The 1100834-nt window shown below is 54.0% G+C and overlaps 18 protein-coding genes and 1 long non-coding RNA gene across 44 annotated transcripts; 9 read left to right on the forward strand and 10 right to left on the reverse strand.

Annotated features, from left to right (window-relative positions):
- Positions 1-14551: 14551 nt before the first annotated feature.
- Positions 14552-23621, reverse strand: CDCA2 (cell division cycle associated 2). 6 transcript variants are annotated; one of them, XM_064175550.1, is made up of 13 exons: positions 23342-23621; positions 21475-22051; positions 20774-20904; positions 20124-20253; positions 19544-19773; positions 19122-19206; positions 18703-18929; positions 18178-18253; positions 17556-17605; positions 17180-17323; positions 16794-16944; positions 16164-16363; positions 14552-15603 (listed from the first exon to the last, which is right to left on the reverse strand). In XM_064175550.1, exons 2-13 carry the CDS (start codon positions 21986-21988, stop codon positions 14767-14769), a joined length of 2775 nt encoding a protein of 924 aa, XP_064031620.1. In that variant the 5' UTR covers positions 21989-22051; positions 23342-23621; the 3' UTR covers positions 14552-14766. The 6 variants fall into 6 exon arrangements, with proteins under 6 accessions (XP_064031620.1, XP_064031624.1, XP_064031623.1 ...); XM_064175554.1 differs by having other exon boundaries at positions 17180-17320; positions 17556-17602; positions 21475-22054; positions 23342-23562; XM_064175553.1 differs by having other exon boundaries at positions 17556-17602; positions 21475-22054; positions 23342-23562.
- Positions 23622-23829: 208 nt separating this feature from the next.
- KCTD9 (potassium channel tetramerization domain containing 9) lies at positions 23830-30696 on the forward strand. Of its 2 annotated transcripts, XM_064175561.1 has the most exons (12): positions 23830-23925; positions 24996-25117; positions 25561-25604; positions 25775-25871; positions 26799-26857; positions 27426-27554; positions 28413-28480; positions 28583-28678; positions 28794-28943; positions 29281-29386; positions 29684-29817; positions 30378-30696. In XM_064175561.1, the coding sequence occupies exons 1-12, from the start codon at positions 23878-23880 to the stop codon at positions 30492-30494; spliced, it is 1170 nt and encodes a 389-aa protein (XP_064031631.1). In that variant the 5' UTR covers positions 23830-23877; the 3' UTR covers positions 30495-30696. The 2 variants fall into 2 exon arrangements, with proteins under 2 accessions (XP_064031631.1, XP_064031632.1); XM_064175562.1 differs by lacking the exon at positions 27426-27554.
- Positions 30697-33589: 2893 nt separating this feature from the next.
- GNRH1 (gonadotropin releasing hormone 1) lies at positions 33590-36266 on the forward strand. 2 transcript variants are annotated; one of them, XM_064175691.1, is made up of 4 exons: positions 33590-33642; positions 34449-34590; positions 34717-34812; positions 36105-36266. In XM_064175691.1, exons 1-4 carry the CDS (start codon positions 33617-33619, stop codon positions 36144-36146), a joined length of 306 nt encoding a protein of 101 aa, XP_064031761.1. In that variant the 5' UTR covers positions 33590-33616; the 3' UTR covers positions 36147-36266. The 2 variants fall into 2 exon arrangements, with proteins under 2 accessions (XP_064031761.1, XP_064031762.1); XM_064175692.1 differs by lacking the exon at positions 33590-33642 and adding an exon at positions 33713-34019.
- Positions 36267-36441: 175 nt separating this feature from the next.
- Positions 36442-111635, reverse strand: DOCK5 (dedicator of cytokinesis 5). The gene is made up of 52 exons (XM_064175693.1): positions 111508-111635; positions 94562-94645; positions 88364-88404; positions 87260-87315; positions 86405-86501; positions 84855-85003; positions 83239-83374; positions 82945-83102; positions 81522-81603; positions 81064-81193; positions 79750-79822; positions 79151-79293; positions 77827-77952; positions 77227-77351; positions 76774-76872; positions 76160-76232; positions 75734-75837; positions 74749-74923; positions 74067-74164; positions 73814-73903; positions 73076-73176; positions 71613-71747; positions 70292-70403; positions 69109-69179; positions 68159-68265; positions 66919-67055; positions 66177-66272; positions 65588-65686; positions 63244-63338; positions 62670-62748; positions 62351-62451; positions 61362-61420; positions 60237-60391; positions 57767-57852; positions 57106-57262; positions 55822-55862; positions 55627-55717; positions 54070-54189; positions 53295-53384; positions 52462-52566; positions 51742-51883; positions 49931-50012; positions 49649-49733; positions 49153-49239; positions 48077-48253; positions 44994-45077; positions 44541-44678; positions 44283-44449; positions 42871-43048; positions 41882-42020; positions 40495-40610; positions 36442-40103 (listed from the first exon to the last, which is right to left on the reverse strand). The coding sequence occupies exons 1-52, from the start codon at positions 111548-111550 to the stop codon at positions 40002-40004; spliced, it is 5616 nt and encodes a 1871-aa protein (XP_064031763.1). The 5' UTR covers positions 111551-111635; the 3' UTR covers positions 36442-40001.
- A 128850-nt stretch (positions 111636-240485) lies between these two features.
- LRRTM4 (leucine rich repeat transmembrane neuronal 4) lies at positions 240486-712988 on the reverse strand. 6 transcript variants are annotated; one of them, XM_064175475.1, is made up of 9 exons: positions 712805-712988; positions 635035-635129; positions 503327-503455; positions 485223-485393; positions 472839-472996; positions 422226-422453; positions 418523-420069; positions 242887-243565; positions 240486-241228 (listed from the first exon to the last, which is right to left on the reverse strand). In XM_064175475.1, the coding sequence occupies exons 6-8, from the start codon at positions 422227-422229 to the stop codon at positions 243344-243346; spliced, it is 1773 nt and encodes a 590-aa protein (XP_064031545.1). In that variant the 5' UTR covers positions 422230-422453; positions 472839-472996; positions 485223-485393; positions 503327-503455; positions 635035-635129; positions 712805-712988; the 3' UTR covers positions 240486-241228; positions 242887-243343. The 6 variants fall into 6 exon arrangements, with proteins under 6 accessions (XP_064031545.1, XP_064031547.1, XP_064031546.1 ...); XM_064175477.1 differs by lacking the exons at positions 422226-422453; positions 472839-472996; XM_064175476.1 differs by lacking the exons at positions 472839-472996; positions 485223-485393; positions 503327-503455; positions 635035-635129; positions 712805-712988 and adding an exon at positions 422723-422957.
- A 123165-nt stretch (positions 712989-836153) lies between these two features.
- POLB (DNA polymerase beta) lies at positions 836154-845658 on the forward strand. Its single transcript, XM_064175513.1, has 14 exons — positions 836154-836302; positions 836378-836435; positions 836536-836602; positions 837114-837188; positions 837947-838005; positions 838797-838846; positions 839285-839336; positions 840156-840210; positions 840290-840362; positions 841729-841799; positions 842085-842171; positions 842886-842950; positions 844304-844443; positions 844552-845658. Exons 1-14 carry the CDS (start codon positions 836242-836244, stop codon positions 844644-844646), a joined length of 1008 nt encoding a protein of 335 aa, XP_064031583.1. The 5' UTR covers positions 836154-836241; the 3' UTR covers positions 844647-845658.
- Positions 845659-846064: 406 nt separating this feature from the next.
- VDAC3 (voltage dependent anion channel 3) lies at positions 846065-855177 on the forward strand. 3 transcript variants are annotated; one of them, XM_064175484.1, is made up of 10 exons: positions 846065-846151; positions 847425-847496; positions 849337-849386; positions 850472-850624; positions 850915-850967; positions 851352-851579; positions 852653-852803; positions 853751-853808; positions 854680-854794; positions 854891-855177. In XM_064175484.1, exons 2-9 carry the CDS (start codon positions 847430-847432, stop codon positions 854769-854771), a joined length of 852 nt encoding a protein of 283 aa, XP_064031554.1. In that variant the 5' UTR covers positions 846065-846151; positions 847425-847429; the 3' UTR covers positions 854772-854794; positions 854891-855177. The 3 variants fall into 3 exon arrangements, with proteins under 3 accessions (XP_064031554.1, XP_064031553.1, XP_064031555.1); XM_064175483.1 differs by having other exon boundaries at positions 854680-855177; XM_064175485.1 differs by lacking the exon at positions 846065-846151 and adding an exon at positions 846209-846357 and having other exon boundaries at positions 854680-855177.
- Positions 855178-856659: 1482 nt separating this feature from the next.
- IKBKB (inhibitor of nuclear factor kappa B kinase subunit beta) lies at positions 856660-866008 on the reverse strand. The gene is made up of 21 exons (XM_064175621.1): positions 865823-866008; positions 865640-865734; positions 864732-864849; positions 864189-864258; positions 863870-863958; positions 863358-863447; positions 862922-863046; positions 862514-862621; positions 862092-862221; positions 861450-861644; positions 861090-861204; positions 860879-861002; positions 860492-860643; positions 860319-860380; positions 860080-860189; positions 859791-859840; positions 859166-859265; positions 858830-858977; positions 858514-858644; positions 857743-857833; positions 856660-857267 (listed from the first exon to the last, which is right to left on the reverse strand). The coding sequence occupies exons 1-21, from the start codon at positions 865925-865927 to the stop codon at positions 857199-857201; spliced, it is 2277 nt and encodes a 758-aa protein (XP_064031691.1). The 5' UTR covers positions 865928-866008; the 3' UTR covers positions 856660-857198.
- On the forward strand, positions 865335-883820 carry PLAT (plasminogen activator, tissue type). 4 transcript variants are annotated; one of them, XM_064175624.1, is made up of 15 exons: positions 865335-865466; positions 867771-868162; positions 871153-871258; positions 871822-871861; positions 872272-872403; positions 872791-872904; positions 873217-873391; positions 873742-873833; positions 874618-874792; positions 875071-875156; positions 875540-875735; positions 876202-876338; positions 876423-876563; positions 877767-877915; positions 880523-883820. In XM_064175624.1, exons 3-15 carry the CDS (start codon positions 871178-871180, stop codon positions 880679-880681), a joined length of 1677 nt encoding a protein of 558 aa, XP_064031694.1. In that variant the 5' UTR covers positions 865335-865466; positions 867771-868162; positions 871153-871177; the 3' UTR covers positions 880682-883820. The 4 variants fall into 4 exon arrangements, with proteins under 4 accessions (XP_064031694.1, XP_064031693.1, XP_064031695.1 ...); XM_064175623.1 differs by lacking the exon at positions 865335-865466 and adding an exon at positions 866436-866576; XM_064175625.1 differs by lacking the exons at positions 865335-865466; positions 872272-872403 and adding an exon at positions 866436-866576.
- Positions 881555-889106, reverse strand: AP3M2 (adaptor related protein complex 3 subunit mu 2). Its single transcript, XM_064175626.1, has 8 exons — positions 888719-889106; positions 886901-887072; positions 884990-885127; positions 884807-884892; positions 884258-884391; positions 883822-884029; positions 883519-883663; positions 881555-883119 (listed from the first exon to the last, which is right to left on the reverse strand). The coding sequence occupies exons 1-8, from the start codon at positions 888989-888991 to the stop codon at positions 883019-883021; spliced, it is 1257 nt and encodes a 418-aa protein (XP_064031696.1). The 5' UTR covers positions 888992-889106; the 3' UTR covers positions 881555-883018.
- A 3499-nt stretch (positions 889107-892605) lies between these two features.
- Positions 892606-917298, forward strand: KAT6A (lysine acetyltransferase 6A). The gene is made up of 18 exons (XM_064175435.1): positions 892606-892693; positions 894561-894610; positions 894724-895494; positions 901557-901665; positions 901993-902108; positions 902363-902444; positions 903230-903365; positions 903630-903943; positions 905351-905469; positions 906001-906116; positions 906633-906774; positions 907073-907234; positions 908010-908103; positions 909483-909714; positions 910825-911035; positions 911534-912229; positions 913009-913324; positions 914640-917298. The coding sequence occupies exons 3-18, from the start codon at positions 894892-894894 to the stop codon at positions 917231-917233; spliced, it is 6042 nt and encodes a 2013-aa protein (XP_064031505.1). The 5' UTR covers positions 892606-892693; positions 894561-894610; positions 894724-894891; the 3' UTR covers positions 917234-917298.
- A 12762-nt stretch (positions 917299-930060) lies between these two features.
- Positions 930061-994763, forward strand: ANK1 (ankyrin 1). 7 transcript variants are annotated; one of them, XM_064175699.1, is made up of 44 exons: positions 930061-930993; positions 962622-962723; positions 967874-967972; positions 968985-969083; positions 969902-970000; positions 970150-970335; positions 970464-970562; positions 971131-971229; positions 971545-971643; positions 972260-972457; positions 972540-972638; positions 973008-973106; positions 973337-973435; positions 973620-973817; positions 974000-974098; positions 974188-974286; positions 975724-975921; positions 976127-976225; positions 976613-976711; positions 977006-977104; positions 977198-977290; positions 977443-977515; positions 977904-977927; positions 978793-978895; positions 979180-979258; positions 979542-979639; positions 979728-979952; positions 980358-980512; positions 981423-981634; positions 981762-981966; positions 982146-982242; positions 982614-982842; positions 983015-983140; positions 983222-983341; positions 984368-984452; positions 984713-984787; positions 985303-985434; positions 985602-985748; positions 987351-987903; positions 988542-988800; positions 990017-990100; positions 990370-990537; positions 990818-990939; positions 992559-994763. In XM_064175699.1, exons 1-43 carry the CDS (start codon positions 930868-930870, stop codon positions 990914-990916), a joined length of 5835 nt encoding a protein of 1944 aa, XP_064031769.1. In that variant the 5' UTR covers positions 930061-930867; the 3' UTR covers positions 990917-990939; positions 992559-994763. The 7 variants fall into 7 exon arrangements, with proteins under 7 accessions (XP_064031769.1, XP_064031771.1, XP_064031773.1 ...); XM_064175702.1 differs by lacking the exon at positions 930061-930993 and adding an exon at positions 953894-953988; XM_064175701.1 differs by lacking the exon at positions 990818-990939.
- A 685-nt stretch (positions 994764-995448) lies between these two features.
- On the forward strand, positions 995449-997783 carry NKX6-3 (NK6 homeobox 3). Its single transcript, XM_064175745.1, has 3 exons — positions 995449-996017; positions 996996-997165; positions 997243-997783. Exons 1-3 carry the CDS (start codon positions 995636-995638, stop codon positions 997471-997473), a joined length of 783 nt encoding a protein of 260 aa, XP_064031815.1. The 5' UTR covers positions 995449-995635; the 3' UTR covers positions 997474-997783.
- A 4441-nt stretch (positions 997784-1002224) lies between these two features.
- On the reverse strand, positions 1002225-1011435 carry GPAT4 (glycerol-3-phosphate acyltransferase 4). Its single transcript, XM_064175723.1, has 12 exons — positions 1011271-1011435; positions 1006888-1006957; positions 1006307-1006604; positions 1006075-1006149; positions 1005144-1005233; positions 1004940-1005033; positions 1004346-1004461; positions 1004075-1004130; positions 1003680-1003765; positions 1003344-1003472; positions 1003178-1003257; positions 1002225-1002608 (listed from the first exon to the last, which is right to left on the reverse strand). Exons 1-12 carry the CDS (start codon positions 1011433-1011435, stop codon positions 1002500-1002502), a joined length of 1368 nt encoding a protein of 455 aa, XP_064031793.1. The 3' UTR covers positions 1002225-1002499.
- Positions 1011436-1014128: 2693 nt separating this feature from the next.
- On the reverse strand, positions 1014129-1015559 carry LOC135192524 (protein phosphatase 1 regulatory subunit 3C-like). The gene has a single exon (XM_064175741.1). It carries the CDS (start codon positions 1015557-1015559, stop codon positions 1014693-1014695), a length of 867 nt encoding a protein of 288 aa, XP_064031811.1. The 3' UTR covers positions 1014129-1014692.
- A 1218-nt stretch (positions 1015560-1016777) lies between these two features.
- On the reverse strand, positions 1016778-1021831 carry GINS4 (GINS complex subunit 4). Of its 2 annotated transcripts, none has more exons than XM_064175751.1 (8): positions 1021671-1021831; positions 1021061-1021147; positions 1020651-1020764; positions 1020139-1020236; positions 1019748-1019836; positions 1018532-1018622; positions 1018321-1018419; positions 1016778-1016901 (listed from the first exon to the last, which is right to left on the reverse strand). In XM_064175751.1, the coding sequence occupies exons 1-7, from the start codon at positions 1021767-1021769 to the stop codon at positions 1018323-1018325; spliced, it is 675 nt and encodes a 224-aa protein (XP_064031821.1). In that variant the 5' UTR covers positions 1021770-1021831; the 3' UTR covers positions 1016778-1016901; positions 1018321-1018322. The 2 variants fall into 2 exon arrangements, with proteins under 2 accessions (XP_064031821.1, XP_064031820.1); XM_064175750.1 differs by having other exon boundaries at positions 1016778-1016904.
- Positions 1021832-1023095: 1264 nt separating this feature from the next.
- GOLGA7 (golgin A7) lies at positions 1023096-1028533 on the reverse strand. 2 transcript variants are annotated; one of them, XM_064175757.1, is made up of 5 exons: positions 1028351-1028533; positions 1026101-1026253; positions 1025522-1025623; positions 1024804-1024867; positions 1023096-1024040 (listed from the first exon to the last, which is right to left on the reverse strand). In XM_064175757.1, exons 1-4 carry the CDS (start codon positions 1028459-1028461, stop codon positions 1024820-1024822), a joined length of 414 nt encoding a protein of 137 aa, XP_064031827.1. In that variant the 5' UTR covers positions 1028462-1028533; the 3' UTR covers positions 1023096-1024040; positions 1024804-1024819. The 2 variants fall into 2 exon arrangements, with proteins under 2 accessions (XP_064031827.1, XP_064031826.1); XM_064175756.1 differs by having other exon boundaries at positions 1023096-1024043.
- An 18411-nt stretch (positions 1028534-1046944) lies between these two features.
- On the forward strand, positions 1046945-1063606 carry SFRP1 (secreted frizzled related protein 1). The gene is made up of 3 exons (XM_064175740.1): positions 1046945-1047534; positions 1052323-1052400; positions 1061739-1063606. The coding sequence occupies exons 1-3, from the start codon at positions 1047000-1047002 to the stop codon at positions 1062059-1062061; spliced, it is 936 nt and encodes a 311-aa protein (XP_064031810.1). The 5' UTR covers positions 1046945-1046999; the 3' UTR covers positions 1062062-1063606.
- Positions 1063607-1074912: 11306 nt separating this feature from the next.
- Positions 1074913-1078505, reverse strand: LOC135192542 (uncharacterized). Its single transcript, XR_010309005.1, has 3 exons — positions 1078375-1078505; positions 1078205-1078292; positions 1074913-1074995 (listed from the first exon to the last, which is right to left on the reverse strand). It is a non-coding gene; the product is annotated as an uncharacterized LOC135192542 (long non-coding RNA).
- Between the last annotated feature and the right edge of the window lie 22329 nt (positions 1078506-1100834).

The raw sequence follows: 1100834 nt of genomic DNA on the forward strand, positions 1-1100834 counted from the left end.
CTGCTGCATCCTTCACACAGGCTGCTCTGCCCCGAGATTGCAGCCCATATGTTCCACAAGCTCACACTTCTCAGCGCTGCCGAGGTAGATGATAATGCCAGCAGATCCCCTTCTGTGCACCCAGACAATGCAGCACGGGGGTGGCAAATCTGCACCCAGCTGACAGAGTTTACTTTCCACACCTTAAGGGGCTGAGCAGGGGTGAAGACACCTCACTGCCCCCCCGAGGTGCTCTCCACCCCAAAGTACAGGCCATGGCCACATTTCAGCGTCAGAAGCTCCTCACAGGAAAATGTTCTCAGAGCTCTGCCCTGTTACACTGCAGCAACCATAGCAGCCTGGACTCCTGAGCTGGCAAACACCATCCTCAGCCTCTACCACTCAGGGACCAAGGCCAAGCATGCAGCCTAGACCTTGCCCATGAATCTGAAGAGTGCCTCTGCCCAGACTCCAGCTGCAGTGAAGCAGATGTGCTGTGCACACAGGTCTGGACCGAGCCCTCAAAAGCACCTCGTGGAACTTCTTGAAGCACAGCAGCCTCTGAGCACACAGCCTGAGAACACAGCTAAAGGTTCTCAGCCGTGTACACCAGAAGCCAGCCAGATCTGCCTGGGTTTTGGGCTGCCTTCTCTCCTTGGTTGCACGTTCAGCCTTCTGAAGGGTCTCAGTACCTGGCTGGAGTGTAACTGCTGCTGCCAAAAGACTTGAGAGTCCCTCACAAACACTCCCTGACTGGTCCCCCAGAACTGCTTGGATTCAACCAGCAGCTCCCACTCTGACATCAAGAGCATTTTTTTGTGTAAGCCAGATCCTTGCTTATGGCCACTGTGGGTCAAACCCACTAAAGCTCTGGGGTCTGCCCCCTCAGCAGGGCTTCCCTGAGCAGGGTGAGCAGGTTCTGGCCTGGCAGTGGAGAAGCAGCTCAGCAGCTGTGTGCATCCAGCTTAAATATTCAGCCCATCTTTCAGTGAAGATTCATTTGTCATGTCCCTTGGCACCTTCTACTCTAATTATTGAAGGCTATACACACCCCCCCAGGAGTCTATTGTTTTTAAAGTGATAGCTACAGCTCAATCTGAAGAAAGGGAAGGCACAGGACGACCTCAGTTGCAAACAATGATGGAAACAGGCAGGACTCTCCATTTCCATCCTGCACTTGTGCAGATGAGAGGACAAGAGGCAATGGCCTCAGGCCTGCACAGAGGTATCACAGGGCAGCTTTTGCTCTCTGATGGGCATTGCTGAGGTCCACCTGAAGGCAAAACTGGGAATAACCTGCTGGCTGTCCTGCCATGTAGGTGTCTCAGTGGAGATCTTCCTTCCAGGGTAGCTGCAGGGAAGGCATTTAATGAATCATAGAATGGTTTAGGTTGGAAGGGACCTCAAAGCTCCCAACCCTCCCCCGCCATAGGCAGGGACGCATCCCACTAGAACAGGTCGCTCCAAGCCTCATCCAGCCTGGCCTTGGACACATTTCCCACCTTGTTCATGCTTTTGCTCCTCAAATCCACACCAGAGCGTTCTGCCACCCCACGGCTCTGCCTTGCGGCTCCCTCCAGGCGCGAGCTGCTGAGACCCAAGCAAGGCAGCTCCAGCACTGCTCGGGCATCTTCCTCGTGTGGTCCAGGGCTCCTCACCGCAACGAGGCAGCAGCATCCCCATCGAACAGGGAGGCAGGAGCTGGGCAACGACTCCGGTGAGCAGAGGCATCCCCCAAGGCGACAGCTGAGGCTGCGGGCGAGTTGGAAGCGCCTCCCGCCCCGCACCCCAGGCGAGGCTACTCCGCGTGTGCGGAGCAGATGAGAACCCACGGGAAAATTTGTTCTGCTGGTGAACCTCCCTGGTGGGGGCTGGATGACAGAGCCTACAGCACCTTGACGGGGCCTCTTTAAACAAAGCAGGCAGCTCGCACATGTCCGGGAGGGCTCTCGGCAGCCCAAGGCAGCAAAGGCGGCTCCAGCCCGCACCTCGGCGCGGCGCCCACGGCAGAGCGGCGGCGCCTGGCGCAGCTCTCTGTCGCCACCTTGTGGCCGAAAGCGGGCAGGAGGCGGCCGCGAGTGCCCCTCCGCAGCTAACGCAGCCCTCCCGCAGCACCTCCGAGCTCCTCTTCCTCCGCGCCGTCAGCTGCTTGCCGTTTGCTTTTAAGATAAAGAGAATCAGAGACTCAACCAGGTTGGAAGAGACCTCCAAGATCATCCAGTCCAACCTAGCACCCAGCCCTGGCCAGTCAACCAGACCATGGCACTAAGTGCCTCATCCAGGCTTTTCTTGAACACCTCCAGGGATGATGCCTCCACCACCTCCCTGGGCAGCCCATTCCAATGCCAATCACTCTCTCTGACAACAACTTCCTCCTAACATCCAGCCTATACCTACCCCGGCACAACTTGAGTCTGTGTCCCCTTGTTCTATTGCTGGTTGCCTGGGAGAAGAGGCCACCCCCCACCTGGCTACAATGTCCCTTCAGGTAGTTGTAGACAGCAATGAGCTCTGCCCTGAGCCTCCTCTTCTCCAGGCTAAGAGGATATATTCTTGTTGACTGAGACAGGCAGTGAGAGACCAGCACAGGTTAGACCAGGAGGGGCTGCTTTGATCTGGCTGAAAGATGAGAGAGAAGGTAAAGCACCAAACGGCCAGCAAAGGGTTTGCTTTGCGATTTCATGGCTCAAGCCATGGTCAAGAGGTGAAAATCCTAACTGGAAAAAGAAATTAAATGCCACTAAATCAACGTGCACTGGAAAGGCAGCTCTGAGTTTTCTTTTGTCATTAGCAGTTGGGATTTGAGTTACCTCCTGGCTGGTCTCCTCCCGTCGGTTTGCTCAGGGATGAAAGTGTTTGGTGTAACTCATGCAATGCCAAGCCACAGGACTGTGTTGACTAACTCTGCAAACCAGGAGCGTTTTTAGGCCTGGCAGCCCTTTTCAAGTCACCAGTTCACAAGAGCAAACAGCAGGAGAAGGAAGAGAGAACTCTGCTTGTAGGAGTTGTTATTCCTAATCCCAGCCTTTGAGATTTATGCCTCTTGGCTTAGATCACAAGATCAGCCCAGCTCAGCAGCCTGCCAAGACAAACAGCTCACACATTTGCATCACTTGCCATATAATCCACAAAAAGTCTTCTTGCCTCAGTTCTCCTGCAGAAGAAATTGTGACCAGCGTTTTGGCCTTGATCTACTGAACCCTTTGAGCTAAGTGCAGAGTCTAGAAGTCAGCTCTGGGAAGATGTTCACTTTGGTAAAGCTCCTTGAAGCTTTGAAGCCAACCTGAGGTCAAGAGGATGATGGTAGCAATGACAGCATCCAAGCTAGAAAAACAAGGCATGAGGAAGATACAAGGAGGATGCCACAACCAGAGGTACTGCTAAAAACCCAGCAGAGTCTCACCCATTTAAGCAAAGAAGGGACCCCCAAAGCTAGGGGGTCTCGTTTGACTGTTGAAAGCAGTCACACAAACCCAGCTACAACAGGTGAGCTTTCAAGGGCATGCAAGAGAGAACAAGGAGATCATCCAAGTGACTCCAGCTCCATTTCTGCAGATGTCCTGATGAATTTCCAAACATTTAGGCAGTTCTCCAAACTGATGTTGAGTTACAAACCTCCTCATGTCCTGCTCCATTTTATCCTTCAAAATTCCATCCCAGGTGGCTGGCTGGGCATTTCAAACTTGTGGGGTTTAAAGTGCAAAGTAAGTGAAGGGAAAGGGACCAGAGAGCTCACAGCCCAGCCTGCTCCAGCTACACTTCCACAGGGAGCACTGAGAGGCTGAGTGGAGCTGGCACAGCGAGGCCAGCAGCACTGCAGTGCCTGATGGAAAGGCTGAGAGCAGGCAGCAGCTTCTCCTGGCCTGCATGCATGGAGCCAGCTCTAAGCCTCACCATGCAGAGCATCTGTGCCCTTGCACAGGGGCCAGCACTGCAGTAGTGTTTCTCATGACTTGTAAAGCAGTGTCAGGCCATTTTTCACACAGGAGTTATGGCTGGGTGCTGGTTATTGTACCACAAACCATGACTCCAGCACAGGGGAGTTGCTCTGCTTTGGAGAGCAGATTTGCCTGAGCAGTGGCAAAGAGGAAAATCAGATGGGTCCTTTTCAGGGAGCAGAAGTCAGAGACTGCCTTAACGATACCAGCATCTTCTCCAGGACTGAAAACTGAACCACTCCTGGACTTCTCCATCTGATTAAGGCTCAGATTTTATGCTCTGCCTGTTAGGTCACTCAGGACTTGCGTTCATCTTCCACTTCCCAAGTTTTTGAGGTGTCTCACATGACCAAACAACCACTTCAGCCACCAGACCTCAGATCTCAGCTCCCTACAGCAGAGATGTGCTTCCCTCTCCACACCAGCTCCTGCTGAATCTAATTTTTTGTTAATTGTGGGATGCATTGCAGAAAGTGCCAAGGACAATCTGGGGCAGAACAAAAACCATTCCCAGTCACCTCTGTGTCCTCTGTACCTTCTATTGTGGAAAATTGCTTGTGGCTTTTTCTGGTAGCTCTGTTCAGTCCTGAACAAGGACACTGTGGGGGCACCAGGCTGTGAGGCTGCATCTTTCAAATCAGAAGTCTGACTGTGATTTTAACTACTTGTGCTCATTGCAGGTCCCTTGGTGCCCTTTGCAAGGCTCACCTCTGTATCCTGGCCAAATTCCAGCTCGGGTAATTACAATCTACCTTCCCAACCACCCCTCTGCTTCCCCTGCAGCACTTTCAATTGCATATGAAATTATTCTATTATCTAATTAAAATAGTGCCCATAGATTCCTGTCAAGCCTGGGGACTCTGTGAGGTGCTGCAGATGCACACAGAGCTCCCTGGGTCCCAGCAGAGCGCTGGGGCTGCGAGTGCCTCACCGTGGCTGAGGCCAGGCTGAAGAGCAGCAGGGTTAGCATGGAATACAAGACAGCAGGTGAGTGCAGGAGAGAGAAGGGAGCTGAGGAAAGGCAGCCAAAGAAGGACAGGTGCCTGCTGGTGGTGTTTGAGGCTGACTCTGTGCACTTTAACCAGTACCGCCCCCAAAGGCAGCTGGAGCAAAGCTGCCCGGTGCATGCACATCTGCACTGTGTGCAAGGCACTGCACAGCAGGGCAAAGCAGCACACAGAGAGTATCAGGATCCAGGCTTTAAAAAAAGGAAAGAAAGAGAAATCAACAGGTCCCTGGCTCTCCAGCACTGAAGGAGCCAAAGAGCTGCCACATTTCTCACACTCCTCATCTGCAGGCAACAGAAAAATGCCAGCAGAAGTACTGGGTTTGTCTAGCGTGGAGCCTCCACTTTGCAGCAGGATCCATATGGGTGGACCCTGGGATCTGTTTCGAGCAAACACTTCTGCAAACTCACCCAGAGCTTCTTTCCTATAAAGCTGCTTTTGCAAAGAGAACCCCCAAAGGGAGGTCCAAGCTCGGACACAGCATTGCCATAGATAAAAGCCCAGGGCTGCTTCACAGCCTCCTGCACGAGTGTCACCCGAGCTGGAGATGAGTTGCAGCTTGCAGGCTGGAGCCAAAGAACTGCAGAGCTGATTCTCACTTGGACAACTCTTTAGTAGGAGCAAACTAGAACTAAAGCTCTCTACAAAGTTTCTAAGTGGCCTCTCATCATAGTTGAGGCTGAAGCAGTTCCTGGAGAAGGCTCAAGGGTTAAGCTGCACAACAGCACCAGGCTGGGTAAGAAATAAAAACAATACCCCCCCCCCACACACACACACACACTTCATCCTGGTTTTCCCAGTTCAATCAAGAACATTCCTAATTAGTTTTTACACCGGAGACATCTAGTGGGAAATGAACGAACTGAAGGAGCCAGGAGCTGCCTCAGCCCTTTCATTAACGTTTGCTCCCCAATGCAGGCCAGGCAAATGCAGCTCACAGTTTGAGGTGAGTGCCTCCAAAGCTGATGAATTGCTTCCTGCTCGGATTTATGCCACCCGTTTTGGATAATTACTCCCGATGCCTTTTCCCTGCTGTATTCAGAGCTTCTTCATAAGAATGAAACCAAGCTGGGTTCCTTCAGAGCTCTTCTGCTTTTAATAACTTTTCATTCCCCTCCAAGATTGCTTCCACCTTGGCGGTTTAAGGCGGCTGGGTTTGTGCTGGCAGACACCTTGCATTCGTTTGCTCCTTGCTATGACAAACTGCAGTGTCCAGGCAGGCAGCAAGAGCCCATCCTGCCCTGCAGAACCAGCCCTGCTGGTGTGAGAGCATCCCCAGCTGTGGAGCTGGTGCAGCACTCCTGCCAGCCCTGCTGTGCCCAGCTTTGTGCCCGTCACCAGGGTCAGACACAGCACAGCAGAGGCAGCAGGTGGGTCACCACCATCAGACTGGGGGTGAAGTACACTGAGGGTGAGAGGGAAGAGGCATGGGCAGAAAGCTGAATTCACCTGCCCTGTGCCATGGCAGCTGTGCCCATATGGCTGTCCAGAGATACCTGAGCCCATTCTAAAGCCTGCTCCGAGCAGCCTGCCCTAGCTGGGGAGTCCCTGCTGAGTGCAGGGCATTGGACTGGATGAGCCCTTCCAACCCAGTGCATTCTGTGAGTGCAGAAGGAACAGTGCTAGGACGTGGACAACTTAGAGTAGTGCAGCAGCACTTCATACCTTAGTACCCTCCTCCAGGCTGCACACCCCCAGCCCTGTTCTCCAGACTCTTCCCTGGTTTTGTTGCCCTTCTCTGGACCTGCTCCAGCCCCTCAATGTCCTTCCTGGAGTGAGGGCTCCAAAACTGAACCCAGCACTCCAAATGTGGCCTCAGCAGTGCTGAGCACATCGGGTCAGCTTAGTGCTCACCCTTCTCCACCTGCCTTTTCCCTCCCCAGACACATACAATGGCTCACCCATGGCAGTGTTTCTCTCCCAGGCTAGTCTCCAGAAGCTGTGTAGCTGCTTGTTTGCTTCCCTCTCACACCAAGCACCCAGGTCTGCTCACTCTGCATTAAGAGCTCTTGCTGCAGGTGCTGATGAGCAATACCACAGGTGGAGGAAGGGATGGGCCTGAACTCAGCAGTCTGCAGAGAAATGACCTTACCACATTTTCTTAGGTCTTCTACTAAAACCCCAAGCTAGGCCTGTTCTTATGCTCTTCCACACCACAGAAACAAAACCTGTCCTCTAAGGCCTTCAGAAACTCGTTCAAAGCCCACTGTCATATCTGGCTCACACCCTTCACTGCCCAGCCCCTCTCCCCCCACCCCCATGCCCTGTTGTCCTGATTGCCAGCAGAACAAAATGAGACCTCAGACTGGAATTTGGAGAGGAAGTGGACTTAATGGCCTGCTCTAGAAGAAGACAGTTTCCAGCAGGAGAGGATGTGAACCCAGTGTGCCCCAGCTGCAGCTTCCTCCTGGCCTCACCAGTGCTGCTCCCTGGCGAGAGGGTGGGTTTGGCTGGGCAGTGAACCCCCACAGACTGCAGTCTCCTCCCATTGTGGAGCCACTCAGCAGAGATGTCCCATCCCAGGACACCTTGGAGCACAAGACAGGGGCCAGCAGGCTGTGCTGAGCAAGCTTGATGCACCTTTAAGGGGGTAGCTCAAGTCAGAGGCCAAAAAGCAAGCTCTGCCCTCCCTTCCCTCAGCCATCCACTCTTGCTTCCCAGTGTCCAGGGTTGGGTTTCAGGCTGTGCTCTGGGGGCTGCACGGGCGACTGCCCAGCCCAGCCATTACCAGTGAGTGTGGTGACATTAATATGAGTGAGTGCAGGAAAAAGGATGAAATAAAACATATCCTATTGGAGGAAATGAGAGCTCCTTAAGAAAGAAAAACACACATAGGAAAGATGTGGGCATATCAGGATACAAATGGGACGCTGGGGAGCGCCGGATTCCACAGGCATGATGTTATTGGAGTGTTTGATAGCAGAGCAAGCACCTGCAGATATGAATTACAGCCTTGTTCAGACCACTAACAGCGCAGCACTGACATCTCAGGAAGTGCTTATGTTATATTTCAAATCCCACTGCCAACTGCATAAATATCAAATAAATCAATCACAGATCTCAAAGACATTATCTGAGGGGCTTTAAAGAGCCTCCTCCTCCTCCTCCTTTGCTGCCTGTTGCACCTGAGCAGCAGTGACAGCAGTGCTGCTGACCATCAAATGCTTCACCCCTGGGCAGAGATGGAGCTGCCACAGAAACAGTTAAACCCAGCTCAGTGGTTGTGAGGTTTTGCACACTGTGAATGCCCTTTGCAGGAGGTGGAAATCTCGTTTTGGAGACGTAGAAACTGAGCCACCAAACTCCAGAAGGACTTAACGCAGTGCCAAGAGAGCTTCTGAGCACCTTTTGTTACCTGCAGCCTCTTTGTTGTTCCATCATTGCATGCCCTGGGTGCAGCAGAAGCCTGCCCAGTGCAATTAGTGTGCTTAATGTGATTACATAATTTAAAGATGTCTTGGCAAGAGTCTTTCACAGTCCTGTGCCAATTCCAGTCACCAGTTTTAGTGCTGGAGCAGCAACTGGTTCTGGCTAGGAACAACTTCCATCTGCCTGAGAGTGTTTCCTTTAAAACTCCACCAGAACCACTCCACTTTCTAGAGAGACATCAAATGGGGGCAGAGAAAGCCTCTGTAGGGCCTGACCTTCAGCCTCTGGTGCCTGCAGGCTCTGAGGAGAATTCATCTGAGATTTTGCTTGTGTTTGTTTTCCTAAGAAGTGATTGAAGCTGCCAAACAAAAGATTTGGGATACAAAAAATGCTCCCTCTGCCCATCAAGAATTCTGGGACAGCAAAACATCCTCTGCTCAAAGTGTTGCTGGGAACATGAGGCTCCTAGTTCAGCTCCATAGACCAGGTCAAGCCACTCACAACCTGCTGGGAACATGAGGCTCCTAATTCAGCTCCATAGGCCAGGTCAAGCCACTCACAACCTGCTGAGTGTCCTGCCCTGGGGCATGTTTGTTCTCCTGTGCTATTACATGGGTTTGTCGTTTCATTTTAGACCCTGCAAGGTAATTGTGTCAGCTCCAGGTCAACAGTTCAAAGCTTTCCAAATCCAGCTTCTACCTGCAATATGGTTTTAGGTCCCTAACTGCCTACAAACCAAAGGGTGGACCTTTGTGGAGTTGGGAGCTTACCAGTACCTCTTCAGAGCAAAACCACCATGGTAGAAACTCAGACTCTGCATTTCTCCTTCTGAGGTTTTCAGCTGACAGAGGAAACCATACCACTGGAATGGGCTGCCCGGGGAGGTGGTGGAGTCGCCGTCCCTGGGGCAGTTCAAGGCAAGGTTGGACATGGCACTTGGTGCCATGGTCTAGCCTTGAGCTCTGTGGTAAAGGGTTGGACTTGATGATCTGTGAGGTCTCTTCCAACCCTGATGATACTGTGATACCAAAGGCCTCCAGTGCTGGCAGGGAACGCTCTGCACACGCGAGGAAACACAACATTGCTCACATAGCTGCTGTCCCTCTAACCCACACAAATCCCTCCTTCCTCTGCTCTTCTCAGAACTTCCTCTCATTCTAATCCTCAAAAAATAAAAGCCCTAAAGTGGGGAGTTTCCAAAGCAGCTTTGGTAATTAAGATTTCATTAACAGTTTGCATCCAAACCCAACGCACCTTTGCGCGGCGTCGCTGTCAGAAACGAGCTCGGCCATGGCCAGAGCTCAGCTCACAAGACACAATGAGAGTGGGGAAATGTAATGACAAAACCAAAGGAGGTTCAAGTTTCCTTACAAAAGCCTAACCCCCCCCTTTGCCTCTGCTCAGCTGCAGCAAGGTGAAAGGCTAAATGTGGACAGAATGGTTCTGTGTAAGCGGTTTCTAAGCTTTCTGGGGGGAATACTTAACAGCAGAAGTATGTTTCCCCTGGAGACCCTCTCCACCATTTGGTCCAATTTCTTACTCCAAGAGCTGAACCAATTCATGATGTAATGCTCCAGGGAAAACATTCCTCTCGAAAAAGAGTATCTTCCTAGGGAGAAGTTTGAAGAAAACATCTTAATATTGTTTAAACAGCTTTTGGCACAGGCCCATGGGCTGCGCTGCGCTCAGTGCCGAGAGCGGGGGAAAGGCAGCCTGAAAATATGGAAATGGAAAGTTTGAGGATCTTGTTTGAGACTTCTCTTCAACCACCACCCCCCCCCCAGCCCTTAGCCCCTGCTGATCCTTGGTGGAATGAGAAGAAAAAAAAAAAAACAACAACCAGCTCTTTTCAGAAGCAAAAGATTTCCTGGCTAATAAAAGGACAATTTAAGGCTTTGGCTATTCCGTGTCGGTGCGAAGCTGTGTGGCTGAATTCTGCTTCCAGCCTTATCTTTGGCTTCAGCTCCCATCCAAAGGTGCAGCTCCAAGGGACTTAGCACCACAGATCTGGCTGCAGCTAAAGCTTTCTGTGGCTCTACTAAGAGGCACCATGCCAAGCATCAGAAAAGGTTGCTGGCAGCGAAGCTTTGATTTGCTGGGCTTGCAGCATCTTGTGTACACACTTCCCGTGCTGCCAACTGCTTCCCTTCCCTCCTTGGACCGTCACCCTCTGGGCCAGTTTGCCGCATCTGGGGCTGGCAAGAGCTGGACATCATTAAGCAAGGGAAGGAAGCAGTGGGAAGACAGAAGCAAGGTCAGCGAGGCACAGCAGAAGGCAGCAGACACCAGACCCAAGGCAGTGGAACACAGCAATGCAGGAGCTCAGCAAGGCACAGCAGAAGGCAGCAGACACCAGACTCAAGGCAGTGGAACACAGCAATGCAGGAGCTCAGCAAGGCACAGCAGAAGGCAGCAGACACCAGACCCAAGGCAGTGGAACACAGCAATGCAGGAGCTCAGCAAGGCACAGCAGAAGGCAGCAGACACCAGACCCAAGGCAGTGGAACACAGCAATGCAGGAGCTCAGCAAGGCACAGCAAGGCTCTGGCTGCTAAGAGGAGCAAGCGGAGGAGACCCAAAAGGCAAACACCAAGAGGCCGCCTGGGGCTTGTACTGCTCAGCTCCTACTCTCCACTGCTCACGTGAAGATAAACTACAGCTACATTACTGACTGCCTGCATAAACCTCACAAAGCCTCCCTTGCAAGTCCATGGCTACTCCAGATTTATTTTCCCCTCGGAGGGGGAGCAAAAGGAGCTTTTTATTAATCATTAATGTTTGTACCCACACAGTTCCCTCTTCCTCAACAGCACACAGGAGGATACTCAGCACACCCGAGCCACAGTTCAGATGTGAATTCCCTTACAACCTGAACAGATTTGCATTAGTGAATATTATTTACTACCAAAGCTCAGCACTGCTGACCTCCTGCTCATCGAATTAAGTGCATTTGTTTGTCTAAACATTTGCATGCCAGGGGCAGGTTATTTATGGCAGGGAAGCATGGCCTCAAAGAGTATCTTCAGTGTAACTCCCTTGATTTAATGGATGGTGATTGTAGAGCTGGATTTTTCACTCACATGTTATGAGTGCTGGCAAAGACAAAGAGCAAGGAGCCTGAGCAGTAACTTCACTCAAGAACAGCACAAACACAGCCCCAGCCCACAGAGGGAATAATCTCCCCTTCCATTTTCTGCTCTCTAGTTTTTTCAGCTCCCTACATGCTGAGGGCTTTCCAGGAATGATCACAGCTTCCCTTCAGACTTTGGGACACCTCATTTGGAATCTGCCATGGTCTAGCCACTGAGGCTCACAGATCTGCTTCAAACATTGCAAGTTCTACAATTATCTATTCACAGGGACTCCTGCTTGTGGGGGTTGTGAGGGCCAAGGGGTTTGTGTGGGTGGGAGTTACCCAGGCACAGGGCCTCCTTTGATGGTTTACTTTTAGTCCTTCGTTGTTGCAATATCCCAGAGGCTTCCAGACAGAGCTGAGTCCTTTAAGTTGCTGTTATCAATAACAAATAGGGAGGTTGTTATTAATAACCAATAGGTGCAATCCCCAGGCTGGGTGGGGAATGGCTGAGAGAAGCCCTGAGGAAAAGGACCTGGGGGTCTGGGGTGGTGAAAAGCTCAGCAAGAGCCTGCAGTGTGAGTGCAGCCCAGACACAAGCCTGTGCTGGGCTACAGCAAGAGCAGTGTGGGCAACAGGGCAAGAGAAGGGATTCTGCCCCTTGGCTCTGCTCTCCTCAGACCCCACCTGCAGTCCTGGGTGCAGCTCTGGAGCCCCAAACACAAGCAGGACATGGAAGTGTTGGAGCCAGTGCAGAAGAGGCCACCAAGGTGCTGAGGGCTGCAGCAGCTCTGCTGTGAGGACAGGCTGAGAGAGTTGGGGCTCTGCAGGCTGGAGAAGGTTTGGAGACCTTGGAGTGGCCTTGCAATATCTGAAGGGGGCTACAGTAAGGCTGGGGAGGGACTATTGACAAGGTCTTGTAATGACAGGACAAGGGGGAAGATTGAAAGTGAATGTTAGGAAAGGGTTGTTTGCAGTGAGGGTGGTGAGACACTGGCACAGGTTGCCCAGGGAGGTTGTGGAGCACAGAAGATCAAAGATCACATTGGGTGCTTCTGTGCTCCACAACCTCCCTGGAGATATTCAAGGCCAGGTTGGATGAGGCCTTGAGCAGCCTGTTCTAGTGGGAGGTGTCCCTGCCTGAGGCCACAGGTCAGAACTGACTGAGCTTTGAGTTCCCTTCCATCCTAACCCATTCTATGATTCTAGGTTCAAGCTATGAAATACAGCACAAAACCCAGGGAACAGCCTGGCTGCACAGAGCTGAGTGGCACTGCTGAAAACCAACAGCAGCAAGCCTGCACCATAAAGAGGTTTTTTTGACCCAAACTTCTGCAAGGTTGGAAAGCACTCAGGGCAGAGCAGGCTTCTGTCAGCAGCTCTCACTGCCCTTTGCTGGGACCTGTGTTTGCAGCCCTTTCAGTTTCTTGGTAGACCCTAAACTTTTAAAGCCCTGAGTCACAACTATTTATCACTCAACAGGGAGCCACATAAAATGGATTCTTCCCTTCAGAAAAACCATTCCCATTAAAATAAACCCCCCCCAAAAACCCCAAAACTTATTTAGATCTAAAAAGAAAATTAAGGATATCTTTTGCAAACCCCTCCCCCTGCTAAGAGGGATTCTTAAATCTAAACACCAAGCACCCCAAAGATGAATGCCACCTGCAAGCTGTAAATATCTGTATTATTGAATTCCCCCCCCCAGTATTTTCTTTGGCTGCTGCATTCAGCTGAACAAGGCCTAAAAATTGTCAGACTGAATTCTTGTTTCAGAGCAGAGCTCTAACTGCTGCCAGTTTGAGTGAAGCACAGATCCAGGTTCAGGGAATAGGTTGTTTGTTTTGGCTGCAGCACAGGGCAGAACATTTTCCACCCCATCCAAAATGCTGCACAATAAAAGCCATTCATCAGAGCTGTCTCCTCTGCCTCCCAAACACAGACAGGGTTGACCAGCCCCAGCTCTGCGCAGGGGGCAGGAAGATGGGAGTCAAGGGGTCACTGGAAAGAACCCAAGACTAACACCAGGTTCTTCAGGTTGGACTTAGGGAATATGTTCCATGCCCTCATTCCCAGTGCACACAGGTTTTCCTTCTCCCTCTACAGCCTGGGTACAGTTGTTAATTGCTCTGCTATGCACAATTTGCAGGACTTAATTACAACACCAATACATTAGCCCTGTCTGTAAGTCGCAGGCACAGCTTCATCTTCTCTGCTGGGACTCAGTGAAATTAGACCTTCCCTGATTCCAAGTTCAAACATTGGGATTTGCAGTTTACCTCCCACTCTTAAAGCAGAGCAGTTTGAAGAACACCCAGCCACACAGTGTGGGGTTTATTCCCACTGCTCACCTGTTAGCAGCTCGGACACCTTTCTCTGCCCACTCCTCCTCCTGGGAGCTGAAGCTGCTCTTGCCATACTGCAGTGGCTTCCTTTTCCCTCTTCCCCTTTTCTTGACCAAGGGCTGCCCTCTTCATGTCTATGAAGATGTGAAGAGCAGTGAGGGGAGGATGGAGCCAGGCTCTGCTCTGTGATGTCCAGTGACAGGATGAGGGGCAACAGAGGCAACCTGGAGCAGAGGAGGTGCCGCAGGAACAGAAGGGGAAACTTGTTCTAGTGGGTGGACTGATAAACTTTGAAGGTTTCTTCCAACCCCTAACCTAAAAAACACAGCAAAGCAGTTTCCACACTGGCCTGTTGCAGCCCTAGTGAAACACCAGTGCCAGCTTGAAGGAAATGGCCTTCTGTTGAACCTGAGCTCTTCTGTGCTGTTGTTTCTACCAGTAGTGAGGCAAAATAAAACACAGCTGCTGTTAAAGCTTGAAAGCAAACAGCAGTGTCATTTCGATGCAGGTTTTGCTTTCAACACATTAGCTACTAAACACCACACACTGCCCCCTCAGTACACCCTCAGCCAGCACAGGACAGCTCCAGCCCCCCCTCCCCACCCCAGGTCCCTTGGGCAGCACAGGTCAGGCTCCAGCCCCCTGAGCTCCTCGGGCACCACAGGACAGCTCCTGCCCCCTGAGCTCCTCGGGCACCACAGGACAGCTCCAGGCCCCTGAGCTCCTCGGGCACCACAGGACAGCTCCAGGCCCCTGAGCTCCTCGGGCACCACAGGACAGCACAGGACAGCTCCAGCACCCCAAGCCCTTTTATTTTTTTGAATAATGGTTTGGACAATGAAGATTTAAAACATTTATTTTTTTTCTTTACTACAATTAATCTGAGTGAATGCATTTTAGGCATCAGGACATGGAACACCAGCTCTAAGCTACTCATGGATTAAGAAAAAAGTGAGGAAATGCAGGAGAGTGAGAAGGGGGTTGGAGATGGAACAGGAGTCTGACACTGACCTTCCTTCTCAGAAAACCAAAGGCTGTTGAACCTTTGTTAAGTGTTATCTACTGTGAAGAGGAATTTCTGCTTCTTCAGAGGGGCTTGGATCACCTCTGCCCTTCCTACAAACAGGGTTTGCTATGCTCCACCTCCGGGCCTGAGCCTCAGCTGCTGTTCCTCCAGGCGTGGATAGGCGCAGGCTCCTCCTGCGCGGCTGCCGGCAGGCACTCCCAGCAGGGCGGGCAGAGCCCTCATTCTCCTTGCCTGCTGCTGAAAACTGAGTGAGGTTTCGCTCTCCAAAGCCAAGGTTCTCAGATTCCCCAAGGACAGTTGCGCTTCTCCTGAGCTTGCGAGCAGGAGCCAGCAGGGGAGGACAATTCTGCATCTCCTTCGGTAGCAGAATCCACTCAAGGCCTTCGCTTTGGGCATCTTCATGCAGTCTCATGCTGCGCCTCACTCTTACTGCGCCCCTGCCAGAAGGCTCCGAGTGGTCACGTTTTGGCTGAGGAACAGAGAAGAAATCTTCCACATTAAAAGAATCACAAGGAGCAGCTAAGAATTCTTCCATGTGAAAAGGAGGAAGTGGAAGATTGTCTTCAGTTGTGTCCTCCTGTTGAAAAGCTGGAAAAGGGAAGACTCCACTTCTTGTTCTCCTCCTTCTTAGACCCGTTCTGGCAGAGCCCTTCTGAGGATGCAGAGATCTTCTGGCACCCTCCTGCTCCATGAATTCCAGCCCAGTGACCCACTCTGCCTCATTGAGTAGGGCTCCTTCTAACCTCCCATTTTCTCTCCAGGAAGTGCTTCCTTCTGCCTCTGTTACATGTGCAGTCTCTTCACTTTGAGGGGCACAGTCAGAGGTATCAAGGCCACCCCTGGCATCTGGCACAACGTTTGAAAACTGGAAAAAGAAAACAATTACAGGCAATAGATAATCCATGAAGCAAATCAGACTGGCTTGTGTTGGAAGGGCCCCTAAAGATCATCCAGTTCCAACCCCTTGCCATGTGCAGGGACATCCTCTGCTAGGTCAGGCTGCTCAAGGCCCCATCCAACCTGGCCTTAAAACACTGCCAGCTTTGCAGCCTCCACAATTCTCTGGGTAACCTGTTCCAGTGCTTCCCTCAGGGAAGAATTTTCTTTCTTGTGTCTCATCTAAATAGTTTCAAACAGCTGAATGCTAAACATCTGCTACTGTCTCCTCATCGAGTCTGGACCAACCAATCACAGAATCCCACAGGCTGGAATCTGCTCCAGTGTGGGGCCAGCCTGTGCTGCTTGAGCCCTGACAATCAGTTCTGCAACTCCTTCCAAGGATGGAGATTCCATGGGCTCTCTGGGCAGCCTGCTCCCAAGCTTAGTCACTCTGTTTTTTCCTTTCCCTAAACCGTTCCTTTTTTGATCCAACAGCACCAGGCCTAATCCTGACTTTCTAGCAGCATCCTTAAGCACCTCATTTACCTCCTGATCAGCACCAGCAGCAGCCTCCAGATCACCATCTGACACCTGAGGCACTGTTTCATGGGAACTGCTGCCTTCTGCCACATTCAGATCCTCAGAGCTTCCAGAAGTATCAGCTGTAGAGATGGTTTGGCCTCTCATTCTTTCAGCCACTGGCTTCTGCTGGACATCCTTGCAAGCACTCCATGAGAACACATCCTCTGAATGACAAGACAGGAGGTCACTTGGCTGCACTCATGAACAGACACAACCTTTCTGTGCAGTGTTACAGCAGAAGCTTTACAGGAGTCTAATTCAATGAAGCAACCTTCTAAAGAACCTACTGCAGATAAGGGATGTGGAAACCCCAAAGCACATCCCTTAGCTACTAACACCCAACTCACCACTTCCACGGACCCTGGGAGTATCAGTGTCCAAAGTATAGAGGTGTGGGGTTTACACTTGAGTCCCACACGAGTTCACTTTATCCAGCTGGAGACCAGTGATCTATTAGATCCTTCAGACTCTACTATTCCAGAGGCAATGTGAAGTCTGAAAGGCTCTTACCAAGGCTCAGATTTAACAGAAATTGAAATAAGAAGTGACAAGTGACCAAAACAGCAAGGCCAAACCAACCCAAAGCCACATTACCTGAAAAAAATAGTGAGCTTGGAGACAAGGAGCACTCTGAAACTTCAGGGACAGGGCTGAGGAGAGGTTTCTTGGAAGCCATTGTTCTCTCCCCATACAAAGCTGGTTTTACTTTCTTCCTCCTTTTCACACAGCCTGCACGTTGCCTTTTCTGAAAGGCAGAGCACAGCACTGAGCCACCTCACTGTTCCCCGGCAACGCTGGGCAGCAGAGGATGACACTATGGCTCCCGATGAAGAGAACACTGCTGGCAGCAGGACACTTAACTCCCTTCAGAAATCTTTAGTAGGAAAAATCCACACCAAGGACACAAGAAAGAGGAGATGAGATGCCCAAGAGACACCTGGGTGGAGGAATGCAGGCAGCAGTTCCCTGCTGTCACTTACTTGTGGCTTTTTGACAGTAGATATTGTTGGATTCTTCTGTTTTGGAAGCTTGTTCCGCCTGGGATTATCCATGCCCTTAGTGTTCTCAGGAGCTGTGGCACTGGAGATGCCAACATCAGTCCCCTCTGAGGTGGTGCTGCACTGCTGAGGAGCATGAGAAAATGAACTTGTGTGTGAAAGCCACATTCAGTCAAAAATGAGATTTCCTTAAGACAACAACCTGCACTAACAGAGATGTTTCCATGTACCTGGATGTATCCAACCCTCCTAGCTGAGGGTGTAAAATCTCTTGTAAGCATCAGGAGGAAAAGAGAACAATTCCACCTGGAAAGTTAAAAACCTAAACAACCCAAAGATCCCCACTGAAGAAACTCACCTTCTTCATAGAGGAACGAGTTCTCATCCTGCCAGCTTTGCCAGCTGCTGCTGTTAGGGATGAGGAAAAATCAGAAAATTCCATTTCAGCACAGAAACTGACATCACATTTTGAGCAGATTATCCACATAACTTCTAACATTATGCAGTGTTCAGTCAGCACAGCCTGGAGGAGCTCACAAGGCAGCCAGCCCAGAGGACTATCAATCATGGCAAGACATTACAAACACTTCACAAGAGAGTTAAAACAAAACTGCTGAGGGTTTGATACAAACCAGTCAGCACCCACATAGGTTTTCTAGAGATGCTGACACCTGCACAACCTCTTTTCAATTGTTCTGTGGTTGTCTTGTTAAAACCCAAGCTGCAACATCAGTCTGAAGACCCCAATCCCAGTTACTCAGGGCAGTAGCTTAGATCAGCCACTGGTGCAGAAAAGCATCACCCCCAGTGAACCCACACAGCAGAGAAACACTGTAGCTACTGCAGAGACCTCTAGAAGAGAGCAGGGGCATTAAATCTGAGTGCAACTGAAACAGATCCCCCTGTAAAGAGAACAACATCTCTGCATTTCCAGAGACAGAGCTGCATTATCTAATGACAAAACCAGAAGCTGAATTCACCTTCTGCATTCTCAGCAGGCATGAGATCTTCTGCAGCAACAGGGTCCTGCACTAACCCCCGCAGAGGCTCACATTCCTTTGAACAAGAAAAGGTCACTTTTTGGCAATACACATTACCAGACAGAGTGAAGAAGCCCTGCTGCAGCAGCCCTTGGAGCAGCCAGAGAAGCAAACAATATTGTTTTTTCCTTAAAGAAGGCAGCAGCTCATTTGCTACGTGAGTTAGAAAGAAATGCAAAATCAAAAAGGATCTGAATAAACCAAGGCAAAACCATTTTCTGTCCTACCAGCACTTAATTTTAACCAGGGCAAAATGCTACTCAGAAGCCATAAAGCAGAAGCACTTCCCAATGCCATCCCAGAGTCTCAAGCAGACTCTTGCATCACTTCAGCAACTGCCTTTCAAAAGCAAGCAGACAGAGGGAAAAATTTAAGCAGAAACTGAGCATTCACAGAGACTAAGAGGCTGGTTGTGTGACTTAAAGGGGAAAAAACCCAGAACGACCCAAACGAACCCAAACTTACCTCAGAGCAATCAAAGTTGGGCTGGGGCAATGGCTCCTCAGTGAGACTGAGCCCTGCAGCAGAGGGGCTGCTGTGGCTCTGCAGCCGCACTGGGGTCCCTCCCCGGCGCAGCGGAGCATTCGCAGGCAAAGCTCGATCAAAGATTTCTGGGCTCAGATCTTGCCCAAAAGTAACTTTTTTTTTCTTTGGCTTTTCAGAGCTCTGCCTTTCAGCTTCCTCTGTTGTAACTAAAAACACAGACTGTTATTTTTTTAAATAGCCGTTTTCCTTGGCAACCTTTTTTTCCAAGGCACACAGCAGGATGCCACACATGAGCTACCTGAAGGTGGCTACAAATCATTCTCTGGATTCACCAGAGGCAAAACCTTATGATCCCACGTAATGCTCCCCCTGCTCAAAACCCAAGAGGGGAATCTGACCTGTCTGCAGTGCTTCAAAGATCTCTGTGCAGCTGGAGACTGCAAGGGTTTCACCTCTTCCATCAAGGGCATCATAGAAGCATTCCTAGCAAATGTGACAGTTACCTTTTAATACCACCTCAGATACTGCCCCTGGTTACATGAAGTGAAAAGAACTTTTTCTGTGAGCAGCATTTCACAACCAGTCCATTGCTTTCTAAATGATAAAGCTAAACATGGACCCTCCCCTAACAGGAAAGCTTCCAACAAAGCTTCTCGGGTGAGCAGGGAGCAAACTGATGCCACTGACAGCATTCAGCTGCTCCTCGTTCAAGGCAGTCAAGTCACAAATGTCTCTTAGCCAAGAGTATCATTACTGAAGGAGCAGATTCACCTCTGGCTCTCCTGCCAGGACTGCAGCAGTCAGGAAGTCAGTGACCAACCTGCACTCTCTCCAGTGGTTGCTCCTCTGGTGTTCTCTTCAGCACAGGTGACAGCCAGTAACCGCTCTGTGCCCGCTCAGCCGATAGAGGCCTGCTGGTGTTTGCTGGGGAGTGGGATGGAGTGGTGCAGGGCTTGCTTTCGTCAGACACTGGGCTCACTTCCTGCTCTCTGCTCAGATCTGGTACAGCATTCCTTCTAGCATCTTTAGTGCAATGGTTGGAACTGAAATCTTTAGAGCAAGCATACAGAAGGGACAATTAAAGACTGATGGGAAGCTGCAGACTTCAGTATGAAGCCAGGTGAATAACAGAAGTACAACAGCACCAAAAACTCCATCCCCTGCTGAGCATCTGCCACCATGGTGCCACCTTTATACTTAGTGTCTTGAGAAGCTCACAAAGCTACTGCTTGGGAGAAACCAAGCAATAAGACAGCTTTAAATGAACAGAGCTACTCTAACCAAACCCATAGACCTGCACCAGCCCTGACAAGGGAAAGGGTTTTGTTTTGTGATAAGAGATGATAGTTTTGTGCCCCAATGTTTAAGGTCAGTCATGGACCAGAAATACATCAACTTACAGGAGCCTATTTCAGCCACTTGTGCCAGTCCAGAGGTGCCAGTTGTTTCTTCAGTCTCTTCTACTGGTTTAACAGTTTGAAAAGTGTCTATCTTGTCCTTCAGCAGCCTGACATGTTTGAAAGGACTGACCTGCCAAAACAAAACTCACCTCAGACTACTGTTTGCTCCAGTATCACATTGTACTTTGGTATGAAAAACAGACTTAACTCTCTATTCCATGGTAGAAACATACAAATCAGGAGCTGTGTCAAGAATATGTTCAGCTTTATTGCCTTTCATAGCCTGCCCCTCCAGAGCATCCCTAGAATTTGGTTTCTGACAGTCTGTGCTACTTTAAGAATGAGCCTGACTAAATACCAAGTCACTTATGCTAGGATTGACTTCACTTTGAACTACAAACACTTTAATTAGCAAAAATCAAGCCTGTCAAACGTAGGAGAACAAAGGTAAAGGAGCAAAGCCTCCATGCTCTACACAAGCAACCTCCTAACATCCCCTTGCTGTGAGGGAAAGAGTTCACAGAAAGTCAGCAGAACTGAAGCCACGAATCCTGCTACGGCTGCACTGAGCTTTGCATTCCCCTCCTCCCAGCACATGTTGATCCCTGAGGGACCTAAACTGGCACAACAGATATATGAGAGAGCCTCACCTGAGCCAAATCTTCTTTCTGCCTGTTGCTTCTCTGCTGGGCAAGGAACTGAATGAGGCTGTTATTCTCCGGCGATCCCCGCGCTCCAATTGCTGCCCTTCGTCTGAATTTTAATGAAGCTGGAGATGCCCCTGAAATGGGGACAGGAGAGGCAAAAAACACAAGACTTCTTTTGGTAAGAAAACCTAAAGCCTTAAAACACTGATTCCTCTTTAAGGGTGATTTATGCTGTTCAGGAAAACATCCAAAATTAGCTGCTCAGCTCAAGAAACCCTCCCAAGCAAAAGTAAGGGAGCTTCCCAATGGCAAGTTAAAATCCTTCTGAAGCAGAAAGGCAGCAAATGGTTTGGGTAGGCAGGGACCTTTGAAAGTCATCTCATCTAACCACCTGCAGTGAGGCAGGGCAAAAAGAGAATGTTGCTTTTACTTTTTCAACTGCTAGTTAAGGAACCATCTACCAAAACCTGCAGAATTTGTCTTGCTACTCCCTTGTGAAGCTCAGAGACACCCTCATGGGCAGGATAAGAGAAAGTTAAACTGGGAGCTAAAGGAACTTCACATCCCAGTCCCACCCTCTAGCATATTCAAACTCAGACAACCTGCACCTGACCTAAATGGAAGCTTTTGGCTGTGTGCTTGGACAAGATGACCTCCAGATGTCATCTGAGAAGGACAACAGTCACTAGCCACTCAGGCCTTACCTACAGATTGTATAGCAAAGCTTTCCTGGAGGAGCCCAAATTCAGCAACTGTTCCACGTGTAAAGCCCACAGGTGTCTGCCCCTGGCTCGCTGACAGTCCCCAGGCAGATTCTCCTTCTGCTTTGTCCCTGTTAGGTGTCAGGCAGAATTCATCCCCCAAAGAAAGACGGCTGCTTGCCGGCAGATTCTCCTTGCTGCTGAAAGGCAAGGACTGCTCCCCAGCAGCAGCCCTTTCCAGCGTGTCCAGAGAGCACTCAGTGAGCTGGCAGCTGCTGACACCTGCCCTGGGGCGCTGTGATCGCCTGCCGCGGCTTCTGGGGTGCTGCAGGGTGCCTCTTGGCAGCTGCACCTCCTGCCCATTGCTTAAATTCTCCTTGAATGCCTTTATGCCTTTGCAAATCTTCTGGTCCTTTGACAGCTCAGAACAAGGGGCCTCTTCCTTCTCTTTTGTGTGTGCTCTCTCATTGTCTTGAGCTTTCAGGAGAGCGTTTCCATTCTTCAGTCTTCTGTGCATGCTTAGGGACTGACTGATTTTAAGACAGACTGACCCAGGTGCCTCACTATAGGGTAGGAAAAGCTACTGAAAAGAAGAAGAAAAAAGGTATTTTAATAGGTATTTGTCAACAGCAAGAGTTCAGTCCCATTCCCAAGCTTCTACCACATCTAGTTGTTTTTTCCTTGAATAAGGTGTTGGAAAGGGAAGTGGAAAGGGAAAAATCCTATCATAGAATCAAGCAGGTTGGAAGAGAACCTCCAAGCTCATCCAGTCCAGCCTAGCATCCAGCCCTAGCCAATCAACCAGACCATGGCACTAAGTGCCTCATCCAGTCTAGTCTTGATCACCTCCAGGGATGGTGACTTCACCACCTCCCTGGGCAGCCCATTCCAATGGCAAATCACTGTCTCTGTGAAGACCTTCCTCCTAATACCCAGCCTATCTCCAGAAAGCTCCACAGAAAGAACACTAAAGGCCAGCACCATAAAGACAAACTCCCAGCAACAGAACCCCGCAGCAGAAATGTTTCATGAGGAAGGAAACAGAGGCCCTGCTTTCACTCCTCAAACTTACACTTTACATGTCACTCACACTGCAGCCCTTCTGCTGCAAGTATTGCAACAAGTAGTAGCAGTTGGATACTAATTGGAAAACTTCGGACTTCAGGGAGCTGTAGAGAACAAGGAGGTCTCCCTTTCACCTCCTCCTCTCCAGACTGAACACATCCAGCAGCCTCAAGCCCCTCCTCATAGCCCAGATGCTCCAGGCCCATCTCTGGACACGCTCCAGCCCCTCAATGTCCTTTCTGTAGTGAGAAGCCCAGAGCTGAACTCAACAATTCATGGATGGCCTCAGCAGTGCTGAACACAGGGGCAGCCCTGCTGCCCACCGTGTTTCTAATATAACCCAGGATGCCACTGACTTTCTTGGCCACCTGGGCACTGCTGACTCTTATTTATCTGACTGTCTTGTCTGGTCTTTCAAGAGGGCCCTTCGTGGTGGGGCTGTTAGATGTCAAAGCCCAGCAATCACCAACTGCCACCGCAACGGTGCACCGGCAGAAATACGGCACCGGCCGCGACTCTGACCAAGCCTTGTGCCAGGAGAAGGCCGCGGGAGACAGCACCAAAGGCTCTACCGAAACCCAGACAGGCAATGCCCACAGCACTTCCCTCAGGCGAGGCCTACTCGTTAATGCCAAACCCAGGGGGCCGCGGTTAATGCCCAACGGCGGTGACTCCCGGGCACCTCGGCTCCGTCAGAGCTCACCCCCTGCCCTCACCTCCGGCGTTGCCCCCTCTGCCAGGTACAGCCCCTCGCTGGCCCGCGGCCCCCAGCCCCTCACCTCCGCCCGCTTCACCCAGCGCTCACCGCAGACGCCGCCCGAAGCCCGCTACCGCCATTCAAACGGGACGCATTGCTCCATATCCCTCCGCGCCATCGCCCGCCTTCGCCAACCCCTTGCGGACGCCAAGCAGGGCGCAACACCGCGGACAAAGGGGCACAGAGGGACAGCAGCTCCCGGGAGCAGGCCTTGCGCCGTTCCGCTCTCCGGGCGCGGACGAGGACTCCCGGGCAGCGGGGACTCTTTGGCTCCTGAGCGCGGAGTGATCTTAAAAGGCCACTGACCTGCGCAGTGCTGCTGCTGGGACAGCTAACGGCCGGCTCACGAGACCCGCCCACGTGACAGGCGGCTGCCCCTCAAACCAGAATGAGGCTTTTGATTGGCCACCAGCAACGCCCTCCCCGCCCCCTCCTGCTCTCCCGCCCCCCTTGCCCCGCCTCTCCAGCAGAGCGGCGTTCTCATTGGACAAGGGGCGCAGCGCGGTAGCGATTGGCCGCGGCTCGTGTCGGTCAGCGGGGTGCTGCCTTCCGGGTTGGGCAGGAGCCGCCGCCGCCGCCGCAGCATGAGGCGGGTAACGCTGTTCGTTAACGGCAGCCCCCGGAACGGGAAGGTGAGGGGCAGGGAGGGGGAGTTCCACTGCCCGCGGGGAGGGTCAGCCCGCCCCCAGCTTACCCCCTGCCCGCTCTGCGAAATCTTTTCTCCTTTCTCTGCTTTGCCTCAGCCGCCGGCGGTAGGGGCGTACCGGCGATGCCGGTGTTTGGGCTCCGGGACGGGACTGCGGAGCTGCGAGAGCTCCTTTAGCCGCCTTTCAGGGGCGCAGTGCCCGTGGCTGCGGCAGAGGAAGCATCGTTACTCTCGCCATCCCCGCTCCGGACCCGGGGTGGTTCCCGGGGCCTAGTCCCTGTGTCTCGGACTGCAGTGCGGTGTCACCTGGAGAAACTTCGCAGCGGTCGTTCGGCCTGGGGGCTCTGTGGGGAATCGCCACAAGCCAAGGACTGCTTGATGGAGTCGCAGTTAAAGCCCCCTTCGTGTCGTCCTTGCTGGTTCGGGTGCTGCGGGAGCGTGGGAAATCAAACCCCAGGGGTGTCAGAGCTGTGCCCTGCCAGGTGCTGCTTGGAGCGGCAGGGAACGACCCTGCTTAAACCCTGCTCGCTTGTTTCAGAGCTCTGTAAGCATCGAAAAGTGCAAATGTAGGTACCGGGCCCTGGGGATCAAACAGTTCAGGTTTCCAGGTCCGGCCAGGGTACACCTAGTCCAGTTGTCCCAGGTGCTCTCCGTCGTCCCCGACCTTTCCCATCCCCATCTCTGGGTGCAGACAGTTGATATGGCAGCAGTTTGATCCTTGGAGCTTAGAGAGAGGGAAATAAATTGGGGGGAGACTCGGGACACAGCAAGTAGCAATATTTCTTTAGAGAGATGAGCACTGGAATCATTCCTGCAGGACCAGCATCGATCCCTTCCCTGCTGCGGCTGCCACCTTGCTGCCCCGAGGCTGGGGTGAGATGTGCCCCTGATTGGGGCGGTGGTCTTTGAACCCCAAAGAGGCTCTCTCCTCTTTCTTAAGTAAACATCCATACCTATCTCCCTCTCTGGTTTAAGGAGATCCTGATAGCTCTGGAAACGGATCTGAGGTGACAGGAGCCGAGGGAAGGCAGTGCCTACAGCTCCCTCTCCCCACAGGTGGTGGCTGTCTATGGGACCCTCTCAGACCTGCTGTCTGTGGCTAGCAGTAAGCTGGGGATCAAAGCAACCAGTGTGTACAATGGGAAGGGAGGACTCATCGATGATATTGCTTTGATTAGGTAAGGTTTATTCCATCAAACTCAAATCACTGCTGTGGATTAAGAGACTTCCTGACCTATTAATTCTCTGACCTTAATCAATAACCAGTGCATTCCTTAAAGCCAGATTTTATCACTGCCAGCCAGCATGCCCAGGCGTGCTTTAGCTTCACAGAGTGGGGAGAAAAACAACTGTTGTGTGTAACTAAACTGGCTGAGTAATGAGTGATCCATCCCTGCCTGCTTGGGCACCTCTCTGGTGAAAGTCACTCCTGTTACAGTCCACTGGAAACCTGCAAAATGAAGACAAAAATCAGACAGTGGAGTTCTAACTAATGGCAACTGATCAGCATTTAACCTGCAGCTGATCAGGAGGGGTTCCCACTGGCATTCAGATGAGCAAAGAATTATGATTAATGTTGGTTATCTTTCTGCTTCTCTTCCCCTGCCCCTGCCCCTTTCAGGGATGATGATGTTCTGTTCGTCTGTGAAGGAGAACCATTCATTGGTGAGTCTTTGTAATTCTTCTGTTCAACCTCCTGTTTAGCAGTTTTGGGTTGGCTTTGCTGTAAATCTAAGGCTTCGGTTTCTGATGTTTCCAGAAACTGCCTCTTACCAGAGAGAGGATTCAGAAATAGTCCTTATTTTCTACTACTTATTGTCTCTTGGTCTATGTAGATCCCCAGACTGATGGGAGAGCCCCTGAGGAGCTAACAGGGTCCCACACAGACTGGCTGACACTCAACGTTGGAGGCAGATACTTCACCACCACAAGGTGAAAGTGCAGCTGGTTGCTTTTGCTCCTGAGTAGCTTCAGTTCATGCAGCTGGCAGTGAATATAGAATCATAGAATCAACCAGGTTGGAAGAGACCTCCAAGATCATCCAGTCCAACCTAGCACCCAGCCCTATCCAGTCAACTAGACCATGGCACTGAGTGCCTCATCCAGGCTGTTCTTGAACACCTCCAGGGACGGTGCCTCCACCATCTCCCTGGGCAGCCCATTCCAATGCCAATCACTCTCTCTGCCAACAACTTCCTCCTAACATCCAGCCTAGACCTGCCCCAGCACAACTTGAGACTGTGTCCCCTTGTTCCATTGCTGGTTGCCTGGGAGAAGAGGCCAACCCCACCTGGCTACAATGTTCCTTCAGGTAGTTGTAGACAGCAATGAGGTCACCCCTAAGCCTCCTCTTCTCCAGGCTGCACACCCCCAGCTCCCTCAGCCTCTCCTCATAGGGTTTGTGTTCCAGGCCCTTCACCAGCTTTGTTGCCCTTCTCTGGACACGCTCCAGCACCTCAACATCTCTCTTGAATTGAGGGGCCCTGAACTGGACACATGCAGTGAGTGAGGCTTCAGATGCTCCTGCAGAAGGGCCACAAAAAGAACTGACTGTGGAGGAGCTTTCTCTGTTTACCTGTGAAGTGAAACTGTGGAGCAGAGCCTGAGCAGGCCTGCACTTACCCTTGGATAGCTCAGTTAACTCAGTGCTTTCTGTTGCAAACACCTCTGTGGGACCTTGGGTCAGCAATGTAATCTGTTAGCACAGGGTGTGAAATGAGATCAGTGGAGCGCTGGGGTTGGTGGAATGCACATCACACACTGAAGACACAAAATACTCCCCCAGGCAGCAGTTCTGTCTCTGCTGGGGCACATTCTGTTCTGAAAATAAACCAAAACTGCTCTGCCTTTCTTTTCTAGGAGCACTTTGGTTAATAAGGAGCCTGACAGCATGCTGGCCCACATGTTCAAAGATAAAGGTTGGTACATTGGAACAAACTTTGGCTTTTAGGCTAACAAGTTGGCACAACAGGCAGAAGGCACTGTCAGAGCCAGACTTGTTCATGTGATTGTATAAAAAATAGGTTAAAATGTCAAAGCAGAACATAGAATTGTGGGGGTTTAACTGTCCCTTTCTCTCTGTCCCTGTCATGCTTAGCACCTCACAAACTGAAAATGCCCCTTCCAGCCACAGATACTGTGTTGGGGTCTGTCTGTGTTTGCTTCATTATGGCTTTTCACCTTATTTGTGCATCTTGCTGGGTTTTATCCAGAGAATCAATGAGCAGACAGAGCAGTGCCTAGGAGAGGGGGCAACCCAAAACTTTAGTGCTGCTCTGATTCCAACACTGTGTTGTGTATGGTGAGAGGCTTGGGTTGGTGACAGCAGCAGTCAGTTCCTTTCAAGGCGCTTCCCACTCCCGCTCTTGTTCTCCTTTCCACTGGAATGTTTCATAATCCAGTCCCTTTGGTAGTAACATCTGACAGTGAAGCAAATGCCCTTCTGCTAATCTCTGCCATTTGCTGCTGTATATGTTGTGGAAACAGATGCATGGGGGAATAAGCAAGATCCTAGAGGAGCATTCCTCATTGACCGCAGCCCCGAGTATTTTGAGCCCATTTTGAACTATTTGCGTCACGGACAGCTCATTGTAAATGATGGCATTAATTTGCTAGGTAGGTACTGCCTGTCTGGCATCTCCTCCCTTCTTACCTTTACAAGTTCAACTTTGCCCTCAGGCCAAGCTGTTGAGGTCAGTGAGGCCTGTCTGTGCTCATCTGAGTGGTTGGGGGTGTTCTGTGCTGAGTTCGTTCTCCAGTGCTGCAGTTCCACCTGCTTGGGTTAGTGAAGATCTGCTGCTCAAACCTGTTTGTCTTTAGAGCATTAAACCCCCTCCCTGGTGGGTCAGTGCCTGGCAGTGATTCTGGAGTTGGTGTCTCTGGCCCAATGCTGCCATTGGAGACATCCTCTAGGAGCTGGTTTTCACTCCAGTCACAGCAAGAACATGGCTTGCTGTCAGCTTTACTGGTTGATGCATTTCTTCAGGGCTCCTTAAGCTCCAACAGCTGCTCTGTGCCTCTGTTAGTGTGGCTGAGCTGTAGGTAAGGTCTGACAAGCAGGGGAAGTCCACGGGATTGATGCTGCTCCAGGAGTAGGAATGGATTCACATGGCCTTCTGGGTTGGATCCTGGTGTGGCTGTACTGGCTTCTCCAGACAGGGCCGACTAGGAACAAGTGATTGGATGAGAGGAGATGGCCTCAAGTTGCCCCATGGGAGGTTTAGGTTGGACATTAGAAGAAACTTCTCTGGAAGGGTTCTCAGAGACTGCCTCAGGCTGCCCAGGGAGGTGGCTGAATGCCCATCCCTGGAGAATGTGGTGCTGAGGGCCATGGCTTAGCCCCAGCCTTGGCAGAGTTAGAGAATGGTTGGAGTAGATGAGCTTAAAGAGCTTTTCCAGCTGAAGTGGTTGTGTGATTCTAAGACAAATGCCTCTCTGAGACCCCTGGGGACAACTCCTGCTGCTTTGTTGCAGGTGTGTTGGAAGAAGCCAGGTTCTTCGGCATCGATTCCCTAATCGAACATCTAGAAATAGCCATTAAGGTAACTCCTTTCCTCTTCCTTCTGAGTGCACATGCCCTGTTCTTCCAGGCAAGCTACAACTCAGTGCTATCCCTGGTAGCTTTCAAACACCTCTCCCAACAGAACTCTCAGCCAGCTGAGGACCATTCTCCTATATCTCGCAAGGAGTTTGTCCGGTTCCTGCTGGCAACCCCAACCAAGTCTGAGCTGCGCTGCCAGGTGAGACACGGCAGCCTCTGCCTGCAGCAGCACAGCAACCTCTGCCCCAACTCTTTGTCTTCAGAACTGCACCCCCTCTTCTGTGACTCCTGGGGCTTTGCTTTCTTATGTGCAGGGTCTCAATTTCAGTGGAGCAGATCTCTCACGCCTGGATCTTCGCTACATCAACTTCAAGATGGCCAACCTGAGCCGCTGCAACCTAGCACATGCCAACCTCTGCTGTGCCAACCTGGAGAGAGCTGACCTCTCTGGATCAGTGCTTGATGTAAGAGCTGCTGTAGCTTGCACAAGCTGGGCTGTCCTCTGCTTGTTTCAAAGGAGGGGGAAGTGGAACAAGCAGAAAAGTGGAAGGCATGCAGCTTTTTGGGGTCTGCTGCACTTGTTCAGGCAGATCACTGCCAGAGCTGTTTGAAGATAGCTCCTGGGAAGAAAGGGCAGTGGAAGAGGAGAACCTGGCTCCTGCTGACAGGAAAGGGATGCTAGAGCAAGCTCCTGCCAGCCCTCACAATAGGGAGGCTGTTGTGCTTGAACAGGTTCACTTCCAAAGCAGAAGTGAAAGCCATGCTCTGCTCAGTGTTCTCACTGCTGTGTCTCTCCACCAGTGTGCAAACCTGCAGGGGGTGAAGATGCTCTGCTCCAACGCCGAGGGAGCCTCGCTCAAAGGCTGCAATTTTGAAGACCCATCAGGCCTGAAAGCTAATCTGGAAGGTAAGAAGGTGTTTGCCTGATGGATGATCTGTGGAACCTGCACCATGCATTTGTGAGGCTGTGGCATGGGCAAGCCATCTGCTTGGGAGAGGAGGCCACAGAGAGTGGACAGTATGATCGTGTCACCAGTGTGCTTTGGGTTGGAAGGGACCTCTAGAGGTCACCTGGTCCAACTCCCTGCAGTCAGCAGAGGCAAGTCATTCACTTCCAAGTTCTGCCTTTGATTTCTGTCAATTCACCACTGAGCAAGCAGCATTCTGCAGCTGGTTTGTCTCAGAACTCCTCTTGGTGCTTTAGGGGCTAACCTGAAAGGTGTTGACATGGAAGGCAGCCAGATGACAGGCATCAACCTGCGAGTGGCAACGCTGAAAAATGCCAAACTCAAGAACTGCAACCTGAGAGGAGCAACCTTGGCAGGAACTGATTTGGAAGTGAGTTGTGATTTACTTTATACTTTGTACACTACCTGGCCACGTTTTGAGGCTTGCTGGTTTTGGCCTGAGTTCTGCAGCTTCACAGCAGGATCTTCTCAGTGGTGCTCAGGGACAGGACAAGAGGCAGTAGGCACAAACTGGGACCCAGGAGGTTGCATCTGAAGAAGAAACTTCTTTGGTGTGAGAGTGCTGGAGGCGTGGAGTAGACTGTGCAGAGAGGTTGTGGAGTCTCCTTCTCTGGAGAGCTTCCACCCCACCTGGCCCTTGCAATTCTGGGCAGCCTGCTGATGAAGCAGGGGGTTGGACTGGATGATCTCCAGAGGTCACTTCCAACCTTCACCATGTTGGGATTCTGGGCTTTGTAGAGCAGTTGTGGAATCTTAGCTGGCTGCTGGCAGTGGCACACTGCAGTCTCCATCAGAAGGACAAAGCAGCTCCCCCTGCACAGCCTGCCTGGGGCTGGGAGCTTGCCCTGGACGCGTGGCAGTGCTGTGGGCTCTGGGTGGATGTGGCTCCAGGTGTGTTCAGCTAACAGTGATTTTTCTTTTGCCCTTTAGAATTGTGATCTATCAGGTTGTGATCTACAAGAAGCTAACTTGAGGGGATCCAATGTGAAAGGAGCCATCTTTGAAGAGATGCTGACACCTTTGCACATGTCTCAGAGCGTCAGATAGGGCAGAGACTGAGCCCCCCACAGTGAGGAAGCTTTGCCTTGTGCTCACCTGCAACCTCCTCTGATCCACCTTGCAGCCAGTGCCCCTGCCCCTGGCCTATCACTGGACATCACTGAAGTGGCCTTGTGTTGAAACTGAGCTCCTCTGTGACCTTGTTTTTAACGTTGATGTGGAATAAAATGCAGCTGCTGAAAGCTTGAAAGCCTCAGCTGACCTCCACCCCTGGGAAGGTGATGGAGCAATTCTTGGGGCTTGGATGAGAGGAGCAGCCTTGGATTAGGAGAAGCCAGCACAGCTTTACCACGGGGGAGTCATGTTTGGCCCACCTGAGACCTCTGCTGAGTTCATGCCCAGGCAGATGGTTGATGGCAGAGCTGTGGATGTGGTTATTTGATCCCAGAAAAGCCTTTGACACCCACAGCATCCTCACAGCTGAACTGAGGCAGTGTGGGCTGGGTGCTGGGAGAGTGAGGTGGATGGGAACTGGCTGAAGGACAGAAGTCAGAGAGCTGTGGTCAATGGGGCAGAGTCTAGTGGGAGGCCTCTACCTGGTGGAGGCTCTCAGGGGTCAGTACTGGGGCCAGTGCTGTTCAGTCTATTCACCAACAACCTGGCTGAGGGCACTGCCAGCAGGTTTGCTGATGGCACCAAACTGGGAGCAGTGGTGGCACCCCTCAGGCTGTGCTGCCATCCAGGGAGACCTGGACAGGCTGAAGACTTGGATGGGAAGAAACTGAAATCCAGCAAGGAGGAGAGTAGGAGAGCGGATGCCCAGGAGCCAGCAACATGTCCTTGTGGCCAAAGAGGCCAATGGCATCCTGAGGTACATAAGAAGGGCTGTGGTGGATAGGTCCAGAGAGCTTCTCCTGCCCTGCCCTGGTGAGGCCACATCTGGAATACTGTGTCCAGTTCTGGGCCACTCAGTTCAAGGACCTCAAGGAACTGCTTGAGAGAGTCCAGAGCCACAAAGCTCTGTAGGCAGTGGAACATCTGAGGACAGGCTGAGGGAGCAGAGGAGCCTGAGGGCTGCCCTCATTCCTGGTGATAAAGATGCAAAGGGATGGAGCCAGGCCCTGCTCAGGGGTGTCCAGTGACAGGAGAAGGGGCAACAGGGGCAGGCTGGAGCAGAGGAGGTGCCACAGGAGCAGGAGAACTTTGTCACTGTGAGGGTGCTGGAGTCTGGAGCAGACTGCCCAAAGAGGATTCCAAACCCACCTGGATGTGTTCTGTGTGACCTGCCCTGGGTGGTCCTCCTCTGGCCAGGGGTTGGACTGGATGACCTCTGGAGGTCCCTTCCAGCTGCTAATGTTCTGTGGTTCTGTGATGCACTCACAGGTGGACTCCAGGTACCTCTTTTGCTGTAACAAAGCTGTGTGAGGAGCCCTGAGTGGCCTGTTCAGGATCTGCAGGTTCCAGTCTAATTTAAGTTGCATAAATAAAAGTGTGAAACACAGAAGTGGCTGAGTTGAGTTGTCTCAATCTCTAACAGCCCAGGCCCAGTCTTAACTGACTCCCATCAGTGACCACCAAGGAGAAAAGCAGAGAACACAACCTTGTGGCTGGAGCTCCTGGTCTGAGTTGCTGCAACTTCTTGGAGGGGGTCTGTGGGGGGGTGTTCTGATGTCATCCATTCACCTGCCACACTCAGAAACTTGGGACACTTCTTTCCATCACTTCTGATGAAGAGGAGGTCTTGATTTTGAGATGGAAATCCACAAAGCCAGGTTTCCCTGACCAGCCCAGGGCAGGTGTTGGGATTTCTCCCTCCAAGACATGATCTGGAGCTCCTGGAGGTCTGGGAGCTCTGAAAAGCTGGCATTGACCACCCTCAGGGTCTGAAAAACAAAGAGAAGGTTTAAATCTCTTCCCCCAGGATGAACAAAGTCTTTCACTTACCTTTAAACCCTGATTTTTGCTGGGCTCATCAGGGAAGGAAAAAGCCTTTAAGACACAGTGAGAGGAAATCTCCCTTCTGCAGGGCTGTGCCCACGCCAGGAGACTTCTCTCCCACAGAAACAAACTATTTTCACAGCTTGATCAGGTCATCAGCTGCAGTTAAATGTTGACTGCTTCTGCCATGAGTAGGAGGAGCATTAGAGCAGGAAGAATTACTGCTAGAGCCACTAAATCCTCCTTACATTATTTACTTATTGAATGACTTTTAATCCATTAATTCTCCAAGAGGCCAAGGGAGCAGGGGAAGAGGATGTTTGAAGAGCACCAAACATGAAGCTGCACACAGAGCAAGGCAAAAGAGCTGCCCAAGGGCTGCAAACTGGCACAGTGCTGCAGGCAGAAGGGCTGAGCTTGGCTCCTGCATGCAGATCATAGGATCAGAGGATATTAGGGGTTGGAAGAGACCCAAGGAGATCATCCAGTCCAGTGCCCCAACCCCCTGCCAGAGCAGGACCACACAATCTAGCACAGATCATAAAGGAACACATCCAGACTGGCCTGGAAAGGCTCTAGAGAAGGAGACTCCACAACCTCTCTGGGCAGCCTGTGCCAGGGCTCTGGGAACCTTCCAGGCAAGAAGTTCCCCCTTGTGTTGAGCTGCAACCTCCTGTGCTGCAGCTTCCATCCACTGCTCCTGCTCCTATCCCAGGGAGCAGAGTCTGTCCCCCCCTCCTGACCCCCAGCCCTCAGACGTTTATAAGCATTGATTAAATCCCCTCTCAGTCTTCTCCAGACTAAGCAGCCCCAGGTCCCTCAGCCTCCCTCCAGGCCCCTCATCATCCTCACCACTCTCTCCAGCACATCCCTGTGCTTCTTCAACTGGGGAGCCCAAAACTGAAGGCAGTACTCAAGAGGAGGTCTCACCAGGGCAGAGTAGCTCTGTCTGTCCAGGTCTCCCTGGCTGGCCTCACAGCCTGCAGCTGTATCAGCCAAGCCTCCCAGTTTGGTGTCAGATGGCTACCAACTCCTGGCAACTCAAGCCTGAAGGGCACAACCTCCTCCATGTATATCCCCAAGAACAGCAGGAATCCTGTTGCTGGAACTCCACTGTGATCCCAAAGCTTATTTACACCTTGGCAAGGGGAGGGTCAGGCTGGATAAAAGGGAGAGATCTCTTACACCAAGGGTGGGGACAGCCTGGCCCAGGGCACCCAGAGAGGTGGGGGATGTCCCATCCCTGGAACCATCCCAGGTCAGGTTGTTTGAGGCTCTGGGCACCCAAAAACCACCAGAAGTGACTGAAGGGAAAGTTTGTGCCTTGTGCAGGGGCAGCAGCTGGAGCTGAGTGCAGCTTGCCAGGCTCCCAGAGGAGAGGCCATTCCTGTGGCTTCCAGAGAACTCAGCTCAGCTTAAGCAGCCACACCGGGGGTGGGGGAAGCAATTATTGGCTTTGCCTCTGCTGCATGACAGCAGGTTAGGAGCTGGGAGAGAGAGTTAGGTGAAGTCTCCTGCTGAGGAAGGTTGCTTGGTGGGGTGGCTGTGTATAAAAGTGAGCTGAGAGGCAGGCTGGCAGGACAGCTTCAGGGGCAGGAGAGCTGGAACTGCTCTGTGGTCTCTCCCAGCAAGCAGGTAATGAACTTCAGCAAGTTGGCACTGCCTCAGTGCTCAGAGGTGCTTGTGCCAGAAGGAGCCTGCATTGGAGGAGACTGCACAGGGCACTTTGTAAGGAGCAGGGACCTGAGAGCAGAAACTGCCTAAGCTGAACGCATCCCTCCCATACCAAGAGGGACTTGCATGAAGTGTTTGAGGTCCAAACGTTCTTAAACTTTGTCAGGGGGCTCAAGAGTCCTAACTTAGACCTTCATCTGAAATTTCCAGATGTTAAATCTCTCTATGATGAGCTAACTCAGACTTGGAGAGGCTGAGAATCCAGCTGTGGCTCCCAGAGGCACTGGGGTGCAGAATTGGAGCTCCAGAACTGTAACCTTCTCGACCCTCTGAGATCAAAGCGGAGCTGGAACGTAGTTATGGCCAGAATGTTGCTTTGTTCTCTCACAGGATGGAGAAGTCCACGAAGATCTTTGTCAGTGCTGTCCTGCTTGCCATGTCTGTGGGAATCTGCTTGGCCCAGCACTGGTCTTATGGTCTGCAGCCAGGAGGCAAGAGGAGCACCGAGGACCTGATGGAATCGTTTCAGGAGGTAGGTTGTAGACTGCAACTCAGAAGTCTGTCCCCAGCTTCCTGAGCAGCCCTTTTAGGTCCTGAGAGGCCAGAGCTGCTCTAGCAGAGAGCTATCTCCTGAAGGCTGTGTCACTGCCCCATGCAGATGGCAGCTCAGATGGACAGCCTGGGGGAGCTGCAGAAGGTTGGCTGCACAGGCTCCCAGCAGCGTGCCAGGAGCAGGGAGCTGCAGGAAGCCATGGTAAGGAAAATGGTTTTGCCTTTACCACTGTGGGAATGGCTCAGGCTGGGAAAGCACAGGGAGGAAAGAGAAAAGAGATGCAAAGGGAGGAGGGAGAGGCATGCAAGTTCACTTGTGGCAGCAGTGCTCTGCCCTCGTTCTCTGCATCCCTCTCAAGCACCTCAGAGCTGCAGTCCCAGGACAGGGCCAGGTTATTCTTAGGCTCCTGCTGTTGCAATGTCATTACTCACTAAAGCCAAAACAAAGTCAAACACATTCTACCTTCATACTCTGCAGCACTCACAGCTGCTTAACTTCAAAGGCTCACTTTGCCAGCTGAAGGACCAAGCCATATGGAAGCTGCTGCTCCCCAAGTCCCTAGGCTGGGAAATGTATTTTCCATTAGATGCTCTAATGCAGTGACAGCAGCAACTCCACGTCCAAGCCACCTGCCAGGGGAAGCACTCCCCAGCAAAAATGTGCTCTTTAATTAACATAGCAACACCTTGAGTGAGCCAGATGGGCACCACCCTCTGCAGTGTCTCTGAGCTGTCCCACAAGTTGGAACACTCAATCTGTGCTTTGGCTTCGGAGCCAAGACCCAAAGTTTCAAGTTCACACTTTGGCCTGAGCAAGGGCCCAGGTTCAGCAGCAGCAGAATCCTCCTTAGCACTCCCTGGAGGAGCTGGCAGTGAGCACAAACCAAAGCACACAATGGGCATGAGTAACTTACCCAGGCAGTGCAGCTGCCCCAAGCACTTCAGGCTCAGAGGTGAGGACAGAAACAGTCAAGGAGGAGCCCAGGTGCAGCAGGATGGGGCACAGGAAGGTGGTTTCCATTTGACCAGCACTCAGGTAGACAGAGAAGGTTAACAGGGCACCTGTGCCACTGGCAGTACCCCTGCCAGATGCCTGCAAGCCTAGCTCTCAGCTCTCTGTGCAGCTGCTTGAGCTCAGAGACATTCCACAGACTGCTGCTTTATGCAGGCTCAGGCCTCATGCCCTGAACTGCTGTCAGCAGCTGCTGGGTTGGCCTCCAGGAGCTGCTGCAGCGGTGGAGCCATTAACAGATGGGAAACTGGTCATGCCCTTTGGGATGAAAAGGGCCATTATTGGGGTCAGTTACATTATACTGTGCCACCAGACCCATGGGCAGGTGGCAGAGAGACCATGTTGGGTCAGACTGAGGTCACTCTAATCCCCCTTCCAACGGAGATCACAGTGTGAGGAGTTCAGCATCTGCCTGGGCTTTACAATTCCATCATCAAGGTTATTTTTTCCCTCTAAATCAAGTCCATGATGTGTGCTTGCAGGAAAGCCTGATGGAAGGAGAAGCCAGGCCAAAGAAGATTTAAACCCACAAAGCCAAACAGAAGAAAGGACCCAGAATACCATTTCAAAGCTGTGTTCAAACCAATTCCTCTTCAAATGGCTTTTGCTTAGCTTGTGTTACATGAATAAAGCCTCTGAAGCTGTGTTGGAGTGGCAGAATGGTTATGTGCAGGGCTCCTGTGCCAGCAGTGTGGGCACTCAGCAGCATGGGGTCTGCCTTGTGTCCTGCAGTGGACACCTGGGATGGGACAGCTTCAGCTCCACAGGGACAGGGGCAGTGCCCAGCCTCCCTGGCACAGATCACACAGTAACACCACCTCAGGAGAAGCCAAGAGCCAGCTTCCTGCTGCAGTGCAGCCCCCTCTGTGCTCTGGCTTCGCTCATTTATTGGAGGAAGGTATTTACAAAGGTGACAGGGGCACACCAGGAGCATCTCTAGCCCTTGCCTCACAGTTAGTGACCCAGGTGCCAACTGCCCAGGGAGGTGCAGGCTCCCACCCCCAGGCTCCCTCCTGCACTGCCCTCAGAGCCAGGCTAGGAGCTGTTCTGGTTCCTCATTCAGCTGCTCTAAGAGGAAGAAAGGAAGCCCAGGTGATGTCTGCAGTCTTCAGAGGTGGGGCTTGGCACTAAGCCATCACCTACCTCCAGGATCTCCACTCACAGACATGTTCCATGACATCCACATCCTCCTGGATTGAAGACAAACACGTCCCAGGGTCTGTGCTGTCACTAAACCTTTACGATGCCAGCAGTGAAAAGACAACATCAATTAAAGCCACTTAGTGGGGCTGAACTGCAGCCTGCTGAGGCCTTGCACCTCTGCCTCAAACACACAAAGCCTGCACGTGAAAAACAGGCTCCAAGCAGCTGCAGGGATCCCAGTGCCAGCAGTCAGCCCAACACAGCACCGAGAGAACCTGTTCACCCTTTGCTCAGCCGCCCCTGTAGCCCTTGGAGCAGCCTCTGCAGTGCCCATCCTGCTCTAAAAGGGCTTTAACACTGAGAGGAGCAGGTGAAATCCTGTGCTTTGGGCAAGCTCCTCTCCTGCCAAGGAGCCCCTGACAGCCTATTTCTGCTTTATTTTACCTAGTCCTAGGAAAGGCTCATTCTGGTCTGCTAAAGAATTGAGTCTGCAACAGCAGAAGTAAGAAAGTAGTTTTTAATGAGCTGAACCAATGCAAGAGGGAGCAGCAATGGGCCAGGAATGCTTTCACCACCACCCCAACCACAGCTGAATCAGGCAGCTCCAAGTTCCTGCTTCCATTTACAAGCACAAAAATAAATAAGGAGTGAGGATCTGAGGCTTCAAACTCCCTGCAGATCTGGGGGCACAGTCTGGAGGTCACTGCTGCAAGCTTTCAAAGCCCTGCAGCTGACAGAGCTGCTCCCACTGGATCCAGTGTCCCTTCCCAAGCCAATCACCCTGCAGGTGTCAGAGCTGCTCTCACTGGATCCAGTGTCCCTTCCCAAGCCAATCACCCTGCAGGTGTCAGAGCTGCTCTCACTGGATCCAGTGTCCCTTCCCAAGCCAATCACCCTGCAGGTGTCAGAGCTGCTCCCACTGGATCCAGTGTCCCTTCCCAAGCCAATCACCCTGCAGGTGTCAGAGTTGATCCCACTGCATCCAGTGTTCCTTCCCAAGCCAATCACCCTGCAGATGTCAGAGCTGCTCCCACTGGATCCAGTGTCCCTTCCCAAGCCAATCACCCTGCAGGTGTCAGAGCTGCTCCCACTGGATTCAGTGCTTCTTCCCAAGCCAATAACCCACTGCCAGGCAAAGCTGCCTGCTTCCCTCTGCCCCCAGTGTGGACTGGAGCACTTCTGGAGCCTGGCAGGGTTTAACTAAAAGCTCCTGCAAACAAGTGCTGAGCAGATTCCTCCCCAGCAAAGGAGTCCTCCACCAGCAGAACTGTAACCCTGGCAGCTGCATGATCCAAAGCAGAGGAGAACTCACAGAGTAGTTGGAGTTGGAAGGGACCTCTGAAGATCATCTAGGCCAGCCCCAAGGAAGGGAGAGGACAGTTAGCCATGCACAAGCCAAGTGCTCTGCAGCAGCCAGAGCCAAGCCTCCTCCTGCTAAAGGACAGCCACAGAGCAGCTCCTCTCCGAGCAGACTTCCTCCCATGAAGTTTCTGTGCAGGGAGCAGCTCCCTCCATGAAACAAAAGCCTTGGTGGAGGTACAAGGTAGAGAAATAGGTTAAAGATACTAAAGCTGGGTCAAAGAAGTCACTTGGACCCAAAACACCCAAAGTGGTTTGTCTGCTCCAACCTGCCAGAGCATCAGCTGGGACTGCAGCAAAGTCTCCTTTGCTCCTGCTGAGTGGTTACCAAAGCAGCTCAAAGCAAACCTGCCCTGAGAAGGAAACGTAGCCAAGAGTGAAGGAAAAGGCAGATACAGGCAAGGCACAAGTGATCAAGAGGTACTGCTGGGTGCTGTGTGAGACCCAGACCACATCCTGCTGTGCTGCCTGAAGCACAGCTCTGACCAAAGACAGAAAGTGGGTTGCTGAGTGAAGGAGCTGCAGAGGTTCCTCCAGTTCATGTGTGCAGAAGGCAGACAGAGCTTACAGCAGGAAGAGGTGGACAGAAAATGGAGACAAGAAAAGCCTGTGGGGCTCAAGTCAAGCAGTGTCTGTGTCCAAACACAGAGTGTGGAGCTGACAAGTCTCACAGTGCACTCAGAGAGGGAGTGAGCCATGGGCAACCTGTCCAGAAAGGCTCAAAGCTTTCCCCTGAGGAGGCAGCAGCCCAGCAGCCCCAGCACACAGGCGTGGATGTATCTGATGTGACTGCACTGCAGCTTCCAGAGGGGCTCCAGCCTGTCCTGTGCATCCAAGACAACCCTGTGCTGACAGCAATCTGCTCTGCAGAGCCAGGCACAGAGCAAGGGCAGCTCCTGCAGGCTGCTGCAGCTGGAGCCATGCTGAAGCCAAAGGAATGTGTGAGAAGAGGAGAAGAGAAGAGCCCAAGCAAGCTGCACTGCCTTGAGGCTTGCCTGGAAAAGGCTTTGCTGAGAAAAACTCTCACTAGGCCCAGAGAACTTCAGTGATAAACCCTGTGAGCAGAGCAGGGGTGCAGAGGCAACTTCTGACAGCCTCTAGAGAGCACAAGGCTGGAGCTCAGCACCAGCTCTGGGACGCAAGCACAAACCAAGCAGGTGACAGCTCAGGAACACCAACTGCTCGGTAGTGTTAGACCCAGGCTCAGCAGAGAGCTTCTGACAAAGGGCTGGGGAGCCTGAATTCTCCCCTGGGAGTGGGCAGCTGCCACCACTGCAGCAGAGGTGAGGACAGGATGGTTGCACTTCACCGTAACCAGCTGACTGCAGAGCCAAGAGTCCTGCTGACAACGCTCAGGTCGTTGCCTGCACTCGAGGTGCTTAGGAGACTGCACAACACCCCCCAGCATCTGTCCCCTCAGGAGCTTCATGGCTTCAGAATGGCTGTGATCAGTTCCTCTTCCTGCCAGCCAGGGCTCGGTGTGCTGCAGGCACAGGAGAAGCCTCCAGACAGCCGCAAAGCACTGCAGGACACCTCTGACCCTGGAGTGGCTTCCCTGGTGCAAATCACCACTGTGACAGCTTCAGACTGGGAATGAGCTCCTGGAATTGCAGCAGTGAGAAAACCTCAGGACAAGCCCAGAGAGAGGAATTGCAGCAGGGCAATTGCTCTGTGACTGGAGTCTCATCACTGGAAAGGCAAACCAGAGGACAGGGAACGCAGCCACAACAGCTCCTCCTGGTATTCCCCACAGCAAAGTCCCAGGGCTGTGGCTGGGAGGTCCCCAGGCTGTGGGGCTGGCCAGCCCCAGCATGCCAGCAGAGAGAAAGCAGCCACTGCACTCCAGGGTCTTCTGCCAGAGCAGCCAGAGAGGATCCTCACTGCAGTCCCTGCTCTGAAGAGACCACGCTGGATTTTCTGGTTTTGGGGGGTGGGGGAGGAGGTTTGGCTTCACGTCTGCTGGGTAGTGGTGGAGCAACCTGGGAAGGTAAACCAAAAGCAGACAGAAAAGGAAACCATTAGCAGCAGGTTAAGGCATCTTGCTTGCCCAGAACCCCAAAAGGTCCTGCAGGACTCGATGCCTCTTTCAGGCCCAGATCTTTGACCCTTCAGTGCCACACGGAGTGGATGATTCTATGATTCCAGCCTGGTTGATTCTATGATGAGAGGGGCAAAAACAGAAGCAGAAAGCTTTTAGTTTCTAGCTTTAGCTGCTTCTGACCTGCAGCCTGACTGGTCTCAGGGACTGGAGCAGTAGGATGAGCAGATGTGTTTCCAGCAGCACCACCCTAGAAGCAGCTGGGAAAATTCCACGGGTGTCTCCTTTCCCAAAGCTGTTTTCCACAGCCCCACCAGCTCTCATTTCCTCACCTCGGCAGAGTTCCTGGGGTTGCTGTTCTCGTAGGGTTTGCTTTTGGGTGGAGGGGGAGGTGGAGTGCTCGGTAAGCCAGCGGTTGCCAACCCATCGGCTTGCAGTGAGGGGAAGCCTGGAAGCAACAAGAGAAGACATCAAAGCAGGCAGAAAAGGGAGGGGAAAAGGGCAGGGAAAGGGACTGACCACGCAGAGCTTTCAGGCAGACTCATTCACTCTCTTGTGTCTCCCATCTGCTAGCAGCTCTCTGCTTTAGCAGCCAGCCCTGAGTGGAGATGGCAGCAGAGTCACAGCTGGATCTCCCTGGGGGTCAGGATGCCCAGAAGCATTCATCAGTGAACCCAAGCTCATGTAAAAAGCTCCTGAGCTAGCAGCAAACTGAGGCCATTAGCACACCAGCAACCTGTGGTGGGGTTTGCTTGCAGCCTGGGCCTCAGCCTGACAATTCACTTTCACTCCAGCTGATGGAGTAGATAAGCACCCAAAGCTCCGAAGTGTTCCTGGGAAGCTGTCCTGCTCGGGTTGAACCCTCTCACCACAGCTCTAGGCTGCTTTGGTTTGTTCTCCACACTGGATGCTGACTCTCTCCACCTAAGAGGAAAGCCACTCAGATCCTCCACTTCAGCTCCTGCTCCCCTACAGCAAGAGCAGCAGAGTGAGAGCTGCCAGTGCCACTGCAGCTGTGCTTTTACTGGAACCTCATCTATGTCCTGCTTCAGAGGTAGCTGCAGAGCCACTGGCCCTGCACAGAAGGAACTCTGCAAATGACTTTGCTAAGTCTTCAGGATCAATTCCTTCTCCTTCAGGAGGAACATTCAGCAGCTGAGTTTCCAAGCTGCAGAGCAGCTTTGCCTGTAGCTTTCTGCCACACGATGGAGTTTTTGTTCATTAACTAACAAAGCCTCCAGGACTTATCCAGTGGTCAGAGAGCTGCTGAGCTAACTGCTGCAGTCTCATCCCAGGAACTCACAGAAGATACTCCTCCAGCGTGTGCTGAAGCCACCTGGCTGGATGCAGTTATGAGCATCTACACTGATGAAATGTGATGTCTGTGGTGAGCTTTAATGCATCTCCCCACAAGTCAACACAGGAGAAAACAAGAAAGAAAGGGAAGATAAAAACTGCTTTCTGGAATTCATCTGAGGGACCAACTCTGACAAGTGAGAGGAAGCTCCAAGTATAACAGCAATGCTTTGATACCTCTGCCAGATTCTGTTACCTAATGAAAACGTCCACAAAGATCAAGAGCCCAGAGCCACTCTCTGTGAACTATTTCAAGAGCAGCTCCTCCCTCTCCCCACTGAGGCTGCCTCAGCAAATCTGTGGTAATCTCTGCTCCTGGAGGTGCTGCTGAAGGATGTGGCAGTGCTCTATGCCAGAACTTACTTTGGGTTCTTGGGGTTTTGGGGGTGATGGGTGGTGGGCTCTGAGTGCTTGACTGCTGGAGTGAAGAACTCTGAAGCAGAGTCAGTCTGTTGTCTCCTAACTGCAGACTCTTTGGCCTTTGTGCCTTCCCAGACATACCCTGGTGGAAACAAAGAGCAGAGAGAAGCTGTAGCAGCCAGCAAGGCTGCTGCACAGGCAATCAGACCTGTCACAAAGGCATCACCGTGCTGCAGGAAGGTGCACTCAGGTGAAACGCAGGACTGAGAGCCCTGCCCTAGCTGAGCCCCATCAGGGAGCTCAGACTGCTCCCAGGACACTGCCCTGCTTGGGGCTGACATGGAGCTCTTGGGATCAGATGATCACTCTGGGTCTCACTGCCAATCTCATTGCTTAAGGGTCCCCAGCAGACTTTCCCTTACAACCCCCCCAGCCTCTTTCATGTTTTCTTTGCAGATCATTTGCCCCAGGAGCAAGCTCCTGCCCTGAGGTCTGCCACAGAGCAGATGCAAGATCCAGCTTTGCCAAGGCCCAAGCTGGTTGACCTTGCTACCAGATTAACTTCATCCAGCTCCCAGTCCACCAAACTGATCTTCCCCTCACACTAAAGCTGGTTTGTGCAGCGATGCTGAGTGACAGCAGCTGAACAGCTGGCTTGACAGCTGGATTTTGGGCTAGCAGTGCCTGCCTGCTCCAAAGCCCAGAACAATTCTAGGTGGTGCTGAGCACATCACGGAGCCCTCCCCTCCCACAGATGAGGGCACTTGGATGGAGCATCAGTGCCTCATGCTGCAGCCCAGCTGTGGCAGGAGGGCTCCAACTAAGCGAGCAGGAGTGGCTCAGATGAGCAAAGCTGTTGGTATCTGAACCCCTCCTACCACTTAATGAAGTTTCCAGCAACAAGCACGGCTGAAAACAAAGCAAACACTCAAACTTCCCGCTCTGGCCTCTGTGATTCTATTACTGTCATTAGTAGCAGTACATCTTTTTACCATTTTGGAGGTCAGTTCCAGTTCTGGCTCCTTCTCTACAATGACCTGAGACTTGCTGAGACTCCACTCCTTCCGTTTCAGCTTGCAGATGCGGTTATCAGCATCGTCCCTCATGGGCAGCTCCTCAGCTCTGGAAGCTGTTGATGTTCTTCTCTCCAAGAGAGGCTCCAGGATAGAGCTGTAGCCCCACACCCAGAGAGTGAAACCCCAGGAAGCATGAGTCCAGCAGCCTTTTAAAGCTCCAGGTGTCCAAACACTGTGACCCCGCAGTTTGCCTTAGAGATGACTGCAGAGGCCTGAGATGTGACCATGGAGCTCTCCTGGCAGCTGTGCTCCTGTTGTGCCAGCAGCTGTGCTCTGTCTTGTGTCCTCTGCTTGCAGAGGGAGCCAGACCTGCATTTCGTGCCTCAGCCTGCGCTGTGACCACGAGCAAGCAGCTCCACTCCCTGGCTGCCTCAGCTGCGAACTGCAGCGTGCAGAGCAGTGGCAGCAGCAGATGTGCTGCCCTCAGGCCGGTGCAGCAAGCACCACACTGGCGTGGAGCTGTATAGAGCACAGCAAACTGAGCAGCCCTCTGCAGTCTCACACCTCTGCTTTCCAGGACTGGTGTGCACCTGACACCCACTGCCTCTGCCCCTCTGTAGCACCTGGGGCTCAGAGGCAGACAGGGGGGAGCAGCTCCCAGGACTGTCCCTAGCTGTAAGATGCACAGTGCTGGGATGCAGCTCAGGTCTCCCAGGTGCCGTGCACGGAGTAACTGCACTGCAGCAGTGCCCAGCCCCAGCAAGGGCAGGGCCCAGCTCCCTGGCACATGCTGTGCTAGTTTGAGCCTAGCTGGGGTATTTTGGGGAGAAGAATTAGATGCTAGGCTGTGAAAAGGGAACAAAGGTGATGGCTGCTGCACTCAGAGGCTTACTGAGATGTATAAGAACAAGAACACAAACACAGACAACACAGAGTTTGCTCTCTGGCTTTTGGGCTGCACTTCTCTCTCTAACCCAACTTGCTGCCTGACTAATCCTTCTGCTTCCTAACCCCCCTGGCCAAACCCTCCAAACCCACTTTGAACGTAAGGCAAAGTCTGGGGTAAGGTAGAGGGGTGGAGAGAAGGTGGAAGGGTGGTTGGGGAGTCCCTCCTGGGGACTCTGGTTTCTGGGAGGGCTGCTGTGTTTCTGCATGACTTTTTGAACTGGTCCCTTTCTGCCTGTGGCTGTAGCTGATTGTAACTCTCTGCTTGCACCTTGTGCCAAGCTGTCAGTATAAAAGCTTCACTCAATTTCCAGCCTGCTGAGTCTAGCCTGGGTGATTTATCACAAGTGTGTGTGTGGGGGACAGGGATGTGATGGTTTGGGGCTTCAAACTAGCCCAAGGGAACACCCAAACCATCCCCCCCGCGGAGGCTGAGTACTGACCCGTCTGAGCCTGGCCTGGAGGAGGTGCTGTCCGACGAGGCAGAGGATGTGGAGGCCACAGAAGATGCCAGTGAGGTGACAGAGAGGCGCCGCAGGGTGGAGGCCATGATGTAGGGCAGCACCACAGAGCCTGCCCTGCTCGGCTTCCGCTGCGTCAGGGAGGGAGGCTGCAGGCAAACAGCTGCCCTGAGCCCCGCGGCACCGACCCGGCCGGAGCAGGGGGGCAGCTGCGTGCCAGGCACAGCCAGGCTGGCTCACCAGAGTTATCACCCCGTACTGCTTCTCCACCTTCCTCCTCAGCTCTTTGAAGCAGGCTGTCAGTCTGTCGTGCAGAGGCTTCAGCTGCTCCGTCAGCTTCTCGCCGTGGATCCTAATCCCTTCTGCCAACAGTGGCATCTGAAAGGAGGGAGAGAATCAAGACACAAAAGGACAAATCAGCTCTGCTGCTCCAGGGCAGGATTCTCCATGCGTGCTGCACACCTCAGGCACACTCAGAGGACTTCAGCTGGGTCCTGAGTTTGCAGAGGCAAAAAAGGGAATCCCATGGTAAAGCAGCTCAGCCCCTGGCTAGGGACACTGCAGGAACTGGGCTCTGAGCTCCATGTGCTCAAGAAACAGGACCACTCTTCTCCATCACTCCCTGCAGGGCTTCCCACTCCAGTTCCACCCACACTCACACGTGGTGCTCCCACTCTCTCCCCAGGACCATACCTGCAGAGCAATCAGGTGCTTCAGCAGCTCAATTTTATCTTGATCTTCAGGATGTTCCTGAAGATACTTCTCTGTGAAGAAGGCCTGGGAGCAGAGAGAGGCGATACAGACACAGCCTGGCTCTCAGTTAACTGACTGAAGGTCCCTTTGCTTCAAAAGCAGCCAGGCTTGGCTTCAACACCTCCAGCCACAGCCACTCCACCACCTCCCTGGGCAGCCCATTCCAATGCCAATCACTCTCTGCCAACAACTTCCTCCTAACATCCAGCCTCAACCTGCCCTGGCACAGCTTGAGGCTGTGTCCCTTTGTTCTGTTGCTGTCTGCCTGGCAGCAGAGCCCAACCCCACCTGGCTACAGGCTCCCTTCAGGCAGCTGCAGCCATCAATGAGCTCTGCCCTGAGCCTCCTCTGCTGCAGGCTGCACCCCCCCAGGCTCCCTCAGCCTCTCCTCACAGGGCTGTGCTCCAGGCCCCTCCTCAGCCTTGCTGCCCTTCTCTGGGCACTCTCCAGCACCTCAACATCTCTCTTGACTTGAGGAGCCCAGAACTGGACACAACCCTCAGCTGCAGGGACACAACCCTCAGCTGCAGCCTTACAGTGGTGCCCATTGCCATCCTGAGCTGCAGCCTTACAGTGGTGCCCATTGCCATCCTGTGCTGCATCCTTACAGTGGTGCCCATTGCCATCCTGAGCTGCAGCCTTACAGTGGTGCCCATTGCCATCCTGTGCTGCAGCCTTACAGGGGTGCCCATTGCCACCCCATGCTGCAGCCTGCTGCTCTGAGCTGCATCACCATTCTTGCTCTGAAGAACTTTTCTTTTTCCTAGCTAAAATGCTTTGCAGTTTTCCCTTTGCCTTTAAGAACAGCACTCTGATCTCCTTCACCCTCTCCATGCATCCCTTACCCTGCCTTCCATGAACAGGGCCTGTGTCCCCCCTGCTGTTTGCATGCTAGTGGCAAGGTTCTGGTGTCAAGAGGAGGTCAGCCTGGGAGAGGGCTGCCCAGCAGGTCCCAGGGGGCATTTCTTGAAAGTGTCCAATTAGTTCAAGAAAGCACATCTTAAAAATGCAGACTCTGGCTTTTGGCAGCAGGGACACGACTCAAACTCAGGATTTTAGCCGCCCACAAAAGCCAAATGTCCTCTGCTGCTCTTCAGCTGAGATAGGAAAAAGTGACCCAGAAGTACTTCCAGATGTGGCTGCAGATATTTTCTGGTTCCCACTTTCAACTGCTTTCCACTTTTGTAATTCTAAACTCGATGTCAACCTTAATTCATAAAATGGGGAGGACCCAGGGCCAAGCTCAGCGCTGGCAAAGCAGGCAGCTCCTCTGGAAGCAGCAGGGTTGGATCCCAGAGAAATCAGACCCTCTGCCATTTAACTGCTGCACTTCATTCCATGTGCCTGGGACACAGCTGAGTAGAATTAAATGCTTTTAACACCATGCCTCCAGCTGCTGGAAGCAAGCAGGCTCTTGTGCTGGGAACACCAGCATCAGGTACTGGAGATAAACAGCACAAGTGACTCACAGCCAGGACAAGGGAGAACATTCCCTGCTCAGCTGAAGCCAACTGACTAAAGCTGGAGAGGCATTGGGGCTCTTTCCCTGAACACATTCCCTTTGCTGCCAGACTCTACAGACATTACCTGCTGGCAAGAGGATCACAGATGTCAGGGGTTGGAAGAGACCCAAAGAGCTCATCCAGTCCAACCCCCCCCCGCCAGAGCAGGACCACACAATCCAGCTCAGGGCACACAGGAACACATCCAGACAGGCCTGGAAAAGCTCCACAGAAGGAGACTCCACAACCTCTCTGGGCAGCCTGTGCCAGGGCTCTGGGACCCTTCCAGTCAAGAAGTTGCCCTTGTGCTGAGCTGCAACCTCCTGTGCTGCAGCTTCCATCCACTGCTGCTTGTCCTGTCCCAGGGAACAGCAAGTGGAGCCTGTCCCCTCGCATCACCTGCCTCAGCCTGTGCTTCCAACCCAGTGGAGAAAGGTCAGCTCTGTCCTGCCTGCACTGCTCCCTGGGCTGCCCCCAAGCACCTACACATCCCCACGAGGCAGGGCCACACTACTGCCCCCTCCGAGGATGAGGTGCAGCAGAGGTGGCTCAGGCAGAGAGGTACAGGGGACACTGCAGACATGAGGGCTCCCTCTTGGGGCCTGCTGCAAAGAATCACAGAATCATAGAATCAAGCAGGCTGGAAGAAACCTCCAAGCTCATCCAGTCCAACCTAGCACCCAGCCCTATCCAGTCAACCAGACCATGGCACTAAGTGTCTCATCCAGTCTCTTCCTGAACACCTCCAGGGACAGTGCCTCCACCACCTCCCTGGGCAGCCCATTCCAATGCCAATCACTCTCTCTGCCAACAACTTCCTCCTCACATCCAGCCTAGACTTCCCCCAGCAACTTGAGACTGTGTCCCCTTGTTCTATTGCTGGTTGCCTGGGAGAAGAGGCCACCCCCACCTGGCTACAGCCTCCCTGCAGGTAGTTGTAGACTGCAATGAGGTCACCCCTGAGCCTCCTCTGCTGCAGGCTGCACACCCCCAGCTCCCTCAGCCTCTCCTCATAGGGTTTGTGTTCCAGGCACCTCCCCAGCTTTGTTGCCCTTCTCTGGACACCTTCCAGCACCTCAACATCTCTCTTGAACTGAGTGTCCCAGAACTGGACACAGCACTCAAGGTGTGGCCTGAGCAATGCCGAGTCCAGGGGCAGAATAACCTCCCTTGTCCTACTGGCCACACTGCTCCTGATGCAGGCCAGGATGCCATTGGCTCTCTTGGCCACCTGGGCACACTGCTGCCTCATTTTCAGCCTACTATCTATCAGTACCCCCAGGTCCCTTTCCTCCTGGCTGCTCTCAGCCACTCAGTCCCCAGCCTGTAGCGCTGCTTGGGGTTGTTGTGGCCAAAGTGCAGAATCCTGCCCTTGGCCTTGTTAAATCTCACCCCATTGGCCTCTGCCCACCTATCCAGCTCTCATACAGCCAAAGCTGAGCCTGAGCTGGAACTCCTCACATCTCAGCTCCAGCAGGGCAGAGGCCACCAGGCCGAGCTAGGGAGAAGTGTGCAGGAGACCTTCTCGTAGTTGGTGTAGCCGCCCATGACCGCGGGGTCCACGATGCCGCTCAGCAGCATGGAGAGGGGGTGCACAGGCAGGCTGCGGTCCCAGCCCTGCTGCTGGGTCATGTTGCTGATCTTCTCGTTGGTCAGCTCCATCGTCTCGATGGCGTTCTGCAGGGGGCTCAGCTCCTCCTGGCACAGAGAGGCAGCACAACAAACCCTCGGTCACCTCCGCTGGGCAGGGCGGTGTCAGCCCTGCTGCGTGCACGGCAGCCCAGGGGCTCCCAGCAGAGGATCACAGATGTCAGGGCTTGGAAGAGACCCAAAGAGATCATCCAGTCCAACCCCCCCTGCCAGAGCAGGACCACACAGTCTAGCTCAAGGCACACACAGGAACACATCCAGACAGGCCTGGAAAGGCTCTAGAGAAGGAGACTCCACAACCTCTCTGGGCAGCCTGTGCCAGGGCTCTGGGACCCTTCCAGGCAAGAAGTTCCCCCTTGTGCTGAGCTGGAATCTCCTGTGCTGCAGCTTCCATCCATTGCTGCTTGTCCTATCCCAGGGAGCAGTGAGCAGAGCCTGTCCCCATCTCCTGACCCCCAGCCCTCAGAGATTTATAAACATTGATTCAATCCCCTCTCAGTCCTCTCCAGACTAAGCAGCCCCAGGTCCCTCAGCCTCTCCTCATCAGGCAGTGCTCCAGTCCCCTCATCATCCTCATAGCCCTCCCCTGGACCCTCTCAGCAGATCCCTTTCCTCCTTCAAGTGGGGAGCCCAGAGGATGCTGTTGCTGTCCTGCCACTGGGGATGAACTCAAGAATGCTCCTAGGCCTTAGGCTGAAGGAACAGCCCAGGGCTTGGCTGCTGGACTGCAGAGCACGGTGCAGAAGTGACCACTCTCCAGCCAGCCAGAGTGGAACTTTGCTGCCTCGGGTAGAGCTGTCTGCAGATGGCATCAAAGGGCCAAGGAGATGCACATCTGCTCTTGGAACTTACTGGCATGCCACATGCTCCAGGGAAAGACTGGCAAGACTGGCAGCCCTGGCATGACAGGCTGGAGGGAGGGAGGTGCAGCCCCAGGCAGAACTCACCGTTGTGGTGTGTTTGACTTCAAACCACTTGAGGATGCCTGGAAACGAATAGGCTGTGGTGTAGGTTGTCCTTTCTATCCACATGTTCTGGTGGGAGAAGGAAGAAATCCACATGAGCACAGGAGCAAGGGAAGATGCCATGGCACTGCACATCTCAACAGCTGAGCTGATCCTTCCTGCCCACAGGCTGCCCTCCTGGAGGATGGCTGCACCCCCCACAGCCTACCAGGCACAGGGTTGGACTCTGGGACACCACAATGTTGATGGATTCCAGCTCAAGGCCTCCGAGTACCACAGCATCAACTACAGACCCCCCCTCAACCCTACCACTGGCTCTGTGCAACGACTGCAAGGTGAAGCTCAGACCTTTGTGTGCCACAGGTGAGGGAAAGGACAGGGTGACAGCTCAAAATGCCACCAAAAATAAGTCAGCCCCCAGAACCACTCCCTCCCAGCACAGACCCAAAGCAGCTGGCACCAGGAGCAGAGGACTCACAGCAAACTCGTTGTCAGGGTCCTTTTCCCCCTTCCTGAGGGGTCGGGAGTGGATGAACTGCTGCACCTCGTTGGCTCTGTAGTAGCTAGGCAGAAGCAGAGGCAGTGCTGAGTGCTGTCACCTCTCACCCTCCCTACAGCAATGCTCTGCTGTTTGCTCCCAGAAACAACAAAGCCTAAACTGAACTGTGAAAGACAAAGACACTAAGGTGCCCCCCAGCCTGTGCCCAGGCTAGCTGAGAGAAGTACAGGGGAGATGCTGGGGGAAAGGAACATGAATTACTTTAGGATCTGCTCAGGAACTGGTTTGTCTTTATAATTAGGTGGCAGGTTCATCACAGGCTTCACAATAAAGCACTGCACATCTGAGCAGCTGCAGTTAAGGATGAAAAACTGTGAATCCCTTGAGGAAAAGAGGAGAGGGAGAGCAGCACCCTCCCTGCCTTCATCAAGTGTCAGAGACTTCCCAACAATTCCCTCTGCTCTTGTCATGTCTGCAGGAAGCGTTTGCAGCTCATCAACAACCACAGGCATTGTGCTGCTGCCTGCAGTCTGCTCCTGAGCTAAAAGCCCCAAAAGGTGAGGGCTGCACAAGGACCTCCAGCTACTGCAATTCCCTAGGGAAGCACCTGGGAAGCTCAGGACTGGTGGAAAAGCAGCCTGGTGAAGTGTGCAGGCATGCCCTGAGACTGCCCAGCTGACTTGGCACCTCCAGCTCACTGTTATGGACCACCCAGAAGGAAGAAGGAGGCACTTCAGCATGGAAGGGCAAGGAAATAGCTCTGAGCAAAAGTGGGTAAGAGAAAAAAGAGAACTTGAGACAAAGGAGGTTAAAAAGGCACAAAAATGAAGACAAACTGCAGACCCACCCAGGCCTGCCCAGCACCAGTGACCTGGGCACTGCAGCTGCTCAGCTCCTCTGGAAGGTTTGTCAGGATCCAAGAACCACCTGTACCCAATCCAAGCTATGCAGCTGCTCCCCTTTAGAACGGGGCCATGCCAGACACCCGGAACCAAACACCCCCAAACTTCCAGAAGAGCTCAGATCTGAATCCAAATTTTGCAGTTCAGGTTCACCTTGGGCCAAAAAACTTCAGAGCAAACACAAACAGATGCAAAGGAAGTAGCTTTGAAACAAAGCAGCAATAGAAGAGGCATTTTTTGATACCAAGTTTGGTCTTGAATGGATTTTAATTTCCTGTGTAGCTTCAGTGCTTGGCAGGCTCCTTGCAGGAGAAGCATTTGGTAGCACTGCTTGGGCTGTGCCTTTGTGCACAGGCTGTGAAGCCAAGATGCAGCATCAGGCTCCAGCCTGGCCTGCCTAACAGGCTGGGAGCCCAGGAACGTGGCTTTTAACTGAGCTACACCTCCCAGGAGCACGCCTGCTGCTGACTTACCTTCCGGGGCTTTTAGCTCATGAGCAGGCTGCAAGCAGCAGCACAATGCCTGTGGTTGTTGATGAGCTGCAAACCCTTCCTGCAGTCACAAACAAAAGCCTGAAACCCCCTGGCCAGGTTGCACTTGGTCATGCCCACAAGCAAGAGGATCCCAAGCCTCGTGGTGTGCTGTGGCACACAGCTGAGAGCTCCAGCAGCACAACCAAGGGCAAGGCTGCTCAGCCAGCAGCCTCCATATCAACACCATCACTCCACACTCCTCCAAAAGAGACTCCCAGGGGAAAACCAGAAGGCAGCAACTCCAGCAGTGCCAGGGAACTGCAGGCAGAGGAGAGCAGGCTGCCACCTCCTGTACCCCACTCGGCTGCATTTCACCTCTTGCACTGCCGAAGCGCAGCAGACTGCACTGCAGCAGCCAGCACCGAGCTTGTGAAGGCAGCACAAGAAATCCTCTCCCAGTCTGTCAGGGTCTCACCCCAACCTCAGCTACTCTAAACTCTGCCAGCACCAAGCCCTCTCTCTCAGCATGCCTGAGCTCACCACTGCAGCTGCAGACAGCCTCACTTCCATGCTCCATGCCTGCCTCCAAGGACCCCCAGGAGCTGTATGTTGCTTGCTTATTGTTGTTTCCTCATCGTGCTGCTTTAGCAAAGGGGCAGATCTGACTGTGCCAAAGCCCAACAGAACCAAAAGATACACTGTTTAGGAGAAGACCTGATCTCCTCCCCTGGGGGAGCAGTGCTGGTCATCTTCTCAGCACTGGGGAACTGGGTCAGCAGCTTCAGGTTGAAGTCCTCCCTCCGCTCGTACTCTTTGCCACGGTAGATGAAAATTTTGTTCTGTGGGTAGCAGAAGAAAGAGAGACTTAACACTAAACAGTGGCTAATAGCAGCAGTCAGCCTCCTGAGCACAAAGGCTCGGGAGAGAGTCTGGATAAATCCAGGGAAGAACACCCAAAGCATCCACACCAGATCCCGCTGCAGCGCACAGACTCCATCAGAGCTCGTGACACCAGCCCCTGGCCTCTACACTCCTCTCTTCATACAGCCTGAGATGCTTTGAAATGCTGAAGGGATTTAGATCTTGGCATCATTCAAAGAAACAGGAGTATAGGCTGGATATTAGGAGGAAGTTCTTCACAGAGAGAGTGATTTCCCATTGGAATGGGCTGCCCAGGGAGGTGGTGGAGGCACCATCCCTGGAGGTCTTCAAGCAAAGCTTGGATGAGACACTTAGTGCCATGGTCTGGTTGATTGGATAGGGCTGGGTGCTAGGTTGGACTGGATGATCTTGGAGGTCTCTTCCAACCTGCTTGATTCTATGATTCTATGACATCTCAATTTTCATGGAAGCTCTGCAGGAGTTGTGACTTTTAGGGCCCTCACCAGTCCCGAGCTGAGTGCTGAAGGGTCCTTACCCGGAGGAAGGAGGGGAAGCCCTGCCCATAGTATCCAACAGCAAAGTACTCTGGCTGGGGCCTCATGGCCTTCATGATGTTCTCATAGAAAGCAGCTCTCTTCTTCTGCAAGGCAAAAGTCAGCAGCACTTCACTGCCCAGGGGCACTGCCAGCCTGCAGCCCACACTGCCACCCTCCCTCCCTGCCTGCCCTTTCGGCTCTCCCCCACAGAACACTTTCCACATTGGGTTTTTTGATGCAGGATCTCAGATCCGTTGACTTGCTTCACTATTTGGCTTGTCTGGGCCAGAGCCAACTTCACAGCCTGCTTTGCAGCCGTCAGGACAGTGCCATGTGCCCCAGGATTGCAGAGGGGCACTCAGACCCTGAACTACTGCAGCACAGATCAGGCAGCAGTGTGCTCTGGAAGCGAGCGGGCACGGACGGGCACGGACGGCAGCGAAGTGGCAGCAGCAGCACTGAGCAGGTGACAGACCACAAACCCCATCTGGTTACATCTTGAACAGCTACAGAACACAACTCAGAACCCAGCTGACCCTTACAGCTCTGTGCTCTGACACAGTGGTTGCAGCACAGAAAATACCACGGGGATGAGGTTTATGGAGCCTGAAAATGCACCACGTAAAGGTTACCTCCCGTGATGAGCATCAAGAATGCCAACCACCTGCAGGTGATGCTTTCATGCTCATTACAAGGTCAAACCCTTTCATTTTGCAACGAAATATGAACTGTACTCCTGGTACTGTGCTTTACAGAAGCCAGAGGGGGCACAGAGGTGTTGTCTGGGACTTCTCCTGCTCAACAACATCACCTGGAGAGAAGAGATTCTTACCAGGAGATGGCCAAGCCCCTCATAATCAAAGACCTTGTTCTCATACATGTCAGCCAGCTCCTTGCTCAGCTGAATGGCTTTTTCCCACATCTCCAGGGAGGGTGAAGGGAGGCAGGTGGGGAAGAAGAGCACAAGCAAAAGAAAAGACTGTTAAGAGCATCGGAGGGCACAGGGAGGTGAACAAGCTCAGCTGATTTCCACCCAGGCAGGACTTCCCTGCGTTGCCACCTCCACCCCCCAGCCCCCAGGCTGCCCATTATTGGCACTGATTTTCACAGTCACACAACTCTTGTGGGCTGTGGAAGCAAAAGGGAGTTACTAAGTGAGGTTTGTATTGCTGCTCCTGACAGGGAAACTGAGGCACAAAGTCTACACTGCAAAGGATCGAAGCTGAGGTGGTCTCCCACTCTAACACTTTCTCCCCTGCACCCAGGTTCCCTGGGTCTGTCTCAGCCCTGGCAGGACCATCTAAGGGCAGCTAAGCCCAGCTCAGCCCCAGCCAGCCAAGCTCTGCTTGCTGCACAAAGCCTGCCACAAGCAGCAAGGAAAGCACCTCCAGATTTTCACCTCCTCTGCAGTTAATTGTTCAGAAGCTCTTTGACTGGCAAGGAAGCAGAAGGATTCAAATACTCCCAGGACAAATCTATGCCCTGCTGATGCCAGTCCTCTGGTCCTCATCACACAGCCAGGCCTAAGCATCAACACTTTAACCCCTGGAAGCTCTTGGAGCAGCTGCATCAGCAGAGGGCTGCAAGGACCCTGCAGGGACACTCACTTTGCCCTTGTCGAAGAAGGAGATGATTTCCTGGTAGAGCTTCTCCTTGAGCTCCTGCTGGGAGTAGACACAGTAGCTGTCCCTCTGCAGGAGGTGGGGGACACAGGGCTCCTCTGACCACTGCCAGAGAAGGACAGAAGACAAAGATGAAGGAACTGGAACAATTTCAGCTGAACAAATCCTTACTCACGCTGCAGGGATGCAATCAGGATGAGGCCACTGTTAAAGCAAGCAGCTGTGCAGTGCCACAGGCATACACACACACACTGCAGCTCCCCAGCAGCCAGCAAGAACTTCAAACACCTCCAGTTTGCTCTAGGAACCATCTGATCTGATTGGGGGTGCTGCTGGAGGAGAAGCTCAACAGGAGCCAGCAGTGTGCACCTGCAGCCCAGAAAGCCAAGCAGAGCCTGGGCTGCAGCAGCAGAATGGTGGCCAGCAGGGTCAGGGAGGGGATTCTCCCCCTCTGCTGAGAGCCCACCTGGAGCACTGCATCCAGCTCTGGAGCCCCTGGGACAAGAGGGATGTGGAGATGCTGAAGAGTGTCCAGAGCAGGGCCAGGAGGATGCTCAGAGGCTGCAGCAGCTCTGCTGTGAGCACAGACTGAAAGAGTTGGGGCTGTGCAGGCTGGAGCAGAGGAGGCTCCCAGGTGACCTTCTTGTGGCCTGCCAGCATCTGAAGGGGGCTCAAAAAAAAGCTGTGGAGGGACTTTTGAGGCTGTGAGGGAGTGGCAGGAGTGGGGGGAATGGAGCAAAGGTGGAGGTGGGGAGAGTGAGGCTGGAGGTGAGGAGGAAGTTGCTGAGCAGGAGAGTGGTGAGAGGCTGGAATGGGTTTCCCAGGGAGGTGGTTGAGGCCCCATGGCTGGAGGTGTTTGAGGCCAGGCTGGCCGAGGCTGTGTGCAGCCTGCTCTAGGGTAGGGTGTCCCTGGGCATGGCAGGGGGGTTGGAACTGGCTGCTCCTTGTGGTCCCTTCCAGCCCTGCCTGAATCTATGATCCTCCTCTCCCCCTGCAGTCAAAAAGCTTCAGTTCCCTGCAAAGATTCTCCCAGCACCAAGAGTTCATTTAAAGGCAGTTCAGGGATTCTCTGAACTTGGACCACATTCAGTCACATCTGGCAAGATCTTTCCAGTGTGAATTCAGGACTGACTGCTCCTGCAGAGCTGGGGTGGTTCTGGCTCAGGGGCTCACACAGGGGCACTACCTGCCCCTGCATGCTTTACAGGCTGGCCAAGCTAAACTGAGACGTTTTAACTTGTGCCCACAATGCTGGCAAAGCTCTGTCCTAGCACTCTGACCATGGGCATTATCTCCCAGCTCACTACAGCTCTGTTTCACCCAGAGCAGGCAACAAAGTCTTTCTCATAACATCTTTACTTTCATCCACTGAGCTGCTCTGCAAGCTCATGGAGCTTCTCAATGCCCACTGGAGCCTGGGCAATGCCAAGGAACATCAGCCAAAAGAGAACAAAGAAAGGAATTGTTTCCTCTGAGCTGTCTGCACTTCACTGAACCCCCACACCCCGAGAGTGGCCACCAGGAGTGGCTGTGGTGCAATACCTGCAGCAGCTCTGCGTGGAGCAGCAGGGTGTAAGCTGCCTCGGTGTAGTTCTCACAGTCTGTGTGCAGGTCCCGCAGCTTGTAGAGGTACCTAAAGACAGCACCAGCAGCTGGCACTCGGGTGGGGGCTCCTGTGGCCAGAAGAGCAGCAGGAAGAAAGGCTTCTGCACAGGTTGATGGAGGGGAGCTCCCTACCTGATGTAAATGTCCTCTCGTTTCTTCTCCTTATAAAAGTTCTGCCAACAAGAGAAAGAAGTCAAACTTCACCACGTGGAGCACCAGGGATTTGCAGGACCCACTCCACACAAGCAACCCAAGCAGCAGCTTTAGGGGTTTCAAAGCTCTCTGGTGCCTCTCTAGCTACAGGCAGCCCTGCAGCTACCCCTTTAACATCGAGTGAGCCCCCAGTCACCTCTGGGAAAGGGAGAAGTGGGAGAGAAAGGGACTCATCCAAGGCTGTGCAGGCTCCTTGCAGTGGAGCAGGGACTTCAGCCCCCACAGCCAAGCACCCCTCAAAGCTTCAGATGAGCACCTGAACAAGAACCAGCCATGGGGGTTGACTCTGCACTGTGGTCTCTGTGTTTGGTAGCTGTCAAGGGGATTTGGCTCTACACTGTGGTCTACCTGAGGGGAGGTTGTGGCCAGGAGGAGGTTGCTCTCTTCTCTCAGGTGGCCAGCACCAGAACGAGAGGACACAGCCTCAGGCTGTGCCAGGGGAAATTTAGGCTGGAGGTGAGGAGAAAGTTCTTCCCTGAGAGAGTCATTGGGCACTGGAATGGGCTGCCCGGGGAGGTGGTGGAGTCGCCGTCCCTGGAGCTGTTCAAGGCAGGACTGGACGTGGCACTTGGTGCCATGGTCTGGCCTTGAGCTCTGTGCTAAAGAGTTGGACTTGATGATCTGTGAGGTCTCTTCCAACCTTGATGATACTGTGAGACTGTGATGCTGTCCCTGTGTTTGGTAGCTGCCAAGGGGATTTGGCTCTGCACTGTGGTCTCTGTGTTTGGTAGCTGCCAAGGGGATTTGGCTCTGCACTGTGGTCTCTGTGTTTGGTAGCTGCCAAGGGGATTTGGCTCTGCACTGTGGTCTCTGTGTTTGGTAGCTGCCAAGGGGATTTGGCTCTGCACTGTGGTCTCTGTGTTTGGTAGCTGTCAAGGGGATTTGGCTCTGCACTGTGGTCTCTGTGTTTGGTAGCTGCCAAGGGGATTTGGCTCTGCACTGTGGTCTCTGTTTGGTAGCTGTCAAGGGGATTTGGCTCTGCACTGTGGTCTCTGTGTTTGGTAGCTGCCAAGGGGATTTGGCTCTGCACTGTGGTCTCTGTGTTTGGTAGCTGTCAATAGTTCATAGCCTGGTTCGAGACCACCACTAACCAGAAGCAGCAGAGGAAATTACTTAGAACCCTAAAGCAAATCAATGCCTCAGAGCCCCCAGGAGCCAGGGCAGCTGAGCAGCTCCCATCTGCAGGGGCAGGCGTGCCCATACCAGCAGGTTGACCGTGCAGCTCATGCGGTTCTCCTTGCTCTCGTCGTGCATGATGGTCCTGTAGTCCAGCAGGTTCTCCAGCAGGCTGCTGACCAGCAGGGCAAAGACCTCCCCAGGAGCAGCCAGGAACTTGTGCTTCCGACAGTGCTCCAGCAGGCTGCAGAGGGAAGGTTGGGCTGCAGCTCTGAGCGTAGCAAGCAGAGCTGCAGCAGCAAGCACCCAGAGCCCTCAGCTCACAGAGCCAGACATGGGGACCTTGGCAGTGCCAAGCAGCACCCTATGCCCAGAGCCCCCTGACACCCCAGGTCAAAGCTCTGCCTTGCTGATCCAAACCCTGGGTTCTTCTCCTCTTGGTGCTGGAAGAAGGCTTTGATTTTGCATTAACTCTGAGCCTCCTTTTCCCAAACTATTCACAAGCCCTTTCCTTGCCAGTCTGGTGCCTGCCTCTTGGATTTCATCTCCAAGTTTGGGGCATTTGTGCCAGCTGCTGCTCCAGGATCATCATTTAGAGCAACCAGTCTCAGAGTACCTGTATAGCATTGGTGTCACTGCCAACTGCTCTGCCTCCCTGGGCAGTGGAGTGCTGCAGCAGGGTTTCCCTGCTCAGCCCCATAGAGGTGTGAGCTGCAGAGAGCCCCCAGGGGGGCTTTGCCCAACTTACAGTTTCTCCAGCAAAATCTTGTACTGCTCATCCCCTCGGCCACCCTCCACTTCCTGGTCCAGCTTGGTGATCAACTCATTTTCAAACTGAAAAGGCAAACAAACCCTGTTCAGACAGACAGCAGCTCTCAGGAGCACTCATCCTACAGCTTCTGGGAGGCTGCTCTGGAGCAGCTCTCCCCTTTCTCCTTGGCCCATCAGCAGGTTGGTTTTGCTAGGAGCAGCATTCCAGCAGCCAGGTCCCTGACCCATCCTAAGGGAACCAAATTCCTGCCAGCAGAGAAGGGCAAGTCACAGCCCTCTGGCCAGCAGGAATGTTGCTGGCTGCTAATGCATGCCAAATTCTGGGTGACTGCCTGGCCAGGAAGACAAACCCTGTTCTGTGCAAGCAGTTCAAGCACAGCCTCAGCTCCAGCTGGAGCAAGCACAAACACCACTGGAACGGAAAATCCATGCCCCACGTCCTGCTCTCTCCTGCCCATTCCAACCCCCCCAGGGCCTGGGGCCAGCCACACCAAAGAGTGATGACCCCAAGGGAGCAAGACACTGTCCATGTGCTGGGGCTGGGGGCTGAGCTGCTGTGAGGATGCTGCTTGGGGAGACACATGTCACAGCTGACAAGGGCCTGAAGTGCCAAGGTGGCTGCCTTTGGATGGATGACTCCTGCCCATCTCCAGGGAGAAGCCTGTCTGCAATGCAGCTCGAGTGTCCCCTGCCTGCCAGCTGAGATGGCAGTGCCTGAGCTCCCCAGAGGAATGCTGCTGCTGCTGCAAAAGTCCTCAGAAACTGCAGTGGAAACTTCACCTGGGGGTGAAAGTGAAACCTCTCTTTTGCCTAGCACTTGACTGCCCAGCAGTGCCCTGCAGAGCAGCTCACATCCACAGCCAAAGATTAATCCTGGCAGACTTCTGTTGTTGTTAGGAATGGAACCAGACCCTGGCCCAGGGTGGCCAAAGAGTTGAGAGATGCCCACCAGGGTGCCCAGAGAGGTGGGAGATGTCCACCATCCATTCCAGGTCAAGTTGTTGGGGCTCTGAGCAACCTGCCACAGTTGGAGATGTCCCTGCTGACTAGAGGGGGGAGGCCCAGGTGGCCTTTTAAAGGTCCCTTTCCAACCTAAAGCACTTTATGACTCTGACTGCCATTTAGAATTCTCTCTTGGGGTCCCCCAGTTGCTCCCCCACTCAGATGTGAGTATTCACACATCTGCAAATGCAGAGAGGTAAGAAAGCAGGGGTTCATTAATTAGCAAGCTCGTGCAAAGGCACAGTCAGGGGCAGAGCTGAGGAGTCTCAGCTCCTCCAGCCCACCCAGCCATAAGGTCCCAAAGTGGCACCATTTTTTGTGAGGTTCTTTGGCTGGAGGTGTTTAAAGTGATCTACTCCTGCAGATTTAACAAGGCCAAGTTCAGGGTGCTGCACTTTGGCCACAACAACCCCAAGCAGCACTACAGGTTGGGGACTGAGTGGCTGAGAGCAGCCAGGAAGAAAGGGACCTGGGGGTACTGGTAGAAAGTAGGCTGAAGATGAGGCAGCAGTGTACCCAGGTGGCCAAGAGAGCCAATGGCATCCTGGGCTGGCTCAGGAGCAGTGTGGCAAGCAGGACAAGGGAGGTTAATCTTTCCCTGTACTCGGCACTGGTCAGGCCACACCTTCACTCCTGTGTCCAGTTCTGGGCCCCTCAATTCAAGAGAGATGCTGAGGTGCTGGAAGGTGTTTGGAGAAGGGCAACAAAGCTGGTGAGGAGCCTGGAACACAAACCCTATGAGGAGAGGCTGAGGGAGCTGGGGGTGTGCAGCCTGCAGCAGAGAAGGCTCAGGGCAGAGCTCATTGTTGGCTACAACTACGTGAAGGGAGGTTGTAGCCAGGTGGGGTTGGTCTCTTCTCCAGGCACCCAGCAACAGAACAAGGGGACACAGCCTCAAGTTGTGCCAGGGGAAGTATAGGCTGGATGTTAGGAGGAAGTTGTTGTTAGAGAGAGTGATTGGCATTGGAATGGGCTGCCCAGGGAGGTGGTGGAGTCACTGTCCCTGAAGGTATCACAGTATCATCAGGGTTGGAAGAGACCTCACAGACCATCAAGTCCAACCCTTTAGCACAGAGCTCAAGGCCAGACCATGGCACCAAGTGCCACGTCCAGTCCTGCCTTGAAGTGCCCCAGGGACGGCGACTCCACCACCTCCCCGGGCAGCCCATTCCAGTGTCCAATGACTCTCTCAGGGAAGAACTTTCTCCTCACCTCAAGCCTAAATTTCCCCTGGCACAGCCTGAGGCTGTGTCCTCTTGTTCTGGTGCTGGCCACCTGAGAGAAGAGAGCAACCTCCTCCTGGCCACAGTCTGGCTGGGGCACTTAGTGCCATGGACTGGCTAGGGCTGGGTGCTAGGTTGGACTGGATGATCTTGGAGGTCTCCTCCAATCTGCTTGATTCTATGATTCCATGCTGCTGCCCTGCAGCCAGCAGGCTCCCTCACCATGTGGAAGCTCCTGTTGCCACTGAAGTTGAACTCGCACTGCATCATGTCGAAGAAGATGGGGATGGTAGCTCTGCGCAGCTCCGGCTCCGGCACCAGCGTCACCTCCAGGATGGGCCCCACCATTGCTGGGATGAATTTGATCTTGTGGGGACCTGCAAGGAAGTCAAAGTCAGACACGTGCCAGTGGCTGGATCTGAGTATCCAAATGTTGAAGTAGATGCTATGGATATGCCTCAATTTAAGAGAGATGTTGAGGTGCTGAAAGATGTTGAGAGAAGGGCAGCAAGGCTGGGGAGGGGCCTGGAGCACAGCCCTGTGAGGAGAGTCCAAGGGAGCTGGGGGTGTGCAGCGTGCAGCAGAGGAGGCTCAGGGCAGAGCTCATTGCTGCCTGCAGCTGCCTGCAGGGAGGCTGTAGCCAGGTGGGGTTTGGCTCTGCTGCCAGGCAGCCAGCACCAGAAGAAGGGGACACAGCCTCAAGCTGTGCCAGGACAGGTCTAGGCTGGATGTGAGGAGGAAGCTCCTGGCAGAGAGAGTGACTGGCATTGGAATGGGCTGCCCAGGGAGGTGGTGGAGTGGCTGTGGCTGGAGGTGTTGAAGCCAAGCCTGGCTGGGGCACTTAGTGCCATGGTCTGGTTGGTTGGGCAGGGCTGGGTGCTAGGTTGGACTGGCTGAGCTTGGAGCTCTCTTCCAGCCTGCCTGATTCTATGATCCTAAGACACGACCACAACCCACAGACACCCTGCTAGGAGGGCACATTTCCTGTGGATGGTGTCTGCTGAAATGCCAGCCAAGGTGCCACAGCTCCAAAACCCAGGAACAGCACAGGAAAGTAACTGACCTGAGCTGCACACCATGTAGATCACAAAGGCTCTCAGCATCCTGCCCCTGTCCTCCCCATGACAGAACAACCTTGTTGAGGAACCTACCAAACTGTCTGAGCAGCTGATGTGGGCCAAGATCAGCTTCTGTGAGCTCTTCACAGAAAGAGGTTTTATGCTCTGAAACAGCTGAGCCTGAAGTGCCATTCCCCACACTAACCACCAGCAGCTTTCATCAAGGAAGAAAGGGTTTGAAGCCCAGCTTGAGAGCCTGAAGAGAGATCACTCTGCAGCTGGAACTCACCCAGGTTGTACCACATATCCCTTATTTTGAAGCCAATTTCTTTCCTCATGTCCCCATACCTACAATAAAAAGCAGCAGCAAAAGATGAAGAGGACCTGTGCAGTGACAGGACCTTTGCAAAGCTGTTAGAGAGACTGAATGGCAAACCCACCAAATCTGCTACTCTCTTCTACCCACCCCTGCCAGCAGCCTGGGTGTGCTGGGCACTTACACCCTCAAGGAGGGGCTCAGGGACTGTCCTCCCTGCTTAGGGTCTGCCAAGAGTTGCTCAACATCACACACCTGCTGTGAGATGCTCTCTCCTCCCTTCCTCTCCCAGCACAGCTCAATGCTCAGAAGCAGGGCATGGCCACGTCCCACCAGGACAGAAGCCTGCAGGCTCCCTGCTGCTTCCTGCAGTTGGACCCAGGGTTTGCTGTCTTTGGTGTTTCCCCTAAAGCTTTAACTGCTGCCACTGAGAGAACACAAGAATATTGAACTAGGAGGCCTCACTACAGCACAGAAGATGGCACACACCAAGGCTGCCCTAACAGCATCCTCTGGCAGGATCCACACAGACAGCTGGGGCCTGGAGTCCAGTCAAGGGAGAAATCACTGCTCAGAGTCTTTGGGAATTTGGCCAAGTTTGCTTTGGGGCTCCTGAATCCACTTTCCAAAGAGGAAGAGCAAAGACAGGGCCTAAGGAGCTGCATGGCACTGAGGATTCTTGCTCACCCACCCCAGGGCACAGCTAAGCAGCTGCAGAAGGTTGCTTTGGGACAAGCCTCTGTCACAGACCTTACAGTGGCTCAAGTTCAGCTCAAGCAAGTTGGGATCTGTCTGACCAGTGTCAAGCCTTGAAACCTGCCTTTGTCACCCTCCTCCCTGTGTCACCAGCACCTCCCTGGCATGCTTCAGCCCTCCCCAAAGCTCCAAGGAGTTGGTCTGCAATGGCACAAAGGAGGCTGGCAAAAGCAAAGTCTCTGGCAGCCCTCCCACTGCAGACTCACTTCTTGATGATCTTGCTGCGTTTGGCTTGAGAGAAGGTCTCCAGCTGGAGGGATTCATGAGTGAGGAAGGCCACTGCCAGGTGGAAATAGTTATTCCAGAGCTGTGGAAGAGAAACAAGCCTGGAACAGCAGAAGGCAAAGCAACCCCCAGCACAACAGAGCTGGTGGTGCTCGGGTGATGGTTGGACTGGAGGCTCTCAAGAGGTCTTTTCCAACCTTAACGATCCAATGATCTCTTGTTAACTGTGGGATTTGTTTGCTCTTCCTGCCTTTCAGGGCTGGAATCCACAGGAAAATCCAGAAACAATGGAATTGTTACCTGGAGTTCAAAGCTTGTTTGATCCAGAAAGGACCGGTTGAGGACAGAGGCAAACTGGTTCACTGCCCGGAGGAAAACCCTGGAGGAGATAAAGCCAAGTGAAAGGTGACTCTGAAAAGCAACCTTGCAGTGCTGGGCTACAGCAACCAGATGTGAGCTCAGGAGGCAGCAGCACAGCTCCCAGGCTGGGCAGGAGTTCCTGCAGGAGGTGCTTCACCTCCTTCCCAGCAGAGGGACATCCTGGGCAAGCTTTTGGGTCATGCAATCTGTTTGACAGCGCAGTGTCACCTCAGGTGGTGGCTTCCCTTAAGCCCAGCCTGTCCTCACCACTGAAGCACTCAACTTGCCCCTGCCCTGTCCTTCCCCACACTCCTCATGTCTGACAGGGCAGAGCTGCCCCTCTGGGAGAGCTGCTGAATTCCAACAGCAGCACTGCTTGGGCACTGCAGTTCACTGCAGTCTCACTCAAACCACCCTGCAGCTGCAGGGAACACAGCCTGTGGAACTCCAGGTGCTCCCAACCTGCTTGTGCCAGCCCCAGAAAGGCTCCAAGGCAGCAGCAGCAGCCTCATACCTGCTCTGCATCATGTTCATCACCATCCAGTCAGGGGCATAGACATTCTTCCCAATCAGATCCTTAAACATAATGAATGTTTCCATCAGGAAGTCCTGCAGGGAAAACAAACCCCCACCAGGGTGAATCTGGGGCAAAGGGTGGGAAATGCCAACGTTTGCAGCTGCCTTGGTGGATTAATGCCTGCAGTGATCAGCAATCAATGCACTGCACCTCCCAAGGAGGAGCTCTCTTCCTGTGGCTGTCTTCCAGTAACTACTTCTGACATCTCCTCCATTCACTCTCAGGAGGTGCAATGATTGCCCCAGTCTGGATCTGCTGTGCTGTTCTGAATTCAGCTGGGTCGTTGGGAGCTCTGGGGCACAAACTGGATTATAAAGCAAAACCAGTATGAAAGGACCTTGCTTCCAGCTGCCTGAACTGTGCTTATCAGCCTGCTGCAGCACCTTCCATAAAGATGGACCCTGGAATGTATTTTCACTTCCCCAGTTGGTCCAGTCTCTTCTGGTGCAGTTTGAGAAGGACAGCCAGGCAGAGGTGATGGACCTGCTGGCACAGACACGTGGGGTAGGATCTCACTGTAGGGAAAACACTTTCTGCACCAGCACCGAAGTGCTCCAGACAAAGCTGTGTCACACCCCAAGACTTGGGCAAGATGAGGTTGGGTTGTAGAAAGAGACAGAAAGGAAAAGAAAGAAGAGAGCTGAGTGAAGAAGGCACTGCCAGGAACACCTCAGGCAGAAACACCACCTGCCAGCATTCAGATGGGTTCTGCTCTCTGCAGAGCCAGCACAGCAGCAGCCAAACCAGGACACAAGGTCACATCAGAAGTCTCCACCTTGCAAAAATCAGCAGTTCTGTTGTGCTGAGCAGCTTGCTCTGAGGAGCTGGCAAGGAGCATTGCAGAGAGGAGAAAGGGCTCTTGGTGTGGCCTCATGAAACAGCCTCCAGGCAAAGCAAGCCCTGCCCTGAGGCCCACTCAGGACAGCTCCTGGATCTACTCAGTTTAGTTTTTCCTTCCCCATAGATTACCTGGGTAATACAAGAAACTATTTCTTAACCCAGAGGATGCTTTGCCTGGCCACTGCAGCTGGTGGCATGAGGAGCAGAGGTGCCAGCCACGAGTGCCCTGCAGGTGGCTGTGTTGCCCAGCAGATCACAGGCAGTGCCAGCTGCAGGGATCGCCTCGCATCCAAAAGCAATTGCAAACATCTGCCGGTGGGTTGTGCTCCAGCTGTTAGAGGCAGAACGCCAGCCCAGGCTCTTCCCCAGCCAGGAGTTAAAGGAGCAAGCACTTCTAAGCTGCAGAACAAGGGCTATGGGGACAAAACCCCAGGACAGTTGCAGTGCCATGCTCCAGAGACCTGCACAAATGCTGCTCTTGGTTCTGACCTGTTCTGGCCAGTCTGGAGAAGCTCTTGGATGCAGCTGTGAATTCCAGGGGCCTCACAAACTCTGGGGCCAAGGACTGCAGAGCTTTTAGCATGGAGGGAACTGCTGGCACTGCTGCCCACTAAAGCACTGAACTGAATCTAGAGCAGAAGGAATTAAAGAGGACAAGATCATAGAGAGACAACAGCAAGGAGGGCAGAAGACTTTCAGCATGGAGGGAACTGTTGCACTGCTGCCCACTAAAGCACTGAGCTGAATCTAGAGCAGAAGGAATTAGAGCACAAGATCATAGAGAGACAACAGCGACAGCAAGGGAGGGCAGAAGGCTTTCAGCATGGAGGGAACTGCTGGCACTGCTGCCCACTAAAGCACTGAACTGAATCTGGAGCAGAAGGAATTAAAGAGCACAAGATCATAGAGAGACAACAGCAAGGAGGGCAGAAGACTTTCAGCATGGAGGGAACTGTTGCACTGCTGCCCACTAAAGCACTGAACTGAATCTAGAGCAGAAGGAATTAAAGAGCACAAGATCATAGAGAGACAACAGCAAGGGAGGGCAGAAGACTTCCAGCATGGAGGGAACTGCTGGCACTGCTGCCCACTAAAGCACTGAGCTGAATCTGGAGCAGAAGGAATTAGAGGACAAGATCATAGAGAGACAATAGCAAGGGAGGGCAGAAGACTTTTCCTTCCCATCTCCATTCACTCCCCTGGGTCCTGACTTTGTGCTGGCACTTAACCAGGTTTTACTCAATGCTATAAACGCTGCTCTCAGACTGTGCTGAGCCAGCAAGCTCCTGTGTGTGCCCAGCAGGGTGCTGTGGGCTCAGCCCCCTGCATGTGGCACCAGACTGGCACAGGGCACTGCAGCTGGCCACAGAACCCTGGAATGGCCTCTCAGGAGCAGTGTCACTGCTCATGGCCTCAACTAGCCCCAGCCAGGCTTACTTACAATGATGTCCTGGGGAGTTTTGAAGGTGCTGATGTAATGGTCATAGTGGGAATCCTCCATTTGCCTCAGGATGGCTGTCATGCAGGCCACGAAGATGCCCTAGGAGGGGAGGAGAAGACACTGTCTGTGTTCAGCCCTGGAAGCTCAGCTCTTTGCTTCTCCATCCTTCTGCACCTGCAGCACAGGCAAACGAAAGCTTGCCAAGGTGCCTGCACCTGCTGGGATGCCACACAGCGGTCAGAAACGCCCTCAGAGACACCTCACCCTCCAGCACTCCAGCCAAGGTGACAAAGGAGCATTTTTTCATCAAGGACTCCTGCACTGAACCCAAACTCTGTGTGCAGCAGGGCCCAGAGGAGCTGGAAATCACAGCCAGCAGTGGCTCAGTTCAAAGTGCTGCTGCATCAGGACAGTTTGCATCCTAACACCTGGGCTCACGAAACCACCAAGAGCCACGTTCCAGTGGCTCAGAGCCCTGCAGCAAATGGAAAGATGCTTCCACAGACTACTGCTGCAGACTGGCACCTTCCAGGAGCATAAATCCCACTACAAGGCAGGGCAAAGGGCAGCTGCAGGGGAAGGCTCTCACGATGTGTGGGGACTGCCGGCTCATGCCGATCACGGTGCGGTTTATCCTCCTCAGCAGCCGCTCCATCATCAGCCTGATGTGCTCACCAGTGGGGCCCTGAGGAGGCAAGCAGGAGAATCTGAGACAGTTCTGGATGTGCAGTGATCTACAGAGAGCTCTCTAGTGGGGGGACACGACTGCCCTGGCAGTGCTCAACTGCTGTTGGAGGGTGCAAAAAAGGAGATGCAAACCCTGCGAGCGCTCGATCCCAGCACTGTAGGTAAACACTTGGTGCAGAGCCAGCAGAGAATGACCTCCAGCAGCCTGACCAGTTCATGCTGGCACAGCTGAGCTGGAGCTGCTGCTGTGATTTGGCTCTAGGGGGGGTCCCTGAACAGTTCAAACCCTCCTCCAGACAGCAACTTAGAAGCAATTTCCATGCCTCTCTTTTTCTGACCAAACAATGAATGCTGTCCCTGGCTCACAGCAGAGGAAAGCAACATCCACACGCTTCCAGGACCTGCCTCAAGCAACTCACAGGCCACCAAAGCAGCTGGTGACATGGTCCCTAGGAAGGTTCTTCTTTGTCCTGCAGTGACAGCCATGCACCCAACCCCTCATGGCTCCTTGCTTTATGGGCAAGGAGTTTCACAGAACTGTGCAGCAATGCAGCACAACTCCTGCAGGGAGCAGAACCTTCCTACTTCTCTGAAGCCTAAGCTGCCAACTTCCTTCATCTGCACCCTCCACAGCTCATGCTCACCACATCTTTCCGATCCAGCACTTCCAGAACACTGCTAAGCAGCTGTGAGCTGGCCTCGTGGTCAGGCTTGCTGGCATTGTCATCCAGCTGGCCACTCAGCTGGTCCAGCAGCAGCGGCAGGAGAGCATCTCTGCATTCTGAAAAGGAGACAGAGCACCACAGCCTGTTGCTGCCAGCAAGTTCTTCACAGCAGCACCACACAGTAGCCCTCTGCTCCTAGCTTAATCTTGGGACACCAAAGCATCCATTCATAGAATATCCATGGGTATATTCATAGAATCAACCAGGTTGGAAGAGAGCTCTAAGATCAGCCAGTCCAACCTAGCACCCAGCCCTATCCAGTCAACCAGAGCATGGCACTAAGTGCCTCATCCAGGCTTTTCCTGAACACCTCCAGGGATGGTGACTCCACCACCTCCCTGGGCAGCCCATTCCAATGGCAAATCACTCTCTCTGTGAAGAGCTTCCTCCTAACATCCAGCCTAAAACATGCTTAGATCCACTTGAATAGTCACTAACAGACCAGAGAGAGCCATAACTAAGCTGTAAGGACATCAAACAGGGCAGTGTTATAGAATCATAGAATGGTTTAGGTTGGAAGGGATCAGCCAGTTCCAACCCTATGCCATAGGCAGGGACACCTCCCACTAGAACAGGTTGCTCAAGGCCTCATCCAACTTGGTCTTGAACACCTCCAGGGAGGTCGTGGAGCACAGAAGCCCCCACTGTGATCAAAGATCACAGTGGGGGCTTCCGTGCTCCACGACCTCCCTGGGCAAGCTGTGCCAGTGTCTCACCACCCTCAACTTGTGCCAGTGTCTCACCACCCTCAACCTGTGCCAGTGTCTCACCACCCTCAACCTGTGCCAGTGTCTCACCACCCTCACTGCAAAGAACTCTTTCCTAACATCTATTTTCAATCTCCCCTCTGCCAGTTTAAACCCATCAGCCCTTGTCCTGTCATTACCTTATCAATAGTCCCTCCCCAGCCTTCCTGTAGGCTCCCTTCAGATATTGAAAGGCCACTCCAAGGTCTCCTCAAAGTCTTCTCCTCTCCAGGCTGCACAGCCCCAACTCTCTCAGCCTGTCCTCATAGCAGAGCTGCTGCAGCCCTCTCAGCATCTTGGTGGCCTTTCTCTGGACTCACTTTAACAGTTGCATGTCCTGCTTGTGTTGGGGGCTCCAGAGCTGTACACAGTACTCCAAGTGGGGACATCATCAGTCCTCAGCAGCTACTCACCAGCCTGCCTGAACAGGTCACTCTCCACGATCTTGGTCATGCAGTTCAGCTTCTGCCGAACCAGCTGGTTGTCAGGAATGCTCTGGATGAAATTGCTGAAGAGGATGCTAGGGTGCAAACCACAGAGCAAGCAGATGGTCAGCACCTCCACCCCATCCTGCCCCTACAGGCCAGGCAGATCTGTCACTGTGGACACCTTATTAGCAAGCAGTCTCCAAGAGGATGACTACAGAGCCTTAACTTAGTGTCAAGAGTCTTAGCAGAGGACTTTCACTGAGAGCAAACAGGACTCAGAACCTGCAGGCTTGCACTCTTGCAGTGAAGCCTGCACTCCAAGGCACACCAGATCTGTCAGAGTCAGGCAGTGCTGCCTGCCCTCCAGTGCCAGCAGCAGGCAACAATGCCTCTGTCACAGCAAATGAAAGCAGAAGTCTGCAAACAGACCAGAAACGGAAATGCTGCCATGGAGAGCAGCAGGAGATATCCTTCCAGATGCCCTTTTCACCAAGAGATGACTCACTGCAGCCTGAGACTCCATTAAATTAAATCCCCTCTGTGTTTGCTGTCTGTCTGCTGTCAGAACAGGGTGGGAGGGGCTGGGCAAAGCTCCAAAGAGCAGAGAGCAGAACTCCCCAGAATGCTGGCAACCCCCTGGATAAGCCAAACTTGTGCTTCCCTGGCCAAAGCTGTGCCTCTGCCACACACTTTGTACACAACATTTCATCACTCCCCAGGCCTCACGTTTTGGTCCTCAGCAACATCTCAAGGTGATTAAGAAGGAGCAGCTGAGATTTGGGCTGCACTGGCCTCCAGTCACAGCCTGCAAGAGCTGCCTCACACACACAGGAGGAGCAGCATCACCTCACAGCTGAGCAGCTGCTCCTGGGAGCTTCCAAAGTCTTCCCAACAGACAGCTGGGTCTAGAGGACAGACAGAGGTAATGTGGTTACCTGAGCTCAACAGGGTCAAACACCAGCTTGACATCATTTATGATGCTTGGCAAATACTTCAAAGCTGCACCCTGCAAGAGGAAAAAAACACAAGGACATGAAACACAGGTGGAGACTGAGCTGGACTGGCCAGCTCCAGCTGCAGTGGGGTAAAGCCTCAGCACTGCCCACAGCTCCCAGGGCAGATCCAGCCTGGGAAGAGCACACAGGCAGACAACTGGCTTCAGATCAGAGTTATGCATCCAAAGAGCCTCCAGCAGCCACACACCTGCAGGGCAGAGCAGAAAGGTGAGAGGAGGGAGTCAGAGCCAAGCTCTTGAGTCCTTGCAAGCATCCTGGAGTTGCAGGGATTAAGCTCCTCAGAGCCTGACATGCAAAGCAACAGGCAAACTGGCTCAGGGTGCTGCACACTTCAGCATGCCCACACGAGAGGCTGCCATCAGTGTGGCATCCAGACAAGCAGGAGCAGCAGCAGCTCAGACTGTGCTGTTTCACAGCTGCTGCCAGCAGGTGCTCTGCATGAGAACCAGCACTGGGCTCTGCATCACCCAAGTGCTACTGCAAAGGTTGGAACTCATCTCTTGGAGCAGACAAAAGCAGGTTGGTTGCCAACTGAAGCAAGCAAGCTAAAGACCTCAGTGCCTTCAGCTGAGCAGCCTCACTGCATGGCTGCTCTGCTCCTGCTCCTAGCACGAACAGAAGCTTCACAATCCATCTGGCACCAGAGAAACAGGCAAGACACATTTGGGAGCCATTTCTATTCTCATTACTTCCATTCCCACCACTCCTTTGACTTTTGCAGCAGTTGCACATTTCCATCTCCATCACCCCCAAGCTTGGTGCCAGTGGCTGAAGTCTCTTCCCCTCTGCAGCAGTTTACACCTTCACTGCTTGTCAGCTTTCATCCCAGCAGGTGCTGAAGGGGTTTAAGCAACACCACAGCTCTCAGCTTTATTTGGTGAACTTTGGGGCTAAAGGTTCCCCTCCTGCTGGGGTTAAAGGTTCCCCTCCTGCCACAGAGGTGCTGGGACTCCTCTGGATGGGCTTTACGTGCCTCAAAGCTTGTCCCTTTTTCTGCTGCCCCCACAACCTTATCACTGGATCTGATACAGACATCATCATCATCTCTTCCTCCAGGTGCAGCAGACCTCGACTGCATCTCAGACCTCAGCATGCAGCATACCTTAATCTTGACAGCCTCCTCCAGAGGCCGGTCCATGAGCTGGTTGAAGGACAGGAACAGCCTGTGGATGGCGTCCTTGAACTCGTCCCCATCCTCACTCTTCTCATAAAACCTTGGAGGAGCAGGAGGAGCTGGTTATGGACAGAGACCCAGAACTGCAGCTGAGGCAGGACTGCAGCCTGCAAAACACCATCTGGAAGCAGCCTCCTTCCACACGGACAGCAGGGGAGAGAAAACAGCTGGGGCTCTGCAGGGCTTTCCTGCTGGGACCTGCTGCACCTCCTCAGCTCCACTGCCTGCTTGGGCTCCTGGCTTCCCACAGCCGAGGAGCCCCTTGTGTGTCAAACAGAATGCACACAAGGGAAGGATTCCCAACATAGAATCACAGAATCAAGCAGGTTGGAAGAGAGCTCCAAGCTCAGCCAGCCCAACCTAGCACCCAGCCCTGGCCAACCAACCAGACCATGGCACTAAGTGCCCCAGCCAGGCTTGGCTTCAACACCTCCAGCCACAGCCACTCCACCACCTCCCTGGGCAGCCCATTCCAGTGCCAATCACTCTCTCTGACAACAACTTCCTCCTCACATCCAGCCTCAACCTGCCCTGCCACAGCTTCAGGCTGTGTCCCCTTCTTCTGTTGTTGCTTGCCTGGCAGCAGAGCCCAACCCCACCTGGCTACAGCCTCCCTGCAGGCAGCTGCAGGCAGCAATGAGCTCTGCCCTGAGCCTCCTCTGCTGCAGGCTGCACCCCCCCAGCTCCCTCAGCCTCTCCTCACAGGGCTGTGCTCCAGGCCCCTCCCCAGCCTTGCTGCCCTTCTCTGGGCACCTTCCAGCACCTCAACATCTCTCTTGAGTTGAGGAGCCCAGAACTGGACACAGCACTCAAGGTGTCACTTTAAATTCTTAATTAAGTTCTTTGTTTCAATTCAGGCATCAAGTTCACAGCCTCTGATGTCCTTCCTATTCCTTTTAACACACTCTTAACAAAAATATCCCTGTAAATAAGCCTTGCTAAGTCTAATTGTGCCTTAGAAGCTAGAAGTCATTCCATGGTTTCACTTTTTGGACACCTAACAGTCCCTTTACAGCACTGCCATGTGCTGCCTCCAGCATGCTGCAGCTGACTGAAGGACTCCTCTCCTCAGAGGGGATTTTCACTCAGCTGCTTTGCTCCAGCTGCAGACAAAGGCAGGAAAAAAAACTCTCCTCTTCATGGTTGAAGGAGGAGAATATGCTGAGGACATCCCCTCCAGGGTGCTGGCTGGAGGTAACTCTACTGCATTCCAGGAGGAGACAGAAAGGTGGCACAAGCTTGGTCTCACCTCAGGTAGAGGATCCGTGACTGCACGATGAACCGGAACAGGTACTTGAGAGCCTTCAGCGCAGCAAAGAGCAGCTCTGTCCTGCTGCAGTCCTCTGCACTCCCCACGTAACAGTTGAGCACTTTGGTGAGCTTCCTTTGGAGAGAAAGGAGAATAAGCAGGCAGTGAGGAGCTGTGTGAGGGCAGCTTCCTCATTCCAGAGCTTTTCTGTAGCTGTGAGATGTGAGGTGATGCCTCCAATAGGAGAAGGACAGGCAAGGAGGGGGCAGCAAACTCTGACCCCTCCTTTGGTCCTCTCTGTGGTACAGAATGCCCCAATCTCAGCATGGTTGGGGTTGTAAATGACCTCTGGAGATCATCCAGTCCAAGTGCCCTGCTAAAGCAGGGCACCCACAGCAGATTGCCCAGCAGCACAATGCCCAGGGCAGGTTAGAAGCTCTCCAGAGGAGACTCTAGCCAGGTGGGGGTGGCCTCTTCTCCCAGGCAACCAGCAATAGAACAAGGGGACACAGCCTCAAGTTGTGCTGGGGTAGGTATAGGCTGGATGCTAAGAGGAAGTTCTTCACAGAGAGAGTGATTGGCATTGGAATGGGCTGCCCAGGGAGGTGGTGGGGGCACCATCCCTGGAGGTGTTCAAGAAAAAGACTGCTGAAACCTTTGGCTTTCTTGTTTCAGTGCTAGCAGGGAGCACTCAGGAAGCTGGAGAGCCACCACTGGCAGCTGCTCCAGGTGCTTGCACTCCCATGTGCAGAGCACAAAGTCCTCCTGAAGCAGCACTGAGGCAGAGGGAGGATTTCCCAGGACAGCAGACTTCCTTCTTACAGAGAAAATCCCCACAACAGGAACTTCACTCATAGAATCATAGAATCAACCAGGTTGGAAGAGACCTCCAAGATCATCCAGTCCAACCTAGCACCCAGCCCTAACCAGTCAACCAGACCATGGCACTAAGTGCCTCATCCAGGCTTTGCTTGAAGACCCCCAGGGACAGTGCCTCCACCACCTCCCTGGGCAGCCCATTCCAATGCCAATCACTCTCTCTGTGAAGAACTTCCTCCTAACATCCAGCCTAGACCTACCCCAGCACAACTTGAGGCTGTGTCCCCTTGTTCTATTGCTGGTTGCCTGGGAGAAGAGGCCACCCCCCACCTGGCTACAATGTCCCTTCAGGTAGTTGTAGACAGTAATAAGATCACCCCTGAGCCTCCTCTTCTCCAGGCTAAACACCCCCAGCTCCCTCAACCTCTCCTCATAGGATTTGTGCTCCAGGCCCCTCACCAGCTTTGTTGCCCTTCTCTACATGTTCCAGCACCTCAACATCTCTCTTGAATTGAGGGTACTCAGAGTACAAAGGAGCAGCTGGAGGGCTTGGTTCTGTCCTGAGCACTGCTGCCCCTCTCACCCAGCTGCCAGTGGAGCAGGATGTGGCTGCCAGCCTGTGGGGCTGTGCCCACAATACTCACACATATGCCAGGGTTGCACTGAAGTGTTTGTAGATGTAGGTTTCGAGCACAGGGTTGAAATGCTGGAACTTGATGTCTCCAATCAAAGAGATGATAAAGACCTGCCAGAAGAGCAGAAGGGAGGAGATGGACAGAGCTGCACAGCTGCAGCAGAACTCAGGCTCTCAGTGCACAGCCTTTGCCTTGCTAGGTCACAGGTTGTGCTGGGTTGTTCCTTTAGCAGCAGGAGTGCCACAGACAATGGGTGAAGATTTAGGGTCTACAGGTTCATGCCCACCATGGCCACAAATCCTTCACCATCATGACCCTGAGTGAGTCACCTCACTTTGTGCCTCAGACAGGCAGTAGCTTTCCTCTTCTGTACCCTGCTTTAGTGCAAGAAGCTAAAGGAATTCCTCTGAGTGATGTGAGGAGCCTCACCCTGGCTGCTCTGAAGCTCAACACATATCATAGAATCAGGCAGGTTGGAGGAGACCTCCAAGCTCAGCCAGCCCAACCTAGCACCCAGCCCTGCCCAACCAACCAGACCATGGCACTAAGTGCTCCAGCCAGGCTTGGCTTCAACACCTCCAGGCACAGCCACTCCACTACCCCTAGCTCCCAAAAGGCCTCAAGAACTGTTTCTGTGTTACTTTATTGCTCCCACACCACTCTCTTATCTAAAGGAAGCACCAGGAACAGACTGGAAATGTAGCTGAAAAGCAGGCACTCTAAAAGCAGCAGAGAGGCCTCACTCACCAGGGCATCAAACACCAGGAAGTCATAGGTTTCATTTTCTGACATCTCCATCATGATGTTGAAGAGAGCATCAAGGGTGTCCTGCAGGAACTAGAGGAAGGGAAGAGGAGTGAGGAACAGAGTGGGAGATGACTGCTTCTGGAACCCTGCTCGAGAGCAGGCTGGGTACAGCACAACCACAGCCCCTCCAGGTCAGCATCAGGCACACCCAGAAGTGTCTGCAGGTGAAGAGGACTCCAATCTCTCTGCTTACCTTCACGATTTCTCCTCCTTCCACCTCCATGAGCTTCCTCAGGTTGTGAGCTATGTTCTGCGAGTTGGAACGCCAGTTCAGCAAGCCCAGCAGGTCAACTAGCCAGGGCAGAAACCACAGGCAGAGAGATCAGCATGGTGAGAGAGATCACAGCAGCACAGCTGCCCCTGTGGCTGCAGAGCCCCACACAGCAGGCAGGAGAAGTTCTTTTTGGCATCAGATACAGGAAAAGCCACACTGAGGAGCCACTTCCACGTGTGCTGACAAACCTGTTCCAGTTAATGCTGGGTAAAGCATTCGTGGGACATGGTCTCTGGTGGCTGTGTAAACACTTCTATAGCTTGTGCTGGCTACTGGCCACCCAGGAGGGTGCTGAGGCATGAGCACAGGTTGCCCAAAGAAGCTGTGGAGGCTCCAAGCCTGGCAATGTCAAAGCCAGGTCGGATGGGGCCTTGAGCAGCCTGATCTGACAGAGATATCCCTGCAGGGGAGTGGGAACTGGATGACCTTTAAGGTCCTTTCCAACCCAACCCATCCTGATTCTGTGATGATGCCAACAGTACAGGGGCTGGGCTGACACTGCAGGAGTGAAGCTGCAGCATCACACTCATGCATGAACAAATTCCCCTCCTGACCTGAGATACACAACAGGACACTGCCAGGCTGCCAAGGCAAGACCTACCATTCTGGGTCAGTTTGGTGGAGCAGATCAAAGTGGCAATCTGGAAGCTGTCTTTTGTACTGTCTTTAGTGGGGGTGAAGTTGGCCAGATTCTTCCCCTCCTTCTCCTCCATCTCCGTTTTGGTACAAGGAAGAGTTAAATAGCATTTGGCATCTTCCATTTTCTTGTTGTCACCCTGTTGGTTGAACACAGCAAAGAGAAGGATTTGCTCACCCTCAGCACACTTCAGCTGACCTCCTGCAGCCACACTTCAGCACAGGGGCAGCCAGAGAGTGCTTAGACACCTTGGCATGGGCAGGGGTTGGTGAACAGGGCTAAGAGCAGCTGAGAGAACTGGGGGTGTTGAGTCTGGAGAAGAGGAGGCTAAGGGAAGACCTCATTGCTCTCTACCATGTGTGACCATGGCACCTGGGGCATGGTTCAGTGGCCATGGTGGTGCTGGGTTGATGTTGGACTGGATGATCCCAGAGGTTTTTTCCAGCCTTAATGGCTCTGTGGCTCTGTTTCTAGAGCTGCTCACTCACAGTGTCTGCCTGGGCCTGTGCCCCTAGGGCAGAGAAGCTTCCCACCCTGCCAGGGAAGGAAGCTCTCTGCAGGCAGCTTAGGAAGGTTTCTCCCCACTCTCACTTCGTAGCTTTCTGCTGCAAGGCATCAACTTCTCCCTCTGGCTCTACAAAGCAGCAGATCTGTGCCCCTCACTCATTGACCCTCCAAAGCAGGTGCTCACCAAGGCTGCTTGTTGCATGTTGGCCAGGTGAGCAATGCTCTGTGCAGGTGGGCAAGGATGGGCCAGCTTTGAGTGGAGTGCAGTGAGAGCAGAGCTCAGAGTCACTCACAAACCCAAACCCACTAACATCAGTCCTGTTTCTCTATAGAAAACCTATCACAAATCTCCACAGTGCTGCTGACTCTGCTGGGACAGAGGAAACCCAGGGAGCTGCCTTGCCTGGTGACACTGAAGTGGGGGCTGCAGAATGCCACCCACCTTGTAGACAATCAGGTTGTGTTTGCCATCCCGCAGTGTGGTTCCGTCTGCGTTCATCAGCTTCACGAAGCTCATCCCAAAAGCTCTCTCAGACTTATCTCTGGCTGCAAGCAGAAGGAGGAATCCTCATCAGGAGTGGTCTTACTTCTGCCCATGGTGTCTGTAACAGCTCTCCAGCTGCGTGCAGCCTCTCTTGATTTCACTGCATCCCGTGGGCTTTGTGAGCCACAGCAGAGCTCTTCCCTTCCCTCATCCCAAGGGAGCTGCACAGCACAAGGCATTGGCAGTGAGGGTGCTGGGGGCACAGCACAGGCTGTCCAGAGAGGTGGTGCAGTCTCCTGCTCTGGAGAGCTTCCAAACCCAGCTGGACATGGTGATGCCAGGCAGCCTGCTGCGGGTGCCCCTGCAGCTCTCCCTGACACTCACACTCCTGCGAGGACCGGTGGCGGAAGGTGAACCTCAGGTGGCACCGACTGACCTCTTCTATGGCGATGGACACCTGCAGGTGACAGCACCATGAACAGCCCAGCACCAGCACTCTGCAGCTCCAGGCAGCTCCACAGAATCAGAGCATGCACCTCTAGAGCCCACCCAGTCCAACCCCCCTGCAGTCAGCAGGCACACCCCCAACCAGAGCAGGCTGCTTAGAGCTCCACTGAGCCTGACCTTGAGTATCCCCTGGGATGGAGCCTCCACCCCCTCCCTGGGTGACCTGTTCCAGTGTTCCACCACCCTCCTAGTAACAAACTTCTTCCTAATGTCCAATCTAAATCTACCCTGCTGTAGTTTCAAACAATTGGCCCTCATCCTGCCTCTCCCCAGCAGTCCTGTAGTCCCCTTCAGGTGCTGGAAGGCTGCTCTAAGGTCTCTCTGGAGCCTTCTCATCTCCAGGCTGAACAGCCCCAACTCTCTCAGCCTGTCACTGCAGGAGAAGTGCTCCAGCCCTCTGATGCTCTTTGTGGTCCCAGTTTCCAGACCACTCTGCTACTGACACACTCCCTGGGTGTGCACTGGTCAGGGTGTAAGTGCCAGGCTCCTACCTTCACAGTTTCATACCAGCAAGGCTGCTTCACTTGGTAGTACACAACAGACTTGTACTCGGAGACACCTTCATAGCCAGCACCAGGGTGGATAGCTTTCTTTGGACAAAAAGGCAAGAGGAGGCAGGGAAGGAACAGGTAAGGTCTACAGTGAGAGCAACAAGTACCTGGGCTCAGACTTTTCAGAAGGCAGAACTATCAGAGCTCCTCAGCCTGCGCTTCCCAGCGATGGGAAATCAATGCACAGCACCTGAGAGCTTCACAGGACCTGCAGGATTTGCTCACTTCTCTTCATTTCAACCCAAACCCTCAGTGAGTGTCCAGATCTGGCCCCTGACATCACCTCCAAGATCTCTTTATCACACAGGTTTTTGCACACAGCTGATAAATAAGAGCCCATGGACCAAAGCTGCCACCTGGCAAGCCCAGCAGCTCCTGCAGAGGCCACCGTACCTCCTGGAGGTTTCCATCCTCATCGTGCACAGACATGGTGACTTCCACGTTCTTGGGAGTCTTCTTCTTGCCCTTGTCAAACTCCCCTTGCAGCAGGGTGACATAGATGTCATTGCGAACGTCCCCTGCAAGCCACAGGCCTCCATCAGTTGGGCTCCCACAGCTTTGCAGGTGAGCATTTACCACTCTTGGGTCCCACCTCAGCCTTCTCTTCCCCTTACTCTTTCCTGATCCCACCTCTTTCACTGTGCCTTCTCAGATGGGCCACTCTCTTTACAGACCTCTCTCTTTAGGTGTACTGAGCTCTGCAGGGCTAAGTGCACCTGGAATGGGTTAGGTGGAGCAGGGTCTAACCTACACCCACCCAAAGTGCCTGAGCAGGAGCTCTGCTCCAAGAGCACTCCCAGCATCACTGCTCAGTGTAAGGAAGCAAGCTTAGCTTTGCACTTAGTGGACAAATATTAAAAAGTCAGCTGGAAGTGTCAAGAAAATCCACAAGAAGGCTTCAGCTGCCTACAAAGGACATCTCTGCAGAGCAGAAGTTCCAGAATGCCAGCTGGCTCCTTCAGCCCATGAAGTGTGGGGGCACAAAGGACCTACCAGGAAGGATTATCTCAGGGAAGCCCATTTTGCGAGCCACAGCAGTAGATCTGTCTATAAGGTGGGAAAAATCCTTCTGCACCTGCACCAGATCACCAGGAAGCAGCTTCAGGGAGACCCAGAGACCTGAGAGAAGAAAGGCAACACTTTGCTTACTGAGAAATGTACAGTCCCAGGAAAGCAGGCAGAGACCTTTCCTCCTGACCCCAGTGCAACAGCTCCTTAGGCAGCCCAAGCTGCTTCTCACCTGCCCAGTTCTCTCTCCCCATTGCTGAGACCTTTCTGGGTGAGAGGATTCTCCAAAGACAGGCACAAAGGTTCTGGTAGCTGAGTAGAGGCCACACACATGAGCAAGCAGCAGGCAAGCAGCAATAGAAGAAGGGGACACAGCCTCAAGCTGTGGCAGGGGAGGTCTAGGCTGGATGTTAGGAGGAAGTTGTTGGCAGAGAGAGTGATTGGCACTGGAATGGGCTGCCCAGGGAGGTGGTGGAGTGGCTGTGGCTGGAGGTGTTGAAGTCAAGCCTGGCTGGGGCACTTAGTGCCATGGTCTGGTGATTGGCCAGGGCTGGGTGCTAGGTTGGACTGGCTGAGCTTGGAGCTCTCTGCCAATCTGGTTGATTCTACAAGAGCAAAAGAACCCTGAACAGTGCAGCTTAAACCCAGAGCCACTTCCAACGTGCAAGCAGCCATGGCAGAAGAGTTTTCCATCCACCCAGAGTTTGATCTTCAGCTCTTGCATCAGGAGGAAAGAAGCCATCAGGCAGAGCAGAGCTTTCCCTGTGGGTAAGGACAGCTTCTGGCCTTATCTCTTCTTTATCTTCCCAGAATTCTCAGACTGCCAGCTTGGAAGGGACCCCAGGGATCATCTGCTCCAACCTTCCTAGGTGACAGCAGAGGTGCAGTGAGCTGGCCCAGCACCCTGCCAAGCTGAGGCTTAAACTGCTCAGTGGAGAGGACTCCACTGCTGCCCCTGGGAGATGGTTCCAGTGCCTGCCTGTGCTCATGGGGAAACATTTTCTTCTGGATGCCAAAGGGAATCTCCCCAGCAGTAACTTGTCCCCATCACCCTGAAGGGCTGTAAGTTACACCTGGGGAGAGTCTGTGTCCTTTGCCCTGTCCTGCACTCAGGTAGAAGACTTTTGTGCCTGCTGGAGTAGAGCTTTGCCAGCTCTGAAGCAGAGAAGAACATTGTCATCCTCCAACATGCTGTGGTGCCAACCGTTAGAGACCACAGCCTGGCTCAGGTAAGGCAGCAACTCCAGTCAGCCTTGACCTCTGGCCTTTCACAGCCCATCCCTGCCCCAGGCTCCCCCCTGCTGCTCACCTTGGCCTTTGTGGTTCACCTCCTTGGCCGCGATGACCTTGTTGAAGATGGCAGTGAGGGGCTCGTTCTCCCCGATGCCATGGGAGGGCATCAGCGGGGACATGATCAGCTGCCGCTGCCTGATGGACGTCTCCATGGCAATCCTGAGGGGAGCAGCAGCGACACAGGCAGCAGGCAGACACCAAAGATGCTCTGCAGCCAGAGGGCAGCCCAGCACCTGCCTCCTCTCCAAACCAGGGGTAATATTCTGCCAGTTTTCCTTTCTGCCCGACCCAGAGGGACTCCACTGAGTCTCTCAGACTGGTACATGCATCCCCCAGACCTCACTGCTTGGCACTGTGCTGCTCTTGCCTCCCTGGGCTGACAGCTGCAGTGCTAAAGCTCACTGAGCAATGCAGCTCACCAGCCAGACCTGTAAGCCAAGGGGAACAAAGCCTCCAGAGGGCTGACAAAAGCCTTTTCCTTCAAAGAGCTGAGTGCTGCCAGAAGCTAATCTATTTGCAGAGGCCTTGGGACACTGCCAGGCTCCCAGACAGTTGTGTCCTTCTGCAGAGGACAGCTGCTCTGAGCCAAGGTGTGCTGAACTCTGAAGCACTTACTGCTGGAATGGGATGAAATGTTGCTTTTCCTCATCGTCCACCTTCCCGTGGATGATGTCAGTTATGTCCATCACTGCAACAACACAAGGTCACCACACAGCTAAAGAGCACAGACAGCAGCCCCACTGGAATGAAAACATTGGGCCACTGCCACCCACAACACGACAGAGAGCATCACTCTCATCACCACTGGCACAGGCTGCCCAGGGAGGTGGCTGAATCTCCATGCTTGGGTGTGGGGGTGTGGGGGAGGGTCTCAAAGCCACAGGGCTGTGGTGCTGAGGGACTTGGCTTAGCCCAAGACTGAATGGTCCAAAAGGGCTCTTCTAACCAAACCCATTCTGTGATTCTGTTCTGTCTTGACTGTCTCCACTGTGAAGGCAGAGATGCTGGCCCCAGGAGGCTATCAGGATGTACTTCCCAGTGCCCAGCTCAATGCCCAGCCTCAGGCCATGCTGTCTTCTCTGCTGACTGAAGCTGCCCTACCTATGCTGGAGGGCAGGGATCCATCCAGAGGGACCTGCACAGCCTGCAGAGTGGGCACAAGCCAAGCTCAGGAGGTTCAACAAGACCAAGGGCAAGGTCCTGCAGCTGGATCAAGGCAATGCCAGGCACAACTCCAGGCTGGGCAGCACCAGGCTGGAGAGCAGCCCTGAGGAGAGGGACCTGGGGGTGCTGCTGGAGAAGAAGCTCAACAGGAGCCAGCAGTGTGCACTTGCAGCCCAGAGAGCCAAGCAGAGCCTGGACTGCAGCAGCAGAAGTGTGGCCAGCAGGGCCAGGGAGGGGATTCTCCCCCTCTGCTCTGCTCTGCTCTGCTCAGACCCCACCTGGAGTCCTGCATCCAGCTCTGGAGCCCCTGGGACAAGAGGGCTGTGGAGATGCTGGAGAGTGTCCAGAGCAGGGCCAGGAGGATGCTCAGAGGCTGCAGAAGCTCTGCTGTGAGCACAGCCTGAAAGAGTTGGGGCTGTGCAGGCTGGAGCAGAGGAGGCTCCCAGGTCACCTTCTTGTGGCCTGCCAGCATCAAAAAACCTGGGGAGGGACTTTTGAGGCTGTGAGGGAGTGGCAGGAGTGGGGGAATGGAGCAAAGCTGGAGGTGGGGAGAGTGAGGCTGGAGGTGAGGAGGAAGTTGTTGAGCAGGAGAGTGGTGAGAATCTGGCAGGGGTTGCCCAGGGAGGTGGTTGAGGCCCCATGGCTGGAGGTGTTTGAGGCCAGGCTGGCTGAGGCTGTGTGCAGCCTGCTCTAGGGTAGGGTGTCCCTGGGCATGGCAGGGGTTGGCACTGCCTGCCTCATTCTGTGATTCTATTCTATGACTACCTGCCACCCCGAAGGGTCTCCGGAGTCCACAGGTGTGCTTCTTCCCTTCCTTCAGCTCCATGTGTCCCACTCTCACAATCTGACACACCAAGCTGATTTTGGGTCTGATCAAGTCAGAACTGCTCAAATCCTAGGAATGATGTAAAATAAAGTGATGTCAACCTGCTTTAGGAATGGGAGAGAAGGAGACAGAGCTGTTACAGGTCTGAAACAGGCTTCTCAAGGCACTGCTTGAATCCCCATCCCTGCAGGGATTTAAAAGCCTTGGGGATGTGGTGCTGAGGGCCATGGGTTATAGCAGCACTCTTAGCAGCATTGGTTGGACTTTACAGCTGTTGTGCAGCCTAAATCATTCCATGGGACACCTCTTTCTGTTGCATGGAGAGAGGAGAAGGAACGAACCCAAAACTGGGATGCCTGCAGGATAAGGAAGCAGTTCCAGGGCATGAGTAACTTACAGTGAAGACTGCTTGGAGGTTATTCAGTTTCTCAATCTCTTTGGGCATCCCATTGCTGCCCCAGCGGACCAGGTAGCTTTCACTGCAAAGAGGAGGGAAGAACAAATCAAACACCTGACATTCCTCTCACCTGGAGAAAGCTCAAAAGCACTTTGGTCCTTCAGGAATCACAGGATGGCTTAGGTTGAAAGGAACCTCAAAGCTCAGCCAGTTCCAAGCCACCTCCCACTGGAACAGGTCACTCAAGACTTCATCCAACCTGGCCTTGAACATCTCCAGGGAGGTTGTGGAGCACAGAAGCACCCAATGTGATCAAAGATCACATTGGGTGCTTCTGTGCTCCACAACCTCCCTGGGAAACCTGTGCCAGTGTCTCACCACCCTCAACCTGTGCCAGTGTCTCACCACCCTCACTGCAAACAACCCTTTCCTAACATCCAGCTTCAATCTCCCCTCTGCCACTTCAAACCCATTCCTCCTCCTCCTGTCATTCCAAGACCTTGTCAATAGTCCCTCCCCAGCCTTCCTGCAGCCCACTTCAGATCCTGGAAGGCCACTCCAAGGTTTCCTCAAAGCCTTCTCTTCTCCAGGCTGAAGAGCACCAACTCTCGCAGCCTGTGCTCTCTGTGAAGATCTTCAATCCCAAAGTGACTCAATGCAGCTTTCAGAAGGGGAGTGCATGAGCTCAGCACCTGCACCATGTATCTCATCTGGAGTCAACTCCCAGATCACCACTGTGGCAGTAAGCCCAGGGAGGTGGTGGAGTTGTTGACCCTGGAGGTGTTGCAGCCAAGCCTGGCTGGGGCACTTAGTGCCATGGTCTGGTTGGTTGGGCAGGGCTGGGTGCTAGGTTGGGCTGGCTGAGCTTGGAGCTCTCTTCCAACCTGCTTGATTTTATGAACTCTCTGCAGATTCACACCACCACACCTGGTCTCCTAACTGCAGAGGTATAAATAGGTGTCTGGAAGTTTGAAGCTGAAGCAGAGCAAGGTTAGACTGGAGCTGAGGAAGAACAAGGGGACACAGTCTCAAGTTGTGCCAGGGCAAGTTGAGGCTGGATGTTAGGAGGAAGTTGTTGTCAGAGAGAGTGATTGGCATTGGAATGGGCTGCCCAGGGAGGTGGTGGAGTGGCTGTGGCTGGAGGTGTTGCAGCCAAGCCTGGCTGGGGCACTTAGTGCCATGGTCTGGTTGTTTGGGCAGGGCTGGGTGCTAGGTTGGACTGGCTGAGCTTGGAACTCTCTTCCAACCTGCTTGATTCTATGATTCTAAGCAACAGAACTGAAAACCTCATCTGCTGGGTCCTCCTTTCTGACCTCTGCTGGCTTCTTTAGAATGGCACCGTGGTGGTGTCTGAGTGGCTTTGTGCAGCTACCAGAAGAAGCCCTACCTGATGAACTTGGAGAGCTACCAGAAGAAGCCCTACCTGATGAACTTGGAGAGCTCAGGGTCGTAGAGGCTCATGAAGAGCTCTGCGTCCTCGCCGATGTTGCAGACGAAGTTCTTGAAGTTGACGAACAGGCTGTAGGTGTGGGTGGAGTTGAACACTGCCTGCCCTCGCAGCTCCAGGCTCTGCTGGAGGGACTGCAAAGGGGCAGAGCATTCCATCACACACCAGCACGGCTCAGACCTGCTGCCAAAGCAGCAGATACCCTTCAGAGGGAGGCAGGAATGCAGTGAGTGCCAGCTGCTAGAGATGCAGCCAGTGGAAGAGATGTACCTTCTCTTCCTGGATCCTTTCATCAATCCTTTTGGATGCTGTTTCATGGGTTTTGAAGAGAGAGATGGTGCTGGTTTCATCTGGGTCCAAGATGTTCCCATTGTCATCTCGTACCACCAGGTCCAAGCCCAGGATCCTGAACAGCAGGAAAAGCAGCAGACAAGACACAGGACAACCTCTAAGAAACAAAGTGACTTGATCAGGAGCACAGATCAAGCCATGTGCTATGTTAGACAGCCAGTGCAGACCAGCCCCACATCCCATAATGATCACACTGCTGCTTGCTTTGCCTCAGAGAACTGCTCCCTTATGCTCCCATTCAAAGGAAGAACAATTGGTCAGGCAGCTCAACTCCAAGGTGCCATCTCCTTTGCTCTTGTCACAGCTGTCCCAAAGCAGTGGGCAGCCTGCCCAGCTCATGGGCTGTGGCTCAGTAGTGCCTGCCCTCAGCCCTGAGCTCTGGAGGTGATCTGCTGGAGAGCAGTCCTGTGGAGAGGGACCTGGGGGTCCTGGTGGCTAACAAGTTAACCACAGCACAGCAATGTGCCCTTGTGGCCAAGAAGGCCAATGGGATCCTGGGGTGTATTAGGAGTGTGTCCAGCAGATCAAGGGAGGTTCTCCTCCCCTCTACTCTGCCCTGCTGAGACCTCATCTTGAATGCTGTGTTCAGCTTTGGGCTCCCCAGTTGAAGAGGGACAGGGATCTGCTGGAGAGGGTCCAGCAGAGGGCTACGAGGATGATGAGGGGACTGGAGGGTGTAGCTGATGAGGAGAGGCTGAGGGCCCTGGGGCTGCTGAGTCTGGAGAAGAGAAGACTGAGAGGGGATTTGATAAATGTTTTTAACTATCTGAGGGCTGCCAGGAGGGGGGGACAGGCTCTGCTCACTGCTCCCTGGGACAGCACAAGCAGCAATGGGTGTAAGTTGCAGCAAAAGAGGTTCTGCCTCAACACAAGGGGGAACTTCTTTACTGTAAGGGTCCCAGAGCACTGGCACAGGCTCACAAGGGAGGTTGTGGAGTCTCCTTCTCTGGAGCCTTTCCAGGCCTGTCTGGCTGTGTTCCTCTGTGATCTGTGCTAGATAGGATTGTCCTCCTCTGGCAGGGGAGTTGGACTCGATCTCTTTGGGTCCCTTCCAACCCCTAACATCCTGTGATCCTATGACTGAGCCAGGCCTGGCAGGCAGGGAGCTGACTTGTGGGGACAGTCCCTGTTCAGTACAAACCAGCGTGAGATGGAGTCCTGGCAGCCTGTAGAACCTTACTGCTCAGCTGCTAAAGCAGATGACTTCAGCCCCAGAGCCACAGCCTGACCCCCGCCAGGCACAGGCTGTGCTGGATGGGCAATGCCATCAGGTGCCAGCATTTCTGCAGGACTGAGGCAGGTGAGCTTCCTTGCCAAGGCACAGAGACTGCTGGCAGGTGAAGAACCAACTGCTACGTGCCCAACTGCCAGGCTGGTCAGCACATGATGAGAACTGAAAGCTGGGACCTGACCCCTTCCAAGGGGCAATGCCACCCTGGCATGGCTACTGGCACCACTCTGCATCCACAGCCACTGAGAGCCTTCGGTGGGGCTTGGGAGCCTCAGGTTCCCTCAAGACACCGTTTGGAGCTTGCCTGTTGCCATAGTCTATCTTGGCAGTGACTTTCTTCTTCAGCTCAGCCAGCTCATCCTTGGGCAGGGTCCCGGACAGGATCTGTGACCTCCACTCCATCAGGCTGTAGGTCAGCTGCTGCAGGTGCCTGAACTGCGTTGTCTTGTTGTCCTGCAGGGGACAGGGCACAGCTTTCAGCCACTCCCCAGCCCCAGAACTGCCTGCACCTAATGGCTGTTTCCAGGCCTGGAGCTGGGCAGACCTGACAGCTGCTTCCCAGTCCCAGAGCTGGGCAAAGCTCCATCCAAGAGAGATTTCTATACTGATTGTGCAGTGGTGATGCTCTCCCTGGTGCAATGCCTGCTGCAAAACACAGGCATTAGAGAAGGGAAGTGCTGCCAGGGACTCAAAGCCCCTCTGTTTCCTTTTTCTCCTCTAATACCTCCTTCCTCCTTTGGCTTTTTGATTTGCTCTTCCTACACACTGCAGCTCACACCACTCAGAGCCAGTTCAAACCACAACATTTTCCAGGACTATTTTAAGGCTTACACTGGTTCAGCACAGGAACATCAAAAGATTTTTGCTCTTCAGAAAAATTAAGACTCTGAGGCTAGGATCCCAAAGCCATCCAGGAAAAAGAAGCCAGGGACAAACCTCTCTTTTCACACAGCCATGCAGGCACAGGAGGCTGCTCCTTAAACTGAGGGGATGGACAGAATTCCTGTGGCTTGGTGGCAGACAAACCAAACACACTTGTGGCTGGGAGAGACTTCCCAGAGCAAAGCTTGCTCTGACAATGGCTACAGCTAATCAAAACCCATTTCTCTCCTCTTATTTCTAGTCTCAGAGCACACAGTGAGCAGGATGAATCACTACCAGCTGAAGAAAAACCAAGGCTGACTCTTGCTAACGTGGCTCAATAATCACCTTCAGCAGAAGGCAACTTGTTGTGCCCCCAGCTGTGCTTGAGCAAGGACTGCTCCATGGTGCCTGGCCTCTGGCCCTCCTGGAAGTGACCACCACTTGGCCAGGCCACCACAGATTCAGCAGGTGAGGTCTCTCTCCTTCCCTCCTGAGAGCTAAATGTCTGATGTGACTTCTGACAGGTGACATCTTACATAGCCCCAGTCCTCTCCCCATCCTTTGTCCACCCTGCCTGAGCTGTGAGCACTCCGGGCTGAGGACCAACACTTGTGGGAAAGCAGAGCTCACACCTGGAGGCTGTGAGCCACAACCATGGCTCCTTGCAAGCAGGCACAGAGCAGGCAAGGCAAGGCAGAGCCCTGCCTCTCCTGGTGAGTTGTGACTCACACAGCTGGCCCCAGGGTGACTTATGCCTCACCACTGCTGGGTCACCACAGCCACGCAGGCACAGTGGGCACTGTGGCATGGACTGACCCACAGCTCTGTGTGGCCACACAGCCTGCTCAGTGCAGAGCCTCTCTCAACCACTTTTACACTGATGATAGTTTTACAATCTGCAAAATGCTCCAAGCCTTAAAGGGCCCTGCAGAAAGTCCAGGCTCAACCCTTCTGCACTCATGCAACAGGGCAGAATAGAGCCCAACTTACCACGTACAGCTTGTGCCAGATAACTGCCCACTCCCTCAGGGTAGAGGTGAGCTCTTGGCCAAGGGGCAGCTCACTTGGGATCACTGTTTCATGTTGTCTGGAGAGCAAAGGAGAAAACAGATCAAAAGTGCCACACTGATGGATGAAAAGCAGCACAAAGCATCCTGCTCGGTGGCACCTCCCAGGGCCTGGTGCTCACACTGGTGCCAGGGGCTGGAGGGCTCAGCTGGTGCTGCCACACACAGCCACCAGCCACTGCTAATCAAACACATCTCCAGGTCCTCCGTGTCTTGCTCTCCTCCATGGATCCACTCCACAAACACGATGAACAAAGCCACTCTGCAACAGCCACCACTTGCTGTGGTGACTTGGCTGCAGCTGAAGCACTTTCTACAGCCTCTTCCTCTGCAACTGCTCTTTGCCTGTGCCTGCACTGACCCCAGAGCCAGCTCCAGGAACCAAATGAGGAGTCATTTCCTTAGATGTTTTCCAAGACAGGAAGAAATCCACACTCCTGCTGGCTGCTTGGCTGCGAGCAGGAGTCTGTTATGACTTGCAGGAGTTCCCAGAGGAGCTGAAGTGTAGCCTGACTGCCCTGCCCCGCTGCTAACTGCTTTAGCAGAGCTTTCTTTCTGCCAGCAGCCCTACCCTGCACCTCTCTGGTGCACAATGCTCTGACAAAACACAAGTTCTGCAGCTCTCTCACAGAGCCTGGCACCCGTGCCATGCCCTGCTGGGCACACAGACCAGTGGCACTCGTGACAGCCACTCCTGAGGCTGGGGTTTTGTTTTCAAGTGAAGCAGCATTCCACTGGCTTGGGGAGCAAAGGCACAGCTGCAGAAGAGCCAACCTACCCCCGGTCCCTCACGGTGGCCTCCTTCAGGTGGATGTAAGTCTCTGGGAAAATGCCCTAGGAGTAAAAGCAGGAATCAATCCATGAATGCACTCCTGTGCAGCAGGTGGGGGAGAGCCAGGAGGTCTCCTTCTCAGCCTCCTCTTCTCCAGGCTGCACACCCCCAACTCCCTCAGCTGCTCCTCCCCAGCCCTGCTCTCCAGATCCTTCCCCAGCTTTGCTCTGCTCCAGCCCCTCTGTGTCCTCCTTGCAGCGAGGGGCCCCAGACTGATCCCAGTGTTTGAGGTGTGGCCTCACCAGTGCCCAGTACAGAGGCACAACCATTGCCCTGCTCCTGCTGGCCACACCACTGCTGATCCAAGCCAGGATGCTGGTGGCCTTCTTGGCCACCTGAGCATGCTGCTGGCACATCTCCAGGTGGCTGTCAGCCAGCATCCTCAGGTCCTCTGCTGCTTGGCAGCTTTCCAGCCACCCTGCCCCCTTCCAGCCGCCCTGCCTGGAGTGCTGGGGGAGGGTTGCTGCGACACGACAGCGTTTGTAGGTTTGCACCAGTCCCAAGTTTCCTCTGCTGAAGAGAAACCTTCTAGGAGTGCTCCAGTCCTGGTTTTACTGCCTTTATAACTCAAAAATGGGGACTGGGAAGGATGATACCACATGAGAGGTGCCAGGATTCCTATGGGAAACCCAATTTCCATGCAGTTCTCAGACTGGTTCCACAAACCTCAACCTGGCTGAGCTCCCTGCATGCATAATGCTGGGAGTATCTTCCCAGTCAAATCCAAACTCTAACCTTACCATCACACACAACCAATGCTGGAGGTGCCCAGGTCCCAGACCATAATAACAAAGCAGATGTGCATGCAGATGTGCACAGGCAGCTCTGTGAGCTCAAGCTGCACTGCTCCTGCTTACAGCGGAGATGCTCCCAGCTAATGGCTCTGAACCGCCCTGCTCAGGGGCATCTCTCTCTGTCTCTGAGGAGAAGGGCACAGACCTGGTGGTACCAAGACCAAAGGCCCAGCAGGGCAGATGGCAGCAGCAGCAGGAGGGGGCTGGCAAAGGGTGGGGCAAGCTCAGGGTCCCTGAGAAGTGAGCCCTTCCTTACCTTCTTCGCTTTGTTGCGGAGTGTGTAGCCTCGGTACCAGCCTGGCAGGTGGAAACAGAGGCAGTTAGCATTCTCCTCTCCTGTCTAAAGCAATCAGATGCACCATGGCATTCCCACTATGCCCCTACAGCAACAGCCAACCCTGCTCTTTGGAGGCCTGGGCCCCTCTGCTTTGTCTGGAGCAGGGCTGAAAGGTGTCTCCTGCCACCATCGACCACCCCCTCTGCTCCGCAGCGCAGCGCTGGGCACTGCCAGGGCTGAAGGCAAAGCAGCTCCCCTGGGCTGCAGCTTTGGATGTGACAATCCTTGTGCCACAAAGCTTCCAAGGAGAGCAGACAGCAGGGAGCTGCTGCCCTGCCCATCCAGAGGATGAAGTGAGATTATCCATAGGCATGGAGCAGTGGATAAGGCTCTGGATTAGGGATGAGAAGATTTCAGTTCTATTTTTCCCGGCTGCGCTCGGTTGAAGGGTGGAGCAGAAGTGACTCAGAGCAGGACAAAGCTCATGGAACTTAACCAGGACATTTTTCCACCCATCTCAGTTCCACTGGACACAGGCTCAGCCCTCTTCTAACACAGCCTCCTCATTTCAGATGGCCTCCTGGCAGCCCCCACCCCCCAGGTCCTGTAAACCACTCTGCAGCCACAGCCTGAAAGTGTGGTTGGGTTTCTATGCAAAACAGTTCCAGCAAGCAGCCTGTGCTGCCTTCTCGGGGCTCTGATCCACGTTTCAATCATCCTCATCCATCCAGGTCCTGCAGCTGGGTCGAGGCAATGCCAGGCACAACTCCAGGCTGGGCAGTGCCAGGCTGGAGAGTAGCCCTGAGGAGAGGGACTAGGAGGTGCTGCTGGAGGAGAAGCTCAGCAGGAGCCAGCAGTGTGCACTTGCAGCCCAGAAAGCCAAGCAGAGCCTGGGCTGCAGCAGCAGCAGTGTGGCCAGCAGGGCCAGGGAGGGGATTCTCCCCCTCTGCTCTGCTCTGCTCTGCTGAGACCCCACCTGGAGTCCTGCATCCAGCTCTGGAGCCCCTGGGCCAAGAGGGCTGTGGAGATGCTGGAGAGTGTCCAGAGCAGGGCCAGGAGGATGCTGAGAGGCTGCAGCAGCTCTGCTGTGAGCACAGCCTGAAAGAGTTGGGGCTGTGCAGGCTGCAGCAGAGGAGGCTCCCAGGGGACCTTCTTGTGGCCTGCCAGCATCTGAAGGGGGCTACAAAAAAGCTGGGGAGGGACTTTTGAGGCTGTGAGGGAGTGTCAGGAGTGGGGGGAATGGAGCAAAGGTGGAGGTGGGGAGGGTGAGGCTGGAGGTGAGGAGGAAGTTGCTGAGCAGGAGAGTGGTGAGAGGCTGGAATGGGTTTCCCAGGGAGGTGGTTGAGGCCCCATGGCTGGAGGTGTTTGAGGCCAGGCTGGCCGAGGCTGTGTGCAGCCTGCTCTAGGGTAGGGTGTCCCTGGGCATGGCAGGTGAATTGGAACTGGCTGCTCCTTGTGGTCCCTTCCAACCCTGCCTGATTCTATGATGCAGCATCTCCAAAGGAACAACAGCTCTGGGTAGCCCTTGACTGACTGCTTGATTTCTTCTTGAAACCCAGCACAACCTGCCTGAAGCTTCCGAGGCAGGACAGCTACTGACCTGCTTCTCTTGAGTGCTCTGCCCAGGCAGAGATGCTCTACAGCACAGGGCTTGGAAGGGACTTCTGGAGATCACCTATTCCAACCCCCCCTGGCTAGAGCAGGGTCACCCAGAGCAAGCTGCACAGGAGCAGGCTGAGTTGGGATGCAGAAAGGCTTTCAGCTGTAGGTAGAGGGCACATTCCAGCCAGCACAACTCAGCTGAAGTCTGGTTACACAGAGGCAGCACAGAACCATCAGCAAGCCCTGGGGCTGTGTTCAGCTGCCAAGGGCACACAGAGCCTCAGCCTCACCTTCCCTTGGGTGGATTTTCAGTGTGTGAAAGGTCAGAAAATCTAAGAAAAATGATCCAGATGCCAACAGCTCAGATAAGGAAAAGCTCTGCAGAGTGATGCAAGCCCAGGCCACGTGCTCAGCCGCCAGGGCTCTGCTCCTCTTCCACCCTGGAGCACTGGCACTGGGTCCACGAGAAGCTGATGTGGCAGGGGGGTCACCAAGCTCCATCCACACCTTCTGGCCTGCACTTCACCTCACTTCAATGCCCTCTGCCTCACACATCTGCTGTGGCTCAGCTCTATCACTGCTGCCTCAGAGCTCTGCAGGCAGCTGAGGGTCAGATAACATTTCCCAGCCCAAGCTTCGCCCTTGCTGCTGCCTGTCAAGGACCAAGCTGTGCACTTCAGCTCTTGCAGACAGACTGGAGTCTGCCACATGCAGAATGCAGACAGCTGTTAAGTGAGGCTGTTGGATACAGAGAGAGCCTCCTCTGAACCAGGCTGAGGAGTGCAAAACTGCTGCCCTGGACCAGGAGGAAGAAGGCAGAGAATTGCAAACTGCTGCCCTGGACCAGGAGGAAGAAGGCAGAGAGAGCCTCCTCTGAACCAGGCTGAGGAGTGCAAACTGCTGCCCTCAACCAGGAGGAAGAAGGCAGAGAAGTGCAAACTGCTGCCCTGGACCAGGAGGAAGAAGGCAGAGAGAGCCTCTACTGAACCAGGCTGAGGAGTGCAAAACTGCTGCCCTGGACCAGGAGGAAGAAGGCAGAGAATTGCAAACTGCTGCCCTGGACCAGGAGGAAGAAGGCAGAGAATTGCAAACTGCTGCCCTGGACCAGGAGGAAGAAGGCAGAGAAGAGCAAACCTGCTGCCCTGGACCAGGAGGAAAAAGGTAGAGAAGTGCAAACCTGCTGCCCTGGACCAGGAGGAAGAAGGCAGGGAGAGCCTCCTCTGAACCAGGCTGAGGAGTGCAAACTGCTGCCAGGAGGAAAATGGAAGCATGCTCCAGATGACCAACCGAGAGGAAGTGAACTGTGGTGCAACAGCTCTGAGAACCTTCTGGTAGCTCACAAAGGTGCTCCTGTGCATCCTGAGGTAGGGAAGGGACCAGAGGCACAAACCCAGGAGGTTCCACCTGAAGATGTGGGGGAAATTCTTTGGTGTGAGGGTGCTGAAGCCCTGGAGCAGGCTGCCCAGAGGGGTTGTGGACTCTCCTCTGGAATGACCCCAGGCTGCTCTGGGTGGCCCTGCTTTAGCAGGGGGGTTGGAATGAAGGATCCCCAGAGGTCCCTTCCAATCCCTGGGATTCAGGGAGTCTGTCAAGAACGCTGCTGACAGCCCAAGGGTGGCCCTCGGGCAGAGCTGAGCTGCAGGGCTCACATCCACTGCAGAAATGACTTCAGGAGGCATCGCTGAGCCTTTCCTCTCGCAGAGTCACCGCCCTGGATAAATGGAAACTTCTTCTGAATCAGGTCTTGTGTATCCCGATAAGAAGAGTGATTAGCAGAACAAAAGCCCACTTTTATCAGCCTGGAGCTGGATTTCTAAGGGTACATCATTAGCATGAGAAGAAACAGAAGAAGCCTCTCCTGAGAGCTCAGAAACAATGCCCAGAGAGGAGGAAACAAAGCTGAGAAAGAAAAGCAGACACAGTAAAGCCCTGAGAAGCTCCTCCCAAGCAAGCAGAGCTTTTGAGATACAAACAGCATCTCCTCCCGAGGGCAGTCTTCACCCCTGGCACTCCCTTCCTCGGGTCCTCTTCCAAACCCACAGCCCAGGTTGTCCCTTTCCCAGTCTCTCTCCCCTGCCAAAGGCACTCCCCACTCACACCCACCAGCACAAGGACGCCAGGGGCAGCTGCTCTGCCTGTGGGCTCTGGGTGATGCTCTGCCTGTGGGCTCTGGGTGATGCTCTCACTGTCAAGGTCAAAGCCAAGTGGCAAGAGGGCTGAGGGCAAATCGCTCACAAGCAGCTTGCTGCTCCCAGACTTTGCTGCTCTGAGGCCACCTCAGGCTGATGCTGCTCCTGAAGATGATTGAGTCCATGCTTGGGAGGGAGGACTGAGCCTTTCCAAACGCAGCAGGAGAGGGCTGGCAAACGTGACCTGTGAGGAGGGGCTGAGGGAGCTGGAGGTGGTTAGTCTGGAGAAGAGGAGGCTGAAAGGGGACCTTAGTGCCCTCTACAGCTACCTAAAAGGAGGTTGCAGTGAGGCTGGAGCTGGTCTCTTCTCCCCAGTTACTAATGACAGGACAAGAGGAAATGGCCTCAAGCTGCACCAGGGCAGGTTTAGGTTGGCTGCTGGGAGGAAGCTCTTTCCTGAGCAGGTGCTCAGGCACTGGCACAGGCTGCCCAGGGAGGTGCTGGAGTCACCATCCCTGGAGGTGTTTAAAGGAGAGTGGCTGTGGTGCCTGAGGCTGTGGTCTGGTGATGAAGGCTGCTGGGATGCAGGTGGGACTGGCTGACCCTGGTGGTCCTTTGCAACCACAGCGATTCCTGGTGCTGAGATGCTGTGCTGAGGGGTTTGGGTTAGCCAAGGACTTGTCAGGGTGGAACTCATGACTGGACTCAAGGAGCCTGAAGGTCTTTTCCAATCTAAGCAATTCTATGAGTCTGCAATCATCAAATGGCTCTGCTCCATACTGGGATCTTCCCCAAGCAGGCTGCTTCAGTGAGGAGCCTGAAGCATACCAGAGGCCTCTCCCTGTCCTTGCTGCAAGATGTGGAATGGGTTACAAAACTCTTCCCAGTAAAATCCTAGGAGAGGCACCCTCAAAACTAGGAAGGAAGCTCCATCACTGGAGGCTTTTAAAACCACCTAGTGCCAGTTGGTGATAGAATCACAGAATCAAGCAGGTTGGAAGAGAGCTCCAAGCTCAGCCAGCACAACCTAGCACCCAGCCCTGCCCAACCAACCAGACCATGGCACTAAGTGCCCCAGCCAGGCTTGGCTGCAACACCTCCAGGGATGGTGACTCCACCACCTCCCTGGGCAGCCCATTCCAGTGCCAATCACTCTCTCTGACAACAACTTCCTCCTCACATCCAGCCTCAACCTGCCCTGGCACAGCTTCAGGCTGTTTCCCCTTGTTCTGCCTGGCAGCAGAGCCCAACCCCACCTGGCTGCAGCCTCCCTGCAGGCAGCAATGAGCTCTGCCCTGAGCCTCCTCTGCTGCAGGCTGCACCCCCCCAGATCCCTCAGCCTCTCCTCACAGGGCTGTGCTCCAGGCCCCTCCCCAGCCTTGCTGCCCTTCTCTAGACACCTTCCAGCACCTCAACATCCCTTTTCACTTGAGTGGCCCAGAACTGAACACAGCACTCAGGTATGTCCTGAGCACTTTGGGTTAAGCCAGCATCACCTGGGGAACAATCAGATCTGCTGGCTGCTTTGCTTTCATCCCCTGCCTCCCTTGCCTCAGATCAAAGAACCAATTCAAGTTTAAAGCTACTTTAAAGAGACCATCCTCTGCTTTCCAGCTGGAACAGCTCACCACATGACTGCACAAGTGCTTGGCCTGGCAGTGAGGAGGAGCCAAGGCAAACAGGTGTGCTGTAAACCCAGGACTGAACAGCCAGGAGTGTTTCTTTACCTCTAGGAGCAGCATTTTTCATGCCACTTGAGAAAACAAAGTGCCTGCAGAGTGAGCTCTGTGCTCCTGGCTGGATCAACAGCTCAAAAGCAGAGCTGAAGTTTGGGTTATTTTAAACATCTTGGTTGATCATTTCTTTTCTGTCTCTTGCAACACCCAATGCTGTGATGGTTTGGGTGTTACCTACCCCCCTCCACACTTAGGAAAATCACCCAGACAAGACTCAGCAGCTGGAAATTGAAGAATGCAGCTTTACATTTACAGCTTAGCACAAGATGCAAGCAGAGAGTTACAGCAGCTACAGCTATAGACAGAAACAGACAAGTTAAAAGTGATACAGAGACACAGCAGCCCTCCCAGAAACCAGAGTGCCCAGAAGGGGCTCCCAACCACCCAACCACCTTCTCCCCACCCCTCTACCTTACCCCAGACTTTGCCTTATGCTTCAAGGAGAGTTTGGAGGGTGGGCCAGGGGGGTTAGGAAGCAGAAGGCTTAGCTACAGAGACAGCAGATTAGGTTAAGGTGCAGCCCCAAAGCCAGAGAGCAACCAACTGCCTTGTCTGTATCCCTGTTCTTGTTCTCACACATCTCAGCCAGCCTCTGAGTGCAGCAGCCATCACCTTTGCTTCCTTTTCACAGCCTGGCATCTACTTCTTCTCACCAAAATAGCCCAGCTAGGCTCAAACTAGCACAAGTGAGGGAAGGATCAGCAACTTACCTTCATACATCTCCAGAATGTGCACAGTGTCACCCACTTGCAAGGAGAGCTCCACGTCTTGGGCAGCATGGTAATTGTAGATTGCTAGGAGAGGCAAGAGAGGGGAGACAAGAGATGAGAAACACAGTCCTGGAAGGGGTGAGGGGAGCAGAGCTGGCAAGCTGGCAGCACAGCAGCTGCTGAAGGCAGCAGTGATTTTGGAGAAGCTCTCTGGAGTCCTTGAGCTGCCCTGTGGGTGTCACACAGCAGTGAAGTCCCTGCCAGCTCCAGCTGCAGATCTACTGGGTGTCTCCTCTATCACAGCAGTGATAAAACTCAACATGAAGCAGTGATAGAAGCTCAACATGAGCCAGCAGTGTGCACTTGCAGCCCAGAAAGCCTCTACCACAGAACCATAGCAGGGACTTTTGAGGCTGTGAGGGAGTGGCAGGAGAGGGGGGATGGAGCAAAGCTGGAGGTGGGGAGAGTGAGGCTGGAGGTGAGAAGGAAGTTGTTGAGCAGGAGAGTGGTGAGAGCCTGGCAGGGGTTGCCCAGGGAGGGGGTTGAGGCCCCATGGCTGGAGGTGTTTGAGGCCAGGCTGGCTGAGGCTGTGTGCAGCCTGCTCTAGGGTAGGGTGTCCCTGGGCATGGCAGGGGTTGGCACTGCCTGCTCCTTGTGGTCCCTTCCAGCCCTGCCTGGTTCTGTGACTCTCTGTGCTCCTGGGTGATCTGCTCCAGATGCCCTTACCCTGGCAGGGGCTGGACTAGCAGGACAGAACTCTTGATGGGGATGCTGCCACTGCAGTCAATAATGGCAAGGACACAATTTCAGCACTGGGTTCCATTTTGGGACCCCCACTCCAAGAAGGACACTGAGGGGATGGAACAGGTCCAGAGAAGCCCAACGAAGGTGAAGAAGGGTCTGGAGAACAGGGCTGAGGAAGAGCAGATGCAAACGAACTAAGTAAATCCAACTGTGAGCTGCTGTGCTGGGAAGTTCCCATGGGATGCCTGCCCTGTCCTGGCAGGAGGTGCTTTGCCTCCTGGCCAGCACCCAGAGCAAGCAGATGCCTGAGGCTCCCCACGATGGATGTGACCTCACTGCTCTTGGCTTTCCTTAAAGCCTGCAGCTATAAATAACCAGGAGCAGCAGCCATGTGGATCCCCTGGCCATGGGCAGATGCTCACTGCCTCATGCTGCAGGCACAGGCATTGTGCAGCAGCCCTGGCCCATGCCTGGCCCTCTGTGCCCACAGCACACAGGCAATGTGCCCAAATCCCTGCCTCTGTTTGCCAGAGGCTGGCAGGAACCATCCTGGACTTCTGCTGGCAGCTGCAGCTGTTACCTTGCTCTGTTCCCTACGGTGCTGCTGCAGGCCAAGACACTAAAGCTGGCTGCTGATCTGGGCACCTGGTGAAGGGCCTGGAACACAAACCCTGTGAGGACAGGCTGAGGGAGCTGGGGGGGTGCAGCCTGCAGCAGAGGAGGCTCAGGGCAGAGCTCATTGCTGTCTGCAGCTGCCTGCAGAGAGGCTGTAGCCAGGTGGGGTTGGGCTCTGCTGCCAGGCAGCCAGCAACAGAAGAAGGGGACACAGCCTCAAGCTGTGCCAGGGCAGGTCTAGGCTGGATGTGAGGAGGAAGTTGTTGTCAGAGAGAGTGATTGGCATTGGAATGGGCTGCCCAGGGAGGTGGTGGAGTGGCTGTGGCTGGAGGTGTTGCAGCCAAGCCTGGCTGGGGCACTTAGTGCCATGGTCTGGTTGGTTGGGCAGGGCTGGGTGCTAGGTTGGGCTGGCCCAACCAGAACAGCCACAGGCAGAACTGAACCCTGCAGCTCCCTCCCCCTCTCCAGAACAGCCACAGGCAGAACTGAACCCTGCAGCTCCCTCCCCCTCTCCAGAACAGCCACAGGCAGAACTGAACCCTGCAGCTCCCTCCCCCTCTCCAGAACAGCCACAGGCAGAACTGAACCCTGCAGCTCCCTTCCCCTCCCCTGCCCAAGCAGGCAGGTTTCAGATCCCAGTGCATTCACAAGCTGCCCCTGCACATCCAAGCCAGGCAGGGGCTGTGGCACCTTTCTTTGCCAGGCTGAATGAAGCAGAGGGGGTCCCTGGTGCAGAACACTCCTGCCCAGTGATGCTGCACAGGGTTAGAAGAGCCAAATTGCTGACATATTTTCCCTGGGAGCTTTACAGATGCTTCCTGCTGCTCCAAGCCAGCCCTGTCCCAGGCAGCCCTAGCTCTGAGAGCTGCTTAGCCTCCTCTCCATTGTGTGTATCTAATCTGACCTCTTCCAGACTTAAAAGGAAGCTGCAGACAACAAACATGGGCATAAATAAAATCAAAATCCTCACAGAGCTGCAAGAAAGGAGGAAGGGGGAAAAAAATATAGAGAGACTTCTGCCCTTGAATGTGCAGGAATAGCTCAAGTGAAGTCTTTTCACTTCCAGCTAAACTTCAGCTGAGATTTTCTCCTTTGAAGCTGACTTTAGGCTGGTTGATCCTGTTACTGTTATCATCCAGAATGAAAGGCAGCACTGGAGCCCAGCAAATTGCATCTAAATAAAGAGGCAGAGGTGGAAAACAGGATCCACCAGGAGGAGGGCCCAGATTTGTTTTAATGATCACATTCTCTGAGCAGGAAAACAGGCAATAATAATTCCCTGAGCAGAATAAAGGCAACAGTCCCATGGTTGGTTCATTTACAGTCCCCCAGTGATCACTGGGGAGTTTACAGGATGGGGTTTTCCAGTGTCTCCAGCTCATGGAATCCATGAGGAGGGAAGGGAAGAGGAGTCACCACCAGGGCTGAGCTGAAATGGGCAGCAGATAACTGATGACAGCAGCCACAGTCATGCAGGTGGAGATAAGAAGCAGCATTTTTTGTGCTTCAGGGCAAGAGGTGATTCAGATTGAGAAGAGGCTCTCAAGGCATTGCACAACTGAGTGTGCACAGTGGGTGCCAGGGGCATGCTGCTCTGAGGCACCACAGGCACCACCAGCAGCCAGGACTGCAGGGATGGGAAAGGACACTTCAGTCCCAAAGGGCACTTCATAGAATCATAGAATCAAGCAGGTTGGAAGAGAGCTCCAAGCTCAGCCAGTCCAACCTACCCCCCAGCCCTATCCAGTCAACCAGACCATGGCACTAAGTGCCTCATCCAGGCTTTGCTTGAAGACCTGTCCCAAGCTGAACTGACAGGAGGCAGAAAGAGTCAGACACAACCTTGTGTGCACATTAAAGCAAAATGAAATTGAACCCTTCCCTCAAGATCCTGTTCAAGTGGAGCATAGAATCAGGCAGGTTGGAAGAGAGCTCCAAGCTCAGCCAGCACAACCTAGCACCCAGCCCTGCCCAGTCACCCAGACCATGGCACTAAGTGCCCCAGCCAGGCTTGGCTGCAACACCTCCAGCCACAGCCACTCCACCACCTCCCTGGGCAGTCCATTCCAGTGCCAATCACTCTCTCTGACAACAACTTCCTCCTCACATCCAGCCTCAACCTCCCCTGCCACAACCTGAGACTGTGTCCCCTTGTTCTGCTGCTGGTTGCCTGAGAGACAAGACCAACCCCACCTGGCTACAGCCTCCCTGCAGGTAGTTTTGTGCATCTGAAAGTGCATTTTGTGCACACATCTTGAGTGCTGTGTCCAGTTCTGGGCCTCTCAATTCCAGAGAGATGCTGAGGTGCTGGAAGGTGTCCAGAGAAGGGCAGCAAGGCTGGGGAGGGGCCTGGAGCACAGCCCTGGGAGGAGAGGCCGAGGGAGCTGGGGGGGTGCAGCCTGCAGCAGAGGAGGCTCAGGGCAGAGCTCATTGCTGCCTGCAGCTGCCTGCAGGGAGGCTGTAGCCAGGTGGGGTTGGGCTCTGCCAGCGACAGAAGAAGGAGACAGAGGCTGAAGCTGTGCCAGGGCAGGTCTAGGCTGGATGTGAGGAGGAAGTTGTTGTCAGAGAGAGTGATTGGCACTGGAATGGGCTGCCCAGGGAGGTGGTGGAGTGGCTGTGGCTGGAGGTGTTGCAGCCAAGCCTGGCTGGGGCACTTAGTGCCATGGTCTGGTTGGTTGGGCAGGGCTGGGTGCTAGGTTGTGCTGGCTGAGCTTGGAGCTCTCTGCCAACCTGCCTGAATCTATGATCTGAAACATGGATTACTGGCCTGACAAAAACAAAGACCCTGCAAGCTGCTATCTCTGAGCTGGCTCAGAACACCCAGCCCTGCACCCACCAGGCACTTCCAAATGCCAAGTGCCACTCTCTGCTGGCTGCCCTCACCACTATCTGATAGCAGAGGGCTGTGCCTTGCTTCCTGGGAACAAAGGCTCACATTCAAGGCTGCTGCTCTAAGCAGACTTCAGCTCATGGCATCCTTCAGCTGCACTCAAAGCCTCTCGTAGGCACCCAGGAGCTTGTCCACTGCTGCTGCATTCCGAGGCAGCCCTTGTGCCAGACCAGAGGGCTGGGATGCTCCCTGCTGCCAACATGCAACCCAAAAAACAGAGCCTTTGTTTAAACAACAAGGAACTGCCCATGGAATTCGTTCTTCTTAGGAACAAAGGAGTTTTGATGTTGGAGCAAAAAACCTTCTGGTAACTGCCCAGGAATTTGGGTCTGCAAAAGGGAGACTCAGGGCACTGAGATGGCTGGAGGCAGAGCCAGCCCTGGCTCCACACTGCCAGACGGACGCTGAGAGCTGCTGGACCAACAAGTGCTGCTGACTGGGCTGGTGCTGATGTTCAGCCTCCTCTACAGAGTTCCCAGTGACTGCTTAGCATTCTGAATGCAAACAATGCAGAGGAACAGGACTGCAGGCTGGGCATGCTTCAGCTAACTGCCACCCTTGCACTCCAGAGACAAACAACTGAGGAGCCAGAGCTGCACATTTAGCATCCTCTCTGCTTCCTGCTCCAGGCTGCCCTCACACACAGAACACACCTGGGATGCCTTCTGCTTAGCCTTAGTGTTTATAAGCAAGTTTGCTGCCCACACCAAGCTGTGTGGTGCAGCAGCCAGGCTGCAGGGCAGGGATCCAGCCAGAGGGACCTGCACAGGCTGCAGAGGTGGGCACAAGCCAAGCTCAGGAGGTTCAACAAGACCAAGGGCAAGGACCTGCAGCTGGGTCAAGGCAATGCCAAGCACAACTCCAGGCTGGGCAGTGAGTGGCTGCAGAGCAGCCCTGAGGAGAAGGACCTGGGGGTGCTGCTGGAGGAGAGGCTCCACAGGAGCCAGCAGTGTGCACTTGCAGCCCAGAAAGCCAAGCAGAGCCTGGGCTGCAGCAGCAGCAGTGTGGCCAGCAGGGCCAGGGAGGGGATTCTCCCCCTCTGCTCTGCTCTGCTCTGCTCTGCTCAGACCCCACCTGGAGTCCTGCATCCAGCTCTGGAGCCCCTGGGCCAAGAGGGCTGTGGAGATGCTGGAGAGTGTCCAGAGCAGGGCCAGGAGGATGCTGAGAGGCTGCAGCAGCTCTGCTGTGAGCACAGCCTGAAAGAGTTGGGGCTGTGCAGGCTGGAGCAGAGGAGGCTCCCAGGGGACCTTCTTGTGGCCTGCCAGGATCTGAAGGGGGCTCCAAAAAAGCTGGGGAGAGATTTTTGAGGCTGTGAGGGAGTGGCAGGAGTGGGGGGAATGGAGCAAAGGTGGAGGTGGGGAGAGTGAGGCTGGAGGTGAGGAGGAAGTTGTTGAGCAGGAGAGTGGTGAGAGGCTGGCAGGGGTTGCCCAGGGAGGTGGTTGAGGCCCCATGGCTGGAGGTGTTTGAGGCCAGGCTGGCTGAGGCTGTGTGCAGCCTGCTCTAGGGTAGGGTGTCCCTGGGCATGGCAGGGGGTTGGCACTGGCTGCTCCTTGTGGTCCCTTCCAACCCTGCCTGATTCTGTGATTCAGAAAAGCCTAAGCTACAAACACAGCTCCAGCTACAAACTGTTCCAATAACCAAACCCAAAGCAGTGTCACTGCTCATCTGCCAGCACAAGGAAGTGTCTGCCTGATTCAGCTGGCCAAAAGCCTGCTCAGATTTTCCTGATTTCCTCTGAATAACAGAGCTGGGACAGGCAAAGCAGCCAAGGCTTGGCAGTCTGTCCTGCACAGGCTGAATCGAACTCACAGAATGGGTTAGGTTGGAAGGGAGCTCAAGGATCATTCAGTTCCAAACCCCTGCCATAGGCAGGGACACCTCCCACTAGAATTGGTTGCTCAAGGTCCCAGCCTGGTCCTGAACACCTCCAGGGAAGTTGTGGAGCACAGAATCACCCAACGTGATCTTTGATCACGTTGGGTGATTCTGTGCTCCACAACCTCCCTGGGAAACCTGTGCCAGGGTCTCACCACCCTCAACCTGTGCCAGTCTCTCACCACCCTCACTGCAAACAACCCTTTCCTAACAGCCACTTTCAATCTCCCCTCTGCCACTTCAAACCCATTCCTCCTCATCCTCTCATTACTAGACCTTGTCATTAGTCCATCCCCAGCCCTCCTGGGGCTTCACATCCTGGAAGACCACTCCAGGGTCTCCTCAAAGCCTTCTCCTCTCCACCCTGCACAGCCCCAACTCTCTCAGCCTGTGCTCAGAGCAGAGCTGCTGCAGCCCTCTCAGCATCTTGGTGGCCTCCTCTGCACTGCCTCCAACACTTCCATGTGCTGCTTGTGCTGAGGGCTCCAGAACTGCCCCCAGGACTGCAGGTGGGGTGTGAGGAGAGCAGAGCCAAGGGGCAGAATCCCCTCCCTTGCCCTGTGCCCACACTGCTCTTGCTGCAGCCCAGCACAGGGTTGTGTCTGGGCTGCACTCACGCTGCAGGCTCCTGTTGAGCTTTTCACCAACCCATACTCCCAGGTCCCCAACTCTCTCAGCCTGTGCTCACAGCAGAGCTGCTGCAGCCCTCTGAGCATCCTCATGGCCCTGCTCTGGACTCACTCCAGCATCTCCAAACTTAAGACTGGGCAAGATTTTCAGTGAAGCCTTTGCCAACTTGTGGATGTTCAAGTCCTGCTGTCACAGTGGGATCAGGATCTAGCTTTAATCTCTTCAAGCCTGGCTTGCTTTAGCAAAAACAAAGCAATGTAACCAGCTCAGCCCATGGATGGCTCCAGCTGGATCATCTAATGGTCTCTTAGAGCCTTGGAAACCACAGCCAGACCCACAGGAATGCTCTGCAGCAAGTGGCAGACCCAAGGACAAATTAGTCTATGTATTCTAATTAAGGGCTTCTGAGCAGATTCAGATGAGGCAATCCAAGAGGATTCTGTGCTGCTGAGGCAGAAGACAGTGCTTAGAAGGGAAAAAGAAATCCTCTCTGTCTTTTCCTGGCTGCAGGATTCCCATTACTCATCTGTTGCAGCTCCATTACTCATCTGTTGCAGCTCCATTACTCATCTGTGGCAGTTCCCACTACTCATCTGTGGCAGTGCATCCCAGCAGCAGGATGACAGTGAAGGGGACCTGTTCTTAGAGACCTCAGCTGCAGTGCAGACACATCCCAGCACACACAGACTTGGACACCAGCACTGATGCCACCACAGCATCAACTGCTTCATCTCTCTCCAAGGGCAGAAGCAGCCAAACTGTGGCTGATCTGAGCTGCAGAGCAATGCTGGTGAGGCTCCAGAGAGAGCTTCCTGCAGTGACATTTTGGGTTTGACCTTTATGCCAGCAGCTGGCAGAGCAAGGCAGCAGTGCACTGGCTCTGTGCTATGGCTGTAGCACTACAGAGCACCAACCCAGGCCATTGCACAGGCACCACCAAGGGTGGTCTGCCAGATTGCCTAGGCTGTGGTGTGGAGGAATGCCCCTGGCTTTGATTCCCACAGCATTCCTAGCCCCCACCTGCAGGCAGGGAGAATGGTGCCCACCTGCCAGAGCTCAGAGGCAAAAAGGGTGTTAAAATACCAAGGTGGAAAACAGTTCTGAGGCTACAGCCTGCTTCAGATCAACCAAGCAACATGCAAGAGCATGTCAGTGCTCCTGTGGAATGAGCAGATGCAGGAGACCCAACTCAGGAGCCAAAAGCAGATTCCAAGTGCAAGAAGATGACACCATGATGGCATAATGGGTCTCAACCCAGCTGCTGTTGGAAGATCTTGCTGGTTTCTCTGAGCTGACCTCCTCTCAGCTGGCACAGGAGGTGGCAGTGACACCAGCTCCACTCCTGCTTTGGAGGTTCTCAGTTCTGAGCAGGATGAAGTTGGCTCAGGGAGGAAAGGTGCAGCAGCAGCTGCCAGGGTTGTTGCTGCTGCACTCCAGAGCAGCCTCAGATCCTGGTGCTAACAAAGCTGCATCTTCACCAGCTCTAATTTCACAAAGCACATCTACCTGGTGGGTTTGATGCCTTCACTCACCTACCAAGATACACATTCAGCTGCTTTCCCTGTGGCACAGTGACCTCCTCAACACACAGGATACAGACAAGGCTGCTCCTTTTCATCTACAAGGAGGAGACATCAGGACAGGTGGCTTTCAGATCTTAGTAGGCTAAAAGGTGCTTGATATTATTGTAAGGTGTGGATCTTCCAAGCCCTGCAGCTTTATTCTGCCTCTTTGAAATGTGAGCAGCAGCAGCCAGCCTGAACCATCAGGATCCTCCCTTAGGGATGCTAAGTTCTAGTCCTGTCCTTCAGAGCAAATCCTTCAGCCCTGGACCATGGCTTCTACCACCACACAGCCATAGCATCACCACTTTGGCCATGCTAGCTGACTCAGAGCCTGGTTTGTGCTGGGCTTAACCACTGGTGTCACAGGAACTCAGTCAGCTCAAAGACTCTTGTGGTCTTCTCTGCATTGTGCTATGGGAGAAGGGGACTTGGAAGGAAATGGGCAGAGAACCCACTGCTCTTGGGCCCCTACAAAGGAAGAGGCTCACACCTTCAAGTCTGCATGAGTATTGTGGTACTTATGGTCTGTGTAACCCAGCAGAGGCTCCAAGTCCACTTGTCACAGCAGCAGCCTCTGCTGCTGCAGGTTTCTATTTCAGTGGCCTGTGAAGCACAGATGCTCACTTACAACACTCTAAAGACTGCAACTGAACGTTACCATCTCTGCCTGCAAGCATCTCTTCCTCCTCCCAGCCTGCAAATCATGCTGGACATGAGCAGGTGAGCAGCCACTGCAAGGAGAGTTTCAGGCAGGTTTGTAAAAGCACTGACACCAAACCCACCACTCACTAAACTGAGCAACTCAGCTAATGGGTAGGGTGTCCCTGCCCATGGCAAGGGGGTTGGAACTAGATGATCCTTGAGGTCCCTTCCAACCCTGACTGATTCTGTGATTCTAATTCCCAGCTTGAAAGCACCTTCAAAAGAATTAAGTGGATCTGCCACTGGCTTTAAGTGATTGTCCCAGTTCTGCTGGGCAAAACATCAAAGGAAGGGGAAAGAAACCTTGGAAGTGCTGCAAAGAACTGGGAGCGCTGCTAGGAGTGAGGGTGGGGATGAGAGGAGGTGTAATGAGGAAAGCACTTGAGCATGGAGTCCAACTGTGCCTACAGGCCAGTCTGCACCAGGAGCTTCACTTAACACTGCAGCATTGTCCCCTGCTGGCATCACCCCCACACGTGCCCGCACTGAGTGCAGGCTGACAGGCACAGAGAGAACAGAACCCCCACGGGAATGACAGCCAGGACCCTGGGTACCAGTGCCCACAGGCATCCAACACCTTAGAATCAGTCAGAGTTGGAAGGGACCAAAAGGATCATCTAGTTCCAACCCCCCTGCCATGGGCAGGAACACCCCACCCCAGATCAGGCTGGCCAGAGCCTCATCCAGCCTGGCCTTCCTTCCCCTCCCCATCCCTGTGCCCAGAACATGAGGGCCAAGCTGTCCTGCAGCTGGCACAAGAAGCTTTTAGCACAGCTTGGCCCACTGCATCATCAGAATCCTGGGACATGCTGCCAGGAACCTCTCCACCTCCACTGGCCAACAGTGCCATGGATACAGCCCTGGAGCTGCCTGTGCTGGCAGAGCTGAGCTGGTTTGAGGCTAACAGGAATAGTTTAATGAGAGAAATTAGCTTGGAGGCTGTGAAAAGGAAACAAAGGTGATGTTTACTTCACTCACAGGCTTGCTGAGATGGATTAAAAACAGGGACACAAACATAGGCAAGAGTCTCTGTTGGAGTCAGTGTCTGTGTTCTCTCCCTGGGCTTCTGCTGCTCTGCCTGCATCTGTGCAACCCAACTAATCCTTCTGCTTCTAACCCCCCTTGCTGATCCTTCCAGCTCACCTTGCACGTAAGGCAGACTCTGGGATAAGGTAGAGGGGTGGGAAGGAGGTGGAAGGGTGGTTGGGAGCCCCTCCTGGGGGGCTCTGATTTCTGGGAGGGCTGCTGTGTTTCTGCATTGCCTTTAACTTGTGTGCAACTGCAATGTGCTGTGAACATCTGCTTGTAAACAGTGCTAAGCTGTGAGTAAAAAGCTTCATACCTTAACTTCCAGCTGGCTGAGTCCAGTCTGGATGATTTCACTGTGTGTGGGGGTGGGTAACTCCCAAATCACCACCAGGGCTGAGCCAAGCAGCAGAGCCAGAGGGTTGCAGTTGGCCTCTGCACCTCCAGCTCGCCCTCCCCGCAGGCTGGCAGCTTGCCCTCCAGGAATGGGTGCCTGTGGTTTCACTGATTCCTCTCTGCAATGTGGCACAGGGCCCTTAGCAGAGACCTGCTGCTGCACAGCCATGCTCACTGCTTCACACCTGCAGACACCTTCACCCCCAAAGCATTTTCATCTTCCCACCTATCTCAGGTAGCGAGCAAGAGGCAAACAGGAGAAGAGTGCTGGGAGGAGGAGCAAGAAATCCTGGCTGGGCCCCAGAGGAGGATCCTGGCTGGGTACCAAGGGTCCTCCTCTGGAAGGAACAAAGCCAAACAATAATATTGATCCCTTTGCTGTCAAGGAGGAGGAAGAACAAGCTGCTGCAAATGACTCTCAGATCTGCAGTAAGCAAATCAATCTCCACTGAACTGCACAGGATGCAAGCAGATAAAGCACTGGGAACTGGGCACCATGCACTGCAGCCTTCCCTTCAGCTTCTGGAGCTGCCTTGTTCATAGAGTCATAGAATCAATCAGGTTGGAAGAGACCTCCAAGATCATCCAGTCCAACCTATCTAGCCAAGATCATCCAGCCCAGCCCTATCCAACCAAGACCATCCAGTCCAACCCTACCCAACCAAGACCATCCAGTCCAGCCCTACTCAATCAAGATCAATCCAGTCCAGCCCTACCCAACCAAGACCATCCAGTCCAACCCCACCCAGCCAAGACCATCCAGTCCAACCCTACCCAGCCAAGACCATCCAGTCCAGCCCTACCCAGCCAAGATCATCCAGTCCAGCCCTACCCAGCCAAGATCAGTCCAGTCCAGCCCTATCCAATCAACCAGACCATGGCACTAAGTGCCTTATCCAGTCTTGTCCTGAACACCTCCAGGGATGGCAACTCCACCACCTCCCTGGGCAGCCCAAAGTGTAGAATCCTGCACTTGGCCTTGTCAAATCTCATCCCATTGGCCCCTGCCCACCCACTCAGCCTGTCAAGATCCCTCTGCAGGGACCTTCCTTCACATGAAGCTCTCTGCAGCCCCAACTACATCACCAGAGTAAGGAGGGAAGAGGTGCTACAGGAATCTGGTCTCCAATTTCAGCTACTCTTGCATCCTCATCACCACTAACTGGCCTGGGAGATTCTGAAAGAGAACTTGAGAGCTAAAGTTATGAAGTGGTTTATGCTGACAGAGGATCAAAGTATCCATCTGCCAAACAGCAGAGAAAATATTATCTTCATTGTGTCTTTTTGCCCAGCCTCACTCCTTTTCATAGGAGATCCACAGTTACTGCAGCAAAAACTGGACAGCAAAACATGTGGCCAAAGAACAGTCTCCACACAACAGCTGCTAGGGTTTTAGCTGTGCTCTGAGAACAGGCCAGACACCTCCCTGACAGCTTCCAGAAGCTGCCTGAGCAATTCATAGAACCAAGCAGGCTGGAAGAGAGCTCCAAGCTCAGCCAGCCCAACCTAGCACCCAGCCCTGCCCAACCAACCAGACCATGGCACTAAGTGCCCCAGCCAGGCTTGGCTGCAACACCTCCAGCCACAGCCACTCCACCACCTCCCTGGGCAGCCCATTCCAGTGCCAATCACTCTCTCTGACAACAACTTCCTCCTAACATCCAGCCTCAACCTGCCCTGCCACAGCTTCAGGCTGTCTCCCCTTCTTCTGTCCCTGGCTGCCTGGCAGCAGAGCCCAACCCCACCTGGCTACGACTTCCCTTCAACTAGTTGCAGACAGCAATGAGCTCTGCCCTGAGCCTCCTCTGCTGCAGGCTGCACCCCCCCAGCTCCCTCAGCCTCTCCTCATAGGGTTTGTGTTCCAGGCCTTCAATTCACCCCTTAAAGAGTGCTCCCCACCTCCCATCCTGGGAGGCTTTCTGAGTAGGAACAGCCTGCACTGCACCAGAGACATTTGCATCACTGAAGCTCAGGCAGCACCCTAACATCTCCTGTTTCTGCAGGCAGCCTCCAACTGCCCTCCTAGGAAGCTGTTTAATAATTCAGATCTATGCTGCTGTTTTATTAGCAGGCTTCCTGGCAAAGGCACCACAAGCTCTGAGAGTCACTCAGCCAGGGCAGTGCTTGGGGTGAACACATCCTGGCAGCAAGGGGTGAATGTGGTGAGGAAGGCAGCTCTGACTTGGCCACAGCTGTGCCCTGAACGTGCTGCCATGGCTTTTTTTCCCCTACCTGAAGGCAATGTTTTACCAGCTAAGTGCAAGTTAAACAGGCCAAAAGAAAAAAGGAAGGAAGAAAGAAAAGCCTTTGACTTCCAAATTGGCCTCAGCCAAGCACCTAGAGGGGGTGCACACTGCCCAACCTTCCCAGGACAGGGAAAGCTCCTCACAGACTGCTCCATGGCCACGATGCTCTGCTGCTTTTGCTTGCCACAGTTGCTGTCTGAGCCTGTGCTAGCAAATACACACCAAGGGAAGGAGCACCAGAGCAGGCAGGAGCCTGGTGAGAGCTGGTCAGCACACCCAGCACTGGGGGATGCTGCTCCTTGGGGCCTCCCAGCAACTCCAAGCTCCCAGCTGATCAGCAGGGGACAGCTCAGCCAGACTCCATCAGGCAATCAGGTTCTGGATGCCCCAGGAGAGGACTCAGAAGAGTAGAGAGCTGTCAGTAAGAGGAGCTGAATGACAGGTCCTAAACACCAGGGCTGCTGGTGATGTCTCCAGGCTATGGTCTGGTGAGTGAGGATGCTGGGATGAAGGTTGGATGATCCTGGTGGTTCTTTCCAACCACAGTGATTCGATGTTGTGCTGAGGGATTTGGTTTAGTCAAGGACTTGTTAGTGTGGAACTCATGATTGGACTCGAGGAGCTTGAAGGCCTTTTCCAAGCTAAGAAGTTCTGTGGTTCTGTACCCAAGAGCTGAAGCATTCAGAAGTCACAAGCCACTTCCAGAACTGTTGCTTCTCAAAGGAAGAAAAAGAGGAGGAGCAAGTTTCAGGTCTTGCTTGGGTGATTCTGTGCTCCACAACCTCCCTGGAGGTGCTCAAGGCCAGGCTGGATGAGTCCTTGAGCAACCTGTTCTAGTGGGAGGTGTCCCTGCCTATGGCAGGGGGGTTGGAACTGGCTGAGCTTTGAGGTCCCTTCTAACCTAAACCATCCTATGATCCTGCAGTAGGAATCCTTCTGTCTGTCCTTCTAGAGCCCTTGCCACGAACCTGGCACACACCACTGGACTTGAGTGCCAAGGCAGAAGTGTTCTGCAGGAAGGGAGGCAGAGGCCAAGCAGCAAGTCACAGCAAATCTGATTTTTGCCCTTATTTGCATGATTTGCCCTAAACTTTTGCCCTGATTTCCAGTGCCATGAAACCCCTTTGATCACAGCCTGGATGGCCAGAGTTGTGCAGAAGATGTATGGGGTCTGAAGGTGAAGCCAAGCACACCAGAAGCTATCACAAATCAAATCACCAGTAAGAAGATCTCCTCCTGCAGCACTCTCTCTTCCTCTCTGATCCTTTGCTTTTCTCCTGACATAAATCAGGACCTCGCTGGCAGGCACTGGTTTACATCTGAAACATTACTGCCATTCCTGAGGCGTGAGGCAGCTGAGCTTCCCTCAGACACCACAGGGTGTTCTGACTAACTGCTGCTTGGCCATGACAAGAGAAGGTCTAAGCTCCAGCCCCCTCAGCAGGGAGGGCTTCCAAGGTGGCCAGAAAGCATCAGCAGCAATTTCCTGCTCAGAAAGCCCCACACAGTAAGAGCGCACTAAGAGCCTCCAGTCTAACCAACTGAGGCAGCAAACCAGCCTGAACCCACAATCAGCACATCTGCAGAGTGTGATCCAGGACACACAGAACCATAGAACCAAGCAGGTTGGAAGAGAGCTCCAAGCTCAGCCAGCACAACCTAGCACCCAGCCCTGCCCAACCAACCAGACCATGGCACTAAGTGCCCCAGCCAGGCTTGGCTTCAACACCTCCAGCCACAGCCACTCCACCACCTCCCTGGGCAGCCCATTCCAATGCCAGTCACTCTCTCTGACATGCAGCCTAGACCTGCCCTGGCACAACTTGAGGCTGTGTCCCTTTGTTCTGTTGCTGGGTGCCTGGCAGCAGAGCCCAACCCCACCTGGCTGCAGCCTCCCTGCAGGCAGCAATGAGCTCTGCCCTGAGCCTCCTCTGCTGCAGGCTGCACCCCCCCAGCTCCCTCAGCCTCTCCTCACAGGGCTGTGCGGTGTCTGTAAGACTCGTTCCAGTATCTCCACAAATGATGAATCCTTCTTAAACAAGATGCAAAGCTGAGGCAAGTGGTCCTGAATCACAGTTTGCTTCCTGGAATTCCTGACTCTGCTGCTGTGACTTACAGTCTGTGACTTACAGTGCCCAGAACGGCTCCAAGCAGCACCAGATGAGCTTCCAAAGCACAGCTCAGTAACAGCCACACAGAGACTGAGCTGCAACAAGGCCAAGTGCTGATCTCAGAGGTCTTCTCCTGCCCAAATGATTCGGTGATTCTCTAACTTGCATCTCCACACGTCAGAGCTATCAACTACCAGGGACTGGGAGCTTTTAGCATCTATTGGCCTGCGTCATACAGATCGGTGGCATCGCAGCCACCTTCACAACTGGCACCAAGAGGCATCCTGGTCAGCAGGCAGATCAGCGGCCCCAGACGCTCATCCTTTGCTTTCAGACCTCATCGGCTCCTCCAAACCAAGCACAACCCCAGCGGGGGCTGGTTGGTGAGCTCAAGGCTGGAGCACGGCACGGGGTGCAGCTGCAGACAAGGCAGGAACCAGCCTGCAAGCACCACACGGACTACACTTCGATTGCATTAGTGCCATGCATCAAGCCCCTCCTGCTGAAGCTGGGCACTGCAGAAACGACGCTGCCGGCTGCCCGTGGCTTAACCCCAGCAGTTCTGGCTGCAAATCAAACACAAGCCCAGGCCCTGCGCCTGCAAGATGAGCTCCCTTCCCACACAGCACGCAGCTAAGGGATGTCCATCAGCGCTTTGCGGTGGGCACTGTGAGGAACAGGCAGTTCTTCCCTCCACACTGTGCCCTTTCTGGGGCAGGAGCTGGCAGCAGCAGCCAGCCCCAGCCAGCACACAACCCCCACTCGGGGAAGCCAATAAGGGGGTAGCTGCAGGAGCGGCTCTGATTCATCCACTCCCCGAGGCCACCCCTTGAGGGGCAGGAGCCTTGCTCAAGGTGTGCTGAGAGCCTTCGGCCGCAGCACAGCTGCTACCGCCACAGATGTCACTGGACTGCAAGCCCAACGCTCCTGAATTCCTGCCGCGGAGAACCTCGCCCAGCCCCAGGCTGTTACCTCCGCGGAAAGAACCAAAGTTCAGGGCGCACAGCACTCCACACCCTCCCAGTTACCAGAGCAGAAACCAGATAAGGCTCTGCTGGGTACAGGACCTCTGAAGCTTAAGCCACAGTCCTGCAAGAACTGAGCTGCTTCTCTGCAAGGCCACTTTGAAACCAGGTGGGTAACAATTTGACACCGACAGGGAAAACGTGTGCAGGATGAGGCTCCTCAGCTGTGAGTTGCTGGGCTGAGCTGGACCGAACAAACAGCTCTGCAGGAGCCAGGACAGTGAACACCTGGCAAGCATCAGTGTAAAACATCCTCCCCCATCGGGATGCTCCGCGCTGGAGCACAGGGGGCACACAGCACTCGCCATGAAAACAAACCGTCAGGAGTTGTGTCATCGGCGGTTTCCTGCCTGTTGCTCTCTCTCCGGTTCTCACGACCGACCTCGAAACTCTGCCGTTCTCAATTTGACAAAGTCTCAAGAAAAGGAGAACTCGGAGTTGGGGCGAGGGGGGGGAGGGAAGGCACCGCTGGCATGCTCCTGCTGCAGCGCAGGGAGCCAGCACTCAGCAGCTCTCACACACGAACGCACCAGCTCAGCTCTCACTGTTCCTCCCCCCCATGACTGTCGAGATCTCCACCCCTGCAAAGACCTTCCCCCGCCAGCCCTGAATTCGCTCACTGCAACCTTCTCGCCCTGCCAGCGCCTTCTGGCCACGTCTGCTGTCGGGGACAGCGGCAGGCACTTGTGCTGCGGGGAAGGCAAAAGCCCAGCGGACGGCCCCGAGCTGCCGGGGCCAGCTGGGCACACACCAGTGCCCCATCCCTGGGGGCTCAGCGGACAAGCACTCGCTACTGGAACCCGGCACTGCAGGAGAACACAAAGCAGAGCAAAAACTGCTCGGGGGGAACAACCCAGGGGGGCTGCAAGGGAAAAAAGGAGCTATTGGAGAGGGGCAAGGCAAAGCAGCGTGCGGGGCTGGCAGCCCGGGGTGGGGGGTGGGGGGGGGCAGCAGCGAGGGTGCGAGGAGCTGTGTGCCGGGGCTGGGGCGGGGGAGGGGGGAGAAAGGCTCCGGGGATGGGAGAGGTTGCTCCAGGGAAGGAGCCGCGGGGCAGGGGCAGAGGACAGGGCAGACGGGGAGGGGACACACGGGGTGCCCGAGCAGCCCGGGCTGGCACTCACCGACCCCGTACTTCTCCTTCTTGGTGGGGATCCAGCGGGCCATGCCGGCGGCCGGGGCTCCCCCGAGATCGGCTCGGCTCAGCGCGGCCGCTCGCCCGCCGCCGCCGCCGCCGCCCCCCGGCGCTGCCCACAACCGCCCGCCCCGGGCCGCTTCGCCATGCCCCGGCACTTCCCGGCGCGCCCAACTTCCCTGCCCCGCCGAGCCGAGGGAGGGAGGGAGCAGCGAGGAGGAGGAGGCTGTGCCCGCCCCGGCGGGGGTCACCTGCTCCGGGCCGCCCCGCCCCGGGAGCTGGAGCTGGAGCCGGGCCCGGCGCTGCGCGGCCGCGGGAGGAGGGCGGGGGTAGGGTCCTGGGCAGGGCAGGCAGCCCGGACGGCTGCCCCCGTGGTGCTGCCCTGCCCCTCTGCCTCAGGAATGCAGATTGTGGAAGTCATTCATTAAGAACCGAGACAACAAACGGAGCGCTCGGAAAGCGGCGCAGGCATCTGGAGAGGTGCTCCCAGCGCTGCGCTCTGCGGCAGGCGAAACGTTCTCCTTGAGGCTGCCCTGGCACTCGCCGACGGCAGCCTCCACTTGACTCCGGTGCTGTGAACTGGGACTTGATAAACTACTTCAAACTGCTGCCACTGGAACAAGCCGTGTACGGACCTGGACCCGGCACGGCAGTTGGAGAGTCCCAGCCCCAGCCAGGCTGGAGCTGCTGGTTATGTTGTGTGGTGCAGGAGAGGGATGCCCACCAACACCTACCACCTTCCGTCCACCAGCCTCAGCCAGGCAGCAGCACAGCCAGTCCCAATGGCAGGCTCTTTACCAAGCGTTTGTTCTCAGCAGCCCTCTGGGGCCGTGAGTAACCAGATCTGGGTGGGCTTTGTGTTTGCTGCCTGTCCACCTCTCATGAGCCATCAGAACGTTTCAGAGCCAAGCCACCTGTGCAGCTGCACTCAAGAATGCAAATCCAGGCAGCTAATGGCTGTTTGTTATCCTCCATTACGAGTGAGGAGCACTTGGGGCAGCTCTGCCGCTCAGTTGTTGGGGTGCCCTGGGCAGATCTCTTCATCTCTGCTTGTCTCCATCCAGGCTTAGTGCAGAGACAGGCTGGTTGGACTCAGTGATCTTAAAGGTCTTTCCCAGCTGAAATGATTCCCACGCGTTCAGAAGACCTTCCCATGCTGCAGACTTTCCCACCTGCGTTCCTGGGAGGTTTAATTTGCCTTGACCCTCACTGGTGCCTCTGAGTGGCCGAGTAATGTAACCCAGAATTAATCACTGCTAATTTGCTAACAAACAAACCTCTTCACTGCCAGGCAGCAGGACACTTGATACCATCCTCAGCCACCGTATCCTGCTGCAGCACACGGGTGAGGAGGACCTGGTAATCTGTAAACTGTCAAGAATGCGTGGCCCAAGGATTCGTTACACACACAGGCTGTTACTCATCTAGCTGTAGTAATGTTACACCCAGTTCCCTCCAGCCAGCCAAACCCTTCTCCAAAGTGATTTGCTCTCCCAAGTGCTGCTGGTGGCAGGGCCCCCAGCTCTGTTCAGATGTGTCCATCTAAACCACTCAACAGGAGCACGCTGCGGCTCAGAGGTTAAACCTGGACACAGGCTCTGCAAGATAGAGTTCAGAGGGTGCTGAGCAATGGTGCCAGGTCCAGCTGGAGAGCTGTGACCAGTGGTGTCCCCCAGGGTTTAGTGCTGAGGCCAGTCCTGTTCAACATCTTCATCAACGACACTGATGAGGGCACAGACAGACAGAGTCTGCTCAGCAAGTTTGCTGCTGATACCAAGCTGGGAGGCTTGGCTGAGACAGCTGCAGGCTGTGCTGCCATCCAGAGAGACCTGGGCAGACTGAGAGCTGGGCACAGAGGAACCAGGTGAAGTTCAACAAGGACAAGGGCAGAGTCCTGCACCTGGGGAGGAATAACAAACTGCACCAGTACAGGCTGGGAGGTGATCTGCTGGAGAGCAGCCCCAAGGAGAGGGACCTGGGGGTCCTGGTGGCTAAAAAGTTAGCCATGGCACAGCAATGTGCCCTTGTGGCCTAGAAGGACAATGGCATCCTGGGGTGGATTAGGAAGAGTGTGTCCAGCAGGTCAAAGGAGGTCCTCCTCCACCTCTACTCTGCCCTGCTGAGACCTCATCTTGAATACTGTGTTCAGTTTTGAGCTCCCCAGTTGAAGATGGACAGCTCAGAATGTGTCCATGTGTGGGGCAAGAGAAAATGAACCAGATTGGCAAGCTGGACCTGGTTGACTGCTTTGTTATTTACAAAGCACTAATTTGCCCCAGCTGGCAGTGTCTAGATGTGCTGGCACACAGCTGGGGTCAGTGTTCCTCTGCACAAACCCTGCAGTTCTTCTACCTGAAGGGCTGGGTTGGAAGGGACCTTAACAAATCATCTAGTTCCAGCCCCACAGGCTGGGACACCTTCTACCAGACCAGGCTGCTTGAGGTCCCATCCAGCCTGACTTTGAACAGTGTTGGGCTTGGAGCCTCCACAGCTTCTCTGGGCAACCTGTTCCAGTGCCTCACCACCCTCATAGAGAAGAATTTCCTCTCAATCCAGTTTGTTCCTGCCATCCCAGGCAAGGGAGAGGAACATCTCGGTGGGTAGGATCTTGCAGATGACAAAATGGGGACTGTGGAACACTCAGATCTGGAGCCAGATTATTAGAGAAGAAAGGCATTCATGAAAAGCCCCTGGAGTGAGCTTCTGAAAGCCCACCTGTGTCCTGGCTGCCAAAGCCCTCGGCTAAGAGCTTCTCTCATCAGGAGGCTGACTGAATACAGCCTGGGTTTTACTGCATGATTCTGGCTTCTGCATCTAAGTTGGCTGAGCTGTGCCAGCATTTTCCAGCCCAGGTAAAACAAATTCTTGGCAGCAAATGAAAACCAGAGCAAAGCATGAAAGACAGGCAAGCAGCGACTCGAGTGGCTGGGTTTCCTCCTGAAGCAGGGGAAGCTGCTGAATGTCTCATTAAGTGGAATGATCTGCAAATGTCAGGGGCAGAGGGAGAGCCTCAGCTACCCCTGAAAGCAGGGCTCAGCTCAGAAAACCCTTTCATTTCACAGTATCACAGTATCACCAAGGTTGGAAGAGACCTCACAGATCATCAAGTCCAACCCTTTACCACAGAGCTCAAGGCCAGACCATGGCACCAAGTGCCACGTCCAGTCCTGCCTTGAACAGCTCCAGGGACGGCGACTCCACCACCTCCCCGGGCAGCCCATTCCAGTGTCCAATGACTCTCTCAGGGAAGAACTTCCTCCTCACCTCCAGCCTAAATTTCCCCTGGCACAGCCTGAGGCTGTGTCCTCTTGCTCATGGTATTGCCAAGTACCCCCCCCCCCCCCGCGTTGGCTCTATCTTTCGATGCTCCAGCGTTGTTTAACCAGGCCCATTGGTGGTGCAGAGTGAGGACCGTGTTCTCCTCTGTCCCAAACAGCAGCAGCCAGACTGAGTCTAGCTGAGGCCACATCAGAGATTAACCGAGTTTACGGAAAATGCAAACCCACAGCACTGCGGGCATGCTCCAGAGTCACAGCTGGAGAGGATGTGGGAGCCTGCACCGCCAGATGTGTGGTGCAGTCGCATTACTCCAGGGTCTGGAGCAGCTGTGCCCAGGCTCTCAGGCTGCTGCTTCGAACCTTCCTCGCTGAGCAGGCTCCGGGACAGGCTGCGCAGGAGCCGTGCTGCTGGCGCCCTCCCGTGGTGAGAACCAGAACAGCAGCGGTGACGGCGCCAAGGGATAGGGGAAGGGGAGAAAAGATTTTACCTGGGACAACGACGGCGATAAACCTCCTCTGGAGCAATTCCAGGCCACTTCTTCTCGTTCTATCACCTCATACTGGGCAGAAGGGACCGACCCCAACCTGGCTCCAGCCTCCTCGCAGGGAACTGCAGAGAGCAGTGAGGTCTCCCCTCTGCCTCCTCTTCTCCAGGCTGAACACCCCCAGGTCCCTCAGCTGCTCCTCATCAGCCCTGCTCTCCAGACCCTTGCCAGTCTCCTTTTGGAGGAGGAGGCGCTCTGACAGCCCTCCCCCAGCACTGTGCCAAGGGTCTCGGTGGGATTTTCCAGCAAGCCAGCACAGATCCCTGAAGACTCAGTGCCTCCTGCAGCCCTTTCAGCTCAGGCAGTCCCTACCGTGCTGGGGGAACTTAGCTAACCCAGCCCTGCTGCCAGGAGCTGAGCGATGCTTCAAAGCCTACAGCACTCCCTTTGGGATGGGACCAGGGCCCTTCTGCTCCCCTCTGATGTGTCCTGTTCCCTTTGATCTAGCTGAGCCAGGCCTGATAGGGATGAGCAGCCTCTGGGAAATGACACTTCCCAGATCATCAACATGCAGCACAGAAAGGTGTGTGACAAATTGCAATGACAAGGTTGCTCAGGTGGTTTCTTCAAAGGCAGCTTCAGCCTGGGAGAGGCAGTGAAGGGGAGCAGCTGAAATCCTTCTTCCATTGAAGAGAACTTTTTAACACCTGAAATTCCAAAGCACTGTTCTATTGATGCACCAAATCACACATTCCATGGGCAGCCCCCCCCACCAGTTGTTTTTGGAGGGTCTGATCAACTGTGACTGAACATGAGCCAGGGTGTGCCCAAGTGGCCAGGAAGACCACCAGCATCCTGCCTTGGATCAGCACTAATGTGACCAGCAGGACCAGGACAGGGATTGTTCTCCTGTATGGGGCACCAGTGAGGCCACAGCTTGAATTCTGGGTTCAGTTTTGGGCCACTCACTCCAAGAAAGACATTGAGGAGCTGGAGCAGATCCAGAGGAGGGCAATGAAGCTGGACAAGGGTCTGGAGAATGGGGCTGGGGAGGAAGAAATGCTGAAAGCCTGGAGAAGAACAGCCTGAGAAGGGATCTCCAGAAGTCCCCTCCAGCCCCCCTTTTCCTAACCCTTTCCCTTGATGGAGTCTCCCAAGCATGGTGTTCATCCTTGACTTCATGGGATGTGAGGAGCTACAGCGTGGAAAAGGTCCAGAGAGCTGAACAGGGCAGGTAGAGGAGGAGATGAAATGTCCCTTGGGAGGGGGCTTAAACTGAACCTCCCTTCCATGAGCTGAAGTTAAGGAATCACCTCCACACTGGGTGCTGCTGCCTCCCAGCCACAGGCACCCTTTGCACAGCTCCTCTTTTGCCTTCGGGCAGCTTCTCTGCTGCGTTGTGTGGCTCAGGAGCTCGTCCAAACGTTCCAGCTGCTGAGGTGAATCCCAGCTGGAGCTCTGTGCTGGATTTCAGGCAGGGTGGTGAGGAAGACCAAGGTGTGGCTGGTTCTGCTGTGCTCTCCTGGGAAGCTCTCTGCAGTCACCGGGAGGTTGGTGGCAGCGCTGCAGGGACAAGGGAGAGGAGAACCATTTGGCAGCGGTTAGCAGAACCTTCCCCTCGGGCTGTCCTTGTCCCTTTCCCCGTGGTGGCCACAGGCTCTGCTCTCCCATCTGTCGCACGGGCACTAGAGGGCTGCAGAGACCAGCGATTGAAGTGTGCCCTCACCATGCCAGCCAGGCACAGCTGTTGCTGCTACAGGTCAGGATGGTGCTAGTTCTTCTTGGCCACGTCGGCACACACTAGCTCACGTTAAATCGTTGAGTCCAGCCCTAACCTAACCCTACGAAGCCTGTTGCTAACCCCTGGCCCTCAGCAGCACATCTCCAGGGCTCTGGAACCCCTCCAAGGATGGGGACTCCACCACTGCCCTGGGCCAGGCTTTCACAACCCTTTTGGGAAGAGGAATTGTTCCTCATGTCCAACCTAAACCTGCCCTGGGGCAACTTCAGACACCCTGCTCCAACTTCTGCCTGCAGGTGACAGGCTCCTGCCCTCTCCAGGCTGGAAATTCCTGGCTGCAGGAGGTGAAGGAGCCTGGCCCTGGGCTGTCCTTGTCCTTTCCCCTGTGTTTGTAGCAGATTCTGCTTTTCCCATCTGATTCCCGAGCACCAGAGGGCTGCAGAGACCTGCGTTTGCAGCTCCAGGTGGTGATGCAGCTCCAGCCCTCAGCTGCTACGTGCCCTGGACAGGGACATCTGCAGCTAGAGCAGGTAGCTCAGAGCCCCAAACCACCCGGCCTGGCATAGTAACAGGCATGGGGCATCTCCCACCTCTCTGGGCAGCCTGGGGCTGGGTCTCACCATCCTCATGGTGAAGAAATTCTTCCTTCTTCCCAGCGTTAATCTCCCTCTTTCAGTTTAAAGCCATCACCTCTTGGCCTATCATGGGCTGGGTGAGATAGGACAGGACCACAGCAGGGACTTGCCTACTCCCTGCACCACCACCACTGAAACCTCTTCCACATGATTTGCTGAGGTCATTTCTGCATCCCCCCCTGACCTGCAGGGCTGATTTTGCTGTACCATGGCAAATGACCCAGCCATGAATAAAGAACCAAGGCTGCCACTCACTGTGCCCCTTCCAGTGAGAAACCTGCCACAAGAGGGACAGGGAGAAGTGGAGCTGAGCTGGGCAACACCATCCTGCTTCCAGCTCAGATGCTGCCAGCACTCCCAGAGCTGAGTGATTGAGGAAAGACTCAGTGGAACCAGGAGGACTTCAGAGGACACAGACTGAGAATTGCCTTAATTGAATCAAAAGAAAGCAAAGGCAGAGAGATTTATAAGCACTGAGAAGCTCCTGAATGCTAATTCTTGGCCACAGACACAATCTCCCTCCTTATGGTTATTAAAACACCTGCCTCTGCCCACTGGGGTGTGGAGACAAGGATCTGGGCTCTCCTTCCACTCCAAATGAATGTTTTCCTGACTGCAAGTAAATATTTCTGCAACAGAAGGAAACCTCCTAGAAACAGACTCCTGCAGGAGAGATTTGGGCTCCTTCCCTGCTGCAGCTCAGTCGTGGCTCACTTTCAATCAACACGTGGAGGATAATCAACCTTGCAAACACAACATCACTAACTGCTGGCTTGGTTTGGGTGCAGCCAGCAGACTGAAGGAGGTTCTGCTGCCCTCTGCTCTGGCTTGGTGGGGCCACATCTGCAATCCTGAATCTAGTTCTGAGTGTCCAAGTTCAAGAGGACAGGGAGCAACTGGATGGAGCTCAGCAGAGGGTGCTGGGGATGCTGAGGGACCTGGAGCATCCCTGTGTGAGGACAGGCTGAGAGCCTGGAGAAGAGCAGCCCCAGAGGGCATCTGATCAATGCTTCACAAGAGCTAAAGGACCCATGGAGGGGCAAGAAGCTGGGGCCAGACTCTTGTCAGTGGTGCCCAGTGCCAGGACAAGGGACAATGGGCACTAACTAGAACCCAGAAGTTTCCACCTGAAGATGAGGAGAGACTTCTTCACACAAGGGTGCCAGGACACTGGATAATATCAGCCCAGGATGGACACAGTCCTGTTGGACATGGCTTAGGAGCAGACGTGGAGGGGTTAGATTTGGTGATCTTAAAGGTCTCTTCCAGCCTAACCAATTCTAGGCCTCTGGTTTTGCAAGTGCAGTGCAAGACTCTGGAGGTTTGAGGAAAGCACTGAGCAGTGTCACAAACTGTGGCAAGGGCCAGTGTGTGTCTCACCTTCACAGCCAGGTGGGAGATGGGCCAGAAGGCCACAGAAGACAGTGACAATCATTTTAAACCCAGCAAAACCCCACCAGAAGTGGCTCCCAGGACCAGCCATGCTTGGCACTGGGAAGCTCTTTGGTCTGAGCACTGGGAGATGTCTCACCTGCAGCTCCCAATGGCTCCCAACAACCACAACACTTTGCTGTGGCTGCATTTAGAGAGCAGTGATGCTAAAGCAGGCTTCAGGTCTGCTGAGGATAAACAGCATCAGCATGCAGAGCCAGAGGCTACTTCAGACCCTGGAGAGATTGAGAGTTACACAGACAGGGCAAAGAGTCAGGGACTGACATGAAGTTTTTAATGCTGGAGGCTCAGTTTCATGACCTTATGAGGCTCAGCAAGGCCAAGTGCAAGGTCCTGCACCTGGGTTGGGTACATCACTCCAGGCTGGGGATGAAGGGCTGGAGAGTGGCCCTGAGGAGAAGGACTTGGGGGTGCTGGAGGGTGGAAAGTTGGGGATGAGCTGGCATCAAGTGGGGATGAGCTGGCACCAAGTGCTGCCAGCCCAGAGCCAACCTGTCCTGGCTGACCCCCAGCAGTGTGGGGCAGAAGGGGGAGGAAGGGGGGACCAACACCTGCCTGGCTCTTACCCCTCTTTGGGGAGTTGTAGAGAGCCCAAAGCTCTCCCCTCAGCATCTGTTATGCCAACAGAGACTTTGCAGATTTTCAGACCAGCTAAGCAGCATCCAAAGGTGTTCCTGAGCTCCTCAGGCACAGCCCTGCTTGATATGACCCCTTCACTGGAGTGTTTAAGGCCAGCTTGGATGGGCCTTGAACAGCCTGGGCTAGTGGGAGGTGTCCCTGCCCATGGCAGGGGGTTGGAACTGGCTGAGCTTTAAGGCCCCTTCCAATCCAACTCGTTCTAGGCTTCCACATCTGCAGAAGTTTGCCTTCCTCCCTGGGTGGAGAATATAAACTCTGACAACCTTTCCTTCCACAATCTGCATTTTGGGAAGGAGAGAGAAGCTTCCCCACGTGGCTCCAGTGTGTAAATCTCAGTTTATTGTTTTCTCTCAGGGCAAGATGTTAGTTCTCTGCCAGGTGCCTTGATTTAATAGGATAAAGGTTGAAAGAAAGGAGGAAGCTGCCAAAACCCATTCTTGCAATTGTTCTAGTGTTGAAAAGCTCTGATTTAATTAATCCTCCTTCATCAGGAGCAGAATGCACAGGTCTAATTGTGAGCTCAGAAGCATCAGTTGTCCAAGTGATTGGGTAGTAGTTAGAGATGAAAGGGAGTGAAACAAGGCATTGATGAATGCAGGTTTATTAGGAGCTCTGTCTCATTGACTTCTCTTGTGAAGCAGTTGGAAATGGGCTGCAAAGTCATAAAAGGAAATTAAAAGACATAAAACTTGGTGAAAGTAAGGCAGAGAGGAGCGGGAGAGCCCCGGTGAGTGAGGAGCTCAGCCTCAGGAGCAGAACACAGGGTGAAGGAGGAAGGGCTAGGGGCAGATGTCCAGGAAGGGCAAGGGGAAGGTGTCCCTGCTTGTGGCAGGAGGGTTGATGATCTGGAAGGTCCCTGCCACCCCGAGCCAGCCTATGAGTCTGTGACCCTCTGGCACATAGAATCACAGAATCAACCAGGTTGGAAGAGACCTCCAAGATCATCCAGTCCAACCTAGCACTCAGCCCTAACCAATCAACCAGACCATGGCACTAAGTGCCTCATCCAGGCTTTTCTTGAAGACCCCCAGGGACGGTGCCTCCACCACCTCCCTGGGCAGCCCATTCCAATGCCAATCACTCTCTCTGTGAAGAACTTCTTCCTAATATCCAGCCTATACCTACCCTGGCACAACTTGAGACTGTGTCCCCTGAGCAGAGACGCAGATGAGAGCAGAACGCTCGCCCGTAACTGCACCAAGTCCTCTGGCTTTGGTGGCAGCAGGATGGTGACCTGAGAGAGGAACCACTGATTTCTGAGCTCCACACCTTCCTGCTGCTGCAAAACACCCAGACCTTGGCAGAAAAGCTGCACTGAAGCCACAGTCCAGCAGCGCTGTGGTTCCTTGTCCCACCGAGCTACAACTGCAAACCAGGGCAGGTGCTGCAAGGTTTTGTCACTGGTGGGGACTTCGATCATGGCAAAGCCCTCTCTGAGGGACAGTGGAATGAAAAACCTCAGCCCCAGCCTGGGCACCACACTGAACAGACACACAGCACTGCCTGGCATGTCTGAAACTGTGGGAGGGAAGCATTGGTATGCAGCTGGTGGGACCTGGGGGCAACCAGAGATAAGAACAGTGAGCCCTCAGGTGATAAATCTAAGGAAAACAGGAGCCTGCAAGCACCATCCCTGTAGTCAGAGGCCAGAATGTGGTGTTGGCTAAACAGCATGTGGAGCCAGCACTGACCTTGAAAGGCTCCACAGAGGACAAGCAGCTGCAGAGGGAGCTGAAGAGTGATGAAGGCTCCCCTCACCAAGGGGTACATTTGTCTGAAGCTACCTCAAGGGAGGCTGTAGCCAGGTGAGGTTGGTCTCTTCTGCCAGGCAAGCAACAACAGAACAAGGAGACACAGCCTCAAGTTGTGGCAGGGGAGGTCAAGGCTGGATGTGAGGAGGAAGTTGTTGGCAGAGAGAGTGATTGGCATTGGAATGGGCTGCCCAGGGAGGTGGTGGAGTGGCTGTGGCTGGAGGTGTTGAAGCCAAGCCTGGCTGGGGCACTTAGTGCCATGGTCTGGTTGGTTGGGCAGGGCTGGGTGCTAGGTTGGACTGGATGATCTTGGAGCTCTCTTCCAACCTGCCTGATTCTATGATTTATATCTTAGCATTGTAGTTTCTGCCTCTGTGGCTGCAGCATGTGAGCCATAGGTATTGTGGTTTCCAGCATACATTTGTCCTTATGGTTTCAGTGGTTAAGCTATAATCAAGTATTGAAACTGCACCTGGAAGGGAGTATCCATGTGTGAGAGCATTCCCTGGTCCCCAGAAGACCTCACTGGAATAGAAACCCCCAGGAGCTCTGATTTTAAGTTTGCTAAGCCTCAAAAAGTTCTGCCTTGATTTATTTCAGAGCTTGCTTGCTTCCCTTTTCACCACAATCTCTGCTGGAGCAGTTATCAAGGTGGCAAAGGCAGTGATTGAAAGCAGCTCATGCCAGCTCCTCTGCCTTCAAACCACCCTCCTGCAAGCTGGGTGCAGCTCCTTGTCCAACCCAAGCCACGTGAAGCTGGAATATCTACTCAACCCAAGCTGCCTGATGAAGGAAAAGAGAGATGAGATTTAAAAGACTGGCTTGGAAAGTGGGATCCTGGTGGCTGGAAATGCAGGAGACCTTGGATCCAACTCAGCCTGGAGCTGCTGGCAGGAGCTCCTGCGACAGCGTCGGCTCCTCCTATGCCACATCCAGCATCTCATTGCTCCTGCTGAGGAGCTTGAAACCACCAGCTGCAAGCAGTCAATCTCTGTTTTCTCCTCTGGTAACTAGGCAAAAGCAGGAGAGGCATCACCAGACTCCACTTGGGAGCTGGGAGTAAACTTTCCCCTCCTGCAGTAAGTGTCAAAGCCTGCTCTGAACTTCCTGATTAGTCTGATCCTGATTAGGCTGCAGATAGTCCTCTGATTAAAGTGCTCTTGGCTATTTTGGAGCTCCCCATCAATATTCATGAAGGTAAGAGATGAGGAAAGAGTAAACAGACAACAAGCCAGAGGCTGGCAGCTATTGCCTGGAGAACCAGGGGAGGACCCAGGTCCTGGGTGACAGAGATCACAGAACCACACAGGCAGAGAGGGCCAGGTTGGAAGGGACCTCCAAGCATCATCTGGTCCAGCCTTTACAAGGTGGAGGACCTGAGCTGGGCTCTGCTCCCTTGGGAAGGCTCAGGCTCTGCATAAGGCCACCAAGGGCTCCAGTCAGACCAGATCAGAATCTCACTCAGCTTCCTCCAGACAAAAGAGGGAGAGGCACCAGGGAGGAGTAGCAGATGTATAGGTGTGCTGAGGGCCATGGTATAGCAGTGACCTGGCAGTATTAGGTTAATGATTGGACCTGATGATCTTAGAGACCTTCCTCAACCTTAATGACTGCAGGATCCCAAGAAGATATGGGTTGGCCTTACCTAGCAGAGCACACAGGCAGATCCACCATGCACACCTGGATTCAGCACTAAGGTTTCAGACTCAGGGTTCCAGCTCAGGGTTGACACATTTGCATTTCAGGCCTTTCAGCCAGACCTTCTCTACCAAAAAAGCAAAGCTCCTCCATCTCCTACTGAAGTCCATCCCCCACAGCCTGCAAACCCAGGAGCAGATGTTGCTCTGTTGGAGGGTAGGAGAGCCCCACAGAGGGACCTGGCCAGGCTGCATGGGTGGGCACAGGCCAAGGGGATGAGACTGAACAAGGCCAAGTGCAGGGTTCTGCACTTTGGCCACAACAACCCCAAGCAGCTACAGGCTGGGGCCAGAGTGGCTGAGAGCAGCCAGGCAGAGAGGGAGCTGGGGGTGCTGGCAGAGAGGAGCTGCAGAGGAGGCAGCAGTGCCCAGGTGGGCAGCAGAGCCAATGGCAGCCTGGGCTGGCTCAGGAGCAGTGTGGGCAGCAGGACAAGGGAGCTGCTTCTGCCCCTGTGCTCAGCACTGCTCAGGACACCCCTGCAGTGCTGTGTCCAGTTCTGGGCTCCTGAATTGCAGAGAGATGTTGAGGTGCTGGAAGGTGTTGAGAGAAGGGCAGCAAGGCTGGGGAGGGGCCTGGAGCACAGCCCTGTGAGGAGAGGCTGAGGGAGCTGGGGGGGTGCAGCCTGCAGCAGAGGAGGCTCAGGGCAGAGCTCATTGCTGCCTGCAGCTGCCTGCAGGGAGGCTGTAGCCAGGTGGGGTTGGGCTCTGCTGCCAGGCAAGCAGCAGCAGAAGAAAGGGACACAGCCTCAAGCTGTGGCAGGGCAGGTTGAGGCTGGATGTTAGGAGGAAGTTGTTGTCAGAGAGAGTGATTGGCACTGGAATGGGCTGCCCAGGGAGGTGGTGGAGTGGCTGTGGCTGGAGGTGTTGAAGCCAAGCCTGGCTGGGGCACTTAGTGCCATGGTGTGGTTGGTTGGGCAGGGCTGGGTGCTAGGTTGTGCTGGCTGAGCTTGGAGCTCTCTTCCAACCTGCCTGAATCTATGATTCTATGATTTCCAGTTCCTGGACACGTGTGGAAAAGAGCAAGGTGGGATACCACAGTCACACTGAGTGGAATTGAGGCCCTGAAGTCCTCCCTTGCCATGAAGCAACAGAGACTCAGAGAATGCTTTAGGCTGGAGGTGACCTCCAAGGGTTGATCTGGCCCAGGGCGGTTGGCTGAGATGACCTTCGCGAGTCCCTTCCAACCATTCCATGATTTGCCAAGTCTGATGCTCACCTCTGGGTAGCATCTGGGAAAATGCAGGAGAAGGCTCTGAGTGCTGAGGAACTCACAGCCAGCCTGGGGAGCTGCAGGCTCTGAAGGGAGCCCTTTAATCACCTCCCAGCTGCAGCGAGGGGACGTCAGCGCCAGCGCGGTGCCACCACCTCCCGTCTGTCCCTGAGCCACATCTCCAAAGGCCTCTGATGCAGCCAATAATTCAATGCATTCATCAGAGCAAAATAAATAAATAAAGAGCATCTTAATGACTCCCTCCCAGTGCTAATTATGTATTTAAATAGTTTCTGTCAGCCAAGACATATTTTCTCTGCTCAAGGCATTGTTTTGCTGCTTCTGGGGAAGAAACAAACTCCAGGGCTGGCATTTCTCTCCAAAGCTGCAGAGCATGGACAGTGGCTCCAGAGTTGTCCCCTGGGGTCAGGGGTATCCTCCCTCACTTCTCCACAAAACCCCTCCCCCTGAATGCTAAAACATCAGCACCAACAGATGGCCAAGCCAGCAGGAGGATTTGCAGGAGCCACCTGAAATAAACTCAGCTGATAGAAGTTGGCACTTCCATCAAAACAGATCTTGAGCAGCAGAGTCCAAACCCAGCCTGGCACACGTTTACCAGCCCTCTGCCAGTGCTGCTGCTGCCTTGCTGCACCTGAGCGACAGCCCCAAAGGGTCTGGGCACAGCCAGACCCTGCTAAGTGGTGGTCATCACTCAGGCCCCCCTCAGAGTCAAAGCACAGAATCCCTGAATCCCAGCATGGTGGAAGTTGGGAAGGACCTCTGGAGATTGTCCAGTCCAACTCCCTTGGCTCCAGCAGGGCACCCAGAGCAGCTTGCCCAGGATCACAATGGCCAGGGGGGGTTGGAAGCTCTCCAGAGAGGGAGACCCCACAACCTCTCTGGGCAGCCTGCTCCATGCCTGCAGCTGCCTCACACCAAACAAGTTTCTTCTCTTTAGCTGCAGCCTCCTGGGTTTCAGTTTGTGTCCATTGCTCCTTGTCCTGTCCCTGGGCACCACTGACAAGAGCCTGGTCCCTGCCTCTTTCCTCCCACAGCTCCTTTATCTCTCACTGAGCATTGATTAGGTCCCCTCTGGGGCTGCTCTTCTGCAGGCTCCCAGCCCCAGGGCTCTCAGCCTTTGCTCCTCACAGAGCTGCTCCAGGCCCCTCAGCATCTTCCCAGCCTGCCCTGCACTCTCTCCAACACTTTCCTGTCTCTCTTTTGAGAGCCCAGAACTGGATTCAGTACTCCAGATGCAACCTCAGCAGGGGAGAGCAGAAGAGGGGGGGAGATCTTCCCTCAGCCTGTTGGCCATGCACCCCAGGAGACCTTTGGCACCCTTGGCTATGAGGCCATGCTGGGGCTTGGGCAACTTGTCCCCCAGGACTTCCAGGTCCCCCTCTGTGGAGCTGCTTCCCAGCACATCCCACCTCACCTGTCCTGCTGCAGGAGGTTGCTCCTCCCCAGGTGCAGGACCCTGCCCTTGCCCTGGCTGAACTTCAGGAGGTTCCCTCTGCTCCCATTCAGTGGCTCCTACACTAAAGAAGGCAGAGTTTGGGCACCACCCTGCACAAGAGGCTGGGTCCTGCCACACATCCCCATAAGAAGCACCAACCTGTGCTACCTGTCGTGGATTCCACACATCTAGCAGAGCCTGGATTGCAGCCTTCAACTTCAAAGCCTTGCTCATTGACAGATAACAGCCCAGCTCGAGGCTCCAATTGCTTTTTGATGAGGCCTTTGAAAGCATCCCTGAAGAATCACAAAGGGGAAAGCAACATCATCTAATGGCAGCTCTGACAGGGAAGCTGCACTGTTAGGCTGTCCAAAACAAGAGGGCTGCTTCTCTTACCCCTCCATTCTGCGGTGACAAGCACCTTGATACAAACAAGAGCCCCCCCAGCTGCCTCCTGCTGATAACGACTCAGCCAAGTGATCACAACAGCACTGTCAGTGTCACCCCCAGAAAAGTTCAAACGCAGGGGGGAAGGCAGTAAAATAGGAGCTGGGATCCCAGCTCTGGGGTGGCTGTGTGGGGGTTGCTTCTGAGCGTGATGGAAGTCAGCAGGCTGAGGTGACTCAGTGCAAGGTGTGACTCCTTCATTTGCAACTGGACACCAGGAGTGGAAAGGAGAGCAGGGAGCATCTGCATCATAATGTTAGCAAAGCATAATTAGCAGAAAGAGTAGCACAGGAGAGGGGAAAGCATCCCAGCTCACCTCCTGCTGCCTGGTGGCTGTTTTCAGGGAGCTGCTGTTTGCAAAGGTCTGATCAGAGTGCAGCAGTCATAGAATCATAGAATCAAGCAGGTTGGAAGAGAGCTCCAAGCTCAGCCAGCCCAACCTAGCACCCAGCCCTGCCCAACCAACCACACCATGGCACTAAGTGCCCCAGCCAGGCTTGGCTCCAACACCTCCAGCCACAGCCACTCCACCACCTCCCTGGGCAGCCAATTCCAGTGGCAAATCAGATCAACCAGAGCCCAGCCACAGCTTTTTGCACAAGGAAGAGCCTCTGAAGGCTGTCCCAGTTCTGAACTGCTCAAGGTCAGGCTGGGTGAGCCAGCCTCTGAGCAGCTTGGACTAGGGCAGAGTGTCCCTGCCCATGGCATCAAGGTGTTGCCTGTCAGGTTCCTTCCAACCCAACTGCCCAGGGCAGAAGTGGAGTCCCCATCCCCAGAGGTGTTCAAGAAACATGTGGCCATGGAACTTCTTGGGGTCATGGTTTAGTGGCCATGGTGGTGTGGGGTTGGTGGCTGAGCTCAATGATCTTAGAGAGCTTTTCCATCCTTACTGACTCAATGATTCCATGGAATGATTCCACCACCCAATCAAGAGGAGCTGCAGTGGAGCAGGCAGCAGATATTAAAGCAGGGAGCTGAAGCCTTGGTAACTCCAACGCTCTGATTCCTTCTGCTCCCCAGCAAGACAGAAGTTTACCTACAGCCCCAGAGGTAATAAAGCAGAGTGTCAGCCATGAGGTATGATGAATGAGCTCCCTTTTCCAGGAGCTGTGTTTCCAGTTGCTATTTTAATGAGAAATTTGCCTCACCACACTTGTCATCTTCGCTTCCCCACTCAGCTCCCATGGCTGGGGAGAAGCTGCTGGTTAACCTCCTCTCCTCCAGCAGCATCACAGCCCTGCCTCTGCTTGCAACAGAGAAAGCCCCAAAGGCAGCCTGAACTCTCCTCCAAAGCAGAGGCTTGTGAGGTACCTGAGGCTCAGGGAGGTTGGGTGAGATGATCTCCAGAGCCCCCACCTGAAGCTCACCACTCTGGGATTGTGTGACATGGAGCACAAGTCTCTGGAGTGAAGTGTTTGCTTCCTGATACTGGGACATCCAGCCAGGACAACAAGACATTTGGCAGCATCTACTCAGTCTCCTTGAGTCTAGAAAGGGCTTGGAATGTGCAGAGGGATGGGGCATGGGCCACTTCTGTGGGCAGCTAAGCCAGGGTCTCATCAGCCTCACAGTGAGGAATTCCTTCCCAAGTCAAACTTAAGTCTCTTTGATCACAGAATCAAAGAATGGTTTAGGTTGGAGGGGACCTCAAGGATCAGCCACTTCCAACCCCCCTCCCACTAGAACAGGTTGCTCAAGGCCTCATTCAACCTGGCCTTGAACATCTCCAGGGGGGTTGTGGAGCACAGAATCACCCAATGTGATCAAAGATCCCACTCTGTGCTTCTGTGCTCCACAACCTCCCTGGGAAACCTCTGCCAGGGTCTCACCATCCTCAACCTGTGCCAGTGTCTCACCACCCTCACTGCAAACAACTCTTTCCTAACATCCAGTTTGAGTCTCCCCTCTGCCACTTCAAAACCATTCCTCCTCCTCATCCTCTCATTACCAGACCATGTCATTAGTCCCTCCCCAGCCCTCCTGTAGGTCCCCTTCTGATCCTGGAAGGCCACTCCAAGGTCTCCTCAAAGCCTTCTCCTCTCCAGGCTGCAGAGCCCCAACTCTCTCAGCCTGTGCTCACAGCAGAGCTGCTGCAGCCCTCTCAGCATCTTGGTGGCCTCCTCTGCACTGCCTCCAACACTTCCATGTGCTGCTTGTGCTGGGGGCTCCAGCACTGCCCTCAGGACTGCAGGTGGGGTGTGAGGAGAGCAGAACCAAGGGGCAGAATCCCCTCCCTTGCCCTGCTGCCCACACTGCTCTGGCTGCAGCCCAGCACAGGGTTGTGTCTGGGCTGCACTCACACCTGATTCTGTGCTCCACAACCTGCCTGGGAAACCTGTGCCAGTGTCTCACAACCTCCCCCTGTAAAGAACCTTTCCCTGAGGGTTTCCTTTCCTTTGATGCCAACCCCTCAATTCGTGGGGCTCCTGCCCAGCCTGAGCAGGAAGAGGACAAACTGCTGCAGAAGAAAGAGGCTCTTCCCAAGTGGACTGAGTGCCCTGAAGGAGAGGGAGAAGGGAAGCTGTGCTGAGGTCCTGCCCGTCGGAGGGGAACGCCCTGCAGGCTGCAATCTCTGGCGAGTGCTGGCACAGCAGCGCAGCCTTCCTCAGAGTAATGAGGCAGGTGAAGGATGGATGGATGCTGCTTCACAACAAGGCAGAGGTGATTGATGGGCCCGAGGAGAGAGAGAGATGATTCCTTGATTAAAACAGAAACTAATTGATGGGCTTGGAGATGCAGATGATAGCTCCAAGCTCCCAGCCAGTGCCAATGAAAGGTAGACGGAGAGGCAAGAGATGCTGGTTCAGCAGGAAAAGGCAAAAGGAGATGAGGGGCTGGGCTGTCACTGGTGTCACACACTACCAGGCATCCTAAATGACCTGTTCTGATCCCATGGAAGGACTGGGCATGCTGCTGGGCAAGCTGCCCCTGAGCCAGCAATGGTCTCTATGGAGCCTTCTCTTCTCCAGGTTGACCGATCCCAACTCTCAGCCTCCCTGGGGGAGCCTGAAGCCAGGTAGTCTACAAAAGCTTTGGGAAACCTCAATGAGGGGGAAAAAAAATCCATTAGGAACTCAGAATTAATCTCAACAATCTCACCTATTGATTTTATTTGTGCCTTTTATCAATTGAACTCCTTGTTGCTGAATAACTCAGTCACAGGTAATGGACTGAAATAACAAAGTCCTGCACAGTTACCACTGACACCACTTCCTACAAGGTGTTCATCAGAAATTATTGGCCTAGTAATGACTGTCCAGAGAGGGGAAACAGGCTAAGCAAACTCTTATCTGCCACAAAGAGCTCCTGGGAGAACTTAGAAAGGCTTTCCAATACCCAAAGGGGCAAGAGGAGACCTGAGAAGGGACTTTTGACAAGGGTTGTGAGTGACAGGATGAGGGATGATGGATTTGAGCTGGAAGAGGGGAGGTTGAGAGTGGAGATGAGGAAGAAATTCTTGGCCATGAGGGTGAGGAGACACTGGCACAGGTTGCCCAGGGAGGTTGTGGAGCACAGAATCACCTGGCACAGGCTGCCCAGGGAGGTTGTGGAGCACAGAATCACCTGGCACAGGCTGCCCAGGGAGGTTGTGGAGCACAGAATCACCCAACGTGATCAAAGATCACGTTGGGTGATTCTGTGCTCCACAACCTCCCTGAAGGTCTTCAAACCCTGGAGGTGTTCTGTGCTCCACAACCTCCCTGGAGGTCTTCAAACCCAGGCTGGATGAGGTCTTGAGCAACCTGTGCTGATGGGAACACCTCCCACCATGTCCCTGCCCATGGCAGGGGGTTGGACTGGGAAGGTCTTTAAGGTCCTTTCCAACCTAAACCATTCTGTGGTTCTATACTTAAAGCTCCTTTCAGACATCAGACTCCAGCATCTTCTCTTCTCCCTAGTGCCAGGTTACTACACCTCAGCTGCCACAGCCCAGATGGTCTGCAGGTGGGAGAAGGATCAACCCTTCAGGTGCTTCTGCAGAGCAGCCTGAATTTCCCCCTTGCCCATGAAGATGTGCACACTACCTTGACCAGCACAGCATTGTCTCTCTTGGTCCTCCCCAGCCAAACACCATCCATAAATCATCTGTCACACATCAGCCACTCACAAAGGTCACAGAGCTCAGAGCATCTCACAGCCAGGACCAGGGAGCTCAGAGCTGCCACTCCCAGGAGAAACTGTGGCAGAGAGATGGTTTGGTTGGCCTGTTCTGACAGCACCAACAGACTTTGAATTGATCAGAGAGAGAAGGTCCAGGGCTGGAGGCAGAGTGGTTGGCAGAGGGATGGACACAAGCACAGCAAGGAAAATGGGACGGACTTGTGAGCAGAGCCTCTTGTGCCTGGCCAAGGGGTGATGGTTTGAAACCAAAAGAGAGAGATTCAGAGTGGAGAGAAGGAAGAAATGTTCAACACTGAGGGGGATGAGACCCTGGCCCAGGCTGCCAGAGAGGTGGGAGATGCTCCATCCCTGGCACATCCCAGCTTAGATTGCCTGGGGCTCTGAGCTCTAGCTGCATCTGCTCTAATTGCAGATGTCCCTGCAGGCTGCATGGGGGTTGGACTGGATGAGCTCAAAATGAGCCTGAAGTGTGAGTGCAGGTCAGATAGCAACCCTGTGCTGGGCTGCAGCCAGAGCAGTGTGGGCAGCAGGGCAAGGGAGGGGATTCTGCCCCTTGGCTCTGCTCTCCTCACACCCCACCTGCAGTCCTGGGGGCAGTGCTGGAGGCCTGAACACAAGCAAGACATGGAAGTGTTGGAGCCAGTCCAGAGGAGGCCACCAAGATGCTGAGAGGGCTGCAGCAGCTCTGCTGTGAGCACAGGCTGAGAGAGTTGGGGCTGTGCAGCCTGGAGAGGAGAAGGCTTTGAGGAGACCTTGGAGTGGTCTTCCAGGACGTGAAGGGGGCTGCAGGAGGGCTGGGGAGGGACTATTGAAAAGATCTGGGAATGCCAGGATGAGGAGGAATGGGTTTGAAGTGGCAGAGAGGAGATTGAAAATGGATGTTAGGAAAGGGTTGTTTGCAGTGAGGGTGGTGAGAGACTGGCACAGGTTGAGGGTGGTGAGACCCTGGCACAGGTTTCCCAGGGAGGTTGTGGAGCACAGAATCACCCAATGTGATCAAAGATCACATTGGGTGATTCTGTGCTCCACAACCTCCCTGGAGATGTTCAAGGTCAGGTTGGATGAGGCCTTGAGCAACCTGTTCAAGGTGTCCCTGCCTATGGCAGGGGGTTGGAAGTGGCTGATTCTTGAGGTCCCTTCCAAGCTAAACCATTCTATGATGCTACGACCTTGCAAGTTCCTTTCAATCCAAAGCAGTCTGTAAAGATGGACCTGGTCTCACTCAGCAGACAGAGGAGCAACAGGTCCTGCACCCTAGGGAAAGGGAATTGTCTCTCCTGCTCTCTTCTCTCCTAGGAGGTTAAGGTGAGTGAGGGAACTTGTTGAGTCTCTTCATTTCCTTCTTTCTTCTCTGATTGATTCCTTCCCTGAGTGAGATTGTGCACTGCAGAGGTCACTGCTGAATCCCAAATGCTTCCCAGACTCTTCATCACTGCATTATTTCCATTGCAGCAGGCTTTAGAAGCCCAGGGTGAGATTACAGCACAGTTGTAAGCACTTTCTGTTGGCACAGGGAGAACTTTCATTACCCCAAGGAGCTTACTACTGATGTTATACCGGAGGCAAAGGGCAGAAGGAGGAAGAAGAAGAACTGCTACAGCCACTTCCCCCCCAGAATGGGCAGCTAAGCCATGGAAAAAATCAGTGTCCTGCTAAAACAGCTTGGAGAAGACACAGAGCAGGCAACCAAAGCTTCACCCCCAAAGCATCACTGCAGTTCTTTCACCCACAGCCTGCTGAAGTGAGAGGAGGCAGCAGGGAGTGAGACCCAGTACCTCATTAGCAGAGCCTGCCAGTGCTTGCTGGCCAAGCTTTAACTCGAAATGCCTCCCCCATCAGGTGCCAGTTCCCTCAGCTGCAGTCACCCAGCACCTGAGGTCTGCCCCCAAAAGAGAGCTGGGGGATGTGTGGGGCGAGGAGTCCCTGCTGGCAGCAGAGGCATGCAGGGAACGTGCACCATGGCAGCAGCCCTGCTGCTTATCCCGTGGCTGACAACACCTAATGAAGTGGGTAAGTGATTAATTAAGAAGTGATATTTCTTCCCAGAAATTAGCTCCTGGGGAGGAAAAAAAACCCAAAGAGTCCCCAGAGACTCCTGTTCTGCTACCTGCTGCTAGGGAGCGGAGGAGAAGATGCAGCAGCCCCGAGGAGAGGGCAGCTGGGGTGGGTCAGGGTAATAATAACTCACCCTGGCAACATCTGGCCAGATGTGGCTTGATGCACTGCTCCCCTAACCACACAATTAGCTCCCAGCTTCAGGAGAGGGGAATTCAGTGCTGACATCAGACTCTGGAAAAAATGATAAATCCAAGAGAGGAAAAAGGGGTCCCTCGGAGCCAGCCTCACTGCATGGTGGGAGCTGCAGTGCCTGAGGCAAGAAGTGCCTGGAGTGAGCCCAAGGCAGGGCCAGGAGGATGCTCAGAGGCTGCAGCAGCTCTGCTGTGAGCACAGACTGAAAGAGTTGGGGCTGTGCAGGCTGGAGCAGAGGAGGCTCCCAGGTGACCTTCTTGTGGCCTGCCAGGATCTGAAGTGGGCTCCAAAAAAGCTGTGGAGGGACTTTTGAGGCTGTGAGGGAGTGGCAGGAGTGGGGGGAATGGAGCAAAGGTGGAGGTGGGGAGAGTGAGGCTGGAGGTGAGGAGGAAGTTGTTGAGCAGGAGAGTGGTGAGAGGCTGGAATGGGTTGCCCAGGGAGGTGTTTGAGGCCCCATGGCTGGAGGTGTTTGAGGCCAGGCTGGCTGAGGCTGTGTGCAGCCTGCTCTAGGGTAGGGTGTCCCTGGGCATGGCAGGGGTTGGCACTGTCTGCTCCTTGTGCTCCCTTCCAACCCTGCCTGATTCTAGGATTCTAAGTCCTAAGGAGAACACAGCCTTGAACCTTCCTCTCCAAGAAAATCCTCTGCCAGCCTTCCTCTGGCAACATGAAACCACAGACTGAGGGCTGGGTTGGAAGGGACCTCCAAGATGATCCAGTTCCAACCCCTTGCCATGGGCAAGAACCTCTTCCACCAGCCCAGGCTGCTCAAGGGCCCAGGACATGATGTCCTCCTGCCCTTGTGTGCTCAGTGCCCAAGGCCTCTGCTGGCAGCACCAAATTCATCTGAGCTCTGCCTTTGGAATTGTTCCACCTCCATTTTCTTGGGCAGAAAGCAAAGGAAAAAAGAGCAGCTGAAATCAATCTGTCTGTGCTGCACTCGCCTCCTGCCTGCCTCATTTCTCCTTCCTTTCTCCCCAGAGACCGGAGGTGTAAAAAGCCATTTCTGGGGAGCTGAAATCCTTGGCAGGGCTTTAGGCTTGGCTTTGCCTCCTCAGCTCCAGCTGGGTGGTGCTGCTGCACAGACACCTCCCACCTCAGCACCCCAGAAGGCTGCAGGGATTTTTTTTTTTTGGGTGCTCTATTCCAAAATCAACATCAATTCACAGAGCCACAGAGCCAGGGAAGCACAGAGCCTTGGAAGCACAGAGCCATGGAAGCACAGAGCCATGGAATAACAGAGTGATGGAGTCACAAAGCCATGGAAGCACAGAGCCAGAGAAGCACAGAGCCATGGAAGCACAGAGCCTTGGAAGCACAGAGTGATGGAGTCACAAAGCCATGGAAGCACAGAGCCAGAGAAGCATAGAGCCATGGAGTCACAGAGCCAGAGAAGCACAGAGCCATGGATCTGCAGAGCCTTGGAAGCACAGAGCCAGAGAAGCACAGAGCCATGGAAGCACAGAGCCTTGGAAGCACAGAGCCATGGAGTCACAGAGCCATGGAGTCACAGAGCCATGGAAGCACAGAGCCATGGAAGCACAGAGCCATGGAAGCACAGAGCCTTGGAATAACAGAGTGATGGAGTCACAAAGCCATGGAAGCACAGAGCCAGAGAAGCACAGAGCCATGGAGTCACAGAGCCTTGGAAGCACAGAGCCATGGAGTCACAAAGCCATGGAAGCACAGAGCCATGGAGACACAGAGCCATGGAAGCACAGAGCCTTGGAAGAACAGAGTGATGGAGTCACAAAGCCATGGAAGCACAGAGCCATGGAGACACAGAGCCATGGAAGCACAGAGCCATGGAGTCACAAAGCCATGGAAGCACAGAGCCATGGAGTCACAAAGCCATAGAAGCACAGAGCCAGAGAAGCACAGAGCCATGGAGTCACAGAGCCTTGGAAGCACAGAGCCATGGAGTCACAAAGCCATGGAAGCACAGAGCCATGGAGACACAGAGCCATGGAAGCACAGAGCCATGGAAGCACAGAACCATGGAAGCACAGAGCCATGGAGACACAGAGCCATGGAAGCACAGAGCCATGGAAGCACAGAACCATGGAAGCACAGAGCCATGGAGACACAGAGCCATGGAAGCACAGAGCCATGGAAGCACAGAGCCATGGAAGCACAGAGCCTTGGAATAACAGAGTGATGGAGTCACAAAGCCATGGAAGCACAGAGCCTTGGAAGAACAGAGTGATGGAGTCACAAAGCCATGGAAGCACAGAGCCTTGGAAGCACAGAGCCATGGAAGCACAGAGCCATGAACCATGGAGTCACAAAGCCATGGAAGCACAGAGCCCTGGAAGAACAGAGTGATGGAGTCACAAAGCCATAGAAGCACAGAGCCAGAGAAGCACAGAGCCATGGATCTGCAGAGCCTTGGAAGCACAGAGCCATGGAGTCACAAAGCCATGGAAGCACAGAGCCTTGGAAGAACAGAGTGATGGAGTCACAAAGCCATGGAAGCACAGAGCCAGAGAAGCACAGAGCCATGGAGTCACAGAGCCATGGATCTGCAGAGCCATGGAAGCACAGAGTCATGATACCTCAGAGCCATGGAATCACACTGGCATGGAAGCACAGAGTGTGCTGGGGCAGTCTCAAGCTATGCCAGGGCAGGTTGGTGGAGTGGCTGTGGCTGGAGGTGTTGCAGCCAAGCCTGGCTGGGGCACTTAGTGCCATGGTCTGGTTGGTTGGGCAGGGCTGGGTGCTAGGTTGGGCTGGCTGAGCTTGGAGCTCTCTTCCAACCTTCTCAATCCTCTGATTCTCTGCAGGTGCTGCATTTCTTCCCTTTCCATCTGCCTCTCCTCTGCTCCAGCCTGGTCCTTGGGACTTCACTGGCACAAAGAGAACAGAATAAATGTGTCGCCTACCTCTGTCTGCACCACAGACACCTAAATCTTTCACCATCCTTTAAGGGCAGGGATGGGGAGAAGTGGGGGGGGGGGGCTGGAAATATTTGCAGCCAAGGCATCCATCTGATCTAGTTTGCTCTGGGCTGACTCGGAGACACGTTGAAAATTTAATGGCATGGGGAAGCAGGAGGTGCTGAAATGTCACCGTTGCACAGGGGACAGTGGCACTGTAAACACATCCTGAAGGATGCCTTTGCCTTCCCTTCCACCACCAGGGTGGGTGGCAGGAAGAGGGGAGAGGCAGCAGATGATTTGTGCTCAGGTGATCCTTCTGATGCCCTGATCCCAAATGTGTTTTGTCAGCAGGAGAAGACAATTAATGGGATCCTGCACCCAAAGTGGCCTGGCTGGACACAGATTTATTTGGGCAGGAAGACCTCTGACAGGTGATGTGCTGGCAGAGTTCTCAAGGCTTTGGGGGCTTGATTTAAGACAGGGCTGCTGTGGATGAAAGTGGAGCCTGTGTAAAGGACACAGCTCAGTGCTCCTGTCCTGTAAAGAGCCCTGCAGGAAAACAGGCAGAAGCAGCATCCTGAGGACACTGAGCCTGGGCAAGATGCTGTGGGTGCCCTGCTGGAGCAGGGTGGCTGGACCAGATGACCTCCAGAGGTCCCTTCCAACCCCTGCCATTCTATGGCTCTATGGCCTGCAAATTGAGAGGGGCTGTGCAGGGGAAGACACAGACCTGGCAGTGACACAGATCTGCCCAAGGAAAACCAGCATTAATGGATGTCCCCTCCCTGGAAGTACTCAAGGCCAGGCTGGATGAGGCCTTGAGCAACCTGGTCTAGTGGAAGATGTCCCTGCCCATGGCAGGGGTTTGGAAATGGATGATCTCTAAGGTCCCTTCCAACTCAAACCAGACCATGGCTCCACGTCAGGCTGAGAGGTGCCAGGCTGGTGCTGGCCCTTCAAAACACTGAGGCAAGTCCCTGACCCCCTGGTTAGCTCAGGTTCCTGCCATGGCTGCTCCCTCCCTCACCTCCAAAGGCTAATACCAAGTAGAGGTCTTGGGTTCAGCATCACATCTTGCCACAGCAGGAGGAAGAGACAACCATGTCCTGTGTTGCAGCAAGAGCAGTGTGGGCAGCAGGGCAAGAGAGGGGATTCTGCCCCTTGGCTCTGCTCTCCTCACACCCCACCTGCAGTCCTGGGTGCAATTCTGGAGCTCCCAACACAAGCAGGACATGGAAGTGTTGGAGCCACTCCAGAGGAGGCCACCAAGATGCTGAGAGGGCTGCAGCAGCTCTGCTGTGAGCACAGGCTGAGAGAGTTGGGGCTGTGCAGCCTGGAGAGGAGAAGGCTTTGAGGAGACCTTGGAGTGGTCTTCCAGGACGTGAAGGGGGCTGCAGGAGGGCTGGGGATGGACTAATGACAAGGTCTGGTAATGAGAGGATGAGGAGGAGGAAGGGGTTTGAAGTGGCAGAGGGGAGATTGAAAGTGGATGTTAGGAAAGGGTTGTTTGCAGTGAGGATGGTGAGACCCTGGCAGAGGTTTTCCAGGGAGGTTGTGGAGCACAGAAGCACCCAATGTGATCAAAGATCACATTGGGTGCTTCTGTGCTCCACAACTTCCCTGGAGGTGTTCAGGACCAGGCTGGATGAGTCCTTGAGCAACCTGTTCTAGTGGGAGGTGTCCCTGCCTATGGCAGGGAGGTTGGAACTGCCTGAGCTTTGAGTTCCCTTCCAACCTAACCCATTCTTTGATTCTATGATCTCTGCCCAGCATCAGCCTGCACTACACTCAGGGAATTACTCAAAGCTTCACCCAGCCCTGAGGGCACCCTGAAATTGATGTGAGAAGCACAGAAACATCCAAGAAGTAAATCTGTGCTTGCCTTAAAAACATACAAACGTCCCCAACTGGAGGACTTGTCTGACTAAAGTGTCTGAGAATGTCACAGTCATTCACTGCAGCAGCAGCTGCAGCCCCTGGGTCCTGCTGCTCAGCTCAGTGCTGCCAGAGAGCATGGCCAGAGCTCAGCTTTGCCTCTAAAGAGTTCACACAGGAGAGAGCCAAAGGAGTGAGAGAAAATGAATATTTCATACTGCTGCAGACTGCTCCATCCTCAAGGACAGGAGATGACTGTGGCCACCAAGGGCAGGGCAGGAGCAGCACCAAGCTAGGAGCAGTGGAGCTGTTGGAAGGTAGGAGAGCCTACAGAGGGACCTGGCCAGGCTGCATGGGTGGGCAGGGGCCAAGGGGATGAGACTGAACAAGGCCAAGTGCAGGGTTCTACACTTTGGCCACAACAACCCCAAGCAGCTGCAGGCTGGGGCCAGAGTGGCTAAGAGCAGCCAGGCAGAGAGGGAGCTGGGGGTGCTGGCAGAGAGGAGCTGCAGAGGAGGCAGCAGTGCCCAGGTGGGCAGCAGAGCCAATGGCATCCTGGGCTGGCTCAGGAGCAGTGTGGGCAGCAGGACAAGGGAGGTTCTTGTGCCCCTGTGCTCAGCACTGCTCAGGCCACCCCTGCAGTGCTGTGTCCAGTTCTGGGCTCCTGAATTGCAGAGAGATGTTGAGGTGCTGGAAGGTGTCCAGAGCAGGGCAGCATGGCTGGGGAGAGGCCTGGAGCAGAGCCCTGTGAGGAGAGGCTGAGGGAGCTGGGGGGGTGCAGCCTGCAGCAGAAGAGAAGGCTCAGGGCAGAGCTCATTGCTGCCTGCAGCTGCCTGCAGGGAGGCTGTAGCCAGGTGGGGTTGGGCTTTTCTCCCAGATAACCATAAACAGAACAAGGGGACACAGCCTGAAGCTGTGCCAGGGCAGGTCTAGGCTGGATGTGAGGAGGAAGTTGTTGTCAGAGAGAGTGATTGGCATTGGAATGGGCTGCCCAGGGAGGTGGTGGAGTGGCTGTGGCTGGAGGTGTTGCAGCCAAGGCTGGCTGGGGCACTTAGTGCCATGGTCTGGTTGACTGGACAGGGCTGGGTGTTGGTTTGGACTGGATGATCTTGGAGCTCTCTTCCAACCTGCTTGATTCTCTGATTCTATCAAAGGAGTTCAGGAGCACAGAGCTGGGATGATTGCCCTGCTCTGTGCGTGCCTCACTCCCCACTGCTGGAGACCCTTCCAGAAGGCTCTGATGGGATTGAAAGCTTTGGGTTGCATGACACGTTTGCCTGTGGCACTTGGGGACATGGCTTAAAGGCCACAGTGGCCTTGGGCTGATGATCTTGGAGGGTTTTTCCATGGTTTTGTTATTTATGGTATTGATGCTTTGGCCTTTGGCCACCGCTGTGCTCTTGGCTTCTCACAGCTCACCCTGAGGAGCTTTGGTGTGTTAGAGTTACAGAAGTTCTGCATCCAGTTCTGGAGCCCTCAACACAAAGAGGATGTGCAACTGTTGGAGAGGGTCCAGAGAAGGCCAGGAAGATGATCAGAGGCTGGAACCCCTCCTCTGCAGGGACAGGCTGAAAGCCCTGAGCAATCTGGTCTGGTGGGAGGTGTCTCTGGCCATGGCAGGGGGGCTTTAAGGTCCCACCCAACCCAACCTGTTCCATGATTCTATTCCATTGTCTCCATAGAATCATAGAATCAACCAGGTTGGAAGAGACCTCCAAGATCATCCAGTCCAACCTAGCACCCAGCCCTATCCAGTCAACCAGACCATGGCACTAAGTGCCTCATCCAGGCTTTTCTTGAAGACCCCCAGGGACGGTGCCTCCACCACCTCCCTGGGCAGCCCATTCCAATGCCAATCACTCTCTCTGTGAAGAACTTCTTCCTAACATCCAGCCTATACCTACCCTGGCACAACTTGAGGCTGTGTCCCCTTGTTCTATTGCTGGTTACCTGGGAGAAGAGGCCACCCCCCACCTGGCTACAATGCCCCTTCAGGTAGTTGCAGACAGCAATAAGGTCACCCCTGAGCCTCCTCTTCTCCAGGCTAAACACCCCCAGCTCCCTCAGCCTCTCCTCATAGGGTTTGTGTTCCAGGCCCCTCACCAGCTTTGTTGCCCTCCTCTGGACACGTTCCAGCACCTCAACATCTTTCTTGAATGAGGGGCCCAGAACTGGACACAGCACTCAAGGTGAAAGCACTGGAGACAGAGCAGGAGCCTCCAGTCTGGGTGGGCTGTCTACAGAAGATGAGGAGAAGGGTCTGGACACGAGGCAGATGTCTGCTGGCTGTCACAGTTTCAGAGTTTTATGGTTAGCTAACGGTGCTCATAATGAGCCTGGTACTGCTGCACATCAGAGCTGTTCTCTCACTTCAGCAGATGATGTAGCACATTAATTTTCCTTCCCCACACCAAGGCTTCTGTTGTGTGAGCAGCAGAGCTGCAGGCCCAGCCAACAGTCAGCTTTCAGCCCAAGCTGATGGCAGTTGGGGTTTAAATCAGAGAATCATGGCATGGTTTGGAGTCCTTTAAAGCTCCTCCAGTCTAACCACCTGCAGTCAGCAGGGACATCCCCAACTGCAGCAGGCTGCTCAGAGCAGCTGACCTGGAATGGTTCTTTACCACGAGGATGGGGGAAGCTGTGGTTTGGTTCAGGACAAGAGGCTGCTCTGCCTTGCAGTGCTTCCCACAGGCTGCAGCAGGAACTTTTTCCTGGCCCTTCTCCATCTCCTAACTGCCTTCAACTTCCAGCATCCAATGGAGCTCACTCAAAGCACAGAGCAAGGCAGCAGCCAAGTTCCCTAAGTCAGGTTCTGAGACTGCCCAAACTCCCATCCAGGTTTTTCTCTCTTTCCCACTTGGAAACACTGACAAAAGTTTGAGTCGCTAATGACAAGCGACTGAGTGCCACAGGAGGAGTTAATGCCTGGCAGCTGAGCCCTCCACAGCTCCTGGCCATGCTCCTGGCCCTTCCCAGGAGCTGTCTTTGCAGAGCAGCAACGACTTCAAGCCACAGCTCAGAAGTTCCTCTGCTCCACGTTAACCTGGTGTAAGCAGCGGGTTGGCAGTGCCACTCCAGTCTCCTTCCACCCTGTTTCACCCCTTGCTTTCCACTGAAAATAAACCCTCTTAAAGTGCCCAAGGTGCCCAAGTCCTGACTGGGCAGAGGCTCCTCCAAGCCTGCCAAACACCTTCAGCCTCCACGTACCTGTCCGAGTGGTCACTGAGCTCAGAGCAGCCAGCGCTGGGAGCGAGGCTGAGCCCGGAGCAGAGCAACTCTGCCGTGCTCACACCTTGAGTGCTGTGTCCAGTTCTGGGCTCCTGAATTGAAGAGAGATGCTGAGGTGCTGGAAGGTGTCCAGAGAAGGGCAGCAAGGCTGGGGAGGGACCTGGAACACAAACCCTGTGAGGAGAGGCTGAGGGAGCTGGGGGGGTGCAGCCTGCAGAAGAGGAGGCTCAGGGCAGAGCTCATTGCTGTCTGCAGCTGCCTGCAGGGAGGCTGTAGCCAGGTGGGGTTGGGCTCTGCTGCCAGGCAGCCAGCAACAGAACAAGGGGACAGAGTCTGAAGCTGTGCTAGGGCGGGTCTAGGCTGGATGTTAGGAGGGAGTTGTTGTCAGAGAGAGTGATTGGCATTGGAATGGGCTGCCCAGGGAGGTGGTGGAGTGGCTGTGGCTGGAGGTGTTGCAGCCAAGCCTGGCTGGGGCACTTAGTGCCATGGTCTAGTTGACTGGCCAGGGCTGGGTGCTAGGTTGTGCTGCCTGAGCTTGGAGCTCTCTTCCAACCTGGCTGATTCTATGCATTTTTACAGCCCAGAGACCTTGCTCCTGCCAGCCCTGCCCGTGGCGGCTCAGGGTGGCGATGGAGCAGCAATCCCAGCTGGCTCTCGGCAGCCTCCTCGCAGCGAGGGAATGCTCTCAGGGGCATCCTTTATGTCCTTGTCTGCTCCAGATCTCACAGAAGGCTATTTCAGACCTCACTTCCTTGAGATCTTGCTGGTGATACAACCTAATTCTTTTGTCTGCTGTCATCTCCTCGATGCTCTGCAGCTCTCTCACCTGAAAAGTTGCCTTTTTTCGGTGCTTGGAGCCTTCAGATTTATGGGCTGCATCAGGAGATATGGAAGCAGGAGCTGAAGGAAAGCAAGACCATAACATTCAGTCCAGGATATTTATTCTCCTGCTCTAACCTCCCAGAGTCTCCACAACAGCTTTAAGGGCTCAGCTTCCTGATTAATTTGTCACAGCCTAACTGAGCAACGCTGCCCATGGAGGCTGCCCAGGACCCAGCCTGGGCTGCAGAGGTCAGCCCTGCAGCTGGCACCCCAAGCCTCTGCTGAAGGCTTTTCCCCTCGGTGGAAGGCTCACTCCTACCCTCCTGCATTTGATTGTTTTTAGACAGATCTGGAGTAGCTTTTTGGATCTCTTTCCCAGGCAGGATGCTGTCCCTGGCTTTCTGTCACCTTGGATGGGTGTGAGTCTTCCAAGCATGTCTGATGTGCCTCCCACCGCGGCGTGGTGAGGGAGGGTGACAGCTTGGGTGCAGGAGTGACAGCCAGGGAGAGAGCCTGGGGCCAGGGTGGCTTCTCAGCTCCACCTCTGAGCAACGATGCCAACTGTGAGTGAGCTCCTTCAGCTCCCTTCCTCCTCCTGCTCTACTCTGCTGCCACATTTAGCCTGAGCTTTCCAGGCCAGGAACTTCTCCCTCCTGGTGGCTGGCAGGCAGGGGGAGGTGAGGATGGCTCCTGCTGCTGCGTGGCAAGGTGGCTTCCCAAACCATGGCATGGCATGGGGGGGGGTGGCACCATTTGAGGTCACCCAGTCCAATGCCCCTGAAGTCAGCAGGGACATCCCCAACTAGAGCAGGTTGCTCAGAGCCCCAAAGACCTGACCTCTTTACTGTGAGAGTGGTGAGACACTGGAGCAGGTTGCCTGGAGAAGCTGTGGATGCTTCATCCCAGGAAGAGTTTGAGACCAGACTGGATGAGGCTCTGAGCAATCTGGTCTGGTAGGAGATAACCCTGCCCGTGGCAGGGGGATTGGAACTGGATGAGCTTTAGGGTCCCTTCCAACTCAATCCATTTTATGGTGCTATGATTCATCCTATCCCTCAGCCTGGTGGGTCCCTTCCAGCTCAGGATATTGTGACCCATCTCCTTCTTACAAGGAGCAGGCAGAGCCAAGGCAGCAGGAGGCTGCCTCTGCCCAAGTCGTTCTCACTTGTCAGCACCCTCGAGCCACCTCACCTCTCCATACCCACCTTCACCTCAGCTCTTGCTGACAGCACGACAAGAACAATCTGGTTCTCCACAAGATCCAAACCTCCACCTTATTGGATCAAATCCTTAACTCCATCCCTTCCCCAGGCCACCAATTAAGCACAGCAGCCACAGAGTTAAGTGTGGGCTTCCATAGATGTTTTAATGAGGATGTTTTCCAGGACTGGGGCCAAATGAGCCTAAAGTGATGACTGCTGAGAGGTGAGTGCAGTGCTGCAGAGGGGGGAAGGAGGCTCAGTAAGTTTCCTATTTGGACTAAACCTGAAGCATTAATGAGGGCATTCATTTAAATCCCTTTCCTATGTCAGCTTTTAATTAAGCATTCATTTACCCTCCTGTGTTGGCTTTGGGGATTGCATGGAATTGCCATGGAATCCATGGCATCCTGCAGCATGTGGCTGGGCAGAGGGAATGGGCAGTGCCATGGCTGGGGCTGGTCGCTCAGGGTGAGGCAACACCAAGCTCCCTGGGCTGCTGCTCTGGCTCTGTACCCCGAGGCAGATGCTTAGGTTCTCTGCTGGTACAAGTCCCTGCAGCTGCTCCATTCTCCAACCACTTCAGACCTGGCTCTAAAATTAATGCTGCTAAAAAAAAATGACTTCCAGTGTCTTAGTCAAATTATCCTTCACTTAGAGTCAGCTCTTCAAGCTGCAATACAAAGCTCACAATGTCTGCTGCCTCTTAATTCACTGCTGCTCCATTTCCACTTCTTAGGGCTTCCTTTTCATTCCAAGATATTAGATTTGCTATAACAACAATGGGTTTGGTACAGGAAAATACTTCTCCTTACATAATCTTGTTGTGCTCCAGACAGAGAGCTCCTCACCAGCCTCATCACTGTTGGAGGCTCCATTCCATTCCCCATCTCTCTGTTACTCACTGGAGACCAAAGTAGAGCCACAACCGCTCAGAAATGCAGCCAGACCTCAGCTGCTGCCTCACTTGGAAGCTTTTAGGGAATGATGGATATCCCACAGGCCTTTTCCAGCCTAAATCACAGAGTGGTGGGGTTGGAAGGGACCTCTGGAGATCATCATAGAACCATAGAAACAGGCAGGGTTGGAAGGGACCTGGCAGAGGATTTTCTTGGAGAGGAAGGTTCAAGGCTGTGTTCTCCTTAGGACTTAGAATCATAGAATCCTAGAACCAGTCAGGGTTGGAAGGGACCACAAGGAGCAGGCAGTGCCAAGCCCCTGCCATGCCCAGGGACACCCTACCCTAGAGCAGCCTGACCACAGCCTCAGCCAGCCTGGCCTCAAACACCTCCAGCCATGGGGCCTCAACCACCTCCCTGGGCAGCCCCTGCCAGCCTCTCACCACTCTCCTGCTCAACAACTTCCTCCTCACCTCCAGCCTCACTCTCCCCACCTCCACCTTTGCTCCATTCCCCCCACTCCTGCCCCTCCCTCACAGCATCAAAAGTCCCTCCACAGCTTTTTGGAGCCCCCTTCAGATCCTGGCAGGCCACAAGAAGGTCACCTGGGAGCCTCCTCTGCTCCAGCCTGCACAGTCCCAACTCTTTCAGGCTGTGCTCACAGCAGAGCTGCTGCAGCCTCTGAGCATCCTCCTGGCCCTGCTCTGGACACTCTCCAGCATCTCCACAGCCCTCTTGTCCCAGGGGCTCCAGAACTGGACTGACTCCATCCCCTCTGCCAAAGCAGGCTCACAATGACCTGGTGGGTCTGGAAGCTCTCCAGACAAGGAGACTCCACAGCCTCTCTGGGCAGCCTGCTCCAGGGCTCCAGTGCCCTTAGAGAAGTTTTTCCTTGTGTTCAAAGTGAAACAAGGAGGGAAACTGATAGAAGAAAAAAAAGCTGGAAGACTTTGTGGAAAGTCAGTGACAGCTCTGGGGAAGCAACTGAAGTGTCCTTGCCCAGGATCCCTGTGGCTTAAGCACAATCCCAACCTTTCAGGGCCAGCCTCACTGCTGGTGTGAGGAGCTGGAGCTGCTCCCCAGCCATTGTCTCTTTCTGCCAGCTGCACATCCAACCTTGGCTATCCTGATTGGGATCTATGATGGTAATTATTCATGCTCACCATTTGTATTTGGGGACTAATTAACTATTCTAGGTTCCTATAAAGAATATTGTCAACTATTTAATGGCTCATTGAGCCGAGCAGGGTTTCCAGCTTCTCTTTTACAACTCCACCAGAACAGTTACTGTGATTTGTGACCTCCAGGAGCAGGCAGGGAGCTGTGAGCAGACCACAGGCACCAGGATGTTAGCTCTGCCCTTTGACAAATGGGCTTTAATTGGCTTGACAGGGCTCTGCTCCCTGGCAGGAGGCATCTGGGGGTAGGAGGTCTGATAGCTGAGTTCTGCTCAGAACAGAGAAGAGCAGTGCTAGGGGCAGCAGTGTTTGGGGGTTGTGGCTGTTCAGCCTGCAGCAGAGAAGGCTCCAGGCAGACCTAAGAGCTGCATTTCAATATCTGAGGGGGATCTACAGGAGGGATGGGGAGAGACTTTTCAGAAGGGTCTGTGGGGACAGGATGAGGGACAATGGTTTGGAACTGGAGCAGGGCAGAGTCAGATTGCACATCAGGAGGAAGTTCTGCACCATGAGAGTGGTGAGATGATGGAAAAAGTTGTCCAGGGATATGCTTGAGGCCTCATCCCTGAAGACACTCAGAATATGAGGCAGCAGTGAGCCCAGGTGACCAAGAAGGTCAGTGGCATCCTGGGCTGGCTCAGGAGCAGTGTGGGCAGCAGGACAAGGGAAGTCCTTCTGGCTCTTTACTCAGCACTGCTCAGGCCACACCTTGAGTGCCGTGTCCAGTTCTGGGCTCCTCCATTCAAGAGAGATGTTGAGGTGCTGGAAGGTGTCCAGAGATGGGCAGCAAGGCTGGGGAGGGGCCTGGAGCACAGCCCTGTGAGGAGAGGCTGAGGGAGCTGGGGGGGTGCAGCCTGCAGCAGAGGAGGCTCAGGGCAGAGCTGATTGCTGCCTGCAGCTGCCTGCAGGGAGGCTGTAGCCAGGTGGGGTTGGGCTCTGCTGCCAGGCAGCCAGCACCAGAACAAGGGGACCCAGGCTGAAGCTGTGCCAGGGCAGGTTGAGGCTGGATGTCAGGAGGAAGTTCTTCACAGCAAGAGAAATTGGCATTGGAATGGGCTGTCCAAGGAGGTGGTGGAGTCCTCATGCTGGGAGGTGTTTAAAAGGAGTTTGGATGAGGCACTTAGTGCCATGGGTTAGTTAATGACAAGGGTTAGGTGCTAGGTTGGACTCAATGATCCTGGAGCTCTCTTCCAGCCTGGTTAATTCTGTGAGGATCAGTCTGCAGCAGATCCTGCAAACATTCCCAGAGCATCTCCCTCCTGCCCAGACTGTCCAGCCCAGCTGGTGCCTGTCAGCAGTCTTGGTGGTGGAGATTTGCCACACAGCCTTGACTGACTGAGACAAACTCCTGCAGCAGCCCAGGGACCTGCCATCACCTTCATCTTCCCACTCAAACCCAGGTGCCAAAGCAGGGCATAGCTGAGGACTTCTAACCAGTTTCTTCTCTTTTTGCTGCTGCAGCGCCCACAGAGAGCCAGCTGCCAGAATATGCTTCCTCAAAGAGACTTGCTGCAATAAACAGCCCAGGGCAGCCTGTGGCACCCAAGGACCTCGTGTTGATTCTGCAGAATTCCTTGGAGGATTTGTTCCTCTTTGCAAAGCTGAAGATGTGAACCTGAGAGGGACCAGAGCCTTGCTGCTGTGCACTGACTGGGCCTGAGGGCAGCTGTGCAAGAGGCATTAACAGACACTGAGAACCTGATGTGGCTACACCCAAAGCAAAATGCTTCTGGGGTTCTCTGAGTTTAAGAAGCAGGCAGAAAGTCTCAAGTCATGTCTGCAACTTCCATTTCATAGAATCAGGCAGGTTGGAAGAGAGCTCCAAGCTCAGCCAGTCCAACCTAGCACCCAGCCCTGCCCAACCAACCAGACCATGGCACTAAGTGCCCCAGCCAGGCTTGGCTGCAACACCTCCAGCCACAGCCACTCCACCACCTCCCTGGGCAGCCCATTCCAATGCCAATCACTCTCTCTGACAACAACTTCCTCCTCACATCCAGCCTCAACCTGCCCTGGCACAGCTTCAGGCTGTGTTCCCTTCTTCTGTGCCTGGCAGCAGAGCCCAACCCCACCTGGCTACAGCCTCCCTGCAGGCAGCTGCAGACAGCAATGAGCTCTGCCCTGAGCCTCCCTTTCTGCAGGCTGCACCCCCCCAGCTCCCTCAGCCTCTCCTCATAGGGTTTGTGTTCCAAGCCTTTCACCAGGCCCTTAATCTACAGCTCCTGAGCTCAACCTGAGGCAGCTGCAGGGAGCAATGAAGTGCTGCCTTGGCCACAGCCTAATCAGCTCTGGGCAGGCTGACAGATCCAGCAGAGCAGCACATCTGCAGGTGGAAGATCTACCTTCTCTCCCAGAGCAGTAGCTTCAGCTCTCCAGTGTCAGCTTGGAATAATTAGTGCAGAGCTGTGTGCAGCAGTGAGGCTGCTCTGGGAGCATCAGCAGAGCTTGGTGAGACTGAGCCTGCAAAGTGATTCCCAGGGCTAACAACCTGGGCTCTTTGAAACAGGAATTTCAGCTCTAGCCTGAACTTGGCTGCTTTCAGGTTCCCACTCTTGGGTCTTGCTATGCTTTTGTCAGGTGGATTCAATGGTCTGCAATGATCAGAAACATCATCCCCACGTGGGCAGGGGTAAACCATGATGAAGTTACCTTTAGAAGGATTTTCTGCTTCAAATGAAGGTAGCAGGGATGAAACCACACCAGGGCTTCTTCCAGCAGGAAGCTAACAACAGAGCAGGTTTTCAAAGGCACAAAGCTTCATCTAAAGACTCATTTCCCACAGAAAACCAGGGGCTCTTGGGTGCCTTACCCACTTGTAAAGCTTGGGAAGTCTCCTCCCCTGCCTTGGACAGCACTGATGAAAAAGAAGCCAAATGTAATTCAAACGTGGAGTCTCCAGGAGGTGGTTCAACCACCAGCCCTGGCTGCCACAGCTGTCAGGCAATGAGCAAGAAAAGAAACCAGAAGCTTCCTTTCCTGTTCCTTTCTATCATACCAGGGTGGCTCTTCCCTCCAATGAGGGAGTCTGAGAGCTTTTCCCATCACCTGCCAGGTGGAAAACTGCTCAGCAAGAGCAAGAGGGAGGATGGGCAGCACTGGAGGGAGTCCCCATCCTCAAGAAATGGAGCAGAGCTGGAGGTGGGGAGAGTGAGGCTGGAGGTGAGGAGGAAGTTGTTGAGCAGGAGAGTGGTGAGAGGCTGGCAGGGGTTGCCCAGGGAGGTGGCTGAGGCCCTGGAGGTGTTTGAGGCCAGGCTGGCTGAGGCTGTGTGCAGCCTGCTCTAGGGTAGGGTGTCCCTGGGCATGGCAGGAGGCTTGGAACTGCCTGCTCCTTGTGGTCCCTTCCAACCCTGCCTGGTTCTGTGATGCTATGAAATGTGTGGGCATGGCACTGGGGGATGTGGTTTAGTGGTGCTGGGCTGCTGGTTGGGCTGGATGATCCCTGAGGGCTTTTCTAACTGTACTGATCCTGTGATACTATGGCCTGAAAGGAGGGGGAAGAAGAAAGGGAGTCCTCTCTGCAAACAGCTTTGTTGCCACCAACCCAACCAATTCTAGGAACCTTTTCTTTTCCTTCCAAGGCCTGCACTGGCAGCCAAACCTCCTTCTTTTGCTGCTGCTTGTGAGTTCTGATACCCTCAGTTCCAAGGCTTCCCTACAACTCCATTTAGCAGTGAATGGTACAGGGCTGGCTTCAGCCCAACCACAGCTGCTGCCAAGTGAACCAAGCTGCCTGCTCCCTCCTCACCTTCTGCACAGTCACAACTCACCTGTGCAGGGAGTTAGACTGAATGCTAACCAGGGCAGCACTGCACACTGCAGCTCCAAGGCAAAATCCCATGCATGGAAGCCTCCTTCCTCCACCCACACCTCACCACTCTGGAAACTGCTCCAGATGCCTCGTTGAAAAGCAATCTAATTACCTCCATTTACTTCATCCCAAAAGTAGAGGAGCAAACTATATGTTTAATTACAAACTTCCCACTCTGGGCAGCCATAATTAATGAGTCAAGGAATGGTGCAATATGCCTGGAGCAACCTTCAGTGCTCCTGAGGTACCCTCAGCTCTGCTCACTGTTTAGAGCAAGTCACTTCCTATTAGTATTAGGAGCTGAAGCCCCTACCCAGGGCATTAATCATGCAATGAACAGCTCCAAGACTTTTAATTACACAGGGTGTGGAAGCTACACGTGGATTGCACACAGACTGAGATGGTAACAAATCACCTTCCTGGGGCTGCCTGGGGGCTAGGTTTGGGTTTTTTTTCAGGTAGTTAAGTTTTATGCAGACTCAAGCAAAGTTATTAGAAAAATGAGGCTGGGAGGAAATAGTCACTGAAAGGCTTCTCAGAGACTGGCACAGGCTGCCCAGGGTGGTGGCTGAATGTCCATCCCTGGGGGGGTTTCAGAGCCACAGACATGTGGTGTTGATAAACCCCAAGCAAGGCTACAGGCTAAGGACAGAGTGACTGAGAGCAGGCAGGCAGAGAGGGAGCTGGGGGTGCTGGCAGAGAGGAGCTGCAGAGGAGGCAGCAGTGCCCAGGTGGGCAGCAGAGCCAATGGCATCCTGGGCTGGCTCAGGAGCAGTGTGGGCAGCAGGACAAGGGAGGTTCTTGTGCCCCTGTGCTCAGCACTGCTCAGGCCACACCTGCAGTGCTGTGTCCAGTTCTGGGCTCCTGAATTGCAGAGAGATGTTGAGGTGCTGGAAGGTGTTGAGAGAAGGGCAGCAAGGCTGGGGAGGGGCCTGGAGCACAGCCCTGTGAGGAGAGGCTGAGGGAGCTGGGGGGGTGCAGCCTGCAGCAGAGGAGGCTCAGGGCAGAGCTCATTGCTGCCTGCAGCTGCCTGCAGGGAGGCTGTAGCCAGGTGGGGTTGGGCTCTGCTGCCAGGCAGCCAGCAACAGAAGAAGGGGACACAGCCTCAAGCTGTGCCAGGGCAGGTTGAGGCTGTCTGTGAGGAGGAAGTTGTTGTCAGAGAGAGTGATTGGCATTGGAATGGGCTGCCCAGGGAGGTGGTGGAGGCACTGTCCCTGGAGGTGTTGAACCCCAGATTGAGAGCCCATTTGATTTGCCATTGGAATGGGCTGCTCAGGGAGGTGGTGGAGTCACCATCCCTGGAGGTGTTGAGACCAAGCCTGGCTGGGGCACTTAGTGCCATGGTCTGGTTGGTTGGGCAGGGCTGGGTGCTAGGTTGGGCTGGCTGAGCTTGGAGCTCTCTGCCAACCTGCTTGATTCTCTGATTCTATGGCTTAGCCCCAACCTTGGTAGAGTTAGAGGATGGTTGGACTGGATGAGCTTAAAGAGCTTCTCCAGCTCCCTGCTTTCCTCCCCACTGCCAGGCCCAGACCACCCCAAGTGCCTATCAATGTCAATTAGCACTCAATCACTAATTGTGGCTATATTGGAGTGCCTATAAGCAGTGATGATTATATTTGTGCTCCTTGATGTAAAGGAGCAGAGCAGGATGGTTTTAGGCACAGCTCTTCCTTGCTAAATTTATCCTTCCTTTAAATAAGTTGCAGAAGGAAAAGTGGGAATAGGGAGAAATTGATAATTCCTTAGCTGAGACCTTTTTGGGTGTTGATTAACTGTTTCCAGCTATGAGATTTACCAGGGGAAGAGACAAGGCTGGTGAAGATTCTCTAACTTATTAAACACATCCTCTGCCTTCAAAACTCAGCTGTGCTCCAGGGACACCTGCAAGAGCCCTCCACAAGTGCACAGAGTCACAGAGCTGCAGGGGTTGGAAGGAACCTCTGCTGCCAGGCAACCAGCAACAGAACAAGGGGACACAGCCTGAAGCTGTGCCAGGGGAGGTCTAGGCTGGATATTAGGAGGAAGTTGTTGGCAGAGAGAGTGATTGGCATTGGAATGGGCTGCCCAGGGAGGTGGTGGAGTGGCTGTCCCTGGAGATGTTCAAGCCAAGCCTGGCTGGGGCACTTAGTGCCATGGTCTGGTTGACTGGATAGGGCTGGGTGCTAGGTTGTGCTGGCTGAGCTTGGAGGTCTCTTCCAACCTGCTTGATTCTATGATTCTGAGCAGGGCCTGCTGTGAGAGGGTAAGTGGTGATGGTTTGAAGTCAAAGAGGGAGACTGAGGCTGGAGAGAAGGGAGAAATGGTTGACACTGAGGGTAGGGAGAGCCTGGCTCAGGCTGCCCAGAGAGGTGGGAGATGCCCCATGCCCTGGCACCATTGCTGGTCAGGTTGTCTGGGACTCTGAGCAACCTGCCCTAGTTGGGGCTGACTTCAGAATCATAGAATCCACCAGGTTGGAAGAGACCTCCAAGCTCATCCAGTCCAAACTATCACCCAGTCCTATCCTATCAACTAGACCATGGCACTAACTGACCCATCCAGGCTTGTCTTGAACTCCTCCAGGGATGGCAGAAGAGGTGGATGAGAGAAGCTTCAACATCCCCTTCCAACCTGAAGCATGCTGTGAGTCCTGAGCTGCAGAGGACCTGCCCAGCACCCAGTGCCTGCAGCAGCAGCTAAGGGCTGAGCCTTGCCTGCCTGCCAGGCAGCCTCTGCTCCTCCTGCATTCATTTCAGCAGGGCCAGAGATTAATTTCCTTCACATTATCATTGCAGTGGTGACCTGCAGTAAATGCTGAGTTACAGCCAAACTTATCAGGAGATCCTGTTGCTGTTCATCAAGCTTAGCAATAATTCTCATTTTCACTCAGCAGCTCCAAGTGGAGCAGCAGTGAGGTTCCTACAGTAAATCTGGCAAGATATTGTCTGTTAACATTTAATGCATGGCACCATGGGGCACTAAATCACTCCTGCAGGACACCTAGAACTTGGCCCATTTTATACTTTGAACACTTGAAGGGACAAACCCCAAAGCCTCCCTGTTCATGCAGCAGCACTGATGAGATCATAGAACTACAGAATCAGGCAGGTTGGAAGAGAGCTCCAAGCTCAGCCAGCCCAACCTAGCACCCAGCCCTGCCCAACCAACCAGACCATGGCACTAAGTGCCCCAGCCAGGCTTGGCTGCAACACCTCCAGCCACAGCCACTCCACCACCTCCCTGGGCAGCCCATTCCAGTGCCAATCACTCTCTCTGACAACAACTTCCTCCTAACATCCAGCCTAGACCTGCCCTGGCACAGCTTGAGGCTGTGTTCCCTTGTTCTGTTGCTGCTTGCCTGGCAGCAGAGCCCAACCCCACCTGGCTACAGCCTCCCTGCAGGCAGCAATGAGCTCTGCCCTGAGCCTCCTCTGCTGCAGGCTGCACCTCCCCCAGCTCCCTCAGCCTCTCCTCACAGGGCTGTGCTCCAGGCCCCTCCCCAGCCTTGCTGCCCTTCTCTCAGCACCTTCCAGCACCTCAGCATCTCTCTTCAATTCAGGAGCCCAGAACTGGACACAGCACTCAAGGGGTGTCCTGAGCAGTGCTGAGAGGTGATGGAACACTGGAATGGGCTGCCCAGGGAGGTTGTGGAATCTCCATCTCTGGAGACACACAAGACCCACCTGGATGTGTTCCTGTGTGATCTGGTCTAGGTGATCCTGCTGTGGCAAGGGGGTTGGACTGGATGAGCTTTCAAGGTCTCTTCCAGCCCCCTGTGGTTCTGTGGGGACCTTCCACAGCTCTAAGGAAAGGTGAAAGGTTCCTAAAGCTACCTGGGCAGGTAGGGAAGTGTTGCCTCTAGAGTTTACTGTTTGCACCTGATCCCACCATGCCCTTCCCAGACCTCAAGGCAGCTGCCTAATCCTCAGCAGTCTTGGCTGCAGGCTGCCAACATCATTTTCTGTCTGCTCCCCTGCTCTCCAGCATGCTGCTGTGTGACTCCAGATGAACTCTGCCAGCAGTGGCCATGAAATCACTGCCTGGGATTTGTTTGCATATATATTGAAAAATCAAGGGGTGCTGCTTCAGATGTGTGAAGAAAAGGGGTGGGGGCAGAGGGGGCAGAGGAGCTCAGCTGCCTATGACCCAAAAAGGGAAGGATCTGCTGCTGAACACTGCAGGGCCACTCCTGGGCTCGCTCCAAACCTCTGCTCTCTGTCTGGTGCACACAGAGACACCCAGGCAGGAGAGGCTAACTCTGAGCTAAGGCAGCAGCAAGGCTGAGAGCAGCACAAACAGAATGGGCAGAGGAAGGGCAAAGGAACAGAGTGGAGGCTTCACTGACCTGCAGCCTGAGCCTGCCAGAAATGCACAAGAACAGGGACAGGGCAAGAGGAAATGAGTGCCACCAGAGAGCACCCACAGCATGGCCAAGGATCAGGCCCAGCCAGCATGGGCTGAGCAAGGGCAGGTCCTGCCTGACCAACCTGAGCTCCTTTTGTGATCAGCTTCCTGCTGGTGAGTGCGGGGCAGGCTGTGGATGGAGTCCACCTGGACTGCAGCAAAGCCTTTGACACTGTCTGCCACAAGCAGCTCCTGGCACAGCTGGCAGCTCCTGGCTTGGATTCACTCTGATATGGGTCAAGAACTGGATGGAGAGCCAGGCCCAGAGAGTGGTGGTGAATGGTGCCACATCCATCTGGCAGCTGGCACCAGTGGTGTGCCCCAGGGATCAGTGCTGGGCACAGTCCTGTTCAATGTCTTTATTGATGATCTGGGCCAAGGAATTGAGTCCAGCATCAGTAAGTCTGAAGATGACACCAAGCTAGGAGCAGTTGTGGAGCTGTTAGAGGGTAGGAGAGCCCTGCAGAGGGACCTGGCCAGGCTGGATTGGCAGAAATGAGATTGAAGAAGGATGAGACTGAACAAGGCCAAGTGCAGGCTTCTACACTTTAGCCACAACAACCCCACAGCAGCACTACAGGCTGGGACCAGAGTGGCTGAGAGCAGGCAGGCAGAGAGGGAGCTGGGGGTGCTGGCAGAGAGGAGCTGCAGAGGAGGCAGCAGTGCCCAGGTGGGCAGCAGAGCCAATGGCATCCTGGGCTGGCTCAGGAGCAGTGTGGGCAGCAGGACAAGGAAGCTTCTTTTGCCCCTGTGCTGTCTACAGCTGCCTGCAGGGAGGCTGTAGCCAGATGGGGTTGGGCTCTGCTGCCAGGCAGCCAGCAACAGAAGAAGGGGACAGAGGCTGAAGCTGTGCCAGGGCAGGTTGAGGCTGGATGTTAGGAGGAAGTTGTTGTCAGAGAGAGTGATTGGCACTGGAATGGGCTGCCCAGGGAGGTGGTGGAGTGGCTGTGGCTGGAGGTGTTGCAGCCAAGCCTGGCTGGGGCACTTAGTGCCATGGTCTGGTTGGTTGGGCAGGGCTGGGTGCTAGGTTGTGCTGGCTGAGCTTGGAGCTCTCTTCCAGCCTGCTTGATTCTCTGATTTTAGGGATTCTACGAAACAGCCTCAAGTTGCACCAGAGGAGGCTTAGATTAGACACAAACAACAATTCCCTCCCCAAAAGCTTGTCAAGGCCTGGCTCAGACATCTCAGGGCAGTAGAGCAGTCTCCATTCCTGGAAGGCTTCAAGCAGCATATGGCCATGGCACCTGGAGCCACAGTTTGGTGGCCATGGGGGGTGCTGAGCTGAATGCTGCACAGGAGGAGCTTAGAGGCTGTGCCAGCCAAACCATTCTTTGATTCTATGCCTCTGAATGGGTTGTTTCCAGGTCCCTCCTCCCGAGGGCTCTCCAGCCAGCCCCGAGGAGCAGTGTGGCTGTGAAGGTTAACAACAGACACCGAGCAGCATCTTCCCCATCCAGCCTCAAGCCAACGATGCTAAGCGCATAATTGTCCGGCGCAGCTCGATTTGTTTCAGGGTGCCCTGCAGAACATTTCCTCCTGCCCGAGATATTATTCCCTGGTGATCACAGGAATATCTGAGCCAGATCAGCCTGCAAATGCTTCTTGAGGAAATTGGGTTTCTCTGCTCTATTAGGAGCATTTCATTTCGATGATTAAAATCAGAAAACAATGTTCCTCCCAGTTAAAGCGGAATGGGCGAAATACGACTCTGCTCTGAGTAGCTTTCCAAATACTTATCTCAAGTGCTCTCAGAAGGCATTAATAAATAAGGATGAGGAATGAAAGCTGCACAGCTCACATGTTTCATGAGCTCTGTGGGCTGTGAGTTATGGGCAACATGCTTTGGGGAAATAATAATAATAGTTTACACTGCCGTGCAGCGGCGCACGGGGGAGAGGCTCCCATAAATAACACCTTGGAGCTGGATCAGAGAGGAAGGCTTCAGCAACAAGCTCCTGGCCAAGCTGGCAAAGATGTCCTGGCTTGGATAGGTTCACTTTGGTATGGGTCAAGAATTGGCTGCAGGGCTGGGCACAGGGAGTGGTGGTGAATGGTGCCATATCCAGCTGGCAGCTGGCAAAAGTGGTGTGCCCCAGGGAGCAGAGATGGGCACTGTCCTGGTCAATATCTTCATTGGTGATGTGGAGCAGAGGATTGAGTCCAGCATCAGGAAGTTTGCAGATGACACCAAGCTAGGAGCAGCTGTGGAAGCGTAGCAGAGCCCTGCATCTGGCCAGGCTGGATGAGTGGGCAGAGGACAATGGGATACGAAGGAAGAAGGCCAAGGGCAGGGTTCTACACTTTGGCCACAACAACCCCAAGCAGCACTACAGGCTGGGGCCAGAGTGGCTGAGAGCAACCAGGCAGAGAGGGAGCTGGGGGTGCTGGCAGAGAGGAGCTGCAGAGGAGGCAGCAGTGCCCAGGTGGGCAGCAGAGCCAATGGCATCCTGGGCTGGCTCAGGAGCAGTGTGGGCAGCAGGACAAGGGAGCTGCTTCTGCCCCTGTGCTCAGCACTGCTCAGGACACCCCTGGAGTGCTGTGTCCAGTTCTGGGCTCCTGAATTGCAGAGAGATATTGAGGTGCTGGAAGGTGCCCAGAGCAGGGCAGCAAGGCTGGGGAGGGGCCTGGAGCACAGCCCTGTGAGGAGAGGCTGAGGGAGCTGGGGGGGTGCAGCCTGCAGCAGAGGAGGCTCAGGGCAGAGCTGATTGCTGCCTGCAGCTGCCTGCAGGGAGGTTGTAGCCAGGTGGGGTTGGGCTCTGCTGCCAGGCAGCCAGCAACAGAAGAAGGGGACCCAGGCTGAAGCTGTGCCAGGGCAGGTCTAGGCTGGATGTTAGGAGGAAGTTGTTGTCAGAGAGAGTGATTGGCATTGGAATGGGCTGCCCAGGGAGGTGGTGGAGTCCTTATCCCTGGAGGTGTTTAAGAGAAGGCTGCATGAGGCACTTAGTGCCATGGTCTGGTTGGTTGTGCAGGGCTGGGTGCTAGGTTGGGCTGTCTGAGCTTGGAGCTCTTTTCCAACCTGATTCTATGATTCTCACAGGGTACAAAGGCCTAAACCGGTGCCCACTTAGCTTGTGACAAAGGCCAGCAGAAGAAAGGAGCAGAGCTGCCTTTTGATGAAAAGGAAAAGGACAAAAGAAGTCCTTGAGGCGTAAAGGAGCAGGTAAAGAAAAAAAGGGGAAGGGGATTAGCTCACAGCCAGGGGTATGCAGGAGCTCTGGCAGCCCAGAATAATGCCCAGCACACCGCAGGCACTCTCAGGGAGTTACCTTTGCTTCCCTGCTCAGGTTGTCCTCTTTTGTTCCACCTCCTTCCAGCGCCCATCACTATCTGTGCCTGCTCCCTCCTCGGCTGGAGGTGGCTGACAGTGATCCAGCTGGATGTGAGCCCAGATGCATTTCTTTCTTCCTCCCTTCTTTGTAATCTCTCTAAAACACCAAAGCCACAGCAGCTCAGCACTGCTCACAAGGCACCATGACCTCTTCCCAACTCAGCCCCCACCCCATCAGCGAGGAAAGAAAACAGGCACAGGACACTGATGACAGAAATTAAGCTCACAAAAAGCATCTCTGCTGCCCTCCACGTCTGTGCTCCTGTGGCATAGCAGGGCAGCCTGACTCTGAGAATCTAATCTGCTAAAGATAGCCCCAGAAAGAGTCCTGAGCCACCTGCAAGCAGGCAATAAGGCAGAAGCTGGCAGTAATGAAGTGGTCAACCTCACCCTCACCATTGCACACCCACAGTGGTGGAGGCTGGAAGGGACCCACTGGAGAATGACTCAAAGCCACCACACTCGTTCAGCTCCAGTCCTTGGGTGCTAGGAACACCTCAGGACATTCTTCAGCTCCTCAGTGTCCTTCTTGGAGTGAGGGGCTGAAAGGTGAGCAGAGTTGTGCCCCAGGCCAGCACTCCCAGAGAGATGTTGAGGTGCTGGAAGGGCAGCAAGGCTGGGGAGGGGCCTGGAGCACAGCCCTGTGAGGAGAGGCTGAGGGAGCTGGGGGGGTGCAGCCTGCAGCAGAGGAGGCTCAGGGCAGAGCTCATTGCTGCCTGCAGCTGCCTGCAGGGAGGCTGTAGCCAGGTGGGGTTGGGCTCTGCTGCCAGGCAGCCAGGGACAGAACAAGGGGACACAGCCTGAAGCTGTGGCAGGGCAGGTTTAGGTTGGACATTAGGAGGAAATTCTCCATGGAAAGAGTGATTGGCATTGGAATGGGCTGCCCAGGGAGGTGGTGGAGTCCTCATCCCTGGAGGTGTTCAAGAGAAGGCTGCATGAGGCACTCAGTGCCATGGGTTGGCTAATTGGAAGGGTTGGGACTCAATGACCCTTGAGGCCTTCCCCAAGCTGCTCAATTCTGTGACTCTGTGGAACCCAAGCTGGGCACTTCTGCAGCAGGCATTGTCCCCACTCCCTGTTGCCTCCAGCTAATCACCATGGTCATTACTTCTAACCAGCCCATTTTTAACTGCCATCTCCTGACTGCTCAGAGCTCTCTCACCCATCTGCACCAGCCAGACCTAAGCACATTAAAACCCAGACTCTGAGCCTTGCCTAAGCCAGGGAGGACAACAAGAGAGAATGTGCTAAGCTACAGCCAAGCTGGTGAGGAGGAGGTGTAAAAGACACCATCTGCACACCCCCACCATGGGGTGCAGCAGCTCCAAATTAGGATAGGCAAGGTTGGAGTGGCAATGTCACTGTCCTCCTGCAGGGCAGCCACCCTCACTGCCACTTTAGCACAAGTAAGATGGCTCTGCCAGGCCACAGATATAAAAGGTCCATCCAGCCCTGTGTCAGCACATGGAGCTGTGCTTATGCTCTCCTGGCCACCAGCAGCAAGGCTTCAAGGATGGCATTGCCCCACCTGAGACATCCCACCTGACCAGTGGTCACTTTGAGGCTCCTACAGGGACCTCCAAGCACAGAGCTTTTGCTTTCACCACTCTGCCTGCTCTCAAGAGCAACCTCAACTCAGAATCATAGAATCAAGCAGGTTGGAAGAGAGCTCCAAGCTCAGGCAGCACAACCTAGCACCCAGCCCTGCCCAACCAACCAGACCATGGCACTAAGTGCCCCAGCCAGGCTTGGCTTGGCACAGCAACTCCACCACATCCCTGGGCAGCCCATTCCAGTGCCAATCACTCTGTCAACAACTTCCTCCTGACCTCTGGCCTGAACCTGCCCTGGCACATCTTGAGCCTGTGTCCCCTCATTCTGTTCTGTGTTGAGGAGCCCAGAACTGGACACAGCACTCCAGGGGTGGCCTGAGCAGTGCTGAGCACAGGGCAGAAGAAGCTCCCTTGTCCTGCTGCCCACACTGCTCCTGAGCCAGCCCAGGATGCCATTGGCTCTGCTGCCCACCTGGGCACTGCTGCCTCCTCTGCAGCTCCCTCTCTGCCAGCACCCCCAGCTCCCTCTCTGCCTGGCTGCTCTCAGCCACTCTGGCCCCAGCCTGTAGCACTGCTTGGGGTTGTTGTGGCCAAAGTGTAGAACCTGCACTTGGCCTTGTTCAGTCTCATCCCCTTGGCCTCTGCCCACCCATGCAGCCTGCCCAGGTCCCTCTGCAGTGCTCTGCTACCCTCTAACAGCTCCACAGCTGCTCCTAGCTTGGTGTCACCTGCAAACTGACTGATGCTGGACTCCATCTCTTAGTACCCACGGAGGGAAGAGGTGGAAATGACAGCATCTTCTGGCAAAAATCTGCCTGCTGGGAAATTTACAGCTCAGCTTCAGCCACCTCAAACATCCTCCCACTGCAGCTAAGCCAAGGACAAACTGGAATATCTGAAAGGAACCTCCAACCCTTCTGGATTCTCCCCAGCATAGGCAAGGGGAGGCAGCTGCCAGTCTCAGTGTACATCCAGCCAGCCTGCTCCTCAGGAAGAGACACTCACTATTTCCTAACAGAGCCTTGCTGGGATCCAAGAGAAGCTCCAGTTTCCATATCCCAGGGCCAAATGTTTGTTCCACAGGAGGAATTTTGCCCCCCCCACTTCCCCAGCACTGAGCACAGCATCGATTTGCTCGGGGAGCTAATAGCAGCACTGAGCTGCCTCTGCCCCACCACAGCTTTGGTGGTCAGATCAAGTTGTGTGTCTAGAGATAATGAGAGGCTCTGTGATGTCTCTCTCCCACCCCCTCATCCTCCAGCTCCTGCCAACAGGTATGAAATTGGCCTGCATGCTGCTTCCAGCTCCCCAGGTGCCCTTCTCCTGCTGCTGTTGGCAAAGGCAGGGAGGCTGAAGCCCAGCGGGAGGCACTGGGGCTGCAGCATTGCAGAGCCAGGGGAAGCAATTGGCTGCTGCTGCATCCCAGCCCTTTGGCGAGGGGCTCAGGATGGCTTCTGTCCTCTGTCTCCACCCTGCTCACCCCTCCCCTCTGGGGCAGAGGGAGAGTGGAGATTAAACGGAGCCCCAGGGGTTCGCCTTCCCTGCAGGCTGCAAGGGAAGAGCTGCTCTGCCTTCTGCCCTCAGCCCAGCAGCACTGCAGGATGGCCACATCCCTCCTGGGAGAACGGGACAGCTTCCAGGGACACGATCCACAGCCTGCCAGCAAGGTGGGGGTGGGAAAGAGCCTCTGGGGGTCATCCAGTCCGACCCCAGCTCCAGCAGGACACCCACAGCAGACTGCCCAGGCTGGGGTTAGGGTCTCTGCAGAGGAGCAGACTCCACAACCATGGCCCTCAGCATCACATCCACAGCTTGGGATCCCCCTGCCCCCAAGGGCTGGGGGCTCCACCATGCCACTGGGCAGCCTGGGCCAAGCCTGGACAACCCTTGTGGGAAAGAAATTGTTCCTCATGTCCAGCTGCTGTCTCAGAGAGGCTTTGGAGTCTCTTCTAGAGGCTTTCAAGCCTCACCTGGATGCATTCCTGTGTGACCTGCCCTGGGTGGCACTGCTCTGGCAGAGGGGCTTGGACTCCATGATCTCTGCAGGTCCCTTCCAAGCCTTAACCTAACTCTGTGAGTCTTAACATTGAAACTAACCCAAGAGGCTCCAAACTGAGGCCACTGAAAGGATCTGGGGCACTGGGCTGAGAGGTGCAGCTGTGCTCATGTGCCAGGGAGGCAGAGCTGAAGCCTTTTGTGATCTTGTAGCTTTCTTTCCTCTGTTTTATTGCCAACAATGGCACAGGTTTCTTCTCTCTTTTCACTGCCTCCACCTCTCCCAGGTTAATTATGTTGTCAAGAGCATGCAAAAAAAATTATGGTTCTCATTCCAGGATGATCTAATCAATTTTCTGTGGTAATTTTGGGCCAACTGATTCTACCAACAGCCACATCCTGTAGGTGGGAAAATCTATTCCTCTGTCACACTCTGTTATAGCCTTCTCCTGCTGCCACTACAGCTAAGAGCCTGTCAGCAATCCTGCTCCAACCTCTTCTACCTGGGGTTTGTAACACAGACATTCAAAAACCAAACTCACTCCTGGCTGACACTTGACAGATTCCCATTGTGGAGAGCAATTATGGGCACCTGAAATTCAGGTTGTGTTTGAAGGGAGTCTCAGGTCCTACCCTGGGTCTGCTTAACTATGGCAATGCTAAGGCAGCAAAAGCTCAGGACCCAGCAGGGTGCAGAGGAGATCAGACAGGAACACATCCAGGCAGGGATGGGATTTCTCCAGAGAGGGAGACTCCACAACCCTCCTGGGCAGCCTGTGTTTGTGTGGGTATGGCATATGGGGACATGGTTTAGGATGGAATAGAATCAAGTAGGTTGGAAGAGAGCTCCAAGCTCAGCCAGCCCAACCTAGCACCCAGCCCTGCCCAACCAACCAGACCATGGCACTAAGTGCCCCAGCCAGGCTCGTCTTGGCCAGCAGGGCCAGGGAGGGGATTCTCCCCCTCTGCTCTGCTCTGCTCAGACACCACCTGGAGTACTGTACCCAGTTCTGGAGCCCCTGGGCCAAGAGGGCTGTGGAGATGCTGGAGAGTGTCCAGAGCAGGGCCAGGAGGATGCTGAGAGGCTGCAGCAGCTCTGCTGTGAGCACAGCCTGAAAGAGTTGGGGCTGTGCAGGCTGGAGCAGAGGAGGCTCCCAGGGGACCTTCTTGTGGCCTTACAGCATCCAAAGTGGGCTGCAAAAAACCTGGGGAGGGACTTTTGAGGATCTCAAGAAGTAGCAGGAGTGGGGGGAATGGAGCAAAGGTGGAGGTGGGGAGAGTGAGGCTGGAGGTGAGGAGGAAGTTGTTGAGCAGGAGAGTGGTGAGAGCCTGGCAGGGGTTGCCCAGGGAGGTGGTTGAGGCCCCATGGCTGGAGGTGTTTGAGGCCAGGCTGGCTGAGGCTGTGGTCAGGCTGCTCTAGGGTAGGGTGTCCCTGGGCATGGCAGGGGGGTTGGAACTGGCTGCTCCTTGTGGTCCCTCCCAACCCTGCCTGATTCTATGGTTCTAAATCTCCAGCAATTATGCAGCATAATTAAAAGCCTGGGAGCCTGATTTAGGGCCTATTTTAGCCCTCCAGGTTCTTCATTAGCCATATTAGCTTCCTGCAGCAGATCCCAGAGGGGAGATATTTCTGTTGCACTCTGAGTCACAAATACCCATTCCAGGTACTGCTCTCACTCCTGACTTCTCTGAGCCCTGGAGTGGCAGCTCAGTGGATGGCACCAGGAGGGTTTGCCCACTCCTGAAGTTAAGACAGTCATAGAATCATCCAGTCCAACCATCAGCCCAATGCCACAGTGGCCACCAAACCATGGCCCCAAGTGCCATGGCCACAGGGTTCTGGAATGCCTGCAGGGATGGGGACTCCACCACCTCCCCTGGGCAGCCTGTGCCAATCCTTGGACACTCTTGCACCAAAGACCTTTTCCCTCCTCTCCAACCTAACCCTCCTCTGCTACAATTTCAGGCCATTTCCTCTCCTTCTATCACCTGATCCTAGGGACCAGAGCCCAATCCCCACCTCACTACATCCTCCCTTCAGGGAGCTGTAGAGAGCAATGAGGTCTCCCTCAGCCTCCTCTTCTCCAGGCTGAACACCCCCAGCTCCCTCAGCTGCTCCTCCCCAGCCCTGCTCTCCAGACCCTTCCCCTGGACCTGCCCCAGCCCCTCAATGTCCTTCTTGGAGTGAGGAGCCCAAAACTTGTACTGAGGGGCAGAGAAGATGATGGAGACAGAAGCAGATGGCCAGGGCAGAGCTCCCTTCTGCTCTCTTGCAGATGAAGCCTCTTTCCTATGTGCAGGATCTACAGAACAGGAGAGGATTCCCCTGAAGCCACGGGGGTGATGGCAGGAACCCCTGGAGGTCTCCAGCTGCTCTGTAGATGGGGAGGGAGCTCACCTGAGATCAGGCAGGAGCCTTTGCCACAGAGGTCACCTGGCTGAGCTCCTGCTCTGCAGCCTGGGGTTGTCCCCTCCCAACATTTGCGAGGCAGAGCTGTAAATTGCAGGGCACAGATGCCAAAGCAGAGGAGCTTTTATTGCACAGACAGCATCTGGCACCTCCTGAAGGGCTGCATAAGCAGATGCTGCTGCACAAATGCCAGCACTTCTCAAGTGGCTCACCCAGTGGGACATCATCTGGCCACCTTCCCAGCGGGCTGCCAGCTGCCAAAGCTTCTTCCATGCACCCTTCTCACCTCTGAGCAGGGACTGACATCAGCTTGGCCAAGCTAAGGCAGAGATATCACTGTCTCCTGCTCTAAAAACAGACTTCTGGGGTAACAGGGACCAGGACCTGTGCAGGACCAGCATCTCTTCAGGGGCACCCTCACAAGGGCATCTGGCAACAGGACAAAGGGTAAGAGGTTTAAACTGAGAGGTTTGGGCCCCTCAAGTCAAGAGAGATGTTGAGGTGCTGGAGCATGTCCAGGGAAGGGCAACAAAGCTGGTGAGGGGTATGGAACACAAACCCTGTGAGGAGAGACTGAGGGAGCTGGAGGTGTGCAGCCTGCAGCAGAGAAGGCTCAGGGGTGATCTTATTGATGTCTACAACTACCTGAAGGGGCATTGTAGCCAGGTGGGGGTTGGCCTCTACTCCCAGGTAACCAGCAATAGAACAAGGGGACACAGTCTCAAGTTGTGCCAGGGTAGGTATGGGTGGATGTTAGGAGGAAGTTGTTGTCAGAGAGAGTGATTGGCATTGGAATGGGCTGCCCAGGGAGGTGGTGGAGTCACCATCCCTGGAGGTGTTCAAGAACAGCCTGGCTGGGGCACTTAGTGCCATGGTCTGGTTGACTGGCTAGGGCTGGGTGCTAGGTTGGACTGGATGATCTTGGAGGTCTCTTCCAACCTGCTTGATTCTATGATTCTATGAATGGGTGTATGGCAGAAGCTCTTCACTGTGAGGGTGCTGAGGCTCTGGAACAGGCTGCCCAGGGAGATCTGTGCATGTCCCCTCCCAGGAGGTGTTCAAGGCCAGCCTGGTCTAGTGGGATGTGTCCCTGCTTACAGCAAGGGGTTGGAACTAGATGGGCTGTGTAGAAAAAAGCAACCAAACCTAGAGGAGCTCAGCCTAAGTAAGGAGGCCAAACCAGCACCCATGTGTGATGTTAATGATCCTCAAGTTTCTATCCTACCTAACAGCCTTTGTCATCCCCCTCCCAAACACCCAGTGCACACCATGGGGTACTCACCAATGATGAGAGGAGGAGAATCCCTCTGCCCATTTGGGCAAGCTTGGGGCTTCTGCCTTTCCTGGGGCTCATTAAATAGGGGAGTGTGCAGGGAGGGCAAAGTGGTCACACCTGGGGTGGGAGGAGACTCCAACCAAACCCAGGTGCTGTGGGTTTGGAGGGAAAAGGGGGAAAATGCATTGTGGGGTGGGAAGGGGGCAGGTGTGGTGGAGAAGGGAAGGTAGTGATGGAAGAGAGGAAAAGGATAGAAATGAAAAGGGGAAAAGGAAGGAGATGGAGAGGAAAGAAGGAAGATGGGGAGGGGGAAAAAAGAGATGAAGAGGAAAGAAGGAAAATGGGGAGGGGGAAAAGAAGAGATGGAGAGGAAAGAAGGAAGATGGGGAGGGGGGAAAGAAGAGATGGGGAGGAAAGAAGGAAAATGGGGAGGGGGGAAAGAAGAGATGGGGAGGAAAGAAGGAAGATGGGGAGGGGGAAAGAAGAGATGGAGAGGAAAGAAGATGGGGAGGGGGAAAGAAGAGATGGGGAGGGGGGAAAGAAGAGATGGGGAGGGGGGAAAGAAGAGATGGGGAGGGGGGAAAGAAGAGATGGGGAGGAAAGAAGGGAGGTGGGGGAGAAGTGGAATAAAAAAAAATAGAAATGAAAACTGGGCTAAAAAAGAAAGGAGCAGGTCTTGCTCTGGCAGAGGGGTTGGACTAGATGATGTTTTGAGGTCCCTTTCAGCTCCTAACATTCTGTGATCCTGTGATCCCTTCCAACCCAAACCCTTCTGTCCCTAAGAGCCACGTCCACACATTTCTCAAACACCTCCAGCCTGTCCCAATCCCTGACCACTCCTGCAGCAAAGACATTGTTCCTAGAATCAGCTATGGAAAGGCAGAGGTTAGAAGGAACCTCTGGAGATCATCTGCTCAGCCCCTCTGCCAGAGAAGGTCCACCCATAGCAGGTTCCAGAGGGCATCCACTGCAAAGGAAGAGCTTAACCACTGTGGTGAGAGCCAATATGTGCAGAGGAGAAGTTCTCTTCTCCTAGCCCCAGACAGGAGAGACTCAGAATCATAGAATCAGGCAGGTTGGAAGAGAGCTCCAAGCTCATCCAGCCCAACCTAGCACCCAGCCCTGCCCAACCAACCAGACCATGGCACTAAGTGCCCCAGCCAGGCTTGGCTGCAACACCTCCAGCCACAGCCACTCCACCACCTCCCTGGGCAGCCCATTCCAATGCCAATCACTCTCTCTGACAACAACTTCCTCCTCACATCCAGCCTCAACCTGCCCTGGCATAGCTTGAGGCTGGGTCCCCTTCTTCTGTTGCTGGCTGCCTGGCAGCAGAGCCCAACCCCACCTGGCTACAGCCTCCCTGCAGGCAGCTGCAGGCAGCAATGAGCTCTGCCCTGAGCCTCCTCTGCTGCAGGCTGCACCCCCCCAGCTCCCTCAGCCTCTCCTCACAGGGCTGTGCTCCAGGCCCCTCCCCAGCCTTGCTGCCCTTCTCTCAACACCTTCCAGCACCTCAACATCTTTCTTAAGTGAATACTTGAAGATCTCTGACTCCAGAGAGGATAACACAGGATAAGCTTCTGCTGCTGGTCCATGCTGGGCCCGTGCCAGGCAGAGCACCTGGGCTTGGTGAGGCTGCAGGAGACAGCTGCAGATATTGCAACTAATTGGCAGGAAGAGAGAAGCAAACCCAAAGCACTGAGGTGAGAGAACAGAGAAGGACACAAAAGCTCTCCTTAGCATCCTCATACCTGCTTATCAGGGACTTTCCACAGGGTTAAAGATATTTCCTGGTGCCTACCACTGCCAGGCTGAGGATTAGCAAGGATAATGTGCAATGTGATTTATGGAGTTTTAATGGAAAATCCCCATGGGTTGTGTATAAATCTTATTTATAGCCTTAAAAGTCTGTAATATACTTATTGTATATTTTAAACACTGTGGGAGTGCAGCCCCTGTCAGAGTTAATCCATTAAAGAAAGCAGCTCCTGGAGGGCTCCCAGGGATAGAGCAGTTGAGATCTCAGAGGCTCTTGGTGTGTGCAGCAAGCAATGTCCAAGGTGATTTAGCTGCTGGGGGAGGGAAGGGGCCAAGAAAGACTCAACTGGTCCTGGAGGAGGGAACAGGATGGGTAGCTTGGAAAGGAAGCTGGAGCCACTGGAATGAAGGTGGGGGGTGGGGGTGTGACTTTGGTACCTCACTGTGGGCGCTGTCCTGATGCCTCTGCTGGGCTAATCCCTGCTGGAGGCACAAGCTTAGAGGTCCATTGCTGGGTTTGGATTAGAAGACTGTGTCTAGTTGTGGGCTCCTGAATTGCAGAGAGATGTTGAGGTGCTGGAAGGTGTTGAGAGCAGGGCAGCAAGGCTGGGGAGGGGCCTGGAGCACAGCCCTGTGAGGAGAGGCTGAGGGAGCTGGGGGGGTGCAGCCTGCAGCAGAGGAGGCTCAGGGCAGAGCTGATTGCTGCCTGCAGCTGCCTGCAGGGAGGCTGTAGCCAGGTGGGGTTGGGCTCTGCTGCCAGGCAGCCAGCAACAGAACAAGAGGACACAGCCTCAAGCTGTGCCAGGGCAGGTCTAGGCTGGATGTGAGGAGGAAGTTGTTGGCAGAGAGAGTGATTGGCATTGGAATGGGCTGCCCAGGGAGGTGGTGGAGTGGCTGTGGCTGGAGGTGTTGAAGCTAAGCCTGGCTGGGGCACTTAGTGCCATGGTCTGGTTGTTTGGGCAGGGCTGGGTGCTAGGTTGGGCTGGCTGAGCTTGGAGCTCTCTTCCAACCTGGTTGATTCTATGATTCTAAGAGCCACCACAGGGCATTCCAGCTTTGTTGTCAGCTGTTGCAGTTTCTCCTGGGAGATGAGAAATCATCTGAAATCCAACCCAGACAGTCCTGCAGGGCAGACCTGCTCTTGTCTACCTGCTTTTGTTAACCTGCTGCTTCTTACCCCTGTGAAAGTCACTCAATTGTTAGGGCTGGAGAAAGCCTTCAAGATCCAGGCACCAACCCAGAACCACCACAGCCACTAAACCACAGTCCTCACTGCCATGGCCACAGGTTTCCTGAACACCTCCAGGGATGGAGACTCCTTCTTGTGGCCTTCCAGTATCTGAAGGGGGCTCCAAAAAAGCTGGGGAGGGACTTTTGAGGCTGTGAGGGAGTGGCAGGAGTGGGGGGAATGGAGCAAAGGTGGAGGTGGGGAGAGTGAGGCTGGAGGTGAGGAGGAAGTTGTTGAGCAGGAGAGTGGTGAGAGGCTGGCAGGGGTTGCCCAGGGAGGTGGTTGAGGCCCCATGGCTGGAGGTGTTTGAGGCCAGGCTGGCTGAGGCTGTGTGCAGCCTGCTCTAGGGTAGGGTGTCCCTGGGCATGGCAGGGAGTTGGCACTGGCTGCTCCTTGTGGTCCCTTCCAACCCTGACTAATTCTATGATTCCATGGTTTCCACCACCTCCCTGAGGCTGCAGTGTCTGCATCTGTGCCTTGGGGTTGCAGAGAGCTTCTCAGTGACTCTTGAGAACATCTGCCCCAACAGCCAGGCCCAGATGTGCCCCAGGCTGCACACACAGCTCCTTGTGTCCCCTCGCCTTGGATGGGTGCAGACCTGGCTCTCAGAGCCTGTGATCATTAGCAGAGCTGATGGCATTTAACAGCCCCAGCAGCCCTGCCAAGCTCCAATTTGCTTTATCACCTCCTGCCTAACTAGAAGCTTTTCATGTAAAATCAGAGCCTGGGCTTTGACAGGGAGCCAAGCAAAACCCCAACTGCAAAGTTCTGCAGACTCTGCACTGCTCTCAGAAGGAAAAAATCGACCCAGCTGGTCCCAGGGAAATCCCAGACCCAGCAGCTCATTAAGCAAAGCACAGGGAAGGCAGACAGCTGAGGAGGAGAGGAGCTGCTGGTCTCCAAGCCCAGAGGAATAGAGACAAAGAGACCCTGAGGTATGCAGCGAGGCTGCAAAACCTGTGATGGGCATCAGAAACGGTCACAGATGTCCAGGGGTGGTCACCTTAGGCACAAACCAAACCACCTGCAATTAACCTGAGAAACTCCAGCAGTGATTCATAGAATCCTAGATAAAGGCAGGTTGGAAGAGAGCTCCAAGCTCAGCCAGCACAACCTAGCACCCAGCCCTGCCCAACCAACCACACCATGGCACTAAGTGCCCCAGCCAGGCTTGGCTGCAACACCTCCAGCCACAGCCACTCCACCACCTCCCTGGGCAGCCCATTCCAATGCCAATCACTCTCTCTGACAACAACTTCCTCCTCACATCCAGCCTCAACCTGCCCTGGCACAGCTTGAGGCTGTGTCTCCTTGTTCTGTTGCTGGCTGCCTGGCAGCAGAGCCCAACCCCACCTGGCTACAGCCTCCCTGCAGGCAGCTGCAGGCAGCAATCAGCTCTGCCCTGAGCCTCCTCTGCTGCAGGCTGCACCCCCCCAGCTCCCTCAGCCTCTCCTCACAGGGCTGTGCTCCAGGCCCCTCCCCAGCCTTGCTGCCCTTCTCCAAACACCTTCCAGCACCTCAACATCTCTCTGCAATTCAGGAGCCCAGAACTGGACACAGCACTCCAGGGGTGTCCTGAGCAGTGCTGAGCACAGGGGCAGAAGCAGCTCCCTTGTCCTGCTGCCCACACTGCTCCTGAGCCAGCCCAGGATGCCATTGGCTCTGCTGCCCACCTGGGCACTGCTGCCTCCTCTTCATCCTCCTCTCTGCCAGCACCCCCAGCTCCCTCTCTGCCTGGCTGCTCTCAGCCCCTCTGTCCCCAGCCTGTAGCTCCTTGGGGTTGTTGTGGCCAAAATGCAGAACCCTGCACTTGGCCTTCTTCAATCTCATCCTCTTGGCCTCTGCCCACCCATGCAGCCTGGCCAGGTCCCTCTGTGGGGCTCTCCTACCCTCCAACAGCTCCACAGCTGCTCCTAGCTTGGCTTTGGGAATCTGAGCACCTGAGTTCTCTGGAGCTAAAGGATGCTACAAGAAAGATTTCCAGAGGCAAGCAGCAGGGCTCAGAAAGCTTCAGCTGTGCTTTCATGGGAACACAGCCAGGGCTGGAAAAAGGTAGGGGGGGACAGTCCCTGCTCCTGCTGCCCCAGGCCAGGGTGGTGGTTCTGCTGCAGCCTCGTCACTGCAGATCAGAGCTGCCTGCCCTCCTGCCGTGAATTGCCTGCCTTTAATAAGGGCAAGTCAACTCGCAGCTCAGAGAGAAAAGGTTTATTGCCTCAAAGAGGTGGTTACTGTCTCATTAATAACACTTTCCATTTCAGATGTGGCCTTGCAGCACTTCACAGAGCAATCTGAATATCATAATTGCCAGATTATGTAAAGCCACTTGTCTGCAGTGACCCAGCACACCCAGCCCTGACACAGCCCCAGTGCTGTGCCCACAGCAACAGGGACCTGGGCACCCTCACAGGCAGCTCAGCCTCCCCCAGCCCTGACACAGCCCCAGTGCTGTGCCCACAGCAACAGGGACCTGGGCACCCTCACAGGCAGCTCAGCCTCCCCCAGCCCTGACACAGCCCCAGTGCTGTGCCCACAGCAACAGGGACCTGGGCACCCTCACAGGCAGCTCAGCCTCACCCAGCCCTGGAACAGCTCCAGTGCTCTGCCCACAGCAACAGGGACCTGGGCACCCCCACAGGCTGTCCAGCTGCAGCTCAGCCTCACCCAGCTCTGCAACAAGTGGACTCAGCTGGAGCTGGTCAATGATGCCAGCAGTGCCTGGGGGAGGTTGGTCTCTTCTGCCAGGCAGCCAGCAACAGAAGAAGGGGACACAGTCTCAAGTTGTGCCAGGGCAGGTTGAGGCTGGATGTGAGGAGGAAGTTGTTGGCAGAGAGAGTGATTAGCATTGGAATGGGCTGCCCAGGGAGGTGGTGGAGTGGCTGTGGCTGGAGGTGTTGAAGCAAAGCCTGGCTGGGGCACTTAGTGCCATGGTCTGGTTGGTTGGGCAGGGCTGGGTGCTAGGTTGGGCTGGCTGAGCTGGGAGCTCTCTTCCAACCTGCTTGGTTCTATGATTCTATTCTATGATTCAGTGTGAAAATCTATTTCCACACCATGCATGTGGACATGGCACTTGGGGACATGGTTGAAGAGCCATGGCTGGGCTAGAAACACTTAGGGGATCTCTTCCAACCTCAACAACTCCACTACTCCATGAAGAAAACACAACCAGCCCCTACATCCAGAGGGAGAAGTTCAAGCACAGAAGTGTTTGCCCTCCTCTCAAAGCATCCTCCACGCTGCCAGGAAACCCAGGATCAATCAGAGAGGAGCCCTCAGGTCAACAGCTGCACACTCCTAGGAAGGTCAATGATTTGTTTACAGCCTTCCTGGCACCACACCATAAGAGGACAGGGAAAAAATAGTCCCAGGTCTGGCTGCCATAAATCATCTTAAGGAAATGACTGCCCTGCTCTGCTCCATACATCATGGAGCACACTGCACTGAAAGCAGAACCTGCTCTCATTTGCCAGGGTAAGAAAAAAAAGGAAGGGGACTAACTCCTTTTCAGATCTGAGCAATATGGTCATGATCCCATAAATATGTCACATTTCAGATTGTTTCTAAAGTAATCTTTATAGGGAGCTCACAGCCTGATTTATGGCCAAGGGAAAAAAAGGCTGTTCTGGCCATGAAGGGAAGAAGGCTCCAACAGTGTTTCTCCTCCTGCTGCCTCCAGCCTGGCTTTGTGGAGCAGCAAGGAAAGTGGGCCAGGAGATGAGCAGGTTTCACAGAATGCCACAGAATTGCCCAGATTGGCAAAGCTCTTCAAGATCCTCCAGGCCAATCATGAGTTCCACACTGACAAGTCCTTGGCTAAACCAAACCCCTCAGCACAGCATCTCAGCACCAGGAATCGCTGTGGTTGCAAAGGACCACCAGGGTCAGCCAGTCCAACCTGCATCCCAGCAGCCTTCATCACCAGACCACAGCCTCAAGCACCACAGCCACTCTCCTCTTAAACACCTCCAGGGATGGTGACTCCAGCACCTCCCTGGGCAGCCTGTGCCAGTGCCTGACCACCTGCTCAGGAAAGAGTTTCCTCCCAGCAGCCAACCTAAACCTGCCCTGGTGCAGCTTGAGGCCATTTCCTCTTGTCCTGTCATTAGTAACTGGGGAGAAGAGACCAGCTCCAGCCTCACTGCAACCTCCTTTTAGGTAGTTGCAGAGGGCACTAAGGTCCCCTCTCAGCCTCCTCTTCTCCAGACTAAACACCCCCAGCTCCCTCAGCCCCTCCTCACAGGCCATGTTTGCCAGAGCTCTCCCCAGCCTCTCTGCCCTTCCCTGCCCCTGCTCCAGCACCTCAATGTCCCTCCTGTGCTGTGGTGACCAAAACTGGGTACAGTATCCGAGGTGTGGTCTCAGGAGTTACAGGAGCAGAGAGGTCTCAGGAGTCACAGGTGACCCAGGAGCAGAGAGGTCTCAGGAGTCACAGGTGACCCAGGAGCAGTGAGGTCTCACAAGTCACAGGTGACCCAGGAGCAGAGAGGTCTCAGGAGTCACAGGTGACCCAGGAGCAGTGAGGTCTCAGGAGTCACAGGTGACCCAGGAGCAGAGAGGTCTCACAAGTCACAGGTGACCCAGAAGCAGTGAGGTCTCACAAGTCACAGGTGACCCAGGAGCAGAGAGGTCTCAGGAGTCACAGGTGACCCAGGAGCAGTGAGGTCTCACAAGTCACAGGTGACCCAGGAGCAGTGAGGTCTCACAAGTCACAGGTGACCCAGGAGCAGAGAGGTCTCAGGAGTCACAGGTGACCCAGGAGCAGTGAGGTCTCACAAGTCACAGGTGACCCAGGAGCAGTGAGGTCTCACAAGTCACAGGTGACCCAGGAGCAGTGAGGTCTCACAAGTCACAGGTGACCCAGGAGCAGAGAGGTCTCAGGAGTCACAGGTGACCCAGGAGCAGTGAGGTCTCACAAGTCACAGGTGACCCAGGAGCAGAGAGGTCTCACAAGTCACAGGTGACCCAGGAGCAGTGAGACCTCACAAGTCACAGGTGACCCAGAAGCAGTGAGGTCTCAGGAGTCACAGGTGACCCAGGAGCAGTGAGACCTCACAAGTCACAGGTGACCCAGGAGCAGTGAGGTCTCAGGAGTCACAGGTGACCCAGGAGCAGTGAGGTCTCACAAGTCACAGGTGACCCAGGAGCAGTGAGGTCTCACAAGTCACAGGTGACCCAGGAGCAGTGAGGTCTCAGGAGTCACAGGTGACCCAGGAGCAGTGAGACCTCACAAGTCACAGGTGACCCAGAAGCAGTGAGGTCTCACAAGTCACAGGTGACCCAGGAGCAGTGAGGTCTCACAAGTCACAGGTGACCCAGAAGCAGTGAGGTCTCACAAGTCACAGGTGACCCAGGAGCAGAGAGGTCTCACAAGTCACAGGTGACCCAGGAGCAGTGAGACCTCACAAGTCACAGGTGACCCAGAAGCAGTGAGGTCTCAGGAGTCACAGGTGACCCAGGAGCAGTGAGGTCTCACAAGTCACAGGTGACCCAGGAGCAGTGAGGTCTCACAAGTCACAGGTGACCCAGGAGCAGTGAGGTCTCACAAGTCACAGGTGACCCAGGAGCAGTGAGGTCTCACAAGTCACAGGTGACCCAGGAGCAGTGAGGTCTCAGGAGTCACAGGTGACCCAGGAGCAGTGAGGTCTCACAAGTCACAGGTGACCCAGGAGCAGTGAGGTCTCACAAGTCACAGGTGACCCAGGAGCAGAGAGGTCTCACAAGTCACAGGTGACCCAGGAGCAGTGAGGTCTCAGGAGTCACAGGTGACCCAGGAGCAGTGAGACAGTTAGAAAGAGCAGCTCCTGTGCACCTGGAGCAGAGCAGAACTAAAAAGTCACTTCTCTGCCAGGCATCCAAAGGGCCAAATTCAACAAGAAGTCAGAAGAAAACTCGAGCCAAGTGACACAGAGGACCTGGAGAGCAGAGTGCAGAAGCCTGCACTTGGCTTTCTTCAGTCTCATCCCACTGGCCTTTGCCCACCCATCCAGCCTGGCCAGGTCCCTCTGCAGGGCATCCTGGGCTCAGTTCTGGGGCCCTCACTACAAGAAGCCAGTGAAGGGCTGGAGCAGGTCCAGTGAAGGGCACCAAAGCTGGGGAATGGTCTGGAGAAGAGCAGCTGAGGGGACTGGGGCTGGTGTATACCATAGCAAATAACTGAGTCCAAAGACTATCTGACCCCAGCCCCAATTTCTCCTCTGAACCACAAAACCTCAGCCCCTCCCTTTTTATCTCATGTCAAGCAGTGCAAGGCTAAATCCTCATTTATCTTATCCAACAACTTAATGACCTTCTCTGAATGTGCATCATTTGGCTTCCATCTCATGCAGTCACAAAACAAACCCCCCCCACACACACACATCCTGAAGGCAAATTTGCCATGGTAAATAGAGTTTGTCTAGAGGGAGAACTCTTCAGGTCTCTCACACCTGCCCACCAGCCTGCCCCCAAGTTCTCATTTCTGGTGTTAACACAGTGCACAGAATAAATTGCTGGAAGATCTCATTACACAGGATGAGTCCATCAAACAATTTTCTTGTCATTAAGTGCTCCATGGATGCACTTTAATGCAGCACTCAGGTGCCAGCAGAGAAAAGAAAACCAAAACCTTCTCAGAACTGACCCCAAAGTAGTCACTCATTAATTTAACCCACCTCTGGCACAGGCAATTGCTGCCAGAGTGTCACCCACTGCTGGGTGGATTCTCACCCAGTGCAAGAGCAGCCAGCTGGGAAGGATGCTGAGGTTAATATTTGTCTCTGGTAGCTCCACTGATTAATTTCATCTTCTGCAGAGTCTCTTTCCCTTGGTGTGACCCAGACAAGCAGCAAAGGAAAAGAGCTGTTGAGCTCATGGAGGATTTCTACAGGCACTGCAAACAGAGGGAGGAGAAAGGCTCCTGCTTTGGTAGCCACTGTGCAGCCCAAACAGAAATGCTGCTGCAGATGCAATGCTGCTTGGGACACTGAGTTACAGCAAGGGGGGCCCAGCATGGGGGAGTCCTCATCCCTGCAGGCCTTCAAAGATGTGTGAACAACCCCAAGCAGCTACAGGCTGGGGCCAGAGTGGCTGAGAGCAGCCAGGCAGAGAGGGAGCTGGGGGTGCTGGCAGAGAGGAGCTGCAGAGGAGGCAGCAGTGCCCAGGTGGGCAGCAGAGCCAATGGCATCCTGGGCTGGCTCAGGAGCAGTGTGGGCAGCAGGACAAGGGAGCTGCTTCTGCCCCTGTGCTCAGCACTGCTCAGGCCACACCTGGAGTGCTGTGTCCAGTTCTGGGCTCCTCCATTGCAGAGAGATGTTGAGGTGCTGGAAGGTGTTGAGAGAAGGGCAGCAAGGCTGGGGAGGGGCCTGGAGCACAGCCCTGTGAGGAGAGGCTGAGGGAGCTGGGGGGGTGCAGCCTGCAGCAGAGGAGGCTCAGGGCAGAGCTCATTGCTGCCTGCAGCTGCCTGCAGGGAGGCTGTAGCCAGGTGGGGTTGGGCTCTGCTGCCAGGCAGCCAGGGACAGAAGAAGGGGACACAGCCTGAAGCTGTGCCAGGGCAGGTCTAGGCTGGATGTGAGGAGGAAGTTGTTGTCAGAGAGAGTGATTGGCACTGGATTGGGCTGCCCAGGGAGGTGGTGGAGTGGCTGTGGCTGGAGGTGTTGAAGCCAAGCCTGGCTGGGGCACTGAGTGCCCTGGTCTGGTTGGTTGGGCAGGGCTGGGTGCTAGGTTGTGCTGGCTGAGCTTGGAGCTCTCTTCCAACCTGCTGGATTCTAGGATTGTATGAAGCAGAGAGCTGCTGTGAAGCTCAGTGAGGCAGGTGGCACTGGAGCAGGACTGCTCCCCAGTTGGCAGCAGCTCAATGGACTACTCTGCACTGTCACCTCCCAAGTGCCAAGGCTCTGAGATGCCATTCAACCACAAAAGGAGCTCTTGCTGCTCCTCCTAAACTGTCACACACAGCTCTGGTCACAGGCACACAGACCCAAGGAAAACCTCCCACAGCATCTCAGCTGAAGGCAGTCTCCATTAGTTCTAATCCAAGGTGCTTCAGCAAGGACCATCAGGGTCTTGTCCTGCCTTTTGCTGCATCAGCAGAGAAGAGTTTGTGCAGCAGGTGGAGTTCTCTCAGTGAGTGGCAGATCCTCACCTTGGCCCATGCTGGGGACTCTGTCTCCAGGTGTTCTCTTGAGGGTGTGGGTGTCAAACACAGCAAGAGAAGGCAGCAGCTCTGCTCTTGGCCTCCTGGTGCCAACAAAGTTCCATCTTTCCTGACCACAACCTTCTGCCATCTCTCTCCTTCCTTTCCCCAGGTGCAGAGTCCACCCAGAGCAAAGCTTCTCCTCTCTGCACCACCCAACACTTGGCCACGCTCTCTGTGTTCAGCCAGAGGTCCTCTCCCTTATTTAAAGCACATTAAACCTTCCCTGAAGGTACAGCTCAGCTCCTCACTGGGTTCTTTATTGCTCTCAACACTCCTTTTTGGTTTGAGCTTTACCCAAACAACTTCTTTTTCACAGCATCTCTAAGAGCTCAAAGACATAACATCCAGAAGACAAACAGCTAAGTGAGAGGGAGAGAGCCTCTGTGGTCAGAGGAGACCACTAACTCCAGGTGTTTCATTTCCAGTGCCCTGGAATGTGATGCAGGCAGTCAGACACACTCAGATCAAGGCTCTCCATCACTTCCAAGCCCAGCCCTGGCTGCTCAGTGTTTTCTTTGCTGGAATATGCAAACCAGCAGCACTTGTGAGCATCTGAATGAAACTACAGATGCCAGGAGAGAAATCTGCTGTCCTATTAGTTATCCCCCCCCCCCCCCCCCCCCCAACCACTATGTTTGCTTCTAGGCACATCAACTCCCCAAAGCAATTTATTTCAATCAGTGAGGGCATTGCTGCAAGATGAAATTTATCCCTCTAAAGAGGCACAAGACCAGCTCCTGCAAGCAATTTAGATCCCATTTGGAGGCTTTAAACGGTGCCCAGGCCACGTGGTGACAGTTAAGACAGAGAATCTCATCTCCTGCTCTCTATTATGCTATTTCCCATCCAGTGTTGCCCTGTCTCCTGTTGTCTCTCCACACCAGATGAGAATGCTCTTCAACAGTTGCTAATTTTAGCCCATATTTAAACAAGAGCTGAATTGTTTCTCCTCCCCATGGATAGAAGCAGGTAAGAGCAATGAGCATCTGCAAGCACAGGCATAAGGATGCCACTGCTGGTGACTGAGCCAGGACAGGCAGGGTGAGACACAGCCCTGACTTGTAAAGAAGTGATGGCAGCAAGGTAGAGTTGCCTAGAACAAGCAGGGAGCAAGTGGCAAAAGTCAGTCATGACATCAGAGTCACAGAATCATTTGGGTTGGGGAAGCCCTTGGAGGTCATCCAGCCCCAAGGGTCAAACTGACACCACCGTGGCCACCAAACCATGACCCCAGGTGCCATGGCCACAGGGTTCTGGGACACCTCCAGGGATGGGGACTCCACCACCTCCCTGGGCAGCCTGTGCCAAACTCTGACCACTCCTGCAGAGAACACAAGTTGTTCCTCAGGTCCAGCCTAAACCACTCCTGGTGCAACTTGAGGCCATTTCCTCTCCTTCTATCACCTGAGACTAGACAGAAGACACCAACCCCACCTCACTGCAGCCTCCTTTCAGGGAGCCCAGCAGAGAGCAATGAGATCTCCTCTCAGGTTCCTCTCCTCCAAGCTGAACACCTCCAGGTCCTCCACCCCTGTTCTCCAAAACCTTCCCTGCCCTTCTCTGGACCCTTTCCAGCTGAGCACAGGGGCAGGTGTGAAGATCAAGGTCCAGATCCTCACATCCAGCCCCACATCAGCACTCCTCAGCCTCAGGTTCCGTTGGACAAACCCAGAGCTGGCTCCATAGACCCCACTGCAGCACTTCACACAGGTCTTTGTGAGGCTAAAACTCTCAACAAGAGGAGCAGAACACACTGGGGAGAAGGCTCAGCAGCAACACTGCCTGAGAGAGCTGGACCCAGACAGGTTCCCACTGCCTCTCTGCAGACTGCCAGCAGCAAAGAGCTGTCTCCATGAGTTTCCCTTCCTGAGCTCGTTCCAGAGAGCAGGGGGGAGAGGAGCAGCTCTGACTTCCAGTACTTAGCAGCCTTTTCTCTACCTTTTTTTTTCCCCCCCTGTGAAATCATCTCCCTTCACAGGGCTCATAAATATGGAGTTCATTCAGATGTAAGAGACTCACTCCTGCAATCCAGCGCTTCACTGAGCTGCAGCCAGCAGCCACTCTGCTCTCCATGTCCCTCACTCTCCCCAACCCAACCAAGGATCCCATCATTTAGAGCCTTTTTCCCTTCCTACCTGATGGGCCAGAAGTGGGATGTGGGCACAAACAGCATCCTGCTCATCCAAGTGTCCTCAGAAATCAATGCCCTCCTCACCTGGGAGGAGATAGAATGGGTTAGGGTGGAAGGGATCTCAAAGCTCAGCCAGTTCCAACCCACCCCTGCCATAGGCAGGGACACCTCCTGCTAGAACAGGTTGCTCAGGGTCTCATCCAACCTGGCCTTGAACACCTCCCTGGGCAACCTGTGCCAGTGTCTCACCACCCTCACTGCCAACAACCCTTCCCTAACATCCAGTTTCAATCTCCTCTCTGCCACTTCAAAACCATTCCTCCTCCTGCTCCTGCCATTCCAAGACCTTCTCAATAGTCCCTCCCCAGCCCTCCTGGAGCCCCCTTCACATCCTGCAAGGCCTCTCCAAGGTCTCCTCAAAGCCTTCTCCTCTCCAGGCTGCACAGCCCCAACTCTCTCAGCCTGTGCTCAGAGCAGAGCTGCTGCAGCCCTCTCAGCATCTTGGTGGCCTCCTCTGGACTGCCTCCAACAGTTCCATGTCCTGCTTGTGTTGGGGGCTCCAGCACTGCCCCCAGGACTGCAGGTGGGGTGTGAGGAGAGCAGAGCCAAGGGGCAGAATCCCCTCCCTTGCCCTGTGCCCACACTGCTCTTGCTGCAGCCCAGCACAGGGTTGTGTCTGGGCTGCACTCACACTGCAGGCTCCTGTTGAGCTTTTTATCACCACAGACCCTCAGGTCCTTTCTCTCAGCCTGTGCTCACAGCAGAGCTGCTGCAGCCCTCTCAGCATCTTGGTGACCTCCTCTGCACTGCCTCCAACACCTCCATGTCCTGCTTGTGCTGGGGGCTGCAGAGCTGCCCCCAGGACTGCAGGTGGAGTCTGAGGAGAGCAGATCCAAGGGGCAGAATCCCCTCCCTTGCCCTACTGCTGCCCACACTGCTCTTGCTGCAGCCCAGCACAGGGTTGTGTCTGGGCTGTGCAATGCAAGATGCTTTTTCTCAGGGCTTTAGCACTCTTCTCATACCTTCTGCAGCTTACTGCATTGGACAGGAACATTGTGACTGGAAGAGACCTTTCAGATCCTCCAGTTCAGCCCTCAGCCCACCACTGCCAGGGCAGCACCAAGCCATGGCTCTCAGCATCATGTCTAGTTGATTGGACAGGGCTGGGTGCTAGGTTGGACTGAATGATCTTGGAGGTCTCTTCCAACCTGGTTGATTCTACTCTAGTCTATCCTATCCCTAGTCTGTCTCCACAGCTGTGAAAGCCCTTCAGGGATGGGGACTCCACCACTGCCCTGGGCAATTTCTTCCACCCTCAGAGGAAAGAAATTGTTCCTCATGGCCAACCTGAACCTGTCCTGGTTCAGGCTGGATGCGAGGAGCAGTCGCAGAGGCTCTGGCCATAAGGACACCTCCTTCCCCCCACCCATGCATCTCCAAAGACCTTGGGGACTCTGCTGCTTTTCAGCCTCCAAGGTGAGTGCTCCTCATAGCCAGCAGAGGCCAAAGCACTTCTCTCTGCTGGGAGCAGCCTTAAGGTGCATGCCCCAGGGCAAGCTGTCAGCAGAAAACAGGGCTCTGAGGGCTCCACAGACCCCCCCTGTGCCCAGCAGGACCTGGCACCACTCCCTGCCCTCCACAGCTCAGCTTCCTCCAGCAGTTTGCCACTCTTCAGTTCACACTGCAGTGCTGCTTGAGCCACCCTGGTCTGAAGCAAGGCTGAAAGCTCAGTTCTGGTGTTTTTCAGTTCTCCCTCCCCGACTGCATTCCGGTCCTTGTTCTGCTCCTCTCCCCCAGCCACCTCCACCCTGCTCCCACCACTTTCCTCTTTCAGCAGCTCTGCTGACAACAACAAATGTTGGTTCTCAGCTCAGCAGCTGAGAGCTCTCAGCCAGTTCCTGTGGAGGTGGGAGAGAGGGAGGGAGGGGGAGACATGGGGGTTTGGGGGGCAAGTTGTTCAGCTCTCAGCCTCAGCAGCATTTCCCCCTCCTCCTGCACAGCCCTGCCACCCCAGAGGGCTCTTCCAAACCAAACAGTCCTGTGCATTGAACTCCCCAGAGCTGCCACTTCCCTCCTTGCTGCTTCCTTCTGGCCCCAAGTCTTACAAGAGCACAGAGCTTGGGGTTTTCAGAGATTAGCTCAAAATCCTCCCTTCAGAGAAACCCAAGCCCTTTGCCAGGGCCAGCAGTGGCCCCACCATGGTGTGATAGGTTGAAGGCTGAGGGAGCTGGGGGTGTGCAGCCTGGAGAAGAGGAGGCTCAGGGCAGAGCTCATTGCTGCCTGCAGCTACCTGCAGGGAGGCTGTAGCCAGGTGGGGTTGGGCTCTTCTCCCAGGCAAGCAGCAACAGAACAAGGGGACACAGCTTCAAGCTGTGCCAGGGCAGGTTGAGGCTGGATGTGAGGAGGAAGTTGTTGTCAGAGAGAGTGATTGGCATTGGAATGGGCTGCCCAGGGAGGTGGTGGAGTGGCTGTGGCTGGAGGTGTTGAAGCAAAGCCTGGCTGGGGCACTTAGTGCCATGGTCTGGTTGGTTGGGCAGGGCTGGGTGCTAGGTAGGGCTGGATGATCTTGGAGGTCTCTTCCAACCTGTTTGATTCTATGATTCTATGAAATATCAAAGCACAAATTCAAGGGTCCTGATGCTCTCAAGGGAGACAGCTCAATCTGAAGTGTCCTTTAGGTAGAGCCTGATGGCTTTGAGAGTTGCCCATATTTGATCCAATAAAGCTATTGATCCTTAGCATGAAAGTTCAGGAGAGGCTGTGGGTGCTGCAAGAGCAGCACAATAAAACCTCTCTCTGTCTTTTTGATCTCTGCTGAAGCATTTCATCCTGACATTTGTTAAATGTATCAGTAGATTGCTTAAAATGAGAATGAGGCTTTAAAAGCTTACTGGGGAGGCAAAGCTCACAGAAAAGATTCAACTTTTACATTTTGGTAACTTTCAGACTCTCTGCTTCTCATTAACTGCCTTGCCCAGCCAGGAGTTATCACCCAGTTTGGTCCTAAGCAAGAAGGTGAGGCCCAAATAGATTTCTAAACACACATCCTTGGCTCCCTTCTTCTCAGTGGTTTGTGTGAGGGTTTATCTGCCTCTGCACCTTTGCAGTGCATCATCCCTTCAGACCACCTCCTGACCCCAATCCAGCAGCAGAAACAGGGAGTTTGCACCAGAACTGCCCTCAGCAAGACAGCAACCAAAGGGCAAAGTCAGCAAGCAAACAGAGGAGAGAGGAAGAGCAAGTTCCATCCCCTGCTCAGCCAGGCACACAGCTGCTCTGCTGGAAACAGACCCCCAGGACCACACAGTCCAACCAGCAGCCAGCACCACCATGGCCACTAAACCCTGTCCCCAAGTGCCATGATCACACTTTTCTGGAGCACAGCCCTGTGAGGAGAGGCTGAGGGAGCTGGGGGGGTGCAGCCTGCAGCAGAGGAGGCTCAGGGCAGAACTCATTGCTGCCTGCAGCTGCCTGCAGGGAGGCTGTAGCCAGGTGGGGTTGGGCTCTGCTGCCAGGCAGCCAGCAACAGAACAAGAGGACAGAGGCTGAAGCTGTGCCAGGGCAGGTCTAGGCTGGATGTGAGGAGGAAGTTGTTGTCAGAGAGAGTGATTGGCATTGGAATGGGCTGCCCAGGGAGGTGGTGGAGTGGCTGTGGCTGGAGGTGTTGCAGCCAAGCCTGGCTGGGGCACTTAGTGCCATGGTGTGGTTGGTTGGGCAGGGCTGGGTGCTAGGTTGGGCTGGCTGAGCTTGGAGCTCTCTTCCAACCTGCTTGATTCTTTGGGGACTCCATCACCTCCCTGGGCCATTCCTGGCTGTGTGACAATCACCACAAGTTCCATCTCAGCAACATCAGTGCAGACTAGAAGCAAAGAGCAAACCAGGAGAGTCCAAAGAGAGTCCATTGCAGTCAGGGCACAAGGCCCATGCAGAGCCCAGCACAGCACTCAGGGGTCCTGCACTCTGAATCATGATCTCTGCCTTACTGTTGCAGGTTGGTAAGCTCTAGAATTGGTTCTGCTCCAAAGTTACTGCATCTGTGTCCTTCAAGGAGATCTCCCAACCAGCCCAAGGCCTTTGACCAGCCAGCTCAGCTGAGATGAGCTCTGCTTTGAGGTGGCCACTGGATGAAACTGACTGCAGAATTCCAATGTGAGACCTTCCACAAGCTCACAGCTTCAAACCCCAAGGCACCCTGCAGTCCTGCCTTTGGAAGAGAATTGAAAAGGCAGTTGCTGGAGATTCTGTGCAGGTCACTGGTCCAGGAGAGCAGCCCAAGGTCAGCAAGAGAACTGGAAACATATCCAGGATGGCAGCAACAGAGTCCAGTCTGGAACACTCCTTTGTTTATCAGCTCCTGCAGCAGCAGCATCTCAACTAAATTATGGCTCTGGTTATTAGCTGGCATTTAGGAGAGCCCAGATAGAGAGAAATGGCATCACTGATCTGCTCTGTCATCTGCACACACCAACAGGCAGCTGCACAGCACAGATGAGCCCAGAGTGGGGTCAGACACGGGAGGGTGTTGGCATCCATCAGAGCCCTTCAGAGCTGCTCTGCCAGCGCCTGCACCTGCTACCAGGAGGCTCCTGGCTCTGTTCTGGAGCCAGAGCTGAGCCTGTACCAAAGCACATGGACACTGCTGCCCAAAACCAACCCAAACTCCAAACCATAAGAGCAGTGCTGTTTGGAAGAGGCTGCCCAGGGAGGTGGTGGAGTCCCCCATGCCTAGAGGGGTTCACAAGCAGTCTAGACACAGTGCTCAGGGATAGAGCCCAGGACTTGGCAGTGCTGGGCTGGACTCCAGGCTCACAAAGGTCTTTTCTGAGCTTGGCTATTCTATGTTTCAGCCCTGGGACAGAGAGCTCTGTTCCCAAACACACCAGAGCTCCTGCTGGCTGCTCCTCATGCTTTGGACATTCCTCCCTTCCTTGGCAATGCCAACTGCCTTGTGCCCAGGCCTGCCTTAAGAGCACAGCACACTGCAAGCCACCTTCTTATTTACTTCCAGTATTAAGGGGATTAACAAAGCAGGAGGATATCAACTGTATCCACACACCTGTTGTAGCTATTAATCTGTGTGCTGTTGTGTGGGGTAGAACAAGCTGGGATTAAACAGAGCCAGCAGCTAAGCTCCCCAGGGTGCAAACCTTTCCTGGTCCTGTCCCTTCTCCTGAGCACAAAGTGCAGAACCAGGTTGGGTTTTTCCAGATGTCACAGACCCAGACAAGAAAAATCTTCTGCCTCCACCCCTTAAGTAGAGCTGGAGGTGAGCAGTGGATGTGATGATCTCAAAGGGCACTTTGGGCTGTGGTTTAGTGGCCACAGTGGTGTCAGGTCAGCAGTTGGACTTGATGATCCTTGAGGTAGGCTTCTGTAGCTCTACGATTTCTGCATGGCTCAAGGGATAACAGGCAGGAAGGTTCAGACCAAAAGCCTCACTGATCGCTGGAGCAGCCAGCAGAGTGCTCCCTTGATGGGCTGATTCCTTCTCACAAGCAGGATGGGAGATGCCCAGGGGTTGAGCAAGAGCCCTGCTCCCCAGCTGAGACAGTTCTGCATCTACTGTAGCCACTGCACCTCTGCAAAAGGAGCAAGTCAGAAACAGAGAAGGAAAGGGCAGAGCACAGCTCCCTTTATGGGCTGATTCCTTCTCACAAGCAGGATGGGAGATGCTCAGGGGCTGAGCAAGAGCCCTGCTCCCCAGCCTGGAGCAGCTGAGACAGTTCTGCATCTACTGCAGCCACTGCACCTCTGGAAAAGGAGCAAGTCAGAAACAGAGAAGGAAAGGGCAGAGTACAGCTCCCTTGATGGGCTGATTCCTTCTCACAAGCAGGATGGGAGGAGATGCCCAGGGGCTGAGCAAGAGCCCTGCTCCCCAGCTGAGACAGTTCTGCATCTACTGTAGCCACTGCACCTCTGCAAAAGGAGCAAGTCAGAAACAGAGAAGGAAAGGGCAGAGCACAGCTCCCTTTATGGGCTGATTCCTTCTCACAAGCAGGATGGGAGATGCTCAGGGGCTGAGCAAGAGCCCTGCTCCCCAGCCTGGAGCAGCTGAGACAGTTCTGCATCTACTGCAGCCACTGCACCTCTGGAAAAGGAGCAAGTCAGAAACAGAGAAGGAAAGGGCAGAGCACAGCTCCCTTGATGGGCTGATTCCTTCTCACAAGCAGGATGGGAGATGCCCAGGGGCTGAGCAAGAGCCCTGCTCCCCAGCTGAGACAGTTCTGCATCTACTGTAGCCACAGCACCTCTGGAAAAGGAGCAAGTCAGAAATCGGGAAGGAAAGGGCAGAGTACAGAAAAGGTCTGAGAGCACCTCTGGGACTATGCTGCAACCACACAAGGTCCATTGAAGCCCCTCAGGTGGCAGTAGAGGGCGAGGAGATGCAGCTCAGCAGCACACTATGGAGCAGCTAGAACCGCGCTCTGCCAGCCCTCGGCTGCCATCTCCATCACTCATCAGCAGAGCGAGAGAGAAGCTGACAGAGGAGAACAAGGACCTCATTCACCGGAGCATAAAGCAGGAATAAAAGCACAATTATCCCAAAGTCAATGCAGTTAAGACCAGAGCAGACCCAGCCTGACTGAAGCAGTGCTTGGATATATCACACAGGAACCTTTACGAGGTAAGATTTGGCCTTGGAGATGACTCTGCAATTCCATCAGATAATTAAAAGGCTGAACCAAATCCTATTGCAGAGGACACTAAAAAGCTGCCCCTGCTGCTAAACAGTACAAATGTTAGGATGGAGAGGACAGTTAAAAAGAGGAGCCAGTTCTGACCTCGCTGTAACCACCTGAGGAAATCCTCACCAGATGCTCTTACCAGGCAAGCAAAGGCAGAAATCACCACCTCAGCCCTCCCTGAACAACACAACAGCTCCAGCACACTGCACAGGCTCTGGGGAGAGCAATGAGGAGCAAAAAGGTCACAGGTAGCAGGGGTTAACCTCACTGCCTGCTGCACTCCCCTGCTCCAGCAGCCAGGAGGGCAGCAAAGCCAAGGAAAATGCCCCCCAACACTGACACTGACACTGCAGAGCAGGGCAGGGGCAGCTGCAGGCATCAGATGGCAGCAACTGCTTTGTGGTTTCCACGTGGAACCACTGGAAGGCCTTTTAATGTCTTTAATGGGATGCTGGGGCTGCAGGATGATCATTTAGACAAGCAATTGAGTTTATGGAGCAGAAAGACTCTTCCTGATGAACTCTAACCACTGAGCTCCGAAAGAGAGCAGGAGAATGAAGCTGGGAGTAAGACAAAAGAGTCCCTGAATATCAGAACATGGAAACAGGAGGAGAAACCTCTTTGGTGTGAGAATGCTGGAGGCCAGGAGCAGGCTGCCCAGACAGGCTGTGGAGTCTCCTTCTCCAGAGAGATTCCAAACCCACCTGGACATTGTGATCCTGGGCAAGCTGCTGTGAGCATCCTGCTTCAGCTTCTGCTTCTGACCCTCTATCTGCTGTGCTTCTTCAAGCAAGAGGAGAGCTAAATGCAACCCTGTCAGCACCTTGCCTCTTCACTCTAAGGGCAGAAGATTGCTCCAGGGAAGCAGGAGTCTGGCCCTGGGTCTGAGATGCCCTGCAGCATCCTCACCCTGTGAAACAAAGAATGGAAACCAGGAGGAATGGATTTGCCTCCTGATTTCCCTGGCTTGAACCAAGAGCAGGCAAAGCTGTGAGAAATGAAATAATGTCTTGATTGGTGATCTGGATGAGGGGATTGGGTCCAGCATCAGTCAGTTTGCAGGTGGCACCAAGCTAGGAGCAGCTGTGGAGCTGTTGAAGGGTAGCAGAGCCCTGCAGAGGGACCTGGCCAGGCTGGATGGGTGGGCAGAGGCCAAGGGGATGAGATGGAACAAGGCCAAGGGCAGGGTTCTGCAGTTTGGCCACAACAACCCCAAGCAGCACTACAGGCTGGGGCCAGAGTGGCTGAGAGCAGCCAGGCAGAGAGGGAGCTGGGGGTGCTGGGAGAGAGTAGCTGAAGAGGAGGCAGCAGTGCCCAGGGTAGGAGGTGTCCCTGCCCATGGAAAGGGGTTGGAGCTGGATGGTCTTTAAGGTCCCTTCCAACCCAACCCATTGTAACACCAAGCTGTGTGGCACAGTCAACCTGCCAGAGTGCAGGGATCCATTCAGAGGGACCTGGGCAGGCTGCAGAGCTCTGCCCAGGCCAATCTCATGACACTCAACAAGGCCAGGTCTAAGGTCCTGCACCTGGGTGGGTACAATCCCAAGCACAACTCCAGAATGGGTGGGGAATGGCTGAGAGCAGCCCTGAGGAACAGGACCTGGGGGTCTGGGCTGATGAAAAGCTCAACAGGAGCCTGCAGTGTGAGTGCAGCCCAGACACAACCCTGTGCTGGGCTGCAGCCAGAGCAGTGTGGGCACAGGGCAAGGGAGGGGATTCTGCCCCTTGGCTCTGCTCTCCTCACACCCCACCTGCAGTCCTGGGGGCAGCTCTGCAGCCCCCAGCACAAGCAGGACATGGAAGGGTTGGAGCCAGCCCAGAGGAGGCCACCAAGATGCTGAGAGGGCTGCAGCAGCTCTGCTCTGAGCACAGGCTGAGAGTTGGGGCTGTGCAGCCTGGAGAGGAGAAGGATTTGAGGAGACCTTGGAGTGGCCTTGCAGGATCTGAAGGGAGCTACAGGAAGGCTGGGGAGGGACTATTGAGAAGGTCTGGGAATGACAGGATGAGGAGGAGGAATGGTTTTGAAGTGGCAGAGAGGAGACTGAAACTGGATGTTAGGAAAGGGTTGTTTGCAGTGAGGGTGGTAAGAGACTGGCACAGGTTGAGGGTGCTGAGACACTGGCACAGGTTTCCCAGGGATCAAAGATCACATTGGGTGCTTCTGTGCTCCACAACCTCCCTGGAGGTGTTCAGGCCCAGGTTGGATGAGACCCTGAGCAACCTGTTCTAGTGGGAAGTGTCCCTGCCTATGGCAGGGGTGGGTTGGAACTGGCTGAGCTTTGAGCTCCCTTCCAACCTAACCCAATCTATGATTATAAGGAGCCCTGGAGTTGACCAGATCCCATCCACAGCTTTAACCCTTTCCATTTCCTAGGGCTTGTTTCCTTTCTTATTTCCCCTTTTAGTCCAATCTCAGAGCAAGGAATGTTTTAAACCACCCCAGCCTCTGTCCCAGGCAGTGTTGGAGTTTCTGAACAATGAGGAAAACTCAACACAGAGTTAGCAGAATGACAAATTCAAGCCCCAAATTAAAAAGCCCAGGTTCAGATCAACGTTTGGGAACTTCTCTTGGCTGCAATAGGATTTTGCTGCAGTAATTTATAATCTCCTTTGCACAAGCAGCAGCTAAGATGAATGTTGCAGTTATTATATGCAATAATTATGGGCTTTTGGGGAGCTGCCTGGCTGGAGGGACACTGCCTGGCTGGTACAAAGGATAATGATGGGGACAAATTTCAGCTTCCCATTCCCCCCTCGTTAGGCTGCTGCTGCAGATAAACACATCCCTCATGTTCCAGGGCTTGCTCCTTATCACAGGGTGTTAGGGGTTGGAAGGGACTCAAGGAGATCATTGAGTCATAGAATCAGGTTGGAAGAGAGCTCCAAGCTCAGCCAGCCCAACCTAGCACCCAGCCCTGCCCAATCAACCAGACCATGGCACTAAGTGCCACATCCAAGCTTGGCTTCAACACCTCCAGGGTGGCAACTCCACCACCTCCCTGGGCAGCCCATTCCAGTGCCAATCACTCTCTCTGACAACAACTTCCTCCTAACATCCAGCCTCAACCTCTCCTGGCACAACTTGAGGCTGTGCAACCTCCTCTCAGGGAGTAGCAGAGGGCAATGCTGTCTCCTCTCAGTCCCCTCTTCTCCAGGCTGAACACCCCCAAGCTCCCTCAGCTGCTCCTGCAGTTCTCCAGACCCTTCCCCAGCTTTGCTGCCCTCCTCTCCTGGGTGTTTTGATTGTTCCTTTGCTCTCATGGCCCCATCACAGCCAAGAGGAGCTGTGCTGGGGGATAGGTTGGACTGGATGATCTTGGAGGTCTCTTCCCACCTGCCTGATTCTATGATTCTAGGATACCAGGTTCACCCTGCTGAAGACTGTTCCACAGACATTCATCATCATAGAATCATCATCATCATAGAATCAGCCAGGTTGGAAGAGACCTCCAAGATCATCCAGCCCAACCTATCACCCAGCCCTAACCAATCAACCAGACCATAGCACTAAGTGCCTCATCCAGTCTTTTCTTGAACACCTCCAGGGATGATGCCTCCAGCACCTCCCTGGGCAGCCCATTCCAATGCCAATCACTCTCTCTGACAACAACTTCCTCCTAACATCCAGCCTAGACCTACCCTGGCACAACTTGAGACTGTGTCCCCTTGTTCTATTGCTGGTTGCCTGGGAGAAGAGGCCACCCCCACCTGGCTACAATGCCCCTTCAGGTAGTTGTAGACAGTAATAAGATCACCCCTGAGCCTCCTCTTCTCCAGGCTAAACAGGCCCAGCTCCCTCAACCTCTCCTTATAGGATTTGTGCTCCAGGCCCCTCATCCCTGGAGTTATGTTGAATCCCCCACACTCCAACCTCAGCTCTGAATCCATCCTTCAGCTTAGCAATCTCCACACAGGGATAAAGCAGATGAAGGCAGCTGGCAAGTACAAAACCTCCAGGACAAAACTAGTCCTGATATCAAACCCACATTGCAGTATAATGGACCAGATAATTAATCCATGAAGGAGATGACAAAGTCTCTAATCACAGAGGGACTCAGCTGCTGCTGTGTCAATTGGGTTACCAACTGGAGTGTTGCATTTAATACTTGGAGTTAATGAGGGGTCTCACATCCTAACAAGCTGCACATTAGTGGATTTCTGTACTCACAAGAAGAACCTGGGCAGGTTTAGTGGCAAACAGAAGCAGCAATCATGAAAATGAAAAGGTGACAGTGGTGTTGGGAGTATGTGAGAGAATCAGAGCACCAAGCAGGCTGGAAGAGAGCTCCAAGCTCAGCCAGCACAACCTAGCACCCAGCCCTGCCCAACCAACCAGACCATGGCACTAAGTGCCCCAGCCAGGCTTGGCTGCAACACCTCCAGCCACAGCCACTCCACCACCTCCCTGGGCAGCCCATTCCAATGCCAATCACTCTCTCTGCCAGCAACTTCCTCCTAACATCCAGGCTGTATTCACAGAGGATTCAAAGCAGAGATGACCTATGAGGAGAGGCTGAGGGAGCTGGGGGTGTTGAGTCTGGAGAAGAGGAGGCTGAGAGGGGACCTTAGTGCCCTCTACAGCTACCTAAAAGGAGGTTGCAGTGAGGCTGGAGCTGGTCTCTTCTCCCCACTTACTAATGACAGGACAAGAGGAAATGGCCTCAAGCTGCACCAGGGCAGGTTTAGGTTGGCTGCTGGGAGGAAGCTCTTTCCTAAGCAGGTGCTCAGGCACTGGCACAGGCTGCCCAGGGAGGTGCTGGAGTCACCATCCCTGGAGGTGTTTAAAGGAGAGTGGCTGTGGTGCTTGAGGCTGTGGTCTGGTGATGAAGGCTGCTGGGATGCAGGTGGGACTGGCTGACCCTGGTGGTCCTTTGCAACCACAGCGACTCCTGGTGCTGAGATGCTGTGCTGAGGGGTTTGGGTTAGCCAAGGACTTGTCAGGGTGGAACTCATGCTTGGACTGGAGGACCTTGAAGGGCTCTTCCAACCTAAGAAACTCTGTGATTCAGCACCTTGGAAGTTAGTTCTGCACTGGGATTTCTTTACTGAGAAGATAAAACTCATTAGAAGCTGATTTCAGAGCAGAGAAAGAAAACTCAGCAAGTTGTGGGAGGCTGTGCAGGGAAAATCCCTTCCTGGGAAAGACTTGCCATGGTTAACATAGAATCACAGAGCTCTTTGGGTTGCAAAGGCTCTTTGGGTTGGAACAGCCCTCCAGGATCATCCAGTCCAGACACTGACCCAGCACCACCACGGCCACTACAACATGGGCCCAGTGCCATGCCACAGTCACACCTTTCCTGAACACCTCCAGGGGTGGAGATTCCACCACCTCCCTTGGCAGCCTGTGCCAATCCCTGACCAACTTATTCCAGTGCCAAATCAGGGGATGCCTCCCAGCAAAGATTTTGGCATCTTTCTTACAGCAGATTTATTACAGGCTGAGGAAAAGCCTGACCCCACCCAGCTGAGCACCCTGGAGTCATTCAGATGTTGTTTGACATTCTCAATTAAAAGCCCTTTCTGGAAGAATCAATTTGCATAATTACATTGGGTACTGCAGGATCCACTTCTCCTTCCCCCCAGAGTCATAGAATCACAGAACCAGGCAGGGTTGGAAGGGACCACAAGGAGCAGGCAGTGCCAACCCCCTGCCATGCCCAGGGACAGCCTACCCTAGAGTAGGCTGCACACAGCCTCAGCCAGCCTGGCCTCAAACACCTCCAGCCATGGGGCCTCAACCACCTCCCTGGGCAACCCCTGCCAGGCTCTCACCACTCTCCTGCTCAACAACTTCCTCCTCACCTCCAGCCTCACTCTCCCCACCTCCACCTTTGCTCCATTCCCCCCACTCCTGCCACTCCCTAACAGCCTCAAAAGTCCCTCCACAGCTTTTCTGTAGTCTCTTTACACCACCTCTAGAGCATCAAGCTTCACTCCAAAGAATTACACCAGCAACAGAAGAAGGGGACACAGCCTCAAGCTGTGCCAGGGCAGGTTGAGGCTGGATGTTAAGAGGAAGTTGTTGGCAGAGAGAGTGATTGGCACTGGAATGGGCTGCCCAGGGAGGTGGTGGAGTGGCTGTGGCTGGAGGTGTTGCAGCCAAGCCTGGCTGGGGCACTTAGTGCCATGGTCTGGTTGGTTGGGCAGGGCTGGGTGCTAGGTTGGGCTGGCTGAGCTTGGAGCTCTCTTCCAACCTGCTTGATTCTATGATCAGCTTCTCATTCCAACCTCTCCTCCTCCTGTCCCTGCCAGCCACGAGCTGGGGCCGGGGGAGGGGGGCAGATGCTGCTGTTTGCCAATGCTCTGCACCACTCTTCACAAAGAAACCTCCAGCAGCAGAATGTGCAGCAAGCAAAACTCAGCAGAGGGCCTGGACAGCTGTCCTTGGGATGTGTTGTTACTGAGGATGCTCTAAAACATCATTAGTTTAATTGCACATATCTTGCAATGGGGGTGTTGGCTGCTGGTGCTGAATGTACAGCTAGTTGGAGAAAATAAACACCATCCATTTCCTCCCAAAGCCTTTGCAATGAGTAAATCAACATCATTTACAAATCACATTACAGCACTTGTAACAATTTCTCTCATTGAATTCACAAGAGCTGCAGGGAGCACTTTGCTTGCAAATGTTTTTTTTTTTGGGGGGGGAAAGAGCTGGCTTAGGACTGTGGGAGCTGAGTGAAGGCTGTGCAAGTCCTCCCAGCAGCTCCAGCCTCAGCTTGTCCCCTCTCCAAATCACATCCCCTGCCTTCCCCCACCCCCACGGGGGGCTTGTGGGCTCAGACTTTAAATAACATTCAGCTGCCCAGGTGGCCAAGAGAGCCAATGGCATCCTGGGCTGGCTCAGGAGCAGTGTGGGCAGCAGGACAAGGGAGCTGCTTCTGCCCCTGTGCTCAGCACTGATCAGGCCACACCTGCAGTGCTGTGTCCAGTTCTGGGCTCCTCCATTCAAGAGAGATGTTGAGGTGCTGGAAGGTGTCCAAAGAAGGGTGACAAAGCTGGTGAAGGGCCTGGAGCACAACCCTGTGAGGAGAGGCTGAGGGAGCTGGGGGGGTGCAGCCTGCAGCAGAGGAGGCTCAGGGCAGAGCTCATTGCTGTCTACAACTACCTGAAGGGACATTGTAGCCAGGTGGGGTTGGGCTCTGCTCCCACGCAACCAGCAAGAGAACAAGGGGACACAGTCTCAAGTTGTGCCAGGGCAGGTCTAGGTTGGATGTTAGGAAGAAGTTGTTGGCAGAGAGAGTGATTGGCATTGGAATGGGCTGCCCAGGGAGGTGGTGGAGTGCCCATCCCTGGAGGTGTTCAAGAAAAGCCTGGATGAGGCACTTAGTGCCATGGTCTGGTTGACTGGATAGGGCTGGGGGATAGGTTGGACTGGCTGAGCTTGGAGGTCTCTTCCAACCTGGCTGATTCTATGATTCTAGAAGGGCTTCACAGGCTGCTCAGAGGGGTTGTGGAGTCTTCACTTCTGGAGGCAGCCAAAGTTCACCTGGATGTGGAGATGAGGAGGCTCCCAGGTGACCTTCTAGTGGCCTGCCAGCATCTGAAGGGGGCTACAAAACAGCCGGGGAGGGACTTTTGAGGCTGTGAGGGAGTGGCAGGAGTGGGGGGAATGGATCAAAGGTGGAGGTGGGGAGAGTGAGGCTGGAGGTGAGGAGGAAATTGTTGAGCAGGAGAGTGGTGAGAGGCTGGAATGGGTTGCCCAGGGAGGTGGTTGAGGCCCCCTGGCTGGAGGTGTTTGAGGCCAGGCTGGCTGAGGCTGTGTGCAGCCTGCTCTAGGGTAGGGTGTCCCTGGCCATGGCAGGGGGGTTGGCACTGGCTGCTCCTTGTGGTCCCTTCCAACCCTGCCTGGTTCTGTGACTCTCTGTGCTCCTGGGTGATCTGCTCCAGCTGACCTTACCCTGTCAGGGGCTGGACTAGCAGGACAGAACTCTTGATGGGGATGCTGCCACTGCAGTCAATAATGGCAAGGACACAATTTCAGCACTGGGTTCAGTTTTGGGGCCCCCACTCCAATGAGGACACTGAGGGGATGGAGCAGGTCCAGAGAAGACCAATGGAGGTGAAGAAGGGTCTGGAGGACAGGGCTGAGGAAGAGCAGATGAGGGAGCTGGGGGTGTTCAGCCTGGAGAAGAGCAGACTGAGAGGAGACCTCATTGCTATCTGCAGCTTCCTGACAGGAGACTGAAGCCAGGTGGGGGTTGGGCTCTGCTCCTAAAGAAGTGAATGGATGAGTGGAAATGGCCTCAAGTTGCAGGTTTAGGTTGGATGTTAGGATGAATTTCTTCCCTGCAGGATTGGTCAGGCAGTGGAACAGGCTGCCCAGGGAGGTGGTGGGGCAAGAGAGTGGTTGGTCTGGATGACCTTAAAGAGCTTTTGCAACCCAAACCATTCCACCTGTATGGGCTTCACAGATCAAGCCCAGGTAAGAAGCTGAAGTGTGGAGGCTTGACAGGACCTGCTGACACCAGTCTCAGTTCTGGAGATAGCCACTGGACCCCAGTGACAGCCAGCAGCAAGGCAGCAGAGCTCAGCACGGGAAGGTCTCCACTAGGACACGGAGCTGCTGCGCTCAGGGTGAGGCTACAGCTGCAGCAAATGGCTCTCAAGATGTAGCCTGATGGATATCTTCTTTTACATCCCTCAGCATCCCTAATGGCTTGTGAAACAAGAGTAAACAACATCATGGATCAAAGCTGGGATAAGCTGCTCTCCAGGGATTTGATTTAGATAATAAGAGGAAATAAGCTCCAACAATCGAAACATAAGGGGTGCAAAAGCAAGACAGATGCCTGCCAAAAAAGGGCTGCCAAAGGCATCAAGAAGACCTCCTCTGCTGCCCCAGGGTCAGTGGTGATCCATCTCAAACCTCAGTGCCTCTCAGCAGCTGGAGAGGCCAGCCTGAATCGAAGGTGTTATGAGCTCTTACACCGCGCAGCTGTGCGCTTGAGTCAGGGTGGAAATGACCTTTAGGATCATCAGGTCCAGCTGCTGACCCAGCACTTCCAACTGGCCTGGGGAAAGGGCAGGGAACTGCTCCAAGAGCCACCTGAAGGAGGCACTTGGAGGAGGAAGAAAGTAAAGCAACTAAAGACCTGAACAGCCAACAGCAAGCACAGGACCAGCTCCAGCTGGAGCAGTGACAGTGCCTGTGTGTGGGCATCCCTGCAAGCAGGCACTGACTCTCTTCTGTGCAGCAGGGAACACCCCAAATCCATGAAGCTCACCCATTTATGCACCCAGCTGCCAGCAGGGGCCAGTTCCACTCGAGGACCCCGACAGGAACTTCCCACTGGCCAGAAAGATCTCAGCTGGTGACAAACCTCAAACAGTGAAAATGCAGAGACCAGGCAGAAGAGAAGGAAGGATCCAGAGCCCATGGAAACAGTCACAGATCCCAGGATGAAGTGGCTGGGAAGGAACCTCTGGAGATCATCCACTCCAACACCCCTGCCAGAGCAGGGTCACCCAGAGCAGGTTGCACAGGATAGCAGCTGGGTGGGTTTTGAAAGCCCCCAGAGATGGAGGCTCCATCACCTCTCTGCTCCTCTGCATGCCCCTGCTTCCCCCCTCCCTGTAAGAGCAGCTCAACTGGACCCTGCCTGTGCATTGCCTGCCAGCAGCATGGCCAGAGGAAGCCTCTGGCCAGAAGCAGAAGGGATGAGCATAAACTGCTGCCTGAAGTTGGCTTCTCAACAGGTGGCAGGAGAGAAGAGAGCAGATGCTCAGCTATCAGCTACTGCAGGTCAGAGCCCAGCAGCTGCTTCACTGCACTTTAGCACTGCTGTAGGTGGAGTGCCCTGGGACCAGGCCATTACCAACCTAAGCATCAGAGTCCTGCCAGGTGCCAGGCTGCAGTGCCTCGTGGGGCCTCCCTGCCTGCACCAGTCCCTGCTGGGCAACAGCAACTGAACAGCTGGCCCAGGAAGAGCCACGGGTGGAGAGAGACTCAGTGCCAGCTCAGCAGCACAGCTGGGGAAGGGTCTGGAGAACAGCTCTGGTGAGGATGCCTAAGGGAACCTTTGCTGCAGGAGTGGTGAGGATTGGCACAGGCTGCCCGGGGAGGTGATGCAGTCCCCATCCCTGGAGGTGTTCAGGAAACCTGTGGCCACTTGGGGCCATGGTTTAGTGGCCATGGTAGTCCTGGTTGCTGGTTGGCCTGGATGATCTCAGAGGGCTTTTCCAACCAAACAGTTCTATCATTCTCAGCCAAGCAAGCAGCTGGTAACTGCTGGTGCCTAAGTGAGCTTCAAGGTGGGGCTGATGACAGCTAACAGGTTCCAGAAGGACCTGCACAGGCTGCAGAGGTGGGCACAAGCCAAGCTCAGGAGGTTCAACAAGACCAAGGGCAAGGTCCTGCAGCTGGGTCGAGGCAATGCCAAGCACAACTCCAGGCTGGGCAGTGAGGGGCTGCAGAGCAGCCCTGAGGAGAGGGACCTGGGGGTGGCTGCTGGAGGAGAAGCTCAGCAGGAGCCAGCAGTGTGCACTTGCAGCCCAGAGAGCCAAGCAGAGCCTGGGCTGCAGCAGCAGCAGTGTGGCCAGCAGGGCCAGGGAGGGGATTATCCTCCTCTGCCCTGACCCCGCCTGGAGTCCTGCATCCAGCTCTGGAGCCCCTGAGCCAAGAGGGCTGTGGAGATGCTGGAGAGTGTCCAGAGCAGGGCCAGGAGGATGCTCAGAGGCTGCAGCAGCTCTGCTGTGAGCACAGACTGAAAGAGTTGGGGCTGTGCAGGCTGGAGCAGAGGAGGCTCCCAGGTGACCTTCTTGTGGCCTGCCAGGATCAGAAGGGGGCTACAAAACAGCTGGGGAGGGACTTTGGAGGCTGTGAGGGAGTGGCAGGAGTGGGGGGAATGGAGCAAAGGTGGAGGTGGGGAGAGTGAGGCTGGAGGTGAGGAGGAAGTTGTTGAGCAGGAGAGTGGTGAGAGCCTGGCAGGGGTTGCCCAGGGAGGTGGTTGAGGCCCCATGGCTGGAGGTGTTTGAGGCCAGGCTGGCTGAGGCTGTGTGCAGCCTGCTCTAGGGTAGGGTGTCCCTGGGCATGGCAGGGGGTTGGCACTGCCTGCTCCTTGTGGTCCCTTCCAGCCCTGCCTGATTCTGTGACTCTATGAACTGGAGGAGAACCAGGGCAGAAGAGATCTATGTTTTGAGGGTTGCTTTGCTTGCCTAACACCCTGATGCAGTCGACTGAGCTGCTGCAAGCAGACTGCAGTGCTCAGTGCCCATCTGACTCCCTGATTCCAGAGGCTTTCACAGAGGAGCTGCTGCCATCATTTGCTTGATTGCTGTGCTCAGGCAGCAACATTTGATCTATTATAAACACTGCTCAGCAGACAGCTTCTGCTGCTGCACTGCTTTGTTCAAGTGCAGAATGACTGATCCAGGGACTGCTCCTGGAGTGGTTGCCTGTCCCATCCTTATGATTTATTGCCCTGAGACACCGAGATTGAAATCTCTAAATGTTTGCATGACTCCCAGATTCTCATTAGGAGTTATCAAGAGGAACCCTGAGCAGGTGCCTTGTTTTGGTGCTCAGGACTCAGAAGACAGATCAGTGCTCAGCAGTGGCTCAGGTCTTTTGCCAGCTCTCTTAGGGGAAATGTGTTTCTTTTATCACAGACACTCCATCTAGAGCCATTCATAACTGTTTGGAGCATCAGCATAATATTCCCTTCTCTCCATTATCTTCTCTTAATAACTTTTCTTCTGCTCAGTGATTACTTTTTTTTTCTCAGGCAGTAGTTTAATATTCTCCTTGGATGGGAAGAAATATTAGCCCTGGGTAACAACTGAGTTCCCAACTTTGTCCCTTTATCCTTGACTCCCTTATCGCTCCTGCTGGCTTTGGACTCAATGCCTGCATGGTTTGGGGATGCTTTCACCTCTCTCTCTTGTGGTTGCAGTGGCTGCTGGTGGGGTGACCTCAGCTCTACATCTATCTCAAGCTGGGATTTCTCTAGAGGTGGAACAGAATCCAATGGTAGAGTCAGACCTGGACTTGAGTACCTGGGTTTAGTTCCTAGAGTCACTGAATGGATTGGATTGGAAGGGACCTTAAAGACCATCCAGCTCCAACCCCCTCAGGGCTGGGTGAAGCTGCAATTCCCTGAGTGTAGTGCAGGCTGATGCTGGGCAGAGAGTATAGAATGGTTTAGGTTGGAAGAGAGCTCCAAGCTCAGCCAGCCCAACCTAGCACCCAGCCCTGCCCAACCAACCAGACCATGGCACTAAGTGCCCCAGCCAGGCTTGGCTTCAATACTTCCAGGCACAGCCACTCCACCACCTCCCTGGGCACAGAATCACATTGGGTGATTCTGTGCTCCACAACCTCCCTGGGCAACCTCTGCCAGGGTCACACCACCATCAACCTGTGCCAGTCTTTCACCACCCTCACTGCAAACAACCCTTTCCTAACATCCAGTTTCAATCTCCCCTCTGCCACTTCATACCCATTCCTCCTCATCCTGGCATTACAAGCCCTTGTCAATAGTCCCCTCCCAGCCCTCCTGGAGCCCCCTTCACATCCTTGAAGACCACTCCAAGCTCTCCTGGAAGCCTTCTCCCCTCCAGCCTGCACAGCCCAAACTCTCTCAGCCTGTGCTCAGAGCAGAGCTGCTGCAGCCCTCTCAGCATCTTGGTGACCTCCTCTGCACTGTCTCCAACACTTCCATGCCCTGCTTGTGTTGGGAGCTCCAGCACTGCCCCCAGGACTGCAGGTGGGGTCTGAGGAGAGCAGAGCCAAGGGGCAGAATCCCCTCCCTTGCCCTACTGCTGCCCACACTGCTCTTGCTGCAGCCCAGCACAGGGTTGGCTGAGATTTCACCTCTGAAGATCTTCCAGGAGGGAACAGACTCACCTCTGCTGGCTGCTGCCATGCAAATTTCAATTGCCAGGTTTTAGTTGCCTGCTACCATAAACCTGGAAGCAGCAGAAGCACCCCCAAGGGAAGCAGTTCAGGGCATATTTTGGTATGCATGAGCTGCACATCAGCAAGTGACATCAGCCCCAGCTTTGCATCTCTTTCCAATTCACTGCCAGTAACCCTGGCAGCCTCCCACACCATGAATCTCCTGAGAGCCAACCAGAGGTCTGCACACCTTAAAAAAATAGGAAAAGAAATCTGCCTGTTTAAAGTCACTTTTCACCCCAAAAAGACACCTTTCTGGGGAAGGAAGCAGAAGGGAGGAAGTAGCATGTTCAGGTACTCAAAGGAGTAGAGGTTTGTAGGGAATGCAACCTGAAGACAACAGCAATGTGCCAGTGAAGCCTGTATGCCAAGGGAGGTTCTTCTCCCCCTCTGCTCTGCCTTGGTGAGGCCATACCTGAAGTACTGGATCCAGTTCTGGGCTCCCCAGTTCAAGAGGGACAGGGAATTGCTGGAGAGAGGCAAATGGAGTCACAAAGAGGAAGGGATTGAAGCATCTCTAATTCAAAGAGGACCTGAGAGCTCTGGGGCTGGGCAGCCTGGAGAAGAGCAGCCCCAGAAGGGATCTGATCAATGCTCAGCAAGAAGGGATCTGATCAATGCTCAGCAAGAGGAGGTTCCACTTGAGCTTAAGGAGAAACTTGTTTGGTGAGAGGGTCCTGGAGCAGGCTGTTCAGAGAGAATCATAGAATCAGGCAGGTTGGAAGAGAGCTCCAAGATCATCCAGTCCAACCTAGCATCCAGCCCTATCCAGTCAACCAGACCATGGCACTAAGTGCCTCATCCAGGCTTTTCTTGAAGACCTCCAGAGGCTGAGGAGTTTCCTTCTCTAGAGAATTTCCAACCCTGTCTGGCCACTGTGGCCCAGGGCAAGCTGCCCTAGGTGAACCTGCTTCAGCAGGGGCGTTGGGCTGGATGATCTCCAGAGGTCCCTTCCAACTCCAACCATCACAGAATTAAGCAGGTTGGAAGGGACATCAAGGATCACTGAGTCCAACCTATCAATTAAGCCTTCTAATGAACTAAACCATGGCACTAAGTGACATGACAGGCTGGGTGGGTGGGCAGAGGCCAAGGGGATGAGATTGAAGAAAGCCAAGTGCAGGGTTCTACACTTTGGCCACAACAACCCCAAGCAGCACTACAGGCTGGGGCCAGAGTGGCTGAGAGCAGCCAGGCAGAGAGGGCCCTGGGGGTACTGGGAGAGAGGAGCTGAAAAGGAGGCAGCAGTGTGCCCAGGTGGGCAGCAGAGCCAATGGCATCCTGGGCTGGCTCAGGAGCAGTGTGGGCAGCAGGACAAGGGAGCTGCTTCTGGCCCTGTGCTCAGCACTGCTCAGGACACCCCTGGAGTGCTGTGTCCAGTTGTGGGCTCCTGAATTCAAGAGAGATGTTGAGGTGCTGGAAGGTGTTGAGAGAAGGGCAGCAAGGCTGGGGAGGGGCCTGGAGCACAGCCCTGTGAGGAGAGGCTGAGGGAGCTGGGGGGGTGCAGCCTGCAGCAGAGGAGGCTCAGGGCAGAGCTCATTGCTGCCTGCAGCTGCCTGCAGGGAGGCTGTAGCCAGGTGGGGTTGGGCTCTGCTGCCAGGCAGCCAGGGACAGAACAAGGGGACACAGCCTGAAGTTGTGCCAGGGCAGGTTGAGGCTGGATGTGAGGAGGAAGTTGTTGGCAGAGAGAGTGATTGGCACTGGAATGGGCTGCCCAGGGAGGTGGTGGAGTGGCTGTGGCTGGAGGTGTTGCAGCCAAGCCTGGCTGGGGCACTTAGTGCCATGGTCTGGTTGGTTGGGCAGGGCTGGGTGCTAGGTTGTGCTGGCTGAGCCTGGAGCTTTCTTCCAGCCTGCTTGATTCTGTGATTCTAGGATTCATTCAGCCTCCTCTTAAGCACCTCCAGGGATGGTGACTCCACCACCTCCCTAGGCAGCCCATTCCAATGGGCAGCCACTCTGTGACTGGTGTCTGGCATGGGCTCTACCTAGAGTGAGGAGAGCTGCAGACCAACTGCTCAGCCCTCTGATGCTTCAGCACTTCTGCAGAGCCTGCTAGCTAAAAAAAAACCAAGGATTTGAACCCTGCTAGAACCAACAGCTCCATGAGGACACACACAAAGCTCTCAGGATGTGGTGCTCAAGCAGTGCTGGTTAAGCTGTGATGCCTACACACCTGGCAGAGAGGTCACTCTGTGATCCACCAGCCACAGCCCAAGTAAAGCCAGATTATGGCCAGCAGCCACTGCTGGCAGACAGCTGAGGGCCAGCAGCTCTCTGCAATCTCTGCAAGTCCCACCCAGCACCAATTCAAAGCAGACCCAGGCTGTTAGGGGGAAGAGAGCTGGGCAAAGCTGCAAGGTCTGCCTGAGAACAAAGCCTTTTGGAAGGAAGCATGGGAAGGTTTGCTGTGCCCCTGCTCCCCTGGAGAGTGAAACTGCAGGGGGGAATTCAGCTCAGTCTTGGCTGAGGGGGGTGGGAAATAAAGAGAAAAGAAAAATCTCTTTTCTTCCAGCCCAGCTTCCACTCACCCAGATGGGATGAGAGCTGAAGTGAATGCAGTCTGACTGTCCAGAGATGTCAGAAGCTGAGCTGGGAGTAGATGAGAAAATAGCTACTGGCCAAAACATAACAGCTCGGGAAGGAGATGTCGCAACAGCTAAGGACAAGCTGCAAGACTGAGCAGGAGCAATGGCACAGAAGATCTTTAAACATCTTCCTTGGCCCCAGCACAATGCAATTCCCTCAGGGGGGACAAAAATACTTCTATTTTTCACCAGCATATTCTTAAGGGCAGCAAGGCTCAGAGAGAGAGGGGGGGGGATGAGAAGGATAAAAGTTTAATGCGAGGAGTAAGGCAGCAAAGAGCAGTTGGTGGCTACCTGCAATATTCATGACAAAGCCATCTGAGAAAGGAGCCTGCAGAGGGGAGCTGGTGGGGGCACAGATCACTTCTCAGAACACAGAGGCACAAGCAAGAGCAGGAGACTCTCATTCACCTCCCTGTCCTTGCTCTTGCTCCTTCAATACAGAGTTTTGGCAGAGCCCAAGGAGCCCAAGCTAGCTAACCTAATTACTTTAATTAACTTCTGCTAATGGGGCTGATTAACCTTAAGAAAAGAAGGTTAGAGATCTCTTCAGAGCAAAGCAGGGAGAGCTGCTTCTTGTGCCCTGCACTGGTAGGGGCAAGGGGCAGACAGCTTGGGGCCAAGGCTCGGTGAAGGAGGCTGCACTCAGTGCAGAGGGGAAGAGCTCTGCTGTGCCATTGAGAGGGCATAGGGAAAGGGCTGAAGGACTCTTGTCAGCCATGCCCAGGGACAGGGCAAGGGGCACAAACTGGGACCTGGAATGATCCAGATGAACATGAGGAGAAGCTTCTTTGGTATGAGAATCATAGAGTCAAGCAGGTTGGAAGAGAGCTCCAAGCTCAGCCAGCACAACCTAGCACCCAGCCCTGCCCAACCAACCAGACCATGGCACTCAGTGCCCCAGCCAGGCTTGGCTGCAACACCTCCAGCCACAGCCACTCCACCACCTCCCTGGGCAGCCCATTCCAATGCCAATCACTCTCTCTGACAACAACTTCCCCCTAACATCCAGCCTCAACCTGCCCTGGCACAGCTTGAGGCTGTGTCCCCTTCTTCTGTTGCTGGCTGCCTGGCAGCAGAGCCCAACCCCACCTGGCTACAGCCTCCCTGCAGGCAGCTGCAGGCAGCAATGAGCTCTGCCCTGAGCCTCCTCTGCTGCAGGCTGCACCCCCCCAGCTCCCTCAGCCTCTCCTCCCAGGGCTGTGCTCCAGGCCCCTCCCCAGCCTTGCTGCCCTTCTCTCAACACCTTCCAGCACCTCAACATCTCTCTTCACTTGAGTGGGCCAGAATTGGACACTGGACACACGGTGCTGGAGGCCAGGAGCAACCTGCCCAGAGAGGTTGTGGAGTCTGCTTCTCTGGAGAGATTCCAAACCCCCCTGGATATGTTGTGCTCTTGGGCAAGCTGCTGTGGGTGTCCTGCTGGAGCAGTGGGGGTTGGACTGGATGATCTTAGAGGTCTTTTCCATCTGAAACTGCTCTGTGATTTAACTGCTGCAAGAGAAAATAGCCAGATCAGAGAGCAGCTTTCAAGCAATGCAGCTCAGCACTAACTAACCCTGAACAAGAACAGAGGAAGCCAGACAGAACAAAGGTGTTTGTGCCTGCTGCTGCTAACCCAGCACCGAGGAGATGCCTTTGAACATCCTTCTCTGTCTGTGGAGCAACAAGGATTGGGAAGCTTTTTCATTCCTAAAGCTTCCTCAGCCTTATCTCTTGCCACTTTAATTGCACTTATTATTTATTAAAACCCCCAATTCTAAAGTCAGGCAAAAGCATCACATTTTTAAGCCTCCCAGCTATAAAGAATGAAAAGTGGGGGGGAAAAAAAACCCTCTCCTAAAGGGCTCCACATTTATTTTTCATGATTTCTGGGGGGACAAGGGAAAGGGAAGATGATTTATGATTCCTTAATGCTTAAGTTGTCACAGCTGCTTCACTTTCCACTGTTATTTGGGTACAAAATAGAGTGATCCATTCTTAACGCATGAGCAGAGCAAGGATTGCCATGTCCTGCCACGTGGCACATGGGGACAGGCACAAAGAGACCAAAAGGCTTCTCCTGGACATTGAAGGTGCTCAAACCTCACTCATGTCCTGCCACATGGGGACAGGCACAGAAAAGGGACCAAAAGGCTCCTCCTGGACATTGAAGGTGCTCCAACCTCACTCATGTCCTGCCACATGGGGACAGGCACAGAAAAGGGACCAAAAGGCTCCTCCTGGACATTAAAGATGCTCCAACCTGCCTCATAACACATGGGGACAGGCACAGAAAAGGGACCAAAAGGCTTCTCCTGGACACTGAAGGTGCTCCAACCTCACTCATGTCCTGCCACATGGGGACAGGCACAGAAAAGGGGCCAAAAGGCTCCTCCTGGACATTAAAGATGCTCCAACCTGCCTCATAACGCATGGGGACAGGCACAGAAAAGGGACCAAAAGGCTTCTCCTGGACATTGAAGGTGCTCCAACCTCACTCATGTCCTGCCACATGGGGACAGGCACAGAAAAGGGACCAAAAGGCTCCTCCTGGACATTAAAGATGCTCCAACCTGCCTCATAACACATGGGGACAGGCACAGAAAAGGGACCAAAAGGCTTCTCCTGGACATTGAAGGTGCTCCAACCTCACTCATGTCCTGCCACATGGGGACAGGCACAGAAAAGGGACCAAAAGACTCCTCCTGGACATTGAAGGTGCTCAAACCTCACTCATGTCCTGCCACATGGAGACAGGCACAGACAAGGGACCAAAAGGCTCCTCCTGGACACTGAAGGTGCTCAAACCTCACTCATGTCCTGCCACATGGGAACAGGCACAGGAAAGGGACCTAAGTGCTTCCCTCAGACATTGAAGGTGCTCAAACCTCACTCATGTCCTGCCACATGGAGACAGGCACAGAAAAGGGACCAAAAGGCTCCTCCTGGACATTGAAGATGCTCCAACCTGCCTCATAACGCATGGGGACAGGCACAAAGGGGCCAAAAGGCTTCTCCTGGACATTGAAGGTGCTCAAATCTCACTCATGTCCTGCCACATGGGGACAGACACAGACAAGGGACCAAAAGGCTCCTCCTGGACACTGAAGGTGCTCAAATCTCACTCATGTCCTGCCACATGGGGACAGACACAGACAAGGGACCAAAAGGCTCCTCCTGGACATTGAAGGTGCTCCAACCTCACTCATGTCCTGCCACATGGGGACAGGCACAGAAAAGGGACCAAAAGACTCCTCCTGGACATTGAAGGTGCTCAAACCTCACTCATGTCCTGCCACATGGAGACAGGCACAGACAAGGGACCAAAAGGCTCCTCCTGGACACTGAAGGTGCTCAAACCTCACTCATGTCCTGCCACATGGGAACAGGCACAGGAAAGGGACCTAAGTGCTTCCCTCAGACATTGAAGGTGCTCAAACCTCACTCATGTCCTGCCACATGGAGACAGGCACAGAAAAGGGGCCAAAAGGCTCCTCCTGGACATTGAAGATGCTCCAACCTGCCTCATAACGCATGGGGACAGGCACAAAGGGACCAAAAGGCTTCTCCTGGACATTGAAGGTGCTCAAATCTCACTCATGTCCTGCCACATGGGGACAGACACAGACAAGGGACCAAAAGGCTTCTCCTGGACATTGAAGGTGCTCCAACCTCACTCATGTCCTGCCACATGGGGACAGACACAGACAAGGGAGCAAAAGGCTTCTCCTGGACATTGAAGGTGCTCAAACCTCACTCATGTCCTGCCACATGGGGACAGGCACAGAAAAGGGACAAAAAAGGTTCCCCTGGCCATTGAAGGTGCCCCAACTTGCCTGTCTGTTGTGGTGTGAAGGGGGAGCCCCTGCAGCCTGGGCACCAGGCTGTTAATTAAGAATCCAGCAGGAAAGAGGGAAGCTTTTCCAGCCTCCTCCAGCTGAGCTCCTGGCTGCTGGTGGAAAAGCAGATCTGGCTCTGGAAGAACAACCCAGCTCCAAGTGTCACTGTGGGGGATTGTTTCCCCTCCCTGCCACTGGCTGGTGGTGGCAGCTGCCCTGCACTCACCCTCCTGCCTTCACCCCAGTGGCAGCTGTGACTGAGCCCAATGGGGCAGTGCCCTCAGGACCTCCTGCTCAGAGCTGTAAGCCAGCACAAGGTGAAGCAGTGACACAGAGAGAGTCCCTGCAGAGCTGCTGTGAGGTCTGCACAAGGAGCAGAGATTTCTATGACTCTATCTAGGGCTGGGTAGGGTGTCCCTGCCCATGGCAGGGGCCTGGAACTGGCTGATTCTTGTGGCCCCTTCCAACCCTGACTGATTCTATCTAGGGTAGGGTGTCCCTGTCCATGGCAGGGGTCTGGAACTGGCTGATTCTTGTGGCCCCTTCCAACCTTGACTGATTCTATCCAGGGTAGGGTGTCCCTGTCCATGGCAGGGGCCTGGAACTGGCTGATCCTTGTGGCCCCTTCCAACCCCAATTGATTCCCTGGTACTATCTAGGGTAGGGTGTCCCTGCCCATGGCAGGGGCTTGGAACTAGATGACCTTTGTGGCCCCTTCCAACCCTGCCTGATTCAATTTCAAGTTCCATTTCTCCAGCTCTCAGCTGTCCTCATTCATGGCTACATCCCTGTCTCCACTCCATGGCCTTGAATGTCCCCAAGGATGAGGCCTCCACCACATCTCTGGGCAGCCTGCTCCAGGGCTTCACCACCCTCCTAGCACAGAGCTTCCTCCTAATGGCATCATAGAACTGCTTGGGCTGGAGAAGACCTCCAAGATCTTGACTCCAACCAACAACCCAAGACCAGCAGTTCCTATGCACAGCTCCTTCTTGAGAAGCTTCCTGTGCCCTTTGCTGAGGTATTTTGATGCTTGTTGCTTTCAGAAATGGGATGCAGGTCCCTGGCCCATCAGGTTGGGGTCTGACTGCCATAGCAACCTGGCTGCTGCCGACTGCAGAAGCCCAGGCACAGCACAGATGCAAAGAAGGGCTGAAGGAACAGTTTCCAACACAATTTCACCTCATCTGCAGCTCTGGCAAGCTGCACAGACATCTTTTTGGACCTGTTAGCAGAGCAAATTTGATCTGGGAGTTTTGGACAGAGCAAGCAAGAAATTTATGGCAGTCCCCAGGTCATTTATTTTTCATTGCATCGTTTTTCTGACCATAACTGGGCCTTAAACAGCAACAGCAGAGAGCCAGAGAGGACTCTAAATTAAAATGAAAAAGCCCCATGGTTTCTTTCTCCTTCACTGAATAAACAGAGTGGAAGTACCAAGCTAGAAATCACTCAGGAACAAAGGATTTTCACCCAGGCTTATCCATGGTAGCCACCAGCTGTACTTTTCCAGCCTCAGACAGCAGCAATGAGTAACAGCATTTGATGGTCTGGAGGAGTCAGGAGGAGGAAGGCTGAACACCAACCCCACCACTGAACTCAGTTTTACAGAGGAGCCTCATCCTGAGCCTGCCTGCACCCCAGGATAAACTGACTCCCAGCAGGAGCTCTGCTTGGATTGCAGCAGCTGTGGGCACCCAGGAGCTGTGCAGCCTCCCCAGCAGCAGCTCTTGCAGCTTCAGGACGTCAGCCCTGCTGTTTGGGAGGTAGGGGAAGGCACCAGGGTTGCACCTTGAGGAGCAGTCCATGTTTCAAGGCTGCAGAAGGGACTACCATAGGGAGGGGGCACCTGAGCTGCTGACTGATCAAGCAATGCAGCCTCCCTCTGTCACTTCTCACCATTTCACGATGCATTCCTTCTGCCTCTGAGCCCAGTGTCTACAGCAGAACAAACACCACCCCAACACAACAAGCCCCAAAGAAACCACAGCAAAACAACCCCCCAAAGAAACCACAGCAAAACAACCCCCCAAAGAAACCACAGCAAAACAACCTCCCCAAAGAAACCACAGCAAAACAACCTCCCCAAAGAAACCACAGCAAAACAACCTCCCCAAAGAAACCACAACAACCCCCAAAGAAACCTCAACACAACAACCCCCAAAGAAAGCACAACACAACAACCCCCCAAAGAAAGCACAACACAACAACCCCCCAAAGAAAGCACAACACAACAACCCCCCAAAGAAAGCACAACACAACAACCCCCCAAAGAAACCTCAACACAACAACCCCCCAAAGAAACCTCAACACAACAACCCCTCCAAAGAAGCCACAACCCCCAAAGAAACCTCAACAACCTCCAAAGAAAGCACAACACAACAACCCCCAAAGAAACCTCAACAACCCCTCCAAAGAAACCTCAACACAACAACCCCTCCAAAGAAACCTCAACACAACAACCCCTCCAAAGAAACCTCAACACAACAACCCCTCCAAAGAAACCTCAACACAACAACCCCTCCAAAGAAACCTCAACACAACAACCCCTCCAAAGAAGCCACAACCCCCTCCAAAGAAACCTCAACAACCTCCAAAGAAGCCTCAACAACAACCCCCAAAGAAACTACAACACAACAACCTCCCCAAAGAAACCTCACCACCACCACCCCCAATGCTGAAGGAGCATCAAGGGAAAGAGAAGAAGTGACTGTGACAAGGCTGAGTGGCTGCTGGGATGGTGGCTGGCAGGAGCCATCTATTTTGCTTAATTAAGATGAGGTTGTTGCTTCTTTGCAGCTCCCACTAATAGAGGATTTATCGATGCAGCATTACACAGCACTTGGAAGGGCTCAGCCCCAGCTGATGCAGAAGCCAAAGGCACCCTGAGCTGAGCACCAGAGCACTCTAATGGAGACAGATTTCCAGTGCCAGCCAAGCACCACTGCTGCCACCAGTCCCCTACCTGCTCCCCAGGCCTTGTCACCCTGGCAGTGAAGGAACTGTTTACAACTCCCTGCAGGGAGGCTGTAGCCAGGTGGGGCTGGGCTCTGCTGCCAGGCAGCCAGCAACAGAACAAGGGGACACAGCCTCAAGCTGTGCCAGGGCAGGTTGAGGCTGGATGTGAGGAGGAAGTTGTTGTCAGAGAGAGTGATTGGCATTGGAATGGGCTGCCCAGGGAGGTGGTGGAGTGGCTGTGGCTGGAGGTGTTGAAGCCAAGCCTGGCTGGGGCACTGAGTGCCATGGTCTGGTTGGTTGGGCAGGGCTGGGTGCTAGGTTGGGCTGGCTGAGCTTGGAGCTCTCTTCCAACCTGCTTGGTTCTATGATTCCATGAACTCCTCCTCATCTTTAAATGAAACTTCCTTTGCCTCAGCTTCCAGCCAGTGCCCCTTGGCTTGCCCTGATCCCACTGGCAGTTGGTGACCTCAAGCTCATCATTCCTGAGTGAGGGGCTGCTGACTGACCTCTCAATACCTCTCCTAGCAGGGCAGTGAGCATGGCAAGGGCTGCTTTAAAACTCACCCCTGACAGTCTGAACTTCAGCTGGTGCAGGTAGGTTCCTGCACAGCGTTCAAGGTACCCAAAGGGGCTCCAGGAGAGCTTTTGACAAGGGCTGGGAGTGACAGGAGAGGTGCAGTGGTGCTGAGCTGGGAGAGGAGAGTCTGAGACTGGACATTAGGGAGAAATTCTCGGGTGGGAGGCACCAGAACTGGACACTTTGCTGCAGGTGGGGTCTCAGCAGAGCAGAATCCCTTCCCTGCTCTCACTGCTTTTGCTGCAGCCCAGGCCACGGCTGCCTTCTGGGCTGCCAGCGACCACTGCCAGCTCATGGGGACTTTGTCACCAAGTGACACCCCTGAGTCCTTCTCCTCAAGGCTCATCAGCAGCGTTCATTAACCATGCTCCTGCTGTTTGACTGTTTGAACCTGAGCCTTCAGAGCAGCCTTTCAGCCCAACACAACTCCCTGCCCTGCCCCACGCTGGGTGCGATGGGCTCTGTGCTGGTGCTTGGCTGGAAGCTCAGGGCACAACCAAACACAGCACAACACAACCCAGACCCTGTCAGACGTTTTGGCTGCTGTAGATGAATGCCCTGAAACGCTCCTGCTTCCAGCAGTGCTTTATCTAAGCAGACCTCCTCTTTCTGCCAACTGGACAGGAAAGCTTTATCAGCACAGGGCTCTCCAGCTCTTCTGCCAGCAGCCTCTCCCCTTCCCATCACGCTGGGAACATCCCTGCCATGCTCCTGCTCTGCTGCTCCAAGGTGGGGAAGGCACAAACCTGACAGCAGCCAGGTGATGATCACTGCATTTATCAGTCCTGAGAGCATCTTGCACTTGGTGCAAGCCCAAGCATCAGCACCTCACCCACGGTGTGACAAGAAGGGATCCAGCTCCCTGCCAGGGGAAGGATGATTACAGCTGCCTGAGTTCTCCCAATGTATTGATCAGAAGATGCTGCAAAAGATTTGCAGGCAAAGTGCTGATGTAAAACACTGAGAGTCCCATTCAGGGTAAAGACAAAAATAGAGCATTCATTAGCCTTGTAAATAAACTAATAGCTTGGGGGATTTGGGGAAGGAGTGAGAGATCAGCTAAGGACTCAAGCTCTGATATCATCATCCTGAATGTATTTACAACCCTCTAGACAAAAGATGGTTGTTGGGGGTGGTTTGGGGGTGGTTTGGGTTCCCCCCCCCCATGCAAAATACATCTAACAATAAAAACAGATAAATGAAGATAAAAATACTGCTTCAAGTGCCACACTCCAGTGTGGAGCTCAGACCAGAAGAGAGCAGAAAGAAACGTTTATAGTTAACACAACACAGAGAGGGGGCTCAGGGGATTGTAGAATCAGAGTATCAGGAGCTGGAAGGGACCTCCAAAACTCAGCCAGTCCAACACCCCTGCCAGAAAAGGATCTCCTAGACCAGATCACACAGGAACACATCCAGACAGGGACTGAATTTCTCCAGAGAGGGAGACTCCACAACCCCCCTGGGCAGCCTGTGTTTGTGTGGGTATGGCATCTGGGGGCATGGTTTAGGATAGAATAGAATCAACCAGGGAGATGGTTGAGGCCCCATCCCTGGAGGTGTTTAAGGTCAGGTTGGATGGGGCTGTAGGCAGCCTGATGTAGGGTAGAGTGTCCTGGGCATGGTAGAGGGGTTGGAATTAGATGATTCTTGTGGTCCCTTCCAACCCTGACTGATTCTATGATTCTAGGTTGGAAGAGAGCTCCAGGCTCAGCCAGCACAACCTAGCATCCAGCCCTGCCCAACCAACCACACCATGGCACTAAGTGCCCCAGCCAGGCTTGGCTGCAACACCTCCAGCCACAGCCACTCCACCACCTCCCTGGGCAGCCCATTCCAATGCCAATCACTCTCTCTGACAACAACTTCCTCCACACATCCAGCCTCAAGCTGCCCTGGCACAGCTTCAGCCTTGGTCCCCTTGTTCTGTTGCTGGCTGCCTGGCAGCAGAGCCCAACCCCACCTGGCTACAGCCTCCCTGCAGGCAGCTGCAGGCAGCAATGAGCTCTGCCCTGAGCCTCCTCTGCTGCAGGCTGCACCCCCCCAGCTCCCTCAGCCTCTCCTCACAGGGCTGTGCTCCAGGCCCCTCCCCAGCCTTGCTACCCATCTCTCAACACCTTCCAGCACCTCAACATCTCTCTGTAATTCAGGAGACCACAACTGGACACAGCACTGCAGGGGTGGCCTGAGCAGTGCTGAGCACAGGGGCAGAAGCAGCTCCCTGGTCCTGCTGCCCACAGTGCTCCTGAGCCAGGAGCAGTCACTTTGATGCTGGAGCACAGAGCCCTGGCTGCAGCAGCTCCTGGCATTACTGATGTGTGTTTAACTACCCTGCTGCTGCTATCAAGGTGTCACTTAAAGAGTGAGTAATGGGGAGGGAAGGATTTTAAACGATTCCCACCAAGACCCTGACCCTCTTCTTTCCAGCCATTAGCAAGTTTCTGAAGCCTTCAGAGCAGTTCCATTTGGTCTCAATCACCAGGAGTTTTAACTGCAGAATTTAAATGATCCTCTCCCAGGCAGAGCTAATTCTGAGAGCCATTCAGTGCCATCCCTCTGAGCTGTGCTGCTTTGAGGAGACACTCCCCGAGCATCCCCAGCACTGTTTGCTCCACTGGAGCAAAGCAGACAAATAGGACTTGACCAGAAGTGGTGCAGGATCTCAGGGACAGAGCCCAAAGAGCTACCAGCAAAGGACAGGCCATGAGAAGGTCCCAGGGAAATCTGGAATCTTGAGTTTGCAGCTCAGAATCCCAATGGAAGCCTGGTGGGGTTGGAAGGGACCTCTGGAGGTGACCCCCAGCCCAGCTCCCTGCTGCAGCAGAGGCACCCACAGCAGCCTGCCCAGGATCACAATGGCCAGAAGAGGTTGGAATCTCTCCAGAGCAGGACACTCCACAGCCTCTCTGGGCAGCCCCCAACAGCTCCACAACGATCCCCCCAGTGGCTCCATGACTTCAGCCCCTCTGAAGGAGCCCTGAGGCCAGGATCTGAGCATGGAAATGCAAACCAGCACCACCTCTTTGGCCCAGGCATGCCAGGCCAGGGCTTCATTTACAGAACCCAGCATCACCTCTCACAAGGCCTGGGGAAATCTTGCTGACAGGAATCACAGAGTGAAGTAGTCTGCAGATGCTGCAGTATGCAGAGCTCAGCTAAGCAGGAGCCAACCTTCCCCAGGCTGCAGAATCTGCTCCCAGCTTCTGCTGAGAGCAGAAAGGGACCCTCAAAGCACTGTGGCTGCAGGACCTGACTTCTCCAGCACCTCTGAGCAGAGCCATGGAAGCAAATCCCTGCAGACATTGGAGCTGTCAGAAAGCAACCCAAAGCCTGAGGCACAAGCCAGGGGGAGACTGCACACATGGTCAGATGAACCTGGAGGGGCTTGAGCCAATCCCTGTCCCCTCGTGAGTGCTACTCAGGATCATCAGAACCCAGGAGGAACATTCCACTTCAAGAGGCTCAGAGCTCCTGTGGCACTGCTTTGCCATCACAGCTTGGAGCAGATGTCAGAGCTGCACACACTCAGCCTGCTCCCAGCTTGGCAACTGCCTGTCTGGTGCTGGGTTTTACACAGAGAACAGACTTTAAACACCACAGTGCACACATCAAGAGTGCTCACCAGCTCCAGCCTGCCAGGTCACTGCCTAACCTGCTTCTCTCCATCACAGAAAGGGCCATGGGAAGGCAGTGGAGCTGGTGAAGGGTCTGGAGAACAGGGCTGGGGAGGAGCAGCTGAGGGAGGTGGAGGTGTTCAGCCTGCAGAAAAGGAGGCTGAGGGAAGACCTCATTGATGTCAATTCAAGAAAGGAGAGATGCTGAGGTGCTGGAAGGTGTTGAGAGAAGGGCATCAAGGCTGGGGAGGGGCCTGGAGCACAGCCCTGGGAGGAGAGGCTGAGGGAGCTGGGGGGGTGCAGCCTGCAGCAGAGGAGGCTCAGGGCAGAGCTGATTGCTGCCTGCAGCTGCCTGCAGGGAGGCTGTAGCCAGGTGGGGTTGGGCTCTGCTGCCAGGCAGCCAGCACCAGAAGAAGGGGACAGAGGCTGAAGCTGTGCCAGGGCAGGTTGAGGCTGGATGTTAGGAGGAAGTTGTTGTCAGAGAGAGTGATTGGCACTGGAATGGGCTGCCCAGGGAGGTGGTGGAGTGGCTGTGGCTGGAGGTGTTGAAGCCAAGCCTGGCTGGGGCACTTGGTGCCATGGTCTGGTTGGTTGGGCAGGGCTGGGTGCTAGGTTGGGCTGGGTGAGCTTGGAGCTCTCTTCCAACCTGCTTGATTCTATGATTCTGTGAAGCTCCCCTCAGGTAGGGGTTGGGCTCCCCTCACGTAACCAGTGATAGGAGCAGAGGAAATGGCCTCGAGTTGCACCAGGGGAGGGTTGGGTTGGATCTCAGGAGCTCCCTTGTACATTTCCCCACGGCACAGGCTGAGCAGTGGGGGTTTGTGTGAGATGTTTTCTATAGGAGGCAGTTAAAGATGTCTCCGTGGTCCTGATAGCACCATCAGTGCCTGATCTGCAGGCAGCAGATAAGTGACTGTTGTTAGGAGCAGTCAGGACAATGCAGACTAAATTCTGTGATAAGAAGGAAACCAGCAGCTTTGAGCAGAGCCTGACACAGCAGCTCCAGATGTTAAGAGGAGAATATGCAGTGAGGGTGACACAGGAGACTGATAAATCTCAACCTGCTGATAAAGACCTGGAGGTGTTTGCAAATGCCAACATCTCTGCGGTTCCTGTGACAGGCTGAGCAGGGAGGGGGCCAAGAAAGCAGGGAGGCTTCTGCTGGGCCAGGGAGGCTTAGGTTGGAGATGAGGAAAAATGTCTTTGCTGCAAGAATCAGAGAATCAAGCAGGTTGGAAGAGAGCTCCAAGCTCAGCCAGCCCAACCTAGCACCCAGCCCTGCCCAACCAACCAGACCATGGCACTAAGTGCCCCAGCCAGGCTTGGCTTGAAACCTCCAGCCACAGCCACTCCACCACCTCCCTGGGCAGCCCATTCCAATGCCAATCACTCTCTCTGACAACAACTTCCTCCTAACATCCAGCCTAGACCTGCCCTGGCACAGCTTCAGGCTGTGTCCCCTTCTTCTGTTGCTGGCTGCCTGGCAGCAGAGCCCAACCCCACCTGGCTACAGCCTCCCTGCAGGCAGCTGCAGCCAGCAATGAGGTCAGGAGCTGCAACCAGCTGCACAGGTTGCTCAAGGCCTCATTGGATTGGGTTCTTCTCCCCAGGATCAGGTGACAGCAGGAGAGGAAATGGCCTGAAATTGGGCCAGAGGAGGGTTAGGTTGGAGGAAAAATGTCTTTGCTGCAAGAGTGGTCAGGGATTGGCACAGGTTGCCCAGGGAGGTGTTGCAGAACCCTGTGGCCATGGCACTTGGGGTCAGGGTTTGGTGGCCATGGTGGGGTTGGGTTGGTGGTTGGACTCAATGAGCTCTGAAGGCTTTTCCAACCCAAACAGTTCAGTGATTCTATGATTTTGCTGCTCCAACAGCTGCTCCTCACAGCAGCTGCACCTTCAGAACACTGCATTTCAGGAATCCCCAGAGAATTCAAACCTGACCAAAGTGTTTTCCACATGAAAACTCAGTAACAGCCTCGAATTGGTTTGCCTGAACAAAACAGAACCTTCTCTAGGTGCTGTGGCACTTGGCTCTGGATGTGAACTCCACATCCAACAGCTCTTGCCTGCTGCAGTCTTTAATCTTATTAGACCTGACTGCAGCTACTTGTTTGGCCCTTGTCCTCCTGCATAATGTTACACAGACAGGAAAAATCCACTGTCCTCTGCTCCCAAAGCAGCCTTGCCTGCCAAAACGTGTCCTGCCTGGCGTGCAATGCCCACTGGAGTGACTCATCTCTCTCTTCCCTCCTCTGCTGGGAGAGCTACACAGCATCACCCCCATCCTCCTCTCCAAGAGGCTGGTAAACACTATAAAGAAACCATGTAGGAGAGCTCCACAGTGCCCAAAATAAACCAACCTACTGGATGAAATATCAGCTGCTTGCCACCTCCCCAGTCCATTCTTCCCTACTCCCAGTATGTCCATTTAGAAAGTGGAGTTGCTTCAAACACCTGCACCCTGGGTGTGTTTAAATGGCTGAGACACAGAGCTGGGGATGGCTGAAATAAAGGTAGAAGAGCTGCAGGAAGCCAATCTCCTGCTGGCAAGCTGTCACCTCTCTGCCTTGAGCTGAACACAGGGACTGGTAGGGACAGAGCAAGCATCACTGACCTGCTAGGAGGTAAATCTGTGCTTCAGGCAGAACACTGCATGCAGCTGCACAGAGCTGGGTGGCCACCAGGCTGTGACTGGGGGAGAACAAGAGAGTTTTGTCTTCATACAGCTGGAACTGAATGATCTCTAAGGTCCCTCCCAACTCAAACCACTCTCTGAATTCACCCCCAAACCCAATGCTTATTTCAGGGCAAGAAGGGAAGCACCATCCCTGGAGGTGTTCAAGAAAAGACTGGATGAGGCACTTAGTGCCTTGGTCTGGTTGATTGGATAGGGCTGGGGGACAGGTTGGACTGGATGAGCTTGGAGCTCTCTTCCAACCTGCTTGAATCTGTGCGACCTACCCAGAGCCTCACCCCTGCACCTTCAATGCTGCCAGCCCAGCTGCAGCAGTGGACAAAGGATGCCTCAGAAAGCAACCTCTAGGGGTTCATTCCCTGGGCCATAACAATCCATAGCCTTGCTAACACCCAGAGTTGGGTAGCTTGCAATGGATCTCCATTCAGTGGCATTAGCAGTGGAAAGATGTTTGCACTGAACACTCCCTCTGCAACTTGCCCTCCTTATCGTCATTCTCCAAGCAGTGTTTCATAGCAGGAGGAGATGCAGCATAAAATCTCCCTGAATATAAAATGCTCTGAGTCATTCTGTCACAGCTCTCCCAGGACACCCTAGTCAAGGCTGAACAATTCAGCAGGAGCCCTGCAGAACAGGAGGGAAATTAATCATGCATTTTTTAAGTGTTGTGAAACTTCTTGCAGGATTTAATGAAGAACCCTGTGGAGTTTTTAGAGGTATGGGGGGGGAGAAGGGGGAGAAGCCTCACCTAGACCATAAATCATCAAGTTCTTGGTGCAAAGCTGACTGAGATCAGAGAATCCTACAATCAAGCAGGTTGGAAGAGAGCTCCAAGCTCAGCCAGCCCAACCTAGCACCCAGCCCTGCCCAACCAACCAGACCATGGCACTCAGTGCCCCAGCCAGGCTTGGCTTCAACACCTCCAGCCACAGCCACTCCACCACCTCCCTGGGCAGCCCATTCCAGTGCCAATCACTCTCTCTGCCAACAACTTCCTCCTCACATCCAGCCTAGACCTCCCCTGGCACAGCTTGAGGCTGTGTCCCCTGGTTCGGTTGCTGCTTGCCTGGCAGCAGAGCCCAACCCCACCTGGCTACAGCCTCCCTGCAGGCAGCTGCAGGCTGCAATGAGCTCTGCCCTGAGCCTCCTCTGCTGCAGGCTGCACTCCCCCAGCTCCCTCAGCCTCTCCTCACAGGGCTGTGCTCCAGGCCCCTCCCCAGCCTTGCTGCCCTTCTCTCAACACCTTCCAGCACCTCAACATCTCTCTGCAATTCAGGAGACCACAACTGGACACAGCACTCTAGGGGTGGCCTGAGCAGTGCTGAGCACAGGGGCAGAAGGACTGTCCTGGTCCTGCTGGCCACACTGCTCCTGAGCCAGGAGCAGTCACTTTGATGCTGGAGCACAGAGCCCTGGCTGCAGCAGCTCCTGGCATTACTGATGTGTGTTTAACTACCCTGCTGCTGCTATCAAGGTGTCACTTAAAGAGTGAGTAATGGGGAGGGAAGGATTTTAAACGATTCCCACCAAGACCCTGACCCTCTTCTTTCCAGCCATTAGCAAGTTTCTGAAGCCTTCAGAGCAGTTCCATTTGGTCTCAATCACCAGGAGTTTTAACTGCAGAGGAGCCCAGAACTGGACACAGCACTCCAGGGGTGGCCTGAGCAGTGCTGAGCACAGGGGCAGAAGCAGCTCCCTTGTCCTGCTGCCCACACTGCTCCTGAGCCAGCCCAGGATGCCATTGGCTCTGCTGTCCACCTGGGCACACTGCTGCCTCCTCTTCAGTTCCTATCTCCCTGGTCCTGTCTGGAAGCAATCCTGAAGCAAGCCCTGATCTTTTAGTGCACTCTGTGATTTCTTTTCCTTGCCTAGATGACTGCAGCCATTTCCACAGCAGTCAACAGCAAAGCTGTCATTAACTCTGGGCCAAATCACTTCCAAGCCCTTGTTCAATCTTTAATGTTCCAAGAGTGGAACTTATCCACTCAGCTCAGAAACTGGGAAATGTTAGCATCATTTAAAAATAAATGGTTCTCCTACATAAAGCAGCCAGGAGCTTGCTGCAGAAGGAAACCTTTTCATTTCCCTTCAGTTAAGAGGCCAAATTGAAAGCAGGTATCAAGTGTGTCGTAGCTTCCCCGCTAAGTGTGGTGGGTCCAGGCTGTTAGGAACCTTATGAAGTGGCTAAGAAATAGCCTCTGCCTTGAGATGAATGTGATTGGCCTTCAAATACCCTGGGCACCAACATCTGACCTGCAGCAAAGGACAGCAAAACAACACTGCTCTGGGAGATCATTCCAGGAGAAGAGTCCAGCCAAAGCCACAGGAGGACTGAGCGCTCCTGGGGTGCCCAAACCCACCCACAGAGTCCAGCAAGGCTGGGAAAGACCTCCCAGATCAACTCCAACCACTGAGCCAACACCACCACAGCCACTAAGCCATGACTGCAGTGCCATGGCTACAAGCTTGCTGAACATTGTGTATTGTGTCCAGGTCTGTGCACCTCAGTTGAAGAGAGATGTTGAGGTGCTGGAAGGTGTTGAGAGAAGGGCAGCAAGGCTGGGGAGGGGCCTGGAGCACAGCCCTGGGAGGAGAGGCTGAGGGAGCTGGGGGGGTGCAGCCTGCAGCAGAGGAGGCTCAGGGCAGAGCTGATTGCTGCCTGCAGCTGCCTGCAGGGAGGCTGTAGCCAGGTGGGGTTGGGCTCTGCTGCCAGGCAACCAGCAGTAGAACAAGGGGAAACAGCCTGAAGCTGTGCCAGGGCAGGTTCAGGCTGGATGTTAGGAGGAAGTTGTTGTCAGAGAGAGTGATTGGCATTGGAATGGGCTGCCCAGGGACGGGGTGGAGTGGCTGTGGCTGGAGGTGTTGCAGCCAAGCCTGGCTGGGGCACTTAGTGCCATGGTCTGGTTGGTTGGGCAGGGCTGGGTGCTAGGTTGGGCTGGCTGAGCTTGGAGCTCTCTGCCAACCTGCCTGATTCTATGATTCTCTCTTCTCCCCCACCTCAACTCCCTCTTGTTTATTTCTGTGTGGTCCTTTTAACCTTCCCCTTGAATCTTTACACAACCAACAGGATCCCAATCACAGCCACCCCTCTGCACTCAGCTCCCTCATAGCTGCTCCACATCCCATCTGCTCACCTCCCCCTGCCCCCCCAAACATTGTTACAGCAAACACATTATCAGATGCAATTAAAAAGGTGTCAGGCTAATGCTAATCTTCAGAGCAAGCCTGTAAAGGCTCAGGGCTCCTATTCCCCACTGGCAGGGAAGTGAATTGAACAGCTGCAGAAGGTTCTTGGAGCACTCATTTGTCTGGGTCTGATCTGAGGCACTCCTTTAAGATTAGCACCAAAATCTATAGGAGCTGAGAGCCATTTTCTGCTGAACCTCTATAATGCAGCTTCAATAAGTTGATTGAATTTGGAAGCTGAAGGCTCAGCACCGTGGTAGGGAAACAGGCAGAGTTGGGGCTGGACCAAGGGAGGCATCAATCCTGCCCCAGCCCTCATCAACTAGCTGAAGATCATGATCCTTGGCTGGATCAAAGAGAGGAGATTAGCAGAAATGACAGATTGGAGGCCCCCCCTCTTTTCTTTTGCAGCCCACATTCACAGCCCCAAATCTTCTCAAAGCTGCCTCATTAGACACTTCTCCATACAAAAGCTTCTAATATGGCAATTTTTCATCTTCCTTGTGCCTGTAAGCCACAAAGAGAGAGAGAGGGAGAGAGAGAGAGACCTTCTAAGAACAAGAAAAGAAAGAGAAGGGAAAGGAATAGCACTGCAGCTATTCACTGTGACAGGATTCTGCACATCTGACTTCCAGAGGCCATAAAGAAGGTTTTAAGAATCAGCAGCTGGTACAAAGACAGCCTCTTGAAAAGACTTTTTTTAATGGGGAAAGTAGCAAGTTCTAATTTTACTGCTCAAAATGCTTCAGAAGGTTCAGTTCCTAATCCCAGCCAGCCAGAAAGGAATAAAAACCTACCCCAGGAACAAACTGTGGAGGGGGGGGGAAGGGAGCATTGGCTGTGTTGTGTCTCTAAACATTACATTGAGATGCTCTACTATGACATAAGGAACCTGAGGGTCTGTAGGAATGGTGGGGGAGGAGGCTGAAGAGAGACCTCCCTGCCTAGGAGGCTGAAAAGAGACTTCCCTGCTCTCTACAGCTCCCTGAAAGGAGGCTGCAGTGAGGTGGGGACTGGGCTCTTCTCACAAGTAACAGGTGATAGGAGAGGAAATGGCTTCAGGCTGCACCGAGGGAGGGTTAGGTGGGAGATGAGGATAAAGGTCCTTGCTGCAAGAGTGGTCAGAGGTTGGCACAGGCTGCCCAGGGAGGTGGTGGAGTCCTCATTCCTGGAGGTGAACAGAATGCAATCAACCAGGTTGGAAGAGAGCTCCAAGCTCAGCCAGCCCAAGGTCACCTGGGAGCCTCCTCTGCTGCACAGCCCCAACTCTTTCAGGCTGTGCTCACAGCAGAGCTGCTGCAGCCTCTCAGCATACTCCTGGCCCTGCTCTGCACACTCTCCAGCATCTCCACAGCCCTCTTGTCCCAGGGGCTCCAGAGCTGGATGCAGGACTCCAGGTGGGGTCTGAGCAGAGCAGAGCAGAGCAGAGGGGGAGAATCCCCTCCCTGGCCCTGCTGGCCACACTTCTGCTGCTGCAGCCCAGGCTCTGCTTGGCTTTCTGGGCTGCAGGTGCACACTGCTGGCTCCTGCTGAGCTTCTCCTCCAGCAGCACCCCCAAGTCCCTCTCCTCCCTCACTGCCCAGCCTGAAGTTGTGCTTGGCATTGCCTCAACCCAGCTGCAGGACTTTGCCCTTGGTCTTGTTCAGTGCAGAGGAGTGAAGAAAAGGTGAAAGGAAAGGAGATAATGAATGTCCCAAAGCACAGAGCAGAGCTGATGGCAGAACCGGGGAGAGAATCGAACGAGCTCAGAGCTGAGCACTGCTCTCAGCTCCCTTCAGCACAGTCCCCTGGAGAGCACCATCCATCAGGTGAGAACATCCTTCTAATTGGCTTCCCTAATTTCAATTGTCATTTACCTCTGGGGATGCAGACTTCACTTCAACCTGCATCCCACTGCCTTCTTGTTAGTCATCCAAGTATTTATACCCCCTCTTACATTTTATTCCATTAGGAGAGTCATAAAGAAATAAATTAGAATCACAACATCTCCTGCTTGCTCTGAGAGACTGTTAGCACTTGACTCACCTACTTAGATGTCAATTTAGCACTCTTAGCTGGATTTAAATTGAGTCAAGCTTGATCTGCTTAAGACAGGATCTGCATCTGCTCCTCCAACACTGGGGAGGATTAGGATGGAAGTAAAGAGTCAACTACTGCTACAGCCTGAGAGCATTCAACAGCTCAGAGCACAACAGGTTTGTTCCCCTCCCTCAGACACCAATCCCAGAGTGGCAGGATTGCAAGAGTGGTCAGAGGTTGGCACAGACTGCCCAGGGAGGTGGTGGAGTCTCCATTCCTGGAGGTGAACAGAATACAACTAACCAGGCTGGAAGAGAGCTCCAAGCTCAGCCAGCCCAACCTAGCACCCAGCCCTGCCCAACCAACCAGACCATGGCACTAAGTGCCCCAGCCAGGCTTGGCTTCAACACCTCCAGCCACAGCCACTCCACCACCTCCCTGGAAGGAGACCTCTGGAGATCATCCAGTCCAACCTCCTCCAGACCAGGGTCACCCAGACACACATCCAGGTGAGGCTTGAAGGTCTCCAGAGAAGGAGACTCCACAACCTCTCTGGGCAGCCTGCTCCAGAGCTCCAGAAGTCATCTCCTTGTGTTGAGGTAGAACCTCCTGGGTTCCAGTTCATGCCCTCTGCCCCTTGTCATGGAATCACAGAATCATAGAATCAAGCAGGTTGGAAGAGAGCTCCAAGCTCAGCCAGTCCAAGCTATCCCCCAGCCCTATCCAGTCAACCAGACCATGGCACTAAGTGCCTCATCCTGGCTTTTCTTGAACACCTCCAGGGACAGTGCACCACTGAAAAGAGCCCAGCCCCATCCTCACAGCCTCCATCCTTTAGCTATTGATCAGCACTGAGAAGATGCCTTCTCAGACTGTTCTTTTCCACCTAAGCAGGAAATTCTGCTGCCCTATGTCCTTGGTGCATCCCTGCAGCCACCAGGGCTGTTCCAGCTGTGCCTGCCCCGTTTCTCTCGTTGCCACAACCAGAAGTTGTCACTTTTGCAAGTCATTAAGATGAAATTAAATATCTTTGCTGGGCTTAATTAATTGAAATATTCATGGCACAGGATGGCAGGGGAAGTGTTGTTCTTAATCAGAGCAGACACTGCTGCTCTCTGATGCAAATTGCTGCTGCTTACCTGGACAAGTACCTGCGGGACCAGGGAGCAGCACATCAAGGAGGAGCACACACAGAGGCTGCAGCTCCAAGGTGCAGGTTGTCCTCTCCCTCCTGACCAGAAGGGAGTTCTCTGACCCAAACCTCAGCTTCACCATGGTGTGGTGCCTCCTGCAGCATCTCCTCACAGGGTAACTCATCACCATTTCCTCAAGCTGAGTGCCCCCCTCTGAAGCAGTAAGTGCTGCAGAAAGCAGTTGGCTTTCTCACCTCTGTCTCAAGGCTCCAGCACTTCCACAGCTTCCTGCTGGTCTCATCCACAGCCACCAGCAGACCTGGCTCCTCAGGAGCCACAGCACAGGCTGCTGCACTGCCTGCTCCACACAATGCTTGGGGCTGGAAAGGACCTTAAAGATCCTCTGGTTCCGACCCCCACAGCACTGATAGGGACACCTCTGCTTGAGCAGCAGCTTGAGGTCTCCTAGTTGTCCCCAAGTCATGAGTGAGCCTCTGCTCCACCACCTCCTGTGCACAAGGGAGCTGCCTGCTGGATGAGACACTTGGAGCCATGGTCTGGTTGACTGGAGAGGGCTGGGTGCTAGGTTGGTCTGGCTGAGCTTGGAGCTCTCTTCCAACCTGCCCAACTCTATGATTTTATGCTCCACCACCCAACACCTCTCACTGTGGCAGTCTCCAGACTCTGAGCTGCAGGTCTGGAAGGGACCTGTGGGTTAAAGCAAGTTTAACAAGGAAACATGTCCCTGCCTTGGAGATGCTGCAGCAAAGCCAGCAGGCACCCATGGAGCTCTGCCTTCTCCTTCCAGTGCCTCTTTTGAAGCTAAACAGGCAGAAGTGGTCCTGACTGCTCCTCTTCATGCAAACCTTAGTAGCAAGGCCACATGCCTCAGAGGTGGGAGACCAAAGCTCCTCATCCTCATCTGCCAGAGGGAAATCCATCACCCCAAGCACTCCCCTCCCGTGGCTGACCTGTGCAAGATCTGCAGGGTGAGGAGGGAGACAGCAGATGCTGGGAGATGCAGAAGAGCTGCTTCAAGAGAAGCACAGGCAGGGAGGCTGTGGGCAGCCTGACCTAGGGTAGGGTGTCCCTGCCCATGGCAGGGGGGTTGGAACTGGCTGATTTTTGTGGTCCCTTCCTCCCCTGACTGATTCTGTGATTCTACGACAGACTGAGAGAGTTGGAGCACTGCAGCCTGGAGAGGAGAAGGCTTCCAGAAGACCTTGGAGTGGCCTTCCAGGATCTGAAGGGGGTTACAGGAGGGCTGGGGAGGGACTATTGACAAGGTCTGGGAATGAGAGGAGGAGGAGAAATGGGTTTGAAGTGGCAGAGGGGAGATAGAAACTGGATGTTAGAAGTTCTTTGCAGTGAGGGTGGTGAGACACTGGCACAGGTTGCCCAGGGTGGTTGTGGAGCACAGAATCACCTGGCACAGGTTACCCAGGGAGGTTGTGGAGCACAGAATCACCCTCAAAGATCACATTGGGTGCTTCTGTGCTCCACAACCTCCCTGGAGGTGTTCAAAGCCAGGTTGGATGAGACCCTGAGCAACCTGTTCTAGTGGGAGGTGTCCCTGCCTATGGCAGGGGGTTGGAACTGGCTGAGCTTTGAGCTCCCTTCCAACCTAACCCATTCTATGAGTCCACAATAAAATCAGCTGGAAAAGGCCCTTAAGACTGACTCCAACCACCAGCCCAGCACCACCATGGTTACCAAACCAAATGCCATAGCCATAGGGTTCTGGAAGAGATGGGGGATCCAAGGATGTGTTATGCATCACCTCCAATCACAGTATCATCGGGGTTGGAAGAGACCTCACAGATCATCAAGTCCAACCCTTTACCACAGAGCTCAAGGCTAGAATGGACTCCCAGACCCACCTCTGAAGGCAGGCAGGTGCTGACCATCTCACCCAGCAGCACCTCTTGCAGAGCAGAATCCCTCTGACCTGCCTGCATCCATCCTGCCTCGCTCCCCTGCGGCACGACGAAGTCAAGAAGTCAGGATCCAAAGCAGGCAGCGACACTTCACTGCCAAGAGCCAACTCCCCCAAGAATCCTGACAAGCAACAAATGAACAGAGTATAAAATATGCAAGGGAAGACTCATTTTAGCCTAAGGACTGGAAAAGTTGCTGAGTCCCAGCCCACACACCTCAAAGAAAACTTCCCTGAAAGAAAAAAGAAGTCAATGCTGCAGGACTCTGCAGGAGCTGTGGATCAGCCTCCAGGATGCTCAGCACACCAGAAAGGAGACACCAACCACAAGTAGCTCATTCATTAATTAAACATACACCTAAAAAGCTCCTTCAGCTTTCCAGCTTCCAGGGAACTTTTCTGAAGAGCTCAGGAACAGAAGACTTGAGGAGTTTGGGATCTCTCCAGAATGGGAGACTCCACAGCCTCTCTGGGCAGCCTGCTCCAGCACCCTGAAACTAAAGAGGATGCTCCTTAAGTGAAACCTCCTGGGTCCCAGCTGACATGCATTGCCCTTTGGCCTGTCACTGGGCCAACCCCATCCTCTTCCCCCCACCTTCAGCTCTGACTGAACACTGAGAAGATGCCTCTCAGGCTGCTCTCCTCCAGACTGAGCAGCCTCAGATCTTTCTCCTATCAATGCTTCAGAAGAGACTTTGGGCTCTGATTCACAAAGGACTCAGCTAGACACCAGGGGACATTCACAGGATGACAGATCACAAGTGTCAGGGGTTGGAAGGGACCCAAAGATATCACCCAGTCCAACCCCCCTGCCACAGCAGGACCACACAATCCAGCTCAGGGCACACAGAACACATCCAGACAGGCCTGCAAAGGCTCCACACAAGGAGACTCCACAGCCTCTCTGGGCAGCCTGTGCCAGGGCTCTGGGACCCTTCCAGGCAAGAAGTTCCCTCTTGTATGGAGGTGAAACCTTCTGTGCTGCAGCTTCCATCCATTGCTGCTTGTCCTGTCCCAGGGAGCAGTGAGCAGAGCCTGTCCCCCCCTCCTGACCCCCAACCTTCAGTTATTTATGAACATTGATTCAATCTCCTCTCAGTCTTCTCCTCTCCAGACTAAGCAGCCCCAGGGCCCTCAGCCTCTCCTCACCAGGCACTGCTCCTGTCCCCTCATCATCCTCCTAGCCCTTCCTTGGACTCTCTTCAGCAGTTCCTGTCCCTCTTCAACTGGGGAGCCCCAAACTGAAGGCAGCACTCAAAGTGAGGTCTCAGCAGGGCAGAGTGTAGGGGAAGGAGAACCTCTCTGGCTCTGCTGAACACACTCTTCTTAATACACCCCAGGACCCCACTGGCCTCTTGGCCCCCAGGGCACATTGCTGTGCCATGGATGTTCTCTCCCAGCAGCACTCCCAGGTCCCTTTCCACAGGGCTGCTCTCCAGCAGATCACCTCCCAGCCTGTACTGCCAGGTGCAAGCTGCAGAGGTTTGGTACAATTCAAGCTGTTTGTCCTCCTTTTGTGTTTTGTTTCCAGCCTGATGCTCTGTAACTGGGAGGGGAACAGAGGCAAAATGTGCTCTGACTCAATGACCCCTCCACAGCAACTGGAATGTGACAACTCCTGTGGCAGCAGGAGAGGAAGAGGAAAGGTTTGAATGTTTGGAGGGGATTCATTTGCTTTCACAAGGATGGAGGATGAGAGGAGATGGCCTCGAGGAAGAGAGGAAGGAGGATGGAGGACAAGAGGAGATGGCCTGGAGGATGAGAGGAAGGAGGATGAGAGGAGATGGCCTCAAGGATGAGAGGAAGGAGGATGGAGGACAAGAGGAGATGGCCTCGAGGATGAGAGGAAGGAGGATGGAGGACAAGAGGAGATGGCCTCGAGGATGAGAGGAAGGAGGATGGAGGATGAGAGGAGATGGCCTCGAGTTGCCCCAGGGGAGGCTTAGGTTGGGCATTAGAAGAAACTTCTTCACTGAAAGGGTTCTCAAAGCCTGGCACAGGCTGCCCAGGGAGGTGGCAGAATCCCCACCCCTGGAGGGGTTTCAGAGCTGCAGAGATGTGGTGCTGAGGGCCATGGCTGCACTGGATGATCTTTTCCAACTGAACTGATCCTACAGATCTGTGTCCCTGCTCACTGCAGGGGGCTTGGACGACCCTTTAGAGGTCTTCTCCAACCCAAACCACTCAACAGCTCTATGAATCCTGTACCTCCAGCTCCAATCCTTCTGCTCTGTTTCATGCTAAAGAACCAAACCCACACAATGCTGTGGGAGTCCACCCAAGCTAGCACCAAACAAAGGCCAAGCTGACTACTACCCCAAAAAGCAGCTCCCCCAGCTCCTGTGAAATTTCTGACAGGTCAATCCCAAATTCCTACACAACACAAATGTGCAATTTGGAATGAAGATGAACCAAATGGCTCAGTTCCATCAGAAAAGAACCAAAATTAGCTTGTTTTGAACAGATTGCTGTGCTGAACTAGGAAACAGAATGCTCAGAAGGATGTTCAAGCCTCACACGCTGGTTCTAGCCCATGCAAGGCATGTTCCATCCACCCAGCCTGGCTCAGCCTGCTGGCAGGGATCTGCTTCCCATCAGGCTGCACCTGCTGGAAGGCTCACTTGTTCCCAGGCAGGCTGGGATGCTTACATTGCCTCAGCATTCCTCCTTCAGCTGTGACAAGGAATAATGAGGTACAAGCTTCAGAAGCAGGAGCGAGTCAGCCACAGCTCAGGTAGAACACACTGGAGCCTGGTGCAAGGTTACTGATAAGCAGCCATGGAGGGGACCAGGAATAGAAAAAGACATTCCTAATTCCTCCTGCCATCACTTCAGCCCCCAAAAGACAATGAAATCATTGCAGATCACTGCCATCTATGGCTGCTTGAGCTCCAAAAATACACATTATTGAGAGCAGCCCTGAGGAGAAGGACCTGGGGATGCACAGCTGGATGTGAGCCAGCAAAGAGTGCTCACAGCCCTGCTCCAGCCTCTCCTGAGCTGGTCCCTGGCAGTGTGGGCAACAGGGGCAGGGAGGGGATTTTGCCCCCCTGAAGTGCTGGGGCAGCTCTGGAGTCCTCAGCACAGTACAGACAGGGACCTATTGGAGCAAGACCAGAGGAGGTCACAGCAGCATTGTCAGGGCTCTGCTGTGAAGCCAGGCTGAGAGAGTTGGGGGTGCTCAGCCTGGAGGAGAGAAGGCTCCAGGGAGACCTTAGAGCTGCCAACACCTGAAGGGCAAGAAAGCTGGGCAGGAGCTGCTGCCAGGGCTGATAGCACTGGGACAAAGAGCTGAGCAGAAGGCTGGGGGCAGAGTTTTGAGCAAGCCCTGTTGTGACAGGACAAGGGGGGATGGTTTGAACTCAGAACAAAGAGAAAGGAGGAATGTTTGACACTGAGGGTGGCAAGAGCCTGGCCCAGGGTGCCCAGAGAGGTGGGAGATGCCCCATGGCTGGCACCAATGCAGCTCAGGTTGTTTGGAGCCCTAAGCAACCTGCTCTAGTTGGGGATGTCCAAGCTGACTGCAGGAGGTTGGACTGGAGGAGTTTTAAAGGTCCCTTCCAACCCATTCCCTGATTCTATCATCCTGGACACAACTGACTCTGTTGGGAGCTGCAGAGCCCCAGCTGATGGCATCAGACAGCACAAATGCAGGACTCCTGAGTTAACAAATGAAGAGAGCTGAGAGGTTACTCTGTGGAGCTCATCAAAACACTTCTGAGGGCATCTCCTTGCTCCAGAAAAATGTCACTGTGTGGAACTGGTCCAGGAAACCTGTCAGGCCTGGGAACAGCTTGGGAACAAGAGGTGTCCTTCCCAGGAGCTGCACCAAATCCCACTACAGCCTTTGGAAGGTACAGACACTGCCCTGAGCTTGGGTCCTCTGCTAGGCTGTGGCTCTTCCATTGCAGCCCTGCAAAGGGCACAGCATCGACTGCTCAGGTGGAAATGCCACTGGAATGGGCTGCCCAGGGAGGTGGTGGAGTGGCTGTGGCTGGAGGTGTTGCAGCCAAGCCTGGCTGGGGCACTTAGTGCCATGGTCTGGTTGGTTGGGCAGGGCTGGGTGCTAGGTTGTGCTGGCTGAGCTTGGAGCTCTCTTCCAACCTGCCTGATTCTATGAAACCAGGACTGAGACCTCCTTGCTGCGGTCAGTCGAGAAACCAAATCTCTGCTTCCAAGCACTTCTCATGCAGGAGGAGTGCAGGGGACCATCAGCCCTGCTCATTTAACAGCTCTCTGAGTCTATTTATATGCCAAAGACACCCCAGGGGGAGGTGTGTTGGCTCTCAGGCCCCAGAAAAGTCCTTTCAGTGGCAATTCTGGCAGAGAGCACAATGACAGCTCCAGAGGTCACACGAAGGACTTGCATAAAACATTACCTCCTGCTGACACCACCTTTGGCAGTGCCTTGGTCAAGTGCTTGGGCCTGATCTCAGCATTTCCTCCACAGGGCTGCTCCTGCCCTGATTGCTGCTGTAGGGCTGGGACGTGACAACCTCATCAAAACTCTAAAGGTCAGACTTGAGCTTCCAGGAGCACATCAGCAAGAGCCAAACCCTGGCTGCACAGGCACCAGGTAAGACAGGAATGCTTCGTGGAGCCTTTCCTTCCAGCCCACACAGCACAGCCCAGGGGGACCTGTCCTGGGAGATGAAAAGGTCTCAGCTCTGTCTCCTTTTCTCCTCACCCAGGCATTGTTATGGCCTCTTTTGGGAGAGGACACTGAGGTAGGGAACAGCAGCAGTCCAGACCTGGGAGCTGACCAAGCTTTGCATCAACACCACCCTGCAGCAAGGACTGGAAGTCAGAGGGACTGTGAAGTGTGACCTCCAACATGAGAGCTTGGCACCTAAGGCTATGAGTCAGAACAGCTTCTAGACCAAGGATGCTGTGTGGTGAACCTGCAGAGCCTCAGCAGCCCTGAGGTGCAGAGCAGGGACTGACTGAACCTGTCCTCATCTCCCAACCAATGTGTTCCTTCCCCATTCCTTTGCACCCACAGGCTGCTGAGGCCCCTAACACCCACTGGAAGCCAAGCTGCACTCCTGTGCAACCCAAGTGGCCTTGCTGCAGCAGGGAGGTGTAAAGGGTTAACCCTCCTGGGGGAAGTGGTCTTGACCCTGGCCCCAGGTCCTTCTGACTCCTCCCCAAGGCTGGGTCCAAGCCTTACTGCAGCCTACCCCCACTGCCTGCCTACCCCACTGCCTGCCTACCCCCACTGCCTGCCTACCCCCACTGCCTGCCTACCCCCACTGCCTGCCTACCCCCTGTAAAAACAGAGGAGTTTCCTCTTTCAGAGAATCAGGCAGGGTTGGAAGGGAGCACAAGGAGCAGGCAGTTCCAACCCCCTGCCATGCCCAGGGACACCCTACCCTAGAGCAGGCTGCACACAGCCTCAGCCAGCCTGGCCTCAAACACCTCCAGCCATGGGGCCTCAACCACCTCCCTGGGCAACCCATTCCAGGCTCTTAGCACTCTCCTGCTCAACAACTTCCTCCTCACCTCCACCTTTGCTCCATTCCCCCTACTCCTGCCACTCCCTCACAGCCTCAAAAGTCCCTCCCCAGCTTTTTTGGAGCCCCCTTCAGATGCTGGCAGGCCACAAGAAGGTCACCTGGGAGCCTCCTCTGCTCCAGCCTGCACAGCCCCAACTCTTTCAGGCTGTGCTCACAGCAGAGCTGCTGCAGCCTCTCAGCATCCTCCTGGCCCTGCTCTGGACACTCTCCAGCATCTCCACAGCCCTCTTGTAAGGGAGCTTCATTCTCTCTTGCCCTCCCTCCCTGTCTGACAGCATCACCCTCCTGCTCCTGCTGCTCTTTGTTTCACCATGTGGCCATCAGTCCACGAGGCTGGACAAAACCACTGCCCCCAAGCTGGTTCTGTGTATATATATTTTGTGTCTTGCTTTCCCTTCCCTACACCTTTTGGTCACTCCCCTACCTCAAACACCTTCTATTTAATGTTAAAGTTTCCTCTTTTACCTTATAAATCAAAGTGAGACTATTTTATTTGGGTGTGCCTTGCCTTTTCCTCTCCCTCTCTAATTCCTTTTCTTTGGGAAAGAAGGGGGAGAAGAGGGAAAGGCATCCTAGAAGTTGTTATTGGTTCTATTGACTATATTTGAGTCTCTGGGAAATCTAAACTAGAACTGAGACAGAGGCTTGGAGTGGATGATCTCCAGAGGTCCCTCCCAGTGTCCCCCATGCTGGGATCCTGGGATCAGTCTGGGCTAGTGGACTGCAGCAAGTTCTCTGCTGGATGCTTTCTTTAAGCACCCAGACACTTCTCCAGGCTTTGCCAAGCCCAAGGCCTCATCCCTTGGAAAAGCTGAGGCAGGATTTGCATTGCCTGAACACAGCCTTGGAGGCACAGCCTGCCCCACAGCCCTGCTGCACTCCAGCTGCATTGCAAATGGGCAGCAGCCCTGGCAGGCAGGTCAGGAGTGTCAGCCTTGTAAAGGCTGCAGATCCTGAGCAGTTACACAGCCAGAGGAGCACTGCTGAAGGGCTCAGGCAGCAAGATGAATTAATTCCCTCCAGCAAGCAGGAGCTGTTCCATGTTGGGACTGGTTTTACTGCCCCTGGAAGCATTCCTCTTTACAGGGTTTTGCAAGAGGCCAGAGGTCATTTTACTCTTTTCATGTCCCTGCAGCATCTCACTTGAATGTTAATGTTGGCTGCTTGCAAGCTGCAGTGAGGCTCAGAATGAGAAGGATCAAGAGCTCCTGCTATGGGAGTGAAAGGGACCCAGGCTGAGGCAGCAGGGACAACCTGAGGCACTGATTCCTGTCCTGGCAAGCTACTTCTGTCTGCAACACTGTGCTGAGGTCAGGTGGATGACAGAGATGGAGTTAAAAGTGTTGAGAGGGGAAGAGGCAGACAGCAGGGAGGGGGGGGAAAAAGTCTGCACCAGTTCACAAACAGATTTCACCAAGAGGATCCTGCTCAGAGCCTTCACTTGAAGCTTAGCTGTGGTGAGGCATTTGCTCCTCTCCTCATGGTCAGCAGTGAAGGGGGGAGGCAGCAGAAAGGCTCAGTCACAGACAGGAGTTGCAGGCAATCCATCTGCTGCTACCTCTGCTCTAACAGAAGTTCTCCCCACAACTAGCACAGGAGGGGATTAAAAACCTGTTTGCTCCTAGCACCACCCAGGAGTGAAGCCATCTGCAGCAGTGCTCATGCCACAGCTTGACCTTCACCTTCCCCAAGGGCTGGGTTCAGGGGTGTGCTGGTTTGAGACTAATTGGAATATTTTAGTGAGAGAAATTAGATGATAGGCAGTGAAAAGGAAACAAAGGTGATGTCTGCTTCACTCATAGGCTTGCTGAGATGGATAAAAACAAGGACACAAACAGATAAGAGAGTCTCTGGTGGAGTTGGTATCAGGAGCAGTGTGGGCAGCAGGACAAGGGAGCTGCTTCTGCCCCTGTGCTCAGCACTGCTCAGGCCACACCTTGAGTGCTGTGTCCAGTTCTGGGCTCCTCCATTGCAGAGAGATGTTGAGGTGCTGGAAGGTGTTGAGAGAAGGGCAGCAAGGCTGGGGAGGGGCCTGGAGCACAGCCCTGTGAGGAGAGGCTGAGGGAGCTGGGGGGGTGCAGCCTGCAGCAGAGGAGGCTCAGGGCAGAGCTGATTGCTGCCTGCAGCTGCCTGCAGGGAGGCTGTAGCCAGGTGGGGTTGGGCTCTGCTGCCAGGCAAGCAGCAGCAGAAGAAGGGGACACAGCCTGAAGCTGTGGCAGGGCAGGTTGAGGCTGGATGTGAGGAGGAAGTTGTTGGCAGAGAGAGTGATTGGCACTGGAATGGGCTGCCCAGGGAGGTGGTGGAGTGGCTGTGGCTGGAGGTGTTGCAGCCAAGCCTGGCTGGGGCACTTAGTGCCATGGTCTGGTTGGTTGGGCAGGGCTGGGTGCTAGGTTGGGCTGGCTGAGCTTGGAGCTCTCTTCCAACCTGCTTGATTCTCTCCTATTCTAAACCATGGCCTCGAGTGCCACCTCCACAAACACACCTTCAGGGCTGGGGACTCCACCACCTCCCTGAGCAGCCTCTTGCAGTGCCTGACCACGCTGGCAGGAAAGGGAAACGACAGAGCCTGCAGCCTTGAACGCTCAGCAGCCCATCCCCACGCAGCCATTCCCCTCTCCACCTCAGCTGAGCTCTCTCCTCTCCTGACAGGTGCCCCAGCAGCACACAGCTCCTGCTGGCTCACCTCAGCCACTACACACAGAGGTACTCAAAGATACTCTGAGTCTCTATGAGCCTAAAACTGGGCTCTGGAGCAGAGGAATCGATTCCTAACTCACCGGAGAGTGCTGACGTCAAGCAACTGAGACACCAAAGCCTGGAGATGGCTCCTGGAGTTAAATTTAGATGAGAAGTTAACAGGCACCAATTTGCCACCCTGGGTATTAATAGCTGGCACTGCCTGCTTACTGCAGCCTTCCCGTAGGTGGAGGCAGCAAGATGACAGAAGTGAACTCGACAGCATCACCAAGAGAGCCTGGGCACATCTCACACCTTCTGTGGGCACTCTCTACCTCTACAGACCATGGCATGAAGCAGCCAGGAGCATGCTGCTCAGAGGGGAAGCTGTTGGAGAGTTCAGGGGTGCCCTCCCTGGAGGTGTTCAAGGCACCCCAGGCACCTGCTTCCCTTTCCCCAGCCCAGGATTGCTGCCTGCCAAGGGACACTCACACAGGGTGGCAGCAAACCTCTCTGCTTCGGGCTTCTGAGGGGACACTGCTGAACTTTCTGCAGCACACTGAAAGCAGTTGGGATGGTTGCAGTAGAGGAGGCTCAGGGCAGAGCTCATTGATAGCTGAAGCTCCCTGCAGGGAGGCTGTAGCCAGGTGGGGTTGGGCTCTGCTGCCAGGCAGCCAGCACCAGAACAAGGGGACACAGCCTCAAGCTGTGCCAGGGCAGGTCCAGGCTGGATGCTTGGAGGAAGTTGTTGTCAGAGAGAGTGATTGGCATTGGAATGGGCTGCCCAGGGAGGTGGTGGAGTGGCTGTGGCTGGAGGTGTTGCAGCCAAGCCTGGCTGGGGCACTTAGTGCCATGGTCTGGTTGGTTGGGCAGGGCTGGGTGCTAGGTTGGACTGGCTGAGCTTGGAGCTCTCTTCCAGCCTCTGGTCGATTCTATGCTGCTACCCAAGGTGCCAGCACACCTCCAGAGCAGCCCCGTGAGGCTCCAGCACACACCCACTGCTCTTGCATGGAGCCATCCAAGTCACTCTAATCTCATTTGCCCACTCTCAATTTGCCATCAGCTCTGCAAGCCCACAGCATCTCCTCCCTGCACCCACACACATCTGGTCACAATCATTTTCCTTCCTAAATAATCTCCAGGGAGCAAAGCAAAGCCTTTGGGGCTTGAGGTTTCCTTTTTGGTTTGTTTTTGTGGTTTTTTTTTCTCCCACTACCATCTCTGCACTTTAGCTGCTCACAGCCCATTGAGTGTGGCTGTGCCACGCCAGGTGGGCAAATGCTACAGGAGACAAGCAGCTCTCACCTCCCCTGATTTGCTCCAGAGACACTTCTGAATCAAGCAGGTTGGAAGAGAGCTCCAAGCTCAGCCAGCACAACCTAGCACCCAGCCCTGCCCAACCAACCAGACCATGGCACTAAGTGCCCCAGCCAGCCTTGGCTTCAACACCTCCAGCCACAGCCACTCCACCACCTCCCTGGGCAGCCCATTCCAGTGCCAATCACTCTCTCTGACAACAACTTCCTCCTAACATCCTGCCCTGGCACAACTTGAGGCTGTGTCTCCTTGTCCTGTTGCTGCTTGCCTGGCAGCAGAGCCCAACCCCACCTGGCTACAGCCTCCCTGCAGGCAGCTTCAGCCATCAATGAGCTCTGCCCTGAGCCTCCTCTGCTGCAGGCTGCACCCCCCCAGCTCCCTCAGCCTCTCCTCACAGGGCTCTGCTCCAGGCCTTTCACCAGCTTCTGCCTTCACTTTGGAGGCTTCTGTGCTGGCAGAGGGGAAATGGAATCCAAAAGAGGAGAGGCTGCAAGGAAAGGGTGGAAGGAGCTTTTCCAGGAGGCACAGCTTGGAGGCCAGCAGCAAGCCACGTGGCAGGCACCTCCTTGCCAACTTCCCTTGCCAAGGGTGGGCAAAAGCCCCTCGCAGAGCAGCCATTGGATTACTCACACATTCCTGACTGCCCAAAGTGATCTTAAAGCACTTTGGCATGTCCCAAGGGTCATTAGAGAAGACTTCCTCCCTGCATTAATAATGAAAGGGCTCTTAACCAGAATTCAACTGGAGCAGCACAGCAGCGCTTCAGAACTGACAGAGCTCATTCCCTACACCCCTCCTGCCCCTGCAATCAGCAATGGGAGAAAACATCAAGGCTCTCCCTCTGAACAAGTGCTGAAGTGTCTGCAGAAGTTGCCCAGGAGGCAGAGGAGAGCAGCACCTCCTCTCCAGGCAGGGCCCCAGGCCCACCCACAGCATGGTGCAGGGCTCAGGCCAGGGAAGCTGAGCAGAGCCAGCACTGGGGGCTGGTTTCCATCTGGAGAGCTGCTGGGGTGGGGAGATGGAGGTTTGTCCTCTGCTCATCTCACAGGTGGATGATCCACTGGGAAATGCACATGGTCGTGTACCTGCTGCCACATCACCGAGCCCCAGTGGTCAGCACACAGTGAGCAGCAGTTTGCCACCCAACCCCAGTGGCCACCACACAGTGAGCAGCAGCTTGCCACCCAATCCTAGTGCCCATCCGACCCCAGTGGCCACCCTGCAGAGAGCAGCAGCTTGCCCAGCACTGCACTGCCACTGCCCTGAGTAACTTCCAAGCTCTGTCCCTGGAGACACCATCCCTGGAGGTCTTCAAGCCAAGCCTGGCTGGGGCACTTAGTGCCATGGTCTGGTTGATTGGCTAGGGCTGGGTGCTAGGTTGTGCTGGCTGAGCTTGGAGCTCTCTTCCAACCTGCTTGATTCTATGATTCTCTCTGCAAAGCCTTCACCGAGGCTCAAGCAGAGGAGCTGAGGCTCCTCCAGGAGCATTCAGCACAAAGTAAAAGCCAATACTGAGCAAAACCCTTCAGAAGAGAGCCCAAACCATTTGCTGGGCACCAGAGGAGCAGCAGAGCTGCTGACATTTCCTTGCAGAGCTCAGCTCCCACCAGCTATCGATTTGTTGTTTGCTCCACCAGTACCCATACATAATTTAACACAACTGAGCAGTTTGTAAACCAACTTGCTTCTGCTTTTCTAATATTGATGCCTTTGAGAAGGTTGAAACCTCTCCTGAAAAACCTCAATACCAACGATGGAGCCTAAAATACTGCAGCTTAATCTATACAAAAGCCCAGGCTAAGTATTTTCTTCATTGACAAAGGGTTCTTTATGGCCTTTAAAAGCAGACTTCTGCCATGCTCCACTGCTCCCTAGGAAAAACAATTAACTGTTTCTTTTCCTTGATGTCTCTCCCCAAAATGGCAAATTCTTTCAAGTTTAGAGTGGGCAGGGACTGGCACAGGCTGCCCAGGGAGGTGGTGGAGTCCCTATGCCTGGAGGTGCTCCGTGGCACTTGGGACATGGTTTGATGCCCAGGCCCCTCAGCTGCTCCTCGTAGCTGAAACCACAGAATCCTCTCACTGCAGTTGCTGGGCAGGCAGAAAAGGCCAAAAGCAACCTGTGGGAGCTGGGGGGTGCAGCCTGCAGCAGAGCAGGCTCAGGGCAGAGCTCATTGCTGCCTGCAGGGAGGCTGTAGCCAGGTGGGGTTGGGCTCTGCTGCCAGGCACCAAGCAACAGAAGAAGGGGACACAGCCTGAAGCTGTGCCAGGGCAGGTTGAGGCTGGATGTTAGGAGGAAGTTGTTGTCAGAGAGAGTGATTGGCACTGGAATGGGCTGCCCAGGGAGGTGGTGGAGTGGCTGTGGCTGGAGGTGTTGAAGCCAAGCCTGGCTGGGGCACTGAGTGCCATGGTCTGGTTGGTTGGGCAGGGCTGGGTGCTAGGTTGGACTGGCTGAGCTTGGAACTCTCTTCCAACCTGCTTGATTCTATTCTATGCCTGGGTCTGAGCTGGCTGCTGCTGAAGGCTCTCAGGGCTTATTCTGCCTTCCCCTGCACCTCTCCTTACTTCCCCTTGCTCTTGCTTGCCAAACCCTTCTACAGCCACTTTCTAAGGCACAAAGCAGGGACAGATTCAGTTCTGGCCTGAATTGTGAGTGTGAAGCCCCAAGGAGGTCCCAGCCATACCCTGAGCCAGGCTGCAAACCCGAGGAGTAGGGAGAGCATGGAGTGTAAATCGCTCCCAAAGCGCTTGCAGATAAATTGTGAGCCAATTAATAGCAGAATTATTGATGCACAGCAAATATTTTTGCAAAGAATTTATCTGAAACTCTGTCACCACTTCACACTTTGGAGCATTGATTTATAAATCACTGAACAAACAGTGGCATGTCCAATAAATACTTGATGAGTGTTTGCCAACAGTTTCCCTGACATAATGTGACATAAATACAGCACAGATAGAGCAAGTGGAGGAGAGCAGGCACCATCAGTCACCACCTGCAGCCCACAGCTTCCAGTTGTTCCTCTCCCCACCACAGGGCTTGACAGAAGGGGTCTGCCCTGCTGAGCTCCACAGCTGTGGCACAGAACCAGAGGGTTCTTTGGGTTGCAGGAGTCCAACCATCAACCCAAACCCCACCACAGCCACTAAAGCACTCAGGTTGGAGCAGACCTCTCTGCTCAGCAAGCCCAAACACAGACTCACAGAACTTCTCAGATGGGAAAAGCCCTTCAAGATCCTCTAAGTCAAATCATGAGTTCCACACTGACAAGTCCTTGGCTAACCCAAACCCCTCAGCACAGCATCTCAGCACCAGGAATCACTGTGGTTGCAAAGGACCACCAGGGTCAGCCAGTCCAACCTGCATCCCAGCAGCCTTCATCACCAGACCACAGCCTCAAGCACCACAGCCACTCTCCTTTAAACACCTCCAGGGATGGTGACTCCAGCACCTCCCTGGGCAGCCTGTGCCAGTGCTCAGGAAAGAGCTTCCTCCCAACAGCCAACCTAAACCTGCCCTGATGCAACTTGAGGCCATTTCCTCTTGTCCTGTCATTAGTAACTGGGGAGAAGAGACCAGCTCCAGCCTCACTGCAACCTCCTTTTAGGTAGTTGTAGAGGGCACTAAGGGTCCCTTTCAGCCTCCTCTTCTCCAGACTAAACACCCCCAGCCCCTCCTCATAGGTCATGTTTGCCAAAGCTCTCCCCAGCCTCATTGCCCCTCTCTGTGCCCACTCCAGCTCCAACCCAGCCTCCCCCCTCCCAAAGAACAGCCTTGGCCTCTGCTACTCACCCATGGCAGAATCCCAGCGTCAGAGTCATGGGAAGGGACCTCTGGGGATCACTGAGTCCAGCACTCCTGCCAAGGGCAGGTTCACCTCAGATCAGCTTGTCCAGGATGATGACATCCAGGTGGATTTGGAAGCTCACCAGAGAAGGAGACTCCACAGCCTCTCTGAGCAGCCTGCTCCAGGGCTCCAGCAGCCTCACATCCAAGAAGTTTCTCCTTAAGGTCAAGTGAGACCTCCTGGGTTCCAGCTTGCATCCACTGCCTCTTGCCCTACCACAGACCACCACTCTACTGCTAGTTGCTGGGGAGAAGCTGACCTCAGGGAGCTGCAGAGAACAATGAGGTTTGTCCTGACCCTCCTTTTCTACAGACTGACCCAGCCCAGGTCCCTCAGCTGTCCCTCATAACTGAAACCACAAAACCTCCTCCCTGCAGGTGCTGGGCAGGCAGAAGAGGCCAGGAGCAACCTGCCTCAGCTGTGACCTCTCTATTCAGCTGATGTAGCTGACCTCCAGATGGCTTTTCCAACCCAGGTGTTGCCACTCTTCTCTGAACTTGGCCAACCCTTTTGCTTCCAACGACTGCAACCTGCAGCTGTGACTCTTCCCCTGCAAACCCACCCCCAACGACCAAGCAAGTCCCAAGGCTGTGACATAAAAAGAGCTTTGCTCTAAACTCTTGGGACCTGCATTTTCTCACCCAGCAGAACCCCTAGAGCCATGTCTGTGCTTGCCTGCCTGCCTGCCTGCCCCCTTTGTGAACTCTGAATTCCTGGAGGACTTGGGTGGAAAAAAAATTCCTTCTTTTGCCTTCTTCATCAACCCATCAAGAGCCTCTCACCCCTGCTGCTCTGAGCACACTGCTAGGAAATAAGAGTCCTTCAGATCACTGGGGAGTCCGAGGCACTGATTGAAAGTCACAAGCTCCCAGAGGCTCTGCATTGCCAGCCTGATTTGGTTGCCTTTTTAGCACACAAAATATCACTGGGGAGTGGGGGGGGACACACACAGGGCAGAGGGAAGGCAGGGAGGGGTTCTCTGACTTTACTGCTGCTTTGTGTTTCACTTGCTCCAGAAGTGAGCACAGAGAGCAAGGCTGGGCAGGAGATGCAGGCTCTGCCCTGAAAAGCTCACAACTGGAACCAGGGAAGCATCAAGGAAGGAAAAGGCCTCTGAGCTCATACAATGGCTTAGGTTGGAAGGGACCTCAAGGCTCATCCAGTTCCAAGCCTCTGCCATAGGCAGGGACACCTCTCACTAGAAAGGTTGCTCAGGACCTCATTCAACCTGGCCTTGAACCCCTCCAGGGAGGGAGCATCCACAACATCCCTGGACAATGTGTGCCAGAGATCATCCAGCCCAACCCAACACCACCACGGCCACAAAACCCTGTCCCCAGGTGCCATGGCCACAGGTTTCTGGATGGGGACTCCACGACCTCCCTGGGCAGCCTGTGCCAGTTCCTGACCACTTTTGCAGCAAAGACATTTTCCCTGATATCCAACCCACAGCCCCTCTGTGCAGCTTGAGGCCATCTCCTCCTGTCCTGCTGCCTCCCTGCCCTGCCTTCCTGCAAGGAGCTGCTGTGACCCAGCACTTGGCCTTGCTGAGCCTCATCCCACTGATACAGCCTGGACAGAAGTGAGACAAGTGACCTGCTAGGGAGGAATCCAGAAGGCACAGTGCTGTTGCCAAGGGCATTTTGGGAAGTGGTAGCAGGGTCAGAAGCAGCTGAGCCCAAGCAGCTGGGGCAGTAGGGCCCCCAGCAGCCCCTCACTCTCTGCTGCTGCCCAAGGGCACCAGCTCCCAAAACACCAAGCCAGGCCTTGGTCCAGTGCCCACAGGAGTGCAGCAGGGATGACATCAGCTGCTGCTTGGCCAGGGGCTGCGAGCAGCTGCATCTTGGCTCCCTGAGAGGCTCTGACTGACTCCTGAGCTGCTCGGGGCTGCCTTGCAGACGCAGTGTTCCAGTTGCTGCTGAGCTGGGAAGGACTCTTCCTTTTCTGCCCAAGTTTGGGCATTTCCTAGAGAATAAAAATTAAAAATAAGGACCAAAATTACTCAAAGGATCAGGAATGCATTTAGCAGCTTAGCTGTAGCCATTTAGGAGCTTCTCTTACCTGCAGCTGAGTCACACACCCAAAGCAAACCCAAGTTACACAGGCAGTGCTTGCTGGTCAGGCATCAGAACAGGCTGCCCAGGGAGGTGGTGGAGCTATCATCTGTGGAGGTGTTCAAGAAACATGTGGACAGGGCACTCTGGGACATGGTTTGATGGCCATGGTGGTGTTAGGTCAATAGTTGGACTCAATGATCTTAGAGGTCTTTCCCAACCAAAGCAGTTCTCTGATTCTCTGTATCTACCTGAGCGTTGTTCAGGCACCTAACAGCTGCCACTGCTGCTGCTCACAGCTTAGTGGCCACGGTGGTGCTGGGTTGGAGGTGGCACTGGAGGACCTCAGAGGGCTTTTCCAACCCAAGCCATTCCCTGACTCTGTGATTCTGTGTCTTTGCAGCTGGCTGATAATGTTCACATCCCTGCTTGCAGTTCACTGAAGACCTCAGAAGCGCTGAGCAGGCACTGGAGGGCTGCTTGGCAGCGACTTCATGGGAGAGAACCCTGCAGATTTATTCCTGCCACGCTAGGAAATGTCTTTGCCTGGTAATGACAGAGCTGGGATGTGTCCCCTGGCTCCAGTAACCACCCAGAGCATTCCCTTCTGTAGACTCATTTAGTTTAACCTGCCCACCCATGATTAAAAGGCAGCCACAGGGCAGCAAAGCAAGCAGTGGGCATTGGGCACTGCAGAGCGAACTGCACCAGGAGCAGGGATGTCTGCTGCTGCTGCTGCCCCACTCAGGACCCCAGGCTGGTGAAGTTCTGTGTTTCCTCCTTCTCCTTTTGATCTATCTACCAAATTCTTCTTTGTCCCAGCACATGGAACTGTCAGGGAGAGTCCAGAGGAGGCCACAAAGAAGTTTTTTCCCTTATCTTTAGGTGGAAGCTTCTGTGTTCTTGCCCTAAGCTTGACAGAACCTGAGAGAGCCTTCCTTATGGCTCCTCCTGTTTGCAGGATGCATTCCAACACTTGTGCATGGGCAGCAACAGCAGACAGCTCATTTCCTTCTCTTCATTTAAGGCTTGATGGACTTAGAGCCTGTTTGGCTCCCAAACATCCATGAGCTTGGCTCCAGCTCTCCGTGAAGAGCAAAGGTGTCACTTCATGACCTGTTCTCCACTCCTTGTTTTAGAGCCCAAGAAGGACTTGTAGTGACAAGGAAGAGAGCAAGCCTCCAAACCTCTCTCCTTCACACAGCATCTCAAGAGTGACATTGAAAGGAGCCACCAAACATGAAGCCCCTCCAGCACTTAGCCCCTTCCATCTCCGTGCAGCTTGGAGGTCTCTGCAGAAGCATCTCCGTGCACAACCAGCCCCAGTCCTCAGGGACTCTCTTCCAGTGGGGGTTGGAGATAAAACTCTTTATCAGCCTTCAGCACACTTCCAGTTCATTACAGAAAAGGGCAGCTCCTTCCAGAAGATGTCTAAAGCTCAGAGCAAAGTGTTGCCAGCCCTGGAAATCATTCCAAGTGGCAGACTGCTTTTACAGACTCTTTTTTTCCCCCTTGCCTGCAGATCCTACCCACAGCATTATCAGGACAGGATAATTTCAGTGCCCTACTGACACCTGCAAGGCAATTATCAGCTGCAGAGGCAGGCAGCAGCCCATTTCCCCCCCAGAGTGTTCCAGAAGCTGTTATTTGATCACATCAGTTGTTGTCTTTTGCAGTTCAGCAGCCGGTCTGAAGGTCAGCCCTGATGGGGTTTGGTTTGTGCTGCTTGGGCACTGCACAGCCCTGGGCCTGACCACAGCCATCCCTGGGAGCTCTGTGGCACTCAGCCAGGGGGCAAGGACCATAAAGATGCCATCAGCAGCAAACACCCAGTCAGGAGCTCTCTTCAGTGAGGGCCTCTTTGCTGTTAGCTAGGAGAGGAATCCTCAGGGACACTGCAGGGTTTGTCTCTCCTGGGTCTAACACAGGCTCAGAGTGGCAGGGACTGGAGCTCACCCAGCCCCACACCCCTGCCACAGGCAGGGACACCTCCAGCAGCCCAGGCTGGCCTTGAACACCCCCCCAGGGAGGGGGCAATGAGCCTTGTGATAAAGCATCACCATCCTCAGCTTTCAGGAGCGTGGCAATGCCATGGGACTGGAGATGCCTCTGGAAGCTCACTCTGCTGCTCACAGCACTCCACAGGAGTCCTTCCACTTTCAGCTGTGGGGGTCACTGGTGGAAACTCAATTGGAAGGAAATCAGTTCCCAGCAGCTTTTCCCCCTCCACCCACAGCACTGCTAAAGCTGACAGCTATGGAGATGCCTGACAGAGCAGGCTGCAAACCCATCAGTGAGCCTTCCACTCCATTTTCTTTTCATTTCCTGGCTCATTCCTCATTCCAGATATGTTACCTTCCATCCTCCAGGTTGACTCAGCAGGTCCATGGCCTCCTGCAAGCTGCCTAACACACAGAGTGCACACATCCAGACGTGTTCCTCCTTTCCTGACAGAGAAAAACAGGTAAGGTTTCCAGGCAGGAGGCACAGAGGTGAGGAACATCAGCTGGGTGGCACAACTCAGCATGGCCAGAGATCCAGGGAGCTCTTCTGGGCACCTGCACCCTGCTTGAGACAATCACAACATTCAGCATGTGCTAAGCCAGCCCCAGCTCAAAAACACACCCCCTGACGTTCTGACTGCAGTGCTTTAGCTCCAGCACAGGGCTTGCACCTGGGACAGCTTCTGCAGTCCCACAGAAGCAGCAAAACATCCTCCAGCACAAACCCCCTCCAGTAAAAACCCTCTCCAGTACAAACCTGTTCCAGTACAAACCCCTTCCAGTACAAACCTCCTCCAGTACAACCCTCTCCAGTACAACTAACTCCCCATCAGTACAACTCCCCTCCAGTACAAAACCTCTCCAGTACAACTCCCCTCCAGTACAAACCCCTTCCAGTACAAACCTCCTCCAGTATAACCCTCTCCAGTACAAAACCTCTCCAGTAAAAACCACTTCCAGTACAAACCACTTCCAATACAAACCCCTTCCAGTACAAACCTCCTCCACTATAACCCTCTCCAGTACAAAACCTCTCCAGTACAAACCACTTCCAATACAAACCCCTTCCAGTACAAACCTCCTCCACTATAACCCTCTCCAGTACAAAACCTCTCCAGTACAACTCCCCTCCAGTACAAACCCCTTCCAGTACAAACCTCCTCCAGTACAACCCTCTCCAGTACAACTAACTCCCCATCAGTACAACTCCCCTCCAGTACAAAACCTCTCCAGTACAAACCCCTTCCAGTACAACTCCCCTCCAGTACAACTCCTCTCCAGTACAAAAAAGCTTCTCCCCCTTCTTCCCTCCTCTGCTCAAATCACCTCTTAAGCTGTTCTTAGACAAGCCAAGTAAATCAACTGAGCTGCTTCAAAGCCAAAACTGTTCCTTGAGGTCTTTGCAAGAGGCAAGGCTGGAGGGGAGGCAGGTCAGACCCCCACTCCCTCAGCCTCTCCTCACAGGGCTGTGCTCCAGGCCCCTCCCCAGCCTTGCTGCCCTTCTCTCAACACCTTCCAGCACCTCAACATCTCTCTGCAATTCAGGAGCCCAGAACTGGACACAGCACTCCAGGGGTGGCCTGAGCAGTGCTGAGCACAGGGGCAGAAGCAGCTCCCTTGTCCTGTTGCCCACACTGCTCCTGAGCAGCAGAGAAGGCTCAGGGCAGAGCTCATTGCTGCCTGCAGCTGCCTGCAGGGAGGCTGTAGCCAGGTGGGGTTGGGCTCTGCTGCCAGGCAGCCAGCAACAGAAGAAGGGGACACAGCCTCAAGCTGTGGCAGGGCAGGTTGAGGCTGGATGTTAGGAGGAAGTTGTTGTCAGAGAGAGTGATTGGCACTGGAATGGGCTGCCCAGGGAGGTGGTGGAGTCACTGCCCCTGAAGGTGTTGCAGCCAAGCCTGGCTGGGGCACTTAGTGCCATGGTCTGGTTGGCTGGGCAGGGCTGGGTGCTAGGTTGTGCTGGCTGAGCTTGGAGCTCTCTTCCAACCTGCCTGATTCTCCAATTCAAAGCTTTAATGTTAATAAACTATGCTGGTAGTTACAAACAACCTTTGCCTGCATATCAAAACCAATCCAGGTGATCAATTTTGCACAATCCATCACCACAGTCCCCCAGGTCACAACCCCCCCCACCCCCACAAGAGAAATCATTCAAACAGCAGCTCTGCTGTGGTGTCCCAACCACAAAATAATTATGTTTTATTTTTTTTTCCACCACTTTTCTTCTTCTTTGCTGTTGCTGTTTGCCTGTTTGTGTTTGTTTGCTCTTTCTCTTTTTTATTGATAAAAACTACACAAAAAAACCTAACTGATCAGAATAATTAATTAAAAAAAAAAAAAAAGCCCCAAAACTCCAAACCAAAGCCAAAACAAAAAGCCCCAAGGTCACACATTCTCCTGTGGTGTAAGGACTTGTGCCAGTGAGTTTCACCAAAGGCTCTTGCTCTGATTTTTGTCAGCCTTCTGAGCCATTCCAAGCACATCACACTTCCAGCTGGGCTCCCAAACATCCATGAGCTTGGCTCCAGGAGCACTGTGAAGAGCAGAGTTGTTGCTCCATGGCCTCTTCTCCACTCTTGTTTAGAGCCCCTCAAGAAAGGATTTGTAGTGTCAACAATGAAGCACAAGGAAAGAGAGTAGGAATCCAAAGCACCCCTCCAGGGTGTACAGCCTGTGTCTGAAATGTACATGCACCCCAGGTTCTTGGGCTCTGCTGCATCCACTGCCAGTGTCCTTTTGGTTCAACAGAAGCTGTAATGCCCACGGCTGAAGTTTGAAGCATCAATATTTGACCACTGAGAAAAAAAAAAAACACAACAACACAACCAAAAAAACCCAAACTCAAACCAAACCAAACCAAACAAATAAAAAAGGCAACAACAAAAAAAAAAAAGTAAAAAAAAGAACTTCCAAATGGGAAAAAAAAACAACAGGAAAAGGGAAAAAATAAAAAGGAAAAGGAGAAAAGGAGAAAGGAAATAAAGAAAAGGAAAAAGGGAAAAAAGAAAAGGAAAAAGGGAAAAAAGAAAAGGAATAAGAAAATAAAGGAGGAAAAAGAAAAAAAAAGGAGGAAAAAGGAAGGAAAAGGGGAAAAAAAGAAGGAAAAAAGAAAAAGAAGGGAAAAGGAGGGAAAAAGGAAGGAAAAAGGGAAAAAAGAAGGAAAAAGGAAAAAGAGGAAAAAAGGTGGGAAAAGAAGAAGGAAAAAGGAGAAAAAAGAAGGAAAAAGGAGGAAAAAGGAGAAAAAGGAAAAAAGGAGATAAAGAGAAGGAAAAAGGAGGAAAAAAGAAAAAGAAAAAAGAAAAAGGAGGGAAAAAAGGAAAAAAGAAGGAAAAAGGAGGAAAAAAGAAAGAAAAAAGGAAAAAGAAAAAAAGAAGGAAAAGGGAAGAAGAGAAACAGAAAAAGGAAAAAAAAGAAGGAAAAGGAAAAATAAGGAAAAATAAAAAAGGAAGGAATAAGGGAAAAAGAAGGGAAAGGGAAAAAACAATAAGGAAAAAGAAAAAGAAGAGAAAAAAAGAAGGAAAAAGAAAAAAAGGAGAAAAGAAAAAATAAGGAAAAAGGAAAAAAAGGAGAAAAAAAGAAGGAAGAAGAAAAACAAGGAAAAAGTTAAAAATGGAAAGGAAAAAGAAAAAAAGAAAGAAAAAGGGAGAAATAAGGAAAAAGGGGAAAAAAGAAGGAAAAAGGGGAAAAAAGGAAAAGTGGAAAGAAGGAAAAAGAAAAAAAGAAGGAAAAGGAAAAAAGAAAAAAAGAAGGAAAAAGCAAAAAGAAAAGGGGAAAATGGAAAAGAAAAAAAAGAAGGAAAAAAGGGGAAAAAAGGAAAAGGGGAAAAAAAGAAGGAAAAAGAGGGGGAAAAAGAAGGAAAAGGGGAAAAAAAGAAGGAAAAGGGGAAAAAAGGAAAAGGGGGAAAAAGAAAGGAAAAGGGGGGGAAAAGGAAGGAAAAGGGAAAGAAATAGAAGGGGGGAAAAAGAAGGAAAAGGGGAAAAAAGAAGGAAAAGGGAAAAAAAGAAGGAAAAGGGGAAAAAAGAAGGAAAAGGGAAAAAAGGAAAAGGGGAAAAAAAGAAGGAAAAGAGGGGAAAAAGGAAGGAAAAGGGGAAAAATAGAAGGGGGAAAAAAGAAGGAAAAGGGGAAAAAAGAAGGAAAAGGGGAAAAAGAGAAGGAAAAGGGGGAAAAAAGAAGGAAAAGGGGAAAAAAGAAGGAAAAGGGGAAAAAAAGAAGGAAAAGGGGAAAAAAAGAAGGAAAAGGGGAAAAAAAAGAAGGAAAAGGGGAAAAAAAGAAGGAAAAGGGAAAAAAAGAAGGAAAAGGGAAAAAAAAAAGGAAAAGAGGAAAAAAGGGGAAAAAAAATTAAAAAAAGAAGGGAAAAAAGGAAAACCAAAAGAAGGAAAAAGCAAATTGATTCCTCTGCTCGTGTTTAAAAAGAACAACAACCCCCAAACGGTTCAGCAACTCTCTGAAGAGTAAATAAACATCTCCTAAGGACCCATGGCTGAGCCAGACCCATCCCCTCACATCCCACCCCCCCCCCCCCCACGCCCAGCTGCTGCCCTCCCCATTCCCTGTGCACCTTTACCTGTGGGGTTCTCCTTCCCTGGACCAGTGCAGTGTAGAAAACCCAAACCTACAAACAGAACTCTGCCTCCATCCCTTTCATGTCTGTTTTTGTTTGCTTCCATTGGGTTGTTCTTTTTTTTGGGGGGGGGGGGGGGGGAGTTGGGGGGGGTTTTGTTTTTGTTTTTGGTTTTTTTTTTGCTTTTTACTAAGAACAGGACAATTCTCTTCTGGTTATTTACACTGAGGAATTCTTTTGGGTTGGAAAGTTTTAAAGCAAAGGGAAAAAAAAAAATCCTCAAGTTCTCAGCTGCTGCATCCCCGCAGGATAAAAGTCTCTGTGTGGGTGGAGTTCACCTTCTCCCCTTCCCTGCTCTGGGTTCTCTGGTGGAGCATCTGGAAGGGGAAGGGTAGGTTGGGGGTTGCCTGCCCTCCTCTCCATCACCGTGCCCTGGCAGGTGCCTGGGCAGCAGCTGCTGTCAGTTGGGTATCCTCTCGATGTAGATGGCAGGGGCGGCCGAGCGCGCGATGGTGGCGATGAAGCTGTGGTCCCGGCTCAGGTCCAGGTTGGTTGTCTCTGCCTGCTCCCTGGCCATGCTGTCGTACCCCTTGTTGACGTGGAGAGGTTTGTGAGCCTGGCAGTACCCAATCACTGGCTGGTCGTAGCTGTAGTAGGGTAAAGTCTTCATGTGGTGAGGAACCTGCGCCAGGGAAAGGAGAGTAGAAGAGAGCAAAGTGTGAGCAGGTGCTGGGGACACTGTGCCTGCAGCCCCCAGCCCCGGGGGTGCTCAGCACAGAGAATCACAGAATCAACCAGAGGCTGGAAGAGAGCTCCAAGCTCAGCCAGCCCAACCTAGCACCCAGCCCTGCCCAACCAACCAGACCATGGCACTAAGTGCCCCAGCCAGGCTTGGCTGCAACACCTCCAGCCACAGCCACTCCACCACCTCCCTGGGCAGCCCATTCCAATGCCAATCACTCTCTCTGACAACAACTTCCTCCTCACATCCAGCCTAGACCTGCCCTGGCACAGCTTGAGCCTCTGTCCCCTTCTTCTGTTGCTGGGTGCCTGGCAGCAGAGCCCAACCCCACCTGGCTACAGCCTCCCTGCAGGCAGCTGCAGGCAGCAATCAGCTCTGCCCTGAGCCTCCTCTGCTGCAGGCTGCACCCCCCCAGCTCCCTCAGCCTCTCCTCACAGGGCTGTGCTCCAGGCCCCTCCCCAGCCTTGCTGCCCTTCTCTCAACACATTCCAGCACCTCAACATCTCTCTTGACTTGAGGATCCCACAACTGGACACAGCACTCAAGGGGTGGCCTGAGCAGTGCTGAGCACAGGGGCACAAGAACCTCCCTTGTCCTGCTGCCCACACTGCTCCTGAGCCAGCCCAGGATGCCATTGGCTCTGCTGCCCACCTGGGCACTGCTGCCTCCTCTGCAGCTCCTCTCTCCCAGCACCCCCAGCTCCCTCTCTGCCTGCCTGCTCTCAGCCACTCTGGCCCCAGCCTGCAGCACTGCTTGGGGTTGTTGTGGCCAAAGTGTAGAACCCTGCACTTGGCCTTGTTCAGTCTCATCCCCTTGGCCTCTGCCCACCCATGCAGCCTGGCCAGGTCCCTCTGCAGGGCTCTCCTACCCTCTAACAGCTCCACAGCTGCTCCTAGCTTGGTGTCACAAAGGTGCTCTGCACACAGCTCCTGCAGCAGGGTGAACCTCTGAGGCTTTCAGATTATCATCTGCATAGAGTCACACAACTGCTGGGGTTGGAAAAGGCCTCTGAGATCATCCAGGCCAACACCAACCCAGCACCACCATGGCCACCAAACCACAGCCTCAAGTGCCACGGTCACACAGCTCTGGAGCACCTCCAGGGATGGAGACTCCACCACCTCCCTGGGCAGCCTGTGCCAGTCCCTGACCACTCTTGCAGCAATGAATTTTTCCTGCTACCCAATCTAAAGCCAGGATGATGAACATGGGAAGCCTGCATCAGCTCTCCTGGTCCCATCTCTCCCCAGCCTCATCTTTCCTCTTTCACTAAATGCTCAGACACTGCCAGTCCCTCACCTCCTGATTTTTCTTCTCCCCACAAATGTTCTCTGCTTGCAAACGTTAATCCCACAGCTAAATATGATTTGTGGCACAGCATCAGGCACAAATCTCTGCAGATAATTTGATCATCTGCAAGGGATGAAGCTGATCAAGGAGGAAGAAAAGATGCACTTAGGGGAAAAACCCAACACACACTGCAGGAGATGCTGGCAAGAGTTTATTGCAACACTGCTGGAAAACCTGAGCTCATTACAGCTGGAGGTAGCCCACACAAGTCAGCCTTGTGCCTAACACCTTTTTGTTCTCCAGGCTGGGCTTTGAGTGAAGACCACAGAGTTAATTCAGCACAGCTTTCCCCTGCCTGCCAAACCTCCTGCAGCAAGGCAGGGGGAAAGCAAAGGCATTCAGTTCATCGAAGCTGTGCAGTGTTGCTCTTGCTTTGGGCCTCCTCAGCAGCTAAGATTCCTCTCCTTGCTGCTCTGCAGAGGGCTGGAGAGATTCCAGAACTCTTCCACTAGCTGGAACTCAGCTGCAAACGTCACTTGGTGACAGCTGAATGGCAGCAGTGCAGAAGACAAGCTGCTGGGTGGGATTTGATGGGACAACTGTGCTCACTTGTGGATCAAATTCAGCCTCGGTGCAAGAAACTGCAGCTCCCTCTGGATACAGCAACATCCATGCCAGAACCTATCAAGGCTTGGATTTGTCCTCAGCCTCCAAGGCAGCTCTTTATGACTGTGTAAAAGCCAAGGACTGTTTGTGCTCTGGAGAGCTAAGAGATGGAGGTCCTGGCTCTCCAGCAACCCCTCACAGTCCATCACCCACCTGGGGCCTGCCTGCAGCCCTCTCTGCTTGTTTCAGTCTCTTCCCCAAACAGGAGTCAAGAGGAGCAGGACCTCACCAGCATCCTTGAACGCTGGAGAAACAGCAGCTCCCTCCCAGCTATTTCTCAGGTACCATCTCCTGGGACTGAAACCACACAACCAAAATGCATCCAAAGCAGCTTGGCCAACAGGGTGAGAGAGGGGATCCTGCCCCTCTGCTCTGCCCAGCCCTCACCTGCACTGCTGGGTCCAGTCCTGGAGCCCTCAACACACCAAGGGCATGGACCTGATGGAAAAGGTCCAGAAGGGGGACCATCACAGTATCACAGTGTCACAGTATCACCAAGGTGGGAAGAGACCTCACAGCTCATCAAGTCCAACCCTTTAGCACAGAGCTCAAGGCCAGACCATGGCACCAAGTGCCACGTCCAGTCCTGCCTTGAACAGCTCCAGGGACGGCGACTCCACCACCTCCCCGGGCAGCCCATTCCAGTGTCCAATGACTCTCTCAGGGAAGAACTTTCTCCTCACCTCCAGCCTAAATCTCCCCTGCCACAGCCTGAGGCTGTGTCCTCTCCTTCTGGTGCTGGCCACCTGAGAGAAGAGAGCAACCTCCTCCTGGCCACAACCTCCCCTCAGGTAGTTGCAGACAGCAATGAGGTCTGCCCTGAGCCTCCTCTTCTCCAGGCTAACCAATCCCAGCTCCCTCAGCCTCTCCTCGTAGGGCTGTGCTCAAGGCCTCTCCCCAGCCTCGTTGCCCTTCTCTGGACATGCTCAAGCATCTCAATGTCCCTCCTAAACTGGGGGGCCCAGAACTGAACACAGCACTCAAGGTGAGGTCTAACCAGTGCAGAGTACAGGGGCAGAATGACCTCCCTGCTCCTGCTGGCCACACCATTGCTGATGCAGGCCAGGATGCCACTGGCTCTCTTGGCCACCTGGGCACACTGCTGGCTCATGTTCAGGCAGGTATCAATCAGCACCCCCAGATCCCTCTCTGTTTGGCTGCTCTCAGCCACTCTGACCCCAGCCTGTATCTCTGCATGTGGTTGCTGTGGCCAAAGTGCAGCACCCTGCACTTGGAGCTATTGAACTCCATCCCCTTGGCCTCTGCCCATCTGTCCAGGTGGTCAAGGTCCTGCTGCAGAGCCCTTCTGCCCTCCAACCCAGCCACAGCTGCCCCCAGCTTAGTGTCATCTGCAAACTTGCTGATGTCTGACTCCATGAAGATGGCCAGAGGGCTGCAGCACCTCTGTTACAAAACCAGCCTGAAGAAATTGGGGCTGTTCAGCCAGGAGGAGAGAAGGCTCCAGGCCAGACACCTTTCCTTCCCAAACCCCTCCATGAGGCAGGAATATTCTCCAGCTGTTAAACATGACCAGCTTCCACATTCCCTGGCACTCCATAAGCCAGGAAAACTGACTGAGGTGTTAAGTAGCTGCCTACTTAATGATTCCATGATTAAATTAGAGGCAACCTTAGAAGTTGCCCATCTGTAGTTGAAACTCAAGAGTTACAAAATGTGGAAGCTATGTTTTCTCATTAGTGCTAATATTTAGCCTCAGAACACCCTGGCATCCTTGCTGAATTAGCATCAGAGCTGTAGATAAATCAAATTCAGAGTTCATTTTAAACCCCCTTCATAATTTAGAGCAAGAAAAAATAAGCAAGATAGACAACCAGAGCTCCATGATTAGTGGAGCACACAGCTTCACCTTAGAGACAGATTGATTGGGCACATTAGGCTGATGGAGCAGGGATAAACAACTGCAGGGGATCTCACACTGCTGGAACATCACAGCTAACAGCCCAGGAACACCCCTCTGGAGGCAGCTCAGGAAATCCTTTCCCTTCAGGAAGAGGCACAAATATGCACTGCCCAGGAAAGCCCTGGAAAGAATCATAGAATCAGGCAGGCTGGAAGAGAGCTCCAAGTTCAGCCAGCCCAACCTAGCACCCAGCCCTGCCCAATCAACCAGACCATGGCACTAAGTGCCCCAGCCAGGCTTGGCTGCAACACCTCCAGCCACAGCCACTCCACCACCTCCCTGGGCAGCCCATTCCAATGCCAATCACTCTCTCTGACAACAACTTCCTCCTCACATCCAGCCTAGACCTGTCCTGGCACAGCTTCAGGCTGTGTCTCCTTGTTCTGTTGCTGGCTGCCTGGCAGCAGAGCCCAACCCCACCTGGCTACAGCCTCCCTGCAGGCAGCAATGAGCTCTGCCCTGAGCCTCCTCTGCTGCAGGCTGCACCCCCCCAGCTCCCTCAGCCTCTCCTCACAGGGCTCTGCTCCAGGCCCCTCCCCAGCCTTGCTGCCCTTCTCCAAACACCTTCCAGCACCTCAACATCTCTCTGCAATGGAGGAGTCCAGAACTGGACACAGCACTCCAGGTGTGGCCTGAGCAGTGCTGAGCACAGGGGCAGAAGCAGCTCCCTTGTCCTGCTGCCCACACTGCTCCTGAGCCAGCCCAGGATGCCACTGGCTCTGCTGCCCACCTGGGCACTGCTGCCTCATCTTCAGCTCCTCTCTACCAGAGTCCAGACTCGGGTCACAACAACCCTCTGAATGCCCCAGACTGGGGCAGAGTGGCTGGAAACTGCCCAGTGGAAAAGGACCCTGGGTGCTGATCAGCAGCAGATGACCTCATTGCTGTCTGCAGCTACCTGCAGGGAGGCTGTAGCCAGGTGGGGTTGGGCTCTGCTGCCAGGCAGCCAGCAGCAGAAGAAGGGGACACAGCCTCAAGCTGTGCCAGGGGAGGTTGAGGCTGGATGTGAGGAGGAAGTTGTTGTCAGAGAGAGTGATTGGCACTGGAATGTGCTGCCCAGGGAGGTGGTGGAGTGGCTGTGGCTGGAGGTGTTGCAGCCAAGCCTGGCTGGGGCACTGAGTGCCATGGTGTGGTTGGTTGGGCAGGGCTGGGTGCTAGGTTGGGCTGGCTGAGCTTGGAGCTCTCTTCCAACCTGCCTGATTCTATGATTCTAAGACGAGCCAGAGTGTGCCCAGGTGGCCAAGACAGCCACCAGCATCCTGGCTTGGGTCAGCAATGGTGTGGCAGCAGGAGCAGGGCAGGGGTTGTCCTTTACTGTGAGGATGGAGAATCGCTGGAGCAGATTGCCCAGGGAGGTAGAGGAGGCTCCATCCCTTTAGACATTTAAGATCAGGCTTGAAGGAGCTCTGAGCAATCTGCAGATGTCCCTGCTGGCAGCAGGGGGGTTGGACTGGATGACCCTTAAAGGTCTTTTGTCAGCCCAGTACCTTCTGTGACTCTGATTCCACGCATGGCACAGGAGCCTTTATCAAGAGCCAGCCTGGAGATGAAAGGTTGCAGCTGGCAGGTCTCAGATTATGTCTTAGTAAAGAAAAGTTGGGATCAGTGGAAGTGTGGAGGCTAAATGCTGCAAAAGACTGACAGGAGAGTCATTAATCTTAGTCAATTCTTGTATTTCTGGCTGGGAAAATTGGATTCCAAAAATTGACACAGGCTGTCAGAAGAGAGCTTGGTGTGAGCAATGCAGGGAGACTCAGGGCACAGCAAAGTGCAGCCATCAGCTGCTCCTGCAGGGCTCTTACAGAGGTGTTTAGAGCTCAGGAAAAGTTAGAGAGTGAACAGCTGCAGAACTTCAACAAGCATCACTGCAGGGGATGTGACTGTAGAGCTGCTCCCCAAGCAGTGCTACAGGCTGGGGCCAGAGTGGCTGAGAGCAGCCAGGCAGAGAGGGAGCTGGGGGTGGTGGGAGAGAGGAGCTGCAGAGGAGGCAGCAGTGCCCAGGTGGGCAGCAGAGCCAATGGCATCCTGGGCTGGCTCAGGAGCAGTGTGGGCAGCAGGACAAGGGAGCTGCTTCTGCCCCTGTGCTCAGCACTGCTCAGGCCATACCTTGACTCCTGTGTCCAGTTCTGGGCTCCTCCACTGCAGAAAGATGTTGAGGTGCTGGAAGGTGTTGAGAGCAGGGCAGCAAGGCTGGGGAGGGGCCTGGAGCACAGCCCTGGGAGGAGAGGCTGAGGGAGCTGGGGGGGTGCAGCCTGCAGCAGAGGAGGCTCAGGGCAGAGCTCATTGCTGCCTGCAGCTGCCTGCAGGGAGGCTGTAGCCAGGTGGGGTTGGGCTCTGCTGCCAGGCAAGCAGCAACAGAAGGGGACACAGCCTCAAGCTGTGGCAGGGTAGGTCTAGGCTGGCTGTGAGGAGGAAGTTGTTGTCAGAGAGAGTGATTGGCACTGGAATGTGCTGCCCAGGGAGGTGGTGGAGTGGCTGTGGCTGGAGGTGTTGCAGCCAAGCCTGGCTGGGGCACTTAGTGCCATGGTCTGGTTGGTTGGGCAGGGCTGGGTGCTAGGTTGTGCTGGCTGAGCTTGGAGCTCTCTTCCAACCTGCCTGATTCTATGATTCCATGAACCTAACAACAGCTCTGTAGTGGCAACAAGCAGCTTCAATACTCTACCACAAGTGGAGTCCCCACCAGGGTCCAGTAGAGGGGCTGAGAACCTCCCTTGGAAGGAGATCAATGAAACAAAAAGATCATTTTCTTGTGTGGCATTAAAACATTGCCCTTCTTTGTTTGCAGCAGCTGGAGGCTCTGCAGGCTGCCCCCTAACTGGTGTGATTTATTCTGCCATCCTTGCTGAGTGCTCTTCATGTTTCAAACTGCAGCAGAACATCAACCTGTCGGCTCTGCTGACACTTCCAGCTGGATTTGAAGCTTCCCTCCCTTGCCCTACAGATAACTCCCTAATCCTGCTCTGCAATCACACAAGGACAGCTCCCTGCCAGCCTAAAGCTCTTCAGGGCCTCTTTAGCTGAGTGAGCTGTTCTGGGGATGAGGAGGGAAACCACCACCCCCACCACTGCTCCCACCATGGGCAGCTTAGAATCATAGAATCAGAGAATCAGGCAGGTTGGAGGAGAGCTCCAAGCTCAGCCAGCACAGCCTAGCACCCAGCCCTGTCCAACCAACCAGACCATGGCACTAAGTGGAAGGAGCTTTTCCAGGAGGCACAGCTTGGAGGCCAGCAGCAAGCCACGTGGCAGGCACCTCCTTGCCAACTTCCCTTGCCAAGGGTGGGCAAAAGCCCCTCGCAGAGCAGCCATTGGATTACTCACACATCCCTGACTGCCCAAACTTTTAGGTTGTGAGGGAGTGACAGGAGTGAGGGGGATGGAGCAAAGCTGGAGGTGGGGAGAGTGAGGCTGGAGGTGAGGAGGAAATTGTTGAACAGGAGAGTGGTGAGAGGCTGGAATGGGTTGCCCAGAGAGGTGGTTGAGGCCCCATGGCTGGAGGTGTTTGAGGCCAGGCTGGCTGAGGCTGTGTGCAGCCTGCTCTAGGGTAGGGTGTCCCTGGGCATGGCAGGGGGGGTTGGCACTGGCTGCTCCTTGTGGTCCCTTCCAACCCTGCCTGATTCTGTGATTTGTACTGCACCTACCAGGACAAGCCCAAGGTGTCCCCCCCCCAGCCAAGTCTCCAAGGCAACAAAAAGAAAGAGCAGAGCACAAGTTGGCAATGCACTAATAGCTTCCACAGAGCATTCTGCTGCCCTCCAACACTTCCACCTTCAGCTACCTTTCTAAATTGCTGGACCTGGAGCTGGACCTTCCAATCTACCTGAGAGCCTGAAGCACCCTCAGAGGCTTTGGGAAACAGCAGCCTGAGCCTTTCAGCAAAGAACAACAGCAGTGAGGGAGAGGAGGAGAGGTTGGAGAGGTCTGGCACGCAGTGATCACAAACCTGCTCCATCCACCACTCACTATAAAGGAGTGCAGCAGCTAACAGGCACTGCTGCTGTCTCTGTGACAAGTAGGGGCACTGGAGAGTGAGTCTTTGTCTCCTATCACCACTATCAAGTCCAACCATCAGGTTTGGAATCTCTCCAGAGATGGAGGCTCCAATACCCCTCTGGGCAGCCTGCTCCAGAGCTGCTGCTCCAGAGCTCCATCACCCATAAATGAAAAGAGTTCCTCCTCCTGGCCAGATGGAACTTCTGATGGTCAAGTCTGTGCCTGTTACCCCTCATCCTGGCACTGGGCACCACTGAACAAAGCCTGAGCCCATCCCCCTGACACCCACCCTGCTTTGGGTTAGTTTTTGGCCACCTCAAGACAATCCACAAGGCTCCCTTCTTCACAGACAACAGCCAGAAAGAGTCAGAGGCAGAAAGAAAGACAACACACAGAGCACTTGTTTCACCTGATCTGGGGACCAGGCACTTCACACCACAGCATCAACATCCAAAGCTGGTGATCAGGAACGACTAAAACTACAAGACAAGCACAAAACCATCACACCTGTGACCTGAGCACAGGTTCAAGGAATTAGGGATCTCTCCTGAGAAAACAGGGAGGTAAATTCACTCCTATGGGTGAGGAGGAAGAAGCTGCTGGCACTACAGATCCTCCTCGGACACGGGAGGGAGCTCCTCTTATACTGAATGGCTCAGCAGGCTCCTGCTCAGGAGAAATTAGAAGGCTTTAATTGCCTCCCCTGTCTCTTAGCAGAGGAATCAGCAGTCGAGTGGCACAAACAGGCTGGTGAGGACATGAATCTGGCAGCAGAAGGGACAGCTTCTCCTCCTGATCCATATGGCACTCCCAAGGAGCCTACGCCGAGGGGAAACTGCAGCCCCCCCAGTTTGCAAGAGGCACCAACAAGTGAGTCATAGTGGGGTGAGGATTGATGCAACCCCCCAGCTGCCCTCAGAGGTTAGGCAACAGCCTCTGCCTCTTGCAGCACCATAAGTTAAGGTAGAGGAGGGCAGAGCTAGAGGGGAACTACTATTTTAGGTTGAGGGAGAGAAGGTAATTTAGTGGGGAGGGTGAAGAGCTGGCAGGAGGGTGCCTGGCTGTGGGTGACACCCTGCCTGCTGAAGAGCCTGGGCACCCAGGGAGCTCAGGGGGTCCCTTCAGCTCCAAGGAAAACCCACCCTGCTCAGCTCCAGGGGCCAGCAGCCTGCTGCTGTGAGCACAGCCCTAGCAGACACAGCTGTGCAGGGTCACAGAACCAACTGGGTTGGAAAGGGCCTCTAAGCCCAGCCAGTGCAACCAGCAACCCAACCCCACCATGGCCACCAAACCATGGCCCCAGATTTCCTGGACACTTTCAGGGGTGGGGACTCCATCACCTCCCTGGGCAGCCTGTGCCAATCCCTGACCACTCTTGCAGCAAAGAAGTTTTTCCTCAGCACAGGTTCCCAGCTCACAGGATGTTAGGGGTTGGAAGGGACCCAAGGAGATCATCCAGACCAGCCCCCCTGTCACAGCAGGATAATCCTATCTAACACAGAGCACAGAGGAACACATCCAGACAGGCCTGGAAAGGCTCCACACAAGGAGACTCCACAACCTCTCTGGGCAGCCTGTGCCAGGGCTCTGGGACCCTTACAGTAAAGTTCCCCTTGTGTTGAGGCAGAATCTCCTGTGCTGCAGCTTCCACCCATTGCTCCTTGTCCTGTCCCAGGCAGCAGTGAGCAGAGCCTGTCCCCCCCTCCTGACCCCCAGCCCTCAGAGATTTATAGACATTGATTCAATCCCCTCTCAGTCTTCTCTTCTCCAGACTCAGCAGCCCCAGAGCCCTCAGCCTCTCCTCATCAGCCATGCCCTCCTGTCCCCTCATCATCCTCATAGCCCTCCCCTGGACCCTCTCCAGCAGATCCCTGTCCCTCTTCAACTGGGGAGCCCAAAACTGAACACAACTCATCTCCAACCTAACCCTCCCCTGGCACAATTTCAGGCCATTTCTTCTCCTTCAATCACCTGATCCTGGGGAGAAGAGCCCAGCTCCAGCTCACCCCAACCTCCTGCTCCTCCTCAGCACAGCAGCCAGGGCCATCTGGCTCCTGTGTGGTCAGGCACCTCCCAGAGTCTGTCCCTTTAGGTTCATGAAGAGCTCTTTTAAAAGAGCTCAGCCAAGTTTTGCAGCTCAGCTCCCACAGCTCCACCACCTCCCTGGGCAGCCTGTGCCAATGCCTCACCACTGCTGTAGCAAAGAAGTTTTTGCCTCATCTCCAACCTAACCCTCCTCTGGCACAATTCCAGGCATGCAGTTCACCTCCTCCACCTATGTCAAAAGAAGACACTCCAGAGGCACAGGAGGCCTTTAACTGAAGCTCGTAGAAAGCCTCAAGACTTTTGGACATGAAGTGCTGCAACAGCTCCATGTTCCCAGTGCCTCTCCTTGCTGTGACAGGAGCAGCTCCTTCAGCCACTGCTTGTCTGTGACCGTATGGCAAGCAGAGGAGGGATGCAGCAGCAGCATCCCTGCTGCTTTCTGAGGGCACTCCTCAACTGGCAAAGGGATCACAGCATCACAGGATGCTAGGGGCTGGAAGGGACCCAAGGAGATCATCCAGTCCAATCCCCTTGCCAAAGCAAGGACAATACTATCTAACACAGAGCACAGAGGAACACATCCAGATAGGCCTGGAAAGCCTCCATAGAAGCAGTCTCCAGGTGCTGCCCTGTGCTCTGCACCTCCCAAGCCCCTTTCAGTGCAGACAGCAGGAGCTGCCCTGGCTCTGGAGATCCCTGCCCTTTGCCAGAGAACTGAACCCACTGCTGGATGCAGCTTGAGGCCATTGCCTCTGCTGAACTGACAGAGAGAAGTAGTTTAAGATCAGAGCAGTCCAACAGCAGCCTGAGCTCTGTAGCTTTCTCCTTCCTGCCCCTCTGCTGTAATTGTTTACCCTTTATCATTATATATATATACCCTTTATCATTATATATATATATATATAATTATATATAATGCAGAGAGGACTTCACAGGCTCACAGCTCACAGGGTGCTAGGGGTTGGAAGAGACCCAAAGAGATCATCGAGTCCACCCCCCCTGCCAGAGCAGGACAATCCTATCTAACACAGAGCACAGAGGAACACATCCAGACAGCCCTGGAAAGCCTCCATAGAAGGATACACCACAACCAGGGGAAGGAGAAGCCAGGCCAGGCCAGGCTGGCAGGGACTTGCTCAGCACACTGAATTAGCAAGCTGACAACAAACAGGGAGGTCATGCTTCAGTCATGTCCCATAGAAGCGTGGAGCATCAGAGAGCAAGCAAGCAGAAAATGAATGCAAGCCTGTCCAGCATTGCAGGCAAGGACACTGCACAATGAGAGCATTACTTTTTAATGCTCTACAGAAAACAAATGACTTCTGCATTCCTCTGGGCAAGCTTTCTAATATGCAGGGAAATGATCAGCAAAGACATCCTGAGAATCCCTGAGAAAACTGGAAGAGTGATGGCTTAGGAAATATTCTTGGCTTAGCAATATTTGCTGCCACAAAAACCACCAGGATCAATTCAATTACTCCATGAGAGCAAAAAAAAAGAGAACCCAACCTAACAACAGTGGAGTTACTGAGCAACAGGACTCCAGTGACACTTCTGAGGCAGCCAGGAAAGCCAGAATCATAGAATCATAGAATCATAGAATCAAGCAGGTTGGAAGAGACCTCCAAGGTCATCCAGTCCAACCTATCCCCCAGCCCTATCCAACTAGATGGTATCTTAAAAACCCAAACCAACAGACCCCCAAACCAACCACACACTAAAGCCTCCAAACAGCCACAGTCCACCACTAAAAGGAGCCCAACCTCATTCTCTTGCACCCTACCCTTTAGGTCTTGCTGAGCATTGAGCAGATCCCTCCTGGGACTGCTGTTCTGCAGGCTCTCAGCCTTCCTTCCTCACAGAGCTGCATCTTCCCAGCCTCCACTGGAGTCTCTCCAGCAGTTCTCTGCCTCCCCTCAATTGGGGAGCCCAGAACTGAACCCAGCACTCCAGGTTCTGGCCTCATTAGGGCACAGTGAGAGGGAGGAGGATGTGCCTCACCCTGCTGGCCACACTCTTCCCCATGCACCCCAGGAAACTATTGACCTTCTTGGCCATGGGGCCACAGTGCTGGCCCATGGGCAACTTGCTGTGCCCCAGCACTGCAGCTCCTTGCCCATCGAGCTGCTTCCCAGCAGGTCCCCCCTCACCCATGCTGGTGCAGGAGGTTGTTCCTCCCCAGGTGCAGGACCTGCACTAGTCCTGCTTGAACTTCACGAGGTTCCTCTCTGCTCAACTCTCCAGCTTGGCCAGGCCTCACTGGATGGCAGCACAGCCTGAGGGGGCTGCCAGTCACTTCTCCAGTTCGGTACCACCAGCAAACTGGCTGAGGACCCTCTCTGCCCCTTCCTTCCCAAGGGGCAGCAGGGACCTGCTCCAGACACAGTATCACAGCATCACAGTATCACAGCATCACAGCATCACCAAGGCTGGAAGAGACCTCACAGATCATCAAGTCCAACCCTTTAGCACAGAGCTCAAGGCCAGACCATGGCACCAAGTGCCACGTCCAGTCCTGCCTTGAACAGCTCCAGGGACGGCGACTCCACCACCTCCCCGGGCAGCCCATTCCAGTGGCCAATGACTCTCTCAGGGAAGAACTTTCTCCTCACCTCCAGCCTAAATTTCCCCTGACACAGGTCAGGACTGAACCGCTCCGGGACTGCTGTATCAGGGTCACCTCTCTTCCCTCTGGGTCAGCTGGTAGCTGGCAAGCGCTGGAGCTGGAATTCCTGGCGCTGAGTCTCTCTGAGCATCAGCCCAGGGCTGGAGTGAGGACCAAGCACTGCCGAGCGCCCTTCAGAGCGAGGGGACCGAAGCTGCCTGCGCAGGGCAGCGCTGCTGGATGCAGCCAGCAGAGGGCGGCAGAGCTCACGGACAGCTGCCTGCAGCTGCCTGCCCGGCTCGGGCTGCAGAGAGCCTTGGGACCTCCTTCCCGCACCGCCCGGACCCGCGAAGCTCCGGAACGAAGAGAGATGCTGCCCGCTTGGCCCCTGCCTGTGCCTCCACGCAGCAGCAGCGATGCAGTGGAAATGAAAAGATGCAGGTTCAAAGAACCCTGCCGGAACACAAAGTCTGCCTGGGAGCCTGCTTGGACCGTCTGGGTGTGAGGCTGCTGGAGCCCCAGAGCAGGCTGCCCAGGGAGGCTGTGCAGTCTCCTTCTCTGCAGAGACTCTGAACCTGTCTGGATGTGTTCCTGTGTGGTCAGTCCCAGGTGACTCTGCTCTAGCAGGGGGAAGCTGGACTCGATGACCTCCATACATCCCTTCCAACCCCTACAATTCCATGCTTCTGGCACTGGAATAGATTCGTAGCTGCATTTGCAGGCATTGGCACAGGCTGCCCAGGGAGGTGGTGGAGTCCCCATCCCTGGAGGTGTTCAAGAAAGGTATCACAGTATCACAGTCTCACAGTACCACCAAGGTGGGAAGAGACCTCACAGATCATCAAGTCCAACCCTTTAGCACAGAGCTCAAGGCCAGACCATGGCACCAAGTGCCACGTCCAGTCCTGCCTTGAACAGCTCCAGGGACGGCGACTCCACCACCTCCCCGGGCAGCCCATTCCAGTGTCCAATGACTCTCTCAGGGAAGAACTTTCTCCTCACCTCCAGCCTAAATTTCCCCTGGTGCAGCCTGAGGCTGTGTCCTCTTGTTCTGGTGCTGGCCACCTGAGAGAAGAGAGCAACCTCCTGCTGGCCACAACCTCCCCTCAGGTAGTTGTAGACAGCAATGAGGTCACCCCTGAGCCTCCTCTTCTCCAGGCTAACCAATCCCAGCTCCCTCAGCCTCTCCTCGTAGGGCTGTGCTCAAGGCCTCTCCCCAGCCTCGTTGCCCTTCTCTGGACATGCTCAAGGTGGCCATGGCACCTGGGGACACGGTTTGATGGGCATGGTGGTGGTTGTGGCTGGACTGGATGACCTCAGAGAGCTCCTCCAACTCAAACCATTCTATGCTTCCGTGGTCCTGTGGCGCGTTCCTGGCACAGTGGAACACAGAGCTGTCACCATTAACAACCCTCTGCATGGCATCCTGCCCTGGGATGGGTCCACACCAGCTGCACCCACCTAGAACCAATACCCAACACCTTGACCATCTGCACCTGATCAAGGGCCTAACAGGCTGGGAGGAGAAGTACATAGAAGGAGCTAAATCAGGTCCTCACCATCTCGAATCTGTTGTTTATCTGCAGTGCCCCAAGCCTCGACAAGAGCTGGAGCTGCTGGGTGGTACCCAGCAAGAGCCCCTGCCCTGAGGAGCCTGCACTCCAGGCAGGAATGACAGATGAAGGGTGGGAGAAAGGAAAACAGCCAACAAGAAAGAGCTCTCTGAAGTGCTGCACAGATTGAGGGACAGATTTCTGCACGAGCTGAGTGCATGCATACAGATCCTGTATCCCCAGATGACTTCCCTCCTCCCGTGGCCACTGCCACCACGGAGATGTCTGTAAGCCCAACAGCAGCAAACCTCTCTGGGCAGGCTGCTCCAGGGCCCCAGCACCCTCACCACCAAAGAAGCCTCTCCTCAAGGTCAAGTGAAACCTCCTGGGTTCCAGCTTGTACCTGTTGCCCCTTGTCCTATCAGTGGGCACCACAGGGAAGATTCCAGACCCATCTTCATGCCCTCCACACCTCTGCTGGCTACATCCAAGCTACCAAGGCAAGACAGGAGGCAGGATGAATGACTGCAGAGCAGTGTCCCAGGTGCCAGCTGGACAATGGTTGACATGGTTACCCTTTTCCTCTTTCTGCTCCAGCTATGTAGTGAGTTGGGCTTCAAGCCCTCACTACAATAGAACACAGTGTCCTGCAGGCTGCTCTATTGCCATGGAAGAAAAGAATCTGCCATTGACAGACTTCTGTGCCCTTTTAAAGCAGAACAGCTCTGACATCAAAGCTCCCAGCACTCCTCTGCAATAGTTATTCACTGAGCTTTTGTGGTCAAGAACTGAAACAGGGTTTTCATGAAGTTCTAAGGGGGGAAAAAATGATCTGCTGGAAATGAGTCTCTTCTTCAAGTGAGCTGCTGCAGATAACGAGCAGCAGCTTTGTTTCCTCTGGAAGGTGAAAGGGAGGCAATGTGGCCCTTAATGTGCATTCAAAGCAGGAATGGGTCAGTCTCTAAGACGTTTATTGAGCATAATGGAAACATTCAGCAGCCAAAGGCAACATTAACAAAATAATAATAAATTGAGAGAGTGAGAGGGGGATGCATAATTTAAAGGCATATTTCTCTCTGGGAAGGAAAGCAGCTGCAGATTGGAGGGGAGGGTGATCAACCATGGCTCCATTGTAGCCTCCACCATATGGTTTTTCCTCTGACAAATCAAAGGCATTTGAAGAGATTTGTAGGTGCATTCCCAGGCACTGGCATAGGCTGCCCAGGGAGGTGGTAGAGTGCCCATCCCTGGAGGTGTTCAAGGAAAGGCTGGATGAGGCACTTAGTGCCATGGTCTGGTTGACTGGATAGGGCTGGGGGATAGGTTGGACTGGATGAGCTTGGAGGTCTCATCCAACCTGCTTGATTCTATGATTCTGTGATTCTATGGAGGTGTTCAAGAATCCTGTGGCCATGGCTTGGTGGCCACAGTGGCGTTGGGTTGCTGGTTGGAACAGATGATCTTAGAGGCCTTTTCCAACCCAACCAACTCAGAGGTTGTAAAAAGTCCTCCCCAGCACAGGCAGAGAAAGCAGAGTGAGGCTCTGTTCCCAGCAGCCCTGGCCAAGTGAAGCTGTCCCAGCCCAACAGCAGCCAGCAGCAGGTGCAGGGCAGCGCCGGAGGAGGGTCACAGAATCACAGAATCAAGCAGGTTGGAAGAGAGCTCCAAGCTCAGCCAGCACAACCTAGCACCCAGCCCTGCCCAACCAACCAGACCATGGCACTAAGTGCCCCAGCCAGGCTTGGCTGCAACACCTCCAGCCACAGCCACTCCACCACCTCCCTGGGCAGCCCATTCCAATGCCAATCACTCTCTCTGACAACAACTTCCTCCTCACATCCAGCCTAGACCTGCCCTGGCACAGCTTCAGGCTGTGTCCCCTTCTTCTGGTGCTGGGTGCCTGGCAGCAGAGCCCAACCCCACCTGGCTACAGCCTTCCTGCAGGCAGCTGCAGGCAGCAATGAGCACTGCCCTGAGCCTCCTCTGCTGCAGGCTGCACCCCCCCAGCTCCCTCAGCCTCTCCTCATAGGGTTTATGTCCCAGGCCTTTCACCAGCTTTGTTGCCCTTCTCTGGGCACCTTCCAGCACCTCAACATCTCTCTTGAATTCAGGAGCCCAGAACTGCAGCTCCCTCTGCTCCCAGGGAGCCAAACACCCAGCACACAGCAGCTGCTGCCCTGTGCCTGGCTCCAGGGAGGTGTCAATCCCTTCTGCTCCCAGGCCCTGCAGGAGCTAATGAAGCCAAACGGGGACCAGAGGGACAAGTTCCCTCCTGCTGTCGCAGGCTGCTGCCACTCTCGGCTCCACCAGTGCCGTGCAATGGGCTCAGTGCTCTGCTGGGGCTAATGCTGCAGCATGTGGAAGCAGTGGGACTTTTCCCAGAGGACTTCAGCTCCATCTGTGTCAGTCCATCACTGCTCGCTGCTGCTGCTGCATCCACCCAAATGGCACTGAAAAGAAGGCAGGCAGAGCTCTGTGATCAAGTGAACCTTCTTGCACTCATCTGCTCCCTGCTTCCTCACTGCCAAGAGCCTTGGCAACTTGGAAACTGAGCCATAAAACAGGAGACAAGCAAAGAGAAAGACCAAGATCCTCTGCAGGAACTGCTGACCCTGACTGTCCAACACCAGATGTGTGCAAAGGGATCAGAGGACCACAGGATGTTAGGGGTTGGAAGGGACCCAAGAAATCATCGACTCCAACCCCCCTGCCAGAGCAGGACAATGTCTAACACAGATCACAGAGGAAGGCCTTCAAAGTCTCCAGAGAAGGAGACCCCCACAGCCTCTCTGGGAAGCCTAGAAGGCATTCTGACAACTGACACGAGGAGAAACCTCTTTGGTGTGAGGGTGCCTGAGCCCTGGTGCAGGCTACCCAGAGAGGCTGTGGAGTCTCCTTCCCTGGAGAGCTTCCAAACCCACCTGGACGTGCTCCTGTGCAACCCACTCGAGGTGACCCTGCTTTGGCAGTGGGGTTGGACTGTTGAGAGGCTCCCTTCCAGCTCCTGCCATTCTGTGTCCCAGGATCAGACAGAGCCCAGGAGCTGCTGCCCTGGCACAGACAGCAGCAGCCCAGGTGAGCAGCAGCAGTGCTGACCCTGGCCGTGGCTGCACTGCTTGCACATGAGGCACAGGCAGGGAGATTCCATGCTCCATTTCATTTCATTCCCTTCATTCCATTGCTTGCAACAACATCACTTCATAACACTTCCCCAAAAAAAAAGGCTGACTCTTTTTTGGTTCTTCCCATGAACAGCAGCAACTGGCTGGGCTCAGAGACAAGGAGATAATGAACCAGACCCTCCCAAATTCCTTGTGTTGCCCTGGGAATGCTACCAGCTCCAGAGTCTCTCCCTTCCCATCAGTGGGGAGAGAGGGCACTGGGACAGCTTGTAGTGGTGGGACAACTGGCTTTGAGCTGAAAGAGGGGAGACTGAGACTGGAAATCACTGACAGTGAAGGTGGGGAGACACTGGCACAGGTTGCCCGGGGAGGTTGTGGATGTTCCCTCCCTGGAGGTGTTCAAGGTCAGGTCAGATGAGGTCTAGTGGGTGTTGTCCCTGCCCATGGCAGGGGTTTGGAACTGGATGATCTTCAAGGTCCCTTCCAACCCAACCCATTCCATCCCTCTATGATTCAGTTCACACCATAATTACAGATTTCAGCTGCAGCCTCTAAACTGAGAAACCTTCCTGACCTGCAAGCTGAGCTCAGGATCCTGCTGACAGGATTGCAGTGGGGAAAGCCAAGGCAGCAGCTACAGCACAGCCTGCCAGCAGCACTGGGTGGGTACAGGCATAGCCATGCCAGCTGGGGGTGTCACACACTCTGTGTTTATGTGCTTTAGAGCAGGCACCCTTCTGTGGCAAGAAGTGCTCTGGCTGCTGAGAGGCAGCAGGAATGACAGAATGATGAGGACTGGAAAAGATCTCCAAGATCACCAAGTCCAACCATCAAACCAACACCATCAGAACCCCAAGTGCCAGGGCCACACATTTCTCAAACACCTCCAGAGGTGGGAACTCCATCACCCCCCTGGGCAGCCTCTGCCAGCACCTCAGAACCTCTGCTGGGAAGAAATTGTTCCTCAAATCCAACCTAAACCTCCCCTGGCCCAACTTGAGGTCATTTCTTCTCATTTTATCATCTCTTATTAGGGAGAAGAGACCAATCCCACCTCACTGCAGCCTCCTCCAAGGGAGCTGCAGAGAGCAGAGAGCTCTGCCCTCAGCCTCCTCTCCTCCAGGCTGCACACTCCCAGCTCTCAGCTGCTCCTCCCCAGCCCTGCTGTCTGTAGCCTTCCCCAGCTGCCCTTCAGTGCCTGTCTGAGTGGCAGTGACTCTGGGAGATTGAACAAGGCCAAGTGCAGGGTTCTGCACTTTGGCCACAACAACCCCAAGCAGCTACAGGCTGGGGACTGAGTGGCTGAGAGCAGCCAGGAGGAAATGGACCTGGGGGTACTGATAGATAATAGCTGAAGATGAGCCAGCAGTGTGCCCAGGTGGCCAAGAGAGCCAATGGCATCCTGAGCTGGCTCAGGAGCAGTGTGGGCAGCAGGACAAGGGAGCTGCTTCTGCCCCTGCACTCAGCACTGCTCAGGCCACACCTGGAGTGCTGTGTCCAGTTCTGGGCTCCTCAGTTCAAGAGAGATGTTGAGGTGCTGGAAGGTGTACAGAGAAGGGCAACAAAGCTGGGGAGGGGCCTGGAGCACAGCCCTGTGAGGAGAGGCTGAGGGAGCTGGGGGGGTGCAGCCTGCAGCAGAGGAGGCTCAGGGCAGAGCTCATTGCTGCCTGCAGCTGCCTGCAGGGAGGCTGTAGCCAGGTGGGGGTGGCCTCTTCTCCCAGGCAACCAGCAATAGAACAAGGGACACAGCCTCAAGCTGTGCCAGGGGAGGTCTAGGCTGGATGTTAGGTGGAAGTTGTTGGCAGAGAGAGTGATTGGCATTGGAATGGGCTGCCCAGGGAGGTGGTGGAGGCACCGTCCCTGGAGGTGTTCAAGACAAGCCTGGATGAGGCACTTAGTGCCATGGTCTGGTTGACTGGATAGGGCTGGGTGCTAGGTTGGACTGGATGATCTTGGAGCTCTCTTCCAACCTGCTTGATTCTATGCTTCTATGATTCTATGCTCACTGGCACTGCACTCCAGCTAACTGTGAGGGCACAGAAGTGCTGGTGGAGCTTTGGGCAGAAGTGGCACTGAGGGCTCAGTGGCAGCTATCAGCTGGGACAACTCCTCCTCACCAGGAGCCCCCAGCTAGCAGCCAGGGCTGCCTGGAGGCTGATCTTCATGCACTGGGCATATCCTCCACTACAACAATGGCTTTTCAAGGAACAATCTACCAACAACAACCACTCTGAGTATAATTAAGTAATTAATTATATTTTCTAATCTATTAAGCCTTGATTGCTTATCAAAGCATTCAGCTGGATCATTTTCCTCTTGTCATTTCCAATTAATTTTGCCTTTATTTTTTAAGCAAAGTCGGGGGGGGGGGGGGGGAGAGGGAATGGGAGGGGGAAGTCTCTCCAACTTCACAGGGATTCAGGGCTCCAGTGGAGCAGAAAGAGGAGCTGCTGTTGTGCTCAACCTGCATCTCTCACACACAGATGATGATGTATACATGATCCCAGTGAGGTAGGGCACCTGATGGCTGCAAAGTGTGATGTGCTTATCTCCCACATTAGGGGGAAACTCATAAAGCAGTAAATGCTTTTATGGCTCTAATAATCCCTGCAGCTATGCAGTTGCATCCAGGGCGGAGCAGGATTAAGCACAGCAGCGTGGGGGTAATTAGTGCCATCAGGAATTAAACTCATCTGGCATCACATCTGCAAATCGATACAGGCTGATAGGGAATGTTCTTAAGTGCTAATTAACACAAATAAAAAAAATGCCAAGGCCTTCTCAGAGGGTTGAAGCTTGCACAGCCTCCCTCAAAGTCCGTGGGATTGCTCAGCTCCAGGAAATCCGCTCTGTGATTCACTCCTGGCTGCTGAAAATGAGTTGGGACTCGGCAGCCTCACCACAAAATAGCCTCTCTTTGTGACAATTGTTTGTCCTGGGAACTTCAGCATGATGAGAAAGCAGGGCAATATGCAAGGGCAAGGATGGAGGAGGGCAGCATTCCATCAGGGCAGCGTGCCTGCAGGTGAGCAGCAGAGACACCAAGCACAGGAGGGCTCCTTGCTCCCCTTACCAGGTGAGAAAGAGCACAGAGAAGAGACTCAGAGTGCACTGGGTCCATAGAATCATCGAATCATCCAGGTTGGAAGAGAGCTCCAAGCTCAGCCAGTCCAACCTAGCACCCAGCCCTGGCCAAGCAACCAGACCATGGCACTAAGTGCCCCAGCCAGGCTTGTTTTGAGCACCCCCGGGGATGGTGGCGCCACCGCATCCAGAGAAGGGTGATGAAGCTGGGGAGGGGCCTGGAGGAGAGGCTGAGGGAGCTGGGGGGGTGCAGCCTGCAGCAGAGGAGGCTCAGGGCAGAGCTGATTGCTGTCTACAACTCCCTGAAGGGAGGCTGTAGCCAGGTGGGGTTGGGCTCTGCTGCCAGGCACCAAGCAACAGAAGAAGGGGACACAGCCTCAAGCTGTGCCAGGGCAGGTTGAGGCTGGATGTGAGGAGGAAGTTGTTGTCAGAGAGAGTGATTGGCATTGGAATGGGCTGCCCAGGGAGGTGGTGGAGTGGCTGTGCCTGGAGGTGTTGAAGCCAAGCCTGGCTGGGGCACTTAGTGCCATGGTCTGGTTGGTTGGGCAGGGCTGGAGGTGGTGGAGGCCACATCACAGGAGACATTCAAGGTGAGGCTTGATGGAGCCCTGAGCAACCTGCTTCATTTGGAGATGTCCCTGATGTCTGCAGTGAAGCTGGACTGGACGAGCTTTAAAGGCCATTTCCCACCACCTCTCTGGGCAACCAGGTCGACTGTTCCACCACCTTCACAGTAAAGAACTTCAGCCCTCTGATCAGGTGCATGTTTGGCCATTTGCTAAGTGCCCACTCCCTGCTTTCTTTTCCCTCAAACAAATCTCCTTTAGGAGCCTCAGCCCTTGCACATGGGAACCATCCTTCCCCTTCAGTGACAGCTGCATTCTGGCTGTCAGTGGCACAGCCATGGCTCTGTGCCATTCTCATGCTAGGGGAAAAGGCATAAGAGAATACAGAATCCTTTTCAATTGCCTTTTTCTAGGAGCAGGAGTGGAAACTTAACAACCACAACAGAAAACTTCCTCGTGGAAAAAAGAAAAAGCAATCAATCTGTGCCTGAGCTGCAGCAACTCATTGCTCTGTCAGAGCAGCACAAGCAGGGCTGCTCATCCTTCCTGCTGCAAGTCATTCATGTAAAAATAGACCCATAGATGCATTGCCATTTTCCACAGCTGAAACAATGCACTGGAAAGGCACTTAACTGCCTCTGGATAGTAAATAAACTTCCTGCCTTCCTGAGTGAGGTGAATAGAAAGAGATGAGGCTGTAAATCCTGCCCAGGGCATGCCATCTCCAGCTGACGTTGGCACGCCAGCAGAAATCATCTCTAAGTCATCCCAAGCAAATTCAGCCTCCAAAAGCGTCCTCATTAAACAGGCTGGGCAAGATCTGTCTCCCTCTTGCATCTGCAAACTCTTAAGTCTGCATCCAGAGTTTAAGATATTGATAGCACCATTCTGGAGAGAGTTTCATCTGATGTCCTGAGTAGCTTTCAACAGGCACTTCAGCTTCAGAGAGAGAGAAAATCCAGATGAGCAGCTCCTGCTGCATCACTCGAACCCTCCCAGGCCACTGCACAACAGAGAGCAGCCTCGGAGAGCCTTGGGTTCAGAGCTCTAATTCTGCATGCACTAAAGAAATCAGAGTCACTCTAATAGCTGCTGTGCCCTGTGCATGCTGACTCCTCTGCTCCTCCGCCCTCCGCATCTACAGCCTCATAGCAGTGAGTCACAGAGTGCTGGAGGCACAGAGTGCCATGGGCTGATAGAGTGCCATGGGCTGATAGAGTGCCATGGGCTTACAGAGTGCCATGGGCTCACAGAGTGCCATGGGCTGATAGAGTGCCATGGGCTGATAGAGTGCCATGGGCTCACTGAGTGCCATGGGCTCACTGAGTGCCATGGGCTCACTGAGTGCCATGGGCTCACTGAGTGCCATGGGCTTACAGAGTGCCATGGGCTTACAGAGTGCCATGGGCTCACAGAGTGCCATGGGCTGATAGAGTGCCATGGGCTTACAGAGTGCCATGGGCTCACAGAGTGCCATGGGCTGATAGAGTGCCATGGGCTCACTGAGTGCCATGGGCTTACAGAGTGCCATGGGCTTACAGAGTGCCATGGGCTCACTGAGTGCCATGGGCTGATAGAGTGCCATGGGCTGATAGAGTGCCATGGGCTCACTGAGTGCCATGGGCTCACTGAGTGCTATGGGCTCAGAGTGCCACGGGCTCACAGAGTGCCATGGGTTGATAGAGTGCCATGGGCTCACAGAGTGCCATGGGCTCACAGAGTGCCATGGGCTCACAGAGTGCCATGGGCTCACTGAGTGCCACGGGCTCACTGAGTGCCACGGGCTCACTGAGTGCCATGGGCTCACAATGTGTCATGGGCTCACTGAGTGTCATAGCCTGGTCCAGGCTCCCTGCAGTCAGCAGGTTGCTCTGAGCCCCACCAAGCCTGAGCTTGAACATCTCCAAGGATGAGGCCCACAGCACCTCCCTGTGGTGCTGGTTTGCTGCTGGGCACACAGGAGGCTCACAGCTACTCCAGGCTATGTGTGTAAAACAACCCCTGGCAGCAGCACTGATGAACACCTGCGGTGCTCCAGGGAGATGCACAAGAGAACAGATCCACAGCTGAGTGCATCCAAGCAAATGCTCTGCTGTCCTCCTCACCACAGCCCACCTGCCACTTGCACTGCTGTGGCAGTGCACCACTGGAAGGGGAAATCTGATTTGTTCTTGTTTGTTTCTTACATTAAACAAACCAAACCAACCAAGCCAAACAAAAACCCAACCAACAAACCAAGTAACCAACTGGAAACCCAACCAACCAGAGGCTAAACCACATAGATAAACCAGAACCCTTGGGGCATGTGGCTGCAGTGCCAAAATCAGAGTTCCAGCTGCAGCTGTGGAGGTGCAGGCTGAGAGCTGGGGCTGGTGTGGCATCGCCCTGGCATCTCCAGCCCCTCTGGAGCTGCTTTGTTCTGCAGCTCCCTTCCCTGGGCAGCTCCATGGCTCCCAGGCTTGACTTACTCTAAGAGCAGAGCCACAGAATCAGTCAGAGTTGGAAGGGACCACAAGGAGCAGCCAGTGCCAACCCCCCTGCCATGCCCAGGGACACCCTACCCTAGAGCAGGCTGCACACAGCCTCAGCCAGCCTGGCCTCAAACACCTCCAGCCATGGGGGCTCAGAAAATGAATAAACCAGGAACAAAACCAAACAGAAACCCAAACCAATCACAAAATAAACCACAACTCAAAGCAGAGAGAAACCCAAACCAGAAACCCAAGCAATCAGGCACCCAACCAAATGGAAACTCCAATTAGAAACTAAATAAACCAGGAACCACACCAAACAGAAACCCAAAGCAATCAGAAAATAAACCTGAACCAAACCACATAGCAAATAAATAAACCAGAAACTAAAGCAAACAGAAACTCAAACCTAGCAGCAACTAAATGGGGAACCAAACCAAGCAGAAACCCAAACCAAACAGCAAATAAATGGGGAACCAAACCAAACAGAAACTCAAACCAAACAGCAAATAAATGGGGAACCAAACCAAGGAGAAACCCAAACCAAACAGCAAATAAATGGGGAACCAAACCAAACAGAAACTCAAACCAAACAGCAAATAAATGGGGAACCAAACCAAGGAGAAACCCAAACCAAACAGCAAATAAATGGGGAACCAAACCAAACAGAAACTCAAACCAAACAGCAAATAAATAAAGCAGAAACCCAAACCAAATAGCAAATAAATAGAGCAGGAACCAAACCAAATAGCAAATAAATAGAGCAGGAACCAAACCAAAGAGAAACCCAAACCTAACAGCAAATAAATGAGGAACCAAAGCAAAGAGAAACCCAAACCTAACAGCAAATAAATGAGGAACCAAACCAAAGAGAAACCCAAACCTAACAGCAAATAAACCAGGAACCAAACCAAACAGAAACCCAATCAGAAAACAAATCAAATAGCAGATAAATAAACCAGAAACTAAACCAAAGAGAAACCCAAACCTAACAGCAAATAAATGAGGAACCAAACCAAAGAAAAACTCAATCAGAAAACAAACCAGAACCAAACCAAATAGCAAATAAATAAACCAGAAACTAAACCAAAGAGAAACCCAAACCTAACAGCAAATAAACCAGAATCTAAACCAAACAGAAAGCCAAACCTAACAGCAAATAAATGAGGAACCAAAGCAAAGAGAAACCCAAACCTAACAGCAAATAAATGAGGAACCAAACCAAAAAGCAAATAAATGAGGAACCAAACCAAAGAGAAAGCCAAACCAAACAGCAAATAAATGAAGAACCAAACCAAAGAGAAACCCAAACCTAACAGCAAATAAATGAGGAACCAAACCAAAGAGAAACCCAATCAGAAACCAAACCAGAACCAAACCAAATAGCAAATAAATAAACCAGAAACTAAACCAAAGAGAAACCCAAACCTAACAGCAAAGAAATGAAGAACCAAACCAAACAGAAACCCAAACCTAACAGCAAATAAACCAGAATCTAAACCAAAGAGAAACCCAAACCTAACAGCAAATAAATGAGGAACCAAAGCAAAGAGAAACCCAAACCTAACAGCAAATAAATGAGGAACCAAAGCAAAGAGAAACCCAAACCTAACAGCAAATAAATGAGGAACCAAACCAAAGAGAAACCCAAACCTAACAGCAAATAAATGAAGAACCAAACCAAAGAGAAACCCAAACCAAACAGCAAATAAATGAAGAACCAAACAGTAAATAAACCAGGAACCAAAGCAAACAGCAAATACATAAGCCAGAAACTAAACCAAACAGAAACTCAAACCAAACAGCAAATAAATAAACCAGGAACCAAACCAAACAGAAAGCCAATAAACCAGAACCCAAACCAAACAGCAACCCAAGCAATCAGGCAAATAGAAAGCAAACCAAACAGACACCAAACCAAAACCAACCAAAACCAAGAAGCCACTAAAGCTAACCCCCCCTCAAACCTGCTCTCCCCCCTCTAACTCACACCTACACAGAGCATCCCTTCCCAGTGCCTGGGCTGCTCCTTGGGCACTGCTGCCCAGGAGGGTTCACCATTTGGATTCCTGTCACGAAGTGGCAGAGCTTTTCTATCACACCAGCTTAGAGCCAGAGATGAGACAGGGCCAGAAAGGGAATTACATGGGATATGCCCTGGGCTAATTTGGCTTTATGGCTGAGGAGACAAAAAAAAAACCCCAAACCAACAGCAGCAGCCACTGAAAGCTGAAGAGATTTTAAGATTTCATCTCAAAAAAATCTTATTTATGAAGAGTTAAAATGGGAATAATGCAGCAAAGTGAGGATAGCATTTCCAGAAGGGTCTCCAAAGCCCAGATCTGGCTGTGAGACCTGTGGACTCCCCAGGGCTCAGCCCTGAAAACCCTCTGGGATGTCAGTGCAGCCTTCAGCTGTGCAGCCCCAGGGACAGTCTGTCCTTGGGACCAGCCCAGTGCAGCTGCAGGAGCAAGCGCTGAAGCCTGGCAGAGAACATCAGAGCAAGCAGGAGGAAGCATTCCAGCTCCTGTCACTCGTGTCTGCTATCAGGGAGCAGGGAGACAGAAGGATTTATTGTGTCTCTCCCTCCTCCTGGAGCAGCAGCAGCAGCCACCAGCGTGTTCTGCAGGGACAGAGAGGAATGAGCTGCTCTGTGAGCACCTTGACACAGCTCCAGTGCAATCCCTCAAGCTGGTGGAGGGCTGCAGGGGCTGGAGCGAATTCCACCACACTACAACAGGGAGCAAAGATCCACCACGTTTGCAAGCTCTGCCCTCCTGGCTAAGGAGCTGCTTCTGCTCTGCTGCCCCCTGCACAGGAGGAGCTGGACCTGCTGCCTTCTGCTCTCACAGATCGGTGGGGGTTGGAAGGGACCTCTGGGATCAAGTCCAACCACTGACCCAGCACCACCATGATGTGCTAGTCTGAGCCTAGCTGGGATATGCTGGTGAGAAGAACTAGATGCTAGGCTGTGAAAAGGAAACAAAGGTGATGTCTATTTCACTCATAGGCTTGCTGAGCTGTGTAAGAACAAGAACATAACTCCAGATAAGGGAGTCACTCTTGGGGCTGCAGGAACTTCTCTCTCTAACCTGCCTGACTAATCCATCTGCTTCCTCACCCCCCTGGCCCACCCTCCAAACTACCTTGAGTGTAAGGCAAAGTCTGGGGTAAGGTAGAGGGGTGGGAGGAAGGTGGAAGAGTGGCTGGGAGCCACTCCTGGGGACTCTGGTTTCTGGGAGGGCTGCTGTGTTTCTGCATGACCTTTTTAACTGCTCTATTTCTGTCTGCAGCTGTATATACTCTAAGCATCTGCTTGTATCTTGTGCTAAAGTGTAAAGCTTAGCATGTGGACATCACCAGTGTTTCCTTTTCACAGCCTAGCATAGAGTTCTTCTCCCCAACATATCCCAGCTAGGCTCAGACTAGCACACATGGCCACCAATTCTTGGCCCCAGGTGCCATGGTCACCAATGGCTTCCAGGCTTGCCTAACTCTAAGAGCAGAATCACAGAATCAGGCAGGGTTGGAAGGCACCACAAGGAGCAGCCAGTTCCATCCCCCCTGCCATGCCCAGGGACACCCTACCCTAGAGCAGGCTGCTCAGAGCCCCATTCAGCCTGGCCTTAAACACCTCCAGGCATGGAGACTCCACCACCTCCCTGGGCAGCTCTTCAAACAAAGACATTTTCCCTCATCTCCAACCTAACCCTGCCCTGGCACAATTTCAGGCCATTGCTTCCCCTTCTATCACCTGATAGCAGTTAGAAGAGCCCAACCCCCAGCTGGCTCCAGCCTCCTTTCAGGGAGCTGCAGAGAGCCATGAGGTCTCCTCTCAGCCTTCTCCCACCACAAAGCCCTCATCCCCACCAGAGAACACCTTGCCTCTAGCAACTGAAGGCACACAACAAGATTGTCTTTCCCATTGCCTCTGCAAGAGGAGCAGAGGGAGCTGCAGCATCATTACCTGGGCTGGAATATGCCCCACAGCAGGTCCCTCCCTTCTCTCTTAGAGAAGGAAGCAATAAAACAGGAGCTCATTTCTGAGATGCAAATAAATGATGGAGCAGAGCAAAGTTAGAAAGTATTCAGCCACGTTGTTGTCTACCTCCTGCATCTTCAGGAGGGCACAACAACAGGTCTGCAACTGCAGACAGGCAGAGAGATCCTTCCCACGCTGCAGGTGGCTGCTGCTGAGGCTTCACCAGGGGAGCTGGCTCCAGTCTGCTCCCCAGACACTGCCTGCTTTGAATGAGCTGATCCCAAACATGCCTTTGCCTGCAAGCACAGCTCAGCCCTCAGGTGAATCAACTCAGGCTCAGGCTGCCAAGGAGTGGCAGGAGTGGGGGGGATGGAGCAAAGGTGGAGGTGGGGAGAGTGAGGCTGGAGGGGAGGAGGAAGTTGTTGAGCAGGAGAGTGGTGAGAGCCTGGCAGGGGTTGCCCAGGGAGGTGGTTGAGGCCCCATGGCTGGAGGTGTTTGAGGCCAGGCTGGCTGAGGCTGTGTGCAGCCTGCTCTAGGGTAGAGTGTCCCTGGGCATGGCAGGGGGCTTGGCACTGGCTGCTCCTTGTGGTCCCTTCCAACTCTGACTGATTCTGTGGTTCTGCTCTTAGAGTAAGTCAAGCCTGGAAGCCATGGAGCTGCCCAGGGAAGGGAGCTGCAGAACAAAGCAGCTCCAGAGGGGCTGGAGATGCCAGGGCGATGCCACACCAGCCCCAGCTCTCAGCCTGCACCTCCACAGCAGCAGCTGGAACTCTGATTTTGGCACTGCAGCCACATGCCCCAAGGGCTCAGTGGTGCTGCAGACACCATCTGCCCTTCCCCAGGGCTACCTCTGCTGCTGCTGCACCTGCTTCTGCTGGCAGACAGGCTCCAAGCTTCTGGAGAGCTCAGTGAAGCCTTCTCTGCACACAGGGACCCCAGAGAGCATGGCACTGGCCTGACTTGACATGCAAGAAATGTTAGGTTTTAATGGCCCAGTGCCTCCCAGAAATGAGAGGATTCATCTGCAGAAGTGTGCAGAGATGATGTTTATTTGTTCAGCTCCAGCACACTTCAGCTGCCTCTCAGCAGATGGAGAGAGGTGATTCTGCCACTCTGCTCTGCTGAGACCTCACCTGGAGCACTCCATCCTGGGGCCCTCAACACAAGGAGGACATGGACCTGCTGGAGGGGGGCCAGAAGAAGCCACACAGGTGATGAGGGAGGTAGAGAACCTCCTTTATGAGGACAGGCTGAGCGAGATGAGGTTGTTCAGCCTGGAGAAGAGAAGGCTCCTGGAGGACCTTGGTGCTGCTGTCCAGTACCTGAAGGGCACCCAGAAGAAAGCTGGGCAGGAGCTGGTGCCAGGGCTGATAGCACTGGGACAAAGGGCAGTGCTTTGAAACCAGAGCAGGACATGGCCAGAGTGGACATGAAGCAGCTCTTTACTGTGGGGAGGTGGAACACTGGACCTGTTTGCCCAGGGAGGGGGTGGAGGAGGCACCAACCCCGGAGGCATTCAAGGTCAGGCTCGATAGGGCTGTGAGCAGGGAGCTGAGGATGTCCCTGCTGACTGCAGGGCGCTGGACTGGATGACCTCTGGAGGTCTCCTCCACCCCGGGGTGTGCTCTGCTCCCTCCCTGCTCCCTGCAGCACAGCAGCACTGAGGCCTCCCCTGAGCACTGCCCTGTGCCACCACTGCTGAACACTCAGGCCAGGCAGGCAGAGGTGCCCTGCCCTGGCAGCCGTGGGGCTCCTGCAGCTTCCTTCCCCTCCTGGGCTGCAGCAGCAGAAGTGTGGCCAGCAGGGCCAGGGAGGGGATTCTCCCTCTCTGCTCTGCTCTGCTCTGCTCAGACCTCACCTGGAGTCCTGCATCCAGCTCTGGAGCCCCTGGGACAAGCGGGCTGTGGAGATGCTGGAGTGAGCCCAGAGCAGGGCCAGGAGGATGCTGAGAGGCTGCAGCAGCTCTGCTGTGAGCACAGCCTGAAAGAGTTGGGGCTGTGCAGGCTGGAGCAGAGGAGGCTCCCAGGTGACCTTCTTGTGGCCTGCCAGGATCTGAAGGGGGCTACAAAAAAGCTGGGGAGGGACTTTTGAGGCTGTGAGGGAGTGGCAGGAGTGGGGGGAATGGAGCAAAGGTGGAGGTGGGGAGAGTGAGGCTGGAGGTGAGGAGGAAGTTGTTGAGCAGGAGAGTGGTGAGAGCCTGGCAGGGGCTGCCCAGGGAGGGGGTTGAGGCCCCATGGCTGGAGGTGTTTGAGGCCAGGCTGGCTGAGGCTGTGTGCAGCCTGCTCTAGGGTAGGGTGTCCCTGGGCATGGCAGGGGGTTGGCACTGCCTGCTCCTTGTGGTCCCTTCCAACCCTGCCTGATTCTGAGACTCCATGAGTCTATGATTCTCTCTGTCTCCAAGCTCAGAGCCAGAGCATCACCAGGCAGGCTCCTGAGCTGCGCTGTGCCCACACACTGACAGCCTCCTTCATCTTCCTCACTCTGCCAGGCTGTGCCAGGCTGTGCCAGGCTGCGGAACGTGGCTGAGCCTTGCTGGGAGCACATCTGCCAGGCCTGCAGTGCTGGCTCTGTGCTCACACAGCCCTGTGCCTGCCCAGGGCTCCACACACACTCCAGGCAGCAATGCCCTGAGTGCCCAGAGCCCCCTGGGAGCCTGCAGCAGCCTGCCCAGCAGAGCTGCCTGCTCGCCCAGGGAGGCATCGCCGCTCCCTGCCCACCAGCACTCAGGCAGAGACGGATGCTGATGTGATCATCCAAGGTCACAGAGGAAAACTGGGATGGTGCTGGGACCTCAGCCAGTGTCTCAGATCAGAGAACCACAGCATCGTGTGGGTTGGGAAAGCCCTCTGAGAGGGCCCTCTGACATCAGCCCAGCACCACCATGCCCATCAAACCCTGACCCCAAGTGCCAGGGCCACAGGGGTCTGGAACACCTCCAGGCATGAGGGACTCCACCACCTCCCTGGGCAGCCTGTGCCAGTCCCTGACCACTCTTGCAGCAAGGAAATTTTCCTTATCTCCATCCTAACTCACCCCTGGCACAATTTCAGGCCATTCCCTCTCCTTCTATCACCTGATCCTAGGCAGAAGAGCCCAACCCCACCTCACTGCAGCCTCCTTTCAGGGAGCTACAGACTAGGACACCTTTCACCCTTGTTTCCCAGGGTCTGCCTTCCCTCTTTCCTTTCATGGTGACAATTCCTGGCCCACCATCAGCACTCCTAAAGAGCTGGGGACTGGAGGTCCTTATTCTGAGTACCTCCTGCTGGCAGCAAAACAGCAGCCAGAGACATTTGGGCACAACCAAGTTCCACTCCCCTGAATGAAACCAAATCTTCTGGTTCAGTCTTTACTCAGAATCACAGAATTAACCAGCAGTGCAGAACCACAGAGCCATGGATCCAGCAAGGTTGGAAAGGCTCTCCATGGTCATCCAGTCCAACATCAACCCAGCACCACTGTGGCCACCAAACCCTGTCCCCAAGTGCCATGGCCACAGGGGTCTGGAACACCTCCAGGCATGGGGACTCCACCACCTCCCTGGACAGCCTGTGCCAGTCTCTGACCACTCTTGCAGCAAAGACATTTTTCCTCCAACCTAACCCTCCCCTGGCACAATTTCAGGCCATTTCCACACCTTCTCTCACCTGATCCTAGGGAGCAGAGCCCCAACCCCACCTGGCTCCAGCCTCCTCTCAGGGAGCTGCAGAGAGCAATGAAGTCTCCTTCAGCCTCCTCTTCTCCAGGCTACACCCCCCCAGCTCCCTCAGCTGCTCCTCCCCAGCCCTGTTCTCCAGCCCCTTCCCCAGCTTTGTTGCCCTTCTCTGGACCTATTCCAACCCTTCAGTGTCCTTTCTGTTGTGAGTGGCATCAAACTGACCCCAGCCCTCAATGTGTAGCCTCTGCAGTGCCCAGCCCAGGGGGCAGTTTCTTGCATTGCACCCCCACCAGAGCAGCTCCTCTGCACCCTTGCCTGCTCCAAAGGCAAACCCTTTGCTCTGCAGTCTGTTTTTTTACCCCAGGCTGGCTGCCTGCATCTCTGGTAATTGCTAAAGAAATGATTGGGCTAATGAGCAGCAATCCCCAACCATTTTCCTGGTGATAATTAAGAAGACCAAAAAAAAAAGAGGGGGGAAGAGGAGGAGGAGGGGGAGGGGAGGAGGAAGAACTTTGAGGTGCTTTGGGATAATTACAACTCGTGTCAGATGAGAGAAATATTTCAATTTGGGGCAACAGTTGCCTTCAGAAGAGCTCTGCCTGCTGCAGTCACAACATGTCAGGGGAAGGAGTCTGAGCCAATATTTGCAGTCATGCAATTAATCCTGGCATGTAGTAATTAGGCAGGCAGGTGTACTCAATACATACTACAATCTTCCTTACGAGCTGTTGTCTCACATTAGCCCAGCCTTGCTTAAGTGATGGGGGAGACAGAACACAACTGCTTACAAATACCCACAGGGCACAAAAGAGAGGGTAGAGGAGAATTGTTTCTGGTGGGTGTGCTGAAGAGCAATGCGAAGTGACTGAGAGGAGCTGGAGATGAGGACGTGGGGGAAAGCTCCTGCCAGAGGCCAGGAGAGTGCAGCAGAGGTTCCCTGGAGCAGGGGGAGCAGAGGAAGCATTTGCCTGCTGGTGCTGCACTTTGGCCACAACAGCCCCACAGCAGTGCTACAGGCTGGGGCCAGAGTGGCTGAGAGCAGCCAGGCAGAGAGGGAGCTGGGGGTGGTGGGAGAGAGGAGCTGCAGAGGAGGCAGCAGTGCCCAGGTGGGCAGCAGAGCCAATGGCATCCTGGGCTGGCTCAGGAGCAGTGTGGGCAGCAGGACAAGGGAGCTGCTTCTGCCCACCCCTGTGCTCAGCACTGCTCAGGCCACACCTGCAGTGCTGTGTCCAGTTCTGGGCTCCTCAGTTCAAGAGAGATGTTGAGGTGCTGGAAGGTGCCCAGAGCAGGGCAGCAAGGCTGGGGAGGGGCCTGGAGCACAGCCCTGGGAGGAGAGGCTGAGGGAGCTGGGGGGGTGCAGCCTGCAGCAGAGGAGGCTCAGGGCAGAGCTCATTGCTGCCTGCAGGGAGGCTGTAGCCAGGTGGGGTTGGGCTCTGCTGCCAGGCAGCCAGCAACAGAACCAGGGGACACAGCCTGAAGCTGTGCCAGGGCAGGTCTAGGCTGGATGTGAGGAGGAAGTTGTTGTCAGAGAGAGTGATTGGCACTGGAATGGGCTGCCCAGGGAGGTGGTGGAGTGGCTGTGGCTGGAGGTGTTGCAGCCAAGCCTGGCTGGGGCACTTAGTGCCATGGTGTGGTTGGTTGGGCAGGGCTGGGTGCTAGGTTGTGCTGGCTGAGCTTGGAGCTCTCTTCCAACCTGCCTGGTTCTATGATTCTATAAAGGAGAGGAGGCTGCAGGCAGGCTGCCCAGGGAGATGCTGGAGTCCCCCTCCCTGCAGATGCTCAGCACACATGTAGCATGGCACCTGGGGACATGGTTGGTGGGCACAGTGGTGCTGGTCAGCAGCTGTGCTTAGGGGTCTCCCCCAGTGAAAACACTCCTGTGGTGCTGTGCCAGCTGATGCCAGTGAGAGCTGTCAGTGCAGAGTGGAACCATCAGCTCTGTCCTCCTCCACAAATCCCAACATTGATCAAGAGGCAGAACCTAAACCACCTCCTGGCAGCTTTATGGCTACTAAGAACCTCCCGAGTTATATGAGGCAGGCAAAGGAGTTAAAAAGGAGCCTAAGGAACCAAGCCTCAAGTCAACAACAAAGTGCTTAGGGGCAGGAGGGACATGTCCCCTCCAGAGCAGATCACTGCATGCTTGCCCAGAGCAGGACTTTCTCCCTCTGCTGCTGAAGCCTCTAACACTAACAAACCTCATGCACAATGCAGCTCATTCCAAATGGTTATTTTTATGCTTCCCACTAAAGGAGCAGATTTTTCAGAGCTCCTTGGGGCATTTAGATGCTAAATTCTCACAAAAAATTAATGGCACTTGAGCCTCTTTAATTCCCCAAGCACCTCTGAAAGCCCAGCCCGAGCAGGTCCAAGCTCTGCTCACTTTGAAGGCTTCTCCAGCCCTTTACAAGCATCTCTGGCCCCATGCAGAACACATTTCACTGAGCTGGAGCTGCCTCTGTGATGAAACATGGCACAGGAGCACCACAGGAAGGTTTAAAGACTGGAAGTGAAGAACACCCAGGGGTCCCTGGGTGAAATTTAATGGTCTGTGATATAGAGGAGTTCAGAGCAGGTGATCTAATGGCCCCTTCTGGCCTCAGATGCTATCAAATTAGAGCCACAACAGAGTGCAGGGAGGCCTGGCAAGGTGAGGTAGGTGCTTGAAGGGCACAGCCAGCTCCAGTGGCAGCCTTCTGCCTGCTGCAGAGGGCAGTGAGGGCAGTGAGAGAAGGGTTGAGCTGCCCTCACCTCCTCTTAGCAAATCGATCTGGTGCTGAGCTGGAGCTGCCAGGAGAAAAGAATTAGCCCTGGGGGCTCACTGAAGAGTCTGAGGCTATGCAGAGGCTGCAGGGCAGTCAGGAGCTCAGCTCTGGCACTTGGGCTAAGGTGAACCTTGCTGGGAGATGGATTGGCCACAGCATGGGGTGAGGGTGGCCTTCAGCAGGAGCATGTGGAGAGCTCCCACTAAAAGCCAGCCCCAGCCCCTAGCTGTGATTCTGCACCCAAAGGACTTTCTGTGCCCAAAACTGAGCCCAGTGCTGAGCCCAAGGGTGCAATCCCTGCCCTGCTCCTGCTGGCTGCACCACTGCTGATCCAGGCCAGGATGCTGGTGGCCTCCTTGGCCACCTGGGCACCCTCTGGCTCACCTGCAGCCACCTCTGTCATTTCTCCTGCACCTCCCTGCCCTGCTCCTGCTGGCCACACCACTGCTGATCCAGGCCAGGATGCTGGTGGCCTCCCTGGCCACCTGGGCACCCTCTGGGTCACCTGCAGCCACCTCTGTCATTTCTCCAGCACCTCCCTGCCCAGCCCTGGGTTTTCCTCACCCAACAGGATGGTTTCTTTCCTGCTGACACTGATAGTGACACAAAGCCAAACACATCCTGCCTGGGGAAGTCTGAACCCAAGCAGTCTGGAGCAGGCTTTACAAGGCTGATCACTTCATCACACCCACAACCATCACACATCTACAGTGGTTGGTACTTCCTGCTTTTCAGGCTGTTCAGGCTCCTCTTTGGAAGCCTGAAATTGGTGCTTGCAGCCTTGACAGCAAAGGACAAATTTCTTGACAGGACATAATGCTTCTCTAGGAATAATTAAATCAAGAGTGTGGTGTAAATCCCAGGGGGGCCTCTCACTGGTAGTATTTCTAGCAGGAATCTTCAAAACCTTCAATCCAGTGTTTAAAATTGATGGGTTTCACCTATGGCTTCAAGGTGAGAAGCAGCTGGAGCAATGCTCTGGCACACTACATCACCTCTCTTTTCAGCCTGAGAAAGAAAAAGGGTAGAAGAAAACCCTCAGCCCCCAGAGCCTGACAGAATCAGAGAATCAGGCAGGTTGGAAGAGAGCTCCAAGCTCAGCCAGCACAACCTAGCTCCTAGCCCTGCCCAACCAACCAGACCATGGCACTAAGTGCCCCAGCCAGGCTTGGCTTCAACACCTCCAGCCACAGCCACTCCACCACCTCCCTGGGCAGCCCATTCCAATGCCAATCACTCTCTCTGACAACAACTTCCTCCTAACATCCAGCCTAGACCTCCCCTGGCACAGCTTCAGGCTGTCCCCTTGTTCTGTTGCTGGCTGCCTGGCAGCAGAGCCCAACCCCACCTGGCTACAGCCTCCCTGCAGGCAGCTGCAGGCAGCAATGAGCTCTGCCCTGAGCCTCCTCTGCTGCAGGCTGCACCCCCCCAGCTCCCTCAGCCTCTCCTCACAGGGCTGTGCTCCAGGCCCCTCCCCAGCCTTGCTGCCCTTCTCTTAACACCTTCCAGCACCTCAACAGCTCTCTGCAGTGGAGGAGCCCAGAACTGGACACAGCACTGCAGGGGTGGCCTGAGCAGTGCTGAGCACAGGGGTGGGCACAAGAACCTCCCTTGTCCTGCTGCCCACACTGCTCCTGAGCCAGCCCAGGATGCCATTGGCTCTGTGCCCACCTGGGCACACTGCTGCCTCAGCTTCAGTTAGTATCTCCCAGCACCCCCAGGTCCTGGCTGCTTTCCTTGAACATGAGGCAAAGTCTGGGATAAGGTAGAGGGGTGAAAAGGAGATAGAAGAGTGGTTGGGAGCCCCTCCTGGGCACTCAGGTTTCTGGGAGGGCTGCTGTGTCTCTGTATCACTTTTAACTTGTCTGTTTCTGTCTATAGAATCACAGAATCATAGAATCAACCAGGTTGGAAGAGACCTCCAAGCTCATCCAGTCCAACCTATCCCCCAGCCCTATCCAATCAACCAGACCATGGCACTAAGTGCCTCATCCAGGCTTTTCTTGAAGACCCCCAGGGACGGTGCCTCCACCACCTCCCTGGGCAGCCCATTCCAATGGGAAATCACTCTCTCTGTGAAGAACTTCTTCCTTGCATCTTGTGCCAAGCTGTAAATATAAAGCTGCATTCTTCAATTTCCAGCTGCTGAGTCTTTCTGGGTGATTTTCTTCGGGGGGGGGGGGGGGGGGGGGGCAGGTAACATCCAAACCATCACAATGCCCTTTGAGGGTCCCTTAGCCCAGGCCCCCCTGTGCCTGGTTCCCAGCTCTCTCCACCCACAGCCAGCATTTGCAGCTCCTCTCTCCCAGCAAGCTGCAGCCAGACCAAGGAGGCTTCAGGCAGCTGCAGCACCAACTCTGCATCTCATGGTGTGGGTGCTCCACGCTCACATCACAGCTACCTAAACCTGCACTGCCTTACCAGGTGCTCCCAGCTCCTCTTGCAGAGCCCCCAAGCCATGGATTACAAGTCCCTGGTGTTCTGTTCTGGTCCCACTGCCTGTACCTCCAGCCTCAGCTGCAGGTCAGAGGACACATCCAGAGCTGTGTTAGAGAAAACTTAATTACCAACAGCTAGATGGAGATAAAAGGGAGATGCTGCACTCAGCCACAGTTTACAAGGACATAAAATGATAAATTAACCAAGTTTGAAATGGAAATTGCACGTGGTAATTGCATGATTTATATTACATAAATAAGGAATTAATATTAATTAATTCCAGAGATCTGGATTCTGCTCTCAAGCTAAGACAGCTCAGCTCCCATGCAAAGAAAAAAGACCTTCCTCATTCTGCCTCACTCTTGCTCAAAGAAATCCTGGAACTGTGTTGGTGGAAAAGCCCTCTAGGATCACCCAGTCCAACCCTCAAGCCAGCACCACTGTGGCCACTGAGCCCTGGCCCCAAGTGCCACGTTGAGATGTCTCCTGAACACCTCCCAGGGATGGGGACTCCACCTCCACCTCCTTGGGCAGCCTGTGGCAATGCTGCAGCATCCAGGCTGAGAGGAGGAGCAGCCCAGGCTGAGGGGAGTGGGAAGGAGGTGACATTTTAGCCTAGAGAAGAGGAGGCTCAGGGGTGACCTCATTGCTGTCTACAACTACCTGAAGGGGCATTGTAGCCAGGTGGGGGGTGGCCTCTTCTGCCAGGCAACCAGCAATAGAACAAGGGGACACAGTCTCAAGCTGTGCCAGGGGAAGTATAGGCTGGATGTGAGGAGGAAGTTGTTGGCAGAGAGAGTGATTGGCATTGGAATGGGCTGCCCAGGGAGGTGGTGGAGGCACCGTCCCTGGAGGTGGTCAGGAAAAGCCTGGATGAGGCACTTGGTGCCATGGTCTGGTTGACTGGATAGGGCTGGGGGATAGTTTGGACTGGATGATCTTGGAGCTGTCTTCCAACCTGGCTGATTCAGTGAGTCTATGATTTTCCCCTGCACCACTGCCTCTGTGTTAGGACATGGAGCTCAGCCTCGCATCTCTCCGTGGCTGCTTCGTGCAGGGGGAAATTCCCCGGGGCAAATGTGAGGCACCAGAGCATGCTGAGCTTCAGCTGGCTGCACACAACCCCCTGGGAGAAAGGCAATGCCAGGCAGGAGGAGAAGGAAGAAGAGGAGGAGAGGGCACCAGAGCAGCCTGTTCCCTGCATCCCTGGTGTGGCTGGGATGCGCTGGCAGTGGTTTATGAGGCATACTGAAGTGCCACACTGTGACTGCCATGGAGCTGAACCACGCTGGCTGCAGGCAGAGCCCTGGTCACAGGACCCTGTGCTGAAGGGACCTGCTGGCACCTGGCACTTTCTGTTCCTCTCTGAGTTAGTGTGACTCAGCAATGAGCTTTTCCACCACTCTGCTGCTGTGACCTGGAAGGAAATTCCACTGGGAGTGCAGGCAGAACTGGTGGGCTCCAAGTTTTACACAGGGAGTCAGCATGGAGGGGTGTGGATGGGGCACACAGAGAACCAGGGAACTACTGAGGTTGGAAAATGCCATCCTGGAATCATAGAATCAACCAAGTTGGAAGAGAGCTCCAAGCTCAGCCAGCACAACCTAGCACCCAGCCCTGCCCAACCAACCAGACCATGGCACTAAGTGCCCCAGCCAGGCTTGGCTGCAACACCTCCAGCCACAGCCACTCCACCACCTCCCTGGGCAGCCCATTCCAGTGCCAATCACTCTCTCTGACAACAACTTCCTCCTAACATCCAGCCTCAACCTGCCCTGGCACAGCTTCAGCCGGGGTCCCCTTCTTCTGTCCCTGGCTGCCTGGCAGCAGAGCCCAACCCCACCTGGCTACAGCCTCCCTGCAGGCAGCTGCAGGCAGCAATGAGCTCTGCCCTGAGCCTCCTCTGCTGCAGGCTGCACCCCCCCCCCAGCTCCCTCAGCCTCTCCTCACAGGGCTGTGCTTCATTGAGATCACCAACCCTAACCACCAACCCAACCCCACCCTGCCCACTACACCATGTCCCCAAATGCCATGTCCATGTGTTCTCTGAGCACCCCCAGGGATGGTGAGGGGCAGGCACTGGAAGAGGCTGCCCAAGGAGGTGGTGGAGTCACCATCCCTGGAGGTGTCCAAAAGAATGGACACCTGGGGACATGGTGGTGAGGAGCTGATGGCTTAGAGGTCTTTTGATGGCTGATTTTAGAGGTCTTTGCCAGCCTTAGTGATTCTGTGATTGCAGAGCCCTCATCCTGCTGCCTGCTCAAGCCTGGCCTGCTGCAGGGGCACTGCTGGGGCTCTGCTGAAATAGCCAAGCTAGAGAGAACAGGAGGGGCTCAGCTCCTTGCACTTCAGCTGCTGCTCTCCAAAGCAATGTGCAGCAAGAACCAGACTTGTAGAGTCCCTTCCTGGGAGCAGTGGTGGCAAACCTCAAGGAGGATCATCACTAGAGCCTGCATCAGGCTGCCACATTCTGCTGCTCTGCTACCACCTACCCAGACGTGCTGTGCACATCTGCATGGCTCCACAGGGCCTCTCCCTACCCCTGCTGCCCCCAGGGCCAGAGGCCAAGCAATTGCCCTGCTTGCTCACCCATGAAATTGAGAATTGCTGCCCTGCCTCCAGACAGAGCCCCCTGGCACCACTGCTGCTATGCAAACATTGATCAGCTGCAGGGCAGGTTCAGGGCCAGTGGATTCGAGTCTGTACCTTCAGCCACAAAGTTCCCCTGGAAAGACAGGATTTGGGCTCTTTTCCTTTCCTAAAGGGCCTCAAAGCAAGCACACTCCATAGGCTGGGACCCCAGACTTGGCCATGGTGACTTTTGTCACCCAGTCCAACCCCTCCACAGCCAGCAGGGATGCCCCCAGCTGGAGCAGGCTGCTCAGAGCCACATCCAGCCTGATCCTATGGTTCTGTGACTCCTGAGCAGTTCCTGCACTCCCTTTCTCTCCAAGGCTCAGCACAGAACCTCCACACAGGCAGTCTCAGGCTCTCTTTTGCTGATGTCTGTGAGAGCATCGCAGTGGAGGACACAAAGAACATTTGCATGTGCTGTGGCCCTCAAAGGTGGGGAATCTGACTGGGGGCAGATTAGCTGCCTAATGAAAGAGATGAAAACCCCTTCAGGGCAGGAATCCTTGCAGCTGAGAAGCCTCCAAAACCCCGCAGCAACCATTGACATTTACTCATTAAGGAGCTGTAATTCCAGCTGCCTTTTTTCCCCTCCTCTTCCCTTCAGTAGGATTGGCAGGGATAGAGCTGTGTGCCCCTCAACATCCAAGGGATGGCTTTACAGCTAACCCCCCAAATCCTGTACCTTCAGGGAGAGTTATTTTGCTAAGGAAGAATGGAAATTCAGCAGAGGAAAAGCAGATTGGGGGGGGGGGGGGGGGGGGGAGATGCTGATAGCTGCCTGCAAAAAAAAACCAACCCCAACCCTCTGATGGAAACTTAATTTTACCACTGGAAGCAGACACCAGCAGTGAGATGAATAACTGGGGAAACGAATTTCCATTAAAAACCAGCTCCATGGGGGTAGTTTTCAACCAGCTGAAAGATATCTCCATCTAGGCATGCACACATTCATAAATCAAGTGTGTGCAGGCAAACAACAAGTAGGAAATTAAATCCAACCCCACATTACACACCCATCAGCATCTATTGATGAGTGCACTGCCACTCCGTAAATATTTCCCTGCTTGGAAAACTTCAGAGGGAGAGATTATCTCTTTGCATCAAAAGGCAGAGCCAGGCTGGGCCAAAGCACACCAAAAAAAAAGGCATTTCCTAGCAATTTGCCTCTGAATAGGTGGCCTGGGGGAGGTGGTGGAGTCCCCACCCCGGGGAGGTGTTCAAGAGACTCTCTCAGTTCAAGAGAGATGTTGAGGTGCTGGAAGGTGTTTGCAGATGACACTAAGCTGGGGGCAGATGTGACTGAGCTGGAGGGCAGAAGGGCTCTGCAGCGTGACCTTGACCGCCTGGACAGATGGGCAGAGCCCAAGGGGATGGAGTTCAATAGCTCCAAGTGCAGGGTGCTGCACTTTGGCCACAACAACCCCATGCAGAGATACAGGCTGGGGTCGGAGTGGCTGGAGAGCAGCCAGACAGAGAGGGATCTGGGGGTACTGATTGATACCCACCTGAACATGAGCCAGCAGTGTGCCCAGGTGGCCAAGAGAGCCAGTGGCATCCTGGCCTGCATCAGGAATGGTGTGGCCAGCAGGAGCAGGGAGGTCATTCTGCCCCTGTACTCTGCACTGGTTAGACCTCACCTTGAGTGCTGTGTTCAGTTCTGGGCCCCCCAGTTTAGGAGGGACATTGAGATGCTTGAGTGTGTCCAGAGAAGGGCAACGAGGCTGGGGAGAGGCCTTGAGCACAGCCCTACGAGGAGAGGCTGAGGGAGCTGGGATTGGTTAGCCTGGAGAAGAGGAGGCTCAGGGCAGACCTCATTGCTGTCTACAACTACCTGAGGGGTGGTTGTGGCCAGGAGGAGGTTGCTCTCTTCTCTCAGGTGGCCAGCACCAGAACAAGAGGACACAGCCTCAGGCTGTGCCAGGGGAGATTTAGGCTGGAGGTGAGGAGAAAGTTCTTCACTGAGAGAGTCATTGGGCACTGGAATGGGCTGCCCGGGGAGGTGGTGGAGTCGCCGTCCCTGGAGCTGTTCAAGGCAGGACTGGACGTGGCACTTGGTGCCATGGTCTGGCCTTGAGCTCTGTGCTAAAGGGTTGGACTTGATGATCTGTGAGGTCTCTTCCAACCTTGGTGATACTGTGAGACTGTGAGAAGGGCAGCAAGGCTGGGGAGGGGCCTGGAGCACAGCCCTGTGAGGAGAGGCTGAGGGAGCTGGGGGGGTGCAGCCTGCAGCAGAGGAGGCTCAGGGCAGAGCTCACTGCTGCCTGCAGCTGCCTGCAGGGAGGCTGTAGCCAGGTGGGGTTGGGCTCTGCTGCCAGGCAGCCAGGGACAGAAGAAGGGGACACAGCCTCAAGCTGTGCCAGGGCAGGTTGAGGCTGGATGTTAGGAGGAAGTTGTTGTCGGAGAGAGTGATTGGCATTGGAATGGGCTGCCCAGGGAGGTGGTGAAGTGGCTGTGGCTGGAGGTGTTGAAGCCAAGCCTGGCTGGGGCACTTAGTGCCATGGTGTGGTTGGTTGGGCAGGGCTGGGTGCTAGGTTGTGCTGGCTGAGCTTGGAGCTCTCTTCCAACCTGCTTGATTCTATGATTCTTTCTCCTCCCTGCCCACTGCTCTGCTCTGGAGGAGGGAAGAGGCAGGAGATGGCTGCAGCTGATGTGGGGATGTTACTGAACAGATTTGGTTCATACAATCACAGACTTGTTCAGGCTGGAAAAGGCCTTTCAGATCATCAGGTCCAACCTCTAACCCAGCACTGCCAGGGCACCTCCCAGCCACATCCCTCAGCATCACATCTCCACATCTGTGAGCCCCCTCCAGGGCTGGAGACTCCACCACTGCCCTGGGCAGCCTGGGTCAGGTCTTGACAACCCTTTAGGGGAAGGAATTGTTCCTCATGGCCAAACTAAACCTCCTCTGGTTCACCTTGGGGCAGTTTCCTCTTCTCCTGTCACTTTCTACTTGCAAGAACAGACCAACTCCCACCTTGCTCCAACCCCTTTCTGTGCCAAGGTCTCACACTCTGCACGCCAAGAGACAAAATCCAGAGCTCAGGTTTTTATTCTCCCTGCTGCTTTCAAGTCTGAATGCCTTTGTCTGATATGAAAGAGAAGAAAGCAGAGCAAGTCCATCCATCACTGAGAAGGATTGCATGAAGTAAGATATAATACAGATGCCAGGCATGATTTAGAGGATACTGGCATGGGAAGCAAAGAGGAAGGCTCTGCCCACAGCTCCATCGATAACGCAGTAATTTATCTGACAACATTTAAGGAAAGAGGGGGAAAGAAAAAAAATTATGAAGGAGGAATACACAAAAATAAATTTCCTTCAACACAGCCTCAATTTAATAAAGCAATCTAGCAACTGCCAGCCAGGGCCCAAACTCTGCAGTGATTAACTAAGCAGAGGCATAAATTAGGCAGCGCAGTTAAGCAAGGGGCGCGCGGTCCGGAGCGGCTCCTGCGGCACCATGGCCCAAGCCACAGCTGCACTCAGAGAGATATAGAGTCAGAGAGTCAGAGAGTCATAGAATCATAGAATCCTAGGATCAAGCAGGTTGGAAGAGAGCTCCAAGCTCAGCCAGCCCAACCTAGCACCCAGCCCTGCCCAACCAACCAGACCATGGCACTCAGTGCCCCAGCCAGGCTTGGCTTCAACACCTCCAGCCACAGCCACTCCACCACCTCCCTGGGCAGCCCATTCCAGTGCCAATCACTCTCTCTCACAACAACTTCCTCCTCACAGCCAGCCTAGACCTGCCCTGGCACAGCTTCAGGCTGTGTCCCCTTGTCCTGTTCCTGCTTGCCTGGCAGCAGAGCCCAACCCCACCTGGCTACAGCCTCCCTGCAGGCAGCTGCAGGCAGCAATGAGCTCTGCCCTGAGCCTCCTCTGCTGCAGGCTGCCCCCCCCCAGCTCCCTCAGCCTCTCCTCGAAGGGTTTGTGTCCCAGGCTTAGGCAAAGCTGTGTTAGCAGGGGTTGGATCAGATGATCTCTAGAGGTCCCCTCCACCTCCACCATTCTGTGCTCCTCTGATCCCAGCTGAACTGGAGAGCTCCTCTGCACACCAGAATTGATCCACTTCAGCTCTGGGTCTCAGCCAGAGGTCTTCAGAGACAGGTTCCTGTTAAGCAAATGGCCTCACAACCTTTCTCCTTTGATTTTCAGAGGATGCTAAGACTTCTCACTGGAACAGATGAAAAAGGTCTGGAAGGGGCTCAGGAGATGGATACTCTGCAGAGGCCAGTTAGAGCAAATGCACTGCATTTCTGCCATGGAAGGCCTGATGCAGGTTTCATTGTACAAAGAGTCCAGCCAGGAAAAAAAGCCAATGAAGTGTTAGGATGGAGCTGGCAGCTGACACAACACAGCCACCAGCTGGAGAAGACCCAAGGGGTGGGCACTGCTCCTCGCCGTGCAGATGCAGGCAGACCCAAGGGCTTCAAAGTCCTCAGCACTTGCAGACAGGTGGCAAAAGCCCACGAGAAAAACAGGCCCTTTGATGCAGGTACACTGCAGAGAGCAGGGAGCAGCTTTCAGTGGCTCATCTGACAGCCCTTGGTTAAGGCAGAGGTTGCAGCAGAGGCTGGGAAATACCCTGGAGCTGCTGAGAGCACAGGGCTCTGCTCTGAGCAGTGGGCAGCAGCAGGCACAGAGCCTGGGCAAAAGCCCTCTGAAGTTGTGTCTCATGAAGTATTTCCTCAGCTGGATGTGAGGAATAATTTCTTCCCCTAAAGGAAGGTCAACCTCCCCTGGTGCAGCTTGAGGCCATTGCCTCTGCTGAGCTGACAGAGAGAAGTAGTTTAAGATCAGAGCAGTCCAACAGCAGCCTGAGCTCTGTAGCTTTCTCCTTCCTGCCCCTCTGCTGTAATGCAGAGAGGACTTCACAGGATCACAGGATCACAGATCAGAGGTGTCAGGAGTTGGAATAGACCCAAAGAGATCATCCAGTCCAACCTCCCTGCCACAGCAGGACCACACAATCCAGCTCAGGGCACACAGGAACACATCCAGACAGGCCTGCAAAGGCTCCACACAAGGACACTCCACAACCTCTCTGGGCAGCCTGTGCCAGGGCTCTGGGACCCTTCCAGGCAAGAGGTTCCCCCTTGTGCTGAGCTGCAACCTCCTGTGCTGCAGCTTCCATCCATTGCTGCTTGTCCTGTCCCAGGGAGCAGTGAGCAGAGCCTGTCCCCCACTCCTGACCCCCAGCCCTCAGAGAGTTCCAAACATTGATTCAATCCCCTCTCAGTCTTCTCTTCTCCAGACTAAGCAGCCCCAGGGCCCTCAGCCTCTCCTCACCAGGCAGTGCTCCTGTCCCCTTATCATCCTCACAGCTCTCCCTTGGACTCTCTCCAGCACATCCCTGTCCCTCTTCAACTGGGGAGCCCCAAACTGAAGGCAGCTCTCAAGATGAGGTCTCAGCAGGGCAGAGTGTAGGGGCAGGAGAACCTCTCTGGCTCTGCTGGACACACTCTTAATGCAGCCCAGGATCCCACTGGCCCTCTTGGCCACAAAAGCACACAAGGGCTGTGCCATGGATGTTCTCCACCAGCACCCCCAGGTCCCTCTCCACAGGGCTGCTCTGCAGCAGTCACCTCCCAACCTGTACTGCTGCTTCCTTCCTCCCATCCAGCTGCTGCCTGCACAAGGGAGGCAGAAAGTGCTCAGCACATGGGCTGGCTTCAAAGGAGTGTCTGCAGCACCTCAGCACCCTCAGCTTTGTCTGCCAGCCTAATTAAAGTGGTGACTAATTGATCTTAAATTAAAACTCAGGCAGCAACAGCTCAACACCCCCCCTCTGCCAGTAGCTCAGCACAGCAGCACTCCCCACACCTTCACTCAGGTTTCATCCTGCTGCTCTCATTTCTCCTCTCCCACCAGTGGTATGAAACCAGGACTCCTCTGGACCTCTGCTGGGAGGGCAACCAAAGCTGTACTATAAAAGCTGTGCAAACCAAGCTCCTTTACCACTGGTTGAGCAGAAATGAGCTCACTCTTCAGCCAGTTCCTCTACCTGCAGCTCAGTTCCAGGCTGCAGCCTGTGGATTTCCACTCTGCCTCCTGTTATCAGTTATGCAATGCCCACAAACAAACTCAGTTTACACACAAGGGCTGCTTTTCAACCAGTCCCAACACTGCCTTCCAAGCCCATCAGGCACACACTGGAATTTATCTGTGTGACCTTGAGCCATCATTAATCAGCCCTGCTGTGAATCATGGCTGATTTATGCCCAGGTCACCTTCTGAGGCTCTGCTGTCTAAGAAGTTTTACAGGGAAGTGATTAACTTGAGAGGTCTGACACTTGCCTTATGGTGGTGGCTGATCCACTGCCTCTGGCCCAGCTCCTCCTGAGAGTGGACAGATGATTTGTGTCCTCTCTTGGACATTGAGGGGCTGGGGCAGGTCCAGAGAAGGGCAAGCAAGCTGGTGAAGGGTCTGGAGGAGAGGGTTGGGGGGGAACAGCTGAGGGAGCAAACCAGGATTATCTCAGGGATGGACTGTGAGTCTCTGGCCCCCCAAGGCTTATAGAATCACAGAGCCATGGAACTGCTGAGCTTGGAACAGACCTTGGAGATCATCAAGTCCAACAGATCACCCAGAGCTCCCAGTCCCACTGCTGCTGCTAAGCCCCTGCCCAAAGCATGTCCCTCAGCACCACATGGGCACAGCTTTTAAACACCTAAGTCCCTGCCCAAAGCATGTCCCTCAGCACCACATGGGCACAGCTTCTAAACACCCAAGCCCCTGCCCAAAGCATGTCCCTCAGCACCACATGGGCATAGCTTTTAAACACCTAAGCCCCTGCCCAAAGCATGTCCCTCAGCACCACATGGGCATAGCTTTTAAACACCTAAGCCCCTGCCCAAAGCATGTCCCTCAGCACCACATGGGCACAGCTTTTAAACACCTAAGCCCCTGCCCAAAGCATGTCCCTCAGCATCACATGGGCACAGCTTTTAAACACCTAAGCCCCTGCCCAAACCATGTCCCTCAGCCCCACATGGGCACAGCTTTTAAACACCTAAGCCCCTGCCCAAACCATGTCCCTCAGCCCCACAGGGGCACAGCTTTTAAACACCTAAGCCCCTGCCCAAACCATGTCCCTCAGCCCCACAGGGGCACAGCTTTTAAACACCTAAGCCCCTGCCCAAACCATGTCCCTCAGCATCACATGGGCACAGCTTTTAAACACCTCCAGGGATGGAGACTCCATCACCTCCCCAGGCAGTCTGGGCCACTGCTTCAGAACCCTTGCTGGGAAGAAATTGTTCCTAACACTCAACCTGAACCTCCCTTGGCACAACCTGAGGCTGTTTCCTCTTGTCCTGTTGCTTGTTGTATCTGAGAAGTGCCCAACCCCCACCTGGCTCCAGCCTCCTCTCAGGGAGCTGTAGAGAGCAATGAGCTCTCCCCTCAGCCTCCTCTTCTCCAGGCTGCACACCCTCAGGTCCCTCAGCTGCTCCTCACAGCACTTATATCCAAAGCCCTTCCCCAGCTTTGTTCTCTCCTCTGGACACACTGAAGCCCCTCAATGTCCTCCCACTGACTGCTAAATCCTCTGCCCAATAAATAACAACTGGAGGAGAAAACTTTGCAGTGACCTCTTCACTATGAGGGTGGTGGAGTACTGGAACAGGTTGCCCAGGGAAGTGGTTGAGGCCCTTTCCCTGGAGACATTCAAGGTGAGGCTTGACAGGGCTCTGAGCAACCTGGGCTAGTGGGGATGCCCCTGCTGACTGCAGGGGGCTGGACTGGATGGCCTCTAGGGGTCCCTTCTGGCCTAGACCATTCTATGGTTCTATACTTCTATGGTTCTACACTTCTATGATTCTGTGGTTCTGTGGTTCCATGGATCTAAACTCTATGATTCTATGCTTCTATGGATCTATGGTTCCATGGTTCTATGGTTCTATGGTTCTATACTTCTATGATTCTATGGATCTATAGTTCTATGGTCCCATGGTTCTATGGTTCTATGGTTCCATGGTTCTATACTTCTATGATTCTATGGTTCTATGCTTCCATGGTTCCATGATTCCATGGTTCTATGGTTCTATACTTCTATGATTCTATGGATCTATGGTTCCATGGTTCTATGGTTCCATGGTTCTATGATTCTATGGTTCTATGCTTCTAAACTTCTATGATTCTATGGTTCTATGATTCCATGGTTCCATGGTACTAAACTTCTGTGATTCTATGGTTCCATGCTTCTATGGTTCTATATTTATATGATTCTATGCTTCTATGGTTCTATACTTCTCTGAGTCTATGGTTCTATACTTCTATGAGTCTATGGTTCTATGCTTCCATGGTTCTAAACTTCTATGGTTCTATGGTTCTAAACTTCTATGATTCTATGGTTCCATGCTTCTATAGTTCTATGGTTCCAGGGTTTTATAATTATATGATTCTATGGTTCTATGATTCCATGGTCCTATGGTTCTATGGTTCCATGGTTCTATAGTTCTATGGTTCCAGGGTTTTATAATTATATGATTCTATGGTTCTATGATTCCATGATCCTATGGTTCTATGGTTTCATGGTTCTATAGTTCTATAGTTCCATGATTCCATGGTTCTATAGTTCTATGGTTCCATGCTTCTATAGTTCTATGATTCCATGGTTCCATGGCTCTATACTTCTGTAGTTCCATGGTTCTAAACTTCTGTGATTCTATGACTCTATAGTTCCAAATTTCTATGGTTCTATGGTTCTAAACTTCTATGCTTCTATGGTACCATGGTTGTACAGTTCGATGGTTCCATCATTCTATAGTTCTATGATTCTATAGTTCTATGGTTCCATGGTTCTATAGTTTGATGGTTCCATGGTTCTATAGTTCTATGATTCTATAGTTCTATGGTTCCATGGTTCTATAGTTTGATGGTTCCATGGTTCTATAGTTCTATGATTCTATAGTTCAGTGGTTCCATGGTTCTATAGTTACATGATTCCATGGTTCTATAATTCTCTGTTTCCATGGTTCTATAGTTTGATGGTTCCATGCTTCTATAGTTCTATGATTCCATGGTTCCATGGTTCTATAGTTCTATGGTTCCATAGTTCTACAGTTCAATGGTTCCATGGTTCTATAGTTCTATGGTTCCATGGTTCTATAGTTCAATGGTTCCATGGTTCTATAGTTCAATGGTTCCATGGTTCTATAGTTCTATGGTTCCATGGTTCTATAGTTCTATGGTTCCATGGTTCTATAGTTCAATGGTTCCATGGTTCCATAGTTCTATAGTTCTATGGTTCCATGGTTCTATAGTTCAAGGGTTCCATGGTTCCATAGTTCTATAGTTCTATGGTTCCATGGGTCTATAGTTCTATGGTTCCATAGTTCTATAGTTCTATGATTCCATGGTTCCATGGTTCTATAGTTCTATAGTTCTATGGTTCCATGGGCCTATAGTTCTATGGTTCCATGGTTCTATAGTTCAATGGTTCCATGGTTCTATAGTTCAATGGTTCCATGGTTCTATAGTTCTATGGTTCCATGGTTCTATAGTTCAATGGTTCCATGATTCTATAGTTCTATGGTTCCATGGTTCCATAGTTCTATAGTTCTATGGTTCCATGGTTCTATAGTTCAATGGTTCCATGGTTCCATAGTTCTATAGTTCTATGGTTCCATGGTTCTATAGTTCTATGGTTCCATGGTTCCATAGTTCTATAGTTCTATGGTTCCATGGTTCTATAGTTCTATGGTTCCATGGTTCCATAGTTCTATAGTTCTATGGTTCCATGGGTCTATAGTTCTATGGTTCCATGGTTCCATAGTTCTATAGTTCTATGGTTCCATGGGTCTATAGTTCTATGATTCCATGGTTCTATAGTTCTATGATTCCATGGTTCCATGGTTCTATAGCTCTATAGTTCCATGGTTCTACAGTTCTATAGTTCCATGGTTCTAAACTTCTGTGATTCTATGGCTCTGTAGTTCCAAACTTCTATGGTTCTATGGTTCTAAACTCTATGCTTCTATGGTTCTATACTTCTATGATTCTATGGTTCCATGCTTCTATAGTTCCATGGTTCTATAGTTCCATGGTTCTATAGCTCTATGGTTCCATGGTTCTACAGTTCTATAGTTCCATGGTTCTAAACTTCTGTGATTCTATGGCTCTGTAGTTCCAAACTTCTATGGTTCTAAACTTCTATGCTTCTATACTTCTATGATTCTATGGTTCCATGCTTCTATAGTTCCATGGTTCTAAACTTCTGTGATTCTATGGCTCTGTAGTTCCAAACTTCTATGGTTCTAAACTTCTATGCTTCTATACTTCTATGATTCTATGGTTCCATGCTTCTATAGTTCCATGGTTCTAAACTTCTGTGATTCTATGGCTCTGTAGTTCCAAACTTCCATGGTTCTAAACTTCTATGCTTCTATACTTCTATGATTCTATGGTTCCATGCTTCCATGGTTCTCTGGTTCCATGGTTCTATGGTTCCCAAAGCCAGGAAACAAGAGGTGATAATTTTAGAGGGTTTGGTGATATTTTTCCCTCTAAAAGCATTCCAAACAGCAGGCTGCTTTTATGCTAACTCTGTCTGGGAGAGAATGGAAAGCCTTGCTGAGAGAAAGGCATAAATAGCTCTGATATCAAAGGCACTGCAAAGCTTTATTTACATCCACTCTGTGTGAATGCCAACTCCATATGGTCAAACCCATGGATTACAGCTCTGTGGGGGGAGGTGAAGAGGTTATCTGGAGCTTCTTGTACAAATTGTAGTCTCCCAGCAAACAGCACAGCTCTGTTTAATGGGTCTGACTGAGTGCCTTTATCATTCAGATCTGTGAGCTGAGGCTGTGTGGAGCTGCTCAGAAGGAAGTGAAACTGAGAAGGGAAAGCAGCAGAAGCAGGCAGAGGAGGTTGTGCTGCTCTGCAGGAGCATCAGAACAGTCATCAGCAAGTTTGCAGATGACACCAAGCTGGAGGCAGCTGTGGCTGGGTTGGAGGGCAGAAGGGCTCTGCAGCAGGACCTCGACCGCCTGGACAGATGGGCAGAGTCCAATGGGATGGGGTTCAATAGCTCCAAGTGCAGGGTGCTGCACTTTGGCCACAACAACCCCATGCAGAGATACAGGCTGGGGTCAGAGTGGCTGAGAGCAGCCAAACAGAGAGGGATCTGGGGGTGCTGATTGATACCTGCCTGAGCATGAGCCAGCAGTGTGCCCAGGTGGCCAAGAGAGCCAGTGGCATCCTGGCCTGCATCAGGAATGGTGTGGCCAGCAGGAGCAGGGAGGTTATTCTGCCCCTGCACTCTGCACTGGTTAGACCACATCTTGAGTGCTGTGTTCAGTTCTGGGCCCCCCAGTTTAGGAGGGACATTGAGATGCTTGAGCGTGTCCAGAGAAGGGCAACGAGGCTGGGGAGAGGCCTTGAGCACAGCCCTACGAGGAGAGGCTGAGGGAGCTGGGATTGGTTAGCCTGGAGAAGAGGAGGCTCAGGGGAGACCTCATTGCTGTCTGCAACTACCTGAGGGGAGGTTGTGGCCAGGAGGAGGTTGCTCTCTTCTCTCAGGTGGCCAGCACCAGAAGGAGAGGACACAGCCTCAGGCTGTGCCAGGGGAGATTTAGGCTGGAGGTGAGGAGAAAGTTCTTCCCTGAGAGAGTCATTGGCCACTGGAATGGGCTGCCCGGGGAGGTGGTGGAGTCGCCGTCCCTGGAGCTGTTCAAGGCAGGACTGGACGTGGCACTTGGTGCCATGGTCTGGCCTTGAGCTCTGTGCTAAAGGGTTGGACTTGATGAGCTGTGAGGTCTCTTCCAACCCTGATGATACTGTGACACTGTGTGTGATAACAGGAGTGGTTGCTCTCCAGTGGGGATCAGTGAAGGGGGCTATTAGAAATAGAAACAACAGGCCGTGGAAAACCACTTGGTAAGCCTCTCTTAGAGCCTTGTCTTGGGCTGCCTTAACGCTACAGAGTGAGGCAGCACAATGCCAACGCCTGGCAGCAGGGCAGCAGCAGCCCTGCCACTGCCCGAGCTGGGCAACAGCTGCCCCTGCAGAGCTGCAGCACAGGATCCTGTGCCTGCTGAGAGAGCTTTGCTGGGAGGCTTGCAGCAGGGTGGGACACAGCCAGGAGGTTCTCCCAGCTAGGTGTGACAGGGTCACTTGTGGCACAGATCCTGCCCCTGCTCTGGGCACCTCACCAGAGAAGGGTGAAGGGGCTGGAGAACAAGGCTGGGGAGGAGCAGCTGAGGGAGCTGGGGGTGTGCAGCATGGAGAAGAGGAGGCTGAGGGAGACCTCATTGCTCTCTGCAGCTCCCTGAGAGGAGGCTGGAGCCAGGTGGGGTTGGGGCTCTGCTCCCTAGGATCAGGTGAGAGAAGGTGTGGAAATGGCCTGAAATTGTGCCAGGGGAGGGTTAGGTTGGAGGAAAAATGTCTTTGCTGCAAGAGTGGTCAGAGACTGGCACAGGCTGCCCAGGGAGGTGGTGGAGTCCCCATGCCTGGAGGTGTTCCAGAACCCTGTGGCCATGGCAGTTGGGGCCACAGTTTAGTGACCATAGCAGGGTTGGGTTGAAGATTGGATTGAAGGATTTCAGAAGGCTTTTCCAACTCTAATGATTCCATGATCCTAAACCAAAAAGGCAACAGCCAGGAGCTGCAAGAGGGACATTCTGTGAGCTACACTTAGCTCAGCCTGGGTTAACTGCAGAGCTCTGCAGCTCTCAGGGCAACAGAAAGCAAAGAAATCCATACAGCAATGGGGCTGTAACTCACCATTCTTCAGTCAATCCAATAATAACTTATGGTTATTACAAGCTTGAGGTTGGCACCACTGGTGGAGGATGTTTTTCTCTGCTCTCCAAAACACTTTAGTAGCAATTGTCTGCTAACCCAGGGGCTTCTCCAGCAAGCCAGCACAGGGCTTGTGCCAAACAGCTGATTCCCAGGCAGCTGCATGATTGCCCCACAAAGTTATTCACAGCTTGGTGATGGAAAAGATAATAAACATATGGAATTGGGATGGAGAAAAGAGGGCATGGATTAAAAAACAAAACAAAACCTGCAGCTGGGAAAACATGAGACAGAGGAGGTAAGAATATTCTTACCTTTGCTGTTCCAAATTTCCCCCATACTCAGCACTGCTCAGGCTAAACCTGGAGTGCTGTGTCCAGTTGTGGGCTCCTGAATTGAAGAGAGATGTTGAGGGGCTGGAAGGTGTTGAGAGAAGGGCAGCAAGGCTGGGGAGGGGCCTGGAGCACAGCCCTGGGAGGAGAGGCTGAGGGAGCTGGGGGGGTGCAGCCTGCAGCAGAGGAGGCTCAGGGCAGAGCTCATTGCTGTCTGCAGCTGCCTGCAGGGAGGCTGTAGCCAGGTGGGGTTGGGCTCTGCTGCCAGGCAGCCAGCAACAGAGCAAGGGGACACAGCCTCAAGCTGTGCCAGGGCAGGTTCAAGCTGGATGTTAGGAGGAAGTTGTTGTCAGAGAGAGTGATTGGCATTGGAATGGGCTGCCCAGGGAGGTGGTGGAGTGGCTGTGGCTGGAGGTGTTGAAGCCAAGCCTGGCTGGGGCACTGAGTGCCATGGTCTGGTTGGTTGGGCAGGGCTGGGTGCTAGGTTGGGCTGGCTGAGCTTGGAGCTCTCTTCCAGCCTGCTTGATTCTATTCTATTCTATTAGGACAAAACCAAGATCAGAGAGACAAAACTTGGTCACTCTTCTGTGAGGAAATGCCTCTGTGATGCAGACAGTGACCAAAGCAGGCACCAGGCTCAGGCAGAGCTACCACTGCAGGAATCCTAAAGGAAGCACAGAGCTGAAGTTGCAGTTTGAGAGCCTTCCCTGCTGCCTGCCCAGAAGACAGATCTCAGTGGTACCTGCCAAAGGTGCCCCCAGGCCAGCAGCTCTCACTCACCCTGCTGCTCTGCCTCTAGAAGCATGGATCTGGAAGCTGGGCTGTGCCAGGAAGGAACTGAAACCACCTGCAATGTCAGGTGGCCCATGGTGGGAGCAGGCATCTCACAGCTCAGCAGAAGACAGGCACAGGGAAAGAGAAAGCCATGCACAGCTCACACCTACCCAGCCCTGCAGGCACTGCTCTTGGTGCTTCAGTGCTGAACTCCACAGGGCAAGGAACAGCAGGCAGGCAGTGAGGGCTGAGTTGTGGTGGAGTCAGAGAAAACAGCATCTCCTTACAGACTTCCCTTCTCATTTCCCTGCTGGGAGCATTCTGAGCTTCTGACTGACAGAGGCCAAGAGAGGACAATATTGTAGGGGTAGGAAAATGGACAGTGGAGGAAATCAGGGAGTCAGCCCAGTCCTGCAGGTCTCAACCAAGCAGAGCTGCAGCTTGGACCACACTACCCACAGCAAAGTCAGGCTGGAAAGGGAAAATCACAGCAGCAGCATCCCAGAGAACCTGGCCCGGGGAGAGAGCTGCCAACTACCCTGCTTTTGGAATGTCAGGATGGAGTAAGCAAAACCCTGCATCTCTCTTGACACCATGGGAGATCTCCAGCTCCATTCACAACCACACCATCTGGGCCTCCTGCCTTCTGTTGTACTAACTTCCCACTTCTGTAAACAGTTCCTCTTGCTGGAGGCAGTTCTGCTTCCCAGGAATGCCAGAGTAGCTGGTCCTTGGCACACGGAGCCACCCAGCTAAGTGATGAATGTGCCCCCTGCAGGGGTTCTGCCAGGAGGAGCACAGCTTGCATCCTGCAAGCACTTGGACTCTGGGATCTCAAAGGTCTTTTCCAAGCAAAACAATTCTCTGCTTCTATTTATGCATCTCTGCAGAGGCCACCACAGAAAATCAGGAGAAGTACCAGCACAGTCAGCTTGAAAGCAGAATCATTAAGGTTGGAAAAGCTCTCTGGGATCATCCAATCCAACATCAACCCAGCACTGCAGTGGCCACTAAACCATGGCCCCCAGTGCCATGGCCACAGGGTTCTGGAACACCTCCAGGGATGGAGACTCCACCACCTCCCTGGGCAGCCTGTGCCAATCCCTGACCACTCTTGCAGCAAGGACATTTTCCCTCCAACCTAACCCTCCCTTGGCATAACTTCAGGCCATTTCCTCTCCTTCTCTCACCTAATCCTAGGCAGAAGAGCCCAACCCCCAGCTGGCTCCAGCCTCCTCTCAGATAGCTGAAGAGAGCAATGAGGTCTCCCTCAGCCTCCTCTTCTCCAGACTGCACACCCCCAGCTCCCTCAGCTGCTCCTCCCCAGCCCCTTCCCCAGCTTTGTTGCCCTTCTCTGGACCCACTCCAGCCTCTCAGCATCCTTCTTGCAGTGAGTGCCCCAAGGAACGAGGTTTAAGTAGTCAGAAACACCCCAAGAAAGTGAACATCTTGCAGAAGCATCATTGCTGGCTCCTGTGCTGCCAGCAGAAGCCCTGAGAAGAACAGTGCAGAGGCAGGAGGAGGAAAGCAGCTTTCAAGCAGCGAGTGCCATAAACGCTGCATTTGTGGAACAGCTTCGCCCCAGTGCCTCCCTGCTCAGCAGGCTGCCAAGCACCGACTGCAGGCTCAGCCCCATCCCCTTGCAGGAGCACCTCCAGTGCCTTCCCCAGAGCCCTCTTCTGTCCCAGTCCATCAGGGATTCTGTAACAAGCAGCCCCTGCAGGTAACAGCTTCGCCTCTGCTGCCCCAGGATTTAGCAGCAGCGCTCCCGGCAGAGGAACGTGGGGGGAACGAACCTCGGAGCTCCCTGCTCTGCCACCAGCACATCCCTTGGAGCTCTGCAGCCCCTGGGGGCAGGCAGCACCGCCCTGGCTTTGGGGCACTCTGTTAAGAGGAACATCAGAAGTGAACTTCTGCAACCTGGCCTCGAACACTCCCAGGCAGGAGGCAGCCACAGCCTCCCTGGGCAGCCTGTGCCTGGCTCTCACCACCCTCAGCCTCCTGGCACTACTGCACCAAGTGACAATTCGAAGTCAGGAGGCTCCAACTCCCCAAATTCTGCTTTGCCATCAGCTGTGAGGAAGCCTAACTCAAGGAGCAGACACAAACACCTGCAGGAGAGCACTCCAGCTTAGGGCTTTTTGTCTTGTCACAGGATCTCAGAACACAGATGTCAGGGGCTGGAAGGGACCCAAAGAGCTCATCCACTCCAACCCCCCTGCCACAAAAGGGCCACACAATGCAGCTCAGGGCACACAGAACACATCCAGACAGGCCTGCAAAGGCTCCACACAAGGACACTCCACAACCTCTCTGGGCAGCCTGTGCCAGGCTCTGGGACCCTTCCAGGCAAGAAGTTGCCCTTGTGCTGAGCTGGAACCTCCTGTGCTGCACTTCCATCCATTGCTGCTGCTCCTGTCCCAGGGAGCAGTGAGCAGAGCCTGTCCCCCCCTCCTGACCCCCAGCCCTCAGAGAGTTCCAAACATTGATTCAATCCCCTCTCAGTCTTCTCTTCTCCAGACTAAGCAGCCCCAGGGCCCTCAGCCTCTCCTCACCAAGCAGTGCTCCAGTCCCCTCCTCATCCTCCTAGCCCTCTGCTGGACTCTCTCCAGCACATCCCTGTCCCTCTTCAACTGAGGAGCCCCAAACTGAAGGCAGCTCTCAAGGTGAGGTCTCAGCAGGGCAGAGTGCAGGGGCAGGAGAACCTCCCTGGCTCTGCTGGACACACTCTTCTTTTCCCCTATGAGAAGAGGAGGAACCTGAGTGCCTGAATGCTGGCAGTGTTGGACGTCTTCTGGTGCTCTGATTGCAAACAAGGAACACAGAGAATTTAATTTAGAGGAAAATCTGACTTGTGCTTGCCAGCCTAAGTGAATCCTTCTGTGCTGAAGAGTCTATAGATAGCTTTCTGCTTCATTCCATGATATTTCTTCCACCCTGATGTTACAACCAGAAACCACACTGGGAACAATTTGGGACTGAATAGGAAATGATGGTGTCTAGACAGCAACTCTGCCTCCAGTGTTTTCGAGGAACATAAAAGCCAAGCATCACCATCAGCCCTAATAGCTGCACGTTAACAATGGCAGTGGTGATTTTCATTCTGATTCAAGGTGGAGCTGTGAAAAAGAAACAACCACCAAGACACAAAACAAAGCCAATGGCCTAGAACAGGAACTCTTCAGAGCTGGACAATTGTTAATCATTTTTATTGTTCCATTAATAGTGACCTTGGTGATGCCTTCTGGCTGCTTTCTTGTACCCAACCACATCACTCTTGTAGGCTTGAGAAAGAAACAGTTGCCTAAGAGGGATCTCAGAGCTGCCTACCAGCACTCAAAGGGAGCCTGCAGGAAGGATGCAGAGGGATGTTTGGATGTGGGGCTTAGGGATATGGTTTATAGAATCATAGAATGGGTTAGGTCAGAAGGGGAAATCAAAGCTCAGCCAGTTCCATAGGCAGGGACACCTCCTGCTAGAACAGGTTGCTCAGGGTCTCATCCAACCTGGTTTTGAACACCTCCAGGGAGGTTGTGGAGCACAGAAGCACCCAATGTGATCTTTGATCACATTGGGTGCTTCTGTGCTCCACAACCTCCCTGGGCAACCTGTGCCAGTGTCTCACCATCCTCAACCTGTGCCAGTCTCTCACCACCCTCAACCTGTGCCAGTCTCTCACCACCCTCACTGCAAACAACCCTTCCCTAATATCTAGCTTGAATCTCCTCTTTCCCACTTCAAACCCATTCCTCCTCATCCTCTCATTCCCAGACCTTGTCAACAGTCCCTTCCCAGCCCTCCTGGAGCCCCTTTCTGATCCTGCAAGGCCACTCCAAGGTCTCCTCAAAGCCTTCTCCTCTGCAGCCTGCAGAGCCTCAACTCTCTCAGCCTGTGCTCAGAGCAGAGTTGCTGCAGCCCTCTCAGCATCTTGGTGGCCTCCTCTGGACTGGCTCCAACACTTCCATGTCCTGCTCCAGAACTGCACAGAGGACTCCAGTTTAGTGTGACCCTTGTAGAGTAAGGTTGTAGGTTGGACTTGGTAACCCTGAGTGGCTTTGCCAAGGATGCTTCTGTCATCCTGTGACTTCTGCTGAGCGTGCCCAGATCCAGGCCAAGGGGGAATGGTTTGGATCTGAGGCAGAGCAGGGTCAGACTGGAGCTGAGGAAGAAGTTAGGCAGTGTGAGGGTGCTGAGAGTCTGGAACAGGCTGCCCAGGGAGGCTGTGGCTGCCTTCTCCCTCGGGGCTGTTCAGGGCCAGGCTGGATGAGCCCTTGAGCATCCAAGCCTAGCTGCAAGCTGTCCCTGGGCACAGCAGGGGCTTGGAGCAGCTGAGCTCTGAGGGCCAACCTGAGCCATTCTGGGATTCTAGGATTCTCTGAACTAAAAGTGGAGGCACTGCACTGCCTTCTGCCTTCCAGAAACATCCTTCCATTAGCTAGGAAAAGAACTGCTTCTTTCTTTCTCCCTGCTTTAACACTCCAAGGATTCCACATCCTGCATCCCAACCTTCTTTAAAGGAGTCTGCCAACATTTTTATTCACAGAACATCTTCCCTCTCCTTCCATGGTGCTGGAAGCTTGGTTAGGTTCAGCCATTCAGCAAGAGGTCTCCCTGCAAATATTTACACACCCAAAGACCCAGACTAAATCTCAGCACCTCAGCTAGGCACAAAACTCCTTTTCTATGCATCAAACCAGGCTGCTCTGGCTCAGGGAGAGTGCCTTAAAGGAACCTGGCACATGAAAACACCTCCTGAAGAGCCTCAAAGCCTTTGTTCTGCTGAGGTCAAATGCAGTCAGGCTGGCAGGATTCTGTCATTGCCTCTGCTTCTTTGGGGAACAAAACCCTGACCTGCTTTGACTTATTTTGGTTTCAGCAAAAAGGGATTTGAAATGGAAGAGTTTTGTGCTGTGAATGCCAGTCCCAGAACCATAGAAAAGTGTTTGGGTTGGAAAAGGCCTCCAAGATCCTCCAGTCCAAGACTAACACAGCACCACTGTGGCCACTAAACCATGGCCACTAAGCCACAGCCACTAAGCCATGGCCACTAAGCCATGGCCACTAAACCACAGCCACTAAACCATGGCCACTAAACCACAGCCACTAAGCCATGGCCACTAAGCCACAGCCACTAAACCACAGCCACTAAGCCATGGCCACTAAACCACAGCCACTAAGCCATGGCCACTAAGCCATGGCCACTAAACCACAGCCACTAAACCATGGCCACTAAGCCATGGCCACTAAACCATGGCCACAGAACCACTGCCACTAAACCACAGCCACTAAACCACAGCCACTAAACCACAGCCACTAAGCCACGGCCACTAAGCCACAGCCACTAAACCATGGCCACTAAGCCATGGCCACTAAACCAGGGCCACTAAACCATGGCCACAAGTGCCATGGCCACAGGGTTCTGGAACACCTCCACCACCTCCCTGGGCAGCCTGTGCCAATCCCTGGACACTCTTGCACCAAAGACATTTTTCCTCCAACCTAACCCTCCCCTGGCACAATTTCAGGCCATTTCCTCTCCTGCTATCACCTGATCCTGGGGAGAAGAGCCAAATCCAATGAGGCCCTGAGCAACCTGTTCTAGTGGGAGAGATTGGAACTGGATGATCCTTGAGGTCCCTTCCAACCTAAAGCATTCTATGACACCAAGCTGGGGGCAGATGTGGCTGGGTTGGAGGGCAGAAGGGCTCAGCAGCAGGACCTTGACCGCCTGCACAGATGGGCAGAGCCCAAGGGGATGGCTTCAATAGCTCCAAGTGCAGGGTGCTGCACTTTGGCCACAGCAACCCCATGCAGAGATACAGGCTGGGGTCAGAGTGGCTGAGAGCAGCCAGACAGAGAGGGATCTGGGGGTGCTGATTGGTACCTGCCTGAACATGAGCCAGCAGTGTGCCCAGGTGGCCAAGAGAGCCAGCGGCATCCTGGCCTGCATCAGCAATGGTGTGGCCAGCAGGAGCAGGGAGGTCATTCTGCCCCTGTACTCTGCACTGGTTAGACCTCACCTTGAGTGCTGTGTTCAGTTCTGGGCCCCCCAGTTTAGGAGGGACATTGAGATGCTTGAGCGTGTCCAGAGAAGGGCAACGAGGCTGGGGAGAGGCCTTGAGCACAGCCCTACGAGGAGAGGCTGAGGGAGCTGGGATTGGTTAGCCTGGAGAAGAGGAGGCTCAGGGCAGACCTCATTGCTGTCTGCAGCTACTTGAGGGGAGGTTGTGGCCAGGAGGAGGTTGCTCTCTTCTCTCAGGTGGCCAGCACCAGAAGGAGAGGACACAGCCTCAGGCTGTGCCAGGGGAGATTTAGGCTGGAGGTGAGGAGAAAGTTCTTCCCTGAGAGAGTCATTGGGCACTGGAATGGGCTGCCCGGGGAGGTGGTGGAGTCGCCGTCCCTGGAGCTGTTCAAGGCAGGACTGGACGTGGCACTTGGTGCCATGGTCTGGCCTTGAGCTCTGTGCTAAAGGGTTGGACTTGGTGATCTGTGAGGTCTCTTCCAACCTCGGTGACACTGTGAGACTGTGATGGTTCTATGAGCCCACCTCACCCCAACCTCCTCCCCACGTCTGGCCAGAAGGAGAGCAGCAGCCAGGGCTGCCTGGCTCCTGTCAGTCTGTCCCTGGATGTTCCTGAAGAGCTCTTTGAGAAGAGCTCAGCCAAGTTTCACAGCTCAGCTCCCACAGCCAAGGCTGCAGGCACCTCCTTGCCTTTTCCAGCAGGAAGCAAGAGAAATTAGAAAAGGAGGAGAAAGCCTCAAAAGCTCCATCCTGGAAGCTGCAGGAACCTTCCCATTAGTGAAACAGCCTCAGTCCAACGCTGGCGTTTCAAGGGGATCACAGAAGTGGTCCTTAGGGTCTCTAAAGCAAGTGGCTGCATCAAGCAGCCCCTCCCCACAACAACTCCATTAGAGCCAGGGGGGGAGTCTCTGCTCGGCTGCTCTGGTAATGAAGCCCATAAAGGATGCAGGCTGCAGGCTGCCTTCTGCGGGGAGACAGCAGCAGCCTCTGCCCGGCAGGGAGGAAATCGACGGCTCCAGTGCCAGCACCCTGCTGGAGACAGCGTGCAGGCAGGCACCGGCTCCCCAGGCAGGCAGCAGCTGCCTCGGGAACTCCAGACACAGGGGGGAAGGAAGGGGGAAAGGCTGGAAAGGGGAAGGGGGAAAGGGGAAGGGGGAAAGGGGGAAATGAGGAAAGGGAAAGGGGGAGAGGGGGAAAGGCTGGAAAGGGGTGAAAGAGGGGGAAAGGGGGAAAGGGGAAGAAAAGGGGGAAATGGGAAAAAAGGGGGAAAAGGGAAAAAAGGGGGAAAGGGGAAGAAAAGGGGGAAAAGGGGAAGAAAAGGGGGGGGAAAAGGGGGAAAAGGGGAAGGAAGAGGGGAAAAGGGGGAAAAGGGGAAGAAAAGGGGGGAAAAGGGGGGAAAGGGGAAGAAAAGGGGGAAAGGAGAAGAAAAGGGGGAAAAAAGAGGGAAAGGGGAAGAAAAGGGGAAAAGGGGAAGGAAAGGGGAAGAAAAGGGGAAGAAATGGGGGGAGAAGGGGGAAAAGGGGGGGAAAAAGGGGGAGAAGGGGGAAAAGGGGGGGAAAGAGGGGGGAAGAAGGGGGAAGAAGGGGAAATAAATGGGGAAAAGAAAGGGGGGAGGGAAGGGGGGAAAAGGAGGGGAAAAGGGGAAGAAGGAGGGGAAAAAGGAGGGGGAAAGGGGGAAAAGGAGAGGAAAAGGGGAAAAAGGAGGGGAAAAAGGAGGGGGAAAGGGGGGCAAAGGAGGGGGAAAGGGGGAAAAGGAGGGGGAAAGGGGGAAAAGGAGTGGAAAAGGAGGGGGAAAGGGGGAAAAGGGGGAAAAGGAGGGGGAAAGGAGAGAAGGGGAAGGGGGAAGGCGACTGGGTAGCTGCCATGAATATTCTGCCAGTCAGTTCTGAACAGAGCTGCGAGGAACCTTCCCTGCAAACACGCAACTCCTCATCCTCACGACCTCCTTTCACCTCCTCAGGACCCCTGCCCCACGAAGCCTGCCCCTGTCGCTCGCACCTCCGCAAAGCCTTGTGTGGGTGGGCACCTCCCGAGCCCCTCCGCGCTGCCTGCCCGCAGGAGCCGGCAGGGTTAAGCGTTCTGCCGCCAGCAGCTTTGACTTTCAAAGGGAAGCATTCAGGATCGAGGCAGATCCATCACTGCTGAGGCTCAGAACTCAGCTGCTGAGACCGAAGGGGATGAACGCAGGGGGTGGATGGTTAGCCATGTGCAGGATGCCTCCCGGATGCTCTGCCATGCCCTGCGACTGCTTGCAGCCTCTCCCGAGTCAGCTGAGAAGGGCAGAGGGAAAGTTCTGATCTATTTTTTGCCCCCCACCCCCCCCCCCATCTCTCTCCTTCCTCCTTCCTGCCTCCTTTCAAAGCCCACACTGCTGAGGACTGCTCCACAGAGCAATTCATAAGCTCACTCTATTAAAAGAAGTGCTGCTGCTCAGCACAAACCCAAAGATGGATTGGCAAAAGAGAGGCACTGATGGCAAGGAGCTGCAAGCTCTTTCCAGGCATGGACCTGGCCTCACCTGGATGTCTGCCTCCTCCCTGAACAACTTTACTCTGAGAAGGAGGAGGCACTGGCACAGGGACACAAGAAAAAGCAAGGAGTGCTGGTAAAAAGGCCTCATGGACCAGATGCTCTACTGCCCTCTGCTCTGCTCAGACCCCACCTGGAGCACTGCTGGAGGGCAGGATGCATCCAGAGGGAGCTGGGCAGGCTGCAGAGGTGGGCACAAGCCAAGCTCAGGAGGTTCAACAAGACCAAGGGCAAGATCATGCAGCTGGGTCCAGGCAATGCCAAGCACAACTCCAGGCTGGGCAGTGCCAGGCTGGAGAGCAGCCCTGAGGAGAGGGACTTGGGGGTGCTGCTGGAGGAGAAGCTCAGCAGGAGCCAGCAGTGTGCACTTGCAGCCCAGAGAGCCAAGCAGAGCCTGGGCTGCAGCAGCAGAAGTGTGGCCAGCAGGGCCAGGGAGGGGATTCTCCCCCTCTGCTCTGCTCTGCTCAGACCCCACCTGGAGTCCTGCATCCAGCTCTGGAGCCCCTGGGCCAAGAGGGCTGTGGAGATGCTGGAGAGTGTCCAGAGCAGGGCCAGGAGGATGCTGAGAGGCTGCAGCAGCTCTGCTGTGAGCACAGCCTGAAAGAGTTGGGGCTGTGCAGGCTGGAGCAGAGGAGGCTCCCAGGGGACCTTCTTGTGGCCTGCCAGCATCTGAAGGAGGCTCCAAAAAAGCTGGGGAGGGACTTTTGAGGCTGCGAGGGAGTGGCAGGAGTGGGGGGAATGGAGCAAAGGTGGAGGTGGGGAGAGTGAGGCTGGAGGTGAGGAGGAAGTTGTTGAGCAGGAGAGTGGTGAGAGGCTGGAATGGGTTGCCCAGGGAGGGGGTTGAGGCCCCATGGCTGGAGGTGTTTGAGGCCAGGCTGGCTGAGGCTGTGTGCAGCCTGCTCTAGGGTAGGGTGTCCCTGGGCATGGCAGGGGGTTGGCACTGGCTGCTCCTTGTGCTCCCTTCCAACCCTGCCTGATTCTATGATTTCCATGGCACTGTGAGAGGCAAAAGGAGGAGCCTCTGAAGCCCAAGTCCCCTGAGCACTCTCCAGCTGGAGCACACTTGGGTCAACAACTGCTGATCCTTGCCCACGAGTTCCAGCCACCACCCAGCACCACCATGCCCACTAAACCATGCCCCCTGGGGCCATGTCTGCACTCTGGGATGGTGACTCCACCACCTGCCTGGGGACCCGGGGAGTTGCCAGGCAAAACAAGTGGTAAACTGGATTTGCTCACCAGAGTGGCCTGGGGGCTGTGGCTGCTCCATGGCTGCAGCAGATTTTCCTGTCTAGAAAGTATTTTGCTTACTGAACTCAGCAGCTCATCAGTGCCACTTGGCTGTGCCATCCCATCCCCATCTGTTGTGGCACACAGGGTTTCAGAGGACTCATTTGTTAGTCCATGCCTGATGTGTTCACTCTTCCAGGCTGCAGCCACTTACAGGTGTTCAATCTCCACATTATACCACTGGAACAAAGCCCCAGAAACTGCCTCGTTCAGTGGGAATTAATCAGCTTGCAGCAGAGCACAGCCACTGCCTGCCCTGGCTGCAAACTGCTGCTCAACTGACAGACAAGAGCCAGAGCAGCAAAGCTGCCCAGGACAGGAACCTTGCACTGCCTGGGCACAGCCATGGCAAGAGAATCAAGCAGGAGCTGAGGAGCAGCTGGGCAATGGAGCTGCTGAAAGAGCTGGAGAACAGGGCTGGGGAGCAGCAGCTGAGGGAGCTGGGAGTGTGCAGCCTGGAGAAGAGAAGGCTCAGGGCAGAGCTCATTGCTGTCTGCAGCTACCTGAGAGAAGGCTGCAGTGAGGTGGGGTTGGTCTCATACTTAGTCCATCATATCCATCATGAGTGGGCAGAGGCCAAGGGGATGAGACTGAACAAGGCCAAGTGCAGGGTTCTACACTTTGGCCACAACAACCCCAAGCAGCACTACAGGCTGGGGACAGAGTGGCTGAGAGCAGCCAGGAAGAAAGGGAGCTGGGGGTGCTGGCAGAGAGGAGCTGAAAAGGAGGCAGCAGTGCCCAGGTGGGCAGCAGAGCCAATGGCATCCTGGGCTGGCTCAGGAGCAGTGTGGGCAGCAGGACAAGGGAGCTGCTTCTGCCCCTGTGCTCAGCACTGCTCAGGCCACCCCTGGAGTGCTGTGTCCAGCTCTGGGCTCCTCAAGTCAAGAGAGATGTTGAGGTGCTGGAAGGTGTTGAGAGCAGGGCAGCAAGGCTGGGGAGGGGCCTGGAGCACAGCCCTGTGAGGAGAGGCTGAGGGATCTTGGGGGGGTGCAGCCTGCAGCAGAGGAGGCTCAGGGCAGAGCTCATTGCTGCCTGCAGCTGCCTGCAGGGAGGCTGTAGCCAGGTGGGGTTGGGCTCTGCTGCCAGGCAGCCAGCAACAGAACAAGGGGACCCAGGCTGAAGCTGTGGCAGGGCAGGTTGAGGCTGGATGCTAGGAGGAAGTTGTTGTCAGAGAGAGTGATTGGCATTGGAATGGGCTGCCCAGGGAGGTGGTGGAGTGGCTGTGGCTGGAGGTGTTGAAGCCAAGCCTGGCTGGGGCACTTAGTGCCATGGTCTGGTTGGTTGGGCAGGGCTGGGTGCTAGGTTGGGCTGGCTGAGCTTGGAGCTCTCTTCCAGCCTGGCTGATTCTATGATTCTATACCCAGGACTATCACCAAGAAGAATCAGGTAGAATGATCAAAGTCAATGAAAAAAGAGCCACTGTCAGCCTGAAACCATCTTACTGCTCCAGACCTCACCCCCAGCCCCTGCTCACCACCACACCTAGGGGAGAAGTGCAGCAAGGCAAATGGAGCTTGAACTCAGCTGTGTCTAATGCAGGTCATTGGGAATGGGCAGCACGAAGAAAGCATCTTGGCTGGAATGACCTCCAGCAGGAACACAAAAGACACTGAGAGGAGGAATTTGTACCCAAAATGCAAATTGTCAAGGCTGAGCTCTCCCTGCAGCTCAGACAGCCCAGCAGAGACAGAGGGGCTGATTTCAGCAGGGTTGGATCAGACTCCTGCACTCAAACACCACTTAGGCAAGGCCAGAGAGAGTTCTGCTTTCTCAGAACTGAATATTCATGACACCAGCAAACAGACACAACAAGCAGAAGAATACAATGGAACAGCACAGGACTCCACAATAAACCACCATCGATTCTGCTAAGCCCTCTTGAACCTCTCTACACCACGGAGAGCAGGCAGAAGAAGAAAGCACAGCATGGAAACCACTGCACAAGGCTCAGCAAACCCAGAGCAGCCTCCTCAGACTGCTCCTGCTGAGCTCATCTGTTATGGTGTGGGCAAAACCTGACCATAGCCTCTCCTATTGCCTCCACAAGCCCTGTGAGGAGAGGCTGAGGGAGCTGGGGGGGTGCAGCCTGCAGCAGAGGAGGCTCAGGGCAGAGCTCATTGCTGCCTGCAGCTGCCTGCAGGGAGGCTGTAGCCAGGTGGGGTTGGGCTCTGCTGCCAGGCAGCCAGCAACAGAAGAAGGGGACACAGCCTGAAGCTGTGCCAGGGCAGGTTGAGGCTGGATGTTAGGAGGAAGTTGCTGGCAGAGAGAGTGATTGGCATTGGAATGGGCTGCCCAGGGAGGTGGTGGAGTGGCTGTGGCTGGAGGTGTTGAAGCCAAGCCTGGCTGGGGCACTTAGTGCCATGGTGTGGTTGGTTGGGCAGGGCTGGGTGCTAGGTTGGGCTGGCTGAGCTTGGAGCTCTCTGCCAACCTGCTTGATTCTCTGATTCCCTTACTAACTTGCAGCTCATCCTCTCTCCATTATTCAGCTCCAGCTTGCTGAGGGCCATGCTTTGGTGCTGACCTGGCAGTGCTGGGTTAATGGTTGGACTTGAGCATCTCAAAGGTCCCTTCCAACCAAAAGCATTCTATAATTCTATCAATGCTAATAATTAAGGCCCAGGAAATTCATTCTAAATTAAATCTGACCTCAGCTCTCTGCGGAAGGGAAGGTGGTTGGGGTTGGGCTTGTTTAGAGCAAGGGGAATTGAGCAGACATTGGCTTCTGTCAGCAGCAGCAGAGCTCATTTGTAGCTGGTTTGCTCTGCTCTGCTCAGACCCCACCTGCAGTCCTGGGTGCAGCTCTGCAGCCCCCAGCACAAGCAGCACATGGAAGTGTTGGAGGCAGTGCAGAGGAGGCCACCAAGATGCTGAGAGGGCTGCAGCAGCTCTGCTGTGAGCACAGGCTGAGAGAGTTGGGGCTGTGCAGCCTGGAGAGGAGAAGACTTTGAGGAGACCTTGGAGTGGCCTTGCAGGATCTGCAGGGGGCTACAGGAGGACTGGGGAGAGACTATTGAGAAGGTCTGGGAATGAGAGGATGAGGAGGAATGGGTTTGAAGTGGCAGAGGAGAGATTGAAACTGGATATTAGGGAAGGGTTGTTTGCAGTGAGGGTGGTGAGAGACTGGCACAGGTTGAGGATGGTGAGACACTGGCACAGGTTTCCCAGGGAGGTTGTGGAGCACAGAATCACCCAATGTGGTCAAAGATGAGTGATTGGCATTGGAATGGGCTGCCCAGGGAGGTGGTGGAGTGGCTGTGGCTGGAGGTGTTGAAGCCAAGCCTGGCTGGGGCACTTAGTGCCATGGTCTGGTTGGTTGGGCAGGGCTGGGTGCTAGGCTGGACTGGATGAGCTCAGAGGTCTCTTTCAAGTTGATTCTATGGTTCTGTGCTTCTATATTGTGCTAAGCTGTGAATATAAAACTGCATTCCTTAACTTCCAGCTCTGCTGAGTCCAGTCTGGGTGATTTCATTGGAGGGTGTGTGTGTGGTGGGTAACTCCCAAACCATCACACCAAGATGCTGAGCTCAATGTATCTGCAGCATGCACCCATCTGGAGCACAGGTTTCGGTCCTTGGGGCTCCCAAGCCTTTTATTAGGAAAGGAGAGCTAAATAGTGAAGGAAAATGCTGCTTGTGTTTGCTTGGCCCTGCCTGTGCTGGGCTGCCCTGGGCAGGCAGACACAGAGCAATGCTGTGCTTGCCCAGCAGCCATTTGTCAGACATCTCCTCCAATCGATGCCTGACACAATTGAGCATCTTTTTGCAGCAGGATTTTATTTGTCATCCTGGGCCAGGAGCATCAGTTAATAATTCACTCCACAGCTCCCCAAACCTCCACTGCTATCTTTCACACAACCTTGCAGCTTCACAGGCTGTTGTTAAGAGTAGCTTAAAATAGTCTGTTATCAGTCCTGACCCTCACTGTTGTAACTCAGGCAGATGCACAATCTGTGATCGTTCTGACAAGGGAACAAAACAAACAACCCAGGAACTCTGCAAAGGACACAGGCTCTGAGCAGGGCAATGCTGCCCACGCAGGAGCTGCTCCTGACACCAGGGCTGAGGTCACGGCGGCTGCAGAGCTCCTGCCCCGACCTCGCCAGCGGCCAGAGGCAGGAGAGAGTCTCAGCAGCAGACAGAGGCAGAACGGAGGGGGCAGGAGGGACAGCTCTGTGAGTCTGTGCTTCTGTGGTGCTTGCATTTCAAACCCTGAGGCTCACAGTAAGTGGGAGGACAGAGTGGGGATAGAGTGGCTGAGAGCAGCCAGGCAGAGAGGGAGCTGGGGGTGCTGGCAGAGAGGAGCTGAAAAGGAGGCAGCAGTGCCCAGGTGGGCAGCAGAGCCAATGGCATCCTGGGCTGGCTCAGGAGCAGTGTGGGCAGCAGGACAAGGGAGCTGCTTCTGCCCCTGTGCTCAGCACTGCTCAGGACACACCTTGAGTGCTGTGTCCAGCTCTGGGCTCTTCAACTCAAGAGAGATGTTGAGGTGCTGGAAGGTGTTGAGAGAAGGGCAATGAAGCTGGTGAGGGGGCTGGAACAGAAACCCTATGAGGAGAGGCTAAGGAGGCTGGGGGTGTGCAGCTTGCAGAAGAGGAGGCTCAGGACAGAGCTCAATGCTATCTACTGCTACCTGCAGGGAGGCTGTAGCCAGGTGGAGTTGGGCTCTGCTGCCAGGCAGCCAGCAACAGAAGAAGGGGACACAGCCTGAAGCTGTGCCAGGGCAGGTTGAGGCTGGATGTGAGGAGGAAGTTGTTGTCAGAGAGAGTGATTGGCATTGGAATGGGCTGCCCAGGGAGGTGGTGGAGTGGCTGTGGCTGGAGGTGTTGCAGCCAAGCCTGGCTGGGGCACTTAGTGCCATGGTCTGGTTGGTTGGGCAGGGCTGGGTGCTAGGTTGTGCTGGCTGAGCTTGGAGCTCTCTTCCAGCCTGCCTGACTCTATGATTCTATGCTACACCATGCCCAAGCCTCCATGCCAGGCAAGCCAGCTCTGCTTCCAGGCACGAAGCTTTTGGTCTGTGCCCAGCCCCAAGCCCTGCAGCAATCTCAGTCCATTACAGTTCAGCAGACAATGTCCCCTCAGCAGCTTTGTTCACAACTGGTAATACATTAAAAGCTTTTCTGTAATGAGAAGTTTAGCACAAAGCTTTCGTCTGTGCTCTTCCCAAAGTGTTTTATTTCTCACACCCCTCTCACAAACTGCTGTGTTGGCAGGGGGGAGGTCAGAGGTCTGCTAGAGCCTCCTCCAGCAGGCAGCACCATAAACTCCCAGCTCCTGTTCTCCTCTGGTGGGGCTCCTTTATGAGCCACTGCAGTGATCAGCACGAGGAGCTGCTGGTTGCTAAGATAAAAGGTGTTTTCTGTAATAAAGATTTAATTATAATAGATGAAGATGAAATGCAGGCTGTTGACAGGCTGGGAGTGCTGTGCCTTTCCTAGGGCTGGTTTTCAGACCGTTTCCTTAGCACAGAGATGCTCTCTGTGTGTGTTAGTTCCACTCCAGAAAAGACCTCTGGCTGCAACCTGCTTTAGGCAATTGGAGAGAAAATGAGCCCAGAGAAACAAGTCACTGCTGTGGCTTCTGTCCCTTCAGACCCAGGCAGAGAGCTTGCAGCAGACAGAGATGTGTGTGCAAATCAGCTGCTGGACCTGACTGCCTTCCCCCCACCCAAAGCAACCCACAGGGAGCCCACAGCTGCCCTGGGGCTCAAGCGGTGCAGGGCATCAGGCGTGGATGTTGCTCCGTGTGCCACCAGGCACCTCCTGGGGCTCATCCCTCCCCCATGAGCTCATCCCTGAGAGCTTCCTCTGCAGCCAGGGCAGTGCTTCTGAGATGCCTGTGAGTAGCAACATCTCAATTACAAGGGGGAGGGGGAAGGCAGTTCCCAACCTGGGAGGTTTTCAGTTCTGTCTTAATCGCAGCAGCATCTGTTTGCTGGTGGAGCTCAGAGTGGTGCTGCTAACCCTCCCTGGACCACAGTCTCTGGGTATTTGCTCGTGTGCAGAGCTGTAAGGCTACAGAGAGAGCTCCTTTTTTAAGTTATTACATTTGAAGTGTTGCTGGCAGCTGTAATTAATTCTCTGTCCAGGCTTGTTTGCACTGCCTGCAGATGGTTCAGTGGTGTGAACTGTGAGTGGTGCAACACAAACCAGCACAGGGCTGATGGAGTGTTTGGCTTTGCACTTGCATGGGGCACACGTTCCTGGCCTTGGAAAAGACCTTTTAGGATCAGTGAGTTTCTAACTGTCTGAAAGAGGGGGGGGCAGAAAGCAGGGGGCAGTGGTGCCCCTTTTGCAGTGGTGTTCCTGTGCCAGGCCAAAGGGCAATGGACACAAACTGGAACCCAGGAGGTTCCACCTCAACATGAGGAGAAACTTCTTTGGTGTGAGGGTGTTGGAGTCCTGGGGCAGGCTGCTCAGAGAGGCTGTGGAGCCTCTGGAGACTTTCAAGCTCCACCTGGATGCGTTCCTGTGTACCCTGCCCTGGGTGACCCTGCTCTGGCAGGGAGGTTGGGCTGGGTGGAGGTCACTGCCAAGCTCTGCCATGCTGGGATTCCATCCCTGCAGAGGGACTTAAGAAGAGAGAGACTGAGTAAGAGCAGACTTTGTGCCTGGACAGGAGACAATTCCCTGTGGAGTGCAGAACAGGTGTGCTGTGCCAGTTACCTTGCTTTGCTGGTTCCATTTAATTAATGTCATTATTCCTGGCTGCCTGGGATATCAGAGCTGTAATTAAGCAAATACTCTCCCCTGATTTGGGGGGGGGGGGGGGGGGGGGGGGGGGGGGGAAGAAAAGAAAGGAGAAGTTATTGTAAGTAGAGGTTTGAAGGGTAGATAATTACAGCTGACAACACTGTCAGGTGGTTCTCAGCCTGCACTTCATGAAGCTCTGCAGTCCCAGCAGCCCAGCCAGAACTGGGCCATGCTTGACTAAAGGACATTTACCTACTCAAGCCTGGCAGTTCAGATTCCAGTTGAAAGCTGGGAGCCTTCCAACATGCAAAGCTGAACCTCTCCCTCCCCTTCTCCAGGGAAGGGCTGTGGCCTCCTTTTCCTTACAGCATCCAGGGGGAGAAATGGCTTCATTGGGAGAGTGGCCAGGGCAGGAGGTCCTGGACTCTCCTGCTGCCAGCCTCAACTGTTGGCAGTGTCACTTGGGTCTCTTCACTGGGGAGGCTGCAGGGAGGTGGGAGTTGGGTTCTTCTCCCTAGGATCAGCTGCCAGGAGAGGAAGTGGCCTGAGACTGTGCCAGGGGAGGGCTGCAGGTTCATAGAATCATAGAATCAGTCAGGGTTGGAAGGGACCACAAGGATCATCTAGTTGCAACCCCCCTGCCATGGGCAGGGACATCCTACCCTAGATCAGGCTGGAGATGAGGGATGATGTCTTTGCTGCAAGAGTGGTCAGGGGTTGGAACAGGCTGCTGAGGGAGGTGTTTCAGTGCTGTGTCCAGTTGTGGGATCCTCAAGTCAAGAGAGATGTTGAGGTGCTGGAAGGAGCCCAGAGCAGGGCAGCAAGGCTGGGGAGGGGCCTGGAGCACAGCCCTGGGAGGAGAGGCTGAGGGAGCTGGGGGGGTGCAGCCTGCAGCAGAGGAGGCTCAGGGCAGAGCTCATTGCTGCCTGCAGCTGCCTGCAGGGAGGCTGTAGCCAGGTGGGGTTGGGCTCTGCTGCCAGGCAGCCAGCAACAGAAGAAGGGGGCACAGCATCAAGTTGTGCCAGGGAAGGTTCAAGCTGGATGTCAGGAAGAAATTCTTCACAGCAAGAGAGATTGGCATTGGAATGGGCTGCCCAGGGAGGTGGTGGAGTCCCCATCCCTGCAGGTGTTTAAGAGGAGGCTGCATGAGGCACTCAGAGCCATGGGTTAGTTAAGTAGAAGGTGTTAGGTGCTAGGTTGGGCTCGATGATCCTAGAGGTCACTTCCCACCTGCTTGATCCTGTGCTCCTGTGTTGCTGAGCAGCCTGCACTGCAGCACAGCTTATTTCTATTTATCACTTAGAGGAGAATATTCTTTTTTTCAGTGCCAAGGTCAGGAGGAGCAGAGACAGAGACCACTTGAACCTCCATCCCTTTTACGCCGGAGCTGTGTGATCACCTTAAGGGGATTCCTGGAGGCCATATGGGACAACACAAACACTAACCTAGTTTGCCTCTTCTGCCCTCCCCCTGCTGCCCACTGGATGCTTTTGATCTGCCAGAGTGAGGAAGGCTCAGAGCTGAGGTCACACAGGGAACTGCTTCCCTCACTTCACAGTGCCAGGGATTACCCCAAAATGCTGGGATTAGAGCAGCACAGGCAGCTGGAGACCTCCCCCAGATCCTGTCCTGCTTCCATCCCTGAGTGGGAGGAGGGGAGCCATGACCAGAGGCACAGAACACAGCAGCACGGCTGGGGGTGGGGGGGTTCATCTGGAGCCTGGGCTCTGATCTCCTCTGGGAGACAAGAGATGAACCCAGGGGGAGCTCAGGCGCAGGAAGCCACAAACGCCTTGAAGCAGAGCTCTGGGCTCTATCTAGGCTTAGCAAGGGAAGCAGTTCAGTTCCAGAGCAAAGCAGAGCATCCAAAGATTCCTTCTGGCTTTAGAACAAACCCAGCCAGGGATCAGTGGGACCCAGCTGCTGAGCTGGCTCTGCACCAGCAGCCTGGACACCAGGCGCTGGAGGAACCATCTGAGAGCCTCAGTCCAAGAGAGGAATGGAAACACAACAGGGTGGAAGTGTTGTTGTGGTTTGCTGTCACTGCTGCCCACAGCCTTAGCTTGGCCCTTCCATTCCATGGTCCCAGAGGTCTTCTCCCACCAAAACACTTCTGTGTTTGCTATGAACTCCTGTCTCAGGTGTGATCCATGCTCCCACTTCATCCTTGTCCCATGGCCAATGCCCTGGCAGCAACACCAAGTCTCTTTCTAGTGGTGCCCAGTGACAGGACAAGGTACAGTAGGTACAGGCTGGAACCCAGGAAAAACATCTTTGGTGTGAGGGTGCTGGGTATGAGGGAACAGGCTGACCAGAGAGAAGAGAAGAGAAGAGAAGAGAAGAGAAGAGAAGAGAAGAGAAGAGAAGAGAAGAGAAGAGAAGAGAAGAGAAGAGAAGAGAAGAGAAGAGAAGAGAAGAGAAGAGAGAAGAGAGAAATGAAATCAAGCAGGTTGGAAGAGAGCTCCAAGCTCAGCCAGCCCAACCTAGCACCCAGCCCTGCCCAACCAACCACACCATGGCACTAAGTGCCCCAGCCAGGCTTGGCTGCAGCACCTCCAGCCACAGCCACTCCACCACCTCCCTGGGCAGCCCATTCCAATGCCAGTCACTCTCTCTGACAACAACTTCCTCCTCACATCCAGCCTCAACCTGCCCTGGCACAGCTTCAGCCTGGGTCCCCTTCTTCTGGCCCTGGCTGCCTGGCAGCAGAGCCCAACCCCACCTGGCTACAGCCTCCCTGCAGGCAGCTGCAGGCAGCAATGAGCGCTGCCCTGAGCCTCCTCTGCTGCAGGCTGCACCCCCCCAGCTCCCTCAGCCTCTCCTCACAGGGCTGTGCTCCAGACCCCTCCCCAGCCTTGCTGCCCTTCTCTCAACACCTTCCAGCACCTCAACATCTCTCTGGAATGGAGGAGCCCAGAACTGGACACAGCACTGCAGGGGTGGCCTGAGCAGTGCTGAGCACAGGGGCAGAAGCAGCTCCCTTGTCCTGCTGCCCACACTGCTCCTGAGCCAGCCCAGGATGCCATTGGCTCTGCTGCCCACCTGGGCACACTGGTTGTGGAGTCTCCTTGTCTGGAGCCTTTCAAGCCCCATCTAGATGAGTTCCTGGGTTACCATGCTCTGGGTGACCCTGCTCTGGGTGACCTTCCAACCTCTCCCACCCTATGATGCCAGGAGCAGGCAGTGTGGCAGCACTGAACACAGCTGCAAACACTTGGAAGCCAGAACTCTACCAGTGAGGGAGAAAGGGAAGGATTCCACTAGACAAAGGCACAGCCTCCCTGAAATGCAAATGGGAAGCAGCAGCAGCAGCAGCAGCCTCGCAGAACTCCCTGACCAGCTCCGAGGGAGCTCAGTGGATTCAGGAGCCACAGAGCACAACTCCTGACCCCAGCCAAGCTGACACTCTGCTGCTGGCTCACTCACAGCAAATATGAACCTGCAGCACAATTTTCTGCCTGACACAACCATTTTAATTTCCACCAAGACGAATGTTTAGCACTGCAAAGAATAATTAAATCATCCTCTCCTCCGAAAAGAGGCCTCCTGCCCCCCTCCTGCCCCCCTCCTGCCTTCCCCTCCCCTTTGTAAATCACCTAATGATTTTCTGCTGGTTTAAATATTGCCTCCCTACAGCAAGCTGCTTGGCTGGCCTGAAAGATCCACAGCAGAGGGACTCCCAGAGGCACCAAGTTCCTAAATCATCCAGAGGTTTCCTGCTACCTGCAGATGTTCCTCACCCTGTGAGCCAGGGCAGTAGAAGGCAGCAGCAGCAGCAGCAGCAGCAGCAGCAGCAGCAGCAGCAGCAGGGCCAAATGCCTGCCTGTGGTGCATGCTGCAACCATAGACTCATAGAATGCACTGGGCTGGAAGGGACCTCTAAAGGTCATCTATGCCAAAGCCCCTGCAGTAAGCAAGGACACAGTCATAGAATCATAGAGTCATAGAATCAGAGAACCACAGAGTCAGGCAGGGTTGGAAGGGACCACAAGGAGCAGGCAGTGCCAACCCCCTGCCATGCCCAGGGACACCCTACCCTAGAGCAGGCTGCACACAGCCTCAGCCAGCCTGGCCTCAAACACCTCCAGCCATGGGGCCTCAACCACCTCCCTGGGCAACCCATTCCAGCCTCTCACCACTCTCCTGCTCAACAACTTCCTCCTCACCTCCAGCCTCACTCTCCCCACCTCCACCTTTGCTCCATTCCCCCCACTCCTGCCACTCCCTCACAGCCTCAAAAGTCCCTCCCCAGCTTTTTTGCAGCCCCCTTCAGATCCTGGCAGGCCACAAGAAGGTCACCTGGGAGCCTCCTTTGCTCCAGCCTGCACAGCCCCAACTCTTTCAGGCTGTGCTCACAGCAGAGCTGCTGCAGCCTCTCAGCATCCTCCTGGCCCTGTTCTGGACACTCTCCAGCATCTCCACAGCCCTCTTGTCCCAGGGGCTCCAGAGCTGGATGCAGGACTCCAGGTGGGGTCTGAGCAGAGCAGAGCAGAGGGGGAGAATCCCCTCCCTGGCCCTGCTGGCCACACTTCTGCTGCTGCAGCCCAGGACCTCCAGCCAGATCAGGCTGCTCAGAGCCCCACTCAGTCTCAGTTCCTGTGATTCATCGAATCACAGCATGGCAGGGGGTGGAAGGGACCTCTGCAGATCACAGGCTCACAGCATCACAGGATGATAGGGGTTGGGAGTTGTGCAGACCATCCAGTCCAAGCCTCCTGCCAGAGCAGGGTCACCCAGGGCAGGGCACACAGGAACACATCCAGGTGGGGCCTGAAAGTCTCCAGGAAAGGAGACTCCACAACCTCTCTGGGCAGCAAGCCAGAACCCAGGAGACTTCACTTGACCTTTAGGAGAAAGCTGCCTGGTGTGAGGCTGCTGGAGCCCTGGAGCAGCCTGGATTTCAAGTGTCCTCAGTGGTAGAAGTGTGAGCTTCAGAAGCACGAGGCTGGTCCACAGACACTGAGTTAAGAAACCAACGCTGGGGCTTAGGGGGGGCAGAAGAAGCAGTAGGACAAGTCAACAGCAGCTGCATGAAAGTCTTCCAGAAGGAAAGAAGGACTTGCTGGCATCTACTGGATGTCCTCTGGGCTGCCCACATCTCCAGCATCAGCCTGCCTGTTGTGCTGCTGAGCTGAGGAGGCCATCCCCACCCCAGCAGAGCAGGCATTGGCACTGCAGTGCTGAGTGCAGCTCTCAAATGTTTAATCAGCTGATTCTTTACAGGAGAAGCTGCAGAGGGAGCCTGCCTCTGGGGAACAGCAACAAGCCACACAAGGGGGAACAGCAACGAGCCACAGATGGGGAGATGTTCTGGGAGGAAGCCATGGAGAGATGGGCAGGGAAGATGGCACTGCTGCTGCGGTGTGCAGGGGAACACCTGAGTGGCAGCTGGGGAGGAGAAGATGTGAGAGCAGCAGGGCTCATCCAGGCCTCCATTTGCTAAGTGCACACTTGGGAGAAGTGGTTAGAGAAGATCTGCACCCCAGGAGCCAGGTTTGCCTTTGGATGTCTTTCACAGGGGCACAGAAGTGACAACCTGCCTGGCAGCGCTGCCCTGTTGGAGAGGTCCCAGCAAAGCCATGAGCTCTGTTAAGGCAGGGAGACAAAGGTGGGAACTGAAAGCTGCTCAGAGGCCTGGTGGAAAAGCTCTGGCACTGAGGAAGAGGGTAAGGTGAGGGAGGCTGAGACTGAAGTGACAGAACTTCAGTGATTGAGAAGGCAAAAGTCTCAGTAGCACTCCTCTGGCTCATCACAGGAGCAGGAGCTGACAGATGGAGCTCAGACTGACAGGGCTGACACCACTCCTTCAGCTCTGCACCATCACCTCTCTCTTCCTTCAACCCCAAGCTTGAATCCCTTCTTTAGAAGCTGCTGCTCCCCAGCATGCCAGCTCCTGCTTCCCACAGCCTGACCAGTGCTGCTTTCCCTGCAGCGCTCACAAGGCAGACGTGGGGTGCACAGAGACCCCAGGTGATAAGGAACTGCTCACCTGGGAACACCACAACGTCCTGAGCTGCCCTTGCCAGCAAACCCAACCCATCTGTGCTGAGAAGGTCCCACGGGGAACCTGCCTGCTTTACACAGACCCATTTCAGCCACAAAAGCTCCTGAAGCTTCTCCACTCCAACCATGCCCCAACTCCACCAAGGCTGGGGTAAGCCATAGAATCACAGAATCATAGAATCATAGAATCATAGAATCAAGCAGGTTGGAAGAGAGCTCCAAGCTCAGCCAGTCCAACCTAGCACCCAGCCCTCGCCAGTCAACCAGACCATGGCACTAAGTGCCTCATCCAGGCTTTGCTTGAAGACCCCCAAGGACGGTGCCTCCACCACCTCCCTGGGCAGCCCATTCCAATGCCAATCACTCTCTCTGACAACAACTTCCACCTAACATCCAGCCTCAACCTGCCCTGGCACAGCTTGAGACTGTGTCCCCTTGTTCTATTGCTGGTTGCCTGGGAGAAGAGGCCACCCCCACCTGGCTACAGCCTCCCTGCAGGCAGCTGCAGACAGCAATGAGCTCTGCCCTGAGCCTCCTCTTCTCCAGGCTGCACACCCCCAGCTCCCTCAGCCTCTCCTCATAGGGTTTGTGCTCCAAGCCCCTCCCCAGCTTTGTTGCCCTTCTCTGGACACCTTCCAGCACCTCAACATCTCTCTTGAATTGAGGGGCCCAGAACTGGACACAGCACTCACCATGACCCTCAGCACCACATCTCTCCAGCTCTGAAACCCCTCCAGGCATGAGCATTCAGCCACCTCCCTGGGCAGCCTGTGCCAGCCTTTGAGAGCTCTTTCAGACAAGTTTCTTCTACCATCCAACCTAAACCTCCCCTGGGGGCAACTGGAGGCCATCTCCTCTCATCCTCTGGCTTGTTGCTAAGCGGAAGAGAGCAACAGATCCACAGAGCTGTGTCTGCAGGCTCATGAATAATCTGCTTGCTGTTGTGTCTCACTGTGTTAGGACCACTCTGAATAATCAGCTTCCTCTGGCTGGAAGCAGTCGGATTGGTTTCCATCAGGCAGTTGATGGGTGTCTGGCTCAGCACTTCCCTCCTGACACCTGCGCGGCTTAGTTAGCAGCTACACTGCAGCAGCCTCAGCCTCCACTGGCACATCAGCACCTAGAGAGATGGGCAGAGCAGAGAGCTGCTTCCTGACCCACAACAGCTGTACCTGAGCCTCAAGACATGAGGCAGGAGGCAAAGACAGAGCAGAGAAGCTATGGAAACACAGAGCAGCCAGTGTGAGAGCTGCCCCCAGGAGCTGCAGCTTCCCTCCCAGGGAAATTCTGCTGCTTCCAATTCAATTTTCCTCTAGCAGAGGAGCAAGGGAGCACCTGCTGCTTTCAGCAGCAAAGCTCTGGGCTTGTTTCAGCCCTTGTAGGCAAAAGGCTTTCCATGTTGCTGGGAATGAGCAACACAAGACCTCAGCACAGCAGCAGGCTGGAGCATCACCCTGGTGCCAGGCGTGAGCCCAAGCGATGGGCACTGCTCTGCAGCAGCCTGCAGCACAGGCAGCCAGCAACAACCCATGGCTGCTCCAGGCCTTTCCATGCCAGCAGGGACCACAAACCAGGCCTTGCCTGCCTTGCCAAGTGGGCACTGGCAGAACTAGGACACAGGTAAGGATGGAGCTGGAATGCACAGGAACACCCCCAGGGATTGCTTGGGGACCCAGGGGAGGAATTCCCTGCACCTCCTCTCACCCCCTGCTCTTCCCAACTGAGCTGATTCTGTGCTTCTGCTACTGCACAGGAGAGAGGAGAAATGCAGTCAGTGAGCAGGAAGGAGAGGCAAAGGACCAACACTGCAGCTACTGACCAGGGCCTCCCCTTCCCCCACTGCACACAGTCCCTACCCCACCAGCATCTCAGGCTCCTGCCCTGGCTCGCAGCAGGTTTTAGCCAAGCAGCTTCTCCAGCCAGGTGGTCTTGTTTGGATAGGTTGGGCTGGGTGGAGAGGCCTTCTGGTGGCCTGCCAGGACCTGATGGGGGCCTGAAAATAGCTGGGGAGGGACTTTTGAGGCTGTGAGGGAGTGGCAGGAGTGGGGGGAATGGAGCAAAGGTGGAGGTGGGGAGAGTGAGGCTGGAGGGGAGGAGGAAGTTGTTGAGCAGGAGAGTGGTGAGAGGCTGGAATGGGTTGCCCAGGGAGGTGGTTGAGGCCCCATGGCTGGAGGTGTTTGAGGCCAGGCTGGCTGAGGCTGTGTGCAGCCTGCTCTAGGGTAGGGTGTCCCTGGGCATGGCAGGGGGGTTGGCACTGGCTGCTCCTTGTGGTCCCTTCCAACCCTGCCTGATTCTATGATTCTAGGTTGGACTGGATGATCTTGGAGGTCTCTTAGAATCACAGAATCAGTCAGGGATGGGAGGGACCACAAGCATCATCTAGTGCCAACCCCCCTGCCATGCCCAGGGACACCCTTAACCTAGCTCAGGCTGGCCACAGCCTCATCCAGCCTGGCCTTCCAACCTGGTTGATTCTATGATGCTATGAAAGCAGCTCCAGAGCTGCACTCCCTGGCTCTGGGAGCACTCAGGAGCAGTTTGCAGCCTTTGTTTGAAGCTCAATCTCATTCCCTGGCGTAAGGGGATTTGGGCACAGCCTGAGTCAGCAGGCAGGCAGCTTCCACCGGGGAGGGGAGAGGGGTGGGGGTGGGGGGGTGGCAGAAGGCAAATGCAAACTGTCAAGCTATATATATGAGGGTTCCCATCTCAATCCAGCGTTTTGAAGGCTTGTCAGGAAAATTAATTACCCTCTTGATTTAAGGAGCTCCGTTTTGTCCCCACAGACAAAGGCAGCACTTAACTGCTTAAAGCTTATATTGGTCGACAAGTGGCATCCACTGCCTCACAGCAGCCTGCTCAAAACACACAGTCCCCAGGCACCAAAGCTCCTCACCCTTCTCTGAGTGGCTTCCACTTCTGTCACAATTGCCCTGCCACCAAACCCTGCACAGGAGCAGAGAGATTCACCAAATGCTTCTTCAGTTCATCGTTTTCATCTCCTTGCAAGGAGTCAATTTGAACCTTCAGTCCTCAGAGAAAAGAGAGCCAGAAATTGCCAAACCCCCCCCCACAGCCTTGGCTGGCCTCAGAGCAGCCATTCCTGGCCTGAGCTGACAGTGCAAACCATAGAATCAGAGAATCAGGCAGGTTGGAAGAGAGCTCCAAGCTCAGCCAGCACAACCTAGCACCCAGCCCTGCCCAACCAACCAGACCATGGCACTAAGTGCCCCAGCCAGGCTTGGCTTCAACACCTCCAGCCACAGCCACTCCACCACCTCCCTGGGCAGCCCATTCCAATGCCAATCACTCTCTCTGCCAACAACTTCCTCCTCACATCCAGCCTCAACCTGCCCTGCCACAGCTTGAAGCTGTGTCCCCTTCTATCCCTGGCTGCCTGGCAGCAGAGCCCAACCCCACCTGGCTACAGCCTCCCTGCAGGCAGCTGCAGGCAGCAATGAGCTCTGCCCTGAGCCTCCTCTGCTGCAGGCTGCACACCCCCAGCTCCCTCAGCCTCTCCTCATAGAGCTTCTCTTCCAGCCCCTCCCCAGCTTTGCTGCCCTTCTCTGGACACCTTCCAGCACCTCAACCTCTCTCTGCAATTCAGGAGCCCAGAACTGGGCACAGCACTCCAGGGGTGGCCTGAGCAGTGCTGAGCACAGGGGCAGAAGCAGCTCCCTTGTCCTGCTGCCCACACTGCTCCTGAGCCAGCCCAGGATGCCATTGGCTCTGCTGCCCACCTGGGCACTGCTGCCTCCTCTGCAGCTCCTCTCTGCCAGCACCCCCAGCTCCCTCTCTGCCTGGCTGCTCTCAGCCACTCTGGCCCCAGCCTGTAGCACTGCTTGGGGTTGTTGTGGCCAAAGTGTAGAACCCTGCACTTGGCCTTGTTCAGTCTCATCCCATGGTAAATCTGGAGGCACAAAGGGAGAAGACACAAAACAGAGGCTGCACATTTCACATGAAGCACCAAGCCCAAATCATCCCAGACAGATCCATGCCTGCTGCTGCAGGGCTCCTAACACACAACATGATCTTCATCACTCCAAGCCCAGTGCAGCTCGGGGATGAACACCTCCTGCCACCAGCTGAGCACCCTCAGCACTTCACAAGCAGCAAGAGGCATTGTCCTGAGCAGCTGCCAGTTTGGTGTTAGTGCTGGGTAGGAGTTTCCTGCCCTCTGTCGTGTGCACACTGCTTTACTGGGACCCTGCTTGGAGCAGGCTTGGTCAGCCTGGCCCCAGCCAGACTCCAGCTCTGCTGCTCACTGCTGTGTCCACCTCCTGCCATCAGAGTCATCTGCTCTGGCTACAGCAAACCCCAAACAGGTACCAGCACCAAAACAGCTCTCCCTGCTACAAATTTCCTCCTCATCTCCAATCTCAACCCAGCTTCTTCCAGTCTGAAGCCATCTCCCTGTTCCTAAAGCAGTCTCTTTGCTCCCCAACAGGAACATGGTCAGAAAAAGTCCTTTTTCTGCCTGATGTGGCCTTAAAGAGTGGAAGAATGTTAACAAAAAAACACTTCTGCTGGCTCAGAAAGGGAAGGAAGGCTAAAGATAGACCAAAAGAAATAAGATGACACAGTAGAGGATAAACTCCCAAGATGCTGACAAGAACACCAAAGCATTTTGTGCCTCTTACTTTCCCCTGCACTGCATCCCTCAGCTCAGGCCACACTTTGTATCTGAGACTGGAAAATGTGAGAACATCAGAGAGCAGAAACCTTCTCTGTGGCTTTCAGTCCTTCTGCCTCCAAAAAGCCATTTAGATCTTTAAGATAGACTCACAGAATCATAGAACCAAGCAGGTTGGAAGAGAGCTCCAAGCTCAGCCAGCCCAACCTAGCACCCAGCCCTGCCCAACCAACCACACCATGGCACTAAGTGCCCCAGCCAGGCTTGGCTGCAACACCTCCAGCCACAGCCACTCCACCACCTCCCTGGGCAACCCCTGCCAGCCTCTCACCACTCTCTCTGACAACAACTTCCTCCTCACCTCCAGCCTCACTCTCCCCACCTCCACCTTTGCTCCATTCCCCCCACTCCTGCCACTCCCTCACAGCCTCAAAAGTCCCTCCCCAGCTTTTTTGGAGCCCCCTTCAGATCCTGGCAGGCCACAAGAAGGTCACCTGGGAGCCTCCTCTGCTCCAGCCTGCACAGCCCCAACTCTTTCAGGCTGTGCTCACAGCAGAGCTGCTGCAGCCTCTCAGCATCCTCCTGGCCCTGCTCTGGACACTCTCCATCATCTCCACAGCCCTCTTGGCCCAGGGGCTCCAGAGCTGGATGCAGGACTCCAGGTGGGGTCTGAGCAGAGCACAGCAGAGCAGAGCAGAGGGCTCCCCTGGCCCTGCTGGCCACACTGCTGCTGCTGCAGCCCAGGCTCTGCTTGGCTCTCTGGGCTGCAAGTGCACACTGCTGGCTCCTGCTGAGCTTCTCCTCCAGCAGCACCCCCAAGTCCCTCTCCTCAGGGCTGCTCTCCAGCCACTCACTGCCCAGCCTGGATTGGTGCTTGGCATCACCTCCATCCACAACTTCAACTACAAGGAACCTTAAAACCTGGGAAGCCTCCTTCAGTGAGGAGCAGGAAACCTTTGGCTAACAAAGAGCTGTGGGTACCTGGCCCATGGAAGGGGAAGAGGCAGCCCCCAGCATCCTACCCCTTCTGCACTGCTTACCCCATTTTCAACAGGCCTTTTTTTGTTCCATGAGAGCATTTTCCCCTCTTCCCTCCCCCCCCCCCCCCCCCCCCACCCCTACACCAGGATCTTCTGGTTGGAGGATGCCATCAGTGCTGCTTCAGATCTGTCAGATATAATCTTCTAATCTGCCAGCTCTTCACACGGCAGGGACCAGCTCCTGCTCTGACTGACAGCCTGTGCTGAGCAGTTTGGGCTTTCTCCAAGCCTGTTAAAAGTTTAAGTTCCTCCATTGTGAGCATCCTGTCAAACTTGGCCCTGCAATTTTCATAATGACAGCTGCTGTCAGTTTAAAAGGGTAAATTATTCAGTACAACTGGGAGTGCTGACAGGGACTGTGAGAGGAAAAAAAACCCCACCAGGGGCCTCAGGAGTGGAGAGAAGGAAAAAGGTTCCAGGTAGCTAAGGCAAGATGTAGTAAACTCACTCAGACACCCCAGAAATACTCGACCCAAGCTATTTTCCAGCCTCCCTCCCCCCCAAAAAGAGAACCTGGGAAGCTATTTCCTTTGGCAAGGAAAAAGAAAGTAGCATCAGATTAAAGCAGAGCAGTAGCAGAGCTTAGCAGAGCCTCAGCCAAGCTTGCACAGACACTCTGCTGCCTGAGCTGCATCTTCATGCTGCTCCCAAGGGCTGTGTCCCTCTCCTGTCTGCCTGCCACGGGAGGGCTGAACTGCTCTGACCTGCTTTTTTAGTGGCTTCAAAGGTCCAGTAGGTGCCTAACAGCATCTTTTGGCCACCTGCTCACACTGTTTCCTCCCATGAGGGGGATTTACCCTCTACCCTTTGCATTTCTTCCCTGCCCTACAGCAGAGCCAAAGCAGGCAGTGAGCAGGCAGCAAGGGCAGCATCACCTGAGGGGGCATAGAGAGGGAGGAAGGAGCAATGGATGGAAGCTGCAGCACAGGAGGCTCCAGCTCAACACAAGGGCAACTTCTTGGCTGGAAGGGTCCCAGAGCCCTGGCACAGGCTGCCCAGAGAGGTTGTGGAGTCTCCTTCTGTGGAGCCTTTGCAGGCCTGTCTGGATGTGTTCTGTGTGCCCTGAGCTACACTGCATGGTCCTGCTCTGGCAGGGGGCTTGGACTGGATGAGCTCTTTGGGTCTCTTCCAGCCCCTGACATCTGGGAGCTGTGATCTTGTGAAGGAGCAGCAGCCTCTTAGGATTGCAGAGATGGCCAAGAGAGCCAATGGCATCCTGGGCTGGCTCAGGAGCAGTGTGGGCAGCAGGACAAGGGAGCTGCTTCTGCCCCTGTGCTCAGCACTGCTCAGGCCACACCCTGAGTGCTGTGTCCAGTTCTGGGCCTCTCAATTCAAGAGAGCTGTTGAGGTGCTGGAAGGTGTCCAGAGAAGGGCAGCAAGGCTGGGGAGGGGCCTGGAGCAGAGCCCTGTGAGGAGAGGCTGAGGGAGCTGGGGGGGTGCAGCCTGCAGCAGAGGAGGCTCAGGGCAGAGCTCATTGCTGTCTGCAGCTGCCTGCAGGGAGGCTGTAGCCAGGTGGGGTTGGGCTCTGCTGCCAGGCAGCCAGCAACAGAACAAGGGGACACAGCCTCAAGCTGTGCCAGAGCAGGCTCAGGCTGGATGTTAGGAGGAAGTTGTTGGCAGAGAGAGTGATTGGCATTGGAATGGGCTGCCCAGGGAGGTGGTGGAGTGGCTGTGGCTGGAGGTGTTGCAGCCAAGCCTGGCTGGGGCACTGAGTGCCATGGTCTGGTTGGTTGGGCAGGGCTGGGTGCTAGGTTGTGCTGGCTGAGCTTGGAGCTCTCTTCCAGCCTGCTTGATTCTATGGCTCTATAATTCTATGATGCTGAGGGTTCTGGAAGGTGTCTGAGGAGGGAAGCTGTGAGCTTTGGGGGCTTTTGAGTTTGGAGAAGAGCAGAGGGAGAGGGAATCTCATCAATGCTGATCAAGGGTGGGGGTCAGGAGGGTGGGGCCAGGCTTTGTTCAACGGTGCCCAGTGACAGGTGTTCAAGCAAAGCCTGGATGAGGCAATTAGTGCCATGGTCTGGTTGACTGGATAGGGCTGGGGGATAGCTTGGATTGGATGAGGCACTTAGTGCCATGGTCTGGTTGGCTGGATAGGGCTGGGAGCTAGGTTGGACTGGATGATCTTGGAGGTGTCTTCCAACCTGCTTGATTCTATGATTCTATGACAGGCCAAGGGGTGACAGGCACAGACTGCACCATCAGAAGCTCACCTGAGCAGCAGGAGGGGAACTCACTGGGATTTGACACAATCCACTCGAAGAGGCAAAGGAGTCTCAGTTGAGCACACAGTGCCCCAGGTAGAGCCTGCACCTCCTCAGCCATGCTCCAGCACACAGCTGCCATTTGTTTCACTGAATATTTAGCAGCTCCATTTACAAAGCAGAGCCAATTTCACCTTTTAGCTGGGCACTAAGGTGTCAAGGCACCAACACAGATCAATCCATTCAAATCAAACCTAAACCAGAGCCTCTTACACAAATACACGAGGCAATTAGGAGGAAATGGTCATCTCAATATTGGCACACTAATGAGAACTGCCTCTATGAAATGACTATATTCATTTAATTAAACAGCCCATTATGGAGCCCATTCAGAATGCTGCTCATTGAACTCTCTCCTATCCATCTCATTTGCCTCTGCAGCAGGCTAGCAGCAGCAAGGTTGATTGGTACAAACAGGTCCTGAGGAACAAAGCCTCAGGAAAATGGAGGCAGCCTCTTCCCAGGAGGCCTTCCAGGAGCCAGATACAGAACTGTGAACATGAGAGGTTGTTTTCAGAATCATGGAACTGGTTGGAAGAGACCTTCAAGCTCATCCAGTCAAGGCATCAAGCCAGCACCACTACACCGAGTGTCATGGATGCAGTTTGAAAGCTCTGCAGGATCACAGCATCACAGAAGGGTTTGAGTTAGGAAAGCTCTGCAGGATCACAGCATCACAGAAAGGTTTGAGTTGGGAAAGCTCTGCAGGATCACAGCATCACAGAAAGGTTTGAGTTGGGAAAGCTCTGCAGGATCACAGCATCACAGAAGGGTTTGGGTTGGGAAAGCTCTGCAGGATCACAGCATCATAAAAGGGTTTGAGTTGGGAAAGCTCTGCAGGATCACAGCATCACAGAAGGGTTTGAGTTGGGAAAGCTCTGCAGGATCACAGCATCACAGAAGGGTTTGGGTTGGGAAAGCTCTGCAGGATCACAGCATCATAGAAGGGTTTGAGTTGGGAAAGCTCTGCAGGATCACAGCATCATAGAAGGGTTTGAGTTGGGAAGGCTCTGCAGGATCACAGCATCACAGAAGGGTTTGAGTTGGGAAAGCTCTGCAGGATCACAGCATCATAGAAGGGTTTGGGTTGGGAAAGCTCTGCAGGACCATACAATCCAACCACCAAATCAACACCACCATAACCCCAGTGCCATGGCCACAGGTTTCCTAAACACCTCCAGGGATGAGGACTCCACCACCTCTCTGGGCAGCCTGTGCCAATCCCTGACCACTCCTGCAGCAATGAAATGGTTCCTCATCTAGAATCACAGACTGTCAGGGGCTGGAAGGGACCTCCAAAGCTCAGCCAGTCCAACCCCTGCCAGAGCAGGATCTCCAAGACCAGATCCCACAGGAACACATCCAGGCAGGGTTTGAATATCTGCAGAGAGGGAGACTCCACAACCCCCCATGGCAGCCTGTGCCAGGGCTCTGGCACCCTCACAGGGGAAAAATCCTCCTCATCTTTACATGCAACTCCCACTGCCTCAGCTTCCACCCAGTGTCCCTTATCAGAGAACCAAGCAGGTTGGCAGAGAGCTCCAAGCTCAGCCAGCCCAACCTAGCACCCAGCCCTGCCCAACCAACCAGACCATGGCACTAAGTGCCCCAGCCAGGCTTTTGTCCTGTCCCTGGGCATCACCCAGCAGAGCCTGGCTCCAGCCTCTGGCACTGACCTGCACATCTTGATAACCATTGCTGAGGTCACAGCTCCTCCTCTCCCAGCTCCCAGCCCCAGCTCCCTCAGGCTCTGCTCCTAACAGAGCTGTTCCATTCCCTTCAGCATCTTCCTGGCTCTGTGCTGGACTCTCTCCAGCAGTTTTGTGTCTCTCTTGAACTGGGGGCCCAGAACTGGACACAGTACTGCAGATGTGGCCTCAGCAGGGCAGAGCAGAGGGGCAGGAGAACCTCCCTCAACCTACTAAGCAGAGCCCTTCTAACCCACCCCAGAATGGCACTGGCCTTGCTGGCCACCAGAGCACACTGCTGGCTCATGCTCAACCTCCCATGCACCCCCAAGCCCTTCTCCCCTTCACTGCCTTCCAACAGCTCAGTCCCCAACCTATCCTGATCCCTGGGCTTGTCCTTTCCCAGGTGCCAGACTCTGCACTTGCTCCTGTTGAATGTCATTCCACTTCTCCCTGCCCACCCCCTGCAGCCTGGCCAAGTCTCTCTGAATGCCAGCACAGCCTCCTGCTGTGGCCCCCACTCCACCCAGCTTGGTCCCATCAGCAAACTTGCTGAGAGTGCATTTGTGCCCTCATGCAGGTCACTGATGAATACACTGAACAGAACTCCAACCTACCCCTCCCCTGCCACAATCTCTGCCCATTTCCTCCTGTCTTACTTGATCCTAGGCAGCAGAGACCAAACCCCCACCTCACTCCAGCCTCCTTTGGGGCAGCTGCAGGGCAGCACTGTTGGCTCATCCACTCCTTAGCCTGCTGGTACCAGAGATGCCTGACAGCTTAACAAACTGTGCCATAACCTGCACTAAAAGCTGCAAGAGAGCCTGCTGCCTGCTCTGGGCCAAACTGCCTGCTCTGTATGCTCCAAAGCTCTACTCATTTCAAGAGGATGGCAAAGGAGGCAGCTCTGATGCTGCTTCTGTGCTGCATTTGCAGTGCAGCTGAGCTCGGGGAGGTCACCAGCACTGTGTGTCCTCATTAGCAGTTAAAGTGTGTGCCAGGCACTGGGGCAGGAGGTGCTGGCTTTAAATGCTGGGTCTTAACATGAACCAGCCCATAAATAATTCAAGTGTTGTCATGTCTGGAGCCAGGTTTAATGTTTGAAAGGACAGCTTCAGCCCTGGCATTGAGCACCTCTTTAACATGTAGGCCACCAGCTCCTCCCTGTTCCTCTCCAGCTTGGTGGTGAGATTGGACACCAGAGCCCTGCCCAGGCTGTGCACTGGCACTGCTTGGCCCCAGAGCTCTGTGGGAGGATAAACACAGCAGTTGTGGGAGCCAAATTCCCTCCCATCCCTTGCCATTCCTGCTCAGACTGCTGGCACCAGGGGCTAGGTGGGTGAGAGAAAGGAGGATGTTGACCACTCAGTACCCAGCATAGCCTCTGCTAAGCAAAGCAGTGCCAAGGCAGGTCCTGGTGAGGCCAGGGAAGCTGTGGAGTTGCCATCCCTGGAGGGGTTTAAAAGGTGTCTGAGTGAGGTGCTCAGGGACATGGTCTGAGAGTTGTGTGCTTCAGTTGCAGGTCCCTTGCTCTGAGAGGGACATTGAGGGGCTGGAACCAGCCCAAAGGAGGACAATGAAGCTGGGGAAGGGTCTGGGGAACAGGTCTGGTGAGGAGCAGCTGAGAGAGCTGGGGCTGTTCTGCCTGGAGAAGAGGAGGCTGAAGGGAGACCTTCAGCCTTTTGCCCACCAGCAGCCCCAAGTCCCTTTCCACAAGGCTGCTCCTGATCTCCTCATCCCCAGCCTGTGCTGTTAACAAGGACTGTCCTGACCCAGGTGCAGGACCTTGGCCTTGTTGAACCTCATGAGGTTCCCCAGGACTCTCTTAACAAAGGTGGATAGCAGAGAGCTTTGCACAGTGCCTGCTTGCCTAGAAACTGCAACCCACCTGCAAGCAGCACAGGGACACAAAGCAATCAGAAGCAGCACTGAGCATGGCTCTGGCTGCTGCTCCCAGCTCTCAGCACAGGGCAGCACTCAAACCTCTCCTGGCCTGCACCCTGAAACACCACCAGTGAGCCAACACCTCCAAACCAGCCTAAAGCCTCAGCTGGGTCCTAAGTGCCTTGCTCTGCCTTACAGGTTGTTATCAAGGAGGCTCAGAGCCTGGAATTAAAAGAGTCAATCAGGAGTTTGGAGGTGATGCTTATCAGTCAAAATTAAGGTGTGCCAATAGGTTTTGACAGAGAAGTCATCATCTGCATCACCTCAAACACCTCATTTCACATGACTGTTCCCCAGCACATCACTAAAACACTTTGACATTTCAATTCCAGCCATCCTGGGGATTGCTCTGACTACCCTTTACACTCCTGCTCACCTTAATGGGACTATATGGGCAAGGAGAGACAAGGGGAAGGCAAGAGGAAGAAGGCAAGGAAAGGGGAAGGCAAGGGGAAGAAGGCAATGAGAAGGCAAGGGGAAGGCAAGGAGAAGGCAAGGGAAAGGCGAGGGGATGACAAGGGAAAGAAGGCAAGGAAAAGGCAAAGTGAAGGCAAGGGGAAGGCAAGGGGCAGAAGGCAATGGGAAGGCAAGGGGAAGGCAAGGGGCAGAAGGCAAGGGGAAGGCAAGGGGCAGAAGGCAAGGGGAAGGCAAGCGGCAGAAGGCAAGGGGAAGGCAAGGGGCAGAAGGCAAGGGGCAGAAGGCAAGGGGAAGGCAAGGGGAAGAAGGCAAGGGGAAGGCAAGGGGCAGAAGGCAAGGGGCAGAAGGCAAGGGGAAGGCAAGGGGAAGAAGGCAAGGGGAAGGCAAGGGGCAGAAGGCAAGGGGAAGGCAAGGGGCACAAGGCAATGGGAAGGCAAGGGGCAGAAGGCAAGGGGAAGGCAAGGGGCAGAAGGCAATGGGAAGGCAAGGGGCAGAAGGCAAGAGGAAGGCAAGGGGCAAAAGGCAAGGGGAAGGCAATGGGAAGAAGGCAAGGGGAAGGCAAGGGGCAGAAGGCAAGGAGAAGGCAGCCAGGAGCCACCCAAGAGCCCTCCCTGTGGAATGTGCTATCTCCCGGCCACGGATCTCACCGGTCCCAGAAACAGCAGCAAGGATTTGCTTCTGTCACAAGCTGCCTCTGGAGATGGGAGGAGGCAGCAGAGGGGTGTGAGGAAACAAGAGAGCTCCCAGCCCGAGTTCACTGCCTTGGACGAGAGCTGGGTGCAGCCTGCAGCAGTGCCACAGCTCCACCACCACGAACACCATGCCCAGAGCCTTCCACAGCTCCCCTGCGGACATTGGCTCCCAGGGTGGCCTCACCAGGGTCTCAGACACTGGAACAGGCTGCTCGGGGGGGGGCTTGGATCCTCCTCCCTGGAGCTACTCAAAAGCCACCGAGATGTGGTGCTGCAGGACATGGCTTAGCCCCAGGCTCTGCAGAGCTACAGAACGCTTGGGCTGGATGATCTGAAAGGGCTTTTCTGCCCCAACTCATTCTGTGCCTCAGTGCTCCCTGGAGAGCAAACTCGACCCCCAGCCCCTGCTGAGCCACAGAGGTCTGCAGCTGGGAGCTGTTGGTTGCTCCAGCTGCGAGCAGCTGAGCAGCAGTGGCAGCTCTGCCCCAGGATCTGTCACCTCAATCAACCCCAGAACAGGGCAATCTGTTTTCAATGGAACATTAATTTCAGCCCAGCTAAAGTGAAGCCTTTCAGCAGCTTAATGCTAAACAAAACAAGGTGGGGGGAGGGGGAAAATGTGAGTGTCCCACTGAACTCCAGCAGTTCAGGATAAAAGGTAAGGTAATAGCTACCATGGGAAGCAGGGGAGATGAAATTCCTTCCACCTGCAAGGGTATAATTAGTAAGATACAGCATGCAGTCAGAAAAACCTCCCCCAAAAATACAGCAGGGCTTGGCTTAGGGAATGCAATCCAAGCCCTGCTCTTAGAGTCATGGAATCATAGAATCAATGAGGATGGAAGAGAGCTCCAAGCACATCCAGCACAACCTAGCACCCAGCCCCATCCAGTCAACCAGACCATGGCACTGAGTGCCCCAACCAGGCTTGGCTGCAACACCTCCAGCCACAGCCACTCCACCACCTCCCTGGGCAGCCCATTCCAATGCCAATCACTCTCTCTGCCAACAACTTCCTCCTCACATCCAGCCTACATATTTGCTGTTGGAACAGCCCAGTTCTAACCTTTCATCATCCCTGTGCTGCCACTTGCAGAGGGAAGCTTCTCTGCAGGACCCTACAGGGGCTGAGGACCTTCTGCTCCTTCTGCAGGCAATTGGCCACTAATGAGGGTTTTGCCTTTCAGTTTAGGCAGGACCCAACGTGAGCCTGGAGACCTGCAGCAGTGAGTCAAAGCCATTGATTTCAAAGATGCTCTCATCACCCCAGAATGTTTATTTTTGCAGGAGGATGAGTCAATACAATCAGCTGATGTGCAGCAGTGTTAAGGATGGAAAAATAAGAGGAGAGGGAGAAGGAGCAGGCAGGGTCTGAAGGGGGAATGGACTTGCTGCTTGAGTGCTGATCATCTGAAACCAGCCCTGGCCTGGGTGGCAGCAATTTCTCCTCAAGCAGCAGGAATGGCTTTGGAGGAAGCAAAGCAATGTTCCTCCTAAAGCCACAGGTTCCAAGGATGGTTTGGGTTGGAAGGGACCATAAAGATCTTCCCCTTCCAACCCCCTGCCATGGGCAGGGACACCTCCCACCAGCTCAGGTTGCTCAAGGCTTCATCTAACCTGGCTTTGAACAGCTCCAGGGAGGGGACAGCTACAGCCTGCAGGACTGAAAAATGAAGATTTGCAGTTGGAATAGAGCCTAAAATCGAGGGGAGGGATTTGTAGGAGAACATTTCAGTCAGACAATGAAAAAGAGGCAGAGAAGCTGTAAAAATGGCCAAAGAGGTCAGGCACTGGGACAGGCTCCCAGGGAGGTGGTGGAGTCCCCATCCTTGGGAGTGTTCCAGAATCACAGACTCACAGAATCAGTCAGGGTAGGAAGGGACCACAAGGATCATCAAGTTCCAACCCCCCTGCCACAGGCAGGGACACCCCACCCTAAATCAGGCTGGCCAGAAGCCTGTGGCCATGGCACCTGGGGCCAAGCTTTAGTGGTCATGGTGGTGCTGGGTTGCTGGTTGGCCTCCATGATCTGAGAGGTCTCTTCCAACCTCACCAACTCCATGATTCTGTGAGTGCTTGGCTCACACAGGGAGGGGGGAAACAGCAGGGTTTGGGATGGGTGGGAAACCCAAGTGCCAAAGAGAGGGGAATTGTGTGGCAGTGCTGCCCAGTTTGGTACTGCAGTTTGCAGAGGAGTTGGGAACATTGGAGAAGTGCAGCAAGGCAGGAGGAGGAAATGAGAGCTCTGCTTGAGTGGATGTCCTTCAGCAGGGACCTCAGGACCTCCATCCACTTATGCCATCACAAAAAAAAAAGAAGAGGAGTGAGCAGCTTCTCCTGTAAACACCTTCTGAGAAAGCAAAGAGAAAGCAGCAAAGAGACTTCTTAAATGCAGTGTAGGAGGAGATCAAAAGCAGCAGCGCTGGGTGTGAAATGCCAGAGTCACACAACTGCTCATCAGGGCTCCTCCATCACTCAGGCACTGCAGGTGGGCACCCACCAGAACCAGCTGCTAAGGGAAGCAGAGGCAGCTCTCATCTGGAACGGTGCTCAGAGGGCTGCAGCAGCTCTGCTGTGAGGATAGGCTGAGAGCAGTGTGGGCAGCAGGGCAAGGGAGGGGATTCTGCCCCTTGGCTCTGCTCTCCTCACACCCCACCTGCAGTCCTGGGGGCAGTTCTGCAGCCCCCAGCACAAGCAGGACATGGAAGTGTTGGAGCCAGTGCAGAGGAGGTCACCAAGATGCTGAGAGGGCTGCAGCAGCTCTGCTGTGAGCACAGGCTGAGAGAGTTGGGGCTGTGCAGGCTGGAGAGGAGAAGGCTTTGAGGAGACCTTGGAGTGGCCTTGCAGGAGCTTGAAGGGGGCTGCAGGAAGGCTGGGGAAGGACTATTGAGAAGGTCTGGGAATGACAGGAGGAGGAGGAATGGGTTTGAAGTGGCAGAGGGGAGATTGAAACTGGATGTTAGGGAAGGGTTGTTTGCAGTGAGGGTGGTGAGAGACTGGCACAGGTTGAGGGTGGTGAGACACTGGCACAAGTCACCCAGGGAGGTTGTGGAGCTCAGAAGCACCCAATGTGATCAAAGATCACATTGGGTGCTTCTGAGCTCCACAACCTCCCTGGAGGTGTCCAGGACCAGGCTGGATGAGGCCTTGAGCAACCTGTTCTAGTGGGAGGTGTCCCTGCCTATGGCAAGGGGTTGGAACTGGCTGAGCTTTGAGGTCCCTTCCAACCTAAACCATTCTATGATTCAGCTCCAGGGGTGAAATCCAGGTGTAAACACCTGCAGAGCTGTTGATGCTGTGGTGAGGACTGCTGCTAGCAGGTGCCAGAATGGTTTCCCTCCCTGAGTGTCTGAGCTCTGCAGCACATTTGGTAGCAGATGCTTCAAAACTGCAGCCCCAGGAAAGTTTGGGTCTGCCTGGGATACAAATGCTGCTCACACAGACACACAAATGCAGGATATGGGTTATGTTTAGACCATGCCTGTCCTTCCCACACAGCCAAGAACTGCACTTTCCTCAGTGATTCTGTCTAAACACAACAGCACCTTGGAGTCTCTCTTCCTTTTACAGCTGAGACTCAGCTGAGCTGAGTTCATGAGAAGAGAAAATAACCTGAGAAACACAGAAGGGTTTGGGCTGGGAAAACCCTGAAGGATCACAGCAACACAGAAGGGTTTGTGTTGGAAGAGCCCTGCAGGATCACAGCATCACAGAAGGGTTTGAGTTGGGAAAGCCCTGCAGGATCACAGCATCATAGAAGGGTTTGAGTTGGGAAAGCTCTGCAGGATCACAGCATCATAGAAGGGTTTGAGTTGGGAAAGCCCTGCAGGATCACAGCATCACAGAAGGGTTTGAGTTGGGAAAGCTCTGCAGGATCACAGCATCACAGAAGGGTTTGAGTTGGGAAAGCTCTGCAGGATCACAGCATCACAGAAGGGTTTGGGTTGGGAAAGCTCTGCAGGATCACAGCAACACAGAAGGGTTTGTGTTGGAAGAGCCCTGCAGGATCACAGCATCACAGAAGGGTTTGGGTTGGGAAAGCCCTGCAGGATCACAGCATCATAGAAGGGTTTGAGTTGGGAAAGCTCTGCAGGATCACAGCATCATAGAAGGGTTTGAGTTGGGAAAGCCCTGCAGGATCACAGCATCACAGAAGGGTTTGAGTTGGGAAAGCTCTGCAGGATCACAGCATCACAGAAGGGTTTGAGTTGGGAAAGCTCTGCAGGATCACAGCATCACAGAAGGGTTTGGGTTGGGAAAGCTCTGCAGGATCACAGCATCACAGAAGGGTTTGAGTTGGGAAAGCTCTGCAGGATCACAGCATCACAGAAGGGTTTGAGTTGGGAAAGCTCTGCAGGATCACAGCATCACAGAAGGGTTTGGGTTGGGAAAGCTCTGCAGGATCACAGCATCACAGAAGGATTTGAGTTGGGAAAGCTCTGCAGGATCACAGCATCATAGAAGGGTTTGAGTTGGGAAAGCCCTCCAGGACCATACAATCCAACCAACAAATCAACACCACCATAACCCCAGGTGCCATGGCCACAGGCTTCCTAAACACCTCCAGGGATGAGGACTCCACCACCTCCCTGGGCAGCCTGTGCCAATCCCTGACCACTCCTGCAGCAAAGAAATTGTTCCTAATCCCCAACCCCACCCTCCCCATCACGATTTCAGGCCACCCACACAGTGCCAGTGCCCAGCTGAGCAGCTTTTCTCCAGCCATCCCCTGATTCTTCTCCATGTGGAGAAGAGGCAGCACCAGGCACAGTAAATCCCAGCAACACAGACCCTGCAAGAGGCAGTTTCTGGTTGTTTCAGCAAGAGCTGGAAGGCAGTTAGCACCCTGTGAGAGGACTCAGCTCTCTTGGGGAGAAGGTCTAATGAGCTGTGTAGAATTGACAACACAGAAGGCTGGAGAGCAGCCCTGAGGAAAAGGACCTGAGGGTCTGTGGTGATAAAAAGCTCAACAGGAGCCTGCAGTGTGAGTGCAGCCCAGACACAACTCTGTGCTTGGCTGCAGCAAGAGCAGTGTGGGCACAGGGCAAGGGAGGGGATTCTGCCCCTTGGCTCTGCTCTCCTCAGACCCCACCTGGAGTCTTGGGGGCAGTTCTGCAGCCCCCAGCACAAGCAGCACATGGAAGTGTTGGAGGCAGTGCAGAGGAGGCCACCAAGATGCTGAGAGGGCTGCAGCAGCTCTGCTCTGAGCACAGGCTGAGAGAGTTGGGGCTGTGCAGCCTGGAGAGGAGAAGGCTTTGAGGGGACCTTGGAGTGGCCTTGCAGGATCTGAAGGGAGCTGCAGGAAGGCTGGGGAGGGACTATTGAGAAGGTCTGGGAATGACAGGAGGAGGAGGAATGGGTTTGAAGTGGCAGAGGGGAGATTGAAACTGGATGTTAGGGAAGGGTTGTTTGCAGTGAGGGTGGTGAGAGACTGGCACAGGTTGAGGGTGGTGAGAGAGTGGCACAGGTTGAGGGTGGTGAGACACTGGCACAGGTTGAGGGTGGTGAGACACTGGCACAAGTCACCCAGGGAGGTTGTGGAGCTCAGAAGCACCCAATGTGATCAAAGATCACATTGGGTGCTTCTGAGCTCCACAACCTCCCTGGAGGTGTCCAGGACCAGGCTGGATGAGGCCTTGAGCAACCTGTTCTAGTGGGAGGTGTCCCTGCCTATGGCAAGGGGTTGGAACTGGCTGAGCTTTGAGGTCCCTTCCAACCTAAACCATTCTGTGATTCAGCTCCAGGGGTGAAATCCAGGTGTAAACACCTGCAGAGCTGTTGATGCTGTGGTGAGGACTGCTGCTAGCAGGTGCCAGAATGGTTTCCCTCCCTGAGTGTCTGAGCTCTGCAGCACATTTGGTAGCAGATGCTTCAAAACTGCAGCCCCAGGAAAGTTTGGGTCTGCCTGGGATACAAATGCTGCTCACACAGACACACAAATGCAGGATATGGGTTATGTTTAGACCATGCCTGTCCTTCCCACACAGCCAAGAACTGCACTTTCCTCAGTGATTCTGTCTAAACACAACAGCACCTTGGAGTCTCTCTTCCTTTTACAGCTGAGACTCAGCTGAGCTGAGTTCATGAGAAGAGAAAATAACCTGAGAAACACAGAAGGGTTTGGGCTGGGAAAACCCTGAAGGATCACAGCAACACAGAAGGGTTTGTGTTGGAAGAGCCCTGCAGGATCACAGCATCACAGAAGGGTTTGAGTTGGGAAAGCCCTGCAGGATCACAGCATCATAGAAGGGTTTGAGTTGGGAAAGCTCTGCAGGATCACAGCATCATAGAAGGGTTTGAGTTGGGAAAGCCCTGCAGGATCACAGCATCACAGAAGGGTTTGAGTTGGGAAAGCTCTGCAGGATCACAGCATCACAGAAGGGTTTGAGTTGGGAAAGCTCTGCAGGATCACAGCATCACAGAAGGGTTTGGGTTGGGAAAGCTCTGCAGGATCACAGCAACACAGAAGGGTTTGTGTTGGAAGAGCCCTGCAGGATCACAGCATCACAGAAGGGTTTGGGTTGGGAAAGCCCTGCAGGATCACAGCATCATAGAAGGGTTTGAGTTGGGAAAGCCCTGCAGGATCACAGCATCACAGAAGGGTTTGAGTTGGGAAAGCTCTGCAGGATCACAGCATCACAGAAGGGTTTGAGTTGGGAAAGCTCTGCAGGATCACAGCATCACAGAAGGGTTTGAGTTGGGAAAGCCCTGCGGGATCACAGCATCACAGAAGGATTTGAGTTGGGAAAGCTCTGCAGGATCACAGCATCACAGAAGGGTTTGAGTTGGGAAAGCTCTGCAGGATCACAGCATCACAGAAGGATTTGAGTTGGGAAAGCTCTGCAGGATCACAGCATCATAGAAGGGTTTGAGTTGGGAAAGCTCTGCAGGATCACAGCATCACAGAAGGGTTTGGGTTGGGAAAGCCCTCCAGGACCATACAATCCAACCAACAAATCAACACCACCATAACCCCAGTGCCATGGCCACAGGCTTCCTAAACACCTCCAGAGATGAGGACTCCACCACCTCCCTGGGCAGCCTGTGCCAATCCCTGACCACTCCTGCAGCAAAGAAATTGTTCCTAATCCCCAACCCCACCCTCCCCATCACGATTTCAGGCCACCCACACAGTGCCAGTGCCCAGCTGAGCAGCTTTTCTCCAGCCATCCCCTGATTCTTCTCCATGTGGAGAAGAGGCAGCACCAGGCACAGTAAATCCCAGCAACACAGACCCTGCAAGAGGCAGTTTCTGGTTGTTTCAGCAAGAGCTGGAAGGCAGTTAGCACCCTGTGAGAGGACTCAGCTCTCTTGGGGAGAAGGTCTAATGAGCTGTGTAGAATTGACAACACAGAAGGCTGGAGAGCAGCCCTGAGGAAAAGGACCTGAGGGTCTGTGGTGATAAAAAGCTCAACAGGAGCCTGCAGTGTGAGTGCAGCCCAGACACAACTCTGTGCTTGGCTGCAGCAAGAGCAGTGTGGGCACAGGGCAAGGGAGGGGATTCTGCCCCTTGGCTCTGCTCTCCTCAGACCCCACCTGCAGTCCTGGGGGCAGCTCTGCAGCCCCCAGCACAAGCAGCACATGGAAGTGTTGGAGGCAGTGCAGAGGAGGCCACCAAGATGCTGAGAGGGCTGCAGCAGCTCTGCTCTGAGCACAGGCTGAGAGAGTTGGGGCTGTGCAGCCTGGAGAGGAGAAGACTTGGAGGAGACCTTGGAGTGGCCTTGCAGGATCTGAAGGGGGCTGGGGAGGGACTATTGAGAAGGTCTGGGAATGAGAGGAGGAGGAGGAATGGGTTTGAAGTGTGAGAGGGGAGATTGAAAGTGGATGTTAGGAAAGGGTTGTTTGCAGTGAGGATGCTGAGACACTGGCACAGGTTGAGGATGCTGAGACACTGGCACAGGTTGAGGGTGGTGAGAGACTGGCACAGGTTGAGGGTGGTGAGACACTGGCACAGGTTTCCCAGGGAGGTTGTGGAGCACAGAAGCACCCAATGTGATCAAAGATCACATTGGGTGCTTCTGTGCTCCACAACCTCCCTGGAGGTGTTCAGTACCAGGCTGGATGAGACCCTGAGCAACCTGCTCTAGAGTGGGAGGTGTCCCTGCCTATGGCAAGGGGTTGGAACTGGTTGATGCTTGAGCTCCCTTCCAACCTAACCCACTCTATGCTCCTCTAAGCTACCACCACATCAGCCTCCCAGCAGCTGCAGCTGCCTGCAGGGTGAACCCCATCCAGCCTTGCTCACTTGCCAGTCCTACACAGCTCCACACACTTCTGCTGAGGATGTGTCTTGGAAATGAAAACCCCAACCCTGGCTTGACCTCTCTCTGCTGGCTGTGTTACAAAACTGACTCCAATGCGTGCTCAGAAGGTGGCAGGTAGGGACCAAGACTGGAAGGAGCAGGTTGTTAATAGCTGCAAAAATCACACCACCCACACTCCTAACCACTGCAGCCCAGCCCTGGTGACAGAGTGATGGAAGGCTGACAACACCTTGCCAGGCAGGGTGAGGCTATCATAACCCAGCAGATGATTAGTTTTAAAACTTTTAATGGATCTCTGTCCACTGCAGCCTGATGGAGTGAGCAGTGCTGCTCCCCCAGGGGAATGGGAAGCTATTTTATATCTCATTTGCAGGAATGAACACCCAGGAGGTGCTTTCTGTTTGACAGAATACATAAGACCCTACCTGAATGCATTGCATTAGCTTCCTGGGCTGCTCCATACAGCAGATGCTAATATTTTTCATCCTGGGCTGGCCTCATTAAGCTGCCTGGCACAGGAGGGAAAAGTAAAGCCAACAGGAATTGTTAGCTCTGGGTTGTGTACAAAACAGCCTGGCTGGGCAGGGGGGGGAGCAGCAGCAAGAAGTAACCTCAGAGTTGGGTTGAAGGCAAAGCAGCAAAGCTCAGGATGAGACTGCCTGGGATCATGAAGGTTGGGTTGAAGGGAAAGGGAAAGGCAAAGCTCAGGATGAGATTGCCTGGGATCATGAAGGTTGGGTTGAAGGGAAAGGGAAAGGCAAAGCTCAGGATGAGACTGCCTGGGATCATGAAGGTTGGGTTGAAGGGAAAGGGAAAGGCAAAGCTCAGGATGAGACTGCCTGGGATCATGAAGGTTGGGTGAAGGGAAAGGCAAAGCAGCAAAGCTCAGGGTGAGACTGCCTGGGACCATAAAGATTGGGTTGAAGGGAGAGGCAAAGAAGCAAAGCTCAGGATGAGATTGCCTTGAATCATGAAGGTTGGGTGAAGGGAAAGGCAAAGCAGCAAAGCTCAGGGTGAGATTGCCTTGAATCATGAAGGTTGGGTTGAAGGGAAAGGCAAAGCAGCAAAGCTCAGGATGAGATTGCCTGGGATCATGAAGGTTGGGTTGAAGGGAAAGGGAAAGGCAAAGCTCAGGATGAGACTGCCTGAGACCATAAAGATTGGGTTGAAGGGAGAGGCAAAGAAGCAAAGCTCAGGATGAGACTGCCTTGAATCATGAAGGTTGGTGGTGCTGGGTTGAAGGGAAAGGCAAGGCAGGAAAGCTCAGGATGAGACTGCCTGGGATCATGAAGGTTGGGTGAAGGGAAAGGCAAGGCAGGAAAGCTCAGGATGAGACTGCCTGGGATCATGGAGGTTGGTGGTGCTGGGTTGAAGGGAAAGGCAAAGCAGGAAAGCTCAGGGTGAGACTGCCTGGCATCATGAAGGTTGGGTTGAAGGGAGAGGCAAAGAAGCAAAGCTCAGGGTGAGACTGCCTGGCATCATGAAGGTTGGTGGTGCTGGGTTGAGAGGTGGACTCCATGATCTCAGAGGTCTTTCCCAACCCAGACAACTCTGTGATTAGCTGACTCTGTGTTCCCTTCACTGCACAGTGTCCCTAGAGCACTGCACATAGGCATTGTAGCACCTGGATAACAGAGTCAGAGAAGCAGGCAGGGCTGAGGAGGATTCATCAGAGAGCAGAGAGCTGAGCCACGATTACCCTAGAGAAGAAGTAGTGCTGCAAACCCAACCAGAGCTTCCCTTTTGATCAGCACTGCTTGGTGCAGTGTGAGCAGGATCATGTCAGGACTATTACATTAACATCCCTCAGAGACTTGGGCTATAATTTTAGCTTCTCTTGCTCCCTCTCCCTCAGCTTGCCCTGTGAGTCAACACAGGAGGATGGTTGGCAATCAGCTCCTGCAATTATCTTTCTCCCTAGATTTGAATTGTTAACTGTGGCTTCCACTAACAGAACTGCAAATGAACAGGATCCTTCTGCCCTGCATTTGGTGGGGGAACATCAGGCTCAGCCCCTCCTGAGCTCAGGCACCCTGCTAAACAGAGGGCACAGAGGACAAGGTTCAGCTCCCTTAGCTTGCCTCATGGCTGTGAGGGACACATAAGCAGAAGCAAAGAGCAAAGGGCTGGACCAGGACACCCAGGGTGAGCAGATGGCTTGGAAGGACCAGAATTGGGTGAGAGAGATTTCCTCATTTGGGGAATTCCTGCACCTGCCCAGGAGGGAACTTCAGGACATGGCTTGGTGGCTGTGGTGGGGGTGGGTTGATGGTTGGACTCAGTGACCTTAGAGGTCATTTCCAAGCCAAACCATTCTGTGACTATGGCATTCCCTCCTGCTGGCTGTGTCCCCAGGACACTCAGAGTCACAGAATCAGGCAGGGTTGGAAGGGACCACAAGGAGCAGCCAGTGCCAAGCCCCCTGCCATGCCCAGGGACACCCTACCCTAGAGCAGGCTGCACACAGCCTCAGCCAGCCTGGCCTCAAACACCTCCAGCCATGGGGCCTCAACCACCTCCCTGGGCAACCCCTGCCAGGCTCTCACCACTCTCCTGCTCAACAACTTCCTCCTCACCTCCAGCCTCACTCTCCCCACCTCCACCTTTGCTCCATTCCCCCCACTCCTGCCACTCCCTCACAGCCTCAAAAGTCCCTCCTCAGGTTTTTTTTAGGCCCCCTTCAGATGCTGGCAGGCCACAAGAAGGTCCCCTGGGAGCCTCCTCTGCTGCAGCCTGCACAGCCCCAACTCTTTCAGGCTGTGCTCACAGCAGAGCTGCTGCAGCCTCTGAGCATCCTCCTGGCCCTGCTCTGGACACTCTCCAGCATCTCCACAGCCCTCTTGTCCCAGTGGCTCCTGGAAAGTCTCTGCCTTTCTCTGGCCATTCATCCAACACCTCCACACCCATTGAACCACAGCCCCAAATGCCATGGACACCTCTCCTGAACACCTCCAGGGCTGGGGACATCCCCACACAGAGGTTGTGTGATTCTGACTTTAGCCACGTTTGGCTTGTCAGGGACTTGCAGAAGCCTCTCACACATCCCCACACTGCCACCACCTCAACAGGAAAGCAGCAAAGAGAAATAAGAGCAGAAAGCAATGAGGCATCCTGAAAAATATCTGCATTTTAAGGGCTAATTAGCAGGGAATGGCATTAGTCATTTACAGTGGTGGTGGGGGGGAGCAAGGCTGTGTGGCTGGCTGCTGCAGGGAGCTGTCAGCTGCAGCCCTGCACAGCAGCCACCTCCAGCAGACATTGCCATTGACTTGCTCTTGTAATACAAGGCAGGAAAGGAACATTCATTGAAACAAATGCAAAGTGCAGCAAATATCACTCTCATTTCTTATTTATACAGCACAGTGAGAGCTGAAGAGCAAGAAGCCTGTGGATCATCAGAGCTGCTGGGCAAATCTGGAGGAAGGCAGAGCTTTTTTTTCTCCCCCCCCCCCCCTCCAGGGAGTTTGTAAGCCAAAAGGGTTTGGATGAGTACATTTGGGAAGGGTTTGGGTTTTTTCTTTCCTTTCCAGGCACCTCAGAAGCAGAGCTGGGTACAAACACCCTACTTTTCCTCCCCCCCCCCCTCCTTTTATTCTTATCCCTTAGGCTGTCTCAGTGCTTGCAGTTTGTGGGTTTTAACTCCTGGGAACACACCAAGAGGATACAAAACTGCTTTGCAAAGGGTGTCCCTGCTACAGACAGAGCAGCAGCAGCAAACTGATGGAATCACAGGGTGGGGTTGAGCTGGAAGGGACCTTAGTGATGATTCAGCTTCAATCCCCTGCCATGGGTAGGGACACTTCCCACCAGCAAAGGCTGTTCAAGGGTACATCCAGCCTGGCTTTCATAGAATCAGAGAAGCAAGCAGGTTGGAAGAGAGCTCCAAGCTCAGCCAGCACAACCTAGCACCCAGCCCTGCCCAACCAACCACACCATGGCACTAAGTGCCCCAGCCAGGCTTGGCTGCAACACCTCCAGCCACAGCCACTCCACCACCTCCCTGGGCAGCCCATTCCAATGCCAATCACTCTCTCTGCCAGCAACTTCCTAACAACATCCAGCCTAGACCTCCCCTGGCACAGCTTCAGGCTGTGTCCTCTTTTTCTGTCCTTGGCTGCCTGGCAGCAGAGCCCAACCCCACCTGGCTACAGCCTCCCTGCAGGCAGCAATGAGCTCTGCCCTGAGCCTCCTCTGCTGCAGGCTGCACCCCCCCAGCTCCCTCAGCCTCTCCTCACAGGGCTGTGCTCCAGGCCCCTCCCCAGCCTTGCTGCCCTGCTCTGGGCTCCTTCCAGCACCTCAACATCTCTCTGCAATTCAGAAGCCCAGAACTGGCCACAGCACTCAAGCTGTGTCCTGAGCAGTGCTGAGCACAGGGGCAGAAGCAGCTCCCTTGTCCTGCTGCCCACACTGCTCCTGAGCCAGCCCAGGATGCCATTGGCTCTGCTGCCCACCTGGGCACTGCTGCCTCCTCTGCAGCTCCTCTCTGCCAGCACCCCCAGCTCCCTCTCTGCCTGGCTGCTCTCAGCCACTCTGGCCCCAGCCTGTAGCACTGCTTGGGGTTGTTGTGGCCAAAGTGTAGATCCCTGCCCTTGGCCTTGTTCAATCTCATCCCCTTGGCCTCTGCCTACCCATGCAGCCTGCCCAGTCCCTCTGCAGGGCTCTCCTACCCCCCAACAGCTCCACAGCTGCTCCTAGCTTGGTGTCATCTGCAAACTGACTGATGCTGGACTCAATCCTCTGCTCCACATCATCAATAAAGAGATTGAACAGGATGGGGTTGGGTTGGAAGGGACCTCAGTGATGATCCAGCTCCTACCCCCTGCCATGGGCAGGGATCCTTCCCCCCAGCCCAGGTTGCTCAAGGGTTCATCCAGCCTGGCTTTGAACACCCCCAGGGAGGTCATGGAGCAGAGAATCACCCAATGTGACCAAAGACCACAGATCACATTCTGTGGTTCTGTGCTCCACGACCTCCCTGGACAACCTGTGCCAGTGCCTCAGCACCCTCAGACTGAGCACCACAACCAGATGAAACCCAGAGCCCTACAGCTTTCATTGCAGTGAGGGACAAGTGGAGTCTGGAAGGGATCATGGAAACTGGAAGGTGGCAAAAAGTGGCAGAGAAAGGACTTGGGGGAAGGGAAGTTAAAATGCAGTGACCTAAGTGTTGCATCTCTGCTGAGGTTACTGCAAGTGCTGAGCTGAGCACCTCTGAATGCCCTCTCCCAAGGCTGCAGCCATTAGCAGTGTGAGTGAACAAAAGAGAGGCAGCTTGGAAGATGTTGGTAATGGCTGCAGCTGAAGCTCTCCAGCCTCATTAACTCCTATCCTGGATTTTCTCTATCACTCTGGAGCCTCTCAAACTCCTTCTCCCTCCCTCCTGGCTAAAATCATCTCTCCTCTCTCAGAGGCAGCATAAATACCCTCACAGGACCTGTGGGAGACAATCTGTGGTGTGGCAGTGGCACACAAAGGGGCTGACACTGAGGCCATGGTTCAGTGACACAGCAAATCTGGCTCCAGGGCTTCCAAAAGCAGATGGAACCCACAACAGGCTGCAGAGAGATGATTTGGTGGCAGCTCAGCCTCGGGAGTGTGATTCAATTACACAAAACCTGATGTTTTAACCATGCCAGGCTTAGAGGCTTCATGCAAGAGCAGATCCTCTCTGGCTTTCCATGCTGCTCCAAACCAGCCCAGCCTGGGCACTGCCCAGCCCCAGCCAGCAGTGCACAGCAGCTGCCCAGGCTGGAGTTAGAATCATGGAAAGAGAGAATCATAGAATCAAGCAGGTTGGAAGAGAGCTCCAAGCTCAGCCAGCCCAACCTAGCACCCAGCCCTGCCCAACCAACCAGACCATGGCACTAAGTGCCCCAGCCAGGCTTGGCTGCAACACCTCCAGCCACAGCCACTCCACCACCTCCCTGGGCAGCCCATTCCAATGCCAATCACTCTCTCTGACAACAACTTCCTCCTAACATCCAGCCTAGACCTCCCCTGGCACAGCTTCAGCCTCTGTCCCCTTGTTCTATTGCTCTTTGCCTGGCAGCAGAGCCCAACCCCACCTGGCTACAGCCTCCCTGCAGGCAGCTGCAGGCAGCAATCAGCTCTGCCCTGAGCCTCCTCTGCTGCAGGCTGCACCCCCCCAGCTCCCTCAGCCTCTCCTCACAGGGCTGTGCTCCAGGCCCCTCCCCAGCCTTGATGCCCTTCTCTCAACACCTTCCAGCACCTCAACATCTCTCCTGAATTCAGGAGCCCAGAACTGGACACAGCACTCCAGGGGTGGCCTGAGCAGTGCTGAGCACAGGGGCAGAAGCAGCTCCCTTGTCCTGCTGCCCACACTGCTCCTGAGCCAGCCCAGGATGCCATTGGCTCTGCTGCCCACCTGGGCACTGCTGCCTCCTCTGCAGCTCCTCTCTCCCAGCACCCCCAGCTCCCTCTCTGCCTGCCTGCTCTCAGCCACTCTGGCCCCAGCCTGTAGTGTTGCTTGGGGTTGTTGTGGCCAAAGTGTAGAACCCTGCCCTTGGCCATGTTCAGTCTCATTCCCTTGGCCTCTGCCCACCCATGCAGCCTGGCCAGGTCCCTCTGCAGGGGGCTCCAGAGCTGGATGCAGGACTCCAGGTGGGCTCTCAGCAGAGCAGAGCAGAGCAGAGGGGCAGAATCCCCTCCCTGGCCCTGATGGCCACACTGCTGCTGCTGCAGCCCAGGCTCTGCTTGGCTCTCTGGGCTGCAAGTGCACACTGCTGGCTCCTGCTGAGCTTCTCCTCCAGCAGCACCCCGAAGTCCCTCTCCTCAGGGCTGCTCTCCATCCTGGCACTGCCCAGCCTGGATTGGTGCTTGGCATTGCCTCGACCCAGCTGCAGGACCTCGCACTTCACCCAGGCATTGCCCTAGGGAAGATTCAGAAGCACTCTGAGCATGGTTGCTGCAAGACAGCAATGCCCAGGAGCTGGCCAGGGCTGCCCTCTGGAGTCCCAGAGCACCTATCCATTCCTCTGCACCTTGCCCAGCCCTTCCTTGAGCTCTGCAGCTCGTCTCTTTAAATCAAAAGAAGAATGCCAGGAGCCTGCTGTGGCTTCTCACATCAATTGAAGCATGGAGAAAAATTTACTGTTTGAAGCTGATCAAAGTTGCCCACCAAGACTACTCCAACCTCTGCCAGGCTGTGTGCACTTGAATACTTATGAGGATGTCTGCTGAGGCTCCAAGCAAGCAGAATCAGCAACGTCTCCCTGAATCAGGAGCCAGGGACTGCAATCCCTGCTCCCTGTTTTGTGTTTTACAGCTGGGAGAGATGCCCTTGTCCCTCATTAGCTGAGCTGGAGTTTGGTCTGCAGGAGGAGGAGAGCCAAGGCTTGTTTGCAAGCTCAGATCAGAGTTTTGGCTTCTAAGCAATGTGAGAAGTCACTGAAGGCTCCCTCAGGATCAGTAGGGATCAGCAAAGATCTCTCTGCTGGTTGAGCCAGCGTGAGTGGGACAGGCAGGCAGCACCTTTGGGTGCAATCTCACCCCAAGGGTGCTTCTCACCCCAAAGTTCACCCCACTGAGGGGCTGGGGTGGGTCCAGAGAAGGGTAACAAAGCTGGGGAAGGGTCTGGAGAACAGGGCTGGGGAGGAGCAGCTGAGGGAGCTGGGGGTGTGCAGCCTGCAGGAAAGGAGGATGAGGGAGACCTCACTGCTCCCTGCAGCTGCCTGAAAAGAGGCTGGAGGTGGGAGCTGGCCTCTTCTCCCAACTAGCAAGAGATAGAGCAAGAAACAGGCAGCCCTGAGAAACAGGACCTGGGGGTCTGGGCTGGTGAAAAGCTCCACAGGAGCCTGCAGTGTGAGTGCAGCCCAGACACAACCCTGTGCTGGGCTGCAGCAAGAGCAGTGTGGGCACAGGGCAAGGGAGGGGATTCTGCTCCTTGGCTCTGCTCTCCTCAGACCCCACCTGCAGTCCTGGGGGCAGCTCTGGAGCCCCTGTGACAAGAGGGCTGTGGAGATGCTGGAGAGTGTCCAGAGCAGGGCCAGGAGGATGCTGAGAGGCTGCAGCAGCTCTGCTGTGAGCACAGACTGAAAGAGTTGGGGCTGTGCAGGCTGGAGCAGAGGAGGCTCCCAGGTGACCTTCTTGTGGCCTGCCAGGATCTGAAGGGGGCTACAAAAAACGCTGGGGAGGGACTTTTGAGGCTGTGAGGGAGTGGCAGGAGTGGGGGGGGATGGAGCAAAGCTGGAGGTGGGGAGAGTGAGGCTGGAGGTGAGGAGGAAGTTGTTGAGCAGGAGAGTGGTGAGAGCCTGGCAGGGGCAGATCTTGGTTTCTATCTCCAGCTTTTCAGAGTGCTGAGGGCCCCAGACCAGCTCAGTGCAGCCCCTCCAGGGTCCATCTGTCTGTGGCAGCGATGCCACAGAGCTCCTCTGGGCAGCTCCTGGGCACAGGCTGTGTGGAAATGTGTTGCTGGCATTGTCTGAGCTTCAGGCATGAGGCTGCAGTCACCTGCCAGGACCTTTTTTCCTGGGAGGCCTTGCAGAAAGAAGTTATAATTCTGACTCTAACCAAATTCCTGATGTAAATGTCAGGAGGTCTTCAGCATTTGCCTCTACTTACCAAAAGAGCAAGACAAATAAGAATTAGATTAATCAGTTGTGACAGTGAGCAGGAAACCTTCCCTTGCTTCCCTCCCCTGCCCTGGGTGAGATGTTCATTGTGCCGAGAAGGGCTCAGGTGCCAGGGACAGGCTTTGCCCAGTGAAGTGCCAGAGACTGCTGGGGAGCTCTGCAGTGTGGAGATCATAGAATCACAGAATCAGGCAGGGTTGGAAGGGACCACAAGGAGCAGTCAGTTCCAGCCCCCCTGCCATGCCCAGGGACACCCTACCCTAGAGCAGGCTGCACACAGCCTCAGCCAGCCTGGCCTCAAACACCTCCAGCCATGGGGCCTCAACCACCTCCCTGGGCAACCCATTCCAGCCTCTCACCACTCTCCTGCTCAACAACTTCCTCCTCACCTCCAGCCTCACTCTCCCCATCTCCAGCTTTGCTCCATCCCCCCCCAGTCCTGGCACTCCTTGAGAGCCTAAAAAGTCCTTCCCCAGCTTTTTTGTAGCCCCCTAAAGGATTGCCTCAAACAGCTGCTGCTGCCCAGGATGACAGTGCAGCCTGAGCTCCTACTCCTGTTACCTGCCACAGCCATCCCTGACGTTAATGCATTCATCAAACTTGTAATCTTGACAAAACAATCAACTGCTTTAATAAGATCCAAAGCTCTGATCTAGGCTCCAAGGGAAGGAGCAGATGGTCCTGGGAATCACTCTGCTGTATGCTCATCTGTGACCATGGAGGATGGGGCCCCAAGACCCCACTGCTCCTTCCAACTCTGTGCTTACCAGTGGGCACCACCTGGCACAGCACACCTCTGGGGAGGCTCCTGTCCAGCAGAGTATCAGGTTCTGCACTTTGGCCACAACAACCCCAAGCAGCACCACAGGCTGGGGCCAGAGTGGCTGAGAGCAGCCAGGCAGAGAGGGAGCTGGGGGTGCTGGGAGAGAGGAGCTGCAGAGGAGGCAGCAGTGCCCAGGTGGGCAGCAGAGCCAATGGCATCCTGGGCTGGCTCAGGAGCAGTGTGGGCAGCAGGACAAGGGAGCTGCTTCTGCCCCTGTGCTCAGCACTGCTCAGGCCACCCCTGCAGTGCTGTGTCCAGTTCTGGGCTCCTCCATTGCAGAGAGATGTTGAGGTGCTGGAAAGTGCCCAGGGAAGGGCAGCAAGGCTGGGGAGGGGCCTGGAGCACAGCCCTGGGAGGAGAGGCTGAGGGAGCTGGGGGGGTGCAGCCTGCAGCAGAGGAGGCTCAGGGCAGAGCTCATTGCTGCCTCCAGCTGCCTGCAGGGAGGCTGTAGCCAGGTGGGGTTGGGCTCTGCTGCCAGGCAGCCAGGGACAGAAGAAGGGGACACAACCTCAAGCTGTGCCAGGGCAGGTTGAGGCTGGATGCTAGGAGGAAGTTGTTGTCAGAGAGAGTGATTGGCACTGGAATGGGCTGCCCAGGGAGGTGGTGGAGTGGCTGTGGCTGGAGGTGTTGCAGCCAAGCCTGGCTGGGGCACTGAGTGCCATGGTCTGGTTGGTTGGGCAGGGCTGGGTGCTAGGTTGGGCTGGCTGAGCTTGGAGCTCTCTTCCAACCTGCTGGATTCTGTGATTCTATGACTGTAACACTTGTGGGAAGAGAAAGAGAGGGGCAGCAGCTCACACAGAGCTTTAGCTGCCCTGGACAAAACCTGAGCTGGCCTGGGGAAAGCTTCACCTGCCCTGGGGAAAGCTTCACCTGCCCTGGGGAAAGTTTCAGCTGCCCTAAGGAAAGCTTCAGCTGCCCTAAGGAAAGCTTCACCTGCCCTAAGGAAAGCTTCACCTGCCCTAAGGAAAGCTTCACCTGCCCTGGGGAAAGCTTCAGGTGCCCTAAGGAAAGCTTCACCTGCCCTGGGGAAAGCTTCACCTGCCCTGGAGGAAGCTTCAGCTGCCCTAAGGAAAGCTTCAGCTGCCCTAAGGAAAGCTTCACCTGCCCTGGGGAAAGCTTCAGCTGCCCTAAGGAAAGCTTCAGCTGCCCTGGGGAAAGCTTCAGGTGCCCTAAGGAAAGCTTCACCTGCCCTGCTCTCAGGCTGGCAGCTCCGTGGGCTTTGGTGCCCCCCACCAAGAGCAGACACTCCTCCACTCAAAATGCCAAGACAGCTTCCAAGACAGCTCCTATGAGACAGACAAGAAGTAAGCCAAGAGGACCATGGCTGCCCAGAGCAACACCTCGAGTGGAGGCAGAGCAAAGCTCTCCTGCTGGAGGGGTGCACATGGCAGTGCCCAGCCAGCCCCGCGTGGGCCAACGTCAGCTGGAGTGATACAATCCCAAACTGTGAAGCAGAAAATAGCTTCTAATTTTGCATCTCAAATCAGCTCTTTGCTGGCTGAGCATTCTCATTTCCCCAATCTATACAAGGCAGATATCTTAATAGAAACCTATTTCATGGCTGTGGAGGTTCCATCCTGCAGCAGCAGCAGCAGCAGCAGCAGCAGCGAGCAGAGCGCTGCTTGCAGCAGGGCACCGAGGCAGAGGATCTGGCACTAGAGCACTTTCAAGATGAAAAAGAGTTTTCATTATCAGCTCCCATCAAGGTAGCTTTTAAAGCAACCACAGAAGTGGAATCTGCACTTTAAAAGGAGGCAAATTAACAAAGGGCTGTGAAGGTGATGAAGCTCCTGTGCGAGTGATGAACGCTGCAGGGGGCACAGGGAAGGTTCTGTGGTGCTTTCCTCTTCAGGGGCAGCTGCTGGCCTGGCACACTCCACCGTGGCAGCAGGCAAAAACCCAGAGGGCACTGGGTTTTGGTTTCTGGAATGCTTCCTCTGCCCTGATAGATCCCAGGAGAAATGCAGAGCTGAGTTTCAAAACCTAGAAAGTCCCAGGGAGGTCACAGCCTGGTCCAGTGAAGTCACCACATGGAAAGAAAAAGCTGTGGGAATTGGGGCTGGGGGAGAGAAGGCTCCAGGGAGACCTCAGAGCAGCCTTCCAGTGCCTGAAGGGGCTACAGGAGAGCTGAGGAGGGACTCTGGATGAGGGCTGGGAGTGACAGGATGAGAGAGAATGGATTGAAGCTTGAGGAGGGGAGATCCAGAGTGGAGATCACAGAGAAATTCTGGAGAGTGAGGGTGGGGAGACACTGGCACAGGTTGCCCAGGGAGGTTGTGGATGCCTCCTCCCTGAAGGTGTTCAAGGTCAGGCTGGCCTGGGCTGGTGGGAGGTGTCCCTGCCTGTGGCAGGGGGTTGGAACTGGATATGCAGTACATCAGTGATAGTGGAACTGGATGATGCAGTGTACCAGTGATAGTGGAACTGGATGATGCAGTGTGCCAGTGAGAATGGAACTGGATGATGCAGTGTACCAATGAGAATGGAACTGGATGATGCAGTGTGCCAGTGAGAATGGAACTGGATGATGCAGTGTGCCAGTGAGAATGGAACTGGATGATGCAGTGTACCAATAAGAATGGAACTGGATGATGCAGTGTACCAATGAGAATGAACTGGATGATGCAGTGTGCCAGTGAGAATGAACTGGATGATATAGTGCTGAGCAGAGGACATTCACACACCTACACCTGTAAGCCAGACACAGACACACCCCCCTGAGAGCTGCCCAGGCCAGGGCCACCTCCTTGACCTCTGTCTGCACAGCTTCTACCAGAGCAGGCTGCTGGTCGCTGAGTGCCAGCACAGCAAGAGCCAAGGTGGAGCAGCAGAGCAGTGCCTGCCCGAGCAGGGAGCTGGGAGCTGCTGCACAGCCCAGTGCTCTCCAGCAGCACCAGCAGCACCAGCAGCAGCAGCAGCAGCCTCCCTTCTCCCACATTTTCCATCTCCAATGGACCTTTCTAATTTATTTATATAGCCTCTGTTGCCATGGCAACCACCTACGTCACAGGCTTCACTGTGCTGATCCTCACAACACAACTGCAATGGTGGCAGCAGGACCATCCTGTGGGGAGGTGCTCAGGCTGCTGCTTTGCACCCAGGCTGGCACTTGCAACTCCCAACTGCTGTAGCAGCAGAGATTCAAACCCATGTGGCTCCCCCAGGCAGACCTTCCCCACCTGCTCTCAAGTCAGTCTCTGGGGTACCAATCCAGGGACCCATAGAGCCATGGAATCAGAGAATCAGGCAGGGTTGGAAGGGACCACAAGGAGCAGGCAGTGCCAACCCCCTGCCATGCCCAGGGACACCCTACCCTAGAGCAGGCTGCACACAGCCTCAGCCAGCCTGGCCTCAAACACCTCCAGCCATGGGGCCTCAACCACCTCCCTGGGCAACCCAATCTGAAGGTGGAGGTCATGAGGATGGGGCCAGAATCTTTTCACTGGTGGCCACTGATAATCCAGGGAGCAAGGGGCACAAACTGGAACCCAGGAGGCAGGGACACCCTACCCTACACCAGGCTGACCAGACTGCAGCAGCTCCTCCAGCCTAGAGCAAAGCCCTCCCTGAAAGCTGCAACCACAGCTGCCCGGGAGGAAGCGAAGGCTTCTCTGACTCCCTGCACTGCAGTCAGAGATTAATTTGCTGGGCAGAGATCCCCACAGCAATAGGAAATGAGTTTCCATCTCCTGCTCCTGGCCAGTCCACCTCCCTGCCCCGTGTCCCGCTGGCTCCCAAGGCGTCCCAGCACCGAGGCACAACAGTGTGCATTGATGCCAGCCCAGCCATGCCAGCTCAACCCTGAGCTGTGACAGGAATAGCAAATGACTAATGAGCCCTGCTCCAAAACACTGCCTCATTAAGAGTGTGTCCTCATTAAAAGGGGCAAATTTACCATCAACAATTGCATCCCTTATGCACAGCCCTCAGCAGCAGCTGAGCAGAACATACAACATTTACCCCCTGCCATCCCATCGACGCTGGCACGGAACGCTCTGGAATGTTAACTACACATACACTGTGGGCAGCCCTGCCCAGTGCAGCCACAGCTTTGGGAAGGAGACCCAAACACAACAGGCTCCTGCACCCTCCAGCTGGTGTAGGTTGCTTATCACCACATGCAGGTGGTGCAGGGTGCAGGTTGCATCTGCCCTGATGCAACCTGCACCGGACACCCGGGAGGGTTTCCTGCCTTGTGGCCATGGTCCCTGCCTGCTCCACAGCCCACGGGGCTGAGAGATTCACTGAGGCATTTGAAGCAGAAGAGACCTCTAAGATCATGGAGTCCAACCCTTAGCCCAGCTCTAAACTGGGCTCCCTCAGCACCACACCTCCATGGTGTCTACATCACCCTCCCTGCACCATGCAGCCAGGGCTTGGCTGGACCCAATGCCCTCAGAGGTCTCTTCCATCACCCTCCCTGCACCATGCAGCCAGGGCTTGGCTGGACCCAATGCCCTCAGAGGTCTCTTCCATCACCCTCCCTGCACCATGCAGCCAGGGCTTGGCTGGACCCAGTGCCCTCAGAAGTCTCTTCCATCACCCTCCCTGCACCATGCAGCCAGGGCTTGGCTGGACCCAGTGCCCTCAGAAGTCTCTTCCATCACCCTCCCTGCACCATGCAGCCAGGGCTTGGCTGGACCCAGTGCCCTCAGAGGTCTCTTCCATCACCCTCCCTGCACCATGCAGCCAGGGCTTGGCTGGACCCAGTGCCCTCAGAAGTCTCTTCCATCACCCTCCCTGCACCATGCAGCCAGGGCTTGGCTGGACCCAGTGCCCTCAGAGGTCTCTTCCATCACCCTCCCTGCATCGCGCAGCCAGGGCTTGGCTGGACCCAGTGCCCTCAGAGGTCTCTTCCATCACCTTCCCTGCACCATGCAGCCAGGGCTTGGCTGGACCAAATGCCCTCAGAGGTCTCTTCCATCACCCTCCCTGCACCATGCAGCCAGGAAGTTGTTGTCAGAGAGAGTGTTTGGCATTGGAATGGGCTGCCCAGGGAGGTGGTGGAGTGGCTGTGGCTGGAGGTGTTGCAGCCAAGCCTGGCTGGGGCACTTAGTGCCATGGTCTGGTTGGTTGGGCAGGGCTGGGTGCTAGGTTGGGCTGGCTGAGCTTGGAGCTCTCTTCCAACCTGCTTGATTCTATGATTCTATTCTTATGATTCTAACTCCAGCCTGGGCAGCTCCTGTGCACTGCTGGCTGGGGCTGGGCACTGCCCAGGCTGGGCTGGTTTGGACCAGCATGGAAAGACAAAGAGGATCTGCTCTAGCATGAAGCCTCTAGCATGAAGCAGACCTCACTATCTACAACTACCTGAAGGGAGGATGTAGCCAGGTGGGGTTGGACTCTTCTGTCAGGCACTCATGGACAGAACAAGGGGACCAAGGCTGAAGCTGTGGCAGGGCAGGTTGAGGCTGGATGTTAGGAGGAAGTTGTTGGCAGAGAGAGTGATTGGCATTGGAATGGGCTGCCCAGGGAGGTGGTGGAGTGGCTGTGGCTGGAGGTGTTGCAGCCAAGCCTGGCTGGGGCACTTAGTGTCATGGTGTGGTTGGTTGGGCAGGGCTGGGTGCTAGGTTGGGCTGGCTGAGCTTGGAGCTCTCTTCCAGCCTGCTTGGTTCTCTTGATGCTTCTGTGATGATTTCTCATCTAGGGAAATAAATAAATAAAATAAAATCCAAACATTTCCTGGCTGCAATTCCAAATCTTTCCAAGCAGGGCCTCCCTTCCTGGTGTGCAGGATGTACTTCCAAGAGTTCTCATTCTCTGGCTGGAGATGCAAAGCTGCTAACAACCAGAGATGAATGAGAGAAATCAACACTGGAATAATGCAGCATCTGTGGGGGTGGATTAGCAGCATTGTAACAGCTGCCAGCAGGTAAGTAAAGCTGAGACACACTCACTGTAATCCCAATTTCCTTGCAATAAGCCATCCAGAGATGAAATAAAACAAACAACTAAATGCTTTAAGGAGCAGGGAGGGGACAAAAAAAAAACCCCTAACATGAAGAAGAAAAGGCTGCAGAAATTGGCTCTGTTGCCTGCCATGAGATTAATTAGGAGACCCCTGAGCAAGAAAGTTCTGGGGTCCTTTGATTCCCTCTTGCCTGCAATGCTAGACAAAAATAACTCCATTTAGACCTTTTCTTCCTCAATTTTACTTTAAATGTACATCTTCAGATGCTGCAGCTCAGGGCTGGTTCCTTTCCAGCCTCCCCTCCATGTATATTATCTGGTTGCCTTTTTTTTTGTGCTGTTGCCATAAAAAATATGTGAGTCAGGGAAAAAAAATATCAAAGTGGCTCTGGGTTCTAGCAGCTTCCAGTGCAAAATGATTACAGCATTCCTCACTGAGTGATGGGCTCAGACAGGAGCCTCCCCAGCCCCTCTCTTTAAATCACATCCTTGCTACTGGTTTGCAAATAGGGGCTGCTGTGTCCAGCTTCAGAACCAACTCTGCACCCACATGGCATGGGAGGATTACTCTGCTCTCCTCAGACCCCACCTGCAGTCCTGGGGGCAGTTCTGCAGCCCCCAGCACAAGCAGGACATGGAAGTGTTGGAGCCAGTGCAGAGGAGGCCACCAAGACGCTGAGAGGGCTGCAGCAGTTCTGCTCTGAGCACAGGCTGAGAGAGTTGGGGCTGTGCAGCCTGGAGAGGAGAAGGCTTTGAGAAGACCTTGGAGTGGCCTTGCAGGATCTGAAGGGGGCTGCAGGAAGGCTGGGGAGGGACTGTTGACAAGGACTGGTAATGACAGGAAGAGGAGGAATGGGTTTGAAGTGGCAGAGGAGAGACTGAAACTGGATGTTAGGAAAGGGTTGTTTGCAGTGAGGGTGGTGAGAGACTGGCACAGGCTGCCCAGGGAGGTTGTGGAGCACAGAAGCACCCAATGTGATCAAAGATCTGAGGGAGCTGGGGGGGGTGCAGCCTGCAGCAGAGGAGGCTCAGGGCAGAGCTCATTGCTGCCTGCAGCTGCCTGCAGGGAGGCTGTAGCCAGGTGGGGTTGGGCTCTGCTGCCAGGCAGCCAGCAACAGAAGAAGGGGACACAGCCTGAAGCTGTGCCAGGGCAGGTCTAGGCTGGATGTGAGGAGGAAGTTGTTGTCAGAGAGAGTGATTGGCATTGGCATGGGCTGCCCAGGGAGGTGGTGGAGTGGCTGTGGCTGGAGGTGTTGCAGCCAAGCCTGGCTGGGGCACTTAGTGCCATGGTCTGGTTGGTTGGGCAGGGTTGGGTGCTAGGTTGGGCTGGCTGAGCTTGGAGCTCTCTTCCAGCCTGCTTGGTTCTGTGATTCTCTGCTTCTCTGAGACTCTGAGTCTCTGCTTCTTTGATTCTATGAGTCTCTGATTCTCTGAGTCTCTGAGTCTCTGACTTCAGTCCCATTTCTCACAAGTTCTGCCACACAGCAGATTTGAAGGAAAGATTCCCAAAGCCTTCAGCCACTTCTGCTCCCCTCATTGCATTCCTTATCACTCTACCTGGCAGCATCGTGTTCCCCAGCAGGGGAGCAAAGCAGCTCTGCGAGCGAGCTCGCAGCACAGGTAGGAGATGCTGGAGCAGGGCTGTGAGCTCCTGCAGAGCTCTGGCACCAGGCTGAAGAGACACAATCTGGGACTCTAACCTCTCTGAAGCAGTCCAGCTTCCCTGGACCTTCTCCTGCTTGTCAGAGTCATAATCCTTCCACATATGCCCGAGCCAAGAATTCTCAGGGAGAGGAACAAACCAGGTTTTTATGCAAGTTTTATGCATATCTGAATTCCAGCCTCCCCCCCCCCCCCAAAAAAAAAAAAAAAAGGCCTTCATTCTTCTTCTCCTGAAAGCTCTGCCAAACTTAGGTGCTATTTCTGGTGAGCAATTAGCAAAAGAATCAGTCCCAAAAATACTGCCGTTACCAAGCAGCAGGGCTTAGGAAAGGGGAAAGAGAGAGAGAGAGAGAGGAAAAAACCCAGCAAAAGGAGCACTTGCTGTAGCCCACTGGCATCTGAGATTGCTTTCGAGCAGGAAGAGGATTTCACAGCCCCTGCTGGGCTTTAATTTGAGAATCCACCTCTAATTGCCTGCTCTTTTCCCTCTGCGCCACAATTAGATCCTCTCCTGTCCTCGGCTCTGGCTGCTTCCCTTCCCCCCCTCCCCGGGTCCCTGGCGTGTCCTTGCTAAGTGACCACAGGCAGCTGTTGGCACCTGGCGTGGAGGGCACCAAATGTGTCCCTTCTTGAAGTTCAGCTGCTGCTCTGCTGTGCTCTGCCTGCTGCAGAGTGCCCCCACGCTGCCCTCGCTGAGCTGGGTGGGCACTTCACAGGGTCACAGGTCACAGGCTCACAGAATTGCTTAGGTTGGAAAAGACCTTCAGGATCCCCCAGTCCAATCATGAGTTCCACACTGACAAGTCCTTGGCTAACCCAAACCCCTCAGCACAGCATCTCAGCACCAGGAATCACTGTGGTTGCAAAGGACCACCAGGGTCAGCCAGTCCAACCTGCATCCCAGCAGCCTTCATCACCACACCACAGCCTCAAGCACCACAGCCACTCTCCTTTAAACACCTCCAGGGATGGTGACTCCAGCACCTCCCTGGGCAGCCTCTGCCAGTGCCTGAGCACCTGCTCAGGAAAGAGCTTCCTCCCAGCAGCCAACCTAAACCTGCCCTGGTGCAGCTTGAGGCCATTTCCTCTTGTCCTGTCATTAGTAACTGGGGAGAAGAGACCAGCTCCAGCCTCACTGCAACCTCCTTTTAGGTAGTTGTAGAGGGCACTAAGGTCCCCTCTCAGCCTCCTCTTCTGCACACTAACCACCCCCAGCTCCCTCAGCCCCTCCTCACAGGCCATGTTTGCCAGAGCTCTCCCCAGCCTCTCTGCCCTTCTCTGCCCCTGCTCCAGCACCTCAATGTCCCTCCTGTGCTGTGGTGACCAAAACTGGGCACAGTACTCAAGGTGTGGTCTCAGGAGTGCTGAGCACAGGGGCATGAGCAGCTCCCTGCTCCTGCTGCTCACACCAGCTCTGATCCAGGCCAGGATGCTGTTGGCCTTCTTGGCCACCTGGGCACACTGCTGGCTCGTGTTCAGCCAGCTGGCCACCAACACCTTCCTCAGGCTCCAGGGCAGGAGCAGAACACATCACTGTCAGCAGAGCCTGCATGGAAGGCCTAGAGCACTCCATGGTGAGGATGAAGATCATCATCCTCACCCACAAGTGGGGAAATGGATATCTGAAGACATCTAATTACTGCCTCAAGGTCAGGGGCAGAGGCAGCTGAATGCCAGAGGCTTGGATTCCAGTCAGGCACTCATCAGAACTTCCTGGCCACACAGCACCAGCAGAGGATGCACAGGGCACATCCTCCAGTCCCTGCTGATTGCATTTCCCATTGATTCCAGGAAACACTGCATCTGTCATAGCTGTCAATAGAAGCATCCTCTGCCTCTCTGCAGATCAAGCCATGGCATGCCCTGCCCTGCTGATCTCACCCAGTGACCCTCAGACAGAGCCCAGCCAAGCTTGCAGTGCTGCTGTCCTTGCTGTCACTTGCTTGGCTGTCATCCTGTTCCTCAAATGCATGCTGCTAATCAAGGTCAATCCCAGCAATCAAGGGTGAAGGATGGAAAGGGAGGACAGGGACAGTTAGGCAGGCAGGGTGTGCAGTGATGAAACCCTGAGACAAAGGAGTGATGGATGGAGGTGCTCCTGAGCCTGCAAAGCCAGTGGCTGGGGGACAGCTCCACAATGGGAGGGTGGAAGATGATAAAGAATAAATTGTCTTGTGTAGAACTGGGGAGAGGAAGATCCATGTCAGGAGGCAACAAAGAGAATTTCCTCAGATGAGGCTACAGGATGACTTGGACAGCTCCCAGAAGCAACCTGCAGCCTGAGCAAGAGCCCAGTTTTAGCCTATGGTTAGACACAAACAGAGACACAGAACAGGCTGCAGGAGCTGAGGTGATGTCAAAGGTGGTGGACAACCAACAGTCCCCATCTGGAGACCCTCTGGATGCCTTCCAGCATCCCAGACTCCTGCTGCTGCTACGTGGGGCACTTGGCTGCCTCTAAGGACATGGTTTGTGCTGCAGCCACAGCAAGAAAAGCAATGGGGGGGAAAGTGTCCTGATTTTACACAGAGGAGAGTCAGAGAATGGATTCAGTTAGGAAAACCCTTCAAGAGCACAGACTCCAACCAACCTCTGCCAAGTCTGAGGCTAAACCACATCCCTCAGCATCACATCTCTGTGGCTTTGAAGTCCCACCAGGGATGGGCATTCGACCACCTCCTTGGGCAGCCTGTGCCAGGCTTTGAAAACCCTTTCAGTGAAGAAGTTTATTCTAATGTCCAACCTAAACCTGCCTGGGGGCAACCTGAGGTCATTCCTCATCTCTTCCAACCTGGTTGATTCTATGGTTCTATGATTCTCTTGTCCTATCACTTGTTACCAGGGAGTCTGCAGCCTGCCTGAGGGAGCCTCTACAGAATCATAGCATCAACCAGGTCAGAAGAGACCTCCAAGCTCATCCCATCCCCAGCCTTGGCAGAGTTGGGGAATGGTTCAGCTGGATGAGCTTTGAGAGCATTTCCATCCAAAAGGATTCTGTGATCCTCAGGCTGCAGTTTCCAGGCACCTGCTGTTCTGTAGCTGTCCTTGGGGAGCAGATTCTCCTGGGGTGAGGAGGAGCTCTGAAGTGAAACAAGAAAATGTCCTAATGTGTTGAGTTAGGATCAGAATCAGTGCCTTAAAGATCACAGTCATAGAATCAGGCAAGTTGGAAGACAGCTCCAAGCTCAGCCAGCACAACCTAGCACCCAGCCCTGCCCATCCAACCACACCATGGCACTAAGTGCCCCAGCCAGGCTTGGCTTCAACACCTCCAGCCACAGCCACTCCACCACCTCCCTGGGCAGCCCATTCCAGTGCCAATCACTCTCTCTGACAACAACTTCCTCCTAGCATCCAGCCTAGACCTGCCCTGGCACAGCTTCAGCCTCTGTCCCCTTGTTCTGTTGCTGCTTGCCTGGCAGCAGAGCCCAACCCCACCTGGCTACAGCCTCCCTGCAGGCAGCTGCAGGCAGCAATCAGCTCTGCCCTGAGCCTCCTCTACTGCAGGCTGCACCTCCCCAGCTCCCTCAGCCTCTCCTCACAGGGCTATGCTCCAGGCCCCTCCCCAGCCTTGCTGCCCTTCTCTCAACACCTTCCAGCACCTCAACAGCTGTCTGCAATTCAGGAGCCCAGAACTGGACACAGCACTCAGGCTGTGGCTTCAGCACCTCAACATCTGTCTTGGATTCAGGAGCCCACAACTGTGCTCACCTGCCTGAAGATTCCCTGCAAAGCTCTTTCCAGAGGACTGAACCACTTCAGATCCTCCTCACGTCTGCAGCAGTTCATCCAGAGGAATGACTCTCAGACTTGAAGGCGCAGTCTAAATGAGAGCCACAAAGTATTTTTCAACACCATTAACTGGAATTAGCCCAGCCAAGCCACTGCACATCCACTGCATGCATTTGTCACACACACAAAAAAGCAGAGGCTGGGGAGCAGCAGTGCTGGGGAGATGCTGTGCGGTGGCATTTGAGTTGTTCTGATGGGGAAGGGAGGGGATGAAAAAGGAGGAGTTCATTCCAAGGGTGGTATTTTAGGCTGTGTTGCTGAGTGTGAAGCCAAGTGCAGCAAGTTCCTCTATAAATAAGCCTGTGCAGAAGAAATTAAAAGAACAAAAAGGAGAGGTTGGAGGTGTGATGAAGTGAGGAATGGTTCCGTAACCAGCCGGCAGCTCACTGCTCAGCCTGCCAGAGGATCTGCTGCAGCTGAGGAGCCAAAGCTGAGTGCTGACTGCCTGGGACAGGGCAGGCAATGCTCACCAGCTCCTCAGAATGACAGAGGTGTTTTGGGGGGAAAGGGTCTTTAAGAGCTTTGAGTCCAAGCAGCATCTAACCCTGCTAAATCTGGTGCTGAACCTATGGATGAGGATCCTGGGTAAGTTGTTAGCCACCAGCACCCCCAGGTCCCTCTCCAAAGGGCTGCCCTCCAGCAGATCACCTCCCAGCCTCTACTGGTGGAGAATGTTATTCCTCTCCCAGTACAGGCTGGGAGGTGATCTGCTGGAGAGCAGCCCCAAGGAGAGGGACCTGGGGGTGCTGGTGGCTAACAAGTTCCCCATGGCACAGCAATGTGCCCTTGTGGCCAAGAAGGCCAATGGGATCCTGGGGTGCATTAGGAGTGTGTCCAGCAGATCAAGGGAGGTTCTCCTGCCCCTCTACTCTGCCCTGGGGAGACCTCATCTTTGGTACTGCCTTCAGTTTTGGGCTCCCCACTTGAAGAGGGACAGGGATCTGCTGGAGAGGGTCCAGTGGAGGGCAAGGAGGATGATGAGGGGACAGGAGGGCATGGCTGATGAGGAGAGGCTGAGGGTCCTGGGGCTGCTGAGTCTGGAGAAGACTGAGAGGGGATCTGATAAATGTCTATAAGTATCTGAGGGCTACCAGGAGGGGGGGACAGGCTCTGCTCACTGCTCCCTGGGACAGGACAAGGAGCAATGGATGGAAACTGCAGCACAGGAGGCTCTGCCTCAACACAAGGGGGAACTTCTTGACTGTAAGGGTCCCAGAGCCCTGGCACAGGCTGCCCAGAGAGGTTGTGGAGTCTCCTTCTGTGGAGCCTTTCCAGGCCTGTCTGGATGTGTTCCTCTGTGCTCTGTGCTAGATAGGATTGTCCTGCTGTGGCAGGGGGGCTGGACTGGATGATTTCTTTGGGTCCCTTCCAACCCCTAACATCCTCTGATCCTCTGATCCTGTGATCTGCTCCCTGAGTCCTGCTCACACATTCCCACCTGGGCACCTCTGTAATTCCAGCAGAGCCCCCTTACTGCTCAGCCCCAAGCACAGCCATGCTCACTCCTAGCATCCTGCCATCTCCTGGGGGCAGCCAAAAGAACCTTTTCTGGACAACAGCACTGCCACAAACACCTAAACTGCAAACATGCTCTTGTTTTGCCCCCTCACACACACACGATGCTGCACCATCCTGGTCAAAAGCTCTCTGATTCTCTGGCAGAGAAGAGCAAGATTGGGCTCAGCCCCAGCCAAATCATCTTCATCTTTTCAGCATCTGGCTTGCCCACCGACCCTTTGGCACAGTTTGTTCCAGAAAGTTTAATGCCACTTCAGCTCTGAAGGGGTTGGGAAGCACTTCAGGCTCCTCTTGTTCAGCAGCAGTCAGCATTTGTGCAAAGATTGATGGGCTCTGGGTTCAGGCTGCCTTGCAATTACCAGAGCCTGAGCAAGCAGCCACAAGTGTTTATGGGCAGGATGAGAGCTGAAGGAAACCTGTGTGCTGGTGAAGATGATTATCTGGATGGCTCATTCTGGTGATGCTGCTGTTGGAGGCTCAGGCATTTCCATCAGCATTCTTCCACACTCGGGCTTGGTTTTTCCCTTTGTCTTCCATCAGGGAGCAGTTCAGCAGCGAATTTACAGTCCCTGCAGCTCAGCCTTTGCTCCTGTTCGTGCCATGGCAAAATCCCTGCAGGCAGCTGAAGAGTTAAGCAAGCAAAGCAAGACCTGCTTGCTCCTGGGGCACTCAGAGACTCTGCTGTGAGAGGATGCTACAGGGCCAGGAGCACTGCAGCCCCTGCAAGGGGAGCAGCAGCAGATCCACTGCTTCCCTGAGAGGAGGAGCAAGGCCAGCTCTGAGTCCTGTCTCCTGCCAAAATGGAGAGGAGGAAAAGCTGTGCCATGGGGCACAGAGATCCTGAGAGCTTCCCTTTGGACAGTCTGCCCTGGGGCACTTGGAGCAGCTGGACCTGGGACACAAAAGGTGTAGCCTGTGCTGAGTCATGGAATGGTTTAGGGTGGAAAAGACCTCCAAGGTCACTGAGTCCAACAACCAACCCAGCACCACCGTGGCCACTAAGCCATGGCCCCAAGTGCCATGGCCACAGGCTTCCTGAACACCTCCAGGGATGGGGACTCCACCACCTCCCTGGGCAGCCTGTGGGGTGAGAATTTACTGCTGTAAAGTGGAGACTTTCCAGGCTCCAGCCCTTGTTGTTTAGAGCAGGTCCCTGAAGGCCAGGACTTGGCATCCCTACCAAAGCTCAGGACTTGTGCCTAACACTTCTGCCCCTGAGCTTCCTCATTCATCACAGCCATGTGTGCTGGGCTGCAGCCAGAGCAGTGTGGGCACAGGGCAAGGGAGGGGATTCTGCCCCTTGGCTCTGCTCTCCTCAGACCCCACCTGCAGTCCTGGGGGCAGTTCTGCAGCCCCCAGCACAAGCAGGACATGGAAGTGTTGGAGGCAGTGCAGAGGAGGCCACCAAGATGCTGAGAGGGCTGCAGCAGCTCTGCTGTGAGCACAGGCTGAGAGAGTTGGGGCTGTGCAGGCTGGAGGGGAGAAGGCTTCCAGGAGACCTTGGAGTGGCCTTGCAGGATCTGAAGGGGACTCCAAGAAGTCTGGGAGGGACTATTGACAAGGTCTGGGAATGAGAGGATGAGGAGGAGGAGGAGGAGGAGGAGGAGGAGGAATGGGTTTGAAGTGGCAGAGAGGAGATTGAAACTGGATGTTAGGAAGTTCTTTACAGTGAGGGTGGTGAGAGACTGGCAGAGGTTGAGGGTGGTGAGAGACTGGCAGAGGTTGAGGGTGGTGAGACACTGGCACAAGTCACCCAGGGAGGTTGTGGAGCACAGAAGCACCCAATCACATTGGGTGCTTCTGTGCTCCACAACCTCCCTGAAGGTGTTCAGGACCAGGTTAGATGAGGCCTTGAGCAACCTGTTCTAGTGGGAGGTGTCCCTGCCTATGGCAGGGGTGGGTTGGAACTGGCTGAGCTTTGAGCTCCCTTCCAACCTAACCCATTCTATGTCTCTTCCAAACAGATGATTTTTACACCTTGTTGCTCTCGTGATTTCAAGGCTACCTCACAGTCATGAGCTCCAAAGAATGACTTTATGTTATGTAACCTGCTAAAAAACACCACAAGAGCCTTTGTTTTAAATGCTTCTTGTCAGCTGCTCTAAAGGTTCCATTCTTCTTGGGGCTCATAAGTGAAATGCAAGAGCTGCAGAACTCTGTAACTGCCCTTCCTGATCAGCAGAGACTTGCCTTTAATCCACAGCACCACAAGCCAAGAGGTCAGATGCAGAGCTGCTGCATCTGCATCTGCATCACCTGCTGCAACCTGCAGCACAGGTTGTAATTCAATGGCATCCTGGGCTGGCTCAGGAGCAGTGTGGGCAGCAGGACAAGGGAGCTGCTTCTGCCCCTGTGCTCAGCACTGCTCAGGACACCCCTGCAGTGCTGTGTCCAGTTCTGGGCTCCTCCATTGCAGAGAGCTGTTGAGGTGCTGGAAGGTGTTGAGAGAAGGGCAGCAAGGCTGGGGAGGGGCCTGGAGCACAGCCCTGTGAGGAGAGGCTGAGGGAGCTGGGGAGGTGCAGCCTGCAGTAGAGGAGGCTCAGGGCAGAGCTCATTGCTGCCTGCAGCTGCCTGCAGGGAGGCTGTAGCCAGGTGGGGTTGGGCTCTGCTGCCAGGCAGCCAGCAACAGAAGAAGGGGACACAGCCTCAAGCTGTGGCAGGGCAGGTTGAGGCTGGATGCTAGGAGGAAGTTGTTGTCAGAGAGAGTGATTGGCACTGGAATGGGCTGCCCAGGGAGGTGGTGGAGTGGCTGTGGCTGGAGGTGTTGCAGCCAAGCCTGGCTGGGGCACTTAGTGCCATGGTCTGGTTGGTTGGGCAGGGCTGGGTGCTAGGTTGGACTGGCTGAGCTTGGAGCTCTCTTCTGACCTGCTTGATTTATTACTCTAATTTTTAAAGCTAATGAGAGAATCTAAACCCTTTCCCCAGCCCCCTTGCACTGCACACCCTTGCAGTGTGAGCTCACAAATGATTTATGGTAATCAGCATATGGAATTTGTTAAATATCACCAGCCCAGAGCTGGAGCTTCCCACACACACTGAAGGGGCTGGGGAAGGCAGAGCAAAAGCTCCTGCTTGGTTTACTGTTGGATGGGAAGGAACTTGTGTGCAGCACTGGGAGAATCCTAGAATCATAGAATCAGGCAGGTTGGAAGAGAGCTCCAAGCTCAGCCAGCACAACCTAGCACCCAGCCCTGCCCAACCAACCAGACCATGGCACTAAGTGCCCCAGCCAGGCTTGGCTGCAACACCTCCAGCCACAGCCACTCCACCACCTCCCTGGGCAGCCCATTCCAGTGCCAATCACTCTCTCTGACAACAACTTCCTAACAACATCCAGCCTCAACCTGCCCTGCCACAGCTTCAGGCTGGGTCCCCTTCTTCTGTTGCTGGCTGCCTGGCAGCAGAGCCCAACCCCACCTGGCTCCAGCCTCCCTGCAGGCAGCTGCAGGCAGCAATGAGCTCTGCTCTGAGCCTCTTCTGCTGCACTCCAAGCTGTTCTCATGGGAGGTGTCCCTGCCTATGGCAGGGGTTTGGAACTGGTTCAGCTTTCATGTCCCTTCCAACCTAACCCATTCTATGAGCTCTGAATTTTGGCATTCATCATCCTTATCTCAAGCCCTTTCCACGAGTGCCACAGACCATGCCCAACCCCACAACTCAGGCTGCCTGCAAAACCCTTTCACATCCACCATCTCCAGATCAGAGACAGTTTCAGGTCTGCATTCCCCAATCCATTTCCCCTACCAGTGCTGAATCCACTGTAACTTAAAACATTCATCTCCAACACCATGTTCTGAGCAGATTACATCAGAGTGTTTGTCACAGATGCAAGGCAAAATACTCCCTGTAGTAAATTAATGGACAACTTATGTAAGACTTAAGCACTGTGCTTTTATTAAGCAACATCTCTCCTCTGGCAGGGAAGTGCTGCCTGAGTGCAGCACACTTGTTGACACCATGCACTGCAGGTCCCTGGAACATGCTCCTGCTATCAAATCATTGCTGCTGTAATCAGAGCTGCAAAGTGAGTAAATAAGCTCTGCAACATAGAGCTGCTGAGGCTGGAAGAGACCTTGGAGCTCACAATGCCACTGCTACTGCAAAGCTACTTCCCCTCAACACCATCTCTGTGGCTTTGACACTCCTGCAGGGATGAGTATTCAGTCACTTCCCTGAGCAGCCTGTGCCAGTCCTTAAGACTCTCTCTAAGTGAAGAAGAGAGAAACATAGAACCAAGCAGGTTGGAAGAGAGCTCCAAGCTCAGCCAGCACAACCTAGCACCCATCCCTGCCCAACCAACCACACCATGGCACTAAGTGCCCCAGCCAGGCTTGGCATCAACACCTCCAGCCACAGCCACTCCACCACCTCCCTGGGCAGCCCATTCCAATGCCAATCACTCTCTCTGACAACAACTTCCTAACAACATCCAGCCTCAACCTGCCCTGCCACAGCTTCAGGCTGGGTCCCCTTCTGCTGCTTGCCTGGCAGCAGAGCCCAACCCCACCTGGCTACAGCCTCCCTGCAGGCAGCTGCAGGCAGCAATGAGCTCTGCCCTGAGCCTCCTCTGCTGCAGGCTGCACCCCCCCAGCTCCCGCAGCCTCTCCTCACAGGGCTGTGCTCCAGGCCCCTCCCCAGCCTTGCTGCCCTTCTCTCAACACCTTCCAGCACCTCAACATCTCTCTGCAATGGAGGACCCCACAACTGGACACAGCACTCAGGCTCTGGCCTGAGCAGTGCTGAGCACAGGGGCAGAAGCAGCTCCCTTGTCCTGCTGCCCACACTGCTCCTGAGCCAGCCCAGGATGCCATTGGCTCTGCTGCCCACCTGGGCACTGCTGCCTCCTCTGCAGCTCCTCTCTCCCACCACCCCCAGCTCCATCTCTGCCTGGCTGCTCTCAGCCACTCTGGCCCCAGCCTGCAGCACTGCTTGGGGTTGTTGTGGCCAAAGTGTAGAACCCTGCACTTGGCTTTTTTCAGTCTCATCCCCTTGGCCTCTGCCCACCCATGCAGCCTGGCCAGGTCCCTCTGCAGGGCTCTCCTAGTTCCTTCTAATGTCCAACCTAAACCTGCTCTGGTGCAGCTTGAGGCCATTTCCTCTTGTCCTATCACTTGTCACCAGGGAATCTCCCTTCCTAGAGCTGGATTTGTCAGGGCAGAGCTGGAAGCAGCAAGGAGCTGAGCAGGCTGGGAAGAGCAAACCTCCTTCTGCTCAGATCTTTGTGCAGCTGAAGTGGGGCAGTGGCACACTGCCCTGGGAAGAACTTCAGAGAACCTGAGCTGCTATCTGTTCAAATCTCTGCTATTAACAGCAGCAGCACAGGAGCTTTTTCACAAGAAAGACTCCTTTCAACCATGATTAAGCTGTAAAAATGTTGTGCTCTGCCCCTGAATTGTAGCTGACCTAATTATGGTAATGTGCACGGTGCAGGCTTGATTGAAGCCTGACAAAGCAAGGCTCTGCTGACCCTGTCAAGCTGTGTGAGCACACAGAGGAACAAGCAGAGTCCCTCAGGGATCAGTCCTAGGACCAGACTTGTTCAGCATCTCTGTGGGTGCCATGGACAGAGGCACTGAGTGCAGCCTCAGCAGGTTTGCTGCACACACCAAGCTGTGTGGTGCTGAGCCAGGCTGGAGGGCAGGATCCAGCCAAAGGGACCTGGACAGGCTGCAGAGGTGGGCACAAGCCAAGCTCAGGAGGTTCAACAAGGTAAGAGCAAGGTCCTGCAGCTGGGTCGAGGCAATGCCAAGCACAACTCCAAGCTGGGCAGTGCCAGGCTGGAGAGCAGCCCTGAGGAGAGGGACTTGGGGGTGCTGCTGGAGGAGAAGCTCAGCAGGAGCCAGCAGTGTGCACTTGCAGCCCAGAGAGCCACCTCAGCTCAATTCTAAACAGAGAGATGCAAAGACAGCTCTGGAGGAGCAGCTTTGGAAGGGGAGAGCATCAAAGCTGCCTCCTGTTTGCCTCTTTTCTAGCAAGCAGCATTGCAGAGCTGGAGCCATGAAGCATTTCTCATCTAAGCTATTTCTCTTCCACCTACAAGTCCTGAGCCTTCCAGACTGTGAGAGCCACTGCAGAGAGCCCAGGAGGGCAACTCCACCAAGGCTGGGGCTAGGCTCAGCACCACATCTCTGTGACTCTGATGCACCTCCAGGGACAGGGATTCAGCCACCCCCCTGGGCAGCCTCTGCCAGTGGTTGAAAGCCTTTCAGTGAAGAAGTAAGGCAGCTCTGAAGAGTTAAGCAAGCAAAGCAAGACCTGCTTGCTCCAGAGACTGCTGTGAGAGGCTGACACAGGGCCAGGAGCACTGCAGCCCCTGCCTGAAGAGCAGCAGCAGCAGATCCACTGCTCCCTGAGAGGAGGAGCAAGGCAAGCTCTGAGTCCTGTCTCAGGTCCAACCTAAACCTCCCCTGGCACAACCTGAGGCTGTTTCCTCCTGCCCTCTGGCTCCCAGCCCTGTGAAGGTTGCTGTCCTTCAGAGCAGCTCTTTCTCTCTCAAGACACTTCACATCAAGCTCCATCTCACTGCTCATGTCCCCTGCCACAGCAGGCTTGGGCAGACAATGCCAAAGGCAAACTCCTCCATTTCAGCAGGCCCTCTGCTCCCCTTCCCCCAGACCACCTCAGCAGCACCTGGATGAGCTGGCATGATGCAAACCAGCTGCCACTGCACAGCATTTCAGTTTGCTTTGCCTGATTATGCTAATGCCAACTCTGTGGAGCCACTTTGCTTGCCTTGCCTCCTCCCCCTGCTCCTCTGTGCAGCTAGCAAAGGGGCTTGATTGAGATGGGAAACATGAACTCAGTTATGAAACAGAACAAACCCAACAGAGCAGTTGGGATCTCTTTTGCTCCTCAGCCACTGCATTTGGTGCAGCAACAGGGCTGCAGAGAATGGCAGCTGCCAGCCAGCAGGGAGAGGGCTGAGGGCATCTTCTTCCTGCAGGCAGCTAACAAAACCCTCCAAGGATGGGACCCCAGAGCAGGGCAACCCAGCTGGGGAAGGGTCTGGAGAACAGGGCTGGTGAAGAGCAGCAGAGGGAGCTGGGGGTGTGCAGTCTGGAGAGAAGAAGGCTGAGGGGAGACCTTCTGGCTTGCTACAGCTCCCTGGAAGGAAGCTGCACCGAGGAGGCATTGGCCTCTTCTCCCCCCTAACAAGTGACAGAATGAGAGGAAATGGCCTCAAGCTGCACCAGAGGAGGTTTAGGTTGGACATTAGGAACAATTTCTTTGCTGCAAGAGTGCCCAGGGACTGGCACAGGCTGCCCAGGGAAGTGGTGGAGTCTCCATCCCTGGAGGTGTTCCAGCAACCTGTGGCCATGGAGAAGTTCTGCCTTGGAGAGGTGGGGATGGGAGAAGTCCTTCACAACCAGAAGAGCCAACAGCTCCTGGGCAGCACCAGAGAGAGGACCCCACCAGAGAAAGCTGACAGTGCCCATCTCAACTTCTTCAGGACCTCTGCAGCCAGGCTGCACAAGCTGCTGCCACGGAACATGAGCTCCCCCCCAGCATCAGTGGTCCCATCAGACAGATCCCCCTCCCAGCACCCCTTAGCTCCTGCTATTAGGTCCCCCTACACTTTAGTGCTGACCCATGGGAGGTCTCTGGGTGCTGCCTCACAGCTGGAAGACATTTCCTGAGTCACCACACTCCACCCTCAAACAAATTCTCTTTCCTACCTCAATTTCCAACCACACACACAATTTCCTAGCCCAGCTGGCAGCTCCTGGCTTGGACAGATGCACTCTGTGCTGGGTCAAGAACTGGCTGGATGGCAGAGCCCAGAGAGTGGTGGTGAATGGTGCCACATCCAGCTGGCAGCTGGCACCTGTGGTGTGCCCCAAGGGTCAGTGCTGGGCACAGTCCTGTTCAATGTCTTTATGGATGATCTGGACCAGGGCATTGAGTCCAGCAGCAGTAAGTTTGCAGATGACACCAAGCTAGGAGCAGTGTGGAGCTGTTGGAGGGTAGCAGAGCCCTGCAGAGGGACCTGGCCAGGTTGCATGGGTGGGCAGAGGCCAAGAGGATGAGACTGAACATGGCCAAGTGCAGGGTTCTGCACTTTGGCCACAACAACCCCAAGCAGCACTACAGGCTGGAGACAGAGTGGCTGAGAGCAGCCAGGCAGAGAGGGAGCTGGGGGTGCTGGCAGAGAGGAGCTGCAGAGGAGGCAGCAGTGCCCAGGTGGGCAGCAGAGCCAATGGCATCCTGGGCTGGCTCAGGAGCAGTGTGGGCAGCAGGACAAGGGAGCTGCTTCTGCCCCTGTGCTCAGCACTGCACAGACCACACCTCGACTGCTGAGTCCAGCTCTGGGCTCCTCCATTGCAGAGAGATGTTGAGGTGCTGGAAGGTGCCCAGAGAAGGGCAGCAAGGCTGGGGAGGGGCCTGGAGCACAGCCCTGTGAGGAGAGGCTGAGGGAGCTGGGGGGGTGCAGCCTGCAGCAGAGGAGGCTCAGGGCAGAGCTCATTGCTGTCTGCAGCTCAAGCTGTGCCAAGGCCTTCTTGGCTTAATGGCTTCCTCTTTCTTAACTGCATCTCCCATCCCATGCTTTATCCCCATCACTAATTAAGGATGGCTTAAAATATGAATCCCTCCTGCACAGCAACAAACTTCACTCTGCTTTGATCCCTGCTGATAGCTTCTTTGATCCTGCAGCACTGTGGGGCACCAGGTTTGCAGCTGTGGCCAGGGAACATGTCTGATCTTTCTCCTCCTCTGAGACAGAAGTCAGCTCTGTGCTGGAACAGACTCCTGCTCCTCTGGTTCATTTCTCTAGGGGTGAAGAGCAAGAGGGATTTCTGAGAGCTCCTTTAGTGCACTTCAGCTTTCAAGAGGTACCCAAAGACCCCCATAGAAAAAATCATTCCTTTGCAACCCTTGCTGAGGCAAACACCACTCCAGAAACCACTTCTGCAACAGGGGCGCCTCCTGAACACCCAGGGGCTCAGGAGAGATCCAGAGACACAGCTGAGGCACTTCCATGGCAAAGCTGCAACAGGTTCTGAACCTAACTTCCCTCTGCTCAGCACTGGTGAGGCCACACCTTGAGCACTGAGGTCAGTTTTGGGCCATTTGAGTCATTTGGGTCATTTACAGGAGAGCCTGGAGGAGCTGGAGCAGGTTCAGAGAAGGGCAACCAAGGCACCTTCAGCAGGTCTGCAAATGGCACCAAGCTGTGTGGCACAGTTGACTTGCTAGAGGGCAGGGATCCATCCAGAGGGACTTGAGCAGGCTGCAGAGCTGTGCCCAGGTCAACATCATGACACTCAACAAGGCCAAGTGTGAGGTCCTGCACCTAGGTGGGTGCAATCCCAAGCCCAGCTCCAGGCTGGGTGGGGAATGGCTGAGAGCAGCCCTGAGGAACAGGACCTGGGGGTCTGGGGTGGTGAAAAGCTCAACAGGAGCCTGCAGTGTGAGTGCAGCCCAGACACAACCCTGTGCTGGGCTGCAGCAAGAGCAGTGTGGGCAGCAGGGCAAGGGAGGGGATTCTGCCCCTTGGCTCTGCTCTCCTCACACCCCACCTGCAGTCCTGGGGGCAGTGATGGAGCCCTGAACACAAGCAAGACATGGAAGTGTTGGAGGCAGTGCAGAGGAGGCCACCAAGATGCTGAGAGGGCTGCAGCAGCTCTGCTGTGAGCACAGGCTGAGAGAGTTGGGGCTGTGCAGCCTGGAGAGGAGAAGGCTTTGAGGAGACCTTGGAGTGGCCTTGCAGGATCTGAAGTGGGCTGGGAAGGAACTATGGACAAGGGCTTGTAACGCCAGGAGGAGGAGGAGAAGGAGGAATGGGTTTGAAGTGGCAGAGGGGAGATAGAAACTGGATGTTAGGAAAGGGTTGTTTGCAGTGAGGGTGGTGAGAGACTGGCACAGGTTTCCCAGGGAGGTTGTGGAGCACAGAAGCACCCAATGTGATCAAAGACGCTCAGAGGCTGCAGCAGCTCTGCTGTGAGCACAGCCTGAAAGAGTTGGGGCTGTGCAGGCTGGAGCAGAGGAGGCTCCCAGGTCACCTTCTTGTGGCCTGCCAGGATCTGAAGGGACCTTACCAAAAAGCTGGGGAGGGACTTTGGAGGCTGTGAGGGAGTGGCAGGAGTGGGGGGAATGGAGCAAAGGTGGAGGTGGGGAGAGTGAGGCTGGAGGTGAGGAGGAAGTTGTTGAGCAGGAGAGTGGTGAGAGCCTGGCAGGGGTTGCCCAGGGAGGTGGTTGAGGCCCCATGGCTGGAGGTGTTTGAGGCCAGGCTGGCTGAGGCTGTGTGCAGCCTGCTCTAGGGTAGGGTGTCCCTGGGCATGGCAGGGGGTTGGCACTGCCTGCTCCTTGTGCTCCCTTCCAGCCCTGCCTGATTCTCTGATTCTACCTGAGGTCTGAATCCTTCAGCCCCAGCAAATCCTGAAGGACTTTGGGCTCTGCACTTGGCTGCAAGCTGGAACCCAGGCTGCAGTCACTTCTGCATGCAGCAGCAGCAGCTGAGATGGGATCTTATTTATTTTATTCATGTTATTCATTGCCCTTAGACTTTGAGCTCTGTTTCAGGGCTGTGAAAGCAGGGTGTTAATCACTACCTCCTTGACAGAACAGAAATCTCACACCTTCCTCTCTGCCCTGTATAAAGAACTTCACAGCAAGCAAGGCAGAAGAATGTCCTCTCCTCCTCAAGAGCTGGAGTGGCTTTGACTAAGAGGTGGCTTTTATGGAGGGCAACAGCAGGACCATGGAGTCAACTCTGCCACACAGAAAGCTGGGAGAGGAGATGCTGAGGGAATTGGGGTTGCTCAACCTGGAGAAAAGGAGGCTCAGAAAAGACCTCCTCACTCTCTGCAGGATGCTCACCTACAGGATGGCCAAGGATCAGGCCCAGCCAGCATGGGCTTAGCAAGGGCAGGTCCTGCCTGACCAACCTGAGCTCCTTTTGTGATCTGGTTCCTGCCTGGTGAGTGTGGGGCAGGCTATGGATGGAGTCTACCTGGACTGCAGCAAAGCCTTTGACACCCTCTGCCATAAGCAGCTCCTGGCACAGCTGGCAGCTCCTGGCTTGGACAGATTCACTCTGGTATGGGTCAAGAACTGGCTGCAGGGCTGGGCCCAGAGAGTGGTGGTGAATGGTGCCACATCCAGTTGGCAGCTGGCACCTGTGGTGTGCCCCAGGGATCAGTGCTGGGCACAGTCCTGGTCAATGTCTTTATTGATGATCCGGAGCAGGGCATTGAGTCCAGCATCAGTAAGTTTGCAGATGACACCAAGCTAGGAGCAGCTGTGGAGCTGTTGGAGGGTAGCAGAGCCCTGCAGAGGGACCTGGCCAGGCTGGATGGGTGGGCAGAGGCCAAGGGGAGGAGACTGAACAAGAGGAGGGAGCTGGGGGGGTGCAGCCTGCAGCAGAGGAGGCTCAGGGCAGAGCTCATTGCTGCCTGCAGCTGCCTGCAGGGAGGCTGTAGCCAGGTGGGGTTGGGCTCTGCTGCCAGGCAGCCAGGGACAGAACCAAGGGACACAGCCTGAAGCTGTGCCAGGGCAGGTTGAGGCTGGATGTGAGGAGGAAGTTGTTGTCAGAGAGAGTGATTGGCATTGGAATGGGCTGCCCAGGGAGGTGGTGGAGTGGCTGTGGCTGGAGGTGTTGCAGCCAAGCCTGGCTGGGGCACTGAGTGCCATGGTCTGGTTGGTTGTGCAGGGCTGGGTGCTAGGTTGGGCTGGCTGAGCTTGGAGCTCCCTTCCAACCTGGGCTGATTCTATGATTCTATGATTAAGATCATCCATTTGCAATCCCCCTGCCATGGGCAGGGCCACTTCCCACTAGCCCAGGTAGCTCTTCAGTGCCCTGACATTAGGGTAGGAAGCAGGCATGGTGAGGGAGGCAAACAGCCATCACCACCAAGCCAGAAGTGCCCTGAGAAGCAAAATCCCAGCTGCAGCATAATGAGACTCAGCAGGGGAGGCTGTGTCCAGGCACTCATTAGCACAACCTCGCTGTCAGCTTAACCTGCAACTGCTCCCTAACGAGCCCAGGGCTGGTGCAGTCCTCACTTCAGTGCTAGCAAAAGTACATCAATGAATCAGCAGCCAAACACAGCCCCTTGTGTGCACACACAGCCCCGAGTGCCAAGGTGACAGAATGAGCAGGAGGCTCCCCAGGTCACTGCAGCAGAGGTGACATCAGAGCCACAAAATCATCTGGGTTGGAAGGGTCAGACAGAGAGCACCTGGACCAACCCTTCTGCTCAAGCAAGGGGCAGCCAGAGGAGCCACAAGGAAAACAACTGTGCTGTTCTAGCCAGGAAATCAGCCTCCAGAGTAAGGACCATCAAAAGCAGTCTGAGCAGCACCAGCAGTCAGCCTTGCTCCTGCTCCTCTTCCTCAATCGATCCTGCAGCCTGTCCCAGTTCTTCATAAACTCTGCCTGCCTTGGGTGGATCTTAACAATCATAGAACATAGAATCACAGAATCAAGCAGGTTGGAAGAGAGCTCCAAGCTCAGCCAGCACAACCTAGCACCCAGCCCTGCCCAACCAACCAGACCATGGCACTAAGTGCCCCAGTCAGGCTTGGCTGCAACACCTCCAGCCACAGCCACTCCACCACCTCCCTGGGCAGCCCATTCCAGTGCCAATCACTCTCTCTGCCAACAACTTCCTCCTAACATCCAGCCTGGACTTTCCCCGGCACTGCTCCTGCCTGCAGCTCCCTCCTGTGTGCATTGAGAGGGGTGCTGAGGGATGTGGTTGATTGGCAGTGGTGCAGCTGTGAGCTTTAGGTGGGAATGGGTTGCCCAGGGAGGTGGTTGAGGCCCCATGGCTGGAGGGGTTTGAGGCCAGGCTGGCTGAGGCTGTGTGCAGCCTGCTCTAGGGTAGGGTGTCCCTGGGCATGGCAGGGGGTTGGCACTGCCTGCTCCTTGTGGTCCCTTCCAGCCCTGCCTGAGTCTATGATTCTAGGTTGGATTGGATGATCTTGGAGGTCTCTTAGAATCATAGACTCAGGCAGGGTTGGAAGGGACCAGAAGGATCATCTATCCCAGTATCACCAAGGCTGGAAGAGACCTCACAGCTCATCAAGTCCAACCCTTTAGCACAGAGCTCAAGGCCAGACCATGGCACCAAGTGCCACGTCCAGTCCTGCCTTGAACAGCTCCAGGGACAGCGACTCCACCACCTCCCCGGGCAGCCCATTCCAGTGTCCAATGACTCTCTCAGGGAAGAACTTTCTCCTCACCTCCAGCCTAAATTTCCCCTGGTGCAGCTTGAGGCTGTGTCCTCTCGTTCTGGTGCTGGTAGTTCCAACCTCCCTGCCAACTTGACCTCAAAGGCCTCTTCCAGCCTCAGCAGCTGCATGACAGGGTTGAGCTCCAAGTGCACCTGGCACATAGGGCACAGTTGTCTCATTCTGCAAGTACTCAACAAAAAACTTCCTCAGCCTGTCCCCAAGAACTCCTCCTGAGCCCAATCTGCACCAAGAAAACAAAGGAAGGAGCTGCTTTCACAAGCCCCTGTTAACACTGAGCCTTCCCCAAGTGCTAGCTCAGTACCCAACAGCAGAGCTCTGCCTTCATTTGCTGTGACAATGACTTTATCAGCTTGAAAGGGCTGAAGATGCCTCTGCTGAGCTCCATCCCTTAATTAATGTGACCTTTCAGTGCTGCTGCTCAGCTACATTTCCACTTGGCCAACACAGCTCACTTTTATGAACTTCTGATCAACTTTAGGATAGTTAAAGAAACCAAAGCACATCAAATGGAAGTGGAACCAGCAGATAAAAAAGGAGGCTTGATTAAATGTGCCCTTCAAAGCACAGGAGACCCTTTAAGCTCTGCCTTCCTTCGCCTTGTGCAGCAGGAATCTCTTGTACTTTTCTCCAGCCCACTTCACAAATCTCTTTGTTGACTCATGCAGGAAAACAGGATGATTGCATCCTCTCAGCTGTGCTGAGCTTTGAGCCAGGCGTAAAAGCAGCTTGACCCAACACATGAGATGCAACAGCAACGCCACCAGCGATGCCCTCAGGAGAGGGAACAGGCTCAGAGTGCTCTGCTAGAGGAGCTGCTGTGCTTGTTCAGAGCAACACCACATCAGACATGGCACATTCCTGCCTTCTCTGTGCTGTTCTGGAGCCCCCAGCACAAGCAGGACATGGAAGTGTTGGAGCCAGTCCAGAGGAGAATTCCTCTCTGAGTGATGGGCTCAGACAGGAGCCTCCCCAGCCCCTCTCTTTAAATCACATCCTTGCTACTGGTTTGCAAACAGGGGCTGCTGTGTCCAGCTTCAGAACCAACTCTGCATCCACATGGCCTGGGAGGATTACTCTGCTCTCCTCAGACCCCACCTGCAGTCCTGGGGGCAGTTCTGGAGCCCCCAACACAAGCAGCACATGGAAGTGTTGGAGCCAGTGCGGAGGAGGCCACCAAGATGCTGAGAGGGCTGCAGCAGCTCTGCTCTGAGCACAGGCTGAGAGAGTTGGGGCTGTGCAGCCTGGAGAAGAGAAGGCTTTGAGGAGACCTTGGAGTGGCCTTGCAGGATCTAAAGGGGCTCCAGGAGGGCTGGGGAGGGACTATTGAGAAGGCCTGGGAATGAGAGGAGGAGGAGGAATGGGTTTGAAGTGGCAGAGGGGAGATTGAAAGTGGCTGTCAGGAAACAGTGAGGATGATGAGACACTGGCACAGGTTGAGGGTGGTGAGATGCTGGCACAGGCTGCTCAGGGAGGTGGTGGAGTGGCTGTGGCTGGAGGTGTTGCAGCCAAGCCTGGCTGGGGCACTTAGTGCCATGGTCTGGTTGGTTGGGCAGGGCTGGGTGCTAGGTTGTGCTGGCTGAGCTTGGAGCTCTCTTCCAGCCTGGCTGATTCTATGTGTCCATGATTCCATGAACTTTGCTGTTTGCAAGTGCCTCATAAGTTAAGCAATCAAAGCAGAGCAGGGAAAGGGAATGAGGAGAGAGCAATGACTCTGGGTTTGGGTGCTGCTGGCTTCATTTTCCTTAACCTAAGAGTTAAATAATTATCAGAGGAGTAAGCTCCAAGGACTGCCCAGATCCAGGAATTGCAGGCATCCCAAAGTTTAGCCTATTTTAGTAATGTTAGCTCAGGATTTAAGTAGGCCAGGAGAGAAAAAGTGCAGAGCTATAATTACCTTTGCTCCCCTCTCTCCCCCTCACAAAATTCAGGGTTACCAGAACTTTCCATCAAAAGCAAAGGTCTGGAAGCAGCATCCACCAGCACCCATGCCAGAGGCATCCCCCATGGACAGCTACTTCCCCATGGACAGCAAGAAATGAGTGAGTTCTCTCATCTCCTAGCCAGGGAAGCCAAAGACATCCAGCTCTGGAATTTAGCCTTGTCAGAACAGGAACATTCCCATAATACTTTTAGGACTGCTTCTGCTGGTAGAAGAACCAAAGGGTCTCTGCTCACCTATGTACCTCAGGACGTGTGGAGGTTTCCCCTTGTCAGCAAGCAGCAGCTGGGATCTGGCAGCTGCAAGACCCAGTAAGGAGAACAAGACTAAGATGAAGCAGATGGAGATGTGGGCAAGCCTCTGCCAGAGCCAGGAGCAGGTCTCAGACCTTCTCCAGTGCCCTGATGCCAGGGGCAGTTTGGCAACAGGCTACAAAATGTGCTTCATCCTAAAAATATTTATCAGCTGACCAAACCTGACCATGCTGGGCCATGGTTGTCATGGAAACAGGACTCAGGAGCATCTCTTCCAAACTCAGCATGGCAGAACAACTGCAGGACAGCAACCACCCAGACCAGTCATACAATCATAGAATCAGGCAGGTTGGCAGAGAGCTCCAAGCTCAGCCAGCCCAACCTAGCACCCAGCCCTGCACAACCAACCAGACCATGGCACTCAGTGCCCCAGCCAGGCTTGGCTGCAACACCTCCAGCCACAGCCACTCCACCACCTCCCTGGGCAGCCCATTCCAGTGCCAATCACTCTCTCTGACAACAACTTCCTCCTCACATCCAGCCTCAACCTGCCCTGCCACAGCTTCAGCCTCTGTCCCCTTGTCCTGTTGCTGGCTGCCTGGCAGCAGAGCCCAACCCCACCTGGCTACAGCCTCCCTGCAGGCAGCTGCAGGCAGCAATGAGCTCTGCCCTGAGCCTCCTCTGCTGCAGGCTGCACCCCCCCAGCTCCCTCAGCCTCTCCTCACAGGGCTGTGCTCCAGGCCCCTCCCCAGCCTTGCTGCCCTGCTCTCAACACCTTCCAGCACCTCAACATCTCTCTGCAATTCAGGAGCCCAGAACTGGACTCAGCACTGCAGGGGTGGCCTGAGCAGTGCTGAGCACAGGGGCAGAAGCAGCTCCCTTGTCCTGCTGCCCACACTGCTGCTGAGCCAGCCCAGGATGCCATTGGCTCTGCTGCCCACCTGGGCACTGCTGCCTCCTCTGCAGCTCCTCTCTGCCACCACCCCCAGCTCCCTCTCTGCCTGGCTGCTCTCAGCCACTCTGGCCCCAGCCTGTCCTCACATAACAGTGACCTGACTGCTGCCATTGCCACCCAGGGCAGCACCCACCCAGGTACCTCTTGGGCTTCTTGGGGAATCTCCCTCCACAGACCCCACTCCCCTCACAATGACTCTATTTGCAGCCAGGGCTTCCAGACCACCTACTCTTGCTCCTTAAAAGCATGGGAGGTGATGCCAGGGGAGGGTTAGGTTGGGCAAGCAGAAGGACCTGAGATAGATTGTGTGGTGCTGCTCTGGCAGGGGAGTTGGAGTTGATGACCTCCTTGGGTCCCTTCCAACCCCTAACATCCTCTGATCCTGTGAACCTTCCTGACTGAAAATGTTCTCAGTCCCTGGAGCAGGCTTCTCAGAGGGGTGGCTGAATCCCCATCCCTGGAGGTGTTTCCAGGAGGCAGAGCTGTGGTGCTGAGGGCCCTGGGTTAGCCCCAGCCTTGGTAGAGTAAGAGAATGGCTGCAGTGGAGGGTCTGAAAGGACTTCCCCAACCCAAACCACTCTGATTTTATGATTCAGTAGCTGAGTGCTCACTCACTGCAGCCAGATCCTGCTCTCTGGCCACTGCACAGCAAGTTTTCCACCCACAACCTTCAGACAACTTGCTGACAGCCCAAAGATGCTCTGGCTCCTCATGATGGGATTCCTCCAGCTTGGGAAACGACACTACCTACACACAGAGCCTCCTGACCCATGGCCACTTGAGAGAGGAGTTTACTTCTTGACAAGTTTCAGGCATGAGAGCTAATGTGAGGATTAATTAATGCCCTCTGCTTTGGAGCTGCCTGAAGAGCAGACAGCTGACAGCACCTGGATGGAGGGAACACGAAGTCTGCAGCCCAGCCAGACACATCCTCTCTGAACCCTCTGTGCCCTTCCTTTTATTCTCTCAGTAAAACCTTTTACTGCCCTTTTTTCCCCCTTCTTTATTTCCAAGGATTCCATTAAACCCAGGCAGGGTCAAACCAGGAGGAGCAGTCCTGGCAAGCACATGCCAGGCAGGTAGTTATATATCCTCTGCACCCAACACAGCAGTGGCACTTTGGGAGAGCCACAGAATGAGGCAGGGTTGGGAGGGACCACAAGGAGCAGCCAGTGCCAACCCCCTGCCATGCCCAGGGACACCCTACCCTAGAGCAGGCTGCACACAGCCTCAGCCAGCCTGGCCTCAAACACCTCCAGCCATGGGGCCTCAACCACCTCCCTGGGCAACCCCTGCCAGGCTCTCACCACTCTCCTGCTCAACAACTTCCTCCTCACCTCCAGCCTCACTCTCCCCACCTCCACCTTTGCTCCATTCCCCCCACTCCTGCCACTCCCTCACAGCCTCAGAGGTCCCTCCCCAGCTTTTTTGTAGCCCCCTTCAGATGCTGGCAGGCCACAAGAAGGTCACACCTGGGAGCCTCCTCTGCTCCAGCCTGCACAGCCCCAACTCTTTCAGGCTGTGCTCACAGCAGAGCTGCTGCAGCCTCTGAGCATCCTCCTGGCCCTGCTCTGGACACTCTCCAGCATCTCCACAGCCCTCGTCCCACGGGCTCCAGAGCTGGATGCAGAGGTCAGAAGCAGAGTCACTGCACCCAGCCAGCCCCAAGCCCACCTGGTTGCTGTGGTTACCCTCAGATGGCTGTGCCCATGGCCACAGCAGGCTAACACACCGCGCCTGGACCAGGCTGCTGCTTGCACCTCCTCCTCCTTCTCCTCCTCCTCCTAACAGAGACTTCCCTGTAGATCTCTTACCCTCAGCCTTCTGCTCCATCTGCACTCAACACAGAAAATGGAAGTGCTAATTTTTAGTGCAGGGCTTGCAGCAGCAGACCAAAATCAGAGCAACTGTTACCAAAAGGTGTGAAGATGGCAGACAGGAGAGGAGGTCCCACAGGCAACACAGACACAGTGGCACTTCCCATGGAGGGACAACCTTGCTTGACACCAAAGAACTGCCATGGTGCTTAAGATGCAGACAGATCAGCTGAGGCCACAGGGAGCTCCACAGCAAGAAGATGAAATGGCCTCAAGCTGTGCCAGGGGAGGGTTAGGTTGGGGATGTGGAAACATTTCCTTGCTGCAAGAGCGTTCAGAGACTGGCACAGGCTGCCCAGGGAGGTGGTGGGGACCCCATACCTGGAGGTGCTCAAGAGACCTGTGGCCATGGCACTTGGGGACAGGGTTTAGTGGCTGTGGTGGTGTTGGGTTGCTGGTTGGAGCCAATGGTCTGTTGGAAGGCAGCAAAGGGGAACAGGATTTGGGGGTCTCAGCTCAGGGAGGTTGAGCATCAGCCAGCAGTGTGCTCTGGTGGCCAGGAAGGGCAGTGCCATTCTGGGGTGGATTAAAAGGGCTGTGCTTGGGTAGAAGGGTTAGGAGGTTGAGAGAGGTTCTCCTGCCCCTCTACTCTGCCCTGCTGAAGCCACATAGAACTATAGAATCAACCAGGTTGGAAGAGAGCTCCAAGCTCAGCCAGCCCAACCTAGCACCCAGCCCTGCCCAACCAACCAGACCATGGCACTAAGTGCCCCAGCCAGGCTTGGCTGCAACACCTCCAGCCACAGCCACTCCACCACCTCCCTGGGCAGCCCATTCCAGTGCCAATCACTCTCTCTGACAACAACTTCCTCCTAATATCCTGGGAGCCTCCTCTGCTGCAGCCTGCACAGCCCCAACTCTTTCAGGCTGTGCTCACAGCAGAGCTGCTGCAGCCTCTCAGCATCCTCCTGGCCCTGCTCTGGACACTCTCCAGCATCTCCACAGCCCTCTTGTCCCAGGGGCTCCAGAGCTGGATGCAGGACTCCAGGTGGGGTCTCAGCAGAGCACAGCAGAGGAGCAGAATCCCCTCCCTGGCCCTGCTGGCCACACTTCTGCTGCTGCAGCCCAGGCTCTGCTTGGCTCTCTGGGCTGCAAGTGCACACTGCTGGCTCCTGCTGAGCTTCTCCTCCACCAGCACCCCCAAGTCCCTCTCCTCAGGGCTGCTCTCCATCCTGGCACTGCCCAGCCTGGAGTTGCATTTGTGCCTGGTTAATTGTGTGATTAGGAAGTGAGGCCTGAGGAGGCAATTCAGGCTGCACAGAACACAGCTCTCACATTGCTCACAGCATCTGGAGCCATCCTTGCTCAGTCCTCCCTCACCAAGGGAATCTCAGCCTATGGACACCCTGTGCCAGTGACTTCTGCAGACTGATTGCTCTCAGTCAATCATTTTCTCCTTTGCTTTTGGTTTCCTATCTCCCACTTTCACTATCTGCTAATTTCTGAGTAGTGAGACAGAGGAGAAGCTCCAAATAACTGCTCCCCATCTCAGCCATTATTGAGAAGGCTTTAATCAAGCTTCATCTTACTCATCTCTTTTCTAAGATTAAACACTTCCAATTTCACTCCTGCTCTGAAAAGTGCTGGGAAAGCAACGACAATTAAACAGCAAATTGGAAGTCAGAGACGTTTGGGGAAGCAGCACAGAGAGGAGAGGGCAGTGTGGGTGTGTGTGAGCCATAGGTGTGTGCCCTGTGCTTGCTGCTGCAGGGTGCCCTTCACCAGGGGGTGAAGGCAGAGCTGCTTTGGGACCTCCAGGCTGGCTGTTGGCAAACAGTTTGCAAAAGCAGAGGCCAATCACCCCCCCAGCAGCAGCTCAGGGGCTGGAGCTGAATGGTCTCCTCTGCTCAGGGGGGGGATGTACCCTCAGTGTGAAAGCCATCAGCAGTTCCTGCCTCAGAACACCTCCAGGACAGTCCTGTGGGACAGGAGCAGCCCTGAGACAGCACAAGGGATCATGCTGACCTCATCCAGAGGGGCTCTGTGCAAGAGAAGGCATTTCAAGGGAGCTGTGTTCAATTCCAACCCAGTCACACCACAGGGGTTCACTCAACACACTCCATGACCGTGGGCCAAGCAGCTCTCCCTCCCCTCTGCACCCATGTCCCTCCTGCTGCTTTTGTCCCTGCTCCTCACAGCAATTCCCCTGCAGGTCACTGACTCCAGACAGGCAGCACCTTGCAGAGCACCCCTGCCTGCTGGGGGTGGGAAGGGACCTCTAGAGCTCATCTGGTTCAAAGCCCTGCTAACACAGGCTCATCCAGAACAGGCTGCACAGGACCCCAAAGTCAAGGTGGGTCTTGAAAGTCTCCAAAGGAGGAGACTCCACAACCTCTCTGGGCAGCCTGCTGCAGGGTCCAGCACCCTCACAGCAAAGAAGTTCAAATGAAGCCTCCTGGGGTTCAGTTTGTGTCCACTGATCCCCTCTGGGGCTGCTCTTCTCCAGACTCAACCACCCCAGGGCTCTCAGCCTTTGCTCCTCAAAGTGATGCTCCAGGCCCCTCTGCACCTCTGGAGCTTCTGCTGGACTCTCTCCAGCAGTTCCCTGCCACTCATGAACTGCAGAGACCAGAACTGGACACAGCACTCCAGATGTGGCCTCACCAGGACAGTGGAGAAGGGAAGGAGATGTTGATCTGTTGGAGGGTAGCAGAGCCCTGCAGAGGGACCTGGCCAGGCTGCATGGGTGGGCAGAGGCCAAGGGGATGAGACTGAACAAGGCCAAGGGCAGGTTCTGCACTTTGGCCACAACAACCCCAAACAGCTACAGGCTGGGGCCAGAGTGGCTGAGAGCAGCCAGGCAGAGATGGAGCTGGGCGTGCTGGCAGAGAGGAGCTGCAGAGGAGGCAGCAGTGCCCAGGTGGGCAGCAGAGCCAATGGCATCCTGGGCTGGCTCAGGAGCAGTGTGGGCAGCAGGACAAGGGAGCTGCTTCTGCCCCTGTGCTCAGCACTGCTCAGGCCACCCCTGGAGTGCTGTGCCCAGTTCTGGGCTCCTTCATTGCAGAGAGATGCTGAGGTGCTGGAAGGTGCCCAGGGAAGGGCAGCAAGGCTGGGGAGGGGCCTGGAGCACAGCCCTGTGAGGAGAGGCTGAGGGAGCTGGGGGGGTGCAGCCTGCAGCAGAGGAGGCTCAGGGCAGAGCTCATTGCTGCCTGCAGGGAGGCTGTAGCCAGGTGGGGTTGGGCTCTGCTGCCAGGCACCCAGCAACAGAAGAAGGGGACAGAGGCTGAAGCTGTGCCAGGGCAGCTTGAGGCTGGATGTGAGGAGGAAGTTGTTGTCAGAGAGAGTGATTGGCATTGGAATGGGCTGCCCAGGGAGGTGGTGGAGTGGCTGTGGCTGGAGGTGTTGAAGCCAAGCCTGGCTGGGGCACTTAGTGCCATGGGCTGGTTGGTTGGGCAGGGCTGGGTGCTAGGTTGGGCTGGCTGAGCTTGGAGCTCTCTTCCAACCTGCCTGATTCTCTGATTCTATGGGCCATAACTCCAAGGCTCTCTTGCTCTGCTGCCACACTTCCACTGAGACCTTACCCTCAGCAAACAAACAGGAGCCACAAACCACCACCCTCTGCCTCCAGGAGATGGTTACACAGCACACAGAGGCTGCCTCTTGCTGGCATCATGGCAAAGGTGAGGCCAAGCACAGCCACAGCACCTGGGAGTATTTTGCAAACAAATTCACAACAGTGAGGGGGAAAGGGGAGAGGAAAAAAAAAAAAACCTCAGGTAAAACTTGCAGGATAATTTATTCAGAAGGAATAATTCCTCCAGCTCTAAGAGTAATACATAATTACATACCATGAGGGGGGATTATGCATTAGTTGGGGGTACTAATTAGTTAATGTTTGTACAGCTTCAAGAAGCTGTAATGTGCTTAAGCATTGTTATTAACTACCTGGAGCATTCAGCTCTCCATTATTTTCCCCCTAGCTTGGAGCAGTATCACCTACACTCTTCCCAAGAGCTGTGATCAGCTGAACCTGCTATCTGCTGATCCTTTGTCAGGGAGTCAAAGGCATGGCACAAATTAGGTACTAGGAGGAAGCATTAACAACTCCCTTGTTGCTGAGCAGATTAAAAGTGAGATGATTTACTGCTGCTTCAGAGGATCCTGGTTTGACATCGAAGGGGGACTTCAACTGGCACATGAGATGGCAGCAGGTGAGGGCTGATGGGCTCCTGAGCTGGCACAAGACCAGAAGCTTCCATGGGCCTTGGAGTTATGGGCCATAGAATCAGCCCAGGTTGGCAGAGAGCTCCAAGCTCAGGCAGCCCAACCTAGCACCCAGCCCTGCCCAATCAACCAGACCATGGCACTAAGTGCCCCAGCCAGGCTTGGCTGCAACACCTCCAGCCACAGCCACTCCACCACCTCCCTGGGCAGCCCATTCCAGTGCCAATCACTCTCTCTGCCAACAACTTCCTCCTAACATCCAGCCTCAACCTACCCTGGCACAGCTTGAGGCTCTGTCCCCTTGTTCAAGCAGTGGCAAGGTGAAGGTAATTCTGAAGTGCAGACCAGACAATGCCAAACAAGAGGATGAGAAGGAGAAACCAGGCAGAGCACAGCAATTCTGCACAGGGTAGCACTGTGCTCAGCAATTCCTCCTCCTGGCACCCCAGCCCATGGTGCCTCTGATCTCCACTGGGCATTTTTGTGGGCTAAACTTTGCTAAAATGTAGGAAAATGTCTGGGTACCTAAACAATTCTCCCAGCAATGATTCCCACCCAAGGAGGTCCAAAGGCAGAGGGCTCAGGAAGGGAGACAACAGCAGGGCTGCTGCAGGGGCTGGGAGCTCCCTCTCACTTCTGCTAGCAACAAGCAGGCAGAAGCATCACTGCAAGCTGAGATGACAGCTTCTAAAATACACTGTTGGGAGATGCAGATAAACATCTGTGGGATGAGCACAGGCAGAGCAGAAAGCCAGAAACTGGTTCCAGCTAAGGAAGCCCAAAGAGAAGATTCCTTCAGCAAGTCATGGTCACAGCTGCCAATCTCTCAGGAATGCCTCACAGCAAACCCAAGAGGCTTTGTCACACAATCATGGGATCACAGAACTGCTTCAGCTGGAAAAGACCTCTGAGATCACCAACTCCAACCATCAACCCAGCCCCCACCATAGCCACCAAACCATGACCCCAAGTGCTGCAGCCACAGGGTTCTGCAACACCTCCAGGGATGGAGACTCCACCACCTACCCCCCTGGGCAGCCTGTGCCAGTCACAGTGTCACAGTGTCACAGTATCACAGTATCAGCAAGGTTGGAAGAGACCTCACAGCTCATCAAGTCCAACCCTTTAGCACAGAGCTCAAGGCCAGACCATGGCACCAAGTGCCACGTCCAGTCCTGCCTTGAACAGCTCCAGGGACGGCGACTCCACCACCTCCCCGGGCAGCCCATTCCAGTGTCCAATGACTCTCTCAGGGAAGAACTTTCTCCTCACCTCCAGCCTAAATCTCCCCTGGCACAGCCTGAGGCTGTGTCCTCTCCTTCTGGTGCTGGCCACCTGAGAGAAGAGAGCAACCTCCTCCTGGCCACAACCTCCCCTCAGGTAGTTGCAGACAGCAATGAGGTCTGCCCTGAGCCTCCTCTTCTCCAGGCTAACCAATCCCAGCTCCCTCAGCCTCTCCTCGTAGGGCTGTGCTCAAGGCCTCTCCCCAGCCTCGTTGCCCTTCTCTGGACACGCTCAAGCATCTCAATGTCCCTCCTAAACTGGGGGGCCCAGAACTGAACACAGCACTCAAGGTGTGGTCTAACCAGTGCAGAGTACAGGGGCAGAATGACCTCCTTGCTCCTGCTGGCCACACCATTCCTGATGCAGGCCAGGATGCCACCTTCTCTACCTTTGTTCATAGAACCATAGAACCAACCAGGCTGGAAGAGAGCTCCAAGCTCAGACAGCACAACCTAGCACCCAGCCCTAGCCAAGCAACCAGACCATGGCACTAAGTGCCCCAGCCAGGCTTGGCTGCAACACCTCCAGGCACAGCCACTCCACCACCTCCCTGGGCAGCCCATTCCAATGCCAATCACTCTTGCTCTCAAGAATTCCTCCTCATATCAAGCCTATACCTCCCTCAGCACAGCTTGAGGCTGTGTCCTCTTGTTCTGTCCCTGCTTGCCTGGCAGCAGAGCCCAACCCCACCTGGCTACAGCCTCCCTGCAGGCAGCTGTAGACAGCAATGAGCTCTGCCCTGAGCCTCCTCTGCTGCAGGCTGCACCCCCCCAGCTCCCTCAGCCTCTCCTCACAGGGCTGTGCTCCAGGCCCCTCCCCAGCCTTGCTGCCCTTCTCTCAACACCTTCCAGCACCTCAGCATCTCTCTGCAATTCAGGAGCCCAGAACTGGACACAGCACTCAAGGTGTAGCCTGAGCAGTGCTGAGTTTCATTCTCTGACTGCAATGTTCTCCCCACAAACCACTCTCCCTGATTTCAGTCTCTGTTCCAAGGCACTGCAAACCTTCCCCTCGGAGCAAACCTTCCCCTGCCAGCGCCGCAGCACAGGGAGAGGCTCTCACCGCGACGCTGAGGCTGCCCCTGAACCAGGTTTTTTTTCTTCCCCCTGGTTTCATCTGTCAAATTAGCTAAAAGTAACATCCAGGTCATGCAAATAATTGGTTAAATACATGTGTGCAGCTGCTGCAGTGCCAGCAGGCAGGCAGGCAGGCAGCACCGCAGCTCTCTGGGTGATGCACTGACGTAAGGAACCCAAGCGCTCTGCGGGAGCTCCGCTCCGCTCCAGGGAGCTCAGAAGGTCAGCAGCACACAGGAGGTGTCTGCAGTCAACCACCGAGCTGCTGCAGCTGGGAAAGAGCCTCAGGGGAGGCTCAGGGCAGAGCTCACTGCTGGATACAACTACCTGAAGTTGTAGGCTGGTGGGGTTGGGCTCCGCTGCCAAGCAACCAGCGGCAGAACAAGGGGACACAGCCTCAAGTTGTGCCAGGGGAGGTTCAGGATGGATGTTAGGAGGAAGTTCTTCACAGCAAGAGGGATTGGCACTGGAATGGGCTGCCCAGGGAGGTGGTGGAGTGGCTGTGGCTGGAGGTGTTGCAGCCAAGCCTGGCTGGGGCACTTAGTGCCATGGTCTGGTTGGTTGGGCAGGGCTGGGTGCTAGGTTGGGCTGGCTGAGCTTGGAGCTCTCTTCCAACCTGCCTGATTCTGTGATTCTATGATTCTATGATCTTTGTGGAGGCACCATCCCTGGAGGTGTTTAAGAGGAGGCTGAATGAGGCACTTAGTGCCATGGTCTGGTTGATTGGACAGGGCTGGGTGCTAGGTTGGACAGGAAGAGCTTGGAAGCCTCTTCCAACCTGCTTGATCCTATGATTCTACACCCTGGAGGTGTTTAAGAGGAGGCTGAATGAGGCACTTAGTGCCATGGTCTGGTTGGTTGGACAGGGCTGGGTGCTAGGTTGGGCTGGATGAGCTTGGAAGCCTCTTCCAACCTGCTTGATCCTATGATTCTATGGTTCTACACCCTGGAGGTGTTTAAGAGGAGGCTGAATGAGGCACTTAGTGCCATGGTCTGGTTGATTGGACAGGGCTGGGTGCTAGGTTGGGCTGGATGAGCTTGGAAGCCTCTTCCAACCTGCTTGATCCTATGATTCTATGGTTCTACACCCTGGAGGTGTTTAAGAGGAGGCTGAATGAGGCACTTAGTGCCATGGTCTGGTTGGTTGGACAGGGCTGGGTGCTAGGTTGGGCTGGATGAGCTTGGAAGTCTCTTCCAACCTGCTTGATTCTATGATTCTACACCCTGGAGGTGTTTAAGAGGAGGCTGAATGAGGCACTTAGTGCCAGGGAATTAGAAGGGTTAGGTGATAACTTGGACTCAATGACCCTAAAGGTCTTTTCCAACCTGCTTAATTCTGTGATTCTGTGATCACAAAGTTAAGCCTCTGACCTAACACCACCATGGCCACTAAACCACCTCCCAGACTTGCCAAACCTCAGCCCAGCACCCAGCCCGGCCAGGACCTTCCAGCAGTCAGATCTTCACTTTCAGTCACTTCCCTTCCTTTGCCCAGGAGATTTTCCTCCACCCCAGCACTAGCAGCACGGCCACTCTCAGAGGAAGCTCTGCTTTGGTTTTTAACTCCTTGGCTGGCAGCTGATGCCCTCTGGCCAGGAGCCTGGTGCAAAGGTGTCACTTCTGATGGGGTCTGTTAGCACCAGGAACCCTTCTGTGGTTTGCTGCGAGCTCTTGTTCACACTTGGCTAAATCAATAAGCAATTTCCCCCTACGTATGGAATCCACAGTGGCTGTGACAGGAAGCAGATGGCTTATTCCACCTGCAATTGAGTTGAGTGGTTTACAGAAATAAGAATAAGAAGAAGTAAACACAATGAATTTCAGAGAGAGGGAAGCCCCCACCCTTTGCTTAACTCCTTCTGCCACCTCCTGCAGCAATAGAGACCCAGTGGTAAGAGCAACACCATAAGGAGTCAAAGCTCAGAGCTGGGCTGGCCACCAGGAGGGACAAAGGCTCTCCATGAGCCCCACTCTCCCTTCCCAAAGAGTAAGGAAAGGAAACTAAAAGGACTTGAATGAAAGCAATAGGATGAAATAAACACAACTATAGACAAGAGCAGCATCAAAGCCACCCCCTGATGGCAGTGGCATCGCTGTCAGCATGGATGCTGTGGCAGCAGTCCCAGGCAGGAGGGAACTTTGGGTAAGTACTAAGGAAGATGAGATTTGTTCAACTCAAATCTGATGGCTGTGACTCAGGAAAAGAAAGACCAAAGCTTGTTAGACAATTAAAAGGAGGAAGTGACAAGCAGAGCCCCTCAGGGATCAGTCCTGGGACCAGTCTGGTTCCACATCTCTGTGGGTGCCATGGACAGAGGCACTGAGTGTAGCCTCAGCAGGTTTGCTGCCCACACCAAGCTCTGTGGTGCAGCAGCCAGGCTGGAGGGCAGGGATCCAGCCAGAAGGACCTGCACAGGCTGCAGAGTGGGCACAAGCCAAGCTCAGGAGGTTCAACGAGACCAAGGGCAAGGTCCTGCAGCTGGGTTGAGGCAATGCCAAGCACAACTCCAGGCTGGGCACTGCCAGGCTGGAGAGCAGCCCTGAGGAGAGGGACTTGGGGGTGCTGCTGGAGGAGAAGCTCAGCAGGAGCCAGCAGTGTGCACTTGCAGCCCAGAAAGCCAAGCACAGCCTGGGCTGCAGCAGCAGCAGTGTGGCCAGCAGGGCCAGGGAGGGGATTCTCCCCCTCTGCTCTACTCTGCTCAGACCCCACCTGGAGTCCTGCATCCAGCTCTGGAGCCCCTGGGACAAGAGGGATGTGGAGATGCTGGAGAGTGTCCAGAGCAGGGCCAGGAGGATGCTGAGAGGCTGCAGCAGCTCTGCTGTGAGCACAGCCTGAAAGAGTTGGGGCTGTGCAGGCTGGAGCAGAGGAGGCTCCCAGGTGACCTTCTTGTGGCCTGCCAGCATCTGAAGGGGGCTCCAGAAAAGCTGGGGAGGGACTTTTGAGGCTGTGAGGGAGTGGCAGGAGTGGAGGGGATGGAGCAAAGGTGGAGGTGGGGAGAGTGAGGCTGGAGGGGAGGAGGAAGTTGTTGAGCAGGAGAGTGGTGAGAGGCTGGAATGGGTTGCCCAGGGAGGTGGTTGAGGCCCCATGGCTGGAGGTGTTTGAGGCCAGGCTGGCTGAGGCTGTGTGCAGCCTGCTCTAGGGTAGGGTGTCCCTGGCCATGGCAGGGGGTTGGCACTGCCTGCTCCTTGTGGTCCCTTCCAACCCTGCCTGATTCTGTGATTCTAAGAAGCCAGCTCAGACTCCTCTAAGCCATGGGTGGGCCAAAACAAGAGGGGAATGTTGATAAGGAGGCTGTAGTGAGGTGGGATTGGCCTCTTCTCACAAGCAACAAGCCCAAGGATGAGAGGAAATGTCCTTGAGTTGCCCCAGGGGAGGTTCAGGTTGGACATTATAAGAAACTTCACTGAAAGGGTTCTCAAAGCCTGGCACAGGCTGCCCAGGGAGGTGGCAGAACCTCCACCCCTGGAGGGGTGTAAAAGCCACAGAGATGTGGTGCTGAGGGCCAGGGTTTAGCCCCAGCTTAGAGAATGGTTGGATTGGATGAGCTTAAAGAGCTTCTCCAACTGATGCTATCAGGAGGTGTGTTCCTAAGTCTCTCTTTTCTCCTTAATTTTCCTTTGCCTCACAGTCCCTTGCCCAAGAGCTTGTTTGTTAGGTGTCCCCTGTGCCCTTTTCTGCTCCTGTTCAGGCAGCCCCAGCACACTGCAGCACTAAATGAGCCCTGGTCCTTGGCTGTGTGATTCCAGAAGCCTTCCCACGGAAGCACAGAGAGCACTGGAGAGGTAAATGTTTGCAAATGACATTTTCACACAGTTATGTGCTGCCTGCCTCTCTAAATGGCAGCAGAGGCTCCAGACTCATGTGGAAAGGGCACACTGTGCTGATTTTTATTGCAGCAGGCTGGCAGCCCTAGGAACAGAAAGTGCTGCAGCCCCATCCCACAGAGCTCACTGCCCACAGCACCAAGAGGAGAGAGGGAAACTGAGCCAGAGAAAGGAAGGGATTTGCTTAGGCACTCAGAGGGATGTGGGGATGGGAGCACAGGGGCTTTGGAAGTGGATTTTGTCTCAGCTTGCTGGATGGATGCTTGAGGGAGAGCAGCTCTGCTCCGTGCAGGGTGCAACAGACAGCAGCAGCCCAGGCCAGGCTGTGTGGTTATGGTTTGTCATAGCAGTAGCAGGCTGCAGGCAGGGGCTGGGCACTGCTGGAGCAGATGGATTCTTGGAGAGAGGGAATTCAGCACTCCAGATTGCCAGCTCTGGAGGCAGGAGGCCCTGCAGCCAGCAGACAGGTAGAGCAGCTGTGCCCTGCACAGCTTCAGCGCTGAGGTGGCAGCAGTAACTGAGTCTCCAGCTCTTGGTGTGCTTGGCAAAGATGCTCAGGTGCTGCTCCTGCACTGGGCTGCCTCTGCAGGGATCACTTCTTTTTGTTGTGGTGATCCCCTGGATCAAGAATCCTCTGCTCTGGGTGCAACACCAACTCAGGCTTCCATTCATCCCTCAAGCAGCTCCCTGAGACCTGGAGGCTTTCTGCCCTGGCCAAAACACCACAGAGCACTGAACCTTTTCACCTGCAGTTAATGTGGCTGGACTTGAACTGACAAATTGGAGGTAAGATCTGATGCAGATTGCCTGCTGGCAGTTTCCTGTCTTTCAGCTTGTGTCCACAGAGATCTACTCAGCATCTCTCCCTCCCTGCTGCACTCCCCAGCACGTTCCTCTGCTCCAGGGCACTGCCCTGCTCAGACACCCACAGCTGGCCAGGTGCTGGCGTGCCACAGATGCCATCCATTGGCTGAACACCTGCAGGGATGGGGACTCCACTACCTCCCCTGGGCAGCCTGTTCCAATCCCTGACCACTCCTGCAGCAAAGAAATTGTTCCTCATCTCATAGAATCATAGAATCAATCAAGCTGGAAGAGACCTCCAAGATCATCCAGTCCAACCTATCCCCCAGCCCTATCCAGTCAACCAGATCATGGCACCAAGTGCCTCATCCAGGCTTTTCTTGAACACCTCCAGGCACAGCCACTCCACCACCTCCCTGGGCAGCCCATTCCAATGCCAATCACTCTCTCTGACAACAACTTCCTCCTCACATCCAGCCTCAACCTGCCCTGGCACAACTTCAGGCTGTGTCCCCTTCTTCTGTTGCTGGCTGCCTGGCAGCAGAGCCCAACCCCACCTGGCTACAGCCTCCCTGCAGGCAGCTGCAGGCAGCAATGAGCTCTGCCCTGAGCCTCCTCTGCTGCAGGCTGCACCCCCCCAGCTCCCTCAGCCTCTCCTCACAGGGCTGTGCTCCAGGCCCCTCCCCAGCCTTGCTGCCCTTCTCTCAACACCTTCCAGCACCTCAACATCTCTCTTGAATTGAGTGGCCCAGAACTGGACACAGCACTCAAGCTGTGGCCTGACCAGTGCTGAGCACAGGGGAAGAAGAACCTCCCTCGTCCCACCTCCAACCTGAGCCTCCCCTGGCACAACTTCAGGCCTCCTTCTATCACCTAAGACTATCGAGAAGAGACCAACCCCAGCTCACTGCAGCCTCCTGCCAGGGCGTTGCAGGTGGTCTGAAGCCTTTGCTCACCCCTGTGGTTAAGGGAAGATCCGAAGAAGACTGCAGAGACTTGAAGGCATTTCACACCTCCCTAGGATGCCTGCTGGGCTGCATGCTCCAAGCCCTCCCAGAATCATCTGCTCCCTGCTGAGTGGATCCCTCATGGCAGAGGCAGAAGCCACACTGGGAGGATAATGACCGCGACCGACGTGTGCCAGCCCAGCTGTGGCAAACCTGCTGCTGCTGAAAGCTCTCTCTGTGTCCTGCAGGAGATGATATTGCAGAGATCAAAGTATTTTCTGCTAAATTTTGTACAGCATGAGCTCTAAAATGGGAATCAGGGCTGGAGATGCTGGGCAGCAGGCTGGCTTCGAGGGGAAACTTCGTTCCAACTGATCCTTAGGCAGTCCTGATCCTGTTGTCTATCTGCGTGGCTAAAGACATTACACAGAGTGGTTGGGCTCTGACAGGATTCTGTGCCTGGGAAAGGAGATTGTGAAAATCAAATTTATGGGCAGAAGGTCTGGTTAATGGCACAAGAGGGAGGCACCAAAGCCTCACAGCCCAGGCGCTAGACTAGGAAACAGAAGCAGAGATGCTTTGCAGGCTGGGGACCTGTCTGGATAGGAGAGAAACACCACATCTGAGGGCTCCAGAGTCCCAGCCAGGGAGGGGTTGGAAGGGACCTCCAGAGATCATCCAATGCAACCCCCCTGCTCCAGCAGGGCACCCACAGCAGCTTGCCCAGGAGCACAATGGCCAGGTGGAGTTGGAAGCTCTCCAGGGAAGGAGTCATAGAATCAAGCAGGTTGGAAGAGAGCTCCAAGCTCATCCAGTCCAACCTAGCACCCAGCCCTATCCAGTCAACTAGACCATGGCACTGAGTGCCTCATCCAGGAGACACCACAGCCTCTCTGGGCAGCCTGCTCCAGGCTTCCAGCACCCTCTCACCAAAGGAGTTTCTTCTGTTCAGCTGGAACCATCCTGAGCTCCAGTTTGTGCCCCTTGCCTCTTGGCCTATCAGTGGCCACCAGTGAAGAGATTCTGGGCTCATCCTCATGACCTCCACCTTCAGACTGGGTTGCCCAGGGAGGTGTTTGAGGCCAGGCTGGCTGAGGCTGTGTGCAGCCTGCTCTAGGTGTCCCTGGGCATGGCAGGGGGTTGGCACTGGCTGCTCCTTGTGCTCCCTCCCAACCCTGCCTGATTCTATGATTCTAGGTGATAGGTTGGACTGGATGATCTCAAAGGTCTTTTCCAACCTGGTTCATTCTGAGATCCTGTGAAATGATTTATTAACCCAACCAAAGCTTCTCAGCAAAGCAGCTGGGATGGAGAGGCTGTGTTCAGTCAGGTGTTGATTTCAGAAGGACAGGCAAGCAAAAAGAAAACAACCCTGCAGAACCCCCAGGTCTCCTGTGGTCCCTTCCAACCTTGACTGATTCTATGATTCTAGATGTTCACATCAGCACTGTGGGTCTCTAGTTGGGGGCAGGGGGCTAAAGCCTGAGGCTGGAGCAGATGACACTTACAGGTCCCTTCCAACCTTGACTGATTCTGATTCTAGATGTTCACATCAGCACTGTGGGTCTCTAGTTGGGGGCAGGGGGCTAAAGCCTGAGGCTGGAGCAGATGACACTTACAGGTCCCTTCCAACCTTGACTGATTCTGATTCTAGATGTTCACATCAGCACTGTGGGTCTCTAATTGGGGGCAGGGGGCTAAAGCCTGGGGCTGGAGCAGCTGACACCTACAGGTCCCTTCCAACCTTGACTGATTCTAGATGTTCACATCAGCACTGTGGGTCTCCAGCTGGGGTCAGGGGGCTAAAGCCTGAGGCTGGAGCAGATGACACCTACAGGTCCCTTCCAACCTTGACTGATTCTAGATGTTCACATCAGCACTGTGGGTCTCTAGTTGGGGGCAGGGGGCTAAAGCCTGGGGCTGGAGCAGATGACACCCACAGGTCCCTTCCAACCCCTACCACTCTGTGATTCTACCACCCCCACCTACTGCCAACACAGTGCCTGGCACAAGGTGTATAAGCTCAGCAGGGACCTCCCCATGGAGGGAGCCAGCAGCAGTGAGGAGGCAGAACCCTTCCCACGGCAGCTGGGACGTGGGAGGCAGCAGAGCCCAGAGCAGCCTGTGCTGAGCTCAGGTACAAGGTGACACCGACACTGCAAGGTGCTCCTGGAGTGCCCCACGTCACCTAAGCAGGGGAGCACAGAGTGAGCTCAGCTCCATCTCTGCCTGCCCACACAGACCTGCACTTAATCACAACGTTCAGGGACAAGTGAAATGCAATCTGAAAGGCTTTCTGCAAGGCTCTTCAGACGCTCAGCTCACAGCAGCACAGGCAGTGCAGCAGCATCAGGAATGGGGGGAGGTCAAACCCTGAGGCTGCACTACAAGAAGTAGAAATCATTGTGGAAAAGGGGAGGAAAATCAGGATCAGTCTTTTCATGGATAAAGTGGTTTGGGTTTTGGTGGTGGATTGGGGTTTTTTCCCCCCCACCCCACCTAGGAAATTCAAAACAGCCTTGTGAAAACTCATAGCAGCATAGAATGGGTTAGGCTGGAAGGGAGCTCAAAGCTCAGCCAGGTCCAACCCCCTCTGCAACAGGCAGGGACACCTCCTGCTAGAACAGGTTGCTCAAGGCCTCATTCAACCTGGTCTTGAACACCTCCAGGGAGGTTGTGGAACAGAGAATCACTGAATGTGACCTGGTCCTGAACATCTCCAGGGAGGTTGTGGAGCACAGAAGCACCCAATGTGATCTTCGATCACATTGGGTGCTTCTGTGCTCCACAACCTCCCTGGGAAACCTATGCCAGGGTCTCACCACCCTCAACCTCTGCCAGTGTCTCACCACCCTCACTGCAAACAGCCCTTTCCTAACAGCCACTTTCCATCTCCCCTCTCCCACTTCAAACCCATTCCTCCTCCTCCTCTCATTATAAGACCTTGTCAATAGTCCCTCCCCAGCCTACCTAGAGCCCACTTCAGATCCTGCAAGGCCACTCCAAGGTCTCCTCAAAGCCTTCTCCTCTTTGGGCTGCAGAGCCCAAACTCTCTCAGCCTGTGCTCACAGCAGAGCTGCTGCAGCCCTCTCAGCATCTTGGTGGCCTCCTCTGCACTGCCTCCAACACTTCCATGTGCTGCTTGTGCTGGGGGCTGCAGAGCTGCCCCCAGGACTGCAGGTGGGGTCTGAGGAGAGCAGAGCCAAGGGGCAGAATCCCCTCCCTTGCCCTGTGCCCACACTGCTCTTGCTGCAGCCCAGCACAGGGTTGTGTCTGGGCTGCACTCACACTGCAGGCTCCTGTTGAGCTTTTCATCACCCCAAAATCATTAAGCTCCGAGATCAAGCCCAAACTTCTACCCAACCCCCCACTCCTCCATGACCACTGGACCACATCCCAAAGGGCCTCAGCCACTCATTTATTCAAGACAGACTTCAAAGTGCCTTTAAAAGAGCTAAGAATGGAGAGCAACAGAGCAGCAGCAGCTTTCTAAGGATCCTTGCTGCAAAGAAACCTGCCAGGTTCAAGGAACTTCCTTGAAGAAATCAGCTGAGGCTCAGAGGTAGGTAAAGAGAAAAGCAGGGGGGAAGGGAGAGGGGAGGGGGAAAAAAAGCCTCTTCAGATGCAAAAACATCAAACGGATGAAGAAGCTGGAAGGAAATAAAGACGAAATGAGAACTGACTCATTGGAAAGGAGACAGGTGGCAAGCAAAGCTCCTGACAGCTCTCCGCTCGCTCCTCCTGCTGTTGTCTGCCTCCAAGACGCTGATGCAACAGTCCCAAGCAAAGGCTTTTAAAGGCAAACAAAAGCAAACCTCGCATCCAGATAATCTGCAATCAACACAAGGAGAGAGGAGAAATATTTCGGTGCCTACCTGAGAGGGGAGGAGGGGGGAAAGGAAGAGCAGAGCAGAGCAAGAGCTGCGAAGCCAAGGCAGAGGCTGGGGCAGGGGGAGCAGAGCTGTAAGTGCTGGCGATTAAGGAGGGCACAAGGAGTAAATATTGATGCAGGAGGCATAAGCAGGGAAAGCTGTTGTGGTTTGGTTGGGTTTGTGGTGGGTTTTTTTCCCCTTTCCTGTTTATGAAGGGTCTGTGAAGGCTCTGGAATTGAGAGAGCCAAGGATGTGTGCCAGCTGTGCATGCACCAGCCAGGAGCTCTGCCCTTCTCCTGCCACCCACCGCTGGGCTGCCATGGGCACTAAGTGAGGCTGAAAGCACACAGAGGTCACAGGATCACAGGGTCCCGAGGAGATCATCCAGCCCAACCCTCCTGCCACAGCAGGGCCACACAATCCAGCTCAGGGCACACAGAACACATCCAGACAGACCTGCGAAGGCTCCACAGAAGGAGACTCCACAACCTCTCTGGGCAGCCTGTGCCAGGGCTCTGGGACCCTTCCAGGCAAGAAGTTCCCCCTTGTGTTGAGCTGGAACCTCCTGTGCTGCAGCTTCCATCCATTGCTCCTTGCCCTATCCCAGAGCCTTTCCCCCCTGTCCTGACCCCCAGCCCTCAGATATTACAGACATTGATTAAATCTCCTCTCAGTCTTCTCTTCTCCAGACTAAACAGCCCCAGAGCCCTCAGCCTCTCCTCACCAGGCAGTGCTTCTGTCCCCTCATCATCCTCCTAGCCCTCTGCTGGACTCTCTCCAGCAGATCCCTGTCCCTCTTCAACTGGGGAGCCCAAAACTGAAGGCACTACTCAAGATGAGGTCTCAGCAGGGCAGAGTAGATGTGAGGAGAACCTCCCTGGATCTGCTGGACACACTCTGCTGAGTGCCCCCCAGGATCCCATTGTCCCTCTTGGCCACAAGAGCACCACACAAGGGCTGTGCCATGGATGTTCTCCCCCAGCACTGCCAGGTCCCTCTCCACAGGGCTGCTCTCCAGCAGTCACCTCCCAGCCTGTACTGCTGCAGTTTATTATCCCAGGCCAACCTCATGACACTCAACAAGGCCAAGTGTAAAGTCCTGCACCTGGGTGGGTGCAATCCCAAGCCCAGCTCCAGGCTGGGTGGGGAATGGCTGAGAGCAGCCCTGAGGAACAGGACCTGGGGGTCTGGGCTGGTGAAAAGCTCAACAGGAGCCTGCAGTGTGAGTGCAGCCCAGACACAACCCTGTGCTGGGCTGCAGCAAGAGCAGTGTGGGCACAGGGCAAGGGAGGGGATTCTGCCCCTTGGCTCTGCTCTCCTCAGACCCCACCTGCAGTCCTGGGGGCAGTTCTGCAGCCCCCAGCACAAGCAGCACATGGAAGTGTTGGAAGCAGTGCAGAGGAGGTCACCAAGATGCTGAGAGGGCTGCAGCAGCTCTGCTGTGAGCACAGGCTGAGAGAGTTGGGGCTGTGCAGCCTGGAGAGGAGAAAGTTTGGAGGAGACCTTCCAGCATCTGAAGTGGGCTCCAGGAAGGCTGGGGAGGGACTACTGACAAGGTCTGGGAATGAGAGGAGGAGGAGGAATGGGTTTGAAGTGGCAGAGGGGAGAGGGAAAGTGGCTGCTAGGAAAGGGTTGTTTGCAGTGAGGGTGGTGAGAGACTGGCACAGGTTGAGGGTGGTGAGAGACTGGCACAGGTTGAGGCTGGTGAGACACTGGCACAGGTTGAGGGTGGTGAGACCCTGGCAGAGGTTTCCCAGGGAGGTTGTGGAGCACAGAAGCACCCAACGTGATCAAAGATCACGTTGGGTGCTTCTGTGCTCCACAACCTCCCTGGAGATGTTCAGGACCAGATCACATTCAGTGATTCTCTGTTCCACAACCTCCCTGGAGATGTTCAGGACCAGATCACATTCAGTGATTCTCTGTTCCACAACCTCCCTGGAGATGTTCAGGACCAGATTAGATGAACCCTTGAGCAACCTGTTCTAGTGGGAGGTGTCCCTGACAGGGGGGTTGGAAGTGGCTGACAACCTAAACCCACTCTTCACTTCTATGATTCAATTACAAATGAACTTCTGCTCCCTCCACACTTTAACCCAGTTTCCCTGAACCACTGAAGTGGAGTTTCTTGTGAGGCAGCCACTAGGTCTGGAGAGGTTTATTTCCACCACCCCCACCCCCTCCCCTTGGCCTGATGAGTGCAGCTCCTCTGAGCGTGCATTTGTAAACAGCTTAACAGCAATTAATAAATCATTAATAGAGGCTGTAAGAAATTACCAGAAATCACATGTGACCTCTTATTTATCTGCTTAGCCTCTTTAAAAATTCATCAATCCCTCACCAGCACTTCCTAAACCTCTTACCAAGTGTACACAGAGCACATCATTAAGTGCTGCGCTGAGGCTTCGACCTGCAGCTGGACCCAGATCCTGCAGGGATCCCAAACAGGAATCAGCACAACCAGGATGGGAGAGACCTCCAAAGAAATGAAGGGAATCACAGAGCCAGGGAATGGGTTTGGTCAGAAAAGACCTCTGAGATGGAGTCCAACCAGCAACCAGCACAGCCACCAAACCATGAGCCCAAGTGCCAGGGGCAGGAGTTTCTGGAGCACAGGAGCACAATTCCTGCCCTGCTCCTGATGGCCTCACTGGTGCTGATGCAGGACAGGATGCTCCTGCCCTTCCTGGCCACCTAGGCACAGCCTGGCTCAACTTCAGCTGCTGTCAAGTGGCACAGTCAGGTCCTTTTCTGATGGGCACGTTCATAGAATCATAGAACCAAGCAGGTTAGAAGAGAGCTCCAAGCTCAGCCAGCACAACCTAGCACCCAGCCCTGCCCAACCAACCAGACCATGGCACTAAGTGCCCCAGCCAGGCTTGGCTGCAACACCTCCAGCCACAGACACTCCACCACCTCCCTGGGCAGCCCATTCCAATGCCAATCACTCTCTCTGACAACAACTTCCTCCTCACATCCAGCCTAGACCTGCCCTGGCACAGCTTGAGCCTCTGTCCCCTTGTTCTGTTGCTGGCTGCCTGGCAGCAGAGCCCAACCCCACCTGGCTACAGCCTCCCTGCAGGCAGCTGCAGGCAGCAATGAGCTCTGCCCTGAGCCTCCTCTGCTGCAGGCTGCACCCCCCCAGCTCCCTCAGCCTCTCCTCACAGGGCTGTGCTCCAGGCCCCTCCCCAGCCTTGCTGCCCTTCTCTGGGCACCTTCCAGCACCTCAACATCTCTCTGCAATGGAGGAGCCCAGAACTCTCTGCTCATTTGGCTTCACATCCTTGATAATAAGCACACAAAGCTCAAACACCACTGCTACTCTGCTGCTAAGAAACACAGCTCAGAGGCTGGCAAGGCAGGCTGCAAACCCACTGAAGTCAGTTCTATAATGAAACACGATTTAAAACCAGCCTTAGGTCACCCTGCTCCTCAGCTCCCCCACACAGGGACAAACCATTTGTGCCCAGCACATTAAAAGCTTCTTGAAAGTATCACCAATATTGTTTCCTATCACAACCTGGCACAGGCTGCCCAGAGAGGTTGTGGAGTCTCCTTCTGTGGAGCCTTTCCAGGCCTGTCTGGATGTGTTCTGTGTGCTCTGTGTCAGACAGGACTGTTCTGCTGTGGCAGGGGGGGCTTGGACTGGATGATCTCCTTGGGTCCCTTCCAACCCCTAGCATCCTGTGAGCTGTGATCCTGTGAAGTAACTCAGCTCACTCCAGGAAGTGTTAGTAAATTACAACATGCTCCTGACACCAACTTTAAATCCATCTCCTGCACTTTAGCATCTCAGATTAATGGGAGGCAAAAAAAAAAAACCAACAACCCAAACCCTGGTACAACTCCTGGGCTCATCAATGGGTTTTAATTAATTACCTATAACCAGAACATTTGTTAATGCAGTGGAACAAGACAGACTTGGGAGCTCTGACAAATGCCTTCCTTTTCAGCTCAGCTCAATTACCAAAATCCTGTATTTACAGAAGCTCTTCAATATAATTATTCCAGAATAATACCTGCCCTTCAGGAGCCTCTTTTCTGGGAGCTGACTGAAGAATTCATTAGCAACTGACCCTGTTGTAGCAGTTCATTAACAACAGAGCAAACAAGGTCCACCTTGTTGAGGCCAACTGCCCGAATCTGGGGGGTAAAGGGGGGGTTTGGTGTGTGGAAGAGTCATTTCTTCAGGCTGATTTAAACCCAGCAGGCTGAGGAGGCCCTTTGGAGCAGGGCAGCAGATGCAGAACAACTCCTTCAAGGACATTGAGTAGTAAGAGGGGGTTAAGGCCAGGCTGGGGGAGGCTGTGGGCAGCCTGCTCTAGGGGAGGGTGTCCCTGCCCATGGCAGGGGGGTTGGAACTGTCATGGAATACATGGGCACAGCCTGGCTCATCTTCAGCTGCTGTCAAGTGGCACAGTCAGGTCCTTTTCTGCTGGGCACTTTCATAGAATCCTACAATCAAGCAGGTCAGAAGAGAGCTCCAAGCTCAGCCAGCCCAACCTAGCACCCAGCTCTGCCCAACCAACCAGACCATGGCACTAAGTGCCCCAGCCAGGCTTGGCTGCAACACCTCCAGCCACAGCCACTCCACCACCTCCCTGGGCAGCCCATTCCAATGCCAATCTCTCTCTCTGACAACAACTTCCTAACAACATCCAGCCTCGACCTCCCCTGGCACAGCTTCAGGCTGTGTCCCCTTCTTCTGTTGCTGGCTGCCTGGCAGCAGAGCCCAACCCCACCTGGCTACAGCCTCCCTGCAGGCAGCAATGAGCTCTGCCCTGAGCCTCCTCTGCTGCAGGCTGCACCCCCCCAGCTCCCTCAGCCTCTCCTCTGGATGATCCTTGTGGTCCCTTCCAGCCCTGACTGATTCTGTGAGGGAAACTCCACACAGAACCCACAGCAGTTGGCACACAACAACCAACCAGGCTGGGTACCAGGCTGAGGGAGCAGGCAAAGTGTTAAACAGCAGCAAGCCCTTCCCTAGTCCTCCTGGCCATGGATTCCCCACTCAGGCCAGGATGCTGGTGGCCCTCATGCTGCCTCAGCAGCCCCTGCAGCAATCCTCACCAGACAGCAGTGGCAGTGAGATGCAGGAGGCTGTGCCTGGTGCTGGCCCTGAGCTCCCTGCAACCCACACTGCTCCCTCTCCCTGCTCTGTTACAGGGAAACGAAGTCTTGACCTTGCTCTCAGGAGCCAACACAACAAACATTTGGGAGCTAATCACAAATATCAGAAGGTTAATCAATTCCTCAGGCTGCCACAGCTCTGTGCACGCTGGGACTCTTGATAGACCCAACAAAGAGCAGGCAGCAAGGGGAAAAAAACCACTCCAAGAGGCTGTTTCCAAACACCAATTCCTGATTCCTTGAGGCTCACCACTGGGCTGCTTCCTTTCCTGATTTGCTCAATTGGTGTCCCAGCCCCAAACCCACACAAACTGCCTTCACCTCCTGATTCCACTTTGCCCGTGGCATTGAGGTGGCTTTTTATTAAAGCCAGGAGCCTAAAGGTATTATTTAGGGGCTGTGGAAGCAAGAAATGGATCCAAGATTGACGTTAAAATAATGCAACTCCATTGCTCCTGCAGGAAAACTGCTGGGAGAAGGCAGCACCTGAGTGGCTCTAAGTCAGTCTCTGTTGCATCTGAATGAGGTGGAGAGGTTGTAAAAGAACTAAACAGGCTCTGCTAATACCACACCAAGACAAAGCCCAGCACTTCAGGCTGGCTTTTATGGCAGGAACAAAACAGGCTCAGCAGGAGTCCCTTAAGGCTCCAGACAATACATTTCTCTCGCCTGCTAAAGCAGGAGCTAAAGCCCCAACCCTATTCTGTCAGCCACCATGGAGCAAGGGAGTGAAAAGCAATCCTCAGGCTGACCCTGGGTGTAAGTGGAGGGGAGGGCAGAGACTGGGAGGTGCTTTCAAAGACGCCAGCATTGGTTTCAGTGCTCCCATTCTAATGAAAGTCAACCTGACCTTGCTTTCCTTGCTGCTTTTGAAGTGTGACAGTTTGCCATGGAACAAACCCTCCCAGCTCGCACAGCAAATTAACAGCGCTTCAGAACAGCGCCTGACTCCTCTGGCCCCCGGCTGCAGCTGGCTGCTGGAGCCCCTCGCTCTGCAGAGCAGGAGGAAGAGCATCCTCCAGGCCTGGGAAGAGGTTGAGCTGCCTGGTGGGAGCTCTCTGAACCAGGCAGCATGGCACAGGCAGCAGAGAGTCATAGAACCAGGCAGGGTAGAAGAGAGCTCCAAGCTCAGCCAGTCCAACCTAGCACCCAGCCCTGCCCAACCAACCACACCATGGCACTAAGTGCCCCAGCCAGCCTTGGCTTCAACACCTCCAGCCATGGGCACTGCACCACTTCCCTGCAGGCAGCCCATTCCAGTGCCAATCACTCTCTCTGACAACAACTTCCTCCTCACATCCAGCCTAGACCTGCCCTGGCACAGCTTCAGGCTGTGTCCCCTTCTTCTGTTGCTGGCTGCCTGGCAGCAGAGCCCAACCCCACCTGGCTACAGCCTCCCTGCAGGCAGCTGCAGGCAGCAATGAGCTCTGCCCTGAGCCTCCTCTCTCCAGGCTGCACACCCCCAGCTCCCTCAGCCTCTCCTCCCAGGGCTGTGCTCCAGGCCCCTCCCCAGCCTTGCTGCCCTTCTCTCAACACCTTCCAGCACCTCAACATCTCTCTTAAATGGAGGAGCCCAGAACTGGACACAGCACTGCAGGGGTGGCCTGAGCAGTGCTGAGCACAGGGGCAGAAGCAGCTCCCTTGTCCTGCTGCCCACACTGCTCCTGAGCCAGCCCAGGATGCCATTGGCTCTGCTGCCCACCTGGGCACACTGCTGGCTCATGTTCAGTTAGTATGTACCAGCACCCCCAGCTCCCTCAGCCTCTCGTCTAGATGATCCTTGTGGTCTGCCCTGAGCTTCCTCTTCTCCAGGCACAGGCAGCATGGCACAGGCAGCATGGCACAGCTCCACTGCCAGCAGCTCCACTCAGAGCTACCATTGCTTTCTCTAATTAGGAGAGCAAGGAGGAACCAGAGCAGCAGATGAAGATCTAGCCCTAGGTTCTCCCACAAATCAGAGCTGTAACCAGCATGCAGACCTCCATTAAAGGGGAGCAATTAAAAAGCAACAAATGATTGCCTGGTGAGGCTCTCCATAACACACTGAGGATGCTCCCACTAACAGCATTTCCACCTCCTCACACACAGGACACAGAGCTGCTCAGAGGTCAGGGAAGAGCAAAAGTCGAGTAGGGAGCTCTGTGCAAACCCTTGGTCAGCTTCAGTGCTTGCTGCACTCTTTCCTTCTCCACACCAGTGACTGGAACCAGCTGGTTTGCAGCAATGTGGAACCCTCTTGAGCTGTGCCACCTGTGCCAGCTACAGCACAGCAGCTCTGCTCCTCCCCAGGTGAAGACCTGCCACATGGCAGCAGAGAGCACAGCCCCATCAATGGCACTGAGGCTTCTGCTTCCACAAAAGGGGTCTGGTGAGGGGGGGCTGAGGGTCAGGAGAGGAGGGGGCTGAAGGGAGACCTCACTGCTCTTCACAACTCCCTGAAAGGAGGCTGGAGCCAGGTGGGATTGGTCTCCTCTCCCAGGGAATAAGTGACAGCATGAGAGAAAATAGCCTCAAGTTGCACCAGGGGAGGGATAGGTTGGAGTAGAGGAAGAATTTCTTTGCTGCAAGAAATGCTTTGGCCACAACAACCCCAAGCAGCACTACAGGCTGGGGCCAGAGTGGCTGAGAGCAGCCAGGCAGAGAGGGAGCTGGGGGTGCTGGCAGAGAAGAGCTGCAGAGGAGGCAGCAGTGCCCAGGTGGGCAGCAGAGCCAATGGCATCCTGGGCTGGCTCAGGAGCAGTGTGGGCAGCAGGACAAGGGAGCTGCTTCTGCCCCTGTGCTCAGCACTGCTCAGGCCACCCCTGGAGTGCTGTGTCCAGTTCTGGGCTCCTCCATTGCAGAGAGATGTTGAGGTGCTGGAAGGTGCCCAGGGAAGGGCAGCAAGGCTGGGGAGGGGCCTGGAGCACAGCCCTGTGAGGAGAGGCTGAGGGAGCTGGGGGGGTGCAGCCTGCAGCAGAGGAGGCTCAGGGCAGAGCTCATTGCTGCCTGCAGCTGCCTGCAGGGAGGCTGTAGCCAGGTGGGGTTGGGCACTGCTGCCAGGCAGCCAGCAACAGAACAAGGGGACACAGCCTGAAGCTGTGGCAGGGCAGGTCTAGGCTGGTTGTTAGGAGGAAGTTGTTGTCAGAGAGAGTGATTGGCATTGGAATGGGCTGCCCAGGGAGGTGGTGGAGTGGCTGTGGCTGGAGGTGTTGCAGCCAAGCCTGGCTGGGGCACTTAGTGCCATGGTCTGGTTGGTTGGGCAGGGCTGGGTGCTAGGTTGGGCTGCAGGAGCTTGGAGCTCTCTTCCAGCCTGCCTGACTCCATGACTCTATGATTCTATTGCTGAAGCTCCTTAGCCTCCAGAGCTGTGCTCGTGTCTGCAGCCACAGGCGTGGAGCACCTGCCCTGACCCTCAGCCCTCCTGGAGACACATTCAGCTAAATGAAACAGGCAACAACGTCCCAGAAACCCACTTCTCTCCTTGCCACACGTGGGAGAAGTGCAGCACAATCCCCTGCCTTCAGCATGGCACTGTGGAGTGTCTGAGCACCAACAGCCCTGGCAGGGCAAGGGAGGCTGCGTGGGCAGGAGGCAGGGAGAGCAGTGGCTGCTTGGGCTGCTGCAGGAGGGCAGGGACAGCTCTTTAGAACCTGTCAGTCTCCTGCAACCACCATTATGAAGATTTAATTAACAGATGGAGAGGTTTCAGGCAATCCCATCACTCTGAATTTAAGAGGTAGCATGGGCCAGGGTGAGTTAGAAGGTTAACAAATGCTGGTTGAACCAGGGCAAGAAGGTGATGGCCTCGTTGGGTCTTCTTAAAGCATCCATCATGGCACAGAGATAATCCAAATGGATGTGTTAGTGAAAGATGAGAGCAGTGAGGAATCATCTGGGGTTCCAGAGGCCATCAGGCAGAAGGGGAAGCTGATTTTTAATGAGAAGTGAGTTTGAAGATGAGCAAAAGCCACACAAGTGAGGTCCATTCATCACAGGCACTCTGTGCACCGACTGGAAAAGTGAGTTTGGGTATGTGAGAGTGCAAGGAGCCAGCAGTGAGATTGGCCCTGAAGCTTGGGCTTGGTTCAAAGAGGTCTGTCCTTGGCCTGCTGCTAAAGCCTGTGCATGGTGTGGGCACAGAATCACAGAACCAACCAGGTTGGAGAGGACCTCTAAGGCCATCGAGTCCAAACTATCACCTAACCCTTCCAGGTGACTAAACCCTCACACCAAGTGCCTCATGCAGCCTCCTCTTCAACACCTCCAGGCACAGCCACTCCACCACCTCCCTGGGTGGAGCAGCCACCCAGACCTGTCATAGAATCATAGGATCAAGCAGGTTGGAAGAGAGCTCCAAGCTCAGCCAGCCCAACCTAGCACCCAGCCCTGCCTAACCAACCAGACCATGGCACTAAGTGCCCCAGCCAGGCTTGGCTTCAACACCTCCAGCCACAGCCACTCCACCACCTCCCTGGGCAGTCCATTCCAATGCCAATCACTCTCTCTGCCAACAACTTCCTCCTCACATCCAGCCTCAACCTGCCCTGGCACAGCTTCAGGCTGTGTTCCCTTGTACTGTTGCTGGCTGCCTGGCAGCAGAGCCCAACCCCACCTGGCTACAGCCTCCCTGCAGGTAGCTGCAGACAGCAATGAGCTCTGCCCTGAGCCTCCTCTCTCCAGGCTGCACCCCCCCAGCTCCCTCAGCCTCTCCTTGCAGGACACAGAGCAGCACATGGCACCAGGGCACCAGACTGCCAGCTGAAGCCACCCAGTGACCAAACCAGTATCCAAGGGCTCCTGCCCCTGCTCCACAGTGCTCTCTGCTCACCTCATCTGCAAGGAAATTGCCCATCCTGACCCCATCCTGCCTGTTCTGGTTCCCTGCTGTGTCCTCTGCTCCCGGGCACAGAATGAGTCCCTCAGTGGTGCCATACACCCAGCCGAGGAGCTGCCAGCTGCTGCCCAAACACAAACAGCCACAGCAGCAACACCACCATTAGGCTCAGCTTACCTCTCCCTACTACCTGCTTCTTGATTAGATTAAAACTAACCTAACCCTAACCCAACTAACAGAGGGAAAACCTCCTTCTTCTTCCATGCAAGCAAAACAACCAAAACCATCCGGAGCAGAGCTTAGAGTGAAAAAAAACCCAACCCCAACATAATGAAGCTTCCTCTTTAGAAGTGGTCCCTGCGTTGTCTGCCACAAATTGGGGCTCATTCTGCCCTGTGCATGGCTCTCAGCACGCAGCTGGAGGCATTCTGCACACCCCCAACCCATCCAAAGATCTTTGCCCACCAGGCAATTACCTGAGCTCTGCCTGTTGTGATGCAGGAGGTGCCACGTTCCCACATCCCATTTAACACGAAGTGATTTAACAACCACCTCATTTATTTCCCTGCTGCACTAAAGGGTAGCAGGGAGGTTGAAAGGCTCAGGCAGAAGAGGGCTGCCTGCTCCTTCAGATGACAAAGGCACACACAAAATTCAGTGTCACATCCAGCTTGAGGTCTTGGCAGAAAGCAAATCCAAACCCACAGCAGCACACAGCAGCAGTGCTCCAGCTTTGATTGCAAACACACTGACCAGAGCAGCCTTCCCTCCAGCCCAGCCCCAGGGATGTTCTACCATAGAATCATAGCATCAGGCAGGGTTGGAAGGGACCACAAGGAGCAGGCAGTGCCAAGCCCCTGCCATGCCCAGGGACACCCTACCCTAGAGCAGGCTGCACACAGCCTCAGCCAGCCTGGCCTCAAACACCTCCAGCCATGGGGCCTCAACCACCTCCCTGGGCAACCCATTCCAGCCTCTCACCACTCTCCTGCTCAACAACTTCCTCCTCACCTCCAGCCTCACTCTCCCCACCTCCAGCTTTGCTCCATTCCCCCCACTCCTGCCACTCCCTCACAGCCTCAAAAGTCCCTCCCCAGCTTTTTTGTAGCCCCCTTCAGATCCTGGCAGGCCACAAGAAGGTCCCCTGGGAGCCTCCTCTGCTCCAGCCTGCACAGCCCCAACTCTTTCAGGCTGTGCTCACAGCAGAGCTGCTGCAGCCTCTCAGCATCCTCCTGGCCTTGCTCTGGACACTCTCCAGCATCTCCACAGCCCTCTTGGCCCAGGGGCTCCAGAGCTGGATGCAGGACTCCAGGTGGGGTCTGACCAGAGCAGAGCAGAGGGGGAGAATCCCCTCCCTGGCCCTGCTGGCCACACTGCTGCTGCTGCAGCCCAGGCTCTGCTTGGCTCTCTGGGCTGCAAGTGCACACTGCTGGCTCCTGCTGAGCTTCTCCTCCAGCAGCACCCCCAAGTCCCTCTCCTCAGGGCTGCTCTCCAGCCACTCACTGCCCAGCCTGGAGTTGTGCTTGGCATTGCCTTGCCCCAGCTGCAGGACCTTGCCCTTGGTCTTGTTGAACCTCCTGAGCTTGGCTTGTGCCCACCTCTGCAGCCTGTGCAGGTCCCTCTGGCTGGATCCCTGCCCTCCAGTCTGGCTGCTGCAGCACACAGCTTGGTGTGGGCAGCAAACTTGCTGAGCCTGCACTCAGTGCCTCTGCCCATGGCACCTACAAAGCTTATTTCATTACAAAGGAAACTTCTTTCTGATGTGGCTTAGAAAGGCAAAACCAAAGGGAATTCAGCAGGCCAGGAGGCCAACACCCCAGCCAGGAAAGGCTCCTTCACCTCCTTCCCTGTCCTGCATTCCCTGGCTCCTGGCAGCGCTGGGATTTCGCAGCTGGGGACAGAGACAACTGCCAGGAAATGGCCCAGAATTGATCCGGTCCTGATTTGTGTAGCTGGAGAGATCTGCAGGCAATCTAAGCTGCTCTGGCTGCACAAGAGGCACATGTGACAAAAGCTGATTAGTGTCGCAGCCGCTCCCTGCTGCAGCCCAGCTGTACCTGCCTGCAAAGTGCCTGCATGCCCCCGGGGCCAGGCATGGGCAGCAGGAGAGGGCTGCCTGCTCCTCTGTGCCAGCCAGCCCCTGCTAGGGCAGCAGCAGAACTCCTCAGCATGCCCCTGGGGCCAGGCATGGGCAGCAGGAGAGGGCTGCCTGCTCCTCTGTGCCAGGCAGCCCCTGCTAGGGCAGCAGCACAGCTCCTCAGCATGCCCCTGGGGGCAGGCATGGGCAGCAGGAGAGGGCTGTGTGCTCCTCTGTGCCAGCCAGCCCCTGCTAGGGCAGCAGCACAGCTCCTCAGCATGCCCCTGGGGCCAGGCATGGGCAGCAGGAGAGGGCTGCCTGCTCCTCTGTGCCAGGCAGCCCCTGCTAGGGCAGCAGCACAGCTCCTCAGCATGCCCAGCAAGGCAGCTCCACAGAGGACTGCATGAAGAGTCTGGCAGCAGGGCCAGTTTGATTCTCCTCCTGCTTTGCTCTGCTCTGCCCTGGGGAGGATTGTGTCCAGTTCTGGGCTCCCCAGTTCAAGAGGGACAGGAAACTGCTGGAGAGAGTCCAGTGATGAACAAATAAGCTGCTGAAGGGTCTGGAGCAGCTCTGTGAGGAGCAAAGGTTGAGAGCCTGGAGAAGAGCAGCCCCAGAAGGAGTCTGATCAATGCATACCAATGTCTGAAGGGTCAGGGTCCAGAGGTGGGATCTGGGCTCTTTCTGCCCAAGACAAGACACAACAGGCACAAACTAGAACCCAGGAGGTTTCACCTGGACTCAAAGCAGAAAATCCCTTGCTCTGAGGGTGCTGGAGCCCTGCAGCAGGCTGCCCAGAGAGGCTGTGGGGTCTCCTCTGCAGAGACTCCAAACCCAGCTGGCCACTGCAGCCCTGGGCAGCCTGCTGTGGGTGGCACTGCTGTCACAGGGAGGCTGCACTGGATGACCTCCAGAGGCCCCTTCCAACACCCCCCCCCCCCAGTTGTGTCATTCTGTGATTCCACAGCACACCTGGGACCTGAAGTGAAGTCCCAAAGGCTCTGAAACCTGCAGATCACAGAATCAGGCAGGGTTGGAAGGGACCACTAGGAGCAGGCAGTGCCAACCCCCTGCCATGCCCAGGGACACCCTACCCTAGAGCAGGCTGCACACAGCCTCAGCCAGCCTGGCCTCAAACACCTCCAGCCATGGGGCCTCAACCACCTCCCTGGGCAACCCCTGCCAGCCTCTCACCACTCTCCTGCTCAGCAACTTCCTCCTCACCTCCAGCCTCACTCTCCTCACCTCCACCTTTGCTCCATTCCCCCCACTCCTGCCACTCCCTCACAGCCTCCAAAGTCCCTCCCCAGCTTTTTGGTAGATGCTGCAAGGCCACAAGAAGGTCACCTGGGAGCCTCCTCTTCTCCAGATGTCTTCTGCTAGGGGCAGGAGGTCTGCAAAGGGAGCCTGTGCCCAAGAGCACCACTGCCAAGCAGCAGCAAATCAGCAAGTGCTCAGCTCTGCTTGTTGCCAGCACCCAGAGCAGCTCAGGCAGCTGTGCAGTAACAGCCCTTGCAGTTTAGGCAGCAGACTTAACATCAAGAATCAGGTCAAGTCCATTATTCTGGAGGAGAGTTGGAGGAATGTATCTGGCAGCAGGATACTCACTAATAAGATTGTTTACCCCTGTTAGAGCTTGAGGTTTTTTCATGTTTTGGTGTGTAAAAAAACCTAAATGAATAGGTCCAACAGATTTCTCTGCTATTTCTGTTAGCATTCTCCCTCCTGGCATGAGCTACATAATGGACTGAAATTGATTTTCCTTTTTCTTCCCCCTCCTCCTTAAAATACTGGCAGCACATCACAGAGTTTGAGCAGGAGCAGAAGAAGAGAGGAGAGAAAGGAAAAAAAGGAGAGCTTGGAGAGGGCAAACTGTGCCTGTCACAGCTCCAGCAATGCAGGAATCCTGGAAGCAAGGAGCTGAGCAACAATTGTAATGGCAGGACAAGGATTTTCTCCTCTGGCACAAAGCTTTTTACAGTGCAGCCTCCCCTCCATGTGAGCAGTCCTCATTGTGCACAGTTCAAACCAGGAAGCTTCTAGAAAATGGCAAAGAATTGGGGAACTAGAAAAAGAGGTGGTAGAGGAGGAGGAGGAGGAGGAAGGAGGGGGGAGAGGATGATGGTCCAGCAGGTACCCTCCCAGCAGGATGTTATACATAAGACTAAGAATCACAGAATGGTTTAGGTTGGAAGGGAGCTCAAAGCTCAGCCAGTTCCAACCCCCTGCCATAGGCAGGGACACCTCCCACTAGAACAGGTCACTCAAGGCCTCATCCAGCCTGGTCCTAAACAACTCCAGGGAGGTTGTGGAGCACAGAAGCACCCAACGTGATCTTTGATCATGTTGGGTGCTTCTGTGCTCCACAACCTCCCTGGGAAACCTGTGCCAGGGTCTCAGCATCCTCAACCTGTGCCAGTGTCTCAGCACCCTCAACCTGTGCCAGTCTCTCACCACCCTCACTGCAAACAACCCTTTCCTAACAGCCACTTTCAATCTCCTCTCTGCCACTTCAAACCCATTCCTCCTCATCCTGGCATTACCAGACCTTGTCAATAGTCCCTCCCCATCCTTCCTGCAGCCCCCTTCAGATCCTGCAAGGCCACTCCAAGGTCTCCTCAAAGCCTTCTCCAGCTGTCCTTCAGCTGCCAGCCCCTGGATGAGACCCTAAAGGAGCAAGTGTAAAGTCTGAAATGTGGTTAGGAATGTTCCAAGCCTAAGCCAGTTTGCAGATAACACCAAACTGGGTGGCAGTGGTGACCTGCTTGAAGGTAAGAAGGCTCTGCAGAAGCACCTGGACAGGCTGGATTGATGATGGGATGAGGTTCAAGAAGACCAAGGGCTGGGTCCTGCACTTGGATCACAACAACTCAATGCAGGCTCCAGGCCTGGGGCAGAGTGGTTGGAAACTGCCCACCAGGAAAGGATCTGGAGGTGCTGGCTGACAGCAGCTGAAGGTGAGCCAAGCTGTGCCCAAGCTGCCAAGCAAAGCCTGGATGAGGCACTGAGTGCCATGGTCTGGTTGACTGGATAGGGCTGGGTGCTAGGTTGGACTGGATGAGCTTGGAGGTCTCTTCCAACTTGCTTGATTCTATGATTAAGGGCACCAGGATCAGCAATGGTGTGGCCAGCAGGAGCAGGGTGGTGACTGTCCCCCTGTGCTGGGCACTGCTGAGGCCACAGCTTGGGTACAGGGTTCAGTTTTGGGGCCCTCACTCCAAGGACATTGAGGAGCTGCAGCATGCACAGGGCAGGGCAACAAAGCTGGGGAAGGGTCTGGAGAGGAGAGCTGGTGAGGAGCACCAGCTAATGCCAGTGGTGAGCCTGCCTGCACTGGCTCCCAGCTAACACTTCCAAGGTCTCAGCAGCACCTGTGCTGCCAGCCCAGCTCTCAGCAGGCTGATCCCTCAGCAGGCACCTGGAAAAGGACTGAGTAAGACTTTCACAAGCGCTCAGCATCCTTCCGCAGCTTCCTTTTCACGTTGCCACCCAGTGCCTCAGCTGCTGCTGCTGCTGCTGCACAGCTGCCTGAGCTCTGCTGGAAGCAGAACCACTGCTGAGGAGTGCCTCTGGGAACACTCACACTCTGCAGCTGCTGAGCCCAGGGAACCTTTGCTCCTCTGTGGTTGTGGCTACGTCTCTACTACTTGCAGAGTGCAACCTCCTGCGCAACGACCTTAGGCTTGCCAGACCAAGGCTGCAGGGCTGCAGCAGGCTCTGCAGGGGCACAGGCACAAATCTCTGCTCCTGCCCATGATCCTGCAGACATTCTGAACATTTACCTTCTCCTCACCCCCGGCTATGGCCTGGTGCCTGAAGGATTTCACCTCTGAGCTGCTTCTGACAGGTTTCTTCCAGATACCCTGCACGGAGCAGAAGCTCTCAGCTTAGCCTTTGCTTACTCTCCCAATACAAACACAGAGCTTATGACAGTTGCCTTAGATTGAGTCACCCTTCAGTTTACAACTCAAGCAAGAATTTGAGGTCCATCTGCAGTCAGAGAGGGGAGGAAAGAGGCAGAGAAGGAGCCATGGCACAGAAGGACATGAGAGAGCTGAGCAAATGATGCTCATCCCTAGTGTCTTCCAAAAGGAATCCCTGGGAAGGCAAGCACACAGCTTGGCTCTGAAGTGCTGCCAGAAGCTCATCCAGTGAACAATTCCTGCTTTCCACCCTCCTCCCCTCTCATATTCCTCTCTCTGAATGTACTACCTCTGAAAGCACCTTCCTTCTGCATTCCCCCAGGCTAGGATGAACTCACTCTTCTGCCCTGGACTCCTTGCAGAGGAGTCATAGAACCATAGAATCAAGCAGGTTGGAAGAGAGCTCCAAGCTCAGCCAGCCCAACCTAGCACCCAGCCCTGCCCAAACAACCAGACCATGGCACTAAGTGCCCCAGCCAGGCTTGGCTGCAACACCTCCAGCCACAGCCACTCCACCACCTCCCTGGGCAGCCCATTCCAATGCCAATCACTCTCTCTGACAACAACTTCCTAACAACATCCAGACTCAACCTGCCGTGGCACAGCTTCAGCCTCTGTCCCCTTCTTCTGGCCCTGGCTGCCTGGCAGCAGAGCCCAACCCCACCTGGCTACAGCCTCCCTGCAGGCAGCTGCAGGCAGCAATCAGCTCTGCCCTGAGCCTCCTCTGCTGCAGGCTGCACCCCCCCAGCTCCCTCAGTCTCTCCTCACAGGGCTCTGCTCCAGGCCCCTCCCCAGCCTTGCTGCCCTGCTCTCAACACCTTCCAGCACCTCAACATCTCTCTGCAATGGAGGATCCCACAACTGGACACAGCACTCCAGGGGTGGCCTGAGCAGTGCTGAGCACAGGGGCAGAAGCAGCTCCCTTGTCCTGCTGCCCACACTGCTCCTGAGCCAGCCCAGGATGCCATTGGCTCTGCTGCCCACCTGGGCACTGCTGCCTCCTCTGCAGCTCCTCTCTGCCAGCACCCCCAGGGCCCTCTCTGCCTGGCTGCTCTCAGACACTCTGTCCCCAGACCAAAGGAAGGATCAGCACTGCTCTTAAAAACCAGCAGACTCCTGCCACTCCTGGGGCCAGCTCTCTCCTCAGCCCTCAGTACCTCATCAGCTCAAGCTTAGCCCCTGGGCAGCCCTTCCCGAGCGGAGTCCCAGAGCCATGACTGTCCTTGCAGAGCTGGGACCTTGGACTGCAAAGCATCTGGGCCATGGAGACCCTTCTGCTGTTTGCATCCTGCTCAGAAGAAGGCAGCAGTGGTGTGTAATGAATAAATAACCAACACCAGTGGCATGTCAACATTTCCTTTCAAATTAGGCTCAAAAGCAGGAGGTCAGCAGCAGCCCACAGAGCCTGCATATGTCGCATCCCTTCATCAATCTACTTCTTCCCACTGGCAAGAGGGGAGGAAGCAGGATTCAAAGTGAACATAATTTTGTGTGACTGATTTTAGCATGTACAAATCCAAGTGACAACTGCCCTGCTTTTCACTCCAGTGGAGAGCACAGGAGCAGCAGGGCAGAGATGAAGTGGTCTGGGGAGGGAACAGGTGGGCTTGCTTGTCAGCACTGGGAGCAGTTAGACATGGAGAAGCCAAAGTGTAAAAAGCAGCCTCACAAGGTCTGTGTCAGTTGGCTCTCCAAGGGCCTCACAACGCCTGTGCTCAGCTCACAGAGCCAAGATGCTCACTTGCTGGGGTGGTTGTTGGGTGGTTTGTAACTGGCAGCCTGCAAAACGCAGCTGAGTAACCTTCCAGGAGAGAGAATGGTTCTGCTGAGTAACCTTCCAGGAGACAGAATGGTTCTGCTGAGTAACCTTCCAGGAGACAGAATGGTTCTGCACAAACCTTCCTTCCCCCCACACACCTCCATCGTGCTGCACACAGGCACTTTGGGTGTGATCTGGAGGAGACAGATGATAGTAGAGCTTGGTTTAGGAAATTGCTTTTTATGGCTCCCAGGTTCTTCAGCAAATGTACAAATAAATAGGAAAGAGAGAGGGAGGAAGATGCACAGGCACAGAGCAAATACCAGAATGAGCTAGCAGCAGCTTGCTAACTGGATGGTGAGAGCCAAAGCCATCAGCATCCAGTTCCTCCAGAGCCCCTTGCCAATAGACTAAACAGAACAGCCCAGGCCAGGTGTCAGTGATTATAATCCCAGCGATGCCAAGAGCTGCTCCTGCTTACAGCCAGCCTGGCTTTGGCTCTCCCTCTCCAGCACAAGAAATCATTCATAAAGCATGGACTTGAAAAGGCAGCCAGACAAACCCTACCTGCAACTCCTCCACCTGCAGCACCAGGGCCCCAACCAAGCAGGGCAGCTCTCCTGGGGTTGTGTTGCACCTAGAAAGTTCCCTGAGCTTAAGGCACCGACAGACATCATCCTGCTCGTGTGGTTTGCTGCTGTGAAAACCAGAACCTGCAGGAATACCTCAGCATGGCAGTCCAAGGCCAGCTCTGGCTTCAGGATGAACTGAGCTGGACACTTCTGAGCCCCAAATGATGGCTGGGAGCAGACCAGGCAGAGTCACACAACCCCAGGCCATGCTCTGAAAGCATTACAGCCCAGCTGCCAGCCACAGAGATGCTCAGGCAGCTCTGCCAGGCTACAGTGGAGCCAACCCTGAGTCCTTTCCTGAAGGACACCACTCTTGGACACCTCAGCTGCTGCCAGGCCTGTGTGGGGGTGAAGCTAGGAAAGCAGACAACCCTTTGGAAACCATTACTGAAAGCAGTGAAGTGCACAAGCTCCTAAGCAACAAACTCTGCCTCCATCTCAGTAACAGCCTCTCCTGCCCCCTCTAAGCTGCTCCTTCCCTGGGCCAAAGCTGAGTCTGAGCAGGTCAGTGCCAGCAGGATGGGCCTGGACAAGAGAATTGTTTTCAGAGCAGTTTTCCCACCAGTGCACACATCTGGGTCAATCAGCCCATAATGAGAGGTCCCATTTGCCTTTTTCACCCCAAACACCAAAGCTTTCCACTGCTGAAGACACTCCAAGGGTTTCTTTTCTTGCCATTTTTAAGCATTGTACAGTGCCTCTCTCTGCTTTTACAAGTGGAACCTTGTAGCTATGGAGACAAAGAATGTTAAATCCAGGCTGGAGACAGCATTTCAGTGGGGGCTCATGGCTGCTGCTTCTGCCTTCAGTGCTCTGCTGCTTGCTCACCCTCCTCCAGTCTCCTACCCTAACAGCCAAAGGCTGCGCACACCCTGGGCGCACCTCCTGCTGTCCCAGCCCGGGCAGCACCGCGGTGCTCAGCACAGCCCCGCAGAGCACAGAACGAACCGCTGGAGTTGTGCAAAGTTGTGCACCAGCTCAGCTCGGCCTGAAGGATAAACCTGTCCTGGAAGTGCAGCAGCACCTGGAAACAGGAGGACTGGGGTCCCCTTGTGTCTGCTGCTGCGCCTAACACCACAGCAGCGCGAAGGGATGGCACCGCAGGGACCTTCTGCTCCTCAGCCCCGCAGGACTCCTCAAGCTCTTATTTGTCTGCCAGAATGCAAATCACTCAGCTTTCAGTCCCCCAGGCTACACCGCATACTCCCTGCCCCCTGTGCACTGCAGTTGTGGCCCAGCTTCTGTTCCAGAGGATGGTCTCATTCCAGGGGCTCTCAGCTCAACCCCATGCCAGCTTGGTGTAAATTAAACAGCATTTTAGCCAAGCTAATGAAACTTCAGCAGTGGTAAACTTCAGAGTGGAGGGGAGACAGCCCTTTAGGTCAGATGATGCCAGAGAAACCTCTAGCATCATTTACTTTCACTATGGAGAAGAGGCAGCCCTTCAGTGAAAGCTCAGTGTAACTGTGCTAGCATCATTTACGTTCACCATGGAGAAGAGAGAGCCCTTCAGGTTGGGTGGTGCCAGTGAGACCTCAGTGTAACTGTGCTAGCATCACTTGCATTCAGCATGGAGAGGAGACAGCCCTTCAGGTTGGGTGGTGCCAGTGAGACCTCAGTGTAACTGTGCTAGCATCACTTGCATTCAGCATGGAGAGGAGACAGCCCTTCAGGTTGGGTGGTGCCAGTGAGACCTCAGTGTAACTGTGCTAGCAGCACTTGCTTTCAGCATGGAGAGGAGACAGCCCTTCAGGTTGGGTGGTGTCAGTGAAAGCTCAGTGTAACTGTGCTAGCAGCACCTACTTTCTACTCGTGCTGCTGAGAGGGAACACACCCCCAGCCCTTCATTCACAGGCCACTGGTGGAAGTGACAAGGGTGTGACAGGTGATTTTCCTTCTGCAGACAATGCTGCTCCAGAGAGAGCAACCCCAACACACAGACCTTTGCTTTTCCTCTTACCCACAGCTCTGTGCTCCAAACTCACTCAGGGATTCCAGGTGCCAAAACCAAAGCATGTCAGAGAGGCCTTGTCAGAAAGTGACAACAGGCACCTGGACATGAGGCCCCCAGAACTGCAGCCTGCTCAGCACTGCTCATCTCCAACACCTTTCATGCTGTGCTGCCAAAGACATTGGTCTGAGCTACCACACCCAAGCCCAGCTGGCATAAAAGGGATGGGATACAGCTCCACAGGATGTGCCTGCTGGCGAGGAAGCAGGACCACCCTTGGCCCCCTCAGGCCACAGCATGTGCAGGACTCAGTACTGCTCCTCACCAGGTACAAACCTTTCCTACATGCACACCAACAGTCACTGCCAGCACAGCCAGGAAAACAACTGCTGTTGTCTTGCACCACAGCCAACAGAAGCACCCAGAGCTTCTCCTGCTTGTGCTTCCCGTGTGGCAGAGTCAGAGTCACAGCATGGTCATAGGTACATGAAGCCACTCACTCCAGCAGAGCAAAGCCTCCACTGCTCAGGAAAATGAACCAAGAAACCCTCAAGAACCCTCCCCTCCCAACCCAGGTGTTTGCAGATGTTCTGTCTGACCCAGGGCCTTTGCAAGGCTCATGTTCAGGAGAGCTGACAGAGCAGTTAGCACCTTCGAGCTCCTCCAGGAAAGGCAGTGCCTAACTCCGAGGCTGTGCTGCAGCCCTGCTGTTCCCTGGTTTACTCCTCAACCAGCCACAAGGTGCAGAAAACCTTTGGCACCGTCTTTAAATAGGCCATAAACCCCTCAAGCCTTGACACAGGCTGCAGTGAAGTTGTTCACTCCACCCTCACCTATTTCCTCCTTGCCAATTAGAATCACTCAAGAACCTCCTTATCAATTAGAATCACTCCAGAACCTCCTTGTCAATTAGAATCACTCCAGAACCTCCTTGTCAATTAGAATCACTCCAGAACCTCCTTATCAATTAGAATCACACAAGATCCTCCTCATCAATTAGAATTACTCCAGAACTTCCTTGTCAATTAGAATCACTCCAGAACCTCCTTGTCAATTAGAATCACTCCAGAACCTCCTTGTCAATTAGAATCACTCCAGAACCTCCTTGTCAATTAGAATCACTCCAGAACCTCCTTGTCAATTAGAATCACACAAGATCCTCCTTATCAATTAGAATCACTCCAGAACCTCCTTATCAATTAGAATCACTCCAGAACCTCCTTGTCAATTAGAATCACTCCAGAACCTCCTTGTCAATTAGAATCACTCCAGAACCACCTTATCAATTAGAATCACTCCAGAACCTCCTTATCAATTAGAATCACTCCAGAACCTCCTTATCGATTAGAATCAGTCCAGAACCTCCTTGTCAGTTAGAATCACTCCAGAACCTCATTATCAATTAGAATCACTCCAGAACTTCATTATCAATTAGAATCACTCCAGAACCTCCTTATTAGATTCACTCCAGAACCTCCTTATCGATTAGAATCACTCCAGAACCTCCTTGTCAGTTAGAATCACTCCAGAACCTCCTTATCAATTAGAATCACTCCAGAATCTCATTAGCAATTAGAATCACTCCAGAACCTCCTTATCAATTAGAATCACTCCAGAACCTCCTTGCCAGTTAGAATCACTCCAGAACCTCCTTATCAATTAGATTCACTCCAGAACCTCCTTATCAATTAGAATCACTTCAGAACCTCCTTGCCAGTTAGAATCACTCCAGAACCTCCTTATCAATTAGATTCACTCCAGAACCTCCTTGTCAATTAGAATCACTCCAGAACCTCCTTATCAACTAGAATCACTCCAGAACCTCCTTGTCACTTAGAATCACTCCAGAAGCATCACCGCCACCGCCGAGGAGACAACCTCCCTGCCCAGCAACCCCAGAGCCACAACGACCCCATTCACATTCCGTGCGGTTAGAGAGACGCCTCAAGAGCTTCGAACATTTACCTCTCCTTCCCAGCAGCTGAAATGGTTTAGGAGGGTTCATACCTCGCATTCCCTGGAGCCAGAGATGGTATAGGTGCAGGGCCCAGATCCATTAACCGATACATCCATGGTCTCAGAGTTTGTTGGCTTGTAGTCCACGTAATACTCCTGCAAGGGAGAGCTCATTTGCCTCTCAGACTCCCTGGCCTTTTTCCTGCGCCTCTTCATCAGCGAGTGCTGCTGCAGCTGCTTCATGCTGGCTGGGTAACGCTTCCAGGACACGTAGATCACCAAGAGGATCATGGCCACGGAGAGGAAGAGAGCCACGCTGCCCGCGATGATCTTGTGGAAGGAGACGTGCTCGTAGTCCGGTTCCACCCCGGGCGTCGGCGGCTCCGCGGAGGGGCTCGGCGCGGCGGACGTCGGCTGATTGCTTTCCAGTTTGGAAACAGTGGGTCTGGGGATGAAGAGAGGTCTCTGAGGGGTTTTGGGGGGCTGGTGGGACTTCTCGGTCACCACCACCTGGATTTCAGCACAGATGTTGTAGGTTTCCACAGCGTCGCTGACTTTCTCGCCCTGGATGTGCTTAGGGCCCGCGCAGATCATGGTGCTCTCCTTGTTGCCCTTGAAGTTCTTAAGCCAAGTAAAGAGAGGGCAAATGCTCCGAGTACATTCCCACATATTCCCAGAGAGGGTGATGGAGATGAGCGAGATCCACGTGTTGATGGTCTCCTGCGAGATGTTGGTGAGTTTGTTGGAATCCAGGTTCAGCTTCTGGAGGTTGGGGAGGCACTGGAAGGTGCCAGGCTCTATCCCCGTGATGTCATTGCCCGATAAATCCAAGTTGTGCAAGGAACTCCAAGTCCACGTCAAGCCTTGGCTGATGGAGCGGATCCTGTTCCACTGCAGGTAGATGGAGCGCAGGTTGAAGAGGCGCGGGAAGTGGGCGAAGTTGATCTTGGAGAACTGGTTGTGCTCCAAGTGGAGCTCGGTCAGCTTCAGCAGGCCGGCGAAGGCGTTGCGGGACAGGCTGCGCAGGCGGTTGTAGCCCAGGTCCAGGAAGTCGAGGTTGCGGCAGTCCTGGAAGATGCGGATGGGCACCGTCTTGAGCGAGTTGGAGCGCAGGTGCAGGATCAGCAGCTTCCGCAGGCCCTTGAACTGCTCCGACTGCAGCACCTGCAGCTTGTTGTAAGAGAGGTCCAGGTTGCGGAGGTTGGGCACGGGGTGGAAGGTTCTGTTGTGCAGATGAGTGATCTTGTTGGAGCTCAGGATCAGCTCCTTCAGCCGGCGGATGCCCTGGAACGCGTCCTCGTCCACCGAGCTGATGTAGTTGTGGTCAAGGTAAAGCCATATGAGCTGGTTCAGGCCCGCGAACTGATTGGATTTCAGCTTCTGGATGCTGTTGTAGCGCAGGGATAAGCCTTGGGAGCCGCCGGAGATGTTCTGGGGGATGTCCCTGAAGGCGTGCGACTCGCAGTAGACGATCTTGCCGTCGCAGCGGCAGCTCTTGGGGCAGGCTCGCTGAGCCCCCGCCAGCACCACCAGCAGCGCCGTAGGAAGCAGCACTAACACCACGCTCATGCCTCTCAGCTGCTTCATTAAATGGAAACCTGTGACACGGAGGAGAAGACAAAGGAGCATTTGTGAGGCCATCGAAAGGCAGCGCCGGAGGGTCAGGAAGGGCAGGGGGTTGCTAACCCAGCAGGAGCGCCGTGGAAGGCAACCTGTTTGCCTCCCGTCTCGCACTTCGTTTTGCTGCGTGGAAGCCTGCTCCCGTGAGTTCCTGCCTTGCCATCTCTCCTACCCACACCGCCACCACTTCTCCTCTTGTTATTCAATTACTTTCGTGTGATTTATGATGCCTTGGGAGGACCAAGAGCCTGTTCCCTGCCCACTCTTCTCCTGTACATCATCTCTCAGCGTAGCTGCTGTATCCTTATCGCTGGATGCTGAGGTTTCCACAATAAACATATTTGTCAAGTCACTGTGCTGAATGCTCCACAGTGCTGGAAAGGAAATGAGCCAAAGCCTCTGCTATTTACGTGCTGCTAAACGTCCTCCTTCAGAGAGGCGACTGCAAGTCCAAATTCCTCCCCACATCACTGCAGGCAAAAGGGAGGAATCTGCTGGTGGAAAAACTTTGATCCAGCTTCCAAGTGGGGACTCAGTGGGGGGAAATTAAGGCAGGAAGTAAAGGCTTTGTTGTTATGCGCTGAGATTTGGCTTTAAGGGTCTGGGCTTACTCATGATTCTTACGAGCCTAACATAACAATCACTAGAGGCAGAGGAACGAAGTTCAGGCATGCTGAGAAGGACCCGGTGCAAGGCCAGGATGGGACCCCAACAGCAGGGTAATGACAGGAGCCATATTCCCTTAATGTGACTCATTACAGCCATCGAAGCGGTCCCCCACGCAGCCCAGCGCCTCGGCACTCACTGCTTTGGATCTGCTCTGCGAAACTAATCACGCAGAGATGTTGACACACAAACCCTGCCCCAGCAGCAGCAAACACGGAAAGTTTAAAGGGGGTTTCTCTCGCTTTCAGCTCCCCTCTTCCCACCCCCCATCCCCCCCTCTCTCAGCTCTGCTGGGTTGGAAGATGCTGCGTTTGAGATGTCAGATCTCTGCGAGAGCAGCGACGCTCCTGACGTGAGGACAGTCACATTTGACACCTATGAACGATGGTTGGGGGGGAGGGGGAAGGGGTGCAGGGGCTGGCAGCGAACCCAGCGCACAGGCACACACCTTCCAGACCCTGGATTCGTGTTGGAGCTGCTGCCTCTCTCTCAAGAACCATTCCCACAGCAAAAAAGAAAGCCCCAACATTTCAGGGGCTGTTTGTCACCTCAGTGAATAATGACTTATTTGTCACACACACCCCCCCCCACCCCCCAACCCTGCAGTTATTGCTTCTTGGATTAAGACTGAATTCAATCTGCAGAGTAATTCCTGTTCTAAAATGCCCCCTGACTGTCTCTGCCTCTCATTCAGGGGGGTGAGTTTTAATTTCAATCCTCTTCCCCACCCCCCACCCCGACCCCTCCTTCTACCTATGTGGCAGCAGCAGGCAGCTAGAAATACGCTCTGGCTGTTACAGACTTGGGGGGTTGGGGGTGAAGGTGGGGGGGGGGGGGGGGGGGATGGAAGGAGGGAAACGAACCTGTCACACTTGACAAAAACAGCCTGGAAATCCAGCAGCAGCCTTCGGGTTTTGGGGAGAGGGAGGCGGAGGGGGGGGTCCTCACAAAGCCCGAAGCAGCCTTTTCCACAGCAACTCTGAGACACAGTCGCCCCCTCCCCTCCGCTCCCCACCTCCCGCAAAGTGCTAACAGCCCTCCCTGGCCGCCTGGCGAACGCCGCCAGGGGCTCACGGCACCCGAACGGGGACCCAGGAGGGATGCGCTGCCAGCCGCCTGCTGCATCCCTGCGCCCAGCCATAGGCGTGCAGGTGAGAGGGGGGCGAAGGGGGCGTGCAGCCGGCCAAGGGACCCTCTCCAGCTCTCCCCTCGCTGCGTGCATCTACAGATGAACTGCACACAAAGGCACTGCAGGGGGAAAGGTGTGAGCGTGCCCGGGGGGGGGGGGGGGACACACACACAGAGGAGCTAAAAATACAGCGGCGAATGCAGTGAGTCACCTGGCAGCGGAATGCGCTGCCGCCGCCGCGCTGGGGGCTGCTCCCCGCTCCTGTGCGGCTCATCACCCCACTGCAAAATAGCCCCCCCACGGCTGCAGCTAACCCACGAAGGAGAAAAGTTCACTCACCCATCCTTTTGTCAGCGGCAAACGTCCTCACGTCCTCCTTTGCCTTCCTCCAGCTGTTGTCTTCTCTCTTTTTCCCCCCCCTGGTTTTTTTTTTATGCTCTCCCTCTGCCACCCTCTTTTCCAAACTGGTCTCTTTTCTCTAAACCATCAGCATCTTCATGGCACAGCAGGGTTGCCACTCACATCACTGCCATCCAGCGTGCATGCCAGAAACCCACACAAAGTTCCCTAGAGAGGACAAGCAAGAATTTTGGGGATGAGGAAGGGAAAGGATAGGGAAAGGATTGGGGGTGGGGAAGACAGGACGAAGGATGGGGAGAGGGGGGGGAGGGGGGGGAAGTGTGGAGGGGTAGGGAGGGACTCTAAGCTCTGAGAGCCATTGTGTAAGTCATCAGAGAACCATCAGCAGTAAGTGACAATCAGCAAGGAAAAGCCACAGCAGACCACGACGGCAAACCAACTTCTCCGGGAGGAATACAAAAGCCCTTTGCCGGTACCTAGCGTCTCTCATTCTGCTGCCTTTTGCCATTCCCAGCCACAGGAATCCATCCCCCAGCAGCCGGCTCCGGGAGCAGGCAGCTCCTGTGCTGGGTGAGCCCCCCCAGCTCAAAGGCTGTGCAGGAAAAGGTCCTCCATGTAGCCGGGCAGGTTTAAAGGGGTTTGTAGCTGTGCTGAGAAGCAGCTCCCGTCTGATTCCGGAGGCTTTCCAGAGCGCGGTGATGCTCTGGAGCTTGTTGGTGCTGATGTTCTAGTTTGTGGTACACTGAGTGCCCTCCACTGGAGAAAACAGATCGCACATTAACGGCACCGAGGAGCCAGCCCTGCCATGGCCGTGCAGCCTTTCCTCCTCCAGAGAAGCAAATTAAAGACACAGCATTGCCTTGCCCTTCCCGGACCCCCTTTTGCCTTCCCCAGAGGTGCAGATGTTTGCAGTGGGGATTTTCTGGCAGGCGCTGGAAAGCACCAAACAAAGCCCCTGTGCTCCGGGGCTGTTTGGCAACCTGATCTCCTCCTAAGCCATCTGACCTGTCTGTTTGTATTTGGCAAATTCCAAACTGTTTTACTGCTCCTGCTTTTAGGGCATGGGAGCAGGAGAGGGATTGTTTGCAGATTAAAAAGAGAAACTCCCGTTAAAGGCTGGGGGGGGGGGGCAGGGAGCATCCGAAAGGATCCATGCAAAAGGCATTTCCTTGCACGCAGCAAATCCAAGTGGGAATGTGCTGGAAGCAGCCTGGCTTCTGTTTTTTAGTCTCAGCACCTCTTAGTACTGCACCAGGGCAGTGCTGGTAACTGATACTGCAGAATTACTGACACCTTTCTTTTTCTCCAACTCTCCCTGGCTCTCCCCATTCCCAAGCCATGATGCTGCTCTGGAGCTCAGAAGGCTCCAGCCACAGACCTTGTGCCTCAGCCTCCTGCTACTTGCCCACCTGGCATGGTGGTGGGGGTGGGGGAGGTTGAATTAACTCTCACCCAAGTTCCACAGAAGGATGGCAGAGGGAGATGGAAGCACTCAGACATCCACCCCCAGCTGAGCACTGGGGGGTATTTATTATGGACATGCAGGATCTGAAGGGGACCTACAGGGAGGCTGGGGAAGGGACTATTGACAAGGGCTGGGAATGAGAGGAGGAGGAGGAATGGGTATGGAGTGGCAGAGGGGAGATTGAAAGTGGATGTTAGGAAAGGATTCTTTGGAGTGAGGGTGGTGAGAGACTGGCACAGGTTGAGGGTGGTGAGACACTGGCAGAGGTTTCCCAGGGAGGTTGTGGAGCACAGAATCACCCAACGTGATTCTGTGCTCCACAACCTCCCTGAAGGTGCTCCACAACCTCCCTGAAGGTGCTCAAGGCCAGGCTGGATGAGGCCTTGAGTGACCTGTTCTAGTGGGAGATGTCCCTGCCTATGGCAGGGGGTTGGAACTGGCTGATCCTTGAGGTCTATTCCAACCTAAACCATTCTATGATTCCCATCTTCAGGAGCTGAGCAGCTCTGCACAGCCCACACCTCCTGAGGCTCCTGTGCACTGCTGCACAGAACACTAACCAAATGAGCATTGGTTCTCAGCTCTTTTATCTTCTTTCCTTATTCCTGGCTCCTGCCTTTGCAGCCCATTCTGAATGGACTCAGCCCTGCCCAGCCCCACTGCCTGCTCTGCTTCAACGTGCCCAGGTGAGCACAGAATGGGCAAAGGAATCATAGAATCAGGCAGGGTTGGAAGGCACCACAAGGAGCAGCCAGTTCCAACCCCCTGCTATGCCCAGGGACACCCTACCCTAGAGCAGGCTGCACACAGCCTCAGCCAGCCTGGCCTCAAACACCTCCAGCCATGGGGCCTCAACCACCTCCCTGGGCAACCCCTGCCAGCCTCTCACCACTCTCCTGCTCAACAACTTCCTCCTCACCTCCAGCCTCACTCTCCCCACCTCCACCTTTGCTCCATCCCCCCCACTCCTGCCACTCCCTCACAGCCTCAAAAGTCCCTCCCCAGCTTTTTTGGAGCCCCCTTCAGACCCTGGCAGGCCACAAGAAGGTGACCTGGGAGCCTCCTCTGCTCCAGCCTGCACAGCCCCAACTCTTTCAGGCTGTGCTCACAGCAGAGCTGCTGCAGCCTCTGAGCATCCTCCAGGCCCTGCTCTGGACACTCTCCAGCATCTCCACAGCCCTCTTGGCCCAGGGGCTCCAGAGCTGGATGCAGGACTCCAGGTGGGGCTCTCAGCAGAGCAGAGCAGAGGGGGAGAATCCCCTCCCTAGCCCTGCTGGCCACACTGCTGCTGCTGCTGCAGCCCAGGCTCTGCTTGGCTCTCTGGGCTGCAAGTGCACACTGCTGGCTCCTGCTGAGCTTCTTGTCCAGCAGCACCCCCAAGTCCCTCTCCTCAGGGCTGCTCTCCAGCCACTCACTGCCCAGCCTGGAGTTGTGCTTGGCATTGCCTCGCCCCAGCTGCAGGACCTTGCCCTTGGTCTTGCTGAACCTCCTGAGCTTGGCCTGTGCAGGTCTCTCTGGCTGGATCCCTGCCCTCCAGCCTGTCCATTTTCAAAAATTCAAATCTACAAGACAATACAAATCAAAATTTTTCACTGCCTGTATCTGCATTCAGACTGCAACATCTCAATGCTGCTGAATGAAACCTCTGCTTTAGCTTCTGCTGAGATGAGAATTTATCACTCCCTACAGATTGGAGATTAATTCCCCTGAGAAAAACGCCACCATTAGCCACTCTCCATTCTGAGCAGGCCAGCAGCACACACCTCCTGGAACAAGATTCAGAACTTAATTACCAGAAAGGCTGCTGAAAGGACTCTTCTCCATCTCTGCTAACCACTGGAGTCAGGATCACTTCAGCCAGCACTCAGATTTGCTCATGGTACTTTCCCAATAAAGGCCAGAGCTGAAGTGTGCAGTTATTACACCTAGGATTGATAATCCTCCAGCCAGAGCCCATTTGAAGCCCTGCCAAACCTGAGAGAGAACCACGAGAAGAGGTATCCAAAGGAGCTGGATGGAATTTCAAGGGATGTCTTTTCCTGGATCCTTTGATGCCACAAGAGCAGTGGCAGCAGCCAGAAGCTGTCCTGCTGCCATGTCCTTACTGAGCCTCAGCCTCCACAATCCTACACAAGGTTTGAAATGATTTTCCTTCTGATGCTCAATGGAAAATGTCACCAATCCAAACCAGGGGTTAGCAGCTGAGCTTGCCCTCAGCAGCAGCACTGCCACCTCCCACCCCTGAGAACTCAGGCCACAAAACCATTTGGCCACCTGCCAGTGAGGAAGAAATGGGAAGGTTTGAACCAGTGGAAATAAGCAACTGCAAACAGTAAAACCCTCCCAGGAGACAGGAGGGTGGAGATGCCTGCTCCTGGCTTCATTCTTCAGAGCTGTGAGAGGGACAGATCTCTGCTCACAGACCTGACATGTTCTAAGTGCTCAGTTGATCCTCATCCAACTGGCAAAGCCTCTTGCCACCTGCCCAAGAGTTCCCCAGATAAATCACCCACACTGGTAACTGCGCCGTGGGCTCTGTGGCTTCTCCTGCAGGACAGCTCAGACCTTTCTCAGTGCTAAGAGCTGGGATTACTTTATACACACTGCAGCACAGGCCCACAGGACCTGTGGGTTGGAAAGGTTCTCTAACATCAACCAGCAACAGAACAAGGGGAGACAGTCTCAAGGGAGCTGAGGGTGTGCAGCCTGCAGCAGAGGAGGCTCAGGGCAGAGCTCATTGCTGTCTGCAGCTGCCTGCAGGGAGGCTGTAGCCAGGTGGGGTTGGGCTCTGCTGCCAGGCACCCAGGGACAGAAGAAGGGGACACAGCCTGAAGCTGTGGCAGGGCAGGTCTGGGCTGGATGTGAGGAGGAAGTTGTTGGCAGAGAGAGTGATTGGCACTGGAATGGGCTGCCCAGGGAGGTGGTGGAGTGGCTGTGGCTGGAGGTGTTGAAGCCAAGCCTGGCTGGGGCACTGAGTGCCATGGTCTGGTTGGTTGGGCAGGGCTGGGTGCTAGGTTGGGCTGGAGGAGCTTGGAGCTCTCTTCCAACCTGCTTGAGTCTGTGATTCTATGATCACCCAGTCCAACCATCATCCAGCACCACCATGACCCCCAAACCACAGCCCAAGTGCCATGGCCAGAGGTTTCTTGGATGCTTTCAGGGATGGTGACTCCACCACCTCCCTGAGCAGCCTGTTCCATGCTTGGATGTTAACCTTGAGACTTTCAACCTACCCTGGACAAATAGGTCAGAATTAAGAGCAGCAAGAGCCCACACTTACAGGGGAGGCTGACACTGCCTCCCACCATCTGCCTGCAAGGCAGAGCAGAGCTTCCCTGTGCCTCCCTGTAGCACCAGGTCTGCAGTTACTGGAGATTTACAGCCCAGAAGAGCTTCTTCTGGTAGCATCAGTAGCAGAACTCCTGCTGGAAGGAAATCAGCTACTGCTCTTTGGCCCATTTCTTCTTTCCCTATGCACACCTGTAAGGTCTGCACTGCTCCTGCACAGCCTATTCCAGGTCCTCCTTAGTGAGCAAGAGATAAGAAAAACAGGCAAAGTCCAGAGGCAACTCCCTGGGCAGCTCCAAGTGCCTGATCCTCCTTTGCCCAGCTCCTGGTTTGGGCAGCAAGCAGCACTTTGTGTCTCCCTTGACCTGCTCAGCCTTTCAGCTGCATTCCAGTTGCATTTTCAAGGCTTTACAAAATCATTTTGACTTCTTGGATAGATTTAGAGGCTTCAGACACAGAAAGAACAATTACAGCCACCCAGACAGAATACAAACCAAGAATCCTCCCCAGAATGTTTCCACTACAGGCACATAATTTCTGCCCCCATGTCCACTGCAGGCAGCTGAGTGGCCTTCATCCCAAACCTGCTGAGGATGGAAGAGCCACCCAGCTCCTGTGCCAGTGGCTGCTGGAACAACTCACACTGCTAAAAGGCATGAAGATGAAGAGTTCCTCACACAGCCTGTATGCAGCATGAGCCCTGCCTGCAGCAGTGCCCTCCCCTAACCAACTCCACTCTCAGACCAGCCACAGCAGTCACACAGCAGCCTCTGCTCACAGCATCTCTTCCTCCATCAGGGGCTGATGTGACCTGTGGGTGGGCAGCAACAGCCCCTCCAAAGTGCAGCCAAAGCACAACCCTGACACAGCTCCTAACTGGAGACCTTTGGGCTTTAGCCTAACTGCAGTGGTTGACAGGACCCAATGTGTTGAACCAGATCATAGGTTGGACTGGATGATCATAGAATCAGTCAGGCCTGGAAGGGACCACAAGGAGCAGGCAGTGCCAACCCCCCTGCCATGCCCAGGGACACCCTACCCTAGAGCAGGCTGCACACAGCCTCAGCCAGCCTGGCCTCAAACACCTCCAGCCATGGGGCCTCAACCACCTCCCTGGGCAACCCATTCCAGCCTCTCACCACTCTCCTGCTCAACAACTTCCTCCTCCCCTCCAGCCTCACTCTCCCCACCTCCACCTTTGCTCCATTCCCCCCACTCCTGCCACTCCCTCACAGCCTCAAAAGTCCCTCCCCAGCTTTTTTGGAGCCCCCTTCAGATGCTGGCAGGCCACAAGAAGGTCCCCTGGGAGCCTCCTCTGCTCCAGCCTGCACAGCCCCAACTCTTTCAGGCTGTGCTCACAGCAGAGCTGCTGCAGCCTCTGAGCATCCTCCTGGCCCTGCTCTGGACACTCTCCAGCATCTCCACAGCCCTCTTGGCCCAGGGGCTCCAGAACTGGATGCAGGACTCCAGGTGGGGTCTCAGCAGAGCAGAGCAGAGGGGGAGAATCCCCTCCCTGGCCCTGCTGGCCACACTTCTGCTGCTGCAGCCCAGGCTCTGCTTGGCTCTCTGGGCTGCAAGTGCACACTGCTGGCTCCTGCTGAGCTTCTCCTCCAGCAGCACCCCCAAGTCCCTCTCCTCAGGGCTGCTCTTCAGCCTGGCACTGCCCAGCCTGGAGTTGTGCTTGGCATTGCCTCGACCCAGCTGCAGGACCTTGCCCTTGGTCTTGTTGAACCTCCTGAGCTTGGCTTGTGCCCACTCTGCAGCCTGTGCAGGTCCCTCTGGCTGGATCTCTGCCCTGCAGCCTGGCTGCTGCAGCACACAGCTTGGTGTGGGCAGCAAACCTGCTGAGGCTGCACTCAGAGCCACTGTCCAGCCTGGTTGATTCTATGATCCTATGACCATCTCAGTCACAGTGACCCCACCTTGCCTCTGCAGCTCACCCATGGTGGCAAACAACACTCTGCCACAACCTGGACCCCACAGCAGCCCAAGCATTGGGCCAAGCTTTTCCTCCAAGCACTCTCCTCACACCATTCCCCCCCCCAAGAGGCACTTCCACTTCATTCAATTAAATTTTTACTCCCATTTTTTCCCAGACATCTAATAACTATTTTTACTTATCAATTTATCTGCTCAGTGACAAGAGCCTAATCTCAGCTCTAATTGCTTCCACAGCATCCACCAGCCCCAGCAAACCCAAGCTAAAAATAAACAGGCAGCCCAACAATACAGGCACTACACACCCCAGGATTCACTAGAACATACTCCTGCTCACCTGCCAGGGCCTTGGTTTGTTCCTCCAACAAACACTGTGCAGGATCATACATGGGAACTGGCTGGCAGCATGGTACAGCCAAAAGATAGGCAACAGCTTCACTGCTAGCAACACTTGGGAGACTGAAATGAAAAGATCACAGGATCATCAAGGTTGGAAGAGACCTCACAGATCATCAAGTCCAACCCTTTAGCACAGAGCTCAAGGCCAGACCATGGCACCAAGTGCCACGTCCAGTCCTGCCTTGAACAGCTCCAGGGACGGCGACTCCACCACCTCCCTGGGCAGCCCATTCCAGTGTCCAATGACTCTCTCTGATAACAACTTCCTAACAACATCCAGCCTCAACCTGCCCTGGCACAGCTTCAGCCTGGGTCCCCTTCTTCTGTTGCTGGGGGCCTGGCAGCAGAGCCCAACCCCACCTGGCTACAGCCTCCCTGCAGGCAGCTGCAGGCAGCAATGAGCTCTGCCCTGAGCCTCCTCTGCTGCAGGCTGCACCCCCCCAGCTCCCTCAGCCTCTCCTCACAGGGCTCTGCTCCAGGCCCCTCCCCAGCCTTGCTGCCCTCCTCTTAACACCTTCCAGCACCTCAGCATCTCTCTTGAATTGTGGAGCCCAGAACTGGACACAGCACTGCAGGGGTGGCCTGAGCAGTGCTGAGCACAGGGGCAGAAGCAGCTCCCTTGTCCTGCTGCCCACACTGCTCCTGAGCCAGCCCAGGATGCCATTGGCTCTGCTGCCCACCTGGGCACTGCTGCCTCCTCTGCAGCTCCTCTCTGCCAGCACCCCCAGCTCCCTCTCTGCCTGGCTGCTCTCAGCCACTCTGTCCCCAGCCTGTAGTGCTGCTTGGGGTTGTTGTGGAGCAGGAGGAAGCCTCTCTGTGATCCCTATCAAGGCAGAGGTGTTTCATGCAAGCAGAAGGAGGAGGCCATTCCAGCTGGACCCTTGCTCAACACAGGACTGCCCACACACTTCCTCAAAGCCTGTCAGAGGTGAAGTCACCTCCATGCTACCAGGAGCTGCAGCTCTCAGCAAGTCTCCTCCCGGCTCCAGGCTGCAGGGTGAGTGGTAGCTGCCTGCTGCCAGGCAGGGACTGTCACCATTGCCTACTCCTTAAAGGGGATCCCACTCCAGGCCAAGGGATTGCTGAGCAGAGGACCCCATCAGGGCTGCACTGCTGCTTCCAGCCACGCAGAGCATTCCACAGACCAAAGCTGCCCTGGAGAAAGATTGGGTTCCTGCTCTCAGGACAGGGCAGCACTGCACAGTGCCCGTTTGTGTGAGACCTGGCACAGGCACCTGGGATCAACTCCTACAGTGCCACAAGCTCTGCCCCCTGTGGCCTCAGCTGCCCCGCAGTCACTCCTCCCCCCTGCTCAGCACTATCACCAGTGGATGCTATTGACACCTCCAATTAGCTCCTTTAGCTTTCCAGTAAAGACCTTCAAGTCTCTGCATTCCAAATGAGCTCTGCAAATTCTGCCGGCTAAGAGCCTGTGTAAATCCTGCAAGCTCATCTGGCAGCCTCTGAATGAAGCAGATGTGTCCACATTTGATGTGTACCAGCAATGTACACACACACAGACAGGAGCCTTTGCATATGCAGATGGGGATGGATTTCATGAGCTCATTTGCACGGCAAACTCTGCCTAACAGTGGCCTTTGCACAGAGCTGCTGGCAGGGGGGGAGGGCACGGCAGGAGGAGGGCACACAGCCCCAGGGAGCTCACTGGCAAAGCCCTGCCAAGCAGCTCTGCCTTCAGTGGAACCCACAGCTAAAACAGCAGTGAGGACACAGCTCTGTGATGTTCAGGGCATGCATTGCCCTGCCAAGCAGCTCTGCCTTCAGTGGAACCCATAAGTAAAACGGCAGACAGGAGGGCACAGCTCTGTGATGTGCAGGGCATGCATTGCCCTGCAAAGCAGCTCTGCCTTCAGTGGAACCCACAGCCAAAACAGCAGTGAGGAGGGCACAGCTCTGTGATCTGCAGGGCATGCATTGCCCTGCCAAGCAGCTCTGCCTTCAGTGGAACCCACAGCCAAAGCAGCTCTGCCATCAGTGGAACCCACAGCCAAAACAGCAGTGAGGAGGGCACAGCTCTGTGATCTGCAGGGCATGCATCGTGAGGTGGGTGCTGGTCTCTGACTGTGCAGGAGCCAGGAGGGTGCTGCAGAGGAGAGAGCAGTGCAGCTTCACAGGGTTAAAGCCAGCCCTGAGTGACAGATCTCTCCTGCAGCCAGCCCCAGGCTGTGCTGGCCCACGCAGCTCTCCTGGCCTCACGCTGCCCAGAGGAGAGCAGGACTCCGGGGCTGTAAGTGCTGCCTTTTGGGTCCCTGTGCCTAAGGGGGAACCTGGCCAAAGTCAGGCACACTCCTGTGCTGACACTGCCCTGGCACTGTGTTGTGCTTCCCGAAGAGGAGGACACCTGGGGGCTGCTTCAGCCACTGATGGAGTGACCCCAAGGTGGCGTTTGGAGGAGTCAGTGGCTGGCAGCTGGGGTAAGAGCAAAGCATTTAGCTCAATCCTCTTCCCACCCACCCAGGGCAGAGCTCAGAGCTGTGTTTAAAAGCAGGCTGGATCCATTTGGAGCCATGGCTTAGTTAATTAGGTGCTGGGTGATAGGTTGGACTCAGTGATCCCAAAGCTCTTCTCCAACCTGCTTAACTGTGTGGCTCTGTGTGACTGTGTCTGAGTTGAGTGCTTGCATTTGGGGGCAGCTCGGTGGAGCTGTGCCTCAAAGCCAAGGCAGAAAGGAGGCTGCCTGGGATGATCTGCATCAGACAGACCCACTCCTCTAAGTTACTCCTGCTCAAGCCCTAGTGTGGCTGCACAGATCCTAAAATCCTAGAGCCACTTGGGGTAGAGATGACCTCTCAGACCATCAAGTCCAGCCACAAGCCAAGGAATGCCTCCCTGAGTACTGCCCCCACACCTGCACCTCCCAGCACCCCCACAGCATGAAGTCTGCTACTTGTAAGCATCTGGAATGTGTGCAAAGGTAATTCCCTTTTTTTTATCCCTCGATTTCCACAGGAAAGACTGAGAATGGCAGCCTGCAGCTGTTCCCCTTCTGAAAATGTTAGCAGAAGCCACTGGGATGCAGCTGCTGCTGGTGGTCATTTTTCCTGCATCATTAACTTCTCTTCCCTCCTTGTACAGCTGAGTGGATGACAGCTGAAGGGTTTGTGCTGTGAAAACTTTCTGCTGCTGCTCTCCCAGCCCGTTGATGGCACCATGGCATCTTTCCCTGCTGATCAAAGCTAACCAAGCACCCAGCCCTAACAACACTAATTGTCAGGAGCTCACAGCACTCCTTGCTGCCCTACCGAGCAGTTCTCTGGCTCTGGGAGGATGATTCTGTTCATAGAATCAAGCAGGTTGGAAGAGATCTCCAAGCTCAGCCACTCCAACCTAGGGTTTGGAAAGGGGTAAAATCTTCTTGGCTACATCAGCCTCTTGCTCATGGGTGCTAGAGGGAATATTGCATAGAATCACAGAATCAGGCAGGGTTGGGAGGGACCACAAGGAGCAGCCAGTGCCAACCTCCCTGCCATGCCCAGGGACACCCTACCCTAGAGCAGGCTGCACACAGCCTCAGCCAGCCTGGCCTCAAACACCTCCAAGCCATGGGGCCTCAACCACCTCCCTGGGCAACCCATTCCAGCCTCTCACCACTCTCCTGCTCAACAACTTCCTCCTCACCTCCAGCCTCACTCTCCCCACCTCCAGCTTTGCTCCATTCCCCCCACTCCTGCCACTCCCTGACTACTTGGCACATTTCCTGCTGGAGAGAACTGTCCTTGATCTGTCCCAAGAGTCTGTAGCAGCTCTCTGATGAGGAGAGGCTGAGAAACCTGAGGCTGTTCCACCTGCAGAAGATTGAGAGGGGAAGCAATCAACACCTAAAGATCTTGGAGACCATGAGGATGAGGCTGGGGTCTTCCCAAAGGTTGGTAGTGACAGGGGCAATGGGCACAAACTGGAACCCAGGAGGTTTCACTTCAGCTTAAGGACAAACATCCCTGGTGTGAGGGTGCAGGAGCTGCCCAGAGAGGCTGTGGAGTCTCCTCTGGTCTATCAGCAGTGATGGTAAAGCCTTGCCCAGAGCTGCTCTCCAGAGGCTGAGCATCCTCAGCACCTCCCACACCCAAGTCTTACTTCCTCTGGGAAGCATCCTGGATGCTCATGGAAGCATGGATAGCACTTGAAATAAACAACTGAAGACACAGTGGAGGAAAGAGACTTCAGGGAGCTTTTTTTTTCCTGAGCTCAAAGATAATTTCCAGGGCTGCAGGAATCTGTGGAGCCTCACTGCAAGTGCTCAGAGAGTCCTCAGAACAAAAATGAAAAGGAAAACTGATTTACACAGCCACTAAGTGCACTTCTGAGAGCTGCCTTCACATGTGAAATGCACTTGAAGACAGCTGAGGCCAAATTCTGACTTGAATTCTCCAGCAGTAAATGCAGAGCAGCTCAGAGAAACATGGAATCATCTGGACTGGAAAAGACCTTTTGGATCCAGGTCACAGAATCACAGAATCAGCCAGGCTGGAAGAGAGCTCCAAGCTCAGCCAGCACAACCTAGCACCCAGCCCTGCCCAACCAACCACACCATGGCACTAAGTGCCCCAGCCAGGCTTGGCTGCAACACCTCCAGCCACAGCCACTCCACCACCTCCCTGGGCAGCCCATTCCAATGCCAATCACTCTCTCTGACAACAACTTCCTCCTCACATCCAGCCTCAACCTGCCCTGGCACAGCTTCAGCCTCTGTCCCCTTGTTCTGTCCCTGGCTGCCTGGCAGCAGAGCCCAACCCCACCTGGCTACAGCCTCCCTGCAGGCAGCTGCAGGCAGCAATCAGCTCTGCCCTGAGCCTCCTCTGCTGCAGGCTGCACCCCCCCAGCTCCCTCAGCCTCTCCTCACAGGGCTCTGCTCCAGGCCCCTCCCCAGCCTTGCTGCCCTTCTCTCAACACCTTCCAGCACCTCAACATCTCTCTGCAATTCAGGAGCCCAGAACTGGACACAGCACTCCAGGGGTGGCCTGAGCAGTGCTGAGCACAGGGGCACAAGAACCTCCCTTGTCCTGCTGCCCACACTGCTCCTGAGCCAGCCCAGGATGCCATTGGCTCTGCTGCCCACCTGGGCACTGCTGCCTCCTCTGCAGCTCCTCTCTGCCAGCACCCCCAGCTCCATCTCTGCCTGGCTGCTCTCAGCCACTCTGGCCCCAGCCTGTAGCTGCTTGGGGCTGCTGTGGCCAAAGTGCAGAACCCTGCACTTGGCCTTGTTCAATCTCATCCCCTTGGCCTCTGCCCACCCATGCAGCCTGGCCAGGTCCCTCTGCAGTGCTCTACTGCCATCCTACAGTTAGCTTGGTGTCATCTTCAGACTTACTGATGTTGGACTCAATCCCCTGGCCCAGACCATCAATGAAGATACTGAACAGGACCAGTGAGTCGTTGGACTTGGTGCTATCAAAGTTCTCTGCCCACCTCAGCAGTTCTAAGTCCCTATCTCACTTTGACATCTGCCTCCCTCCCTGCAGTGCACAGCTCAAGCTTCCAGGGTGCACCTCCCAGCTGGATTGGCTGCACCTCCTTCAGCCAGGACAGAGCCCAACCTGGTAGCTGTCTCCAACCTTTCCTCTCCCCACCACCACCTCTGCATTTTCTCACTTTAAAACACAAGTCAGGCTGGGAGGCTGAAATGATTACAGGGTAATTCCTGTTTGCAGGAGCAAACAAAATCAATTGCAATTGTTTAGGAACCAAGCACATTAAATGGTGGTGAAAAGGCATTTGCTGGACTTCTGCAACATGGCTTTGTGTAATCCCAGCAGTGATAAGGGATGGCCTGACAAAGCCCCTTAGGAACTCCCTTCCCCTGCCAGGGTAGGGATGGAAGGAGCTGCCTGCACCTGCTGCAGACACAAAAGTGGGTTTGGACAATGCTGAAAGCCCCAAAAGACCAAATCCCTCCTGGAAACAATGAGAGAGAGAGAGAGAGAAATTGATTGGTTCAGGAAGTCAATTGGATCCTCTGTGATAAGAGGTTAACCACAGAACTCCTCCATTAACTGCAGATTAATTATGCCTGTGGGATAAAGAGGAGCACTGCCAGCCTGGCTACCAGGAGCTACCCAAGCACCAAGTGTGGGATCAGCCTGCTGGGAGGAGGGCCTGGGAGTGCTGGTGGACAACAGCTGCTCACCAGCAAGGGGCTCTTGTGGCCAAGCAGCAAACATTCAGACCCCAGTAGGACCCAGAGCTGAGCAAATTGCTCTGTAGCTGATCCTACCTGGAGCAAGGGACTTGGCCTGGTCAGTCTGCAGAGATCCCTTCCAGTCACAGCTGCAGTGCAGGACCTTACACTTGGTCACAGAGTCAATTTCTTAGACAGGAAAAGACCTTCAAGCTCCTTGAGTCCAGTCATGAGTTCCCAAACCCCTCAGCACAGCATCTCAGCACTATGGATCACTATGGTTGGAGAGGACCACCCTGTTCTTGAGGAACCTCCTGAGCTTGCCTTGTGCCCACCTCTGCAGCTTGTGCAGCTCCCTCTGGCTGGATCCCTGCCCTCCAGCCTGGCTGCTGCAGCACACAGCTTGGTGTGGGCAGCAAACCTGCTGAGGCTGCACTCAGTGCCTCTGCCCATGGCACCCCCAGAGATGCTGAACCAGACTGGTCCCAGGACTGATCCCTGAGGGACTCTGCTTGTCACTGCCTGCACTTGGCCATGGAGCCATTGACAGCCACTCTTTGGCTGCAGCCACCAAGCCACTTCTTCATCCATCAGTGCTCCACCCCCCAAACCCATGTGGCACCAGCCTGGAGACCAGGCTGTGGTGTGGGACAGTGCCAAAGGCCTTGCTCAGGTCCAGCTAAATGCCATCAGTTGCTCACTCCTCAGCTATTCATGTTGTGACCTGTTCATAGAAGGCCACCAGGGTTGCCAGGCAGGATTCCACAGAATTATAGAATCAAGCAGGCTGGAAGAGACCTCCAGAATCATCCAGTCCAGCCTAGCACCCAGCCCTGCCCAACCAACCAGACCATGGCACTAAGTGCCCCAGCCAGGCTTGGCTGCAACACCTCCAGCCACAGCCACTCCACCACCTCCCTGGGCAGCCCATTCCAATGCCAATCACTCTCTCTGCCAGGAACTTCCTCCTCACATCCAGCCTACATATTTGCCCCTGGTGCAGCCATGCTGATTGTGCCCAATCACCTCTTCACCTGTCTCAGTAGTGCCTCCAGGAGGATCTGCTCCATGACCTTAAGATTGTTCCAGGAAGGCACTGAGAGAGGGAAAGCCTCTGCATGCCCTGGCAGCCTGCAAGCCTCCCCTGACTTCCTCAAAGGATGCAGCTAAGGCTGGAATGTGGTGGGGATCTTGTAGCTGGCTTCTTCCCACCTCTGCCCAAGGAGGCACCCTCATTTCTTTGCAATGCTTCAGCCACCACAGCCACCCTGAGGATCTCCCTCAGCACTGGTTCTCACCCCTGCAGCTCTTTGGCCAGCTCTGGAAGCAAATTGCTCTGTAGCTGATCCCACTTGGAGCAAGAGACTTGACCAGGTCAGTCTGCAGAGACCCCTTCCAGTCACAGCTCAGCTGTGATCCCCTGAGAAGGATGAAAGCTGCAGCTCTGCACGTTGGTAATCCCATAATACAAATGGCACAGATAATGAAGGGACTTCAAGGTGCCTGAGGAAGAGGGGAAGAGGAGAAAAAGTTCTCAAGCAATGTGTCTTGGTTTAATTATTTATGGTGATGCTTGATGGTCTCATTACTGGGTCACAGATGACCTCTGGGCAGTGTCTTTATCCTTCCAGATTAATAAGTTATTGTGACACAAATAACTTTGGCAATTACAACTTTTTTAGTGCCACAGAAATGTGCCTTTTTTTTTTTACCTTCTTAACTGAGGGAAAGGAGCTTGATTTTAACACCAGAGAATGTCCTTTAAAAACAGACAGGATCATTATACTCAAGAGGCCAATTATTCATTCTTGATTCCTTTCTTTCTTTCCCTTTATCCAAGTTTCTGCTTCCTGAGACTAAGGCAAGTTGTGAGAGGTTATCTTCACTCAGCTCCTTTAGGTAGCCCTGCACAAATTGCCTGAGAGCATTTTCATGCCTTCAAAATACCTGTCAGTGGGTTGCACACTGCCTGTGCTGCCAGAGACAAGTGCAGGGATCTGCACTTCAGCCAAAACAGCCCAAAGCAGCACCACAGGCTGGGGCCAGAGTGGCTGAGAGCAGGCAGGCAGAGAGGGAGCTGGGGGTGCTGGCAGAGAGGAGCTGCAGAGGAGGCAGCAGTGTGCCCAGAGGGGCAGCAGAGCCAATGGCATCCTGGGCTGGCTCAGGAGCAGTGTGGGCAGCAGGGCAAGGGAGCTGCTTCTGCCCCTGTGCTCAGCACTGCCCAGGCCACACCTTGAGTGCTGTGGCCAGTTCTGGGCTTCTCCACTGCAGAGGAGCTTGGCTGATTCCAACCTGGTTGATTCTGTAAGTTCTTCACAAAGAGAGTGATTGGCACTGGAATAGGCTGCCCAGGGAGGTGAGCACATCACATTGGGTGCTTCTGTGCTCCACAACCTCCATGGGAAACCTGTGCCAGTGTCCCACCACCCTCACTGCAAACAACCCTTTCCTAACAGCCACTTCAAATCCATTCCTCCTCCATTCATTCCCAGACCTTATCAATAGTCCTCCCCATCCTTCCTATAGCCCCCTTCAGATCCTGCAAGGCCACTCCAAGTCTCAAAGTCTTCTCCTCTGCAGCCTGCAGAGCCCAAACTCTCTCAGCCTGTGCTCACAGCAGAGCTGCTGCAGCCCTCTCAGCATCTTGGTGGCCTCCTCTGGGCTGGCTCCAACACTTCCATGTCCTGCTTGTGCTGGGGGCTGCAGAACTGCCCCCAGGACTGCAGGTGGGGTGTGAGGAGAGCAGAGCCAAGGGGCAGAATCCCCTCCCTTGCCCTGTGCCCACACTGCTCTTGCTGCAGCCCAGCACAGGGTTGTGTCTGGGCTGCACTCACACTGTAGGCTCCTGTGGAGCTTTGCATCACTCCAGACCCCCAGGTCCTGTTCCTCAGGGCTGCTCTCATCCATTCCCCACCCAGCTTGCATTTGTGCACCCACTCAGGGGCAGGATCTTCTCCAGACTAAACCACCCCAGGTCTCTCAGTGGCTCCTCACCAGCCCTGTTCTCCAGACCCTCAACTCACACCAACCCAGGAACTGATGTTGGGGGCTGCACCCTCCCAAGAGCAGGCAGAGCTCCCTCAGGTGCTCAGCACTGGGCACCTGGAGGGCTGGCAGCAAAGGACACCCCAGGGACTACTTGCACAGATCACTCCCAGCACCCAACCATCTCTGGTTTGCATCTTTGATTTTCAATCTCACAAGCAAACCACAGCTGGCAGGTTTCATGTTCAGCAGGGATGACTTCTTTCATCCCTCCCAAGTGACTCTGCAGGGCTGAATCCCTGCAGGCAGGGCACACACTTGAGGCATGAAACATCAACGTTAAGATCATGCCAGGAAGGCACTGAGGGAGGGAGAGGCTCTGCATGCCCTGGCAGCCTGCAAGCCTCCTCCTGACTTCCTCAAAGGAGACAGCTAAGGCTGGAAGATGGTGGAGATCTTGTAGCTGGCTTCTTCCCATCTCTGCCCAAGCAGGTACTTTGCTTCAGCTACCACAGACACCCTGAGGATCTCCCTCAGCACTGGTTCTCACCCTTGCAGCTCTTTGGCCAGCTCCAGAAGGCCATCAGCTGGGGTTAAACTCTCCCCTAACACAAGACACAGTAGAGATTCTGCTCAGCAACAAATTGCCTTGAGGTGCTGGGGGGAGAAGAATCCACCAGGTGAAATTAAGTGACCTGTACCTACTTCAGCCCACATCAGCCTGTGGTCAGCAATGCCCTGAAGCTGCTGATCTCCACTGGTCTGAAAAACCCAACTGCACCAGCACCAACCTCTGGGCAAAGGGAGAGCAGAAGCTCTCCTGCAGCAGACACTGTGGGATGAACCTGGAGATTTGGTTTCTATTCCTGGCTCCACTTTGACAAGTTCCCTCCCCTGTCTGTTCTCACCTTGCCTCCCACTGGGACAAGGTTCTTCTCTTCCAGCTAGTTAGGGATGATTTATGCTGAGTGGCAGCCATGGACAGTGCACAGAAGACCTCAAGAGATGCTCCCACAAAGTGGGCTTGGAGGGCAGTGAGTGCAGGTCTGACCATGCCAGCTGGAGCATCACTGCCTGCTCCTCCCAACAGAGGCAGCTGCTGCTGCAGGGTGTCTGGGGGCATGAATCACAGAACCAAGCAGGCTGGAAGAGAGCTCCAAGCTCCTGCAGCCCAACCTAGCACCCAGCCCTGCCCAACCAACCACACCATGGCACTAAGTGCCCCAGCCAGGCTTGGCTGCAACACCTCCAGCCACAGCCACTCCACCACCTCCCTGGGCAGCCCATTCCAGTGCCAATCACTCTCTCTGACAACAACTTCCTAACAACATCCAGCCTCAACCTGCCCTGGCACAGCTTGAGGCTGTGTCCCCTTCTTCTGTTGCTGGCTGCCTGGCAGCAGAGCCCAACCCCACCTGGCTACAGCCTCCCTGCAGGCAGCTGCAGGCAGCAATGAGCTCTGCCCTGAGCCTCCTCTGCTGCAGGCTGCACCCCCCCAGCTCCCTCAGCCTCTCCTCACAGGGCTGTGCTCCAGGCCCCTCCCCAGCCTTGCTGCCCTTCTCTCAACACCTTCCAGCACCTCTCCTGGCTGAGCTCTGCACACACACAAATCGACTCAGCAGAGCAGAGACACTTGAGCCATGTCAGCCACAAACTCATTCCTGCCAGGACTCAAAGCAACAGGGTCAGGTCAGCACAGCACTGGGCTTGGTTAATTAGCTTTGCTGAGAGGCAGACCTAATTAGCCCCTGCACTGCCCTGCTACCATTGCACTGCTTTCAGACACATCAGCCTGCTCCAACCTGCTCTGCAGAGTCTGGACACAACCCAGCAGGCCTGGCCCTTAGCAGAGAGCTAAAGTGCTCAGGAATGTCAGGGGGGGTTCCTCTTTCACTGCTAACAGAGCAGCAGTGGCTGCAGCCCAGGCAGCAGGGACAGGGAGGAAGAAAATGTCCTTGCAATAATTAATGCAGTGGATGATAATAACAGCATTGACTGGAGGAGGAAATATTAATTCAGGGCATTGGAATTTCAGCCATTTTTAGCACAGCCTCACCTCTGCCATCTCCCTGCCTCTTCCTGGGTGGTGTTCTGGGCACGTCTCAGAGCTGCTTTGCTGGACAGATGAAAGGTTCATTTACATGCCTGTAGCAGCTGTAGTGGAATTAATATTGGTCTCATTATCTTAGCTTAGGATGTACCAGGCCCTGGTTTTGCAATGCATACTGATGGAATAAAGAGAGAGGAAGAAGGGGAAGCAAGCTGGGGGTTGGATGATCAAGGATCAGTGCTGGGCCTGCTCAATATCTTTACTGATGATCTGGACCAGGGGACTGAGTCCAGCAGCAGTAAGCTTGCAGATGACACGAAGCTAGGAGCAGCTGTGGAGATGTTGGAGAGCCCTGCAGAGGGACCTGGCCAGGCTGCATGGGTGGGCAGAGGCCAAGGGGATGAGACTGAACAAGGGCAGGGACCTGCACTTTGGCCACAACAACCCCAAGCAGCATTACATGATGGGGCCAGAGTGGTTGAGAGCAGCCAGGCAGAGAGGGAGCTGGGGGTGCTGGCAGAGAGGAGCTGCAGAGGAGGCAGCAGTGCCCAGGTGGGCAGCAGAGCCAATGGCATCCTGGGCTGGCTCAGGAGCAGTGTGGGCAGCAGGACAAGGGAGCTGCATCTGCCCCTGTGCTCAGCACTGCTCAGGCCACCCCTGGAGTGCTGTGTCCAGTTCTGGGCTCCTCCATTGCAGAGAGATGTTGAGGTGCTGGAAGGTGTTGAGAGAAGGGCAGCAAGGCTGGGGAGGGGCCTGGAGCACAGCCCTGGGAGGAGAGGCTGAGGGAGCTGGGGGGGTGCAGCCTGCAGCAGAGGAGGCTGAGGGCAGAGCTCATTGCTGCCTGCAGCTGCCTGCAGGGAGGCTGTAGCCAGGTGGGGTTGGGCTCTGCTGCCAGGCAGCCAGCAACAGAAGAAGGGGACCCAGGCTGAAGCTGTGCCAGGGCAGGTTGAGGCTGGATGTTAGGAGGAAGTTGTTGTCAGAGAGAGTGATTGGCATTGGGATGGGCTGCCCAGGGAGGTGGTGGAGTGGCTGTGGCTGGAGGTGTTGCAGCCAAGCCTGGCTGGGGCACTTAGTGCCATGGTCTGGTTGGTTGGGCAGGGCTGGGTGCTAGGTTGGGCTGGCTGAGCTTGGAGCTCTCTGCCAACCTGCTTGATTCCAGGATTCTAAGCAGCACTAAAGTGATAGTTCTGCTTCACTGCTGTCTCTGCTTTCTGCAGAGAGACAGCTGGAGGAAGCCTCCACACTGCTTTCTTCCAGCCCACCCAGACCTTCCCCACTCCCTAGTGACAACCCTGCCCTGGAGCTCAGCTCCACCACCACACCCAGCCTGACTCCAAGCCTGCTCCAGCCACTCAGCCTCCCCCTGGATTGCAATCCCCTCAGTCTGCTGCCAGACAGCTCGCAGGAGAGGATGTGAAGCTGAGTGCACAATGAGGAAATGTCCCAATTGTTTAATGATTGATGAGGCAAACGTCAGAGGAGTTCTCTGCCAAATGATACAGGTCCATCTGCTGCAGAATGCTGCACGGATGACAGCAAGGAATTAATTCAGCCTAGTTCATCTACAGAAGCCTTTGGAGCTGTGGCTCCCAGCTCTCTGCATAAGCAAGTCTCCAGCATCCTTAGCTTCCTTATCAGCTGCACAACCTGAAAGAGTGGCAGGGATGGCACCGGGGGGCAGAATCAGGAGGCAGAGGGCATAGGAAGCAGCAAAGGCTGCTCCAGCAGCAGCTCAGAAGTCACTGCTGCCACAGAGGCTGGGACCCCAGGGAAAGCCTCCTACCCCCACTTGAAGCTGCCTGACATGAAGTGATGTGAGTGCTCCACAGAACATTCACTTCTCCTGCAGGACCCTGGGGTAGGTGCAGCCAAACTCGGGGCTGTGGAGCCCCAGAGCTGGGAGCTGAGCTGCACTCTGCCAGACCCTGATTCTCCATGCACCTTCAGTTGCCTCAATTCCAAATTCCACTGGTGTGTCAGATCAAAGCCTGCTGGATTTAATACCATTCAGATTTCAGTGGCACTGGAACTGCATCACTTATTACCTTTTTCTTCAACAGACTTTCTGCCTCTCTGTTAACTCTTTGTTCCCTCTCTGATCTGATGCCAGAGAATAAAGAGCACCCAGGAGCTACAAAGGTCCCTTCCAACCCAAGCCATTCTGTGATTCTCTGATAGAGAGCTGCAGGTGCAGGGGATGTTTCTCCAGCCTGTCTTTGGTGTATTTCATGACCATCCAAAGCAGTACCTTGGCCACTTACAACCTCATTGCACCTGCTCCTCATTGCTCCCCATCTTTTCCCTTGGACTCCAGAAGAAAATCCTCTGTGGGCAATGAAAAGCTCAAGAGGTGCAGAGGGAGAGAGTGAAAGCAAGCAGCAGACAGCACTGTGAGCCAGGGTTTAGTCTAGCATTGAGCATGACACTGGGTAAGGGCTACTGCTGCCACATCAGGGAGGCATAAATCACTCTGAAGAGCTGCAGCATCAGGGAGAAGGTTTGGGCAGCTCAGCTTCCATCTGCAGGGGAAACACTGCTGGTAGAAAGTGCTGGAAGGCAACAAACAGCAACTCACTCAGCTCTCTCCCAGCACTTCCACCTCTTCTGTGGGCATCCTCTGGCAAAGGAGTGCAAGCTGGAGGGCTGGGCCCAGAGAGTGGTGGTGATTGGTGCCACATCCAGTTGGCAGCTGGCACGAGAGCTGTTCAGCAGGGATCAGTGCTGGGCCTGGCCCTGTTCAATATCCTTATTGATGAATCTGGACCAGGGGATGGATTGAGTCCAGCATCAGTGAGTTTGCAGATGACACCAAGCTAGGAGCAGCTGTGGAGCTGGTGGAGGGTAGAGAAGCCCTGCAGGGGGAGCTGGCCTGGCTGGATGGGTGGGCAGAGACCAAGGGGATGAGACTGAACAAGGCCAAGTGCAGGGTTGTACACTTTGGCCACAACAACCCCAAGCAGTGCTACAGGCTGGGGGACACAGCCTCAAGTTGTGCCAGGGCAGGTCTAGGCTGGATGTTGTTAGGAAGTTGTTGTCAGAGAGAGTGATTGGCACTGGAATGGGCTGCCCAGGGAGGTGGTGGAGTGGCTGTGGCTGGAGGTGTTGCAGCCAAGCCTGGCTGGGGCACTTAGTGCCATGGTCTGGTTGGTTGGGCAGGGCTGGGTGCTAGGTTGGGCTGGCTGAGCTTGGAGCTCTCTTCCAGCCTGGCTGATTCTAGGATTCAGCTCATCTCCACAGTGCACACACAGAGCACTCCTGATGCACCATCAGTGCTGCTAAAAGGGGAACCCACACCCATTAAGAGTGAGGACATGTCAGGGGCTGTCTGCAGGCACCATCTGCCACCAAGCTCTCCTCATAAACCCATCTGCTCTTCATTTTGTTCCACCACAGACCTAGCTGGCCAAGTCAGACAGACTGAGAATCCCAAGGCTGAAAAGGTCAAGTGCCAGCATTTGCTCTCTTTGGGGAGCTTCTGGAAGGCAGAGCTCCCCAGTTTGGGGAAGCCTGGCTGCCAGGTGCAGGCAGAGCAGGTCAGATGAGCTGCACAAACTGATCAAACATTTCTGTGCTCTGCAGGCATGGCTGAAATGAACTATCTGGAGTGAGCTGGATCATTGGGATGATTTGGGTGTTACCTGCCCCCCCACACACACACACTTAAGAAAATCACCCAGGCTAGACTCAGCTGAGCTGGGGATTAAAGAATGAAGCTTCCTATTCACAGCTTAGCAGAAGATACAGGCAGAGAGTTCCAACAGCTACAGCTGTATCTAAGTTAGAAAGTACTGCAGAAACACAACAGCCCTCCCAGAAACCAGAGTCCCCAGCAGGGACTCCCAACCACCCTTCCCACCCCTCTACCTTATCCCAGAGTCTGCCTTATGTGCAAGGAGAACAGGGAGGACTGGCCAGGGGGGTTAGAAGCAGGAGGAGTAGTTGGGTTACAGAGATGCAGGCAGAGCAGCAGAAGCCCAGGGAGAGAAGACAGACACTGACTCTGGCAGACAGAGACTCTTATCTGTGTTTGTGTCCTTGCTTCTGTACACCTCAGCAAGCCTGAGGGGCTCCCAAGCACCCTTCCACCTCCTTCCCACCCCTCTACCTTATCCCAGACTCTGCCTTACATTCAAGGTGAGTTTGAAGAGTTGGCCAGGGAGGGTTAGGAAGCAGAAGGATTAGTTACACAGACAGCAGGTTAGGGAGAGAAGGGAGGCAGCCAGAGCCAGAGAGCAATTCTGTATCCTTGCTTTTATACATCTCAGCAAGCCTCTGAGTGCAGCAGCCATCACCTTAGTTTCCTTTTCACACCCTAGCATCTAATTCCTCTCACTAAAGTATCCCAGCTGGGCTCAATCCAGCACAATCACATTGCCCACAGAGTTGCCCTGGAAAGGGTTTGGGTTGCTGCTTCTCTTGAGCAGAAAAGATTATGAGGGAAAGATGCCAGGTAAAGAGAGGAAGAGCTGCAAGGAGTGTCATAGAATCCTAGAACCAACCAGGTTGGAAGAGAGCTCCAAGCTCAGCCAGTCCAACCTAGCACCCAGCCCTAGCCAGTCAACCAGACCATGGCACTGAGTGCCTCATCCAGTCTCTTCTTGAAGACCTCCAGCCACAGCCACTCCACCACCTCCCTGGGCAGCCCATTCCAATGCCAATCACTCTCTCTGACAACAACTTCCTCCTAACATCCAGCCTCAACCTGCCCTGCCACAGCTTGAGGCTGTGTCCCCTTCTTCTGTCCCTGGGTGCCTGGCAGCAGAGCCCAACCCCACCTGGCTACAACCTCCCTGCAGGCAGCTGCAGGCAGCAATGAGCTCTGCCCTGAGCCTCCTCTGCTGCAGGCTGCACCCCCCCAGCTCCCTCAGCCTCTCCTCACAGGGCTGTGCTCCAGGCCCCTCCCCAGCCTTGCTGCCCTTCTCCAAACACCTTCCAGCCCCTCAACATCTCTCTGCAATTCAGGAGCCCAGAACTGCACACAGCACTCCAGGGGTGGCCTGAGCGGTGCTGAGCACAGGGGCAGAAGCAGCTCCCTTGTCCTGCTGCCCACACTGCTCCTGAGCCAGCCCAGGATGCCATTGGCTCTGCTGCCCACCTGGCACACTGCTGGCCCAAGGAACATGCATATATATAGATATAAGTCAGACACACATAAATGCTGCCTGGCCCAGGAATACTGCATGCAAGAGATGCAGCAGCACTGACAAAACACTGCTTTTGTCAACTCAGTTCCCATCAGCAGAGGAACTGGGGGAGCAATGCCAAGAGGAGAAGTTCTGCTGGCATATGCTGCAGTTCTACAGGGAGAGGATCTGCCAGCAGAGCTTTGCAGAAATAATTACAACAGCAAGGATGTGTCTTTGCTACCCTTTAGGCTCCTGAGTCTGGGAGCTCTCATTTATTACCCCTGCTCCTGTCTCTATTACCTCGAAACTCAATCCTGGAACAAAAAAAAACAGAGAGCTGTGACAAATTAAAGCAAGTTTTAGGCTTCTCATCTGATTACAGGCTGCAAAGCAGATTTAGCAGCAGTGCCCAGGAATTACAGGGCAATAAAATAATCTCAAGCATCTCCCAACCCCCAGCAACAGTTCAGCATCATTACAGCCACTTACAGATGAGTAACTTGAAACAGGAGATCAGCTCCTTCCCAGCATACCTGGCCACAGAGTGGGGCATGCAGGAGAGCACCCAAAGCACAATTCACTCCACCCCCTCTCACTGCTTGCTTCTCACTTCCCCCAGACCTGTTCCAGTAGACTCAGGACTCAGAGGGCAGTCAGGAAATGCTCCTGCAGCAGTTAAAGGTGAGACACAGTGACCAAGGTGGGACACACCTGAACAGAACAAGGGGACACAGCCTCAAGTTGTGCCAGGACAGGTCTAGGCTGGATGTTGTTAGGAAGTTGTTGTCAGAGAGAGTGATTGGCACTGGAATGGGCTGCCCAGGGAGGTGGTGGAGTGGCTGTGGCTGGAGGTGTTGCAGCCAAGCCTGGCTGGGGCACTTAGTGCCATGGTCTGGTTGGTTGGGCAGGGCTGGGTGCTAGGTTGGGCTGGCTGAGCTTGGAGCTCTCTTCCAACCTGCTTGATTCTGTGATCCTATAATTCTCTGCCTCCTGGAGCTGTACCCAGCCTGGAGCACACAGGGAAGCTCCCTGAGCATTTCCATTATGCTGCAGACAGCTCAGGGCATTAATTTTTCCCTTTTCTGTTACTCATTCTGCAGAGTTTTGTATCTGGAAGAAATGCACCATGGATTCCTCTGCATCTGCTCTCCAGGCTAATCCTATTAGCAGCAACAGGATTAGTTCATAAACAAACAAAAAAAGCTGTTCTTGATGCCCTGCTATGGAAACTGAGCAGGGCTTAGATGTACTCTGCCACTTTTCCACTCGTGGCACCACAGCCACAGCTTAGAACTCCTGAAATTCCCTCTGCCTCCTCTGCAGCTCCTCTCTGCCAGCACCCCCAGGGCCCTCTCTGCCTGGCTGCTCTCAGCCACTCTGGCCCCAGCCTGTAGCACTGCTTGGGGTTGTTGTGGCCAAAGTGTAGAACCCTGCACTTGGCCTCCTTCAATCTCACCCTGTTGGCCTCTGCCCACCCATGCAGCCTGGCCAGGTCCCTCTGCAGGGCTCTGCTACCCTCCAAGAGAGAGTTAGTGTGGGGACAGAGGAGATGCAGTCAGTGTCACACTGCAGTGGCAGGAGACTGAAACATTCCATGAGATGCTTCCTTTTAGAACAGAAACACTTTGTTAAGGTATTTTTGGGCTGTCATGCTGCAGATAATGATACCTTTGCCAGTGACTATCTTCAGGCTGCTTAAAACCCACCACATCTTCAACTGACATTTCCATTACAGAAATGGCTCTTACACCTCTGCCACTCCTGGATGCAATCTGCTCTCAGATCCTCTCCTATTGTGGCATTGGTGCTGAGTAGACTTCACTGAAGTATCTCCAAGCAGCTAAAGTCACCCAGGAGTCACTGTTTGGGGAAGATGTCAGGGTCTGCCTAAGGCAGAGACACAGGAACCAAGAGAACTGCTCAGATCTGGGGAACATTCCAGGGTCTGCCTAATGCAGAGTCACAGGAACCAAGAGAACTGCTCAGATCTGGGGAAGATCACAGAATCAGGCAGGGTTGGAAGGGACCACAAGGAGCAGCCAGTCCCATCCCCCCTGCCATGCCCAGGGACACCCTACCCTAGAGCAGGCTGCACACAGCCTCAGCCAGCCTGGCCTCAAACACCTCCAGCCATGGGGCCTCAACCCCCTCCCTGGGCAACCCCTGCCAGCCTCTCACCACTCTCCTGCTCAACAACTTCCTCCTCGTGTCAGAGTTTGCCCAATGCAGAGTCACAGGAACCAAGAGAACTGCTCAGACCTTCCAAAAGGTCCCAGAGGAGCAGGCTGGGCATGGAGCTGCCCAGCAGCAAACTGACACCAGGCTGGGTGGTGAAATACAGCAGGAGCAAAGCAGGGCCTGGGTGCAGACTGACTGAGCAGGCACAGAGAGTGTTTGTGTGGCCTCTGAGCTCTTTGGACTGGAAAGAAAAAGAAGACTGAGAGAGATCTTCTCAGTGCACTAAAATAGCTGCAGGGTGGAGATTGTGAGGATGGAGCTGGGCTCTTCTCAGTGGTGCCCAGTGACAGGACAAAGGGTGATGGGCACCAAGTGGGACCCAGGAGGTTTCACTTGAACTTAAGGAGCAACTTCATTCCTGTGAGGGTGCTGAAACACTGAACAGGCTGCCCAAGGGGGGTGTGGAGTCCTCTTCTCCAGAGATTCCAAACCTACCTAGCCACATTCCCATGCAGCTCCTGTGGGTGACCCTCCTTTGGCACAGGGACTGGACTGGAGGATGTCCTGAGGTCCCCTCCATCCCCCACCACTCTGTGGTAGCTGCCAGGTACTCAACAATCCTGACATTGCTCTCATGGCACACAACCAGTTGCAAGGTGTTCTTCAGCCCCCAACCACCCAGCAACACAAAGCTCTACCTCTGCTTCACCACTTCTCCTCCTCTACATCACAAATGGAATCCATGGACCCATTTCCCTGACCAAGGAGTCTGGAATGGATTCACTTAGTAAACCAGATTTATGGACTTGCACTAGGAGTAAAGAAAATCTACCTCTCAACCACATTGTTAAGTGCAGAGGTTGTGCTCCAATTACCTTTGCCTGTAGTAAATAAGCAGCAAAGCTCAGCAGTGCCAGGCTTGGGCTGCTGAACCAGGTCCTAATGCAGCCTGCCTGGGTTAGAACCTGGAGCTGCAGGTGGAAAAACACAGCTACAAATGCCAGGGGAACAGAAGTGGATCTGAATGAGCCATGTGTGTGCTAACAGCAGCAGCAACAGGAAAGGGCTGGCAGCTGGAAAGGGCTTTGAACAGAATAGAATGAAGCAGGTTGGCAGAGAGCTCCAAGCTCAGGCAGCACAACCTAGCACCCAGCCCTGCCCAACCAACCAGACCATGGCACTAAGTGCCCCAGCCAGGCTTGGCTGCAACACCTCCAGCCACAGCCACTCCACCACCTCCCTGGGCAGCCCATTCCAATGCCAATCACTCTCTCTGACAACAACTTCCTCCTCACGTCCAGCCTAGACCTGCCCTGGCACAGCTTGAGGCTGTGTCCCCTTCTTCTGTTGCTGGCTGCCTGGCAGCAGAGCCCAACCCCACCTGGCTACAGCCTCCCTGCAGGCAGCTGCAGGCAGCAATCAGCTCTGCCCTGAGCCTCCTCTGCTGCAGGCTGCACCCCCCCAGCTCCCTCAGCCTCTCCTCACAGGGCTGTGCTCCAGGCCCCTCCCCAGCCTTGCTGCCCTTCTCCGAACACCTTCCAGCACCTCAGCATCTCTCTGCAATTCAAGAGCCCAGAACTGGACACAGCACTCCAGGGGTGGCCTGAGCAGTGCTGAGCACAGAGGCAGAAGCAGCTCCCTTGTCCTGCTGCCCACACTGCTCCTGAGCCAGCCCAGGATGCCATTGGCTCTGCTGCCCACCTGGGCACACTGCTGCCTCCTCTGCAGCTCCTCTCTGCCAGCACCCCCAGCTCCCTCTCTGCCTGGCTGCTCTCAGCCACTCTGTCCCCAGCCTGTAGTGTTGCTTGCGGTTGCTGTGGCCAAAGTACAGAAGCTTCACCCTAGCACCAAACCCCCTCTCAGCTCTGCTATGAACCAGGTACAGGCTCCAGAAGGCAGCAATAATTCTGATTCCTTCTTTAATTTAATCTCCCATTTCACACCACCATGCCTGAGGAGGGTGAGCCAGGCAGGCACACTGTCAATAAATGGAAATTGAGGTCAAGTTACCTCCTGGGGAATTTCAGTTCATACACAAATCCTGTAAATTGGAGCCACAATCACAAGTTATTATCCACATTCTCACTGAAGAAGCAATAAATAACACTTGCTGTTCCCAGCACCTTGCTCACTGAACAAGCTCTGCCATACATTAAATTAATTCTAATTAATTAAGCTTTCCATGGGCAGTAGCACACCTACTTTATGATCAGATTGACCAGCACTAATTGCATTGAAGAACCTCTTAAAGGACCTCGTTGAAGTCCAGGTCCAGGATGCTAAGGATTGCACATAGGATATTAAATGACCTCTGATGGACCTGGAATTGAAATCATAGAATGAAGCAGGTTGGAGGAGAGCTCCAAGCTCAGCCAGCACAACCTAGCACCCAGCCCTGCCCAACCAACCACAGCATGGCACTAAGTGCCCCAGCCAGGCTTGGCTGCAACACCTCCAGCCACAGCCACTCCACCACCTCCCTGGGCAGCCCATTCCAGTGCCAATCACTCTCTCTGACAACAACTTCCTCCTAACATCCAGACTCAACCTGCCCTGCCACAGCTTCAGCCTGGGTCCCCTTGTTCTGTTGCTGGGTGCCTGGCAGCAGAGCCCAACCCCACCTGGCTCCAGCCTCCCTGCAGGCAGCTGCAGGCAGCAATCAGCTCTGCCCTGAGCCTCCTCTGCTGCAGCTCCCTCAGCCTCTCCTCATAGGGTTTGTGTTCCAGGCCTCTCACCAGCTTTGTTGCTCTTCTCTAGACACCTTCCAGCACCTCAACAGCTCTCTTGAATTGAGAGCAGCCTCAAAAGTCCCTCCCCAGATTTTTGTAGCCCCCTTCAGATGCTGGCAGGCCACAAGAAGGTCCCCTGGGAGCCTCCTCTGCTCCAGCCTGCACAGCCCCAACTCTTTCAGGCTGTGCTCACAGCAGAGCTGCTGCAGCCTCTGAGCATCCTCCTGGCCCTGCTCTGGACAGGCTCCAGCACATGCACTGCATTCTCCCGTGCCAAGTTCAAACCATTCTGTTGAAGAGCAGCAGAATTTGGCTTCCCAGGCACTGGGATTCTTTGATTCAGAGCTGTGTTCTATCCTCTGGAGGGCTGCCACACATGTTCATTTCTCAGTTATTAATTTCTTGCTAACAGTTCAATCTCTGCAAGATCAAAGATAGTTTTGCTATTTAGGTCAGCCATATTCCACCCCCCCCAACCCCCCCAAAAATGAACCAAAACGAAGGTTTGTGCAGAGTGCTATTTAAAAACAATAATTAAAAGCAAGGCTGGAGACATTTGCATGCTCCAGAAGGAAAAAGGGAGCAGGGGGAAATATTACTGTAAGGTTTGTGGCCGTTAAGAACCAAAGAGGCACAGCCCAAGAGCAGGAGAGGTGCAGGGACAGCAGCCCAGCAGGGTGGAGGTTGGAGATCAGCCAGTCCAAACCCCCTACTAGCACAGGATCACCTGGAGCAGGATGCACAGGAATGTGGCCAGGTGGGACCCTTCTTGGCCACAAGAGCACACTGCTGGCTCATGTCTACTTCAGGACCCCTCAAGGGCAGGGCCAGGAGGATGCTGAGAGGCTGCAGCAGCTCTGCTGTGAGCACAGACTGAAAGAGTTGGGGCTGTGCAGGCTGCAGCAGAGGAGGCTCCCAGGTCACCTTCTTGTGGCCTGCCAGCATCTGAAGGGGGCTACAGAAAAGCTGGGGAGGGACTTTTGAGGGTGTGAGGTAGGGCCAGGCCTGGAAGGAGTGGAGCAAAGGTGGAGGTGGGGAGAGTGAGGCTGGAGGTGAGGAGGAAGTTGTTGAGCAGGAGAGTGGTGAGAGGCTGGCAGGGGTTGCCCAGGGAGGGGGTTGAGGCCCCATGGCTGGAGGTGTTTGAGGCCAGGCTGGCTGAGGCTGTGTGCAGCCTGCTCTAGGGTAGGGTGTCCCTGGGCATGGCAGGGGGTTGGCACTGCCTGCTCCTTGTGGTCCCTTCCAGCCCTGCCTGATTCTGTGTGTGATTTAAGGAAGATGTTGAGGTGCTGGAAGGTGTTGAGAGAAGGGCAGCAAGGCTGGGGAGGGGCCTGGAGCACAGCCCTGGGAGGAGAGGCTGAGGGAGCTGGGGGGGTGCAGCCTGCAGCAGAGGAGGCTCAGGGCAGAGCTCATTGCTGCCTGCAGCTGCCTGCAGGGAGGCTGTAGCCAGGTGGGGTTGGGCTCTGCTGCCAGGCAGCCAGCAGCAGAACAAGGGGACACAGCCTCAGGCTGTGCCAGGGCAGGTTCAGGCTGGGTGTTAGGAGGAAGTTGTTGTCAGAGAGAGTGATTGGCATTGGAATGGGCTGCCCAGGGAGGTGCTGGAGTGGCTGTGGCTGGAGGTGTTGAAGAGGAGGCTGCAAGAGGCACTTAGTGCCATGGGGCAGTTCATTAGAAGGGTTAGGTGACACAAGTTGCACTCAGTGATCCCAAAGGTCTCTTCCACCCTGGTTCATTCTGTGATGCTGTTGCCCACCAGGACTCCCAGGTCCTTTCCCCCAGAGCTGCTCTCCAACAACCCAGCCCCAGCCTGCACTGTTCCAGGGGGTTGCTCTTCCCCAGAGGCACACCAAGAGTCTTGACTCCTGTAGCTGAGGCAGGCCAGTGGAGAACACTCTGCTCCTTTTAGGGGTGCAGCATCACCCAACCTTTGCTGGGCAGCCTTTCTGGCAAGGTGAGGCTGAGAAGGAGCAGCAGCAGTGTGAGCTGGCAGGGCAGGGAGAGCCATTTAGCAGATTATCCTAGTGCTAAATTGTACCTGCAGAAGAGCATCTGTGGACCTTCCAGAAATAATCTGACAGTTTATCAAAAGTGGCAGGAGCTGCCCTGGGTCAGCAGCAGAGAGGCTGGGAAGAGCTAAACCATGTGTCAGGGAGAGAAGGGGCTGGGTGCACCCGAGAGGAAGGGGAAGGGAAGAGGTGGGGGGAGGCAGAGCAGGAGGGGAGAGCAGTGATTAGCATGCGGTGCCAGGCTGCCTGCCTGGGCAGGGCATGGAATACTAATGCAGCCCCGGGAGGAGCACCCTCAGCTGCTGCTCCCCTTAGAGCCTCACCAAGCTCAGGCTCTTTGAGTTGCAGCTGAACCCCAACGAGCAGCTGCTTTTCTGCCCCCATCCTCCCAGCCTGCTGCCTGAGATGCCCCAGCCCGACCCTTGCACCCTTACCAGAGCCACCACTGCATGTGCCAAGAGCCACCCTGGTGAGCTCCTCTGCCTTGCATTGGCACAGAAGCACTGCCAGTGCCAAGTGCTAAGGGAGAGGGCAAGGAAGGGTGCAGCTGAGAAGTGGCTGAAGCCAGAGCAGCCCCAGCTGCCCGCTCCACAGCAGGCACTGCAGCTTTAAGGTGCCTGGCACAGGGACAGGGCCCAGCCTGCTGAGCCAGAGCTCACACAAGCTCCTTTTATTTAGCTTGCTACTCGCCGAGGGGGGGGAAGGAGAGCAACTGTGGCAGGAAAAAACCCCTGTGGCACCAACACAAAACTAATGCCTGCATTGCAACCCAGCCCCTAAGTGCACAGAACTGTGCTGCAGGATACAGAAGGGAGCCAGAGCAGGACAGGAAAGGTTTGTGTCCTCTGCAGGCAGGACAAAAGAAACCAAGAGGCCAGCTCCAGGATTTCCAGCAGCACTTCTGGTAGTGAATCCAGCCCAGAGATCACTTCCACAAATGTGTATCCAGAGGGCAACTGTGAGCATCAAAGCAGCAGCCCCAAAGGAACAAACAGGCAAGGCTGGAGAGCGAGCAGCAGGCACCACACAGCCAAACCATTAACCCCAACCCCCCCAAAGGACCAAGGATCAGCTCCTGCTCCAAGTGTTTCTGGCATTTACATGCCCAACACATCTGAAAACCCCAACCAGTTTACTACAGAGCCCTTTGGCAGAGGCTGTGGTGTAAGACACCACCCAGAGACCATTAATATCATTTAAAAGGTTATAAATAATGGAGAGTGTTGAAGTGCTGCAGGCTGGGAGCAGTTTGGAAAACAAAACCCAGCCCAGCACATCAAAAGGAAGGTCTCAGGATGGGTCCAAAGCATTGATGGGGAAAATGCCTTTTGGAGGAGGGGATGGAGCAGCACTTCCCCTACCCTGCACTTTCATCCCCCGGGGAGGAAGCTTTTGATTTGCACAGAGCCCCCAAGAGAAGTGCAGATGAAAAGGAAGTCTGAGGGAGCTTGGGACTCTCCCAGCCAGGTGACCCCGAGTTTGAGAAGCTGCCTTAATTGAGAGGCTTCAGTAGATCATTTCCTCAGCACAGGCTGATGAAGCTGAAGGTCACTTAGCCTTGGCAGATGATGAATTCCCTGCAGTGTCCAGGGAGAGTCAGGTCCCACTGCATCAGCTGAGAGCCAGCAGGAGCACACTTGTTAGCAGACCCAAGCAACACCACAAGATCCATCTCCAACAGTAAGCACACCTGATGCATGCCAGCTGAAAGGGCAAAGCTCCTCTGAGCAGCTGACAGTCTTCACCATGGCTCTTATTAGACTCACAGCAACATTAGGAAGAGACCTTTAGAGCTCATCTGGGCCAATACCCTGCAGTAAGCAGAGACATGTCCTGTTCACTGCCTTTACTGATGATCTGGAGCAGGGGATTGAGCCAGCATCAGTAAGCTTGCAGGTGACAACAAGCTAGGAGCAGCTGTAAAGCTGTTGGAGGGTAGCAGAGTGACCTGGGCAGGCTGCATGGGTGGGCAGAGGCCAAGGGGATAAGACTAAACAAGGCCAAGTGCAGGGTTCTGCATTTTGGCCACAACAACCCCAAGCAGCACTACAGGCTGGGGCCAGAGTGGCTGAGAGCAGCCAGGAGGAAAGGGACATGGAGGTACTGATAGAGAGTAGGCTGAAGAGGAGGCAGCAGTGTGCCCAGGTGGGCAGCAGAGCCAATGGCATCCTGGGCTGGCTCAGGAGCAGTGTGGGCAGCAGGACAAGGGAGCTGCTTCTGCCCCTGTGCTCAGCACTGCTCAGGCCACCCCTGCAGTGCTGTGTCCAGTTCTGGGCTCCTCCATTGCAGAGAGATGTTGAGGTGCTGGAAGGTGTTTGGAGAAGGGCAGCAAGGCTGGGGAGGGGCCTGGAGCACAGCCCTGGGAGGAGAGGCTGAGGGAGCTGGGGGGGTGCAGCCTGCAGCAGAGGAGGCTCAGGGCAGAGCTCATTGCTGCCTGCAGGGAGGCTGTAGCCAGGTGGGGTTGGGCTCTGCTGCCAGGCAGCCAGTGACAGAAGAAGGAGACCCAGCCTCAAGCTGTGCCAGGGCAGGTCTAGGCTGGATGTTAGGAGGAAGTTGTTGGCAGAGAGAGTGATTGACATTGGAATGGGCTGCCCAGGGAGGTGGTGGAATCGCAGTGCCTGGATGTCTTCAAGAAGAGACTGGCTGGGGCACTTAGTGCCATGGTCTGGTTGACTGGCTAGGGCTGGGGGATAGGTTGGACTGGATGAGCTTGGAGGTCTCTTCCAACCTGGCTGATTCTATGATTCTAAGCCACACAGCAGAGCTCTGAGCTCCTCCGGCGGCGCCGGGAAGCAGCAGAGCAAACCTCCTGCAATGAAACCCTGCTGTAGGTGCAGTGAGATCCCTGGGCTCGACAGAAATAAACCAGTCAGAAAGGATCATAATTACTGCTGCATGTTAATGATTTTGATAAGCTGTGAAAATGAAAAGGTAGGGTAGGGGAACTGCTCGTCTGGAGCTGACAGATTCCATTAAAGCCACGCAGCATCTCCAGGCTGAAAGGTCTCATTTGACACATTTTATCTGCAGGTCAAAATGCAGCACTTTGATCTTTTCCAAATGCAATCAGATTGCATTTACAGGACCTGTTCTCTCCATAACAAAGGGAGATTTGAAGAGGATAACGGCAGGGGAAAACACTGCCTGACAAATTAGGTTCAACTCCAGTCGTTACCCTGAGCAGGGCTTGGGTTATTTGTTCCTCCCTCTGCTGCTATCAGTTTGTCATCAGTGACCTGCCATGCACGTTGCAATCACAGTGGAGCTACACACCGAGGAAAAAAAACCACTGCAGAGCTCAAATCTCCCCCTGTGGAGCCTATCCCCACCTTTATTCCCTTGATAAAGAGCAGAGAGATTGAGAGGAGCTGAAATCATGCTCAGAGAGCACTAAGGAACACTTGCAACCTGCTCTAGCTGGGGGTGGCCCTGCTGACTGCAGGGGGTTGGACACAGAATCGGTCAGGGTTGGAAGGGACCACAAGGAGCAGCCAGTTCCAACCCCCCTGCCATGACCAGGGACACCCTACCCTAGAGCAGGCTGCACACAGCCTCAGCCAGCCTGGCCTCAAACACCTCCAGGGATGAGGCTTCCACCACCTCCCTGGGCAACCCATTCCAGCCTCTCACCACCCTCATGCTGAACAACTCCTTCCTAACATCCAGTCTGACTCTCCCCATTTCCAGCTTTGTTCCATTCCCTCCAGTCCTGTCACTCCCTGAGAGCTTCAAAAGTCCCTCCCCAGCTTTATTGTAGCCCTCTTGAGGATCTGAAAGGCCACAGTAAGGTCTGCTGGGAGCCTTCTCCTCTCCAGACTGAACAGCCCCAACTCCCTCACTCTCTCCTCACAGCAGAGCAGCTCCAGCCCTCTGCTCAGCCTCATAGCCCTTCCCTGGACCCCTTCCAGCACCTCCATATCCCTCTTGTCCCAGGAGGTCACAGTACTCCATGATGACCTCTGGAGTCATCTCTTCCAAGCCAGTGGCTTCTGTGATTCACAGTAGAAGAGTTTAATGGGAGAAAACCCTGTCCACAGCCCTACAGCAACTCCTTTTCCTTCCAGGGACACTGACACACACCAGGCAGGATTCCTCCTAGAGGATACTCCAGAAAGACTTCCAGCCACTCACTCAGCGTGAGGACAGCAGAGGAATGCCATAAGGGAAATTAGCAGCCAAAGAGAGATAATGGCAAGAACTCAGCACCATGAAAGAGGATTAGCAGCAGCCAAGCTTAATGGGATCACCTCAGCCAGCGAGCTGCAGCGAGCATGGGCAGCAGAGGAGGCTCTCCCTGCCTGCCCTCCCCCCAAGGCAGAGCTGGGAGCTGCATCCAGCCATACCCCTGGCATCCCTCACTGTAAACGTGGCCGTTGGAGGCTTCGAGGAAATAATGGCTTGGGCTAATTGCTCTGATGGGAGCTCTGCTTTGCACTCCCTCAGCTCCCCTCCTAATACATTTCTTCTCTCCTTGCTATGGAAACACAATGCTGCAAGACCCAAGCCTAATGAGTTTGGTGGTGTCAGTCCAGCTTCTCTTGGAGCAGTTTCCATAGCCAACAAACCCAGACACTAATTAGGCCTCTTGCTGCTCCTGTCTGCAGTAAAGCCAAGGAGAGAAGGGATATTAACCTACCTCCTTTATTGGGCTAATCTTAAAGTGGTCCCAGCAGACTTCAACTGAATCCTAGCTGCAGAGGGGTGGGAATTAGAAAACAACAGCAACAAAAACCTAAACACACATTTTTAGAGTCCTCACCTCAGGTTGAGGACAAATCAAATACTCTGAGGCTTGATGCATCCCTGACCAATGTAATTATAGCTTCAGTGAAGGTCACTCCATTGGTTTGAAATATGTGAGAAGAAGAAGACATTCCCCACCCCTGCACAAACCAGACTGCAGTTAAAATAGGAAAGAGCCCACAAGTGATGTAGGAGGGAACCTTGCTGGCCTCAGGAAAGGCATTTTCATTCTTTTAATACCAGAGAAGGTTCTGATGCCTCCAAGAACATCTCCCAGGCTGAATTTTCAGCAGAGGGACGGAGCAGATAAGGGAAGGGATAGATAAATCAGCTTGGCAGAAGCCATCAGAGGCTGAAACTGAGGATGGAGAACACATTTGTATTAGTGCTTGGCTGCTTCCTCCTGCTGGCCCCAGGTCAGCAAAGCACAGCAAGGAGAGGAGACAGAGCACTGCTGGATGTTGTCTTCTGGAGAAGAGGCTGAGAGGAGATCTCCTGGCTCTTGACATGGTCTAGTTGACTGGATAGGGCTGGTGCTAGGTTGGACTGGATGAGCTTGGAAGTCTCTTCCAACCTGATTGATTCTATGACAACTCCCTGAAGGGAGGCAGGAGTCAGCCAGGGTTGGTCTCATTTCCCCAGTGACAGCACAAGAGTCACACCAGGGGGGTTTTAGGTTGGACATTAGAAGAAGACTCTGCTCACATCATGAAGTCCACTCCAGCTGGACACTAAGGAGGACTCTGCAGGACTTCTGTTGTTTACCACAAGGGTAAGGCCAGTGAAAGGCAAAGGGATGGCATCACCCAGGGACTGTTTTAAAGAGACTGTAAAGGAGAGTTACAGAAGGAACTGGAGTGGCCTTGGAAGACAAAGTGACAGCAGAGACATGTGCATGTGCATTAATTAAGAGGCAGTGTTTGCCTGTCTTCTCTTCTCAGCAGCCATCAGAAGCTGCAGGCAGACCAGCAGCAGATGGGAGCCCTCACCAGGCACCACAGCCCTGCTCTGAGCTCATTGCTCAGGCACAGCTCCCACTGAAGTCCATCAGAACACTGAACAAACACCAAATGCCTGCTGCAACCCCCCAGAACCTCAGCAGTTCCCTGCTGCTCAGCTCTCCCCTGGCCTCTGCACCACAAGAACACAGAGCAGGAATCTCAGTGCAGGAGTCAGGCTGAAGGGCAGAGAAAAGCAGCAACTGATGTCAGCTCTGATCCTGAGGCCCACTGAAGGCAAGAAGGGGTTTGTAGCCAAACTGAAGGTGTATCACAGCAGCAAGTGCCAGGAGGAAGACAGCAGGAAGCAGCCAGAGTTTGGGTTGGCATCGAGAGGAAGAAAATAGCCTGCTCCAGAGACTGCATTTGGAGCTGTCTGCTGAAGAGGCAGATTAAGCTCCTCCAGAGATGTCTGCTCCTCCTGCAGTGCCTGGGGAAGGCATGGAAGGAGCCCATCCACCTGCCTTGCTTCTCCTATGGCCCTGCAGAGTTCAGCATCTACCAGCTCATCATCTGCTTTCAGGAGATTTGGTTGGGTTTACAAGGCTGGAGGAAGAAGAGGGTGCAGTGGGTACAGAGGAGTGGGGAGCAAAGCAGACCTGTAAATTGCCTTCTATCACCAGAGCAACAAAGCCCAGGGCTGATAACCCAGGTCAGGATTTGCTTCAGATCTGTGCCAGGAACAACTGCGAGCTCCTGGGGATTGGCAGGCAGGGAAGCAGCCTCCTGCCCTGTAGCAGACCAGTTCAAACCCAGGTCATCAGTGGCTTTAAGCAACAACAGGGACAGGCTGGAAACAGCTTTCCCCTGCTAATCTAAGAGCAGAGTGGAGTTCTGCTACCACTGGCTGCATGCAGAGCCCCCAGTTCCCCTCCTCCAAGGCTGCACTCAGAGCTCCCTCTCCTGTCCTGCTGCAACTGCTGGCTCCAAACTGGTGCAAGCGACTGGGAGGGGAATCGCTGCTGATGCCAACTGGTCCTGCTGGCACTGCCCACTTCACAGAGCAGCACAATCATTTAACTGTTCCTTCCCCCCCCTCCCCGTGCTACTTTACAGGTACCTCTGACCATTCCTCACCATCTGGAGCAAGAAACATTTCAAAGCAGCAGTTTCCAACGGAGCAGATATGCTGAGCCTCACTTCATGCTCAATTTAGAGAGGAGACAGAGATGAAGCAAGGAGTAGGTCCACAAAAGAAGACAGACAAAAAGCTTGGGGGCAGGTACCTTACCCATCTGTCAAGGCCAGAATTTACTGCCACAGCTTAGATCCTTAAAAGGCTTCTCTCAGCTGCAGAGCTTCTCAGACACAGTCCCCAGACAGCAGTTGGTCCTTTCTTCTTGCACAGTAACTTCTCTGGTTTGATCCTTCAGGTCACAAAAGCTTTCCCTTAGACCCCACTTCAGCCTGAATCGTCCTTAGAGTTGTCCAGAGAGAAGCAGCCCTGACACAAACCCTCCACAGCAGCAGCTCTGCACACTCCAAACCCCTGCCCCTCTCCCACCAGGCTGCTGGAAGCTGCTGCAGCTTCCTAGCAGGGCTCCTCCAGTTCCCACACTCGCCTTGCTTGGGCTTCTTGCTGCAGAGCTCTGGGCAGCCTGGCAGGTGCTCAGCTGCCCTCCAGGTCGTGGCCAACCCCTTGATGAGCTGGAGACTTCATCTGCAGGCTGCAACACCTCCCAAACCCAGGCAGGTTTAAAAGCTAAATGAGATGTCCTGGTAGCCTTGTGAGGATCAGACAAGCGCAGCTCTGCAGATGAAGCCATCCCAAAGCTGACATTTACACAGCCTCTTTTATCAGGCCTAATGCAAGTACAGAGTGTGCATGAAGATCAAACCTGAGTGTGATTTCAAGGGTAATGCAAAAACAACTCAAACATGCAAGCTTTGGGGGCTTTCCTTGCAGCTGGTTCATAGACTCTGCCATCAAAGCCCACGAGGGATCCCTGCAGGCTAAGAGTCAATTGTCCCACATCACTGTCACAGAATGGTTTGGGTGAGAAGGGACTTGCAAGAGCATAGAATAGGAGAGTGGGTTCAAAACTGCCAGGTTTGGAGCCTCCACAACCTCCCTGGGCAGCCTGTTCCAGAGCCTCACCACCCTCACAGGCAAGAACTCCTCATTGTGTCTCATCTCAACCCAGCTTCCTGCAGTCCAAAGCCACTGCCCTCATCCTGTCACTCCATGCCTTGGTAGAAATTCCCTCTCCAGCTCCCCTGCAGCCCCCTCCAGGTGCTGGAAGGATGCTCTAAGGTCTCCCTGGAGCCTTCTCTTCCCCAGGCTACACAAATCCCAACTCTCAGCCTGTCTTCATAAGCCATTAAACCTATGTAGCTCTCAAAGCTCAGCTCTACCATGTGCCATCACCTGGGCACCCAGCACTGCAAGGGCAGGTTCTACACTGCCATGCCTGACAAGTCACAAATCAGGAGCTGCAGGGATGCATTCCAGAGGGACCTGGACAGGCTGGAGAGGTGGAACCAGGACAGTCTGATGGGGAAAGTTCTTGACAGAGAGAACAAACTGCCACTGGAATGGGCTGCCCAGGGAGGTTGTGGAGTCACTGTTCCTGAAGGTGTTCAAGACAAGTCTGGTTGGTTGGGCAGGGCTGGGTGCTAGGTTGGGCTGGCTGAGCTTGGAGCTCTCTTCCAACCTACTTGATTCTGTCACATTCAACAAGGCCAAGTGTAAGGTCCTGCACCTGGGTGGGCACAGTCCCAAGCACAACTTCAGGCTGGGTGGGAAATGGATGAGAGCAGCCCTGAGGAACAGGACCTGGGGGTCTGAGCTGGTGAAAAGCTCAAGAGGAGCCTGCAGTGTGAGTGCAGCCCAGACACAACCCTGTGCTGGGCTGCAGCAAGAGCAGTGTGGGCACAGGGCAAGGGAGGGGATTCTGCCCCTTGGCTCTGCTCTCCTCACACCCCACCTGCAGTCCTGGGTGCAGTGCTGGAGCCCCCAGCACAAGCAGCACATAGAAGTGTTGGAGGCAGTGCAGAGGAGGCCACCAAGATGCTGAGAGGGCTGCAGCAGCTCTGCTGTGAGCACAGGCTGAGAGAGTTGGGGCTGTGCAGCCTGGAGAGGAGAAGGCTTTGAGGAGACCTTGGAGTGGCCTTGCAGGATCTGAAGGGGGCTCCAGGAAGGCTGGGGAGGGACTATTGACAAGGTCTGGTAATGCCAGGATGAGGAGGAATGGGTTTGAAGTGGCAGAGGGGAGATTGAAAGTGGCTGCTAGGAAAGGGTTGTTTGCAGTGAGGGTGGTGAGAGACTGGCACAGGTTGAGGGTGGTGAGACACTGGCACAGGTTTCTCAGGGAGGTTGTGGAGCACAGAAGCACCCAACGTGATCTTTGATCACGTTGGGTGCTTCTGTGCTCCACAACCTCCCTGGAGGTGTTCAGGACCAGGCTGGACGAGCCCTTGAGCAACCTGTTCTAGTAGGAGGTGTCCCTGCCTATGTCAGGGGCTTGGAACTGCCTGATCCTCAAGTTCCCTTCCACCCTAACCCATTCTATGACTGCTTCATTCCTCATCCATACCTCCTGCTCCTCGTTAGAAGAGGGAAAAAACAACCACATGGAAACGGCTTTGTTTTGACAAGCACTGAGCAAAGCTTTGCTGTGCTTTAAAACATTCTGTAGTATTTTATAGAACATATAAGTTCACAAAAAGAAGGCAAAAAACACACCCAACAGCCCACAAAGCAGAGAATGAAGGGAAGATAAAACCCAAATACCCACCAGCAGGCATCTGTTCCCTCTGCTCAGCAGCGCAGCTCCACGCAGTAATTACACTGAAGGGGTTCTGTGGGAGAGGCACCAGCAGGAAAACCTTCAGCAGGGCTCTGCACTGCTGGGTGATTGTTCTCTGCATTTGGCTGCTTCACCTTCCCCTGTGCCAGTCAGGTGAAGCAGCAAGTCAAAGGCTTCTCTACAGAACAAGCAGCAAGAGAACAGAAGCCTGCAACACATCTGCCCATCGGTCAGCAGCTCCCTGCTGTGGGGTCTCTGCTGGGCTGTCCCCTCCAACAGCAGCATGCAGCCTGCTCAGGAGAAGGAAGATGGGGAATGGTCACAAGGATCAAGGGAGGTTCTACTCCACCTCTACTTTGCCTTGGTGAGACCTTATCTTGAGTGCTGCCTTCAAGTTTGGGCTTCCCAGTTGAAAAGGGTCAGGGATCTGCTGGAGAGGGCTATGAGAATGATTGGAGCACTGTCTGGTGAGGAGAGGCTGAGCAACCTGGGGCTGCTTAGTCTGGAGAAGACTGAGAGGGGATTGAATCAATGCTTATAAACATCTGAGGGCTGGGGGTCAGCATGGGGGGGACAGGCTCTGCTCACTCCTCCCTGGGACAGGAGCAGCAGCAATGGATGGAAGCTGCAGCACAGGAGGTTCCAGCTCAGCACAAGGGGGGTACTTCTTGACTGGAAGGGTCCCAGAGCCCTGGCACAGGCTGCCCAGAGAGGTTGTGGAGTCTCTTCTCTGGAGCCTTTCCAATTCTGCCTGGACATGTTCCTGTGTGCCCTGAGCTAGACTGTAATGTCCTGCCCTGGCAGGGGAGTTGGACTCCATCTCTTTGGGTCCCTTCCAACCCCTGACACCCTCTAATCCTGTGACTCAGTCCTCGCACAGCAGCTGAATGTGCTCAACCCAAGAGCAGAGGCACAGAGAACACTTTTCTCAGTGAGGAACACAAATCTCCTACTGCCTGACTCAGGAGAGAGGTGCTGGGCTCTGAGCATCCCATGCACTCGAGGTGCCCAGCGGTGCCACTGCAGCTGCCAGAGGCTGCCCAACCACCTCGCCTGGCTGGGGGAAAGCTTTTGGGGCTTCTTAAAGCTACTGCTGCTAGGAATTCCTCCAGCATGGAACTGCAATTAGAGCAGCAGCAGATCTGTTCAGATATTTGCTTTGCAGCACCTGCCTGCCCTGTGCATGTCCTGCCTGCAGCAGAGGCTTCCCCACACCGTGAATAAGAGGCACTGCTGAACATCCACTGGGAGGCAGCTCCTGGAGATCATTGCTTGCAGGCTCTCTTTAGAGCTGGCTTATATTTCTCCTTTTGCTTGAGAATGACTTTGAAGGCTAAAGGCATCTGTGCAGGACAGCAAGCAGAGCTGGGAAGCATCCAGAGCATTCCATGCAACTAAACAAAGAGAGGCACAGCCCAGAGCGTGGTGGGAACAGCCAGGAAAGAAGGCACTGCACCAGCAGGAACAAGGATCCCACCAGGATCTCATCGAGTCAAGAGGCAGGTTTCTCCACAGAAAAACAGGGAGCTATGGAATTGTCTGGGTTGGAGAAGCCTTCTGAGATCACAGACTCCAGCCACATATGTCCCCAGCTGCCATGCCCACATGGTCCATTTGAATGCTTCCAGGGATGGGGACTCCACCACTGCCCTGGGCAGCCTGTTCCAGCCACAATGGCAACTCACACCAGAAGAGAGCTAAGGACTGAACTCCTGAACACCCAAATCTCCTGAGCTCACACTGAAGGCTGTCAGGCACCTCCAACATAACCAGACCTGCTCCCTGACCACCCAACTCCTCTTCCCCATTGCAGGACCTCCTGGAGGGGCTCTGCCACGGCAGTTCCATGAGCGCTGCTGCTCTTTTCTGGAAGCTGTGCCTTAATTCCCATGCTATTGGCACCATTTCACATGCCAGAGAGAATACCTAATGATAGGCAAGGTTTGTTGAAGCCAGCAGCTAATTTAGATCTGTCTCTCCTTAGCAAACCAAGAATCTTCATCTGTCCTTTCAAGTTATCCTCAAACGACTTCCCCTCGGCGCTGCAGAAGACGACGCAGCCTTTTTAAGTAACTGTTTTATCCTCTCTGGGAGGCAATTAAAGAGTGGAAGAAATTACCACCTTCTGCTTCTATTCTTGGCATGGATGGATAATTAGTTTGTTTTAAGAAGGAAAACTACTCAGACCTTGCCAGTTGCAACATCTCCAGCCACTGGAAGATGACCAGCGCCAAGCGGCTCTGCTCGGGCACCTTCCTGATGCTCCTCAAGTTAGGTGCAAGCAGATGGAACTTTGCAGCAGCCACTGCCTGCCAGCTGTAGAGCTACTCAGCTCCTCAGACAGGCAACGACTTCAGGAGCTTAGAGAATCAGTAAGCTTGGAAAATACCTCTGAGGTCATCCAGTCCAACTGGCAACCTGACAGCACCACAGCCCCAAGGGCCATGGCCACAGAGGTCTTGAACCCCTCCAGGGATGAGGACTCCACCACCCCCTCCCAGGGCAGCCTGTTCCTGACCAAGCTTGCAGCAGTGTTTTCCTGATCTCCAACCTAACCTCCCCTGCACAACCTGAGACCATTTTCCTCTCATCCTATTGCTACTGACTTGGGAGAAGAGACCAATCCCTACCTCACTCCAACCTCCTTTCAGGCAGATTCTTTCATCAAGGCAGCTCCTGCCATCATAGAATCAACCAGGTTGGAAGAGACCTCCAAGATCATCTCCTTATCCTTCTCCTGTCTGGGACCCTGACAAAGTTACAAAGCAAACACAGACAAGATCAGGACCTGAGGCTGCTTCCCCTTTCCTAGCACACACTGCAATGCTGCCAGGTTGCTCCTCCTGACAAGGCAGCTGCAAGCTACATCTGAAGGCTGAAGAAGATGAACACAAAGCAAAGCTCTGCAGATTGCATCGAATTCTAAACCTCAAGCTGACAAACCTTTCATGTTTCAAATTCAGCCCTTGTGCTTTGGTTTGAAGTTTCCTGAGTTTCAGTAAATAAGCCCAGACAAGGAAGAGGCTGAAAGCAAACCCAGAGAAATTAGGAACTGCAGGGGATGCTGAGATCTGGGCCCCTCAATTTCAGAGAGATGTTGAGGTGCTGGAAGGTGTTGAGAGAAGGGCAGCAAGGCTGGGGAGGGGCCTGGAGCACAGCCCTGGGAGGAGAGGCTGAGGGAGCTGGGGGGGTGCAGCCTGCAGCAGAGGAGGCTCAGGGCAGAGCTCATTGCTGCCTGCAGCTGCCTGCAGGGAGGCTGTAGCCAGGTGGGGTTGGGCTCTGCTGCCAGGCAGCCAGCAACAGAACAAGGGGACACAGCCTGAAGCTGTGCCAGGGCAGGTTGAGGCTGGATGTTAGGAGGAAGTTGTTGTCAGAGAGAGTGATTGGCATTGGAATGGGCTGCCCAGGGAGGTGGTGGAGTGGCTGTGGCTGGAGGTGTTGAAGCCAAGCCTGGCTGGGGCACTTAGTGCCATGGTCTGGTTGGTTGGGCAGGGCTGGGTGCTAGGCTGGGCTGGCTGAGCTTGAAGCTCTCTCCCAGCCTGGCTGACTCCAGAATTGCAGCCCCTACTGCTGGCTTTCCCAGGCAGGGTGCTCTGCCCTGTGCTGCTCAGCTGTGCCACCGCACAGTTATGATCTATTATTTAACTCTCCCAGTTGCACACTGCTGCAGGACTCTTGATGGAAGGTCAAGTTTGTTGATTACAAAGAAGTAATTGAAATTTGTTTTATTGGGGCAGGGAAAATGATTTCTGTGTATCTGATAATAGGAAACATGATGGTCATTTATTTTAGTTTGTGTAATTGAATTTCAAAGCCTTCAACTTTAGGTGTGTGTGCTCCGTGGATACATCCAAGCCAGAAACTTTCTGTAATTCCCTTGTCCACTCTTGATCAATTTTGCTGATTATATAGATTTGTCTTTCCCAAAAAAGTTGATTCCCAGCCTGTAGTTAAAGAGCAATCTCTAAACTAGTTACAGTATTGACAGAAAGCTAACATAGGTCATGCTTTAATTGATGCTGACAGTGCCCGCAGAGGAAAACTGCTTTGGAACACAGAGCATCAGTCCCTGCTCCCTGCATAGGCTGGGCAGGAGAACCATAGGATCATAGAATCAGGCAGGTTGGAAGAGAGCTCCAAGCTCAGCCAGTCCAACCTAGCACCCAGCCCTGCCCAACCAACCAGACCATGGCACTAAGTGCCCCAGCCAGGCTTGGCTTCAACACCTCCAGCCACAGCCACTCCACCACCTCCCTGGGCAGCCCATTCCAATGCCAATCACTCTCTCTGCCAACAACTTCCTCCTCACATCCAGCCTCAACCTGCCCTTCCACAGCTTCAGCCTGGGTCCCCTTGTTCTATTGCTGGCTGCCTGGCAGCAGAGCCCAACCCCACCTGGCTACAGCCTCCCTGCAGGCAGCTGCAGACAGCAATGAGCTCTGCCCTGAGCCTCCTCTGCTGCAGGCTGCACCCCCCCAGCTCCCTCAGCCTCTCCTCACAGGGCTGTGCTCCAGGCCCCTCCCCAGCCTTGCTGCCCTGCTCTCAACACCTTCCAGCACCTCAACATCTCTCTGCAATTCAAGAGCCCAGAACTGGACACAGCACTCAAGCTGTGGCCTGACCAGTGGCCATGGGATGGTTTGGCTTGGCAAAGCCCTCTAAGATCATCCAGTCCAGCCACTAACTAACCCATGCCCCAGGTGCCACAGCCACACCTTTCTTTAACACCCAAATCCTGGGAAATGAAGGTGCCCATGAATCCCTCCTGCTCCTTCAGCCTCATACAAGACACATATTGTCTGGGCTGTGCAGAGGTCCTGCTGTGGCCAGCAGTGCTCATACAACCTCAGCTGGAAATTCCTGGGTGTTGCCTCCCTCCCTCCAGCATCCAGCCCTACACTGCAATATGTGAGGAGACAAAAGGATTTCTCAGCAGCTGGATCCCTTTCCACACACAAAAGCAGTGCTAAAGCCAAGGTCAAAGCAGGACCTTACTGACAGTACTTGGCATAAGCACTTAGGGCAGACACCTGAGCTGGGCTCTGGCTGGAGCACAGAGCCATGCCCGGGCTCACAGCACACTTCTCTCACCTTGGTATGATCAATAAGGGCTGAGACCTGCAGCCAGCATAGTGGTGCCACTGAATGTCCTTCAAGTGCCAGAGCACCACAGCACAGTGGGTCTGGAAGGGACCTCCAGAGATTATCCAGTCCAATGCCCTGCTAATGCAGGGACAGCCACAGCAGCTTGCCCAGGAGCACAACGTGCAGGTGGGTTTGGAATCTCTCCAGAGGAGGAGACTCCACAACCTCTCTGGGCAGCCTGGGCCATATTAAGCTTCCTCTTGAGCTTAATGACCTGCATTAGAGAAGCACTCCAAGCCTTCCCCTCTCATCTCTCCCTCATCCTCCTCCACCATGATGCGATTTGGATTCCAGTTTTACATCTCAACCAAAACAAACAAACAAACAGACATTTTCCCTTGTCAGGGGAGCAGAGGACCAGAGAGCAAACAAACAGGGAGTTGCCAAGGTTACTGACAGCCCTTGCTGGAGAGATGAATGAAATTCAGAGGGAGCAGACAGGTAGGAAGAGATTCTCAGCCCCATCTTCACAAGCCTCCTAATTTCAGATCTGAGCAGCCCCAGAGATTTAATTCTTGGAAGTGCAAATCAGTTCAAGAGAACTCCTCACCTGCTGCCTGGCAAATGTAAGGCTCAAGGAGCACCCATCCAGCTGGCCCAGCCTTTAGAGCCCTCCTTTGCTGCAGCTCCTGTAGCCCTGCCACGGGCATGGGCACCTCCTGCCAGAGCAGGCTGCCCAAGGCTCCATCCAACCTGGCTGTCAACAATGCCAGGCTTGGAGCCTCCACAGCTTCCTGGGACAACCTGTTCCACAGCCTCACCATCCTCATGGGGAAGAGGAGCTGTTGAGTCTGGAGCAGAGGAGGCTCCCAGGTGACCTTCTTGTGGCCTGCCAGGATCTAAAGGGGGCTACAAAAAAGCTGGGGAGGGACTTTTGAGGATCTCAAGGAGTGGCAGGAGTGGGGGGAATGGAGCAAGGCTGGAGGTGGGGAGAGTGAGGCTGGAGGTGAGGAGGAAGTTGTTGAGCAGGAGAGTGGTGAGAGGCTGGAATGGGTTGCCCAGGGAGGGGGTTGAGGCCCCATGGCTGGAGGTGTTTGAGGCCAGGCTGGCTGAGGCTGTGTGCAGCCTGCTCTAGGGTAGGGTGTCCCTGGGCATGGCAGGGGGGTTGGAACTGGCTGCTCCTTGTGCTCCCTTCCAACCCTGACTCATTCTATTCTATGATTCTAAGAGCTTCTTCCTGCTATCCAAAACTTTCTATTTTCTCATCTGAGGAGAGGGTTGGGAATTGAGTTCTCTGTTATTAATACCCTGGCAGTGCCAGGCTGACACCTCCATATGCTGCACGCTCTGCTGGCTCCCCAGCAAACAGCTCCAGCACGTGTCCCAGCCAGAGTGGAAGAATGCACTTGGCTGGAACAAGAGGAAGACAGGGCCTGGCTGAGTGTGTGAACAGGATAAATTGGATTTGACAAGGTCTAGCAAAAGCCTTCTTAAACTTCTGTTCAACTAACCCAGCCCCAGTTACGTAACCAAAGTGCTCTTGTGACAGGCAATTAAAAGCCCTTCCCTTTCCCAGGCTGCCTCTTAAAAACCTCATCATAAACATCAGCACAAACCTCTGCTTCTGGCTTCTTTACTCCTCAAAGATCATCTCAATGTCACTTTATTAACTGAAGCCCTTCTGTGCTGAAACTGTTAAGACAAGCATTAGCCACAGTGCCCTACCTCAGGTGGAATTGGCTCATGCTAGTCAAACTCGGGGGCTGCCTGTGACCTTTTCCATCTTCCCAGTCTGATTTATTTTTGGACACACTCAGATCATGTCAGGATTTGCAGGCATTAGAGGGTGAAGGATCAGAATAAATGCTGATTACAGAGAAGAAAAAGATCCATACTTCTAAAGAGAGCAAATATCAATTTCATAATGGAAACAAATCTGAGCAATCTGAAGCAGCTAAAGCCAAGCCAAGGCTCCTCCTCCCCTTCCTATACCATTTCTCTCCCAGCCCCTGCAAAACCTCCTCAAGGCTGCTGACTGTTAAAAATAGTCCAATCCCACAGAGCAGAAAGGCTCTTTGACACTGAGCAGGGGAAACAAAGCAAGGGTCTAGTGTGAGCAAGCCTTGCTGGTTGGAGATGCAAACACTTGCAGTGGAGAAGGAGGGAAGCTGATGACTAACAGAGGCCAAACCCCCTCCAACGAGAGGAACAGGCAGGATCTAGTGGCTTGAGAGAGAAAATCCTTTGCTTTGTGACTCCATCTATCCAAAATGCTCCCTCTTCAACACATGATTCAGCATCCAGCCTTCAGATGGATCTGACTCAGCTGCCTGCAAGCAGGAACACTTGAAATTCTAGGTGAGCTAAAGGGTGCCCTGGGAGAGCACTGCCCCAGGGCTGCAGGCAGAGGAAGCATCCACATTGCTTCCCTCATGCCTAGCAAGGCGTCCCAGCCACACTCCTGCAATGAAGCTGGTGAGGAGCCTGGAGCACAGCCCTGGGAGGAGAGGCTGAGGGAGCTGGGGGGGTGCAGCCTGCAGCAGAGGAGGCTCAGGGCAGAGCTCATTGCTGCCTGCAGCTGCCTGCAGGGAGGCTGTAGCCAGGTGGGGTTGGGCTCTGCTGCCAGGCAGCCAGCAACAGAAGAAGGGGACACAGCCTCAAGCTGTGCCAGGGCAGGTTGAGGCTGGATGTTAGGAGGAAGTTGTTGTCAGAGAGAGTGATTGGCATTGGAATGGGCTGCCCAGGGAGGTGGTAGAGTGGCTGTGGCTGGAGGTGTTGAAGCCAAGCCTGGCTGGGGCACTTAGTGCCATGGTCTGGTTGGTTGGGCAGGGCTGGGTGCTAGGTTGTGCTGGCTGAGCTTGGAGCTCTCTTCCAACCTGCTTAATTCTCTGACTGTGGGGCTGGATGGCAGAGAGCAGCACAGCTCTGGATGTGTGCTGAGCTTTAGGCAACTCTTTCCATTTCTCACTGCTAATGTGTGCTCCTTTCTGGAAAAGCTAATTTTTTTTGCCTGCTTAACTTGCATATTAATCTCCATTGAACTATACCAAATGAATTTCAATCTCCATGGTAAAATAGGGGAAAAAAAATAAATAAAGAGAGAAAGGATGGGTTTGGATTCACACTCTCCTTGATTTTCATCAATCAACCTTTTCTGCTTAAGTAGTGCTTAATCAAAAAACAAAATCCCAGATGGCTCTAAGATTTATCATGGCACTGCTGAAATAGCAAACACTGCAGCACAGCTCCCACTGTGGCTGCTCCTGAGATCAGCTGAACTCAAAAAACACATAGAAAAGAAATAAATAAAACAACAAAAGCTCCACACTTGTCCCTCTGAGGGACACCAAAGCCTCATCAGTCACAGCCCTGCAAGGAGCTGCTGCTGCTGCTGCAGACACCTCGCTCGCTTCAGCTGTGTGCACAGAAGGGCTCCTGAGCTGCACCACAGCTGACAGAGCCTCACCCACCTCTGAGAAAAGCTATGAGAGCATCATCATCATCATCAAGTCAGCCAGGTTGGAAGAGAGCTCCAAGCTCAGCCAGTCCAACCTAGCACCCAGCCCTGGCCAACCAACCAGACCATGGCACTCAGCGCCCCAGCCAGGCTTGGCTGCAACACCTCCAGCCACAGCCACTCCACCACCTCCCTGGGCAGCCCATTCCAATGCCAATCACTCTCTCTGACAACAACTTCCTCCTAACATCCAGCCTCAACCTGCCCTGGCACAGCTTGAGGCTGTGTCCCCTTCTTCTGTTGCTGGCTGCCTGGCAGCAGAGCCCAACCCCACCTGGCTACATGTCCTACACCACAGCTGGGGGTGTAGCAGGGGCAGAAATCATAGAACAGGTTAGATTGGAAGGGAGCTCAAAGCTCAGCCAGCTCCAACTCTCCTGCCATAGGCAGGGACACCTCCCATTAGAACACATCACTCAAGGCCTCATCCAAACTGGTCCTGAACAACTCCAGGGAGGTTGTGGATCAAAGATCACATTGGGTGATTCTTTTGCTCCACAACCTCCCTGGGCAGCCTGTGCCAGTCTCTCACCACCCTCACTGCAAACAACTCTTTCCTAAAAGCCACTTTCAATCTCCCCTCTCCCACTTCAAACCCATTCCTCCTCTTCCTCTTATTCCCAGACCTTCTCAATAGTCCCTCCACAGACTTCCTATAGCCCCCTTCAGATCCTGCAAGGCCACTCCAAGGTCTCCTCAAAGCCTTCTCCTCTCCAGGCTGCACAGCCCCAACTCTCTCAGCCTGTGCTCACAGCAGAGCTGCTGCAGCCCTCTCAGCATCTTGGTGACCTCCTCTGCACTGGCTCCAACACTTCCATGTCCTGCTTGTGCTGGGGGCTCCAGAGCTGCCCCCAGGACTGCAGGTGGGGGCTGAGGAGAGCAGAGCCAAGGGCAGAATCCCCTCCCTTGCCCTGTGCCCACACTGCTCTTGCTGCAGCCCAGCACAGGGTTGTGTCTGGGCTGCACTCACTCTGCAGGCTCCTGTGCAGAGGACAGAGCCAGTCCCCTCCTACCTGAGGCTCAGGTTCCCAATCGATCCCTGATCCTTGACAAGAGTTCCCTATCGAACATCTCCAAAGAGCCTCAGCTCCAGGCTTCCCAAGGGCTCCTCCGTGCACAGGGGAGGTCACCTCCTTCATTCCACTCATGTGCAAATCGCTGCCAAGCATCCAAAGGTCATTCCCCGAGCTCAGGCCCCGCATTTACAACACTTCTCACCTCATTACGGGCAGCAACATTGCATTTAGAGCACAGGTGAAAAGGTTAATTAGGACCAACAGATGAGCGCTGGTGGCTGGAACAGAAGAGACAGCAGCAGCCACAGGTGCGCTCCAGCCTGGCTGGCACAAAGGACCCCAGGAAACCTTTCCCTCTCCAGCGACTCATCCCCCTCTGACCTCTCCCTCCCAAAACCTGCACAGATCCGCAGTGAACCTTACTTATTTGTGGAGTGAAAAATACAAGCAGCAGAACACCTGCAGGGAACAAGGAGCAGAGCCCCTTGCTGCTCCCTGACTGGGAAGTGAACTTCACAGAATCATAGAACCAAGCAGGCTGGAAGAGAGCTCCAAGCTCAGCCAGCACAGCCTAGCACCCAGCCCTGCCCAACCAACCAGACCATGGCACTAAGTGCCCCAGCCAGGCTTGGCCTCAACACCTCCAGCCACAGCCACTCCACCACCTCCCTGGGCAGCCCATTCCAATGCCAATCACTCTCTCTGACAACTTCCTCCTAACATCCAGCCTCAACCTGCCCTGGCACAGCTTCAGGCTGTGTGCCCTTCTTCTGTTGCTGGCTGCCTGGCAGCAGAGCCCAACCCCACCTGGCTACAGCCTCCCTGCAGGCAGCTGCAGGCAGCAATGAGCTCTGCCCTGAGCCTTCTCTGCTGCAGGCTGCCCCCCCCAGCCTCTCCAGCCACTCCTCTCTTCACAAGCTCTGCTTTTCCTGGCCTCCCAAAGCCCATCTGATGCCAGCACTGCACACTCCTCACCTGGCATTCACACTGCCCCAGCTGCCTCCCAAAGCCACCTCCTCTCCAGAGGCACAAACACCCCTGGTGCCTCTCCTGCTGTTCCACTCTCAGAGCTCCCAGGCAGCCTTCCCCAGCTCAGCTCCTGTAGTAGCACAGCCACCCCACAGCACAGCTGAGCAGCAGCTCTTCGCAGCAAGCACCGTGATAAGCTGACAAAGGAAACCTCTTACCTTGATCCACAGGACAGGGTGGGAGGTTGGAAGGGACCTCTGGAGATCGTTGAGGCCAATCCCTCTGGCAGAACAGGTCTCCCAGGATAGCATCCAGGCAAGTTCTGCACAACTCCAGGAATGGAGACTCTCAGCAGCCTGCTCCAGTGCTGCTCACCCTTAAAGTAAACCAGAACACAGCAGTCCCCACTTGAGCTTAACGAGGACTGCTCATTAAGCTCAAGTGAAACCTCCTGTGCCCCTGCTCCTGCCAATTAGCCTTGTCCAATCACTGGGCAGCTCTGGGAAGAGCCCAGCCTCACCCTCCTGCCACTCACCCTTGCTCCAATGGGCCTGGAGCTCCCCAGAACCCCACGAGAGCCCAACTGCCACACTGCTCACGTTGTGCTTGGGGTCTGAAAGGTGGCTCTGGGCAAGCACCTCCGTGCAGGTGACAGCAAAGCCCAGCTCTGGGGTGGTCATCCCTTGGCTTCAGCGAGTCTCTTCCTGCCTAATGATCCATGAGAGAGCCTCTCACAGCATCACAGAACTCCAGAGGCTGGAAGGGAGCTCCCTCCAGAGATCACTGAGCCCAACCTCCCTGCAAGGCAGGATTCCCCAGGGTGGTCTGCACAGGAATGCATCCAGGTGGGTTTTGACAGTCTCCACCACAACCTCAAAGCTTCCAAAGCCTCTCAAAGCAGCCTGGTGTGGTGCTTAGCACTGCAATAGCTGTGAGCCTTATTGTCCATTCAGGCACTTCTGCAATCCTCTTCTCCTGCAGTCCTTCCATATTCCCAAATAATAACACCTAATTAAGCACTCCAATCGGTGCTGCCCTCAGCAGAGCTGTAATTAAGCAGGTGTTGAACTCCCCTGGTAAATTAGTCTCTTCTGTTTTCCTTCCCTAATCTACCATTACTATTCCTGTCCAGGAAAATAATGGGAAAACAAATGAATCCTGAAACCCTCTCACTGGGCTTGTAAGGGTCAGCCTTGTACCAGCCATGCAAAGCAGATCCAGGGAATCTAATCAAATTTAGGTGGAACAAAACAGGTTTAAGTGGGAGCTGCTGGGTAAGAGAGCAGTGAATGGTAAAACATCACTTCAGCAGAAGGGGAAAGTTAAAGGAAACAGAACTCCACTTCCAAAAGGGCTTTTTTGTGGCACTTCTCCCAACTCATGACTGCTGCTGGAATTCAGAAGGCTCACAAAGTGCCCCTGTGGCCCAGACACCAAGAACCATAGAATCAAGCAGGTTGGAAGAGAGCTCCAAGCTCAGCCAGTCCAACCTAGCACCCAGCCCTGGCCAATCAACCACAGTATCACAGTGTCACAGTGTCACAGTATCATCAGGGTTGGAAGAGACCTCACAGATCACCAAGTCCAACCCTTTAGCACAGAGCTCAAGGCCAGACCATGGCACCAAGTGCCACGTCCAGTCCTGCCTTGAACAGCTCCAGGGACGGCGACTCCACCACCTCCCCGGGCAGCCCATTCCAGTGTCCAATGACTCTCTCAGGGAAGAACTTTCTCCTCACCTCCAGCCTAAATCTCCCCTGGCACAGCCTGAGGCTGTGTCCTCTCGTTCTGGTGCTGGCCACCTGAGAGAAGAGAGCAACCTCCTCCTGGCCACAACCTCCCCTCAGGTAGTTGCAGACAGCAATAAGGTCTGCCCTGAGCCTCCTCTTCTCCAGGCTAACCAATCCCAGCTCCCTCAGCCTCTCCTCATAGGGCTGTGCTCAAGGCCTCTCAACCAGACCTCTTGAAAATGCCAGCAATATTGCTCATAAATCATTGTCCTTTCCCTTATCTCTCCTGGATTAATGTAAATTCACTTTAATTACAGCTCTTGTTGCAGCAACTGCATCCAATCCTACCTGCTTTGGGAGGGAGGTGTTCAGCTCAGTGCAGCTCATTGAAGAGTGGTGCTGTGGGTTAGGGTCTTGAGGAGAGGTAGGAGGTGCTGGGGGAGATGGAGTTAGAATCACAGAATCAGCCAGGTTGGAAGAGAGCTCCAAGCTCAGCCAGCCCAACCTAGCACCCAGCCCTGCCCAACCAACCAGACCATGGCACTAAGTGCCCCAGCCAGGCTTGGCTTCAACATCTCCAGCCACAGCCACTCCACCACCTCCCTGGGCAGCCCATCCCAATGCCAATCACTCTCTGACAACAACTTCCTCCTCACATCCAGCCTGAACCTGCCCTGGCCCCAGAGAACAAAGGGGCTGCAATTCACTTTCAGACACTGCAGATCAACCTCCTCACTGTGCCTCCAAATGTCTCACATTCTGTGCCAGTCTCTCACCACCCTCAACCTGTGCCAGTGTCTCACCACCCTCACTGCAAACAACCCTTTCCTAACATCCAATTTCAACCTCCCCTCTGCCACTTCAAACCCATTCCTCCTCCTCCTGTCATTCCAAGACCTTCTCAACAGTCCCTCCCCAGCCTTCCTGGAGCCCCCTTCAGACCCTGCAAGGCCACTCCAAGGTCTCCTCAAAGCCTTCTCCTCTCCAGCCTGCACAGCCCCAACTCTCTCAGCCTGTGCTCAGAGCAGAGCTGCTGCAGCCCTCTCAGCATCTTGGTGGCCTCTTCCAGACTGGCTCCAAGAGTTCTATGTCCTGCTTGTGCTGGGGGCTGCAGATCTGCACCCAGGACTGCAGGTGGGGTCTGAGGAGGACCAGTCCCCTCCTACCTGAGGCTCAGGTCTCCAATCGATACCTGAGCCCTTGACAAGAGTTCCCTACCAACCATCCTCAGAGAGCCTCAGTTCCTGGCTTCCCAAGGGCCCCTCCAGCTGGAACCCTTCTATGTCCTTCTTGTGCTGTTGGCTCCAGAGCTGCCCACAGTAACACCTCAAAACTTTTCAGTCTGCTTCTAAACCCTCTTCTGCAAGGCTCCTGCTTGCACAGCTCTCACCTGGCAATTCTCTCAGTCACCTGTGGAGCCCTGGCTGAGGCACCAGGATACCACAGCTCTTCATTCCACGGGCAGCCAATAGAGACTCTGCAACGCTACTGATGAACAGCTCAGCGCTTAAAAGGTTACCTTCCCAAAAACAAAGAGGATGCCAAGCCTTGTTTGCTGTGCCAAGGCTCATTTCTTCTGCCCGGGAGGGACACTGAGCCTGGGATTGAAAAGGTCATCGCTTCTTTTGTATGCTAATAAACAATCAGCAGGGCCGGGAGGGGTGGGAGATGTGGCAGCAGCTTCCTAGGAGCAAATCAGCTACTCAGGAGCAGTGAAGAGGAGTGAGGCTAACACCTCCTGGATGAGTCCTCCCTCAGCACTGCAGGAGAGCAGCCAGACAGAGAGGGATCTGGGGGTGCTGATTGATACCCACCTGAACATGAGCCAGCAGTGTGCCCAGGTGGCCAAGAGAGCCAGTGGCATCCTGGCCTGCATCAGGAATGGTGTGGCCAGCAGGAGCAGGGAGGTCATTCTGCCCCTGTACTCTGCACTGGTTAGACCACACCTTGAGTCCTGTGTTCAGTTCTGGGCCCCCCAGTTTAGGAGGGACATTGAGATGCTTGAGCATGTCCAGAGAAGGGCAACGAGGCTGGGGAGAGGCCTTGAGCACAGCCCTACGAGGAGAGGCTGAGGGAGCTGGGATTGGTTAGCCTGGAGAAGAGGAGGCTCAGGGCAGACCTCATTGCTGTCTACAACTACCTGAGGGGAGGTTGTGGCCAGGAGGAGGTTGCTCTCTTCTCTCAGGTGGCCAGCACCAGAAGAAGAGGACACAGCCTCAGGCTCTGCCAGGGGAAATTTAGGCTGGAGGTGAGGAGAAAGTTCTTCCCTGAGAGAGTCATTGGACACTGGAATGGGCTGCCCGGGGAGGTGGTGGAGTCGCCGTCCCTGGAGCTGTTCAGGGCAGGACTGGACGTGGCACTTGGTGCCATGGTCTGGCCTTGAGCTCTGTGCTAAAGGGTTGGACTTGATGATCTGTGAGGTCTCTTCCAACCTTGGTGATACTGTGAGACTGTGATACTGTGATACACTGCTATTTAATCAGCTCTGGCTAACAATTCTTTACCTTCTTGCCAAGCACCTTCTGAGGCTTCAGTTCACCCCCAAGAGGAATTTGTGGTTTTTTTAACTTACTTTTTAAAATTATTATAGTACCATTTTGGAGCTGATAAGGAAAAAAGATTTAGGGGAGAGAAAAGAAAGTGACTGGGGCTGGATTCCCCCCACCCCTCCTCTTCCAGAAGTTCTGATGCTGTATGCACATGAAATTGATGTGCAGGGAATCTAAACTCGATGCCACTCGTTTGGTTGCAGCTGTGGGGATGGAGGTTCACTCCTTAACATCAGTGCAAGGTGTTGATCTGCTGGAAGGTAGAGAGCACTGCAGAGGGACCTGGCCAGGCTGCATGGGTGGGCAGAGGCCAATGGGATGAGACTGAACAAGGCCAAGGGCAGGGTTCTACACTTTGGCCACAACAACCCCAAGCAGCTACAGGCTGGGGCCAGAGTGGCTGAGAGCAGCCAGGCAGAGAGGGAGCTGGGGGTGGTGGGAGAGAGGAGCTGCAGAGGAGGCAGCAGTGCCCAGGTGGGCAGCAGAGCCAATGGCATCCTGGGCTGGCTCAGGAGCAGTGTGGGCAGCAGGACAAGGGAGCTGCTTCTGCCCCTGTGCTCAGCACTGCTCAGGCCACCCCTGCAGTGCTGTGTCCAGTTCTGGGCTCTTGAATTGCAGAGAGATGTTGAGGTGCTGGAAGGTGTTGAGAGAAGGGCAGCAAGGCTGGGGAGGGGCCTGGAGCACAGCCCTGTGAGGAGAGGCTGAGGGAGCTGGGGGGGTGCAGCCTGCAGCAGAGGAGGCTCAGGGCAGAGCTCATTGCTGCCTGCAGCTGCCTGCAGGGAGGCTGTAGCCAGGTGGGGTTGGGCTCACAACAATCTAGCACAGATATCACACAGGAACACATCCAGACAGGCCTGGAAAGGCTCCACACAAGGAGACTCCACAACCTCTCTGGGCAGCCTGTGCCAGGGCTCTGGGACCCTTCCAGCCAAGAAGCTGCCCTTGTGCTGAGCTGCAACCTCCTGTGCTGCAGCTTCCATCCATTGCTGCTTGTCCTATCCCAGGGAGCAGTGAGCAGAGCCTGTCCCCCCCTCCTGACCCCCAGCCCTCAGATGTTTATTAACATTGATTCAGTCTTCTCTCAGTCTTCTCTTCTCCAGACTAAGCAGCCCCAGGGCCCTCAGCCTCTCCTCATCAGGCAATGCTCCAGGCCCCTCCTCATCCTCACAGCCCTCCCTTAGACTCTCCCCAGCAGATCCCTGTCCCTCTTCACCTGGGGAGCCCAAAACTGCAGGCAGTATTCAAGATGAGGTCTCATCAGGGCAGAGTAGAGGGGCAGGAGAACCTCCCTGGCTCTGCTGGACACACTACCTAACACACCCCAAGATTCCATTTGCCTTCTTGGCCACAAGGGCACATTGCTGTGCCATGGACAACCTGTCATGGATTCAGCCTGCCTGCCATCTAGGCTCAGCCCAGCCAATAGATGCTTATTAGCTCCCTTAATAAATTGTTATTTATAGGTGTGAAGGCTGAGGAGAGCCCATTCCATCATCTGGCCTGACCCCTGCACAAAGCAGGGCACACAACTGCCATATTCTCATCAATTGATTGCTGTAATTAAGGGATTGGATCAGCTCAGCACTGTGCTTATACTCTAATAGCTTCTCTAGGTGGCCCAATACCCATCCTGCTACTGTGCTAATTAAATCTGTTTATCACTGATAAACCAGCCCTAGCAGCTCTCCTCATGAATAATCATCCTTAAAGCAAATTTAATGGTGGTCAAAGGTAGCTCTTCCCTCTGTGTGCAAACAAATCAAATCATCTGAGCTCTGTGTCAAAGCAGAGGCCAAAGGGACTCAGTTCAAACCTGTTATTCCCAAACCCAATCCAAATCAGCTCATTACCTGTGCAGGCTCCAAAGCCCAACCACAAAGGTCCTTGGCCAAGGAAGACACCATAAGATTTTCTACAACCCAAAATAGTTTGCAGTGTTTGATTTGTCCTTTGCTGTCTTTTAGAATGGGATCTCTCAATGGTGAGGATGAAAGGGCCACGGGAGGGACTCATCTACACACAGGGCTCCCAGTTCAAGAGAGATGCTGAGGTGCTGGAAGGTGTTGAGAGAAGGGCAGCAAGGCTGGGGAGGGGCCTGGAGCACAGCCCTGTGAGGAGAGGCTGAGGGAGCTGGGGGGGTGCAGCCTGCAGCAGAGGAGGCTCAGGGCAGAGCTCATTGCTGCCTGCAGCTCCCTGCAGGGAGGCTGTAGCCAGGTGGGGTTGGGCTCTGCTGCCAGGCAGCCAGCAACAGAACAAGGGGACACAGCCTCAAGCTGTGCCAGGGCAGGTCTACGCTGGATGTTGTTAGGAAGTTGTTGGCAGAGAGAGTGATTGGCATTGGAATGGGCTGCCCAGGGAGGTGGTGGAGTGGCTGTGGCTGGAGGTGTTGAAGCCAAGCCTGGCTGGGGCACTTAGTGCCATGGTCTGGTTGGTTGGGCAGGGCTGGGTGCTAGGTTGGGCTGGCTGAGCTTGGAGCTCTCTTCCAACCTGCCTGATCCTATGATTCTATGATTCTCACCCACAAGCCTCTTCCATTGGCTTCTGCCTCCATGTGTCTGTAGAACTTAGCAGAAGACTACAAGCTGGGGGAGAATTTACATCACCCCCCCTGTGTTTTCACTGAGCAGAGAGTGCTTTTCCATTCCAAAGTGAGCTGCAAAGCTCAAAGCAGGCAAAGAATTCATGATGTTAATGACAATAATTTACACTTGCATGGGAGCTTTCATCCAGGAAAATACCAGGGTAGAATATTCCATTTGCAGCCTCTCCAAGCCCGAGGTAATTTCACCTTGCTAAGTGTCTGCATTAGATTTGTCTTTGCTCTTTGGAAAGGGAAGAAATGAAGATTATTGTAGTTTGTACAGCTGAGTGTTTATTATTGAAGTAGTTTGCACTGATATTGTAGCTCTCCTCAAATCTCAGCGTGGATTTCAATCACCAGGGGAAGCCTCTCCTCAGCCACTCCTCTGCACTTGGGGGGATGTGAGATGATCACCTCCTGGGGCTGGGCTCTTTCTTAAGGGTTGGGTAGGTTTGGTTCTTTTCTATTTGAAGTCAATCCAAGCAGTTAAGTTCTTTGCTTATCTGGAAATCAGGGCTGGTTTCTGAGGTCAGATCTCACAGTGCAAGCCAGGGTCACAGAATCATAGAATCATAAAATGTCAGGGGCTGGAAGGGACCTCCAAAGCTCAGCTGGTCCAGCCCCCTGCCAGAGCAGCACCACCCAGAGCAGATCACACAGGAGCACACAGAATCACAGCATGTCAGGGGCTGGAAAGGACCTCCAAAGCTCATCTGGTCCAGCCCCCTGCCAGTGCAGCATCACCCAGAGCAGATCACACAGGAGCACACAGAATCACAGGATGTCAGGGGCTGGAAAGGACCTCCAAAGCTCAGCTGGTCCAGCCCCCTGCCAGAGCAGCATCACCCAGAGCAGATCACACAGGAACACTTCCAGATGGTTCTTCAATATCTCCAGAGAGGGAGACTCCACAGCCCCCCTGGGCAGCCTGTGCCAGGGCTCTGGCACCCTCATGGGGAAAAGAAATCTTCCTCAGGTTCACATGGAACCTTCTAGGCCTCAGCTTCCACCCACTGCCCCTTGTCCTGGCACTGGGCATCACCCAGCAGAGCCTGGCTCCAGCCTCCTGGCACTCACCCCTTGCATACTGAGAACCATTGCTGAGGTCACCTCTCAGCTCCTCCTCTCCCAGCTCCCAGCCCCAGCTCCCTCAGGCTCTGCTCCTAACAGAGCTGTTCCATTCCCTTCAGCATCTTCCTGGCTCTGTGCTGGACTCTCTCCAGCAGTTTTGTGTCTCTCTTGAACTGGGGGGCCCAGAACTGGACACAGGACTGCAGATGTGGCCTCAGCAGGGCAGAGCAGAGGGGCAGGAGAACCTCCCTCAACCTACTAACCACAGCCCTTCTAACCCACCCCAGAATGGCACTGGCCTTGCTGGCCACCAGAGCACACTGCTGCCTCATGGCCATCCTGCCAGCCACCAGCACTCCCAAGTCCTTCTCCCCTTCACTGCTCTCCAGCAGCTCAGTCCCCAACCTGTCCTGATACATAGTCCTCAACTACGAAATATTTCCTCTTTGAAGGCATCTCTCAGCTGCTCCTGGCCACAACTACAGCCCCCCACAGAAGGGCTGCTGCCAGGGGCTGCAAGCACTGGGGCAAGGGGCAGTGGTTTGAAACTAGAGCAGGGAAGGCTTGGGTTGGACATTAACAAGGAGCTCTCCGCTATGAGACACTGGAGCAGGTTGCTCAGAGAGGCTCCATCCCTGGAGACATTCAAGGTCAGGCTTGATGTGGCTCTGAGCAACCTGCTGTGGTTGAGGGTGTCCCTGCTGACTGCAGAGGGAGGGCTGAACAGGATTACCTCTGGGGATCCCTTCCAGCTCAGTGTGGTTCTGTGACAGTCCCTAAGTACTCCAAAGTGGAATTCCAGCTCTGTGTGCTCAGGCAGGTTCTCAGCACAGCACTGGGTGCTCTTTGCAAGAGCCATTTTCACATCTGAAGCACTGAAACTGCTGTGGCAGGAGGTGGCTGATTGCCACCTCAGAACCAGCTGAGCTGGGAGGAGAGGCTCAGCAGCTGGAGGCTCGCAGTGCCTGTGTCTGGCAGGGCAGCCAGGTTCTCTCGTGCCAACAGATGCCCCCAGCAATGCTAACCTGGAGATAAAGGTTCAAGAGAGACTTCAAACAAATACCACGGACACAACATTAACTAAAGCTCCTAATTACTTGCCAGAGAAGCTGATTCCTCCCTATCCCCACTTCTTCCCTTGCTTTCTTCCCACCAGTGCCCTTATTAATGGGCTGTGAAAGCTGACATTCCCAATAAGGAACAATTAAATCTGAAACTAAATGAAATGAAGTAATTCATTTACAAAATAATAACTAACTAGCATGAGGATGGTGAAAAATTATTGCAAGGCATGGGGGGGGGGGAAGAGAAAGAGTAAATTAAGCCTGACTACATTAATGTGCTTTAAATACTGCTGCTGCTCAGCAAATTAAATGGGAAGCATCCTATTAATTATCTTCCACACCAAGCAGGGAGGTGCACGTCCAGCATGACAAGTGTTACAGGGCAGGAATCCTTCCAGGCTGTCAAGGTAAGGCAGGCAGCCTTGGGCAGCCTTTCCCTGGACAAGGGATGCCAACTAACTGCGTTTCAGCTGCTGCTGCTGCTGGTAGAAGCAGCAGTGGTGGAGCCCTGCAGCCTGCCCAAGGGTTCAGCAAGGCTTGGAGGCTTTTCAGTCCAGCTAACAGCCTCACAGGCATTGCCTCAGGGTGTTGGAGCTGAGTGTAGTTAACCACATCACAGCGACTCCTCAGCCCCAGTGGAATCACAGAATCATGGCACTGTCTGGGTTGGAAAAGCTCTCCAGGACCACCCAGCCCAACCTTCAACCCAGCACCACCATGGCCACTAAACCGTACCCTAGGTGCCATGCCCCAGGTTTCCTGCACACCTCTAGGGATGAGGACTCCAGCACCTCCCTGGGCAGCCTGTGCCAGTCCCTGACCACTTTTGGTTTCTTGCACACCTCTAGGGATGAGGACTCCAGCACCTCCCTGGGCAGCCTGTGCCAGTCCCTGACCACTGTCAGCCAGCAACAGAACAAGGGGACACAGCCTGAAGCTGTGCCAGGGCAGGTCTAGGCTGGATGTGAGGAGGAAGTTGTTGTCAGAGAGAGTGATTGGCATTGGAATGGGCTGCCCAGGGAGGTGGTGGAGTGGCTGTGGCTGGAGGTGTTGAAGCCAAGCCTGGCTGGGGCACTTAGTGCCATGGTCTGGTTGGTTGGGCAGGGCTGGGTGCTAGGTTGTGCTGGCTGAGCTTGGAGCTCTCTTCCAACCTGCTGGATTCCAGGATGCAAAATCCTGTCTGCTTTTTGGGTTTGAGTTGGTTTTGTGTGGTTTTTTTTTTCTTTTTTTGCCTTCCTCTGGGCTGAGGAACATTTGAAAAGGAGATTTAGAAATGAGATTTGGATCCAGGTTGGGGGGGGGGGGGGGGGAAAAACCCCAGCATTGATTTCCTCAGCCATACTTTAAGCCTTTTCCTTTTGGAAAACAAATAACCTGAATAAACACATCAGAGAAGATTAAAACCTCATTAAAAAGCGTAAACAGAGTGCAAAGGGGGGCAAAGGGGGGGGGGGGGGAGAAACACAAAAGAAAGAAAGGAAAAGAAGACCTAGAAGCAGCCAAGAGGCCAGGCTGAATTGAATGATGCTAACAACAAAATCACTAAACAATGCTGCAAGTTCAGAGTGCTGCGAGAAGCGAAGGCAGCGAGGAGCTGGGGAGCAGAGCTGCTGTTATCTGAGGCTGGGGATGGAGATTTCTTTCCAATAATTTGATAACGTTTTAATGAATAAATTAATAACATTATCCAGGAAATGGAGTTTGGAGATAAAGTCAATTCCTTGCCAGTTCCCAAATCTAATCAGAGCAGCTCTGCTCGGGGATGGTCAGCAGTGATGGATGCGTTCGGCAGTGTTTTCCCCTGCCCACCTAGGAGGAGACACAAGTGCTGAGGCCACTCTTCTGGTCCTGCATGCAGAAGAGCTTCACTCCACAGGGCTGATGCAAGTGATGGCTCTAAGGGCTGGCAGATTGATTGTACTGAGTGAGCAGGATTGTTGCAGAGGTGCTTAAAAAGTGCTGGGGAAAACAACTCTGTCTTCTCGGGGAGTGACAGGTTCAGCTGGCTGAACACGAGCCAGCAGTGTGCCCAGGTGGCCAAGAAGGCCAACAGCATCCTGGCCTGGATCAGAGCTGGTGTGAGCAGCAGGAGCAGGGAGCTGCTCATGCCCCTGTGCTCAGCACTCCTGAGACCACACCTTGAGTACTGTGCCCAGTTTTGGTCACCACAGCACAGGAGGGACATTGAGGTGCTGGAGCAGGGGCAGAGAAGGGCAGAGAGGCTGGGGAGAGCTTTGGCAAACATGGCCTGTGAGGAGGGGCTGAGGGAGCTGGGGGTGTTGAGTCTGGAGAAGAGAAGGCTGAGAGGAGACCTTAGTGCCCTCTACAGCTACCTAAAAGGAGGTTGCAGTGAGGCTGGAGCTGGTCTCTTCTCCCCAGTTACTAATGACAGGACAAGAGGAAATGGCCTCAAGCTGCACCAGGGCAGGTTTAGGTTGGCTGCTGGGAGGAAGCTCTTTCCTGAGCAGGTGCTCAGGCACTGGCACAGGCTGCCCAGGGAGGTGCTGGAGTCACCATCCCTGGAGGTGTTTAAAGGAGAGTGGCTGTGGTGCTTGAGGCTGTGGTCTGGTGATGAAGGCTGCTGGGATGCAGGTGGGACTGGCTGACCCTGGTGGTCCTTTGCAACCACAGCGATTCCTGGTGCTGAGATGCTGTGCTGAGGGGTTTGGGTTAGCCAAGGACTTGTCAGGGTGGAACTCATGATTGGACTGGAGGAGCTTGAAGGGCTTTGCCAATCTAAGCAATTCTGTGAGCCTGTGATTCTGTAAAGGCAACTACACCAGAAAGGGAAGCATTTCTGGTTTCAGAGGAAGCAGACTTTGAGAGCAGGATGAAGCTGTGCTAATGGATGCTCAAGGCCTGAGAGATGCCCTCAAGATATTTAATTTGAGTGGGGTAAGATTGGGGAAAGGAATGCAAGAGGAGTAGAAGCTAATGAAGGACAGGGCAGGATGAGTGCAGAAAAGTGCTCCTCACTGGAGAGAGTGGTGGGGAATGGAGCTCCTCAGCTGCTCCCCTCCAGACCTGCTCTCCCTGTGCTCACAGAATCACAGAAGCAGGTTGGCAGAGAGCTCCAAGCTCAGCCAGCACAACCTAGCACCCAGCCCTGCCCAACCAACCAGACCATGGCACTAAGTGCCCCAGCCAGGCTTGGCTTCAACAACCACAGCCACTCCACCACCTCCCTGGGCAGCCCATTCCAATCCCTGCCTGTTTGCTTAAATACAGAAGGAAAAGCTTCTGCTGCTGCAATTTAAAGTGGCAGTGGATGTGAATGGGCAGCAGCAGCATGGTGCTGAGCTCGACCCCTCAGGCACCTCCAGTCTCAGTTCTGTGCCTGGTAGCTACGAGAGGCTCTGGCTGCACAAACATCCACTTGCACCTTACCCTCCTCAGGTCATGACACTGAACCAGCCTTTCAAAAGCAATTCAATGTCTTCTCATTTTCATCAGCCTGTGGTGACTCCAATCTGTTTGACTCCCTTTGTCTCTCCCTGTTGAAGCCAGAGTGGCTGCTAAACCTCTTGTCATGTGCCCTGCAAGCACGGATCAGCTGTGGCTGTGCTGTGTGCGAGCTCACTCCAAATGTTCAGCTGTGGGGAATTACCTTGTTTCTTTTCTGGTGGTTGCTGAGGGGAGGCAGAAACTCCTTAGGGTGTTTTCAAGATGAGAGAGTCTATCTGGCTGAGCTCCTGCCCCTTCTGCCTGCTGCTCTTCTTCTGGACTTCAAACAACAGTGGAAAACCCAAACCTTTCTTTATTAGCAGCAACCAGGACCCTGGGAAAGAACAGAGAGTTAAGGAAAGATACCAACACCCTCCTCTAAATACAAATATCACATCAGCTGCACATCAGCTGTGCAGCAAAAGCTCTTACTGACAGTTCAGCTGCCACCCAGGCTCACAGAGAGCCCAGGAGGTGCATGGACACTGCACAGTGCCATGCTGCTGGGGCAGCAGTCAGCACAGGATGTTAGGGGTTGGAAGGGACCCAAAGAGATCAACCAGTCCAACCCCCCTACCATTCATTAAATGCCTTCAGGTAGTCTTGTTTCATGATGCAAACAACAGTACGCAGCTGGTGGGTTCAGATGTGTTGTGTAATTCAGAGCTGTGCCCTGCAGGCTGAGGAGAGCTTCACCTAAGCAGTATTTCTTCGAAGGCTTGGATCACAGATTCACAGAATGGGTTGGGTTGGAAGGGACCTTAAAAATCAGCCAGTTCCAACTCCCTCCCTCTTAGACCCCATCCAACCTGGCCTTGAACACCTCCAGGGAGGGGACACCCCCAGCCTGCCTGGGTAATCTGTGCCACTGTCTCCCCACCCTCACTGTCAAGTCCACTCTAACTCCCTTCTTCCCCTTCCTTCCTCCCTGCTCCTACTCCTGAACACCTCCAGGGAGGGGACACCCCCAGCCTGCCTGGGTAATCTGTGCCACTGTCTCCCCACCCTCACTGTCAAGAATTTCTCTCTCCACTCTAACTCCCTTCTTCCCCTTCCTTCCTCCCTGCTCCTGAACCCACAGCCCAGCCTGGGCACACAGCCTCCCTGGGCAACCTCTGCCACTGTCTCCCCACCCTCACTGTCAAGAATTTCTCTCTCCACTCTTAACTCCCTTCTTCCCCTTCCTTCCTCCCCGCTCCAGCTCTTCCACTGACCTCACTCATGGTATCTAAGTGGTTGCAAGCTTGGAGTAAAACCTTGACCCTGTTCAAGCTGATGAGAGTTTTGTCATTGGCTGCAGCAGGATTTAATGTCTAATGATCATTAAAGCATCAGGCTCGACTCCTGCTGAGAAAAACACTTCTTACCCCTGCTGGCTCCATGTCAGTGACCTTCCCTCCTGTCCTCAGAACCTCAGCATCCACAAACACAACAGCAGGAAAGCATCAGCTGAGGGCAGCTGGGAAATAGAACTGATCCTCCAGTGGGTGCCCAAGTGTTTGCCTTTCCTTATCAAGCCCATAATGGCAGTGCAGTGATGGCAGCCTGGTGATAGCAGCCCTGGTGACCTTGCTCAGTGCCAAAGAGGTGAAGGCTGCACATTCTCTTTGGGAACATAATGATGCAGCTAATTACAGCACTTGACTTTGGCCCTTCCCTTCCCTGGGGTCCGGGGGAGGTTGGGATGCTCAGCACGTAAAGGTCGAAAGGCTCTCGGGTTGTGATTGGTAATTGCTGCTAAGAGTAGCATAAATGCAGCCTCGTTGTGGATCATTTAACTCATTGCTTAACTCCTGTGTCACTCCTCCTGCTGTGGGACCCTCCTCCCCAGCTCCTCTGACCTGCCTGCACATGAGCCAGCAGTGTGCCCAGGTGGCCAAGAGAGCCAGTGGCATCCTGGCCTGCATCAGCAATGGTGTGGCCAGCAGGAGCAGGGAGCTCATTCTGCCCCTGTACTCTGCACTGGTTAGACCTCACCTTGAGTGCTGTGTCCAGTTCTGGGCCCCCCAGTTTAGGAGGGACATTGAGATGCTTGAGTGTGTCCAGAGAAGGGCAACGAGGCTGGGGAGAGGCCTTGAGCACAGCCCTACGAGGAGAGGCTGAGGGAGCTGGGATTGGTTAGCCTGGAGAAGAGGAGGCTCAGGGCAGACCTCATTGCTGTCTACAACTACCTGAGGGGAGGTTGTGGCCAGGAGGAGGTTGCTCTCTTCTCTCAGGTGGCCAGCACCAGAACAAGAGGACACAGCCTCAGGCTACGCCAGGGGAGATTTAGGCTGGAGGTGAGGAGAAAGTTCTTCCCTGAGAGAGTCATTGGACACTGGAATGGGCTGCCCGGGGAGGTGGTGGAGTCGCCGTCCCTGGAGCTGTTCAAGGCAGGACTGGACGTGGCACTTGGTGCCATGGTCTGGCCTTGAGCTCTGTGCTAAAGGGTTGGACTTGATGATCTGTGAGGTCTCTTCCAGCCTTGGTGACACTGTGATACTGTGACACTGTGAGACTGTGACACTGTGGTACTGTGACATGGATGCTCTCCTCCCCTCGACCTCACACCGCTGCTCTTGGAAGCCAAACACGGTTTGCATCCTTGCCCCACCCTGGGCAGCTCTTCCACCCCAGGCTGTCTAATTGCTCTGCCTTCAGAATGCAGCAAGCTCCCTCACAGGCCAGGTCAGCTCTGAGCCTTGATTCAGTCTGATTCATTTCAATTTGCATAATCTCCTCAGCCCTCTATATTTCATTCAGACACCAAAGATTTAGCTTAGTTACAGCCTTGTGTCATTTATCATTTACTTGTCCTCTTGCAGGGTTTGATTTAATCCCTTTGGTTGACTTTAAAAGGCTGATTTCTTATCCACACACTGCTTTATTCCATTGTGATTTCCAAACCTTTCTATTTTCTGTCTGGATCTTCCACACTGTGATATTTATTTCATACCTACAGATAAACCATCTCTATCCTCTAGGATCTTAAAGGAAGCACCAATCCCACAAGCACTGCCTGGGCCAGGAGGCTGTGCAGGGACATCCCTGTGCTGCTGGTGCTCTTCTGAGGATGCCTCATTGGAGGTGTCCCTTGCTTGGAATGAGGATTTATATTGTCTGACCCTGTCACTGAGCAGGTAGTCCTTAGGACAAGGAGCAGTGGGTGTAAGTTGCAGCAAAAGAGGTTCTGCCTCAACACAAAGGGCAACTTCTTGTCTGGAAGGGTCCCAGAGCCCTGGCACAGGCTGCCCAGAGAGGTTGTGGAGTCTCCTTCTGTGGAGCCTTTCCAGGCCTGTCTGGATGTGATGTGTTCCTCTGTGCTCTGTGTTAGATAGGATTGTCCTGCTGGGGCAGGGGGCTTGGACTGGATGATCTCCTTGGGTCCCTTCCAAAACCTAGCATCCTGTGAGCTGTGAGCCTGTGACCAGAGGCAAGCTGAGGTCAGCTGAATGAGGTTTAACAAGGCCAAGGGCTGGGTCCTGCACTTGGGTCACAATAACCCAAAGAAGACTCCAGGCTGGGAGCAAAGTGGCTGGGAACTGCCTGGAGGAAAAGGCCCTGGGGGGGTTGGTTGACAGCAGCTGAAGGTGAGCCAGAGCATGTCCAGGAGGCCAAGAAGGGCACCAGCAGCCTGGCCTGGATCAGCAATGGTGTGGGAAGCAGCAGCAGGGCAGGGATTGTTGCTTTGGACTTAGCACTGGTGAGGACACAGCTTGTGCTCTGGCTTCACTTTTGGGACACTGCGGGACTGGAGCAGGTCCAGAGAAGGGCAACAAAGCTGGGGAAGGGTCTGGAGAACAGAGCTGGGGAGGAGCAGCTGAGGGAGCTGGGAGAAGAGGAGACTGAGGGCAGACCTCATTGCTCTCTGCAGCTCCCTGGCAGGAGGGCAAATGCCAAAGAATGAACAATCCTTCTCCTGAAACCTCTCTCCAGCTCCTCTGGAACAGAAGCTGAGCAGCCTGAGGAGGTGAAGGTGGGCTCCAGACAGTGATGGCTCTATCAGCTCCCATCTCTGCTCTGAGTGAGGCTGCCCTCAGGGCTCTGTCCAGCCCCACACTCTCTTCTATTTATGTCTGTGCTGCTGTTTAGTAGTTCCTCTGCACAGGGCTACATTAAAAGCCATGGAAATGATCTCTTTATGGTCTGTGGAGGTTTGTGATTCACAGCCTTTGTAGGCAGTTATGAGGATTCAAAGTGTCCTCTTTTCTACCTCCTATTCAAAGATCTCTGGAGCTTGGGCTTTAATAATATATTGTCAGATGGCAATGGAATCACAAGAGACTCAGTGACACTAAAGGAGAAGGAGGGAGAGAAAGGAAAGTACCTTCACAGCACTCCTCCATAATTCCTTTTTAAATCACAGCACCAAAGATGCCTGCCCTGTGCTACAGCAGCTCACAGAGTGCCTCTCCTGCTCTGACAGCTCAATCCCTGCTCACTCACACCGACCCAGCCCATCCTCTGCTGTAACCCAGCAGGGCTGGGAGGAGCAGCAGCCTGGCTGGCACGGATGGGGGAATGGAGGGCAGCTTATTCCTGCCTTCAGAGAAAGAGTGAAAGGCTTCTGCAGTAGGGGAGGGGATGAGGGAGGTTCATCTGCGCCTGTGCTCAGCACTGCTCAGGACACCCCTGGAGTGCTGTGTCCAGTTCTGGGCTCCTCCATTGCAGAGAGATGTTGAGGTGCTGGAAGGTGTCCAGAGCAGGGCAGCAAGGCTGGGGAGGGGCCTGGAGCACAGCCCTGTGAGGAGAGGCTGAGGGAGCTGGGGGGGTGCAGCCTGCAGCAGAGGAGGCTCAGGGCAGAGCTCATTGCTGCCTGCAGCTGCCTGCAGGGAGGCTGTAGCCAGCTGGGGTTGGGCTCTGCTGCCTAGTATCAGGTGATAGAAGGTGAGGCAATCATAGAATCCTAGAATCAAGCAGGCTGGAAGAGAGCTCCAAGCTCAGCCAGCCCAACCTAGCACCCAGCCCTGCCCAACCAACCAGACCATGGCACTAAGTGCCCCAGCCAGGCTTGGCTGCAACACCTCCAGCCACAGCCACTCCACCACCTCCCTGGGCAGCCCATTCCAATGCCAATCACTCTCTCTACCAACACCTCCCAGAGGACTCCCAGCAGCAGAAGTTGCCATTCCTGAGCCTCCTCCAAACAAGTCCTCAGCTCTGCTCCAAAGCACCACGCCAGAAGCTGAGCAGTGCTGCTGACAGCCTCCTGCAGCCTCTTTCACCTGGCAAGCCCTGTCCAGCTCCCACAATTCATTTTCTCTCCACCTAATTTACAATCCTCTTCCACCAGCATCCTACCTCAGCCCTCTTTAATATGCACCAGAATTATTGTGTTTGATAGGCATCAATTCCAGATCTGTTCCTACACAACCTTGAATGCCTTCCTGGCAGTAGATCACTTCATCAGCTCAGCTTAACTAGAGCTGCTTGCTCATTTTTTTTATGGCCCCCATAAAAAGCCAGGAATGGAACACTTCGATTTTTCTAGCAGTAATTTTTATTACTTTTAGCCTTTTTTTCCCCCCTCCCTCTTTCTCTTTTTCTTTTAGGTACTTGTCAGGGAGCTCCAGCACTGGTTCCAGAGTCTATTTTTTTCCTTGAGCTCTGCATTATACTTTTATTTCAATTTATTTTAGGCAGAATCTACAGCATACATCTAAATAATACCTAAGGGTAGCTCAAATGAGTGTGTTATGGCTGTAATTAGGATGGGATATAAACTGGTTCCATCCTCCCCAGCTCTGGGTGTATTTCAGTTGCCTGTCTCTAGTCACACAGTCACTTCCAAGCCAAGGCTTTGCAAGGATAACTCATGTTGGGAGTTTTTAAGGCTGCACATAAAATCATATTGCAACACATGAAAGGGGAAAATGAATTTACTGCTCTTTTTTTTTTTTTTCCTTTATTTTATGGGTTTGGTTTAATTTTTAGCTTTTTTTCTGGAGTTTTCCCTGGAGTCTGTTCATAGAATCACAGAATCAGTCAGGGTTGGAAGGGACCACAAGGAGCAGCCAGTGCCAACCCCCCTGCCATGGCCAGGGACACCCTACCCTAGAGCAGGCTGCACACAGCCTCAGCCAGCCTGGCCTCAAACACCTCCAGCCATGGGGCCTCAACTCCCTCGCTGGGCAACCCCTGCCAGCCTCTCACCACTGGGATGCTCCTCCCCAGCTCCCACAGCCACCCAGAGTTCTGCTTCAGGAAGAGGCTGCTGAGCAGCTGTGGCACAGCAGAGGCAGGAGCAGCACCGTGGGATGCTCTCCCAGCATGTTTGTGCTTTGGGATCAGTGCAAGGGCTGCAGGCTGGGCTGGAGTGCAGAGAAGGGCAGAGAGGCTGGGGAGAGCTCTGGCAAACATGGCCTGTGAGGAGGGGCTGAGGGAGCTGGGGGTGTTGAGTCTGCAGAAGAGGAGGCTGAGAGGGGACCTTAGTGCCCTCTACAGCTACCTAAAAGGAGGTTGCAGTGAGGCTGGAGCTGGTCTCTTCTCCCCAGTTACTAATGACAGGACAAGAGGAAATGGCCTCAAGCTGCACCAGGGCAGGTTTAGGTTGGCTGTTGGGAGGAAGCTCTTTCCTGTGCAGGTGCTCAGGCACTGGCACAGGCTGCCCAGGGGGGTGCTGGAGTCACCATCCCTGGAGGTGTTTAGAGGAGAGTGGCTGTGGTGCTTGAGGCTGTGGTCTGGTGATGAAGGCTGCTGGGATGCAGGTTGGACTGGCTGACCCTGGTGGTCCTTTGCAACCACAGCGATTCCTGGTGCTGAGATGCTGTGCTGAGGGGTTTGGGTTAGCCAAGGACTTGTCAGGGTGGAACTGATGATTGGACTCCAGGATCTTGAAGGGCTTTTCCAGTTTAAGCAATCCTGTGACTCTGAGAGCTCAGTTTACATCCCTCCCTCCTGTGTAGTGCAGAATCTGCCACCACAGAGAAGCTGTGAGCTGCTTTGGCACTCAGGCAGCCTGCTGCAGCAGCAGCCAAACCAGGGTGTATTGCACCAGCTGGGAGCTTGGTGCCTCACTTCAAATACACAGAATCCAGGAATGGTTTGGGTTGGAAAAGCCCTCCAAGGCCTTCCAGTCCAACATCATCCCAACCTCACCATGGCCACTAAACCCTGTCCCCAGGTGCCACAGCCACAGGTTTCTTGAACACCTCCAGGGATGAGGACTCCATCACCTCCCTGGGCAGCCTGTGCTGATCCCTGATCACTCTTGCAGCAAAGAATTGTTTTCCTCATCTCCAACCTAAAACCTCTCCTGGAGCTACTTGAAGTGGAATAATAGGAAAAAGAAGTGGAAAGAGCAACAGCCTCAGCAGGATGAATCTTTAAAATAGTCCTGGTAGAAACAGTTTCATGTGAAAAGAAGCAAAGCAGTCTCCTGAGGGCTGTGCTTGAGGTCACAGCACAAGGCAGAGCAGCACCTGGAGCAGGGCAGACTTGTGGAAGCTCATTGGACCCAGGGGCTGCTGAAGGGAAGAAAGACAGAGGCTGTGAGCTGAGCAGCCCTGAGAGCCTGACCTTGAGAGAGGCAGCACAGGGCACAGAGAAGCAGCCAGAATGGCCAGCAGGACAGGGGAGCTTCTTCTGCCCCTGTGCTCAGCACTGCTCAGGCCACCCCTGGAGTGCTGTGTCCAGTTCTGGGCTCTGGAATTGCAGAGAGATGTTGAGGTACTGGAAGGTGTTGAGAGAAGGGCAGCAAGGCTGGGGAGGGGCCTGGAGCACAGCCCTGTGAGGAGAGGCTGAGGGAGCTGGGGGGGTGCAGCCTGCAGCAGAGGAGGCTCAGGGCAGAGCTCATTGCTGCCTGCAGCTGCCTGCAGGGAGGCTGTAGCCAGGTGGGGTTGGGCTCTGCTGCCAGGCAGCCAGCAACAGAACAAGGGCACACAGCCTCAGGTTGTCCCAGGGGAGGCTGAGGCTGGATGTGAGGAGGAAGTTGTTGTCAGAGAGAGTGATTGGCATTGGAATGGGCTGCCCAGGGAGGTGGTGGAGTGGCTGTGCCTGGAGGTGTTGAAGCCAAGCCTGGCTGGGGCACTTAGTGCCATGGCCTGGTTGGTTGGGCAGGGCTGGGTGCTGGATTGTGCTGGCTGAGCTTGGAGCTCTCTGTGATTCTATGACTTGATTCTATGATTCCATGAATGGAAAAACAATTCCTTTCAGAGCAAACAGTTGGAACTCTGCTGCCTGCTCCTGTCCTGGGCAGTAGTTTGGGGTTCTTTGGGGATGGAACAATCTTACAGGACAAAGCTTTGTGATGCTGAAGTACCTCAGAGCACAAAAGTCTTCTTGTTTCTATTTCACCCAGACCATTCAGTGCCAACCTCCTGCCACGGCCAGGAACACCTTCCACTAGCCCAGGTTGCTCAAGGCCAGTGTAAAGAAACTGCCCTTGCAGGTCCCTCCTGGCCTTGGAGCTTCACTGTCCTAAGTTCTGTTGCTGCCAATCACTGAATACTTTCATTTTAGCTTTTCCAAGATCATTTTTTCCCCCCAGTTCCAACATTTTGTCCTGATGAAGATGAAAACACTTTTTGACATGACTGTAAATGAAAATCAGCTCTGACCATGACTTCCCACTCCCCTCCTCTAGTACCTTCTTACTGCAGTACAGCTATGTGAAAAGGTCACACTGAAAATGTCTCCTGTGATGAAACTCTTTGTGAAGGAGAACTCCTCAGGGGAGCAGATGACATTCAGGGGCAGTGGGAAAGTGCTGCATTAATCTGGTGGGTGTGGGGGTGCTCCTAGGTTGGGGTCTTGGGGATGTAAAGGACAGCAAAGTGTCCCTGCAAGCAATGCTTGAATAAGCATTGGGTTAGCCTCCAGAAAGGAGTCATAGAGCCACAGGATGGCTCAGGTGGGAAGGGACCTCAGAGTTCAACTCCTCCAACCTCCACACCATGCCCAGGGACACCTCTCAGCTAGATTCAAAGCCTCATCCAGCCTGGCCTTGAACAACCCCAGGCAGAAGGCAGCCACAGCCTCCCTGGGCAGCCTGTGCCAGACTCTCACCATCCTGTACTGAAGAACTTCTTCCCCAGCTCCAGTCTGACCCAGTTTGATGCACACCTCCAGGGAGAGTGGCTCCAGCACCTCCCTGGGCAGCCTGTGCCAGACTCTCACCACCCTTGTACTGAAGAACTTCTTCCCCAGCTCCAGTCTGACCCAGTTTGATGCACACCTCCAGGGAGAGTGGCTCCAGCACTTCCCTGGGCAGCCTGTGCCAGACTCTCACCACCTTGTACTGAACAACTTCTTCCTCAGCTCCAGTCTGACCCAGTTTGATGCACACCTCCAGGGACAGTGGCTCCAGCACCTCCCTGGGCAGCCTGTGCCAGGCTCTCACCATCCTGCACTGAAGAACTTCTTCCCCAGCTCCAGTCTGACCCAGTTTCATTCACATCTCAAGGGACAGTGGCTCCAGCACCTCCCTGGGCAGCCTGTGCCAGACTCTCACCACCTTGTACTGAACAACTTCTTCCTCAGCTCCAGTCTGACTCTGCTCTGTCCCCAGGTGTGTCATGAACACCTCCAGGGACAGTGGCTCCAGCATCTCCCTGGGCAGCCTGTGCCAGACTCTCACCACCCTTGTACTGAACAACTTCTTCCCCAGCTCCAGTCTGACCCAGTTTGATGCACACCTCCAGGGACAGTGGCTCCAGCACCTCCCTGTTCAGTGCTGCTAGAGATTAATTTCTGATGGCTAAGTGCTATTTTTTTGGCAGACAAAGACCAGTTTGGGATTTCTCAGAGGACAGACAGAGGGCTGCTGGCTGTAGGCACTCTGTGCTTTAGATGCAGTTTGACATTTGACAGAATGAATCAAACCAAGCTGCTTTTTTTCACCCCCCCCACTTCTTTTTCAGGGTGGTTTTTAAACCATTGTATTTCATTTCCCCCTGGAACAGATGATTCCAAATGAAAAGCAATGTTGGGTTTGGGCTTTGGGTGGTTTTTTTGCCACTATGAAATGTGAAAATGAATCATTTTAGCAATTTATGAGGCTTATTTTTATGCATTTCTTTGGCTGACAACACTTGCTCCAAGTTCTCCTTTGACAAGTGTGAGAAGTTGTGAAATAAAGAGGTTTTGGCTTGCTGCTGAAAGGGAGTTGGGCTCATGTCAGTGGTGCCCAGGGGTAGGATGGGTGCTAAGAGGCACAAAATGGAACCCAGGAGGCTCCACCTGAACAGGAGGAGGAACTTCTTTGGTGTGAGGGTGCTGGAGCACTGGAGCAGGCTGCTCAGAGAGGCTGTGGAGTCTCCTGCTCTGGAGAGCTTCATAGAATGATAGAATGGGTTAAGTTGGAAGGGAGATCAAAGCTCAGCCAGCTCCAATCTCCTGCCACAGGCAGGGACACCTCCCACTAGAACAGGTTGCTCAAGGCCTCATCCAACCTGGTCCTGAACAACTCCAGGGAGGCTGTGGAGCACAGAAGCAAAGAATGGGATCTTTGATCATGTTGGGTGCTTCTGTGCTCCACAGCCTCCCTGGGAAACCTGTGCCAGTCTCTCACCACCCTCACTGCAAACAACCCTTTCCTAACAGCCACTTTCAATCTCCCCTCTCCCACTTCAAACCCATTCCTCCTCCTCCTCATCCTCTCATTCCCAGAACTTCTCAATAGTCACTCCCCAGCCCTCCTGGAGCCCCCTTCAGATCCTGCAAGGCCACTCCAAGGTCTCCTCAAAGCCTTCTCCTCTCCAGAGCCCCAACTCTCTCAGCCTGTGCTCACAGCAGAGCTGCTGCAGCCCTCTCAGCATCTTGGTGGCCTCCTCTGCACTGGCTCCAACACTTCCATGCCCTGCTTGTGTTGGGGGCTCCAGAGCTGCCCCCAGGACTGCAGGTGGGGTCTGAGGAGAGCAGAGCCAAGGGGCAGAATCCCCTCCCTTGCCCTGTGCCCACACTGCTCTTGCTGCAGCCCAGGGCACTGGACACTTAACTTGGGCAAGCTGCTGTGAGTGCTCTGCTGATGCTCCAGAGGTCTCTTCCAACCTCACCATGCTGGTGGGTTCCAGGAACCTGAGCTATGCCTTCTGTTCTAACACATCACTGCCAAGGGGCCCCTCAGTCTGCTCTGCTGTTTGCATTCCCAGGGACATGCTTTACTCTTTGGGGGTCACTGCTGGTTTGATAACAGTTGTTAAAAGCTAATTTTAGAGAGAAGTTCCTCCAAGTCATTCTGTTCTGAGTGTACTTGGCAGTGCTGTCCCTGTTTGGAGCATTTCAAGTTCTCAGGCAGCAGCCTGAAGCCATGGAAGCAGCAAGGGAGGTTTCACTGGCATAAGAATTCCCACTTATTTAAATTGGGACTATTGAGCTGAACTAGCACAAGGATTCTTGGCTCTAGAAGTGGAAGCAGAACTGCAAGCATGTAATATGGGCTGCAGAGGGAAAGCTGACACAAATGCAACCCCACTTTCAGGATTAAAAGCAGAGCTGGTTCATTGCTGCTGAACCTCACTCATTGGGGCACACAAAGACTGCCCCATTGAGGGCTGGTCCTGTGTGGGGACTGCTATCAAGCATCCCAGAATGGAGTGTGTGGACAAATGCCCTTTTATCTGGCAAGCAGAGGCTCTGAAATGGAGCACATGGACAAGTAACCCTTTTGCCCAGCAGGCAGAGGCTCTGCCCTCTCCAGCTGCCTGGACCATAACCTCCTGCCCAGCAGGCAGAGGCTCTGCCCTCTCCAGCTGCCTGGAGCATAACCTCCTGCCCAGCAAGCAGAGGCTCTGCCCTCTCCAGCTGCCTGGAGCATAACCTCCTGCCCAGCAAGCAGAGGCTCTGCCCTCTCCAGCTGCCTGGACCATAACCTCCTGCCCAGCAGGCAGAGGCTCTGCCCTCTCCAGCTGCCTGGAGCATAACCTCCTGCCCAGCAGGCAGAGGCTCTGCCCTCTCCAGCTGCCTGGAGCATAACCTCCTGCCCAGCAAGCAGAGGCTCTGCCCTCTCCAGCTGCCTGGAGCATAACCTCCTGCCCAGCAGGCAGAGGCTCTGGCCCCTACGCTGACCCAGGCGGTGAGCTCTGGAACCAGTGGGGCTGCTCTCCCCACCCAGCAGCAGGACTGCTCAGAAGGAGGCATCTGAAGCCCAGGAGCACTGAGAGCATTCCCTGTTGCCTGGAGCAGCCTTTCAGGCAGGCCCCTGGCTAATGGATGAAGCTGGCACTCAAGGAGGCAGACATCTCCAGGCACCTTCCAAGCTCCTGCACCGGGGCAGCTGTCAGCGGGAGACGAATGGGAGCCTCTGCACTGCCAGGTCTGCTGGCACTGCAGCAGTGGAGCTGCAGGGAGCTGCCTCCTCACTCACCTGCCAGGGCAAGGGCAGTGTTGGTGGCTGGGATGTTCATCTGGAATACTTGGGGGGAAAGAGGGAGAAGCAAGGTCTGGAGGTGGGTTTTGAACATTGCTTTCTCTCCTTCCCTACCTGTGTGCTGCTGAAGAAGGTGTTTCATGCTGTGCACATGGACCATGGCAGCCTCCCTCTCCAGTGGATGTTCTTTGTGGGCCCTTCAGCTTTCAGTTCCCTGTAGGGCATTGTACCTGAGGGGCAATTTGGGCTCTTGGCTGCTCTTGAGGGAGAGAACTTCATCTGACAACGGCAGTGACTCTCCTGCCTCTGCAGGCAAGAGCTGCAGGTCAGCATCTTCCATTCACAGAGCAGAATTTAATCTGTGAAGATATCAGACATGGGAATAAGCCAAGAGAACTCTTCAGGGTTGCAGAGGACCAAAGGTAGCTGCTCAGAGTGGTCTGGAAATGGTTGTGCCTTATCTCTAATAATGAAAGAGACATTAAACTGCATCTTAATTATAACTGTTTCTCTCCAGGAAGATGGAACTCTCCTGATGAGCTCTGCTAGCTCTGGCTCTGAATGCTCAGGAGGAACTTCCCTGTGACTCTGCTCACCTTGTTTGCACACTGGAACTAAACAGAGCTCTTATTTTCTAGTCCTGGTGTGATATAAAGGGTTCAGCATTCCTACAGTGCTGCTTCTGCATGAAAAACTCATTATGGGTTTGCAGAAGAAGGCAGGCAGTGTGATTTTCAGGAGGTGTAATTACATTTGGAGCTGAAAGGCAACATTTGACCTTCCTAACAGGCTGGGCAGAGTGTGTAATGGATACTTGGGCTTTAATGGCCTTGCAGGGCTGAGCAAAGGTGGGCTTTAAATAGGGACCCTATTTAGTCTCTGCACCAAGGGTGTATTTAACACTGCCCCATGCATAATGGAGAAGCAGTGCCCCTGGCTGCCCCTGTGCAAAGATTTGCAGCACACAGGAGGCTTGGAATGCAGCATTGAGGGATGCTGGGCTCCTCCAGACAGATCCCTAGGGATGGCTCTGCAGGGAAATCCAGCCCCTGAGGTCTGAACCCAAAAACCCAACGAGGTCTCCCCTCAGCCTCCTCTTCTCCAGGCTAAACGACCCCAGGTCCCTCAGCTGCTCCTCACAGGAGTTGTGTTGAAGACATGAAGGCAATGCCTTGTCCTGGCTGTTCCCTCCAGCCCTCTGGCCCAGCCCAGCTGCCTGCTGGCTGTAAGTGATGCTGTTAAGGGCTGCTGTTTGCCAGTGTGGGGCCACCCTGCGCTGGGCAGTGGGACCCTGCTGCACTGAGCACCTGGGCTGTGCTGGGAAGGCAGGGAGGTGATCTCTGTGCAATCCACTCGTGTGCTCTCTGTGCAAGAAGGTGACTCTGGGACTGCTCTGCTGCATGCACATGTGGTGAGGGCTGCTGCAGCTCTGTGCCACGAAGCTGCAGGCCGAGGGTGTCACAAATGCTGTGTGTGAAAGCTCCACACTCAGCAGCACTCTGCACACTGCCCCTGTCTTGGTACCTGGAAGCTCTGTGACTTAGTCTGGAGCAGGCAGAGAAGCCCAAGCACAGCCAGGAGCCCAGCTAGGCTGCAGCCAGCTAGAGATGCCCTAATGCTACTCTCTGATCTTTCACATCCCGAGGCAGGACCAAGCTGACATTCATACCCAAGAACATGCAGCAGGGTGACTCTGGGACTGCCCTGCTGCATGCACATGTGGAGAGGGCTGCTGCAGCTCTGTGCCATGAAGCTGCAGGCCAAAGGTGTCACAAATGCTGTGTGTGAAAGCTCTGCACTCAGCAGCATTCTGTGTTGGTGTCCTGGCAGGCTAACAGGCCTATTAGATGTCCTGGCTTGCCCCACCCTTCTGCTGATGGGGGAAGCAAGGGTGGGAGGAAAACAAAGGCTTGGGCCATTGTGTCCCCTCCCAAAGGGATAAGCAGGTACCCACAGGTGTTTAGGTGCTTGTTGGTGTCTTGCCCAAAGAAGGGTGAGCAGGGTCTGGGCTCACCTAATCACAGAAGCATAGAATCAACCAGGGTGGAAGAGACCTCCAAGCTCATCCAGTCCAACCTATCCCCCAGCCCTAGCCAGTCAACCAGACCATGGCACTAAGTGCCTCATCCAGGCTTTGCTTTTGGCAACTGCCATCTGATTGGTGAATCTCTGTGGCCACAGAGCCTCTGCACTGGGACAAGTAATATAGATTGAGCTAAGCTGCAGCAGTTGAGCTGCCTCTGCCTCACTGCTCTTGGACCATGTGTTCTGCTCTGCCTCGTGCTTCAGACCAGCTTAGCCCTGATGTTTTGGGCTTGAGCTACCTGGAAACTGAAGTGCCTCAAGCTTCCCAGGAGAAGGCATTTAAGTGCCTCACCCCGTGGCAAGCAGTGCCACTGCCATGGTGCTCTCTGCACATCTGCAAGAGCTGCTGCCTGCACCTCTGCAAACCTCTGTGCCAAGAGGAGCCAGGATCAGGTCAGAGATCCTCTGCCTCTTTCCCAGCACTCTGGGAAGATCTAGAAGCTTCTGAAGGGCCAAGAAGTTCTGACACTGCCACAAAGGAGCCAGGGATTAGCTTGAAATTTCTACTCCACTGCAGTGAGCAGCACAGACTTGCCCTGAGGCTCCAGGCTGCCTATTTGTAAAGCAAAGCCATTTTGTGGCCAAACCCTTCCCAATTCTTCTGCTTCTCCTGAATGAATGAATTGCCCAGCAGCATCCTGCTGCAGAGTTTCCAATTAGAACCCAAATGCAACTAATTAATACCTACTTGTGGGTGGGGCTTGGCAGAAATAAAACTAACTGCATCTTTTATAGTTCCTGCCTTGTTAATGGCCCCAACTAAGTCAGTTGCTAACTGGAAGCTGCACAGCTCAGTGTTCTTTTCTGTCCCCTTCTACTGCTGAAGCAATGAGCAATGTCCAATATTACTTATTTAAAACCACTCTGGAAAGTTAAGCAGCCAGCAACAGCCAAAGGCTTGAACTCAACTAAAATCAGCAAAGCTTCCACACTGGAAGTGCAGGCAGGTGGAGATGAATTGTCTGGGTGCCACCTGACAGGCATCTATTTGATTGTCCCATGTCAGTAGCTGGAAGTTAATCAGAGCTGTAATGCAGCTTGGAGTTCATTTGTATTGCTGCTGGAAGCAGGATCTCAAGGGCCTGGGAGAGAGGTGTGACTGCTGCAGGCAGAGTTCTCATGGGGTGAGCAAACTGCAGGCAGCAATGAGCTCTGCCCTGAGCCTCCTCTGCTGCAGGCTGCACCCCCCCAGCTCCCTCAGCCTCTCCTCACAGGGCTCTGCTCCAGGCCCCTCCCCAGCCTTGCTGCCCTTCTCCAAACACCTTCCAGCACCTCAACATCTCTCCTGAATTCAGGAGCCCAGAACTGGACACAGCACTGCAGGTGTGGCCTGAGCAGTGCTGAGCACAGGGGCAGAAGCAGCTCCCTTGTCCTGCTGCCCACACTGCTCCTGAGCCAGCCCAGGATGCCATTGGCTCTGCTGCCCACCTGGGCACTGCTGCCTCCTCTGCAGCTCCTCTCTGCCAGCACCCCCAGCTCCCTCTCTGCCTGCCTGCTCTCAGCCACTCTGGCCCCAGCCTGTAGTGCTGCTTGGGGTTGTTGTGGCCAAAGTGTAGAACCCTGCCCTTGGCCTTGTTCAGTCTCATCCCCTTGGCCTCTGCTCACCCATGCAGCCTGGCCAGGTCCCTCTGCAGGGCTCTGCTACCCTCCAACAGCTCCACAGCTGCTCCTAGCTTGGTGTCATCTGCAAACTTCTTGATGCTTGACTCAATGCCCTGCTCCAGATCATCAATAAACATACTGAACAGGACTGGGCCCAGCACTGATCCTAGAATGGTTTTGGTTGGTGTCCACAGAAGGGCAGCAAGGCCCATTTGGTGCTTCTGTGCTCCACAACCTCCCTGGAGGTGTTCAGCACCAGGTTAGATGAGGCCTTGAACAACCAGTTCTAGTGGAAGGTGTCTCTATCTATGACACCTTGGAGTGGCCTTGCAGGATCTGAAGGGGGCTGCAGGAGGGCTGGGGAGGGACTATTGAGAAGGTCTGGGAATGAGAGGATGAGGAGGAATGGGTTTGAAGTGGCAGAGGGGAGATTGAAAGTGGCTGTTAGGAAAGGGTTGTTTGCAGTGAGGGTGGTGAGAGACTGGCACAGGTTTGAGAGTGCTGAGACACTGGCACAGGTTGAGGGTGGTGAGACACTGGCACAGGTTTCCCAGGGGGGTTGTGGAGCACAGAATCACCCAACGTGATCTTTGATCACGTTGGGTGCTTCTGTGCTCCACAACCCCCCTGGAGGTGTTCAGGACCAGGTTAGATGAGGTCTTGAGCAACCTGTTCTAGTGGAAGGTGTCCCTGCCTATGACAGGGGAGCTGGAACTGGCTGATCCTTGAGGCCCCTTCCAACCTAAGCCATTCAATGCCTCTATGCTGACACAGCTCCTCTAAAGGTGAAGACAGAGGCACAGCTCCTCCTCCCCTGCAGGCTCACCCCCAAGTCCTCTGTGTGTGCCTTAATTTGTAGCCTTGCTTAAATTATTTGGAGTCCTTCAAAAGGGAAAGGGGAGGGGAGGGGAGGGGAGGGGGGGAAGGGAAAAAAAAATCAATTTGCCTTTGGCAGCTGCCTGCACAATGCCTGCCAATCACCAGAGCATCTTGGCTATTTTTAAGGCCCCTGAAATCAGTCTGCATTAAGGCAATAGCTGTGTTTGGATTTAAGCCCAGGACTCTATCAATATAAAATGATTTGTTGCAAGTTTAAAGATTCTTCATCCCTATTCTCTCTCTTTTCATTTACATTTGAAGCTTTCATCAAAATGTGGATCAACAGCACTAATAGAGGCTGGGGTTGTTTTTTTTTGGTTCCCCCTCCAACCTGCTTCATGCTTCCTGCAAATAACTCAGCCTGTGTGTTCTTAAGCTCTCTCTGATGCCAGAGCTTCTTCCTCCTCTTCAACAGACACAAAGTGGAGCCCAGGAAGTTCCACCTCAGCACGAAGACAAAAACTTCTTTATCTCAGCCTGGAGGTGAGGAGGAAGTTGTTGAGCAGGAGAGTGGGGAGAGGCTGGAATGGGTTGCCCAGGGAGGTGGTTGAGGCCTCATGACTGGAGGTGTTTGAGGCCAGGCTGGCTGAGGCTGTGTGCAGCCTGCTCTAGGGTAGGGTGTCCCTGGGCATGGCAGGGGTTGGCACTGGCTGCTCCTTGTGGTCCCTTCATCCCAGCAGCCTTCATCACCAGACCACAGCCTCAGGCACCACAGCCACTCTCCTTTAAACACCTCCAGGGATGGTGACTCCAGCACCTCCCTGGGCAGCCTGTGCCAGTGCCTGAGCACCTGCTCAGGAAAGAGCTTCCTCCCAACAGCCAACCTAAACCTGCCCTGGTGCAGCTTGAGGCCATTTCCTCTTGTCCTGTCATTAGTAACTGGGGAGAAGAGACCAGCTCCAGCCTCACTGCAACCTCCTTTTAGGTAGCTGTAGAGGGCACTAAGGTCCCCTCTCAGCCTCCTCTTCTCCAGACTAACCACCCCCAGCTCCCTCAGCCCCTCCTCACAGGCCATGTTTGCCAGAGCTCTCCCCAGCCTCTCTGCCCTTCTCTGCACTCCAGCCCAGCCTGCAGCCCTTGCACTGATCCCAAAGCACAAACATGCTGGGAGAGCATCCCACGGTGCTGCTCCTGCCTCTGCTGTGCCACAGCTGCTCAGCAGCCTCTTCCTGAAGCAGAACTCTGGGTGGCTGTGGGAGCTGGGGAGGAGCATCCACTAATCTAACATAGATCATAGAGGAACACATCCAGACAGGCCTGGAAAGTCTCCATAGAAGAGACCCCACAACCTCTCTGGGGATCCTTGTGGTCCCTTCTAACCCTGACTGATTCTATTCTTCTATGATTCTATGATCCAGGTTGCTGGAGCCCTGGAGCAGGCTGCCTAGAGAGGTGCTGCAGTTGTTCAAACCCACCTGGATGTGCTCCTGTGTGACCTCCTCTGGGTGCTCCTGCTCTGGCAGGGGAGTTGGACTTGATGCTCTCCAGAGGACACTTCCAACCCTCCCCATTCTGTGAGATGTTCTCTCTGGGTGAGGGAGTGCCTGAAAAAACAAAAACAACAACAATCTATTTGGGTTTTTGCCTGTCCTATCCCCATGGAATCAAGGAATGGTTTAGGTTGGGGTCCAGAGAAGGGCAGCAAGGCTGGGGAGGGGCCTGGAGCACAGCCCTGGGAGGAGAGGCTGAGGGAGCTGGGGGGGTGCAGCCTGCAGCAGAGGAGGCTCAGGGCAGAGCTCATTGCTGTCTGCAGCTGCCTGCAGGGAGGCTGTAGCCAGGTGGGGTTGGGCTCTGCTGCCAGGCAGCCAGCAACAGAACAAGGGGACACAGCCTCAAGCTGTGCCAGGGCAGGTTGAGGCTGGATGTGAGGAGGAAGTTGTTGGCAGAGAGAGTGATTGGCATTGGAATGGGCTGCCCAGGGAGGTGGTGGAGTGGCTGTGGCTGGAGGTGTTGCAGCCAAGCCTGGCTGGGGCACTTAGTGCCATGGTCTGGTTGGTTGGGCAGGGCTGGGTGCTAGGTTGGGCTGGCTGAGCTTGGAGCTCTCTTCCAACCTGCTTGGTTCTATGATTCTAAGGGAACTCAAAGCTCAGCCAGTTCCAACCTCCCATCTTAGGCAGGGACATCTCCCACTAGAGCAGGCTGCTTAAGGCCTCATCCAACTTGGCCTTGAACACCTCCAGGGCAACCTGTGCCAGTGTCTCACCACCCTCACTGCCAAGAACCCTTTCCTAACACCTAGTTTCAATCTCTCCTCTTCCAGTTCAAACCCATTACTCCTCCCTGTCATTCCAAGAGCTTGTCAATAGTCTGTCCCCAGCCCTCTTGCAGCCCCCTTCAGATCCTGGCAGGCCAATGTCTGCACTGGATACAGAATCACAGAATGTCAGGGGCTGGAAGGGACCTCCAAAGCTCAGCTGGTCCAGCCCTCTGCCAGAGCAGCATCACCCAGAGCAGATCACACAGGAACACTTCCAGATGGTTCTTCAGTATCTCCATAGAGGGAGACTCCACAGCCCTCCCTGGGCAGCCTGTGCCAGGGCTCTGGCACCCTCATGGGGAAAAGAAATCTTCCTCAGGTTCACATGGAACCTTCTAGGCCTCAGCTTCCACCCACTGCCCCTTGCCCTGGCACTGGGCATCACCCAGCAGAGCCTGGCTCCAGCCTCCTGGCACTCACCCCTTGCATACTGAGAACCATTGCTGAGGTCACCTCTCAGCTCCTCCTCTCCCAGCTCCCAGCCCCAGCTCCCTCAGGCTCTCCTCATAAGGAAGATGTTCAACTCCCTGAATCACTCCTGTGGCCCAAAGCAAGCAGCCCTGCTTGATTCCAGCTCAGCTCTGCCTCCAAGCCAGGCAGCAGCAGCATTAACACCCCCAGAGGAGGGGAGACTGTTAATTACTACTCATCAGTTCATTCTGGAGCATTTCACCATTCCACCAGATGCCCAATTTGTGTCCTTTCTGTCCCTCCTCTCTGAAAGCCTCTTCAGGCTCCATCACTATTCTCACCTGTGGCTCAGCATTTTGAGCTCATTAGTTTAGCTCAGGAGAAGGCAAATCTGGCTGGAGCCTTTCCATCAAAGCCATTTGGTGATGAGGCAGGCAGCAGCCTCCTTCCTAATGCTTCCCAACAGGAGCCACACATTTGGAAGTGAACTTCCAGTGCCACTCTTAATAGGGAAGTGTTTTTTTTAGCATCAGCCTGAGCTGTGTAGGTAACAGGAGGTGTGGTGGGAAGGGGAATGCTGGGGTGTGGCTTAGAGAGAGTGGTTTTGCTTGACAGAGGCTGAAGATGAGCCAGGATGTGTCAAGAGGGGCAAGAAGGATTGGATCAGCAATGGTGTGGCCAGCAGCAGCAGGACAGGGGCTGTCTGCCTGGACTGGGCACTGGTGAGGTCATTGCTCAAGTGCTGGCATCAGTTTTGGGCTCCAAGAAGGACACTGAAGGGTTGGAATAGGTCCAGAGAAGGGCAACAAAGCTGGGAAAGGGTCTGGAGAGCAGGGCTGGGGAGGAGCAGCTGAGGGAGCTGGGGGTGTGTAGCCTGGAGGAGAGGAGGCTGAGAGGAGACCTCATTGCTCTCTGCAACGGTTGGAGCCAGGTGGGGTTGGGCTCTTCTACCTAACATCAGGTGATAGGAGGAGAGGAAATGACCCTAAGCTGCACCAGGATGCAGCCAGCTGACTCCACCACCTCCCTGGGCAGCCCATTGCAGAGCCTGAGCTGAATGGAGGCAGCAGAGGACTGCATGGATTCATCTGAGGAACATTTCCACCTTGTGTGTACAGTGAGACAGTTGTGAATGGGAAGGGCAGAGAAGAGAGATCCAGAAGCTGAGAATACTGAAATCATAGAATCATAGAACCAAGCAGGTTGGAAGAGAGCTCCAAGCTCACCCAGCCCAACCTAGCACCCAGCCCTGCCCAACCAACCAGACCATGGCACTCAGTGCCTCTTCTTCAGGAGTAACTGAACCTCAAGGGCTGGCACTGCTCTTGGTGGGGAAGCTGAAGTCTGTGCCCAGCTGAAATGAGGATCCCTGTAACCCATCCCTCCTCCTGTTATCCCTCACCAGCAGCAAGGAGGAAGATCACAGATCACAGATGTTAGGGGTTGGAAGGGACCCAAAGAGATCATCCAGTCCAACCCCCCTGCCACAGCAGGGCCACACAATCCAGCTCAGGGCACACAGGAACACATCCAGACAGGCCTGCAAAGGCTCCACAGAAGGAGACTCCACAACCTCTCTGGGCAGCCTGTGCCAGGGCTCTGGGACCCTTCCAGGCAAGAGGTTCCCACTTGTGTTGAGCTGCAACCTCCTGTGCTGCAGCTTCCATCCATTGCTGCTTGTCCTGTCCCAGGGAGCAGTGAGCAGAGCCTGTCCCCCCCTCCTGACCCCCAGCCCCCAGGTGGTTATAAACATTGATTCAATCCCATGACAGAGATGATGAATTTCTCAGGACAGTGAGGATCTCAGAATAAAATACCCAAGGAAGAAGATGAAACAGAAGCAGTCTGCAGGTTTGCAAGGCAGAGATTATTCTCTCCTGGCCCTGGAGACCAACTACCCAAGGCAGAGTGGCTGTGGGGCACATGGAGTCTTTGGAGCTGCTTCTGCAGGCAGCAGTGTGAGGTTTGGAGGCTGCCTCTCCTCTGTCCCTGTTTTGCTGATCACTCCTAAGTGAAGTGCTCTGATGCTGTTCCAGCTGCTGGCTGGAGCTGTGCATTTTCCAGAGGTAGCTTTTCCTGCCCACAATTGGTTACCTCTCTCAGGGTCAGGAGCAGCTCTCATGTTTGAAGGTCTGCTTTGCTCAGAGCTATGGCTGATGCCAGCTGACACATGCTGTGCTCTGTCACTCCTGGAGCTGCATACTCTGAAGGGATTCATGTGGAAGTGAAGTCCTGATGCAGTGCCAGTTGAGCTGAAAAATCTCCTCTCTGGTTATGTATTTCAGATCTGCCACCATACAACTAAGAGATGGAAAGTTCCTGTGCCAGGACACAAACTGCATCCCAGGGAGTTCCACCACAACAGGAGGAGGAACTTGTTTGGGGTGAGGGTGCTGGAGCCCTGGAGCAGGATGCCCACAGAGGCTGTGGAGTCTCCTTGCCTGGAGACTTTGAATCATAGAATCAGTCAGAGAATCAGGCAGGTTGGCAGAGAGCTCCAAGCTCAGCCAGCCCAACCTAGCACCCAGCCCTGCCCAACCAACCACACCATGGCACTCAGTGCCCCAGCCAGGCTTGGCTGCAACACCTCCAGCCACAGCCACTCCACCACCTCCCTGGGCAGCCCATTCCAGTGCCAATCACTCTCTCTGACAACAACTTCCTCCTCACATCCAGCCTAGACCTGTCCTGGCACAGCTTCAGGCTGTGTCCCCTTGTCCTGTTGCTGGTTGCCTGGCAGCAGAGCCCAACCCCACCTGGCTACAGCCTCCCTGCAGGCAGCTGCAGGCAGCAATGAGCTCTGCCCTGAGCCTCCTCTGCTGCAGGCTGCACCCCCCCAGCTCCCTCAGCCTCTCCTCACAGGGCTGTGCTCCAGGCCCCTCCCCAGCCTTGCTGCCCTTCTCTCAACACCTTCCAGCACCTCAGCATCTCTCTGCAATGGAGGAGCCCAGAACTGGACACAGCACTCAAGCTGTGGCCTGACCAGCACTGAGCACAGGGCCACCTGGATGTGCCCCTGAGTGACCTGCTCTGGTGACCCTGCTCTGGCAGAGGGTTGGACTCAATCTCCTTCCAACCCCTGCCCTTCTGTGACTGTCTGATTCCATGGCTCTGCTCCAGGTGCACCTGGCATTGGGCAGAGACTTGGGGGCAGACAGCCCTGGGATCTTCCTCTAACCTAGCCACAGTCAGGCTCTGGGTTAAGCACATTCTGCTGACTGACTCCAGGCATTTCTTGTCTCTCACTGCAGCATGATCCTGCCTGCTCCAGTGGAAGGCTGCTCCACGCCAGAGCTGTGCTCAACGTGAGTGCAGAGCTCTTTGATTTCAGCCTGGGGCTCTCCTCCAGCATCAATATTTAACAGTGCTGTTAAAAAGGACAGTGCAAAGGTGAGCAGAGGGTGGATGCTCTGGCAAACTGAAGTAGAAGGGGAGGCAGAAAATGAGGGGAATGAGGCTCTTCAGCTTGACTTTTCCTTTGCTGCTCACATTCCCAAACCTTCCACAGTGCCTCCCCCTCCCCTGCTCACAGCAGCTCAAGTGCAAGGAGTCTTCTAATCAAACTGCATCCTGCATTTGGCAGCTCTGGATCACATTCACCTGACCCCTCAGCTAAGAGCACTTCCCCCTCACCTCCTCCTCCTCTTAGGTGTCAGTCCTTAGGGCTCCTGCCAAAGCCTCTTGCTGGGAGGCAGCTGCAGGACATGGAGCCAATGCACTCACACTGCCACCCAGACAGCAGCTCCACAGCCAATTCCTTCAGGGCCCAATTATTTGCCAGGAGATTGAAGAGGGAAAAGTCTCTGACTTCAGACACTTCCTGGCCCACTCCATCATGGTTTTTTTCCCTACCTTACTTTAAATAGCAAAAAAAAAATCAAACAAAACCAACCCCAAAGGCCAACCACAACCTCAGTTCCCCAAGGTTCTGCACTTTGGCTACAACAACCCCAAGCAGTGCTACAGACTGGGGCCAGAGTGGCTGAGAGCAGGCAGGCAGAGAGGGAGCTGGGGGTGCTGGCAGAGAGGAGCTGCAGAGGAGGCAGCAGTGCCCAGGTGGGCAGCAGAGCCAATGGCATCCTGGGCTGGCTCAGGAGCAGTGTGGGCAGCAGGACAAGGGAGCTGCTTCTGCCCCTGTGCTCAGCACTGCTCAGGCCACCCCTGCAGTGCTGTGTCCAGTTCTGGGCTCCTTCATTCAAGAGAGATGTTGAGGTGCTGGAAGGTGTTGAGAGAAGGGCAGCAAGGCTGGGGAGGGGCCTGGAGCACAGCCCTGGGAGGAGAGGCTGAGGGAGCTGGGGGGGTGCAGCCTGCAGCAGAGGAGGCTCAGGGCAGAGCTCATTGCTGCCTGCAGCTGCCTGCAGGGAGGCTGTAGCCAGGTGGGGTTGGGCTCTGCTGCCAGGCAGCCAGCAGAAACAGAAGAAGGGGACCCAGGCTGAAGCTGTGCCAGGGCAGGTTGAGGCTGGATGTGAGGAGGAAGTTGTTGGCAGAGAGAGTGATTGGCACTGGAATGGGCTGCCCAGGGAGGTGGTGGAGTGGCTGTGGCTGGAGGTGTTGCAGCCAAGCCTGGCTGGGGCACTGAGTGCCATGGTCTGGTTGGTTGGGCAGGGCTGGGTGCTAGGTTGGGCTGGCTGAGCTTGGAGCTCTCTTCCAGCCTGCTTGATTCCATGATTCTATGATTCTAAGAATGCAGTGGGAGGTGACTGGCTGCTGCTGCTGCTGCTGCTGCTGCACTGGAGGTTCTTTAGCATTCCAGGAGCCAGCTCTGCTGTTCATGCAATCACCCTGATTGCTGTGCACATGATTTGCTGAGAGCTGCTGTGTGGTGGCTGGGCTTGTTCAAAAGAGCAGCACTGCCTCCCCAAATCACATTTACTTTTTCAGACCAGTAAATATTTGAGTGCCTGCAATTAGGGCTGCTGGCAGAAGGTGACCCCCACAGGAGCCTGCATGAGGAGGTTATTTGGGGAGTCTTCACAACTGTCTCAGAAATCAAGAAGGGGCTGGACTTGAGCTTCAGGAAGCTCTGAACTCAAGGGCCAGCTGCTTATTAAACTCACTGAACACAATCACAGAGCCAGGAAGGTTGGAACAGCTCTCCAAGATCCTCCAGTCCAACCAGCAGCCCAACCCCACCATGGGCACTCAACCCTGTCCCCGGGTGCCATGGCCACACCTTTACTGCACACCTCCCATGGTGTCACCCCCTGCCATGCCCAGGGACACCCTACCCTAGAGCAGGCTGCACACAGCCTCAGCCAGCCTGGCCTCAAACACCTCCAGCCATGGGGCTTCAACCACCTCCCTGGGCAACCCAGTCCAGCCTCTCACCACTCTCCTGCTCAACAACTTCCTCCTCACCTCCACCTTTGCTCCATTCCCCCCACTCCTGACACTCCCTCACAGCCTCAAAAGTCCCTCCACAGCTTTTTTGGAGCCCCCTTCAGATGCTGGAAGGCCACAAGAAGGTCACCTGGGAGCCTCCTCTGCTCCAGCCTGCACAGCCCCAACTCTTTCAGTCTGTGCTCACAGCAGAGCTGCTGCAGCCTCTCAGCATCCTCCTGGCCCTGCTCTGGACCTGCTCCAGCATCTCCACAGCCCTCTTGTCCCGGGGGCTCCAGAGCTGGATGCAGAATCCCATCCAGGCCCCAGTGGTGAAAGCAGTGCAGAAGGAGCAGGTCTCTCCTGGGGTACCTGCTGTGCCACTGCTGTGCCACTGCTGTGCCACCACTTATGTAAGTGCCTGGCAAGTCCCCTCACAAGCTCTGCCTCTGCCTCTGTCAGGTCTGATCACAGCCTCTGGGAGATGCCTTTTCCACAAAGCCTCAACTGGAAGAAGCAAGGCAGTGCTGCAGGTGACTTTTGGCTAAGAGGCTGCTGCTGTGAGGACATCTCCAGTGGAAGTGAGTGGGCAGGACAGGCAGGGACTCATCTGTCACATCCACCAGAGCAGCAGCTGCACGCAGTGCCCGCGGCCAGGGCGCCAGGGCTGGGCTGAGCTGTTGTTGTTGATGGCTTCATGCTAATTCCTTCCACTCTACCAGAACGTTTCAGGGGCTCATCTGTTATTATTAATATTAATAATCTGGAGCCCTTTCATCCAAAGAACTCCAGGCACTTTACAAACATTCATTAAGCTTCACAACACCCCCCAGGGGTAAGGAAACTTTTGAGAGCTCTTGAAAAGGTCAGGAAGGGCTTGGTTGGAAGCAGCAGCTCTGGTGACGTTCAAAGGGCTGAGCAACAGCAGACAGGAGTTCAAGTGCCAGTCTTAGCCCAGGTGCTCTCCTCAGAGAGGAGAGACTCAGAATCTCTGTGCCTCAGTCCTCCAGCTGCAAGGGATGGATCAAAGCACAGGTTTAGCTTTCGGGACCTGCTGACAGATGCTCAGAGGGAAGAGGCAGGCACTGGGCTCCCGAGCAGAGCGAGTGGTAGGTGTCTGCAGAGCACTGTCTGGCACCTCCCTCTTAAACCATGGGCTTGAAGTGCTCCATGATCCCATAGCAGCCTGCATCTCCCCAGGTGCAGCAGAACATAACCCAAAAGCAATGAAAACAGAGGTCCTATGAGGAGGGGCTGAGGGAGCTGGGGGGGGGGGGGGGTGCAGCCTGCAGCAGAGGAGGCTCAGGGCAGAGCTCATTGCTGCCTGCAGCTGCCTGCAGGGAGGCTGTAGCCAGGTGGGGTTGGGCTCTGCTGCCAAGCAAACAGCAGCAACAAAACAAGGGGACACAGCCTCAAGCTGTGCCAGGGCAGGTTGAGGCTGGATGTTAGGAGGAAGTTGTTGTCAGAGAGAGTGATTGGCATTGGAATGGGCTGCCCAGGGAGGTGGTGGAGTGGCTGTGGCTGGAGGTGTTGAAGCCAAGCCTGGCTGGGGCACTTAGTGCCATGGTCTGGTTGGTTGGCCAGGGCTGGGTGCTAGGTTGGGCTGGCTGAGCTTGCAGCTGTCTCCCATCCTGGTTGATTCCATGACTCCTTAAAACCTGAAGTTCCTCACACAGACACTCCAAGGGAGGCTGCTGCAGTGGGAGCCTCTCCCAGAGCCTGCTTACAGCCAAGGGAATGGGTTGCAAGTTGTGTCCTAGCAACTGAAAGGAACTTCTGTCAGACCTGCAGCTCTCCAGCATCAAGCCTCAGAGACCACCACCACCAGGCTGCCTGCCAGAGACCTTTCAGTACCCTGTGGAAAGACAAAGCCTCCTCTGTGCAGCCTCTGACACCAGGGAGCCCCTCAGCAATTCCAGCTCCCCTCCCTGTCACTCGCTTTCTGAGCACCTCCCCTCCCAGATGCCTTCTCCTCATTAGGCTTTGCCCTTCTGGGTTTCCTTCCATGGCTCTTCCAAAGCCAACAGCCTGTCCACTCCCAGCAGCAGGATTTCAGGGAAAGAGATTTTACTTTTGATGGGAAAGACTCAGAGAGGAGGGTGATGGGCAGTGAGATAAGAACTGAGATAAGTGCATGCTGAGTGCTGCAGGATGCATTAGGAGAGGGAACACTGAATCACTGCAGATAGCTTATTAATATTTCCTTATTCCAGGAAGAAGCTCTGGTGGCCAGAATGGGAGAGGCCACGTGGGCCAGGGAACCAAGACACAAGTCTGGGGAAGCTGCAGCAGTGAGCTACAGACTTCTGAAACTGATATGAAATGAAAAGCCTCAATGAAGGAACATTTATCAGAGAATCATTGAATGGGTTGGGTTGGAAGGGACCTTACAGGTCAGGGATTGGCACAGGCTGCCCAGGGGAGGTGGTGGAGTCCACAGGCCTGGAGGTGTTCAAGAAACCTGTGGCCATGGCACCTGGGGATAGGGCTTAGTGGCCACAGTGGTGCAGGGTCAGTGGTTGGGCTGGATGGGCTTAGAGGTCTCTTCCAACTGAAACAATCCTGACTCTATGACCACCCAAATGCTGCTGAGGCAGAGTCACAGAATCACAGAATCAAGCAGGTTGGAAGAGAGCTCCAAGCTCAGCCAGCACAACCTAGCACCCAGCCCTGCCCAACCAACCAGACCATGGCACTAAGTGCCCCAGCCAGGCTTGGCTGCAACACCTCCAGCCACAGCCACTCCACCACCTCCCTGGGCAGCCCATTCCAGTGCCAATCACTCTCTCTGACAACAACTTCCTAAAAACATCCAGCCTGAACCTGCCCTGGCACAGCTTGAGGCTGTGTCCCCTTGTCCTGTTGCTGGCTGCCTGGCAGCAGAGCCCAACCCCACCTGGCTACAGCCTCCCTGCAGGCAGCTGCAGGCAGCAATGAGCTCTGCCCTGAGCCTCCTCTGCTGCAGGCTGCACCCCCCCCCCAGCTCCCTCAGCCTCTCCTCACAGGGCTGTGCTCCAGGACCCCCCCAGCCTTGCTGCCCTGCTCTGGACAGCTTCCAGTATCTCCATCTCCAGCACACATCTGCTGAGGAGAGCAGGATGCAGCCTCACTTCTCACCTGCCAGTGTGCTGCACTCCTGCCATCTGGCCCTGACAGGCCCTCAGCTGCTCTTGCTGACTGATTTAGCTTGAACCACAGAGGCCAGAGGCAGCTCTGCCTCTCCCAGCCCTGTTGTGCCTCTCTCCCATTCACTGAGCTCTGCCTGCGACCTGCCAGCTCAGGACAAGCACCTGCAGAGTGCTCCCGACTGACTCTGCCACTTAGTCTGGAGCAGGATGAGAAGCCCAGGCAGAGGCAGGAGCCCAGCCAGGCTGCAGCCAGCTAGAGATGCCTCAATGCTACCCTGTGATCTTTCACACCCTGAGGCAGAACCAAGCTCAGATTCACATACAAGAACCAAAGCAGAACTCAGCTGTTCAGCCAGGGGGGGTCCAGACTGCCCTTGTCCCTACAGAGGTGGTGACTTTGGCCATGGCTGTTACACAGCTCACCAGGACAGATGCCCTCCTCCATGACCCATGTTCTTCCCAGAGGATGAGCTCTGCTCTGCTATGTGGAGAGACTCAGGGAGTTGGAGCTGTGCAGGCTGGAGAGGAGAAGGCTGCCAGGAGACCTTATTGTGGCCTTTCAGTTTCTTAAAGGGGCTACAAGAAAGCTGGGGAGGGACTTTTTAGGCTGTGAGGGAGTGACAGGAGTGGGGGGAATGGAGCCAAGCTGGAAATGGGGAGACTCAGACTGGATGCTAGGAAGAAGTTCTTCAGCATGAGGGTGGTGAGAGGCTGGAATGGGTTGCCCAGGGAGGTGGTTGAGGCCCCATCCCTGGAGGTGTTTAAGGCCAGGCTGGATGAGGCTGTGGGCAGCCTGCTCTAGTGTGAGGTGTCCCTGGGCATGGCAGAGGGTTTGGAACTAGGTGATTCTCGTGGTCCCTTTCAACCCTGATTGATTCAATGATTTTATGACTCTAAACAAGCAGGAATCATCTCCAGCAATCCTCAACTGTTAATCATTTATGCACCAGAAAGCAGTTCCTGAGAACTGACTCAGAGCTGGACCACTCTGAAGGGCTGTGGCCTCAGTCTCTGCACACTCGGTGTGAAAGCAGAGTGTGATGGTCAGAACCACCCAAGATGCTCAGGAAGATGAGGTGACCTGGCAGACAAAGCACAGGGCTGGCTACAAAAGAGGTTAACTGAGTCCTAAACCACTCAGCCAGTTGTGTCCTCAGCTCACCCCTGCAGGTTTCTTCCCTTTTAGCCTGGCTGTCAATTTTCTCCTGGTTACAGCGGGGAGGGTGAGGCAGGGCAGGGCTCTGATGGGTGCCTAGGACTGCTGTGGGTATTTCTCACTTCAAGAGATGCTCAGGGAAAGGAAGAAAAAAATTCAAGTCATTTTCTTAACCTCGTGGCTCCCAGAAGGCACAAATAGCAGTCCCACACTTTTGTCATCAAGATGATAGCAGCAATCTTCAGACCTGTGTGAGTCCACAAACATTCACCTGGCAGAGGCCTTATAAGCCACAATAAAAGGATAAGCCCAGAGCAAATTCCACTTCCCTGGTAGTGTTTCTGCTCAGAGCTGCTTCTGAGACAACATAAACAGGAGCTGCCTATTTAAACCTCTCTCAGGAAGTGGCAAATTCTGGCTCTTAGCAGGGTTCCTCTTGGAAGCAACAGGTGTAGGAACAGCCAAGGTTACAGATGCTCTTCTCTGCTGAGGCTTCTCCAAAGGCTGAATCTCTGCTCCAAAGGCTAAATCTCTGCTCCAAAGGCTAAATCTCTGCTCCAAAGGCTAAGTCTCTGCTCCAAAAGCTAAGTCTCTGCTCCAAAGGCTGAATCTCTGCTCCAAAGGCTGAGTCTCTGCTCCAAAGGCTGAATCTCTGCTCCAAAGGCTGAATCTCTGCTCCAAAGGCTGAATCTCTGCTCCAAAGGCTGAGTCTCTGCTCCCAAGACACGAGGTAAACTCTGGCTCATCAGTAAGAACCCAGAGGTTTTGAGCTCAGGGAATACATCAGCTGGGGGTACAGTGTTCACCTTCCTGTGCTGCACATCCCTGCTGAGAGCAGGGAGTTTGGGCCAGACATCCTTTAAAGGTCACAGAATCACAGAATCAAGGAGGTTGGAAGAGAGCTCCAAGCTCAGCCAGCCCAACCTAGCACCCAGCCCTGCCCAACCAACCAGACCATGGCACTCAGTGCCCCAGCCAGCCTTGGCTTCAACACCTCCAGCCACAGCCACTCCACCACCTCCCTGGGCAGCCCATTCCAATGCCAATCACTCTCTCTGACAACAACTTCCTCCTCACATCCAGCCTAGACCTGCCCTGGCATAGATTCAGGCTGTGTCCCCTTGTTCTGTCCCTGCCTGCCTGGCAGCAGAGCCCAACCCCACCTGGCTACAGCCTCCCTGCAGGCAGCTGCAGACAGCAACGAGCTCTGCCCTGAGCCTCCTCTCCCCCAGCTCCCTCCCAGCCAAACCATTCCTTGTCAAACAAACCTGCATGTGGACATCTTTACTCAGCAACTTTGATGCTGCCTCTGCTGTTCATTCCCAGGCAAGTCACATCACTGCTCTGTGCCTCACTTTTACATCTCTGCAAAATGGGAGATGATACAATTTCCCTTAAGTGGTCTGTCGATGACCAAAGCCCATAAGGAGGCATCACTCACTCCCACTAAAGGACTCCAAGATAAGCACCTGAGAAGCAGCTGCAGAGAATCTTTGCATTCTGCTCCTCACCTAAGGCAGACTGCACAGGCAAGGATGTGTCAGCTCAAAGCAGCTTCAAGGATGCACAACCTGTGCATTTTAATGGTGCTCCTCTGCCATCCTGCATTCTGCCTCCTCTCAGCACTGGCAGAGGACAGCTCATTTCAGAGCCTCTAATAAAAAGCTCTTTTGCTTTCCACTGATATGTTTAGCAAAGGCATAAAAAGGTGAAATCCATGACAGACAGAGATCTTAATAGAGACTTAATACTGAAACAAAGCAAAGAGCATCAACCCATCCTAAGGCCTAAGTGCCAGTGACAGTCACTATTGCCTCTTATGTCTAAACCTGCTCCTGGTGTATCTGCATCTTGTAGAGCAGTGTAATTCCATTTTCATTTGCTCCTCTCAATAGCTTCCCCATTCCCTCCCTCCCAGCTCTACATTATTTACTGATTGCAGAAAATATTGCCTGCTCCTTTATGCCTTGCTCATGGCCAAGGAGGGGAAAGTTTCTCAGGAAAGAAGAAGAAGGTTTTGGGGGGAAAGAAGGCAGTTGAAGGAAGGCAAAGGACAGAGGCTGTAAGAGCCTGGACACAGAGCTGCTTGGGGAAACCTATGCCCAGCTGGCACAGGTGTAGTGATTCACAGGGAAGGCCAAGGTGTCCTGAGCCATTCCAGACCTCTACCAAGGGATCTGAAGAGCTCTTCAGAGAGTTCTTCAATCATGTTTGGTTCTGAACACCTCCCTGGGAAACCTGTGCCAGTGTCTCACCACCCTCAACCTGTGCCAGTGTCTCACCACCCTCAACCTGTGCCAGTCTCTCACCACCCTCAACCTGTGCCAGTGTCTCACCACCCTCAACCTCTGCCAGTCTCTCACCACCCTCACTGCAAACAACCCTTTCCTAACAGCCACTTTCAATCTCCCCTCTCCCACTTCAAACCCATTCTTCCTCCTCCTCTCATTCCCAGAACTTCCCAATAGTCTCTCCACAGCCTTCCTATAGCCCCCTTCAGATCCTGCAAGGACACTCCAAGGTCTCCTCAAAGCCTTCTCCTCTCCAGCCTGCACAGCCCCAACTCTCTCAGCCTGTGCTCACAGCAGAGCTGCTGCAGCCCTCTCAGCATCTTGGTGGCCTCCTCTGCACTGCCTCCAACACTTCCATGTGCTGCTTGTGCTGGGGGCTCCAGAACTGCCCCCAGGACTGCAGGTGGGGTGTGAGGAGAGCCAAGGGGCAGAATCCTCTCCCTTGCCCTATGCCCACACTGCTCCTGCTGCAGCCCAGCACAGGGTTGTGTCTGGGCTGCACTCACACTGCAGGCTCCTGTGGAGCTTTTCACCACCCCAGACCCCCAGGTAGAAGAAGGCAACACAGAAAGTGCAGCCAGTGTCCAGCAGTCTGCCTGTGTATGGATAAACCCAAACCTGAAGAAAACAGAGAGTGATTGGCACTGGAATGGGCTGCCCAGGGAGGTGGTGGAGTGGCTGTGGCTGGAGGTGTTGCAGCCAAGCCTGGCTGGGGCACTTAGTGCCATGGTCTGGTTGGTTGGGCAGGGCTGGGTGCTAGGTTGGGCTGGCTGAGCTTGGAGCTCTCTTCCAACCTGCTTGATTCTGTGATTCTCTGAAGTCAAACAAGTCCAAGTTCTGTTCATGTGTGAGTCTGGGGATGGCAGGGAGTGGAAAGGACCATGCTGAAGGGCAGGTGAGGTTTATTGTTATTTATGAACATGTTTTGCAGGTGCCCATTTTCCTGATGAAGCCCTGATGCTATTACAGGGCAGCCTGCAGCAGGATGTGCTCCTCCTGAATTGGTTTCCTTCCTTCTTCTCTTCTTTGGAAGAAGAAATAAGGAATGAGTCAGATGATCAATTTTGTAATTTGCAGTTGCCAAGCAGCTTTGAAGGCAATTTAGTGATCTGGATACTTATTTCCTCTCTGTACTGATGGCAGGAGATGATATAAGGATATTGAGTCTTAATAATCTGCTCATTCCCCTGATCAAACCCAGGGGAGGGGAATCAGCAGGACTTTTGGGATGCTCATTTGGGTTCTGTCAGTGTCTGTTGGGCTTTGTGCTTTGCACCCACTTGAGAAAGCTCTGGAAAAGAAAGGCCCTTTTGAAGAGCCACAGAGTGGTGGGGGTTGGAAGTGGCCTCTGGAGATCACCCAGTGCAACCCCCCTGTCAACACAGGTTCACCTCTACCCATCTACAGGTGGGCAAGCAGGAGGTGGAAGAGGCACTGAGCACAATGGTCAGGCTCAGGAAGGCTGCCTTTGGGTGCTCCTCCCCCACTTCTGCACCATTCTGGGCCAACCTGCAGGCAATGCTCACACAGCTCTGGCAACCACAAGGAGCACAAAGCCCAACTTGGAACTGACTTCAGGACAGAGCCACATCAGGGAGTCCTCTTCCCAAGCCCTTTCCCCTGGGGGCACGGCTCAGTGGCCATGCAGGTGCTGGGCTGATGGTTGCACTCTGTAGCCTTGGAGGGCTTTTCTGGTGGACTCTTTTCAAGGTCCTCCAGCCCCTCACCCAGTGCACAGCAAGCACACTCCAGCACACCACTGATGCCTGCTCTCCAGCTTCCCCAAGCCCTTCTGTGGCTGCAAGGCTGCAGGAGAAGCAGTGTTGACAGAACTAATGGCTGGAGAACAGATGGTGAGGAGAAGTTAATTGATCTGCTGGGGCACCTCAGTTGACCTTGTGCAGGGGAATATGCAAAGATCCATAATGAACTTCCATTAGAGATGGAGCAGGCTGTGTCACACACAGAGCCCACTGTGTGCTGGGCATGAGGCACATCCAAATCCCAGCCTAATGACTTCTCCTGCCTGCTTCAGAAACCTGAACTCCTTAACACCACACCAAGAAAAAAGACCTTGTAAAGCTTCTCCACCATCTCCACGCTGCAGGACCAGACTGAGAGGAACCTTTTGCACTTAGTGCCATGGTCTGGTTGATTGGATGGGGCTGGGTGCTAGGCTGGACTGGATGAGTTGAGAGGTCTCTTCCAACCTGGTTGATTCTATGATTCTAGGATCAAGGTTCTATAGAACCTGGGTCTGTAGAAATGAGTGTTGGAACAGCTGGAGCTGGACTGGCAGAGCAAAAGCCTCTCCATCAGCACTGCACAGGCCAGGGGCTGAGGCTCAGACTGCAGAGCAGAGCTTGCTAAGGCAGCCCCAGCAGCAGGCAAGCCCCTGAGCTCCTGCTGCTGTTCTCTGCTGCCTCGGAGGAGCAGGGCAGCACTTCTGGAACTTCCAGAGGCATTTTGAGACTCCTGAGCAAAAGCAAACTTGGTCCCAGGTGCAGGTTCAGCTGCTGCCTGCAGCCAGCACTCAGCCCTGCCAGCTCCTCTGGCTGGGCTCTCTCCTGAAGCCATTCCTGCATCTTTCAGGACCCACCAGTAGCATCCCAACCCTCTTCTGGCCTCCTGCATAATGCAGGCAACACAGCTTCATCTGGTAACTGCTGCAGCTAACTGCAGGATTCACTTGTTAATACCTCTCTAGATACATATTTCATCCCAACTGTCACTCAGGTCCTCAGAGCTGGGAAAACAAAAGCCAAACACTGCAGAGAAGTTTGTGATTCCCTCACTCAGAGGATTTCCACTCTGCACTCATTGCTTTTGGCAGAGCTACTGTTGGGATTTCTTTTTCACTCCTTCTCCTTGGTTATAAATATTCCATGAAGACTTTTAATTAGAGCAGCAAGTTTGTTGGCTGAGACAAAAGGAATTGGATTCTCCCCCTTCCCCACTTGGGCTTGGTACCTCTGGATGGACTTTGCACCAACACAGAAGCATCAACTCTTTGCATGAATAGAACAGGGCATATCTGATAGCATCAGAAGTGTAACTGATCTCACCAACAGGAGTAAATCACAGTCTGAAAGCAAAACACACATTTGATCTGCTTCCCTCCCTTTAATTAGCAAGGGATGAATTAGCAGCTGAAGGAAAATGTGCAGCCTGCAACGGTCTGGGTTCAAACTGATCCTGCCAAATGCTTCCTTCAACAGGAATTTGCTTATCAAGGTGCCCAGAAAGCCCTGGGGGCTCACTGAACCATAGGCAGTGCAAAAAGAACTCTATGAGAAGACAGACATTGAGGGTGCTGAAGTGGTCCAGAGGAGGCCAAGGAAGCTGGAGAACAGGGCTGGGGCAGCAGAGTGAGCTGGGGGTGTTCAGCCTGGAGAAGAGGAGGCTGAGGGCAGACCTCTCCCTCTACAGCTCCCTGGAAGGAGGTTGCAGTGAGAATCATAGAGAGCAAATGGCCTGAAACTGTGCCAGGGCTCCCCTGGTTGGCTTTAGGTTGGATGTCAGGAGAAACTTCTCCACTGAAAGGATTCTCAAAGCCTGGCACAGGCTGCCTGGGGAGGTGGCTGAATGCCCATCCCTGGAGGGATGTGGTGCTGAGGGCCATGGTTTAGCCCCAGCCTCGGGGCCAAGCCACTGAGCCTCCTGCCCTAGGCAGAGGACTCTGGGCCCTGGGTGAGCTCCGGGCAGCAGCACAGGGACAGCACTCCCCTGCCCAGGAGCTCTGCAGAGGGCTGCCTTTGTTCTGCCACTCCTCAGCCTCCCAGATTGGATGTAACTATTTTCCCCCAGGACAAAGAGACACTTTGGCTGTTGTTATTTCTTTCCTCTCCCTTTCATCAAAGATCTTCGTGCCCTGAAGAAACAACAATGAGGGGACTCTGGCAAAGGCACATCTGAAAGGCTTTCTCTAGAACTCAGACAATTGCAATGCACAAACGTATGGCTCAGCCCTCTTTATTCCCTACAAAGCCTCCCAGTTCCCAAGACGTGCTCAGCTTTCCAGCCTGATGATCTTCCAGCAGTTTAGACCCCAACTGTTTCCATTGTGACAATCCAGCTACAAAAACACTGCTGAAGCTCAAATGGAAGCTTCCAAAAAGGCAGGAGAGTGCCAGGTCTGAGTAAAAAGAGGATTCCCACAGCCCTGAGCCACGTTCAGCTCAGCTCCCTGGGCCACAGAGACCTAAGAGCACTGCTTGGTGCTTCACTGTTCTCCTGTGCACCGGCCCAGGGCACACAAATGTGGTTTGGAGGTGATGTTTCATATGCAAATGTGTGGTGGCTTTCTGCATCGCTGGCAAAGGGAGAGAAGAGAAGCAGCTGCTGAGCAGACAGCATCTCATGTCATGTCACTCACTCAGGAGCAACTGGATGGAAAAGAGATGGGCCCCACTGTAAGCAGCCAGGTGAGGAGTGGGGGGAGGGATGGGTCCTGTAGTCCAAAACCTCAGCTTCACTTTGATACCTGTAAAGAGAGCCAGGTAGGACCCTGGCCTTGGGTTCGTGCTGGCAAAAGTGACTATCAGAGTCAGCACAAGATCCATTTTCCAGGGCTGGAAATCACTGCCCCCATTCAGACGTTAATCACAGAGCCAGGGAACTGCTGGGCTTGGAAGAGACCTTTGACAGCATCAAGTCTGACCTCTCCCCAGAGCTCACAGCCCCACCACTGCCACTGCACCATGTCCCTCTCCCCCAGAGCTCACAGCCCCACCACTGCCACTGCACCATGTCCCTCTCCACCAGAGCTCACAGCCCCACCACTGCCACTGCACCATGCCCCTCGCCCCTAGAGCTCAGCCCCACCACTGCCACTGCACCATGTCCCTCTCCCCTAGAGCTCAGCCCCACCACTGCCACTGCACCATGTCCCTCGCCCCTAGAGCTCAGCCCCACCACTGCTGCTGAGCCACTGCCACTGCACTATGACCCTCAGCACCACATCCAAATGGCTTTGATCCACCTCCAGGGATGGGGACTGCAGCACTGCTGCTCTTCAGAAGCAAAACACAGGAGTCAGTGGCCCCAAACACCTGACACCCCCAGAACCTGACTGCTAGAGGAGTCATCTTGGTACACATACAATTCCCAGTGTCTTGGAGATGATTCCCAGTCCCACAGTGCCCTTGCCCACAGCTGAGACAGCAGCAGAAGGTGGTGCCAGGGGTGGGAGCCCTTCTGTGCAGCAGCTGATTGCACAGTGTTTGAACTTCTTGTGTCTGAAGTCTCTTCCCACTCACTGTCAAAGGCTCTGCAGTGATCTGTTTGCACTCCAACGACTCTGAAACTCCCAAACCCTTTCCCTTGGCAGCTGTGGTAGTTGATGTCTGAAATGGGATCAGGTGGCCACAAACAGGCTCAGTTTTCCTCACTCTTTCAGCCTCATAGGAGGTGCCCATGGTGAGTTGGCTCCCCTGTGTTTGGGGCTATCCTGCTGCCACTGCAACTTCTGAATCCATGCAGCAAAGCAAAGCTGCAGCAAAGTGAACTTCCCAATGCTCTTGAAGCATTTCCTGATGTGCAAAGATGATCTGACTGGAGTAGGTCAACTCCAGTAATTAAAGATTGAAACAGCCTGAGCCATTTGTTAGCCAAAGTGACTCATCTATAATAGACATCTTCAGATCCATGATTACTTAACACATGTGGACAGCTTTGCAGAAGGTGATCATTTTAAAGGAGAGAAAGGAGCAAGGTTGTGGATGCCAATGCTGCCCTGCACCCCCCTGGCACTGCAAAACCCATTGGAAGCACACTTCAGCTTCACCTTAAACAGAAACTTCTTTGGTGTGAGGGTGCTGGAGCCCTGGAGCAGGCTGCACAGACAGGTTGTGGAGTCTCCTTCCCTGGAGAGATTCCAAACTCACCTGGACTTGCTCCTGTGCAGCCTGATCTAGGTGAACCTTCTCTAGCAGGGGCTGGACTGGATGATCTCCAGAGGTCACTTCCAAGCACTGCCATTCTGTGAGGAACTTGCACACATTCTGCAACCCCCAGGGTGAACTCAACCTTTCTCTCCCTGCTGAGGAAAGGAAACTGCTCTGTCCCTGCAGAATATGGGAGTAGAAGTAAGGGAGAGGACACTGCAAGCTGACCCCAGGTCAGCAGCAGAGCAAACCCAGAAATGAAGTCAGGCTCAAGCTGAGAAAGAGCAGAAAGTTACAGTGACCACTAAGGGGACAGAACTGTCACCTACTCAGCCTCCTCTTAGAGTTAAAAGACCTAAAGACATTTTGGTTCCCACCAAAGATGAAATCAGGACCTGACCTAAAGCCTGCTGCTTCCACCCTCGCACTGCTCACAGGTGAGAGGCCAGAAGTGGTCAGGCACAAGAAAATCCATCCCTGTGGCTCTGCATAGTTTGCAGACAAATAAAATGGGTACAAGAGGGTTAAAAAGAAAATCAAAAGAGATGCTGTGAGAGAAGGAGAAGGAGAGAAGCAAACCCCCAAGCCCCACACCAGACCAGCACCACAGGGCTGACCACTTAGCGCTGAAGTCTGACTCCAACCTGTGCTTGTACTTCAGTCACTGTTTGTTCAGCACATCTGGGCTGGCAGGGGAGTCCTGTCTACAGCTTCACTCTTTCCACAGACCTGAGAAGCATTTCATAGAGTAAAGCACACAGAAAAATCCATGTCCTTGCTGCAGAGCTCTCTCAGTGATCCACCCCAGGCAAAGAAAATCATTTGGCTTTACAACGACTTCTGCTCTAAGTCAAGTGCTAGTTAAAAGCTTCCTCAGATTGCTCATCAGCAGAACCTGACCTCAGCACTCAGAATGTTTGCTTACTCACAGTTACAAGTGTTACTACAGCCCCACAGGTCCCACAGTGACAGCTTCCTCTTGGCAGCAGTGGAATGAAGAACAGGAGAGCAGAGGAGAAGCAGAGAGATCACCTTGGGTGGTAGGATGCCATGGGAGCTGTGCTGGGCAATGAGGGATGCACACACAACAACCCCAAGCAGTGCTACAGGCTGGGGACAGAGTGGCTGAGAGCAGGCAGGCAGAGAGGGACCTGGGGGTGCTGGCAGAGAGGAGGATGAAGAGGAGGCAGCAGTGCCCAGGTGGGCAGCAGAGCCAATGGCATCCTGGGCTGGCTCAGGAGCAGTGTGGGCAGCAGGACAAGGGAGGTTCTTCTGGCCCTGTGCTCAGCACTGCTCAGGCCACCCCTGCAGTACTGTGTCCAGTTCTGGGCTCTGGAATTGCAGAGAGATGTTGAGGTGCTGGAAGGTGTTGAGAGAAGGGCAGCAAGGCTGGGGAGGGGCCTGGAGCACAGCCCTGTGAGGAGAGGCTGAGGGAGCTGGGGGGGTGCAGCCTGCAGCAGAGGAGGCTCAGGGCAGAGCTCATTGCTGCCTGCAGCTGCCTGCAGGGAGGCTGTAGCCAGGTGGGGTTGGGCTCTGCTGCCAGGCAGCCAGCAACAGAAGAAGGGGACACAGCCTCAAGCTGTGCCAGGGCAGGTCTAGGCTGGATGTCAGGAGGAAGTTGTTGGCAGAGAGAGTGATTGGCATTGGAATGGGCTGCCCAGGGAGGTGGTGGAGTGGCTGTGGCTGGAGGTGTTGAAGCCAAGCCTGGCTGGGGCACTTAGTGCCATGGTCTGGTTGGTTGGGCAGGGCTGGCTGAGTTTGGGGCCCTCTTTCTGGCTGATTCTATGATTCTATAAGGCCAAGCTCACAGTGCCTGTGGAGCTAAAGAGCAGTGAGTCACTGGCAGGTACTCTTAGCAGGCACCACTCTGGTACCTTGCCCTTACACAATCATTTTCACCACGCAAAATGAGCAGGCTCTGGGAGCTTTCAACAAGAAGCACTCTCCAGCAGCAGCAACAGTGCTGCTTCTTCTGGCTGCAGGTATCAGCCCTGCCTTAACTCCTCCTATAGAGCACCTCCCCAGCCTGGCTCTTGCTGACAGGCTGCAGTGCTGGTGCAGTGTCAATTACCTTTGCTGGCAGGATTCATTGTGTGATCCTTTCCTGATGAGCTTGTAATGAATTAAAGAAACAATTCCAGCTCTCTATAAAAGAGAAAGCAAGTTTCTCATAAAGAGAGAGCACATTATTGCAGGGGAGGGGGGGGAGGGGGAAGAGAGAGAGGTACAATTTAATCTCCCAAATTAGCATAACTTCCCTATTATTCCCGAGGCTGCTTGATTGAATTAGCCTCTATCACTTTAAAAAGAATGAGACACGAATCCCAACGAAAAGGAGCTTAAAAGTGAGACTCCAGGAATAAAAACCCAGCGATGGAAACAGCTCCCAGCACTGCCTGCAGCCAGCACACAGGGCCAGGGCAGCAGCCAGCACACAGGGCAGGGAGGGGAAGTCACCAGCTCTGTGCTCGCCCAGAGGTGGTGTTAGGCTGCTGGCACTGGGGAGGTTCCTTCCTTAACAGGGACCCACAGACTGCCTGGAACATTCCATCCTCACCCACAGACTGCCTGGAACATTCTTTCTTTAACAGGGACCCACAGACTGCCTGGAACATCCCTTCCTTACCCACAGACTGCCTGGAACATTCCTTCTTTAAGAACCCACAGACTGCCTGGAACATCCCTTCCTTACCCACAGCCTGCCTGGAACATCCCTTCCTTACCCACAGCCTGCCTGGAACATTCCTTCCTTACCCACAGACTGCCTGGAACATCCCTTCCTTACCCACAGACTGCCTGGAACATTCCTTCCTTACCCACAGACTGCCTGGAACATCCCTTCCTTACCCACAGACTGTCTGGAACATTCCTTCCTTACCCACAGACTGCCTGGAACATTCTTTCTTTAACAGGGACCCACAGACTGCCTGGAACATCCCTTCCTTACCCACAGCCTGCCTGGAACATTCCTTCCTTGCCCACAGACTGCCTGGAACATCCCTTCCTTACCCACAGACTGTCTGGAACATTCCTTCCTTAACGGGGACCCACAGACTGCCTGGAACATTCCATCCCCACCCACAGACTGCCTGGAACATCCTTTCCTTAGCAAGGACCCACAGACTGCCTGGAACATTCCTTCCTTAACAGGGACCTAGAGACTGCCTGGAACATTCCTTCCTTAACAAGAACCCACAGACTGCCTGGAACATCCCTTCCTTACCCACAGACTGCCTGGAACATCCCTTCCTTACCCACAGGCTGCCTGGAACATCCCTTCCTTAACAAGGACCCACAGACTGCCTGGAACATCCTTTCCTTACCCACAGGCTGCCTGGAACATCCTTTCCTTACCCACAGGCTGCCTGGAACATCCCTTCCTTACCCACAGGCTGCCTGGAACATTCCTTCTTTAAGGACCCACAGGCTGCCTGGAACCTCCCTGCCTGGGCTGTGACTTGTGAGAGGCCTGAGATGAGTCACTCCAGTGCCACACTCCATGGCAGGAGGAGCAGACAGACTGCTGGGTTGAGCTCAGCCCTTCAGCAAGACCTTTCTCCATCTCAGGCTTAAAAACAGTTGCTAAGTGCAGCAAGGGAGCAGAGGCAGAATCACAGAAGTGGTTTGGATAGAAGAGATCATTTGGCCCAAGCATCAACCCAGCACCATGACACTGCACCATGTCTACCTGGTTTCCAAACACCTCAAATCCTGGGGGCAGTTTTGGGCCACTCACTCAAGGAAGAACAGTCAGGGGCTGGAGTGTGGCCAGAGAAGGGCAATGAATCTGGAGAGAGGTCTGGAGAACAGGGCTGGGGAGGAGCAGCTGAGGGAGCTGGGGGTGTGCAGCCTGGAGAAAAGGAGGCTGAGAGGAGACCTTCTCCCTCTCCATGACCCTCTGAAAGGAGGTTGGAGCCAGGCTGGGGTTACTCTCTTCTCCTAAGAGATTGGACAAGAGGAAATGGCCTCAAGTTGCACTAGAGGAGGTTTAGGTTGGACATGAGGAACAATTTCTTCACTGCAAGGGTTGCCCAGGGAGGTGTTTGAATCCCCATCCTTGGAGGGGTTAAGAAGTTGCAGAGATGTGGTGCTGAGGGTCACAGTTTAGCACCAGCCTTGGCAGAGATAGATTGGGCTGGATGATCCTCAAGTTCTTTTCCAACCCAAACCATTCCAAGCTGTGCCAGGGCAGGTTGAGGCTGGATGTTAGGAGGAAGTTGTTGGCAGAGAGAGTGACTGGCACTGGAATGGGCTGCCCAGGGAGGTGGTGCAGTGCCCATGGCTGGAGGTGTTGAAGCCAAGCCTGGCTGGGGCAATTAGTGCCATGGTCTGGTTGGTTGGGCAGGGCTGGGTGCTAGGTTGTGCTGGCTGAGCTTGGAGCTCTCTTCCAACCTGCCTGATTCTATGGCTCTGTGATGGTCCTGGCTGCCTGTCTCACCCCTAGCAAAGTCCACAACCCACTGATCCCTCTGCTCCCCAGTGTTGGTTTAGGTAATGGAGAGAGCAGATTTCATCAAGGCCATCTCCCAATTAGGAGCTGTGCTTCTCTGAACATAAAAGATCCACTAATTTTTGCTGATGTGATCATTATTGCAGAGGCTTAATTGGCCAGAACTGTCAATGGCAATGAAATGCCTCCAGCTGGGGCTCTCAGAGCTTGGGTGACTTACTGCATGTTTCGTAAAGCATCCCATTGGTTCAGGCACACTCCCTGGCTGCAGCACTGCCTGCTAACCTCAGCTGCATTCTGTGGCAGCAGCTAAAAGCCTCAAGAAGCAAATCTTTCATAATTGGTATCTTCCCAGGTCGCAATCAATTGTCTCACTTGCGTGGGGAGAAGGCAGGCTTCTGCGAGGTGCTTTGTTCGCCTCTCGCCACGGGAGGTTATTCAGATGGGAGCCTGTAATTAGAACTGCAGTGAAGCATTGGAGATTGGAAAGGTTGAAAACATTTTCCTTCTGGGATGCTTCATTTGAGAGCTTTTTGGCTGGTGGCCAAGCCTGAGCTCCTCTGAGTTCAGTTGGGTGATTTCACCTCCAAAGTTCTGCGGAAATGAACTAACAACCTCGAAGCTGGGGAGGCAAAAGGCTGCCAGAGATGACTCAATTAGCAGCTCAGAAGGCTGCTGGAAAAGGCTGTCTGAAGAACCTTGTCCAGCCTCATGAGGACCTGGACAGGATGGAGAGGTGGGCACAAGCCAAGATCAGGAGGTTCAACAAGACCAAGGGCAAGGTCCTGCAGCTGGGTCGAGGCAATGCCAAGCACAACTCCAGGCTGGGCAGTGAGTGGCTGCAGAGCAGCCCTGAGGAGAGGGACTTGGGGGTGCTGCTGGAGGAGAAGCTCAGCAGGAGCCAGCAGTGTGCACTTGCAGCCCAGAGAGCCAAGCAGAGCCTGGGCTGCAGCAGCAGCAGTGTGGCCAGCAGGGCCAGGGAGGGGATTCTCCCCCTCTGCTCTGCTCTGCTCAGACCCCACCTGGAGTCCTGCATCCAGCTCTGGAGCCCCTGGGCCAAGAGGGCTGTGGAGATGCTGGAGAGTGTCCAGAGCAGGGCCAGGAGGATGCTCAGAGGCTGCAGCAGCTCTGCTGTGAGCACAGCCTGAAAGAGTTGGGGCTGTGCAGGCTGCAGCAGAGGAGGCTCCCAGATGACCTTCTTGTGGCCTGCCAGCATCTGAAGGGGGCTCCAAAAAAGCTGTGGAGGGACTTTTGAGGCTGTGGGTGAGTGGCAGGAGTGGGGGGAATGGAGCAAAGGTGGAGGTGGGGAGAGTGAGGCTGGAGGTGAGGAGGAAGTTGTTGAGCAGGAGAGTGGTGAGAGGCTGGCAGGGGTTGCCCAGGGAGGTGGTTGAGGCCCCATGGCTGGAGGTGTTTGAGGCCAGGCTGGCTGAGGCTGTGTGCAGCCTGCTCTAGGGTAGGGTGTCCCTGGGCATGGCAGGGGTTGGCACTGGCTGCTCCTTGTGGTCCCTTCCAACCCTGCCTGATTCCACAATTCCATAACACTGGCTTGGGAAACAACACATATGAGGTATCACTTCCATATGGTTCCCTATCTCGAATGCCCAAGGGCAGGCCAGGCTCTAGGTTCGATGTTACCCAAACACAGGGAGGCACAAACACAGAATTCTTAAGGTTGGAAAAGACCTCCAGGATCATTAAGTCCAACTCTAACCCAGCTACCACATAACCAAAATCACTCCACAATAACAGCTCCCACCAAGAGTTAAAAACCAGGGGGAGACACAGTAGGCATGAAGAGAGCTCACCAGGAGCACAGAGCAGAAGCCTCACTGTGGCACAACCAGGACAGCAGGACAGGAGGCAATGCACAGAAGTGAGGCCAAGGATATGCAGCCTCTCACCCCAGCCCTGCCATGACTTTTCATGCAACTGGCAGGTGACACCAAGCTAGGAGCAGTGTGGAGCTGTTGGAGGGTAGAGAGCCCTGCAGAGGGACCTGGCCAGGCTGCATGGGTGGGCAGAGGCCAGTAGGGTGAGATTGAACAAGGCCAAGTGCAGGGTTCTACACTTTGGCCACAACAACCCCAAGCAGCACTACAGACTGGGGACAGAGTGTCTGAGAGCAGGCAGGCAGAGAGGGAGCTGGGGGTGCTGGCAGAGAGGAGCTGCAGAGGAGGCAGCAGTGTGCCCAGGTGGGCAGCAGAGCCAATGGCATCCTGGGCTGGCTCAGGAGCAGTGTGGGCAGCAGGACAAGGGAGCTGCTTCTGCCCCTGTACTCAGCACTGCTCAGGACACCCCTGGAGTGCTGTGTCCAGTTCTGGGCTCCTCCATTGCAGAGAGATGTTGAGGTGCTGGAAGGTGTTTGGAGAAGGGCAGCAAGGCTGGGGAGGGGCCTGGAGCACAGCCCTGTGAGGAGAGGCTGAGGGAGCTAGAGGGGTGCAGCCTGGACATTTCCCCCTGGCCTGGCACTCCCTGACAGCCTCAGAAGTCCCTCCCCAGCTTATTTGGAGCCCCCTTCAGATCCTGGCAGGCCACAAGAAGGTCACCTGGGAGTCTCCTCTGCTCCATCCTGCACAGCCCCAACTCTTTCAGGCTGTGCTCACAGCAGAGCTGCTGCAGCCTCTCAGCATCCTCCTGGCTCTGCTCTGGACCTGCTCCAGCATCTCCACAGCCCTTTGCTTGCAGCCTAGAGGAGAACAAACCTCTCAGAAGCAGGACCCTTCTCTGAGCCTGTTCCCCATACCAAGGGCTTGTCTGGCACAGAAGGACTCTCTGCTACATTGCAATCTGTGTGTGGGGGCGTTTGAGATCTCACCAGGGGGTAGGACCCAGCCCTGCCAGCACCTCTGTGCTCACTACATGGCCCTATTTATATTCTGTCTTTTAAACAACATTTGATGCTAAGGCAGTGCAGAAGAAAACACATCATTAGTGGAAGAGCTGGCACTGTGCTACCAGAGAAGGATATAACAGGGGGGAAAGCATCCAAAGAGCTGCAAAAGGAAATAAACCCACTCCATAAATCACTACAAACCCAGGTGCCTTCATCCTAGCCTGGGAGAAAGCTGCAGCCTGTAAAACCTGACACTGTCAGCCAGAGCCTACAGGAGACAGACAGCAAGAAATTTAAATAATGAAATTTGGATGCTAAAGTTGCCCTTTGCTTGGAGTCTGACAATGACAGCATCAGAATTAGGGACAGATCAGTCAGCTTCAGTCCCTTAGGCTGCAGGAGTTGGACTGTAGATACTCTGGACTGAGATGCTGAACTTGGCATAGAATCAGCAAGGTTGGAAATGATCTCTGAGATCACAGGATCACAGCTCACAGAGGTCAGGGGTTGGAAGGGACCCAAAGAGATCATCCAGTCCAACCCCCCTGCCACAGCAGGACCACACAATCCAGCTCAGGGCACACAGAACACAACCAGACAGGCCTGCAAAGGCTCCACAGAAGGAGACTCCACAACCTCTCTGGGCAGCCTGTGCCAGGCTCTGGGACCCTTCCAGGCAAGAAGTTCCCCCTTGTGCTGAGCTGGAACCTCCTGTGCTGCAGCTTCCATCCATTGCTCCTGCTCCTGTCCCAGGGAGCAGTGAGCAGAGCCTGTCCCCCCCTCCTGACCCCCAGCCCTCAGAGAGTTCCAAACATTGATTCAATCCCCTCTCAGTCTTCTCTTCTCCAGACTAAACAGCCCCAGGGCCCTCAGCCTCTCCTCACCAGGCAGTGCTCCAGTCCCCTCCTCATCCTCCTGGCCATCCCTGGGACTCTCTCCAGCAGATCCCTGTCCCTCTTCAACTGGGCTCAAGTCCAACCATCAGCCCAACACCTCCAAGAGCAGACCACATCCCAGGAGGCTACATCTCCCCAGGTCAGAAACACCTCCAGAGATGGAGGCTCCCTGTTTGCAGGAGTCCCATGGAAAAGAGGAGGGTGAGGGGTAAAGATACTGCTGGGCAGACTCCCAGTGCAGACCACAGGAAAACAATCAGCCACTGGAATCACCTCCCAAGGGAAGTGGTGGACTGCCCAGCACTGGGTACTTCAAATCCAGCTGGGCAGGGCTGGGCCAGCTTGTTCTGCCAGGAGAGGTTGGACCTGATCATCCTTGAGGTCCCTTCCAACCCAGGATTCTGTGATTCAGGCAGAGGTCCCCCTGGACAAGAGAGCCTGCCCTAGGAGCTCCTGCAATGAGGAGGGATTCAGCCCCAGCAGGTTCCTCATCTTCTGAGAAACCAGAATCAAATTCTCCTCTGTTTGCTGTGCAGAGAGGCACAGACCCGAGCCAAGCCCAGCCAACCTGACTGGAATCTGCAAGTGGCTTCTCTGTGACTCACTTGGAAACCTATAACCACCAGAGCCTCCACTGGGGCTGTGCCTGCCACACGAGCACCCAGCCAGGGCTGCTGCAGGGGCACTGCTGCCACCTCTGCACACGCAGCCTGCTCTGCTGCCAGCCCTGCACCCCGAGGGAGTCTGACCAGAGTGTGCTGAACACCTCCGGGGGCTGAGCAGCGACTGCCACTCACCTCCAGCTGCCTTAATTAAACACATCACTGGATTCGTGGCAGGCTCAGACCTGCTTGCACAGAGGGAAGCAAAGCAGACCACAAAGAGCCACCTCATGGTGCTCAGGGAGCAAAGCCGGAGCAGAGCAGGGTGCAGCTGGCACAGGGTGCAGCTGAGGCAGGGTGCAGCTGGCACAGGGTGCAGCTGGGGCAGGGTGCGGCTGGCACAGGGTGCAGCACAGCTCCCCTCTAGTGCTGCCCTGCAGGAGGAGCTGCTACCAGCAGCAGTTTGCCACCAGCAGCAGTGTCTGTGGAGGGCAACAGGAAGGCAGCCCAAGAGGTGAGGTCTGCAGCACAGGAGGAGCCCACCTGGGCGGTGGTCCTGATGCCCTGTGGAGTGTGCCTCAAGCTGTGCCAGGGCAGGTCTAGGCTGAATGTTAGGAGGAAGTTGCTGGCAGAGAGAGTGATTGGCACTGGAATGGGCTGCCCAGGGAGGTGGTGGAGTGGCTGTGGCTGGAGGTGTTGAAGCCAAGCCTGGCTGGGGCACTTAGTGCCATGGTGTGGTTGGTTGGGCAGGGCTGGGTGCTAGGTTGTGCTGGCTGAGCTTGGAGCTCTCTTCCAGCCTGCTTGGTTCTGTGATTCTATCATTCTAAGTAGCTCACATTTTGTGAATGAATCTTCTAGAGGTCACAGAGAGAATAATTAGGCCTACAAGGAAAAAGCATCCATGCAGTAACTAATGAAGAGCCTCCAACTGGACAGGTTGCCCAACCAGCACCAGAGCACCTGCAGGGTTTGCAGGTACACAGGTGTGTAAACTCTGCCCTCTGCTCTTGAAAACCCTGCCTAAAATGGGGCCAAAGGGACCATGCAGAGATCAAAACATTAATGCACTAGAGAATGATGCAAAAAAAAACCCACCCCAAAACCTGCACTGTGTGGGAAAGCTTCTAACAGAAAACAGAAAACTTGACTTGAGGAGCCCAGAACTGGACACAGCACTCCAGGAGTGGCCTGAGCAGTGCTGAGCACAGGGGCAGAAGCAGCTCCCTTGTCCTGCTGCCCACACTGCTCCTCAGCCAGCCCAGGATGCCATTGGCTCTGCTGCCCACCTGGGCACTGCTGCCTCCTCTGCAGCTCCTCTCTGCCACCACCCCCAGGGCCCTCTCTGCCTGGCTGCTCTCAGCCACTCTGTCCCCAGCCTGTAGTGCTGCTTGGGGTTGTTGTGGCCAAAGTGTAGAACCCTGCACTTGGCCTTGTTCAGTCTCATCCCCTTGGCCTCTGCTCACCCATGCAGCCTGGCCAGGTCCCTCTGCAGGGCTCTGCTACCCTCCAGCAGCTCCACAGCTGCTCCTAGCTTGGTGTCAGTTCAGTAATGATGGGGGAAATATAAATGCTTCCTCTTTAAAATATTCAGAGACCCTCTCACTGCCACTCCTGGAATGCTCCTGATGTTGTGCAGACAGAACCCCAACTGCTCTGGGCAAGTGGAGGGCAGAAGCATTGCAGGTGATGATGACAACAGGACTGAGAAAGGCTCCTTTAGAGAACAGCTCCTTACAGGCAAAGGGGAGCTGGAGGCTCAGTTCATCACAACAATATTGCATGACAGGATTATTCCTCCTCTTCATCTGTGGAGGCACTGCCTTCCCTGCTCTCCCATTAACATCTTCTTCTCCCCTCCAAACCCATCAGGTCCCTGTGGGAGCCACCAGTGCCATTCCCAGCCGAGTCTGCAGAAGGCAGCCACAGAGCCACAGGACGTGTGGGTGGGAAAGGACCTTCAGAGCTCATCCAGTCCCACCCCCAGCTGCAGCAGCTTGCTTAGAGCTCCAGACAACCTGATCTGGAATGCCTCCAAGCATGGGACATCTCCCACCTCTCAGGGCACCCTGCACCAGGGTCTCACCACTCCTCCCTTGTCTCCAGCCTGACCCCCTCCTGCAGTGCAAAGCATCACTGCTGCTCCTGCCACAACAGCCCCTCTGAGAACCTGCCCCCAGCCCTCCTTAAGTACTGAGAGGCCACCAGAAGGTCTCTCCCCAGCCAAACCATGTCCTGAGGGAGACCTGGATGCTTCTGAGCATGCTGCCAGCACACAGCCACAGCTCAAGGCCCCTCCTCTCCACTGCTTTTCCCTCCCCGGGCAATGGCATTCTCCTCTCAGTGCCCTGCTGGGGAGATGGGAGCGGCTGTGGCACCTCCTGCCCGCGGTGCTCTGCTTCCCTCCTGCTCAGCTGCTGCTGACTCTGAAACCACTGCAGCTGGCTGTGAATGGAGCATGAAATGAGCCCCCCTGCTCCACTCCACTGAGAGGATGCAGGCAGTGCAGTGTCATTTCTTACCCTGTGATAAAGGCTCTGTGCTAGACAAACAAAGCAGCTGCCAGGGCTGTGAAATCCTCTCTCCCCTTCCATTTCTCCTCACCACAATATCCCCTCCCTCCTTAGCCAGTTCAAAGGATAGTTAAGCCAGACTGATCTGCTTCCAGCAGCCAGCTCTCCTCATCAACACAGTGGGGTCTGATCCGTGGCAATCCATTTTAACCAACTCATCTGATGTGGGAGTGCAGAGATCAATCCAAGCAGAAAAATGCTGGCTTGCAACATCTGGAGCCTGCACACAGCCATGGCTTTGGTTCAAGCATGTCAAGGGGCTGCTTGGAGCTTGTCCTCAGCTCTTCTCTTCCTACAGGATCTAAGATGGGCTCTCAACTCAACAGTGGGCAAAAAGAAAGGGTAACTTTGGAGTGGTCTTTCAGATCTGCTGGCTACAGACAGACCACACCAAGCAAGGTGCAAAAGGCAGGTTCAAGGTTTGCTGCTCACCAAAACCAAAGTTGGAAACTAAAGGCTAAAGGATTGCAAAGCTCCTAGGAAACATTCCACACTAACAACTTCTGCAGGGTCTGCAGATGTTTCTCAGGAGCTTAGGCTTTGGAGCAGTACACAAAGGGTGGATGCCAGGAGGATGGAGGCTCCCTTTTCCCAAGGAGGGAAAGACAGGGAGTGATGGAGACACCTCCCACTAGAACAGGTTGCTCAAGGCCTCATTCAACCTGGTGCTGAACAACTCCAGGGAGGTTGTGGAGCACAGAATCACCCAACGTGATCAAAGATCACGTTGGGTGATTCTGTGCTCCACAACCTCCCTGGGAAACCTCTGCCAGTGTCTCACCACCCTCAACCTGTGCCAGTGTCTCACCACCCTCACTGCAAACAACCCTCCCTAACAGCCACTTTCAATCTCCCCTCTGCCACTTCAAACCCATTCCTCCTCCTGTCATTCCAAGCCCTCATCCATAGTCCCTCCCCAGCCTTCCTGGAGCCCCCTTCAGATCCTGGAAGGCCACTCCAAGGTCTCCTGGAAGCCTTCTCCTCTTCAAGCTGCAGAGCCCCAACTCTTGTAGCCTGTCCTCATTTACTACCTTCTGTTCCCCAAAGCCTGCTATTATTAGAAGCTGAAGCCCTGCACCCATGCAGAACCAAAGAGGGAATTGTGCTTCCCCTGGTTAGAATCCTGCACAGGCTGCAGTCCCTGATAAAAATTAAGCTAACTCCCATGCATAAATTAGTTTATAAATAAGAATAATTCCATCACATCCTGGGGGGTTGAGCTCCCTGTAAGGCTCCCTGGGATGAGTTCTCATCCCAGTGGCTGCTGTGGTGGATCTGAGCTAAAACAAAAGGTTGCAGAGAGTTGGAAAAGAGAATGGAAACATCAAGGGAGGACAGAGGGGCAGGAGTGAGGCTGGACTCAGCCCTTAGAGGAAATTCCTTATCCAGGAGTAAGTGAATGGCACAAACACTATTTGGAGGGAAGGAGAGCCCTGCAGAGGGACCTGGCCAGGCTGCATGGGTGGGCACAGGCCAAGGGGATGAGATTGAACAAGGCCAAGTGCAGGGTTCTACACTTTGGCCACAGCAACCCCAAGCAGCACTGCAGGGTGGGGCCAGAGTGGCTGAGAGCAGCCAGGCAGAGAGGGAGCTGGGGGTGCTGGCAGAGAGGAGCTGAAGAGGAGGCAGCAGTGCCCAGGTGGGCAGCAGAGCCAATGGCATCCTGGGCTGGCTCAGGAGCAGTGTGGGCAGCAGGACAAGGGAGCTGCTTCTGCCCCTGTGCTCAGCACTGCTCAGGACACCCCTGCAGTACTGTGTCCAGTTCTGGGCTCCTCCATTGCAGAGAGATGTTGAGGGGCTGGAAGGTGTTGAGAGAAGGGCAGCAAGGCTGGGGAGGGGCCTGGAGCACAGCCCTGTGAGGAGAGGCTGAGGGAGCTGGGGGGGTGCAGCCTGCAGCAGAGGAGGCTCAGGGCAGAGCTCATTGCTGCCTGCAGCTGCCTGCAGGGAGGCTGTAGCCAGGTGGGGTTGGGCTCTGCTGCCAGGCAGCCAGCAACAGAACAAGGGGACACAGCCTCAAGCTGTGCCAGGGCAGGTTCAGACTGGATGTTGTTAGGAAGTTGTTGTCAGAGAGAGTGATTGGCACTGGAATGGGCTGCCCAGGGAGGTGGTGGAGTGGCTGTGGCTGGAGGTGTTGCAGCCAAGCCTGGCTGGGGCACTTAGTGCCATGGTCTGGTTGGTTGGGCAGGGCTGGGTGCTAGGTTGTGCTGGCTGAGCTTGGAGCTCTCTTCCAACCTGCTGGATTCTCTGATTCTCTGACTCCAGGGTCAGACCAGCAATGTTGTTATTGCTGTCACTGAAGGCATCACCTCTTTTAAATATATTTGCATAACTAAGTTGAAAATATTTTAAGGGTGGCCAAAAAAAAACCCAAAGCAGGAGGAGTCTCCACATCTCCTTCCACTCCCTGCTCTCCAATTACTATTTGTGTGCTTAGGCAGACACAAATCCCCCAGAGATTTCATCAGGATATATGGAGATTATTTGATAACTTAGCTTCATGCTATTTAATTCCCAGAAGATAAAGTGATTCTCCAGCAATAATAATCTAATGAGAGACTTTTTAATATGCTTTTCATCTGCACAAATGATCACCTTGCATTCTGCTCACTCTGTGAGAGCCACCACCAGCAGACAGCCAGGATGGATGGATGGTGGGAAAGCAGCCAGGTAAGGATCTGCCCACTGCTGTCTTTCACATCCAGGGCTTTGTGAGGTGAATTAAGCAGAGAATCATTGAATGGGTTAGGGTGGAAGGGAACTCAAGGATCAGGCAGTTCCAAGCCCCCTGTGCCATAGGCAGGGACACCTCCCACTAGAACAGGTCACTCAAAGCCTCAGCCAAGCTTGTGCTGAACAACTCCAGGGAGGTTGTGGGGCACAGAATCACCCAACGTGATCTTTGATCACGTTGGGTGATTCTGTGCCCCACAACCTCCCTGGGAAACCTCTGCCAGTGTCTCACCACTGCAAGGCCACTCCAAGGTCTCCTCAAAGCCTTCTCCTCTCCAGCCTGCACAGCCCCAACTCTCTCAGCCTGTGCTCACAGCAGAGCTGCTGCAGCCCTCTCAGCATCTTGGTGGCCTCCTCTGCACTGGCTCCAACACTTCCATGTCCTGCTTGTGCTGGGGGCTGCAGAACTGCCCCCAGGACTGCAGGTGGAGTCTGAGGAGAGCAGAGCCAAGGGGCAGAATCCCCTCCCTTGCCCTGTGCCCACACTGCTCTTGCTGCAGCCCAGCACAGGGTTGTGTCTGGGCTGCACTCACACTGCAGGCTCCTGTGGAGCTTTTCATCAGCCCAGACCCTCAGGTCCTGTTCCTCAGGGCTGCTCTCAGCCATTCCCCACCCAGCCTGGAGCTGTGCTTGGGATTGCACCCACCCAGGTGCAGGACCTTACACTTGGCCTTGTTGAATGCCATGAGGTTGGCCTGGGCACAGCTCTGCAGCCTGCTCAGGTGCCTCTGAATGGATCCCTGCCCTCTCACTCATACAGCAACGGAGAGGCACTCTGTGGATCCTAAGAGGGTAAGTTTGAAAGGCAAAGAAGAACTTGGTGCTGAGCAGAGTGATAATGAAGCTCCTTGTGTGCACTTCAGTGGGTTCCAGGCCAGCACTGAGTCCAGCACCCAGTGCCTGGAGTAGGCACTTGGCAGGACAGCTGCAGCCTGGGAGCACCACAGCCTGCTCTAGCACAAACCTCCTGCCCCAGGCTGGGCAGGCAGAGAGGCTCAGCTTCTCAGCACCAAAATCAGGCAGCAGAGCTTCCAGCCCCTGCTGGGAGGACAGGAAAGGAAGAGTGTTGACATCTCTACATTGCTCCATTCAGTGGCAGCAGAGCAGAGGCAGGAGAGGCAGAGGGCTCAGAGGGCCCAGAGCTGCAAGTGGGCAGCAGTGCAGGGAGCTCTGGTGACCTGAGTGGAAATGCATCAGCTTGAGCCAAGGGAGGATAATGCAAACCATGAACCTTGGGCAAGTTTCTCATCACTTCTTGAAGAACAAACCTCTTTTCATCCCAGCAGGTTTGTTGGGCCTGCATTTCCCATAAATAAGGACCTCTGGCACTGATTTTATGCTTGTCAGGTTCTATATTCTGCATTGAGATGTCAAGCACTGTTTTAACTCAACTTAGAAGCCAACTTCAAGTGCCTGTTGTCAGCAAAAGTGGAGAGGGGAAAAAAAACCCTTCAGAACAAATCAAAACAAGGAAAGAAATAGAGAGGCCAGACCAAGACAATCCTGCTGCTATTTCTAGTCCTCTTTCTTATCCCAATTAAGGAAATCAGCAAAGGAAAAGCTCATTTATGGCTAATGTGTCTGTGTCTACATCAGCTCAACTGCCTACTGGCAGGGACAAAAGCAATAAAGCTGGGGAAGGCTCTGGAGAGCAGGGCTGGGGAGGAGCAGCTGAGGGAGCTGAGGGTGTGCAGCCTGCAGAAGAGGAGGCTCAGGGCAGAGCTCATTGCTGTCTGCAGATGCCTGAGGACAGGCTGCAGTGAGGGCTCTCTGCTCTCAGGAGACAGAACAAGAGCAAATGGCCTGAAATTCACAGAATGACAGAGCCACAGAACTGCTTAGATAGGAAAAGACCTTTAAGATCCTCAATGCCAATCATTAGTTTCACACTGACAAGTCCCTGACTGGCCCAAACCCCTCAGCACAGCATCTCAGCACTAGGAATTGCTGTGGTTGGACAGGACCACCAGGGTCAGCCAGTCCAACCTGCACTCCAGCATCCTTCATCACCAGACCACAGCCATTGATTCACAGACTCAACCAGCTTGGAGGAGACCTCCAAGATCATCCAGTCCAACCTAAATTGTGCCAGGGAAGCCTTAGGTTGGACAGAAGGAACAACTTCTGTCCTTCAAGAGTGGTCACAGATTGGAACAGGCTGCCCAGAGAGGTGGTGGAGTGCCCATCCCTGGATGTGTTGAAGGAGCCTGTGCCCATGGCACTTGGGGCCATGTTTTGGTGGCCATGGTGGTGCTGGGCTGGTGTTGGACTGGAGGATCTCAGAGCTCTGTCTCAACTGAACCAACTCTGTGACTCCAGGATTAAATAACACCATTTCTTGTGGCAGGGACACGTCCTCACTGCCAGACAGAGAGTCCCAAGCCTGTCCCTGGGCTGCTCCATATGCACTGCATGCCCTCTCTGGATGGGATTATGCTCAGGCTCCCCACACTGGTAATTATGGTATGTAAATACCCAGAGTGCATTTGCCAACTGCATGCCTGTGTCTGACATCTGCATATTTCTTCCCCGTGCCATAACTCTGCCTGCAGACAGCTGCCTGCTGCTGTAAATCTGCCACTTGCCTTTATGGATCTCCTGAGCTGCAGCCTAAGCAGGTCAGGCTGGGAGCTGGAATGTGGGAATTAATGAGAGCCAACAGTGCTCCTCCCTGGATGAACAGGTAGAGGCTGGGGCTGGCTCAGCGGGTGGGAGCGGTGCTTGTGCGGAGATCATTAGCAGCTAAACCCTAATGGGTAAGGCAGAGCAAGGCTGCTGCTAATTGCAATTAAAACCAAATGCTTGAACACAGAAACAGAATCCCAGCGTGGTGGGGGTTGGAAGAGACCTCTGGACATCATCCAGTTCAACCCCTCCAAAGATGGAGACTCTACCACCTCAGTGGGCAGCCTGCTCCAGGGCTCTACCACCCCCAAAGCAAGGAAGCTCCTCCTCAGCTTTAGATGGAACTTCTGATGTTCAGCTTCCACAGAAGCACAGAATGGCAGGGGCTGGAAGGGACCTCCAAAGCTCATCCAGAGCAGGATCTCCTATACCAGATCACACAGGAACACATCCAGGCAGCTCTTGAACATCTCCAGAGAGGGAGACTCCACAACCCACCCTGGGCAGCCTGTGCCAGGGCTCTGACACTCTCACAGGGAAAAAAATCCTCCTCATGTTTAAATGAAACTTCCTAAGCTTCAGCTTCCACCCTTCCTGTGCCTGGTCCTCTTGCCCTGTCACTGGGCACCACTGAGCAAAGCCTGGCCCCATCCTCCTGGCACCCACCCTTGGAGGAATGATGAAATCTCCTCTCAGTCTCCCCCAGGTCCCTCAGCCCTTCCTCATCAGAGATGCTTCAGCCCCTCAGGGCTGCAGCCTTCTTCTCCACCCTCTCAAGCAGCTCCCAGTCCAAACCTGAGAAGGGAAACTGAGCTGCTTGTGCTGGTTTGAGCCTAGCTGGGATACTGTGGTGAGAAGAATGAGATGCTAGGCTGTGAAAAGGAAACCAAGGTGATGGCTGCTGCACTCAGAGGCTTGCTGAGATGAACACAACCATAGGTAGCAGAGGCTCTCTCTGGCTTTGGGGCTGCACTTCTCTCTCTCTAACCTGCCTGACTAATCCATCTGCTTCCTAACCCCCCTGGCTGACCATCCAAACTCACACAAGGCAAAGTCTGGGGTAAGGCAGAGGGGTGGGGAGGAGGTGGAAGGTGGTTGGGAGCCCCTCCTGGGCACTCTGGTTTCTGGGAGGGCTGCTGTGTTTCTGTATTGCCTTTGACTCATCTCTTTGTCTACAGCTGTAGCTGTTGTAACTCTCTGCTTGTATCTTGTGCTAAGCTGCCAATATGAAGCTGCATTCTCCAATTGCCAGATGGGCTGAGCTCAGTCTGGGTGATTTTCTTAACTGGGGGGGGGGGGGAGGGAACACCCAAACCATCACACTGCTTCAGAAACGAGAGTCAATGGCAACTGCATCCTGTCTTGAACACCACAACCTGTTCCCTCCATCCACAGCTCTCATTCTTGAAAGCAAGAAAGGAGAGGAGCTGAATTCTCTACTCAAATGCAGCCCACGCTTCTGGGGAGTTATTTGCTTTGGGTTTGCTGAGGAACAATCTCCCACCAGGCGCTGTCTGCAAGTTTGCTCTTGGCTCTAACTTCACTGCAGACCCTTCAGTAAGGGCAGAAACATTTCCCATCCCTTAAAAGGGCTGCTCTGAGTTTTGGGGATGGGGGAAGGAAGGAAGGAAGGAAGGAAGGAAGGAAGGAAGGAAGGAAGGAAGGAAGGAAGGAAGGAAGGAAGGAAGGAAGGAAGGAAGGAAGGAAGGAAGGAAGGAAGGAAGGAAGGAAGGAAGGAAGGAAGGAAGGAAGGAAGGAAGGAAGGAAGGAAGGAAGGAAGGAAGGAAGAAAGAAAAGAAGGAAGGGAGGGAGGAAGGAGGGAAGGAAGGAGGGAAGGAAGGAGGGAAGGAAGGAGGGAAGGAAGGAGGGAAGGAAGGAGGGAAGGAAGGAGGGAAGGAAGGAGGGAAGGAAGGAGGGAAGGAAGGAGGGAAGGAAGGAAGGAAGGAAGGAAGGAAGGAAGGAAGGAAGGAAGGAAGGAAGGAAGGAAGGAAGGAAGGAAGGAAGGAAGGAAGGAAGGAAGGAAGGAAGGAAGGAAGGAAGGAAGGAAGGAAGGAAAGAAGGAAGGAAGAAAAGAGGAAGGACGCTGAGACAGCACTGCTTAGCTTGCACTGAAGCACTCCCTGCAAGGGCTGTGGAGAAGAAAACCACTGCCCAGAGCACAGCAGGACTCTGGCAGGAACTAAAATGAATCAAGGACTCTTACTGATCACTGAGCTCATTGCAAAGGAGGCATTAGAAGATTACTTTCAGGTGCTGAAAATCACCAGCTATAAACAACTACCTCGCAGTCAGCTCTTGGAGGCTACCCCAAAGGTGCCTGCATGGGTTTTGTGCAGCAAGGTAAGAGAGGGCAATAAACACAGCTTTAAAAAAAAGGGATTAAAAAAAAATAGGGGGTGAAATATTAGAGCTCAGTCCTTGGAGAAATCTGGACCCACAGGATACTCTGGCTGCCATGAATTAAGGAGGCGACAAGGTCTAAGACAAGGTTTCAAAACCAGGAGGAAGAGAAAGTGGGAAGGAGAAGATTTATAAGTTTCATCCCACCAGCAAGCAGGGTTCTGACTGCCAAGGTTAGCTGACACCAGCACAAAAATGTAATAGCCATAAATTTGCCTGCCCTGAGATCTATTGTCACTTTGGAGATGAGGAAGCCTGGTTTATCATCTGGCTTTTAAAGCACACACAGAGAGCAAACCATGCTCTTAGTCTGCACAGGAACACTGGGCTGGGAGCTGAGGGGATGCAGACACCTGACTGAGAGCAGGACTCAGATGTGAGTGTGGTTGTCTCCAAGAAGCCTCAGGTCCCTCTGTGCTCTTCCTGAGACAGGACAAAGCTTCCCATGGAATTGCTGCTGCCTCTGCCTTCAGCATCTCTGTGGGTGCCATGGGCAGAGGCACTGAGTGCAGCCTCAGCAGGTTTGCTGCCCACACCAAGCTGTGTGCTGCAGCAGCCAGGCTGGAGGGCAGGATCCAGCCAGAGGGACCTGCATAGGCTGCAGAGGTGGGCACAAGCCAAGCTCAGGAGGTGCAACAAGACCAAGGGCAAGGTCCTGCAGCTGGGTCGAGGCAATGCCAAGCACAACTCCAGGCTGGGCAGTGCCAGGCTGGAGAGCAGCCCTGAGGAGAGGCACTTGGGGGTGCTGCTGGAGGAGAAGCTCAGCAGGAGCCAGCAGTGTGCACTTGCAGCCCAGAGAGCCAAGCAGAGTCTGGGCTGCAGCAGCAGCAGTGTGGCCAGCAGGGCCAGGGAGGGGATTCTCCCCCTCTGCTCTGCTCTGCTCTGCTCTGCTCTGCTGAGAGCCCACCTGGAGTCCTGCATCCAGCTCTGGAGCCCCTGGGCCAAGAGGGCTGTGGAGATGCTGGAGAGTGTCCAGAGCAGGGCCAGGAGGATGCTCAGAGGCTGCAGCAGCTCTGCTGTGAGCACAGCCTGAAAGAGTTGGGGCTGTGCAGGCTGGAGCAGAGGAGGCTCCCAGGTCACCTTCTTGTGGCCTGCCAGCATCTGAAGGGGGCTCCAAAAAAGCTGGGGAGGGACTTTAGAGGCTGTGAGGGAGTGTCAGGAGTGGGGGGAATGGAGCAAAGGTGGAGGTGGGGAGAGTGAGGCTGGAGGTGAGGAGGAAGTTGTTGAGCAGGAGAGTGGTGAGAGGCTGGAATGGGTTGCCCAGGGAGGTGGTTGAGGCCCCATGGCTGGAGGTGTTTGAGGCCAGGCTGGCTGAGGCTGTGTGCAGCCTGCTCTAGGGTAGGGTGCCCCTGGGCATGGCAGGGGGGTTGAGAGTGGTTGATCCTTGTGGTCCCTTCCAACCCTGCCTGATTCTGTGGTTCTGTAATTTCCTTGCTGCAGGAGTGGTCAGGGATGGGAAGAGGCTGCCCAGGGAGGTGGTGCAGATGTGCCACTTCAGGACGTGGTTTGGGGGCTATGGTGGTGTTGGGTAGAAGGTTGGACCTGATGATCTCTGAGGGCTTTTCCAACCTCAAGGACTCTGTGAAAAGCTTCTGCTGTGCCTTCCCTCTTGGCAGAGCTGGCAGGAAGCTGCTCTTGCCTCCACTAATAACATCCATTTGGTTCTCGCTGATTTGAGAGCAGCTCTGCTGCTATTTCCACTCTCCTCCCAGGGGCAAAGGGAAGTCTGAGTCTCTAAAATCAAATTCTCTGGAGATTTGCCCTCTAACTTCCAGGGACTTTTTATCCTCTTCACTTCTCAAACTCGTTTCTAACAGGAGCCAGCCAAAGGGCTCCGAACGGCAAAGGTCACCCAGTGTGGGCACTGCTGCAGTGGGTAGCAGGGAGGGAGCTCATTACACACCAGCTCCTGTGCCATTAGGTGCCACTCAGCACAGCTCTCCTAAGTGGAGCCTTGGCTTGATTCTCCTTTGTAATTGGAGCCTGGTTCAGAGGCTCAGAGAACCTATTCACCTACTCAGACACATTTTACCCAGGCAAGGAAGACTCAAAAGACTTTCCTTAGAGGTAGATGCTGAGCTGAGAGCAGTGAGGCTGAGACCCCATCTTGAGTGCTGCCTGCAGTTTGGGACTCCCCAGTTGAAGGGGGACAGGGACCTGCTGGAGAGAGTCCAAGGGACGGCTGTGAGGATGAGGAGGGGACTGGAGAACTGCCTGGTGAGGAGAGGCTGAGGGCCCTGGGGCTGCTTAGCCTGGAGAAGAGAAGACTGAGAGGGGATTGAATCAATGTTTGGAACTCTCTGAGGGCTGGGGGTCAGGAGGGGGGGACAGGCTCTGCTCACTGCTGCCTGGGACAGGAGCAGCAGCAATGGATGGAAGCTGCAGCACAGGAGGTTGCAGCTCAGCACAAGGGGGAACCTCTTGCCTGGAAGGGTCCCAGAGCCCTGGCACAGGCTGCCCAGAGAGGTTGTGGAGTCTCCTTCTCTGGAGCCTTCCAGGCCTGTCTGGATGTGTTCTGTGTGCCCTGAGCTGGATTGTGTGGCCCTGCTGTGGCAGGGGGGTTGGACTGGATGAACTCTTTGGGTCCCTTCCAACCCCTGACATCTGTGAGCCTGAGATCCTGTGACTTGAAATAGCAGAGCTGGAGAATCCAGACCTCAGTTCTCATGACTGGGAAGGACAGGACCTAAGAGCTACCTGCCAGTGCCCAAAGGGAGCCTGCAGGAAGGCTGCAGGGAGACTTTTCCTGTCCAGAGACAGGCCAAGGGGGAATGGTTTGAAGCTGAGGGACAGCAGGGTTAGACTGGAGCTGAGGAAGAAGTTCTGCAGGGCAAGGGTGGTGAGAGTCTGGCACAGGCTGCCCAGGGAGGCTCTGTGGATGGCTCCTCTCTGGGGGTGTTCAATGCCTTGAACAGCTGAGTGTAGCTGAGAGGTGTCCCTGCCCATGGCAGGGGGTTGGAGCAGATGAGCTCTGAGAGCCCTTCCTACCTGAGCCACTCCATGATTCTCTCCTTGACTCTCCTAACTCTGCAGCCTTCCTGCTGGATCCCTTCAGGCACTGCAGGCAGCTCTGAGGTCCCCCTGGAGCCTTCTCCTCTTCAGGCTGCACCCCCCCAGCTCCCTCAGCCTGTGCTCACAGCAGAGCTGCTCCAGCCCTTGGCTCATCCTTGTGGCCTCCTCTGGCCTCACTCCAGCAGCTCTGTGCCTTTATGCTGGGGACAGCAGAGCTGGAGGTGAGGTCTCAGCAGGGCAGAGCAAAGGGGACAAACAGTTGGACCTGAGGAGCTCAAAGGGCTTTTCCCACCCAAAGGATTCTGAGACTGATTCCCTGATTTCTTGATCTGAGGTTTTATTATGCTGTGAGCTCATCCATTACCTCATGCTAACAATTCCAGCACCTCTTCAAGGTGAGAGCTGCTGGCTCTGTCCTGGCACAACAGCAGCTGCTGCTGCCTTTGACAGACACCAGAAGACCCCAAGACATGGGAACACAAATTGAAGTCACCTCCAGCTGCCAGCCCATGAGCTGGAGGAACGAAGGGAGAGAGGCCAAGCACCCACAGGAGGTTAGCAGATGAAATAGAGAGGTGAGGACCCACAAAAGCTGGGGTCAAGCCTGTCATGGTGATAGGCAACCTGTGGGTCTGGGCTCAGGTGCTGGCACCGAGTGATTTGCTGTTGCTGAACAAAGGGTCCTGCCCCTTGAGGTCCACACATAAATACAGCCAAGCTCCTTTCAGCCACAACCCCAAAAGCAGTCCTATGAATTGTGCCTCATTTTGGAGGTTTCTCCCTCAAGGGGAGAAACCAATAAAATCAATATTTTAAGAGTCCTGCCAACTGCAGGCATGCTCCCATGTTCCACTGCCACACCAAAACCTGGCCAGGCTCTTGCCCCCACTCCACACAGAGCAAACCTCTTCATTGTTCAGGACAAGCCTGGCTGGGGCACTTAGTGCCATGGTCTGGGTGACTGTATGGGGCTGGGTGCTAGGTTGTGCTGGCTGAGCTTGGAGCTCTCTTCCAGCCTGCCTCATTCTGTGATTCTGTGATTCTGTGATTCTATGATTTCATGGAGTTAACTGCAGAGAATAGAATTAGAATAGAATAGAATGCAGAAGAATAGAACAGAACAGAACAGAACAGAACAGAACAGAACAGAACAGAACAGAACAGAACAGAACAGGTTGGAAGAGAGCTCCAAGCTCAGCCAGCCCAACCTAGCACCCAGCCCTGCCCAACCAACCACACCATGGCACTAAGTGCCCCAGCCAGGCTTGGCTTCAACACCTCCAGCCACAGCCACTCCACCACCTCCCTGGGCAGCCCATTCCAGTGCCAATCACTCTCTCTGACAACAACTTCCTCCTAACATCCAGCCTCAACCTGCCCTGCCACAGCTTCAGGCTGGGTCCCCTTCTTCTGTTGCTGGCTGCCTGGCAGCAGAGCCCAACCCCACCTGGCTACAGCCTCCCTGCAGGCAGCTGCAGGCAGCAATGAGCTCTGCCCTGAGCCTCCTCTGCTGCAGGCTGCACCCCCCCAGCTCCCTCAGCCTCCTCTCCCAGGGCTGTGCTCCAGGCCCCTCATCACCTTTAGCTCCATCCTTGGCAGAATTAAAGACTGGAGGATCTGAAAGGGCTTTTCCAAGCAACATGATTCTGTGATTCAAGACTCTCACTTCCTCAGCAGCTTCCCTGTGCCTGCAGCTGCTGTCTCCATCTCTGGCATTTGGAAATCCTTTACAATTACTCCAGAGGACAGACAGGCAGCAAGATAATGCCACAGTACTTGGGAGCTGTTCTGTGCTCCCTCAGAAGGGAACAAACAGAATGTGATTGCTAATTTTGAATCACATCACCAGATCTCTTTTATCTACTTCTGGCCTATTACAGCAGCGTTAAAGAGCAGCATCTGAATGATGCTGAGTGGATGGGAAACGTCCTCCCAGTGACAGCACAGCCTGAGAACTTCAGCACAACTGGGAACAGAAAGGATATCTAAACAGGAAAGAAAACTCAGTTTGTAAAGCCTGCAGCTGTGCTTATCTTCTGCAAAGAGGAAAATGCACTTTGGGACACAGGCAAGGTGTGGGTTTGCTTCCTGGAGAAGCAGAAGCACCCCCAGAGCACTGCTCCACAGTGCCCTGACAAGCTACTGTGCCTGGAATGATAGAGTCAGGGAATGGTTTAGGTTGGAAGGGAGCTCAAAGCTCAGCCAGTTCCAACCCCCTGCCATAGGCAGGGACACCTCCCACTAGAACAGGTCACTCAAGGCCTCATCCAGCCTGGTCCTGAACACCTCCAGGGATCTTTGATCACGTTGGGTGCTTCTGTGCTCCACAACTTCCCTGAGAAACCTGTGCCAGTGTCTCAGCACCCTCAACCTCTGCCAGTCTCTCACCACCCTCACTGCAAACAACCCTTTCCTAACAGCCACTTTCAATCTCCCCTCTCCCACTTCAAACCCATTCCTCCTCCATTCATTCCCAGACCTTATCAATAGTCCCCCCCCATCCTTCCTATAGCCCCCTTCAGATCCTGCAAGGCCACTCCAAGTCTCAAAGTCTTCTCTTCTCCAGCCTGCAGAGCCCAAACTCTCTCAGCCTGTGCTCACAGCAGAGCTGCTGCAGCCCTCTCAGCATCTTGGTGGCCTCCTCTGCACTGCCTCCAACACTTCCATGTCCTGCTTGTGCTGGGGGCTCCAGCACTGCCCCCAGGACTGCAGGTGGGGTCTGAGGAGAGCAGAGCCAAGGGGCAAAATCTCCTCCCTTGCCCTGTGCCCACACTGCTCTTGCTGCAGCCCAGCACAGGGTTGTGTCTGGGCTGCACTCACACTACAGGCTCCTGTGGAGCTTTTCATGCCCCTAGCCCCCCAGGTCCTGTTCCTCAGGGCTGCTCTCAGCCATTCCCCATCCAGCCTGGAGTTGTGCTTGGAATTGTGCTGATCCACAATGCTGGAAGGAGCTGATAGTGCTTGCAGCAGAAGCATCTTCCTCTCCATCTGCTGCCATCTCCTCCCTGTGCACCTTGCACCTGAGGAAATTGTTTTCTCAGGTAGAAATTACAAAAGCTAAATCCTCAGCATCTTAAGTAAGCCACATGCAAGTTTTCAGCCTCCAACAGTCCTGCTTTTGCCCTGCTTCCAGAGGTCCACAGGGCTCACAGCTGTCACTCCCAAGGAGCAACAACCCTCAGGTAATTATGGGATGAAGCATCTCCTGCCAGCAGAGTTTTGCCTCAGGCACTGCGGAGCTCTCCTCTGCAGATGCCTGGCACCACCTACTCAGCTGCACACCAAGTGCTCACCTGGGGACTTCCCAGCTCACATAAGACCTTCTCCAGGGGGAAGTGTCCCTGCCCATGGCAGGGGGTTGGAACTAGCTGATCTCTAAGGTCCCTTCCAACCCAACCCACTCTGTGAATCTGCATCCAGCTGAAACTCCACACACAGAGAATCAGAGAATCAGCCAGGTTGGAAGAGAGCTCCAAGCTCAGCCAGCCCAGCCTAGCACCCAGCCCTGCCCAACCAACCACACCATGGCACTAAGTGCCCCAGCCAGGCTTGGCATCAACACCTCCAGCCACAGCCACTCCACCACCTCCCTGGGCAGCCCATTCCAATGCCAATCACTCTCTCTGACAACAACTTCCTCCTCACCTCCAGCCTGAACCTGCCCTGGCACAGCTTGAGGCTGTGTCCCCTTGTTCTGTCCCTGGCTGCCTGGCAGCAGAGCCCAACCCCACCTGGCTACAGCCTCCCCTCAGGTAGTTGTAGACAGCAATCCTTCACCCTGGGCTGCAACTGTGCTGCATCCCCAACTCCAAGCTGGCTCTGCCCCAGAAGGTGCCAGCGGGCAGCAGGCCAGGCAGTGGCACCATGGAGCTCCAAAGCAGGCACATGAAGCCCAGGAGAGTGACTACCTGAGCTCAGATCTGCTCTGCTGAGATTGCCCACACCAGGTCACCCACAGCATCTTCTCTAGAAGGAAGAGCCCCTCTTGGCCCTGGAGAGAAACAACCATCTGTGGCTTCCATCTACTTGCCTGAGCTGTGTGAGGTGAACCAGCTCCACTTCCCCACTGCCCCCCTGCTCTGCTCCTGCAGGCAGCCAGCAGCTGATGCCAGCAGCCTGTAAGGCAGAACTTATGGTCTCTGTAGTATCTCATCAAAAGCCATACAGGAAGGTTTCAACATCTCTCTCACTCCAAAACAGGGACAAATCGTCAGCAGCACAGCCCAAGCTCCCCCATTCAGTTTGAGTTATTCCTCTTCAGTTTTGCTTTGTGCTGTTTCATTCCCTGCTGAAAGTTATATCCCCTCTGAGCACCCTCAACAGCCTCTCCCCCCCGGGGGGGTGCAGACACCCTTCAGCTGCTCTCAGATGACTTCTGAAGTCCAATTTTAAAAGCTGTTTAGTCAAGCCATTCACACCTTGGCACTTTAATCTCTCCTTATAAATCAAAGCCTCCATCTCTTTATCATTTGTCCTGTCCTTCCCCAGCTCTCCATTCCCTCCAAGTTTCTATTCTCTTTGGCAAGCTGGGGGGGAAAAAAAATGAAGAAAATAGCAAATATTTGGCTGTGTCTTACATGCTGCAAATTGCAGCAGTCTCTGTTGTGCTGTTCTGACCCAAGGAGCTGCCTCTTCACTCACTTCTATTCCCTAACACCTCACCAACATCCCAGTGGAACTTCACAGAGGTCCTTAGAGTGGAAAAGACCTTCAAGATCAAGGGAGGTTCTTCTGCCCCTGTGCTCAACACTGCTCAGGACACACCTGGAGTGCTGTGTCCAGTGCTGGGCTCCTCCATTGCAGAGAGATGTTGAGGTGCTGGAAGGTGCCCAGAGCAGGGCAGCAAGGCTGGGGAGGGGCCTGGAGCACAGCCCTGTGAGGAGAGGCTGAGGGAGCTGGGGGGGTGCAGCCTGCAGCAGAGGAGGCTCAGGGCAGAGCTCATTGCTGCCTGCAGCTGCCTGCAGGGAGGCTGTAGCCAGGTGGGGTTGGGCTCTGCTGCCAGGCACCCAGCAACAGAAGAAAGGGACACAGCCTCAAGCTGTGCCTGGGCAGGTTGAGGCTGGATGTTAGGAGGAAGTTGTTGTCAGAGAGAGTGATTGGCATTGGAATGGGCTGCCCAGGGAGGTGGTGGAGTGGCTGTGGCTGGAGGTGTTGCAGCCAAGCCTGGCTGGGGCAATTAGTGCCATGGTCTGGTTGGTTGGGCAGGGCTGGGTGCTAGGTTGTGCTGGCTGAGCTTGGAGCTCTCTTCCAACCTGCCTGATTCTATGATACCGTGATTCTATGATCAAGACCAATCATGAGTTCCACACTGACAAGTCCTTGGCTAACCCAAACCCCTCAGCACAGCATCTCAGCACCAGGAATCGCTGTGGTTGCAAAGGACCACCAGGGTCAGCCAGTCCAACCTGCATCCCAGCAGCCTTCATCACCAGACCACAGCCTCAAGCACCACAGCCACTCTCCTCTAAACACCTCCAGGGATGGTGACTCCAGCACCTCCCTGGGCAGCCTGTGCCAGTGCCTGAGCACCTGCTCAGGAAAGAGCTTCCTCCCAACAGCCAACCTAAACCTGCCCTGGTGCAGCTTGAGGCCATTTCCTCTTGTCCTGTCATTAGTAAGTGGGGAGAAGAGACCAGCTCCAGCCTCACTGCAACCTCCTTTTAGGTAGCTGTAGAGGGCACTAAGGTCCCCTCTCAGCCTCCTCTTCTCCAGACTCAACACCCCCAGCTCCCTCAGCCCCTCCTCACAGGCCATGTTTGCCAGAGCTCTCCCCAGCCTCTCTGCCCTTCTCTGCCCCTGCTCCAGCACCTCAATGTCCCTCCTGTGCTGTGGTGACCAAAACTGGGCACAGTACTCAAGGAGTGGCCTCAGGAGTGCTGAGCACAGGGGGATGAGCAGCTCCCTGCTCCTGCTGCTCACACCAGCTCTGATCCAGGCCAGGATGCTGTTGGCCTTCTTGGCCTCCTGGGCACTCTGCTGGCTCGGTAGGGAAAAGGAAACCAGGGAATGAAAGAAGGCTCTAGGGAGACCCCAGAGAGCACTTCAGGACATGAAGGGGGCTACAGGAGAGCTGGAGAGAGACATCTGACAATGGCATGGAGCGACAGGATGAGAGGTAATGGTTTCACACTGGGAGAAGATAGATTGAGGTGAGACATTGGGTAGAAATTCTTCCCCAGGAGGGTGGTGAGGCTCTGGAACAGGTTGCCCAGAGAAGATGTGGAAGGTCCAACCCTGGAAGCGTCCCTAGCCAGGCTGGATGGAGCCTTGAGCAAGCTGGGCTGGCAGGAGGTGTCCTTGCCAGTGGCAGGAGGTTGGATCTTTAAGGTCTCTTCCAACCCAACCCATTCTAGGCATCAAAGCACTGACCACTAACAAAGGTCAGGGCACTTTCAGACTCCAAACCTGTTTTGCCACTTCAAGCTGTTACAGAAATGTTGCAGGGTACAAACCTCCACAGAGCAGAGCCTCCCAGCAGGGCAGTGCTGTGAGCTCAGCTTCTCTTACACCACAGCTGTGTTCCAGGGATCAGAACAGAGATTTCAACAACTGCTGAAGCACACAGAAGAGGTAAATCTTTGAGGGGTCTGTGGGCAGAGACTTCATCCACAGCTTTTTGAACAGTGACAAGCTCTAAGCAAAGAGAAAGAAGTGATTCTGGTTTCTCTGTCCTCTGCAAGGGGAGGGGGGACAAAGACATCTGTGTCACCTCCACGTTTCTACAGCCCTGTCCCTTGTTGAGGAGCCAAAGCTGAGCCAAGCACTGAGCTCCATCTCCCTTCCTGGGGGCTGGCAGGGTGAGTGGCAGCTCTCAGGCTGCAAGGGATGAGGATGGATTTAGTCCTTTCCTCACACATCTGTTACAGGCTGAAAGGTTTGAGCAGGAAGATGGAAAGGCAGTGGCACCAAACCAGTCTTCATTCATCAATTAAATTCATTTTTCATAGCAGGGTAATGAATTTCCAAGGGAGTGTTTAATGCCAGGCCCAGGAGAGGGACTGAAGCAAACTCAATGCTTGTGAAGGAAGACCTGGAGAAGCCTTCTGCAAGCTGCAGAGCTCTGTGGCTGCTTCCTTGCCCACCCCTCAGGAGAGAAGTCCCAGCTAATGGTTACCCTCTGGTGTAAGAGCAGAGAGCTCAGGAGGCTACAGCAGCAACAACCTTGGCTGAACTTTGGCTCTTTCACCTTCAGCCAAGGATCTGATCTCTGCTTCCTAAAGCCTCCAGCCAAGGAGGCAATGCCAGCAGGCACTGCTCAGGGTGGGCTGGGGGCTGCAAACAGCAGAGCTCTGCTAACAGCTGCAGCTCTCCACCCTTCAGCTGCCACAAGCCAAGGCTGATGCAGGCACTGCTCAGGGTGGGCTGGGGGCTGCAAACAGCAGAGCTCTGCTAACAACTGCAGCTCTCCTCCCTTCAGCTGCCACAAGCCAAGGCTGATGCAGGCACTGCTCAGGGTGGGCTGGGGGCTGCAAACAGCAGAGCTCTGCTAACAACTGCAGCTCTCCACCCTTCAGCTGCCACAAGCCAAGGCTGATGCAGGCACTGCTCAGGGTGGGCTGGGGACTGCAAACAGCAGAGCTCTGTTAATAGCTGCAGCTCTCCACCCTTCAGCTGCCACAAGCCAAGGCTGATGCAGGCACTGCTCAGGGTGGGCTGGGGACTGCAAACAGCAGAGCTCTGTTAATAGCTGCAGCTCTCCACCCTTCAGCTGCCACAAGCCAAGGCTGATGCAGGCACTGCTCAGGGTGGGCTGGGGGCTGCAAACAGCAGAGCTCTGCTAACAGCTGCAGCTCTCCTCCCTTCAGCTGCCACAAGCCAGGCACCAGTGCTTCTCACACACATAAAGCAAGACACAAAGCAGCTCAGGTCTGCAGTGCTGTACAGCCCTGGTCTGATAACTCCTGTCCCTCAGGGGCTGCTCTGAAACAGTACCACAGGAACCTGAGCCTCTTGTTCGTGGACCCAGCTCGGCTGTTTGAAGAGGTTGGCATTCACCTAGCCCCAGCTCTCAGACACTGACCCAGCTGGCAAGTGGATGCTCTCTAAGCTCCCTGAAAAGCTCACTAAGTGGCACACAGGATGCACTTAGCCCTTCCTAAAAGGGGAAACTTTCTCTTCTCGTGGGAATGTTGATGTCAGTGCTGAGCAAACCAAAAATCATCCCAGGAAGTGAAGCATTCAACACTTCCCCTGCACTTCAGAAGCTGGAGACTTCTGAGACTCGGCCCAAAGTGATTCACCAAAGACCTTCTGCAATTATTTTTAGGTCCAGCATGTGAGCAATTACTCAGAGCCTCATGGAAATTACTAATTCTTCTCTGAAAGGCTCTCAAAGCCTGGCACAGGCTGCCCAGGGAGGTGGCTGAATGCCCATCCCTGGAGGGGTTTCAAAGCCACAGAGATGTGGTGCTGAGGGCCATGGCTTAGCCCCAGCCTTGGCAGACCTAAAGTCCATGATCATAGCATCATAGAATGGGTTAGGTTGGAAGTGACCTCAAAGTTCAGCCAGTTCCAACCCCCCTGTGCCATAGGCAGGGACACCTCACACTAGAACAGGTTGCTCAAGACCTCATCCAACCTGGTCCTGAACACCTCCAGGGAGGTTGTGGAGCACAGAATCACCCAATGTGATCTTTGATCTTTGATCACGTTGGGTGATTCTGTGCTCCACAACCCCCCTGGGAAACCTGTGCCAGTCTCTCACCACCCTCAACCTGTGCCAGTCTCTCACCACCCTCAACCTGTGCCAGTCTCTCACCACCCTCACTGCAAACAACCCTTTCCTAGCAGCCACTTTCAATCTCCCCTCTGCCACTTCAAACCCATTCCTCCTCATCCTCTCATTCCCAGAACTTCTCAGTAGTCTCTCCACAGCCCTCCTGGAGCCCTCTTCAGATCCTGCAAGGCCACTCCAAGGTCTCCTCAAAGCCTTCTCCTCTCCAGGCTGCACAGCCCCAACTCTCTCAGCCTGTGCTCACAGCAGAGCTGCTGCAGCCCTCTCAGCATCTTGGTGGCCTCCTCTGCACTGCCTCCAACACTTCCACGTCCTGCTTGTGCTGGGGGCTCCAGAACTGGACCCAGGACTGCAGGTGGGGTGTGAGGAGAGCAGAGCCGAGGGGCAGAATCCCCTCCCTTGCCCTGTGCCCACACTGCTCTTGCTGCAGCCCAGCACAGAGTTGTGTCTGGGCTGCACTCACACTGCAGGCTCCTGTTGAGCTTTTCATCACCCCAGACCCTCAGGTCCTGCTCCTCAGGGCTGCTCTCAGCCATTCCCCACCCAGCCTGGAGCTGTGCTTGGGAGGTGCTTGAGGCCCCATGGCTGGAGGTGTTTAAGGCCAGGCTGGCTGAGGCTGTGTGCAGCCTGCTCTAGGGCAGGGTGTCCCTGGCCATGGCAGGGGGGGTTGGAACTGGCTGCTCCTTGTGGTCCCTTCCAACCCTGCCTGATTCTGTGATTCCATGATTTGTGCTTGCCTCTGATGCTTCATTTGGTTTAAATAACTCTCCTCTTCGTTGCTCAGCTAATAGCTCATTAATAATTCCTTTGTGGGAATGGTGGTTAAATAAGGGTGGAACCAGGCACAATAAATTTCTAGATAAGTAACTGGGAGAGATGGAATCAATAAAATCCTGGGTGGCAATAATGTTACCATATTAAATTTATGGCCTCTGTTTAAACAATCCTCTCCTTCCTCCAGTGCTCTAAATGTTGCTTCAGGAGGTCTTTTTTATGGACTGTATTTCCCCCTTTATGGTTGGGACTGTAAACAGGCAGTTAAACTAATATTTGGGGACATGCAGCACGCTGAGCTCCACTTTATTTGGTCTCAAAATAAAAGCTCTTTACCAACTCCAGCTGCCCTTGGTGCAGCCTGCAAGCTGCAGCTGCTGAAATCTCCTTCCTGCTGCAGCCAGGCTCAGCCCTCATGAGGGATGTAGGCTGAAGAGGAGGCAGCAGTATGCCCAGGTGGGCAGCAGAGCCAATGGCATCCTGGGCTGGCTCAGGAGCAGTGTAGGCAGCAGGGCAAGGGAGCTTCTTCTGCCCCTGTGCTCAGGCCACATCTTGAGTGCTGTGTCCAGTTGTGGGCTCTTCCATTCAAGAGAGATGTTGAGGTGCTGGAATGTGCTGGACTTCATAAAGTCATCGAACCAGCCAGGCTGGAAGAGAGCTCCAAGCTCAGCCAGCCCAGCCTAGCACCCAGCCCTGCCCAACCAACCAGACCATGGCACTCAGTGCCCCAGCCAGGCTTGGCTGCAACACCTCCAGCCACAGCCACTCCACCACCTCCCTGGGCAGCCCATTCCAATGCCAATCACTCTCTCTGACAACAACTTCCTCCTAACATCCAGCCTCAACCTGCCCTGCCACAGCTTGAGGCTGGGTCCCCTTCTTCTGTTGCTGGCTGCCTGGCAGCAGAGCCCAACCCCACCTGGCTACAGCCTCCCTGCAGGCAGCTGCAGGCAGCAATGAGCTCTGCCCTGAGCCTCCTCTGCTGCAGGCTGCACACCCCCAGCTCCCTCAGCCTCTCCTCACAGGGCTGTGCTCCAGGTTTGTAACTGGAGATGTGACATTGCTGGCTCAGAAGCTGCCACTACCCTCAGCTTTGCTCTGTACCGAAGCTCCCCAGGCTGAGGCACCCCTGGGCACTCCCAGCCACTGGCAGCCTTTGGGGCAAGGGCAGTGATTTGTTAGCCAGGACTAAACAGCCTCCTAAAACAAAGAGCCAGGTGCTTATGTGCCAAGTGCCCAGGCCTGCTGGAAGTGGGAAGCAAATAAAAGCAAATGGAGGATATTAACTCTCTCTGTTCTTATTTTTATTGTCTCTATTGATCACAGGAGCTGAGGTCAGGAGGGAGCTCCTGTGGAGAGCTCTCTGGCCTTACCAGCTCACTGCTCAGCTTCATGAGGCTCAGCAAGGCCAAGTGCAGGCTCCTGCCAGAGCAATCCTGCTCATCACTGCAGGCTGGGGGATGATGTGACAGAGCAGCCTGGTGGGGAAAGGAACTGGAAGTGTTGGTGGATGAGAAGCTGGATGTGAGCAATGGGCCCAGAAGGCCAATGGAAACCTGGGCTGCATCCAAAGCAGTGTGACCAGAGATGGAGAGAGGGGATCCTGCTCCTCTGCTCTGCTCAGATCTCACCTGCAGGGCTGTGTCCACCTCTGGGGCCCTCAACACAAGGATATGAACCTGCTGGTGAGACCAGAAGCATGGAATCATAGAATCAGCCAGCTCCTAGCTGGGAGATGGCCTCATGAACTCTGCTCTCTACATTGGCCAAACCAACACTGGGGAGCAGAGGGATCAGTGTTTGCATCACTGGGCAGGGGACTTTGCTAGGAGTGAGACAGGCAGCCAGGACCAGCACAGGGCCAGAGAATCCTAGAATCAGGCTGGAAGAGAGCTCCAAGCTCATCCAGTCCAACCTAGCACCCAGTCCTATCCAATCCACCAGACCATGGCACTAAGAGGCCACCAAGATGATCAGAGAATCACAGAATCAGTCACGGTTGGAAGGGACCACAAGGATCACCTAGTTCCAACCCCCCTGCCATGGGCAGGGACACTCTGCCTTAGATCAGAGCCATGATCCCTAGATCAAGATAATGATCACAGGGCTGGAGAACCTCTGCTATGAGGACAGGCTGAGAGAGTTGAGGCTGCTCAGCCTGGAGAAGAGAAGGCTCCAGAGAGACCTTACAGCAGCCTTCCAGTACCTGAAGGGGCTCCAGGAGAGCTGGGGAGGGACTTTGGCCAAGCAGCTCTAAGGAAGCTAAGTAAACCAAGGGAGAAAAAGAATTGCAGATATTTGGCAGCTTTGAACAAAAAAAGTCTCTTTTTAAACCTTGTACAGCACCAAAGTAAGCAGGGGCATGCTCCTAGCAGAACATTGCTCCTTGCTTGATCCCCTACTGCTCTGGTGCTCCTTTGACATATTTCTTCACTCAATTAGTTTGAGAGAGGCAGAGAGTCAAGAGGAAAATGTGACAAGAATGAAAGGAGGAGGAGAGGGGGGGGGAAAAAAACCCCAACCCTAACTGATGGCTATTCATAATTCAGTAATTTGTTGTGGTTGTTGCAAAAGTGCAACAGGAATCAATTTTCTTATTGACATTCTCCCCTGCCCAGCCCATGCTGGATGCTCTGCTTCACTGCCAGCACTTTGTCTGTGATGGGCTCCTGCATTGATTGCTCTCCTGTGGAGTTTACTTTTTTTTTTTGGTGTGGGTAAAAGTCATTAATTTTAGGAAAGCAGCAGGGAACAACCAAGGCAGGAAAAGTCCTGGGGATGGGGTTGGATTTCTGCAGTATTTCCAAGCAGGCCAAGGGCAGGGATCTGCACTTTGGCCACCACAACCCCAAGCAGTGCTACAGGCTGGGCACAGAGTGGCTGAGAGCAGCCAGGCAGAGAGGGAGCTGGAGTGCTGGCAGAGAGGAGCTGAAGAGGAGGCAACAGTGCCCAGGTGGGCAGCAGAGCCAATGGCATCCTGGGCTGGCTCAGGAGCAGTGTGGGCAGCAGGACAAGGGAGCTGCTTCTGCCCCTGTGCTCAGCACTGCTCAGGCCATACCTTGAGTGCTGTGTCCAGCTCTGGGCTCCTCCATTGCAGAGAGATGTTGAGGTGCTGGAAGGTGTTGAGAGAAGGGCAGCAAGGCTGGGGAGGGGCCTGGAGCACAGCCCTGTGAGGAGAGGCTGAGGGAGCTGGGGGGGTGCAGCCTGCAGCAGAGGAGGCTCAGGGCAGAGCTCATTGCTGCCTGCAGCTCCCTGAAGAGAGCAATGAGGACTCCCTGAGCCTCCTCTTCTCCAGGCTGCACACCCCCAGCTCCCTCAGCTGCTCCTCTCCAGCCCTGTGCCCCAGCTCTGGTGCCCTTCTCTGGACCCACTCCAGCCCCTCAGTGTCTTTCTTGCAGTGAAACATCCAAACGGTGAGCACCTGAAGCTCAGAGGGGATCATTTGTACAGCACCTGGACAGCTCTAATGAATCTGCTGAGAAGGGTCCTGGGAATTGGCATGGGCACATTTAGATGCTAATGGCCACTGTGACATTGTGCTGGGTGTGAAGGACCTGGGGAAACGATTGGCCAAACCAGAGCTAAGCCAGGCTCCTGCCAAGCTCCCTCCCTGCCAGGTAAGAACAACTTCTGAGTAATGTCTCTGAGCACAGAATTTCTCTGCATCCACCCCAGGGACTACAGACACTCAGCTGAGTTCCCACACTGATCAGCCTGAAAGCATTCTTCTGTGCTTGGAGCCTTCTAGGGGATCTGCAGTGAGGATGGCATTTGGGTCCACCAGGGCGGTTTAGGCTGCTCAGTTAACCCTGGGCAGCCTACACAGTGAGTTGCCTTTCTCAGCCAAGTCAGTTTAAGACATTCCCATGCTCTCTTTTTCTCCCCAGTCTCTCCTCTCAGGCTCTGTGCACCCATTTGGTCCCACAGACCTCTCCTCTACACCAGCATCAAGAGAATCCCCAACTCTTAGTCTGTGCTCACAGCAGAGCTGCTGCAGCCTCTGAGCATCCTCCTGGCCCTGCTCTGGACACTCTCCAGCATCTCCACAGCCCTCTTGGCCCAGGGCTCCAGAGCTAGATGCAGGACTCCAGGTGGGGTCTCAGCAGAGCAGAGCAGAGCAGAGCAGAGCAGAGCAGAGGGGCAGAATCCCCTCCCTGGCCCTGCTGGCCACACTGCTGCTGCTGCAGCCCAGGCTCTGCTTGGCTCTCTGGGCTGCAAGTGCACACTGCTGGCTCCTGCTGAGCTTCTCCTCCAGCAGCACCCCCAAGTCCCTCTCCTCAGGGCTGCTCTCCAGCCACTCACTGCCCAGCTTGGAGTTGTGCTTGGCATTGCCTCGCCCCAGCTGCAGGACCTTGCCCTTGGTCTTGTTGAACCTCCTGAGCTTGGCTTGTGCCCACCTCTGCAGCCTGTGCAGGTCCCTCTGGCTGGATCCCTGCCCTCCAGCCTGGCTGCTGCACCACACAGCTTGGTGTGGGCAGCAAACCTGCTGAGGCTGCACTCAGTGCCTCTGCCCATGGCACCCACAGAGATGGTTAACCAGACTGGTGCCAGCACTGATCCCTGAGGGACTCTGCTTGTCACTGCCTGCACTTGTCCATGGAGCCTTTGACAGCCACTCTTTGGCTGCAGCCACCAAGCCACTTCTTTATCCATCAGTGCTCCACCCACCAAACCCATGTGGCACCAGCCTGGAGACCAGGCTGTGGTGTGGGAAAGTGGCAAAGGCTTTGCTCAGGTCCAGCTAAATGCCATCTTGAAATTCACCTCCTGAAGCATTTGTTTCTAAACCTAAGCAGTCTTCACTGTGGTTTGCTTGAGCTTGTAACTGGTACTGCAAATTACACCCAGCTGGACCCACACATCCCTCCCCTCCCACACTCAGGGCAAAGTATTAACCCAGTGCAGATCTCTTCCCCTCATGGCAAGCCAATCCTGCTTGACCTGCTTACTTCTGGAAGCACCAGGCTGAATAAATCTCATTTCTGTCACGTCAGCAAGGCCTGACAGGGCATGGAGAGGTTTGAATATTCCCCATCTGAGCAGCAATAAAACACAGCAGCAGCAAAGTCACCGTCCAAGCAGGGCACTACTGCTCCTTGTGTCACAAGCAAGGGAGAGGAAAGCAGATTAGCAGGAGCTGAGGTATGGCTAAGGGGTCCCAGGCACTGCACCACAGCAGCAAAAAAAGGAAGGGAGAATTTATTCTCAACATAGAGTGAACACTGGAACACAAGGATGGGGCCAGCAGCTCAGCAGCAGCTCTTGTGAGCACAGATGACACAGCAGTGCCTGTCCAGCAAGCAGTAACTAAACAGAGGAGCCATGGGCACTGGGCAGAGCTGGCATCCCAGCCCCCAGTTCTCCACCCATTGTCAGGGCAACTCTGTCCCTTGGACAGCAAAGTGCCCTGGTGCCCAGGAGGGACGATGGGATCTCAGCAGTGTGCCCTGGTACCCAGGAGGGTCAGTGGGATCTCAGCAGTGTGCCCTGGTACCCAGGAGGGTCAGTGGGATCTCAGCAGTGTGCCCTGGTGCCCAGGAGGGTCAGTGGGATCTCAGCAGTGTGCCCTGGTACCCAGGAGGGTCAGTGGGATCTCAGCAGTGTGCCCTGGTACCCAGGAGGGTCAGTGGGATCTCAGCAGTGTGCCCTGGTACCCAGGAGGGTCAGTGGGATCTCAGCAGTGTGCCCTGGTGCCCAGGAGGGTCAGTGGGATCTCAGCAGTGTGCCCTGGTACCCAGGAGGGTCAGTGGGATCTCAGCAGTGTGCCCTGGTGCCCAGGAGGGTCAGTGGGATCTTGGAGTGTATTAAGTAGAGTGTGTCCAGCAGATCAAGGCAGGTTCTCCTCCCCTCTACTCTGCCCTGCTGAGACCTCACCTTGAGTACTGCCTTCAGTTTTGGGCTCCCCCATTGAAGAGGGACAGGGATCTGCTGGAGAGAGTCCAGGAAACAGCTACGAGGATGATGAGGGGACAGAAGCACTGCCGGGTGAGGAGAGGCTGAGGGCCCTGGGGCTGCTTAGTCTGGAGAAGAGAAGACTGAGAGGGGATTGAATCAATGTTTGGAACTCTCTGAGGGCTGGGGGTCAGGAGGTGGGGGCAGGCTCTGCTCACTGCTCCCTGGGACAGGACAAGCAGCAATAGATGGAAGCTGCAGCACAGGAGGTTGCAGCTCAACACAAGGGGGAACTTCTTGGCTGGAAGGGTCCCAGAGCCCTGGCACAGGCTGCCCAGGGAGGTTGTGGAGTCTTCTTCTCTGGAGCCTTCCAGGCCTGTCTGGATGTGTGCCTTGAGCCAGACTGTGTGGTCCTGCTCTGGCAGAGGGTTGGACTGGATGATCTCTTTGGGTCCCTTCCAATCCCTGACATCCTCTGATCCTCTGATCCTGTGTATTTCACACATTCACAGAATGCATTGGGTTGGAAGGGACCCTCCAATGTCCAACCCTCTGCACTCAGCAGGGACAGCTCCAACCAGAGCAGTCTGCTCAGGGCCATGCCAAGCTTGACTTTGAACAGCTCCAGGGCTGGAGACTAGAACAGGTTGCTCAAGACCTCATCCAACTTGGTCCTGAACACCTCCAGGGGGGTTGTGGAGCACAGAAGCACCCAACGTGATCTTTGATCACGTTGGGTGCTTCTGTGCTCCACAACCTCCCTGGGCAACCTGTGCCAGTGTCTCACCACCCTCACTGTAAAGAACTCTTCCCTAACACCCAGTTTGAATCTCCTCTCTGCCACTTTAAACCCAAGATGAAGCAGTAGTCTCCAGAATGAGCACTTAAAACCCAAGACTGAGCTAATGTGTGCAGAGCTCAGAGAGGTGAGCTCAGAGTCTCAGCAGCTGAACAGGAGCAGCCTGTGGCACAGCCTGGGAAATCAAACAAGTCCAGACAGAGTCTCAATACCTTAAAGCCATGGAGTGAGATGATCCTGCAAGCCTGGGGACAGCTTCCAGAGCAGCTCAAAAGGGCTGGGATGTGCTCAGTGGCAGTCACCCCCCCAGGCAGGGAGCCTCAGCAACACAAATGGATGGATGGCTAAAGGGAAAATGGGATCCATGCAGACAGTGGGAAGGAATTGGGCACTGCATGGCCACAGCCCAGGCTGGAATCACACCCAGTTAGCAACACAGGCACTGAAGAGTTGCTGGTTGAGGCTCTGGGCAGCATGACCTAGGGTAGGGTGTCCCTGCCCATGGCAGAGGGGTTGGAACTAGGTGATCCTTGTGGTCCCTTCCAAACCTGACTGGTTCTATGATTCTCTGGTGTGAATGCAGGCAGGCTCCACACTGCAGCACAGCTTCTGGTCAGAGCTCTGCTCCCAAGGAGGGCTGTGCTGATTTGCTCCCTGTCCTGTGCTCATCTGCTCCCTGTCCTGTGCTGATTTGCTCTCTGTCCTGTGCTCATTTGCTCCCTGTCCTGTGCTCATTTGCTCCCTGTCCTGTGCTCATTAGCTCCTCTGTTAATGGCTTAGCAGAGATTTAAGTGACCATCACACTGCCAAAGACAAAACGAGAGTTAGAGAAGCAGCTCCTGACAGGGGACTGGAGCTGACAATGAAATTAAGGCAGACAATGGAATGAATCAAAAGTAAAAGTGATTTCAGCTCCTGCCTGTGCCTCAGGGGCATGTTTCACATTCAGGTGAAAATAACTTTCAACAACAGGATCAAGATCCAGATTTTCCCAAAGCTCAGAACAGTTCTGCCAGCAGCATTTTCAGACACAAACAGGTGAGTGAACTCGATGTAAGGTGTTTATACCAGGGGGAATGGGTTTGTGGCTGTTCAGCACAGACAGAGCAGGAGACTCACTCCTGCTTTCTGCACCTCTGCAGGACTGTGCCCCTGGACTCAGCACTGCTGAGGCCACACTTCGACTCCTGGGGTCAGTTTTGGGCACCTCACTCCAGGAAGGACATTGAGGGGCTGGAGCAGGTCTAGAGAAGGGCAACAAAGCTGGGGAAGGGTCTGGAGAACAGAGCTGGGGAGGAGCAGCTGAGGGAGCTGGGGGTGTGCAGCCTGGAGAAGAGGCTGAGAGGAGACCTCACTGCAGCTCCCTGAGAGGAGGCTGGAGCTAGGTGGGGGTTGGGCTCTTCTACCTAGTGACAAGTGACAGGATGAGAGGAAATGGCCTCAAGTTGTCCCAGGGGAGGTTTAGATTGGACATAAGAAGAAATTTCTTTGCTGAAAGGGTTCTCAGAGCCTGGCACAGGCTGCCCAGGGAGGTGGTTGAATCCCCACCCCTGGAAGTGTTTCAGAGCCACAGAGCTGTGGTGCTGAGGGCCAGGGTTTAGACCCAGCCTTGGCAGAGCTAGAGAACTACAACTACCTGAAGGGAGGCTGTAGCCAGGTGGGGTTGGGCTCTGCTGCCAGGCACCCAGAGACAGAACAAGAGGACACAGCCTCAAGCTGTGCCACGGGAGGTTCAGGCTGGATGTTAGGAGGAAGAAGTTGTTCACAGCAAGAGAGATTGGCATGGGAATGGGCTGCCTGGGGAGGTGATGGAGCCCCCATCCCTGGAAGTGTTTAAAAGGAGGCTGCATGAGGCACTTAGTGCCAAGGGTCAGTTAATTAGAAGAGTTAGGTGGGAGGCTGGACTCGATGATCCTACAAGTCTCTTCCAACCTGCTTAAATCTGTGATTCTGTGATTCTGTGAATGGTTGGACTGGATGAGCTTCAGGGTCCTGTAGCCAGGTGGGGTTGGCATCTTCTCCCAGGCACCCATCAACAGAATCATAGAATCAACCAGGTTGGGAGAGAGCTCCAAGCTCAGCCAGCACAACCTAGCACCCAGCCCTGCCCAACCAACCAGACCATGGCACTAAGTGCCCCAGCCAGGCTTGGCTTCAACACCTCCAGCCACAGCCACTCTACCACCTCCCTGGGCAGCCCAAGTTGGCAGCCAGTCACTAGTGATGCCCCCCCAAGGGGACAGTGCTGTTCAATATCTTTACTGATGATCTGGACCAGAGGACTGAGTCTAGCATCAGTAAGTTTGCAGATGACACCAAGCTAGGAGCAGCTGGGGAGGTGCTGGAGGGTAGCAGAGCCCTGCAGAGGGACCTGGCCAGGCTGCATGGGTGGGGAGAGGCCAATGGGATGAGACTGAAGAAGGCCAAGTGCAGAGGTCTACACTTTGGACACAACAACCCCAAGCAGCTACAGGCTGGGGCCAGAGTGGCTGAGAGCAGCCAGGCAGAGAGGGCCCTGGGGGTGCTGGCAGAGAGGAGCTGCAGAGGAGGCAGCAGTGCCCAGGTGGGCAGCAGGGCCAATGGCATCCTGGGCTGTATTCTACCTCTCTGCTGAACACAGCCTGTGCTGCCTGCTCGCTGCAGCCCCAGCCAGGGCAGGAAGCTTAACTCCCTTACTCCGGGAGCCTCTGATCACCACTCCAAACCTCCGACCAAACTTCCCCAATGGCTTCTTCCCCTGCATGCAAATCCCAACCACTCACATGCAGTAATTAAATTAGCATTGTTTATGCTTTAGAGTATTTAAAGTCTGAAATTACAGGCAATAACTATAAAATGGAATGATAATTAATGATAATTACTCATTCCTGCAGAAACTGGGCGACGCTCAGCAGTTACGACACTTTTTATTCCCAACAGCTACTTTATGGTACTTGAAATGACTTCCTAATTCTCCTAAGCTAATTTTTATTGCCAAGCAAAAACTTTGGCTAGTAGAGGGCAGGTTATTTGTGCTCACATTTAAAAGGCTGCAGTTTTAGATCATTTCTGGCTGCTTTCTCTCGGTGCCACCCAAAGAGATCGCTCAAGTGGGTCTGACTAGAGCAGACACTAAAGCCTCAGGGCTGAGGCTGCATCCTATGGGATGATGACTCTGGAGAAGACTTCTTTGTCCTTTGGGTAGGCCTTTTGTCCTGACATAGAATCATAGAATCAAGCAGGCTGCAAGAGAGCTCCAAGCTCAGCCAGTCCAACCTAGCACCCAGCCCTGCCCAACCAACCACACCATGGCACTAAGTGCCCCAGCCAGGCTTGGCTGCAACACCTCTAGCCACAGCCACTCCACCACCTCCCTGGGCAGCCCATTCCAGTGCCAATCACTCTCACTGACAACAACTTCCTCCTCACATCCAGCCTCAACCTGCCCTGGCACAGCTTCAGCCTCTGTCCCCTTGTTCTGTTGCTGGCTGCCTGGCAGCAGAGCCCAACCCCACCTGGCTACAGCCTCCCTGCAGGCAGCTGCAGACAGCAATGAGCTCTGCCCTGAGCCTCCTCTGCTGCAGGCTGCACCCCCCCAGCTCCCTCAGCCTCTCCTCACAGGGCTGTGCTCCAGGCCCCTCCCCAGCCTTGATGCCCTTCTCTCAACACCTTCCAGCACCTCAACATCTCTCTGCAATTCAGGAGCCCAGAGCTGGACACAGCACTCCAGGGGTGGCCTGAGCAGTGCTGAGCACAGGGGCAGAAGCAGCTCCCTTGTCCTGCTGCCCACACTGCTCCTGAGCCAGCCCAGGATGCCATTGGCTCTGCTGCCCACCTGGGCACACTGCTGGCAGAATAACCTCTCTTGTCCTGATACAGCTCTGACCATTTCAACCCAAGCACATTTCTCTGCTGGAGAAAACTTCTCTCAAAACTTTGGCCAACAACAACAGAAGTCTGCAGGAAGCATGAGCCTAAATTCTCCTTGTTGTAAAAGCTGCACAGCAGCTAAATCTTCACGAGGTTTTTTGTGTTTTAGCATGGAACAAAGCTCTAAATCATGGAGACTACAGTAAAATTGCTTTTGCTTTTTAAAAAATGGGGCCTTGTACACCACAGAGTGGAGGGCAAGAGATCAGCAGCAGCAGCAGCTGAGGGATGATGACTCAAGGCACTCAAGATAAAAAAACCTATTAACTCTCCAAACTCCAGAGTGCCCAAGAGTGAGAAGCTTCTGCACAGCCTGTTAGTCTGTTCTGACAGCTCTCTGACACATCTGAAGCTCCTGTGTACACAAATAGTAAAGAAGGTGGCAGACTTTGAGAAGACAACAAAGATTCAGCCCCAGCCTGGCTGTGCTGCCCAGCTCTGGGCTTCTGGTGCCCAGGCAGTGCTGCAGTGCCCACGCTCAGCTGCAGCTACAGCCTCCAGAAACCAGCCAAGCCCTCACCCATCAGGAGTGCCAACTGCCTGGGCAGACAGGAGTTCCAGAAACCAGCCAAGCCTTCACTCATCATAGAATAATAGATTCAAGCAGGTTGGAAGAGACCTCCAAGATCATCCATTCCAACCTAGCACCCAGCCCTATCCAGTCAACCAGACCATGGCACTGAGTGCCTCAGCCAGGCTTTTCTTGAACACCTCCAGTGATGGTGCCTCCACCACCTCCCTGGGCAGCCCATTCCAGTGCCAATCACTCTCTCTGACAACAACTTCCTCCTCACCTCCAGCCTATACTTCCCCCAGCACAGCTTGAGGCTGTGTCCCCTTCTTCTGTTGCTGGCTGCCTGGCAGCAGAGCCCAACCCCACCTGGCTGCAGCCTCCCTGCAGGCAGCTGCAGACAGCAATGAGCTCTGCCCTGAGCCTCCTCTGCTGCAGGCTGCACACCCCCAGCTCCCTCAGCCTCTCCTCATAGGGCTGTGCTCCAGGCCCCTCACCAGCTTTGTCACCCTTCTGTGGACACCTTCCAGCACCTCAACATGCCAACTGCCTGAGCAGACAGGAGGAGTGCCAGAAACCAGCCAAGCCCTCACCCATCAGGAGTGCCAGTTGTCTGGGCTGACAGGAGGAGTTTATCCAACACCTTTTAGGCTGAGGAGGGCTGCCTGGCTGAGCAAGGAGCTCCTGGAACACTGTCACACCAACAGAAGCTCTACAAGGAGTGGAAGAAAGGAGAGCTGGAATGGGGGGGGGAGGGGAGGGATATAAAGAAGCTGCCCCAGCAGCTAGAGAGCTGCTTAGGAAAGCCAAGGCAGAGGTTGAATTGAATCCAGCCAGGGAGGTCAAAGGCAACACCAAGAATTTCTTAGGCTGTCCCTGCCCCTGGCAGGGGGGTTGGAACTAGGATCATCTGATCCTTGTGGTCCCTTCCAACCCTGACTGGCTCTGTGATTCTCCCTGTGCTAGGCTGAAGCTAGCTGGAATGTTCTGGTGAGAAGGATTAGATTGCAGGCTGTGGAAAGGAAGCAAAGGTGATGCCTACTGCACTCAGAGGCTTGCTGAGATGTATAGGAACAAGAACACAAACACAGATAACAGAGGCTCTCTCTGGGCTTTGTGGGCTGCACCTCTCTAACCTAACCTGCCACCTGTGTGACTAATCCATCTGCTTCCTAACCCCCCTCACCCACCCTCCAAACTACCTTGAGCATAAAGCAAAGTCTTAGGTAAGGTAGAGGAGTGTGAAGAAGGTGGAAGGGTGGTTGGGAGCCCCTCCTGGGGACTCTGGTCTCTGGGAGGGCTGCTTTGTTTCTGTATCACTTTTAACTTGTCTGTTTCTGTCTATAGCTGTAGAGATTGTGACTCTCTGCCTGTATCTTGTGCTAAGCTGTCAATATAAAGCTTCATTCAGTTTCCAGAGCCACTGAGTCTAGTCTGGGTGACTTACAAAGTGTGGGGGGGCAGAGAACACCCAACCCATCACACATCCCCAAAGATTCTCCTATTTCAAGTTCCAAGGCTGCAGCTGCTGAAGAGCCTCTCGGATGAATCCCAGACTGCCAGGTTGAAAGAGACTCCAAGGATCACCTGGTCCAACCTTCCCAGGTAACAGCAAAGCTGAAATGAACTGACCCAGCACCCTGGCAAGCTGAGGCTCAAAATGGCCCAATGCTGGGGCCTCCACTGCTGCCCTTGGGAGATGATTCCAGTGCCTGCCTGTGCTCATGGGGAAACATTTTCCTCTGGGGTCCGATGTGGAATGTGAGGAGAACTAATTGCTAACACCACAGCCTGGAGCCAGAGCAGACAAGCCCTAGCTGCTGGATCTGTACTCCTCAACACTTAGCCAAGAAGCTTTACTCCTTTTTCTGGTCAAGAAGGATTTAAATCCAATTAGAGTCCCCACTCTGCTGGCAGTGCCTGCCTGTGTATTTCCATCGCGCTCCTCACTGGGGGACCTCAGCTTCTGTTCCAGGAAACCTCCCTGAGCAGTTAGGTCACTCTGTGCCCATCCAGTCAATGATTTTAGGAGTGGTTAGAGATTTCCACTTTTGCAAAAGTAGTTTCTTGGCAGCTAACAGAGCCCTGAGGACATATCCCTCTTGATTAGAGCATAGATCTTCACGCTGACACCCCTGAACTTCTTACGCTCGGTTGGAAGTTCTGCAGGCACAAAGGAGGGAAAAAATCCCAACCTTTATCCACTGGTGGGTGAACATTTAGCTGCTGCTGCCACCTTGCTTCTCAGCTGGACACAAACCACCTGTTGGCCAGGAGACACCAGTCCTGCCTCTGCCTTGCACGGAGGGAAAACCTCCATCCAAGGAGCACACTACAGCCACAAGCTCTTGACACCTCCTTTGCCCTGCGCTGAGCAGTCGGCACAAGCACAGCCTCAAACAGACCCCTCCTGCCCTGTGGCATCAGAAAGAGCAACTTCTTTTCCCCTTGTAAGACACATCCAGGATGCTGCAGAACAGCTGCTCTGAGACCTGAGTGTTTGCTCTCTCCCAGGAGCACAGCTGGGCTGAAATGGAGGCTTGGTGGTTATTGATCCTGGCTGCCTCCAGCCATCCATTACTTGGCACTTATCAAACCCACTTTTGACTTGCTACATCTGTGCAACACACAAAAGGCCTTTTCCAGTCAAGGGCCTGGACTAACAAAGCTGATCCTGAAATGTCATCCTGCTAATGCAGCTCAGGCAGGCTGCCTTGGGTGCAAAGGAAGCAGATAAACAACAGGCACTTGACCAAACATCTCAGGTGGGACAACGGTAACAGATCCTGGAGGTGCAGGAATAGAATGGTTTAGGTTGGAAGGGACCTCAAAGCTCAGCCAGTTCCGACCCAAACATAGGCAAGGATATCTCCCACTGGAACAGGCCACTCAAGGTCTCAATCCAACCTGGTAGAGAGGAGCATCACTGATCCCTGCCTTCTCCTGAGCCTCCTGTTCAGTATATTTATTGATAATCTGGACCAGGGTATTGAGTCCAGCATCAGGAAGTTTGCAGATGACACTAAGCTAGGAGCAGCTGTGGAGCTGCTGGAGGGTAGCAGAGCCCTGCAGAGGGACCTGGCCAGGCTGCATGGGTGAGCAGAGGCCAAGGGGATGAGACTGAACATGGCCAAGTGAAGCGTTCTACACTTTGGCCACAACAACCCCAAGCAGCACTACAGGCTGGGGCCAGAGTGGCTGAGAGCAGCCAGGCAGAGAGGGAGCTGGGGGTGCTGGCAGAGAGGAGCTGAAGAGGAGGCAGCAGTGCCCAGGTGGGCAGCAGAGCCAATGGCATCCTGGGCTGGCTCAGGAGCAGTGTGGGCAGCAGGACAAGGGAGCTGCTTCTGCCCCTGTGCTCAGCACTGCTCAGGCCATACCTTGAGTGCTGTGTCCAGCTCTGGGCTCCTCCATTGCAGAGAGATGCTGAGGTGCTGGAAGGTGTTAAGAGAAGGGCAGCAAGGCTGGGGAGGGGCCTAGAGCACAGCCCTGTGAGGAGAGGCTGAGGGAGCTGGGGGGGTGCAGCCTGCAGCAGAGGAGGCTCAGGGCAGAGCTCATTCCTGTCTGCAGCTGCCTGCAGGGAGGTTGTAGCCAGGTGGGGTTGGGCTCTGCTGCCAGGGAACCAGCAACAGAACAAGGTGACACAGCCTCAAGCTGTGCCAGGGCAGGTTCAGGCTGGATGTTAGGAGGAAGTTGTTGTGAGAGAGAGTGATTGGCATTGGAATGGGCTGCCCAGGGAGGTGGTGGAGTGGCTGTGGCTGGAGGTGTTGAAGCCAAGCCTGGCTGGGGCACTTAGTGCCATGGTCTGGTTGGTTGGGCAGGGCTGGGTGCTAGGTTGTGCTGGCTGAGCTTGGAGCTCTCTTCCAACCTGGCTGATTCTCTGATTCTATGATTCTATGACTACTGCCAGTGGACTGCTCCTCATCATCCTTGCCTGGGTGGAATTCCAGCCAGCAATGGGAGAATGAATAGGGCAGCATCCTATTACCAGTCCTTGGAGCCACACAATGTCCTCAGTTCATGAGCTGTAAAATATGTACTTCTGCCTAGTGGCTTTCTAGGGTGAGCATCTGCAGCGCTGAGAGCAGCAGAGCCTTGCCAAGGTACACTGCTGAGTGCACAGGATGCCATGGGGGAGCCACAAGGCTGGGAAAGGGACACAAACAGCACAGACAACCTCCTCTGTAAGCAGGGCTGGATGGGAAACAGATTTCCTGGCACTGCTTCTGCTCACCAGAGAGGTGGGAGCCACAAGTGGATGTTTTCACTTTATTTAACTGTCCAACCCCGGATCTGATGCAGGGCAACTGCAGCAGCTGCTGTTTATATCTCACCTCACGCAAGGACTTGCAAGCCTCTAACAAACAGATCAATGTTGTTACACTCCTCAGACCTGCAGCACATCCCTGGCATGGGATGAATTTGTGTCTCAAACCTTTGCATATTTGATCCCATCTCTCTATCTGTTACCAGGTGTCCAAACTCCAGCCCAGAAGAGGAGAACTCAAATATTTGTCTTCAGTCCCACCGGGGCAGATAATGAAGCTCTTCACCTAGCCAGGGAGAAATGACACTTTGCAGCTGCAGATAGCTCCTTCTGCTCCAGTGTCTCCATACAGCTCCCAGCATCTCTGCACAGCACCAAGAGCTTCCCAGGGCCTCGTTTGGGAATGAACTGCAGTTTGTGCAGAGGGCCCCAGGGGCAGGGAGGGCTGCAGTAAGCTCAGCAGCTGCTGCTCCCAGTAACAGGCAATGGTTCCCTGGCATGGCCTTGGACGATTATTTTGAGAGGCAAACAAACAAACGAAAGCAAAGGAACAACCCAAACCCTTGAACCATCAAACCACAACCATCCCAGCTCTTGGGGAGCAGCAGCTCCAGCACTGAGCTGTCGCTGAGTGCTGCGGGGAGAAGCCAGAGCAGAGCTGCGTGGGAACAGAGCAGAGGGAAACACCACTCTGCTGGGATGATGGATTACAATTTCATCTGGTAATGAAAATTCTTCTAATAAGGCTGTTTTTGCCAAGAAGTGCACAATTCCCCCTCCTGAAAGCCTGCTCTGTGCAGAGCCGAGAGCAGGCGGCGCAGAGCAGCCCAACCTCTGCTTAATTTATGGCGCTGCCGCCTGGGAGAGCCTGACAACCACTCCTGGTTTGAGCAGCATCCTCCACACAATGCCAGCAGCTTTCGGCCCAGCAGGCTCTTTATTTGCTAACAGGACATCAGTGCCCCTTTGCTCACCCAGCATGGCGCCTCCCTTCCTCACTCCATGCTAATGAGACACCCACTGCAGTGCTGAGGGACAGAATGAACCGAGGAGAGCTTCTACTCCTCTTTGAGCTGACTCCACTCACACTGCTGCAACTCAGAGACTCATAGCATCAAGCAGGTTGGAAGAGAGCTCCAAGCTCAGCCAGCCCAACCTAGCACCCAGCCCTGCCCAACCAACCAACCAGACCATGGCACTAAGTGCCCCAGCCAGGCTTGGCTGCAACACCTCCAGCCACAGCCACTCCACCACCTCCCTGGGCAGCCCATTCCAGTGCCAATCACTCTCTCTGACAACAACTTCCTCCTCATATCCACCCTGAACCTGCCCTGCCACAGCTTGAGGCTGTGTCCCCTTGTTCTGCTGCTGGCTGCCTGGCAGCAGAGCCCAACCCCACCTGGCTACAGCCTCCCTGCAGGCAGCTGCAGGCAGCAATGAGCTCTGCCCTGAGCCTCCTCTGCTGCAGGCTGCACCCCCCCAGCTCCCTCAGCCTCTCCTCACAGGGCTGTGCTCCAGGCCCCTCCCCAGCCTTGCTGCCCTTCTCTTAACACCTTCCAGCACCTCAACAGCTCTCTGCAGTGGAGGAGCCCAGAACTGGACACAGCACTGCAGGGGTGGCCTGAGCAGTGCTGAGCACAGGGGCAGAAGCAGCTCCCTTGTCCTGCTGCCCACACTGCTTCTAGCCAGCCCAGTCTACTGGAGCAGGGAGGCTGGACTGGATCACCTCCAGAGGTCCCTTCCAACCTGCCCATGCTGGGCTTCCCTGTGCCATTTCTGTGCACTGGTGCAAATATCTCAGAAGCATTTTAGTTGGAAAGGTCCTTTGGGCTCACCCAGCCCAACCCAGCCATGGCCTCAGCCCCACAGCTCTGCAGCTTCTGAACGCCTGCAGAGATGCACCCAGCTCCCTGGGCAGCCTGTGCCAGGCCTTCAGAACCCTTTCATAAAGAAGTTTCTTCTAATGTGCAACTGAAATCTCCCCTTGGGGTAACTTTATGCCATTTGCTCTCATCCTCTCACCTCACAGCAGGGAGAAGAAAGCAACCCCCACCTGGCTCCAACCTCCTTTCAGGGGGTGCAGGGAGCAGTGATCTCTCCCAGTCCTTTCCAACCCAAACCATTCCAGGAATCTGTGGTGGGACTGAGCCACAAAACTTTTTTTCACCCTTTCCTTTGCCACTGGAAACATAAACAAACCACAGAACAACTTCTGAGGTGTTTGATTTCTCACCAAAGGAACCATCTTAGTCTGCAGTACCCATGTGAGCAGAGGGAGCACTTCTGAGGTGCTGGGGATGCAGCAGCTGCAGGAGGAGGACAAGCCAGGGAGATTTAATGCTGTGCAGCCACTGCAAACGTGGGAAGGCAATTACAGCTCCTGCAAATTACACTGAGAACATCAATAGATCGAGGCAGTGATCCAGCAAAGCACTTAAGCAACGTGCTTAACTTTAAGAGACCACCCCCTCCCAGGCCTGATCCTGCACCACTTCAGAGTAACACCAAAAGAGAAGCTCCTCTGTGCTGCTCACACAAGCAACAAGGCACAGGGGCTGATTTACAGGACAGGCAGAACAGAGTCCAAGTTGCTTTACAGCTCAGCCTGCAAACTCCTCATCCCGAGGAGGGATCAATAGGAAACTCCTGCCCACAGCAGCAGATCAAACGACTCCAGGAGCTGTAGGGAGAAACATTTCTAACTGGCACAGGACACTTTCTGGAGTACCTGAAGCTCCTCCTCAGCAAGAGCCCTGTGTGCTGCTGAAAATGTGTGCTAGTTTGAGCCCAGCTGGGATATTTTGGTGAGAAGAATTAGGTGATAGGCTGAGAAAAGGAAACAAAGGTGATGGCTGCTTCACTCACAGGCTTGCTGAGATGTGCAAGAACAAGAACACAAGCATAGATCAGGCAGTTGTCTTTGGGGCTGCACATCTCTCTAACCTAACCTGCTGTCTCTGTGGCTAATCCATCTGTGATCAGCTTGGGGCTCCCCAGTTGTGGAGGGGGACAGGGATTTGCTGGAGAGGGTCCAGCAGAGGGCTGTGAGGATGATGAGGGGACTGGAGGGCATAGCTGATGAGGAGAGGCTGAGGGCCCTGGGGCTGCTTAGTCTGGAGAAGAGAAGACTGAGAGGGGATTTGATAAATGTTTGTAAGTATCTGAGGGCTGCCAGGAGGGGGGGACAGGCTCTGCTCACTGCTCCCTGGGATAGGACAAGCAGCAACGGATGGAAGCTGCAGCACAGGAGGTTGCAGCTCAGCACAAGGGGAACTTCTTGACTGGAAGGGTCCCAGAGCCCTGGCACAGGCTGCCCAGAGAGGTTGTGGAGTCTCCTGTGGAGCCTTTCCAGGCCTGTCTGGATGTGTTCCTGTGTGCCCTGAGCTGGACTGGATGCTCCTGCTGTGGCAGGGGGGTTGACTGGATGATCTCCTTGGGTCCCTTCCAACCCCTAACACCCTGTGAGCTGTGATCCTGTGATCTGCTTCCTAACCTTCCTGGCTGACCCTCCAAACTCTGCCTTGAATGTAAGGCAAACTCTGGGGTAAGGTAGAGGGGTGGGAGGAAGCTGGAAGAGTGGTTGGGAGCCCCTCCTGGGAGGACTCTGGGAGGGCTGTTGTGTTTCTGTATTACCTTTTAACTTGCCTATTTGTGTCTATAGCTGTAGAGATTGTAACCCCCTGCTTGTATCTTGTGTTAGGCTGCCAACACAAAGCTTCATTCTTCAATTTCCAGATGGGCTGAGTCTAGCCTGGGTGAATTTCCTAAGGAGGGGAGGGGAGGGCAGGGAACACCCAAAGCATCACAAAACGACTCTGGTTTTGCAGGTGGTTACTTCTGTGGAGATGTCCAAGTGCTCCCAGTTAAGCTTCATCATTCATTTAGCAAATCCTGGTGTGAGCAAACCTCTGCCTCCCTGCCTCTGCCTCCCTGCATGATTGATGGCTTCTGAGAATCCCAGCATTTTGCAGCATAATTTCTTGTAGCCAATAGTTTATTTATGGGGGCAGCACTGAAAGCAGGCACAGGCAAAGCACAAAGAGCACAGACTTAAGCAGTAGGATCATAAAAAGTTAAGGGTGTGGAAGAAAAGGTGAGGATTTGAGAGAGCAGGGCTGGGGAGGAGCAGCTGAGGGAGCTGGGGTTGTACAGCCTGGAGAAGAGGAGGCTGAGGGAGAGACCCCATTGCTGCCTACAGCTCCCTGAGAGGAGGCTGCAGTGAGGTGGGGTTGGGCTCTGCTCCCTAGGATCAGGTAATAGAAGGAGAGGAAATGGCCTGAAATTGTGCCAGGAAAGGGTTAGGGAGGAGATGGGGAAAAAAATTCTTCACTGGAAGTGCTTATCAGGGCTTCACTGGAAGGGCCTAACCTTGGCACAGGCTGCCCAGAGAGGTGGTGGAGTCCCCATTCCTGGAGGTGTTCCAGAAACCTGTGGCCATGGCACTGGGGGCTATGGTTTAGTGGCCATGGTGGGGCTGGGCTGATGTTTGGCCACAACAACCCCAAGCAGCACTACAGGCTGGGGCCAGAGTGGCTGAGAGCAGCCAGGCAGAGAGGGAGCTGGGGGTGCTGGCAGAGAGGAGCTGAAGAAGAGGCAGCAGTGCCCAGGTGGGCAGCAGAGCCAATGGCATCCTGGGCTGGCTCAGGAGCAGTGTGGGCAGCAGGACAAGGGAGCTGCTTCTGCCCTGTGCTCAGCACTGCTCAGGCCACCCCTGGAGTGCTGTGTCCAGTTCTGGGCTCCTCCACTGCAGAGAGATGTTGAGGTGCTGGAAGGTGTTGAGAGAAGGGCAGCAAGGCTGGGGAGGGGCCTGGAGCACAGCCCTGTGAGGAGAGGCTGAGGGAGCTGGGGGGGTGCAGCCTGCAGCAGAGGAGGCTCAGGGCAGAGCTCATTGCTGCCTGCAGCTGCCTGCAGGGAGGCTGTAGCCAGGTGGGGTTGGGTTCTGCTGCCAGGCAGCCAGCGATAGAAGAAGGGGACAGAGGCTCAAGCTGTGCCAGGGCAGGTTGAGGCTGGATGTTAGGAGGAAGTTGTTGTCAGAGAGAGTGATTGGCATTGGAATGGGCTGCCCAGGGAGGTGGTGGAGTGGCTGTGGCTGGAGGTGTTGCAGGCAAGCCTGGCTGGGGCACTTAGTGCCATGGTCTGGCACCCAGGGCTGGGTGCTAGGTTGGGCTGCCTGAGCTTGGAGCTCTCTTCCAACCTGGCTGATTCTATGATTCTGTGTCAGACTGGATGAGCTTGGAGGGCTTCTCCAAACTAAACAATTCTATGGTTCTGTGAGCACTGAATTTCAGTGGGAATCTAAACACCAACAGAGGCATCCTCAGAACTTCCAGGCTCATCTTTCCAATTCCATGCTCCTCAGTTAACAAATCATCCATATGAAGAGTCCATTTCTAAGCATTTTTTGTGATTGAAAACTGCTGCCCATGATTTGTTTTCTGTGTCCCTGATTGCCAATTGCTCAGGATTGTTTGTCACCATCATTACTTTGAGGGGTGGCAATGTGCAGCTTGGTGCCTTTGCTTTGATCCTGCAGCCAGATCAGAGGACAGAGGAAGAAAGATGAACAAGCCTGGGACTAGTTATATGACATGAAAAACCCACTGTAACCTCCAGGGCAGGTTGAGGCTGGATGTGAGGAGGAAGTTGTTGTCAGAGAGAGTGATTGGCACTGGAATGGGCTGCCCAGGGAGGTGGTGCAGTGGCTGTGGCTGGAGGTGTTGAAGCCAAGCCTGTCTGGGGCACTTAGTGCCATGGTCTGGTTGGTTGGGCAGGGCTGGGTGCTAGGTTGTGCTGGCTGAGCTTGGAGCTCTCTTCCAACCTGGTTGATTCTATGATAACAGGAGCACCTCAGTGTAGGTTCTCTTCATTAACACTCTGAGTAGCAGTGGCTCAGAGCAGTGCTGCTGTGGGCAGCGAGGCTGGACAGGATCCTGACAGAGAAGCTCTCTTCTGCACAGGCAGCCTGTGCCAGTGCAGTGCTGCCACTGGAACCACTGAGGAATGAGCAAGTGCAGCAGAGAATCATAGAATCATTAGAAGGAGTCCAAAGGAGAGCCACAAAGATGCTCAGAGGGCTACAGCAGCTCTGCTCTGAGGACAGGCTACAAGAGTTGGGGCTCTGTACCCTGGAATAGGCTTCAAGGAGACCTTGGAGTGGCCTTCCAGGATCTGAAGGGGGCTACAAGAGGGCTGGGCAGAGACTACTGACAAGGTCTTGGAATGACAGGATGAGGAGGAATGGGTTTGAAGAGGCAGAAGAGACTGAAACTGGATGTTAGGAAAGGGTTCTCTGCAGTGAGGGTGGTGAGACACTGGCACAGGTTGAGGGTGGTGAGACACTGGCACAGGTTGAGGGTGGTGAGGCACTGGCACAGGTTGAGGGTGGTGAGACACTGGCACAGGTTGAGGGTGGTGAGACACTGGCACAGGTTGAGGGTGGTGAGACACTGGCACAGGTTTCCCAGGGAGGTGTTCAGGACCAGGCTGGATGAGACCTTGAGTGACCTGTTCTAGTGGGAGGTGTCCCTGCCTATGGCAAGGGGGTTGGAACTGCCTGAGCTTTGAGCTCCCTTCCAACCTAAACCATTCTATGACTCATCTGAAAGGGCAGAGGTGGAAGCTCTGTACACAGCAGGTCAAACACCTTTGCAAAGTCCCTATGAAACCCTTGCCAAGGCAGTGCCAAGAGGCAGAACTCCTCCTGCCAGCCCTCCCTGACTCCAGCTCTTTCAACCAGCTGCTTCACTGAACTACGAGACAGCTTTTAAAGGAGGGAACTCTTCTCAGCCTATACACCTACAACATCAAAGTGAAATGAAGAACTCCACCAAACAGGATCAGAGCCTCCTCTGGCAAGCAATTAACAGAAGAGTTGGTGCTGGATGAAGAGCTAAAAGCTTCCCCCTCCCAGGCTGGGCAGTGCCAGTGGCAGGCAGGGCAGCCACGTGAGCCCAGCGGGCAGAACGTTCTGCTGGCACCAGCCAGTTCCTAATTGCTGCTGAGCTCTTAATCAATGTTCTACTGCCACCAGCATAAGATAACTTCATCCATGTCCTTGTCAGGCTGCAGAACATTCAGGATATAAAATATAGACAAGCAGAGGGACTTTATTTTCTCCTTGGAGAATTTATGTACCATTACATTCCATTAGAGTTTTCTCAGCTGCACATTTAAATGGTGTTGAATCAGTGATCACTAAACCAAGCCCCTTCTTACTCAGCAAGGTTAGGGTTCTTTTGACCCCCAAAAGCCTCAAACTCTGAGACAAATCCCTTTCTGATCCTAATAAATTAATTCTTTTCTGCCTTGAGTTTTAATTAAGTGGAGTCAGCAGCTGCTGTCCAGTCCTAAGTCCCACACCAGTTACCACCTCAAAGTTCTGAACAGGAGTTGATATCCTTCAAAATGGGAAGAAGCTGAACAGCCTGGAGATGAAACACACTCATGATGATGCCCATTTGTGACTGAAGGAATGGCTTGGGTTGGGCTGGGGTTGTTTTAATTTCATTTTCTGTCCAGGAGGGGATGATCAATGGAATGCACCAATCCATGACACTGCTGGAATGCATTCCTGACACTCTGAAACAAGCACTCTCCAAGGAGTTGATTCTCTGCACAATGCATCCCCTCCAGCTACCCATTCATCAAACCAAGAGCAGCACAAGTTTGCTGTGCTGCCATTTCTAACTGGTTCATGCATCCTCAACTGCTCCTAGGCAAAGAAACAAGCCCTGGGATGACAGCACACATGGAGCAAGACATCAGGCACTAGGAGGAAGTTCTTTACTATGAAGGTAGTGGATGCAGATGCTACTGGAACAGGTTGCCCAGAGAAGTGGGGGAGACCCCAGCCCTGGAGACATCCAAGGTCAAACGTTCAGGGGCTCTGAGCCACCTCATCTACTCCTCCTAAGGGTGTCCAGTGACAGGCCAAGGGGGCATGGTTTGAAGCTGAGCATGGTTAGACTGGAGCTGAGGAAGAAGTTCTTCAGTACAAGGGTGGTGAGACTCTGGAATAGGCTGTCCAGGGAGGTTCTGGATCCCTCCACCTTGGGCTGTCTAAGGCCAGGTTGGATGAGGCCTCGAGCAGCCAAAAGTCCCTGCCCATGGCAGGATGTTGGAGCAGATGATTCTATGATACTTGGGGATGTCCCTGCTCACTGCAGGGGAGGTGGACAAGATGACTTTTGAGGGTCTCTTCTAACCTGAGGCACTCTGTGACACCAGAGAGAATCCAGCTGGTGGCTCCCCTGGCAAGGCTCTGCAGGGACTGCTGACCATAACCACTGACTGCTTCACACAGAGCCTGCCCTGATGGCAGCTTCCCACTTGTGCTGCAGCTCCTTCCACTGCTTTTGTCCCTCTGTCTGGGGGCAGGGGATCAGCTACCTCTTGTCCTCACACCAGGCCACAGATGTTAGCTGCTGCCAGATTCCAAGCTGTACTTCTCCTTTGCTCATCACCACCTTTCAGCACTGCAGTTAGCTGGCAGGTGATGATCTGAGCTCACAGACCTCAGCCTGCACCCAGGAGCCAAAGACACATGGCCAGAAAGGTGCTAAAACCTCGGTGTCCAACAGCCCCAGGGGCTTGGTGCTGATACCCTTGGCAGCAGCTCAGAGCACAGCAAGGAGGTGATGCTCTTGCCTAGCTCCACACTGCAGAGCTCCTGCCTAGCCACGTGGGGTGGTGCGAGGTGATGCCTGCTCAGGCGTTTAGGACATCCTCTCCCAGGCACACACTGCAAGCACACAGCTGACTGCCACTCACCTCCCAGCCTGAGCCAGTCTGACCTTCTGAGCTAAGGCAAAATAAGCTTAGGAAAGGCAAATTGAGCATATGGAGAAAATAGAGTTGCTTCTTCCAGTTCTCTATCTAAAACAGCATATGTGGTTAGCAAGCCACTGTTAAAAAGGCTGCACTACAGGTGGGGAAGGGAAGAGGGGGGAAAGGCACTTCTCAAAAGGATGCTTCAAGCAGTCAGAAAGTCACTTCTCAGCAGGGATGGGAGGCAGAGCTTTGTTATTGCCACATGAAAGGAGAATTTCTTCACACTGGCTTGGGTTTGTCGCATCAACAGGAGAACAATTCCACCTTTATTACTTTCATACTGGACTGACTATAATAATCAGTTAATTAAAATCTTAAACTTGCCTTACACTCAAGCCAGACACAGCTGTGCAAGCTGGATGGGCACTGACAAATCCCTGCTCAGGCCACTGCCCTCCTGCCCTGCTCACTGCAGGAGTTGGTCTCTTCTCCCAGGCACCCAGGGACAGAACACAGAAACATAGAATCAGAGATTCAACCAGGCTGGAAGAGAGCCTCAAGCTCAGCCAGCCCAACCTAGCACCCAGCCCTGCCCAACCAACCAGACCATGGCACTCAGTGCCCCAGCCAGGCTTGGCTGCAACACCTCCAGCCACAGCCACTCCACCACCTCCCTGGGCAGCCCATTCCAATGCCAATCACTCTCTCTGACAATAACTTCCTAACAACATCCATCCTCAACCTGCCCTGCCACAGCTTGAGGCTGTGTCCCTTTCTTCTGTTGCTGGCTGCCTGGCAGCAGAGCCCAACCCCACCTGGCCACAGCCTCCCTGCAGGCAGCTGCAGGCAGCTGCAGGCAGCAATGAGCTCTGCCCTGAGCCTCCTCTGCTGCAGGCTGCACCCCCCCAGCTCCCTCAGCCTCTCCTCACAGGGCTGTGCTCCAGGCCCCTCCCCAGCCTTGCTTCCCTTCTCTCAACACCTTCCAGCACCTCAACATCTCTAGTTGATGGGACAGGACTGGATGAGCTTGGAGGTCTCTTCCAACCTGGCTGATTCTATGATTCTAGGACACAGGCTCAAACTGTGCCAGGGCAGGTTTAGCCTGGACATGAGGAAGAAATTCTTCATGGAAAGAGTGGTTGGCATTGGAATGGGCTGCCCAGGGACGTGGTGGAGTCCCCAGCCCTTGGAGGTGTTTAAGAGGAGGCTGGATGAGGCACTTAGTGCCAGGGGTTAGTCAATTAGAAGGCTCAGATGATAAGTTGGACTCAATGATCTTGAAGCTCTTTCCCAACCCAATTGGCTCTGTGACCCTGTGACGACCTCCTCTTCCCCTACTCCTTCCATGGGATTTTTACTGTGGGACAATTTGGAGTCCTCTGCTGTGAAAGCACTCAGCCAAGGCTGTCTGAGCAGGGATTAAGGCATTTGGGTCGTGGCCAAGGTTTTAATGAGTTGTAAGCCCCCAACTTTCTACAAACCACAAGAGCTCAGTGACCTGTCCAGCGAGAAAGGTCAGCAAGCAAGAGGCAGCAGCAGCAGTGTGGGATGTCCTTTTGGCTGGTGAGAGTGCTCCAGTGCAACTCTTCTTTGCACACTATTCAAGGGGATGTGGCTGCTAATGCCTTTTAGCTGTGACTAACAGCACCAGCAAACCAAACCCCTTGAAAACAATCATCTCTCTTCAAAAGCAAAGTGCTTCAGACAGGAAAAGGAAGGAGAGAAGAGCACACTTCACCTCCTCGATGAGCTGGGGTCACCTAAGTGCAGGAAGAAGCCATTAAGCTGAACTCTGAGGGTAAGGAAAAGCCCAGAGTTTGCTTGGTTAATCGAAATGCAGAGTGACAGAGCAAATGCTTCTCACCTGCTGCAGGGCTTGAAAGATTCAGTAGGGGAGCTGCAGCTGTAGACTGAGCAATGGATGGAAGCTGCAGCACAGGAGGTTCCAGCTCAACACAAGGGGCAACTTCTTGCCTGGAAGGGTCCCAGAGCCCTGGCACAGGCTGCCCTGAGAGGTTGTGAAGTCTCCTTCCATGGAGACTTTCAAGACCTGTCTGGATGTGTTTCTCTGTGATCTGAACTAGATTGCCTGGACCTGCTCTGGCAGGGGGGTTGGACTCAGTGACTTCCTTGGGTCCCTTCCAAACCCCTAACATCCTGTGAGCCTGGGATCCTGGGATCTCATCAGTGCCTTCCACTGAAGGCTGCTGACAGCAACTTAAACATTACTGAAGTCAAGCAAACCCCCCCACAGCCTCCCTGCATGATCCCACAGGCAAAGCAGAACCAAGGAGGAACAGCTTCCCTATGGGATGGGAAGAAAGAGACTCAGACCCAACTGGCCAGGGGTTTTCCAATGCTCTGCTCAGCAAAACACTGATGCACAGCTGAAAATCCTCCTTTTCTAAAGCCTGTAACTCCCTGAGGCAAAGCTGCTCCCCAGAGCTGCTGCTGCCTCACACAGAGGGTGCTGAATGCTTCCACCAAGCACCCTCATGGGAATGACACTGCCAGGAAAACTGTCCTTGGACAGAAACCTATCTGCCTGTGACAGAGGCAAGAAACAAAGGACCTCCTTTGAGCTGAAGAAGTCCAAACCATGGCATGGACCTTGGAATGAAACCTGCTGTGTTTTTCAGCTAACATCTCCACGTTTACAGCCTGCTCCTTTCCTCCAGACCAGTGCCTGAGCTTCCTGGGGAGTTCTGAAGTGTCCATCATAAAGCAGATGTTTGTCAGAGCTCACAACACAGGGATACAACAGGGAGGAGAATCCCAGACTGCCAGGTTGGGAAAGAGCCCAGGGAGCATCTGCTCCAACCTTGCTAGGTGACAGCAGATGTGCAGTGAGCTGGCCCAGCACCCTGCCAAGCTGAGGCTCACACTGCCCAGTGGAGGGAACTCTGCTGCTGCCCTTGGGAGATGGTTCCAGTGCCTGCCTGTGCTCATGGGGAAACATTTTCACCATGGAGCAAGGTAGGAGTGCCCAAGGGAAGCGTGGGCATAAGAGACAGTTTGTATGGGCAGACAGCTGCAGACAGCTGTGTGCTCCCCATCCTGGTGAGGCCCCATCTGGAGTACTGCATCCAGCTCTGGAGCCCCTATTACAAGAGGGATATGGAGGGGCTGGAAGGTGTCCAGAGAAAGGCCATGAGGAAGAAAAAGAGGCTCAAGGGAGACCTTTCTGCTCTCCACAATAACCTGCAAGGAGGCTGTTGCCAGGTGAGGTTGAGCTCTTCTTCAAGGCACTCAGCAGCAGAACAAGGGGACACAGCCTGAAGCTGTGCCAGGGCAGGTTCAGGCTGGACATTAGGAAGAAGCTGTTGGCAGAGAGAGTGATTGGCATTGGAATGGGCTGCCCAGGGAGGTGGTGGAGTCTCCACCCCTGGAGGTGTTTAAGAGGAGGCAATTAGTACCATGGGTTGGTTAATTAATTAGAAGGATTAGGTGATAGGTTGGACTCAGTGATGCTAGAGGCCTCTTCCAACCTGCTTAATTCTGTGATCCTGTGATGAGCAGAGGGCTGGAGCTGCTCTGCTATGAGGAGAGGCTGAGGGAGTTAGGGTTGTTCAGTGTGGAAAGGAGAAGGCTCCCAGGTGACTTTATTGTGGCCTTTTGGTATCTTAAGGGAGCTACAAGAAAGCTGGGGAGGGACTATTTGGGCTGCCAGGGAGTGGCAGGAGTGGGGGGAATGGAGCAAAGGTGGAGGTGGGGAGAGTGAGGCTGGAGGTGAGGAGGAAGTTGTTGAGCAGGAGAGTGGTGAGAGCCTGGCAGGGGCTGCCCAGGGAGGTGGTTGAGGCCCCATGGCTGGAGGTGTTTGAGGCCAGGCTGGCTGAGGCTGTGTGCAGCCTGCTCTAGGGTAGGGTGTCCCTGGGCATGGCAGGGGCTTGGCACTGCCTGCTCCTTGTGGTCCCTTCCAGCCCTGACTGACTCTATGATTCCATAATGCTGTCGTGCTGCCTAGCATTGCAGATGGAGCTGCTCTGAGCCTTACTTGGTTTTAGGTATTCATGGCAGTGAGTAAAGTGCAAAGAGCCAAGTAAGTGCAAGGAAGAATGTTATCATCAGTTACAATAAATGGATCCTTTCTGGGAAAGACCTGAGAGAGGGCAACAGTAGATTGAAAAAAAAAGGAAGAAGAAACATTCTGCAGCTCCCTGCTCAGCCACAGAAAGGTTTCAAATCAAATGTAGCTATTTGCTCAAATGAAATTAAACACAAGCTTTAATAAAGCTGGAGAGGAAGCTTCTGCCCCACTGCCAGCCTCCTGCACCAGCTCACTGCTCACACCCAGCAGCACCTGAGTTGTAAGGAAATATTGACAGTGCTTTTCTGTCAGGCACCAGGACATAAATTGCCTTGTCTGGAGTTAGATAAAGCAAACAGAGGAAGAGAGTGGGGAGCAGGATCTGGATTCCTCTCAGCTGAGTGAAGGTGAAAACAATTTGGCTTTGATTTCTGACTCTGAAAACTTCCACACAGCCAAGTTCCCACAATCAAACTTTTGTGTGTCCAAGGGTTTAGTCCCAGGACAAAAGACAGGATCCAGGATGTAGAATCACAGAATCAGGCAGGGTTGGAAGGGACCACAAGGAGCAGCCAGTTCCAACCCCCCTGCCATGCCCAGGGACACCCTACCCTAGAGCAGGCTGCACACAGCCTCAGCCAGCCTGGCCTCAAACACCTCCAGCCATGGGGCCTCAACCACCTCCCTGGCAACCCCTGCCAGCCTCTCACCACTCTCCTGCTCAACAACTTCCTCCTCACCTCCAGCCTCACTCTCCCCACCTCCACCTTTGCTCCATCTCCCCCACTCCTGCCACTCCCTCACAGCCTCAAAAGTCCCTCCCCAGCTTTTTTGGAGCCCCCTTCAGATCCTGGCAGGCCACAAGAAGGTCACCTGGGAGCCTCCTCTGCTCCAGCCTGCACAGCCCCAACTCTTTCAGGCTGTGCTCACAGCAGAGCTGCTGCAGCCTCTGAGCATCCTCCTGGCCCTGCTCTGGACACTCTCCAGCATCTCCACAGCCCTCTTGGCCCAGGGGCTCCAGAACTGGATGCAGCACTCCAGGTGGGGTCTGAGCAGAGCAGAGCAGAGGGGGAGAATCCCCTCCCTGGCCCTGCTGGCCACACTGCTGCTGCTGCAGCCCAGGCTCTGGTTTGCCCTCTGGGCTGCAAGTGCACACTTGTGCCCTTTGGAACACCAATTCCCCTTCCCAAAGGGATTCAACAGAGCACTATCAGTGAGCACTGTAACAGAGCCCTGAGTGCCAGCAGGATGGGGACAGACTCCTCTCAGCGGTCTCCAGCGGCAGGACAAGAGCTACTGGGCACAAACTCAACATCAGAAGTTCCACCTAAACACGAGGAGAAACAACTTCACTTTGCAGGTGCTGGAGCCCTGGGGCAGGCTGCCCAGAGAGGTTGTTGAGTCTCCTTCTCTGGAGACTTTCAAAGCCCACCTGGCTGTGTTCCTGTGTGCCCTGCCTTGTGTGTCCCTGCTCTGGCAGGGGGCTTGGACTGGATGATCTCTGGAGGTCCTTTCCAGCCCCTGCCATGCTGTGATTCTGTGACCACAGCCACCAGGCTATTTTTCCACATCTCTCCCTCAGCCTTGCATGCCTCAATGCTCTCACTTGGCTTTCACCCCTGCTGACAGGGAGCAGAATGCTGTAACAAGGAGAAGGGAAAATCAGGATGTGACAGAGCCCTTCTCAAAAGACATGAGTGAATTTCAATTAATACATGGGCTTTGCTGTACTAATTGTTCCCATCATGTTAATACCAGAATTACTGCCACTTTCTTACATAATCTTGCTGCTTCTAACTGAACCAAGGGAAAAAAAAAAAAAACCACTACAAGAGCAGCACCCAGCAGAAAGCTTGAGCCTGCCACGGGAAGTCCTGCAGCTGGGTCGAGGCAATGCCAGGCACAACTCCAGGCTGGGCAGTGCCAGGCTGGAGAGCAGCCCTGAGGAGAGGGACTTGGGGCTGCTGGTGGAGGAGAAGCTCAGTAGGAGCCAGCAGTGTGCACTTGCAGCCCAGAAAGCCAAGCAGAGCCTGGGCTGCAGCAGCAGCAGTGTGGCCAGCAGGACCAGGGAGGGGATTCTCCCCCTCTGCTCTGCTCTGCTGAGACCCCACCTGGAGTCCTGCATCCAGCTCTGGAGCCCCTGGGACAAGAGGGCTGTGGAGATGCTGGAGAGTGTCCAGAGCAGGGCCAGGAGGATGCTCAGAGGCTGCAGCAGCTCTGCTGTGAGCACAGCCTGAAAGAGTTGGGGCTGTGCAGGCTGGAGCAGAGGAGGCTCCCAGGTGACCTTCTTGTGGCCTGCCAGCATCTGAAGGGGGCTCCAAAAAACCTGTGGAGGGACTTTTGAGGCTGTGAGGGAGTGGCAGGAGTGGGGGGAATGGAGCAAAGGTGGAGGTGGGGAGAGTGAGGCTGGAGGTGAGGAGGAAGTTGTTGAGCAGGAGAGTGGTGAGAGGCTGGCAGGGGTTGCCCAGGGAGGTGGTTGAGGCCCCATGGCTGGAGGTGTTTGAGGCCAGGCTGGCTGAGGCTGTGGGCAGGCTGTGAAAGGGAAACAAGGCTGATGTCTACCTCACTCATAGGCCTGCTGAGATGTTTAAGCACAAGAATCCAAACACAGATAACTCACTACTCCTGCTGGGGAAATCCGAGCTACATCTCTCTCTCTCTCCAGCCTCTCTGCTCTCTCTCTGATTAATCCACTTTGCTTCCTAACCCCCTGGCAGAACCTCCACTCTTCCCTGGGACTGGGGCAAGGTTGACAGGGGTGGGAGAAGGTGGAAGGGTGGTTGGGAGCCCCTCCTGGGGACTCAGGTTTCTGGGAGGGCTGTTGTGCTTCTGCATTACCTTTCACCTTGTCTATTTCTGCCTATAACTGTATGTACTGCAAATACCTGCTTTTATATCCTGCTAAGCTCTAAATAATAAGCTGCACTCAAATTTCCAGAGCTGGCTGAGTCTAGTCTGGGTGATTTCCAAAGTAGGGGGGGGAACACCCAAACCATCCCTCTGAAGAACCTCAGGGAATTGTCCCAGTTTTTGACTATGACTAATAAACATAAATATCCCTACAGGAACTAGTAGCCACCATTCATAACCCATTGTGACCTCCTGATACACTTGCTCTAGGGTGAGGTGTCCCTACCCATGACAGGAGGGGCTGGAATAGGCTGCTCCTTGTGGTCCCTTCCAGCTCTGACTGATTCTATGATTCCAAGTTTGCCAGGCAGAGAACAAGAGGGGCAGTTAATCTGCCAGCAGATTTTGCCAGAGCACTATGGAATGAGGCAACTCATTGATTCTTCATTAGCTTTAGGAAGCTTTTAAATCATGCTTAGACAATGCTCCCACCCCCCTCAAACAAAAAAAAAGGGAGAAAAAAAAAAGGGGCCTGTCAAGAATGAGCCTTTTGAATAGACATTACAATGGATTTCTCTGCAAGGGAATTGCTAATGGATTAATAATTGGGTAGTTTGCTGAGCAGGAGAGTTCAGAGTCTTAACTGAATTGCCACCAGCACAAGGTCTGGGGGAGAAGCCTCATTAATGATCCCTTCCTTTGGTGGAAGTGGTAACAGAAGGAGGCACACTGCAGAAGGCTGATGAGAGCACAGCTCTTCTATTGTCCTCTCCCCACTGCTCCTTCTCTTCCTCTTGCCTCTTAGCACTTGCATGCTCTGTAATTGGACAGTGAAATCATTTTGCACCTGCAATGAGCTACTCAGGATCTCGAAATGCCATTAACTGATGCCAAAGAAAAGAATCCTCTTCACTTCCCAGCACGCAGGAGAGGTGGGGATGGAGGAGCAGGTCTGACACAAGTGCTCAGACAGCCTTGGCAGCAATGGTTCTGAGCTGGTTCTTCCAGACTCTGTCCTCCTGCTGCTAGAGCAATGAGCTCTGCCCTGAGCCTCCTCTGCTGCAGGCTGCACCCCCCCAGCTCCCTCAGCCTCTCCTCACAGGGCTCTGCTCCAGGCCCCTCCCCAGCCTTGCTGCCCTTCTCTCAACACCTTCCAGCACCTCAGCATCTCTCTGCAATTCCAGAGCCCAGAACTGGACACAGGAGTCAAGGTGTGTCCTGAGCAGTGCTGAGCACAGGGGCAGAAGCAGCTCCCTTGTCCTGCTGCCCACACTGCTCCTGAGCCAGCCCAGGATGCCATTGGCTCTGCTGCCCACCTGGGCACTGCTGCCTCCTCTGCAGCTCCTCTCTGCCAGCACCCCCAGCTCCCTCTCTGCCTGCCTGCTCTCAGCCACTCTGGCCCCAGCCTGTAGTGCTGCTTGGGGTTGTTGTGGCCAAAGTGTAGAACCCTGCACTTGGCCTTGTTCAGTCTCATCCCCTTGGCCTCTGCCCACCCATCCAGCCTGGCCAGGTCCCTCTGCAGGGCTCTGCTACCCTCCAGCAGCTCCACAGCTGCTCCTAGCTTGGTGTCAGTTCAGTAATGATGGGGGAAATATAAATGCTTCCTCTTTAAAATATTCAGAGACCCTCTCACTGCCACTCCTGGAATGCCCTTGGTGTTGTGCAGATAGAACCCCAATTGCTCTGGGCAAGTGGAGGGCAGAAGCATTGCAGGTCAGTGGATGCACACAGACTGCTCAAAGCTCCTTCACTGAGGTGAACAGGAACTCTGTCCTAGCTCCAGAGTTGAGGAGGGGATGGGGAAAACAAAGATGCTAAGCTTTGTCTTGACTAAATGGGAGCACAGCTAAATAAATGGAAATGTTCCTGCTGGCAACATACTTCTGGCTCTGGTGCTAATAAAACACAACTTCAAATGACTTGTAAACTGTGTAAATAATGAGTGACCCACTATTAATGCAGGCAAAATGAATTAGCTTTACAGCACTTCCCACTGCAAGCTCATTGACAGAGAGGGGCTGATTGTCATCTAGTCTAAGGCTGATTTACCTCACTCTGGCAGTGTAAGGGGGAATTAAGTGAACATAAATGTGATCTATGCCCACTTTAAGAATCCCTTCCTGCCTCTGTGCTGAAGAAAGGGAGCTTACTGTAAATAAGGCTGAGAAAAATGACATCCAGTTTGCTATTTTGGCAAGAGAATAAAATTAAGTAATCCTCAGGGTGAGGGGTCTGAGGCAGAGTGATTAGAGCAGGCAGCCTGGGAAAGGAAAAAGAACTCTCAGGAGGTACTCAATGAACTCAGCTCTCTGCTTTTACTGAAGAGGAATCACAGAATCATGGAATTGTTTGAGTTGGAAAAGGCCTCCAAGATCCTCCAGCCCAGCCAGCAGCCCAGCACCACCATGGCCACCAAAACACAGCCCCAAGTGCCACGGCCACAAGGTTCATAGAATCATGGAATCAGGCTGGGTTGGAAGGCACCACAAGGAGCAGCCAGTCCCAACCCTCCTGCCATGCCCAGGGACACCCTACCCTAGAGCAGGCTGCACACAGCCTCAGCCAGCCTGGCCTCAAACACCTCCAGCCATGGGGCCTCAACCCCCTCCCTGGGCAACCCCTGCCAGCCTCTCACCACTCTCCTGCTCAACAACTTCCTCCTCACCTCCAGCCTCACTCTCCCCACCTCCACCTTTGCTTCATTCCCCCCACTCCTGCCACTCCCTCACAGCCTCAAAAGTCCCTCCCCAGATTTTTTGGAGCCCCCTTCAGATGCTGGCAGGCCACAAGAAGGTCACCTGGGAGCCTCCTCTGCTCCAGCCTGCACAGCCCCAACTCTTTCAGGCTGTGCTCACAGCAGAGCTGCTGCAGCCTCTGAGCATCCTCCTGGCCCTGCCTGGACACTCTCCAGCATCTCCACAGCCCTCTTGTCCCAGGGGCTCCAGAGCTGGATGCAGGACTCCAGGTGGGGTCTGAGCAGAGCAGAGCAGAGGGGGAGAATCCCCTCCCTGGCCCTGCTGGCCACACTGCTGCTGCTGCAGCCCAGGCTCTGCTTGGCTTTCTGGGCTGCAAGTGCACACTTCTTGAACACCTTCAGGGATGAAGACTCCACCACCTCCCTGGGCAGCCTGTGCCAATCCCTGACCACTCCTGCAGCAAAGAAATTGTTCCTCATCTCCAACCCGACCCTCTCCTGGCACAATTCCAGGTTGTGGTGGTTGGTTTGTTTCTGACACCCATACTGAGCCTACTGGCAGTGACCAACCCTGTTCCACTGCTTCCTTCAGCTCCATCTGTCTGTCCCCACCTGCTTCCTCCTGCTTTGTATCCAGACCATTAATGCTTTGAGCAGGCTCCTGCTTCGTGCCTGGCACACGAGGGGATAAGCAGCATTTCAGATACCCACATGGCCACCAAAACACCTTTGCAAGCCCAGCCTAAACCTCTTGTCACTTGCTGACTGCCTTCAGCCTGCCTCCTAGGGGCTGTGCTGCTTCAGCCTCCTGCCTGCAGTGTCCCAGGGAAGGCTGACATGGCCTGCAGCAACTGCAGCACACTCAGCAGTGCCTTGCCAGCAGTAAACACCACCAGGAGACAAAGAGGATCCAAATACCTGCCAGAGCTCAGAGCAAAGGGCTGCAGGTGCATTTGTCTTCAACATGCAGAGGCTTTGAAGACAACAAGCAGCTCCTTCCAGAAAGCCTTCCTGACTCCATGGAGATAAATCCATGGAAGAGACAGAAACCAGAGCTGCCAGATTCCTGCTGGATACAACTCAGCAGCACACAGCCTGCTCCAAGCCACACTGCAGCTGAGGGACAGCCAGCACCAAATGCCCTTGGTGGCAGTTGCCACACACCCCCAGCACAGGCTGTGGCTCCTCTGCTGGGCAATGGCAGAGCTCCCAGCTGCTCCACAGCTTACTTCTGTCAAGGCACCTTGGCTTTTATTGCCAGCTGCAGAAGGATGCGGAGGGAGCAAGGTCACATCCCCAGCAAGCCACAGCAATTCCCTGCAGGTGACAAGAGCAGCTGGGCTGTCACCAGCCTCCCTTTGTGCCTGGCTGGGAGGCACATTAGCTTTGCAGAAAAGAAAATGCAAGTAATGAAAGAGAGGAAACCAAGAGCCTGGGAACAACAAGAAGCAGCTCTCCCAGGCTGGCAAAGCTAACCAAGGTGCCAGAGCAAGCTGAGGGGCTGCCAGGTTTGTGCAGTGCCACAGGGTTCAGTCCTGCTGCCAAGGCAGGCACTCACCTCCAGCAGAAGGCACAGGGGAGGCAGGCAGCACACTCTGACATGACAAGCAGCTCGCTGCACTTGTCCTAAGATGCTCCTAAACTTCTTCTCTTCCCTCTCTCAGCTCCCTTCCCTCCCACAGACAGGTCCCAGCTGTAACAAAGCACAGCCTGGCAGCTCTGTCACACTCAGTGCCCTTTTGTTTAATGCCTGAAATTCTCCCTGCCTCACAGCCCTGTGGGGCCAGCCTGGGGGAGCTGGAGCTGCTCAGCCTGCAGAGGAGAAGGCTCCAGGGAGACCTTACAGCAGCCTGCCAGTACCTGAAGGGTTCCAGGAGAGCTGCAGATGGACTTGTGACACAGGAAGAGGGACAATGGACTGCAGCTTGAGGAGGGCAGACTGAGGCTGGAGATTAGGGAGGAATTCTTTAGGGTGAGGGTAGGGAGACACTGGCACAGGCTGCCCAGGAGGCAGTGGATGTTCCCTGGCAGGAGGTGTTCGAGACCAGGTTAGATGAGGCCCTGAGCAACCAGGGCTGGTGAGAGGTGTCCCTGTACATGGCAGAGGCTTGGAACTGGATGGTCTTTAATGTCCCTTCCAACTTAACCCACTCTGTGACTCTGTGACCTTTCCATGGCACCACCTCCACCATTGTTCATAAATACATACTGCAGTTAGGATTCAATTTAATCCTAGAATCAGCCAGGTTGGAAGAGAGCTCCAAGCTCAGCCAGCACAACCTAGCACCCAGCCCTGCCCAACCAACCAGACCATGGCACTAAGTGCCCCAGCCAGGTTTGGCTTCAACACCTCCAGCCACAGCCACTCCACCACCTCCCTGGGCAGCCCATTCCAATGCCAATCACTCTCTCTGACAACTTCCTCCTCACATCCAGCCTCAACCTGCCCTGCCACAGCTTCAGGCTCTGTCCCCTTGTCCTGTTGCTGGCAGCCTGGCAGCAGAGCCCAACCCCACCTGGCTACAGCCTCCCTGCAGGCAGCTGCAGGCAGCAATGAGCTCTGCCCTGAGCCTCCTCTGCTGCAGGCTGCACCCCCCCAGCTCCCTCAGCCTCTCCTCACAGGGCTGTGCTCCAGGCCCCTCCCCAGCCTTGCTGCCCTTCTCTCAACACCTTCCAGATGCTTTTCATCTTTTCAAGCCAAGCCTGGCTGGGGCACTTAAGTGCCATGGTCTGGTTGCTTGGCCAGGGCTGGGTGATAGGTTGGGCTGGCTGAGCTTGGATCAACCTGGTTGATTCTAGGATCCTATGACCTTGCTCTGTCTGCTGTCTTGTTGGGGGTCTCCATTCCAAAGCACAGCACAGGCACCAGAACTCTGAGGCAGGAGCTTGGCTTCTCATCCTGCAGCACTCTGCCAGGTAGGAGAACACCACCTCTCAACTGGGCATTGAGTAACTGCATTGGTCAGGCACTTTGTCACTCGTTTTAAGTCATTAATCCAATTAACATGCAGGAATGGCAGCCTGGGGGGGTGCTGAGGTTTGGGTCAGGAATGCAAAGCACCTGAAAGAGAAAATTCTACTTGTGCAGAACTGAAGTGCAAGCTCAAGTGGTGCTGCACTGCAGCCCAGCAGCTCAGCTGTGCTAGGCTCCCAATTTTACCTTCCCCATTGGGTTCTAACACTGATTCCAGCAGAGTCTGATCACGCATCAGGAGATTTAGTGGCTTGGATGAACAGGAGCAGACCTGAGCAGCGAACACTTGTGCCGTGATAATGCCAAATAATATCTGTGCCCAGCTCCAAGATACACTAAAAATAAAAGCTCTGCATTCCTGCACTACATTAGTGATGAAAAGGAGCCCCTGAGAACGTCTCCTCTCTGCAGTGTGGGTTATGAAGCTGCCAAGGAAGAACTACAGCAAACTATTTTTATGGTGTGCTCGTTACTGGTGACTGATCAAATTTACGTTGTCACATAGGAAACAGAGGTTATTAATACCTCCAGAGAACAGAAGTTGGCATCATGAAATCAGCCTGCCTGGAAACCTAAATAAAATAAAAGTGAAAGTGAGATTGTGCTCCAGACAATGCCTGCATCCAGCCTGGATGGAGGATGTCACCAGTGGTGTTCCCCAGGGATCAGTGCTGGGCACAGTCCTGTTCTTTATTGATGATCTGGAGCAGGGCATTGAGTCCAGCATCAGGAAGTTTGCAGATGACACCAAGCTAGGAGCAGTGTGGAGCTGTTGGAGGGTAGCAAAGCCCTGCAGAGGGACCTGGCCAGCCTGCATGGGTGGGCAGAAGCCAAGGGGATGAGATTGAAGAAGGCCAAGTGCAGAGTTCTACACTTTGGCCACAACAACCCCAAGCAGCTACAGGCTGGGGCCAGAGTGGCTGAGAGCAGCCAGGCAGAGAGGGAGCTGGGGGTGCTGGCAGAGAGGAGCTGAAGCTGAGGCAGCAGTGCCCAGGTGGGCAGCAGAGCCAATGGCATCCTGGGCTGGCTCAGGAGCAGTGTGGGCAGCAGGACAAGGGAGCTGCTTCTGCCCCTGTGCTCAGCACTGCTCAGGACACCCCTGGAGTGCTGTGTCCAGTGCTGGGCTCCTCCATTGCAGAGAGATGTTGAGGTGCTGGAAGGTGTTAAGAGAAGGGCAGCAAGGCTGGGAGGGGCCTGGAGCACAGCCCTGTGAGGAGAGGCTGAGGGAGCTGGGGGGGTGCAGCCTGCAGCAGAGGAGGCTCAGGGCAGAGCTCATTGCTGCCTGCAGCTGCCTGCAGGGAGGCTGGAGCCAGGTGGGGTTGGGCTCTGCTGCCAGATACCCAGCAACAGAACAAGGGGACACAGCCTCAAGCTGTGCCAGGGCAGGTTCAGGGTGGATGTGAGGAGGAAGTTGTTGTCAGAGAGAGTGATTGGCACTGGAATGGGCTGCCCAGGGAGGTGGTGGAGTGGCTGTGGCTGGAGGTGTTGAAGCCAAGCCTGGCTGGGGCACTTAGTGCCATGGTCTGGTTGGTTGGGCAGGGCTGGGTGCTAGGTTGGGCTGGCTGAGCTTGGAGCTCTCTTCCAACCTGCCTGGTTCTATGACCTGCTACTATCTTGCCAGGCACAGAGGTGAGCCTGACTGCTCTGTATTTCCCAAGGTCATCCTTTTCTCCCTTCTTGAAGATGGGAGTTATCTTTGCCCTTCTCCAGCCAGCAGGAACTTCCCCAGTCTGCCATGACCTTTCAGATGTGCTGGCCAGAGGTTCAGCAGTGACCCACCCTGCAGAACTAACCCAGCACCAGCTCTGTGTCCTCTAGGCTACGATAAAAAGCCCACGGGGATGATTTGTTAGTGGCAACAAACCCTTGAAAGAAACTTCATTACCAATTCAAGTCTGCTTTATGAGCCTTGATTCATGTTTTGATTGTTATAGTGATTTTATGGACATCTTTGGCATGAGTAACAAACCTGGAATTTGGATTGAAATGACACTCATAAAATGCAGGTATTTACTCTTCTCTGCCTGGATCTGCCACCTCATAAACTGGGTGACCTGCGGCGTGTTTAATATTTAAAGGTCACTCTGCAGAGCCAGTCCCAGCTAACAGCAGCTCCAGAGCCATTCCCAGCCTGGCACACCTCACCCACAGCCTTGCTGCCCTTTACAGAGACTTTGCCTTCATTAACAAAGGGATCCAGAGGAAGAAAGGTCACCTCGATATTCTCCCCTGAGTGCTTCTTCTCAGGGTTCCTTTTTTCCCCCAGCTGTCCCTGACACCTGCTTCTCCTCCAGACTCACTTCCCAGGGAATTAGGAATTTATTCACCTCTTTTTTTTCCTAGAGGAATTGCCTGTCAGGCAGTGCAGGACACTGCACTGCAGTTGATTGGATAGGGTTGGGGGGATAGGTTGGACTGGATGAGCTTGGAGGTCTCCTCCAACCTGGTTGATTCTATGACTGGATAGGGCTGGGGGATAGGTTGGACTGGATGAGCTTGGAGGTCTCCTCCAACCTGGCTGATTCTATGACTGGATAGGGCTGGGGGATAGGTTGGACTGGATGAGCTTGGAGGTCTCTTCCAACCTGGTTGATTCTATGACTGGATAGGGCTGGGGGATAGGTTGGACTGGATGAGCTTGGAGGTCTCCTCCAACCTGGTTGATTCTATGACTGGATAGGGCTGGGGGATAGGTTGGACTGGATGATCTTGGAGGTCTCCTCCAACCTGGTTGATTCTATGACTGGATAGGGCTGGGGGATAGGTTGGATTGGATGAGCTTGGAGGTCTCTTCCAACCTGGTTGATTCTATGATTCTATGACTTCAAAGCCTGGCAGCCCATTTCAGCAGCTCTTCTCAAGGCCTTTAATGCAGCCTGTAGGAGAAGTGAGAGTTAATATTTAGATCCCCACCCAGAGCAAGTTTTCATTCTGCTCTTGGAAATGAGACCCCAATGCTGGCTGCTGGAGCCAGCACTGAGCTGAGGCTTCTATTTCACTTCTGCCACCTCCAATCTTCCACCAAGTGACAGGAGCTCTTCTCCCAGGCTGCAAAGTTATTTATCAGGTGGCCTGAGGGAAGGTCACTTTCCCTCCCTCTTCTCACTCTCTCATTTATTTCCTACATGCACGTTGGGTATAAAATGCTACCAACTGCTCTGGCAAGTTGGCTGAGGTCTCTGCAGGAGGCTAAGGTGGGGTCAGTGCTCTTAACCAGGTTGTTCACCTGACCCTGTCAGGCAATTCTCTGCCCTTCCTCAGGGGAAGTCAGGAAAGATAAATCTGGGTCCCAGCATGATTGGTATTGCCCTGGAAAGCACACACGAGTGGGGATGGCTCTAGAAATAACCAATCCCATTGCTGCTATGTCTCACAGTGCTGCAGGAAATCATCCCCAGTGATGGATGCTGCTTGAACGAGAGGGGAAGCTACAGAAGTCATTTCTTCAGTGAGTTAAACCAACAAACCAAACACTAATTCCTCTAGCACAGACGAAAACGAAAGCTGACAGGGCACTGCTGGCCCAAAAGGCACAGAACACACTGCCTGCTGCAGAGAGAGGCCCCTGAAGTACTGAAGGAAGAGATCAATTGCAGCCTGAGCTGCTCAGCACATTGCTGTTCCCTGTCTGTGTGTTCCACCAGCACTCAGAACTGCACAGCCTATGCAAAGAGGGCATGGGCAATGGGCAACCAGCAGCAGCTTCCTTGCTGCCCACAGGGCATGGGTACTGGGCAACCAGCAGCAGCTTCCTTGCTGCCCTCAGGGCATGGGCACTGGGCAACCAGCAGCAGTGTCCTTGCTGCCCATAGTCAAGCAAACTGCTGTGTGAAGGGAGGTGAGCAGAGGCAGCCACCAGCCCATGTGGGTTCAAGGTTTCCCTTCTCACTGCAGATGTGCAGTGCCAGATGTAGATGATATTGCTGGGTTAGTGGGAGCAGGAGAGAATCTCACACCCAACCCAGGGAATCATGCAGAGAGCCAAAACTCCAGAGAGCTCCTGACTCCTGCACCCAAACACAGCATAGGGACTGCTCAGCTCCCAGCCAAGCAGACCAGGAGAGCCCGGCAGCAGCAGAGCAGCAGGCAGCTCTCATCACCTCACCCAGCCCTCATCACCTCACCCAGCTCTCTGCTCAAGTTCCTTCACATAAATGAAGCCAGTTTCAGCACCCACTGATGCACCACCTAAGCCACTGCCATTGCCCAGGCTGGCCCACAGCACACGTCTGGCACAACCCTGCCCTGCAAGGTACTCTTTCACCTTTGCCAGTGCTCTTGCAGGTGCCAGGGTTGACTCCAGCCCCACAGTCACACACAACAGACACAGCAAAGCCCAGCTGCTGATGGAGAAGGGAAGCATGGAACAGAAGGACACCCCTGGGGCTTTGCAAAGCTCTGTCTCTAAAGCAGCTCTTCTCAGCAGTCCAAGAGGACTTGTGCAGCCTCCTCTTCCTCAGCAGCTGCCTCTCTGAGCCCTTTCACCACTACAAGTCAGAGTTAACAGAGTTTTTACTTACAGCCCCACCAGCACAAACTCTGCTTGCCTGGGAGCAGTGCTGGCCTCTTGCTGCCTGAGCCAGGGCAGCTGAGCCACAGGCAGCACTTCAGGGTGTGCCCAGGCTAACCCAGCACAGACATGCAGATGCCCTATGAGATCAGTCTGGGCCTTTTAGGGCTGTATCTTCCATTTCACTAAGTGCATAAAATCAAGCAAAAAGCCCCTTTCAACAGGACTGAGTTAGTCAATTATTCTAATGAGTACCTGACAGAGTGATGCTAATTAATTGGTGGCTGATTGTACATCTTTTAGGTGTCGAGACGCCGCCGCAGCGCTGGATTTAACGAACGCAGCCCGGGCAGAGCTCTGCAGCTACAGTTCATCTCATGCTAAATTAGCTGCATGTTAATTGGATTAAATGACTTAAAACAAGTGACAAAATGCCTGACCAATGCTGCTACTCAATGCCCAGTTGAGAGGTGGTGTTCTCCTACCTGGCAGAGAGCTACAGGATGAGAAGCCAAGCTCTTGCCTCAGAGTTCAGGTGCCTGTGCTGTGCTTTGGAATGGAGACCCCCAACAAGACAGCAGACAGAGCAAGGTCATAGAGTCAGAGAATCAGCCAGGTTGGAAGAGAGCTCCAAGCTCAGCCAGCCCAACCTAGCACCCAGCCCTGCCCAACCAACCACACCATGGCACTAAGTGCCCCAGCCAGGCTTGGCTTCAACACCTCCAGCCACAGCCACTCCACCACCTCCCTGGGCAGCCCATTCCAATGCCAATCACTCTCTCTGCCAGGAACTTCCTCCTCACATCCAGCCTCAACCTGCCCTGCCACAGCTTCAGGCTGTGTCCTCTTGTTCCGTTGCTGGCTGCTTGGCAGCAGAGCCCAACCCCACCTGCTTACAGCCTCCCTGCAGGCAGCTGCAGACAGCAATGAGCTCTGCCCTGAGCCTCCTCTGCTGCAGGCTGCACCCCCCCAGCTCCCTCAGCCTCTCCTCACAGGGCTCTGCTCCAGGCCCCTCCCCAGCCTTGCTGCCCTTCTCTCAACACCTTCCAGCACCTCAACATCTCTCTGCAATGGAGGATGAAATCTACATCTAACTCTTGGGCTTTTCCCCCTCCCTCCACAGAAGGAAACCTCTTTTCCATTAGGCTGTGTAAACAGCCACTTGCAGTCACACAGCTGAGGTGCCACAACCAAAGGGCCTGAAGTGCTGCTCCTTTATCAGCAAACTACCCATCTGGGAGGGAAAACAACTGCAAATGAGCAAACAAACAAACCAACCAGGAGAGTTTGCTCCTGCAGCTCACTGCCAGTCTGGAGCCAAGTTTGTGCTCCAAACTCAAGGGTCTGGCTGGGTTTGGGTTGTTTGGGATGGGAACTCAGCCACAGCCCCCAGGACTGACACCACTTTGTCCTCCTGGCAGGAAGAGGCACCTCTGCAGCTCATAAAGCCACACAATTCCCCAATGGGAAGAGGCAGCCAATTATCCAGAACAAATTGTGACTGTAACAGTGAAGATCATTTTATTATTGCCTGGAGGGTTTCTGAAGCTCTCCCTATGAAATTGTCTCGTAAATAATTCAATGGAAGTGATTTACTTTGGTGGGAGAACTTACAAGGGAAAGCCTCTGCAAAGAGCATTCTGTCACAAGTTATTGAAATGGATTTCATTTTAAATTCCAAACAAATTGACTCAGATCAAATTTCACCATCAATTAACAAAGGCTGCTAATTTCTTGGCCTGTTAAAATAAACAGCTGGGAAAAAAAAAGAGCTACCAAGGTGGTTATGTTCACTCTGCTCCTGCCCAGCAATGCTGCAGCCTGTCCCCAGGCAGCTCTGATCCTCAGCCCTGCAGAACTTGTAAGGACTTTAAACTGATTCCTTCAGAGCTCCACAGCTACTGACTGTGCTTGAGGCTGGGCTGAAGATCACAGCAGTGCCACTAGGGGAGAAGAAGAGCAGCACAGCAGAGATGTGGTGCTGAGGAACAGGGTTTAGTGCTACAGGAGAACAGCACAGCAGAGATGTGGTGCTGAGGGACAGGGTTTAGTGACACTGGAGGAGAACAGCACAGCAGAGATGTGATGCTGAGGGACAAGGTTTAGTGCTATTGGAGGAGAACAGCACAGCAGAGATGTGGTGCTGAGGGACAGGGTTTAGTGACACTGGAGGAGAACAGCACAGCAGAGATGTGGTGCTGAGGGACAGGGTTTAGTGCTACTGGAGGAGAACAGAAGAGCAGAGATGTGGTGCTGAGGGACAGGGTTTAGTGTCACTGGAGGAGCACAGCACAGCAGAGATGTGGTGCTGAGGGACAGGGTTTAGTGACACTGGAGGAGAACAGCACAGCAGAGATGTGGTGCTGAGGGACAAGGCTTAGCACCAGACTTCGGACTCAATGACTTAAAGGTCTTTTCCAGCCCTGCAGAACTTGTAAGGACTTTAAACTGACTCCTTCAGAGCTCTACAGCTACTGACTGTGCTTGGGGCTGGGATGAAGATCACAGCAGTGCCACTGGGGGAGAAGAGCAGCACAGCAGAGATGTGGTGCTGAGGGACAAGGCTTAGCACCAGACTTTGGACTCAATGACTTCAAGATCTTTTCTAGGCTAAAGCATCCTGGCAAATCCTTGGCTGTGGAACACAGACTCACCCCCACGACCAGAGGAGGAAGATTTCAGCTGAAATGCAAGCCCCCAGCCCACTCCCTGCACACATCATGGCCCTCCTCCACTCCTAAAAAGCCACAAATTATTTAGAACCCAACCTCCAGCCCCCAAGGCATGGTGGTGTGACTGTTCAGAGCAGGCACAAGGCCCAAGGGAATGCTGCTTCACATGACTAAGAAACAAGCAGAACAGAAGAGGAGCATCCAGCCCTAAATTGATCACTCCCTGCCACTCCTGGGGCATGCAACAGTAGAATTTATTCCTAAATCTACTGTATTTCACCTCGGGAAATCTAACCCAGACAGCTCACAGGATAGTAGGGTTTGGAAGGGACCCAAGGAGATCATCCAGTCCAATCCCCCTGCCAGAGCAGGACCACACAATCCAGCTCAGGGCACACAGGAACACATCCAGACAGGCCTGGAAAGGCTCCACACAAGGAGACTCCACAACCTCTCTGGGCAGCCTGTGCCAGGGCTCTGGGACCCTTCCAGCCAAGAAGTTCCCCCTTGTGTTGAGCTGCAACCTCCTGTGCTGCACTTCCATCCATTGCTCCCGCTCCTATCCCAGGAGCAGTGAGCAGAGCCTGTCCCCCCCTCCTGACCCCCAGCCCTCAGAGAGTTCCAAACATTGATTCAATCCCCTCTCAGTCTTCTCTTCTCCAGACTAAGCAGCCCCAGGGCCCTCAGCCTCTTCTCACCAGGCAGTGCTCCTGTCCCCTCCTCATCCTCCTAGCCTTCTCTTGGACCTTCTCCAGCATATCCCTGTCCCTCTTCAACTGGAGAGCCCCAAACTGAAAGCACTATTCAAGATAAGGTCTCAGCAGGGCAGAGAGTGCTGGACACACTCTGCTCAATACACCCCAAGACCACTGAAGTAACTTCTACTTAGCAAGAAGACTATGGAGTCTGTGCCTCACACGAGTCCTGAGTGATGCTTGGGCAACACAAACACTGCAGCACAGGGCAGAGGGCTCCTGAAGGAGCACCCAGCCCTGGCTGAGGAGCAGAGAGGTGCAGAGAGCCTCTCCTGGCTGGGGAAGGAACATGACCAGGAAAGCATTGAGAGGTCTGGAAGCCTCTGGCTGCTAACACAGACTCAACATCTCTAAGTGATTTGCTTCTACAGGCAAACATCTTCCAATGCCCAAATATCAGCTCCTTGTCTGGATGCATTTGCAATGCCACCAGCAGCATGGAAGAGGCAAATGCCTTCAGCAATACAATCTGCAGTGGGGGTCTGACTGGATTCTTCTCCACTCTTTGCTGTCCTCTTCCAGCTTTTGCTCTGCAGCTACGTTTTGCAGGGACACAAATATTTGCAGAGCAGCTCTGGGCCATCTTTTGAAGCCATCTCAAAGCATCAAATCAAAAAGGAATGCAAGATTATGGCAGGGTATCAAACATGCCAGGTACTGCAGCCCTCTAAATTACAGCCAAATAGAGAGAAGCACATTTCCAGCTACCACCACAGCTATCTTTCATGAACTGCCAATCCATCTTCTGTAAGCATGATTATTACAGGACCCTAATCAGAGAACCTAATTTTCAGCCACTCAGCTTTTCAAAGGCAGCAGGGATTTATGGGGAGCTGGACTCTCCTGCTAACTCACAGCAAGCAAAAGCTTTGCTCTCCAATCTCTCCTAGAGTTCCACACAGCACCAGAAGCCAGGCAGCAGGAAAGGAACAGCAGAGCTGAGCCAACCCCTTTTGGAGCTGCTTGCTTGGACAGATACACTCTGATATGGGTCAGGAACTGGCTGGAGGGTTGGGGGCATAGAGTGATGGTGAATGGTGCCACAGCTGGCACTGGAGGTGTCCCCCAGGGATCAGTGCTGGGCCCAGTCCTGTTCGATATCTTTACTGATGATGTGGGGCAAGGGATTGAGTCCAGCATCAGTGAGTTTGCACAGAGCACAGAGCAGAAGCCTCATTGTGACACATTCAGGACAGCAGGACAGGAGGCAAGGTGCAGAAGGGAGGCCAGGGAAATGCAGCCTCTCACCCCAGCCCTGTCATGACTTTTCATGCAACTTGCAGGTGACACCAAGCTAGGAGGAGCTGTGGAGCTGCTGGAGGGTAGCAGAGCCCTGCAGAGGGACCTGGCCAGGCTGCATGGGTGGGCAGAGGCCAATAGGGTGAGATTGAAGGAGGCCAAGTGCAGGGTTCTACACTTTGACCACAACAACCCCAAGCAGCACTACAGGCTGGGGACAGTGGCTGAGAGCAGCCAGGCAGAGAGGGAGCTGGGGGTGCTGGCAGAGAGGAGCTGCAGAGGAGGCAGCAGTGCCCAGGTGGGCAGCAGAGCCAATGGCATCCTGGGCTGGCTCAGGAGCAGTGTGGGCAGCAGGACAAGGGAGCTGCTTCTGCCCCTGTGCTCAGCACTGCTCAGGACACTCCTGCAGTGCTGTGTCCAGTGCTGGGCTCCTCAGTTCAAGAGAGATGTTGAGGTGCTGGAAGGTGTTGAGAGAAGGGCAGCAAGGCTGGGGAGGGGCCTGGAGCACAGCCCTGGGAGGAGAGGCTGTAGCCAGGTGGGGTTGGGCTCTGCTGCCAGATACCCAGCAACAGAACAAGGGGACACAGCCTCAAGCTGTGCCAGGGCAGGTTGAGGCTGGATGTTAGGAGGAAGTTGTTGTCAGAGAGAGTGACTGGCATTGGAATGGGCTGCCCAGGGAGGTGGTGGAGTGGCTGTGGCTGGAGGTGTTGAAGCCAAGCCTGGCTGGGGCACTTAGTGCCATGGTGTGGTTGGTTGGGCAGGGCTGGGTGCTAGGTTGGGCTGGCTGAGCCTGGAGCTCTCTTCCAGCCTGGCTGATTCCATGACTCCATGATACTGTGTCTCAGGAGTCAGGCAGCTGGTGGGAGGCTTTATCAATTCAATTTGCAAACTGAGCTTCTCCTCTGCCTCCCCCTCCCTATTGTTTTATACCAGGTTTTATTGGGAAACCCAGGACACTTAAATCACAGCAGCTCTGATTAAATGCATGGTAATGAGGGTTAGGATGTATCAAGGAGGAATACAAAGGAGGAATGCAAACTGCATTAGTTTAATAAAGTGTTGACAGATCATGCTAAAGGCTGTGCCACTTCAAGAGAGAAGAGCAAACAATTCCCTGCAGGGCAGTTTACTGGGCAGGTGCTCTTCACAGCTCCCTCCCAGCACTGAAGAGATTTCCTTTCATCAGGACTGCACATACAGAGGGTGTGGGTGACCCCCCCCAGTTTCTGCAGGAGGGAATGGCCCAGGAGAGAGTTTCCTCAGTTATTTACAGCATTGTCTCTCTCTGCCTCCACCTCAGCCAGGACAGAGCCTGCAATGATCTCTGAGAAGAGAGCCTTGGCAGGTGAGTGCTGGAAGCAGTCATAAGGAAGGATCCAGAGCTGGTGAAGCAAATGTTCAAACCAGATCCAGGTCAGGCAAAGCAGGAACACAAATCCCTGTTTTCCCATGCCCCAAGTCATAACCTTAACTCCTGAGCTTTTATGGCAGTGTGAGCACCCTTCCATCTCTTTGAGTGCAACTTCAGCTCAAAACATTCCCCTCTGAAATGTTTTGCTGCATTCACAGAACCACAGAATGGCTCAGGTTGGAAGGGACCTGAGAGATTATCTCCTCCACCCTCCCCACCATGGGCAGGGACATCTCTCAAATGGACTCAGCTGCTCAGCATCTCATTCAACCTGGTCTTGAACACCCCCATGGAGGAGGCATCATCAGGCTCCCCAGGAAGCCTACTCCAGAGGCTCCCCACCTGAAGTTCTTCCTGAACTCCAGTCCAACCCTGCTCTCCCTCAGCTTCAAACCATTCCCTCTTGGTCTCTCTCTAGGCACCCTCATGAAAAGTCTCTCTGCAGCCTTCCGTGGGATCCCCTCAGGCTTTGCGAGGCAGCTCTGAGGTCCTCCAGTAAAACACTTCAGGGTTAGCACTGCTCAGGTCACACCTTGAGTGCTGTGTCCAGTGCTGGGCTCCTCAGTCCAAGGGAGATGTTGAGGTGCTGGAAGGTGTTGAGAGAAGGGCAGCAAGGCTGGGGAGGGGCCTGGAGAACAGCCCTGTGAGGAGAGGCTGAGGGAGCTGGGGGGTGCAGCCTGCAGCAGAGGAGGCTCAGGGCAGAGCTCATTGCTGCCTGCAGCTGCCTGCAGGGAGGCTGTAGCCAGGTGGGGTTGGGCTCTGCTGTCAGGCAGGCAGGGACAGAAGAAGGGGACACAGCCTCAAGCTGTGTCAGAAGAGGTTCAGGCTGGATGTTAGGAGGAAGTTGTTGGCAGAGAGAGTGATTGGCATTGGAATGGGCTGGAAGAGACTGGATGAGGCTGTGGATGTCCCCTAGCAGGAGGTGTTCAAGGCCAGATGGATGAGGCCTTGAGCAACCTTGGCTGGTGGAGTTGTCCCTGCCCATGGCAAGGGCTTGGAACTGGATAGATCCCTTCCAAGCCAACCCACTCTGTGACCTTTCCTGGACACCACTGCCACCATTGCTTATAAATGCAGTAATTAGGATTCAGCCTGCACTACCTTCAGCAGGATGCTCTTCATCTTTCCAGGACAAGCCTGGATGGGGCACTTAGTGCCATGGTCTGGCTGACTGGATAGGGCTGGGGGATAGGTTGGACTGGATGAGCTTGGAGGTCTCTTCCAACCAGGTTGATTCTATGATTGATAAGGAGAAGCAGCAATTAACTTCAGTATCCCTGACTGTCTACTTACAGCCCTGCCAAGGGAGCACCCAGTTGTGTCTCTGGCCTCATTTAGGTCTCTGATTGCAGCCTTTTATCCACACCACTGCTCATTTTTTATGCCTGTCTGCTGCAGTGGTGGAATTAGGGCAATCCTCTCTAAAGCCACAGACAGCAGGAAAACAGCTGCAAGGTAACCTGCAGGGGTTTGACCTCGTCTTGGCAAGGGCAAATCTCTAATACAGTCTTTAATGATGGTGGGAGCTGGACAGGGCAGTGCAGGATACACTGCAGCTGCCCTAATCCTGGCCATCAGATGGGATTACACAGCAAGCAAGGCACACTTTAATTCTGCTGCAATCACCAAAGTGGAACTCTTGACAGAAATATCTCAAAGCTCTTATCAAAGAGAGATGCTCCATTATTTATATCCCAATCCCTATTTTATACAGCTTCCAATTACTCATCTAAAATAGCTCTTATTAAATTAAAAGCAGAGATCCTTTGCAGCTTGGATCCAACCAGATGCCCTGGAGCTTTGTCACTAGTAACCAGGATCAACTCTTCCCATGTTTCCCACCACTCTGACCATGGCAGATGTTCACCAGGCACAGTCCAGAGTGCAGAAGCAGTTCCCTTGGATGCTGATTGCAAAGAACAGAATACACTGAGATGCTGAGGTGGAACTGCTATGAAGCAGCTGCAGGTATTCTGCAAGGAACAGAACCACAGAAGCAGCCAGGTTGGAAGAGAGCTCCAAGCTCAGCCAGCACAACCTAGCACCCAGCCCTGCCCAACCAACCAGACCATGGCACTCAGTGCCCCAGCCAGGCTTGGCTGCAACATCTCCAGCCACAGCCACTCCACCACCTCCCTGGGCAGCCCATTCCAGTGCCAATCACTCTCTCTGACAACAACTTCCTCCTAACATCCAGCCTGAACCTGCCCTGGCACAGCTTCAGGCTGTGTCCCCTTGTTCTGCTGCTGGCTGCCTGGGAGAAGAACCCAACCCCACCTGGCTACAGCCTCCCTGCAGGTAGTTGTAGCCAGCAATGAGCTCTGCCCTGAGCCTCCTGTTCTCCAGGCTGCACCCCCAGGCTGGATGTTAGGAGGAAGTTGTTGTCAGAGAGAGTGACTGGCATTGGAATGGGCTGCTCAGGGAGGTGGTGGAGTGGCTGTGGCTGGAGGTGTTGAAGCCAAGCCTGGCTGGGGCACTTAGTGCCATGGTCTGGTTGGGTGTGCAGGGCTGGGTGCTAGGTTGGACTGGCTGAGCTTGGAGCTCTCTTCCAGCCTGGCTGATTCTATGATTCCTTGATCCTGTTTCCCTCCCTGCCCCTCTGTGTAACTCCCCTACCTTACACACCTTTTATTTATTGTTAAAGTTTTCTTGCTTTTAACTTCCACATCAAAGCAAGACTCTTTCATTTGAGCATTTTACCCTTTTCCTCTCTACATCTAATTCCTTTTCTTTCCAAAGGAGGTGTGTGGGAGGTGGGAGGGAGAGGGGAAGGCATCCTATTATTGTATTGCTTCTGTTAGCTACATTTTGAGTCTCTGGGAAGCTTAAACTAGAACCAAGACAAAAAGGAACTGCTGACTAAGGACTGGAAACCAGGAGCTTTTCTCCCTGCTGTGGGGTGCACCTGTTCCAAGGTTCAGAAAAGCCTTCCAGACAACTCTCTGTTCCAAACAGGGCTTACATCAAAAGGAGGAAACAATTTCTCATTGTGCTTATGTTCAATAAGCCCTAAAGACTGAATGGGAGCTGCTAAAAGAGCTCTGGACCAACAGGGGACCTTTTCCACAGTCATGTTTTAAACCTGGGTCCCCTAAGACACAAATCTGTGCTGCCTATGAACATTTCACACTGGCAAACCAGAGCCCTTCCAAAAGGCATTTCCCCCCTTCCAAGGGCTTCTACAACTCCCTGAAGTTTTCCTTCCCAACAAGGAAAAAAGTTAATTAAACACTGCCAGAGTTTTGCTAAACAAAGCTTTACAGATGCAAATCCCCCTAGGGAGGCAGATTAGATGGTGAGCAACAGGCAGAGCTCCCAGGCAAATGAAGTAAGGACTCCAGTGCTCCTCAGCTCAAGGATTAGGATGTTCCAGACCTGCCCTTGTTTGCCAACTCCTGGGTCCTGGCTGGGGCTGTGAATTGTGCAAACAAACCACAAACATCTCTGCAGACCTCTATCACAGCAACTACTGACTGCAGGAGGGAGGACAACCAGGGGGTGAGAAGGTCCTGCTGCACTATTTCATCTTCTGCTGTGACTTGTAAAGGGCCTCCAGAATGGGAACCCACAAAATGAAACCCACAGAATGGAAAACCAGAATAGAACCCCAGAATGGAGCCACAAAATAGGAACTCCAGAATGGAACCACAAAATAGGAAGTCCAGAATGGAACCCCAGAATGGGAGCCACAGAATGGGAACTACAGAATGGGAATCCAGAATGGGAACCACAGAATGGAGCCCACAGAATGGGAACCACAGAATGGGAACTACAGAATGGGAATCCAGAATGGGAACCACAGAATGGAACCCACAGAATGGGAACCCAGAATGGAACCCACAGAATGGAACCACAGAATGGGAACCACAGAATGGGAACTACAGAATGGGAACTCAGAATGGAACCCACAGAATGGAACCACAGAATGGGAACCACAGAATGGGAACCCACAGAATGGAGCCCAGAATGGAACCCACAGAATGGAACCCAAAGAATGGGAACCCAGAATGGAACCACAGAATGGAACTTACAGAATGAGAACCCAGAATGGAACCACAGAATGGAAACCCAGAATGGAACCACAGAATGGAACCCAAAGAATGGGAACCCAGAATGGAACCACAGAATGGAACTCACAGAATGAGAACCCAGAATGGAACCACAGAATGGAAACCCAGAATGGAACCACAGAATGGAACTCAAAGAATGGGAACCCAGAATGGAAACCCAGAATGGAACCACAGAATGGACCCCAGAATGGTAACCTACAGAATGGAACCACAGAACTGTTTGGACTGGGAAAGCTCTCTGAGATCCTCCAGTCCAACACCAACCCAACCCTATAATGGCCCCTAAGCCATGGCCCCAAGTGCCATGGCCACAGGTTTCCTGAGCACCTCCAGAGATGGGGACTCCACCACCTCCCTGGGCAGCCTGTGTCAATCTCTGACCACTCTTGCAGCAAAGAAATTATTCCTAATCTCCACCCTGAGCCTCCCCTGGCACAATTTCAGGCCATATTTTTACTTCCTCAACCCTGAATTTGGGGCCTCAGTAGAGACATGGGCTGTGAGGGGGGAGGCAGAATCACAGAATCAGCCAGGTTGGAAGAGAGCTCCAAGCTCAGCCAGCTCAGCCTAGCACCCAGCCCTGCACAACCAACCAGACCATGGCACTAAGTGCCCCAGCCAGTCCTGTCTTGAGCCCCTCCAGGGATGGTGACTCCACCACCTCCCTGAGCAGCCCCTTGCAATGGGCTCTGGGTGCTTGGATTTACAGCCAGTGCCTTTGGTTTGCCAGGGATCTGAGCAGGGAGGGCAGCTTGAGCCCAGGAGTGCTTCCAGGAGCAGCTGAGTGCTTCCAGAAATGGCAGTTCACTCAGGATGTGTCCCTTTCTTAGCTTGCTCAGACTCCCACATCCCTGACAGAGGTCTGGTTTGCTTTCTGCTGCCTAAAGCTCCCTGGGCAGGTTTGGCAGCTCCCTGGGCAGCCTGTGCCAATCCCTGAGCACTCTTGCAGCAGAGACATTTTTCCCAGATCTCCCACCCAAACCCCCCCTGGTGCAATTTCATAGCAGGGCAAGCCTGAAGTCCTTCCAGACACTGAAACATGAAAGAGATCTTCTCCCTGGATCTTGCCCTGACTGTACCAAATCCCTTTGTGCAGTAGCTGAAGGGGGCTACAAAACAGCTGGGGAGGGACTTCTGAGGCTGTGAGGGAGTGGCAGGAGTGGGGGGAATGGAGCAAAGCTGGAGGTGGGGAGAGTGAGGCTGGAGGGGAGGAGGAAGTTGTTGAGCAGGAGAGTGGTGAGAGGCTGGCAGGGGTTGCCCAGGGAGGTGGTTGAGGCCCCATGGCTGGAGGTGTTTGAGGCCAGGCTGGCTGAGGCTGTGTGCAGCCTGCTCTAGGGTAGGGTGTCCCTGGGCATGGCAGGGGAATTGGCACTGGCTGCTCCTTGTGGTCCCTTCCAACCCTGCCTGATTCTATGATTCTAAGCCTTGTGTTGTGCCTGTCAGCCCCCAGGGAAAGGTCATCTCAGAGTGTGCAGAGTGCTGGTGTCATCTGGGGAAACAAAGATAAATAAATAGATACAAAGGAGGTGGAAGAGTCAAAAGAAAATCCTGTCTGAAAGGCTGATTAAGAGTAATTTGTTGTGTTTTCCTCCTAATTACTGGAATTAATAGCAATGATACATCCCACACTCCCAGGATGAATGGGAGATGTTTCTTTTCCTTGGTTTAGACTTTTTCAGCAGGAAACAGTTATTCAAAGCTCCTTTTAAGACTTTTCCTTCATTAGGGAAGCTTCAACCAGCTATGGAATGAATCAAGTGCTGAATGTTGATACACAGAAGTAATTGAGCTCCCTCCTGGCTGCACAGAGGAGCAGGCAGAGCAGCACAAAGATGCATTTCCTGCACGCTCAATGCATCCAGAGGTGACAGTGCCTTTAACTACAGCATCCTGGCCTCACACACAGAGCAGAGAGCTGCAGCCTGGGGGTGCAGAGCACTGCTGGGGCTGAGGAGGGCTATGGAGCACTCACAGTTATGGAGCACTCAGAGCTCAGTTCCAGCAGAGGTGGCTTTGCTCTTCCCTACTGGAACTGCTTGGAAGATGGGTGAAGAGTTAATGAAACATCCATAGCTGGCCCCTGACCAGTGCCAAAGGAAAGGGAGCTTCTTCTGCCCCTGTGCTCAGCACTGCTCAGGACACACCTGGAGTGCTGTGTCCAGTGCTGGGCTCCTCAGTTCAAGAGAGATGTTGAGGTGCTGGAAGGTGTTGAGAGAAGGGCAGCAAGGCTGGGGAGGGGCCTGGAGCACAGCCCTGTGAGGAGAGGCTGAGGGAGCTGGGGGGGGTGCAGCCTGCAGCAGAGGAGGCTCAGGGCAGAGCTCATTGCTGCCTGCAGCTGCCTGCAGGGAGGCTGTAGCCAGGTGGGGTTGGGCTCTGCTGCCATACCCAGCAACAGAACAAGGGGATACAGCCTCAAGCTGTGCCAGGGCAGGTTGAGGCTGGATGTGAGGAGGAAGTTCCTGGCAGAGAGAGTGATTGGCACTGGAATGGGCTGCCCAGGGAGGTGGTGGAGTGGCTGTGGCTGGAGGTGTTGCAGCCAAGCCTGGCTGGGGCACTTAGTGCCATGGTCTGGTTGGTTGGGCAGGGCTGGGTGCTAGGTTGGGCTGGCTGAGCTTGGAGCTCTCTTCCAGCCTGCTTGAGTCTATGATTCTTGGTGTTAGTAGAAAAGAATCCAACAAACAAACAGCAACTCCTCACTTGCTGTAAAACTGCTTATACAGACAGAACAAAACCCCTCCACTGCTCCCCAGGCAGCTTGGGCTGTTTTGCTTAGCTCTGTTCCATTGTTTCCATTTAATGAACTGGCAAATAAATTACCAAAAAATCAGTTTTCTAAGCCAGTTACTTATGAATTCCATATTTCCAGCAACAAGTACCCTAGATTAATGAATCAAGGAGATGGAAAAGCCTGCTAATTTAATTACACAATTACCACTGCTGTAACATTTATTTTAAGGACATGACATAGCTCATGGATGCTTTATTTATTTATTTGAAGGGATATTAGTATCTGTAAATTGTTTTTTATGATTATGATTTCTGTCCTTTTCCCCCCTAAACACTTTCTTTGGGGGCCACAATTACAGGCATTTTTATTCTCCCTTTCTTGAACTGAAAGAAATGAATGCCTGTGGGAAGCACAAGTGCAAAACCACTGCCATAACACATTTTAAACCACCTCAGAAGAAGAGGGCATGATTTCATGTTCCCATTTGATGCTGAGAAGGGGGAGGAAAGAACCTCAAACCAAAAAACCCAGCATTTGTTTTAAGGTGAAAGAGCCTGGAGGTACCACACACCCCAAGCCCACTTGGTAAATCAAAATTACAGCTGATAGATCTCCTCAATGAAATCCTAATTAATGAAGCTACTCTCACTCTGGTGAGATTTCCAGGACCAGAGGTGTGAAGCTGCAGGGACAGAGTCTCCAGCACTGCACCCCAGAGAGGTTGGTGTCATGCCACAGAAGCAGAAGCTAAGCTGGTGAGAGGACAAGGGAAGGGTGTGAGGAGGTGTGGGCTGGGTGATGGAGCAGTGAGGTGGATTGGGAACTGCTCAAAGGAAAGAAGCCCTCCAGTGGGACAGAGTCCAGCAGGAGGCCTGTGACTAGTGGAGTTCATGGAGTCATAGAATCAGAACAGGTTGGCAGAGAGCTCCAAGCTCAGACAGCACAACCTAGCACCTAACACCTAATTAACCAGACCACAGCACTAAGTGCCCCAGCCAGTCTCTTCCTGAACTCCTCCAGCCACAGCCACTCCACCACCTCCCTGGGCAGCCCATTCCAATGCCAATCACTCTCTCTGACAACAACTTCCTCCTCACATCCAGCCTCAACCTCCCCTGGCACAGCTTCAGGCTGTGTCCCCTTGTTCCGTTGCTGCCTGCCTGGCAGCAGAGCCCAACCCCACCTGGCTACAGCCTCCCTGCAGGCAGCTGCAGACAGCAATGAGCTCTGCCCTGAGCCTCCTCTGCTGCAGGCTGCACCCCCCGAGCTCCCTTAGCCTCTCCTCACAGGGCTGTGCTCTGGACACATTCCAGCACCTCAGTGTTGCAGTCCCTTCAGGGGGTGGTACTGGACCAGTATTATTCAATGCATTCATCAATGCCCTGGATGAGGGCACAGAGGGCACTGCAGCAAGTTTGCTGATGGCACCAAGCTGTGTGGAGTGGGTGCCACAGCAGAGAGCTGTGCTGCCATTCAGTGAGACTGTGACAAGCTGAGAGTTGGGCAGGGAGAAACTGAATGAAGTTCAACAGGGGCAAGTGCAGAGTCTGGCACCTGGGAAAGAACAAGCCCAGGGATCAGGATAGGTTGGGGACTGAGCTGCTGGAGAGCAGTGAAGGGGAGAAGGACTTGGGAGTGCTGGTGGCTGGCAGGATGGCCATGAGGCAGCAGTGTGCTCTGGTGGCCAGCAAGGCCAGTGCCATTCTGGGGTGGGTTAGAAGGGCTCTGGTTAGTAGGTTGAGGGAGGTTCTCCTGCCCCTCTGCTCTGCCCTGTTGAGGCCACATCTGCAGTACTGTGTCCAGTTCTGGGCCCCCGAGTTCAAGAGAGACACAGAACTGCTGGAGAGAGTCCAGCACAGAGCCAGGAAGATGCTGAAGGGAATGGAACAGCTCTGTTAGGAGCAGAGCCTGAGGGAGCTGGGGCTGGGAGCTGGGAGAGGAGGAGCTGAGAGGTGACCTCAGCAATGGTTCTCAGTATGCAAGCGGTGAGTGCCAGGAGGCTGGAGCCAGGCTCTGCTGGGTGATGCCCAGTGCCAGGACAAGGGGCAGTGGGAGGAAGCTGAGGCCTAGAAGGTTCCATGTGAACCTGAGGAAGATTTCTTTTCCCCATGAGGGTGCCAGAGCCCTGGCACAGGCTGCCCAGGGGGGCTGTGGAGTCTCCCTGTCTGGAGATATTCAAGAACCATCTGGAAGTGTTCCTGTGTGATCTGCTCTGGGTGATGCTGCTCTGGCAGGGGGCTGGACCAGCTGAGCTTTGGAGGTCCCTTCCAGCCCCTGACACTCTATGACCCTGTGATTCCCCATCACTGGGAGCCTCACTCCTTCCCTAGCAGTGTTAGAAATGGACTGGTGAGAGCTGCACACCGAAGAGAGAAGGCAGATTCCTCCAGGAAAAGCTCACTCCCTGGATCCCTGCCACAGTGCACAGTGTATTAGGAAATCATTTGAAATATTAATCCAGCAGTTTATCCTGGACACTTGTACAGGCACTGAGCCTCCTGCCTGTTTGTGCCAAGTTCAACTCTGCCCTGGCTCCCTGGAGAGCCTTTGCTAAACACAACCGAGAAGGGGAGAAATATACAAAGCAAGATCGCTGCTTTGAAGGGAAGAGAGAGGGAGACAAAGGGTTGGAGAGATCACAGAAAGATCCAAAAGGACCTTTTCTTTCTAGGGCTGCCTTCAGAGCTGAAGAGGCTACAGCACTGAACAAAGCCTTTAGCTTTCTGAGCCAGCAAGGGAGCTTCATCTGTGGGCATCTGCTCAGCCTCACTCATCCCCTCCACTGCTCAAGATTCTCCTCAGCAGGTCTGCAACCTCATCTTGGCCAGCAGAAAGCAGCTCTCTGTCCTTATTTCTTCCTCAACGACCAGCACATGAGAGCTGCTGCATGCAAAGCCAACCAAGCTCCCCAGCACTGTCACTTCCCTCTCCCTATCCAGGCTAACCAGGTTAAAAGATGATCTTCAGTCTCAGCCTACCTATTTTCTGCCCAGGAAATCTAGCAAGCTACTCTTGTAAATGCTGCTATTACTCTCTCCACTGCTGCAGGGCTTTGTCTTATTACACTAGATTGGCTCCCTCCTGGGAGGGAGATGCTCAGGTGTCACTAGTGGGATTTTTTTCACTGTTTAGCACCAGCTCCCTCTGCCAAATCCATGGAAACACCACCTGCAGTTCCAACATGCCACCCAGCAGCTAGGTAGGCATACACCAATCAAACTAAATGAGTTTGTCCTGCCAGCATATGAAAACAAACCCAGAAAGCTCCACCAAGTTTTGTAGTGAATGGCTCAGGAACAAATAAAAAGAGAAACCACAGAACCATGAACCCAGGAAGGTTGGGAAAGGCCTCTAAGAGCATTGAGTCCAACATCAACCCAGCACCATTGTGGCCACCAAACCATGGCCCCAGGTGCCACACATTTTCTGAGCCCCTCCAGGGATGGGGACTGCACCACCTCCCTGAGCAGCCTGTGCCAGTCTCTGACCACTCTTGCAGCAAAGATTTGTTTCCTCATCTCCAACTCAAACCTCTCTCCTGGTGCAACTTGAGGTGTTCAAGGCAAGCCTGGATGAGGCACTCAGTGCCATGGTCTGGTTGATTTGCCAGGGCTGGGTGCTAGGTTGGGCTGACTGAGCTTGGAGCTCTCTTCCAACCTGGCTGATTCCATGATGGTGCAACTTCAGACCCTTTTGTCTCATCCTATCACTTGTTACACAGGAGAAAAGCCCAGCCCCCACCTCACTGCAACCTCCTTTCAGGGAGCTGTAGAGAGCCTCCTCCAGACTCTGAGGTTTCTATTCAGAGGAACTAACAATGAAGGACAAAAACCCAAACCAAAGAAGGGGTGACCTGCACTGTCAGCATAAAACACAAAGCAGCAGCCCAGCAGCTCAGACTGGCAAGGGAGGCAGAGCCACACAACCCTGTGCTGAACAGGAGCCATTCAGTGTAATTATTAATGCCAAGAATGAACATTATTACCATAATGTAACTGGAGATGCATCTGAACAGGGCCCCCCGGGGGAAACAATTGATGTATGTTTACAATCAAGCGTGCCAGGGAAACAAAAGGACACTCCAGCTAAAGAGACATATTTATCTCTGCAGTGGTTCAAAATGGCAATGATGAAAGAGCAACTTCCAGATAAATCAGCACCTACCCAAGGAATGCAGCCTTTGCTCTCAGCACCAGACCCAGCACCTCACAGGTGGCACCTAAATGGGTACACAGACTAATAAATAAGAGGTGTCAGAGATGAGAGCAGTGCCTCAAAAGCTCAGCCACCGAAGTGATGTGGTTGCTGATGGCACCAAGCTGTGTGGTGCCTGAGAGCAGCCCTGAGGAGAGGCACTTGGGGGTGCTGATGGAGGAGCAGCTCAGTGTGAGCCCTCAGTGTGCTCTGCAGCCCAGACAGCAACCATAGCCTGGGCTGCAGCAAGAGCAGTGTGGGCAGCAGGGTGAGGGAAGGGATCCTCTCCCTCTGCTCTGCACTGCTGAGACGCCACCTGGAGTTCTGCATCCAGTTCAGGAGCCCCTGGGACAAGAGGGATGTGGAGGTGCTGGAAGGGGTCCAGAGAAGGGCCACAGGGAGGAGCAGAGGGCTGGAGCTGCTCTGCTGTGAGAAGAGACTGAGGGAGTTGGAGCTGTTCAGTCTGGAGAGGAAAAGGCTCCCAGGTGGCTTTGTTGTGGCCTTGCAGTATCTGAAGAGAGCCTACAAGAAGGCTGGGGAGGGACTTATTAGGCTGTCAGGGAGTGACAGGACTGGGGGGAATGGAGCAAAGCTGGAATGAGGAGATTCAGACTGGATGTTAGAAGAAGTTCTTCACTACGAGGGTGATGAGAGCCTGGAACAGGTTGTCCAGGGAGGTGGTGGAAGCCTCATCCCTGGAAGTATTTTAAGGCTAGGCTGGATGAGGCTCTGGACAACTTGATCTAGAGTGAGGTGCCCCTGCCCATGGCAGGGGAGCTCAAGAAAAGACTGGATGAGGCACTTAGTGCCATGGTCTAGTTGATTAGATAGGACTGGACTGGATGATCCTGGTTGGATAGGTTGGACTGGATGGATAGGTTGGACTGGATAACTTTGGAGGTCTCTTCCAGCCTGGCTGATTCTATGATTCTATGAACTGGCTGACCCTTGTGGTCCCTTCCAACTCTGACTGATTCTATGACTTGAGGTGTTTAGAAGCAGCAGGCAGCCCCATGCCAGGCTCAGTCATCTGCTCAACTCTTTATCAGCTGTTGAACTCTTTCCCTGCTGCCAGCAGGGTCATGTTTGTGGGGTGAGGATGTGCCAGGTCGGAGCAGAGAGCTGTGACCCTGGGAGGATGGGGAAAGAAAGCTCAGCTTTTGCCACAGAGCTCCTGCCACTTCCTCCTCTTGTGTCACACCTTCAGAGCTGCTCTGAGACCCCCAGGTACAAATAAACAAACACTTAATAACAACTAAACCTTCTTCAGCACCAAGCCTCAGCGCTGCTGCTCACACACCGCAACCAAGCTGCTTGCGCTGCTCTAGCAGTGCATGAAACAGAACTGAGCTCTCAGCAAGCTCTTTAAGACATCACAGACACTGATGCAGAGTGTCTGGCATGAGCCTGGGGACAGGCAATGACCTGAAGGTCTTCTCTCAGCATATTGCTGCTGTTTGCCTAAGCCTTGCTTGCCTTTAATGCCGCAGCACCTCAGCCTCTCTGGTCTCCAGCAGAGGTTAATGCTGGAGCCTCTTGGAAAGCAGGAACTCAACAGCTACCTTGGTGTAAGCAGATCCATGTTTGTATCACTTGCTCCTGCAGAGGTCTTGGCAGCAAACTGCCTGCTGGCTCACTCTGGAGAAGGCACTCAGGCAGAGCAGTGTGCCTGGATGCAGATTAGCACAGTTGCAGGATGGTTTCAGTCTGCCCAAACAAAAGGCTTTGCTTTACAAGGAGGTGAGGGCTTGGGTCCTCTAATGCTATTAATAAAGTTCATTAGTTCCAAGGATTCATTGAAGGGGGCAAGGGGAAAGGCCCTAAGTGCTCTCTAGGCTGAAGCAAGCCTGCAGACACCAGGAGTGCTAAAACACATTAAACAGTGCGAGCCCAAGAGCCCTCTGGAGTTTTCTTTGAGTGCATTACTTTTAAATTAGAGATGGGAAATTTTCCCTGCCTAGGCTGGACAGAAAACAGCTGTGCTCATTAAAAGAGGAGGAACTGCTAAGCAGTTATATAATCAACACTGTGTAATTAACAGAGAATTATAATGGTAGCTGTGGCACGAGCGGGAGCTGTGCGCCACGCAGAATGCTAACAGCCCTGCAGGCTGCTGCTGCCCTTTGTGCTGCTGCCCCTCTTGAGTGGCACTGCTCAGGCTGCAGATCCAAACCCTGCTCCTCAGGCTTCCCCAGCAGCTGAGACAAGGCTTCCCCTGTGCTCAGCACTGCTCAGGCCACCCCTGGAGTGCTGTGTCCAGTTCTGGGCTCCTGAATTGCAGAGAGATGTTGAGGTGCTGGAAGGTGTTGAGAGAAGGGCAGCAAGGCTGGGGAGGGGCCTGGAGCACAGCCCTGGGAGGAGAGGCTGAGGGAGCTGGGGTGGCACAGCCTGCAGAAGAGGAGGCTCAGGGCAGAGCTGATTGCTGCCTGCAGCTGCCTGCAGGGAGGCTGTAGCCAGGTGGGGTTGGGCTCTGCTGCCAGGTACCCAGCACCAGAAGAAGGGGACACAGCCTCAAGCTGTGCCAGGGCAGGTTGAGGCTGGATGTGAGGAGGAAGTTCCTGGCAGAGAGAGTGATTGGCATTGGAATGGGCTGCCCAGGGAGGTGGTGGAGTGGCTGTGGCTGGAGGTGTTGCAGCCAAGCCTGGCTGGGGCACTTAGTGCCATGGTCTGGTTGGTTGGGCAGGGCTGGGTGCTAGGTTGGGCTGGCTGAGCTTGGAGCTCTCTTCCAACCTGCTTGATTCTATGATTCTATGACTCTCCAGGCCAGCTGGGTGGGGAAGGTTCACTCTGAGGGGGCAGCAGACACACATTTTCTTACTACCTACATGAAAATATCTACACTGCTCTGCAACAGAAGCATCAGGTGGTCAAAAAAGCTTCCCCAGAGCTGGAGGTGGAGGAATAAGTTGCCGCAAAAGAGGTTCAGCCTCAACACAAGGGGAAACTTCTTGACTGGAAGGGTCCCAGAGCCCTGGCACAGGCTCCCCAGGCAGGATGTGGAGTCTCCTTCTCTGGAGACTTTCCAGACCTGTCTGGATGTGTTCCTCTGTGATCTGTGTCAGATAGGATTGTCCTGCTCTGGCAGGAGGGTTGGACTCAATGATCTCTTTGGGTCCCTTCCAACCCCTAACATTCTGTGAGCTGTGATCCTGTGAACACATCCTAGAATTTCTTGGAGCCTCCTTCTGGAAATTTCCCTGTGCTCTTGATGGTTGTGAAAGCACTGAGCAACATGAGAGGAGCTGAGGCAGTGTCTTGGGTTCAAATGCAAGTTCCCAGAGACTCTTATAAATTTGGTAGACCCAATGACAATTTATAGAATTTATAGAGTTTATAGAGTGCCCTCCCCTCCTCCCCCTCCTTTCCCCAAAAGACAGGGAGAGAGATAAAAGGTAGGGACACCCCAATAAATCAATCTCACTCGATTTGGAAGTTAAAAAGGAAAAGTTTAACAATAACTTAGAAAAAAGGGATTGGAGGTAGGGGAGTTTACAAAGGATGAGGAAGGGAAAACAGCAAAATACAAAACAGGGATGGATACAACCCGAGTAGTGTGATGGTGTCTCTGCCTCGTGGCTGGTATGCAGTATCAGTGTGTGTGTGCGGTCATGAACGCAGGTAGTGAGCAAGAGGGCGAAAAGAGGAAGAGACAGGAGAACTCCTGTCTTTTATACCACAGGAAGTGGGGGGAGTGGGCTAACCATCACCTGGAGTGTGGCCCACCCCTGAGGAGGGGCCAAGACCCCTAGGGTCAGGTTCAGGGTCACTCCCCCAGGAGTGTTAACCCTATACATTCCACCCCTTGGTTAGACCACTTCCACCTTCCTAAGAACAGTCTTCTTCTCCAAAGATGGGAAAAGTGTCCATGGGTTAAGAGTTCGTGAAGTCCTTCTTGGTCCCCGGCTGTATCCCAAGGCGATGTGTTCCTCTGGTCCGGTGCAGGTTGCTGAGATGTGAGCAGGGCAGGAACGGAAGAAAAAGTCAGTGAATCAGGAACAGTTCTTGTTGGTACTCAGGAAAAGAGTCTTTTCCCTCTGTGAAGAAAAAAAACATCAGGAACAGTCTCTTCATGTCTGACATCAGGGGAACAGGTGTGGATGAGATGGCTGTAGACATCCTCTGGAGGGAAATCAGGAACAGTCTCTCACTGCAGGGCATCAGTGACGAATCAGATGCAGGGTTCTGGTTGGACGCCGTGGTGTGATGCGATGCTGTAGGACTCTGGATAGCTGCGGCTGTCATGTAGGTTCTGTTGGACGCCGTGTAGTGGTGAGGGTATAACTACAAAAACAACTTGTAACCCCTTATGAACTATGATACAAGTATTGCACAACTATGATACAAGTATTGCACAACTATGATACAACTATTATACAACTATAATACAAGATAACCTGAAAGTATCTGGAACACATGGAATCAACTCTGAGATTTCAAAACCTTTTCAGCTAAAGAGAGATTTCTCTGAGGGACACACTCGATAACACCAGTTTCCATCATCACCCAGTATGTGTGACCAGGACCCTCTGCAGATACCACCCCTTTGATAGGTTTTCCCCCACCAGAGGCAGGAGCAACCCACACAGTCTTTCCCAGTAGATTCCTTTCACAGACTACAGGAACTCCATCTCCCTCAACTATGGGCAGTAGGGCAGACTGAGCAGGACCAGCTCTGTTAACTGATCCCCTGCTGTTCACCAGCCAAGTGGCTTCTGCAAGGTGCTTCTCCCAGTTTCTGAGAGTTCCACCTCCCATAGCCTTCAGGGTGGTTTTCAGCAGGCCATTGTGTCGCTCAATCTTTCCTGCAGCCTGTGGGTAGTATGGGATGTGATAAACCCATTCTATCCCATGCTCTTTTGCCCAGTTGCTTACAAGGTGGTTCTTGAAATGGGTCCCATTGTCTGACTCAATTCTCTCTGGGGTTCCGTGTCTCCACAGGATGTGGCTCTGCAGACCCAGAATGGTGTTACGGGCAGTAGCATGAGGTACTGGGTAGGTTTCCAGCCACCCCGTGCTTCCCTCCACCATGGTTAACACATACTGCTTGCCACTACGAGACCGAGGCAGAGTGATGTAATCAATCTGCCAGGCCTCCCCATACCTGTACTTTGACCACCTTCCCCCGTACCACAAAGGCTTCATGCGCTTAGCTTGCTTTATGGTGGCACAGATGTCACATTCATGGATAACCTGAGTTATGGCCTCCATGGATATGTCCACGGATCTGTCTCGGGCCCATTGGTATGTGGCATCTCTTCCTTGGTGACCAGAAGAGTCATGTGCCCACCGAGCTAAGAACAGTTCACCTTTGTGTTTCCAGTCCAGGTCAATCTGGCAGATGTGGGCAGCCTGGTCAGCTTGGTGGTTATGCTGCTGTTCTTCAGTGGCTCTACTCTTTGGGATGTGAGCACTGATGTGTCGGATTTTAACTGGCAGTTTGTCCAGGCGTGCAGAAATGTCTTGCCAGAGATCAGCAGCCCAAATAGGCTTCCCTTTTCTCTGCCAATCATTTCTCTTCCACTCCTTCAGCCACCCCCATAAGGCATTTGCTACCATCCATGAGTCGGTGTAGATGTATAGCATTGGCCACTGCTCTCGTTCTGCAATGTCCAGGGCCAGCTGGATGGCTTTCACCTCAGCATACTGGCTGGATTCGCCTTCTCCATCTCTTGCCTCTGCAACCCTGCGTGTGGGGTTCCAGACGGCAGCCTTCCATCTTCGCTTGCTGCCTACCAGGCGGCAGGATCCATCTGTGAAGAGAGCATATGCCTTTTCCTCCTCAGGGAGGTCACTGTATGGGGGGGCTTCCTCGGCACGGGTCACTGTCTTCTCTTCTGCTGGCTTTCCAAAGTCAGTGCCCTCTGGCCAGTTGGTGATGACCTCTACAATGCCTGGACGCTCGAGAGTCCCCATCCTAGCCCTCTGAGTTATCAGAGCCATCCACTTACTCCAAGTGGCATCTGTGGCATGGTGCGGAGTCGAACCCTTCCCTTTAAACATCCAAGTCAGGACTGGAAGCCTTGGAGCTAAAAGGAGTGGTGACTCCGTCCCAATCACCTCAGAGGCAGCTCTGACTCCCTCATAGGCAGCTAGGATTTCTTTCTCTGTGGGGGTATACTTGGTCTCTGAGCCTTTGTACGCCTTACTCCAGAACCCGAGTGGGCGGCCTCTTGTCTCATCAGGAGCTTTCTGCCATAGGCTCCAGCTAGGACCATTCTCACCGGCTGCTGTGTAGAGAATGTTCTTAATCTCTGGGCCGGTTCGAACTGGTCCCAAGGCCATGGCATGGACCACCTCTCGTTTGATCTGGTCAAATGCCACCTGCTGCTCAGGTCCCCACTCAAAGTTATTCCTCTTTCTTGTAACGTCAAAGAGGGGTTTCACAACTTGACTGTACCCGGGAATGTGCATCTTCCAAAAGCCCACAAACCCCAGGAAGGATTGTGTCTCCTTCCGGTTAGTGGGTTCCACCATAGTGGCCACTTTATTCACCACATCCATAGGGATGTGGCGTCGGCCATCCTGCCATCGAACTCCCAGGAACTGGATCTCTCTGGCAGGACCTTTCACTTTGCTTCTCTTAATGGCAAAACCAGCATCCAACAGGATATTAATGATCTTCTCACCCTTCTGGAAGACCTCCTCTGCTGTCTCACCCCATACAATGATGTCATCGATGTACTGCAGATGTTCCGGAGCTCCACCCTTCTCCAGTGCAGTCTGGATGATGCTGTGGCAGATTGTAGGGCTGTGCTTCCACCCTTGAGGCAGTCTGTTCCAGTGGTACTGGACTCCTCTCCAGGTGAAGGCAAACTGCGGCCTACATTCTTCTGCAATGGGGATGGAGAAGAAAGCATTAGCAATGTCAATTGTGGCATACCATTTGGCCTCCTTCGTTTCCAGTTCATACTGCAGCTCCAACATATCAGGCACGGCTGCGCTGATTGGAGGAGTCACTTCATTCAGGCCTCGGAAATCCACCGTGAGTCTCCACTCCCCTGTCTCCTTTCGCACTGGCCATATCGGGCTGTTGAAGGGCGAGTGGCTCTTGCTGATGACAAGCTGCTGCTCCAGGCGGCGAATCAGCTGCTGTATGGGTAGCAGGGAGTCTCTGTTGGTGCGGTATTGCCTGCGATGAACTACACGAGAAGCAATAGGTAACTTGACATCTTCCACCTTGTGGGTACCAACCACGGAAGGGTCATCTGACAAGCCAGGCATGATAGACAGCTGCTCTTTGTCTGCAGTCTCTACAGCTGCTATGCCAAAAGCCCACTTGTTCCCCTTTGGATCTTTAAAGTACCCTTCCCGGAGAAAGTCGATCCCCAGGATGCAAGGTGCATCAGGGCCAGTTACTATGGAGTGCTTCTCCCACACATTCCCGGTGAGGCTTATCTCAGCCTGCAGCACAGTCAACTCCCGAGACCCCCCTGTGACTCCTGCAATTGTAACAGTATCTGTCCCCCTGTGGCTGGAGGGGATCAGAGTGCATTGGGCACCGGTGTCTACCAACGCTCTGTACTTCTCGGCTTCAGAAGTGCCAGGCCATTTCACAAACACGTCCCAATATACTCTGTTATCCCTGGCCTCCGCCTGGCTGGAGACAGGGCACCTCTAATTCTGAGCAGTGTGACTGCATGAGGCACATGGACCTGAGTTACTGGCTTCACCACCCCTTGAGCGAGAGCGCTGCCTGCGGGACACTGGGGCAACCCCTCTTCTGGAGGAGTTATTCCCTGTGTTTGTCCCCTGCAGTTCCCTTACCCTGGCCCATAGAGCTGAGGTGGGCTGGCCATGCCATCTATCCATGTTTTCCCCATGGTCACACAGTGTTCTCCAGAGTGACCCCCTGTGTGTACCCTGTCTGCTCTGGGCTGGTCTCCTGCGGGGAGGAGGAGGAGCACGGCGGCGTGTGTTCCTTATAGCTGAGACTTGCACCCATTCTGAAGGTGAAGAGCAGTCATCCTCTGCCTTCTGCATTTCAGAGAAAGAGGCTTTCAGCTCGTTCATTTCTTGGGTGAGGGTCTCTACAGTGGCAATTAAGGTTTTCCTCGACAAACTGTCTTCAAACTGTCTCAGGTCATTCACAAACTCCCTGATTGTGGGAAGGTTGTTGGGGTCTCTGCCCAGCAGCAGTGCTCCCAATGTGGGGGCATATGTGGAAGGGGCACACTGAGTCAGTTTCTTTAAGAGGGCTGGCTTCATGCGGACATCATCAGGGTCCGAGGGCCTCTGGTCGGCTCCATAAATTATCTCTTGAACCGCCATTTGCCTCAGGTATGAGATCCCCTGTTCCATATCTGTCCATCTAAGGGGATGGAAAATCATGTCATCCTTAGTCGGGTACCTGTACCTCACAGCTATCAGAAGCCTGGCCCAAAGTGAGTGGGTACCATCGAGCCTTCCCAGCTCCTTATCCACACCTCCATCCCTCGACAAGGATCCCAGCTGTTTCGCCTCCCTGTGATCTAGGTCCACTGTTTCTGCTCCTGCATCCCAGCATTTCAAAAGCCAGGCTAAAAGGGACTGTCCGTTTGCCCTTGCATACTCCTGCCTTATGTGCCTGATTTCCTTTCTGGGCGTGGAGCTGATAAGGATCACTCCATTATCAGGTCCATTTCCAGCTGGTTGCTGTTGCTGGGGGGTGCTGGTTCCCGAAGAGGTCCCTTGCCCTGGATCGGCATCTGCGGGAGGGTTTTGATTTGATCTTGCTGGCCGCGTGGTTATTGGCGCTAGGTGAAGGGGGCTGGGCTGAGGGGGCAGGGTCCGGGGGGCTGCCCTGGGCGGGACCGGAGGCGGAGTTCGGGGCGGAGCCGCGCTAGGGGCGGTCTGCCCTGTCGCCCATCCCCCGCAGTTGCAGCTGGGGCAGTGAGGACCACCCCTCCCCCTAAGCACCCTAATGGCGGCGCCCACTCGATATTTCCACGTGTCCCAGTTCACCGCTATCTTATTAATTCCCAAACCCAAATTTACACACAGTGAAATAACAGCTATCCAGTACCATTTTTCCCCCAAAATATCTGGAGCTTCTGTGCTCCAATGCATATACTCAGATTGATTCCATGTTCCAGAAACATTTCTAAACACAGTGATATTACTAACAGAATTCAGGAAATAGGCATAGACTCGGGCAGGCAAATGCTTAGAATATTCCCAGAGCATATCAATGACAATCCAGAAGACATGGTAACTTATAAACTTTAACAGCCAGCCCCACAACAGCCATGCAAAAGCGTTAATGATTAAGACTTTCAGAATATCCATTTTTTAACTTCCAAATCTTCTCTGAAAGAATTCTTTCTACCTAGCCCCACGTTGAGACGCCAAATAAATTGTCTTGGGTTCAAATGCAAGTTCCCAGAGACTCTTATAAATTTGGTAGACCCAATGACAATTTATAGAATTTATAGAGTTTATAGAGTGCCCTCCCCTCCTCCCCCTCCTTTCCCCAAAAGACAGGGAGAGAGATAAAAGGTAGGGACACCCCAATAAATCAATCTCACTCGATTTGGAAGTTAAAAAGGAAAAGTTTAACAATAACTTAGAAAAAAGGGATTGGAGGTAGGGGAGTTTACAAAGGATGAGGAAGGGAAAACAGCAAAATACAAAACAGGGATGGATACAACCCGAGTAGTGTGATGGTGTCTCTGCCTCGTGGCTGGTATGCAGTATCAGTGTGTGTGTGCGGTCATGAACGCAGGTAGTGAGCAAGAGGGCGAAAAGAGGAAGAGACAGGAGAACTCCTGTCTTTTATACCACAGGAAGTGGGGGGAGTGGGCTAACCATCACCTGGAGTGTGGCCCACCCCTGAGGAGGGGCCAAGACCCCTAGGGTCAGGTTCAGGGTCACTCCCCCAGGAGTGTTAACCCTATACAGGCAGTCCCATATTCAGTGCTGTGGAGACTATCTGCATGACAAAATCCCTGAGGGCTGGCTCTGAAGATGTCCCTGGCTCAAACCATTTCTCTGCAGGTCTCTCTGGGAGCATCACACAGGCTGCTCACTGATGGGATCGCTGAGCCAGTGAAATATTGCCAGCAGGGCAAGTCAACAGACCTGAGACAGAGCATCTGCCACAGCCAGAGCCAGTCTGAATGTCAGAAGCAATCTGAATGTAAGGCCAGGCTCTGAGTCGATGCTGCAGAAGCAAACAGCACCAGCATGCAACATGAGAGATGAGGATTCAGCTTCTTGTGCCATCAGGGAGCTTGAGCAAACATCTCTCCAAGAGGCTTCTGTTGCATAACTTCCACTGATCTGCACCAGCACTACACACACAAACGCTCCAGAAAATCCCTGCCCCAGTCCCTCTGGACCTATCCCTACTTGACAGGCAGGAGCCCAATCCCAGATGCAAAAGCAGGACCAACAACCCTGTGTGGCTCAGTCCGAGCCTCATGCAAATTCCTGCCTTGGTGCTAGCAGCTTGCAGCAGGCAGGCTCAGCTCTGCCAGCACTGTTCCATGGAAACCTTCAAAGCACAGGGAGAGAAGTTAGCAACTCTGAACTACACAGAGTGCTCTGCAGCCCTGGTCCCATCACAGACCACCTCCAACAGGACAGCATCTTACTGGCTGGGCAAGCGCAGGAAGTACACCACCAGGTACTCGAAGTGCCAGGAGCATCTATGGTGCACATCCACCCTGCCAGACCTGAGACCCTTCTCAGGAAGGAGAAATCCTGGCAGAGGGCTGAGTTTGTGCCCAATGGCCTCTGTACAGAGAGCTGGGATGGTGTCACACACACCCACCCCACACACACTCACACCTTCGCACTTAGCCTTCTGCTATCTCAAGCCCGAAAAGTCACTTGGGCCAAAAGCTGCCCAGCCCTGTCCTCCTCCTCCTCCCCTCCTCTCAGACAGTTTTCAGAGGTTTTCAAGTGACCTCATCTGTCAGCAAGCAGGCAGGACACAAAAATCTAACCTAGGAGCCCTGCCTTCAGGCTCTCTCTGTAGCCACTAGATGACACCCCTCCCTTAGCCACTTCTCCAAGGCTTCTGGCACTTCCATCTCTTCTCGCCTCCAGCTTGGGTTCTGGATGCTCAGAAGTTCTGGGCACCAATTCCTACCTTTGACATGGAAACCAAATGCTCAGCAGACTACAGGAAAAGCAGCTCAGCTGTTGCTAAGTTTTCATACTTTCCCCTTAGCTTTGTGCTTGACTCGGCCCAGCCTGATCAAGCTGTTCCATTTGGATGCTCTCTGCATTTGCAGTTGGCTTGCAGTCTACTGAAGATTCCAGCATTACTGAGGAATTATCAAAGCAGATAATAAATAACAACTAAGATTAGCAGAGAATGGCTTGGGTTGGAAGGGGCCTTCAAGATCACCCAGTTCCAATCCCTGCCATAAGCAGGGACACCTCTCACAAGACCTCATCCAACCTGGCCCTCAACTCCTCCAGGGAGGACACATCCACAGCCTCCCTGGGCAACCTGTTCCGGTGCTGAAAGGGTCTTCAAGATCATCCAGGTCCAACCTCCTGCCATGGGCAGGGACACCTCCCTCAAGACCCCATCCAACCTGGCCCTCAACACCTCCAGGAAGGAGGCATCCACAGCCTCCCTGGGCAACCTGTTCCAGTGCCTCCCCACCCTCACTGCCAACAATCTCTTCCCAATCTCCAGCCTAAATCTCCCCTCTTCCCACCTAAAGCCATTCCAAACAGCTCTTCAGAAACTCCTGGATGAAAAGCTGCTCTTGTCAATCAAGACAGATCTGCTCAGGAGGGGTTCACTTAGGACAAAGTTAAAGGTCCCTTTTCTGCCACAGGATCTGTCAGCCTACAGCAAGGCTCAGGAATCACAGAATCATAGAATCAAGCAGGTTGGAAGAGAGCTCCAAGCTCATCCAGTCCAACCTAGCACTCATCCCTACCCAGTCATCTAGACCATGGCACTAAATGCCTCATCCAGTCTTGAACACCTCCAGGAACAGCGACTCCACCACCTCCCTGGGCAGCCCATTCCAATGGTAAATGGTAAAACCTTCATCTGGATTCAGTGAATGCCAAAACTAAGACTTCAAATTACTGCTCCTTCCTCTTGGTCCATTTGCAGTCATCACTCAAGAGCAGAAGTCAATGCTGCAGTACTGCAAGTGCCACAGGATGCATTAAAGCATGCTTCATCAACCGCTTTGGGAGGGCTTTGATACGGGAACTGCACAGGCTACTTTAGCTCCCCACATTAAAACACAACTGTGTATTTGACTGTTGGGTTACAGGGGGTATTTGGAAGCTGATGGATGGTTTTTCATAGAACCATAGAATCAATCAGGTTGGAAGAGAGCTCCAAGCTCAGCCAGCCCAACCTAGCACCCAGCCCTGTCCAGCCAATCAGACAATGGCACTCAGTGCCCCAGCCAGGCTTGGCTTCAACACCTCCAGCCACAGCCACTCCACCACCTCCCTGGGCAGCCCATTCCAGTGCCAATCACTCTCTCTGACAACAACTTCCTCCTCACATCCAGCCTCAACCTGCCCTGGCACAGCTTGAGGCTGTGTCCCCTTCTTCTGTCCCTGCCTGCCTGGCAGCAGAGCCCAACCCCACCTGGCTACAGCCTCCCTGCAGGCAGCTGCAGGCAGCAATGAGCTCTGCCCTGAGCCTCCTCTGCTGCAGGCTGCACCACCCCAGCTCCCTCAGCCTCTCCTCACAGGGCTGTGCTTTAGGCCCCTCCCCAGCCTTGCTGCCCTTCTCCAAACACCTTCCAGTACCACAACTTCTTTAAAAAAACATTCCTTTCTCCCCCCTCCCTTTTTTCTTCAAGGGTTGGGGTTTTTAATTGCTTCTGGAACATCACACTCTCATTTAACCCTCTTGCTCAGTCTCATTTCCCACCTTCTCCATTTTCACACACAATTGAACCGACTTACAGCAAAGCAGAATTTATTAAGCTGAAGACAATGTGGGTAATCAACATAATGCACTGTCTGCTAATCCCTGCTCACTCCATCCTTTTTTTTAGTGTTTATTCGACTTTTGGTCCTCATTGTTGAGAGCAGGGAGTATGGATTTTCTTCCCTGAGAAGAGGCATTCAATTGGAAAATGTGCGTGGTCCTGTGCAGGTTGTGTGCACGAGCTCCAGCAGAGCACTGGATAAAAGCACCATCAATCACATCAGTGCAAGGAGCCTGAATTCTCAAGCCTCTGGAAATCCCTCCTTTAGCAGCAGCAGGATGAGGGGGCTGCAAAGATGCAGCCAGCAAAGGCATGGTTATAGAAGGTTGGGATTGCCCCCAGTTCAGATGTGGCTGCTTCTGCATCTGAACATGTGTACACAGGTGGAGTTCAGCTGTGCTGCAAACTGAGACCTCAGTCCCATAGAGACCCAAACTGATTCAACAGGCAGGCTTTGACTCACACCATCCACCTTTCTTTCCCACACCTCCATTATCCCTCAGACACCAGATCCCAATGTATCCAAAGGAGCAAGGCCAGCACCTCCAGGGGGCTCTGCTGATTCTCCACCTGCACTGCTGCCTTCAGCTCTGGAACCCTCAACATAAGAAGGACATGGAACAGGTCCAGAGGAGGCCACAAAGATGCTCTGAGAATTGGAGCACCTCTCCTACAAAGAGAGGCTGAGAGAGTTGGGGTTGTTCAGCCTGGAGAACAGAAGGCTCCAGGGAGACCTCCACACATTGGAAAGGTGCTAAAGGAGACACACTTTGACAAAGGCTTACAAGGGCAGGATGAGAGCTGATGGCTGCAGACAGCAACAACCCCAGTTAAGATTAGACATTAGGATGTCACCACCACCAGGGTGCTGAGGCATTCAAACAGGTTGCCCAGAGAAAACTCTGGGGGCTCCAAGCCTGGCAGTGTTCAAAGTCAGGCTGTATGAGGCCTTGAGCAAGATGGGCTAGTGGGAGGTGTCCCTCTCCATGGCAGGGGGTTGGACCTGGATGAGCTTTAAGGCCCCTTCCAGCCCAACTCCTTTGGTTGACTGTGGCATGCATGGGATGATGATTGCAAGGAACACTCTGTGGAGGATGGACTGAGACCCACTACTGTCCAGCATCATTTCAGCACTTTAAAATCATAGAATCATAGAATCAGTCAGGTTGGAAGAGACCTCCAAGATCATCCAATCCGACCTAGCACCCAGCCCAACCTAGCACCCAGCCCTATCCAGTCAACCAGACCATGGCACTATGCCAGTCTTTTCTTGAACACCTCCAGGGACTCCACCACCTCCCTGGGCAGCCCATTCCAATGCCAATCACTCTCTCTGTCAACAACTTCCTCCTAACATCCAGCCTATACTTCCCACGGCACAACTTGAGGCTGTGTCCCCTTGTTCTATTGCTGGTTGTCTGGGAGAAGAGCCCAACCCCACCTGGCTACAACCTCCCTTCAAGTAGTTGATGACACAGTGAGCATCACTGCTGCTGCCTCTTTGAAGCAGACATTGCAGCAGGCATAAACACACCGAGCAGCGAGGCAGCGTGGGGGGAACAGCAAACAGCAAACCAAGCCCCCGACAAAACAAGATCCAATACCTGTCCAATTCTCCCATGTCAAGGCATCTGCTCTCAGCTGAACAGGCAAACATCTAACCTGAATCACTGCTGATCTGCAGACACCCAGCTATCAAATTACAAACAAGAGGTGCAGTCAGCTGAGTAATTGACAGAAAATTAAAGGCAGCTCTTGCAGACAGATCTGATTGCAGGGTCTGACAGAGCTCTCTGCCACGCAGGGTGGTCGGAGGGAGGAACCAGCCATTATTTACAGGAGATGAACAAGCAGCTGAATGGAAACATTTCACCAGACACCTCCTCATGGAGATATTTAGCCCCTTTTTAATCTTTCAATTAAAATAAATTATATTTCTATTTGCCTTTAATCTCTCTTTGTTTCACTGCTAGCCTACATGCCATTACACTTCAATCTGCTCCCTGTGCCACGGCATCCATCATTTAAGGGAGCCCAGAGTAGGGTGAGAAAATAACTCTGCTGCCTATTATGCTAAAGCAGAGCCAACATCCACACTCTGCTCACATTAATGAGGTAAGGGAGAGCGTTTCCATTCCGGAGCCCTCATTTTAGGCAGGGATATTCAATTGGCAGAGTCGCAGCCAGCAATCAAAACTGCAGTGTGGGTTCGTTAGGTAACGCTGCCTCCTGCACCCACACTGCCACTCATCTGCCCCCGGCTCAGGGGGGCCCTACCAGGCAGCACCTATGGTTTTGCTACCTCCCAGGCCCCTGCAGCACCTGTGTGATGGTTTGTTATCTGCCCAGACATACACACAATCAATTCACCCAGACTAGACTCAGCTGGCTGGAGGTTAAGGAATGAAGCTTTATATTCACAGCTTAGCACAATGTACAACCAGACATGGACACAAATATGTGCAGTTATAGAATCATAGGATCAAGCAAGTTGGAAGAGAGCTCCAAGCTCAGCCAGCACAACCTAGCACCCAGCCCTGCCCAAACAACCAGACCATGGCACTAAGTGCCCCAGCCAGGCTTGGCTTCAACACCTCCAGCCACAGCCACTCCACCACCTCCCTGGGCAGCCCATTCCAGTGCCAATCACTCTCTCTGACAACAACTTCCTCCTAACATCCAGTCTGAACCTCCCCTGGCACAGCTTGAGGCTGTGTCCCCTTCTTCTGGTGCTGGGTGCCTGGCAGCAGAGCCCAACCCCACCTGGCTACAGCCTCCCTGCAGGTAGTTGTAGCCAGCAATGAGCTCTGCCCCGAACTTCCTTCAAAGATCTCATTGAGTGATTCTGTGCTCCACAACCTCCCTGGAGGTGTTCAGGACCAGGCTGGATGAGGCCTTCAAGGAACCTGTTCTAGTGGGAGGTGTCCCTGCCTATGGCAGGGGGTTGGAGCTGGCTGAGCTTTGAGGTCCCTTCCAACCTAAACCCTTCTACGATTCTAACCACACTGTGACCTCCCTGAGTGAGCAGCAGGGACAGGAGCAGTGAGCAGGCAGGCAGGGAAGCCAGGAGGGTTGGAGCACTCAGAACCTATTCTAAGTTTCTGGACACCTGTGGCTGTTGCTGACCTTCAGAAAGCCAAAGCTGCTTCTGAAAGCTGAATCAAAGGCACCAAGTTCCCTCCACGCTTCCCCCCGGTCGTTATGACAGATAAAAGGGTTGAAAAGGAACATAAGAGGGGACAGGTTTTGCAAATTAAATATCAGCTACATATTTCTGATGAAAATAAACAACTTTCAAAATTCTCTCCAGGTGCAGCTCTCCTATCAGCCAAATTGGATCTTGTCTGAGAGAGAGATAAAATCAACAATTCCCTATCTTTAATCTTTGATTTAATAACCCCATTTCTCTCAAAGGGATAAGCAAAGCTGATTGCATTGCTGAGGTGTGTCAGGTGTGGAGTTTGGGGAGGGGGTTGTGGGGAGCACAGGGGTGTGCTTCATTTGAGTTCATTGCATCTTCAACCCTCCCTTGAGCCAAAAGACTGTTTAATGACCTTGCTACCTAGAGAATGACAGAGGATGCAGCCTGTACATGAATGCTTTCCTGTCTTCTGACTGCTCCAGCAAAGGCTTTAAAGCAAAATCTTGTTTCATTTACCAATAATGTTAGAAGATTCAGCCTCCTGCAAAACAAACCATCAAATGGCTGCAGTTTCATCTGGTGGGGAAAAAAAATTAAGGGTACACAGAAGGGCACAATTTATCCTGGCTTGGGTCTGCACAACCATCACCTGCAGTCTGAATAAAGGGAGGAGATGCATCAGGCTGCAGCTAGGCTGGGGAGCAGGAGAATGAGTCATAGAATCAGCCAGGTGGGAAAAGACCTCCAAGCTCATCCAGTCCAAACTAGCACCCAGCCCTAGCCAAGCAACCAGACCATGGCACTAAGTGCCTCATCCAGTCTAAATTACAGCTGATAGATCTCCTCAATGAAATCCTAATTAATGAAGCTACTCCCACTCTGGTGAGATTTCCAGGAGCAGAGGTGTGAAGCTGCAGGGACAGAGTCTCCAGCACTGCACCCCAGAGAGGTTGGTGTCATTCCACAGAAGCAGAAGCTAAGCTGGTGAGAGGACAAGGGAAGGGTGTGAGAAGGTGTGGGCTGGGTGATGGAGCAGTGAGGTGGATTGGGAACTGCTCAAAGGAAAGAAGCCAGAGAGTTGTGGTCAGTGGGACAGAGTCCAGCTGGAGGCCTGTGACTAGTGGAGTTCATGGAGTCATAGAATCAGAACAGGTTGGAAGAGAGCTCCAAGCTCAGCCAGCCCAACCTAGCACCCAGCCCTGTCCAACCAACCAGACCATGGCACTAAGTGCCCCAGCCAGGCTTGGCTGCAACACCTCCAGCCACAGCCACTCCACCACCTCCCTGGGCAGCCCATTCCAGTGCCAATCACTCCCTCTGACAACAACTTCCTCCTAACATCCAGCCTCAACCTGCCCTGGCACAGCTTCAGCCTGGGTCCCCTTGTTCTGTTGCTGGCTGCCTGGCAGCAGAGCCCAACCCCACCTGGCTACAGCCTCCCTGCAGGCAGCTGCAGACAGCAATGAGCTCTACCCTGAGCCTCCTCTGCTGCAGGCTGCACCCCCCCAGCTCCCTCAGCCTCTCCTCACAGGGCTGTGCTCCAGGCCCCTCCCCAGCCTTGCTGCCCTTCTCTCAACACCTTCCAGCACCTCAACATCTCTCTTAAATTGAGGAGCCCAGAACCTGACACGAGCAGCAGGATAAGAGGAAGTGGGCTCAGGTTGCACCAGGAGAGGTTTATGCTGGACATCAGAACAAACTTTTTCACTGCAAGGGCTCTGAAAGCCTGAACAGGCAGCCCAGGGAGGTGGCTGAATCCCTATCCCTGGAGGGGTTTCCAATCTGCAGAGATGTGATGCTAAGGGACATTGTTCAGCCTTAGACATGGCAGAGTTACAGAACAGTTGGATTGGATGAGCCTAAAGATCTTTTCCAACTAAAACCATTCTATGATCCCATCTTTGAGTGCCAGATGGATGCTGCAGATCAACCTGTGCTAAGCTGAGGTCCCAAACCAGCAGCCAGCCCCTCGAGGTGCCAAAGCTGTCCCACAGGTTTGCATTCCAGCTCGCAGGCTTTTGTCACCCTCTCAAAGGCAGCAGCATTTGCAGCCTGTTGCCTGTCCTGCCCAGCCTTATCTTGCATCAGAAGCACTTCTCTAAATGCTTGATCCATCTATTTTTCCAATAATGGAAAGCTCAGGTGATGCTTCTATGGCTCCTGGAGTATGGATTTCTTGGGAAAACTCTGTCACTTCTGACAAATGCAATCTCCCAGCTGGGCTGGGGAACCCTGCTCTGGACCCAGCAATCACAGAGCTAATAGGGCCCTTCAGAGATTATATCTGAACTGGAATTACTCCTTTATAGCCTCTCAGCATTTTTCCCATTAAAGCAATGATGTCCATTTCCAAACCCCCTGCTTGTCAGGGTGTGACTCTGGAGTGGCTGCAATCAAAGCATGCCTGGCTCTGCCCTCCCCTTACCTCACCATGCAGAGTGAGGAACACAACATTATTAATACATTCCTGTTTCACTGCAAAAATAAATCTCAGGTTCAGGCCTGAAGCTAAAGACCTGGTAGACTGATGGATACTTTTCCAGCACTTTTACTTACTGCAAAATGATAATTTATGAGTTTATGGCTATCCAGATGGATTACAAGAAAGCTTAAGTGCCCTTGAGAAAAGGGCAGGATGAATGGGGAGGTAGCTGTGAGGAATTGGATGGATCCATAACCTAATAAAAGGATCAGCAAGCTTGCAGGTGACAGCAAGCTAGGAGCAGCTGTGGAGCTGTTAGAGGGTAGCAGAGCCCTGCAGAGGGACCTGGCCAGGCTGCATGGGTGAGCAGAGGCTAACAGGGTGAGACTGAACAAGGCCAAGTGCAGGGTTCTACACTTTGGCCACAACAACCCCAAGCAGCACTACAGGCTGGGCACAGAGTGGCTGAGAGCAGCCAGGCAGAGAGGGAGCTGGGGGTGCTGGCAGAGAGGAGCTGCAGAGGAGGCAGCAGTGTGCCCAGGTGGGCAGCAGAGCCAATGGCATCCTGGGCTGGCTCAGGAGCAGTGTGGGCAGCAGGACAAGGGAGCTGCTTCTGCCCTGTGCTCAGCACTGCTCAGGCCACACCTGGAGTACTGTGTCCAGTTGTGGGCTCCTGAACTGCAGAGAGATGTTGAGGTGCTAGAAGGTGCCCAGAGCAGGGCAGCAAGGATGGGGAGGGGCCATGGTCTGGTTGGTTGGGCAGGGCTGGGTGCTAGGTTGGGCTGGCTGAGCTTGGAGCTCTCTTTCAACCTGCTTGATTCTATGACACAGACAATCCCTCCAGACCTCTGTTTTTCACAGCCCTGTAGCTGCTGAACTGTGTCTTTTACCACATAAAAGCCCTTCTGCCACACACAAGTAGCCCTCTCACAATTTTAACCTATTAGCCAAGAGCTGAAGTACTTTTCTCTCCCTAAACTTAATGAAAACATCTCCATGTCATTATGAAAAAGTCATCTCATCATGCTCCCTCTTTCAAGCCATTACACTGCTTTTAATATTTGGGAAGGCAAAGTTACCACTAATTCATCTGATCTCTTCCTTAGTTAATGCTCAGAGGCATTGCAATTGTTTATGCAACATTTAATTCCTTTTTGAAGGGGTTTTAAAGAACTACAGAATCCTTTCAGCTGGAAAAGGCCTCTAAGACCATCCAGCCCTGCCACCCTCAGTGCACACAGGCAAGATGACACCGAATGGTGCTGTGGTCTGGGTGCTGTAAGTGGGGAGGCTTTTCTTCAGCTTCATCAGAGCATGTTTGTAAGGAGCCAGTCACTGATGAAACATGTTCAGCTGACACAACCAGAGCACAAACACCCACAACACACACACACCCCCTCCACATCAGCCAGGCCAACTAAGAGAGCTTTTATTCTTTCCCTGATTCCTTTAACCTCCTCCTTTCAGCATCAGCACTGGGACTACACAGCTGAATCCCCCAGAGGCTTAAGAGTGTACATGCTCTGCTCCTTTCACAACTCAGAACTCATTTTCAGAGACATAATTGAGAATATCTATCAAAACCTACAAGCATTTGCTGACCTGAGGGGGAAAAAAAATGTCTTCCTGGGACTCAGCATTAATACACTGCCCTAAGACTCCAGGCAGTACCAGCAGCTTCCTTGTTTCTGGGTCAGAACAAAAGAAATCACAAAGTTCAAACCATATATAATGAAAGCCATAAGCCAGTTACACAGTTTATTAGTTACAAGAAATCACACTCGAAATCAGGGCTCCACTGGGAATGCACAATCCAATTATAGGACAAAAGTAGGAGGAAAAAAAAAGGAATGTATTTCTAGAGGTGTTTTAAGGAGGTGTCAGCTCAGCTGCAAAGAGGGGTGGCTGGCAGCTAAACCTGCATCCTGGCAGCTTGGCAAGTCCTGTTTGCAGGACAGCAATAGAAACCAGGCAGGTTAGGGAATACCCACAGGAAGGGAGAGTCAAGTTTGTCCCCCAGCCCAGAAAGCTCAGCACACTTTGGGCAGTCTGTGCTGATCACAGGTCACTACAAGAGAAGTGTGCAGGGTTTTTGTTCCCCCCCCATACACACAAACCCAGCTGAAGCCTGGCAGAATGATGACCCACACTGATACAGCTTCACTTACAAGTTTGTTCAGCTTCTCCTTTCTGTATTTCAAGTAACAACTCTAAATGATCTCAGTGCTTGAGGCATAAGGTGCCAGTCCCAGGCATCATACCATACAGTCCCCCAAACTCCAGATTAACTCATAGAATCACTCAGGGTTGGAAGGGACCACAAGGATCATCTAGTTCCAACCCACCTGCCATGGCCAGGGACACCCTACCCTAGCTTTTGGATTCCTCCAAAACCACTTCTGCCTCTATTTACCTTTTGCAACAAGGATTCATTCACCCCATGCACTGAACCCAAACCATTTCACTTCCACTGCCTTTGCCCCAAACTCTCCTCACTCATTCAGCTTCCCAGTATCTTTCAAAAGGAATGCAGATGTTGCCCCAATTAGTACTGCAGCACTAACAAACCTCAGTGCAAGCAGACAGGGTTCTTAGGTAACACAGTTCTCACCCAAATCAAGAGCCTAAAAAGAAAACCTCAGCCTCAGCCTCTTTGTTCCTTAGTTCTTCTCTTGTGGAAAGAATAATAGAACTTGAGCAGCTTCACAGGGGTGTTGTCAGAGCTAAGTGCATTAAAGATGAAGAGCTGCCTGGATAGCACAGTGATGGAGGACAATACCTAAGACAGGATTTCATTTATTCAAAGCCCCTACAAAAAGTGCTCAGCTCCAGACACCCTGCAATAGGCATCTCAAACGCTGAAGTGTTCTTAAATCACTCTAAATATATATTACCAAGCAAGAAGGGGTTTGTGGCCAAGTGTAAACCAGCTTTCCTCTTAGGAGGGGAAAAAAAACCACCCAACACTTTTATCATCCCTCCCTTTTCATTCTCCCAGCCTCATCCCTGCATTCAGTGCCACTTTACATCGCAGTGGAAGCCAGGAGTGTAACTCAGGGCTCTGTGGATATATGTTTGTTCAGTAAACAAGTTAAATGTGTTTGCATAACTCCTGCTCAAAGAAGATTCAACCTTCCCCGAACGGCTGCGTGCTGCCCGTTCCCTCTGCAGATACAGATCAAAACCAGAGAGGGGAGAATAAACAGAGAGACCACACGCAGCATCCAGCTCATCACAGAGAGCAGAGCAAGCCAAGCTGTGCCAGGGGAGGGGAGGAGGAAACAATCACTCTAAAGGTCCAGTGACAACTTGCACAGACTGACAGAATTTCTTAGACAGGAAAAGACCTTCAAGCTCCTCCAGTCCAATCATGAGTTCCACACTGGCAAGTCCTTGAGTAACCCAAACCCCTCAGCACAGCATCTCAGAGCTAGGAGTTGCTATGGTTGCAAAGGACCACCGGGGTCAGCCAATCCAACCAAACTTGGCACAAACAAAGGCAATTATGATGTGGATGTAACACATCAGAAGGAGTCTGAAGCATCTCTTACTCCACTGCTGTTTTCAGTGGGACTGGTTATGAAATGAGCTGCTGGGTAAAGCCGACACGAAGCCAACTGCTGGGAGCCTGAACAAGTCCCCAGACACCTTTTCTGCTTCTCTGCTGTTTGTGTCACCAGCTTTTAGCAGCATGTTTACATGGAGCACCGACGGTGACCCAGATCCTGTTGACACTGCAACAAGGGCTACTTCCTCCTGGCATTCCCAGGGAGAACTGCTCTGCATTCCACAGGCAGAGCAGCAGAGCTCTTCCCTCTCTCCTGCTCTCTGGCTTAAGCCAGTGACGCTGCTTAGTGCGCAGATGGAGTGGCCTACACTTGTCACAACCTTTAAAACTCATGTCAGAAGAATTCTGACTGGGGACCACAAACCAAACACAAAAACCCCTTCCAGGCTTCGGCGGTTCCAGGATCTCACCCAGAATTCCAGGAGTTTCTGCCTGCAGCTGGCAGCTTTAAGCAGCAACAGCACAACACAAACCTACCTTCACACAACTGCCAACCTGAAGAAGTTCAGACCTCCACTCACTTTCTGCCCCCTGCAGAAGGCAAGAAGCCATTTCTCCAGCCTCCCCCCCACCTAAGTGCTGTCTGCTGCTTAAAGAGATAGGTTTTGCTGATAGATTGCTACTCCAATTAGTTGACTGGCTGATTTCCTATAATTACAATAGTTTGTCACCAGGTTGTTTTCCCTAATTTGTCACCTCAATTACATACATTAAACTGATTTACAGAAGTGTGTTTATGTAACTTACCTTCAACGAAGCATCTGCAAGCAGAGCTCTCTGCAGGCTCCTCAGCTCCTTGACCGTGCTGTAGGTGCTCCAGGGACAGGCACTCCCCTCTCAGCCTGGCAGAGACAGACAGGAAAACACCGAGGATAACCTAAAGCAAATGTTGCTTATGCAAAGCTGCTCTTTCTTCAAGGCCTGGCACTGTGCCCAGCCTCTATTTTGCAACAGGTGCCCCCTCCTTGGGAAAAAAAAGGCAGGCAAAGGAAGAGCAATTACCAAGTTCTGTCTGTGGCAAAGGCAAGGCATGGAGGTGAAAACGTTTGTGGTTTATTTGCAGCTCTGCCACCAACTTGTTATAAGCCCCTGGGGGACTCATTTAGCCTTTTGGCATCTCAGTTAACTCAAGTGCAACATAATTAATTCAGCTATCTAATTACACATTCACTTTCATCAGGGGACCACAAAGTGACTCCCAAATTATTATTATTATTATTAGCAGTGGTTCCAAATACCAGAGGTCACAGCACTGCTGTTAGTCAGCTCAAGGCCATCATTTTACAAGGCTTTGCTGTATGGATAGTGTATAACACAAAGGCAAGTTGGCTCAGCTGCTGAAATGCTAAAGCCATCCAGAGCCCAGGCTGTGATTCACCACCTCTCACCATCTTCTACAGGGCAAAGAGGGCATGAATCATGACTACACCACCATGCAGCAGCCCAGAACAACTCCACTCCAACAAAAATCATAGAATCAGAGAATCAAGCAGGTTGGAAGAGAGCTCCAAGCTCAGCCAGCCCAACCTAGAACCCAGCCCTGGCCAAGCAACCAGACCATGGCACTAAGTGCCCCAGCCAGGCTTGGCTTCAACACCTCCAGCCACAGCCACTCCACCACCTCCCTGGACAGCCCATTCCAATGCCACTCTCTCTGCCAACGACTTCCTCCTAACATCCAGCCAGACAAGCCAGGAGAGAGTCATGACCTCAGGAGCAGCACTGAGATATATCCAGGGCTGGCAACTGCTTACTTGCCATCTAAACCAAGGAGATTTAGGTTGGACATTAGAACAGCAGAGGCTTAGTCTGGACAATAAGATATCTTCACTGATGAGAGTTGCCAAGCTCGGGACAGGCTGCTGAGGGAAGTGGTTTGATTATCACCCCTGGAGGGACATGTAGACAAGTGCTGAGAAATATATGGCTTAGTGCTGGACTTGGCAGAGTTGGGTTGGACTCAGCCTGAAAGGTTTTTTCTTGTCTAAATGATTCTATGATTTCTCTCAGTGGCCTGAAGATGAGGCAGCAGTGCCCAGGTGGGCAGCAGAGCCAATGGCATCCTGGGCTGGCTCAGGAGCAGTGTGGGCAGCAGGACAAGGGAACTGCTTCTGCCCCTATGCTCAGCACTGCTCAGACCACACCTGGAGTGCTGTGTCCAGTGCTGGGCTCCTCCACTGCAGAGAGATGTTGAGGTGCTGGAAGGTGTTGAGAGAAGGGCAGCAAGGCTGGGGAGGGGCCTGGAGCACAGCCCTGTGAGGAGAGGCTGAGGGAGCTGGGGGGGTGCAGCCTGCAGCAGAGGAGGCTCAGGGCAGAGCTCATTGCTGCCTGCAGCTGCCTGCAGGGAGGCTGTAGCCAGGTGGGGTTGGGCTCTGCTGCCAGGGAACCAGCACCAGAACAAGGGGACACAGCCTCAAGCTGTGCCAGGGCAGGTTGAGGCTGGATGTTAGGAAGAAGCTGTTGTCAGAGAGAGTGATTGGCACTGGAATGGGCTGCCCAGGGAGGTGGTGGAGTGGCTGTGGCTGGAGGTGTTGCAGCCAAGCCTGGCTGGGGCACTGAGTGCCATGGTCTGGTTGTTTGGGCAGGGCTGGGTACTAGGTTGGGCTGCAGGAGCTTGGAGCTCTCTTCCAACCTGGCTGATTCTATGATTCTACGATTCTAATATAACCCCAGAACTATAAGAGAACAGTTCAGACCTGTCTCAATTTCCCCAGACAACACCTGGCTCCCCTGTTTTCACATCACACAGCAGACAAGCACAGGGCACAGCATTACAGCACTGGGAACAGATTCACATTAGGATTTTCCAAAATGCTTTGGCTTCCCAGAAAAGAGCATTCACACCTGAGGCCCTGTCAGGCAGAAGTGAGCACAGAAATCCTAAGCAAACAACGAAAAAATGAAGTTGAACCAAATCCAACTTCTGTACAGCTTAACTAGTAGAGGATGTCAGCATCTTCTACAGGGCAAAGAGGGCAGCAGGTCCCTTGGGAGGTCCCTTGGGAGGTCCCTTCCACCCCAAACCATTCCAGCATTCCACGAATGGAGGCACCAGGCAGCCCCTGCACGGGGCTCAGTGTTAGCTGCCTGCCACAGCTCACAAATTCCCACTCTTGGCAGGGTCTCCACTCCAGCTCCTCTCCCGCAGCCTCACCTCGTGTCCCTGCCCAGCTCCTCCTGCCCCGTCTCACGCCTGCCTCGGCACCGTTGCCTGCGCGGCCCCGGGGCTGCGCTGCCCGCTCAGGGCGGCTGTGCCAGGCCGGAGCCCCCCGCACCTCACAGCCGCTGCAGCGGCTCCGGGGCTGCGCTGCCCGCTCAGGGCGGCTGTGCCAGGCCGGAGCCCCCCGCACCTCACAGCCGCTGCAGCGGCTCCGGGGCTGCGCTGCCCGCTCAGGGTGGCTGTGCCAGGCCGGAGCCCCCCGCACCTCACAGCCGCTGCAGCGGCGCCGGGGCTAGGCTGCGGGCGCAGGCTCCAGCAAACGCCGCTCGCAGCTCTCCTGTCTCCCGCTCCGGTGCTGCCACCAACCGTCCTGCACGGCTCGGAACGGAGCCGCCGCGGCCAGGAGCTGGCCGTGACCGAGCGCACGACGCAGGCAGAGCAAAGCTGCCCCGGGGCCAGCCTTGACTGCGCAGCTGCCCTGGCAGCTGCTGGGCACAGCCAGCGGCGGGTCCGGGGTGTGAGGCTGCGACCGTAACGAACCTGGCTCTGTTCTGCAGCTGCGCAGGCACCGGCCGCAGCCAGCCGCCCTCGAGAGCAGGCTCAAACCGGATCCAGCCCCTCTCAGGTTGGGCACACGCACACCACATCCAGCTGCTCTTGAGATCAGGCTCAAACTGGATCCAGCCACTATCGAGATCAGGCTCAAACCAGATCCAGCCCCTCTCAGGTTGGGCACACACACACACTGGATCCAGCCGCTCTCAGGTCAGGCTCAAACCGGATCCAGCCGCTCTCAGGTTGGGCACACACACACTGGATCCAGCCCCTCTCAGGTTGGGCACACACACACTGGATCCAGCCCCTCTCAGGTTGGGCACACACACACTGGATCCAGCCCCTCTCAGGTTGGGCACACACACACCGGATCCAGCCGCTCTCAGGTTGGGCACACGCACACCTGATCCAGCCACTCTCAGAGCAGGCTCAAACCGGATCCAGCCACTCTCAGGTTGGGCACATGCACACCACATCCAGCTGCTCTTGAGATCAGGCTCAAACCGGATCCAGCCGCTCTCAGGTTGGGCACACACACACACCGGATCCAGCCGCTCTCAGGTCAGGCTCAAACTGGATCCAGCCACTATCGAGATCAGGCTCAAACCAGATCCAGCCCCTCTCAGGTTGGGCACACACACACACTGGATCCAGCCGCTCTCAGGTTGGGCACACACACACTGGATCCAGCCCCTCTCAGGTCAGGCTCAAACCGGATCCAGCCGCTCTCAGGTTGGGCACACACACACTGGATCCAGCCCCTCTCAGGTCAGGCTCAAACCGGATCCAGCCGCTCTCAGGTTGGGCACACACACACTGGATCCAGCCCCTCTCAGGTTGGGCACACACACACACCGGATCCAGCCGCTCTCAGGTTGGGCACACACACACACCGGATCCAGCCCCTCTCAGGTCAGGCTCAAACCGGATCCAGCCGCTCTCAGGTTGGGCACACACACACACCGGATCCAGCCGCTCTCAGGTTGGGCACACACACACACCGGATCCAGCCGCTCTCAGGTTGGGCACACACACACACCGGATCCAGCCCCTCTCAGGTCAGGCTCAAACCGGATCCAGCCGCTCTCAGGTTGGGCACACACACACACCGGATCCAGCCGCTCTCAGGTTGGGCACACACACACTGGATCCAGCCGCTCTCAGGTCAGGCTCAAACCGGATCTAGCCGCTCTCAGGTCAGGCTCAAACCGGATCCAGCCGCTCTCAGGTTGGGCACACACACACACCGGATCCAGCCGCTCTCAGGTCAGGCTCAAACCGGATCTAGCCGCTCTCAGGTCAGACACGCACACCAGATCCAAATGCTGATGTTGTGCAAGCCCAGGCCTTGCTGGCTGACGTTTGGCTGAGCTGGACACTTTCTGTGCAACCCGTTCCAGGCAAACCTGCTCCAGAGGGAGCTGCACTGGATGACCCTCGGAGGTCCCCTCTAGCCCCTACCATTCTGTGAGCTGAATCTCTTCTGCTGCAAGAACTTCACCATGTGAGTTCTGTGGGTGGACTTCATGGGCAGGCTCTTCACTCTAAAGCAGGGGTGCACAGAGGCACTGGCTGGGGTGCCATGGGGAGCACAGTCCCCTCTCAGCTACCAAGGGAACCTCAGCAAACCCCATTCCTGACTCAGTATGAACCTCAGCCAGGGTGAAGTCATTCCCACACTCCCAAGCTGAAAGGATAGTGGAAGACATGAGCACAGCTACAGCCTGGCCAGAACACAGAGCTCAGTCCCACGGCAGCTGAAGTGGATCCATTTCATCCAGCTAACCTAGCACAAAACTTAACAACAGCAAAGCCCAACCCAGCAGTTAGCTTTCTGCTGAGCTCACTGACCTCCAGCAGCTCTGCACAAGCAGGGCTGGGGGACTGCAGCACCCAGCAATTAGATCAGCACAGCATTAGAGGAGAGGCAGCCCACTACAGACAGCTGCAGGCTCCAAGCAATGATAGAAGTTTATGGTACCATCCCCACACTGGAAGAAGTCCAGGATGCCCTCCCAGGGACCATATATTCTTTATAATGAAGCTCTTCAGGGCAGGGATCACATCTGCCTGTGAGGAGGAGGCAGCAATAAGAGAAGGTGGAAGAGAGGATGAAATACTGGATGGAGACAGGAACGATCTGGATCTGAGTCTGCTTCCAGCTGTGGTAGTTCAGACACTACTGCTCCTGTATTTAGAATGAAAAGGTAACATTCCTGCTCCCTCCCCTTGTCACAGTGGGGTCCTGAGGCTGTTGAGGACAGTCTGCAGATGACACCAAACTAAGCAGAAGGAGGGCAGGAAGGCCCTGCAGAGGCATTTGGACAGGCTGAAACAACAGCTGAGGCCAGTTGCATGAGGTTTAACAAGGCCAAGTGCCAGGTCATGCACTTTGGACACAACAACCCCCAGCAGCCCTACAGGCTGGGAGAGGAGTGGCTGAAGAGCTGCCTGGCAGAAAAGGACCTGGGGGTGTTGGTGGCCAACTGGCTGAACATGAGCCAGCAGTGTGCCAGGAAGGCCAACAGCATCCTGGCCTGGATCAGAATATCTCAGCACCAGGAACCACTGTGGTTGCAAAGGACCACCAGGGTCAGCCAGTCCAACCTGCATCCCAGCAGCCTTCATCACCAGACCACAGCCTCAAGCACCACAGCCACTCTCCTTTAAACACCTCCAGGGATGGTGACTCCAGCACCTCCCTGGGCAGCCTGTGCCAGTGCCTGAGCACCTGCTCAGGAAAGAGCTTCCTCCCAGCAGCCAACCTAAACCTGCCCTGGTGCAACTTGAGGCCATTTCCTCTTGTCCTGTCATTAGTAACTGGGGAGAAGAGACCAGCTCCAGCCTCACTGCAACCTCCTTTTAGGTAGCTGTAGAGGGCACTAAGGTCCCCTCTCAGCCTCCTCTTCTCCAGACTAACCACCCCCAGCTCCCTCAGCCCCTCCTCACAGGCCGTGTTTGCCAGAGCTCTCCCCAGCCTCTCTGCCCTTCTCTGCCCCTGCTCCAGCACCTCAATGTCCCTCCTGTGCTGTGGTGACCAAAACTGGACACAGTACTCGAGGTGTGGTCTCAGGAGTGCTGAGCACAGGGGCATGAGCAGCTCCCTGTTCCTGCTGCTCACACCAGCTCTGTATACTACCAGAAATTCCATTTGGAGCCTAAAGGAGAGGAGGAAATGATAAAGGTAATACACTTGACAGAGTTTCACAGAAAGATACACTGGAGAAATCTATCCAGACCATTTATCCCTCTGTGAACAACTGGATAGACTCATTACAGATTCTGCCTTTGTTGCTCTATAGAAATGAAAATGCTAATTGGTTTACTTGAAGTTTAATTGAAAATTAATAGAATTTCACTAGAGATTTGCAGAATAGGACTAGAGTTAAAATGACATTTGATTAAAGTCACACTAAAACTGTACTCAAGGACATGCTGAAGATAGCAGCCACAGCCTTCCCCTCTAAAGTGGGAATAAATATTTATCATTAGGAGTGGGGTTTGTTAATGGTTGACGTTTTCAATGAGGCTGATAACACTGAGTGATGCTCTGCAGCAAGCCTCTCTCGACTCCTGTGCAAGTGGAAAGTGACACAGATCCCAAAGGTCTGAGTTTCCCTGGCTAACAGCTCCTCCTGTCCCCCTGCTGCCTCTTTGGGGATGCTCCTCAAAGCTGCCACTTCTGAAGGAGCAAAGCTGCAGGCTGCTGGAGTTAGAATCATAGAATCAGCCAGGTTGGAAGAGACCTCCAAGATCATCCAGTCCAACCTATCCCCCAGCCCATCCAGTCAATTAGACCATGGCACTAAGTGCCTTATCCCGGCTTCTCTTGAACACCTCCAGGCACAGCCACTCCACCACCTCCCTGGGCAGCCCATTCCAATGCCAATCACTCTCTCTGCCAACAACTTCCTCCTAACATCCAGCCCAGACCTCCCCTGGCACAGCTTGAGGCTGTGTCCCCTTGATCTATTGCTGGTTGCCTGGGAGAAGAAGCCAACCCCCCACGTGGCTACAGCCTCCCTTCACGTAGTTGTAGACAGCAATGAGGTCACCCCTGAGCCTCCTCTTCTCTAGGCTAAACAACCCCAGCAATGAATTCTCCTTCTTTGTGTTTCATTCAGACCTGCATTTCTGCAGGGTTGTTTTCTTTTTGCTTGCCTGTCCTTCTGAAGTCAACACCTGACTGAACACAGCCTCTCCATCCCAGCTGCTTTGCTGAGAAGCTTTGGTTGGGTTAATAAATCATTTCACAGGATCTCAGAATTAACCAGGTTGGAAAAGACCTTCGAGATCATCCAGTCCAACCTATCACCTAGAATCACAGAATCAGTCAGGGTTGGAAGGGACCACAAGGAGCAGCCAATGCCAAGCCCCCTGCTATGCCCAGGGACACCCTACCCTAGAGCAGGCTGCACACAGCCTCAGCCAGCTGGCCTCAAACACCTCCAGCCATGGGGCCTCAACCACCTCCCTGGGCAACCCATTCCAGCCTCTCACCACTCTCCTGCTCAACAACTTCCTCCTCACCTCCAGCCTCACTCTCCCCACCTCCAGCTTTGCTCCATTCCCCCAACTCCTGACACTCCCTCACAGCCTCAAAAGTCCCTCCACAGCTGTTTTGTAGCCCACTTCAGATCCTGAAAGGCCACAACCTATCACCTAACACCTTCTAATTAACTAAACCATGGCACCACATCTCCATTAAGTCCCTTAATCATATGATCATGAAAACACAGAACCATGGAACCAGAGAGTGGTTTGGGTTGGAAGGGACCTTTAAAGAGCCTCTGGTCCAAGCCACCTGCAGTGAGCAGGGGCATTCAGGGATTTTGGATGCTTAAGATCTTTAACTAAGGTGGGGGGGAGGAGCAAAAAAGCCCCTGTGCCACTGTTGGGTATCAGCAGTGTGAGGTGACATGACTGCTGGCCAAATCCTTGGTTCATTATCAGCCTGGAATAATGGCCAGGAAGGATTTGGATGGGTAGGGGGAACCAAACCTCCAGGAAGGATTTGGATGGGGAGGGGGAACAAAACCTCCAGGAAGAATTTGGATGGGGAGGGGGAACAAAACCTCCAGGAAGGATTTGGATGGGGAGGGGGAACAAAACCTCCAGGAAGGATTTGGATGGGGAGGGGGAACAAAACCTCCAGGAAGAATTTGGATGGGGAGGGGGAACAAAACCTCCAGGAAGGATTTGGATGGGGAGGGGGAACAAAACCTCCAGGAAGGATTTGGATGGGTAGGGGGAACAAAACCGCCACAGAAGGCAGATCTGTCCTGCTGCCACCCCTAAGGCATTCTGCATGCAGACACTGTCTTTATCCTAGGCAGAGGATATTTAAATCCCTGTAGCATGTGCAGGCTCTGCATTTCATGAGGCAGATGAATATGCAAGCTTAAGAACAGAAGCCTAACCAAGATTATCCAGGAAATATCCAGGGAAATCTTGACCAAACCAGCCAGAGTTTGTCCATCCATCTGCACGTGGCAGTGCTCTTCAGCATGAGAAAACCAGAGGCACTCAGCTGCAGACTGAGTCCTGAGCTGTTGCTTTCCTCCTGTGCTGCTTTGAGGCTAACAGATATATTTTACTGAGAGAAATTAAATCCTTAGCTGTGAGAAGAAAGAGAAAACCAACATGTACCTGGCACCTGATGGCCTGCACAAATTCACTCTGATATGGGTCAAGAACTGGCTGCAGGGCTGGGCCCAGAGAGTGGTGGTGAATGGTGCCACATCCAGTTGGCAGCTGGCACCAGTGGTGTGCCCCAGGGATCAGTGCTGGGCACAGACCTGTTCAATATCTTTATGGATGATCTGACCAGGGGATTGAGTCCAGCATCAGTAAGTTGGCAGATGACACCAAGCCAGGAGCAGAGCCCTGTGAGAAGAGGCTGAGGGAGCTGGGGGTGTGCAGCCTGAAGAAGAGGAGGCTCAGGGCAGACCTCACTGCTGGCTACAACTACCTAAAGGGAGGTTGTAGCCAGGTGGGGTTGGGCTCTGCTCCTGGGCAAGCAGCAACAGAAAAAGGGGACACAGTCTCAAGCTGTGCCAGGGCAGGTTCAGGATGGATGTTAGGAGGAAGTTGTTGGCAGAGAGAGTGATTGGCATTGGAATGGGCTGCCCAGGGAGGTGGTGGAGTGGCTGTGGCTGGAGGTGTTGAAGCCAAGCCTGGCTGGGGCACTTAGTGCCATGGTCTGGTTGGTTGGGCAGGGCTGGGTGCTAGGTTGGCCTGGCTGAGCTTGGAGCTCTCTTCCAGCCTTGTTAATTCTATGATTCTATGAATATCTTCATAAAGAAAACTAATAAGCACTGAACACTGTCCTGAAGCAGCAGTACAGTGGCAGGGGTAGAGCCAGTGCCCCATGGTGGCATTTCCACCAACACTGCTCTAAGGAAGAAGACAGCACAGAAGAATTCTTGGCCAACTGCAGCAAAACCTGCGCTTGGATAGCATCAGCTGCTGGTGTGAGGGGAGTGCCCAGGAGCTTGGTGGGAATTAACTGGACCAAGTGAATATCCATTTGATCACTGCAATGAAACCTCTCATTCCTCTGGTACCTGGGTGGCATTTGATATTGACTGGGAGCACGTTGCTGTTTCCATGCTGCTGTGGAAAGTGGGTCACCTCGCTGCTGGCACCGGGGAAGATGTCCACACACACCTGCAAACTCCCCACGCCTGACTTCATTGCTTTCCTTTCCAGCCAAAGCTAAAGCAGCACTAGAAGGAAGTATCTATTGATCTGAAGCACGAGGCCATCCCTTCTGCATGCTGTCAGTGGTAGGCTCCACAGAAAATAAAGACCTTCCCTTCAATTATCAGCTGCAATGGTATTAGTATAGAATCCCTGCATCAGTTTTCCTAGGAGGTCAAAAGAAGGTAAGAGACAGAAGATTTATTGGGATTTTAAAAGGAGTGCTTTAGCTATACAATTTCTTTTCAAGTTAAAACCAGATTTTTCTGGCTGCTCTTTGGATTTTCTGCTTACAGACCTGATTGGGCTCCCACATCTTCAAAAGAACTGGAACCAAGATAGAATACCCAAGGTAGCCAACTATGCACCTTGCAAGAGTGGCACTCTCTGGGTCAATAATCCTAGGGTGTGGACTGGAATTTAAACCACAGCAAGAAAATCTCCTGGGTTTAGCCTAAATTCCTGTCTCATGCCTAAGCCACCAGGCTGTCTTTTGGCACACAAACACATCCTGACTGCCCTAATGTAGGATGCAGCAGATGCAAAACCAACCTGAAGAGAAGAGGAGACTCAGGGTAAAGCTCATTGCTGTCTACAGCTCCCTGAAGGGAGGCTGTAGCCAGGTGGGGTTGGGCTCTGCTGCCAGGGAACCAGCAACAGAACAAGGGGACACAGCCTCAAATATGCCTGGGCAGGTTCAGGCTGGATGTTAGGAGGAAGTTGTTGGCAGAGAGAGTGATTGGCATTGGAATGGGCTGCCCAGGGAGGTGGTGGAGTGGCTGTGGCTGGAGGTGTTGCAGCCAATCCTGGCTGGGGCACTTAGTGCCATGGTGTGGTTGGTTGGGCAGGGCTGGGTGCTAGGTTGTGCTGGCTGAGCTTGGAGCTCTCTTCCAACTTGGTTGATTCTATGATTCTGTGATCTTTGGAGTGTGTGAGAAGGCTTAAATAACACCCAGGAGAAATACTTGTTGGGTTTTACAGAACTGGATCCCTCCTCCCCTAGGGGATTGGAAGCTCCCAGACCCTGAGCTTGGTCTGTCAGGAAGAAGCACAGTTAAAGCACTCTCTGTGTCAGCAAACTAATGGTTCTGCTTCTCTCATCACCAGCCCCCTCCCTGCCCCATTCTCCCACTACATCTCTGCCCGACAGTTCAGCCTTCTAGAAGTAACCTCCCAAAGAAAAATGAAGTGGAAAAGTGTGACAGTGCTAAAACAATTCTCAGCAGTTCCCAGATGAGAAGTGCCTGAGCATAAATCACCGAGAAGCTCTGCAACTATTTCTCTTCACCCAAGAGGAAAGCTCAAAATCACAAAGCCCACAGAGAATGGCTGGGTGCAAGCTTCTGCCTGGCCAGCAGGCACTAGAGTGGGCTGAGGGACAGCTGTGCCATCCAGCTTGACTGGGTTAAAAACCAGAGAGGCCTTCATCATGTCTTAACTGAGAGTGGTAGCAGGCCCAGCACAGTCGTTGTAAACACAGAAAGGGCTTTGCCAGTCCCTGGGCAAAGCCAGCAGCAGCCAGACAAAGAACATTCTCTCATTGGTGAGTAGCTCCAAATGAGCTTTTTCTTACCCAGGGCCCTAGAGAAAAAGGAAGCCAAACTGTGTAAGTAGCAGGGACTGATGTATTGGCATCTGCCTCTGCTTCTCCTTCCTTACAGCTGTTTAACAGCACTTCTGAGTGCTTGATCAAAGGCTGCTGTGCACCTTGGGTTATCCTGCTTAGCAGTCTGGTGATCAGCGCTGCCTTCTGGGACAGCTGAATTCAAACACACTCTGGCAGCACCTTGAGAGCTTCCTAATGATGGCACTAATGAAATATTTAAAGAGCAAAACGTTTTAGGGCAGGTGTGTGCCAGCAGCAGCTAGGGACTGCCCTTGGGGTGGGAAGAGTGATTATGGTACCAATCACAGGCAATGAACATCTCGGTTGGCTGTGAATGCTTCTCAGCTCCGAGTCTCTGCATTTCCATGAGGACAGGCTGGGAGGGTTGGAGTTGTTCAGCCTAGAGAAGAGAAGGCTCCAAGGAGACCTCAGAGCAGCCTTCCAGTACCTGAAGGGGCTACAGGAGAGCTGGGGAGGGGCTTCTGACAAAGACATGGAGTGACAGGACGAGGGGTGATGGCTTCAAACTGCAGGAAGCTGGACTGAGATGAGACATCAGGAAGAAATTCTTCCCCATCTGAGTGGTGAGGCTCTGGAATAGGTTGCCTAGAGAAGATGTGGAGACTCCAAACCTGTAAGTGTTCAAGGCCAGGTTGGATGAGATCACTTGGCCTAGTGGAAAGTGTCCTTGTCCATGGCAAGGGGGTTGGAACTGGATGATCTTTAAGGTCCCTTTTAACCCAAACCATTCTATGACTCTGTCCTTTCTTTTACAAACATTTCTTCCCTTTTCAGCTGAACAAAACTCCACCTTTACACTTCTGCCAGACAAGGATGGGATCCAGACATGTGTGCATCACATGAACAACCCAAACTACCAGTAGCAAAGCAGTCACCATCAGCAGGTTGATGGCTTCAGAGTTTCACCTCACATTTTGGTATGCCAGGGGGACATGGAATTGGGCAGCTGCTCCAAGCACACACAGAGCTCTTCTGAGGAGCATGGCAGGAGGATATGAATGGAAAGCTGAGGGGAGAGCACAGAATTAGCATAATGACACAGTTACCCACACCCCACACACAATGAATTCACCAGACTAGACTCAGCCAGATGGAAGTCAAGGAATGAAGCTACACTCACAGCTTGGCACAATAGACAAGCAGATATTTACCATACACTGCAAACATGTGCAGCTACAGACATGGTAAAGGTAATGCAGAAACACAACTCCCCTCCCAGAAACCAGTCCCCAGGAGGGGCTCCCAACCACCCTTCCACCTCTTTCCCACCCCTCTACCTTATCCCAGAGTCTGCCTTAAGTGCAAGGTGAGCTGGGAGGATTGGCAAAGGAGGTTAGAAGCAGAAGGATTAGTTGGGTTACACAGATGCAGGCAGAGCAGCAGAAGCCCAGGGAGAGAACACAGACACTGACTCTGGCAGACAGAGACTCTTATCTGTGTTTGTGTCCTTGCTTCTATACATCTGTATATATATATATATAGGTATATATGTATATATATCTATGTGTCCAGAGAAGGGTGACAAAGCTGGGGAGGGGCCTGGAGCACAGCCCTGTGAGGAGAGGCTGAGGGAGCTGGGGGGGTGCAGCCTGCAGCAGAGGAGGCTCAGGGCAGAGCTGATTGCTGCCTGCAGCTGCCTGCAGGGAGGCTGTAGCCAGGTGGGGTTGGGCTCTGCTGCCAGGCAGCCAGCAACAGAAGAAGGGGACACAGCCTGAAGCTGTGCCAGGGCAGGTTGAGGCTGGATGTTAGGAGGAAGTTGTTGTCAGAGAGAGTGATTGGCACTGGAATGGGCTGCCCAGGGAGGTGGTGGAGTGGCTGTGGCTGGAGGTGTTGAAGCCAAGCCTGGCTGGGGCACTTAGTGCCATGGTCTGGTTGGTTGGGCAGGGCTGGTGCTAGGTTGTGCTGGCTGAGCTTGGAGCTCTCTTCCAACCTGCCTGATTCTCTGATTCTATGATCTCAACAAGCAGACATCTCCTCTGTTTCCTTTTCACAGCCTATCATCTGATGCTTCTCATTAAAATACTCCAATTAGCCTCAAACTAACAGACAGGCAGAAAGTTACTTGTCAGCAATGAGAGAGGCTTAGAAACTGCAGATCCCTGACAGGCTCTGAGCTCACTGCCACACACTGCACAGCTACCTGCACCTCGCACAGCTGCTCCTGCACACAGGGCGGAGGAGCTCTGCTGCTCCTGGAGGAACAGCACCATCCTAACTCGCAAGCTGGCAGCTCCCAGCTCTGCCACTGACAAACTGTGGAGCCCCAGATGCTTCCCTACCCTCATCCATCCCTCTGACCTACGGTTTCTGCTGCCCGTGGAGCTCCTGCAGGCGCCTTGGCTGCGTGCAGACCTTGTGGAGACGCAGAGTCAGCAGGCAGCGCGTCAGGGCCGCTCGCTCCGCGCTTCTGGGAACGGACGTCCTACAAATCATTAAAGAGCAGTAAAATGGACAAGAGCAGTAATTATACCAGTTAATGGCTGATCTGAGCTGGGCAGTCTGTATACTTTATTGCAGCCATTCAGCTCAGAACATCTTCACAACAACATCCTCTTATGAATATGCCTGTGCAAGGTCAAGCAAAAAATAGTAGCACGGCGAGAAGGAAATCTTCAAGATGAGCACTGAGGGAACCATCAGTAACACACAGGCAACATCAAGCACTCCTCTGAGAGTGCAAGGTCCCCTGCTGAGTATTCAGATATAAATTGGTCAACCAGGAACATTTGAAACCAATTACTTCTTTCCCAAGCAATTGTAATGGAATGATTATGCAGGCGGATGGAAGGGAGAGAATGAAATGCAGCGGAGGCAGCGTGGGAGGACAGCAGCTCGCTCACTGATAAGATGTACCCTGTGCTTTTAATAAATAGCAACAAATTGCACACAGCCAGTTCAAGGCAAGCAGGCAGGCCAAGTACTTGACTCTCCTGAACTTGGGCCAAAAAGCTGTTCTTGTCCAGGCTGGCTTCAAAAACACCCAACAATTCCAGGGCGCACAAAGGTGCCAGGATGCTTCTCCTCGCCTGACACCTCTCAGAAAGGGAACTTGTCAGCAGCTCCTCAGATGGAGGCATCAGCACCGAAAGGACTAGCTTAAAATACTCCTTCTCCTGTGCTTGTGTCACTCTGATGTAGGCTTTAATACACCTTACAAAAGAATTTCTTTTCCTAAGCAGTGCAGCAGCGAAGCACAAAGCTCTCAGGAGAGGCAGCCAGAGCAGGGCTCCTCCTGCAGCTGAAGGCAGCATTGTTTTATGGCTTGTTGTTATTATTATACATAACCTTTTCATTCAGGCTGACATGAAGCAATTCTGACAAGTTTATTAAAACCTTTTGTTATTACACTTGACATTTAGGAAGGGTAGATGATAAATAAGCAGAGGAATGACATGTTTGCTAGAAATGCAGGCTCTGGTGAGAAAGTCTTCTCCCCAGCCTCCTTTTGAAATGAAATCTACCCTCTTCAGTCAGTCATGGCCCTCTAGGAAAGAGAAAAAAACCCAAAAGGATGTGTTTTGCTGTGCTTGAACAACAAGATTAGGCTTGCTTTGAATTCCAAGCATCAGGACTTCTGTTTCCAACCACAGAGGTCCTGTGCCAGTAAAGATTATTTGGTTTATTAAAGCAGCAAGAGAAAGGGCAACGACTTTTAGAGTAGTAAAATCAGGCTGAGATTTAATATAGGTTGACACCAGTTGTACCAACTGGAATTGCATCTTGCCTGAGCAGCTCTGCCCTAGCACTGAGGTGGAGAGCAGCAGGGAAAGCACAGCTCTGTCTCACTGCACACCTAGAGAGATCCATTAGGACACTGCAGCAAGAGCCTATGTAGCAAACCTCCTTAGAGCACTCCATGCCCCAACGGATACAAAAAGTAATTAAATCTTTCGTAGTTGTTCTAAGTGCTACACCCCAGTGAGCCTCATCCCTTGGGCTTTGCTGCTGACCAGCTGTGTGAGCCACTCTGAGCTGCCTTTCTCCTCCTGTGCCTTCTCTCTCGAACTGGCCAAGCGCAGCACAACAGCAGCTGGCACTGAGTGAATGTTTGTGGAGCATCGAGCTCGGTGATCTTGGTCAGCCTGAGCAGCCAAACAACCTAAGGGGATATTCATTTTGGAATCTGGCAGTTCCTCCAAGGCCCCTCTGCTGTGCACTCAGCTTCCACTTCATTGCAAGAGACCTTTGCCTGCTCATAGAATCATAGAATCAACCAGGTTGGAAGAGACCTTCAAGCTCATCCAGTCCAACCTAGCACCCAGCCCTAGCCAGTCAAGCAGACCATGGCACCAAGTGCCTCATCCAGGCTTTTCTTGAACACCTCCAGGGATCACAGTATCACAGTATCACCAAGGTTGGAAGAGACCTCACAGACCATCAAGTCCAACCCTTTACCACAGAGCTCAAGGCCAGACCATGGCACCAAGTGCCACGTCCAGTCCTGCCTTGAACAGCTCCAGGGACAGCGACTCCACCACCTCCCCAGGCAGCCCATTCCACCTCATCTCTGTGTATGGAGCACAGGCAAGAACCTCTCTGCTCAGTTCCTTTGGTCACTGCTCTTTGATGTGCACCAGGGCCTGCAGAGTGGCCAGAGAAAGCCACAGGTCTCTTGGAATTGGGCACTGTGATATTGGTCAATAAAAGGCTCAAAGCCCAGAGAAGCTGGGCCAGCTGTGCTTAGCAACTCCAGCCTTGCTCCTCCTTCCAAATCAACAACTGCTGCAAGGGACTTGCAGAAGGCTTGGCTGGGATCACCTGGGAAATTGAGTGGCAGATCAGTCATAAGAGCAGAGGCTGTCAGAGAATTACTGATGGTTTTGGTTGGAAGAGACCTTTCAGATCCAGTCCATAGAAGCAGAGGCTGTCAGAGAACTACTGAATGGTTTTGGTTGGAAGAGATTTTTCAGATCCAGTCACAGTATCACAGTATCATCAGGGTTGGAAGAGACCTCCTCTGCCAGGTCACCACCAAAGCACAGAGTCATAGAATGGTTTAGGTTGGAAGAGACCTCAAGAATCATCCAGTTCCAACCCCCCTGCCATAAGCAGGGACACCTCCCATCAAAAAAGGTCACTCAAGGCCTCATCTAACCTGGCCTTGAACACCTCCCTGGGAAACCTGTGCCAGTGTCTCACCACCCTCAACCTGTGCCAGTCTCTCACCACCCTCACTGCAAACAACCCTTTCCTAACATCCACTTTCCTTCTCCCCTCTGCCAGTTTAAACTCATTCCTCTTCCTCCTCCTGTCACTCCCAGACCTTGTCAATAGTCCCTCCCCAGCCCTCCTGTAGCTCCCTTCAGATCCTGCAAGGCCACTCCAAGGTCTCCTGGAAGCCTTCTCCTCTCCAGGCTGCACAGCCCCAACTCTCTCAGCCTGTGCTCAGAGCAGAGCTGCTGCAGCCCTCTCAGCATCTTGGTGGCCTCCTCTGCACTGCCTCCAACAGTTCCACCCTCACTCCAACCATGGCTCTCAGCACTACCTCCACACAACATTTCACCCCCTGCAGCAATGGGGGCTGCCCTGGGCAGACTGTTCCAGTGTTTGCAAACCCTTTGAGGGAAGAAATTGTTCTTCATGTCCAACCTAAACCTCCCCTGGGGCGAGCTGAGGCAGTTTAAAGGAGAGGATTGCTGAGTTGTTTCCTTGGCATCATTGTACTATTTCAGTGGAGGTACAGCATCAGAAATGAAAGTGATCTCTGGCTGAAAATGTGCTTGGGGCAAATGCAGAAGCTTTGCCTTGATCAGTTTTGCTAAACTCTCTGTGGCACTTCTGACAAGGAATAAAAAAGCACAAGTCAGCCATGGTTTGTTTCAGTCAGCAGCATCAAAAGACAAACCCTTCTCACTTTGAGAAGTGCTTTGGAGTACCTAAGTTCATGAAAGCTTGGATAAACTGAGGGGTTTGCTTTCAACTACAAGAGTTTGCTTTGGGATGGAAGTTCAGGGCTTTGATTTGTGCCTAATGCTGTGACTGACCCTCAAAGGACAAACCTGAAGAGCAGAGGAGTGATCCAGCTGAGCAAGCAGCACAGAATGTGTGGCACATGCACTGGGCATGGATGGTGCTGGAGAAATGCACAGCTGCTGGGCACAGCCACCAGGAGCTTAAAGATTAGTTTGTTCCAAACAAGAAACGTTGAGGTTGTTGGCTTTAAACACCTCCAGGGATGGGATTTGAGCCACCTCCTTGGGCTGCCTGTTCTAAGCTTCCAGGACCCTTTCAGGGAAGAAGTTTCCTCCATTATCCAACCTAAACCTCCCCTGCTGCAACTTGAGATCCTTTTGTCTCATCCTATCACATCCAGGCAACTATCAACAGAACAAGGGGACACAGCCTGAAGTTGTGCCAGGGCAGGTTGAGGCTGGATGTTAGGAGGAAGTTGTTGTCAGAGAGAGTGATTGGCATTGGAATGGGCTGCCCAGGGAGGTGGTGGAGTGGCAGTGCCTGGAGGTTTCAAGCCAAGCCTGGCTGGGGCCCTGAGTGCCATGGTCTGGTTGGTTGGGCAGGGCTGGGTGCTAGGTTGGGCTGGCTGAGCTTGGAGCTCTCTTCCAGCCTGCTTGATTCTATGATGGTTACACAGGAGAAGAGACCAATCCACACCTCACCCCAGCCTCCCTTCAGGGAGTTGTAGACAGCAGTGAGGTCTCCCCTCATCCTCCTCTTCTCCAGGCTACACACCCCCAGCTCCCTCAGCTGCCCCTCCCCAGCCCTGTTCTCCAGACCCTTCCCCAGCTTTGCTGCCCTTCTCCGGACACACTCCAGCCCCTCAATGCCCTTCTCGGAGTGAGGAACCCAAAACACCTAAGGGTTTATAGCCTAGGACTAAGCACAACGACTCAGCAATGGAGCAGAACTCCCAAGTTTGCTGGCTTATTTAAATGAAAGACTGAAGTGCAGAGCAACTTCCCTTGGCAGGCTGAGGAGGCAGAGCCCATCCGCGGCGGAACAGAGTGGAGGCAGCAGAGTTGTCATGGAGCTGCAGGCCATGACCACTCTGAGGTGTGAAGATTTGCAGCTCTGGCCTCACGCAGTCAGATGGTGCTCAGATTAGCTGCCTATCACCCGGGACAGATGGGGAGCTGGTATTTTCTGATGAAGCAGAGAAGCTAAGAGAGTTCTCAGCTAAAAATAAACAACAGAGTATTGCCTGAGGCTGCACTCGCATGCTTTGCCTTGCTGCAGCACTGGATGCATTGCTGGAGCACTGAATGCACTGCTGGAGCACTGGGTGCTGTGCTGCAGCACTGAATGCATTGCTGGAGCACTGGATGCTGTGCTGCAAGCACTGAATGCTTTGTGGAAGCACTGGATGCTGTGCTGCAAGCACTGGATGCTTTGTGGAAGCACTGGATGCTTTGTGGAAGCACTGGATGATGTGCTGGAAGCACTGAATGCTTTGTGGAAGCACTGGATGCTGTGCTGGAAGCACTGGATGCTTTGTGGAAGCACTGGATGCTTTGTGGAAGCACTGAATGCTGTGCTGCAAGCACTGCATGTTGTGCTGCATGGATGGGTGGAGAACGTTCACAGGAGTCTTCTGAAGAGGCAAAGTTCTCTCCTGCTCCCACAGTACCAAGTTAAAGTGTTTAGCTCCAAGCAGAGAGGTTCAGCATTTGCATGGTGATGCCAAGGAGGCTTAGAATCACAGAACTGAGCAGGCTGGAAAAGTCCTCTGGGATCACTGAGTCCAACCTCTCACCTAACCCTTCTATTTAACTAACCCATGGCACTGAGTGCCTCATTCAGTCTCCTTTTAAACACCTCCAGGGATGGTGACTCCACCACCTCCCCAAGCAGCCCATCCCAGTGGCCAATCACTCCCTCCTGCCATGGGCAGGGACACCTCACACTAGACCAGGCTGTGCAGAGTCTCATTCAGCCTGGCCTTAAACACCTCCAGGGATGAGGTTTCTGCCACCTGCTTGGGCAACCCATTCCAGCCTCTCACCACTTTCATGCTGAACAACTTTTTCCTAGCATCCAGTCTTAATCAACCCATTTCCAGCTTTGCTCCATTCCCCCCACTCCTGTCACTCCCTGACAGCCTAAAAAGTCCCTCCCCAGCTTTCTTGTAGCCCACATCAGATCCTGTAAGGCCACAAGAAGGTCCCCTGGGAGCCTTCTCCTCTCCAGACTGAGCAGCCCCAACTCTCTCAGTCTCTCCTCCCAGCAGAGCAGCTCCAGCCCTCTGCTCATCCTCATGGCTCTTCTCTGGACCCCTTCCAGCACCTCCACATCCCTCTTGTCCCGGGGGCTCCAGACCTGGATGCAGTACTCCAGGTGGGGTCTCTGCAGAGCAGAGCAGAAGGAGAGGATCCCTTCCCTCACCCTGCTGCCCACACTGCTCTTGCTGCAGCCCAGGCTCTGGTTGCTTGCAGGGAGAAGGATGTCCTGATAGTAAAGGAGCTGCAGCCAGCTGAGGGCTGTTCCACGGGAGGAGCTTTTCTTCCTATTCAAGACTTTTCTTACTCTGCCATCAGCCTGGCAGATGAGTCACTGCTCTGCTGTCTGTTCGAGGCAGCCTGGCTGCTTTCCTTCTGTGTTTTTACACTGTCAGTTATGCCTACAAAGCCATTCAGAGAGCTGGCTGCTAATTATCTCAGAGAGCAAACAACAGCCTCAGCTCCAGCAGCTACACGGGAAAGCCTTGGCTATTTTTAGCACAAAGCCTCTGCTGCATTTGGGGGTGGTTTGAGGCATTGCTTTGTTCTGAGCACTGACTGGTGGGAGCCTGCAGCAGGGGCAGGCAGCTGGGGCCACCTTTCTGGGGTCTGCCTCTCACCTACAGCTGTGAGACTGGCCAGAAATGAAGTCCACTCACATGCATGGGGTCAGAGTCCTACAGGTGGAAGTGGTGCTCTTAAAAGCAATTAAAACTAATAATGAGGAGCAGGTACAGCTGCTGGTGAGTGAAACTTTGCACTTTTCCAGCCTCAGGTAGCAGCAAACTCCATCCTGCTGCCCCTCTGAAGAATACCAGCACGCCAGGGGGTTAAGCAAAGTGAGGAGTGAAATGCTGAAGTAGAAAATAAAACACTGGAAACTGTTTTAAAAAGCAAAGTAATGTCCAGCAGTCAGCTTCAGTCTGTCAAAGGCAAAACAATGCCAAGCTCAGTACCAGACATTGGGAGGTAAATGGATGCAGTTGTCAGGTACAATTTACTGGGCTCAGCTTAATTCCTTGTTGAATTTAACAGAGAGAAATTCAGCTCTGGTAGCCTCAGACCAGGAAAAGAATCCTTCTGTTAAAAACTAGTTCATGCAGCAGAGAGTGCTCAGAGAATGCTCTGGGTTGGAAGGGACCTGACAGACCATCTAGCTCCGAGCCTTGTACCACGGGCAGGGACACCTCCCAGCCTCAGCCCTTGCCAGCCTGAACAGCCCCTGGGCTCTCAGCCTTCCTTCACAGTCCCCAGTCTTAGAATCCTAGGATCAAGCAGGTTGGAAGAGAGCTCCAAGCTCAGCCAGTCCAACCTAGCACCCAGCCCTGCCCAACCAACCAGACCATGGCACTAAGTGCCCCAGCCAGGCTTGGCTGCAACACCTCCAGCCACAGCCACTCCACCACCTCCCTGGGCAGCCCATTCCAGTGCCAATCACTCTCTCTGCCAACAACTTCCTAACAACATCCAGCCTCAAGATGAGGACTCACCAGGGCAGAGCAAAGGGGGAAGAGAACCAGACAGCAGTGTGCCCAGGTGGGCAGCAGAGCCAATGGCATCCTGGGCTGGCTCAGGAGCAGTGTGGGCAGCAGGACAAGGGAGCTGCTTCTGCCCCTGTGCTCAGCACTGCTCAGGCCACACCTTGAGTGCTGTGTCCAGTTGTGGGCTCCTCAGTTCAAGAGAGATGTTGAGGTGCTGGAAGGTGCCCAGAGCAGGGCAGCAAGGCTGGGGAGGGGCCTGGAGCCAATGTCAATCCCTTTCTCTGTGAAGAACCAGGTCCTGAACCAGGATCCTGACTGCTCCAGCACTGATACTCCAGACCCACTCTGCTGGAGTGAAGTAACCCAGTAACAACCCCTGGAGTGCAGCACGTCAGGGGAACAAGTGCTGCTGCTTTCAGGAGCTAGAGGCAAACAGAGGCTTGGCAGAGCCAACAGCTGAGCCAGGAGACCTTTTGTGCCTGGCATTTATCGCGGCGTGCATCCTGCCCAATAAACCTCAGACAGGGGCACATATGGCTGCAGATTTGTAAAGGCTTTCATGCATTTCATCTCTTTCTTGTTTCAGCTGCCTTTCATGGCTGCTCTGCCTCCCAGAAAGCTCTGAAGTCTGTGTTTCATTAATGAGAACTTGCTCTCAAAAGAAAATATTCCTCTCAACCTGAGAGAGAAGCATTGCCCAAACCTCTGCTGAGACAAACCCCTGCTTATGGGGAAGGGAGAGGGAAAAAACACCCAAACAGAACCAAGAGCATGGAGTTGGGCTCCAAAGGTTTGGTTTTCATATGCTAGAGCCTGGAACAAAAAAAATCTCAACCAAACACATGTGTGTTTGAGGGCTGATAGGCCTGGAGCACAGCCCTGGGAGGAGAGGCTGAGGGATCTTGGGGGGTGCAGCCTGCAGCAGAGGAGGCTCAGGGCAGAGCTCATTGCTGCCTGCAGCTGCCTGCAGGGAGGCTGTAGCCAGGTGGGGTTTGGCTCTGCTGCCAGGCAGCCAGGGACAGAACAAGGGGACAGAGGCTGAAGCTGTGGCAGGGCAGGTCTAGGCTGGATGTGAGGAGGAAGTTGTTGTCAGAGAGAGTGATTGGCACTGGAATGGGCTGCCCAGGGAGGTGGTGGAGTGGCTGTGGCTGGAGGTGTTGAAGCCAAGCCTGGCTGGGGCACTTAGTGCCATGGTCTGGTTGGTTGGGCAGGGCTGGGTGCTAGGTTGGGCTGGCTGAGCTTGGAGCTCTCTGCCAACCTGCTTGATTCTCTGATTCTGTGTCAGGACAGAAGGTCTACCCAAAGGACAGAGTCTTTAGAGTGACTTTTCCCGAGGGTGTCTGCTCTAAGGTCTCCCTGGAGCCTTCTCTTCTCCAGACTGAGCATCCCCAACTCTCTCAGCCTGTCCCCATAGCAAAGGTTCTCCAGCCCCATGATCATCTTGGTGGCCTCTTAGTGCCATGGTCTGGTTGGTTGGGCAGGGCTGGGTGCTAGGTTGGGCTGGCTGAGCTTGGAGCTCTCTTCCAACCTGCCTGACTCTATGAGAGCAGTACCCAGAGCATGCAGGAGAACTTTCCTGCAGCCCAACCTGGCTTTCCTGGCACAGACCTTCAGGAAAGGCTCCTAAAATTCCAGCTTTGCTTCCCACCCTCACCCCATCTATTACCTGTATTTTCAGTATTCCAGGAGACACTTTAATCACCAGGCTCTGCTTTAATTGCTATTAGCATTTAGATCCTGTGGTAATCTTGCAGCCAGAAGTCAATATTAAATTACTGTCCTTGCCTGCTGAAAAGTAATATATAGAGAGGGAGAGAGAGAGCAGAGCTGAATGGGTGTTAAAGTTTCAGCTCAGTTTTATGTCCTAATTACTCTGGAATGTTATGAAAGGGCTGTAACATCACACCATATATCCCTGTCACCCCACAGGCAGCTTTATGGTGACATTACAGCAGTGTATTGAACTCATTACGGGGCAGCATAATTGAAATGATACAAAGAAACTGCTGCCTCTTAACAAAGCCTCTCTGCCTGCTGGGGCACATCCACCCAGGCTACCTGCCCTGGCTGTGCAGGATGGAGCTGGAATGTCCAGCATGCATCACACAAGTGGGTGTGCTTCCAGCTCTCCATCTGCTGATGGAGACCCAGCTCCCTAAGTCGCTGTTAGAAGGGACTTGGGATGCAGCTACAGCAGCCTGCACCAGCTGAGAACTTGCCTCATAGTGCAAGGGAGCCCCTGGACAAGAGGGATGTGGAGATGCTGGAAGGGGTCCAGAGAAGAGCCATGAGGATGAGCAGGGAGCTGGAGCTGCTCTGCTGGGAGGAGAGACTGAGAGAGTTGGGGCTGTGCAGTCTGGAGAGGAGAAGGCTCCCAGGGGACCTTCTTGTGGCCTTGCAGGATCTGAAGTGGGCTACAAGAAAGCTGTGGAGGGACTTTTTATGCTGTCAGGTAGTGATAGGACTGGGAGGGATGGAACAGAAATGGGTTGATTAAGACTGGATGTTAGGAAGAAGTTCTTCAGCATGAGAGTGGTGAAAGCCTGGATAAGGTTGCCCAAGGAGGTGGTGGAAACCTCATCCCTGGAGGTGTTTAAGGCCAGGCTGGATGAGGCTCTGCACAGCCTGCCCTAGTGTGAGGTGTCCCTGGCCATGGCAGGGGGGTTGGAACTGGCTGCTCCTTGTGGTCCCTTCCAACCCTGCCTGATTCTGTGATTCTCTGTTCACTGGGGGGATGCAACCCAGCTGGTGTCAAAGCCAACCTGTGCAGCTGAGGAGGTTCAGCTCTCTCCTGGGGAGGCAGCTGTGCTCCATGGGACTGCCTGGGTGCTCCTGCACACACAGCACCTGCATGGACATGGGTGAGAGATTTCCTGGGGTTGAATTACTGCTCCACACCACAGAAACATGCCTGTTTTCAGTGCCATTTCAGGGGACCACAGAATTGTTTCATTCAGGCTAGAAAAGCCTTTGAAGATCCTCCAGTCCAACCATTCACTATCTCTATCAAGTCAGGTGCCAAAGCACATCCCTCAGCACCACATCTCTGTGGCTTTGAGACCCTGCCACCTCCCTAGGAAGCCTGCTCAGTGTTTGAGAACCCTCTCAGTAAAGAAGCTTCTTCTAATGTTCAACCTAAACCTCTCCTGGAGCAACTTAAGGCCATCTCCTCTCATCCTATTCCATAGGATCCTAGAATCAGGCAGGTTGGAAGAGAGCTCCAAGCTCAGCCAGCACAACCTAGCACCCAGCCCTGGCCAACCAACCAGACCATGGCACTAAGTGCCCCAGCCAGGCTTGGCTGCAACACCTCCAGCCACAGCCACTCCACCACCTCCCTGGGCAGCCCATTCCAGTGCCAATTACTCTCTCTGACAACAACTTCCTTCTAACATCCAGCCTCAACCTGCCCTGCCACAGCTTCAGGCTGTGTCCCCTTCTTCTGTTGCTGGCTGCCTGGCAGCAGAGCCCAACCCCACCTGGCTACAGCCTCCCTGCAGGCAGCTGTAGACAGCAATGAGCTCTGCCCTGAGCCTCCTCTGCTGCAGGCTGCACACCCCCAGCTCCCTCAGCCTCTCCTCCCAGGGCTGTGCTCCAGGCCCCTCCCCAGCCTTGCTGCCCTTCTCCAAACACCTTCCAGCACCTTAACAGTTCTCTTGAACTGAGGAGCCCAGCACTGGACACAGCACTCAAGCTGTGGCCTGAGCAGGGGCTCTGTTTCAGGACAGCTCCACACAAGCCACTGTGCACAGCACAAGGCAGCAGAATGCACAAACAGAGTCTGTGGCTGCAAATATCACATCAGGTTTTCCTGCTGGCATGGCTGGTTGAAGAGCACAAGGAGAGTTGTCACCCTGTCTCCTGCACATCAGCCTCTTCAGATATGCTTTACTTGAGATCATGTCCCGAAGAGCTTTTTCCATCAACCACTACATGAACATTTCCTCACTTGAATCATCTTGACAGGATCTAGACACATATTCAGCTCTGCTTGCCATGTCCTGGCATAAAAATATTGCTCAGGAGATTGAGCTGAAAACTTTTTGTCCATCCTCAGTTTAAGTGGATCCAGGGATACAAATTTCAGCACTTTCTTCTGCTTATTCAAACAGTTGATACAGACCGAGGGGTAGAGAACAGCTCCAGCAGAGCAAAGGGGAAATCACCAACCTGCTTCCAACATCCACTCCAGGCTGGGTGCACAGTGGGCTGAGAGCAGCCCTGAGGGGTGCTGGGTGCTGAGCAGCTCCTCAGGAGCCAGCAGTGTCCTCATGCAGCCCAAAAGGCAGCTGAGTGCTGGGCTGCAGCCAGAGGAGTGTGGGCAGCAGTGCTACAGAGGGGATTGTGCCCCTTGGCTCTCACCTTCTGCTCCAGCCCAAGTGATGCTTGGCTGTGTCCCTGTGCCGTGGCAGCACTGTGCACCCCAGAGGGTGGCTTACTGCCATGATCTATTAGGCTGTGGCAGGAGGGAGCTGGACTCAATCTCCAGAGCTCCCTTACACCTTACCACCATTCTGTGATTCTATTTTAGACACTGCTGCAGGCAGCAATGAGCTCTGCCCTGAGCCTCCTCTGCTGCAGGCTGCACCCCCCCCCAGCTCCCTCAGCCTCTCCTCACAGGGCTGTGCTCCAGGCCCCTCCCCAACTTTGTCATCCTTCATCTTTCAGCACTGGTGGAAGTCTGGGATACTTTGGGGCAAGCCTGGCTTAGGAGCAGAGCAAGATTCCAGCACTAATGTCCATGTCACCATGTTATTTATGGAGAGGTTTTGCCTTCATCTGCACCAGCCTCACACCAGAAGGATGCTGTCAGTCTGTCCCTGACATCCCATTCAGTGCAGCACTTGTATTAATTTCAGGTTTGCAGATGACACAAACGCTGTGAAAATGTTACTCGGCCAAAAGCAATCCTGGAAGCTGCCTGAAATGTCAGCACTATTCTTAACAGCCCTGCCAGCAGCAGAGTGGACAGCAGAGCAGGTGGGAAGAGACAGGCTGACAGCGCCACGGGAAGGAACACACAGCCTGGGAAGGGTCCTCAAAGCAAACTGAGTCAATGCAAATAAGGAGTTGCCATTTGGGTGCTCTGGGAGCAGCTCAGGAACCAGCAGGAGAAGCCAGAAAGGAACTTCAGAAGACACCAAAGTCCAGCTGATGAAGCTTTGGATGAAGACCACAGCCTGGTCTCCAGGCTGGTGCCACATGGGTTTGGGGGGTGGAGCACTGATGGATAAAGAAGTGGCTTGGTGGCTGCAGCCAAAGAGTGGCTGTCAATGGCTCCATGGCCAAGTGCAGGCAGTGACAAGCAGAGTCCCTCAGGGATCAGTCCTGGGACCAGTCTGGTTCAACATCTCTGTGGGTGCCATAGGCAGAGGCACTGAGTGCAGCCTCAGCAGGTTTGCTGCCCACACCAAGCTGTGTGCTGCAGCAGCCAGGCTGGAGGGCAGGATCCAGCCAGAGGGAGCTGCACAGGCTGCAGAGGTGGGCACAAGCCAAGCTCAGGAGGTTCAACAAAACCAAGGGCAAGGTCCTGCAGCTGGGTCAAGGCAATGCCAACCAACCAGACCATGGCACTAAGTGCCCCAGCCAGGCTTGGCTGCAACACCTCTAGCCACAGCCACTCCACCACCTCCCTGGGCAGCCCATTCCAATGCCAATCACTCTCTCTCTGACAACAACTTCCTCCTCACATCCAGCCTCAACCTGCTCTGGCACAGCTTCAGCCTCTGTCCCCTTCTTCTGTTGCTGTTTGCCTGGCAGCAGAGCCCAACCCCACCTGGCTACAGCCTCCCTGCAGGCAGCTGCAGACAACGAGCTCTGCCCTGAGCCTCCTCTGCTGCAGGCTGCACCCCCCCAGCTCCCTCAGCCTCTCCTCACAGGGCTCTGCTCCAGGCCCCTCCCCAGCCTTGCTGCCCTTCTCTGGGCACCTTCCAGCACCTCAACATCTCTCTGGAATTGAGGAGCCCACAACTGACACAGTAAGTCCACACAGAGACAGACCCAAGAGCCCAGTGCTGGGTGGGTAGTGCGAGGGGATGTGAGAAATAAGATCAGCAGAAGAAAATTGCCTTGGACATTACTGCTATTGAGCTGAGATTCCTCCTGGTGAGAGCAGAGAGAAAGAGAATCATTTGAGAAGAGCTGTTAGGAGGTTATGCCTGTGACAGCCCTCCCAGAGCACTCAGGATTGAAGTGCTCAGAGCTCAGGGCTTCTCCTTTTATGGCGAGGTCCTTGCAGATTGCATCACTCCTCACAGACCCCAGCCCAAGGACGATGATTTGGTTGCTCCCATGCTGCAAGGCACAGAGCCAGAGAGCAGCACTCACTGATGCCAGTTCCTTTCTGTTCACAGAATCAGTCAGGGTTGGAAAGGGACCACAAGGAGCAGCCAGTGCCAAGCCCCCTGCCATGCCCAGGGACACCCTACCCTAGAGCAGGCTGCACACAGCCTCAGCCAGCCTGGCCTCAAACACCTCCAGACATGGGGCCTCAACCACCTCCCTGGGCAACCCATTCCAGCCTCTCACCACTCTCCTGCTCAACAACTTCCTCCTCACCTCCAGCCTCACTCTCCCCACCTCCACCTTTGCTCCATTCCCCCCACTCCTGCCACTCCCTCACAGTCTCAAAAGTCCCTCCCCAGCTTTTTTGGAGCCCCCTTCAGATGCTGTCAGGCCACAAGAAGGTCACCTGGGAGCCTCCTCTGCTCCAGCCTGCATAGCCCCAACTCTTTCAGGCTGTGCTCACAGCAGAGCTGCTGCAGCCTCTGAGCATCCTCCTGACCCTGCTCTGGACACGTTCAGATTCCCCATTTAGGTATTGACCCAATCTGGCTTTGCTTGGCTTGATGAAAATTGACAAGGCAAGAGAGCAAGGGAAAACAGCTCCAAGTAATCCAGCTTCCCTGTGTCTCAGTGTCTGATGAGGACAGAGAAGGGCAGGAGCTCACCAAATCCATCTCCACCTTAACTCTTCAGCAAAGGGCACAGTGCCCAAGACTTTGCTTCATATTTTATTAACACACTGAATGGGAAAGGAAAAAAGAAGACATCTCAGAAGGAGAAAAACAGAGCTCAGATGCTGGAACTCCTCCTGCCTTCAGCATTAACCTCTCACAAATAGACACAGGCAGATTTCCATCCCCTCTCCCCCATCCCCAAGTTAATCTTTGGTGACATGGAAACAATAAAAGCCTTGAAAAAATGGTACAGCAGCAAGCAAAGCTCTCATTAGCTTTTAATTAAGTGCCTGCCCTAGAACCTGAGTTCTCCAAGCACTTAAAGCCTGAACCTGAGGCTTTTGGCAGAGGTAGAAGTTCCATGGTGTTTGGGAAGGCAGTGAGGAAGCAGAAGCCAGACAGTTAACATCACTCCACATGATTTACACCATTCCACACCAAGGCAGCTCCACAGATGGGCAACCACCTCCTCTGGAGCAGCTCTGCTGCTGACAAAGGGCAGTTCTGAGCTTTCCAAGAGACACTGCTCCTGCATCTTGATTGACAGGCAGAGAACTGCAAGGATGATGCAGAGAGCAGTTATTAATGCTGCCAGTTCTCCAGGCTGAAGGCTTCCAAGTGTTTTGCAAACATGAGGAGATTCAGTTTCATAATTCTTTTTAGTGTGTAATTAAATCCTATCACCTTTCTACAGACAGAGGAGCTGAAGAATGCTAATGCTGCTAAAGGTTAGCTTGGCTGCCTGGAAACCAAACCTCTGGGAATGCCTCTCCCAAGCAGCAGCAGCAGTTAGGAGCTGCTTGGCACTACCAGCTTCAGGACTTGCTCTATTTCAGCTTCATTGCAGGTCTCCTTTCAGAGGGAGAGTCTCAGGAGCACCTGCTTTTAAAGCACAGCTTCTTCCTTCTAGAGGAAGAGTTTAGGCTGGAGAAGAGGAGGCTGAGAGCAGATGTTCAGAAGCAGAAAGAAAAATCCATCCACACTGCCTCACAATCTGCTCTTGCCCAAATGTTTAGTCTGGAGAAGAGGAGGCTGAGAGGGGACCTTAGTGCCCTCTACAGCTACCTAAAAGGAGGTTGCAGTGAGGCTGGAGCTGGTCTCTTCTCCCCAGTTACTAATGACAGGACAAGAGGAAATGGCCTCAAGCTGCACCAGGGCAGGTTTAGGTTGGCTGTTGGGAGGAAGCTCTTTCCTGAGCAGGTGCTCAGGCACTGGCACAGGCTGCCCAGGGAGGTGCTGGAGTCACCATCCCTGGAGGTGTTTAAAGGAGAGTGGCTGTGGTGCTTGAGGCTGTGGTCTGGTGATGAAGGCTGCTGGGATGCAGGTTGGACTGGCTGACCCTGGTGGTCCTTTGCAGCCACAGCGACTCCTGGTGCTGAGATGCTGTGCTGAGGGGTTTGGGTTAGCCAAGGACTTGTCAGTGTGGAACTCATGATTGGACTGGAGGAGCTTGAAAGGCTTCTCCAATCTAAGCAATTCTGTGATTCAACAGGAAAACACAAACAAGCAAAACCCAAAATCTACAAAAGAAACTTTGGCTTCAAAATAGAAAAGAGAGGATTTAGATTGGATGCTAGGAACAGGCTATTTACTGTGAGGGTGGTGGAACACTCAAACAGGTTACTTGGGGCCCTATGCATGGAGGTATTCAAGATAAGGCTCCACAGGGCTCTGGACAACCTGATCTAGCTGAGGCTGTCCCTGCTCACTGCAGAGGGGACTGGACTAGATGACCTTCAGCAGTCCCTTCCATCCCAGACCATGATTCTATGAACCAAACCAGAAACCAAAGCCCCAGAAGGTGCCTTTGTGCCTCTCTTTCCCCCCTCAGCAGCAATCCCTCCTGAAGATGCTTGGACTTGATGATCTTGGAGGCCTTTTCCAGCTGAAACACTTAGAATCATAAAATCAACCAGGTTGGATGAGACCTCCAAGCTCAGCCAGTCCAACCTAGCACCCAGCCCTATGCAGTCAACCAGACTATGGCACTAAGTGCCTCATCCAGTCTCTTCTTGAACACCTCCAGGGATGCTGACTCCACCACCTCCCTGGGCAGCCCATTCCAATGCCAATCACTCTCTCTGACAACAACTTCCTCCTAACATCCAGCCTAGACTTTCCCTGGCACAACTTGAGACTGTGTCCCCTTGTTCTGTTGCTGGTTGGCTGAGAGAAGAGGCCAACCCCACTTGGCTACAATGTCCCTTCAGGTAGTTGTAGTCAGCAATGAGCTCTGCCCTGAGCCTCCTCTTCTCCAGGCACTTCTATGCCTCCATCATCTTCCAGCGCAGCTCCAGGCTGCAGCTCATCCCTGCCTCCAACCCACAACTCAGCAAGCCTGTGCTAGCCTTGCACCATCCCTCCTGCTGCCACCAGGTCTGTGCTCCTCGGGGCCTGCTGCTCTCCTGCGTTCTCAGGCAGGAGCAGGAAGCTGCAGAGACTCCCAGCAGAGCCTGCTGAGCAATTCCATCCTCCTCGGGTCCTGACTCACAGCAGATCAAAGCACTCCGGAGCAGTGATGCAAGCACCACGCACAGGCTGTACCCTCATTGTACAACAGAGGCAGGATGTGTGTCAGGTAAAAGCTTGCTCTGCCCCTTGCTCTGCTGCAGTACAGCTGTGCACAGCTGTTGTAAGTACAGAGTAGTAAAGAACACCACAACCCAAGCCAGAAGACACCAAACGCTCAGAGTTTGGTTAGAAGGCAGAAGAGCTAAAGTTGAGTCTGGAACTCCATCCTGTGGTGCTCAGGCATTACAGCACATCCTCTCCACTCTGGGGACACAAAGAGTTGCCACACATCCAAAATCAGCTGAGTGACTTCCAGCATCTCCTTTGGAGTAGCCTTCCTCAGGCACATGGCCCAGGTAGGATGAGCATGGCCAAACTGTGCCAGCTCAGAGCAGCTGTGCTGGGGATGCTGAAGGAGAACAGCTTTGGCCTGAATTGGTGCAGCTCAGCTCCACAAGGCTGTGGGGCAGATCTGCAAACTGTGTAAGCTCAGGGGGGGGATTTAAATGCATGCACACAACCACAAAGGGCTGACAGCTGCTCAGCAAGGCAGGAGCGCACAGAGCAGACCCTGACACAGCCCAGATCACAGAATTGCTTAGATTGGAAAAGCTCTTCAAGGTCCTCCAGTCCAATCATGAGTTCCACACTGACAAGTCCTTGGCTAACCCAAACCCCTCAGCACAGCATCTCAGCACTCTGAAATGCTATGGTTGCAAAGGACCACCAGGGTCAGCCAGTCCAACCTGCATCCCAGCAGCCTTCATCACCAGACCACAGCCTCAGGCACCACAGCCACTCTCCTTTAAACACCTCCAGGGATGATGACTCCAGCACCTCCCTGGGCTCCAAGAGCTCTCTTGCCAGAGCTTGCTGGGAGTTCAGCCATTGCTGATCCTGTCAGCTGAACACCAGCCCAGGCTCCTCAGGGGGGTGGCTTGGCTCCAACACCTCCAGCCACAGCCACTCCACCACCTCCCTGGGCAGCCCATTCCAATGCCAATCACTCTCTCTGACAACAACTTCCTCCTAACATCCAGTGTCAACCTGCCCTGGCACAGCTTCAGGCTGTGTCCCCTTCTTCTGGCCCTGGCTGCCTGGCAGCAGAGCCCAACCCCACCTGGCTACAGCCTTCCAATGAGCTCTGCCCTGAGCCTCCTCTGCTGCAGGCTGCACCCCCCCAGCTCCCTCAGCCTCTCCTCACAGGGCTCTGCTCCAGGCCCCTCCCCAGCCTTGCTGCCCTTCTCTCAACACCTTCCAGCACCTCAACATCTCTCTTGAACTGAGAAGCCCACAACTGGACACAGCACTCAAACTGTGTCCAGGGGAAGAAGAAGCTCCCTTGTCCTGCTGCCCACACTGCTCCTGAGCCAGCCCAGGATGCCATTGACTCTGTGCCCACCTGGGCACTGCTGCCTCCTCTGCAGCTCCTGTCTATAAGTGTTAAGAAAAAGCAAAAATAATAACAATTAAAGAAGAATAATTATCTTGCTCCCTAGAACTTTACCTTTAGAGCTCTTCTTTGGGCAACTTCCCTCAGCATTGTGATTTGTAAACTCTAACCAAGCCTCTGACTGACAGTGGAAGGGATAATGGGGGGGTGGGGGGGGTGTTAAGCACTGAAATTTGTGCTTTTAAGAGACAGACAAGCAGAAAGCAGAGCAATAGTTAGATACCAAAACAAAGCTGCCTCTTGAAAGGCAGCATCACAGCCAATGGCACAGACACTCCTTCAGACATTAAAAGCAAACCTTCTTCCCCTCCTTCTTAACTGAAGGAGAGACAATCATGTGTCTTCATTGCTGAGCACAAGCAGCACACGTTGAGAGTGGCTGTCAGAGCAGCTGAAGACAAGAAGTGTCCTTTTATAGCAGATTTGAAGCAGCATTCATGAATTCTGGATGAAGAGAAGTGTCCTTGTTAGCTTAGCAAGCTCACATTTACATTTACAGCACAGCAGCAACTCAAACATGGTTTAGCTGTGCTGTGATCAAGCAGCTTGTGCCACGCAGCCCAGCGCCGAGGGGAGGCTGAGGAACAAGGCACAGCCACCAGCTGCAGCTCCAAAACTGCCACTGAAAGTGACCAAAGCAGCCAGGATCTGTCAGAGAAAGGAGAGGGGGAGGAGAGTCACTACCCCCAAAGGGGTTCAAAACACCTGCAGAGATGCTCCAAGGGCTGGAGCAGCTCTGCTGTGAGCACAGGCTGAAGGAGCTGGGGGTATGCAGCCTGCAGAGGAGAAGGCTCCAGGGGGACCTCAGAGCTGTCTGCAGTGCCTGGAGGGAGCCTGCAGGAAGGTTGCAGAGAGACTTCCTGAGGGTGTCTAGAGACAGGCCAAGGGGAATGGTTTGAAGCTGAAGCAGAGCAGAGTTAGAGTGGAGCTGAGGAAGAACAAGGGGAAAAACAGCCTCAAGCTGTGCCAGGGCAGGTTGAGGCTGGATCTCAGGAGCAAGTTCTTGCCAAAGAGAGTGATTGGCATTGGAATGGGCTGCCCAGGGCGGTGGTGGAGTGGCTGTGGCTGGAGGGGTTGAAGCCAAGCCTGGCTGGGGCACTTAGTGCCATGGTCTGGTTGGTTGGGCAGGGCTGGGTGCTAGATTGTGCTGGCTGAGCTTGGAGCTCTCTTCCAACCTGGTTGAGTCTATTATTCTAAGAGGATGTTCAGTGAGAGGGTGGTGAGAGTCTGTGGTGGGTTCTATGGTTTAGTGGTTATGGCAGTGTTGGGTTGAAGGTTGGACTTGATGAGCTTGGGAAGAGCTCTCCCTGACTGAAGCATCCTGCATCTCTCCCCAAGTCTCTTCCCTCCTAAGCCATCCCACCACTCCCAGGAGAAGAGATTCTTCCCTTTCCCACTATGGACCACTTGACCATAACCAACCACTCTTGCTCCTTAAGCCAGGACAGATTTTGGCCCAGGCCTTCTCCTTGCAGCACAGGTTGCCATGAACAAGGAGGATGTGGAGCCTGCTCTGCCCACACTGTGGACAAAGCATTACAAGCAGCCTTTAATTTGCTTTCCAGCCAGCTCCTTTTCCTTGGCAGACACCTCTTAAATCATCTCAGAGGTTAAAAGCTAAAGAAAGGGGGGAAAATTGATGTTTCCCCCCCCCACACTCAGCAGTAAAAAGACCTTGCAGAATGACACCTATCAAAGTTAAACCCCTTGGGGCAATCAAGCCCTGCACACCTGAAGGAAAAACCAACCTGCTCCAGAGCTGGCCAGGGCTCAACAGGCAGCAGATTGCCTGCCCTGGGTCACTAGTGCAGAAAATTGTAATTGTCCTGTCAGAGGCAATTCTGCAAGCTGGAGCTGCACTCAGATGCCAGGGTATTATCCCCCTTGGCACCCACCCTGCCAGCACCATTTGCAACCTGAGCACACATCATGAACCTCTAGGCTGGGGGTTTGGATTGTTTCTGCCCAGGTAAATAGGAGCTGTGCAGGAGAAGGTCCTGCTCATCCCACATGCTGCCCAGGCTCGTGGCTCTGGCACCACTCACTGATGGCAATGGCATCTTTAGGGGGTCCCAAGCTGTCAAGGAGGACACAGACCTGCTGGGGTGGGTGCACAGGAGGCAATGAGGATGAGCAGAGGCTGGAGAACCTCTTCTGTGGGGACAGACAGGCTGAGAGAGTTGGGGCTGTTCAGCCTGGAGAAGAGAAGGCTCCAGGAAAACCTTAGAGTTACATTTCAGTATCTGAAGGGGACCTACAGGAGGGACCTGTGGAGATATTCTGAGGGGCAGTGGAGGTATAGGTTGGACATTAGAAAGTTCTGCATAATGAGGGTGGCAAGAGACTGGAACAGGCTGCTCAGAGAGGTGGTGGAGAACCCAAACTTAGAGACTTTCAAGGTCCAGTTAACAGTGTGGGCAGCAGGACAAGGGAGCTGCTTCTGCCCCTGTGCTCAGCACTGCTCAGGCCACACCTCGAGAGCTGTGGCCAGTTGTGGGCTCCTCAATTCAAGAGAGATGTTGAGGTGCTGGAAGCTGTTGCAGCCAAGCCTGGCTGGGGCACTTAATGCCATGGTCTGGTTGGTTGGGCAGGGCTGGGTGCTAGGTTGGGCTGGCTGAGCTTGGAGCTCTCTTCCAACCTGCTGGATTCTCTGATTCTATGACATCCAAGGCCCTATTAATGTGGCCCTTGGCAGCTTGATCTAGCTGGAAGTGTCCCTGCTGCCTGCAGGGGCTTGGACAAGATGACCTTGGAGGGTCCCTTCCAACCCAAAACCTTCTGTGATTGACTACATTTATTGTTACTCCTCCACCATCCCTTCTCTTCATATTAGGGCTGCTGTTATTAAACTGGAGATGGCTTTCAAGTCACAATTAAATGACCCAAAGTCATCCTGATTTTGGGAAGTGCTGAAGACATCAGCTAGGCTGGAGGGGTCTCACCACTGATGTGCAGTGCCAAGAAATAAAGGCATTTTCAGGACTAATTGTGTCCTCTTGCTGCCCATTTTTTTGTCAGCCTCATCTGCTGGGAAATGAGAACAGAGGACCCAGGGTTAGCTGAAAAGAATTGGATTCCATAATGAAGAGGCAAAGCTGCAGAAGAATTCAGTGAGCTTTGTGTGAGTGGGATGGAATAGACTGCATCTTAAAATAGTGCACATCTGCATTGGGAGGCCCAGCCCTGCAGCCTGGGGAGAAGAGCAGACAGAAGGGAAGGGTTTGGCCTTCTCAGTGTGTGCTGGCATCAGAGCATCACACATCCTGCAACTGAAGCCTCACAGAAGGAGGAATTTGGGTGCATTTGTTGTGCCTGCTTTATTCTATAGCTCAGTTAAAAATCAGTGAGCTCTTTGATGTCTGTAATGCAGATGAGGAAGGGTACAGGAGGCAAACCCTTCACCAGTGCTGAGGAGGAGCTGACCTGCAGATGAGGAAGGGTACAGGAGGCAAACCCTTCACCAGTGCTGGGGAGGAGCTGACCTGCAGATGAGGAAGGGTACAAGAGGCAAACCCTTCACCAGTACTGGAGAGGAGCTGACCTGCAGATGAGGAAGGGTACAAGAGGCAAACCCTTCACCAGTGCTGAGGAGGAGCTGACCTGCAGATGAGGAAGGGTACAGGAGGCAAACCCTTCACCAGTGCTGAGGAGGAGCTGACCTGCAGATGAGGAAGGGTACAAGAGGCAAACCCTTCACCAGTGCTGGGGAGGAGCTGACCTGCAGACGAGGAAGGGTACAGGAGGCAAACCCTTCCCCAGTGCTGAGGAGGAGCTGACCTGCAGATGAGGAAGGGTACAAGAGGCAAACCCTTCACCAGTGCTGAGGAGGAGCTGACCTGCAGATGAGGAAGGGTACAGGAGGCAAACCCTTCCCCAGTGCTGGAGAGGAGCTGACCTGCTGGAAAGCAGCCCTGCAGAGGAGGACCTGGCAGTGCTGTTGGGCAAGTTCATCATGAGCCTGCTTGTGGCCAAGCAGCACAACAGTATCCTGGGCTGCATCAAGAAAAACATGGCCAGGAGGTCAAGGGAGGTTCTCCTCCCCCTCTGCTCCACCCTGGTGAGGCCTCATCTGCTGCATGCTCTGGCTCCCCAGTTCAGGAGAGACAGGGAACTACTGGAGAGAGACCAGTGGAGGCTGCAAGATGCTGAGGGGTCTGGACCATCTCTGAGGTGCTGATATCCAAACTGACCCTCCCCTGGCACAATTTCAGGCCATTTCCTCTCATCCTATCACTTGATACTAGGGAGGGGAGACCAACTCCCACCTCACTCCCACCTCCTTACAGGTAGCTGCAAAGAGCAATGAGGTCTGCCCTCAGCCTCCTCTTCTCCAGCCTAAACCACCCCAGGTCCTGCAGCTGCTCCTCTGGAGATCTGTTCTCCAAACCCTCCCCCAGCTTCTGTGAGGTGCTCCAGAGCACTACAAACTCTGTGGGGTTTGCTCTTCTCCTCCACTTTCTTTTTCCTCAAATCTTCAAAGCCCTCATACATTTTTCAAGGCAAATTGACTCCCCTTGTTTCCAGGCTGCTCTCTGCTTATCAAAGTGAGAGTTTTCATTTCATTAGCATCAGATGGCAAAGCCTCTTCCCTTTCTTTCCCTCTTCCCTGCACACTGACCTCAATTACTCCCACAAATCAGATTAGCCTTGTTGACTTCCATCACTTCAATAATTAAGACACAGAAGGATGTGCCTAGGACACGAGAGCCTTCTAAGCAATTGTCCTCCCAGCTCCAATAGCAGCCCCTTCTAATAAATGCTGGCAGCAGCCTGGGTTTTCTCTGCATGAACTTTAAGGCACCTGAAGATGTATTGAATTTGGCACATGCTCAAGAAACCCTTTAGGAGCTCTCTAAGTGGATGCTCACCTTGGATTTGATTTCATTTCCATGGTGCCACAGAGCAGGCAGCAGGAGCATTGCCCATGGCTGGGGACTTGGCATTGCTCACCAGGAGCCAGACCAGAAGCTTGGTGTTTGTGTGTCCTTCACCTTCCTCTGGTGGGGAGACTGGGGACCAGCTCCTGTTACAATTCCACTTCCCCCTTCCTTCCCCTTGTGCATGAGCTGAAAGGTGTCCAGAGAAGGGCAGCAAGGCTGGGGAGGGGCCTGGAGCACAGCCCTGGGAGGAGAGGCTGAGGGAGCTGGGGGGGTGCAGCCTGCAGCAGAGGAGGCTCAGGGCAGAGCTCATTGCTGCCTGCAGCTCCCTGCAGGGAGGCTGTAGCCAGGTGGGGTTGGGCTCTGCTGCCAGGCAGCCAGCACCAGAACAAAGGGACACAGCCTCAAATATGCCAGGGCAGGTTGAGGCTGGATGTTAGGAGGAAGTTGTTGGCAGAGAGAGTGATTGGCACTGGAATGGGCTGCTCAGGGAGGTGGTGGAGTGGCTGTGGCTGGAGGTGTTGAAGCCAAGCCTGGCTGGGGCACTTAGTGCCATGGTCTGGTTGGTTGGGCAGGGCTGGGTGCTAGGTTGGGCTGGCTGAGCTTGGAGCTCTCTTCCAGCCTGGCTGATTCTATGGTTCTATGATTTCCCTCTTCCCATGACAATGCAGCAATAAAATGGATTCATTTACATCTGAAAACTCAGGGTCTGATCCTCAGGTGGTCTAAACTGCTCTGGTGTCAGAGGCTTGGAAGAGACTAAAGCAATTTGCTCATTAATTAACCTGGGGAGCATGCTAAGATTGTAATGCTGCCCTCACTGCTGGTGTTGTTTGGGGGTTTAATCAAGTTTAATAGACCATCCCCAACAAAGTGATTTGTTTTTTTACCTGCACCCCACCTCTTAGGGAGAGATGTTGGAAATGAAACTTGAACTTGTTCTAACAAGGAGGCCACTTCTGAGGTCCAGACTTGGCCACTTACATTCCTGTCACCCCCAGCCTCGCTTTTTGCATGTTCCTGCTTTTCCCTGGTGCCTGCCCACAAGCTGCACTCAGTTTCCTCTGATAAGCTAATAATGAAGCATGACTCTCCTAATCTCCTGTTAATCATTTCCTCCCTCACCCTAAAACCTGTTTCAGTTTTATCTCCTCTGCATACAAGCTGCTGGCGTTGTAAACAATTTCCTGGACAAGGTTTTAGCAGGATCATACACAGCACTGAGCTCTTCCCTCTCTCAGCCTTATCAAGATGGAAAGTCACTGCAACCAGCTGCATTGCTCTGGATTCACACAAGACAATCTCCTCTTCTCCTTTACTCAAGAGCCAGAAACCAAAGCCACTTTTCTTTCCCTTCCTCTATGTGAATGTGCCAAACAATCCCACTCCTGTTACCTCTTGCACAGCTGCAGTGCTGATGGAAGGAAGCTCCACTGCCTGCTGGCACTGAATTCAACAACCTGGACCCAGCTGCTCCTGGCAACTGCAGGATGTGCAACCCTACAACAGCCTAGACTGGAAACCACCTCAGCCTGCCCTTGTGTGCAGCTCCTGCCAACCCAGTGAACCACAGAGGGGGGTTGGTTGGAAAAGATCAGCAGGTCCTTAGACTTCAACCTTAGAGCAGCCTTTGATTCCTTAGGCTTCGACCTTAGAGAAGCCTTTGAGTACCTGAAAGGAGCTACAGGAGAGCTGGGGAAGGAGTTTTGGCCAAGGTTTGTATAGAATCAAGCAGGTTGGAAGAGAGCTCCAAGCTCAGGCAGCACAACCTAGCACCCAGCCCTGCCCAACCAACCACACCATGGCACTAAGTGCCCCAGCCAGGCTTGGCTTCAACACCTCCAGCCACAGCCACTCCACCACCTCCCTGGGCAGCCCATTCCAATGCCAATCACTCTCTCTGACAACAGCTTCCTCTGAACATCCAGCCTGGACTACCTCTGGCACAGCCTGAGGCTGTGTCCCCTTGTTCTGTCCCTGGCTGCCTGGCAGTAGAGCCCAACCCCACCTGGCTACAGCCTCCCTGCAGGCAGCAATGAGCTCTGCCCTGAGCCTCCTCTGCTGCAGGCTGCACCCCCCAGCTCCCTCAGCCTCTCCTCACAGGGCTGTGCTCCAAGTAGTGACAGGATGAGTGCCAGTGCATCTAAGACTAAAGAAGCTGGATTGAGATGAGGCATTAGGGAGGAAATTCTTCCCCATGAGGGTGCTGAGGCACTGGATCAGGCTGCCCAGAGAAGCAGTGGAGGCTCCAAGCCTGGCAGTGTTGAAAGCCAGGTTGGATGGGGCCATGAACAAGATGGTCTGGCAGGACCTGCTCATGGAAGTGCAGTTGGAACTAGAAGTGGGTAGACTTGGATTGGACGTAAGGAAGAAGTTCTTCACCATGAGGATGGTGAGACTCTGAAATAGTTTGCCCAGGGAGGTGGTGGAAGCCTCATCCCTGGAAGTTAAGGCCAGGCTGATGTGGCTCTGAGCAACCTGATCTAGTGTGACATGTTCCTGCCCATGGCAGGGGGGCTGGAACTGGATGATCTCTGAGGTCCATTCTAACCCTGCAATCCTGGCAGTGGTGGTCTAGATACAAAGGGCAAATTGGGCTGAACACCACAAAAAGAAAGAAAGGTTCCTTTCCCTGGTGGAGCCAATGTTAGCAAACAAGCCCAAACCATCTCCCAGGCCTCTTCCCACCCAAACCATTCTGTGCCTCTGTGATGCAGACAACTCAGTGCCTCTGGGATAGCTGCTTGGCCAGCTGCGGCTCCAGGCAGGCGAGCAGGCTGCAGGAGGGCAGCAGAGCTGCTCTCAGCATTCTCTGCACCAAGAAACAAGGATCTCAACCATGGAAGGAAGAGGGAAGCTCTTCAAATCCCTCTTTTACAGCAACATAAAGTGGTCATCTAATGCAGTGCTATCATAAAATTAAATCATGCTCCCTTGTCATTTGGTATGGTCTCTGCCGCCAGATTAAAAACTACATGGCAAAATGTAATTTCCAGACTGAAGGTGGAAGAGGAGTTTGAAATATCTTCCTCTGCAGCATCTCCTCAGTCCCCTGTCCTCGTGGTAATAAAGCAGCAGTCACAGTGGGACAGAATTTAGCAGTGCTGTCTGCCTTCAGGGGATGAGCCAGGCTGGTCCTGCCAGCACCCGGGGAAGCGGCGGGCGCCGAGCGCAGCGGCGTGCCAAGGTTATCTGTGTGCTGTGGGGAAGTCCTGGCAGGCAGAGAGCTCTGCAAGCTTTAGATTTCAGAGATGTACAGTCGAGGGAAGAGAAAATCATTTTCCCCAACTCCATCCTGCTCTCAAGTGCAGGGTATGGCTCTTCCTGCAGCTGCCCGAGGCAGAGACGGTGAGGAAGAGCTGCAGCAGTCACCTCCACCACATGCCAAAGACACAACCTGAGCTCCTCTGTGTGTCTGCAGCAGAAAGCACTTCTGCTGGCCTGACCTCTGCTTCTACAACCACCCCATGGAGCTAGCAAGAAAACCAAATGCTGGCTGTGACCTGCTGGAAGAAGGCTGTGTATGCACAGGAGGTGGCAAGGGCCTGGGTCAGTTGATTCTGCTGCACACCTTGCACAGAGAAGCTGCTGCACAGGGGTGGGTGCCAAGTCCTGCTCTCATCTCCAGCACAAACCCCTCTAAATATAGACCCATGCAGGCAGCTGGACCAGAGTCAGTTCCAAGCTACCTGGAGGTGGTAAATCTGTTCTTACATGCAAGCAGCAGCAGGAAGGAGGAGGCTGCCAGGAACATCAGGGCTGCAAACGCAGGAGATGTCTGCTAAGCTCAGCCCAGAGCTTGCTGCACAGTTCCAAAGTCCTGCAGTTGGCCTCCAGCTCCTGCCCTTAAGTGTGCAAGAGAGATGTGCCCGTGGCACCTGGGGACACGGTTTAGTGGCCATGGTGGTTGGACTGGGTGATCTTAGAGGTCTTTTCCAACCTTAATGGTTGCCTCTTAACCTGTCATTCCATGCCCTTGTGAAAAGTCCCTCCCCAGCTCTCCTGTAGCTGCCTTCAGATGCTGAAATGCAGCTTTAAAGTCTCCCTTGGAGCCTTCTCTTCTCCAGGCTGAAGAGCCCCAACTCTCCCAGCCTGTCCTTATAGGAAAGGTGCTTTAGCCCTCAGATAATTTTGGTGGCTTCTTCTGCACCCCCTGTAACAGTTCCATGTCCTTCTGATGAGCACTGCAGAGCTGGACACAGTACTCCCAGAAGGAGTCTCAACAGCAAGGAAATAGAAGGGGAGAATCCCCTTCCTTGACCTACAGGCCAAAGAGGCTGTGGAGCCTCCTCCTCTGGAGACTTCCAAAACCCACCTGGGTCTTGTGATCCTGTGCAAGCTGCTGTGGGTGACCCTGCTGGAGGAGGCAATATTGATCAGATCTCCTGTCCCTACTATTCTGTGATAGCAGAATCACAGAGTTAAGCAGCTTGGAAGAGACCTCTAGGATCCAACCTATCACCTGACACCTTCTAACTAAACCATGGCACGAAGTGCCCCATGCAGCCTCTTCCTGAACACCTCCAGGGACAGAGCATTGGGTGTAAGCTGCAGCACAGGAGGTTCTGCCTCAACGCAAGGGGGAACTTCTTGGCTGCAAGGGTCCCAGAGCCCTGGCACAGGCTGCCCAGAGAGGTTGTGCAGTCTCCTTCTGTGGAGCCATTCCAGGCCTGTCTGGATGTGCTCCTCTCTGATCTGTGTCAGATAGGATTGTCCTGCTCTGGCAGGGGAGTTGGACTTGATGATCTCCTTGGGTCCCTTCCAGCCCCTAACATCCTGTGATGGTGACTCCACCACCTCCCTGGGCAGCCTATTCCAGTGCCAATCTCTCTTTCCTTGTACAACTTCCTTCTAACATCCAGCCTGGACCTGCCCTGGCACAGCTTCAGGCTGTGTCCCCTTCTTCTGTTGCTGGCTGCCTGGCAGCAGAGCCCAACCCCACCTGGCTACAGCCTCCCTGCAGGCAGCTGCAGGCAGCAATGAGCTCTGCCCTGAGCCTCCTCTGCTGCAGGCTGCACCCCCCCAGCTCCCTCAGCCTCTCCTCACAGGGCTGTGCTCCAGGCCCCTCCCCAGCCTTGCTGCCCTTCTCCAAACACCTTCCAGCACCTCAACAGCTTTCTTAAGTTGAGGGGCCCAGGTCAGGCAGCCTCCTCCAGCAGACCAAAGCCCAAGCTAGGAGGTAAAGGGAGAGCCAAAGCAGATGAGGCACTGTGGAAGGTGCTGCCAAAGCGCTGCAGGTCTGTGAGGGGCTGTGGGAGCCTCAGCAGCCTGTGCCAGCCTGAAACACAGCCCACACCAACACCTTACCCTCACTGCTCCTTGCTTACATTCACTGGCAACTTGGAAAATATGAAGTGGGATTTAAGGGTGCTTAAAGTGTCTCACTGATTCATTCCTCAGAGCCTGGACCTCAGCGTTCCCTTTGAGTCATCCTCCTTAAATTTAGCAACAAGCAAATGCTTTGTGATGCTCCAGGGGAAGAGAGGAAGAGGCAACAGCCAAAGCTGAGCAGCAGAAACCAGAACTGTTCTACACCTGTGCTCTCTTGGAAACTCCTCACATTAAGACAAGGCTCTGGGGACATCTTGGAGCAGCCTTTGAGTACCTGAAGTGGACTACAAGAATCACAGAATCAGGCAGGGTTGGAAGGGACCACAAGGAGCAGGCAGCTCCAACCCCCTGCCATGGCCAGGGACACCCTACCCTAGAGCAGGCTGCACACAGCCTCAGCCAGCCTGGCCTCAAACACCTCCAGCCATGGGGCCTCAATCACCTCCCTGGGCAACCCATTCCAGCCTCTCACCACTCTCCTGCTCAACAACTTCCTCCTCACCTCCAGCCTCACTCTCCCCACCTCCACCTTTGATCCATTCTCCCCACTCCTGACACTCCCTCACAGCCTCAAAAGTCCCTCCCCAGCTTTTTTGTAGCCCCCTTCAGATGCTGGCAGGCCACAAGAAGGTCACCTGGGAGCCTCCTCTGCTGCAGCCTGCACAGCCCCAACTCTTTCAGTCTGTGCTCACAGCAGAGCTGCTGCAACCTCTGAGCATCCTCCTGGCCCTGCCTGGACACTCTCCAGCATCTCCAAAGCCCTCTTGGCCCAGGGGCTCCAGAGCTGGATGCAGGACTCCAGGTGGGGTCTGAGCAGAGCAGAGCAGAGGAGGAGAATCCCCTCCCTGGCCCTGCTGGCCACACTGCTGCTGCTGCAGCCCAGGCTCTGCTTGGCTCTCTGGGCTGCAAGTGCACACTGCTGGCTCCTGCTGAGCTTCTCCTCCACCAGCACCCCCAAGTCCCTCTCCTCAGGGCTGCTCTCCAGCCTGGCACCGCCCAGCCTGGATTGGTGCTTGGCATTGCCTCAACCCAGCTGCAGGACCTTGCACTTGCTCTTGCTGAACCTCCTGAGCTTGGCTTGTGCTCACCTGTCCAGATCCCTCTGGATGGATCCCTCCCCAGAAAGCTGGGGAAGGATTTCTGACAAGGGCTGGGAGCACCAGGACAGGGAACAGTGGCTTGGGGCTGGGAGAGTGCAAGTGGTGAGGAGGAAAAAATTCTTGAGAGTGAGGGTGTGGAGCACCTGCTCAGCACCTCCACCCCTTGCAGGGACCCTGACCTGGTTAGTGCACAGAGGGGGAGGATGGCAGTGGTCAATGCTTCCATGGACAGATTGGCACCCTGGAGCCAGCCTGCAGGGCCCAGCCCCGTGGTGAGAGGCAGAGCAGCAGCAGATGCACTGGCAGCTGCAGCTGCCCACTGGAGCAGCCAGGACAGTGTCTTTTGGCAGAGAGGAGGCAACACAGAGGGGTGGGATTGGCTCTTTCTTGTGTTTGTATTTGCCTTCCCTTCATCTAATGAGGCAGGGAGACAGATGCCATCCCCCAAGTCACAGGCTAGGCCCTTGAGAACATCCAAGCAGTAAGGAATTCACTTTTAAACATCAAGTCCAACCATAACCCAGCTCTGCCAAGCCTGCTGCTCAGCCACATCCCTCAGCACCACAGCTGCATGGCTCTGAAACACCTCCAAGGATGGAGGGGAGATGCAACCACCTCCCTGGGGAGCCTGTTTCAGAGTCTGACAACCTTTTCAGCGAGTAGCTTTTCCCTGATGGCCAATCCAAACCTCCCCTGGCACGTCTGGAGGCACTTTCCTCTCACCCTGTGACTTGATGCCAGGCAGAAGAGCCCAACCCCCACCTGGCTCCAGGCTCCTTTCAGGGAGAGCCAGAAGGTCTCCCCCAGCCTCTTCTCCAGTTCCACAGCCCCAGCTCCCTCAGCTGCACTCCCCCAGCCCTGTTGTCCAGACCCTTCCCCAGCTTTGTTGCCCTTCTCTGGACCTGCTCCAGCTCCTCAATGCCCTTCTTGGGGTAAGGGACTGAAAACCCAGTATTGGAGGTGTGGCCTCCCCAGTGCCCAGTCCAGAGGCACCATCACTGCCCTGCTCCTGCAGTCACACTGTGTGCTGGCCTGGCTGAGCTCCCGTGGGGCCATCCTGGCCTCCCTGGGAGAAGGTTCTTCTAGAAAACTCTCTCCCAAAGGCTGAGATTTTCACAGCTGCCCTCATCTAAACCACAGAACCACTTGGTGGTCTCATTCACCTGGCACTGCCCCTGCTCAGGAGGGCCCTAAGCTGTGCAAGTTGGTCCCCTGCATTCCCAGGATGCCACCACAGCCACTGTGACTTCTGAGGCAGCTGCTTCCAGAGACACTGACTTTGGTCCTGTGTGTGCATGAAGAAGAAAAATGGCAACTGGATGCTTTCCAGTTCCTCACCTACCCAGCTCTTAACCTTCATCCTCTCACAGCTCCCTCCCTGCTTTGGCCAAGGCAGGCACTTGGCACAGGCAGAAGCCAGCATTGATCTGGCAGTGGTGCAAACAGAGCTTCCATCAGCAGGGCGAGAGCTGCAGCCACTGCCTGCCCCATGCACCTCCCCAGCCTCCAGAGCTGCTCTGCCACAGAAGAGAGCACCAGGAGAGCCCCACATATCATCATGGGCAATAAACCCAGCAGTGTTTGGTCAATCCTGGGATGTAAACCCAGCTCAGGGCCACAGATCAGTCTTGCATTGCAGAGATGATTCCTTCTAGCATCATTTAAAGATGTGCTTTAATCCCAAAGCACCACTCAGGCTATTACTTTCTTATGAGTGACTTCATAAATGGTGATTGCCACTAACCCACCACAGTAAATAGGGGCAAACAGACACTTTTTATTTTCCCCTAGCAGAACCATGGGATAATACAAGGATGTTTTATGCTTATTTAAGCAGTAATGATCCATTCCGAGCTCCTACTGGCCTGACACTGCCTCTCGGGCAGGCTCCAGTCCTTGCCAGGGCAAGACAACTCCAAAGGCAAAGCTGGAGCTGAAGAGGAGAGATTTGGCAGCAGGAAGAGGATTTAACCACAGGTGAATTGTATTTTCCACCCCCCCCACCAGACATCCATTCACCTTTCTTGAGCTGACTGAGAAGAGCCCAGCCCCATCCTCATGGGATTCAGCCTTTAGCTCTTGCTGAGCACTGAGCAGATGCCCTCTGGGGCTGCCCTTCTCCTGGCTCTCAGCCTGCCCTCCTCACAGAGCTGCTCCAGGCCTCTCAGCATCCTCATGGCTGAGCTCTCTCCAGGAGTTTGTCTTTCTGGGAGCCCAGGAAAGGACACAATAATCCAGAAGAGACAGAGCAGCACTGGAGAAGAACCCCCCTCAGCCTGCTGACCACACTCTCCTTCACCCAGCCCAGGACACCAGTGGCCTTCTTGGCCACAGGGGCACACTGCTGGTGAACTTTCCTTCCTTGGTGCCCACCTGAGTGCTTCCCTTGTGCACGACTGCACACACACAGAGGACATGCAACGAGGCAGTGCAATGTAAATGACATTTCAGCTAATCACCAGGCTGTGAGCAACTAATCATGCAGCACATCAGTCACTTGAAAAAGTCACCCTGAATGCCAAAGGTAGAAATGAGCAGTTGAAATATTTACATATTCTGAAGATGCACTTTGCCCCAGAGGGTAAACACAGAGAGCTGCTTCACAGCTCCCTCCCAGCACAAGGGAAGCAGCTCAGGATCGCAGGGAAAACCTTTCAGTGCATCACAGCAATGAGGTCAAGGCAGATCCTGCTCCAAATCACAGACAGTGAGGGGGCTGGAAGGGGCTTTGAGATCATCCAATCCAACCCCCCTGCCACAGCAGGGCCACCTAAAGCAGGTGGCACAGGATGGCATCCAGGTGGGTTTGCAGTGCTGGGCAGCCTGCTCCAGTGCCTCAGGCCAGCCCCAAGTCCCTCAGCCTGGCCAAAGCAGTCGAGGCCCCAAGAACATCAGCATCCATCGATGCTCAGAGGCTGCAGCAGCTCTGCTGTGAGCACAGACTGAAAGAGTTGGGGCTATGCAGGCTGGAGCAGAGGAGGCTCCCAGGTCACCTTCTTGTGGCCTGCCAGGAGCTGAAGGGGGCTGCAAAAAAGCTGGGGAGGGACTTTTGAGGCTGTGAGGGAGTGGCAGGAGTGGGGGGAATGAAGCAAAGGTGGAGGTGGGGAGAGTGAGGCTGGAGGTGAGGAGGAAGTTGTTGGTGATGAGAGTGGTGAGAGGCTGGCAGGGGTTGCCCAGGGAGGTGGTTGAGGCCCCATGGCTGGAGGTGTTTGAGGCCAGGCTGGCTGAGGCTGTGTGCAGCCTGCTCTAGGGTAGGGTGTCCCTGGGCATGGCAGGGGGTTGGCACTGCCTGCTCCTTGTGGTCCCTTCCAACCCTGACTGATTCTGTGACACTAAGGAGTAGCAAAACCTGCCAGCAGCTCAGCATCTGAACTCCATCCTTTTGACACCAGGACAGGATCCTCCACTGTGCCTCTCTGCCAGGCTCCTTTGCCTGGTGTGAAGCTGAGAGCTGCTGCTTGAGTGTTTATTTTTCCTTTGAAAAGGTTCCATTTTCTAGTAAAATTGTACTTTTTTCTCCTCCAACTAATTCCCTTCTATCTCTGCCTATTTAAAAGGAACATAAATTATACTTCAAATCATCTCCAACAAATCCTCCACATCCTCCCAGATTCCAGCATTATCTGGTAAATTAATCCTCCCCCATTTATCTGGCTTAAGGTTAATTGATATATGACTCAATCTCTTTGCAGGCAGCAGAGGGTCTCTATTGCCAGGTAGCTGACTCCTGTTCACAGGTTCTACAGACAATTCCCTCTCCCCACTCCAGCTCCTCCTCCCTCTAGTACTCCTTTATCAATCTTCCTGTATTCAACAGTCACCTGATTTCACCTCCAAATTCCCTCACACTTCATCTGCCAAGGAGTTCCTGAGGATGAGGTGGGAAGAGGGGAAAGGGCTGGGGAGAGAAGTGCACACTCAAATTGTGTCAGGGGAGGTTGAGGCTGGATGTTAGGAGGAAGTTGTTGGCAGAGAGAGTGATTGGCATTGGAATGGGCTGCCCAGGGAGGTGGTGGAGTTGCTGTCCAAGCCATGCCTGGCTGGGGCACTTAGTGCCATGCTCTGGTTGATTGGGCAGGGCTGGGTGCTAGGTTGGACTGGATGAGCTGGGAGGTCTCTTCCATCCTGGCTGATTCTATGATACACAAGGGAGCAGCTGCACCTTTGCCCAGGAAGGTGAAGTGCCCATCCCTGGAGGAGCACAAGAAAGGTGTGGCCATGGCACCTGGGGACAGGGTTTAGTGGCCATGGTGGTGCTGGGTTGATACTTGGACAACCTTAGAGGTCTTTTCAAACCCAAGCAATTCCATGGTTCTACAGAATCACAAAGGCTGGTAAAGATCTCCAAGATCACTGAGTCCAACCATTAAGACACCACTGTCAAGGCCAGCACTAAGCCAACCAGAGCTGATCACTGCCAGGCAGCAGCCTGCATCTGCTTACACATTAAATGGGTCTGCAATGAAAACCTCATTACTGAAGAGGGGAAATAGCCCCTGCTGAGGGACAGCAGATGAATTCCCACCCCTCTCTTTTTCCTTCTGCCCAGTAAAGCCAAGCTCTTGATTCTGTGTGTGCTGCAATCAGGTGCAGAGAGCCCAATCATAGAATCAAGCAGGTTGGAAGAGAGCTCCAAGCTCAGCCAGCCCAAACTAGCACCCAGCCCTGGCCAACCAACTAGATCATGGCACTAAGTGCCCCAGCCAGGCTTGGCTTCAACACCTCCAGCCACAGCCACTCCACCACCTCCCTGGGCAGCCCATTCCAGTGCCAATCACTCTCTCTGACAACAACTTCCTCCTAACATCCAGCCTCAACCTGCCCTGGCACAGCTTCAGGCTGTGTCCCCTCCTTCTGGCCCTGGCTGCCTGGCAGAAGAGCCCAACCCCACCTGGCTACAGCCTCCCTGCAGGCAGCTGCAGGCAGCAATGAGCTCTGCCCTGAGCCTCCTCATAAAGGTAAGAAATTTTGGGTTCATTCCTAGTTCCTTGGAGAAAAAGCTACCCAGACAATCTTTGACTCCTGGTTACCTTCTCAAGAGAGAGAGAAAGAGCAAGAAGACTTCTTCCTGCTGCCCTTCACTGATCACCTTGCTGCATGGTTTCTGCCAGCACACGTGGGCACAGCCACTGCTGCCCATAAATACAGAGAGAATTCAGTACCTACAAAAGGCTCAAGCAATCTTCTGTCCCAAGCTGTGTATCCAGCTCATGTGTGCCCTTCTCTGAGCACAGCCCATGGCTGCCTGCAATTATTTATAGACAAACAAGTAATTAACATTTTTATTCTGCCCCATTTCAAAGGGATGTGTGGGGGGGGGGGGAAAATCCACTTTATTCTTCCATCAAAGCCACTACCCAGCCTCATAACTCTGTCTGCAAGTTGTAAAGAGCCACACAAGTGGCTCCTCGTCAAATACACTTTGCATTTTATGGGATGTGCTGAAAAAGTAAGTGGCTTAGTGACTGCTCCCAATGTCAGGAAAGGTAGGTGCTCAAAACAACCTTCTCCAGCTCTTAAACCACACAGCTCAACCTTCCAGGAGCAAAGATGCAGCAGTCAGATGTCTGCTCAGGGCAGGGTAGGAGCACTCTGAAGTTTGGTGGAAGAGGAGGCTGAGGGGAGACCTTCTTGCTCTGAAGCCAGGTGGAGTTTGGTGCCTTCCCCCCAGTAAGAAGTGATGGGATGGGAGGAAAGGACCTTGAGTGCCCCTAAATAGAGGAGGTTTAGGTTGGACACAGAAGAAACTTCTGCCCTGAAAGGCTTCTCAAGCTGTGTACAGGCTGCCCAGGCTGCTGGCTGAACCTCCACTCCTCAAGGTGCTTAGAAAGCCCAGAGATGTGGTGCTGAGGGCCATGGGTTAGTAGTGGTTGACTTGGCAGAGCCTACCATTGGCCTTGAGGATCCTAAAGGTCATCTCCAGCCTTCATGACTCTGTGCTGGAGTGACTGCACCCAAGGACAGGTTCTCTGATGGTCACACATCAGCACCAAACTGCAGCTGGGGAGGTTTAGGTTGGACACAGAAGAAACCTCTGCCTTGGAAGGGCTCTCAGGCTAACAGGCTGCTGGCTGAACCCCCACCCCTCCAGGTGCTTAAAAGGTGCTGAGGGCCATGGGTTGGAAGTTGACTTGGCAGTGCCTATCATTGGCCTTGATGATCCTAAAGGTCATCTCTAACCTTCCTGAACCTGTGCTGAAGTGACTGCACCAAAGGAGAGTTTCTCTGCTGGTCACACACCTGCACCAGCCAGGCTGGGTGAGGCCTTGAGCAACCTGTTCTAGAGGGAGGTGTCCCTGCCTATGGCAGGGGATTGGAACTGGCTGAGCTTTGAGCTCAGTAGTAGTAGGCTGAAGGTGAGGCAGCAGTGTGCCCAGGTGGCCAAGAGAGCCAATGGCATCCTGGGCTGGCTCAGGAGCAGTGTGGGCAGCAGGACAAGGGAGCTGCTTCTGCCCCTGTACTCAGCACTGCTCAGGACACTCCTTGAGTGCTGTGTCCAGTGCTGGGCTCCTCAGTTCAAGAGAGATGTTGAGGTGCTGGAAGGTGTTGAGAGAAGGGCAGCAAGGCTGGGGAGGGGCCTGGAGCACAGCCCTGGGAGGAGAGGCTGAGGGAGCTGGGGGGGTGCAGCCTGCAGCAGAGGAGGCTCAGGGCAGAGCTCATTGCTGTCTACAACTACCTGCAGGGAGGCTGTAGCCAGGTGGGGTTGGGCTCTTCTGCCAGGCAAGCAGCAACAGAAGAAGGGGACACAGTCTCAAGTTGTGCCAGGGCAGCTTGAGGCTGGATGTTAGGAGGAAGCTGTTGTCAGAGAGAGTGATTGGCACTGGAATGGGCTGCCCAGGGAGGTGGTGGAGGCACTGTCCCTGGAGGTGTTCAAGAAGAGACTGGATGAGGCACTTAGTGCCATGGTCTGGTTGACTGGCTAGGGCTGGGTGCTAGGTTGTGCTGGCTGAGCTTGGAGCTCTCTTCCATCCTGGTTGATTCTATGATTCTCCCTCCCAGCCTAAACCCCTGTGGGATTCTGTGGCTGCCCACAGCTCCCCGAGCAGGAGGGTGGCAATGTTTGTCTCTTCAGCTGTGCCAGCTGAGAGAAGACACAGTCAGCATTTAGCAGAAGTGCCCCTCACAGAGAGAAAGTGATTTAGAGGTTAGAGAGGCCTCCTGCTTTGGCTAATTATGCTGAAGAGAGCTGCTGTGCTCCGGGGGAAGGCTCTGCTGTTTCTGCAGGCGTGAGCTTGGCCTGGCAATATTTCTTCCCAACACCATGAATTTAATCACATCAAAATGTCAGCAAAGAAAAATGAAACACACACAGGTCCTGTTCCCCCAGATTGATATTTAGCAGCAGCAATGGATGTTTTCTTAAAGAGGCAGGGAGCTAGGCCAGCTTTTTTACACTCCTCTCCTCACCTTTGGGCTCAATTTGGATTCCACTCCCCATGAATATAAATCAAAAGCACTTTTATTACAGGCAATGCAGCTTAGTCACAGCTGATTTTGCCCTGCATTCGTCCCAGCACAGCATGGAGATGCAATGAGGGCAGTTCTACTCCAGTGGCTAGCCAAGGTGGCTGAGCAGCTCCCTTCACACAAGGGATGGGGCTCAGCACAGCTCCATGCACCATGGCTGCTTAAATCAGCACCAGCAAACATTGCTGACTCAGCACTGCCTCTTCCATGTGCCAAGGGGAGAGCACAGATGACTGTGGGGAAGGGAGCCCAGAATCTCATGAGGGTCAACAAGGGCAAGCACAAGGTCCTGCACCTGGGCCAGGACAATCCTCACCATCAGTAGAGCCTGGGGGTTGCTGTGCACTGCAGGACATGGTTTGGCCACAGAATGAACTAGCTGGGAAAAAACCTTTAGGGTCATTGAGTCCAACCTGGCACCTAAACATGCTAATTAACCAGACCATGGCACTCAGTGCCCCAGCCAGGTGGGGTTGGGCTCTTCTGCCAGCCACCCAGCAACAGAAGAAGGGGACACAGCCTGAAGCTGTGCCAGGGCAGGTCTAGGCTGGATGTGAGGAGGAAGTTGTGAGCAGAGAGAGTGATTGGCACTGGAATGGGCTGCCCAGGGAGGTGGTGGAGTGGCTGTGCCTGGAGGTGTTGAAGCCAAGCCTGGCTGGGGCACTTAGTGCCATGGTCTGGTTGGTTGGGCAGGGCTGGGTGCTAGGTTGGGCTGGCTGAGCTTGGAGCTCTCTTCCAACCTGCTTGATTCTATAATTCTAACTCCACCTCCCCCAGCACCTCCTACCTCTCCTCATGACCCTAACCCACAGCACCACTCCTTATGACCTGCACTGAGCTAAACACCTCCCTCCCAAACCAGGTAGGATTCGATGCAGTTGCTCCAACAAGAGTTGTAATTAAAATGAATTTCTATGAGTGCAGGGGAGCTAAGGGAGAGGACAATGATTTATGAGCAATATTGCTGGCATTTTCAAGAGGCATAAAAGAAAAAATCCATTAAAAATTAATATGCTAAAAACTATTAGGAAAGCAGCCATAATTGGCTAAGCAATCCAGGCTGTCTTTAGGGCATTGAGTGCCTGCAGGGCAAGAGGAAAACAACAAAAACCCAAACCCAGATAACCTTTGAGGAAAAGAAGGGGGAAAAAAACAACCCCAATCACATTTGCAACCTCTTTTTTTCCTCCTTAATGAAGAGGATGAAATGATTGCTGCTAAACCATACAATTACTGCCCTGTTCCAAGTGATTACAACACACATCACAAGCTCTGATTCTTGGTCTCACTGGGGAAATGTGTTAGTTTTGCTAAATGCACTCCTCACAGCCAGAGAGGTTAATTAAGAATTTATTGGAGGGTTGGCAAAGTGTGGAGGCATCTTAGTGACTACAGCAGGTTTTTGTTCAGGAGGCTCCTGACTTTCAAACTGCTGCCCTGGATGTGGATGGAGTTGGATCCTTCAAAGCAGAACTCTATGGGAAAGTGGATTAGTGGCAGTCAAGCTGTAGCAGAGATTTTTCTCTGGATTACAGGACCAGAGCCTCCAGTCCCTCCTCTGATCCCTTCACATCTCATGTTCCTACCTCAACAAGGCTCAAGCCTTTAACCCTTCACCAGATGAAGAACTCCAGATTAGCCAATGGGGCTGCTGCAGAGCACTGGGGGAGGATTAATCCTGTAAGCACTCACAGCCTTGTTAAACCTCATCCTTAATGATTCTAAGTGCAGGGTTCTACACTTTGGCCACAACAACCCCAAGCAACACTACAGGCTGGGGCCAGAGTGGCTGAGAGCAGCCAGGCAGAGAGGGAGCTGGGGGTGCTGGCAGAGAGGAGCTGCAGAGGAGGCAGCAGTGCCCAGGGGGGCAGCAGAGCCAATGGCATCCTGGGCTGGCTCAGGAGCAGTGTGGGCAGCAGGACAAGGGAGCTGCTTCTGCCCCTGTGCTCAGCACTGCTCAGGCCACACCTAGAGTGCTGTGTCCAGTTCTGGGCTCCTCAACTCAAGAGAACTGTTGAGGTGCTGGAAGGTGTTTGGAGAAGGGCAGCAAGGCTGGGGAGGGGCCTGGAGCACAGCCCTGTGAGGAGAGGCTGAGGGAGCTGGGGGGGTGCAGCCTGCAGCAGAGGAGGCTCAGGGCAGAGCTCATTGCTGCCTGCAGCTGCCTGCAGGGAGGCTGGAGCCAGGTGGGGTTGGGCTCTGCTGCCAGGCAGCCAGGGACAGAACAAGGGGACACAGCCTCAAGCTGTGCCAGGGCAGGTTGAGGCTGGATGTGAGGAGGAAGTTGTTGTCAGAGAGAGTGATTGGCATTGGAATGGGCTGCCCAGGGAGGTGGTGGAGTGGCTGTGGCTGGAGGTGTTGAAGCCAAGCCTGGCTGGGGCACTGAGTGCCATGGTCTGGTTGGTTGGGCAGGGCTGGGTGCTAGGTTGGACTGGCTGAGCTTGGAGCTCTCTTCTAACCTGGCTGATTCTATGATAAGAGCTGCCCTACTGTGAGGGTGCTCAGAGTGGCACAGGCTGCCCTCTGAGGCTGCAGAGTCTCCATCACTGGAGATTTTCACAACCACAAGTGGGGACAGTTCTGGACAGTACTGGGCAACCTGTTCCAGCTGAGCTTGCTTCAGCAGGAGGCTTCAACCAGACTTCCTCCAGAGGCCTCTTCCCTGCTGTGGTGAAGAACACCTGAGGCACAGTGACCTCTCCAAGTAGCTCTGAGCAGCATGGAACACAAAATGAACTGTCCCCCTCCCCAGCCAGCCACTGCCCAGCCTCATGCTGTCCTTGGTGGGTCACATCCAGGTGACATCTCTGACTTTGCAGAGCTGTGCCCATGCTCAGAGCAATCAATGTGTCCTCTGCACATATTTATTGGTCCCTATTCTCCCTAATTAAACTCAGCAAGAGCAATAACACCACCTTGAGTGTTCATCCTCTGGTTCCTTCAGCCTGAACAGATGGAGTCCTGCACTATCACCTTGCAGACTTTTTCCCTCCCTATTAAACCAGAGCAGTTTCACTGCAGCCCTTCAGCAGGTGCCCACTGCTCAAAAAAAAAACCACAACCACCAACCCAAGGGTGCTGAGACACAAAAAGAAATCCATAAAGTAGATCTACACTCAAGCCAATTACCTTGATGGGGTCTTAGTATTGGCTTTAACAGGATTTAGATAAGGCTTTAACCTCGGTGTGACTCGGATCACACTGAGCAGCAGACAGCTAAATTGGCCCTCTCTGTATTGGCAACCAGAATCCAGTCCTGATGGATGTGCAAAGCTCTTCCTGCAATGGGCATCTCAGCCTGGATTTTAAAGGGAGAGAGGCTGGAGCACAGCAGTCAGGTTTGGAGAGCTCTGGGGAATTCTCTGGCTCTACCTTTGCTTTCTAAAGAGAAATAAATGGGTCCTGGTGGGATGCAGAGAGGTGGGAGGCAGAGGGGACCTCTGGAGGGTAAGTTCAGCCCCTTGCTTGTGCAGGCTCACCCAGACCAGCTCACACAGGATGTGTCCAAGCAGGGTTTGAAAGCTGAATTGCACCTCAGTGAGCAATGAGTAACTATCTAAAGGTCCTGAGGATGAGGCTGGGCTCTCAGTGGTGAGCAGTGACAGGACAAGGAGCAGTGGATCCCTCTCTGGAGCAATTCAAGCCTACCTGGCCACTGCCATCCTGGTCTAGGTGAAGCTGCACTGGATAGCTGGATGAGGCCCTGAGCAGCCTGTTCTAGTGGGAGGTGTCCCCTAGGGTGGGGGTTGGAACTGGATGACCTTTGAGGTCCCATTCTAGGACTCCATCTCCAGAGGTCCCTTCCACCCTCCACTGACAATTCCCCTCCTGCAGGGAGGCTCACGCTGGCAGCTTTGCATTTCAGCTTCTCACTACTTTCTGCTGCCTCTGTACTGCACAGGGCCACCAGGACATGCTCCTGCACCTCCCCTCAGCACTTCAGAAGCTACCTTATGAATTAGGAACTGTTTACAAGCACTGCAGAGTCCCTTGGTAAACGTTCTGGGGGTCATGTGCAGCATCTTCCTGCCTGTAGTAACTACTACAGGCTCACCTAATTCTCTCTGTTATTTCCCATTGAGGTAAAGTTTGCTGGGAAAAAACCATCCAGCTGAGACAATTAGAACTGGTTCATAAAGGGCATCCTTGGCACTCCAGAATGCTGTTGACAAAATTAAGACATTGCTCACAATTACCCTCCCAGTAATTTATGCAGCCAGCAGCCCCTGCCAGCACAGGCCATGCCAGCTCTGCTAATGAAACCCAAATCAAGCTGACAGCAGAATGATGCTGGGTTTGGAAAACAAGTACCAACAGTTTGCAGGTGGTTCAGGCAGCTATAAAAAGGTGATTTATAGAGGCTTTTTCACCCTGGTTTTAATTCACCTTGTGGGAAATGCACCACACTAAAGCATCCTGCCATGTTCCAAGCACCCAGCTCCTGTGGGGATCAAACATAGGCAGCTCCACAGGCTTGAGTGCAGTCTGCAAGGTGCTTAGACTCCAGCTACACTCCCTCCCCACTCTCAGATGCAGGTTTCATCTCCTGGCATAGCCATTTACACGCTGATGGATTGGAGGGAGCTGCAGTAAGAGCCACAAGCAGGCTTCAGCTGAAGCGCAGCTGTGCCTCCGTGCGAAGGGGTTGGGATCACTGCAGCAAGCACTGCCCATGGAGGCTGCCATCAGCCTCCCCACAGCACCATTCCTGCTCCAAAGTAACAGGGAGTGGTCCTGGCACCACTAAACCACATCCCTCAGCACCACATCTGCACAGCTGTTAAATACCTCCAGGGATGGAGACTCCACCAGTGCCCTGGGCAGCCTGGGCCAGTGCCTGCAGAGCTGCAGGGAAGGCAGTGGTCCTTGTGGCCAGCCTGAACCTCCCACAGGGCAACCTGAGACCATTTTTTCTTGGTCTATCTCTTGGTAGTTGGGAGGAGAGAGCAATTGCCACCTCCAGCCTCCTCTCAGGGAGCTGCAGAGAGCAATGAGCTCTCCCCTCAGCCTCTTCTTCTCCAGGCTGAACACTCCCAGCTCCCTCAGCTGCCCCTCCCCAGCCCTGTTCTCCAGACCCTTCCCCAGCTTTGCTGCCCTTCTCTGGACACACTCCAGCCCCTCAGTGTCCTTCTAGCCCTGAGTGGCTCCTTATAAAAGGAGTCTAAACATCCTAGCTGTGTCCCTGGTCACTGCAGGGATGGGGGGTGTGGACTTTTAAAGGTCCCCTCTATGATATGAAACTGGACAGCCCAGAGGGGACCTTTGGCATTTTAAAGCTGTGATGCTGCTGCAGGGCACAGCAAAGGTTCCCAGCACCCAATAGTGTGCAGAAAGATTGGGGGGGTTAATTTTCAATGGGGACCTATTCCCCTACAGCTACACAAAGCTACTTCACAACAGCAATGCAGCAGCTCCTGCTCCCTCTCTGCTGAGCTGCAGGACTCCCTGCAGCATTTGTATTCCTGTCCTCTGCTGCAATCAATCCAGAGGAGATCCTATTGCTGCTGCTCCCCTCTGCAAACATCTCCACAATGGAGAGGGATTTCCAGAATTAGGTTTTAGTCTGTTCTGTAACCACTGATCTCTACAGGGATTAATGCACTTGAAAAAGGACCAAATATTACAGCAAGATGAAATTCACTTAAAGGCAGGAGATGAAAGGAAAGGACTTGTCTGATCATACACATTGGAGAGTGCCTCCTGTTCTCTTCTCAGCAACAGATGTAAAACAAGGGGAAAAAAAGCAGGGCATGAGGCCTCTCTGGGCCCCTTAGAAGTGGTTGAGAACAGCAATTTCCCTCTCCTGGAGGAAAGGAATGGGAATGCTTTAACTCAGCCTCAGCACTACATGGTTGCTTGAAATAGAGGCACTGACTCTGTCTGATCCCCAAAAGCAGCAGGGCCACAGATCAGTCTGGGTGACAAAGAACACTCCTGACATCATTTGTCAGCAGCAGAGCTGCAGTGACAGGAGGTGGCTGGGTGAAAGGTGAGAATGGCTGAGGTGCACTCAGACAAGTTCCAGCACCTCTGCATGCAAAGCACCACTGAACAGAGCCAGAGGAGCTCCTGAATCTCTAGCAGGGGTGATAAGGAAGGAGACCACCCTCAGCCCCTGACAACAGCCCCAACACAGCTGGGGGGCTCCAAAGGAGCCATCAAGAGAGGAACAGGGTGGCAGATCCCACTGCTGACTGAGCTCCTGGCCAGCAGGACATGATCTGAGATCACAACAAGTACATGAGAGCAGAGGAAATGATCCCTTCTCTGCCTAGCAGCTCTCCTAGGCCAGGTATGAACCTTCCCAGCTGAAGAATTCAATTTTACTCTCAGGTATTCCAATGCCATCATAGATGTGTCACAGACAGCCCTTGAGTGCTGTCAGAAGTGGCACAAAGTGGGCTTGAGGTAAATGAGGAACCTCAGAACTCTCCTGCTATTTTAAGAGACATTTCCTGTAGACTTCAGCAGCAGAAGGGAAGGAAAAAACCAACCTTAAGATGGCAAACAGCACCAAAGTCAAGAGGAAGCCTCACACTGTGCCACCACTGCCTGTCACTTCTGCTACAGCACTTCCTAAACAAGCCTCAGGAGCCTCCCACGGCCACAGCACAGCAGCCTGCCACACTCACTCTCCACCACAGCACAGATATCCAGGACCTCCTCTCACCCCAAACATGCTCTTCAAAGCAGCACCCCACAGGCTGCTCCCAAGAGAAAGGATCAGCTTGGGCCACCAAAGACCTTCAGCACCACCAAGGCCACAGCAGACAGAGTCTTTCCCTAGCTGAGGCAGTAGAACATGTAAGAAACTTGAACATCCCTTACCTGGGTGGCAAACCCTGCAGCTGCTCCTCAAAACACAACCAACCTCCAAGCCTGCCCCCAGCCCCTCCTGGGGCACTGATTAAATATCTGTTTAGAGAAGGAGCAGAACCTGCTGACACAAAGCATCTGCAGCACCTGGGCTTTCCCTGGAGGTCTCCTGCATCCCTGCTAATTGAGCCAAATCCTGTTTAGTTGCTGTAATTTGGTAAGTGCCTTTTGATTGCTTACAGCTGCAGGAGCCTGTGGGGTTTAGGGCTTTGTGCACCTTAGTTTATTACCCTTTGGGCAAATATTGCCCCCAGTTGATACTGTAATGTGTTGCAGCAGACCACACAGGGCCCATTGCTGCCTCTCCAGCCACTGATATCACAGAAGACACTGTCGGTGTGGCTCTATTAGCAAATACATCACAGTGCAGCCCAGCTGCCAGCAGAGGCTCTCGGTGGGGCTGCCAGGATGATATCCTCACAGCAAATGAAGCAGGAGAGAGGCTGGGATGCTGCAAGTGCTTATTGCATAATTTGTCACCAGAAGGAAGCAAGAGTGATGGGACAAAAGCCATGAAGAAAATCAATTCCTTCACTGTGCTTCAACACTTCCTAAATTTGGCTAGCCAAAAGTTGTTTCTCCTCAGTCAGAGGGACCAGTGAGGAGTCCACACCCCCAGGGCTGTGCCTTCACAGATGGACCAGTGAGGAGTCCACACCCCCAGGGCTGTGCCTTCACAGATGGACCAGTAAGGAGTCCACACCCCAGAGCTCTGCATTCACAGAGGGACCAGTGAGGAGTCCACACCCCAGAGCTGTGCCTTCACAGAGGGACCAGTAAGGAGTCCACACCCCCAGGGCTGTGCCTTCACAGATGGACCAGTGAGGAGTCCACACCCCCAGGGCTGTGCCTTCACAGAGGGACCAGTGAAGAGTCCACACCCCAGGGCTGTGCATTCACAGATGGACCAGTGAAGAGTCCACACCCCCAGGGCTGTGCCTTCACAGAGGGACCAGTGAAGAGTCCACACCCCAGGGCTGTGCATTCACAGATGGACCAGTGAGGAGTCCACACCCCAGGGCTGTGCCTTCACAGATGGACCAGTGAGGAGTCCACACCCCAGGGCTGTGCCTTCACAGATGGACCAGTGAGGAGTCCACACCCCCAGGCTGTGCCTTCACAGATGGACCAGTGAGGAGTCCACACCCCCAGGCTGTGCCTTCACAGATGGACCAGTGAAGAGTCCACACCCCCAGGCTGTGCCTTCACAGATGGACCAGTGAGGAGTCCACACCCCCAGAGCTGTGCCTTCACAGATGGACCAGTGAAGAGTCCACACCCCCAGGCTGTGCCTTCACAGATGGACCAGTGAAGAGTCCACACCCCCAGGCTGTGCCTTCACAGATGGACCAGTGAGGAGTCCACACCCCAGGGCTGTGCCTTCACAGATGGACCAGTGAGGAGTCCACACCCCCAGGCTGTGCCTTCACAGATGGACCAGTGAGGAGTCCACACCCCAGGGCTGTGCCTTCACAGATGGACCAGTGAGGAGTCCACACCCCCAGGCTGTGCAGGGCTGTGCATTTACAGCAGAGCTGTGAGGATAGGTTGGAGATGAGGAAAATATTCCTTGTTGCAAGAGTGGTCAGGGGCTGGAACAGGCTGCCCAGGAGGTGGTGGAGTCCTCAGCCCTGCAGGTGTTCAAGAAAGCACTTGGGGCCATGGTTTGGTGGCCATGGTGGGGTTGGGTTGCTGGTTGGGCTGGATGATCTTGGAGGGCTTTTCCAAGCTTAAGAATCGATGATAAGAAAGGCAACAACATTCCCAGCAGGAAAGGTCCTTCCTGTGTATAGAGAACAACTGAACTGCCCCCAGGAGGTGGATGGAGAACTCCTGTGGGTAGTTTGTCACCATGGGGCAGAGCTGAAGGACCTTTTCCCTAACAGTTCACCACAAGTCACTCTATTTGTAGGCACTAATTAGACTCATGTCTGAACAGGAGGGCCAGGACCTGGTTGGCTTTGACGTCCTCCAAGCCAGCTGAGGGAGATGCAGGAATTGCTGCTGCTTTGCTGCTGCTTTGCTGCCGCAGAGCTCACCCAGCTGCAGCACCTTTCCTAAGGGAAAGGAAGCAGACATGGACAGCAAAGGGATCTGTTAGTGTACTCCAGTGGAGTGAGAGGAGATTACAGGTCACTTCCATTACAGCTAATTAAGCTTCAGGTAATTAATTTGACACCTGGCCCCACACCTCCCACTGCAGCGCTTTGCAGCGGAAGGCTCCAGGGCTCTGCCTGTGTTGTCTTTGCTCTCCAGCACGACCTCAGTCAGTGTCTGAGCCCTGTCCTGGTCCCCCAGGAGGTGAAACAACAAACCTAGATCTGTCCAGAAAGACAGCAGGGATGAATTTGAAACCTGAGCTCAACCATGAGCCAGCAGTGGGCCCCTGTGGCCAAGAGGGCCAATGGTCTCCTGGGGTGCACTGAGAGGAGTGTGGCCAGCAGGTGAAGGCAGCTCCTGAGGGGTGGGTGCTGAGAAGAAGGGGCCAGGCTCTTTGCCCTGGTGCCCAGTGAGAGGCCACCCAGGGCAGGCTGCACAGGATTGTGTCCAGGAAGGTTTTGAAGGTCCTCAGAGAAGGAGACTCTGCAGCCTCTCTGGGCAGCCTGCTGCAGCTCCCTCCAGCACCCTCCCAGTAAAGAAGCTTCTCCTTAGGTGAAACTCCCTGGGTTCTGGTCTGTGCCTGTTGTGCTTTGTCCTACCCCTGGGCACCATGAGCCCAGCCCCATCCTCATGACCTCCACCCCTTAGCTCTTGCTGAGCACTGAGCAGATCTCCTCTCATGCTGCCCCACAACACAACCACACTTCCAGTTCCAGATCCTTGTGTTCAGCCACTCTGAGACTCTCTCAGGACCAAACACTCAGCTGACAGAGCTAGAAGCATTCTCACTGCCTCTCTCCACTCTAAGGCCCTGCCATCTGGATTGCTCTGCCACCTCGGTGGCCTGGTCACGCTGATCCAATTGCCCTTAATCTGCCCAGCCCTTCCCTCTGCACTCCAGGCAGGCTCTCAGCTGCCCCAGCTCAGCTCACATCCCTTAATCCCTGGCACTAAATGCACCAAACAGATGAACCATGTCCAGTTCTGGCCAGCTGAGAGTCACAGCATGTCCTTGGGACTCAGCACACAGCAGAAAGCTCTTGCTTCTGCATATGGTTTTTAATGGGATTCAGACAATGCCTGACCCTTCTCAGTGCTCCAGGACTGCCTGAGCCACACAAGCAGGCTCCCTGGCAGCTGGTGGGCAGAAGCTGCTGTCCCACCCCAGCCTCACTGCATCCAGGACCTGCAGATGTTTAACCTTTTACAAGCCCACAGAGGAAGAGAAGAGCCAAGGCTTTGCCAGCCTCTGCTGCTGCTGGCTGCTGCTGCAATTTAATGGTAAATTAAAGTGGCAATTTAATGAAAGCAGAGCTTGTTTCACCCAGGGAAAGGTGGCTGAGGGCAGGAGCTGGCTGGAAAGATGAAACCTCCCTGGGCTGTGGAACACCTGTGCTGTGCAGGGCAGATGGGCAAAGCTATCCTGACCCTTGCCTGAGTCTCTGCTGCACCACATCCCCCAGCTCCTGTGCTGCACTTACAGCTCCTCTCTTTCCATCTCAGTGACCTCATTAAGATTTAAAAGTTTATATTTATTTAGAGTTGAAGTTAATTTATTTTATTAATGGCTAAGACAGCAGGAAGCATCTCAGCATCTCAGATGGAAAATTAAGAGCTCTGTTGTGATCTGCATTAGGAAAAAGCTGCTCTCTGTACCTCAGCCTGGAGACTCAGCACCTTGAAGTGGCAGCTCCTAGGAAACTCTGCTCATTTCCACTTAGTTGTAGCTGTTGCTGCTGAGTAGCTAATCCCATGGCAGCTCACACAGCGTTGAAAAGCAGGCACAGAATGCTTAGGCTGGAGAAGACCTCCAAGGTCACTGGGTCCAACCAGCAACCCAACACTGCCAAGGCCACTGCTCAACCACATCCCTCAGCACCACACCTGCACAGCTCCTGAATCCCTCCAGGGCAGCCTGGGCCACACCAACACATTCACTGCAGGGAGTTTTCCTCATGCCCAACCTGAACCTCCCCTGGTGCAAGTAGAGGCCACTGCCTCTTGTCCTGTCCCTTGTTACTAGGAGCAGAGCCCAACCCCACCTGGCTCCAGCCTCCTCCCAGGGACCTGTAGAGAGTGATGAGGTCTCCTCTCAGCCTCCTCTTCTCCAGGCTCAGCATTCCCAGCTCCTTCAGCTGCTCCTCCCCAGCCCTGTTCTCCAGATCCTTCCCCAGCTTCTCTGGACCCACTCCAGCCCCTCAATGTCCTTCTTGGAGTGAGGAGCCCAAAACTGACCCCAGGATTTGAGGTCTGGCCTCAGCAGTGCCCAGTACAGGGGGACAATCCCTGCCTGCTCCTGCTGGTCACACCATTGCTGATCCAGTCCAGGCTGCTGGTGCCCTTCTTGGCCTCCTGAACACAGCCTGGCTCACCTTCAGCCACAGCACCTCCAGGGCCTTTTCCACTGGGCAGTTTCCAGCCACTCTGCCCCAGCCTGGAGCTTCCATGGGGCTGCTGTGGCCCAAGTGCAGGGATTCTGCCACCCTTCACAAAATGGCAGCACACAGCTTGGTGGCTTCACCCCCACCCTGCCTTGAGCTGGGCTCAGCACAGCAGCAGCTCAGTGCTTGGCACTTCAGGCATTGGTCACTCGTGGAAAAGGTGACAACAACCCAAGGAGCTGCTTCTCCTCTGGCACTGCCACGCTGAGCAAGTCAGCCCTCTCCTTGGGCATCTTAAGCACCATCTGTCCACACTGAGAATCCCTTTCTACAACTTGCTGAGCCTTATGTCCCTTGCTCAAAGTCAAAGGGCTGCCTGCACGGGGAGCAGTGGGCAGAGTGCTTGCCTGGGAGCTCGGACTGCTGCCAGGGCTATGCAATTACTGCACACCTCTTTAATCCTTGCTCAGACTTAGAATCATAGAATCAGCCAGGCTGGAAGAGAGCTCCAAGCTCAGCCAGTCCAACCTAGCACCCAGCCCTGCCCAACCAACCAGACCATGGCACTCAGTGCCCCAGCCAGGCTTGGCTGCAACACCTCCAGACACAGCCACTCCACCACCTCCCTGGGCAGCCCATTCCAATGCCAATCACTCTCTCTGCCAACAACTTCCTCCTCACATCCAGCCTCAACCTGCCCTGCCACAGCTTCAGGCTGCGTCCCCTTCTTCTGTTGCTGCTGGCTGCCTGGCAGCAGAGCCCAACCCCACCTGGCTACAGCCTCCCTTCAGGCAGCTGCAGACAGCAATGAGCTCTGCCCTGAGCCTCCTCTTCTCCTTCAGGCTTGAGCTACCTGAAATCAGACTGAAAATCTAACATTGTAATAAAACTCCAAGTGGGAATTGCCCTTCCAGGGCAGGTTCTTGATCCCTCCTGCCCACACTTGCTGCCAGAAAGAGCCCAGCCACAGCAGTCACTCCTGGGAGCTGCTACCTGAAGAGCTCCAGGAGAGTTACAAACAGGCTCTCAAGACTTCAGAACATCTAATCACTGGCACTGTTCTCACTCTAAATTCTCTCATTGTACATGTCATTTCCCAAAGCTTCCTTTGATCTCCTGTTCTTCATGTTCTTGAAGATTTAAAGAGCTTTCTGTGCTGCAACAACAAGGTATTGATTGCTGCACGGCGCCGGGCGGGGAGCTGGCGGAACTCAGGCGCTGGAGCTTAGTTTATGGCCTGTTAATAGAGGCTCAAACTTGTTGGTCCAACTTCTGCCCCCAGGAAGATCTGACCCTAAGAATAAAAATACAACTTCCATGGTCCTCAGTGTCAGCTGCAGTGCTTGAAGTATGCTCAAGGGACACAAAAGTGAGTAAGTATGGAGGAAATCTTAAGAACCTGGGGAGCTGGGGGTGCTGGCAGAGAGGAGCTGCAGAGGAGGCAGCAGTGCCCAGGTGGGCAGCAGAGCCAATGGCATCCTGGGCTGGCTCAGGAGCAGTGTGGGCAGCAGGACAAGGGAGCTGCTTCTGCCCCTCTGCTCAGCACTGCTCAGGCCACCCCTTGAGTGCTGTGTCCAGTTGTGGGCTCCTCCATTGCAGAGAGATGTTGAGGTGCTGGAAGGTGTTGAGAGAAGGGCAGCAAGGCTGGGGAGGGGCCTGGAGCACAGCCCTGTGAGGAGAGGCTGAGAGAGCTGGGGGGGTGCAGCCTGCAGCAGAGGAGGCTCAGGGCAGAGCTCATTGCTGCCTGCAGCTGCCTGCAGGGAGGCTGTAGCCAGGTGGGGTTGGGCTCTGCTGCCAGGCAAGCAGCAACAGAAGAAGAGGACACAGCCTGAAGCTGTGCCAGGGCAGGTTGAGGCTGGATGTTAGGAGGAAGTTGTTGTCAGAGAGAGTGATTGGCATTGGAATGGGCTGCCCAGGGAGGTGGTGGAGTGGCTGTGGCTGGAGGTGTTGCAGCCAAGCCTGGCTGGGGCACTTAGTGCCATGGTCTGGTTGGTTGGGCAGGGCTGGGTGCTAGGTTGGGCTGGCTGAGCTTGGAGCTCTCTTCCAACCCTGCTGGTTGTATGATTCTATGCTCACTTGGTTGCAACTCCTCTGCCATGGGCAGGGACACCTCACACCAGACCAGAGTGCTCATGTCCCCATCTAACCTGGCTTTCAACACTGCCATGATTGCAGCCTCCACAGCCTCCCTGGGCAGCCTGTACCAGACTCTCACCCCCCTCACACTGAACAACTTACTCCTCAGTTCCACTCTCTCCCTGCTCTGCCTCAGCTTTAAACCAATGCCCCTTGGCCTGCCTCTAGACACCCTTAGCAAAGGTCCCTCTGCAACCTTCCTGTAGGACCCTTCAGGCTGCCTTCAGGCAGGCAGCTTTAAGGTCCCCCTGGAGCCTTCTCTAGGCTGCACACCCCCAGCTCCCTCAGTCTGTGCTTACAGCAGAGCTGCCCCAGCCCTTGCAGCATCACTGTGGGTGTGCATTGCTGTCACACAGCCCTGGAAACCTGCAGCTAAGAGGCAGGGATGTTGAGGGACTTCCTTCTGATCACACAACAATTGGTTACCAATCTCCAGGAGAAACTATTTGGGAATGTCTGGATAAAGGAGAACACTTCAGAGTCAGGATGCAGGGAGTTACACCTCACATCTCTCTTAAGAGCTTGTGATCATCTCTCTCCTAATATCTTAAGAACGATGTGAGGTTAAGATCTTCCTAAGATCTTAAGAGCCTTTCTGCAGCACATTGATTCCATCTCTCATTAGAGGAACAAGCAACCAAAGCATGCTTCAAATGAGAAAATTAATTCTCCAAACCTCAGGATTACCCCAAAGAGGAAATGCAGAGAATTAGGTATTAAAATGCAAATTTGTTTTAATGCTACATCAAAGTTAGACGGCACCAAAGCCAAGGGATTATCCTGCTTGCTGACTGCAAGTGATCCTGCAGCCTTTTCTTCTCTTCAAAACCCATCTCGGAGCAGCCCCAAACGGCTGGGGACAGGCTGCCTGCTTTGGCTGAAGACCTGGATTTAGCCCCAGCTGTCTCCAAAGTGCTTCATTTTAATAGTGACTAACTGTAGTCCTTCATGTCTTCAATTAGCTCATTAGAGCCCTTCAAGGAGATAAATGGCTTCTGGAGCATGCCTGGGGGGTGGGTGTGTTCCAGCCACTGCCTTCCCTCCCTGCTGCCTCAGCTAGAGCTGAGCTGCTGAAACATTGCTCACACAGAGCCCTGAATGCACTGGGCTGGAACCTCCAAAGCTCCTCCAGTCCAGCGCCCTGCAGCCAGCAGAGGCATTCTCCTCTAGAGCAGGATGCTCACAGCCCCATCTGGCCTCACCTCGAAGGTCTCCAAGGATGAGGCCTCCACTGTGTTTGTGGGCAACCTGTTCTAGTGTTCCACCACCCATAGAGAGCCCCCCAGGCCAGGCTGATAACGAGGATTGTTCTGACCTGCGTGCAGGACCCTGCACTTGGACTTACTGAACCACCTGAGCCTACTTCTGCAGCTTGCCCAGCTCCCTTGGGATGCCATCCCTCTGCCATGCCAGCTGCAGCACTCAGCTCCAAGCCCTTCCACCTGCAGCCATCCTGTGGCCATCAACCATCACAGCCTCCTCCCCTGCACAGCCCCAGAGCACCCACAGCTGGCAGGGTCTCCAGGTGGAGATCCAGCCCCCCACTCAAAGCAAGCATGCCCACAAATGGCAGTGGCTGCCTGGTCCTTGCTCCTCTGCTCATCCTGAGCTGCAGCCAGCTGCAGCCACAGCCTAAAGACTCATGCAGGGACAGCACTCAGTTGGGATGGGGGCAGGAAGGGAGTTCGCAGCGACAGCGAAGCACTGAGCTAATTTCGGGGGGAAACCCAGCCCACGGGGCCAGTTGTGCCCGGGTGGAGCTCTCCAGCAATCAGCAGTCAATTCTGCACTGCCTTTTTTTGATGCCAGAGTGACTCAGTTACCAGCACTAATGATCCCCGCGGTGAATGGCAGCATTTGAGCTATTCAGGGCAGCACTGAGAGGACAAAATGCTTTCTAAAAACCTAACATTCTATCCACCTCTCTCCCTTCCCCCAATAAAAACCCATTCAAAGAGCATCCTTTGAGACACGCTGTGGCAAAGGAGCTCCATTTTCACTGCAGGCTAATGACAGAGCCTTGCTGACACTTTAGAAGCACTTTCACAGTACCTACAGAAGACTTATTTCAGGGATTTATTAAGTCTCTGAAGTGACATCTTCTTAGGGAGAGAAAAACTGAAAGGGTCCTCCTCTGCATAGCTCCAGCAGGCATCACCAAATGCTGATTTAGGGTAACCTTTCTAGAGGTGCTCTTATGAACACCATCACCTTCCCAGTATCCCCAAGATCCACTTCTTCAGCCCACAGGAAGCCAAAGTTGGCACAGGCTGCCCAGGGAGGTGGTGGAGTTCTCATTCCTGAAGGTACTCAAGAAATTTGTGGCCATGGCATTTGGAGACAGAGTTTAGTGGCCACGGTGGGGTTGGGTTGATGATCTTAGAGGGTTTCTTCAACCCATAAAATTCCATGATTCTGTGATTCATCCAAGGGTTGGACTCGATGATCTTCAAGGTCTTTCCCAGCCACAAGGATTCTGTGATGCATTAACAAGTGGGAAGCAGCAGAGGTGCTCACTTTTAACCCCTGGCTGATTGACCTGCTCAGCTGCCAAGAGTGGGATGGATTCCTCCCCTGTGTGCTGCACTCTCCTGGCACTGAGCACTCAGCTGTTTACTCAGGTGTGCAACTGAGACATCCAGAGATGCACAGCTGAGCTGCTTCCAACTTGGCCACAGAGCTGGAGGCAATGTCTGGCAAAGGTTCCCCCCAGGACCACACAGGAGTTGGAAGGAAGCAAAGGGAGTGAGAGCTGAGTGCTGAGTGTTTGCAACAACCCAGCAGGAACATCAGAAGTCTTTCCATGGGTGTTGGCATGAGTCAGGTGCAGCCTTTGGTGCTCCCTTTGGTGCTGGATCTCCTCAAGGACAGCAGCACTGTCCAAACTCTTCAGTTTCTCATGTTCCCCCCACCCCTGCACTCCAAAGCAGCTGATTTCTCCCAAATATTTAATCATTGGAAGTTTCATTGTAATAACACCTTGAGGGTTCTCCCAATTAACTGAACAATAACTGTATCTTGGGCTAATAAATGTTCAGCTGTGGGCCCTGGATTTATTGGCCCAGGAAAATGGTTATTGCCTCATAAACAGGAAGCAGCTTCAGGTGATTTAATGACTCATGTTTCTCTTGCCCTTCTTCACTTTAATCTCATAAACAGTTGAGATGAGAAAGAGATTAAAAGGGAAGGAAAAAGCACCACAGCCCAGCTCTCCACTGGCAATGGCTCAGTGACAAAGCTGTCCTCATCTGCCTCTGAGGAGCCAGGCCACAGAGCTGCAGGAGGCTCTGGAGGTGTCCTCAAGTCAGCCACACAGTGCTGGCTGCTTGGCTTTCCAAACCCACCTGTGTGCTCTGCCCTGGCTGCCCCTGCTCTGGCAGGGGAGTTGGACTGCATCATCTCACCACCGGGGAGGTGGTGGAGTCGCTGTCCCTGGAGCTGTTCAAGGCAGGACTGGACGTGGCACTTGGTGCCATGGTCTGGCCTTGAGCTCTGTGCTAAAGGGTTGGACTTGATGATCTGTGAGGTCTCTTCCATCCTTGATGATACTGTGATACTGTGATCTCCAGAGGTCCCTTCCAACCCCTCCCATTGTGTCATTCTGTGCCTCTGAGACCCCCTACAGTGGCAGCCTTATTTCCAATTAATATCTCTCCTGTCCCTGAAGAAGAAATGATACCTTTCAGAAAGAGTCATTAATATTGATGAGCTTTACATATGGCTAGTTAGTATTCAAAGTGTTTCAATTTGTTAAACAGAAAGAGTTTCAACCATTCATTATGTTCTGGCCACTCAATTTCCATCAAATTGAATAAAGTAATGTGTTGGAACAGGGTGATGCGTGGGGACCAAAAATATCTTCCCTCTTTCTGCCTTCAAGCAGATCAAAAATGTCTTGTTCAGCCTTTTTTCCCCTTTTTTTCCTGCTCCATTTGCATGGCCTGAGTTCCTGCCATGGAGGGATGTTGTTAGCAAAAAGGCAGGGAAATGCAAGGGACGGAGCCAGAACACCTGGAGCAGTGCAGGGTGCTGGGATCCTGGGGTGGCTTAGGGTGGAAGGGAGCTCAGAGATCACAGAATCATAGAATCAAGCAGGTTGGAAGAGAGCTCCAAGCTCAGCCAGCCCAACCTAGCACCCAGCCCTGCCCAACCAACCAGACCATGGCACTAAGTGCCCCAGCCAGCCTTGGCTGCAACACCTCCAGCCACAGCCACTCCACCACCTCCCTGGGCAGCCCATTCCAGTGCCAATCACTCTCTCTGACAACAACTTCCTCTGAACATCCAGCCTCAACCTGCCCTGGCACAGCTTGAGGCTGTGTCCCCTTCTTCTGGTGCTGGCTGCCTGGCAGCAGAGCCCAACCCCACCTGGCTACAGCCTCCCTGCAGGCAGCTGCAGGCAGCAATGAGCTCTGCCCTGAGCCTCCTCTGCTGCAGGCTGCACCCCCCCAGCTCCCTCAGCCTCTCCTCACAGGGCTGTGCTTCAGGCTGAGGGCCCTGGGGCTGCTTAGTCTGGAGAAGAGAAGACTGAGAGGGGATTGAATCAATGTTTGGAACTCTCTGAGGGCTGGGGGTCAGGAGGAGGGAACAGGCTCTGCTCACTGCTCCCTGAGATAGGAGAAGGAGCAATGGATGGAAGCTGCAGCACAGGAGGCTCTGCCCCAACACAAGGGGGAAATTCTTTCCTGGAAGGGTCCCAGAGCCTGGCACAGGCTGCCCAGAGAGGTTGTGGAGTCTCCTTCTGTGGAGCCTTTCCAGGACTGTCTGGATGTGTTCCTGTGTGCCCTGAGCTAGACTGTGTGGTCCTGCTGTGGCAGGGGAGTTGGACTGGACGAGCTCTTAGGGTCCCTTCCAACCCCTGACTGATTCTAGGATTCTATGATTCAAACTTACAAACCCAGAAGAATTCAGCTCCCTAGAAACTGAAGTCAATTCCAGCCAAACCCAAGACAATATCTGTCCAGGAACACTACTTCCACTCCCTTGAAAGCAAAGGTCACTTTCTGCATTGACTGCCATGAGCAGTGGATCTGATCTGAAGTGATCTGGCTAAAAGGCATGTAAATGCAGCTGTCATTCTGGAGCTCATTAATCCCTCTGATTTGCCCTTTGGATGGCTCGAATTCCTTTGCCTTGCTGCTCTCCCCTTGCAATGCCTCCACAATCCAAGGCAAAGATCTCCTCCTGACACCCCAGCCAGGCAATCACTGCACCAGTTGCAGCAGTTCTTAGGAGGAGATGCAAATACAAATACACTTTAAAGCTTTGATGTGAACCCCAAAATGATAGTTTGGTGTTTTTTTTACCCAACCCCTCCACCTGTGTCATTTGATCATCTCATGCATGCACAAAGCACACTCAGAGCTATCCCCCAGAGCAAGCTTTTACTTCTCCCCATGAATTTGGGTTATTTTCCCCATATAAGCAGAGTAAGGCAAGCCTGAGCTACAGTCACCTTGAGCCTCACTGCCCAGCAAATGAAACGTTTAGATAAACTCTGACCCTGTGACATAAACTCTGCACACTCATAGCATCAGTCAGATCCTGGAAGGCCACAAGAAGGTCACCTGGGAGCCTCCTCTCAACTCTTTCAGGCTGTGCTCACAGCAGAGCTGCTGCAGCCTCTGAGCATCCTCCTGGCCCTGCCTGGACACTCTCCAGCATCTCCACAGCCCTCTTGTCCCAGGGGCTCCAGAGATGGATGCAGGACTCCAGGTGGGGTCTGAGCAGAGCACAGCACAGCAGAGGGGGAGAATCCCCTCCCTGGCCCTGCTGGCCACACTGCTGCTGCTGCAGCCCAGGCTCTGCTTGGCTCTCTGGGCTGCAAGTGCACACTGCTGGATCCTGCTGAGCTTCTCCTCCAGCAGCACCCCCAAGTCCCTCTCCTCAGGGCTGCTCTGCAGCCACTCCCTGCCCAGCCTGGAGTTGTGCTTGGCATTGCCTTGACTCAGCTGTGAACACAGAACTGAGGCTGGATTTGGTGCTCTGGTAGAAGAGAGAAATAAAAGATTGCCCTCAGAGTGCACCACAGCAAGGTGGGACAGGCACAGCACAGGCTTGGGTTCTCCTTGAGGCTTTGAACAAGCAAAGGCTGAGGGAGCTGGGGGTGTGCAGCCTGCAGAAGAGGAGGCTCAGGGCAGAGCTCATTGCTGTCTGCAGCTGCCTGCAGGGAGGCTGTAGCCAGGTGGGGTTGGGCTCTGCTGCCAGGAAACCGGCAACAGAAGAAGGGGACCCAGCCTCAAGTTGTGCCGGGGTAGGTTGAGGCTGGATGTTAGGAGGAAGTTGTTGTCAGAGAGAGTGATTGGCACTGGAATGGGCTGCCCAGGGAGGTGGAGGAGTGGCTGTGGCTGGAGGTGTTGAAGCCAAGCCTGGCTGGGGCACTTAGTGCCATGGGCTGGTTGGTTGGGCAGGGCTGGGTGCTAGGTTGGGCTGGCTGAGCTTGGAGCTCTCTTCCAACCTGCCTGATTCTATGAAAGCAGTGGAATGTATGAACAACCAGGGTGATGTGAGCAGGTTTGGAGGGTGGGGGGAGTAGGAGGAGCTGCAGAAGCCAGGAGCTCCCTGCACAGCTCCCCAAAGCACACAAAGTCTGAGGGCACACCAAAATTAAGGCTGCATTTGGAAAACTAATCTAACACACAGGCTTGGGTTCTTCTTGAGGCTTTGAACAAGCCAAGCAGTGGAATGTATGAACAAAAAGGGTGATGTGAGCAGGACTGGGGATGAGAGTGGGGCTGCAGATGCCAGGAGCTCCCTGCACAGCTCCCCAAAATCCGGGGGCACACCAAAATGAAGGCTGCATTGGGAAACCTAATCTAAACACTGCTGATAATGAAAGGTTCTGATCTGGCACTGCTGAACACAATCACAGCTTCATGTATGTCAGCCAAGCAGCCAGATCCACATCTCCAATGCAGGTGGGGCTCTTTATTTCCCCTCCTCCAAGTACCAGAGAGCAGCTTAACCTCGCCGGTGCCGCTTAGCTGGGGCACAGAGACATAAAAAGTAGGGTTTTTTTTCCAGAAAGTGGTAATTAATTTTCTACAGAGGCTGAAATCACTCTGCCTAAAGCAAAATCGTTCTGACATTATTAAATGTCACAGTGCAGTTAAAGCACAATTATAAACTAATTCACAGAATAAATCTCATTAGTTTCCTGAGGCCTTATGAATAAAGTGAAAGGAAAAGGGCTCTGTGGTTGACTTTCATCTCAGCTTCCCTGAACAGATACACAATCAAAAAGCAGAACATTTTCATAATTACAGATGATTAAACCCAGATATTTTGGAGAAACAGGTAGGTAGCACTGCCTGCTGCATGTGTGTGTGTGTGTGTGTGTGTGCTGAGCAGTGGAAGAGAGCTCCTCACCTGCCCCCTCCACCCCGGCGCTGCAGCACTCTGGCTCCACGCTGCTGGGCTAGTTTGAGCCTAGCTGGGATGTTCTGGTGAGAGGGATTAGATGCTAGGCTGTGGCAAGGGAGCAAAGGTGATGGCTGCTGCACTCAGAGGCTTGCTGAGGTGTAGAAAAGCAAGGACACAAACACAGATAACAGAGCTGCTCTCTGGCTTTTGGGCTGCCTCCCTTCTCTCTCTCTAAACTGCTGTCTGTGTAACTAATCCTCTGCTTCCTAACCCCCCTGGCCGATTCTCCAACCTCACCTTGAACACAGGGCAAAGTCTGGGGTAAGGTAAAGGGGTGGGAAGGAGGTGGAAGGGTGCTTGGGAGCCCTTCAGGCTTGCTGAGATGTATAGAAGCAAGGACACAAACAGAGAGCTCTGGCTCTGGCTGTCTCCCTTCTCTCCCTAACCTGCTGTCTGTGTAACTAATCCTTCTGCTTCCTAACGCCCCCTGGCCAACTCTCCAAACTTACTTTGAATGTAAGGCAGAGTCTGGGATAAGGTAGAGGGGTGGGAGGGAAGTGGAAGGGTGGCTGGGAGCCCCTCAGGCTTGCTGAGCTGTACAGAAGCAAGGACACAAACACAGATAAGAGTCTCTGTCTGCCAGAGTCAGTGTCTGTCTTCTCTCCCTGGGCTTCTGCTGCTCTGCCTGCATCTCTGTAACCCAACTACTCCTTCTGCTTTCTAAAGCCCCTGGCCAGTCCTCCCAGCTCACCTTGCACATAAGGCAGACTCTGGGATAAGGCAGAGGGGTGGGAAGGAGGTGGACACTCCTGGGGAGTCTGGTTTCTGGGAGGGGAGTTGTGTTTCTGAATCACTTTTGTCTGTTTCTGTCTATAGTTGTAGCTGTTGGAACTCTCTGCTTGTATACTGTGCTAAACTGTAAATATAAAGCTCCATCCTTTAATCTCCAGCTCAGCTGAGCCTAGCCTGGGTGATTTTCTCAAGTGTGGGGGCAGGTAACACCCAAACCATCACAGCTACCTTCCTCACATTGATGTCAGCTCTGCTCCAGAGGCTGTGAAGCTGCTGGAACCCAAGAAAGCAAACTTCAGGTCTCAGCAGTTCAGAAAGCAAAGGCTTCAGGGGCAAGAACTGATTGTCAACAAAGGGATCACAGAATCATTAAGGCTGGAAAACCCTCTGAGATCACCCAGTCCAACACCAACCCAGCACCACCAAGGCCAATGAATCATGCCCCCAAGTGCCATGGCCACAGGTTTTTTGGACACCTGCAGGAGTGGGGACTCCTCCACCTCCCTGGGCAGCCTGTGCCAGTGCCTGACCCAAGAATGAAAAGCAAACCATGCAAAATATCACTTTGAAGTAGCTGATAGGTTAACCAAGAAAAGCAGCTAGCTCAGTACCTGGCACTTGTGGGTTTAGCACTTCTAAAGGCAGAGGTAGTGGAAGCAACAAAAAATCATTGAATGGTTTAGGTTGGAAGAGACCTCAAGAATCAATCAGTTCCAACCCCCTGCCATAGGCAGGGACACCTCCCACTAGAACAGGTTGCTCAGGACCTCATCCAGCCTGGCCTTGAACACCTCCAGGGAGGTGTTCCACAACCTCCCTGGGCAACCTGTGGCAGTGTCTCACCACCCTCAACCTGTGCCAGTCTCTCACCACTCTCACTGCAAAGAACTCTTTCCTAACATCCAGTTTCAATTTCCCCTCTGCCATTTCAAACCCATTCCTCCTCCTCACCTCATTCCAAGCCCTTGTCAACAGTCCCTCCCCAGCCCTCCTGGAGCCCCTTTCAGATCCTGCAAGGCTACTCCAAGGTCTCCTCAAAGCCTTCTCCTCTCCAGGCTGCACAGCCCCAACTCTCTTAGCCTGTCCTCCCAGCAGAGCTGCTGCAGCCCTCTCAGCATTTTGGTGGCCTCCTCTGGACTGGCTCCAACACTTCCATGTCCTGCTTGTGCTGGGGGCTCCAGCACTGCCATCAGGACTGCAGGTGGGGTGTGAGGAGAGCAGAGCCAAGGGGCAGAATCCCCTCCCTTGCCCTGTGCCCACACTGCTCTGGCTGCAGCCCAGCACAGGGTTGTGTCTGGGCTGCACTCACACTGCAGGCTCCTGTTGAGCTTTTCACCACCCCAGCCCCCCAGGTCCTGTTCCTCAGGGCTGCTCTCAGCCATTCCCCACCCAGCCTGGAGCTGTGCTTGGGACTGTGCCCACCCAGGTGCAGAAGTCACCTGCATTCCATGCTCCTATGCTGTTTAAGGTGGCAAAAGCAGCTAAAACCCCACAGACCTTAGAACTCAGAAGTCTCCCATTCTCAGTGTGTGGTGGCAGATCTGCCTTGGCATCATCACAGCCTACTGCAGGAGAGGCAGCTCAGCCTGGAGTTGTGCTTGGGAAATGGGGGAAGTTTTTGCTATTTTAGCTGCTACACTTCCTTAAAATGTCTTCAGATGTATCACACACTCCCCACAGGGACACAACAAAGCCAGCAGGGACTTACTGGTCTGAGCTTTCTCAAATCCTTTACTTCACAGAACCCTACAATGCATCGGGCTGGAAGGGACCTTCGAAGGTCATCCATCTGTATTTCCTTGCTTCTGCTCTCTGCACAGCTTTCACCTCTACACTAAGACACTGAAGAGAACATTTTCCACGGGGACAGGTGCTGGGCTGAACCCAGATTGTTATCTACCTGAGAGATAAATGAAATTGTGCTGGAAAATCAGGATGACTCAAAGCGGCTGCTGACGGCAAAGCCTCGCCCTGCTGAGTTGATGACTTGGGATTTATTTCCCTGAAGCCTTGCTGACAGACTCCTGTACAGCACTTTGCTGAGCTCACTAACATGAGGAGAAGGTTTATTGGAGAATTCAGGAATTGTAAAGACATCCAATCTCCCTGCTGGATTCAGTTTCAAAGGACTAATTTGCTCCTCCTGGGCAGCAGGCACACACGCGCCGTGCCGGCTCGCTTTGTTTAGCTAGGGATGAACTGCCTGGGACTGGGAATTTGGCTTTGATTCAATTACTGCTAAAGGCTAAGCAGCTTATCCTTAGCTTAGCTGAAGCAGAGATCCAGCTGGCCCACAAAGCCCAGGTGACAACTGGAGTTCAGAGCAGAAAAGATGGATCCAAAATGGTCTTCAGGCCACCGAGAAAGACAAAGGCTGTTGAGAGATATCGATAAGGAGCATCCTGGGGTCTGGAACACTGGAGTGAGGTTCAGGAGATGGGATCTGGACTCCTGCTTGTGTTACAGACTGCATAGAAATGAATCACAGAATGTCAGGGGCTGGAAAGGACCTCCAAAGCTCATCCAGTCCAATCCCTGCCAGAGCAGGATCACCTATACCAGATCACACAGGAACACGTCCAGGCAGGGTTTGATTATCTCCGGAGAGGGAGACTCCACAACCCCCCTGGGCAGCCTGTGCCAGGCTCTGTCACCCTCACAGGGAAAAAATTCCTCCTCAAACTCTGTTCTGCTCTTCCACTGCCATACAACAGCACAGGAACAATCCTCAGCCATAGGATTCCAGAATCAGTTCAGTTGGAAAGCCCTTTCAGAGCACTGAGTCCAACCATTCTCTAACTCTACCAAGGCTGAACCATGTCACTCAGCGCCACATCTCTGTGGTTTGCCCTGAGTTGCAAAGTCAGGAGAAAGAAATTTAGTTAAACTCCAGTCCAAGCTTTTAAAGTTTGATTCTAGTTTCTTCTCCCCACCTAGATTCCAAGGCTGCTGGGAACCAGTTAATTGACTTTCTGGTCCATGAAGGGAAGAGGGGGGCAGGAGATAACCCTCAGCCAGCAGATGAAGGCCGATGGCAAGTGCAAGGGTGATTAATTTATCTTCAAAGCCAACACAGATTCCTGCTCCAGGAGAACTGCATAATTAACACTGCAAGGGGAGCTGCAGCAAGCAGCACTATTGATGAACCTGTCCTGCAGGTAGCAATTGAGATTCGGAGCTGACAGCTCTCTGGATGCAGATGAGCTCCGCTCCATGGCTGGAGTCCACCAGCACCAACCAAGCAGCCAGCCCCAGAACTGCAGCAGGCAGCAAGCTCTGGAAGCAGGTTGGGGTGGCTGCACCTCAACAACTAGGGAAGAGTTTCATAGAATCATAGAATCAGGCACCACAAGGAGCAGCCAGTGCCAACCCCCTGCCATGCCCAGGGACACCCTACCCTAGAGCAGGCTGCACACAGCCTCAGCCAGCCTGGCCTTAAACACCTCCAGCCATGGGGCCTCAACCACCTCCCTGGGCAACCCCTGCCAGCCTCTCACCACTCTCCTGCTCAACAACTTCCTCCTCACCTCCAGCCTCACTCTCCCCACCTCCACCTTTGCTCCATTCCCCCCAGTCCTGTCACATGCTGGTATCCTAAAAAGTCCCTCCCCAGCTCTTTTGTAGCCCCCTTCAGATCCTGGCAGGCCACAAAAAGGTCCCCTGGGAGCCTCCTCTGCTCCAGTCTCAACAGCCCAAACTCCTTCAGTCTGTGCTCACAGCAGAGCTGCTGCAGCCCTCTGAGCATCCTCCTGGCCCTGCTCTGGACCCCTTCCAGCATCTCCACATCCCTCTTGTAATGGGGGCTCCAGCACTGGATGCAGTACTCCGGGCAGGGTCTCACCAGAGTGGAGTTTCTCTCTTGCAAGGATGATTCCAGCCCTCAACTGCACTGGGGGTAGCTCTCCCATAAATAATGTTGTTAGTCAGCAGATGTTAAGTACAGTCACTGGGCTTTTGTTTCTCCTGTTCCCCAACTCTGTTATCAGTCAAATGAACCAAGGTCAGAGATGCACCAAACAAATGATGCCTGGAGCAGATAACTCAGAAGTCAGCAGTGCTTAGAGACTGATAATTAAGGTCTGATCTTTTGCATATCAGACACTTGGAACAACAACAGTGCACAGTGTGGGGGGGAATTCAATCATAGAACCATAGAATCAAGCAGGTTGGAAGAGAGCTCCAAGCTCAGCCAGTCCAACCTAGCACCCAGCCCTGCCCAACCAACCAGACCATGGCACTAAGTGCCCCAGCCAGCCTTGGCCTCAACATCTCCAGCCACAGCCACTCCACCACCTCCCTGGGCAGCCCATTCCAATGCCAATCACTCTCTCTGCCAGGAACTTCCTCCTAACATCCAGCCTCAACCTGCCCTGGCACAACTTGAGGCTGTGTCCCCTTCTTCTGTTGCTGGCTGCCTGGTAGCAGAGCCCAACCCCACCTGGCTACAGCCTCCCTGCAGGCAGCAATGAGCTCTGCCCTGAGCCTCCTCTGCTGCAGGCTGCACCTCCCCAGCTCCCTCAGCCTCTCCTCACAGGGCTGTGCTCCAGGCCCCTCCCCAGCCTTGCTGCCCTTCTCCAAACACCTTCCACACTTTGACTTCCCACACCACACTCAGGGGCCCTCACAAAGCAAATCACTACTGCTAGCTATGTTCTGAGAAGCGTAAGGGAAGTTATCTGTGGACAGAACTACACAACTTCATGGAAGCACTTCATTATCAAACCCCAAACACAACCTGTCTTGGGCACATTTTAACCCAAAGCCTTTAGAAACAGGGTGTAGAAGCCATGCAAGGAGTTCTCAGAGACAGCTTTTGCTGGACTGCCTAAGGTTTCAGACACCATGTAAATGCAGAACATTCATGGGGTTGTTGTGCCCAAGTGAAGGGACCAGCACTTTCCTTGTTGAACCTCATCCCACTGGCCTCAGCCTATCAATCCAGCCAAGCCAGTCCGTCTGTAGAGCCTTTCTACCCCCCAGCTGATCAACATGCTCAAGTCAGCTCAGTGTCATCTGCAAACCTCCCAAGGCTGCCTCCATCCCCTTGCTTAGATCATCAGTTTGGAGGGGTCCTTGGACCTGCTGTTGAGAGCTCTGTAGAAATCCAGAGGATCATTTTAAAAACTCAAAATGCAAGGAATATCTACAGAGTTTCCTCTTCCTAGTCCACACCTACATGGAATATTCAGCTCTGCAAGAGCCATCTCCAACAGCCACTTGAGCTTCTGCTGTGCAGCAGCCAGCCCCGGATCAGCAGCAGCACTGGGTGCAGCCTGAGCACACAACCCCCCTCTGCCAGCTCCAGTTTCCAAGCATGCTTTGGTTAAACAGACCAGGCTGGCCTGCAGGCTTCCCCAGCAGTTTGAAATGCAGGTCTGCTCCCTCCTGGCAGCATGCAAATGCTTCTCCTCCACTGTCTATCAGCAAGCAGCTGGGTGTGTGTTCTCCCAGGCAAGCAACAGTCCCTGGCAGCTTTTACCTGTTGTTGGCAGAAATCAGTTCCCAGGTTCTTCAGGAAGCGAGGTACATGGTGCCTGCTGCATTCCTCTCCTCCAGAGCAGCCCTTGAGGTGCTGAGCATGTCCTTGACTCTCCTGAGTTCACTAGGGAAGGAGCAGACACAGAAAGTCAATGATATTTGTAGTTAGCTGAGACAACATTCCAGGAGGAAAGGCGCTGGTTGGGAGCACTTTGGTTCACCAGGCTGAGGAGAGCTGGCACTGCTATTTTCTGCCTTTGTGGAAAACCAAGAAGCTGCTGGCTCTGGTACAGTCACTTCAGCATTTTACACGTGGGGGAAAAAAAAAGAGGGGGAGGGGGGAAGATCAAGAAAAAAGCCCAAGCAGAACCTGCTCAGAGCTTCCCAAACATGCTCCTTTGTCAGCTCCAACAACCTGTGCGGGAGCCAAGGACCTGCAGCACTCATCAGACAGATGTGCATTTCAGCACGGAGCAGAATGCATGTTTTCAAGCTGCTGGTTTCCATCTGATTTGCTATTCAGCTCTGCTGGCACCCACCAGCAGCTGAAAATGAAGGCTTTTCCAGAAACTCAACTTTGCTGCTCATTGTGGAGTTGTTCATGTGCAACAAAACAGGAGAAGCATATGGGGGCGGCACGCCAGCGCTCCCTGAGCAATTCCCCTCCTTCCACATCCCTCAAGAGCTCCTGGTAAAACACTTTGAAATAGGAGGTTGGCAAAAGGACACAAAGCCAAAGGTTTCTAGAGTGTGTCAGGTGTGCTAGAGAGGAAGGACACGGTCAGGAGAGAGCTAATCTGAACTGTGTTCAGCTGCCAGCTGAGATCAGAGCAAGGAAGAAATTCACAGACTCATAGAATGGAGTGGAAGGGACCATAAAGATCATCCAGGACCATGAAGATCATCCAGGACCATAAAGATCATCCAGGACCATGAAGATCATCCAGTTCCAACTCCCTCCCACCAGCTCAGATTGCTCAAGGCCTCATCCAACCTGGCCTTGAGTACCTTGTGCTAGCTGGAGGCTAACTGGAATATTTTAATGAGAGAAATTAGATGCTAGGCTGTGAAAGGGAAACGAAGGAGATGGCTGCTTCACTCATAGGCTTGCTGAGATGTATCAAAGCAAGAACACAAACACAGGTAGGAGAGCCTCTGTCTGTCAGAGTTGGTGTCTGTGTTTTCTCCCTGGGCTTCTGCTGCTCTGCCTGCATCTGTGTAACCCAACTACTCCTTCTGCTTCTAACCTCCCTGGCCAATCCTCCCAGCTCACCTTGCACATAAGGCAGAGTCTGGGATAAGGTAGAGGGGTGGGAAGGAGGTGGAAGGGTGGTTGGGAGTCCCTGCTGGGGACTCTGGTTTCTGGGAGGGGAGTTGTGTTTCTGGTCCACTTTTAACTTGCCTACTTCTATAGGCAAGTTAATGTCTGTCTATAGCTGTTAATATTTGTGATGTACTGTAAGTATCTGCTTGTATCTTGTTCTAAGCTCTGAATATAAAGCTTCATGCCCTAACTTCCAGCTGGCTGAGTCTAGTCTGGGTGAATTCATTGGGGGGGGAGCAGCAGATAACTCCCAAACCATCACACACCTCCAGGGAGAGGGCATGTACAACCTCCCTGGGCACCCTGTGCCAGTGCTTCCCCACCCTCTCCATCAAGAATTTCTTTCCAATTTCCAGCCTAAATCTCCTCTCCTCTCCTTCCACATGCTCAGATGCCTCTCCTCTCCTCTCCTCTCCTCTCCTCTCCTCTCCTCTCCTCTCCTCTCCTCTCCTCTCCTCTCCTCTCCTCTCCTCTCCTCTCCTCTCCTCTCCTCTCCTCTCCTCTCCTCTCCTCTCCTCTCCTCTCCTCTCCTCTCCTCTCCTCTCCTCTCCTCTCCTCTCCTCTCCTCTCCTCTCCTCTCCTCTCCTCTCCTCTCCTTCCACACGCTCAGATGCCTCTGGTTCCAGAAGCACTACCCAGGCCCCAAGTTTGGGTTAGAATTTAAAGGTTATCTCTCTCCCTCCCCCCCCAAAATAAAAAGCCCAGCCATATGTAAGTCAGAAATTCACCATGAACACATAGGATGGTATCAGTTTTATTCAGGGTGACATTTTTCACTAGACTCCAGTAATTGGATTAAGTTTTGGGATACAGCTGTCTCCTGCAATTGAGAACTCTCCCTAAGCTGTCATTTACAGAAGGCACTCCTCCAGATTTCCCATGTGGGCCTTCACGCTTGTAATGTGAATAAATAATGCTCCTAAACTTCCTTTCAGCCACAAAGTGATCTGAAAATTATCACTCTGCTCATGCAAAGCCTCTCCTGAATCTAACGAGCTGTCAGGAGTTGGAAGCTGGCAGCACAAGAAAGGTCATCAGTGGGGGCAAGGAAATGAAAAGCTGAGCAACAGATTCTCATGGTAGGAAGAGGGGGGGAAAAGCTCAGGCATTCTCTCTGCTGGTTTCCTCCATGCTATAAAACACTGCTTTGATTCCTTCCAGAAGGCTTTGTCAAAATGCTGAAGCGTTGATGAGATGTGAAGGGAAAGATCTGGGCCTGGAACACAAACCCTGTGAGGAGAGGCTGAGGGAGCTGGGGGGGTGCAGCCTGCAGCAGAGGAGGCTCAGGGCAGAGCTCATTGCTGTCTGCAACTACCTGAAGGGACATTGTAGCCAGGTGGGGTTGGGCTCTTCTCCCAGGCAACCAGCAATAGAACAAGGGGACACAGCCTCAAGTTGTGCCAGGGGAGGTCTAGGCTGGATGTTAGGAGGAAGTTCCTGGCAGAGAGAGTGATTGGCATTGGAATGGGCTGCCCAGGGAGGTGGTGGAGGCACCGTCCCTGCAGGTGTTCAAGAAAAGCCTGGATGAGGCACTCAGTGCCATGGTCTGGTTGACTGGATAGGGCTGGGGGATAGGTTGGACTGGATGAGCTTGGAGGTCCAACCTGGTTGATTTTATCATTCTATGATCTAAAGGTTTGAGGTGCACCTGCTTGGGCCCAGGAGTTTGGGGGTTTGGCAGTAAGAGAGCCCCAACTCTGCCTTCACAGGTAGGAAAAGGAGCCTGGGTGGGAGCTGCTTTGTAAACAAAGTGAAAGGGTCAGCAGAATCCAGCACTGAGTGTGGCACTGAGTGCTGCACCTCTCAGCAGGCAGAGCCTCCCAAACAGCTCCACAAAGACCACAGCTGCTGGCTGCTGCTCTCTGCCATGTACTACAGCTAAAGGCTCCCTCCCTGACACCGTGCAGCAGCCACATCATTCCATCACTTTGTGCAGCCAAACATTCTGGATATAAAGAACTCAAGACACAACCTTCAGAAACATATTACAGAGAAATAAATTGCCTTTGACATTCCCCATTCCTCTTGTGCTTCCAACTGCAGGCTGGATGTTGGAACATGATGAATCTTCCCAGAGATGCTCAGGCTAATTTAATAGGAATAATCTGTTTATTCTAATACCCACAGCCCCAAGCCATCAGCTGCAGAGTGGCCATGAGGCAGTGCTGCTCCCTTGGGTACCACCATGGCTATGTCACAGGCTCTGCTTCACCTGTGCTGCTTTGGGCTGAAGCTGTGGTCAAAGAGTCACAGATTGCATTAGGTTGGAAAGGACCCTCAAAGGTCATAGAATCAGAGAATCAAGCAGGTTGGAAGAGAGCTCCAAGCTCAGCCAGCCCAACCTAGCACCCAGCCCTGCCCAACCAACCAGACCATGGCACTAAGTGCCCCAGCCAGGCTTGGCTGCAACACCTCCAGCCACAGCCACTCCACCACCTCCCTGGGCAGCCCATTCCAATGCCAATCACTCTCTCTAACAACAACTTCCTCCTCACAGCCAGCCTAGACCTGCCCTGCCACAGCTTCAGCCTCTGTCCCCTTGTTCTGTCCCTGGCTGCCTGGCAGCAGAGCCCAACCCCACCTGGCTACAGCCTCCCTGCAGGCAGCTGCAGGCAGCAATCAGCTCTGCCCTGAGCCTCCTCTGCTGCAGGCTGCACCCCCCCAGCTCCCTCAGCCTCTCCTCACAGGGCTGTGCTCCAGGCCCCTCCCCAGCCTTGCTGCCCTTCTCTCAACACCTTTCAGCACCTCAACATCCCTCTTCAACTGAGGAGCCCAGAACTGGACACAACATTCAAGGTGTCATCCTGTTCAACTCCCCTGCAGTCAGCAGGGACATCTTCAACTAGATCAGCTAAGGCACATCAAGTCTCATCTTGAATGTCTTCAGAGATTGGGCCTCCACCACCTCCCTGGGCAATCCATTCCAGTGTCTCACCACCCTCATGGTACAGAACTTCCTCACGTCCCACCTAAATCTACCCTTCTGCAGTCTCAATCCATTGTCCCTCATCCTGTCATTACAAACCCTTATCAAAAGTCCCTCTCCAGCTCTCCTGTAGCCCCTTCAGGTACTGGAAAGCTGCTCTGAGGTCACCTTGGAGCCTTCTCCTCTCCAGGCTGAACACCCCCAACCCTGCCAGCCCTCTCCAGAAGCACACTGAGAACCACACACTTTAATTTGCTGCTAAGTGCTGCTGCTTTCTAAACAAGACTCTGTCCAGCTCATCTCCTCTTTTCTGGTGGTGGAGGATAATAAACTGGAATGGATAGTTAGAAAATAATCACCAAGAGTGCTGCTGCAAGTTAATTGGCAAGACTTATTTTCCTCTGCACAAAGCCAGGTGCTCTCTGAAGTGCTCATCTTCCATAGCTCTTCCATCAGATGCTGTGCAGATGAGCCACAGTGGCTCACCAGCCAAGGCGATGTCGACACAGGATGGAGTAAACCCACAAATGATTTAGGCTGGCCCCAAACCAGAGGCACAACAAGGGGCTCTTAACTGCATCATCAGGCTGATTTTGAGGTTGTCCATTATGGGAATGCAAAGTGAAGAAGGATGTGGGAAGGGAGTCGGAGTGGCTGACAGCAGACAGACAGAGAGGGATCTGGGGGTGCTGATTGATACCCACCTGAACATGAGCCAGCAGTGTGCCCAGGTGGCCAAGAGAGCCAGTGGCATCCTGGCCTGCATCAGGAATGGTGTGGCCAGCAGGAGCAGGGAGGTCATTCTGCCCCTGTACTCTGCACTGGTTAGACCACACCTTGAGTGCTGTGTTCAGTTCTGGGCCCCCCAGTTTAGGAGGGACATTGAGATGCTTGAGCATGTCCAGAGAAGGGCAATGAGGCTGGGGAGAGGCCTTGAGCACAGCCCTAGGAGGAGAGGCTGAGGGAGCTGGGATTGGTTAGCCTGGAGAAGAGGAGGCTCAGGGGTGATCTTATTGCTGTCTACAACTACCTGAGGGGTGGTTGTGGCCAGGAGGAGGTTGCTCACTTCTCTCAGGTGGCCAGCACCAGAACAAGAGGACACAGCCTCAGGCTGTGCCAGGGGAGATTTAGGCTGGAGGTGAGGAGAAAGTTCTTCCCTGAGAGAGTCATTGGCCACTGGAATGGGCTGCCCGGGGAGGTGGTGGAGTCGCCGTCCCTGGAGCTGTTCAGGGCAGGACTGGACGTGGCACTTGGTGCCATGGTCTGGCCTTGAGCTCTGTGGTAAAGGGTTGGACTTGATGATCTGTGAGGTCTCTTCCAACCTTGGTGATACTGTGATACTGTGAGTGCAGAAGGATAATAGCAGGTGGATGCTGACCTTGGCTCCCACCAGCTGCTGGCTACCTTACCTCAGGCAGGAGAGATAACAGACCCCTCGTTAATGAGGAAAGCAAGGTGTGGTTTATGCTGATGGAGTGGGTTGTCCTGGACTAATTCTGCTAAGGTGTAGGCCTGTGCCTTGTGGCCCTGAGGGATGTATTGAGAGCTGAAAGGATCAATAAAGGTCTCTGGCATAGTTCACACTGAATCGCCTGGAGCCCAGGGGGCATCGCCTTTGATCCCCCTGATCTACGAGGGCCTTGACCATGGTTCCTGCTGCAAGCAAGTCAGGGTGTTACAAAACACCTGAGCAAAACCAGCTGCTTTACAACAGCCACTGAACATTTCAAACCAACTCACTACCAAAAAACATCCCCCCCCACACCACAACCCATAAATGAGAGAGCAGCAGCAAAACAGAGCCTGGAGAGTGAAAATCCATCCAAGTCTGGCTGGCAGGTGAAGTCTCTTGCTGCAAGGATGGAGCCCTTGCTGTCAAATGCTTGTGAGTGATTAATTTTCACACTTCAGGAGCTTACAGAAGGTTTTTTTTCCTAACATTCTTCACTGCCTTAAACCTTGTGAGATTATTTATAGCCATGAAAGGGGTCTACATCATTTTTATTCTGATCTGATGTTAGAGTGCAATGGCTTTGCACTGAGCTGCCTCACACTACACAGCTTAGGACCTCTCAAACTTTTCTCTCCATCAATTATTCAAACAGTGTTTTCCTTCTTCTCTTTTTTTTTTCCCCTCATTGATTGCTCATTAACATCAACTTACTGCTTTTATATCACTTTCTGAGGCAGAATGGCAGCTGACACATCCCTAGCAGGGCTGAAATTGCACCATTAAGGATGGTTTAAGTTATGCCAGCGTTGCAGAAAGAGAAGTAGCTGCATTAGGTAACAAATACTCTCTATATAACAGAAATATTGTTATGGCTCTAATGATAAACCAGCTCAGCACAGCCAATCTACCATCCCTGGACTTCCAAGCACTTGAGTCTAATTGCCTTGTACACAGCAAATTTTCACAACACTCAACTGAACTTTTCCAAAGAGGTGTTTCAAGCTACCAAGTGAAAGAATGATGGAATCAGAGAATCAGGCAGGTTGGAAGAGAGCTCCAAGCTCAGCCAGCCCAACCTAGCACCCAGCCCTGCCCAACCAACCAGACCATGCCACTAAGTGCCCCAGCCAGACTTGGCTGCAACACCTCCAGCCACAGCCACTCCACCACCTCCCTGGGCAGCCCATTCCAATGCCAGTCACTCTCTCTGACAACAACTTCCTCCTCACAGCCAGCCTAGACCTGCCCTGGCACAGCTTGAGGCTGTGTCCCCTTCTTCTGGTGCTGGCTGCCTGGCAGCAGAGCCCAACCCCACCTGGCTACAGCCTCCCTGCAGGCAGCTGCAGACAGCAATGAGCTCTGCCCTGAGCCTCCTCTGCTGCAGGCTGCACACCCCCAGCTCCCTCAGCCTCTCCTCACAGGGCTCTGCTCCAGGCCCCTCCCCAGCCTTGCTGCCCTTCTCTCAACACCTTCCAGCATCTCAACAGTTCTCTTGAATTGAGGGGCCCAGAACTGGACACAGCACTCCAGGTGTGTCCTGAGCAGTGCTGAGCACAGGGGCAGAAGCAGCTCCCTTGTCCTGCTGCCCACACTGCTCCTGAGCCAGAATTCTGTACCCATCTATACTAAGAGCCTAGGGAGCTGGGTTGGGACAGCACCAGTCTGACCACCATGATGGTGCAGTTCCTAGTGGAGACACCTACCCTGAGCTGAGTGCTGCTGCTCTGTTAGCTGTGCACCACAGGCATTGCTGGTCAGTTGGATAGGGTGAGTCTAAGCTGCTCTTTGGCCAACAGACTCACTGGGCATTACATATATGTTTGTGTATATATACTGGGCATATATTGCCCTGTACCTTTCTCTCTGTGATTTCAGTGTTTGAGCTATAAGCACTGTAGTTTCCAGCAGACCTTTCTCTCTATGACTCCAGTATTTGAGCTACAATAAAGTGTTGAAGCTGCACCCAGAGGGGGGTACCCAAGTGTGTGTGTCCTGGTCCTCAAAGAACTCCCTGCAACAGCTGCCCTTAATGAATCAGGCACCACAGAAGGGCCTGGAGGACTGGCACAAAGGGCCCTCATTGCCATCTCCACCCTTCCATCGTCCCAAGACACTTTCCCCCTGCCACAACCTCCCTTTCTCCCAGCACTTGAGTCTAACTGCCTTGTACACAGCAACATTTCAGAACACTCAGCTGATCTTTCCCAAAGAGATGTTTCAAGCTACCAAGAGCAAGGTTCAAAGTCAAATCACTGTGTTTTAGCCAAGCCCTTGCTGCTGCAGTAAGAGGGAAGAGTTGGTCTGTGCTTGATCACAAGTTCCAACAGGCTGATAGTCAGCAGGTTGCTAGAGACAAGATCCTGAGGAAATGAGGCTTGCAAGTGTGTGCATGAGCAGTAGGACTGTAACAGATCCCAAAACAAAGGCATCTCCTTCATTCTCCTGGATAAAAGGAGGGACTTGTGGGGAATGTTAAGCTCATGGGCAGCCTTGGCTGCAGTGAGCAGGAGATGGTGGAGTTTGAGATCCTCCCTTTCTCCAGCTAGCTCAGCAGCGAGCAGCCCCTCCGAGCTTTCTGCAGCTCTGCCAGCCCCAGGCAGAGCAGAGCAGAGGAGCTCCTGCAGCACGTCAGGCAGCAGCAGAGTTACTTCATCCTCCTGCCAGCTTCAGCAGGTATTTGATGCAATCATTCACAGCAGAAATCACTTCTGCAGAGAGCTCCCAAACCCTCAGCACGTACCAAGAGCAGCAGTTCCCCCTCACCAAGTGCAAATGCAGGAGGCTGCTTAGTTCCAATTAGCAGCAACCAGATTAGGGTTGGGGCTGGGGTTTTTTTTTTTCCTCCCCTCAGTTTGTGTTTATTTTTAAGCTGCTAGAATTAATTTCTGTCTAATAGATGAAAGCTGCCTTTGAGTGAGGTTTGGAGAGCGAGGAAATCCCAATGTAAATCATCCAGATGAGTCACCATGCTCGTGAGAAAATTACATCTCCTCAACCTTCCTCCCCATTCCAAGAGAATTCTGTCCTCCATCAATGCCTCATTAGGTTTACTAGAGGCAATTGTGTTTATTTCTTCTACCCAGGGACAAGTTGGTGTGAGTTGAGGGGGGAGGTGACAAGAAATCCTAGACAAAAGCCTCAGTTTTCAGCAAGGTCTGATTGGAGCAGAATGCTGCTTGCTTAGATTTGCAGCCAGCTCCAGAAGAAAATGAATCCCAACATAACAAGCAAGGGAAGAATGTGCTCAGCTTTGCTTCTCCTCTGAATATTGAAATCTGCAGGTGAAACTCTACTACATTCAGCCCATTTGGGAGTGCAACTCCTGTGCATGTGCTACTGGAAACCATTCATGGGGCTGCCACCGACCAGAGTGCCTCTGCATGGCAAAGTTCATGTCCAGGTCTCTTCTATCTCTGGCTCAGACACCTGCTGGGTAGTTTTAGAGTACATACTAAAAAACTGAGGAGCTAAATGAGGCTTCCTGCCAGGTAGCCAAGAGAGCCAATGGCATCCTGGGCTGGCTCAGGAGCAGTGTGGGCAGCAGGACAAGGGAGCTGCTTCTGCCCCTGTGCTCAGCACTGCTCAGGACACCCCTGCAGTGCTGTGTCCAGTTCTGGGCTCCTCCATTGCAGAGAGATGTTGAGGTGCTGGAAGGTGTTTGGAGAAGGGCAGCAAGGCTGGGGAGGGGCCTGTGAGGAGAGGCTGAGGGAGCTGGGGGTGTGCAGCCTGCAGCAGAGGAGGCTCAGGGCAGAGCTCATTGCTGCCTGCAGCTGCCTGCAGGGAGGCTGCAGCCAGGTGGGGTTGGGCTCTGCTGCCAGGCAGCCAGCACCAGAAGAAGGGGACACAGCCTCAAGCTGTGCCAGGGCAGATCCAGGCTGGATGTTGTTAGGAAGTTGTTGTCAGAGAGAGTGATTGGCATTGGAATGGGCTGCCCAGGGAGGTGGTGGAGTGGCTGTGGCTGGAGGTGTTGCAGCCAAGCCTGGCTGGGGCACTTAGTGCCATGGTCTGGTTGGTTGGGCAGGGCTGGGTGCTAGGTTGTGCTGGCTGAGCTTGGAGCTCTCTTCCAACCTGCTTGATTCTCTGATTCTATGAAACCACAATTCTTTGGGTTGGAAAGAAACCTGTTAAAGGTCCTCTAAAGCAACCTCTCTCACCTCTCATCAAAACAGACCAAAACCACATCTAGAACCTTCAATGACAGCAACAACTGAGCCTGTCCTGGCTGGAATTTGGTGCAGATTCTCACTCTCTTGCAATGATTTTAGAGCTGGCTACTTAGTGGGAATTATTTCCCCCTCAAGAGCAAGGTGTTCCTGACTCCCTGAGCTTCTGATTTGCATTTAGACTGCAAGGGAAGGAATGGAAAAGGAGAAAACCCACCAAAAAATTTTCTGTGCCACAGTCAGCTCCCAGCTCTTCCCCATTTGAATATTTCTCCCTTAATTAATGTCACTTAATGTAAAATATGACTCTGCACTCTGCAGAGCAGCTCTAAATTACTGACTTGTAAACCATGTTGACTTTCCAAGGAGTTGTTTGTACAGTGAGCACCTCAACATCTAAACTGTAAGGGTTGGGGAGGGGGGGGAAAGAGAAATCCATCAGCTGTAAGAATACCCAATAGGAGCTTTACCACAGGTTAGATCCATTTTTATGGCTGACACAAATAGCTGCAGCCATTACTTTGGAGTTTTATTTTCTGAAGGGAATTAGGAATCTGCTGGTACCTTCTGCCTGTGCAAAGAGCACAATTTAAAGGGGGTTGGAGCCTTTTTTCTTTGTGTGGCGCAGCAGCCAGGCTGGAGAGAAGGGATCCAGCCAGAGGGACTTGGACAGGATGCAGAGATGGGCACAGGCTAACGTCAGGAGGTTCAACAAGACCAAGGGCAAGGTCCTGCAGCTGGGTCGAGGCAATGCCAAGCACAACTCCAGGCTGGGCAGTGCCAGGCTGGAGAGCAGCCCTGAGGAGAGGGACTTGGGGGTGCTGCTGGAGGAGAAGCTCAACAGGAGGCAGCAGTGTGCACTTGCAGCCCAGAGAGCCAAGCAGAGCCTGGGCTGCAGCAACAGAAGTGTGGCCAGCAGGGCCAGGGAGGGGATTCTCCCCCTCTGCTCTGCTCTGCTCAGACCCCACCTGGAGTCCTGCATCCAGCTCTGGAGCCCCTGGGACAAGAGGGCTGTGGAGATGCTGGAGAGTGTCCAGAGCAGGGCCAGGAGGATGCTCAGAGGCTGCAGCAGCTCTGCTGTGAGCACAGCCTGAAAGAGTTGGGGCTGTGCAGGCTGCAGCAGAGGAGGCTCCCAGGGGACCTTCTTGTGGCCTGCCAGCATCTGAAGGGGGCTCCAAAAAAGCTGGAGAGGGACTTTTGAGGCTGTGAGGGAGTGGCAGGAGTGGGGGGAATGGATCAAAGGTGGAGGTGGGGAGAGTGAGGCTGGAGGTGAGGAGGAAGTTGTTGAGCAGGAGAGTGGTGAGAGCCTGGCAGGGGTTGCCCAGGGAGGTGGTTGAGGCCCCATGGCTGGAGGTGTTTGAGGCCAGGCTGGCTGAGGCTGTGTGCAGCCTGCTCTAGGGTAGGGTGTCCCTGGGCATGGCAGGGGGGTTGGGGCTGGCTGCTCCTTGTGGTCCCTTCCAACCCTGCCTGATTCTGTGATTCCTTCCTTCCTTCCTTCCTTCCTTCCTTCCTTCCTTCCTTCCTTCCTTCCTTCCTTCCTTCCTTCCTTCCTTCCTTCCTTCCTTCCTTCCTTCCTTCCTTCCTTCCTTCCTTCCTTCCTTCCTTCCTTCCTTCCTTCCTTCCTTCCTTCCTTCCTTCCTTCCCTTTCATTTTTTTTCAATCCACTAATTAAGGTGACACATTAATAAAGCAGCAATTTAGGATATTCATTAAGCACATGGTCTAGATGAAGCAAAAAGCTCATTTGTGTGGAACTTAAGGCACCTGGCATAAACCAGCACCATAAAGTCAGGCTAATTAAATGCTTTAAAAAAATAAATTACATTTCAGCTTCCTGCTCCTACCACATCCAACTTTTCTCCTCCTTTCTGCATGCATTCCAGTTTTAGGTATTGATTGCTTTCAGTGGAATAATTACTTCTCTTCTTGATCCAATTGGATTGGGGTTGGGTTTTTGGGTGTTTTTTTTTTTTCTTTATGATATGTTCTTTCTTTCTTTCTTTCTTTCCCTGCTGACTCAGGCTGCTCAGAGAAGCTGTGGAGGGTCCAAGCCTGAACTGTTCAAAGCCAGGTTGGATGGGGCCTTGGTACTAGGATTGCTCAGTCACAGAATCATAGAACCAAGCAGGTTGGAAGAGAGCTCCAAGCTCAGGCAGCCCAACCTAGCACCCAGCTCTGCCCAACCAACCACACCATGGCACTAAGTGCCCCAGCCAGGCTTGGCTGCAACACCTCCAGCCACAGCCACTCCACCACCTCCCTGGGCAGCCCATTCCAATGCCAATCACTCTCTCTGACAACAACTTCCTCCTAACATCCACCCTAGACCTGCCCTGGCACAGCTTCAGGCTGTGTCCCCTTCTTCTGTTGCTGGCTGCCTGGCAGCAGAGCCCAACCCCACCTGGCTACAGCCTCCCTGCAGGCAGCTGCAGACAGCAATGAGCTCTGCCCTGAGCCTCCTCTGCTGCAGGCTGCACCCCCCCAGCTCCCTCAGCCTCTCCTCACAGGGCTGTGCTCCAGGCCCCTCCTCAGCCTTGCTGCCCTTCTCCAAACACCTTCCAGCACCTCAATATCTCTCTTGAATTGAGGAGCCCAGCACTGGACACAGCGCTCCAGGTGTGTCCTGAGCAGTGCTGAGCACAGGGGCAGAAGCAGCTCCCTTGTCCTGCTGCCCACACTGCTCCTGAGCCAGCCCAGGATGCCATTGTCAGGGCTTGAAAGTGAGCCAAAGAGCTCATCCAGTCCAACTCCCCTGCCAGAGCAGGACCACACAACCTAGCTCAGGTCAGACAGGAACACATCCAGAGAGGTCTTGAAAGGCTCCAGAGAAGGAGACTCCACAACCAGGAGGAGACTCCACAACCAGGAGGAGACTCCACAACCAATCTGCCTCCTTGCAAGAAAGATGCTCCAGACCCCTGAACAAATCTGTGGCTCTCTGTTGGACTCTCTCCAGTAGTTCCCTGTCCCCCTTGACCTAGAGAGCCCCAAATTGGAGACAGTACTCCCACACCTGGAGCAGAGAGGGAGGAGAGGAGAATGTCTCTGGACCTGCTGGCCACATTCTCTCTAATGCAGCTCCAGAGCCCATTGCCTTCTTGCCCACCAGGGCACATCCCTGCCTGATGGGCAGCTCCCAGGGCCCATCCCAGCAAGTTCTCAGGAGCAGCAAACAACCCATGGCCCATTTCACTCTGCTGCCTCTGCAACTGAGCCCCAGGCCAGCAGGGAGCTCTGCTGTGCATGGAGTTTGTGACATTTAGCAGGAGAAGCTGTTGGATATTTATCAGTCAACTCAACAGCTCCCTGTCAAAACGTTTGTTGGGAAACTTCACCACAAGACAGATGCAGGAAGCGGCGCCTGGAGATGAATCACCAATACTTTCTGTGCTCTGATCAATACTTCTGCTGTGCTGAAATATGAGAGCAAGGGAAAAGGATGCTGGAGCTGGAATCGAAGCACCAGAACTCCACCAGCAGCTTTCCACTTGGAATACCTCAGGAGGATCCTCAAATTCGATCCTGGAGGCAAACCCCTTTCTTTTGTGGCCACTGGCATGGATTTAGAAGAGGATTTTCTCTCCATCAGGGCTTACAGCATCACTTGATCCGAATTTCCTGATGCTTTCCCCTTTCCCTGGAAGGTTTTTGTGGACCTAAGTGACTGCAGTGTGACCAACACTGAGCCACAACCGTGCCTGATAAGTATCAGCACAGACCCTGCCCTCAGAAGCAATGGGCCCCAGGATCCATGCAGGGTGGCACTGCATGGATGGTTCTCTTCCTGCTCTTCCACTGAGCATTCCCACATTCCCACCCCCGTTTCCACAGTATGATAGGTGGTTCAGAAATGGATTTCAGCTCCAGGAGGCTCAGTTTAGCCATTGCTCCTGAAAAAAACCCACACTGGGATGCAGGAAGAAGAGTGTGGCCAGCAGGCTGAGGAAGGTTCTCCTCCTTCACCTCACTCTGCCCTGGTGAGGCCACACCTGGAGTTGTGGGTCCAGCTCCAGAGGAAATTTAAACTGCTTGAAAGGGTCCAAAGAGGCCATGAAGATGCTGAGGGCCTGGAGCAGCTCTGTGAGGAGCAAAGGCTGAGAGCCCTGGGCCTGAGAGCCTGCAGAAGAGCAGTCCCAGATGAGCAAAGCTAAGCTAGAGCTAAAGGGTGGGGGGCAAGAGGCTGGGGCTGGACTCTAGTTGATTGGCTAGGGCTGGGGGATAGTGGGACTGGATGATCTTGGAGCTCTCTTCCAACCTGGTTGATTCTGTGATTCTATGACTCTATGATTCTTCCCATTGGTGCCCAGCAACAGGACAAGGGGCACAAAGTGGCACCCAGGAGAAAATTCTTTGGTGTGAGGGTGCTGCAGCCCTGGAGCAGGCTGCCCAGGGAGGTTGTGGAGGAGCCCTTCAGGTATTGGAAGGTAGCTCTAAGGTCCCCCTGGAGTCCTACAGATCCCTGAGGAACACCACTTGTTACCTGCCAGTTCCCTGCACCCCCAGGCACTCCAAGGCTTTGCTCCTAAGTAGATATCTGGACTCAGCTTAGAGCAGAAGGCTGAGCTGATTTACATGACCCAAGGCTGGGCAATTGCCAAGGCACTAAAATAACCAAGTGAAGTTACTTTAATGAAAGCACAAAGCCAGATTTGAAGCCAACAGCTGCAGCAAAGGAGGGAAGCTGAAAACCATTACCCAATTTACCAAGCATCACTGAGCAGGTTGCTACGAAGCACCACGCTCCAGCAGCTTCCCTTTTTGCTGCTTTGGGTGGGTTGGGTTTTATTTCCTTCCAATCCTCATGTTAAAAACTTCAGAGCTTCATTGCTGCTGCTCCAGAAATGGCAATTTGCTTTGCTTTAAAAATTACAGACTGCAAATGAAACAGAGCAAGAAGTCAAAGACAATATCCCAGTGGCTGCTGCTGCTGCTGCTGCAGCATAACCACAGGCACATGCTGCAAGCCTCCTCCTCTTCCTGCTGGGTTGGCATTAAACACAGAGCCCTGCTCAGCATGGTTGGTGCTGGGCCAGGGAGAGCAGCTCTGGGCTGTCAGAGAATAAAGCATTTAGCTTTAGATCTTGCTCTCTAGGAGTTAATTCTGTTACTGTCTAGACCTTCTCTCGTCAGCTTTGAGCTTTGAAGTGGTCCTGCTGCTCTAACATGGGACTGTTCACCCTCTTTAAATTAAGGATGCTGCATGATTGGAATATTTGAGTTCCATCATGGTTTAATGCTATTTACTAAGGCATGGAGTGACAGGATGAGGGCTGATGGCTTCAGACTGCAAGCAGCTCGATTTGGATCAGACATCAGAGAGAAACTGTTCCCCAGGAGGGTGGTGAGGCACTGGATCAGGCTGCTCTCAGAGAAGATGTGAAGGTTTCAAGCCTGGAAGTGTTTCAGGCTGGGCTGGATAGAGCCTTGAGCAGCCTGGGTTAGCAGGAGGTGTCCCTGCCCATGGCAGGGAGGGGAGACACTGGCACAGGTTGCCCAGGGAAGTGTCCCTGCCCATGGCAGGGAGGTTGGAACTGGATGGTCTTGGAGGTCCTTTCCAACCCAGACAGTTCTGTGATTCTTGCCTGGCACTAGCACACCCAATGGCTTTTCAGTTTGTGGCTGCAGTGCTCCAGTTCCAAGCCCCTGCCATGGGCAGGGACACCTCCACCAGCCTAGGTTGCTTGAGGCCTCATACAACCTGGCCTTGAACACCTCCAGGCATTGGGCAGCCACATCCTCCCTGGGCAACCTGTGCCAGTGTCTCACCACCCTGTGGAGAACATCCACCTCATGTCCAGTCTTAATCTGCCCTTCTCAGGTTCCATAGAATCATAGAACCAACCAGGATGGAAGAGAGCTCCAAGCTCAGCCACTCCAACCTAGCACCCAGCCCTGCCTAACCAACCAGACCCTCAGCCTCTCCTCACAGGGCTGTGCTCCAGGCCCCTCCCCAGCCTTGCTGCCCTTCTCCAAACACCTTCCAGCACCTCAACATCTCTCTGCAATTCAAGAGCCCAGAACTGAACACAGCACTCCAGGTGTGGCCTGAGCAGTGCTGAGCACAGGGGCAGAAGCAGCTCCCTTGTCCTGCTGCCCACACTGCTCCTGAGCCAGCCCAGGATGCCATTGGCTCTGCTGCCCACCTGGGCACTGCTGCCTCCTCTGCAGCTCCTCTCTGCCAGCACCCCCAGCTCCCTCTCTGCCTGGCTGCTCTCAGCCACTCTGGCCCCAGCCTGCAGTGCTGCTTGGGGTTGTTGTGGCCAAAGTGTAGAACCCTGCCCTTGGCCTTGTTCAGTCTCATCCCTTTGGTCTCTGCCCACCCATGCAGCCTGGCCAGGTCCCTCTGCAGGGCTCTCTTACCCTCTAATAGCTCCACACTGCTCCTAGCTTGGTGTCATCTGAAAACCTTCTGATGCTGGACTCAATCTCCTGGTCCAGATCATCAATAAACAGATTGAACAGGACTGGGCCCAGCACTGGTCCCTGGGGGACACCACCAGTGACAGCTGCCAACTGGATGTGGCACCATTCACTGCCACTCTCTGGGCCTCTCAGGAGCTGAGAGGAGAACTCATTGCTCTCTCCAGCTCCCTGAAAGGAGGTTGCAGTGAGCTGGAGTCAACAGGATTGTTTCCCTTCCTCATCTCCTTTTATTTCAGATGCACTCAGAACCACAGGATGGTAGGGATGAGCAGGGACCTCTGGAGATCACCTGCTCAAGTGCCCTCCTAGTGCAGGCTCACTCAGAGCAAATCACTCAGGTGGGTTTTGAAAGTCTCCAGAGAAGGAGACTCCACAACCTCTCTGTGCAGCCAGAACAGGACTGGGCTCAGCACTGATCCTTTCAGTCCATTCCCTCCTGTCCCATCACAACCCAAGAGCCACCTCCAGGTACTGCAGGTGCAATATCCCTGCCCCAGGGGCAGAAGGATGCAAAGGATGGACCAATAAATCTGAACCATGACTTCATGCAGGTCGTGGTCTGCAAAATGCTGGAATATTGATGTTGGTCTCCTCCTCTAAGACCATCTTTTAATTCAGATAAGCTGATGTTAGCATCTCCTTGGCAAAGCAATCCACAGGGAATCAATATATCAAAGTGGGGGGGGGGGAAGAAGGATTCTTTACTTATGCAGCACAGCTTAGCAGAGGAGATCAATTTTACTCCTCCATCTGCCACTTAAGCCAGCAGAGGTCTGTCCTAACACTGATGTCATTATCTGGATGCTGCTGCTTGAGTCCTTTTTTGGGTTGGTTGTGGAGGTTTTTGGGTGGGTTGTGGAGGTTTTTGGGTGGGTTGGGGTTTGGTTTTGTCCCCTCTCCCTGAAAATAACCGAGTCAATCTCTTGGCTCACAGATGGCAATTTCCCAGAGCAGGCAGAGAAATGAGCCCCCAGCCAAATGTCATTCTCTAATTGTTTACACATTGCAAAAGAGTCATTTCTTGTGTTTGCTCTTTGGGCTCCAGCTGAGTTTATCACTGCAGCCTCTCTGGCCAGGCTGCAGGCAGAAGCAGCCAAGGAGCTGACCAGTTGCATTTTTTTCTCTTGCAAGTCTCCCTAAAACACCCTGAGAGGTGGTTTGAGTTGTTTAGTTCTTTAATAGGAGGGTGCTGAGACACTGGAACAGGATGTCCAGAGGAGTTAACATCTTTACTCTGCCCTGGGGAGAACTCATCTTGAGTACTGCCTTCAGTTTTGGGCTCCCCAGTTGAAGAGGGGCAGGGATCTGCTGGAGAGGGTTCAAGGGATGGGTATGAGGATGAGGAGGGGACTGGAGCACTGCCTGGTGAGGAGAGGCTGAGGGACCTGGGGCTGCTTAGTCTGGAGAAGAGAAGACTGAGAGGGGATTGAATCAATGTTTGGAACTATCTGAGGGCTGGGGGTCAGGAGAGGGGACAGGCTCTGCTCACTGCTCCTGGGACAGGACAAGCAGCAATGGATGGAAGCTGCAGCACAGGAGGTTGCAGCTCAACACAAGGGGAACTTCTTGGCTGGAAGGGTCCCAGAGCCCTGGCACAGGCTGCCCAGAGAGGTTGTGGAGTCTCCTTCTGAGGAGCCTTTCCAGGTCTGTCTGGCTGTGTTCCTGTGTGCCCTGAGCTAGACTGTGTGGTCCTGCTGTGGCAGAAGGGTTGGAATGGATGATCTCTTTGGTCCCTTCCAACCCAACCCCTGACACCTCTGATCTGTGATCTCATTCCTGGCAGTATTTAAGACCAGGCTGAGATGAGGCTTTGAGCAACCTGATCCAGGTGGAGGTGTCCCTGCCCACAGCAGGAGGGACAGAACTAAATGACCTTTAAGTTCCCTTCCAACCCAGGATCACAAGATCCCAATCTTTAACATTTTCCAGCCTTTTGGCACAGCTCAGGCTTGTGCTGAAAGCTTTCCAGGGAATCAGTGTGCCCTGGAAGGGAAGGAAGAGTTGTAAGCTCTGTGGTCATAGAATCCCAGAATCAAAGACTCATAGAATCAGGCAGGTTGGAAAAGAGCTCCAAGCTCAGCCAGCACAACCTAGCACCCAGCCCTGCCCAACCAACCAGACCATGGCACTAAGTGCCCCAGCCAGGCTTGGCTGCAACACCTCCAGCCACAGTCACTCCACCACCTCCCTGGGCAGCCCATTCCAATGCCAATCACTCTCAATGACAGCAACTTCCTCCTCACATCCAGCCTCAACCTGCCCTGGCACAGCTTCAGGCTGTGTTCTCTTGTTCTCATTGGAGCACCAGGAGCAAGGAGTGCAACTGGAAGGGAAAGACTCCAGATCACAGCTCACAGGATATTAGGGTTTGGAAGGGACTGAAGGAGATCATTGAGTCCAACCCTCTGCCAGAGCAGGACCACACAATCTAGCACAGATCACAGGGGAACACATCCAGACAGGCCTGGAAAGCCTCCAGACCATTCTCTGGTTCTATGACAACAAACAAATAACTGAGCAGCTTCCCACGTGGCAGATCCTCAGCTTCTGCTCCACAGAATTCCCAGCAGTCATCACTGTAGTAGCTTAAAAGCAGAAATATGGAAGCCAGGGATGGCATCAAGGAAAGGCACTGAAGTGCAAACTCCTCAGCAGCAGCTCAAGGCTCTTTAAACTTCTTTTACACTCTTGAGTCAGGGATGAGACTTCAGATGTGGAGACATCTGGAAGGGAACTCTGCCAGAGCGAATCTTCCCAGAATTTTGCTTAGTAGCTGCAACCAGCAGCTCCATTTCTGACTTCCAACAGAGATTATACCAGACATTGATTTTAACTCACAGAAGAAAGTACATGTTGAGATGCCTGCAACAAAAGCAGCTGATTGTAGCTTTCAAAACCACAGCACTCAGAAGGGGAAGAGAACAGAGCTGGGCTTCTCCAGGAGGAAGTTTTCTCTGCCGTGCTATTACCTTAAGGGGTGGGAAAAAAATCATCTTATTGCTAAGTTGCCAACTTTAATCTTCCCCAATTGGTTTGAAATACATCTTTAGAGAGAGATGAAATATGTGGGTTTGTGTACAGTAATTTCTAGGCCAAGGGAGACTTCTGCTTTTCTTTGCCTTTTCTTTCCCCAGTTGAACTCATCTCCAGCAATTTGCTGCTGGCTTCTGATTGCCAAATAAAGGGCACACCACAGCATTTGCTGAGCACCTGCAATTCCCAGGAATTATGTGCTAAAGACTTCTAAATTGTGGATGCTTTTATCACCCACCAGTAGCCTGGATAGGTCGAACTGAAGTGGCTGCAGGAAGTGTCAGCAGAGAGCAAACTTCTTTTAAGCGCCCTGGCGGCACTCAGGATGAACTCCTCCCCAGCAGCAGGCTTTGGGGGCAATGTTACCGTTTTGCATAGCCCACCAAAGGTCCAGCAGAGGCTGTGGAGATGTTACTGTGCCATGGGAGCCAAGGAGAAGTGAGGGAGGGAGAAAGAAGAATAGCTACAGTGAGGAGGGCAAAGAGGGAAGCAGTCTAGAACCCCAGGGATGGGAGGCAGAGCCCAGGCTGCTCTCTTCTGCCCAGCTGGGTCCTGCTGCCAGCATGTTAACATGCCTGAAGACTCCAGAGTGCCTCCCAGCCCAGCAGGCCAAGTCTCCTCAACTGCTCCATCACTGAGATTATGTTCCTTCAACAGAGAGCTACCAAGATGCTGAGGGGCCTGGAGCAGCTCAGTGCAGAGCAAAGGCTGAAAGCCCTGGGGCTAAGAGCCTGCAGAGGAGCAGCCCCAGAGGGCATCTGAGCAGTGCTCAGCAAGAGCTAAAGGAGCTGTGGGGGGCAAGAGGATGGGGCCAGATTCTTCTCAGTGGTGCCAGTGACAGCCCAAGGGGGAAGAGGCAGGAACCCAGAAGGTTCCAGCTGAACAGGAGGAGGAACTTCTTTCCACACTACTGCATTTTGTGGTTGTGGAAACTGAGGCAATGATATTTTCTGAGCTGCCTGCCTGGCCTGGCTCACTGGCAGCAGAAGAGCTGTTCTGCAGTGCCTGTGCCTTAATGTCCTGCATGGAGGCCAAGTCTGCTCAAAAGATTCATTACTACCAATACCTAAACTAAGCAAACTCCATCAGTGAAGCACTTCATGGTTGGGTCACCCTCAAAGCAGAGTACACCAGGACAGGGAAATGTTTGGCTTCTTTTTGATGTCCAAATATCAGATCCTGAGATTTGACTGTTTTACTTTTGCAAAGCTCCTGCCTGCTCTGCTGCCTGTGGAAAGGTGCAAGTTGCCATGGCAATGTGCATCTCCATGGCAATGCAGCACACACAAGACATGCCGGTGTCAGCGTGGACACGGAGCACGGAACGCAGAGCCCCTGGGACTGCTGGGGAGCCGAGAGGAGATCTTGTGTTTGTAAACACATCACAGCACTAATTGGGCTCAGTCTTAAAGGCAGGGGAGGAGGAAGGCACAGTTAGCAAAGAAAGCAACTGGAAAACAGAACAAGGAAAGAGCCAAGGGGAAGAAGAAAAGCAGCTGCTGTTTGGGACCCCCTCTAAAGCAAAGCTTGCGCTACCTGAGCCTGTTTCAAGCCTAGCTGCACCCTGAGTGCTGGACAGCTCAGCTCTCTGTTAACCTGCTCACCTTCCCCCGTGGGGCCCTGCAATAAATAACCTCTGCCTGTGTTGCTGAGCAGCCACTCCTCACCACCAGTTACTCTGCAAATCTTCCCCTGTTCTGCTCTCTGTCTCCAGTGGGGTTTGGGTTTCTCTCCCAGAAGAAAGCTGCCTGCCAGTGACTCATCTTCTGCCTCCTCCTTGGACTCTCCTTCCATCCTGTAGGTTTTCTCCTCCTCCACAGCAGTCTGGGAAATATCCTCCCCTCTTCTCCTTTGTATCTGCAGTGCTTTCACCCCACCTCCTGATCTCCCTTCTCATGCCTTGGCCCGCTCTTACCCTTGCTCCAGCACAGCTGCTCCCCTCCCTCGCTGCTACAGATGTATTTCATCCCCTCAATCAATTAATAATTAAACCCCCTGGCCACACTTGTTTCTCCAGCTAATGCCTCCTCTCCACCTCCTTTCTAAATCCACACAGATTATTTCCCTGTCCCTGCCCTCCCACATCACTGTATGCAGGCAGAGGAGCTGCTCCTGATGTCCTCTTCTCTCCTGCACATCCTTTCCCTGGAGAGCCTCGCTCCGAAGCGCAGCCCCAGCTCTGCTGACAGCTTGCAGACCTGCCTCTGCCCTTAATGAAAATTACACAGCCTCTAAGATTTAAATCACTTCTGGGGAGGGGATTAGCAAAACTGTTAATTGACTTGGAAGCAGCTCAGCAGATATTCCCCTGCCCATCTCCCATTCCCATGGATAAATTACTGGCGCTTATTTAAATAAGTGACTGGGAAGGACTTAATATGCAACCTAAACCCACCTGTGACATGATTCACAACTTATTAATCACCAAGCCCTAGAAATATGGACCAATTATTTTGGGTTTTTTTTTGCAAAGGCTGTTTTGAATATATTTTTGTCAACTCTTAGCCTGCAGACTGCAGGGAAATAAATAAACAAGGAAGGAGCAGCCCGTGAGGATCTCCAATAGATCGTCCACGCATCTGAATAAATCTAAGCTCTTTCCCAGTACTATTTCTCTTTCTAGGCAAAGGTGACATTTATTTGCCTAAATATCCTTTCAGTTAGCAGGTTACCTGGCCAGGGCTTGATCACAAGTATAAATAAAAGTATATGGAACACTGCTGGAGAACAGCAATAAATCTGCCACCAACTCGCAGCCCAGAGCCACGCCGCAGAAAATTGGGCTCTTCTTTTTACCTCCCCCTGCCCAGGCTAAAAGCTGTTGGAATAAAGCAAGCAGAAACCAAAGGGATTAAAAGAAGTTATCAAACTGAGAAGGAAGGTTTGTTACACCAACAGCTTGCCTGGTCAGGCGAATTTCCATCTGCTTCAGAAGAGAGAGCAGCAAAGCAGCAGATCCATCACCAGGAGCATGTCCCTCCCTGCTGCCGCACAGCCCAGTGTTTGCAGAGCTGTCATTAGCGGCAGTGACACTGGCATTTAGCTTCCCGAGGAGGGAAATTACCCAAATTCCTCTTGCTGCTTTCACTGCACTGCTCAGACATTCATCTGAGCTCCTCTGCTGAGGCAGTGCCTGCCTCCAGGCCAGCACCAGCAGAGGTTGATGAGCGTTGGCTCATTACGAGGTTTGAAGACCTGGGCGCTGAGCGGCTGCAGGCTGCCTGATGACTGCAACAAGAAGCCAAATTAGTGCCACCTGTGGCTCGGTTTTGTACCATGGACAACCATCCACTGGCTCCTGAACTGGGACAAAGCTCCTAAAGGTCAACTAAGATTAATCAGGTCCAGGCATCTGATCAAAGTCTGCTCCTTGAGTTCAGGCTTAGTTACACTGGCAAGGAGCTGCCGTGGCAGGAAGGATTTAAACCTCACTTGGCCACTTCACAAACAGAACCAGGGCAAACATATCTCATTGTGCAGGGCCAGAACATGCCCAGAATAACCAACCAGGCTTCAGGAGCTCACAGCAAACAGCTCTGAGCCAGCTCCTCTCCCTGTAATGCTCAACCAGCATTACCCTGCCCCTACCCTGGCACTGCCCTGGCAGTCAGACCAGCTCCTGCATCGCATCTTCCTCCTACTTATCTTCACTGCTAATGTAAAGAACAAACATTGTTATTGCTGTGTGAATAATTGACCCACAGGAGGAGAAGAAAAACTTCACTGCAAAAAGCAAGCAAGCAAAGCTTCCCTGCAGAGCACTCCCAAATGCTCTGTTAGATTTGTGACCCTTCCAGGTGAAGCCCATGTGTGGGATTCCAGCCTGCCTGGGCACCAATTTGCAGCTCAAACAGATCTCTAGACAGCTGAAACGACCTGAAAGCAGCTTGTAGGGAGCTGAGTGCTGCTCCCTTCTCTCAAGTAAGGAGTGAAATGGTCTCAAGGGGGAATGGCCTCAAGCTGCACCAAGGGAGGATTAGGTTGGATATTAGGAAAGATTTCTTTGCTGCAAGGGTAGTCAGGGATTGGCCCAGACACAGGGAGGTGGTGGAGTCCCCATCCCTGGAGGTGTTCCAGAAACCTGTGGCCATGGCACTTGGGGCCAGGGTTTAATGGCCACGGTGGTGCCACGTTGAAGGTAGGACTGAATGATCTCAGAGGGCTTCTCCAACCTTAATCATTCTATGATTCTATGAAATGGGACAAAAACCTGTGCAGACATTTGAAACTGGCTTTGTCAACATCATCTGCACCTTACTGCAACCCCCTCCCCCCAAAATAACCAGTCCAGGGTGGGGAGCCCAGCTCAGGATTCACACAGCCACAGGCATGATGAGCAACTCAGCTGAAGGAAGCAAGGGGAAAGGCAGCATCCAAAATGGATCCAAACAGAGTCAGCACAAGGCCTGGCTCTGTGGCACCTCTTGGCACACTGTTGGCAGACAGACTTATGGGGGACATTTCCTCACACCTTGAGTGCCCTCCAAAAACAAGCAGGAATTTGTTGCAGATCAACATTTCCACGGCACTAGAACCTGCTGCAGCCTCTGCTCTTCCCCTCGCAAGCTATTTCATCTGCAGAGTAGCACATCAATATCTGTGTCTCAGTCCCTGGCTCCAGGGGTGTGTTTATTGTTTCAGCATCAATCAAAACAGTTAAAGCAGCTCCTGCCTCCTTATTTCTATTTTCTCATCCCCCACCCCCCTGCTGTCCCTGCAGGAGCTTCCCCATAGCATCCCTCTGCTTTGTGAGCCCATCGCAGCCCTCTCCAGCAAAGCAGCAGCTGATTAATCCCAGCCAGGACTCCATTCCCTTCCTCTAAAGAGCTCTCTTACGACCTCTATCAACCTCAAGGGTGAGGGCTAAGCAACCTTTTCCTGTAGGCAAGTTATTGCCAAATCAGCTCCTGCTGCTTTCTTTGATCTCCAGTCAGGTATCAGACTGCACAAATCACTGCACTCATCCAGCCCTCACCTGCTGCAGTGCAATCAAACAGTGTGGATGTGAGGAACAATCTCTGCCCTGAAAGGATTGCCAAGCCCTGAGGCAGGCTGCCCAGGGAAGCAGGGGAGTCTCCAGCCCTGGAGGAGCAGGAAAGGCTGTGGATGTGGTGCTGAGGGACATGGTTTAGTGGTGACCTGGCAGTGCTGGGGTAATGGTTGGACTTAGAAGCATCGAATCACAATGGTAGGGGTTGGAAAGGACCTCTGGAGATCATCCACTCCAACCCCTCTGCCAGAGAAGGGGCACCTAGAGCATGCTGCAAAAGAATGTGTCCAGGTGGGGGTTGAAAATCTCCTGAGAGGGAGACTCCACAACCTCTCTGGTAAGCCTGTTCCAGGGCTCCAGCACCCTCATGACAAACAAGTTTTACATCTTTCCAGGTGCCTCAATCTGCAGCACAGGAGGTTGCAGCTCAACACAAGAGGCAACTTCTTGACTGGAAGGGTCCCAGAGCCCTGGCACAGGCTGCCCAGAGAGGTTGTGGAGTCTCCTTCTCCGGAGGCTTTCCAGGCCTGTCTGGATGTGTTCCTCTGTGATCTGTGCTAGATTGTGTGGTCCTGCTCTGGCAGAGAGTTGGACTCAATGATCTCCTTCAGTCCCTTCCAAACCCTAATATCCTGTGAGCTGTGATCTGGAGTCTTTCCCTTCCAGTTGCACTCCTTGCTCCTGGTGCTCCAATGAGAACAAGAGAACAGAGTCTCAAGCTGTGCCAGGGCAGGTTGAGGCTGGATGTTAGGAGGAAGTTGTTGGCAGAGAGAGTGATTGGCACTGGAATGGGCTGCCCAGGGAGGTGGTGGAGTGGCTGTGGCTGGAGGTGTTGCAGCCAAGCCTGGCTGGGGCACTTAGTGCCATGGTCTGGTTGGTTGGGCAGGGCTGGGTGCTAGGTTGGGCTGGCTGAGCTTGGAGCTCTCTTCCAACCTGCTGGATTCTATGATACCATGACCACAGAGCTTACAACTCTTCCTTCCCTTCCAGGGCACACTGATTCCCTGGAAAGCTTTCAGCACAAGCCTGAGCTGTGCCAAAAAGATGGAAAATGATAAAGACTGGGAGATAAAAATCAATCTTTGCCATCTAAAGGAGCCAGCCCTCTGATGGCTTTCAAAGCCCCATGCCTGCGACAGCGAATTTAGAGCTCAAAACTGGAGAGCTGAAGGATGCCAATAATAAACCCTCAGAAGCAAATGGGTGACACTGAAATGAAGCCATTAGACTTTATGATGCCCCAGGAGCTTTGTGACTCAAATGTGTTCTGACCAAGTGTCACAGCTTTACAGGACATGTCAAATATTTATTGTACTTTGTCAGTCAGCTTCTGCCAGGTGTCACTTAGGCACTTGTGCAGATAACACTTTTATTGCCACTTGTTTGGCTTCATTTCCATGACCCATCCAGTTCAGTCCCCTGCATGTGGCACAGAATCACAAATACCAATTAGAAAGGATTTCTTTGTCCTTTTTTTTCTCTCTCTTCCTCATTCCTGATAAACCCTTGAGCTACAGAAACTTCTCTAGCTTCCACTCACTACCTCTTAAGGCTGTATCAGCAAGAACCTGACTTGGGCAGTGAGTGGCTGCAGAGCAGCCCTGAGGAGAGGGACTTGGGGGTGCTGCTGGAGGAGAAGCTCAACAGGAGGCAGCAGTGTGCACTTGCAGCCCAGAAAGCCAAGCAGAGCCTGGGCTGCAGCAGCAGAAGTGTGGCCAGCAGGGCCAGGGAGGGGATTCTCCCCCTCTGCTCTGCTCTGCTCTGCTGAGACCCCACCTGGAGTCCTGCATCCAGCTCTGGAGCCCCTGGGACAAGAGGGCTGTGGAGATGCTGGAGAGTGTCCACAGCAGGGCCAGGAGGATGCTGAGAGGCTGCAGCAGCTCTGCTGTGAGCACAGCCTGAAAGAGTTGGGGCTGTGCAGGCTGCAGCAGAGGAGGCTCCCAGGTGACCTTCTTGTGACCTTCCAGGATCTGAAGGGGGCTCCAAAAAAGCTGGGGAGGGACTTTTGAGGCTGTGAGGGAGTGGCAGGAGTGGGGGGAATGGAGCAAAGGTGGAGGTGGGGAGAGTGAGGCTGGAGGTGAGGAGGAAGTTGTTGAGCAGGAGAGTGGTGAGAGGCTGGCAGGGGTTGCCCAGGGAGGTGGTTGAGGCCCCATGGCTGGAGGTGTTTGAGGCCAGGCTGGCTGAGGCTGTGTGCAGCCTGCTCTAGGGTAGAGTGTCCCTGGGCATGGCAGGGGGTTGGCACTGCCTGCTCCTTGTGGTCCCTTCCAACTCTGCCTGATTCTGTGATTCTATGCTAGGTTGGACTGGATGATCTTGAAGCTCTCTTCCAGCCTGGTTGGTTCTATGATTCCATGATTCTCCAGGCTGAACAGCCCCAACTCTCCCAACCTCTGCCCCCACAGGGGCAGTACTGCAGCCTGTGATCAACTTCATGGCATCCTCTGGCCCCGCTCTGTTGTGTCCATGTCCTTCTTGTGTTAAGCACCTCAGAAGTCCCCCAGTAAGGGAAGATGACTTCAAGTACCTGGTGAAGGAGGAAGCTGCAGCAGCCCATATCAGCCAGAATCTGGCAGCTGCTAATTGTCTGCCTGTTCAATCTGCTGGGAGCAGCAGCGCCGGATGAAGAAGTGCTTGTTCTGATAATCAAATCAGAACAAAGAGTCGACAGACACTGGTGAAATTTACATTTTTATATCAAAGATGACATTTGATAGTGCCAATCCAAATGCCTTGGAATCTGTCTTTTCAGCACTAATGACTCTTACAGTAATAAACACCTTGTGCTGTGACCCTTGCCAGGCTCGTTGTGAAGTCGAGGGGACGTTTATTGCTGTGTATATTCCCATTCTATTAAAGTTATTGCCTAAAATAACCATATTCCTTCAGTTGCCTGGCTGGATCCATTCAAGGATGCTCATTTTATACCTCTGTGGCAGAGAGGCTGCACTGCCTGCAAGTTTAGTACTGCTGTGTAACTCCCCAGGAAAAGAGATCTTGGAACAGCTGCAGACACACGACATGGAGCTTATTAATAACCCTCCTGTAGCTAAAGGCTACAGACAAAATGAGAGACCCAAACACCCTGCATTTTGAACATCCATAAGGATGTTAAAGAACCATTTCTGGATATTATGGGTTTTGCTAAATGAGTTTATCTGCATCACTGAGCAATGGCATCAATATGAGAATAAAGAAACTCTGCACATGTTGTGGAGTCTTCTTCTCTGCAGACTTTCGAGAGCTGCTCGGATGTGTTTCTGGGTGACCTGCCCTGGGTGAGCCTTCTCTGGCAGGGGGGGTTGGACTGGATGACCTCTAGAGGTCCCTTCCAACCCCTCCCATCCTGTGGTTCTTTGGAAGCCTCATTTGGAATCTCATCAAGGTGATGAAGTTTTATGTAAAGGCAGGAGCAGGGGAGCAAAGAGAAGGAAGGCTGCAGAAGGTTAAGGAGAGAGGAGCAGAGCAGGGATGGCCACCAGGGCTAACGGAGGATCAAGAGAAACTTGCAGAGGATGGAAGGAGAATGACATTTCCTCAGAGAGCCTTAAGTCCAGGAACTAAAGAACAAGTCAAAGCCATCAGCCTCAGCTGTGAAATAGGCAATGGCAGCAGCAGGCAGGCGAGGCAGCGCTGCTGCGGCTGAGCCTTGATTAGCGCTGCCAGGAGGAACAAGAATTCCACACCGGAGAGCAGCAGCATTTTCACACTGACCTTGATAACTCACACTGAAGCTAGCAGCAAATCCCATGACAGCAGCCTGAGGAGCAGGAGAGGCTGGTGTGGGCAGCCAGGGCAGCTGGGTGCTGAGACACATGGAGAGAAGACTCTTGGCAGAGCAGTGAAAGCAGGACATGAACACTGTCTGATGAGGTGTGGCCACTGAGCACTCTGCCTGCAGAGAGTGATGCAAAGCTCTGGTTGGAAAAGGCCTCTAAGATCATCCAGTCCAACATCAACCCAGCACCACCACAGCCACTAAACCATGGCCACAGGGTTCTGGAAGACCTCCAGGGATGGGCACTCCACCACCTCCCTGGGCAGCCTGTGCTGACTCCTGACCACTCTTGCAGCAAAGAAATTTTCCCTCATCTCCAACCTAACCTTCCCTTGATGCAACTTGAGGCCATTCCCTCTCCTTCTATCACCTGATACTAGGCACAAGAGACCCACTAGACCTCACTGCAACCTCCTTTCAGAGGAGAGAGACAGAAGGTCTCTCCTCAGCCTTCTCTTGCCCAGACTAAACACCTCCAGGTCCCTCATCTGCTCCTCCCCAGCCTTGTTCTCCAGACCCTTTTCCAGCTTCATTGCCCTTCTCTGGACACACTCCAGCCCCTCAATGTCCTTCTTGGAGTGAGGGCTCAGAGCTGACCCCAGTACCTGGGGTGCTGTCTCACCAGAGGAGCACTTCAGCAGGAGCTGAGGTGCTCAGCACCCTGTGGCACCACCCCTCAGCCTTATCTCTGGCCTGGCAACTTGAGAGCCAGCCCAGGAACCTCAGCAGACAAATGCCAGGTGGGCAAGTGCTGGGGCACCCAACGCTCCAGACCAGCTTTGCGTTCAGGTTCAGCGACTGCTCAGCCTGAACACAGCCAGGACCTCTGCAAGCCATGGCAATGCCCTGAGCACTGTGTGTGTCCAGGCAGTGTGAAACAGGACAGCATCCCATGGGCTGCCTCCATGAGAGCAGGGAAGAGCTCCAGCAGCCAGGCTGCCGTCACCTCCTCTTTCAATATCACACTGTCACAGCTCACATCCTCCTGAGCTTAAAACAAACACTCCTGGGCAGGAATCAATAACATCAAATGCAAACAGCCAGCAAAGGCTGATCCCCACCTGCACCTCACATGTTCACTGTCTTATTTGTTTAGCATTTCTTTATAAAACCTTTCTTGCAGAAGGGACAAAAAAAACCCTCATCAAATGGTAGAACATTCCCCATGGGAGGTGGAGTTTTTCCTCTCCCCCTTGCTCATGCAATCCCCAGCACTGCTTGCATTATAAAAGGCAGCATTTGTCAGTGTTACTTTTATTGACACCAATTAGTCCTTTATTACATTTTCTGAGATTCATTATGTGCAGTAATTAATATCCCAGGCTAGCACTCAAAGCCAGCATCTGTTTGACGTTTCTGGAGGAAGAGAACTGACAAAAAAAAAGAAAAAGGAAAGGAAAAACAAACCAATAACCTCCACATGTGGCAAGAAACCCAAACCACAGAGCCAGCTTCCTCTGAGGCAAGTGAGGAGAGTTAGAAACACAGAATCATCTTGGTTGCAAAAGGCTCCCAAGATCATCCAGTCCAAGCATCAACTCAACTCCACCATGATCACCAAAATGTGGCCCCAAGTGCCACAGCTGCAGGTTTCTTGCACACCTACAGAACCACAGAGTCAGAGAATCAGGCAGGGTTGGAAGGGACCACAAGGAGCAGCCAGTGCCAACCCCCTGCCATGCCCAGGGACACCCTACCCTAGAGCAGGCTGCACACAGCCTCAGCCAGCCTGGCCTCAAACACCTCCAGCCAGGGGGCCTCAACCACCTCCCTGGGCAACCCCTGCCAGCCTCTCACCACTCTCCTGCTCAACAACTTCCTCCTCACCTCCAGCCTCACTCTCCCCACCTCCACCTTTGCTCCATTCCCCCCACTCCTGACACTCCCTCACAGCCTCAAAAGTCCCTCCCCAGATTTCTTGTAGCCCCCTTCAGGTCCTGGCAGGCCACAAGAAGGTCACCTGGGAGCCTCCTCTGCTCCAGCCTGCACAGCCCCAACTCTTTCAGGCTGTGCTCACAGCAGAGCTGCTGCAGCCTCTCAGCATCCTCCTGGCCCTGCTCTGGACACTCTCCAGTATCTCCACAGCCCTCTTGTCCCAGGGGCTCCAGCACTGGATGCAGGACTCCAGGTGGGGTCTCGGCAGAGCAGAGCAGAGCAGAGCAGAGCAGAGCAGAGCACAGCAGAGGGGGAGAATCCCCTCCCTGGCCCTGCTGGCCACACTTCTGCTGCTGCAGCCCAGGCTCTGCTTGGCTTTCTGGGCTGCAAGTGCACACTGCTGCCCCTTGTGTTGAGCTGCAACCTCCTGTGCTGCAGCTTCCATCCATTGCTCCTTGTCCTATGCCAGGGAACAGTGAGCAGAGCCTTTCCCCCATCTCCTGACCCCCAGTCCTATATAAAAATTGATTCAATCCCCTCTCAGTCTTCTCTTCTTCAGACTAAGCAGCCCCAGGGCCCTCAGCCTCTCCTCACCAGGCAGTGCTCCAGTCCCCTCATCATCCTCATAGCCCTCCTCTGGAGCCTCTCCAGCAGATCCCTGCCCCTCTTCAACTGGAGAACCCAAAACTGAAGGCAGTGCTCAAGATGAGGTCTCACCAGGGCAGAGTAGAGGGGGAGGAGAACCTGCCTGGATCTGCTGGACACACTCTGTTAATGCACCCCAGGATCCCATTAGCCTTGTTGGCCACAAGGGCACATTGCTGTGCCATGGGTAATCTGGTATCCACGATGGAAGATAATGAAGAAGGATAATGAAGGAGGGTAAGAAAGGAGGATAATGAAGGAGGGTAAGGAAGGAGGATAAGGAAGGAGGATAATGAGTGAGCACCATGCCTAGCTCAGACTGGGCTGAGCTGCTCACAGTGCTCCTAAGAACCAAGGCAAGGATGTGAGTCTGAGCAATCCCTAACTGGTCCCTGCCTTTGCTCCTCACACAGCTGCTTCAGCTTTCACAGCAGCAGCAGGCTCCTGGCAGCTTGCTTGCTTTGGATGTTTTGCTCTTTCTGCAGCAAGCAAGGTGGAAGCAGAACTGCTAAATGTGCTTCTTTGCAGAGCCCTGCGTGGGGCTGAGCACTGCAGCGTGGGGGCACAGCAGCAGCTCCACTGCCTGCACCAGGTGTTGGGTTCTCTGCAAAACAGCCTGGGAGAGGATTCAAAACCTGGGAGATGAGAAAGAGTAGGCTGACAGAGTTGGGATTTGTTGAGCCTTGAGAAGAGAAGGCTCTGGGGACACCTTTTTGTGGGCTTTTGGTGCTTAAAGGGGCTGCCAAGGGAGGTATATGGCATCCTGGGCTGGCTCAGGAGCAGTGTGGGCAGCAGGACAAGGGAGCTGCTTCTGCCCCTGTGCTCAGCACTGCTCAGGACACACCTGCAGTGCTGTGTCCAGTTGTGGGCTCCTGAATTGCAGAGAGATGTTGAGGTGCTGGAAGGTGTTTGGAGAAGGGCAGCAAGGCTGGGGAGGGGCCTGGAGCACAGCCCTGTGAGGAGAGGCTGAGGGAGCTGGGAGGGTGCAGCCTGCAGCAGACGAGGCTCAGGGCAGAGCTCATTGATATCTACAACTAACTGAAGGGAGGTTGTGGCCAAGTGGGGTTGGGCTCTTGTCCCACGCACCCAGCAACAGAACAAGGGGACACAGGCAGAAGCTGTGCCAGGGCAGGTTGAGGCTGGATGTTAGGAGGAAGTTGTTGTCAGAGAGAGTGATTGGCATTGGAATGGGCTGCCCAGGGAGGTGGAGGAGTGGCTGTGGCTGGAGGTGTTGCAGCCAAGCCTGGCTGGGGCACTGAGTGCCATGGTGTGGTTGTTTGGGCAGGGCTGGGTGCTAGGTTGGGCTGGCTGAGCTTGGAGCTCTCTCCCAACCTGCTTGATCCTATGATTCAATGATTACAAAGCTGGGGACAGACCTGAGCAGGGCTGCTGGCAATTCCTCACATAGCAGAAAGAGAGGGATGCCAGACAAATTATTTCTGCTCTGCATGCCTGTATGCCAGCCACTCCTGCCTTGCAGGGATCATCAAAAGCAGGAATCTATACCAACTGAGCTGCCAAAACCTGAACTGGAACCACCTCCAGGAGCCAAACTGTGTGGCTGAAGCCCTGAGATAACATTCAGGGAGAAACTGCTCTGCTGGCTCCAAATGGGATTTGTTTTGAGGGTGTCCAGGCAAGGTGGGGATTGGTGAACACTGCTTTGATGTTCAGAGCATTTGAAGAGAAACCAGAAAACAAGGAACACAAAGGTAAGCAGCAAGTGAGGTGAGATCAACAAGCAGATGAAGGAGGCTGGGAGCAGAGAGAAAACAATGGAGGGGAACATTATCTGCATTACAGCAGCAGCCCTAAAACTCCAAGGGGAGAAGCAAAGCCCTTGCAAGGCACTGGAGAAGCACTCTGTGCCCCACAACTGAGCAGAGCTCATTCTCAAGCTACAATGGAAACAGCCCTGGGGTCTGTATGACTCTGCCTCTGCCAGTGAGGCCCAACCAGCCTACAGAGACAGCTCCACAGCAGCTGGAGCACATCCGCCCTGCACAGATAGTTCCTCTCCATGAGAGCAGAGCCACAGGCAGCTTCAGCTTGGGCCTGCTGCGTCCTGATATTAAGATGAGAAGTCCCTCAGAGTGTGGCAGCGAAGTCAGAACAGGCACCATGACTCTGGGTGAAGAGCTGCAAATGCCAGCCTGCCTCTGCAAGGGGAGTTACTTGAGTCCACGCTGCACAGAAAGCACAGCTGGGACAAAGCAGCAGCAAAGATCTGTCACTGACAACCTGCTGCTCCAAGACAGAGGGGACAGAGGGGCTGAGAGCAGCCAGGCAGAGAGGGAGCTGGGGGTGCTGGCAGAGAGGAGATGAAGAAGAGGCAGCAGTGACCAGGGGGGCAGCAGAGCCAATGGCATCCTGGGCTGGCTCAGGAGCAGTGTGGGCAGCAGGACAAGGGAGCTGCTTCTGCCCCTGTGCTCAGCACTGCTCAGGCCACACCTGGAGTGCTGTGTCCAGTTGTGAGCTCCGGAATTGCAGAGAGATGTTGAGGTGCTGGAAGGTGTTGAGAGAAGGGCAGCAAGGCTGGGGAGGGGCCTGGAGCACAGCCCTGGGAGGAGAGGCTGAGGGAGCTGGGGGGGTGCAGCCTGCAGCAGAGGAGGCTCAGGGCAGAGCTCATTGCTGTCTACAGCTGCCTGCAGGGAGGTTGTAGCCAGGTGGGGTTGGGCTCTGCTGCCAGGCAGCCAGCAACAGAACAAGGGAACACAGTCTCAAGCTGTGCCAGGGCAGATTGAGGCTGGATGTTGTTAGGAAGTTGTTGTCAGAGAGAGTGATTGGCACTGGAATGGGCTGCCCAGGGAGGTGGTGGAGTGGCTGTGGCTGGAGGTGTTGAAGCCAAGCCTGGCTGGGGCACTTAGTGCCATGGTCTGGTTGGTTGGGCAGGGCTGGGTGCTAGGTTGGGCTGGCTGAGCTTGGAGCTCTCTTCCAGCCTGCCTGACTCTATGATGATTCTCTGATGAAGACATGGGTTCCCTGTTCTCCAGCAAGCTATTCTCACACAAGCCTGCACTTTAACATCCCCCAGTGCCAGTGGGATGCTGTCAGAGTAGAAGGAAAACAAAAAGAATATTTAATGAATAGTCCAAATGAACCTCAGAGGAGACCTCTCTGCTCTCACAGCTCCCTTAAAGGAGGCTGAAGCCAAGTGAGGGTTGGACTCTTCTTTCAAGGAACAAGTGATGGGACAAGAGGAAATGGCCTGAAGTGGCACCAGGGGAGGTTTAGGTTGGACACTGGAAGAAGCTTTTTCACTGAAAGGCTCTCAAAGCCTGGCACAGGCTGCCCAGAGAGGTGACTGAATGCCCACCCCTGGAGGGGTTTAAGAGCCACAGTGATGTGGTGCTGAGGGCCATGGTTTAGCTCCAGCTTTGGTGCTAACCTCTCTGTCTCTGCTGTAGTTTTAATAATTGCCCATTTAATTCTAAGAGTGACCTCAGTGGGGAGCACAGAGCAGCAAATGTCTGCTCTCCACGTGTGGACTGATGCAGGAAAGCTGCTAGCAGAGCCCAGCATGGTCCAATTTGTGCCTCCTGGCTCCAGCTGGAGCCTCAGTCACTCTTTCAGCAGATATAAAGAGAGGGAAAGGGCCCTGCCCTTAAATCATGCAACTGGAAATACAGCAATTCCCCTCCCCAGTGTCAGGGTTCAGTCAGGAGCTGCAGCTCCCATTGATTTAGGCACCTCTGGAAATCAAAACACCTCTATGCTTCGTTCTCTCTCCTCGCTCCACTTCCCTCCTCACCTCCCTCCTTTTCAACTCTCATCCATAACTAATCTCTTTTGCACATTTCTAATGAGGTTTTTTTTCCCTCCTCCTCCAAAGCCTGACAGCCTCTGGGACACTGCTGCTGCTGCTGCTGCTGCTGGCCCTGTAGTGCTGCATTGCTTCAATACATCATCAAACCCAGGGCAGATAAATGATGGATTACAGCCATGGATTCCCCAGCGCTCAGAGCCACAGCAGCAGGAACATTGCAGCAGCCCCCCCAGAGCCACACTTTGGTCAAAGCAGGGATGGATTTTGTGATGTGGGAATCAGCTCAGAGGGGAAAGAAATGTAGTTATAATACAGAAAAACAATTACATGGAGTCATAAAGCTTGGAAGAGACCCTCTGAGATCATGGAGTCCAACCAGCAACCCAGCACTACCCTGTCCCCAGGTGCCATGGCCACAGGTCTCTTGAACACCTCCAGGCATGGGGACTCCACCACCTCCCTGGGCAGCCTGTGCCAATGCCAATCACTCTCTCTGACAAAAACTTCCTCCAAACATCCAGCCTAGACTTTTCCCTGGCACAACCTGAGGCTGTGTCCCCTTGTTCTGTTGCTGGCTGCCTGGCAGCAGAGCCCAACCCCACCTGGCTACAGCCTCCCTGCAGGCAGCTGCAGGCAGCAATCAGCTCTGCCCTGAGCCTCCTCTGCTGCAGGCTGCACCCCCCCAGCTCCCTCAGCCTCTCCTCACAGGGCTCTGCTCCAGGCCCCTCCCCAGCCTTGCTGCCCTTCTCTCAACACCTTCCAGCACCTCAACATCTCTCTTGAATTGAGGGGCCCAGAACTGGACACAGCACTCAAGGTGTGGCCTGACCAGTGCTGAGTACAGGGGCAGAAGAACCTCCCTTGTCCTGCTGCCCACACTGCTCCTGAGCCAGCCCAGGATGCCATTGGCTCTCTTGGCCACCTGGGCACACTGCTGGCTCATCTTCAGCTACTCTCTACCAGTACCCCCAGGTCTCTTTTCTCCTGGCTGCTCTCAGCCACTCTGTCCCCAGCCTGTAGTGCTGCTTGGGGTTGTTGTGGCCAAATTGCAGAACCCTGCACTTGGCCTTGTTCAATCTCATCTCTGACCACTCTTGCAATAAACAATTATTCTCTCATCTCCAACCTAAGCCTCCCCTGGTGCATCCCCTCTCAGCCTATCACCAGTCACTGGGCATGGCCTCAAGCTGCCCCTGCTCAGGAAATGCCAGTCTCTGTGTTTCCTTGGGAAATACCTCAGCAGTGCTTTGTGCCTGGGTGCTGAGGGAGATTTCTTGCTGACTAGTGACAACCACTTGGAATTTATTGGTTTCCATTTCAGTGCCTGAGTTTTCAAACAACATCTGGAATAAGGCAATATCCACATCTGCTTGGTTAGAGCCACAGAAGGTCCAGATGCAATGCACCCTGGCTGGGAGCCTGAGTCTTCCCTCACTCAGCTTCTGGTGCTTGCATTTGTCTAACTTTAATGCCTTGATCTGTTTTTCCCCCAGAACTGCAGCACTGTAATCAAGCCTGTAATGAGTGCTGCCATGGACCACCTTGATAGCTCTGCACTGCTGCCTGCTCCCCACTGCTTTCAGCCAAGCCTCCAGCCACATACAAGTGCTGCCATGCAGGTGCCAGTGCCACCTGCTCACTGCACAACCTCAGCTGCCAACACCATTAGGAAAAGGTTTATTGGACAAATCAGCCTGGTCCAGTGCTCCACCAAGCTCCTCCTCATGTTCCAACAAACTTCTTATGTCCCAGCTTGTGCCTATTGCCCCTTGCCCTGCAACCTGCAGACTTCCAGGCTCTGCTGCCAGCTTCTGGAAAGCACAAAGATCATAGAATCATAGAATCACAGAATCAGGCAGGTTGGAAGAGAGCTCCAAGCTCAGCCAGCCCAACCTAGCACCCAGCCCTGCCCAACCAACCAAACCATGGCACTAAGTGCCCCAGCCAGGCTTGGCTGCAACACCTCCAGCCACAGCCACTCCACCACCTCCCTGGGCAGCCCATTCCAATGCCAATCACTCTCTCTGACAACAACTTCCTCCTAACATCCAGCCTAGACCTGCCCTGGCACAGCTTCAGGCTGTGTCCCCTTGTTCTGGTGCTGCTTGCCTGGCAGCAGAGCCCAACCCCACCTGGCTACAGCCTCCCTGCAGGCAGCTGCAGGCAGCAATCAGCTCTGCCCTGAGCCTCCTCTGCTGCAGGCTGCACCCCCCCAGCTCCCTCAGCCTCTCCTCACAGGGCTGTGCTCCAGGACCCTCCCCAGCCTTGCTGCCCTTTCCTGGGCACCTTCCAGCACCTCAACAGCTCTCTGCAATGGAGGAGCCCAGAACTGGACACAGCACTCCAGGGGTGGCCTGAGCAGTGCTGAGCACAGGGGCAGAAGAAGCTCCCTTGTCCTGCTGCCCACACTGCTCCTGAGCCAGCCCAGGATGCCATTGGCTCTCTCTTGGTGTCAGAGCTGACCAAGTGAGCTTTTCTGCAAGAGCAGTCCAGGGGAGAGGCAGAAAACCTCTCCTGAGGATCGCCTCATGCAGTCTGTGAAGAGAAAATAAAGCACCCCAGACAGCCTGGTTCAGAGAGCAAAGTGAGAATGGAGAAAGGCTCTGCCTGCTGCTTACCTTTTGGATGATACACCCCAGAACAGTACAAGTAGAAGAGAATTTGATGTGGAAATCAAGAATTTTGCTCTTTTTCAGCTCTGCCCAGCCTGATCTAGGGCAGGTATCCCTGTACATGGCAGGGGAGTTGGACTCAGTGATCTCCTTGGGTCCCTTCCAAGCCCTAACATCCTGCGAGCTGTGAGCTTGTGATTCCCCCCACCCCAGGAAACAGGGTAACAGAAAAGGGGGAGGAGGGTGCCTGGGACTTCGGGGTCTGGAATGACACAGACCTGTGACAGAGCAGCTCAGGGTGGTGCTGAACTGCTCCTCCCTGCGTGCTCCAGGGCATGCCTGACTTCTCCTTTCTGCCTAGCTGAGAACACTGCTGCTGCTTATTGCCAGAGAAATGAAGCCAGGAGAGACATTTGTGAGCCTGTCTCAGCTTCAGTTGCCTTCAGTTCCCTTCCTTTGAACTCTTGGATTTTTCTGATAAACAGGTTGCTCAGATGGAAACAAAAAACCCAAACCCCAAACCAAACCCAAACCCAACTAATTCCTGACATTTAAGCAGCTGAGATGAAAAATCCTCAGCACTGCATGGTTTGGGGTTTTTTTCCCCTTGAAAAAGGGATTTAATTCCACTCTGCAGTGAGAAGCTGCACTCTGAGCTCCATCCTCCAAGTAATCTCAAATCACTTTACAAGCTTTAATAGAGGCACAATGCTGAAGAGATTTCTGCTACCCAAATTATTTTGAAATCCACTTTTACACAAAACACTTCCAATTTGGTAACCCAGTTTGTGCTTCTCCCTCCCCACCCCCTGATAAACCTTCATCACAAGCCACTAATCCATTTGCTTTCTTGACTGCTGCCAAAGGTCTTCTGCTCAGACCCCACCTGCAGTCCTGGGGGCAGTTCTGGAGCCCCCAGCACAAGCAGGACATGTAAGTGTTGGAGCCAGTGCAGAGGAGGCCACCAAGATGCTGAGAGGGCTGCAGCAGCTCTGCTGTGAGCATAGGCTGAGAGAGTTGGGGCTCTGCAGCCTGGAGAGGAGAAGGCTTTGGAGGAGACCTTGGAGTGGCCTTGCAGGATCTGAAGGGAGCTACAGGAAGGCTGGGGAGGGACTGTTGACAAGGTCTGGGAATGGCAGGAGGAGCAGAAATGGGTTTGAAGTGGCAGAGGAGAGATTGAAAGTGGCTGTTAGGAAAAGGTTGTTTGCAGTGAGGGTGGTGAGAGACTGGCACAGGTTAAAGGTGGTGAGAGACTGGCACAGGTTGCCCAGGGAGGTTGTGGAGCACAGAATCACCCAACGTGATCAAAGATCAGTTTGGATTAGGTCTTGAGAGACCTGTTCTAGTGGGAGGTGTCCCTGCCTATGGCAGGGGGATTGGAACTAGATGAGCTTTGAGGTCCCTTCCAACCTAAACCATTCCATGATTCTACGATTCTCCTGTAGGAGGAATTTATTTCCAAGGAAAACACTGAAATTATTCACCTGAATCCTGTCAAATCCAGAAACCAAAGGGAAATTGCTCAGCAATTTGATATCAGATCCCAAATTTGACTAAAGCCTCATCTGAAATAATCAGTGAGAGCTGCTGAGAAGAGAGCACCTGGGTCAGGCAGAGCTGGCCAAGTGTACCAAAATCCCTTGATTCGGGGAAAAACAGACACTAAAATAAAGCTTCCTGTATTCCCAAACTGGTTTTGTATCTCAGGATTGCAGCCCCTCCAGTTAGGATCACAGAATCATTAAGGCTGGAAAAGGCCTCCAGGATCCTCTAGTCTGCTCTGCTGAGACCCCACCTGGAGTCCTGCATCCAGCTCTGGAGCCCCTGGGACAAGAGGGCTGTGGAGATGCTGGAGAGTGTCCAGAGCAGGGCCAGGAGGATGCTCAGAGGCTGCAGCAGCTCTGAGCTCTGAAAGAGTTGGGGCTGTGCAGGCTGGAGCAGAGGAGGCTCCCAGGGGACCTTCTTGTGACCTTCCAGGATCTGAAGGGGGCTCCAAAAAAGCTGGGGAGGGACTTTTGAGGCTGTGAGGGAGTGGCAGGAGTGGGGGGAATGGAGCAAAGGTGGAGGTGGGGAGAGTGAGGCTGGAGGTGAGGAGGAAGTTGTTGAGCAGGAGAGTGGTGAGAGGCTGGAATGGGCTGCCCAGGGAGGTGGTTGAGGCCCCATGGCTGGAGGTGTTTGAGGCCAGGCTGGCTGAGGCTGTGTGCAGCCTGCTCTAGGGTAGGGTGTCCCTGGGCATGGCAGGGGGCTTGGAACTGCCTGCTCCTTGTGGTCCCTTCCAACCCAGCCTGATTCTGTGATTCTGTGATGCTCCAGTCCAACAGCAACCCAATCCCACCATGGCCAGTAGACCATGTGCCCAAGTGCCATGGCCACACCTTTCCTGAACACCTCCAGGACTCCACCTCCCTGGGCAGCCTGTGCCAATCCCTGACCACTCTTGTAGCAAAGACATTTTTCCTCATCTCTAATCCAACCCTCCCTTGGCACAATTTCAGTCCAGTTCCTCTCCTATCACCTGAGACTAGGGAGAAGAGCCCAACCCCACCTAGCTCCAGCCTCTTTTCAGGTAGCTGCAGAGAGCAATGAGGTCTCCTCTCAGCCTCCTTTTCTCCAGGCTGCACACCTCCAGCTCCCTCAGCTGCTCCTCCCCAGCCCTGTTCTTCAAATCCTTCCACAGCTTCACTGCCTTTCTCTCAACCTGCTCCAGCCCCTCAATGTCCTTCTTGGAGCAAGGAGCTCAAAACTAAAGCTTCCTCTCCTCTTGGCATGGTTCAGCACCAGGCTTGACAGAGTCAGGTGCTGGATGGACTCAATGGTCCTGAAGACCTTTCCCAACCCAAATATTCCTCTGCCCCTCTGACAGCCCTTTCTGTAGTGTTGTGGGTGAAAACTTTGGGGAGCAATTGCTTGCTGCTTATCTGAGCAGCCCTGGAGTTTATCTGGGCTGCCATTGTAGGTACAGAGGAGGCCATTTGAAAATTACACTGCACTATTTATGGGCTGCTTGGGGTGAATAAAGCTCTCTGCATTATTGCTTTCAGCAACGCCTGTATAAAACATGCTTTAATGGCAGACCATCACTCAAAGCCTTTACAGACCTCTGGGGGTTGTTTTAGAGCTGTAGATAGAGTAGAAAAGAGATAATGAAAGCTGGGAGAAACCTGTAGCATCCTAGGTGAGTTCAGCAGCAGTGCTGGGGCACAGAGCTGGACCAGGGCTGACCTTCCAGTAGAGATTATGCATGGAAATGCTGCTTCATGCATGAATATTAACACAGCAGAGACCAACAGCCTGTGCAGGGCTTTGGGGATTGAGCATCACTTTAGTGTGGATTGAAACTCAGCCATTGCCAGGGCAGCCATGGCAAGGGGAAATTTCACTTGCTAACACCATCTGTACGAGGGGTGCTTGGAACCAAGGCCTGGCCAAGAGCTGAGGCTCAGAAGCAACAGGAGTGTGCAGGTCTCATTTTGTGTCTGAAGGAAAGGAGAACACTCAAGGCAGTGACACAAAGAAGTGAACACAGGAAGGGCTACAGAATAGAGACCAACATTCAGCTTGGGGCCATTCGCTCCAGGAAGGACATTGAGAGGCTGCAGTATGACTGCAGAGAAGGGCAACAAAGCTGGGGAAGGGTCTGGAGAAGAGGGCTGGTGGGGAGCAGCTGAGGGAGCTGGGGTGCTACAAGCAGGCTGGAGAGGAGCTATTTGCAAAGGGCAAGAGGCAATGGTTTGAAAGTGGAGCAGGGCAGATTTAGACTGGAGGTGAAGAAGTTTGTTACTGGGAGGTACTGCACAGGGAGGTGGTGGAAGCCTCATTCCTGATGACCTTCAAGGTCAGCAGTAACCTGATCTAGTTGGGATTGTCTCAGCTTAGTGCAGATGACCTTTGGAGGTCCCTTCCATGCCAGTGCATGCTGTGGGTCAGAGGACAGCCATGGGGAGCAAAGGCAATGCCATTGTCCTTCCTGGGTCCTTCCCGAGGCCAAAGAGCAGGGACGCAGCCGCAAGGAGTCGCTTGTGTGCAGACTTCAAACGGCACCGAGGCGAAGCAAACCTACTGTGGTTCATTGATCTCCCTCTGCTCTTTTCTTCCCAAGCCCGAACTGAACCCTGCCTGCTGGAGCTGGAGCTTCACCATCTTTAATAAACACCAAGCACATTATGAAGTTTGCTAACTGCTGTTGCATAGGAACCACTGGATGCTATTTATACCCAGGCACTCTGGAAACAATAGGAACTATTTTTTTCCCTGGGTTTCTGACTAGTCAAGGCAGGACTAATCCAATCTGCAGGTCAGGTACTTGGTCAATACCAGGCTGCCCTGATTCAATCATTTTTAAGTCCAGCAGGGATCAGAGCCCTTACTTTCCACTCCTGCAACAGAGAATTACTTTCAGGTCTCTGCCTTTATTTTTCCTTTTTTTTTCCTTCTTATTTTGTTTTTTAATCTTTCAAAGCATTTTCTGAGTCTCTCTTCTCCAGAAGCACCTACATGAAACAATTTGTCCTGCTGTCTTTCTTCCTGGGCACATCAGGTCACAGCTGGCTGTATTAAACACAAAGCCTTGGAAAGGTCTGGGTGAGGCGGAGGGAAGCTGGCACCTTGCGTCCCACCCTCACAACAAGTGTGTGACACACATTAGTCACAGCCTGGCCAAGCTTGTCCTAACTGCCTTCTCCATCCCCCAAAAGATCAAAAAGCCCCCCCAGCACCTTGCAGGACAAAGCCTTAAATGCAGAAGATAACAACTGCACCCAGGGTGGTTGCTGCAGTCAACTGAAAAGGATGGTTTGACCTGGACAGCTAAATCAAGTTGTCATACTGGGTGCTGCTGGAAATAGGACTGTGCATTTGGGCAGCTTCTCTTCATCACAGCCCAAGAGCCTCTGACCTGAGTGTTCCTCGTCAGAGAAATGAAAGACAAAGTAGTCTAGCATCAGAAAAACAAGGTCAGGAGGGCAGGGAAATGATGCAGCTCAGCCTTCACACTGAAGTGGTTGTGTCTTCTGAGGACACTGTTAAACTGGCAGAAGCAGCTTTGCTAAATGGTCAGCACAGAATCTCTGGCTGCCAGAGGCAGCTCCAAGCAGCCCATCAGGGTAAGACACCAGGGTCACAAACCTCTGCACCCCCACCGAATTCAGCCTGCAATTAAAGCCAAGCTTGAGCAAACAGGGAGATGAAAAATAAATCACCCAACAGCCACATTCCTCCCTCCCTTGCTCACAACAAAGCTCCTTTCTCCTATCTGGAACAGGCACTTCAGCCCCCTCAGCAGCAGTACCTGCATTGCTACCCTGCTCTCATACCAGCTCTGAACACTCCCCCCTGGCAGATATTCATGCATTCAGGGTTCCAACCTCTCTGTGTCGCGAGGAGGGATTAGCATAGACTGCAAATGGAGAGAAGAGGCAAAGAAAACATTTCAATAACATATTTGCTACAGAAAAACACTTGGCAAAGATGGAAATTGTTTTGAGGCCACCTGTGATTTAGCTCTGTTCCTGGAACAGGAGATTGCTCTTCTCCCCATCAAGCAAGCGAAGAACACCTCGCAATCACAATTCCAGCCTAGCAAAAGCCATCCCTCACTGCCACGGCACTTTATTTGCTTTTGCTTTCTCCAAACTTCTTCAAAAGGCAACAGATTTAGATTCGAAAGGGTAAACATTGTAAACCACACGCAGATAAACCATCCCTTCACCACTTCTCCTGCTCCAGGAGGCACGACAGGACAAATTCTAACAAAGCGATGTCACTGTGGCAGGCAGGAGGTAAAATGTCAGAGCCCAACACAGAGCTCTGCCTCCTCCTCCTCTCCTTCAGAGAGCCAGGCAGGAACCAGTCCTGCTCACACCAGGCACAGCTGCCTCACTCTTTCTCTTGGCTTCCCTTCTGCCTCTGTCCTGCATTCCAATCTTTTGGTATTTACCTTGCCTCTAAGTCCTTCAAGGAGAGTTACAATGTTAGAATCACAGAAGCAGGCAGGGTTGGAAGGGACCACAAGGAGCAGGCAGTGCCAACCCCCTGCCATGCCCAGGGACACCCTACCCTAGAGCAGGCTGCACACAGCCTCAGCCAGCCTGGCCTCAAACACCTCCAGCCATGGGGCCTCAACCACCTCCCTGGGCAACCCCTGCCAGCCTCTCACCACTCTCCTGCTCAACAACTTCCTCCTCACCTCCAGCCTCACTCTCCCCACCTCCACCTTTGCTCCATTCCCCCCACTCCTGCCACTCCCTCACAGCCTCAAAAGTCCCTCCACAGGTTTTTTGTAGCCCCCTTCAGATGCTGGCAGGCCACAAGAAGGTCACCTGGGAGCCTCCTCTGCTCCAGCCTGCACAGCCCCAACTCTTTCAGGCTGTGCTCACAGCAGAGCTGCTGCAGCCTCTCAGCATCCTCCTGGCCCTGCTCTGGACACTCTCCAGCATCTCCACAGCCCTCTTGGCCCAGGGGCTCCAGAGCTGGATGCAGGACTCCAGGTGGGGTCTCAGCAGAGCAGAGCAGAGGGGGAGAATCCCCTCCCTGGCCCTGCTGGCCACACTTCTGCTGCTGCAGCCCAGGCTCTGCTTGGCTTTCTGGGCTGCAAGTGCACACTGCTGGCTCCTGCTGAGCTTCTCCTCCAGCAGCACCCCCAAGTCCCTCTCCTCAGGGCTGCTCTCCAGCCACTCACTGCCCAGCCTGTAGTTGTGCCTGGCATTGCCTCGACCCAGCTGCAGGACCTTGCCCTTGGTCTTGTTGAACCTCCTGAGCTTGGCTTGTGCCCATCTCTGCAGCCTGTGCAGGTCCCTCTGGATGAAAGTTTCCTGGCTGGATTTTGAATCTTCTGGGAAGAGCCCAGAGAAGAGGACAAGTGGGTGGAATCTGTTCTTTCTGCCATTCTCCTACAGCCTCGGCCCTAAGATGGTGCCAACAAATTAAACAAGAGCCTTCCCCTCTCCAGGTAACTCTCCTTATAAAGCAAGAAACTTCTTTCTGTTCCCAAGACCTTCAGTACCTTCGTTTCCCCTCTTAAATAAGCTACAGTCACTGATGGTTTTCCTTGGGGACAGTGTGACACTACAACTAGACCAATGCTCCAACCACTTGAATCCTGGAATCATAGAATCAAGCAGGTTGGAAGAGAGCTCCAAGCTCCTGCAGCCCAACCTAGCACCCAGCCCTGCCCAACCAACCAGACCATGGCACTAAGTGCCCCAGCCAGGCTTGGCTGCAACACCTCCAGCCACAGCCACTCCACCACCTCCCTGGGCAGCCCATTCCAATGCCAATCACTCTCTCTGACAACAACTTCCTCCTAACATCCAGCCTCAACCTGTCCTGCCACAGCTTGAGGCTGTGTCCCCTTCTTCTCTTGCTGGTTGCCTGGCAGAAGAGCCCAACCCCACCTGGCTACAGCCTCCCTTCAGGTAGCTGTAGACAGCAATGAGCTCTGCCCTAATAACAACAACAAAAAGAACAACATGAAGAAGAAGAAGAAGAACACAAAGAAGATCAACACCAAGAACAACAAGAAAAAGGCAGGCATGAAGCATGCCTTGTTCATGACAGCAGGTTTGGAGGCTGCACACAGCCTGCCTGGTCTCTCTGGAGATGTTATGCATGACAAAAGCAGAGGCTTTGGAAGGGGCACACAGGGAGCAGATTTCCTTCTAGGCATCATGTTGTGTTAGTGAGGTAAGTCTGGTTGTTAGCATCTTATTTCCTACAGGGTAAGCTTAATTAAAACATAAAATGTCAAAAGCCAGTATGAAATATGCTCTCCCCGTGGGCACTCAGAGTGAATTAAGCATATCAGCAACTGAAGAGCAGGGCTGCAAACCTCCATTGGAAGGCAAGATTAAAACTCTTGAGGAGAAAGCAAGCCCCAGCTAGAGGAGTGCTGCTGAGCCTTGTGTCTGACTGCACTCCACAGCCTCTCCTGCTGCATGCAGGACGGAGTGAGCTCCTTCCCCTGTGTTTAAAGCCCTCTGTACCTGCTCCTTCCCCTGTGTTTAGAGCCCTCTGTACCTGCTCCTTCCCCTGTGTTTAGAGCCCTCTGTACCTGCTCCTTCCCCTGTGTTTAAAGCCCTCTGTACCTGCTCCTTCCCCTGTGTTTAGAGCCCTCTGTACCTAAGAGCAGCAACAGAGCTGTGAGTGAGACTGGCTCAACTCCTGGCTCCAGTTTAGCCTCAATTCCAGTTAAGGATCCTTGTTGTGTGGGAGGCAAAAGTGTCATTGATGTTGATTATTGACAGTGAAGAAGAAAAGGACCTGGTTATCATCTGGGACTTGATCTTAGAGGTCCTTTTGAACTTTAATCATGCTATGATTTTCCCAGGGTGGTGGTGGAGTCCCCATTCCTTCAGGTGTTCCAAACATGTGTGGCCATGGAAGCTGGGCAGATGGTTTAGTGGCCATGGTTGTGTTGGCTTAATGGTTGGACTCTGATCTCAGAGTGCTTTTCCAACCTCAGTGAGCCTTTGGTTCTGTGATTTTCATGGATTCATTTAGCACATTGTTTCTGTAAGCAGAACCTTTGATCCTCCTTTCATTTATACCATTATAGACTGGGGAGGGGCAGCGGGGGGAGGGCTGGCATCAAATCAATCAAGTGACATGGCTGCTGCTGAGAAGATCATCAAGCCCTCTGCACTGTCCCATTTCTCCTTCCCAAACCCTGTAGGGAACAAGTAAGAGGCTGACATGAGATGGGCAAATGTGATGTGCAGTGGAAGGTGCTGCTGAACCACTGAGCAGAGCCCTGCCCTGGCATCCTGGCCCACAGCTGGCACAGCCAAACAGCACAGCATTAACAGCTGAATGCAGCATATAGAGGGACAACAAAATGCTGCTTTACACCTGCACAACCACAGCCACCACAGCTCTGCTCAGATGTAGCCAGGTGGAGGGTGGCCTCTTCTCCCAGGCAACCAGCAATAGAACAAGGGGACACAGCCTCAAGTTGTGCCAGGGGAAGTCTAGGCTGGATGTTAGGAGGAAGTTGTTGGCAGAGAGAGTGATTGGCATTGGAATGGGCTGCCCAGGGGGGTGGTGGAGGCACTGTCCCTGGAGGTGTTCAAGAAAAGCCTGGATGAGGCACTTAGTGCCATGGTCTGGTTGACTGGCTAGGGCTGGGTGCTAGGTTGGACTGGATGAGCTTGGAGGTCTCTTCCAACCTGGCTGATTCTATGATTCTATGATTCTCTGCAGCCTGGAAACGCTGCTGCAGTTGTGAATTGGAGAGAAGCAGGCAAAGGGCAGGCTCACAAACCTGTGCTGTGCCCACCTGCACCTCCAGAGGGAACTGCAAACCCTGAGCAAGCCACTCTGCAGATGAGGCTTTAATGAGGGCTTCCCAGCCAGGTTCACTTTCAGATTTTGTAAGATGAAAATCCAAGGGAAGAGCTCTCCTCCAGACACAGCTCACTTGGGCCAGCTGCACCACCGTTTGTTCCATGGCTGCCACGATGCAGCAGACAGTTAACACCTGAAACCCCATCACTGCCAGCCTGACTTGAATTCCAATCTGGTAAGATCCTACCAGCAAGCCACCAGCACTGCTGCAGAGTAACTGACACTGCTTAACACTAAAAAGAAGTGTGGGGGGTGTATGAAACTCAAATTACTGTTTGGTACTGTCTAATTCCATGGGAAAACACATCAAGAGGGATCCATCAGACATTCATTTTATTAATCAGCCTATTTTTAGCAGATAAAGCAGTCAGGAAAACAGCAGGAGTTTAATAAAGTACACATTAGTAGAACAATTATGGAGTAGTTGCAGCAGACTGTTCCCTCAGACAGCAAGCAGTGGGAAATGTTGTTCAGTTGGAACACAAAATAGCAGTGCAGTATTTCAGTGAATAATACATTTCATGCCAAGTTAGCCTCCAGCTTCCATACTGCAAAGCAGCTTTGGAGAAAGCAAAGGGATGTCTGATACATTTCCACCTTTTCAACAGCACAGTCACCAGCCAAGGAGCTCAGAATCACCAAGGGGTTTATAATCTCCCTCCTGTCTAAGCATTAATGTTCACACCTGGCAGACAGGGATAGAGTTTAGATACGAATTAGTCAAGTGAAGCCAGTCAGGACCTGAGTCTCTATGTCCAGAGCTCCTCACCTTGGATATCAGCAGCTCCTACTCTACACATTCAGGCTTAAATGTCTCAGATGAAGACATAATAAAAATGCATGAATGAAAAGATAAAAATGAGAATAAAAAAGAACAAGCAAAGATAGATGAAGCATTTCTTCAGCTGCAGAGCAGACCACAGCTGAAAGGCCACTGCAGTGTTACTATCAGGGCAACAAGGCTGGAGAGAGCTCTGGCAAACATGGCCTGTGAGGAGGGGCTGAGGGAGCTGGAGGTGTTGAGTCTGGAGAAGAGGAGGCTGAGAGGGGACCTTAGTGCCCTCTACAGCTACCTAAAAGGAGGTTGCAGTGAGGCTGGAGCTGGTCTCTTCTCCCCAGTTACTAATGACAGGACAAGAGGAAATGGCCTCAAGCTGCACCAGGGCAGGTTTAGGTTGGCTGCTGGGAGGAAGCTCTTTCCTGAGCAGGTGCTCAGGCATTGGCACAGGCTGCCCAGGGAGGTGCTGGAGTCACCATCCCTGGAGGTGTTTAAGAGGAGAGTGGCTGTGGTGCTTGAGGCTGTGGTCTGGTGATGAAGGCTGCTGGGATGCAGGTTGGACTGGCTGACCCTGGTGGTCCTTTGCAACCACAGCGATTCCTGGTGCTGAGATGCTGTGCTGAGGGGTTTGGGTTAGCCAAGGACTTGTCAGTGTGGAACTCATGATTGGACTGGAGGAGCCTGAAGGGCTTTGCCAATCTAAGGAATTCTGTGAGCCTGTGACTATTGTTGTTGTTATTATTATTACTTCTACTATCACATTTTTGGTACTAATAGCTGGAGTGAGGTAGGGTTGGTCTCTTCCACCTTGTATCAGGTGGCAGAAGGAGAGGAAGTCTCCTTCTCTGGAGACTTTCAAGGTCTGTCTGGATGTGCTCCTCTGTGACCTGAGCTAGATTGCATGGCCCTGCTCTGGCAGGGGGGGTTGGACTTGATGATCTCTTTGGTCCTTTCCAACCCCTGACATCCTGTGAGCTTGTGAAATGGCCTCAAGTTGTGCCAGGGAAGGGTTAGTTTGGATGTCAGGAAAATTTTCTTTGCTGCCAGAGTGGTCAGGGACTGGCACAGGCTGCCCAGGGAGAAGGTGGAGTCCTCATGCCTGGAGATGTTCAAGGAATCTACATCCATGGCACATGGGGATGTGGTTAGTGGGCTGCTGGTTGGACTCAGTGATCTCAGAGGGCTTTTCCCACCCTAACAATTCTGTGACTCTCTAGCTGACACCAGCTGACATCACTCTGTGATCCTTTCACTGGCATTAGCTGGAGCTGGCACAGTCCCTGTGAACTCAAGTGCTAACAGATGCCCCAAACTGCCTCTAAGAGACACAACAAGGAGGAGCTGCTCTGGCTGTGACATTTCCCTTTATTTCCTTTTGCCTCTACATTTTGGTAACTGCTCTCTGTAATTATTAAGGCTCATAAAAAAAATAAGACATTTTATACAGTAACATGTTGGCTACTGTGTTTTGTTTCCAAGTAATTGATGGCTCCTCTATGTTCCCACCACAATTTTAGTCCATTGCAGTAATAAAGTTGTCACAGACACTCTCTGATAGACCACTTTGCATTGCTGGAAATGCCTGGGTCTGGTATTAGAAGAGTTTGCAACTTCTTGTCATCTTCATAAATGTGATCAATGGCAACAATAAAGCAGTCAGACAGCTTCGTTTTTATCCCCCTGCAAGCCCAGGAGTTATCTTGCCTTTGGTGGCAGCTCTGCTCCCATTCTTGCCTCCTAGATTTTCACTATCCAATTTCCCAGCCAAACAATCCCACCCCAGTGTTGTGCTGGAACTCTCAGAGGTGGAGAATCATAAAATCAGAGAATCAAGCAGGTTGGCAGAGAGCTCCAAGCTCAGCCAGCCCAACCTAGCACCCAGCCCTGCCCAACCAACCACACCATGGCACTAAGTGCCCCAGCCAGGCTTGGCTGCAACACCTCCAGCCACAGCCACTCCACCACCTCCCTGGGCAGCCCATTCCAGTGCCAATCACTCTCTCTGCCAACAACTTCCTCCTAACATCCACGCTTCCCCAGATGGGGAAGGCAAAACCCCTTGCAGTGATCACTTTGGTAATAAGAGGATTCTGAGTGCTGGGCAGCACCAAAAGTAGTGTTAATTTAAGAGAGAGCAGGCTGCAGGCTGATGGCACTGGCTCAGGTGACAGCTCTGCAGGCTGTGGCTGTCACTGCAGTGACACCAGGAAGACTCAGACAATGGCAGAGCTGTGCTGAGCTCTGTGCCTGGAAGCAGATTGAGTGATCTCAGAGAGCTTTCCCCACCTTAATGTTCCTCTAATTCTGAAGAGGCTTTGCTGAAATACCTTCTACAGATGTCTCATGGCTGCACAGTTCTGTTCAAAGCAAAAGACAAGTTTGTACCAAAGATTTTGCCAGGGAGGGGAAAAAAGCATCTATTAATCACCTCTAAGTATTCCAATCAGAGTCACCTGAAAAGAGAAGGAAAATCTCTGTTTGATGCTTAAATTGCACTTGCAGTTTATCCTGTCTGGTAGAAGAGAATCAGCCTAGTTTTAGGGTGAGAAATGAGATCCTGGGCACAGAAGTGACTTCTCCAGGCTCTTACAGGGATTCTGTCACAGGCAGAAAATCCCCCACAAAAGCTTCCTGCAGAGCCATCTCTGCTGCCAGGCCTCGCTGCCATTCCCCAGTTCTTCACATTTTTGACAGGTAAAGTGATTTTTGCTGAGCTCCACTCCCAGGCAGAGGGCAGAGACTGCAATTTTACCTCTCTTGGACACTGATGGTACCATTACAGGCTGCTCGTTTCAGGAGCAAATGTCACTGCTGCTCAAGGCATCTCTGCAGCCCAGGGGAAGCACAGAGCCAGAGAATCAGTGAGTCCAGCATCAACCCAGCACCCCCAGGCTATCAAACTGTGTCCCCAAGTGCCATGGCCACAGGTTACTTCAACACCTCCAAGGATGGAGACTCCACCACCTCCCTGAGCAGGCTGTGCCAATCCCTGACCACTCTTGCAGCAAAGAAATTTCTCCCACTACCCAACCTAAACCTCCCCTGGCACAAATTGAGGCAATTTCCTCTCCTTCTATCCCCTGATACCAGGGAGAAGAGATCAGCCCTTACCTGGTTCCAACCTCCTTTCAGGGAGCTGAAGAGAGCAATGAGGTCTCCTCTCAGCCTCCTCCTCTCTAGGCTGTACACCTCCAGACCCCACAGCTTATCCTTCCCAGCCCTGTTCTCCAGACCCTCCCTCACCTTCGTTGCCCTTCTCTGGACCAGCCAGTCACTAGTGGTGTCCCCCAGGGACCAGTGCTGGGCCCAGTCCTGTTCAATGCCATTACTGATGATCTGGAGCAGGGGTTTGAGTCCAGCATCAGTCAGTTTGCAGGTGACACTAAGCTAGGAGCAGCTGTGGAGCTACTGGAGGGTAGCAGAGTCCTGCAGAGGGACCTGGCCAGGCTGCATGGGTGGGCAGAGGCCAAGGGGATGAGACTGAACAAGGCCAAGGGCAGGTTCTACTCTTTGGCCACAACAACCCCAAGCAGCACTACAGGCTGGGGCCAGAGTGGCTGAGAGCAGCCAGGCAGAGAGGGAGCTGGGGGTGCTGGCAGAGAGGAGCTGCAGAGGAGGCAGCAGTGCCCAGGTGGGCAGCAGAGCCAATGGCATCCTGGGCTGGCTCAGGAGCAGTGTGGGCAGCAGGACAAGGGAGCTGCTTCTGCCCTGTGCTCAGCACTGCTCAGGCCACACCTTGAGTGCTGTGTCCAGTTCTGGGCTCCTCAATTCAAGAGTGATGTTGAGGTGCTGGAAGGTGTTGAGAGAAGGGCAGCAAGGCTGGGGAGGGGCCTGGAGCACAGCCCTGGGAGGAGAGGCTGAGGGAGCTGGGGGGGTGCAGCCTGCAGCAGAGGAGGCTCAGGGCAGAGCTCATTGCTGCCTGCAGCTGCCTGCAGGGAGGCTGTAGCCAGGTGGGGTTGGGCTCTACTGCCAGGCAAGCAGGGCCAGAAGAAGGGGACAGTCTCAAGCTGTGCCAGGGCAGGTCTAGGCTGGATGTTAGGAGGAAGTTGTTGTGAGAGAGAGTGATTGGCATCGGAATGGGCTGCCCAGGGAGGTGGTGGAGTGGCTGTGGCTGGAGGTGTTGCAGCCAAGCCTGGCTGGGGCACTTAGTGCCATGGTCTGGTTGGTTGGGCAGGGCTGGGTGCTAGGTTGGGCTGGCTGAACTTGGAGCTCTCTTCCAGCCTGCTCGATTCTATGATTCTATGATTCCAGTGAGTGAGGGGCTCAATCATCTGCCTGACATCCTTCTGCCCAAGGCTGCTCACAAGCAGTTCCCCACACATCACCTGGGGGAAGGGAAAGAGGATTTTTTTCCCCCTTTATTTCAGTTACTTTATTTCCTGCCCCTGACAGGACACTGAGCCCCTGGAAGCATTTCAGCCTGAGCACTGCTTTTATCCAGCAAGGGGGTGAAGGAGAATGGGTGGGGAGTGCAGACACTACCACTACCATCCCATGGCTGGCTGCTAATCCTGAAAGAGAGGCAAGGAGCAAAGGGCAAAGTGACCCCAAATGTCACAAGTGCTCAGGGACAGGAGGGTTGCCGAGGTGCCTGCAGCTGCCTGATGCAGCCTGTGCTGCCAGTGCTCAACAGGACGCCAGGCAGCCTTTGTCAGATCTTTATCCACCTGCCAGGGCATCTAATTTTATTCACACTGAAACCCTCTTCACATCAGAAGGTGGGGGAGAGGAGGGAGGGGTACTTGGCCAGGAATACACAGCAGGATGTATTTCTGTGTGATGCTTGGTGGAACCTGCCCAGCTGTAGGTCTGTGTCTGACATCCCAGGGCATAGCAGGAGACGTTAGCACAGCCTGAGCCCCTACATCTGACACTTGAGCCTTCCCCCAGCGACCTTCATCCTTAGCTCTGTTTGAACATCCTCTGCCCTGGGAGATCTGGCTGGGAACTCATTGATTTGTAAAAGATACTGCAAGGCCCAGAAATCATTTTCCTGCTCTCTCCAATTCTTCCTTTGGCTGCTTGTTGGAGCTGCTCTGCATATCCAATGAACTGTCCTCTGCTTAACCCCAGACCCGCACAGCAGTAATTACTGCAGGTGTCACATCCTGGCTGGGCTGAGAATTTCTTTCCATGCTCACTGCGTGCAGGTTCAGCCCAGAAAAAGGGCATTTTGACAGCAGCAAGCCTTGCAATCCAATTTCACTGTCAGAATGATGCCCCCAAAGTTCAGCCTCAGAAAGAGATTGTGTGTGGGGGGAGGGGGGGGGAGAAAAAGCAGCAAGCAGCTCTAAACCCACTGGCTTTACAGTCATCAAAATCACTCCAAAACAACCCAAAAACCCCAGCAGAAGCCTAATAAATGTAGTTTTTCTACTTTTCCTTCACTGAATTCAATAATTGAATTAGATCCCTGCTGTAGAAATTAAAGGAATCTTCCTCTTCCCTTTAGGTAGTGCAGCACAAAAGCTCTTCCCCAGCTACCCAACTCTGCCAGCTGGCACAGGAGGAGCAGCTTCCACTCACACCAACCCAAAGACAGAAATCATTTTGCAGTTCAAGTGTTCAAACAAGTCCTTAACAACAAAAAAGCTATGTAGAGGTTACTTGGGAAATGATAAATCTGTGCCTGAAGGGAAAAAAGTACAGGAAAATCAAATTATTAATAATAATCTTGAACTGTTTGCCACAAGCTTTGCATTTTGAAAGAGGCCAAGGTGTGAATCTATGCCATGTGAAATGAAGATGCCTCGGGCAGTAACCAGAAGGGAGGCTGTAGCCAGGTGGGGTTGGACTCTGCTGCCAGGCAGCCAGCAACAGAACAAGCCAGCAACTGCACAGTCTCAAGCTGTGCAGGGCAGGGTCAGGCTGGATGTGAGGAGGAAGTTGTTGGCAGAGAGAGTGATTGGCATTGGAAGGGGCTGCCCAGGGAGGTGGTGGAGTGGCTGTGGCTGGAGGTGTTGCAGCCAAGCCTGGCTGGGGCACTTAGTGCCATGGTCTGGTTGGTTGGGCAGGGCTGGGTGCTAGGTTGGGCTGGCTGAGCTTGGAGCTCTCTTCCAACCTGCTTGGTTCTATGATTCTCCAGATTACACTAGACTGTACCAGGGAGTGCCAAAAGGCTGCAGTGGAGGTAATTTGGCCAGTTTAGACTGAATTTAATTGGTTATAATCTCCCCAGTTGAGGCCTCACCAGGGCAGAGTAGAGGGGAAGAAGAAGCTCCCTCGACCTGCTCATGGGAATAGGTGGCATAAAACCCCCACAAGGTGCAGGCACAGCACAATCCTCTGAGCAGCAATACCTCAGTGTCAGAGGAACCTCAGCCTTCCTCCCCCTCCTGCCCATGATGTAGCTATAAAAGTGCTCTTGTGCATCGCTGCCTTTGGGAAGGAGATGGGTTGAGAAGATGCCTTCATTCTGGGGTCAGTGCAAACCAAGAAGGACTTTGAGGGTCTGGAGCAGGTCCAGAGAAGGGCAAGGAAGCTGTGACGGGTCTGGAGAACAGGGCTGGTGAGGAGGGGCTGAGGGAGCTGCGGGTGCACAGCCTGGAGAAGAGGAGGCTGAGATCTTCTGGCTCCCTACAACTGCCTGACAGGAGGCTGGAGCCAGGTGGGGGTTGGTGTCTTCTCCCTAGTAGCAAGTGATAGGACAAGAGAAAACTGCCTCATGTTGCACCAGGAGAGGTTTGTGTTGGAGATGAGGAAATATTTCTTTGCTGCAAGAGTGGCCAAGGACTGCAGCAGGCTGCCCAGGGAGGTGGTGGAGTCCCCATCCCTACAGGGATCTAAAAGCTGTGGAGATGTGGTGCTGAGGGACATGGTTTGGTGGTGACCTGGCAGTGCTGGCTGGATGCTTGCACTCAGTGATGCTTGCACTCAGTGATCCTCTTCCAACCTTAATGATTCCCTAGAACTGTCCATGTACTGCTCCAGTAATCCCAGAAACACTGAGTGATTTCTGTTGGAACATCCTTGTTTCTTCAAGACTGTTCATGACACTCTGTCAGATATGCTCCTGTGAGGAAAGTTTTCATGTCTTAACTAAGCCATTTTCCTGTTGCTGTGGTAACTGCAGCACCAGTTTAAAAAGGTAGCTGCAGAATAGAGCTGCTCGCTGGGTAAAACTCAGAGCCAACTTTTCTTTGGTCTCTAAACAAGGAGAGAATGGTGCTAGAAATATAAATGAATTAAAATTCAACAGCACAAGCAGTTGGAAACCCAGAATTAAACCTCAGCCTTTCAATTCTCTGCCCAGCACCAACTGCCTGTCTTCTGCTTGGCTTTTACTGTCAGAGTCACAGAATGGGTTGGGTTGGAAGGGACCTTCAAGAGCAGCTATGGGCAGGGACACCTCCCACTCTGCCAGGTTCAGAGTATCACAGTATCACCAAGGCTGGAAGAGACCTCACAGATCACCAAGTCCAACCTGTTACCACAGAGCTCAAGGCCAGACCATGGCACCAAGTGCCACGTCCAGTCCTGCCCTGAACAGCTCCAGGGACGGCGACTCCACCACCTCCCCGGGCAGCCCATTCCAGTGTCCAATGACTCTCTCAGTGCAGAACTTTCTCCTCACCTCAAGCCTAAATCTCCCCCAGCGTAGCTTGAGGCTGTGTCTTGTTCTGGTTGCTCAAGGCATTATGTTGCCAGCTGCTGGTGGTGGTTTTTAAATCACCACCTCTCTTATAATGCTTCTCCAGCCCCTCAATGTCCTTCTCACAGCAAGGAGCTCAAAACTGAACCCTATGCTCAAGCTGTTGCCTCACCAGTGCCAAGTCAAGGGGCACAATCACCTCCCTGGTCCTGCCCTGTGTACAGTAATGACAGGAGCTAATTGCCCAGCTGCTGAGATAAGGCAGTGAGACCTCAGAAAGGTCACTGTCTCCCTCATTATCTCTTCCCATCCTTTTCTTTCTGTGCTCTGTCCTTTCTCAGCCCAAGAAAATGCTTCTGAATGCTAATGCCATGGTGCTTGGCATCCTCTTCACCAGTCATGTCAGCATAATTAATGAGGATGGTAGAACAAACAGCATCTCCCACAGGTCAGGTGAACCCATTCTGACACCAAAGGAAGAAGAGACACCGCAGAGCGACGCCGAGGACCTAAAGCCCTTGCCAGGACTCAGTAAATAGCACAACATAACAGCTGGAAGTAATGGGATGGAACAAGAGAGATGCAACCTGCCTGTTGCTGGCTAAGTGCTGTTCTCTGGAGTGCCCTCCTGGGAAGGAGGCTGGAAAGCAGAGGGCCTGGAGCTTTAAAGCTCTCCACAGGCAGAGCTAGACCTTGCCTTTAGGCACGGTGGAGCATGAGGAGTTATGAAAGCATTTGTGGCTCATTTTCCCTCTTCTTTTTGTCTTGCTGACTGTCAGCAAGATTGGCATTGAAATATTTTCCTTCTGGTCTGATCGCTCCTAGACTTCACCTGTTGCCTACAAACCCTTTCCAGGGACTGAGGTAACCAGAACAGAGATGTTCATTTGTCTCTTTTCATGCTCCCACACCCAAGCACGTCCTCGTACTGCAAAAAGCTCAACAGATCAGACTAGACTGGACTAGACTGGATTAGACTGAGAATAGACTAGACTAGACTAGACTAGACTAGACTAGACTAGACTAGAATAGAATAGAATAGAATCAAGCAGGTTGGAAGAGAGCTCCAAGCTCAGCCAGCCCAGCCTAGCACCCAGCCCTGCCCAACCAACCAGACCATGGCACTAAGTGCCCCAGCCAGGCTTGGCTTCAACACCTCCAGCCACAGCCACTCCACCACCTCCCTGGGCAGCCCATTCCAATGCCAATCAGCCATGAACTTCCTCCTAACATCCAGCTTGAATTTGCCCTGGCACAGCTTGAGACTGTGTCCGCTTGTTCTCTTGCTGGTTGCCTGGGACAAGAGACCAACCCCACCTGGCCACAACCTCACTTCGGTTAGCTGCAGGCAGCAATGAGCTCTGCCCTGAGCCTCCTCTGCTGCAGGCTGCACACCCCCAGCTCCCTCAGCCTCTCCTCCCAGGGCTGTGCTCCAGGCCCCTCCCCAGCCTTGCTGCCCTTCTCTCAACACCTTCCAGCACCTCAACATCTCTCTTGAGTTGAGGAGCCCACAACTGGACACAGCACTCCAGGGGTGGCCCGAGCAGTGCTGAGCACAGGGGCAGAGAAGCTCCCTTGTCCTGCTGCCCACACTGCTCCTGAGCCAGCCTAGGATTTTTTATTTTAACTTCCCCCCTGCTTTTTTTTTTTCCCCTTTTTTTCTTTCAATTTTATTAATTAGCAGAAATGTTACTCTGGGAGTGTCCTACCTTGCCAGTTCCCCTCCAGATTCAGAGTAGCCTTGGGTCAGTGGATCGGATTCCGTGTACGAAGCACATTAAAGCACATTGAACAAACAGCCCTCAAGGGGATCTAACACAGCTCCTTAACCCCGGGTTAGGACTTGATGCAGATGACTTTCACTGTGCTTTTTTGTAAAGATAAAAGACTTTTAAGCATGGGGGTGGGGTGTTTTTTTCTGGGGGGGAGGAGAGGTGCGTTCAAGGGGTAGTTTCCAACCCTAGGAAACAGCAACCTCTGCAAAATGCAGCCAGCTAATCTGACCATTATTTTGTCAGGCAGTCTGGGGAGGCTGAAATATATTCTGCAGAGGATAACTTATTCAACAGAGCTTAATCCTCCCATCTCTCCCTGGGTGACTTTAGACTTGCAGAAATGCTTCCATTATTTGTCCAGCTTTTACGGTGCTGGGAATGTTCTGCTTGGGCTCTTAAGCCTCTTTTCCTCCATGCTGCTAGAAACTGGCTCTGCTGCTTCAAATATTTTGTGCCAAGTGAGAGGGTTTTGGTTGTTTTGTTTTGTTGTTGTTGGGTTTTTTATTTTCCCCCCAAAAAAATCAGCCACTGTTTGCTTCAAAGCATTTCCAACCTGCCTCATGGAGTCTTTCTGTGCAGGGTGCAAGAGCATTTGCTCACAGGGAAAGGAACTGGGCTGAACCTGGGGGTTTGGTTAAGAGCAGGAGGTAGAGAAGATGCTTTGGAAATGAAGGTCAAGGGAATGTGACTTAATCCATGGTTGAATCACAGAATGCATTGGGTTGGAAGGGGCCTTTAAAGCTCATTCAGTCCAACCCCCCTGCAGTCAGCAAGGACATCCCCAGCTAAAGCAGGCTGCTCAAAGCTCCACCAAGCCTGACCTTGTATGTTTCCAGGCATGGGACCTCCAACACCTATGTGGGTAACCTGCTCCAGTGCTCCACAACCCTTAAAGAAGTTTTTTCCTAATGTCCAACCTAAATCTGCTCTGCTCCAGTTTCAAATCATTGCCCCTTGTCTTACAAGCCCTTGTCAGAAGTCCCTCCCCAGCTCTCCTGTAGCTCCTTCAGGCACTGGAAGGCTGCTCTAAGGTATCCCTGGAGCCTTCTCTTCTCCAGGCTGAACAGAATCATAGAATCATAGAATCAGGCAGGTTGGAAGAGAGCTCCAAGCTCAGCCAGCACAACCTAGCACCCAGCCCTGCCCAAACAACCAGACCATGGCACTCAGTGCCCCAGCCAAGCTTGGCTTCAACACCTCCAGCCACAGCCACTCCACCACCTCCCTGGGCAGCCCATTCCAATGCCAATCACTCTCTCTGACAACAACTTCCTCCTCACATCCAGCCTCAACCTGTCCTGGCACAGCTTGAGGCTGTGTCCCCTTGTTCTGTTGCTGGTTGCCTGGCAGCAGAGCCCAACCCCACCTGGCTACAGCCTCCTTGCAGGTAGTTGTAGACAGCAGTGAGGTCCCCCCTGAGCCTGCTCTTTCAGCTTGTCTTTGTAGGAGAGGTGCTCCAGGCCTTGGACCAGCTTTGTGGTCCTCCTTTGGACCCCCTCCCTGATGTCCACATCCTCCTGTGCTGAAGGCCCCATGTATTGTTACAATGAACTCTACACTGTTAGAACAAATTACACCACTAGCAGCATGTCTGTAAGTGAAACAAGAAGAGAGAGCACCCTGCTGCTGCTCCCCAACCCAACCAGTTGGACCAATTTGCATCTCTTCTCCATCCAGGGAACTCTCTGCACGGAACTAACAGCTGCCTTCTGAGCTAAAAGTAAGTAGGGAGAGGAGTTGGCTCTTCATCATTTCCTGGTGTCGTTCCCTGCCTCTGCCCAGTGCCTCTAATGTGATTCAGTGGAAGGATAAAAGGACACTTACAAATTGAGACACACATTCTTGGTTTTTCCTCTCCACTTCTCTCTTTCATTAAGCTTAGGTAATAGCTCAGGTGAGAGGTGGCTTCCTCTCTAGAGGATTCAAGAATAAAAACGATGCTATCTATCTGTAGAGGTCCACTTTGAAATATTTGGTCTGTTAAGTTATTTCCAGCTCCTGGTAATAGAGATCTTTGCTCTCTGAACCAAGAAAGCTTGAGAGTAAGCTAGGAAAGCTCTGCACAAGGCAGTTGCTGCCACCTCTCATTGTGCCTCCTTTTGATGGAGTTGCTGTGTGGGGCAAGCAGGCGTCGGAGAGAGGCAGTTCTGATGCACCTGGGAGTTACTTAGCTGAGTTTAATGGAGCCACCTCACACTGGAAGGGGAATTGGACCCATTCAGCTCTGCCCTGCATCATTTCAGTTCAAACCTTCCCACTGACCTCACTGAGAGTTAAGGCTCTCTGGTGCTACACATGGTTTGGAACTGTTCTGAGGCTAATATAAGATGAACCCTCCAGAAGGGAGGTTTCCCTGTGGAGGACACCTGGCCCCTGTCTGATCACTGAATCATAGAAAGAACCAGATTGGAAGAGAGCTCCAAGCTCAGCCAGCACAACCTAGCACCCAGCCCTGCCCAACCAACCACACCATGGCACTCAGTGCCCCAGCCAGGCTTGGCTGCAACACCTCCAGCCACAGCCACTCCACCACCTCCCTGGGCAGCCCATTCCAATGCCAATCACTCTCTCTGACAACAACTTCCTCCTAACATCCAGCCTCAACCTGCCCTGGCACAGCTTGAGGCTGTGTCCCCTTCTTCTGTTGCTGGCTGCCTGGCAGCAGAGCCCAACCCCACCTGGCTACAGCCTCCCTGCAGGTAGTTGTAGACTGCCTGTGGTCTTCTGTCCTGATGGGGAAGTTTTCAAACACACTTTGCACATCAGACCTCTGATGGCTACTGCAGCTCCTCTCCCTCCCCCATCCTGTGAGGCTGTGCTGGGATAGCCCACGAAGACTGAAACAAGCTCTGAAGCCCACTGGTGCCTTGGGAACTGGAGTCAGCCTGGGTGCTGCCCTGGTGTGGGGGAATCAAAGGGCTTTTAATTTAGTGTCTGATGAGGGATGCTGAGAAGCATTTGAGAGCAAGCAGGGAGAGCTTCAAAGCTACAGTCCAGGATCCCAATTAATGGATGAATTTCTGCTGCCAAATCCCTCTTCCAGGAGAGCATTTCAGACACAGGGGTTGGTCTGCAGAAAGCAAACAGCACCACAGAGGTTTTGTGCTGGTTTTGTGTTTGTTTGTGCCTTTTTTTCCCCCTCAGCAAAGGGTATTTTGCCTAAGCTGAGCTGATTCAGAACACTGGATGAATGCCTTGGATTCTGCAGGGCCATGAAGTATCTTCTGCCATTGTGGAGAAAGCTTCCACGAATTAGACACTTGCTGCTTCTATTTGTTAAATTGCCAGGATTAAAGGCTAAGAGTGATTCCTTTGCCTCCTTATCTGGATGTTTTCTATTTGAGTTCACTTCTAATCAGAGCTTGTTCCACCCAGCCCTGCTGCAAATGCCTGGGAGAATGCACATGGCTGAAGCTCTGCCCTGAGGCAGCCTGCCAAGGCAGCAGCGATGGGAAGGCAAAGGCAGTGTGCAGCAGGAGCAAAGCAACCACTGGCACCTAGAATGGGAGAGAGAGAAGGCTCTTGGGTGTTCCCTTGATAAATGCCACCACAACAAGGACATGCTAAAGCACCTAAAAAAAAAGGGGATGTGGGAGACCCTGCCTGATCTCCAGCTGCACACAACTGTGCTGTGACAAATGGAGGCTTCAGCCCTGATAAGGCTTTAATAAAAATGCAAATACAGAAATCCTGCACTAGGAACACACAGGTGCAGAGCTGGAGCTGGAAGCAAGTTATCAGAAGTAAATGGATCTCCTTGTGCTGGCTGTGGTGGTGATGATGATGATGAATATTCAGAAGACTGTGGAAATGTGGCCACGGAGGAACTGCAGCTGGAATTTGAAGGCTGCTCCAGTGCAGAGAAGGACCAAGTGAAACAAACTGTACTCAGCACTGGTGAGGCCACACCTCAAGTTCACTGCCCTTACTTCAAGGACATTGAGGGGCTGGAACAGGTCCAGAGAAGAGCAACAAAGCTGGAGAAGGGTTTGGAGAACAGGGCTGGGGAGGAGCAGCTGAGGGAGCTGCGGGTGTGCAGCCTGGAGGAGGCTCAGGGGAGACCTCACTGCTCTCTACAGCTCCCTGAAAGGAGACTGGAGTGAGGTGAGGGTTGGTCACCTCTCCCAGGGAACAAACGATAGGACAAGGGGAAAGAATTTCAGTTGCAGAAGCCCTCTGAGATCATCCAGTCCAAGCATCAACCCCACACCACCAAGGCCACCAAACTATGGCCCCAAATGCCATGGCCACAGGTTTCTGGAACACCTCCAGGGATGGGGACTCCACCAGCTCCCTGGGCAGCCTGTGCCAATTCCTGACCACTCCTGCAGCAGAGCAATTTCTCCTACTACCCAACCTAAACCTTGCCTGGCACAACTTGAGCCCATTTCCTCTCATCCTGAATTCACTCTGCCAAGCTGTCAACGGATTAGTGCTTGTGTGACCCAGATGAGGACTTGGCAGGCAGAGAAGCCATTTATTTTGATCAGATGAGGACAACATTTCTGCAGTGGTATCAATTTCTGAGCAGGTAATTAATAGATGATCCCTGTCCTGAATAACTTGGTCTTGTTATTGATGAGGATGCAGCATCCCATTTTCAGAGGCCACAAGGCAAGATCCAGGCCCTGTATTAATAGAAAAAATAAACACCTGCTGCTATTGTTTACTTTTGTTTGCCAAGTGTTGGGAAACAGAGCTGGGGAAGAGCCTGCTAAGCTGATCTGAAGTTGTAAATGATCAAGGAGAGTGCTGTAATCAAGGGTCTGGAAGACAGTCTGCATATTAAACAAAAATGAAAGCTTAGGAAGCCAAAGCAGCTACATCAATAAATCATTAAACACTTAAGAGTATTTTGTAGGTGCAAAAAACCCATTGTGGAATGCCCTGTGGAGATCATCTTTATTATCCTGGTTTGTCTGATGAAAAGGAAATCTTTCTCACTCCACAATACAGCCCCAAATAGTGCAGTTCAAAAGGCTGATAATTAGCAGACAGCAGATGGAGGGAGGGAAGGCTTCTGTCAATAAGAAGCTGGAGACAGCTTTTAAAAAGCAGGAATTTCACCTGCAGAAGAGGAATGCTGAAGAACTTGAGTCAGAGTGATGATGCCAGCCCTGCCTTAACTGGGAGTGATCTATGTGGCACCTTGCTGCTCAGGATGGATTTCTGATTGCATCTGGCACCAGGCTCTTTATTTGTGCTCACATAAGGAACTGGGACAGGCCAAGAGGCAGGCTGGAAGCTGCTCTGGAATGGCCTCAGGTTGGTCTCTTTATTCCTGGGAAAGACAAGGAATTGGATTTTTATCTGCCTCTGATCATTAAATGCCTTCCATCACCCTCCCCTGCTTGAGGTTATCTTGATGGTACCAGCCCCAAGAATTGCAGCTGGTTTCAGTCACCTGACTGGTCAAGCAATCATAGAAAAAGTCCTTTTGCCTTTGATGTTTGAGGCTTTAGGACCCATGGTGGCAAATCCTCCCTTGCACACAGACAAAAGCAAACATCTCACCTTTAAATAAACTTCAGATTTTGCTCCTGCTTTCCCCAAACCCTTTCTCTGCTGGAGAAGGATCATTGGGTGATAGATCAGCTGCTGGAGTTCAGCCCCAGACACAGATGCCCAGCTGGGGGTTGCTGGGACAAGACCCAGCAGGCACAGGGCTTGTGCTGAGCAAACCCATTTCATTGCAGCATCTCCAGGTAGGCACCCAAAGCCACTAAACCTTCCTTAAAGCCCATCTGGCTTTTATTATATGATACAATCAATCTTTATTGACTCGGGGCTCAAAATGAAAACTGCTGCCAGCATTCCCCACACCTGGGAGAGAGGGAATGAGCAGGGAGATGCTTTAGAGGAGCTGCAGCTATCAGACTTTAATATCTGCAGTCTTGCTTTGAGACCATTTTAATAAAATTTGAAAATGAAGGTTATGTTGTTAGGAGGTGAGCAGGGGAAGGAGAGGAGCAGCAAAAATCCCAGTGCCAAATGAATCAGCTCTCTGGGGGAGCCCAGCAACGAGTGTGCCCTGCACTTGCTCCTGTGCGCACACAAACAACTGTCTCCAGGCTGTGTCTCCTCTCAAACTCAACCTCATTATTGCCTACTTATGTGCTCATGATCTCAGGAGGGCTTCAGTTATAGTGAAGCCTACACCTATAGGTATAGGCTTGATATGAGGAGGAAGTTGTTGGCAGAGAGAGTGGCATTGGAATGGGCTGCCCAGGGAGGTGGTGGAGTTGCCATCCCTGGAGGTGTTGAAGCCAAGGCTGGCTGGGGCACTTAGTGCCATGGTCTGGTTGGTTGGGCAGGGCTGGGTGTTAGGTTGGGCTGGCTGAGCTTGGAGCTCTCTTCCAACCTGCTTGGTTCTATGATTCTGTGAATCACAGCATGGTAGGGGTTGGAAGGGACCTCTGGGGACCATCCGGTCCAACTCCCAGCCAGAGCAGGGTCATCTACAGCAGGTTTGCAATGGCTCCAGAGACAAAGACTCCACTACCTCTCTGGGCAGCCTGCTCCAGGGCTCCATCAACCCTTATCTCAAGAAGTTCCTCCTCACCTTTAGCTGGAACTTCTGACATTCAGGTTTGTGCCTGTCACCCTTTGACCTGTCACTGGGCACCACTGAACAAGCCTGGTCCCATCCCCCTCTGAGATGCCTCAAAAGTACACAGAATCCTGGAGTGGGATAGGATGGAAAAGACCTCCTAAGGTCATCTATGGTCCCATTCCCCTCTGAGATGTCTCAAAAGTACACAGAATCCCAGAGTGAGATAGGATGGAAAGGACCTCCCAAGGTCATCTATGGTCCCATCCCCCTCTGAGATGCCTCAAAAGTACACAGAATCCTGGAGTGGGATAGGATGGAAAGGGCCTCCCAAGGTCATCTATGCACTGACCATATTTACATCCAGCAGCTCCAGGGAGGCAGAACTCTCAGGCATCTGCCTGGACACCTCCATGGCCTGACCACATCCCAGTCTCCCCAGGAAAGATGGGATGCAGCATTTCATTTTCCCCACACTTCCACATACTAAGCTGATGAAGACTTTGGGCTGGCTTTTTTTCCCTCCTCTCTTCTTTTGGCCCCAAACTAAAGATTGTTAACTGTGTGCTTTGGCTTTGTTTTTATACACTAACAACTGAGATTTTCCTCCTGATGTTGACAGAAGAGATTGAGTTCTTTTCCTTCAGAATGGATTTTGTTGACAGGATGGATTTAGGCTGTTGACAAAACAGGTTGTGTGAGCATGGTGGCCGAAAGCTTTGATGAAATATGTTTTATTGGCAGGATGGATTGAGATTGTGGTGACAAAATGCAAACAGCCTAATCCATTCCCTTGATAAACCACATTTATCTAACTATCAGATCCATCCAGCTGACAAACCCATTTTGGTTTGAAACTGAAAAGCATCTTTCTGAAAGGAAGAAATAAATTTCCACCCTGCTGTGGGAAGCAGCTCAGCTTATGGAGAAGCTGTGCTAGAGTTTGAGGAGGAAGTTCAGCAGGAGAGTGGTGAGAGGCTGGAATGGGTTGCCCAGGGAGGTGGTTGAGGCCCCATGGCTGGAGGTGTTTAATGCCAGGCTGGCTGAGGCTGTGTGCAGCCTGCTCTAGGGTAGGGTGTCCCTGGGCATGGCAGGGGGCTTGGAACTGGCTGCTCCTTGTGGTCCCTTCCAACCCTGACTGATTCTATGACTCTCCTGTGTGCTGTGGGTAAGAGATGTGAAACGTCACAACAACAGGATTAGACATGGCAGTGAGGACAACAGCAGATGGAAGACTCTCTTGTTTCCATAGCACAGCTCAGCCCTGCTGCATGGATGCTCTGCAAGCCCTCTGCTCTCTTTCAGAGCATCCTAATGGATTTTCAAGGGGGTTCAAAAAGCTGCAGTCCAAGCTGAGCCTGAAAAACAATATTAATCTCTTAATACTCCAAACTCTGGTGTCAGTCAATAGCTACCTGAGCTTTGGGTAGCTGGGACCCACCTGGCAGGTGAGGCTGCCAGGAGGGAAGAGACTCCTCTCAAAAGTCAGAAGGAGAGAGGTCAATGCTAGGTGTTTTCCTAAAGAGTTGGGAGATCCTCTTGCCTCAGGGATGGGTCATCCCCTGTCACAGAATCGTTTTGGCTGGAAGATACCTTTAGGATTACGGAGTCCAGCCCTTAACCCAGCACTGCCAGGGCACCACTGAACCATGGCCCCCAGCACTACATTTCCATGGCCCTGAAGCCACTCCAGAGATCACAGAATCAGAGAATCAAGCAGGTTGGAAGAGAGCTTCAAGCTCAGCCAGACCAACCTAGCACCCAGCCCTGCCCAACCAACCACACCATGGCACTAAGTGCCCCAGCCAGGCTTGGCTGCAACACCTCCAGCCACAGACACTCCACCACCTCCCTGGGCAGCCCATTCCAATGCCAATCACTCTCTCTCACACTATCTCACTCCAGTGCCAATCACACTCTCACAAACATCCAGCCTGAACCTGCCTTGGCACAACTTAAGGTTGAGTCCTCTTCTGTCCCTGGCTGCCTGGCAGCAGAGCCCAACCCCACCTGGCTACAGCCTCCCTGCAGGCAGCTGCAGGCAGCAATGAGCTCTGCCCTGAGCCTCCTCTGCTGCAGGCTGCACACCCCCAGCTCCCTCAGCCTCTCCTCACAGGGCTGTGCTCTAGGCCCCTCCCCAGCCTTCCTGCCCTTCTCTTGACACCTTCCAGCACCTCAATATCTCTCTTGAATTGAAGAGCCCAGAACTGGACACAGCACTGAAGGTGTGACCTGAGCAGTGCTGAGCACAGGGGAGATGGGGGCTCCACCACTGTCCTGGGCCTTGATAACCCTCAAAGGCATTAAATGTCCAACCTAGACCTCCCCCAGGGGCAATCTTCCTCCCCTCCCATCCCTTGTGAAGCTGAGGAGGTGTTGCTCAGCAGTGCAGCTGGATGTCACCAGTGCTACCTGTGTGTGATCTGCTCTCCTCTGCCCAGAGCCAGTAATGACTTTGGCTCATCCCTTGCTAAGGCTTCCAAGCCTGAGGACAAACTCTTCCTTTCTCTTTGGTTAACACAGTTCAGCTCTGACTCTGTCCAGTCCCTGTTTCAATCTCAATTTCTTTCTCCTTGAGGGACTTTTGCTCCAAGTTCAGCCTAATCTGTTGCAGGCTGACAGACAGCAAACAAATGACAGCAAAATTCAGAGCTGCCTCTTCAGGCTTTCATGTTGCAGATGTTTCCTTTCAACTGCAGGGTCTTAGGGGCAGGTATTGCCCCCCCCTTACAGAGCTGCAATCTGAGGCACAGGAAAGGACTCTTCTGTCCTTCCTTGGTGTGATGGCAGATGTAGCATTCTGCCCACATTGACATTGAAGGCAATCAAACCTGTGCTCTCCCACTCCATCAATGGAGCCATGCTCCCTGGGTGTGAGAGGCTGTGAGAATCAATACATTAATACCACAAAGCAAACATGTTGACATTTGAAGCTGTTTAGTGCACAGTTTCTATTTCAAGATATTCCATTTGATCAGGCATGTTGAGAGCCAGAAATTAGCATTCCTCCCCCAGCCCTCATCTCCTCTCAGCCAGCCTGAAACACTGCCACTCCTGTTAGCTCTTGCTTTCTCCCATCCACTGAGAGCAATTCTTCCTTCCCTCTGCAGGGTGATTAACAGCAAATGAAATGCTGTTGGCATTGGGCAGCAGCTCCTGGCCTCTAGGTTAGCTCTTGAAACCTGTGTGCAAGGCAGCTGGGAGTGGTTTATATCCTTCCATGCACCTCAGCTACACTTGGGCACTGTGGGGGTCTGGGCAAAGAGCATCTGGGCTGCTGCCAGATGCAAAGCATTTGACATCAGTTGTGCTCCAATGGAAATCACAGAACCACTATGCCTGGAAAAGACCTCCAGGATCACCCAGTCCAACCAGCAACCCAACATCACTATGGTCACTGAACCCCAAGTGCCATGGCCACAGGTTTGTCGAATGCCTCCAGGCATGGAGACTCCACCACCTCCCTGAGCACTCCTGTGCCATTCCCTGAGCATTCCTGTGCCATTCCCTGATCACTCTTGCAGCAAAGTTTTTCCATCTCCCATACTCCTCCTTACCTCACTCATCTCCCAGATTTCTGCTCAGACCCTTCACATTCCTGATACTCCCAACTGAGCTATTTCATAGAATCATTACAGACTGGTTTGGGTTGGAAGGGACCTCTCTAGTCCAACCCTCCTGCAGTCAGCAGGGACATCCTCCACTAGGTCAGGTTGAGCCTGACTTTGAATATCTCCAGGGATGGGATCTCAACCACCTCCCTGAGCAAACTGTTGCAGTGTTCCAGCACCCTCATGGTGCAGAACTTGTCCCTCACATCCATGCTAAATCTCTTCTCTCATTCCAAACCATTGCCTCCCATCCTATCACTGCAGGCCTCTGCAAACAGTCCCTCTGCAGCCTTCTTGTAGCCCCCTTTGAGTACTGGAAGGCTGCTCCCTGGAACATTCTCTTCTCCAGGCTGAATAACCCCAGCAGCAGAGGTGTTCCAGCTCCCTAATAACCTTTGTGTCCTCCTCTTAACCCACTCCATCAGGTCCACATCCTTCCTATCTTCACAGAATATCTCTAGTTGGAGAAGACCTCCAAGCTCATCCAGTGTATTCCATACCCATAGTACAACAAATGCTCACTGACAGATATTAAGCTCACACTGGTAGGTAACTTCATCACCAGTCAGGTCTCCAGCAGCCTGTAATACAAATTACAGTTGGCATTTAATAGGAGTGCAGAGCAGAAATAGCTCCGAGACGCCAGGCGGTATTTTAAGCGACATCATCAATTTGCTGCTCCCCACTTTGGTGTCAATTAATAGCACTAAACATCTTCCCTGTATTAAAGATGTCAGCCTGCTCTTGAAACTCAGGATAATTAGAATAGCAACAAGGGTTTAAATGTCCACTCCTTTTAATAGTCACCTGATCTTCCTGAGTCATTGCTGAAGCTCCTTTACCTAAGGCATAAGCACCTCAGCAAACTGAGGCTGCAGGCAAAACTCAGCTGTGCTCTTTGCAAATGCTGCCCCAGCACAGAACACAACAGCCAGAGCCAGCAATGGCCCCAAACTAGCTGAGTGAACCCCCAATCTAGTTTATCACAGTATCACAGTATCACCAAGGTTGGAAGAGACCTCATAGATCACCAAGTCCAACCCTTTACTACAGAGCTCAAGGCCAGACCATGGCACCAAGTGCCACATCCAGTCCTGCCTTGAACAGCTCCAGGGACGGCGACTCCACCACCTCCCTGGGCAGCCCACAGATGCTGTATTAGTGTTTGACAGGATCTGGCCTTGAAGCTATGCCCTGGATAAATGGGCACTAAGTCAGCTGCTCAATGTCTAACCTGCTGTGCCAGGCAGTGGAGCCACACTTTGAGTCATAGAATCAGGAAGGTTGGAAATGCCCTCCAAGACCACTGAATCCAACTAGCAACCCAACACCACCATGGCCACTGTTGGAAAGCAAGTTCCAGGGGTGGTGGGGATGTGACCACCTGCCTGGGCAGCCTGTTCAAGGCTTTGAGAACCCTTTCAGTGGAGAAGTTTCCTCTAATGTCCAACCTAAACCTCCCCAGGTGCAACCTGAGGCCATTTCTTCTTGTCCTGTCACTTGACTACTTTCTTCTCACTGCATCAGCTGGGCAGAAAAGAGGGCAGAGAAGAACCAGAGAGAACCCAAACCACAATTCCTGTCTGTTTGCTGCTTTTATTCATCTTGTTGCAGGTCAGTCTACCTGCAGCAGCTGTTTGTCATGGGTACGAGCACGGAGGTGTTTCAGGCAGCTGACAAATGCTGTCGGCCAGATGGAATCACATTTATGACCCAGCAGTAAATATCTGTTGCAGAGGGAAGGAGATCTATGGGTTCAGTTCTGTAAGACACCAAACCTTTAAATCAAGTGACTAATGCAAGCTGACTTCTTGTACACCAGCAGCTAACCACACTCTCAAGCACTGGGGGAGCCAGGCAGGCTCAGGCTGTTCTTCCCTTCCCCACAACCAGAACCACTCTGAGGCTTAGACACCAAATTGATCTTCATTAAAAACCACCACGGGGACAGCACAAATCCAATCTGGGAGGGTTTAGTATTTTCTTAGCCAGTCTCTAACAAAGCTGCTTTCACAGCCTCACCTAAGAGCTGCCAAAATGATGCTAATACTGGAGGCTTCAGCACTGGGCATTCAGATTAGCTTTAATTCTTCACGGGAAAGCTTGAGGAGAGTCTGCTTGGAGGGAGCTGTTCTTCAGGCTGCAATGCTGAAAATCATTTCTGGGGATTAGTGTGGAAGATGCAGCAACCTCTGAATCTCCAGAGGAAAGGTTAGAGAAACAACACTGGGGAAAACCAGAGTGACAACACCACTGTAAGAGGAAGGTCTTGAAAAGATTCCAATCCCTTTTCTCACTCAGTTTCTGAGCTGCTTTTCCTTTCTCATTTATCTGTTAAGAATGAAACTGCTGCAGGACAGCATTTCTGCTTCTGGAAAAGAAAATCTGGGCAGAGAAGGTGCTGAGACACTGGCACAGGTTGCCCAGGGAGGTTGTGGCTGCCTCCTCCCTGGAGGTGTTCAGGGCCAGGCTGGATGAGAACCTGAGCAACCTGGGCTGGTGGGAGGTGCCCCTGCCTATGGCAGGGGACTGGAACTGGATGACCTTTAAGGTCTCTTCCAACCCAACTCATTCTGTGAATCTATGAATAATTTGGCACCAAACACTGGGTAGGCTGAGAGAGGAAAGAGCTGCAGAACCCTTTAGCAATGATGCCACTTCCACATTTCTGCTCTCTTAGATACTCAACACCACAAAACCCAACCACACCAACACAGATCACAAGTCAACTGAGCCAACTGAATCTGTCAATAAACTGCATGGGTGGGCAGAGGCCAATGGGATGAGATTGAACAAGGCGAAGTGCAGGGTTCTGAACTTTGGCCACAACTCCAAGCAGTGCTACAGGCTGGGCACAGAGTGGCTGAGAGTAGCCAGGCAGAGAGGGAGCTGGGGGTGCTGCCAGAGAGGAGCTGCAGAGGAGGCAGCAGTGTGCCCAGGTGGGCAGCAGAGCCAATGGCATCCTGGGCTGGCTCAGGAGCAGTGTGGGCAGCAGGACAAGGGAGCTGCTTCTGCCCCTGTGCTCAGCACTGCTCAGGCCACACCTTGAGTGCTGTGTCCAGTTCTGGGCTACTCCATTCAAGAGAGATGTTGAGGGGCTGGAAGGTGTCCAGAGAAGGGCAGCAAGGCTGGGGAGGGGCCTGGAGCACAGCCCTGTGAGGAGAGGCTGAGGGAGCTGGGGGGGTGCAGCCTGCAGCAGAGGAGGCTCAGGGCAGAGCTCATTGCTGCCTGCAGCTGCCTGCAGGGAGGCTGTAGCCAGGTGGGGTTGGGCTCTGCTGCCAGGCAGCCAGCAACAGAACAAGGGAACACAGCCTCAAGCTGTGCCAGGGCAGGTTCAGGCTGGATGTTAGGAGGAAGTTGTTGTCAGAGAGAGTGATTGGCACTGGAATGGGCTGCCCAGGGAGGTGGTGGAGTCGTCATCCCTGGAGGTGTTCAAGACAAGCCTGAATGAGGCCATGGTCTGGTTGACTGGATAGGGCTGGGTGCTAGGTTGGACTGGCTGAGCTTGGAGCTCTCTTCCAGCTTGCCTGATTCTCTGATTCTAAACTAATTTTTGTATATTGTTTTGGGGCAGGGTTGCAGGAAAATAAAATCATTCTATTTTGTATAATCCCTGCCTCAGCCACGTTCATTCCTTGCCTCAGCCACCTTCACTCCCTGCCTCAGCCACCTTCACTCCCTGCCTCAGCCACCTTCACTCCCTGCCTCAGCCACCTTCACTCCCTGCCTCAGCCACCTTCACTCCCTGCCTCAGCCACCTTCACTCCCTGCCTCAGCCACGTTCATTCCTTGCCTCAGCCACCTTCACTCCCTGCCTTAGCCACGTTCATTCCCTGCCTCAGCCACGTTCATTCCTTGCCTCAGCCACCTTCACTCCCTGCCTTAGCCACGTTCATTCCCTGCCTCAGCCACCTTCACTCCCTGCCTCAGCCACGTTCATTCCCTGTCTCAGCCACATTCATTCCCTGCCTCCACGACATGTACTCAAGGCAAAGATGGGTAACCAGCCCCACAAGGTATTTGCACAAAGCAGGTCAGCAGCTGGAGGAGAAACAGAAGAGCAGCTCCCAGCACAGCAAGGTCCCAATTTTCTCCACTCCTCCAAGATCTTCTCCAGAAAATAAGGAATTAAATCCAGAGGGAGATGTTTAAAAGTTTACTACTGCAATTATCACTTTCACAGGATGCTTGGCACCCTGTAGCTCAATTAAAAATAAATAGGTCAGCTGGAGTGAAGGAAAAGGCACTAATTAAGGCTTTTTTTCTTCTTAATTTTGCCCACAAGAAATAAATACTCAGGTAGTGTCTTCACTGAAGCCACCTGGTTCCTGTAATGCTGGATTAATTACTTCTGAATCACTATTTGATCTTCCAGGATAGTGCTTCCCTTTCTTCCCCCTGCTTCCGAGGCAATGATTAGGCAGTGCCACTAATGAGAAACACTCAGTTAATAGTTTTTAAACACATCATTAAGCTAATTCCTCAAACACATTAATATTTTTGATTTATTCAGAATTCAAATACCAGATTTCCTCCTTTACACTAGGAAAATTTTGCGCTCCCTTCCTTATGGCATCAGTTGGTGGTAGACGAGGGGAAACATACAATCATAGAATCATAGAATCATCAAATCAAGCAGGTTGGAAGAGAGCTCCAAGAGCATCCAGTCCAACCTAGCACCCAGCCCTATCCAGTCAACCAGACCATGGCACTAAGTGCCTCATCCAGTCTTTTCTTGAACACCTTCAGGGACAGTGCCTCCACCACCTCCCTGGGCAGCCCATTCCAATGCCAATCACTCTCTCTGACAACAACTTCCACCTAACATCCAGCCTAGACCTACCCTGGCACAACTTGAGACTGTGTCCCCTTGTTCTATTGCTGGTTGCCTGGGAGAAGAGGCCACCCCCACCTGGCTACAATGTCCCTTCAGGTAGTTGTAGACAGCAATGAGCTCTGCCCTGAGCATCCTCTTCTCCAGGCTGCACACCCCCAGCTCCCTCAGCCTCTCCTCATAGGGTTTGTGTTCCAGGCCCTTCACCAGCTTTGTTGCCCTTCTCCAAACACCTTCCAGCACCAAAACATCTCTCTTGAATTGAGGGGCTCAGAACTGGACACAGCACTGCAGGGGTGGCCTGAGCAGTGCTGGGCACAGGGGCACAAGAACCTCCCTTGTCCTGCTGCCCACACTGCTCCTGAGCCAGCCCAGGATGCCATTGGCTCTGCTGCCCACCTGGGCACTGCTGCCTCCTCTGCAGCCCACTGTCTATCAGTACCCCCAAGTCCCTTTTCTCCTGGCTGCTTTCCAGCCACTCCATCCCCAGCCTGCAGTGCTGCTTGGGGTTGTTGTGGCCAAAGTGCAGAACCCTGCACTTGGCCTTGTTCAATCTCATCCCATTGGCCTCTGCCCACCTATCCACCCTGGCCACGTCCCCCTGCAGGGCTCTCCTGCCCTCCAACAGATCAACACCTGCTCCTAGCACAGTGTCATCCGCAAACTTACTGATGCTGGACTCAATGCCCTCATCCAGATCATCAATAAAGATATTGAACAGGACTGGGCCCAGCACTGATCCTTGGGGAACACCATTAGTGACTGGCTTGCTTCTCTTTATTAAAGCACAGGAAGTGCTAACTTCCATCAGCAGCTTCTCTTTCTCACTATGGCATTAAAAGAAAAGGTAGCACAAGTCCTAAGCATAGAATCTTTCCCATTGGAAAAGCCCTCTAGGCTCATCCAGTCCAACCACCAACCCAGCACTACCATCAAACCATGGTCTCAAGTGCCATGGCCACAGGTTTCTTGAGCATCTGCAGGGATGGGGACTCCACCACCTCCCTGGGCAGTCTGTGCCAATCCCTGACCACTCTTGCAGCAAAGAATTGTTCCTCATCTCCAACCTGAGCCTCCCCTGCCAAGACTTGAGGCCATTTCCTCTTGTTCTGTCACTTGTTGTACATGAGAAGAGCCCAACCCCCATCTCACTCCAGCCTCCAAGCAGCGAGGGAAAATCACATCCCTGGGTCTGAATGCCACACACCAGATACAAGCCACAGGATGCTGTTGGCCTTCTTGGCCAGTGTGAGCCAGTCCTGGACTCTGCAATCACAGAATGGTTTTGGTTGCAAAAGACCTCTAAGATCACTGAGTCCATCTGGAGCTGGGTGCTGTATCAGCTGCTTTGCACAGTTAATTGCCTTCACTTTAGATTTTGTTTGACTGCATCTGGAATTTATTTGGTGATGGATTGCACTGAGAAATGCAAGGAGGCATTTAATAGCCACTGCCTTCGATTGTGCAGCCAGACAGAAACACTGCTCCAGACCAGGGCACTCATGGAGTCAGGCAGCAGGGCAGGGGCACACCTGTGCTTGTGACAGCAGCCAATACCTCTGAGCTACCTCCACCTTCTCCTCTGTATTTACCTTAAAACAAGAAAACAGAGCCCAAGTAGACACGTTTGGGTGAGGGAAAGGCTGCTGAGAGCAAGCAATGACAAATGCACCAGCTGGCTGGCAAGCAGGGGGGAAGAGAGGTCCCAGCACACTGCAGCTGGATGTGGCTTCTGCTGTTGGCCAGTACGAAGCAGGTGGAGCTCAGAGCAAAGTTAGCTCAGTTCTGATCTAACTGAACCCATCTGACAAAACAGCTCCAGTCATGGCCAGGTCACACAGGTGCATGGTGCCACTCTGGGAGCACACTTAAGCCAGGGGAGTCTGCCACTGAACACCCAGAGGTGGAACACGTTTGGTGTGCTCAGTGGTTCACTGCACACAGGTCCTGCTCTGCATGCTCCAGTGAGTGATCACATCCAGAGTCCACCACCCTCCTACTGAAGGACTTCTTCCTCAGCTCCACTCTAACCCTGCTCTGCCTCAGCTTCAAACCATTCCCCCTTGGCCTGGCTCTAGACCCTCTCGTGAAAAGTCTCTCTGCAGCCTTCCTGGAGGATCCCTTCAGGCATTGGCAGGCAGTTCTAAGGTCCCCCTGGAGCCTTCTCTTCTGCAGGCTGCACACCTCCAACTCCCTCAGCCTGTCCTCACCTCAACAAGGCTCATGCCACATTTTCTCTCCTCTGCTGCAAAGGGTAGGTGAGATAATTTGTATAAACTCCTTTCTAGCAGCACCTGAGGCTGGCTGTGATTCCAGGCTGTTGATTCCTGTCTGATTTTGAGCATCCTTAATAGTGAGTAATGTGAGACAGAAAAGGGACATCACATTTGGGTACTGGGCTCAGTGAGATCCAGAGGAGGGTTTCACACTTCAGACTGCCTGCTTAAGAACAAGTTGCTCTTTAAGTTCTCTGCCAAGCTTTGTCCTTTTGAAAGGAAACTGCTCTGCCTTTTCTCTCCTCCAGCCCAGTACTTCAGAACTCTTCCAGGCAAGGCAGATCACCTTCCAGATGCACATCCAGCTCGTACCTGTGAGGTCTCAGTCTCCCAGCAGCGAAATTTCTTTGCAAGATGAAGCCCAGGAAGGGTGGGTTGGGTTTTTTTTTTCCTTTTTTTAAATGTAGATCTAATTTATTGGTGAACAAAAGGAGCTCTAAGAGCAGTCATTCCAAGGTTAACGTGCTGCTCCAACATGCAACAGGCAAGCCAAGTGAATAATCCATAACTAATTGCTTATTTAATTGCACCTTCTCTGAACAGGAGGCAATTGTAATATTCCTGAAGGCTTTGCCTTTCCCCTCCTCACCCCCTTTAAGTGAGCTATAAAACTTCTCTCTCTGTTCTTCAACATGTGCACTCTGTTGCCTCGCTAGATCAAGTGATATGATTGCTGTTCCCCAATTAGATTGCCTCTGTAGCCATTAATTAGTGGGAGCAGCTCATGAAAACCCAAGCCTGGGAAGAGGTTGCTCAGGCCATTGTGAGAGGCTGAAGTTCTTTACTTTATGGTTGGGTTTAGTTCTGAAGTGATGAACACCAGCCTCAGAGGCAAGGAAAGAGCCACAATGAGGACCTCCACCAAAGGAAAGAGGCTCTTTAGCCTGGAGAAGAGAAGGCTGAGAGGGAATCTTCTCACTGCTGAGCCAGAGGTCAAGGGTGGGGATCATGAGGATGGGGCTGGGCCCTTTTCAGTGGTGCCCAGGGATGGGACAGGGGGCAATGAGCCCAAGCTGCTATGAAGAGAGGCTACAAGAGTTGGGGCTCAGCAGCCTGGAGAAGAGAAGGTTTTGAGCAGAACTTATAGTGGCCTTCCAGTATCTGCAGGGGACCTACAGGGAGGCTGGGCAGGGACTAATGACAAGGTCTTGTAATGAATGACAGGATGAGGAGTAATGGGGTTAAACTGGAGAAGAACACAAGACCTATGAGGAGAGGCTGAGGGAGCTGGGGGGGTGCAGCCTGCAGAAGAGGAGGCTCAGGGCAGAGCTCATTGCTGCCTGCAGCTGCCTGCAGGGAGGCTGTAGCCAGGTGGGGTTGGGCTCTGCTGCCAGGCAGCCAGAGACAGAAGAAGGGGACACAGTCTCAAGCTGTGCCAGGGCAGGTTGAGGCTGGATGTTAGGAGGAAGTTGTTGTCAGAGAGAGTGATTGGCACTGGAATGGGCTGCCCAGGGAGGTGCTGGAGTGGCTGTGCCTGGAGGTGTTCAATCACATTGGGTGATTCTGTGCTCCACAACCTCCCTGATGGTGTTTAGAACCAGGTTAGATGAGGCTTTGAGCAACCTGTTCTAGTGGGAGGTGTCCCTGCCTATGGCAGGGGGTTGGAACTGGCTGACCCTTGAGGTCCCTTCCAACCTAAACCACCCTATGATTAGAAGCTGAACTCTAAGCCTGGTTTCCATGACTCCATCATCCATTTCTTCTAATGAAAACCGAACACTCTGCTTCATTACATTCCAAACAGGTTAGACTTTTGGAATTTAGCAACTTAATCCATTTCCTTATTAACTTACCTTGTGAGAAAATCAACATTTTAATGGCATCATTTTAATTTTCCTGAAACACTTGTACAGAATGCCCAATCAGACTTGACATTTAACAGAGACTTGAATCCCTCTTGCATGCCAGAGTTCCCTGATGCTGCACACACCATTATGCTTAGGATATCCTTGAAGAATACAAGAACATAAAATAGGATGAGAGGTTGTGGAGTCTCCTACACTGGAGAATTTCAAGGCCTGTCTGGATGTGTTCCTCTGTGATCTGTGCTAGATTCTGTGGTCCTGCTCTGGCAGGAGGATTGGACTCAATGATCTCACTTGGTCCTTTCCAACCCCTAATATCCTGTGAGCCTGTGAAATGGCCTCAAGTTGCCCCAGAGGGGGTTTAGGTTGCTCATGAGGTTGTTTAGCCTGGAAAAGAGGAGGCTCAGGGCAGATCTCATTGCTGTCTACAACTACCTGAAGGGAGGTTGTAGGAAGGTGGGGGTTGGGCTCTTCTCCCAGACAACCAGCAACAGAGCAAGGGGACACAGCCTCAAGCTGTGCCAGGGCAGGTTGAGGCTGGATGTTAGGAGGAAGTTGTTGTCAGAGAGAGTGATTGGCATTGGAATGGGCTGCCCAGGGAGGTGGTGGAGTGGCTGTGGCTGGAGGTGTTGAAGCCAAGCCTGGCTGGGGCACTTAGTGCCATGGTCTAGTTGGTTGGGCAGGGCTGGGTGCTAGGTTGGGCTGGGTGATCTCGGAGGTCTCTTCCAACCTGGTTGATTCTGTGATTCTATGGGGAACAATTTCATCCCCTTGAAGGTTGCAAAGGCCTGGCCCATGCTGCCCAGGGCAGTGCTGGAGTCCCCATCTCTGCAGAGGTTTCAGAGCTCTGTTGTGGGGCTGAGGGCTGTGGGTTGGTGGTGTTCTGGCAGTGCTAGGTTAAGGGCTGGACTGGGTGGTCTGAATCATAGGCTGCAACCTCCCTTCAGGGAGCTGCAGACAGCAATGAGCTCTGCCCTGAGCCTCCTCTGCTGCAGGCTGCACACCCCCAGCTCCCTCAGCCTCTCCTCACAGGGCTGTGCTCCAGGCACCTCCCCAGCCTTACTGTCCTGCTCTGGACACCTTCCAGCACCTCAACATCTCTCTGCAATTCAGGAGCCCACAACTGGACACAGCACTCAAAGGGTGGCCTGAGCAGTGCTGAGCACAGGGGCAGAAGCAGCTCCCTTGTCCTGCTGCCCACACTGCTCCTGAGCCAGCCCAGGATGCCATTGGCTCTGCTGCCCACCTGGGCACTGCTGCCTCCTCTGCAGCTCCTCTCTGCCAGCACCCCCAGCTCCCTCTCTGCCTGCCTGCTCTCAGCCACTCTGTGCCCAGCCTGTAGTGCTGCTTGGGGTTGTTGTGGCCAAAATGTAGGTCCTTCATAACCCAAACCATTTTAGTCTAATACAGAAGAGAGACCTAAGCACCATTTGTGCAGGAACTACTCTAAACCCCACTAAATTGTATTAGCCAGCAACATAATCTTGTATTATTATGTATAGATTTTTATCTGACTGGAGGGTAAGAGCTTGTCCTACTCGTTCAGATTAGCTCCTGACATAATGTGAGTTCCTCCATTTCACCAGCAGTGTCTTTTTAAATCAATACCTGGAACACAATATTTTCCTTATCAGGATATCCCAATTAAGAGCAACAGCCCCTCAGCCTGCTACCCCTGCTGACATCCTTCAAGTGCAGTGGTTACAGAAGAATTCAATTTAAACTTTATTCACCTGGTAAAAAACTTTCCTGCCTTTTGATGCAATCATCCAAAATTAAACAGCTCACAACAACAACAAAAAAATATCAAGCCTCAGCCCACAGCAATTTATTCTGTTCACATTTCCATGCAATAAAAAATGACTTGCATGTGAAACTTGAAAATCCCTGAAGTATAGCACAGCATCCCAGAGAAAATGTCAGCAATAATTAAGATGGAAACCTAATTCTTAATAGTGAGGGTGGGGAGACACTGGAGCAGGCTGCCCAGGGAGGTTCTGGAGTCTTCTCCACTGAAGACTTTCAAAGCCTACCTGGACATGTTCCTCTGTGAACTTCCTCCAAACATCCAGCTTGAACCTGCCCTGGCACAGCTTGAGCCTGTGTCCCCTTCTCCTGTCCCTGGCTGCCTGGCAGCAGAGCCCAACCCCACCTGGCTACAGCCTCCCTTCAGGTAGTTCTGCCACAGCAGTTTCTGTTCCCACAGCAACATTCTACCTGTGTGAAAAAAAACCCAAACCCCTTCCCATAGCAATTTATCTAAATCTGAAGTGGAAATAAGCTGTTCAGTGACCCCAGCCTCACTTAAACACTGCCTTCCCAGTGCAAACAAACCTGGCACCATCATTTGCAGCTCAGGGGATGCCCTTTTCCTTCCCCTTTCTCCATGCCCTTTTCTTAACTAACCTCTAGCAGACAAAATCTCACCCTCACACCTGGATTATACCCACTAGTGCTTACAACAGAGCAATGACATTTCACCACCAGCCAGCACATGGATTTGTGCTGCCTACCTGCAGCAGAAGAGAGGGGTGGTGATATATAAAAATTCTAATTCTATTCATGGTGACATTTACTGTGAAATTCCAGCAATCGAGGAGACCTCTCATTTGCCAGCCCTGCTCTCAGCCAAACCTCCTGCAAAATGAGGTAGAAGTTTCTGACCCCTGCAGGGGAGCCTTGCAGAGCCAACCCTGCAGAACCAACAAAACCAACTCAGCTCCTTCATGAAAAACACCAGAAGGAAAAGAAAATATTTGAGCAGGAAAAAGGGAGATTGAGATTGGAGATTAGGAACAAATTCTTGACAGTGAGGATGGGGAGACACTGGCACAGGTTGCCCAGGGAGGTTGTGGATGTCATCTTCCAGAGTCCCACCACCCTGAAGAACTTCCTAAGATCCAGTCTCACCCTTCTATCCCTCATCTTCAAATTGTTAGAATCATAGAATCCAGCAGGTTGGAAGAGAGCTCCAAGCTCAGCCAGCACAACCTAGCACCCAGCCCTGCCCAACCAACCAGACCATGGCACTAAGTGCCCCAGCCAGGCTTGGCTTCAACACCTCCAGCCACAGCCACTCCACCACCTCCCTGGGCAGCCCATTCCAATGCCAATCACTCTCTCTGCCAACAACTTCCTCCTCACATCCAGCCTAGACCTGCCCTGGCACAACTTGAGGCTGTGTCCTCTTTTTCTGTTGCTGGTTGCCTGGGAGAACAGATGGAACCCACCTGGCTACAGCCTCCCTTCAGGTAGTTGTAGACAGCAATGAGCTCTGCCCTGAGCCTCCTCTTCTGCAGGCTGCACACCCCCAGCTCCCAGCACAGATGTCTAGACATCAGACAAGTACTGGGCTCCTCAATTCAAGAGAGATGTTGAGGTACTGGAAGGTGTCCAAAGAAAGGCACCAGGGCTGATGAGGGGCCTGGAGCACAGCCCTGTGAGGTTGTGGAGTCGCTGTCCCTGGAGGTGTTCAAGACAAGACTGGATGGGGCACTTAGTGCATTGGCTAGGGCTGGGTGCTAGGTTGGACTGGATGAGCTTGGAGGTCTCTTCCAGCCTGCTTGATTCTATGATTCAATGATGGAGGAGAAGTCCCTCTCCAGCCAAGACCAAGTAATTTACTTTAGACTATCAAAGAAATATCTCTTATAAAAATAATCCTCATGGGATTTGCTAGGTAGGGATTGTTTGGAACCTGGGCTTTTGGGTAGGCACTGCAGCCCTGGTCCCTCTTCTGCCTGTGGGCATATTCCCAAGGAAAAGCTGGCAAAAGCAGAGCAGAATCCAATCAAATCCCTTTCTGGAGAGCATGGCAGCTGGGTGCACACAAAGCTGCTTGCACACGTTTGCATTGATATTTCTATGTGCAAATGCTCATTTGAACTTAATTAAAAATGCTGTCCAAAAGCAGAGCTGAGGAACCTCACCCTGGGACATGTAAGCCATTTCCAGCTGATATTAATTGTTCTTCTTCCAAACGAGAGTGATTGAGCAATTCATTGTGGGAAGCTGCTGGAGCTCAGCACAGACTCTCATTCACTCTGCTTACACAAATCACCCTGGAACTCAGCACTGAAGTTAGCAGTTTGTGTTGGAGGGGAAAAAAGAGAATGAGTGAACAGAAACTCCCTGTGAGGCTCAAGGAGTGCAGAGCTGCTCTCAGACCTTCTGCTGCCCAGAGCCATTAGGAGCTGCCAGTAGAGCCTGGAGCCCTAGCATCAGATATTTGCAGCTGAGGTGTTGAAGAAAGGTGTGGCCATGGCACCTGGGGACATGGTTTAGTGGCCATGGTGATGATGGGTTGAAGGTTGGACTGACACCTGGGGACATGGTTTAGTGGCCATGGTGATGATGGGTTGAAGGCTGGACTGGCACCTGGGGACATGGTGATGATGGGTTGGAGGCTGGACTGGCACCTGGGGACATGGTTTAGTGGCCATGGTGATGATGGGTTGAAGGTTAGACTGACACCTGGAGACACAATTTAGTGGCCATGGTGATGATGGGTTGAAGGTTGGACTGGCATCTGGGGACATGGTTTAGTGGCCATGGTGATGATGGGTTGAAGGTTGGACTGGCACCTGGGGACACGGTTTAGTGGCCATGGTGATGATGGGTGGAAGGTTGGACTGGCACCTGGGGACACTGTTTAGTGGCCATGGTGACAATGAGTTGAAGGTTGGACTGGATGACCCTAGAGGCCTTTTCCAACCCCAACCATTCCATGATTCTGTGATTTCTTACAGAGCTGCTGAGGGGTGGGGGAAGGAAGGAAGCAAGGAGCTGCTGACCAAGCTTTTCCAGCTGGATGATTTGCAGACCTGCACATATTTACTTAAACCTTTCCAAATGCATTTAACATTTACCCAGATCTAAATAGATTACAATAAGCAAACTAACTCAGTGCTATTATTGCTAAATGTTGGCTGTGTTCTTTCATCTTTAAATTCTCTTCTCACCCATTTCCACCACGGGGCAATTTTAATCACTCCTACTCGAAGCCTTCCAAGCTTCCTTTGCTAAACTATGGCAGCATTGCTCTGCAGCTCCCAGCTCCCACTGCACCATATATATCAAAGCACTCCTTCAGCTCCCCTGCACCTCCAAACATTTAAAACACCTTAATGGCTTTTCTCACTGCACCATAAAAATTATTTATAAATTCATTTGAAGACATCCATACAAGGAGCAGCTCATAACCTGTCGCCAAACACAACTTATGTTTGCCAGCCTAGACAAAAAAATTTCTCTGGGTCCCTGTGTATGTAATGGAAGGGAAAAAGCCAACTGCTGCTCAAAGTGGACTCTTACTATAAGCAATCACCACAAGGAAGGGGAGGAGGCAATGAATTATTTGCTCCAAAGTACGTTTGTTAAATAAACAACTCGACAGGAGAAAAGCAGAACCTGCGAAGACTTAATTTGAATGGAGCAGTTTGGTGCAGATGCAGGGAATAATCAGCCTGCTTTAGCCAGTATTTTTCACAACTAAGTAGCTGCAGCATCTGCTCTCCTCCACGGTTAATACCAACACCATGGGCTATTAATCTTTGTTACCTCTGCAATGGAGCAAAGGAAATCACCCCAGCACCAGCATGCCGGGGGACAGCCTTTTAATGGAGATTCATGCATTAGGAAGGCTCCTGCAGGAGGAGAGCTTCGTTTTTAAATAACTAATGACATGTGAAAGGTGGGCAGCTGCTGGGCATTCTGCAAGCCTTCAGCCACTGGAGGGATCAATACAATCATGGAATCATTTTGGTTGGAACAGACCTGTAAGATCACTGGGTCCAACATCAGGCCAGCACCAGCACGGCCATCGAATCCTGTCCTCAAGTGATGTGGCCACAGGGTTCTGGAACATGTCCAGGCATGGGGACTCCACCACCTCCTTGGGCAGCCTGTGCTAATCCCTGACCACTCTTGCAGCAAAGATATTTCTCCTAATATCCAACCTAATCCTCCTCTCATACACCTTGAGGTCATTTCCTCATGTTCTATCCCTAGTTTCTTGGCAGAAGAGACCAACTGACCTCACTGGAACCTCTTCTCAGGGAGTTGTAGAGAGTAATGAGGTCTCCTCTCAGCCTGTTCTCCAGGCTAAACATCCCCAGCTCCCTCAACTGCTCCTCCCCAGCTCTGTTCTCCAACCCTTCAGCAGCTTTGTTGCTCTTCTCTGGACACACTTCAGCCACTCAATATCAGGAGCCCAAAACTGAGCCCAGGACTCCAAACAAATACCGTTAGAAGACTGTAAGACAAAGTCACAGCCAAGAGTTAACTCTTGGATATACTTTAATGCCCACCTGGTGAACTTTAGGACATCACCTCAGCCCATTTTGTCATTTCAGATCTTTTTCTAGCTCTCTCTGTAGGGCACTGTCCCCTGCAGCACACATTTTCTGTCCCTTCAGTCAATGCAGAGTAAAAGCTCATCATCATCATCATTGCTAGAGCAGCACTACAGCACAAGTACTTGGAGAGAGGGGCCTGTATTTTTAGCACTGATGGACTGGGATTCTCTTCCCTGTGGCAAATGGGTCATAACAGCTCTTCCCTAGTTTATAGCAAAGTATTTCAAAGCAAGGCTTAATCTGCCAGCTCCATAATGTAGAATTTTAGTAAGATCCTTTGTGCAAGGAAAAAGACATAAACCAGCTGCCTTCGTACTCAGATGGAAACACTGATGATCTAAATCATCCAAGCCTGGGATATAAATGAAAAGCAACAACCAGACCAGGGATTGATCCCTGGAGAACTCACTTATGATTCACTGTGGAAGATGAAAAGCTGTCTATGTAAACAAATTGTTTATGGTCTGTTAAGCAAAAGTAAAACCAATGGAGTGCAGCAGATGCAATTCCAGCTGAGGATTCAATCTTGCCCAAGCGCGCGGGGCTGACCCCGCAGCCCTTGTTCACAGCACCCGTTTCCCTGCAGACACTGGGACAAGGAAGAGCTCTGGTGTTTGCCATCTGTGTCCCATCAGTCTCTGATGAAAAGAGTCAAAGCCTGAAGAAGTGCTTTGTGCTGCCATTTCAGTGAACACAGAGATGCTGCAGCCAGAGGCAAGCTCTGGGACTACAACAGCATCCTTCAATTCTTGACTGCTGATCATCCAGCCAGACCTTGAGCAGCTCTGTTCTTTTGGGTTCCAACTTTGCCTCAGCTCAGAGCAGTCTCTTCAGCAATTTGATGGACATGGAAGCAGGTCCACAAAGACAGCAGGATTTAGGCTGTAAATCCTATGAGTAACTTTACATCCTCCTTGTTCCACCTCACCCACAGCACTTAAATTCTCAGGGAAGGACACAGGACACATGCAGGTGGGCACACAAAGAGTGGCAGGGTTTGGAGGGGACCTCTGGAGACCACCCAGCCCAGCCCTCCTGCTGGAGCAGGGCCACCTAAGAGTAAGTCACCTGGGAAGATGTCCTTGCGGCTTTGGGATCTCTTCAGAGCTGGAGACTCCACAACCACTCTGGGCAGCCTGGCCCAGGGCTTTGCCACCCTCAAGTGAAGAATTTTGGATGGGTTTCAAAAAGCTGAGTTTGGCAGATCTGAGGGTGGCAGGTGCAGCTCAGCACCGCCAGCAGATCCCTACCTTCTCTGTCATCAACCCTGCCTGCTATTTCTGCCCTATTTTCAGACATCATTACCTTCAACCTTGGATTTCATTGTTCATCTCAGGAGATGCTCTTTTCGAGACTGCAGCAACAGCTGCACCACACTGGGTGAAGGCAGTAGAACATCTGCTGGCAGTGTACACCTCTGGGCAGACTGGAGTTCTGGGGATTCAGCTAATAACCCCTGCTGTGCTTTCATGCTCATCTGGCCACCCTTATGGCATCCTTCAGAGAATCAGCTCAGCCCAGGGTTTCACTCAAAACTAATGAACCTTTGGTATTTCTTGTTTCAAGGCTCCTGACAACTGTTAGTGCTGTTAGACACCAAGAAAGGACAAACACACTGCCTGCCACAGCTTTGCAGAGGTAGAGAATGGGCTGGGGTGGAAAGGACCTTAGAGATGATCCAGTTCCAACCCTCTGCCATGGGTAGGGACACTTCCCACCAGCACAGGTTGCTAAAGGCCTCATCCAACCTGGGCTTGAACGCCTCCAGGGAGGTTGTGGAGCACAGAAGCACCCAATGTGATCTTTGATCACATTGGGTGCTTCTGTGCTCCACAACCTCCCTGGGCAACCTGTGCCAGTGTCTCATCACCCTCAATCTATGCCACACCATACTGGAAAGAATTTTGTCATCTCCAGTCTCAAATCCAATCCCTCTCATCCTATCACAACAAGGGAAGGAATCAATGCATCCATAAAGTCAACCAAAGACATTTCAAGTCCATTCTCCTACCCATCACATAAATGAGTTCTAGGGCTCATGAGCACCAACTGAACTGAAGGGCCAGAAGGAAGAACCAGGAAACTCCAGACCTGTCAGCCTGACCTCAGTGTCAGGCAAGGTCATGGAACAGGTCATCTTGAGTGCCATCACAAAGCACCTACAGGATGGCCAAGGGATCAGGCCTAGCCAGCATGGGTTTAGGAAGGGTAGGTCCTGTCTAACCAACCTGATCTCCTCTTATGATCAGGTTCCCTGCCTGGTGAATGTGGGGCAGGCTGTGGATGTAAGCTACCTGGACTTCAGCAAAGCCTTTGACACTGCCACAACAAGCTCCTGGTAAAGCTGACAGCTCATGGCTTGGATAGATTCACTCTGAAATGGGTCAATAACTGGCTGGAGGGCTGGAGAGTGGTGGTGAATAGAGCTTTGCAAAGTGAGCTGCTTGCCTTGTGGAGTTTGTTACTGTCCTTGGAGAGACTGATGTCAGCCTTAAGAAAGGTGAGGGGCCTGAGGCACAGCCCTGTGAGGAGAGGCTGAGGGAGCTGGGGGGGTGCAGCCTGCAGAAGAGAAGGCTTAGGGCAGAGCTCATTGCTGTCTGCAGCTGCCTGTAGGGAGGTTGCAGCCAGGTGGGGTTGGGCTCTGCTGCCAGGCACCCAGCACCAGAACAAGGGGACACACTCTCAAGCTGTGCCACGGCAGGTTCAGGCTGGATGTCAGAAGAAAGTTGTTGGCAGAGAGAGTGACTGGCACTGGAATGGGCTGCCCAGGGAGGTGGTGGAGTGGCTGTGGCTGGAGGTGTTCAAGAAAAGCCTGGCTGGGGCACTTAGTGCCATGGTCTGGTTGGTTGGGCAGGGCTGGGTGCTAGGTTGGGCTGGCTGAGCTTGGAGCTCTCTTCCAACCTGCTTGATTCTATGATTCTGTGAACTGCTCCCTGCAGACTCACACCACCACACCAGCTCTCCTAACTGCAGAGGTACAAGCAGGTGTCTGGAAGTAGGAAATACTCAAAGAAAAATCCAATCAAGTGTGAAAAACAGGACACTGCCAACAGAACCACATCAGTGGTGCTCAGCTGTAAATAAGAAACAGAAGCAGGCAGGCATTGTTGGGGAGTCTGGCAGTGAGACAGGAGGAGTTTACTTAACCCAGATAATTGTCTTTAGGCAAAAAAAAACAAGAGAGAGAGATAAAAATGGCAAAGATTATGAAATCTGCAGCATTTCCCCACTTGTCTGTGATGCACACACACATAAAACAGTTGTCCTAATTACTTTGGAAAGGGATAACATTTATCTCATTACTAAACTAGTGCCAACAGCAGCCAGGGAAGACACTGCCAAAGCAGCTCTTAATAATTCTCAGATGCATCTTTAAAAGCATTGTCTAAACATCCACATTTCCAGAAGGCAAAAAAAAAAGAGAGAGAGAGAGAGAGACTCATAATCACAGGACAAATCTGATCTTAATAAGCAGGAAATCAGAGCAGCTTCCCACATCTGTTTTCCTCTTATTAGATTAGCAGTGGTGTCACATCCGATGTCATGCTGGAGCACACTGACCTTCAGCAGCTTGAAAAGGAAAAGGAAAAGAAAGGAAAGCTGCTAAGAAAGGGGTTTGGGAGCTGCTTTTCTTGGTGAGGAACAGAAGCATGCAGCTCGTGTAAGGATGGATTGATCTAAGAACTGAGAGAACAGCACGACTGGGGATTTGGAGAGCCCAGCTGCAAACTGGCACAGGACTCCAGAAGTCCCCAGAAGGCCTCTAAGGCTGGTGGGACACTGGAACAGGCTGCCCAGGCAGCTGGTGGAGTCCCCATCTCTGGAGGTGCTCAAGAACCCAGTGGACATGGCACTTGAGAACACAGGATCACAGGCTGTTAGGGGTTGGAAGAGACCTCTGGAGATCATCCAGTCCAACCTCCCTGCTAGAGCAGGATCACCCAGGGCAGGTCACACCAGAATGTGTCCAGGTGAGTGCTGGAAGTCTCCAGAGAAGGAGACTCCACAACTTCACTGGGCAGCCTGCTCTGGGGCTCCAGCATCCTCACACCACAGCATTTTGTCCTCATGTTGAGTTGAAACTTCCTGAGTTCCAGCTTATACTTATCAGTCCTTGATCTATTACTGGGGCACCTCTAAAAGAGCCTGGCACCAAACCCAGACTGGCACCTTCATCCTGACCCCCACCTCTCAGATACGCACAGAGATGGTTTGGTGGCCATGGTGGTCTTAGGGAGCAGACTGAGCTGGATGACCTTAGAGGTCTTTTCCAACCAAAACAATTTTCTGATCCCACAAAAAGCCCTTCCAGGCTCCTGCCTCCAGGCACTACTCTTTTTTTCCTCTTAAATCCCTTTTAATCCGTTCTGGAAGAGAAGGTGCAGGAGGAGCCCTCTCCAATTGTTTTTAGCATGGCTTTTGAACACGACTCTCTGACACGGTTTTGATCCACCCCTTGCTGTGTTTATCTATGCTGATGAGCATTAAGTTCTGCTTCCAAAATAGCTATTTCTGCACTTGGCTTCTTTTATTTCCCTATTGTTAAAATGAAAGATTGGCTAAACCATTTCAGCAGTGCCTGTCAAGTGCTTCCTTTCTCCTGCAAATCCTAAAGCTCTGATTCTCATCATTAAGTCACTGACAATATAAAGACAGACCTCTTCAAATAAACCATCATCAACAAAGATAAATGCACAGAAATGATACAGAAATTGCCCTGCAGCATCATTGCAGCATAAATAGAACTTGCTGAAGAGGAAATACAGCCACGATTGCTACCCAGAGCTCACCACTGAACAATGATGACCTGCATTTTAAAAGCCCTCTTGTACCCAGTGCTGTGCAAGGATTCGAAAGCTTTTCAAACTCCAGGAGAGAAAACCCCTCCACTCCACTCAGATAAAGCCATCAGCTCCAGGAGACAACAGGAACAATATAGCTGTCAACTGCTTCAGCCTGTGAAAATCTAAGTCCAGCAGAAGGTCAATCCAATAGTCCACCCAACCCAGCTCAGCTGGTAGTGGGTGCACAAACAACAGCGTGAGCGAAGAGGAGCCCAGGATGATTTGCTGCTCAGCCTCCTAACAACAACAACAGAGGAGTGGTGGAGCTCTGCCATGAGATTCCCTGTCCCCTGGAGACATTTAAGGTCGGGCTTGATGGGGCTCTGAGCAACCTGATCCAGACCCGGGAGAGCAAAACCCTCCTCTTTCCCTCCGTGGGGCCATTCAGGCCACCAGCTCCAATGTCTCCTCTGCCCTTCCCTGAATATCTGCAGCGACGGCAGCCGTGCCAAAGGAGACTTCTTGGAGCAAGAAGTGCTTCGTAAACAAATAGCCACATCTGAAAGTAGAAGCCAGGCAGACAGGATCTCGGGCATTTGGCACGCTGCAGGTACATCCTGACAGCCTGTTCAATGCATTATTCAACACACTACAAAGTGGAAGATGTCGAAGTGACAATTCACACCGCGCTCGCCTCCTGCCTCCAGAGGTGTTTGCGCAGAGCGGCAGGGGCCTGAGCAGCACCAACTGCACGGTGGAAGAGACATCCAAGCTGGAACAGCTCAGGATCACAGAATGGCAGGGGTTGGAAGGGACCTGCCAGAGCAGGTGGCACAGGACAGCATCCAGGCAGGTTGGGAATGACTCCAGAGACTGAGACTCCAACCACCTCTCTGGGCAGCCTGCTCCTGTGCTCTGCCACCCCCAAAGAAGTTCCTCTTACATTTAAACAGAACTTCCCCTGTGCAGATTTGTGCCTGCTGCCTCTTGTCCTGTCACTGGGTACTAATGAAAAGAGCCAGACCAGGCCTTCTGACACCCACCCTTGGTGTTTTTATAAGCACTGAGGAGATCTCTCCCTCAGGCTTCTCTTCTCCAGACTAAAAAGCCTCAAGCCCCTCAGCCTCTCCCCATCACAGTGATGTTGCAGTCCCCTCAGCCTCTCTCTGTCACAGATGTCCTAGTCCCCTCAGCCTCTCCTCATCACAGAGATGTCCCAGTCCTCTCAACCTCTCCTCATCACAGAGATGTCCCAGTCCCCTCAGCATCTCCCCATCACAGAGATGTTGCAGTCCCCTCAGCATCTCCCCATCACACAGATGTCCCAGTCCCCTCAGCCTCTCCTCATCACAGATATGTCCCAGTCCCCTCAGCATCTTTGTAGCCCCTTGCTGGGCTTTTTCCAGCAGTTCCCTCTCTTTCTTGAACTGAGAGGCCCAGAACTGGACACAGTACTCCAGATGATGTCTCAGTTGGGCAGAGTAGAGGGGGAGGAGATGCTTCCTTGACCAGATGGCCACACTCTTCCTCACGCAGCCACAAGACCATTTGCCACGAGGGCACAATGTCAGCTCATGGTCATGCTGCTGTCCCCCAGCACTTCCAGGTCCTTCTCGGCAGAGCTGCTTCCCAGCAGGGGATGTGAGTGAGCAGATTCCTTGTGCTTAGTTTGCTGACATTGTCTCCTGTGAAGCAATCTCGCACTCGGATGTCTAATGTCCCTGGGGCTTCAGATAACAGAGGGCTCCCACACTGCATCAGCTCCCAGCTCCCCTGCGGTCTTGATGATCCAGAGAACCCAAGGGGATTCTGCACTTGACTCAGGCACAGACATTACAGGTGCCGACTGAGCTCCTTTTGCTGAGGTTCCTATGATCACAGCCACAAGCACCCAAAATGCTCTGAAAAAGAACCACAGGATCCTAGAATGGCTCAGCCTGGAAGGGACCTCAGAGCTCATCTCCAACCTCCCCACCATGGGCAGGGACACTTCTCAACTAGACTGAGCTGCTCAAAGCCTCAAAGGAAAACTAAACTGATTTAAGCTTCCAGGCTTAAACTGATCTCCAAGCCCCTCTGGCTGCCTGACTCAGGCACAGGAGCACCCAGGCAGGGTCTGCCCGGAGAGCTGAGGGCAGCCTCTGCGGCTCGGCAGGGTCTCTGCCGCTGTTTGTGGTAACCCATTCGCTGCCAGGGCTGCTCCCCCACGGCCAAAGTCTGTTGGGTGTCAGGGTGCAATAAGAAATTCATTTACCATTCAGGCAGCTTCTGGTTTAGTGACATCAGCTGCATTTCTGCTGCATTCTCTGTGTGTTTCCAGCGTATTCATCCCCTGTATTTCTGCGGAGCTGGCTCGAGCAGAGTTTGCTGTTTGTGTTATTAATTTAATGGCATTTCCCTGTATTCCTGGGAGTAGCCCACGGGGTGACAACGATACGGCCACATTGCCATCTCCAGGCAAGCCAAAGAACTGTAAGGAGAGCATTCAGAAGTGCATCCCTGCATCTCTTCAGAATCAAAAGAAGTTCTTCCTCATCCTTAGATGGAGCTTCTTTTGTTCAGGTTTGTGCCTGTTCCCCCTTGTCTTGTCACTGGGCACCACTGAACAAAGCTTGGTCCCATCCTCCTGACACCCACCTTTTGAGTATTAATCAGCACTGATCAGATCCCCCTCAGGCAGCTCTTCTTCAGGCTCAACAGCCCCAGGGCTCTCAGCTTTCCTCTTCACAGAGCTGTTGAGTCTCCTCAGCATCTCTGTAGCCCTTTGCTGTCCCCTCTCCGGCAGTTCCCTGTCTCTCTTGAACTGGGGAGCCCAGCACTGGACCCAGCATTCCAGATATGGCCCCATCAGGGCAGAGCAGAGGCATCACAGAATCATTTTGGCTGGAAGAGCTGACAAACTCTGAGACCACAAGTTCACACCCTCCCATCAAGCTACTTCCAGAGCTCTGAGTGACAAGGACAAAGTGTCAGTCACTTCACATCTACAACTCCCCCTTGATTTTAACACCTCCTGGCGCATCGAGGCTTCCAGCACAGTTCTAAAGAGCACCACAGACTGAAATTTTGGCTAGGAAGGGCCAACAAGCATTGCCCTAAGGAATTCTCAGCCTCCCCCCATGCTGTGCCCGAGGTGTGGAGGCAGACAATAGCTGTGCTGCCCTGCTTTTGAGATAATTAAGCTGCTCTGAGCAATTACTATCCCCTTCAAGCACCGTGATGAGAAATGACATACGTAAAAACTCTTGGAAGTGTTGCTCACTTTGCAGCCTCCCTGCTCTGAAAGGAAGGCAGCAAAACTCACTGGCAAACCTCTTCCATTTAAACAAAGACTAAGCTCAGGTTTAGCAGAATGAGGGCAGGTTTGCAAAGGGATAATTGCCTGCATAGTAGAGTCCAGGTGAGATGCAAAAACCTCTATGGGCAACCTGCTCCAGGGCTCCAGCACCCTCACACTCAAGAAGTTTTGCCCCATTTTGAGGTGGACCTTCATGGGTTCCAGTTTGTCCTTTCTGCCCCTTGCCCTTCCTCTGGGCATGGCTGACAGGAGCCCATGACTCTCCAGCCTTTCCATTCCATGGTTCTTCACCTCATGATCCTTGTTAAGGACATGCAGGTACCATTGAGAACTTTCAGGTTGTCAGGAGGAGGATTCCAATTCATCAGATTTTAGGTTTCTAAGCTACATCTCCCCTTAGAAGGTTTTGTGCTGGTGTACACCATCTGAGGCACAGATCTCTCCAGACATCTGCACAAATGGTTCCTAGTCCTAATCCCCAAGCAGCATGAGGCTGGGAAGAGAAACCTTTCACTGCTGAAAACTCAAGCTGGGTATTGAAGAATAGAAAAGTTTCATTATCCAAAAGGTCTAAAACTGTGGTCTTTGACTGTGCTTGGTTTGCTCTCAACCACTTCTTGTGAGGTGAAGTAAAAAACTATTGCTGGATGCCTTTTCCTTTCAGCAGCTACAGTGACATATGTCAGCATCCCATGGTAGCAACACTTACAAGTATAGCTGCAGCGCAGTCCTCTGGAGGAGCCTAACCCTCACTGTTCTGCTGAGCAAAGATACCAGCAGATATTTTCCTGCTGATAGCAAGCACCTTGGACACATATGGCTTCCCTCAGCAAAAGCTTGACATGCTAAGCTGGCTCTGTTCCCACACAGGATGAAGAAGGAGCTCTAGCACCAACATCCACCTTTGGAGTACAACAACTTGTTTCTCAGCAAGGCTTCCTATCTCGCTCTGTTTGGTGGTGACTCCATTTCTACATCTCTGCCAACAGCAGATCAATAAATTCAGTTCCAAAAAGGTAGAAAAAATAATCAGGCTGGAGAGAAATGCAACAAAAAAGTGAGTGCAGGAAGAGCAACTCCATGGATCAGTGAAAGAGAGAAGAGAGCCCAGATCCATCCTCTTGCCAAGCACTGAGAAGATTCCTCCTCTGGGGTTGCTATTTTCCAGGCTCTAAGCCCCAGGGCTCTCAGCCTTTGCTCCTCACAGAGCTGCTCCAGGCCCCACAGCACCTTCCTAGCATCCACTGGACTTTCTCCAGTAGTTTCCTGTCTCTCATGAACTGGGAAGCCCAGAACTGGACCCAAGATTCCAGGTGCAGAATAGAGGGAGGAGAAGCTTTCCCAACCTGCTGGCCACACTTTTCTTCTTCATGCAGTCCAGAAGCCCACTGCTGGCTCAAGGTGAACTTGCCAGGTCCTTCTCCCCGGAGCTGCATTCCAGCAGAACAACCCCTAACCTGTATGGATGCCATCTGCAGGGGTTTGAAGCCCCTGGTTTTCAACACAACATTGGGTTCCTGTTCTAAAAAGAAACAACAACCACCAAAAGAAGTCTGCTTTGGTAGAGGAGTTAAAATTCTCACTAGGGAGGAATCAGGCTGAGAAGCTGAGGGATACATATGTCTACCTACACATGAAAAAGCATCACTGCAGCATCTCTGGACTTACATTCCCTAAGGCATGTCTAAATTAAATTTCCAAATTAAATCTCTCTTGATTTACTACAGCAAAATCTAACAGAATTAGAGCACAGCAGCTCAGCAAGGAGGAGTCTGTGATCTATCACGAGCTGCAGAGCTCAGCCAGGGAACTTGGGCTGGCAGAGGAGAACACAGCCAAGAAGTAGCTGAACGTCACGTGTAGGAAGAGGAGGCAGTGGGAAGGGTTTGTCTCAAGAGCCTTTTCTCTCTCCTGGGCTAAGCCTTCATTCTTCTGCCACAGCAAACAGCTGCAAACATTACCAAACACTTCCAACCAATGGAGCTAAGCTGGAGGTGGGGAGAGTGAGGCTGGAGGTGAGGAGGAAGTTGTTGAGCAGGAGAGTGGTGAGAGGCTGGCAGGGGTTGCCCAGGGAGGTGGTTGAGACCCCATGGCTGGAGGTGTTTAAGGTCAGATTGGATGAGGCTCTGTCCAACCTGCTCTAGGGTAGGGTGTCCCTGGGCATGGCAGGGGGTTGGAACTGGCTGCTCCTTGTGGTCCCTTCCAACCCTGCCTGATTCTGTGAACCCAGAAGCTGATAACCACAAAATGGGAATGCTGAGTGAGCACAAAGTGGTGGCCAATGCCATGAAGGTCAAAGCAGGGCAGGATTTGATCCATTCTAGGCTTTCATTTCCTTAATCAAATCTTAGACCTCCAGCCCTCCACAGCATCTCACAAGGGACAGATTTCTGCCTTTTGGGAGATTGTGAAACCTCTTTACCAGTGGCAATTGGTCAGTAAAGCACACACAGAAAACAGCTAAAAGGTGAGAGTCAGGACGATGGAGCCAGACTCTCCTGAGTGGTGTCTAGTGACAGGGCAAGGGGCAATGGACACAAACTGGAACCCAGGAAGTTCCACATAAACATAAGGAAAAACTTCCTCACTTGGAGTGTGGCAGTTTGCTGCCCAGAGAGGTGGCAAAGCCTCCTTCTCTGTAGGCATTCCAAACCCATCTAGATGGGTTCCTGTGTGATTTATTCTGGGTGATCCTGCTCTGGCAGGGGGGTTGGATTGGATAATCCTCAGAGGTCCCTTCCATCCCTCACCCTTCTGGGATCCTGTGCAAAGATTCAGTGTTGAGGACCCCTGTGAAGCAGAGGAGCAGCGTGCTGTGATCTGCCTCACCACTGCTGCTCCCACTGGACACCAAGGCTCCAGAGGAAATCACAAATTAATTCAGGTATCATTTTCAGGCTCATTCCTCAGCTGGTGGAAAAATGCATGTGGCAGAGAAACAAACAGTTACAGGCTCCTGAGCATATTCAATGAGGCTGGTTGACACAACAGTGCTGCTGAAGCCATCCAGACCTATTTATTCTGACTAATTTCCATAATCTATTGTGCTGGCATCTGCAGGCATTTGACTCAATTGCTTTTAGAGGCAGCTCAGTTTTCCAGACCTCTTATTTTCCATTCTGCTTCAATAAATGCCCTTTTTCTTTTTCATCTCCCCTATTTTCACTCAATTTTATTACGTCTTCATGTGAAGAATTCCCTTTGCATCACTTGGGAAAGAACACAACAGTCCAGAGAGGTCCTAGAGGAGCAATTTCCATGGAGATACTCCTCAGGAAGGCAGATAACCTATCCATAAATAACAATCCCTGCACTGTCTAAGGAATAAGCCAAGGTAAGGAAGTCTTCCTACAGCCTCACACTGGCCACGTGTGCTGACACAAACCATTTGTCATCTCCTTTGGCCAGAAGTGCTCAGGATGCTGCTTCCTTGCCTCTTCTCCCAGGTAACCAGCAATAGGATGAGAGGAAATGGCCTCAAGCTGCACCAGGGGAGCTTTAGGTTGGACATAAGGTTGGTTTGGTTTTCTGTATCAGGAGCAGTGTGGGCAGCAGGACAAGGGAGCTGCTTCTGCCCCTGTGCTCAGCACTGCACAGGCCACACCTTGAGTGCTGTGTCCAGTGCTGGGCTCCTCAAGTCAAGAGAGATGTTGAGGTGCTGGAAGGTGTTGAGAGAAGGGCAGCAAGGCTGGGGAGGGGCCTGGAGCACAGCCCTGTGAGGAGAGGCTGAGGGAGCTGGGGGAGTGCAGCCTGCAGCAGAGGAGGCTCAGGGCAGAGCTGATTGCTGCCTGCAGCTGCCTGAAGGGAGGCTGTAGCCAGGTGGGGTTGGGCTCTGCTGCCAGGCAGCCAGGGATAGAAGAAGGGGACAGAGGCTGAAGCTGTGCCAGGGCAGGTCTAGGCTGGATGTGAGGAGGAAGTTGTTGTCAGAGAGAGTGATTGGCATTGGAATGGGCTGCCCAGGGAGGTGGTGGAGTCGCTGTGCCTGGAGGTGTTGAAGCCAAGACTGGATGAGGCACTTAGTGCCATGGTCTGGTTGATTGGATAGGGCTGGGTGCTAGGTTGGGCTGGCTGAGCTTGGAGCTCTCTTCCAACCTGCTTGATTCTCTGATTCTATGTCATTGGAAGAAACTTCTGCACTGAAAGGGCTCTAAAATCAGACTGAATCCCCATCCCTGGAGAGGTTTGAAAGCTGCAGAGATGTGGAGCTGAGGGCCATGTTTTGGCACCAGACTTGGCAGAGTTAGAGTTGGACTCCATGATCTTGAAGGGCTTTTCCAACCAAACAGTTTAGCGTCCATGACTCAGTGCTGGGCTAACAGGCTCAGGGACTTACACTGCCAACTATAGCGCATGGCTGAGGTGCCTTGGAGCCCCAAAGGCACATGGAGTCATTCCCACCCTGCTGAGGAGCACAGCCTATAGCTAACCTGCCAGGTACTGAAACATTGCTGAAGGAGGGGGGGAACCCTTCCATTTCAAGCTGTAACTGTTTCCTGCAGTGTGATTGATTTGAATTTCAACTTCTCTGCCCTTCCACGAGCAGCTGACAGCTCCTAAAACAATTTTAGCCTCTTGGAAAAGAAAGAATCCAATAAAAATAAGAAAGAAAATCAAACCTCTTTGAAGCTGGAGCAGGATACATGAGTAAGGAGACAGATTACTCCTGTCTCCCTCACTTTAGACCCAGAAGCAAACTGCACAGCCATGTCAGCACAACCTTTCCCTGCAGCTAATAACCTGCGATGCTCCACTGCTCTCGGGCCCGAGAAGCATCTCCCTGCATGGCACCATCGTGGGCTCTCTGCATGTACAGGCACTGGCAAAAGGAAACTCAGACTGCTGCATGGCAAGAGGGTGTCCACAACATGAGCAAGGATGGATGAGGCCTTAGCCCAGCTGAGAGGTGTCCCCATCCATGGCAGGGAGGTTGGAGACGTTCTCTTAAGGTCTCTCCCAACCTAAGCCAGTCTGTGATTGTCCATGTCAAGACAGGTTGGCAGATCATAGAATGGGTTAGGTTGGAAGGGACCTCAAATCTCAGCCAGTTCCAACCCCATGCCATAGGCAGGGACACCTCCCATTAGAACAGGTCACTTAAGGACTCATCCAACCTGGCCTTGAACACTCCCAGGGAGGTTGTGGAGCACAGAAATCACCCAACGTGATCTTTGATCACATTGGGTGATTCTGTGCTCCACAACCTCCCTGGGCAACCTATGCCAGTGCCTCACCACCCTCAACCTCTGCCAGTCTCTCACCACCCTCACTGCAAGCAACCCTTTCCTAACAGCCACTTTCAGTCTCCCCTCTGCCACTTCAAACCCATTCCTCCTCCTCCTGCCATTACAAACCCTTGTCAATAGTCCCTCCCCAGCCTTCCTGGAGCCCCCTTCAGATACTGCAAGGCCACTCCAAGCTCTCCTGGAAGCCTTCTCCACTCCAGGCTGCACAGTCCCAACTCTCTTAGCCTGTCCTCATAGCAGAGCTCTTGCAGCCCTCTGAGCATTTTTCTGGCCTCCTCTGGACTAGCTCCAACACTTCCATGTCCTTCTTGTGTTGGAGGCTCCAGAACTGCATCCACCAGCCCCAGCCCTCAGCATGCTGCTGAGCTAATGTTTCCTCTCATATCCAATTATCCTCTTGTATTTGTTAATGTTACATGGAAAAGCTTTGCAGTTACAGTAAATCACCCACTACAAATCCTGGAACCAAACAATTTCTTAATGAACATTCATTACTGAGCCCCCCCCAAAAAAAGGCAAATACAAAATCTCCTCAAATATAACCATGGGGGGGGGGGGGGGAAAGAAATCCAGTTTTATGAGACATGAAATTCTGGCTGTCACTGCATGTGGAAGGGAATTTGTTTGGTAGATGTAGCTGAAGATGCAGCTCCTGCATACACAAACAGGCAATGTTTTAGGCTCCAGCCAATCAGCCGGCAACAGGGAAGCTAAACAGCGTCACTGACATTTGGGTTTCATGACACAAGCCCAAAATGTTTTGTCAGAGCTTGCAGAGTGTTTGGCACATCCTCTGGTCTGGAGCAACTCTGGCAAAGCATGGGCCCTGGGCTGAAGCACATGGCAAGCAGCTGGCCAGCACTGAGGAGCCAAAACCCAACAGCTGCCGCGGCAGGCACAAGGCAGAGGTGGCACAGGGCACAGGAAGGATCAACCCAACCAGCAGCAAATGCCACAACAAATTCAGGTGGCATTACTGGTGCTGAAGGGGCAGAATGGAAGCACTAAAACCATAACAGAGCCCAAGACCCCAGCTGAGCACTGGAACATATCTAGGTAAAACCTCACCATGCGCTGTGAAATTTGCAGGGCACAAACTCCCTCTGGGAACTGACAGAAGCTGCCGCTCCTGGCAGAGCAGGGCTCAGGGGGTTGCATTTGACTCCTTTTTGAGCCCAGGCACAGCAGAACAATGATGCAGCATTTTGTTGTGGTGCTCTGTGAGGGGCTGGCTGCATTTGCCCAGGCTCAGAGGTAATGCATTTCAGGCATGACCATCAGACTGCAGTCCTTGTTAAGAACCAGACCCATCTCCATGGCTAGGGTGGGGAGAACTGAGCTGCCACGGCTGGGAAGCCTCACCCAGGAGGATTCATTTGAACAAAAGGAGAAATTTCTTTGGTGTGAGGGTGCTGGAGCCCTGGAGCAGGCTGCCCAGAGAAGCTGTGGAGTCTCCCTCCGTAGAGAGATTGCAAACCCACCTGGACATTGTGATTCTGGGCAAGCTGCTGTGGGTAACCCTGCTTGAGCAAGAGGGTTGCATTGGATGATCTCTGGAGGTCCCTTCCAACCTCTACCATTCTATGATCTGTAAAAGGAGAATAACACCAAACAGCAGCAGCTGGAAGAATAATAGACAGAGCCTTGCACACAGATTAATAGAGGAGTTGAGGCAGCATCCCTGCAGATAATCGTGGATTAGTGATAACTGATAAGTCCTTATCACACATCTCCAGGTATCAAAAAATGGAGAAAGAAAGAAAAGGGTCAAAAGAAAAGCTTGTGTAATGGATGAACGGAGGCAAAGGAAGAGGGAAGATAAGTTTCTGGGCCACAGAATGGAAAAAGTCTCTGTAAAAGAGTTTTTATCACATATCTGCTCCCCATACTACATTAGAAAAGCTGAGACAGTAGAGGAGGAGAGTGCAGGAGCTAAACCACGACAGACACTTGAGGTCTGGGTGCAGAAATGAGATTTAAGAAGCAACTTAACTGGTCATGGGGAGGGTTAGGTTGGAGATAAGGAAAAAATTCTTTGCTGCAAGAGTGGTCAGGGATTGGCACAGGCTGCCCAGGGAGGTGATGGAGTTCCCATGTCTGGAGGTGCTCAAGAAACCTGTGGCCATGGCATGGCAGGATAACATTTAGTGGGCATTGTGGTTGGCAGCTGAGCTTGATGATCTTAGAGCTCTTTTCAAGCCAAACTATTTCTGTGATTCTGCCTCATCACAGCCAAGAACTTCTGGGAGCTGCAGGGAGAAAGCCATGGAGATGGGTCTGGTTCTTAACAAGGACTGCAGTCTGATAGTCATGCCTGAGATGCATTACCTCTGAGGCTGGGGGAAAGCAGCCAGCCCCTCGCAGTGCACCGCCACAAAATCCTACATCATTATTCTGCCGTAGCTGGGCTCAAAAAGGAATCAAATGCAACACCCTGAGCCCTGCTCTGCCACAAATGGCAGTTCCCAGAGGAAAAAAAAAACCTGTCTCAAAATGATTATGCAAAATTCCTGGGTGGCTGGTGGGGAGGGATGGAAACGACATTAAGGTCATTCCACGAGACCTTGCATGCTTTTAATTCCAACTATGCCTCACATTTTAATCAAACCAGCTCTGTGCTATTTCTGTCCAAGGCATTTGCATTCTGGCTCTGTCATGGGGGCAGTTATGAGTCAGCTAAGCTCTCTAATATAATAACTATCAGAAAATTGTCCTGCATTATTCATGTTAATTATGCTGAACCAAACACTGCGGACAGCAAAATGTATTTTCCATTGCAACATTTTCCTGCCTCGTAGAGATTTTAAGAATTGATTGGACCAAGTTTGTTTCTCCAGATTAAGCCTTCAGACAAAAAAGAAGTCAAGCATGCATGTGTCCTGGCCAGCTACAGTTCTGCCTCTGAACATTGTGGCCAGCAGGACAAGGGAGGTTTGTCTGCCGCTATGCTCAGCACTGCTCAGGCCACCCCTTGAGTGCTGTGTCCAGTTCTGGACTCCTCAAGTCCAGAGAGATGTTGAGGCGCTGGAAAGTGTCCAGAGAAGGGCAGCAAGGCTGGGGAGGGGCCTGGAGCACAGCCCTGGGAGGAGAGGCTGAGGGAGCTGGGGGGGTGCAGCCTGCAGCAGAGGAGGCTCAGGACCTCATTGCTGCCTGCAGCTGCCTACAGGGAGGCTGTAGCCAGGTGAGGTTGGGCTCTGCTGCCAGGCAGCCAGCAACAGAACAAGGGGACACAGCCTCAAGCTGTGGCAGGGCAGGTTGAAGCTGGATATTAGAAGGAAGTTGTTGTCAGAGAGAGTGATTGGCACTGGAATGGGCTGCCCAGGGAGGTGGTGGAGTCGTCATTCCTGGAGGTGTTCAAGGCAAGACTGGATGAGGCACTTAGTGCCATGGTCTGGTTGGTTGGGCAGGGCTGGGTGCTAGGTTGGACTGGCTGAGCTTGAAGCTCTCTTCCAACCTGGCTGATTCTATGATTCTGTGATTTCTGGTACCTTTGGCTGGTGCAGCTGCAGTGTGCAGACTTGCAGACTTTGTAAGACTCCACCTCAAACACTGCATCCAGTCTAGTGTCCACAGCATAAGGAGGACACAAAGCTGTTGGAGCCAGGCCACAAAGATGATCTCTTAGGGTCCCTTCCATCCCCAAGCATCCTGTGATTCTGTGACCAGCTCATCTGTAAGGTGACATTGGTATTCTTCTTGTCAAAGCCTTATGAGAGCAACTTTCTGGAACTGCAGGAGAATTAATGGACCAGTGAGGATGTGGGAGGAGAAAGGAAGACAGTGAGGGATTTAAGCCCCCACCTTGTTTTTCACTACTGAGCCAAACCTCAGTGAAGGCATCAGCTGACCAACAGGAAGGTGCAGGGGCTGGGGGAGCTGCTTTGAATTCCAGCAAGCTGAGGGAATTATTTACCTTTTTCACCCCAAGCTATCAAGAGGCAGTAAAATAACCAAAGGAAATCTATCAACATAAAGCCAGCCAGTTCTCATCCATTTTGTTCCTCAACAGCTCTCAGGAACCCCATTATCACTGTATCCTTGAGGATGTGCAACATAAAAGGCTATTAACTCCCCTTGTAGGTGGAGACCTGAACATAACCACTGGCAGATTTATGCTACTGCAAATGCAGACCCTTGATCAGGTTAGGGCCTGTGATCAGTGAAGCAGATTGATAGTCTGAGCACACTTAACCCTAAAGGGCAGAGTGGTAACACTCAGCCTTTATTACAGCAATTCCAAAGGTGTGCTGCAGGTAATTATTGGAGGCTCTGCATAATCATAATGCAACTTGCTGGTGAGTTTATGTCTGAAGATAAACCTGGAGAACACATCTTGTGTGGAGCAGCTGAGGGAGTTTGGGGTTGTGCAGCCTGGAGAAGAGGATGTTGAGGAGTGACTTCATTGCTTTCTGCAGCTCCCTGAGAGGAGGTCAGAGCCAGGTGAGGCTTGGGCTCTTCTCCCAAGGACCAAGTTACAGGAGGAGAGGAAATGACTTCACATTGCACCAGGAGAGGTTTAGGTTGGAGATTAAAGAAACTTCTGCGCTGAAAAGGTTCTGAACCACTGTGGTGGAAGGTCCAAATTATAGCTAGAATACACATCCATCACATGCCCTAAACACCTACCTGAATACCCACCTTGCCCCCCCCCTCCCCCCTTCTGCAGCGGTGAAAGATGCAGGAAAGCAGACAAAAGCTCTGGCGCCTCTCAGTCTATCACAGACCTCATATTTGGCCTCGTTTTGCAGCCTGCTTTGTTCGTGGCAAACACAGGCCAGGGATGCTGGGCAGGAGCCTCTCCCTTTTTTGGGGAAAGAACTTAGGATTGGTTCTAGGGCTGGTTTTATCTCTTGCTATTGGGCAGAGACGCTTGTCAGAATGATTAAAACCCTACCAAACTTGTCTGCTTGCTTCTGCTGCTTCAGTTTTGCCTCGCACGCCTCTGTGTGCCACCGCACCGCAGGGTACGTAGCTGGCAGATTGCATCCCCCACGACCGGACCCTGCCTGTCTCCTGCTCTGAGCCGAGGGACTGAAATGGCCTGCTCCAGGCTGGGATGCAGCTGCCCACCTGAGCTCAGGCAAACCCAAGTCCATCTGACTCTGGCTGAGTCTAGGCAGTGGCACAGCAATGGCCTAGCAATGAGTTGTGACACTGGGACCTGCCGGGCGCTGCTCCAGCCCGAGTCAAGCTGGGCAAAGCAGGCTCCAGGTCTGCAGGCTGGAGCAGCCCCATCGGGGGCTGTGTGTAGCAAGGAGCCAGCCCTGGGGCTGCAGCAGTGGGCCAGAACAGCAGGCTGGCTGGTCCCAGTGTGGCAGCTCCTTGCTAGGCCATTGCTATGTGGTTGCCTGGACTCGGATTTGGCTGAGCTCGGGTGGGCAGCAATACCCCCCCGTGGGCCAAGCCCTTTCAGTCCCTCGGTGCAGTGCGGGAGACAGGCAGGGTCAGGGCTGCTGGCTGTAGGGGAGGTAAGTCCCCAGCTACGTGTGGTGCCCAGGTGGCTGACCACTCCGATGACTTCCTGAGCCACAGAGGCTTGCCTGTGTCCGTGGATTTCCTCTGACAACCTGCTCAATCTGAGCTAAACCAGCAGCAAAGCCCTGCTGCACCATCACCACGTGGCTGCAACTGTATTTTCCCCTTTTCACAGAATCACAGAATCAGTCAGGGTTGGGAGGGACCACAAGGAGCAGCCAGTTCCAACCCCCTGCCATGCCCAGGGACACCCTACCCTAGAGCAGGCTGCACACAGCCTCAGCCAGCCTGGCCTCAAACACCTCCAGCCATGGGGCCTCAACCACCTCCCTGGTCAGCCCCTGCCAGCCTCTCACCACTCTCCTGCTCAACAACTTCCTCCTCACCTCCAGCCTCACTCTCCCCACCTCCACCTTTGCTCCATTCCCCCCACTCCTGCCACTCCCTTGCAGCCTCAAAAGTCCCTCCACAGCTTTTTTGTAGCCCACTTCAGATCCTGGCAGCCCACAAGAAGGTGACCTGGGAGCCTCCTCTGCTCCAGCCTGCACAGCCCCAACTCTTTCAGTCTGTGCTCACAGCAGAGCTGCTGCAGCCTCTCAGCATCCTCCTGGCCCTGCTCTGGACATGTTCCAGCATCTCCACAGCCCTTTTGTCCCAGGGGCTCCAGAACTGGATGCAGGACTCCAGGTGGGGTCTCATCATTTATGCTTTTGAATTACAAATACTGAGACTCTTACCTGGTGAGTAAACTACCTCTCCTTTCTCAAGTTGTGACAGTTTATGCTTAACCTTTAAGCAGCAGTTTGTGCTGCAAGATTCTCCAGTTATAAACATTTTCTAAAGACCTTTGCTAAATCATTTCAATTTAATCTGGCTGCATAGATACATTCTGCAAAATTAGTTTTACCAAGTGCATAATAGAATCTGTGAGTGGTAATTGGAAATAAGTTTGGGGAAATTTTCTTTATATATTTAACAAACTATTTAATAATTTTTATCTTGGCCTCATTACAATTCACTTCTAACCCAGATTCAAACCTCTCCTTAACAACCATTGGCACAGGCTGCCCAGGGAGGTGACTGAAACCCCTCCCAGACATGGAGATTCAAAGCAGCAGAGATTTGGTGCTGAGGGTCCTGTTTTAGTCCCAGCCCTGGCAGAGTTAAAGAATGGTTGGACTGGATGATGCAATCCCAAGTGAAGCAAAGCTGGAGATAGGTAGGTTCAGGCTGGAGGTGAGGAGGAAGTTGTTGAGCAGGAGAGTGGTGAGAGGCTGGAATGGGCTGCCCAGGGAGGGGGTTGAGGCCCCATGGCTGGAGGTGTTTGAGGCCAGGCTGGCTGAGGCTGTGTGCAGCCTGCTCTAGGGTAGGGTGTCCCTGGGCATGGCAGGGGGGTTGGGACTGGCTGCTCCTTCTGGTCCCTTCCAACCCTGACTATTGCTATAATTCTATGATTTCAAAGGGCTTTTCCAACCAAAGCACTTCTGTGCTACTATCAGCTGTGTGAATCCAGTAAGCCAACACACAGCCAAGCTGCAGAACTCCAGAACATGTGCTAATGGCTGCTTCCTAGAACCAACTTCAAAACAGTCAGGAAGTTTTTCAAACAGAACAAAGCAGTAAGACACCTCCATGGTTTGTAGCCTGATACAAAAGAGCCCACAGGAGACAGTGAAAAGAGCTGTGGTTTAGATCTTGCCTCAAGAAATCTTTCAAGCCCTGTGTTCTCCCAGGGCTGTCGAGGGGGAAGCTTGCAAAACACCAGCTCAGCAGATGAACTTGTCTGGGAATCAAGCTTTAATGAAGGTATCTTACTCTCATTTCTCAGAGTAGGCTGTGCCAGGCATTTGGGCCAGCAGGCAGATCCAAGTGCAGCAAACAGCAGCATTTGTTTTTAAGAGATGCAAACTGAAGACAATAAAAGAGCAAAGCTGCCCCATAAGAACAGGCAGGTACAGAGCACAGCTGTCTGCTGCTACCTCTGTTAGCTCCTGCAGAGGCTGCTGGGCTTACCTCTATGGCAAATCATAGAATCAACCAGGTTGGAAGAGAGCTCCAAGATCATCCAGTCCAACCTATCTATGCAGTCCAACCTATCCAATCAAGATTATCCACTCCAGCCCTATCCAAGCAACCAGACCATGGCACTAAGTGCTCCATCCAGGCTTTGCTTCAACACCTCCAGGGACAGCAACTCCATCACCTCCCTGGGCAGTCCATTCCAATGCCAATCACTCTCTCTGACAGCAACTTCCTCCTAACATCCAGCCTCAACCTGCCCTGGCACAGCTTCAGCCTGGGTCCCCTTCTTCTGGCTCTGGCTGCCTGGCAGCAGAGCCCAACCCCACCTGGCTACAGCCTCCCTGCAGGCAGCTGCAGGCAGCAATGAGCTCTGCCCTGAGCCTCCTCTTCTGCAGGCTGCACACTCCCAGCTCCCTCACCCTCTCCTCCCAGAGCTGTACTCCAGGCCCCTCCCCAGCCTTGCTGCCCTTCTCTCAACACCTTCCAGCACCTCAACATCCCTCTTGAATTGAGGAGCCCACAACTGGACACAGCACTCAAAGGGTGGCCTGAGCAGTGCTGAGCACAGGGGCAGAAGCAGCTCCCTTGTCCTGCTGCCCACACTGCTCCTGAGCCAGCCCAGGATGCCATTGGCTCTGCTGCCCACCTGGGCACTGCTGCCTCCTCTGCAGCTCCTCTCTGCTAGCACCCCCAGGTCCCTCTCTGCCTTGCTGCTCTCCAGCCACTCTGTCCCCAGCTGCATGTACTGTGCATCACCTGTGTATATTCTGCTGGTGGTTGTTGCTTTCCCTATTAAACTCCTTATCTTAACCCATGAGTTTTACCTTTCTCCCCCTAATTCTCTCCCCCATCCTACTGGGACTGAGGGGATTGAGAGAGCAGCTGTGTGAGGCTTAGTTGCTGGTTGGAGTTAAACCACAGCAGTGAGGCTTCCTTATCTGTTTTGATTATTTAATAGAAAACAGTTCTGAGTCCAAGAGTTTGCTTGAGTTTTTTTCAGTCAGATCCAACCCTCCCTTAAAAAAAAAGAAGAAGAAAAAGAAGAAAAAGAATTCTTGTCTAAATGATGATGAATTTACTCTAGGAAACTATAAATCAATCTCTGGGTACAAACTGCAAAACCCAAAACTTATAAATCAGTCTTAGTTCCCAAAGACTAAGTTCACTGCATCTATCTCCACTCATTGTTCTCTCTATAAATCTCTTTGGCTAAAGCAATATCAGGTTTCCCAGAGGCATCATTTACTGTTACAAGCTCCATCCTTCAGCTGATTTTGAGCACAAAATTATTCCAATTTGGGAAGTCATCTTTTAAAAGTTTGCAGCTCACTGTTTCTAAATAAATAAACCAAAGCTTGAAATAAATTGGACTTGAACCTCCAGCCCAAATGTCCCATTGATGCTTCTGAAAAATCTCAGCCTTCCTTTCCCTGCTCTCTAGTTCCTTCTGTTATTCACCCAATGGACAGTCACACTTCACCCAAGCTCAACTCTTAGCATATCACACTTTAGCAGCAGGGCTATGTACTCAGCAAGGAGAGATGAGGGAGTTTCTCCTCCTGTTCAGATGGAACCTCCTGGGTTCCAGTTTGGATCCCTTGCCCTGTCACTGGGCACTGCTGGAAACAGCCCAGCTCTATCCTCATCACCTCCACCCTTTAGCTCTTGCTGAGCACTGAGTAGATCATCTCTCAGGCTGCTCTTTCTCCAGATAAACAGCCCCAGGGTTCTCAGCCTCTCCTCCTAACAGAGATGCTCCAAGCCCCTCCTTCCTTCACCCTCTGCATTAATCACAGAACCATTTAAGCTGGAAAAGACCTTCAAGATCATCACACCCAAACATCAACTCTACCAAGTCAGCCACTAAGTGACTCAACCATCTACCACTCAAACAGCAGCAAAAGTCCTGAGCTGGAGGACTTCATCCTGGGCATTTAGACCTGTACTGTTGCCCATCAGCTTCTGGGAGGAGCAGCAAACCCAGGCTGTGTCCTGGCTGGGTCTGCACTGCACTGCTGGTGGCCTGCCGTGGTGACCACAGTGAGCACTGCAGCACAGCTCTGCCCAGTTGAAACCCAAACCCGAGAGGAAACAACAAAGCCAAGGCTAGCTGTTGCTAAAGTCCTGCAATTTGGAGAGGCCAGCAGCATGTTCAAAAAGCAGAGTTGATTGCAGGAGACAAAGATGAGATGTGACAATTACTGCAGAGCCATCCATCGTAGGGAATGCTCCACAACCTCAAAACGTCAGCTCCTGTCATGTTCCTGACACTGCTGCTGATTTTAATTGCCTCTCGTCCTTCTCAAGTCAGCCAGAGAAAGGACAGGTGGAATATTCCATTGTAACCCTCTGCAAGTTTAGTCCAACAAACACAAACCAAATGTAAGATCCTTGTTGTGTCCTTTGCAGCACAATGAGACTGCTGAAGAGCAACTTCCCAAACACAAGGCCAAGAGAAAAAAAACTAATGGGACAGTTCTGTCCAAACCCTACTGAAATGACATCACAGCCAGCTCTGCTCTGCTTCCCAGATCATCACTGCTCTAAAACATGAGCCAAGAAGTGCTCTAAAACCCCTACTGGTGTAGCTTAGCACATCCATCACAAAACGCTGTAGCACAAGACAGGGAATGGCAAAGGACAGAGCAGCAGATATTGCTGTGGGAGAAAAATATTCCCCACCAAAATCCTAGAGAAGGAGACCTGGAGGTGGAATGAAGGCACAGACTGCATCAGATATCTTATTAGATCATTAAGGACAAAATGGAACAGCAATCAGCATGTGACAGGTCCCTGCTTTAGAACTCTGCAAAACTCTCTTGGCCAAAGAGAGAATCACAGAATCACAGAATTTGGAAGTGCTGCTTCCCTCACCCCATGCCAAGGAGAGAAGTGCTGCTTCCCTCACCCCATGCCAAGGAGAGAAGTGCTGCTTCCCTCACCCCATGCCAAGGAGAGAAGTGCTGCTTCCCTCACCCCATGCCACAGAGCCAAGGAAAAGCCCTTTCCCTAGAGCCTCGAGCCTCTTCTCACATTGGCTTCACTTTATGCCTTTCAAGGCAGTCAGAGGGGGAATCAGGGAGTCACTAAGGTTGGAAAAGCCCTCTAAGAAGATCCAATCAAACCATCCACCCACCACCACCACCATGGCTATTAATCCACCTCAGAGGTCTTTTCCAACCAAAACAATTCCATGGCTTTATGATTCTTACTGAAAACGCTCTGGAGTAGACTCAGCACCAAGTCTTCTCCACCCACTCAGTCGAGCCCTGAATAGCTGTTAATGAGTTTTCAGAGTATCTGCATCTTCCAAACAAGGCCATGGAGCTCCTTCTGCTCCAATTATAAAAAGAAGTTCCCCACAAAGCCAATCAGGCAGATCCTGCTGAGCCACGCGATGCTTAACCACCGCTGAGAGAGGGCATCTCCAGCCCCAGGACCTCAGCCTGTGCTAGGGCCCAGAGGATATGTTGGATCACAGCTTTTAAGAGAACTGGACTTCAAGGGGCTTAAAATCAAAGCTTTGCCTGCAGCACCCACCCAGAGTGTGCTGGATGACAGGCAGAGCTGTAGCAGGAGTTACTGCAGCTCTGCCTGCGTGCCCAGCACACTGCCAGGGTATGGCTTCAGCCCTCCGAGGGCTCCACGGGACACCTGACAGCCACTGTGCCACTCTGCAACCTGGGGGTGAAGCTTTCTTCTCCCTGCTGTCCCTTAACAAAAACCTGGACCAACAACTTGATTCCTTTTCCCTGCTTCTCTCCTACACACATGCTGAGAACTTCTCCAAAGTTACTCATGCAATATATTTGTGGAGGTTAATTCAGGACACAAATCCCAGGAAGCAAATAGCACCGAAACTACCAACATATTCTCCTTTTTATTGTTTCTGACAATCAGTAGTAAAATGTGTTGCTGCTACCAAGGGAGCCAGTTCTAGCATTACTCATTTTACATTAGGGTCCAGAAGAATAAATCCTTCCAGAGCTCTTTCTGGCATTAAGCTAAAACATAAGTCTAGATTTGTAAAGGAAATGTATTAAAGAGATGAGACAGCAGTGGAATACAGATTTAAAGAAGAAGAAAGACCTTGGATCTTCCTTCCCTATATACTACTGAAGAACAAACAGGAGGCAACCACGTGGAGGCAGCTGAGCTGCAAATAACTTCATCACCCAATATACAGAGGTATGATCTTAAGTGCAAGAAACAAATCACTGTGTTCCACTGGGTTCCGCCTTCGTTCTGAAGGTTTCTGCAACAGCAGGGAAAGTGACCTCCAAGAGGTCCCACTGCTTGCAATGGGAAGGCAATTTCCACTGCTTGCATAGGAATTGCCCAAGTCTAATTTCATGTAGAAGAGCAGAACACAGAATCTGAGAGAATTTTTCTCTATCAAGTATAAAAACAATGGACATAGCTCCTAAAATCTGGTCAGAGCTGTCCCTGCCTATGGCAGGGGGTTGCAACTGGATGATCTTTAAGGTCCCTTCCAACCAAAACCATTCTGTGATTCTATGACTTTGTCTTTCTGGAGAGGGTAGAAGAATTTGTAGTGAAGAGATGGGGAGAAAATAAAAGCAAATGCTTTGATGATGCTGTGAACAGGTTTAAGTACACCTTCTGAACCTGGAGGAGAGGATGGGCCACAAATGCTCTCCTTCTAGGTTCACAGGTACCTCCTCCCAGCCCAGCTGGTTCTGCCACAGTGCTTGACAAGAGAAACAAAAAAGAATGAGAGGGAAGAGAAAAGGTGATCCAGATGTACAAGCAGGGAATGGAAGTTAGGAGACAACACAGCTTTGGTGGTCAGCTATACCAGAATAGAACAAGGGGACAGTTTCAAGCTGTGCCAGGGCAGGTTGGATATTAGGAGGAAGTTGTTGTCAGAGAGAGTGATTGGCATTGGAATGGGCTGCCCAGGGAGGTGGTGGAGTGGCTGTGGCTGGAGGTGTTGAAGCAAAGCCTGGCTGGGGCACTTAGTGCCATGGTCTGGTTGGTTGGGCAGGGCTGGCTGCTAGGTTGGGCTGCAGGAGCTTGGAGGTCTCTTCCAATCAGGCTAATTCTATGATATCTCTCCCCATGTGCTCCTCAAAACAAGCAAAGCAGATAAATATTTCCCCTTGAACTTTCAGCTTGAAAGCCTGCAGGACCATCACACAGAATGGCCACAAACAGCTTTTAGCTCCTGCTCTTTATAAACTTGGCCACTAAATCTGCAACAATATTAGCTCAGAGAACCACAACACAGCAGAGAGAAGCAGTGTCCCAGGAATGCCATGGAAGCACACCATGTGCTTTTAACTCACTTAACCCTGAGCAATTTTACAGCCAGAGCAGAAATCAAGCATGCTGTACTGTCTAGGTTCTGAGGGAGCAAGCATGAAGGTTGCATGGAAACATCTCCTGGGTTTCTTTGTTGTCACTACACAGAGCCTGAAAGTCTTCCACCGCTGTAAGCTCCAGCAGAGCCTGTTTAAAATGCTGAAACAGGACCATCGTGTGCCGTCTGCACCAGGGCTGACTGAAAGGCTTCAATACACCCAAGGGCAGGTATTTAGCAGCACAAAGCAACTCCAAACCACTGCCGGCAGTGTTCAGGAGCTTGCTTGTCACATGAGCCTCTCAAAGTGTTCAGGCCTTGTTAACAACTACCCTGTCTACAGCTATCACGTTGAAGTTCTTCTAACAGCTGCTGTGAGCATTCACAGGCAAAACAGTTCTACATATCCAGAGGTAAAGTAACAGCAAGCCAAGACTGCAGGATCTGAAGTGTCCAAAACACCCAGCTTAGAATACTGGAAAGCAAATGAAAGCAATCAGGGTTCTCAGAGGGATTTGATGACTTCTTTTCTCCAGTTGTCTGTTACAAGGTATTTGCTGGTTCCCAGTGGAGGTGGAATCAGTGGAGGTTCTTCTGCTCCACACAGGGCATTTTGAGCCTCACCTGGTATGATGAATACTTGGAAATGTGAACTCACAGAATGGGGGAGCTGGAAGGGATCTCTGGAGACCATCCATTCCAGCTCCCCTCCTAAAGCAGGGCACCCACAGCAGCCTGCCCAGCATCACAATGGCCAGCGGGGGTTGGAATCTCCAGAGGAGACTCCACAACCTCTCTGGGCAGCCTGCTCCAGGGCTCCATTATCCTCATGCCAAAGAAGACTCTCCTTAAGTTCAAGTGAAACTTCATGGGTTCCAGTTTGTGCTCACTGTCCCTTATCCTGAAAAGAGGCCAGCCCCATCCTCATGACCTGCACCCTTGAGCACTGAGATCTCCTCTGTCTTCTCTTCCAGGCTAAAGAGCCTCATTGCTCTCAAACACCAAACTGAACTGAACCAAAATTACCCAGGTTGAACAAGGGACACCTTATACACTTTGGAGAATAGAGGCAAACCAAAAAATCCCAAACAATAAAAGCTAAATGGTACCATTTAAGTCTTTCAGGAAAAAACATACTCTGCTCAAGAGGGAAATAAACCCAAGCAGTGCAGTTGTTGTTAGCAGAAACTCTCATATTTTAGTCAAAACTCAGTTTATTCCCAGCTACTGAACTGTGCCATGCACCATTCCAGGGCAGAGATTCAAGCAGGCTGCATTTGCTCAGCTCCATCCCATCTAACATTAATGTGGCCCAGAACACAGCAGTGCTGTCAGGAGAGCAGGGATTAGGAGTCCCCTGCTCCAGCATTATTCCAAACGACAGCAGCAGATTCCCATGGCTCTGCAGGAATAGCAGCCCTGGGTGATCATAAAGAAGATTTGCAGGTATGAGTGGGTAACCAGTCCAAGCCCATGCAGGAAGGCAGGAGTTGGTATGGAGGGATGGGGGGGGGTTGGGTTTACCACTAGGAATAATCCTCTGCAGCCCAACAGAAAATATTCTTCCTGTCAAAAATTCATAGAAGTTGGAAGAGGCCTCTAAGATCACAGAGTTCAACCAGCAACCCAACACCACCACAGACACTAAACCATGCTCCCAAGTGCCATGGCCACACCTTTCTTGGACACCTCCAGGGATGGGGACTGCACCACCTCCCTGGGCAGCTTGTGCCAGTCCAACTCTGCTTTTACAACCCTAACAATTCTATGATTCTATGACCTCTTGTTTTGGTCTGGTTTCTAACACCATGGCCCTGGAGACTGCCATAAGGCAGAGAAACAGAAGACAACCAGCCCTGCCTTGTGTCTCAGGCTGCGGGTAGAAGGAACTGGCTCAGGAGCAGTGTGGCCAGCAGGACAAGGGAGCTGCTTCTGCCCCCATACTCAACACACTGGTCAGGCCACACCTTGAGTACTGTGTCCAGTTCTGGGCCTCTCGATTCAAGGGAGATGTTGAGGTGCTGGAAGGTGTCCAGAGAAGGGCAGCAAGGCTGGGGAGGGGCCTGGAGCACAGCCCTGTGAGGAGAGCCTGAGGGAGCTGGGGGGGTGCAGCCTGGAGAGGAGGCTCAGGGCAGAGCTCATTGCTGCCTGCAGCTGCCTGCAGGGAGGCTGTAGCCAGGTGGGGTTGGGCTCTGCTGCCAGCCACCCAGCAACAGAAGAAGGGGACACAACCTCAAGTTGTGCCAGGGCAGGTTGAGGCTGGATGTTAGGAGGAGGTTGTTGGCAGAGAGAGTGATTGGCATTGGAATGGGCTGCCCAGGGAGGTGGTGGAGTGGCTGTGGCTGGAGGTGATGCAGCCAAGCCTGGCTGGGGCACTGAGTGCCATGGTCTGGCACCCAGGGCTGGGTGCTAGGTTGGGCTGAGCTTGGAGCTCTCTTCCAATCTGATTGATTCTATGATTCTAGGAGGCAGTGATGCAGCTGTAAGCAGTGCCCACGTTACCAACTCACTTACTGCTCAAACAGACGCTCCCCCTGCGCTCTCTGGTCACTCATCCTTCACTTGCTTTTCTGATCAAGCTTCTTCCACGTCCCAACACAACAGATAACTCTTTGATAAGACAAATTAAGGCCTGTCCAGATTTCTGAAGCATCTCATCAATGACTCAGTTCACTCTTTGAACCACGTGTGTAAACTGTGCTATTTCAGAACCGGCACAGTCATGCAGCTAGAGGACTCTGAAACCTTCTCCCTAACAGCTCAGCAGCAGCTCCTCAGCCCCGCTCGGTTCTGGCATTTATGCCTTCGCCTCGCGAGTTAAATTCAATTGCTGCTCAGGATAAAGAGGACACAGCTGTGGGCTGCAGCCCTCAGGTACCTAGGAACGGAGCTTGACTTCAGCTTCATTTATTTCTGATGGAAGCTGCTGACATCCTGTTTATGACAGACACCTGTGTGCGCAGTGTCCCTCTAGCAGACCTTGCAACCGGCTGGCTCCGCACGCTGGCACCGGCAGCGGCAGCAGCGAGAAGCTGGCACTGCCCTCTGCAACTCAGCCGCAGAGAAAACTGCTGAGAGGGAGCCTGCAGCCATTCTCCCAGGCTGGCATTTGCAGAGTTTATCTGCAGCTGGAGTTGTTTGCATTGCAATGTCTACAGTTTAAGCGTCTGCACTGAGCTTCAGACAGCAAGAGCAAACAGCATGCAGGTGCTTGATCTCCTGTCCTCTCCCCAGCTACCTGATAGTGCTGCCAAAGGTAAAGGATTCATGCACAACTGCCTCTGACAGCAAGAGCAAACAGCATGCAGGTGCTTGATCTCCTGTCCTCTCCCCAGCTACCTGACAGTGTTGCCAAGGGTAAAGGATTTATGCACAACTACCTCTGAACAGAACAGGGGAAGGCTCAGACCCTCTCTCTGCAGTGAGCAGCACCCAGTTTTACGCCCACTCAACACAGTGTGAAGCCCACTGAAGCTATCACAAGTCTTCCTCTTGAGGTATTAAACCCTAAGCTGCTAAGTGCTGTGTCCAGCTCTGAGGCCCCCAGCACAAGGAGGACATGGATCTGCTGGAATGGGTCCAGAGAAGGCCACAAAAATGATCAGAGAGCTGGAGAACCTCCCCTGTGGGAACAGGCTGGGAGAGCTGGGGCAGCTCACCCTAGAGGAGAGAAGGCTCAGACAGTCCTGACTGCAGGCAGCCGAAGGGGACCTACAGGAAGGCTGAGGAGGGATTATTTAGCAGGGTATGTGGTGACAGGACAAAGGGCAATGTTGTGAAACTGGAGCAGGGGAGATTTAGATTAGGTATCAAGAGGAAGTTCTGCACCATGAGGGTGGTGGAAGATGGGAACAGGTTACCCAGAGATGTGGTTGAGTCCTCATCCCTGGAGACATTCAAGGTCAGGATTGATGGGGCCCTGAGCAGCAGGACTTGTAGATGCCCCTGCTGAGTGCAGAACAGCTGGGCAAGATGACCTTGCAGGGTCCCTTCCAACCCAATGCATTCCACAATCCTGTAAAGAGCTGGACAGGGTATTAAACATCTCCACTCTCTGACCAATGCCCACAAGACAGCAGAGACACTGTCCCTGGAGAGGTTTAAGAAAAGATTGGATGAGGCACTTAGTGCCACGGTCTAGTTGACTGGATAGGGCTGGGTGATAGGTTTGGAGGTTCAACAAGACCAAGTGCAAGGTCTTGCTTCTGGGCCTAGGCAATGCCAAGCACAACTCCAGGCTGGGCAGTGCCAAGCTGGAGAGCAGCCCTGAGGAGATGGACTTGGGGCTGCTGCTGGAGGAGAAGCTCAACAGAAGCCAGCAGTGTGCACTTGCAGCCCAGAGAGCCAAGCAGAGCCTGGGCTGCAGCAGCAGAAGTGTGGCCAGCAGGGCGAGGGAAGTGATTCTCTCCCTCTATTCTGCTCTGCTCAGACCCCACCTGGACTACTGCACCCAGCTCTGGAGCCCCTGGGACAAGAATGATGTGGAGATGCTGGAGAGTGTCCAGAGCAGGGCCAACAGGATGCTGAGAGGCTGCAGCAGCTCTGCTGTGAGCACAGCCTGAAAGAGCTGGGCCTGTGCAGTCTGGAGAAGAGGAGGCATGAGAGTGGTGAGAGCCTGGAATGGGTTGCCCAGGGAGGTGGTTGAGGCCCCATTCCTGGAGGTGTTTAAGGCCAGGCTGGATGAGGCTGCGGGCAGCCTGATCTAGGGTAGGGTGTCTCTGAAACTAGATGATTTTTGTGGTCCCTTCCAACCCTGACTGATTCTATAATCTTGGAGGTCTCTTCCAACCCGATTGATTCTATGATTCCATGCTAGGCTTGCTGCCCAGAGTGAAGCCAAACCCAGCACAGAAGACAGGCTGCAGTGCCAAAATGGCAGGACACACAGATCCGTACCTGCGCAGCACCACCAGAGCTGGTGGAGCATTTCACAGCCTGCTAACAGATCTGAGAAGCAGGAAGAGCTTGGCAGCTCTTTTCCTTGACTCAGTCTCCTCTGAATTAATACAGTTTAATGAAGCCAGTGATGTGCTGCAGCAGATGGTTCGATGGGGTCTATTTAAAGTTCAGCTCTCTGTAGTCCTTGGCTCAGCTTTGTCCAGGGGAGCACAGCAAACACAAAGCAGACGAAGCTTCCCGTGGAGCTGTGCCTTCCCAATTCACCTTTCTCAAGCAAAGGAAGTATTGAATTCATCCCCAGCCTTGACAAGATGTAGTGAAAGAGGTGATAAATGTTAATGGAAGTAGCTCTGCTTCTCACAATGGTTTCATTATTAGCATCAAACAATGCATTAACATTTGTTTTATTAATGGAAAAATCTAGTTTAATAACCTAATCCATGGCTAGCAGAGCAGTGCAGAGCTTAATCAAAATTGTGCTCTTTCAGAGAGGTCTTTTTTTCTTTAATCAGCAAAGCAAACCCTGCTAAGCTTGGGCTAAACAATTCTATCTGTAATCACCCCAATTTACTCTATCCCCTTCACTGCTTGCTCCCCCTGCGAAGTAGCACCTCTGCAATGGTTAATTATGCAGCAAGTTACAGATCCATCAACTTTACAGCAGCAGCAAGCAAACGGGAAGAAATCTTTGTTGTGAGCAAGAGGAGTTTTGATTGCACACAACCTAAATAATGGCACATGGTATGTGGGTGAGTTACCCAGCAGGGCTCACACTTCAAGACTCATTTCTCTTAGAAAGGCTCTTTGAACACTGGGCTTGCATTAAAGACACAGAAGTCATGGAATGGCTTAGGTTGGATCATCTAATCCAACCTTCTTACTATGGGCAGTAAAGGTGAGGAGACACTGGAACAGGTTGCCCAGGAAGGCTGTGGATGTCCCCTCCCTGGAGGCATTCAAGGCCAGGTTGGATGAGGCCTTGAGCAGCCTGGGCTGGTGAAAGGTGTCCCTGCTTATGGCACTGGATGGTCTTTAAGGTCCCTTCCAACCCCACCCATTCTGTGCTTCTATGATTTGCAGAGCAAGTGCTCCCTTGCTGCCCACAGCCCTGGCTCACACTGCTGTCTTTTCCCCTGGAGTTTGTTTCAACCTTCAGGCTTAAAAGGGTTTCTGCATACCTTTGGTGTTCTCCAAACCCCCCATTCCTTTGCCCCATGCTATTCACTTGATACTTAAAGCATTTGTGCAGTAAACAAGCGAGCAACAAACAGGAACCCCTGCTGCTAGAAGATTTAAAATAGAAGAAAGGATAGAAGCAGAGCAGATAATCTCTCACCAGGTACCTCAGGCATCGCAAATTAAATTGTTTGGGTGTGTTTTCTCCTGTTTACATCCTCAAGCAATCTGAGAACAGCCCAGGACTGATGGCAGGAAAACATCCTTTGGCTCATACAAATCATTAAACCTTAAGCAGTTTCATTTAGGGCTTCCACACTGCTGAAGCAAAGGAGACAACAGCTGGTTGCTCACTTTTCCTGGAATCACAGAATTCCTTTGCTGAAGCACACTGACAGAGCCTAACAAGTGCAAGGGCTGCTCAGACAAGCAGATCTCTACAGCAGGATTGATAAGGGTAGTTAAGATCCTTAACTCTGACACGAGGGATATTGTGTTTCAGAATAAGTTTTGCTATTTCCCTTCTTTATCTGATAAGCAACAGTTCTGCTGCCTGGGCAGGACAGGAGGTGAGAGCCCAGCCAGTAATAACCTAAATAGCAGAAGGTTTCTTCTGTGTTTTAAAAGCCAATTTGCTCTTACAGCTGTAAGCAGCAACACTGGAACAGAAGAAAAGTCACAGAGCCATTCCTGCATGCTGCAGGTTTGGAGGCCGAGGGAACGCTGGATGGTGCTCTTGGAACCACAGAATGGTAGAGGTTGGAAAGGACCTCTGGAGATCAGTGAGTCCAACCCCACTGCCAAGGCAGGGTCGCCCACAGAAGGTCACAGAGGAACACATCCAGGCAGGCTACGAATGTCTCCAGAGATGGGAGACTCCACCACTTCTCTGGGCAGCCTGCTCCATGGCCCTGTCACTCTTAAGTAAAAGAAGTTCCTCCTCACATTCAGGTGAACTTCTGATGTTCAGGTTTGTGCCTGCTACCCCTCATCCTGTCACTGTGCACCACTGATCAAAGCCTGGTCCCATTCTCCTGACACCCACCTTTTAAGTATCGATCAGCATTGATCAGATCCCCCTCAGGCTGCTCTTCTCCAGGCTTAACAAACCAAATTCTCTCAGCCTTCCTCCTCACAGAGCAGCTCCAGTCCCCTCAGCATCTCTGTCGCACTGTGATGTCCCCTCTCCAGCAGTTCTCTGTCCTTCTTGAACCAGGAAGCCCAGCACTGGACACAGTATTCCAGATGTGGCCTGGCATCCCTTCACAGCACAGAGGGAAGGGCTCAGTTCAAGGAGTTGCTTGAAGGCAAGCTGTGTGTCTGGGTGCTGCTGCCCACCATGTCCCCTCCAGGGCTCATGCCTCAGAACACGTCCCTGGCCTTTCAGAAGAGCTGACACACCAACATCTCACCAGTAAGATGCTGCTCTCTCTTCCCTCCTATCACAAAGCCAAGTGAGTGAAGGGACTTCAATAGCATCGACTGCCTCTGCAGGCGTCTCCCTCTGCTCCTGCTGGGGCATTGCAGAGAGGGTTGCACAATCCTGGGCTCAGTCGTTGCATTCTTTCGCTGCTTCGTTATCCCTTAGCCCCATCTAGTGCCAAAGCAAAGAGCCTCCTTCAGCCTTAAACCAGTCCTCAAAGCCCAAACCAGAGCACGACTCCAGTGTGCTGTGGTGCACTGTGCAACACCTGCCTGTGCCTCTGCATTTCTGCTCAGCCAATTGCCAAGACAAAGAAAGTGGTCGCAGAAAAACGCACTGGGGAAGCAGGGTCATGAGGTGTGCTCAGGGCAGTCTGTCAGCAGGAAGATTTAGAAAGCCAGTCTGGGAATACCTTCCCCCACTGTGGGAGGAGAAAATATCTCCCCTGATGAAAGCCTGATTCTTGTAGCCTGCCTTCCCTTCCTGTGCTCTGTTTCCAGCAGGATAGGGAAGGTGCTGCCTTCTGCTTCTAAAGCCATTACACAAAGACAGGATCAAAAATCCTGATTCCCTCCTGACAGCCATCTCAAAATGTTTTTGTTTCAAACCTTCCCTGGAGATCCTCCCTCAAACAGATGACTTTTAAAGTAGTATTTGAAATGACACCTCACAAACAATGAAGAGCTTCAGATGGAGCTTCCTGAGCTATTTTCTTGTGACAAACACTAAATGACAATCCCATAAACACACATCCTTAACTCTGCCTGCTGGAAAACTTGTGACATAAAAGGTTCTTAAAACACAAACTGCTTGGAAATGTGTGGAGATTCAATTCTCTAGAGCTAATTCTGCAGCAGAAATCCTGTGCTCCCCCTCTAGTGAAAGGATCTCTTGGTAGAAATCTTATGGTAGGTAGCAATGTTTGGTACCAATGTCATGAAATTGGTTTTGGTAGAAAAGATGTCCCTGGCACAAGGACATGGAACTGCTGGAACAGGTCCAGAGGAGGCCACAAATATGATCACAGGGTTGGAGAACCTCCCTTATAGGAACAAGCCAGGAGAGCTGGGGCTGTTCAGGCTGGTGAAGAGATGGCTCCAGGGGGACCTTAGAGCAGCCTGAAGGGGCTCCAGGAGAGCTGGGGAGGGACTTTGGATAAGGGCTGGGAGTGGCAGGACGAGGGACGGTGGCTTTGAGCTGAGCTGGGAGAAGGGAAATTGAGTGGAGATGAGGAACGAATTCATGAAAGTGAGTGTGGAGAGACTCTGGAACAGGTTGGCCAGGGAGGCTGTGTCTGCCCCCTCCTTGGAGGTGTTGAAGGCCAGGCTGGATGAGGCCTTGAGCCACCTGGGCTGGTGGGAGGTGTCCCTGCCCGTGGCAGGGGTTAGAACTGGATGAGCTTCAAGGCCCCTTCCAAGCCAACCCACTCTCAGCTGTGATTCAATTTCCTTGATGGAAATTTTGAAAGGCAATGCACTGTAGAAGTCAGAGCTGCTGCTGCCTCTCCCATCACTACTGCAGGCTCAGGATGGATATATTGGGCTTGAATCCTATTAAAGTGGGATCAAAATCTAAATTTGTTCTGTAACATTTGCTAAGACGTTTCTGAGCAATGACTAACACGAGTGCAGGAAGGCTGCCTGCGACCTTACCACAGCCCTGATTTTTATTTTCCTGCCATGCAGGCTGGATTAGATCATCTATTATCAACCTCTGTGGCTACACAGATTTGTCAAGGCTCCCACAGCAAACATCCACTGCAGCAAAGCAAACAGGGGGGCTCGGGGGAAAGGCTTCTGTGATTTACGTTCCCAGCACATTAATTTGGACTTTCTGCTTGGGAGAGGCATAGAACTGTACAATCATTAAGGTTGGAAAAGGCCTCTAAGATCATCCAGTCCAAACATCAACCCAGCCCCACCATGGCCATCAAAGCCTGTCCCCAAGTGCCATGGCCACAAGTTTCTTGAACACCTCCAGAGAGGGGGACTCCACCACCTCCCTGGGCAGCCTGTGCCAATCCCTGACCACTCTTGCAGCAAAGGATTTTTTCCTCATCTCCAACCTAACCCTCTCCTGGTGCAACTTGAGGCCATTCCTTCTCATCCTGTCACTTGTTACTTCGGAGAAGAGCCCAACCCCCCACCTCACTGCAGTCTCCTTTCTGGGAGCTGTAGGGAGCAATGAGGTCTCCCTCAGGCTCTGCTTCTCCAGGTTGAACACCCCCAGCTCTCTCAACTGCTCCTCCCCAGCTTTGTTGCTCTTCTCTGGTTATGCTTCAGCCCCTCAAAGTCCTTGAAGTGAAGGATCCAAAACCTCACCAATGTGCAGTTCTGGAGTGTGGTCACTTCCCTGCTACTGCCACACCACTGCTGATCCAGGCCAGGATGCTCATGCTGAGCCACTCTCCACCAACACTCCCAGCTCCTTTTCCACCAGGCAGTTTCCATCCACTGCCCTGCCCACCTGAAGCACTCATGGGGTTGCTGTGACTCAGGTGCAGGACCCAGCATTTGGTCTTGCTGAACCTCATCACACTGACCACAGATTCAGGCTGGCCAGATCCTCTTTTCTGGCCCATTAGCTACCTAAACACATACAGGCATGTGCTGTATCTTAACTGGGTTAAAGACCTGAAGCAAAACAAGGCCACTAAGGCTGAAAAAAGAACAAGGTTGAAAAATCTCAACTGGAAATCAGTTCTGTTGTAAAAGCAAAGCCAAAAGCCCCAAATGTCACCTGCAGTGCTGAGTGTAGGATAAAAGCCTGTGCAGGTGCCTCTTCTCACATATGTGAAAACATAAAGGGAACAGAAGAGCTCAGTGCTGTGCTGGACACTTCTGACTCAGGCACAGGGAAATAGAGACAATAAAACACAGTGAAAAAGAGAAATTGTTTGACTTTGGGGACATTCAATGAATCAATCAGTGCTTAACCCCCAGGCTTTAAAAGGACTGAAGGGCAAGAAATTGATATATGCCACAGAGCCCTCAGAAACATCTTGAAAGGGTAATACCAGATGACAGGATAAAATGGGCTTATAAAGTGAACAATGCTGTGATTTGGAGTGACCTCCAGCCCCCCTAATCTTTACCAGCAAAACCTTTCTGACACCAAGGAAAGCATGATGGATCTTCCACGGCGCTCAGCGGCTTCTGGGGAGACGTCAAAGGCTACCTGAGATAGTTTGTCTAACTCTGGTCCTGAGTGATCAGAGAGGCTAAGGGGATTAAGGAGTGAATTTGATGCAGTCAGGGGTGCTGCATTTTGGGCAGATAAACTGGACATCAAAAGCAGTGATTTAAAATCATTAAAGGCAATGAGGGCAACCATTAAAGCAGTCTGAGAGGGAAGCAGAGGAAGAGGCTTGTGCACAGTCAGAGCAGACAGTGGAATATGGAGCACATAAAGAAAGGCTAAGATGACAGCTAAGGACTCTACTGCAAGTACCAACCACGCTGTCTGACCTTCCATGGTTGAAATCTCAGTCCCACATATAAAAGACTGAGATAATTTATCAAAGCTGCTTATTACATAAAGCTACAATCTGAAAGGCTCTTATAAAGGAGATAAGCATCATTACCCCAGCTGGACAGATAAAGTGGGGCCTAGTGACCAGCAGTTATTTGTTCTTTGTCCAGCAATACCCAGATGCAGTCACAGGGTGCAAGTTCTTAAACCAGGACCCTAAATTCACCCAAGCACCCAGGAATAACTGGAGACAGAGCAGTGGCCTCATTACTCTGCCCTCTCATCCTCACTACGCTGCCGTTTGTTTACTCACCCTCCAAAGCAATTACAGCTGGGACCATATTTAGTGCTCATGCCTGGAGACAGAGAAGTCATCTTCAGGGCTGGGGGGAGAAGCAAAAGAGATGAAATGGTAACAAAAGCCTACAGAGGTTTACACAGTCCTGCACCAGGCATACTCCCAGTTGAAGCAGTAAGGATTTACCCTGAGCAGGGTCTGCCCCACTTGGCCCCCCACCTCCTCCTCCCTGAAGTGCCACCTTGGCTTTCCTAACCACAGTAACACCCACTTCAACCACAACAGATTTTTAGCTGTTATCAGTACTTCAATAAAATTTATTTGCCTCTATTCTCCAAAGTGATGTTTGAGGTACTGGAAGGTGTCCAGAGAAGGGCAACAAAGCTGCTGAGGGGCCTGGAACACAAACCCTATGAGGAGAGGCTGAGGGAGCTGGGGGTGTGCAGCCTGCAGAAGAGGAAGCTCAGGGATGACATCATTGTGGTATACAACTACCTGAAGGGACATTGTAGCCAGGTGGGAGGTGGCCTCTTCTCTCAGGCACCCAGCAACAGAACAAGGAGACACAGTCTCAAGTTGTGCCAGGGAAAGTAGAGGCTGGATGTTAGGAGGAAGTTGTTGTCAGAGAGAGTGATTGGCATTGGAATGGGCTGCCCAGGGAGGTGGTGGAGGCACCATCCCTGGAGGTGTTCAAGAAAAGACTGGATGAGGCACTTAGTGCCATGGTCTGGTTGACTGGATAGGGCTGGGTGCTAGGTTGGACTGGTTGATCTTGGAGCTCTCTTCCAACCTGGTTGATTCTATGATTCTATGCTAAGTGCTCAAAGTGTCCCCTTTCAACCTGGGTAGTTTTGAACAAAAACAGTCAAATATTTGAGAGACCTGAGGCTGTTTGGCCTGGAGGAGACTGAGAGGAGATCTTCTCAATGCCAATCAAGAGCTAAAGGGTGGATGGGGCTGGGCTCTTCTCACTGCTGCCCACTGACAGGACAAGGGGTAATGAACACACACTGGAATCCAGGAGGTTCCATTTGAATTTAAAGAGAAACTCTTTTGGTGTGAGGGTGCTGGAGCCCTGGAGTAGGCTGCTCAGAGCCTCCTTCTCTGGAGATGTGCAAGTTTTGGAGCTACCCACCCCACACACACGTAAGAAAATCACCCAGAGTAGACTCAGTCTGCTGGCAGTTAAGGAATGAAGCTACACTTACAGCTTAGCACAATACACAAGCAGATACATACAAATAAATGCAGTTCTATGCAAGTTAAAAGTCATACAGAGACACAACATCCCTCCCAGAACAATCAGAGCCCTCAGGAGGGTCCCTGACCACCCTTCCACCTTCTTTTCACCTCTCTACCTTATCCTAGACTTTGCTTTATGTGCAAGGTGAGTTTGGAGGATTGGCCAAGGGAGGTCAGAAAGCAGAAGGGTTAGTTACACAGAAAGCAGGCCAGAGAGAAAAGTAATCAGCCAGAGACACACAGCAACTGTCTGATCTATGGTTATGTTCTGGTTTTGACACATCTCAGCAAGCCTATGAGTGCAGCAGACATCACCATGGTTTCCTTTTCACAGCCTATAATCTAACTTATCTCACTAAAATATTCCAGTTAGCCTCAAACCAGCACAGGAGATTTCAAATCCCACTTGGACAGGTTCCTGTGACCTTCAGCAGGGGGATTGGACTGGATGATCTCCAGAGGTCCCTTCCAATCCCTCCATTCTGTGACTCTGTGGTTCTGAGACTTGCTCTTTCCAAGTGCTAATTACAGGAACGTGATGGATGTGCTGCCTGGATTAAATTTACAGAACAAGACAGTATGGAAGGGAAAACAAACAGAAAGCAGGAGGAGGAATTAACGATGCATTTAATGAAGAGAAATCAAAACTCATTTGTTCTTTTGGGATAGGAAGGCAACTTTTAACGCCACTGCAGCACTAGCTGAACAACATCAAACTGATGCCTAGCCTGCCTCATAAATTATCATCTTCCATGATGTAATTTTCCCTTTTAAAGCTAATTTGTTATTCTGTTCACAGCTTTAAAGGCAGATTACTTAAAATGACTTAAAAATATCAGCCTAACGAGCTCTAACACAGGCGTTTATGGAGTGCAGCATGTCTCTGTGATGAGGGATTTAGCTTCTTACAAGGAGCAAGCAGCAACATTTTTCACTGAAAGGTGTATTTCCTGAGCAGTTGGGCACAGGAGCCTAATTAAAAATTAAGTTAATGTTCAAATAAGCAGAATATGGTCATATCTGTAACCTGCAGCAATACAGCAACAGCTGGAACACTGCTCTGGTTTACTGCTGCCCTGAAGAAGGATGGGGATTTCAGGAGTACACTCCAGAAGCTGCATTTTCAAGGTCACCTTTAGAAGGAAAATGTTGCTTCAAGAAGTGATGGGAAATGGCTTCAAGCCTAAGAGGCTGCCAGCCACTGCTTGCAGTTTGGTGCTGTGAGAAATACATGTTTGATCTGATCAATTTGTGGCAAGAGGTCACAGACAGGGAGGAAGGTGGACTTTGAATGGAGCTGCACTCCTCCTTGCACCACCATCCCAAAGGTATGCAATAGGCTTGGGATAACAGCAATAAGTAACTAGAAACTAGAAAGGTTGGTGGAGGGGGAGGCATGTTGAAGACACAGCCTTTGTGCATGAGCAAAGGGAGGAAAGGGGGGTTTGAATAGAGATGCATTCCTCCTGGCACCATCTTTTTGCATGAGCAAACAGAGGAATATAAAGAAGTCTGGAGTTCATAGAATCAACCAGGTTGGAAGAGACCTCCAAGATCATCCAGTCCAACCTAGCACCCGGCCCTGGACAATCAACCAGACCATGGCACCAAGTGCCTCATCCACTCTTTTCTTGAACACCTCCAGGGATGGTGCCTCCACCACCTCCCTGGGCAGCCCATTCCAATGCCAATCACTCTCTCTGACAACAATTTCCTCCTAACATCCAGCCTAGACTTTCCCTGGCACAACTTGAGGCTGTGTCCCCTTGTTCTATTGCTGGTTGCCTGAGAGAAAAAGCCACCCCCCACCTGGCTACAATGTCCCTTCAGGCAGTTGTAGACAGCAACCAGCTTCCTTCATGGGAAGGACACTTGAGGCAGACCCCTTACTTCATCACTGAAGACCACCAGAGGGACCACCTGATAAAAAGAGACACCTCCCCTTCCTCAAACTGATAAGGAAAACCCAACCTTTTCTTAGAAGTAGTAATGAATCTGTAACAGAATAGGGTATGAAAAGAGAACACTGAAGGCAAAGGCTGTGTGTGAGGGCAGAGCAGAGCCTCCCCCCGCACCCAGGCCTGTGCAGGGCTTGATTCCTGCCCTCCCTTAAAGCCTTAACTTGCATGAACGCAGGTTTATGCCTGTTATTTATGACAGTGCCACCGGCAGACTGGTTGGCAGTGCCCTCTGTGCCCTCACCGAGGTCGCTGATGAGCAGATTGAGCAGCACCGGCCCCGGTACTGACTCCTGAGGGCCTCCACTGGACAGAGGCCTCCAACAGGCCCTGCCCCACTGACCGCAGCTCTCTGCCTTGCGTCCTGCTGCACCTCGCCGCCTGCCCACACCGCCTCGGCTTGGCTGCCAGGACGCTGTGTGTGTGCCAAATGCTTTCCTGAGAGCAGACAAACTACAGCCCAGCCCTGCCCTGCCCTGGCCCCGGCCCCGGCCCCGGCCCGAGGCCTGCCCTGGCACCGAGCACGTCGCCATCGCGTCCGCCGCACGAGGCACCGCCGGCGCCGGCCGCCGCCGTGACGTCACTTCCCCAAGCGCCGGAAGCAGTTCCGGAAGCCGCTCCCCGTCGTGCCCGGTGCTGCGGCCTGGCCGTTCCGGCAGCTGCTCCAGCCCCTGCCCGGCGCCGCGGCCTGGCCGTGCCGGGAGCGGCTCCAGCCCCTGCCCGGTGCCGCGGCCTGGCCGTGCCGGGAGCTGCTCCAGCCCCCGGCAGCAGCTGCAGCCCCTGCCCGGTGCCGCGGCCTGGCCGTTCCGGGAGCTGCTCCAGCCCCCGGCAGCTGCTCCAGCCCGTGCCCGGTGCCGCGGCCTGGCCGTTCCGGCAGCTGCTCCAGCCCGTGCCCGCTGCCGCGGTTCCGTGTGCCGTTGCCAACCATGAGCAAGCGGAAGGCTCCCCAGGAGGGCCCCAACGAGGGCATCACCGATTTCCTCACGGGTAGGTGCAGGCGAGCTGGCGGGCGGGCGAGCAGGGCCCGCGGCGCCGCGGCCCTCACCGTGCTTTTCCCCGCAGAGCTGGCCAATTACGAGCGCAACGTGAACCGAGCCGTTCACAAGTACAACGCCTACAGGTATCGCCTCCCCCTTCCCCGCCGGGGCTCGGTCCGCCGCCGGGCTGGCCGCGCCTGCAGCGCCTCTCGCACTGCGGTGCTGACCTGCGCTGCTCCGCAGGAAGGCAGCCTCGGTGATCGCCCGGTACCCCAGCAAGATCCAGAGCGGCGCCGAAGCCAAGAAGCTGGTAGGTGCTGGGGCGCAGTTCGCCAGCGGGAGGTCCCTGGGACGCCCGGAGTGGGGTCGCGGTGCCGGCGGCTCCCGGGAAGCGTGGGGCTGCCCCCACCCGTGCCTGCTCCAATTGGCGGTGCCGGTGCTCGGGAACGGGGCTGCGGTGCGGCTGGTGTGGGGGTTTCACGCCTGGACCTGGGTGTTTCAGCTGGTTCTCTGCTGTGGCAGGGTTCCTTTTGACAAAGCTCTGCACCAGAACAGGTCTGACCTAGTGGGAAACACATCCACGGAGAAGGAGCTGAAGTGCTGGCTGTGGAGTCTCCTTCTCTGGAGAGATTCAAATCCTGCCTGACACATTCCTGGGCAACCTGCACTGTGTGACCCTGCTTTGGCAGGGGAGTTGGGCTCCATGATCTCCAGATGTGCCCTTCCAACCACGCAGAGATTCTGTGATTGTTTTATTTCTGGCTGTAACTGTTTTAAGTGGTCTTGAAGTTAACTCCTCTCTCCCTCTCTGCAATATTCAGGATGGAGTAGGAGCTAAGATAGCTGAGAAGATAGATGAGTTCTTGTCCACTGGGAAGCTGCGCAAGCTGGAAAAGGTTTGTTGCTTTTTGTAACTTGCCAAGTGAGCTGTGGAGCTCTGTGAGCTTGTGGAGCTTCTGCTACTGTCCTTGGAGAGACTGAAGTCAGCCCTCAAAGTGGTGAGAGGCCTGGAGCACAGCCCTGCGAGGAGAGGCTGAGGGAGCTGGGGGTGTGCAGCCTGCAGCAGAGGGGGCTCAAGAGTGACCTCATTGCTCTCTACAACTACCTGAAGGGAGGTTGTAGCCAGATGGGGTTGGGCTCTTCTCCCAGGCAACCAGCAACAGAATGAGAGGACTTCACAGCCTCAAGTTCTGCCAGGGGAGGTATTGGCTGGATATTAAGAAGAAGTTGTTGGCAGAGAGAGTGGCATTGGAATGGGCTGCCCAGGGAGGTGGTGGAGTCACCATCCCTGGAGGTGTTGAAGCCAAGCCTGGCTGGGGCACTTAGTGCCATGGTCTGGTTGATTGTGTAGGGCTGAGTGCTAGGTTGGGCTGGCTGAGCTTGGACCTCTCTCTGCTTGATTCTCTGCTTCTATGACATGGAGTTGAGCAGGCAGAGAGCAGGGAATGAGAAACTCAGCCAAAGCCTCACATCTTATTTCTGAAGATGATTTTGGTTCTGTGTGAATGACTTCTGTGAGCAGTCAAATGTTTTACACTTGTTTATGCTAAGCCTCCCAGGCAGAGTCTGGCCAAGCTGGTTTGTCTTGTCAAGGTTTCTGTTTCCTGCTGAGGGAGCTCAGAAGGGTTTGCTTTGTGCTGTTCTGTTCCTGTAGATCAGACAGGATGACACCAGTGCATCCATCAACCTCCTGACGCGGGTCACTGGCATTGGGTAAGGCTTGGTTGGGTTGGAGTTTTCTCTTCTGTTTATCTGGTGCAGCTGTGAGCAAAACTGGAGCAGTTGCAAAGAGTGAAGAGCAGGAGTTTGAGCTGGTGCTGTAGTGCTCACACTGAGGCACCACAGTTGGCTGGTGAGAAATTGACAATCATCAATGACACACTTTGTGCTAGAGCAGTGAGGAATCACTCTGGGGCTTCTGTTGGGCAGATGGGCACGGGCACAGTGGTGCTTTGTCAGTGGGGGCAGCTGGACCAGTGCAGTGATGGTGCCCCTGTACTGGGCACTGGTGAGGCCACACTTTGAAAAGTATTGGATCCAGTTTTGGGGCCCTCACTCTAAGAAGGACATTGAGGGACTGGAGCAGATCCAGATAAGGGCAGCAAAGCTGGAGAAGGGTCTGGAGAACAGGGCTGGGGAGGAGCAGCTGAGGCAGCTAAGGGTGTTCAACCTGGAGAAGAGGAGACTCAGGGGAGAGTTCTTTGTTCTCTACAGCTCCCTGAAAGGAGACTGGAACAAGGTGGGAGTTGGTCTCTTCTCCTTAGTCTCAAGTGACAGAAGGAGAGTAAATGGCCTGAAATGGTACCCAGGGAAGAGTTAGGTTAGAGTTCCAGGAATGCTACAAATGTGCTGGCCAAGCCTGGGCTAAGCCAGCTCTGCTGACTGAAAGTAAGCATCAGAAGCAACTTGAAGTTGCTTGAAGAACCTTGAGCACTCCAATGAATTCCTGCTCAGCGTTGCAAGATTCCTGCTCTTCTGATGGCAGATTGCTTTGTCTTTTGCAGTCCTGCTGCTGCTAGGAAGTTTGTTGAGGAAGGAATTAAGACTATAGAAGGTAAGTGTTAAATCTGGCTCCTCAGTTCACACTCCATTGTATCAAGCTGCCAGTTCTACAGTGGTACCAATGGCAGCAGATATGCTCTGGGCTTTGAGGAGAGTGTGGGAGATTAGTCTAAAGTGCACAACCTAAAGGCATTACATAGAGAACCAAAGTAAAGTATTTAGGGATTGCAGCTTTGATGTGAATGGTCTTTTGCAGTCTCCACTGAGAAGTGCTCTGTGCATTCTTGTTCATTCCAGCAGCTGTTGAGCAGTCACTGTACAAACCTCTTCCTTCATCTGCAGTTGCTGTTTTCTTCTTATAGAATCCTAGAATGGCTCAGGTTGGAAGGGACCTTGGAGATCATCTGCTCCAGCCTCCCTGCCAGGGCCAGTGTATCTTTGGAAGCTTCAGTCTTGAAGTAACTCTTTTTTTTCCACTTAATTCTTCCAGATCTAAGGAAAATTGAGCACAAGCTGACACACCACCAGCAGATTGGGCTGAAGTAAGTTGGGTGGCCACGAGTGCTTGGCTTTTCTAATGAGTCCTTCAGGCACCAGGGTGTAATGTGAGGGTACACAGGAATATTGCTCTCATTTTAGAGCAGCTCTCCACATACATTGGAAATAATGTGCAGCAAAACCTTCTTCTGAGCACTGGCCAGCTGCAGCTGTGAGTTTTCACCACAGCTTGGCAGGAATTTGTCTAAGATGTTTGGTGAGAACAGAGAGCTTTTGAGCTGGGAAGGTTAGAGAAGTTAAACTTTCTTTCCTCTGACACACATTTAATTGAAGCCCCCAACACAAGCAGGACATGGAAGTGTTGGAGCCAGTCCAGAGGAGGCCACAAAGATGCTCAGAGGGCTGCAGCAGCTCTGCTATGAGCACAGGCTGAGAGAGTTGGAGCTCTGCAGCCTAGAGAAGAGAAGGCTTGGAGGAGACCTTGGAGTGGCCTTGCAGGATCTGAAGGGTGCTACAGGAGGGCTGGGGAGGGACTATTGGCAAGGTCTTGTAATGAGAGGATGTGGAGGAATGGGTTTAAACTGTTAGAGGGGAGAGTCAAACAATGTTAGGGAAGGGTTCTTTGCAGTGAGGGTGGTGAGACACTGGCACAGGTTGCCCAGGGAGGTGTTCAAAGCCAGGTTGGATGAGTCCTTGAGCGACCTGTTCTAGTGGGAGGTGTCCCTGCCTATGATGGGAGATTGGAATTGGATTAACTTTGAAGTCCCTTCCAACCTAAACCATTCCATGATTCTAGCAGCCTACAGTGTTAAGCTGCTGCTCTTGCCACTCCTCCAGGCACTTTTATCCTTTTATATCTGCAGATATTTTGAGGATTTTGAAAAGAGAATCCCAAGGGAAGAAATGCTGCAGATGCAGGTAAGGGTTCCTGAGGGTGTGAGGCACTGATGGGCAGTCAATAACTGACACTTCTAAACACAACCTTCCTTCTACACAGGAAATTGTGCTGGAAGAGGTAAAGAAGCTGGACCCAGACTATATTGCTACAGTCTGTGGCAGTTTTAGACGAGGTTGGTACTCTGTGGTCTGTGTTTTGTGCTACTGAGCAAGACTCATTAATATATAGAGTCATGGAATGGGTTGGGTTGGAAAAGCCCTCTGAGATCAATGTAAGAGGGAAGGATTGGTATGTGACTGATTTGACTTGGGGGCTACAGGCCAATAGTTGCCAGGTTACCAGAGATAAGAACAGGGTCTGTGAGCTCTCAAGTGATAAATCTAAGGAAAACAAGAGCCTGCAAGCACCATCCCTGTAATCAGAGGCCAGAATGTGGTGTTGGCTAAACAGCATGTGGAGCCACCACTGACCTTGAAAGGCTCCACAGAGGACAAGCAGCTGCAGAGGGAGCTGGAGTGATGAAGGCTCCCCTCACTAGGGGGTCGTGCGACCACTGAAGCCAACAATGTGCATGGGCAGGAGGGAAAGTCATTATGGAACAGATTGTGCAGTAAGGGTGCAGCTTGGTTCTGCTCAGTGCAGCCTTCTGGGATGTCCTGGCCACACAGCACAGCATCCTGAGCACACCTAAACTGAGAGCAGAGGTGGCTGAGCTGTGAGCGGCACCAGGCTCACCAGCATCACAGCTGCTGGGCCAGGGTGGGGATGGCACCTTTTGAGATGGCAGCTGACCAGCTCTGCTATCTACACATCTCAGGAGCTCTGCTGGCCAGTGGGATAGGGTGATTGTAGCCTGCCCTTCGACCAGTAGAGCTTCTCAGGATTGTCTGTCCTATCAGCATTGTAGTTTCTCTCCCTATGGCTGCAGCATGTGAGCCACAGGTATTGTGGTTTCCAGTGTACCTCTCTCCTTATGGTTGTAGTGTTTAAGCTATAATCAAGTATTGAAACTGTACCCAGAGCAGGGTATCTATGTGTGAGAGCATTCCCTGGTCCCCAAAGTGCTCACAGGAACAATCATCCAGTCCAACCATCAACCTGGCACCACCATGGCCACTAAACCATGGCCCCAAGAGCCATGTCCACATCTTTCTTGAGAGAAAGGCAGTGCTGAAACCTGGATTTTTCCTGTTAGTGTTGTCCTGCCTGCTTTGTTCAGTGGCAGGATAGCCACAGAAGTCCTTCCTTCTCCACCCTGCCCCCATCAAGAGCAGGAGACTGTGAATTGTTTGCTCTGCTTTCGCATTAACGTTGCTGTAGCATACAGCAAGATGTTGCTGCCCAGGGAGGTGATGGAGTCCCCACACCTGGGGGTTTTTCAAAGCCACGTGGATGTAGTGCTGAGGGATGTGGTTTAGTGGCAGTGGCTCAGTAGCAGTGAGCTCTGGGTGATGGTTGGACATGCTGATCTCAAAGGTCTCTTTCAGCTTCAGCAGTTCTATGCTTCTGTGATTTTAATTTGTTTCTCACTTGCCTAGGGGCAGAGTCCAGTGGTGATATGGATGTTCTGCTAACCCACCCGAGTTTCACATCTGAGTCAACCAAACAGGTGAGTTTCTCTGCTGCATTCCTCCAGGGAATGTTCCAGAATCCCAGGATCTGTAGCTTCAGACCTGTCCTGCAGCTTCTTGTATTTCCCTTCCAGTGAAAGCAGCCTGACTTACACTGCACAAGTGGAATCTCACAGCCTCTTCTCAGTGCTGTTGTCCCCTTCTTTATACCTTCTAGATCAAATTTTGGATGCAATGATAGATTCAGTTTCAGTGCTGTCCTGGAAGCCACTGTCTGTTCCTTGTGAAATCATTTCCTCTGTGCTCTCACTCTTGCTTCCTAGCCAAAGCTCCTGCGTCAAGTTGTGGAACGACTGGAAAAAATCCACTTTGTCACAGATGTGCTGTCTAAAGGTGACACTAAATTCATGGTAAGGCCACCCTCATGCTGCAGAACTTCTTCCTCAGCTCCTGTCTAACCTTGCCCTCCCTCAGCCTCAAACCATTCTCCCTTGGCCTATTTCTAGACCCCTTCAGGAAGAGTCCCTCTATAGCCTTTCTGTAGGATCCCTTTAGGCAGTGACAGGCAGCTTTAAGATCCCCCCTGGAGCCTTCTCTTTTTCAGGCTGAACACCCCCAGCTCCCTCCCAGCAGAGCTGCTCCAGCCCTTGGATCATCTTTGTGACCTGTTCTGGCCTCACTCTGGCAGCTGTGTCCTTATGCTGGGGACTCCAGAACTGGATTAGTGATTTATTTTGGGGCTGGGATTTAGTTTTTAATTCCTGCCCCCCCCCCCAACAACAAAATGTTTTGCAGTTAACTCTTAGTCAATCTGTAAAGGTAAGATTTCAGTAGTAGAAAATCCTGAGGTATTCTGAACCTCACTGACATAACCTGCTGTAATAGAAGCTTGAGAAGCAGTTGTGTGCTGCTCTGGACTGCAGTGCTAGCAGTGTGAGGCAGTCCCTGGCCATGCTGTGGCATCCAGCTCTCCTAGCAACATGTTTAGTCAGCTCACTGAGAGCTTCCTTTGCTCTCCAGGATTGAGGATCACTTAGAAGCTGGCTAGAGGTGGGGAGGTGAAGATTGGTCTCAGACCTGTTTCATTTCATTTTGCATTTCCTGCTTTCCTTACTTGCTCACAGGGGGTCTGTCAGCTGCCCACTAAAGAAGATGGAACAGCCTTTCCACACAGGAGGATTGACATCAGGTATGGACACCAAACAACCCCAAACCCTCTGCTGTAGCTGCCTGCTACACTGAAATCTCTACTTCAGTGTGCAGAACATGGCATTCAGAGGGGTTCTGGGAGCCACTGCACCATGCCTGCAGCAGAGTATCAGCAAGATTGCTGTGTTTTAGTGAGGACTTGTATCTGGTTTCAGAATTGAGACCTACTTCATCATACTGCTTCAGCATTGACATTAATGCATGGCAGGGGTGCAGGCATCTGCTCTGCCCTGGGGGGCAGTGCTGGGCTTCCCAGTTCAAGGGGAACTGGGATATACTGGAGAGAGTCCAACAGAGGCTACAATAATGATTAAAGGACTGGAACATGTCTGTTGAGGAAAGGCTGTGAGAGACCTGGGGCTGGAAAAGTGAAGACTGAGAGGAGATCTTACTTATAAATATCTGCAGGGTAGGTGTCAGGAAGGGGCCAGGCTCTTTTCAGTAGTATCCAGTGACAGGACAAGGGGCAACAGGCACAAACCTGTAACCCAAAAGGTTCCATCTCAATGAGAGGTGAAACTTTTTTACTGTGAGAGTCACAGTTGTGGAATTGTGGAGTCTCCTTGTCTGGAGACTTTCAAAACCCACCTGGATATGTTCCTGGGTGACCCTGCTTTGGCAGGGGGTTGGAGTAGATGATCTCCAGAGGTCTCTTCCAACCCCTAACACTCTGGGTTTCTATAATTACCTGGTGGCTGAACACCAGGAACTTCTGGGTCAGGGTAGAATAATTGAATCATAGAATCAAACAGGTTGGAAGAGAGACATCCAAGCTCATCCAGTCCAACCTAGCACCCAGCCCTGTCCAGTCAACCAGACCATGGCACTAAGTGCCTCATCCAGCCCTGTCTTGAACACCTCCAGGGACAGCACCTCCACCACCTCCCTGGGCAGCCCATTCCAACGCCAACATCCCTTCTCTGGACACCTTCCAGCACCTCAACATCTCTCTTGAATTGAGGAGCCCAGAACTGGACACAGCACTCAAGGTGTGGCCTGAGCAGTGCTGAGCACAGGGGCAGAAGAAGCTCCCTTGTCCTGCTGCCCACACTGCTGCTGAGCCAGCCCAGGATGCCCTTGGCTCTCTTGGCCACCCGGGCACACTGCTGGCTCATGTTCAGCTACTATCTACCAGCAGAGAGCTGTGTAGATGTGCTGAACCTTTCTTTGGAATGCAATTCCTTTCACTCCTGGGTGAGCAGAGCAAGTGTAGAGTGCACATAAAGAGAAAGTAAATCTACAACAGTATCAGTGGCTGTGCTGCAAGAGGCTGGTACCTTTTTGTTGTTGTTATCTGTTTCTTCTAACTCTCTCCTTCCACTTTTCCTTCTAGGCTTATCCCCAAAGATCAGTATTACTGTGGGGTGCTGTACTTCACAGGCAGTGACATCTTCAACAAGAACATGAGGGCTCATGCCCTGGAAATGGGCTTCACCATCAACGAGTACACGATCCGAGCCCTGGGGGTCACTGGTCAGTACAAACCCTGCTTCCAGGCTTTCTGGGAAGCTCCTGCAATGGGTTTCTCAGTGTGCCAGGAAACCTTCCAGCTCTCACACTTCATCTGTAATTTGCTTGCAGGAGTTGCTGGGGAGCCTCTACCAGTGGAATCTGAGAAAGATATCTTTGACTACATCCAGTGGAAGTACCGAGAGCCGAAGGACCGCAGCGAATGACTCCGTGTCTGGCTCTGGAGCTTCAGGAGGTGCTCCTGTGCTTTCTTGTGAACATGCAAAGTGCATGGAGATGGTGTTGGAAATTGGTACATTGCTGATGTGTGAAGAAGTCCACAGCACTAAACTGAAGGTTTCATCCTTTGAGATCTCACTTTGATCTCTCCCTCCTTCCGTCCCTCCCTCTTGCACCTCCTCACCCTTAAAGCTGTCAAAGCCACAGCAAACCCCTCCTGTGCTTAACTGAGCAGGCTGCCATCCTAAAAAATGCTGTGGGCAAGGTGATGTGGCAGTCAGAGCCCTTGGAGAATGCCTGTTGCCTTTTGCTTTGGGATTTAGAAGGTAAGTCCTGAGTTTCTGGTTAAGCCCTGAGGAGCAGAAACTTCTAAGGCAAAGGCAGAATGTTTCTCCTTCCTCAGTGCAAGCAGCCAAAGACAGTGGCTGCCAGTCCAAGCTGCTGCTGCCTCTCTGGAGTTGCTGCCAAGTCTTCCAAACCAAGCTGGGTGCTCTATTTATTGAACATGTGTCAGTGTGAGACAGAATTGCAAGCCTGGAAGCAGCAGGACTTCAATCCTGGGTCAGTTTGACCAGTGCTGATTATTAAAGACTTGTTTGGTAATGCCATTGTGTGGGCAGAGAGGAGTTCAGCATCTGCACTGCCAGACAGCTGAACCTGAATCACAGAGCTGGGTCCCACTTGGTTCAGCTTTTCATCTGACTGAAGCCTGCACAGCAGCTGCACTTCACTTGTTCCTGTGTAATTAGCGTCATCAGTGTCAGTAATGGAGATTAGAGACTGGGACTCTTGCTTGGCCCTTTGTTTTCTTCTGGTTTTCCTTCTGGGAGTTGAATTATTTGCTGGGAATGTTCTCCAGCCTGACCACAAGCAGTGGTAAGGTGACTGGAAGTGAACTTGGTGCTGTGCGTTCTGATGCAGGTGCATGCGGTGGATGGATGCAGTTTCCTTCAGTCATCCCTGGGAATAAAGGATTCTGTCGTCCTGCTGGGTTCTGTACTCGTTGTGGCTGTCGTGGTCAGAGCAGACAAAAGCACTGCCACAAGCTTGCCATGGGTGCCGCCAGGGCCTTCCCCAGGGCTCCAGCAGCCGCGGCAGAGTCACTCTGAGGGGTTTGGCCTGGTCGCGGCCCTTAGGGCTGGGCCAGCTCCGAGCCCCCCACGCCCTCCCTCTGCTTTCCCTGCCCTGGGGGCGGCGGGAGGCCCGGACCAGCCCTGGCCGCTGCTCGCCAGCGCTCGGCCTCCCTTCGTCGGCCTCCGGCGGCTGTCACAGCGCCGGGCGGGCCGGGGGCGCCGGGCGGGCCGGGGGCGCTCCGCAGCCGTTCCCCGCAGCAGCCGCTGGGCGCGAGGCGCTGCCCGCCCCCGGAGCCGCCGCGCGGGGCCCGCCCCCGGCGCGCGCAGGGCGGTGCCCGGGTAACGGCGGCGGCGGGCGCGCGTGCGCGGCGCATGCGGGCGGGCGCCGAGAGCTCTCCCGGAGGCAGCGCGGCCGGCAGGTAGCGGCGGGGCCCGGGCCGCGGCGGAGCGGGGCTGGGGCGGGACGTGCGGTTGGCCCTCCGCGGCTGGGTCTCACGCCGGTCCCGTCCGGGCGGAGCCCGCTGCCGTTCTCCGGTCCGAGGCGGGTGTCCCTTGGGTCACCTTGCCGCGGCCAGAGCCCCGGGGGGACGCGGGGCGCTCAGCGCATCCCTCTTCCTCGGGCTCGGTAAGGCAGCTGCGGGCTGCCGGCGGCGGTGGCTGCGAGGTGCGGGCCGGCCGAGGGCGGGTGGGGCTGTGCCGTCGCACTCATTTCTCTGCCGGCCGCCGCGGACCGGCGTGGGGCGGCAGCGGCCGAGCTGCGCTGCCGCTTCACTGGGCAGAGGAGGCGGCGGCAGGGCAGGGCAGGGCTGGGCAGGGCAGCGGGGTCCGGCGGGCCGGGCTCCGTTATCCGTTGCGTAACGCGCGGCGGTAACAGTGGCGGAGAGGCGCCGGACCGGGCCTGGCCTCGCCCCGCCGCGCTCGGGGCCGCGCAGGCGGCAGCGCTGCTCCCGGCCCCTCCGCCCCGACGTGCGGGGCCGCGGTGGCCGCCGGTGCCGATGTGTCTGGGTTACGGTGTGGGAGGGATGGAGTTCAGAGCCTTGCGGTGGAATGGGCGCGGAAGGAGCCGGGGTGAGAGCGGGGCCGGGGCGGGCGGCCCTTGAGGACGCGGTGACCTCCAGGCTTCGGCCGGCGGCGGCCGGGACAGCATCCGCGGGCAGCGCCAACCTGCCGGCTGAAGCTGCTGAGCTCTTGCTGCTGTGCCTAGACCAGAGGCAGATTTGGGGTAAAAAAACTCCAAAGCCTCAAAATGCCCAAACCCAACCAACCGACAGCAGAACAAGCCCCAAGTTTAAAATGAGTTGGAACTTGGGAGCGGAGGGACTTGTGCGAGACCCCCTGAGTGCTAAAGGCTAAGCTCTGCTCCACCCCTGCCTGCTGCACCTGGCGATGGTTGAAACTCTGCTCTCACCAAGGTGCATTTTCTGTGTCTCTGGAGGGGGTTTACGGTTCACTGATGGTAACTTTCCCCTCCGGGTGGCTTTTACACGTTGCAAAGTGCCTCTTCTGTACACTCATCTTTAGATAAGGAACCTGCAGTCGTGCCCAGCTAATTCAGACCCCCTAATCCCACGGGATTCATCAAATCCTGGATTCTCTCAAGTCGGAAGGGACCCACAAGGGTCGTTGAATCCATGTGCTGGTAGATTTTATGCTGTTACAGCCAAGGTTCCACCAGCTCCCAATGTTTTTCAGATCCAATGGCTGTCCCACCATCCTACAGTGACTTGGGAAAGTCTGCCAGGGATGTGTTCAACAAGGGATATGGTGAGTAAGGTGCTGCAGCTTCAGAACCTTCATCTTTTTGCTTGGATGTCTTGAAAATGGCAATAAAAACGCTTGTACCCCAGAGGTGCCCAAAGTACCTTGTGGTAGGAATTCAGCAGAGGCTTGCTACAAGGTCCAGGGAGGTGATTATCTTCTCTGCTCTGGTGAGGTCACACCTTGAGCTCTGGGTTCAGTTTTGGGCCCCTCACTCCAAGAATCATCAAATCGAGCAGGTTGGAAGAGAGCTCCAAGCTCAGGCAGCACAACCTAGCACCCAGCCCTGCCCAACCAACCAGACCATGGCACTAAGTGCCCCAGCCAGGCTTGGCTTCAACACCTCCAGCCACAGCCACTCCACCACCTCCCTGGGCAGCACATTCCAGTGCCAATCACTCTCTCTGACAACAACTTCCTCCAAACATCCAGCCTCAACCTGCCCTGGCACAGCTTCAGGCTGTGTCCTCTTGTTCTGGTGCTGGCTGCCTGGCAGCAGAGCCCAACCCCACCTGGCTACAGCCTCCCTGCAGGCAGCTGCAGGCAGCAATCAGCTCTGCCCTGAGCCTCCTCTGCTGCAGGCTGCACCCCCCCAGCTCCCTCAGCCTCTCCTCACAGGGCTGTGCTCCAGGCCCCTCCCCAGCCTTGCTGCCCTTCTCTCAACACCTTCCAGCACCTCAACATCTCCCTGCAATGGAGGAGCCCAGAACTGGACACAGCACTCCAGGGGTGTCCTGAGCAGTGCTGAGCACAGGGGCAGAAGCAGCTCCCTTGTCCTGCTGCCCACACTGCTCCTGAGCCAGCCCAGGATGCCATTGGCTCTGCTGCCCACCTGGGCACTGCTGCCTCCTCTGCAGCTCCTCTCTGCCAGCACCCCCAGCTCCCTCTCTGCCTGGCTGCTCTCAGCCACTTTGTCCCCAGCCTGTAGCACTGCTTGGGGTTGTTGTGGCCCAAGTACAGAACCCTGCACTTGGCCTTGTTCTATCTCATCCCCTTGGCCTGTGCCCACCCATGCAGCCTGGCCAGGTCCCTCTGCAGGGCTCTGCTACCCTCCCACAGTTCCACAGCTGCTCCTAGCTTGGTGTCACCTGCAATCTTACTGATGCTGGACTCAATCTCCTGGTCCAGCTCATCAATGAAGAGGGATATTGAGGGGGTGGAACAGGCCCAGAGAAGGGTCTTGAACACAAACCTTGTGAAGAGCAGATGAGGAACCTGTGGTTATTTAGTCTTCAGAAGAGGAGACTGAAGGGAGACCTCATAGCCCTCTGCAACTCCCTGAAAGGAAGCTGGAGTCAGGTGGGGCTTGGTCTGTTCTCCCATGCAACAAGTGACAGGGCAAGAGGAAATGGCCTTAAGATGGATATTGGGAACAATTTCTTCCCAGGAAGGGTTCCCAGCACTAGCCCAGACTGACAGGTGGTGGAGTCCCCATCCCTGGAGGTGTTCAAAAGCTGCATGGATGTGGTGTTAAGGGAGGTGGTTTGGTGGTGCAGTGGCTCAGCAGCAGTGGTAGGGTTGTGAGCTTTAGGTCATGATTGGACCTAATGCTCTCAAAGGTCTCTCCCAGCCTCAACAGTTCTGTGGTTCTGTGCTCAAGCCTCTTCTGCCTGTGCACTTCAGCTGCATAGGGTGGAGGTAATTGTTGGTGGCTGACTGTAAACTGAGGCCACCCACTTGGAGTTGTCAAAACTCCTTCAGTCATTGCTCACTAAGACCAGCAACCATGGAAAGATGAAAAGAGGCTGCTTCAGGTCCATGTGCCCTGCTGCTGTGCTTGTGCTGGAGATAAACCTTGCTGAAGACACTGCAGTGAGGCTGTTGCTGTCTGCTTTTCTCTTCCCAGGATTTGGACTGGTCAAGTTAGAGCTGAAGACCAAGTCTTCAAGTGGGGTGGTGAGTACTGAGGCTTCCAACAGCACCAGCTTTGCAGTGGCAGGACACATCCCAGGCCTGGCTGGTGGTAATCACTTGCTGGGAGGTTTTGCTTTTCTCCTTCACTTCTGCTTTTAAAGCTGTAGCTGACTGGTGTGTGGCTGCCCTGGTGTGGGGCTGGAGCAGCAGGGCTGCTTTGCTGCAGCCTGCACATGCTGCTGTGCATTTTGTCATGCACTTGATGCTTTCTTTCCCATTCCCAGTGCCACATCTCAAACAGAAGAGTTTCTTCACCCTAACTTGCTCTCATTTCTGCTTCTGAATGCAGCTGAGTTTCTCAGCTGTCATTTTCTACAGGATTTTGAGCCCTGACACTTTTATCCAAAAGGCAGAGGGGCAAATAAGAGCCACAGCTTAACTCACCTTCATTTCCCCTCATCTCCACTGTGCTTGCCATGCAAGGCTTCATTAGAACTAAGTTGTCCTGCTGCAATAGCCTTTATGTAGGATCAGAGGGACTGTGTGGTCCCTACACTCTGCCTGCTACTAGTTACTGACTGCTCAGCATCTGCTTTCCTGGCTGGAAGCTTTGGCTGCCCAGTGACATGCTAATGCTTAACCACGTTGGTTTCTAAACGTGACAGAGAATGAACAACCTCTGTAAGTTCTAAACTGGGCTTTTCCTTTTCCATGCCACTGCCCTCTTGGCTGTTGATCCAGCTGGTAAGGAGAGCTACTCTTTGGCTGTGTTGTCTCTGTGTTGTTGTGTCTAGTGAGGTTTCTGTGGTGCACCCTTGTCCTTCATGAACTGTTCCATTGTTTGTAGTCCTGTTATCATCCACGTCCTGAAGCTTGGCTGTGCCACAGCTCTTGATCTGCTGTGTGCCCTGTGTTGGGGGGAGGCCCTCAGTAAAAGAAGGAACAGAGATACCAAAGGGGTAGCAAATTGTGATGATTTTTGGTGGGGCTAGGGAAGAGAAGAAGGATTTTGAGGGTCCTGGCAAAAGGCTTAAGGGCAGCAGGTGTGAGTGCTGGCTCTTGACAAGTGAACAGCATGAGTGCACTTCAGTATCAGAGTGGTGAAACTCTTACTCTGCTCTTGGCAGGAATTCACTACAACTGGTTCTTCCAACACAGACACAGGCAAGGCTTCAGGCAGTCTAGAGACCAAATACAAGCTCAAAGAGTATGGACTCACATTCACCCAGAAATGGAACACAGACAACATGCTGGGGACAGAAGTTTCCATAGAGGATCAGGTAAGAGGAAGGAGACACTCTCCAAATATTTCTGCAGCTGACAGGAGAAAGTGAGGAGTTGAGTGGAAAACACCAAAGAGTGAAGGCTGCACCAAACTGCCTGCAGTGCTGGAAAGGAGTTCTCTGTGTGTGCAGAACCTGCAGGCTGAGGACCACCACCATGAATGCTGGGGGGTGGCTGATGAGATGTTCTTGCTAACGTTTGCAGCCTTCTCTAGGCTGGAAGTAGAGCTGCAGCAGTGGAGTGTAGCAGCAGAGTCCTGAGCAGATGTCTCTGTTTCTCTTTGCAGCTGGCTGAAGGATTGAAGGTGGCTCTTGACACTACATTTGTACCAAACACAGGGTAAGGATTTCATGATGCCTTTATCCAAGGCCAGCTGTGGGTGCAGGGTGTCATGAGTGCTCCTGGAAGAAACTGATGATGCCAAAATGCTCTGCACTTGTGGAGAACAAAATGTTAATCAAATGGGGCTTGGAGCACTCAGCAGAGATGCTTTTGTCTTTTTGTTTTGAGGGTGTAAAGAGTTTGAGATGGTGGAGGAAAAAGTAGCAGCACATAAATCCAGTGTTAACCTTATCCCATGGCCTCCTCAGCAGCTGCTAATCTTCTGGGTAGACATCAGAGTCGTTTAATGGACTGGCCTGAAGGAACAGATGCATAAGCAGACCTCCAAAGAGCACAGCTTTGTACACCAGCAAAGACTCAATGGCCTCTTTCTCTCTGCAGGAAGAAGAGTGGAAAGTTGAAGACCTCCTACAAAAGAGACTATGTCAATCTAGGCTGCAACATAGACATTGATGTCTCTGGACCAACCATCTATGGCTGGGCAGTGCTGGGCTATGAAGGGTGGCTGGCAGGGTACCAGATGGCTTTTGACACAGCCAAGTCCAAGCTTTCACAAAATAACTTTGCCTTTGGGTACAAGGCAGGAGACTTTCAGCTGCACACCAACGTGTAAGTAGCAGCTGAGCCTGGGGGGGGCCAAGCTGGCTCTGGGTAGTCAGGTGCAGGGTGAGAGGTGAAAGGAGCTGCTGGTTTGTTTTGAAGTAATGATACTCAGTGTCTTCAGTACAGCTCAAGCAGAGGTAGCTTCCCAACTCTGGGTTGTCTTTTGAGGGCAGTCCTGGGGTTTGTGTACAGAAGACAGTGGTGTCAGACTTGAGAATGTTCTCCTGGACTTGAGAATCTGCAAACTGTTACTTCTGTGTTGGCACTAGATAAAAAAAGCTTCCATTAAGCTGCTGCAGCTTCCTCCTGCTCCCCACCAGGCAGAGCTTCTGGCTGAGAAATGTCAGTGGTGGAGGAGAGAGAGATGCCTGCTGCACTGCACTTGAGTGGTTCCATTTTCATCCCAGGGAGAGCCTCTGGAGATGGATTTAAAGAACTGCAGTGCTGAACACTGTTTGCAGTCTCAGCATGCCCACAGCTGACTTAAATCTCCTTCTGAGTTTCATAGGCTCATGGAATGGGTTGAGTTGGAAGGGACCTCAAAGATCATCCAGTTCCAAGCCCCTGCCCTGGGCAGGGACACCTCCCACCAGCCCAGGCTGATCAAGGCCTCATCCAACCTGGCCTTCAACACCTCCAGGGTGGGGTCAGCCACAGCCCCTCTGGGCAGCCTGTTTCAGTGTCTCCCCACCCTCACTGTCAAGAATTTCTTCATCTCCAGTCTCAGTCTTCACTCTCCTAGCTCAAAGCCATTGCCCTTATCCTGTCACTGCAACCCTTGCCAAGATGTGTCCCTTTCTGTGTCACTGCAGCCTTGCTGCCCTAAGCATGCAAGTTAGAACCTCAAATCACAGGGCTCAGCTGTGGGAAGTGTTGGTTCCATTCTGCAAGTGAAAGTGGGTAACAAAGGTGTGCAGGCATCTGTCAGCTCCAGCTAGGAAGCAGCTGAAGGTGGAGCCAAGGAAGTATTGGAGCATTGTGAGAGCTAATGGTCAATGACTGTGGGGCAGGGTTCATCTAAAGGGTTCCTGTGCCCTGTCCAAGGCAAGGCTTGACACCTTTGCCTCTGTCTCAAACAGGAATGATGGCACTGAGTTTGGTGGCTCTATTTACCAGAAGGTTAATGACAAGGTTGAGACCTCAGTCAACCTTGCATGGACTGCTGGCAGCAACAACACACGGTTTGGGATTGCTACCAAGTACCAAATGGATGAGAAGACCTCCATTGTGGTAAGGATCTTGCTACAAGTACCTCAGGCTCCCTTAAACACTACATTCTGTGGTGGAAGTAGTTGCTCTAAGTAGTTAGTGAGGATGGTAGGCAGCAAGCTGGCTGCTGGTTCAAATTCACACTGGGGGCTCCCAGCTTAGATTTCTGGAAACAAATCACTAAATAAATACCTAAAGCACTGCTTGGCCGTGGTGAAAGAGCCTCCAGTCTGTGCTCAGAGCCTGGGCACAGTGTTTCTCCAAAAGTCAAGCTCTGTCCTTCAGATTCTCATTGCATGACTGATGGAAGCTCAGCTGAGGTTACAGCCTGAGCTCCCAGCATGAGACTTGCCCATTCTTGCAGAATTATTAGTGGAGAGGCAAAAACAGATAACAAACAAAAAAGGTTGAAATAATGAGAGAGAGCTTCAGGAGCCAAGAACTTGTCCAGAGGGAAATGCTGGTGAACAGAAGCCACCCTGTGCAGATTCTAACACTTTAGACTGAAGTAGCAAGCATCTGTTAGGCTTCAAACCAAGAATTAGTTCCAGGACAATCCAGTCCAGATTGAAGATGGAAAACTCTTGTAAGCAGCTCCACAGCAGTGCAGCAGTGGGGCTGCAGCTTTGGGTGTTGACTGCCTGCTTAAAATAAATCACTGCTAAGCAATCTGTGAACAGGGCAGGGTCTGTGAGCAGGAGCAGACTTCACTGGCTGCTGGCAGCCTTTAAAGGCTATGCAGTGCTGGGGGCAGTGAAGGGCAGGCTGGCATCTGATGGTGGGTCACAATTGCAGGCTGGCATCTGATGGTGGGGCTGAGTTTGTGGGAAAGATTGGAGATTAACTGGAAGCTCTCGTGGGGAAAGGACTTCTGCAAGAGGTTAGCCTGCAAAGAGCTGAGGTAGTGGTCCCCTCCCTGGGCAATGCCTGCATATTTACAGTGTGGCAATGTTGTTCTTTCCCTGCAGGCCAAAGTGAACAATGCCAGCCTGATTGGGATCGGTTACACTCACGCCCTCCGACCTGGTATGTATCTGACTGCTAGAAGCAGCACTGGAACTGCACCAGGGCTTATTTACTGTCCAGACAATGAGCCAGAAATCTTACCCAGGCTCCAAGAAGTGAGGGATGTGGATGGACACAAGTTATGTAGCAACTAAGGCACATTGTGAGGCTCAAGTACTTGAGGCAGGGTATCCAGCACCTCCAAATTGCTCCCTGGATCCCCAAAATGACTCCTGTGCTCCCCATGTACCCCCGGGTTTGTGGGGTGATTTCTTGCAGGTTTTTTTGGGTGAGGGGTGGCAGCTCTGGTCCCAGCTGTCTCTGCAGTCTCTTTTCAGACTCCATTTGTCACACCTTGCATCCTGTGTCCAGTTCTGGGCCCCTCAATTCAAGGGAGATGTTGAGGTGCTGGGAGGTGTCCAGAGAAGGGCAGCAAGGCTGGGGAGGGGCCTGGAGCACAGCCCTGTGAGGAGAGGCTGAGGGAGCTGGGGGTGTGCAGCCTGCAGCAAAGGAGGCTCAGGGCAGAGCTGATTGCTGCCTGCAGCTGCCTGCAGGGAGGCTGTAGCCAGGTGGGGTTGGGCTGTGCTGCCAGGCAGCCAGCACCAGAACAAGGGGACACAGCCTCAAGCTGTGCCAGGGCAGGTTCAGGCTGGGCATTAGCAAGGCCAATTCACAGAGAGAGTGATTTGCATTGGAATGGGCTGCCTGGGGAGGTGGTGGAGTCGCTGTGCCTGGAGGTATTTAAGAGGAGGCTGCAAGAGGCACTTAGTGCCATGGGCTAGTTAATCAGAAGGGGTAGGTGACAGGTTGGACTGGATGATCCTGGAGGTCTTTTCCAAGCTGGTTAATTCTGTGATCAGTGTCTGAAGAGTCTCCTCCTTTGCTTTCCTAGGTGTAAAGTTGACCCTCTCAGGCTTGATTGATGGCAAGAATTTCAGTGCTGGAGGGCACAAAGTTGGGCTGGGATTTGAGCTGGAAGCTTAATGCAGCACGGGGTGAGACAGCAGGTGAGCTCTGGAAGGTGAAGAAGTGAACCCAGTGTGTTTCGGCCTTAATATTACTCTGAAATTCCAAGAAGTGTGAACTTTTCTTTTCTTCCAAAGAATCCTTTTACCCCAAACATTGATGTCCAGAGAGTGCCAGCATATCAGAGGAAGCTACTTGAAGACATGCATGGAAGTTGTGATGTTTGTGCCACATTTCACTTCAGTTGCCCATATTTTCAGTCTGTTCCTAAAAAGAGAAGAAACCTTCCACCTCTCCCCCCCATCCCTTACTGTATTGCATCCTGCATGTCCTTCACAACCTTTTGGCAAAGGTGGTCCCTGTGCTGTAGTGGAAATTTTGGTTTACAACAGAATGAAATAAAATTGTCACAGTTGGAACATGATTTGGGTTTGGGTTGTCTCTCAGCTGCAGAAAATGCTAAGCTTCAGAGGAGGTTAAAGATGATCAGAGGGATGGAGCTTCTCCTCTGGGGACAGGCTGGGGCTGTTCAGCCTGGAGAAGGCTCCAGGGAGACCTTTGAGATGCATTTCAGTATTTGAAGGAGACCTATGAGAAGGCTGAGGAGAGGCTGTTTAGAATCATAGATTCATAGAATGGGTTAGGTTGGAAGAGACATCAAAGCTCAGCCAGTTCCAACCCCACACCACAGGCAGAGACACCTCCCCCAACAACAGGTCACTCAAGGCCTCATCTAACCTGGTCCTGAACACCCCCAGGGAGGTTGTGGAGCACAGAATCACCCAATGTGATCTTTGATCACATTGGGTGATTCTGTGCTCCACAACCTCCCTGGGCATCCTGTGCCAGTGTCTCACCACCCTCAACCTGTGCCAGTGTCTCACCACCCCTCAACCTGTGCCAGTGTCTCACCACCCTCACTGAGAAGAACTTCTCCCTAACATCCAGTTTCAATCTTCCCTCTGCCACTTCAAACCCATTTCTCCTCATCCTGTTCTTACATGACCTTGTAAATAGTCCCACCCCAAGCCTTCCTGTAGCCCCCTTCAGCTACTGAAGGGCCTGTGGGGATGGGATGAGGCAATGGTTTCAAACTGGAGCAGGGGAGATTTAGGTTGCACATCAGAAGTTCTGCAGAGTCAGAAGGGTGAGACTGGAACAGACTGCTCAGGGCTGTGGTTGAAGACCCACCCCTGGAGACATTGATGGGGCCCTGGGGAGCCTGCTCCAGATGGAGGTTACCCTGACTGTAGAGGGATGGGACAAGATAATCTTGCAGGGTCCCTTCCAATGCAGTCTGAATCATTGCACTAAAAAAAACCCCACCCAACTTTAAGCACAGTGACAAGGGAAGTCTGCAAAGCCTCTGCTGTATGTGCCCAGAGAAAGGCAGCAAGGCTGGGGAGGGGCCTGGAGCACAGCCCTGTGAGGAGAGCCTGAGGGAGCTGGGGGGGTGCAGCCTGCAGCAGAGGAGGCTCAGGGCAGAGCTCATTGCTGCCTGCAGCTGCCTGCAGGGAGGCTGTAGACAGGTGGGGTTGGGCTCTGCTGCCAGGCAGCCAGCAACAGAAGAAGGGGGGACAGCCTCAAGCTGTGCCAGGGCAGGGTCAGGATGGATGTTAGGAGGAAGTTGTTGGCAGAGACTGGCACTGGAATGGGCTGCCCAGGGAGGTGGTGGAGTGGCTGTGGCTGGAGGTGTTGCAGCCAAGCCTGGCTGGGGCAATTAGTGCCATGGTCTGGTTGTTTGGGCAGGGCTGGGTGCTAGGTTGGGCTGGCTGAGCTTGGAGCTCTCTTCCACCCTGGTTGAAATCATAGAATCAAACTCCAGGTGCACACTGACCCTCTCCTCCTCTCTGGTCTGCAGGCTCCCATCCCCTCTAGCTCTCACCTCTTAGAGACCTGCACAGTGAAAGCTTTTCCATTCAAATATTATTGAGAGTATCAAAAAGCAAACTAAAAGTTTACATGTTTGAGATTCGTTCCCATACAGGAAACAAGTATCAGTAGGCACAACCATTACACTTACAGGGAAAAAGTGCAAATCAGCAGAGTTCAGAAATCAAGTTCACAGTTCCAGGCTGCTAGGGAGGTGACATCTACCACTGACTGTGCAAGCTGATTGCAGGCGTTGCCCTTTTCTCTCCAGAAAGCTTAAAAGGCAGCAGAACAAACCCCAGGTGATGCCTGAGGGAAGATGCAGCGAGACAGAGAGCATCTGCTGCCCTAAGGCACGATTCAGACCTTCCCCCAGCAGCTACAGCAGGCATTTCCTCCTCTGTCGGTGGGGAAAAAGCGTCCAAGAGGTGGATACTAAAAGCTAGGCCAGGTGGATCACAGAAGCAGCAGGTGACAGTAGAAGGAGGCACTTGAACTTCCCTTCTCAGAGGCAGCAGCTTTTCACAGTTGGCTTCCTGAAGCAGCACATCTTCAGAGGCAACCAAAGCGATTTTACATCTGGGTTTGGTCTGGACTGGTTGTTTCTTCTACCTGAAGTTGCAGCCAGCTCCAATCTAAGGCCTAAAGAAGGGAACAGTTAGAACTTCAAAGGTCACCACTAGCTTGCAGTTAAGATTGCTCCACAGGAGAGGAAGCAGGTTTGGAATCATGATGGACCATGTGTCTGCTGCAAAAGGAACCCTTAAGCCACTTCTTCTGTCCAATATTTCACTTCTTCACACTGTTTTGCTTCATTACCACCCACTGCAATGCCATCTCTGTTTCAGGAGTGCCCTTCTGCAGTGTTTTTGCACTAAGCCAAGCATCTTTCCCCATCCTTTACTGTCTGGCACAGCTTCAGCCCCCAGCATGCAGGGAATGTGCCAGTCAGCAGTTCCGGGGGGGCACTGGGTGCTGCCTCTCTCCCACAGCTCCCAGCCCCTCCTTGTCCAAAAGATCCCTATCACCCCTATTACTTAGTGGTGACAAAGAGAAGCAGAAGTTGAAAGCCCTGAGCTCCCCCAGTCCATTTCTGAAGGAGTATCAAACACATTACCATGAAGCTCTGCTCCTGATCCTTCATTGTGTCGTGCATCACATTTTCAAGTTGGCTACAGAGTTTCTGTGATTCCAGCAGCAGCTCCTCACTGAAAGGGACAATGAATTGTTGCCCCATTACTTTCCAGGGCAGTTGTGTTTGAAGTGATGCTGCCTCTACCTCTAAGTATTTCTGGCAGGTGTGCTGCAGAGGACTGAAAAATATTGACCTCTGCCAGTCACTTAGAGTGCAACTGGGAAAGCTGGTGGCACCCCCAGCTTTTACTGGGCCTGAGCAAAGGAAGCATGCTCTAAGCTGGAGCTGGGTTCTTCCCTTATGGAGTTGCTGTTGCTAGAGAAAAAGCTGCACAACAGCCAAGAATCAAAAGGTTTGGGCAAAAGAGAACTAAACAACCCAAGGTCTGGCACTCAGCTGGTGATGCACTTGAGCAACCACAGCTATGCAGGCTCAGCTACAGCAGCCTCTCCTTCATGTTACAGCTCAGCTATCATCACCTTACCCAACAGTGCTTCAGCAGCTCCTGCTGGCACTTCAGGGGAGCTCCACTGCCCCAAGGGAAGCAGACCTTTTGTCACTGAGGCAGGGAAGTGAAGCTCTACATGATTCCCCTTTTCCTAAGCCTCAGCTACGAGGCAGAAGACTGCTGGCCCTGGAGGCTGACCAGGTGTGAGATGGGAGGACAGCCTGAGAGGCAGTATCTGACAAAGCAGGAGCCCCAGCTTTGTAGTGCTGCAATTAGCAGCCACAGAATTCCAGATTTTGCCTCACCTTTTCCTGACAGACTCTGTTAAGTTGTAGGTTCCTGAGGGGAGCTGCAGCAGCAGCTGGCCAGGGCTGCTCCCCAGACGTGATGTGCTCATGCTTTCTGGACTGCCAGTAACAGGGCCTCGTACTTTGCTCTGAGGAGAGAAGATTCAGGTTGCAATTACTGCCATGAACTTCCAGCAGCCAGGAGAATGAGAGAGCCTAGAGCCTGCCTTTAATCCTACCCCAAGTTACCAGAGAAAAGAGCCAAGGACACAGCCAATTTACTATTCATGACTTCAGTAACCTGTGCTACAAACCCTGTTTGCATTTTACTTACACAAGCAATTTTCAGCAAGTTCCACAGCTCCTTCTGTCGCTTCTCCTGAAGCCTAACAACTGTTTCCTCATCTTCATTCATCAGATTCATCACTTTCTCCACTCTGGGGAACAATTCCAGTGCCTTCTGCTTGCACACTACAGTTTTGCTATTCAAAAACAAACCAATTAGATCACAGGTGGGCAGCTGCAACAGGGGAACGTTTGCGTGGTTCATTTCCTGTGCCACACTGAAATCTCACGAGCTGTGTGCTGCTTTGCAAAGCTCCAGAACAAACCCTCCTGCTGGGAATGGTTGCTCTCAAGCCTCAGTAACAGCTGACTCCACAAAGCTCACCTGAGCTGAGCATAAATGACTCGGACTTTCTTTTCAAAGGTCTGGATTGCCTGCAGCAGCAGTCGAACTATTTCCTGGCTGTCACCACTTGTCCTCTGGTCTAAAAGGAGAGTCAGAATGTTACCAAGAAGGGCAGGTTGGTAGAACAAAGGCAGAAGAGTCTTAGTGGCTTGTTTACATGGTCTGGGTGATAGGTTGGACTGGGTGATATTGGAGGTCTCTTCCAACCTGGTAAATTCTATGATTAACATCAGGGCATGCAAGCTGGAGTGGGATGAACCACACTGCAATTTAGCAACCCTGACAATGAGGGGAAGCAAAAACCAGAGTTGGCAGGGTGGGTCTAGAGCTGCTCAGGAGCAGCTGTGCCTTTCACTCCTCCCACACAGAAGCAGCAGCCTATGCTGGCAGCAACAGCTTCCTGAGGAGACCTTCAGAGGAATGTAAGAGCTCAAAAGGCAAGGCTGGGCCAGTTTGAAACTGACTCCTCTCTGCAAAACCAGGTGAGCCCAGTGGAGTCTACGTGCAGCTAGCAAATGGGCAGGCCTAGGATGCAGGAAGCTTCCCCAGTGCTCATCACTGCCTGCCCAGACACAGCAAGCTGACCTTGGGCTGAGTGTGTTACCTCTTGGCTTCTCTCGCAGTCTCCGGTACAGCTCTCTGGCTTGCTCTTCTCTAGAAGAAAAAGGCAGAGAACACAAAGGACTGCTCTAGAACAACTCTTGCAAGAACTCCAATCTTTTCTAGACCAGTCTGCCCCTGAAGGCTGGTGACAGACAAGGAGTTCTAAACTGCCCTTTAGTGTCACCAGCCCCCTGTAACTGGGCTGCAGAGACAACACTTCCACTGTCCCGCAGTGAAACAGCTTAGCTGGCAGACTCCTGCCTCTGAAGCACAAGGGTAGTTCAACTTACAAGTCCTCCAGGGTTCCTCCTTGTTTACGACCCAGTGGGCTTCTCTGCAGGTCCACTATGTCTGTCTGTAGGGCCATCATCTTCTTCACCAGCTGATCTACATCATCCTCCTAAAAGCAGGGCAGAGCACAAGCAATGGCAGAGTCTCACACCAACAAACACTGCCTCTGACACTGCCTCTTCCTGTCCCAGCCACGTTCCTGAGTGGCTCTGGGACAAGCAGTTACCCAGACACATACCCGCCCACACAGCTCCACAGCTTGCTCCATCTCTTTCCAGGCCAACAGCAGCTTCTCAGAAGCTATAGGATGAAAGAAGAGTGATTGCTCCTCAGGTTCATACAGTGAGAGGCAGATACTTTCTAGGGTCAGGAGGAATAAAAAGACCTCTGCTTGCCAGCTACCATACTCACTAATTCCAAATTCAATCTGCTCTTTATATTTCTCCAGATCAATCTGGATGCTTGTTTTGAAGAAGTCCAGCTTGGCTTTCAGCTGCTGGGAGAGAGAGGCCATGGAATTCTTCATCTTGGAGAGGGTGCTGTTGTAACGCAGGAGATTCATCCTGCAGGGAGCAGACAGAGCCCTGTGACCTTCCTCTGCCAGGAACTGCCTCTCACATCTAAAGCAGATACTGCAGGGTGCAGCTCAGCACAAAGCACTTGTGACAGAGGACAGAACTCTCACTAAGAGCTCCACTCATCAGCTCCCCCATGCCAGCAGAGTCCCACATTCCTGCCCTTCCCCTTCCCCAGGAAGCAAAGGCAGAGCTGAGCATGCCAGAGGGAGCAGCACCATACATGGCCGCTCGCTGCCCCTGCTGCAGCCGGTTGCAGTCCTCCTTCAGCGTCCTGATCGTGTGCCAGATCTGCCCCCACACCTTCCGCAGCTGGAAGAAGTGCAGAGTCTTCTTTGGGTCCTGGACTGCAAACAGAAGGGGGAGGGAGGTGAACAGAAAGCCTAGAAGCAGGGCAGCTCTGCCTGCACACCCACACCAGAGAAGGTCCTTACGGATGCAGTCGACGCTCTCGGGATGTGGACGCAAGGCAACCTGAGCCTCGTAGGCCACCTTCTGGTTGTCAAAGAGGAAGAGGAGGTTTGTGTCTGCAGCTGCAGCATCGTTCACCTGCAGAATGCAAAAGACTCAGCAAGGTTCTCTCAGAAACAGCAACCCTCAGTAACACCATAAAGAGAATTTTCCTCCTCAGCCAGAATGGGCACCAAAGGCTACAGGGTGCCTGCTCTGCAAGGGCTGTCAGCTCCATGTCCTCACCAGGACAAAAGGTGCCAGAAGAGCATGGAGTGCTGCTGTCAGGGTAAGAGCAGTGCACACATGCACTCAGCAGCAGGGCAGAGAGCATCCAGACTCACTTTGCTATCAGCTATGTGTTTAGTGTCCAGCTTCTGGGAAAACAGGGCAAGTCCAGCTTCCTGCAGTAGCTCCTGGTCCTGTTCTGGGATTCCAGTATCTGCCTGGATCCTGGCCTTCACAGTCTGCAGAGTGTCCTCCTCTGTCACAGGGTAGGTGTGCACAGTGCCCGTAACCATGTTCAAAACATGAAGCAGCTACAAGAATAGAAGGGTGGCATAAGAAAGGCTGAAGATAATTTGGTCACATGGGAGCAGAGACCCCAGGACTGAGACTCCAGCCCCCAAGAAACCGCTCGATGCACTCGCAGGGCTCAAGGAGTCACTTCACAACACTAAGCCAAAGTCATTGTCCTCAATCAGCCTAAAGAGAGGCCACATGGCAACTAAACAGCCTCAGCCACAGAATGCTCTACCAGCATACAGAACCAAGCACACAGAGAAGCTGTTTGCTTCTCAGCAGCTCAGGGAGCATTTGGCCTCAGAGGGGCAAGAGGGCAGCACCTGTCACTAAGTGTCAGGAGACAGCCAAACAGGACTCTGCGCTGCTCCTCCTCCTAGCTCCGAAACTCAAGCCTCTTCCCTCATGTGCCACAGGCAGCTGCTCTGGAAAACTCTTCAGGGTAACCAAGACCCACTGCTCACCTTCAAGTTCAGAATGTCATCCAAAGCTTTGAAGCACCCATTGGGTCCATAGGTGGGATCTGTCCCTCTCTGCCGTGGGTGCCACATTAGCATCAGCTGCAGCCACTTCTCCAGCCTCCCAGCCAAAACGCTGACGGACCAGAAGAGGATCAGAAGAGGTTAAAGAGCATCTGCAGTCCTACATGGCCTGCTCTCTGCAGGTGTATGCTTGACTGTTTTAACTTCCCCACCCACCCTAGTCATTGTTTAGAAGGCAGAAGCAGACTCAGAGCTACCCAAGGCTGACAAGGCAGCGGGGCACAGTTTGTGCCGCACGCTCCATTTATTCCCGGTCACCACAACGATGCAGCCAACAGGAACTCAGGCATTTTGCAGGGGAGATGGTTTATCCCAGCACAGCACAACAGCTTCCCACTCCTCACCTGTTTAGATTGTTTGGGCAGGGTAAACTGCTGGAAAATTTGACTTCTCCAGATAAGTCTTCTGAAACAACAATATCCAGCTCGCTCTTCTGGCGCACTTTGGTGTGCCTAAGGAATTCAAGCAAGCACAGTGGTGAAATGAGCACCTGCCTGTCCCAGCCTGCATGGCAGCAGGCTCCTAAAGCTACTCCTGATGGCTGTAAAATGGATACTGCTTTGGTTCCTGCTGTCTGCCTTGCAGGAGTCAGTCCTAATCCCAAAGAGCCAGTTTCAGGAATGCTGTGAAAGGAGGCAGTCCCCACAAGGGCAAGGAGCATAGGGACACTACCCCAAGAACCAAGAGCCCACACTCCTGTGAGCAGGACAGCCCCACTGTGTGCACTGCCCACCTGGCCCCAGCTCACTCACCACTGCACTGGCTGCCAGTTGGGTAGGAAGGGTCGGAATCCTGTGATGCACTCAAAGGCCAGCGTGCCAAAGCTCCAGTAATCCACTGTCACTGTGTACTTCTGCTGCTCCAGCAGCTCTGGAGCCTGAGACAGTTCACACAGACGTGAGGTGCAGCCACCTCCTAGCTCCCTCTGCTCCTTATTAAGAGCTCATTAATGTCTGTACAACAGATTGAAGATGCTGCTGATGCCCCTCTGAGCAAACAGCAGAGGTTACTGGCAGCCCTGCTCTGGCTGGTGACAGACATAGGAAGCAACCTCTGGAAAATCCAGAGCCAGCAAAAAAAACAAACACCTTTGCTAGCCACAGCACCAGGACAAGTGCTCCAGCCCAGCCCAACAGGTAACTGCCTCCCAAAGTGGCACCTGCTCTTCCAGCTGAGCTCCTTCCTTACCAAGTACTGCAGAGTCCCAACAAAGGACGTGCACAGGCTCCCCTGATCCAGCTCCTTGGCGTACCCGAGGTCGATGATCTTGTGTATCAACTAAACACAAACCAGAGCAAGGACATTACAGAGAAGTCCTGGTAAAAGCACAGAACCTAGCAGAGAAGAACAGGTTCAGCTCTTCTAAGCTACACAGAGAAGGTGCCAGTGAAAAGATGGAAGCAGAAGGAAGCTCCTGCAGACTCCTAAAGTGACAAACACGTAAGGTTGGCGCTGCCTGGATGGACACTGACCTGGGGGCTGAGTCAGACCTTAGGTTAAAAGCTGCAGTCTGGCTCTTAGGTGCTACCAGACATGGAACAGATGCACACAGAATACTGCTTATCTGACCCAAGATCTGAGCTAGCTGCTCTCCTGGGGGGCAGCTCTTGCAGGGGACCTCTGTAGCTGCGTGAAGCACACTGCATGCTCCTCTTACATTTACTTGTCACTGCAGGAAGAGACATCTGGTTCCTGCTTACCCTCTGCTCTCCTTGCTGCAGCACAATGTTCTCTGGTTTCAAGTCTCTGTGGATGATCCTGTTCTCGTGAAGGTACCTGAGGGCAGAAGCTGAGACACAGAAAGCCACTTGTAAGAGTCTAACCAACAGAAGATATTTTATCAACAGGCACAACCGTTCCTGATCGGCTGCAGCTCAGATCACACGAGTGAAACAAGTTTGCTCTTCAATGGTCAGTCTAAGGTGGAGTCATCAAGGTCACTGCTCAGGTCCTGAGCGTGGATTCAGCAGCAAAAGGGCTTCCACAGTCGAGACAGGAGAAGGCACTGCTGCCACTTACCAATATCAGACAGCAGGATGAGGATAGCTTCTTCCCGCAAGCCACAGCAGTTCTCCAGCTGGTTCAAGTACTGCAAGAAAACAACACAGAAGGATTTTCCTCCTGTATCCTGACTGAGGCTCTCAGACCCACACACTCCCATGGCTGCAAGAAGCTCCAGTAACAGCAAGGAAATTCTCTAGAAGCACAAAACACTATGGGATTGTGATCTCTGGCAGCAGCAATTCCACCTGCATGCCCTGGTCTAACAGCGTGGGAGGAGGAAAGAGTGGTTGAAGAAGTCAGCATCACCTCCATTCTCCTCCTACTTGCTCCACCCTTAATGGCCATTTCTTACAGAACAGTTTGGGTTGGAAAGGACCTTAAAGGTCATCTGATCCCAATCCCCTGCCATAAGCAGGGACTCCTTTCACCAGACCAGGTTGTTCTAGGCCTCGTTTTTGCCTAATATCCAGCATGAACTTCCCTTGGCACAACTTGAGCCCAGAAAGCATCAACAGAAACCTGATCTGCAGCCCTTGGTCACCACCCCAGTGACCTCACCTTGCGGAGGTCCCCGCCCTGGCAGTACTCCATGGCCAGCAAGGGTAAGTCATTGGGTGCAAGCTTCTGCATCCCTTCAGGGACCTCACGGGCAGCCACCACGTTGGGATGGTTCAGCCTAAGGAGCAGAAAGGACACAAGTGCAGACGGTGAGTGGAACCAAAGCAGCAACCAAAGGGCTGCTCTGCGACAGCTGTGCACATCTGTGTGCCCGTGGCTGTCACATGAAGTCCTGCAAGCACACTAAACCTTTAATGAACCAAACTGGTGTAACAGCCTTCTGGTGCAGGGAGGGGGCCACAAGAAATCTGGGGGGGACTTCTGACAAGGGCTCGTAGCAAGAGGACAAGAGGCAATGGACTGAAACTTGAGGCAGGGGACTGGAAGGAGATGATCTTTAAAGCCTCTTCCAACCCAGCCCATGCCATGCCTCTATAGGTCTGCAGTCCTCTCGTCTTTCACGGACCCAGATTCAACCCCAGCTCCTCGCATTTCACATGCAGCCTGTGCGTTCTCCATCGCACCCACAGGCAGAGATCTGCCTGGCAGCCCCGGGAAGGTGCCCGGCAAAGGAAGGCGGCACAGGCTGGTGCCACTCTCCCGGGAAGCCCCGCACCGCCCCCAGCCCATCGCATCCCACAGCACCCACCCGGCGCCGCCAAGGACGCCCCCGCACCGGCACCGAGCTGGGCAGCGCGGAAGGAAGCGAGAGGCGAGGCCGTCACGAAGCGAGAGGTGAGATTTCCTCCCGGGCAGGGCACCCTCCCGGCAGCAGCGGCCCGCGGCCGGCAGCCTCCCAACATGGCCCTCGGCGCCGCCGGTAGCTCCGCGCCCGCAGGCCGCCGCCGCCGCAGCCCCTCCCGGCGGCCACTCAGCGCCGCCCGGCGCAGGCCGCGGCCCGGCCTCACCTCTTCATGATCTGGATCTCCAGCGCCCAGCGGTCGCGGTTGCGCGGGCTCAGCTCCTGCCGGCACTGCTTGATGGCTACCTGCTCGCCGGTCTCCTGCGGGCACGGCACGGGCTCGGCTGAGCGCGGGGGGCCAGGGGCGCCGAGCCGGGCCGAGCCGAGCCGGGCAGCGACCGGCACCTACCTTGTTGTGCCAGCGGATAACGTTGCCGAAGCCACCGGTGCCCAGGCGCTCCTTCATTTCCCAGGGGCCGCAGGTCTGCGCCTGCAGGGCCGGCGGCCGGCTCATGGCGGGGCCGCAGCGCTCCGGCACCACCGGGCCTGGCCGCGTCCGCCGCCGCTTCCGGCTCCGGCGCTCCCGCCCGCCCTTAAAGGAGCCGCTGCCGGGGCGCGGGGCGCAGCTCTCTCGCCGAGCAGCAGCTAGGGGCTGCCGTCCCTGGGGGCAGGGAGCTGCGGGGACGGAGGGAAGCGGAGCTCCCGGGCTGGCTGAGCGCAGCACCTGCCTCCCGCCCGCCCGCCCTTAAAGGAGCCGCTGCCGGGGCGCGGGGCGCAGCTCGCCGCTCGCTCGTCGAGCAGCAGCTAGGGGCTGCCGTGACGCCTGCCGTCCCTGCCGTCCCTGCCGTCCCTGGAGGCAGGGAGCTGTGCGGACGGAGGGAAGCGGAGCTCCCGGGCTGGCTGAGCGCAGCACCTGCCTCCCGCCCGCCCTTAAAGGAGCCGCTGCCGGGGCGCGGGGCGCAGCTCGCCGCTCGCTCGTCGAGCAGCAGCTAGGGGCTGCCGTGACGGCCGCCGCCGCCGCCGTCCCTGGAGGCAGGGAGCTGTGCGGACGGAGGGAAGCGGAGCTCCCGGGCCGGCTGAGCGCAGCCCCTGCCGCCCGCCCGCAGCGAATCCTCGAAACGCTGCCATGTGCCGCTCGGCTCGGCGCCGCTGCCGCCTTACCGGTAAGAGCTTGGTGTGGGCCTGCTTCAGAGCCCCTGAAACTGCTTAGCAAAGTCAACTTCTCGTCTGTTTCAGAGCCCTCAGGCCTTTCTCTGAGGCTGTTTAGCAAAGGGAGCCTTTTGCCCGCTTCAGAACCCCAGCAGGGGCTCGCATCGAGGCAGCTTTGCGAAGGGCAGGAGTAGGTTGCTGTACTTTATTAAAGCAAGAGGTACAGCGGATCTGAGGCTGCCAGGGGTGAAGGCACGGACCGCAGACCTCCAGCTGCAGGTAGCCACTGCCGGCTCCCAGCCGCCGGGGCGGGAGGTGCAGGGTTCGCAGCAGTGTTAGCATCCTGTCGAAATGCAGCACAAGGCACAGCTTAAGAATAGGATAGAATAGAATCAGGCAGGTTGGAAGAGACCTCCAAGCTCGGCCAGTCCAACCTAGCACCCAGCTCTGGCCATCAACCAGGCCATGGCATTAAGTGCCCCAGCCAGGCTTAAACACCTTCCAGGGAGCTCTTACCAAAGAAGCTGTGCCTGTCGTGGGTGAAGGAAGAGGAACACGGCCTGTTGACCTTTGCTTCTAAATCCAGAGTCTTCCCTCCCTCCCTCCCTCCCTCCTCCTCCCCCAGAAGTGTTTTCCTTAGGGTTTATACCCTAATCCCAGCTCTCTCTGCTGTGTGTGATGTTCAGCATGGTTTGGGTGGAGAGCTGAGTAACAGTCATGTGTGTTTAGCATGCACTGGGCTCCTTATCCTGTTCAGGACTGTGCACTTAGTATTTGTTTTGCAGGTACTTAGAGGAAAGCCTTTGCTCAGACACTGTAGCCTTAGAGATCTGCGTCAAAGCTGCCCACTTCTGTTGTTTTAGCTTTGCTTCGTGAGTTTCAGCCATAACAGGACCATCTTGTCCTCAAAAAGCTCCCTATGAGAGAGGCTCAGAGACCTGAGATGGTTTATTGTAAAGAAGAGGCTGAGAGGAGACCTCACTACCCTCTCCAACTCCAGCATCACCCCCAAAGTCATAGATTCATGGAATGGTTTGAGTTGGAAGGGACCTTAAAGATCCTCCAGTTCCAATCCCCTGCCGTGGGCAGGGACACTCCCCACTAGATCAGGTCTTGAACACCTCCCTGGGCAACCTGTTCCAATGTCTCCCCCCTCTCACTGTCAAGAATGTCTTCCTAATCTCCAGTCTCAATCTTCCCTCTTCCAGCTTAATCTCAGTGTCACTGAAGTTTAGGATTTTCAATGAGAAAAAAAAACAACTTCTGAAGACCAAATCTGCTCCCTGACGGGAAGAGAGACAGCGCAGAAGTGCCTGCAGGGTCCAGCATGCCTCAGTCCCAGGAGCAGGCTGGACTCCTGCCCTGCACAGCCTCTCCCCCTCACGATCTGGACAGCAGCCGCCAGCCCTGGATCGCTCCCAGCGGCTCTGGAAGCCGGGGGGCAGTCCGCCCTGCTGCCCTCCGCCACGAGTCTCCACCCCCTGGAGCTGAGCCTTAAGTAGGGCAGGAGCTGTGCAAGGAGAGCAGAGACGGAGACAACAAACCCAGGCTGCTCTGGAAAGGAAATCCTAGCAGAACACAGAAGGCAAAGCGCACAAAGGTAGGTACTGCCCTGCACCTGATGGCAAAAGTGCCGTTCCCCTTTCAGCATCCGTGGCAGCGGTGTTCAGTGCTGCTGCTTAGTAAAGCTCAGCGAAGCACCATGGTGCTGAACTGACCAGAGCCCTTTGGAAGGCACTCATAACGCTGGGTACAGCTGCTGGGCTCCTCAGCTGTTTCAAGGAGACTTCAGTTAGTGCAAGGAAAAAGGGCTGCCAGGCTCAGATCTGGGCAGTGAGCAGGCAGAGGGCTCCTGCACAAAGAACATGAGCAGAAGAGCTTAGGAATTACAGACAAACATCTTGATGGTGGAGGGAGAGCCCCAGAGAGCTGGCAGTGCGAGGTTAGTGTGTCAGCAGCCTGGGAGGCGAGCAGGCTCTGCCTCGGGTGAGGCAGGGACAAAGAGGAGGGAGGATCTTAGTTATCTCTAAACAAGATTCCTTCCAAGTGCAGCCAAACCCACAGGAACTATTGAGAATGAGTCCCCAAACCAAGCCAGAGTTTGAAATCTCCATTTCCTCTGATGCCTGTGAAGACTGCATCTTCCTTTTTGGGAGGGGTTTGTTTCTCATCTTGGTTGATTTGGTTTTCATTTAGTGGTGGTGGTGTGGGATTTTTTAATCCCTTTTCCCCAAAAAGCTGAGGTCTGCCTGCTGTTGTGTTTTAAATAGCAATAGTCTGAGTGTGATTTTTCCTCTGCTGTGCTTAGAAGAGCAATGCAGGAGCACTGTCTCCAGGAGGCAGGGGAAAACTGCATGGATCTGCAGTTTTTTTTGCTGGAGCTGTCTGAAGAGAGCTGCTCATCAGCAGGGAAGCTTAGTGCTGGAGGTGCAGAATCAGGAGGATTCTGGAATGGACAGAGCAGGTTCTTGAGAGGAATAAAGCAGGGGAAGAACTACTTCCAATCTCTATCAATGACTTTTCATTCAACTTGGCTAAGAAAGGTCTTTTTTTAGGCCTTATTGCTCAGCAGTAAGGTAATGCACTCCTACTGCTTAGAGGGGCTCTTGTTAGTCATAAATCAACGTGGGATTTAAAGTGTTGTTCCTGCTGCTGCTGCAAAAGGCAGAGATAAGTGTGGGGTGTTGCATACCTGATGTACCTGGGAGCAAAATGCTAAAGCACCAAACCTGAGGCTCCTGGCTTATTGCTGGGCTGGTGTGGATCAGAGAGGGCAAAGGGTGAGGGCAGCAGGCAGAGGGTTTAAGAAGGCTCATGGCTGGCAGGGTTCTGCTTGCAGCCCTCTGAACGTGGCTTTTTTCAGCCAGCCAGATGATGGCAGTTTGATAGGGCTTATCTTCTGGAACATTCCAGTGGGGTGGCCTGAGCTTGTAACCTTTCCTGAAACTGAAAACAAACAGCTGGCAACATCTGTTACCAATTCTTTATGCTCCAAGGGAGGGCCAGGCAACCCCCACGGAGAGGGGGAGAGGGGATTGCAGAGCAGGCTATGTGGGACAAACCTGCTTAACCCCTGCAGGTGCTTTTAAACCAGAGGCTCCTCCTTTCCTGCCAGCCTCCAGGACCAAGCTGCCCCTCTTAAAAATACGTGATTCTAAGATGTTTTCCAGTCCCTGCTGAAAACGAGCTCTGGTTGCCTGCTGGTTTCAGGCAGCTAGGGGCTGCTCCGAGGCGTTAGTCAGGCCAGCTTTGCATTCTCATCTCACAAAGAAAACCAGTTCCACTTTCACCAGCGTTGCCTTGGTTTGGGGGCATCTTAGCGGGCACCTCAGAACTGAGAACAGTCCTTTACAAGACTTGCCAAGGAGAAATTCCAACAGAGCAGCTCAACTCGGGGAAGTCATTTCACTGAATGGACCTTTCTTTGACGAGCTCTTAGCCAGCAGAATCTAATTTCGTTGCTAACAATTAGCACATTAAAGCCTTGCCACTGTGGCATCCAGAACACAAGCCTGCACAGCTCCTGGAGCTGCAGGGAGTAAGGATAATACAGCAGAGGGTTACAGAAGCAACCAAATGACTCTGGGCAGCGGCTCAGATAATCCACTTCAGCTTTGGGAAGGCAGCTGACAGTTCAGACGCGGCTGAAGTCGATGCCTTTGTGCAAATCACCTTGCAGCTGTTAAAAAAGGCTTTGCCAGCAATGCAAAATGCTTCCTAAGAGGGGAGAAAGGGCTAGAGAGTGTACAAAGAGCACTGCTACAAAATCTTCATGCCAATACAGATCCCTGAGAGCTGCTCTTCATTGCCTGGATCTCCTCGAGGCATGACCTAAAGACATGACTTGGAGTAACTGAAATCTCAGAAGCTGTTCCTGTGAAACTTTTCAGCCTGACTTGCAACTTAAAACTCCTCTTTGTGTTGTCTGATGATGAGAAACCATAGCCTAACCTATACTGCTGTGCTCCCAGCTCTGCTCCAGACACTGGGGTATTTGTGCCTTTTTAAGTGCAAGCCTACAAACCCACAAACAAAGTCTCTCCCTTCTATAGCCTTGAATGCCAATTTATGACTCGTTCATCTGTCACACTCCAATTTTACCAGCTGTTACCCAGCTGCCTTCTCTGACTTCATAGAAACCGAGTTTGAGCCTCATTTCTGGGAGCAGCAAGAACTGTGATAGTTTTATACTTGCTTAGAGATCACATAAGACAGACAATGAAAAGCTGCTGGTGTGGGAGACAATGCCAGAAGGTTATCCCAGTGTTGAAACTGCAGAGCAATCCTAGAGACTGGGGATGAAATTCTGTCTTGCATTCTACTCTCACCCCCAGCTCTTGCTCTGCATAGGAGCCTTTATATTTTTTAAAGGGGGAGAGAAAACAGATCTCTGCTGCTGGATTTCTGCAGAGCATCTACATCACACACTCCTGATCTAAATCATGCTCTCGTGATTGATCAGCTCAGCCCTCTGAAGAGCTGCTGTTGCTGCACCCTGGAGGAACTATCACTTTCAGGATGGAAATTTCAGTTTTAAAATCAGAAAAAAAAAATATTTGTTCAACATCTCAATTTTCCTTTTGTCTCCAGAGATAGCCTCTGAGATTTGAAGGTGATGTGGAGAAGGCTCAGAATGGAAGGCAGACTCCCGTGTCTGCTCTTGCTGGTGGGAGCAGTCATGAGTGCTCAGTGCCAGGTAAGAAGTTAGTCCATCAAACAGTGCTCTTGCCATCCTCCTGCAGTTTCAACAGCACTTCCCTGCCATCAAACTCCAGCTGTCTACATCAGATGGAAGGAGAATCTGGTTATGAGGAAGAAATTCTTGACAGTGAGGGTGGGGAAACACTGAAACAGGCTGCCCAGGGAGGCTGCGGCTGACCCCTCCCTGGAGGTGTTCAAGGCCAAGCTGGATGAGGCATTGAGCCACTTGGGCTAGTGAGAGGTGTCCCTGCCCATGACAGAGGGTTGGAACTGAATGGTCTTTAAGGTCTCTTCCAACCCAACCCTTTATGTGATCCAAGTTCCCCTCACTCCCACAGCAAGCAGTCACCTGTAGCCTGTGGCAGCTCAGTGGTTTACAGCACTCAGACCTCATGCTGAGACCCTCAGGGCACACTTCACTCTGCTGCCTGACCAGGAGGGCAATTGCTCAGAGCATCCCTGCTTTCCAAGACCTGCCCAGGAGGACTGGCTCTCTGGAAGCACTTCTCTGCTCCTCAGAGAGCAGTCACTCACAGGACTCATCTTCTTTGCTTGCAGGGCTTGCACCTGCGTTTCAGACGGGGAGCCAGATCCAGAGGTAAGGCAGGCAAAGCAGGACCACATTTCCTGGAGGTGTTTGAACACAGAAGGGGAAAGCAGATGATGCTGAGGACACAGAGCCTGAAAGCTGTTTGCCATGGTTCTCTGGATAAGAGATTCAGAAGGCAAAGTACCAGACCATTAATACCATCCACAACTCACAGAGCAAAGTTTTCCCCTCCTCCTGCTCTTCCTCAGTGAACCAGAGGCTGTTCAGCAGTGCCCCAGTACCCCCAGCAGCACACCAGTGAGGGATGTGGGACAGCCGTGGGCTGAGAAGGAAAAAGAGCAGCCCATTAGGTGCTCCTACTGCAGATACTTCTCTCCTGGCGAGAGAAGGGAGCTGTTCTGCTCAGCCAGGTCTTTTCCCTGAGTCTCTGAAAGAGGATTTCTTTTCTCCAATTACAGCCATTTGCACAGACAAATCATCTGGAGAAATTTACCAGCACAGGGGGACCTGGCTGAGGCTCTCAGGGAGCAGAATAGAATACTGTAGGTGTGACAGCGGTTGGAGTCGCTGCCACACTGTGCCTATCAGAGGTGAGTATGGAGAACAAGAGAAAGGAAGTGGTGGAGGAGGAGAGGTTGTCCATCCAATCGTCCTAAACGAGCACTCCAATGCCAGGGGAGGAGTTACCATATAGAGAACTTGGCTTAAAACTGGATAGGATGGAAATGAAAATACTAATACTCAGGCAGGACTAAGTAGAAGTGGGCAAGAGGCTTGGAAAGGCTCCTGATAGTGCATGTGGAGCTGGTGGAGCAAAGGGAGAATGTGAGCACTGCATGGGAAGACTTAAAAAGGTAGGTGGGGCAGAACAGAAGAGGCTGAAGGAGGCTGACAGAAGAGGACAGATGGGCAGCTGCTGCCAGGCTCTCACTTGTGACTCCTAACAGCATTTCCTGTCTTGTGCTTCTGTTCCACAGCCTGCACTAGAAACATGTGCTACAACGGGGGCCAGTGCTCACAGGCCTACTATTCCCCACAGCTCTTCCTCTGCCAGTGCCACCAGGGCTTCTCTGGGAAGCAGTGTGAGATAGGTGAGTGCCCCATGCCAGCTCCTGGCAGCAGGGCAGGAGCTGTGTGCTGGGCTCCCTGCTGAGCTGCCTCTATTCTAGAGCTGCTGCTACAAACAGCTTCTGAGAAGGACACCTGGGCTGTTCTCAGTGTCTCAGCAACACTCTGAACTCTGGAGCTGAAGAGCTCTGTGTGTACTGACTGCCTGCTTGGCAAGGATTTGCACAGCCTTCCTAGACAAGGCGTCTGGGAGCCAAGGCTGCACAGAACAGGAGCTGGGGAAGCAGAGCTTGGGATGCTGTCCTTGCAGTAACATTTTATTCCCCTTTGTTCAGATACTGAAGCTAAGTGCTACAAAGATGCTGGAGAAACTTACAGGGGTACCTGGAGCACGACAGACAGTGGAACTGAATGCCTGAACTGGAACAGCAATGGCTTGGTGGAGCAGAAATACAGCGGCCGGAGAGAGGATGCTGCTGAGCTGGGACTGGGCAACCACAACTATTGCAGGTGAGGAGCTGAAGGCAGACAGGTCAGAGCCCATTCCAAGAGCTTGGAGCAAAGGAACAGCTGTTTGCATCACTCTGATGCCAAGCAGAGACCTTCACCTCCCTGTACTCCATAAGGCTATAATTGGAATGCAGAGAGCTTGCAGAAGCACAGAATTGCTTTGCTTGGGAAAGACTAAGATTGAGTCCAGCCCTCAAACCCAGCACCACTGTGGCCCCAGGCTTCCTGAACACCTCCAGGGATGGGGACTCCACCACCTCCCTGGGCAGCCTGTTCCAATTCCTGACCACTCCCAGCTGGGACTACTACCAATAGCTGTCTAATGATGTATAATATCATAACCCTTTCAGAAACCCAGATGAGGATTCCAGACCTTGGTGCTACATCTACAGAGGAGGGAAGTACACCTGGGAACACTGCAGTGTGCCCTCCTGTTCCAAAGGTACATGTTGGGAGGACAGGGAGTGCACTTCAGAGCTTGCATGTCTAAGGTTCTCTGTGGATCTGTGCTGTTTCTGTAGCCTGCAAGGTTGGGACTCTTACATCAAATCATATTTAAGCTTTATGCCTGCATGTATTGGCTCTAGTTTTAGCTTCCTGGACCCCAAAAAGCCTAACAGAACAATACAATAGTAGGGTGCCTTCCCCTCTCCCCTTTTTGGAAAGAAAGGAATGAGATGTAGGGAGTGAAAAGAGGTAAAACACCCAAAGAAGAGTCTTGCTTCCATTGGGGAGTTAAAAGAAAAACTTTAACAATAAGTAAAAGGTATTTAAGGTAAGGGCAGCTACAAAAAGGTGTAGGGAAGGGAAACAAGATGCATATATACAACCAGATCGATGGAGGTAGGCCCAGAGGGTGGTTGTCTCTGAGTGTGTGGTCGGGTGGCCAAGTGGCAAACCCAGGAGCAGCAGGAATAAGGGTGGTGCTAATGGGCAGGCAGGTCAGAGGGAAAGAGGAAAAGGAAGTTTCCCCTGGTTTTATAGAGGCTCTAGAGAGGAGGTGGGTGTGGGCTAAGCACTACACTTAAGGTCAGGTTCAGACCACCCCCAAGGAGGAGTCAGGAGGCCCTGGGGTCAGTTTCGGACCACCCCCAGGAGGGTTAACCCTTTACGCTGCAAGAGACAGAGATAAGCAGAGCTGATAGAGAGATGCCTGAACAGCAATGGGTGGGAAACAGCAATCGGGGTTCTCATCCCTCAGCTGACTTGCAGCTTTCCCATTTCAGCTGGGAACATCATCTGCAAATCTGGAAGAGGCACAGACTACAGAGGCAGCCAGAGTGTTACCAGCTCTGGGGTTGCCTGTCTGAGGTGGGATTCTTGGATCCTTGCCAACAAGGTGTACACTGCCTGGAGAAGAGATGCAGCCCAGCTGGGCCTTGGCAGCCACAACTTCTGCCGGTAAGGACTCGGAGAAGTGAAAATCTAATCCCACCAAGCATCCTTGTGGTGCTCCTGAGGCAGGACTCTGGTTATGAAAGCCCAGGAAATAGATGACTGCTGGCAGAGGAACTCACTGACAACAGGATTTTCATTCCACCTGACCTGTCCATGCTTTTCCAACATCAGACCCCACAAATGCAAATTCCAGGCTGGGCTCACAGTCTGCCACCTTTAGGTCTCCTCAGCCTCCCTGCAGAGCTGTGATACAAACAGCTTTTCTCTTTCCTGTGCTGCAGGAATCCTGACAACGACAGCAAGCCCTGGTGTCATGTCCTGAAAGGAGGTCAGCTCACTTGGGAGTACTGCAGTGTGCCAACTTGCTGTAAGCATCCTAGCATCCCTGATTCTTCTCTTTTCCTTGAGCCATTACTTTCCTGCCTCTAACTGGTAGTGAATTTTAGCTTCTTATTAAGAGCAGGGAGTGTGGGGGGAAGCTTTTGGTGTAGGAAGGGACTCTGTAGCTCCACTGTCCTAGAAGTGCCAGCAGGGAAGGCTGCAGCAGTGGAGGACAGAAGAGGCATCGAGCTCTCCTCGCTGTATGTCTCAAATCCAAGTTTCCTAGGGAACAGCAATGAGTCAGATGCTGAACAGTCCGTGCCAAGCAGCCTTAGCCCTGCACCGACAGCCAAGAGGCTCTTCCCTTAACCCCCACTCGCGGCGGGAGCGCCTGGAGGGAAAGCTGATGCCTGGGTTTGTCCCCTGCAGCCAGCTGCGGGCTGCGGCAGCGCAGAGCCAGGCAGTACAGGATCAAGGGCGGCTCCTCCGCAGACATCGCTGCCCACCCCTGGCAGGCTGCCATCTTCGTGCGCTATCGGCGAGCTCCTGGGGAGCACTTCCTCTGCGGAGGGATCCTGATCAGCTCCTGCTGGGTTTTGTCAGCTGCTCACTGCTTTGAGGAAGGGTAAGTGGAAGATTCGGTGTTGGCTGGGCAAAAAGGATCTGGAAAATGGAAGCACCTGGCAGAGCCTTCCTGGCACGGGAGAAGCTCTTCCTCGCAGGCATTTTAGGCTAAAGAGGAAGGGGTTAAGGTGCTGAGCCATGCAGACAGGCGTTCATTAGCCAGCTAGCTGCATGGCATGAAGGTACCACAGCAGAATATCAAAGAGCTGAGGAGCAAACCTGCCAGTACAGCTGCAGAGCCCTCTGAAACTCGAGAAGAGCAAGGGGCTGGGAGAGGAGCTTTGCCGTGATGCTTGCAAGCAATCTGTGCGAGAATGAAGGCAAAAAGGGATTCCTGAGGTCAAACTGCCTGAGGAATGAGTAGTAACAGTGCTAAGATAAGAGAAGGAGAAGCTCCAGCACCACACGTCCAAGGGAGGGGTCCACTCCTCTTAAGGTGGGAAGAAATGAAGGCTTTTGTTCTCCAGCTTCAGTAGAAGCCAGCTGAGGATTGTGCTGGGCCGGACCTCCCGAGCCACCCCTGAGGAGAATGAGCAGAGGTTTCAAGTCAAGAGCTACGTTGTGCATCAGCAGTTTGACTCAGAGAACTTCAACAATGACATTGGTAAGAACTCTTCTGGCCTGTGACTGCAAAGGCCACACTTGGCTCAAGTCTGATTAATGAATGGTTGTTGTTTTCACTCCTCAGCTCTGCTGCAGCTGAGCTCCAAGACAGAGGACTGTGCTATTGAGACAGACACTGTTCGTGCTGCCTGCCTCCCAACACCACAGCTGCAGCTGCCTGACTGGACTGAATGTGAGATCTCTGGCTATGGCAGAGATGAGGAATGTAAGTAGAAGAGCCTCTGACCAGAGTTTGGGGCCCTGCCCTCAGAATTCCAGCCTTTGGTGGCACTTACTGTGGCATTCCCTGTGTTATACAGGCTTGTATCAGCACTACAGGAGTATGTGTAAGTGAGAGAGAACCCAAGCCAGGTTCTGCTCTCCTTCTCCTTAGTATCAGGTGATAGAAGGAGAGGAAATGCTCCCAAATTGTGCTGGGGAGGGTCAGGTTGGAGATAAGAAAAAGTTTATCTGCTGCAAGAGTGCTCAGGGATTGGAACAGGCTGCCCAGGGAGGTGGAGTCACCATCCAACCCCTACCATGCTGATACTGTAGTATTGTGACAAGGAATAAAACTTGTCTGAAAGTATAAACAGGCTGAACTAGAGCTAAAAAATATCAGCTCTTCTCTTACTGGCACTCACTGCTCAATTCCTTCTATTCTCTAACTTGCCAGCTGCTTGAGGTATTATAATAAGACCTAAGCGTGACCTGAACTCAGGGGGTTTGGAGCAGGCTTGAAGATTGAAGCTCTAACTGTGGCATAAATTGCTTTTAAAGTGCTCTCAAGGCTTGATCTCAGCATTGTTTAGAGTACAGCATAAACTCTTGCAGAGGGGAAGGATGCTGCAACTAACTCAAAACTAGACTTGAAAAAACAACAGCCCTGCCAACTTTCAGCCTTCTGCAATGGCAGCTCTGCAGGAGAGTAAAACCAGAGCCCAAAATAAACAAGTCCCATCCATTCCAGTATCACACAAGTGTACATTCCTGTCCAGTTACTCAGTACTGCATCTCCTTTTTCTCTGTCCAAGTCCAGCATTAAATAGGTCAGGATCCTGTTTCATAGTTAGGGATTTTCATAGGCACTTGCTGTGACTTCACTATTGATGTAACTGTGCAAAGCCAACTTTACCCATCCAAGGAAATAAGCAGCCTTGAATTTGGAGCCTACAAAAGCCTCTTTGGCATTCAAGCTTGCTAAAGAAACAATATTCTGTCTCAAACAGACACAAGCTGCTGTGAGTAGCAAAGCAGATCCTCCAAGCAGTACAAAGACTCTTTGGTTTGTTTATCTCCCCCCAACAACTCCAAGTACTTGTGTTGACTTTTCCCCTGACCTACAGAGACTGAACTGCCACTAAAATAGAATGTGTGTGTATACATCCAGAGACACAGGAAGGTACTGATGGGGTCGTTTGCCTTCCAGTCTCTCCATTCTACTCGGAGCAGCTGAAGGAAGGCCACGTGCGGCTGTTCCCAGCCAGCCGGTGCACAGCACAGCACCTGGACAACAGGACAGTCACAGAGAACATGTTGTGTGCAGGGGACACAAGGAACCTGGATGATGCCTGCAAGGTAAACCCAATTCTGCTCCTCTTTGCTTTCATAGAATCAGAGAGTGCTTTGGGTTGGAAGCAACCTGAAAGATCATCCAGCGCCAACCCCCTGCCATGGGCAGGGACACCTCCCACCAGCCCAGGTGGCTCAAGGCTTCATCCAGCCTGGCCTTGGACACCTCCAAACTGGGGTCATCCACAACCTCCCTGGACAACTTGTGCTGGTGTCTCCCCACCCTCACTCTCAAGAATTTTCCCTCATTTCCACTCTCAATCTCCCTTCTCCCAGCTCAAAGCCATTGTCCCTCGTCCTGTCACTCCCAGCCCTTGTCAGAAGTCCCTCCCCAGGTCTCCTGGAGCCCCTTCAGGTAGTGCAAGGCTGCTGTAAGGGCTCCCTGGAGCCTTCTCTTCTCTATTTACTGTTACACACAGTAGCATAAAGGGAACCCTTAGAGCAGCCTTCCACTACCTGAAGGGGCTCCAGGAGACCTGGGGAGGGACTTCTGACAAGGGCTGGGAGTGACAGGACGAGGGACAATAGATTTGAGCAATATTAAAGGTCTTTTCCAACCAAATTCTGTGGTTCTATGAGCATAGTTTAAAGAAGTTCTGCCTCTGGCTCCATGGAAGTATGACAGTTCTGATAGCCTTTAGTTGAACACAACTGCAGGCTCTTCTTTTTTCCCCTTCCCTTGCCCCTCACAGCTGGGGAAGCAAACCAGTCATAGAATCACAGAGTCAACCAGGTTGGAAGAGACCTCCAAGCTCATCCAGTCCAACCTATCCCCCAGCCCTATCCAGTCAACCAGACCATGGCACTAAGTGCCTCATCCAGGCTTTGAACACCTCCAGGGACGGTGCCTCCACCACCTCCCTGGGCAGCCCATTCCAGTGCCAATCACTCTCTCTGCCAACAACTTCCTCCTAACATCCAGCCTAGACCTACCCCAGCACAACTTGAGACTGTGTCCCTTGTTCTATTGCTGGTTGCCTGGGAGAAGAGGCCACCCCCACCTGGCTACAATGTCCCTTCAGGTAGTTGTAGACAGTAATAAGATCACCCCTGAGCCTCCTCTTCTCCAGGCTAAACAGGCCCAGCTCCCTCAGCCTCTCCTCATAGGGTTTATGTTCCAGGCCCCTCACCAGCTTTGTTGCCCTTCTCTGGACATGCTCCAGCACTTCAACATCTCTCTTGAATTGAGGGGCCCAGAACTGGACACAATACTCAAGGTGTGGCCTGACCAGTGCTGAGCACAGGGGCAGAAGAACCTCCCTTGTCCTACTGCCCACACTGTTCCTGAGCCAGCCCAGGATGCCATTTGCTCTCATGGCCACCTGAGCACACTGCTGGCTCATCTTCAGCCTACTATCTATCAGTACCCCCAGGTCCCTTTCCTCCTGGCTGCTCTCCAGCAACTCAGTCCCCAGCCTGTAGTGCTGCTTGGGGTTGTTGTGGCCAAAGTATAGAACCCTGCACTTGGCCTTGTTCAGTCTCATCCCCTTGGCCTCTGCCCACCCATGCAGCCTGGCCAGGTCCCTCTGCAGGGCTCTCCTACCTTCCAACAGATCAACACCTGCTCCTAGCTTGGTGTCATCTGCAAACTTACTGATGCTGGACTCAATCCCCTCGTCCAGGTCATCAAAAAAACCACACACTTCACCAAGCAAACCAGAACAATACGGACTGAAAAATCCCAAATAAGAGGAAATGCCACAAAACTGAGCAGGAAACTCCACCTCAGCAGCATTTCCTAATATTTTCTGTTATGCAAACAAGGAAAATGCTCTGCAGGAGGTTTTGTAAGAGGAATGGGTGCTGCTGTGCTGGAAAGTGGAGGAAAGAATGAGGGCCAAAAGATGGTAGAGAATCAGCAGCTCTAACGCAGTGCACACATTCACTCCACATCCTTCCCATTAAACAGCTCTGTAGAGATATTGCTTTACTGTTGCATGTGTTAAAGGAAGACCTGAGAGCATCCTTCCAGTACCTGAAGGGGCTGCAGGAGAGCTGGGGAGGGGCTTTTGACATGGGCTTGCAGTAACAGGATAAAGGACAATGGTTTTGAGCTGGAAGAGGCGAGATTGAGACTGAAATGACAAAGAAATTCCTGAGAGTGAGGGTGGGGAGACACTGGCACAGGTTGCGCAGGGAGGCTGTGGCTGTCCCCTCCCTGAAGGTGTTGAAGACCAGGTTGGATGAGACCTTGAGCAACCTGTGCTGGTGGGAAGTGTCCCTGCCCATGGCAGGGGGTTGGCACTGGATGATCCTTAAGGCCCCTTCCAAGCCATTCTGTGGCAACAGACCCTGGATCTCTGTAGCTTGACTCAAGAGCATTCCTTTTTAGTTGCTCTCAATGTCTCACCTACACTTCACTTCCTGAGTGCCAGGTTAGACACTTCACTGCTGGATTTCTTTGGTTTTGCTCTCTCCCTATGAGAAGAGCTTTGAGGGAGCCTGGAACACAGAAGTGCCTCATGTGCAAGTGCTCTCCCTAGCTCATTGCTAGGCATGCTACACGGGGCAGGTCTGCAGGCCTCGTGCACTGCAGACACCAGTGAGGGGACAGAAATAACCACAACCCCAAACCTGAAGAAAGTCTGTTACTAACCTGCTGCTCCCCTGCAGGGTGACTCTGGAGGGCCTCTGGTCTGCATGAAGGAGAAGAGGATGTACCTGATAGGCATCATCAGCTGGGGCATCGGCTGCGGCCGCAAGGACAAGCCTGGGGTCTACACCAACGTCAGTCGCTACCTTGGCTGGATTCAGGACAACATGAACCCCTAAGAAGGAAAAGTGAACCACCCACAGTCTTGTGGCCATGCCCTTGCAGCCTTTGTCTGGGTGCTTTAAGGATGCTGGCAGGGCTTCCTCTTTACCCAGAGGCCTTTCAGTACAAGAGGAAGACAGCTGCAGTGTGTGGGAAGGGCACGTTCTCTAGTTGCTCCCCTTTCCTTACTGCAGGGTAGTGGGAGCTAACACTTCCCTCCCTCCACATCCCCAAGCTTTCTGCTTGCACCAAATCCCATGAAAGCAAAAGCTCTCTTTAGCACAGCAGGGCAGAACAAAGGACAGGTGGAACGGTAGCAATCTGAGGTGTCTGCTAGACTGACACCCACGAGTGAAGGTCAGTTCAAATGTCCCAAGGCTGCACTTGTCTCTTAGCAGAAGACAGGGCAGGTCTCTCCACGTCACTGTGAACCAGAAGCTCAGTAATAAGCTTTACTGACTGGCATTGTGGCTGCCATGTGACACTAAGTGGCATCTGTGCACAGCCCAGGAGTTAAGCCTCTTTTGAGAGATCCTCTCTTGCCCAGTTGCTTTATAAAGAGAAAGAAGATGTGAAATGAAAATGTTCCAGAAGTTTAGTGTCTATCCCAGGGGCAGTGTAGCTACACAACCAGGCTACTGTCTTTGGGAGGTTCAGACCATTTTAACTCAATGTTTACTCCCACAGTTTCTAATGATCTGGGAAATGCTAAGAAAGCTGAGCAGGAAATTAATGTTAACCTTTCAGACACTGCCTTCAGCCCAAGCTCACACTCACAGCTGCATGAAGACATTTATCTCCTCAAGCCACCTGGCATAACTTGCTGCCTTCTTCAACTACCAACTGTATTTGTTGCAAAGCCCCCAGAAAGGACTCTGAGCTGGCACAGCTGACATGTGAAAACAAACTTTATTGATGCCCTTGCTGAAGGTTTGATTTGCACTGAACATGCTCAGCAGTGAGCTCACCTGCTGTGGCATCAGCTGCGCTGCGACTTCGAATCTAACCACTCAGCCACTGCAAGTATGCACCACATGCAAACCAGAGTGGATGTTATCCTTTGCTTAGGGTCACCGTGCTCTGTTCACAAGCATCTGGACTCCACAAGCAGCTGCTGCAGTCCCACATACAGCAGCACGGGGACGAGTTCTGCTAGCGGAGAACACACGTTGGCATCTAGTGGCCAGAGAACACACTACAGACAACGTGGAAGTGGACAGATGCTTCCAGTTCCATATTGAGGCTATACAGACAGATGCAACACAGACTGGAATGGGCAGATGCAGCAAAAATCCCTGCACAAGGAATGGTCCCAGTGAAGATCCAGTATAGGCTTGAACCCCCCTGCACAGCAGCTGACTGATAGGGGAACTGCAATCAGGGAGGCCAGCCAGGAAAACTACCAAGGTGCCAGCACACAACTATGCTAAAGGCAGCAGTGAGCAGGAGAGCAGAGCTGTCACCTTCATTTGCAGCAGGCAGGCAGAGACAAACAGTTAGAGAGGTAATCTTCATTTAGCCACAGCTTTGCTGTCTCCACAAAAGCTCCCCTGCCTGTTTCTCCCCTGACCCTCCAGAGAAGCTGCGAGAATCACTACCTCCAAACACTGACAAGGAGAAGCAGATTTGCATTCAGATGTCTCCACCCATCAGTTACCAAGCCACAAGTGCTACCCTAGGCCTTCCTAAAATACCTTGTGAAGATCTGGGTGGGTTTCCAGTCTGTCTCCAGAGATTAAAGGTACCTGATGACCAAAATGGCTTATGAAATGCCTAGAAGAAGCATCCACTTCTTCCCTTTCTCCCTCTGGCACCAGTCCCCCTCTAGGGCTCCTTAACATAGGACAATGGCTTTCCACTTCTTCCAATCCTTTGGAGGCAGAATGGCTTGGATGATCTCTCTGCTGCCAAGAACTATACAGCTCTCCACCCAAATGACCACTGATGGAGAAGGGCAGAGCCTGGACTGCCACAGTGGAGCTGAAGTTTGTGGCAATTCAACTTTGTATCCCTCTGCAAGGGCATAAAAGCCAGCAGGAATATAAAGGAGTTACAAAAGGCAGTAAATCCCTAGAATGTACTTCAAGACAGCAAAATGAAGGTGATAGAAGCTTGCATCCATGACTCACTAATCCCAAGGGATCTGAACACCTCTCCCATTGTTCCAAGTACTTCAGACTCAGCTAGAGATGAGATGGTTTCAGGTCAGCATTACTTCCCCCTGCTCCCCAGCACCCTGTGCACTGGCTCTCCTGCTCATGCTGCCAGAGGCAAGGGAGCAACCCTAAACAGATGGATGGAATAAGAGGCTGCATCCAGCAGCCAGGGACAGAAGAAACAGAGAAGTGCATCCTCTAGGTTCGGACTTGGAACTTGCCAGCCTTAGTCATGTATTTTATCCCCTTGAAGGGTTTGTACTTCTCCCCATACATGTCCAAGCGGTTCACCTTCAGTCCTAGAAGCAAACAAACAGAGACTGAGCAGAGCTGCCTTCAGGATCAACAAGTGGATCACAGCAGATGTGCAAAAAGCACAGGGAGCTCTAGCAGGCACTGCACAGAAAGGAGAGAAGTGGCAGCTACCAACTGTCAGAATCCTTCCTACGAGCACATCCCCACCCTTGCACCCTTTGTAGGTCTGCGGGCAGAGCATGCAAGGCAACAAAGACAGGCTGCTTACAGAGCATCACAGAGAGCAAATCCACCCTCTGTAGCCAAAGCAGACATCTTTTGTCATGTGGAGAATAGTTTCCAGAGAGAATGGACTTCAGAAGGCCTGCAGAGCTCCTGCAGGTACATGCAAAGTGAGCACTGACACGGCAGCAAGGTTCAGCCTCTAGCTGACAGTCACTTACCAGATATAGCCAGCTGCTGAATTTTGAACTGTAGGTTAATGGTAGGGTTTTCATCTGGTTTGGAAGTCCCAGCTTGCAGGCTCACACTCCCCTTCAGGCTTGGCAGCTTCTGGGGGTTTATTTTGCCCACATCCCATGACAGCAACTTCAAGGAACAGAAAATGCAGCAGTGAAACAGAAGTGCTCTGACATCATCAGGACAGCAGCGTGCAGGAAATGCTTAGGTGAGCAGGGACAACTCAGCTTCGTTTGCTGAAGGGTCAAAAAGATGTAAATAAAAGATTGATTTCTCCTTCCTCTCACCTTTGTCACTGGGTCGAAGACGTGTGTTCCCTGAGAAGGGGTGAGGGTCATGTTTAAGACCCCTTTGGGCATCTGGCTGGTTACCATCACTCCCTCGATGGTCTTCCCCATGGTCTGCTTCGGCCCCACAGTGATCTCAAAGCGTCCCAGGGAGCTGCTGTCACGGAAGCTGATGTTGTGTTTGACATAGACAGGAATTGCCACCAGACTGGAATAAAGACAAGAATAGGAACCCCCTCTCAAGCTCTTGCCTTCATCTCTGGTTTGAGCCGTGGCTGTCCCCTCCCTGGAGCTGTTCAAGGCCAGGTTGGATGGGGCCTTGAGCAGCATGGTGTAGTGGGAGGTGTCCCTTCCCGTGACAGGGGGGTTGGTACTAGATGAACTTTAAGGTCCCTTCCAAGCCCACCCATTCTATCAATCTACATTCATCACCTACTTCTGAGCACTGACATGGTAGGAGAGCAGGCGAAAATTCCCATCAGGTGGAATGAAGGAAAGAATCCTCTCTGACTCCCAGCGCTTGAAACGCACACAGGGGTGGAAGCTGACATCGTCCAGCAGCCGAGGGTTCTGAAACACAGGCAAGCCACAAGGGTGGTGGAGGCAGTGCTGAACCTCCTCCTCATCTGTCTTCTATCCACAAAGGGCCTACCACTGGACACACTCAGGCATGTGCAGCTACTTGCTGCTGTTATGGGATCTGGGGGTGCTTAGTGTGGAGAAGAGGAGGCTGAGAGGAGTCCTCATTGCTCTCTACAGCCTCCTTAGAGGAGGTTGCAGTGAGGTAGGGGCTGGGCTCTTCTCCCTAGGATCAGGTGATAGAAGGAGAGGAAATGGCCTGGAATTGCTGTTGTCAAACCCTCCTCTTTTTGTTTGGCACACCTAAGTTCTAATGCCCAGGAATCCATCAGTGTGAGACTAAGATCCCAGAGGCAGGGCTAGGAAACCCTTTTCATAATCCTAAAGACACATCCTTCAGCCTTACCATAAAGGAGAGAGTAAGGTCTGGCATCCCAGTCAGCTTGACACAGGCATCAATCACCCCTTGGATTTCAGCAGTAATGGTGGAACCTGCAACAACAAAGTAAATTCTGTCTTAGAGGTCTTTTCCAGCCTCAATGGCTCTATGTTTCTGTGTTCTCATCTTACCCAGAAGCAGCTCCCATACCTGACTTGTCAATGATTGCATCAATCTCCTCAACCACATCAAAATAAGCTTCATTGTTGGTGTATTTGACACCAGTACGTCTCCAGGGCACCACTGATAACTGTCCTGTAGGAAGCTGATCACCCACATTAGTGCTTCCTGGAAGAGAGGAAAGGCAAACCCAACAACCACAGAAGTTGAGTCATGTGTGTGTGTGTGTGGATACAGACAGGATATTCCCTTCTTTTGCCTTTTTGTAAGGAGATTACTTTAAAATTGCAAGGTTAAAGCTCCCTTGTCCTCAACTTTCTTACTCTGTAGTGTGAAACTATCATTGCTTGGGCACCAAGTGGTCCTTATACCGAGTCCCACTTGGTAGCTTGTATCCAAAGTACCAAAGGAGTACCACACTCGAGTGTGGTATTCAAATAAGAGCTTAGAAATAAGAACAAGGGGACACAGTCTCAAGTTGTGCCAGGGCAGGTTGAGGCTGGATGTTAGGAGGAAGCTGTTGGCACAGAGAGTGATTGGCATTGGAATGGGCTGCCCAGGCAGGTGGTGGAGCCACCATGCTGTAGGTGTTCAAGACAAGCCTGGATGAGGCACTTAGTGCCATGGTCTGGTTGACTGGACAGGGCTGGGGGATAGGTTGGGCTGGCTGAGCTTGGAGCTCTCTTCCAACCTGCCTGATTCTATGATTCTAAGATTCTAAACAATGTTTTTTTCAGTGAATCAATACTTTGCTAGTAAGAGACAATTAAGACCAAGCTGCTTAGGTAATGAGTGTTGAGTCTGGAACTGTATGAGCTTACATATATGTATTTATTGAAATATTCAGACTCAGTGGATGTTCAGTATCCTGCTCTACTCTTGGACTCTTGAACTTCAGACTTCCTCTAGTTCTGGGACTTCTTGCCTCTGCTGAAGGTGCTGGGCTCTTTTTCATGATGCCCAGTGATAGGACAAGGATCAATAGGTACAAGCTAGAACACAGGAGGTTCCACATCAGCATGAGGAGACACTTTATGGTGAGGGTGATGGAGACTTGGACTAGGCTGCCTGGAGAGGTTGTGGAGTCTACTTCTCTGGAGACTTTCAAAACCCACCTGTGTGCTCTGCCTTAGGTGACCCTGCTTTGGCAGGAGGATTGGACTTGATCTCTAGAGGTCCCTTCCAACCTCTGACATTCTGTGATGACTGTAGCTAGGTGTGTTTCCTTCTCTGAAGTAGATGAAGTTAATGTTATGTGGGTGCCTTTTGTCAAACAGCAAGAAATTAGGACATTAGGAAAGAGTTTTTTCATGGAGAGAGTGGTCAGGCACTGGAATGAGCTGCCCAGGGAGGTGGTTGAGTCACCACCCCTGGATGTGGTGCTTAGGGATATGGTTTAAGGTCAATCTTGTAGAGTAGGGTTATGAGTTGGACTTGTTGATCTTAAGGGGCTTTTCCAACCTGGATGTTTCTGTGATTCTGTGAAGTCAGGCACAGCTCCAGAGCAAGTCCTTAGCCTCAAGTATCTTAACTGCAATTAATCCCTGAGGACCTCTGTCTCTTCATAGCTAGGCTGTTCCTCTTCCAGACTCACTGTTTAGATTGTGCAACTTACATCTCTCTCAACTCAAAACCAAGAAGTGCAACTTAAAAAAAAAACCACCAAGAAGTGTAACTAAAAAAACAAACCCACACTGAACTAACTCATCCAGGAAGTCAAGGCATGGCTGCAACTGCAGATGCAATCTGTCTGGTTTGGTGGAAAAACAAACAGTGCAGCTGGTGCTGCTCGAAGCAAAGCACTAACCCAGCTCTCCCCAGGCACTCCTGTGCTGGCCTTTCAAGTGGAATGGGGCAGCACAAATACCCTGCACTCCCATCCTACTTCTGGCACACTGCCACACTGCCTCCCCAGTTTATCTGCCTCTTGTTTGCCTGTACCTGTGATGGTGTTGACGACTGTGCGCAGGATGGTTGGAGGCTTTATCAGCTCCTTAAGAATATTGGACTCTGTAGCCAGTGGGAAGCCATTGTCCAGCATCTCCTCCAGCACCTCATAAACCACCACAACGTTGTCCTTGATCATCACCTCTGAACAGACACCAAAATAATCCTGTGCAACAGAAATAGTTCTTCAACAATCTCTCAAAGAGAGTGTTAGTTATGCTTCAGTGTCTTCCCACACAGAAATAAACCAAACCTCTTCTCTGAGGTGAAACAGCACTGGAACTCCAGGCATTAGTGCAAGCACATCACACTGCCTACTCTCAACAGACACACACAGCTATCAGCATACCTGAGTGGTCTGGGACTGGCACAGGCTGCCCAGGGAGGTGGTGGAGTCACCATCCCTGCAGGTGTTCAAGAAACCTGTGGCCATGGCACCTGGGGATGTGGTTTGGTGGCCATGGTGGTGTTGAGTTGCTGGTTGGAGTTAAAGATCATAGAGATCTTTTTCAACCCAAAAGAACTCCCATGCTTCTGAAGCTGCCCCAGCAAGTAGACAAAGCACCACATCTCTAGGCTGCATCAAGAGCAGCGTGGCCAGCAGGGCAAGGGAGGGGATTCTGCTCCTTTGCTCTCCTGAGACCCCACCTGGAGTGTTGTGTGCAGTTCTGGAGCCTCCAACACAAGAAGGACGTGGAACTCTCAGAGCCAGTCCAGAGGAGGTCATCAAGATGCTGAGAGGGCTGCAGGAGCTCTGCTCTGAGGACAGGCTGAGAGAGTCAGGGCTCTGCAGCCTGGAGAGGAGAAGGCTGCCAGGAGAGCTTGGAGTGGCCTTGCAGGATCTGAAGGGGGCTACAGGAGGACTGGGGAGGGACTATTGACAAGGTCTTGTAATGACAGGAGGTGGAGGAATGGGTTTGAACTGGCAGAAGGAAGACTGAAACTGGATGTTAGGAAGAAGTTCTTTACAGTGAAGGTGGTGAGACCCTGGCACAGGTTGCCCAGGGAAGCTGTGGAGCACAGAATTACCAGATGTTCTTTGATCACATTCTGTGCTTCACAACCTCCCTGGAGGTGTTCAAGGCCAGGTTGGATGTGGCCTTGAGTGACCTGTTCCGGCAGGAGGTGTCCCTGCCTATGGTGGGGGGCTGGAACTGGCTGAGCTTTGAGGTCTCTTCCAACCTAACTCATTCGATGATTTCCCTTTCACAGGGGCAAAGGCTCACATGATACTCATTTGACCAAGCAGCTCCATTTCCTGTGTTCTGGAGGTGCTGGTCACAAGGCATTTGGAATCTGCACAATCCTGTGCAGAAGAACATCCTCACTGTTTCCCTAAACTGACACATGCCATGTGAGGCACAGCACTGAGGGCAGGTGGCTGCTCTGGGGCTGCTCCTGTGATTCACTTCTTCAGGACACAGATACACTGCCAAGCAAAACCACTGCACGTAAGCAGACAGGTAGGTTGTCACTAACTGACGCTACAAAGCACAATAACCTGAGAGGTGAAGGCCGCCTTGGTCCTAGCTCACAAGGCTGCACCACAGAAATACAACTCCTTACTGCTGAAGGGCCCTTCCCCTGAGCACTGACTGAGCTTGACTCCACTGGCATCCCGGGCAGCAGGTTCCTAGCCACTGCAAGCCTTCGAGCCCCACTCAACATCCTCGCAATGACTCCCAGAGGTCCCTTCCAAACCCTACCCTTCTGTGAGGCTGTGACAGAACCAATGGCAGCTCACCTCGAGGGCTCCCTGTCCCCACCGTCCTCACTTGCTGCCGGGCAGTGACCCGGCCCCACCAGCCCTACCTGGAAGGTATCGACGACGCGGTGCAGGAACTCGATGACGAAAAGAGGCGGCACCTCGCTCTGGATAACGGCCACGAAGAAGATCTTGTGGCGGTAGACGCTGAGGAGGTAGTGGTGTGGCGTGGGGATCACCGGCGGAACGTTCTCCGCCTCCGAGGCCCGCTCCTGCGCCTCGAAGAAGTAGTCGCAGACGGAGCGGCTGACGACGCTCTTCCAGTGCTTCTCCAGGAAGATGTCCCCCGAGGCATTGATCAGGAACAGGCTGTGGATCATGGCTGCGGCGGACGGAGCACGGCAGAGCCGTGCGGCGGCACCGCTAAGCGCCGGCGGCAGAGCCGAGAGCGGCCGAGAGCCGCCGAGAGCAGCCGAGAGCGGGCACCGAGCCTCCCTCCCGGCCCCGCCCCGCGCCCGCAAGCTCCACCCCCTGGCGCGCCGATAAGCCGCGAGTGAACACCCCCTTGACCCCTGCGGGCACTGTGATTGGGTGACCTGCTAACAGCCACGCCCCATAGGCCGCAGGTAGGCGGGCGGGCGATGACGCGGCGGAATGACGCTCAGCGATTAGTGCGCGCAGCCGCCTGCCCCGCCCCCAGGCGCGATCGGGAACGCGACCGGCAACGCCCCGCCCGAGGGGGCCGCCGGAAGGGGCGGGCGGGCCCAGAGCGCGCTGCTCGCGAACAGCAGCACGGCACCTGCCGCCCGCCGCCAGGGGGCGCCGCCGGGCACGGCCGCGGGGAGCGAGCGAGCTCCGCGGGACGCGGCTCGGTGCGGGACAGCAAGGCTCGGTGCGGGATAGCACGGCTTGGTGCGGGATAGCACGGCTCGGCTCGGGACAGCACGGCTCGGTGCGGGATAGCACGGCTCGGCTCGGCTCGGGACAGCACGGCTCGGTGCGGGATAGCACGGCTCGGTGCGGGACAGCACGGCTCGGCCCGGGATAGCACGGCTCGGCTCGGGACAGCACGGCTCGGCTCGGGACAGCACGGCTCGGTGCGGGACAGCACGGCTCGGCTCGGGACAGCACGGCTCGGCTCGGGACAGCACGGCTCGGCGCGGGACAGCACGGCTCGGCTCGGGATAGCACGGCTCGGCGCGGGACAGCACGGCTCGGCTCGGGACAGCACGGCTCGGTGCGGGACAGCACGGCTCGGTGCGGGACAGCACGGCTCGGCTCGGGACAGCACGGCTCGGCGCGGGACAGCACGGCTCGGCGCGGGACAGCACGGCTCGGCTCGGGACAGCACGGCTCGGCTCGGGACAGCACGGCTCGGCGCGGGACAGCACGGCTCGGCTCGGGATAGCACGGCTCGGCGCGGGACAGCACGGCTCGGCGCGGGACAGCACGGCTCGGCGCGGGATAGCACGGCTCTGTGCGAGATAGCACGGCTAGGTGCGGGATAGCACGGCTCGGGTCGGGACAGCACGGCTCGGTGCGGGATAGCACGGCTCGGAGCGGGCCAGCACGGCTTGACGGACACCGCTCCTCGCACACCTCCCCGCGCCGCCCCGGAGAGTTAACCGCGTAGGCTCCTTAGCTCGGCATGTCCTGCTCCTCCCTGAGGGGAGCTGCTTGCCCAGGCCGCGGTGGTCAGAGGTGCCCTCCCCGTTGCCGATAACAGCATCTGTGGTATTACACAACGGTGCCTGTCTTGAATGGTTTTAAGGGGACCCTTTTTTAGCGCAGAAAGCCTGGTACAGTCCATACAGTGTGTTAAGTTACCCAGTTTCTAGGGCAGGGAGCAGCTAATGCAACAAGCATCTGAACTCACTGCCAAGGGTTCCTTTGCTTCGTCACAACAGGTGTTTCAGGTTGACAGAGCAGGGCTCTGGACTTAAGCCTCTGTCAGATACCATCACGAATGACTTTGAGGAGAGGCTGAGACCTGGGGCTATTTAGCCTGGAGAAGACTAAGAGGGGATCTTCTCAATGCTTATCAATAACTAAAGGACAGAGGTCAAAAGGAGGGGATCAGCCTCTTCTCAGTGGTGTCCCATGAGCAGAGGCAATGGGCACAGATGAGAACGTGGAAGGCTTCATCTAAACATAAGGAAAAACTTCTCTTGGAGGGTGATGGACCAGGCTGCCCAGAGAGGTTGTGGAGTGTTCCTCTCCGGAGACTTTTAAAACCCACTGGGGACAATCCTGCCCAACCTGCTCTGAATAAGCCTGCTTTAGTAGAGGACCTTGAACAAGCTGGTCCCCACAAGTCCCTCCCAACCCCCACCACGCTGTGATTCAGTAGTTCACTAACTTTACTGCTGTGCTGGGGAACAGATATAAATACAAGACAACAAAGAAGCCTCTCCCCTCCCATTAAATAAGCTGTCTGAGCAGACCACCTTTCATACATGGAACAGAAGGCAAGTGCCTACTGACCAGGACTGCTGCAAAGCACTGTAAGACTCTGGGCAGAGCCACCAGACTACGGTGCATGATCTTATTCATTAAGTTTTTAAAGCACCAAGTCTGGACAAGTAAACTGAATGGACTGATGATGTCAGAATGCAAAAGAACGACACAGTTCAGTGTTTATTTTCTACTGATATGTTGCAGCTAATTTCCTGGCCAGAACAGGTCTGTTTGTTTATTCTGACATGACCTTTTAACACTACCTCATGCATCCTTATTGAAAGTATTGGATAACTCAATCTGCACTCTGTAAGCTTCTCACTACAGCAGAAAACAACAGAGAAATTACCCATTTATTAATCTCTCTTTTAAAGTCATGGTTTGCATCCGATGCATTTTTTAAGTGTCAAACCATTTTTTTCCCCACACGTCTGATGAAAATTACTGCAATAAATTGCACATTTGAGAGCCACAAAAGAGCTCTGAGTTGTAGTTTAGCCACAGCCCTTCTAAATTTGGAGTAATGGTTCATTATTTTAACAGAATCGCTTTACTTTCCACACACAACTGGGAAACTGAGGCAGAAATTAGAAGAGGGGAGAGAACTGCGTGCAGCACACAACCACGGGTAGCAAAACAGGATTCTGTCAATCAAATCAAACCTTGGGCAGAATGCTCTAAGATGGGAATCTGCCCTGCTTGTTTCTTGCCAGCTTTTGGCACATGCATTAGAGCAATGCTCCAGAGGAGACCTGTGCTGCTCGATAAATGAGCCAAGAGCACAGCTCAGTCCTCGGACACGACCCTGATTTCAGTGCCAGCCTGCCTCTCAGAGCCACGACCAAAGGACCTAGGCAGCTCCCGAGCTCTTGCCGGTTTGGGGGGGCACCTTTTCACTCCGCAAACTGAAATGCATGACGGATATCATCAAGTGACACCAATTACCTCACAGCGATGCCGAAGGATGGAGCAGTCTTCCAGAGGCGAAGCAGAGGCAAAGCCAATCTCTGAGCTCAATAGCAGCGCCACTTCGGCATCCCTTCGGTGCCTTTAAGTCAGAAAATCCCACTGTCACTGTACCAAGGGCAAGCTTCATTAAGCCCAAGAGATGGATTTACCTTACAGGTGATAACCATCTATTACCAGAGCACGCCCGTTAGCCCTCCCGCCTGCTTCTCGGCGGTGGGAGCAGCCGGGAGCCATACCTTGGGTGGCAGCCTGGCGGTTTCGGAGCGCAGAGAGTTGCCCGCAGCCGCAACGAGAGACCTCTCCCGCCCAAGCGTTGTTCGCAGCCAGTCTTCACCGAGCGCCGCCGCTTTCCCGCCGCGGCCCCGCACGCTTTACCTCCATATGGCGCCGCGGGCCGGGCCCTCGCAGCTCGGCCCCAGGGCGGGGGCCTGGCCTGCCGCAGCCCCCCGGCTCCGAGCGCTTCCCGCCGGCGGCGGCGGCCGCTCCCGCCCCCCCCGCGCTGTTCCCTTGCGCGCCCCCGCCCGCCGCGGGCTGTTCCCCTCCCACGCCCCCTCCCCCCGCCGCAGCGCTCCGGACCCAAGATGGCCGCCGTGTCAGTTTCGGGCTTCGCCGCCGTCCGGCCTTTGCCTCTCGGTTCCCGTCTCTCGCAGGCCTCGGTAAGTAGTGCCGACAGGACTAGCCCGGCTTGGGTACCTGGTGCCGGGGAGCTCGGGGACAGGCGGCTGGCGAGCTCCGTGGCCGGAGAACGGGGAAGGCCCGCCGGGCGCTCCAGGCTCGCGGCCTGTTCCGGCCCCGCCGCCGCTCTGCGCCAGGCCCCGACCCGGCCGTCCGCTCCCCTGGGGCCCGCCGGGCCTACGCTCTGGGGAGGCGGCGGCCGCGGCGCGGATGTGGCGGGCGGTGCAGGCCGGGGGGCCGCGGGCTGGGCTCCGCTCCGTCTTTGGCAAGGGAGAGCGCGGCTGAGGCGGGCGCGGGCCCGGCCGAACCGGTACGCGAAGCCTGGCTGCACGCCTCGGCCCCGGAGGGATGAAGAATGGTGCGGGACCCGGCGGGCTGCCGGGGCTGCGGCCTGCGCCCCGTCTCTCCCGATTGCGCTGGTGTAAGCCCTTCGACTGAGGCAGTGCGCCCCTCGGGGCGCCGTGTGCGGGGCCTATCCGGGATAGGGATGGGGACGAGCGGTAGCAGGTGCAGGCGCCGCTTGTCACGCAGATAACGAGCGAGCGACCCCGGCTTTGGGACGGTCCCGGTGTCGCCCCGGCCTGGCCAAGCGGTTACGTAACGTCCTGCGCACGGAGCTGTGCTGGGGACGGAGCGCTGCGTCCTTCCCGGCCCCGGAATCCCAGCCTGCCGGGGCAGCCCGGGAGCACGGCTGCGCTTTGCCGGGCAGGCAGGGCTCAGGGACCACCTTTCCCTTTCCATTTGTTGTTCGCGGGGTACAGAAGACTCTAGACGAGCACTGCATCCTTTTTGGGCTGAACACTCGTTTGGCATCTTTCCAGTACTGTATGGAGCTGTGTAGCTGAGTCTGATGTCTGTCTGTATGCAAATGTGCTCTGCGTGTTGATAAATTCTTCAGTACTTTACTAGAAAGCAGAATGGGAGAGCCGTGGTGACTACTAGCTCATGACTAGAATTTCCCTTGCAGAAAATCGTTATTCCCTGGGATAAACACTTTATAAATCGTTCTCAGGCAGTGTTCTTTTGCAGTAAGACTTCAGTACAGCACCCTGTGACCCAGCTTAGAAAAGAGAAATCTCTGTTAAAGTCAAGTAAAGGCTGTGAAGCCAGGCCTCAGCCCCTGCCATCTGTATCTTTAATTAGCACTGTCATAAGCATTCCCTCTCATTGGGGATGGTCACCTGTTACTTTGTCCTCAAGTGTTTTCGGTGTGTCTCATCTCTCCTGAAGATGATAATGTTATACTCTTCTTTGCTGTGGTCTCTGAAAGTGGAACATTTAATTACAATCTCCAGCTGTGTTTCTTCTTTTTAGGTGTTTCTTTTTTCTTGATGGAACAACTGTCAAAGCTTTTCGTAGCAGGAGGGAGTCAGACCTGTGATTATGCTGAAAGTTTCTTGCTGTTTGCTCAAGACACTTGGCTGTGCCTACTGCTTTCTGTTGAGGTTTCAGGCAGTGTCTTCCATGTGCAAATAGGAAGAGAGCTGCTGCTTTCACGAAGAGTTTTGTTGTAATTAGTGGAGTTGTGTGGGGGTTTTTTTGTTCCCCAAATGCTAATTTAGGCTATGCTCAGCAATGATATAAAACTTGGTATGGAGTTGATGCTGCTCTAAGGATTGAAATAAAAAGGGCACACTTCTTTGCTTTAGGTTGTAAGGAGTTATTTCAGTAATAGAAACATGCATTAGCGGTAGCAGAGATAAAACCTTAAGTACTGCTTCAGCATTTCAGAGCTGTAGTAGTGGATTAAAACTCTGCTGTGTATTTAATGAATTAATGTTGGCTGCTATTTTTAGGTTTTTCCCTTAACTGTTCTTTGAAACTGTCTCTCTCCTCCTTGTCTTGCAGGCCTAATGCTATGTTTCTTCTGGCTGTGAGTGTACAGAGCAGAAGCTGAGGTGAGATACGCTGCGATCTTTCCACCTTTCTGGAAATCATTTCCCTAAAGCTTAGAGGATTTCTTGGAAAGAGTGAGGAAATTCCTAACTGTTTTTCTTTCTCTTCTTTTCAGTGTGAAAACAAATAATGTTTGAGCAAGGAGGAGTAATTCAGACCAGAAAACTTGTATGCTATGGTTAGCTGGTTCCCATCAGTCGAGAATCTGTTTTCTCATCGTGTGAAGCTCGTTCAGCACCGGGATAAAGGATAACGACTCTATGGATATACAGAGTTCTTCACCATGGTAAAACTCGCCAACCCCCTGTACACAGAGTGGATTTTGGAGGCAATCAAAAAGGTAAAGAAGCAAAAACAACGTCCTTCAGAGGAGAGGATATGCAACGCAGTGTCATCTTCACACGGCTTGGACCGCAAAACTGTTCTGGAACAGTTGGAGCTGAGTGTTAAAGATGGAACTATTTTAAAAGTCTCCAACAAGGGTCTCAACTCCTACAAGGATCCTGATAATCCTGGGAGAATAGCACTTCCGAAGCCTCGGAACCATGGCAAGTTGGATGGTAAACCAAACGTGGACTGGAATAAACTTATCAAGCGGGCGATTGAGGGCTTGGCTGAGTCTAGTGGCTCATCCCTGAAGAACATCGAGCGCTTTCTGAAGGGTCAGAAGGACGTAGCTGCGTTGTTTGGAGGGAGCAATGCCTCCATTTTTCACCAGCAATTACGATTGGCTGTCAAACGTGCTGTTGGCCATGGCAGGCTCCTTAAAGATGGACCTCTGTACCAGCTCAACACTAAGGCAACCGCTAACGCTGACGGGAAGGAGAGTTTTGAGTCTCTTTCCTGTCTCCCTCCAGTGTGTCTCCTTCCCCATGAAAAGGATAAGGTAAGACTCAGTTTGCATGGGCATTTTCTTGTTGTTGATTAAATGTGTCAATAGAGGGTTGCAAGTTGAGGTCAGTGGTTTGTTTAACTTGCGTCTTGTAAGTTAGGAGTGACTGATGTACATTTAGGGTCCTACTGTGCCCAAGATTCTGGGTGTAATCAGAGGAAGAATAAGAGGTTTTAATTTGTGCCTAGGGCTTGAAAACTGCCAGTGAGCTGTGGGGAATTTAGCTCTTCAAGCTTTTGTGCACTGGGGTTGAATGTGTGGTAACAGGCTTATTACAACTATAGTAGCAAAACATGAGAACTAAGCCTCCTCACTTTAAGCTGAGGTAGATTTGCAAGGAGATCATCTCTTATTCTAATGTTTTTGCTTGACTGCCAGTTTGACTTCTTCCTTGAATACAGGAAAGCACTGATTAGCAGTTCCTACCTAATGCACTCCCTTCTTCACAATGAAAGAAATCCCTTTCTGTCCCAGAACAGCTTTGGTTTCAAATAGGAGGAAAAGCTATATGGGATATAGCAGATGAAGAGTGAGATCAGAGGATGTGGAGAGCCTGGAAGTGCTGGAATTAGATTTATTTTCCCTTTTGTGTGCCTTCCTCACTTGTCTTAAATATAGTTTGTTGTATAAACCAAAGGATCTTGTCTGTTGTTTTCTCTTTTATGCTTTTATATCCTTCTTTCTTCCATCCCTTTCTATGCCTGGGGTCCTTGACACTCCACTCTAACCTCAACATGAAGCTATTGGAGTAAAAATCATCCCCAGTCAATATCTCTCCTGTCCTTGTGCTACCGTGGAAGTAGAGTAAAATGGAAATCTGTCGTTGTTTGTTGAAGATCGATTTGGCAGTGATTTCCATCTTTGCACTGCTAGTCTCTGGGACTTAAAAAATGTGTAAATAACTTTTTTTTCTGGCCATAATAGAGAGATTTTTCAACTATGTTGGGGAAGTTTTTTTTGTTGTTGTAAGTAATCCTCTTCAGGGCTGAGTTCTTAGAGTGTGTGTTGCTTATGTTTCTTTCAAGTCAGTTTCACTCTGGCGAGAGAGCTGCTCTGTGTTCTGTTACGGTTTGAAGACTTAAAACTACTGGAGGAGTAGGCACCCTGAAACCAAATCTTCAGAGCTGCTTTCTCCCCAGTAAAGTTTCTCTGACGTTCTGGTTTAGCTGTGAGAGCTGTGCTGTGGCCACAGTACGTAACCAGTCAGGACATTGTGCTGTGGGCTGGTGGAATGTAGGAAGTATTCTGATGCTGAAAATTCCAGCAGCTTCCTCTAGCCTTTCTTTTTTTATTATTAAGTATTCTGTCAACAAATATTTCCTATGTACTTCTCCAACTATATCTGTAATGAAATAAGCATGGCTGTAAAATGGTATGAAAACTGGAAGTAAACAAGCCTGGCACAGAAGGCAGCTGGATTGAGAGTGGTAATAACAGTGGAAAATATTAGCTGTGCATGTTATTGTTAACACAGAGTGTTTTGCAGCCTCTAGTCAGTCTTCTTGTCATGTGCCAAAACTCAGGACGAGCTTGATGTTTGTTCAGATGAAGTGGTTCCTGGGATTTTCTTAAAATGGGATATATCAGTGGTGAATGATAGCACAAGCTACTATAAATACTGCATTTGGCCTGGGCCTTGGGGTCTTCTTGTCCCCTGATAAATTATGCATCTTAAGTTCTCGTGTGTGTGTGTGCGAATATAAACACTGGGAGTGGATCTGTATGTGTGGTTTGGGCTGTTGGATGTGCTCCGTAGTTCTTTTTCACCTGCCCAGGTCTGAGCAGCTTGAACACTAAAAGGATTGTTAGTGACAATACAAAGCACAGTTTTTGAAGAGAGTTCTTCAGGAAATTAATCTAATTTCGTTTGTGTGCGTTTTGAAACTCACATCCTAGATTCGTGCTTTGGGTCTACTCTCTGCTGTGTAACCTCTGGTGAATCTCATACTCAGTTCTTCAGCAGTTTTGAATATATCAACACACCTGTGGAGATTGTGCCAGCATCGACTGGCAAGGCAAGGGAAGCTAAAAGATCAGCTCCTATCTTACAGCATTTTAAAGATGGTTTTGGGGATGATTTCTTTGGGGGGATTATTTGTTTGTTTGGTGGTTAGTGGTGGTAATTTTCCTTCACTGTACTGGTTTGTATTTTATCTTAACCAGCTGTGCAGGTGCAAAAGTCCTGCTGTTCTTTAGTGGTTTTCTTGACTTAGTGGATGCTTGAGAATGGTAAGGGAGTTGGGTGGGGAGTAAGGTTTAGGTTTTGGGTTTTTTTCTTTAATGGAATAGTTCAGTAGAGATTCATTGTGACAATGCTTCTCTTGGCTCTTTGAAGAGTCTTTGCAACGAGGTGAACAATCTCCCAAACCAGAAATCCTAATGATGTCTCTTAGTCTCTGTTGTTAATCTTTTCTCCTTGCACTATTTGGTCTTAAACATCCATTTAAGAACTCTTAATATATCCTATAATCCAGATTTACAGATCTTAAACCTGCAGTGTTTCTTCCTTTCATTTGTTCAGATGTAGGCTGTCTCTGAGCTGCAAAGGCTTACCTATTTGCTAGGTGCCAACAAGTGGCCACTCAGTTCTGCCTGTTTTCCTCTGTATTATGAAGCTGAGTGTCTTGCAGGAGACCTGTGAAGGTTGAGACTTAATATTTTGAGCAAAATAATAGTAAAGCAGCACTACAGAAGCTTTGTTTAGTAAAAACATTATTTGCTTTCTTTCCAATCTCTTTTTTTTTTCCTCACAGTGTTCTGTGAATATCAAGGGCAAGAAAACCCTGGCAAGTTACCCTGGTTTACCAGAGAGTAATGACATGCTGGTTTTTAAATCCCTGGCCTAAAAACACTACTTGAAGTTTGTTATTGTGATAGTGACAATGGCTGACCAAAGAGGAGTTGTTTTTGATTTCAGTTTCAAGTCTCTGGCTTAGGCTTTAGGGAAGAGACCATTTCTTTCTTTGCAGTTTCCTGTAGTTTAAAAGCTAAAATGGGCATTGAAGTTGGACTAAAAGCTGGACTGGACTTTGGTGTTACTTCTCTGCTAGTGACACACTGGTAATATTCACAATATCTGCCCCTGTTGTGGAAACGGAGAAGGGGGCTGATAGCAAATTGTTGCAATACCTTGCAGTAAAGGTTGTTCGTACTGGAAAGGCAATGAAAGAGAAGAAGGTTGAGTTGCTTCTTGAGCAAGTATCAGACAAGTGCATAGCTGGAAGTGAGGAAGTGTAGATGTCAGACCTACCACATAAGGTCAGCCAAGGAGGTGATAAGCGTGGAGCAAAGACTGTTTGGTGCAGAGTCCCCCATCCGTCAGTGACATCTGTAGGGAATGAGCAATCTTGGGCAAGCCAGACTCTAAAAGAACTCATCCCACTGTTCCTGTGCAATTCCTGCAGTAAAGCCTTGCTTCAGTATGCATGAGAGACGAGAGTATAATTGTCACTTCTGTTTCATCTGTAATTAGTGTACTTGCAGACTGGGAAAGGATTTGTGCTTCCAGAAGTTGTTTGGTTTTTCATTTCCTGGAGCAAGAATTCCTCTATGCCATCACTTATGCAGTGGACCAGGCTTATTTCTTGAAACTTCCTACTAATTACTACTTCAAAAATGCCTTTTTTCTGAGGTGGGAGGAGAAAAAAAAAGTGGTGCTGCTTTGGAAACCATCTTTCAATGGATGCCATGCATCTTTAGATAGCTGAGGGCAGACAGTTTTTGGTCATCTTTATGAAAGGTAAACAGAAGCTAAACCAGGGAGTTTTGACAAGGGCTTGGAGTGACAGAGCAGGGGGCAGTGGCTTTGAGCTGGAAGAGAGGAGAGTGTCTGACAGGTATTGCTGTGTTGTTCTTGGCTTAGGTCAGTAACTGTTAATTCCATATCTTAAAGCAGAGGGCTGTCCTCTTGCTGGTAAGGAAGTGGACTGGTTTGTCTTGGGTGGAGTACCTAAATGAGCTGCAACCAGAGCATTGCAATTACATTTTGAGAGCTCACCCTTGCTCTCCAAGGACGCTTTTCAAGCTTTGGCTTCCAGCTGGAGGAGGATTAGGATTCACTCTCTTCCAGCTGGTTCTGTGGAAGGCTGTAGTTCTGGCTAAAAAAAAAACTGTGGTTGATAACAGATGGCCTCCATCTGTATTCTCTCTAACTCTGGAAACTCTAGTGCAAAAAAAATTACTTTGAACTTGATTCATTCAATTAGTGAACAGATGAAATAGCTCTCAGTAACAGGGTAAATGTAAGCATGTCAGAGGTATTACTGTCATGGATAGCCATGAGACCGTGCACTTGGGGTGAAGTGATGTGGGGTGATACCAAGAGGAGCTTTGGCAGCACTGAGAGTAATGGTTACTTGGAGGCAAAGTTTGACTGCAGGTAGGCATCAGTGGGGTATTGGTGAGGTGCTGCTGTGCAGTAGTTAATGTTATTCTCTAACAGAGTTTTTAGCAGAAGTTGAAAACAAGATAGCTGGTTAGAAGGAGACTACTCCAGCCTGTTGGTTGGATCCCTCTCGTTGGTCTTTTCTGTCCTGGAAGTTGTTGACAGGTGCCAACAGGTGCCAAGAATGATCCATCTCTGAAATTTGGTGAGTAAAGGAGCTTTAAAGTACAGTCAGACAGGGGGAGCATTGCCAGATAAACAACGGCTTGATTCCAGTGGCAGCTTTGTTATGTAGCAAGGGAAGAAACAGCAGAAAGAATGAGGGCAGATAATTCTGTCCCTACCCTTCCCCTAGTTACTCAGCAATTTACTGTTGAGTCCTAGAGGTGGTCAGAAAAGACATTGAGTTTCTTAGTCTTTGGGACTTGGTGGTGGATATGTAGTAATGAGATGTTTTGATTGGAGTGCTGAATCTCATAGTGAATTCATTCATAGATTCCTAGAATGGTTTAGGTTGGAAGGGACCTTAAAGATCATCTCTTTGCAACTCCCTGCATTGGCAGGAACAGCTTCCGCTAGACCAGGTTGCTCACTGCACACTCTTTCCATTGGCACTTGTCCATAGTTGCCTTCAGAAGGGGCTGCAGTCAGAATCTATAGAGCACGTTTGGTTTCTAGACATCCTTTGTATAGTAACAACATGTGCTGAGAGGCTGGCAGGCTGGAAGACACTGTCAGTCCAATTTGTTCTGGCTCCCTCCCTCGCTGAATCTGGTGACATCACACAGATAGATGTGCTTGCAAGAAAAACAGCAGAAGGAGTTGACTGTCTGCCAAAATTTTGCAGTATGAAACCGAGCTGGCTGCTTCCAGTCTTGTTTTCACCAATCTCTCATTGTGTGCTTGCGTTTTGTACTTGCCAGGATGTTCTTTGCTGAGCAAACACAGCAGCAGTGAAATCTCTCTATACTTAGCAGAACACATTCTCACACAGAAGCTGGGGAAGAGTAACTTGATTTCCACATTCCAAGTTATTCTTCTAAACCGGTTTGAATTCTGGTACAAACTTATTCTTTCTTCCCCCAAACTGTAGCTGATTTGTTTTGAAGATGTGGTTAGGTGTTTATTTGCAGTTTGTCAGAGGTGGTAGATACAGGAAATGTTGCAGCTGTACTGAGTCCAGGTCTGGGGCCCTCAGCACAAGAAGGACATGGAAGTGTTGGAGAGGGTCCAGAGCAAGCCATTAAGACGATGAGAGGGCTGGAGAGCATCCTCTGTGGTGGTAGGCTGAGAGAGTTGGGGCTCTTCAACCTGGAGAAGAGAAAGTTCCAGGGAGACCTTCAAGCAGCTTGAAGTTGCTCTAGGACAGCTGTGAAGGGACTTTTAACATGGGCTGGGAGTGACCTTAGAGCAGCTTTCCAGTACCTGAAGGGGCTCCAGGAGAGCTGGGGAGAGACTTCTTTACAGGGTCTGGGAGTAACAGGCTGAGGGCCAATAGCTTTGAGCTGGGAAAGGGGAGATTTTGAGGGTCTGACAGTTAATGCAATACCAGTGGTGAGATCCAACTAAAATCAAGAGGCAGGGTGCACATTGCATGCTATTTACATGTGAAAGACATGCCTGTGTGGTTTAGTATGTTACTGATATCCTCAGTGCTTTTCTTGTCTCACAGCCGGTTGCTGAACCAATCCCAATCTGCAGTTTCTGCCTTGGTACAAAAGAGCAAAATCGGGAGAAGAAACCTGAAGAGCTCATCTCTTGTGCTGACTGTGGCAACAGTGGTAGGTGACCATTTACCCTTCTGCTCCTGATGACTTGAGACAAGCTAGGGGTGAGAAGATACCCCTGCCAAAGTTCACCTTGGGCAGGTCACACAGAAACGCATCCAGATGGGGCCTGGAAGTCTCCAGAGGAGACACCACAACCTCTCTGGGCAGCCTGCTCCAGGGCTCATGCGTGGAAGTGTTTAAGACCAGGCTGGATGAGGCTTTGAGCAGTCTGGCCTAATAGGAGGTGTAATGCCCATGGTGGGGAGGTTGGAACTAGATGATCTTTAAGGTCTCTTGCAGCTCAAGCCATGACTTCTGTGTCTTCTTCCTTGTCCCCAGGTCATCCGTCCTGTTTGAAGTTCTCTCCAGAGTTGACAGTTCGAGTGAAGGCCTTGCGGTGGCAGTGCATTGAGTGCAAAACGTGCAGCTCCTGTCGAGATCAGGGAAAAAATGCTGTGAGTACAGGCAGATGTGGACTGAGTGAGAAGATCTCAATCTTGTGAGAGTTCTGTCCAGCTACCAAATAAAATCACTCTAGAGTCAAGCGTTTACAGCTCTTGCTTGAGTCTGGTGGTCTTGCTGAGGCCTCTGAAGTCCCATGGTCTGTAGCTGGAAACTGTGTGCATGATCTCTGGGGGAGTAACAGGTGAACTTGGAGGGCTTGGTGCTGCTGCACATCTAGAGAGGTGAATTTCTCTGTCTTCCCCAGGACAACATGCTGTTTTGTGACTCATGTGACCGCGGCTTTCACATGGAGTGCTGCGATCCCCCTCTCACACGGATGCCAAAAGGTGAGGACTTGGTGAGGAAAAAGCTAATTTAGGATGGTGTTGGAAGGTATCAGTGAGTAGAAGCTGCTTCCATATGCTTAGTTCTGTCCATTTGAGTGGTAGAGAATCCTGGAATGCAACCAAATTTCTCCTACCAGAAAGCAGGTTGTCTAGCAAAGCAAATCCCTTGGTAGTTCAGAGGAAGCTTTTCTATAGCAGATAGCCCAAAGTAGTGTAGCTGTAAGCAGAAGACAGGATCAGTAAGTGTGTTACTTCTACAGGAGTGTCTGGTGGTTTGCTATGAATTGAAGAGACTTCTGCATGGCTGTTTGGGGACAGGGTGGGAAATTATGTGGGCTTGCATTTAGATCACTGGAATCACAAAACATTAGGGGTTGGGAGGGAGTGTGAAAGATCACAGAGTCCAACCTGCCTGCCAAAGGAGGGTTACCCAGGGCAGGTCACACAGGAACGCATCCAGATGGGGCTTGAAAGTCTTCAGAGAAGAAGACTCCACAACCTCTCTGGGCAGCCTGCTCCAGGGCTCCAGCACCCTCACAGTGAAATGTTCTTCATTCTGTTCAGCTGGAACCTCTCCTGCTCCAGCTTACCCCCATTGCCCCTTGTCTATCCCTGGACCTCAACGACAGCTTATAGTCACTGTTTTTCCTGCACATCTGTGTGATGATTGAGGCCTTTGACGCTGTTCCTGCCGCTGCTCTTGGAGAGCCTGGGCCCTGTAATTCTCTTCTTTTGTCCTATGTACATGTCCCTTGCATTCAGTGTTGGGGATTTGTGTCTTGCAGGTATGTGGATATGTCAAATATGTCGGCCCCGGAAGAAAGGAAGGAAGCTTCTGCAGAAGAAGGCAGCCCAGATCAAGCGGCGCTACGCGAACCCCATAGGACGGCCCAAGAACAGGTTAAAGAATCAGAACACAACGTAAGTCTCTGGAAGGAGGAGTCAGGGTGAGGTTATTTTCTGAAGGGTCTGCTCTGTGAGAAGATTCAGTTCATGAAGAGCTTTTCCTTCTTAACACAGCATTCCTGCAGAGTGCTGTGAAAGATTGCAGGTGATCTCAGTGCTGCTTCTTGCTTGCAGCTTTTGATTCTAATAGTTTATCCTTTAGCTTTGAACTGATCTTTAAGGATGAATTTTGCTTTACTGAATCTTTTTGACCATACCTTTCCTCTTCTCATTCTTTAGATCAAAAGGCCCTTTCAGCAAAGTTCGAGCTGGCCCTGGTCGGGGTCGGAAGCGTAAGGTGACTCTGTCCGGCCAGTCAGCGTCGTCAGAAGGAGGCTACCTGGAGCAGGCAGATGGCCTGGACTTCTGCAGAGATGGCAGCGCCACCTTAAAGTTTAACAAGAAAACCAAAGGGCTCATAGATGGCCTTACTAAATTCTTCACCCCATCCCCTGATGGACGAAAAGCTCGAGGGGAAGTGGTAGACTATTCTCAGCAGTATAGGATCAGGAAAAAGGGTACCAGGAAATCTAGCACTTCAGAATGGCCCACAGGTAAACATTTTTCACCCTGCCAATGTAAGTATCTTGTACACCAAGGAAATGTCCAAAGGCTAGGATGTGGAAGTGACTTACAAGTGTTAGAGGCTGGGAACTTTATGCTGAATAACACCCAAATGCAGGTGTCTGTTGCACTGAGGGAGAGTACCACTTGGAAAGGGAGAGCAAGCCTAGAGACCTTTGCCTCTGTGTGTGGAGACAAGGTTCTGTGATTCTCTGGCAAGGTGATGAGGAATTAAATGTTTACTGTTGTGCCAGGGGAAGTATAGGCTGGATGTTAGGAGGAAGTTCTTCACAGAGAGAGTGATTTGCCATTGGAATGGGCTGCCCAGGGAGGTGGTGGAGGCACCGTCCCTAGAGGTGTTCAAGACAAGCCTGGATGAGGCACTTAGTGCCATGGTCTGGTTGATTGGATAGGGCTGGGGGATAGGTTGGACTGGATGATCTTGGAGGTCTCTTCCAACCTGGTTGATTCTATGATTCTGTGAGATAAAGTGGCCTTTGGTAAGGAGGAGCTTGCAGTTAGCCCTGAAAATGTGCTAAATAATGTGACATTTGAAGAAGCAATGTGGGCAGTGGTTAATGAAAATAAGTATAGTGAGGTGGAAGTGTGGAATGGGAAACAGAAAATGAAAAGCAGTTTGCCAGTTGCCAGTCTGTGGTACAGGCTTGCATGCAAATGCTTCTGAACTTTCTCACCACAGAGGAGCTGCTTTGTGCAGTTTGGCACCTTCTTGCCTGAGAGCATCCCTGCCTTTGAACACAGCTCTGCTTTCCTTGTTTTCTTTTCTAGTTTAAGGCATTCATCTAGGACTGGTTCTTGATTTAATCTCTATATTCAGATCTCTGCGGTCTCATTGAATAGTTTCATAGCTTGAATTGTTCCTAAGCAAGCAGTGGAAAAGTCTCTACAATAACATGCAAGGTTTAGAATAGTTTCATGCTTTAGCCTGGCTGCTGCTGGAAGAACAATCTTGTGTCTTAATGCTTTGGGGGTGAGTTGAAGTGTTCTGTGGGGTTTGTTTGCTTTGTGTTTTTGTGGCAGGAATGATGTCTGGGTGGTGCAGATAAGTGTCTTGGTTTAGATTGTGATCCTTGTTTGTGAGAGGCAGACACAGTGATAAACCATTTATCCAAAACAGTCTTGCTGTTACAAATGCTTTCATCAGACTGTAAATGTCTAAGTGGTGAGTTTGGGGCCTGGTTAAATACATGGCAATACTTCCATGGTCACAAGTCCAGAACTGATTCTTCCTTTGTAGTCCCCAATCTGAAAAGAAAATACTGTTTAAAAAAAGCCCCAAAACTCAGGGCAGTGTCTGAATGCAGCCAGAAGATTTTTATTGCAGCACTGCTCCTTTGGAAATGTAGATGGAGACAATTTTTCTCTCTCATTTACAGACAATCAGGATGGCTGGGATGGAAAACAGGAAAATGAGGAACGTTTCTTTGGGAGCCAGGATGTCTTAACTGAAAAAGACATGGAGCTGTTTAGAGATATTCAGGAACAAGCACTGCAGGTAAACTTAAATTTTCAGGATCAAATTCATAAAAGAAATCTAAACAAACCAAAACCACCAACCCCACAGCAAGCAAAGCAGACTCCAGGTGAATTGTAGAAGCTGATGTTCTTGGTTTCTGCTGCTTGAGAGTGGTGGGGAACTTTCCTCTAGAGAGATGAAGAGCATAAGAGGTTAAGGTATGCAGTCAGAAAGCCTCGAGGGTTTTCCATTGTTAAGTAAGCTAAGATGAAAGGAGAAGTGCAAGGAATAGATCTATACACTGATGGGGAAATAAGTAAGTAAGTGGTTGTGGATCATGTGCAGGTAGTAAGCTCTGGAACTTCCTTTGGCTGTCTCATCCTTTTTGAATCACATGCTGCTTCAAGTGTGGCTGGAACTGGTTTGTGCTGTCAGAAAGCAACATCTGCATCTTCTCATCCTCTCTGAGATTCAGTAGGATGCATTGTGTAGATAAGAAGGTTTGAATTTATTTGACTTTGGAAGTCCTTCAGTTGGAAATTGGTGACAAGTTTTTGTTCCCCTGCATAGAAAGTGGGAGTGACTGGGCCTCCTGACCCGCAAGTGCGGTGCCCTTCCGTCATCGAGTTTGGCAAGTACGAGATCCAGACCTGGTACTCCTCCCCGTACCCACAGGAGTACTCAAGGTATGACAATATTCTCCTCTGCTTCAGTGTCTGTGGCAAAACTCTACTCCAGCAGGCAGAGAAGTCTTCTAGCTGAATGTAGGACAGAGCAATATACACAGGCTCTCCCCAGGAGTAACTTACAGCCCTACAGGTTGATGAGGACAAGTTGCTGCTGGGGAGATTCCCATTGGACTCCAAAAGAAAATGTTTCCCCATGAGCACAGGCAGGCACTGGAACCATCTCCCAGGGGCAGCAGTGGAGTCCCCAGCATTGGGCCATTTTGAGCCTCATCTTGGTGCCGGGCCAGCTCACTGCCACTCTGCTGTCACCTAGGAAGGTTGGAGCAGATGATCCCTGGGATCCCTTCCAAGCTGGCAATCTGGGAATTCTGTGTGATAATGCCTGACAAGCACATAACCCAAGCACACAGTGGCTTTGTTTGTTTTCTTCAAGTTCTCTGTCTGCAGGGGTGAGGAATTCTGTACACAGGTTTGTATCTTCAGTCTCTGATCTCATTTTATCTTTGCTTATAGGCTACCCAAGTTGTACCTTTGTGAGTTCTGTCTCAAGTACATGAAAAGCAGAACTATTCTCCAACAGCACATGAAAAAGTGTGGCTGGTTTCATCCTCCAGCCAATGAAATTTACAGGAAAAACAATATTTCAGTCTTTGAGGTAAGTAAGAAAAGTGAACTGCTCACTTTCATCTATCAAACAGGAGGGCTAGCACTGAATGTGGTAACTGTTCCACAGCCTTGGAAATCTTCATTCTTGAAACATTCAGTTGCTAAGGGTGAAGCACTGGAAGCAGGCAGTGGGAGCTCACCTCCTGTATGGATCATTCAGCCATGAGATGCCTGGGAGGGCTCATTTGGCAGGGTGAGGGGGTTGGACTAGATGACCTTGAAAGGTCCCTTCCAACCCCAACCATTCCATGCCTGCATGGAGTGACAAAAGTTCTCCTTTCTGTAAGGTTGATGGCAATGTCAGCACTATCTACTGCCAGAATCTGTGCTTGTTAGCCAAACTCTTCCTGGACCACAAGACTCTCTACTACGATGTGGAGCCATTTCTCTTCTACGTGCTGACACAGAACGACGTCAAGGGCTGTCACCTTGTTGGCTACTTTTCCAAGGTAAGTGTTTGAGTTCTTCAGACCTGGAACTGCATTTCTTGTGAGAAATCCTGCTGCAGAATCCTTAAATTGTTCTAATTTAAGCCCTTACAGAATTTGTGATATAAAATATCTCTGCTGCAACCAGATTATTGATGTTGCATTTGAAGGCTACCAAGTAATAACCCCAGGTTGCCTCATAATGTTGAAGAGCTTGGATCTTCTAGGGAGCTTGGTCTGCAGCTAGGAGCTGAAACATCCCAACTCTTCAAATGATTCTTCAGAGGCAGCAGACACAAACTGGAACCCAGAAGGTTCCACCTCAACATGAGGAAAACCTTTGATATGAGGGTGCTGCAAGTCTGGAGCAGGCTGCCCAGAGAAGTTGTGGAGTCTCCCCTCTGGAGACTTTTCAAGCCCCACCTGGATGTGTTCCTGTGTGACCTGCCCTGGGTGATCTTGCTCTGGCAGGGAGGTTGGACTGGAATACTGCAGCCATTTGCAGTGTATTTAGCTACCTTCAGATTTCTGCTTTGACTTTTCTCTGCAGCCCATGGTCTCTGTAGTACTGTGTCTAAGAAGGTGGTAGTTAGGACTAGATTGCATCCTTTTTGCTTTTCTGAACTGAAATGAATGGTAATAGAGATGTTATTTTCCTTCCAAAATCTTCCCTTGGCTCCTGTGCACTGTTTCATAGAAACTTTGTGGCTTTCTGTATAATTTTTTTTTTTGCTACAGAACAGCTTCTGGTCTCTTTGTCTTCCTTTTTGTAATGTGTTGTTTTTTTTCCCAACAGGAAAAGCACTGCCAGCAGAAGTACAATGTTTCCTGTATAATGATTCTTCCACAATACCAGCGTAAGGGCTATGGCAGGTTCCTAATTGACTTCAGTAAGGAACTTTTTCTTCACTTTTTTTTGGTAGTCTTTGTGTTTTCATATCTTAAAGAAAGGTTTTACTGCAGGAGGATGCCTCTTGCCCGAGGGTGTTCAAGGCCAGGTTGGGTGAGGTCTAGAGCAGTCAAGTCTAGCTGAGAGGTGTCCCCATCCATGGTGGGGAGGTTGGAGAAGATGAGCTCTGAGGTCTCTTCCGACCTGAGTTATTCCATGATGCCCAGCAGTGGGTTTGTGTAGCGCAGCCTTAGTGCAGTATTCTAGACACAACTGCTGCCATCTCGTGGCACTGTCCACAGCTGGTGTCTGGTGACACTGGAGATTACAGACCTCGTGTTCTGACACTGAATAACAGGAGTTTGAACCCAAAGATGCAATTGGTAGTTTTCCAGATGCACAACTGCTGCCAACTCATGGCATTGCCCACAGCCGGTGTCTGGTGACACTGGAGGTTACAGATCTCATATTCTGACACTGAAAACGAGAGTTTGAACCCAAAGAAGCAATTGGCCAGGCCACTCAGTTTATCAGTTTATCAAGCTGCACTACAGGCTGGGGACAGAGTGGCTGAGAGCAGCCAGGCAGAAAGGGACCTGGGGGTACTGGTAAATAGTAGCTGAAGATGAGGCAGCAGTGTGCCCAGGTAGGCAGCAGAGCCAATGGCATCTTGGGCTGGTTCAGGAGCAGTGTGGGCAGCAGGACAAGGGAGCTTCTTCTGCCCCTGTGCTCAGCACTGCTCAGGCCACCCCTGCAGTGCTGTGTCCAGTTCTGGGCTCCTCAATTCAAGAGAGATGTTGAGGTGCTGGAAGGTGTTGAGAGAAGGGCAGCAAGGCTGGGGAGGGGCCTGAAACACAAATCCTGTGAGGAGAAGCTGAGGGAGCTGGGGGGGTGCAGCCTGCAGCAGAGGAGGCTCAGGGCAGAGCTCATTGCTGCCTGCAGGGAGGCTGCAGCCGGGTGGGGTTGGGCTCTGCTGCCAGGCAGCCAGCAACAGAAGAAGGGGACTCAGCCTCAAGCTGTGCCAGGGGAGCTCTAGGCTGGATGTGAGGAGGAAGTTGTTGTCAGAGAGAGTGATTGGCATTGGAATGGGCTGCCCAGGGAGGTGGTGGAGTGGCTGTGGCTGGAGGTGTTGCAGCCAAGCCTGGCTGGGGCACTTAGTGCCATGGTCTGGTTGTTTGGGCAGGGCTGGGTGCTAGGTTGGGCTGGCTGAGCTTGGAGCTCTCTTCCAACCTGCTTGATTCGATGATTCCTTCCCAGTGACGCAGCTCTATCCTGTAGGCAGCCTTCAGCTAGTGTCTGTAAAATGCCCTTGTGGCAGCTGGGGTGGCCATGGCAGCTCTAGATGCTCACTTCCTGTGTTTTTATCCTGTGTACCTTTAGGCTATTTGCTTTCCAAGCGCGAGGGTCAAGCAGGATCACCAGAGAAGCCCCTGTCAGACCTGGGGCGCCTCTCATACATGGCTTACTGGAAAAGTGTCATATTGGAGTGCCTTTACCATCAGCGTGACAAGCAGCTGAGCATCAAGAAACTGAGCAAACTGACTGGGATCTGCCCTCAAGACATCACCTCCACTCTGCACCACCTGCGGATGCTCGACTTCCGCAGCGATCAGTGAGTTGGGCAGTCCTGTTGCCTTTCCTGCTGCAGGTGTATTTGAATGGTGTTTGGGACAGGTCGCATCTAACAAGCTTGATTTGGACACTTAAGTCTCCAAACACTGGCTGTAGTGGTTTGTGATGCTCTTGTGTGATGCAAGAGTTGCTGAGTGCTGAAGCTGCATGAGATTTCTACCTGTGCAGTTCTGCAGCTGCGCAGCTTCCAAGTGATTTGCAGCTGCAGCAGAAAGCAAGCAGGTCCCTTGGCCACGTTGTCTTGAGGTCTCAGCAGAATCAGTCTAATGTACTTGAAAAAGAGAGCAAAGAACAGCAGCATCCCCTTCCAGATGGAAATCTCTTCTTTTTTCCATGTAGTTGTTTCCCCTTTTCTGTCTGCACCTGTACAGGTTAGCAGGGGATGCTTGAGCAGAGGAACAGGTCACTGGCAGAAGTGAGATGTGTAGATGTAGAACAGAGGTAGTCTGCTGACCCAGCTGAGGGTACAAGTGACAGCCTGGGAGTTATGGTTGCTTCAGACCACAGCAGTTTGGGGAGAGGAGTTTGTTGTTGCTTTGTGTCAACCTGGGAGTTATTTGAGAAGAGTTTTACACCCTCATTTCTCAGTACACTTTAACAATGATATTGCTCCTAGCCTCCTAAATAAAATCCACTCTAAAAGTGGGGCTGAAAAGAGTTCTATGTCCTGTTTCACATCTATTTATTTTTACAATGGGATTGCTGCCAGCCCTGTAGTAAAATCCCCTCTGTCAGTGGGACTGAAAGTTTTAAAGCAATCCTTTTATCACCATTCAGTATTTTGCCTTATGCTGCCTCTTCCCCAAATGACATAGCTCCAGTGCATTTAACACGCAGTGAAAGGGCCACTCTGCAGCTGCATGTTACCCATGGAAGAGTAATTGCTTCCTCATTAACAGGAAGTGGAAAGACTTTAGCATTTCCTCAGTTTCAAGGTGCTAGCTCTTACAGAATAATTTTCATGAGCTTTCTCTCCTCTCTGAAGTCACTCATGGCAGCACACAGATTTCTCTGCAGTCTTTTCACTGTTTCACATGGCATCCTGTACAGTTTGTGCTCTGTTGTTGATCAGAGTCCTGTTGCTGTTCAGGTTTGTGATCATTCGTCGGGAGAAGCTCATCCAGGAGCATATGGCAAAGCTCAGAACTAATGTCAGGCCCATAGACGTGGATGCAGAGTGCCTGCGTTGGACTCCTGTCATAGTCTCCAACTCTGTTGTCTCTGAAGATGAGGAAGAGGAAACAGAGGATGGGGATAATGAAGAACAGCAGCAGCAAAAAGAAAAGGATCCAGAGAGCAGTGTAAGAGTGAATCTCTTACTTCTGTGTGGTGTGTAGAGCATACTTGGTGCTTCTGCTGGCAAATGCAAGTGTGGGCTTTGACATGGCCCCATAGAAAGCAATGCAGTCATGGGGAGTCTTTGTGTCTTAAACCATAAACAGGGACACCAGGGAAGCACAAACTGGAGGGATGGTAAAGACTACCTCTAAAAAGATTTAAAAGGCTACATCACAAGGAGTGATGACTTCAAAGTAGAAGAAGCTGAGTTTAGATGAGATATCAGGAAGAAATTCTTCCCCAGGAGGGTGGTGAGGAACTGGAACAGGTTGTCCAGAGAAATTGTGGAGGCTCCAAGCCTGAAAGTTTTCAGGGACAGGTTGGATGGGGCCCTGAGCAACCTGAAGTAGTTGCAGGTGTGCCTGCTGACTGCAGGGAGGCTGGACAAGATGACCTTTGAGGGTCCTGTCCAAGCCTGTCCATTCTGTGAGGGGTGACATGTTTGTTTTTACTCCAATCAGATGGTAAAATCGGCGTCGTGGGAGAAGAAAGAGCAACAAGAGCCTTACTCGCCTCCAGAGAGCGAAAAGAAGCCAGATGTCGCTGCTCCAGCCAACTCTGCTCGGCCCAACAAGCACATTTTCCCCCTGGACAGTCTTCCTGCAAACAGTCAGCCCTCACGGAGGGGGCGATGGAACCGCAAAGGCAAAAAGCTTCGGGAAGCCTTCTGTGAGCAGGAGCCGCTGCTGCCCGTGGAGGACAAAGCTGCGGTCCCCAGCGGGCGCTGCAGTGAGTGCGAGGAGAAGTCGGCAGCCTCCCGAGGCCGCTGCAGTGACTGCGAGGAGAAGTCGGCAGTCTTGCAGGGAAGGTGTGGTGAGTGCGAGGAGAAGTCTCCAGCCTCGAGAGGTCGCTATGCCGAGGACGAGGAACAGTCTGCAGCTCCCCAGGGACAGTGCAGCAAAGGGGAGAACTCAGCCGTTCCCCGGCGGCGCTACAGCGAGGGCATGGAGAGGTGGAGGGGACAGCTGAAGAAGAACACAGAGCCACTCAAGTGCAGGTTCCCAGAGGACTGCGACAGGTTACCCCGGCGCTACAGTGACAGTGACAGGGCACTTCTGAGGTGTTTCAGTGAGAGCAGTGAAGAGGAGGAGGATGAGCCTGTGAGTCCTCGCTCGAGCTCTCCACCTGTTCTCACCAAGCCAACATTGAAACGGAAGGTGAGGGCCTTGCTTCTTGTCGGCCTTGGCTGTACCATGCAGTCTGTTTCATCAGCTTGGTGGTGCTTTCTGTTTGATTCAGAGTGGGTCATTCCTGAGGTGGGCATGAAGTATACAGGTGGCATCTGTAGAGATTAGGAAGAAGTTCTTTCCAGTGAGAGTGGCGAGACACTACAACAGGTTGCCCGGGCAGACTGTAGATGCCCCTTCCCTGGAGGTGTTCAAGGCCAGGTTGGATGAGGCCTTGAGCAACTTGGTCTGGTGGGAGTTGTCCCTGCCCATGACAGGGGGTTGGAACTGGATGGTCTTTAAGGTCTGTTCCAACCCAAGAAATTCTGTGGGTCTGTGATTGTACTTTTAAGAGACTCACAGAACGCAAATGCAGTCCAAACAACTGAGGTCACAGCATGAAGTGTTTGAAATGATGTACCACAGAGGTGGAAATTCTGTCACTGTGACCAAGAAAATCCTCTCTTTGTAGGATGCTGCGCTTAGAATTTCTCTCCACATCTGCGCTGTAGGCTCTCTGAACTTTGAGCTGTTTTGGATGGGTTGTTAGCTTCAGCTGCTTCGGTGGTTTCTGCTCTCACCCAGATGCAGCAACCTGCAGGGCACTTATCCCTTTGGCATTGTATTTGACAGCTGTGCCAGGCAGCATTCCCGGGGAATTCCAAATTCCAGAAGGGAGCCCTCTGGTCCTGCTCAGACTTTTGAGCTCTTGTGTCTGCACCTGCTGCATGTGACAGGATGTCCTCTCTTCTCCCACCTTCCCCTTTCAGAAACCAATTCTCCATCGCAAGAGGCGAGTGCGCAAGCGCAAGCACCACAACAGCAGCGTCGTCACCGAGACCATCTCTGAGACCACAGAGGTGCTGGATGAGCCCTTCGAGGACTCAGACTCCGAGCGGCCAATGCCCCGATTGGAGCCTACCTTCGAGATCGAGGAGGAGGAAGAGGAGGAGGAGGACGAAGAAGAGGAGAATGAACTTTTGCCCAGTGGGTACTTTCGGCACTTAGCCCCCGCAGACACACTCAGGCACAGGCCCTCTTCTAAGAGGAAGTCCAAAGACGAGGAGGAGTCTGATGACACTAATGGTAAGTCTGGGGGTGTGCTGCTGGGGCGTGTGGCAGCGAGGTCAGGCAGTGCTGGCTCACGATGGAGCAAGCTGCTTACCTTCTCCTGTAACTTCAAGCCAGAACGTAGGCTGAGGCATGAATTACCAGACAAAGCAGCCTCCAGCATTGCCAAGGGTTATGAAAATGTGGGGCATGCTTTTAACTGTCTTATTAGCAGTGACCTGCTGACAGGGTATCCTTTTGATTCAGCTTTCCTAGTGGGATTGGTGTCTGTGATTGTAGAAGGACCTCTGCAGCAGGGTCACTTCCAGAAATAAAACAGAGATTAATTGGAGAGCCCTTAGGTTTGCATCACAAAGAGAAATAATTAATTGTCTCTTTAGAGATCCTCTTCTGCAGCACATGGCCTGGTCTGCCTCTCAGCTTCTCAGATCTGAACTTTCAATTCACAAAATAAAATCACTTGGTTGGAGCTGGTTACTTAAAGGACACAGTTCAGAAGCAAGATCTGGCATTCAGAGCCTCCATCAGTAGTCTGCGTGGTGCCTCTGATGTGTTCTGCCCTTTTGATGGGCTACAGAGTGCACAGCAGTGAGCCAAAGAGAGATGAAGAAATGTGTGAAAGAAGCATGGTATCCCACAATAAAAACATCATTATTGGACCAAGCTCCTTAATTGATGGCTTTGTTCATGTTCCAGGCTTTGTTCTACAGGTGACTTGGAGGAGTTACTGAATTTTGAATTGAGTATTTGTTTGAAAATGGTTCTTTTTTCCCCATACCCAGGATGTTTCCAGACTGCTTCTTCTGATTTCTCATGTTTAGAAAAATATGAATCTGGCTGAATTCAGTCAGCTCTGTGTTTCTCTTGGCATTTAAAGGCACAAGGCATAAGAAGAAAGTGAAAGTATTTCCTCTTTCACAAAATACAGCTCTCAATGGCAGTGCTTTTACTGCAGCTTCTTGTTCTTCCCCTCCATGAGAACATTTTCACTGCTGAATGTTGGAGAGAACCAAAACTTGCCAAGGGAGCTGAGTCCAGGACCTTATGGTGTTTAGCCCAGTGTTTAATTTGCCTGCTGCATTGAAGGCTCAGGTCTCTGACTCTGCCAAATCTTGAAACATCAATGCTCTGTTAAAATGTAATGTGCAGTCTGATGGCTGATGAGCAGCCCTTGCTCCTTCTTAGTCTTCACAATAAATCTCTGAGTTGGTGTTGGTGGATAAAGGAGCTGAAGCTGGTGGCAGTATGCTGGGGGAAGCTCCCCTGAGTGCTCCACTCAAACACAGATATCTGAACAGTCTGAACAGTGTCTTTTGGTTTGTGTTTTCAGGTAACCCAACTCTGAAACCATTATCCATGCTGAGGAAATGTGAAGCAAAGGATTCTTCACTCGAGCCAGACACTTCTACACCCATGAAGAAGAAGAAGGGATGGCCAAAAGGGAAAAGCCGGAAGCCAGTCCACTGGAAGAAGAGACCTGGTCGGAAACCAGGCCTCAAACCGCCCCGGGAGAAGGCGCCGCCGTCGGCCGAGGAGGAGGAGGAGGGAATCGATGCAGTGGTGGCCAGTTCCAAACTGGGGCGTAAGCCCAGACTGTCAGATCAAGAAGAAAGTGCTGAGCAGAAAGAGGAGCTGCCTCTTCCTGAGGAAAGGAAAGAGGAAGATGCGACTATGGAAGCAGAAGAGGTAGGGGAGGGAGAAGAAGAAGATACAGCCAGCAGCGAAGTGAGAGCAGTTTCCCCTGTGGACAGCAACAGCAGTCCAGTGCCAGAAGTAAAAGAGCCTGAGATGGAAGAGGAGGCAGAGGAGAAGCCACGGGTTTTAGAAGAGCAAAGGCAATTGGAAGAAGAGCAACAAGAGCTAGATGAACCTGAGCATGACCATGAGGAAGAGGAGGAGGTTGCAATAGTGACAAATCAAAATGAAGATCATGATGCTGACGATGAAGACGATGGTCATCTGGAGTCTGTGAAGAAAAAAGAAGTGGAGGAGCAGCCTGTTAGAGAAGGGGTGAAGGAGGAGCCTCAGGTGCAGGAGTGTTTTTTAGAAGCAAGCATACCAAGCAGTAGAGAGAATGCAAAAGAAAAAGATGAAGCCGAGGCAGACTCTGAGGAAGAGCAGGCTTCCAACGAGACCTCGGTGGGCTCAGACCACGTCCCTGGCTCTGAAGATGATCATGAGGAAGAGCAAAGTAATAAAGAAGGGTTAATTGAATTAAAGGAAGAGGAAGAGATCCCTCACAGTGAACTAGATCTGGAGACTGTTCAAGCAGTCCAGTCCTTGACACAGGAGGAAAGCAACGAGCATGATGTAGCTTACCAGGACTGTGAAGAGACTCTTGCAGCTTGTCAGACTTTGCAGAGTTACACCCAGACTGAGGAGGATCCTCAGATCTCCATGGTTGAAGATTGCCAGGCCTCAGAACACAACAGTCCCATCTCCTCTGTTCAGTCCCACCCCAGCCAGTCTGTACGGTCTGTCAGCAGCCCCAACGTGCCTGCTCTGGAGAGCAGCTACACCCAGATCAGTCCTGAGCAAGGATCCCTGTCCGCACCCTCTATGCAGAACATGGAGACCAGCCCCATGATGGATGTGCCTTCAGTATCGGACCACTCCCAGCAGGTGGTGGATAGTGGCTTCAGTGACCTTGGCAGCATTGAGAGCACTACAGAGAACTATGAAAACCCCAGCAGCTATGACTCCACCATGGGAGGCAGCATCTGTGGAAATAACTCTTCCCAGAGCAGCTGTTCCTATGGAGGAATGTCCTCTTCCAGCAGCCTCACCCAGAACAGCTGTGTGGTCACTCAGCAAATGGCAAACATTGGCAGCAGTTGCAGCATGATGCAGCAGAGCACTGTCCAGCCTGCAGCAAACTGCAACATCAAGTCACCTCAGAGCTGTGTAGTAGAGAGGCCTCCAAGTAACCAGCAACCGACAACGCAGCCACAGCAGCAGCAGCCTCAGTCCCAGCAGCCACAGGCGCCCCCTCCACCCCAGCAGCAGCCTCCACTGTCTCAGTGTAGCATGAACAACAGCTTCACCCCAGCACCCATGATCATGGAAATACCAGAGTCGGGCAGCACTGGCAACATCAGCATCTACGAGAGGATCCCAGGGGATTTTGGTGCTGGGAGCTACTCCCAACCGTCGGCCACGTTCAGTTTAGCCAAGTTGCAGCAGCTGACCAACACCATTATGGACCCTCATGCCATGCCTTACAGCCATTCTCCTGCTGTGACCTCCTATGCAACCAGCGTTTCCCTGTCCAACACGGGCCTGGCCCAGCTCGCTCCCTCTCACCCCCTGGCAGGCACACCACAAGCACAAGCCACCATGACACCTCCACCCAACCTGGCCTCCACCACCATGAACCTCCCCTCCCCTCTGCTCCAGTGTAACATGTCTGCCACCAACATCGGTATCCCCCACACGCAGAGGCTGCAGGGGCAGATGCCAGTCAAGGGGCACATTTCCATCCGCTCCAAGTCGGCGCCGCTGCCCTCTGCCACCGCACACCAGCAGCAGCTCTACGGCCGCAGCCCGCCGGCGGTCGCCATGCAAGCCGGGCCCCGTACCCTGGCTGTTCAGAGGGGCATGAACATGGGAGTCAACCTCATGCCAACCACCCCTTACAACGTGAACTCCATGAATATGAACACCCTGAACGCCATGAACAGCTACAGGATGACGCAGCCCATGATGAACAGCAGTTACCACAGTAACCCTGCCTACATGAACCAGACAGCACAGTATCCTATGCAGATGCAGATGGGAATGATGGGCAGCCAGGCCTACACCCAGCAGCCTATGCAGCCAAACCCTCACGGGAACATGATGTACACTGGCCCGTCCCATCACAGCTACATGAACGCTGCTGGGGTGCCCAAGCAGTCTCTCAATGGACCATACATGAGAAGATGAGCAAGAAGATGGACTTGCCTCTTAGAAACTGAAATATATATAAATAAAGGAACCTTTTATACTGACGAACCAGAGAAAATGGACCTTTTTTCCAGTTCAAATATTGCTGTAGATTTAGAGGGAGATTGTTGTCTTTTGCCTTTATTTTATTTTTTAGGAAGCCTGAATCTTTATTTTTGATGCTTCTCCTTTTGGTTTGCTTCTCCTTTTGGTTTGCTTCTCCTTTTGGTTTGCTTCTCCTTTTGGTTTGCTTCTCCTTTTGGTTTGCTTCTCCTTTTGGTTTGCTTCTCCTTTTGGTTTGCTTCTCCTTTTGGTTTGCTTCTCCTTTTGGTTTGCTTCTCCTTTTGGTTTGCTTCTCCTTTTGGTTTGCTTCTCCTTTTGGTTTGCTTCTCCTTTTGGTTTGCTTCTCCTTTTGGTTTGCTTCTCCTTTTGGTTTGCTTCTCCTTTTGGTTTGCTTCTCCTTTTGGTTTGCTTCTCCTTTTGGTTTGCTTCTCCTTTTGGTTTGCTTCTCCTTTTGGTTTGCTTCTCCTTTTGGTTTGCTTCTCCTTTTGGTTTGCTTCTCCTTTTGGTTTGCTTCTCCTTTTGGTTTGCTTCTCCTTTTGGTTTGCTTCTCCTTTTGGTTTGCTTCTCCTTTTGGTTTGCTTCTCCTTTTGGTTTGCTTCTCCTTTTGGTTTGCTTCTCCTTTTGGTTTGCTTCTCCTTTTGGTTTGCTTCTCCTTTTGGTTTGCTTCTCCTTTTGGTTTGCTTCTCCTTTTGGTTTGCTTCTCCTTTTGGTTTGCTTCTCCTTTTGGTTTGCTTCTCCTTTTGGTTTGCTTCTCCTTTTGGTTTGCTTCTCCTTTTGGTTTGCTTCTCCTTTTGGTTTGCTTCTCCTTTTGGTTTGCTTCTCCTTTTGGTTTGCTTCTCCTTTGGTTTGCTTCTCCTTTTGGTTTGCTTCTCCTTTTGGTTTGCTTCTCCTTTTGGTTTGCTTCTCCTTTTGGTTTGCTTCTCCTTTTGGTTTGCTTCTCCTTTTGGTTTGCTTCTCCTTTTGGTTTGCTTCTCCTTTTGGTTTGCTCTCTTTGGTTGCTTCTCCTTTTGGTTTGCTTCTCCTTTTGGTTTGCTTCTCCTTTTGGTTTGCTTCTCCTTTTGGTTTGCTTCTCCTTTTGGTTTGCTTCTCCTTTTGGTTTGCTTCTCCTTTTGGTTTTTGGTTTTTCTTCACAATCCTGAAAACATTTTACAGCTTGAAAAAAAAAACAACCCTAAATAATCATTTGCTGATGTTTTTTTTTGTTGTTTTAGAGGGGGAAATTACATGCACAACGAAAATCTTTCATGATTTAACAAGGGCCTTACTTTGACAATGTGGACGGAATATGTGTAACAGTCAAATCATCTTAACTTCAGGTTTTGTTTTCAGCTGTGTGTCCTTCTCCCTCCCCTGTGCCCTTCTGTATGCAGTTCTCAGTGCTGCACTCATGTAAAATGTTGGACATCTCCAAAAGGAAAAAAAAAAAACCTTCCCTTTAACCCCCCTTCCCCCCCCAACATTTCCTACTTCTAGCAGGAGGCCCTTATTGGAAGAGTTGGAAGGGGACACAGAGGATAAATGAAGCTCTTTATTTCTGCAAGCCAGGGTAAAAGGAAAAAAAGCTTTCCCCTGTCTCCCTCACCCTCAGTAAAATTTGGAGTTAATCTGTAAACAAGAAGGTTGTTCACTTTGCTGTTCTTGTAGATGAGTTGATGGAAATTGTCTGTTTCATGCTGAAAATGTAGCTTTGGAGTGAGCCCCTTTGCTCCCCAGCCATGCATGTGCATGCAGGTGCATGCATGCACACCTGTCCTGTCACTGAGCTCTGGAAGCATCCCGAGAGAGCTGTTTGTGTCCTTGTGTGGTCAGGAGGAGGAGAAGGTGGCAGATGGGCTGTGAGGACAGGAAAGTGGTTGCAGGCTCTTCTGGTGCAGTGCAAGTCAGCCCCATCCCTGAGATCCCAAGCTCTGCTTTAGGATGTACTCCCAAGTGCTGAGGGTCTGAGCCTTGCAGCGAGCTGAGCTCCAGAGCAGCTGTCCCCAGTGGTCTGCTTCCTTTCTTTGCTTAGGTCAGCTCAGAAGACCAACTCTGCGTTGGACTTGCTGAGAACCCTGTGGTGTCCTCATCTCTTCCACTCCTGCTGTGGGGTAGGAAGTTTCTGAGTGTGCCACTCTCAGAGGGAGGCAGCAGTGTTCTCCCTGACTCCTCACTGTCTGTTTCCTAGGAATAGCCTCATGTTTGGTCTGGTGTGGGAAAAGAAGGGAATTGGCCTGTTGGACAGTGGGCTGCAGGCAGCAGGGTTTTGCTCTTTGCTGCTGCATCCCATTGCCATTCTTTTTGGCTCCACTGCTGGCAGGACACCCAGGGCAAAAAGGGACATCCCTGTCGTGTAAAGGCTGTTTTTGTTGTTTCAGGTTTGGGTTTGGTTTGTTTCTTTTGTGTAGTATAAAAAGTAGAAACACAGCCACATTAACAAGACTAACACCTTTTTGTTTCTTTAAAACCAAAAGAGTCTCAAAGATCCAAGTTGGGGGTTCTTCAGATGCACTAAATGGACTTTTTTCCTCTGATAACTGCTAACCAGAAGGGGCAGAATTCAAAGGACTTCCACTTGTTGGGTTGGTTTTGTTTTATTTCCCCCTCTTTGTTTCAAGCATGTACAAGGCTGCATAGGACCCCACCTCTGTATATAACTCCTCCACCTCCAAACAACCCCTGTAGGAAACGCACTCTGCTGCCCTCTCCTTCCTAGGTCTTCAGCTCTGTCACTGCTTCCCGAACGCTGGGCTTGGGGGTGGGTGGGTTAGGGGCTGGGGGTGGGCCTGAGACAGGAGGAGGAGAAGCTGTTAACGCGAGGGCAGTGAATTTAGTTTGTTTGCTGTTTTGTTTGGTTTGGGTTTTTTGTATGGTTGGGGTTTTGTTTTTTTTGGGAGGGGATTGGTTTGGTTTTGTTTTTTTTTTAATCGATTGGGCAGCTCCCTTTTCCACAAACCTTTGTGACTGTAGAATTATTGTAGAGAAAAGGAATTTAAAAAATTAAAAAAGGAGAAAAAAAAAAAAGAGAGGAAAAAAATTAATTTTTTTCTATATATTAAAGAAAAAAAAAAGGAGAAAAAAGAACTTATCCAACGCAGTAATATTGGTACCTGCCATTTTTTTCCCCCCACACTTCTGTTTAAAAAAAAAAAAAACACAAAATAAGGGAGAAAAAAAGAATTAAAAAGAGAAAAAAAAAAAAAAAATTTAAAAAAGATTTTTAAAAAATATTGAAAAAAAATAAAAAAAGAAAAAAGATTAAAAAAAGGAAAAAAATTAAAAAGAAAAAAATTTTAAAAAGAAAAAAATTTAAGAAGAAAAAAATTAAAAAAGAAAAAAAATTAAAAAAGAAAAAAATTAAAAAAGAAAAAAATTTTAAAAAAAAATTTAAAAAGAAAAAATTTAAAAAGAAAAAAATTAAAAAAAGAAAAAATAGATTAAAAAAAAGGACTAAAAAAAATGATGTATTTTTAGCAAGATAACTTGGGTAATCTTCTAAAAAAAAAAAAAGAGAAATTAAAATCTCACTGTTAGTGACTTTGATGCCTTTTAAATGAGAAAAAAAAACCCAACAAAAAGACAAAAAAAAAGAAGCTTTTTTTTTTTTTTGGGTTTGTTTTCATTTCATTCCATCTTTAAAATTTTTTATCTTTGTTGTAGAATATTAAAAACTATTTTAAGAAAGAGTAAAAAAAAAAAAAAAAGAAGAAAAAAAAAAAACCAACAACAACAGCAACAAAAAAAAAAACCCAATTGTTTTTTTTTTCTCTTTAAAGAGATCTCCCTAGAGTGTGTGAATAGGAGCTCCAGATGCCTCTAAAAGCCGCATGTACAAACGAAGCTGAGTCTATTCCTGTCTGTTTATATTTGCTTTTCCTGTTTTGTAACCTCTTTGTACTTTGTTCATGGTGACTTGTAAGCTAAGGGGGGAAGGGGTGCCCAGATGCCTTTGTACTTCTCCGTGTCATACGCTCCTGGCTGGATGGTCTCTCCCTTCCTCTCTCCTTGTATGTAATATCACTTTTTTTTCCCCTTTCTAGCAAGTACTTTCAAAAGAACTCTGTACATTTTAACATAAAAAAATAAATTATGTTGAGCCATTTTGGATGGCAGTTGTGCAGGTGCATTTCTTTGGCTGTGGGTGTTACTGTCTCCTCCTCTCCTGCTCTGGGGTGGGAAGTTTCTGAGTGTGCCACTCTCGAAGGGAGGCAGCAATGTTCTCTCTCACTCCCTGCTCTGTCTGTTTCCTAGGAATAGCCTCACGTTTGGTCTGGTGTGGGAAAAGAAGGGAATTGGCCTCTTGGACAGGAGCAAAACAGCCCAAAAGTGGCAGTGGGCTGCAGGCAGCAGGGTTTTGCTCTTTGCTGCTGCATCCCATTGCCATTCTTTCTGGCTCTCTGCTGCTGCATCCCATTGCCATTCTTTTTGGCTCTCTGCTGCTGCATCCCATTGCCATTCTTTTTGGCTCTCTGCTGCTGCATCCCATTGCCATTCTTTCTGGCTCTTTGCTGCTGCATCCCATTGCCATTCTTTCTGGCTCTTTGCTGCTCCATCCCATTGCCATTCTTTCTGGCTCTTTGCTGCTCCATCCCATTGCCATTCTTTCTGGCTCTTTGCTGCTCCATCCCATTGCCATTCTTTCTGGCTCTTTGCTGCTGCATCCCATTGCCATTCTTTCTTTGCTGCTGCATCCCATTGCCATTCTTTCTGGCTCTCTGCTGCTGCATCCCATTGCCATTCTTTCTGGCCCTTTGCTGCTGCATCCCATTGCCATTCTTTCTGGCCCTTTGCTGCTGCATCCCATTGCCATTCTTTCTGGCTCTCTGCTGCTGCATCCCATTGCCATTCTTTCTGGCTCTTTGCTGCTGCAGCCCATTGCCATTCTTTCTGGCTCTTTGCTGCTGCAGCCCATTGCCATTCTTTTTTGCTCCACTGCTGGTAGGACACCCGGGGCCAAAAGGGACATCCCTGTCATGGAAGGGCTGTTGTTCTTCTTCTGGATTTGGGTTGGGGGTTCTTTCCTTTGGGATGGCCACAAACAGTTTCAAGGCCCAGCTTGAGCCTGTCGTTTAAACTGTGTTCTTACCTTGGAAGGTTGGACTTGCATGAGCCTTGAGGAGCCTCATTGCTGTCTGTATCTACCTGGAGGGAGGTTGTAGCCAGGTGGGGTTGGGCTCTTCACCCAGGCAAGCAGCAACAGAACAAGGGGGGACAGCCTCAAGTTGTGCCAGGGGAGGTTGAAGCTGGATGTTAGGTGGAAGTTGTTGGCAGAGAGAGTGATTGGCATTGGAATGGGCTGCCCAGGGAGGTGGTGGAGTTGCCATCCCTGGGGTTGTTCAAGAAAAGACTGGATGAGTCACTTAGTGCCATGGTCTGGTTGATTGGGCAGGGCTGGGTGCTAGGTTGGGCTGGATGATCTTGGATGTCTCTTCCAACCTGGTAGATTCTATGATTCTATGTTTCTCTTCCAATCTGGTATTCTATGAATGATTCCCATAGAATCAAACAGGCTCCAAGAGAGCTCCAAGCTCATCCAGCCCAACCTATCACCCAGCCCTGGCCAATCAAGCAGGCCACAACGTGCCCCATTCAGGCTTGTCTTGAACACCTCCAGGGATGGTGACTCCACCACCTCCCTGGGCAGCCCATTCCAGTGGCAAATCATGAAAATGTTTCCCCATGAGCCCAGGCAGGCACTGGAATCATCTCCTAAGGGCAGCAGTGGAGTCCCCTCCACTAGGCAGTGTAAGCTTCAGCTTGGTAGGGTGCTGAGCCAGCTCACTGCACCTCTGTCACCTAGCAGGGTTGGAGCAGATGCTCCCTGGGCTCCTTTCTAACCTGTCGGTGTGGAATTCCCTCTTTATTTGGAAGTGGGGTGGTAACTTAGAATGAGTTATCCGTGGAAGAGCAATGTGCCCTTGCCAGGAAGGCCAAAGGTGTCCTGGGCTGCATTAGGAAGAATGGCCAGAAGGTTGAGAAAGGTTCTCCTCACCTTCTGCTCTGCCCTGATCTGTGTGTCCAGTTCTGGGCTCCCCAGCTCCAGAGGGGCAGGGAATACTGAAGGGAGTCAGAAAGCTGGGGCCAGACTTTTGAGCAGGGTCTGTTGTGACAGGATGAGGACTGATGGTTTGAAATTGAAAGAGGGACATTCAGACTGCAGAGAAGAAAATTCTGAGGTTCAGGGGGGTGGGAGCCTGGCCCAGGTTGTCCAGGTGGAGACATTCAGGGTCAAACTTGGTGGGGCCTTGAGCACCTGCTCTAATCGGAGACGCCCCTGCTGAGGGCAGGGACCTTGGACAAGATGCCCTTCAATGATTCAATTGCTCTCATCTTGCTCATTTAATTACCTTTTGGGCCAGAAGAAGCCAGACCCAGCCGAGCTGCCTGCACGGACGGTCCCGCACCGCTAGGGGGCAGCCGAGCTCCAGCCGAGCGCCGCTCCCGGCCGCTGCCCCCTGGCGCCCCCTGCCGTCTGCGGCCGCGGCTGCTGCTGCTGCTGCTGCCTCCAGCGCCGGAGCGCCAAGTGAGGACGGGCGGGGCCAAGGGGCTACAGAACCTTCCAGAGCCTCCTCCGCAGATATGCTGCCTCGAGCATATCTTCAAGAGAGCAAACTGAGCTTGTGCGTCATGGTAAATAGAGGACGGGGACCTTGAGGTCCTCCTGCAGGACCAACCCTGCAGAGAAGGACTTGGGGGTGCTGGTGGGGGAGAAGCTGTGTAGGAGCCAGCAATAGGCACTGCCAGCCCAGAAGGCCAATGGTAGCCTGGGCTGCGCCCAAAGCAGTGTGGCCAGAGATGGAGAGAGGGGATCCTGCCCCTCTGCTCTGCTGAGACCTCACCTGCAGGGCTGTGTCCAGCCATGAGACCCTCGGGAGAGAGATGGAGAGGGGCCAGAGAAGGTCAGAGGGTGGAGCACTTCTGCCCTGAGGACAGGCTGAGGAGAGCTGAGGCTGTTCAGCGTGGGGAAGAGAAGGCTTCAGGGAGACCTTAGAGCTGGGAGAGTGGTGTGGAGGCTAACTGAAAGAATCATCTTAAAGGGATCTGACAGTTCTGAAAGCTCATCAGTGAGATAATTAAGAAAAAGAACAAACCCCTCTTAATTAGGTTCCTAACTCAGGGAGAGCTCCTCACTGCCATCCTATCTCTGCAGCCAGAGGCATGCAGACAGTCAGAGGCAGGCAAAGTTTACAGCAGCCAAGGTGGGGCCTGCAGTGTCTTTTATCTTCAGCCAGAATAATCTACCCAAAAACAGCTGCCTGAAGTCGAGCTTTGAATGCAGAATCCTTCTGCCCCCAACACAGCATCTCACCACCTTCCCCAAGCACCTACAGCAGGGCAGGACTTCAGCTGCATCTTCATCCTCTGGAGGCAGCTGCAGCACCTTGCAGGCAGGGTCAGGACTTTGCTTCTGCGCTGCTCGATGGGGAGGCTGTGCCCTGCAGCCCAGCTCCGTGTCAGTGCAGTTGGCACGTCCTGACCCTGTGCATTTTGTGTGGCACTTTTCCTGTGGGCTCCCCTCTCAGGATCTCTTTGTTCTCCCTTGCCTCATGCTCCACCCTGTGAGCTCTTTGTGTCGGGGACTCCGTTACCAACGCGTTTGTGGCTGGCATGGTAGAGTGCCAGCCTGTGGTGGAGGTGCCACAGCTGGCACAGTACAAATCATCTGTTCTCAAGGGAAGAGTGCTCCAGGTGGTGCTCTGTGCCAAACAACTAAGGCTCCAGAAAAGATTCTTCCCTGCTACCATGTTGGCTAGCTCCATGCAGACCACACCTTTGAGCTGCGGGAGGAGGTCTGAGTGCTGCTCTTCTGTCACCCAGCAGCACCAAGATGTGACACAGCAACTGTCCCAGACACCTCCCAAAAACGACTCCAGAGAAGAGAGAAATTACTGCTGGAGGGAAAAAATTATGTGGTGAGTTAAGTGAAGTTACTGCTGGATCCATTTCCCACTTGTCCTGTCCTGAATCCTTGTTGAGGGACCTGAGGTTGCTTAGTCTGGGGAAGAGGAAGCTGAGAGGAGATTTCATTGCTCTCTACAGCTGCCTGAAAAGAGCTTGGAGCCAGGTGGGGGTTGGGCTCTGCTCCCTAGGATCAGGTGATAGAAGGAGAGGAACTGTCTTGAAACTGTGCCAGGAGAGGTTTAGGTTGGAGATGAAGAAAAATTTCTCTGCTGCAAGAGTGGTCAGGGACTGGCACAGGCTGCCCAGGGAAGTGGTGGAGTCCTCATGCCTGGAGTTGATCAAGAAATGTGTGGCCATGGCACCTGGGGCTATGGTTTGGTGGCCATGATGGGGTTGGGTTAATGTTGGACTCAGTGATCCTGGAGGGTTCTTCCAACTCAGACAATTCCATCATTCCACAAAACAGCACAAAGGTGGCCAGGAGAGCTAATGGCATCCTGGGCTGGCTCAGGAGCAGTGTGGGCAGCAGGACAAGGGAGGTTCTTCTGCCCCTGTGCTCAGCACTGCTCAGGCCACCCCTGCAGTGCTGTGTCCAGCTCTGGGCTTCTTCATGGCAGAGAGATGTTGAGGTGCTGGAAGGTGTTGAGAGAAGGGCAGCAAGGCTGGGGAGGGGCCTGGAGCACAGCCCTGTGAGGAGAGGCTGAGGGAGCTGGGGGGGTGCAGCCTGCAGCAGAGGAGGCTCAGGGCAGAGCTGATTGCTGCCTGCAGCTGCCTGCAGGGAGGCTGTAGCCAGATGGGGTTGGGCTCTGCTGCCAGGCAGCCAGCAACAGAACAAGGGGGGACAGCCTCAGCTGTGCCAGGGCAGGTCTAGGCTGGATGTGAGGAGGAAGTTGTTGTCAGAGAGAGTGATTGTCATTGGAATGGGCTGCCCAGGGAGGTGGTGGAGTGGCTGTGGCTGGAGGTGTTGAAGCCAAGCCTGGCTGGGGCACTTAGTGCCATGGTCTGGTTGGTTGGGCAGGGCTGGGTGCTAGGTTGGTCTGGCTGAGCTTGGAGCTCTCTTCCAACCTGCTTGAGTCTATGATACATGGTGAAGCAGCTGAGCTGCTCCTCATGCACAGCAGCTCTCTAGGGCCTCTTTCTACCAACCACACACCCACAGAGCATAAAATCTTGATATCAATGTCAGGCCAAATGCTTCCTAACTTAGAACATCATCACTGCAAGCTCCTGCTGAGGACAATCTCATGTGCATGGCAGAGATACCTAATCCAGCCAGCTCAGACTTCTAAACCATGCTGTCAGAATTCAGGGCAGGTATTTCAAAACCAACCAGCAGTGACTTCAAAGACCATTGACCAGGCACAGCCACCACTGCCCCTCCAGTCAGAGAGCTAAATATAACTTCAGCTGCCAGCAGCTGGGGCTGTACCAGGACAACAGCTCTGGACCTGGAGTTTGAAAGGGGTGAAATCCTCCCTGGATCTCGAGGGGAAAGGCAAAAGGGAGTCACACAGGAAGAACTGGCTTGTTCTGGACAGAATTCCTGACCCAGGGCTTCAGCCAGCTCTGCTGGGAGGAGATGTTCTCCAGAGCAGAAGGTTCAGATGCTTCGTGTTCCCTTCTGCAGCCTGAAGGAGGCAAGGCTGCAGTGGCTTTAGGAGTGTCCTTGTCCTCCTTCAGTCTGTGTCAGTGAGCAGGCTCTGGAGATCAAAGCAAACCCCAGGAAGTGTTCAGAACTGCCTGGGCACTACAGGGAGGGGTCAGCAGGTGATGCTTCAGAGTGGGCACAAAGGAAGCCCATGAAGAAACTGTGTCTTTAGAGGCCCCTGCAGACACCCTTGATCATCTCTGCACCCAGCTGTGAGGCATTTTGAGCTGCTGGAAACATGAGCACTGTCCTCAGGAACCTTCAGCACAAATGCTGAGCAGGGCTTGGTGAGGCCAAGCAGCAAATGCTGGTGCAGGAGGAAGGCAGAAAAAGAGAACGGTGGTGGCAGGGGGGACACTGCCTGGGGGCTCTGACAGTGCACCTGCAGCTGTGGTCACTGGGCTGCAGTCAGGGGCTGCAGAGTGTCCTGCATGCAGTGGTGAGCAAAATTGCTTGGGACAGGGAAACATTCCTGACCTTGGAAAAGCAGAGGTCTCCCTCTCAGCTGCACTGCTAAAAGCAGAGCACCCCCTCCTTCTGGGGATGGCAGGTGATGCCTCCAGGGTCCTGCAGGGTCTTCCTAGAGGGTACTGGATCAATAACCTCTGATTTACAGGGGAGTCTGAACCTGAGGCTGTCTGGAGTCAGAGAGTCATAACATTGCTTTGGTTGGGAAGGGCCTCTGAGATCATCCAGTCCAACCAGCAGCCCAGCACCACCATAGCCACTAAACCCTGTCCCCAGGTGCCATGGCTACACCTTTCCTGAACACCTGCAGGCATGGGGACTCCACCACCTCCCTGGGCAGCCTGTTCCAATCCCTGACCACTCTTGCAGCAGAGAATTTTTTTCCTCATCTCTAACCTAACCCTCCCCTGGCTCAATTTCAGGCCACTTTTTCTCCTTCTATCACCTGTGCACAGGTAGATTTTTGTGTGTTTGACCTCTGCAGAGGTTTGGTGTGGCAGAGGCACAGTGTGGGGGATAAGTGCAGCCCTGGCACTTTCCATCTGTGGAGCCTTTCAGTACTCAGCTTCTATTGAGTGCTGAAAGTTGTTTCACTTGGGTGTTCATAGGACACTGCTATATAAAGTGCTGCAGCTGTATCTAGGCTTGAGTGCCTCCATGTGGGTGCACTGCACAGCACCAAAGCTGTCCTTGCAAAGGCCTTGTGGAAAGGGATGGTTTCCTATCCCTCATGGCTCTTTGGGACCTCCTCACTGTTCTCAGTTGTCATATCCTTTTCAAAGGCTCTCTGGCTCAGCCTTTTCCCTGGTTTAAACACCCTCCTTTGTCTGGGGGGGAAGCAAAAGAGCTGGAGGAATGTCATAGGGAAAAGAAATGCAGGCAAACTCAGACAGAAGAGCTGTTCTGGGGGACCACGGGGAGACCAGGAGCCAGCCATGTGTCCTCATGGCCAAGAGTGCCAAAGGCATCAAGAGGAGTGTGGCCAGCAGGTCGAGGGGGCTTCTGCTCCCCCTCCTCTCTGCCCTGGAGAGGACACAGCCAAAGATCCTGAGTCCAGTTCTGGGCTCCCTGGTTCAAGAGGGACAAGGAACTGCTGCAGAGGGGACAGCAAAGGGCTACAGAGATGCTGAGGGGTATGGAACAGCTCTGTGAAGAGGAAAGCTGAGAGCCCTGGGGCTGTTGAGCCTGGACAAGAACAGCCTGAGGGGGATCTGATCAGTACTCAAAGGGTGGGTGTCAGGAGGATGGGACCAGTGGTGACCAGTGACAGGACAAGGGGGAACAGGCATGAACCTGAACATCAGAAGTTCATCTGAACATGAGGAGGAACTTCTTTAGTTTAAGGGTGGAGGAACACTGGAGCAGGCTGCCCAGAGAGGTGGTGGATTTGCCATCTCTGGAGGCATTCAAAAGCACCTGGACATGTTCCTGTGTGACCTTCTCTAGGTGAACTTGCCTGGGCATAGGGTCCCTTCCAGAGGTCCCTTCCAACCCCTACTGGTGCTGTGTGCCTGTGTGGTTAAGTCTGCATCTCAGCCTCCTGTCTCAGTAACCTGTGACTGTGCAGCAGCTGCTGAGAAGTATCACAGTCTCACAGTATCACCAAGGTTGGAAGAGACCTCACAGATCACCAAGTCCAACCCTTTAGCACAGAGCTCAAGGCCAGACCATGGCACCAAGTGCCACGTCCAGTCCTGCCTTGAACAGCTCCAGGGACGGCGACTCCACCACCTCCCCGGGCAGCCCATTCCAGTGTCCAATGACTCTCTCAGGGAAGAACTTTCTCCTCACCTCCAGCCTAAATCTCCCCTGGCACAGCCTGAGGCTGTGTCCTCTTGTTCTGGTGCTGGCCACCTGAGAGAAGAGAGCAACCTCCTCCTGGCCACAACCACCCCTCAGGTAGTTGCAGACAGCAATAAGGTCACCCCTGAGCCTCCTCTTCTCCAGGCTAACCAATCCCAGCTCCCTCAGCCTCTCCTTGTAGGGCTGTGCTCAAGGCCTCTCCCCAGCCTCATTGCCCTTCTCTGGACATGCTCAAGCATCTCAATGTCCCTCCTAAACTGGGGGGCCCAGAACTGAACACAGCACTCAAGGTGTGGTCTAACCAGTGCAGAGTACAGGGGCAGAATGACCTCCCTGCTCCTGCTGGCCACACCATTGCTGATGCAGGCCAGGATGCACATCAATCCCTGCTTCACCACCTTTGGACACAGAAGGAACCCTGCCTAGAGCTGGGAGGAGTGTGCCAGGGAGGTGTGCAGTGTGAGCAGGGCTTCCACCCAGGCAGGTCTTTTCCCAGTGCTTTGCACAGAGGGGACCTTTTTTTAATCGAGGTACAAGACTGGACCTGAAAAAGGCTGCTCAGGAGTGCCTGAGGAGTGAAACAGGCTTTGCTGCAGGTCTGGTGGTCACCACCAGAGAGCCCACCCCAATTTTATCCTGGCCCACACATTCTGGTGCCATGCACAGAAACCAGAGTCACAGCTCCAGGCCTGACCCCTGGCCTGCAGCATGGAGCTGTTTGTGCTTTTGGGAGGCAGCTGCGGGTGAGGCTGTTGGTGGAGGAGGGGTGCCTGACCCTCCTGGAGCCTTGGCTGGGCATCCTCAGGGAGGACCTGAGCTCTGCTGCTCCCTAGGTGGGCTGGAGCTGGTGGCTGTGGCTTTACTTCTCTGGTGTTGTGCAGTCAAAGAGCAAACCGAGCCCTTGGTTTCTGTCTCCCATTCACAGCCAAGATCCCTCCCCTCCCCTTGCAGCTCACTCGGTGGAGAGCTGCGAGGAGGAAAGGATGCTGCTGAGCTGCACTTTGCTCCGGTCCTTGGCACATCCCTCGCAGCGGCTGCCGTTCGCTGAGCAGGGAGGCTGCCTGCCTCCAGCCGACGCAGCCATTCCCTCCTGCTCCCCGGGAAGGGAGCTGGAATCCTAACCCCGAGAGGCAGCGACTGATGTGGCTGCTGCACGGAGAGTGACTGCGAGGAAGAGAGCTGGAGAGAGGCTGGAATATCTGCCTGCCTCAGCAGCACTGCAGTGCCACAGCCGCCGACTGACTACGGGCGGGTTTCGGGGGGGGGGTTGCACTGCCAGAGAGAGCCCAGAACTCGGGATGAGATGCATCAGCCTTCGTCTTCGCTGCTGCTCCAGCCTCATCGCGCATTAATTGCCGAGAGTTATTTTCCTTCCTGTGGCTGACTGCCTGCGTCTCATCTCCCACTGCAGGAGAGGCTGGCAGGGAGCGAGCGCAGCACCAGCTGGGTGCCCTGTCCCGCAAAGGGCTCTGCAGGATGTGCCAGTGCGGCCAGGGGCTGCTGCAATGGTGCCTGGAACCTCTGGAACAGCTGGATTTAGGATTATTAATGCTTGACAAAGGTGTCCCAGACTCCATCTAGCAGCTGGCTGCAGACACCGGCTGTCCTTCGGGGGCTCGCTGACTGCTTTCTGCTTTCCTGCCGTTGCTGCTTTCACACTCACCCGGGGCGACAGCTTCCGAGCAAGGGGAAGGGACTTCTCTCGGCCAGGAGCTGGAGGGTGCTGCGTGGGAAGCGCAGGTGAGCCCTGGAGGGCAGCGCAGCCTGACCAGCCATGGCTCAAGCAGCCAAGCAGCTGAAGAAAATCAAAGACATCGAGGCTCAGGCTCTGCAGGAGCAGAAGGAGAAGGAGGAATCCAACCGCAAGCGCAGGAACCGCTCTCGGGACCGCAAGAAGAAGGTCAGTGGTGCTGGGGCCAGCAGCCCCTGCCCGGCTGCCTGTGCTGGTGGCAGTGGGGGCTGCTCCGGTTTTGGGGGTGGGGGGAGATGACGGAGGGGCAGTCTGGTCCCTGTGCGAGTCTACGTGCAGCCAGCACAAGAAACAGTCTGCCAAGCAGGGAACAACTTCTGGGGCCAGAAGCCTTCTGTTTGCCCTGACAGCTTAGGGAGAGAGGTGTAAAAGAGGAGAAAGGGAGTGAGGGGTTTGCCAAGGCAGGTGGAGAGACACAGCCCAGTGACACATTGGATCTCTAAGACTTAATTGCTGACTTCTTGCTTCATGCAGTTTCCCAGAGCTGCTCTGTGCAGAGCACGGGGGCAGGAGACCCTCACCCCCTTCTCCAGTCAAGGAGCAGTTCTGATGTCCACTTGGTGCCCTGCCTGACCCCTGCCAGAACACTGAAACCAGGCTGCAGTGGGAGCAGGTCACTAACAGAGCAAGCACTTTTGTGCAGGGGACTGTGAGCCCTGCTGCTGCTCAGGGCAGGACCCAGGCGACCCCCCCCCCAGCAAAGGCCATGGTGCTGCTGGCAGCAGGTGAGTCAGGGGCTGGAGCAAGAAGAGCTGTAGGTGACTTTCACCTCTGCTGGCACCGACGTGCTGGAGCCTTGGGTCCACCAACTGCTCTGAGCTGTAGGTCCTCTATGGAAAGTCACTGCTGTCAGTTTTCCCTTTGGTGCCAGCTGCCTGCAGGTCAGGCATGCAGCTGAGAAAGCTTCCTGGCCCTTGCAGACCTCTTGAGCTGAACGTTCTGACAGCAGGGCATGGTGGTGTCTGTGCCATGCACCAGCGCAGAGGCAGAGAGGGGAGAGGTGAAACCGAGGATAGCAAAGGATGTTTGTGAGAGGAGGTTGCAATACAGAGATGTCTTAGGTGGGCTTCTCCTCTGCCTTTAGCAGAAGACTTGGAGACTTCCATGTGCCCCCTCTGAGCAGGAGCCTCAGAGCAGAGCTCAGCTGCTTGGAGCATCTCAATAGCTGTGCCCCGAGAGTCCTAAGAAGAGTTTTCCTGAGGTGCTGGGGGCAGGCACCACTAACCAGTCCTCAGGCTTTTGTTCTTCCTGCCACACTGCTGGTTCAGGCTGTCTGGGCTGGTCAGGGACACTGGAATTCCTAGATTTCATTCATCCCTGTTTCTGGGGGCAGGCTGAGTCTTTGTGAAAGCCATCCTCTTCCCTTCTGCACCTCCTCCTCTCTCCCTGCTAAAGCACAGTGTACTGGTGTCGTGGTGATGGGTTGGGACACACCTGCAAAGTGTCTGGGCTCCTTCCTGTGGAAGGTACTCGAGAGGGCACCTCCCCAGCTGCTTCTGAGAGGCTCGAGTTGCACCTGCTGCCAAGCAAGGAGCTGGGGAAGCAGCCCTGATTGCACCCAGAGGGGTCTTCTTGCCTGCGGTGGGACAGACTTACAGCCACAAACAAGCTGTTGTGGTGCACATTCGGGGTTGGCACAGCATGGGGAGCACAGAGCAAGGTGTCCTTGCAGACATCAGCAGGGCTGTGGTGTGCAGAGCAGGAGCTGAGCTTCAGCTGTCCCCTCCTGAGTGGTGAATCCAGGGGACGTGCTGGCAAGGGAGTCCTGCCTGCCTCTTAGCTCAGTGATGATGCCCAGGGTGGGCAAAGCCCCTGCTCAGCCTCCTGTTCCTCCCAGGTCCAAAGCTGGGTGTAAGGATGTTTGCTTCCTTAGTGCCAGGCCATCTGTCCAGAGCAGCCTGGGAGGGCTCTGTCTGCAGGGGAGCAGCTGATGGGAGCTCAGTGAGCACATTCAGGACAGCTGTGAAGTCTGCAGACAGGAGCTGAGAAGTTTGGGTGTGGGGTCTGTCAGCTGCCAGGCTGGCACGTCAGGTGCTGCCTCCTTCAGTGGCAGCTGCTTGCTGCATGCAGGCCCAAAGCTCTTCCCTGCAAGGCCACTGTTACTCGAGCCAGGCAGCAATTTGTGTGGCCAGAGGGTCGGTGTGAAGAAGCAGCAGACCAGGTGGTTTTGCTCCTGAGACAGCTCTCTTCTCATCCCCTGGCCCTAAAGCCTGGGTGTCTCTGGTGGCTTATTGCACAGCTCTCCCTGGGGCCATGCTGAGGGCTACCAGCACAGCCTGGGAGTTTCTCACTCTGCCTTGCTGCAGCAGCTGTGGGGGTTTGGTCTGTGCCAGCCTGGGTGTCTGCAGGTCAGCCTGTCTGGGGCTGGTGTCGTGGCTGTGCAGAAGGGCCTCTTGGAAGGCTTTTGCACTGGCCAGAGGAATGCACTGCACCACTCTTGTGTCCCTGGGCCCCTCTGTTCCTCCACCCCTGCCTGCTACTGAGCTCTTGCTTCATAAGCAGGCAGAGGCTCTTCAGGGCAGAGATTCACTTGCCCTGTGCTGGTAGAGTGCAGGGCATCAGCATCCTGGAGTGTGGCTGAGCTCACCATGCCCTGCTGCAGTGCCAGGATTTAGCAGAGGGGTAACCCATGGCCCAGGGGGGTGCTAGCAGGACACAGTGGAGGAGGCCAGAGGAAGGTGATGGTCTCAGAACAAGTTTCTTCCCAAGCTGGTGCTCAGTCTTAGGGCATGAGAGCTTCCTGTGGTTCCGTGTCCTGTGCTGGCTGGAGGCAGTGAGCTCTGGTGGTCAGTGCTGTGTTACCCAAACCTCTTCTCCTTGGACTCTGCTTTTGATTGTTGATTTTTAGTTCCCATGGAGATTTGTTGTCTTTGCTGAGTGCATGTAAAGAGCTCCTGACTGACCTTGTACTGTCCATGGCTCCGTGTGTGCCTCTCATTGGTCTCTGAGCAGAGGGGCAGCCCAGGCAGGTAACCTTGTCCCCTCTCCACCATTCCCAGCCTCTCTAAGTCCATGGCAGTTGGAGTTTCCCTGGCAGGGGCTGCCCCTGCTCCGTGGGCTCTGCAGCGTGGCTGGAGATGACCCCAGGCAGCAAACTTTCCATAGTCCTGTCTGTTCCTACACGTAGTGAAGTGCTGACTTGTGAGGACTGAAGAGGTCCAGCACAGAGCCTTAGGGTGCCCTGCAGACAGGCAGCTGTGACAGGGAGCAGCCTGTGGGCAAAGGCTGTGACCTGGGTCCTGGAAGTTGCCTGCCAGCAGAGACTTTGCCAGGCTGCACCCGGCCTGGCTCCTTGCTCCTCCTGCTGCAGTGCCCTACCTTCAGACCTCTGCATTTAGCTGGGACGGTCAGGTCCCAGGGGACCAAAGCTGCTGTGCTGCTGGGGAGGCTCTGAGGCGGGCAGCGGCGCTGGCAGGGTGGTGCTGAGGGACAGCGGCAGGAGCTGTGCCTCGGCTGCAGCTGTGGGCGCAGCTCTGGGGGGTAGCCGTGGTCAAGAATGCTTCCTGCCTGTCACTGCAGGGATGCTGGGGTCAGGCTGCCCCCGGAGCCAGAAAGCCCTCGCTTGGAAGTCCTGCAGAGCACTTGGGAGCCACAGTCCTGCTGTCTGCAGGGCAGGAGGGGAGCAGCAGAGCAGCCTGGGGGGGAGCTGATGCTCTGGCGCAGTTGGTCGGGCAGCTCTGGAAGTTGGCAGGGGAAGAGGCTGAGACCTCCCTGAGCTGTGTGTGGCTTCTTGTTGTGGTTCTAGAGTAAAGGTGGAAAATGAACCAAATGGGAGGGAGACCTCATTGCTCTTTACAGCTCCCTGAAATGAGGCTGGAGCCAGGTGGAAGTTGGGCTCTGCTTCCTAGTCTCAGATGATAGCAGAGAGGGCAATGGCCTGAAATTGTGCCAGGGGAGGGCTAGGTTGGAGATAAGGAAAAATTTCTTTGCTGCAAGAGTGGTCAGGGATTGGCACAGGCTGCCCAGGGAGGTGGTGGAGTCCCCATGCCTGGAGGTGTTCAGGTGTGGCCATGGCACTTGGGCCATGGCAGTGCTGGCTTGTGAGTTGGACTCAGTGATCCTGGAGGACATTCCCAACTGAAACAATTCCATCATTCTGTGACTAAATGCCTTTCCAGGAATTCTGGGGGGCATTAGCAGAGCTTGCCAAGGGGGTTGTTAGCAAGGGTCCAAATTAGTCTAACCCTCAAACTGGGGCCCAGAGTACTCAGTTCAGCCTTGGTTTCAAACTTGCATCTACCATCAGCTGGCAGCTGTACCAAGTGCCTGCAGGTCAGGGTGCTTAGTGCCTGCAGTGCCTTGCAAGCTGCCAAGCTCTGATTGAGGCTAATAAACAAAACCAAGTCAATACTTGAATGAAAATAATTCTTCCTACTGAAGTGTGCTTATTCTGGTACCCAAAGCAGCCAAATACTGAGTCAGGGATGAGGAGGGGCAGAGGAGTATGAAGAGACATGTACCAGATGTGCTCTGCAGATGGCAGGTGGGCATGTGGCAAGTGACAGGACTCACAACAATGGCTTTGAGCTGGAAGAGAGGAGATTGAGACTGCAGATGGAGAAGAACTTCTGTGATTCTTACCAGGACAGTCAAATGGTCACATAAGGTGACCACAGTTGTGCTGCCTGTGTGGCAAGAAGAGATCCCTGCCCTGCTGTTCACCAATGAACTTAAGGCCAAGCTTAGGCTACCCAGATCCCTCTGTCAGAGTTATGCCATGGGCACATGGGAAAGTGGGGTGAGAAATTGCTGTTGGAGAGCTGTCATGGAGAAGCCACTGGGGCTCCTCCCTCAGCTTGTCTCTGCCATCCTTTCCAAGGCTTGGCACCCAGCAGCAGCCCTCAGCTTGTGCTGGATTTAGAGGGGCTGCAGAGAAGAGAGTGATGTGCAGGAGGAGGGTGAAGGATTTCAGCAGACCTGGGCTGCAGATGGCCCTGGCCATCCCCAGGATAAGTGGACTTCAAGCACTGTTGTGCCCTCCTGCCATGGAGGTCTGGCCTGGGAGAGCAGCTGGGTTGGGCTACCTGGGTTCTTGCACTGAGTGGCAGGAGATCCAGCCAGAGAGGTGACACAGCTGTCAGCCACCCACTGCCTGGCTGCTGGGGGCTGTGCTGGCATCTAACCTGCAAGCTGCAGCTTATCAACAAGAGGAGGGATGATGGCACCTGCACAGCCTCGGAGCACAAAGCTGCTTTGTCTCCTTTCTCTGCCTGCTCCTAAAGCAGCAGCAGCTCCAGCTGCAACTCCTCTTGTCTGCCACTGCAAGTTTTGACAGTTCCATCAGCCAAAACTGCTGCCTCCCCTTGCACTGCAGGAGCAGGGACCACACAGGCACCTTCCCTGAGGAGTCAAGCCCTTGTGGCACAGCACTGAAGGAGGCACCTTGAGGGACCATGTGAGAGCAGCAGTAGGTGAGGCCACGAGGACTTTGGATGCTCCAACCAGGCTCCAGCAGCAGCTCTTTTTTTGGGTATCTGGGTGCCAGTACTCTGTGTCTGAGGCACTTCTTCTGCAAACAAATTGGGATCTGCTGCCTGAGCATGATGCTGCTGTGCAGTGACAGGGAGAAAGGACATGGGAGAGCAGAGCAGCCAAAGCCTTCCAGGCTCGAGGCTTTTACCCCTCTGGATGCAATCAGTGTAGACAGAGGAGGAAGCTGTGGCAGTAGGCTGATTTGTGAGCTATCACAGAGCCTTTCAAAAGGATTTTGCAACTCCCAAGGCCAACCTGAACCATTCTGGGGGTTCTGTGCTAGCTCCAACGCAGCAGTGGAGCGCTGGAGCTTTTCTGCTGTGTCCAGTGTGTAAAGCTGGGGAGGTGTCCTGGGTGCACAGCTGCTGGCAAACTGGGGCAGAGCCTGAGCTTCTTTCCAGGTGATCTGCTGCACTGAGGGATGCAGCAGCCGTGCAGCATTTGCACCCCTCTTCTGCCCATTGTGCCAACATGGCACTGCTCTGTGTGCCCACAAGGTAACTGTGACCCTGCCAGCTCCGTCAAGGTTGTGGGGGGAGCAAGTCCCATCAGGATTTGGGGAGGATTACGTCAGCTGGCTGCGCTGTCAGGAGACTCAGACCTCTGATTCATAGATGCTTAATAAATATTTAGCTGTTGCTGGAGGCTGGGCTGGGCAGCACAGGGGCCGTGTGTGACGCTGCCTGCCTCGGATGCTGCTTCTCTGTCCTGCTGCTGGAGTCCTGCACCAAGGCAGGCACTGCTAAAGAAGCATCAGTGCTGTGCTGTGCTGCTCTGCTCTGCTGTCTGGGGCCTTTAAGGGGGCTTTTTGTTTGTTTTTCTCAGAACCTACTCAGGTTCCCACTCCACCTCTCTCAGTGCCTCCCTGGTCTGGAGTCAGCAGGAAGAAGAGGCTGTTTCCAACAGCTAAGCTCTGTCCAATTTCACTCACCGCTGCTCACCGTCACCCTCCAGCATCTCTCCTGTTAGGTTGCAGTGTGGCAGGCACTGGTTATAATGGGAGCATCTGTGCTCCCTCCCAGCAGTCGTATTCTCTTCCCAGGGTTTGCATTAAGTGTAGGGGAGGGCTGGCAGAGGATGGTGCCCAGCATGTGTGTGTGTGTGCAGGGAAGAAGATGGCAATGCAGGAGTTAGGCAGATCTCAGCGCTGGAGAGGGTCAGGCCCAGCGTGGCTTGTGGCAGTGGGCACAGACAGGAGCTCTCTCAAATGGCCCAGCCAGGAAAATCAGAACATCTCTCCAGGAGCAGTCCCTCTCTGCTGTTTACCTTTCCCTCCTTGCAGTGTCTGCCTTGCCCTTTGCAAGATGCGGTGCCAGGAGTCTCTCAGCTAATGTGAGCTAATATATACTGAGCCCTGTTTGACTTGGGCTGCCCATCCCTTTCCCCAGTCAATAGTTGTCCACAAATACTGGAGTCAGTTGTGAGAGGAGAACAGCTTGTACAGTGCTCAGCCAGCGAGGCAGCTGGGAGCTGTGTCTGCGTCCTTCCCTGACATTTCCAGGCAGGAGGGAAAGGCAGCGCCGTGGTGGGAGGAGGAGCGGCTGGCGGGGAGAACACGAGCAGAATACGGGCATCTGGATGGGAGGATGGCAGGGCAGAGCAGCCTCTGCTGCTGCAAGGGCCTCTCTGGTGGGGGAGGGAAGCTGGTGCCAGCGCTGCTGCTCTTAAATTATTCAGGTGCCTCTAAGTGCTCGGTGGCCGCAGCGGCGGTCGAGGTATTGGGATGAGCCGAGCGGCGTTCGAAGCCCTGGAGCCTTCAAAGATCTGCTGTGGGAGCAAGTTCTGTCTGACTGTGCCCTCCCCACAGTGCCCAGCCCCTTGGCCCAAGTGCCTGCCTGAGCAGGGCAGTGGCTGAGTGCAGGGGGTGAGGTGTCAGGAGGATGGGGAGCCTGGGGAAGTCCTGCGCCCATGGGGCTGGCTTTACCTGCGGGAGGAAGCTGCCTGTCATGTGCCCAAGCTGATGTACAGCAAGCTGGAGCTGAGCACAAAGGAAAGCAGCTTTACAGAGTGCTAAAATTAGAAGTTTAGTCTGAATTATGCTAATTTGTTTTAATTGTCTAAGTATGTCAAGGTTCTTCAGAAATGAACCCTCTGTGTGCTGGGCCAGAGCGGCGCAGCATGGCTGGGGGGTGCTGGAAGCCTGGGCCAAGGGTTCCCTGCCCTGCTTAGGTCCCTCCAGCAGTTCTCACCTCCAGCTCTCCCTGTGCCATCAGGGTAGATTAGAATCACAGAATCAGGCAGGGTTGGAAGGCACCACAAGGAGCAGCCAGCTCCAACCCCCTGCCATGCCCAGGGACACCCTACCCTAGAGCAGGCTGCACACAGCCTCAGCCAGCCTGGCCTCAAACACCTCCAGCCATGGGGCCTCACCACCTCCCTGGGCAACCCCTGCCAGCCTCTCACCACTCTCCTGCTCAACAACTTCCTCCTCACCTCCAGCCTCACTCTCCCCACCTCCACCTTTGCTCCATTCTCCCCACTCCTGACACTCCCTCACAGCCTCCAAAGTCCCTCCCCAGCTTTTTTGGAGCCCCCTTCAGCTCCTGGCAGGCCACAAGAAGGTGACCTGGGAGCCTCCTCTGCTCCAGCCTGCACAGCCCCAACTCTTTCAGGCTGTGCTCACAGCAGAGCTGCTGCAACCTCTGAGCATCTTCCTGGCCCTGCTCTGGACTCTCTCCAGCATCTCCACAGCCCTCTTGGCCCAGGGGCTGCAGAGCTGGATGCAGGACTCCAGGTGGGGTCTGAGCAGAGCAGAGGGGCAGAACCCCCTCCCTGGCCCTGCTGGCCACACTTCTGCTGCTGCAGCCCAGGCTCTGGATTGGACAGACCAAATGTGAGAGGAGTAGAGGGCAACCTCCTGGCTGCAGGGAACTTCTTGACACCTTCCCTGTGTAAGGGACCACTCAGTGTGGCAGAACCACCTGAAAACTCACCTCTCCTCCCCCTGCTGAATTATGTCATCAGGCTTTGAGGCACAACACTGCAAACAGCAGCAGAAATCCAGCTCTCTGCCCATATGCAAACCAAATGTTGCTGACTGGGGGGAAAACAAGAAGCCAGAGCCATCCATTTCTGGTGGAGGGGCTGCAGAACGTGAGGCACGATGCTAAATCTGCAGCTTCAAAACGTTGCAGCCTCAGGGAGGCCAAAAAAAACCCAAACCCCCAACCCTCTCCAGCAGGAAGAGAGCAGCAGGTATTCACCAGAGTGTCTCGGGAGGCGGAGGGAGAGAATGCAGCAGCAGGAGAGCAGTTAGAAAACAGAGCAGGTTTCTATATTTACACAGGGATGAGGGAAGGAGGAGAGCCTGTGCCTGCGCACATGCCTGTGTCCCTGTCCCTGTGTCCAGGTCGCTGAGAAGACTTCTCTTGGAGCCAGAAAGGTGCTGCAGCAAGAAATGCTGTGGTCCTGCCCTGAGCTGTGCCAGCAGGACTCCTCAGGGCTTGGAGGGTGCATCCATGGGGGTGTGCTGCACCTTTGCAGGGGGCGATGCAGAGGGCAGAGTGCTGAGAGCCTTGGCAGAGTGCAAACTAAGTTAGGTTTTTAACTCATCTCGTGGTCTCTGCAGAGGAAGCCTGAAGGTTGTCACCTTTCCCCAGTGTCACCTGCCCAGAGAGCCAAGGGGTCCAGCTGCCCTGCAGGGAACACGCCGACAACTCCGAGTGCATTGAGTTCTGTCATGGTGCCACAGGCAGCATTGTGCCTTTCCCAGGACTTGCTGAGTGCAGCAGAAAGCAGAGAATAAGATAAATGCTGTGAGAGTGTGCTGCTGTGGAGGGGGAGACAGACAGGTGTGGGGTGAGCTAAGGACAGCTGCTGCCTTAGCAGGGTGCCTCAGGGCTCCCGCAGAGCAGCTGCTTCAGCTTTGGGCTCCTCACTCCAAGAGGGGCAGTGAGACCGTGGCCAGGCTGGTGAAGGGTCTGGAGAACAGGGCTGGGGAGAAGCAGCTGAGGGCAGTGGAGGTGTTCAGCCTGCAGAATGTGTGAATGTGGCACTTGGGGACAGGGTTTGGTGGCTGTGGTGGTGTCGGGTCAGTGATCTCGGAGGGCTTTTGCTGGTGCTGTGATCAGGGAACAACAGGGAAGCTCCTGCCCCTTTCTGTGTGCTGTGCAGGTGTCTGTCTGCTGGCCCTGGGTAGCAGAGGCAGTGACCTATCGGTGGCTGCTCCATCTACAGCTCCTTCCAGTCCTACCCCCACATCATCTGGCGCCTGCATGCACCTGGAGGCAGCACAGATGCCTGGCATCCTGGGGCAGTGGCTGGGATGTGCTCTCAGGGTCTGTCAGCTGTTTTAATGGACATGCTAGGCATGAGAGAGGGCAGAGTCTGTGCTGTCACCTCACAGGGACTGAGCTGTCTGCTCAGCTCTCTGATGGACTGAAGCAGCCTGTGGGCACACAGGCTCTGGGAGCCTTTGCTGGGATGCCTGCTGTGGGAAATGCTGTACTCAGCTTCCCAAGCATTTGACCCTTCCATCTCCAGCCATGAACTCAGTGGCTCCTCAGATGCTTCAGCAGCTTGCTGCCCTCCCTCTGTGCCCAGCTGCAGGCACTGCCTCTGAGGCCTGGGAGCTGTGTCCTAGCATGCAGGGCAGTAGGTGCTGGCTGCTTCTGTAGCTCAGCCTGCAGCTGTCATTTACAGCTTAGCTGCTGTGAATGACACTTGGAGACCTTGGAGTCTCGTGTGCAGTACAGAGGGCCCAGGGCAATTTCAGCATTCCAAGACATGTGGCCATGGCCATGGTGGTCTTAGATGGATGTTTGGACTCCATGATCTTGGAGGACTTCTCCAACCCAAACAATTCCATCACTCCAGAAGGCTCATACCACCAACCTGCCAGCTGGGAAAAGTGCTGACGAGCTTCTTGTGGTGAGGTTGTGCTGTTCCCTGCAGCATGCCTCAGATGTGCTGCTGGGGGCTGCTCTGCTTTGTGCCTGGGCTCTGCCCGAGGAGCCAACAAGAGATTCCTGTGCTGGTGCCTTGGATGGGCATTGAACATGACTGCCTTTGCTCCTGGTAGTGGAGGGTCCCAAGCAAGTCAGTTCCCTTCACTCCACTGCCCTCTGTAGTCTTCAAAACCACAGCTGAAGTGCTGTCAGCTTGTGGACAGTCAGAAGCTACCAGCCTGGATGTTGTTCTCTTCTCCTTCCCTTTTCTTTCCATCCTTTCCCCTGCTCCATTTACCTCAGGGTGCCTGACAGTGCTCAAGCTGGCAGTGGGCATGGGGGATGCAGTGTGGGACTGTGCTGTGCTGGAGAGTGCTCAGAAAGGGAAGACTTCCCTAAGTGCTGCTGAGCTTGCTGTAGCCCTGTGGCTCTGCTTCCCATCTCTACTGCTGGCACAGAAGCTCTAATCGGTGGCCACTGTCCTTGGCACAGGGCTAATTCAGCTGCCTGCATGGGGTCTGTAGCTGGCCTGCAGGCTACAATTTTCTAAGCTTATTCATTCTTCAGCTCTTTTCCTGGCAGAATCCTCTCAACTCAGAGTGACAGCAGATCTGGTCCAAGCAAGGATTGCTCAGTGGAGCGTGGCATGGCATGGCAGCTCTCCGCACACGCAGCTTGGACATGCCACCGCACTGATGCAGAGCAACGTGCTCCTGCTCAAGAGCAACATGATGGTCAGCAGGCTCCCCCCTGCCTGGGAAAAATGCTTCCTGTCAAGCCTGCTGTCAAATGGCTGCAGAGCTGAGGTTGCAGAAAGAGGAGCTGCAGTGTCACAGGACAAAAGTCTCGAATATCTGCTGCCCAGCAGGACTGCAGCAGCAGCAGCAGCAGCAGCGCTGCTGCTCGGAGCTGCTGCGGGCTGAGCCATGCCTCTTGGACCTGCTGCAGGCTGAGCCATGCCTCTTGGACCTGCTGCAGGCTGAGCCATGCCTCTTGGACCTGCTGCAGGAGTTCTCCAGGGCCAGCAGCAGCTCTGTAAGGCACAGGCAAGATCAACCTCTCTTGATCCAAACAGGGAGGCAGCAGCATTTCGTTGTCTCTGCCATATCAGCAGGGATCAGCAGCACCTTGCCTTGCAGCCTCTCAATACACTATGAGACCCTGACCAGCAACAGCAGCAGTGGGGGTCATGCCAGGGGCATTTATTCTGCCACAGGCACTGGGGGCAGATTGCAGATAGCTGGGCAGAGGCGCTGGCACCTTTCACTCATTCCCTTTGCTCTGAAATCTAGAGCTAGGAGTACTGTGAGGACATAGACCTGGAGGCTCTGCTCACAGCTGCAGTAGTGAAGCAGTTCCATTGAATCACAGAATTATTTCAGTTAGAATCACAGAGTGGCAGGGGCTGGGAGGGACCTTGAAAGATTGTCTAGGCTAATCCCCCTGCCAGAGCCCCCTGAGATGGGCTGCCCAGGGAGGTGGTTGAAGCCTCGTCCCTGGAGGTGTTTGAGGCCAGGCTGGCTGAGGCTGTGGGCAGCCTGCTCTAGGGTAGGGTGTCCCTGGGCATGGCAGGGGGGTTGGAACTGGCTGCTCCTTGTGGTGCCTTCCAGCCCTGCCTGATTCTATGATTCTGTGAGATCCTCCAGTCCAACATCAACCCAACACCATCATGGCCCCAAGTGCCGTGGCCACGCATCTCTTGGACACCTCCAGGGACGGGGCCTCAACTGCCCCCCTGGGCAGCCTCTTCTCATCTCTGACCACTCTTGCAGCAAAGAAATTTTTCCTCATCTCAAACCTGAGCCTCCCCTGGCACAATTTCAGGCCATTTCCTCTCCTTCTATCACCTGATACTAGGGAGCAGAGCCAAAGCCCCACCTCACTGCAGCCTCCTTTCAGGGAGCTGTAGAGAGCAATGAGGTCTCCTCTCAGCCTCCTCTTCACCAGACTAAACGACCCCAGGTCCCCACTCCTGTTCTTCAGACCCTTCTCCAGTCCTCATGAAGCTTGGAGATGAGGTCCACTGGCTGGGAAGGGGCATTGCACGTGGGGAGTCTCACTCTGGACAGCCTTTGCCTCTGCAGGGATGCTGAATTCTGTCCACTTTGCTGGAAAGCAATGCAAGGATGCCCACAGGGGAGCAGAATGGAAGCTGCCCAATAGTGACAGATGAACCTGGAGGAGGTTTTTGACAGGTAGAATCTGCTGTAACATACTAGGAGATGAAAAAAAAAAACCCAACAACTCCAGAGCTCAGCAGAGAAGAAGGCTTCAGAGTTTCTTGCATTGTTCTTGTGAGAGGTATGGAAAAAACCCAAGCAAACAACCCAAACCCAAACAGAGGCAGTAACACACTTTTTGTCCTCCTTCTGGAGCTTGCAGCCACTGCAGTTAGCTCCCCACCCTCAAGCTGTCTGCTGTTTACTGCCAAGCCTTGCCAGCACGTTCCTGGGGCAGCGTTGGGCTTGGCTGAGGATGAAAAGTGGTTGGGAAATGTGCAGGTATCAGTTCTGGGTTTAAATTAAGAGGCTTCAGGGAAGATCTTTTGGGTGCTCAGCCATGAAAACAAGGACTTAATTTTGGCCACGTTTTCAGAGACCTCCCTCTGGAGTTACTGTCACAGGTCCTGTGATGCTCTTCCCAGAAGGGATGTGTGTGTGTGTGTGTGTGCTCCTCTGGCCCTGTGATACCCTTCCCAGCAGGGATGTGTGTGTGTGTGTGTGTGCTCCTCTGGCCCTGTGATGCTCTTCCCAGCAGGGATGTGTGTGTGTGTGTGTGTGCTCCTCTGGCCCTGTGATGCTCTTCCCAGCAGGGATGTGTGTGTGTGTGTGTGTGCTCCTCTGGCCCTGTGATGCTCTTCCCAGCAGGGATGTGTGTGTGTGTGTGTGTGTGTGTGTGCTCCTCTGGCCCTGTGATGCTCTTCCCAGCAGGGATGTGTGTGTGTGTGTGTGTGCTCCTCTGGCCCTGTGATACCCTTCCCAGCAGGGATGTGTGTGTGTGTGTGTGTGTGTGTGTTCCTCTGGCCCTGTGATACCCTTCCCAGCAGGGATGTGTGTGTGTGTGTGTGTGTGCTCCTCTGGCCCAGTGATGCTCTTCCCCAGAAGGGGTTTGTGTGTCTGTGCTCCTCTGTGGGGAGGGGATGGGGTGGGGATGGACTCCTCTGTTCAGCCAAAGTCTTTCTCAGATAACTGCACTCTGCCCCCTTCAAGTCCTTTGCTTCTCCAGCTTTTGGAGTTCTCTCTAGCATTTCCTTGGCCACCTGAAGGCTGTCTCCTCTTACTCTGGGTGTGGGAACACCAGGGAGAGGGTGGATGAAGGTAGGGGAAGCTTTGCAGCTGTGGAGTAGGCTGAAGTTTTGCAACTAAAGCCTTGGAAACAGCAGAGCACAGGATGGAGATGATCTCCCTGCAGGATACTGCTTCATGTGGCTGTGTTTGATGTTGTAAAGCAAATTCTGTCCCAGGTCTGGCATAAACCCCTCAAGCAGTTCACATCCTCTCTGCCATCACGGTTTAGAGCTTCTTGGGTGGCACTGAAGCACCCTCACCTGGCAGCCCAGCGAGGGCACACACATGGAGGTCAGCATCCAGCACTGCCTGCCACTGGCAGCAGTGCCTTTTGCACAGCCTGGGGGGTCCTGGTGCTGAGTGCTGCAGGAGTGTGCCTCTTTGAAGGCAGTTGTGAGCTTGGAGATGTCTCTGTGAGGCAGGGGACCTCGGTGAACTGATGGAGAAGGGCTCAGGTAGCCTGCTCTGGCTGTGGTTTGCACAGCCCATTTGTCATTTGCCTCCTCCTTTGCCTGGGATGCAGGATGGGGACAGCATCATGCTGCATGCTGCTTGGCTCTGTTGGCTTTCCTGTGGCCTCGGCCAGCCCTTCCCAGCTCTCCATTAACCACTCCTGTGGTGCTCAGCTCCCAGCACTTGCTGCCAGGGCTGGTGGCCTGCAGGAGCCCTTCCCAGCTCCCCATTAACCACTCCTGCGGTGCTCAGCTCCCAACACTTGCTGCCAGGGCTGGTGGCCTGCAGGAGCCCTTCCCAGCTCCCCATTAACCACTCCTGTGGTGCTCAGCTCCCAGCACTTGCTGCCAGGGCTGGTGGCCTGCAGGAGCCCTTCCCAGCTCCCTATTAACCACTCCTGTGGTGCTCAGCTCCCAGCACTTGCTGCCAGGGCTGGTGACCTGCAGGAGCCCTTCCCAGCTCCCCATTAACCACTCCTGTGGTGCTCAGCTCCCAGCACTTGCTGCCAGGGCTGGTGGCCTGCAGGAGCCCTTCCCAGCTCCCCATTAACCACTCCTGCGGTGCTCAGCTCCCAGCACTTGCTGCCAGGGCTGGTGGCCTGCAGGAGCAGCATCTCAGCCTCCAATGGCTGCAAGGGGGCAGGGGATTTTTTATTAATAACCCAAATTACTCGGTAAAACAGCAGCTTGTCTGGTGTTAAATATTAAACTGCACTAAGTGGGTGAGCTGGAGCTGGAACCAGCAGCAGGCTGGTAATGACTTGCTGTGGCAGGAGGCAGCAGTGGTGCCTGCCAGCGTGCATTAATCCTTGCTCCTTGGAGAGTCTTCTTCCATCTTCGGGGCAGTCAGGTGCTCCTCCATGCAGCTCCCCAGCTTCTGACTGGCATTTTGCATGCTTTAAACAGATCAGCACATCAAAGGCTGGTGGAGCCTCTCTCTGGCGTTGCCATGGCAGCGGCAGCTGAGAGGATTTGGATGTTTCAGGGGGTGGGATTCTGTTGCTGGGTGTGTTGGGGCAGAGCAGGGCTGCTCTCCACGCACTGCTGCCCAGTGCGGTGGTGAACACCAGCAGCCTGCTCCTGCCGCTGGCTGCTCCCTTGCTCTGGGATGCGATGCTCTGCCCCAGCTCGGGGGGGGGCTGCGGTGCAGACCTCTGCATCCGAGCTGCTCACCTCGGCTCCCTCCAGCCCAGGAGAGAAGGAGAGATCCTTCCCGTGCTGCACCACACAGGGAAGTAGGTCAGCTGAGTGGTACCCTCAGCAGCGCTGGTTGCTCTGCAGCGGCTCTCAGGGCAGCCAAGACATCAAGTCCTGCTTCCAGTGGTGACTCTGGAGGTGCCTAACGCTGCCTTGCTGAGCCTGCCCTCAGGACGTCTGCCTCAGGTGCCCCCTCTGGCCCTGCAGCTCTTCACTGGATCATTTTGGTTGGAAGAGAGCTTGAAGATCATCATGTCCAGCCCTTAGCCCAGCCCTGCCAGGCCATCACTGAGCCGTGTCCCTCAGCACCACGTCCCAGGCTTTCAGTGCCCTCCAGGGACAGTGACTCACGCTGGCTGCAGTGGATTTCCAGGAGTGAGCATAAAGCTGAGCTTGAAACACTGAAAATAGGACACTGCTCTGGCTGGGCAGCACATTGCAGCTGCACGATGGGGGGGTCTGCTGCTGGCCCTCACCAGCAGTCTGCCAGGCTGTTGGTTCCTTGGCAAAATGCCCATCCCCCTGCTTGTGTGCACGGAAATTGCCCCCAGGAGCTCAGTGCTGGTTTGGGAGCATTTCCCTTTGGCGTGATCCTGGCACCTCCAGCCACTGTCTGCTGACCCCCACCCTTCAGATTGGTCAGATCTCCTCTCAGCCCTTCTCTTCTCCAGGCTAAACTGTCCCAGGGCTCTCAGCCTTTCCTCCTCAGATGTTCCAGTCCCTTCATCATCCTCACAGCCTCCACTGAACTCTCTCCAGTACCTCCCTGTCCCTCTGGGGAGCCTAGAACTGGGACACAATACTCCAACTATGGTCTCACCAGGGCAGAGTAGAGGGTGCAGAGAACCTCCCTTGCCCTGCTGACCCCAGGAGATCAGGTGTCAGGGATGTGCATGGCCAGCAGCAGTCACCCCTGCAGCTCCTGTGTGGGCAGCTGGCATAGCTTCTGAGGGGGCAGGTTACAGTGAGACTTGGTGCCCAAATTTTTTACTGCTCAGGCCAGGGAAAAGTGCTGATGCTGCAGACATTCCAGGAGAAAGGTCCACAGGGAGAGATAAAATAGTTGATTGCCTTCAATTTCAGAAGAGTAGAGGCTGCCATTAGCTCTGCCAGGTCACTGGAGCTCTGTCCTCACCCCTGCTCTGCAGAATTGCTCACTCCCCAAAGCAGGGTATGAAGGAGTATTCCTGGGACTCTGGGACTCTGCTTCCCTCATCCAGAGGCAGCTTATGTAACTGAGTGAGACCTCAGGAAAAGCTGCTGTGTGCTGCAATCATCCTGAACACTGCTCTGTGAGGGCAGGGCTGTGGGCACACGACAGCAACGTGCACGTCTCTGAATCACTCATTAATTACCCTTAAACGGAGCTCTTGGGCTTCAAGGAGATGTTCTGCAGATCTGCCAAAGCATCCTCCAGAGCACTGCAGTAGCTGGAGGAAGGTGCAGGTGCAGTTGTTCTGGGAGCAGGGTGCAGGGCTGGGCTGTGGTGCTGCTCACATCAGGGTGCCCAGGTGTGCCAAGGGTGCCCAGGAAACGAACGCGGCAGTGGTGCATGGAAGAGCTGACCCTGGCCAGGAGCTGCACGGAGGCACAGAACCCTGGAATGGCTGCAGCTGGAAGAGACCTCCAAGATCACTGAGGCCAACCTTCAACCTGAGACCACCATGGCCATGAAACCATGTCCCAGCAGTCATCAGATTTGCATCCAGGAGAGCATTTGGCTCCTTCCCTTGCTCAGCAAGGTGATGCCCAAAGGCACAAAGCTTCCAGGCTCTTAGCCACCAGACTCTGGGAAGCAGTAGGAACCTGGAGTTGCACTGCAGACCCTCAAGGCATGAACTTTTTCAGTTCAAGGGGCTTAGACTGAGCAGTAGAGCTTGGTTTGATCTGTGTCTGTTCTGGGGTGGGGGAACACTGATTTGGGTTTTTTTGGGTTGAGGTTTTTCTTTGCATGGGAGTCAGAAACACAGGGCCAAGTCCTGCCTTGAGCTGCTCCAGTTACAGCTGGGTCGAGACAATGCCAAGCATAACTCCAGGCTGGGCAGTGCCAGGCTGGAGAGCAGCCCTGAGGAGAGGGACTTGGGGGTGCTGCTGGAGGAGAAGCTCAGCAGGAGCCAGCAGTGTGCACTTGCAGCCCAGAGAGCCAAGCAGAGCCTGGGCTGCAGCAGCAGAAGTGTGGCCAGCAGGGCCAGGAAGGGGATTCTGCCCCTCTGCTCTGCTCTGCTGAGACCCCACCTGGAGTCCTGCATCCAGCTCTGGAGCCCCTGGGACAAGAGGGCTGTGGAGATGCTGGAGAGTGTCCAGAGCAGGGCCAGGAGGATGCTGAGAGGCTGCAGCAGCTCTGCTGTGAGCACAGCCTGAAAGAGTTGGGGCTGTGCAGGCTGGAGCAGAGGAGGCTCCCAGGTCACCTTCTTGTGGCCTGCCAGGATCTGAAGTGGGCTCAAAAAAAGCTGTGGAGGGACTTTGGAGGCTGTGAGGGAGTGGCAGGAGTGGGGAGAATGGAGCAAAGGTGGAGGTGGGGAGAGTGAGGCTGGAGGTGAGGAGGAAGTTGTTGAGCAGGAGAGTGGTGAGAGGCTGGCAGAGGTTGCCCAGGGAGGTGGTTGAGGCCCCATGGCTGGAGGTGTTTGAGGCCAGGCTGGCTGAGGCTGTGTGCAGCCTGCTCTAGGGTAGGGTGTCCCTGGGCATGGCAGGGGGCTGGAGCTGGCTGCTCCTTGTGCTCCCTTCCAACCCTGATTGATTCTGTGATTCTGTGATCTGAGTTCTCCCTCTCTTGCTCGATGCTCAGCAGCAGGGCAGAAGATTTCTTTCCAAGAGCAGAGTGCAGACTACCAGCTGGAGCTTGCATTCATCTGCTCTCGCAGGAGGTCAGTCTGCCTTGCCTCCAGGCATGCACTGCAGCCAAGTGCTGGATATCTCCATCTTGAGATCCCCAGAGGCATCATATTTAGATGTCTGAGTGGATCTGTGATCTTGCAGTTACAGCAGGACTGGTTGATCCCAAAGGATCGGTAGCTGGGGTGGATTAAGTGCAGCCTGCTGAGAGTCTCTCAGACTGGTACCTGCCTGGGTGGAAGCAGAAATCTGCACCACAAGCAGTAATTAAGGAGTGATTTGCCCTTGGGCACCATGCCACACTCTGAGCTCCTCAGACTCAGGCTGAGTTAGGTGATGCTTTTTGCTCTCCCAGCTGCCTGCTCTCTGACCAGTGGAGGTTGACCTCCTGTGTTGCACATGTCCTGGTGTGCTGGCCCAGGAGAGCTGGATGCACAGAGAGCTTGCTGAGTGCTCTCTACCTGTGCAGAAAAACCTTGCAGCCAGGATAGCACAGAGCTAAGGCACAGCAGGAACAAGAGGCCACAAAGCTTGGAGTCCAAGCACCCACCCGGAGCTGACAGCCCCAGCACTGCTGCTGACCACCGCTGCAGAACCACCTCCCCCAGCACCACATCCGTGCGGCTTTGAAGCACCTCCAGGGATGGGGACTCCACCACCTCCTCCCTGGGCAGCCTGGGACAGGTCCTGGGAAGCCTTGCTGAGAAGAAGTTGTTCCTAATATCCAACCTGAGAACTGCAAGCCTGGCAAATCTTTGTTTCCTTCCCCCCACAGGACGTTGCATAGCAGCTCCTCTGACAGCAAAGAGAAGGGCTGCAGTCAGTGAGGACCTTTCACATCCTTGCTCTCCTGTGGCCCCTGGCTGATGATTCCAGCACTCTGGAAGCTGAGGGGTTAGCCTTCTGAGAGGTGAAGCACCAGCAGCTCCCGTGGACTTCCTGTGCAATCAGGGACCACTGTGCCAGAAAGCACAGATGCCAGTGGAAGGCAAGGCTCAGCCTGGCTGTGCTCAGAGGACTGCCTGCTCTGAGCAGCAGCCTGGTTCAGCACTGCAGAGCGTTGTTAGCTGCTTATTTATGCCTACATCACTGCTGTTCCTCCTAACAGGAGGAAAGCAGTCTGAGAATGCCACTGTTTGTCATCCCAGCTCCCTCCTTGCCTGAATCTGAGGACCTTCTGTTATCCGTGGCTGGGCAGCAGGGCAGAATTGCCAAGCATTTAAATTATTCAGCTTCTGCTTGCCTGACTCAGCTTGAAAACTGCCTTCGTGCTTCCTAAGATAACAGCTTGTTGACCAGAGCCAGGGAGCCTGGCTGCCCCTTGGAGCCTCAGCAGGTGACAGGAGCAGGAGGCAGTGTTCCTTGGTAAGCAGAAAAGGGATGTGCTGGAGTAAGGCAAAGCCCTGGCATGCCCTCGTCCTTGTGCCAGGAGGGCACAGTGAGCGCTCGGAGAGGAGCAGCTCTCTCTGGGACTTCAGCCTTGGACCCATCCTGGCATCTTTTCTCAGCCTGCTGGGTGCAGGGAGGGCTGCACTCCACTCCCTGAGCACAGGCACAGTCTCCTCAAAATACTAAAGGCCACTCTTAAGGAACAGAAACAGAACTGTTGGGGCTGGAAGAGGCTGTTTGGGTCAGCAAGTCAAATCACCACCCAGAGCTCACAGCCCCTGGGTGTGAGCAGCTCACTGCTGCTGACCACTGCCACTGAGCCAGTGGCTCGAAACACCCCCAGGGCTGGGGATGAGGCACTTAGTGCCATGGTCTGGTTGACTGGCCAGGGCTGGGTGCTAGGTTGGGCTGGATGATCTTGGAGGTCTCTTCCAACCTGCTTGATTCTGTGATTCTATGTCTCCACCACCTCCCCAGGCAGCCTCTTCCAGGGCCTGAGAACCCCTTCTGGGAAGAAACTGTTCCTAGTAGACAACCTGAACCTCCCCTGGCACATCTTGAGGCCATTTCCTCTTGTCCTGTTACCTGTTGCATGTGAGAAGAGACCAAGCCCCACCTGGCTCCAGCCACCTTTCAGGGAGTTACAGAGAGCAATGAGGTCTCCCTGAGCCTCCTCTTCTTCAGACTAAGCACCCCCAGGCCCTTCAGCCACTCTTCCTAAGCCTTGTGCTCAAGGCCCTGCACCAGCTTAGTTGCTCTTCTGAAGAGCCCTGGGAGGCTGTTTGCTCTCCCCTAGGGTGAGGTGTTGAAGGGTCTCTACACTCCCTTAGCTGAAGGGAGGAGAGCAGCTGAGGACAGGCCAGCAGCAGCCAGGGGGTGTCCGGTGCTGGGAGCTCACTTCTCTGGTTACATGGAAGGTACCAAGGCAGAGGAAGGAGCTTTGCATTCCTGCACAGCTACATCACAGCGCAGCTGAGGAGTTCTCCAAAGGTCAGAGGTAGAACTTTGTCTCCTGAAAGCCCAAACCCCTGCCGAGCTGGAGGGGCAGTGTTCAGAGAGCTCTTCCTTCTCCTTGCTGTCAGCAAGTGTCTCCCTGCCCCAGAGGCTCTGCACTTGCTGCTGGAATTCAGTGTCCTGACCTCAGGTGGAAGGAAGCCTGGAACAAGTGGTACTGAGGCACCAGGGCTGCTGAGTCCCATGCCAGGAGCCAGCTCAGGATGCAACACGACCCTGACCTGTGCTGTCTCAGAGGCCATCAAGGGCACATTGCCATGCTCAGGGGACACAGTATAAAATCTTAGGGAGTGAACAACCCAGCCCAGCTCAGTTCAGGGTCTGGAAACAGGTGAGTGTTCAGGAGCTGCCTGAGACCTTACTCTGCTGAGGTGTTCTCATGGAAATGGAAGGAGACTGACCCCATCCTCTTGCTCCCCACCCTTTGGGGAGCAGCATTTACATGATATGCATGAGGAATCCCAGACTGGAGAGCTCCACATCCCCTGCCCTTGGGGCTCAGCTCTCCACTCTGATAGGGAGGACACAGCACCCCTGCAGAGACAGAAATCATCCAACGGCTCAGGGTGAAAGGGTCCTCAGAGGTCATCTGCTCCAACCTCCCTGCCACAAACTGGAGAAGGGCATCCACCAGCCTGGGAATCTGTAGGGCTGCACCACTCTGAGGCTACTCAGCAGACTTGCAGCCAAAGGCTTTGCTGCCCCAGAGCTTCATCCATCCCTAAGCTCACCTGTAACAAGCCTGTGGAAGTCAGCACTGCTGATGCCTACTGGTGCCAGAGGCTGCACAGATCAAAGCTAAATCCCAGCCCCAGCCTGAGGGGGGACTGGTGCTGGAAGTGGGGAGGCATCCATTCAGCAGCCTCATGGGCACTGGAAACACTGCCTGTCCCTTAGCTGTGGTGTGAGGTAGCCCCAGGTGGGTTGGAGGGCACAGGTCCTGCTCCTGGGGCTGTCAGGTGCAGCTGTTACCCTGCTGGCTGCAGGACCTGGGCTGTGCAGAGGCAGCAGCTCTGGGCAGGCTCTGGTAAGATCCTGTTTTGAGGGTGCAGAGGACTCATATTGTGTTCCTGACACACAGTTATGCAGGGGAGAAGGGAAAAAGGGCAGCAGGACCTGAGGCATTGGTGGTGTTGATCTGTAGATGGGGAGCAGCAGCACTTTTTAGAGCAAATGCAATGTGGCAGCAGTTGCAGTGTCCATGCTTTTGACAATGAGCATCTGAGCTCTGCCTGGACTGGAGGTGGAGTCTATCATAGCTCTGGTATTTACCAGAGGGATCCCAGACTTCCAGGGCAGTGCTGAGTGGCACTGGAGAAGGGGAAGGTGTTTTCCCTAGGCTGAGGCAAGGACTCTGCTTTGCTCTTATACTTCAACATGGCCTTTGCTCAGTATGAACCTCTCCATTTCTATGTAATGCAAAGCATTTTTCCATCCTGACAGGTTCTCTTGACCTACCTTCCCTGCCTCTCAGCAGCTAAAAGCTTTCCCAGTGGTGGGCTGGGCTGTTTAGAGGGAGGTAGAGCTGGCAGAGCTGCTGCCTTCTGTCTCTGAGGCTGCAGGAGTCACAAGCCGTGTTTATCTGTGTGCTGCCCAGGCCTCTCCAGGTGTCATCACCTCCCGGCCAAGCTTCCACTGCTTTGGCCCTGGGGGGAAGTGCCTTGGCCTTCTTGAACCTGTAACTGCGAAAAGGGCCATGCCAACAGCAGCTAGACACAGAAACCAGGCTGTGCAGCTCCTGCAGCCCCCCAGTGGTCTGTCAGGATGGCCCCAGCTGAGCTGCTGAGTCCAGGATGGGGCTAGCAGAAGAGGAGTGCCAGGGGAGCATCGCTCTGCAGCCACCCTGAGCACAGGAGAGGGTGGGACGGGAGCGGTCTCCAGGAGCTCTGTTCCTCTGAACAACTGGTGTGACTCCTTGCGTGTCTTTCAGAGAGGGCATGCACCATCCAGTGTGGACCCCTTGCCTTCTTGCTGCAAGCAAGGATCTCCTGAAGGGATGCTGGAGCAGGAGTCTGATGCGCAGGTAGAAGGGGGGAAGGGGCGCGGGCCCTGGGACGGGGCCACTGGATCTCCTCTGCCACTCCGCTTCCATCTCGGTGTCCTTCATCTGGGGCTGTGCCCAGCCGAGGTCTGCAGAGACCAGGGCATGATCTTGGGTCTTCTGCTGCCTGCCTCTGGCCCAGCCTGCTGTGTGCAGCACAAACCAAGAGGCAGCAGTTCCACCGTGCTCCGCGAGTCTCCTCTGTGCTGTTGGCAGGGCAGGGCTCACACAGGCACTGGCTGCTCCCTCTTTACAGCTCACACATGTGTTTGTGAAGTGTTCCCCAGGCAGGACATTCACTCCTGTCCAGCCTGGCAGCTCTCCCTAAGCTCCTGACGTGGGACCACCTATGTGTAATCTCCAGCCTCCAGGCAGGAGCCTCCCCGCAGTGCCTGCGTACGGGCAGGCGACTGTGAGTGGCGATAGGGCACAGCCCTGCTCTGATAAACCTCTGCCAGCCTGGCTGCTCACACTCGGTCTGGCTGCAGCATTCAGCTGATCAGAGCTGCAGACCCTGGCTGTGCAGGGTGAGCTGACTGTCTCCTGCAGCCATGCCATGCCTGCATTACCTGAGGGTGAGTACCTGGGCATGGTAAGGGGCTCAGTGGGCAGCACTGAGAGGGCAGTGAGCAGGTCAGTTCTCTTGGTGCTGGTTTGCAGGTGAGAGTTTAGGTGTACCCTGGCCAGTGACATAGACGTCAGTCTGGTCCAGAGATAAACAACCCTTGGCTAAATGGGCCATAGGATGGCAGGAAGGGTTTGCTGCCCTTCTTGGGTCACTGGGAACTTGCCTGAGGTCATGCTGGGAGGCAATGTCAGAGCCTGGTGTGGAATCCAGAACAGTGAGGGTCCCCTGGTGCTGTGCTTGCCTCGTCCATCTCCCCACTGCTCTGCTGGCAGAAGGGAGGTGCCACCAAGTGCTGACTTTTTTGTGCTCTCAGGATGGTAAATGTTAATCTCTGTGTTCTCATCTTTCCTCTTCTACCCACCCGAAGCTGTGGGACAGGTGCAGGAGGTGATACTCTCTAGGCACAGTGCTGCTCCAGCTCTGCCGAGGAGCAGGTGGCTGTGCTGCTCCGGCTTTGCCCGCATGCCCCCTCACCAGGGATCAGCTGGCAGGGACACCTCGCCAGGCCTGTGCTTCAGGTGCTTTCCTGTCGGTGCTTTCTTCCCTGCATGGCTTCCGGAGGCTGCACCTTGAGCACTGGCCAGAGCAGGCTGCTGAACGCTGCTGGCAGGGAATGCATTGCAGCCGCGGCGCAGGCACTGTGACTGCTGCCAGGTCCCAGCAGACAGCCCCCTTGGCAGTGCTTCTGCTGGTGCAGGCAGGCAGGGCAGGTGTGGACAAGCCCTGATGAAGCAAAGGTAGAGCATGAGTCAGAGCTGACTGCAGAAATCAGGAGCAGCTTATAAGCAGCCCTGGGAAAGGGAAGGTGGTTTCTCCACGAGGAGCCTGCTGGCATCGTGGGGGCTGCAGTGCATCCCCCGAGCACAAAGGCACTGCCCAGAGCCCTCTCTGCAGGCTGTGCCTTAGTCCCCACTGCCTGAGTCCCATCAGGCCAGCTCAGAGCATGGCTCTGCTCTTTCCCTTGCACTAGCAACCTTCTGGAGCCCTTCCAGCTGCCCAGTGTTCATTGCACACCTGCCTGAGCCGTGCTGTGGTCCAGGAAGGAAGCGCATCAGGAAAGCAGGAGCTGAGGAGCAGCCTCTCAGCAGCTGGAGGCCCTGGTACGTTGTGAGAAGGGCTGTAGTGCCTGAGCTAAAAGCTCTCCTGTATTGTCTTCAGTCACAGTCTGTATGTTTTCTGGTGAGGCAAAAATAGCTTTTCTTTTTCAGGATGTGCAGAGAGCAGAGGCTCCTGCTAACATCAAAGCAGAGTGACAGCTTTCCCCTGGGTGTGCGTGGCCTCAGCTGGCAGGAGCAGTAGCTGTGTTAATTCTTGCCTTGCTTTGGCTCTGTGGGAAAGGAACAACAGGAAAAGCTCTCCAGCTCCCTGGTCCTCCCTCTGCTCGTTGCTGCTGGACCCAGCACTGTGTTTCTCTGGGGAAGTGATGGTTTGCAAACGGCAGAACAAGGTCTTGATGTTACTACCTAGAAAATCCAGTAGCAGCAGGAGGGAATTGCCAGAGGCGAGCTACAGGCTGTGGCACCAGGGGGGTCCTTATCAGAAGGATCAGTCTGGTGTACAGGGACAGCTCCCAAGCTCTTGCTCCATGCAGATTAAGCTGTTTCTGATACCCACCCTCCTGACGGTCCTGAACCTGTTCCAGGTTCAGCGGTCAGCAAAGGGGACCTGTGAGGGGGGGAAGGAAGGAGCCCAATAGCTACACAGATGCTGTCTGTACTTGAGTATGCTCAGCAGGAACCAAGTTAACCTTGGCCCTGAACCGTACCACCAGTGACAGACCAGAACTGGTTAACCCTCTGGTCACCTGTGCCCAGAAATGAGCACTCCAGCAGCCAGCTCCTCCTGGCGAGGTCACGGTGGAGGATTGCCCACGGTGCAGGGGCAGTCTGGTGCCAGTACCTGCAAGCTTGTCCCCTCTTCAGCACGTTCAAAATGCTAACTGACAAGTTGCCTCCCTTCCCACAGACCTCTCAGGGGCCCTCCTTTGGCTATGGGATGTCTCCTCTGCCAGCTGTGCTGAGCTCTCTCCCAGCTCTAGCGGTGCCTTGCTGCAGGACCACGAGCAGAGCTTTCATTTCCTGCATGCTCCCATCCACCTGCTGCAGGATGCTTGGGCTCTGCCTGGCATTCTGCTCTGGGGATCTCCCTTGGGATTGTAAACTGTCACTCTCCATGGTACATGCCTTGTGGGGGGGACTTGGAGTGTTGTGGGATCTCCACTCAGCAGAAAGAACTGTGGGCAAAAGGTTTACTCAGGCTGGTGCATGAAACGAGAGCAAAGTGAGGTGGGGGGTGCCTTCTAGACATGACCTCTTGTGTCTTGGCTCTCAGCAGCTCTCTTAAGGTCTGCAGGCCTGTCCTAGACCATGTGGGCAGAGGTGAGGATGGTGAGAGAAGAGAATTTGGGCATATGGATGTACTTGTCTTGAATCCATTGGGCAGGGCTGAGGATGATGAGAGACTAGAATTTGGCCATGTGGGTTTATTGTTTCATCTGATGAATTTTCCTGATGCTTTTGCTTTTCTCTTTCATCTGGGTTTGCAGTATGTGCCTGGTAGCTCATTTTCCATCCTCTGCTGGCTGCTTGCCTGCAGCTCTGCTCCTGTGGCCTCTCTGGAGGTGCTGTGCTCTGCTGAATGCTGTCTTCCCCTCAGAAGGCAGAAACCTGCCAATAGGTTTTGTTTCCACTGCTGGGACCACTGAGCATGTCAGGCTTCCGTGCTTACAGACAGGAGAGGAAGTCGCTGTGAGGTGGTCATTGTGATTTCTGCCTCCGGGCATCCTGAGCTGAACCTCCCATTCCATTTCTCTGATCCTCCCTGATGGTCTTAGGCCCTAGGTGCTGTCTTTGCTCCTAATCTTTTGTCGTGTGCTCCCAGGTCTAGTCTGTTCTTCTCACCTGGGCAGAAAGGAACCAGGTGATCACCTTCAGACCTGGGCACTGGATGAAACGCAAGGCAGGGAGGTCCAAGAGCTCTGGTGCCAGAGAAATCCCTGGGCTGGGCAGTTGTTTCTAAGTGAAGCACTTCTCTGCTGTAAGGCTTTGCTGTCCCTGCTGGAAACAAGCTCCAAAGGTGAGGATTGTGTCCACGACTGGAGACAACCCCTCAGGAGCAAAGAAATGGCAAAGCAAACATCAGGGACTGCTGCAAGCCTTATGGCACTGCCTCCTCAGATGGTAGCATTGACCTTGGGTGCCAGCACCCTGGCAGCAGCACCTGGAAGTGACTGGGTGAGGTGAGTTGGACATTTCCACACTGCCTAGGTAGGACACCACCTGCCTTTGGTGCCAGGATTCAGGTTCATATCTCACAGCTGGTCCTGGGGCTCTCTGGTTGTTGGGGTGTTGTGTGCTGCTCAGCCTGCCAGGTGTTTCCTTGCTGGGCCTCCTCTGTCCTCTGCCCTATGAGCCCATGACAGAAGGGTGCTGTTTGCCCCTGTTCACTGGCAGAGTGGCCATGGGCAGAAAGAACTGTGCCTGCTTGTCAGGGCTGAAAGTCACTGCTGCCTCCCCCAGGTCGGGCTGCTGCTGAAACTCTGCCTCCCCTGCAGCAGCAGCCCTTGGCTTTGGAAGGGGTCCTGGCCCCCTCCTGCTGTTTGTCAGCTGTTCACACAGCTTGCACACCTCTGCCAAGTGCCTCGGCTGACGTTGCTGCTACAGTGCCCCAGAGAAGGGGTGGTCCATGCTGCTCCTCAGGCAAAACCTCACGGTGACCTCTCTTTTCCCTCTGTAACAGGCCTGTGTGACTCTCCCAGTGGAGCAGGGGAAGGGCTGGCTCCAAGCAAGGGGTGAGAAGGTCTGGGGGATGCTGGCAGCCTCTGGCTGGGTGTGCTGCCCATCCCTGCCTGTGCTCTGGCCAGGCGGTGGTGGTGTGGCACAGGCAGGGCTGCCTTGCACCGACTGCTGGAGTCAGAGACTTGTTGAAAAGGGCACCCAGTCCCTTCTCGTGGCATCTTTGGCCCTGTCCACAGCAGGGCATCTTCCAGGTAGTCCCACAGACCTGTCTGCACATCCCTGCAGTGGGGAGGCTCCACCTGCTCTGGAGCTCCTTAACAAGAAGCTTCCTCATGCTGGGTGCTGCAGAAACCACAGAGGAGTTGCAGCCTCTGCTCAGGCTGCCTCGGTGCTGCACCAGAGGAGCTGCAGACAGAACAGCCAGGCAGGCAGACAGGATAAAGAGGGCAGTGTAGCAGGATGCATGTGTGCCTTTTGCCAGTCTGGAACAGCGTGGTGATTTGCTGCCTGCCTGCCTTCGTGTCCCAGAAAACACTATGAGATCATCACCAGTCCCTGAACTCATTTGCATTTGGGATCATTTCCTTGCAGCATTTAGCAGCCTGCACAGAGCAGGCTCCTGACAAAGGTGGCCACGTTTGGCAGAAGGAGGCAATGCTGAGCCCCTCCCTTTCTTTATCAGTGATGTGCAGAAGGAGCTGGTGGGAGCTCCTCCCTGGGTGGGAGTGAGTGAGGCACTGCCAGAAGAGATTAAAGCAGGACTCTGACCACAGCCAGAAGACTGAAGCAGCCTTTGCAATCCAGCCTGAGCCTCTGGCTTGGCAGAATTTCTCTTTGCTTACTGCCTTGGCCATGGCTATGATGCAATGAGCTTGGTCAGGTCCAGGCTTCTCAAGCTGGGTGGAAGGGTGTGTAGGATGTTCAGACAGCAGCAGGCAGTATTTATGCTCCCTGGGCCAAGGCTCATGGGATCAGGAGGACACCTGTGAATAGGAACTATTCCACTAATCAGGACCAGGAGAGGGAAAGGGGAAAATTTAGATCACAGCTCACAGGATGTCAGGGGTTGGAAGGGACCCAAGAAGATCATCCAGTCCAACCCCCTGCCACAGCAGGACCAGACAATCTAGCTCAGGGCACACAGGAACACATCCAGACAGGCCTGGAAAGGCTCCACACAAGGAGACTCCACAACCTCTCTGGGCAGCCTGTGCCAGGGCTCTGGGACCCTTCCAGGCAAGAAGTTGCCTCTTGTTGAGCTGGAATCTCCTGTGTTGCCCTTGTGTTGAGCTGCAACCTCCTGTGCTGCAGCTTCCATCCATTGCTCCTTGGCCTATCCCAGGAGCAGTGAGCAGAGCCTGTCCCCCCCTCCTGACCCCCAGCCCTCAGATATTTAGAAACATTGATCAAATCCCCTCTCAGTCTTCTCTTTCTCAGATTAAAAAGTCCCAGGTCACTCAGCCTCTCCTCATATGATTGTCAGCAGCAAAGAGGAAGGAAAGGGAAGGAGAGGAGCAGGAGCAGAGTCTGATGTGCTGTGTTATGGTTTTTGCTTTAGAAGATCTTGGAGCACTTTGTAAAGTCCAGTTCTGAGGCTTCTCCCTTGGGGAACTGCTGGCAGCAGCCCCCTGACCCTTCATAGCTTGAATGCCCACAAAGCTGTGGAGCACAAGACCTGTGTGTAGGGTTTTAGCAGTGCTGTCAGTGTGCCAGGGGCACGCAGTGGCAGGTCAGGCACTTTCTTTTCTCCCCTGGAACAGTTCCTTCCTGGAAAAGTGCTAAGAAGGGGAAGGAGCAGATGAAAACTCCACCGACTCCCAGGGAGGGAAGGCAAACCAGCAGAGGCAGGCTGCATCTGGAAGCTCATGGGGCACATGGATAGCAAGTGACTGCCTGGGCCTGGGAGCACAGATCCAGAGGGATGCAGGTGCCATGCCCATGCCATGCTCTGTGCTGGTCAGTGGGCAGCAGCTGTGCAGAGTGTGTGTGCTCAGGTACCCTAGTGTGGAGCTCACTGGGGTGTCTGTCTCTGTCTGATCTGCACAGCTGCCTGTGCCCGTGGGGTCTCTGCACCTCTGGCTGTCACTGCTCCCTCTTGCTGATGCTCAGGAGCTGGCAGTGACCCATTCCACGCTTCGGTTCCCTGGCTGGTCCGGTGTGGTCCTGATCCCTGTGCCACCCCAGAGCAAAGCAAGCTGTGGTGAACCACTGTCCCCTGTCTGGCAGGGGCAGTCCCACAGGCAGGCTGGCAGCAGCAGGCAGCGTGGATGCAGATCTACTGCCTCAGCTCAGCTGCCCTCTCTTCTCTGGCTCCCATGTGCTGTCTGCCTGCTGATGTCTGATGTCCTCCATCCCTCTGTGCATCTCCAGAAGGTGCATGCTGAGCACGGAGAGCAAGAGGGCAGTCCCTTGGAAGCACTCAGACCTCTCCAACACCCTGGAGAAACCATCCAGAGGGCCAGCAGTGACCCACCAGCCCTCTCCTCCCTGGCTGGTGTTACCTGTGAGATCCCAGGCTCCTGGGCACGGCTGCGGGGCTGCTCTTTCCTCCGCTGTTCCTGGGGCGGCACCTGCAGCTCTGCCCTGCTCCCTGCGCTTGGCAGCAGTCGGCTGCTTCCCGGAGGCAGCTGGGTATTAAATATCCTGTCTGACACCGTAATGGAGAGAAAATGAACAAATTCCATTAGTGGCTGGCGATCCCTGCAGGGGCTGCGCCCGAGCGAGCCCGGAGCCTGTATTTTTAGCTAGGATGCAATGCAACTTAGTGGCTCTCTGAAAGCCAGGGAGCAGAGAACCAAGGAGGGAGAGAGGGGACACCGGGCTCAGGTTTCAGCTGAAGTGCCCGGCTATGGCAGCACGAAAGGGCAGGTCTGGTCCAGACGTGGCTGTGAGTATACCATGCACTGCTCCTTCGTGCCCGCAGAGAAGCTCTGCTTTGCTTTTCTGCCTGCTTGCTGCCTGTAGTCTGCTGCTGGGCGTGCTGGGGCTTCGGGAGCACCTCTGCTGCTGGAGCCTGGAGAGCTTTACCGTTCCGATCTTTGCAGCTCCCTGTGTGTCCCGTGGGTGGGAGAGCCTGGCTGGGCTGAGCTTTGGCTCCCCGAGGGGGCTGCTGCCGAAGGGTTGTGCTGTGGCCGGTGTGCGGCAGCGCGGCCGAGGTGCTGCCCTGTGGCTGGGCTTGGCCTGAGATGCTGAGGCTCCCAGCGAGGGCTGGAGTTGGAAAAGCTCTTTGCATTCAGCCTGTTGCTTGAAGCTGTCCCTGTTTCCTCGCTGGACCCCAGACAGCTGCCAAGGCTCAGAGCACGAATGTGCTGAGCACGGTGCTAGTGCTGCCCCTGCCTCTCGCAGCAGCTGATCCTGCTGGGCTGCCGTGCCCTGGCCCCGCTGTGCCCGCAGCCCTGCGCAAAGCCAGCAGCTTGCTGTGGATCTGGGGGCTCTTCCCAGCTGGACAGGGCTCTCCTCTGAGGTGGCAGCCAGTGGAGCCAGCTGGCACGGGAGGCTGTGCCATCAGCGCATGTTCCCCCCGCACGCAGAGGCTGCGCACTGGGACGGGGCACGGTGGTGCTGCCTCCACCGCCCGTCCCTGTCCTCTGACCCCGTGGGCTGCCCCAGAAGGGGCCATGGCACACGGCCACTGCTGCAGAACCCAGGCTGAGTTCTGCAGGGTGTGCCTGGCACGGTGAGGGTCAGGACACCCTGTCTGGGGACCTTCCTTCTTCAGGGGGTAGCAGGACAGTGGGGCCAGGATGTGGCTGAGCCTCTGTGGGGTAGGAGGGCTGGGCAGGAGGGATGGGCTGGGGGGAGGCAGCCAAGTGCTGCTGCTCCAAAATCCAGATTTGAACAGCTGAGGCTGTAAAGAAAAGGGAAGAGAGGAGGCCCAAACCCATGTGGTGCATCCCTGCCTCTAGTGCTGTCCTCTGTGGCCACACTGCTTCCAGCTCCTATCCAGTTGCTTCCTAGCCCTGGATGGTGCTCCACAGCCAGGATGTGGGCACTAAAGGCTGACTTAGGATAGCAGGATGTAGGCTGCCACAGCACAGCAGATGCCTTGGTCAGTCCCAGCGTGGGTGTTACTAGAGGGGTTCTGTTGGAGCTGACAGAGGAGAGTGTGTCCTGCACCTCTGCCAGGGCTGTCTCAGCTCTTGGCTGCAGAGAACCCTTTGGGCTCTGGCTCGTGGTTAGCAGCCCAAGGCCCCAGCCTCAGAGCACCACATCACTGCATTCCCACCCTGCTCTCCAGCTTCTGGTGAGTCATTCCATGGCCTTCATCCGCTGCCTTACACTGCTAAATGGTGCTGCTGGAAGTGCTGCTGAGCCCTGCCCAGGGTGGTGCGGGGGGGCACAGCCTCCTGCCTGTCAGAAGGGAGAGTTGCTGGCTGCAGGATGCTCCGCCGGGAGCCTTGTCCCTGGTGCTGGTGCTTCAGCTCCCCCTGCCCAGCAGCTTCTGGAGGACAGCACAAGTGGGCTCACAGCTGCAGTGGGTGTCTCACCCATCCCTTCAGTCTCTCACCCAGGACACAGAGGCACATCCTGGGCCACGGGAGGCTGCCATGGTTGCAGGAGTGCTCTTAGAGCTTCCTCCCTACCCTGCCCACAGGGCTGGGATGAGCTGCAGACCTCGTGTGGCTCTCTCCTGCCCTACCATCTGGATGCTCTTCACTCCAAGTGCAGATCTAAGCCCTGCTTTTTTCCTGTCTGATTCTGGACACCTCAGTCTGTCCCAGCAGTTCCCTGCCTGGTCTCTGTAGCCGTGTTCTCTCCAACCAAGTGAGGAGCTGGCCCTGTGCTGCTGATGGGGAAGAGGAGGAGGACTCTGAGCCTCATGCTTCTGTTTTCTTTCCCCAAGGCTGATGCTGCCACCAGTTTCCTGAGAGCTGCAAGATCTGGGAATCTGGACAAAGCCCTGGATCACCTCAGGAACGGGGTAGATATTAACACCTGTAACCAGGTAGGTGGAACCCACAGGGCTTCTGGTGCCATCTCTAGCTGATGTGACAGTGAGCTGCACGATGTCCTCACTGTGCTGCTGCCCTGCTGCCACAGCCCTGCCTGTTGTGGGGCAGAGCAGAAGTTGGCTGCTAAACAGATGCCTGGCAGAGGAGGTTTAAAACTTGATGGGGGAGACCTGTCCTGTCCCCACTGCCCCCCATCAGTGTGCCTGGCTCCTGATGAAGCATGTGAGGGTGGCACAGATGAGGTCCTGGGTTAGGTGGGGTACAAGGGCAGCTTTGGGTGGAGCTGATCTGCTCTGCATAGGCTCTGTGCAGCCTCCAGAGGTGTCTGCAGAGCTGTGGCATGCCTGGCTGAGGGACAGGTGTGCAGCAGCCTGGCAGAGCACAGAGCCATGACTGCCAGTGCAGCAGGGGGGCCTTGGGATGCAGAGGTGAGTGTCCTGGCAGACTTCATCCTCCTTTCCCCTGCACCAGCCCCTGCTGGTCTCCAGGCAGCCTGCAGCCCTTTGCCCCTACCTGTGCCAGGCAGCTGGCATGGGAGGACCTAACCAGAACTGAGCTCAGAGAGAGACTATGCAGGGCAGCCTGCAGCACAAGAGCCATCCCCTGCTGGGGAGGCTTCCAGAGGTGAGGTGAGTGGAAATAGGTGCTGTGATGGGGGGAAAAATGTCTGACCAGAAGGCAGATCTGGACCAGTGCTTTTTGGGGCAGAGAGGGCAACAGTAGCTGTAAAGATCTGAGGAGCTTGGCAGTGCTGGCTGGAGTGTAGCAGAGGACATTGACAGGTAAGCAGAGAGGGAAATTTGAGGCTGCTTTAAGGTGACAAGTGACTGGGACAGCTGGAAGGGGCTCAGCTGCTATCAGAGAGCAGAGCAGATAGAGCTGTGAGTGAGATGTCACATAAATCACTCTGGGGATATTCCTTGTGCCTGCCAGGCTTTCACATTTCACCTCTGAAGTTCTGTGGTTCCCAGAATCTGCAGCTTAACACAAGCAGAGGATGTCAGCAAAATGCCAGTCTTGGTGTTTGGGTAGGGGAAGGGCAGGTGGAGCTTCTCCCAGCCCATCACAGAGGTCTACCCCAGGAAGGGGCATTGGAATGGGCTGCCCAGGGAGGTGGTGGAGTTGCTGTCCCTGGAGGTGTTGAAGCCAAGCCTGGCTGGGGCACTTAGTGCCATGGTCTGGTTGATTGGATAGGGCTGGGTGCTAAGTTGGGCTGATGAGCTTGGAGGCCTCTTCCAACCTGGCTGATTCTATGATTCTAAGGGGAGCTGCACAGAGAAGTTGTCTGCACAGAACCAGCAGAACCTTTTGTGTCTGTGCAGCTGCCAAGTGCAAGCAGCTCAGCCTGAACTGGGGCAGGTGCTGCAGGGAGAAGCTCAGGGGGACGTTGGGCTGAGTTGGAGGGACAGACAGACTGCACTGTGGGCTGCTTTCCAGGGCAGTAGTGGTGCTGAGAGGATGCTCAGCAGGTAGCACAAGTGTGCAGTCACCTGGTCCCCAAATCAAATGTGCCTCAGAGCCAGTGGTCTGTGCACGGCAGAGGCCACAGCAAATGTCACCAGCTCCTTTTCTTTTCTGGGTGGTGCTTCTGTGCAGGGCAGCTGAGCTTCTGCAGGCCCCTGGGGCACCCTGCAGCTTGCATTCTCCTCTCTGAGACACTAGATGAGGTTTGAGGAACGCTCAGGAGATGCTCATTTAGTTCACCACTGTGTTATCTGGATTATTAGTTCATTATTAGCATCCAGATGCTCTCAAAGACTTCTGTCCTGGGGCTGTGGGGGGTCATATGGGATTTAGATCAGAGGAGTCTTAGAGAGAGAAGAGGTAAAAACGTTCAGCTTCAGAGTCCTTTGAAGATGTGCTTTTCCACGGGGACCTGCTGGTGGGTTAGAGGCTCTAACCCTGTCACCATTTAGGAGGGGTTTGAAAAGAGCAGAGACCGTGTGGCCAGCAGGACGAGGGAGGTGATTCTGCCCCTCTGCTCTGCTCTGGTGAGACCCCACCTGGAGCACTGTGCCCAGCTCTGGGGGACACTGTACCACTCTAGTGCAGACCAAGGTATGGTTCTGGAGAGGGCTCTGCAAGGAATGGCAGCAGGGATGCCCAGCCACAGGCTAAAGATGATGACCTTGGACTTCTTCCTCACCCAAAGAGATGGACAGTCATCAGCTGTCTCCACTGTCCAGCTGCAAGTCCTGTTTCCAGCCAGATGTCTGGTGCTGGTGAGGAGATTTAAGACCTTGGTGAGGAGCACAGAGCTGCAACAGTACAAGGCACAGCTCTTGGGGACGTCTCTGGTTCCTGCCATCGCTCTGAGGTTAGATGGCACTTTGGGGTTTCCTCCTGAGGAATATCAGACCTGTGGGAAAGGTCCAACCTCACATGTCCTGTATCAAATAAAGAGGGATATATGTGGTCAGACCTATCCCACAGGCCCTGTATTCTTGCTCAAGTGCAGAGACCTTGACATGCCATCTGATCTTCATCCCGCCGACCGCATCCCCTTCACTGCTGCCACCTGCATCAGCCTCCTCATCATCCACCTCCTGCCTTTCAAACTCCTGCATGCTCCCAACTCATCCACGAGGAGCTGGAGGGCTGAGGATGAGCTTCCTTTGCTGCCAGGACCAGCAGCAGCAAGGAACAGTGCTGTGCCAGGAGCTAGTCTCTGTAGGGCTGGCCAGTCCCAGTCCTGAGGGGCAGCCCAGGGCAGGGCCCTGCTTTGTTTTGGTGCAGGCTGGATGCAAAGCCTCACCTTGGGTGCCTGTCTGCAAGGCTGCACTTGTCACATTGACAGCCACTAACTGGGATTTCTGGGCAGCATTTGCAGCACCGAGTGGAGGGAGTGAGGCACCTCCCAAATGAAGCCCATGCTGTGGAGGCTGTGGGGCAGATGAGCTGTCACAGCCAGAGCAAACGTGCAAGGCATCCCGCATTGCTCCTGGAGCAGAAACATCGATGGGCTGCTGGGAAACCACCTTCTGCAGACACTGTGCCTGGGGCTGCAAGCCAGAGAGTAAAGACTGCTCACAGCTCCTCAGCATCCGAAAGGTTAATTATGTCGGGTGATGAACAGCTCAGATGTGCAGGCAGCCCAGAAGGCAGCCGTGTGCTGGGCTGCATCGAGAGCAGCGTGACCAGCAGGACGAGGGAGGGGACTCTGCCCCTCTGCTCTGCTGGGACCACACCTGCAGCACTGCCTCCAGTTCTGCTGCCCCCAGCACAAGAAAGGCCTGGAGCTGCTGGAGAGGACCCAGAGAAGGCCATGAAGATGATCAGAGGGATGGAGAACCTCTCCTGTGGAGACAGGCTGGGAGAGCTGGGGCTGTTCAGCCTGAAAAAGAGAAGGCTCCAGAAGGACCTTAGAGCTGCCTGCCAATAGCTGAAGGTGGCTGCAGAAGTGTACAGGAGCATCCTCCTTTAGCCCTATGTGGCTTCACTGCTGGCTCTGTCACTCCATGTGTCTCAGCCAGAGCACTGTCAGTGCTTGGCCAGACTGTCCAAGAGACCCCATGACACCCCTGCATTTTATCCCCATCCCATGCACTCCCTCTCCTCCATCTCCTTTCAGCTGCTCTACTCTGTGCCTGTTGCATTGCTCCCATTTCATCTGCCCTTGGAAGGAAGTCTTTAGTGCTTGAGGCTCTAGGGCACTTTGGAATTGGGGTGCTGAAGAAGCCTGTGGATTTTTAGGGGTTTTCTCTCTATGCTGTAGTCAGAGTTGAGCAAAAGATTCTGTGACTCCAGCTCTGGTGCTGGGTAAGTGGTGCTTTGAGTGAGGGAGGCTGGAAAAGCTTTTTTCCCAGCATGGTAATGTTCTTTAAGCTGTTCTGAGTTAAATGAGGCATTGAGGGGTGCAGTTGGAGCCTCCCTGGGCATTTTCATCTTCCTCTGCTTATATTCAGGTGGGGATGAAGCAATTCTGTGAAGTGACCTTCCAGCACTCTACAGGAGCTGGAGCAGATGGTTGGGAGGTGGAGTACTTGGGCAGGACTGTGGCTCCCAGGGAGCTGGCATCTCTCTGCCACATGACAGCATTGCGTAGGGCTGGGCAAACATGGTGCATCCACCTGGGAGCAGTGAGGGACAAGGCAAATTTGCCTTATGGAGTGAAAGGGATCTCAGGGTCTAACCTCTGTGCCAGCAAGCATCCCAGCCCTTTCTTTCACACCTGGAGAGTGGAAGAGGGTGTGAGGAATAGTGCAGCAGAAGCTGTCTCAGCCTCTTGGGTGCTGTCTGGCCTGACACCTCCTCATGACAGCCCAGGGATGGCACTGTCCAGCCCTTTGCTCCTACTACTCAGGTTCCATGAGAGGGGAAAAAAGCAAACTGAACAGAGGCACACCCAGAAATGTTCCTGAGAAGTCACTTCAGTTGTTTGGGAGCTTCCTGGAACAAGTAGAGCTTAGCAGTGGCACAGCCAAATGCTTTCTCTGCACTCTTGGCTGCAGCTAAAGTCTGAGGGGTCAAAGCTGACCCTCTGCTGAGCGTGAGCTACAGGGTGGAGCTGTTGGTGTGCTGTCTGCAAAGGCAGGGAGAAGCCAACAGCTGGACTGGAAGCTCCTGAAGTGTTGTGATTTAAATTTGCTTGATAAAGTGGCAGTCCCAGGCAGAGCTTCTCACTGCACTTCTGTCTGTGGAGGGTCAGAGCTTGTGCTCTCTGCAGCTCCCTGCATCCTCACCCTGGGCAGTGCACAAAGCCCAGCTCTGTGCTTTGGGTTTCAGAAACCTGACTGTGGGGGAGTGGGACCCCAAGGAAAGTCACTTGAGCAGACAGGAGTTGACATCAGGTATGTGTCAAGAGCAGGGAGGACTGAGGCAACCACTGGTTGTGGTGCTGTGTGCTGAGTTATGGCACCATCCATGCACAGGAGCCCTCCCCTGGGGGATGCATGGAGAAACCTCCAGCATGAGCCAGCAGCTCAGCATTCAGCTGCCTGCAATTGCAGTCAGGGAGCTGACCATGGCAGGGAGCTGAGCACACCTGTCATGCCTTGAGAGCAAGGCAGCAGCACCTGCTCCCACCAGCCTGGGCTCATCTAAGTGCCCACTGCAGTGTCTGCACAGGAGCTCAGAGCAGGGGGGGTGCCAGGGAGCCCCAGCAGGTGACTAATGCCCCTCTCCCACCTTTGCTTCCCCCCAGAATGGGCTGAATGCCTTGCACCTGGCCTCCAAGGAGGGCCACGTGAAAATGGTGGTGGAGCTGCTGCACAAGGAGATCGTTTTGGAGACAACGACCAAGGTGAGGACAAGGGAGCTTTGGTCACAGCAGTCACAGCTCTGCACCCTGCCCCTGCTGCCAGGTAGAGCAGCAGTAGCTGAGCAGTGAATCAGAGCTGTTGCAGCCCCTGGAAAGGCTGTGCTGGGAGCTGGGAGCTGGGGACCAGGCTCTGAGTTCAGCACAGTTGAAGCAGTGCTGGGCACCTCCAGGGAGATGCCTTTCCACACACGGGGACCACTGTGGGCTCAAGAGGGAGTATCAGAAGCCACACTATGTGCCAAAGCTCTCCTTACCCCCAGCTGCCGACATCGGCTGCTGGCTCGGGGCAGCCTCTTGTACTGCAGCACTGAGATGGCCTCAGTACCGCTCTCACAAGCCTGGAGAGCTCTGGTGCTGTCAATAACATCTCCTCCTCTCCTTGCATCACCACGGCGGGGTGTGGCTCGATGACGAGCCAGACAAGGGCGCAGGCGGGCAGGGCTGGCAAAGGAGCAGCCTCCAGCACCGTCTGAAGGGCTGTGAGAGCAGGGGGGGACCCTGGCTTGCCACCTCCCCAGAGCTCTGGCAGGGCGAGGAGCAGAGTCTGGCGTTCTGCCGCACCACCCAAAGGCACAAGTCAGAAGCAGCCTGTGTCTGCATTTTCCAGCCTGCTTCTCATCCCTGAGCTCTGCCGGGGTGCCTGGGCTGCAGACTGCAGCTCTGCCAGCTCAGCTCCCCCATGCTCCCTCCCCTCCTCATCCCCCGGTGCTGAAGATACACCGGGTCTGACAATGCATCCAGCTTTTGCTGCCAGGGACTTCATGGGAAAGATGAAATCAATCTCTTCTCTGGCCAGCCACTGTGAAGGGTCTGACTGGTCCCCTGGCATGTCCCCTGCCTGCCTGGTGTACAGCATGGAGCAAGGGCTGCACTGCCCCTCAGCCTGTTCCTGGCCAGCTGCTCTGTTTGCATGTACTAGCCCAGGTCAGACCCACCTTTGCCCAGCCTCCTGGGCTGCTGCAGCCTCTGAGCACCTCCCCGTGGTGTCTTTCAGAAGGGAAACACAGCCCTGCACATCGCTGCCCTGGCTGGACAGCAGGATGTGGTCCGGGAACTGGTGAACTACGGAGCCAATGTCAATGCGCAGTCACAGGTAGAGTTTCCTGGGGTGGGGTGGGAAAAGCACCCAGCAGGCATAACGGTGGTGTCCCTGTGGGGGGAACTGTGCCCAGCGTGGACATTTCAGCAGCCCCTTGCAGTTTCTTCCCAGTGCTGTTCAGGGGCAAGGGCTGCTCTGCCAGGCTCTGGAAAGAAGATGAGTGTGTGAGTGGTGGGGAGGGAGTCTTGGGAGGTATGGGGAGACCAATATGGGCTCTCTGAGGGAGTCCATGGCAGCACACACAGTTTCACAGTATTATCAGGGTTGGAAGAGACCTCACAGATCATCAAGTCCAACCCTTTACCACAGAGCTCAAGGCCAGACCATGGCACCAAGTGCCACGTCCAGTCCTGCCTTGAACAGCTCCAGGGACCCTGAGCCCATCCTGGGAGGCCTTGTGACTAGCACCTCCCTGGCACAGCCATGAGGTCTCCAGTAACCTCTGCAGCTCTGCATGCTGTGCCTCCTTTGCTCTGCCCTGCCTGGGCCTGGAGGGGCTGCAAGCTCTGTAGCTTCTGCCTGACGGTCCCTGAAGCGGAGGACAGTGGCGGCAGCGAGTGGAAGGCAGAGCCTCCTGAGCTGAGCCTCGGGAAGCATTCCTTAGCTCCCTCTGGATGTGAGGAGCATTGGCTCCAGCTCTGTGCGTTTGCTCTGCCACTGCCAGTTCTCTCCTTTGTCCCCACCCACACTGTGCCTGCTTTTGCCCCAGTTCAGCGCGCTGGGGGTGTGGCTGCGGATGGGATGTAGGTCTGCAAGGAGCTCTAGAAACTGGGGGAAGAATTGTGTTGATGTGCATGGCCCTGTGCTTGCAGAAAGGCTTCACACCCCTCTACATGGCAGCACAGGAGAACCACTTGGAAGTCGTCAAGTTCTTGTTGGAAAACGGAGCCAACCAGAACGTAGCCACCGAGGTGAGACCCTTGGGGAGGACCCCTCGGGTGCAGCGAGCGCTGCCGCGGCTCCTCGGCTCCCCCCCGTGTCATCTCCCTGTCCCTCGGCTCCCCCCGTGTCACCTCCCTGTCCCTCGGCTCCCCCCGTGTCACCTCCGTGTCCTCGGCAGGACGGCTTCACGCCGCTGGCCGTGGCTCTGCAGCAGGGCCACGAGAACGTGGTGGCACACCTCATCAACTACGGCACGAAGGGCAAGGTGCGGCTGCCCGCCCTGCACATCGCCGCCCGCAACGACGACACACGCACGGCCGCCGTGCTGCTGCAGAACGACCCCAACGCCGACGTCCTCTCCAAGGTCTGTGCCTGCCCCCTCCTGCCTCCGGGAGCCTTCCCGCCTGCCCGGGGCTGGCAGCCTGGCGTGCTGCCTGTGCTCAGCCTGGCAGCAGGCGTCTGACTGGGCCAATCCCTCCCACACTCCCCCAGACCGGCTTCACTCCCCTGCACATCGCAGCCCACTACGAGAATCTCAGCGTGGCACAGTTACTGCTCAACCGTGGAGCCAGTGTCAACTTCACACCCCAGGTCAGTGCAAAGCAGGAAGGCTGCTGGGGCTGCTGCTGCTGGGGCTGCTGCTGCTGTAGCACCCGAGGAGGATGCTGTGCCTCCCTTCTACACTAGTGCAGCAGCAGCTGCCAGGGCACGCTGGTGAGATGGGACCCTGCAGGAGGTGGTGCTCTGATGCACGTCTGGGGAGCTGCCATTAACAATCAGCCTGGGCCTTTACTACTCTGTCAGCTGCAGCCATGGACCCCTGGAAGCTCTTCGGGACCTTGTGTCCAGGCTGAAGAAGAGCTGGGTGTGGTCACTGCAGGGCAGAGCTTACAGTCCCTGCAGCTGTCCTGCCTCTTCCAGTCCCATGGCTGCAGCCATGTCCGTGGGCTGCTGCTCTCCTCTGAGCTCTGTGCAGCTTCTGTCCATGGGCTTTAGCAGTGGGCTGCAGCAGCAGGTGCCCACCCTCTCTCCCATCCCCCTGAGCAGGGGCTTAGCTCTCTTCTGCCCTCCATGCTTTGTTTGCCCCATGCCTCCTTGCAGCTCCACGGGGGAAAGAGAAGGAGTTGCTGCCTCTAACAGATGCTGTTCCTCCTGCCAGAATGGGATCACTCCCCTGCACATAGCCTCCCGCCGGGGCAACATCATCATGGTGCGGCTGCTGCTGGACCGCGGGGCCCAGATCGAGACGAGGACCAAGGTGAGACCACTCTGAATCACCAGCAAGTCCATGAGCCCTCTCCCTCCCCCAGCTCCTTGCATCCAGGGAGCACTGCCATGCTGCACTGCCCAATCCATGCCCTGTGAACACCTTGCTGGGTGTGCTAGGGAAGGCTCCTGGTGCACTCGGGGGGTGAGGGTGAAGGTGAGAGGAGGCTGCATGGCTGCAGTGGGTGTGTGCTGGGGGCTGAGGGCAGGCTCAGGTTTGCCTTATTTTGCAAACAAGCCCAAAGCTTCTGTCACACTTGTGCCAGAGGCAGCCCTGTGCTGAGCCCTTGGCCCCTTCTCTCTCCAGGATGAGCTGACCCCCCTGCACTGTGCGGCTCGCAACGGACACGTGCGGATTGCAGAGATCCTGCTGGACCACGGGGCTCCCATTCAAGCCAAAACCAAGGTACCCATGGGACTCTGTGAGGCTGTACTTGGTGCCAGGTCCCAGGGCACCACAGAGGACTGACAAGCTGTGCACAGTAGCTGGAAGCCATCCCACGATCGGGCTGGGGCTGAGATTTTGGCCTGCCAAGATGTAAGAAGCTTCCTGCCCTCCTCTTTGGCCCTAGCTGAAGCCCTTTGACTGCTTTAGAGGGACCAGCCCTGAGAAGGAGATGGGCTGGGGACAGCCTGCCACATGGCAGCAGCTCTTCAGGCCCTGCCCTCTGCTCAACGTTCCTCCCCTGGAAGTCACACATTAGGTTGGAAGGGACCCTCAAAGGGCATCCTGTCCAATCGCCCTGCACTTGGCAGGGGCACCTCCAACTAGAGCAGGCTGCCGAGGGCCACATCAGGTTTAACCTTGAACATCTCCAGGGAAGGAGCTTCAACCACATCCCCAGAGACCCTGTTCCAGTGTTTCCCCACCCTCCTTGTAAAGAACTTGGTGAGGGACTCTGGGACTCCTCTCTAGTAGCACCAAGGGGAACACGCCCAGAGCTGTGTACCGGGCAGTGAGGCAGGGGCTGGGTGTGGCACCTGGTGCCCGCCCTGGCCCTGAGCCCTCTCTGTGGTGGCAGAACGGGCTGTCGCCCATCCACATGGCAGCGCAGGGAGACCACCTAGACTGCGTGCGGCTGCTGCTGCAGTACAGCGCCGACATCGACGACATCACCCTGGACCACCTCACGCCCCTGCATGTGGCTGCGCACTGCGGGCACCACCGCGTGGCCAAGCTGCTGGTGGAGAAGGGAGCCAAGCCCAACTCCCGAGCCCTGGTGAGTGAGGAGGGGGCAGGCAGGGCTGGGGCCGGGCAGAGGGAGAGCGTTCTGGGATACGACTGCCTCTGTCTGCCCGCAGAACGGCTTCACCCCGCTACACATTGCCTGCAAGAAGAACCACGTCCGGGTGATGGAGCTGCTGCTGAAGACAGGAGCCTCCATCGACGCTGTCACAGAGGTAGGTGGGTTGCAGCCCAGCCCCGGGGCTCCTGCAGCCTGTGCAGCGCAGGCAGTGGTGCGGGGGCTGATGGCTCTGTTGCCTCTGCTAGTCCCCAGGCACCTTCTTCACTGTGGCTTAGAGCTCTTTAAGGCTCCAGACTTCTTGTTTGTGGAAATGTCAACTCATACCCTGCTCCTTGCAGGGCAGAGTAGAGGGGAGGCAGCAGCTCTCCGTGCTGCCCTCAGAGCAGCTGTCAGGCAGCTGGAGCCAGCCTGAGGACCCAGAGTTTGCCTCTGGAGTGTGTTGCAGGAAGGAGGAGGGGGCAGGAAGGGATGCTGGCAAGGCCATCAGCCCCTCTCTTGACTCCTGGCCCCTTTCTCTCCACAGTCTGGCCTGACTCCCTTGCATGTGGCTGCCTTCATGGGGCACCTGCCCATCGTCAAGACCCTGCTGCAGCGTGGAGCCTCTCCTAACGTGTCCAATGTGGTGAGTCCCATCCTGGCTGGGGCTATGGGAACTCAGCATGAGGTGGAGATTGCCAGTGCCCTGCTCTCTGCTTTCCTGAGCAACCCCTGGAGCTCCATGCTGGTGGGAGGAACCAGCAGCAGGCAGAAGAGTTTGTGGGCACTGCTCCTCTGTGCTCAGACTGGAGGACTGACTGCAGGAGGGCTTGTCTTTTGCTGTGGCCTCACTGCTTTGTCTTCCTCTTGATGCAGAAAGTGGAGACACCCCTACACATGGCAGCCAGAGCTGGGCACACAGATGTGGCAAAGTACCTGCTGCAGAACAAAGCCAAAGCCAACGCCAAGGCCAAGGTAGGTGCAGAGAAGCTGTGTGACAGTCCAGCTCCAGGAACAGTCACTGCTGCTTCCTTTGCTCTCACCTGCCCAGAGCCCAGCCTGCCAGGGGCTGTGCAAGAGCAGGAGCAGGAGCCCCTTTGGCATGGCAAGCAAGGGACTGGTCCAGGTGTGCCAGAACAGCTGCTCTGTCCCCTGGCAGGATGACCAGACTCCTCTGCACTGTGCTGCACGCATCGGCCACACGGGCATGGTCAGGCTGCTGCTGGAGAACAGTGCCAACCCCAACCTGGCCACCACAGCAGGGCACACACCCCTGCACATCACTGCCAGAGAGGGGCACGTGGACACAGCCCTGGCCCTGCTGGACAAGGGTGCCTCACAGACCTGCATGACCAAGGTAGGCTGTTGTGGCTGCTGCTGCTGCTGAAGGCATGGCACAGCTGGGGCAAAGCTGGGCAGGCTGGTGGCCCAGTGTCCCTGTCCATCACAGGAGGGGCAGCCTCCTGCTGTGCCACAGCAAGTGCCAGTGCTCTCCTCCTCATCCTTGTACACCCTGTGATGGGCTGCCTTTCTCCTCAGAAAGGATTTACCCCTCTCCACGTTGCAGCCAAGTACGGGAAGGTGGATGTGGCAGAGCTGCTGCTGGAACGTGAGGCTCACCCCAATGCAGCAGGAAAGGTTGGTGCTGCTCCCGGGGCAGTGGGAGGAGTGGTGTGGTGTGGGGAGAGTCTCTGTCTCACCTCTCTGTGCTTTCTCCCTCCCCCCAGAATGGCCTGACCCCACTGCATGTGGCTGTGCACCACAACAACCTGGAGATCGTCAAGCTGCTGCTTCCCAAGGGGAGCTCCCCACACAGCTCAGCCTGGGTACGGCTGCCCTGGGTGGCCCTGGGGGTGTGTCATGTGCCCAGTGCCTGCCAGCCTGGGGCCAGCATTGCTCACAGGGAGTGCACAAGGGTCTAAACAAGCATCCAGTTATGGTGCCCTGACCATAAGGACATGGAATTGTTGGAGCAGGTCCAGATGAGGCTACAAAGATGATCACAGGGTTGGAGAACCTCCCCTCTGGGAACAGGCTGGGAGGGTTGGGACCGTTCAGCCTGCTGAAGAGAAGGCTCCAGGGAGACCTTAGAGCAGCCTTGCAGCACCTGAAGGGGCTACAGGAAAGCTGGGGAGAGACTTTGGACAAGGGCTGGGCGTGACAGGACAAAGGACAATGGCTTTGAGACAGGAAAGGGGAGATTGAGAGTGGAGATAAGGAAGAAACTCTTAGCAGTGAGAGTGGGGAGACACTGGCACAGGTTGCCCAGGGAGGTTGTGACTGCCCCTTCCTGGAGGTGTTCAAGGCCAGGTTGGATGAGGCCTTGGATAGTCTTTAAGGTCCCTTCCAACCCAACCCATTTTATGCATCCATGACTGATCACCACCAGCTCGGTGGCACATGCAGGGGTGCTTAGCGGTGTGCCTGTGCCAGCAGGCAGGCTGTGCCAGGGCAGTCCCAGCTGGCTGTTGTTTGAGGACATGTTCCCTTGGCAAGCCCTGGGGAGCAGTGCTGCAGCCAGGCAGGGATGTTTGCATGCAGCTGGGAAGCTGTGAGCCAGGAACCGCAGGGCCCCATGAGAGCCACCCTGCGCCTCCCGGGCACGGCGGGCACCTCCCCGCAGAGCAGCTTTGCTTCCTGCCCGGTCTGCAGAAGCTGCAGCCTCAGAACAGACGAGCGGCTGCTGGTGCCGGCCCTCCCCATCTGGCCCTCGCCTCTCTCCTGCACAGGCTGCCAGCAGCCCTGCTGGGCGTGCAGCGGGAGCAGGCGGCACCGGTGCCAGTCCCCCGTGGCTCTGCGTCACCGGCAGCCTGTGCGTCACCCTGGGCAGAGGCTGGCTGCCAGCTGCTGGGCTCCTCTAGCGTAGCAGCAGAGGCAGCACTCGAGGCGTTCCCTGCCTGAGTGATGAACCTCCGCGTCGAGAGGTTTGCTCCACACCTCAGCCAGGCACCTGGCAGAAGGAGTGCGTCTGCCCTGGCCTCCCGCAGCGCCAGTGCTGCTGTGGGCATTCATGCTGGTAAAACCCAGGGTGGCCAAGGCCGGGCAGAGCTGACCCAAGTGCTCTTTGGGATGCCTGTGCTGATTTGGCTGGAACAGCAGGATTTGGCCTCAGTTTCAGGGCTGGATGCTGTCAGGGAGGTGGTTCAGATGTGAGCCTGCACCCCTGAGCTCTGGGGGTGGCTGGGAAGGGCAGGCTTGGCCTGCAGAAGCAAGGTGGCACCTCCTGTGCAGGCTGGCACTGCAGCGAGCCTCTCTGCCTGCAGAACGGGTACACCCCCCTGCACATCGCTGCCAAGCAGAACCAGATGGAGGTGGCCAGCAGCCTGCTGCAGTACGGGGCCTCTGCGAACGCCGAGTCCCTGCAGGGGGTCACTCCCCTGCACCTGGCTTCCCAGGAGGGCCACGCAGACATGGTGGCACTGCTGTTCTCCAAGCAAGCCAACGGCGACCTGGGCAACAAGGTGAGTTGTCCTGGCACATCCTGCCAGGCTGGGAGCAGGGAGCAGCAGGCAGTGATTGCCCAGACGCCTCCCTGAGTTCAGGCAGCAGTGAGTGGGGCAGCAGCACAGTGCTGGTCAGTTTGCCAGGCTGGAGACCTGACTTATCTCTGCTGGTAGAGCTGCAGTGATGGCATTGCCACTGTGCTCAGACCTCCTCTGTCTGCAGAGTGGGCTGACTCCTCTCCACCTCGTGGCCCAAGAGGGACATGTGCTGGTTGCTGACGTTCTGGTGAAGCATGGAGTCACAGTGGATGCAACGACCAGGGTAAAGTAGTGCCCTGGCCATGGCTGGGGAAACGACCTCTGGGCTTGCCCCAGAAGGGGCTGCAGTTGTCCTTTCCTTTGTGCAAGAGTTTGCCCTCTTGCAAATGCCCTTACCACCTCCTTTGCATCTTGGGGACTCTTCTCTCCCCCCCTCCTCATTCCTGGAAGGATGATTCTTGCCTGCTCCTACAGCTTACCCCTGTAGCTCAAGGCACAACATGGTGTGGTCTGTTGTGTGCCCTCTGCCCCAGTCCCAGGCTCTCAGGCAGAACCCTCGTGTGTGCTCCATCCTTGCTTCATGGGGGTTTGCCCATGAGATGAGCATAACCAGTGCAGGAGGGCAGGAGGCACTGCTGAGGGCAGGCTGAGACCTGATCTCACCTTTCAGATGGGCTACACCCCGCTGCATGTGGCCAGCCACTACGGGAACATCAAGCTGGTGAAGTTCTTGCTGCAGCACCAGGCTGATGTCAATGCCAAGACTAAGGTACAGAGATGTCCTATGCTCCAAAGACCCTTTTGCCCTGGGCAGCAGCTTAGGGAGGGCTTAGCCTCTCTCCCTGCTTCCACTTCTGCCCCCCAGCATTGCTCCTAACCCTCCTGTCTCCATGGCTGGAAGCTGCTCTAGTCCAGCTCCACCCCTGGGCAAGTGCTGGGTTCTGCACTCAGGGAGGGAGCTGCCCTCACGCTCCGGGCATGGAGCACAGTGTGAGGCCTGAGGGCATTTCTGGGGCAGCAGGCTCCCAGGACTGATGGCAGCACCCTCTGCCCTCCTTTGCAGCTGGGTTACACCCCCCTGCACCAGGCAGCGCAGCAGGGCCACACGGACGTGGTGACCCTGCTGCTGAAGCACGGCGCCTCGCCCAACGAGATCAGCACGGTGAGCAGCACCCCCTGGCACCACGGCGAGCTCCAGCGCCCGCCTGGGCTTCGCTGGGGCTGCCGCTGACCCAGGTCCTCCTTCCTGGCACAGAATGGCACCACTCCCCTGGCTATCGCCAAGCGGCTGGGCTACATCTCTGTCACAGATGTGCTCAAGATCGTCACCGAGGAAACGGACATCCCGGTGAGCCCTGGGCACTGGGACCGGAGCCCTCTGCGGGAGGGCTGGGGCTGGCAGCGGCTGGGCAAAGGGCTGCTGAGCACAGCCTGGGCGTGAGGATGGGAGGTGTGGGTGGCAGCACAGGGCTGGGCTCTGACCCTGCTCTGCTCCTGCAGGCAGTCGGCGACAAGCACCGCATGAGCTTCCCGGAGACGGTGGACGAGATCCTGGACGTGTCAGAGGATGAAGGTGAGGGGACAGAGATGGGTGGCAGCACCCCACGGTCTGCCAGCTGAGCCAGTCTGGCTGGCAGCTACTCCAGGGGTAGACATTGGTGCTCCTGCCAGCCAGGGTTGTGGGAGCTGTGTGGCCCCACAGTTGTCTCATGGAAAGGGTGAGAGGACTCCTGAGGTGGCACCCCCTGGTGCGAGTGCCTCCCTGTGCTATGCAGGAGGGGTGTGCCTGGGCTTCTCCAGAGCCCCACGGCCCAGGACAGTGTGCAGAGAGCCCTTGGGCATGCAGAGCCCTCCACTGTGCCCTGTTCTGCGGGGTAGTACCAGCTTCTAGCCCAGCTGCAGCTGGTCCACTGCTGCTCCCTTCCACCAAGACCTCACTTTTGCCTCTTCTTACTTTGCAGGCACTGCTCATGTCACAGTAATGGGTATGAAATGTGTCCCCCTGCCCCAGCTCAATGGCCCATTTCACCCCATGGCCACTAACCATCCGCACGCCACTTCCATCTGCTGAGCCTTGCTGCTGGGCAGGTGCCAGCCAGCGCAGGCCCTGCCATCCCGCCCTGCCCATCTGTGTCCGTGCTGCTTGCTGTGGTGTGACTGCATGAATGGGGCAGCCGTGGGGCAGCCCTGGGCCCCTGTCAGCCCCAGGCCCTGTCCCTGGTAGGCAGAAGGGCCATGTTGTGTGATAAACTCCAGGACCCTTCCATAACCGCCCCGTGCCAGCCTGGCCAGGACAGGGATGAACCTGAGTGACCCAAGGTCTCTGTGCTGCTGCAGTCCTCTCCCCATCATTTGGGCTTTCTCCCTGCTGGAGTCCCTCCCACAGGGCACTGGTGAAAGCCAAACCGTGGTGTTAACTGGGCCAGCAAGCAGTGCTGGCTGGGCTTGTGCCTCCCAAGGGGGTGTGGATGCACTTGGCAGTGTTGGGGCATCCTTCCCACGTGCAGCCCTGCCTGCAGCTCTCTCCCAAGCATCAGGGTGTCCCTGGCAGGCTCCACTCTGTGCTTGCTGCTGTGGGAAAGGGGTTGGCCAGCAGCTGAGGGTCCTGGCAGCTCCCACGGCTCCTGTGTTGCTGACCCACAGAGTGGGTTGCCAGCAGACCCCGTCTGGCAGAGGGTAAAGCCACCCCACGCCTGGCTGAGACCCAGGGGATGAGTGTGTGTGACCAGCAGTGGGAGCAGAGCTGGGCCCTGGCTCTAGCCCTGAGCAGGGAGGGGGCAGGAAGAGCTGGGTGTCTGTGCTCCCTTGTCCTTCTGCCTCTCTGCCCACTGAGCCAGCTCTTGCTTTCAGAGGAGGAGCTGATTGCACCAAAGTCCAGGACACCCGACCCCAGGGACCAGGAGGGCAGGAAGGAGACGGTGGAGTTTGTGACCACAATGACACTGGAGCCAACGTAAGAGGCACTGGATGGTGGGGAGGGAGCTGGCACAGGGTGCAGGGCCAGCCTGGTGCTGAGCTGGGATGCCAGTGGGGCAAGGACAGCTCTGGGCAAGGAATGGATCACTGAGCCCCCACTGGCTAGCACAGCATGTGGAGCCAGACGGTGTTTCTGCAGCAGGACAGGAGTCTTCTGCTGAGTCTGCCTTTGTCTAGTGGCCCTGAGATTCCCTGGGGGTGGCTGGGGTTGAGGAGCCCAGGTCTGCCCCTCCAGTGATTGTCACTGCCTTCCCCTGCCAGGGTGGAGTCTCCAGCTGTCCTGCATGTCCCCTGCGTCCCACCCGAGACTGTGGTGACCAGAGCGGAGGAGACTGAGCAGGTAGGACCTGTGGAGGCAGAAGCTGAGCAACTCAGCCTGCTGCACGCACCCTCGATGTCCCCTCAGGAGGTGAACATGAGGCACAGACCCCCCGAGGTGTGCCATGGCACCCCCAGGCATTCCCTGCCACGGGGAGCCCCTGCCTGCATCACCACACAGCCAAAACACAGCGGGGGAAGGGGATGGACCCGGGGGAGGGTTGTGAGACTCTGGAGGAGTGGGCAAGCTTTGCATGCCCAAATAGGACCCTGTGCCCATGGGGGCTCTTCCCTGCCTTCCACAGCCCTCCAAGGAGTTCGACGAGGACTCCCTGATCCCCAGCAGCCCTGCTACCGAGACCTCGGACAACATCAGCCCCGTGGCCAGCCCTGTGCACACAGGGTGAGTGCCCAGCCCCTGTGCCACACGCAGGCCCCGCACACGGGCCAGCTGCAAGGTGCCCACCTCTCCCTGCCTCTGCCTGCTCCAGGTTCCTGGTGAGCTTCATGGTGGACGCCCGCGGAGGCTCCATGCGGGGCAGCCGGCACCACGGGCTGCGGGTGGTCATCCCGCCCCGCGCCTGCGCCGCGCCCACCCGCATCACCTGCCGCCTGGTGAAGCCCCAGAAGCTGCCTGCGCCCCCGACCCTGGCTGAGGAGGAGGGGTTGGCCAGCAGGATCATCGCCCTGGGGCCTGCTGGTGCCCAGTTCCTCAGGTGAGCACAGCTGGGAATAGAGCAGATGGGGCTGCCCACACTGCTCCTGGTGATCTGGCCAAGACCACCTCCAGCCGGGCACAGCGTGCTTCTGGGTGGCTTGTGCCAGCATGATGGAGCAGTGGCTGTGCCGTGGTAGGAAGAGCCCTGGCCAGCACTGTCCTGCTGGGTGCAGAGCACTGTTCCCCAGAGAGAGGGATGTGAGCAGTCCTGTCCCCCTCCTCCGTGGGTGTGAATTCACAGGATCACAGGATGTCAGGGGTTGGAAGGGACCCAAAGAGGTCATTGAGTCCAACCCCCAACCCATGTGCAGCATGGGCAGCTCTCTGTCCGTGGGCACCTGGCTGCCTGTGTGCCCTGGCCACAGCGTGTGGATGCAAACCCTCCCTGCTGTGCTGCCCTCAGCCCTGTCATCGTGGAGATCCCACACTTTGCCTCCTCTGGGCGTGGGGACCGGGAGCTGGTGGTGCTGCGCAGCGAGAACGGCTCCGTCTGGAAGGAGCACCGCAGCCGCCACGAGGACAGCTACATGGACCAGCTGCTCAACGGCATGGACGAGGGTGAGCTGCCAGAAGGGTGGGTGTGATGGTTTGGGAGTTGCCCACCCCCACCCACACAGTGAATTCACCCAGACTAGACTCAGCCAGCTGGAGGATAAGGAATGAAGCTCTCTTTACAGCTTAGCACAATTTACAAGCAGATATACAGCATCATGGAATCACAGAATCAGGCAGGCTGGAAGAGACCTCCAAGCTCAGCCAGTCCAACCTAGCACCCAGCCCTGTCCAGTCAACCAGACCATGGCACTCAGTGCCCCAGCCAGGCTTGGCTTCAACACCTCCAGGGATGGCAACTCCACCACCTCCCTGGGCAGCCCATTCCAGTGCCAATCACTCTCCCTGGGAAGAACTTCCCCCTAACAGTATGCACAAATGTTTACAGTTATATACAAGTTAAAAGTGATACAGAAACACAACTCCCCTGACAGAAACCAAAGTCCCCAGGAGGGGCTCCCAGCCACCCTTCCACCTTCTTTCCACCTTTCTACCTCATCCCAGAGTCTGCCTTACATTCAAGGTGAGCTGGAAGGATTGACAAGGGAGGTTAGAAGAGAAGGATTAGTTGGGTTACACAGATGCAGGCAGAGCAGCAGAAGCCCAGGGAGAAAACACAGGCATCAACTCCAACAGATAGAGGCTCTCTTATCCATGATTGTGTCCTTGTTTTTGTCCATCTCAGCAAGCCTGCCAGTGAAGCAGACCTCACCTTTGCTTCCCTTCCACAGCCTGTCATCTAATTTCTCTCTTTAAAGTATTCCAATTAGCCTCAAACCAGCACAACAGGGCTTGGCGCCACGGGCAGGGTGGTAGGACAGGGACGAGCGTGGTGTGGTTGGTGCAGCTGCAGGGGGCAGTGGGCACCAGCTGCGGGCTGGGGGTGTGAGCGCCGACGGCTGCGGTGCCCTTGCAGAGCTGGAGAGCCTGGAGGAGCTGGACAAGAAGCGAGTCTGCCGCATCATCACCAACGACTTCCCGCTCTACTTCGTGGTCATGTCCCGGATTTGCCAGGACTGCGACATGATCGGCCCCGAGGGAGGGTGTTTGAAAAGCACACTGGTGCCCATGGTGCAGGCCACCTTCCCAGACAACGCTGTCACCAAGAAAGTGAGGCTGGCCCTGCAGGTGAGCCCCAGGGAGTCTGCCCTGGCACCCAGCTGGGCTCCCACAGGCAGCAGCGGGCAGCAGATGCAGGCTGTGCCCCGACCTCGGGGCAAGCCAGCCTTGATGCCCGCACTTGTGCTCTCTGCAGGCGCAGCCCGTGCCCGATGAGCTGGTGACCAAGCTGCTGGGCAACCAGGCCACCTTCAGCCCCATTGTCACGGTGGAGCCGCGCCGGAGGAAGTTCCACCGCCCCATCGGGCTCCGCATCCCACTGCCACCATCCTGGAAGGACAATCCCCGAGACAGCGGCGAGGGCGACACCACCAGCCTGCGCCTGCTCTGCAGCGTCATCGGTGAGGCTGCCAGCGGCCGCCGTGGGGGACAGCATCCTCTGGGCTGGGGGCCAGCCCCAGTGGGATGCAGCTCCTGGTAGCTATGGGCGGGTCATGTGGGTGGAGACATCCAGCGCCTGGCGGATGCAGACCTCAGGCTTACAGAGGGGCAGGGTCCTTATTGCTGCTTCCTGCTGCAGGAGGGACAGCACAAGCTCAGTGGGAAGACATCACAGGGACCACGAAGCTGATCTACGAGAACGAGTGTGCAAACTTCACCACCAACGTGTCTGCCAGGTGAGTCCTCAGGATGTGCTCACCTGGAGACATCTGCTGCTCTTTGGGCCCTCTTGGGGTGCAACCTGTGCCAGGAGGAGCCTCCTGCTCCTGTGCTGCCCCATGCCCAGATGCAGGGCAGTTGCCTCCAGCCTTGCAACTCCCTACACTGCCTTGGCCCGTGCCCGGAGCACAGCTGGGTGTGCAGAGGGCAGGGGCCACTCTGTGTGCTTGGAGAATTCCCCATCTCACATGGGGCTGCTCCAGTACCTGGAGCTCTTGGGGCCTCCTCTGCAGTGCAGTTTGCTGGCAGAGCATGCAGTGAGGGGGTCAGCGCTACTGGTGGCACTGGGGAACCTGCCTGGCAGTGCCCCAACCCAGCCCTCCCGCAGGTTCTGGCTGGCCGACTGCCCACGCACGGCCGAGGCCGTGCACTTTGCCACGCTGCTGTACAAGGAGCTGACAGCAGTGCCCTACATGGCCAAGTTTGTGGTGTTTGCCAAGATGAACGATGCCCGGGAAGGTCGCCTGCGCTGCTACTGCATGACCGATGACAAGGTGGACAAGACTCTGGAGCAGCACGAGAACTTCACCGAGGTGGCCCGCAGCAGGGACATTGAGGTTTGTCCCCAGTGGCACATGCTGGGCAGTGGCAGGCAGAGGGCTTCCTGAGAGGGGAGGCTGATGCCAGTCAGAGGGGCCTGGGCTTGCCCGTCAGAGGTTGCTTGCCCTGTGTAGGGGCAGGAGAAGGCTTTTTGCAGAGGTTCTGAGCCTGTTTCCTGCTCCCTGCCAGGTGGTGGAGGGGATGCCTTTGCACGTCGAGCTCTCAGGGAACCTGGTGCCTGTCAAGAAGGCCACTCAGCCGCGCACCTTCCTCTTCCAGTCCTTCCGCGAGAACCGCCTGGCCATCCCCATCAAGGTCAGGGCTGGGCACAGGGCTGGGCTCTAGCCCCTCTGCCTGCCCCCTTGCCAGCCCAGTAACCAGGCTCTTGGTGCTCAGGTCCGGGACAGCAGCAAGGAGGCCAGCGGCTCCCTGTCCTTCTTGCGCAAGGCCATGAAGTACGAGGACCTCCAGCATGTGCTCTGCCACCTCAACATCAGCATCCCACCCTGCACCAAGGTCAGTGCCACAGCTCTGGTGCTCTGAGATGGGGCGGGGGTGTGGTTCATCCCTCCCCTGGTGCAGTTGGCACTCCTTGTTGTCGGCTTTTCACCACACCTGGAGCAGTCTGTCCGGTTTTGGGCACTGCAGTATAAGAAAGATGTTGAAGGTCTGGAGTGGGTACAGAGAAGGGCAACAAAGCTGATGAGGGATTTGGAGACCAGGTCTGGCGAGGGGAGACTGAGGGAGCTGGAGTTGTTTAGTCTAAAGAGGAGGAAGATAAGAGGAGACCTCATTGCTCTCTGTAACTTATAGAATCGCAGAATCAGTCAGGGTTGGAAGAGACCACAAGAATCAGCCAGTTCCAACCCCACTGCCTTGGGCAGACACCTCACACTAGGTCAGGCTGTCCACAGCCTCATCCAGCCTGGGCTTAAACACCTCCAGGGATGAGACTTCCGCCATCCTGGGCAACCCCTTCCAGGGTCTCACCACCCTCATGCTGAAGAACTTCTTCCTAACATCCAGTCTGACTCTCCCCATTTCCAACTTTGCTCCATTCCCCTCAGTCCTATCACTACCTGACAGCCTAAAAAGTCCCTCCCCAGCTTTCTTGTAGGAGGACTTCCTGAAAGGAGGTTGGAGTGAGACCAATGTTGGCCTCTTCCCTCAGGTCACTAACAACAAGACAAGAGCTGATGGCCTCAGTTCACACCAGGGGAGGGTTAGGCTGGAGATTAGGAAAAAATTATTTGCTGCAAGAGTGGTCAGGGACTGGCACAGACTGCCCAGGGAGGTGGTGGAGTCCCCATACATGGAGGTGTTAAAAAAAAACAGTGGATGTGACACCTGGGGACAGGGTTTAGTGGCCAGGGAGGAGTTGGGTAAAAGGTTGGACCCGATGATCTATGAGGGCTTTTGCAACTTCAATGGATCTGTGACTGAGCTGTGCTGCTCCGGGGCTACAGGAGAAGCAGTGATGCCAGGGTAGAACTGCTGCCTGCTTTTCAAGCTGGTGACCCCTTGGTGTGTCCCCACTCACAGGGAAGTGGCAGCGAGGAGAGGAGGAGGACGCTGACGCCGTTGTCGCTGCGGGAGCGATACAGCATCCTGAGCGAGACCAGCTTCGGTAGGCAGCCGCTGCCGCAGCTGCAGCCTGCTCCTCTCACCTCTGCTCGGGCTGACTGAGCCCAGCAGGAGGGCAGGGCTGAGCCTGCCACATTCACACTCGTAGCAGCTTCCCTTTTGCTGAGGCTTTCCTTGGTCCTGCCTGAGGGCACTGCCATCCCTGTGGGGCTGTGAGACCCCCGCAGCCAGCGCCCCTTGCCCCTCCCCACCCTGGTGCAGGGCCCTGCACAGCCGAAGCTGTGACTCTCTCTTCTCCTCCAGGATCTCTGAGCAGCACAGACAAGGCAGATCAGAAGATGGTTGACATAGCAGAACAGCTGGGCCTCAGCTGGGCTGGTGAGTCCACACCTGGCAGCTCTGGGGATGCACAGGACTCTTTGGGGAGCTGCTGGAAGGGCTGGAAACGCACTGCAGGGTGGAGGGGATGAGCTTGCTGCTGCCCGTGGAGCTGCAGCTGCCTGCTGCCCTGCTGCACTTGGTGTGCATGTGGTCTGCACTAGCTCCTCTGGCCTGGCCTCCAGCACTTCTGCTGAGCTGGGTGCATTCATGGCACTGAAGGGAGCCTTCCTGGAGCGGTGTCTGCAGTTGCACACAGCTGCAGGGACATCACACACCCAACAGCAGTACCTGCCCTTCTCCCTGCCATGGTTACAGCCAGCCTGGGCAGAGGGACTCCAGATCTCTGCCCTGTGCCAGCTGCTGCTCCTGCAGGTCCTGCTGTCCTCAGCTGTGTGTGTGGGGAGGACCCAGTGCTGGATCTGATGGAGCTCTTCAGGACACCCCTGGGCTCCTCTTGGGAGCTGGTGGTGGGCGCTGGAGGGTGTGATGCTGACACCTGGTGTCTCCCCCAGAGCTGGCACGTGAGCTGCAGTTTGGGGTGGATGACATCAACAGGATACGTGTGGAGAACCCCAACTCCCTGCTGGAGCAGAGCATAGCCTTGCTCAACCTCTGGGTCAGCCGCGAGGGCAAGGGTGTCAAGAGTGAGTATCTGCTGTGCCCTGGCCACGTTGTAAGCGTGGAGGTGGCAGGGCTGGGTGCACAGAGCAGGGGGCTGGCTGGTTCCTGCACGCCTGCCTGCCTGGGGGGTGTGTGGCCACGGCCGTGTGCCCCCCGTGACCAGTCGGCTGGCTCTGGCTTGCCCCTGCAGTGGAGAGCCTGTACGCAGCGCTGAGGAACATCGACCGCAGCGAGATCGTCAGCACGCTGGAGGGCTCCGGGCGGCAGAGCCGCAGCCTGAAGGGCAGCTGGCGCTACACCGACAGGGACTACTCCCTCTCGCCGTCCCAGATGAATGGTGAGTGCCAGCCTCTGCCAGTCACAGGAGCACCCCGGGGGCAGAGCCCGTGCAGACAGATGGGGGATGGTTCCCTGCCTGACCAGGGTGCGCCGGTGGTCCACTGGGAGCGCAGTGGGCACAAGGCATTGCCGACAGACGTGGCCTCTTCACTGGGGCTTATGCTGCAGGAAGCTTGGCTCTCCTATGCTGCCTCCTCAGAAGCTCTCCGTGGGGGATGTACTCACGTTCCTTGTGCCAGCGTGCCAGTGAGAGGTGCCTCTGGCTTGTGCGAGCTGAGCAGTAGCCATGGAGCTTAGAGTCCTGGCTGCCCAGCTGCGGCAGTGCACCTGGGCTGGGCTGGGAGTGTGCCTAGGTGTGGGGTCAGCTGCAGCGTGTGCCACCGGGGAGCTGGCACACCGGGCAGGGACAGGGCTCTGTGCGCTGCAGCCCTGCACTCCCGTGTGCCCGTGCAGCACTGGCTCATCGCTCTCTCCCTCTCTGTCTCTCCCCTTGTTCTGCTCTCTCAAACATGCCACCTAGTGCTGTCAGGTGCGGGCACTCCTGTGGGTCACTTCTTGTCACCTCTCTCCTCTGAGCTCATCCTGGCCTCTCCTTTCATCTTCTTCCACTGCCTGTCTCCACTGTCTCCACCTCAGCTGAGCGCTCCGGGAGCCGCGTCCTGCTGCAGCGACTGCATGTCACCAGAGACCGCCCCCCTGTCGTGCTTGCAGGCAGCCGCCCCAGGCCACCGCCTCCTCCTGCACTGCCCTGCGCTCCTTCCCTCCCTGGCCCTGCACTGCTTGCCCTGGCCAGGCACCCGCACGGGGCAGAAGAGCCCTGTCGGTGCTGGGGGTTCTGTGCCTCAGCTGTGGCTGGCAATCCCTGGCTGCCCGGGGGCCACAGCAGGTTCTCTGCTGATCTCCAGGGGTGGGAAAGGGGCTAGTGGCTCAGAGCTGAAGGCTGAGCAAAGCCATCCGCGTGGGTGAGAGTGCCTGGCTTGGCTGCATCCCGTATCAGTGTGCCAGGGTTGTGCATGTGGCCCTGGGCAAAGAGAACATGACAACTGCTTGTAACCCTGGAGACACCAACAGGGTTGTGGGGCCTGGCTGCATCCCACAGGGTTTCAAGGTTGCATGACGTGTGTCAGGGCCACCCTTCCCTGCTCATGGTACTACTTCCAGCCTGCTTCTCTGTGCTGCAGAGAGGGGTTGACTTCGGGAGTTGGTGCTTGCCAGACCTGGCCACCTGAACTTCAGCCTGACTGTCAGGCAACTGATGCTGGATGGGGGCTGTGGGCAGGGAACCAGGGGCTGATGAAGCAAGGTGGCAAAGAGGGCACTGTGTCCTGAAGTGTGGATGGGGCATCATATGGACCCCAGGCCGGTCCTCCCCACAGGGAGCTGACAGCCCCAGGACTTGAAGAGAGGCATGGCATCACTGCCAGGGCCCATGCACAGCAGCTGCCGTGGGCACAGTCCTGCTCTGCCCAGCCACGGGGGACTGTGGCATGACCATTGCTGTCCTCGGGGCAGGCACCCTCCCGGAGGCTGGTCCCCTCCTCGCCCCAGCGTGCTTGTGCGGGGCGGCCGCTGGAGCTGTGCCCTCTGTTTGCCCACCCAGGTTACGCTTCGCTGCAGGACGAGCTGCTGTCCCCTGCCTCCCTGCATTACACGCTGCCATCCCCGCTGCGTGCCGACCAGTACTGGAATGAGGTGGCCATCATGGATGCTATCCCCATGGCTGCCACCGAGCAGGACGCCCTGATGGAGATGTCTGACATGCAGGTGTGGTCCTCGGGGCTCACACCCTCGCTGGTGACTGCTGAAGACTCCTCTCTGGAGTGCAGCAAGGCCGAGGACTCAGACGCCACGAGCGAAGGTCGCTTCCCAGGGCAGCTTCTAGCAGATGCGCATGGCCCAGACCACATGGGCTCTATGGACCTGGTTGAGGATGACACAGTGGACTCAGATGCCATGAATGGCCTGATTGACCTCCTAGAGCAGGAGGAGGGGCAGAGGCCAGAGGGGAAGATGCCAGCTGATGATCACCAGCCAGGGACTGGGGAGCAGGACCCGGAGAGTGAAGTCTCTTTTGTTTCAGTTCAGCAGAAGGTGCAAGCCAGGATCACAACTTCACCAACCATTAGCCACGTCATGGAGAAGAGCACAGACAGGTACCGTGCCCTGGGGCACTGGGGTGGCTGCGGGAGGGGAGCAGAATGGCTTTGCCAGCTGCTGCCCTGCTCTGGGCCGGCTGCAGTGCTCTCCTGGCTTTGCTTGCTTCTCTGCGGGGTCCAGCTCTGTAGCAAGGGCAGCCCCGGGACACAGAGCAGTGGCTTGGGCAAGTGCTTGCCCCCCTCTGGAGATGCTCTGGGGGGCTCCTGGGAGAGCAGCTGGGAGGGACCCAAAGCAGGCAGGCAGGCAGGCCCTGCACGCAGGTTGTGTTTACCAGAGCTACCCCAGCCTGTGCTGCATCCCCCCGTGTTCCCCGTGGCACCAGCTCCATGAGGTCCCAGGCCAGAGTCCAGCGATGTGCCATGGCCTTGCCTTAGACCCTTGCAGCCAGGCTGCAAGGCTGTGAAGTGGGCAGGGAGCATGCCAGGGAGGAGGCCTGTGCCCTTTGTGCCTTTTGTGCTGCTTGTGCCAGGTGCCTGGCAGCGCTGTGAGCTGGGGAGCCCAGTGCCTGGCGGGGTGCAGGCTGTGCCTGCATGCTTGCCAGGGGTGGGCTGGTGCTCAGGGTGCAGCACTCCATGGCAAAGCTGACTGCCTCTCTCTCTCTGTCTCTCTCTCCCTGTCCCTCTCCGGTGCCCAGGCTGAGGGACTGGAATGCAGAAGGCTCCTTTATCTCCTGCCTACAGGACCTGACAGCGGGCTCCTGGCAGGAAGGGGTCACCCGAAGGCTGCTCCAGACGCACACCACAGCCTCCGGGCCACAGGGCCAGGAGCAAGAGCAGGTCCTGGTGCCAGCCGTGGAGCTGATGCGGGTCAGCTCCGCAGAGGACAGCGACTGGCAGCCCCAGCACCCCACGGGCGGCTGGCAGCAGGAGGCAGACAGCCGCTTCTTTGGGCAGGTGAGGGGAAGAGCAGGGGAGCCCAGCCCCATGCAAGGTGGAGACCCCACGGACAGCCCTGCCCTCAGCCTGCCACGAGGCTGGGTGCTTACAGAGGCACGAATCTGCTGGCACACTAGCTGCCCTGTGCCCCTGGGGGTGCCTCTGAGCCCAGAATAGCCTGGTGTGCTTGTTACCTGAGCTCCTGCTCGCCATTTATAACCCAGGCAGCCTCTCTGTCTGCTTCCTTATTGAGTATCTGCCCTGGCTGCTGGCCCAACAGCCTGCTGGAGCTAGAAATAGAGTTGGTCTGGGGGCCAGGCTGGGTAGTGGGCATCCTGCCGTGGCCACATGGAGCCTACAGGTACAAGATGAGGGCAAGTGCCTTTGCCTGCACGCAGAACCATCCTGGCAGCACGGCCGTGCCCAGGGGTGGTTGCTCAGTCACATGCAATTCCAGTGCCCCCTGAGCCCCTGGCTCCTGCCTGGGACGTCATTTGTCCCGTGACAGAGGACTGCCCTCCCAGCACAGCCGGGAAGAAGGGGGTCAGGGCTGTCCCAGTTATGGTCTGGCCGAGGACAGGTTGTGCTGTCACCGTGCTGGCCCCATGACTTTGACCGAAGCTGTGAGTGCAGAGGACGCTCCACCTGCCCGCGCCCTTCTCGCCGCCCACAGCCAGCTGAGCTGTGCCAGCTTGGGTTACAGCAGCGCTCCCGCAGAGCCAGGGCACCGCGCCGGGCAGGCTGCAGACCCGCAGGGCTGCTCCTGCCCCGGGGCTCTGCCCACCCCAGGCGGGCAGCATGGCTGGGCTGTGAGCGCGGGGCTCGGAGCCGCGGGCACGGGATGTGGGTTTTCCTGGCCCAGCTGCTGGTCGCCCTGGCACTGCTGGCCTTCTTCCTGGTCAGCTGCCAGAACGTCATGCACATCGTCAGGGGCTCCGTGAGCTTCCTGCTCAAACACGCCCACCACGAGCTGGACAAGGAGCTCGGGGAGAGCCAGGGGCTGGCGGACGATGAGGAGGTGCCCTCCGCTTGGGTCGTCCGCCGGCGCGTCCTGGTGAAGGTAACGGGCAGGGAGCTGAGCGCAGCTGCCGAGGGCAGGGCGGAGGAGAGCGGCGAAGGGGCAGGGCAGGGCAGGGTGGGAGGCTGTGGGTTGCACGTCCGCTGTGCCGTTCTGCCTGCAGAGGGGCTCCCCTCGCCCCCCTGAAACGCCCTGGTGTCCCTCCTGTCACTGCAGGGGAACGAAGTGCTGCATCTGCCTGGAGAGCAGGTGACCGAGGAGCAGTTCACAGATGACCAAGGCAACATCATCACCAAGAAGGTGAGCGAGCAGGGGCATGGTGTGGGCAAGGGCACGGCTGCAGCCTTTCTCCTCTCCTCTCTGCCCAGCTGCCCTACTCCTTCCCGCAGCCCAGGGGCCTCTGCAGGGCACCCGCTGCCCTCTTGGGTTACAGTCACCCACGCGTCCCCGGGCAGCCCCTGCGTGTGCAGCAGAGGCTGCAGCGCTGCAGCTCGGGGCCAGGCCGGGCGAGGAGGCAGGCACAGCGCCCCGGGGCTGGCCGTGCTGCTCAGCGGTGTGGGTCTCCACAGGTCATCCGGAAAGTGGTGCATCAGCTGGGCCCTGGTGGCATGGATCACAGGCAGGAGCAGGAGGAGCTGATCCTGGCGGGCTCCCTGCAGGAGCCCCAGGAGCTGGCGGCTGAGGATGATCACTTCATTAATTACTCCATCCTTCAGCGGGATGGTCTGGGGGCCAAGGTACAGTGTGGCTCACAGCCCTGCCTTGCTCTCTGCCCAGCACTGCTTCTGCAGGACTCACAGGCTTTGGGACTCTGCCGTGCTCTGTCCTCTCTTCTACCCTGGTCTCCTCTCCCGTTTCCCCTCTAAGGCTTCCATGGGCAGCTCTTGCCCACTGTACCAGACTTCTTGCTTGGTGTCTTCTGCCAACTGACTCTGCTTTTCCCTCTCCTATCCTCTCCTGTCTGTCTGTCTGTTCACCTGGGTGATGTGCTGCTTCCTGCCCCTGCGGCTTCCTCAGGAGGAGGTGCGAGTGCGCGTCCCGAAGCCAGAGGTCTCCGGGGGCAGGATGGGGGCTCAGATAGTGAAACGAGCCAGCCTGAAAAGGGGGAAGCAGTGACCCCTCAAATGGCCTCTTTTGAGGTAACCCTACCTTTGCTCTTCCTTGTATTCCAGCTTCCCGTGCTGCTGCCTGCACTGAGCTACTGGTCATGCACATCCTCTTGGGCAGAGTGTGCCAGGGCTGTGCCCAGCTCTCAGCCTGCAGAGGAGAGTTGCTGTGGTTCAGCAAAGCTCTGAGGGTGGGCAGCAGCCTGCCCCTGCTGCTAACCTGCTCCTGGGTCCAGGGCCTGGGTGCAGTGGATGTGGGATGCCCTGCCTTGGAGCTGCCAGTGCTGGGTCAGCCTTGGTGCTCAGCAACCCACTGTGCCCCCTGTGCCAGGGGCTGCTGCTACTGCAGCCACGGTGTTGTGGGTACTCAGTGACAGGGCCATGGGGCTGTCATTCCTGGTCATGCCAGAGTACAGCGGAGGGATGATCTTTGCCCAAGACCACGGGGTGCAGCCAGGCACCGGCAAAGCCGTGAGCTGAGTCAGGGGTGTCACATTCTGCTGCCTCGGCTGGGAGTGCTCCTGAAGAGGCAAGCAGCTGCCACTGCCACTGCCAGCCACGCATCGTGGCACGAGAGGGCAGCAGTGAGGGCTGCTGGCGCTCCCGTGGCCAGCAAAGGGGGTGCAGGCCGTGGTGAGGGGCTGCTGGTGGGCTCTGGGGTGGCAGGGTGGAGGAAACGTGATGCTTGTAGAGGCTGAGGGCAGGGCACTCGTCTTTGGTCCAGGACATGTTTTCATTATCCCCAGCGTGAGCACTGCATTATCCTGGGAGTCCTGTGCGTTCCCTGCCCCCTGCCCTCCCTGCCACCCGGCACTGGCCCAGGCTCAAGGCAGGGTGCTCAGCACAGCATACTTGCACCCACCTGCATTGTTGCCCCCTGCATGCTGGCTGCAGGGTTGGCAGTGGGGGGGGGCGATGCTGCACACATGTTGCCCGGCTGCCAGGCACTGCCTGAGCCAGGAGAGAGGCTGCCAAGCTGGGGGGGGAGTCCTGTGGCCTCTGCTCTATGTGCATGGCTGTGTCTGTCACTCACCCTCCTCTCTCTGCTGCGTTAGGGCTGTCATGAGGCTCTCTGTGGGTGTGTGACAGTCAAGAGGCTTGTGCTTGTGGACTCGTGTCCCTGCAGGCTGTGTCCCCACACCCACTGCCCAGACGGCCCCTGGGTTTGCCTCCCTCTGGGGCAGTGCCCTGCTGCTTTGTGTGGCTGGTTTCTGTAGTGTGCCAAGGTGGCACAGAGTGTGCAAGGGGAATGGGTGGGGTCTTCCCCACTACTGCAATGGTGAGATGCAGGTGGTCACACTAGTTGAGGCTGGGGGCTATGGGCTGCCTGCTCTGTCTCAGAGCCTACAGCAGCCCTCCCAGCTCCTTCACAGTGCCACATTGCCTTGGAGCAGCTCAGCTCCCACATCTTGCTGCTCCCTGCACCAGTACCAGCTCTGCCATTGCTCCCAGTTCCAGGAGGGGCACTTACTGGTTCTCTGTTGCTGTCTCTCTGACACCTCCTACCCCCAAAACTTTTCTTGTGGATAGGTGCATGTGGGATAAAAACAGAATGCAGAAGGGGCTGAGACTGCCATGGACCTGGCTTGCCCTGACCCTTTCTCCTGGCCGGGCCACCTTATAACTTCATCTCTGTCTCTGTGTCTCTCCAGGATCTCACCTCAACACCAAACCACTGAACTCCACACATGTTCTGACACATAGCTGAGAAGAGAGGAAAGCAGAGTGGAGGGGAGCAGGGCTGGCTGTACATGTTCCTATAGGCTATGGCATGACTTCTGTATGAGACCTCCTTCCCGTCCTATCCGCATGACTGACTGACTGCAAGACGCATGAGCTGCAGAACTTAAAACTGACCTCCCTGCCCCGCTGCTGCCGCCAGCCTGCAGACAGCAGCAGCACCAGGGGCACCCTCTTAGCTCCTCTGGGAGGCAAGAGCTGGGCTGGCAGAAAATGAGAGGCAAGGAGACTCCACCCTGGCACACCGGCGCGTGTAAGTGTGCCCGCGCCCCGGCTGCACGAGGGGAGCTGGGGCAGCAGAGCGCCGCTCACCTTGGAAGGAGAAGGATTTGACACCCCCATCGCCTGTGCTGCCTCTGCTGGACTCAAGCTTCTCGTCCTTCTGAGTGAGTGCTGGGTTATGGGGAGGGCAGCAGCAGGTTGTGAGAGAAGGGCACAGCTGCCCTGGCCAGAGGGGCTGGTGCAGGGCTGCCCTTCCTCTCCCCGCACATGCAACGTCTGCCGCCAGGGCAGGGCTCTGGGCTGAGCACTGAGCTCGTTGCTTGTGTTGAAAGTGTAAACTGTACAGCAATCAGCCTTGTGTATATGAACCAATAAATACTATGCAAACCCCTAGGGACACTCTAGCAGTATGTACAAAGCACTAACAGCTCTGCTTCCAAATACCTCTTCAGGCTGCAGGACAGGCAAAACCTTTGGAGTATGTGAGCAGCTCTGGTGAACGTAGCTGGAGGCTAAGCAGTGAACAGGCAGCAGAGTGCCCCTGCCCTGCTCCCCTCCAGCTGAACCTGGTCCCTTCTTGGCCTGGAGAGAGGGGCCCGCAGGTGCAGTCCCATGGGCCTGTCCATGGTGCAAGCCCCAGTTTGTGTTGGCTCCAGCTGGGGTGAAGCTGTAAGCCTGCACCGAGGTGCTTGGGGCCCAGGGAAGATGAACAGTGAGAGCAGGGGACGTTTGTGCCACACACAGGGATGTGCCTAGCACTACTCAGCACAATATCTATGAGCCAGGGGCTGGCAGGAGCCAGCAGCCCTGCACTACACACCCCAAAACAAGGGCTTTGCAGGGTCCCCTGGCCTCCCTGCGAGGGCACAAACGAGGATAGCCTGGTGATCCCCCATGGATGCTGCCCCTCCCAGGACCAGTCCCAGGGACAGGAGCAGGGAGCTGCTCCCCCGGTGGCTGTGCTTTGGCCGGGCAGAGCACTCCTGTGCCAAGGAGTGAGGGCAGCCCAGCTGTGCTAGCAGGAGGGCAGCCATGGGCAGAGCTGCCTGTGCGGCACTAAACTGTGCGCTGGGCTGACTCTGATGCAGCACTTGACCCAGGAGGTGAGGATGCAGGCAGTGGCAATAGGTCCCACGTCTCTAACTGTCCTTTACCTAACTGATGGGGGGGACTGGCCTTTGTAGCACAGTGGTGTAGGGACCGCCCTGCTCTTTCCTCTGGAGGTGGCTGTGGAGCTGTTTTCGCAGGGCCTGACTGCTTCCTGTGGCCGCTTGCAGAACAAGCCCTCCTCCAGCCTCCGGCCATACCGTGGTGGCCCTGGCAGGGCTGCCCTGTCTCTCAGCGGGTGCCCATCTGCTGGGACAGCCTGCAGTCGGGAAGAAGCCCAGCTGTAGCCAAGCAAATGACCCAGCTTAGCCTTTGGAGAGCAAAGCAACCCCTTCCCCACCCCGAAGTTGAGCCATATAGGCACAGACTCTCCATCCATCACCCCTGCTGTGTACAATAACCTCCCTCGACCCACTGTGACAGCTGACTCCGTAGCATCACCGTAGAGTTGTGTGTGGGTCCTGTGCTTTGGCCTCGTATACACCTTAGGGAATGTGCTGTGCTGCAACCCTGCCAGGCACCTGCAGTGACATCGCTTTGCGCTCAGATTGCTCGTAGGGCTGGTAGGAGGAGGCTGCACCCGACATTGAGCCTAGAGAATGCTGCAGTCTGCACACTAGAAGCTTTTTAGAAGTTTTAAAAGAAACTAAACAGATTACTTTTATTTCCTTTTTTTAATTGTTATGGAAAGAAGCCTTTTGGATCTCCCTGTCTTAGCCCCTGATGTATAGATCATTTCCCTGTACACCAGCTATCGGACTATGAATTAATAAAGAAACCGACACAGACCACGGCTCCTCTCTGCTTTTCGGGGGGGGTGGGGGAAGCCTGAGGCTCTGGGGTTCCCCCTGCCCCCTACCCCGATGTCAGGAGCGCGGCGGGGGAGGGCAGCCCCGGCGGCTGGAGGCAGTTTATGCTCTGCCGTTCACGGGGGGGTGGCCAAAGCGGGCAGGGAACGGCGCACCCCGGCGGGGCCCGGGGCTGACCCCGCAGAAGCCTCTGCAGGGGCGGGCAGGGAGGGAAGCGGCCGCCCCGTCGGTGCCAGCGGGTGTCCGGGGCCGCTGCGGCGAGGAGGCAGCGCTACTGCTGTGTCCCTACCCGCGGGGTCCTGCCGCGCCCGCAGCTGTCCAGCGCTCCCCTCCCGCCCCCTCCCCGCTCCATCCCATCCCGTCTCGTCCCGGTCTAACCTGGTCCATCCCATTCCGTGCCCAGCCGGTCCAGCTCCGCGTCCCCCGCCGCCGGCTTTCAAAGCGCAATTTGTCTGGGCCGGGCCAATCCCGGGCTGGCTCCGTGGCGCAGCCAATGGCAGCCGAGGCCGCGGAGACTCGGCCAATGGGAGCGCTGGCTGCGGCCGCCCGGCCAATGGGGGCTGCGTATTCTAATGGCACTCGTCTTTATCAGAGAAATGTTGGCGCTTCCCAACCCAAGTTGAGGGTCCGGTGCTGGTGGCATCTCGGTGGGGTCAGCCAGGGCTTCTGCCCGTGGCCACTCTCCTGCCCAGGCTGTGGCCCCCTGGCCAACCTTGCCAGGGTCTCAAAGCCAGCCAGGTGCCCTCTGGACAGAGCAGACAGGCCCCCAGTAGCCCCTGAGCTGGTGGGCATGGGCTGGCCATCGCACCTCCGAGGAGCTGGGCTCTGAGGTCCACCTTGGCATCAGAGCCATGGACACCAACCTGCCAGGCACCTTCCTGCTCAACGGCCCCTCGCTGGGCCCCTTCCCTGAGGCCAAGGCACCTGTCTGCCAGTACTCGGTGCAGAGCTCCTTCTACAAGCTGGGCCCCCCTGGGCTTGGTGCCCAGCTGGCCGCTGGCACCCCTCATGGCATCTCTGACATCCTCAGCCGGCCCGCAGCGACGCCGAACAGCAGCCTCCTCCCCGGCTACCCCCACGCAGGTGGATTTAACGGACTGAGCTCCCCGGGCGTCTATTACGGACCCCAGGTGGGGACCCTCCCCAAGGCTGGTGGCGAGTTCCTCCCGCGGGGCCGCAGCTGCTGGGCAGAGGCAGCCCCAGACTGGCGGGGCGGGCGGCAGTGCGGTGGCCGTAAGTACAGCGGGGCCGGGCCGGGTGGGTGGTGAGGGGGTACTGCAGGTGGTGGGTGCCCTGCAGAGCCCCAGCCCATCAGCACTATGGCAGGGGCTCATCTTCTCCATTACCCTGTGCAAGGCACGGCTGGGCACTGCCCCAGGACAGTGGGAATGGCTCCGGCACCAGAGCTGCCAACCTGCCACAGAGGTTTTGGCTGAAGAGCAGGGGTGGCTCCAGTGGCTGAGATGAGCTCTGCTTGGCCCTGAAGCTAGCTACAGCTGGCAAGGACAGGCAGAGCCTCTCATCCCAGAGATCTCTCATCCCTCCAGCAGCCTCAGTGGGGTCAGTGCCTAGCCCAGTTCAGGGCAGAGAGGCAGGATGGCCAGCTCTGGGTTGGCAGCACTGCCTACCCAATGAGGAGCTGGCGGGGGGATTGCAGAGGGTGTTTCTGCCCTGCCAGAGAGTGGGATGGGTGCATGCAATGTCACATGAGGCTGGGTGTAGGTGCTCAGCACTGGCAGCCTCAGTCCCCTTTCCCCTTCTCCAGGTGATGCTCTTGGAGCAGACAGGGCAGGCAGCTTGGCTGCCCACTCTGGGCACAGCCAGAGCCAAACAGCTCTGCCTGCCTCCCCATCATGCATCCTGCAAGGTGTGGGGCATGGGGGCACAATGCTGCCAGTGCAGCATGGCTCTGGGGTCACTTACTGCTGCTAACAGTGTTTCCCCTCTCAGTGCTGCCTCAGAGCAGGAGGTGCACAGCCCAGCTCTGGCTCTGTGGGACTGGCACAGGAAGCAGCTCAGCCCTCCTGGGACGGGGCTGAAGCCTTGATGCCAAGCTGTGGCTTTAACTTGGAGGAGAAGCCTCGTGGAGGGACTGTGTGGGTGCTGAGGGCTGGTGGGTGCATGGTGCTGTGCTCAGGAACTGCAGAGCTGCCCCGAGCTGTGCGCCGCAGTGCCCAGGCGCTCGCCCACCTCCCTGCTCCTGCCCTGCAGCGCCCACACACCTGCCCGACGGCATCCACAAGAAGAAGCACACTCGCCCCACCTTCACGGGGCACCAGATCTTCGCTCTGGAGAAGACTTTCGAGCAGACCAAGTACCTGGCAGGGCCCGAGAGAGCGCGGCTGGCGTATTCCCTTGGCATGACGGAGTCGCAGGTGAAGGTGAGTGGCGGTGCCCGCAGGGTCTGGGGTGCGTGGCACGCTGGCTGCTAACGGGGCCGGGCCCGGCGGGGTGGCAGGTCTGGTTCCAGAACCGACGGACCAAATGGAGGAAGAAGAGCGCCCTGGAGCCCTCCTCATCCTCGCAGCGGGTGGGGGGCTCTGGCGGAGAGCGGGCAGCCTCTGAGACCGAGGACGACGAATACAACAAGCCGCTGGACCCCGACTCGGATGACGAGAAGATTCGGCTGCTGCTGAGGAAGCACCGCGCGGCCTTCTCCGTGCTGGGCTTGGGCACGCACAGCGGCTGAGTGCCAGCACAGCACAGCCCGACCGGCCCTGGGTGCTTGGCACAGCCACCCACTCCCTGCCAGGGCAGCGACCCCCCCCCCCCCCTCCCCCAGCAGGTGCCCGGCTGCGGGGATGGGACAGGTGCCGCCCCGCTCCAGATGGCTCCTGCCCAGGGATCGTGGCTCGCAGGGCTGGGGCAGCAGGCATGGGCAGCAGCAGGCACGGCCGTGCCCTCGGCATTGATGAAATAAAGGTCCCAGCCCCAGCCAAGTCCCAGCGCTTGCTTCGTGGGCGTTCGGTCCAGGGTGCCCCTGCTGAGGCTGGGCCAGAGAAGGGACAGCATCTACGGGGCAGGGGCTGCGTGCCAGGCAGCAGAAGGGGCCGCGGCTATGGTGCTGTGTAGGGGGCAGAAAGAGCCTGCAGGAGCGGGGCAGCCCTGGGGACCTTTCCCAGGCTTTACCGGGCTCTGGGCGTGCCCCGGCAGCAGAGGAGCTGGTTCAAAAGTCACTCGTTGGGGCCTCTTGTTGGAAGCTCTTAGCAGCAAATAAATATCATTTATCTTAGCGGTGTGAGTGAGAGCCCATTCAGCTGTCGGGCTGGAGGATTAATGTGGCATCAATAGCCCTGCTGTGTTTGCCTGCCAGCCTGCCAGGCCCCCCCCACCCCATGCTGCACCCCCACACGCCTCTGCACGCAGCTCTGCCTCCCCCTGCCCTGGCTGCTCCTAGCTCAGCCTTGCACCACTGGTGGGTGCCACAGAGGGTCACCTGTGCCCAGGCACTTGGGAGGAGCTCCTGCTGGCACAGGCAGGCTGCTGGGGCCTGGCATGCTGGGTCGTTGTTCACCGAGAGCCAGCTCAGTGCCAGGCAGGTGTGAGCAAACAGCCTGGCAGCGTCTCGGGAGGAAATCGATAGCAGATAAGGTGCTGCTGGCCTGGCATGGACTGATTAGCAGCATGGCACAGGCGCTGAGGAGGTGCTGGGGCTGCAATCCAAGCTGCCTCTCCCTGTGGCTGCAGGCAGCCTCTGAGGACAGGCTGGTGGCCAAGGGCACCCCTGGGGATGGCCAAAAGCACCCCTGAAGCAACAACCTGATGTTGCAGACCATTCCCTTCCCGGGCTCCGGGGCCCACAGCTGGCTCCAAGTCCTCTCCGATCTCTCACCTGCTGCCATGCACTGGGCTTGGGGGGAGCTCTACAAGGAGCCCTCCTGCTCGGCAGCACTTTCCCAGGGTTCAGGAACTGACCTCCCCCACCCAGCCCATAGCGTGGGGCTCCAACTCTTCCCCCTCAGCAGCCTCTGATGCCTGGAGAGGACAAACGGTGATGGGTGGCAGAGCTGCTGCACCTTTCACAAGGGCAGCTCCTGCGTGGGGCTGGGAGGGAGGCTGCATGCCCCAGCCCCGTGGCAGGGCTGGGAGAGCCACGTCAGTGCCCGTGGGCAGCACAGCAGTGAGGAGCTGCTGCTGCTGGGGTATTTTTTTGACATTTTCTAAGCTGCCCAGCCTGGCTGACAATTTTTAATGTACTAACTGCCTGGTCCAGTGAGCTGATTAATTGGTGCTGTGCAGATCAATACAAAACAGAAAATTAAAACAATTTTAAAGTGATTAAGTAGTTTAACACCTGTCCGATGCCACGTCAGGGCTGGGAGACAAATAAAGCAGGTGGCAAAGGGCCTGCTGCAGCTGGGGAGAGTGACAAATCGCAGCGGCAGCCTGGCTGCCCCCTGCAGCCTCGCAGCTGGAAGCGTCCCCCAGCAGTGCTGCTCCAGGCAGGGCCCGGGGCAGCAGGCAGGACCACCCTGCACTGCCCCACTGCCGCTCCTCCTGCTGCCCATGCGCACAGCAGCAGTCACTTCGGCTGTGCCAGTGGCAGGGTCCCATCATCAGGGTGTGTGGAGCCTGGTCAGTGGGGGCCAGCTCTGTGCTCCCCATGCCTGCCTTCACAGGGTCAGTCGCAGCAGGGTAGTGGCTGGAAGGGAGCTCTGGAGTCCAACCTCCCTGCCAAAGCAGCATCACCTAGGCCAGGTCACACAGAAAGGCATCCAGGCAGGGCTTGAGAGTCTCCAGAGATGAAGACTTCACCACTCCTCTGGGCAGCCTGCCCAGGGCTCCTGTTTGCACAAAATCAGAGTCCTTTGGGTTGGAGAAGCCCTTTGATATCGAGCCTAACCATCAGCCTGGCACCACCGCATCCACTAAATCACATCTCAAAACGCCAGGGGGTGCCCATCCCCAGGCAGCCCAGACCCTAGGGCGTGCTGGTGTGGACGCAGCGCTTGGGGCCATGGTTTAGTGGTGGCCACGGCGGTTGGGGCTGGATGACCTTAGCGAGCTTTGCCAAACCAAACTCTATGCCCCTCAGCAGCGTGCCCGGGCGGGGGGGGGGGGGGGGGAGGGGAGGTAGTGTGCAGGCTGCCTGGGGCCGGCAGGGCTGGCAGGCAGGGCGGGCAGGGCAGGCTGGCAGGCAGATGGATCGCGGCTCCGCTTCAATTCCGCATCCCTTTTCTCCCAGACAAACCCCCTCGGATTTCCATACATCAAAGCGCCACACTCCTTAATAAAAATTTATTGACTTACAAGTGATTATTTATCAAAAGGCCATTAATAGCAGCCCCGGGAATGATGTGCTACTGGGTGGTGCGTGGAGACTAATAGCAAATCAATGCCAGCATCCGGGCAGAATGCATATGAGGGCCCCCGGCCCCAGCGGGCTGCATGGCTACTGCAGCCGGAGGCGGCAGCCCCTACCCCGCGGGCCGCCCGCTGGCCCCCCCCGTTATTTATGGGTTACAAATGAAATGATCGATACTTTTAATCTAGAGCTAAATTTATTAACTTTCTCATCGAAGAGAGACGTATTGACTAGGGGCACGGGGAGGGGGAGCCGAGCGCAGATGGATGTGTGCCTCCTAACCTGGCCAGCCGGCTCCCTGCCTGCTGCGCGGCACCGCCCGGGACGGTCCCCGGGCAGGGCAGCTGGGAGTCCTGCGGAGCTGGGCAGGCAGGGAGAGCTCCTGGGTATCAGCAGAGTGTTGGGGATGAGGGCTGGGGGAGCGAGCTGTGAGTGGAAGAGCTGTGGGCAGCTGCAGCTGGGTCTGCATAGCAGGAAGAGATTCTTGACGGTGAGGAGACACTGGCACAGGTTGTCCAGGGAGGTTGTGGATGCCCTCTCCCTGGATGTAGAATCATAGAATCAGAATCAGCCAGGTTGGAAGAGAGCTCCAAGTTCAGCCAGCCCAACCTAGCACCCAGCCCTAGCCAAACAACCAGACCATGGCACTAAGTGCCCCAGCCAGGCTTGTCTTCAACCCCTCCATGGACAGTGACTCCACCACCTCCCTGGGCAGCCCATTCCAATGCCAATCACTCTCTCTGCCAGCAGCTTCCTCCTAACATCCAGCCTATACTTCCCCCTGGCACAACTTGAGGCTGTGTCCCCTTCTTCTGTCCCTGGCTGCCTGGCAGAAGAGCCCAACCCCACCTGGCTACAGCCTCCCTTCAGGCAGCTGCAGACAGCAATGAGCACTGCCCTGAGCCTCCTCTGCTGCAGGCTGCACACCCCCAGCTCCCTCAGCCTCTCCTCCCAGGGCTGTGCTCCAGGCCACTCACCAGCTTTATCACCCCTCTCTGGACATGTTCCAGTACCTCAATGTCAATCTTAACATGTCCAAGGCCAGGTTGGATGAGGTCTTGAGCAGTCTGCTCTGGTGGGAGGTGTCCCTGCCCATGGCAGTGAGTAGAACTGGGTGATCTTAGAGGTCCCTTCCAACCCAAACCATTCTGTGATTGAATATCCAGGGGTGCTGCTACAGGCACCAGAGCGTGGTGATGCCTGTGCTGGGGAGGGCTCCTGCTCAGGCTCTGCAGGGACTGCCTAGGGGTGTTTGTATGGCCTGAAGGCACTGCCAGTAACCCTCCCAGATACAAGAGCTCTGGGTGCATAGCCCAGGAGGATGGGAAATGTGCTTGGGAATGTGTTGCTGGCTAGGAAAGGTGAAGCAGAGGCTGGAAACCCTGCCCAGGCAAGCAGCAAAGCCCATGGCCTCAGCCCAGTCCTTCCTGCAAGAGTGGTCAGGGATTGGAACAAGTTGCAGCAGGACCCAATGAAGATGCTAAAGGCTGCAGGAATGTAAGGAAAACTGGGAAGTACCTGGGAAGAATGCTGGCTTACTGAAAGAGCCAACACCTCCAGCACAAGACTGCAGTTTCCTTGCAACAAACTGACATGATCTCTGTGCCTGCTGGTGCCCAACAGGGTCAGATCCCCTTTCCCTCAGCAATTTGGAAGGGGATCTCCTGCCCTGGCCATGGAATCTCTGGCTCTCCTTCCCACCCTGGGCTCCCAACATAGCACAAATGGGTTCCACAAGAGCTCCACTTGCCCCACCAGTGACAATTGCCTGGCAGCCTGCAGTTCCAGCAGACAGAGGGAGGCCTCCAGGAACGATGATCTTCACTGCTTGAGGAACCCCAGCAGAAGCTGGAGAAGCAATGGTCTGAGTCAGGTTATGGCAGGGTGGTGAAAGGAAAAGGAAAGGTTTTTCCTTCTGGAAGTAAAGCTGGAAATGGCCTGAGATCAGACACAGCTCCTAAAGGGTTGGTGCTGCAGACGAGAGGCACAGGCTGATGAAGACTGCCCTGGTTGTTGAGGCACCCAACGTGAGTGCAGCTCCCCAGTTCCTGTGCCATGGCAGTCCTGTGCCTGGCACAAGCACATGAACACACCAAGTCCTGCTCCTGGGCCTGCAAACACCGCATGGAAGCATCTGACACCAGAAGTGTTTCATTTAATACTGCCCCTGCAAGGGGCTTCACTGTAACAGTAACGAGAAGGCATCGCTGCCAAGAGCTGCCCAGGGCCCAAAGGCTCTGGGCAGTAACAGTGCCTCTGGGAAAGAAGAGCCAGAGGATGAAGGGGCAAGTCCAAGCAGCTCTGCAGCAGCCAAAGTCCAAGGGTTCAGAGCTGCTGCAGACAAGCCCTGGCTTGTGCTGGGGGCAGAGGGCTCTGGCCAGGCCCAGGAACAGTGCTGCCCGCAGAGGGCTCAGGAGCGGCTCCGGTCCTCGTGGTTGCCTACAATCATTTTGCTGTAGAGTTTCTGTTGCTCCTCCTTGAATGTGTCTTTCACCTTCTCCCTCTTCAGTCCTCCGTCCCTGGGGAGAGAGTCATATTGTCAGAGGAGCTGCAGGCCTGCACTGTCTGAAACTTCAGCTGGGGCTGCTGAACAGGAGCAGGTCAGAGCTCCCTTGACAGCTGGACACCTGCACCTGTACTGTCTGCTGCCAGGCCACACTGTAGACCAGCTGTGCCCAGGAGGTTACTTTCACACCTTGCTCTGCCAGGAGCTCTGCCCATGACCCCACACTATCCTCAACATGGCAGCTGTGGCAGAACTGTGAGCTGCTCTGATATCACTACAGGCCCTCTGCCTGTCAGGCTCTGAAGATCTCAGTGCCTGAAAAAGGAAGTTCCCAAGTCCAACCCATTTTGCTGAGCAGCCAGTCAGAGCCAGGGCATCTCAGTACAAGCTGGAACCATAGAATCAAGGCCTGCAGCCCAACACACACAGCAGAAGCAAAGACTTTAGTCCCTGCTACAGCAGAGCAGTTTTGGAGGGCACAGGCAGGGTCTATCTCCATTTCTGCACAGGCCTGCTCTGCCCAGCACAGGCCACAACTCAGCTCTACAGCCCACAGGAACCCTGGCACCAGCCTGGACTCACCAGAGCAGATCCACAAGGCCTCCCTGCCTGGCGATGGCTGACTTCACTCGGTTGGCAAACTGGACCGCGTCCTCCTCGGGCTGGGACAGAAGGACAGCAGTCAGCAGCAGCAGAGGGACAAACGGGCAGCAGAGCAGCACAGCACAGCCAGGAGCTCCTCACTCACCTGCCTGGTCATTGGGGGCAGGTACCAGACACTGCAGACGATGGCCCAGCTCGTCATCATCCTCAGGAGGTAGGTGACCATGCCGTACTTGCTGCTGTTCCAGAAGGCATCTCCAAACTGGGGGTCGTACTGTGGAGGCAGAAGAGTTCAGGGAAGCCTGGCAGTGGCTGAGCCCTCCCCTGACACTCCAAGTCCCACCCCAAGCCCAGATCTAGGCCAGGCCTCCCAGAGCATGGAGTGGGCTCAGCTCCCCCTCAGACCAGGCTGCTGGCCCAGCAGTGCCAAGACTGGGCTGCCAGCACTGAGCTCTCAGGGGCCACATTTGCCCTCTCATACCTTGATGGCTACAGGGTAAACTGTGGCTCCAATCTCAAAGCTCCCCTTTTTGAACATCATCACAGAGGTGTTGTTGATGCAGGTTCCTGCAAGAAGCAAGCAAAATCTTATCAACTTCCCTTGGCAAGGTGGTTCAGAAGTCTGAGCTGTACACTTCAGGCCTGGGCCACGGGCACCCAGAAGCTGCCCCTGGCACTCACTCCAGCACCTGGTCTGGGTGTGCAGGGGATGTGCCACCAGCACATCACAGACCTGACTGACACACTCTGGGTTCAGCCAGCACTGAAGGTGCAATGTCCTCAGTGTCTCACAGAAGGGTCTGGATGCCCTTGGTTGCACAAGAAGGGAAGAACAGAGGCCCAGTGTGCCTGTCTGGCACCTTCTTCACAGCTCACCTTCAGGGAAGATAAGGATGGGCAGCTTGCTCTTGTCCTGGACATGCTCTGTGAGCCTAAAGACAGGAGTGGCACCAGTTAGGGCACAGAAGCTACCACTGCCCATCTGCACAGCACACAGCCCTTGCCCTGCAGGCACCAGGGACCACCTGGGTGCCAGCAACAGTGGCACAGTTTCCGAGTACCATGAGGCACTGCAGTGTCCTTGCCCACAAGCAGTGGGCAGCCCTCCCTGCACAGGCTGCAGACCCTTCCCCAGCAGCTGCCAGACCTTTTGGCGACGAGGTGACGATCTTTGACCTCAGAGCGTTCAAACCAGACGTGGGGGCAAGCCTTGACCATGGCTCTCTGAATCACACCCATCAGCCCTCCGTGGATCTGACCCACCTGAATGGGACAAGACACAAGTTACATGAGCTGGGGACACAGGAAAGCCAACTCAGCTCTCAGCTTCACCACCAAGGGGAGGTTCATCTTTCTACCACTGCCCTGGAAAGGCTAAGAGGAAGGAAAGTCCCAGGCTCAGACTGGGAGAACAGAAGCAGCAAACCCCAAGAGCTTTCCACATTGCTGGAGGTTCAGCTGGGAACGTCCTTTGCTCTTCCATGGATAGCAAAGCCCAAAGCTCTACTGGCAAAGCAGTGCCCAGAGATCCCTGGTGCTCCAAGTCCCAAGCCAAGCTTGCTAGGAAGCCACACACGGCAAGGCACAGCATCAGAGGGGGCCCTGTGAGGTCATGCAAGGACAAGCAGTTCTGCATGCTCAGAAGCCTCTTGTGGCCTACTCCTTGTCCCATGCCACATGCTGGTTGCTCCCCACCCAGAGGTGGCCAGGCCCTGGCAGCAGGGCTGGGTGCAGCCCTTACCATGGCGTAGTAGCCATCGCTGGCCAGGATGATCACATCGATGGGGGATGTGTGATTGGCCACACAGATGCCTCCATTGCGGGGTCTGTTCTCTCTAAAGGCAAAACAAAGGTGCCAGTGAGGGCAGAGGAACCAAGTGTGAGGCCTGCAAGAGGCAGAGCATGGAGCAGCTGTGGAGGGGCCAGGCTGCAGCAGTGCCCTTACCGGTGGTGGTAGGTGATGATGGCGGTGAGGGCGCGCACGCAGATCCGGTAGCACATCAGGTGCACATGCTTGCTCAGGAACTCCTTACACCTGCAGCCCAGGACAGACACCAGCATGCCACAGTTCTGCCATCTCCCCTGGAATGCTGCCACCCAGCCCCACCACCCCAGGCCACGAGACCCAACCAGAGCATCACAGCTCTCCTGCAGCCACATGTCCTGCTCTGGGTTTTAGGACCAGCGACTCTTAACTCAAGAGAAGCAAACTCTGACCCTTGCTCTCTATCACAGAACAGGTTGGGTTGGAAGGGATCTTAAAGATCATCCAGTTCCAACCTCCTGCCTTGGGCAGGGACACCTCCCACCAGCCCAGGTTGCTCAAGGACTCATCCAATCTGGCCCTGAACACCTCCAGGGAGGGGGCAGCCACTGGCAACCTGTGCCAGCATCTCCCCCACCCTCACTGCCAAAAATTTCTTCCTCCTCTCCACTCTCAACCTCCCCTCTCCTGGCTCAAAGCCACTGTCCCTTGCCCTGTCACTCTCAGCCTTTGTCAAAAGTCCCTCCCCAGCTCTCCTGGAGCCACTTCAGGCTGCTCTAAGGTCTCCTTGGAGTCTTCTCCAGGCTGAACAGCCCCAACTCTCAGCCTGCCCCACGTAGGAGGTTCTCCAGCCCTCTGATCATCTCCGTGGCCTCTTCTGGACCCACTCCAACAGTTCCATGTCCTTCTTCCTTTTATTTTTCCTTTCAGAGCTCAGAGCCAAGCACTGGCTTAGAGCCCACACCTGGGCCCTTTGTTCAAAAAGACACAGCAGTGTCTCCTCCTGAGGAGCTACAGGTGCCAGGTGCCACCTGCCCTGTCTGCAAGGGGCAGAATGGACAGGCCTTGCAGAAGATTTCAGGTCTGCACAGGGAGGTCTCCAAGAACTCACCTCCCAGCTGGCAAATATCCCAGCACTGTAGTCCCAGTCACCAACAAGCTGATGCCAGTGAAGGCCAAGGCTATCCTGCAGAGAGAGGGAAGCTACAAGCTAGCACAAGCAGTCACAGGCCCTGTGCACCAGGCTGAGCAGGGTCTGTGGGGCTTGGGAACCAGCTGATTTGCTGCAGTGGGCACAGGCTGCCAGCACCAGCTGGGCAGGGGCTCCCTGCAGCAGCACTCACCTGAGAGGCAGGAGGAAGCAGTAGCGGATGAGCACGCCCAGGCCCCAGAGCACAGTGAGGCGCAGGCTGATGTACTGGAAGTTGTAGTTGGTCCTGCTGAGCAGGTTCCAGGACTCCAGCTCTTCAGCTGAGAACCTCTTGGTCACCTCATCATCCATGATGGTCTCGATGCCTTTGCGGCAGAAGTAGAAGATGTCTGAGAGCTCGAACTCGGGGGTGTCCAGGGCCTTGCCGCTGCCGCTCCGCCGCAGCTCCTTGATCTCCTCTTCCAGCGACGTCGGCTCCTTTGCAATGATGCCTGCAGGGTGCCAGGCAGCTCTGAGCCCAGTGTGATGTGACAGCTCAAAGAGCCAGGGGCCAGAGCCCTCACTCAGCCACCCTCCTTTCTCCAGTCCAGACAGGCACAGCTGGCTAGAAGGAAGCACTTCCTGGGTGCTCTCCTCATGCAGTGCAGCTCTCTACAGCTCCCTCCGATCCATCCCCATGGAAGAGGACTGCCAGAATGCCTCAGCTGCCTGGACAAGACCATGCTCCCCCCCACCTCCCAGAAAGAGTTCTGAACTGCATATGCAGGACCCTACCATTGGCATAGGGCTTGTAGAGGGGATGGTTCTTCTCCTTGGCACCTCGCTCGATCCTCAGCGTCGCCCACTGCAAGAGACAGGCAAACGAGACTGGTGAGGCCTGCAGCTCCACTTCAGGCCACCCCTGGTTTGCAGCTGGCTTTCTGGGAAGACCATAGTGAAGAGGAGAAGATGGGGCTAGAGCAGGAGGGCTCTGTAAAGAGCTGAACAAGTGAGTGATGAACACAGCTCAAGCGAGGCAGAAGTGGAGGGGAGGTGACCAGCATGGGCACCCGACAGCCATGGTGGGCACACCTTTGTGTGCCATCCTGCACAGCAGAGGCCCAGCAGGAAGCAAGCAGTGCCAGAGTGCTCAGTGGTGAGATGGCACAGCAAGGTCTCCTGCAGCCTGAGTCCTGGTGGTTCTGCTGCACCAGGCACTGGGTTGCAGTTTCTGCATGGACTCCTGCACAGGAAGCCAACCATGGCACTGCTGCTATTTTTCAGTCCTCTTTTCTTCCAAGCTCAAAGCAAAGACTGTTTTTTCCAGGCTGCTGCTAAAAACACCAGGCTTATGATGGGATGATTCCCTCCCAGCTCAGCTAACAGCTGCTGCTGCTTCTCAGCTCACCAATCCATCTCAAGCAGCACCAGCAAGCACCTTCAGACAGCTCTCTGGCTGCCAAATCCTATGCCCAGCCTATCTGTTCTCCACAGCAGTAATGCTCAGCTGATTCTCAAGGGCACCACACACACTGGATTTCTGGCCTTTCTTCCTTGCCCTCCAAGTAACCCTCTCAGCCTCACACTGCATTACAGGTGTGCAGCTCACCCGGCAGCCTCCACTGCCAGCAGACGGAACTGCAGGAGCTGTCTAGATGCTGCCATTCCATAGCTCAGAAGAGGAGCTCTGACCTAGCAGGAGCTGGGCAGCCCAGAGAGAAGGCATCCCTGGCAAGCCCAGAATGCCCTAACCCTGACTGGGGCAGCAGCAAACCCAGACTCCTTCAGGGGAGGCAATGGGCAGGTCTCTGTCACCACCACCAGAGGCAAGCAGCCACCAGCCCAGGCCCTGAATGTGCTGAAGCTGTCAGACTCAGGAGCTGCCCCTCTGGCTGAAATCCACAACACTGCAGCTGGAAAAACCTCTTGGGTAAATAATGCTCCCCCAAAGCCACAATTCTGAGTGGCCAAACCTAGTGAGCCAATTTTCCACTCAGTCCATGAGCAGCTGTGCCAGAATCCTTCTCTCAACTACCACAAAGATTCTTTGATAAAAGCTGAAAGAGACTTTGAAGTCTTTGCAGGAAAAAAAAAAACAGTTTCACAATTACCCATCAAAATAAGTGTTAAAATTAAACATTCCTGAATGGAGGAAAGGAAAAACAAACAAAAATGAAGTGAAAAGTTCCATTTCAGATGAACCAAACCTGCTATATTCAGAGCAGTTCCATTTCAGATGAACCAAACCTGCTACTTTCAGAGCAGTTCCATTTCAGATGAACCAAACTTGCTACGATTTTTTTGTCCCAGTTCAGCCACTAAATTTCAAGTCAGACATCCATGCCCAGAGGCCAAGGTCCTCCCATTTGCACCTCAGGCTGTTGGAAGGAGACTGAAGAGCTCCAGGGCTGCTTTCCTGGTCTGTATCAGGAACAGTGTGGCCAGCAGGACAAGGGAGCTTCTTCTGCCCCTGTACTCAGCACTGGTCAGGCCACCCCTTGAGTGCTGTGTCCAGTTCTGGGCCCCTCAATTCAAGAGAGATGTTGAGGTGCTGGAAGGTGTCCAGAGAAGGGTGACAAAGCTGGTGAGGGCCTGGAACACAGCCCACTGTGTCCAGTTCTGGGCTCCTCAATTCAAGAGAGATGTTGAGGTGCTGGAAGGTGTCCAGAGAAGAGTGACAAAGCTGGTGAGGGGCCTGGAGCACAGCCCTGTGAGGAGAGGCTGAGGGAGCTGGGGGTGTTTAGCTTGGAGAAGAGGAGGCTCAGGGCAGAGCTCATTGCTGTCTACAATTACCTGAAGGGAGGTTGTAGCCAGGTGGGGTTGGGCTCTGCTGCCAGGCAAGCAGCAACAGAACAAGGGGACACAGTCTCCAGTTGTGCCAGGGGGAAGTCTAGGCTGGATGTTAGGAGGAAGTTGTTGGCAGAGAGAGTGATTGGCACTGGAATGGGCTGCCCAGGGAGGTAGAGTCACCATCCCTGGAAGTGTTCAAGAAAAGACTGGATGAGGCACTTAGTGCCATGGTCTGGTTGATTGGCTAGGGCTGGGTGCTAGGTTGGACTGGATGATCTTAGAGGTCTCTTCCTACCTGGTTGATTCTATGATTCCCAAGTCAGCCAGAAGAGATACCCCTGGGGAACACCAGCCCTGCTCCAGCAGCAGCAGCTGTGCCAAAAATCCTTCAGCAGTTTCAACTCAAACGTTTAAGACCCTAAAAGCTCTCTATTGAGCACAGGGCACACCCTTCATGCTCCTGTTTGGTGGTGTAGGTTTCACTTACTAGGAGCTGCAAAAATTCTGGTCTTGCCAGGGGCTTGCTGCAAGGAGAGTTGTTGGCTGTCCATAAAATCAATCTGCCAAAGGCAGGCAAGGGAACAGCATGACCCCAAGCTGGAAAATTCCACTTGGCCTCCCTATGCCAAGAGGGTCAGCAAAGGCTGTTGCTGTCCTTAGAGGCTGCAGGTCTTGACATGGTTGCTGGGCTCAGCAGCACTCTGGGAGAGAACAGTGTTAAGAGCCTTGAGTTCTAGCCACAGACCACTTGGGACTTGCAGTACAAAAAGTCCTGCCTTAGCCCCCCTGCTTTTGCTTTGCTCAAACATATCCTGGAGAGGAGTAGCCTGGTAACAGCAGCTTTGTCCCTCCTCATCACACCCCACACCCCATTTGGCTTCTTTCCATATCAAACTGTAACAGCAGTGCCTTGCCTGGGACATTAACCCCATCCAGCACACACCTCTTGGCACATCAACAGCTCCCACCTGCACCTCACACTACTCCACTCCTTCACTTGAAGTCTGGCTGGATTAATTACAGATAAAAACAGCCCACAGACAGAGGCCTGGCAACTGGAAGAGGGCAAATTTGAACTGGACATTAGGAAGATATTCTTGGGAGTGCAGGTAGGGAGACACTGGCACAGGTTACCCAGGAGGTTGTGGAGCACAGAATCACCCAACGTGATCAAAGATCAAAGACCACATTGGGTGATTCTGTGCTCCACAACCTCCCTGAAGGTGTTCAAGGCCAGGCTGGATGAGGCCTTGAGCAACCTGTTTTAGTGGGAGATGTCCCTGCCTATGGCAGGGGATTGGAACTAGATGAGCTCTGAGGTCTCTCCCAACCTAAACCATTCTATAATCTTTGATGTCTCTTCCAACCCAAACCATTCTGTGATTCTACAAAACTGCATTTGGCTGAGTTGACCCAAACAGGCCATTGGCACCAGCAGGTCACCAACAAACCCACCCCCAGTCACTGGTAATTCTCTGGTGAGGGGCAAAGCCCTCTCTTCTAGCACAGCCACACTTGACAAGAGCCCTGTAAGCACAGAAAAATCTGAATAGAATAGAACAGAACAGAACAGAACAGAACAGAACAGAACAGAACAGAATAGAATCAAGCAGGTTGGAAGAGACCTCCAAGATCATCCAGTCCAACCTAGCACCCAGCTCTATCCAGTCAACTAGACCATGGCACTAAGTGCCTCATCCAGTCTTTGCCTGAACACCTCCAGGGACAGTGCCTCCACCACCTCCCTGGGCAGCCCATTCCAATGCCAATCACTCTCTCTGACAACAACTTCCTCCTAACATCCAGCCTAGACTTTCCCCGGCACAACTTGAGGCTGTGTCCCCTTGTTCTATTGCTGCCTGCCTGGCAGCAGAGCCCAACCCCGACCTGGCTACAGTGTTCCTTCAGGTAGTTGTAGACAGCAATGAGCTCTGCCCTGAGCCTCCTCTTCTGCAGGCTGCACCCCCACAGCTCCCTCAGCCTCTCCTCACAGGGCTGTGCTCCAGGCCCCTCAACAGCTTTGTCACCCTTCTCTGGACACCTTCCAGCACCTCAACTTCTCTCTTGAATTGAGGGGCCCAGAACTGGACACAGTACTCAAGGTGTACCAGTGCTGAGTACAGGGACAGAAGCAGCTCCCTTGTCCTGCTGGCCACACTGTTCCTGATGCAGCCCAGGATGCCATTGGCTCTCTTGGCCACCTGGGCACACTGCTGGCTCAGCTTCAGCCTACTCTCTATCAGTACCCCCAGGTCTCTTTCCTCCTGGCTTCTTTCCAGCCACTCAGTCCCCAGCCTGTAGCACTGCTTGGGGTTGTCGTGGCCAAAGTGCAGAACCCTGGCCTTGGCCTTGTTAAGTCTCATCCAAACAAAGGCACAAAGGACTCACCTGAAAAATCTTCAACAAAGTTTTCATGTAAACCTTGCGGATGCCAAAAGAGACTCCAAAAATTGCTGGCACGATGATGAAAACCAGCAGCAGAGTGAAGAGGACAGTTATGGAAATCCCCAACAGATTAACAACCAGGCTGTCAAAGGGGAGCAGGAGGAACATGGTGAAGGGCCCAGGCAAGGCTGGTGCCCTGCAGCCAGTCAGAAGGGCTGCCCACAGCTCTCCCCACTCCTGTTACTCAGCAGCAGCCTCACACGTGCGCCGAGTCCACAGCCTGCTCGCAGACCCCATTCCAAAGTTCACATCCTTTTGGGGCTCTGCGAGAGAGGGAACGCTACAGGATCAGGGAGAGCAGCTGGGAAACAAGCAAACAGTCTGCCAGAAGTCCAGGTGAGCTCGGACAGCGTGGGCTGAGGAGCTCAGAGAAGACAGAACACACACAGAGGTTCCTCCATAGGCACGCAGCGGGCACCACTGTGACACGAGTGTGTGAATGGAGATCCTCCCAAGGCACCGCTGAGCAAGTCCTGCCGTGGGGCAGCTTGTGAATAAGCTGGCAGCAGAATCCCTTTCTGACTGCTGAGAGCATGCAGAGTCTCCTCACGGGGACAAGGTGGAGTCCATCCCTGAGCCTGCATTGGAGGAGCTGGAGGGAGGTGACGCTGGCAGGAGCTATTACTGCTGCCTCCGGGAGGGCACGGGCACTAGCGCAGCTCCTCGCATGACGCCTGGAACGAGTTTAATTCTGGATGCCCCTGGCACCCACTCACGCTGGAGGGTGGTTACAGACACCAACGAAGCTCTTCAAACAACGAGTTGGCTTCTTGGCAGACGAGGCACTCACATGCCACCAGCACTAGCGGAGGAAAGAGAAACCCAAGTCAGGCGAGTCACGCAGCTCCGAGACGTCAGCGCAGAGAGGGTGGCAAGAGGCCAGGGACAGTGGGCTCTGAAACCTGGAATGCAGGCTTCAACACCCAGAGCAGCTCCTGAGGCACAGCAGACTCAGAGTGGTGCTCCAGCCACTGCCTGGCACTGTCGCAGGCTTGGCAGTCAGCTCCTGCTGCCACTCGTCCTGTGTTTTCCCATCATCTGCACCTCAGCTGGACTTATGTGGAACCACACCTAGAGCCCAGGACTGCAATCAGGCCCAAAGTACCGGAAGGGAGCCAAAGGAGTGACAGAAAACCTCTGCTCGTGACAAAGGCCTCCTGACCACCTCTCACTTCAGAGGCATCCGAGAGCCCTGAGCCAGCCAGGTGCCCAGATTCCTGGGTAGGCATCACTTCCTCTGCTCCTCTGCAACAGCTCATCCCGGGTCACGGGCAGCCTCGCAAGCAGGCCAGGAAGGAGGTCAGCCCCGGGGCAGAGTGACTGGCGATGAGCAACCACAGTGGCATGCACTGGGGCACAGGGATCTCTCAAAGGACAGGCAGCTGGCACTACAGCCAGGGCATGTACGAGGTCAACCAAGGCTCTTGGGAAGAGATGGCTCAAGGAAGACTTCCCTCTGGATGCCATCTTCACCTGGCTAATTGTCATACTGAGGATGGGATTTAAGAGGGACAGAGGAGGGCCCGGGAAGGTCCTCTGCCTGCCCTGCGTGGCGTGTGCCAGCGGCTGGCTCGGCGCTGCTGCACCGGTAACGCCAAGGACATCGTTCGTGCTTCAGAGGCAGGCACACGCCGGCACAAAGCACGTCCTGGGAGAGGCTGCTGTGAGCCACACGTGTGACTGTGCTTTGTGTCAGAGCTGTCACCCACCAAAGCCAGGCCTCGTGCGGGCAGACTGGTCAGACCGGCCACCGGAGCGGGGCCCGGTGACTGCACTCCTCCGCTGTGTCACCCGCAGGTGGCCCGTCGGGGCAGGCAGCCGCCAGTACCGAGCCCCGGGCCAGCACAAGCAGTCCTGCCTGTTGCCTACAGCCGCGGCGGCTCGGCCAGGACGCAGCTGCCGCCGCCCCCGGGCTGGCAGAGCGCCCGGCCAGCCCCGCCGCCGGGCCGCCCAGGGGCAGGAGCAGCGATCGCACCCCGCGCTGGCTGCCTCCAGGCTGCGGATTCATGCTCCGCACCCGCCGGCCGCGGGGGAACCGCTGCCAAGGGAGCTGAGCGCGGCGGCAGCGGCGAGCCTCGCTCCCAGCTTTATTCACGGGAAGCGTGGCGCAGCGAGACACGGCGGGGTCGGAGGTCGGCAGGGCGACCTTCGGCCGCTGTGCGCGGGTCGGGCCGCGGACGCTCCGCGGGGCGCGCTCCCGCCGGCAGCCCGCTGCGGCAGGGGGTACGGGGACACGTCCCGAAGGGCCGAGCAAGCACAGCACCGCTCCTCCGCCCCGGGCCGAGCGGCAGGGGCCGTGCTGCGGCACTGGGGGCGGCGCGGCAGACCGCGCAGGGAGTCGGGCCGGGCCGAACCGTACCCGGCGCGGGAGGGCGCTGCGGCGCAGACCGCTCCAGGCGAGGCCACGATCCCCGAGGCGGGCACCGGGTAACGGTCCGCGGCTAGGCCCTGCCCTGCTGCCCCAGCCCCGTCGGGCGCAGCAGCCCGAGGCCCGTTAGGGCAGGCGAGACGCTGGGGCCGTGGGGGGGGCACCGGGTCAGAGCCGGCAGGACAGGACCGGGCCGGGCCGAACCGAACCGAACCGGGCCGGTCGCGCACTCACCTGCCGCTGCCTCCGCTGCCGCCGGGCCCCGGCTCCGCCCCCGCCACGTGCCGTGCGCGCCCCCACCCCGCTCTGCGTAACCTGACGTCATCGCGCCGCCCGCGGGGCCGCGCCCGTAGGCGCACTGCGTTTCTCCTCACCGCCGGCAGACGGCGCTCGCCGGCCCCGGTAGGAGCCCCGGCCCGGGCAGAGGCAGGAGTCACAAAGAGCTGCCACTTTATTAACTCCCCGTTACAGCACGAACGACCGAGGCGCCCCCGCTGCGCCCAGCCCGCTGGCTTGCGCGCTCCCTTCCCCCGCGGAGAGCCCTCCTGGGGCCAGAGGCGCTCGGCTGGGCAGATTCACTGGTGGGCTGCCATGCCACGGCTGCAGCACCGTGGGTAGCAGTGCAGCAGGACCCTGCCGCAGCAGCTCTGCACAAGGCACTTGGCCAGCACCGGGACTCCGCGGTTCGCACGGCAGCTCCCATCCCATGCAGCCAACGGATAGGGACGCGGTCCACGGGCTCTCACTCCCCTACCCTGGTGACTGCACCGCTTTGAGAACCCACAGGCAGGAGTTATACCAACTAGCAGCTTCCAGACTGTGCCTGGCAACAGCAGTGAAGAGGCTTCAGCAGAGGCGAGCAGCTGCTTGCACAGCAGCAGCCACCAGCGCTAAAGAAGCTCTCAGCATCATCTTCTGTAGCTGACCCCTCCCCCGAGATCCCTGCCGCACAGCCAGGGTGTGCAAGGGATTCACACCTCTTCTACAGGCTGCTTTCCTACCAATAGGGAGCCCGGGCCTCCGACCGCCGCCAGGTCTGCAGGCGAGACAGGACCAGGGCAGCAGCCCGAGAGGTGCCAAGATGCTCCCACGCCCCACTGGCACTCTTCACAGCATGAGAAGGAGGGTGGGCCGTGCCCATGTGGCAGATCCTGTAGTTCCTCCCTTGGTTGTTGTCCCAGTGGATCTTCTGTCCACAGTGGAAGGAGATGCAGAACTCGGTGGCTCTGCAGGAGAGCGATGGCTTGGGCAGGACAAGCTCGAAAGAGAAGATGTCTGTGTCAGCTGAGCCATAGGTGCTGTGCATGTACTGGCAGGAGACGTCTCGGAAGCTCTTCCAGCCGTCGAAGCTGATGCGGACCATCACTTGCTTCTCGTACTCGATGTTTCTGACCTTCACCGTCCCAGACAGGACACGGTCCTGGATCAAGCAGCTCTCCAGGCAGACCAGGTTGCTGTGCAGGCGGCTGCGGAAAGTCCTGTAGTCTGCAGAGGGCTGTGGGAAGTCCAGCACATACCTGCAGGCTTCTGGGCGTGCGTCCCGTGGCCTGGGTCGGAAGGAGGCCAGGTCAGACAGGGCATGCTGCAAGTCACAGAGGTCCTCCTCGATCTTTGAGAAGAAGCGGACAGCCGTCAGCGAGAGCCCCTTCATGTCAGCAAACACGACCCTCTTCTTCTTCTGGCCCCTGGAGCTCTTGGTGTTGTCTCGCCGCTCAGGCTCGGGTTCTGCTTTCAGCTTCTGGTTGAGGCAGGAGCGGAGGGGTTTGTGCCCCCGGTTGCCTCGCAGCTCCTCGTAGGAGTTGAGCAGCTTGCAGATGGGGGGCGAATGGCTCAGGCAGAGCCGCACGGCCAGGTCCACGGGCATAGCTGGAGGGGCACCTGCCCTGGCACAGCACACCTGGAAGAGCCCAGAGGTGATGAGGCGGTCTAAGTGGGGTACCCCGGCTGCCGGACCGGGCTTCCCCTCGCCCGCCCCCGCCCGCTTCACTCGCCGCGGCTCATCGCGTCCCGCCCGCTCTGCGATGAATGGGGCCGTGGGAGCGCCGCCGGCCGGGACACTCCGCGGCCCCGGCGGCAGCCAATCAGTGCCTGGGACACGCCCCGGGGCCGCCCCGCCCCCGGCCCTGTTCACCCCCGGCGCAGCCCCCGGGTGTAAAGGGCACAAGGACCGAGCCAGCCACAAGCCCCGGGGACCGAGACCCTGCTCTCCCTGCCGGTAACGCTCCTGGCTGCAGCCGTGCCGAGGCTGCGAAGCGAGCTGAGGCGGGAGGAGCAGCAGGGAAAAGCCGAGAAAAGAAACTGCCACTGGAGCAGGCGAGGCAGCGGTGGTGTCCCACTCACCACCACCTTCGCTGCTCCGCTCACATGTGACTCCCTGACAGGAACGGCTGTCGCCCAGATCAGATCAGCGCCGCCCTGCCCTGCCCAGCCCGCTAATCTCCCGGAGCTGTCTAGCCATTTACCTTAAGCAGCCCTGATGGTTCCTGCTGACAGCACAGATTTCCATCAGCTCAGGACACAGCCCATCAGTGTTTTACATCTCTTTCCACCATCACTGTCCCCCAGCATCTCCAGTGCAAGGCAAGGCAGCTCTGACAGGATGGCCACAAGTGAGCTTGAACCCAGCACAGGGTGGCACAAAGCTGGGGTTCAGCCCCAGCCTCAGCCAGCAAGAACAGAAAGAGGAGCAGAACAGTCACAGCAGCACCATGCCCTAGAAGGACACATGTCACTGGTGTCACTGCTGGCCAGACACTCCTGCCTGGGGAGCAGCAGGACAGCAATCTGTGGGTGACCAGGAGCTGGATGCACTGGCTTTCTGAGAACCACCCTTTCATCACATCCCCTCGGGCTTACAGTGCCTGTTCCCTCACTCCAGTGACAGGAAAGTCCACACAGACACCAAAGAGTCTTCCCAGCAAGGAAACCACTTGCCCCACCTTTCTCTTGGACTCAGGAGAGCAGATCCGGCTCAGGCTGGGAAATCACAGCTCACCACCAGTGCCCTCCTCACGACCTCTTTCATCATCTACCTACATTGGGTTTAGAGCTAATCACTCAGTAAGCCAAAGCTATCTCCACCTTGGAGGGAGCAGAGAAGAGGGGATGTATTTGAGACCAAGCTTTACAGCAGAACCCATGGAAGCTGGAAAAGCTGCTCCTGCCCTGCTCGTTCTCTTCCAGAGGCACAGACTGATGTAGATGGACTGCTGGGTACAAGCCAAAAGCATCACTTCTTAGCAGAACTGTGGACACTTGCCCTGTCCCCACTACAGACACATCAGGGGCAGTGTTAGCAGAGGCTGCTCCTACTTCCAGAAGTGCTGCAGTATTTAGGCACAGAACAGAAGCAGCAGCACTTCCAGCTGTGCCAAAGCTATTCACACTACGAGCCTGACTGATTTCAGGCTACCAGGCATCTTCAGAAACCCTGCAAGGCCTGTGGTGACACTGCTAACGTGCCAGCTGCCAGCCTCCCGAGAGGAGCTGTACTGAAGGCACTCTGGAAACACTCACATCCAGACAAGGTCCAGATGCTGCAAGAGGACAGGAGTCCCTTATGCTCCCAGGGCTGCAGCCACGTGAGATGCAGCAGTGAGGCAAGTCCTTGCTGTCTGGGCAATTGTTCAGTCAATAAGGCCAAGGAGAAGATCTTCCAGACAAGCCACCCAGACACCATCCAAGCAGCTCTTCTGCAGCACGTTTCCGCAGCAGCAGATTAGCAATGACTTTGGCTGAGAGCTCTGTGGAGCTGCCTGGAATGTGGACACGGGCAGGACACAATGCACAGCCCTGCTGGCGGGGGTGTAGCAAGGGTATGTGCTACTGATTCCTAAGGATTAAACCCAGCCTGCTCTGAACGTCTGCACTTAATCTTCTTTACCTAAATGGATTCATTAGCAGTGCTATAAACCACACATGCAAAGCCACTCACACTACAAGGTGTCCCGTGTCAGCCTTGGTCTGGCAGCAGAAAGGAGTGCCAAGAGGTTGCTCCTCACACAGAGGGAGAGACACTCTCACTCCCTTCTGCTCCTTCTGTAAGAAGCAGAATCTGCTCTGCCAGCAAGTATCTTTATGTGGGGTGGTTTTGCACTCAACATATCATGTGGCAAAGATGGTGCAGAAGTATTCCCCCCACCCAGTTCACCCCTGAGCAGTTGGTCACTTGCACAACATCCCAGGTTGCACAGACCCTGTGATGAGATCAAAGCTGCTGGTGGAAGGTGGAGTTTACACAAGCAGTTGCCACACCACTAGGCCAATCAGTTTACACCCAGCAGACTGATTTAAACAACAGTGCTAAACTGCAGCAGGAATGAACACACAGCTGTGGGTTTAAAGAGCACTCTGCTATTTGCAGAGCCTGCAAATAGATGTCCTCTGTCCAACCAGTCCAGGAGCTGCCACTGGTCCCTCCGTGAGGACCCGAAGGGGGCCGCAGAGCTGTACTGTGACACAGCTGCCCTCACCTGGGAGAACCAGGGAAGGGATGAGGGCTCTGATCCAGTAAGGCAGCAGCAGAAAGGGGCTTGAGGACCTGAGGCACAACACCGTCCTCAGCTGCCAGCCCTACCCCCGGCCCCACCCCACCACAGTGCCCCATCCCCACACTCACTGCTTACCCTCAGATGAGCTGCACAGCTCCCGAGGCCACCAGCGGGGCAATGGTCCTGTAGCGGATGAGGTGCTGGGAGCCCTGCTCCAGGTCGATGGTGTACTCCCTGCAGACACGAGTGACAGCACCTTCAGCTGCCTCCCCATCCTGCCACACTCCACCCCACCCCCTGGTACTCCCCTTATTATCAGGGGGCACATGGGGAAGTGCCCACCCACCTCTGCTCATCCATGTCTGGGTCCACCAGGATGTTCTCCTGCCGCTCCAGCACGCGGAGGAACACAAAGGAGTCCAGGTTGGGCTTGGGCACTGCAGACAATGGGTGCAGAGCATGAGTCAGTGAACGTCTGTGCTCCTCCACAGGACATGGGGGCACAAGAGACCACAAATGCAAGGCCAGGGAAGGGAGCACAACACTTCTGACCAGAGGGAGCCTGCACTGCACCTTCCAGTATCTGAAAGGGGCCTACAGGAAGGCTGGGGAGGGGCTATTGACAAGGTCTTGGAATGACAAGATGAGAAGTAATGGGTTTAAATTGGCAGAGGGGAGATTTAAACTAGATGTTAGGAAAGGGTTTTTCCACACTGAGGGTGATGAGACACTAGAACAGGTTGCCCAGGGAGGTTGTGGAGCACAGAATCACAGAATGTGATCTCACATTCTGTAATTCTGTGCTCCACAACCTCCCTGGAGGTGTTCAATGCCAGGCTGGATGAGGCCTTGAGCAACCTGTTCTAGTGGGAGGTGTCCTTGCCCATGCAGGAGGATGGAACTGGATGACCTTTGAGGTCCCTTCCAACCTAAACCATTCTATGATTCTCTAAGGAAACATCAGACTTGATGGCCAGGACCAGCAGCACTGAGCCACAAACCACACAGCATAGCAGTGCTGTGACACTGTGGTTGCTTCATCTCTGCTTCTGCTGAGCACCAACCCTTTACACATGGTGCTGCTCCAGGGCTTTCCCCACACCCTGATGCTATGAAAGGTGATGAGGCTGGTGAGAGGCCTGGAATACAAACCCTATGAGGAGAGGCTGAGCGAGCTGGGAGTGTGCAGCCTGCAGAAGAGGAGGCTCAGGGGAGACCTTATTGCTGTCTACAACTACCTGAGGGGAGGTTGTAGCCAGGAGGAGGTTGCTCTCTTCTCTCAGGTGGCCAGCACCAGAACAAGAGGACACAGCCTCAAGCTATGCTGGGGGAAATTTAGGCTGGAGGTGAGGAGAAAGTTCTTCACTGAGAGAGTCATTGGACACTGGAATGGGCTGCCTGGGGAGGTGGTGGAGTCGCTGTCCCTGGAGCTGTTCAAGGCAGGACTGGATGTGGCACTTAGTGCCATGGTCTGGCCTTGAGCTCTGTGGTAAAGGGTTGGACTTGATGATCTGTGAGGTCTCTTCCAACCTTGGTGATATTGTGATACTGAGTGCACTCACCTGATTTTAGGAGAGACACTTTCTGCAGGTTGGGTGGCATGTGCTTCAGGGCCACGTTTTTCAAGTAAGTCTCTGTGTTTGCCATGTACCTGAAACAAATCGTTGAGCATTTATTGGTTTCATCCAGTACAGATTTGAGGGAGTGTAATGACTCAAAATGCCAAGCAAGCAACATCTCCTGGTCCCACAGGAAACTGATGGCTTGCCCCAGTGACCAGCTTAGAGTTGTTTTATTTTAACTCTTCTCCTTGTCCATTCAGAAACCTCCTTGTAAAACCTGTGATTCTTACTGCAAAGCTAAGGCAAACACCCTCCAGAACTGCTCAGCATAACACAGGGATGAGTTCTGTAAGCTAGGAGGAGGGAAGGAGATGCATCCAAACATACTCACTCTTTAGCAAAGGCAAACTCCTCTGGTGACAGAATGGAAGGTTCCCCTTCAGAGCGAGACTTCTCCTTCTCCAGGACATGGGGGAAAAACTTCTCTATCTGGTATTGGAACAAAACCCCAGGGACTGTAACACACCTCTGCCTGCAGTTCAGTGCATGCCATCCCCACTTCCCCTGCAGGCAGCAGTCCACTGCTGCCTAGCTGTGTGCACCAGCCACAAGCCTGCCCAAATACCCACACCTGAATTAACAGTGGTATGATCAGCTGGGGTCTCCAAGCTGCACAACCATTGTTGAATGTGGTAGGAACCAGGCAAGATGTGCAAACATTCAGTTGTGCTCCTTCAGCCCCAACAGAAAGGGATGTCCAAGGAATTAATTCACTTGGGTTGTATTTTGGAGCACACAGAGCACAAACTTTAAGTGTTTTGCTGAAGCAGGAGGCCTTGTGCCAGTAAAAAAAAGTCACTCCTGAAGTCACTCTCACACCCTGGGCAGCACAACAAGCATTACCTTCACAAGTCTACACCTCAAGTAGCTGCTGAGCACATAACGGATCCTTTCGATCTCCATCCGGTGAATGCTGACCTTCAAGTCTCCTTTCTTTGCCCGTTTCAGGTTTGCCTCCTACAGAGAGAAATTAAAGAGCTGGAATGTCAAACAAACAGAGACAAAGATGAGGTCTGCACACAGGAAAACCACAACCAGCTGGCAGTTGCTTTTGGTGACAAAAAACATCCTGTTTCCTTGTATCTCCCAGCTCTCAGAGAGATGCTCAGAGAAGGTACTGAGAAGAGCCTTATCTCAGGGTCTGAGAAGCAGACAGTTCTGGTAGTCCTAGAGGGGCTCAAGCACATCTGCCTCACAAAGCAGGCAACAAGGTCATGCCTGTACTACCACCACCTTAGCCCTGCAGAACCTACCATGTGGTCCAGCTGCTCCACAACACACTCAATGATCTCAGGTTTGCTCTCCAGCAGCTCCGGAGCAAACTTCTCATTCAGCCAGGCCTGAAAGGAGGCACACTTAGAATCACAGAATCAGCCAGGTAGGAAGAGACCTCCAAGATCATCCAGTCCAACCTAGCACCCAGCCCCATCCAACCAACCAGACCATGGCACTAAGTGCCTCATCCAGTCTTTGCCTGAAGACCTCCAGGGACGGTGCTTCCACCACCTCCCTGGGCAGCCCATTCCAATGCCAATCACTCTCTCTGACAACAACTTCCTCCTAACATCCAGCCTATACTTCCCCCAGGCGACTGTGTCCCCTTGTTCTGTTGCTGGTTGCCAAGAGAAGAGGCCACCCCCCACCTGGCTACAATGTCCCTTCAGGTAGCTGTAGACAGCAATGAAGCGAAGAACGCATCTGCTGTACACCCCAGCCCCTGCAGAGGACAGAAGCTCAGCCCTCCCCACCTCCTCCAGCGAGCCCAGCGGCCTGGACCCCGAAAGCCCCGCGCCCAGCTCTGCCGCTCCCCACATCTCCCCAGCTGTCCGGCGCTCCGCCGCTCTTCCCTGCCCCAGGGACTACCTGCTCCAGGCTTTGGATGAGCTGCGCCGGGGTGAGCACCAATTCTTCGCTTCCCCCATCCGAATCCTCCTCCGCTCCTTCGGCGCTCGCCGCTGCCATCCCGCCCCAGCCTCCCGCCAACGGCCGCGCGGTGCACACTGCGCTTGCGCCGGGCCCGGCGGCGCCCTCTCTGCGCAGGCGCAACGAGGAGCAGCTCCAGTGCGCAGACGCCCTGCCACCAGGCCACGCCCTGCCCCCCAGGCCACGCCTTCCCCATAGGCCACGCCCTGCCCCCCAGGCCACGCCTTGCCCTCCACTGCGCAGGCGGCGGAGCATGGCGGCAGAGCTTGGCGGCCGCGGGCAGAGTCTGTGCGCTCCGAGCTGCGGAACGCCGCTGAAAAACAAAACTATAAAGCGATTAAAGCGAGTGCGGCTTCAGAAACGGACCTTGAAAGGGTGCTTAGCTCTTTTCGCAACCAGGACCTTTCCGCTGCAGGAGTAAACCCCCTCCCCTCCGGGAGCGCGCTGCTGAACGCAAGGCAAGGCTGCCGTAGAATCGTAGCATGGTTTAGGTTGGATGGGACCCCGAAGCTCAGCCAGTTCCAACCCCCCCCCGACATAGGCAGGGACAGCTCCCACTGGAACAGGTCGCTCAAGGCCTCATCCAACCTGGCTTTGAACTCCTCCAGGGAGGGAGCAGCCACAACCTCTCTGGGCAACCTGTGCCAGTGTCTCACCATCCTCAGTGTAAAGAACCCTTTCCTAACATCCAGTATGCATCTCCCCTCTGACAGTTTAAACCCACTACCCCTTGTCCTGCCTTATTACAAGACCTTGTTAATAGTCCCTTCCCAGCCTTCCTGTAGGCCTCTTTCAGATACTGGAAGGCCACTGTAAGATCTCGAAGCCTTCTCTTCTCCAGGCTGCAGAGGCCCAACTCTTGTAGCCTGTCCTCTTAGCAAAGGTGCTCCAGCCCTCTGAGCATCTTCATAGCCCTATCAAATACAACACAGACACAGTTTAAGAAAAGGTTTACTAATCCATTAGTACTTCTGCCAATATTGCAACAGATTGGAAAGGTAAACACTGTTACAGCTTAGAAAAAAAAACAACCCAACCAAACAAAACTAAAACAAACAACAAAAAGACAAAGTTTTATACAATTAAAATACTAAATCTCCAAGGAAAATAAAAGGAAAAAAAAAAACAAAGAAAAAGAGAGAAATTGGTGGCTGAGTCACAAGCCTGGAATTTCAGATCCAGTATTAGCACCTACAGCAATGCCAACAGCCAGAACACCTCTGTTCTGTGTTAAGTCATCTTCGTTTTCTGAAGTCGTGACTTCCTTCTGCAACTAGACAGTGATGCTCAGAACCTAAGCAAGCCAGGAGGACATCCTTGCTTTGAGGAGGGGAAAGGATACAAGAGAGGAAAATATTAAGCCAGTTTGGTTTGTAGGAACTTTACTTTTGCAGGTACTGCTGAGGAATGTTGATGCATAGGGGAAGAGTAATTAACGCACAGTTCTGCTTTTCAATAGTGTGCCAGCAGAGAGAAGCAAGAAACCATCTTGCACAATATCCAACAGTTTGTCAAATCAGGATGGGTTGGTTTGGTTTCTCTATAAATTATATCTAACAAATCCATAAAGAAACAATAGTTTTACACTTCACATATTCATCAGAGTAGGATAGGAATTGTTGTATTTATTGGTTCAGCATCCATTTTATTGTACTATTGTACTGTTTTCTGAGTGAGTAGACTCCCCTCTCCTGGTGAGCATTGACAGATGCAACAACAGCACAGATACAGTAGTAGAAAAAGAAACACCAGTATTCAAGTCCAGCTATTCCTGCCTCTTCCAGGAACAACCACAACGTTAAAACAAGGAACACTTTGCCCTTTGAATTTCACCCAGAATCTGCTCCTTGCCTGGAGCTGCTTCTCCCAAGGCAGGGGGCACTGCATCCCCTCACTCCAGTGCTGAACTAGAGGGAAGGTCTCATTCCTGGAAAAATTCCCAACTCTGACTTGCAGCTTTGCAAAGCCCAACTGATGGGCAGAAGTGTTTATGAACTAGGGAGGAACAGCACTGCACTTATGTGACTAAATCTAGGCTTCTGCTGGGTGAAGTGCTCTGTTTCTTTCACGTAGCTTTATCACTTCTGCTTTTGCTCAAAAAAATAGCCCCCAAAACCTACAAAGTGATGTCACTGCTGGGAAGTTTGCCACAAAATGGATGCTGGCCAGGCTGGGTCACCCCACGTGGAGCAGTTTTAGGAATTAGTCCTTGTTGTAGATGGCACTGTGGATCTGGCAGCAGAGAGAGGAATGATGCTCTAAAGTAGGAGGTAGGGGAACTTTGATACAGCAAGTCCACTGTTGAGCTATCTGCTAGAAAAGAAGTTTCACATTGTTAGAAATAAGCCCAGCCAAGCCCTGCACAAAGCTTTATGGTGGTGCACGTTTACACAATCAGGACCTGAATTTCTGTAGAGGCAAAGCTGCTATCCCCTGACCTGGGTTAACACCCAGTGGCATAATGCCAAATATTGATTGGTCCAGAGGAGGGCCACAAAAATCATCAGGAGGTTGAAGCACCTCTGCTAGGAAGACAGATTGAAGGAGCTAGGGTTGTTCAGCCTGGAGGAGAGAAGGCTCCAGGGAGACCCAACAGTGACCTTCCAGTACCTGAAGTGGGCTACCAGAAGGGTGAAGAGAGATTGTTTGCAAAGGCCTGCAGTGACAGGACAGGGACAATGGCTTCAAACTAGAGCAGAGCAGATTTAGATTGGATGGGAGAAACAAGTTCTGCACCATGAGGGTGGTGGAACTCTGGAACAGGTTGCTCAGGGAGGTGGTCAGAGGCCCATCCCTGGGGATATTCAAGGTGAGGCTCAACAGGCCTCTGGGCATCTTGATCTAGTTGAGGATGTCCCTGCTGACTGCAGAGGGGTTGGACTGGATGACCTTTGGAGGTCACTTCCAACCCAGACCAGTCTGTGACACTTCTACCTAGAAAAGTGACTCCAGACAAGACTTACATGAACAGACTTTGGTGTGAACCACTATGATACAGTGGTGGGGTAAATGTTCTGTCTCAGTATGAGAGAAAAGAGACTGAGATCTGGTCTGGTAGAAGGTTAATAGGTACCTGAGACTCCACAGTTTTATCTTCCACTGGTCATACCTCTGTCTTCATAAATGGTAATTTCGATCTGCACAGAGAAGCTGTTAGGGAACACACTGTAAAAAGAGTATGAGAACAAACAAAAGGCAGAAATAAACATGAAGACATCAGAACCTTTGGTCTTTCTTGCTTCACAGCTGCTGTTTCGAGGTTAGTTTCAGCACTGCAAAGCAAATGCAGCAGCACAGCTAAGAGATGGTGTACTGCAGGCCAGAGCAGTTATAAAAAAGCCATGCTAGAGCCAAGAGCTAGGCTGGGATCAACCTACAGTGCTGTCATGTGGGGAAATCTTCACCAGAACCTGAGCTGAGACTGAACAGATTAGCCAACAGCCACGTCCTGCTTTTACATCCTCAACTCCTATCCTGTTAGGCTGGTCACTTTTCTCTGATTGGACAAACTGCATTTTCAGAGGTCCCTGAAACAGAGGAGGCATCTGAAGTGCTCTGAGTACTGTCTAGACATGCTGCCTGTCCCAGGAAGTGTCAAAGGATGGATTCCAATACTGCATCCTCATTGTCTTTTGACGTGACAAAACTTAACCTACTAAAATGGGCAGAGAGCACGGAACAGGACTAAGTATTCTGCCACACTACAGACTGAGCACAGCCAGAGGGTGCCCCACGGAGACATCACAAATGGACAAACCATAGGACAGTCTTAAGAAACCACAGAAGGATACAACTCTTAGTCCTCTTTCAATGGGGTCTGTCAGAAGGAGGCCCTGAGGAGCATAGATCTTCTCGTTCTGTTCCTGAATGAACTTGGCAATTTTCTTTAGAACCTGTTAAGAGAACAGCACAGAAGTCTCACTTCTTTCAGCAGGTCTCCCTACACTGGAGTGAGAGCCCCAGGAATATCAAACACAGCAACATGAGAACCTAACATACAACTAAAGACAGAACTCACATGACTCCTGTGAAGTACAAGCAACCGTTATGTTCCTCGAACTGACTGCAAACAAGTCTGATGCTCACTCTGCAGTGAGCTCCTCAGGGAGGCTGTGAATGCTCCCTCCCTGGAGGTGTCCAAGGCCAGACTGGACGAGGCCTTGAGGAACCTGTTCTAGTAGGAAGTTTCCCTGCCTATGGCTGGAGGTTGGAACTGGCTGAGCTTTGAGGTCCTTTCCAACCTAAACCATTCTATGATTCAGAGTCTACAGATCTGGATCTACAGATCTGGATCTACAGATCCAGGCTTTTGAGTGAAGCCTGTGAGACCTCCTGCCTTCCATACAACAAGGCAAACACAAGCAAGGTACCTTTTCATAATGTGTTTCCATGCACAAGAAGATGGTGTAGGCAGTCAGGCAGGCGAGACACCCTTCAAGGTAAGATTGGCCCCCAAGTTTTTCAGCTTCTGCATAGAGGTTATTGAGCGTCCGGACAGTCTCCTCAAACTGCTGCCTGTCAATCTGCAAGAGAAGCCAAATCTGGCTGCCACACCCTGCACATTTCAAAACTGACCAACACCCTCACACCTCTACCTTCACTTGTGGCTTGCTTGCACTTCTACACTTGGCAGCCACTGTGTGCAGAGCCAAAGTCTGAAGGACTCTTTGAACCACGCACCTGTAGTTTGCTAATAAAGTATCTGCCAGGTCTGAATTCCAACACGATGTGAACAGAAAATGATTGAACTCACATAACTGAACCAAGGTGCAATTCATTTGGGGCTGGGGAGGAAGCTTAATTCACACAGAAAGAGTTCTGCTAGATAAAGAAGAACAATTCCCTTTGGAATGGGCTGTCCAGGGAGGTGGTGGAGGCATTGTCCCTTGAGGTCTTCAAGAAAAGACTGGATGAGGCACTCGGTGCCATGGTCTAGTTGACTGGATAGGGCTGGGTGATAGGTTGGACTGGATGATCTTGGAGGTCTCTTCCAACCTGGTTGATTCTATGATTCTATGAATTTCTCAGTGGCTTGACAGAGCTAACTCAGTATCAGCAGCGCCTTGCTGCTGCTGCAGTGCTGGTCAGACAAGCTCCCATCAAAACAACACAAATCAAAACAAAGAAACAGGAAGGGGACTGCAGTGAGTAAAAGAAAAGGCATTAGCACGGAGCGTTTGGGTTGTTATCAGCTGAAGATATTACATCTGCCAGCATTAAATGAAATAAAAGTACTTGAGATGGCACTTGTGAGGCTGCTGAAGAGGCTCAGCAGAGCTGGCTGGGCTCCACAAGAGAAAACAACGTTCACACACAGCAGCACAACAGGGCAGGCTTTATTCTCACAGACATAATGAACACATTCTGCTCCCTGCTACAGCAGACAGCTGCTTTCCTCAGGACTGAAGAAAGCACAAAACACCAGCACTGCAGAAACATCGACTAGAGAGGATTTAACTCCTATTTCACGTGGCTTTTCAACACAAACTACAAGTATTTGCTTACCACAGTTGATCAAAAAATGCCATTTGGACAGCAAACAATGCTTTGAAGGAAACTAATAAACAAACAAAGCAATATCCCAAAGGAGAATATTGCCTCTAAAATTCGAAATCATTCCTCTCTCACACTATGCATAGGGCTGGAACACAAAGAGAGGATCAGAAAGCCCTATGTGTCTGAAACAGAGACAAGACCTTAGTTTATCACCCTTTGGCGTGCATCATTCCTCTCTCACACTATGCATAGGGCTGGAACACAAAGAGAGGATCAGAAAGCCCTATGTGTCTGAAACAGAGACAAGACCTTAGTTTATCACCCTTTGGCGTGCATCATTCCTCTCTCACACTATGCATAGGGCTGTGGCAAAAAGAGAGGATCAGAAAGCCCTACGTGTCTGAAACAGAGACAAGACCTTAGTTTATCACCCTTTGGCGTGCATCATTCCTCTCTCACACTATGCATAGGGCTGTGGCAAAAAGAGAGGATCAGAAAGCCCTACGTGTCTGAAACAGAGACAAGACCTTAGTTTATCACCCTTTGGCGTGCATCATTCCTCTCTCACACTATGCATAGGGCTGCAGCAAAAAGAGAGGATCAGAAAGCCCTACGTGTCTGAAACAGAGACAAGACCTTAGTTTAGCACCCTTTGGCGTGCATCATTCCTCTCTCACACTATGCATAGGGCTGTGGCAAAAAGAGAGGATCAGAAAGCCCTACGTGTCGGAAACTGACAGAGCCAAGACCTTAACTTAGCACCTTTGGGGCGTGCCGGAGTGCAAACTGCTCCCACGGTGGGCAGGGGTGAGAAAATCTCCCTCCCTCCTGCGCTTAAAGGACGGCGTTCGGCGAGGACCGGCGGTGTGTGCAGATCTGCCACCCGCTCCAGACGCAGACTGGGCTCAAGGCCACACCAGCCTGCTCAGTCACTCGGGAACGCCACCCGGGAGACAGCCGGTCCCCGTCCGCAGGCCCTCACCCTCAAGGGTCTGCGAGGTCCAGCTTTTGCCTACTGCCGCGCACAGAGCGAGCTCCCAGGCCCAGCGGCCGCGGCGAGGCGGCGGCGAGGCGGCGGCAGGCACCGTTCCCGAGCGGCGCGTCGGGGGACCGCCCTGCCTTACCCTGTTCTCCAGTTCAGCCGGGAACTTGCTCTGGAACTGACACCGCGTCCCGCCGCTGTAGTCGCGCTGGATGAACACCTTTCCCGACACGGGCGCCTGCTGCGGCCTCATGGCGCCGCCGCCGCCGCCGCCGCCCACACCGCTCGGCCGGGCCGGGCGCCGCCGCTCACTTACGGCTGTCGCAAAACCGTCGGGACAGGTCCGGGCAGGGGGGAGGGCGGAAGTGCCGCCTGGCGCACGCGCCGAGCCACGGGGAACGGCACTGCGCATGCGCCGCCGGGCGATGGGGGCCGCGCCCCCTCCTGCGCATGCGCCCCGCCCCTCGCCTCCCATTGGCTGCGGCCGTAGCTTGGTGCCCCCCCCCCACGGCTCCGATCCGCGGCGCTCCGCCGGGCCCCGCAGCGCCGCCGCTCCGTGCGGGCGGGAGCTGAGCGGCTGCCGGGATGGTGTCCCTTCCTCTACGCGTTTCTCCTCCTCCGTTGCTTATCTGAGAGTTTGCGGCCCCCGAGCCTTCCCGGCCTGCTCGTGTTCCTGGTGGCGCGGGCAGAAGGAGCCCCGCGGGGCTGCGGTAGCCTGCGGGAAGCAGCCTCCCTTGCTGGGTGTGAGTCCCCGGGGCTTCCTCAGGGATTCGAGCCGCTGGAACGCAGCAGCAGTCCCACAGCAGCATTCCAGGTGATCCTGCTGCTGGTAAACTTAGGATCGTTTCCAGGCCCGCAAACCTTTGACCTCGGAGTGTGGCTGCTGCAGGGCGCAGGCGAGGGCAGAGGCCGTGCGGCTAAGGAAAAGCTGAGAGCGTTGTTGGCAGAGCAGTGAGGGACACAGCCTCAAGTTGTGCCGGGGAAAGTCGAGGCTGGAGGTTAGGAGGAAGTTCTTCACAGAGAGAGTGATTGGCATTGGAATGGGCTGCCCAGGGAGGTGGTGGAGGCAGCGTCGCTGGAGGTGTTCAAGCAAAGCCTGGATGAGGCACTTGGTGCCATGGTCTGGTTGACTGGATAGGGCTGGGTGCTAGGTTGGACTGGATGATCTTAGAGGTCTCTTCCAACCTGGTTGATTCCATGAAAAGCACCTCTGCCTGGAGACCGCCGCCAGCCGCCAGGCAGAGCTTTGTGGCTTCCCTGCTCTCCTCTGAGGGATGCTGTGAGATGGGATGCAGCTGCCTGGCAGGCAGCTCCGTGTGCGGCGGAGGATGGCGCTGCTGATCCCCACACCCTACAGAGCCTGCCAGCCACCCCGAGCTGCTCTTGTCCCCTGCCTCCACCTTCAGAGGTCCCTTCCAGCTCCTACCGTTCTGGGAGGTGGAATATTCCTGCGCAGCTTAACGAGTGCCACAGCAACTGCTGAGAGATGACAGCAGCCTTTCAGCTAATTCAGAAAGCAGGGCAGCTGCAGAAGGATACAACTAATTGAAGATTTCTGAGGGCTTTATGGCAAGCTGTGCCCGTGGGATTATTAAAAATAAGAGAGACTAATTATGGGCACAGTTACTGAGCTGGGGCTGGAGCCAGCACAGCCCTTGGTGAGTGTTTTCTGAGGTCACACAGGAGAGGCAAGGAGCAAGGCTTGCTGCACAAGCTGTCAGTGAGCTGTTTAGTGTATGTCTGTGTTAATTAATGAAGCACTTCACAGAAGTGCTGCAGGAGCTTGAGCTCCTCTGGCAGTGCCAGAATGAGGAAACAGGGCTTGGTTGGATCCTTCCTGTCTAATCCTTGCTCCTAACTCTGACTTGTGCAGATGGATCTCTTGCCTTCAGCATTCCTGGGAATCTTTTCCCTTCATCTGGAAGTTGTGAAATGGCAGAAGATGAGAAGTTGCTGTTCCAAGCTGCAGAAGTTGGCTCATCAGGGACATGTTTATTTGAACAATTATTGGAAACCAGCACTTGGTGGACAAAAAAACCAAAAAGTTAAAGGGAGGCAAAGAATTTGGGACATGCAGTTTATTTGTTTCCTGCAGCTGTGCCATCTCAGTCTGGTGAGGCTTCTGTTTAGGAGCTGACCTCCAGGAGAAGAGTTCCCAGGCCTGCCAAGGAGGAATGAACTCGGGTGCAGACATGCTGGCGTGGGCCACGCTCTGTCTGCACTGGGTCAGTGGCAGAGCAGAGGGCCTGACCTGCTTCCCACACAGCCTGCACCCGAGGCTGCTGAGCCAGCTGGGAGGCATCCCCTGGACCTGGATGAGCGCATCAGAGAGGGAGGACACAGTGAGCCCTGCCCCGGTGGTGTGCAGATCCAATTCTCTCTTCCTTGCAGCAGCTCCCCAGGTATGGGACAGAGGCAGCTGGATCTGGGGGCAGAGATGACCTTTTCTAGAGAGTAAATGGGAAATGCTAATGCCTTATGCCCACCCTCCAGGGAATCCCTCTTCAAAGCCCTCGTGGGGCTGCAGCTGTGACTCCTCTGGGGAAGCTGCACCTCCCCAGGGGAATCCACCTAAAGATCACAGAGTGTCTTTTAAGTGGAAACGTCTGTTTTTTCACAATTCTGTGGAGCAGAAAGAATTATGCAGAGGCCACAGCCATTGTTACCTTGTACCTGCTTGCCAGAGCTGGGTCTGTCAGGGTTCCTTCATTGTGCTCTTCTGCTAAGTTTCTCGTTTTCTGTTGCTAAAACACTGATAAGGTTTGCTCCTCCCATCACAAGGGCTATAGAAATCTCTTTTCAGAGCAGCCCCTCTTGCACCTGAAGTCAGTGTGTTGTGGGCAGATGAGTCCCAGCAGTGGCTGCTAGGCTAAGGAGTGAATATGCAGAGGGGTGGCAGACAGGGGTGTGGTTGTCTGGGTGGAAAGGAAGCAGCCCAACACATTTTTAAAGATACCTTTTCCGTTTGCATTTGACCTTTGTCTTTTTGCTCTCGCAGTTGAAGCTGCTGTAGGGTGGCTGGAAGGCTGGGAAGGGAGAGGATGCATGCAGCAAGGGTGGATACCACCATCCCTCACTGGTCATGTACTGAGCATGGTGGGAGAGAGCTGGGGGGCCCAGCCTGGGAGTTTGTAAGGCTTCCATCAGCGTTTGCAGTCTCCCTGTGCACACTGCCAGAGCCAGGCTGCTCATTCACAGCACACCAGGGGCTGGGGCAGCATTGTCCTGCCTCTGCAAGAGGACTTTTGATGGCCAAGGAGAATTCAAGGCCGATGGAGCAGCAAGAGGCGTTAACAGCTAGGAGGGGTCACCCAGCAGCAAGACTCTGGTTGGGACAGGACTCTCCATTGCCAGGGAGGGATCTACAGCCTCCCTTTTGGGTGAGGACTGGGTTTAGTCCTCATCTCCACTCTCAAGTTTCCCCTCTCTCAGCTCAAAGCCATTGTCCCTCATCTTGTCACTTCCAGCCCTTGTCAAAAGTCTCTCTCCAGCTCTGCTGTACTCTTCTGGAAGGCAGCTCTAAGGTCTCCCTGGAGCCTTAAGCTTAAGGGAGGTTCTCCTCCCCCTCTACTCTGCCCTGATGAGACTTCATCTTGAGTTCTGTGTTCACTTTTGGGCTCCCCAGTTGAAGAGGGACAGAGATCTGCTGGAGAAGGTCCAGCGGAGAGCTATGAGGGTGATAAAGGGGACTGGAACACTGCCTGATGAGGAGAGGCTGAGGGCCCTGGGGCTGCTTAGTCTGGAGGAGAGAAGACTGAGAGGGGATTGAATCAATGTTAATAACTATCTGAGGGCTGGGGGTCGGGGTGGGGGGACAGGCTCTGCTCACTGCTGCCTGGGACAGGACATGCAGCAATGGATGGAAGCTGCAGCAAAGGAGATTCCACCTCTTGACTGTAAGGGTCACTGAGCCCTAGCACAGGCTGCCCAGAGAGGCTGTGGAGTCTCCTTCTCTGGGGCCTTTCAAGGTCTGTCTGGATGTGTTCCTGTGTGACCCGAGCTGGTTTGTATGGTCCTGCTCTGGCAGTGCTCCAGGTGGAGTCTCATGAGAAGAGAGGGACAGAATCCCTTCCCTCACCCTGAGCATGGCCTCTCAACCACCACAGTAGGCAGCAGACCCAAGCTGCCACCCCATGCCCTAACTGCTGCCTCCAGAGGAGCTGGGCACCTCTGCCTGCTGTGCCCCAGGCACAATGTCCTGTGCTGAGCAGTTTGCAGAGGTGATAATGACATTCCTAATTTGCTCAGGGAAGAGATAAAGGGAAGGGGGAGGAAGGAAACGAAGGAGAGCAGACTAAGTGGTGGTTGCCCTAAGAACCTGGATATTCAGCTGCTGCTGATCTTGCCCCCTCCTCTAGGAACAGCCTGAACTAATTAACCCTCTAGCACTCCATAATGAAGGCTAATAAACACCTAATGGGTTTGCTTGAACAAACAAGCTCGGCACAGGCCATAGGAAACCCCCAGCTGGTGGCTGCTGTGGGGGAAGGCCAGGTAGCAGGGCAGGGGTTGCCTGCCTGAGCCCCCAGCTCAGTCCCTCTGTGCCCTCAGCCTGGCTTCCTGTTCCCATGGAGGTTCCTGCTACACAGGGGAAGAGCTTTTTACAAGGGCTTGTAGTGCCAGGATGAGGGGCAATGGCTTTGAGCTGGAAGAGGGGGGGACTGAGGCTGGAGATGAGGAGGAAATTCTGGACGGGGAGGGTGGGAAGACACTGGCACAGGTTGCCCAGAGAGGCTGTGGATGACTTCTCCCTGGAGATGTCCAAGGCCAGGTTGGATGAGGCTTTGAACAACTTCCTCTAGTAGGAGGTGTCCCTGCCCATGGCAGGGGGTTGGAACTGGGTGATCTTTGAAGTCCCTTCCAACCCAAACCATTCTGTGATTCCAAGATGTTTTGTGCTGGGTGCTCCCAGGACCTTCTGCCCCCTGAGGGCTGCTCAGGGAGGGTCCTGCATGCTGTGGACCTGCAGGGTTCCACTCTTCTGCAGGCAAAGCTGAGGTGCTGGAGGGCCACCAGGTCCTTGCTATTAATGAGCAGGGTTCTGCAGCCTGTTGTGACCAAAGGCAGAGACTGGAGGCTCATGGAGGAGACAGAAGAAGGTCTTTGAAACAAAGAAGCTTTCAGGCCACCTAATGCAGTATGGATCCAGGAGGACAAATCAAGTTTACAGGCATAACCTAGATTGAGAGATAGGCTTGCAGAGCCAATTTGTTTCATTTTATAAGCTTGAAAGATTCTGAGCCAGGGCTGCCTGAATGGTTTGAATTAGGTTTAGGTAGTGGTGTTCAGGGAAGCCAGATCTGGAGAGGTTTTCACTCAGGGCATTTGTAATCCAGTAGGGGCCATCTGCTGCATTTCTGCAGTGCTTTCAAACCAAGTAGTCCATCCATGTCTGCCCACAACAGGAGCTTCCCCATGGCTGTTAAATTATGAATACCTGAGAATGGAGGCATCTACCTCGTGTGAAATATTTAGGACTAAGATCCCACACCAATATTAAGAGATGAAGTAGGGATTTCAGAGGATGCTGCTTCAAGAAGGAAAACTAAAAAGAGCTCTAAATAGCACCAAAAAAGAGTTTTTGTTCACCAGTTTGTGCTCTTCAGGCTGTCAGTTTTGTTGTGACTGTACAAAACCTAAAAGCTGTGGAAACTTCCCCAATGGAAAACAGCTTTGCTGGGCAGGGTGCAGGGTCCAGTGGAGAGCTGCTTCCCCCCAGGCCACGTGAAGGGTGCAGCTACTTTGTCCTGGAACTGTGTCATGCAGCTTCTGCCCAAGAGCCAGACCCTCTACTGGTTCACACAGCCAAGAGCTGGCCTGGCACTGCCACACACCACAGGCTTTGCTTCCCTTGAAGTCCTCTTGTGTTGGGGTGACTCTCCCAGCTCCGATGTCCAACCCAGGGCACTGAACCCACTGAGATGCCCAAGCTGGCACCCCTGTTCTGCTCCACCTCATGCTGCTCAGCTGCATGCCTTGAGCAACCAGCATCTTAGAATCACAGAATCAGTCAGGGTTGGAAGGGACCACAAGGAGCAGGCAGTTCCAAGCCCCCTGCCATGCCCAGGGACACCCTACCCTAGAGCAGGCTGCACACAGCCTCAGCCAGCCTGGCCTCAAACACCTCCAGCCATGGGGCCTCAACCACCTCCCTGGGCAACCCCTGCCAGCCTCTCACCACTCTCCTGCTCAACAACTTCCTCCTCACCTCCAGCCTCACTCTCCCCACCTCCAGCTCTGCTCCATTCCCCCCACTCCTGCCACTCCCTTACAGCCTCAAAAGTCCCTCCCCAGCTTTTTTGTAGCCCCCTTCAGATCCTGGCAGGCCACAAGAAGGTCACCTGGGAGCCTCCTCTGCTCCAGCCTGCACAGCCCCAACTCTTTCAGGCTGTGCTCACAGCAGAGCTGCTGCAGCCTCTGAGCATCCTCCTGGCCCTGCACTGGACACTCTCCAGCATCTCCACGTCCCTCTTGTCCCAGGGGCTCCAGAACTGGATGCAGGACTCCAGGACTGCTGGGAATCCATTCCCTCCTTTCTCCAGCCACCATGGCTCCCGAGCCCGGGAGCTCTGCGATGCATTTTTTGTTCCCTGCAAGCCAAAAGCAGCAAGAAGACCATTTCAGCAGGGGGATAAGCCCTTGGCTCCCACTGCTGAGCTCAGCTGCCAGCAAAGTTCCCCGGGAAGCAGCACAATCTTTGTTTGGTCATTAAAGGAGGAGAAAAAAAAGGAGAGAGAGAGAGAGAGGGAATCTTAGGAAATGCTTGAAACGATTAGGTGATCTTAACTCTAAGGAGCTAAACAAATGCAAAGCAATTCCCCCCCCTCCCCCCCCCCCAGCCCCTCGTGCTGCTGTAGAATGTAATCTCATTTCTAAACCCACAATTACAGAAAATAAAAAGACAAGAAAAGAATAATTAATTTCTGCTTCCTCATGCAAATCCTCTGACCAAATCATTTAGGGATCAGAGGCGATTTCAGCTTCTTGTGCAAATTCCAAACTGAAGGCCTGGAAAGAAGAGGAGGAGGGGGGGGGAGGAAAAACCACACTAAAAAAAAAAAAAGACCCCAAAAAACCCAACCAAAGAAAAAAAAAAAACCCACCCAAGTGAATGGATTTACTTTTCTAAGCCCCCAGAATTAACAAAGGTTCCATTTTGCATGGTTCTGTGCCTGGCCAGACAGCTCTTGCTGACAAGCTCTCAAAAAACATGTGTTGGCCTCTTGAAAAGGGCTCAGTGTTGACTGACAGACAATTGAAGTGACAAATTGTTTCATTGTACTTGGCAGGGCGAACGCTGCGTTAGATAATTACGGTGAGGAGGGAAGCGACAGGTCACAGGTCAGAAGACAGAGCTGACCCTGCCTGCTGAATGCCCTGAAAGGAGCCAGTGCCCAGCGCAGCAGCAGGGCGCTGCCGCCGGCTCCCGCGGCCCCTCCGCTGATTAAGAGCTAAGGAAGTTGAGGTGGGGATGGGCTCGGTGCCTGCCTGCCCTGCCCTCGCCTCCTGGCGAGTGGGTGCAGGGGTTTGGTGGTGGCTGTGCGCTGGTACGTGGTGCCATGGGGGCAGGCTCTGCCCCTGGCTGGCTGCTGGCTGTGGCTTTGTCTGCCCCATGCAGAGGTACAGGCTGGGGTCGGAGTGGCTGAGAGCAGCCAAACAGAGAGGGATCTGGGGGTGCTGATTGATACCTGCCTGAACATGAGCCAGCAGTGTGCCCAGGTGGCCAAGAGAGCCAGTGGCATCCTGGCCTGCATCAGCAATGGTGTGGCCAGCAGGAGCAGGGAGGTCATTCTGCCCCTGGACTCTGCACTGGTTAGACCTCACCTTGAGTGCTGTGTTCAGTTCTGGGCCCCCCAGTTTAGGAGGGACATTGAGATGCTTGAGCGTGTCCAGAGAAGGGCAACGAGGCTGGGGAGAGGCCTTGAGCACAGCCCTACGAGGAGAGGCTGAGGGAGCTGGGATTGGTTAGCCTGGAGAAGAGGAGGCTCAGGGCAGACCTTATTGCTGTCTGCAACTACCTGAGGGGTGGTTGTGGCCAGGAGGAGGTTGCTCTCTTCTCTCAGGTGGCCAGCACCAGAACAAGAGGACACAGCCTCAGGCTGTGCCAGGGGAGATTTAGGCTGGAGGTGAGGAGAAAGTTCTTCCCTGAGAGAGTCATTGGACACTGGAATGGGCTGCCTGGGGAGGTGGTGGAGTCGCCGTCCCTGGAGCTGTTCAAGGCAGGACTGGACGTGGCACTTGGTGCCATGGTCTGGCCTTGAGCTCTGTGCTAAAGGGTTGGACTTGATGATCTGTGAGGTCTCTTCCAACCCTGATAATGCTGTGATACTGTGCGTGAGTTGAGTTGGAAGGGAACTTAAAGATCATCCAGTGCCAACCTCTTGTCATGGGCAGGGACACCTCTCACCAGCCCAGGTTGCTCAGCACTTCATCCAACCTGGCCTTGAACACCTCCAGGGAGGGGGCATCCACAACCTCCCTGGGCAGCCTGTGCCAGGATCTCCCCAGCCTCACTGTCCAGAATTTCTTCCTCATCTCCAGTCTCAGTCTGCCCTCTCTCAGTGTTGTCCCTCATCTTCTCACTGCAGCCCCTCCCCATCTTTCCCGTAGGCCACTTTTAAGTACCTCTATAATGTCTCTGAAGCCTTCTCCAGGCTGAACAACACCAACTCTCTTGCTACAGCATCTCCCTAGGCACCACTGACATCCCTTTAAATGGGAGTTCCAGCTGCCCCCATCTGTGCAGGGATGATCTGCAGCTATGATCTGAGCTCTGCCTGGTGCCAGCCTGGCCTGCACAGGTGCCTTGTAGGCAGCACCAGACCCACTCACACCTGTGGGCATCTCAACAGGCCTGAGGGTGGATTGCCCAGTAAGGTGCTGGAGCCCCCACCCCTGGAGGTGTTCAGGAAACCTGTGCCCATGGCACTTGGTGCCAGAGTTTAGTGACCATGGAGGTGTTGGGTTGATGCTTGGGCTGGATGATCTCAGAGGACTTTCCCAACCAATTCTCTGATGCTTTTCCAACCAATTCCATCATTCCACAATTCAGTCATTGTAAGATTTGAATTGGCAGCAAAATGCTCAACATCCAGCCCCAAATCTCATCCCACCCAGATCTTGCTCAGGCACAGACACCTTCCTTCTCCAGCAGGACTGACCCATGCTCACTGGGGGCTGGTTGGGTTGGTTGGTGAGGTGTTTTTTTGCTGGCTGCAACAGAGTACAACTAATAATTGCTGAAGCCTCTCTCCCACCATAGAAATAAAGTATGGCATGAGCTCCCAGCACAGCTACTCCATTGAGAGAGCTGCTCCACTGAGTAATGCCAATAATTCAAAACAGATGAGCTGGAGGCTGGAACACTGTGGACTCAGTATCCCAATCTGCCCCTGACCTCTTGGAACTCGCTGAAAGTTACCTTGAGACTCGCCAGAGCTCTTTGTGACTCCTGTGAGGAGAGTTCTTTATTGGGAAGCCATAAATATTTGTTATGGATTTTTCTCCATCAATCTCCAAAATGAATTAGGTTAGGAAGAGAAAAAAAAAAAAAAGGAAAGGAAAAAGAAAGTTGATGTAGTTGGAATCTGGGTGTGTGTTTCTTAGGGAAAGGGAGGCCAAAAGTGGGCTCTCCATTGTGCAGAGGACGAGGCTGCTGCACAGCTCTGGGCTCTGCTGCCTGCCTTAATTAATTCCCTTCTGCAAAGGCTTTAACGTGCACAGTGCAGTTGGAGAGGGGGGCAGGGAGGGAAGAGCTTCTTCTTTAAATTGCTCTTAAAGTCTTCCATAAATGCCTTTTTTTTTTTCTTTAATGGGTGGAAGGAAAAGGCTGATTTCCCTCTCCTCCCTCCCACTGCCCTGCCAGCCTGTTAAAAACCTGACACTCGGGGGCTGTTGTGCCCTGGGAAATCAACTGCAAGCCACTGTCTCCCAGGCTCCCTCAGAAGCTGGCACCAGCTGGGTGCAATAGGGGTGGAGGGAGAGTGCCCAGCCCCTCCTTTTCCTACCCTGAGGTAGAGCTGCCTTGGGGCAAAGCCACCACATTTTCCCATCCCAAGGTACAGCTGCCTTGGGACAAGGGCACCACATTTTCCCATCCCAAGGTACAGCTGCCTGAGGGCAAGGGCACCACATTTCCCCACCCCAAGGTACAGCTGCCTTGGGACAAGGGCACCACATTTTCCCATCCCAAGGTACAGCTGCCTGAGGGCAGGGGCACCACATTTCCCCACCCCAAGGTACAGCTGCCTTGGGACAAGGGCACCACATTTTCCCATCCCAAGGTACAGCTGCCTGAGGGCAAGGGCACCACATTTCCCCACCTCAAGGTACAGCTGCCTTGGGGCAAAGCCACCACATTTCCCCACCCCAAGGTACAGCTGCCTTGGGGCAAGGGCACCACATTTCCCCACCCCTGAAAGAGAGTGCACAGGAGCAAGGCTGCTCCTGCCCTGCAGTCTCTTCCCTGGTGAGCTCACAGGTTTTTGTTCAGGAAGCTGCTGAAGCAAGACCTTCTCTTCGAGGACACTCCCAAGTTGCCTGGTGGAGTGGCATTGAGGCACTGCTGCACATTGCACCCAAGGCACTGTGTGGGGTGGCAGCAGGGAGCAGGGCAGGGCCTGTGGCTCTGCCCAGGGAAAGTGGCAGGGGTACCTACCATGTAGGAAAGCCTCTTTTTTGTGTGCTCAGCAGAGTCACAGAATATCAGGGGCTGGAAGGGACCTCGAAAGCTCATCTGGTCCAGCCCCCATGCCAGAGCAGGATCACCCAGAGCAGATCACCCAGGATTACATCCGGATGGTTCTTGAGTATCTCCAGAGAGAGAGACTCCACACCCACCCTGGGCAGCCTGTGCCAGGGCTCTGGCACCCTCACAGTGAAAACATCCTCCCTCAGGTTCACATGGAACCTCCTATGCCTGAACTTCCACCCATTGCCCCTTGTCCTGTCACTGGGCATCACCCAGCAGAGCCTGGCTCCAGCCTCCTGGCACTCACCTTTACACCCCTTAATCTCCTCCTCTCCAAGCCCCAGCTCCCTCAGGCTGTCCTCATAAGGAAAATGTTCAACTTCCTTAATCGTTGTTGTGGCTCTGTGCTTCTCTTTCAGACTCAGGAGCTGTGTTTCTTCTTGGCAGTAGTTTTACAGGAACCCCAGAGAACCCCACAGGACCCCACAGGATGCCACACATCACCCCCACCCTCCTGAGCTGTTTGCACCCTGGCACTCTGCAGAGGTTATAGCTAACAGCTAAACCCCTCTGCATTTGGGGGTGGTTGTTTTGACGTTGTTTGAAGCTGTGCTTGTCCTGGCTGTGGTTTGAACAAGCCCAGCACAGCATCTGCCTCAGTTCTCTGTGCTGGCTTTTCCTGGGGCCCATGTCACCCAGTGCCTGTAAGCATGAGGTGGGGAATGGGGGTGCTTTGCTCTCAGGAATTCTTCTCCTCTCCTTCTGCCTTTGCTCTCCTGTGATTTCCCCTGCCTTGATGTGATGGCTTCCACCATCTGCAGCTGCCCCAGCCCTGGCAGATGCCCCTACTGGCCCTGCAGACTGGGGAGGGCTGGGCTGTCCTTGCCCTGCACAGAGCTGGGGTTTTACTCTCCTACCTGCTTTTCTGAGCTCTGCTTTGAGCTGGGAGCAGTCCCTGCAGCCTCATTCTGCTTCAAAGCCCACTGTGAGTGCAGGATCCTGCAGCTCCTTTTCAGCTGCTGCCTGGGGACCTGGCAGCCTGTGTGTGTCCCTGTAGTGGTTGAGACAGGGCCAGCAGGTCCTGCACTCCCATGTCTGTCTGTCCAGCCACCCAAAAGCTCTTGAAAGGGTCTGCATGAATGAGCTGACCTGGCTTTGTTTCTGCTCCCATGGTTTGCCCTTTACCCTTTGGCCTTTGCCCAGCTCTGTGGTCAGGGGAGCGAGGGCTTGGCCACAGATGACTGCACAGCTGGCCAGATGCTCTCACAGGAGCACAATGAGCCATGGCAGGGGGCTGGCAGCTTGTCCTGCTCCCCACCCCCAGCCACTGGCATGCTTGGAAAAACATCAAACATGGCATTTTTCTTCCATTGCAAGTGTGGATCTGTTAGAGGGCAGGAGGGCTCTGCAGAGGGACCTGGACAGGCTGCACAGATGGGCACAGTCCAACCAACTCCACAGCCAGGAGTTTTAACAAGGCCAAGTGCCAGGTTCTGCACTTTGGCCACAACAACCTCAAGCAGTGCTACAGGCTGGGGACAGAGTGGCTGAGAGCAGCCAGACAGAGAGGGACCTGGGAGTGCTGGTTGACAGCTGAACATGAGCCAGCAGTGCCCAGGTGGCCAAGAAGGCCAATGGCATCCTGGTCTGGATCAAGAGTAGTGTGGCCAGCAGGACCAGGCCAGTCCTTCTGCCCCTGTGCTCAGCACTGCTCAGGCCACACCTTCAGTCCTGTGTCCAGTTCTGGGCTCCTCAATTGAAAAGAGATGTTGAGTTGCTGGAAGGTGTTTGGAGAAGGGCAGCAAGGCTGGGGAGGGGCCTGGAGCACAGCCCTGTGAGGAGAGGCTGAGGGAGCTGGGGGGGTGCAGCCTGCAGCAGAGGAGGCTTAGGGCAGAGCTCATTGCTGCCTGCAGCTGCCTGCAGGGAGGCTGTAGCCAGGTGGGGTTGGGCTCTGCTGCCAGGCAGCCAGGGACAGAAGAGGACTCAACCTTAAGTTGTGCCAAGGCAGGTTCTGGATGGATGTTAGGAGGAAGTTCTTCCCAGAGAGTGATTGGCATTGGAATGGGCTGCCCAGGGAGGTGGTGGAGTCACCATCCCTGGAGGTCTTTTAAAGGAGGCTGACTGAGGCACTTAGTGCCATGATTTAGTTAATTAGAAGGATTAGGTGATAGGTTGGACTCAATCATCCCAGAGGTATATTTCCAACCTGGTTAATTGTGTGAAGAGTCCAGCACAGGTCCTGTCTGGACACAGCACTGCCCCAGTGCCAGGAGGGACAGATGCTGCTTCCCCCACATTCTTGGTACTGTGCCCCATCTCTATCCTGCTTTTCTTCCACTATGCCTGTGCTGGGGTAACAAAACTGGGGCCCTGCCAGGCCTGGTTTTCACTTTTTGGTGTGTGCTCGTGGTGCCAGGATGGATCTGGCAGCAATCAGTTACCGGGAGGGGGATGGTGCCTTGTGTGTGTCACTTGGCTGAGGTGTGGCTGCAGGCAGGGAATAGTTGTCCTCGGGTCTGGCTTTATCTAGGACCTGCTGGTGAAGCTCTGGGTCTCAGGCTGCCTGCAGTGTCTCCAGATGCTCCTGGCCCTGTTGAGCTCTGCCCACCAGCTCAGCCTGTAGCCAGCTGGGCACTGGCCACTATGGAGAAGCTGAGTGCTGAGGTCTGGTCCCTGGAGACATTCCAGGTCAAACTTGATGTGATCTAGTTGGAGGTGTCCCTGCTGGCTGGACAAGACACCCTTTGAGGGTCCTTTCCAACCTATTGCATTCTGTGACTGTATGAATGCCATCAGAGCAGCCTGGTGGAAGGTGCCCCTGACTGGCTCCTCTCCTGCCTGCCCCAAGGGGCAGCCTCCTCTCTGCTTTCTGCTCCACTGTGTGGCTGGCTGGGACTCTGCCCTGTGCAGTCAATGCCCCTTTCCATGCCCTCAGAATCAGCTGGCTGTGCCAAAGACCTGCATGTGGGTTTTGTGTAGGTGTGGGTCCAGTGGCATCAGACCTTAGTGACAACCCAGGCTGCAGGTGCACATCTGGGTGGGGGCACAGCTACTTGCTCGGGCACAGCAGCGCTCAGCTGCCCGCAGGCTGGCAGCCACCACGGGTCTGGGGCAGAAGGTTCTGTGCTGGGTAGTGTAGTAGTGGAAAACTTTGACAGAGGGAGCATGACAGCAGGAGCTGTTTGTTCAATCAATGATTTACCAGATGTGTAGGCTCTGCTAAAGGCTTGTAAACATACTTTAATGGGCAGCTGTAAATCCGGGCAGTAGCAGTGCCAGCGTCGTCTCCACCCCACCTGCTTTAGGAAGAGCCGCACCAGGGCTCTGAGTCACTTTGTTACAGGCTCTGCCAGCTCTGCACTTGTGGGTGTAAATCAAAGAGCCAATGTCCTCAGGTCGGAATTACTTGGGTGTCAGGAAGGGTTTTATGACCAGCAGCTTCTCCTCTCCTGCCTCCCCTAAACAGCATCCCCAGAACTTTGGGTTTCCATCCCAGTGCCCCAAGTGCGTGGCTGTGTTTGCACTGACTGCCTTGGAAGTCTCTTTTGTTAACCACTGAAGCAAAGAGTCATTAGTGAGAAGTGCAGAGTGTACACAAAGAGGAACTTGCCAAATTACTAATCAGCAGAACCTCCATCCATCTTAATGAGACAGGGTTAAGAAAATAGCAACCCAGAATATACACAATGGAGCCTTTCCGTGCTGTTTATTTATTCACCGTAGAAAGTAGCTCAGAACTCCATCTCTGCTTGGAAACTGTCTCATGGTTCCCAGCCCACAGACTGCCTATGCTCTTGCAAATCATTAAACATGAGGAAGATAAATAAGTAAGTGGAGAGGTGGCTCAAAAAAAAAAAAATCCAAAAAAGAAACAACTCTTAGAAGGAAGACAAATATTTGGTGTGCAAATGAAACCACAGCACAACAAAACACTGGGGCCAGGCTCTCCTCACTGCTGAGCAAGTCAGGTCTGCACTGGGCAGCAGATGAAGGCTGGGCATAGCTCATGGCAAGGCTAGAAGTTGCCCTTGCAGGTTGGGAAGGGATACCATATGGTGGTGGTCAGGCAGTGCCTGGCACAGGCAGCCAACACTCCAGCAGTGTGGCTGTGCCAGCAGCTTCAGGCTTGTGCTCTGGACACCTGCATCAGAGCCATCTGCACTTTGTTCCCAACACAGAAGAGGGCTGGGAAGAAGCAGGAGAGGAGCTTTCATTTGGGGAGAGTCAGGAAGAAAATACAAACCTGTTTATTTTCTGGGGTTAGTTAAGGAGGGCTCAGAGAAGGACTCCCAGAAACTCCTGCCCTCAGCCTGGCTTTCCTTTGAGGCCAAGAGCCCCCCAGGCAATGCACATCCTCACCTGGTGACTGGTGTATGTACCTGGTCAGGAGTCTGTGGTCTCCTTGGGATTTGGTCTGCCAGGTCTGCAGGACCAAAGGAAGAGCTGTGATGGGCAGGTCCCTCTGTGGTTCCTGCTGATGTGGCAGGTTTCAACCCTTGGAGAGGACCCCTCCATGTGCAGCGCTGCAGGGAGCTGCTGCCCAGCTGCTGTGCACAGAGCAGATCTCAGCATCTCCCTGAGCAACCTGATCTAGCTGGAGATGTCCTTGCTCACTGCAAGGGGGTTGCAGGAGATGAACTTCAGGAGTCCCTTCTGACCCAGTGCATTCTGTGAGTCTGTGATCTGCCATGATTTTGGGCTCTCTGCCTTGATTCCTCGGGGAGAGGATTGCCAAAGTGGCAAGTGTGAGGAGACACTTCCTCTGCTGGGCAGGTCTCCAGCTCCCTTCCTTCGGGGTCCTCACCAAAGCAGCTAGGGGTCCCTTGTGTACTGTTTCTGAGCTGAGGCCCCATCACATCAACCCTGGGGGGGGGGGTGTGATTTATAGCTCCCTGGTGACGTGCAGCACTCTCCCAGGTTACTCTGGCAACGCAGAAGGGGTTTGCACCCACAGCGAGGTGCTGCACACCTGTGCTCTCCAGCCACATTCTTCTTTTGTTGGGTGAGAAATGACTTGCAGAGCGTTTCAGGCCAGCACAGCTCAGCTGCTGCCTGTTTTATTGACCGCCAGCTATTGCTGGATCTTATTCAGGCAAACTTTATGTATATGCTGCAGACCCTCAGAGCAGCCTGCACCTGGTGCAGGCAGAGCTGAGCCTCGGAGAGAAGAATGTGCTGTAATGCAGCAAGTTATTACAGGATAAATATTTATAAGCCCCTGTAAATATTTGCCATCAGTTCTCTCCTGGGACCAGGGGCAGACGGTCAGAGTTTGAGCAGTGCTGAAGGCATTGGCTGCTGTAGCTCCTGATGTGTTATCTCAGCTAGTAAAGCCTGTGGTGATTGTGCTTAGTTAAAGCCTTTAATGTTGCTAATTTCACACTAACAGGGGACAGTGGCTGGAATCATTGTGTGCCTTGATCCTGAGCCTGCTGTGGACTGGCTCTTGGTGTTGGCATCATGGAATAGGCTGGGTTGGAAGAGGACTTAAAGATCATCTACAGACTGTAAAGATCATAGACCAGATATTAGAAGGAACTTCTGGACAGCGAGGGTGGGGAGACCCTGGCACAAGCTGCCCAGGGAGGCTGTGGATGTCCCCTCCCTGGAGGTGTTCAAGGCCAGGTTGGATGAGGCCTTGAGCAACCTGGGCTGGTGGGAGGTGTCCCTGCCCATGGCAGGGGTTTGGCACTGGATGATCTTTAAGGTCCCTTCCAACCCAAACCATTCTGTGAATCCATGGATCACCTAGTTCCATCCTCTGCCCACTGGACACTGGCTGGGAATGGAGCGAATCACCACAGTGACAGACCCTCCCTGTGCAGATTCCTGGGGGTCACAGGAGCATTCCTGGCTGCTCCCTGTCAACGGAACCTTGGAGCTATCTGCTGAGAAAACCAGAAAACAAACATGGCAAATCCAACATCCTCTGGGGCAGGCTGAGCCCAGCAGGGGCTATCAGCTGTCGGCTGCCCAAGGGGTGTCTGATCTTAAAGCAAATATTCTCTGGAGAGGTCCAGGAGCTGTCCTGCTGCAGCAGGCAGTGTGGGAGCTGTGCATCACTGCCAGGGGAGCGTGGTTGGCTCCCCACAAGGGGACATGGTGGTCCAGGTGTGGTCTCACCAGGGTGGAGCAGAGTGGCATGCTCAGCTGCCGTGACCTGCTGGCCACATTCTGGCTGCAGCCTGCCCATGCCCTAACATCTCTTGGTGTTATCTTTTTGCTAGAAGCTGCCCAGGAGCATGGGGAGAGCTAAATCTCAGCTCCAGAGGCCTGCAGCCTTTCCTCACCCCGTGGCTCCAGGCAGGCCTGGGGCTGTCTGCCTTGTGGTGGGGAGCACAGAGGACATCCTGCTGCTGTCATTTCGCAACACCTCCACCAGCAGCTTCTGTCCCCTCCTCGGTGGGGACACAGCCACCGAGAGGCAGTGCCAGCCCTGGCATGGAGCAGCTGGTGGTGGTTCTCATGTCACCTCTCTTGGGATAGGGACAGCAGATGCCTGTGGCTGGCTGTCTCCTCTCTCCCATCACTGCAGCCTCTGTTGGGGCTGAGATGGGGCTAGTGCAGCGGTGGGAAACTGGAGAAGAAATGCCAGGGCAGGCAAGGCCATGACTCCTCCATGCCCTCAAACACAGCAGTAAAACAATGGGCCCTGGGCAGCAGTGCTCGCAGGATTGTTGCGTGGGACTGTTTGGGGGCTCCACTTTGCTGCTCATGCAGGAGAGGCAGTCACTTGGCAAAAATCAGCTCAGTTAGCAGGCATTGTTCCTAAAGAGCCCGAGGCTGAATGGGCTCAGGGCTAATATATTCTATTATCCCACGCCTGCCTGTTTTGCAGAGGCGTAGTGGAGGGAACCGAGCATTCCAGTGCTGGGCAGCCGGGGCAGAGTGTGCCCTGCCAGCCCTGTGGCACTGCCCAGTGGGCAGCGAGGCTGGAAAGGGATGGGAGGGAAACTGCTGCAGGCAGGCAGGGTGAGTGTCCACAGCCAGGGCACGTCAGCCTTGAGCTGTCCCTTGGACACTGGGTGCCTGGCATGGGTGGACATGGAGCAGAGTAGCCACAGTGGGCAGAGGTTGCTTAGTCTGGGGAAGAGAAGGCAGAGAGGAGACCTCATTGCTCCCTACAACTACCTCAAAGGAGGCTGGAGCAAGGTGTGTCTTGGTCTCTTTTCACATGCAACAAGTGGCAGGAGAAGAGGAAGTGGCCTCAATTTGTGCCAAGAGAGGTTCAGTTTGGGTATGAGGAAAATGTCTTCCCAGAAGAGGTTCTCAGGCACTGGAACAGGGTGCCCAGCGAGGCGGTGCAGTCTCCACCCCTGGCAGTCTTGCATGGATGTGGTGCTGAGGGATGTGGTTTAGTGGCAGTGGTGGGACTGTGAGCTCTGGGGTGTCCTCGATCTCAAAGGTCCCCTCCAACTGCAATCAGCCCGCGGTGCCCGGTGTGCCAGGTGGTGAGCTTCTCGGCACAGCCCCGAGGGAAGCAGCTCCTGTGCCCGGAGGGTCTCCTGGTGCCCCTGTCATCCACGGCACCTTCCCTGGCACCATCGGGCCGCGCTCCGCTCCCTCTGTCCCGCTGCAGGTGGCGAGGGCAACTGCGCCGCGGCGCCGGGGCCGTCCCGGTGCGCAGGGCCGTCGGAGCCCGCCGGGGCGGAGCGGGGCGGGGCGAGCGGGGCCGGGCCGGGTCGCCATTGGCTCCTGGGGCCACTGATTGACAGCGGCGGGTGAGCGCGCGGCGGGCGGCGCCACTCTGATTGGCTGCCGAGGGCTCACAAACCCGCGGCGCGGCGCGGCGGGGCCAGACCGGGGCCGGGGCCGCAGCCGGAGCTGGGGTGGGAGGGAGTAGGAGCGGCGGGGGGAGAGGGCGGCGGAGGCGGCGGCTCAGAGTAGGGCTGCGGGAGCCCTGCCTCTGACGCTGAGAGAGTCTGCGGGCACCGAGCAGGGGGCAGGGGGTCGGGGCCCCGGGCAGAAGTTGGGGGGCCCCAGGCAGGGCGCAGCGGAGGAGGCGGTGGGAGGGAGAGCGGGGAGGGTCCCTGCAGGCGGCCGCAGCCGGCGGGAGCCCGGCAGAGAGCGGCGTACGGCACCGTCGGGGCTACCGTCGGCGATGGGCAGCGTGCAGGGGCTCCGCGGGGCCGCGCTGCGGGCACTGGTGTCGCTGGCCGCGGGGCTGCTGGCGTGCGGCGGGGCCAGCGAGTACGACTATGTCAGCTACCAGTCCGACCTGGGCCCCTACCCCGGCGGGCGCTTCTACGCCAAACCCCACCAGTGCGTGGCCATCCCCGCGGACCTGCGGCTCTGCCACAGCGTGGGCTATGACAAGATGGTGCTGCCCAACCTGCTGGACCACGAGACCATGGCCGAGGTGAAGCACCAAGCGAGCAGCTGGGTGCCCCTGCTCAACAAGAACTGCCACATGGGCACCCAGGTCTTCCTCTGCTCCCTCTTTGCCCCCGTCTGCCTGGACCGGCCAGTCTACCCGTGCCGCTGGCTCTGCGAGGCCGTGCGTGACTCCTGCGAGCCTGTCATGCAGTTCTTTGGCTTCTTCTGGCCTGAGATGCTCAAGTGCGATCAGTTTCCCCAGGACGATGTCTGCATTGCCATGACTGCTCCCAATGCCACCGATGTCTCCAGGCCCAAAGGTAAGGTGTGACCACGCTGCCGCTCTCTGCTCCTGGCTAGCCCAGGAGGGGCTCCGTGGGACTGAAGGAGGCTTACCTGAACTCTGCTACTCAGCAGCAGTCCAGCTCCAGCCTCTGAGCATTCCTGTCTTGAGGAGAGCAGGATGCCCTGCCAGCTTCTTGCCTTCATCCCGGAGCAGAGCGTGAGGACAGGTGGTTTCAAGGGGCATGGTGGGTGCAAGGCTGCTCTGCTCCTCATGCTGGCACTGGGCTCCAGCCCTGATGGACAGGGCTTCTGACTCTTCATCCCCCGGTGCTGCACTGCCCTGGCAGCACTTTCTCTGCCGAGCTGGCCACGGTGGAGCTGCTCTGGCAGCAGCAGGGTGTGTGGCGCCTGTGGCAGAAAGCGCTGCCTGGCTGGAGTGAGCGATGACAGCGGTACCAGCGGGGGTGTCTGTGTGCCAGCCAGTCCTGGGGTGAGCCGCTGGCGGCTCTGTGTGCGGTGTAGACCCAGCCTTGCCCTTTGAGGTGGGCAAGGGGGCAAGAGGTTTAGCAAGAAACAGCGCGGGAAAGTGGGGAGGGTTCTTGTCTCCGTGGCCTGCAGGAGGTGTGTTCGGTGCCAGCTGTGGTGAGTGTGGCTGCTCGTCGAGAACTTCTGCAGCACATCAGTACCCTGGCGTCACGTCGGCACCCCGCGGGGCAGCGCTCGGAAGGGCTGGCAGGAGGGAGCTCTGCGGAGGGCTGTAAAAGAGTGCAGCACTTGCTGTGCCTGCAGCTTCACCGGACGGGGTGGGCATGCCTGGTTTCACGGGAACCAGGCACTGGCATTTGGGAGTTGCTCAGGGATGGGTGAGCTAAGCGCGGCTCCTGCACTGTGTCTGGAGCTCACGGGTGTGATCCCGGTGGGACTCCTCCTTCAGGGACTCTTGGTTATGGAGCAGGATGAAGGTGCAGATAGCCCACAGCAGAGGGGTGAGGTTCTGGGGGTGTCCCGGGAGCCAGTGTGGGGGCACAAGGAGAGCACTGGGGGGCGATGGCTTCAGTGGGACTTGTGGTTGCTGCAGTTTCAGGGGGACAGCTGAGCTCGACATGTCCAGAGCTGTGCAGTGAGTCTCTGCTGTGTCATGGCAGTGGCATTCAGGTGCCTGTGAAGTGTGTGCCCATCCTGGGAGGTGAGGTTTGGCTGCCCTCAGTCCCGGGTCCCAGCTTCAACTTGAGCAGCGCAGCCAGGCTGGTTCCCTCACTGCGGCTTTCACTCACGGGTGGGATTGCAGGAGGAAGCTCTTTGTTTTCTAGGAAGGCTCTAAAATCATCTGTCCTGTCTGAATCTAGACCCTTGGTCAAGACCACAGCCATTTCCTGTGTGGGCAGTACAAAGGTTGCTTTTATTCCCCAGAGACTTGCAGTCAAGCATGCTCCTGGGGCTGAGCTGCTTGCTGTAGAGTTGCTCCTTCCAAGGTCCAAAACAGAGTCTGAACTGTTTGCAGGTCGCTCATTGTAGAGGCATTGATACCAGACCTGGGAACAGTCTCCTAGATCAGCAGCCTCTGATAAGTGCTTCCTTATGGAGCTTAACTTTCTGATCACCTTTCAGACCTATCTGGACAGCTGTACTGGGGTGGGACATTGCTGCTTTCTTCTGGTGCTGCTGCTGTGACCATCAGCACAGCATTTAGAACATTGTGCTGTCCTTCACAAGCATCACTGAACTGCCTTTGTACAGGGAATTCCATCAGCTCAGGTGTGATTCCTTTGTGGATCTATTGCTGGTCCCATTTGGGTGCAGGGAGGCCTCATTCTGCACAAGCTTTTGGGTGTATGAACTTGTTCTTTGCCTGAGCTGTACACCAGAGCTGGGTATTGCAAGGAAATGCTGCAGCCGCTGCTGAATGGCTTCATGGAACTTATGGCCAGGCACTTTGAAACCACAGAATGGTTTGGGTTGGATGGGACCTTAAAGCTCATGCAGTTCCAACTCCCTCCCACCAGCTCAGGCTGCTCATCATCATCCAACATGACCTTGGACACCTCCAGGGAGAGGACATTCACAGCCTCTCTGGACAACCTGTGCCAGGGTCTCCTCACCCTCACTGTCCAGAATTTCTTCCTAATGTCAGTCTCAATCCCCTCCCTTTCTTTGCAACCAAATCAAGATCTACATGCAAAGGTGTCTACAGCTTGTCCACTGGCTGCTGGCAGTGCCACTTGTGCAGACAAGGGGTGCCTGCAGGCAAGCATGTTTGCTGCTGCAGTTCAGCCCTTGCTTGTGTGTGCTATGGGTCCTTCCTTCTGCCCCTTCTGTGATTTCTGTGTTTTCCATGAGTGCCAGCTCCTGGAGCCCCTTTGGTCTTGGGCACTGGGGTGTTTCCTGTTGATTCAAAGAGTGTGAGGTCCCAGCAGTGTGCCCCCTTTTCTCTGGGCACTAATAAGAATGAGCCCTTTCAGTGTTTTTTCCCCATTAACACCTCGAAATTGGAATTTCTTTCTGCCTCTCAAAGAGCTGACCTGCTGAATTCCTTTCTCCTTAAGCACGAGGCAGTAAAGCCTGCAGGCCCACAGGATGCATCAGGGGAGTTGCAGATTAATATAGCATTACACATTCCTTCTCCTGCCCCTGGAGTAAGCTGGCTCCAAAGCCAGGCATTAGAAAATGGTCAGCAGGGAGGAGAAAGTGAGCTGGAAGCAGGGGAGGGAAGCTTGTGCTCGGTGTTGAGCTGTCAGCTGCAGAGATGGACCCCAGCCCAGCTGCATCAGGCTGGGAGGCAGGCAGCTGTGCCCATTGCCAGGAGCTGTGGTGGGCTGCTGGCTGGGTGCATGCTGGCATGGCTGCCTCTGGGTCACCTGAGGCAGCAGAACCTAAATTGTGGCTGAGCTTCTTTGTTGGCTCCTTCAACCTGGGATGGTGTGGGTAGGACAAGATGCTGGGCAGTGCTGTGGGCTGCAGGATAGCAGCTGCGATGCCTTGGGAGGGCTGGGAGGGCAATTTTGGGACAGCTGTAGTGAGGGAGGGGGTCTCTGCCAACCTGGGCATGCCAGAACATTCCCCTAGAACAGCTAAAACCGAGCCTGTGCTTCCTGCAAGGAACAATGACTCCGATTTTTCCACTGGGGGTTTGGCTTTTCCCTCTGCTTGTCTGCGAGGCAGTCAGGGCAGCTGCAGTGGTGGGTTCAGGTTGTGTGTGTGGCCTCTGCAGGCTCAGCTGCTCTCCTGTGTGCTCTTGGGCTGCTGAGGGACTTCGAAGTGCTTCCTACACGGATCTGCAGAGATGAGCTGATGCGTGGCAGGGCTGCCCTCCTCTTCCCAAGGGTGGTCCCCAGCACAGTAACTCACTCCTGGCACTGCGGCAGGCAGACCGCAGGGGTTGTCCCCCTCCTGCCGGCATCCCCTCAGCCTCATCCTGAGCTCATTAAAAGTGCAGCCCAGATGGAAACTTCCTGACTGCTGATTCTCAAAGGAAAGTGTTGGAGATGTCTCCAGGGGCTGGCTCCTGCCTGTGTCACTCCAAGGTGGCAAAAGTGGCAGCTGCACACGAGGGGTTAGGAAGAGGAATTGCCCAGGTGGCTCTCCCAGGTATGGAGCTGCCAGGAGTGGGACTCTTGAGGCAGCTGTTGGGTGCTGCTGGCTCACCCAGTGGCTTGCCCATCGGGGCCATTGGCAGGCCAATTGCTCTGCATGTGTGGTTAATGAGGCACAGTGCATGATCCCAGGAGTTAACAGCTGGCACAGGACACATCTGGTTGGTTGAGAGGGGAAGAACAAGCTACAGAAAACAAATGTCTTGCCTGAAATCCTGTGGGGTAGCAGTGCCAGAGGAGACTCCACACTCTGGTGGGTGCAGGTCGTGGCTGTGCCTCCCTTGCCAGCTGTTCTGACTCTGCACCCCTCTTGCTGGGAGGCTTCTCTGTTCTGTGCATCAAGGCTCTGGGTTCCAGTGGCCTGGCTGAGGGCTGGGAGGAGGCGAGGAAGGCTCTGTCTGCACACAGGGCCCAGCAGATGTTTTGCTGCAGCACTGTCCCTGAGAATAACTCCCTTGTGTGGGAAGGAGTGCACCGTTCCCCTGGAACAGAAGCAGCATCTCCCAGCTCAATAAATTCTTCCACCAGTAGCACAAATCTGCGTCTGTGCTGCTGGGTGGTCTCTGCTCCGACTGGAGACAGGAACCTGGAAACAGATTTTTATTCTCTGGATGAAGTGAGCTTTCCTCCCAGGATGGATCCCAAAGAAATCTCCTGGGCTGATGTTTCCTGAGAGGAGGATGTGGGCAGCTGGTAGCTGCTGAGCAGCTCCTCTGCTGGAGCCACCAGCCAGTCCCGCAGCCTGTGGAGTGCAGCTAGGCTGGAACGAAAAGAGAGAAGCTGTGTGCCCTTGGGATCGTGCTGGAGGTCTTCTGGAGGGGGCCATGGCCCTGAGCGCTGTCCTCAGCTTAGGGCACTGTGCCTAGGGCCTTGGCATGCCGCAGGGAGGGAATGTCAGCGGGCCATGGGCCATGCCCCGTGGTGAAAGGCTCTCCTCGGCTGAGTGCCTGGCCCTGAAAACTCCTCTCCTTGCCAGCACAGCTCCTGGCAGCATCCTGCCTCTGCCCAGCCCTGGGGCTGCTGGCACTGCTGGAGTGGGGCTGGCAGGAGCCTGCTCGTGGCCAGCACAGCCCTGGGATCTGGTGGGTGGCTCCTGACCGCTAGCAGAGTGTCCTCTTGTGGGGCTGGCACTCGTGCCCCTTGAGACCAGCAGTCTGAGAGTGCGGGCAGCTCGACTGTGCCATGCTTCTTGAGCTAGCTCCTCACCACCTCTTCTCTCTCTCCTCTTGCCAGGAACCACCGTGTGCCCTCCTTGCGACAACGAGATGAAGTCGGAGGCGATCGTGGAGCATCTCTGTGCCAGCGAGTTCGGTAAGGAGGAGACGTTGGGGGCACCGGGAGGCTTCCCTGGGGGGCACGGAGCAGCGTGGCTCCGGCGTGGGCTGGATGCTGTGCCGCGGAGCGCTGCCTGCCCGCTGCGGGAGCTGCGCGGGGGCCGCAGCCCCTGGGGCTGGCGCAGTGCTGCCCGCACCCGGGCGAGCCTCTAGGTGGCAGTGTCGGCGCGCACAGCCCGGCCGGGTGCGTGTGCCCGGGGCCTGTCCTGCACAGTGCCTGCGCTGCTGCATTGCCCTGCCTGCCGTGCCAGGTAAAGTGCCCTGCGGAGCAAGGTCCCCCACATGTGGCATCAGCTGCCGAAGCTGCCGTGCTGCAGGGTGTGAGCAGGGAACAGAATCCCAGAGTGCCAGGTTGGAAGGGACCCCAGGGAGCATCTGCTCCAACCTTGCTGAGTGACAGCAGAGGTGCAGTGAGCTGGCCCAGCACCCTGCCAAGCTGAGGCTTACACTGCCCAATGGAGGGGACTCCACTGCTGCCCCTGGGAGATGATTCCAGTGCCTGCCTGTGCTCAGGGGAAACATTTCCTTCTGGTCTCCAATGGGAATCTCCCCAGCAGCAGCTTGCCCCCATCACTCCTTGTATTTCCCATGGGACTCCTTGTGAAAAGGGAGTCTCCACCCTGCTGGCATCCCTTGGTGCACTTCTCCATGGCAGTGAGGTTTGCCCTAAGCCTTCTCTTCTCAAGGCTACACAAACCCAGCTCCATCAGCCAGAACCAGACCCCGCTGGTGTGTGTTGGTCTGGAGGCTGGGGATGAGGCACAGGTGGCAGTGCCTGCCCTTTGGTGAATGTGATGATGTTCAGAGCTTAACCCTGCTTTTCCCATGCCCTTGCATGCTTGCAGGAGCAACACATAACATGGACCCTTGTGAAAGAACAAACCAGGTCCTTCCTTCCCTCATACTGCTCCTAGCACTGAGTTTCTCTGTAGCCAGGTTATGCTGATCAAGTCTAAGTGTAAAAGCCCAAAGCCCATCCTGGTCTAGTGAGGGCCAGGCAGTGAGCTTAGAAAATTGCAGAGCTGCTTGAAGGCTGTGTCCTAAATGTGTTCTGACTGAGTGGGTGAGTCAGACAGTCACAGGTAAACAGAGCTTCAGTTTAGGGGGAAGAAAAGAGAGAAAAAGTAATGCAAGGGGAAAAGTCTGGGCTCTGGGAGATCAAACCTAGCATTAACTGGTTTTGACATCCTTGCTGGTGTGTGTAGCCTTCCTGGAAGGTTATTAAAGGCACATTGAACAAGGTGTGCATTCCATAGGGATTAGCACTTGAATGTGCCAGAGCAAACCCAAACCTGCTCTGTATGCTGGCCTGTTAGCCTTTCTGCTGGAAATGAATTCCCAACTCTCCTGCAGATCTGGAATGCCACAAGTCCTCTAAGTTCAGGGCAGGCTTTTTCCAGCAGGGAGAAGCACCAGCAGGATCACCCATGTCATAGCTTCCCAGGAATGCCTGAGCTCTGGGGAGCAGAAGCATCAATTTGATGCCATAGCCTGGGAGGTGGTAGGGTGGAGTTCTCTGAGCTCTGCTCTGGGCAGGCATGAGATGGGACATGGAGGTGCTTCTCCCTGGAGGAGTTCAAGGCCAGATTGGATGGGGCCTGGAGCAGCCTGTGCTGGTGGGAGGTGTCCCTGCTCATGGCAGAGGTTTGGAACTGGATGATATTTAAGATGCTTTCCAACCCAAACTGTTCTACGAATCTATGAGTAGGAGCTGCCTCTGTGAGGAGAGACTGGAGAGAGCTTTCCAGCCAGCAAGTGGCCTATGGGACCTGGTTTGGGTGGAGGCTGTGTGCCCAGGGGTGACCCAGAGGCACTGCCCCAGTCCAGGGGCCATGGGCTTGAGCACCTGTGTCCTGCAGGAGTGTGGGGTGCTGGCTGGGCAGCAGTGGCAGGTCTGTGTTGGCAGGTGGCTGCACTACCTGTCACCTCCCTGGAGGTGTGTGAGGAATGACCCAAGGTAGCACCTCAGTTGTGGGCAAGTGCTGGGAAGGGACTGGAAGTCCAAGCCCAGGGTTGTCCCCAGGCTGTGCCGCCGAGCAGCCTGCCCACGTGCCAGGCAGCAGAGACCAAAGCAGAGGTGTGATGGGGCTCTGCTGGGCAGCTCCAGACATCGACATGCCTAAAGAGGGAGTTGGTTGTTGGGAAATGTTGTGGTGACAGCATCCAGAGGATGGAAACATTTCTTGGCAGGCAGCACCCTGGGTAGGGCTGTGGTGAGTGGCCACAAACAGCGCTAGCATGCGGCAGGAGCTGCCGAGGAGCAGCAGGGAGAGGAGACCTCAGCTGCTCTGCCCAGCCTTGAGCCAAACCCACTGTGGTTCCAGGTGGTGGGGATGGGTCCTGGCACAGAGGGAGCGATCCAAGAGCCACCTCTGCAGGCTTAGCTTGTGGAGAGGAGCTTGATTCAGCCATAGGGGCTGAAAGTGACCCTCACTGCTGTCTGCAGCTACCTGCAGGGAGGCTGTAGCCAGGTGGGGTTGGGCTCTTCTCCCAGGCACCCAGCAACAGAAGAAGGGGACACAGCCTCAAGCTATGTCAGGGGAGGTTCAGGCTGGATGTTAGGAGGAAGCTCTTGCCAGAGAGTGTGATTGGCATTGGAATGGGCTGCCCAGGGAGGTGGTGGAGTTGCCATTCTTGGAGGTGTTCAAGAGGAGACTGGCTGGGGCACTTAGTGCCATGGTCTGGTTGATTGTCTAGGGCTGGGTGCTAGGTTGGACTGGCTGAGCTTGGAGCTCTCTTCCAACCTGCTTGGTTCTAGGATTCTCTCCACTGTGCTGCGGAGCTTGATGGTGACACTGAGCCCTATGCCCATGTCTGGGTGACAGCAACTCCCACAGATAAATATGGCTAGATCTGAACTGGCTCATGTGAGCCCCTGGGATTGCTTTAGTTATCATGTTGGGGTTGGAAGGGACCTCTGAAAATCATCCAGTCCAACCCCTCTGCCAGAGCAGGGTCGCCTGAAGCAGGTCATGTCAGGTGTCAGAAGCACATTGGCACAGCCTCCTGCCTCACCCAGCCCACCAGGGTTCTGCAGCTGTGTTTGAAACCTTTTGCTTTCTCTGCCAAAGCAGAGCCTGGTGGAGACTTTTCTGGCCGTTGCAGGGAGTTTGGGGCCGTTCTTTGCCCTGTGGATCAGCACAGCTCCACCGTGCAGCTGGCTTTGAAACATACTAGAGCTCTTGGTGCTGCTGGGGTCGATCCTGTCCCTCCTTCTTCCACTCCTGCTTACTCTCTGTGTCTCAGGGATTTTTTGTTTCAAAGGGAGATGCTCTGCCTCCCGTAGTCTGCAAGTAACTCATCACACTCTCATCACACTGGAAGCTGGGCATGGTTTGGATGTGCTTTTTGTTCTCCTGCTCCTCCCCATCACAGACTCCGCTGCGGTGGGAAGCTCACTGGTGTGGGTTTGCAGTGGTGTAGGTTTCATGCTGCTGCAGTTGGTGCTTTCTTCCCTCATTGTATTTTCCCCCTCTCCAGGAGGGTCCTGGGAGCAGGCAAGGCTGTCTCCAGATGTGCCCAGTCTGCAGACAGCTGGGGAACTGGAGCAGTGGGAGAGATGTGATGCAGGTCTTGGCTGTGCCCTACAAGGCAGGGCAGTGCAGGGTGCTGCTGGGGCTGTCCCAGCTGTGGAGAGCAGCCAGGGGAGGAGGCTTAGGCTGCAGGAAGCTTTCCCAAAGCACACTGCCTGCCCTTGGATCTTTGTTTAGTCTTGGGGGGGGTGGTTACTGTCGGGGGTAATTTCTCAAGGAGAGCTGTTTATCTGGCACTGAAATAACCCTCCCAGCCCCTTCCACCTGAGACTTCTCATGCACATCCACCAAGGTAAACACTGGCAACTGACGAGCTGCAGGCCCTGGCCCAAGCCAGACACCTACAATGGATGTTTAAACAACGAGTGCTGCACGGGGCAGCTGCTGCTGGGTCCTGCAGCATTGGTACCATGGGGCACATGGCATGGAGCAGTGGGTGCCAGAGCAGCTAGGGGTGCAGGGACCCTTGCCTGGGCACAGACTGGTGAGTGGGGCTGGCCCAGCTCTGCATGGGCATGTCCCAGTTTAGGTTTTGGGGTGCTGGTGCAGGATGAGTTGTGAGCTCAACCTCCTGTGCCCTCACAGCTGCCTCCCCCAGCCTCCCTGGGCTGCAGCCAGGGTTTGCTTCTTAGTCCTGCTGCGGGCTGGGATTGTCCATGGAGTTCATTCCTCTTGCTGTTTGTCTTGGTGATTTTATTTATTGTTTCTGCTCTTTGCCTGGGTCTGGGGGGATCCTGCTGAAGGGGCTCTGGCTGCACTGGAGCCTGCAGTACAATCAATACATGCTGTTTATTTTTTCCCCGTGACTGACAGCTCCTTGCCTGCAGCCTTCTCCTGTTACAGCCCTAATGTGTCTTCTGGCAGGTTTCCTCCTTTGAGTGATTTCTAAAGGAAGGAGCAGTGAGGCTGAAGGAACGGCAGAGCTTTCCCTTCTCTCACATTCCCTTCCCTGCCCCTGAGGTGCTGGAGTGGGGCCCCTGCCTGTGCAGGCAGGAGAGCAGCAGAGGTGGTGCCCAGGCTCCTGCGTGCTGAAGAAATGGAGTTGGAAGTGCCCATTGTGGTCGTGGTGGGTGCGTGGTGATGGTTGGTGAGCAGGGTGCAGAGGCTTGGCCATGGAGCTGCTTCTGGTACGGTGCAGTCCTTGCAGCTGTGGAGGGGGCACCAGAGCTCTGCTGCTGGGATGCTTTGCTGGGGTGCTTTGCTCTCAGGTGGCTCTAATGTGGTGTTCCCAGTTCGCCTGGTTTCCTCTTCCCCCCATGCTGGGGGTGGCACTGGGAAGCTGGAGCTGCAGAGGCATTGATAAGAAGCTTCACATGAAACTGAGTTGTACTTTGTCAGGCTGGAGCTCAACCAGCTCTGTGGGGCCTTTGCTGCTCTTAGAGCTGCTGCTGCCAAGAGTAATTCCACTGTGAGCAAGCAAACACTTCCCTAAACCCTGCTTCCCGTTAGCAGAAGACAGAAATGGCCTTTTCTCTCTCCAGCACTCTGCACTCCCCCTGACCTAGGGACTGCAGAGCTGTGCTGCCATCTGAGACAGGGCACCTGGGCACAGGTTGGGTGACTTGGTCTAACAGGGCTGCATCAGCCTGGGCTGGGATCTGGCCTTCTGTTGATGGAGCAGTGCACATCCAGAGCCACCAATGTCCCTCTTGCACCTCCTCCTTTGGCATGCTGGAGTCAGAGCAGTTCAGGAGGAAGCATCAAGCAGCTTGAGGCTGCAGGAGAAGAGGGTATTGGAGGGGCCGAGGCTGCCCATGTTGCCTTCACCTCTGGTGGTTGGTGGTGTGGCCCTGTAGGATGGGAGAAGGAAGGGCTGGTTGGTGCTGTGATGTGCAGGGAGCCTGGGCACTGGAGGAGGGCACTGGTTGGTAGCTGCTGTGTGATTTCTGCAGGGCTCTCTGTGCTGCATCAAGGCTGGTGCAGCTCTGATTCTGCTGCTGGCAGCTTGCTGTGACCATGGGCATGGTCTGATGAGAGGATGCAGGCCTGTGCTGAGCTTTTGGCACTGGCTCTCCTGGCTGTGGCAAAGCACTGGCAAGTGGCTCATGCCTGGGGCCAACATCAGCTTCTTGATGCTGGGGCTGAGTAAGGACAAGTGTGGGTTTGGTGCCCTGGGAGCATTGCTCCTGTTGTAAACACAACATGGCTGAGAGCTGATAAATCCCAAATTAAATCCTGAAGGCATTTGTTGTCTTCTGTTTCTTTCTGCCAGCCTGAGCACTGCTTTCACTTCTGTGTTTGCCTTTGAAGTGGGCAGCTGGATGCTGGAGGTCTCCTGCCATGACTTGCCCCTGAGCAGATGTCAGGGCAGAGCTCCTGAGGATGCTTTGGGACCATGTCTGGCACAACTCCCTGTGCCATGCAGGACTCCCCTTATGCCCTGAGCACTTTACCCACATGGCCCCAGGGCACAGTCAGTGCCGAGGAGCAGAGGGACACCTCCTGCTCGGCCAGTCCTGCATGACTGGGAGAGTTGTCCCTGTCCCCATGGATACTGCTCAGCTCCCACCACAGCACCCAGGGGCTGCCATCCTGGCACTGTGCTTGTGATGTTGCAAGCAGAGCTGAGACAATGCCTGGCTGGAAAGGGCTTTCCTGGGTTTATGGGTGGTCCTGGCTGCAGCTGGCCACCAGCACAGCAGGGATGGCAGAGAATGAGCTCCTCTGCCACCACTTCTCTTGTGGTATGGCCAAGAGCTGGCTCCTGGTCCCATTGGTGCCTCTGTTCACGGGAAGGTTCCTGGTCTGTGTGCCTTGATGCTGCCATCTCCTTATGGGCGCTTGTAGCAGGGACCTGCCTGTGTGAGCCACCCAATCCACGACTGTGGAGGGTGCTTAGATCAGCAGGAGCTTGGATGAGAGCAGAAAGTGTTGAGTGTGTTGGGGAGATGTGGTTGTGGCTGAGTGAGGGAGCAGAGGTTGGGTAAGAGGTGGTTCTGGGACGTGGATCATGTGAGAGCTGAGGCACAGATGGGCTCGTGGCTGCCTCTGCAGCGCTGCTGCTGTGGGTCACTTCTGCAGCCAGTGCCAGGGCTGCTGCTGAGGTGGTCCCATAGCTGTGGTGCAGCTGCTGGGCTGGCAGGCTGGCTGTGCTCACACACAGCCAGTGACCCTCCAGGTCTCTTCCTGAGGTCACCTCCCTGCAGGCAGTGATAGCTGAAGATTTAGTCTGACTGACCGAGCATGTCCTGGGCTCGCAGGGGCAGTTTTGACTGTTCTCCCACTCAGGGCTGAGACAGACTTGATGCAGTGCTGGGGAAGCAGAAAGGCCATGGCTCCCAGGGAGGAAGCTGTTTGCTTTGGCAGCTCATTTAGATCCTGGAGCCAAGATTCAAATTCATCCTGCTTGAGCTTTTCCCTGCTGCTGGGGCAGAGGTGTCCCCTGGGCCAGGGGGATGCCAGGCGAGCTGCGGCAGTCGTCTTCCTCTGCCAAATCCTTTATGTTCTAGGAAAGCCACAAGCCAAGGGCTGCCTCCCACTGCGTGGTGTTGTGCTCTCCGAGCAGGGTGTGCAGCTGAGAACAAACCTGCCCTCGGGCACCGCTTTTCTGGTGTGGGTGGAAGATGCCAGAGCTGTGTGTCCGGCTGCTGCCGGGAGTCTCGCCTGGAAAGGGAGTCTGAGCTTCAGGAACATGGGGCAAGCAGGGGAGCAAGGGGGCCTGGGGAGCCAGGCTGCTGGCAGAGGGGTGAAAACCGAGCAGTCATTGTGATGCCTTTTGGGTTTTTGGGGACTGTTCAGGCCCACAGCAAGGCAGCTGAAATGTGGTAGTCCTTGAGCCAGGCTGCATCTCACTTAGGAATGCTGCAGGCTGCCTCGGTTGCTGGTGACAGGGAGATGGGAAGTGCAGCCTTGCACAAACTGTGTGCACCCCTGCTCAGCCTCACTGATCCTCCTTAGTGTTATCTGATTTGTCTGCTCCTTTGGACAAATGAGATTTGGATGAGTTTTCAGATCGTGTCTGGGTTTATGGTTCACCTGGGCAGCTCCATGCTCCCTGGGTCTGCCTTTTGCTGGCTTGGGAACAGATAACTGCTGCTCTGCAGGGAAGGCAGCAGCTGTGAGCTCCCACAGCACAGGATCACCAAACCTCCTTTGTCTTCTACAGACCACGGTACTTGGAGTAGAAGCACATCCACTAGCTGCCAGATTGTTTTCTTCCTCTAGCAGCAAGGATCCGAGCTTGCAGGGATCACAGCAAAGCAATTTGCAAACAAGCCCTGTAGAACAAATCTCTTCTTACTGATGTTCTACCACTGCCCTGTACTGGCAAGCACTGGCTTAGTGCACGAGTTCAGAGTCAGAAGGGATAAAGAAATTGAGGTTCACATTGCTGCTGCCCAAGTTAATGTCATGGAGCTTAGAGCTGCCTGAAAACTACTTGCCTAATTTTCCAGAATTGCTGCAAATTGATCTGGTTCAGCATCTTTAGCTCCTTAAAGCTTGAGTCTCTTTAGCTCCTTAAACATCCTGAATTTGGAAAACAGATGGAGTAAAAATTTCACTTAGGTTTCCAGTCCCGGATTACTTTCTTGTACAGTAACAGTCAAACACGACAGGGCTCTTGGCAAGCCCAGCAGGAGTCTCTGGCACAGAGGCAGCTAAATACCACGGCTGCCGTTGCCAGCGCGGTGGCTGGGAGCAGGAGGGTAACGCAGCCTCTGCTGCCTTCTCAGGACTGTCATCGCCCTGTCCTGCTGCCATTTGTGGCTGGAAGGGTGAGCAGAGCTGCTGTCCAGAAAGCAACATGTGTTCATTGCTACAAGTTCTCCAGCAGAGCAAGACTTCAAGGAAGGATGCTGCTGGGACCCAGCTCTCTGCCAGAGCTAAAGGCTTCTGCGTGCCGCCGCACGCGCTCCGAGCGTCAGATGAGAAGGGGCAGCAGACAATTAATCACCTACCCCAGCACTGTTTATCTGCAGCTCTGAAGTGAGCTCCCAAGTGATGGAAATGTGTTAGTGATCTTGGGCTGTTTGTGCTTTTCCCCAGCAGAGAGGCAGAGCCAAATGGCACAGAAGTGATACTTTAATGTACAACACATTTGCATCTGTAAATTCCTCCTCGTGGTCATGGCGAAGGAACATTAATTTGTTCTTTCTTCTGTTTGGGCTGTGATTTACTCGAGGAAAATGCTGAATCCAAAGAGGCAAATATTTGCTGTGGAAGTTGTATGAGATGAACTCCTCTTCTCCAGGGAAAGGTGGAGGTGTGTGGCTGCTCTGTGCAGGTCCTGTGGACTGGCTCTGCAAGGGCTCCACTGCTCACATGGGGAGATCAGAAATGGAGGAGTTGGGTGCTTGGAGACTTCTTTCACAGGCACAGGAGGGCCAGGAGAAACTGCAAACAGATGCTTGAGAAGTCAAACTGGCCTTTTAAATGGCTCTTTCAGGAGTCTCCACGTGTCTGGAGCAGGGCAATCACCTCATCTGCTCAGCTGGCTCTGACAGCAAAGAGTAAATCACTGCTGCCTCTCAGCTGAAGGGTGCCTGGCTAGGAGAAAGGGGCACAGAGCCCTGAGTGGTGATACTTTCCTGGGTGCAGAGGTGGCACTGCTTCAGGGAGAAGGGGTTTCATGTCAGGGTTATCAAGACAAGCTATTGCCAGGGTGATGCCCTGGAGAAGGGAGCAGGAAGATGTGAGAGCAGTGGTGCAGGTCACTGGGTGTCTGCAGTTGGGCAGGGCTCTGGTGCCCACCCCCCCACCCCCAGCCTCACTTAGTAAAGGCTTTGTGCAAGGCTGCTCAGGAGTCATTTTGGTTTTCCACTCTTGATGGCTTGTTTTGCAGCCCTGAAGATGACCATAAAGGAAGTGAAGAAGGAGAACGGGGACAAGATGATCATCCCGAGGAAGAGGAAGGCGCTGAAGCTGGGCCCCATCCGCAAGAAGAACCTGAAGAAGCTGGTGCTGTTCCTGAAGAACGGCGCCGACTGTCCCTGCCACCAGCTGGACAACCTGGGCCACTACTTCCTCATCATGGGCCGCCAGGTGAAGACCCAGTACCTGCTGACAGCCATCTACAAGTGGGACAAGAAGAACAAGGAGTTCAAGAAGTTCATGAAGAAGATGAAGTCTCCAGACTGCCCAACCTTCCCCTCCGTCTTCAAGTGATGCGGTGGGCGGCGGGAGAGCTGCTGCCCGGACCTCGCACGGCCTGCCTCGGCAGCTCCATCTCGCTCCTCTGCAGCAGGGATGCTGGAGCCAAGCCCTCCTGCTCCTCCCTTGTGCTCCTCGGAGCTTCCCTTGCTGACCCCAGCCCTCCCACCTCCCTGCTGCTGGCATTTGCCCGATGGCCCTGGGTGAGCGTGTGCCACACTGGCACCAAGTGGTGGCTGAGGCCACACGCGATTGACCCCAGCAGCACCCAGAGACCTGTGCCTGGGGGGGTGGCCATTTCCATAGCAGCTGTCAGGCAAAGAGGGCCAGCAGAGGGATGTAAGTTATGTCCAGAGGTGACTCGCTTGCAGAAAGGACTCTTGGCACCCTGTCACTCCTGTGTTCGTGGCTGTAGGATCACCCTAAGTGAGTCCCTGCCTGGAGGCAGGCAGTTAGGAGAAGATCCCATCCTGGTGGGGAGGGTTAATGAACACACAGTGGAGAAGCTGTTACGGCCTGGGACGGAGCCTCCTCAGAGCTCACTGCCCTCACTGTACAAAAAACTTCCTAGTCTAAACCTGCTTAGTTTAAGCCTTAACCCTGAGGTCCTTGTGATACTTTGATCACCTGGATCAAGGAGCCCTCTCTTGCCAGTACCTCCTCTGAAGTGTCACTGGGATGCCCACCCTGGTCTCTGTCATGCCAAGCTGCCCTGGGCTGAGCCCTTTAAGCCTGGCAACATCGTGCTTGTTTGCCAGCCTTCCAGTCCCATATGGCACTGCCCTGGTTGGTGGTGGCAGAGGGGGGGCTGCCTCCACACATGCCCCATCCTGCAGCCACGTCCCTCCTGCTCCCATGGCAGCCTGTCCTGGCAGAGACCCGACCTTGCCTGGCACATGGCATGGGCAGGGCCACTGGTGCCCAGCCTTGTCCTTTGGCTTTAGCCATGTGCCAACACCTGCTGCTCACAGGTAGCCTTGGACTCCCAGGTGGGGAGAGCTTGTGGCCAGCTACTCTGCTTGTCCCACTCCCTGCCTTCACCAGCGACGTTTCCATGTCTCTTCAGGCTGCTGGCAAGGCCCCAGGCTGCAGAAGGTTGAGGATGTGTCCCTGTGGAGCGCCACGGGGAGTGCTTCATCTCCATCTTTCCCTCCCTGCAGTCACTGTGGGAGCCATCAGATCCTAGGTTTTTGTCTGCTTGATGTGTGACAGCTTGGCTTTGGCTTTGTGTGCCTCTGGCTTGTGGTTTGGTTCTTTCTCTCCTAATCAAAATGTCATCTTCATATGAGGTCAGGGAGTCCAGGGAAGACAGAGACTGTTTGCATCCAAATTGTGACATTTATCGACCAAGCAGAAATGCATTTCTCTGTTAATTGGACAAGTTCTGTGTTCCACAGACCCATATCACTCCACATTAATTATACACTCCTGCTCCCATTCAGTATTCTCATCACTCACGAGCATGATCTTGCAATCTGAGCTAATCCTGTTGTCTTGCAGCGAAGGGGAATAACAAATCCTCATTTCTGGGGTTGGAACCAGCCCTGCTCAAAGCTGGAAAATTCATTATTCCCTGTGTGGGGACAGAGCTGCAGAAGGATTCTGTGAAGAAGCCAAGCACACTGAGGAATGAGGCTCTGCAGCTCGCAGAGAGATGGGTTAGGAAGTGAACTCTGTAGCAGGTCCCACTGTAGGTTGTCTTAGCTCACTGTTTGTAGTAGCCTTGTTTCTTTGATGCAAAATTAATCATTGTAGCTAATGTGCTTTGTCAGTGAACTGAGGAAATAAACCATGGGCTGCAGCATCACAGACTGCTGAGGTGAAGTCACAAGGCCACCTGTGTCACAAACAGGTCTTGGCCCAGGGCTGGGGCACGTTGAACTGAAATCTGTCATTATCTTGGAGCATCCCCAGAAACAGTGCCAGGCAAAGCCCTGCAGGGACCCTCCTGGTTTGCCTTCTGCAGCCAAAGAGAAGAAGAATTGGTTGTGTGAACTGGAGGTGTTTAAACCCATACTTGGACTTGGGTCACCCTGGCTACTGGTGACCCAGGAACCTGCTGTGTGAAGGGCTCTTGATTTGCTACTTTAAAAATGCAGGAAGCATCAGAGAGCAAACCAGGTCAGCTGCTTAGAGCCACTTGCAGCTCTTGACAGCCTTGGCTGCTCACAGAATTGCTTCCACCAGCAGATCTTGGGCTGGAAATCCTGGATCCAGGGGCTAGTGACACAAACAGGGCAGCAGCCTTTTTTTCCTGTGTCCCAGTACAGAGCATGAAATGATGTACCTGAGGTGGTTGGTATCACAGATTGGGAGGGAGGGAAAGGACCTCTGGGCATCATTGAGTCCAACGCCCCTGCCAGGGCAGGTTCTGCTGGAGAAGGTCACACAGGAGCATGCCCAGAGATGGTGACTCCAGCACCTCTCTGGGCAGCCTGGTACCACTGGGGCATTTTCTGCATAAGTAGTTCAGAAAGCCTGGTGGCACAGAGTGCCCAGAGATGCCTCCTGCTCCCTGCATCCTCTGAAAGACTTGGCCCAGGCTGCAGGAGCCCATGGGCATTGGTGCCAGCCAGGAGTGATTGTTCTGGAATGGGCATGTGGCTGATGTTGTGTGAGGACCCTGCAGGTTCAGACCATGTCTTGGGGCTGCAGAAACGCACACCTCAGAGCTCTCCAGGGGAGGAACATTACCACTGTAATTACCTACTTAAAGCATCCTCTAATTGTATGTTAGGAGTTGCTCAATGTTACCTTAACCACCTCTCTGACCCTGTTTGTCATTGACAAGCTGATGGGAGCTGCTGAGCAGATTGGTTGCTTTCCAGACTCAGGATCTGGGATATTTTCATCCACCTGGAAAATCATTTTACCATTTTCTTGCCAAACTGCTCTGTGATCTGCCAGCTGCTGCTGTGGGCATCCAGTGGGTTGATTCACCACTTGTTACCCTGCTCCCCTCGAAGCTCTCTCAGTATCTGGAGGCTTCTGGTAAAAATAGCAGCACTAAAGAGCAGCCTTTGATGTGCCATCATGCTGGAGGCAGCGAGGGTGGCTCTGCATTTTGTTTTAATGTGATTTTAGATAGCTCATTTAGACAAGTGTGGCAGGTGAGGGGGGGACTGTTCTGTTCTCTTGTGAGAAAATGTGGAAGAGCAGCAGGGTGGAGATCAACCTTTGGGCAGCCACCAGAAGCAGGAAACTTTGCATGACTGCAGGGGGCTATTCCATGAATGTTTTCCCACTGTTTAAGGCTGGCAGGTAGAATGAGGAGCAGTGTGAAGGCTACCACAGCTCTCGCTCTAGAAATGTTCCAGACTGCCAGGTTGGAAGGCACCCCAGGGATCATCTGCTCCAACCTTGCTAGGTGACAGCAGAGGTGCAGTGAGCTGGCCCAGCACCCTGCCAAGCTGAGGCTTAAACTGCCCAATGGAGGGGACTCCACTGCTGCCCTTTGGAGATGATTCCACCCTTGCCCAAGGCCCAAGCCATGCCTAGCTTAGGTACAAGGGCACATCCTGGCTCAAAGGCTGCCTTCCCAGAGCCCCGTGGGCAGGCTGGGTGGTGAGCAGAGCTGTGCTCCTCAGGACTTCCAGGCTTGCAATTTTGCTTTCATTTATGGACATCTCCTTCCTTGGCTCTCCTTCTGGGGAGATGCTGCCAGGCAGGAGCAGCATGCAGGAGGAGATAACAGAGGCAGATGTGGCCAGGAGGGCAGCGAGGGGACAGTTCTTGTGGCCGTGGGCAGCAGCACTGCTACCCTAACACATCCAGGCTGTGTGAATGCAGCGGTGGGTGTCAGAGGGGCACCTCTTAGGGGCTTGGCAGAGCTCCGCTCTGCTCTCAGGGCTTTGCTTCCCTCTTTTGCCTTGGAGATGTGAGTACAACAGCCCAGGCTAGGTGCAGCCTGCTCCCAGCAGGGCAAGGAGCACTGCTTGCTTCTCTCACAGTGTATTTTGATGCAGAATTCTTGTCCTTGATTGTTTTCCTTTGTTTTAAACTTGTGGTTGATATAAGCACGTTACAGCTTCTGTTTTCTCTCTTCCATGATTGGAACAAGAAACCCTTCAATAAAATGCCTTTTCTTTGAAAGCTCTTCCTACTACTGCCTTTTCCTTATCAGTTGCATTACTCATTCCCTGTGGTGCTGACATCCCAGCTCCCCAGTGCATTGACACAGCAAACAGATTTACTGACCTATAAAAGCAGCAGAGGCTGCTTGAAGCAGGAGCTGGGTGTCTGCTGGCTTGGCATCGCCCGGGAGCAGCAGGCCTGTGCAGTTTGTGGGCACACTTGACACTCCAGATTGGCCAAACACTGAGTTCTAGTGTAAGCTACAAGCCTTTGAGTAAATGCTGTGTGTAAACTAAGTCACGCCTTGTTGTTCTGGCAGACAACCTCCAGTTGAGCCTCTCTGAGTGCTCTGAGAGACAGGAATGTGCCTCTGGAGGGATGTGGTGCTCCGATTGTACTGTCTGGGCTGTCCCTGCTGCTTTTTGAAGCTGGCCCTTAGAATAAATGGGGCTGAATTGAATGTGTGTTTTCTGTATGCCCTGTCAGGGTGAACACTTCCAGGGATGCTATGGCTGTACGAAGCACAGAGCATGAGCAGAGAGCGTGCTGTGGCCTGAGATGATGAACAGAGCAGGAAGCAGGGCAGAAATGGTTCCTTTCCTTCCAGACACTTCTGTGGAAAAAAGATCCATCACAAGCAGATGGATGCACAGGTCCCACCTCTGGCTGTGTGAGCCTCTGAGTGCAGGGGGGGTGTTTGGGAAGTGCTGCTTTGGGGGGAGTTGCAGGGAGTAATGAAGTCTCCAGCCTCCTCCAGACTAAGCAACCCCAGCTCCCTCAGCTGCTCTTCCCCAGCCCTGTTCTCCAGACCCTTCTCCAGCGTTGCTGCCCTTCTCTGGACACTCTTCAGCTCATTGTGCCAGGTTAGGGCAGATCCCTCCCCTGGTAAACTCACTACAGCATTGAGTTTTGGAAAGTCAGGGGGAAAGGAAATTGTATTTCTTATAGTTTAAATATGACCTACAGGAAAGCTGGGGAGGGACAACTGACAAAGGCTTGTAATGAGAGGGTGAGGAGGAATGGGTTTGAACTGGCAGAGGGGAGGTTCAGATTAGATGTTAGGAAAGGATTCTTTGCAGTGAGGGTGGTGAGACCCTGGCACAGGTTGAGGGTGGTGAGACACTGGCACAGGTTTGAGAGTGGTGAGACACTGGCACAAGTTGCCCAGGGAGGTTGTGGAGCACAGAATCACCCAACGTGCTGCCCGCCTGCTGCCCAGCTGCTGCCCACCTGCTGCCCAGCCGGTGCCTGGCTGCTGCCCGCCTGCTGCCCAGCTGCTGCCTGCCTGCTGCCCAGCCGGTGCCTGGCTGCTGCCTGGCTGCTGCCCGCCTGCTGCCCAGCTGCTGCCTGCCTGCTGCCCAGCCGGTGCCTGGCTGTTGCCTGCCTGCTGCCCGCCTGCTGCCCAGCTGCTGCCCGCCTGCTGCCCAGCCGGTGCCTGGCTGCTGCCCGGCCGGTGCCTGGCTGCTGCCCGCCTGCTGCCCGCCTGCTGCCCAGCTGCTGCCCGCCTGCTGCCCAGCCGGTGCCTGGCTGCTGCCCAGCTGCTGCCTGCCTGCTGCCCAGCCGGTGCCTGGCTGCTGCCTGCCTGCTGCCCGCCTGCTGCCCAGCCGGTGCCTGGCTGCTGCCCAGCTGCTGCCCGCCTGCTGCCCAGCCGGTGCCTGGCTGCTGCCCAGCTGCTGCCTGCCTGCTGCCCAGCTGCTGCCTGCCTGCTGCCCGGCTGCTGCCTGCCTGCTGCCCAGCCGGTGCCTGGCTGCTGCCTGCCTGCTGCCCGCCTGCTGCCCGCCTGCTGCCCAGCCGGTGCCTGGCTGCTGCCCGCCTGCTGCCCGCCTGCTGCCCAGCCGGTGCCTGGCTGCTGCCTGCCTGCTGCCCGCCTGCTTCCCAGCCGGTGCCTGCCTGCTGCCCGGCCGGTGCCTGGCTGCCGCGCAGAAGCCTTCCCAGCCCTCGGAAAAGGAGAGCTTTGTTCCAAGACCTCCCCAGCGGAGGCTGGCATCTCCTCTGGACCCGCAGGCTGCCACAAGAGCGCCGTTTGCGTGGCGGGAGCGGAGCCCTCCGTGCCCCTGCCGCCGGGCGCGACCTGGCCGTGGCTCCGTCTGTGCCCGGCGCTGGGCTGCACGGCAGAGCCCCGGGGCCGCCCGCAGCCGGCGAGCAGGCTGTGTGCAGGGCTTGCGGCCGCGCTGCTGCCTGAGACATTCTTTCCTTTGCAGCCTTCCAGCAGCTCTTTGCCAAGCCATTGCTCTCGGCAGCAGGAGGAGAGCCAGGACGCGGCCGGAGGGAGCTGTACCTGGCGGCAGCCAGCACGCAATGGGGCTGCTTGCAGGCTGTGGGGTCCAGCTCTGCTTCCAGCTCCCTTCCCTCCATGAACGCTGCAGGCTCGGGGCAGAGTGGGGCTGCAAACTGCCTGGCAGAAAGGAGACCTGAGGGATACTGGTTGGAAGAGGCTGGACTTAAGGCAGCGTGTGCCCGGATGCCCAAGGAGGCCACCAGCGTCTGGGCTGGGTCAGGAGCAGTGTGGCCAGCGGGAGCAGAGCACTGATGGTGCCCCTGGACTGGGCACCATCAAATCCTGGTGTCAGTTTTGGGCCCTCGCTCCGAGAAGGACATTGAGGAGCTGGAGCAGGTCCAGAGAAGGGCAAGAAAGGTAGGGAAAGGGTCTGCAGAGCAGGGCTGGGAAGGAGCAGCTGAGGGAGCTGTGGTTGCTTAGGCTGGAGGAGAGGAGGCTAAAGAGGAGACCTCTGCTCTCTACAGCTCCCTGAAGAGAGGCTGTGCTGAGCTGGGATGGGACTCTTCTGCTTATTATGTGACAGAAGGAGAGGCAATGGCCTGAAGTTGTGCCAGGGGAGGGTTAGGTTGGAGATGAGGAAGGATTTCTTTGTCTGAAGAGTGGTTAGGGACTGGAACAAGCAGCACAGGGAGGTGGTGGAGTCCCCATCCCTGAAGGGTGCTCAGGAAACACAACAACCCCATGCAGAGATACAGGCTGGGGTCAGAGTGGCTGAGAGCAGCCAGACAGAGAGGGATCTGGGGGTGCTGATTGATACCCACCTGAACATGAGCCAGCAGTGTGCCCAGGTGGCCAAGAGAGCCAGTGGCATCCTGGCCTGCATCAGGAATGGTGTGGCCAGCAGGAGCAGGGAGGTCATTCTGCCCCTGTACTCTGCACTGGTTAGACCACACCTTGAGTGCTGTGTCCAGTTCTGGGCCCCCCAGTTTAGGAGGGACATTGAGATGCTTGAGTGTGTCCAGAGAAGGGCAATGAGGCTGGGGAGAGGCCTTGAGCACAGCCCTACGAGGAGAGGCTGAGGGAGCTGGGATTGGTTAGCCTGGAGAAGAGGAGGCTCAGGGCAGACCTCATTGCTGTCTGCAACTACCTGAGGGGTGGTTGTAGCCAGGGGGAGGTTGCTCTCTTCTCTCAGGTGGCCAGCACCAGAACGAGAGGACACAGCCTCAAGCTGTGCCAGGGGAGATTTAGGCTGGAGGTGAGGAGAAAGTTCTTCCCTGAGAGAGTCATTGGACACTGGAATGGGCTGCCTGGGGAGGTGGTGGAGTCGCCATCCCTGGAGCTGTTCAAGGCAGGACTGGACGTGGCACTTGGTGCCATGGTCTGGCCTTGAGCTCTGTGCTAAAGGGTTGGACTTGGTGATCTGTGAAGTCTCTTCCAACCCTGATGATACTGTGAAACTCATGGACATGGAAATGTTTATAGTGAAGTTGCTCTGTTTGACTAAATGGTTGCTGGAGAGCTGAGAGATAATTATGGGTGGTAGAGCTCTAATTAATAAACACTCTGCTGCCCAGCTGAACGAGTCTGGCCCCTAACCGCCTGCTCCAGAGTGTTTACAGTTTCTTCACCATTTCATGTTCTTTCCTCTCACTCACCCTAAATGTTTATTTAATAATCCTGGAAGACCTTTTAAGCTTCTTGAGTTGAATGTTTGCTAAACTCTCTGTCACTTCCACTTCTATTGGTAAGTCCTGGGCTGTTGCAGAGTGCCTGGGCTCTAGGCTCCACGCCAGCGCCCTGCTGCAGGACCAGCAGCTCCCAGCCACATAGCTTTAGGCTTTGAGCTGGAAGAGGGCAGACTTAGAGTGGAGATCAGGAGGAAATTCTGGACAGTGAGGGTGGTGAGACACTGGCACAGGTTGAGGGTGGTGAGACACTGGCACAGGTTGCCCAGGGAGGTTGTGGAGCACAGCATCACCCAATGTGATCAAAGATCACATTGGGTGATGCTGTGCTTCACAACCTCCCTGGAGATGTTCAAGGCCAGGCTGGATGAAGCCCTGAGCAACTTGTACTGGTGGGAGGTGTCCCTACCCATGGCAGGGGGTTGGAGATAGATGATCTTTAAGGCTCCTTCCATCCCAGCCCATTCCATGATTCTATGATCAAAGGCGTCCTGGCTTGCATCAGCAAACCAGAGTGATTGGCATTGGAATGGGCTGCCCAGGGAGGTGGTGGAGTCACTGTGCCTGGAGGTGTTCAGGACAAGACTGAGAGAGGCACTTAGTGCCATGGTCTGGTTGATTGGCTAGGGCTGAGTGCTAGGTTGGACTGGATGAGCTTGGAGATCTCTTCCAACCTGCTTGATTATCTGATTCTAGCAATAGTGTGGCCAGCAGGTCTGGGGATGTGTTTGGATATTAGGAACACTTTCTTCCCTGAAAGGCTTCCCAGATGCTCTCCCAGGCAGGTGGTGGCGTCCCCATCCCTGGGGGGGGGGGTTTACAGGATGTGTAGATGTGGTGCTGAGGGCCCTGCTTTGGTGGCAGTGGCTCAGCAGCAGTGGTGGGGCTGTGAGCGCTGGGTGAGTGTTTGGGACTTGGTACAGCCTGGAGAAGAGGAGGCTCAGGGCAGAGCTCATTGCTGTCTGCAGCTCCCTTCAGGGAGGCTGTAGCCAGGTGGGGTTGGGCTCTGCTGCCAGGCAACCAGCAACAGAAGAAGGGGACACAGCCTCAAGCTGTGCTAGGGGAGGTTGAGGCTGGATGTTAGGAGGAAGCTGTTGGCAGAGAGAGTGATTGGCATTGGAATGGGCTGCCCAGGGAGGTGGTGGAGTGGCTGTGGCTGGAGGTGTTGAAGCCAAGCCTGGCTGGGGCACTTAGTGCCATGGTCTGGTTGGTTGGGCAGGGCTGGGTGCTAGGTTGGGCTGGCTGAGCTTGGAGCTCTCTTCCAACCTGCTTGATCCTATGATTCTATGATCTCAAAGGTCCCTTCCAGCCCCAACAGCTCCATGGCTCTAAGGTTCATCTCATGGCACATTACCTCAGCCCCTTGCACTCTCCCCGGGCTCTGGCAGTATTAGTTTCAGCAAATTCATTTTCCCTCACAAAAGCTTTTGGTTGCTTTGGGCTTAGGGACTGTTTAGAGTTCATTGTTTTCCCCAGCTGCCTTGTTGTGCTGTAACGCTGAGACGCCTGCTCTGCAGGAACTTAATCTCCCCTTCTCCTCCAGCAGTCCTGCTCTGTGAAAATCTGTTCCCTGCTTTAGTGCAAATTGTTGATGGGAGATAGCAGCAGGGTCTTGCTGCTTCTACTTAACGTGTCAGCAGAGCAAGACATCTGCTTGCAATTACGGGCACGGCCCCGCTGAAGGCTTGGAGTGGTAGATGGTAGAAGATAATAGGAAATCTTTATCAATTCATAATTCCTGGTGTCACACAAAGGAATAGATTGCATTGAAAAGGTTCTTTCTTTCTTTTATTTTTCTTTCCCCCTTCCCCCTTCCCCTTTATTTTAATTTACTGAATGATGGGATAAGCCCTGAGATGGATATCGAGGGCAAATGCCTCCTGCTCTGCAAGGAGCGATCCTGGGGTTCCCACGCAAAAGCCACAGTGAGCTAGAGCCGGTCTAGGGAGCAGGAGAGCTCTGAAGGAGCTCCCTCACTGCCTGCCGTGGTGCCCAGAGGGGCAAATCCTCTTGGAAATGATTTGCCGCTGGCCTTACAGCAGGCTCCAGGGAATGACAATCGTCCCCAGCGCGGTGCTCGAAGCACTCAAGTCTCCGAGATGGGGGCGAGTGGCTCCAGCTGAGCTGCTGGGCATCAGCACCTCTCCTGAGCTGCAGGACCACCCCTGTGTCACCCCAGCACGTCCCCAGCAGCTGTTGGACCAAAAGGCTCTCTTCTCACCTTCCCCAGCCCTGGGGTAACTGGCATGGATGGATGCCCGCCTGGGCAGCGGGGTGAGGGGCTCCCACCCTGCCTGCACCACGCATGTGCCCGGGGAGCGGAGCTCAGGGCACCCCAGACGCACTGGGACAGGCTTGTGGTCACGGCACGGGTGACCCTACGGGCTTGGAAGGGACTTGCCCACGCCTGGCTGCTGCAGCACAGAGGGAGCTGGGTGGGAGCCTCCTGCCTGGGGTGCAGGAAGGGGCTGTGCCCCTCGCCCATCCCTCATCTCCCCTCCAAGGCTGCTCGGGGCAGGGCAGGCTGTCAGCAAAGCTATTCTTGGCTTTCTTCAGCCCATTCGTCAGCCCTCCGGGAGTCTGCTGTAATCTCCTCTGTGATTAAGGGGCTCGGAGCATGTTCAACGTCGTTAAAGAAACAAGAAAATAATAATAGTAATACTAACGCTGTGTGCTCAGGAATGCTCCCGGGCGCAGCCCGAATGGCATTCGCTGCCTTTCGGCAAGGAGCTGCTCATGCTTCAGCCTTAGCAGATTAACAGAGGCCACATCCCCTGGCTCACAGCTTTCCCAGCTCTCTCCTGCAGCAGTCCCAGCTCCTCTTCCCCGCCGAACCCTCTCTGCTTGGACATGGATCTTTATCTCTGGGGAGAGGTGTGGGGGGATGTGTCTGAGCGCAGGCACTGGGGGCTCTCAGTGAAGGTGGGAGAGAGACAGATGCCAGATGCTGTGTCTGCAAGTGTGGGCTGGAGGGAGGCAGCTGGCAGGCAGGAGGGGTTCCTGGCAGCACCTCTTCCTCACCCTCCACAGCAGGGTCTGCCTGCTGCACCACATAGAATCACAGAATCGTTTCTGCTGGGAGAGACTCTAGGAACATTGAGACCAAGCATCAACCTAAAACATCAGCCTAGTCCAGAGATGCCCTGAGAAAGCTCTTGGGGATGGGGGCAGGTTGGGAATTTGGGAAGCTGGGTGTGGCTGAGGTCATGGGGGTTTGGGATTGTTCTGCCAGAGCATCTGCCGTGCTCCAGGGATGTGAAGCACATCCTGGGACCCTTTGGCTAATGGCACTACTGGTGCACATGTCTGTCACTGGCTCCTGACCATCACCCAGCCCAGGAAAAACCATGAGCAGCATGGGACTGAGAAGCAAGCAGAGAAATGAGACGTGTGGGAAACCCTGAGCTGATTTCTAACGTGCCCTGAACTTCTGGGTGCTGCTGGAACTGCCAAACCTTCACTGAGGCAGGGAGAAAATGCATGGCAGGGTCTGCAGACACAGAGGACAGCCTGGGGCTCCTGCCACTGGTGCACCCAGTGGGCCCAGCTCTGTGTGATGGGGGCTGCAGGTCCCCTGGGCTGAGGATGGGTTTGCTCTGTGCAGAGGAGGAGTCTGGTTCTGTTTTAAGCTCCCAGATGTTGGTCCTGTTACCAGCACTTCTTTTTGCTGAAGCAAATTCAAAACATCTCTTTGCCTGTAAGTTCTCAGGCATGAGACATGGGGAATTTCATGTCTGTACAGCTCCCAGCACCAAGTGCAGGCTGACCCTGCTCTGCTGGACGTGCAGAGACATCTCACTGCAAGGCAGAGGTTCTGACAGAGTACCCAGCAGGCCTGGGTACCTCTGGGGGGGGGGGTAGGCAGCTTGGGATGCTCCTAGGTGACCTCATTGCTGTCTACAATGATTCTATGATTCCATGATTCTACAACTACCTGCAGGGAGGCTGTAGCCAGGTGGGGTTGGGCTCTGCTGCCAGGCAACCAGCAACAGAAGAAGGAGACACATCCTCAAGCTGTGCCAGGGCAGGTTGAGGCTGGATGTTAGGAGGAAGTTGTTGTTAGAGAGAGTGATTGGCATTAGAATGGGCTGCCCAGGGAGGGGGTGGAGTGGCTGTGGCTGGAGGTGTTGCAGCCAAGCCTGGCTGGGGCACTGAGTGCCATGGTCTGGTTGGTTGGGCAGGGCTGGGTGCTAGGTTGGGCTGGCTGAGCTTGGAGCTCTCTTCCAACCTGCTTGATTCTATGATTCTGTGACAAACATCTCTGCTGGGACAGCAGATATTCAGAGTCAGACCTGAGGGGACCCTGAGCAACCTGATCTAGTTGGAGATGTCCCTCCTGACTGCAGGGGGGTTGGACATTGGACAAGATGACCTTTGAGGGTCCCTTCCAACCCGATGCATTCTGTGACTATGTTTTTGCAGTGCTGAGGACCTTGCAGGTTGTACAGATGCAGGAGAAGCTTTGGGAACACCTCCTCGGGCCCCGGTGTTGCCTTTGCCTGGGTCTGGCACTCGCTGCTGGGGCTGGCTGGACAAACATCCCCCTTAATCACTTCAGATTTGGGGAAGGAGAAGCAGCTTCTACGTTACAGCATGAGGTGTGATTTTTGCTTAACTAAGACTTCCTGAGCCGTTTGATCTTGATACCACCAACACAGAGCTGGATCGCTCCAGTTCCTTGCTGCTAAGCTGAAAAGTCCCTGGAAAGCAGAGCAGGTTTAATGTTCAAAGGGGCTCTGAGCTCTCTCCTGCACTGCTTACGCCCGAGTGTGCAGCTGGCAAGGCTCCCTCCAGGGCACAGAGCAGTCAGGTTTGGGCAGAGTTTCAGTTTTTATTGTTTAAAAGACAGGAAGAGTGGAAGCAGCATCAGCAGTTCTTGCAAAGCTCAGCCCTTGCCTGCCCCTCTGGTGTTTTGCCAGGCTGTGCCCTGTGCAGGAGTCAGGATGTGGCTGCCAGAGTCAGGCTGCTTGCCCTGGGATGGAAACAAAATAGGGACTGTGGGGTCTGGGGTACACAAGCCTGTGCCCTGCTGTCTGTGCAGTGAGGAGAAGTGTGTGGTCTGGAGGGGATGGCTCTGTGTAAGGGGCAGGTTGGTGGTGTCACAGAATGGGTTGGAAGGGACCTTAAGGACCATCCAGTTCCACTCTCCCACCATGGGCAGGGACATCTCCCACCAGTCCAGGTGGCTCAAGGTCTCATCCAGCCTGGCCTTGGATACCTCCAGGGAGGCTGTGGCTCACAGAATCACAGAATGTGATTGAAGATCATGTTCTGTGCTTCTGTGCTCCACAACCTCCCTGGGCAACCTGTGCCAGTGTCTCCCCACCCTCACTGTCCAGAATTTCTTCCTCATCTCCAGTCTCATTCTCCCCTCTCCCAGCTCTAAGCCATTGTCCCTCATCCTATCACTAGAAGGCCTTCTAAAAAGTCCCTCCCTAGTGTCCTGCTCATTTGGAAGGTCAGATGATGCAGGATTGAGTTCATGGCCAGCAGGGCAAGGGAGAGGATTCTGCCTCTTTACTCTGCTCTCCTCAGACCCCACCTGGAGTCCTGTGTGCAATTCTGGAGCCCCCAACACAAGCAGGACATGGAAGTGTTGGAGCCAGTCCAGAGAAGGCCACCAAGATGCTGAGAGGGCTGCAGCAGCTCTGCTGTGAGCACAGGCTGAGAGAGTTGGAGCTCTCCAGCCTGCAAAGGAGAAGGCTTTGAGGAGACCTTGGAGTGGCCTTGCAGTATCTGAAGGGGGCTCCAGAAGGGCTGGAGAGGGACTATTGACAAGGTCTGGGGATGAGGGGAGGGGGAGGAATGGGTTTGAACTGGCAGAGGAGAGATTGAAACTGGATGTTAGGAAGAAGTAGTTTAGAGTGAGGATGGTGAGACACTGGCACAGGTTGAGGGTGGTGAGACACTGGCATAGGTTGAAGGTGGTGAGACACTGGCATAGGTTGAGGGTGGTGAGACACTGGCACAGATTGAGGGTGGTGAGACCCTGGCACAGGTTTCCTAGGGAGGTTGTGGAGCACAGAATCACCCAACGTGATCAAAGATCACGTTGGGTGATTCTGTGCTCCACAACCTCCCTGGAGGTGTTCAAGGCCAGGTTGAATGAGGCCTTGAGTGCCCTGTTCTAGAGAGAGCTGTCCCTGCCTATAGCAGGAGGTTGGAACTAGATGATCCTTGAGGTCCTTTCCAACCTAAACCATTCTGTGATTTCTTCCTCCCCCCTCTCCTCTCTCAGATCTTTTAGTAGCTGACAGTTGTTAGCAGCGTGAGGTACTAACCTCTGATTCTGAAGGCACGAGCTGGGGCTGGTTAATCACTTCCAAATGCCCTCTTCCAAAGGCTATATTGTTTCAGCCTTCAGCCACTAATTTCTTGAAATCTCTGAAATAAGACTCTGCTCTTGAACATGTGCTGCAGAGTTGTTCCTTTCCGCTGTAGTTAAAACATATCCATGTGGTTTAATTCAACAAGAGGGCTGGAGGGGACATTTTTTCCACCAGTTTTCTCTTCTTCCCCCCCCCCCCCCCCCCCCCCCCAAAATCTCCTCTCTTTTTCTTTAGAGCTGTATCTGCCAAACCACCCCAGCTCAGTGCCAGCAGCAGCCCCTGGGATGATCCCAAATGCTTCTGGGGGATAAAAGTAATTGTGGTTTTTGGGGGCCCAGCGTCATTGCCTTGTGATACAGACCCTGAGGTGCCTCAGAGGCTGTTCACAATGACCTGCTGGCTGAGGACAACTGCCACCAGCTCTGGGTGCAGGTACTGAAGAGACACGAGGAAGAAATAGGAGATTGAGACTGGAGATTAGGCAGAAAAGCTGGGTTGGAAGAGGGCTTAAAGATCATTTACAGACTGTAAAGATCAAAGAATCAACCAGGTTGGAAGAGACCTCCAAGATGACCTCCAAGACACCTTCTGATCTAGGGTCGAGTGTCCCTGCCCATGGCAGGGGAGTTGGAACTAAATGATCCTTGTGGTCCCTTCCAAATCTGACCCATTCTATGATCACCCAGTCCAATTCTGGACAGTGAGGGTGGGGAGACACTGGCACAGGTTGCCCAGGGAGGTTTGTGGATGCCTCATCCCTGGAGGTGTTCAAGACCAGGTTGGATGGAGCCTTGAGCAACCTGGGCTGGTGGGAGGTGTCCCTGCCCGTGGCAGGGGGTTGGCACTGGATGATCTTTAGATCCCTTCCAACCCACCTTGAGTGCTGTGTCCAGTTGTGGACTCCTCCATTGCAGAGAGATGTTGAGGTGCTGGAAGGTGTTGAGAGAAGGGCAGCAAGGCTGGGGAGGGGCCTGGAGCACATCTCTGTGAGGAGAGGCTGAGGGAGCTGGGGGGGTGCAGCCTGCAGCAGAGGAGGCTCAGGGCAGAGCTGATTGCTGCCTGCAGGGAGGCTGTAGCCAGGTGGGGTTGAGCTCTGCTGCCAGGCAGCCAGCAACAGAAGAAGGGGACACAGCCTCAAGTTGTGCCAGGGGAGGTTGAGGCTGGATGTGAGGAGGAAGTTGTTGTCAGAGAGAGTGATTGGCATTGGAATGGGCTGCCCAGGGAGGTGGTGGAGTTGCCATTGCTAGAGGTGTTGAAGCCAAGCCTGGCTGGGGCACTTAGTGCCATGGTCTGGTTGGTTGGGCAGGGCTGGGTGCTAGGTTGGGCTGGCTGAGCCTGGAGCTCTCTGCCACCCTGCTTGATTCTGTGATTCTATCAAGGGTCTCCAGATGGGTTTCCCAGCAGCTGCCACCTTGCAGACTGCTTGTCTGAAATAGGAACACCTGGACTGGACTTGGGGCTGTGCTCTCCTTGTGCCGCTGGGTGAGGAGAGGTCTCTGCTCCCTCTGTCCCTTTGCCAGTGCCACTGGTCGGTTATTGCCGTTGGTGTCTCAGCAGCAGCTGCAGCCCCGAGCCGGGCAGGCAGCTCAGCATGGCTTGTGTGGTACAATCTGAAGAGCAGTTAAGGTAGCACTGCTGAGAGAGCCTGGCAGGCTGCTTGCACGGATCGTTAGACAGCCTAAGGGCTGGGACCTGGATGTTATCATCCTGCTGGAAAACTCCCAGTTTATGTTTCCCTGTGAATTATCCTTCTGGGCTTCAGCAGCTCAGCCCCTCTGTGCAGGCACGTTCCCTGCAGATCCCCACAAGCTCCCTGCCTTTCCCATAGGCACAAAGGTTTCCCTCCAGGTACCTTCAGGTCTTCAGGTGCCCTCCATCAAGCGTGTCCTTGTGAGCAGCCCATTCCCAGTCCCTCAGGAACACGAGCAGGTTAGTACAGGCTGAAAGGAAAAGCCAGGAGGGATTCAGCCCTAACCCAAAACGCAGCCCAGCCCTTCCCTTCCCGTTTCTGTGCTTCCCCACCAGCCTCCTTGGCTTTGCTGGGATGCAAATGGCATCGTTCATCGCGGCGGGAGGCTGAGCACCAAGGGACTACTTTAATGTCTTTCCGAGAGGCTGCCTGGGCTGCTCTGCAGGCAGCCAAAGCAGCCAAAGGCAGCTCATCAGCCCACCTGGCTCTGCAGGCTGCTGTCTTTCTGATGCAGCTCAGAGGCTTCAGGTCGCCAAAGGAAGACTTCTCGAGGCCTAAGCTTTCCTTGGTAAAGGTCTGAGTGGTGCTTTCCTAGGGCGCTGGAGATGCTGCACTGCTCTGCTTGCCAGGGCTGCCAGCTCCGTGCTCCCTGCCGGTGCCACGCAGGGTCACACTGCCAGAGTGGCCAGAGGGACCTCAAGGAGATTCGTGTGAAGCCCCTGGAAGGTAACTCAGGCAGAGGAGGAAGAAGCTTTTGAGCAGAGCTCTGTGCAGAGCTGTCCTGGTTCAGGAGCCAGAATAAACTGCCTCTGGTTACAGAACCAGAGGGGCGACGAACAAGGGCACGAAGTGCTCCTGTGTGGGGGCAGTTTGGTCTCTTCTCCCTAGTGTGAAGTGATAGAATGAAGAGAAATGGCCTGAAATTGTGCCAGGGGAGGCTCAGGTTGGAGATGAGGAAAACTTTCTTTGCTGCAGGAGTGGTGAGGGGTTGGCACAGGCTGCCCAGGGAGGTGGTGGAGTCCCCATCCCTGGTGGAAGTGTTCAAGAAACCTGCGGCCATGGCAGCTGGGGGCAGGGTTTGGTGTCCGCGGTGGTGCTGAGTTGGACTGGAGGATGTCAGAGGCCTTTCCCAAGCCGACCAGTTGTGTGATTCCCGGGGTGCTGTGTGCGCTCCCACAGCAGCGGCAGGCGGGGGCCGAGCGGTCGGAGCCTTCCCGGGGACGGGCGAGGCACTGGGAATGTGCCCCCCGCGCCCGCCCGCCGCAGCTGCGGGAGGCTGGTGCCACCTCACGGCCACCGAGGGGAACGGGCCCGGGAAAAGCCTGGCAGCACCGAGACCTCCCTCGGGAGCATCCCCCCTGAAGGGGCTCCGCGCTGCGGTGCAGCCCAGCTCCTGCCCTCTCTGGAGAGCATCTCTCCACTGCCTCTCCAGAAGCTCCAGCTCGTCCTGCCCTCACCTCCTCTGCTCTGTCCCCTCGCTGTGGTCATTTTGGGTGGGAAAGAGGCTTTTTTCCTTCACAGCCAGAGCCAGGGCAGCTGCTCTGAGCACAAGCACAAAAAGTGCTGCCCTGAACCTCAGGCCCTCCTTGATGGTTGCTCTGCTCCCAAGAGTGAAGACCAGTCAGAGGGTGGCTGTCCCCAGTGGGGCTTCCAGTGGGGCTGGACAGCATTCTTGAGCAGATGAACTTCTAAATGCCTTAGCAGCAAGTATCAGGATTTTAACCTTGCAGTTTGAAGTCAGCTGAAGGGTTAAATATAAAAATCTCCACCGTATCCATTCCTCTGAGGTGACCTCTGCAGGGCCCTCCCAGAGATGCAGCTATCTTGTCTCCATGCTCCAGCAGACAGCACTTACCCTGGGCCTGACAGTTGGCTGCTGTCTCCAGACACTTCCCGGGCAGCTGGCTTTCATTACCATCACTATGTGGTGCCTCACCTGCTCCTGCAAGCTTGGCACCATAAGCTATGGGGAGATTGCAGGAGTATCACAAGCCTCCCCCCCACCAGAGGTTGGACAGGAGTTATGGCTCTGGGTGTCAGGGTGGGAGGGTCTCTCTCGTACAGCTCCTCTGTGGACTGCTTTGCTTTGTGCCAGGTCTAGATTTGGCCCTGTGAAAGGGAAACATCTGCAGGAAATGCTCCTTTTCCCCTCCTGCAGAGAAGTGCACAGGGTTGTGAAGCTCATTTTGGTGGATTCTGGAGCTGTCTGGTGCTCTGCTTGGTCTGAAGTGGGGAGATGGAGGAAGCACACCTGAGGGACACACACAGCTCCTTCCCTCTGCACTGCTTTGCCTCCTGGCTTTTGGGAGATGGGACTCAGAATAAGCTCTAGCCAGGAGGAGAGGCAGGCAGTGCCAGGCATACCTGGGCCCCTGCTCATGGGCATTCACCAGGACCTGTGGGTCAGCATCTTCTGTGGTGCCAGAAGCCTTCTCAGTGACAGAGCAGTGCTGCAGCCACTGCTGAAGTTGGACCTGGCTGGGGAGGTGGAGACCACAGCGCAGTGATAGGAGGCAAAGCTGCCTGAGGACCATTCTGCAGGCCCAGAGGCCACCTGTTTCCCAGGTGAGCCCATGTCAGAGGTGTGATCCCTGCTCCTTCCTCTCCACCTGGATGCTGGAGCCATGAGCTGCTGCCCAGGGCAAATGAGGAATGGTCACTGCTGTGGTGACACACAAGCAGCATGTGCAGAGTGACTGCCTGCTAGCAGCTCTCCAAACGTGTGCTTGCACCAACCTGCCACTTAGTAACAGCCTCGAAATGAAGCAAGAGCATCCCAAAGAGAGGAAGGGAAGGACCACTTCAGTGAAGTTCACACTGGTTCCACTCCCTGGCAAAGCAACAAAGCCCCAAGCCACAGCCAGCACACTCAGAGCCTCTCAGTGACAGAGTCCAGACCACATTTGTATGGGAGCAGAAAACACACTGACAGGTTAAAACAAACATTGCAAGAAGGAAACTACTCATCACAGGCCTGCAGATGGCTGAAGGTTTCTTCCCACTGCTGAGAGCATCTTTCTTTCCTTGAGTCCTAGGCTGGCCCAAGCCACTCTTTCTTGGAGACCTTTTTATAGAATCAAAGAGTCAAAGAATTGTTTGGGTTGGAGAAGTCCCTTTAAGATCACCGAGTCCAACCATTGACCCAACCCCCACCTGGCTCCAGCCTCCTCTCAGGGAGCTGTAGAGAGCAATGAGGTCTCTTTTCAATCTCTTCCTTTTCAGGCTGCACACCCCCAGCTCCCTCAGCTGCTCCAGCTCTGTTCTCTAGACCCTTCCTCATCTTTAGTGCCCTTCAATATCCTTCTTGTAGCAAGAGGCTCAAAACCATGCACTGCAGGGCCCATATGGGACAAGTGCATCTAAGCTGCATGGAATCTGCTTTGCTGCAAGGATCCAGCCTGAGCAGCCCAAACTGCACCCCCTGAGCTGCTTCTCAGAGCTCACAGCTACTTCTCAGATCTCCTTCTGTTGTCTCCCTTGCTGGCTAGTTGTGCCAGTCACCTCTGCTTGCAAAAGCAGGGTCACTGCTGTGCCTCTCCAGTCAAACTTGGCTCTCAGCTGCAGAGAGCAGCAAGTGGAGAGGCTTTCCCACCCCTATGCCCAGGGGCTCTTGCTGGAACGGACTCTGCTGTCCAAGTGAAAGCTGGATGCAAGCTGAGGGAAAACAGATGGTTTCAAGATCAAGCTCATCATGTGAACGAGAAGCCAAACTGCTGATGGATGGGGCAGTGTTTAGCTCAGGCAGGGAGCCAGCTGTAGTCTTGTCCTTCCCAAACCGTGGGGCTGCTGATGACCAAAAACATAAACCCTTGCTCAGGCCCAGAAGAGCCTGGCTGTAAACAAAGCCTGACCCAGCTGAGCCTGTGCTGTGTCTTTGCACCCCAGCTCTGCTGCAGCACTCCCACAGCACAGCCCCTCGAGCTGTATTTACATTTCTCTCCCTGCTGTTTAGTTTTGGAGGGCCAGCAGGACCTCATCTAGGAGCTGAGCTGTGCCTGTCCAGAGGCTGCCCAGATGTGGCTCCTGTATTTAGTTGTTGGGTTCAAAGCCTCTCATGGAGTGTGCACAATGAAGGGAGCAGGAGGAGTGGGGTGATTTGGGGGTCTTTTTAGTCTGGCAAAGAGCAGCCTGAGTGGGATCTCATCAATCCTTCCAGTTGTCAGACCCAACCTGTGTGCAGTTCTGGAGTCCCCAACACAAGCAGGACATGGAACTCTTGGAGCCAGTCCAGAGGAGACCACAAAGATGCTCAGAAGGCTGCAGCAGCTCTGCTGTGAGGACAAGCTACAAGAGTTTCTCTTCAGCCTGGAGAAGAGAAGGCTTCAAGGAGACCTTAAAGTGGCCTTGCAGTATCTGAAGGGGACTCCAGGAGGGCTGGGGAGGGACTATTGACAAGGTCTGGTAATGACAGGATGAGGAGGAATGGGTTGGAACTGGCAGAGGGGAGATTGAAACTGGATGTTAGGAAAGGGTTCTTTTAAGTGAGGGTGGTGAGACAGTGGCACAGGTTGCCCAGGGAGGCTGTGGATGCTTCCTAGAGGTGCTCAAGGCCAGGTTGGATGAAGCCTTGAGCAACCTGTTGTAGTGGGAGGTGTCCCTGCCTATGGCAGAGGGTTGGAATTGGCTGATCCTTGAGATCACTTCCAACCTAAACCAGTCTATGATTCTATGATGGGTGTCAGGAGGATGGGGCCAGTCTGTTTTCAGTGGTGCCCAGTGACAGGGCACAGATTTGAACATCAGGAGTTACATCTAAACATGAGGAGGAGCTTTCAATTGAAGTGTGATAAAGCCCTGGAGGAGGCTGCCAGGGAGGAGGTGGAGTCTCCTTCTCTGGAGACATTCCAAACCCACCTGGTCATGTTCCTGTGTGACCTTTTCTAGGTGACCTTGCATTTGGGACTTGATGATCATAGAATCATAGAACCAAGCAGGTTGGAAGAGAGCTCCAAGCTCAGCCAGACCAACCTAGCACCCAGCCCTGCCCAACCAACCAGACCATGGCACTAAGTGCCCCAGCCAGGCTTGGCTTCAACCCCTCCAGCCACAGCCACTCCACCACATCCCTGGGCAGCCCATTCCAATGCCAATCACTCTCTCTGACAACAACTTCCTCATCACATCCAGCCTGAACCTGCCCTGGCACAACTTGAGGCTGTGTCCCCTTCTTCTGTTGCTGGCTGCCTGGCAGCAGAGCCCAATCCCACCTGGCTACAGCCTCCCTGCAGGCAGCTGCAGACAGCAGTGAGGTCACCCCTGAGCCTCCTCTGCTGCAGGCTGCACCCCCCCAGCTCCCTCAGCTTCTCCTCCCAGGGCTGTGCTCCAGGCCCCTCACCAGGGGCCCTAGAACGTTTTGATGATCTCCAGAGGTCCCTTCCAACCTCTACCATTTTGTGTTTCTGTGATTTCAGCAGCCTGCCAATGGACACTGCAGGCTTTTGTGTGCCAAGGAAAAGGCTGATGGTGTCATCTCTGATAAAAAAAGGCTGAGACAGATGCTCAGAGATGCAGGCAGGCACTGCCAGCAGCCAGCCTCTTCATTCCCAGCACCTGTATGGCTGCACTGTGGTCCTGGCTTGGTCTGTGGTCCTTAGAAACTGGCTCTGTTTCGATACATGCCAGGCCCTGCACCTGGGCTAGGCAGGCAGAGGGAGGCTCACTCATCACCAGCTCATCGAGAGCTGGAACCCAAAGCCCAAGGGAGTTCCCTGCTCCCTCTGCTGAGGGCTCATGTGCAGAAAGCCCTCTGCAGCTGGGCTTTGGCAGTCGCCAGAGCAGGTTGTGCTGTGCCCCGAGGCCGTGGCCAGGCTGGGATGGTTTCATTATTTTTAGCATTCCTTACAAAGTGTTCCCTCTTCTCCTCCTGCAGCACCGAATCCGAGGTGGTGTTTGCTTTTGGAGATGCAAAGGCTTTGTTTCTGTAAGGTCTCCTGGTAGAGTTGTGTTGTGTTTTCATTTGCATTTTTCCTGTGTAACTGGGTACAGGAGTCAGGGAGAGAAAATGAGCTTCGTGCTTGAGAGCCTGCAGGGCCTGGGGGCAGGAATGTTGCTCCTGGCTGTTGCTGTGACCTGGATGGGATCAGCGTAGGGCTGGCAGCTCCGTGGGGAACTGGCCTGGCAGAGGTGACTGCCAGGATGGTTGGCTCACAGGGTGGCTGGTGAGGCCCATGGCAGCAGGCTGGAAAGTGTCCAGACAAGAGCCATGGGAATGCCCAGAGGCCTGGCAGCCCTGCCACGTGAGGGGGGGGCTGATGGAGCTGGGTTTGTGCAGCTTAGAGCAGACCTCACTGCCAAAGGGTGGCTGCCAGAAGGATGGGGACTCCCTTTTCACAAGGAGTCCCATGGGAAATACAAGGAGTGATGGGGGCAAGCTGCTGCTGGGGAGATTCCCATTGGAGTCCAGAAGGAAATGTTTCCCCTGAGCACAGGCAGGCACTGGAATCACCTCCCAAGGGCAGCAGAGGAATTCCCTTCACTGGGCAGTGTGAGCCTCAGCTTGGCAGGGTGCTGGGCCAGCTCACTGCACCTCTGCTGTCACCTAGCAAGGTTGGAGCAGATGCTCCCTGGGCTCCCTCCCAACCTGGCACTCTGGGATTCTGTGATTCAGGTCCCTGTCCATCTGCCTGCTCAGGGCAGGAGTGCTGCACCAGGAGCATGCAGAGCATGCAGCTGGCAGCGTTCCCAGAGCATCCTCTCCCACCAGTGTCAGCATCCTGCACCTGCAGGCACACACTGCCCTGGGAAGCCTTCAGCAGAGGAGCTGCCTCAGCTAAAAGGTTCCTTCCCACCAGCGAGCACCATCCCCTTGCTCTGCCCCCGTGAAAAGGAAGAGGGAGGGAGCTGCTGGCACCCCCACAGCCACCCCACACCCCTTCTCCTCTTCCTCCTGAGGGGGGGGGGGAATTGAGGAACTCCACCCTCAGATATGCAGATAACACAGGGGCAAGGGCTGGATCCATTGGGCAGGCTCACTCCTCTGAGCACTTCGCTTCCCCTTTGCCCAGCTGTGCCTGCGTTTTATGTGCCGTGCATAAAAACACCAGGCAGCAAACTGCCCGGGCTGGAATGTGTTGGAATTGGCACTTGTGGAAAACGCACACTCTGCTGGAATGTGCTAACATCCAGCTCCCACAGAAGGGCAATTAACTCTATTTATGTGCCTGAGCCCTGAATCTAAAACTGCCTTCAGAAAGCAGCTCACTCACATGAAAAGGCTTTTCTAATCGTTCTGCTCAAGGATTTCTTTTGGAAAGCATTTTTCAGTTTCTTCAACAGTTAGGATATTTATAAAATATGGCATCAATTACTGCACATTTCTTTATTCTCACTGATTATACAACCTATAATTATACTTAAGCCTCTTATTTGTATATCATGGCAGCATTAAGCAAAGCTCTGTGATTTGCCTGCACGGTACTCGTTCCAAACAGCAGAGGGTTGCAGTCTCTCTCCCCCCTCCCCTGGAGAATTATAACCTGGTTGTGTTGCCCAAACAACAGCAGCCAGGTGCCTGCTCCCCCCTCCCAAACCCCCCAGCCAGCTCCTTGCAGGAGCTGCAGGCTGAGGCTGGCAGTTCCTGGGGGACAGGTGAGGTGGTGTTGTTTGGGCTGCCAGGGCTGTGTTTGCAGCCAGCTTCTCACAACCTTTTGCTCAGCAGCAAAACGTATTCCTAGATGGCTTTTGCTTGTTGTAGAGAAGCCAGTGCTGGAGTCACAGTACCACAGAGTCATAGAAACAACCAGGTTGGAAGAGACCTCCAAGATCACAGTATCACAGCATCACCAAGGTTGGAAGAGACCTCACAGATCATCAAGTCCAACCCTTTAGCACAGAGCTCAAGGCCAGACCATGGCACCAAGTGCCACGTCCAGTCCTGCCTTGAACAGCTCCAGGGACGGCGACTCCACCACCTCCCTGGGCAGCCCATTCCAGTGTCCAATGACTCTCTCAGGGAAGAACTTTCTCCTCACCTCCAGCCTAAATCTCCCCTGGCACAGCTTGAGGCTGTGTCCTCTCCTTCTGGTGCTGGCCACCTGAGAGAAGAGAGCAACCTCCTCCTGGCCACAACCTCCCCTCAGGTAGTTGTAGACAGCAATAAGGTCTGCCCTGAGCCTCCTCTTCTCCAGGCTAACCAATCCCAGCTCCCTCAGCCTCTCCTCAAGGCTCAAGGCCTCTCACCAGCCTCATTGCCCTTCTCTGCACATGCTCAAGCATCTCAATGTCCCTCCTAAACATCCAGTCCAACCCATCAAGAGCAAAGTGCTCTTCTTACTTGCTCTCTGTGATAGGACAAGGAGCAATGGATGGAAGCTGCAACACAAGGGGGAACTTCTTGGCTGGAAGGGTCCCAGAGCACTGGCACAGGCTGCCCAGAGATGTTGTGGAGTCTCCTTCTGTGGAGGCATTCAGAGCCTGTCTGGATGTGTTCCTGTGTGACCTGAGCTAGATTGGATGGTCCTGCTGTGGCAGGGGGGTTGGACTGCATGAGCTCTTTGGGTCCCTTCCAACCTCTAACATCCTGTGATCACAGAGTGAGAGGGGTTGGAAGGGACCTTTGGACCTGTCTACCTACCCAAAGGGACATAGTGGAGAGGCTGCTGCTGGGCTCTTCTCACAGGTAGTTGGAGACAGAACAAAGGGGGAATGGCCTCAAGCTGGGGCTGGGGAGGTTTGGATTGGGCATTAGGAAAAAAGCTTTTCATGGAGAGAGTGGTCAGAGACTGGAATGAGCTGGAGTCACCCAGCCTGGGTGTGTTTAAGGGTGGTTTGGATGTGGTGCTTAGGGAGATGGTTTAAGGTGAATCTTATAGAGTAGGGTTCTAGGTTGGGCCTGGTGCTCCTGAGGGGCTTTGCTAACCTGCATGTGTCTGTGTGATTCTGTGTGTGAGATCATCAACCCTACCTCACTGACAGAGCAGCATCACCCAGGCCAGGTCACACAGGAACACATGCAGGCTGGTATGGAATCTCTCCAGAGAAGGAGACTCCACAGCCTCTCTGGGCAGCCTGCTCCAGTGCCCTGCTACTCTCAAAGCAAAGAAGTTCCTCCTCATGTCTAGATGAACCTTCCTCTGTGCAGGTTTGTGCCCATTACCTCTTGTTCTGTCCCTGGGGACCACTGAGAAGAGTCTGGCACCCACCCCTTAGATATTTGTAAGCATTGCTGAGATCCTCCCTCAGCCAGAGAGATTCCCATTGGAGTCCAGAAGAAAATGAGCACAGGCAGGCACTGGAATCATCTCCCAAGGGCAGCAGTGGAGTCCTCTCCATTGGGCAGTTTAAGCCTGAGCTTGGCAGGGTGCTGGGCCAGCTCACTGCACCTCTGCTGTCACCTAGCAAGGTTGGAGCAGATGATCCCTGGGGTCCCATCCAACCTGGCACTCTGGGATTCTGTGGAATTGTGCTAATAAATCTGCTGAGGTCCTCAGCTTGTAGCTAAAGCTATGGGAGCAAGCTGGTGCCCAGCAAAGCTTGAGCAGAGCTCTCCCTGGGCCCTCTCAAAGGTGTGGTAAGGTGTGACAAGTGCCATGCTCAGGGGGCGTGGGGTCAGCCCAGAGCTGGGAATTGGTTCCTGTAGATCCCTGCAGATCCCTGCAGCCTGTCAGTGCTTAGGGCAGTGCTGTGGTGGATCAGCACATCAATGCATTCTGAGGGATTTCACATCTAAGCCAGGGCTGTGGAGAGGAGGCAGAGAAACCTCTGCTTGCCCTGCTGCAGTCCTCAGCAGCTCTTCCTGTGCACTTGTGTGGCTGGGGAGGGGTTAAGGGAGCAGAGCACTGAGATTCCAGTGCCTGGAGAAGCTGGGTGGCAGGGGAAGGGCTGCACACAGCTTTCCTTGTTACGCTTGACAGCTGTGCAACAATGGACAAAGAGTGCAAGGGGAGAGCCAGCAAAGAGTCAGGGGAAAGCTGCTGGGAATTGCTGGGAAAGGGAAGCTCTCCTGTAACAGAGCATTGTTCTGGCTATCAGTCTGGGCTGAAACACGAGCAGCAGGCTTCCAAGGGCTTCCCAAGGCTGGAATCTGCATCATCAGAACCAATCCAATGTGTCCTCCACGGAGTTCTGTTTATCACCTTCGTGCTGAGGTGTGAAATCCTCACCTTGCAAGGCCTGGGTGACAAACTGGCTCCAGCTGATGCTAAACTTGGGCTCAAGCGACAGGGAGGGCTGGAGAAGGAGGCTTTCTGTGGCAGAATCCCTGGCTGAGGAGTGTGCCCTGCCAAGCCTGCTCTGCACAAGACTGGTGCAGCAATGCTGCCAGCTGGGGCTTGGGTAAGCTCCCCAGACACTGAGCATTTTGGGGCAGGATTGTTTGGTGCCTGAAGGTCTCCAGATCTTCAGTGCTGGCTCTGCCCTTTGTCTGGGATGTGAACAGGAGCTGTGCTCTAGTCCATGTCTGCTGAGGGCTTCCTTCCTGGCCAGCATGGTGCTAACAGGAGCTAATCTTGCCGTGAACACCTCTTTCTCATGCCCTTTGACACGTCTGGGTCCTCAGACAATGAAACCACACCTTGCTTGCTGGCATAGCAGTGCCGGCCTAGATAAGGGACTTAATGGCAGAGATAAGGGCACAAGATGCTTCCCAGCACAAAGCTTCCTTGCTTAGCCCGGGAGGAATTCCCATTCTGTCCCCGTTCCTGGGACACAGGACTGGGGCTGGCTGCATAACAATGCCAATGGAGGTGGGCACTGATCTTCTGCCGCTGGGGCAGCAGGAAGCCTTCCCTCCTGCTCATTCCCAGGTGGCTGGCAAAAGTCCTCTGCTCCCTGGCTGCTCCCAGTTGGTAGCGCAGGGGCCGTTCCCAGGTGGCAGCCTGGGATCCGTGCTGGGCTGGCACCTTCTCAGCTATTGTTTGTCTCCCTGGCAGAAGGGCTCTCCAGGTCCCAGCACAGCATGGGCTGGGGAGTTTCTTGTTCCGTTGATGGCTGTAAAGTTTTGCATTGTTTCTGCCTGACCTCTGTGCTCAAAATACTTCTCCTCTCTTGTGTAACCGGTGCCTGCCTGGGCTGAAAGTCTGCGAGCCTGAGAAGGTTGTGCAGTGGCAGAACTGGAACCCAGGTTTGGTTTTTCGCCCTGTTTTTCTTCAGTGGTCCTTCTGTTCCACCCAGTGATGGAGTAGGAAGTCTGATAACGGATATATAGCAGGAGCAGACAGATTGGTCCAACTGAGAGCTTGACTCACTTCCAGAATCCCTTTAGCAGATTTCCCAAGCCACATCTGATCCTTGAAGCTCCTCATTCTCTGTGACATCTCCTATCCTACCTGGGGCTTCTCCTAAGTGCCCTTCTACTGCTCTTCCAGATCCTGCTGCCCATTCGGTGCCAGTCAAGATCCCTCTGGAAGGAAGGGCACGGCCTGGCAGGCACACAAATACCTTTCCCCATCTGCACCAGCTCCTTGCTCTGCCAGGCAGAACAGCTCAGCTGGAGCTGGAGCCCTGCTCTGTGATAAGGATCTCAATACCTGAACTGTTTAGTCAGAGTAAAAAGGACTTAATGGCAGGATATTGGTATCACTTCTGTGCAGATATCAGATTCCAGTTAGAAACCAAATGGTCTGCAATTACCTGACCGAATCAAAGGGAAGACAGAGAGCAGCAGGTAGCCTGTGAACGAGGGCCTTTGTTTGCCTCCAGATATTAACATTTCTTCAGCTCACTCTCAGAAAAGCTCTCTTGTGTCTCCCAGAGTGGTGCAGAATTTGATCTGCTCCTGCTTTCAGCTTTGGGATGGAGTCCAAAATTAATTGCCTGCAGATCACCTTACCTTGTGATCGGGAGGAGCTCCTCCTGCACTACCTGGGCTGAGAAAAAAAAACAACAGAGGGAATGCTGCTGGAGCTGGATCCTGGATCCAGGGGGCTGATGGGCTGGGAAGCAGAGGAGCTGCCAAGGGAATGGGTGGCTGGAAAACTGCACTGACTCATGGTGCCCCAAGCTGGTTTATGCCTGACCCTCCAAAAGGCAGTTGCCCCCATTTGAGGCATGCAGGAGGAGGAACTCTTTAACAGCAGGGAAGGATATGAGCAGTCAGATGTGCTGTGCCCTTAGTTAGGTGCAGTTTTGGGGTTTGATGCTCACACACACCCCCCCTCCCAAACGCACAGACAAAGGAATCCATTTAGGGACTTTAGCAGAGAGATGGGAATCTGCTGGCATCCCACAGCCCTGTGGCTGGCCACAAGTCCCTCCTGAGCAAGAGAATCAGAGAACCATAGAACTGCTGAGGGTGGAAAAGACCTTTGAGATCATCACGTCCAAGCACTCACCTGGAGCTCACAGTCTCACAGTCCCTCCACTGCCACTGAACCAGGGCTCTCAGCATCACATTCAAGTGGCTCTGAAACACCTCCAGGGATGAAGACTCCACAACCTCCCTGGGCAGCTTGGGACAGTGCCTGAGAGCCCTTTCTGGGAAGAAATTGTTCCTAAAATCCAACATGACCCTCCCTTGGCACAACTTGAGGCCATTTCCTCTTGTCCTGTCATGAGAAACCAAGCCCCACCTGGTTCCAGCCTCCTTTGGGGTAGCTGTAGAGGGCAATGAGGTCTTCTCTCAGCTTCCTTTTCTCCAGACTAAACCTCCCCAGGTCCCTCAGCTGCTCCTCTCCAGCCCTGCTCTCCAGACTCTTCAGCTTGCTTGCTCATAGAATCAGAATCATAGCATCATGGAATCATAGAATCATAGCATCAAGCAGGTTGGAAGAGACCTCCAAGCTCATCCAGTCCAACCTAGCACCCAGCCCTAGCCAATCAACCAGACCATGGCACTAAGTGCCCCATCCAGGCTTGTCTTGAACACCTCCAGGGATCTCTGGACACGCTCCAGCCCCTCAGTGTCCTTCCCAAAACTGAACCTAGGGTTCGAGTATCCTCCTGGACCCTCCCAGGGCATCCCCCAGGCTTCTCCTGCATCCCTCAGCAGAGCAGCTGGGTCCGGGTCGGTCCCTGAGCCGCGGGTGCCACCTGCTGGCAGGGCTGCGCAGGGCAGGGAGGGAGTGCAGGGGGTGGGTTCCGCCGCCCCCGAGGACCCTCGCAGGGTCCGGTAGCCCTCTCGCGGCCCACAGGCACCGTGCTCGGTCCCGGGCCGGTCCCGGCGGGGCTGCCGGAACCGAGAGCTTGTACCCCAGAGCGGCGGCGCCTGCCGCACGGGGGCGCCTTTGTGCCGGGAACAAGCCCGGGAGCAGGGCAGGGCAGCTCGGAGCATCCTCCGCCGCGTCCCGCCGCTTTCAGGGTCGCGCTGCTGCAGCCCCCCGCCCTGCCACCTGCTTAGTGACCTGCTGGGGGAACTGGGAAGCGGGCGCAGAGAGGGGAGGTCGATGCAGTCCCCCCCGCGCCGTGTGCCTTTGCTTTTAGGGTGACTCTGCTGCAGCCACCCCAAGCCCCAGCTAGAAGCGTGCGACCAGCGGCAGCAGCTGGAAGCGTCCCCATACCACTCCACACCCCCGAAGTCCTTTTCTGCCGGGCTTGGGGAGGGGACACACACACACACACACAACACGAGACTTTGACACGATCGTTTTAGAACTATTTTTAATTGCAGCTCGTGAAAGAATTTTGGCGAGATGAAACTTTCCCTAAATATTGCCTTGTTTTTGTATCCGTGTCTGTGTATTTTAAAGAATAAGGAATGCTGGAGGCAGCTTTTTGCACGTCCTCTGCCCAGATAACAACACCCAGGATGATTTATGCTGAGAGCGTGGGGATGCTGGTGAGAAACTGCTGCTGAATCTTGCACAGCTCCTGTTTTGGCAGGATCAGGTGCAGCAGTCAAAAGCTTCCATTCCTGCCCAATTAGGATGGTGCCTCTTTGTGGCATAACCAATCTGGACATACAAGCTGCTGCTTTATTCATTTCACTAATTGCTTGTGGCTGTTAAAGCTTTTCATAAGGGGGGGGGGGGGGGGGGGGGGGGGGGGGAAGAAGAAGGAAAAAAGGAAGGAAACAAAAAAAGGATAAAAAAAAAGGTAAAAGTCAATCCCCAGAAAATGCAGAAATTGGTAACAGTCTCTGTGCTGGAAGGAATAGAGATGAGAAGTCTTTTGATTTGTAATTTCTGGTCTGATAAACTAATTAGGGAGGAAGAAAATATAATGGGAGCCTTGCTGGTTTTATTTAACAGCTAACAGAAACTCTGAGTGGGTTGATTCTGCTCCTGTGACTCCCGATGCTAATTGCGTGGTGACTGCAGAGCTCCCTTCGCAGCCCCGAGGGGAGGACAAGGAGGACAGGGCTGGGCTGTCCCAGCCAGTGGGTGCCTGAGAAAGGATGAAGAGTGGTGGCATCTGCCTGGTGCTGGTGGCAAAGTGGCCTGCCCCCAAAAAGCAGGATGCTCAGCAGGGAAACCAGGCCATAGAGTGATAGAGTCATAGAGGTTGGAAGGGACTCCAGAGATCATTGAGTCCAAGCCCCTGCCAAAGTAGGGGCGTCCAGAACAGGTCACACAGGAATGCATGCAGGTGGGGTTTGAAAGTCTGCAGAGAAGGAGGCTCCACAGCCTGCTCTGGGCCTCCAGCACCTTCACACCAAAGAAGTTTTTCCTCATGTTGAGGTGGAACTTTGTGGGTCCCAGTTTGTGTCCACTGCCCCTTGTCCTGTTGCAGGGCACCACCTTCAGATAGCCATAACCATTCAGATAGTCATAACCATTCATAAGATCTCCTCTCAGTCTTCTCCAGGCTACACAGCCCCAGGTCTCTCAGCCTCCCCTCATCAGTCCCTTCATCATCCTCACAGCCTCTCTTGGTCCTTTGGGAACAGGGGAATTCTGCAGCCAGGAGCACATCCTCCCTGCAGCCTGCTCGCTGCGTGCTGTGGCTGCTGGGCTGCTGGAATGGTAAAGCCAGTGAGGATCAGGCTGGAGGTGACACTGGGGTGAGGTGCCTGAGCATCCCCCCTTGTCCAACATCCCCTGGGGCAGCCATGAGTGCAGGCCAGTGTGGGTATGGTGCATGGAATTTAGACCCTGTGGAAAGGGCAGGGCAGCCCCTGGGCTGCTTTCTGAGTTTGATCCTTACTTTATCTCTGTGTGTTGCTTCTCCTGCCCCTGCCTGTGATCTGAATGTGCTCTCCACGTCCTTGATGGAGAAGAAGCTCTCATACCAAAAGTCATTATTAAGTTATGGGGCCTGCAGCAAGGCTTAATGACAATTTAACTTAGGAACCTGAGTCGTGGCAGGGTAACTCTAGAGTGAGAGCTATAATTAGGAAGGCAGCGATTTCCCTGTGACCTTTTCTTTTTAAGGTGTCATAAGTGGCCCAGCCCCCTCCAGCAGAGCCCCTTCTGCCCCTCAGAAGTTCCCCTAAATGTGGGTCAAACCTCTGCCTGCCTGCAGGTGGCCCAGGACACGATCTGCATTTTGTGTCCTCCAAGTTAAAGTGCCTTTGAAACACAATTTTGCCTCTGACGTGGGGTGCAATAAAAGAGACTTTAAAGAGCTTCTGGCGCCTCGCTGGAGGAAAAAAAACACCATTCTGGGGAAGAAACAATTCTGCTGGGCTGTGTTATCTGCTGTTCCCTTTGCTCAGGTTTGATAGCAAGGGGCACTATAAATATGTAGAGTTATACATAAAAATGAGAAACCTTGGCAACCACAGTGAAGGTGACTTGTTTGCTGGTGTTCCCTGGTGGGTGAGGGGAACACGGAGCTCATCAGTTAGCATTTTGCCTTTGCAGCTCCAGGGCTGATGGCTGTGACCCTTCGTTGAGGGCTGGACTGAGAGGGAGTCAGCAATGGGTTGGAGTTTTGGTTGGTTTGGGTTTGTTGGTTGTTGGGTTTTTTTTTCCCTAGAGGTATTTGTTAACCCTCTAAAAATAGCAGCAGTGGTTTCTGGGGCACTCTGGTGGTGGAACAGAAGCGAAGCCATGCTCCGGAGCCTGGGGGCCAGGAGCTGCCATATGGTGCTGAGGGCACAGCCCTTCTGTGTGGCAGCAGCTCCCCGGGAAGTGTGAGGCTGTGGGATGGGATGGGCCTCACTCTCTGACAGCTCTGAGGCTGGAAGTGTTGAAAGCCAGGTTGGATGGGGCCTTGAGTGACCTGGTCTGGTAGGAAGTGTCTCTCCCCCTGGCAGAGGGGTTAGAACAAAATGACCTCGAAGGACCCTTGCAACCCAAACCATTCTCTGGGTCCATGATTCTCTTGCCTTGGAGCTCCAGCAGTGCAGCTCTCCCACGCTGCCTTGGTCCTCTCTGCCATCCTGCCAGGCTACTCTGACCCAGTGGTGTCACCCTCCAGCAGGACCAGGCATGTGGAGCACAAGCACCACACCTCCCTGCACTGACACCTGAATCCCACAGCAATTCCTTTAACCTGAGCTGCAGGACCCCAGGCCTTGTGGAACTGATGGAATTGTTACTGCCTCAGATTAGACCTGACCAAGGGCAGGATCTCTGCTGCAAGCCCTGGCTTGTGTTGTTTCCAAATGGCTGGGCAGAATAACTCTCCTGATCCCTTCCCTTCAGATGCCTCCTGCAGAGCTGTTCCAGAAGCCCACCAGTGCCCAGCCTCTGCAGCACTGGATGGCAAACCTGGCTCTCAGAGGGCATGCAGCAGAGCAAACCAGGCTTGTCTGCCCCTGCCACACTGCTGGGGACCTGCAGATTGAAGCTTCCAGTGCTGCAGTCACTGACCAAGGTGCTCCTTGGCTGCTGAGTTTTCCAATCCTTTCCCCAGGCAAGTTCTGCACCTGCCATGGCCTCAGAAGCAAAGAGTTTTTGCCATGGCCACAAACTGTTCAGAAATGGAGAGTTCTGTTGGCAACAGAGCACTGCACTCCCCTCCAAAGCTGCATCTCGCTCGTGATGTAATAACACAGAGCTGCAAAGGCAGAAGGTGGCCTGAAAGTGCCATCAGGTGATGCAAGATGTGCTCTCCTCTAGCTGGCATTTGGGGAAATGAGATCCCTTCTGCAGGAATCCTTCTGTGGCTGTTAGCAAGTCATGTGGAACAGGAGTGTTGGGACAAAGGAGAAGGGGATTTGCAGCTCGGGCCTGCAAGGGCTGCTATGAGCTGGTGAAGCTGTGTGGGGGTGCAGGGAGCAAGCAGCTCAGCCTGGGCAGTGCAGGCATCTGAAAAATCCTCCTCCTCAGCAGGACAGAGCCACCTTAAAATCCAGGGATAATCAGGAAGCTGATATGGAACAGGTCTTCTATATGCTGGGAGGGAGCAGTACCCTGGGGTGGTGCAAAGCATTTTGCTTACATGGAAATGCAGCTGAGAGGCCACCCAAAGCCTTTTAGTAACCTGGAGCAGGTGGGGGTGGGTTCCAGGTGTGTCTTATTTAGCATTAGGCAATACCTTGCTTTGCTTTGGTTTCCTTGCTTTGTTTTGCTTTGTTTTTGCTGCACTTGTGACTTGATACTCCTTGGAATTCTTGGAATGACTTCTGGGTAAGTTCTGCACAGAGCAGCCCAGCCATGCACTGAGCAGTGGGCTCAGGCATCTGCCCAGCATCATTCCCCTGCCACCCACTGATGGTGGTATAATTAGAAAAGTCATTAATCCTGGCTCAGCAGTGCTGGGAACTATTTATAGCAAGGCAGACAAACCTTGCCCAGCAGTCCTGTGCTCAGCACTGCTCAGGCCACACATCAAATGCTGTGTCCAGTTCTGGGCTCCTCAATTCAAGAGAGATGTTGAGGTGCTGGAAGGTGTTGAGAGAAGGGCAGCAAGGCTGGGGAGGGGCCTGGAGCACAGCCCTGTGAGGAGAGGCTGAGGGAGCTGGGGGGGTTTGGCCAGAAGAGGAGGCTCAGGGCAGAGCTCATTGCTGTCTGCAGCTGCCTGCAGGGAGGCTGTAGCCAGAGGTGGGGTTGGGCTCTTCTGTCAGGCACCCAGCAACAGAACAAAGTGATTCAGCCTGAAGCTGTGGCAGGGTAGGTGTGGGCTGGATGTTAGGAGGAAGTTCCTGGCAGAGAGAGTGATTGGCACTGGAATGGGCTGCCCAGGGAGGTGGTGGAGTGGCTGTGGCTGGAGGTGTTGAAGCCAAGGCTGGCTGGGGCACTTAGTGCCATGGTCTGGTTGGTTGGGCAGGGCTGGGTGCTAGGTTGGGCTGGCTGAGCTTGGAGCTCTCTTCCAACCTGCCTGATTCTATGATTCTATTTTTGGGCTAGGGCAGGTATGGAAAACACCCTGATGGTACATCTAGTGTCTGTGTGGGCACACCAGAGTAAGTAATTTGCTTCTGAGAGGGAAATTCCTTCTCTGGACACATGCAAGCAGATGCAGCCTGTCTGCTCTTTGCAACCTGTCTGCATCATTGCTCTGATCTCTGCTCCCTAGGATCAGGCAATAGAAGGAGAGGAAATGGCCTGAAACTGTGCCAGGGGAGGCTTAGGTTGGAGATGAGGAAATGTTTGCAGTGGGGAAGGGGCAGCACATTGCTGATGGAAAGGAGCTTTGGATGGAAGGCTTTGCTGGTGGTGTGGGCTGAGAGATGGATCCCTGTGTCTCTGAGCCAGAGGGAACGCTGGGGAGCAGTGCCTGCTGAGCTCCAGGCCAAGGCAGGCTGCTGTTTACAAGCTTCCAAAATGCAGCTCAGCCTGGGCTAAGGTCCATGTTTTCCCTGTGCAAGAGCCAACCTTTGTGCCAGGCTTTCTGCTCCATGGGGTCCATCTCCATGCTGCCTCCCCACGCCTGGGCTGTGCCTGCTGTGCCAGACCTCCCCGCGCAAAGGCAGCTTTTGTGCTCCTCTGCTGGAAGGGGATGGGAGACCCCCCCAAACTTCCTGGGGCAGCAGCAGGAGGGTGGCAGTGAAGGACTGCTGGATGTTAAGCAGTGCATGAGGGGCCTGCAGGACTGGTGTGGAGCTAATAACTGCTGGGAGGTGGAGTGTTGCAGGCGGCTGCAGGAGTGGGTGCTGGCGAGGCGCCGGGGGAGCCTCTGAAGCAGTGCCAGGGTCAGTCGAGGTGGCTGTGTTCAGAGAAATGCTCCTGTTGTCAAGTTAAACACTTCACTGGGTTTTGCCTAGTGAGGCACAAATTGCATGTCTGTGTGCTGGCAGGCAGGCATCAGGGGAACCACAGGGGAAATATGTTTCTGTCTGGGCTCGCTGCATCTTCCAGGCTTTGCTCTGAGGATTTCTCAGAAGAGGAGTGTAAAATTTATTTAGCCTCTGAGATTTGTTGGACCAAACCTTTCTGCCCTCAGGGATGGGCCTGCAGTTTTTCAAGGAGAGTGCTGGTGGCAGCTGGCTCCCCTCTGCCTGCTCCGGGGTTCAGCTGCTGGGAAGGTGGGAGAGGACCTGTTGGAGATGTTTGGTGGTTGCAAGGAAGTCCCCAGTGCTGGCTCTGGTTGACAGAAGCAGTGCTGGGCTCTGCTTGCCTGGATGATAAAAGGTGACCTCGGAAATTGCATTGCCAAACATCCTCCCCTCCCAGAGGAGGATGGCATTGTTCCCAGTGTTTCAGGCTGGGGCTGCCTGGGGCTCTTTGTTCAAGCTCCCTGGGTGCTGCAGTTCTTATGCACAGAGCTGAAGATGCTCCTCCAGAGTTGGAGATCCTGGAAGGCAGCTGCAGTTCAGCCTTTTGTTATCCTGAGGATTAAAAAGTGCAGTGGAGGATGAACTAAGGAAATCAAAGAAACCTGTCTGGGGACATCCCGCAGGCATGTTCAACAGTGTGGTGGAGCCAGGGTCAGGCACCAGCTTGGGCTCTTTGAAACAGCACCAACTGGCAGAAGGGCCCATGAACCTCAGTGAAGGACTGAAACGTGCTCAGCAAACTCTGCTTTGCACAAAAGCTGCTGCTGCCTGCTCTGGTTTCACTGCTGAATGTCAGAGAAGGAGAACCTTAAAGGCTGCCATCCTTAAAAGAGAATCTCAGTTGTTATATCTCAAAGCAGCAGAGACTGCCCAGGCCCCAGCAGGTTGTTTGGTGCTGCTCTGGGTGCACAGAGGGTGGGCTCTGTGCAAGATTATGGACTGCAGCAGCAGCTCTGCCAGGCAAAGCTGAGGAGCAGCAGGATGGAGCAGAAAGAGCCTCCTGTGGGGCCAGCAGAAAGCATCTGGTCAAGGCACAGCCCTTCTGATGGAACCTGCTGAGGCTTTGCCTAGCCTGTGAGTGCTGGGGCTGAAGGCTCTTACCGTTGTGCCAGACGGCATCTTCTGCCAGTGCAGAGGCTGTGCTGCTGGAGGAGATGGGCAGCAAGGGGCAGCACAGCTCGGGTGACGTTCAGCCTCGGCTGGCCCTGCTGAAGGCAGATCCTCACCCTGCGCGCCCCTGCCTGCGGCTCTGTGGCTCCGGCAGAAGCTTTGCTGCGTTCGTGTCTCCTTGCCCTAGCTCTTCTGAGCAGCTGCCGTGCCCTGAGCTGGTGCAGCTCTGTGCTCTGCATCGCTCTGCAATCTCTGCTCTCATCGGAAATGGGAATTGGATTTGGGAGAGGAGTGGCAGCAGCGCTGAAGGCTGCTCGGGCGAGTGCCGCAGCCTTCACCTGCCCGCAGCCTCCTGCGCCGGGGGCACAGCAGGGAGGGGGCAGTGCCAGCCACTCGGTTGGTCCCACGTCTCATTGGAAATGAGGTCCCAGTTGAGGCAGAGTTTACTGCAGGGATGTCTCATAAACAAGATGCAGGTGACTCTGCTTTTGCCTACGGTTTCCTCTCCTCCTCACTCCCCCATGCTTGCCAGCTCAGAGAACCGAACGTGGATAGCACAGAATAGCCCAAGGGGGAGAAGGGAAATAGCAAACGCCGAGAGGAATGCCAGATGTTGCTGCATTGCACAGCAGAGGATCATCTCTCCTCTCTCCTGAATGCACTCTGAATCCACAGGCTGACGTCCAGTCAGTGGCATTCCAGGGGAAGGCTTGGAACAGTGCCCTTTGCTGTCCCCTGGCTAGCCTGGCAATCACCACCTGTCAGCTGTGCTACTGGAGCGAGATAGAAAGGAGATGTTTGAAGTGCAAAACGCAGCTCCCTCTGGCAGTCCCCCCTCTGCCTGACAAGGTGACCTGCACCTTGCTAGCCCTGCCTGTGTTGTGCTCGGGCAGGCTGTGCAGTGTCCTTTGAGACGCTCTGATGTGCAGGCGCTGAGCTGTGGATGCAAACAGGAGCTGGCCCTGCCTGTGGAAAACCCAAGCACTCTTTGCTTGCTTCCCTTCCACCCTCGTGCTTATTTCCCCTCCACCCCTGCCTTTGCCATGCCCCCTGACCTGTGAAGTGATTGCTAATTAAGAAAATTACTTTGAAGGCAGCAGGCTTCTATTTTTCCCTCTCTTGGGGAAGGAGGGTGAATGGAGCCTTTAAGCCAAGGGCAGATCAATAGTCCTGCAGAGCCTGGTTCTGATCCGTCCCCTGGCCACGGTGTGGCACAAGTTCCCCTTCCCCACCTGCCTTAGTGCTACTGCATCGGCATGGCCCTGCAAGAGAAGTGAGGTTGGGACCTTCCTCAAGGAAGAGGGTGACTGGACCTGGCTTGACTGGGCGCCTCCAGGGGGCAAAACCACCCTTGCTGCTTTGTTCAGTGCTGTGCCCATCAGGCTCGGGTTGTGCAAACGGCCTCAGGGGGCTTGCAGGCTGTGCAGGATCAGGCCATGGTGCTGGTGAGTGATCTCCCCGTGCAGGTGGCCTGTGAACATCTCAAGGAGCTGGCCAGTGATGTCAGCCAGTCTATTTCCCTCTCACCTAGGGGCAGCTTGGCAAGTTCATTCATCTGTCTTGATCTCCTGCTGCCCAGAGGCGCTGGATGCTCAGCACAACCTGTCCAGAGCCTCTCCCAGGAGCGAGCAGCCCTGGTTTTGCTCTGCTTTGTTCCATGGCTGTGGTAACCTCTCCTCCTTTGGAGAATAAGATGTTAAAGAGCCTTAGAAAATGATCAAACCCTTCAGCTTCACTACTGTGATTAATCAATCACGGCTGCTGCTTTACAGCTCCTTGTTTTTGATGTGTTTCAGGTTGTTCCAAAGTTATCCCAGCTCAGGACTGGTAAACACATTCCTGAGCCCTGGCAGGGGGCTGGGATGGAGCAAGAGCTGAATTTTGCAGCGCTGTGCTTTGCTGAAAGCCAAAGCTGCCCAAGTCTATGGGAGAGGGCCACAGGGTAGCCTGTTTGCTTGGCACAGAGGAGGGCAGGAATGAATCACTCATTCTTGCCATTATTCCTCTGCAAAAGAGAGTTCTGCTTATAGGCATTTTAGTCTGGGGAGCCTTGTGTGGGCCCCCAGCTCTGTGCAAGCCGAGCTGGCACCGTAGGGACATTGCCAGGCTCTTGAGGAGACCTTGGGGAGTTTGCATCCCCAGGGAGAGGAAAGGTTCCTGCTCCTCGTGTGAAGGGAGGCAGGCAGCAATCTGTGAGAGGCAGGGGGAGAGAGGCTGCACCTCGGAAAATGCCAAAGGATTGATTAATTAGTAAAGTGATCTCCAACAGTTCTGGCACTGCTGTTACAAGGGAGGGTGGAAGCTGCTGGGAATTATGTAATCCTGAAAAAAAAAAAAAAAAAAGGAATGAAATAAATAAATTAAAGGGAAAAAAAAAAAAGAAGTGAGGAAGAGGTTTGAGAAATCTCTTCCCTGGATGGCAGCTGCAGCACTGCAAGCATCGTCTGATGTTGCCCTTCTTAGCACTGAAGTATCTGAGGCTGCAGGTGGCAGCTCTAAGGAGTTTGTGTCAGTTCAGGAGGCTTAGAAGCAAGGCTCAAATGCTCCTTAGAAGTTGGCTTATTCTTTTTTTTTGGGTTGTCTGGGAGGGGGGGGTGGTGTGTTATTTATTTCTTTCTTTTACAGCTTAAAGAGCCAAGCAGGATCCTGAAGGTAGTTTGTTGCTGCTGTCAAACAGATTAAGCTGGAAATGGGGAAAAAATT

Source organism: Pogoniulus pusillus, chromosome 42 (genome assembly GCF_015220805.1).
Source record: "Pogoniulus pusillus isolate bPogPus1 chromosome 42, bPogPus1.pri, whole genome shotgun sequence".
NCBI classification, from domain to species: domain Eukaryota; kingdom Metazoa; phylum Chordata; class Aves; order Piciformes; family Lybiidae; genus Pogoniulus; species Pogoniulus pusillus.

Excerpts from the sequence above, each read along its gene's own strand:
- DOCK5 (XM_064175693.1), bottom strand. The coding sequence starts at position 111,550 with ATGGCCCGCTGGATCCCCACCAAGAAGGAGAAGTACGGGGTCG. Across the intron at positions 83,375-84,854 it reads AAGATAGACTATGGCAACAG|GATCCTGGGCTTGGACCTGG; the intron begins GCAAGCTCCAAA and ends CCTGCTGTTCAG. Across the intron at positions 67,056-68,158 it reads TGACCTGTTCAGGCAGGCTG|AATGCAGAGATGCTCTCCTG; the intron begins GTGAGTAGCTGC and ends TCTCCTTTTCAG.
- NKX6-3 (XM_064175745.1), top strand. The coding sequence starts at position 995,636 with ATGGACACCAACCTGCCAGGCACCTTCCTGCTCAACGGCCCCTCGCTG. Across the intron at positions 996,018-996,995 it reads CGGGCGGCAGTGCGGTGGCC|CGCCCACACACCTGCCCGAC; the intron begins GTAAGTACAGCG and ends CCTGCCCTGCAG. Across the intron at positions 997,166-997,242 it reads TGACGGAGTCGCAGGTGAAG|GTCTGGTTCCAGAACCGACG; the intron begins GTGAGTGGCGGT and ends GCGGGGTGGCAG.
- SFRP1 (XM_064175740.1), top strand. The coding sequence starts at position 1,047,000 with ATGGGCAGCGTGCAGGGGCTCCGCGGGGCCGCGCTGCGGGCACTGGTG. Across the intron at positions 1,047,535-1,052,322 it reads CGATGTCTCCAGGCCCAAAG|GAACCACCGTGTGCCCTCCT; the intron begins GTAAGGTGTGAC and ends TCCTCTTGCCAG. Across the intron at positions 1,052,401-1,061,738 it reads TCTCTGTGCCAGCGAGTTCG|CCCTGAAGATGACCATAAAG; the intron begins GTAAGGAGGAGA and ends CTTGTTTTGCAG.
- LRRTM4 (XM_064175475.1), bottom strand. Across the intron at positions 243,566-418,522 it reads CTGGCTCCAGGGAATGCGAG|GTTCCTCACCACATGAAGAC; the intron begins GTATGAACCCTC and ends TCCCTGGCGCAG.
- IKBKB (XM_064175621.1), bottom strand. The coding sequence starts at position 865,927 with ATGAGCCGGCCGCCGGCCCTGCAGGCGCAGACCTGCGGCCCCTGGGAA. Across the intron at positions 862,622-862,921 it reads AACTGGCAGCCAGTGCAGTG|GCACACCAAAGTGCGCCAGA; the intron begins GTGAGTGAGCTG and ends TGAATTCCTTAG. Across the intron at positions 859,266-859,790 it reads ACTGCGAGAGAAGCCAAGAG|ACCAGAGGACAAGTGGTGAC; the intron begins GTAACACACTCA and ends CTCTCCTTTTAG.
- POLB (XM_064175513.1), top strand. The coding sequence starts at position 836,242 with ATGAGCAAGCGGAAGGCTCCCCAGGAGGGCCCCAACGAGGGCATCACC. Across the intron at positions 840,363-841,728 it reads CTGTGGCAGTTTTAGACGAG|GGGCAGAGTCCAGTGGTGAT; the intron begins GTTGGTACTCTG and ends TCACTTGCCTAG. Across the intron at positions 842,172-842,885 it reads AAGGTGACACTAAATTCATG|GGGGTCTGTCAGCTGCCCAC; the intron begins GTAAGGCCACCC and ends ACTTGCTCACAG.
- GPAT4 (XM_064175723.1), bottom strand. The coding sequence starts at position 1,011,435 with ATGTTCCTCCTGCTCCCCTTTGACAGCCTGGTTGTTAATCTGTTGGGG. Across the intron at positions 1,004,462-1,004,939 it reads GCGATGGCTACTACGCCATG|GTGGGTCAGATCCACGGAGG; the intron begins GTAAGGGCTGCA and ends TGTCCCATTCAG. Across the intron at positions 1,004,131-1,004,345 it reads CGTCACCTCGTCGCCAAAAG|GCTCACAGAGCATGTCCAGG; the intron begins GTCTGGCAGCTG and ends TCCTGTCTTTAG.
- GNRH1 (XM_064175691.1), top strand. The coding sequence starts at position 33,617 with ATGTCCCATCCCTGGAACCATCCCAG. Across the intron at positions 33,643-34,448 it reads CATCCCTGGAACCATCCCAG|GATGGAGAAGTCCACGAAGA; the intron begins GTCAGGTTGTTT and ends GTTCTCTCACAG. Across the intron at positions 34,591-34,716 it reads TGATGGAATCGTTTCAGGAG|ATGGCAGCTCAGATGGACAG; the intron begins GTAGGTTGTAGA and ends TGCCCCATGCAG.
- LOC135192524 (XM_064175741.1), bottom strand. The coding sequence starts at position 1,015,559 with ATGCCCGTGGACCTGGCCGTGCGGCTCTGCCTGAGCCATTCGCCCCCC.
- KCTD9 (XM_064175561.1), top strand. The coding sequence starts at position 23,878 with ATGAGGCGGGTAACGCTGTTCGTTAACGGCAGCCCCCGGAACGGGAAG. Across the intron at positions 25,605-25,774 it reads TGAAGGAGAACCATTCATTG|ATCCCCAGACTGATGGGAGA; the intron begins GTGAGTCTTTGT and ends TGGTCTATGTAG. Across the intron at positions 25,872-26,798 it reads AGATACTTCACCACCACAAG|GAGCACTTTGGTTAATAAGG; the intron begins GTGAAAGTGCAG and ends TTTCTTTTCTAG.
- PLAT (XM_064175622.1), top strand. The coding sequence starts at position 872,118 with ATGTGGGACAGCCGTGGGCTGAGAAGGAAAAAGAGCAGCCCATTAGGT. Across the intron at positions 873,392-873,741 it reads GGCAACCACAACTATTGCAG|AAACCCAGATGAGGATTCCA; the intron begins GTGAGGAGCTGA and ends TAACCCTTTCAG. Across the intron at positions 875,736-876,201 it reads GCTCACTGCTTTGAGGAAGG|CTTCAGTAGAAGCCAGCTGA; the intron begins GTAAGTGGAAGA and ends TTTGTTCTCCAG.
- ANK1 (XM_064175699.1), top strand. The coding sequence starts at position 930,868 with ATGGCTCAAGCAGCCAAGCAGCTGAAGAAAATCAAAGACATCGAGGCT. Across the intron at positions 979,640-979,727 it reads GCCAGCCCTGTGCACACAGG|GTTCCTGGTGAGCTTCATGG; the intron begins GTGAGTGCCCAG and ends TGCCTGCTCCAG. Across the intron at positions 981,967-982,145 it reads CCTGCTCTGCAGCGTCATCG|GAGGGACAGCACAAGCTCAG; the intron begins GTGAGGCTGCCA and ends TTCCTGCTGCAG.
- GINS4 (XM_064175751.1), bottom strand. The coding sequence starts at position 1,021,769 with ATGGCAGCGGCGAGCGCCGAAGGAGCGGAGGAGGATTCGGATGGGGGA. Across the intron at positions 1,018,623-1,019,747 it reads AGTGTCTCTCCTAAAATCAG|TGCCCAAGCCCAACCTGGAC; the intron begins GTGAGTGCACTC and ends CATTGTCTGCAG. Across the intron at positions 1,018,420-1,018,531 it reads CCAGACATGGATGAGCAGAG|GGAGTACACCATCGACCTGG; the intron begins GTGGGTGGGCAC and ends TCGTGTCTGCAG.
- AP3M2 (XM_064175626.1), bottom strand. The coding sequence starts at position 888,991 with ATGATCCACAGCCTGTTCCTGATCAATGCCTCGGGGGACATCTTCCTG. Across the intron at positions 884,392-884,806 it reads ACCTTACTCTCTCCTTTATG|AACCCTCGGCTGCTGGACGA; the intron begins GTAAGGCTGAAG and ends CCTGTGTTTCAG. Across the intron at positions 883,664-883,821 it reads TCTTCGACCCAGTGACAAAG|TTGCTGTCATGGGATGTGGG; the intron begins GTGAGAGGAAGG and ends TGTTCCTTGAAG.
- KAT6A (XM_064175435.1), top strand. The coding sequence starts at position 894,892 with ATGGTAAAACTCGCCAACCCCCTGTACACAGAGTGGATTTTGGAGGCA. Across the intron at positions 902,109-902,362 it reads GAGATCAGGGAAAAAATGCT|GACAACATGCTGTTTTGTGA; the intron begins GTGAGTACAGGC and ends TGTCTTCCCCAG. Across the intron at positions 906,117-906,632 it reads TACCCACAGGAGTACTCAAG|GCTACCCAAGTTGTACCTTT; the intron begins GTATGACAATAT and ends CTTTGCTTATAG.
- VDAC3 (XM_064175483.1), top strand. The coding sequence starts at position 847,430 with ATGGCTGTCCCACCATCCTACAGTGACTTGGGAAAGTCTGCCAGGGAT. Across the intron at positions 851,580-852,652 it reads TTTCAGCTGCACACCAACGT|GAATGATGGCACTGAGTTTG; the intron begins GTAAGTAGCAGC and ends TGTCTCAAACAG. Across the intron at positions 853,809-854,679 it reads CACTCACGCCCTCCGACCTG|GTGTAAAGTTGACCCTCTCA; the intron begins GTATGTATCTGA and ends TTGCTTTCCTAG.
- GOLGA7 (XM_064175757.1), bottom strand. The coding sequence starts at position 1,028,461 with ATGAGGCCGCAGCAGGCGCCCGTGTCGGGAAAGGTGTTCATCCAGCGC. Across the intron at positions 1,025,624-1,026,100 it reads TGGAAACACATTATGAAAAG|GTTCTAAAGAAAATTGCCAA; the intron begins GTACCTTGCTTG and ends TTCTCTTAACAG. Across the intron at positions 1,024,868-1,025,521 it reads TTGAAAGAGGACTAAGAGTT|ATCGAAATTACCATTTATGA; the intron begins GTATCCTTCTGT and ends TTCTCTGTGCAG.
- CDCA2 (XM_064175550.1), bottom strand. The coding sequence starts at position 21,988 with ATGCACAGAAGACTGAAGAATGGAAACGCTCTCCTGAAAGCTCAAGAC. Across the intron at positions 19,774-20,123 it reads AGTGGCTGAAATAGGCTCCT|ATTTCAGTTCCAACCATTGC; the intron begins GTAAGTTGATGT and ends CTTGCTCTAAAG. Across the intron at positions 16,945-17,179 it reads CTACTGTCAAAAAGCCACAA|AAAAGGCAACGTGCAGGCTG; the intron begins GTAAGTGACAGC and ends TCTGCCTTTCAG.